At 38.3% G+C, this 1,028,613-nt stretch overlaps 28 protein-coding genes and 3 non-coding genes across 43 annotated transcripts in view; 19 read left to right on the forward strand and 12 right to left on the reverse strand.

Moving 5' to 3' along the window:
• The window catches only part of hectd3 (HECT domain containing 3), a 17,266-nt gene extending 16,583 nt beyond the window's left edge, over positions 1–683 (forward strand). For both annotated transcript variants that reach the window (XM_033982245.2, XM_055228585.1), the window contains exon 22: positions 463–683. In XM_033982245.2, coding sequence (XP_033838136.1) covers positions 463–547 — 85 coding nt within the window. In that variant the 3' untranslated portion in view covers positions 548–683. The remainder of the gene's footprint in view (positions 1–462) is intronic.
• An 808-nt stretch (positions 684–1,491) lies between these two features.
• rps8a (ribosomal protein S8a) lies at positions 1,492–5,657 on the forward strand. The gene is made up of 6 exons (XM_033982030.2): positions 1,492–1,589; positions 2,321–2,427; positions 3,187–3,286; positions 4,218–4,393; positions 5,032–5,161; positions 5,506–5,657. Exons 1-6 carry the CDS (start codon positions 1,586–1,588, stop codon positions 5,613–5,615), a joined length of 627 nt encoding a protein of 208 aa, XP_033837921.1. The 5' UTR covers positions 1,492–1,585; the 3' UTR covers positions 5,616–5,657.
• On the forward strand, positions 3,011–3,118 carry LOC117385867 (small nucleolar RNA SNORD46). Its single transcript, XR_004542605.1, has one exon. It is a non-coding gene; the product is annotated as a small nucleolar RNA SNORD46 (small nucleolar RNA).
• LOC117385865 (small nucleolar RNA SNORD38) lies at positions 3,326–3,393 on the forward strand. Its single transcript, XR_004542603.1, has one exon. It is a non-coding gene; the product is annotated as a small nucleolar RNA SNORD38 (small nucleolar RNA).
• On the forward strand, positions 4,884–4,952 carry LOC117385866 (small nucleolar RNA SNORD38). Its single transcript, XR_004542604.1, has one exon. It is a non-coding gene; the product is annotated as a small nucleolar RNA SNORD38 (small nucleolar RNA).
• Positions 5,658–6,510: 853 nt separating the features above from the next.
• acadm (acyl-CoA dehydrogenase medium chain) lies at positions 6,511–17,065 on the forward strand. Its single transcript, XM_033982027.2, has 12 exons — positions 6,511–6,620; positions 8,600–8,699; positions 10,750–10,847; positions 11,657–11,726; positions 11,822–11,922; positions 12,110–12,190; positions 12,821–12,951; positions 14,115–14,223; positions 15,194–15,334; positions 15,781–15,876; positions 16,189–16,437; positions 16,986–17,065. Exons 1-12 carry the CDS (start codon positions 6,606–6,608, stop codon positions 17,055–17,057), a joined length of 1,263 nt encoding a protein of 420 aa, XP_033837918.1. The 5' UTR covers positions 6,511–6,605; the 3' UTR covers positions 17,058–17,065.
• Positions 17,066–19,296: 2,231 nt separating this feature from the next.
• Positions 19,297–30,206, forward strand: rabggtb (Rab geranylgeranyltransferase subunit beta). The gene is made up of 9 exons (XM_033982028.2): positions 19,297–19,361; positions 19,596–19,703; positions 21,423–21,620; positions 23,697–23,802; positions 24,236–24,288; positions 24,370–24,480; positions 26,266–26,391; positions 26,555–26,704; positions 28,519–30,206. The coding sequence occupies exons 1-9, from the start codon at positions 19,359–19,361 to the stop codon at positions 28,657–28,659; spliced, it is 996 nt and encodes a 331-aa protein (XP_033837919.1). The 5' UTR covers positions 19,297–19,358; the 3' UTR covers positions 28,660–30,206.
• Positions 30,207–43,559: 13,353 nt separating this feature from the next.
• On the reverse strand, positions 43,560–58,735 carry LOC117384748 (carbohydrate sulfotransferase 1-like). Of its 2 annotated transcripts, none has more exons than XM_033981900.2 (6): positions 58,644–58,735; positions 47,291–47,500; positions 46,767–46,947; positions 45,937–46,200; positions 45,496–45,764; positions 43,560–44,190 (listed from the first exon to the last, which is right to left on the reverse strand). In XM_033981900.2, exons 2-6 carry the CDS (start codon positions 47,449–47,451, stop codon positions 43,839–43,841), a joined length of 1,227 nt encoding a protein of 408 aa, XP_033837791.1. In that variant the 5' UTR covers positions 47,452–47,500; positions 58,644–58,735; the 3' UTR covers positions 43,560–43,838. The 2 variants fall into 2 exon arrangements, with proteins under 2 accessions (XP_033837791.1, XP_055084569.1); XM_055228594.1 differs by having other exon boundaries at positions 47,291–47,517.
• st6galnac3 (ST6 (alpha-N-acetyl-neuraminyl-2,3-beta-galactosyl-1,3)-N-acetylgalactosaminide alpha-2,6-sialyltransferase 3) lies at positions 56,437–193,178 on the forward strand. The gene is made up of 5 exons (XM_033983136.2): positions 56,437–56,704; positions 98,648–98,839; positions 118,633–119,042; positions 180,625–180,732; positions 190,100–193,178. Exons 1-5 carry the CDS (start codon positions 56,687–56,689, stop codon positions 190,287–190,289), a joined length of 918 nt encoding a protein of 305 aa, XP_033839027.1. The 5' UTR covers positions 56,437–56,686; the 3' UTR covers positions 190,290–193,178.
• A 48,160-nt stretch (positions 193,179–241,338) lies between these two features.
• On the forward strand, positions 241,339–354,493 carry st6galnac5a (ST6 (alpha-N-acetyl-neuraminyl-2,3-beta-galactosyl-1,3)-N-acetylgalactosaminide alpha-2,6-sialyltransferase 5a). Its single transcript, XM_033981901.2, has 5 exons — positions 241,339–241,503; positions 242,908–243,213; positions 319,441–319,862; positions 345,191–345,298; positions 353,967–354,493. The coding sequence occupies exons 1-5, from the start codon at positions 241,489–241,491 to the stop codon at positions 354,223–354,225; spliced, it is 1,110 nt and encodes a 369-aa protein (XP_033837792.2). The 5' UTR covers positions 241,339–241,488; the 3' UTR covers positions 354,226–354,493.
• A 16,697-nt stretch (positions 354,494–371,190) lies between these two features.
• On the reverse strand, positions 371,191–430,660 carry pigk (phosphatidylinositol glycan anchor biosynthesis, class K). Its single transcript, XM_033983009.2, has 11 exons — positions 430,553–430,660; positions 430,280–430,333; positions 430,110–430,201; positions 427,932–428,067; positions 426,196–426,307; positions 421,766–421,862; positions 416,615–416,732; positions 414,061–414,171; positions 411,064–411,236; positions 398,443–398,518; positions 371,191–371,526 (listed from the first exon to the last, which is right to left on the reverse strand). The coding sequence occupies exons 1-11, from the start codon at positions 430,616–430,618 to the stop codon at positions 371,410–371,412; spliced, it is 1,152 nt and encodes a 383-aa protein (XP_033838900.1). The 5' UTR covers positions 430,619–430,660; the 3' UTR covers positions 371,191–371,409.
• Positions 430,661–439,519: 8,859 nt separating this feature from the next.
• ak5 (adenylate kinase 5) lies at positions 439,520–557,751 on the forward strand. The gene is made up of 14 exons (XM_033983151.2): positions 439,520–439,834; positions 449,375–449,561; positions 450,922–451,089; positions 467,102–467,274; positions 474,181–474,294; positions 499,813–500,004; positions 513,898–513,988; positions 526,343–526,416; positions 532,266–532,314; positions 534,106–534,150; positions 543,275–543,438; positions 551,693–551,809; positions 553,225–553,419; positions 555,624–557,751. Exons 1-14 carry the CDS (start codon positions 439,775–439,777, stop codon positions 555,690–555,692), a joined length of 1,698 nt encoding a protein of 565 aa, XP_033839042.1. The 5' UTR covers positions 439,520–439,774; the 3' UTR covers positions 555,693–557,751.
• An 878-nt stretch (positions 557,752–558,629) lies between these two features.
• On the reverse strand, positions 558,630–596,895 carry zzz3 (zinc finger, ZZ-type containing 3). 2 transcript variants are annotated; one of them, XM_033982897.2, is made up of 12 exons: positions 596,741–596,895; positions 585,166–586,698; positions 572,656–572,794; positions 572,018–572,165; positions 571,268–571,380; positions 568,434–568,505; positions 567,473–567,574; positions 567,247–567,342; positions 565,655–565,804; positions 562,203–562,334; positions 561,413–561,513; positions 558,630–560,580 (listed from the first exon to the last, which is right to left on the reverse strand). In XM_033982897.2, the coding sequence occupies exons 2-12, from the start codon at positions 586,635–586,637 to the stop codon at positions 560,433–560,435; spliced, it is 2,673 nt and encodes an 890-aa protein (XP_033838788.1). In that variant the 5' UTR covers positions 586,638–586,698; positions 596,741–596,895; the 3' UTR covers positions 558,630–560,432. The 2 variants fall into 2 exon arrangements, with proteins under 2 accessions (XP_033838788.1, XP_055084272.1); XM_055228297.1 differs by having other exon boundaries at positions 596,746–596,847.
• Positions 596,896–597,981: 1,086 nt separating this feature from the next.
• usp33 (ubiquitin specific peptidase 33) lies at positions 597,982–653,773 on the reverse strand. Of its 3 annotated transcripts, none has more exons than XM_033982250.2 (24): positions 653,636–653,773; positions 645,069–645,166; positions 644,424–644,477; positions 644,055–644,117; positions 640,333–640,482; positions 640,091–640,199; positions 636,632–636,701; positions 633,013–633,126; positions 630,816–630,894; positions 625,394–625,544; positions 624,787–624,990; positions 623,137–623,283; positions 622,351–622,466; positions 616,911–617,154; positions 615,700–615,733; positions 615,578–615,623; positions 614,786–614,966; positions 613,546–613,672; positions 611,735–611,904; positions 605,998–606,079; positions 605,810–605,918; positions 603,576–603,678; positions 601,130–601,198; positions 597,982–600,442 (listed from the first exon to the last, which is right to left on the reverse strand). In XM_033982250.2, the coding sequence occupies exons 2-24, from the start codon at positions 645,150–645,152 to the stop codon at positions 600,285–600,287; spliced, it is 2,664 nt and encodes an 887-aa protein (XP_033838141.1). In that variant the 5' UTR covers positions 645,153–645,166; positions 653,636–653,773; the 3' UTR covers positions 597,982–600,284. The 3 variants fall into 3 exon arrangements, with proteins under 3 accessions (XP_033838141.1, XP_033838139.1, XP_055084359.1); XM_033982248.2 differs by having other exon boundaries at positions 625,337–625,544; XM_055228384.1 differs by lacking the exon at positions 603,576–603,678 and having other exon boundaries at positions 600,332–600,442; positions 625,337–625,544.
• A 1,587-nt stretch (positions 653,774–655,360) lies between these two features.
• Positions 655,361–674,697, forward strand: miga1 (mitoguardin 1). Of its 2 annotated transcripts, none has more exons than XM_033982052.2 (16): positions 655,361–655,434; positions 656,805–656,934; positions 659,690–659,873; positions 660,728–660,843; positions 660,933–661,065; positions 661,232–661,371; positions 664,005–664,116; positions 664,189–664,286; positions 666,200–666,303; positions 667,727–667,799; positions 667,888–667,974; positions 668,059–668,157; positions 669,500–669,634; positions 669,706–669,759; positions 670,301–670,417; positions 670,950–674,697. In XM_033982052.2, the coding sequence occupies exons 2-16, from the start codon at positions 656,836–656,838 to the stop codon at positions 671,163–671,165; spliced, it is 1,767 nt and encodes a 588-aa protein (XP_033837943.1). In that variant the 5' UTR covers positions 655,361–655,434; positions 656,805–656,835; the 3' UTR covers positions 671,166–674,697. The 2 variants fall into 2 exon arrangements, with proteins under 2 accessions (XP_033837943.1, XP_033837944.1); XM_033982053.2 differs by having other exon boundaries at positions 664,192–664,286; positions 670,950–674,691.
• Positions 674,698–676,949: 2,252 nt separating this feature from the next.
• Positions 676,950–689,434, reverse strand: fubp1 (far upstream element (FUSE) binding protein 1). 4 transcript variants are annotated; one of them, XM_055228241.1, is made up of 20 exons: positions 689,297–689,434; positions 687,954–688,044; positions 687,337–687,372; positions 687,217–687,253; positions 686,698–686,744; positions 686,554–686,625; positions 686,419–686,476; positions 685,513–685,678; positions 685,157–685,255; positions 684,205–684,318; positions 684,030–684,132; positions 682,793–683,029; positions 681,392–681,552; positions 680,624–680,748; positions 680,118–680,197; positions 679,565–679,684; positions 679,248–679,322; positions 678,880–678,942; positions 677,542–677,690; positions 676,950–677,295 (listed from the first exon to the last, which is right to left on the reverse strand). In XM_055228241.1, exons 1-20 carry the CDS (start codon positions 689,387–689,389, stop codon positions 677,287–677,289), a joined length of 1,935 nt encoding a protein of 644 aa, XP_055084216.1. In that variant the 5' UTR covers positions 689,390–689,434; the 3' UTR covers positions 676,950–677,286. The 4 variants fall into 4 exon arrangements, with proteins under 4 accessions (XP_055084216.1, XP_033837940.1, XP_033837941.1 ...); XM_033982049.2 differs by having other exon boundaries at positions 687,921–688,044; XM_033982050.2 differs by lacking the exon at positions 679,248–679,322 and having other exon boundaries at positions 687,921–688,044.
• Positions 689,435–691,037: 1,603 nt separating this feature from the next.
• Positions 691,038–698,679, reverse strand: slc25a24l (solute carrier family 25 member 24, like). Its single transcript, XM_033982055.2, has 10 exons — positions 698,557–698,679; positions 698,346–698,472; positions 696,853–696,940; positions 696,028–696,139; positions 695,078–695,227; positions 694,387–694,524; positions 693,369–693,479; positions 692,506–692,673; positions 691,832–691,970; positions 691,038–691,222 (listed from the first exon to the last, which is right to left on the reverse strand). The coding sequence occupies exons 1-10, from the start codon at positions 698,677–698,679 to the stop codon at positions 691,038–691,040; spliced, it is 1,341 nt and encodes a 446-aa protein (XP_033837946.1).
• Positions 698,680–701,171: 2,492 nt separating this feature from the next.
• dnajb4 (DnaJ heat shock protein family (Hsp40) member B4) lies at positions 701,172–710,387 on the forward strand. The gene is made up of 3 exons (XM_033982644.2): positions 701,172–701,515; positions 705,588–706,144; positions 709,680–710,387. Exons 1-3 carry the CDS (start codon positions 701,305–701,307, stop codon positions 709,908–709,910), a joined length of 999 nt encoding a protein of 332 aa, XP_033838535.1. The 5' UTR covers positions 701,172–701,304; the 3' UTR covers positions 709,911–710,387.
• A 2,382-nt stretch (positions 710,388–712,769) lies between these two features.
• gipc2 (GIPC PDZ domain containing family, member 2) lies at positions 712,770–738,774 on the forward strand. The gene is made up of 6 exons (XM_033983059.2): positions 712,770–713,392; positions 729,112–729,297; positions 730,814–730,994; positions 732,370–732,479; positions 734,390–734,471; positions 735,699–738,774. Exons 1-6 carry the CDS (start codon positions 713,093–713,095, stop codon positions 735,848–735,850), a joined length of 1,011 nt encoding a protein of 336 aa, XP_033838950.1. The 5' UTR covers positions 712,770–713,092; the 3' UTR covers positions 735,851–738,774.
• Positions 738,775–739,686: 912 nt separating this feature from the next.
• Positions 739,687–749,426, reverse strand: txndc12 (thioredoxin domain containing 12 (endoplasmic reticulum)). The gene is made up of 7 exons (XM_033982503.2): positions 749,230–749,426; positions 746,547–746,607; positions 745,573–745,625; positions 745,410–745,483; positions 743,912–743,981; positions 743,081–743,164; positions 739,687–742,916 (listed from the first exon to the last, which is right to left on the reverse strand). Exons 1-7 carry the CDS (start codon positions 749,327–749,329, stop codon positions 742,840–742,842), a joined length of 519 nt encoding a protein of 172 aa, XP_033838394.1. The 5' UTR covers positions 749,330–749,426; the 3' UTR covers positions 739,687–742,839.
• Positions 749,427–750,268: 842 nt separating this feature from the next.
• LOC117385606 (transcription factor BTF3 homolog 4-like) lies at positions 750,269–756,817 on the forward strand. Its single transcript, XM_055228319.1, has 6 exons — positions 750,269–750,372; positions 751,009–751,071; positions 751,947–752,060; positions 752,624–752,825; positions 753,775–753,834; positions 755,904–756,817. Exons 2-6 carry the CDS (start codon positions 751,018–751,020, stop codon positions 755,948–755,950), a joined length of 477 nt encoding a protein of 158 aa, XP_055084294.1. The 5' UTR covers positions 750,269–750,372; positions 751,009–751,017; the 3' UTR covers positions 755,951–756,817.
• Positions 756,818–760,079: 3,262 nt separating this feature from the next.
• zfyve9a (zinc finger, FYVE domain containing 9a) lies at positions 760,080–806,481 on the forward strand. Of its 2 annotated transcripts, none has more exons than XM_033982224.2 (20): positions 760,080–760,297; positions 761,156–761,241; positions 776,156–776,237; positions 780,876–780,980; positions 782,368–783,587; positions 786,441–786,540; positions 787,518–787,697; positions 788,243–788,400; positions 789,711–789,843; positions 792,067–792,189; positions 792,319–792,474; positions 795,408–795,632; positions 797,700–797,782; positions 797,870–797,974; positions 800,039–800,189; positions 801,084–801,164; positions 801,277–801,439; positions 801,515–801,620; positions 802,149–802,325; positions 802,711–806,481. In XM_033982224.2, the coding sequence occupies exons 4-20, from the start codon at positions 780,911–780,913 to the stop codon at positions 802,870–802,872; spliced, it is 3,393 nt and encodes a 1,130-aa protein (XP_033838115.1). In that variant the 5' UTR covers positions 760,080–760,297; positions 761,156–761,241; positions 776,156–776,237; positions 780,876–780,910; the 3' UTR covers positions 802,873–806,481. The 2 variants fall into 2 exon arrangements, with proteins under 2 accessions (XP_033838115.1, XP_033838116.1); XM_033982225.2 differs by having other exon boundaries at positions 789,711–789,819.
• Positions 806,482–808,154: 1,673 nt separating this feature from the next.
• cc2d1b (coiled-coil and C2 domain containing 1B) lies at positions 808,155–828,465 on the reverse strand. Its single transcript, XM_033982226.2, has 26 exons — positions 827,987–828,465; positions 827,198–827,308; positions 826,118–826,256; positions 825,356–825,456; positions 824,196–824,324; positions 823,295–823,462; positions 821,731–822,052; positions 820,633–820,751; positions 819,152–819,230; positions 818,987–819,061; positions 817,991–818,130; positions 817,701–817,773; positions 817,118–817,266; positions 816,416–816,527; positions 815,391–815,563; positions 814,940–815,065; positions 814,436–814,494; positions 813,949–814,065; positions 813,313–813,386; positions 813,179–813,237; positions 813,059–813,110; positions 812,530–812,629; positions 812,334–812,424; positions 811,833–811,949; positions 811,533–811,574; positions 808,155–811,278 (listed from the first exon to the last, which is right to left on the reverse strand). The coding sequence occupies exons 2-25, from the start codon at positions 827,258–827,260 to the stop codon at positions 811,569–811,571; spliced, it is 2,643 nt and encodes an 880-aa protein (XP_033838117.1). The 5' UTR covers positions 827,261–827,308; positions 827,987–828,465; the 3' UTR covers positions 808,155–811,278; positions 811,533–811,568.
• Positions 828,466–829,566: 1,101 nt separating this feature from the next.
• LOC117385271 (poly(U)-specific endoribonuclease-like) lies at positions 829,567–835,565 on the reverse strand. Its single transcript, XM_033982567.2, has 7 exons — positions 835,478–835,565; positions 834,361–834,460; positions 833,585–833,696; positions 833,091–833,212; positions 832,649–832,761; positions 830,818–830,971; positions 829,567–829,890 (listed from the first exon to the last, which is right to left on the reverse strand). Exons 1-7 carry the CDS (start codon positions 835,486–835,488, stop codon positions 829,630–829,632), a joined length of 873 nt encoding a protein of 290 aa, XP_033838458.1. The 5' UTR covers positions 835,489–835,565; the 3' UTR covers positions 829,567–829,629.
• Positions 835,566–836,138: 573 nt separating this feature from the next.
• pak1ip1 (PAK1 interacting protein 1) lies at positions 836,139–844,690 on the forward strand. 2 transcript variants are annotated; one of them, XM_055228738.1, is made up of 10 exons: positions 836,139–836,426; positions 839,030–839,192; positions 842,292–842,412; positions 842,532–842,606; positions 842,697–842,749; positions 842,851–842,996; positions 843,287–843,384; positions 843,652–843,751; positions 843,900–844,026; positions 844,546–844,690. In XM_055228738.1, exons 1-10 carry the CDS (start codon positions 836,349–836,351, stop codon positions 844,653–844,655), a joined length of 1,071 nt encoding a protein of 356 aa, XP_055084713.1. In that variant the 5' UTR covers positions 836,139–836,348; the 3' UTR covers positions 844,656–844,690. The 2 variants fall into 2 exon arrangements, with proteins under 2 accessions (XP_055084713.1, XP_055084712.1); XM_055228737.1 differs by having other exon boundaries at positions 836,232–836,426; positions 843,900–844,039; positions 844,553–844,690.
• A 646-nt stretch (positions 844,691–845,336) lies between these two features.
• On the forward strand, positions 845,337–847,679 carry LOC117385611 (transmembrane protein 14C-like). Its single transcript, XM_033982905.2, has 5 exons — positions 845,337–845,415; positions 845,527–845,625; positions 846,335–846,421; positions 846,524–846,611; positions 846,698–847,679. The coding sequence occupies exons 2-5, from the start codon at positions 845,550–845,552 to the stop codon at positions 846,753–846,755; spliced, it is 309 nt and encodes a 102-aa protein (XP_033838796.1). The 5' UTR covers positions 845,337–845,415; positions 845,527–845,549; the 3' UTR covers positions 846,756–847,679.
• Positions 847,680–849,002: 1,323 nt separating this feature from the next.
• LOC117384751 (serine/threonine-protein kinase MAK-like) lies at positions 849,003–861,679 on the reverse strand. The gene is made up of 13 exons (XM_033981902.1): positions 861,579–861,679; positions 858,736–858,790; positions 858,504–858,625; positions 855,973–856,055; positions 855,021–855,153; positions 854,517–854,688; positions 853,553–853,720; positions 852,581–852,835; positions 851,562–851,722; positions 850,635–850,744; positions 850,444–850,551; positions 849,270–849,362; positions 849,003–849,151 (listed from the first exon to the last, which is right to left on the reverse strand). Exons 1-13 carry the CDS (start codon positions 861,677–861,679, stop codon positions 849,003–849,005), a joined length of 1,710 nt encoding a protein of 569 aa, XP_033837793.1.
• A 7,465-nt stretch (positions 861,680–869,144) lies between these two features.
• LOC117384950 (guanine nucleotide-binding protein G(olf) subunit alpha) lies at positions 869,145–933,961 on the forward strand. Of its 2 annotated transcripts, none has more exons than XM_033982134.2 (12): positions 869,145–869,860; positions 881,250–881,322; positions 882,578–882,632; positions 882,972–883,091; positions 898,268–898,365; positions 926,495–926,549; positions 926,643–926,716; positions 928,959–929,017; positions 929,183–929,303; positions 930,105–930,235; positions 930,311–930,378; positions 931,984–933,961. In XM_033982134.2, the coding sequence occupies exons 1-12, from the start codon at positions 869,419–869,421 to the stop codon at positions 932,128–932,130; spliced, it is 1,443 nt and encodes a 480-aa protein (XP_033838025.1). In that variant the 5' UTR covers positions 869,145–869,418; the 3' UTR covers positions 932,131–933,961. The 2 variants fall into 2 exon arrangements, with proteins under 2 accessions (XP_033838025.1, XP_033838026.1); XM_033982135.2 differs by lacking the exon at positions 869,145–869,860 and adding an exon at positions 880,367–880,978.
• Positions 933,962–941,911: 7,950 nt separating this feature from the next.
• On the reverse strand, positions 941,912–957,816 carry mppe1 (metallophosphoesterase 1). The gene is made up of 9 exons (XM_033982136.2): positions 957,392–957,816; positions 957,208–957,316; positions 952,286–952,389; positions 949,215–949,295; positions 948,355–948,463; positions 947,743–947,829; positions 944,571–944,693; positions 943,422–943,562; positions 941,912–942,462 (listed from the first exon to the last, which is right to left on the reverse strand). The coding sequence occupies exons 1-9, from the start codon at positions 957,670–957,672 to the stop codon at positions 942,277–942,279; spliced, it is 1,221 nt and encodes a 406-aa protein (XP_033838027.1). The 5' UTR covers positions 957,673–957,816; the 3' UTR covers positions 941,912–942,276.
• A 2,717-nt stretch (positions 957,817–960,533) lies between these two features.
• On the reverse strand, positions 960,534–970,970 carry LOC117384952 (cathepsin Z). Its single transcript, XM_033982137.2, has 6 exons — positions 970,823–970,970; positions 969,679–969,842; positions 968,416–968,595; positions 966,082–966,232; positions 965,208–965,370; positions 960,534–963,716 (listed from the first exon to the last, which is right to left on the reverse strand). Exons 1-6 carry the CDS (start codon positions 970,951–970,953, stop codon positions 963,603–963,605), a joined length of 903 nt encoding a protein of 300 aa, XP_033838028.1. The 5' UTR covers positions 970,954–970,970; the 3' UTR covers positions 960,534–963,602.
• A 17,315-nt stretch (positions 970,971–988,285) lies between these two features.
• LOC117384753 (piezo-type mechanosensitive ion channel component 2) overlaps positions 988,286–1,028,613 on the forward strand; it is a 139,750-nt gene continuing 99,422 nt past the window's right edge. Inside the window, exons 1-3 of the mRNA XM_055228613.1 lie at positions 988,286–988,403; positions 1,014,283–1,014,378; positions 1,025,341–1,025,466. Of these exons, the coding sequence (XP_055084588.1) occupies positions 988,340–988,403; positions 1,014,283–1,014,378; positions 1,025,341–1,025,466 (286 nt within the window). The 5' untranslated portion in view covers positions 988,286–988,339. The remainder of the gene's footprint in view (positions 988,404–1,014,282; positions 1,014,379–1,025,340; positions 1,025,467–1,028,613) is intronic.

Below are 1,028,613 nucleotides of genomic sequence, written 5' to 3' on the forward strand. Positions count from 1 at the left end.
TCTATTTTGATACTAAGGAATAGACTTGATACTATTCAGATTCTGATACCACGATGATAATAAAAGAACACTCTTTATTTAGACAATAGAGTGTGATTTTCAACATTAAATCACAGTACTTTGTTTTATATTACCATTTGACCTTTTATCTGTGTAATCCCTCAGTCGTCCAGGTAGGTTCCATAGTGGTCCATGGGTATACTGGTCTATGTGTCTTATACTTGTTCTGATACAGCTCAAAATCATTCTAAAGCTATTTAAGACTTCATTTCTGTCCTGTCAATGAGACTTTTTTTTTTTATATTTCAAACCTTGCTCAAAAGTTTTAACATGGATTAGTATGATATTTTTGATACCCTATTACTGGGTTTTTGTATTGTGGCTATCAATATTAGGAAATATTTTTTAATAAAATAAAAGTAAATGGGTTTTCTCTTTTTTTTTTTTTTTTTTCTCTTCCAGTGCTAAAATCTGTGAGGAGAAACTTCGCTATGCTGCGTATAACTGTGTGGCCATAGACACAGACATGAGTCCATGGGAGGAGTGATCCACTTCCTGCTTACTGTCAAAATATTTGAATAATTAACCTGCACTAAACCAATGCTGTCTAACCACAGCGTTCACCAAACTCACACAAACGCCGTTAACCATAGCTGTGTACAATAAAACAATACTGGAAACAAGGATTTGGCTTTTTGGATTGATTTTAAGTGTATTATATCTCACTTCACCCACTTTGCCTGAATGAATATGCTAGTTTGATGTGATTGACTGATGGTCAGGGAAACTACAAGGCAAAGAATGGCACATCATCCAGCTCCTCCGGTGGGACCCCAAGGCGTTCCTAGGCCAGCCGTGAGACATTGTTCTTCCAGCATTTCCTGGGTGCCTGGGGCCTCCTCCCAGTGGGACATGCCCGGAACACCTCCCTAGGCAGGCGTCCAGGAGGCATCCTGAACAGATACCATAGATAGATAGCATAGATAGCTGTACACACTTTGATTGCTATAACATTCACACTGCTGAAGTTGATTCAGTTTTGTTTTTAAGAGAAACATGTTGCCTGCTGCAAATTATAATAACGCCCTAATTCTAACCTCAAATCAGCAGACCTAAAATACAAATAATATAGGAAAATACAAAATAAGAAAACCACTGTAAATAAAAAGTGGATTTAAAAACACGTCTATTATTAGTCCATGTTTTTTGTGGCTCAAAGAAAACTGAATTTGGCCCAGTGAAACTGGGTGCTTCCTGGGGCCTCACAGGCAGTGAACTGGGAACTGTGCAGCCAGACCCAAAGACAGGTGAAGAGGTCGGTGCATGCGCCCTCCACTCGCATATCTCCTTGGAAATAATTGCTTTGCAATTACAATATCTTTTACCTGAATACACAATTTTGTGCTGGGTGTTATATTGTTAACAACATTTGCAATAATAACGTTTTGTCCAAAATTGTATATAATTGATTCCAAAATAAATCTCAATCAAGCCCAAATCAAGTCTCGCTGGTTATCGCGTGAACTGTGGCCTTCAAACCTACCCATGAGCCTTTGCGGTTCCTCTTTCTAGCCGGCGCCTGAGAATGGGTACGTGTTTTCACGCTCGGATCCGGGAGAGAATCTATGTCCATCTGACGATAAACGCAGGAATACGTTAATCACGATTTACCGAGATGTAGATTTATATTGTCCTAATAACATTAACTTAATTTTACTATGAGGATTAATGAAGACTTGTAATTTTATGGTCATTTTCCAAGTGATGCCTGTATGGTTCAAGATGGCTGCTCTCGTTAGCGAATTTATTAGCTTCTGGAGGTGAACTTTGCTTAAATGGACTGATTTGCATTGTCTCTTTTACTCGCGATTTGGATGTATTTCGCTAAACCATGGCTTCTATTTTCTGACAATTTTACTAGATGGTTTTTGTCTTTTTGGATAACATTTGAATGAATGTTAGCTTTAGCCACTAGCCTGGCGTGAGGTTGTCATGCTGTCCTGTCGTAAATGCATGCTGGAATTGCCATTTCTACATTTCCACGTTTTGCAAATACATATTGGCAGAATGTGACCCAAACATGTGTGGCCCTTGAAAATGTTTGGATCTTAGAAATGTAATTGATTTATAGATCTAGAATTACACCCACGATTATATTTGCAATGCTTGAGTTAAATGATGAATCTTTAAGCGGACACCGATTCCAAATGCGGACAACTTGTACCTTGGAGAACTGATTTCTCAAGCATCTCGATCATAGCGATTTTGTACTACTGTATTCTTAAAACGTGTCTAAATGTTTTGGGTTTCTTTGCCCTAGGTATCTCAAGGGACAACTGGCATAAACGCCGCAAGACCGGTGGCAAACGCAAGCCCTACCACAAGAAGAGAAAGTATGAGCTCGGTAGGCCTCCCGCAAACACAAAGGTAAAATTATGGCTTTCACCAGATTTTTTAAAAGTACAGTTCATCGTAAAAACGAAATGATGCAAGAGCGCAAGGATGTAACGATATCCAAATCTCCTAGTACAAGATTTTCACAATAAGTTTTTTGCCATTGTCGGTAAATTCACAAACTAGGAAATTTCTTCGGCATCGTGGTGCAACATAAGATTGCTATTGCTGCACTATAAGAGTCATAAATCTAAACAAAAAAACTTTAATTTGATATTGTGATGGCCCTAGGGTTGTCAAAAGTAATAAATCAGATGCTAATTGATACTACAACTAGTATTGAACCTAGATACTGATTTGAGCAAGTGGCAATACTGAAGTCAGACTGGGGGTTTCCATAGAATTAATGCCATATGGCGATATGAAATGTTATTTAATGTTAAATTGTATCTGTATTGAGTATCAAGTCCATTCCTTGGCATCAAAATATAAGTTGAAATTTTAGTATCGTGACGGTGACTAGATGGTCCAAGAAACTTTGGTGATACAATATTAAAATATTTCGGTTGTTACATCCTTACAAAACATAGCTGTGAATATGCAGGATTGTTTCTGCAGCGTGAGTGATGAAACCTTTGCCTTAGGTTGGTCTTTTTTGGGCCGTTTTGGTTCAAAGCTTTGGACTTGCCTATGTTAGGACTTGTCATAGTTACACTGACACGCATGTAGTCTTCTGCCTTTCAAACTGGTTTTATTTAGAAAGATTGTTACTGAAGATCTGGTATGTTTCAGATTGGACCCCGCCGTATCCACACAGTGAGGGTCCGTGGCGGTAACAAGAAGTACCGTGCCCTGAGGTTGGATGTTGGTAACTTCTCTTGGGGCTCTGAATGTAAGTGTTTACAAATTAAACTGTCCAATTTTGGTTTTGTTTCGATGAGGATAACTTCGTCCAGTTCTGCTACTGAATGCAAGTGACGACAATGTGACTCTGAGAAATATCCCGCAGCTTAGGTCTGGGCCATTATACACTAGTAATGTGTTTATTACATCTTGGCAGTTTGACCTCGATGCTAGTAGTTTACCTATTAATTTGCTCAAACTTCATTGTTTAAATGACCCTTTCTGCAAATGCAATGCTGGTTAACTGAACAATAATTACGTGGGACTATAATCAACTAGACATTCTTGGTTGTTTAAAGAAATCTGCCAAGTTAAGTCTTAAGGGGCACGACAAAAGCTCTCAAAACTATTCCTCTCTGTATCTACTGCACTCGCAAGACTCATACAAAAAACATGTATTTACACAACACATTAAACTCTTGGTATTTTGGCATATGTAAAAGAGGATACGTTTTGTGAATCATATCTTCAGCTAACTTCTATCCTATCCTAAAAATTAGTTGACTGATGCAAATTTTGATCAAAAACTCCAACTGATCGAGTAAACAACTTTAGGCCTACAGCCCAAATTGTAAAAGCTTTGTCTTGTATAGATGTCCAGTTGGTGTAATACTTGTCATTTGCAAAAAATGACATCAAATCTGTTAAAATGGAGAAACTCTTGAATCCTACAGCTACTGTATTTTACAACAAAATTCCAAACTTTCCCAGTGCCATTTTGCTCATTTGTAAGCTTTGGTGAATACACCTGTGAAAGATTGTGAGGATCTGTGTTAGAATCGTCAAATTTTGATCAGAAATCTGTTTTTTATAAAACCTCATACCTTATTCGTATGGCCCAGCCCTTTTGACCTTTTTATACAGAGAACTGTCCATTACATCACTGAATGGTCCTACAGAAGTGACTTGTTTGTTCCCAGGCTGCACACGTAAAACCAGGATCATTGATGTGGTCTACAACGCCTCCAACAACGAGCTGGTCCGAACCAAGACTCTGGTGAAGAACTGCATCGTTCTGGTGGATTCTCTGCCCTACAGACAGTGGTATGAGGCCCACTACGCCACTCCTCTGGGACGCAAGAAGGGCGCCAAGCTGGTACGGGCAATTTAAGTATCATAAGTATTAAGTTTTTCTAGGTTTAAGTATTCCAAGCACTAAGGAACTATGTAAAGCAGTTAAATGGCACTAAAGGCATTTATCTGAAACAAATAAAAATGAAAAGGAACGCTTTGGGTTACCGTCTTTGTAACACTGGACACAATTTGAGACAATATTCGCCTCAAATTAGATTTTATTCATATCTGCTACAGTGTGTTGTATTTGCTCAGGCTTTGTTTTGAACAATTTTTTTCAATGTGGTTGAGGAAAATGACTGCTAATAAGGCTGCAGTTGTGATTACACCCAGCACAGCACCCAAAAATCACATAATCAAGAATAAATCTTTACATAAACGTCTGCTTTGATTTTTATAGTTGGTTTGGTGCTCTGATGCACTGACTTCTGTGTAAATCCTGATTTTAAATTGGGATTATTTGCCTAATCAACCAAACTTTGACAAATTGTTGCTCTTAAGCATAATCAGTCTTTCTATGAGGATATCTTTGTCCAGTTCTGCTACTGAATGCAAGTGGTGACACTCGTGACTCTGAGAAAGACAAACTCTGTTGAATTGCATGTTGCCACAAACAAATGTCATTTGAACACTTGACTCACATTGTGGTGTTCGCTGCAGACTCCTGAAGAGGAAGAGGTTCTGAACAAGAAAAGGTCTAAGAAAACCCAGAAGAAATACGATGAACGTAAAAAGACTGCCAAGATCAGCACGCTCTTAGAGGAGCAGTTCCAGCAGGGAAAACTGCTTGGTAAGATTCTCTACATGCAATTTACATTAGAATGTGATTTTGGTAATTTCCTATGAATTACAAACTTGAGTGTCTCAGGCTTTTTATGTTTGCTTGCTCATAGATGTTAGGCAAATGTAACTTGCTCATTTGTTTTGCATTATTTAAAATTCAGCTTCAGATGCGTAGTTACCTGACATTGTTGATGCTAAAGAAATTATCGATGTGACATTTTCAAAATAAAACCAGTAAAGTGTGTAGGAATACTGGATCTCATAATGCTGAAATTAAGAAGTCTTTAAAAAAAAAAGCACATTTCCCACTTAGAATTAAACCATGTGACAATAACCTGTTTGCGTTTTTAGCTTGCATCGCCTCCAGACCGGGCCAGTGCGGCAGGGCAGACGGCTACATCCTGGAAGGCAAAGAGCTGGAGTTCTACCTGAGGAAAATAAAGGCCAAGAAAGGCAAATAGATGTACAGCAGTTTGATACGACAATAAAATCCAAATGTCCCACTTCTGTGTTTTGTCATTGCATCTAAGGGCACTGTAAAAGAGTGGATATTTGTTACTCTTCAAAGACTACAGAACTTGGAAGGCCTGCTTGTATAAGTGTTTATATGGCAATGCACTAAGCAGTCCGTAGCTGGGATAAAAGGGTTGTACATTTTGATTACTAAAGGTGTAAAAGTTTAAGTGTAACATGAACATTCTGCTGCATGTGAAATGCCTCTTTTGTGCACAAGCGTATTAGAAATGTGTTGGAATATTGGTGGAGGAAAGGCCCACAAGTTCTAAGATTTCTTTGCAGGCCTGAGCCTATAGGGGTACAAAAGGGTACATTGAAACCTTACTTTAAAATGCTTGTATCCTCAACTTAGCCAGGTAAAATTACATTTTCAGTCTTTGAGGGTGCACAAGTTTCCAAGGGGAGCAGTTTGGTCTACATTCTGTTGTCTACAATGAAGGCACAGCCCTGCCACTTGTCTGTCTCCATGGAGATGTTACCAGAACATCTAACATGTATTCAATTACAGGTGTTTATTGATGTGTCAAAACATGCATGCATCACCTATTTGCATTGTGGAACATTCCAGGAAAAGTACTGTTTATCACATCTCCATTGAGAACTTATTTGTGCGGCAAGAACATTATGCAGTTTTAAGTTGTTACGTTCTTTAGTTATCAGGGATAGTTTGACATGTAGTTAAATCGGTAATTGTTTTTTTTCTTTTGTTATTTTACTGAAACACAAATGTCAACAAAATTGACAATATAATAAAAACGGAAAAGTGATGTCACGTTACAAAACGCCGGCTATTGGACGCAACTTCCTGATATACACCACGTGACTGAATCCCTGCGTCTGATTGGCTGAGAGCACCCTACTTCAGATGTAGGACAAAGGTGACGGACGGTTGTCAGTAACACTGGGTCATTACGCTGTGTGCTCTCTCTAAAACCATGCTAATGAACAAGGTAAGCCTAACCCGAGTTGCATTCATACAATTTTACGTTTTAAACGTGATCAATATCGTGTAGTATCCATTTGTGTCAGTTAAATGCTGCAGTTTTGTTGTCAACACTGGAGTCGTGCTAGCTTTCCACGTCCAAATGCTAATCATTCTTGTATATTTTTTCTTATTAACGTTGCATGCCGCATTTCTTCCGTATCCACGAAGAAATTTTAGCTTGTTATTGGAAAAATAGCAACGTCAGAGCCTGATCTGCACCAGTTGTTGACCTCGTTTCACCTTACAACACTATAATACGTTCCTAGTTTATGGTCAAGCTGCACGTACAGACATTTCACATTTGAGTAGGATAAAATGCTGTTTATTATTTGATTTCGGGTGCAAATTGACTAACTGTGTGCAGTTTTGGCATTTTTACTGTTTTACATGTTCTTTTAATATACTTGTGTTACATAGCCTACTACACTCATGGCTCGGCTATTTCATTAAAATATGAACTATTTACATTTCCTTATGTATTACTTTCTTACTGTATTACTTATACTGTTTGTGTTTTGTAACCCGGTATGACCCACTGACAGTAAAATGATTATATAAAAATGGGAAGCAGTACCTCAGTTGGGGGAGTGCCCCTCCTCTGATCCGAAGGTCGGCCCTTCAAATCTTAACACAAAAACATAGTTGGAAGAGCGCCCATAGGTTGGCGGTGCGATTCCTGAGTCTACAGATGAATAATGCCGTCGTGTCTGTCATGTCAGTGGGCAAGACACTTAACCTCCCTCTCGCCTCCAGTACCTGCGTACACTGGTGTGTGAGTGTGTGTGAGTATTCTTGATGTAAAGCGCTTTGAGTGCCTTGAAGGTGGTAAAAGTGGTAAATGTCTCATTTATATTGTGGTATTGTATTTAATAACAACTGACAAATGTTACAATTTTGCAATGTTGGGAAAATTGGTAAGATTGTAAACTACTCCAGGACCAATGTAATAAGACTGAAATCCATCCATCCATCCATTTTCTTCCGCTTATCCGGGGCCGGGTCGCGGGGGCAGCAGTCTGAGAAGGGACTCCCAGACTTCCCTCACCCCAGACACGTCCTCCGGTGGGACTCCAAGGCGTTCCCAGGCCAGCCGAGAGACATACTCCCTCCAGCGTGTCCTGGGTCTTCCCCGGGGCCTCCTCCCGGTGGGACATGCCCAGAACACCTCCCTAGGGAGGCGTCCAGGAGGCATCCTGAGCAGATGCCCAAGCCACCTCAGCTGGCTCCTCTCGACGTGTAGGAGCAGCGGCTCTACTCCGAGCTCCTCCCGTGTGACTGAGCTCCTCACCCTATCCCTAAGGGTGCGCCCAGCCCCCCTGCAGAGGAAACCCATTTTGGCCGCTTGTATCCGCGATCTTGTCCTTTCGGTCATTACCTAGAGCTCATGACCATAGGTGAGGGTAGGAACGTAGATTGACCGGTAAATCGAGAGCTTCGCCTTCCGGATCAGCTCCTTCTTCACCACAATGGACCGATACAGCGACCGCATCACTGCAGACGCTGCACCGATCCACCTGTCAATCTCGTGCTCCATCCTTTCCTCACTCGTGAACAAGACCCCAAGATACTTGAACTCCTCCACTTGGGGCAGAGACTCACCACCCACTCGGAGAGGGCAAACCACCTTTTTCCGGTCGAGAACCATGGCCTTGGATTTGGAGGAGCTGATTCTCATCCCAGCCGCTTCACACTCGGCGAAGACTGAACTATGAATTGATAAACTAAATCAGTTTATTGTCTAAACTACAGCTGCACAGTTTTTCCATAAAAAATAGTACAGTGTTCTCTGCAGAACAAATAACTATCTAATAATTGTAGTCTTTGCGTTTTGAGAATAGCGCCAACTCAAATTGTGATTTCAAATCAAGTGCAATGTATTTTGCAGCCCTAATGTGCTCTTATTGAGCCCTAGCCTGCAGTTTCTAATCTATCTTGTATTCTCAGTTGCTCCGAGCCTCGCTGCGCTCCGGCGTGCGTCTACAGGGCACCAGTGCAGCAGCTGCTAAAGCACCCTCTCCTGCTGCAGCCAGTGGATACTCCTTTGGTAAGGTTGAAACACTGATTATGTGATGGTGTCAACTTAAATATCAGATTTTGATAACTTGTCTTGCATATGCATTGCAACTCTATCATACACACGTGGACAAATTTGTTGGTACCACTCACAATGGTCCCAGAAATAACTTGAATCTGACAAAATTAACAATAATTTCTATGAAATTTAACCAGTGAAAGTCAGACATTGCTTTTCAACCATGCTTCAACAGAATTATATATATATATATATATATATATATATATATAAATAAAACAACAACTCATGAAACAGGCCTGGGCAAAAATGATGGTACCCTCAACTTAATATTTTCTTGCACAACCTTTTGAAGCAATCACTGCAATCAAACCATCCCTGTAACTGTCAATGAGACTGCTGCACCTCTCAGCAGGTATTTTGGCCCACTCCTCCTGAGCAAACTACTCCAGTTGTCTCAGGTTTGAACGGTGCCTTTTCCAGATGGCATGTTTCAGCTCCTTCCAAAGATGCTCAATATTTAGTTCAGGGCTCATGGAAGGCCACTTTAGAATAATCCAATGTTTTCCTCTTAGTCATTCTTGGATGTTTTTTGCTGTGTGCTTTGGGTCATTGTCCTGTTGTAAGAGCCATGACCTGTGACTGAGACCAAGCTTTCTGACACTGGCCAGCACATTTCTCTCTAGAATCGCTTGATAGTCTTGAGATTTCATTGTACCCTGCTCAGATTCAAGACACCCTGTGCCAGATGCAGCAAAGCAGCCTCAGAACATAACAGAGCCTCCACCATGTTTCACAGTAGGGACAGTGTTCTTTTCTTGATATTCTTCATTTTTCCATCTGTGAACACAGAGCTGATGTGCCTTGGCAAAAAGGTCAATTCTTGTCTCATCTGTCCATAGGACATTCTCTCAGAAGCTTTGTGGCTTATCAACATGTAGTTTGGCAAATTCCAATCTGGCTTTTTCATGATTTGTTTTAAACAATGGTGTCCTCCTTGGTCATCTCCCATTAAGTCCACTTTGGCTCAAACAACGACAGATGGTGTGATCTGACGCTGATGTTGAAGTTTTTCTGGGCTTTTTTGTCATCAATTTTCCTCCTGCGGCCACGTCCAGGGATGTTGGCTACAGTCCCATGGATCTTAAATTTCTGAATAATATGTGCAACTGTAGCCACAGGAACATCAAGCTGCTTGGAGATGGTCTTATACCTTTACCTTTAACATGCTTCTCTATAATTTTCTTTCTAATCTCCTGAGACAACTTTCCTTTGCTTCCTCTGGTCCATGTTGAGTGTGGTACACACCATGTCACCAAACAGCACAGTGATGACCTGTAGCCCTGTATACAGGCCCACTGACTGATTACAAGATTGTAGACAGCTGTGATGCTAATTAGTGGACACACCTTGGATTAACATGTCCCTTTGGTCACATTATTTTCAGTCTTTTCTAGGGGTATCATCATTTTTGTCCAGGCCTGTTTTATGAGTTTATTTTTTTTAAGCAGTTCTGTTGAAGCATGGTTGAAAAGCAGTGTCCAACTTTCATTGGTTATATTTCATAGAGTTTTTATTTATTACTTTTATTAGATTCAAGTTATTTCTGTGACCATTGTGAGTTTTTATTTCATTAACTTAAGGTTACCAACAATTTTGTCCACATGTGTAGAGCCAAAAAGTGATGCCAAGCAAAAAAAAAAATGATATCAACTGTGCAAGATTTTTAAGAATAAAAAAAAAAAGCTTTTGTCCAGTTGACAGAATTGATTTTCTTTTACTATGGACTCAACTTGGGCAACTGAACAACTTAAATGATATTACAATAAAATTGTACATTTACTTGCATATATATTCAATATTAATTGCATTTTTATTACATCTAGTTTTGTTCTGAGTAAATGGGGACTTGTCAAATAATTTCTAGTGTCTTAAGATTTTAACAAACTATTGAAAAGTAGTCTGATTGGTTGTTATGACCCTAAAATAAACTGACCCATGTTTTACAAAGTCATGAAACTGTTCACATTTAGATAACAAAAGTGTCATTATGTCTCCACAGAACTAAGCGAGCAGCAGAAAGAGTTCCAACAACTTGCCCGAAAATTTGCCCGAGAAGAAATAGTCCCAGCAGCGGCAGAATACGACAAGACTGGGGAGGTGAGTATACATGGAACGGGTCTGCACAAAGCAGAAGTGCATATGGCAGGTTAGACTACACAACTCCCTGTTGTGAGCTTTAAGTCATGTTAGAATGTCGTTACCTCATCAAAAACATACTCAGCGCTGTGTTTTTTTTAATTATTATTATTTTTTTATTTAACCAGGAAAGTCCCATTGAGATTACTAATCTCTTTTTCAAGGGAGTCCTGGCAAAGACAGCAGCACAGTTACATTACATTACATTACACACAGACATTTCAACACATCACAAAATGGATTCTTAAAAGCAATTACAAATCATAGACTTAATTTCCAAACCTTTCAACATAGATTTAAACTGAACTATTGAAGTCAGTTCTTGTAATTTCAATTTTTAATGCACTCATGTTTGAGTAATCCTTTATTGTTGGTCAGTGTTATACCTTTTTAATGCTCAAAATGCTCGGTTCCACTTTGCAATGTCATGAAGTGGTAGTTTGCTACCTTTTTACTCTTTGTTCAGCAGGGATTTGGAATTCCATAGCCGACATTATCCGACTAATTCTAGTGAAGGTGTATGGAGTTTAAAAACATCTTGGAGTGCTATTACCATATGACAAGTGGAACAGAGTTTTTTCTGTTTGAAAGAAGGACTCGGCCTAAATATGCAGGTCCTATGTGTTAAACATGTGTGAATGAAACGCAACACCACACCAGATATGTCTTTTATATGAAAACAACATTATAACATGGATGGAAAAAATTGCATAATATCAGCCCTTTAACTTGATTAATTTTAAGTCACAGTTCTTGCATTTGTTTTCCAGTATCCTTTCCCCGTTATCAAGAAGGCATGGGAACTTGGTCTGGTCAATGGTCATATTCCAGAAGAATATGGTATGTGTTAAGCTAGTTTTTTGAATTACATCATCCATTCTTCATGACTATTAAATGTGTCAATATTTATAGTAAGTCCCTACTTTTTTTTTCAGGTGGAATGGGTTTGTCCATCTTTGACACCTGCCTCATCACAGAAGAACTGGCTTTTGGTTGCACAGGGATCCAGACGGCCATCGAAGCAAACTCACTCGGAGTAAGAATTCATTTAAGTAGAGCTTCATATTAAACCTCCGCATGCAGGTTTTTAATGAGGGAACAATGTTGTAACATGGTAGAAAGCTCCAAAAAGATTTAAAATAATAAAACGTGACCTACTGATGCTAAGGTGTCTAGAATGAAGCTACAATGATTTTATAATATTTTGCACTTCTCTCTTGTAGCAAATGCCCGTGATTCTCGCTGGCAGTGATGCACAGAAGAAGAAATACCTGGGGAGAATGGTGGAAGAGCCTTTAATGTGTGTAAGTATTAACCAGTTTTATGGTTAAACTAGACAGGGAAAACATTTACAAATTCAACCTTGGTCTTTACGTAGCTAACAGCAGTCCTGTGCCACACTCATGTGTTCAGGGAAGAATCCCTTTACTGTATTGGCAACTGCAGTGATTTTCCACACCGGCACAATCACGGTCAAAAAGTGTACGCCTCTACTTTGTAGCGTTTTCACACTGCCACTAGTTAAGTCGACTTAAAAGAGCATTTGCTTCAAGAGCGGCGCGCTTGGGCTGGTGTGAACCCAAGAGTCACATTCTGGGCCACAGTAAATGGCCACTCTAAGTGCATTTGAATGAGGAGGTCTCGGTGCGTTGTGGTGCCCAATTCCCACTCAGTGGTGACTTGTGACTTGGAAAGCTGCAAATTTACCTAGTTTACACTAAAATTGCCAAAAGGGACTAGGAACGGTAGACAATGCTATTCTAACACCATATACACAGTTTAGAAGCAAAAAGTTAAAGGTTTAGTTCCACAATGCACTAACTGGGGAAATTATGAGAAAAGAAAAAGGAGGAAAAAAGTTTGGTATTCAGCTTTAAGTTTAGTATCTGCTTCTAAGAAATGTTGTGTCTTTAATAAAAGTGTGTTGTGTTCAGGCCTACTGTGTGACAGAGCCTGGGGCTGGGTCAGATGTGGCTGGGATTAAAACTAAAGCTGTGAAAATGGGTGAAGAGTACGTGGTGAACGGACAGAAGATGTGGATCACAAACGGAGGCAAAGCCAACTGGTCAGTACTAAAAGCAATATTAAGATAACATTAAGATAAAGGTTGCATGAACAGTTAAATAATTTTCTAATTGCTAGGTTGCCTTTGGGCAACTTAATTTAACCTCTATCCTACTTCAGTTTTTCTTAAGACCATTTCAGAAACGGTATGGCTTGGTCTCTTATTGCTAAAATGCCTGAAAATCTTTTAAAAAAGCATTCTTACTGTGAGTGGAGTTAGTTCTACTCACATCTAACATTTTTATAGTGGGACTAAACACCTAAACTCCTCCCACAGCCCTATTCAAATAGAGCTGCTAAACTTGGCAGTGCCTGGAGGACTAAAGAGTGAGAGGGGAGGTATAAGAAACATTGTGAATGGTCTAACGGGTATCCACACTTCACTCTCTGCCCCTGCAGCCAGGTGTTTGTAATCGGGAACACCTGGCTATAATCACGGCAGTCCTGTGTGATGTCACCAACTGCTGAAAAATGCAGTGGCCACTGAAGGCACCACAAACTTGGATTTAGAGGTTTTTCACTAGAATGTGGCCAAAAAATGACCAGGAATAGTAGATAATTGAATTTCTATTAAAACGCAGTATACTATACACAATTTTGTAGCAAAAAAGTAACCTTGCTCTGCTTGTCTCTATAGAGATTAATAAATTGAATGCAATAACATGGAACACTCTAAGCAAAGCAATGACATCTCTATGGATCTCTATGGAGATCAGATGGTGGATCATCTACCAGAAAGGGGAGTTAAAGAAGCTGTTTTTGTTAGGAAAGACTTCCTTAATTTGAATGGTGGCCTGAGACATAATCCTTCACTGATCTACAGCTCTATACTCAAAACAAATGGGAACAATGGGCAACCTTACAGGCTTAATAGAGTCATTCAGGCTGAAACTGGAGACAAAAGCTGTTTAGTTTCAGTGTAGTTTGCCTTATATCTATCTGAAGGGAGGTTGGGCTGTGTCCACCAGCATTCTGATCAGAACTGAAGAAGCGGCTTGGATGAGCAGTGAAACGTCTTCACTCCTACCACGATTTGTCTAGTCGACAGATTTAATTTCGCGTTTTGCTATGGATCAGACCTGGACAACTGAGGGATTACACAGACACCTTTATATATCATTAGGAGGCAGAAGAGATTTAGCAAGTTTTCTACTTGTTTTTCAGGTATTTCCTTTTGGCCCGAACAAATCCTGACCCTAAATGTCCTGCAAGCAAAGCTTTCACTGGCTTCATTGTGGACGCAGACACTCCAGGAATTCAAGTCGGAAGAAAGGTGAAATGATTAAATGTTAAATGGACTTTGGACTTGAGAGAACAATTGTTCCCTCATTAAAAACATACCTGAAATCAATGCTGGCATAGCTGTTTTTTCAAGTGAGTGCTTAGTGCACGTGTACACCCCCATGCACGTGCACTCCCGGGTGCATGTGCGCACGCGCACACACACATTTCACTTTTTTTCTGTCCATGTAGTTTTATGGCTCCATTAATTTGTCACTGCACTGTTAGCTCAGACTTCGTTACATCCTTGTCTCACTTTCTCTGGTGTCTTAGCTATTAATGCTCCAAATAGCGTGTATTAGCTCTTGTTTGAGTGAACAGTGTACATTTAGGCTTATAGACTTTTAAATTAAGTTTTTTTGTTTCTAATCCCTCCTTTGTGTTTGCTGAAGGCTGAGGTGAAGGATTTTCTACAAACACTCCCTTTTAAAATGGCACTAAACAGTGACTGCCTGCTCTGGTACCAGCAGTAAATTTCACATTCACCATAGATTTCAAACTCTTGAAAAAATTCAAATATTAAGAGTTCAAAAAGACATCGCAGAGACTAGCCAGCTACACAGTTGTTTAATGTCTAATAAAACATTTTGCTGAATCTTACGTGTTAAATGTGCTTAACAGCTGAGCGGTTTATAAAGTTGCTGATTTTAAATAAAATTATAGGTCTTATGATCAATCTTTCAAATTTTCAATATTCATTTTTCTCCCCCGGTTCTGGAAATTTACTTCCAGAACCAGGGGGTCCATGTCCCGGGATTGTGATGTCATTTATTGAAGCCCTGCGCAGTCTATAAATCATCGCCAGAGTCACTTTAAGCTGTCAAATCAAATTCATTAGTACTGCATGCTTATACCAGCATGTTCTAATTACTTAAATTGTTTTCGCTGTGATAATTCCCTCCGCTTTTGGTTTTATTCTATGTTCCCATTTTGTTAAAGTTGTGAGATGGTTTGTTTTGTAGGAGATGAACATGGGCCAGCGGTGCTCAGACACCAGGGGCATTGTGTTTGAGGACGTGAGGATTCCCAAAGAAAACGTCCTGCTCGGAGAAGGAGCCGGCTTTAAGATTGCGATGGGTGCTTTCGACAAGACCAGACCACCAGTGAGTCTTAAAAGTGCCATAACTGATTTTTACTTTAGCTTGAGAAACAGAAGTAGGCAAGTGAAGAATAACTTTGCAGCAGCTACAGTTTAAAATGAACGAACACATTCATAAGCTCTTTTCAGAACAAAGCTGGATCAGAATTTTGCCATCAAGCTAATGCTAACAACAATTAGCATGCTAACAGTGTAGTAACATCATTTACTTGATGAAAGAATTGGATGCTGATGGTACATAGTAGCCACACTTTTCCAATATATCTGTACTTGGGCAAAACAAATATTACTTTATTACAAGAAAAAAATGAGTAACCTTTTTTAATGTCTATGCTTTTAGCAAATGTTAGAACTGCTCTTATTGTAGAAAACTGCTAAATATATAAATGTGTTAAAAGTAATCTTTATCGTATAGATGGAAATGACAGTTTTTTGTTGGTTTTTTTTTAGGTTGCTGCTGGAGCGACTGGTCTGGCACAGAGAGCTCTGGAAGAGGCCACTAACTATGCCCTGGAGAGGAAGACCTTTGGCAGAGTCATCGCTGAGGTCTGTGGGCTGGTACACACACTAACACGCATGCATTATATAGAAATCAGAGGTACACTACCAGTCCAAAGTTTGGACACACTCACTCATTCAATGTTTTTTTCCTTTCTATAATTTACACTTACTGAGGACCTCAAAAATATTAAGCAAGATATATGAAATTATATAGCAAAGAAAAACAGTGAAATGATACAACTAAATATTTTATCAACATAATGGTGGTTTGATTGTTTATTAATTTTTCTGTTTGTCAAATCAATGAACTACTCTACACATTTGACTAAACTTGTCCCTGCCTCCTGCTCTCCGCAGCACCAGGCGATCTCATTCATGCTAGCAGAGATGGCCATGAAAGTTGAATTGGCACGAATGGCCTATCAGCGCTCGGCCTGGGAGGTGGACCAGGGCAGACGAAATACATACTATGCCTCCATCGCCAAAGCCTTTGCCGGGGACATTGCCAACCAGGTGGCCTCCGACGCAGTGCAGATATTTGGAGGCAACGGGTTCAACAGCGACTATCCCGTGGAGAAACTCATGAGAGATGCCAAGATCTACCAGGTAATAATGATAAAGATGGATGCATTTTTTTTGCATGGCAATATTTAAAAATACAAAATTGGTCTTGTATTTTGTGCTGCATTATACCCAAGAGGATTTAGTCACAGGACCAGGGATGCCAGGATTTGGTAAATTGATAATCCACCAAAAGATGTTTCACTGTTTTGTTTTTTTTACTTGCATAATTATATTAGTATTGTTATTGCTAGCTTGGCGAAACTAACATTGGAGCAGTAAATTAGTGTACTGAACCTTACTTGTCAAAGGATTATCCATTGTCTATACTATTAAAATGACTTGGGACAACGTCCTTTCTGCTGCTCAAGTTACATCTGACAAGCCTCTATACAGCTTCTATGATTGTGATTACTTGGATCATTACATAATTCCAATGAGTAAAAATAGTGTGATAATTTTGAAGCTAAATGAAGTAATTTCAATTCTAGTGTTTTGAAGCCCACATATTTGCTCATGTAAAATGTGTGAGAACATGTTAGACTTCACTCTTGGTTGTTTTTACACTTTGTATTGTTTTTGTTTTATTGCAGATTTATGAAGGCACAGCTCAGATCCAGAGACTGATCGTGGCTCGTGAACATCTTGGCCGATACAAGAAATAACTTGTCAAGAGTAATGGTTGCCTCATTTATATGTGCATAGCTAAATCATGTTTTTAAGACCTCTAAAAGCAGGTACACACATACAGTTGCCTTAACAGACCTTTGTAATGTTTAAATTGTACATATGAGAAATAAACACACACGTGAGATTGTTAAGTGAGATGTCACTTCTTTCTTATTATTATTATTTTTTTTTTAGTGTCAACTCATCTCACGTTAAAAATAGATTGCCATTGTTTAGCGCTAACAAGGTTATACGCATGAATCTGGTTATAACTGACAGAAAGTGTACAAGGGAGGTTGAGGTATAAAGCTAGGCTAGGTTAAGCCAGTGTTAGTGGTGACCGGCAGTTACTGAGATATACACAATGAAAATCCTATATTATTATCCTATTAATACATTATTTACATGTTTGATACAATTTGTGGTTAAACAATGTATTTGAAAAGTAACTGTCATCTTGTTAATGAATAAGGAACAAAAACAAAGCTAGAAATCAGATGTGAAGTTTCAGGTTGGACCCAGAGGTGACATCATCACTTAACAACCATGTATCTGTTTTAACGTTGGTCTTCTGGACACTGACCACTGTTAAAATCTTCTCTTCGTTGAAACACTCCTGGACGAATGGGAGTTATATGATGTAATCCCTCATCCTGCTTGCAAATGTCAACAACTTTAATTAAGCCTTGTTTTATATTGACAGATTTTCATTCTGTGTATAATATTTACAGCCACAAACTATATGGAGCTTTATCAAATGTGAAGGAGACGAGCAACAAAATGGACCAGTTATGCAGAGGAGTGACCGGTCTTGGTAAAAAAAAAAAAAAAAAAAAAAAACAGGATTGTCAACTGAACAATGTAAGCACTTATTCAAAATATCAAGCCATCAGATCAAAACTGTATTGTCAAGATTCAGCTGCCTTTTGTGTTCAGCATGTGGGAAAAATTTTAATAAACATTTGTAACTGTAAATATGGCGCTTACGAGATGTCTTATTTTGGACTAATTGCAATAACCTAACAATTAGACTGTAAAATATAATCTATTCATTTTACATAGCATTTCCTTGCGTAATCATTAAGTTATTTTGTGCAATCAGGCACATTGTTAATAGGAATGATGGGAAGCCAAAAGCCTGTCCCAGACCTGATGATGTGATGATGTGTTCGTGAATGAGTCGGCTCTTTCAACATGAACGATTTCAACCAGATCTTGTTTTTTTAAAAAGTACTCTGAACCAACACAAGAATCTCTGTTAAAATGACTTCTCACATTGGTTTCTGGCATATGAATAAATGGCATAAAAAAAAAAGACTTGATTGGCTGTTTGAAATGAACAGATCCAAAAGATTTGAATCCCATGAATGAGCCATCACTTGACATGGTGCATTTTCAAGGTTGACAAAGGCAAATAGTAGACACTTTAATGGACATTGGAATGCTGTAATGGTGGAGGTTTGTCTTGCTCAAAGGCACAACAACCAAAAGAACAAATACCATTTCATCATCGAAACTTCACCTTAATGGATGGCCACTCAATCTTCTGAACAGCAACCTAAAAGTAATTTTAACTCCAGTCACTTTTGTTTGCCTGGAATGTTCCACAGTATGCCTTTATAAAAATATATCTAGCATTTATCACAGGCGCCTTATTGCTCAAAAATACATTTAAAAAACATACATTCTTATTGTGAATGGCATCGCCTCTCCACAAATCAGACCTGTAACATGGTTTAACTAGCATCACCTGCTTGTCCACATGAAGATATAGAAGTTTAATGCCATATTGAGGAACATAGGCAAAGCAATGACATTTCCACAGAGACTAGCCGATGACCTCCAACACAAAAGTTTGATGGTGCTCCTTGCATTAAATTGTATTAAAAATATACAAAACAGAGGTGAGTAGGGCTCAGTTACATTTACTCAGTTACATTTACCTGAGTGTTTGGTTTTTTTTATTGTACTTTTCTAGCAGCATATTTTTACTTCGACTTGAGAAAACACTGTAGACATAAGTCTACAAGTAAGAAAAGCTTTATGTTGACAATATGAAATGAGTAAATTGAGTAATATTATTTTGAAGTAACATTACTCTTACTTTAGTGAAACTTTTGGATACTCTACCCCCTCTACTAAATAAATAATGTATGAAGTGCACTTTATTTACACACTTTTAATGTGGAATAATTAATAAATGACACATAAAACACGAGATGTACTCCCTACAGCAGACGCAGGTGGCGCTATGGAGAGACAGTGGCCGTAGAAGAAGCAGCTAGCTCGTCTCCACAATGGTAATATCTGCTTTATTTTGGCATTTAACGTTCGTTTTTGTCACAATTCTGAATATCACTGACAAAATTAAGTTGTGTGTATTTTACTGTTGATTTATTGTATGGTTCAATCACGAAACAGCTTGAAAATATTGAAAAACGTGTTATATTTTGAGCTAGTATCTGCGCTATATGTTTTCTAACGTGTAGCGTTAGCATCGAGGCTGTCGCTTTACATTTTGCTTTCTCTTCCAGGGGACTCAAATAAAAGATGTGATCATTAAGCCGGATGCCCCGTCGACCCTTCTGCTGGACAAACACGCGGACTACATCGCGGTTTATGGCTCTAAAAAGGATGATTATGTGAGTAAATGTGAATGTTCTGTTAGCATCTGGGGTTGGGCGTTAAAACTCATGATGAGGTTTGCAGGTTGCAGTTCATTTTATATTTACAGTGATGATGCTAGTAGTGTTGGGATTTTGCAGAATTGGTATTTTAAGTAATCAAAGTGGAAATACAAATTTTGATTTGAACATTTGTGTTTCTTGTACCACTCCTTCAGATATAATATTTTTAAAGGGTAGACATAAAAATTAGGCAAACTTAATTTTTATGTCTACACTTTGAAAATGCCAGATTTTGTGCATTATTTAATGCTTTGTTCTTCAGATTATAGTCACCTCAAATTATAAATGAGATGTTACATTTAACAGTTCAACAGTTTCTATTTAGGCTACTCTTACTTGAGTAGTATTTTTTCTAAATAGTTTTTTACTGTAATATCTTGGACCACTACTTTGTACTTCTACTTGAGTAAGGTTGAAAAGCTCTTTCTTCTCATGTTTCATAGTTTCTGCTTAAACAAAGAATACACTTGAAATAGAGATAAAGTCCAGAGAAGGTACAAGGTGTCTGTATTGATATTCCCATACAGAGACTAAATGTGTACACCTATTGTGACACTGCACAATCAGACTACTATGAGCATCTTTCTGGGGTGCTGTCTGGGTAACGGGTCATGACATCATCAGTAGTTCTCGGCCTATTTAGTTAGTTTGCTGTTTTATAGTTTGGAATGTCCTGTTTTTAAAATATCTTGACATATATCTATGAGTCTCACAGCTGTGATCACAGTCCTTTTCTTCACATGACCTCAGTAGAACAATGAATTATAGCAGTGGTTATACAAAATGGCACAGTTATTTATCCTAACAGTAATATTTGGAATAATGTTACTCTTACTTGAGCACAATTTTTCAGTAATCTATTGCTGATTATTACAATCTCTGAGTACATTAAAATTATTTATAAATGAATTACACTGAAATCATTTGACTTAATTCAACACGTTTATCTGTAATTTATGTACAGCACTATGCAACTTTTCTGGTGATAGAGATGTTATTTCTTTGCCTGTAATGTTCCATGGTATTGCATAAAACTGTCTTGTCTTGCATTTATTCTATTACAGTTGTTATAAACATGTATTCTTACTGTGAGCGGACTTGCCTCTCTACAGATCTCTCCTGTAACTTGACCTGGTGGTGTCATCTGCTTGTCTACATGGACAGTGATCAATTAATACAGTGTAACGCTCCAGGTAGTGTTGTCACGATAGTAAAATTTCAAACAAGATTTTGATACTAAGGAATAGACTTGATACTCAATACTGATACCACCTCTATTTAGAATTTAGAATGTAATTTTCAACATTAAATCATAGTACTTTATTTTATATTACCACGTGACCTTATATCTGTGTAATCCCTCAGTCATCCAGGTAGGTTCCATCATGGTCCATGGGCGTGTACTAGTCAATGTGTCTTATACTTATTCTGATACAGCTCAAGATCATTCTAAAGCTGTTGACTTTTTTAGTATTGATACTTGCTCAAATCAGTATCTAGGTTTGATACTAGTTTTAGTATTGATTAGTATCTGACTTTTGGTACGTTTGACAACCCTAGTTCCAGGCAAAGTAATATTATCTACAACTCCATGGAAGCAACAGATGGCAGCCTCACCACCAGAAAAGTGCACCTTTCATTTGTCACTGTAGTAAATGGTGCTGTTGTCTGCAGGAGTACACATTGTCTGAGTACCTGAGGATGAGTGGGATCTACTGGGGCCTGACAGTGATGGATCTGATGGGGCAGCTGCACAGGATGAACCGCAATGAGATCGTGGAGTTTATAAAGTCCTGTCAACACGAGAGTGGAGGCATCAGTGCCAGCATTGGCCACGACCCCCACCTGCTCTACACACTCAGCGCTGTACAGGTGATTGCAATCACACTAAGAAAAGTTAGTAAAACTATTGTTTAAAAAATGTGACAATCTGTGACATTTGGTGATTATTTTTCCATTAAAATAACCAGTGGTGAAATACTCAACTTTGTTAAATGTACAGATACAGAGGTAAAAAGTTAAGAGTATTGTGTATTTATTTTTGTTTGTTTAAAGCCAATGCTTAACCTTGAAAACTTTAGTCAAGATGTTACCACAGACATGTTAAAAATAACCCCTCATATAAATTTTTTTTTATTTTTCAGTCCAGTTAAAAAATGTAGTGGAGTAGAAAGTACAGATACTTGCTCTCAAATGTAGTGAAGTAAAAGTAAAAAGTGTTCAGTACTTGCAGTACTTGTACTACTTGTATTATATGGCACATTTAAAATGCAACTTAAGCTGCTCAAAGTGCTTCACACAAAGTCAACAAAAACAAATACAAATAAAATGCGACACATGGGGAAAGAACAAAAAAAGCTAATAAAAGCTAGCTAGAACCAAATGCCAGGAGGAAATTGTAGGTTTTTAGTCTGGTCTTAAACTGCGCTACAGACTGAGAGGATCTGACAGGCAGAGAGAGGCTGTTCCATAGTCTGGGCACTGCCACAGAAAAGGGTCTGTCTCCTCTTTTTTTGAGCCTGGCCCTGGACACAGCCACCAGGAGCTGGTCAGTTGACTTCAGGGTGGAGTATAGGGCTGCAGTGACTCTCTTAAATATAGAGGACCCATAGAGTGCAGATATTTAAACACAATAACATTTTGAATTTCACCTGATGCAAAATAGGGAGCCAGTGCAAGTTGCACAGCAGAGACTTGGTGTGCTCTCGTCTTTGTTTTTGTGAGCAGACGAGCTGCAGTGTTCCTTCCACCACTGACAATAACATAGAGTTTCTGTCATCGCTATGGCTAGGCCATAAAAAATATGGCATGGGTGTTATTGACCTTTTGGTCAAGATGCCAAAATTGAATTTTGTGCAACTTTTCTGAAAGTTTCTGACATTTTTTCTAGGGCAGGGAGTTTAACAGCTGATTTCAGTGAAATCAAAGTTTGTACAAGCAATTTGTAAAAATTCTAAATTTCAAAAAAATTGCTGCTTGGCCTTATGAAACCATATGGTTTGTGGCAAAAAAAATTTATATTTTTTATGCCCCACTCTCACTTATCTTGTCATTTTCTATTTCTTTACCAAAATTCATGATTCTACGGTGAAATTATTTTTGGTATCGTTTCTATCCCATGTGAAAACAATGTTCCTGTTTTTTTAATATAATAAACTATAGCTTTTGGAAAGCACTCACGCATTCCTCATGGTGAGGGTCCCTGGTCACTGATGGGCAGTTCACTTCCCATCAGCACACTTAGAATATGCTTGGGCCTAATAAGATAAATGTTAAGATAAATAATTTTTTTTATCTTGTTTTCATTCATATCAGTGTATTTTTCTATTCGATTTTTGTGTATCTAATTAAATAATAGAAATAACTTTGAATATACATTGTCTATATCAAGGGAGTCAAACACATTTTCACCGAGGACCACATCAGCAAAATGGCTGCCCTCAAAGGACCAGATGTAAAATAGATGTAACTACTATTTTAAGTTGTTAATTAACTGTTTCTGTATTTATTATTTATTCATGTTTTAAAGTATTGCATATTCATTTGCATAGATGTAAGAATATGTCTGTGTAATGACATATCTCTTGATAAAATGACATCTTAAGACCATCATACCTTTTTAATTTACCATGTCGAGGGCCACATAAAATGATGTGGAGGGCCACATTTGGCCCCCGGGCTTTGAGTTTGACACATGTGGTCTATATGCACACACTTAATTGCCATTTAACACAAAAAATGTCAAATTTCTTCCTTCAAAGTCTGAACTCCGAAACCACATGCTTTTACTGACAGAAGATTGGCTGTAGACCTCTATTAAAAAGCTGATCATTGACCATTGGAAATGACTGAATCTTCATCTCAATGTTTTAATTATTATTATTATTCAAACTTTTTATAAAGCCAGTCCTGTTTTAGTGTCAGAAATCTGATTGCCCTTCTCCTCAGATCCTGTGTCTGTATGACTGCATGGACGCGCTGGATGTGGACAGAGTGGTGGAGTATGTGAAGGGGCTGCAGCAGGAGGATGGATCCTTTGCTGGAGACAAGTGGGGTAAGAGATTTGTCCTGGAATGTGCAAGGTGTTATTAACAAACTAACAAAACTACACACAACACAAGCCACATCATCCATGCTCCCATGTGACAGTTCTCCATAAATATACAAAAGCAATGTACGCATTAACTTCACAAACCTGATGCAGTAGTTTCATTAGTGATATGCACGCTGATTGTGTTGTGATAGCACTCTGAAGGAGGAGTGACTTGGCGCAAAGAGCAAAGGGAGGGGGCATCAAAAATGAAAGTGAAACTTATAAAACATTTTGATACGTTGTTTTCTGTGGATATAGTAGATAGTATTTTTTAAAGCAATAAAAGGTAATGTATAAATATGGTGCTTGTTAGCAGTTCATACCCCATAGAAGTATAATACCCCCTCTTTAAAAACTCAACCTATTTATTATAATATATTCTGTCTTATTTTAGGAGAAATAGACACACGTTTTTCATTCTGTGCTGTGGCTACACTGGCATTACTGGTATGTTGCGTATCTATTAAATGAAAGTTATTTTACATGATACAAGTATAAATAATTTTATTCTGCATTATGTTTTTAAAGGGGAAGATGGACGCCATAAACGTAGACAAAGCCATAGAGTTTGTTTTGTCTTGTATGAATTTTGATGGAGGTTTTGGATGTCGACCTGGTTCAGAGTCTCACGCTGGGCAGGTGAGTCTAACTAATTACGTTTACAGTAATGATACTTACAGGTTTGTTGTATGGAAAACAAAAAATGCTTAGTTCTATTCTGATGGTTTAAAATAATAATGAAATAATATATTTTCCTTTCCTAACTTGACTTGACACTAATTTTCAAATGACATAGTTAAAGCTCAAACTGTTAACCATGTCTCAAAGATTTAGCTGATGAAGCTGAAAGCAACAAAAGTAATAGTGTAATAATTTTGTAGTAAATTATTTTTCAGGTCAATTCCAAATGTTCTTCATCAATATATATATATTTTTTAATCAATAATACCATCTTTTGTAAATATTCTCTAGAAGCCTTCAATTAGCATATTTTTACCTTTTACCTGGTTTAAAGCTACCATATGCAGTTTGGTAGTTTATTTGATTGAAACCAGCCCCCTCCCATCACCTGGTCCCTCACATGGGCTTTTACCAAATAGTTCAGATCCTAGCTCCTAATCCATAATTCCTTTACCTTTGGAGCTAAGATACTAGGTCAACAATAAGAGAACTAGGCAAATAGGGGAAGGAGCTTCAGCTGCGTTTGGAGAATCCAACCATCCTAACCAGTGGCGGGAACAACAGAGAAGTCACATGACCCTACAGCTGTTTAAGGAAAAACTACAATGCCCACAAATTCGGACTACAATAAGCTCATTCTCCAATACTGTGCTGATTTAAATGAGAATTTCAACATGACAGTGTACATAAATTACCCGTTTACACATGAGAGAAGCTGCTGTATTAATGTTGCAATAAACCTCACAGACTGTACGATCTGTGACTCTTAAAAGTTTAAACATGAACCACCTTCAACACTGCGCCCATGCACATAACGGAATAACCAGACTCGCCATCAGCTGCAGCCTCTGTCCTGTTCTCTCACTACAAATATTCCACCAGATCCCGTCCTTTAGTCGGTCTGCAGTGGAGCATAGAGCGGTGCACGGGCTCCGTCAGAAGAGTTTATGCAAATTGGCCATCTGGGTTTAAGTTTGGTTTCTACAACTGTAAACAATGTGCGCAGATCTTCCCTTATGTCATTATGCATCTACAGATAAAGCGCGTTAAGTTGTGGAGACCCTAAAATCTTTTATTTTCACTCTTATATAAAATTGGGTTTATTCAGATAGTTCTTTTGTATAATGCCTGAGGCAATGAAACTTTTACTGCATTACAAATTCTTCCTACAGAAATTGGCTACGTTCGCAAACCTTCAAGAAAAATTGTGGGATGCCTCATAGCTCCTTAGTACTGGTTTCTATGCTAAAGGAGCTATGAAAGGAAGCATACATGCTCTTTTTCCTAACTCCTTCCCTAACTCAGTGGATTATTTGGACAGTTCTTATCATGGCAGACGGTGACGCACATCCGGTTTTGGCTTAATGAGCGAGGGGCCCCATGGACAATTTGAGTAATTCAGAAAGAGCATTGGCTCACCTGCGCTCTCTGGTCTATTTCTTTCAAGCCAAAGCTGGCACACTATCAGACTACAGTAACGGAAATGGCATCAATTGTGATACGTGAGAATATAACATGGCTGGGTTGACCAGTCTAATAGATAGTAACTTCGAAATTAACTGATAATATTTTAGTGTACAAAAAAAATATTATTGGTGTAGTCGACTAATTCGAAAATAATTGCTCACTTGTTGACTAATCAAATACCCTGTACTTTTTCTAATGTATATAACGTATGTTTTTGTCCTGCCCTGTTTTCTCTTGCTCCTCCTCTCCATGCGTCTGTGTCCTGCTCCTCTTCAGATCTACTGCTGCACAGGGTTCCTGTCTCTCACTGGGCAGCTGCACCAGGTGAATGCAGACCTGCTCGGCTGGTGGCTCTGTGAACGCCAGCTGCCTTCAGGAGGACTCAACGGACGACCAGAGAAGGCAAGTACCAACCATACAATACAAGGTTATGTCACGCTGCCACTTTATCTGCAAAACTGCAAAATATAGATTGTTTCCTACAGTAGTAAGTTGTCATCAATAGGGCTGAATGTTAAGATTTTCAATACTTATATAATCCTTCTCTACCTCATGTCCTGCTCAGCTCCCAGACGTGTGCTACTCATGGTGGGTTTTGGCGTCTCTGAAAATCATTGGTAAAATCCATTGGATTGACAAAGGCAAACTCCGTGCCTTCATCCTGGCGTGTCAAGACGAGGAAACTGGAGGGTTCGCTGACCGCCCAGGAGACATGGTGAGACTGACACATCAGAGGAATGGTCCGCTACACTCTTTGAAAAATGAAATATGTTTCACCTAACGCAACAGCCCAAGTTCGCCAAGGAGTTAACCTCCATTTAGCTTAAATTAAAGAACCCATATTACACTTATTATATATTTGTTATTCTGTTGTTTCCTCATTAACACAAATCCTTCATATTTAGCTGAGTTATACTCTGTTCCACCTTGTGATGTCATGTAGGAATACAGGAAGTGCTCCACTCTGTTTTTAAAATCGATACACCTTCACTGCAAGCACTTGGGTCATTTCAGCTCTGGAAATGCTCATCTTTACTGAACTAAAGGTAAAAGGTAGCTGTTAACTTGGAAAACTATCAATTCATGGTGGAACAGAGCATTTTGAGCTTTGGAGGTGTAGATAGAATCAGAATAAGCTTCACTTGCATTGTCAGGGATAAAATTCACATACTAGAAACTTGCTTTGTTATAGTGGAACACAGAACAAAAATATATATAAACTATAATAAAAATAAGAGCATGCATTAAACAAAGGTAAAACAGACCATGGCATACAAATATACAATATACAATATGGGTGGAATAACTGCAAAAGCTATCGGTGCAAGTAGGTTCATTACAGTTATTTAAAGTGACAGTAACATGTTATAAAAGTGACAGGTGTTAAAGAGAGTTCATGAGTCCAACTGAAGATGGGAAGAAACTGTTCTTGCGGCAGGAGGTTCTACAGCCTCCTGCCTGAGGAGAGGGGCTCACATAGTCTGGATCCGGGAGAGATGGGAGACTGCAGCCGGTACACTGCAGCAGACCATTGTGTGCTCTGCTGAGAAGGCGCTTTCTGCCCGTGGGTGTTGCCCCATGGTACCACACGGTCTGATAATGCAGCATTACCCAGAGTTATGTTTTGTTTCATTCTTGCATGTTTGAGTATGTTTTTGAGTAAACTTTGCACTATTTTTGCCATATTGTCATATTTTTAATTAATGCCTCTTTTATTAACCCTGTGGGCTGTCCTACAGAGCCATTTCAGTGTGGTCTCCCTGTTCCCCAGCAGAGGGCGACAAATCTCTAAATTAGGGATTGTCTGATATGGATTATTTTGAGCTGCTCCAGTCTGCTCTGATCAATAAGATATTTGTTAATACAGAAGATTTTAAAATTTCACAGATTTATGTTTGTGAGCTTTCTTATAATTTTCCACTTTGAATATAATCAAATTTTATTTATGTGGGATATAAAATACATTGTTACATGATTGTGTAAACATGCAGCCATATTTTAGTCTATTATTTGCTCTTCATTATTCTGTTCAAAGAGACAACTCTGATGCAGTGACGAAATGTGGGCACAGAGACTCGGGGCAGTGCAGAAAAACATTGTTGCCAAATACCTGCTTGGATTGGCCATGTCCCTGTCCCCAATTTAGATTAAACTCATTTTCTCTTTTGCAAAACATAATGCATATATGGTACTAGACATTAAATTTTACTTCAGTTTTCTAAAAGTTATAAAACATGAACCGTCAAAGCAATGATATCCTAATAGTGTAAAAAGCAATACAAAGTGAATTGGAGTTGGTCAATGGAGCCGAAAGTGTGCCCATGTTGAACTTCCTATTTGGAATATGGCGGCTATTGGGCTAGCTATGTCAAATTATATATACAGTCTATAATCTTGCACCATATATTTGATGTATTTAAAATGTAGAAATCAGTAAACATAAGGAAATAAAACATTGAATGAGGAGGTATGCCCAAGCTATTGACTGATGGCTGATGATTACTTATGATTTCTCCCCGTGTCCTGTAGGTGGACCCATTCCACACCCTGTTTGGAGTGGCCGGTCTGTCTCTGTTGGGCGATGAGCAGGTGAAGGCGGTGAATCCGGTGCTGTGTATGCCTGAAGACGTGCTACAGAGGAGAGGACTGCAGCCAGATGTGCTCAGCTAGCCCCCACCGTTAATATCTGCACCAGAAACAGTTAATATATGGACAAGAACTACCACAAACAAGTGGAATACAACAGACTTTTAGTGCTTTCAAGTTTTACTCAAAATATCAAAGAACTATTTACAGATAAGGCTGAAGCAGTTACATGGACAAGTTATGGAAAAAGTGCACGGTGTTAAAGATGAAGATGCTATTGCTGCTTTTGGAATGTTCCACTGTATGGCATTAAACTTGTCTATCTCCATGGAGACAAGCAAGTGATCCTACTAGGGAAAGTTAGGTCAAATGTGTGGAGAGATAACTCTGCTCATTAATAGAAGTACATGTTTTAAGGCAGTGTTTCTCTGCGGTGTGTGTATCATTGGTAATACACAGGCGGTACTTGGACAGCTCTTCAGTTTGTGGACTTGCCTAAATTAGAGTTAACTTTATCCACTTTTTTGTCCTCTTAAGGACAAATTCTTGTTTAGAACTACAATGGAAATAATGTAGTCCACTTTTAGACCTGGATTAGCCCTAGATTAGACCTGGAATAGTCTTGGTTCAATCTGATGGTACTTGGGAAGCCAAATTTTTCGTTTGCCACTGTTTTAAGGCATTTTCCAGTAACAAAAACATCTGATTGAATAAATGCAATATCTATGCCATTAAATGCCATACTGTGGAACATTCAAAGTAAATTAGCCACCACCAGTGGCCAGTACAGCATTGGCATTTATTAAATCAACATATATTTAAATTAAAATTAAAACTAAATGAGCCTTAATATTTTGCAAGAAACATTTCAAAATCTAAATTTCTTGACACGATTCAGCAAATGACAATGTGATATAGCAAAAGAAATTTTAATATTGTTCACTCCTTAACTTTTGTCCAGTTGAGACAAGTTATGCCACTCATCCAAGCGGCTTCTTCAGGCACCTACCTGGACAACTGAAGGATTACACCAATATATGTGATGCATTAAAGCTACCATTCGTAATTAGAGTGGCTGTTGTATGCTTGTGAATTTCCTCTGCGTAGATGCTATCTATGTTACTTCTGTCTGATAGTGTGCTCACTTTGGCCTGACAGAGGGATTGGGCCAGGGGCAGGTTTTACATCTGCCATCTACTGGTGAAAAAAACAAACTTACAGATGGTAACTTTAATACAACTTGATATCGAAAATAAATGACATACATAAGCTCTGTTACCATATTTAAGTTTTCAAAATAAATTAATTCTATAAAGTTATAATGTACCTTCAAGAAGATGATAATTAGATGATGTATGTTATGTCTTTGGCTCATTATCACTATTTAATGCATACAACTGAAGCATTCCATGTAATAAAATTTGTCAGCACTACTTTTTTATGTTTACACCAGTCCAAACGCTGTATGAACCACTTTTTCTGTCTAGCTTATAACCAATTACCGGTAACTAGAGTAAATGATTGTCAACACTAGCATTTTACAAATTATTTCTGTTTGCAGTTTTTTTCTACTCAAAACCGGCTGTACAACATCTCTGTGATGTGTATATGTAAATAAAGTCTAATAATTTATATGTCGCTGTTTCATTTTTAAAAAGTATCACGCAGAACAGGTTGAATAGGCTGTGTTCAAGTTCAAGAGTTTGATGTTATTTCAGATGGAGGACAGGGGCCTATTCATACTTTGCAGTGACACCACGCTGGGGGTGTTCTTCATATATGTGGAATGGTGGAATGTTCAGCAGTTACCATGGTGACACAAGCATAAGTTGGCAAATACTAATAGTTTTACCATAGCCTAGAAATAAAAAAATAAAAAAGATTTAGAAGGCAAGCTCTGTTTGTGTGTGCTATTTAGTTACAATACAAAAGTCTGTTTTGCTGAATAGGTCCATTTTAAACAATACATTTTCAGGAACCTATGAAACAAAGCTCAGATTAAAGTCTAATTTGAGCAACAGCTTCAGACAGAGCAGTGCCTCCTGTTAGGGAATGTTGATGACATTTGCTGCAGTATCAATAAAACTTCATGGGAGAGTCACGGTTTGAAAGAAATTTCCAAACCTATGATGTCTGCGTAATCCCTCAGTTGTCCAGGTATGATCAACAGTAAAAAAATAATTAAAACCTGTCAACTGGACAAAACGTTGTTGGAACTGAAGAAGCGGCTTGTATGATGATCTTACCTGGACGACCGAGGGATTATGCAGACATGTTTTCAAGATCTACAGGCAAACCACCATCACCCAGAACTGAAGAAGCGGCTTGGATGAGAAGCGCACGTCTTCACTCCTACAACTTTTTGTCCAGTTGACAATTTTTGTTTTACTACAAACTTATGATTCACAAATCTTGAACCCTTTCATTTGTTTGGGCACAGAAGTTACACTAGTTACACTACTTTTTTTTTAATTACTTCATTGATTTTCAAGGGCATCATAACCATTGGACTAAATGAATACAACAATTCGCACTGCTCTCATATAAAAAGAAGTTCCAAATTTAGAAAAGCAGTCCACCTTAATTTGCCCTCATATTAAGTAAGAGGGTATTTGACCTTTGATAATATAAACCATTAGGCCTGGTTGACATTTTACAAGAGTTTAATATTTGCAAATGGAACGAGCCTCAGTAAAAATGCTAAATGCGATTGCCCGGGACAAAATGTGGTCATTTGACAACAGTTCAAATAGTTCACAGGCATTTCAGATACAGTGGCAGAATATAGGGCTGTATTTGACCCAAAAAATTGATGTTCCACTAAGGACATGTCCTGCCGATCGATTAGTCAACTAAAAACAGGGCATGGCGAAAGTTCTCAAAATGATGATGTATCTTTGTTCATGTGACCCAAACTGCACTCACAAGACTACACTTCTACGGGAGTTCATGCAAAATCAACTATTTATGCAGAAGAAATGATTAAGAAACAATGTGATTATATAAAGACAGATTAAACTTGTTAATTGTGAGTTTAATTTAGAGGGATCTGGCTGCAGACCTCCACCCAGAGGACTCTCACATGACTTACCTCCATCAACAGATCCCTAAAAGTAAACAAACATCGGCCAAAGTTCACTGTTTTCAATGTAATGTTACAAAATTTGATATTGTTTTACTGACATTGTTTTAAAGACAAACCCAAACCCTTTCCTTAACCTTAACCATTAAAGAGTTGTGCCTAATCTTAACCAGACACAGGGCCCTACAGCAACACATTCACAAACTACATCTAATATGACTATGCTATATTATTCTTGTAGCTTACATGGAGGCAGTTTAATATCTATTTTTTGTTTGTAACAGCATGTTTTAAACTGCTAGGTAACCTACACAACAAAACTCGAAATTAAATCTATTGGTACCTAAATATCTTTAAAGTGCTTTGCTCTAAACAATTTGAAATGAGCTTTATCACCCCTAATGACCTTAAATAGACACTGAACTAAAGCAACAACTGATAGAAAGTGTAATTAAGTTGTTTATAAAGTAAACCACACACTCTTGGTTTAATCTGCCTTTTTACATATACCAGATAAAGTACTAATCTCTTCTAACCTTTTTCTAATACAAATTTTGGTCGACTAACACCTATGACCAATTAATTGACTAAACAACTAAAGGCATACAGCCTAGAGGTAAGATCTTAAGCCCAAGCCCGAGCCCGAGCCCGACCCGACCCGAATTTCGGGCCGGGTCGGGCCTAAAATGTCAATCATTACGTTCGGGTCGGGCTCGGGCTTCTCTCTACCTGACTTTTTTAAAATAAATATATGTTTATAAAAATGTATACTAAAACAATGTGTGGATACTAAACTTAGGAATACTTGTTATAAAAAAAATAATTTGGATAAAACAGAGAAGGCGCTGTAAGGTGATTGCTATTTAACTACTAAACAGGAGCCGCAGAGCCAGCCTTTTGCTGTCAGGACCTTAGACCATTTTCAGTAGTTAGTGGCGAAGGTTTTTTATTAGTAGGCTTATTTTTACGCATGTTTAACTTTGTTTGGTTCTTTATTTTTTTTATTTACCCTCACAAATAAAATATGAAATTTCGGGTTTGCTTTGGGCTCGGGCCTGCAAATCAAGTTAATCGGTCGGGCTCAGGCCGGGTCGGGCTTTAATACCCACGGGCCTGGGTCGGGTCGGGCTGGATTTTTTAGGCCCGATCTTACCTCTAATACAGCCCTAGCAGAGGGGTTAGCGTTTTTTCACCAGAAGGTGTCCCTTGGGGGGTGCTCCTTGAGTGTGGGTTCTTTTGCTAAGGGATGTCCGGTCCCTGTATGACCGGAGCAGGAGCTGTGTTCACATTGCCGGCAGAAAGTCAGACCTGTTCCCGGTGCATGTTGGAGTCCACCAGGGCTGCCCTTTGTCACCAGTTCTGTTCATTGTTTTTATGGACAGAATTTCTAGGTGCAGTCAGGAGGGGGTCTGGTTTGGAGACCACAGGTTCTCATCTCTGCTGTTTGTAGATGATGTTTTGAGGCCATGGTTCTCAACCGGATAAAGGTGGCGCCCTCTCTGGGTGGGTGGAGAGTTCCTGCCTCAAGTGGAAGAATTCAAGTATGTCAGTTTCTTGTTCACGAGTGAGGGAAGGATGGAGCATGAGATTGACAGGTGGATCGATGCAGCGTCTACAGTGATGTGGTCACTCTATTGATCTGTTGTGGTGAAGAAGGAGTTGAGTCGAAAGGCAAAGCTCTCGATTTACTGGTCAATCTACATTCCTACCCTCACCTATGGTCATGAGCTTTGGGTAATGACCGCCACTGGGAGGAAACCCGGGAGGAAGACCCAGGACATGCTGAAGGGATTATGTCTCTCGGCTGGCCTGGGAACGCCTTGGGATCCACCTGGAGGAGCTGAAGGAAGTGTGTGTGGAGAGGGAAGTGTGGGCCTCCCTGCTCAAACTGCTGCTGTCGCGACCCAGCCCAGGATAAAGAGGAAGAAAATGGCTGGATGGGTGGATGGAATACATACAGTATAAAAACATGCATTCTTACTGTGAACAGGGTCAGCTCTCCACAGATCTGACCTGTCACATGGCGTGGTGACATCACCTGCTTGTCCCTTCACGAAGTGTAATGAATGAATAATGTCTTCAAACATGGAAGTCAGCAGTTTTGTTTCTTTTATTACATCTATTTATATCAATATTGCAATTTAAAATGTCCAAATATAATAATCCACGGTGTCATAGATTCTAAATATACAGGAGACACAAGCACAATATGTCTTCTTTAAAAGTTCAGACTTATTTTCTTTAGATTGTTTAGTTTAGAAGGTGCCTGTTCTCCTCCCTTCTGTTTCCACTCTCACTGCGGGTGTTATCTCTCTGAACATAATGTGGAGGATTAGGTAAAACCACAGGCATTGCACAAACAGGGACCAGCACTTAACAAACGTCTCATTAAAAAACACAGAGTGGCTCAAGGTTAGGTCGACTCGAGTGTCTCATTCAACTCCATTTTGTTCACAAATCCAAATATGTTAAAGGTCCCATATTACACTATTTTCTGATCTACATTGTATAATATTGTTCCTCATCATTCTCCAAATATACCTGGAGTTGTGTTTTGTTTCATTCACATATGTTTAACACACAAACCCTGCATATTTAGGCTGATCAAACATGTTGTGTCATGTGGTAATGCAGGAAGTTCTCCACTGTGTTTTTAAACTCCATGTGCCTTCATTAGAATCATTTGGATTATTTGCAGGAATTGCAAATCTCTACTAAACAAAAGGTAAAAAGTAGCTGTTAACTTGAAAACTATCACTTCATGACATCAGAGGTATGTTTTTTGAGAAGGTAACAGTATTGGAACATGATTTAAAGCTCACAGGGGTCAGTTTTGCGTAATATAGGACCTTTAAAGTGGAGCTAAACACCTAAGCTCTGCCCACAACCACATTTCAAAAAGAACTGCTAAACTGAGTAGTACCTGTGGTTCCCAAACCGGAGCCCTTCTGGCCCCTGGCTATGCCTACAATTTCTGTCCATAAAAACATTAAACAGAACTCCCGGAGCACACTCAAAAGGGCACCACAAGAGACACAGTCGAAGGCCTTCTCCAGATAAACAAAACACATGTGGACTGGTTGGGCAAACTCTCATGAACCCTCGAGGACCCGATGGAGAGCATAGAGCTGGTCCAGTGCTCCTCGAACAGGATGATAGCCACACTGCTCCACCTTAATCCAAGGTTCGGTTTATTGTCAATGACTTAATTTTAGACCACAAACTTGACTGTCTCTTTTTAACGGAAACTTGGTTGGGTGGAGATGGACCGGTTGTTCTCAATGAGGCCTCCCCCTCTGATTTTAACTATGCTTTTTCAATTAGGGGTAGTAAAAGGGGAGGTGGCACTGCTTCTATATGTTCAAGTACTCTGGCCACCAAACCTATTTTATTTAATAATTTTAAGAGTTTCGAATACCACGCAGTTGTTTTTAATAACCCACAAATTTTAGCAGTAACAATTTACAGACCACCAAAAAAGTGCAGTATTTTTATCAATGAATTTTCGGATTTTTTATCAATTCTACATAATTCTTACAATATGATTATTTTAACCGGTGATTTTAATTTACATGTAGATATTTTAGACCCTGTTGCAAGGGAATTTTTAAATGTTCTTAATTACATGGATTTTACCCAGCATGTGACACAGCCAACTCACAACAGAGGACACACTCTGGACTTGGTCATCACTCATGGCCTGTCTGCGAGTGTGTCCTCTGTTGTTGACCTGGCTGTGTCAGATCATTTCTGTGTGTTTTTTAATATCACTGGTTTTATTCAGCGGGAGACCTCTGTGAGAACTGTGAGGAAGCGTCATCTTACCCCTGAAGTGGCTGTTAATTTTATTCATATTTTAGAGAACACTCCTCCAATTGTTTTACCTGCCTCCTGTGATTTTATTGTTGATGATTTTAACAGCAAACTTCAATCCACTTTAGATACAGTTGCTCCTCTTAAATTAAGCAAGGCCCCCCCCAAACCTGCAGCACCATGGAAAACTGAATCAATAAAACAACTTAAACGAAACTGCAGAAGGGCAGAAAGAAAATGGAGGAAAAACAAAATCACAATTAACTTTCAAATGTACACCCAACATCTAAAAACATATAATAACGCCATCAGAAACAATAGAAACTCATATTTCTCCAAACTAATCACAAACAATAAAAACAACCCCAAAATTCTTTTCTCCACTATCGACCATCTCACTAACCCTGTTCTTAACAACTCCAAACTCCCTCCCACTGACTCCCTTTGTGAGCAGTTTGCAGACCACTTCATGGGAAAGATAAACAAAATCAGATGTGACATTTTATCTAACCAAACCACTGTTTTTAACACATCTGATTGTTTGTCTTTACCAGAGGAAACACTGGACAGCTTTGTCCTGGTTAATGCTGAGAGGCTTGATGAAGTTTTCTCCTCAGTGAGACCCACCACATGTCTTGCTGACCCCATTCCAACACGGTTCTTCAAGTCATTTTATGAATCTTTTAGAGACGAGCTTTTAAACATGATGAACTACTCTCTTCAGACAGGGGTCTTTCCCACTGCCTTTAAAGCTGCAGTGGTGAGGCCCCTGCTGAAGAAGAGCAATTTAGATTTTAATGATTTTAACAATTACAGACCAGTGTCTAACTTACCATTTTTAAGCAAAATTTTAGAAAAACTTGTTTTTACCCAGCTTCCACTTGACATTCTTGAAGAATGTCAGTCTGGTTTTAGAGTAAACCACAGTACAGAGACAGCCTTGACAAAGATTTTAAATGATTTTAGACTAAATTATGATTCTAAACAGGTGACAGTGTTGGTTCTACTGGATCTAAGCGCTGCCTTTGATACAGTAGACCACACTATTCTTTTAAACAGACTCAAACACCTGGTCGGCCTCTCTGGTACTGTACACAAATGGTTTACTTCCTACCTCACAGACAGAACATTTATGGTAAGCTTAGACACCTACTCCTCTCAGGTTCATAAAATCACATGTGGTGTGCCCCAGGGTTCCATTTTAGGTCCTATACTTTTTAACCTGTACATGCTCCCTCTTGGTGATGTCATCAGGAGACATGGAATCAACTTCCACAGCTATGCAGATGATACACAGCTTTACATCTCCATGTCTCCTGATGACACCAGCCCAGTGGATGCTCTTTTTAACTGTATTTTAGACATCAAATCCTGGATGGCAGAAAACTTCCTCCAGCTTAACCAGGACAAAACTGAGGTTTTAATCATCGGTCCTGAGGCCCAGAGAGAGAAACTTTTACCCAAATTACAGTCACAGTCTTTTAATCCATCATCACAAGTAAGAAACCTGGGCGTTATTTTTGACTCTGAGCTGACTTTTATTCCACACATTAAAAACATCACAAAAATTGTTTTTTACCATTTGAAAAACATAGCCAGAGTCCGTCCCATTCTCTCTCGGGCCAACACAGAGACGCTGATGCATGCTTTTATCACCAGTCGTATAGATTACTGTAATGCCCTGCTCTCTGGTCTTCCCAAAAAGGCGATTTCAGGTCTACAATTATTACAAAATTCAGCAGCACGTGTCCTGACTAAGACCAGGGGGCGGGACCACATTACACCGGTTTTAGAATCCCTGCATTGGCTCCCTGTGTGTTTCAGGATCGATTTTAAAGTTCTTTTACTGGTTTTTAAATGTCTTAATGGTCTTGGGCCTTCTTATCTTACAGAACTGCTTTTATCCTATGAACCCTCGCGGCCCCTGCGCTCCTCCGGCAGCAGGCTCCTAGTCATTCCCAAAGTCAGGACACACACGCATGGAGAGGCCTCTTTCCAGTTTTATGGCCCCCGTCTATGGAACAGCCTGCCGGAGGACCTCAGGGCCGCAGAGAACATTCAGGTTTTTAAAAGCAGGCTCAAGACCCATCTTTTTAGCATAGCTTTTGATTAAATAAATAGAGAAGTAAACTAAAATGATAAATACTAGTCTTATTTAGGCTGGCTAGTGTGTTTATGTTTTACTTATGTTTTATTTACTTGTTTAGTTTTGACTTATTTTATTATTTATTGATTATTTTATTATTTATTGATTATTTATTGACTTATTTATTAGGTTTGACTTATTTTATTATTTTTAATCATTTTAGATTTGCCAGTGTTTCCTCTGAGGAGCCCTCTGCACCGGGAGCTGTGGTTGGCTGTGGCTGCTGGGCCCTGGCTCGTGGGCCCTGGAGGTTTGGTCTTGACCTCATCTCTTCTCTGGGCCCTGGGCTGGTGTCCTGTGGCTGCGGGTGACCCTGTTCCTGGTGCAGATGGTTCCTCTGGTGGCGCTCTCTCATCTGGTTCATCTTTATCCAGCCTGTTCCACTTAAACATATTTTAAATGAAACTGAGGTATTTTAACATGTGTTGAGGTGGGGGGTGGGAGTGTGTGTTGGGGTGGGGGGTTGTTTGGTTATGATTATTGATGTGTTGGGGTTGGGTTGTTGGGCTGTCGGGTGGCTGGGTGGGTTTGGTGGGTGGGACTGATTTTAATGGTTTGTAAAGCACTTTGTGTTACTTTTTTTTTGTATGAAAAGTGCTATATAAATAAAGTTTGATTTGATTTGATTTGATTTGACTACCGGTCGGATTCTCCTCTCCAGTACCCTGGAATAGACCTTACCAGGAAGGCTGAGGAGTGTTAAACAGAGGGACAACAATCCTAGTCTGCCAGCACTGTCCCAGACCGCCAAGTGTTGTTGCAGAGACGTGTCAGCCAAGACAGCCATACACAACATACAAGATACTCTGGACGGATCTCGTCCATCCCTGGAATCTTGCCACTGATGATCTTGCCAACCGCCTCAGTGACTTGAGCCAGGGTGACAGACAGTTTGCCAGAATCTCTTTGAGGCCAACCAATATGCTTCCTTCATGGCCTCCCCAAACTCTTCCCAACCCCGAGTTTTTGCCTCTGCAACAGTATGAACTACGACATGCTTGGCCCGCCAGTACTCGTTAGCTGCCTCAAGAGTCCCACAAGCCAGCGAGACTTGATAGGATTCCTTCTTCAACCTGACATTATCCCTTACTTCCAATGTCCACCACAGGGTTCGGCGATTGCCACAGCTACTAGCACCGCAGACTTCACGACCACAGCTGCAAGCAGCCGCATCAACAATAAAGGTGGAGAACATGGCCTACTTGGCTCCAGAGCCCAAGCTATGCGTGGAGGTGAGGCAGACTATATCTGCTTGGTAATGTTCAAACTCCCGCACAAGCCCAGGCTATTTCCCCTCCAGACATGGAGAGACAGTCTCTGGAGAACGTCGAGGCCCCCGCCTTTAACTGCCACCCAGATCTCTTCGCACCGGCCCCTCATAGATCCTCCTGCAGGTGGTGGGTCCACAGGAGGACGGCTTCACATTGCTCTTTCAGGATGTGCCTGGCCGAGCTGTATGAGGAAAGGCCCAGCCACCAAATGCTCACTGTCAAGCACCCACCCCAGGCCTGGCTCCAGGGTTCGGCTCCAGTAATGCCAATCATAACTGGCCTTGTTTTCCTCACCATAAAGGGCTTCAGTGAGTGGTTTGATGTGGTAATACAATATCACAGACTGTATTTAAAAATCTTATTGTCTCATCACTGCAAGGAAGTGACTTCTGATGTCATAGAAGCAGCAGTTCCAGTTTTTAAGAACTTTCATTTCAGAAAATAGGGTAACTGTGCTTTGTGTGTGTCAGTAAATCTGGGAACTACAATGGAGATGTCATGAATCTCCCAGACCCCAATAACACATCTGCAGTCTGACAGTCCAATAAGACAACTGAAGTCCTTGTGTACTCCACTACATTAGGAGGAGGATAAAAGAGGCATTCAACTACATGAGGAAAGATCTGCATAATATCCTCCTAATAACAGATTTATAGTCATGTCCATTATAAGGCTGGGACACTTGTGTTATATTTAATGGACCTTCTTTTTGTAGGTGACAGAACTGAAGCAGAAGGAGTTTGGCACTAAATTATTGAGGGAGATTCTGATTTGGACTTTTTGGCTGATGATAAAGATGAGGATGCATATCAGCTTGAGATTTAGACTTCAGAAAGCGTTCATTTTTTTAATTTATTTTTTTAAATTTTAATTTTATTGCTAAAACTCAGCACTGCTTAGCCTACCTTAGAAAACAAAATATTAAAATAAATATGTAAATAATCTGCAATTTCTCAATTATAAGAATGGCAGAGAGCAGGAATCCAGTGGTGACAGAGGCTGAGCCATGTGCAGATGGAAGACAGATTCGCTGCAGCTTTTTACTGTTGAATTCAGATAACAAAGCTCAAATTATTCTTTAGCTAAAGAATATGGCTCAGGGCTTCCTAAACTAGTTTGGGCATTTAGCTTTGGATTTCACTTGTCCTGCATGAAATGTGACTCTTTTGAGAAATACCTGAACAGTGGTTTAATGCTCATCTGAAACTGCCTGTAGGAGCATAGGAGATCAGTCTCACCACTGGATCTTCTCTCTAAGGCCATTCTTCTCTGATGGTTTCCTTTGGCTCTCATCTAGGCTGGCTCATCTAGGCTGGCTCAGGTTTGTTCTGGTGGCTTTTATTGAGAGGCTGTGTGTTTCCAAATCAGGACCAATCTGTAAAATGTACCACAAAGGGACTCTAATGAAGGTGCAAAACCATCACAGGAATGATTTTAGGTGTTTGTATTGTAGGAACTTTCTGCACTTCCTTTTTAGAGACCAAGCAGTTGGAAATCAAATCAAATCAATCATTTATTTATATTTATTTATATTTATTTATAAGGCACATTTAAAACAGCCAAAGCTTACCAGTGCTAAACAACCACAGTAATACAACAAGTGTAGGTATTACAACATAACAAAAAATGATAAAACCCAGTATACGGTAATATAAAACATAAAACCAAGATGTCACGGACTCTAACTTCTTTTTGATGCCAATTAGAAAAGGTGTGTCTTCAGTGGAGATTTAAAGAGCTGCAGAGACTGTGCTGTTCAGATGTGCAAAGGTAACTAAATATGTCACTGTACATACTTTAACACAGGGAGGGCCACTGCTTTGGGACTTTTTTTTTTACATCCTACTCTGAGATAGTTCTTTTCTTGGTGTGACAGGAAATACCTGTTTGGTGACATGGCTGCATAGTGAGAAATATATGTAACACACACATGGACTTAACATATTTTTTCATTCATTCATATTTGCTTATTTGAACAAAGGTATGTGCATTGGTTTAAAGACAAATATTAAAATGAAAAGTATTACATTAATACTTCCCTCTTCCTGACTTTATTAAGCATTAAACCAGCAATGTGGATGCGTACCCAGTACCCCTAGTACCCAATTTTAAAGAAGGTAATTAACTGGCTTTGTGTGCATGAGTGGGGGGACTAAACAGGGCTGGGGAATTATAGGGTACTATAATGTTATGGGGAAAAAAGTATTCAATAGGAGGAATATATATATGTATATATATATATATATATATATATATATATATATATATATATATATATATATATATATATATATATATATATATATATATATATATATATATATATATATATATATATATATATATATATATATATATATATATATATATATATATATATATATATATATATATATATATATATATATATATATTCTTCTTTGTTCTGATGCTGCTGTTGTATGTATTTTCTATCTTATTTAATTTTTTTTTTTTTTATTCGTGCATGCCCTTATTTGTATTTGTATTTATTCAGTGTGTTTTATGTTTTATGTTGCACTTTATCACCAAAATAAGTTCCTAGTTTGTGAACTGTGTTCACAAACGATAGCAATAAAAGGATTCTGATTCTGATATATTCCTCCTATTGAATATGTATATGTATATGTATATGATTATGTATATGTATATGTATATGTATATGTATATGTATATGTATATGTATATGTATATGTATATGTATATGTATATGTATATGTATATGTATATGTATAAGGCCCCAACAGATGACGTCTCAGACAGTGGAGTGCAGAGGAAGAGGTGCTGAAGAAACCATCATGGAAGGACAAGCCATGTACCACTGGAACATAACTGAAGTGGCTGATATCAAGAAATCCTACCAATGGCTTGGGAAAGCTGGACTGAAGGACAGCACAGAGGCACTCATCCTGGCTGCACAGGAGCAGGCCTTCAGCACCAGAGCAATAGAGGCCCAGATCTACCACACCAGACAAGAGTCAAGGTGTAGACTGTGCAAAGAGGCCCCTGACACAATGCAGCACATTACTGCAGAGTGTAAGATGCTGCATGGAAAGCATACATGGAGCGGCATAACCAAGTGGCGGTCATAGTGTACAGAAACATCTGTGCAGAGACTGAAAACCCTAAAATCAAGGTGGGAAACACCTCCAAAGGTAGTGGAGAATGGTCGAGCCAAGATCTTGTGGGAGTTCCAGATACAGACTGACAGAATGGTGATGGTGAACCAACCGGACAATGTGGTGGTGGATAAACAACAGAGCAAAGCTGTTGTGGTGGACTTTGCAGTACCAAGTGATGGGAACATCAGGAAAAAGGAACATGAGAAATTAGAGAGGCTCAGAGAAGAGCTGGAGAAGGCCTGGAAGGTGAAGGAATCAGTGGTGCCTGTGCTCATCGGAGCACTCGGGGCAGTGACCCCCAAACTGGAGGAGTGGCTACAGCAGATCCCAGGAAAAACACCAGACATTTCAGCCCAGAAAAGTGCAGTACTAGCAACAGCAAAGATGGGGACAGGTGATGTCTGAGGCCCCCATTCCTGTTCAAGGAAGGATTCTCTTACCTAACAAAAATAGCTTCTTTAACTCCCCTCTCAAACAATTTATTTTCTTTGGCTAAGATCTGAACTTCACTATCTTCAAAGGAGTGGTTAGTGGCTTTGAGATGGAGATGTATGACAGACTGGGGTCCAGAGGAACTCTCATGACGGTGTTGTGGAGAGGCTGTTTAGTTTCTCTGATGTAACATCTTAATTCCTATGTTTGTCCAGTTGACAGATTTAACTTTGGCTTTTACTATGGACCTGGATGACTGAGGGATTACACAAACATAATTTTAGAAACTCTGAAAATCCAACCTCAGAGTCGAGGGAGAAAAAAGAGCTTGACCACAACTCGACTCGGAATTTCAACTTGGACACTCAAGCAGAAGCGGTAGACTCAGAGTTCCTGAGTTTACATCACAGAGAAAGGAGTCTATTTGGGATTGGAAGATAGCATGGAGAGAGATTTTTTAGGTTTAAAAAACAATGATGGTTCTATCTGGCAAATTAAAGACATTTAAGTCAAAAGGAATCTTTATATGCCAATTAATTAAGTCAGCATTTCAACTTAGCAAAAACGTCTTAAAGCAGACCCATTATGCTTTTAACCATGTTATAGTTGTTCCTCTCAAAGTTGTATTTAGAGTGATTTGTGCAAGTTTGGGCAATCTTTAACATCTTGTTTCCAAGTTGCCAAATTGCTAATCAACTGGTTTTCACCGGTATACTCCCCCTGTTCTGTACTTACTTTGTTCTCTAATTTTATTTTCTTACTTGGCAGATGAAAACAAATCTGCTGCTCTGTGACATGATTTGCAGACAGCTGCACAGTTATTTGTTGTGATGACATTTACAGCAACGTCAGCTCCCATTGGACACCTCAGGTTTCTAACACGGAAGTAAGCCGACCTGTTTCTTTTATTAAGTCATTTTAGATTAATATTGTAATTTAAAATGTAGCAGACAGAAGCACAATAGGTCTTTTTAAAATGTATTTACTGTATAAGTAATTTGCCAACAAGAAACAACACGTGCACTCCTGTCACAATAATACAGGTTTTTATATATCGTTCCAGTGAATCAGCAAAGATTATCAAATTGTGTGTATGCTGTGCAGGTATAAATTGGGCCGTCCTGTATCTCTGGAGCATCATTTAGAAAGTACTGCTGGGTTTTTGATAACAATTCACAGTATTATATAGGCAACTAATACAGATGGAGGCAACTAAAATGAATATTGTTAAAAGGCAATAGAGAAATCTGGCTCTTGTGCCTATAGACTTCTTCACAAATTCTTAAAATTTAACATTTCAAACCCCAACTTACAGGAGCAGATTTCATACTCACATAGGGTGAGTATCTTATGTGATGGCAAAAATAGTCCTCTGCCTTTTACAAAAATGGTTCAAAAGTTGTCTCTTGGACCAGAGATATGTTCATGTTCTTGAGCTCTTGTGCAGAGTTGACCTGGCGGTATCCCATGATACTCAGCATGTCCTGGCACTCGGCCTGAACGTGCTGCACCATTTCAAATGGCAGCTTCAGGCGCCAATTCTCAACGTTGGCCACAGAGTCCCTCGTTGTGCTGTACACATTGTTGTTCTGCTCTTTGTTGGCTCCTTTGGTGTTTGCAGACACCCACCTCTCCACGCTCGGTGTCATGGTCAGACCCACAAAGTTGTAGATCTCCTTGGTCTTCTGCAGGGGGTTCCTGGCCAGGTCCTCATATCGCACCAGCATGTACCTTGAGGGGAGATGTAATGAAAAATTATTATAATGCAATAGAAATGAATTTGAATTTACCTGGTTTAGTCTTTAGAATCAGAACAAGTTTTATTGCAATTGTCAGTGAACAACATTCACAAACTAGAAACAACCTAGAGAAAGCTATTTGAGCTTTCATCAGTTCATGAGCTCAGGAAGGAGAAGTAGAGCTTCACCAACACTATTTACAGTGTAAACTTTACAATATAAACTTTACAGAGTGGGTGGAGAGATGTTGACCTTGAGGATCTCCTCAATCCCACTGTCACATCTTCAGAGGAGGAAGCAGAGACTGGGACTCAGAGGATTCCTTGTTTGGACAAGCTCTATACACACTGTTGATGGGAGTTTGCGATAGCCCACATGTGGGAGTGTGGGTTCTGGGGCCCTGTGCTAAGTGTTGAGCTATCTCTGTATAACTGGAGGAGGAGCTGTTAAGTCGGACCTGTTTCCAGTGCATGTTGGCCCTTTATCTGGTATTTATGGACAGAATTTCTAGGTGCAGTCATGGGAAGGGTTCATTTAGGTATAGGATCTCATCTCTCCTGTTTGCAGATAATGTTGTCCCAATGGCTTCATCAAACCTGGACCTGCAACCGAGTGTGAAGTGACTGCTCTTCCAAATTCAAGTCCATGTGGTGGAGACTCCTGCTTCAAGTGGAGGAGTTCAAGTATCTCTGGGTCTTGTTCATGAAGGAGGGAGCATGAGATTTATAGGTGGATTAGTAGTGTATTGGTGGTGTATTGGACTGTAAAGAAGGAGCTGAGTCAAAAGGCAAAGCTCTTGATTTCCTAGTCAGTTTACATTTCTACCCTTACTTATGGTCCGCGGTTTAGTTCTGGTTCAGTTCTGGTCCTTCTCTCACCTTTGGTTATGAGTTTTGGGTAATGACCAAAAGAACAAGATCGCGGAGAGTGATCTAGGTGAGTTTCCTCTGCAGAGTTACTACAGAGTTACTGTTACTGTGAGCTCCTCACCCTTAGAGATAGGGTGAGAAGCTCAGTGACGGAGTAAAGCCGCTGCTCCTCCATGTCAAGAGAAGCCAGCTGTGGTCACTCGGGAATCTGTTCCAGAGGCCACCTGGACGCCTGGAGTGTTTCGGGCATGTCCCACCAAGAGGAGGCCCGGAACATGCTTGAGGGCCTATATCTCTCTGTGGCCAGGGAGCGCCTTGGGATCCCCCTGGAAGAGCTTGATGAAATATGCATGGTTAGTCACACAGGAGGAGCTCGGAGTAGAGCCGCTGCTCCTCCACGTCGCCCTGGGTTACTCCTGGTTTAGTACCTGCCCTTGAGCCATTCGGGGCGGCTGAGTGCAGTAGACACAGAGCTGTGTAACTCTTCACAGGTAGTGGTAAATGGTGGGGTTACGTGGAGGGAGGGCGGCCTCTGTCCAGAGGTCTTCCAGGAGTACCAGGGCTTGTACCAGCCTGGGAATGCCTCGATCCTGGAGTTGATGATCCCCCGAGGGTCCCGAACCAGCTGGATCACTTTAATGTTGAGACGAGGGTCCTCCAGCAGGGAGCGCACATCTCCAACAACCACCACCCGCACCTGCAACAAGACACCAGGGTTTAGACATGTCAGCTACATTTGGACAGTTTAATCTGTTTTAAAGGACAAATATGTTATATTTTCTGTTGAATTTGTGTACAAAGACAGGTGCCACAGAGCTGTCAATTTACACTTGGTCCACCTCATGTGGACAGAACCTGGCTGAACCTACCGTCTTATAGACCACGTGGGACTTCCCGCGGCAGGCCTGGGCAGCCAGGGTCAGATTGACTTGGCCACACCCATTGCAAGACCACTCCTCACCAAGTTTTACCCCCTCGCATACAGGCGGCTGACACAGAGCCTGACTAATTCTGTAGTTGAACAGGTTAGCCACCATGTGGTTGGTCGGGGGTGGCCTCATGTACCTCTCCAGGGCATACAGATCACACTGGAACAGGCTCCACAAGAGGTCACGACTGGCCCCCAGAGTGAGCTGAGGAGAGGAGGGAGGGTGAGAGAGAAGAGAGAGACTTAAAGGCCGAGACCCAGACAAGATCAAGAGCACAGCCAATCAAGACAAAATCGAGACAATTTTTGTAATTTTCTACATTTATTTGAATTTTACTTGGCACACACGCACACACACCCCCCCACACACACCCCCACACGCACACACACACACACACACACACACACATATATATATATATATATATATATGAGTGATTTAAGAAAAGTTCTATTTGCACTTAACAGAAAACTGCTTCAAAACGAGTAGGATTTTAAGCATGTGTTATAGCAATTTTTTTACGCACATTACCGGAGTTACATGATCTTACTGTGTATGTAGTGATATTTAACCATCTCTGCACATTTCCCAAACGCACATTGTGACAAATACAGTGGATTTGTACTACAACTCTAGATTGCAGTTTAGCCGCTATAACTGCTAGCCTTGATTGGCTTCATTTGGTTGCAGCCTAACAGCTGTTGGTAATGTCACGTGCCCTCAGTCCACTTCTGTTATACAGTCTATGGTCCAGTGTGGGTGTAAGTTACCTGTCTGAGAAAGTTTTCGCCTGTGAGTGAATCCTGGACATGGTGGAGTGGCTCAAACAGGTAGAAGACATTATGGTGCTGGTTTAGGAGCTGCCCAAGGAAGGAGGAGCCACAGCGGGTAGCGGTCAAGATCAGCACATGCATCCTGCGTGTGGTGTTTGGATCCTCGTCCATGCTACCTCTTCCCAAATAAAAGAATATTCAGGAACATTCACTTCAGGCACTTTGTAGTCTATATAGTACTAATAACATAAGTAAAATATATAAGTTATAATATAAGTTTGTCAAAATGAAAAATTGTCAAACAAAATAGTTTTGTGTGTTTTGTTTTCCTTTTTGTTATCTTTTACAGAATTATCAGTTCATATAACATGAAGAGAAGTTTTACCAGATAGCGTTGGCTTTTGAAAACAATACTGTACAAAATGGAAATTAATAGCCTCCAATGTCTTTAAATGACACTCAATGTAATATGTGCAAAAGTAGTCACCCGAGCAAAGCATAATTTAAGTAAACAGTCTCACTTCTGGTCCTTGTGCTTGAACGCAGTGAAGGGGGCAGAGCTGCTGTTGAAGGGGGCGGGGCACATCAGGAAGGAGGTGGAGGTTAAAGATTGTATGATAATGTACTGGATGACCACTGACCCAAACACCAGCATCACCAAAAACTTCCACGTCAGCTCCATGACTTCAGCAGCAGCAGCAGCAGCGTCCTATTCTTGGATCAGGCCTCTCCTGTGGACAGAAAGAAACTAGACCAGGCTTGGTTCAGTCCTGGTTCTCTGATTCAGTCCTGGTTTAGATCTGGTTGGATCTGCTTTTTGTCCAGATTTAGAACTTGCTGAAACCTGCTTTAGTCTTGGTTTAGAGCAGGGGTGTTAAACTCACATTCACAGTAGGCCAAAATTAAAAACTGAGACTAATTCACGGGCGATACTCAGTATTTATTTAAAAATTGACTGCACCTTATACGTAATGTTTAAAATTTTCATGTGGAAACAAAGTTTAGTTTTGCTTACACAAAATCTGGAACAACTCAAGCTTGATATTACACACATACGATAAATTAAATTTTAAATAAAAGACACATCAGTAGTATTCATTTCTTGTTTAAATAAATAAAATATATTATGTCTCTCTCTGTAGTAATTAATTTGGCCAAGGTGACAAATAGCTTGGGTAGCAATAAGTGTCAACAGAAAAGGAGGGGTGCTTGCCAGTCTCAACTATGCACCAGCGTACTAGCAAAGCATTCAGGGATTTGTAGTATTAGTGATACATGCACTATATACCGGCAGACCAGCAATAATACACATCTGATATCATCTCACGGCCAAATTTAATTACACCGCGGGACAGATTTGGCCTCCGGGCCTGAGTTTTACATATGTGGTTTAGAGCGTGGACTGTGGGAGTGTGATGTCACCAATATCATATGGCTACAGTCAAATAAAGCCAAATGACGCTAGCAGTTATGGCCATACTCACTTCCCATTTGGAATGTGGCAGCTAGCAGAGTAGCTATTTCAAGTGGTGGATAAAGTATTAATTTTGTTACTTAAGTAAAAGGTACAGCTACAAAGGCAAAAACTTACTCAAGTAAAAGTAAAAGTATCATATGAAAAAAATCGAATTAAGTAAAAGTACCTGTTTAAAAATGTACTTAAACAGTAAAAAGTATACGTATTTCACATGTTAATTTGTTAAAATGTTAAATGTAGTGATATTTATTAAAGAATGATACATATTTTGATCAAGAGTAGTAATATGCATCATTCTTCATTTTTCATATGAATTTTGTATATTTACTTTTGTTTGCTTCAGTCACGATTCACAAACATGGTAAAAATAACTCCTCAATTCATATGAAAAGTAGTTTTTACTTGAACGAACAGGTACCCTCTCTCAAATGTTCCACTATAAAATTTACTTAATAAAAGTAGAGATACCTAAAAATTTTACTTAAGTACAGCACTTTACTACCTACTACCTCCCACCACTGGCTATTTCCATATATACAGTTTTTGGTTTACACCCAGTTTTATTCTGCTTTAAACCTGGCTTGGTTGAAATGTTGTTTGATGAAATGTATTGACAACTAGTTGACTAAAACTGGAATAAGATATAAAATAAAAGATTTGTCTACACCTCCCAGCTGCTGCACTGCTTAAACCACCTGGTCACTCAACTCTTTGTTGCCTGGCAAATCCAAAATGATATCACTCTGTATTTTATCTACAGTGATGTTAGTCACTCATGTCCGGTCGAATGTGACTCAGTTCTTGCAAATAATGGGAGGTTTGTCAGTGAAGTCCCAGCCCAGTTTTATTCAATACAAAATAGGTATACCCACAACTCATCAAGGCTACACAAAGTGGTTATTGGTAGAAATAATCTATGTTGAAAATGCCATCAACACTTATATGTTGAACACGTTATGAAAGAAAGTGTTGCATTGCATGCAGATGTAGCAGTATGAGTTTATGCATTACAAAAGGCCTGCCTTATCTGCCTTGTCTGAGGAAAGTTATGTTGATGGTGACTGTTAAGTTTTTAATGTGGAAGAAAGTGAATACTCCTAAAATGGTATGTCTATGTAACATTTGGCCCAGCAGAGGATGTTCCAGAGGATGTTCCAGAGGATGTTCCACCTGCGGCAGCTGAGGAAACTCAGCTGAGGAAACTCAAGCTGCCGGTCCAGATGATGGTGCAGTTTTACACTTCCATCATTGAGGCCATCCTCACCTCCTCCATCACTGTGTGGTTCGCTGGGGCCACTGCCAGGGACAGACAGAGACTGCAGCGCATTGTGCGCTCTGCTGAGAAGGTGATTGGCTGCAGCCTTCCATCTATACAGGACCTGTATGTCTCCAGGACTCGGGGGCGAGCAGGCCGTATAGCAGCTGACACCTCTCACCCTGGACATGGACTATTTGAGCCACTTCCCTCTGGCAGGAGGCTACGGTCCATTGGGACCAGAACCTCTCGCCATAAGAACAGTTTCTTCCCCTCTGCCGTTTGTCTCATGAACACTTTATAATATCTGCACTAAACTGGACACTTAATAACACCGGTCACTTTAATAAGCCACTTTGCACTGTTGTTCTGATGCTACTGTTGTATATATTTTCTCCCTTTAAGTATTTCATTTGATTTTTTTTAAGCATATCTTTTTAACTTTGTGCATGCCCTTATTTTTATTTGTATTTATTCAGTGTGTTTATGTTGCACTTTTTCACCGAATCAAGTTCCTAGTTTGTGAACTGTGTTCACAGACTATGGCAATAAAAGTCTTCTGATTCTGATTCTGATTTGCCTCTTTTGTGGATAATTAGGAACACTGGATCAACGTCACAGGTAAAGAGTGTCAAAACATTGCAATTAGCCTTTTCTTTTAACTTCGATTCAGTGTACTGTCACTCACTTAGGTTATACAATGCACCATTGCAGCTCAAAGTACAGCTGTCTCTTTCCTCCTCTCCTCTCAGTCTTTGAAAAATCAGGCAGCATACCCTAAACAACTTAATCCACTTTTCACCTTTTTTGGAGCATTATGGGAAACTATAGGCTACAAATATCATTATTGATTATATCTGAGAAATTTTACTTACTGATTCTTTTAGTGCTCCCTCCACAAGCAGTAGGTGTAAAGAGACCTGCTCCAGACTGCCTGAAACCCTTCACTCTTCCTACTCTCTGTACTGTGCTAAAATGTAAATTTTGGCAAAACGGGTAATACAGGTAAAACGACATACCGTATATATGTTACATTTTACCGAGTCCTTTCAGTCAGTGACACATCCATAACCCAGGGCAGGGGTGTCAAAGATGTGCATATGCATTTGTCTATGCCAGTGGTTCTTAACCTGGGTTCGATTGAACCCTAGGGGTTCGGTGAGACAGTCTCAGGGGTTCGACGGAGGTCAAGGCACATTGGTGAATTGAGACACAGCATGAGACACAGCCAGAGTGAGTGGCCAGAGTGATACCCCAGCATTGACTGGGAGGATCCCGGCGACAACTGCGCTCTGATTGGACATCTTTGAGGGACCATGGAAGCACATTACCGTAATGACAGTAACATATTTAAAGAGCCCCATGCCTCTGCTTTGACATGCCGTGTGAATTTACATGAGAGCACAATTGGTTGCGGAGTTACGGTGTGTGTTAAAATGTAAAAAATTATAAATAGCATAAATACAATAAGTTCATTATTATAATACATAAGGTTAAAAATTAAAATAATTTCAGTGTGGTAGTATTAAAAAAGGTCATGTCTTTGTGAAAAGGTATATATGTAATTTGTTGTGAGTTCATGCATTGTATTGGTTTTATTCTTTGAACACAGTGATGTTAATGTACGGTTCATTTTGTGCACCAGTAAAACATACATATGTCTTGAATTTGAAAAAAATCATATTTTATTTTTCAATAAAGAAGGGTTCCGTGAATATGCATATGAAACAGGTGGGGTTCAGTACCTCCAACAAGGTTAAGAACCACTGGTCTATGCATTTGTCTAGGAGCCTCTCTGCAGGCCATTATCCTCTGTTTCCTCATACTTTCTCCGTCAACAACTTTCACTATTCACTTCACCTGGAGTTCATTCATTGCGATTCACATGTTGTTCCCTGTCCCACTCCCCTCTGAGAAGTGCAACTGTGTCTGTGATGACTGGACCCTAGATGCCCCTCCCAAGCCATGATCCTGTTCTGTGGGCCCAAATTTTCTAACTTCTGTTGGTTAAATCATTTCTCATGTTCAGCCCTAAGAGGCCACTGCTGTTGTGATTTTGGGCTTTACAAAAATACATTTAATTGAATTGAAACAATTTCTGGACAGCACTACTTTAGTTTCATGAAGACCATTAGTGTTATACAGGACTACCCAACTGTTCTTAATCCTTGCCACATTTAGCTGCTAATGTGCACTGGACACTAAAATGTTCACTTCTGCTATGAATTCTAAAATACATTTAGAATTCTTAGAAAAATAAACAACACTGTCTCAGTACAATAACATTGTATTTTCCCTTGAACTTGTACGTACAGTAGAAACCAGAAGTTTACATACACCATATAAAAAGAACCACAGTGGTCATCTATCAGAGAGGTTTCAGACCTGGTTTAGTTCTCCATAGACCTGGTTTTGAGTTAGTTTAGTCCTGAATACATAGCAGTGTGGTATGCGGTGATCCTGTGTTAGTCCAGTTTAGTCCTGGGTCTAGATCTGGTTCAGCCCTGTGTTAGTCCTGGGTTAGTCTTTCACATTTCCTCTGCTGAGACACCAAATGAAGCTAAAACATTAGGCAAATGAGATGTCTTTTTTTAACTGTGATATAATGTAATTAGAGCAGCATTAGTGTGTGTAATCCAGGAGTATTCAGATGTGCCGATTAAATACACAGGCTTATACAGGTCAGGGCAGAGCATGTTCTGTTCTCTCACCATGTCTGGGTTTTAGATTGGCTTTCAGGTTTAATTTCACTACAGCGTCATCAGAGGTCGGTGGTACTCAGTTACATTCACTTAAGTAACTTTTTAAAGAAATTGTACTTTTCAGAGTACTTTTCTAGCAGTGGGTAATTTTTGTATTGAAGAACAGTACTCTTACTGTAAAGGTTTTGGCTACACTTCCCACTGTGAATAAGTGACAAAAGCTTTATGTTGACAATAATAAATCATTTGAACACACACACACACAAAAAGTGATTTTGTCCATTATTTCATGTTTTGTCCTTTCAATTACATTAACTCCAATTAACTTCAAAAAGCATTTGTTTCATCCTGACAGTTACTGAGTAATTTCTTGGATCACTACTTTGCACTTCTTCTGTTACTCTTACTTGAGCACAATTGTTCACTACTTTACAAAGAGTTTCATAATCAGAGGTGTGTGCACTCAAGTGAAAGTACTACAGCCACTTCCTAGACAGATTGTCCTAAGGCAGTTGTGGCTATGAAAACAACAAACCACCGACCGGAAATTGAATGAATAATACGCCAAATTCTAGTAACTTTGAGTATCTAGAAAAACTAATTATAACGCACAATTACATGTAGTATAGTAGTATAAGAATGGCAGTATTAGTATGGGGAGTTTTCAAAGCTGCTGTACGAAGAGCACATCCAGCTCATTTCTTTGTTAGTCTCTATCTTCGACCTTTGACGTTCAAAGTTATAATATTTCCGTATCAAAGCATGGGCAGACTTGGTTTAATCAGAAGGGGAGATATTATGTAAAATCGACTTTTATGAACTTTTAACCATAATATAACAGTAATCCTTCATCATTCATTTACTCAGAGTTGTATTTGAATTTACCCTTGCATGTTTGAGTAATCCTGTATTGTCCTGAATTCGAGGTTTGAGTGCTCTGAAAATCTCTATTTTCATACCCGCTACCCCCCGACCACAGCCCACTTGTAATTATTAAATAAACTCTGACCCCGGACATTTCACAAAAGATAATAACATTTCAAGAAGCCTTTTTTCAACAAGATCGTCTAAATAAATATCTGCTGCTTGGTATGATGAAATATCAAAAGGCTTCTCAGTTCTGCAAGTTTAAACAGGACGTCAATGGAGGTCTTTCCGTTTTAGATCAATATTACAGTTTACAGTGAACAAAATGTAAATGAATGATCTATGTACTACCAGTCAAAGGTCTGGATACACTTACCTCTTTTCTTTAAATTTACTACTTTCTACGTTTTAGATACATACTGAAGACATCAAATATAAAGCAAGATATATAAACTTATGCAGCAAAGAAAAAGTTAAATAACTCAACTAAATATGTGAATAGTTTATATTCAGATTCCTCAAGTATCCACCCTTTGGTTTGTTGACAGAGCTGCAAACCCTTGGTCTTCTCTCAATGAGCTTCATGATGAAGTCCCTGAAATGTTAGAGTTATTTCACACTTTTTGTTTACTACATTCCACATGTGTCCATTCATAGTTGTGATGCCTTCACTGAGAATTTAGAATGTAAATAATCACAGAAATAAGGAAAGAACAAAAATTAAAAAGTGTGTCAAAACTTTTGACTGGTGGTGTATGTTGTAGTTTTATACTAAGTACCATATGAAAGTAATGGTGAGTAGAGTAGCCAAAAATTGCACTCAAATAAGTGAAGTAGAAGTAAAAAAGTATTTGGGAAAACTACTACTGAAGTAAGAGTAACTGTCGGGAAGTAACATCTGATTTATAATTTGAAGTGAATCAAATATGAACAAAACGTTAAAATATGTACAAAATCTGGTATTTTTCTGGTAAATCTGGTATGAGACACAAAAATGAGACAAACTAAATCATATCTGAAGGAGCAGTGCAAAAAACACAAATGTTCAAATCATTTCATATTGTCAACATAAAGCTTTTGTCACTTGTATATTAGACAAGTCTGAGTACTGTTACTTCAATAAAAATATTACTAAAGTAGGAGTAAAAGTACGCTGCTAGAAAAGTACTCTGAAACGTACTATTTCTTTAAACTGAGTACTACCCACCTCTACATGAGAGCATAATGTGTCTTCTTTACTGCATGTTTCCTCTCATACATTTCCATTCAAAGGTGTGTATCTGTATCTGAGCAGAGGTTATCAGTGATAGAGATGTCATGGCTCAAACGCAACAGATAAACTCACCGTCACTTAGGAACGATACACTATCTGACACTAGAGCCACTGCCTCTTAGCCTGAAGGAGCCTATCAGAGGTTTCAACATCCTGTTATATGCAACATTTACCCTATTCTAAACTTAGAATATTTCAAAAATTGTTAAAGGTCCCATATTACACAAAACTGATTCTTTTACCCATGTTATAATGTTTTTACATCCTCAAAAACATACATGGAGTTGTGTTTTGTTTCATTCACATTTGTTTCATAACTGGAGAATTAGTGTTAGTCTCCCAACCTCAACTATGTAAAACCAGGGCTGTTTTGGCGACTGACAACCACTCGACCACATGTGAGTAACACAAGAGCTTCATTAGAAAACGTACATTATGACAGTTAGCAGTTATCTCCAAAATTTGCATACATGCTAATGACCACATAATAAACATTTCCTGAAGCAGAGCTACTATGCAAAGTCAACTTTTTAGAGCATTTAACCATGTTATAATTGTTTCTGCTAAACATTTACTCATCCAGTAAAGTTATTCAGAGTGATTCGTGCATGCTTGAGCTCTCTTTAAGTGGGCCTGTACCTACTGCTCTTTACTTACTCTGTTCTCCAATTTTAATTTCTTAATCTGTGATATGCATAGAATTCGTGGCATCATTTTGGTACAAATGAAAAATATCTGTGGCTCGCTAGCATGATCTGCAGCTATCTATTGGAAGTTCCGACAACTTCTCAGCTCTTTAATCAATTCAGTTCAATTTGTTTTTGTAAAGCCCAAAATCACAACAGCCATGGCCTCATAGGGCTGAAAAGGGTCACTGATTTAACCAACAGAAAGACTGAAAATCAACAGTGAAGCAGAAATTGGTCAAAAACAGACAGATTATTCAAAAGAAAACAAGCAAATAGAAAACTGTCCCAGAACATTCCCTGTCCTTCGACCCTCCTTCTCAGCAAGGGGAAAAGAAAAAAAAAAAAAAACAGTGGGAAAAAGAGAAACCTCGAGGAGAACCACAGTGAAGGAGAGATCCACTCCCATGCAGGCTGCAGATGTGTCCAGGACTAATTCACATCCTTTTGCAGATAGAGTTCAGGTCTATAGGACCAGAGCCCACTCAGGACTAAGGGACAGAGGGGGGCTCTGGACAGGGTAAGGGTCAAGGTAGGGGTCACGCAATTAGGTCTTGGGTAATCCAGCTAGGAGAGGGAAGGGGGATGGTCTGGGCCCACAGAACAGGATCCGGGCATAAGAGGGGCATCTAGTGTCCAGTCATGACCGAGCGGTCAGCGGCCAGACATCTGAAACAGTTGCACTCCCTAGAGGGGAGTGAGACAGGGAACAACATGTGAATAGCAATGAACGGACTCCAGGTGAACTGAATAGTGAAAGTTGTTGACAGAGAAAGTATGAGGAAACATAATGCTCAAGTTATGATGCTCTCCCCAGCAGTTTAGCTAAAACTGTGGGTTTAATTTCTGCTCCTAACTGGCCTGGCCATAAACTATTTCAACGAGGAATGTTTTAAGCCTAGTCCTAAATGTAGAGACTCTTTAACGTGGGCTGGGAGCAGATTCCATAACACTGGAGCTTGGTAGCTGAGCGCTCTCCCTCCCACTGTGCTTTTAGACGATATAGGAAGCACCAGGCACCAATAGTCCAGGGCTCTGAGAGTGCAGTGCTCTGTTTGGATGATATGGTGCTATAGCATCTTGCAGACAGGATGGGGTCATGCCCTTTATGGCTTTAAATGGCAGGAGGAAAACTTTTTTTGTTTTTTTATTTCTTTAAAAAATGCAACTGAGTACTACTCACCACTGCAAGAGAGCAACCTTCTCACTTTAACCACATTTTTAAATTCAACCAATGTTTCTTTAAACATAAGAATATATTTCATAAACGTCCACATTGGTGAAAGTAAATACAACTTTCCAGATTATCCCTATATATACATCCCCTAGTATTTCGCAGCTGCAGATCCACAAACCCAGTGCACTGTCACATGACTCCAGCGAGAGGCGGGTCTTCGCTCCATCTTCGCCCAATGAAAGCGCAGCGTCATCCCAGGTTCCCCGACGCTCCTCAGCGGAAAGCAGAGACGTATAACGGTGCACTGAAACATTTATGGCGCTGCCCTGTCCACCGCTGTCTGCTGCTTCTGTCCGCACCGCATCTCCGCCTCCTGCACTCTGCCAATTTGGTTAAATGTCCTGGAAAAGCCGTACGTCCGTCTGCGTTTCGGAAACAAGGAAAACAACCGCCTCACCGTTGTCTGCAGAGGAGTGAAGAATGGCCTGGATATGGAAGGTAAGTGTATGTACTAGCATCAATAACAGCGCTTTGAGTCTTATGAAAACAAGCATGGTAACGCCATGAATGCAGACGCTTTCTCTCTCCGTGTGGCCGTGCGTAACCGCTGTTTACCAGATGTTTATCCGACAAATAGCGGTGATGCTGCGTGTAACAAGTCGCCTCCAGCTGCTCTGGTTTTGGTGGAGATGGGAGGACCGTGCTTGGTAGTGCATTGGAGACAGGGGTATAGGCCTCGTACTGGTGTTTTGGTGCTGTCCAAACACGGTGATAGAGACGGTGGAGAGTGATGATAAGAGGACAACACACCCGCAGAGCATCCTCCTAAAAGCGGCAGGTGTCCGGTGATGCACGGGGCGGGTATGACCAGAGCAAGTGGATTAGGAGAAAGTTAAAGTGCAAGTTCAGCTCTCCTCTCTGTTTCACTGGTTGTTATTGTCGTAATTAGTGTGCCATGAAAGTACAAAGTCAGTGTAAGGTGTGTCCAAGAAAAAGAAAGGGTGTATAGTACCTGTTTAATTGGACTTGGACATATTTAGAATAACTGAGACACTCCCATACACTTTAGGCTGTATGGTTAGTTAGGATTTGTTTGTTTGTTTTTTTATAGGCATATACTTTACTAGGCCTACTTATATTTTATAACTGATTGAAAGTTTGGGGTCAAGTTTAGCATTATGTTATGTTGTCTAGCCTCACTTCTGTCTGTCCCAGGGCAGCTGTGGCTTCTTACTACCACCAATAACTGTGGGGTGAATAAATAGTGCAAAACAAAAAGCTGCGGGTGTCTTGAAAAACACTATATATACAAAAAAATAAAAAAGTTTGATCCACTTGTACCACAACCACAAGCTGGAATGTCTCACCTGTGAGTCTGAAAAACCTGCTCACTGTGAATGTCCAGAATAGTTATTAGTTATTTCTGTTTTACATGAAGCTAGTCCCTGTGTTCTAGGGTTACAACAGTTATGGGCATTTGTTTAGCCATTGTAAACAAATCCTTTTAATGCTTATAATGATGCCTACAGATTAGTGATTTAATTGTTGCTGGACGACTTTCAAAATGAACAAACAGCAGTTAACCATTAAGATTCTCACTGACCATGATATAACGTCTTTTAATAAGGCAAATAGACTGAAGTCGTAGTGCACTGCAGTTATAAGCTGAGGTGGCTCCCTGTACTGGAGTTCCATTGGAAATAAAGCTCTTCATAATTGGATTTGACATGATTGGTTTACATGAAACTATATCTAAAGTGTCTCGGCTCCTGTTCCGGCTTAGTCTGAATAGATTATAGTTTGGTTGCAAATTACTTTCGTCGAAAAGAAAGATTGCTTCATGGGATTCAGTGTTCTGTTATTGCGCTGGGGCTGGCAAAACTACTATTGTCATTATGAACTTGTATATTCTCTTTTTTCCTTCTAGCTCCTGTTCACAGAACTTAATATGAGCATGAATGTTTATTTCACATCTCAAATCTGAAGCATGACATATTACAGAGGCCCTGATTAATTGTGGTAATAATGTCTGACTGATAACATCAATTAAGTCATTATTTTTGAGAACATCGCACTGACAGGGAAAGGTTCAAACTGGTTTAAATGGTATAAACAGGGACACCTCTTATGGTTGTTTCAATAACAGTTTTAGGTCATTTCAGTTTAAAGCCACAGTATGTAACTTTTTAAGCCAAAAACAACTGAAGAACACACATCCCTACCCTGTACAGGCTTGCCTTCAATATGCATATGCACTTCAACTCTACCAATGTGCCACAAGACTGTTCTAAATTTTATGCTATCTCTTGCAATAATAACACATTATAATAACAATAGTGTAATGATCTGATATTTTGTGTTTAGTTCAGAGTTGACACATTTTGTCGTCCTTGTATCTGTTTGTGTTGTTAATGCTGCTTTTGTATGTGACACTTACTTGCTATGCCGACAGGTTGATGTGAAGCTTCTATTGGTCAGTTACTGGTCTGTTTTTGCTCTTGTTTTGGCTTGGTTTATGCCCTACAGTAGTCCTCGTGTTCAGAAAATAAACAACCAGAGGCTTTTCCCTCGATAAATGAATAGTTAAAGCTTGAACAATTGATCTTGTGTGTGCAGCCTTCAAAGGCGGTGACTGCAACAGCACATGTTAGTGTAATGCCACAACAAAACCGGTCTGATGCTGGAGTCACAGATTAACTGGGTGTAGTCTCAGTGAGGTGTTACAGCAAAAACATTTGTTGGTACTTGGTGTACCAACAAATGTACTTAGATGATATTGCATAAATTATGTGGATGTGTATACAATCAGATACTCTAATATACAAACTAGATACTCATTTGAAGTATAGAAATTGCCAAAAATCACATAGACAGGACACAATTTGAGCTTTCCTGAACAGTGTTAGTATGTCTTTGAGCTTTATAAGATCGAATATAAGACCTCATGGTAACATAAGGAAGTACAATTATTTTGTGTTGAAAATTACATTGTCTTTACTTAATGCTGTTTTTATCTTCAATCTAGTATTGAGTCAATTCCTTAGTATCAAAATAAAGGTTTGAAATGTTAGTATTGTGACAACACTAACAGATATATACACTAAAAGGGTCAAAATGAGACCACTGTATGCTGTCTGGATCTGATTATAATGTTTTTATCAGCTGCAAACCAGGAAGTAAGGCTGATGCGTCGTTAGTGTGTGAGTTGTTCACCTCTGAAAAATTCTGAAAACGTCAATAATGCTAGGTATGTGTTAATGTGAGGTTATGTTTGAACTGCTTTTCTTAAAGTGCAAATGACATTCATGTTTTTCTCATTCTGACTTGGTTTGGTCGAATAGTAACTGTGGCAAATATTTATCATAGTTTTACATCAAGTGGCAATATGTGGGAGAAAAAATTGTGAAGAAAAGTACAAAAAACACTGAAAATTACATCAAAATGCTGAGACAATTTATGCTCAAGGGAGTTATTTTTGTCACAGAGAAACATTGATATAACAAAATTAAGATGTTGTCATTTACTTTTATTTATCTAATCATAACTATTGCATAACTTAACTGGAATTATCTACATATCCATGTCAAACCAGGAAGTAAAATTATAAGTTTCATCAGAAAAACCTACACAACTTGTTTTTTTAGGAAAATCTTACACTAAAAATATACAAGGAAAATATACACTACTAGTCAAAAGTTTGGCCACAGCCTCTCATTCAGTGTTTTTTATGAGTTTATGTTTACTACTGTCTACATTTTATAAACAAAAGGAAGACAACAAATATATCATGCAAGATATATGGAATTATGTAGTAAAGAAAAAAGTTCAATAACTCAACTAAATATATTTTTATAGTTTATATTCAAATTCCACTCTTTGCTTTGTTGACAGAGCTGCAAACCCTTGGCCTCTCAAACAAACTTCATGATGAAGTCCCTGAAATGGTTTTCACTTCACAGTTGTGCCTTGTCAGAGTCAAGGAATGCCAAAAGGGCAAATCAAGGTCCAAAGCAAAGGGTGATTAATATAATAATAAAAAACATAAACTTTTCAACAACTTTTTACTTATTTTGAGCTTATTTTCGTTTACTACATTCCACATGTGTTAATTTGTAGTTTTAATGCCTTCAGTGATAATCTACAATGTAAATAATCATGGAAATAAAGAAGAAACAGATGAAAAAGAGTGTCCAAACTATTGGGTGGTAGTGTAATTGTGTTATTTTCTAGACCAATTCAAATACCCTTCTTCACATCTGTTATACTGTAGTGGCACTGATCTCATTCATTTCATGTGGGACACTGTGTTACCCTCTAGAGACAATGTAAATGCGTCAGTTCTGTGGAGAGAAGGCTTTTGTCAGAGCATATTTGAATTGCCATCAGCTCATCCATGAATAACTCCTGTGAACACAAACTGTTAGGGGGATCAGGGTCATGTTTCCTTTTGTCAGAGTGGGGGCAGTGCTTCTCAGTCTGCGACAAGTTCAGACTAGTGTTGCCCCGATACTAAAAGGAAGTCCGATACTAAGGAATAGATTCGATACTCAATACAGATTCTGATACAGCGGTGATATAAAAGTATTTAGGCAATAGAATGTGATTTTCAACATTACATCATAGTACTTTCTTTTATATTACCATGTGGCCTTATATCTGTGTCCATGTCAGAGATTACACTAGACTTTTCTTTGCTTGTCATGTTGGCCGTTAGACTTTGGAAATCCTGGCCATTCATTACTGGCCATTCAACTGTAAATAAAAGAAAAATGAAAATGATGTGCTGGCATTTATCAATAATATCCATGTGCTCTGATAGAGTAAAACAAACCATCACGTTTTATTTGCCAAATGTTGAGCATCATGAGTTATTAGTGCTGCAGCACAGGAACTATTTGTTTTGCCTGCAGTGTTAATCATCATAATTTCTGCTTATGTGTGTCAGCTATTTAAATAAAAAAACAAACAGGACAACTTCACTGAGATTAAAAATCTCTTTTCCAAGAGTGTCCTGGCCAATATTATTTATTCATGTTTGAACTTGGTGCGTGAAGGAGACAGCTATTTACACAAAATGTAAGTGCTTTATTGAGTAGCATTGTGTTGATTGCTTTACCTCGGAGCCCAGTTTTGACTCTCAGAGCGGCTCAGACTATAGGGAAACCTCCCCTAAACATCCATACACGGACAGTCTCCTGTCCCTTGGGTCCGGAGGCTGTGTTACAATTACAGGGGACTGACACTCCTCAGCCTCCCAAGTCTATTCCAGGGACCCTGTCCCTCATGGTGTCCTCTGGAGGGTGCTCTGGGAGTACGGGATCCAGGGCCCTTTGCCAAGGGCAGTCCCAGTACACATTGGAGTCTGTCAGGGCTGCACTTTGTTACCGGTTCTGTTCATTATATTTATGGACAGAATTTCTAGGCACAGCCAGGGGCCGGAGGAAGTCCGATTCGGGAACCACAGGATCTGATCTCTGCTGTTTGCAGGTGATGTTGTCCTGATGGCTTCATCAAGCCAGGACCTGCAGCAGGCACTGGGGCGGTTTGCAGCCAAGTGTGAAGCGGAAGCAGCTCCTCCAAATCTGAGGCCATGGTTCATGACCAGAAAAAGGTGGCGCTCTCTCTGGGTGGGTGGAGAGGCCTTGCCTCAAGTGGAGGAGTTCAAGTATCTCCAGGTCTTGTTCATGAGTGAGGGAAGGATGGAGCGTGAGATTGAAAGGCGGATTGACTGCAGTGATGGGGTCGCTGTATCAGACTGTTTTGTTAAAGCAGGAGCCAAGTTGAAAGGCAAAGCTCTTGACTTCTGGTCAGTCTACATTCCTACTCTCATCTATGGTCATGAGCTTTGGCTAATGACCAAAAGGACAAGTTCATGGATACAAGTGGTCGAAATAAGTTTCCTCCGCAGGGTGACTGGGCGGACCCTTAGAGGTAAGGTGAGGAGTTCAGTCACATAGCTGGAGCTTGGAGTAGAGCCGCTGCTCCACCATGTCGAGAGGAGCCAGCTGAAGTGGCTTGGGCATCTGTTCAGGATCCCTCCTGAACGTCTATGTCCTCCAGAGGAGCTGGAGGAATTGTCTGGGGTGGGGGAAGTCTGTGAATCCCTGCTTAGAATGCTTAGAATATATCTTCTTTCTAACGTAGGTTCCATAGTGGTCCATGTGTATACTAGTCTATGTGGCCTTGTACTTGTTCTGATTCAGCTCAAGCTCATTCAAAGATATTCAAGAAAGGTTCATATCTGTCCTTTGAATGTGACTTTTTTAGTATAAATACCTGCTCAAATACTCAAATGAGATTTTTGATACTTTTGACAACCCTAATACTGACTAAATATGAATGATTACCAAAACATATGAATAAAACCTGACACAACTCCAGATATGCTTTTGAGAGATAAAATCATGATGACATGGTTCAGTACTGACAGCACAGCAGAATAAAATGGAACCATTCTTTTTCAGACTTTTGGATTTTTTTTTTTTTGAGTTTAAAGATGTTGGGAAAAGCCACAGGGAGCAGAGCACATGTCCCAGATTGGAGTATTTGAGGATTGACACTTGATCATCCCGCGTGGTGGTGTCTCCATAGAAACGCGCCCTGGTTGAGTTTAGGAAAGAGGCAGAGAGATTGTTGCATAAGTCTGTTAAATTGACATTGTTACCCATCACACTCCCCCCTGCGCACTCCTGGGGTTTTCTGTTCTTTTTGGGGCGAAAGTTGAAGGATTTTCTGAAATCCTTGTTCTCTTTCTCAGTTTGAGTCAAAGCAGAAGGAGACGCTTTTGAGGAAGTTTGAGAATTGCTGCAGGGAACGCAGACTTGTCCTGGAAAGTTTCAATTGTCCCAAATTTGACTTTCTTCTCTTGATTTTCTTTATTTAGCAGTGGCAGTAGTAGTTGTCATTCTACCTGTTCTAGGTTTTGTCTGGATGCCTTTTCTTTGGAGCCAGCTAATAGTAGTAGTAGTAGTAGTATTAGTATTAGTAGTAGTTGGAATTATTTTGTGCACACATTGGGTATCAAAAATCAGATTGATAGGAAAACTAGCATTGAAACTAGATACTCATTTGAGCAGATATCATTACTAAAAAAGTACCATTTACAAGATAGAAATGAACCTTTCCTGAACAGCTTTAGAATGATAATGAGCTGTATCAGAACAAGTACAAGACACACAGACTAGTATAGACCCATGGACCACTGTGGAGCTCACCTAGACGACTGAGGGATTACACAGATATAACTCCACGTAATCCCCAAGTAATATAAAAGAAAGTACTATGATTTAATGGTATAGTATTTTTTGGTATTTATATGTAAAAAGTAAGACGGGGCGATTTTGCCTTTCAATTTGATTTTTGATTGGATTTTTCATAAAAATGTTCTGCAAACTACAGAAATATGTCAGAAAGATATATAATTGTTTAAATTAAAGTTGTAGTGCAAGTAAATAGTAAGCTCCTTTTAAGTAAAAGCAGCTAAAGAATGTGATGTTACTTCAGTGTTGTATTGAGAAGTGATGATATTTAACTCACTGACGATTGAGGGAAATCAATCTCCATTTTATCAGTGAGATAAAACTAACTATAACAGTCGTTATGGCTTTCTTTACCTTAAATCTTTACTTGAATTGTTATGGACCTTTTTAACCTAACCTTCGTAGTACCATCTGTTGTTATGCACAGGTGTATCTCTTGTGTGTGCGTCTGGCGGCCTCCAGTCACTTTGACTAGACTAAACAGGTATGATTAATTGATGGTATAAATACACTGTATGTATTTTCATTTGTCAGCTGAGGGCGAGATGACACTATTAGGGACAACAGCTCTTTGACGATTGTGCACAATTTATTCAGTAAACCAGACTTTTTGATTCAAGACAACTTCTCTGTTATTTAATATTTTAAAGATTTTTACTATTAGAAATTCCTCAGCACAGTGTTGGTTACAGTAAAGTCGTAGCTGATGTGGGGAATTTTGACTTCACTAATTTCAAAGTTGGTCCTGTGCTAAACTCCTCTGCTTTTCTCTGAGAGTTACAAACAAACACAACGAGCACATCACTTCTAAGGGTGCTCTCACACTAACCCAGTTGAACTGTGCCCAAGCAGGGTTAGCTCCTAAACAAAGTACTTTTGTCCGGTGCAAGTGGAACTTGGCCTGGTTGGGACTTGGCCTGCAAAGCATGGCACGGTTGTTCATGAACGTGCACACACGTGATTTATGTTTACGAGCCCTGTCTTGTGTGTGGAAAGGATAGAGGATAAGAGGAAAAAATGAATGAACTCTGCTCCAAAACTCAGGGAATCCGTGCTCACCTTCAGTAAGGACTGTGGGCAGATAGAAGTTTTGAAGCCTCTTCTCTTGTTGCCCTCACTGCTCCACACTGTTGTTCAATCCATAAAATCACAGAGGAGTGTATCACAGTAAGACTCATATCTGCCTCACTGTTTAAAAGATATTTTAGGCATGTGGACTTTTTTTCTGCTAAAGCGTTAGTACTTCTGCGTGACATGCAAACAAACATGTGATGACGTCGCTGGGCTATGGCTCGGTGCAGTTGTGCAGGTGTGAGAGTGGGCCATGTATGGTGTGGTCCATAGAACACTGTATTTCCAATGCAAGAAAGTGGGAGAAATAAAATTTAATTTCTTTCTTCCAAACAAATGGTTTTGAACTTAAAATTCACTTAATAAAGTGAATTGATTTTTTGACCAAACCCAGTAAAAAGGCAGATTAAACTCATGTTTCACAAGTTTTATCTATCTATATGAACACATTGTTTCCTAGTCCTGTCTGTATGAATAGTTGTAGCTTGAACCTGAGCAGGTGTAGTCTTGTGAGTGCAGTTTCGGTCAAATACATTTTTTGCCATGTTGAGTTATCGAGTGGGAGGACATGTCTTTAGTTGAAAGAGAATTTGTTTAGTCGACTACAGGCCTAGTAATTAAATAAAGTGCTTGTCCAGTCAGATTTAATGCCATTCTTCCCATTAAGGTCTGTTGTGTTTTCGATGTTTTATCATATTACTGTATCTTGTATCTGTCAGCTCACACAGTTACGTTGTTTTATTGTAAGATTCTCATTGTCCTAATGCATTCCCCTGCCTGTGGATCGAACCTCTTTCTTAAGATTAGATTGTGCTTTACCATGTTCTTGAATGAACAGTTGTTCACTTGAAATAATTAGACACCTGTTTATGTGAATGTATATTTTAAATGGACAAACGCTTTAGCAGAGAGTCACTGAGTAATTGGGTATTACTGACTCTTTTAGCTAGGTTATAATGCTGTTTCCTCATCACAAACAGACCTGGAGCTGTGTCTTGTTTCATTCACACATGTTTAACGCACAAACCTGCATATTTAGGCTTTGTGATGTCACGTGGTAATACAGGAAGTGCTCCACTGTGTTTTTAAACTCCATACACCTTCACTAGGATCATTTGGATAATTTCATTCCTGGAATTGCCAATCTGTCCTGACCAAAAGGTAAAAAGTAGCTGTTAACTTGAAAACTGCCACTATATGACATCACAAGGTGGAACAGAGCATTTTGGGCTTTGGAGATGCAGACAAAGTACTAATAAAAGGTTACTCAAACATGTGAAGGAAATAAATGGCAGGTATGTTTATAAGGCGGTACCAGCATTATAACATGCCTTGAAACTCCCAAGAAAACTTACTAGAAAAGTTGCACAGTGCAGCTTTAAATTTGAACTCAAGCTAAGAAAATGTCATACAATACCTCAAATGACCGACCCCAAGTGCAGTGTCACAGTGTAATTGGTGCGCAGTCAGCAGGATTAGATGAGACGCTGCGAAGGGCAAACTCGGGGTCATAACCTCCATTATTAAGCCCTTCTCCAGTCCACAGGGGGCAGTCAAACGTTTTACAGTAACATCCTCCCTCAGGAAACCTCTGGTACAGTTTTCCCCTATAGGAACTAGTCTGTGGTCAATACCGCTGTGAGGTTTTAATTAAGAGAGCAAATGGCAGAAGGGCTGTTGTGTGAAATTTTAGACTTGAGTTAATTTCACAGCAGCAACCGCACTGTGAGTTGTGATTATTTTCCTGGTTTTAATTAAACGCATTGGGTTTATAATTACAGGAGGTATGTTTGTTTTATTGTATTAGCCTGAACAATGCAGTCTTTGTGCTCAAAAACAATGAGAAGATGTTGGCATTGTAGCTCCTAGGTTTGATTTATGAAATGTATAGGGACTGTGTGTATCTAATTATAAAGTGTTTTGAAGCATTTTGTCTGATAAACAGGAAGTGCATTGTTAGCATGAAAGTTGTTGTTAGTATTAATGTCACTGCAAAACTCGAAATATCTTCAAAAAAATTTTGATATACCATTATATTAATATTTACTATAATATTTTTTAATCCATAGCTGCCTGTAGAGTGTGTGCTGTGCCTGCGATCAGCCTCACAGTGGCGCTGTGCAGCTGAAAACCAAACCCACAGGTCTATACACTTCAGATGTTTGACATGTGACACAGTGACTCCTGTTCTCTTGTCAACAGTCAGCATGGATTAGTATTAGTGTTTGCACAATGTCTGAGGAAAGCTTTAGTGTGGACCTATTCTGCCAAATCGACTTTTTTTTAGAGCTTTTAACCTTCTCCCCTTCTCATTTACTCTCTCAAAGTTGTATTTAGAGAGTCCAAATTAAAACATAATGATTCAAGGGTGTCTTGTATGTACGTAGCAGAGACAAGGACAATATATCTTCTTTAAAATCAAAGCACTCTATTTGTCTGCTTTGCGTCCCACCTCTTTTCAACAGAATTGAACTGGGGCCATACTAAACTTGATTACAGTTAGCCTCATTAGCGCTATCTTAGCGTTTTTAGTTATTTTAGAGGTTTTTTCTTCTGTCATTATTACCATTTTTATTTCTATTGGTTCTTCATAATAAAGCCAACCTAAGTAACATTTTTACTTCATTAAAAGTCTTTGTAAGTTCCTGTGTTGGTTAAACATGTATTTTTGGAGTGTTTGAAGAGTATGTTGCTTCTCTCTGTCTCAGTGTGGAAAACCAGTCTTGCAATATGGCCATCACGACCCGACGAGTTCTCTTGAGAAAACCTGGCTCTTTTTTAAATAATTGGCAGCATTTTGTATTTTTATGTGATTATATTGTCTTATTTCAATAAAAAAGAAGAGGAAAAAAACAAACAAAACCGTTTTGGGTCTGTTCCCTGATAGTGTATTCTCATAATGGAGCTGCAGGGGGAGCACTATTGCTGAAAGTTACTTCTGCTTTAAGAAATATGTCTATGTATATTGTGCTTTTTAAGATATTGCCAAGTGTAATCAGTTCATATAATATTTATATGATTACATAAAATAGTCCTTTCGTTCATACCTGGTGTTTGATTTACTGTGCAGCCTTAGTCCTTCAGGTGATTCTTCTTTTTTTGTTCCTTCTTTGTATGACCTTTGCCTTGCCCTTGGTATAAATTTGGGGTTTGGCCACTGCCTCTTCCCTTTGTAAATCTAGTATTGGGAAGAGGCCAGTCATCTATTGTAATCTCATGGTTTAAGTGTCCTTTTGTTAATATTTTGCCTTTATTGACATGTGTAATTGCATTGGACTTGTATTTAAGTTCATATCAAGTGCAGGGAGACTCTGTCTCTTGTCTTCTCCCTGTAGTTTAGGCTGGGCCGATAAATAGGGAAACAACAGCTTGATAAAATTTTCTATTATTGAGAACCAGAGTAAACGAAAAGTGCCTCCACAAGTTCCTGTTTTAATGCCCCACAAGCTTCACAAACAGCACAACTCAGGTGTCCACCGCTCACAATGGCCCTTAGGATCGACATTTCCATTGTTTACCAGGGCACTTATTTAAAGAACAAATATTTCCATGTGTTCCAGCTGCAGATCGGCAGCCACTCCTCTCTCCCTCTGCCCCAGGGCAACCGTGTGAGTGTGTGTGTATGTGCATGTGTCTGTGTGTGTGGGTATAATTGGCTGTGAGCCTGACCTCTCCGCTCACGTTCAGGTCTGTGGGATTAAGACTCTCACCGGGATTAGACTGGATTAGGACCAGACTCTTCAGATGGACTCTCGCGCTGCAGGACTCAGAGCCTGGAGTCTAGACCACGGACTGTGCGATCGGACTTTGGGATCTAAACAAGGACCTGGTTGAGATTCTGGACTTGGGCTCTTGGGATATAGACTCTGGATTCTGACGACTGAACTGTAGAATCTTTAGCACTTTTAACTGTTACTGCGAGATATTTCATCTTTATCACTTATCTATCACTTATACTTTTAATGGTCATAACTAGCAAATTTAACTACGATTTAAGCAACATTATTTTCTCTCCAAAAGAACAAAATATCCTGTCTTAAACTGTATAAAACCTACTAACTCTGTAGTTCAGAGCTCTACAAAATACATGAGATTCTTGTCTTGATATATCAGTCCATGTGTTTAAATGGGATCTTTGTACAGAATCTCACTATTAAAACATAAATTGCAAATCTGATGGGAATTCTTGTCAGGAAAAGTAGCACATTTTCCAAAATTATGCAGCCCGTTTCTTTCCCTATAGCACTCTCTCTGGTAGGACTGGACTAATTGGACTAAAGACTTTGGACTTGAATCTAAACTTGAACTCCTATGCCGAACCTTAACGCTTTCTTTGAGCCGATACCAATATGCAATATATGTGCTAATAATTACGATACGATAACATAATGATTTATTTTTCTGGAATATAAAAAAAGCAGGTTGATGTCAATAATGTTTTAATATTGATCCATTAACTGATATCTTGGGAAGTCTACAATATAATTACCAATTAAACGATTCCCAAGTTTAATCAGCATTTATATAAATACATTGTTTCCTAGTACTTTTTTTTTGCATAAATAGTTGTTTTTGCATGAACTCGTGTGCAGGTGTAGTCTTGTGAGGGCAGTTTGGGTCAGATACATAGAGTTACGAAATAGAGGTGCTCTGATCAGGATTTTTGAGAGGCCGATACTGATCACATGGACTTTGATATAGTGATACAAACTATTATATTATTTAAAAAAATGTATAGGCTTCTGATTATATGAAATCTGACAAAAATCTCAGTTATAGCATGCATAGTTGGCAATTTAAGACAATAATGTGCCTCTAGCTACACATCATTCACTTATGTGGATGATTGGCCAATTTTGCTGATCACCTATCACGTTATTTTTGCTCGTTTTTGCACGTTGATTTTGGCTAATTGATTGGAGCACCTCTAATACGTAATAGTTTTCTCTTTTAAGTAAAAAAAATCAATCAGCAGGTCAGAGCCTAGTCTCTATCCTGGACTTGACTCTGGACTTGAACCCTACACTCTCGGCTATAGACTTGATCTTCTCTCTGGATTAGGACCTGGTTTGGACCTGGATCTGGCCCAGTCTCTCTGATGGCTGAGTTGGTGCCCTTTGACCCCCTGAATGACCTGCGGATTTACCAGTTCAAACATGTGTCTGAGGATGAGGTGCTGCTGCTGCGATAGTTTATGGAGCTGAGCCACGCTGGGACTACTCTCCACTGTGTATGTATGGATTAGATTAAAATGTGAGCGGTATTTTTCTTTTGCATGATCTCCATGACGATATGCAGACAATATGTTAAAACAAACTTGTAAATGTCTTGGTAAAATAGACTTTTTGGAGCTATCTACCATGTTATTACGTTGTTACCTCATCAAAAACATGCCTGAAGAGGTTTTACCTGTCATCCCTGCATGTTTGAGTAATCTAGCAATATATCCCAGGCCCTATTTGAACCCTCCTTATGGTCAGCTTTACGATTCTGTGCAACCTCAGCCCACAAGCCTACATCACCCACTCTCCCACGCGTCAATTTTCCATAAGTATATACAAAAGCAGGATACAACACAGTACACTACAACTTCACAAACCTGATGCAATTGTGATGATTGTGAAATTTATTAAACATGTTATACCTTATTTTTTGTGAATATAGCATTTTCAAACACTAAAAGGTAACATGGTGATCGAAGTAGGTGGTTTTCAGATTCTACAGTGTGAAGATGCTAAATGCACGAATGTTGAACTTAATCTTTTCTATTGACCTTATTCCGCCCCGCCCACTTTTTCTGTAAACCGCGCTTTCTTTGTGGTAGTTCACTTCTGGTTAAGTGGGGATCCCGTTCCTTTCAATGAAGAATTTTGGAAAAGTTTCGCTGCTAAAATATTGCATTAAGTAGGTTGATTAGTGTAAAATGGTCAATGATCGTGTGCAACAACAAGTCAACACTGCACCGATTCTCTGTGAAGCTTCAAAACGGCTCTGTATGGCCTATTGAATGTTGCGATGTCATCTAAAACCCACCTAAATGTTATGTGTTAGCAATTAATAGCATATAGAAGTGTAAAGCCTGGACTTTAAATGCAATGTTGTTCAAGAAAGTACAATTTATTTCCGCTCATCTCTCAGATTCATGGTTGGTGCCTTGGTGGAGGTCTGTTCTTTATGCATCTTTTTTTGTATCTATATTTGCACAACTTATTTTTGTATTCATCAAGCCAGTTAGTTGTTTAAAAGTTTCTCAAAAAAATTCTTCTTTAAGTTGTATATACCCTGGTAGTTTTCCAGTGTTTTTGAGCACTGTTCTTCCTTATTTCTGAGCAGCTGGATGGAAGCGTATAGGATCTGACCTTGTCTTGGTGAAATTGAATTTAGTGAGCATCTCAGAACTCCTCCTGGAGCAGAGCTGATGTGCGCTTGGGGCCGTACTTTACATAAATTAATCCTCCTGCACCATAATCACCGCACAGAGACCTCTATAGGCAGAGCTCGAGGTGAGGAGGAGAGCAGGGTGTCAATGGATTCTGCAGATACGCTGAAAGAGCACTGTCAAAAGGAGCGTGTACAACTCAGAGGATTTGAATTGAGAATCTTAAAGGCGCTGTACCTGATTTTTACTGTCTTAAAACGTGACAAACAGAACTTGTTCATTTTAGATGGTTAGCAGTGATCCAAAGTTATTCCTCATTTACCTTACACTCGTCCTACTTATTCACCACGATGAGTTTGTAAGCGCTTGTCATAACTTTCAGAGGCCAGAGTGGAGCTTTGCTGTCACAGGATAATGACACCCTCCTAAAATAATGGTCTAAGTCATTTTTTGCAAGACACATTTGGCGCTATATAGGCAAGGCAAGATTATTTGTACAGCACAATTCTTACACAGAAGAAAGACATTAAAATCACAATACAACAAGTCATAACATAAATAATCATCATAAATAAACATTAAAAGATGTCATATGCACAGTCATATGCACAGCTAAACAGATTCTGGATTTAAATATTGTCAGAGTAGAGGCCTGTCTCGTGTTAAATATTTTTCAAGATATGGCCCTTGGTGAAGAGTTTGGGAACCCCTGCTTTATAAGATCTCAAAATCTGAAAACCGCTAAACACTTTTACTTTTCACTCTTTAAATACACTTTTAAATAGGTGCTTTAATACTTTTACTTGACTATTTTTTGGATTTTTACTTTTTCTTCAGAATTCACCAGTATCCTTCATAACAGTGATAACAGTTATACGATAACATGTAAGTCAGGATTGGACTGTAAAACAATAAAACATGAATAACTATCCAGCTCTTTCTCTTTCTTCTGGAGCTTGTCCTTGACGTTTTGCAGCTCCAACTCCATTTTTGCAGTAAAGTTTTTGGCATTGCAAAGCTTCTGTTTCAGCCGCATGTTCTCCCGTCCTGCGCTGATGTACAGGTTTCTCAGCTGTTTATGGGCACTGATGTGGGAAACCATCTCCTTCTCTTTCTCTTGGAGCAAAGCAGTGACGTTTTGCAACTCTAAGTGTCACGTTTGTTTTTGCTGTGACATTTTTGATCTTGTGAAGCTCCTGTTTCCCCCCCACAAGCTCCTGCATTGTCTTGAGGTGCAGGCATCTGCTCTCACGATGTACCTTAGTCAGATGTTGCAGTGTCATGTTCTTTGTCTTTCTTTTGGAGGGCATCAGTGAGGTTTTGGATCTCCATATTTTTCTCTTGGTCAATCCCCTCCTGAGTCTTGAGCCTGTGGTCCAGTGATTGGTTCATTTGGACCTGATTTGTGAGCTCAGCCCTCGTTCGCTCCACCTCTTGACGGTGCCCTGACCAAAGTGCTCTCATCCAGGGGTACCTCGTCCAGGGGTACCTGGGCCGGACCTCTTTCCTCTGGGTTTGAGGAGTCCTGGATGGTAGGAGACTCCAGTTGGGTCTCTACTGGCTCTTTATCGTCCCCTGTTGGTGTGGGACAGAGCAGAGCCTCCAGGCTGAAGTCCTCGTCATAGAGGTGGGTGTCGTCCTCAGACGTGTACAAGTACCAAGGCTTCATGGTGAAAGTGGTGGAGTGATCGTTTTCTGCGTGTGTTTCCATCGGTGCCAAATCTGTGAGTTACTTTAGAACAAAACATCTATTATAACATGACTTAAAGCTCACAAGAGTGGGTTTTACATAAAATTGGACCTTTAAAGTAAACACAACACAGTGCAATATAAGATGAATGGGATCATTAGATTATTTAAAACATTGTGAGAACAGGATGTCTGATATATGTGTTATCCTGTTTCATATGAATGCCTTTACTGGAGTTAGGCTGGTAACTTCTTGCAGTCGCTTCATCATTCTCTTGTAGCATTTCTGTAAATTTGCTTCAGTTTTTGACCTTGGTTAAGATTTGAAGGTGTTACTTTTGGTGGTAGCGTTAAGCATTTATAGTTCCCGTACATGTGCCAAGGAGGCCACATTTATATAGCTAAATAAGTGTGAGAGACCAAGGTGCCACTGGTTAAACCAGACATGGGTAAACTACGGCCCGGGGGCCACACATGGCTCTTTGAGCTTATTAATCCGGCCCACTGAGTGTGACCAAAGTATATTAAAATTGGTAAGGGTAAACCTTGTTCAGTTTACCTTTTCAACAAGTTGTTGATCTTTTGGCACTTGATAAAATTGAGTGTGAGTTTTTCTGCTGTGTTTATTTAACTGAAATTTAATAAATGAATTATTAGTTAATACATTTGGAAAACAATTTGTACAATGAGCCTTACATATTCATGCTTTGCTACATGTTACAGGCTAAATCTCTAATGTTTATATTAGAATTTGAAATGTCTCAAGTCACAAGTGATTCTGACGTTATTTTGTGGTTTTCTGTTACATAGTTGATTGACATTAGAATATCATTTCTCATTTATTAGTATTATGTTTGTATGAAAACATGTTGTACAGTTTTTAATTGGTACAGCTTTTTGTGTTTCCTGAAAAAATGTGAAAGAACGACATAGACTATTATTTTAGGAGGACGTTGGTATGATATAAAGTGATAATCATAACATTTGAAAACAGATCTTCCATCTTTAGTACACAAATGTACATATTCACTTGAGTTTTCAGTATAAAAGTGTTGTGCATCTGTCCCCAGTGGATAAATGTGGTAGTGCACTCTGGTGAGGGTGCAGGTCTGGCAGCTCTCACACACTCCTGCTCCTCCTGCTGCTGCTTCAGTACAGCATTATAGAAAATACATACGGCTTTTTCAGCACATATAGAATAACTTTTTTGTCTGTGGCCTGAATTTTTCTGCTCCTGCACAGGGTCAAAATAACTTCACTTTTAAGTTGTTTTTTTGTGAGTTTTCTCTGGCGTTTGTGTCCAGTCATAATCTGTCTGTCTGGTTTAAAAATGTCCAACACTTAAAGACATTTTGTGCTTGTGTCTGCTATATAGTTATAATCTGTGACACCTGTGGATCATTATGTTATAATTTGGGCATTGTTAATCGCAATATTGATCTAAAATGAAAGAAATAAAAGAAACAAGTCAGCTGACTTCCGTATTAGAAAACTATGGCGCCCACTGGGAGCTGACGTCACCATAAACGTCATCACAACAAAGCTGTGCTGTCGACTCCTCGTGTGGATAACTGCAGATCAAGTACAGAGCAGTGAGTGTTTATTGTGCCGGTGAAAACGGAGCAGTGACGTCTTGAATACAGTGTAAAGATTATTCAAACGTGCATGAATTACTCTAAATAAAAGCAAAAAACACTGAGGCAATTTAGGGATTTACAAAAATGTTAAAATCCGTTATTATTTCATGCCAATAATTTGCTATCTTTACATAAATACATTGTTTTGTAGTACTTTTTCTAGTAATAAGTAATTCTAGTTTTGCACGCAGTTTGGGTCAGATACACAGAGATACGCAATAGTTTGGAGAGCTTTTGCCACGCCCCCCTTTTTAGTTGACGAATCAATCGGCAGAACATGTCTTTAATCGACCAAGAATTTCTTTAGAGCTATCGTATATCCCTATTTAGATTTATTAACAGTATACTCAATATTGTAATTTTGTATATCTTCAGAACAATTACAATACTATACATTTTTCAATATATTGCCCAGAGCTAAGATGACATATTTTTAACACTGGGAGCAGAAAATGTATGAATTGTGCTTTGTGTGTTTTGAAAGGCACTATATAAATCCAATGCATTATTATTATTATCAATACATGTCGTTTTGCTTCACTGGGTTTGTTTTGTTTACGGTTCCAGTTGATGCTCCTCTGTTGTCTCTGGCTCACCACCTTTAAACCATAAGAGGATTAATGCAAAACTAAAACTGGCAATCATTTCCGTGACTTGAGAATAGTTCAGCTTCTGCTCGCACAAATCTACTCTCACATTTTGTTCTTTTTCTAAAACTTAACTACTATCTTCAAAGAAAAAGTCTACAGAAGAAATTATGCTAAAACACAAAAACATGCAAGGTTTTCTACGTCATCCATGCGTATTTGAGTATTTTAACAATCTGTCCCTGGACCCTATTTGAACCCTCCTTATGGTTAGCTGTAAGATTCAGTCCAAAGCTCCGCCCATAAGCTGACATCACACGTGCTTCTTCTACAAAACTGTTCTACAATACACTACGACTTCACAAACCTGATTTGATGTGCAGTAGTTTCATTAGCGGACCAAACCAACAAAGAAAACATATGTTAGCAGTTAATATGCCATAGAAGTGTAGTACATCCTCTTTAATATACAATACTGAGTTCAGGCCTAACCACATTTGGACACATTTGTCTTTTGATTTCTGTGTTGTATAACTTAAAATTGCATAAATGGAAAAAAATGTGTTGTGTAGCTGGGAAAATAATGCTAAGAACCGATAGCTACCCTGAGTGTCCGGAAAAGCATTATGTCAGACGAATATATTATTATTCCCACCACTTCACTCTTAGACCGCCTCACAAATGTTTTCATGTTAAGGTTAAAACACAATACTTAAATGGACAGTCTAGACAGTGTGTACTTTGTAAAATTATGTTTAGCCTCTTTTTGTTCAGCACAGCACTGGAGGGACTCTTCTTTGTCTTCTTTTCTAGGTTATAAAACGCCACAAATATATTTTCCCAGTTTAAAAACACATTTATAACCTGCAGATATCTGAGCCAGCATTTCGCAGAAGAACAATGCCCTGCTTAGACCAGACCACTTTGTACTTTTCCACTTTTCTTTAGCTTTACTTTGTTGCCCAAACCTTAAAGTGCACATGCCAGGTTTTCATGTTTTTCAGATTACGAGTTGGTTTTGTTGGGATAGCACCTGTGGTAAATGTTGATCATAGTTTTAAGTTAGTAGTAGTTAACTGGCAGAAAAGATAAGAAAAACACAAAAATACAGGAAGTAACAGTGATGTCTAAAACTGAATTCTTCTACCTACGTCATCAACACCAAAATAAACATTCAAAATAAAGGCACTATTTACGCATTAAGACATTTAAACCCATTTTTAGGCTTTGATACCTTTATGGTTGCTAGGTAACAGTTATAGAATTACCTCTATGACTTAAAAATGCACATATTACCATTTCCTGTTACGTGAGTTTGATCATTTTGACCTTTTATTTTGAAACTACTTCACTTTTCCTAGTATTTATACAGTATTTATGTGTCTGTCACAGGAGTAAAGCTAAGTGACTCTACCCTGTCTCATGTCGTTCGTATATAGCCTGATGAAAGCATCACAGCCGCTACATATATCTGCTCCTCAACCAGGAAGTTAAAGTATAAACTTCACCAAAACAAAATAAAAGTATAATTTGTCACATGCACTTTAAAGTATCTCATATGATGTCAACCTGGATATGTGTTTTGGCAAATAGACTTCAAAATAATAAAGGTGCACTATGTAACTTTTATGGCAAAGGGGCTGCCTCCTGCTTGTCCTGATGTTTTTGTATGACCTGAAATGTTCCTCAGTGTCGCATTACACTGTCTTGCGGTTATTCAAGTAGAGGAGTATATACTGCTAAAAATGAAACTTAAAATGCGTACAACAGGTATAATTTTGACTTAATTTGATTTTATAATACTTAATATATAATGATACCAATCAAGAAGCAATTTGCAAAGAAAAGTTGAAAAATATGTTGAAAATTGAAAAGTAGAGAGTTTTATTTTCTGTATTGATAACGTTCTGTGTTGATAACGTCACAGTAATGAGAATTCTAGCCAAAAGTTGGGCACAATTTACATGTAAGAAACAGTTTTTTCCGATACTTTAATCTCAATTTCAACAAAGTAAGGTGTTTTCTTAAATTTTGATTTGCCAAATAATAATGTATGTGTACTTTATCAGAGTTTCCCCTTGTGTACCACATTCTACAGTGTGATGATGACATACTCCCAGATGGAGGGCAAGAGGCAGTTTTCCCTATAGATCACACTGTACTTTGCCATGAAATATCCAAAAGGTAAATTCACAACTGCTGAACTTGATATTTTCAATTATTGACTAAACCCCAAAACTCACTGTGTTACAAAATAATTGAGCATTTTAACAATTTTCATTTTAGCTGCCCCCATCAGTATTAATTAACATTGGCCTATAGAATGTTGTGATGTCATCTGAAACCCAGCAACAACTAGACCCACCACAAAGAAAATTACATAGTGCACATTTTAAGTGGAAGCACAAAGTTGTGGTTAAAATGTATCTGAGGAAAGTGCTCAAGATAAACTGTCAGAACGTAACATCTGATTTATGATTTAAAGTGAATGTAATTGGAAGGACAAAACTTTGAATAATGTACTTTTCTCAATATAATGCATTTGTCATTTATTTACAGTGGGAAGAGTACTCAATACCTTTACTCAAGTAAGAGTACTGTTACACTGTGTTAGGAAGTTGGAGTAAAAGTGCAATTTTAAAAAGTTACACCCAAAAAGCGGTGAGTGCTATACCCACTGGTACAAATCGACAAAATTGATGTTTTTTGGTGGGCTTTGGGCACGTGTTGTACAGTTTGTGGAAATCTTTGCCTTTGTCTGCCCCTCCTGCTGTCTCTAATAGCTATCATTGAGAGAGCCTGTATTATAGAGTTGTACTGAGGGAGAAAGTGGAGCTTCTTGGAAAATATCAGTAGTTAAATGCCATGGCATTTGTTGAATTGAATTGTATTGTGTGTTGTGCCCGGTCAGATAATGGCTCAGTTCTGCTGCTAAAACCGAATACAATCAGAACAATGCAATTTGGGTCAAAACTGTCGGGGTCCCATGATTTGTGATGAGGCTGCAAAATTAATCAGGACGGGATCGAAATTGCAATTTGAATGGATGGCAATTAGCAAATCACAAAGACTGGATTTTTGTACCATACTGCATATTTTTTGTCTACAGTCTACAATTTAGTGGCTGCAGTTCTGTAATAATACTGTACTTCAATAGATTTAGTTGACAAACAGAAACATCAGCTTAGTGCAGGGGTGTCCAAACTTTTCTCATTAAGGGCCACATATAAAAACACAGACAAAGCTGAGGAACGATTGAGGGCCATAGACGGGTCACCCAATGAATACTTCAAATCTGCGTTATTATTACAAGTTAGACTGAACTACTAGACCTTTGTTCATGCTTATACCCTTAATGAGACACATTAAATATTTGATATGGGCTTGTTAAAGTAGATTTTCTGAAATATACAGTAAAAAGTACTGTTTAAGGTAATATTGGCCAATTCACGTGGAAGCTTGAGGACCAAGAACAATTGGCCTTGTTTGTACAGTTTGGGCATGTCTGGCTTGGAAAAAACAGCGTTATACAGTTTTCATTCTTGTTGCTAATGTCTGTAATGTTTTCCAGTTAGAAATACTGTTTATATTTAGTGCCATTTTAGGTAATCAGATCTGTTAGTCATGTTTGCAGTATTACATGAGCTAACAGAGTTTAAGTACAGCAGTGTAACTATAGGAGGAATCTGCGCAATGTATTATTTATGTGTTAAAAGGCTGCACTGAAATGGCTGTGTCCCTTGTTGTTTGGGGATTGTAAGTCATAAAATATTAACCGTGTATAAATGAATAGAAGATTTACCATTGAAAGAAGTTACAGAAAACTGCAGACAGAACTTAAGTCTCAGTAGTACCAAGATATATGATACTTCTATATTTTATCTTATACTATCTTACAATTATTCACGAAAGGTTCATTTCTGTTCTGTGAGTGTGACTTTTTAGTATTGATACCTGCTCAAATGAGTATCTAGTTTTGATAGAACATTTAGCATCGATTACTATCTGATTTTTGATACTTACTTTGACAATCTTACAGCTCTCCTTATTTTCTTAGGGCACTGTATCTCCCCTCGCCTCTTTCTACCATGTTCTGAGCCTCTGTAGTGTGTGATTTCCTCAAAGACGCGTGGAGCATATTTAAACCAGGATTTAAACCCGGATTAGACCTCTTTTTTATGGGGTGATCGGAGCCAGAGCAGGATTACAGTGACCTGGATGTGAGGATTGGACTGGCCAAGTACAGCTGACCTCTTCATGCTGCTGTTCAGGGGACACTGTGTATAATGTGTAACCGCGTGTTTGGGCTAATCTTGTAGAACACTCTTCCACCTGGTGATGTCATGTGGTAATACAGGAAGTGCTCCACTGTGTTTTTAAAAACCAGATCCTTTCACTAAAATCATGTGGATAATTTCAGACCTGAAATTGCCAATCTCTACTGAACTAAATGTAAAAGGAACTGTTAACTTGAAAACTACCACTACATGACATCACAACAGAGCATTTTGAGCTTTGCAGATGTAGACAGACTAATAATAAAGGGTTACTCAAACATTTGTGAATGAAACAAAACAAAACTCCAGGTATGTTTTCGAGGAGGTAAAAACATTCTAACATGGCTTAAAGCTCACAAGAGTCTTTTGTGGGAATTTTGTGTAATATAGAAGCTTTAAATGTGCATGATTCCATGGAAATAGAAAGTTAAAACCATACTTCGAAACATTCTCCATGGAAATAGATGGGTTTTATGCCATATTGTGGAAGATTATAGCCAAAGGAATAACATTTCCATGGCAACAAGCAGAAAAAAGCCCTTCTCCAGAGCAAATAAGTCAAGTTTGTGGAGATGCAAGCCACTCAATCAAACTATCAAAAGTATCAAAAATCAGATACTAACTGATACTAAAACTAGTGTCAAAAGTAGATACTCATTTAAACAAGTATCAATATTTAAAAAGTCACACTCACAGGACAAAAATGAACCTTTCCTGAATAGCTTCAGAATGATCTTGAGGTGTATCAGAACAATTATAAGACACATAGACTAGTATACACCCATGGACCACTGTAGAACACACCTGGACGACTGAGGGATTACACAGATAACTCCACATGGTAATATAAATGAAAGTACAGCGATGTAATGTTGAAAATCACATTCTATTGTCTAAAGAAAGAGTGGTATTGGTATTGTGTATTGAGTCTCTTCCTTAGTATCGAAATCGACTTTGAAATTTTAGTATCGTGACAACACTACAATAAACACAATCAAATAAACAAAAAAAACATACTTTTATTCTAGTCTATTTTGTCCACAACGTGACAACTGTGGCTAAGTTTAAATGCATCAACCAAGTATTTTCTTCTCCACAGCACAGCATTTGTCAAACTCGCTCCACACGATCTGTCATAGCTCCCTCAGAAAGTCAAAAGAAAACGTCCTGTTGTGTTTGTGTTCTCCTGGATCTCAGCTGGGTGCCATAGGGCTGCGGAGCTGAGGTGAGTGCCCCCTCTGCTGGGCACAGAGGGGAGCCGCAGGAGGCCGGCCCCCCCACCAGAAACAGATGAGTCGGAGCATGTGGACTGTGAGCTAGACTGGCTTTAATGTTTGAACAAAGAAAACAGGTCTCATGTGTAAGGCGGAAAATAATATAAGAGTAAAGAAGTACTACTAGAGTATGTAGTAAGTAGTAAGTGTGTGTTGGGAATCTGATTTATAATTTGAAGTGAATGTTATTGGAAGGACGCAAAAAGTATAGACACAAAAATTAGACAAGCTAAATTATACCTGAAGGAGCCACCAATTTTTTTTACTCAAGTAGGAGTAAAGGTATGCTGCTAGAAAAGTATTCTTAAAAGTACAGTTTCTTTAAAAAGCTACTCAAGTAAATGTAAATGCAGTTTACAAGTACTACTACTACCCACCTCAAGATTATGTACCAACCTGCTAGATATATATTTAATCTTATTCCGAGTGAATGCAATTTAATTCACTGCACTGCTTGGTTAAGAAACCGAGACACTGAAATCCTCTTACGGTGACTTGATGTTATTATTTCAGGTACTTTTAGTAAAACATGGTTACAATAATGCAATGTGATAATTTGCAGAAGACATTTTAGAGTATAAAGGGTTAATGTGCACTTTATTGTCTCAGTTGGGAAAATTTTCTTCTGCGTTTGACCCATCGTTAAATGCCACTGGCGAAACCTGTCAGGAGCAATGTGACGCATCTCCAGATCTTGAACTTGTCTTGGTCAGGAGTACCTTAGCTGGAGGAAATTATGGGTACTTTACAGTGACATGACGCTGGGTGGTGCTCCATGTATGTCTATGGAGGAATGTTCAGCACTTACCATAGAGGCACAATGCATATTAGCAAACAGAGCTTAAATCATTGTTTTATGGTCAGACTGTGTTAAAATAAAACTCAGATTAAAGTCTAATTTGAGTAACAGATCTTCAGACAGAGCAGTGCTTCTAGTTAGCAAGTAAAAATAAATAAATAATAATAATAAATGGATGTTTTTCCCACTTTTTTATCTTTTGACCAGTTACATTTTATTTTATGGCTCAAGGCTTCTAGGCTGTAGGTGACAGATGTGTTTATGTTCCTTTATCTTAAAGAACACATATTGTGCTTGTGTCTGCTGTGTGTTTATCATCTATGACACCCGTGGATCATTATGTTATAATGTGGACATTTGAAATCGCAACATTGATGCAAAACAATCCAATAAAAGAAACAAGTCCACTGATTTCTGAGTTCGAAAACTGCGGTGCCCGATGGGAGGTGACTTCGGTGTAAATATCAACAACAACAACAGCTGCAGATTTTTTTTTCCATTTGTATTAATGTATTAAAATGACTATGCGAACGTGCTGAATCCTACGCATATCACTGATTAAGAAAATAAAATTGGAGAATGAAGTAAGTACAGAGCAGTGGGCGTGTGCCAGTGGCAGCGAAAGCGCAGGTTCATCGGGTCAGTGACATCTTGAATACAGGAGCATAAAGATTACTCAAATGTGCATGAATCACTCTAAATGTAAGTCCGAGAGGGTAAATGAGAAGAGGAAACAACTGTAACATGGTTAAACAGTGTGCTTTAAGCATAACCTGTTTCCTAACCTAATTATATCAATGGTCCAAACTGCAGCAGACCATCCCCCTGGAGTGTACTATCTAGCGTTAGAGTAAAAATAATTGTGTTTTCTTCCATTTTTCTCTATTTTTAGGTGACTGGGGGTAGCACATTTCGCATATTTCTTTACTAAAACCTATTTTTCAGCATTCAGGAACAATTCATGATACACTGAAATGTTCTTTGATTTTGCCTTGTTCAAATGTGTGTCTCAATAGCGGATTTTTGTTCAAACTTGGCCCCAATAAGCTGGAATTTGTGAAAAGAAAATTTGTTGTGTTTTTCAGAATCCAATGCACAATCTGTCTGATTGCTGAATTCAGAATCTACAGTACAGATTTTTACTCAAATCTGGCTCTTTTTTATTGAACACATTTTAGAATTTTGTTGGAAAATAGTGTTGATTCGCTACTTATTTTTGGCAGAATCCATAGTTAGGAAGAAAAAAATTATGGTTGATTTTAAAGAGGGGGTATCATGCAAAATTGACTTGAAAATGTTGTTACATTCCCCCATCAAAAACATGCCTGAGGAGGTTTTATATGTCATCCACGCATGTTTGAGTCATCTAGCGATCTCTCCCAGAACCTTCCTTACAGTTAGCAGTACGTTTATGTCCAATGCCGAACCCAACAGCATATGTCACCCATGCTCCCACAAGACAAACATATACAAAAGTAGATACAGTTCACTAAAACGTCATTAATCTGATGTGATGTGCAGTAGTTTCATTAGTGAAATGCACTCCGATTACTCCACTTACTGTGGAGAGCAAAGGGAGGGGGAACTCAGGGTCAAAAACCTAAACTGAATCTTATTAAACATGATAATACTTTGTTTTTGGCATATATATTATTTTCAAAACAATAAAAGGTAACATGGTGATCTAAATATGTTATGTTTGTAGTTAATACCCCACAGAATTGAGATGTCCCCATCTTTCCAAGAATTTCCTAAGATAGACTAACACGATTCCCTTAGCGAATATAGTTGTCAAAGGTATCGAAAAGGACTGAAATGAACCTTTTCTGAATAGCTTTAGAAAGATCTTGAGCCGTATCAGAACAAGTATAAGACACATAGACTAGTATACACCCATGGACCACTATGGAACCTACCTGAATGCACAATAATATCAATCACCCATAATTATCGGCCAATAATGGCAATTATGATGGCACACCAACAATTCTGAGAATACAGTTTTTCACCAATAATTTAATCTGATATTAGAAGCTCAAAATACACTGATTCAGCCTCTTTACCTCCAAGGATTTGTCCCTTAGAGCACTCACTCTGAGCCCCCAGCTCTGCCCCCTGCTCCAGCTGCACCCAGAGCAGCCCCAGGTCAGGGCCCAGGACAAAAGTCCTCTGGCAGAGACCGGAGGACAAAAGTTTTGCATATACTGGCTTTTTTTTTTTTTTTTCCATGACATGGAAGAGGGGACACAGGCTTCTCATATTAGATCTAACAAGCCATCGAAAACTTTTCACTGCAACAAGTGAAAACACGAGGCCGTCCCGATTGGCCCCTCAGACTGTGACAGTCCCTGCACAGTCTAGAGCTGCATCTAGCTGTGTCCTTGTGCTGTATGTGCAGATGAGAAAACTTGTGTCACGCAAACACGTTTTGTTAAACAGCCCAATGCAGACTGTGTACAGGACTGTGTGTGACTGCCTCTCCGCTAACTCTTTATTCACCGTCCATGTTCACACCACACACTCGTGTTAAAGGAGCCACAGTGCTGCAGATCCTTTCCCTCTGTGTTACACAGAGCAACAAACCCACAGATAGAATATGACTTATCTGAAGCATACTGTTGATAATAAGGAAAATAACAAAATAAAACAATATTTACAATGTGGCCAAAATTGATGTAGTTTCTTATGAAGCATGACTAGGACATAGGATGTCTACAAGGAATGTTATGACCAGGCTACAACACTCTACTTTACTTCATATTTGTAAATGTTATATTTTTAAGGCTTTATATATATTATATGGTCTGCTTTAGTTACATTTATGCCTAGAAACTAAAACGAACAGCAAAATAAAACGTTTTACATTTAAAAAGTCATGTTAATTTAAAATGTATTATTGCTTTTATTTCTAACTTATCAGTTATCAATGAGACACATCTTCAAATAATCGGTTATCGGTTCAAAATTCCATTACTGCACATCACTAGTATTGAGTATCGAGTTTATTCCTTAGTATCAAAAAATTTTGAAGAGTTTGAAATGTTTGTATTGTGACAACACCATTAGCAGCCCATTGTTTCTCACTGTTTTAAATGCCAAGTTGTTTTGTGATAACATTTTGGAAAACTTTTCCAAGAGCCTCTTCTGTAATTACTTTGTGTTGTTTTGCTCTTTTGACCTTGTGGGCCACCACAGAATTTACGGGATCTTGCATACGACCTCTTATCGACGCATCTGCCAAAATAACTTGTTATCTTGTTATTCATTGCTTGTGGAGTGGGACCTCCACGGCGATAGGATCTAAATCAACCGTCTCTCAAGTGTCTCTTAATCTGACGAGTGTTTTGCATTGCTCGGGAGGACGGCACCACATTTTTAAACCTCCAAGTCTGTAAATGTTTCTATCTTTAATTAAAATTGGACTTTAACTACTTTGGAAAGCAGAGTAGCATGGAGCAGGTGCATGGGGAGATTTTAGCATTGCAAATGTAATTTTCAGTTTAGGACCAAGAGCTGCTGAGAAAAACTAGCTTGGAGATATGTTTTTTCATGAGGCTGAACTTCTCATTTTCCCAATACCTCTGTGCTAGCGTGATTAGCTTGCGGGAGTGAAAAACAATGCTATCCTATTGCTTACCGACCTGTAGCGTTAGCGATTGTGTGGCCTTTTATTGGAAATTGCATTCAGTTCATGCTCAGATGGCTTCGCGTAGAGGTGAAATGTTGATTGCACAATATATGAGAGAAATAAAGAGCTAATTTGTTTTGAAGTTGCCATTCATCACAGCGGTGGATGCGGCGCTAGCGGCTGATTAGGCTAATTTGAAAGCGTGTGCCGTGTGTGGGGTATTTCGGGATGGTGAATGGGTTTGGAGATTGAGATAGAAAGCTGTGGGGGAGGTGATGCAGATTTTTATTCAAATATATTTAAATTGTTACCTTTTTGGAACTAATTTTGACATATTTTTTTCTTAAAGAGGAGGTATTTTACTTCTGTGGAGTATTAACTGCTAACACATAATATATTTAGCTGACCGTATTACCTTTTATTGTTTTGAAAATGCTATATTTACTGAAAAAAACATATTAACATGTTTTATAAGTTTCACTTTTCGATTTTGGAGGCGCCCCTTTTTTTACTCCCTGCGTTAAGTCACTCCTTCTGAAACTACTGCACATTGCATCAGGTTTGTCAAGTTGTTGTGTTCAGTTTTCATCGTAAAAGCCAAAGTTAAATCTGTCAACTGGGCAAAAAGTTGTAGGAGTGAAGACATTTCTCTGCTCATCCAAGCCGCTTCTTCAGTTCTGGTCAGATTACTGGTGGACACTGCCTTGTATCTATCTGATGGGAGGAGGTAACTACACTGAAACTGTAAACAGCTTTTGTTTACAGTTTCAGCCTAAATGAGCTTGCATTCAGCCGTAATGGCCCTAATGGCTTGCTGTATTGTTCTCTTTGTTCCTTGTTTGCTTTGGGTCTGAGGATGGAGTTATAAATCGGAGATAGATTATGTCTCAGGCCCCCATTCCCGATTAAGGAAGGATTGTTTTTCCTAACAAAAATCGCTTCTTTAACTCCCCTCTCAAACCATTTCTTTTCTCTGGCTAAGATCCGAACTTCACTATCTTCAAAGGAGTGGTTAGTGTCTTTGAGATGGAGATGTACAGCGGACTGGGGTCCAGAGGAACTCTCACGCCGGTACATCCTCTTATGGAGTAGCTGTTTAGTCTCTCCAATGTAATACTCACTGCACTCTTCACTACACTGAATGGAGTAGACATTGTTTATGTGTCGGGGTTTTGTCCTTGGGGTGAACCAGTTTCTGTCTTAAAGTGTTTGTAGGTTTGAAATAGACCGGAATCTCGAACTGTCTGAAAATTCTCTGTTGCTGGTGTGTTTTTCAGACACACCCGCTGTGTAATGTATAGTTACACCTTTCCTTCTGGGTTCAGATTCCCTGTTGTCCCATTCTTTAGCTCTTTTAGATCTCTTGAAGGCCCATTTTGGATATCTTCAAGCAGAAAGGACTTTCTCTATATGTTGTTCCTCCTTCACTTTTCCCTCTGTGTTTGTGGGCACCACTTGAGCTCTGTGTTGTAGAGTACAGCTCACTCTGAGTTTGTGCTGCAGTGGATGGTGTGTGTGAGTTTTTGAAGACTTCTACCTGGAGACCCTAGTCCTCTCTTATAGTTAGTGCACAATCTAAGAAGGCCAGTTTGTTGTCCTTGCCCTCTTCCCATGTGAACTTGATGTTTGGATAGAGAACAATAGAGCGAGCCATTAGAGCCATGAAGTCTGAATGCAGGTTCCTTTAGGCTGAAACTGTAAACAATAGCTGTTTACAGTTTCAGTGTAGTTAGCTCCTCCCAAGGCAGTGTCCACCAGTAATCTGACCAGAACTGAAGCGGCTTGGATGGGCACTCCTACAACTTTTTGTCCAGGTGACAGATTTAACTTTGGCTTTAATGATGGATCAGACCTGGACAACTGAGGGAGTTACACAAACAAGCTCAGTTTTGGATTATTCTTTTGTATATTTATGGAGAATTGTCGTGGGGGAGTATGGATGGTGTAGGCTTGTGGACTGAGCGCTGCACAGAATCTTAAAGCTCACCATAACGAGAGTCCTAACAGGGCCCAGGAGAGATCACAAGATTATTCAAACATGCATTGATGACATCTAAAACCTCTTCAGGCATGTTTTTCATGAGGAAACAATGTTATAACATGGTAGGGAGCTCCAAAAATATTTTGCATAATACCCTCTGAGCATTTAGTAAATAGTATTGTAGTAAAATTCATGGGGGTATACAGTAAGCACTAGTAGTAAATAAGTAGGCCTATTGATATTTATTGATAGTGAAATCACAGTTAGATGTTCACCTAAGGTAAAAGTGCTCAAAATAAGAGTAAGAGTGTAGTTAGTAGTGAGATGTGTGGGTGGTATAAGCAGTAGCATTGTCACAATCAGAGGTTACGCGACCGGTCATGTTGGCCGTCAGACTTCGGATATCCCTGCTATTCATGAGAATTACCGGCCATTCAACTGTAAATGAATGAAAATGATGTGCTGACATTTATCAATAGGCAAGGCAAGTTTATTTGTATAGCACAATTCATACAGAAAGTAATTCAAAGTGCTTTACAGATTAAGAAAGACATTAAAATCACAATACAACAAATCAAAACAAATAATCATCCTAAAATGAACATTAAAAGAGAAGAGTGCAGAATAAAAACCTTTCAGTCAAATGCACAGCTAAACAGAACCATTTGGAGCCTGGAATAATATAATCTGCATGTGCTCTGATGAGGGAGTAAAACAAACCATCCTGTTTTATTTCCATATCATTCATCAGATGTAAGACAAATGTGACTGATCCTCCCACAGTGTTTATACATGTGGATCTATAATTCACGCTTAATAATGTCCAGTCATCACATGATTCCTTTAGTTGTTTACATAATGACTTGTATAGCAGAGAGCTGAAGGCAGAACCTGCCTCACTATCTTTTCATACTGAGGGAGATCAACTGTGCAGGGCATAATTTGAGGATATCCTCCTTCTGTCTCCAAAATGCTCCATGTGCGAGAGATGCGTTTACTGTCCAACAACATAAATGTCCTTTAAAGACGGCAGAGCATGAGTCACTAAAAAGAAACCAAACGGACCCGGATCGCTTCACCTCGGAGACCAGTTTTGCCTCTCAGAGTGGCTCAGACTATGGGGAAACTCACGTAAACATCGACACACTTCCAGTCAAACTCAACTCACACTTGTTCAACAATGATTCATAACATTAACACCACTCTTAACACATTCATATAAATGTAAATGTACCTGTGGATCACAGTTTCTTTGTAAAGTTGGATCAGAGGAGCTGAGAAGCGAGAGCCATGGAGCTGTGCAATGATGTGTTTGGGTTCTTTTAAACAAAAGATTATTATTATTTATATTTTTAAATGATAATGTAAATGTTTATCATTGTTTTATATAATATATGAATTAATATGTCAATCAAGGTTCACAAAATCCATATCTATCCAGCATTTTCTGGCGAGCATCATGTCTGGTGGTCGATATTTTTTCCTGTAATTTCCTTTTCAACCAGCTAAAAGCATATATGATTTTCAACACTAGATAACAGTACCTTCTTTTAAATGAGCATGTAGTCTTATATCTGTGTAACACCTCAGTCCACCCGCTAAATTCTATTTACTATGTGGCCTTACACTTGTTCTGGTACATCTCGAAATCATTCTAAAGCTATTCAAGAAAGGTTCATTTCTGTCCTGTGAATGTGACTTTTTTAGTACTGATACCTGCTCAGATGAGTATCTAGTCTCAATACTAATTTTAATGTTGATTAGTATTTGATTTTCAATACTTCTGACAACCCTTATAAGCATCAGTAAATAGTATTGATACTGTAGTTGGGAGTTGTTCCTGTTTTTTCCCCTGTAAATCTTCAGTGTGTGGTAACCTAAATTACATTATTGTTAGTATTGTTAGTAAAGTCAAATTAGTCATAATAATAACCATATTTTTTGTAAGGAAATAACTAACCTGCTTTTTAAACTAAAATAATCTCCATCCCGTTATCCTTACAGGCTAGTGTAGTAGTACTAGTAGTATAAATATAACATTAGAGGGACCATGTAGCCTGCAGCACTATGGTACTAAACTACTAAAACTACTAGAGTACTTGCTTGTACACTCAGTGCTTTCCCTCTCAGTATTCTGTGTCTGTTTCCTTCAGTGGTGTGAAATGGCAGTAATAGAAAAGGACAGGCTAAGGTCAGAGTCACAGCAGGACAAAAACTGTGGGCACATATTTCACTACGAGAGAAAGAGAGAGAGGGGGATGGAGAGAAAGAGGGGGAGAAAGAGGGGAGGAGAAGAGAGAAAGAAGGGAAGAAAGCGTGAGAGAGGGGAGGAGAAGAGAGAAAGAGGGGAAAGAAAAAGAGAGAGGGAATGAAGGGGGTATACAGAAACAAGGGGAGAAAGACAGAGGAAGGGTGGAGAGAAAGGAGGGGAGAGAGAAAGAGTGAGGGAGAGAGAGGGAGAGAGGGGAGGAGATAGAGAGAGAAAGAGAGAGAGGGGAGGGGATAGAGAGAAAGAAAGGGAAAAAGCGAGAGAGAGAGAGAGAGAGAGGAGGGGGGTGGAGAGAAAGAAGAGGAGAAAGTGAGAGGGGTAAGAAAGCGAAAGGTGAGGGGGTTGAGAGAGATGGGAAAGAGGGGAGGGGAATAGAGAGAAAGAAGGGGAGAAACAGCGAGAGAGGGGAAAGACAGAGAGAGATGGGAGGGGGATAGAGAAAAAGAAAGGGAAAAAGAGTGAGAGTGAGGGGAAAGAGAGAGAGGGGATGAGGATTAGGTCATAGGGTACAGAGACAAAGAGAGAGGATAGATAGAAAGAGAGAGAGAGAGGGTATAGGAGAGTGAATAGATGGAGATAGAGAGATATGTGGGTGTGTGTGTGTGGGAGTCAGTGGGTGGATGAGTATAGTAAACTTGGACTTGCATTTTAACAAGTCTCTGAATCAGCAGATGAGACGTGTCAATCACATCACTCTGTTTTTCTCCAAACATGGAGGACACAAACCTGCACAGATGGTGAAACATACAGCGTGAATTTAAACTGTGAAAAGAGCCGTCTCTATAGGAGCAGACATGGCACTCAACTGTCACTTCTGCAGAGTGTTTACAAGGGCTGAACCAGGACTAAACCAGGACTAAACCAGGACTGAACCAGGACTAAACCAGGACTAAACCAGGACTGAACCAGGACTGAACCAGGACTAAACCAGGACTAAACCAGGACTGAACCAGGACTAAACCAGGACTAAACCAGGACTGAACCAGGACTGAACCAGGACTAAACCAGGAATAAACCAGGACTGAACCAGGACTAAACCAGGACTAAACCAGGACTGAACCAGGACTGAACCAGGACTAAACCAGGAATAAACCAGGACTGAACCAGGACTGAACCAGGACTGAACCAGGACTGAACCAGGACTAAACCAGGACTAAACCAGGACTGAACCAGGACTGAACCAGGACTGAACCAGGACTGAACCAGGACTAAACCAGGACTGAACCAGGACTAAACCAGGACTAAACCAGGACTAAACCAGGACTAAACCAGGACTGAGCCAGGACTGAGCCAGGACTAAACCAGGACTAAACCAGGACTAAACCAGGACTAAACCAGGAATAAACCAGGACTGAACCAGGACTAAACCAAGACTGAACCAGGACTGAACCAGGACTAAAGCAGGACTGAGCCAGGACTAAACCAAGACTAAACCAGGACTAAACCAGGACTAAACCAGGACTAAACCAGGACTAAACCAGGAATAAACCAGGACTGAACCAGGACTGAACCAGGACTAAACCAGGACTAAACCAGGACTGAACCAGGACTGAACTAGGACTAAACCAGGACTAAACCAGGACTGAACCAGGACTGAACCAGGACTAAACCAGGACTAAACCAGGACTAAACCAGGACTAAACCAGGACTGAACTAGGACTAAACCAGGACTAAACCAGGACTGAACCAGGACTAAACCGGGACTAAAGCGGGACTAAACCAGGACTAAACCAGGACTGAACCAGGACTAAACAAGGACTAAATCAGGACTGAACCAGGACTAAACCAGGACTAAACTGGGACTAAAGTGGGACTAAACCAGGACTAAAACAGGACTAAACCAGGACTGAACCAAGACTAAACCAGGACTAAACCACAAACAAACCACAATTTTACTCATGTAAGAGTACTGTTACGTCAATAAAAATATTAATATTAACCTGCTCAGGGACTACAGATGGGAACTAGCTTCGGCTATAATCTGGTGCAGGGCATCTTTAATGATTTTTTGCACATTGTCCCTTTCAATTAAACTAATAAACTAAACTAATAGGAGTAGGAAGGAGAGAGAAAAGTAGGATTAAAAGTATACTGCTAGAAAAGTACTCTGAAAAGTACAATTTCTTCTTAAATGTAACTGAGTACTACTGCGTTTTACTAAAGCTCCTGCAAGTTTAAAACCCATATAAATGCCAGGTCAATACTCAGTCTTACTTTCTAATAGGTAGCCATTGATGTCCATTATAAACCGCGACACCAATTCAATCCTGAAAAAGTACTGCTGCGTTCACACATCCATCTTTCCCTATGAGCTCTGAGAATTTCCCTGCCTCGTCATGGCAACAAATCACCACAAAAATGATCTGTCAGGGGCGCGACGTGATTGGATGCCCCGGTGTAGCGGACATTTCTGCGCCCCTACAACCATCCGTCAATGCGATTCAATGTAGCACAGCTGAGCGATGAGATGGAGGAGTAAGAGAGGCCGCGCACCGTTAGCAAGTACGTTAGCGGACGGGGAGCAGCGAGGGACAAAATGGTCGTAAAGTTTTCGCATTATAGCTTTCCGTCAATGCTAACACGGTCCACTTGAGCGATGACAGGGATATGAGGACTTTATGAGCTTGTTTGTGTCCATCGGAGCAGACAATGGGGGAGATGGATGGAGTGGAGGAGGTTTATATATAGTATTGGTTACAGAGCACAGTGCCGTATTGATACTTTGCAGCTGATGTCATCAACATTTACTCGGGAGGTAAAGTTAACTAGGGGCACTGCTCTGTCTGAAGCTCTGTTCCTCAAGTTGTAGTAGTGTTGCCATGATACTAAAATTTCAAACTCCATTTCAATACTAAGGAATAGACTTGATACTCAATACCGATTCTGATACCATGATGACAACAATAAATCGTAGTACTTTCTGTTATTTTACCATGTGGCTTTATGTCTGTGTAATCCTTCTGTCGTCCAAATATAAGGAACAGTGTGATTGGACTAAAGTGTATCCACACTTCAAACTCCGATCCTGCAGCCAAGTGTTTGTAGTCACAAACACCTGACAGTCTTGCATGATGTCACCAAGTACTTCAAATTGCAGTGGTCACCAGGAGCCAGGATACACCAATTTGTATACATTTTTAACCAGAAAGCTGCAGATTTACCTAGTTTGCACTAAAAATAATTGGGTTTTGTTGTTTACATTTTACACAGATGCAGAACCTACTGGCTTTCTATTCTATTGCATTATCCACTAGAGGCAAGCCGGGTGTTGTTTATCACCGGTGCTGCCACATGAATGCAGTTTGAGATTGGGGTCAGCGAGGACAGATGCCAGAATGAAAATCTCTTCTTCCAAATTATGAACAAAAATTGCCACAAATCTAACCAGCCAGGTACAAATTTGCATGTCTTTTTGTCAATGATATATGAGGTTGTCTAGACATATCCTTTTCTGCATCCTCTGCTCCTCTGACCCTCTTGTCTGCCTCCTCTTCTCCTCTCCACTGCATCCTCTGCTTCTCTAACCCTCTTCTCTGCATCCTCAGCTCCATCTGACCCTCTCCTCTGTATCCTCCACTCTATCTTCTGTCCTTCTCCTGTGCATCCTCTGCTCCATCTGACCCTCTCCTGTGCATCCTCTCTTCTTCTGACCCTCTGTCTCCTCCTCATCCTCATTTCCGTCTGTCCATCTCCTCTGCATCCTCTTCTCTCAAACCAACAAACTTCATCCATAAATCTTGTCTTTGCTCTTCCTTTAGTCCCACATTACAGGTTCTCTAGACTTTCCTTTCTGTTTTTTTGCACTCGAGAAACTTTTTATTCTATTTGGTTGATGTTCCTCGTGCATATGACAGTTAAGTACCCTCTTGAGTCCTGTTCGGGCACATCAAAGTTGGTCCCTTTCTGCCGTGATCAAAGATGGCAGCTAATGCTACGAAATGACGCCTGATGTAATCCCGGTGTAACTGCTAAACCGCCATACACGTTTCATCTCCTCCTCCTTGATGTTCGGGACCGGCCCGGCAGCCCATAGCGCCCTCTGCGGGACGTTTGATGAGGGAGATCAGAGCGATGGGGGCGCACCATTTTGGCTAAAGGGGCTTTTTTTCACCGTTACACTGCGCAACGTTCAATCCACTCCCCATCAGATAAGTTCAAAGTGTCTGTAGATAGCACACTGCTCACTGCTGCTGGGAGGTCGGAGAGATCAGAGGTGCAGAACACGCTAGGCCTACAAGATAACTGTATGTTTGGCCAATATTTTAGAAAGAATATTTTAATCGGGCTGCAAGATTAATCACAATCAAATCAAAATCACAATTTGAACGGATGCAATTAGCAAATCGCAAAGGCTGCAGTTTTTGAAAGACCATCATTTCCTCGACAAACAACGGAATAGTTCCATTGTGGTCCATGGTCTGATACAGCGCAAGATCATTCTAAAACTATTCAGGAAAGGTTAATTTTCTGTTCATTTCCTTAGTATCTTTCCATCCCAGCACATTTTTCCTCATTTATTAGAGCATTATTTTCCCATGCAGCAGAGGCAGATTCCTAAAATCCCTCACATCTCCGTGGCTCTGACTTTGCTGTAGATTTGTGAATGAACAGGTTAGATCGTTCACACATCCTCTCTGCCGTCTGTTTCATCTCTCCGTCTCTGTCTGCCTCTTTCTCTCCCTCTCTCTCTCTGTAAATTGATCTGGGCTTTGCTTTTTGCCAAAGCTTCCCTCTCTGTCCCTCCACGCCTCCCCTCTCTCTTTCTCTCTCACTGATTGATTGATTTGCCTCTTCAGCGTCGTTCTCTCTCTCCCTTCTCTTTCTCTCCTTATCTCTATCTTTCTTCCTCGATCCCTTTCTCCATCTGAATCTCTCTCACTCTCTCTAACCCTGTGTTCCTTGTCCCTGTCACCCTTTCTCTCCTTCGCTTTGTCTTTCCATCCCTTTCTCTTTGTCTTTCTACCTCTAGCTCTCTCCCTCATTCTTTCTCTCTCTGAATCAATCCCTCTCTTTTTTCTCTCTTTCTTCCTCCCTCTATGAGTTGTTCCCTCTCTTTCCCTCTCTCCCTCACTATTTTGCACCACTCTCTTTTTCCCTCTCTTTCTGTGTCTTCCTTTTCTCTTCCCCCTTTCTTTTTCTTAATTTCTTTCTCCCCCGCTGTCTTTCTCTCTGAATCAATCCCTCTTTCCTTCTTTTTCCCACCCTCCATGAATTGATCCCTTTCACTCTCTCACCCTTTCAGTCCACCCTCTCTTTTTCCTGCACTCTGTCTATCTCCCCCTCTCTCTCACCCCTTCTCTCCCCTCCCTTTGTCTGAATCAACCCCACCCTCTCTCTTTCTCTCTCAGAATCAACCCCCCCTTTACTCTCTCTATCTTTCTCTCTCCTTTTCTCCATCCTCTCACTTTCTCTGAATCGTTCCCTCTTTTTCTCTCTCTGACTCTTTCCCTCCACCCTTTATTTCTTACCTTCTCTTTCACCCCCCTTGCCCCTTGAATCAACCACCCTTTCTCCCCTTTCTCTCTTTCTTACTCCTTTTCTCCCCTCTCTCACCCTCACTCTCTGAATCGATCGCTCTCTCCTCTTGCCTTTTTTCCTCTCCCCCTCTCACTCTCTCTTTCTGAATCGATCCCTCTCTCCTCTCTTTCTGAATCGATCCCTCTCTCTCCTCTCTCCTCCCTCCCTCTCTCCTGTCTTGTGCATTATTCATATCCACTCCACTTTTACAAATGGCTCTTACTTAAATGGCGATCGCTCTGTTCACCCTCGTATGAAACCATCTCTTCAGTCAGGCTTCAGCTTTGGAAATGTCCACACCTCAAACACATTTGTAATAAAAACATGGCTCGTCTCTGGGCAAAACAAATATCTATATGGCTTAAAATGACTCTAACTCAGAATATAAATCTTTATTGGAGTAGTTTTGCCTAGTTCAACTTCGTTTAATTGATGAACCGGATATACTCTAACCTCAAGAAAAAGTGTTGTGATATTTGTGAGTCTGTCTGTTATGTTTCCCTGGTTCAGTGGTTCAGACCAATCAGAGAGCAGCATTGTGGTTTGGGCGGAGCATAAAGTGCCCAAATGAACCAAAACAAACATGGAGACGCAGACAAACAAAGCCTATTCTGATTCGACTGGATTTTAAGAAGACGTATTGTGCTTTTGTTTGCTGTATAGTTATAATCTATGACACCCATAGATCATTATGTTATAATTTGGACATTTTAAATCGCAATATTCATCTCAAACAACTTAATAAAAGAAACAAAGTAGCTGACTTCCAATGGGAGCTGACATTACCGCAACAAAGACGCAAAGTTGTTGGCACCTCTGATGGATAGCTGCAAGCCACGCTATTAAGTAATGCTTTTTTTTGCACCAAAATGACTACATGACACTGGGAGTTGATCAGACAAATTGTGACTTGAAAATAAGGCTACGCTTACACTGCAGGCCAGTGTGACCTGTATCTGTTTTTTTTCATGTCAGTGAGAACAGCTCAATTCAGATTTGTTCAAATTCAATCCAGGACTCATTCGTCTGTGTCATAAATCTGACTGCAGTCTGAATGCTCACGTCGCATTCACTTCATCAATAAACAACATTAAAATAGTGTTTTGGTGCAAGAGTTGGGGAAAGGCGAACTCTTACGTAGGCAAATGTTCTCCTGCTCATCCGAAAGTAATTTAAAAAGTCAGTGTCACATCAGTGTCCCACGGATCCGACTCCTCACCCACACGCTCCTCCAAATGGAAATGGCAGAAAAGGCCCCACAGACTGCCATAATCAAAATCCTTGCCTTCTTCCGTCTTGATATGTTTCGCAAAATCACTTGATTCAGCAAATGTTGGCTCCGGTTGCTCAAATAACTTGAAATAGCCACAAATGCAGCAGGACTGAGACGAATCGGGGCCATGTTTATTTCTGAAAAAAAAAAAAAACACCGCATGTGAGGTTGTGTTCTGTTGTGCGGGTCACTTCACGGCTGCATTCTGTTCACATTAGGAATAAATAACAGTCACAAACAAAAAATCCGAATTAGACCACATACCCTACCGTGTGCACGTACCCTAAGCGATTAAAGATTGCTCAAACATGCATGAATCACTCCAAATAAAAACTTCAGAGGGTAAATGGTGAGGCGGAAACAACAGTAACATGGGTAAAAGCTCTGAAAAGTTCATTTTGCATAACAGGGCTGATTTAACAAAAGGTTGATTTTTTGGCTTGTTCTGCTGTTGTGAGGCTTCGATCTATCAGATTGTAATATTCCAGATTGATAATATGGAATATTAGACACATTAAACTTGAATCTGAGCTTAAATTTAACACAATTTGGCCAGAAAGACCCAACTTAGAACTACAACAGGTGAGCTGATGTGTACTGTTGAAAATGAGTTATTTAAATCATTTTGTATTTTTCCTTGTGTTTTCAGATCATCTTAAAACTTTTCTGAAATTGTTTGCTCACCATGGTAACCGCTGAACATTACATCACAGGCATACATGTACACCCCATAGACTGTATAAAGAAGCGGACTAAGGGAGTGTGACGTCACCCATAGCGTTCGTTAGCAGTTATAGGGGCGAATTTAGAGACGACTTCCATAATTGGGAGTCTGACCGCGAGTATCATAGCAACCAAACAGCCAATCCTGGGCAAGGCATCTGGTTTGTCTGTTATTAATGTTCATATCTTAGTTTACGGACACTATAGCGAAATAAATATACCACGATCATGTAGAGCGGGTTAATACGAACATTTTAAGACCAAAATGACGAGGCTCACTGCAGCAGTTATGGAGAGAGGGATGGCAATTTTTCAATGTAAAGTGAATTGAAGCCAGTGTCAATGGAGCAGGAGGCGTGCTCATGATCATTTCCTATTTCTGTCTTATGATCACTACTATTGATAACTATTTTTAACAAGAAACTAATTTGAGGAAAACATGATTCTATATTTTTGCCATATTATCCAGCCTATGTATCTAGAGCTACACATTTAATTGTCTTGACGTGTTTTGTCTCTTTGTGAGAAATAGGATGTTTCTCTGTGACCGTCCATAACATCTCCCGTTGACCTGTGGGATCCATCAGGTTTATAAAGCAGCATAAACACCTTTTATTTGCTCATGTTTCACCCCGACATCTCAGACAGGGACATTCTTCTACAGACTTTATGCTCAGGACCGGGTCATTTATAGAGTCAGTGCGGATTATAATGGCCACAATGCAAGTTCTGTTATTGAGAAAAACATTTACAATTCAAATTAATGAGGATGAGGAATAATTTGAATAAAGTGCTGCTGTTCTTATTTAAATGTATCGGACTAGTCATGATGATTCTGTTTAACTATTGCAGCCCCTTCACTGTGGTTGGCTGCATCCATCACTCACTCAGAACATGACAGAGCCCGGCCAATAGGAGAAGAGGATTAAAAATCACAATATGACAATTTCAAACAACAACCCTGTCAACACCAAAGACATTCATAAAAGCAGAATTCTCTCTCTGCCTATTGCTTCAACTCGATCACTTGCCATCCATGCTACCGGGTTTTCTTCAAATACAAATGAATGCTGAAGCCAGTCCCCGTGTTCAATTATATAACACGCTCATTTCATGATATGTGTGTCGTTTATCTGCTCCCCTCACCAGTCACATGTAAAAGAGGAGGCTTAGTGATCACTAGATGTTCACCAGAATGGAAAGTTGGTTTGCCGTTAGTTCAGATGACACTTTCTAATACTAATTATGATCTAAAATAAAACGTTTACACACTCAACAGTGACGTTAAACAAGGCTTTGTCATTTCCTAAATGTGTGCAGTGGGTTGGTACCATCTGACACTTTCTGGATTGTTCATAATTTGTGGGGGTTTTTTTTTTTGGTGAACGGATATTCCACAAAAATACAGGAGACTGGCTCAGGTGCTCCAGAATCCAATTCCAATTCCAGACTAGCCAAGTTGCTAAGTGGATGATAGCATAAGCGTCTACTATTTATATGTCGGTGTCATCACAGGGATCACATTGTAATTACATTTTTATTGTGGCATCGATATTGACATTGAGCCTAGTTAGTTAGCTTTGTTGCTTAAATTTGTATTTATTTTTTTTGTGCTAACACTTGCAGAATGTGTCAGACAGATTTTTTCCCCCAGTATTTTACAGTCCTATTCTGACCACTGCTGTATTTCATTATAGTGTTTAACTTCTGTAAGTGCAGTTCTTAATTGCAGTGGAACTAAATCTTAAATCAGCTTTTTTCGCTACTAAACTGTGTATATGGTGTTTTAATAGCATTATCTCCTGTTAATAGTCATTTTTGGCAACTTTTCTGTGCTGCCTTCAGTGGCCTCTGCAGTTTCCAGTAGTTGGTGACATCACAAAACGCTGCCTTGATTAGCACCAGATATTTCTATACCCCCAGACCCCACCCCTTCTCCTCCTCCCTCACTCTCTTCTTTAGTCCCCCAGGTCCTGTCCAGTTTAGCAGCTCTATTTGACATGTTGTGGGCGGAGTTTAGGCATTTGGACCCACGTTAAACCTTAAATCTAACCCTTTTTCTTGTGTTGTGTTCTCAGAGGAAGTCCCTGATTGCCACCAGCCTGATCGTGGCAGTGTCGCTCTTCGTGGTGGTGGTTAATCTGTCAGAGAAGCCCTACTTCCTGCTCCAGCCCATGTTTGGTCAGAGCTTTGGGGGACTCGGGTTGTTCAAACAGCAGTACAGAGCCTACAAGCCCCACCACGGCTACCTCAGCATCCCCAAAGAAGAGGTGAGCCCCAGATGGACTAGACACGCTTATAGGGCTGTAGGCCATTAATCGTTAGTAAGTTAGATGAACATTTAGTATTTTTTGGTCTGTCTTTATATAAATACATTGTTTCCTGGTACTTTTTTCTGCATAAATATACATAGAGATACGTAATAGTTTCGACAGCTTTTGCCATGCCCCCCATCGGCAGGACATGTCTTTAGTTGACCAAGAATTTCTTCACGTGACTACAGCCCTACACACGTCACGTCTATCCATGTAGGACTTTTGCCAGAGCGATTAACAATCTAAAACATACATCTTTGGAGTCTTCAAAATGATGTTTAACAGAAAGCTGAAACCTAAGAATACAGACCTTGATTTTATGTTGCATTGAAAAATTCAAACTACTTAAAAAAATTATTCCAATTATTACAATATGTCTAGGAATAAACCACAAAAATAAAAAAGAAATAGATCTTGAACAATGTGAAATAATTACTTTATGATATATTTCTGTTTTTGTTTACGTTTATCATTAAATGGTTAAGTTTCCTTCCATCTCCTGCAAAAACAAAATCTTATATTTTCAGCGCATACATTATTTTGTATTAATTTAATATTGTTAACTTTATATGTTACATCATTATGAATTTAAAGGGCGTATATTGCATTATTATTGATCTATGTTATTATAATGTCATCAAACACACACCTGCAGTTGTGTTTTGTTTCATTCACATATGTTTAACACTCAAATCTTGGAATTTTAGGTTAAAGTAGCTCTAATTTTTAAAATAACCTCTTAGTGACATCACAAGGTGAAACGAGCCATTTTGACATTTGGGAATGCAGGCAGCCAATACTCCAGAGTTACTCCAAAATGTGTGAATGAAACAACTTTTGAGAAGGTAACAGCTTTATAACATGACTAAAATATCACATGAGTCAGTTCTGCGTGATATAGGACATTTTAATGAAAGTTTTCACACTTGTTGTAATACTTTTGTTTTGACTGTCATTTTCTAAACTTACATTATTCAGAAATATATTTATGAACTCATTTGACTCCAGCATTTGTTTATAGCTTCAACAACATAATGACAAGATTTGAAATTCTTATTTATTCCACATATTTTAAATTAACTCCCACACAAAATGAACATATAGTGTACACCATTTATTTCCTATTTTCTGTTCAAATCTTGTATTTTTCATTGCCTAACTTACAATAGATCGCCATAACTTCTCATTTTCACTTTTCCTGTATTAAAGTTGCTGTACCTTGTTTAAAAAGGTGAAAAACAGAACTAGTCCATTTTAAACAGTTTGTAGTGGTCCAGAGTTATTCCTCACTTACCTTATGTGTTGTGAGCATCCTTATTATTCACCACGATGAGTTTATAAACGCTTTCTACAATTCTCAGAGACAGAGCGAAGTTTCGCAGTGACGGTAAAGCTAACAACTAGCATGCTAACAACACACTTCCTGATTATCAGCCAATAAAATGCTTTATAGCTAAATGCAGACAACGTGCTGTCGACTTATTTTGACCTCAAGAGCTGCTTAATATATTTGTACTAGGTTTGAGTTGAAAGTATCAAAACCGTGGTATTGGATTTGGTATTGAGTATCGAGTTTATTCCTTAGTATCAAAATTGAGTTTGAAATTTTAGTATCGTGACAACACTTATCTGTACTGGGGCAAGACACATTTTGCTCAAATACACGGGAAAATGGCAGAGAGCCTTTAAACGTCTTGGGCTCTTTGCAGTTTACCTGAAACCAAATTCAAGCTCTCCTTTTTAGTCTCTTTTATTTAGATTTTCCATTAATCTCAAAGTGTTTGTTGTTTGTCTCATATGAACTGTATTTCTTTATAATTTGACCCTATTTTCCGGCTTTGAAACACAGCCTGGTGTACGGTATTTCCATTACAGTTTATGGAAATTGAAATATGAAAGCCTAATGATTCCCTGTGTGAGAGGGGGATGTGCGTCCGCTCTGTGGAAGTGGATTGATATTTATTAAATTGAGATGCAGAAAAGAAAATCATTTTGAATTTTGACTGGGACAAGCTTCTTTTTTTAGATACAGTCTAATATACTTTATGTTATACTAAAGTACAACAACAAAAAGTAAGGCTGTTGTTGCACGAGTCACACGTCACATTTATGTCTGTGTCTCTCTACATTTAAATATATGATTGGAATGTTATTTACCCTTTTGAAGCTGAAAATATTTTTCTAATTAAAAGTCTCTACCAGATCACAGGACAGCCCCAGGATTAATCAAACCTTCTGTTTAGTCCTTATTTGGTCCGTTTGAGTCCTGGTTCAAACCAGGTCACTCTTGCAGGATGTTCACATTTCCATAGTTTTCAAAGTAAACATGATTCAAAGTAAACACGATGTTTGTACTCTGTGCTTTGCTGCTTTGAACCCCACGCATAGCCACATTTTTTGAGATAACGTGATAAAATGCGTTAACGTGCCCAGGCCTATTTATAACTCATCTATGCTACTTCATAACTGTTGTGTGCTGTTGTGTTTACTGTGCATGAAACAGGACCCAGGGAATGCAAGAAAATGAAGGACTTCACTATTATTTGGTCAGGGTGCCAACATTTAATCGTTCTATTGTGAGGTTTCTTGACCTATTAATTGTTAAAATAAATTTTGATACAGGTTAGAGGTTGCCAAAGAGCTTTCATACAAGCAGCAAAAATCCTGGAGAATCGAATGGAGTCTTGGGTGGCACAATTTATCGCCTTCAAAATGAAACTGCCCTTTAAGTTTTTAAAATCACAATTAGATTTTTTCCCCAAAGTTGTGCAGCCCTAATAGAGTCATAACCAGTCTGCTGGAGTGTGGATATTGGCCCCTGCTCAACCTCTCAGTTCAGCTTGATATTTTCAGATGAATGCTCCATCCTTCTGCAACTCTGAGAGAGGCGTCTGACCCACCAAGCCCCAAAGCAATCTCCCCCACCTCCTCTCCAGAGCCTCCCCCTCTTACCCACGACTGAAATTAGGCCTGTTTAAGCGTTTATGAAGTCCCACGTCAATGACAAATCTGCAGCAAATGAAAAGAGCAGAGATTGGAAGCAGAATGAGAAGCTAAAGTGGTTTGGTGTTGGCAAAATGGAGATTATACACCTATAAATTGCTTGTTGGTAAAACACATACCACTTTCACTAGGTAATGTCGACAAAATGTCTTGCTTAATGACACAACAACATTTTTCATTAGACCCACTACTGCCCAATTGTAGCACCTAGTGTTCTCAGCCTTTCCACATCCAAGTACTAACCAGGCCCAGTCTTACTTAGCTAAAATAAAATAAAAACTAGCGTCACTTCAAACTGCGTGCGTGTTTTCAATGCATTCGTTGACTCAGATTTGCGATTAATGGTCATGTTTTTATATAGCGCTTTCTTACACCAGTGTACGCAGACACTGGGGGCGAAGTGCGTTAAGTTTCTTGACCAAGGACACAACAGCAGCATTCATCTGTGGGAGCTGGAATCGCACTGCCGACCTGTGAGTCAGCGGATCTGACAGCTCAACCAATGACGTTTATGTCAACCTTGGGATGTTTATGTAACCTTCAGATCACTGGACAAACACTGAGCTACTGTTGCCCATAACTACGGCCGCCCATTTATGTTTTAAAAATGCAATTCTGTTCAAAGTTCAGATTTTAAACACGTGTAGAGGAAATATGAAATTACAAACTAATACAAAAATCACATTTCAGAACATGTTTGTACAGATCTAAACTACAGGGTTAGGAGGTTTCATGCAGAGTAACACAGATTTGCTTTTGTACTTTTGGCACATTACACCCTTTGAGATTTGCTAATTGCGTCCATTCAAATTGTGATTTCAGGTTGATTGTGGTTGATCTTGCAGCCCTGTTCCCCACTGCCTGGGCCCCTCTCACATGTAAAATGCATAACCCCGGGGTCTACATGGATCTTATTCTGCTGATGCGATTGAGTCTGTCAGCAGCTGTGATGAATGCCCTATGAGAATGGGAAACATTTGTCTTTCACTCGGCTACAGGAGCAGACAGGAGCAGGCAGGAGCGCAATGTGTTCATGGAGATTCAATGTTCACTTCAAGGGTTTATGAATGTAAATAATGGCAACCAGCAGAGGAGAATATAATTGCGTGGATGGAGGGGCAGAACATTCATTTATAGAGGGGGTATTTTACTTCTGTGGGGTATTAACTGCTAACACATAGCATATTTACATCAGCTATATTCACTGAAAACAGCGTATTAACATGTTTTGTAAGTTTCACTTTCATATTTGACACACAACATAATCAGTGTGCATCCCTCTAATAAAACTACTTAACATTGCGTCAGGTTTATGAAGCTGTAGTGGGTTGTTTTGTATCATGCTTTTGTATATATATGAAGAAATGTCACATAGGAGCATGTTTTAGGGAGGGAACAATGTTATAACATGGAACAAAGCTAAAAAAAATAAAATAAAAATTTACCACAAAGCAAAATAACAACACAAATAAATGAGTGGAAACATCAAAATATCTGCAACAAATGTATTTCACAGAAAACATAACGGAAAGTCTGCATCAAAATACAAAATACACAGAATTACTAAATTGTTAATTAATTTCAATAATAATATTAACTGGTAAAACAAAACAGCCAAAATTGATAAGAGGTGGATATGTGCATTTTTTTTTATTCATGCCATTTGTGTGTTGTGTGAACATCCAGAAAGAACAATTAAAACTAAAGTAAGTAAACTATGGATCTATCACAAAACTTTTCAAGCAGAACATCTTAAAACTTAAAACCTTTTGTAGTACGTTGACAACTTTTTGAACATTTTGTTGCTATGGACGTCAAGAGCTAATAAGTACTTTTCAATTGCTTTAGTGTCCTCACCTCAGCTAGTTACAGCCTACCGACTGCTTTTGATTTCAACAACCGAAAGTGATGCTGTTTTCATGTGGTGCTGGATAAATTGTAAATGCAACTTTCTGAGCAGAAGTTGCACATAAACACTGCACCGAGTCCAGTCAGAGAAATGGGAATTCTAAAAGCAGCACGAACGACCCGAGTTGTGATGTCAGGGCAAATTATATTATACCCCAGATTAATACATTTGCTGTTATGTTGTCAAGCCATTGCAGCCTTAGGTCTGAAGTTAAGATAAATACTACTTGCTACAAGTGGCTATAGTAGTGGTGGGAAGTGCAAAAGTTAACTGGACACATATTTAACCTAAAACAGTCGACCAACATGGACAGGCAGCTTTCTCCTGACTTCTTAGACCTACTGTTGCATTGCTGGTCTCAAGCAAAGTAGGTTTCAGTATCACAACAAGTTTTAAATGCCTCCGATGTCCCTCTTTTGCTCGTTGTTGTTAAGCTTTTCCATTTCTTCTATCCCGTTTTTGGAGTTCTTGTTTAATAACTCCAGAATGTCTTGACTTTGCATTTTTGCTTGCTCCACACTGCTCGTCCTGTGTCTGCAAATTGTCATTCAGGCATTGCAAGTTTTCAATTTTCTCTTGGTACTTTTGGTTTTCATGACGAGCCCTCTTTTATCAATCGCCCCCAAATTTGAGATATTCATTTTTATATCTCCTCGTCTTCGTATGAGCACTTGTTTTTCATCTTTAAGCACCTTCTAATTAGCTTTTAGCAGCTTATTTTTCTCAATCTCATCTTCCAAAACCACAACTTGTTTATAGAGATTCACTTGACAATAGCTGTGTCAATGGTTGCCCTGAATTTCCTGCTCGTGTGTTATGATTTTTGTAATTCCTACTGAAGTCTTTTTTGAATTAATTTCTTATTTATAGCCTGAACAGAGTCGTTGACCTTATCAATACGTCTATAACTCTCCCACATGGCTTGGAGGGTCGTGATTTGCTCTTGCATCGTTTTCCTGCTGTTTCAGGCCATTGTCAGTCTTCAGCTCCTCTGTCCTATCCAATTTTAGCCTGTAATCCTGTTTATTAATCCTTAAAACATCATATCTATGGTTTATTTTCCAAAGTTTTCCTTCACTTGGCTGTTTTTGTTTGTTAGTGTGAAACCTTTAATGGCTCAGATTTCTTCCACCAACGCAATAATCTGGGTTGTTTTGGAGATTTAGTCCCATAAACGTTTATTTTCTTCTAAGCTACTGTCTGTACTGTCCGTAGTTTTGATGTTAACTGATCAAATTCCTCTTTCAACATACCGCTCTGGTCTCCAGTTTTCTATTTTCTTCCTGAACTGTCTCTAGATTAAATCATTTGTTTCAGAGGTCCTCATTTTGTGCATGGATGGAATCATTTTCAGCGTTTAACTGAACAGAGCGTTCTTTTGAGTTGTGTTCATGCAGTTTTGATTTAAGCGGTTTCATCTCCTCTTGCAAAATACAGTTCTGGTCTCTCAGTATTTCTATCTCTTCTTTCAGTTTCGTCATTTCTTCCTGACTTGTCTCTAGATTAAATAATTTCTTTTGAAGATACTCACTTGTGCAATACATTTTCACCAACTTGTGATCAATACAAGCATTTATGGTCGTGTTTAGGTGTCTTGATTTTCCACAAAAAGGTTGGCTAATACTAGTTAGTTTGTGATATTATTTGTAATATTATTTCAGAGGAACGCCATTGTTTTTGGTAAAATCTTGTTTAAATAAAACTCAGAATATAGTCTGACTTGAGTAACCTCTAGTTAGCTTCACCTACCAGAGAATGTAAAAGACATCAGCTCCACAGTGTCAATAGTGCGGAAAAGAAATGCCATTCTGTGTCGTCAATTGAAACTAATCAAAAGCACTGCATTATGCTCCTCCACAGATGGGTTGCCCTTGGCCCCTGCCCTTCTGTTATCCTCTATGTCATGTGAGGAACGCTTTGACGGCTCGTAAACACACAATTTACACCCGTCACAAATTCAAAATAATATAAACCCTTTCAAAATGTGCTAACACAAACATTCTAAATTCAAAAATGGAGGCAGCTGGAGGCAAAAGTGAAGAGGAACATAATGTGATTGCAATGGAGAAACTTGAATAAAACACAGAAAACAATATTTTTCCGTCCTGTGAAGCAGTGAAGCAAACCGACTTTTGTACTCTGAAAATTCAAAATCGTTGTTTATTTATTGTTGTAGAACTTTTAACCATGTTATAGTTGTTTCCTTTCTCATTTAACCTCTTGAAGTTGTATTTCGAGTGATCCATGTGTGTCTGAATGATGTTTATGCTCCTGTATTCAAGATGTAAAAACGCGTTCATACCCTAGTCCATAAACAACATGGACTGATTGTGTAGATGTGCGGAGCCTTGTGTGTTGTGTTTGCCCTTGTTTTCTGTTATGTCCTGTATGTTTGAATGTTAATACAGTTGACCCCTGCTCCAAGAACTTCTTCATAAGGAGACGAAATGAAAGAAAACGTGAAGTAATCTCAGTCACTGCCCCGGATGTCAGCTCCCATCGGTCTCTGCAGTTTTCTAACACGGAAGACAGCGGACTTGTTTCTTTTATTTACTCGTGTAGTACAATATTGTGATTTAAAACATCCAAATTATAGCATTTAGCGTACTTCCTCCATTGCAGTATTTTGAACAATCTGATGACATAGGATTCAAAGGGTCGACGTGTCTTTATTCTGAGTTTGCCCTCTACTTTTCCACAGGGAATAACTCAAAATCCGACAGCCACAACAAATCAATGAAGTTTAACCAATCACTTTAAGTACTAGAAAGACGTCTCAACTTCTTGGCTCATTTATATGATTAACATTACTTATTAATTAGTCACTTTTGGTGCATTTAAATGAGCGTCAAGGTTAGGTTCACACTCTAATTTGAAGATAGACAGGTCCCAGTAGACAATTAGCTGCGTTTTAAAATAGTCAGCGAAGCGTTGAAACAGCAACCGTTGCCAAGGTGATTTGTGTTGGAGCCAAAATGACGAGGAGTATAAAAAGAGCAGAGTGATTACAGCACGATGTATCAAAACGCCAGCGCTAGTGAGTTATAGAGATGTGGGGTTTAGTACGTTTTAGTCAATAGAAATATTTTTGTATATGAAGCTTGAAACTGGTGCAATTTGTTTAAAGTGCACGTGACAGGTTTGACTCATTTCAATAACACATAGTTAAAATTATTATGTATATGTATTGTTTTGTATCTTGCATTTTTTTTTTCTTCTTCAAGTTTATAATTTTACTTCCTGGTTGGACACGTGTAAGAGGTAAAGTGTATGCACAGGTAATTCTGGTTCTGTTACCTTGGACCAAAAATGGACAAATTACCGTGGACTCTGGCTCCAGTTCACTTTACATTAGAAAACTGTTGCCCCTCTTCATGTAACTGCTGCTGTCAGGCTCATCATTTTGGCCTTAAAATGTTCATATTAACCCGCTCTTCATGGTCTTGGTATTTTTATTTTGCTATTGTGTCCATAACTCAAGATATGAACATTAATATCAGACAGATCAGACTCCTTCTTTCCTCTAGGGCGCTCTCGCTAACGTTAGCCACAGGTGTGATCGACAGCGTTGCTAAGAGCCCGCTCCGTGCTAAAACAACAGTGCAGGTGGGAATTAGCGTAACCTTCAACAGCCTTGGTCGTGGTTTAGTCCTGGTTCAGTCATGGTTCAGTCCTTGTTTACTATGGGTTCACTCCTGGCTCGGTTATGGTTCAGTCCTCGTTCAGTCCGGGTTAATCCTGGTTCAGTCCTGTTTTAGTGCTAGTTGTGACTTGGTTCTTTCCTGGTTCAGTCTTGGTTTTCTCCTGGTTCATTCCTGGTTCAGTCCTGGTTTAGTCCTGGTTCAGTCCTGGACATGGTTCAGTCCTGATTCAGTCCTGGTTTTTGGTATAGTCCTGGTTTATTCCTCATTTAGTCCTGGTTCATTCCTGGTTAATTTCTGGTTCAGTCCTGGTTCAGTCCTGGTTTAGTCCAAAGAAATACCTAAAAAAGAAGGTGGCACATCCTCCATAAGGAAAGTTACATAGTGCACCTTTAAACATCAGCCTTCAATCACTAGCTTTCGATACTAAGGAATGGACTCGATACTCAATACAGATTACAATATCACAATAACAAAAAAAAACAAAAAACTCTTTCTTTATTTTTTTTAAATGAGTATCTAGTTTCGATATTAGTTTTAGTATCAGTTCATATTAGATTTTTGATACTTTTGCAATCCTATTTCTAAAACAGGATTTATTCTTCATAGATTTGAGTGGACTCGGGTCTGAAGGAGTTATGGGCGGAAGGGAGAAGGAGGGTGGAGAGGGCGATGGAGAGACGGGGGAGGGGTCAGACGAGGCTTTGTGATGGACGATCAGCTGAAGGCTCAAGGCTGCAGTGATGTGTGTCAGATACAGAGAATGGACCCACTGCAGAGACGCGAATGAATTCTGCACAGAAGAGTGGATTTGTGGATTTATTTAGCATTTTGTCTTTTACTTTGTTCAATATTTCGTCTCATAGTTTCAATGTTTTTCAACTTTTTTGGAAGCAGAATTGTATGACTTTTTACTAGAGTTGTCAAAAGTATCAAAAAATCTGCTACTAATCAATACTAAAACTAGTATCAAAACTAGCTACTCATTAGAGCAGATATTGATATAAAAAAGTCACATTCACAGGACAGAAATTAACCTTTCCTGAATAGCTTTAGAATGATCTCGAGGTGTATCCACTTCTTTATAGTCTATGACACAGTTTTCACTTGCGTCTAAATTAAAAGTGCAATGCTGTGACTTTTTGAACACTTTGCCTCAACTCATTTTACTCTAGACCGGAAACAGCTGACATAGTCCTGTCACAATAACAAATTTTGAAGCATGATATATCACGACAGACAAATATTGCAATAAACAATAATACTGAATCTACTTTATGCCACTGATTAACATTGAAAAAATGCAAGATAATCCCAGTAAACCATTTTTAAATAGACTGTTTCATTAAAAAACACAAGCTGCAACAAATAAATAGCAGAATGTAATGATAATTAGCCGTAAAAAGGACTTATTCACTCCTCTACAGCTCAAATCTTATCGTATTAAAAGAAAAATACTGAAAATCTCATCAGTTTTGCAAAGAAAAAGTACTCATGGTAATTATTGAGGTCCAAAATATATTGTTCCAGCATTTATATATTGAACTATAAGTCGATGTAGTAATTATCATGACAGTCTCAAGCTGATGTGAGGTACACTAGCTTTTTTAACACAGTTTTAGCTTGTAGTGTGCGTTCTCTTCTCTGCAGTCTTTGAGCTTAAATATGGTAAATCTCATCCTATTCTTCTTGTGTCTACTTCAAAGATGTTCATTTCTTCCAAATAAAGGTTCATTTTAACAGGAGAGTGTGTTGTTTGTCACGTTATAAAGTAAAACAACACCCTCGTCTCCATGTGTGTATAACATTTCCTGGGGTAGGACCTCCAGATCCCCCTTTTATCATATACTTTTGCACACTGAGCCATCCCCCTTGTTAAAAAAATACAATAACAAAGTTTATTCTCTCATTAAAATCAAAAGTTTTCTCGACATCTGCTCTTTCTGAACCTAACCATGTGTGTGACGAATCCTAGCTCTGTTTACCAAATTCCTTTGTTGAATTGGATGCACACACAACTCCAGTGTTTGTTGATTATATGCAGTCCATGCGGCGTAGATTCATTCTCCTCTGCATAAATATTGAACCAGAAACACACTCGAAATTTGTATTCAGACCACCCGTATTCTGCACTACTGGAATGATCAACAAGGTAAGACATGGCCATTTTTCTTTGCTAACTTTCTCATCACTCGAGTAATCCCATCAAGAATATTAGCCCCAATTAGCGTAATCTCCCATTTACAAAAATCGTTACTGAGGATTCATCACACATCCCCACACTCAAATGATCATAAAAATATAAGAAGATAAATTGGTCTTTTCTAAGCGCAGTGTTTTGAATGGTAGCTGTAACCTTTTCGCTCCCCATTCAATTAACTTAATCAGGGTTATGGTGGCTAGAGAGTATTCATCTGACATCTGAGTATAGAGCAGCCTATACATGAGGCGCACTGCTTTTTAAAATCATTATCAAACACATTTTAATTATCTTTGCTTCATGCGCGCTGCTGCCAAAAGATCACTTTAGTGCTATTATATGGACCCTTCCCATCTGTATATATATATGCACTGTGGGATTTCCTGTTCATTTATTTAAAACGAGCAGGTTCTTAAAGTAGAGATTGAGTTTAAGAGCAGGGGTGGGACTGGATGTTTTACCGGAAAACTTAAAGACGGGGTAATATGCAGAGTTGTCTTGTCATGAAAAATATGCCTGAAAAGGTTGTAGATGCATGTTTGAGTAATTTAACAGTCTCCTCTCTGATTAGCAGTACGATCCTAAAGTTTAAAACAAGTTATGAGTTCCATATACACAAAAAAAAGTCACCACCTGGATTTAACTAAGTAAACAGGTTGGCAGTTGCTGCAGTTGGTCAGGTCTAGGTTCAGCAACAGTCTGTGCTCAAATAATGAGGTCAGCTGACACCTGAATATACTGAATGACCAGGTTATTCCGTCAGTAGATTTTTTTCTTCTCTGATGGCACGGGCATATTCCAAGATGATGTCAGCTTCTCCTGGAGGCGAACCAGAAGCAGGAATCGAGAAGGCCGGGCAGTTTCACAATTCAGTCTCTTTATTCAGCAGATACAGGCATCAATCGAGTAGAACACCAACTGTCTCCTGTTTTTACATTTCTACCGTGGCTCCTTATATACTAGTTAACACACGTCATAACTTCCTTAATAATTAGCTAGAAATGTACTGCATGCAGAATGTTATCTGGGTTCAATGAAGACAAGCTGTACAAAAACAAGTATTTTTAACTGATCTTTCAAAAGAATCATACATGTGTAAGTCCAGGGTACATATGCCAACTCATGCCACGTTGAAGCACACGTAAACAGATTTATCATGTTACATAGAATAATAAACTCACAATGATAATGCCAGGATTCATCGGGCTCAAAATGTGACAGAGTGGTTCAGGAGCATGAGACATCATTTTCACACATGGATTGTCCACCACAGAGTCCAGACCTTAACCCCATTGAGAATCTTTGGGATGTGCTGGAGAAGCTTTGTGCAGCGTCAGACTCTATCATCATCAATGCAAGATCTTGGTGAAAAATGAATGCCACACTGGATGGAAATAAATCTTGTGACATTGTAGAAGTGAAATCAAAACAATGCCACAGATAATGCGTGCCGTAATCAAAGCGAAAGGCGGTGTATATTCGTTTGTAGTTTTGATGCCTTCAGTGAGAATCTACAATGTAAATAATCAAGGAAATAAAGAAGAAACATAGGTGAAAAAGTCTATCCAAACTTTTGACTGGTAGCGTATGTCTTTATTTACATGGTTATTTACATTGTAGGTCACTGACGGCATCAAAATTATAAATGGACACATATAGAACATAGCAAACAAAAATCTGTTCAAATGAACTTGTTTTACATTTTGAAAAACACTCACCCATTGCTTTTATCATGGCTTTGCACACCTGTGAACTGAAACCCATTTCAGGGACTTCATCATAAAGTACTAAACATAAAGAACAACAAAAAAAAACATTAAATGAGATGTGTATCCATATTTTTGACTGGTAGTGTGCTGTTGTGTCCTTGGGCAAGACAATTTGTGAATGAGTTTGTGTGATCAAATAATTAGATAGATATAATGCAGTGTCCACCAGTTATCTGACCAGAACTGAAGAAGCGTCAAAGTAAAACGCCTTCCCTCCTACAACTTTTTATCCAGTTGACACATTAGAATTTTTCTTTTACTACTTTGGCAATTATTCATTTTCAGAAGACAGTCCATACAGGTGCTTTACCAAAGACAAATTGAACTCATTCACTGTTTTAAGTTTTATTAGGTTCGCCATTATGATGTTGGTCACCACTTTCCTGGTTAGTTAAGTTCTTTTGAAAGTTTTGTGCTAATGCTTCCTCAGGGAAATTAAACTGGAAATGTCAAGGACCAGACTCATTAGAAGAAGAATAAGAAGCTAAACACTGAAAGGTTCTTTTGAATGTTGAAATGGAAAAAATGAAAATTACATCTGCAAAATAAAGCAACTCTGTGCTTTTCACATAACACAGCAGCAAATCACATTCAGAGCCATATGGTGTCTGATTTATACATGCACAGTGAATATCTGTGAAAGGAGCAAGTCAGAGGTCTTAAAGAAGGGTATTAACTGCTAACACATAACATATTTAGATCACCATGTTTTGAACGGTCTATATTTGCAGAAAACAATGTATCACTTTTGTTTTCAATGGTCCGAGTTCCCTCCTCCATTTGCTCTCCGTGTAAAGTAACTCCCCCTTCAGAGCGCTATTACATTGCAGTCACCTTGCTTTTTGGTAATGAAAGTACTGCACATTGCATCAGGTTTGTGAAGTTGTAATATTGTTTTGCAGTGTTGGAAGGTAATGTAAGTACAAGTATTTTTATTATTGTTTGAAACCTGAAAAGGCTGAGGGTTTATTTTGAACATGTTCATAATTTGAGAAAACAAAAATATACAAATAAAAACAGGTAAAAAATCTATTCAGTTGTTTCTGTTGAAAAAAATTCAGCACAAATCTTTGTCAAAATCACTACATTTGAAGCTTCATTAGATCTCAAAATCAGTGTAAAATATACTTCTAATACTTACTTTTTGCTCTTTAAGTTTTAAAAAGGCGCTTTAACCTCCCAGCTCCTGATATTATGTGGACAACACATTTTGGGTTGTCTAGGCCACAATACATTTTTTTTTCTCTACAAGGTCCTGGTGTCCACATATGAGGACATTATACTACCACTTAGTGATGACAGAAGAGTATAACACAGTATAGTTTAGATTCAAGATAGACTTTGTTAAAGGCTCATGTCTGCACCTGTCAGCAGCTCTCCAAATGAGCCACATTGTTCCAAGAGGCACAATTGTTGTTTCTCATTTTGTTTTTACACTCAGGAATAAATAAATAATAATAAATTGTTTTTGCAAATCATTATTCAAATGTGCCTTTATTGTGTTCTATCAAAATGATTCAAACATAGAGCGAATGTCCTCATATGTATGTTAAAAAAATAATTATTTGGAACCTGATGAGTGTAAAAACAATCAGTCCAAATAACAAAGAGAAATCAATAAATCATATGTCATGTAAGAGTTCGGATCCTGGGAGGTTAATACTTTTACTTAAGTCGATTTTTTTCATGTGATACTTTTACTTGAGTGTTTTTTACTCCAGTAGCTGTACTTTTACTTAAGTAACAAAATTAAGCACTTCTTCTTTCCTCATGCTTTTGTTTTGACATCTAAATCCTCTTCAGGGATATTTTTAATCGGGGGAACTTTATAACACGGTAGAAAACTCCAAAAAGTCGATTTTGCATAATAACCCCTCTTTAAAGACATATTTTTCATGTATTTCCATCTTTTGAGCAGAAATTGATTCAGGAACATTTACATAGATCCGACCGAGGCAGAGTCAAGGTCGGTACAACCTCATTGACAAAACGTTTCTTTTCACATGAAGCAATCTCCCAAAACTCTGCTGAGAATTTCATCAAATCTAAACGTAACTTTAGCTTTGAAAAGAGAAATAGTCAAGGTTTATTTAAGAAATTCTGTTTGAATTTGAGTCCATAAAGCTTTAATGAAAAGTTAGTGTAGATATGGAAGACAGCGGTTAATTGTCTTGCTTGAGGATGCAACAACAGTGCACTGAAGTAAGCTTTCAAACACTCATCTACTGGTCGGTCGGCAAATGCTGTACCTAGGGAGCCACGATACTGCAAACTCAATTTACTCTGGATTGTGTGTGTGTGTGTATAGGACATGGCAATTTCAGGATAGAATTTCCCCTTTGCATATACCCACCTGATTCATGCATGCTTGAGTAATCTTTTTTCTCCTGTATTCAAGACGCCATTTCTCTGATTTTTCCATTTCCACCACCACCGGTACACACCCACTGCTCTGTACATCGTTCTCCAATTTTATTTTCTTAATCTGTGATATACATAGGATTCGGCAGTGTGTGCAAATAAAAAAATAAAAAAAGTGATCTGCAGAGAAAGACATTTACAGTGATGTCGGCTCCTATTGGGCTCCGCAGTTTTCTTTAGCATCAAGATTCAATTTACAGTACACACAGTGATACTAGCTGTTTGCGTTGTTATTATGTACATTACGGACACTGATTACAGTCCACATCCCCGTGCACTAATGGAGGAAATAACACCATAGATCACATTTGAATCAAAATGTCAATATGCGTGGTAGAAATGAGGACATCACACATCCTGCTCATGTCCTGGGTGAACGAGATAATTACTTGCTTGCTTTTATTCTGTACAAAACCCGCCAACTGTATACATAGATTGATGCGAAACTAGGACTGTTTTCATAGCAATTAACAACTAAAAACAAAATAATGTATCTTTTGAATGGAAAAAAGTCTTCAAAATGTGGCATATAACATAAAGCTGAAACCCATGAACAGAAGTGGGTAAGTTACATTTACTCTGTTACATTTATTTTAGTAACTTTTTTAATTCCTACTTGAGTTTTTTTTTTTTTAATCAAAAAGGTTTTAGTTTTCTTCCCACTGTGAGTAAATCTACAAGTGACAAAAGCTTCACGTTGACAATATGAAATGAATATTTGAACATTTGTGTTTCTTGCACCGCTCCTTCAGATATGATTTAATTTGTCTCATTTTTGTGTTTATCCTTTGAAAATACCAGATTTTGTGCGTTATTTAATCTTATATTCTTCTAATTTTAAGTTACTCTTACTTGACCACTACTTTATATTTCTTCTTGAGTGATATTGTTGTGAAGTAACTCGAGTAAAGGTTTTGGATGCTTGACTCATGAATAAGTCTCTATAAACGTCTCCTGCACAAATTTAATGACAAGAAAATTAGGGCTGCAAGATTAATCACGATCAAAATGAAATCAGTTTGCTGCAGCGTTGTAAATACCACCATTTCCTACACAAACAACAGAATATATTTTTCTGCATAAAAACCGCTAACCCTGTAGTTTAGATCTGTGCAGACATGTTCTGAAATGTGCTTCTTGTATTGTTTGTCAGTTCATATTTCAGTGTTTTTTTTAATCTTCTGGACACGTTTAAAATGTGAAGTTTGAACAGAGTCCCATAATGAAAACATCTATTGTAATCTCAATGCACAGAAAAATTGCAGTCACACATCTTTCCCAAATCGTTCAGCCATACAGGAAATACAATGGATCAAAGCGTATGAAGCAAATAGGGTTCTCAAAAGTATCAATAATCTGATACTAAAACTAGTATTGAAACTAGATACTAGGTTTGAGCAGGTATCAATACTGAAAGATTCACAGGACAGAAATGAACCTTTCCTGAATAGTTTTAGAATGATCTTGAGCTGTATCAGAACAAGTATAAAAGCACATAGACTAGTATAAACCCATGGACCACTACGGAAACTACCTGGACGACTGAGGGATTACACAGATAAAAAGTCACAAATATTTAATGCTGAAAATCACATTCCATTGCCTAATAAATTGTGTTTTTTTAGTATCTTTTTGGTATCAGAATCAGTACCAAGTCTATTTGTTAGTATCAGAATAGAGTTTGACATTTTAGTATTGTAAAAGCAGATGTTGTAGTTGCCAGATGTGGTGCAGTGGGACATGTGATCTGGAGCGGACTGAGAGGGACTGAGGGATACTGTTTTTATCTGACCTCCAAACATCTGGGAAAAGCTCAAAATACATTCAAGCCAATGGGACTGGGGACTTTAACTGTTCTCTTTCATAAGCTATTTACTTAACACTACTGCTATTACTGCATTTGGTTGTTCACATGTGCTGTTGTGCCATTAGACAGATTAAAGCTACAGTCTATAACTTTTTTGTCCAAAAATAGACAAAACTAAAAGCATCTTTTTTAATTATGTATGTTTTTATAGCCCTAAAAAACATACAAAAACATGTGTCCTTACTGTGAGCGGGCTTGCATCTCCACAAACCTGACTCTTATGGCCTGGAGGAGGGCTTTCTTTTGCTCGTTATGTGCAATGTTCCTTTGGCTATAATAATTCATGGCATAAAACTTATCTATGTCCATGGAGAATGTTCCGAAGTATGGATTTAATTTTCTTCATGCAGTTGAATTTCCACCCCCAGACTACATACAATTACAACATTTTAATTTAAACCATAAATTTAACCAAACCTGTTAAATATGTGAGCATAATGGCTCTATACATGCCTGTTAAAAGCCTTTAAAGTCATGGTTCATGCCTGTGACTGTGAGCAGTGGGAGCTCCAACACAAATCTAAGATGAAAATCCATTCTTTACTTTTAAAGTGCATTTTTCAACATATGCATTATTTTAAGTGGCTGTCGTCGACACACATGAAATAATAACAGCATTTTAAAGGTCATATTTAATACAGATGGATGCAGCCAACATTAACACTGTGCAAATTGAGATTTGTTAATACAGTGAGTTCTAGTCACTTATAGAAATGACCATGTTCAACATTTGTGAATTTACATTTTTTTTATTCAACAGGACAATGTACAGTCACATAATGCTCAAGGACAGAAATGCTTATATCAGACTGTTGCTCAGGAAGCGTATATCCATCTGCAATTCTTTAAAAAAGGGAAGAGGTGGAGGGAGACACAGAGCATAAGGTTGTCAAAAGTATTGAAAATCAGATACTAATCGATATTAAAACTAAACTGAAAACTGAAACATTCAGTAATGACCCTTTCCTGAATATCTTTAGAATGATCTTGAGCTGTAAGTATAAGACCACATAGACTGATATACGCTCATGGACCACTATGTAACCTAGCTGGGTATTGAGTATTGAGTCTATCCCTTAGTATCAAAATCAAGTTTGAAATTGCCTGTATGCACTGTGCGTACTGTACATTTCCCCATTGAATCCAAATAGATCTCCCAAGTTACACTGAGCAGCATGACAGTGATTATTGACCAAATTGTTCATCCCTTTAGTGAAGGCAAGGCTGTAAAACTATTCAAATCTGCCTTTTTCTAACATTGGTTACACAGTGGACATTGATAAGCACTGGGTTTCCTTCCTATCCCAGTGCGCAAAAGACAGCGCCACCATGAGCTTGTTTTAAATGTGCCTGTACAGTGAGACTTCTCCCGATGTCACCCAAACACCAGTCCAGTGGATGCCCTGGATGGCTTGGATGCCTAACTCTATAAAACAAGTGCGCACATTAAATAACCAGTCTATGTCTCTCGCTCCCCGCTCTCCCTCTCTCTCTCTCTGTCAATCATCTCAGTCACTAATGCGGCTTGACTATAACAAATGTGTTCAGGGCTGTCAGGATGTGTACTCCGCCCCGTGTAATCTAATGTTTTAATTCCCTCTGCGCAGAGTGGGAAATCCTAAACATAAGGAGCTGATGTAAACCAGTAGTGTGCAGTGACTTTTATGGGTAAACAAGAAGACTTGGGGTGGACAATTTAGTTGATTAGTATATTTAGACAATTTGTATATTTATTTTACCGGTATATGTGTGTGTGCATATATATATATATATATATATATATATATATATATATATATATATATATATATATATATATATATATATATATATATATATATATATATATATATATATATATATATATATATATATATATATATATATATACACATATATATATATATATATATATATATATATACATATATATACATATATATACTCATATACATATTTATTATTATATTTTTTTATTATTTTTTTATTTATTACAGATTTGTAATGCACTTACTACACTAAATGTACATTCATGAAGAGATACTAACAACAGTGCACTGGTCAGACAGATGTACTGGTCAGTCGCACTTATAATAAAGTCTCATATGTCACAAACGTCACCTTAAACACGGCCCTGTGTTAGAACAGTGCACTCACACTCACCTCACAGGTGCAAATCAAAGCCACATCTTTCCTGAAGAAACATCCTGCATTTCCCTGAAGCGGAGCAGGTCCAAAACCGCCACATTTTCCTCCACACGTGTAATAGTCCCGGTATTCCACTAATGATGTTGCTTCTTCATAAACACACAGGTCACAGACGAGGTAGCTGCCCCAGCCGCTGTCACTCCACTGCTCTGTAAATTGCCTGTCTGTAACTAACATCTAATCACTAGAAATGTCAAGCTATTTTCAGTCAGTTGTGTTGAAAGTTGGCGCTGTTGATTACTCCTACTGCACATGCGCACTCATTATGGCGCAGCATGGCCTCCGTAGCACAGGACAACAACACAAATTAATGAACAGTTTGGAGCCGGGAGTACTAAAGGACACCGTGACTTCAATCATGCTTCAAACTGGCAGAAGTAAAGGAAAAACTGGATTATTTGGATATAATTTGTGACTATTTAATTATAATACTTCTAACACACAATTATTTTAGATTTTCTTCTTTACCGCACGGTGTTAATGTAAACTTATCCAGTAAACTGACTGAACAGTGGTTCTTAAGGTGAAACAGAGAGCAGAACACAGACGAGGGGGAAAACATGGTAGAAACAAGCACGAGGAAGGGCATCAAAATGGAGGGGGAAACAGGGAACACGTTCAAATAGACCTATATGGCTATTATGTGCGTTCCTTTCCAAAAAAATCATTTGTGACAACACTAATAGGTATTATTTTTACTGTAACCCCCTTGTCTCTTCTCTCATTGCAGCCTCTGAAGCTCCACTGTGAGCTGTGCAGTGTTGTCTCGAGCTCGGGTCAAATGCTGGGTCAGGGTCTGGGCGCACAGATCGACCGCTCTCCCTGTATCTGGAGGATGAACAGCGCCCCCACCCGCGGCTTCGAGAACGACGTGGGACACAAGACTACCTTACGAGTGGTGTCTCATACGAGCGTCCCCCTGATTTTGCAGAAGCCCCAGTACTTCTTTGGACAGTCGAATGATACGGTGTACGTGGTGTGGGGCCCGTTGAGGAATATGAGGAAAGACGGGAATGGGATTGTGTATAACATGCTGAAACGAGCCGCAGAGAATTACCCACAAGCACAGATCTACGTGACCACTGAAGAAAGGATGAACTACTGTGATATGGTCTTCAAGAAGGAGACGGGAAAAGACAGGTAGGAAATCTAGGTACTAACTAAAGTATGCTGGTTCAGGTAGCGGTTTAATGATATTGGTTCCTGGTTGGGCCTTTAATTGGATTGGAAGACTATTTGAAGGTTGATTGCGTGCTAGAACATCTCATAATGGTTGATACAAAAGGTTTATGCAAAGCTGTTTTGTAGTTGTTTGAAGGACAAGAACAGTTGCATAACACAATTGGATCTCTTGTGTAATCATGTAATTGTATAAAAAAGTGCCATTTTCCGTCCCTACACTGGTAATACTGGGAATTGCAGATACTTCAGGTGAAAGTAAAGTACTGCTATCAGAACTGAGAAAACTGGAATGGTGCATCCCTAGTCATCAGTTATCACCAATATTGGAGCATTTCAGGTATTGGTGTTGGTTTGGTATTGAAAATGTTGCCGATATTGGGCACTGATTTTTGTTCTGCGCTGCCCTAGCAAATATTTTTTTTAGTTCTAGACTTAGTTTTGCCCAGGTTTATATAATTAGGGAGGGGAAATGACGCTCCTTCAGATATGATTTAGTTTGCCCCATTTTGAAAATACCACATTTGTGCATTATTTAATATTTTGTCCTTCCAATTGCATTAACTTAAACTTATAAATCAGATGTTATGTCAGTTTTAAGTTCTTTTTCTTACTTACTTAGTTGCTTCTTACTTACTCGTTTAGTTACTTGTTGCTTACTTCTTACTTACTTACTTACTTACTTACTTACTCACTTAGTTACTTCTTACTTACTTAGTTACTTCTTATTTACTTACTTACTTACTTACTTACTCACTTAGTTACTTCTTACTTACTTAGTTACTTCTTATTTACTTACTTACTTACTTACTTACTCACTTAGTTACTTCTTACTTACTTACTCACTTAGTTACTTCTTACTTACTTAGTTACTTCTTATTTACTTACTTACTTACTTACTTACTCACTTAGTTACTTCTTACTTACTTACTTCTTACTTACTCATTTAGTTACTTCTTACTTACTTACTCACTTAGTTACTTCTTACTTACTTAGTTACTTCTTATTTACTTACTTACTTACTTACTTACTCACTTAGTTACTTCTTACTTACTTAGTTACTTCTTATTTACTTACTTACTTACTTACTCACTTAGTTACTTCTTACTTACTTACTTCTTACTTACTCATTTAGTTACTTCTTACTTACTTACTTACTCACTTAGTTACTTCTTACTTACTTAGTTACTTCTTATTTACTTACTTACTTACTTACTTACTCACTTAGTTACTTCTTACTTACTTACTTCTTACTTACTCATTTAGTTACTTCTTACTTACTTACTTCTTACTTACTCATTTAGTTACTTCTTACTTACTTACTCACTTACTTCTTAATACTTACTTCTTACTTACTTAGTTACTTACTTACTCACTTACTTCTTACTTACTTAAGTTACTTACTTACTCAGTTACTTCTTACTTACTTACTTCTTACTTACTTAGTTACTTACTTACTTCTTACTTACTCATTTAGTTACTTCTTACTTACTTAGTTACTTCTTACTTAATTACTTCCTACTTACTCATTTAGTTACTTCTTACTTACTTACTTAGTTACTTCTTACTTAGTTACTTCCTACTTACTCATTTAGTTGCTTCATACTTACTTACTTACTTACTTACTTACTTCTTATTTTTACTTGACTAATTTCTTGGACGACTACTTGAGTAATATTATTTTGAAGTAACGTTATTCTTACTTGAGTACACTTTTTGGTTACTCTACCACCGCTGCTAAAATCACGCAGCCCTAACTCAAACTCCACGTAATATTATTCCTACATTTTCCCTCCCTTGTCCCAGCATCTCCCTCTCTGCGGCAGCAGGAGCAGACAGCTCGGTGTATTTATTTGTTTTTAGCTCTCTTTCCGTCCTCTGCGCGTTGTATTTTTCACTCTGATAGATCCGTGCCGCACTTTTTTGACATTCACGATTCTCCTCACTCACTCGTAATATCGACTGGTCCATTCTCATGCTGCTGTGTGCACTGTGGCCCCTCCATCAACCACCGCAAAAGTCCACATATCTTATATACAACCGAATATGTTCAGTGGCTTCAGAGACAAATCTAACAGTGGTTTTTCAAACAAGTATAGTGTGGGTGAGTGTAGGGTTTATTATTATTATTTTTTTACATGACGGTTCAGTTCAAAGTGTATATTTTAAAGACCGCAAGCATTAATATTGGAGTTAAGGTTGAAATATGAACTGCTAATACGAGAATTAGTAAATACCATTGTTTAACAGTAGAGCGCTATGGCCGCAGTACGTAGCCTGGTCATAATCCGTCTGAATGCACTGTTTTCATGTGTGTGCCACTGCTGACTAGACATGGGACGATACTGACATTTGGTGTCACGATTATCATGGCCAAAACAAGTGCGGTTAGCGATAATAATTATAATTTTAAACTAATGAATAGGTTCAATATTTAAACAACTGTTATAGCACTGTACATTGTTATAAGTGACAACAACAGTACATTGGTGTTCATGTTTGTATACATTATAACGTGCAGTGTTTGTTTTTTTTTAATTTTTTTTACAATTCACCATGTGCCAGATATTCTTTGCTCTTAATAAAGATTGAATTGAACAATAATCTAGAAAAGATCATCATGGATATGTGTGTGTAATCCTTCAGACATCCAGGAATGATCCATAATAAAAGGAAAAATTCAAATCTGTCAGTTGGACAAAAAGTTGTAGGAGTGAAGACGTTTCGCTGCTAATTCAAGCCGCTTCTTCAGTTCTGGTCAGATTACAGGTGGACACTGGCTTATATCTGTCTGAAGGGAGGAGCTAATTACACTGAAACTAACACACCTATTGTTTAGAGTTTCTGTTTGTTGGCTAGGACTAATGAGAGCAGCGAAATGTCTTCACTCCTATAACATTTTGTCCAGTTGACAGATTAGAATTATTATCTTTCTTTACATTCTGGTGATATAAAGACAATTATCTTTGTTGGCGATTATCACGATTATAGAAAAGTCCCACCAATGCTGATGCTGTCCTGCTCAGATGAAGCCAAATCCCCTGCTGTGCCACAGGGAACACGTGCTTTTGTCCCGCAATCGTCTTTTCTCACCGTGTAAACAAGAACAATAAGCCCTGACGCATTAGTTTTAAACAAACATGACCTATACAACAAATTCAGGTTGTAACTCCAGCAAATTCCAAACTTTTAGACATCCGTGTTGTTGTTTCTTCCTCTTAATCCACTCCGGGGTTGTCTCTTTCTCTGTTCTTTTGCCAAAAGTCCTCCACAAAATAAAAAGAGCGGCGATACACTGCTGTTTCTTTGTCACTGTTATGACTGCGCAGCATATGATCACGCAGCATCATATTCAGGTTTACTTTACCCAAAGTTTAACCTTCAGAAAAACAGTTTATTGCAGAAATTATTCAATAAAGTAAAAATGTAAATGTTATAAATAGAGAATGTGTACTTTTAGAATTTGTTTATTTTGATCTTATCTTTGGTAGGAATGGGCCTAGTTTTGCTCAGGGCAGATCCAGCAACCAATGGGCCTTCTTGCAATTCCCTGACGCTGCTATTGCACCCATAGCACCATGACTTGACCATTAAAACATAGTACTTTCTTTTATATTACCATGTGGCCTTATATCTGTGTAATCCCTCAGTCGTCCAGGTAGTTTCAATAGTGGTGCATGAGCTTGTACTAGTTTGTGTGTCTTATTCTTGTTCTGATACAGCTCGAAATCATTCTAAAGCTATTCAGGAAACGTTCATTTCTGTTTGGTTCTTGCTTAACTGAGTATATAGTTTTAGTATCGATTAGTATTTGACTTTCGATACTTTTCACAACCCTAATGGAGACGCAGGGACATTTAGTTACTTGCAGAAATTATATGACCTAAATAACTGTATTAGAATTTGCAGTACCACAATTTCCTTAACAAACAACATCTGCCTCATAAAAACTTCTAACCCTGTAGTTTAGATCTGTACAAACATGTCCTGAAATGTAATTCTTGTATTAGTTTGTCAGTTCATATTTCAGTCTTCTTGTCAATAATCCTGGCCATGTTTAAAATTTGAACTTTGAATAGAATCCTATGATTAAAACAAACGAACAACTAGATATTTCTCACAAATTGTGCAGCCCTAGCGTAGAGCTTATTGACAAAAACACAGCTTATATTTGACTTGAGCTTGGTCCTTTTGTGTGGAAATGCCAGTTAATGAGGCGTTGATGTATAAATGGGCCGGATGTGGTCGGTCTGACAGCAGCTTGGCGCAAAGTGCTAATGCTAACGGACGCTAAAGATCGCAAAGGTTAAGAGGTAGTTTGGCTGTGATATTTTAGCGCGCATTAAGCCGCCTGTGCAGGAGGAAGTATACGCCGACACGCAGCCTGGTAATTCACATAAGCAACAAGCACCATGACATTTATAGTCTAATGAGCTGTGTTCAGTCAGGTTTACTGCAGGATCTGTTGTGCTGAAGGAAGACTGTGGAAGAACTGACTTTTCAACTTGTATTCTTTGTATCTAAGGAAAAAATATTTAGTAGTATATTCGTCAGATTTCAAGCTAACTGTGGGAACCCTGCCCTGCATTGTAAAGCGTCTTTGGGTGTCTTGAAATAGTCATATAAATCCAGTGCACTATTATTATTATTAATGAAAGTAGCATTGTGTTGGAGAGACTCTATTCCGTTGTCCATAGTGAGATCCCTACGCTCCTATCTGCAGCATGTGTCCTCACCTCATTCACTTGTGAAAAGGATTAACATATGCACTAATAGGCACAGCCACAAGACCTTTTGTCCGCTCTTCTTTCACAGCGCCGAGGTGAACACTGGCTGTGATGTGGGCGGCCGTGTTGGGGTGGTAGAGGTTCACAAAGCGCACAGGATAATAGCCAAAAGGGACAATCTCATTATAGCAGTTCCAGGCCTTTTCTTTACTGATTGGAAACAGAGACCCAACTGTGAAGCTTCTGGTGTGGTGTGAAATCTAGTCTACCAGAAGAGAGGATGGAAGGTTACTGCAGGTTTGAAGGGTATGGAGAGTATGGAGGGTATGGAGAGTATAGAGAGTATAGAGAGTATGGAGGGTATAGAGAGTATGGAGGGTTTGGAGAGTATAGAGAGAATGGAGAGTATAGAGAGTATGGAGGATATATAGGGTATGGAGGGTTTGGAGAGTATAGAGAGAATGGAAAGTGTGGAGGGTATGGACAGTATGGACGGTATGGAGAGTATGGAGAGTATAGAGAGTATGGAGAGTATGGATAGTATAGAGTGTATGGAGAGTATGGAAAGTATGGACAGTATGGACAGTATGGACGGTATGGAGAGTATGGAGAGTATAGAGAGTATGGAGAGTATGGAGGATATGGAGAGTATAGAGAGTATGGACAGTATGGAGGGTATGGAGAGTATGGACGGTATGGAGAGTATGGAGGATATGGAGAGTATAGAGAGTATGGACAGTATGGAGGGTATGGAGAGTATGGATGGTATGGAGAGTATGGAGAGTATAGAGAGTATGGAGAGTATGGACGGTATGGAGAGTATGGAGAGTATGGAGGATATGGAGAGTATGGAGAGTATAGAGAGTATGGAGAGTATGGAGGTTATGGAGAGTATAGACAGTATGTAAAGTATGGACAGTATGGAGAGTATGGACGATATGGAGAGTATGGAGAGTATGGAGGATATGGAGAGTATGGAGAGTATAGAGAGTATGGAGAGTATGGAGGTTATGGAGAGTATAGACAGTATGTAAAGTATGGACAGTATGGAGAGTATGGACGATATGGAGAGTATAGAGAGTATGGAGAGTATGGAGGTCCATACCCCCCATAGTCTCCATACTCCTTTGTTTCACATGCGTCACTGAAAAACAAATCAGATTGTACAATCATGTTTGGAAAGGCTTGAGATGCAGCAGAGGACATGGGGACCAGACTGATATCAATCTGAAGAAAAAATACAGAGAGATCATTTTGGATTTGCCAGGCAAGAATATTACTATTATTTATACAGACTTTCTCACCAACCAGCCACGCATGGTTCCAGTCTATTTCATTATAAGTGGAATACGAGTGAAATGTTGCCACGTCTCTACGTGTGGTTTGAATACTAACGCCGTTATAGTTAAGCACCGTTATTCCCAACACTGGTGGTCAATAAAAATGAACGAGGATGCTCCCCGCGCCTCCAGTATTGTGTCATCCTGAATAGAGACCACACTATAGGAAGCACTTTGTTCAAGATGTCCTATTTTGAACCCGCGCTCTCTCTATACCCTCCATTCTCTTTACTCCTCTCACTCTCTTTCACTCTACATCATCTGCTTTTCTTTCCTCCCATCCCTCTCTCCTACTCTCCCCCTGAATCTCTCCTGCTTTCTCTCCCTTCCTCTTTGTCTACTCCTTATCTCCATTTTACACTCTTACTCTCCTTCATTCCCTCTCTCTCTGCTCTTCCTCACTCCTTCTCTCACTCCCTCATTTCTCCCTTTCTCTTTCTCCCCTCTCTCATTCTCTCCTCCTCTCTGTACCTCCCTCACTCCTCTCCCTCTCTCTCGCTCCCTTTTTTGTCCCCCCCCCTCTCCTTCCCTCACCCCCCCGATTCCTCTCTCTTCTAAACCTCTCTCTTTCTCTCCTCTCTCCCTCTTTCTCACCCCCCTCTCCCTCTCCTCTCTGTCCCTTCATGCTGGGGACACACACTTGGGTCAGTGCCGTGCGGGTGGCTTGTGCTATAAAGTGACAAAGTGATTTAGGAGCTGCACCGGAGAGAGGGGCCTTATCTCTATACTGCTATAAGGGAGGGCCAACCTGATACTGTCCCAGAGAGGAGAGGGGGAGAGAGGAGGGAGGAGAGGAAGGGAGGGAGAACAAGAGAGAGGGGGGAGGGAGGGGAGGGAGGAGGGGGAGGAAGAGAGGAGAGGTGTGGGAGGGGTGGAAGAGCGGGGAGAGAGGGCAGGAGAGAGGGGAGGAAGAGAGGGGTAGGAGGGGAGAAAGAGAGGAGAGAGCGGGGATGGGGAGGAAGAAAGGAGAGAAGGGGAGGAAGAAGAGAGAGGGGAGGGAGGAGAGGTGGAGGGAGAGAGGGAAGGGAGGAAAGGAGAGAGAGGGGAGGGAGAGATGAGGGAGAGGAGAGGGAAAGGCCAGGGGAGGAAGAGAGGAGAGAAAGAAGATGAGGAGAGAGGGGGGAGGAGAGAAAATGGAGGAGAGCAGGGGTAGTAGGGAGAGGGGAGTGTGGAGAGAGGGGGGAGAGGGAGTGAGGGGATGAAGAGAGAAGGGAGGAGAGGTGGAGGGCAAGAGGGGAGGAAGGAGAGGAAAGTGAGGGGAAGAAGAGATGAGCCTTACCTATATACAGCTACACGGAGGTCCAGCCTGATACGACTGGCACTAAAGGTAGCGAGTACTGTCCTAGGGGTGAGAGGAGAGGGAAACAGCCCTATAAATGTGGTGCATGCCTGAGTGGTTGTTGGTGATCAGACCAGCCGCCTCCATCAGTCTGCCACGGGGCGGATCTGGCTGCAGAAGTGGCCTTCCATCACTAAGTATGAAGAGTGAGTTTGCACACTGTCACCTGTGGTCCCTGAGTCTCACAGCTACACCAAATATTTGAGTAAAGGCAATACTTTTTTTTTTTTTTTCACGTAACCTTTACATGTTATGTTTTACAGTGCAGTTTCTTGTTCCCCTTGTTTCTCTGTGTCATGATGATGAGCAGCAGAACTTAAAATGAGTCAGCGGCCTCTATACCATAACAGTTATATCTGTACAAACTGTCTAGTTAATTTTAAAAAGTCTTTATTAAGATGTGTCTAACCTGTCAAACTGCACTGAGTCACACCTACTCCCCTGTCAGGAAAATGATCTCTCTTTTCCTTCTTCTCTCTATCTGCCCCCCACTCCCCCCCCTCTCTCTTATTGTTCCCCTCCTCTCTTTCTTCCCCCCTTTTACCTTCACTCCTCCTCTGTCTTTTTACTTTACCTCTCTCAACCTCTCTCTCGTTCTCTCTTCCTTTCCTCTCTTTCTCGGTCTCTCCCTTTCTCTGTTTTTCTTTCTTTTCCTCTCTCCTCTCCTATTTTTCTCTTCCCTGTCCTCTCGTCTCTCCTCCTCCCTCTCCCCTCTCTGCCACTCTATTCCCTCCTCCCCTTCTCTCTCTTTCACTCTCCCCCTCCTTTGTTCTCTCGCTTCCTCCCTATCTCTCCCTCTCTCTACATATGTGTTTATCTGTCTCCCTTCCTTCTACCCCTCTCTTTTCCTCCCTCTCTCTTCCTCTCCCCCTCTCTCTTCTTCCTCCCTGTATTTCTCACCCCCTTCCTCTCACTCTCCAACTCCCTCTCCCTCTCTCTTTCCCTCCCTCTACCCCTCTATTGCCTCCTTTTCCCCTACCTTCTCTCTCTTTCATTCCCTCCCTCCTTCTTAACTATTTCTTTATGTCTCCCCCTCCTTCTCTCCCGTCTCTCTCTTCTTCCTCCCTCTACGTATGTCTTTGTCTCTCTCTCTCCCCTCTGTTTTCTTCCTTCTCTCTTCCCCTTTCTCTACCTATTTCTTCATCTCTCTCCCCCTCCTTCTCTCTCCCTTCTTCATGCTTCCTCCCTCTCTCCATCTCACTACCTCTTCCTTTACCCCCTCCTTCCTTTCTTTCGCTGCACACATCGGAGCCCGGCCTATCCCCTGCTCTCCAGCTCTCAACAGGTGCTTTGGTTCTGATAACGTGACAAAATGGCCGCCTATTTGTTTGCAGACTTGTTGTTAAAAAGATCAGCACCACGGACAGTTACTTCATTGTTTAACAGTAATGTGTTTTGTATTATTTAGCATCCATGGGTTTCAGAGTGATGCAAAAACCTCTTTTTTCCTCGCTCTTCCCTCCTCCTCCTCTTTCTCTTCTTCCTCCCTGTTTTTCTGTCCTCTCCCCTTTCCTCTCACTCTCCTCCCCCCTCTCCCCTCTCTCTTCCTCCCTGTCGCTCCCTCTCTCCTTGATTTTTAGACTGATGAAAAATGAAGACCGTTGTCATAGCAGGAAAGGATTTAAATCTAAATACCCCCGCTTCCTCTTTCTCCCCCTCATCCGCTCCCCCTTTGTCATCCCTCTTCCTCCCTCCTCAGCCCTTCTCTCCCCCAACCCTCTCTCCCCTCCTCACCCCTCATATCACCCCCCATCCTCCTTCTTCACCTCCTTCCTCTCTCTTCCCTCCTAACTCCTCCTCTCTCTCTTACCCCTCCTCCCTTGTCTCCGCTCTGCTCTCTCTCCTACTGTCTCTCCTCCTCCCCCCCAGATCACCTTCCCCTCTTCCTCCCACCTCAGCCCTCCCCTCCTCTTCCCCAGCCCTCCACATCTCCCTCGCTCTCTTCATTCTCACCCCACCATCTAGCCATCACCCTCCTAACTCTCTATCCTCTCTCTCTCCCCCTCCTCACCCCTCATATCACTCCACCATCCTTCTTCTTCACAAATCCTTCTTCTCTCTTCCCTCCTCACCCCTTCTCTCTTTCTTACCCCTCCTCTTTCCCTGTCTCCACTCTGCTCACTCCCCTACTGTCTCTCCTCCTGCCCCCAGATCACCTTTCTCTTTTCCTCCTGCCTCAACCCTCGCCTCCCCCAGCCCTCCACTCTCTCTCTTCCTCCCCACTCCATCCTATATCCATCACCCTCCTAACTCTCTATCCTCTCCCCTCCCTTCCTCTCTCTCCCCTCTCCACGCATGTCAACCTTCCTGTCTTCCCCCTTCCTCTCCCTTCCCTCCTCCCCTTTCACTTCCCTTCCATTCTTTCTCCCCTCTCTCTTTGCCTTCCTCATCCTTTCTTTTCCCCGCTTTTCTTCTCCCTTCCCCACCCACCACAGATATCCTGCTGAGCATCCGCCGTGCGCTCGCCAATTGACCGATCCTGACCCTTCCTCGACTTCTCCCTTATTCCGGCCTTTTCAATTTCCAGCGGCTTCATTTAATAAGATAATTTCACAGCAATTACGAGCCTCCAGTACAAACGTCTAAATGTCATTACACGCTCACCCAGTGACAAATTCGCACAAATGAGCGCGCTCCCAAGCCCATTTTGCGGTTCTGTATAAAAAAAGATAGCTTCATGTAACAAGGGGTACAGTGAAGACCCCTCTCTGTCTCCTCTCCTCCGGCACAGGGCAAGATAAGCATGAAATCACAGTTATGTAGCGATGCAGCAAAAGCTTGTTCAAATCACCTCGGCCAAAGTGAGAGGAATGTCAAAGAACGCGGGTTTTTCAAGAAGAATAAAAACGCGTGTAACTTAATGAATACAAAATATACAAGTTTAATGCACAGAAGGTATAAAGAAGTGGACTAAAAGAGGCTTATAAAGGCAACAGTTATAGCAGAATTATGACCACGAGTATCATAGCAACCAAACAGCCAATCAGGAGCAAGGTTGTTGAAGTTACACACCCTTTCTGTCCGTACCGCAGATGCTTATCAACGCTGTCAATCAAATCTGTTTCTGACGGCAGAGGCGAAAGCGGGCACCGTATTGGTCTTTTATTAATGTTCATGTCTTGAATTACAGATGAAATAGCAACATTCTAAATATTTTAAGGTCAGAATGACGAGTCTGACAGCAGCAGTTACGGAGAGAGGGGCAATGTTTGTTTGTTTTTTTTAATAGGAAGTGAATTGAAGCCGAATTGCGCCCATCCTCGCTTTGTTTTTGGAGCTAGCTACGTCCACTTATGTATCAATGTCGTACAATTTGCTAAAAAAGATAAATTGAGTCGATTAATTTCACAAGTTTGACAAGTTTGACAAATTGTAATGATGATGGCGGCTGCTGTAGACCTGGTTTAGTCCTGGATTAGTTTTAGGGACCGTTTTGCTGTGAGGTTGAAGCACTAACTACACTGGATTAATGCTCTTGTGGGGTGTTCTGCTCTGGTGAGTTTGGATCTGTTTAAATCCTGGGTTGGACCTAGTTTAGTCCTGGTTTAGTCCTGGCTATTTAAGTGCTTTATGTCGACAGTATGAAACGATTAGAACATTTGAGTTTCTTGCACTGCTCCTTCAGATATGATTTAGTTTGTCTCATTTTTGTGTCTATCCCTTCATGTTTTGTCCTTTAAATTACATTAACATCAAATTATAAATCAGATGTTATGAGTTACTCTTTAAGTTACAGCTGAATAGTTTTCCCAAATATTTCCACTACTACTACTACTACTACTTCTGCATTAGCCTGGATAAGTATGGTATCACAGTGCGTTAGTAATGTGGTAAAAGCCTGTTGGAATTACCTCTGCCAAAGTGATAATATGTGCTCTGTGTTCTCCGCTGGACAACCAATACAGCAGTAATTACAGAGACAGCAGTGCGCCTGCAGAGACGATGGGGCTTATTCGTTTGACGGTAAAGTTGTACCAGTTGTACACCAGCTCAAAGCTCAATAAATAGGTACTTTTCACAGCGATTTGGCAGTACGCAGGTCGGATTGCGGTTTGTAGCTAGTCTCGAAACTTAAAGATAAAGACTTTTTGGAGCTTTCTACTATGTTAGCGTTAGGGTTATGTTAAGGTTATGGTTATCTATGGCAGTGAAGTACATGGCAAACTCATTAAAGAGTTGCCTGAAGAGGTTTTAGATGTCACCCATGCATGTCTGAGTAATCTAGCGATCTCTTATAAGCCCTATGCAAACCCTCCTTACGTTTAGCAGTACGATTCACCAGCTACAACTTCACAAACCTGATGCGATGTGCAGTAGTTTCATTAGCGGGATGCACTTTGATTGTAATGTGATAGCGCTCTGAAGGGGGAGTGGCTTAAAGGTACGTCTTATTGTTTTGCTGGATCACCTCCTGCAGCTTCCCTGTTGTGTTAGTATCAGATTCTCGGCTCTGTAGCACCCATTTGACATTAAACTCCAATTTTCCTCCCACCATTTCACCGTCACATCTGCCGCGTTTGATAAATAGCTTTTCTGTCTGACATGAATATTTTAGGGTCAGGTAGCAATTTGCAGCTCCCGAAATCTCACTCCCATCAAAGCACCTCCCAGCGATTTTCTCAAAAGCTCAGAGCAGAGATGAAACTCGACTTTTAAGGAACAGGTGACACGTTTTGCTCCCCAGCGTTCGCAAAGTCCCAGTCAATTTGCCAAAGATCATACGACGCCACCATTTTGTTCTAAAGGGGAGATGGGGAGGAGTGTATGCAAAGCTTGCTTATCAGGAACTGAGAATCAAAAGGTGTGAGTGTCGTTTGGTGTGAAATGAGTTCAAATGAAAAGAAGAAGCGACATCAGAGACCAGGTATTAGAAAAATATTGGTGGTTAGGGTCATAGATGAATCAAAGCAAAAGCGGTGTCATTGCGTGGCTGCTTTAGAATCTTTTCAGAAATCGTTTTGAAAAGTTGGTGCCAGAAATATAAGCAGAGGTAGGCAGACTAGCCAACTAGTGGCTCAAGAAATTACTCAAGTAAAAAAGTATTTGGGAAAAACTCTACTACTGTCAGGATGCTGTTGGGATGTAAAAACTGATTTGCAATTTGAAGGACAAAACAAAACTACATTATATCTAAAAGAGCAGCACAAACGTTTAACGTTGGTTGTGGTTATTGCACTTAAAAACATAGAAAAACATGCTTCCCTACTGTGAGTGGGCTTGCATTTCCACAAACCTGGCTCTGATTTGTCCTGGAGTAGGGCCTCCTCCTACTCGTTTCCATGGAAATGTTGTTCCTGTTTGAACTAAAGTTGCCAAAAAAAAATAAGAAAAAAGTGGATTTAGTGTCTAGTTCCACTTTAAACTTGAGTTATGGAGTTTGTTTAAAAATGAAAAACTGCTCCATGTTGCACCCACATTCTGCTTTGTGGTGTCTGAAAAGGGGGGTGGTTGCAGCAATGCATTGTGGGTGGTGAAAACAGATGTTCAGAATAGTTTGGGTTTTGTGCAAACTTTGATTCTGTCCTTAATCATTTGCATATGACCCATGGAGACAATAAAGTTAGGGAAACAACTTTCTGAAATAAATTATCTACAAGCCAAAACGAGAAAATTAGCAATATATTTGCAATTTATGTGCAGATTAGAGGACGTGAGGAACAGACAAGTGAGGCTGGAAAACTTGGTGGTTGCCATAGTTGGGGTTGGCTGCCCCCTGTGGCTGACTGACTGGCACACTGAGTAATTTTTAAACTTTTTCGATTCTTAGCTTACATTTTTAACTTAACAGTTTGAGATTTTTACTAAGAATGTGTAGCATGTGTAGTTCAATGGATGGACGTTAAGGACTATCAGTTTGTTTTTTTCTATATTCATGGTGACCCTGGATAGAGATAGCTATGCTAACCCGCTGGCTCTGAAATGCTACAGACTTTAACAACAATGCAATGGGCTTTCTACACAAAATGCGTGAGAATACATTCCAGAGAGAATGGCCTCATCACCAACAGAAACGACAGAGCAGAGTGAGGCTCAGTAAAGGCGTTTCTATTGTGTGACCAGAATTCACCTGGCTCCCTCCAGAGGCTGCTGTGATGCCTGAGCTTCAGGATAGAGAGGACAGACTCTTTTGTCCTGAGGGCTATTATTCTCCTCAAACTGTCCTAACACTGGATCTGATGACTCTTCCTGCTGGGCTGCACTGACACTTTTGCTTGAGCTTTCTATTATTAATGTATTTTACTGCTCAGTGTGCTTAAATTACTCCTCAGGGACAAATAACGTGATATTGATTAGTTTAGGTAATAAAGGTCATGGAATGAGTTTCGCCATTTTTGTAGTCAGAATAATTCTGTAACATTGGTGAAATGGGTTGAAATTTGCTGGTTCAGTGGGACTGTTAAGTGATTATGTCACCTCCAGGTCCAATCAGCAACTTCACAACTAAATTTATGCTTTTGTTTTTCATCAAACAATAAACAATAATGTAAGCAATCCATCCTAATTTAGGATTACCAGTGTGTAGGCCTATATCTCACTAACTGCCTGTCACTGCTAATACTGTTAGCCTACCTTCTTACCTCACCTTATACACTTTCACTACACCTTGTTAACTTTAAAGAATTGCAAAAGAAAAAGAGGTAAAACGGCTTTTGTCATTCAGTGGAAAGACTCACTAAAACTTTAACTCAAGTCAGAATACTGTAACTTCAATCAAAATATTACTCAAGTAGGAATAAAAGTATGCTGCTAGAAAAGTACTCTTAAAAGTACAATTTCTTCAAAAAAAATTACTGAAGTAAATGTAACTGAGTACCACCTACAATAGCAGCTTTATCTCTCATAGTGTAATTCGTCCTTAATTATTCAGTGTTTAGTATTGGAGTCAGGGCGCGTAGTCTCACTGTGGTATGGTGCCAGAGGTACTTAGTGCAGAGTGAAGTGGTCGGAGCAGATTATGGAGCGTGATTCCACAGCTGCGGCGTTCCAATGAAAACAGATGAAAATAAAGTGGAGATTTGGAGAGGACCCACGGGAACCCCCGGAGAACAGGCTGAAATACTCAGGCAGCCAACAGGCCCAATGAGGACAATGTCACAGCTGCCTTGTGTCCAGGCTTTTCATGCCTTAATACGTAGCAATAAGTAGATGGACGACCGGCATTCATTGTGTGTTCAAGTGTATGTCATTATAGATGTGAGTAATGTATCACCAGCATGTGCATAGTGATACATAACTCACAACTGTATAAAGTAAACTACAACTCTAACTTATGCTTTTTACATTTTAAAAATATTTATTGGCATACTTAGGCAAACTGATTGGGCTGCACCAACACCTCACACCCTTGGAAAATTGCAGTTATTCATCAAGGCAAGGCATTTTTATTCATACCATGCATTTCATAACCAAGGTAACTCAATGCACCATACAAATATAAAAAAAAATATATTACAACAAGCTAAAAGAAAACATACAAATTATATTCAAATTATTTTAAAAGCATTTGCAAAGTACTATGGTGTATAATTTAGCCATTTGGTTTGAATCTTTAAAATTTGTGTGGGGATGACAAGTATTTCAAGAGGCAATCTATTCCATGTTTTTGCAGCGTAATAACTAAAAACGGCTTCACCAAGTTCAGTTTGGACTCTTGGCTTGCCTAACAGACCTATATTCTGAGATCTAAGTTCCTCTCTTGGTTTATAATTTATCAGAATGTCTTTTATGTGCTCACGACTTTGACCATGTTGTGTTTTGTTGTCAAGAAGCGCGACTTTAAAGTCTATACGTTAGCTGAATGGAAGCAAGTGTGTCTTGAGAACAGGTGTTATATGTTCATCAGTCCAGCTCAAAGTCACTGTCCTGCCCATGACAAGTGCCCTCTAGGCCTGTCACAATGATTACTATATCGACTTTTTGGTTATATGATAAGACTTAAGCTGTAAAAGGTTGAATAAATAACGTCTATGACTCATTAGAGATGCAAACTAAGTACTAAAGTGTTTCATTCTGCCATTTATTTATTGCTGCTTGTGATTTTTTTAACAATATTGTAGATTTATAATATTTTTTGTGGTTTTAATCTGCTCTTGCGTTATTGTGTCAGTGGTATAAATTAGTTGTAATATTACCGTTTACCGTCTTACTTCAGCAATATCTCAAACTTCAAATTTTGACAGTGACAGGTCTCCTCCCCTCGTTACATCACACAGTCATGCCCGTCTCTCTGCCTACTTTGCCGCTCATTCACGCCATCTTCAACCAAATGTCAGCGCCCCCAGTGCAACGGGAAAAGATACAGCGGCTCTCTTCACCGCACTTCCAGAGACCGTAATCAGCGGGCAAAAGCAAATCCAGGCGAGTCCCCTTTTCTTCTGTTCTTCGCTGCTATGAATACTCCTTCACCTTCCCACAAACCAGGAAGCAACGACGTGACATCAGCCAGTCAGGTGACCATCAATCCACGAACGAATGGTATTAAACTGACACATTTAAAGGTCCTACATTACACAAAATGGATTCTTGTAAGATTTAAGCCATGTTATAATGTTGTTACCTCATCAAAACCTACCGTAATAGCGTAATATAGGCCTTGTAATGCCATACTGCGGCAATAACATCTCCATGGAGACAAGCAGGTGGCAGTCTCTCTTTTGTCCCTCTCTTTGACACCTTTTTCCACCACCACGTTTCTAACCAATTATAAGTTACCTTTCCCAGATGTCGTTTTGTTTTTTTCCCTGTGGATTCAAAATGAGTGACGCAACACCGAGTCATGCCTCTTAAGTTTTTCTCATTTTTTTCCATCCTCGCTTTTTGCCAGATGCTAATTTAGGTCACACGGCTGTCACTCACAACTAGTTCCATTCCTCTATGTTTTATTCTTTATTTCATTTATTTATTTTTTCGCTTTTGACATCCGCATTGAGACCCTAGAGTGACTGAGCGTAATGGTTCCTGAACATGCCACCTGACTCATTGGGCTGTCAGTATCGTCGGGAGAGAGGAGCTGATTTGAGAGCAGATGTGACGTGTTGGCGTTGGTAGCTACGTGCGCGTCTAATTTGATGTTGAGGTTTTTTTTTTGTGTGTGTGTGGGGTTTTTTTTTCGCAGAATGACAAGTGTGTACTGAGCCGTGACTAAAACAAGAGTAGAATTGTGGAGCAGATGGGGACAGACAGACGAGAACTTTGATAAACAAGGCCTCGGGGAAAATCCACATAGTTTTGTTATGGCGTCTTAAATATGGATGGATGGAAAAGTTTTCTAGAGTAACGGTAGTGTTGTCGTAGTGTTAAAGATGCACTATGGGCCTTTTCTGGTGAGGGTCGGCCACGTGCTCGTCTCCGTTGAGGTGTTAAAGGGCCCACGTTCTGGACTATGTTTTAATGTTGTTTCCTCATCCAGAACATACCTGGAGTTTTGTTTTGTTTCATTCACACATGTTTAAATCACAACTCTTGCATATTTAGGTTGTGTTCTTCTGACAGACAGAAAACACTTTAATTTGTGATGTCATATGTTAATACAGGAAGTGCTCCACTGTGTTTTTAAATTCCTTCATTAGAATCATTTTTGATGATTTTAGTCCTGAAATTGCCAGTCTCTACTAAACTAAAGGTAAAAGGAGCTGTTAACTTGAAAACTACTGCTTGATGACATCACGAGGTGGAACAGAGCATTTTGAGTACTTTGGTGATGTAGACAGACTAATCATGCAAATAAACTCAAAGATGTGTGAATGAAACAAAACACAACTGTATGTTTTTGCGGAGGTGACAACATTATAAAATGGCTAAAAGCTCACAAGAGTCAGTTTTGTGTAATAAAGGACCTTTAATACTTTGCTGTTCCACTGTACTGTATGGTATTAAATCTCTAACTTTTATTTCATTATAGGAGTTTTAATGGCTTCAAATAATGTGAAAAATATGTGTTCTTGCTGTGGGCAAGGTCGCCTAATACCAGTTGCAGGTGGAGGTCTTGCCCCTTTCCATGGAGAAGTTAGTACTTTACCTGGAATATTCCACAGTGGCATTAAACATATATATGTGGCATTTTGTTACCAGTGTCTTTTGCTCATAAGACCTTGAATAATATGCCTTTATACTTTGAGCGGGGACACCTCTCCACAGATCTGACTTCTCACTGATTTGTCTCCACAGAGATAAATATAATGCCATACTGTAGAACATTACTGGCAAAGCATAAAAGCTCTATGGAGACATGCAGGCATATACCCTTCACCAGAAAGGTTATACAGTGAATATCAAGGTTAAGGTATTCATGAGATTCACCTTCCTGTTACATCCAACATTATTTTCATAAAAACATGAATAAAATTAAAGCAGACCTATTGTGCAAAATCTACTTTTCAGAGCTTTTAACCATTGTTTCCCCATCTCATTTGCCCTCTCCAACTTGTATTTGGAGTGATTTGTGCATTTTCCAGATTCCATAAAGCCGATCCATCTCAGTTTTCACGACCACCATCATACCCACTGCTCTGCATTTGTAAAAAATAAACTAAAATCAACACTTGTTTTTTGTCACCATGGATGTTTTTATTGCACTGAAAAACATAGAAAAACATTTGTTCTTACTGTGTGCGGGCTTGCATCTCCACAAACCTGACGCTTTGGTCTGGAGGAGGGCCTTTTCCTGCTTGTTTCCATGGAAGTGTTGTTCCTTTTGCTATAATCTATCTCTGTGGAGAATGTCCCGAAGTACAGTTTTAACTTTTTATTTCCATTGAATCATGCAGTTGACTTTACACTTCCAGAAAGTTACATACTATCACTATACTATCACTATGGAAACGGTCCCTCAATGGCACTAAGACAACCTGTCTGGAGTGGGGGGTAGATAAATATAAGTTTACTACTTCAACTTTTGGTTTGACCGTTCTAATACTTTATGTGTACATGGAGTTTTGCCAATATGCTGCCTTAGGTCAGTTTCTATAGCAACTCAAAATATTGTCAAATTTTGAATGCACTCCCAGAAAATGTCAATAATGAGTGGAGGTGGATTTTTAAAACAAATTTAGATATGAAGAAGATACTTGGCCAGCAGCCATCAGGATTGTTTATGTTTATGCAGGCATTTTTATAACTACATTATACTTTTTTGTGTAGTTTGCAGCATTCTCTATATGGTTAAAGATATAAAAGAGGGCATATTATGCAAAATCTACTTTTTGGAACTTTCTGCCCTGATTGCAATGTGATAGCGCTCTGAAGGGAAGTGACTTAGCGCAGAGAGCAAAGGGAGGGAGGACTCAGAACATCAAAAAATAAACAAGAAGTTGTTAAACATGTTAATATGTTGTGCTTGGTGAATATAGCATTTTCAAAACAATAAAAGGTAGTGTGGTGATATAAATATGTTCTGTGTTAGCAATCAATACCCCATAGAAGTCAATACCCCCCCAACTATTACTAAATATAGGCACCACAGTATGGCATTAAACTTAGGGCTGATTCACATCTGAAAGTCCATACCGAGGTCCAGATTTACAAAGTGTTTGATTATTTTCATTTGTTCCTCAGACTTTTGCTTTGGTACTACCTCCCTTAAATCCGAACTTTCCTTAGTGCTGTCTGTATTGTTGTCATGACAACATGAACCTCATGAACACGGAGCATACACAAGCTGCAAAGTTTTTTTCTTTGTTTGAGGAAATAAATAGAAGCAAGATGAGGCTTGGGCCTGACAGAGATTAGCTAAAATACAGATTGACAAAAAAAAGACCAATCAGAAGCAGTGTCAGGCGTAAAGAGCCACCTAACTAACCCACGGGGAGTATATGGATATATGTCATTTTTTGGCTACTTGCTGTGATTGGATTTAAAGCTGACAACAGCAATGGAAGTGCTGTGTGCACATAAAATTTATAGATCGCTTAAAAGACGTCTGCCAGATTATATCTGTCTACTTCATCATAAGTGACTTACAGCGGTGCATCTCTGCTGTAAGTGAAGTGCTGTCATTTAATGTTTATGTGTTTGATATGTTCATATAAGCATACGTTTGGTTAATGGGTTTTGGTTTATCTAACACGACAGTATGTACTGTGTTGTTGTTGTGGTTGTGTACAAAAATCATTTGTCAGTTTTGGTGGCACAGGGAAGTAGAATAGACACTGTTTTGCATTTGATAATTTTAGGCCAAATAAGGCTTATCTTTAACTCAAACAAGCATCAGTCTTATTTTGGCAGAGTGGTGTGCAGTTATTTTGCCTGGTAGCCTAACTTTGCTAATTTGACACTTGATGAAACAAAGAGGCCTGTGCAGCTCTGTGCTGTGCTAAAGCGGCACAATACGCAACTTTACTGTAGTTTGGAAGTGTGTAAGTGTAAGACGGCAAGTGTTTGCAAGTGTTTCTCAGGCTAATGCCAATGCTAGGTTGCATCCAGATTGTTGGTACACTGTTTAAAGGTCCTGTATTATTCCAAATTGACTCATGTGAGCTTTAAGCCATGTTATAATGCTGTTACCTCATCAAAAACAAATCGTGAGTTGTGTTTTGTTTCATTCTCACATGTTTGAATAATCCTGCATTATCAGACTGTCTAAATCCCCAAAGCTTAAAATGCTGGGCCAAGTGGTAGTTTTAAACTTAGCAGCTATTTTTATCCTCATTTGAACTGATTTACTCTACCATACACTACAATAACCTTAATTTGTTGCCTTCTTTAAAAACATTTTCACTTTACCTTTTGCTCAGTTGAGAAGCAGTTTCAATGAGGCTGAAACAATAGCTGTAATTTCAAAGTTTGGCAATTCCAGAGCTGCACATTATTCCATTGATTCTAGTGAAGGTGTATGGAGTTTAAAAACACAGTGGAGCGATTCCTGTATCACCACTTAGTGACATCACAAGAAGGAAAAGAGAACGCAGTCTAAATATGCAGGATTTGTGTGTTAAACATGTGAATGAAACGCAGGTCTGGGTATGTTTTTCAGGAAACATAACATAGATCAAACATTTGCATAATATAGGCACTTTAATTCCCATTATGAGAAAAGACTGAGCGCTCCTATGTTCTTGGTAGCCAGTCCATTACATCAGCCTTCCAGACATATACCCATGATATTACATTTAGTTGTAATCCCCACATTAATCTTTTATAGAGGGTCATGTCATCTCATATCCCATTCACTTAAATGTCTGTTACATCACAATCTCTCTGAAAGACAAGAGACGCCATGTTCTTTGCCCTTTTATTTGCCCCCTTTTTGCCCCTTGTCTGTGTTACTCTTCATGTCATCTCTCTTAGCGGGGCAGGTAATAGGATGATAAGCTGGCCTATATTACACAAAATGGATTCTTGTGCACTTTAAGCCATGCTATACTGTTGTTATCTCGTTTCAAACATACCTGGAGTTGCGTTTTATTTCACACATGTCTGAGTAACTCTTTATTATTAGTCTGTCTACATCTCCAAAGCTCAAAATGCTCCACTCTGATGTCATGAAGTGGTAATTTCCAAGTCAACAGCTACCTTTAACCTATAGTTCAGTAGAGATTGGCAATACTTTATATATTATAAACTCCATCAAAATAAAAAATAAACTTGATTTGTTTGGTTCAGGTCTGGTCTCAGGTTAATTCTTATCGAAACCTGGTTTGGTCAGGGCAGTCCTGGTCTAGTTCTGGTTTAGTCCTGGTCTAGCCCTGGTTTAGTTCTGGGCACTAACTTTTAAAACAAATAGTAAAAGCCAAAGTTAAATCTGTCAACTGGACAAAACGTTGTAGGAGTGAAGACGTTTCACTGCTCATCCAAGCCACTTCTTCGGTGTCCACCAGAAATTTGACCAGAACTGAAGATGAGCAGCGAAGCGTCTTCACTCCTACAACATTTTGTCCAGTTGACAGATTCAACTTTGGCTTTTACTATGGATTAGACCTGGACGACTGAGGGATTACACAGACTTTTAAAACAAATGTTACACTGTACACCTTTAAGATAACAACCCACACACCACCATACTTCCCTATGAATATAAGCCTTATAAATGAGGCTACTGTTTCTGTAGCACCCATGGGTGCTCTAAAGCTGTCCTCATTCCACCTAAAGATGATAAAAGAGGCTGTCACGTTGAGACCATTGCAAGACAAGTCGCTGTGGAACTCCATCGGCTCTGGGCTGTGGGGAGACTTAGGATTCTGCTGCTGCTCCACTTAAAATGTCAAATGGTGCTGAGGGAGAGAGGGAGAAAGGGAGGAGAGGGAGAGAAGAGAGGGAGGAGAGGGAGAGAAGAGAGGGAGGAGAAGGAGAGAGGAGAGGGAGGAGAGCTAAAGGGGAGAGACAGAGGGAGGAGAGGAAGAGATGCAGATGAAGTCAGAGATAGGAAAACAGGAAGAGGGGAGAGTGAGGAGAGGAGGAAAGGGAGAAACAAAAGGTAAAACAGAAGAGTAGTGTGAAGTCAAGGGAGTAGCCTCATAATTACCACCCTCCCCTTCACAGCACTATCACAACACAATCAGTAGAGGTGTAACAATTAACAAATCTCACAGTTTGATGCAGGACCTATAATTCCACCACGATATGTAAAATAAAAAACGTATTAATCTACTTATTTCAACTTTGGTGACAAGAACTGACAAGTAGGGCGGGGTGAGGGAAAAGAATAATCATCATTTTTTCCCCCCATATTGATCGATCTTGATTTTCAGTTTGATTTTCTTCCATTTTTATAAAAACATAGACCGGTGGACTTTAGGCATTGATCTTATTCCAGCCCGTCCATGTTTGTTGTAACTGTGACTAAACTGCACTTTTGTTGTGGTGACATGTCCAGTTAAGCAGGAATCACATTCATTTAAATGAAGAATTTCGCAGCCAGAATCTGACATAAAGTAGGTTAAATTGAGTAAAATGTTCATGTGTCCAGCGCAGCGATTCTCTGGGAGGTTTTTAAAGCGGCTCTGCGGTCCCTATAGAACTTATTTACTGTCGAGATCGCCAGCCCCATGAAAAATAATACAACCCTAATGTCGATGACCGTGCCCAACTTCCAGAACAAAGTGAATAAAGAGCAGAGTGTTAGGATGTCCGTGTGCTAAATCAGGTTTTAACTTTCACTCATAAATGGTGTGAAAATAGCTGTTTACTTTCCATAATTTGGACGGTGAGGAGCAGTTGCTGGATCAGAGAGAGGGAGGGCGAGAGGGATCAGAGGGGGAGCGGGGGCAGAGGGCACAGCACACACAGAGGCAGGAGGGATTATAAAGTTTTATAATCTGAATGAACTGAATTGCGCATTGTAGTTCTTACACGATTATATTTTAGAAATGCAGTGCAGTTACACCCTTAACAATCAGTGTGCATCCCACTAATGAAACTACTGCACATCACATCAGGTTTGTCAAGTCATAGTGTATTGTTTTATATCATGATTGTGTGTGTGTGTGTGTGTGTGTGTGTGTGTGTGTGTGTGTGTGTGTGTGTGTGTGTGTGTGTGTGTGTGTGTGTGTTTGTGCAGGCTTGTGAGCTGAGCATTGAACAGAATCGTACTGTAGAGCCTGGGAGAGATCGCTAGATGACTCAAACATGCATAGATGACATTTAAAACATCTTCAGACATGTTTTTGATGAGGGAACAACGTTATAACCAAAATACCCCCTCTTTAATTCCACACTGGGGGAAGATTCCAGACAAAGCACTAACATATCCAAGGAGACCCTCCATCAAAAACGTTACACAATGCACGTTTAACTATTTAAATATCACAAGTTAGCCACTTTTGTCTTTGCTACTCAATTTTTTATCTTGAACCTCTAAAATGCTCAAACTTTATCGTAGAAGTTGCCTTTATTTTGACTTTCTGGCAAACTTCAACTCAGCGTTTACAAATGAACCGTGAATTTCAAACCTAACCATGTATAAGTCTAGTATTGGCAGCAGTAGTAAGACCACCCACTGCTCCACTCTCCTCCTTCTCTGCGTCTGTGTTTTACTCTCACATTTTAAATTGTACATGAACCAGTCACTCTGTATCAGCCTGCTACACCATCTGAGTGAAAGGAGCAGCACATTCACCGCAGCCGCATTAAAATCGGCCTTGTAAAGTTGTCAAGGCCTCAGCCGTTTCCCATTGAAAAAATGTATAAACGTAATACCGCTTTTTTTTTTCTTCCAATTTCCTTCTACCCACGGCAACAGCAAACAGGCACTGAGGATCACGCTCCAGTTTGACAAATACGCACGGCTTTGGAGGTCCTTTTAATCTGACGACATACGCTGCGGTATATTGTTTTTCATTTATAACCGCGGGGACACAGAAATCATAGTAATACAATACACTGGAGACATATGGAGAGGAGCGATTGAAGACTGAGATATGAAAGATTAGATGTTTGTGCATTTAAAGGGGCGATACCTGATTTTTATTTTTTTATTTTTTTTTTGGTAGAGTAAAAGTAGTTTTGGCCCAGTTTAACCCTTAAAGGACTCAGCACATTATAGACCATTGTAGCTCACCTAGATTTTTATTCTTTTTCTAGCCATAAAATCAGGTTAAAGGAAGTATCAGAATGTACTTTTGCCTTTTTTCACACAACTTCCTCTATTTTACATATCCATCCTTATTTTTCCTTTGATGCATCAAATAACTGACTGGGAGAATCCTGGCGGCACCTGCGCTCTGATTGGTCATCTTCGAGGTACAACGTAAGCACATTACCATAATGACAGTAACATATTTAAAGAGCCCCATGCCTCTGCTTTGAGATTGAATTTACATGAGAGCACAATTGGTTGCGGAGTTATGGTAATGGAAAATCTGCAACCCCGCTCTATTGGCGGTGATAGCATCCAACGCTATAGGGTTAAGTTAAAGCAGCTCTTAGGGTTCGTTGTGTGCTCTCTACATCTAATTATATTTTGTACTGTATTGTATTTTTTTGGCCAATGCAATTTCCCCCTCCACTGCCTGCTTTTATATATGTATATTTCTTATGGACATGTGTTGAAAACTAGCTCTTACACTAAAACACTAAAAGCCAAAAGCTTGGCCCAGTATGATTGTGCTGTCTTTAATAAACATAAAATAAAGGTTGGCATTTGGAGCAGATGCCTGAGCCTCATCTGGCACCTCTTTCATATATGAGCAGTGGCTCTACTCCAAGCTCCTTGTCCATGACTCACCACTTTCCATTGTTTCTAAACGGGAACATCCTGAACATCATACATTTTTAACTGTAAAAGGGAAGGGAAGAAAATAGCCGATTACTATCCCTAACTTGGATGGCGAGGAGCTGTTGCTGGGTCAGAGAGAGGGAGGGGGAGTGGGGGCAGAGGGCACAGCACACACAGAGGCAGGAGGGATTATAAAGTTTTATAATCTGAATGAACTGAATTGCCCACTGTAGTTCTTACACAATGCATGAAATAAAGGTTTTGTGTCTAAACGGGGACATCCTGAACATCATGCACTTTTCACTGTAAAAGAGAAGTAGGCACACATTATTGTAACCATTTGTTTTCTGCATTTGGCCCATTGCTGTCAGGTTCACCATGAGCAGAGGACTGGACATACACCAGTATCTTCATGAGGATTACGAAGGTAGAAGATTAGTCTGTTTTACATCTTTTAGGTGGATGAGGAATATGGTGTTTTTTTAAACCAGCAAGAGCATGGGGTATATACTGAAGTCTGGAGTGGCTACAGACTACCAAGACTTTCTGATGGCTGTAGTTTATCATGTTTAGGGTTGAGCAGGGGCAGCACCATACATTTTTGATTGAAGGAGCTAAGTGGGTGCTAAGGTCTTCCATGTGGGTGCTCACTTAACATGTTCGTTTAGAGTGCACCCCACCACCTACTATGTTTGCTTCACTGTTTTAACCAGGTTTGAATGTAGTTAGCCCCTATAGTGATTTAAGAGGTAATATGGAATTCTTTAAAAAAAAAAATATTATTATTATTGGAGCCCCAAGCCTCCCATGTCGCCGCCCCTGGAGTTGAACCTCTAGTAAGAAGTAAATGAATACAGACTGTTTTCCTGTGTCATGTGTGCCCTAAGTCCTGTTTAAAATGGCTCAAGTCACAAGGCCATGTTTATAAAATGGCCCAAATGATTCTGAAGTTATTTTGTCGCTTTGTGTTACACCATTGACTGAGTTAGCATTTAGCATATCATTTCTCATTTATTAGTATTATATTTGTATGTTGTACAGTTTTCACTTGGTACAGTTTTTATGCTGTGAAAAAAACGACATAGACCTTTAGTTTAGGAGTGCAGCTGTATGTAAGCTCTTTGAACAGCATTAGTGAAATCTGGATGTATATTTTATAATCAAAGGCTTTTATTTTTATTTCATGACTGCGCAGCTGTTCTGACTTCATTGGAAAAGAATGATTTGGTGAATTATTTGTATAAAGTTGCACTAAAACACAAAAGCTATCTGGAGTCTTCACTATAATTGGAGATGAAATGTATTTAAATCCTGCGTTTCATATAAACTCATATAAAAAGGTTTTGTGTTTATACCGCGCAGCTGTCATGGTATTCTTGCGTAGATTACAATAAATTCACAGCATTTACTTAAGCTAAATGTGCAACTTTACTACAGACAGTAAAAACAATTGCTGCTGGCGTTTAGAGAGTTGAAAAGGGAGACAAGGGAGATTTAACTATAAAGGGTTATGTAGGTTTGTACCAATAAAACAAAAACAACTCAACTGTTTTTTGACATAAAGAACGAGACGGTGTAATCTCTCATTTATCCAGGTGTGGTTCAGTGTAGCGAAGGTTTCAGGAGTCGTCATCGGGAAGTGTCTTCAACCTGTGAAATAAGGAAACAGCCAATCAAACATTAATCATTTTGTAAACCAATACACAATAGGGGCATGATATTGGTGCTAATGCTAATTTTGGAGCCTAAAAAGATTTGAATAACATCTTAATAGAAGTTAGTATCAGCAGTGAGACACAAAAACGTATCTTTGTAAACACAGAAGCGTCTTTCGGTGAAGTTCTCCCTGCGTTTGTAAAGTGTTTCACATGTTGTCAGTGACATTCACCCGCAGTCCCTGTCCACCGCCGGATCTGTCTAGATTTATTGATTTTGACGCGACTCTGCAAAAACCTTAGGGATTACATTAGAGTGGAACTGACCACACAGACCCTCTCACTGACAGGAAGTAGCCAGCTGCCATTGTGCACAGAGCATATTACCTCTGTAGAGACGTAATGATGTCACTTCCGGGTCCAACCAGGAACTTCAGAGCTGATTTCTAACTTATTTCGTTCCATATTCATCAAACAAGACACAATTACCTCCCTACTTCCCTTTTTAACTTGAGATGTGCTGCCTTTAAAAAAAAAGAGGAAATTGTAAACGTATTTGTTGTTTTCAATCATCCGATGGATCCGGAAGTGACATCACACCTAACAACATTTATCACATCTGCTGCCCACGTCCAACCAGGAAGTAACTTTATAAACTTCACCAAAATTGTCAAGCTGTCAATGCGTTTCCGAATAATGAAAATCAGGACTGTTGCCACAGAAATAAATCATTTAAAAGTAGGCCATCTCAAATATCATTCTGTTTTTGTATGTTTTATTGAAGTGAGTAGTCTAAGCTGTCATGTGCACTTTGAGGTACTCTCATCAGATATACTTTCACATTACATTACACAAACTTAAATCCCTCTACAACAGTTTGCACTTCAAATGCATCAGTGCTCCTGGTCAGACAGTGCGTAAATCGGCCTATTTCTTCTCTATCAATAAGCTCTTATGTCATGAAAGTGCAGTAGATTGCTGTATTGATTTTCTGCCTTATCTATGGACCAGGCTTGGCCACAAATCTTTGAAATCCAATAGTAATCTGAGCTCTCCCCATGCTGGTGTATTTTTCTCATATAAATGTATTAAGTGTTGTCAGGAGCTGCGTTAGATACTGCAGTTAGAATAATCCCTCCATAATTCAACCCGTGAGCTCAGAATATTGGGTTTTGGAAGTTTTTATTTTCGTATTTATTATTACACTCACTATAAGTATAATCGACGCTGGTTTGTGTATCAGTCATGCATACATCTGTGCACAATTATAATCAAGATGTGTGGATTTCTAGTTTGGATATTTATTGTCATTAAAGTAGGACTAAAGTCCTCCCACAACCACATTTCAAATAGAGCTGCTAAACTGGGCAGTACCTGGAGGACTAAAGGGGAGAGTGAGCGAGGAGGGGCGGGGTCTGGACATATGAGGATCAGTATGATTGGTCTAACAGGTATCCACACTTCAAACTCCACCCCTGCAGCCAGGTGTTTGTAATCAGATACACCTGGCTGTAGTCAGGGCAGTGTTTTGTGATGTCACAAACTACTAGAAATTGCAGAGGCCACTGAAGGCAACGCAAACCTAGATTTAGCAGTTTCTAATCACAAAGCCAAAAATGCTTCTAGTTTGCACTAAAGCTGCCAAGAATTAGGAACAGACTAGGATCAGTAGATAATGTTATTAAAACACCATATACTCAATTTAGTGGTGAAATAAGTGGCTCAGTTCCACTTTAAGAAGTGTTGCCAACTTCTCATCAAGTTTGCATTACAGATGCTCTTTGATATTATTGCTACCTCTGCTGTTTAGTGCACTAAACTACCTTCATTAATGTTGTTTATATATATATATATATATATATATATATATATATATATATATATATATATATATATATATATATATATATATATATATATATATATATAATGTTTAAAGGTGCTATTTAATATTCTGTCTACTTTATAAAAACAGCACTTTCATAAGCAAAACAAAGCAACAACTTAATTAAATTTTCACATTAATATGGCACTTTTCTACCTTCCCGGCACTCAGAACACGTTCATCAAGAAACCACTCACCCATTCACACACACTCACACACAAGTCTTGCCCAAGGACTCAATGGCAGTATTCATCTGTGGGAGCTGGAATCGCCAACCTGTGGGTCAGTGGATCTGACCGCTCTATCAGTGTTTATGTTGTGGGTTTGAACCGCCAACTTTTGAATCATTTTTAATAAACTGTCTGTTCATTATGAATTAAGTCTTTATTCATGGTTTATTATGACTATTAAAAGTGTAGTTATTTTAAAGCGTTATCATGTATTAAGTGAGGCTTTGTTTAGAATGTTCCACAGTACTGCATTTAAGTCGTCTTCTGTGTAACGTGTATAACTTCTTTATTCTATAGCTTTTTAGTTTTCACTGGGCATTACCATTCCATTCATGTTTTTTCCCTGTTTTAAATGTCCTTCCAACTTTGAAAAGCTACTCCAATAAAAGCAGCCCGTGCCCTTGTTGTCACCGCTGGGTTTTTGGAGAAGCTAATGGATTTAAATTGTGCAAATGCTTTTGGTGGATTCTGGCTGCATCCAACGCCAGCGGCCTTGGAAAAAAAAATATTTTCAAAAAACAGGGTCAGAGCGTGAATTCAATCGGAGGGTGAACTTTGTCTAGGGTCAAATATAAAAGGAGTATTTAATGGGACTGACTAGAGCATTCAAATAGTCACAAATATTCCAGATACTTAAAAAGGCTGAATAAAACATGTGAATGTGCTTGTGAAAAATGTAGCCTTAAAACAAATGGATAAACTAATAGTATTCTATATACAAAATGTTCCGGTCACCATTTCTTATAGTGATAATGTCATTTCAGGTCCAATCAGAAACGTCACATGTGATTTGTAGTTTTGTTTTGGTCCCTTTTTTGCCAAACAAGAGAGAATTACCTTTCAAAAGCATATGTTTGACCACAAATTGTATCAAATATGTAAATAATGTAGTAATAATCTATCATAACGTAGATTACCAGTGTGTTTATCTCACTGTCAGCCACCGCTAACGCTATCTTATCCTAGCCTAACTTCTTACCTCAAAAAACACCAAAAAAATCTGAATCAAGGCTCTTTGTTTTTGTTTTTTTCAGTGATGCATTTAAAAACGAAAAAGCTCATTGGTTATCCATCATTTTGAACAAACTCAAACATCCCTCACCTCAGATTAACAGACTGAGTGCTTTTTTTATTGATTCTGCACAAATCCACAATCAGACCCCGGTGATATTTTTTTTCGGACGGACCATGTGTGTCCCTGATTGGCTAATCCACCTGTCAATCACACCCATCTGAAGTCAGGGAGATTCACCGGTGGCCAGACTCACATCTTTGTAAAGTATTTGGAGAAGTGTGTATTCTGGATGCCAGGCAGAGTAAATCTAGTGCTTTTTTGTGTTTGTTTGTTGTAGTTTTTTTTGCATTTATTGTCAGTTTAGCAAAGCAGTTATTCATTTTACAAATTTCAAAATATTCAAACATTGAGTTGAGCCAGATTAAAACACAACAGCATCTGCTCTTCAAGACATTTTTTCATTCAGTCTTGGAGTGCATTCACTTGATCTTAATAGAGGTTTATGCACTGACATCATTTTATTGGAAAAATGCAGCTCAACATTCCGACTGAGTGGCAATGAAGCAGAACTATGGGCAGCTTATTATTGCCTCATTTTTGTCCATGGAGCTAATTTTTTTTAGCTCAAATTAGCTTTATACAGCAAAATGGAAACTGAAAGTAGTTTCTCCGTTGTTGCTGTGACTGTGCAAAGCTTAGGTAGCTTGTTAGCCAACAATAGAGGGTAAAGGACACTTCAACTCGCTCCACAACAATTAATCTCCTCAACACAAAGACTAAGAAACTTGTTATTTAAGGAGAGAAAGGCTCAGCTCAACTGTGTCTGATCCAAAGTCTGTATCAGTGATAAATGTGTGTGTCTACTGTGTCCCTGGTTTCTACTACGGTTTACTTGTAAAAAACAAAGTTAAATCTGTCAACTGGACAAAAAGTTGTAGGAATGAAGATGTCTCACTGCTCATCCAAGCCGGTCCTTTAGTTCTGGTCAGATTGCTAGTGGACACTGCCTTATATCTGTCTGAAGAAGGGACTACATACACAACTGAACGTCTTCACTGCTACAACTTCTCGCCCAGTTGACAGATTTAACTTTGGCTTTTACTATGGATCAGACCTGGACAACTGAGGGATTACACAGATACTGTTTACTTGATATGTACTTATTTTAGTTGTCAGGTACAAACATAGACTTAATATATAAATGGAAATAGCTCCATTGACTCTGGCCCCAATTCACTTTACATTGGAAAACTGTCACCCTTCTCTCCGTAACTGGTCTCAAAATGTTCGTATCAACCTGCTCTACGTGATCCTGGTATTTTTATTTTGCTTATTATGTCAGCCTTAAATAACACACAAATCAGCTGCCTTCTCCTGCTAGCATAGCACAGGTTTGATTGACAGCGTTGGTAACCCCCATTCTCTGCTAAACCAGTTGTGCGGACGGGAAGAGGCCTCACCTTTAACAGCCTCACTCCAGATTGGATCTTTGGTTGCTATGATACTCGCGGTCAGAATCCGTCATATGCAGTTTGGCTCCAAATTGTGACTGGAGCCGATTGCTTTGGGTGATGTCACACTCACTTAGTCCACTTCTTTATACAGTTTATGGGTACAAACTAAACTGTAGACTTTTATGTTTGTTATTAAGCTGTAGCAGCTCTTTCATATTCTTGATGTATTTTGAGCTTTTAGAGAAGAAAATGTCATTACCCACCATTGACATTCATAAAATGTTGCCACTCATTCTAATAAATCGTAATGTTGTGATGTTATCTGCATGACCGCTACTTTAAAAAAAAAAAAAAAACAACTGATTAAAATCTATATCTCAAATGCTTTTACCTTTTAAACAATCCTCCATCTGTAAAAGTGTCTAATCTTCTGCTTTAATTATAATGGTTATATAAAACAACTTCTTTGAGGCGATTTCCAGTTAACTAATGAGTGTTTTTCACAGTTCTTTTTTGGCAGTTTAAAATAGGTTTCATTGAACCAAGCTTCTGATGTTTCTAAAATCCTAATTGTCTAATCTTTAGTAGGCAAAAATATGAGCTCCCAGTTTAGTTAAGACACTAATGAAACTGAAACGAATATGTCCTGAGGTGTTGTGCCTATTAAGGTCAAAGTGCATATGACGGGATTTCAGGTTTTTCTAATTATGCCTGGGTTGGTGAGATAGTATCTCTGGTAAATCTTTATCATAGTTTTATATCTGTTAAGTGGCAGTTTGTGAAGAAGAGTTGAGAATAATACAAAAATACAGGAAGTGGTGGTGACTTCTAAAACACAATACTTCTACTTATGTCATCAATGCCACAAATTACATCCAAACTGAGGGACAGTTTACCGCCGAGGAAGTTACTTTGCTGGAAGATTAAACCCTAACAAAATAATCATAACAGCAGTGCTGTTTAGACAAGTTTTGGCCTATGTTAAGTTGACAGTTGCTAGGTAACTGTTACAAAATTACTTCTACATATGTCACATCTGTTGCCTCTGCCCAACCAAGAAGTAAAAATGATTCATTATGTTTTGGTGAAATTATTAGTCTGACTTGACCATGCCCTTCAAGATTCCTAAGTGTACCAGAATTTGATCCATCATTCAGTGCTAATGGAAAGCAGGCCTAAGAAAGTTACACATTGCATCTTTGAATTCACGTTTTACACTTCTATGGTTTCTTAATTGCTAATACATATCATATTTAGATGACCATGTTACCTTTTATAGTTTTGAAAATGCTATATTCGCATAAAACAACGCATTAACATGTTCAATAGCTTTCACAATCCTGCTAATGAAACTACTGCACATCATACCAGGTTTGTGAAGTTGTAGTGTATTATTTTAGCCTAGTACGGGATTGCACTGCTAACGAAGGTTCATTATAACATGGTAGAAACGCTTCAGAAATACCTCTGTTAAATAAACCATTCAATTATCTCTTGAGCTGCCAATTTCTTCATTTTTGGAGTACTTTTGAACGCCCTTGTGAAACATCAATTCTTTAAACTGTTCAATAATATCAGATCCACAAAACTTTGTTCAGACTCCACTTTGAACTGTGGGATGTTGGACCCCTGGGTTAAACTGGCAGGGAGGCTCTCTCAAATGTTGGTCTATTAAAGTTTCAAAAGTGATAAGACACTGTATGGCCCAGATATGCCTTATATTCTAGGGTTATCAAAAGTATCAAAAACCAGGTACTAATCGACACTAAAACTGGTATCGAAACTAGATACTGTTTCAAGCAGGTATCGATACTAAAATAGCCACATTCACATCACAAAATTATCTTTATGCATCCCACTAATGAAACTATTGCACATCGTATCAGGTTTGTGAAGTTGTAGTTTATTGTTTTGTGTCATGCTTTTGTATATTAATGGAAAACTGTTGTGCCAGAGCATAGTTGAGGTCGGGTTGTGGGCTGAACATTGGACAGGTTTATGCCACCAAACATAAAGAAGGTTCTAATAGGGCCTGGGAGAGATTGCAAGATTATCTCAGACAACTCATGGATGGCACCTAAAACCTCTTCTGGCATGTTTTTGATGAAGGAACAATGTTGATATTGCATAATACGCCCTCTTGAAGAACTCATCACTACCTCCTATGTTTCTGGACTTTTCTTTTTGACTTTTTTCCCACAAATTGCCACTCAACTGATGATAAATATTCACCACAGGTACTCTCCCATGGAACCGTCATTAATAGAAAAACATGAAAACAAAGTAGTAATAGTAGTAGTAGTAGTAGAGGTAGTCCTAGGCTAGTATTATTAGTTGTAGAAGTAGCAGTAGCTGTATGTAGCTGGATTCTTCTACAGACAGTGACCCTAATTTAGCGTAGCATTTTAACAAGAGTGCATTCATCTAAATGTCATCTCTTTTTGCTTTTGTTGAAGAAATATTTGTGCTCCGTGTTTGGCCCGACCTGCTGCTTTAGTCATACACTCTGCTCCTGTTGTCATGACTTCTCCTCACATAACCTCTTCAAGACTCTCTCCTCCCTCTAGACGCCATTTTGTTTAATTTTCCACCTGAGACGCACGGAAATGTCAAATTAGGCAAAGGTTGAGCGAATCAGCGTTTGAGGTTTTGGCATTTCTCTGGCAGAGGGTTAAGACCGCTGTGGTATTTCTGTCTGATCACTATGCATACGTGGACCTAAAGATTTGAGCCATGTGTACAAAAGGATGAGCTGCTTTGTGGATTCCACCTTAAATGTCAAAGAGGGCTCGGAGTGTCTTATGGGGCGTCTGGACTTAGAGGTTATCACCACTTTGGGCCTCAGCTATCATTCCAGGTGCTGAAAAAAATCATGTGCAATTTGTGGGTGAAACTACGTGTATTATTTCTGCCATGAAGGAGAGCGTTTCAATAGCCTCTGCTCCTATGGGTTATTGAGGTCAAAATATGTCCTCTGTGTACTGTCAAATTATAAAGTGTTTTGTTGTCCGATAATCAGGAAGTGTGTGGTTAGCATGATATTTGTTAGCTTTACTGTGATGGCAAAACTCCGCTCTGGGCTCTGAAAGTTGTGAAAAGTCCTTATAAACTCATCACAGTGCATAATTAGGATGCTCAGATGGGAGTCAGAGATCCCTGAAAACGTTAACTAGCATAACCCTTTTCATTTTGGACATCAGCACAGGATGAGGGATCGCGAAAATACGATGCCTGTGACATCGAAGTGTTACAGGAACAGCAACGCACATCACTCCTCATCCAGGATCTTTGTACGAAACGCAGCGATTGGTCCTCACAGTCTCCTCTTTAGGACATGAGACAGACGCGCGAAAGCCCAGTTTGATGGACAGCTGCTGTGTAATGCTCCGGATCAGTGGAAGGCTTGTGGGAGGCAGGTAAATTGTTTAACGACCTTTTATTGTTTTATCTGTCCTTGTGGGTGATTTTAAAGCATTTAAAACACTATCAAGTGCCCTATTGATGCAGCAGCTAGCCTGTCTAAAAAGTTTACACCTGTCTCTCCAGTGTACCATATTATGACACAGTTTTAGCTCTCATAGTTGTGATAAATCTGGCAGCACCCGCTAGACAACTTTGTTTGAATTTTGTGTTTGGAAAAAAAGCCCCATTTTGCATATTCACTCACTCAGAGCAAAACTGCGCTGCGTCTTCCTTAGCAGCTCTGTGAGAAACTGCGACAGGTTTTTGCTCCACTTAGCGGCTTAGTACATGAGCAGAGGTTTGCTAAATGATGCTCTTTGCCCATTGTGTTCACATCTGCTGTAGTACCCTTAGGCTTTATGAGATTTTTTTGAAGGTCTGAAGGTACCTTATTTTTTTCCCATGTATTTGAGTAAAATATGTCTTGTCCCAGTACAGATGTATTGTATAAGCACCTCTTGAGATCAAAATAAGTCAGCTGTGTACTGTCTCCATCTAATTATAAAGCATTTTGTTGTCCAATAATCAGGAAGTGTGTGGTTAGCTAGTTGTTGTTAGCTTTACTGTGATGGCAAAACTCCGCTCTGGGCTCTGAAAGTTGGGAAAAGCTCTAATCACTGTGAATATTTGGGATGTAGTTAGTTCTGTTATTCAGAGTTTTAAAAATCAAATACAGTGCCTTTATGTAAACAAATGATGCCACCAAGCCAAGTTACAGGTTAGATCTGTGGAAAGGCATCTCTGCTCATAATAAGAATGCATATATTTCAATTTAGTTTCGCTAATAAAAAATGTGTAATCAGTGTTTCCACTTAGTACTAGAGCCTGCGTGGCATTAATCAGCCCTGTTGTTTTTCATTCCAGAAATATGTGAACTTTTTTTCATGGAGTTTTTAACCTAACCACAGAAACTTTTACCCTAGTTTGGGGATGACGCTAATTGAACAAAATGAAGGGAAAGAGCAGACCACTGCAGAGGACTGGGAATGTCAAAAAATAATACAACCGAAGCAGAGTGCTCCCAGTGGGACAGGGGAGTAAAAGGACTCAGCCTAATGAGGACCACTCCAGACCAGAGCAGTGGATCAAACTGAGGAACACTCCAGACCAGAGCAGTAGATCATAATGAGGAACACTCCACCATAGACGTATAATTAGTAGACGAGGCGCTCGATGCTAATGCTATCATTCACTTAGGAATTTGGCTAGTCTGGAAAGATTTTGTAACACTAGAGCCAGTCCCCTGGGTTTTTCTTATCGCCGTGTTAGCACAGACAAATCACAAATTATGAACAGCTGGTATCAACCCATCAAACAAATTTAGGTGATGACAAAGCCTTGTTTAAATTGTTGAGTGTGTTAAACCTTTTGATGTATTATTTTAGATCATAAGTAGCGTGTAAAAGTGGCTAAAGGGCTAACCAACTCTTTTGCATGTGACTGATGAGGAGACCACATAAAAGGCATAAATACCATGAAATAAACATGGGCTTGTGGGCTTTGGATAGGACCATACTGCTAAACTTAAGGACGGTCCAAATAGCGCCAGGGAGAGATTACTCAAACATGTATGGATGACATTTAATACGTCTTAAGGCATGTTTTTGATGAGGGAACCACATCATAACATGGTAGAAAGCTCCAAAAGGTAGATTATGCATAATACCTCCTCTTTAACTTTATAACATGAAGGTTCACTATGTAACTTTTGTGGTGGAGTTTCCATCACATGCTTGTTTTGTGGAAATGTTATTGCATTATTGCATTGTTTTACTGTATGGAATTAAACATATCTATCTAACTTATTTAATTAAAGTTGTGTTTATTCCTATGAGTAATGCCACATTCAGCATGTCTACCTATTGCAAGTCGTTGCGGGTCGTCTCTCCGTAGATTATTCTTGTCTCCATGGAGATACACTACCAGCCAAAAGTTTGAACACACTTTTTCAGTCATTTTTTACTTTATTCCATTATTATTTACATTGTAGATTCTCACTGAAGGCATCAGAACTATGAATGAACACATGTGGAATGTAGTGAACAAAAGATGAACTCAAAATAACTCAAGAAGTTGTTGTATATTTTATATTCTGTGCTTTGAATCATGGTTTGTATTTTCAGCATTTCTTGACCCTGCCATATGAATAAAAAATATTTAGTTATTTCATTTTTTTGCTGCGTAATTGCATATATCTTCATAAATGGAATATATTTGATGTCTTCTGTGTGTATATAAAATGTAGAAAGTAGTAAATAAAAAAACATTGAAAGAGAAGGTGTGTCCAAACTTTTGACTGGTAATGTAGATAATATTTTTAGTGAAGTTCTTGGAGTTGGTTTGAACAGATTAGGAGGAGGGACAATAAATATAGGATTAGAAGGATGCTGCCAGGAAACATTCAAAAGCTGTAATATTTTTAGGCTTGTAGTTGAAAGAAATTCTTGGTCGACTAAAGACATGTCCTGCCGATCGATAAGCAAAAGCGCTAAACTATTGCATATCTCTAGGTATCTAACCCAAACTGGACTCACAAGACTGCACCTGTGCGGAAATTCATTCAAAAACAACTTTTTATTCCCACATAAATCCTTAGAATCGAAATAAAATGATTAGTCGAAGACACTGCCAACCGATTAATTGACCAAACAACTAAAGGCCTGCAACACTAAATATTTTGTTTTAAATTGTTAACCGCTATGGCCACAGTCCTACATTTCAAAACCCATGGGTAGAGGAAGATAACGATGAGATTTATGTATGCAGAGCTTTCATCCCACGGCCACAAGTTAGCTTCTTTTGTTGTGGCATCGCTGTTTGTTTTGCTCTTGATGCTAAAGCCAACAAAAAGCTAGTGCAATATAAAACATGTCTGCTTATAATAAATGCACGCTTGGTCCTTTTCTCTTCAAGGACCTGGCCTTTTTCCAACGCGTATTTATAACGTCGCACATGGTCGCCGCGGAAACAAAAATAAATAAATAAAAAGATGAAGAAAGGAAATAGTTTTAATGCAGGTCGTGGAGGTCGGCGCAGACTTCTTATGTGGGCTGATTTAAGCAACACTCCAGCCAACCCAGCAGGCACATTGTTCATTCCTATCATTAAAATAAATAGCAGTTTGCTTTGGTTCAGGCATAAGAAAAATACGGGTGCAAAAACCTCTTTACGCTAGGGATTTTGTCACTGTTGTCTCCCGTGGGTGCCCTGCTTTCCGCCTCACATACTCATAGAACATTTTTATATCCTGCACAAAGCTGTATTGTATAGCCCCAAGGCACAGAGAAAGCACCGACCCTCATTGCTTTGTGTGAGAACAAGTAATCAATTAAATATAGGCTTGCATCTGCTGGGGTCCTGTGGGGTAGACGAGGATCAAAGCTAAAACTGCAGAGTCTTGGAACTATAGTCTTTCTTTTTGTGTTTTTGAAGATCAATTTGAAAATCCGGAGAGGAAAGACGGTGAAAATGCTATTGTGCTTTTGTGGATGAAACATGTAAGCTGTTTACAAGAGGGATTTTGTGAATGAAGGAAGGAAGCAGGATGGTTTTGTTGTTTAATTTTACACATGACTCAAATTTGACTTGAGTTGTCTTTGCCTTAGCCTTGGCATTTTAACTTTATAAAGTTTAGAACACAGGTACAAGACAATTAAGCCCTGTCAGTCATTTCTGTGTATATAAAACACTGCTGCCAGTAGAGAGCGCATAGACTGAAGTAGTTGCATTTAGGCTAAAACAATATATACAAACTATCGGTTATATCGACTGCCAAATCTTACATGTATTAGCCATTGAGAAAATAAAATTGGAGAACAAAGTAAGTAGACAGCAGTGGGTATGTACCAGTAGCGGTGAAAAGGGGGTATCAGAGCTATGACATCTCAAATACAGGAGTATAAAGAGTACATACCTGCATCACTCTAAACACAACTTTGAGAGGGTGAATGAGAAGGGAAACAACTACAGAAAAAAGTATTTAGTCAGTCACCAATTGTGCAAGTTGTCCCACTTAAAAAGATGAGAGAGGCCTGTAATTTTCATAGGTACACTTCAACTATGAGAGACAGAATGAGAAAAAAAATCCAGAAAATCACATTGCCTGATTTTTAAAGAATGTATTTGCAAATTATGGAGGAAAATAAGTATTTGGTCAATAACAAAAGTTCATCTCAATACTTTGTTATATACTCTTTGTTGGCAATGACAGGTCAAAGATTTTCTGTAAGTCTCTACAGGGTTTGCACACACTGTTGCTGGTAGTTTGGCCCATTCCCCCTGCAGATCTCTAGAGCTGTGATGTTTTGGGGCTGTTTCGGGGCAACACGGACTTTCAACTCCCTCCCTCTTACAAAGCCACTCCTTCCTTGCCCAGGCGGTGTGTTTGGGATCATTGTTATGCTGAAAGATCCAGTCAGGTTTCATCTTCAATGCCCTTGCTGATGGAAGTAGGTTTTCACTCAAAATGTCACGATACATGGCCCCATTCATTCTTTCCTTTATGCAGCTCAGTTGTCCTGGTCCATTTGCAGAAAAACAGCCCCAAGGAATGATGTTTCCACCCCCATGCTTCACAGTAGGTATGGTGTTCTTTGGATGCAACTCAGCGTTCTGTCTCCAAACACAACAAGTTGAGCTTTTACCTAAAAGTTCTATTTTGGTTTCCTCTGACCATATGACATTCTCCCAAACCTGTTCTGAATCATCCAAATGCTCTCTATCAAACTTCAGACGGGCCCGGACAGGACTGGCTTAAGCAGGGGGACACGTCTGGCACTGCAGGATTTGAGTCCCTGGTGGTGTAGTGTTACTGATGGTAGCCTTTGTTACTTTGGTCCCAGCTCTCTGCAGGTCATTCACTAGGTTCCCCCATGTGGTCCTGGGGTTTTTCAGAGTCAGAATCAGAAGACTTTTATTGCCATCGTCTGTGAACACAGTTCACAAACTAGAAACTTACTTCGGTGATAAAGTGCACCATAAAACACACTGAATAAATACAAATAAGGGCATGCATAAAGTTAAAAAAGATATGCCTAAAAAATAAAATAAAATACTTATAGGTAGAAAATATATACAACAGAAGCATCAGAACAACAGTGCAAACATGACTTATTAAAGTGACCGGTATTATAAAGTGTCCAGTTTTGTGCAGATATTATTAAGAGACAAACGGCAGAGGGAAAGAAACTGTTCTTATGACAAGAAGTTCTGGTCCCAATGGACTGTAGCCTCCTGCCAGAGGGAAGTGGTCAAATAGTCCATGTCCAGGGTGAGAAGTGTCAGCTGCTATACGGCCTGCTCGCCCCCAAGTCCTGGAGACATACAGGTCCTGTAGAGATGGAAGGCTGCAGCCAATCACCATCTCAGCAGAGCGCACAATGCGCTGCAGTCTCTGTCTGTCCCTGGCAGTGGCCCCAGCGAACCACACAGTGATGGAGGAGGTGAGGATGGACTCAATGATGGCCGTGTAAAACTGCACCATCATCTGGACCGGCAGCTTGTCTTTCCTCAGCTGCCGCAGGTAGAACATCCTGCTGGGCTTTTCCTCAGTGTTCTTGTGATCATTTTGACCCCATGGGGTGAGATCTTGCGTGGAGCCCCAGATCTAGGGAGATTATCAGTGGTCTTGTATGTCTTGCATTTTCTAATAATTGCTCCCACAGTTGATTTCTTCACACCAAGCTGCTTATCTATTGCAGACTCAGCCTCCCCAGCCTGGTGCAGGTCTACAATTTTGTTTCTGGTGTCGTGGCTTTGACAGCTCTTTGGTCTTGGCCATAGTGGAGTTTAGAGTCTGACTGTTTGAGGTTGTGGACAAGTGTCTTTTATACTGATAACAAGTTCAAACAGGTGCCATTAATACAGGTAATCAGAGGAGGACAGAGGAGCCTCTTAAAGAAGAAGTTACAGGTCTGTGAGAGCCAGAAATCTTGCTTGTTTGTAGGTGACCAAATACTAATTTTACCAGAATTTACCAATTATTAATTAAAAATCCTACAATTTCATTTCTTGGATTCTTTCCCCCCATTCTGTCTCTCATAGTTGAAGTGAACCTATGATGAAAATTACAGGCCTCTCATCTTTTTAAGTGGGAGAACTTGCACAATTGGTGGCTGACTAAATGCTTTTTTGCCCCACTGTATAACATGATTAAAAGCTCCAAAAATATTCCATCTTTAATAAAACAAAGCACAATTCCAGGTATGTTTTAGATGAGAAACAACATTAAAACATGGTTAAAAGTACAAAAAGTCAGATCAGCAAAATGGGGGCCCTTTAAGCCCACCTGCCTTGTCAACAGTAATATCCTTTTTGCTGTATGTACAAGCAGTGACTGCAACCATGTCTCTCCAGAGTAAACATATACCTCCAGTGTAATTGTACTGCATATAGGGGCTCTCTCTGTGCAGGGCTGAGTACAGTTAGAGTGAGTGCTTCTGACAGGTGTCACATCACATACTACGCTTAGAATACTACACCAGTCTGCAAGAATAGTAGGTTTATCGTAACTGCTGAGTTTCAGATATCACAAGACCCAATAGGCATGTACTGGGTAATTATAATGGGAACATACATTTAAAAGAACTGTTTATAAGATTTTGATTTCAATAAACATGACCTAACTGTGTGCCCAAATATGAGGCAAACATGTTCAAAAAATGCTAAACTGGGCAGTGCCTGGAGGACTAAAGAAGAGAGGGAGGGGGAGGAGAAGCGGGGTCTGGACATATTAGGAACAGTGTGATTGGTCTAACAAGTATCCACCCTTCAAACTCCGCTCCTGCAGCCAGGTTTTTGTAATCTGAAACACTGGGCTGTATTCAGGGCAGTCTTGTGTGATGTCACCAACTACTGGAAATTGCAGAGACCACTGAAGGCAGCACAAACTTAGCTATAGGCATTTTTGACCAGAAAGCTGCAAATTGACCTAGTTTGCACTAAAGCTGCCAAAAATGACAATGAACAGTAGATAATGTTATCAGTGTTAGCAAAAAAAAAAAAAGTTTATTTAGTGTTTAGTTCCACAAAAACATTGGACATGATGTCCCATTATTTGTTATAGTTTGGCGTGTTGGTCATAGAGTTCTAAATCTAAGTTTGTGCTGCCTTCATGGGTCTCTGCAATTTCGAGTAGTTAGGGAGCCTAGCATCACAAGAGTGCCTTGATTACAGCCAGGTGTTTCTGATTACAAACACCTGACTGCAGGGGCGGAGTATGAAGTTAGACCAATCCCACTGATCCTTATACCACTAGACCCTGCCCCTCTTCCCCCTCACTTTCTTAAGTCCTTAAGGTACTTCCCAATTTAGCAGCTCTATCTGAAATATGGTTGCGAGCGGAGTTTATGTGTTTAGTCCCACTTTAACTGTTAATATATTCTACGGTCAGGCCCAGTCCCTTTAGATCCCTGCCTCATCTCTGTGTTCTGTTTAACGCCTCAAACCTCCTCCGTGGCGGCTCGTTTGGTCTCCGCAGCAGCAGCAGTGTGTGGTGGACCTTGTGAGCCCAGCCACTGTTTTTTTGCTTTAACAAAACAAGCAAATTGCATTCTTTGTGTCCTCCGGCTCTGTGCTGCTGCCAACGCACCTTCACAGCCGCTTCTATCGCGCGGTTAAATTGGCAGCACAACAACAGTTCCCTTTGGCACACTCGCACAAAGGTAAAACAGCAGGTAGAGACGATTAAGGTGACAGGTTAGACTAGTCATTTCACTCAAACATACTTAACAGTGGAGCTTTTGCTAAAGATCTTGCCTATTTTTTCCATAGTTTGACAGTTTTGGTGAAGTTTATAATTTTACATCCTGGTTGGACACGGCCAGCCGACATTCATTGAGGTAATTCCATAACCATTACCTAGCAACCAGAATGTTAACAAGCAGAGACATTCATAGCACGACATTGTCTATATCTTCACATTGCCGCAACCAGAGACTCCAAAAAGAGATGGACTAAGGGAGTGTGATGTCACCCATAGCGTTCGGCTCCAGTCAAATGAAGTTCATCGAGTGTAGTGCAGTTATAAGGGCGAAGTTGGAGTTAAGTTCCATATTAGGAATTCCAACCGCAACCAAAGAGCTAATCCGGAGAAAGGCCACCCGCCCGCTTCACTGGTTTAGCTGGGAGTGGGTGTTTAGCAATGCTGGCAATCAAACCTGTTGCTAACGCTAACAGGAGCGACCTCGGGAACAGAAGCGAAGCCGCCTGATTTGTCTTTTATTAATGTTCATATCTTGACTTAGACAATAGCAACATAAAAATAACAGGATCAGGTAGAGCGGGTCAATATGAACATTTTAAGATCAAAATAACGAGCCTGACAGCAGTGTTTACGGAGAGGGACGACGTTTTTTCAGTGTAAAGTGAATCGGAGCCAGAGACGATGGAGCCGGAAGTGCGCCCATGATCACATCCTATTTTGAACTTGGTGGCTAGCAGTTTAGCTATGTCCATTATATATACAGTCTATGGCTACGACTCGATCACTTGGCTACCCGGAGTTACATCAAATCTAACGCTCCGTCACATACAAATGAATGGTGCCGCCAATCCCTATAGTAAAGAATATATTCTGTTTATTTCATATTTATCTCATTTATCTCGTCTCCTCATCAGTCGCATGCAAAAGATTAGGTTTAATGATCACAAGATGTTTACCAGATTCACACAAGTTCAGAAATGACAGCTGAAAGATGCCACCGTTGCATGCAAATTATGATCTAAAATAAAACACCTATAGATAAAAAATACAGGGGACTGGCTCTGGAATGCTAAAATGGAGTGGATAATAGCATTTGCGACGCAGCATCTACTAATTACATGCCTGTGTTAACAAGAGTGGAAACCTGTTTAAATTGCACAATAGTTATGATTAGACTAATACAAATAAGTGGCAACACATCGGTTTTGTTAAATGAAGGTTTAAACTGGCAGAAAAATACCTTTCTTACCTATTCTCATTATGGATGGATGACAAATGTAGAGCTTTAGAGGTACGTTTTACAACTCACCGCTACATCTTGTATTTTTTGAAACATTTTTTCCACAAACTGTCACTTAACTGATGTAAAACTGTCCCACCAAACCAAGTCATGATTAGAAAAACATGAAAACCATACACGCATAAGCTTGACATGATAATTAGTATATTGAGTTATGGTTCAATATATGTTAGATGGAACAATCATTTTTGGGGGGCAATATTTTTTGTGGTTACTTTTACTTTATACCGTTGAAACATTTTGTTATTTTTGTATTATGATTCAATTTGAGCCATAGAGGGTTGAATAGATAACCTCTATGACTCATTATAGATACAAACTCCTCAAGTGTTTCATTCTGCTATTATTTACTGCAGTTTTTGTTTTTTAACTATATTATTTTAGTTTTTTTGGGGGGGATAATCTTATTTTAGGGTTATTGTGTCACAGTGGCATAAATTAGTTTCAGTATTATCGTTTATCGTCTATATTTTCTTCAGCAATATATCAAACTTCAACATTCGTTATCGTGACTGTCCTGCGTATGCACTTTAAACTATGAGTGGTGTTAGCTCTGTGCTACCTGTCTCCAGCGGGGATAGGGAGGGGGAAGTTGACACAGCAAAGATTTTCATTTTGTGGTGGATTTTTTTAAATGAAAAGGACTAAAATATGAAATGGATTTGAGCAGCGTGAATCAAAGAGATTCCAGGACCGAATGCCTCCAGTGGGTCGGTGGTTAAGTGGACTGCTAAAGTTTGTCTGAGCGAATCGTACTTGCTCTCTACCACGTTATAACCCTGTCCCCTCATCAAAACGTGCCTGAAGAGGTTTTATATGTCATCATGTGTGTTTGAATAATTTAACGATCTCTCCCAGGCCCTTACAAATTACGGTTAGCTTCACAATTTTCTCCAAAGCTCAGCCCACAAGCCTACGTCACCCACGCTCCCACACCACAATTCTCTATAAATAAACAAAAACATGAAACTAAACAATACACTATAACTTCACAAACCTGATGCGATGCACGATGATTGTGTTGTGATAGTGCTCTGAAGCGGAGTGACTTAGCATGAGGAGCAAAGAGCACTCAGAGCGTCAAAAATTAAAGTGAAGCTTATAAAACATGTTAATACGTTGCTTTTGGCAGATATAGCATTTTCAAAACAATCAAAGGTAACATGGTGATGTAAATATGTCATATGTTAGCAGTTAATATCCCATAGAAGTAGTAATATATTAGCAAACATTTTTATTGCTAACATAATATTTAACTTAGCCATGGAAAAGTTTATATGCCATAAGGTGGAAAATTTAAATAGTTAATGTTTAAGTTCAGTTAAAGATATATTTTATGCCATACTGTGGAAGATTATAACCAAAGGAACAACATTTCCATGGAAACAACCAGGACAAGGCCCCCTCCAGGCCAAATAAGAGTCAGGTTTGTGGAGGTGCAATCCCACTCACAGTAAGGTCACATGCTTTTCACTGCTATAGAAACATCCATAATGAAAAAAACTCTCTTTTATATGAATCTATATGTATTTTGTCACGTTATGGAGCGATGGCGATTGTGTCACTCTCCTCTATCTAGTAGCGTACCCCCCTTGTTATTTGGGGTCATCTGCTCCCTGGTCCTGATGTATTCTGCTACAGGACACCTCTCGTCTGTGTGCGAGCTGTGTCGGCTCTGGGGACGTGTGCAGAGGAGGAAGTGGCAAATTGCTGTTGAATAATGCAGCTAACAGTGACAGTGGTGACAGCTTTGACGCTCTGAGCTGCAGACGCCTGATAATTCTTTACTTCCTTTCTCCACGCTCTCTCTCTCTTTCTCTGTCTGTTGCTCTCTCCCTCCCTCTTTCTCTCTCTTAATTTCCCTTTCCCTCTCTCGCTTTCTTTCTCTCTCCCTCTCGCTCTCCGTCTCTCTTTCTTTCTCTTTCCCTCTGTCTCTCTTTCTCTCCCTCTCTATCACCCTCTTTCTTCTTCTCTTTCTCTGTCCCTTTCTTTCTCTTTCCCTCTTTCTTTCTCTCTCTATCTCTCTCTCTCTCTCTCTTTCACATATTACAACAAATTGCGGTGTTTTTTTCAACAGTTTCACCTCCACTCACCTCCGTGTTTTGGTTGCCTATAGTAAGACAGGGTCGGGAAGACATTGCAGTAATGATCCAGCTAACTCCTACGCTAAGATAAGTTTAAAATTAATTTCAGCTTTCTGTTTTTTGCTGCCAATTATGTTCCAGAGCGTGGTTCTATAATTAACCCGTCAGAGGGCTTGGAAGGGGCCCTCACATTTTCTGAGCCAGTGGAGTCGTAATTATAATCCAAAAGTTGGTTTAAGAAAGTTTTCACGGAGCTCTGTCAAAGTGGTGGGGTCAATGGAAGGGGAGAGATGAGGGCCAAAATTCATTGTACAAAATGTTTTCTATAGATAATGAAGCAGTTCTTTGAGTGGTTAAGTACTTGTAAGCGTAACATGAGGTGAAGAAAGTGACAAGACATGTGATGACACCTGTGAGTGTCAGTGTCGTTGTCTTGTTGTCCCTGTGGTCTTTGGTCTTAAGAGAAAGTATTATATGCAGCTGGGCAATCAACAGGCTAGCAATGACCTTGTTTTTGGGGAAAGTTTAACCTTGCACAGCAAGATGAAATCTCTCAATATTTGTGAGTTCACAAGCTCATGAGAATCACACTCCTGCTGGTGCTTGTTAAAGTGGAACTAAACTGTACACAGTTTCGCAACTAAAACTGTGAAAATGTTGTTTTAATTGCCTGGGGTCCAGAATACACACTTCTACAGTTCTTTACAAAGATGTGAGTCGGGAAATTGGTAGGTGGATTAGCCAATCAGGGTCATGCATGCTCAGTCTGTGTCAGAAAAAAAAATATCATAGGGGACTGAGAAACGTCGTGGATTTCTGCAGCATCAATGAGCAGTGTTGGGAGTAACGGCGTTAAACTATAACGGTGTTACTAACTGCGTTACTTTTTCAGTAACGGAGTAATGTAACTAATTACTTTTCCTAGCGTCGTAACGCTGTTACCGTTACTGACAATAAAATGTAGCGCGTTACTTTTAATTGAGTTCATGCTGCTCTTCATCAGAGTCTCTCAGCCGAGGAGCTGCTGTTGTGTTTCTTTGGTGAAAGAGGAGGCTGGGGTGAGATAAAGGCTCATTTGAGATGAGGCGGGCGCAGATACGACGCCGTCAATCGATGCGCGGTGCATGCTGGTTAGTTTTGTGTCCAAGATGCCACCGACTTGCTCTGACGTAACTTGTGCGCCGGTAACGGGAAGTTTTTGAGCGAGGCGAGTGCAGCAGCTCTCCACCGACTGCGGCCGCCTGCATAGACTACAAACGCGTAATGCATGATGGGAAATGATGTCCTGTCCACACGTGCGTTCACAGCAGATTGGGTCCGAGTTGTGTTTTGATCAGAAACGTGACTGTGTTCTCTCCAAAGAGGAACAGGCTCAGATCAGAGGTGATTAATATTTGAATACTGGACAGAGAATTACAGTGTGTGGCCAGAGAAGGTAAAAGGTTTTGTCTTATTTTACATGGTTTACATTTGAATGCCTTAGTTTTGCAAAACATGGTAATGAATCTTTTCAGTATTTTACTGAAAGCACTTTATTGTTATTGTTTATTTTAATGAAGAAAATACTTGAAGTTCAGTTGTCTGAAATTGTGTGACATGTTGATTTATTTGCACTTCAAATGAAATGTTTTATATTTTTTTAATTTTTTGATACATTCTATAATTTACTGGAAAACAAATGCAATATAATTGCAATCTGTTAAAGTGAAATAAATGTTAAAGGTTCACATCTGTTGTGTTTTTATTGTTTTAACATAATAAGTAACGTGGAGTAAAGTAATGCAGAGTAGTTACTTTGCCTAGTAACTAGTTACTTCTCCCAAAAAGTAACTGAGTTAGTAACTCAGTTACTTTTTGGGAGAAGTAACTTGTAACTATAACTAATTACATTTTTGAAGTAACTTGTCAATGAGTGAAACACTAAACTTAATCTGAGGTGAGATAAAGCAGAGGACATGGGGACCAGACTGATATCACTCTAGAAATATCATTCTGGATTTGCCAGGAAAGTGTTTTTTATATGTATATATTATGTATATTTGCAGCCTTGTGTCTCCCTCCAGTGGCCACTGCAATTTTAAGTAGTTGGTGACATCACGAAAAAGACTACTCTGATTACAGCGAGGTATTTCTGATTACAAACAGGCTGCAGGGACGGAGTTTGAAGTGTGGATATCTGCAATCAAACTGACCAAATCATACACTCCTCCTCCCCCCTTACTCTCTTCTTTAGTCCTCCAGGTACTGCTCAGTTTACCGGCTGATATTTGGTTGTTGTTTAATTGTCCCACTTTAACCAGTGGTTCAGACCAGTCACAGAGCAGCATTGTGATGAAGCATCCTAATGAACCAAAAACAACCATGATGACACAGACAGACGTATTTCAGCCTAGGAAAGAGCTCTGTGCTTTTCTCTCAAAACATGGAGGTGAGCAGAGGTGAAACTATACAAATACTTCATACATATAAATACACTTTTTCCTAGTAAGTTTCTATATGAATAGTTATTTTTACATGAACTCACATGTAGTTGCAGTCTTGTGAGTGCTGTTTGGATCAGCTTTTGCCACATCCCCTTTTACATTGATCCCCAAATCAATCAGCAGGACGTGTCTTCAGTAGACCGAGAATTTCTGTAGTCGATGACAGCCCTAGAAATCTCCCATTATCTACTTACATCTCATGACATTTAGATCAGTAACAAGCCACACAAAGATGAACTGCCAGCTCCTGTGTGTGGAGGAGTTCTTTCGATCCATTCACAAATTTCTTGAAAAACCCTTGGGCCTTTCTAAAACCATGCTTTTTCATCTCCACTCTCCAGTCTGTAGTGCACTCGCTGACACTAGAACTACACTCTAATATGTTTTCTCAGAACAGCGTAGTATGGTAGAACGTGTCTACTGTAAAAATGCTGATTTGTTGACGTGGTTTATGGTTAATGTCTCTAATTACTGGGCCTATCCACATGAAACAAAACCTGGCACAATGTTCTATGTCTTCAATTTCAGCAAAAACCTATAGACTGTATAAAGAAGTGTGCTAAGGGAGTGTGACGTCGCCCATAGCTCTGAATGAAGCTCATCGAGGTTAGCGGCTATAGGAGCGAATTTGGAGCCAAGTTTAATATTAGAAATTTCGAGCAGAGGTATCACAGCAACCAAAAAGCCAATCCGGAGCCAGGCTGTTGAAGGTAACGCCCCTTTCCGCCCGCACCACTGTTTTAGCACGAAGCAGGCGCTAAGCAATGCTGTCAATCAAAACTGTTGCTAATGCTAAAGGGAGTGACCTTGGGGAAAGAAGGTGTCTGATTTGTCTGTTATTAATGTTCATATGTTGAATTGAGTGACACAATAGCAAAATAAACATACCAGGATCATGTAGAGCGGGTTAATACGAACCTTTTAACACCAAAATGATGAGCGGACGACAGTTTTCCAATGTAAAGTGAATTGGAGCCAGAGTGAATGGAAGTGCGCCCATGATCACTTCCTATTTGGAACGTGGTGGCTAGCAGGTTAGCTATGTGCATTTATATACAGTCTATGGTCCAACCTCAAGTTTTAGGACCCAAATAATGACGACATAATGTAACAATTATGAGGCTTAACATTTGTGGATCATCAAAAACAATAAATCTCCCATAGAGTTACAAAAGTTCTCCCTCTGTTATTATGACAAATTCTCAAACACTGTCAATGCAATCTAAGTGGAAAAAATAGTTCTTAATATGGCAAGATTTAGGACCCAAATAAGTGAAATTGGACTAACCACGAAATCCAGAGGTACATTTGCAGCTTTCTCATCAAAAAGGTGTAAATCTAAGAGTGCGCTGACTTCAGTGGCCTTGGCAATTTCCAGTAGTTGATGACATGAAGCAAGACTGCCCTGAGTACAGTCCAGTGTTTCTCATTACAAATGTCTGGCTGCAGGGGCGGAGTTTGAAGTGTGGATACCTGTTAGAATCACACTGTTCCTCATATGTCCAGACCACGCCCCTCCTCCCCCCTCCCTCTCCTCTTCAGTCCTCCAGGTGCTGCCCAGTTTAGCAGCTCTGTTTGAAACATGGCTGTAGGTGGAGTTTAGGTGTTTAGTCCCACTTTAACATTTATGAATCATTTCTTTTGTTTGGATCTTTCTTTCAATAACAATGAATCACACACTGAATTATATAAGCCCTTCCCTCCATCTGAAATCATGCCAGATTCTCAAATGTTGTCTCGAAACATTTTAACTGTGTAAAATAACTGTAACATCGATGTAGTGAGTATTGCCCTTGTAACATGTGTAAGTGCAGCATTAGCATAGCCGTGCCGAAGAGCCTGGTACCACGATTTGCTCTGTGTAATTAATCCACATGAGATTCTAATGCGATGGCTCTAAGGCCCATGGAGCACTGCCCAGTGAACCACGAGCCACTGCGATTCATCACTTAAATGAGCCAATACATTTTCAATCAGGGACGATCATATTTTCAAGTGGAACTTGGGAATTCTAAACATATATATGGGAGCTAGGGCATATCATTTATTCGTTGTATCTTAAGGGGCTATGCGGAATTTTTCCCATGTATTTGAGCAAATCTTCCCCCGATACAGATATTGATACTGTCATCAACGTTCGTTGGTGTGAAGCTAATTGTAGACACTGCTCTGTCTGAAACTCTGTTAGACTTTAATTTTAGTTTTAATTTAACACAATCTGACCAGAAAAAGTTGTGTCACTATGGCAACTGCTCATTCTGCCAGACATAAATGAAGACATGACATAACAAGATATCAACAAGTCAATAGTTCATTTGTCAATCTAAACTTTTATTAAAGGGCGGGTATTATGAAAAATGTATGTATCTACTTTTCGGAGCTTCCGTCCATGTTATAACGTTGTTCCTTCATCAAAATCATGCCTGAAGTGGTTTTAAATGTCCTCCATACATGTTTGAGTAATCTAGCAATTTCTCCCGGGCCCAAATCAAAACCCTCCTTACAATTAGCTATAAGATTCTGTGCAACGGCTTGGCCCACAAGCCTATGTCTCCCATGCACAACAATTCTCCTTAAATATACAAAAACATGATACAACACTGAGCGCAGCAACTTGACAAACCTGATGCAATGTGCAGTAAGGCTCAGTAGCAGGATTCACACTGATTGAGTTATGATAGGGCTCTGAAGGGAGACTGAGTTAGCACGAAGAGCAAAGGGACGGGGGGCTGAGAGCGTCAAAAAAGAAAGTGAAACTCATTAATCATGTTAATATGTAGTTTTTGGTGAATTTTCAAAACAATAAAAGATAACATGGTGATGGTAAATATGTTATGTGTTAGCCATTAATACCCCATAGAATTAAAATACCCCTCTTTAATAGCTGAAATAAGAACAATATTTACAAAAATCAGTGGTATAAGGTTATGAGTATGTAGTAATCAGTAGTGTAACGTAGTATATGTATTGCGAATGATAACGGTATATGTGCAATGTGAGTATAGTGTGTAAAACAACAGCAGCAGGGAGGACAGTTGGTTGCAGGTTTGCATGCCAGTAACAATGAACCGCAACAATATAACTTATTCAAAACTCAAACTTTGCGCATTTGACTGAGCTGTTGGTAAGTGTCCACCATCTTACTCTCACTCTGCACTCACCTAGAGATGTGATGTAAGCTCGTGTCACTCCTTTCACTTATGGACAGAAATGGTTGTATTGATTTTGTGCCAAGTGTTTTTGAACCAAACTCTATCTTTTATCCCTTTCGCTCGGGTAAAATATGAACCAATTTTGTTATTTATGGCGAAATCTATGACATATAGACACATTAATTGATGTATTGTACTGTATATTTGGTTGCGTACCTTATTCATTTATTCATATCCAACATTTGAATGATGGTTAGAGTAAGTTGTTTGTACTGTCTAGTTCCATTAAGCTAATTCAAAGTTCAGGGGCCTGTACACAGTATCTCTATGGGAGATTCATTGTTTTTGAAAGAAATCACCAAATTTATAATCCAGAAATGTTGAACCTTTCCATTATTTGTTTGGGATTGGCTCCACGAAAACTCCAAAAATCGTGCTCGCTGCCAGCTAAACAGATTTTACGACTTAAGATGAATCTGGCAACAAGCACGACTTTGAGATTGAATAATGGCACCAATTTCTGAAGCTAAAGTAGTAGCTAAGTTAAAATCCAGGCTGAAAACGGTTCTATTTAGCTGTGCATCTGACTAAAAGGTTTTTATTCTCCACACTTCTCTTTAATGTTAATTTTATGATTTATAATTTCTGTTAATTTGTTTGTTTTGGGATTTTAATGTCTTTCTTATTCCGTAAAGCACGTTGAATTTGTGTACAAATTGTGCTATACAAATAAACTTCATTAAAAATAATTTGGAGAATTTTAGCTCTGGAATTGCCCATCTCTACTGAACTGAATATATATAGTAGCTAGTAACTTGAAAACTATGACTTCCATGACAACACAAGGTGGAACAGAGCATTTTGAGCTTTGAAAAGTAGACAGACTAATAATAAATGGTTACTCAAATAAGTGAATGAAAAAAACTCAACTCTGGGTGTGATTTTGAGGAGGCTACAGCATTATAACATGGCTAACAGCTCACAAGAGTCAATTTTGTGTAATATAGGACCTATAAATAGTGAAGCAGATATGGAGGTAAAAGGCTGCAAAACTGTCCATAGTCCATATTGACCCGCAGACCCACCGTGTGATTTAGAGCGGAGTTTATTCCCTTTTATCCTCATATGAGTAACATCAGCTCTGAGACACAGGGGTCATACACTAATACTACTTGGTGCACGTCCTCCATCCACGCAAAAGTTTTAAACAAACACAATCTGTATAGACGCAATTAGCAAATCACAAATCTTATAGTTTCATTATTTCCTTCACAAACAACAACATCTCCGGTCTTATACTCCATAAAAACTGCTAACCCTGTAGTTTAGATCTGTAGCAAAAGCATGTTCTGAAATGTGATTCTTGTATTTGTCAGTTAATGTTTCAGTCTTTTTGTGAATTCTCCTGGATGTGTTTAAAATGTGAACTTTGAACAGAATCCTATTATTCAAATGTAAATCTAATCACAATGCTTGTCAGAAAAAAAACACAATTACATTTTTTTCACATATTGTGTAGCCCCAGACATGAGGGTAACTTTATTAGCAAAATGGCCTCAATTTCATCGTGGTCTCTTTTCTGTATTAAACGCCATGTATTTGTGTGCAGAATAATAGTCTTGAGTTCATGTCAGCGGGAAAAACTATTACGTATACCATGATCCTGCTGTTTGAGACAATGAGATCGCACACTGTCCACGCTGTCCACACTGTCCACACTGTCCAAACTGTCCACGCTGTCCAAACTGTCCACACTTACAAGGGCTAAAGAAGAAATAGAAACAGATGAACAACGATGTAATAGCGTTAGCTCTGCTGAGAGGCACAATCAGAAAAGTCCTACAAATTCATCAAAAATAAAGTGTACAACAACACAAGGTATAACAACACAAGGTACAACAACAAAAGGTACAACAGCACAAGATGCTACAGCACAAGGTACAACAACACAAGATACAACAACACACGGTACAACAACACACAGTACAATACCACAAGGTACAACAACACAATGTACAACAGCACAAGGTACAACAACACAGGGTACAACAACACAATGTACAACAATACAAGATATAACAACACAGGATACAACAGCACAAAATACAACAACACAATGTACAACAGCACAAGGTACAACCACACAAGGTACAACAACACAAAATACACTGCAGAACACACAGCCAGTGACTCAAGTATATTTTTTGACAAAGAAAAAAAATTGAATATAAACTTTACTGCAGTTTTATTTGGTCGGCACAGAAAATGTGTTTGTGGGACACAACACAAAGTCAGGCCTTATTGAAAGTGCTTTACAGAACAAGAGAGTGTTAAAGCTATAAATGGCAACATAATTAAACATAGTTTCGTTTAGTTTGGACATTCTTTTATACTCCTCCAGCAGGCTGTTCACATTGCAGCTGTTCTTAACATAAATTGGTATTTTTCACTTTAGAAAAGGTATCACTGAAAGACAAATGACTCTAATATGGCTGTTATGATATTACTTTAAGCATAAAGCCAATATCATGAGCCCTTTTATAATACTATGAGTGCTCCTATAATATCACAATAAATATCATATTGTGAGTTTCATACCAAAATAGTATCATACCATGAGATTTGAATATCATTACATCCCTGCTAGACACAGTTGGCCTGCACTCACACTGGACAAAAGTATTCAAGTTGTAGGGTCTTTCCACGATTTGACGGGGCTAGTGTGAGCGCACCCTTTAAATATTGGCATTTCAAACAACATTTAAACTCCACTCAAAACCAGATTTCAAACAAAGCTGCTAAACTGGGCAGTACCTGGAGGACTAAAGGGATAGTGAGGGAGGAGAAGGGTGTAAAGAGCAGTGTGATTGGTCTGACATGTATCCACACTTCAAACTCCGCCCCTGCAGCCCCTGCACGTGGCTGTAATCGGGGCAGTCCTGTGTGATGTCACCAACTACTGGCAATGGCGGGGCCCGTGAAGGCAACATAAACTTAGATTTAGACATTTTTGACCATAAACCTGCAAATTTACCTCGTTTGCACTAAAGCTGCCAAAAATGACTTGGAACAGTAGATAATGCTATTAAAACACCATATACACAGTTTAGTAGTAAAAAGTGGATTTAGTGTTCTAAACAAAACAACTCTTTTTAATAATAACTCTCTTGGATCAAAAGTCCTCAAAATGTCGCTATGAAGCAGGACACTGAAACTCATGAATTAACAGTTTACAATGTATCATAGCGATCTAAATATGTTATGTGTTAGCAGTTAATACCCCATAGTTGTAAAATTCTGTTGTCTAGATAAAGAGATAAAGTTTTTGTATTATCATTGTGGTCTCAAAATCAGTATTGCGTATCAAGTCTTTTCAATTTTAGTCTCGTGACAACACTGCTGTCTGTCCAAATACTGTTACAACACCTTTTAGCCCAGAGACAAACTCGGGATTGTGAATTCTTTCCTCGGGCAGGCTGAGTATGTGATGTATCGAGGCAGGATACAACAGCGCGTAGACCTTCACACTGTATTCATCTTTGTTTGAGAAAGTGCTGAAAAATCTTGACAGCTTTCCGATACAGAAACTGTGGGTAAGTGAAATGAGTGGGTAAGACTGTGGAGCTGTCCATGGTGCTGGAGAGAAATATAGGGCAGTATGTAAAAAGCCTATAGAAATACATGAGTTCTTTCAATGCAGCGTGTTTCTGTAACCTTCCCTTCAAACTAAAAGTGAGCAGTTTCCTGAAGAGCAGGTTGAAGTTGATGGTTGCATTCCTTCCTACACTACCCTTGTGTCCTTGCATTGCTCTAGTGTAGATACCTGTAGATGCAAACATAAAATTGTAACTTCACAAAATTTTAACATTTTTTTCTCTTCTTCAAAAATGTTCCACTCTTTCCCTCTTATTTCTTTAGTTGTTTTTTTTAAAAATTATTATTACTTACCTACCCATACTCACATGTGCACACACGCGCGCACACACACACACACACACTCCCACATAAGAACAGATGGCATTTTGATTGTCTTGTCACCTCCTTCAAACCTCGATGTGTGCACTTCCTATTCCCTCAAGTCAAAATGCCTAATGTCTTTTATTGTTTGTATTGTTTCTAATATTACAGTAAAATAAATAAATAAAATTATAGGAGTAGTTTAGGTAAAAGACGTTTTTGTCCTTAGTTGGCCCACTATTTCAATTCCATTTGTTTATTTAATTATATGTTTATTTATTATTATAATTACCCCCGGTTCAACAAGTATCAATACTGAAAAATGCAAATAAAATAAAATAAAATAAATAATAAATAAAAGAAAAAAAGGAAAAAGAAAAAAATCGATTAAATTAAATGAAAAAATCTATAGTAATAAATAAAAAAATAAAATAAAAGGGTGAAATTTGACCTTTCCTAAACAGTTTCATCTTGTGTTTTGTCAGAACTAGAGAAAGTAAGACCACATATAATAAACAAATTGAAAATGATAATATTGTCTAAAAAAAGAGCTTTTAAAATTATTATTTGGGTAAGATCAAAATTTATATCAAGTGTATTTTTATATACAGTATATATTATTATTACTGTAGTATTAAAATCAAGTTTGAAATTTTAGTATCTCTCTACCTCTATCATCTCTCATCTCTATCGTCTCTCGTCTCTCTTTTCAATCCCTCTTCCTCTCTCTTCTCCTCCCTCCCCCTCTTCCTCCTCTTCCTCTCTCTCCACTCTCTCCTCTCTCTTAACAAGCCCACATATCATCATAATGTGTAATTGCGTATCATTTCCAAAGCTGGAGCCGAGGACGTGGACGGGACCCATGCAGCCATCCGTCACTTTTAAGCAGAGGAATCACTCACACTGCACAAGTATCGAACATAAATCTATCGCTCAGGCCAAACTATTAAAAAAAACAATGGCGTCAGCTGTTTTGAAAGCATAAACGCGCTGCCACAATTAAACTCAGAGAATTAGCTGACTCCGACATCCCTATTTATTGCCTGTAATATATTTTTGCTAGTTCACAAGAATGCGTTATTAGCCTTTCATTAGAGTAAAACTTGGGCGTTTAAGGATTTAATTACAAACAAAAGGACCCACGCAGAGAAGGTAAAAGAATAATTTATGAGCACTCAAATGGAACTACGGCGCGATCATGTTTATGGCTAATTAAAATGGAGGGATGAAGAAATGGGTGCAATGAAAACGGAGGACAAGTTATAGGGAGTGAGGGAGCAGAGCTGTCCGTGGTGCTGAAGTTAAAGCCGATACTGGTGGTACAAAATAGACTGTAATGGAACGTATTGGAAGGGACATTTTATATACTTTATTGAGTGTGTAGTAAGTACCCATCAAAACCCTGTGTTACTAGACTATAAAGCAGACATGTCCAAACTGTGCAGCCAACAGACCAGTATTCTTTTTGGTCCTCGGACTTCCAGATGAATTGGCTCATATTACTTTAAAGAGGGGGTATTATACTTCTATGGGGTATTCACTGCTAACACATAACACATATAGATTAAAAAATATATATATATTTGCAGAAAACAACGTATTAACATGTTAAATAAGTTTCAGTTTTTCAGTGCTCTCCTCATCATATTCTTTCTCCTTCCTCCTCTTTATTCTTTTTGTTCCCCCATTCCTACCCTTTACTTCCTGCTCCTCTTCCTTCTCTTCCTTCTGCTCCTCCGCCTCTTCTCTTCGCCTTCTCTTTCTCCCCACTTTCCTCCCCTTTCTCTTCCCCTCCCTGCTCCCTGCTCCGTCTCTTCCTCCTCCTCTTCCTCGACCTCTTTTCTCTTGTGACCAATTATGTTTAAGTCTGATTTAAACAGAGACAAGCTGAATGAGGCTGTGAATCTGGTCAAAGGGAAAAGACACTGAGTTATAGACCCGGGGAGCTGTCCGTGGTGCTGAATGTAGATTTCAAAGCGTGCACCACCTCTTCCTCCTCCTTCTCCACTTGCTTGTCTTCCTCCTTCTCCTCCTCATTGCCTTCCTCCTCATTCTCCTCTTCCTCCTCCTCTTCTTTCTCCACTTTCTTTTTTGTCCTTCTTATTCTGTAAAGCACTTTGAATTACTTTGTGTACGAATTGTGCTATACAAATAAACTTGCATTGCCTTCCTCATCCTCCTCATCTTCTTTCTTCTCCTCCACCACATTTCCTTTTCCTCTTTCTTTCCTCAGCCTTGCCTTCTCCTTCTCTTCCTTCTCTTCTTCCCTCACATCTTCCTCCTCCTTTTCTTCCTCTTCCTTCTCTATCCCATCCTGGATTCACTCTCACTCCTCCTTCCTCTCCTTCTCTTCTTCCTCCACCTCTTTTCTTCCTGACGGCGTAGACATCATGCTTGTTTTCCTACTTTCAGCAAATGAAACAATGAGTTTTCCCTCCCCTTCCTCCTCCTTTCCTCCTCCTCCTAATCCTCCTCCTCCTTCCTTCACCTCTTTTCTGGGATTAGTGTGACCTGTGTAATAATAAGTGAATGCATCAGGCTCCTCCGGCTCTAAGTTTAAACAGAGATGAGGTGAATGAGGCTGTGAAAGTGGTCAAAGGGAAGACATCAGGCCTGAGTTAAAGGCCCGAGGAGCTGTCCGTGGTGCTGAATGTAGCGACTATCAATAGTTGTGGGTTTTATACAAAGGGACAGGGGGAAATAAATAGTGTCCTTTCAATGCTTTCAATGTTTAACCGTATCAAAGGTGCTGTGTTTTTTACTGTCTCAAAAATGTGAAAAACAGAACTATTTTATTTTAAATGGTTTGCAGTGGTCCAAAGTTATGCCTCTGACCATCCTAATTATTCGCTGAGATGAGTTTATAAGCACTTCTCACAACTTTCAGGGACCAGTGCGGAGTTTTGCGTCACGGTAATGCTAACAACAACTAGCATGCTAATCGCACACTTTGTGATTCTCAACACGACATTTAAAACAGCTTCTTTACCTGTACTGGGGCAAGACAAATTATGCTCAAATACATTAAATACATTACTATGTTGCTACTACCGAACTTTGAATTTCCTTCAGCATATAAAGTATCTATCTATCTACATATCTAAATTAAAGATACAGTATGTAACTTTCTGAAGGCGTAAGTGGTAGGCCCTCCTCCAGGCCATGTAAGAGTCAGGTTTGTGGAGATGCAAGCCCGGACGGATGTTTTCCTAAGCTTTTCAGTGCAATAAAACATCCAAAATGAAAAAGACATGCTTTTATTTTAGCCTGTGTTTTGACAAAAAAAAAAAAATGCACACTGTGGCTTTAAATAGTCTACATACTTCAATCAGTTTTGATTTTGTAATTAGAAACTCCTGTCTTTTGAATACAGTGAACTTTAGATGTGTGAGTTTGTGGGTTAGAAATCTCTAGTGGAGCTGCAGCACTTTTATCTTTGGAAATGACTATAGCACAGAGTTGGTAAAGAGGTCTGTTTCATGTTTTTTGTGTGATTAAATAAAAAGGTTTTGCCCTTGTAACTCCTCTGTTTATGACACACGCACACACATGCACACATTTACACGCACACACACACATCTGTTTACTCTGACTGATTTATTGACGAGTTTAAGGACTGACCTCCTCCGGCACTGGACTGTGTGAGCTCTGCTAATTAGTGTTGCTCAGACACTGTTCAAATAAAATTCTCTCTCTCTCTTTCTCTCTCTCCTCCATTTTCTCTCTACCCTCCTCTTTCTCTTATTCCCCTTTCGCTCTATGTCACTCTTTCTCTCTGTGTATCTGCCTCTAGCTCTCTTTCTCTCTCTCTCCTCCCTCCTCTCTTTCTCTCTTATCTACCTACCCCCCTCCACTTTGTCTATTTTCTTCTCTCTCCTTCATCTTTGTCTCTACCCCTACATTTTCTCCATCTCTCTTCCTCTTATTCTGTATTTCTACCCCCCATACACACACACACAGACATTCCCCTCTCCTTGTCCCCCTCTTTGTCTCTCTATCTCTATCTCTCTCCCTTTCTTTCTCTTCTCTCTCCCCTCATCAAAATCCTCACACTGCGCACTGTTTAATTCATACAGGTCTAGGCCTCTTGTACTGTTTTACATAAAGTCAAAAGATGGAGAGAGAGAGGGAGAGAGAGAGAGAAGGGATTGAGGGATGAGGAGAAGAGAGGAGGGAGTGATCTATCTATCTACTCCTATCCACTTTCTCTCATTCTCTCTCTTCCCATCTCTCTCTTTAATCCTCTCTAACTTGCCGTACCTCTTTCTCTCTCCCTTTAACCCTACTCTAAGCCCTCTTTCCTCCTTCTCCCTCCAAAATCCTTCTCTCCCTCACTGTCTCTCTCTCACATAGTCTCTCTCTACCCGTCTCCTTCTCCATATCCTCTTTCCTTCCTCCCTCCTTTTTCTCTTCCTTTCCCCCTTTCCCTCTCTCTAGCTCTTTTCTCCCTATCTCTCTAACCTTCTCTCTCCCTTCCTGTCTCTCTCTCTACCTCCCTCCCTCTGTCCACTATGTCCCTCTTCTCTCTCTATCTAACTATTTCTCTGTCTCCTTTTCTCTCTTTCTCCCACTTTCTCTCTCCTCTTCCCCTTTCTGTCCTCCCTTCTCTCTTTTCATATCTATCTACCCCCTTCCACTTTGTCTCTCATTCTCTCTCCCCCCTCTCCCCCCCCTCTCTACCCTCTTTGCTACCTCTCTCCTCCTCTCTCTCCCCACTGCCCTCCTTTTGCGCTCTTCTCCTCATGCTCTCCCTTACACCCCTTTTCTCTCCCTCTAATCCTCTCTTCTCTTTCAACCTCATTCTTCTCCTTTCTTTCCTCTCCCTTTCTCCCCGCTCTCTCCTCATCAAAACCCTCACAGTTCCCTGTTTAATTCATACAGGTCGAGGGCTCTTGTACTCTTATACATAAAGTCAAAAGAGAGAGACAGAGAGAGAGGGAGGGACAACGAGGAGGAGAAGGAGAGAGAGAGGGGGTGGTCCTGGGGGAGAGCTGGGACCCCCTGCCGTAGAAGGACTCAGCTCCTGCAACACAGATGACCTACTTAGACTTTTTTTTACAAAACTTGAGTGTAGTTTGAGGGTAATTCAAAGTGAACTTAAACAGGCAGCAAACTTGAGGTGATGCAACACTGTGTGCACACTGATATTTTTGGCGTATTGTTAAAGTGCTGATCTAGATGTGCGTCAAACAACCACGGGTAAATTATTTTATGTATCGGCTTTGTTCTTTCTTTGATTTTTGGCGAGTAACGCTTTTCCAATAAATCTCCATCATTTCCTTTCGCTTATCCGGGGCCGGGTCACAGGGGCAGCAGTCTAAGCAGCAGTCTGACTTCTTCAGGTCAGTATCCCAGATGTGTGAAAGTAGGAAAGCCCCCTTGTCCCGGTTTATAGTCTGATGACGATCTCTAGTGGGCTGTTGAAACTTTGAGGTATGAAAACAAATTAAACCTTGGTCTAAAAAATGAATATATTAAAATAAGTCTTCGTGAAGATGTGAGACAGGCCTCTACTTTGACAATGTTTAAATCCAGGCTCTTTTTAGCTGTGCATATGATTGAAACATCTGCACTCTTCTCTTTTAATGTTAATTTTATGATGATTATTTATGTTTTGATTTGTTTGTTTGAGATTTTAATTTCTTTCTTTTTTTGTAAAGCGAGACTTGCCACAATATCAACATTTTGAAGCATGACATATATAAATACAGAGCCATAGAAGTGACGTATTCAACTCTATACACCTCAAACCTTATCGCATTACATCTAAAACAACTATATAAAGCACTTTGAATTACTTTGCGTACGGATTATGCTATACAAATAAACTTGCCTTGTCTTCTGTGATCGCAGTGGTAGCTCTTTGTCATGTTTCACTTATTGCGTGGGACTTTTGGGGACTTTTGTGGGTATACATCCAGAGTTGAAGCTAAAATGCTATTTCCTTGTAGAGTGTACTCTGAGAATGGAGTTCTTTGTGCCTGTTTTTGTACATTTACATTTGGAGTCTTGTGTGAGGCTCTGGTCCGGTCTGACTGTAGTAATAACAACACTGTGAATCATGTGAATGCAACGCTCCACTGCAGGGAGAGCAAGGGTCATAAACACGCCTCAATTTCAATCAGATGCCCCGGTCTCATTCTCATGTAGTTCTAGTTCATAGCGTGGTCTTTTGTGTGTTTTTTCTCATGTTGCTGGGTAGTATTCAGATACATTTACTTTTCTACCAGCATACTTCTTCTCCTAGATGAAAAACATTTTGATTGAAGTAACTGTACTCTGATTTGAGTAAAATTTTTGGTTCCTTTTCCCACTGTGAGTGAGTCTACAAGTGACAAAAGCTTTATGTTGACAATATGAAATGATTTGTGTGACATTTGTGTTTCTTGCTCCTTCAGATATGATTTAGTTTGTCTCATTTTTGGTTTTACCCTTTGAAAATACTAAATTATAAATCAAACGTTATGTCCTAACAGTTACTCTTTAAGTTTGTAGTTTTCCCCTTGAGAAATGTATTGGACTTTGTACTTCTTGCTCTTCCTTGAGTATATTTTTTGGCTGCTCTATTACCTCTGCATGTGATTAACGTGTGTTTGTGTTTTGTCCTAGGATCCAGTCGGGCTCGTACCTCAGCACAGGTTGGTTCACACTGATCCTGGCCATGGATATGTGCAAAGAGATCCACGTGTACGGCATGATCAACCACACCTACTGCAAGTAAGGACCCACTAATACTCGATACTGATTCCAATACCACGATGATAATAAAAACACTCTTAATTTAGACAGTAGAATGTGATTTTTTTAACATTAACACTTTTTTATATCACCGTGTGGTCTTATATCTGTGTAATCTCTCAGTTGTTCTATAGTGGTCCATGGGCATATACTAGTCTATGTGTCTTATAGTTGTTCTGATACAACTCAAGATCATTCTAAAGCTATTCAGGAAAGGTTCGTTTCTGCCCTGTGAATGCGACTTTTTTATTATCGATACCTGCGCAAATCAGTATCTAGTTTTTGGCCAAGAGGGGACACTTTTGTTCGTAGGTTCTTCAATATGGGTGCTCACTTAAAGAGTAAATATAGAGTCTTTTAACAGTGAAAGTGCACCCTCATCCCGTACAAAACAAGTTTAAATGTAGTTAACCCTCTGATGAATTTTAAAACCTATTATGGATTTTATTATTATTTTTTATTATTTTTTGTGGTCTCATTTTGAACACACTGTGGTCGCCATTGTAATATTTTTAGTCAAGATTGGATGTGCTATGAATGTGGGGTAAAAATCAAAATTTTGGGGAGCTATGGGGGAGCATTGGCCAATCTAGGGGAGGCAATGGCCCCCTCAAACACCCCCTGTTGCCACCCCTGCTTTTGGCACATCTCACGTTTAAAAAAGCATTGCAGTTGTTTAAGAAGGTTATAACTGCAACAAAATGTGTATGAGGGATGCTGAGGTAAGAAGCTAGGCTAGGCTATGTGAGCGTTAGCTGTGACCGGCAGTTTGTGAGATAGACACACTGGTAATCCTCTAATTTTGTTATGCTAAATTATTACTACGTTATATACAGATCTGATACAATTTGTTGTTAATTTGTGGTTTTAATTTGACTCTTGTTTGATGAAAAATAAAGCTGGAAATGAGCTGTGAAGTTGGCAGAAGAGACCATAAGTAATGCACTCAGAAGTTCCTATAACGCACCGTGAAGAGTAGCGGACAGCAAAGGTCACCATAGGGTCCGGTCGAGAGCATTGAGACTTGAGTGCATCAAAACTGGACAAAAGTGGAACAAACTGACAGACAACCTTTCACTTCTTCATTAAGTCAGAGCTATTTCAAGAATCCGCACAGGACTTGTTGACAATACTTGCAAAATATTACCACTGTTTTCAAAGTAACCAGACAACCCTCGAGTCCCTTAGGTCCTGTTTCTTTTAGCTGACTCATTTTCTCCCTCTCATTCTTTCTTTATTTCTTTTTCTGTCTCCTTCACTCTGTCTTTATCCCACCTTCTTCACTTTTCTCTCTCTTTCGTTGTCTCTCTTTCTTGCTCTTGCTCATTTCCTCTCTTTACCCCTCCTCTTATTGTCACTTTATCCATTTTAAACCCTCTCTCACCCCGCATCCTACAAACACACGCAATCTCTGTTCTTTGTCCTTTCTCCCTTTCCATCTCTACTCTTTCTCTTGCTCGTTCTCTCCTTTCTACCTCAGCGTCTCTCCACGTCCTTCTCTTCCTCCTTCTTTCTCTAGCTCTCTCCCAGCCTCCCTCTCTCCCTTTCTTCCATTCTCTCTGTCCCTCTCCTCCCTCTCTTGCTCTTCCGCTTGCTCTCGCTTTTTCACTTTCTCTCTCTCCCTCCCTACCCCCTCCCATCCCTCTCTCTTTGCCATAATAAACAGAGCACTTAGCTCGGGGCAGACCCTCTGTATCTGATACCATTGTCTCTCTTTCTCGCTCCTGTTCTTTACCCTCAGCTCGTCTCTGTACTAAATTCAAACCAGTTCCCTCTAATACGCTGCGAACATCCTGTCTTTCTTCTCCTCCATGTTCCCTCCATCGCAGCGGGAGGGCAAATAAAAGCCTGCGTGCCACATGTTCAGGTGTGATAACTTCATTTCGAAGGCAGTTTATGTACCGTTTTTCCACTGCGCCGTATTCTTAGAGGCACAGCAATATTTTAGCATAATTTTGAATAACTGTGCGTGGAGCTGTGATGAATGGGTGCACGGAAACACTCGGTTCCATGGAGCGGTTTTGGTTGGAGAGATTTTGGTTGAATCTGCGCATTTGTACAGATTGGGTTGGGTAGCAGAGAGGAGTGTTTTGATTTATACAGACGTACTGTGCTTGTGTCTGCTGTAGTTGTAATCTATGACACCCGTGGATCATTATGTAATAATTTGGACATTTTAAATCGCAACATTTATCTAAAACGACTTAAACGGGTCGTATAACACTTTTTTGATCTATGTTATAATGTTTCCCCATCAAAAGCATACTCGTAGTTGTGTTTTGTTTCATTTACACAAGGTTAACACACAAATCCTTCATATTTACGCTGAATTCTTCTCTCAAACAGAATGTGATGTCACGTGGTAATACAGGAAGTGCTCCACTGTGTTTTTAAACTCTATACACCTTCACTAGAATCATTTTGAAAATTTCAGCTCTGGAATTGCCAATCTGTGCTGAACTAAAGGTAAAAAGGAGCTGTTCACTTGAAAACTACCACTTCATGACATCACAAGGTGGAACAGAGCATTTTGACTTTTGGAGATGTAGACAGACTAATAATAAAGGGTTACTCAAACAAAGAAAACACAACTCCAGGTATGTTTTGGATGATATTCACAACATTCTAACATGGGTTGAAGCTCACAAGAGTTACTTTTGCGTAATATAGCACCTTTAATAAAAGAAACAAGCCCACTGAGTTCCACATTTGAAAACTGCAGTGCCCAATGGGAGCGGACATCACCATAAACGTCATCACAACAAAGAGCCGTGCAGCTGTCGGCTCCTCCTATGGATCACTGCAGATCCCACAAGCAAATATAGGCCTGTTCTGATAATACACAAAATGGACACTTGCACACATGAGATTTAACCCGTGATATAAAAACACACCTGAAGTTGTGTTTTGTTTCATTCACACTTTTACCTTTAGTTCAGTAGAGATTGGCAATTCCAGGGCTGAAATCATCTAAATTATCCTAGTGAACAAGTATGGAGGTTAAAAACACAGTCAAGCACTTCCTGTATTACCACATGATGACATCAGAAGGTGGAACAGAGTGTTTTCTGTTTGAGAAAAGAACTCAGCCTAAATTTGCAGGATTTGTGTGTTAAACATGTGTGAATGAAACAAAACACAACTCCAGGTCTGTTTGTGATGAGGAAACATTATAACATCCATCAGAAAATAGCTTAATATGAGCCCTTTAATTTATTGTTTATTTGCATGTAATGTTTATTAAAAATTTGAATATTTTTGGAAGATAATCTTATTTTAGGGTGTTTTTTGCATCAGTGGCATAAATTAGTTTCAATATCATCGTCTTTTTATCATCAATATATATCACTTTTAAATGTGTTATTTCGACAGGCCCGAGTGAGTAGCATTTTTTTCCCCTCATTTGTACCAGAATGATGACACAACTCTGCGTATCACTGAGTAAGAAAGTAAAATTGGAGAACAAAGTAAGTACAGAGCAGTGGGCGTGTACCAGGGACGGTGAAAACGAGAGTATAAAGATTACTCAAACATGCACCAATCACTTGAAATACAGTTAAAGCCTCTGAAAAGTTGATTTTACAGAATAGGTCCGCTTTAAAAAGATTATAGCGTTTCTCCATCTGCCATGTCACAGATGTTTGCAGGCTATACTTTCTCCATCTGATTTCTCTGGTTGAAGTTCACTTTTCCACTTCAAACGCAGACAGAAGACACGTTAGTTCAGATAAATGGTGCTAGCTGAACCTGTTGATTGAGTTGTTGAGAGCAGCAGAGGGGAGCAGGGGGCGACTGGTGGTTGGGTTCTGGCAGGAGGCCACTCAGACTTGGACCTGTGCCTGGACCTCTCTCTCTCCATCACCTCCACGGAGAAAAGCTCAACCTGGAGAAGTCAAAATCTATTTTACTCACACTGCCAACAGCCCACAACAACCAGCTGGAGTTTAGTCGAGGAAAAAAAATACATGATTGAAGCTGCATTTAACCAGGCTATGGGTTAACACAAAATGGCACCTTTTTTTGGCTTAATTCAAACGTATCCTTTTAAAGAGGGGGAATTTTACTTCTACGGGGTATTAACTGCTAACACATAACATATTTAGATCCCCATGTTACCTTTTATTGTTTTGAAAATGCTATATTCGCCCAAAACAACATATTAACATGTTTAATACATTTCAGTTTTGTTTTTGATGCTTTGAGTCCCCCCTCAGAGCGCAATCAGAACAAAATCACATCTGGTTTGTGAAGTTTTAGTCTATTGTTTTGTATCCTGTTTTTGTATATTTATGGAGTATTGTCGTGCGGGAGCGTGGGTGACGGCTCATGGGCTCAGCTTTGGACAGAATCTCACAGCTAATCGTAAGAAGGGTTTGAATAGTGCTCGGAGAGATTGCTAGATTACTCAAACATGCATGGATGATATCAAAAACCTCTTCAGGCATGTTTTTGATTAGAGAACAACACTATAATGTGGAAGAGAGCTCAAGAAATTAGATTCTGCATAATACCCCCTCTATAATACCCCCTCTGTTACTCAAGTACTTTAATCTAACCATAAAGAAGTGAGGTGATGTGTGCTGTTAAACAAGTCCCTCTCAAATAACATTACGGTCATTAGCTAGCAGTAGCCCACAGTTTTTCAGTTTACGAAAATGGGCTAAGAACAGTAGAGAATGCTGCTAAAATGGCATGTACTGTAGTTTAGTAGCTAAAGAAAAGATGATTCGGAGCACAATCCCATTTTGAAGAGGCTGTATTGTGCAAAAGAGCTTTCAACCATGTTATAACGTTGTCCCCTCATCAAAAACATGCTCCTGCGCGACAGTTTTTCATAAATATACAAAGGCCATATTGGTCCATGAGTGTATACTAGTCTATGTGTCTTATATTTGTTCTGATACAGCTCAAGATCATTCTAAACTATTCAGAAAAGATTCATTTCTGTCCTGTGAACGTGACATTTTAGTATCGATTCCTGCTCAAATCAGTATCTAGTTTTGATACTTGTTTTAGTATCAATTTGTACCTGACTTCCAATCCTTTTGACAGCCCCAGCCCCTGCAGCTGTTAACACAAATTACACCTCTAAACCTCAGGGAAAGCCGAACATGAGGACATTTCCGCTTTAGTCCTCAGAACAAAAGTGTACAGTAGCCAGCAAAGATTTCCAAAACAATATAAAGCAGTGTTATTTATTGAGCGAGCCCGTCTTTTGGTGCAGGTGGAGTGTAGCTTTCTGTCCTTGAGGGCTTGTTTAAGAGCCCCATAATTCACTTTCCTCATTATTTCATGTAACGTTTTAAAAGCAAAGGCCAGGCTTAGACAAGACCCTATGGAGCGATAAGAGAGACACAGGGGACCGCCAGCCACTTCAACGCAATTTAAAGTCAATACTGATACACAGCCGAGCTTATTGTTACGGACTGGAAATAAAAGGTCCAATAATAGAAAGGTGGGACAATAAAAAGTAATAAAAAGTAGGTCTGTGGTATTAAAAACTGTGATTTCTGTGCAGTGTTTATAAGTAGACAGATGTAAGTGGGTAGCTGCTGTTGCGTTTCAAGGATTGTGTAAATTAAAGGCTTTAGGTTTTAGACAGTATCTGCTCAGTGGTACTAATAAGAAGATATATTTGTATTCGTATTGAAACTATAGTATACAATGTGCTGTAGGTTTAAGTGTTTATTAACTAGGGTTGTCAAAACTGAGACTGAGTATTGAGACTAGATGCTTATTTGAGCAAGTATCGATACTAAAAAAGTCACATTCACAGGACAGAAATGAACTTTTTCTGAATGATTTTGCAGCGTATCAGAGCAAATATAAGACCACGTAGACTAGTACACGCTCATGAACCACTATGGAACCTTCGTGGACGACTGAGGGATTACACAGATATAAGGCCACATGGTAATATTTTTAAAAAGTACTAAGATTTAATGCTGGGGATTAGTATTGTGTAGTATGTGTTTTGTTATGACCATTGCGGTATTGGAATCGGCATCAAGTATCAGGTATATTCCCTAGTAACGAAAATGAGTTTGAAATTTTAGCATCGTGACATCACTATTATTATTATTATTAACTATATGGGATAAAGAAAATACGTGTCTTTAGGGCCAGGGTGTCCAAACTTTTCTTATCAAGGGCCACATATAAAAACACAGACAAAGCTGAGGAACGATTGAGGGCCATGGACTGGTCACCAATACAGTGAATACTTCAAATCTGCGTTATTATTACAAGTTAGACTGAACTACTAGACCTTTATTCATGCTTACATCATCACTAAGACACGTTAAATATTTGATATGGGCTTGTTAAAGTGGATTTTCAGCGATGTAAATTAAAAAAATACATTTTCAGGTAATATTGTCCATTTCACCTGGAAGCTTGAGGGCCAAGAAGAATTGGTTTGAGGGCCGCATTTGGCCCCGGGTTTGGGCATGCCTGCTCTAGGGTATATTAGAGCAGTAGTCACATTATAAGAACATTTACTAAAACATAAAAACATCCCATATCCAAATACATAGGTATAAGGGGTGGGACGATTCTGTTTTGTCATGTTTCGATTCTCATTTCAATACATGAGTCACAATTCGATTTTTTGTCACATCTCAGAAGAACAAAAACCTTTTACAGTTATTGCTATATAAAACAGACCTTTTCAATAAAATACACACTATTAGCCGACTGCTTTATGGCTGTGCCCTGTGAGACGCCGGCATATCTAATCTACAAAACTAATCTACATAACTGAGAAATCTTATCAAAATAAATTGGCGAAGAGAAACGCGCAGATGGAGAACGATATAGAGGACATTCGTAAGCCGCTAAACTCCATGACGGGGGAGCTGGCCAGAATAACCCTGCAGCTGACTGAGCTAAAAGACAGAGAAGAGGGAAACTGTTGAAAGGAACTGTTGGAGAAAAGGACAAAGTTATCGCTGCATTGATGGGCAGAAGAAATGTTGACGAGGATGCGGAGACTGGCGATTTGCAAACTTTGGAGGTGGAAGTCATGCAATTTCCTCATGAAGATAAGGACAGTCGTCTGGACGCGGACAACAACTCAGGACAAAGCAAAACCTGCTATCATCCTAAATACAAAATACAACTACTGCGTTAAGGAAAGAAGGTGAAAGGATCCGAGGTTTATCTGAACGAGCGGCTAACCAAGGAAATGGCTTTAATGTAGCTTATTTGTGATAAGTCAGGAGTTAACTGTATTTGGCTTAATGATTTAGGCTACAGCTTCTACTTGTTTTCTGCATTTATTTCTTTATTTTGATCGTTTATTTGACCAAAAGTCTCTCCTCCTCCTGACTCTCTCCTGTCTCCCCTCGTCTGAATTACAAGCGTCTTTGATTAACATGTGTAAATCCACAAAGAGCTTTAAAAGGTTCATATTTTTGTTAATCCCGGGTCTTTCGACGTAAACTAGAAAAGTGCGTGAAAGATAAAACTCACTTCTGTTAGAGTATAGCAGCAGTAAGCCTCTTTCAAGCTGTTTACTTTCTGTATCTGCAAAAGGACCCCCCGGCTTAACCTTCTCCTGCCTGTGCCAAAATGACAACTCAGTGTGCATGGAGGGACACGTGAGGATGGAACGCAACACGAAGCCCTCTCCAAACACCAGCATTAAGCGTGTCCATCTTTTTTGAGAATTGTCCCATCCCGAATAGGTATACATTATCAACAACAGTGGCCCTATAGGCAAGGGTTGACAAACAAATTGTGACCTCGATACAAAATAACTAAGACAAAGACTAGTATTTTTACAGTTTTCTGACTAGTTTTAGTATGGGTTTATATCAGAACTAGTATAACACCTCATTGTAATGTTGGACTGTACAGTTAAAGTCATAGATTGTATATATAAATAGACAGCTTCCCTTCTAGCTGACGCGTTCCAATTAGGAAGTGATCATGGGCGCACTTCCGGCTCCAATTCACATTACACTGAAAAACTGTGGCCCCTCTCTCTGTAACTGCTGCTGTCAGGCTCGTCATTTTGGTCTTAAAATGTTTGCATTGACCGCTCTACATGATCCTGGTATTGTTTTTTCGCTATTGTGTCCACAAATCAAGATAAGAACATTAATAAAAGCCAAATCAGGCGTCTTCTTTCTCTGAGGTCACTCCCGCTAGCGTTAGCAACAGGCTTTATTGAGAGCGTTGCTAAACACCCACTCCCTACTAAAGCAGTGGGTGGGAAGGGGCATTACCTCACTCTGGATTGGCTCTTTTGTTGCTATGATATAGATAGAATTCCAAATATGGAACTCGGCTCCAAATTGGCCCCTATAGCTGCTCTAGCCTCGATGAGCTTCATTTTACTGGAGCTGAACGCTGTAGGTTAGTCCACTTATACAGTCTGTGGTTCAAGTGTAAGGCATTATTATTATTGTTAACACTTTTACTGTAGGCACGTGTTCTATTAATATACTAGGGCTGCAGCTATCCATTAGTTTTTTGTTTTTTTTTTAGCTTCCATAAAACATATTAGACCTTTTTTAAAGTCATAGTTAAAGGAGTTAAAGGAGTATCTGCTTGAAATAACACATTTTATTCTTAATGGCACATGAGTAAGTCCACTTCTATTTCACTTCAGACCAGTTCAACATGTTCTTACTGATTTCCTTGACAACAGGCTGTATTATAACCAGGCCACATTAAATCTGACTCACAGTTACAGTAGTTATGAATTCATGTAAGTTTTACGTCTCATCACTTCAGCTGAGATCAGAGGAACATAAAAAAATAATAATAATAATAACCATGAGTGTTTATGTATGTGTGTGTGTTAAGCATGTTTAAGTTGAGCGAAAGAAATTGCAAGTGATAGGGATGAGCTCAAGGGAAAAAATGAACAAGAAGGGAGATGTGATGATAAAATTTAAAACGGTAGTGATTAAAAGGCAGATCTGTTGGCTTGTGGTGTTGACAGTCACAGGCCATAGACTTAATTTCAACTCCCGTCTCACCCAGAGGAGGCAGCTAGCCGAGCAAGTTTGCCCCCCCGGACTCTTTGGAGCAACTCTCCAACCACGTCAATGGAAAGTCTGCTCAACCGGTCAGATAGTGCATTGGTTTTCATGTTTATTTTGCCAATGTGTGGTGTTGTGCTTTGAGGTTGTTTCATTTTGCGTGTATTCTGTGTGTATTCACTTCAGCCTCTGTGTCTTTTTTTCTGGCGGTCCTGCATGTTCTCACACAACTAAACTCCTGTATTATTCGAGATAAAGCAAATTTAACTTTTACATTTTGCTCACCAGAAAAAAAATATTGTTCAATAGTTGCGTTTTTGACTTACAAACCCATTCATCTGTTGTCTTCTCAGGTCCGACGACTACAGAAAGGTCCCTTACCACTACTACGAGTCGGGTAGTCGGGACGAATGTGCGGAGTACATGCTGCACGAGAGCGCCCCCTACGGAGGACACCGCTTCATCACAGAAAAGTCCGTGTTCGCCAAATGGGCCAAAACTCACTCCATCAAATTCTTCAACCCACCCTGGCAACTGTCGTGACCAATGTGCAAGCGAGTCTTCAGCGAACCAGCTCTGTCGATATTAAACACATATCTACAAAATGAGACTGAACAAAGATAATATTGATACTTTGCAGTGACATCATGCTGGGTGTGTTCTACATGTATGTCTATAGTGGAATGGTCAGCAATTACCGCAGTGACTCATTGCACACATTGTCTGAAAACTCAATACAAATTAACAAATGGATTTACACAACACATTTTCAGGAGCCTGTGATCAATACGAGCGTTCATGGTCCTGTTTACGTGTTTGATTTTCAACAAAAAGGTGAGAGTGACTAGCTGAAAAACTGAACCTGTTATAGTTCCACCTAAGTCTGCTTTACTGGTCAGATTGAGGTAAAGTAAAGCTCAGATTAAAACCTAACTTGAGTAACAGAGCTTTAGACAGAGCAGCGCCTCCAGTTAGCTTCAACCCCCCAGGCAATGTTGATGATCAGCTGCAAAGTATTAACATGGATTAACAAGATCATTTTGCCTAAAGTGTGTCTACAAAGTGCAGTGTTTGCTTCTCTGCACTAGACTGGATTTGATTGACTGCAGCAGAGACCAGAACTTAAGGAGGAGAATGTCTGGAGAGGTGCGTGATACTGCAGATATATGCTTGAAGACAATATCTGTTGTTATAGACTAAACTTTTCCAACTTCGAGTCATGCCAAGTGACTCCACGACTACATTTAAATGAAAGAAGAAAAATTGCATTAAGTAGCATCAACTTCGGCGCGGAAAGCTGTCTGAAACTACTGAAAGTACTGACTGAAGTGATAAACTGTAACACTGTTTTGGCATTTGTCAAAGTGTAAGATCTGCACTTCTCAATACTACTTTTTTTTAGCTCATCCCATTGTTCACGTACTATATTCAAGTTGTGTTTATAGTTAAAGTGGGTGGTATATTCTCATATCTCTGTTTTATCATTTTACAAAGTGCAATGTGCGCCATTTTGAAACTCTTGGAAGTAAGGGAGAAAAATCCTTACTGTGCACAGCAAGATGGATCCTCACGATATTTGTGAGTTCACAAACTCATGAGAATCCATCTTGACATACTCACGCTGCGAGGTTCAAATTCACCCAGCAGTGGGCAGACCAATCACAGAGCAGCACTGAAGCGACATACAGACATACTTCAGCCTATTTTAGCCAAAATAGACTTGTTTGTGAAAAATGTGCAGAAGGTAAGCGCTTTGTGCATTTGAGACGGGAGGAGGGAAAGAGCTTTTCTCTCAACTGGATGTAATGTTTGAGGTTTTGGCTTGTTCCAATGTTGTGGCGATTCATGACGTTCCACCTTTTCCCGAGCACATTTAGCGAGAGCCGTTCCAGATTGATTAATGTGTAGAACTAAAGTGCTCAAGTGCTACACATATTAGTCTCTTAGAATAATCCTGCTTTTTTTTTAGTTTATCAAATTGTTCACAAAATATATAACATTTGTGTTTTTGGGTATCTTTGACACCATCTGTCCAAAACTTATTTAAATAACATGTGATACATTCTCATGACTTTAATCCATTGGAGCTCCCTCTGATTCCACTGGTGGTTCATGGACTTAAAAATGCATAGAAGTCTGGATTTTCTTTTTTACCTGTGATACAACAATCCAGGCAAAATGCGAACAGAGCATTTTTTTTGTGCTAATGACTTTAGATTAATGTATTAAGCATGAAACAACTCCTGGTATGTTTTTGATGAGGGGACAACAATATAAAAGTAAATTTTGTATGAGTTTAAAGTAGGGAACATAGGGTATATTTACACAGTCGCATCAAAATGAGACTGAACTTGACTAGACTCGGACTAAACCAGGACTAGAACAGGACCAAACAAGGTCTAGATCAGGACCAAATGGATTGCACTGACATCTGCAGCTCAAATGCATCAAAATGTTTCCAAGACTTGAGCAAGAGTGTTGGCTGGTTGACAGCTGGCTCCTCCTGGTCTCATGTCAGCGCTCAGACCGGGCTCTCCATCTGGGACTCACACTGCATATGTTCTGCCATCTTCAGTTTTCAACAGGGCCAAGACGCTCTGACAACGAAGGACACGGGAGGAAAAAACAGAAATATGTCATACTTTATTTGAAACTGCACTTTAGACATACAGTGGGTGGGCTATCTATATACAAGACACGATAAGTTACACTTATAAAAACTAACAACAACTAAAGAAAGCATGAACAAAGACTTAGTAAACAAATCTAGTCTAATAATCCTGGTTTAAATAAGGGGTTGGAAGTTTAGGTTAATTTAGGCTTAGTAACTACTTTATTAAGGAGGGGTATTTTACTTGTTTGGTGCATTTAAACAGACCTATTATGCAAAATCGACTTTTCAGAGCTTTTAACCATGTTATAGTTGCTTCCCCATCTCATTTACATTCTCGAAGTTGTATTTGGAGTGATTTGTGCATGTTCGAGCAGTCTTTAATCATTTGTTTTCAAGGCGTTATTTTGCAGATCAATCCCTGTTTTCATTGCCACTGGCATACGCCCACTGTTTTGTGTTACCTTTTATTGTTTTCAGAATGCTATATTACCCCAAAACAACATATTAACATGTTTAATAAGTTTCACTTTTGTTTTTGATGCTTTCACTCCACCATCCATGCTCCGTGCTAAGTCATTATCCCTTCAGAGTACTGTCAAATTAAAATCAGCGTGCTTTCCATTAAACCACTGTGCTTTGCATCAGGTTTGTCATGTTGGTGTGCACAGTTTTGTATCATGTATCATACATTTATTTATGGAGAGTTGTCACACAGGGGCGTGGGTGATGTAGGCTGTGGGCTGAGCTTTGGACAGAATCAGGTTCAAAGTGCCTGGAAGAGATCACTAAAATACTGACAACAACATTAACAGGATAGCAAGGAAAAAAAAATAAAAATAAGAAAAAAATCGATTTTGCATAATAGCCCCTTGTGAAGAAGTTAGGGTCAGGAGTATTAATTAAGTAGTTCCTAAGCTTAAATCAATCTTAATGAACTATTTGTTCATTATGGATGAAGTCATGCTTTATTAAGGCTGATTAAGTGTAGCCTTTATTGCCAATATAATTGTTTTGAAAATATAAAGTATTCATGAAGTCCATGACTTCAAGAATCTGTTTATGAACACCATTTTGAGGACTTTTGACCATTGAAAAGATAGAATTTTGTTTTAAATTGATAATTTCTTTCTGAAATATGTGTTTCTGTCAAAATTCATGCAAATATATGATGTGAGTGGCTGATTTTCCAATTTGTTAATGTTTTGGTGCAATACTTAACCTTAACCAATACTTTTACAGGCACATTTTAGCCCATTTGTGATGGAGTGCAAACAATTTGATCTTATTTATATCAAGATATTTATTTATCAGTCTCACTCAGTCCTAATTTTACTTATGCTTTTAACTACAAAATATTTATAACCCCTCTAAACCTGATCATACCCTTCAAATGCAGCATCAATACATGTTACAGAGTGAATTACATTCTACTTAATGAGGTTGGTGCAGTTTGTCAGGTGTAGTGCAAAACAGTGTGGAAAAAACAGCGTGATTAAGAAAGATGCAGAACACATGTGGGTTTCAGATCCACTTCTGTTCTGTGTGAAATGAAGGGGCTATTTTCTGTAGTTTTATTTTGCACAAGTCAAAATGTCAAACCTTTGTTCAGGGATGAAATGTTGCGGAATTTTTCAAACCTTATTCACTGAGATATGACTGTGTGCTATTAACTGAGTACGGTTTGTAACAGGAGGTGGGTGCTATTAAGTTCTTCATTCATATCGAAGCAAGTCAAAGCTGTTTGTGTCAAGACGGGACTGAATCATTTTGAAAAATAATTCTAAATGTGATTTTTTTGACAGATTTGTTTTTTATTCAGTATTCAAGAACATGAAAACATAACTGCTGAGTTTATTTGTGGGTTTCAGCCACATACCTTCTTCCTGTTTAGAACACCGTTTTGTCCTCTATGTACTGGGGTTGTCAAAAAGGATACCAATCAATATTAAAACTAGTATCAAAACTAGATACTCATTTGAGCAGGTTTAAAACATTCACAGGACAGAAATTAACTTTTCCTGAATAGCTTTAAAATGATCTTGAGCTGTAGCAGAACAAGTATAAGATCACACTCTATTGTCTGAAGAATTAGTGTTTGGTTTTTTTAAAATTATCATCGTGGTATCGGAATCGGTATTGAGTATCGAGTCCATTCCTTAGTATCAAATTTTAGTATCATGACAACACTACTTTGTACTAACTACAACTCATACAAAAATGCAAAAAAAAAAAAAAGGAAAAAAAGAAAAATTACCATAATGTATATATTTTCTGGATTTTTTTAAAATTTTTTTTACATAATTTCTTGTGCGTTTTTCCAATTTGTGGCAGCAGCATCATGTTCTTTTGAGCTTTTATTACACCGTTTGTTTCACCACCAAAAACAGCCTTGAGAAGTGTTTTGCTGCATTCCCATTATCTGAGTAAAATCCAGTGCTTTTGTACTTTTGTGGTACAATAACATTTCTGAATACAAGAACCCAGGGTGAACTCACCAGGGATGTTTTGGTGAAGAAATAGTTTTTAATATGGTAGAAAACTGAGAAGAATGATTTAATCCACTTAATAGAAACCAAATCAGTTAGTGAAGTAGATCTCACTACCACAAGAATAGTGAAAGAAATGAACATATGACTTGTTTATTTACATTCTTACCGTTCTGCTTTGTATAATTGTATTGTTTTAATGTTTCTTGCTACTTTTCTCATTCACTTGTCGCTCAAGTTGCATTTCACTTTATTCACTTTGGTTTCAGTAATCCTCTGTAAAAAAAAAAAAAAAAAAAAAGTCCTTTCCCTCTGAGCCTCACCAAACACTCTTTCAAATTTTCCTAGGATTGTGACGTCATAGATAAAGCCCCATCACAAATCATGTACATCACCAGTGCGCGACCAACAGGTCAAAACATGTTCCTCATTATTACTTACTTTTCACTGTGGTAATTCTCTCTGTGCTGACAGTAGATGGCAAACTGCACCAGATCAGAGCATTTTGAGCACTGAGGCTGTGAAATGATGTCTGTTTATTAATTCGGCATTAATTTAAGTTTTAAAGCGTGAAATTCCATAGCAAAGGTAGTCAAGGCCATGTTTAAAGACCAATAACAATGCAAATAATGTATATTTGTTCTTTAAATAAAACAAAATATTAATGTCTGTTGCATTTAAATTACAAGAATGTGCATGTTTAAATATGAATGCATGCCATTACTTCAACAAAAATGTGATTTATTAATATTATTTTTAAGGCTTCTATTTTCACTGTTACCAGTAAAACTTAGATAACTAGAATAAGCAGATAACCTAATAAAAAAAAAAACTGGTGACATGTGTCATTTAATCAATAGATTTAAGAGTAACTGAAGTACAATTAGTTTTCTTCTCCTCCTTTGTTTCAATTTTAAGCAGGGGGTATTACGCAAAATCAAGTTTTTGGCGCTTTCTACCCTGTTATAACGTTGTTCCCACATTAAAAACGAGGGAGGTTTGCCTGAAGTGGTTTTACATGTCATCCATGCATGTTTGAGTAATCTAGTGATCTCTTCTGGGCCCTATTCAACCCCTTCTAATATCGAAACTAGATACTCATTTGAGGAGGTATTGGTATTTAAAAATGAATGAACCTTTCCTGAATAGCTTTAAACTGATCTTAAACAGTATCAGAACAAGTATAAGACCACCTTTTATTGTCTAAAGAAAGAGTGTCTTATATAATGCTCCTGCTCTGCAATTTTTTCGGTAAATATACTAAAACACTACAGCTGTGTAGTAGTTTTGTTAATGGAATGTGCTCCAATTGCAATGTGATCACACTGATAATCGGTTGTTTTCGGCGAATACATAATTTTCAAAATAATAAAAGGTAACACAGTGATCTAAATATGTAATGTGTTAGCAGTGAATACCCCCACAGAAATGTACATAGTGAATGTGCCTATTATAATTAAATGAGCCTTAATATTTTTGAGTTACTAAAAAGGCAATATTTACTTTCTCACTGTCACAAAACTGTACAAGACGTCCCCACCTCCACTCAAATGGATCTTAGCCCAACTTTAAGTCAAACTTTGTCAAACTTTATCTTCATCTCGTGTCACTATACTGTCCCTTATCACTGGTCTTATAACAGTATTTTTACAGCTGAAATCTCAACTTGTTTGAACCTAAGCACGTCCTGGCAGATTTGTGGAGATGTTTCTGAGCTCACAGCCTCCAGATCCCTGTATTTATCGTCCTTGGCCCCGCGCTGCAGCTGTGTGTGTCCTCGCTTTACCTCGTCACAGTTTTTCCGCCGTTAATGCTTCAAAGCAGAGCCAAGGTAACACAAAAGGACAAAATGAGATCGTGGGAGCAGAAAGCGGCAGCCCAGTACGAGAGTTTAAAAAGTCACTTATTTGTACAGTGGAAATCGCGGAATATAAAACAGAAATCGAAAGTACAGACTGGAACGGCGCCCCCTGTGACATTTCCATCTGTACTGTTTGTGATTTAAAAGTGCTGATTTTTACTTTCTTAAAAACATGAACTAGTTAAAAACAAACATGCAAATAAATGAAATAAATGCATTTTTATATTATGGATATTATTAAAGGATGACTCCTCCTCCTGCTTGTTTCCATAGAAATGTTGTTCCTTTGACTATAATACAGTAATGGGGTAAAACTTATCTACCTCCAAGAAGAATGTTCCAAATTGTGGATTTAGCTGGAATCATGTAGGTGACTTTTCCAGTTCTATCACTTTAATTACATTTTAAATCTGCTGCAGCCCCTTTAATTCTATGCAAAAAACATTCAGTCAAAACTGCAGGTATGACCCAGAGTCTAAAAGTTCTATTTCATTAATTGTAGATACATAGAAAGCAGTTGGCGGGAATCAGGGGTCGCTGAAGCCATTTTCTGAACACAGAAGATTTAAGAATCAAAATACCAGTCTGAGTGAGTTAATCGTGAGTGGAAACAATTAAATGTCACCTTTAAGGATTCATTTTACTATATTCAGTCTATATTTACTACTATCATTAGTACTGTAATGCTCCAACATGTCCATGGCAATGTAGTTCAGCTAATGCACAGTAAATGTACCAACACAAAACTCATTAACTTAATACTTCACAATCATTTCACAAAGCTGTTTGCATTTTTTGTTGACTCATTTGCGTTCGTCTCAAGTTTGATCTGTTTTTGACCCTAATCTCTTGCCGTACACCAATCACCAATCAGCATTACCCCCGTCTCTGTGCTTCATAAATACAAATTGCTGCTCTGATAAGCTCCATATCTCACAGGGCTTTTGAAAGAACACAGGATACATTCTTGTGGCTTTAATTCTCTTTTAAACATGCTTTTGGTCATTTTGTGATTAGCGTTTGTCTACATTTGGAATATTCTTTATAAACTACTCCTGTTTCCAATGCAACATCTGCTGTCAGCAACAGGAATGAACATTTACAAAGTAAACAGTTGAAGTCTTTCTCCCTAGTGAATGCTCTGCTAATAGAGCCACGGGTTTGTTGTGAATACAGTTTGACTGCAGAATTAATCCAGTGATGGTTTATGTGCTTAAAGAGGGGCGTGTTACACTTCTGTGGGGTTTTAACTGCTAACACAAAACATATTTAGATTCCCCTGTTACCTTTTATTGCTTAGAAAATATTTGCAGAAAACAACATATGAACAAGTTTCTGTTTTGTTTTTGATGCTCTTGAGATCTCTAGATTACTCAGACATGCATGAATGACATATAAAACCTATTCAGGCATGTTTTGGATGAGGGAACAATGCAATAACATGGTAGACAGCTCCACAATTGTACATAATATCCCTTCTTTAAAAACTGTGTAGAAGTCTAGAGTTTTATCTGTGAGGCAACTGAACAGGCAAAATGCAAACAGAGCAGAGAAGAACACTTTAGATTAATGAAATATTGAAACAAATGTGAATGAAACTAAATACAACTCATGGTATATTTTTGATGAGGGGACAACAATATAACATGGTTGAAAGTAAAAAAAAAAAGTCAAATTAGTCTAATTCTTGAAACTGTCACTTACAGGTTGAGCACAGACACTGCTTTTCTTCAGTATAGCTCCTGTACTCGTCAGGAGGATTTGTAGAAGTAATGGCTGTTTTGTTTTCTGTCTGGCTGTAGGGCTAGTTCTTCATGAGTTTTCAGACTGTGCACAGTTATTTCTGATCCACAAACTCCATTGTTCTCCGCTGGCACACGGGAAGAGCACCATATGTTGTATACAGCTCTGCTCCTATAGACCTGCGAGTTATCACACGCTACAGTAGAGCTGGACTCTGTGAGATACTTTTTCATTACACCAACTTGGACTGGTCTTGCGGATTGTTTTTGGTTTCACTTTTAGCTTTTGTGTTAGGGCTTGTTCAAGTTAATTCATCATTTTGTCAAGGAACAGCTCTAGTTACACATGTTTTGCTTAATGATATACTTATTTTTTTTTAAACCATGCCTAAAGTGAGTGGGTCATCCCTTTTTTCTTATCTCGTTGGAAATAAGGTAACATAAACCTTTTTTGTCCCACAATGGGGATGAGTTTGATGTCATACTTTGGAACATTCTATCTGCTTCAATGCTAATGCTATTAAAATGTTAAATCTAACATAACAGCAAAATTGCATTTGTTGTAAAGACAAATGTAAAATGTCTGTGTTATCCCTCAGTGTAGAAGTAAAGACGTTTTAGTGTAGTTAGCTCCTTCCTTCAGATAGATATAAGGCAGTGTGCACTAGTAATTTGACCAGAATTGAAGAAGCAGCTTGGATGAGCAGCGAAACATCTTTTTGTCCAGTTTATAGATTTAACTTTGACTTTTAAATTTTTTCATAAATGTAAAATGTTTGCAGGCGTAGATTATTTCAGTCTGTGGTGTTGTTTAATCTATTAAGTAACTAATTAGTCCCTGCTATTAGTATTAGCATTGACACACAAAGACAAGAGAACACAAAAACCAAAGTGTCCTCTGGTCAAATGTCCCTCGCACTGTCTCATCTGTCAGGATTTAGGGATTTTAGCACGACTCTGCAAAAACCTCCTACATTGCAGACTGACTGCCCTTCTGCTTGGACCACGCCAGCTACAATTGTGCACAGAGTCTATTAAACATCATTGCATCGCAGTTATGTGCTAAGAGCCTTTGGTGTGAAAAAAGATTTTAATCACACTAACAAAACAAACGGGGTATTATGCAAACTTTCTAACATTGTTCTTTCATCAAAAACGTGTCTGAAGCGGTTTTTGACATCATCCATTTATGTTTGAGGGATTTAGCAGTGTGAAGGGGGAGACATAAAATCTCAACCATGTATTGACTTTGTACTAAAATCGGAAACATTTACTTTTATTACGTTTATTATCGCATTTAAACGCACATGCTGTTTTATTTTTTCATTTTTATTAACATTAGTGCAGCATTTTGTCCTGTTTTTACTATACTTTTTGAAGCACTTTTCATTCATGTTTGGTCTCAGATCATAAGTGTCCTTGGAGAGAGTGTAACGAGTCTGCATGTTACACAGAATGTAAACACTGGCTGTATAGTGTATTGTGTTATTGTGTTGTATTTTAGTTTCACTTTCACTGGGCCGATGCTGCATGCTTTTGTGCAGATGTGTTCATGTGGAAGCCTTTACAGTGCCCTCCTTTAAATACTGGCTTCACTGATTTGATCAAACAGCAGTAATTCATGGACTAAACCAAGACTAAACCAGGATTAAATCAGGACTAAACCAGGACTAAACCAGGACTATCAGTGATTTATGGACTAAAACAGGGCTCTAAACCAGAACTAAACCCAGACTAAATCAGGACTAAACCAGGACTAAACCAGGGCTAAACCAGGACTAAACTAGGTCTAATCCAGGTCTAAACCAAGGCAAAACCAGGAGTCAGCATGGTCTAAACTAGAACTAAACCAGGATTATCAGTGATTTATGGAGTAAAACATGACTCTAAAACATTGCACTAAACCAGATCTCAACCAGGACTAAACCAGGGTTAAACCAGAACTAAACCAGGGCTAAACCAGAACTAAACCAGGACTAATCCAGGACTGAAGCAGGGCTAAACCAGGACTAAACCAGAACTAAACCTGGTCTAAACCAGGACTCATCATGGTCTTAAATAGGACTAAACCAGGACTATCAGTGATGTATGGACTAAAACACGGCTCTAAAATATTGCACTTAACGAAGTATAAACGAGGACTAAATCAGGTCTCAACCAAGACTAAACTAGAACTAAACTAGGGCTAAACCAGGGCTAAACCAGGGCTAAACCAGGGCTAAACCAGAACTAAACCAGGACTCATCATGGTCTTAACTAGGACTAAACCAGGACTATCAGTGATGTATGGACTAAAACAGGGCTCTAAACCAGAACTAAACCAGAACTAAACCAGAACTAAACCAGGACTAAACCAGGACTAAACCAGGACTAAAGCTGAACTCTGGGTTATTCATATATCTTTAGTTATAACCTTTCTACTGGTTTAAAACTTTCTTTTTGTCAGTCCAGCTAATATTAACAGAGGGCACTATATCTAGTTTTTCTGTCGCTGTCACTCAAACAGATGTTTTTATATTTAACAGTGGGTTCTGTCTTGTGTCTTGGTTCTATAGCGTCTGAATAATAAACCATTTTCTAAAGCAACTTTGTGTTAGTTCTTGTTGCCATTGGGCTGATCTCTCTGAGGGTTAGGGAGGCAAAGATGAGCCACAGATCCAAAATGGCTGACAGCCCTGACAGTGTCTCTATGTAACATCACCTCTGACGTTAATATATGTATAAGCTCTCTCTATATATATATACTTCAGTTCTGTCAAATGAAACTAAGTGAGGAGAAAATGATACTCAAAGTTCAACCTGACATCACTCATCGCTCCTTGTTAAGAGGATATGACCAGCTAGGAGAGCCCAGGAGGGACAAAAAGATGGTAGTTTGTAAGGCATTAGATTTTTGGGGGTGATTCTTTTGCCCTAGTACAAGCTGTTCTTGAGGTCAAAATGAGTCTCCCGTGTATAATGTCTGCATCTAATTATGGAGCGTTCTACTGTCAGATAATCAGAAACTGCACAGTTTGCATGCTAATTGTTTTCTAGTATTACCTCAATGGCAAAACTCATCGTGTTGAGTAATTAGGATGCTCAGAATGCATGAGGTAAGTGAGGAATAACTTTGGACCACTGCAAACCGTTTAAAATGAACTGGTTTTGTTTTTCATGCTTTTAAGATCAGATACGATGCATTTAAAGTGGGTCTTAACACCAAAACTCCGCCCGCAACCACATTTCAGATAGAGCTGCTAAACTGGGCCATACCTGGAGGATTAAAGCGGAGAGTGACCGTGGGGGAGGGGCGTGGCCTTTCTCATTCAGTGCTGAAATCCAATTGGTTTAAACCTAAAATGTCTCTCTCTGATCTGAATCGTCACTGCCTAAACCTTAGAACCTGCAGCAAATCTTTCATCAGTGCTAGTGCAGCCTCTGCAGCTCAGTGAGTGAATTCTGGAGGTTCTGAGCTCCACATGAGGCATGTTCATACACTGAGAATGAGAAAAACTTGTATGTGTCCAATATCTGCAAGTTGAGACACTGGCAAAACAGGTTCAGTTGTGGTTGTATTACCTTTTTTAAAACTGTATGACCCCTAGGCTGCATACTGTACCTTTAACTGTCCCTCTTCTGTACCATTTATCAGTCATCCCTTCTCTGTATTACATATTATTGGTCCCCCCTCTGCACCATATCTTCACTGTCCCTCCTCTGCCAGTCCTCTGGATCATATATACACTGTCCCTCCTCTGTCCCGCCTCTGTCTCTCCTCTGTCCCTCCTCTGTACCATATATACACTGTCCCTCCTCTGTCCCGCCTCTGTCTCTCCTCTGTCCCGCCTCTGCCCCTCCTCTGCACCATATCTATATATACACTGTCCCTCCTCTGTCCCACCTCTGTCTCTCCTCTGTCCCTCCTCTGCACCATATATACACTGTCCCTCCTCTGTCTCTCCTCTGTCCCGCCTCTGCACCATATCTATATATACACTGTCCCTCCTCTGTCCTCCCACTGTCCCGCCTCTGTCCCTCCTCTGCACCATATCTTCACTGTCCCTCCTCTGTCCCTGCTCTGCACGATATCTTCACTGTCCCTCCTCTGCCAGTCCTCTGGATCATATATACACTGTCCCTCCTCTGTCCCACCCCTGTCTCTCCTCTGTCTCTCCTCTGTCCCTCTTCTACACCATATAGTCACTGTCCCTCCTCTGTCCCTCCTCTGTCCCTCCTCTGCACCATATATTCACTGTCCCTCCTCCGTCCCTTTTCTGTCCCTCCTCGGGATCATATCTTCACTGTCCCTTCTCTGTCCTTCTTCTGGACCATATAGTCACTGTCCCTCCTCTGTCCCTTCTTTGCACCATATCTTCACTGTCCCTCCTCTGGACCATATATTAGTCGTCCCTCTGTACCATAGCCTTTTCTTAACTGTATTTTTATTCTAAAACCTTGTTCCTGGTGCCCTTTCAGACCCAGCGTGATGCATTCGGGTTCATTTAGGCAGTTGGACATAGCAGTGCTGGGCTGTCTCATTTATTTTGGCCACAAGCTGAGGGCAGACAGGACTTTCGGTTCGGCCGCTTTGAAACTAGACAAACTCACCAATTAAACGCGCCCAAAAGCTCCAGCCGGGGCGAGGAGAGGGGAGCGGGAATCTTTCCAAACGTCTATGTGAGGATCGCAGTGCGCTTTATCCACAGTCCTGCTCTACAGGACGTAAACAAACAAGAACAGGTTAGGACAAGAACAGGTGATAAAGTGCAATGCTAACACTAGACCACTACAACAACCTGGTTTAGACCAGGTTTGGACAAGGTTTAGACCTGATTTATACCTGGTTTAGACCTGGTTTAGTCCTGATTTAGACCTTGTTTAGACCTGGTTTAGATATGGTTTAGACCTGGTTTAAATCTGGGTTTAGGCCTGGTTTAGCCCTGATTTAGACCTAACTTAGAACTGATTTAGACCTGGTTTAGATCTGGTTTAGACCTGATTTAGACCTGGCTTAGATCTGGTTTAGACCTGATTTAGACCTGGCTTAGATCTGGTTTAGACCTGGTTTAGACCTGGTTTAGATCTGGTTTAGACCTGGTCTAGACCTGGTTTAGATCTAGTTTAGATTTGGTTTAAGCCTGCTCTAGACCTGGTTTAGATCCGCTTTAGATCTGGTTTAGACCTGACTTAGACCTGGTTTAGACCTGGTTTAGATCTGCTTTAGATCTGGTTTAGACCTGGTTTAGATCTTGTTTAGACCTGATTTAGATCTGTTTTAGACTTGGTTTAGATCTAGTTTAGATCTGGTTTAGACCTGGTCTAGACCTGGTTTAGATCTGCTTTAGATCTGGTTTAGACCTGACTTAGACCTGGTTTAGGGCTGGTTTAGATCTGGTTTAGACCTGACTTAGACCTGGTTTAGATCTGCTTTAGATCTGGTTTAGACCTGGTTTAGACCTGACTTAGACCTGGTTTAGGGCTGGTTTAGATCTGTCAGTAGCTTGTGTGGCTTAAATCAGCAAGTCATGTTGGGGGTTTTTTCTTCAAGCACTGGTTTGAGCTGGCCATGGGTTAGACAACTTCTTCTCTGTTTAGGTCCTGGTTTGCTCATAGCTTAGTCCTGGTTAAAAGATGGTTTAGCGCAATTTACACCCACACAAACTACTCCATTTTGAGTATAAATGAACCAAAGACAAAACTGAACACATAAGAGTTTACATGCACATGAGTTTTATTGCGGCTAAACTCATGCTCCCTCTTCTGTCTCTGTCCTTGTTGATGTAACGACACATGGCTGGCCTTACGTCATTTGATCAAATCACTCATGAAATAACTGCTTTGAACTGAGTGGCCATTTCCATCTCTGACCTTCTATACATGCATTCCGTCTATTTTCTATAGTATATACAAATCATACAGTTCTTTTGAAACAGCCCAGAATGGCCTAAAGGAATATGACCTCTAGCTTTTCTCTAGCAATTTTTATTTGTTTTCATTCAAACAGCTTTAGACCTAGTTTAGACTGGATTTGGACTGTATCTGGACTTAGTTTAGTTCTGGTTTCAAAATGGTTTAGAACTGATTTAGAGCGAGTTTAGTTCTTGTTTAGGTTAAGAAATGGTTAGGGTTGTTGGCTTGTAGTTCAGACCCAATTTAGAAGTGGTTTAGTTCTGGTTTAGACCTGATTTAGACCTAAACTTCGCTCTATTGTTTTCTTTGTTTCCTTTGTTTGCGTTGGTGTTATAAATAGGAGATAAATCATGTTATAAATAGGAGATAAAAGATGTCTAAGGTCCCCATTCTTGTTCAAGGAAGGATTGTCTTTCCTAACAAAAATTGCTTCTTTAAGTCCTCTCTCAAACCATTTTTTTTCTCTGTACCTCACTATCTTCAAAGGAGTGGTTAGTGGCTTTGAGATGGAGATGTACAGCGGACTGGGGTCCAGAGGAGCTCTCACAACAGTGTTGGTACATTCTCTTATGGAGTGGCTGTTGTAACGCTCAGTGCACCCCAGTCTGCTGTACATCTTCATTTCAAAGCTACTAACCACTCCTTCAAAGAGAGTGAGGTACAGATCTTAGCCAGAGAAAAGAAAAGGTTTGAAAGGGGAGTTAAAGAAGCAATTTTTGGAAAATTGGAAAGACAATCCTTCTTGAACAGGAATGGGGGCCTTGGACATTATTTATCTCCTATTTATAACTCCATCCTCAGACCCAAAGAAAACAAAGGCAACAAAGAAAACATTAGAGCAAGCCAGTAGGGTCATTTCGACTGAATGATTATGCTAAGTAGGTCTCAGGCTCAGTTCACACTGTAGTTGAATAGACCTAACCTACATACAGAACTGTAAACAAAAACTGTTTCCAGTTTCAGTGTAGTTAGCTCCTCCCTTCAGACAGATATAAGGCAGTGTCCAGCAGCAATCTGACCAGAACTGAAAAAGCAACTTGAATGAGCAGCGAAACGTCTTCACTCCTACAACTTTTTGTCTAGTCTTTAACTGTCTTTGTCTTTAACTTCGGCTTTTACTGGTTTAGTCCTGTTTTAGACCTGGTATAGACCTGATTTAGACCTTGTTTAGACCTGGTTCAGCCCATTGAATTGACTGGCCATATTTGTCTTTGACCTTCATTTACTTTATGCTTTTCAATAATATACAAATGATGTAGTTGTTTTTAAATGGCACAGAATGGCCAAAGGGAGCGTGGTCTCTAGCTCATTTTTATTTGTTTTCATTCATGCAATTTTCAATCAATTATTTCATTTATTTTGCATTCTGTCCTTGGGCACTGTCACACCACCTGGGCCTGTAGCATGTGTTCTGAGGGTCGGCCATTTTGAGAGAGCAAATTTGCAACAGTTAAATTGAAATGCTGAAATGGTTTGAATAATAAAAAGTCAGCCAGAAACACAGTTCATAATGCGGTATAGAAATCAGAGGTCCAGCAGTCAAGAAATGAATTTCAGTGTGATGGGTTTAACATGTGTCCACACTTCAAACTCCACCCCTGCAGCCAGGTGTTCGTGATGTCATCAACTACTTGAAAATCCAGAATGCAAAGAAGGCAGCACGAACTTAGATTTACTCGGTTTTGATCAGAAAGCTACAAATTGACCTAGTTTTCATTAAAGTTGGCACAAATGACTCAAAAAGTAGATAATGTTATTAAAACACCATATTGTCATGATGCCTGTTTTTCCTGTCCTCCTGTGCTTTCTCCCCCTCCCCTACCTGTCTGCTTGGAGCAGGGCAGAGTTCCTGACTCCTCCCGCACGCACCTGGAGCGCATCAGCGCAATTAACGTCACCTGCTGCCGAGTATATGAGGGCTCGGCAGACTACACTCGGAGCCAGACCGTCCGCGTGTTCAACGTGAATGCTCCAGCCTATTTTTGCATTTTGTTACCTGTCAGCCTGTTTGCTTATTGGATTTTTCACCTCCTTCCAGGTTCCTGCCCTCGCTCGCTCCTGCTCCTGCCTCCGCGCTCCAGCTCCGGTATTGTCTACCCTCTGCCCTGCCTCCTGCCCTGTCTTGGTCTCCGGTGTGCTTCCCGTCTCCTGCTCTGGCTCCCGCTCTCTGGATTACCCCAGCTCCGTCTCTCCTTGTCCGGCCCCTGGTCTCGTCGTGTCTTGGTCCCGGCAGTCTCTGCTCCCGCGCCAGTACCAGTTTATCCCACTCCTGCCCTGTCCTACATCCAGTGTATGATTAGCGAACAATCTGAATTGACTTTGATCCTCACTGTAAATAAACGCACTGTAAACTTGCCCCCGAGTCTGCACTCATTGGTCCGCACCCGCACTAGCCGTTACGACACATATAAACAGTTTAGTAGCACAACAAAAGTGTATTTAGTGTTTAGTTCTACTTTAATTAATCCTCTCCTTGTTTTTTAACATTGCTCCTCTTCCTCCTGCCCCTTCTTTTGCTCTTCCTCTACCTCCTCCTCTTCCCACTCTACCTCTCCTTCTCCTCTTCCTGCTCCTACTCCTCCCTCCCCTCTTTCTCCTTGTCTTCCTTCTCCACTTCCTCCTTGTCATTCTCCTCCTCTTCCCTCTCCTCTTCTTCCTCCTTCTCCTTCTTCTCTTCCTCCTTCTTTTCTGTCTCCTCCTTTCTTTCCTCCTCCTCTTTTTCCTCATCTCTTTCCTCTTCACTCTCCTCATCCTTCTCCATTTCCTCCATCCCCTCCACTTCCTCCTCCTCCTCTTGCTTCTTCTCCTCCTCCTTCCTCTGTACCTCCTGCTCCTCTTCCTCTTCATCCTCTTCCTGTGAACAGAAAAATAGTCTTGTACTAATTGCTTCATGTTTATTATTGATTGCAGACTGCTCTCCCTCTCATCTGTCATGGTGAATCCTCACCTTGTATTGGCCTGTACGCTTCACCAGGATAAAGCCGAATACAAGGGGTTTTTATATTATCTAACACCCAGGTGTGACGAATGGGTCTGCGCCCGTGACATCATAAATCTCCATACTGTGTGAGGTACATTGTACTTTTGCATATTGAAGCCTTCATATATTGTAGTGTTGTTCGGAGGGTCCTCAGTCACCCTGCTCATAATATAGATTACCACTGGGGGAGAGAAGGTAGAGATCATAGAACTGCAAGTCATTTTTTATGTTACTTATAAGCAGAGGTGGGTAGTGTAGCTTGTCTTTGTGGAGATGTTATTGCTTTGGAATTTGCAACAGTATGGCATTAAAGTGGGACTAAACATCTAAACTCCACCACAAGGGGTACATGGGACAGTGTGATTGGTCTAACAGGTAACACACTTGAAAAACACCTGGCTGTAATCAGGGCAGTCTTGCCTGATGTCACATAGTACTTGGAAATGCTGAAGGCTGCACAAACTTAGGTTTAAGTGTTTTTGACCAGAAAGCTGCACATTTACCTAGTTTGCACTTAAGTTGCCAAAAAGAGCCTGGATACACAGTTTAGTCACAAAAACGCGGTTCTACTTTAACTGATCCTTATGGAGCTCAACAGTGACGGCCTGTCCGTGGTTCTGGAAGTAAATTTCCAATTCCTTTTTCTCATGGAGATTCAGAAGAAATTTTTATATATATATATATATATATATATATATATATATATATATATATATATAACTATAACTATATAACAATGTGTTCATTTACCATCTGTATTTTTTGGGACATTCAAACATCTGAGGATGAGGAATATTCCAGGCGAAGCAAAAACATCTCAATGGTGTCAGACATCTTACCAGAAAAGTGCACCTAGATAGATTTTAAAATGACTAAACTACGGTGCGGTGTGCAGCCGTCATCACAACAAAAAGTCATGCAGTTGTCAGCGCCTCCAACAGATTGCTGCACATTACACTTGCAAGTAGCAGATTTTTTTTAAATTTGAACCAAATTGGCTACATGCCTCTGCCAGATCCTATACACATCACTGATTAAGAAGATAAAACTGGAGAACAAAGTAAGTTCAGAGGAGTGGGAGTGTACCAGTGACAGTGAAACAGGGATAGATCAGAGCAATGACGTCTCAAATATGCATGAATCACGCCAAATACAACTCCAAGAGGGTAAATGAGAAAGGGAAACAACTATAACATGGTTAAAAGTTGAATTTGCATAATATAAGGCTTGGATGTAACTTCGAGTTACATCCAAGTCTCCAAGCTGTTTATGGCTGTCTCCTGCCTGCTCATCAGGCCCAAATAATCAAACTTTATGACCCTCTCTGCTTCCCTTAGGGCTTAGAGTAATGTAGTCACACTAAAAAGCCCCCTCCTCTCCCCCCTCTCCCCTCCCTCCTCTCCTCCATCTATATCAATCTCGTCACTCATATTGGTTCTGAATGCATTAGCGCTGGTGCAGGTTTTCAGTATTCATTTGTATTGCTGTGTGGAAGGAGAATGAGTGATTGATGCTCTGTCTCAAGTGTCATCTGCTTTTAACGTAACAGCCAAAGAAAAGATCCGAGACGAGTTTGAAATCGGGAACGCTTTTGGGAAATCAGCGGGGATTCTGAAGGTCGTGTTTGAGAGGTATGACGGCCAGTCTGCGTGTAGTGCATGTTCATAAGGATGGCTACACAACGAACACTTGAAAACAAATGTTTAGAATTTTTTATAATCTCTGTTAGCTTATAAATTCACTGAGTCTGACCCATCCTCAATCCTGCAGGGGTAACAGCGGGGTCAACAGGGGTCTTTTACCGAAAGAAAGACAGGTTTGATTCTCAGGTCATCTTAAAACATGCACCATACATAGCCCCGACCAAGACTAGCTGGAGATGGGTCCACTGCTCATGACAGGTTAGCCCAGCAACAATGAAGCATGGGTTAAATGGGTCAAAGGAGCTCATTTGTCATCTATCCTTACCTTTCTCTTACCTCAGATTAAGAATTTAGTGATTTGCTCATTCATTCTCCAGAAATCCATCATATTTTTCACTCCCCTGTGGTATTGTTTTCCCCTTGTAAGCAACCATATTTGCTTTGATGCAGACCGAACATGCGTATCCCTGACTGATTAATCCACCTGTCAATCAATCATCTGAACTCGGGGAGACTTACTTGACCATGGGTGCACTTCCAGCTGCCTTGACTCTGGCTCCAATTCACTTTGCATTGGAAAACTGTTGCCCTCCTCTTGTATTAACCCGCGCTACATAATTCTGGTGTTTTTATTTCGCTATTGTGTCCATAACTCAAGATAAGAACATTAATAAGAGACAAATCAGGTCCCTTCTTTCCCCGAGGTTGCTCCTGCTAGGATTAGCAACAGTGGTGCGGGCGTAAAGGGGTTTTACCTTCAACAGCCTACTCCAGATTTACTCTTTGGTTGCTATGATACTTGTGGTTGGAATTCCTAAAATGCAATTTTGCTCCAAATTCACCCTTAGAGTCCATGAGCGTATACTAGTCTATGTGTCTTGTACTTGTTCTAACACAGCTCAAGATCATTCTAAAACTACTCAGGAAAGGTTCATTTCTGTCTTGTGAATGTGAATTTTTTAGTATCGATACCCGCTCTAGTTTTCATATTAGTTTTAGTATCGATTAGTATCCGATTTTCGATACGCTTGACAACCCTACTCGCAGATAGGGGCCCGGGTCAGTTTAACTTACATACTACTTTGCCCCGGTTTCACACATGCCATAGCTTTCAAAGGAAGACTGTAAATTACATCTGCCCAAACCAATCAATCTCACGCTACGCCACATCTGTCAGAAAAAATAAAAATAGAATAGACGATAAAAGCATCCGCGAATCGAGGCCGTCATGGCGTATGTCTGTACAATTGTGAATCCACCGAAGCAGAACTGACAGCAGCGGCGCAACAAACAACATGGAGATCTGAACAGAAATATTCCGCACTGTTTAAAAGGCGGCGGAAAAGTGCCATATAAATATATACCGAGATCTGAAAAGTTAACAGGCCAAACTTTGGTGACTCTCAAACTGAGGTCCATGTTCACCTGGTGGTTCGAGAGGAAACTGATAAAAACTGCTTTTGTGGTGTTTCTGGATAAATATTGGTAGTTTTTAAATTCTAGGAACTTTGGCATGAAATATCCAACATGTAAATCCACAAATGTTGAAGCTGATCGTTTCTATTAATGACTAGACCCAAGAATTCGCTGTATTACAACACAAATCTGCATTTTAACAATATTCATTTTAGCTGCCCCCATCTGTATTCAGTATTATTGGCCAATGTAATGGTGTGATGTCATCTGAAACCCAGCAACGGTGCCATAGTTGCCTGGCAAATCCAGAATGATAACTCTTTGTATTTTTTATAGAGATTGATATCAGTCTGGTCCCCACTCCCTCCGTTCTCAAGCCAAAACCAAACATGATCATCCAAACAGATTAGACTTTTTTTCCCTTTATTTTTTCCAATACAGACAGACCGTGCATGCATATCCCCATGTCCCATTTAAAAATAGGGAGATTCAAACGGTGACCAGACTCACATTTTCGTAAACTATTGAAGAAGTGTGTATTCTGGATCCCAGGCAAATGCCATAGTTAATCTACATCTAACTATGAGGTTCAACAGTTTTACCTAAAGGGCCTGTACACAATTTTGAACCCTGAGTGAACCCAAAAACATGCAAAATAGGTCAAATCCTTCGGCGAAAGCAGTTCTGACCAGCCCAAGATCTGGAGATGAGTCCTCGGGGGCAGCACTGCTTCACCCACTCCTCCTGACAGATTTACCCAACGGCACTGAAGATAAAGGTAAAATCCTGTATACCTCGCCCTTTATCTTAATGTTAAAGTGCATAGGGCAGATTTTCATGTTTTTTCTTAAAGCCCCAGTATGTATTTTATTGTCATTTTGTTTTGTTTCCACGTTAATGTAATATTCCACAGTATAGTATAAAACGTATCTATTTCCATGGAGAATGTTCCGAAGTGTGGTTTTAACTTTGTATTTCCATGCAGGTGAGTTTCCAAAGTGATAGTTATAAATGAGCTTTAAAAATATACTCAGACCCCCATGCATGTCCCCCATTGGCTAATTCACATGTCAATCATGTCTGTTTGAAAGCAGGGAGATTCACCATAGATCAGAGTCAAATCTTCATAACGTATTGAAGAATTGTGTATTTCAGATCCCAAGCAAGTGCATTTCCAATTGTTTTTCCGTGCAGGCGAGTTTTCAACTGACTTCTAATGAGTTTAAAAATAAATCTCTTTATATCAATACGCAAAATACCATCTGAAACGCAGGGACATTTTCTATGCAAAAAAGGCATTTTGAGCTGCCAGGAACCAGCAGCCCCAGAGAAAGACCAAAGAGCAGATTTACTGATGTAATGAAAGACGACATAAAGTTAGTCATAGACCTCAATGTGTACGACCCCCTAACGTACAATTCCTAAAACCAAAAATGCTTGTGTGCTAAAGCAGCCATGAAAGGTTAAACTCTGAATCATGAAATATCCCTCTCATCCCTCACTTCCACTTCCCCAACGCATTGTCCGGACCCCTGTTGACCTCACGGGAGCACTAGCATGTCGGGCACCGCGAGTTCACCTAGACACGCTCGCCCCGGTCCCTGGGTGTCCACACCGCGCTTTGACACGAGCTCAGTGGACATGGGAAGACAGTTAATCCCGGGGAATATGGACGGATTAGAACAGATTGTGCAAAAGGAAGATGACAATAATGCAACAGGCTCAGCAGCTTCTTTTAAATGTGGAAAGCGAATGCGAGAGAGCAGGTCATTTCAGCTGTGGAATTGCTAAAGTTTGAAGCTACATCTGTTTTAGGCTCATTGAAACTTCCACTAGTTCATCTAAAGAAAAGGTAAAGGGAAAAAAAAAAAGTTCAAACAAGGCAACTACTTAACAAGAAGGGAACAACAACTTATTCTAAGGCAGGGGTGTCAAACACATTTTCACCGAGGGCCACATTCACAAAATGGCTGCCGTCAAAGGGTCAGACATAAAATAAATGTAACTGCTTTTTAAAATTGTTAATTAACTGTTTCAAGTTAGAAAGATGTAAAAATATGTGTAACTGTGTGTCTGCTGATAAAACTACATTTTAAGTCCATCATACCTTTTAATTTACCCTGTCGAGGGCCACATGAAATGATGCGGAGGGCCATGTTTAGCCCTTGAGTTTGACACGTGTTCTAGAGTAAATCAGTCCAATTGAGGCTAAAATATTTGTTAACTGTAAATTGCCACTTGATGTTATCACAAGGTGGAGACAGACTAGGACTAAATATGCAGGATTTGTGTGTTAAATGTGTGAATCAAACAAAACACAACTCCAGGTATGTTTTTGAGGAGGTAACAACATTTTGTGTAATACATGATCTTTTAAAAGAAATCTCAGTACATGACTCTTAACATGCAGGCACCTCACTCTCCTATAAAAACCCAAGAAGAATTTCGTGCTTAGGGTCATGAATCCAGTCCAATCAATATTTCCACATGAGAACGTTCTGACCTGGAAAGCACTCACCAAAATCACAGAAATTGCAAAAAAACAAGGTCATCCTATGGGGATGCTCACGGAAAGAAGGGGAAGCCGATCAAACCTAGAAGTGGATAAAATAGCCAAAAAAAATTTTTCCAGCAAGATTAGTAATATTATTTTGAAGTAAGTTAAAGTACGAAGTCGTGGTCCAAGAAATTACTCAAGTAGTAACTGTCAGGACATAATTTCTGATTTATAATTTGAAGTTAATGTAATGTGAAAGAACAAAACATTAATTAAAGACGCAAAATCTGGTATTTTCATAGGATGGACGCAAAAAATGAGAAAAACTGCATTGCCATAAAGCTTTTGTCACTTACTCACAGTGGGAAGAATCACCAAAACTTTTACTCAAGTCAGAGAACTATTACTTCAATAATATTACTCAAGTAGGAGTTAAAGTCTGCTGCTCGAAAAATACTCTGAAAAGTACAATTTTCTACTACCCACCTCTTATCAAAACCTACATCGACCTCCTGAAAACTGACACTGGGGTCATTACCGAAGGAAGAGCTCAGACACAGCAGTCCGCTAACCCCACGAGAGCGCTAGCATGTCGGGCACCGCGAGTTCACGTCCCCCCACGGCAGTCCCCGGACGATCACGCCGCGCATTTACTTTAGCTCAGTGAACCAGGGAAGACTGCCAATCCCGAGCCATAGCGCTAAAACCATCTGCTACATCTGCCACATCCATCTATAGCTCCGAATCAACAGCGATTAGGCACGAAGCGAACTGGCACCAGGTCGCACGAGACAGCCAGATAAACAATGGCATTTGGGAAGTTAATTGGTCATCACCGGTTTAAGCCAAAAGTGATCCGGAGCCAAACGCAGTAGATGCACAGATTGAGAGCCAAAGCTACTTGTGACCAGGGAGGAGGGTTGCAAAAGAGGATGAAATGGCTGTGTTTTGGACCGGTTTGTGGCTAGCTGGCTGTAGCGGAGGAGAGCAGGTTGACGCGTGCACCGATGACTGCCGGTCGAGAAGCTAAATGTTCCGTGTCGTAATAAATATCTGGTTATAGTTGCCGGGTTTTGTCTGCAGAGTGCTTGGCTTTGTCGTCTCGTATTTAAAAGATTATGGGTTAGAATATGAGGTGATGTGTGGTCATTTGGGGTTGTTTGCTTGTTCTACCTGTGCAGAGATGGTAGAGTTGCGAAAAATTGTGCCCTAGTAAGAGTAACGTTACTTCAAATTGATATAAGTCAAGTAGAAGTACAAAGTAGTGGTCCACGAAGTAACGCAAAGGTGTTTTCAAAGGATAAACGCGAAAATGAGACAAGATGCTAGAAACACAAATGTTCAGATGATTTCATATTGTTAACTTGTAGACTTACTCGCAGTGGGAAGAGTAACCGTGATTTTTACTCAAGAGTACTGTTACCTCAATAAAAATATTCTAGTAGGAGTAAAAGTATGCTGCTAGAAATGTACTCTGAAAAGTGCAATGTCTTTAAAAAGTTACTGAAGGAAATTTAACTTAGTAAATGTAACTGAGTACTACGCACCTCTGTACCCGTGTCAAAGGTTATGTTTAAAATTGCACTTGTTTGGTCCTTGTTTGAGCCCAGTTTAACTCTAGTGTAGACTTACAGTAGTTTGGTCTTGTCCTAGTCCTGTTTTAGTTGCGGTTTTAGTACCAGTTTAGTCCTAAAGCTGTATCGCCTGGAACTCAGAATACACACTTCTTCTAATACTTTACGGATATGTGAGTCTGATCACCGGTGAAACTCGATGTTTTCCAATGGCCGTGGATTAGAGACACACAAGGTCAAAGGTTTCAACTGAGAGATAAAACATAGTCTGCACGATATACACAAAATTTGATCACTGAGTCAAATACACTTCCTGAAATCACCTGGTACTAATACTCCAATGAATGTATAAACTGCAACATTTTTCTGTGACTGACATTGACACCACAACTACAAAGGCCCATAGAGTGACTACAGCTACAATCACTATGGGAGCAGAGCGGGGCACTCAGACAGAGCGCTCAGATGAAAAGCAGAATCTCATTACCCTGATGGTGGATGAGTTTGTGAATGGGACGCTGCAGTGAATAATCAGAGCTACATTTGCATTAGGCTTCTATTGGCTGTAACAGAGCGCTGGGCTAATGCAGTCCTTCAACACCAAAGCTTCAAAGTGTCTCGGAAAGGGCTGGTGTTCAGTTAAAATGACTTTTTATGGTTGTAGCTTTATCCCAAAAAAAAAAAAAAAAGAAATGTGTTTGGTTCCATTATAAGAGATGCAGCCAACTCACAGTAAGGACACATGTTTTCAGGGTTTTTTTTGGCAAAGAAATGATGTGGGACTTTAGAATCACCATTTTAACTATTTCAATGTGACTTTTCTGGGGTATTAACATGTTTTATAAGTTTAAGTTGTTTTTGTTTTGTCCCTTTTTTTCTGCGTAAAGTCACTCGCTTTTCAGAGCCACAACACAATCAACATTCATCCCACTGTTGAAACTACTGCACATCGCATCAGGTTTGTGAAGTTGTACATAAATATACAAAAGCAGGATTGTTTTGTATCCTACGTTTGTATATTTATGGAAAATTGTTGTGCTGAAGCATGGCTGATGTAGGCTTGTAGGCATAAGGAGGGTTCCAGAAGGGCCCAGGAGAGATTGCTAAACTACTGAAACATGCATGGATGACTTCAGGCATTGATGAGGGATCATTATAATATATGGTAAAAAGTTCCAAAAATGCTTTCCTGATAACACTGTCCTCGACATGTAGACTCCATGTAACATCTGAATATGAATGATCACTGAAGTCACTTTACCTGGACTAATACAGAACACTGTTGTACCCTTGTATATTTGCTCTATGTGCACAGTACACTGAAGTGTATTTTCTAATATATATTTAGTTTGAGTGCATGCTTCTATGTTCCTGCTGTTGTTGTGACAAATAAAGGCTCTCTTGTCTTATTTTATTGTGAAATGTGCCTGAGCAGAGGTGAGTAGTACATTTATGACTATGAAAGCAAGCTTTCAATTTGCAAATGTTTCAATTAGGTCTGATGTTTTATCTTGTGACTGTGTGTGCTGTGTATATGTTTAGTTTGAGTATGTCTGTGTCCTGTGCGTGTTTTGCTTCTTGGCCAGGACACTCTTGAAAAAGAGATTTTTTAATCTCAATCTCAATTTTTACCCTGGTTAAATAAAGGTAAATAAAATGTACTTGAGTAACCTTTTAAATAAATCGTACTTCTCAGAGTACTTTTCTTGCAACATACTTTTACTCCTATTACAACAATACTCTTACTTGAGTAAAAGTTTTGGTTCCTCTTCTCACCGTGAGTAAATCTACAAGTGACAAAAGCTTTATGTCGACAATATGAAATGATTTGACCATTTGTGTTTCTTGCACTGTTTTTTCAGATTGGATTTAGTTTGTCTCATGTTTGTGTCTAAAATACCAGATTTTGTGCCTTATTTAATGTTGTGTCCATCCAATTACATTCTCTTCAGTTATAAATCAGATCTTGTTTCCCGACAGTTACTCTTTAAGTTACTCTTACTGGAATAGTAGTACCAATACCTTGTACTTCTACTTGAGTGATATTATTTTGAAGTAATACTACTCTTTTTTAGTATTATTTTTGGCTACTGTATCACCCTATATCCCCGAGTGTCACGAAAGACACAGATAAACATGAAATACTATTATTATTTTCAGACCAGGGGTTGCCAATATTGACAAAGAATCTAAGCATTTACCTTGATCACAATTCAGATTCAAATTTTAACTATACATCAGAAGGTGCTAAAATGTGTCTGTCAGTGCCTGGGCTGAGATCAAGTATCATTCAAGGTTCAAGAGGAAACATGACTGGAGTCCATTTGTTTGAGAAGTTAAAAGCTAAAGTTAAATCTGTCAACTGGACAAAACGTTGTAGGAGTGAAGACGTTTTTCTGCTCATCCAAGCCGTTTATTCAGTTCTAGACATTTTTGTTCATTTAAGTTTTATTCAACTCTTTTTGCTGTAATTTGTCATGGTTTCATTCATTTATTTCAAGCAGTTCAAATCCCACTCTCTCGGGTTGGCAGCGCGATTCCAGCTCTCAAAGATGAATGCTGCCGTTGTGTCCTTGTGCAAGACACTTCACTTTAGCCTGCGTACATGGGTGTATAGATGCGTGTGTGAATAGGTGAGTGGTTTCTTGATTTAAAGTGCTTTGAGTTCCTTGAAGTTGGAAAAGCACTATGTAAAAATGTGACCATTTACCAAAAAAAGACAGAACAATGCATATTAACGAACATTTAGACACATGTTAACATTGCCACATTATAACCTTGGGGTAATCTCCATCTGCAGACCTCCTGACAGGTTGATGTTACAAATAAAATATATAAACATGCCTTATTTGGCCAGACTATGTACATACAGGAGAAAAGGTGAACAAAGACAAGAACACTCTTTCTTTAGACAATAGAATGTCATTTTCAACATTAAATCATAGTACTTTGTTTTAGATCTGTGTAATCCCTCAGTTGTCCAGGTACGTTCTATAGTGGTCCATGCACGTATATAAGTCTTTGTGGTTTTATACTTGTTCTGATCATAAGTTGTATAAAGAAGTGGACTACGTAAGTGCCACAGCATTCAACTCCAGTCAAATGAAACTCATCGAGGCTAGCAGTTATAGCGGCGAATTTGGAGCTGAGTTTCCTAATTTGAATTCCGACTACAAGTATCATAGCAACCAAAGAGCCAATCTAGACGTGTAGAGCGGGTCAATATGAACATTTTAAAACCAAAATGATAAGGCTCACTGCAGCAGTTACAGAGAGAGGGGCGACAACTTTTCAATGTAAAGTGAACTGGAGCCAGAGCCACTTCCTGTTTGCAACTCAGCGCTAGCAGGTTAGCTATGTCCATTTATATATATACAGTCTATGGTTGTTCTTTGGCTGAAAAAGTGTCAGACCCAAGCTGCAAAAGAATGTACAACATGTTTGACTGAACAAGAGCAGTCAGAGCATGAGGTCAACTACTCTCACTCGCCTTTCAAAACTTTATTTAAAAAAAGACAACAGTAGGTCATTACAGTGATGGTTGACTGGTGCTGACTCGTGTCATCGTCGCTCTGCCCACACGCTTGGCCAAAACAAACCAAAAATACATTGGCAGAATTCACCAAAAGTTAGCTTATGAAAATACATAGCAGAAGCGTTTTACACCATAGATCTCCTCGGAATGTGCACTTGGTTTAAATTACGAGGGTGTATTTGCCGAAATGGGGAGATTACAGTCATAATTATACTTTTATTATGGCCCCATTAACTTGAATAAGACTTCTGGTGTTGTGTTCTGTCAAAGTGAGCTGAAGGCACTGACACTGCAGGGATAGGATTAAGATGATTTGTGTAATTCGTTTGCAAAGAGATTAAAACGGAGTGAACTTTAAATGACAGTTAAAAGGGTATATTATGCAAATTGACTTTCTTCAACTCTGAGTCATGTTTTATAGGTGCATTAAGCCACTTTCAGAGGTGGGTAGTACTCAGCTGCATATACGGGAGTAACTTTTTAAAGAAATTGTACTTTGCAGAGTACTTTTCTAGGAGCGTACTCTTACTCCTACTTGAGGAATATTTTTTATTGAAGTAGCAGTACTCTTACTTTTGATAAAGTTGTGGTTTCTCTTCCCACTGTGAGTAAATCTGCAACAAGCTTTATGCCGACAATAATTTGAACATTATTGTTTCTTGCACGGCTCCTTCAGATATGATTTAGTTTAGATTTTTGTCTGTCCTTTGAAAATACCAGATTCTGTGCCTTACTGTTTTGTCCTTAAAATGACATTCACTTCAAATTTTAAATCAGATGTCACGTCCCTACAGTTACTTTTTACTCTTGAGTAGTACTCTTCCCAATTACTTTACTCTTACTTGAGTACAATGTTTGGCTATTCTCCCCACTTCTGGTCACTTTTCTGATGGAAAGTCCAACACATGCATGTCACAATGATAACTGCTATATCACATTGGCTGGAATGTTCCACAATATGGCATTAAATGTATCAAACTTGCCTGTTCTCAATTTCAGATCTTTATTATTGCTAAATAAATACCTTGACAAACATCCATTTTACAGATAACTGGTTGTCTTCATAGAGATCAGTAGGTTTAATGCCAGATTGAGGAACATTCCAGGCAAAGCAATAGCCTCCATGGAGACAAGCAGGTGCTAAATGCTCCAATAGAAAAGTTCCATAGTGCACCTTTAATGGAAAACACCTGGAGTTGTATTGTGTTTCCTTCTTGCCTGTTTCAACATTTGTGATTCCAGGAAGCATGAATATTATTGACTATGACGTTCCCTTATTAAAAACATGCATGAAGAGGTTTTAGATGACATCCATGCATGTTTGAGTAATTTAGTGATCTCTCCTGTGCACTAATCGAGCCCTTCTCCTGGTTATCTGTACAAGGCTGCACAAGACTCAGCCCACGAGCCAGGGATACATCACTTATCCTCCCACACGAGAATTTTACATAAATGTACATGCATGTATAAAGCAGGGTACAAAACAAACACTGATTGTAATGAGTTAGTGCTCTGAAGGGGGAGTGACTTCACACAGGGAGCAAAGGAAGGGAGCACTCAGAGGGTCAAAAATTGAACTGAAACTCTTTCTGTTTGGTGTTTGCATGTTCCCCCTGTGCTGGCTTCGGGTTCTTCTGGGTGTTCCGGTTTCCTCTACCACTAAAAATAGGTAACAGTAATAACACAACATAACATAAAATGATATATGTAGAGGTAATAATAAAACATTACCTCTGCTCATGTTGCCCATGTTGAAGTAAAATTATAAACTAGACAAATGTTTAGTAAAATCTTAAATATGACATTAACTCTGTTTAGGTGAAATTATTAGTCTAATCTGTCACATTCACTTAAAATGTCCAATAATCAGTTCATCAGATTGTGGTGAGCGGTGTGTGTAAACATAAGCACTATTACCCATCATGATTTACTGACAGAACAAACTGCTCATAATAAAACCCGGCTCTAATGCACTTGGACACTGGCCTATTCTAAAGTATTAGCTGCATCACCACATTCACCAGACTGTGTCCACTCTGATAACAGGAAATTATTTTGTTATCTCTTCATAACGAGACTGTTTTTGTCACGTCTCATTTCATTGTTAATAAGCTTTAGTCTTATGAGATAACTGCACACGGCGTTTTTAATAAGGCTTAACTTTATCATGATAAGAGTGGGGTGGGCTTAGCTGAGCATGGAATAAACACAAGAATTAATATCAAGGTTAAAGTTTTAGTTTTAAAGAATTGCTATTACTCTTCTATGAGGTAGTAACTGCTAACACATAACATATTCACATCACCATGTGACCTCTTACTGTTTTGAAAATTAGATATTCACCAAAAACAATGTATAAACATTTTAAATAAGTTTCAGTTTTGTTTCTGATGCTCCCTAACCTTGCACAGCAAGATAGATTCTAGCAATATCTGTGAGTTCACACACTCATGAGAGTCCTTCTTGGCATGTCCCCCGGTGTGATGGACCAGGTGGTTGGTGACCAATCACAGAGCAGCATTGAAGTTTGTCCAAAAGACAAAGACTCAGCACTCAAGTGGACCAAAACAAACATGGCGCTCTAGCCCTTAAGCTCTTTTCATTTGTTAGTATTTGTCTTTTATTTGTGTGTCTGAATCTATTTCTTTCCCCCCTGAAATCCTGGCTGTGTGAGTCCTCGCTGGTGATTGGAGGACTGTTTCCCCGCCCGGCCAATCCTGAGCCTCACCTGCTCCTCCTCCTGTACTTAAGGAGATTCATCACACTTGCTCAGAGCTGCTGCCTGTGTGGTCTGATGTGTCTCCTTAAGTTTGTTAGTCACTTGTTTGTCCTTGTGTGTAACTTTATGTGTGAGACACAAGTTTAGTTTTATTTTTGCGTCACTTTTTATTTTGTCATTTTATCGATTCTGTTTGTTGGCTCTGTGTGTTTGTTTTGGGACACTCGTGGTTTGTTTTCGTGTTGTGTGTCCCTTAGTTTTGTCATTCGTTTTTGAACAGGCCTACGTGACCAGTTTTCTGAGATACAAAACTTGTTATTTGTTAAACTTGTTATTTTTAGTTTCTTAGTTTAGGTTCTTTTATTTTATACATTTACGTAAATATTTTAGTCCACTTGCATTTTAAAACCCTGTACATTAAATTACTTCAGTATTTCATAGTTTTTCCATCTGTTTTTTGTTACTTCCCTGACTCAGCCTATTTTAGAGGAAATATGGAGTACTCTATTTGTGGAAAAACACGCAGAAGATAAGTACTTTTTGCGTTTGTGGACAGGGAAGATGTCCCTGCTTTTCTCTCAACTGGATGTAACAATAGAACTATTTCTTTTCTCTTTTTTTTTTTTTTTTTTTGTCTTGTTCCGCTGGTGTTATGCTTCGACTAATCAGATTCAAATAATCGTCATGATGTTCCACCTTTTCCCAATCGCTTTCAGCGAGAGGCGCTGCAGACTGATAATGTGTGGGACTCAATTCAGAGTCACACACATCAGTCTGGAGTGAGCCAGGTTACTGAGTCCTCCCTCACTTTGCTCTTTGTGTTAAGTCTAATGAAGCCGTAGTATGAAGTAGTTTCTGATGAAACTACTGCACATCTCATCAAGTCTGTGAAGTTGTAGTGTGTTGTTTTGTATCTGGCTTTAGTATATTTATGGTGAATTGCCATGTCGGTGACATAGACCAATGACCTTTGGACAGGATCACACAGCCGACTGTGAGGAGGGTTTGAATAGGGCCTGGGAGAGATCGCTAGATTACTCAAACATACATGGGTGACATGTAAAACCTCCTTCAGATGTGTTTTTGATGAGGAAACTGTATAACATGGCGAAAGCTCTAAAAAGTTGATTTTGCACAAGGCCCTCTCTTTTTTTGTTTTATTGTACTTTACTTTTCATGGTCTAGATGTTCCCAGTGCTTATAGATTTTGTCTGCTGAACTTTGCTTTTGACTTAACTATAAAAGGTGAGGAAAGGAAGTAGATTTAAATCTAACTATTTTGTGAGGGGGGATGTGCCACCTTCTTGTCTCCATGGAGATGCTACTGGTTTGCCTGAAATGTTCCAGTGTACGACATTAAACTTACCATCCATTTTCAATTGCAGGTGTTTTTAGAATAATGTTAGCTCCAATGTATTTTCAGTGGGAGTTAGGATTAGCCTCCAAACATCATTAACTATGAAAAACCAGGACCGTTTTGGCGACTGACGAGGATCACGTGAGTAACACCAGAACATCACTGAGTATCACTGTTTTATGAACATTATGAACTTAAGCAATTAGTGCAGAAATGAGCATAAATGCTAACGACTACGTAATAAACATTTCCTAAATTTAACATTAAACTGGACAAATATGCACCAAAAATATAGCAGGTCACAACAGTTTGACAATTTAATTTTAATTCTAATAGTTAGTTTTAATTCACCGAGCTCCACAAATCCTGCAGACTTTAGTGAAGTTTAGAAACTGGAGCTGGGAGTTAGATACTGACGAGTATTACTCATCGCCATAAGTAAAAAACATATGAACAACAGCCATATGTCTGTGCCGCCCACAACCGTCTAGATCAATTTTGCTGTCTTATTATATATTATGAATGAGATAAAATGTGGACATGTAGTTCGAGATAATTGAGTCCTGAAGGACCCAAGTACATAGTTCCGGTTGCCATTGTAACGTATTAGCTTCCATGAACAAGCCTAAAATGTTATATTTTTGACTTCTTTATGTTTTATTCTATGGTCTAGGTTGTGATAAGGCCAGTAGGTGACAAATGTGTGTGTTAGTTTGTGTTTTTTTTTACTGTTACTTCTGCTATTAACTTCTGCAAATGAACATTTTGACTCACCAATTTCCTCACATTAACATAATCCTGTTCTTAATCTTAACCAAACCCTAACCATAACCTGTTTCCCAATTTAAAGGTCCTATATTACAGAAAATTCACTCTTGGGAGCTTTAAGCAACGTCACAATGTTATTACCTCTTCAAAAATATACCTGGAGTTTTGTCTCATTCACACGTTTGAGTAATCCTGCATTATTAGTCTGTCTACAGCTCAAAATTCTCCGTCCCACCTTGTGATGTCATGTAGTGGTATCTAAGTTAACAGCTAGCATTCCAGTGAAAGTGCATGGACTTTAAAAACACATTTTCTCGATTACCATGACATCATAAGGTGGAACAGAGTGTTTCCAGTTTGAGAGAAGAACTCAGCCTAAATATGCAGGGTTTGTGCGTTAAACATGTGGAAATAAAACAAAACACAACTCCAGGTATGTTTATAATGAGGAAAATAGATTAAAACATAGTCAGAAAATGGCGTAATATGGGCCCTTAAACCATAACCTGTTTCCTAACTTAAAAATAACCCTGTTGCTAAACTTGACCACTTTAAATGACAAATCTCAACAGCAGTATCCATGTTGATACTGGCACAACAGTTGTAAACATGACATTCCGGGAAGGGTTTATTGTTTCTATTGTTCCTTGCTTATAATCAGAAAATATGTTGCCTGTAAAAAACACACAAAAAAAACCCCATAGAACCCTTCCTACCTTTGCCCTACATCTACTTGTACAATAAACTCCAATCTATTTTAATAAGACAGTCCGACAGTGGCCATAACCACAATGTTACTCTAATGACAGCATTGTAAATCCTAGCACATCCAGTCCGCTCCCAAACACAGGCTTTTAATGGTTTGGGGTTTTTTTTTCCCCCGATGACAACGTTGGTGTATTCACTGTTTAGTATTCTGTGGAATTTCCCGAATGCGTGGGAAATGGAATTGCGGGTTGCACTTAACATAATGCGATAATTGATCTTGTGAGCGGGTGGCCGGGCGCGCTGGTGGTTCGGGTGCTGTGTCCCCTCATTTGTCACAGCGCCCCGAGGTGACGGTCGGGTGAAGGGGAGGCTACTCTAATTATGGAAAGGACAAAAAGTCAGTCCTCTCTCAGTGCATCACTAGGGGAGTACAGGGAGTTTATATGTGGAGCTGAGGGGACGTGCTGCGTGCGGCTGTATGGACTTTAGCTTAGCACGTGGTACATTTTTATCACCTTCATTAGATCGCATTGTAAGTTAGTGTTGTCATGGTGCTAAAATTTCAAACTTGATTTAGACTCGATACACGATAATGATTCTGATACTGCTACGATTAAAAAAAAGGTTCATTTCTGTCCCGTGAATGTGACTTTTTTAGTGTTAATACCTGCACAAATGAGTGTCTAGTTTTGATACTTTTTGATACTTTTGAAAACCTTAATATATTTTTTTTGTTGTATATATTTTAATTATTAATTGACAAAACATGGCAGGATTTAACTGGTAAATACAAAATCAACTAATATTTACAATAAGACAACAGACATAAGGAGGTGTAGAATATACAGTCCTAATATATATACAAAAAACGTTTTTGTCTCACCATTTAAATGTGTTCAATACTTTAAAGGTGCACTATGTAACTTTTGAGTGTTATTTTTTATACATAGTGGTATCAGTCTGGTCATCACGCCGTCCGCTGCACCTCGACAGTACCCTACAATCAGATTTGTTTATTTCAGTGACACATGTGAAATGAAAGAGCTCATTGGTCATCCATCATTTTCTCTCACCTCAGATTAACAGAGTTTAGTGCTTCACTCATCAACTCTGCAGAAATCCATGATGTTTTTCAGTTCCCTGTGATAATTTGTTCTTTCGTCTGTGTAATCTCTCAGTCGTCCATGTCTGATAGATAGTAAAAGATGAAGTTAAATCTAAATTAGCTTTAACTTCGGCTTTTGCTATTTTGTCCTTTCTTTCTTCCTCATCAGCAGCTGTATTTTTTTTTTTATCTTAATGGACGATGCATGTCCCCCATTGGCTAATCCACCTGTCAATCATCTGAAAATGCGGGGATTCACCTGGGACCAGACTCACATCTTTTTTAAGTATTGGACAAGTGTGTATTCTGGATCCTAGGCCCCAATCCCCAAAATGTTCCAATGTATAAACTTATCCAAGTCTATGGAGACAAATGATGCCACCAAGCCGAGGTACAGGTCAGATCTATGGAGAGGTATCCAGCATTGTTCTGTCTCTGGCTGTTGCTTTGTTTGGTTCTCATGAAATAAAATGCATAATTACTGGTAATATTATTCAATATCATTTTTATCATGATGCCAAAAGAGGTGGATAGGGTAGCAAAAGGTTGTACTCAAGTATAAGTAACGTTACTTCAGAATAATATTACTCCAGTAGAAGTACAAAGTAAGAGTAAAATGTATTTAGGAACACTTAAAGAGCAACTGTTGGGAGGTAACATCTGATTTATGGTTTAAAGTTAATGTAATTTGAAGGACAAAACATTAAATGAGGCACAAAATCTGGTATTTTCAAAGGACAGACACAAAAATGAGAAAAACAAAATCAGATCTTAAGGAGTGTTGCAAGAAACACAAATGTTTAAATCATTTCATATTATCAACACAAAGCTTTTGTCACTTGTAGATTTACTCACAGTGGGAAGAGTCACCAAAATGTTTACTCAAGTAAGAGTACTGTTACTTCAATACAAATATCACTCAGGTTGGAGTAAAAATATGCTTCTAGAAAAGTACTCTGAAAAGCACATCTAACATTTATTTTAAGAGTTACTGAAGTAAATGTAAACTGAGTACTACCCATCTCTGGAATCAACTCAGTTACACTTGTTCTGGAAAACCCAAAGCAGCATTATGTAAACATCTGCTTTTGTCATTTTGGACAGTCCTGTACAGCCTTTGTCTTACTTTCATAGAGTTGTATGGCGTCTGTCTCATCCACTTGGTTTCACACTTCTTTGTTAAGGTTGTCTCATGACAGGCACAAAACTGTTTCAATCTCAAACTGCCTCCTGAAGTGTTCCTGAAATTGCCATGTCATGGTGTCAAATGTGCCTTTCTTTTTTAAACCTTGGTGTTGTCTATAACGTCTGAACAAAGTAAAAGAAATGTTGTTGGGTTTTTTTCATCAAGTTATTAGAGATGTTATTGCTCTTGCCTGGAATGTTCCACAGTATGGCATTAAAGAGGGGGGATTATGCAAAATAGTTATAATGTTCCATCATCAAAAGTCAATTAATGCGTTTTTATTGCTGGAAAAAAACCCTTTGAAAAACCCTTAAAAATATATATTCTTACTGTGAGTAGCTTCTCCACAGTTCTGACCTGTAACATGGCTGCTTGTCTCCTTGGCGACAGATAAGTTTAAACCAGACTGTGGACCTGGTTCGCAAAAACAGCAGATGGAGGACCCCTCATCAGAAAGGTTACACGGTGTACCTTTTAACTGACAGAATACATTTTAAATAGACCTAAAATAATAAAGGTGCCATTTTCTACAGTATGACATTAAAAGCACTGTACCAGTTTTTTTTATTAACTTAAAATGTCAAAAACAAAAGTAGTTCATTTTGCAGTAGTCCAAAGTTCCTCACTTACCTTAAGCATTTCGTGCATCCTAATTACTCACTGAGTTGTAAAGCACTTTTTACAAGTTTCAGAGGCCAGAGCTGAGTTTTATTGTGACAATAATGCTGACAAGCTAACGCGCACTTCCTGATTATCAGACAATAAAACGCTTTAGATGCTGACAGTACACAGCTTATTCTGACCTCAAGAGCTACTTCTACAGTATATCTGTACTGGGAAAGACACATTTTGCTCAGATACATGGGGAAAAACATCCCCCTCCATGTAGACTCTCAGGAGACGCCCTAGAGCTGGCACCACAGAAGCTGTGGAGGGTGAGGTGATTTTTTTCCCAATTGTAGCTAGTATTACATAACTTTAAGAAAATATGCCCTGTTTTTCTCTTATAAAAATCCCGCGCGGTGCATGATGGGATACAGCAGTGCGCAAAGTGTGCTCGGGTGCACGCTTCATTCACGGCCAATCTCCAAAAAAGTTGGAAATACAGGCTGCATTCATCGGGTACATGAAATGGGACAGTCCTTGTTGTGTTGGACATTACGCAAGTGCCCTTCAAATGCACCAGACAAAGTGTCGAACTGGGACATGGCCATTGAGTTAAACAGCTTTAATCAGGACGCTGCTGTGATGAGAAAGGCCCTAATCCCACACACTCAGCCCCTTTCAGTCCAGTAATGACCAACATTAAAGTGCATGTGACATTTCATGTTTTTCGAATTATTAAAAGTGTTGGAAGAAGTACTCTATTTTTTACTGAAGTAAAAGTACAGATACCTGCTTTCAAATGTAGTAAAGTAAAAGTATCCACTTTAAAGTACTGAAAGCTAAAAATTTTACTTCAGAACAGTACTACTTTTTACTTCATTACTGCGTTTGACCACCGATTATTACTTTGGTAAGACAGTATCTGTAGGGTGTTGAATGAGGGGAAAGGTCTGAAATATTCTAAAGGCCCAGGGCTAACAGGGCCTGTACTTCAGTTTTATGTTTGTAGCAGTACTTGCTATTAAACATCACCAACATTAATTTAATAGTTGTTTTTATAAATAAAAAGCAACATTTCATGCATCACACCCTCCTCCTCTCAATAGTGGTTCACTTCGTTGTCCAGACCAAAGCTGCGGGAGATAATTGGACTGAGTGTCTATGCAGCCATCATAATGTCACATCAAGGGCGACAGTATGTCACCCAGTTTTTCAAAAAGAAATGAAATCTGCATATACTTGATTAGAAATATTTTTAAATTTATTTTTGGGGGAATGTATAGGGAATGTATAGTCCAATAGTCCCACCGGGCCGTGGACCGGTACCGGTCCGTAGATCAATTGGTACCGGGCCACCGGCCATCAAAGAAATAATTTATTATGTCCGTTGTATTTATTATCTGAGTCTGAACAATCATTTATTTTGAAAAATGACCGGATTCTCTCGGTTACCTTTCCGTCACTTGAGCGCCGACAACTTAACCCACAAATTAGCAAAATGAGTAAAAAACACGTCTTTGAAAAGTTTCTTTTCGAAGGGGAAAAGGCCCAGCGAAGAGACAGAAAAAGAAAAAGAGCCAACTTCCAAGTAAAAGAAAGCTTTTAACAGACAATACCAGGAGTTCTACTTGAACTATGGATTTATCGCGACAGGTGATTCCCACAGACCAAGTCCTCTCTGCATAATATGCAGCGACCAGCTCTGTAATGAGGCAATGAAGCCTTCAAAACTGCTCCGCCACTTGGAGAGCCCAAGTTGGGGACCACTGCTGTAGAGGCTCTTCTTGTATGTCTATGGCAGAATGTTCAGCAGTTAACATGGTGACACAGTGCACACATTACCAAACACTGCCAAAGAAGTAAAAGCGCTCTTTAAAACTCAAGAAAAAAAAAGAATTTATGGTCCCATTTATGTGTTTGCTTTTCCACAAAAACAGTGAGAGTGACAAACTGAAAAACTGTTAAAACTGCTAGCGAGCTTATGAGTGTAGTGTTATTTGAGAGCCACTTGTTTAACAGCATAAATCAGCTCATCTGTTGTAGTTCTGGTTAAATCTGCTCTTTCTGCTCAGTTTGTGTTGAAACAAAGCTCAGATTAGAGTCTAATTTGAGTAACAGAGCCTCAGACAGAGCAGGGCTACAAGTTAGCTTCATCCAGCAGTAAATGTTCATAAGTTTGTCAGTGCAATAAACACTAAACCCCCAATAAACCACTTGGCTCTAAATGAGTGGTGAAGTGTCTGTGGTGAAGTTATTGTTGCGTTTAAATCTATCAGCTAGAATAAACTTGTACTTTCAACCAAACTGAAATAGTTGAGACTAAATACAAAAATTTAAAGGCTAGACACATTGTTAGATTGGCAGGACAAATTTGTACCAACATTTCTCGAGCAGAACTAATATTATATAGTTAGGGGGACTATAAAGATTCACTGCATTAATGCCATACTTTGGAACATGCACCTAACAAAAACATAACTCTGTTTACTTGAAGTAGTTGAGGTAGTTGTAATAGTTTTGAGCTATAAATCCCGTTCACACATGCAGCCAGACCCAGGAATTTACCTGCAGAACTGATTTCCTTGTATTTTTTTTATCTAAGAATTTCCAGAATAAATAACCAGGAATATGTAGTAAAGGCTTATGTGTCAGGAAACTCCCAGTATGGCAGCCTGGTTTCTTTGGTTACTTGGTTATGAGCTTGGTTTCCATGTTTCACACACTTGTTACATTCCATTTCCATATCCTTATGTGTTATGTTATATGTGAACAGAGCATGGAAGTATAAGAAGATCTGGAAGATGAACCAAACATGGCGGTGTATCGTTTTCAGTGGCCTGTGCTTATTGGAATATTTGTTTTGATACAGCGGACCATGCGTGTCCCTGATTGGCTAATCCACCTGTCAATCACATCAATCTGAAAACAGGGAGATTCACCAGTGACCAGACTCACATTTTCATAAAGTGTAAAAGAAATCTGTCCTAATCAAAATATCACTCCATCAACCAACTGCTCATGTCGCCATTTCTTGTATTAGTCCATCCTTTAGTTATTTACCATACTTACATCCAGTCTCTCTGAATTTTAGCCATGTATTGATACTTTAGCAGAGGTCATCAACATTCCCTTGGAGTTTGAAGCTAACTGTAGGCACTGCTCTGTCTGAAACTCTGCCAGACTTAAATCTGAGTTTTGTTTTAACACAATCTGATCATAAACAACTGACTTATCTATTTCAACAGGTGAGCTGATAAAATTACAGTCACAAGCTAGTTAGCATTAGCCGACAGTTAGATACTCTCAGTTTTTGTTGAAAATTAAAGAGCGCAACAGGACCATCAACACTCATACTGGTCACAGGCTCCTGAAAATGTGCTGTTTAAACTCATTTTCAGACAATCTTAAAACTTGCCTATTTTAAATTATGGTAATTTTCCTGGTTGAATACAGGCAGCAGATGTGACATACATAACTGTTACCTAGCAACAATAATGTTAGCAAGGCCCAAAACTTGCACAGTAGTTACCATTATATATAATGTTATACATGTTATGTTATACATAACACCTTTTTTGTTAAATTAATGGTTAAACTTCTATAAAAATCCCTCTCTTCTGCTTAAATTGTTCCTGGATTTTGGATAGAATTTTCTATATTGCCGGGTTTGGTGTCATGGTAACTGGCCCAGAGCAGAGGGGAGGCATAGAGCACCGTGCAGACCAAACTGACCATCACAGCGCCGCTCCATAGAACACAAGTGTGAGGCTTCCGTGTGACTGAGCCAGAGCAAAGACCAAGACTACCTGTGGAGAGGAGAAAGTGCAGGCTTTATTATATACAGCTCTTTTCAGCTGCTGAAGAGATGCAAACAGTTTAAATTAATGTTAAAGAAAGAAAACATTGCCATTGCGAGGGGCTGCATAGAGCGGAAACAATGTGGAGGAAAATTGCCATAAAATAGCATAAACTGACAATCAGTAAAGCAGTTGGAGAAACCAAAACAGACAGACTTGATTTAAGCCAGAATCCTAAGAACGGGGTAGTGGCCGAAAGTTAACCTCAAAGCTTTCCAGCTGAATTAACATATTAAGCAACATGGCTAATGCTGAACTGAAGACTAAAGAGATGTAAACTTTAAAGAGGGGACTTTATATAAAATTGACTCTTTGGAGCTTGTTACAACGTTATTCTCTCATCAAAAACATGCCTGAAAAGGTTTTAGATGTCACCCATGTATGTTGATTATTTAACCCTCTCTCCTGGGCCCTATCTGAACCCTCCTCACAGTTGTCAGTACGAGCCTGTCCAAAGCTCCGCCCACATGCCTGCGCCCATCCTCCCACACGGCAATTTTTCATAAATATACAAAAGCATGATACAAAACAATACACTACAACTTGACAAACCTGATGCGATGTGCAGTACCACGCCGAGGCCTGAGTGGATAGCACTCACCCTTCAGTGTTTCTGGGTTTCTGGGTTTCATCCCTGGGTCGTCTGGATCTTTCTGTGGAATTTGCATGTTTCTCCCTGTGCCTGGGTGGGTTTCATCCATCAACCCAAAACATGTAGCATAGTTCAAATCCTCCAGTTAAGGCAGTCCTGACCAAGCCTCGCAGCAATATCACAAAGATGGGTCCCCGGTGAGGAGACGCAGCATTGAAAGAGGGGTCAAATGCAGAGGACAAATTTCCCTACGAGGACAAGAAAGTGTACCTTAACCTTAACTTTAACAGTAGTTTCATAAGCCCCATTGTTATGAAACTGCTTAAATAGTGTAGGTCATAGCACTGAATAAACGCACTCTTGATAAAACAGCTAAGATGGCAATTCATTTTACATGTTCTGTCATTTCAAGTCGTTTTGACTTTTTTTTTCTTTAGATTAGACTGAATCATTAATTCAATTTAAAATAAAAACAACAGCAATAATCAACAGCAATAATTCTAAAAGTGATAGTACATCTGTGAAGGTGATGCTGTGATGGCAGCAGCAGCAGCAGCAGCAGTGTGAGCAGCAGCTGGCAGTTCCATGCTCAGTTGAACCCTGTGTGTGGATCTTTGTCATTGTACAAACATTTGTCTGGAAACACAGTGCCAGGAAAATTAGGCTGATGTAAACAGTTGTGGCCAAAATTAGAATTACGGTAGCATGTTCTCCTTGTGTCTGGTACATTCCAGGCAAAAGCACTAAAATCTCCACATACAGTTTAGTATCCTAACGTTCCAACAAATTGATACTTTGCAGCTGATGCCATCAACATTCAACATTCAACATTCATTGGGGGTGTGAAGCCAACTGGAGGCACTGCTCTGTCTGAAGCTCTGTTATTCAATTTAGACTTTAATTTGAGCTTTGTTTTAATCCAATGTAACCATTAAGTACCTTCTTAGCGGGAACTACAACAGGTGAGCTGATTTGTACTGTTAAACACGTCCCTCTCTAATATCATTACAGTCACAAGCTAGCTAGCGTTAGCCAACACTTTTTCTATTAGTCACTCTCACCTTTTTTGTCTCGTATTGATCACAGACTCCTGAAATTGTGTTGTTTAAATCCATGTATTCCAATTTATCTAAAAACTTATCAGGCTAATGTTTGCTAATGTGTGCATTGTGTCACCATGGTAACTACTGAACATTCCTCCATAGTCATACATATTAAAAAAAACCAGCGTGATGTCCCTGCAAAAAAATATAAGTAATTTTACATATTCCATTGGGTGTTACGCAGCATTTTGTCCAGTGATTGTGGACTTTATCTTCACTAAACGAGTTCATATTTGTTATTTACCGCACAGTGCCCTTGCATCCTCCAGAGATCACAATCACTTTTATTTGAGTAAATTCTCCTTTAGCTGAATTAGAAGTGACTTGAACACAAAAATGGGCTGTTATTTCTGTTTTATTCGCACATAGTCAGCGATGAAGACAGCTTTTATCACATTTCCAGCTCGTGTTTAAAAGGTCCATATTACGTTATTTTCTAATGTGTTATAATGTTATTTCCTCATCACAAACAGACCTGGAGTTGTGTTTTGTTTCATTCACACATGTTTAACACACAAATCCTGCATATTAAGGCAGAGTTCTTCTCTCAAACTGAAAACACCCTGTTCCACCTTGTGATGTAATGTGGTTATACAGGAAGTGCTCCACAGTGTTGTAGACTCCATACACCTTCACTAGAATAATTTGGATGATTTCAGCCCTGGAATTGCATGTCGCTACTGAACTCAAGGAAAAAGGTAGCTATTAACTTGAAAACTACCTCTTCATGACATCACAAGGTGGAACAGAGCATTTTGAGCTTTGGAGATGTAGGTAGACGGATAATAATGGGTTACGCAATGTTTGCTAGAAAAACAAAACACAACTCCAGGTTTGTTTTTGATGAGTTAATAACATTATGACATGGCTTAAAGCTCACAAGACTCAATGTTGTGTAATATAGGACCTTTGATGTTAAATATTCATGCTCTCATCATTAGTGTAAAACATATGTAAGGCAGCAGGAGCTATAGGGTTGTATGGGAATTCATTAAGACTAATTCTCAATCATTAGCACGTGTTTCATTTGAGCTTTTCTACACTAAATGAAAGCAATCCACGTACACACTTGGAAATGAAAGATAAGATTAGGTCCACCACTTTCTACAATTTAATGTCATAATTTCAGATGTAGGGCAGGAGTCTGTATAACTCAATGGGACATTTACAGTGAAGCATTGAACTTTGTGCCAGTTTTTGTTTCATGTGGAAAGGCAGCTAATCTAGTCCTGACTTAGCCTTGCCAAGGACACAAATTCTTGCAATTTTTGTGAGTTCATAAACTCTTAACAATCCGTCTTGTTCGGCTCCAGCTAAATCATTTCTATGTGATAGTTACTGACCAATCACACGGCAGCACTGAGGTTTATGTGGAAGCCAGTGCCAAATGGACATGGCGACACTGACAAACATACCTGAGCCTTTGTTTTTAGCAAAAACACAGACTGTTTTGGTGGTGAAAAATGTGCAGAGGGAATGCTTTGTGTATTTGTGGATGGGTAAGACGCCTGTGCTTTTCTCTCAACTGGATTTAACAAAAGTTTGATTATTCAGATTGTTTTGTTGTGACACTTCGACCCATCAACGTGAAGAATTAGTTTGAAAGCTCCAGTCATTGGTTCCAATCGCTGGAAGTGAGAGCCGTTTCAGATTGATGTGTAGAACTTTATTCAGAGAGACACACATATCAATCTGGAGAGAGACAGGTTAGTCCTGGACCGATACTGGTATCGAATATCAGCATCGACACTGAAAAGTTAGCTGGATCAGGTATTGGTTCCGTGATATTGGTTCAGTCAGTATCCTGGGTTTTTTATTGGATGTAATAAGACTTGTTACTGGCTAATGACCTAGAATGTCTCAGCTTTGTATGAAGACAGTTTCAGCTGTATTCATACAAAGCTGTTCAACAGTTACTTCCTGCATAAATAACACAATTGGATCAATTTTGTAGGACATTAACTGTGTTCTGATGGAAATAAAATTCCTTTTTCAGTTCCTACACTGGTATCAGTTGACATCGGATCAAAAGCCAAAAGTATCAATATCGGTATCGGACCTGAAAAAGCTGGATCGGCACATCCCTAGTCCTGACCTAGAGATGAGTCCCACTGGAGATGAGTCCCACTGCTTCTGACAGGTTGCCCCAGAGGCCTTGAAGGATGAGTCAAATAAAGAGGACAAATTTCCCTACAGGGAAAATAAAGTATAACTTAACCTTAAAAAGTCAAATTCACATGGCACACATTTGACCCTACTATCCACAGACTCCACACCAAACCCTGCACCACGTGGGCTGCACAGATTTTGATTCAACTGAACTTCTTGTATTATTTATCCTCAGTGTTAAATATAATGCATTGCTTTTCACATCTCCTGAACCCAAATGCCCTGTATATAAATATATATATATATATATATATATATATATATATATATATATATATATATATATATATATATATATATATATATATATATATATATATATATATATATATATATATATATATATATATAAGGTCCATAGGGCTATTTGTGCACATGTTTTACCCTGTTTCTTTTATGAAGTGCTGTTGGTTGGACTGTGAGTGCACTTTTAGTCCTGGTCCAGTGGGAATTGGGACATAAACCACTATTACTGTTCAGAGCTGCTCCTGCTTTACGGCATATTACATAAATATCACATTGAGTTTACTGTGGCAGACATTTTAAATAGCTCTGAAATATTAAACGCATAAACATGTCCAGACTGGGTGGAATGCATATTTGTACTAATACAAGCTTTTAATGGGTCTTCAAATGATTATAGCAAAATTTAACAACGGCTTAGTGTTTAACTGTGATGGAGGCAGGAACATATCATTGTTAACAGGAGTGGAAAGTACTAATTACAAATAGTCACAATACTGTAATTGAGTACATTTTGGGGGTAACTGTACTTTTTTGAGAAGATTTTCAGTAGATTTTTCAGTAACTATACCTAGTACTCTGAGTAGTATTTTTTCATGCAAACCTGGAAGCAGTACTTGCACTTGTAATTGAGTACATTATTACCCATGTAACTTACTTGAGTACAAATTTGCAGTACTCTTTCCACCGGTGATTGTTAACATGCTGAATTTGGGGGGTGGTTGGATACATTGAAATAGACTTAACATGGAGTTGTGTTTTGTTTCATTCACACAGTGAGCAGTTCTTCTCTCAAACATTAAACACTCTGTTCCACCTGGTGATGTCATGTGGTAATACAGGAAGTACTCTCTATTGAACTAAAGGTAAGGTATGTTTTTGAGGATGTAACGGCATTATAACACGGCTTAAAGCTTCACCTTTAAATTAAGTGTAATCATCATAGGTTTTCCATAACTCAGTAGCTCCAACCTCACCTATGCTCACCTTTAAAATAACACAGAAGAAATTGGACACACCATCAGTCACAAGTTTCAAATTCCTCAAAGCAGCCACCCTTTGCTTTGTTGAGAGCGCCGCACACTGCTTTTCTCAGTGTGTTTCATGATGACGTCTCCTGAAATGTAATAAAAGCCAAAGTTAAATCTGTCAACTGGACAAAAAGTTGTAGGAGTGAAGACATTTCATTGTTCATCCAAACCGCTTCTTCAGTTCTGGTCAAATTGTAGGTGGATACTGCCTTATATCTATCTGAAATAACTACTACTACTACTACTAATAATAATAATAATAATAATTGTTTTTTACTTCACAGTCGTGTATTCTCAGCGTCAAGAAATGCCAAGAGTGCAAAGCAGTAAACAAAGTGAAAGAAATCAATTTTTAAAAATCAAGTTTATTTTTTGCTTACTACACCCCACATGTGTTCATTCATAATTTTGATGCCTTCAATAAGAATCTGCGATGTAAATAGTCATAGAAATAAAGAAAAAACAAAAATGAAAAAGTGTGTTCAAACCTTTGACTGGTGGTGTATGTAGGACAAATCTAGTAACTTTTTATGTTAAACTCAGGATCTAAGCGCCGACATTTACATAATGCACAACCGTTTAAAAATACATTATCACTATTTCCAAATCGTATTCCCACTTTTCCTGTATGTGTCCTTTATGAATCTCCAGATGTCTACTGCCCTTTCAGTGCCCTTAAACAAGTGCACACTTCAAAGGGGCCATCGCATTGATGCCTGGGAAGTGCTTGTTGTTGTTTTTGTGCTAGGCATTTGGACCCCGCTCTCTGTTATCAGGCAGAATTCCCATGTGGCTGACGTCTGTAGAGCTAACGTTGGATTAGTACCTCCTCTCTCCCGCGAGGGCCACTCTCTCACTTTGTTCTGAGCAGACACACATCCACGGGCGGCGGAGGAGGGGGGGGCTAAAGTCTCCAGGGACAGTACTCAAATTCAATAATGCATGTAAAGCTGTATTCTGTCAGTAGAAAGACGTGTGCAGGTGGAATAAAGCAAAAGAGTGATAAATAAATAAACACAGCTTCATATCCTAAAGAGGGGTTATTATTCGAAACTTTTTTTGAGCTTTCTTCCATGTTATAACGTTGTTCCCTCATCAAAAACCTGTTCGTGCCTGAAGAGGTTTTAGGCGTCATCCATAATCCAGCATGGCAACAGCATAAGACAAAACAATACGCTAAAACCTCACAAACCTGATGTGATGTGCAGTAGTTTCATTTGCGGGATGCACGCTGATTGTGTTGTGATCTCTCTGAAGGATGAGCAACTTAGCGTGAAGAGCAAGGGGAGCGGGAAGTCAAGAACCTGTTAATGCATTGTTTTGAAGGCTAGCAGTTGTAGCGGCTAATCTGGGGCCAAGATCCATATTTGGAAATCAGACTGTGCAACCAAAGAGCCAATCAGGAGCAAGACTGTTGAAAGTACCGCCCCCACACTGTTGCTTTGGGGACAGAAGACACCTGGTTGGTCTGTTATTAAAGTTCATATCTTGATTTGTGGACAAAATAGTGAAATAAAAACGCCTGGATTATGTAAAGTGGATTAATACGAATATTTTAAGGCCAGAATAATGAGTCTGGCAGCAGCAGTTTCAGAGAAAGGGGCGATGGTTTTTCAATAGAAAGTGATTTGGAACCACTTCGCGCCCTGGCTCACTTCCTATTTGGAACGCGGCGGCTATAGCTGGCTAACTATGCCCATCTCTATGGTTGGGAGCAGCTCAGGGTTTGCACTACCAACTGCCAACCAATTAGCTGTTACTAAATAAATAATTTGCATGAACCTTCTTTGTAACATTATAACAGCTGTTTCCATCCATGTTTCTGGCTCTGCAGAGTAGATCTATTTCCTGGTTCTGTCCTGACGTGGATTATCTAAACACACTGTTACTGTACTCCCTCTGAGCCTCGGGATTTGGCTCTGCAGTTATTAACAGGTCAGGCTTGTATTAAAAGGTCTAGTGCTGAACAGGAGTCAATGAGGAGTCAACGGGACTGGAGTTTTGTTAGTTTTTAAATTCTAATCAGAGCCGTACTAAAACAAGTATCGACACAAGATACTTATTTGAACAAGTATCAGTACTAAAAAGTCACATTCACAGGACAAAAATGAACCTTTCCTGAATAGCTTTAGAATGATCTTGAGCTGTATGAGGCAAGTATAATACCACATAGACTAGTATACTCCCACGGACCACTATGAAACCTACCTGAAGGATTGAGGGATTACACAGATAAAAGACCACATGGTAATATAACAGAAAATACTATTGTTTTTATCATCGTGGTATTGGAATCAGTATTGAGTATCAGGTCTATTCCTTAGTAGGAATTGAGTTTGGAATTGTAGTATTGTGAAAACACTATTAAAATGTGATGATGTCATACTCCCAGATGGGCCGCAAGGGGCAGATTTCCGTATTGATTACACTGAACTTTGCCACAAAATATGTAAAAAGTAAATTCACAAATGTTGATGATTTCTGTTATTGGCTGTTGGCTAGACCCAAGTACTCACAGTATTTTTAATGTATTATTAATTTTAATGTTAATATGTTAATACAGGAAGTGCTCTTAAACTCCAAACACCTTTACTAGAATCATTTAGATCATTACAGCCCTGGAATTGCCAATATCTGCTGAACGAAAGGTAAAAAGGTAGTTGTTAATCTGTAAACTACCTCTACATGACATCACAAGGTGGAACGGAGCATTTTGAGATTTGGAAACGTTACAGATAAATAATAAAGTATTACTTAAAACATGTGTGAATGAAACAAAACACAACTCCAGGTATGTTTTTGATTACGTAACAACATTATAACACATCTTAAAGCTCACAGGAGTCAATTTTGTGCAATTTAGGACTTTAATTATTAAAATAACTAATAAAATAATTATGTATTTTTTCCATAATCGTGCAGCACTAATAAAAAGAAAAGCTAAGTAGAAAGTTTAGTTTGAGAGTAAACAGTTCCCATTCTGTCTGTGTGAATAACAGAAGGTCAACTGCTGAGCATGTACAGGGAGTATAGTAGCCATTGTTGTTGTTCGTGCTAATACACAAAGGCAAAGTCATGTACTGTGATGTGTGCTGATTAAGTTTCTTACTGTTTATTCATAATAGACCATACCTATATATCTATATCTGACTCACATTGAGAATTATCTATTTAAACATGTTCTTTATTCTGAGTATTACACAAAATAGACTCTTTGGAGCTTTCTACTGCATTATAATATTCCCTGTCTGAAGAGGTTTTCGATGCCATCCATGCATGTTTGAGTAATCTCGTGATCTCTCTATTACTTTTTGAACCCTCCTTATGGTTAGCAGTACAGTATTCTCCATAAATATACAAAAACATGATACAAAACTGTGCAAAGCTTCACAAACCTGATGCGATGTGGAGTGGTTTCATTAGCGGGATACATGCTGATTGTGTTGTGATAGCGCTCTGAAGGGGGAGAGCAGAGGGAGGGGGGACTCAGAGCATCAAAAATGAATCTGAAACTTATTACACATGTTAGTTAATACGTTATTTTTGGCGAATGTAGCATTTTCAAAACAATAAAAGGTAACATGGTGATCTAAATATGCTGTGTGTTAGCAGTTAATACCACATACAAATAAAGTCCTGCCTCTTTAAAGGGGCTGTACCTGATTTTTACTGTCTTAAAAAGGTGAAAAATATAACTAGTTCATTTAAAACAGTTCGCAGTGGTCTAAAGTCTTGACAGTGACTCTTGAAGTTACTCTTTCTTGAGGGGTACTCTTCGCAAGTAGCATTACTCTAACTTGTACATTCTTTTGGCTACTCTACCCTCATGCTTTAGGTTGTGCGTGTGCCAACCTCACCATAATATTATCAACACAGATTTGCGTCTGGTGGCTGTGATAATCTGGTATAGCTCCAACAATATATCTCCTTAATCCTTTTCACATTGTGCCCAGATTCACTGTACTTCACTTTAATCCTGCTTAGATTTAAATAAAGCATTACTCAGCACAAGTAACTCTAAAAAATGGCGCTCTTATCTGCCTCTCCCAGGTACCACCTTGCCTTTAATTACCACTCTCCTCCCTCTTCTCTCCTCTCATTTTCTCTCCTCCCCTCCTTTCTGTCTCCTATCCCCTCCTCCCTCTCTACCCTTCTCTTCTCTCTTCTCCTTCCTCCCTCAAATCCAGTCTTCCTCTCTCCTTTCCCATTTCTTCCTTCTCTTTTCTCATCCTTCTCCCCCCTCAGTCGCTCCTCTCCTTTCCCCTCCTCCAACTCTCTACTCTTCTCTTCTCTCCTTCCTCCCTCAATTCCACTCTTCCTCTCTCCTCTCCCCTTTCTTCCTTCTGTCTTCCCATCCTTTTCTCCTCTGTCAATTCTTTCTTCTCCTCCCTCAGTCTCTCCTCTCCTTTCTCCTCCTCCCTCTCTCCTTTCCTCTCCCCCTCTTCTCTCTTTTAATCTCCTTCTCTACCTTTCTACCTTCTCACCTTTCCTCTCCTCTCTTCTCTCTCCTAATCTGTCTTCTCCCCTCTCGTTTTTCCTCCGTATTTCTCAACATTCTCTCCTTCCCGTCCACCCTCTCTGTCTCCCTATTTCCTTTCCTCTCCACCGTCTCTCCTCCTCTCTTGTCTCCTTTCCTTCTTCTCTCTTCCCTCTCACCTCTCTCACCCTCCTCTCCTTTTCTCTTCTCTCCCTCTTCATCTCTTCACTGTCTTCTCCTCCCTGCCTCCTCTTCCCCGCTTCCTCACCCCACTCTTCTTTCCTCTCCTTTGCAGTCTCTGCCCTCTCCTCCATTTCTCCTCTCTCTCTATCTGTCCTTTCCCCTACTGTCTCTTCTCCCTCTCCTCCATCTCTCCTCTCTCTCTGTCTGTCCTTTCCCCTACTCTCTCCTCTCCTCCTCTGTCCCCTCCATCTCTCCTCTCTCTCTGTTTGTCCTTTTCCCTACTCTCTCCTCCCCCTCTCCTCCATCTCTTCTATCTCCATCTATGTCCTCTCCTCTCTTCCCCCTCTCCTCCATGTCTTTTCTCTGTCAGCCCTCTCCTTGCCTCTCCTCCATCTCTCCTCTGTCTGTCCTCTCCTCTTCTCCATCTCTCTCCCCTCTCTCTGTCTGTCCTCTCCTCTCCTCCACCTCTCGTCTGTCTGTACTCTCCTCTCCTCCATCTCTCTCTGTCTGTCCTCTCCTCCATCTCTCTCCTCTCTCTGTCCTCTCCTCTCTCTGTTTGTACTCTCCCCTACTCTCTCCTCTCCTCCACCTTTCCTTTCACTCTTTGTCTGTCCTCACCTCTCCTCTCTCGCCCTCTCTCTGTCCTCTCCTCCACCTCTCTCTCTTGTCTGTCCTCTCCTCTCCTCCACCTCTCCTCTCTCTCTGTGTCCTTTCCCCTACTCTCTCATCCATCTCTCCTCTCTGTCCTCTCCCCTACTCTCACCTCTCCTCTATCTCTCCTCTCTCTGTCTGTCCTCTCCTCTCCTCCATCTCTCCTCTCTCTCTGTCTGTCCTCTCCTCCATCTCTCTCTGTCTGTCTTCTCCTCCATCTCTCTCTGTCTGTCCTCTCCTCTCTCTCTGTTTGTACTCTCCCCTACTCTCTCCTCCACCTCTCCTGGCCTCTCCCCTCTCTTGTCTCTCCTCTCCTACACCTCTCCTCTCTCTCTCTCTGTCTGTCCTTTCCCCTACTCTCTCATCCATCTCTTCTCTCTCTCTGTTCTCTCCCCTACTCCATCCTCTCCTCCACCTCTCCCCTCTCTCTCTCTGTCTGACCTCTCCTCTCTCCTCTCCTCTCCTCCACCTCTCCCCTCTCTCCATCTCCACAAACCCGTGAGGCGTTAGGACCCTGCGGAGCCCTCTCCTCCACATCTGCCGCCTGCCTGCCTCCCGCTGTATGGACCATCCGCGCCGGAGTCTTGAAAACATCCAAGCAGCGGCAGCAGCAGTAGCACTCACCCGGGCTCTAGACTCCCCATCACGGGACTCGGACTTGGACTAGACCGGGACTCGCTTGGACCATGGCTGAAAGTAGACCAAACAGTGGACTTATTAGCACTTAAGAGTACAGCGCTTCGAAACATGAAGACACCCATGGTAATTAAAGCTTTTTGCCTTGTACAGACCGCTTGGTTTCGCTTTAAACTGCACTATTGTTGGAGTGACTCTATCTCTCTGCGCCGTATTGGCTTTTCTACGGGATCAAAAGATTAGTAGGCGACGTGAACAATAGACGTCCAGCTGCGCGCGCCGTGGATCTAAACCCGCACGAGGGAGACTAGACGGAGCCACACGCGCTCTAGCTGGCACTTTCTGACGCAAATACGACACACGTGCACGTTCAGAACTATTTTTTTTAAATATCTGCGTGCGGTTACCGTTGTCAGTTACGAACAGGTGTGAAAATTGTGATTGAAATTGTCTGTCAGATGTAAAAAGTCATCTCTGGCCAGCTACTTCATAAACTTACTTGTTTCTGTCTTACTTTTAATAATAGGCTAACAATTCATAGGTTTTATATGGGCTAGCGCTTTTCACAGTAACGCAAAGATGCTTTATAATAGTTTATCATAGCTTAAAACAAGGACAGGACTTTGAAAATCTTTGTTTAATGTGGGCATCGGGCAACAAGTGACAGTTTTAAACCCTAAAAATGGCTAGTGTCTTCTGTAAAACACTCGTTTTATGTAGGAGTTGCGAATATTCTTAGATTACGCGCTCCGTAGTCGAGGGATCTGGGTTTGAAATATGCTGGATTTTTTTTCTCAATAAAATAGACTAAAAAATAACTACCTAGCTTGACTTCTAGATTAGTTCAAACTAACTTAATATGCTAAATTAATGTAAACTAGCTTAATATGCTAAATTAGTTCTAACTATCTTAATATGCTAAATGAGTTCAAACTAGCTTAATATGCTACATTAGTTCAAAGTTCAAACTATCTTAATATGCTACTATCGGTTGAATATATAGTGTTTACTCTATAACTCGTCATTGAAATGTTTGCCATAACTTGTGTAGTAGTAATGTACCCTTATGTTGCTTATAGTTATAGTTTTTGTCACTGTTTTTTTTTTTTTTTTTTCTATTTCCCCTGTCTAAAAAATCTACTTCTTGTCGTCCATATTCAGTTTGAGATGGTCACCAGGAGAGAGACGGGGAGTTAGCCTATTAAAAGCAGTTGGTGACATTTTAAACTAGCTTAATGTGCTACTGTAGGTTGAATATATAGAGTTTAACCTTTAGACTAACACTTCATTGAAATATTATGCCATAATTGTGCCGTGGTTTACTCTTTTGCTGGTTCAATCGGCATTTTGTTAAGTGATTAAATTCACGGTTCGCTGGTGGTATTATAAATCTAAATAGCTTAGCCTACTTTTGATTGTGTCCAGTGCTAAAAAATAAAAGTGTCTTCTCTGCGCTTAAGTTCAGTTCTATACACTATACAGCTCTAATGTGTCCCTGTCTCGTGACTCTGTGTGTGATTGTGTCCGCAGCGTCACGGGGTCGCGGTGCTCCTCGTGCTGCTCCTGTGCGCGAGCCTCTTCCTCGTGTACAACGGCAGCTTCAGCGGAGCCGCACGAGACCGGGACGTCAACGACACCACTACCGCCGCCACCACGCGCATCAGATCGGCCCACGTGCGCGTTCAAAGACGGCCCACGAGCGCTCCTCTGCCCCGAGTGAGCCTGGACACCGACCCCGAGCGTCATCCACAGACTCGGGCAGAGGAAAAGGAGGAGGAGGAGGAGGAAGAGCTGGCCCCGGTGCTCCAGGGATACAGCGGGATCATCGACCACCAGGTAACCGGACAATGAGCGCTGCGTGCCGGGAGGACTGTGACCACTTGTCCCTCTTGTCCTTGTACCGCACACACATTTTGGCTCCTATCCCACTTATTTTTCACTTGTCATTGATGCCATATAAAAGTGAGATTTAGTACATGGGCTTAGTAGTTTTGAGAGTTATAATATGAAGAGATGGGTAGTACTCAGTTACATTTACTCAGTTATATGTTGCCTAGTTGAGTAATACTGAAAGAAAATGTATTTTTCAGAATACTTTTCTTGTAGGATACTTTTACTCCTACTTGAATAATATTTTTTATTGAAGTAACAGTGCTCAGACTTGAGTAAAAGCACAATTTATACACAAAGTAATTCCAAGTGCTATACGGAATAAGAAAGACATTAATATCCAACAAATCAAAGCATAAATAATCACAAATTATTATCATAAAATGAACATTAAAAGAGAAGACTGCAGAACCTTTCAGTCATATCCACAGCTAAACAGAACCGTTCTGAACCTGGATTTAAATGTTGTCAAAGTAGAGGCCTGTCTCACATCTTCAGGAAGACTGTTCCAGCTGCATAAAACTGAAATGTTCATGTTTAGTCCTGACTCTGGGCACCAGCAGGAGACCTGTCCCTGAAGTCCTCAGAGTGTGAGATGTTTCATATGGCACTGTTGGGGATGTCATGTTGGAGATGCACTGATGCAGATGCATCAGATGCTAGGCCATGGAGAGACTTGTACACAACCAGAACTGCTTTAAAGCCTATTCTCTGAGCCACAGGAGCCAGTGCAGAGACCTGAGCACAGACCTGTGATCGTACTTCCTGGTTCTAATCAGGACTTGAGCAGCAGCATTATGGATGTACTGCAGCTGTGTTAAGGCTCATTTGGAGAGGCCAGTGAGCAGGCCGTTACAGTAGTCTAACCTACTGGAGACAAATGCATTGATAAGTCTCTCTAAATTTGTTTTTGACAATATACCTTTGATTTTTGCAATATTTTTAGATGGTAAAAAGCTGCAGATGTTATTGATTTGATGTGGCTGTTAAAGTTCAAGTCTGAGTCCATTATTATCTCTAGATTTCTAGCCTGATTTGAAGGTTTTAGAGAAAGAGACTGGAGGTGACTGCTGACACTTTCTCTATGTTTCTGTGGGCCAAAGATGATGACTTCAGTCTTGTCTGAGTTTAGCAGAAGAAAGTTGTTTTGCATCCACACACTGATCTGTTGGATGCAGTGGCAGAGTGAATCCACTGGTCCATATTCACCTGCTGCCAGTGAGACATAGATCTGACTGTCATCTGCATAGTTGTGGTAGGACACATTATTGCTGCGTATTAACTGGTCTAACAGCATGTAGACTGAACAATAGGGGTCCCAGGATTGACCCCTGGGGCACCCCACAGGTCAGGGACATTTAATGAGACACATTTTACAATTTCAACAAAGTACTCCCTGTCTCCTAGATAGGACTTGAACTAGAGAACTTATGATCATTACCACAATATGACCATAATAGCTATTTTGGAATAACATAACACATAACATATTTAGATCATCATGTTACCTTTAATTGTTTTGAAAATGCTATATTCGCCGAAAACAACGTATAAACTGAAATTTAAGTTTCAGTTTTGTTTTTGACGCTCTAAATTTCCCTTCCCCTCCATGTTAAGTCACTCCTCCTTCAGCACATCATATCAAGATTGTGAAGTTATAGTGTATTGTTTTGTATCCCGCTTTTGTTTATTTTTGGAAAATTGCCATATAGCATGGGTGATGTGGGCTTGTGGGCTGACCTTTGGATAGGATCGTACTACAAATCGTAAGGGGGTTCCAATAGGGCCCAGGAGAGATCGCTAAATTACTCAAATATGCATAGAAAATGTTCTCAGGGAACAACTTTATAACATGGTAGAAAGCTCCAAAACTTGATTTTGCATAAAACCTCTCTTTCCTATTCCCCAATACCAATGATCCCATGTGAATTGTGGTAGGTTGTGCAGAACGGCTATTATGATGCCCTAAGGAAATAATTATATATATATTCATATTTTTAAATGCTTCTTTTTATTCATTTTCTTCATGAAACAAACTTTATTTTTCTAGAAATAGTTGTGTTTTACTTAAAAAAATTCTTGTTAGTGTGAATAAAACACCTCTCCTCCATCACACTTGTACCTTCATTTTATGACAGTTTTGTTGGAACGCTAAACTCAGTGGAGACATCGCTTGTTTTCATCTGTTCTCAGAACTCTGTCTATTTAAAGTTATCACTATAAAACTGAGCCAAACTAAGGTGAGATAGAAGGTAACAAGAAATGTTTCATGTTTTTATTTCTCTAAGTCCCTCTAAATGTGTAAAATTGCAGGCTGTAATGGGTAAGATGGACTTTATTCAAGTATTAACAAATGTTTCATTATGTACAGGAATCAGATCTTCAAAAACAAAAGTGAAACTTATTAATATGTTGTTGTTTTTTTGTGAATATAGCATTTCAAAAACAATAAAAAGTAATACAGTGATCTAAATACATTACGTGTTAGTAGTTAATACCCCCCTAGAACTAGTTCATTTTAACTTCCAATTTATTCTGACCTCAAGAGCTGCTTTTTTACAGATCTTATTTGTGTATATACACATCAGCTAAGGATAAAGCTCGTTAATGCAATTAAAAAAACACAAATTGTGGGATTAATTAAAATAGATAAGTATTGTGTTTTATGTGTGAAGAGAAAGACAATCCCCAAACGAATGTCCCTGTGAACTGACCTGACCCAGAGCCAAATGAATTACCTCCCTCTTTAATATTTAACACATTTCATTAACATAATACAAGCACGAATACAGCAGCGTCAAATTGGACACTTGTTAACTGTAATTACTGCCACAAATGAGTTCCTTGATTAATAAAACAACAGAATTGCAAATTGCTTTTTAATTCGAATCCACAGCTCCCTATTTTGGGGCGTTGTAAACAGACCAAGTTTTTCAAAATGTCTGAAATTCCACAATAAATCTTAAGGAAATAGATGACTACTGTTTTACAATAATTGGCATTGTGACATTGTCTAAATATATTGTTTTGGTAAAGGGTCTATATTGCTCACATTTTTCATCTGTTATGTTGTTTCCTCATCACAAACATACCTGGTGTTGTGTTTAGTTTCATTCTCACATGTTTAACACACAAACTCTACATATTTAGGCTGAGTTCTGAGTCCAAACTTAGCTCAAGTCCTGAAGATGGGTTGTCAAAAGTATCAAATCAGATACTAATCAATACTTAAACTAGTATTCAAACTAGATTCTCATTTGAGCAAGTGTTAAGCTTTTTAGTGATATAAGGAACCGTGTAATTGGTCTAACAGGCCGAGTGTTTGTAAGCAGAAACACCTGGATGTATTCAGGGCAGTTTTGTGTGATGTCACCAACTATCAGGAATTGGAGATGCCACTGAAAGCAGCACAGATTTTGGTATTTTTGACCAGAAATGTACCTAGTTTGCACTAAAGTTGTCAAAAAATGACTAGGAGCAGTAGATGATAAAACACCATATACACAAAACAAAAAAGTCGATCCAGTGTTTAGTTCCACTTTAAACGTTTTTGAACAACTATGACATTTACTGGTACATTTTAGCACATTTTTAAATGATAATCAATATAATAATTTATGTCAACATCACCCTCTCTAATTTCCATTTTTTAGTCTTGCCAAATACATCCTATCCACTCTCCCTCCTCTCAGTTAACAAGCTCTCACCTTCCCTCTGTTCGTCCCTCCTCCTCCTCCTCCTCCTCTGTCATTTATCACCATTTCCTCCTCTCTCGCTGTTACCGACATTCTCAATAGCCTGCTGTCTTCGCTAATATGGTGCGGTTTGGAGAGGTGAGGGTTGCATACACCTGCTCCTGTCCTGTTTACCATGCTGTGCTAAACAGTCCATTTAAGAGCATGGAAGTACAGATAGGCTAACTCAAGTAGAGCTAATCGTTATGCAAAGGAATAGACTTGAGACCGATTCCGATACCACATTGATAAAACAAAACACTTTGTTTTGGGTTTTTATTTAATCTGTACCTGATTTTTGATACTACTGACAACCCTAGTTAACATAACAAAACATTTTAGAATCGTGTAAACTTGCACTAGAGACAGGTCAGATTACTATGGTGGAATTTGCTGTTAAACTGTCAGATCTGTTGACCTGATTTATGAGCAATATTTCTGTATTTACTTGGCCTTTTCAATGGAACAAAAACTGGCACGAAGCTCAATGTCTTCTCTGTCAGTATAAATAAACAATAGCTTCACCAAGTGGTGTCATTATTCATTCCCAAAGTTGTGATTGCTGTCCGTTGAAAGGACTTGAAGCCATTAGATTAATATGGAAAGTCTGGGGAGCCATTCCCAAACAAATAATGATTCATAACATAATAATAAGATTCAGCATTTGTGAATCATGAATTTGGATATTTCTTCAAAAACTTTAAATCTCCCATAGAGTTATACAGGCCCTTTCCCTCCATCTGAAATTTTGACATCACTTCCATAAAGTGATGTCCCTAATTTTAAAATATTAATATAGATACTTTGCACACATTGACATCACGCTGGGGGGGATTCTACATATATGTCTTTGGAAGAACTCTCAGCAGTTACTATGGTGATGCAATGCACACATTAGCAAACACAGCCTTGTAGATTGTCTGCAAACTCAAGAAAAAAAATACAAAATGGATTTAGACAACACATTTTGAGGAGTCTGTGTTCAGTATAAGCATTCGTGGCCCACTTGATATTCAGCAAAAATGTGAGAGTGACTAACCGACTGTGGGCTAATGCTAGCTAGCCCGTGACTGTAATGTTATTTGAGAGGGACTTGTTCAACCGCACAAATCAGCTCCCCTGTTGTAGTTCCAACTAAGTCAGCTCTTTATGGTCAGATTGTGTTAAAATAAAACTCAGATTAAAGTCTAACTCCAGCAATAGATTTTCAGAAAGAGCAGTGCTTCCAGTTAGCATCACACCCCCAGGGAATGTTAACGATATCACCTGCAAAGTATTAATCAAAGTAGATGTAATAGTAGTAGCTCATTCGTTCACCCATACACTCAAAGGTTTATAGTTGAATTCCAGATGGACTGATTAGTGTGTTACTGTTGATGTGTCTTTGAGCAACACATTTCACAGTATAAATGTAGTTGTTTGGGGTTTGGGAGTTTACGTATCTGCGGTCGATAGTACTTATGGCTGATGGAGTGCTGGGAGTGAATGAATAAATGATGAACGGAAAGTGATAGGTGTGTATCCCATCAAGTAATCGTGCTAAAGAAATAACTACTAGAATAGGTGAGTTTATTGCCACAGTTTCTCCCGCCTGCCTCTGTGTGTGGTGCCGTCGGCCCCCGCTCCACCTCCCTCTCTCTGATCTAGCGGCAGCTCCTCATCTTTTCTCTTCACATTCTCTCCTCTGGTGCTTCGTATCATTATAATCCAAGTTAGGGAAAGTAAACGGCTATTTTCTCACCATTTATGAGTGAAACTTAAACCCTGATTTAGCTGCACGGACATCACGCGTGTTTCTGCCACTACCCAATTTTCCCATGTATTGAGCCAAATGTGTCTTGCCCCTGTAGAGATATATTGTATAAGCAGCTCTTGGGATCAAAATAAGTCAACTGTGTATTGTCTGCATCTAATTACAAAGCATTTTATTGTCTGATCACCTGGAAATGCGTGCTGGCATGCTATTTGTTGTTATATTTATCCAGGCAGCAAAACTTCATTCTGACCTCTGAAAGGTGTGAAAAGAGCTTTTAAACTCATCACGGTGAATAATTAGGATGCCCAGAATGCTTAAGGTAAGTGAGGAATAACTTTGGACCACTTGTTCTGTTTTTCATGTTTTTAAGACAGTAAAAATTAGGTTACAGCACTTTTAAAACTCATATCTGTCTATCTAGGTAAAAAAAAAAGTATGGTGCTTTTATAGAAGCAGTAGGGTTGTCAAAAATATGGCAAGTATTGAAAATGAGGTACTTTTTATACTGGTATTTAAAGTAGATACTCATTTGAGCAGGTATTGATACTAAAAGTCATATTCACAGGACAGAAATGAACCTTTCCTTAACAGCTTTAGAATGATCTCGAGCTGTATCAGAACAAGTATAAGACACATAGACTAGTATACACTGGTCTTGTTTATCTGAGCCATTATAGCCTCATTTCACTTGGCATGCTTCATTTGGGGCCACCTCCTTGGCGCGGAACAGTTGGGGGGGGGATACCTCCAGGCGGGAGCATTTCCATTACAAACACCCAGGCCGCTTTTGGGCGTGACACAGGTCTAGCAAGTAGGCCTGCGACGGTGCTATAAGAGCATCAACACAGATCAACAATTGTGCCACTGTTGAGGAGGAGCCATGTACCAGTCCGAGAGCTCGGTCTATCCTGCACAGTACGAAATGGTGTGATGTGATGGTCCCAGCTTTCACCGAGGTGGAGTGGGTGGACACACAGGTACTCAAAAGAGACTTGAGTACCTGTGTGTCCACCTCGTCATTTGTCCAGGGCTGAACAAAATGTGCAGGAGCCATTTTATTGATGCTTTTTTTCCCGAGATATGTCCATTTATTGTGCTTTAGAGGTTTGCACTATTTGTTTTGTTTATTGTCTAAATACGTAGTTTTTATTATCGTGCTATAGGAATTGGTATTAAACATTGAGTCTACTCCTCAAATTTGAAACTGTAGTATGGTGGCAACACTACTAAGCAGTGTAAATGCCAAGCCACAGTACTTATTGACTTTCCGAAAAGTTACCCAATGCAGCTTTAATATCAAGCATCCAAACTGCGCAAATGAAATTCATTTTCTCATTTGAATTCATTTTTGCAGCGTAATCTTGCCTCATTATTAGTTTTGCCAGGGCCACATTGTGCACAGCCCGCTCAGTCTCTGCCTGTGTCTATGGTAGTGGATGTTATCTGTTCAGAACAATATGAAGCCTCTCTGCTCCTCTGCAGTCTGTCGATGATGGACAGGTCTATGGGCTGGGCGCACCAAAACACTACTCCAAAAGTTGGCTGCAAAAGTTTCTGAACAAGTTGAAAAAAATATGGAATTTGGTGCTATTTCAACCCACAGAGATTTAGAAAGATAAAAATGACTGAGGGAGTGAGGTATTGAATGGCTGAATGGGAGGACGGGCTGGATGTATGTCTGTGGAGGAATGTTCAGCAGTTACCATGGTGACACAATCCACACATTAGGAAACACTGCCAAATAAGGTTTTAGATTGTCTAAACTCAAGAAAAATAATACAAAATGAATTTAAACAGCACATTATCAGGTGCCTTTAATCAATGCAAGCGCTCATGGTCTGTTGTTTACGAAGATGAGAATGACTAATTAAAAAACTTTTGCCTAATACTATGTAGCTTGTGATTGTAATGTTATTTAAGAGGGACCATAGACTGTATAAAGAAGTGGACTAAGGGAGTGCGATGTCACCTAGGGCTACTGGACGCTACGTGTTATTACTGGTAATTTGAAGCTAAGTTCCATATTTGGAAATGTGAGCACAAGTGTCATAGTAACCAAAGAGACAATCAGAAATCAGGTGGTTGAAGGTTACACTCTTCTCGTCTCTACCGCTGGTTTGGCTGGGAGCAGGTGCTTAGCTACGCTGTAAATCAAACCTGTTGCTAATGCTTGCGGCAGTGAACTCTGATTAGTCTGTTATTAAGGTTTATATCTTGATTTAGGGACAAAATAGTGAAATAAAATCCCAGGATAATCTAGAGTGGGTTAATATGAACATTTTAAGGTCAGATGAGCCTGACAGCAGCAGTTACAGAGAGATGGGCTAAGGAGTCGATGGAGCTGAATCACACCTATGCTCACTGGGCTCAATGAACACGGCGGCTAGCAGATTAGCTGTGTCCATTTATATATATACAGTCTATGAGATGAGAACGACTTGATTAACATCCAAAATTATCTCCCTTGTTGCAGTTCCAACTAAGTCAGTTCTTAGTGGTTTGATTGTGCCAAGGAATGTTGATGACATCAGCTGCTAAGTATCAGTAAGGTGGGCAATCTGGTCTACAAATCACAATGTTTTTAAGATATGAAAGATTACGAAATGAAATATGAATATGAAATCTGCCAATATATTGTCAGAAATATATGGCAAACCTACTTTTTTTAAAACAAAAAAACTTTTTTAAAAGGTTAAGATAAAGAGCTGTGATTGGACGAAAGTTACAGACAGTATACTAGTCATGGGACTTTCGGCTCTTTATGGGATCCAAATCTTTTGGATCTTCATTTCAAAGAGCCGTTCAAAAGACTGGCTCTTTCACAATTTATATGACAGGAGCCAAAGTGAGGACTCATTTTCTCTACAAACTGATCACAGAGAGAAACGACCAAGGCATAAATGTGTTTAAAATGGTTCAAACTTAGAGTGGGAGTGTGTTTACCCTTTGAAATTATGCATAATCGAAATAAAACATTGCACTACAATAATCCATCCATTTTCTTCCGCTTAACCGGGGCCGGGTCGCGGGGGCAGCAGCCTAAACAGGGATTCCCAGACTTCCTCCATTGGGACTCCATTACAATAATAACTGTTAATATGATTCCAAAGATGTTTTTTGTGTACAAAGCTCTCACTCATGTTGCCTGCTATGCTTCTGTACTGATTTTTATGTCAGTTCAGAGCTAATCAGTATAAAAATGCATACAAATTAGAAAGAAAAAGATTTGCTTCATTTAAAAAATTTGATCCGGGTCCAACCATTCACATTAAGGAACCGTTCAAAAGAGTTGGCTCGCTCACGAACTTCACATCACTGCAGTATACATGAGATGAAGAACTAAGAGGAAAGAGTTTTCATGGTTGAATTTATAATAAATGATACAATATTACTTTAGGCAACTGGGTAGATATGACAATGATGGCTAATTAAGCAGACTTTGTTGATGAGATTAGCGATTAACGTTAAAAGATAATGCCGAGGAGAAACTGTGAGCGAATGTTGAAAACGTAATTAGCATGTGTGACTGTGGCGCTACATGTCTCCTGATAACAGAATGTTTGAATGACAGCCCTAATGAATCTGCTGCAGTACAATGCCTAAGTGAAAAACACACAGATGGAGAATTATGTAATATTATAATACAGTATATTCTGAGAGTCTTGTATCAAATGAGATGGGGTAATCAAATCTTCAAGTATACATTTAATGAATAAGTGATCACGTGACAGGCTTAATCAACTGTGACAATATAGTCAGGTCTACAGGGCTTTGCAACTAATGAAATTTTAATCGAATTGTAATGTAATTATTTTAGATCATCAATGATCAGCTTGGGGGTATTGAACTGACAGGTCTGCACTGCTTGGAGTGTAAAAAATCAATACCCAGATACTAATTGATACAAACATAGGGCTGATATTATCGGCCGATATGGGCACGGAGAAATATCGGCAGTTGGCCAAAATCTCGCTGATGTGGGCACATGGCATAGATAGTCATAGATAGATTCATGATCTAATATGTGGCGATGCATTAATATTTATTTGCAGAGGAGTCTGTGTGTCTGGGACACTGTACTGCACCTGAATACAGCCCCAGAGTCACGTTCTCCTGTTTACACCAGTACACTCTCTGACCATTCATGTCTGTGACTGAGAGGCAGTGTGGGATTTAAAATGCTCTGAGCTAAGCTACTAACTCTAAAATAAAAGTTCACTTTAGTACACATCACACCAGCAATAAAATAAGGATTATTTGTGTGGAGGAGACAGAGGGCTGTCAGCATATTATTACATACATATTATTTTTACATATTATTTTTACAGACAGTCGTTTCAGGATTCAAAGGAATCTTATTTGTGAAGACTTGGGATCTGAGAGGAGCCTGTCTAAGCGGTGAGTCTTGCAAACGTTTTGATGCTACTTTTCTTTCATTTGCATTGGTTAGCACTTAGCTAATGTAAACTACTGCATAAAAGTAAACATAGCTCATAGGCCTGTCTCTGTGGTGACTGTAGTGGCTGTATACATGTTTGGCTCTAAATGTATGTGTAAATGAGCTGTGAATAGAGTGTTAATGGTCAGAATTTATATTATATATATAATTAATTACCGCTGCGAGCACTCATTTACACTAACCGCTTGTTTACTTCAATAGAAGGTTAGTGTGTTGATAAGAGTGTCATGCAAAAATACTATTCGGCCTATATTCTTTAAATATGGCTGTAAAGAGACAGAATAACTGTAAATGTAGCCTATATAATAGAGCCAAACTGAAGATTTACAATTAATTTTTACATTAAATATATCGGCTATTGGCTCCCCCAAAGCCCCTTATATCGGTATCACATCAGCCCCCAAAAATCCATATTGGTCGGGCTCTAACAAATACTATTAATCATTTAATTTTGCATCTTGAATGTTCACAAGGCGCGTTTGAGCATCAACACCAGAGTTGAGTCTTGGAGAAATTTGCCGTGTGTTAATGAGTTTTCAAGCATCTGCCCTCAAATGGCAAAGAGTCCAAGTTGAGGTGCTTCCTGTGGTTTTACCGTAGCGGGCTGAATGCGACATTAGGCTCCAAATGATACCACTGTGTGCTGTTTGCATCTAATTATAAAGAGTTTTTTATTGTCGACGAACCAGGAAGTAATACTATTTGTTACCTTTACTGTGATGGCAAAACTCTGCTCGGGCTCTGAAAGTTCTGAAAAGCGCGTAGTAACTCATCAGAGTGAATAATCAGCCTGGTCCCTGCAAGTGTTTGGAAAGTGAGGGTAAACTTTGGCCTTTATAAAGTGCACTGTGAACTCAATCATGATTTTATGCAAGTTGCAAATCTAATCACAATCACAATACTTGTCAGCAAAAATCGAAATGAGATACTTTGCCAAAATCATTCAGCCTTAATTACATCTATTGTTTTAGAAAAATGTGTGAAATTCAGCTTCACAAACCAAGCCTTGATTTAAGTTTTTCAGAAAGCAATTTGGATGACACTAAAACCCCTTCCAGCTCGTAGATTTTGCACTGCGGAATTTGCATATGAGCGATTTGACATCTGTTTCTGCTTGGAGTAGACAAATAAGAGTAATAACCTCTATGTAAGAACTGTTTTTGGCACACTGCATTCTGTGGAGGCTCACGTGTTAAATGAACTGCAGGTATTTTAAAGTGAATTTTCATGTTTTTCATGTTCGTACCTGTGTTAAATATTTATCATAGTTTTACATTAGTTAAGTGACAGTTTGTGGAAAAAATTAAGAAGAATGTTACAAAAATACAGGAAGTTGTGTCGAGTTCTAAAACTGAATCTACCTATGTCATCAATACCAAAACTTGCATCTAAAATACAGGAACAATTTACATCCATTGAACACATTTTTCTGACAATTGAAATATTAATTTGACAAAATAAAGATCTTGTAAATTAAATAATAACTATTGTACACTATTTTGGACAGGTGTTGACCATAGAATATATATATAGATGGACGTTGCCGACCTGTTAACCGCCGCATTCCAAATAGGAAGTGTGCATCGGCACGAAGTGGTTCCTTTGAGCTGTGGTTCCTAGTTTTCTATTTTAAAAAATTCTCTCTGTAAATGCTGCTGTCAGAATCGTCATTTTCATATTAACCCTCTCTAAATCTAGATATGAACATTAACTCGCTCTCGATAGTGTTAATAACAGGTTTGATTGACAGTGTTGCTAAGTGATCATCCCCTGCCAAACCTGCAGTGCAGGTGGGAAGGAGCGTTACCTTTAACACCCTCACTGCAGACTGGCTCTTTCGTTGCTATGATACACTAACTCAGACTTCCAAATATGGTCTCTGGTTGCAAATTAGCTGCAAGGTATAACTGCTAGCCTTGATTAGCTTCATTTGTTTGCCATTGAACACTGTGGGTGATGTCACACTCCATTTGTCCACTTTTTTATACCGTCTATGGCAGGGGTGTCAAACATATTTTCACCGGGGGCCACATTAGCAAAATAGCTGCCTTCAAAGGGCCGGATGTAAAATAAATCTAACTACTTTTTTAACTTGTTAATTTACTGCTTCTGTATTTACTACTTGTTCAAGTTACAAATATTACATATGTATTAGCCTAGATGTAAAAATTGTGCGTATCTCCTGATAAAATTACATTTCAACACCATCATACCTTTGAGTTACTTGTCGAGGGCCACATGAAATGATGTGGAGGGCCGCATTTGGCCCCCGAGCCTTGAGTTTGACATATGTCATCTATGGTGTTGATCCTTGTTTACCATAGTTGCTCTGTTATGGTGTCCAACCAGAAAGTAAAATAGTAAACTCTTATTTGAATTTAAATAATGAAAAAAAATCTTATAATGATGTTAACTATGCTTTAGTGAAAGGCATAGTCAGACCTGTCATATGTACTTTAAAGACTGCAGACTCTGTAGAGAAACTCCATCTTAGCCTGAGAGGAGCTGTGTTTGCTCTAGAAATGAGAAAGTGAATCTTGTACAAATGTTGTTTTTAACGGTGAGGACGGGGTACAGTCTGGCACATGCTGATTCAAAAATATGTGCTCCGTTCATTTGGTTTGAAGAGCGCTGTGCAAACATCTTGTCATTGTTCTGCTCTGGAATGCGCCGTTATGTTGCTAATTTTAAATCAAGGCTAAATAAAGCATTGCCAAGCTAACGTTTTTAGTTTTTCTCAGCAAAATAGTCCATTGTCATTTCACTTCCATGATGTTACTTACTAAGTATATGTTCTCATTTATCCTAGTCTTTAAAGAGGGGGTATTACACTTCTGAAGGGTATTAACTGCTAACACATAACATATTTAGAGCACCATGTTACCTTTTATAGTTTTGGAAATTTTATATTTGCCGAAAATGAAGTATTAACATGTTTAATAAGCTTCAGTTTTAATATTTGAGTCCCCCCTCACTCCCCCTTCAGAGCGCGCTATCACAACTCATTTCACGAATGAAACTACGGCACATCACATCAGGTTTGTGAAGTTATATTGTATTGTTTTGTATCCTCCTTTTGTAGATTTATGACGGGAGCATTGGCGCCACTGTGACATTTTTTATTTTGTCACTACAAGTATATCTGAAGGTAATGAGGGCTCCAAAAAATAATTTCGGCACAACATTTGGCCTTGACTTGCAAAACAAATCGTTGTGTAAAAGGTCTCTGTTGTTGTCCAGATTGACTAAAGACTGTTTCACCGATTTTACATGAGTCAGGTTTAAACATTTAGACAATCCTCTGTGGCTCGTTCGCAACTCGCTCTCTCTCTCTTCTGCCTTTTCATTTCACTACTTCATAATAATAAAAATATACAGACTAAATGCAGTGTCTGAAAAACAGTCTCTTTCTGCTCCTGTACTGTTCTATTTATACCACTGTACTCTTAATGAGGCGTGATTTCACTCAGCCGTCATTGTCGTAGAAGGAGAAAGCCTTGTCTTCCATTATATGATGTGGATTATAGATTAAGCCATAATATGAAATTGGTTCAATCCTAAAAAGTATCGATCCTGCATTCCTCTTAGTGAATGCGTCTACAAAGATATGAATTGCAGGTCATGTGCAGTAAGTGTGCTTGCGTTGCACTAAAGACAAAAGTAATCCATTTTAGATTCCGTACCCGTTTTATATTGCCTGTTTTTGTTTTAAATGTAGGGATGAGATACTGGCCATGAAAACGATCAGCATTGTGAGAACTTAGCAGCAGATTACCATTCTCCATCTCATTCTGAAACTATAAGCTCTTTTCTATTTGCTTGACACAAACCCATTCAGATCCAGTTACAATAGAGCTCAACGGTTCCACCCACATTAAAGCCTTGACTTTTGTGAGCGTTAAGCCGTGTTAGAATGTTGTCACCTCCTCAAAAACATACTCAGAGTTGTGTTTTGTTTCATTCAGATGTGTTTCAGTAGCCCTTTATTATTAGTCTGTCTACATCTCCAAAGATTAAAATGCTCGGTTCCACCTTGTGATGTTATGAAGCGCTTGTTTTCAAGTTAACAGCTCCTTTTACCTTGTTTTCAGTAGAGATTGTCAATTCCAGAGCTGAAATTATACAAACGATTGTAGTGAAGGTGTATTAAGTTTCAAAACACAGTGGAGCACTTCCTGTATTACCACATGACATCATAAGGTGGAACAGAGTGTTTTTGGTTTGAGAGAATAACTCAGCTTAAATATGTAAATACAGGTCCAAGTATATTTTTGATGAGGAAACATTATAACACAGATCATAAAATAGCATAATATGGGAACCTTCAGGGTTCTCAAAAAACGATTTGGTCCAAGTGCTGTTGTTGTGTCCTTTGGCAAGACACTTCACCTACCTTGCCTATAGTGTGAAAGTACAGTTTGGTAGCCCTGCCTTTGTGAGTCTTCTCCAGAGCTGCTGTGGCTAAAGGGATAACTTACCACCACTGAGTATGGAGTAAATGAATAATGACCACAGTGTAGCAATTTGAGAGGCTTCGACAAGCATGCACAATTGTAAGACATTAATATTATAACTATAACCTGCTATGTTTATGATACCATTATTTTTGTCCTTCTAACTTCATGGTTTATTAAGTTTTAGAAATGTATTACTAATTACATTTTGCTCTGTTCCACCTTGTGATGTCACGAAGCTGTAGTTTTCAAGTTAACAGCTCCTTTTACCTTTTGTTCAGTAGAGATGGGCAATTCCAGAGCTGAAATGATCCAGATGGTTCTTGTGAAGGTGTATGGAGTTTAAAAACACAGTGGAGCACTTCCTGTATTACCACATGACATCGCAAAGTTGAGTGTTTTCAGTTTCGGGTTTCAGTTTTCAACTCAAATGTCAAAAGATTGCAGGGTTTGTGTGTTAAACCTGTGTGAATGAAACAAAACACAGCTCCAGCTATGTTTGCGATGAAGAAACATCATTATAACAGATTAAAAAAATAGCGTAACATTGGCCCTTTAGTTAAAGTCTTTGGAAAAATTGAAAGAATTGTACTTTCAGAAGCTGAGAGGGTAGGGAAGGACTATGAAGCCTCAAGTCTGTGCAATTCAGTATAAGATTTGTATCAATTTTCTCTTTAAAATGGCAAAATAAACCAGGGGCTGTACTTGTCCTTTCCATGGACCACCACTGGCTAGCACTATCTCACTGAATGCTACAAGTTTGATATTTCTTTCCTACAACTTCTGAAATTGTGTCCTTAATATTTTGTCCACTGGTGCGGTCAATAAGCTGCGGGCGTTTGGGGTTGCTCTGCTGAATCCCGATGACAAGTCTTCAGTCAAGTTTGGGACAAAGGTAAGGTGACACATGACATAAATACAGATCACATTCCTAGTTTCAGATGATGGATTTTCCTGAGCGTCTTCACTCAAATGCCAATGTAATCCGGACGTTCGATTGGCCGAGGATTTGCGCGTACTGCGGACTATGGCTGGAGATTGATTCTGCATCGTAACAGGAGCAGTGAAGCATCAGAAGGAAAACAGACATTTATTTCTGTCTCTCTTTGAATCGCTTATTGACTTTTTAGTGACAAGGGAATGCAATTAAAGATGTATCCTCGCTCCAATCATTTACACAGCTTTAAACCTGATTTTGTCTTGTTCTTTGCGTTCAACCGATTAGACTTATACAGTACAGCTTCTTAAAGTGCATATGACAGGACTTCGTGTTGAAGACTTTTTGTGCTTGTGTTTGCCATATAATTATCTATCTATATCTATATATCATTATGCTTCAGGGAGTTTGTTGTCCGGGTGGTCTTTTTCCTTGAGATATTTCATTACCCTAAACATGTTTATATATTGGAATTTCTGTAACCCTGTGTGTGTTTGCGTATTACTTCTTGTTGTACTGATTTCTTGCCCGACCTTAACATGGCTGCCCATTGAAGTCAATGGCGCAAGACACCAGTTTAGCCTTTAGCCTTCTGCTACGTACATTCGGTCCTGTCCCGCCCATGGGCCATGCACAGTTGAGCTACCCCCCCATGAGACTTTGCGCTCACATGCTCGTTGATGTCGTACCACGTGACTGCTCTAACCAATCAGCACTTGAGTTTAACTAGAGCGAACATAAAGCGTAGCCGAAGCTAACGATTAAAAAGCGTTTTTAAGACAACACATGGATTTTGAGCTGAGAAAAAGTTTATGATCTGAAAAAGGGTGAAAAGTGTAGGTGCCCTGTCAGCCGAACACGAGCAGTTTGTGATTACATTGTGCTCTATGAGAAAATCCTTTCTGGGCAGGAGGGATTTTTTTTCTTTGTAGTACCCGTAAGTGGCCAGTCATCTAACTCGCGAAAGCTCTAAGCTAGCAATCCCCTATCCAGTTATTTTAATCGATCCATGGCCTGATGTGTCTCGCCTGTGTCGTTCCTCTGTGTGTTCATATATACCCTGTGTTTTCCTTTGCCTTCTGTTGGTCCATTCACAGTGTCATGTCCTGTAAGTTCTCATAGTGGATTTTTGGCCCTCGCCCCTCACGAAGTGATGGCGAGGGGCATTGTCCTTGCTGGGTTTCTTATTATTATTCTTTTTTTTCCGCCCAAATGATCGCATTTTTCACCCCCTGAACATGAACGAAAAGTCCCACATATAGGTATAGGATCGACTGGCTCGGCGAAAAATTTCATAAAATTAGCATCACTACAATGTCCCACGGCCACCGGCTCGACAGCGCCACCTAGAAAAATCTAAATTTTCAAATGAATTGAGAGCCGACACGCATTTTTCGCCCTAGCTCGACGAAATTCACACCAGTGATAGAGCTCATGGAGACAAGCAAAAAAGCCAATCATAGTGCTGCCCTAGGACGGACAGGAAGTCAGCCATATTGATTCGAAAATTTGCCACTTTTTTCACTGCATGTTTTCAAAATGTATCTAGTCTCAGGTTTTTGGTCCAAATGAGCTCAGAGTTCAGACACATGCCACATCCAGACACATGGGTTTTCAAAAAACATCCACGTTTTCTCCAAATTCCACACGGTTCGCCGCCGAAAAACGTTTTTGTTTCCTGTTTTTTTCGATGTCCTCTCACGACCACAGGCATTGGCCTACAGAGCTCACATTCACATCACATATGCGTGATTGGGGCATGAATGGAATGCAGTATTAATTTTAATCAAAATGAACACTATAGCGCCCCCTACCATAGGGGTGAAACGCCAACATTATCGGATTCCTACAAAATTCGGGGAATAAATTGGGGGAATGACGTGGACCAAAAAATAATATTATGGGCATAGTTCAATTTTCACATTTGACCACCAGGGGTGCAAAGACTAAAAAAAAATCAGCTCAAAATCACATCACATCTGTGATATGAGGGTATTAACAGAATGCACTATTAATTGTAATCAAAATGAACACTATAGCGCTCCCTACCATAGAGGTGACATGTAAACATTATCCAATTTTTACGAAATTTTGGGAAACAATTGTTGACATCAGAAGAAACAAAAAATGACATTATGGCCATGAGTCGTTTTCCACGGTTGGCCACCAGGGGTGCAAAGACTCAAAAAAAAAAAAAAAAATTGAAAAATGTCTGACACACACAAGAGAGAGCCAGAGAGAGCTCAAAATTTTACCACAGGTGCAGAATCCCAACAGGAACAAAATTTTAAAAAAGCACATGGCCACTACACACAATAGCGCCCCCTACAATACACTTAAAAGACACACCATTGTCCCATTGCCAAGAAACTTGGGGAGATAATTGGGGGCCTCAAAAGGGGCAAAAAAGTCAATTACACCGTACCTGTATTATGTACGTGGTTGCCGGTGCAAAGCCACAGACCCCTCTCCTATGGAGCCAGGGCCACAAAGCCCAGCCCACATGTGTCCAGTGACCTCTATAGTGCCCCCTACTGTACTGGTAAAAGACACAACTTTGTTCGATTGGCATGAAACTTGGTGAGATCATTCTGGGCCTCAAAAGGGACAAAAAAGTCATTTACACCATACCTGTATTATGTACGAGGTTGCCGGTTCAATGCCGTGGACAGCCATTGTAATGCAATGGCCACACAGCGCTATAGAAACTGTGTGAAGGGGGGTGGATAGCGGCCAGGGGGTGGCCGGGTGGGGGGAATGGTGCGTGGGGGCAGTGTCCGGCACCAGATGGTCGCGTGAGGGGGCGAGGGCCATCATCGCCGCTTGCAGCTTTAAATTAACATTGTTCTTCCTTTCCTCCTGTGTTTTTTTCCGCCCAAGAGATTGCATTTTTCACCCCCTGAATATGCATGAAAAGTCCCACATATGAGTATAGGTTCAACCGGCTCCGGGAAAAATTTCATAAATTTGGCATTGCAAAAATGTCCCAGTCCCAGGTTTTTTGGTCCAAATGAGCTCAGATTTCACATGGCACATCTAGACACATGGTGTGGCATTTGGAGAAAACATGGATGTTTTATGAAAACCCGTTTTCCTGTACGCTCCCGCCGAAAAACGCCTTTGTTTCCTGTTTATCTGATTCAAGTTCACAGATACATGGATCAGCCTAAAGAGCTCAAATTCTAACCACTTATGCAGAATTAAACTGTGAATAGAGAACCATAATGAGCAGGTGTCCAGTGACCTCTATAGCGCCCCCTACAGTACAGTTAAAAGACACAACTTTGTCCGATTGGCATGAAACTTGGGGAGATAATTGTGGACCTCAAAAGGGGCAAAAAAGTCAAATACACCATACCTGTATTATGCATGAGGTTGCCGGTGCAAAGCTACAGACCCTTACCCTAAAATGGTAATTCGACTAGCCTTGACATACACTGTACAAGTCTACTTATAGAGTCATTATAGTAATAGCGTGCGCAGAACTTTGTACATGATAATGGCATGGCTTTTTACAGCAGGTGTCCTTTTAGATGTGGCACTTAACCTTTTCACAGGTTCCTGTTGCATTTCCTGTAATTGGCACTTGCCACTCACATTGTGAGTGTGAGTGGATTGTTCTGATGATTGGTGTTCGCCCCCCGTGCAAATGGGAAGAACTGCGTGAGTGGCAAAGGCCATCATCGCCGCTTGCGGCTTTAATTGTGTTTAGTTTTACTTCTGATCTTTAAAATTTACACTAAAGAACATTTTGAAGTTTCAAGTGCAGTCCTGTATTTTTGGGTCCTCTCTCTGTTTAATGCATGACATTTTGTGATCCATAGAAGGCATCACAACAGCAGTGGGCCTGTACCAGTGGGAATGGAAACGGGTTGATGAAATTAATATTGTATTGTATGTTACTGATGACTAGAATTTAATATCTGCAGTCCTACTTTTGCTTTGAGTACAACAATTCAACCCCATACCATGAGTCCAGGTTTGGGAAGTAACAATGTTTTTGAGTCTTGTTGAATGCGTCTTACCTGAACCTGAACCCTCTTTTGTGTAAAGAAGGAAAAAGCTGTTGACCTCTCAGCTCGGTGGTCAGATTTCTGTAGCGAACATTCTGTAAAAATCAATTTCTCTTTTTTGTCTGACCTTTGTGCCAAATCAATCCATAGGAGACATCAGCTAGCAAACGTGCGGCTAACACACACGCCAACACACAGTTTATTTAAGGTCTGCAGTTAAAATATTGATAGTACTTGTGTTATTTTCTGCCCGCACAGCTGTTGAGTAGGAGTGTTAATCTTTAAGTCTCTGGTGATTTGATTTTGATTACTGGGGTCCTGATTCGATTTAAAACGATTCTTGATTTTAAAACGATTGTAAATTAAATTCTGAATCTATTTTTCTTTTAAAAAACAAAGAAAATGTATGTTACACATTACGAGTTCCTTGTTGTAACAATCTTTTATGTGAACGGTACATCCAAACAAAATTAAATTGTTCTTAGTTTAAACAAGAATCTGAAAGAAGGTACCTGAAATTGTATTTATTTGTATTTATTATTCTAGTTCATAATACAATAAAAATAATGGGTCCACTCAATCATTATCTAGGCCTGGTTAATTCCATACTGCAGTGTTTAAACTTAAATACGTAGGCCTATTTGTCAAAGATAAAAATTTTAGTATTCATGAATGGAGCTGTAGCCCGTTAACTCCAACAAATTGTGGCTGTAGTTAGCGTATTAGCTTTCCTTTGCTGCTAACAACAACACGGCAAATCGAACCATGGAGTTAAAGTGATTCAAAGTAGAGCTGATATCCAGTTCATCTCTCCTGTGTCTCAGCGCTGTCTCACGTAAGTCTCGTCCTCTGTGTCCGTGCTGTGCGTAGCTGTGGAAAGAGCCCAGAGGTGAGCGATGACTTAAACGCACTACAACAACATTTTTTAATTAAGTTATGGCACAACTCGTGTTTTTAAAAGCAATTAATACAACATACAACTTATTCCAGGTTTACTGAGGAAGGAAAACATGCGTAAACTCCTCAGCGGCAATGTCAGGTGACTTTTAAGGGAGGCGTTTTACCGTGCTCGAAACACTGTTATTAGCATAGTTTAAAATCAACTTTTGAGAATTTGGAATCTGTCCAGACTTGTTAACACGTAGAATCTTGATCCTTTTAAGATTTTTTTTTTTTCAACATGCCTACTGTTGAACCATTGATGTGTTGATATGCTAATGGTGCTAATATGTACACAGAGCTAATGTCAGCAAAAGCTAATGTTGCCTTATTAACTGCACTTTCCCAGTTTTTATCACTGTAATCTACTGGTCGTTGTTGTTCCGAGCTCCTAGGGCCACTGGAATGCGCCATTAATCTGTATTGTCCAGATTACCTTTAACGATTACTAAAAAAGCCATTGAGTATTTTACCGCCAATTAGCCAAGTTTATTCCGATCCATATCTGCTGCCTAACTTTTGCTATTCAACTCCCGTACCATGAGGCTAGGTTTGGGAAGTTGCATTGTTTCGTACACTGTCTTGAAGAACGCATCTTACCTGAACGCTCTTTTGTGTTAAGTTCAAACAAAAGATTTCAGTAGTCCTCCCTTTAGTTTTGTGTCTTGTGGAGTTTGCTGTCTCAGAACGTGATTAGACCATTTTGTGCTGTTACAGGAGGGGAAAGCTGTTGACCTCTCTGCTCAGTGGTCAGATTTCTGAAGTGAACACTGTGTAAAAATCCAGACACAAACATATTTCTTTTTTGGCTGACCTCTGCGCCAGAATCGATCCCTTGGAGACGTAAGCTAGCAAACCCGCTAAGGAAAAATTATAATAAACGATGATGTTGAAACTACTGGAAGTCACACTGACAATAAGGGATCCTTTTCTAAATGTACAAGGTTAAAATGAAAAAGCGTTAGTTGGTCGTTAATATATAGAATTTGTCATAGAATTTGGAGCGACAGTGGCTCAGTGGTAGAGCTTATCTGATGAAGAACAGGCTACTACATAAAATTACTTCAAATTTAACAATGACTTGCTTTGGGGGAGTCACACAGTCAATATGAAAGACAAACTGGATTTAAACAACAAATTCATGCCCTGCTTTGGGTGTGAGAGTTTCATCAAAAAGATGAGAGTGACTAGCTGTTGGCTAATGCTAGCTCGTGACGCTAATGTGCTTTTAAGTGCTTTAGCGCTATAGTATACTAGGGGAAGATTGATTCTTTGGCAAGAGTGAAGGTTTAGGCAGGCAATTAGACAGTCAATCTCATAGGTCCTCCACTCCCTCTCTGTCTCCCTCCTCTTCTCCCCCATCTCTCCCATCCCTCACTCTCTCCTTCTCTATCTATCTATCTCAATCTCTCCTTCCTCTCCGTCTCCCTCTTTCTTTCTCTTCTCTGTGTCCACTCCTCTGTCCCTTCCTCACTCCCCTCATCTCTCTCATCCCTCACTCTTTCTCCTTCTCTCTCTCTCTGCTCCTCCTCCCTCTCTCCCTCCTCTATCTTTCTCTCTCCCCCCATCTCTAGCTCTTCACCTCCTTCTCTCTTGACCCCTTCAATCTCTCCTTCTTCTCTTCCTCCCTCCCTCCCTTTCTTTTCTGTCTCTCTCCCTTTGTCTCCCTTCCTCACTTCTCCCCCCATTCTCCCCTTCTGTCTCACCCATCTCTCTCTCCCCTTTGTTATCTACATGAGGAAGAGGAGGATGAAGAGCAGATTTATTTGGTTGCTGTTTCTCTACAGACCCGGTCGCAGTGACAGTGGAATGAGGCAGATTTTTCACTGATGTCCCGAGTGTCTCCTCTCCTCTTACTCTTCCTCTCCTTGTCCTCTCCTCTCCCTCTCTCTCCCTTGTTCATATCCACAACATCTGCGTCTGTCACATGTGCTGCTGCTGATCTGCCAGAGGGGGCGCCGTGATTACCCTGAGAAATGAGCAGTGTCACAGAGCTTTTAACCAAGACTGACTGATTCTGATACTGCTATGGGGTCGTTGAAGATCAGATTATGCGCAAAATTTACCCTTTTGAGCTTTAAGCCATGTTATAATGTTGTTACCTCATTAAAAAACATACCTGGAGTTGTTAAATGTGTGAATGGAACAAAACACAACTCCGGGTGTGTTTGTTGTGAGGAAACAACATTATAACATAGATCAGAAAATAGTGTCTGTGTTTCAGGTGACATCACAAAGTTCTATAGGTCAATACTATTTAATACAGATGGGGATTACAACAAAAATCTGCACTTTAACAACATTCATTATAGCTGTATAATGAATGTTGTTAAAGTGCAGATTTTTGTTGTAATACAGTGAGTTTAAGGGCCTGGTCAATTCTAGAAATGATCAGATTTGACATTTGTGAATTTACCTTTTCAATATTTCATGGCAAAGTATATGCTTTTTACAATGCCTGAATGTGTTTACAGAGCAAATAATACTGACTGGACTGGTTAGATTTAATACAGATTGGACAGTAATTTAACATTTGTGCTGGAACATTGGCTTTGTTCACATGCACCAAAATCTGATTATGATCTGATTTGTGGACATGTAAGATCATTTAAATGACATGCAAGCTGCAAAGTCTGATGTGAGTGATCAGACAGAAATCAGATGATTTTGCTCTTTTGTATGTCATTTTAATAATCCAAAAATCAAATCATAATCAGATTTTGAGTGTGCGTGTAACCACAGGGATGTAGACTCTAGATGCCTGTGTGTCTGTTATGTCTATCATACCCAAGAGTATAATACTGAGAAAACTGTTTGAAATGTTTCATATGAATTTTCTTTTCGACACTGTGCTGAAGGGGCTGACCTGCTACTTGTCCAAAGAAACACAGACGACTGCCACTGATTAGGGGCCTGTTGCCTGGTCCATTGAAACTGTATTGTATTAATAAATGCTGCAAGTTGAATCATGATCAAATTGCAATCACTATTTAAATTGTGAAAATAAGCATATCTCAACTGTGTGGGATTCATGTATTAATGAAGCTGTTTGTATTTATATAAACAGGCAGTGGATCTGAATGTATTTAGGACATGCACTGTGAACTTAATTTTCCAGCTAGTTTTGTAGTTTAATGTGTAGGTCATTACAGGTTTTGACTTTGCAGGACAGGACTTTCAACCAAGCAGAGATAAGGCCCATTATCCCCCTGCACAGTGGAGTCTTGACTGCTTAAGACTGTGCTGGCTCAGAAGATTCATAATCTTGGCTTGGTCTTCCTCTTCTGAAAGACAAGGGATGCATCATACTGAGTGGTACTAGAGCCTCTGCCCCCTGTCCCCCGTCCAGAGTCTGTGAGGAGAAGGTGATCAAGCCTGCAGAAGACCTGTGGGGCATTTATGGTTTAAGTCAGCCTCCGACACGTGCTGTGTGCTGCTGTCCCTCGTGTGCCCTGATGGTGGATTGTAAAGTTTAGGTTTAACTTATCATTTCTTACAGAAGTAAAAAACATTTGTACAGCTGTAATGGTAGTTTATTTCGATGAACACTGAAAAAGCTTTATCATTGAGTAAGTGTAACATGTAAATGTAGCAGTTACACTAAAATGATTGGGGCTTTATATGATCTTAACATGTTCAGTGTGTGAGACAAAAGTGAAAGTTTTAAAAAGAAAACATGTTGATCACTACATAATGATCAGAGATGTGACAGTTATTTTCATGAATAATAACAAGCACTAAAAGAATGTTGTATCACCATTAAGCTGTAGTAGTCGCCCTGATCATATTATATACAGAGATAATTACTTTGTTTGGGATTATCACATGATTCAATTAAAGATGTAACAGAGTTTGAGAGCACATACAACTGTTTTAAAAAAGCCTGTTCATATGTCTGTAATGGGTTTAATGTTGGACTATAATATCATTGGCAAAGGAGTTCCTTCTGGTTGTATATTAAACAATCTTTTCTCAAAGACATGTCTTTCTTTATAAACTGACCTTTGCCTTTTATGTATTCCCTTGTCAATATAAAAAACAAAATTATGAAGACATATTTCATCACTTTTGTTGAAACTTTAAGGTAATTTTGGCTGTTTCAAATTCATCACATAAATATATGTTTACAGTTTTACAAAAGTTAAACGTAATAGTTTTCATTTTGATGTGTTAGTCATATGATTTAGATGAGATTTAATATCTTGAGCTCAAGGTCCAACTATTTGATCACTGATGTGTAATCTTTTTAATCGATCCATGTGCTTGAATTGTGTGGTGTGTAGTAGCATTAGCGTTAGCAGCACGTCTCGGTTGGTGACGGGAGTGGCTCCGTGAGCTGGATCTATCCCATTTCAGATCTATTGATACTTTGCAGCTGATGTCATGGACATTCCCTTTGGGGATGATGCAAACTAAAGGCACAGGTCTGAAGCTCTGTTACCCAAGTTAGACTTTAATCTGAGCTTTGTTTTAACACAATCTGACCATGAAGAACTGACATAACTAGAACTGCAAAGGGTAGTTATCAGCTTTAACCTTGGTGGATTTTCCTTATAGATATTTCTGGTGCTTACCTCTTATACGAGTATCGTATTTTATTGTTTGTGGAGGAAATTATGGCATTTTTTGATTTGTTAATTGCTCCCATTCAATTTGTAATTTCAATCCAATTGGGATTAATCTTGCTGCTCTAATACCAAGGTGCACAGTGAGAACATAATGCTCTGGCTCTTCTTTACCTCAGAAATGGTTAGTCATCTGTATTTCACTGACCCAACTCACGCCCAGCAATTTCCCGGGTAAATTACCAGAAATATGCAGGGAAGGTTTATGTTTGAATAAAGACATCACCTCTTCTGCCTTCTCCCTCCCCGTCTTTCTCTCTCTCTCTCTTCATCCTCTTGTCATCCTCTTTCTGTCTTCTCCTCCTCCCTCCTCTCTCTCCTTCTCTCATCATTCTCTCTTCCTCCTCCTTTCGTCATCCTCCATCTCTCTTCTCCTTCTCTCTCCTCTCTGTCCCTCTTTTTCCTCCTCCTCTCCCTCTTTTTATCCCTCCATTTTCTTATTCCCCCTTATTCTCTCTCTCTACCCCTGCCCCTGCTTCTCTCTACTCCCTCTCTCTTTCTTCTCCTCCTTCTTGCCCCTTTGTCATCCTCTTTTTTCAGTTTTTTCCCTTCTCTTCTTCACTCTACTCTCACTCCCCATTCTCTTATTCTTCCTTTTTGTCTCTCTCTCTACCTGCCATCTCGTTCTTTTTCTCTGTCTCAAGCTTTCTTTCTCTCGCTTCTCTTTCTTTCCCTCTCTACCTTCTTTCTCTTTCCCTCACTCTCTACTCTCTCACTCCCCCAGTGTCTTATTCTCCCTTATTCTCTCTCTCTCCCCCTTCCTGCTCTCTCCTTCCCATCTCTTCTCCCTCCATTCTGTCTCTTACCTCTCTTCCTTCTCTCTCTTTCCCTGACCCTCTCTCTACTCACTCACACCCCAGTCTCCTATTCTCCCTTATTCTCTCTCTTACCCTCCCCAATCTCTCCTTCCCCCCTCTCTTTTTCCTCTCTCACCTCTCTCTTCCCTCTCTTTCCCTACTTTCTCTTTACTCGCACACACCCCAGTTTCATATTTTCCCTTACTCTCTCTCCCCCTCCCCACTATCTCCTCCCACTTTTGTCATCCTCTGTCTCTCCTCCCTCCCTCTTTTCTCTTCTCCTTCTCTCTCCTCCTGTCTCAACTCCCCTTCCTTCTCTCTTTTCCTTCTCTCCTCCTCTCTCTTTACTCGCTCACACCCTAGTTTCATATTCTCCATTATCCTCTCCTTCCCCCTCTCTTCTCCCTCCCTTTCCCTCTCTCTTTTCCCTCCCTCTCTCTATCGTCTCAGTGACAGCAGGACTAGTCAGATGTTTTAATATTTCATCCGTATCTTCAGCTCTGCTCCTCTTCGCCTCCACCATTCCATTTTTCATTCTTCATTAGGATTGTGTGAGCAATCAGACATCTGGATATCGCTATGGAAACTCCCCAATTAAAGGCGCAGAGCCAAAGAGGACCCAAAGTGTGCCAAAGCGTGCCAAAGTGGACCAAAGCGAGCCGTATAAGGCATGGTAGTTTAATACCGCCGACAGTATGGGAGGGGTTTGGGGGGCTGTCTCTGTCGGAATGTCCATGAATCTATGCATAGGCTGAAATTTTATACTGAAATATTCTGGCACTTTCTCCTACAAAATTTGTATCATCGACCACACAAACCTGACACTCTGCAAAAGCAAAATACAAAGGAGAGATATAAGTCACTTGACAATTAAGTTTTGTATTAGCTTATTCATCTTACTCTGGAAGTTGCTGTGGGCGCCGCCATCGTCATTTGTGTTGTATTATTTTTCATGGGGCTGCCGATCTTGACAGCAAATAAGTTCTATAGGGACGACAGAATAGTTTTAAAGAGAATTGGCACAGTGTAAAACTTTTCACATCTGCTATTATTTCAACAGTAGTGTCTTTTTTTTTTTTTTACAAATCTTTTGCTCTTATGATATGGACAACTGACAGTAAACTCCTAAATATAATAATGTTTAATCAAAGAGCTCAAATGTTTAAGATAAACTGAAGTTCCTGATTTGTTTTTCTGACTTATGCAAGCCTGTATGTGCATGTGTTTTCAACCTGGAAAAACATTTCCATGTCCCAGGGACCACATGAACGCAACATAAAACCAGAGCCTAGTTAGCAAACATTAAAACATGTGGCACTGTTTATGTAGCTTTTGAATGTTAGCAATTAGTGCTGAAATGAGCATACATGCTAATGACCACATAATAAACATTTCTTAAATCAGATATTGTGCTGGACAAATTTGTACCAAAATATAACGAGTTACAACAGTTCAACAATTTTATTTTAGTTTTAATTCATCACGCTCCACAAATCCTGCAGATATTAGTGAACTTTAGAAACTGGGGCAGGAAGGTACATACAGACGAGTATTACTCATGGCCATAAGTCACAAACACATAAACAACAACCATTTGTCTGAGCTGTCTACAAACGTCCAAATGGATGTTTTTATTTTGCTGTCTTATTAAAATGAATGGGACAGAATGTTAATATCAGTACCAGACTGCACGTGCAGTAATTCTAAACACGTCACACCTGGAAGTGTCTATAGGTCTATAGACAGAGTTTTTAGCTTGTTATTTAACATAACATTACTTGGCGTTGTGTCTCTGGGCAAGGCACTTTCCATAACTTACTACAGTGCAGTGACTGGAAGGGCATCTGATGTAATAACCTGACACCTGATTTTCCTTGTCACTTTTTTCCTAATGATGAGGAGGCTGTTGCTCTGTTGATGCAGTTAAATTGGGATGGAAAATTTGTTATTATGCAACGATTCATCAGAATTGATTATAAAATGATCGTTATTGTGCTGTCTGCATCTTATATAATAATCAGGAAGTGCACATTAACATGATAGTTATTGTTAGCTTCATTGTCATGGCAACTCTGCTCTTGCCTTTTATAAACTCATTGTGGTGAATAATTAGGATGCTCTGAATGCAGAAGGTAAGTGAGGAATAACTTTGGACCACACAACACAAATTAGGTCTGTTTTTCACATTTAACTAAAAATCAGTGCCTTAAAAATGTATTTATGAAAGAGAGATTGTTATTGTTAGACTCACTATTTGACATGTGTTTGGTAGGTTTTTGTACAAACCTTGTAGAATACAACACACTGTTTATTCTCATTTCAAAGTAATGATTTGCTCAGCCCCATTGGTCCCTATTGGCGTATACTTTAATATTTCCCTCACTATCTTACGCATTGTGTTTCTGTCAAACAAACCATAGCTCCAGGCACCTCCGAGAAGCAATTACTGTTGAAGAGATGTGCTCCCCTCCTGATAACACCAACGCCCCAATGGAAAATCTCTCGTCTGCTAGCCCAGTGTATGGCTATAGATGCACTGGCTAGCCCTTAGACGCCAAAGAAAAGAATTGGAGGATATTTCTTAAGGCACATGTCACCATCTGAATAGTGATTTTCTGTCTTTTAACCTTTGGTGGGTTAGGCTGTGTGCGAGTGTGATTCTTGTATTGGTGTGCAGAGGTTTGTGAAAAGGGTAAAGTTTGATAAATGGAGCTATGGGCAGTGCACCTGCAGATAGATGTTTCTGGCTTGCACAATACTGAATAGAAAAAAGGATTGAGTATAGTGAGTTTTAGCCCTGTCCACAAAAAATTTTAAGGTTATAAAAAAGATATATTAGGCAAAATTGTTTAGCTTTTAACCATATTATAACATTGTTCCTGTATATCTGTATTTCACTTAATTTACACTGGTTTCAGTAATCCTCTGTAAAAGGTCTTTTGCCTCCACGCCTCACCAAACACTCCATTTGAAATTTCCCGGGATTGTAATGTCATGCATAAGAGATTTATGTCCTTAAATCATCCCCAGACTCATTTTAAACATCTCTGCTGTCAAATTGTGTTCATTACTGCTGTGCGCTTACATTAAACCAATGAAATGACAGAAAAGTCTTTACAGCCTCCTAACGCTGCTTCTGATTGGTCACCTTTACAATCAGTCTCTTTTTTAGCCAATCACTGTCTCTGATCCCTTGTTTAGGTCTTGTTTACTTCCTTTGAATGAGATGAGAGTGCTAAATTTGATCTGAAACAGTAAAATAACAAGCCCTTTTACACTGACAGTACTGTAATGGCGTTACAGCAGAGGAAAGAGTCATTAGTTAGATTTCTCGTTACTGGTAAAAAATAAAACTGTTACTAACGCTGTTATACTTAAACAGTGTTAATCCACCACTGATTTTGACAATATTAAAGGCCCTGTACCCTCGCAATATTTGCCTCAGTACAGATATATTGTATAAGCAGCTCTTGAGGTCAAAATATGTCCACTGCCACCTGTCTAAATCTAATTAGAAAGCGTTTAATTCTCTGATAATCAGAAGTGCATGTTAGCATGCTATTTGTTGATAGCTTTACTGTGACGGCAAAACTCCGCACTAGTCTTTGAGGATGGTGAAAAGCGCATCGTGGTGAATAATTAGGATGCTCTGAATGCATAAGGTAAGTGAGGAATAACTTTGGACCTCTGCAAACTGTTTAAAATGAATTGGTTTTGTTTTTCATGCTTTTGAAACAGCTTTAATTTTAGCTGTGCCGAATAATATTGGGCTATTGGATTGTTGGGATGAGGTCTGAAACCCGGTAATATCCGACCCTCCTCCTCCTCCCTGAGCTGTTAAGTCTTGATAAATGAGCTTGTCCCTAGAGCATTTTCAGTCTGATGGAGCAGTGTTTGCGTTGGGCTGTGTCGCAACCAAACGCCCGGACCACAGACTGCTCTTTATGCACGTTTTGGACAGCACTGTTATTAATTATGATCACACGGGGATTGTCAGCTCCAAATATAGGCCCGGGCATTTGGGATTGTGATATAGAAATGTAACAAGAAGAACTGATGCTGTTTTCAGTGTCCTTTATGCATGAGAAGCAGTACTCTGAGGGTAGCAAAATATCTCCAAGCAACACCATAAAACCAAAGGAATTCAATTAGCTCATGTGGAGTTGTAGTGGTATAAATAGTAAGGCGTTACCAGCGGTGCAGTTGAGACCTTTATCAGAAATGGGGGGCAATATAATCAAATGCTCGTGAAATTAGTGAATTGAAAGTCAGTTATTTGTTTATTTATTTATTTATTGGCACATAGCACTACTTCTTTGTAAAACGTATGAACTAGCGGTGATAGCGGCTAATTTGGAGCAATGCTGTTAAACGTAACACTCGTTCCCACCTGCTTTGCTGGTTTAGCAGGGGATGAACGCTTAGCAACACTCTCAATCAATCCTGTTGCTAATGCTAATTGAAGTGACCTTGGGGGAAAGAGGGCAGCTCATTGGTTATTAATGTTCATATTGTGATTTAGAGACAAAATAGAGCGAGTTAAGTTAAGAATGATGGTAGCGCGTATACGTAAATGGACATTGCAAATAGGAAATGATCATGGGCGCAGTTCTCGCTCCATCGATCCTGGCTCCTACTTTACATTAGAAAACCGTCGCCCGTTTCTTTGTAACTTCTGCTGTCCAGCTCGTCATTTTGGTCAAAAATCTTTCATATTGACCTAATCTACATGACGCTTGATTTTTTTATTTAGTATTGCGTCCGTAAATCAAGATATGAACATTAATAACGGACAAATCAGGCGCCTTCGTTTGCTGAGATCGCTCCTTCTAGCATTAGCAACAGGTTTGATTGACAGCGTCGCTAAGCAGAAAGGCGCGTTATCTTCAACAACCTCGCTCCGGATTGGCTTTGGTTGCTATGATATTCACGCTCGGAATTCCAAACATGCAACCCGGCTCCAAATTCGCTCCTATAACTGCTCTTGAGCTTCATTTGACTGGAGCCGAACGCTAAGGGTGACGTCACAGTCTATGATGTGAACAGAGCAAACCCAGCAATGGGAGTGGTGCATGTGTGTGAATGGGGGTCACTGCTGAGCGCTCTGACATGTTGGACCTGTCAGTTTGCTGGGATCGACGTGTGAATGGGGCTTTGGAGGAGCTATGTGGAAAATCTAAGTGTCAAGTGTGTGCTAATAAATGTCAGGTGTGAATAGAGACAATAAAATCCTCCTTGGTTCTGTTGATCTGAGCTGATGTTCTTAAGTCTGAGTCGGAGACAGTCCGGCGATGACTTGGACGTTTCCCATGATGCTTCACTGCTGCATGTGGGACTTTATTCTTCTCCAGGAACTGCTGACTTAACACATTTTTCCTCAAAACACACTGAGTCACTGTCTCTTGTTTTCTTTTACTCCTTTTTCACCCTGCCTTCCCTCTTTTTCCCTCTCTGTCATTCCCCCTATCCTCTTTTTTGCTCCACGCTTCCTCAAATTTCTCTCTTCACTGTTTTGCCCCTCTCTCATCCACACTCTTCTCTATATTTTTCTGTCCTCTCTATCTCTCTTTCCTTCGCTCTATCTCCCTTCTTCCTTTCTCTCTTTCACACTACCTGCCACTACGTCTCACTGGCCCTCTCTCTCCCTCTCTCCTCCTCTCACATTGCCTCTCTGTATTTCTTTCTCTTTCTCCTCCTCCCTCCTTTTCTGTTTCTGTCCCTCCCTTTCTGTCTGATTCTCTTTTCTGTTCCCCTCTCTCTTCTCTCTCATTCTCTTTTCTAGCTCTCTCTTTCTCTCTCACCCCTTTCTTTCTCTAAGCCCTCCTTCAGACACACTCCCCTCTCTCCCTCCCTCTCTTCTACCTCCTACCGCTTTTCCCTTCCCCTCTCTCCCTCCCACTCCCTCACCACCTTTTCTCTCCTCCCCTCACACTCCCCTCTTCCTCTCTCTATTTCCCTCCTACTGCTCGTTTGCTCCCTCTCCCATCTTTCCACCCTCTCATTCCCTCTTTTTCACTCTCCTTTCTGTCTTCCCTCTCCCCTCTCTCTGTTCTCTCTCCCTCCTTCTTTCACACTTCATTTTCCTTCTCCCACTGTCACTGCACTTTTTCTGTCTCTCCCCCTTTCTCTTCTCTCTCTCTTCCTCCCTCTGATTCACCTTTCTCTCTCCCCCTTTCTCCCTGCTACTGCTCTTTCCTCCACCCTTCTCTCTCTCTTTATCTTTTCTCTCTCTCCCTCCTTCTCTTACACTCCACTCTCTCTAACTACCCCCTCCTGCTTGTGCACTCTCTCTTCCCTCACCCCCTTTCTCTCCCTCTCTTTCTCATTCTGCTTCATCTCTCGCATTCCCTTCTCCCTCTTTTTTCTCTCCCTCCTTCTTTCACACTTCCCTGTCCCCCCTGTCTCCTTTCTACTGCACTTTCTCTATCTCTCTCCCCCTCTCTCTCCTCTCTCTCCCCCCTCTCCGGTTCACGTTTCTCTCTCCCTCATTGTTCTTTTTATCTCTCTGTCTTACCCCCTCTTTCTCCTGCCCCCTCTCACACACTCCCCTCTCCCCCACTCTCACATTCTCCCTCCTACTGCTCTTTCACTCCCCTTCTCTCTCCCTCCTTTTCTCACCCACCTTTTTCTCTCTCCCTCCTTCTCTCACACTCCCCTCTCTCCCTCTTTTTCTATTTCCCTCCTACTGTTTGTTCGCTCTCTCTTCTTCCCATTCTCCCCTCTTCTCTCTGTCCCGCCTTCTCTCACATTTCCCTGTCTGTCTCCATTCTACTGCACTTTCGCTCTCTCTCTCCCCCCTCTATCTGTTCTCTCTCCCTCCCTGTCAGATCCTCCTTTCTATCTCTCTCCCTCTCCACTCTCGCCCTCTCTCTCATTCTCCTTTCTACCTGATCGACCCGCTCTCTTTCTCCCTCATCTCACACACTACCCTCTCTCCCTCTCTTTCTCTCTCCCTCCCTCTCTATTCTATCTCTCTTTTCTCCCTCTCTTCCTCTCGGTTGGAGGACATCACACTCATTTATCTGAGGCTAGCAGCAGGAGCTCTGGCAGCGGTTCCACCATCATCAGCTCAGAACACTCAGGAAATAGACTCTACTCTGCTCATTGTCCCTTCTCTTATTTATCCTTCTTAATGTCTTCACTTCCAAAACGCTCCATCAACTCACAAACTTTTTCAATCGATCAACAAGTTGGCCACAAGTCAATTCCCAAGTTATGACTTAAAGAGTATTTTACTCCTATGGGGTATTCACTGCTAACACAAAACATATTTAGATCACCGTGTTACCTTTAAACAATGTATTAACATGTTTTATAAGTTTCACGTTCAATTTTGAGCACTATCTCACACATCGCATCAGGTTTGTGAAGTTGTAGTATACTGTTTTGTATCATGTTTTTGTGTATTTATGGAGAATGTGGGAGCATGGGTGACGTAGACTTGTGGGATACAATTAGCAAACTCTTTCACAAACTCACAAGAATTCATCTCATCAATCACAGAGCAGCTTTGTGGTTTGGGCGGAGCCAAAGGTGAAGCGCTAACCAAAACAAACATGGCAATGCAGAAGTGGGTAGTACTCAGTTGCATCTACGTGAGTAACTTTTTAAAGAAATTGTACTTTTCTAGCAGCACACTTTTACTTCTGCTTGAGTTAGAGTTAGTTATAGTTAGCTTATATCGTTTTTGTGTCTATCCTTTGAAAACACCAGATTTTGTGCATTATTTAATGTTTTTCTTTCAAATTACACTAAATTATAAATCAGATGTTACGTCCCGACAGTTACTCTTTAAATTACTTGAGTAGTAGTAGTTTTCCCAAATACTTGAGTAGTTTCTTGGAGCACCACTTTGTACTTCTAGTTGAGCAGTATTATTTTGAAGTAACGTTACTCTTATTTGAGTACAGTGATTTTCTCCTCTACCCGCCTCTGTTGATGAGCAGACTGTGTTCCCTTTTGCCAGACTTTTTAATGAATAACAGATTGGCAGTAAACAGAGTGAGAAGTAAAATGAAAGTTAAACTGATTATATATGTGTTGTCTGGTGAAGGGGCCCGCGGGGACGACCTGCCTCTCCAAAAACAGAGCGCAACACACAGTTAAGGAGGGAGAGAGGAGGGAGAGAGGAGGGAGGAGGAGGGAGGAGGAGGCAGTGTTAGAAAAGGAGAGAGAGTAGGAGGGAGAGGGTGGAAGAGAGATGGAAGGAGAAGTGTGAGAGAAAAAAAGATAGAGGAGAGAGAGTAGGAGGGAGAGCGGGAAAGAGAGAGAAGAGAAGAGGAGGTAGATAAGGACAGGGAGAAGGAGGGAGGGGGCAGTGTGAGAGAGAGATGAGGGAGAGAGGAAAAAGAGAGAAGACTGAAGAGAAGGAGAGAGAGAGACGCAGGGAGGGGCAGCGTGGGAGACAGTGTGATAGAAGGAGGGAGAGAGGGAAAAAGAGAACAAGGGTGAGAAGGAGGAAGGGGGCAGTGTGAGAGAAGGAGAGGGAGATGATGAGAGAGGAGGAGAGAGGGGGCAGTGCGAGAGAAAGATGAGGGAGAGAGGAAAAGAGAGGAGATTGGAGAGAAGGAAAGGGAGATGGAGGGAGAGAGCAGTGTGAGAGAGCATGAGATAGAAGGAGGAAGAGAGGGAAAGAGAGAACAAGGGAGAGAGAGACGGAGGAAGGGAGCAGTGTGAGAAGGAGAGGGAGATGATGAGGGACAAGGAGGGAGGGGGCAGTGTGAGTGAAGGAGAGAAGATTGGAGAGAAGGAAAGAGAGACAGAGGGAGTGGGCAGTGTGAGTGAGAGAAAAGGAGGGAGAAAGGGAAAAAGAGAAAGAGAGAGAAGGAGGGAGGAGGAGGGCGGGGGTAGTGTGAGAGAAGGAGTGAGAGAAAGAAAATGAGGGAGAGAAGGAGAGAGAAAAAGAGAGGCAAGAATCAGCAAGGGAGAGGGAGGGAGAAAGAGAGAGACAGAGATAGGCAAGATAGAGCAAGAGAGAGAGAGAAAAGAGAGAGATTGTGGGAGACGACAGGAGTGGAAGAGGGAGGGGGAAAGAGTGACGCAAAGGGGATGGAGAGAAAGAGGAGGCAAAACAAACAGATATGAGTTATGAAGACGAGGCTGCACAGCTCATGACAGCCTGGCTCTCTTAGTCAGACTTAACAAAGCCCCAGGTGAGAGTCAAACCCACAGACGCCTGGTGCATTCAATCACAACACGACTTCTGCCCGGGTAAAGTAACGGACAGAGGCACCGGATTTGATGTCGGATTTTCTCTAGACTTCAGGCGCTCCCATAGAATTCCAACATTATAACAGTGGCCACTACAATTACAAGTACTACGTGACTTCACACATAACTGCCCTGATTACAGCCAGATGTTTCTGATTACAAACACCTGGATGCAGGAGCGGAGTTTTAAGTGTCGATACCTGTTAGACCAATCACACCGTTCCTTTTATCTCTAGACCACGCCCCTCCTCTTTCACTTTCCACTTTAGTCCTCGAGCACTGCCCAGTTTAGCAGCTCTATTTGCAATGTGCAGCGTTTAGGTGTTTAGTTTAGCTTAGATTACATTGAACTGTGTGAAAATGTTTCTTAAATGCATAGTTTTAAAAGAGCATAGAGAACAAAATAGACCATGATCTTTTGCTGCGCTCACAACTAGTGCTGGGCGATATGACGATACATATCATGGGGACGATAGAAAAGTGTCTATCCTGCCATTTCTCTTCTATCACTTCTAACCTAATTTGATCAATTATTACAGCAAATATGTCATTAAATAGCCTGCAACGATTGTATTAGTGTTGTCTTGTCACTGTTCATACTCTAAGTTTATATAAATGAAAATAAAGAAGAATAAAAAAAGAGATTTTTGGAAAAGAAACTTCATCTTGCAGTTTTGCAACATGACGCTGCTTTACATTCTTTGATTCTCACACGGGTTTGTGACATGCTTTATGTTACTTAACTCATGAGTGCTAAATGATGGATGTGCACCAGATTGAAGTTTCATGCCCGGAGTCGCAACAGACAGAGACAGCCACGCAGGCAGTCCAAGAAGAAGCACTTTTACCGAAAAAGGGGAGTACATCTGTGATTTGGTTACATTTTGGGTTCAAAATATCCGACATGGCGCAGAAGATGGACATATGCAAACTATGCTACAAGACTATTCCCGCACCCAATGCCACCACAACAAACCTCCTACCTAAAGAAGGTCCATGAAAAATAATATATAAGAATCCAAAAAATCCCAGCTAAACCAAGTTGTGGAACAGCGAGGGCAAGTTGGGAAAAGAAAAACTATAGCCAGGCAAAGATAAAGCAGTCTTCAGTACAAGACATGTCGTATGAGAAAACGTCCCAGAGCCATAAACAAATCACATGTGCCATGTCACGTTACATTTGTAAAGGCTCCTGTGTATGTAGTTGAGAAGGACAGTTTTCGAGACCTTGTTAAAGTCCTTGATCTGATGTACATTATGCCTAAATAACTGTATGATTTTGAAAAAAATGTGAAGGCTACTGTACCTCCGCCGCAGCTGTTTTCATTTTATACATTTATATTGCTGCACTAAAATGTGTGTTTCTCATTTGTGACAGTTCAGTTAAATGTCACTTCAAAATAAAGTTGGAGGAAAATGAGCAATGAAACTTTTCTGAGAATAACTGAAAACATACTTTATTGTGGTATATCCTGATATATATCTATCATTATCGTGATAAAAAATAATCCATATCGTGATGTATGATTTTTTATGTATTGCCCAGCACCACCCACAACTGCTAAACTGGGCAGTACCAGGAGGACTAAAGAAGAAAGTGAAGGAACAGTGTGATTGGTCTAACAGGTATCCGCACTTCAAACTCCGCCCCGTCAGCCAGGTGGTTGTAATCAGAAACACCTGGTTGTAATCAGGGCAGTCTTATGTGATGTCATTAACTACTTGAAATTGCAGAGACCACTCAAGGCAGCGCAAACTTAGATTGTGGCGTTTTTGACCAAAATGCTCTAAATTTACCCAGTTTGCACAAAAAAAATATTATTAAAACACCATGTAAACAGTTTAGTAGCAAAAAGTGGTGTTTAGTGTTAAGTTCTCTTTGAAACTCATGATGTTAAAGCACTATAGGCCACATAATATTACACTGTATTGTAAACAGTAAATGGTCACATTTTTATTTAGCGCTTTTCCACCTTCAAGGCCCTCAAAGCGCTTTACATCAAGGAACCACTCACCCATTCACACACACATTCATACACCATGGTTTGCAGACAGGGCGAGGTGCGTTAAGTGTCTTACTCAAGGACACAACAAAAGCATTCGTCTGTGGGAGTGGAATCACATCAGAGAGGATTCGAACCTCTAACCTTTGGATCAGTGGACAAACGGTCTACCTACTGACATACTGTTGGTACTGTTGTACTGTCAGACTGATACCATTAGTAATCTACTCACAGTATTTGGATCGTGTATGTTTATTGGCATATTTCACTCTTTTGTTTGAGTGTTTTTCTATGGTGTCCTTGGGCGTTTACTTCTAACACGTAGGCTTTATTATTGATCATTACAATCACAGTACAAAGAGTGTATTTTGTGTTAGTTTCTACATACTTTTGGAGATTGCAGAACCGTGATTGGCAGGTTGCTAATCAGCCGGTTGGATTTCTCTCAGGTGCGCTTCCATCAGCCAAATGAAGCATATTATCCAGGCTGTAAACATTAGCTTTGTCATTCATTTAGCTAATACCTCCACATTACCAGAGCGCACACAACTACACACAGGCGCCCATCACTTCTGCTTCGGGAGACTGGCACAGATTTGCATAGATGCCGCCTGATATTATCATTAGAGTATAGCTTATAGTTTCAGATAAAGAGGTGGGTAACGTTGCAGCTCAAGTAAGAGTGAAAAAGTAATCGGTAAAGTTACGACTTAAGGAAGAGTAACTTAAAGAGTAACTGTCTGGACGTAAACATTTATAATTTAAAGTGAGTGAAATTGGAAGGACTAAACTCAAAGGATGGACACAACAAGACAAACTAAATTATATCTGAAGGAGCAGTGCAATGAACACAAATGTTCAAATCATTTCATATTGTCAACATAAAGCTTTTGTCACTTGACTTACTCACAGTGGGAAGAGTGTAAGTATCTATAAAACCATGTAACATTTTATCTACCACACATAGCAGGATTTAGTCCTTACACTTTCATGCGGGTGACTGGTCTAAAACAAATTGCACATATCTTCTTGGAGCAGAGAAGAGCAGTTTAACTCTTTGGGACTTGGTTGGTCTTCTGGAGGGCTCCCCCTTTCACCAGTGTTTCGGCAATTAGCCCACAATACACCTCAGGGAGACTTTACAGGGAACCAGCCTCTTGGAACAGCCTCCTCGTCCCTCGGATCCTATTCACTCTTAGTTTAGCTCCTTCTTTTCTTCAGCCATCGCCACGTTGATGTTGTTTCTGCTCGCTTAGTGATGTACCCAATGGCCTCTTACTCCAAGGTATTACTCTGGTAATGCAACCTAAAATTCTAATTCCTCCATAATTGTAAATCATATCTTTTCTTAAATGATTGATCTTCTTATGCAAATCTGACTATGAGATCTAATAACATTTATGAGGAGTTTTGTAGAGCGTGCGGCGTGTTTGGTCTAACGGGCTTTTTACAGGCTGATGTTCTGCTGCTGCAGCAGTGACAGCCTCAATCTGTGGCGGCCCCAGTGCACTCCATATGGGCCACTGTAGACACATTCCATCTCACTTCCTCATTCACTCTCTCCCTCGTGCTTTCACATGTAATAATGGCAGAAAGGCATTATTACATTACGTTGCTAATGCTTGGTGAATTCTGCGTCAGAATGATAGGCAGAGCCGGCATGGATCTAAAAGTCATGTCACTATGAATGCTTAGCTGCCACAAGCCAATTTATCCCCATGGCAACTTTTCTCTAGTAAATACATGTTAAGGTTTAAACTTGATGTTACTCTTACTTGAGTAAAATTTTTGGCTACTCTACCCATCTCTGTCAGTACCGATATTAAGCTTTTAATATCCATAGCCGGGACCACAAATTTACCTATAGCAAAGTTCACAGATTAAGTTTTCCCTTTGTAAAAATAATAACAAAATGTGTTTCTCAGGATGTAAAATAATTTGTTGCATGGTTGTGTAAACACAGCCATATTCTAGTCTAATGTCTAATAATTTCCATTTTTCACTTATTTTGTCTGCTCAAAAAGACAACCGAGGACAACCTGAGAATGACACATGGACACACACAGACTAGGGCACTGCAGAAAAAATATCTTACTTGAGTTACATTTTTGTTTATTCTGGTTTAGGTTTGTCAAAAGTATTGAAAATCAGACACTAATTGATACTGTAGCTAATATCAAAACTAGATACTCATTTGAGCAGGTAGCGATACTAAAAACTCACACAGGATAGAAATGAACCTTTCCTGAGTAGCTTTAGAATGATCTTGAGCTGCAAGTAAGAGACCACATAGACTAGTATATGCCCATGTACCATTATGGAACGACTGAGGGATCACAATTTAATGTTTAATGTTGAAAATCACATTCTATTGTCTAAAAAAAGAGTGTTTTTAATGTTATTGTGGTATCGGAATCAGTATTGAGTATTGAGTGGCAACACTATTCTGGTTAGCATACCAGAGGAGCAGGCTTATCACGGTGTTTGTTGAAATGCATTTACTCCCTGGAGAGTTCTCAGCAGCTGCTCCTCCTCAGCTCACACTCATCTCTTATGCAGTCGTCTATTACAGTCTGCTTATGTCTGCTTAGGAGATACTCAAAGTGTCTAGTGAAAAAAAACGAGTGAGGAAATAGAGAGGTGGCTGATGTTTGCTAGCTGCCAACACCATCTGTTTTCTAATCACCGTAATAACATTGTGTGACCAGCCAAAAAGTAGGAAGGCTACTTTTTGACTAATGGTGAGTAGAGTGTCCAAAAAATTGTACTCAATATAATGTAATATGTAAATAATTCTGGCTCCATCGACTCTGGCTCCAGTTCACTTTATATTGGAAAAGTGTCACCCCTCTCTCTGTAACTGCTGCAGTGAGCCTTGTTATTTTGATTTTAAAATGTTTGTATTAACCCGCTCTATATAGTCCTGGTATTTTTATTTTGCTAGTGTGTCTGTAAATCAAGATATGAACATTAATAACACTCAAATCAGACGGCTTCTTTCCCCGAGGTGGCTCCAGCTAGCGTCAGCAACAGGTTTGATTGATAGCGTTGCTAAGCTTCCGTTCCCTCGTACCTTCCACAGCCTCGCTCCAGATTGGCTCTTTGGTTGCTATGATACTCACCGTCAGAATTACAAATATGCAACTCGGCTCCAAATTCACTCCTTTGATGAGCGTCATTTGCCTGGAGCTGAACGCTGAACGCTCGCTGGTATGTTGCACAGTATGGCATTAAGCTTCTTATAGCTGCAAGAAGACAAGCAGGAGACACCACCAAGCCACGTTACAGGTCAGATCTGTGGAGTGACTGTACTAACAATGCGTGTTTTGGTGCAATAATAACACCTTTTTGAATAAATGTGAGATACGTTTAAGGCCATACTGTGGAATATTCTTGGAAAAGCAATTAGCGATTGGATGGACTCAAGCAGGTAGGGCACTCCCCATCAGAAAAGCTACAGAGTGGACATTTAAAGAGTAACTGTTAGGACATAACATCTGATTTATAAGTTGAAGTGAATGTAATTGGAAGGACAACACTTTAGATAATACACGAGATCTGCTATTTTCAAAGAGTAGACACAAAAATTTGTCTATTCCTTTCATATTGTTGACGTAAAGCTTTTGTCACTTGTAGATTTACTCACAGTGGGAAGAGGAACCACAACTTTAACTCAAGTAGGAGTACTGTTACTTCAATCAAAATGTTACTCAAGTAGGAGTTAAACTATACTGCCAGAAAAGTACATGTGTAAATAAAGTAAATATGTATTGAATGTTTTTTTGTAAATTCGATTAAGGCCATTATTAAGGGAAAAAAAAAAAACAACTGTCCAGTCACAGCCTCTAATTTGTACCACATCTCTTCTGGAAAATGCTGATATGATTCAGAACAACATTTATAACTTCTTTTAAGTTAGAAGAAGAAGTCCACGCTGTTCCTTTTTGTCCTGTTGATGTGATGTTTATTACAGACGCTTGCTCAAATGAGTGTCTAGTTTCTGGGCCTGTAGTCGACTAAAGAAACCCGTGGTTAACTTAAGATGTGTCCTATTGGTTGACTATAAAGGGAGCGTGGCAAAAGCCCTCAAAACTATTACGTATGTCTGTGTATCTGACCCAAACTGTACTCACAAGACTACAAATGTATGGGAGTTTATGCAAAAACTACTATTTATGTAGAAAAAAGGTATCAGGAAACACTGGATTTATATAAAGACATGAGTTTAATCTGCTTTTTTACATAGAAATGCCAAAAAAATACCAAATCTTCAGCTGATTCACTCACTCACCAACTTCTCCTTTCTTTGGTTGTCCTTATAAATCCTCAAACGATTAGTAACAAATACAAATTTTGGCCAATTGATGGACTAAAGGCCTACAGCCCTACTCCTTAATGTTTTCCTTGTTTTGGTTTAGTTCATTCAGCGGAACTGTGAAAGTGTCTTGCTCAATGGCGCGTGTTCAATGGTCCAACGTTTTTTAGAAATGGACCAAAGAACAGTTCAAGTCGGTGTGACATCTGCGAAGTGGACGATATATGCAGGGGATCGTATAGGAGGGTCGAAATTTCCATATTCAAACGAAAGATATGGCACTATCAGCTTCTACAATTCTGCTTTTTCTGTGAAACTGGAGCTGTACATTTAGAGGAGGAGGATGAAAGGAGAGAGGGATGAGAGAGGGGGAGGAGAGGAGGGGAGGAGGGGTAGACGCAGGCGGGAGCAGAGCCAAGTCAAAGGCAAGCTATAGGAGGAAAAGAGAGAAAGAAGGAGGGGGGGGGTAAAGGAAGGGAGATAGAGTGAAGAGAGAGTGAGGTAGGGAGAAGCAGAGAGAAAGAGAAAGGGAAGAGAGGATGGAGAGGTAGAAGGAAATCTATAGGGGAAAGAAAGGGAGTAAGAGGGAAGAGAGCGAGGAGAAAGGAAGAGTAAGAGGAAAGAAAGAAAGAGGAGAAAGAAAGGGAGAAAGTGAGGAAAGAGTTAGGTAGAGAGAAGCAGAGAGAAAGGGAAGAGAGGATGGAGAGGTAGAAGGCAATCTATAGGAGAAAGAGAGGAGAAAGAAATGGAGTAAGAGGAAAGAGAGAGAGAGGAGAACGAAAGGGAGCAAGAGTGAAGAAAGAGGGAGAGAAAGGAGAAAGAAAGGGAGTAAGAGGGAAGAAAAAGAGAGGTAGTGAGACGCATAGAGAAGGAGAAGGGAAAGAGAGGCTGGAGAGGTAGAAGGAAATCTATAGGGAAAGAGAGAGGGGAGAGAGACATGGAGCATGAGTGAAGAAAGTGAGGTAAAGAGAAGCAGAGAGAAGGAGAAGAAGGAGAGAGCATGGAGAGGTAGAAGGCATTCTATAAGAGAGAGAGGGAGAGAGTGAAGGAAGAATGAGGTAGAGAGAAGCTGAGAGAGGAGAAGAAAAGAGAATAGAGTGGTAGATGACATTGGGATGGAGGGAGGAGGAGGGGTAGACACAGCCAGGAGCAAACCCAAATCAAAAGCAAACTATAGGGGGAGAGAGAGAGGAGGAAGAGAGGACAGAGTGGTAGAAGGTGAGAGAAGAAAGAGTGATGTGAAGAGAAAGTGGGAGAGGAGCGAGAGGAAGAAGAAAGTGGCAGATGACAAAAGGGGAGGAGGAGGGGTAGACACAAGATCAGACCCAAATCGATGGCAATCTATTGGAGAAAGACGGAAGGAGGGGGAGGGAAAGAGAGAGAGAGAGATAGAAGAAAGAGTGATGTAGAGAGAAGGGGAAGAGAGTGGTAGATGACAAAGGGGGAGGAGGAGGCGTAGACGCAAGATCAGGCCCAAATCAAAGACAATCTATAGAAGAAAGAGAGAGAGGGGAGAGGAGAGAGAGAAGAGAGGATACAGTGGTAGAAGGCAATAGGAGAAAGATAGAGGGGGGTTGAAGGAGAGAAGGCATCCTACTTTTACTCCTACTTGAGTAAAAGTTTTGGTGATTCTCCCACTGTGAGTAAGTCTACATCTGTCATATGCTCTTTGCCTGTCCATATGTTCTGTGTCTGTGTTCCCAGCACTGAGCCGTCTCTCGCTGAGTTATTGATGAGTGAAGATGGCTGCTCTAAACTGTGGGCGGATTGGTTTTTCCCTATGCGCAGATCCCCTCCATATTAATCTGTCCTCCTGTGTATTCACTGGTGCTGCTCTGAGCTCCATCTGAATACTGTTTATCTTTGTCCCAAAAACCCAACGCTTTGCTCCTATTCATGTTCTGTTTAGAGTGCACTGTTTGTCCCTCCGATGTAGTAAACAAAAGCTAGTTAATGCAAGATGATGTTTCATGTTTTTCTTCAGTCTCACTCTCTAGCGGCTCCACTGTTTCTCTCTCTAGCGGCTCCATTCTGTCCCTCTATAAGACATGTGTCAAACTCAAGGTCCGTGGGCCAAATGCGGCCCGCCAGGTCATTTTATGTGACCCGCGACAAAGTAAATGAAAAGGTATGACTGCCTTAAAATGTCAGTTTATCAGGAGATACACAGTTAAACAGCCATTTTTTTCATGTCTATGCAAATCCATATGCAATATTTGTAACTTGAATAAGTAATAAATATAGAAACGGTTAATAAGATTAAAACGTAGTGACATTTATCTTACAGTTACATCTGGCCCTTTGAGAGCAACCATTTTGTTGATGTGGCCCTCGGTGAAAATAAGTTTGACACCCCTGCTCTAATACCTCCACTCTCACTCTGTGTGGTGACAGTAAAAGTGCTTGAACTTGGGTAAAAAAGCGTTCAGATCACATATATTTGTATGAATGGGTGCTGCAGAGCTGCTGTTTGACACCTTCATCTGACAAGACAATTTGGATACGTGTCTCCTCCTGCCTCTGTCTGCGCAGGTGAGCCTCCTCTGTCTGCGCAGGTGAGCCTCCTCTGTCTGCGCAGGTGAGCCTCCTCTGTCTGCGCAGGTGAGCCTCCTCTGTCTGCGCAGGTGAGCCTGGGTCTGTCTTTGTGTTGCTCAAAAAGCTTTTTCTCTGCTGTTACCAGCGCACATAGTCCTCACGATGTGTTTAGTCACAGGTGAATGAAAAGAACATTGGGTATAGAGTCAGAGAGGCGAGTGCGTGTGTATTGACAGGGCTGTGTTCATTTGAAGCTCGTTGTCATGGAAATAAGTTCTGTGATCAGCTGATGTCACATGGCTCATGGTGCAGTGTTTGTGAACTAGACCGACCCAACAGTGAAGTAAACAGAACTAAATAGTGTTGGTCCACAGAGCGCAGTAACATGTGTGAAATTGACCTTAGACTCACTCCTACTTCTTGTATTTTTGTATTTTTATTCTCAACTGATAAATATTGACTAGATGTACTATCCTCCCAAACCAAGTCATAATTAGAAAAACATGGAAACCTGTCATATGCACTTGAATGGTTTGGATTTCACCTCACATTTTTCTTGAATTCGTCTCCACACCAGATAAAAACTGTTGCATAATGTATGTTTGAATAAATGCATGTGGAGGGACGGCCTGAGCTCATTTGAATATGTGCAGATTGTGAAACGTCAAAGTGGAGATGACAGATTTGTTGCGAATGAGGGCAAAGAGGCAATTTTCACCCCAGCGCTAAACCAGTCGCTCCCTGACGCGTTTTGGAGAATCGTAAATCTACTCAAATGAAATCCCCCGGAGCTATTACAGTGGTGTTGTGGCTCTGTAACGAGACAAGGAAGCACAAAGGAGGCATCGATAAAAGGAGGGAACGTACAGACGGAGAGGAGGAGAGGAAGAGGAAGAAAGGGCTTGTTCTGCAGGTGTCTAGGGGGAGAGAGCATAATTACACTGTTAGTTATGGGCTATAGCAACTTTCTATAAAAAGGAAAAACATTACAAGGAGACATATTGTGGAAAATCAACTTTGAAAAGGCCTATATTGCACTATTTTTGCTTTCCTCATCACAAACAGACCTGGAGTTGTGTTTTGTTTCATTCACACATGTTTAACACACAAACCAGCATATTTAGGCTGTGTTCTTCTCTCAAACTGAAAACACTCTTTGTTCCTCCTTATGATGTCATCAAGTGGTAATACAATAAATGCTCTACTGCGTTTTTAAAAATACCATATTACACAAAATTGATTCTTGTGAGCTTTAAGCCATGGTAGAATGTTGTCAAAAACATAACTAGAGTTGTTTTATTTCATTCACACATGAAATTATTATTTGTCTGTCTACATCTTGTTTGTGATGAGGAAACAACATTATAGCATAGATCAGAAAATAGTGTAATATGGGCCCTTTAAAGTAGACATATTTTGCAAAATGGGCTTATAAGAGCTTTTAACTATGTTCTTTTACCTTCTCATTTGAGTAAGTTTGGGATGTAACATCAGATTTATAATATAAGTCAGTGTAATTTGAAGGACGCACTAAATAATACACAAAATCTGGTATTTTCAAAGAATAGACACAAAAAATGATATAAACTAAACCATATCTAAACCATATCTGAAGGAGCGGTGCAAAAAACACAAATGTTCAAATCAACTTACTCACATTGGGAAGAGGAACCACAACTTTTACTCCTACTTTAGTAATAGTTTGATTGAAGTAACAGTACTCATACTTAGTAAAAGTATGCTGCTTGGAAAGAACTCTGAAAAGTACAATTTCTTAAAATGTTGCTGAGTACTACCCACTACTGAGTACTACTATTTATCCTTCTGCATTCATGAATTTGCTACAGATAGAAAACAGAATCGTGTGATCCAGTGCGATAGTAAAAGCCAACCCAAATACATTTTTACTCTTACTTGAGTAATTTCTTCAACCACTTCTACTTCACGTACTTCTATTGTGTAATATCATTTTGAAGTAACATTACTCTCACTTGACTACACTTTTGGGATACTCTTCTGACCTCTGGGTGCCATTCCATTGTAAAAAAACATAGAATCGTACAAGTAACATAACATTATTTTCTCTTTTTGCCATAGTGTATGAGACGCTGCTTGAAAAATATCTTGAATTGTACCTTGGCTTTTCCATTGAATTCCTCCATTTCAGTTTCGAAAGCCAGAAGCCCAGAACCCCACAATCTCTGAACCTGCAAATTACCCCTCATCTTTTGTATTCGAAAGCAATCTCACCCAGTACCACCGGAGGCTGTGATCCGACCTGTGTTTAGGCCAGGAGCTACTCTGAGCTTGTGTGCTGGGGTTAGGGCTGAAGAATTTGAGAAAAATATCAAATTGTGATTTTTATTTTTTTATTTTTTGACAAGCGTTAGATTTGCCATTTGTTTTGATAATAAGATTTTGTTCAAAGTTGACATTTTAAAGGCATTCTGAAGAACTGATGCAAACAGTCACATTTCAGAACATGTTTGTGATTTGCTAATTGCAGCTGTTCAAATTTCGATTAGCAGCCGTAGTTCAGGTTCGCATCATTAGCAAAGAGTGGGTGTTACTTTTTTATGGGGTATTAACTGCTAACTGCTTAACATATTTAGATCACCTTGTTACTTTTTATTGTTTGAAAATGAAAATGCTATCGTTTAAAAAGTTTGTCTCCCTCAGTGTCCCCCTCTCTTTGCTCTCTGTGCTAAGTCACTCCCACTTCAGAGTGCTATCACGAAACAATCATTGTGTGTATTGCTAATGGAAGTATTGCACATTGCATCAGATTTGTGAAGTTGTATTGTATTGTTTTGCATCATGCTTTTGTATATTTATGTGCTAACTGTAAAAGACCATAAGGGAGGCTTAGGAGAGATCACTAGATTACTCACACATACATAGATGACATATAAAACTTCTCCTTGCAAGATGGAGAAATGCTTGTCAGAAAAAAACAAATCTTGCTTTTCCTAAATAGTTGAGCTAAATACTTTTTGTAAGTAGTCTGTGATCGTACATGTGTTGAGGTTCACAAAGATGAGAGGATTTGTCTGACCCTCAGCAGCAGGAGTCGATATGAAGGCAACTGAATATAAGGAGGGTGTGTTGGTTAAACTTTGGCTCCACCCACACACAGGGGGCCAAAATATGGACAAAATATCTCAGAGTAGGATAAGTCCTTTTGTCTCAAGCCAGTACCATCTAATTGAAAATGGCTTCGGGATGGGAGCTGAAACATTTTGATCACAAAAACAGTGTCCAGATGATCACCGTTGAAACCACAGTCTGCGTAAAAAAGGTGGACTGAATGACTGTGACATCACCCATAGAGTCCTGATCCAGTCAAATGAAACTCATTGGGGCTAGCAGTTATAGGGGCGAATTTGGAGCCACATTTGGAATTACGAGTGCGAGTATCATAATAACCAAAGAGCCGATCTGGAGCGAGGCTGTTGAAGGAGCGCTCCTTTCCGCCCACACTGCTGGTTATCAATCAAACCTGTTCCTAACGCTAGTGGGAGGGACCTCAGGGAAAGAAGGCACCTGATTTGTGCTATTGTTAATGTTCATATCTTGACTTATGGACAAAATAGCTAAATAAAAATACCAGGATCATGTAGAGCGACTATTTTAAAACCAAAATCAGGAGGCTCGGTGCAGCAGTTACAGAGAGGGTGACAATTTTTTTTTTCACCACAAAGCTGCAAAGTTACCTAGTTTGCACTAAAATTGTCTAAAAAGTACTAGGAGTAGAAGACAATGCTATTAAAACACATACATATATACAGTTACTCAGTTTACTGCCAAAAAATGGACTGGAAGTGTTTAGTTCCACTTCAACCTGCTGCGCCACTATTATGGTAAATATAAAAGGAGGAAAGTTCCAGTGGGCCAATGAATCAATAATAGTCTCGGTTTGTCCCTGGTCCTTGTTCAGTTCTGGTTTAGTTCTGGTTCGGTTCTGGTTTAGTCTTTGTTTTGTCCTGGTTTAGTTCAGGTTTAGTCCTGGTTCAGTCCATGAATCTCCGCTGAATAACTACACAAGATGGATTCAACTCGGGTTCAGAAAATCTCCAAAAGTTGAACACAAACTTCCCAATTCATCAGCCCAGATCTTCTCATGCAAACCAATTTTAATAGAGGGCATGCTGCTATCGGCGAGGAGCTGTCTGTTATGTCGGGTTTGTACGGGTCACTCACTCCTGATGTCAACAAGAATGGCCTAAGAAAGTTCACTTTTGATCACACAAAAACAAGGGAGTTAAATTGCACTGCTGTTTGTCTGACCTTTAGCGCGCCAGGAGGGCAGCTAAGGCTTTGTAATCGGCCATGGGTCAGAACTCACAACAACACTGAAGAGTTTAAAGAGGGAGTGTTACACTTCTATGGGGTATTCACATATTTAGATCACCATAGTACCTTTTATTATTTTGAAAGTGCTATATTTGCCGAAAACAACAAATTAACATGATTAATAAGGTTGATTTTCGTTTTTTGTGCATCCCGATAATGAAACTAAAGCATGCTGCATCAGGTTTGTGAAGTTGTAGTGTAATATTTTGTGCCATGCTTTTTCTAGCACAATAGCGGCTACATACTAGTTCACATAGAGCCTGTGGGAGAGCAGCGGTTTGACGTACCACTGTGAAGACAAAGTGTCAGGGCAGATTGCAGGTGTTGGAGCTGCTGTGGTTAGCTTTGATTCTTCATAGGAGCTGATATAATCACACAGAAGAGGCTGGGTTTTCTAATGTACTGTGTTGTTAAAATGGGTCTGACTTAGTGTTGTCACGATTCTAAAATTTCAACCTCAAATTTCAAACTAACCCTAACCCTTTGTTTAGACAGTAGAATGTGTTTTTCAATATTTAATAATGTAGTTGGTTCAATAGTGGTCCGTGGGTGTGTCTTATACTTGTTCTGATACAGCTCAAGATCATTACAGCTATTCAGGAAAGGTCCATTTCTGTCCTGTGAATATGACTTTTTAATGTCGATACCTGCTCAAATGTATATCTATCTTGTTACTTCTGACAACCGTATTCAAAGAAAAAAAAAGTTCATCACATTTGTTCCTGTTTGGTCCTGGTCTGTGTCCAGTTTAGTCCTGATGTAGAGTTGGTGTGGCCCTGTTCATGTGTACTTCCGGGTTTAGTCCCAGTTTAGTCTGAATGTGAACACACGTTTAGGCCATGCTATGGAGCTGTCCGTGGTGCTGAAAATGTAGACTGTAGACTGTAATGTATTTTTATGTTTAAATCCCCTCATTCTCACATACTGCAAACATACTGAAAAAAAAAACAAAAAAAACAACTAAATATTTTGTATATTTTATATTCATATATTTAAAGTATCCACCCTTTGCTTTGTAACAGCGCTACAAACCCTTGGTCTTCTCACAATGAACTTCATGATGAAGTCACCTGAAATGGTTTTCAGTTCACAGGTTTGCTTTGTCAGGGTTAGCAAATACAGAGATCAAACTGGCTATTTTTAAAGGTTTTAATGAGTTATTTTGAGTTTATTTTTTGTTTACTACGTAACATAAATGAAAAAAGGGTGTCCAAACCTTTACTGGTGGTGTATTTATTGCTGAAAGAGCCCTGTGCGTAGATGTATTTCTGTAGCACACAGCCCTGACATGTGACACTGGGTTTGTTTAGTGTGTTAAGTGATCTGAAATCTTCCCCCTTTAGCTCATGTTTGATGTGTTTGCACTTCCTCACACACGCTCGTCTGTGGATTCTGTAGTTTTGACTCTTTAAAAACGAGGCATAAACAAATAACATTTCAGATATCTCCAAGTGTGAGCTGACAGCTACTGCGCAGCATTTTTACACACTTTTTAAGTAAACACTTCAGTCAGCTTTTAGTGAGTGCAAGTTTTATTCAGGGTTTATTCTTGTCAGATACAGTGTTGGTTTAGTCCTGGTTCAGTCTGGGTGTATTTCTAAATTCCACATAGGGTTACAGTAGCTCAGTCAGTGTTTGTCTACTTATCCAAAGGCTGAAGGTCCGAATCTTGCTCTCGACATGGAAAAACATCATTGGTAGAGTGGCCAGATCCTCTGACCCACAATTTGGAAATGCGATTCCAGCTTCCACAGATGAATGCTGCTGTTGTGTCCTTGGGCACTCAAGACACTCAACCCATCTTGCCCCGAGTTTCTGCGCACACTCTGGTGTATGAATGTGTGGGTGAATGGGTGAGTGGTCCCTTGATGTAAAGTGCTTTGAGAGCCTTGAATGTGGAAAGGTACTATATATTAAAACCATTATATATGAAAAATGTGACAATGTACCATTTACGTTTGTCCTGGTTTTGTTCAGGGTTATGGTCCATTCCAGGTTTAGTCCTTGAATGGTTTAGCTGCCTTAAATCTGTTTTAGTCCCTGTATAGTCCTGGTTTAAGTCTGGTTTATAGATTTACAGTTTATAGGTTTAGATCTTTTTAGAGTAAGTATAGTCCTAGTTTAGTTTTGTTTAACCCATGGTTCAGCCCAGGCTTAGTCCATGTAGTTACATCATGGTAAATCTTGACCTGGTTTTGTGGGGTTTAGGTTTTCAATGTGGTTTAGACCGGTTTCGTTCTGGTATAGTTCTAGTTTAATCTAGTTTTGCCCTTATTTACTAAAGCGACTACTAAAAATGGGGAAATGTTATAATCAGACTTCTCCCACTCCTTCATCGTAATTAGATTTCTCTTTCTCCTGTTATAATTACACTTCTTGTTTTTGTATGTTATAGTCAGACTTCCGTATATGTTGTTTTTAGACACCAGAAAATGGATACTATTGTAAATTGTTGTTTTGGAAATTGGAATATGGAGAATAGGCTTCAGACTATTATATAAAAATGTAAAAAAAAAAAAACTGTTGAAAATATATATGGATTGAAAGTGTTAGCAGCCATTTTGTGTTAAATTCACCGTCCCTTCATGCTTTGGGCAATGTTTAAACCTTAAGTCAGGGTCTTTTTAGCACATTTCTGATGGATTGCTTAAATATTTTAATAAGAAAAATCCAAAAATATTAAATCTATATAGCCTAACCGTCATTGTTATTTTGGTTCTCATTTACTAACATTGCAGTGAAAAAAGTGTATATTTGGATGTATATTTGTGTATAGGGCCGAGGGGGCGTGGCCTAAACATGGAGGACGAAAACCAGGGTCTCATGAATGAAACGCACCAAAATATTCATAATTTACAGCATGAAGGCGCAGAATACGGCAAAATACTGCGTTTACCTGAAGGTGAAATCATTAAGAATTACATAAAACCTATCTAGTTTCGACATTAGTTTTATTGGTTAGTATATGATTTTTGATACTTTTGACAACCCTATTTCAGACACAGAAGGGCCTTGACTATTCTTCGAGCACACAGCGGAGCAATAGTTGACATCTGAACATCACAAAAGTCCACTTGCTTTTGTCATTCCCTGATTTCAAAGCGTGCTCTCTTCATATAGATGGAGAGTGGCTGCAGCAATGTTATTAGCCTGATTTAAATGACCAATTTGGCTCCCGCTCTGATGTTCCCATTAGCCAAATGAATGGTGATTATTTAGGCAGTAAACATTAGCATTAGCATAGCACTGATGCCTCCCTGTTAAAGTGTTGTTCTCATCTACAGTATATCTACTCTCTCATAGTATCTCTGGAACATGTGACAATGACTTTTTTATCATGCTGATTCTGTGGGTTGTTGGTATTTAAAGGTGCACAATGTAACTTTTCTGCACCTGCTTCTCTTCAGGGTAATAGTACCGCTTCACCTGGATGTTAAACAGGATGGCAGGCCTATTTAAGGTCCTGGTTTAGTCCTGGTTTAGTCCTGGTTTAGTCCTGGTTTAATTCTGCTTTAGACCTGCTTTAATTCTGAGTTAGTTCTGTTTTATCCCAGGTTCTGTCGTGGTTCAGACCCATTTGTTACAAGTCTAGCTCTAGTTGAAGGCTGGTTCAGCACTGGATTGGCAATTTTTCAGAGCAATATTGGTAAAGCCTTTTGTATTTTATTTTTCACAGATCTAAAATAAGGTTCAAGGTACTTTATTGGTATCAACATATCAATTTAGTTTGGCATTGAGTCAGCTCACTCATTCAGACATACACACATCTTCATCAGGAAAATTGACATCAGTGCATAGTACAGGCTAAAAGAACTAAAAACTAAAATTAGAAACATTACATTCAAAACAAGAATACAAATACTGCAGATGAGCGAAGGGGCATAAATAAGATAACTATAATAACATAACTTGTTCAGGACACTGATGGTGGCTGGAACAAAGGCGCTTTTGTAGCATTTGGTTTTACAGAGAGGCTTTTTAAACCTCCGTCGTGATGGGAGCAGTTGGAACTCATTTTTAAGAGGATGGGAGTCCCCTTTTAAGTAGTTGTTATATTATTTAAACAGAAGTAGTGTTGATATTTTGTGCAACCCCAAATTATGTGAACCCTATAGTGGTGGATGGTATCGTCGCCAATAGAGCGCGGTTTGCGACTTTCCATTACCGTAACTCCGCAAACAATTGTGCTCTCATGTAAATTCAACCTGTATCTCAAAGCAGAGGCATGGGGCTCTTTAAAGATTTCACTGACATTACGGTAATTTGCTTACGTTGACAAATCAGAGCGCAGGTTGATGACTAAGCACTAAATCTACTTTTTGGCCACTGAACTGTGAATATGCTGTTTAATGGCATGCGGACTGCGAGTGTCTCCAGAAGCCGGCCGTGTCCCAATTTGACAAATGTGCCTTCGATGTGCCTATCAAAGTACCTGCCCGAGCTAAATGCACCGTTCTTTGGTGAACTGAGACATGGCCAGAGTGATGCCCCAGCGTTGACTGGGAGGATCCCGGCGACAATTGCGCTCTGATTGGTCATCTTCGAGGGACCACGGAAGCACATTACCGTAATGACAGTAACATATTTAAAGAGCCCCATGCCTCTGCTTTGACATGACGTTTGAATTTACATAACAGCACAATTTGTTGCAGAGTTACGGTGTGTTAAAATGTAAAAAATAATAAATAGCATAAATACAATAAGTTCATTATTATAATACATAAGGTTAAAAATTAAAATCATTTCAGTGTGGTAGTATTAAAAAAGGTCATGTCTTTGTGAAAAGGTATATATGTAATTTGTTGTGAGTTCATGCATTGTATTGGTTTTATTCTTTGAACACAGTGATGTTAATGCACGGTTCATTTTGTGCACCAGTTGAATTTGAAAAAAAATCATATTTTATTTTTCAATAAAGAAGGGTTTGGTGAATGTGCATATGAAACTGGTGCGGTTCAGCACCTCCAACAAGGTTAAGAACCACTGTGTTAGACCAATCACATGCAGTTCTTATACTTCCAAATCAGCTCTATGTGAAATGTAGTTGTGGGCTGAATTTAAATGTTTATGCATCTGGGTCACCACTCCACAGACCTGACCTGTAACTTAACTTGCTTGTATCCACTGCTTGTCTCCACGGCGATTGCATAAGTTTCGGGCAAAGCAATAACATCTATGGATACACACAGATCACAGAAAAGTTGCGTATGGCACTTTTAACTTGTTCACACACATTTTTGGGCACATGTCTAGAATATCCATGCATGATTTTAGACAAGCAGATGATACCACTGCGCCAAGTTATAGGTCAGATCCGTGGAGAGGCGACCTTGCATGTTTTAAGGATGCATGTTTTTCAAACTGTGTCTTGGCATCAAACTTGTATCTCTTGTCTTTATTTGAGTACATGGGATTTTATTGCTAAGAAATAACATCTCCATGGAGAAAAGCTGATGGCAGAACCTAACCAGAAATGTTACATAATGCACGTTTAAAGTGGACTTATTGTGTGGAATAAATTTTGGGAGATTTTAACCATGTTACAGTTGATCTTGAAGTTGTAATTAGAGTGATTCATGCATGTCAGAGTAATCTTTTATATGTCATTGTTCAGTCTACCCCCAACCCTCATCAGTACACACTAGGGCTGGGGAAAGAAAAGATTAATCAAATTTGAAGTTCAAATCAAATTTGAAGTTCAAATCAAATTATTTAGAAAAAAAAAAATTGATTTTCATTTTCCCTACATTCTTCCATTAGAAATTGCCTTGAAAATGCAAGAAAGGCTCCTCCCTGCAGTCACATGGAGCAGAGTGTAGCACAGGGCCCTGCTACACAAACTGCTTTGAAATCAGTGATGTCAAATTAAATGTTGAGGCTGCATGTTTTTAGTGGGGAGGGGGGAAAAATTGATTTTTTATTTATTTTTTTTTTTTTTTTGAGAAAGTTTAAAAAAAAATTATTTTCAGACAAAATTTCCCAGCCCTATTACAGGCCCACTGCTCTGTACTTATCCCGCTCCAATTTTATACTCTATCGCTGATAAGCGATAAATCTAAAAATTTGCTACTCACTAGCGTGCTGTGCACCTAGCTATAGGTATCGACAGCTGCACAGTTTTTTTATTATGATTATGTTTATGGCTTTGTCAGCTCCCATTGGGCACCACAGTTTCATAAGTTGTAAGTCAGCGGATTTGTTTCTTTTGTTAATATGGCCATGGAAAATGGTCACATTTTTATTTATAGCTTTTTCATCTTCAAGGCAATCAAAACTCTTTACATCAAGGAACCACTCACACATTCATACACTAGTGTAAGCAGACACTGAGGATGAGATCAGTTAAGTGTCTTGCTCAAGGACACAACAACAGCATTCATCAGTGGGAGCTGGAGCTGACAGCTCTACCAATGATGTTTATGTCGATAGTGGGATTTGAACCACCAACTGATGTATCAGTGGACAAATACTATACCAACTGAGCTACTGTTGCTCCTAGTAAGTTTTTTTAGATGAATATTGTGATTTAAAATTAAAGTCCAAATCATAACATAATGATCCACAGGTATCATAGATCATAACTGTATGACAGACACGAGCACAATATGTCCTCTTTAAGCAACAGCAGGCTTACAATTACAATTATGGCCACCTCTTTTGGCTGTGTCTGCGTCAAACCACACTAACAAGCTCCCTGAAATTTCACCTCCAAAACACCTCCACACGCTAATACACTTTCAGCATCTCCTTTCAGCACTTTTTATCTCAAGTAGATAATTGGCTTCTATGAAACGTGTCTGTCTTCAAATCTCAGGCTTAATTAAGACGTAGCTTGACTTTCTAACATGGAGGATATGTCAAACAGCCCTCCTCTCTGTCTAATTGGCTTATTTCTCCACAGCGCCCCCTAGCCTTGTCTGTTGCCGCGGTCCTCATTAGTCCTCGTGGAGCTCTTTTGCTATTTAATGACAGGTCAACTTACTCTGCCTGACCCTGGTCCTCCTCCTCTTCCTCCTCCTCCTCCTCGCTGCTAACTGCCTCTGGTGCTTAAGTACGAGCCGTTTGCGATGTTGTTTTTTAAGAAATACTTATTTTTAGGGTAGAAAACTTCTCTAACAAGCACTTTGGCTGAAATAACTTCCAATTACTTCACCTAACACTGTTCTCCTAACAATCACGTCCACGCAGTTAGTGTACATGTGAGTCAGGCGGCTTCTGGTTTGGCTGTAAATGCAAACTTACATATATCTGTACTGCGTTGATTGTTAAAGAAGATATATTGTGCCTGTGTCCGCTAGGCAGTTATAATTTGGATATTTTAAATCACAATATTCATCTAGAACAACTTAATAAAAGAAGCAATTCCACTGAGATAGAAAAACCACGACCTGAACGACTGAGGTACAACACTGATATAAGGCCACATGGGAACATAAACAAACGTAAGGGACACCACCAGGCTAAGATATAGATCACATCTGTGGAGAGGAGACCCTGATAAAAGTAACAATGCCTGTTTTTCCAATGCATTTTTGAGCAATAAAACAGCCGCTATTGAACAAATGCGAGATAGGTATGTCAAATGCCGTACTGTGGAATATTACAGAAAGAGCTAGTAACAAATCCTCCACCAGAAAAGTTACACGGTGCACCTTTAAATTGCAACTAATTATAAGTATAGCAAGTTTAATGTTCAGATGTTACAAATATCCAACTAGGATGTAGGTGTATGTGAAGTGATGTCTCTGCTATTGTATCTGACAGAAGTGAATAGATTGATAGATAGATTGATAGATAGATAAAGGTTGTGTTTGTTTTCATAGTTGACAATTTGAACTGCTCACTAGCGGTTTTCCATAGAGTGGTCATGTGATGTTGCTGTGACGTCATATACCGAGCAGCTGAAACTGTCGGAATGAAAACAAATTAAACCTTGGTCTTAAAAAAGAATCTATTAAAATTATCAGAAGACCAAATGAACCTTGTTGGACTAAGAGTAAAAACATATTTGGGGAAGGTACTACCCAAGTAAGAGTAACTTAATGTGTTCTGTTGAGACGTATTATCTGATTTATAATTTGAAGTTAATGTAATTTGAAGGGCAAAACATTAAATAATGCACAAAATCTGATATTTTTCAAAGAGACAAAAAAGAGATCATATCTGAAGGAGTAGTGCAAGAAACACAAATGTTCTAATCATAAAATATTATCGACATAAAGCACTCAGTGTTATAAGCTGTTCTCCTCCATAGAGCTCAAAAGCACTGAAATGGACTCACAACTGTACAGTGACAACAACACAGAGCAAACTATTGCTCCCCTTTACACAATATTTTCCAAACACACTGATATCAGAACATAACGGCCTGACGCTGCTTCTGATTGGTCACCTTTACAGTCAATCACTGTCTCTAATCCCTCGTCTTGGTCTTCTTTACTTCTCAAAACAAAGGAAAGAACTTTGCAGCTCCTGTGAATGATAACATTAATTATAACTGATAACATTATTCCCAACACTGCTATTACTTCAATACAAATATTACTTAAATAGGAGTAAAAGTATGCTGCTAGAAAAGTACTACAATTGCTTTAAAAAGATACTCAAATAAATCTGAGTAAATGTAACTGAGTACTACCCTCCTCTGATAACTGAATTTAATATAGAAATGTCTCAGCTCAATCGAGTTCATTAATGATTTCTCAAATTAGTTTGCAAATCAAATAATACTTAAGCTTCTAATGAGGCCTGAAATTAAACAATGATAACATTTAATTCAATTTCTATGGCTCATTTATCGTTCATCTGAGGTGGTAAGGCTCGAACCACAGCTGCCCCGGGACAGACTGGTACAGGTGTGGCTGTCAACACTAGATGACATGTACTGCTCACTGACACACGGCGATGACAATAGTGGGGATCAAACCGTCAACCTTAGTTCAGGATTACACAGATATAAGGTCACATGGGAATATTAAAGAAAGTACTATTATAAATGACATGCTATTGTTTAAAGAAGGAGATTTTTAAAATAATTTTTTAAATATTTCTATCATCATGGTATTGGCATCATTATTCAGTATCGAGGCTATTCCTTACTGTTGATTTTAGTATTGTGACAACAGTATTCGATTCAATACAATACAAAAATAAATACACATTAGTGATAGAGGGCTGACATTTGGCTTTTTTAGCGTACCAGCTATCTGCGTTAAATCTCCAACGTAGGCCGATGTTTTGCTTTGGTCGATCTGCGCCCTAAAAAGACACACATATGAAGAGAACTACATAAACATAACAAAACATAACTACACAGCGCTCTTGTAGGTTTGTGGTAAAAAAGGGGCTTTGGGGGGAGTTTGTAGTGAATTGAAATGAAATAATTTGGGGAAAAATTATTCAAATCCTAAATATCGGCCCCAAAAAATCAGCAGAGCTTATTGGCTATTGGTTACTTTGGATTCCAAACAATTGGTATCGGTCATGAAAAAAAAAAAACATATATCGGTCGATCTCTAATACACAAATAAAGATGCATTATGTAACATTTCTGTGGAGAAAGTATGGCATTAAATTTATCCACCTTCATGGAGACAAGCAGGTGACATGACCACAGTAATTATTTTTTACTAGCAATAAATAAAATAAATCCAGTCTAGATCAATTTAAGGCTCTACTGTGGAACTTTCCAGCCAAAGCAATAACATCTCCATGGAGACAAGCAGGTGGCAAATACTCCACCAGATAACTTACACTGTGCTTGTCTGATAAGTCAAGAATAATATGTCTGTTAGGGCTGAATAATTTGTGGAAAAATATTAAATTGCGATTTTTCTGACAAGTATTGTGATTGGATTTGCGATTTCAGTTTTAATAATAGAATTTTGTTGAACATTCATTTTAGATGTGCCCAGAAGAATTGACAAAAGCACTGAAATATGAACTGACAAACTAATACAAGAAGCACATTTCAGAACTTGTTTGAACAGGTCTAAACTACAGGGTTAGCAGTTTTTTATGCAGAGTAAGACAAAATGTTTTGTTGTTTTGCGATTTGCTAATTGCATCCAGTCAAATTGCAAGTTCGATTTGATTTTGATGACTAATGCAGCCCTAATGTCTTTATTTCTTAGGGCTATCAGTCTTGCCTCTCCCTCTGCTACACCTCCAGTCAGGCTCAAACACAGCTGTCGAATCAGATTTGTTTATTTCAGTGACACAAGTGAAACAAATTGGTCACTGGTCACCCATCATTTTGAACAATGTGACATTTCCCTCACCTCAGATTAACAGATTAACAGTTTAGTGCTTTGCTCATTGATTCTGCAGAAATCTGTGATGTTTTTCAGTCCCCTGTGATATTTTATTCTTGTCTTTTTTTCCTTGTAAGCAGCCATATTTGTTTTGATACAGACGGACCATGTGTGTCTCTGATTGGCTAATCCACCTGTCAATCACGCCCATCTGACCTGACGCACATCCTTATAAGGTCCCAGGCAAATGCAATGCTCGTTAAAAAGGGGCTATTATGCAAAATCGAGCTTTTGGAGCTTTCGACCATGTTATAACGTCATCAAAAACACGCCTGAAGAGGTTTTATATGTCATCCATACATGTTTGAGTAATTTAGTGATCTGTTCCGGCCCCTATTCGAACCCTCCTTACGGTTAGCAGTACGATTCTGTTCAACAATTTTCCACAAATCTACAAAAGCATGGCACAAAACAATACACTACAACTTCACAAACCTGATGCAATAAACAAAATGCATAGCCAGTGACAAAACTGAAACTTAGTCACATTTTCACATTAAATATGCTGTTTTTGGTGAATATAGCATTTTGCTTTTGACATATATATATAGCATTTTCAGAACAATAAAAGGTAACACAGTGATCTAAATGTTATGTGTTAGCAGATAATACCCCATAGATGTATTATATGGCTTCATTTGAAAAGAAAACAATCGTACGGCTCATGTAACAAAATGTGCGTTTCATGTTTTTAGACAATTGTAATTAGCAGATTTGACGGGGTTTTTGTTCCGTAATGCTTAATGCTTAATGCTTAATGCGGTGGTGTAGTTCTTGTGTCTGATTAACATCCTATTAGCGTATGATAAAGACCGCGGAGCACATTTGCATTGCAGATACAGCCGCGTTTGTACCAGAGAGATTTGTCTGTAACTTTAGCCTGCTGCTTGCAACATCTGGCCCCACAACACAAAGCCGTTTATCTCAATCAGGATCCCTCCATCTCTGCTCCAATGGCTCTTATTCAGTCAGGGGAATTCAGCCTGTTTACTCAATCGCGACGCACGCATTGGCTTTTCTTTCTTTGGTGAAATGTAACGCAGAGATGGTTTGAGCAGATAAGAGAGCGTGTTTAAATCGGTTCTATAGATGTGGGACGGGCTGTCAAAACAAACTATATATTTTTAAAAGTTTGCATTGCATAGTAGTGAAAACGGTAGTAGCAGTAGTGGTGCTTATAGTAGTAGCAGTAGTAGCAGTAGTTGTATTAATATCTCACAACTTTTATTCTTAAAAGCTTGCGTTGAGTTGGGTAGTAGTGGTAGCAGTAGTAGTTGTATTAACATGTCATAACTTTTTTTTAAAGCTTGTGTTCAGTGGTAGTACTAGTAGTAGCAGTAGTGGTAGCAGTGGTAGTTGCAGTGGTATTAATATGGCAAAACTTTTGTTAAGCTTTTTTGAAAGGGCGGATCCAACAGTTTCAAAGCAGATGCTGAAGTCTGCATGTACATCTCCATAATCCATTACTGAGAGAAAAATAGCTTGAAGAATTTATTTTATATAATAATAATAAATAATAATAATAATAATAATAAGATACTATATTTGTTCCTATAATAAAGCTAAAAGCCAAGATACTGGTGGTGACTCTTTCAATCAATCTGCCATTTAGTGTATTATGATTTATAACTTGCACATCACTTAAAAAAAATAATTAAAAAAAATAATATACTTATGTTTTAAAATCCCCTGATCAGCAGAGGGAGCACTTACTAAATAAATGTTGTTTATGCCCTAGTTCTTGATAGTTGATAATTATCATTCAATATGTGAAGGCTGGAACAATATATTTTGGGCCTCAGTATTTAAATACTTTTAAAATACTTTTTCTTTCCTAAGTTGGGAGATTTAGGGTAATTTTTGTTGTAATACGATACGATTTGAGCTGTGGAGAGGTGAATAAGTCTCTTTAATGGCTAATTATTGGTACATTTTGGTATTTATTTGTTGCAGCTCGTGTCTTTTAATGAAACAGTCTATTTAAAAATGGTTTACGGGGATTATCTTGCATTATTTCAATCTCCATTAGTGGCATAAAGTAGTTTCAATATTATCACCAGTTTAGTTCTTCATTCATTGTGTCTGTGATTTTTTTTTTTTCCCTTTCTTTCGGAGGGGCGGGGTCTGGACATATGTGGAACAGTGTGATTGATCTAACAGGTATCCACACTTCAAACTCCGCCCCTGCAACCAGGTCTATGTAATTAGGGCAGTCCTCGGTGATGTCACATAGTGCTTGCAATTGCAGAGGCCACTGGAGGCAGCACAAACTTAGATTTAAGTGTTTTTGACCAGAAAGCTGCAAATTGACTTAGTTTATACTAAAATTTCCAAAAAAAAATGACTAGAAACAGTAGATGATGATTAAAAAAAATACCATATGCACAGTTTAGTAGCGAAAAACGTGGATATGTCTTTAGTTCCACTTTAATCACAATAAACGATATTTATTTATTGCCCCACGTCTAGCTTTTCTATCACTCTCCTTGATCCCTGCTTCCTCTCTTCCTTTTTAAACCCCTATCCCTCAGAACCAGCGCAGGCCGTCCTGTCTCTGCTGCTACCATCTTTCACGTGCCTTTCGCTTAGAGCCATTCATCTGTGTCTGAGCCTTAAGTCGTGTCCCATAGGAGTCACACAAACAAAGGAGTATTATCTGACGGGCCTAAAGGTCAAACCGCGGGAGCTACAGACACAAACAACCAGGTGCCCTCCCGCCAGGCTCCATCACTGTCCACATTTCAAGTTTATATCTTTCATTTCATACCCCCTCCCCAAGTGCCCCAGAATCCACTGCTGCCTTTACCCATGATAATCAATTGGTGGTTTTCAGATTCTACAAAGGGGGAAAGAGACAGACTTTCCTATTGATTACATGATTGATTACATATCCAAATGGTAAATGCACAAATGTTGAACCCGGTCATTTCTATCAGTGACTATCCTAGAATTTATTTTATCATAACAAAACTTAAAATTTTACTAAATCAATTTTATCTGCAATCTACCGTACATGGTCATTATTTGTTCCAGATCCTTAAGCAAGACACTTCACCCACTTTGCCTAAGATGAGTGGTATGTGTCTAAATGTTAGTGGTGGAGGTTGGAGGGGCTCATGGTACAGATTGGGAACCTCGTTTCTTTCAGTTTTGTCACGATACTAAAATTTCATACTTGATTTTGATACTAAGGAGTGTGAAGCGGCTGGGATGAGAATCAACTCCTCCAAATCCGAGGTCATGGTTCTCGGCCAGAAAAAGGTGGCTTGCCTTCTCCGGGTGGGTGGTGAGTCCTTGCCTCAAGTGGAGGATTTCAAGTATCTCGGGGTCTTGTTCACGAGTGAGGGAATGATGGAGCGTGAGATTGACAGGTGGATGCAGTGATGCAGTCGCTGTATCGGTCTGTTGTGGTGAAGAAGGAGCTCAGTCGAAAGGCAAAGCTCTCGATTTACTGGTCAATCTACGTTCCTACCCTCACCTATGGTCATGAGCTCTGGGTAATGACTGAAAGGACAAGATTGCGGATACAAGTGGCTGAAATGGGTTTCCTCCACAGGGTGGCTGGGTGTTCCCTTAGAGATAGGGCAAGGAGCTTAATCACACGGGAGGAGCTCAGAGTAGAGCCACTATTCCTACATGTTGAGAGGAGCCAGCTGAGGTGGCCTCCCTAGGGAGTTGTTCCAGGCATGTCCCACCGGGTGGAGGACCCAGGACACCTGGGGGACTCTGTCTCTGGGAACGCCTTGGGGTCCCACCGGACGAGCTGGAGCACCTGTCTGGGGGGTCCCTGCTCAGACTGCTGCTCCCACGACAATTTTCAACATAAAATTGTAGCACTTTAATCTATATTACCATGTGGCTTTATATCTGTGTAATCCCTCAGTCGTCCAGTATGTTCCATAGTGGTCCATGAGCGTATACTGGTCTTATGTGTCTTATACTTGTTCTGATGCAGCTCAAGATCATTCTGAAGCTATTCAGGAAAGGTTCATTTCTGTCCTGTGAATGTGATTTTTTATGTATCGATGCCTGTCAAGTGAGTATATGGTTTTAATACTATTTTTTTTATCAATTAAAATCAGATTAGTAGCTTTCTACCACAGAGAATGCAGTGAATGCATAGTGACTGCAGTGTAGCATTTTGAAAGTCCTTGTTTTCGTTTTATATTTTCTTCTACTTCTTTTATTTATTTAGTGTTAGACAGACAACCAGATGCCCTCCTGCCAGCTCTGTGATTGTCCACATTTCAAGTTCATATGTTGCCCCCAAGTCCCCCCAGAATTCATTGCTGCCTTCGCCCACACCAGATCAATACTCGCCATCAAAACCTATTTCTCGGACTGCCTGTGAACGCTCCAACGCTCTGAAAATACAGGCCATACCCTACAGGGAGCGCAGGTCTCAGCAGAGCAGGAGTCACAGCTCAAATTAAAGCTGATTTCACAGACCCTTAAGACCTGGCATAGTTTTAACCAACAATCATTGCTCCGTTTTCCCACGAGCAGTGAAGGGCTCTCGCATCGGTTTTGGTATAATTTTCTAAAGCTGCAATCAAGTGGTAGTCATGTGTAATTAAATATAAGATATTTTGATGAAGGCAAAGTCAGACATATTCTCCAATGTAAGTGCTGCGATGAAGTGAAAATGCATAATTTTTGTTTGATTTTGTGGTTTTGTAGGGTTGTAAAAAGTTGGAAATCAGATACTAATCGATGCTGAAATGGGTATGGAAACTAGACATTTGATTGATTCTAAAAAAAAATCACATTCGCAAGACAGAAAACGAGATGTATCCGAACAAGTATAAGACCACATAGAGTAGTATACGCTCATGGACCACTATGGAACCTACCTGAAAACCGAATTACACAGATATAAAGCCACATGGTGATATAAAAGAAAATACTGTGATTTAATGATGAAAATTACATTCTGTTGTTTAAAGAAAGAGTGTTTTTTATTATCATCGTGGTATCGGAATTGGTATCAAGTATTGAGTCTCTTCCTTAGTACTGAAATTGAGTTTGAAATTTTACTTTTCGTGACAACACATTAAAGAGTCAGATGTATTTGAGCAGAATTTGTCTTGACATATTGTATATCAGCTCTTGAGGTCAAATAAGTCTACTCTGTACTGTCTGCAAAGCGTTTTATTGTGTGGTAATCAGGAAGTGTACTGTTGCTGCATGCTAGTTGTTGTTAGCAGAACTGTTACTCTGCTCTGATCTCTGGAAGTTGTGAACAATGCTTATAAATTCATTGAGGTGAATAATTAGGATGTTCTGAATGTATAAGGTTGGTGAGGAATAACTTTGGACCACTGCAAACTGTTTAAAATGAACTACTGTAGTTCTGTAGTTGACCTCTGTAAGGCAGTAAAAATCAGGTTGTGTTTGGTATATAGTTATAATCTATGACACCCGTGGATCATTGTGTTATAATCTGGACCTTTTAAATTGCAATATTGATCTAAAACGACTTAATAAAAGAAACAAGTTTACCGACTGACTGAAAACTGCAGTGTCGTAAACATCATCACAACAAAGAGTCATGCACCGTCTATGGGTAGCTGCGCATCACACTAGCAAGTAGCAATTTTCTTTCCATTTGCACCAAAATGACTACAGGCTGATGCTGAATCCTACGCGTATCACCAATTGAGGAGGAAAAAAGGAGAACAAACTACTGTAAGTACAATGACCATTTGAATACAAGAGAATAAAGATGACTCGAACATGCATGAATCACTCTAAATATAACTTTAGAGGCTACATGAGAAGAGGAAACAACTGTAACATGGTAAAAACCTCTGAAAAGTAGATATTGGATCATAGGTCTGCTGTAAAAAATGTGTACACATCCAGGTTGCAAAAACAACACTGGTAGATAGTTGGCCAAACATCAGTCTAGAGTTGCTTTATTTGTTGGTTTCAGACAGAGAATGACGTACAGAGACGAAGTTCTGATGTTTATTGGACAGCTTACATACAAGATAGAGAGCTATATACATCACCTTAGAGTTGGGCAGGGATTAAAAATTGTTATCAGGATTATCCACATGTGGCGCACAAAGGTAAAAAACAATATGATTAAATATCTCTTTTTTACCATTCAGGCCTAAATATACCGTTCTGTTCACCAGGTGTTGTGCTGTTTTGTCTTGGATGTGTTTTTTCAGTGTGTCTGGGTTACATATGTATTTAAATTGAAATCTAAATAATATCAAAAGGCTCAGTAAAGTTATTTAGCCTTCACAAGCTGAAACAAAGTTTTATATGAAAAGTCTCTAATCCTGTGGTTGTCCTGTGTAACCTGCAGCTCCTTTCACGAGCCTACGAGAAGGCTGGCAGAGGCCTGGCTTAGTCTTACTTCAGTTCTTATTCAGGTCTGGTAAAGATTAATCCTTCTGTGTAGTCCAGGTTCAGTTCTGGTGCATTCCTGGTTCAAACCAGCTCTCTGCTTACTAAACAGGAATATCTCTGTAAATTTCAAAGTAAACGTGATTGACAGGAACAGTAAACACACACATTGCCATTGATTGATCACTAATCCTTCACACGCATATTTAATCATGTATGTAGGTTTGCAGGCTTGTAGGCTATTTCTAAGTAATCACTCTGAATAGTTTAAAAGCTCAGACGGTGCTTGGACTCGTGTCTGTCGTGCTCTCTGTACAGCAGGCCCTCTCCCTCATGTCCAGTGCACTGACACAGTGGACCCGCCCCCTCTGTGTGTGGACTGACCAGAGAGATTTAGTATTTTTGCCATGAGCGAGATAAAACGCTTTAACGTTCCCAGCCCTGCATAACTCTGATAAATTGAATTGAAATTGTGAATTATAAGGCTCAGAGTAAGATGACCTTGAATACAGGATTAAAGAGGGGGTAAAATATAAAATGCAATATAATTATATATATATATATATATATATATATATATATATATATATATATATATATATATATATATATATATATATATATATATGCCTGTGCAATGCTCAACCCACAAGCCTACATAATCCATGCTCCCACACAACATTTCTCCATAAATATACAAAATTATACAGAACTGTACACAACAACTTCAATCCTGATGCATTATGCTGTAGTTTCATTAATGGGATGCACACTGATTGTGTTGTGAGTGCACTGAAGGAGGAGGGACTTAGCGCGGGGAACAAAGGGAGGGAGGACTCAGACGGTCAAAAACGAAAGTGAAACATGTTCATACGTTAGAATTTTCAAAACAATAAAAGGTAACGTGGTGATTTAAATATGTTATGTGTTAGCACTTAATACCACATAGCTAAATACGACTCCAGGTATGTTTTTGATGAGAGAACCTTTTTATAATATGGTCAAAATCTGCAAAAGCTACAGGAGCAGAAATAAAAGTTGATTTCATGGTCACTTTAAATCCTCTGTAAAACTTAACCAACACATCACCTGTTTTTTCTCATGGTCTTTGAAGGGCTTCCCACCCGCCCTGCTCCTCTGCTCCAGACACAATCACACTGTAATCATGTGAGATCGGAGAGCAGCACTGCTAATTACATACTCGTACGCAGGCCCTTGAACGCCTGTTAATATAACCAGCAGACTCAGTCAATGTCCAAACTGTTCCATGTCACGGCTCTGTTCTTTCAACTGGTAAGAAATTCTACAAATATTAGGATTTTTTTACAGTCTCTGTGTCCCTCTCGCTCTCTGTCTCCCCTCCCCCTCTCTTTCTCTTTCTCTCCATTGGGACAATATATCTGTCCCTTCATCCTTCATCCATCCAGCTCTTCTCAAGTTCAGAGTCCTGTCCCCAAACAGGAGAGGACAGGCCTCAAAGCATCCTGCAGAGGACGCACAGAAGGACATGTCTGTAGATAGACTTTGATTTAGGGCAGCTACTAAAATACTGCACAAAACAAGAATAACTTTGTCTGACAATTTTTCCCAACTCACAGGGCGACTTGTCAGGAGCAGATGGGCTAGTCTTGGTCAGGCAGGGGCAACACAAGGGAGGCAGGGAGCAATGCACCCTCATGAAAATGGGGCAAAAATCTTTTATGACGTTTGCCCCACTTTCATGATCCAGAATACTCACTTGTTCAATACTTTACGAAGTCTGGTCACTGGAGAATCTCCCTGTTTTTAAATGGCCGTGATTGACAGGTGGATTAGCCAATCGGGGACAAGCATGGTCTGCCTGTAATGGGAAAAAAAAGGAACAAGTATCACTGGGGGCTGAAAATATCATGGCTTTCTGTTGAATCAATGAGTGAAGCATTAAACTGAGATGAGAGAAATTAGATTTTATCTGCAAATCAAAAGAGACCAATGAGTTCCATCATTTCACATGCGTTACTGACAACAACAAAAAACAAATCTGACTGCACAATCATGTTTGACCAGGCTTGAGACGCAATGGAGGACATGGACACCACACTGATGTCACGCTATAGAAAAACTACAGTGAGGTATCATTCTGCATTTGCCAGGCAACATACCACATCCAATCTCAACTAAAAATGTTCAAATGGCAACCACAAAGTCTTCAAAATAGGACTACAATTTTTAAAAAAGCTCTTGTAAAAAAATTGCTTTTATAAATCACTACAGGGGCTAACTACATTTAAACTTATTTAAAACAGTGGAGGAAACATGGTCGGGGGTGAGGAGTGTGCTTCATTGTTATAAGGCTCTATATTAACATGTTAAATGAGCACTTACACTGAAAACCTTAGCATCCCTTTAGCTCCTCCAACCGAAATGTATAGTGCCTCCCCTTTGGTCAGAACTACCTTAGCTGGAGATTGTACCTATTTGTATCGCGTCCGTTGTAAGCAGTATTATACTTTTGATGACATAGGCTAAGATAACAAGGACTGAGCTGGCAGTGTGTGGACTCAACATAGCACGGCAATGGAATTTTTGTACCAGCAATGTGGCGCAAAAAAAGTTGAAGTTATGATTTGCGCCTGGAAGAATTCACCGCAAATTATGTGCATGGGGCCAAATGGATATGTAAAGTTTTTTAGTGGGCTGTGTCTGATTTATTATATCCTGGAGAGCAAAAATTGTGTAAAATGTAGTACGTTTGAAAAGCAGGTACAACATTTTTAAGCAGACAACATGGGTCCACACGGTGTACGGGAGGAGACAGGGTCAGGTGGCACCGGCTGCGTCGTGTGAGCGCAGTGTGTCTTTGTTATTATTTCACTTCAAATAATGCACCGAGTAGACTTTAAACAGTCCCAGACTCCGCTGCACTGGTTACTGTTCAAAGTGTTCACGTGTCACACTCTTGACATGTTTGATGATTTAATGACAGATGATCGGTCCATATTCGTTATTTCAAGTATCTGAATAAACTTTACAGAAAGCTGAAACTTAACAAAAATCATTTACTGTTATTAGACTCGCATAACAATTCTCAGCCATGTCAATCTAACATAATTACTTTTTATACGTGGCTGTGGGCTACTCTAATCACCGCTGCAATTAGCCTTTTATTATTATAGGCACTGCAGCAGAGGCGAGCTGCGCACACTTTTACCATCATCCAGCACATTCAAGGTTTAAAATCACAACTAATTCCACATCTGACGCCGAACCCGATTCAGAATAGCGGCAGATCCACCCCTCTGCACCCCGATAATGCCTCTCGTTCGGTGGCCGTCCTGTCGTTTCTGGGCCAGTGTGGCGCTCGGGAGGAGGGAGGAAGGGGGGCGAGTCAGAGTGCTAAGCCTACCTGGGTGCGCCACAAGTGGGACAAGGTCGGCTCTCATCCCCTGTAGCTCCTCTGGTCCATGTTAAATCACACATCTCTCTACGGCAGCTATTTTTACCCCCCAATGTCGACCAGTCCATCGTTTTAATGTGCTCTACACTTAAGCTTTGGAGGACGGTGGTGGTTGTAATTGGTAGAGCATCTGGTACTTTGTCCTATGTAAGTTTTCTGGTGCAGGGGTCTCCGTGGAGATGTAATTACTAGAATCTTCTCCTGTATCGTATTCAACTCTACGGGGAAAAGCAGGAACACCACCAGGCCAAGTTACAGGTCAGTTCTGTGGAGAGATGACCTTGTTAACAGTAATAATGCAAACAGAGGAGGGTAGTACTCAGTTTACATTTGCTTGAGTAACTTTAGAAAGAAATTGTACTTTTGAGAGTACTTTTCTAGCAGAATACTTTTACAGTTTGGTATTTTTCAGCAGTAAAAACACGGTAATTGCCATACGATAGAATATTAAAGTATTTCCACCAGAGAAGTTACATTGTGCACCTTTAAACGCACCGTTTTTAGCAATATAAAATACATTTCTACAAAGAATAGACCATTTTGTCACGTTCCCATCCTGGTTTGTGGTCGCTTTAGATTTTTTTCTTTTGCATGTTTAAGGGGAAACAAGAAAGGAGCCCATGTAGTTTATATAATGGTAATTAAGCCAAGGGCGTGTTGTTGTTATGTACACTCATTTGCATATTCATACTTGTTACAGGCTGTTTCGGTTTGAAAGCTTAAATATCTCTTTTTTTTTTTACCAATGACCTATTTTCAAGGGGGAAGGACTGTCACAATGCCAAATGGGACCACTATAAAAACATCTAACTCTTATTGTTATAACTGGGATGTTCTACAAAATGGCATTAAACGTCTCCACCTCCATAGAGATGCTAGACCAAGTTATATTTTGGGCTTTCGCAGTTACAGAATTTCCCTTGCGATATCTTTACATGCCTCAGTGTGGTATATGTGGCATAGCATATATAAAAACTATATTGATACACGTACGTTTGGATTGTATTGGGTGTAAACCGATAGCGAAAAGTGAAAACGAGGGTTGATGGGAGCAATGACGTCTTGGATTGGCTTGGTCAGGACTACCTCAGCTGGAGGATTAGTATCAGTTAGTATCATCCGATGTGTCCGTGCATAAGTTTATCTATAATAGGAGCTCTCAGGTCTGTGCTCTGAATGAAAATCCCAGCTCCTGTTTCATCATCAGACTTGTATCACTACATTTGGAGAGGTGACAGATCCTCCACACCTCCTCCAGAACAAGTGCACATGCTCCATCTAAGATCAGGAGCATATTCTGGTCTGTGGGAGCTGTGCCGATGCATCACTTAGCTCTGACACTTATAGAAATAAGTGTAAATTAGATAAAACTACTTGAAATGGCGATGTTATTTTTGATTGCAGACGTTTTGAGGACCAATGCATGGGTTTCAGAACGGTTAGTGCTAGAGAGTTGAGAGCTGGAGGGACACAAATGATGATGTAGCTCTGGTTCCTGTGGTAATATGTTAGTTTATGTCGCTAAAAACGTAATATTTTTGACAGTTTTATTTTGTGGTGTGAGGGAGATAAGGCTAGTGACACATTTGTTTTTAAAGTTACATCTGCTAGCATTTTCCTAACCCTAATCTTAACCATAATTCATTTCCTAACTTTAAAAAAATAACCCTATTCCTAAACGTATAGACGCATTACATTTTCAGATTGATTAAAAAAATTAAGAATCTTGCCATAGTGATTAACAGTTTGAAATAAACTAAAAAGTTGCATAAAACTTGTTCTGGGAAATGTTTCGACTCAAAACTAGTTTAAATTTATGAATTCAAGTCAACACAGTTTTATTTTGAATATGATTAGAAGAAACCGTTAAAAACAGAGGCTTATAAATAAAATAACAGAGAACATCTTGTCACGCCTGATGGACCAAAATGTCATCATTAATTATTCGTCTGCTCCATCGACTCACTCACCCGTAACTCAATGTGAAATAAATAAAAGTCAGAAATCGGCGGTTGTGAAACTGTTCATGCATGAAGCTTTATTAATTAGTGTTTTTAATGTTGACGCAGCTAGCAACTTTAGCATGTTTTTTTATTTGTTATGACAGAGACTCAGGGGTTATGCTGCGTTCATGTGGTGCTCGGGAACTCAGGAAAATGTTTTTACGGGTTTAAAAACAAGGCCACAACTTTTAAATTAATTACCGATGTACAACTCTTACTGATTAGCTCTTATAAACACCGACTTTAAACCCCGGCTTTTTGACATAAAAGCAATTGAACACACATGCATGCAGCATAAAATGTCATCAACATTCCCTGGAAGGTGAAGCTAACTAGAGGCACTGCTCTGTCTGAAGCTCTGTTATTCAAGTAATCTGACCTTTGTTTTAACACCGCCTGACCATAAAGAAGTGGCTTAGCTGGAACTACAACAGGAGAGCTGATTTGTGCTGTAAAGCAAATCTCTCTGAAATAACATTACAGTCCCAAGCTAGCTAGCATTAGACAACACTTTTTCAGTTACCCACTCTCAACTTTTTTGTTGAAAATCACCTAAACAGGACCATAAACGCTCATATTGATCACAGGCTCCTGAAAATGTGTTGTTCAAGTCCATTTTGTGTTTTTTCTTGAGTTTTTAGACCATCTAAAAAGTTATCAGGCAGTGTTTGCTAATGTGTTCATTGTGTCACCATGGTAATTGCTGCACATTCCTCCATAGACATACATGTAGTCACGCATAGAATTAGTAGACGCGATGGTAATACTATCATTCACATGGCAACTTGGCTAGCCTGAGAAGATTTTGTAAGAATGGATCCAGTCCCTTGTAAAATAAAATGAATTGAATTGTATGTTTTCTTATAGCCATTAGCATTAACCCACAAGAATCACAAATAATGAATAATCCAGAGGGTGTCAAATGGCACTAACCCATCGACCACATTTAGGTTAAATTCTCGTTAACAGTCATTGGTGAGTGAGTAAACCGTTTATTTTACATCATAATTAGCATGTAAAAAAGGTATCTGAGCTAATGGCTAACCAACTTTCTGTTGAGATTTCTGAAATTGTTAAAGTTTAACTTTCGTGAGTCTCCTCTCCCTTTGCTCCCCACAAAGAGTCACTCCTCCTTCAAATCGATATCACAACACAATCAGTGTGTGTCCTGCTAATGAAACTACTGCACATTGCATCAGTTTGTTGTGTATTGTTTTGTATCATGTTTTTGTGTATTTACAGAGAATTGTCGGGTGACCTAGGCTTGTGGACTGAGCATTGCACAGAAATTGGCAACAAACCACAAGGAGGGTTCAAATAGGGCGCGGGAGAGCTAAAATATTCAAAACATGCAGGGATGACATCTAAAATCTCTTCAGGCCTGTTTTTGATGAGGGAACAACATTATAACATGGTAAAAAGCTAAAAAAAAAAAATTAAATAAATGCATAATATCCGCTCTTTAATATGGGGATTGGCTTCACCATTCATTTGTATGTAAAGGAGCGTTCGATTTGACGTAACTCCGCGTAGCATTGGCGCCAAGTGATCGAGTTGTAGCAACGGGCGGAGAGAGAGAGCGAGAATTTCGTGTCTATGAATCTCTGCACCCCTCCACCCCCATCCTCAAATAGAAAACACATGTACCATTGAAAAGCCCGGTTTGTAGAGCACGCTTTGGGCTGGCTCAGAGGTGAAGTGTAGCACCGCTCTCCCTCACTCCTGTGACAGCTGCAGATTGGCCCGGTCACACAATCCCAGGGCCAGATGGAGAGCCCGGTCCAGAGCATCGCAGCCTATTTGTGGGTAATAGGCTACGCGGGTCCCCCTTTATAGCTCCACGGCCCGCTCTCCTCCTCCCCTCTCCTCCTCCCTCTCTTTACCCAGACACGAGCAGCCCTGAGCGGGGAGGCAGAGACCAAGGGCCCCCGGGTGAAAATGGGATTTCTGCAGGAGACGTGGTCAAATTGGCTGTCAGGGCTGAAATACGAAAAGACGACAAGGGGAGGGTGAAAGAGAGAGAGAAAGGAAAAGAGAGGGAAGTAGACTGAGAGAAAAGAAGAAGGGAAATAGGAAATAGAAGAGATCTCCTCTCTCTCTCTCCTATCACATACTGCATACTCTCTCTCTTCACCTAACTGTCTCCCTCTCTTCTAACTTTCTACCTGGTCTTCTCTCTGCTTTTTTCTCTACCCTGCCTCATCTTTGTCTCTCTCTCTCTCCCTTTTTCACTCTCTACCATCCTCTCCACACCCCTTCTCTCTAACTTTTCCCCTTCTTTTCCATCTTTCTAACTCTCCATAATCCCTTTTTTTTAACTCTCTCCTCTACCCCTCCATCTCTCCCTCTTCTCTCCCGCTCTCACTCTACTTTCTACCCTTTTCTCTCTCAACTGCCTCCTCTCCTTTTTCCTTCTTTACCCCTCTCCTTTCTTTACCTCTTTCTTTACCCCTCTCCCCTTTCTTTACCTCTTTCTCTCTTTCCCCCTGTCTCCTTTCTTTACCCCTGTCTCTCTCCGTCTCTTTTCTTTACCTCTCTCTCTTTACCCCTCCCCTGTCTTTACCTTTCTCTCCCTCTCTGTCTCCTTTCTTTACACCTACCTCTCTCTCCCTCTTTCTCCTTTCTTTACTTCTCCTTTCTTTACCCCTCTCTCCCTCTTTCTGCTTTCTTTACCTCTCTGTCTCTCTCTCTTTTCTTTACCTCTGTGCTTGTGAAAGAACTGATTTCTTCCGGGGAGATATTTCAGCGCATTAGACTTGCTTTGCATATTATTGATTCTCTCTGCTGTGGTTCGTGTCAAAAGAAGCAGAAAAAATGGCCCACTCCTCCCTCTGCTCCGTGTTCTATCTGCTCATCTTTCTCACCCAATTCTCTCTTTCTCCCTGCCGCTCTGTGTTTGTTTCTTTTCTATTTCCCACTCCCTTTCCTCTAGCTCACCCTCTCTCTCTTTCTCTAACTCTCCTTTCCCATTGTATTTTCCCTCTCTCTCTAACTCTTCCCCCCTCTCTTTCTCCCTCGTTCTCTCCCTCTCTCTCTCTCTCTCTCTAACTCTGTCTCACTCTATCTCACTATGTTTGTATCTCTCTTTCTCTTTTCCCCCGGTCTCTCTCCCTCTCACACAATATTAGATATTATTGATTCTCTCCAGTGTGGTTCTTGCCAAAAGAAGCAGTGGAAACGTCCCAGTCCGCCCTCTGCTTTGTCTTATCTGTTTACATGATGCTAATGATTTATGCGTGTGCGCGGAGGATGCTAGCAGGAGAGCGGGCTACATAGCTAATGAGCTGTGCTAATGCATGAGCGGCTAACAGGCCTGAAGCAGCACAAACACTGTATCATGTAGAAAAATGACTTCTGTGGTTAAAGTGATGTAGCCTCCACACAAAACTCATACTTCTTGTGCCAAGACTAGAGCTGCTGGTTAATTAGACTAATGTTTTTTACACAGTATGTACAGTAAGTGGGTGTGTTTATTGTCTTAGAACTCGTCTATCATTCATTTGTGCAATAACAAATTTTTTACAACCAAAACTTTACTGTTAGCAGACTCACCTCTCCACAGGTCTGATCTGTATCTTGGTCTGTGGTACTTATGTAAATGAAGATTAATAAGATTAATGTCATACTCTGGAACATTCCAGGCAAAGCAAAAACATGAAGACAAACAGGTAGCAAAAACCCTTGCACAGCAAGAAAGATTCTCACAATATTTGTGAGTTCACAAACTCACTAGTGCGATTGGGCCCGCCCACTGGACCAGTGACACAGCAGCATTTACGTTTGTGTGTAAATGTGCAGAAGGAAGTGAATTGTGCATTTGTCGAGGGAAAGAGCTTTTCTCTCGACTGGAAGTGACAAAAGATTTTTCAGCTTGTTCGTCTGTTGTGATGTTTTCACCAATCAGACTCAAATAAATGTCATGACATTGCATGTTTTCCTGATCACTTACAGTGAGAGCATATCACATATCAGTCTGGGGTGAGCCAGGTTAGTTCGTGAACACCACCACAAAAGTTACATAGTACAGCTTTAAATGCAATTTTCTTACTTTGGCAGGTCATGTTCCTGCAAAAAAATATTTAGAAAAAAACAAAACATTTAGTCTAAAGTAATTCATTACTCAGATCTAAATTAATTATAAAAACGCATAATGTAGATACTTTTATTTTAGTAGCCTACTTTAGCCCATCACTTATGTTTATGCTGTAATGATAAACCTGAACAGTAACACTTCCCCTCACTCCTAACACTAACCCCCAAATGAAGCAGTTATTGAGTCTGAATCATTTTTAATAATAATTGTTCATTATGATTGAAGTCTTTCTTCCTGCTTTAGTTATTATAAAGTGTAACCAAAACAACCAAACAATAAACACAAACCCTTATATAAGCCCTTGTACGTCCTCCACAATCACTCATGTTTCTTCACTGTGGCGGGGTCCCTTAACGCCTCGCTGCCTGACTGCTCCTGCTGCTGCCGTATTGGAGCTGGGCTTTGTGTGATGCGTTCGGGGACTTCAGGTGAATTTGTACGTCCTGCGGGTTTGCACTGATCACACGCTAACTCTACGACAGGCGCACACTGCCACTAGCATCTGTCGCGTCCCATTCGTCAGGCTGCACTTTTCTCCACAACACCCAACGTGCCTTTGTAGCAGACGTCCCTGAGGTGAGCCATTCTGCCGCGTTTCATATGAGCGACAATAAGAGCTGACAAGGAAGAGCGAGGTAAAGCGTTTAAATGGGAACTTTGAACAGCATCCTATTATTAAAACAGAAATTGCAAATCTAATCGGAACGCATTATGAGCGATAAACTTTGAAATGTCCGTTGTCCGTACAAAGAGAACAGAAGTTAGTGGAGGTCTTTCCTGTGGGAGTGACTGGATTTAGCAAATTTACTACAGCGCGAAAAACATCCCTGTGTTGGTGAGTTTGGAGGTCGTGACCCCATTAAAAAACATGAGCTTTGTCAGAGCGAGTTGGAGATGTTTGCTCAGAATCCGGTCCGAAATACGAGAACGCTGTAACAATAGGTCAAAGGTTAGAGCTAAAGGGTAGGAAAACAAGAGCCATTCTAACAGCAGTGGGTAACAAGTTTAAGATTTGCCAAAAATTCAAGAGTTGACGCATTTTGGATGACAAAACCAATGTTCGCATGCCTCGCTCCCATCTCCCTCGCTTACTCTTTTCTCTCTCTCGTTCCTTATCTATTCTCTTTCTAATCAGCTCTCTTTTGCCGTTACCTCATTGTCTCTGTTACTTTTACTCCTACTAATATGTTTATTGAAGTATCTGTTTAAAAAGTACATTTAATTAAGTGGGGGTTTATGCAAAATCTGTTTGTTTTTTTAGCTTTTTACAATGCTATAATGTTGTTCCATCATCAAAAACATGCCTGGAGAAGTTTTATGTATCTTCCATGCATTTTTGAATAATTTAGTGATCTCTCTCAGGCCCTATTCGAACCCTCCTTACAGCCTACTTCACTCATTCTCCCACGTGATATTCTGCCAATTTTCCATGAATATACAAAAGCATGACGCAACAATACAGCTTCACAAACCTGACGCAATGTGTAGTAGGTTCATTAGCTGGATGCACGCTGATTGTGTTGCGATACCGCTCTGAGGGAGGAGTGACTTAGCACAGAGAGAAAAGGGAAAGGGGAGACCCAGAGCATCAAAAACACGATTGAAACTTAAAAAAAACATGTTAAAACATTATTTTTTCCAGGAATATAGCATTTTCAAAACAATAAAAAGCAACATGGTGAGATAAATATGTTATATGTCAACAGTAAATACCCCAAAGATAAAGTTATTGAAGTAAATGTAACTACGTACACCTCTGGCTCTATTAAAAACGCTCGCATCAGACTTGACAAAACCTGATTGAACCTTTTTTAACCCCTTCCTCTCCTCTTCCGCAGCCTCTCCGCATGCACTGCCGCACCTGCTCATTGGTCACCAGCTCCGGGCACCTGATCGGAGGAGGGAGGGGCCCCGAGATCGACCAGGCTCAGTGCGTCATCCGTATGAACGACGCCCCGACAGCCACGCTCCGCACGGACTACACCCGCGACGTCGGCCGAAGAACCTCCCTGCGCGTGGTCGCTCACTCCAGCCTCCAGAGGGTGCTCCGGAGTCGACACGAGCTGCTAAACTCCAGCCGGGACGCCGTGTTTATCTTCTGGGGCCCGAGCAGCTACATGAGGAGGGATGGCAAAGGTCTCATCTACAACAACCTGCGACTGTTGAGCCAGCTGCTCCCCAAGCTCAAGGTCTACATCATCTCCTGGCAGAAGATGCAGCAGTTTGACGAGATCTTCAAGAAGGAGACCGGGAAAGACAGGTGAGGATGGGGTTACAGTTAAAGGGACGCTATGTAACTTTTCACCTTTCACGGCCTCGCTGTTTCTCAGATTTTTTTATTCTTATTTTGCATGCTTTTTTACACAGTATGAATGCGCATTGTGTTCTGCGTCTTGATTGGCTGAGGGACTGTAGACCATTGTCCATCAGTCTCCTCCGTGCCGTGTCTCCTGTACAGTACAGAATGTGTTCAGCCAAATTTACATAAATGTTGGATCGCAGTGTGACTCTGAAGTGCTGTATGTTGCGACAAAACCCACAATGTCGATGAAACGTTCTGCACCGACAAATTTCAGAAACACGATGGACTTAAAAGTCTTTCTGTGCACGGAGAGGCCGTCTCTACTGAAACCGCTGGAGCAGAGGCACGTGAACAGCACATTTAAAGCGATCATCAAGGAACGGGCATATAATATATGAAGGTTTGAACTTTGAGAGGATTTAAACAAGAGAGAAATGTGAGAAAATGTTAATGCCTGTCTGAGAAAGAGTATAAAGTGTGTGGTGAGAGGTTTTGCAGTCTTAAAACATATATAATTGTAAAAAATAAAGCTTTCTGCTTCGCAGATTTCGCCTACTGCAGGTTATTTTTAGAACGTAACCCCCATGATAAACGAGGGACCACTGTATTTATATAATGACACAGAAACAGTTACCTTAGAGAACGGCGTATTATGTAATATTTACTTTTTGGTGCTTTTTGCCATGTTATAACATTGTTCCCTCATCAAAAACATACCTTGACATGTCACCCATGCATGTTTGAGTAATCTAGCGATCTCTCCCTTCCTTTCCTTTCTTTTCCTCCTCCTCCCCTCTCCCACTTTTCTCTCTCCCTCTCCCTCCATTTTCTCAGCCTCTCACCTTGCTGTCTCTTCTTCTTCCCCCCTCGCTCTTCAATTTTATTACCTCTCTAACTCTTCCCCACCTCTCTCTGCCCCCCCACATCTCCCGGGCCCTATTTGTAGTAGTAGTTTCATTAGCAGAATGCGCAACGATAGTAATGTAATGGGACTCTGAAGTGGAAGTGACTTCACCTCACCACCTATGTCTAATTACTCAGGACTTTTAAAGCTCTTAAAGTAAAGTTTCAATTTCAAATATTCCAAACATTATCAAATTTTACCAACCGTTTTTAATCAGCTGTAACCTTTCATAATACATTCACACTCTGAGCTTTGGTATTCTGCTTTTATTTAATAGGTTATGAAGATAAGATTTGCAAGTAAAATCATTTTCTTTCTTATTGGCATCTGTTTAATTGGACATATAAATTATTATTATGCCTTTTTTGTGTGCTAATATCTGAGAAAATGATGTTTACATATTGCACCTTTAATCAGAAGATTCACCACACATTTAAATCTGCCTTTCAATTCAAATTTAAACTATTTTTAAAACAAAATGAGCCCTGTTGGGATTTTGTGACATAAAAATAAAAACAGTTATGCCATTCTGCTAGATGGAAACTGTCACTGTAAATACTTTGCAGTGGTCCAAAGTTATCCCTCACTTACCTTATGCAGTCCGAGCATGCTAATTATTCACGAGTTTGAGTTTAGAAGCGCTTTTCACAACTTTCAGAGACCAGATTGGACGGTAAAGCTAACAACAACTAGCATGTTAAAGCACAATTCTTGATCATTGGACAATAAAACGCTCACACAGTGGACTTATTTTGAACTCAAGAGCTGCTTATACAATTTATCTGTACTGGGACAAGACACATTTTCCTCCAATACATGGGGGAAAAATTGGGTACAGGCCGTTTAACCCTTTAAGGCACATTATAGCTCACCTAGACTTTTCGTTTAACCATAAAAATCATGTTAAAGGAAGTATCAGCATGTACCTTTGCCTTTTCTCACACAACTACCTCTATTTTACATATCCATCTTTATTTTTCCTTTGATGCTGCACCTGCGCTCTGATTGGTCATCTTCGAGGGACAATGTAAGCAGATTACCGTAATGACAGTAACATATTTAAAGAGCCCCATGCCTCTGCTTTGAGACGCCATTTGAATTTACATGAGAGCACAATCGGTTGCGGAGTTACAGTAATGGAAAGTCCACAACCGCGAGTCTTATCGGCGGCGATAGCATCTGACGCTATAGGGTTAAAGTGGGAGTAAACACCTAAACTCCGCCCGTAACCACATTTCAACCACTAGTCTTCTGAGCAGAGATAAGGAGAGCGTGAGGAGGGAGGAAGGGCGGGGTTTGGAGATAAAGGAACAGTGCGATTGGTCTAACAGGTATCAACACTTCAAACTCCGCCCCTGCAGCCAGGTGTTTGAGGAATGGAGAGAGCTCAAGGAAGGAGAAGGGTGTTTCTGATTATAAACATCTTCCCCAAATTGACTCGTGTGCGAGTTCTGGCCCTGTCCCATTCACCTTTTCTTTTCCTTGCATCCTCCGACAATGACTTCCTCTGTCTTTTACCTGGTTGCGCCATGGCTGACACCTCACAAATGAACAGTGGACATTTATTTTTGTAGTGAACTGTGGACAGCGCCGTTAAGAGGCGTGTCACTAGCTCGGTTACCTGTGTGTATTGAAGTTTGTGGACCCGTCAAACAGAACGGATCTATTAAAAGTTCAAACACCCCAGAATCACCTTTGTAACCAACAGACGGACTTCGAACGACATTATATAGCTTAAAAATGTTACTTATTGCTGCTTTAATGTGTCTACCGGGATGGATTAGCAGCATCGTGACGGCCTTTTGAGCGCTGAAAATATCACATCTCGAAATCACCAGATGTCCAGTAAAAATAACTAATGATCAGAGTCGATAATTCCATCTGATTTTTGGTGTGTTTATACGCCCAAGATAAATTTAATCCTCAAAAACATCTGGTGAAAGTTAATCAATGCATTTTTAGAGTAACAAAGTACAATGAGTTTTGTCTTTGCATCATCATTTTGCCTCTTTTTACATAAGTTTTCATTGATAAAACTTCAACATGCACTAAAGTTGCCAAGAGAAACTCATACATTATGTTATTAAAACACCATATACACCGTTTAGTAGAGGAAAAATAGTGGCTTTGTTGTAAGGTGTGCATTATCTTGCTATATTTATCCACGCAGACAACAAAATCTGCAAATAAATTATAGTAATCCACTTGCTCCCATGTATTTCAGCAGAACATGGGTCTATGTGAACAACAGTTAAACACTATTATTGTCACAGTGTCTTTCTGTCTAATTTCCCACTCTGTAATTTTCTCTTGACATTCATTTTGAACTCAATTCTATCGGTGTAGACGTCTAAGAATTCACAAACGCTGTAAAAACAAATCAGATTCGTTCAAAATTGTTTTCATGTACACTACCAGTCAAAGGTTTAGACTAACTTTTCCACAATTTTATCTTATTTCGTTGATTATTTAGATTGTAGATTCTCACTGAAGGCATCACAATTATGACTGGACACATATGGAATATAGTAAACAAAAACAATACCTCAAAATAACCCTGTGTTTTGGTCACTGGTTTGCAATCTAGACACGATACTCAATACTGATATCAATAAAACAATGATCTTTTCTTTCTTTAGACAATAGAATGTGATTTTCAATATTAAATCATAGTACTTTCATATATATTACCATGCGGTCTTATATCTGTGTGTGAATGTGACTTTTTTAGCATCAATATTTCCTCAAATAATCTTTCAGCTTCGATACTAGTTTTAGTATTTGTTAATATCTTTGTGCTACTTTTTACAACCCCGCTCTGCATTCTTTGACCCTGAAATGGACCACCTGCGAAATGAAAACTATTTTGAGAGTTGAGAGAAGACCAAGGGTTTGCAGCTCTGTCGACAAAGCAAAGGGTGGATACTTTGACGAATTTGAATATAAAACATAAAACATATTTAGCCGAGTTATTTCATTTTTTTCCTTTGCTACATAATTCCATCTTGCTTCATATATTTGATGTCTTCTGTATGTATCTAAAATGTAGAAAGTTGTAAAAATAAAGAAAAAAAAAACATTGAATGAGAGGGTGTGTCCAAACCTTTGACTGGTAGTGTATTTATTTATTTGTGGAGATAGAAAATATTCATATACTGTGTTTGCAAGACTCTACAAAACACGACCCCGTTCACAATAAGAATGCATTTTTTAACAACTACATGTACATGGAGACAAGCAGATTTTCGACCGGTACCCAGAAATGTTACAGTGTGTGCCTTTAATGCTCCTATTGAAGTGGATTAGCAGCATCGTGAAGGCCATTTGAGCTCTGAAAATATCACATCTAGACACCACCAGATGGCCAGTAAAAAGAACTAATAATCAGGGAGTCAATACAATACAAATTACATCTGATTTTTAGTGCGTTTATACTCCCAAGAGAAATCTGATCTTTAAAAACACCTGCTTGGTGAAAGTTAATCAATGCATTTTTAGAGTAACAGACAAAGTACAATGAGTTTTGTCTTTGCCTCATTGTTTTCCCTCTTTTTGCTGAATTTTTATTGTCAAAATTGGCGCAGGAGTGAACAATCAGAAATCACACCAGACTAGGGTTGTCAAAAGTATCAAAAAACAGATACTAATCGATATTAAAACTAGTATCAAAGCTGAAAATGTCTTTGCGATTCCAACTCCCATAAACGAATATGGTCATTGTGTCCTTGGGCAAAACACTTAACCCACATTGTACCTGGTATATAAATGTGTGTGTGAGTGGGTTCCTTGATGTAAAGTACTTTGAGTGCCTTGAAGGTGGAAAAGGGTGATATAAATATGTGACCGTTTACATTCACAGGACAATATTTGACCTTTCCCGACCAGTTTTAGTGTCATTTCAAGCTTCTTCAGACCTCATATGAAGCTAAAGAAAGTGCTATTATTTTGTATATGAATATTAGATTCTATTACTAGGAAAGGAGCGTTTTTTTTATCTTCATTGTGATATTGAGTTTGTAACTTTGGGTGTGCGGGTAAATATAGCCTGTGACATTTGAAATATCCATAACTCAAACATGCAAAGAAATAAAACACTTCTCGCAAAAACAACAATATGAAACAATATGACGCAATTGTATAAAGCTGTCGGTTTCATTAACCTCTGAAGTATTGGTATTGTTCTTCAGCTGTTGTAGGCAGAGTGGTTAAAACTCACACCTCACAGCAAGAAGGTTCTGCGTTAGATTCCTGGGTTGCCTGGGTCTTTCTGTTTGGAGTTTTCCTCTGTGTTTCTGGGTGGGTTTCCTCTGGGCACTTCAGTTTCCCCCGTCAAATCAAAACAAGCAGAGTCGATGCAATCCTCCAGCTAACGTAGAGATCTGAAGATGAGTCCCACTCCCGAAAGGTTGCCCCAGAAGCATTGAAGGATGGGTCAAATACAGAGGACAAATTTACCTACAGCCACCATAAAGGTACTACATTATGTACATTTTATTCTTGTGAGCTTTAATCCGTGTTTATAATGCTCTTGCCTTATCAAAAACATACCCAGTGCTGTGTTTTTGTTTCATTCACACGTTTGAGTAAACCTGTCTACATCTCTAAAACTCAAAATGCTCTATTCCACCTTGTGAAGTGGTAGTTCAACAGTTACCTTTTACCTTTAAATTGTTCAATAAAAATGGGCAATTCCAGGGCTGAAATTATCCAAATGATTCTAGTGAAGGCGTATGGAGTTTAAAAACACTGTGGAACACTTCCTGTATCACCAGATGACATCACAAGGTGGAACAGAGTGTTTTCAGTTTTAGAGAAGAGCCTAAATGTGCAGGATTTGTCTGCAAAACATGTGAATGAAACAAAACACAATCCCGAGTATGTTTTTTAATGAGTAAACAACATTATAGCCACATATCCGTATATAACAATTTTACAATGGGAATTTGAATATAATGTCTTAAAGGGAGGTAAACTGAGGCTACTGTCTTTATTCTCTGGAGGTTTTTAAATCTGCGGTAGCTGCCAATCAGGTAAACTGCAGGGAGTCTATTTGTCGTGCTGGAAATGCAAAGCAGCTTATTAAATAGGGCAATTGGCTGAGGCTAAAAATAAGTAGGCATATATTACTCGTTACATACAGAGAAGTGTGAACAGGTGGAGTGTGAAGACGCGCTGTCGATATCTGATGGAAATATGCCACGCGACACTGTTAGCTTTAAAAGTGGAGAGCAATATTGGCAAAAGGATCGGACCAGATGCTTAACTAAAAATAAAAAATGTCAGTTTGAAAGTTTGAATTGACAGTATTTTGCTTAAAGACGGGGGTATTTCGCTTCTATGAGGTATTAACTGCTAACATGTAACATTCAACATGCTACTTTTTATTGTTTTGAAAGTCCTATATTCATCAAAAACAATGTAATAACATGTTTTACTTTCATTTTTGATGCTCTGCCCTACTTTTGCTCTTCGCGCCAAGTCACTCCCCCTTCAGAGCGACGTCACACATTTAGCATGCATCGCGCTAATGAAAACTACTGCACATTGCATCAGGTTTGAGAGAGCGTAGACGTATGGGCTGAGCTTTGGACAGAACCATACTGTAATTGTGAGGAGAGTTTGAATCAGGCCCGGGAGAGAGATCACTAGATTACTCAAACATGCATGGATGACATCTAAAACCTCTTCAGACATGTTTTGATGAGGGAACAATGTTATAACATGGTGAAAGCGCCAAAAGTTGATTTTTTTTTATAATGCCCCCTCTTGTGAAATTTGCCCTCTGCATTTGACCCATTCTTCATTACAGCAGAGGTTAAACGATCTGTACCCGATTTTGTTCCATGTATTTGAGCAAAGTTTGTTTTGTCTTGCCCTAGTACAGATATATTGAGTACACTTGTCTACATCTATTAAACAGCATTTTATTGTCCAATAATCAGGAAATACGCGTTAGCATGCTAGTTGTTGTTAGCTTTCCCATCACAGCAAAAGGTAGAACATAGAACACAGAAAGGAAGCCAGCTTAACACATTGCATTGTCTATTTTAGGGTTGATTTTTTTTAAGCATTTCTAGATATGATTTTTCTGTCAAACATTATTTCAAACTTGATTTCGATACAAGGGAAAAGACGATACTCAATACCGATTCCGACATCACGATAATGAAAAACATTCTCACTTGCTTAAAGATATTTCTCAGGTAGGCGTAAACGTATGCTGCTTGAAAAGTACTCTGAAAAGTTGCTCCAAATACAAAACACACAAAAATGGGTACAGAGCCTTTAAATTGGGTATTTGTGTTCCTCTCCCCTGCTGCGGCGTCTCTAATGGTTATCATGGCTTATTGGTTTGATGCGAGCGGCGTGTCCATTAGAATAACACAGGTGCTCCGCTGCTCGGGTTGAACAGAGACCCACATTACCTCCTCAATGACAATCTCTTTCACTGATCATCATTTGACTGTGAAATACTCCATTAAACAGACCGGGCTATTCAGAGCTTTTAACCATGTCATAACTCCCTCATCATCAGCTTCCTCAAAGTCGGATTTTTGATTGATTTGTAATCTTGTGCGTAATTTTATATTGTCCAGTATTTCAGACTTAAGTGCGCAGAAAATAACTGTTTTTAATGCACAAACCCTCCATTTTTAGGCTTGGCTCTTCTCTTCGAAAGAAAACACCCCGTTACACCTTGTGATGTCATGCGGTAATGCAGGAAGTGCTGTGTTTTTGCACCTTCATACACTTCGAACATGATGCGAATGACACAAAAAACAACTCCGGGTATGTTTTTGATGATATAACATGACTTAAAGCTCAGAAAAATCAATTACAAAGGACCTGTGTAACTTACCAGCATTTCCCTGTGACCTCAGTGTGATCACCTGTAGTACGTTTTCATTATTGTAGGTCATTGAATGTTACAGGGAAGACCAGTGTGAACAAATCCTGTAGGTCATCCTCTATAGGGCCAGGACCTTGGAAAAGTATATGCCGATCTCAATGGGAGACTAGTGTCCTGCCGTGGTCAGTGATTGCTTCATGCTCGAAACTGGATATGCATTTATTGAGTTATAAGCTAAAGCTGCAAAATGTAAGAAAATAGGCTGCATTCATGATTCAGAATTTGGTGCTGTTGTTATTTCAGATGAAGGGCAGGGCCTCCACAAACTTGTAATATTAATATAAGTCCTTTCAACTGACAACAATCACATCTTTGGAGTTGAATAACGGCACACATTTTTTGAATATTTTGTGTTTACATTTGGTTTATTTATGGATTGAAGTTTGTGCCAGGTTTTGTTTCATGTGGATAGGCCCAGTAATGACAAATCTGCAATCTGAAAGTTAAACTATTGAAGTTAACTGGGGGAGGAGGAGGAGAGCTGATTTGTGAAATAGCATAGTTACAAGCATTAGCCAACAGCTTTTCAGTTAGTCACGCTCACCTTTTTGTTGAAAATCAAACACCTAAACAGGATATTGATCACAGGCTCCTGAAAAAGTGTTGGTTAAATCCATTTTGTATTTTAGACTTGGATCCAAAAACTTATCAGGCTGTGTTTACTGTGTTTGCAATGTGTCGCCATAGTAAAAGCCGAAGGTAAATCTGTCAACGTTTTGTAGGAGTGAAGACGTTTCGCTGCTCATCCAAGCCACTTCTTCAGTTCAGGTCAAATTGCTGGTGGATCAGAACTGAAAAAGCGGCTTGGATGAGCAGCAAAACGTCTTCACTCCTACAACGTTTTGTCCAGTTGACATATTTAACTTTGGCTTTTACTATGGATCAGATCTGGACGACTGAGGGATTACACGGACAATGTGTCACCATGGTAACAGCTGAACATCCTCCCCCCTAGTGTGATGTCAGGGTGATGAGATGCCATTCTGTGCATATATTTCAAAGTAATCGATTTAGTTTTGTTTCTGTTCATCAAAAATAAGAATACCCTGCTATAATGAGACCAGACTGGTGTTTCACTGAGTCTGGCGCTGACAGATGGGACTATGATCTACCTTAAACCTGCATTATGTGATCCTGCACCGAACTGAAGAGCAGCCTGACTCACCTGCTTAGCTTTAGCAGCACGTCCCAGGCTAATGCTAATGCTAATGAGGGCTCCCAGCTGTTTCATTTGGGGCTAATTACACTGTGCTCTGCCACATGACCTTTCACTCACGGTGCAGGGGACTGTCTCAATGTCATTTAAGCAGTCACAGTGAAGTACTTATACTGCATCACCGTAGGCCTTTGGAACAAACACGTCTGACTTTGTAGAGTACTCAACTATTTATTTTACAATGGTAGATGTGGCATTTTCTATATTTAAAGCTGCACTTTGTCACTTTTCAGGTGAAGGGTCTGCTAGCTGTTTGTGTCCATTGAGATGCTATTGCTTTGCCTAGTATGTCCCATAGTACTGCATTAAAGTAGGGCTAAACACCTAAACTACATCCACAACCACATTTTAAACATGGTAAACTGGGCAGTACATGGAGAACTAAAGGGGAGAGTAGGGGGGTGTTTAAGTTAGTCTTCTGTGTTGTCATGTAGTACTTGAAATTGCAGTGGCCGTTGGAAGGAGCACACGCACTTTTTTGTACCTAGTTTGCGTTAAAATTGCCAAATAAAAAGAACAGTAATGCAATTAAAACACCATATATACAGTTTAGCAGCAAAAAAAAAAAGATTTAGTGATATGTTTAAAGTGAAACTAAACAAGAACAATTAGACAAGGACGTAGCACCACTAGGCCAAGTTACAGGTCAAATTTGTGGAGAGGCAAACCCGCTCACAGTAAGAATGTGTTATTTTCAAAGTATTATTAACAATACAAATACTTCAATCAAATAAATGCACTAAACATTCCAGGCAAAGCTAAAACATGTCCATGGAGACAAAGCGGTGGCGTAAATTAGCATAGTGTCAGAGAAACTGCATTTCTGTGCTGTGCCAGCCCCACACCGCCAGCTCAGTCCTTGTTATCTTGGCTTATGTCATCAGCGGTATAATAATCCCTACAACAGAAGCATAGACTAGTCTGGAATGAAAAACACTCACAATGTGTTGGGGGGTCATGTCCCCGTGTGCTGATGGTAAATAAATATCTCCTGCGTTAGAACTCCAGGGTCATGCCTTTTCTTCCTTTTGGGCTATTACATTTTATTCTGCCACACAGAGAATACAATAGAATGTCCTTGTCATTACCTGCATTTCCACACACATAAAAGGTACATTTCACATCAGGTAAGCACATAACATCGCTAATCCTGCATTCTCTGATTGGCTTGGTTTTACAAGAGACATACTTTCTGTTATTTAGCCATTGACGCTTGTGTAATGTGCACAAGTTAGCTGATTCTTTAAACTGTAATAATGCTAGATGATAGATATGTTTTACCACTAGCCAGAGTACTGGGATGATTTTGAAAAAGAACCACTGAAGTCGCGTTTGTCCAAGGCGCTGGAAAAGCACAGACTTTCCCTAGACTTTGAACATTAGATGCTGCTCATGAGTCATTAGTTGGCCAATATCTTTTGTTTTTAAGCCTGAACTAGCCTGTTTGTTAGTTATCTGTGCTCTTTTGAAGGATTTTGCGCAAACAACAACCAGCATGAAGGGATTATCTTGGCTTTGTCCATCACCTGTGTCCACCTCGGTCCAGTGCAGTTATGTAGTCCGACGGTCAAGTGAGTTTTATATTCGCTCTACGAGTTCATGCGGCTAAATGCGTTTCCACCTTCCAACGTTCAGTTTAACTGTTATGCGCTTAAATCAGAATCCACCTGAAGCGAGCGAATAATCCAAATGCGATATATGTGCGTTTCCACCTCCTGTTACTTATGCAAATTCTTCAAATCCGCATTAAAAATAAGGTGATGGTAACACAAGACCCAGGACACATGTCTTTCGGCTAGCCTGGGAAAGCCTTGGGGTCCTATCAGAGGAGCTGGAGGACATGTCTGGGGTGAGGGAAGTCCGGGAGTCCATGCTTGTTGCTGCCCCCATGACCCGGATAAGTGGAAGTAAATGGATGGATATGGGTATTCCAATGTAATACTTTCAGCGAAAAAAATAAAAACAAAGATTCCTCCATGAATAACTTTGACGACTTGTTTCCTCCTGTTTTAGGCCAAGTTGTAATTATATTAAGCCGAACTGGGGCTTCACAAAATAATTATCCGAATTACAGGAGTGCGTGAAATTCTCCTGACACTTTATTTTATGCAGAAATTTGTTTGAAGAAAACAACATCCCCCAACCCAGCGCCACCTAACCTGCTCCCCTTGTTCACATGCTAGTCCCATTTCCTTCACGCTGGATTTTCATAAAGTGATCAGAGCAGGAACACGCTAGCTGGGGGAATTCTGCGTTTGATAACAAAAACACAAATCCCGATAAGTCCCTTGCTAATTAACGTTTGATTAATATTTCCATAACGAGGCGAGAGAGAAGTGGTGTTTTGCTTCTTAACAAATGTAAGTGGTGTTTGAAATAGATCTGTCTCTGGTAAATGTTAGTTATGAGATCTCAGCGTGCGCAGTATCTTTAAAGTATTAAAAAACTAACATCGATTTTAATTCCACTGTGTTGTGTTTTGTTTTTAAAGTACCCAAATGTTCATATAAGACAGTATATAAGCTAAGGGCTGTGCAATTAATACATGTCAATTGGTATTCAGTCATTTTTAGATCTTTTCAATGGAAACGGTGTTAGAGAGTTGCACAACTTTTTAAGAGCTACTGCAGGGGAATATTGTCAATGGGTTTGGCCAGAGGTATCTTCCACATAAAATGTATTGATTTTAGAATAATCCTATTGAAAGTCCTGAATTTCAGTGATAAATCTTCACGTTCAAAGCCATCAGTGCTCTGTGGGACTTGTATATGTGCGAGAGAGAGTGGAGGAGGACCACTACTTTCATAAATACAACGGAAAACTCAGCCATGCCGTACGTTATGTGAGTTTTGGTTGGTTTTTCCACGCTCTTGTGGGGGTTGTGTCGCTGAAGCCTGGAAACCCTGAAAGGAGAGGTGTACAGTTATGGATGGGAGTATTGATAATGTGGGTACTGATACAGTTATGTTTGTGTATGCTAATTTTAAGGCTGGCATACATTTTTACACATTCATTTCTTCCTTGTTTTGTGTTAAAACATGTTCACTAGCTGCATTTGTCTGGTGTTTTGTTTGTGCCTTAGAACCTATTTGAAACCCTTTTTTATGCATATATTTATTGAAAACCCTTAAGATTAGACTAGTATTGAGTATCGAGTATCTGTATCTAAAAAATTTCCCACAAAAGTACTTGGTATCGTAGCAGTACAAAAAATTATGGTATTGCCTATCCCCATCTACAGCCAAACCTCTGTCTTCGGTTGTCAGAGGTGGCACTACTTGAGTTATTCTATAATGTAACAGTACTCCTACTCGAGTAAAAATTTTGGTTCCTCTTCCCACTGTGAGTAAATCTACAAGTGACAAAAGCTTTGTGTTGCCAATATGAAGATATGATTTAGTTTTTTCCTCACTTTGTACCAGATTTTGTGTATTATTTAATGTTTTGTCCTTCCAATCAAATTAGAAATCTTACTTATTTGAGTAGTAATTTCCCTAAATACTTTTTAAACTCTTACTTGAATAATTTCTTGGACTACTTTGTACTATTTTGTGTTATATTGAAGTAACAATACTTTTTGGGTACTCTACCCACCTGTGGCTGTTGTACAATAGGTAAAACACTTCACCAGCGTGCTCTGTTTAGATATATTTAAAGCAGACCTATTATGCAAAAATACATATTTATTTTTTACATTTTAACCATGTGATAGTTGTCTCCCTTCTCATTTACCCTGTCATTTGTCATCATTTTAGAGAAATATGGCAATTTAAAATGTCCAAATTCTAATGTTATGATCGATGGCTGTCATAGATCATTACTATATAACATGTCTTCTTTAAGGGCCGTGAGCACAAAAGGTTTCCACTCCTGTGACAGTTTGAGGTGGTACTTGGTGTGAAAAATAACCATCCAAGTGGGAGGGCTGGTCTATCACAACTTGTGTCCCTGTACTTCGGATAAAATGAGAATTATGTGCGCGTGTTTGTGTGTGTGTGTTTGTGTGTGCGTGCGTGTGTGCGTTTGTGTCTGTGTGTGTGTTATAGTGGAGATAGCGGGACTTGGGACAATCGTGTTGTGTTGGTCGAGCCTTCATAATAAATCGTTTGCAGACACAGGGGCAGGTCCACAGCATTCATCACTGTCAAACAGAGACTGGAGCAGGAGGGGCAGAAGTTTTTGACCAGAAAGCTGCAAATTTACCTAGTTTGCACTAAAACTGACAAAAATGATGGACTAGGAACAGTAGAAAATGCTATTAACACACCATATACACAATGCATGCATTTTTATTGTTGCCTTTCCACAGATCTTACCTGTACTTTGGCCATGTGGCATCACCTGCTTCTCTCCTTGGAGGGGTTTAATGCCACACTGTGGAACATTTCAGGCAATTCAATAATATATCACAAGCGGAGGGTCCACCACCTGCTGCTTCCATGGAATTGTTATTGCTTTGCCTAGAATGTTCCATAGTATGGCATTAAAATGATGTATCTCCTATTGAATCAATTATATGTTCAATTAATTATCAATTATGTGTTTTAAAAAAAAATACATTCACACTAGGTGCTAAGGTTGTCAAAAATAATCGATATTGTGACAACACCTCTCTCCAAAGAGAGAATCAATTACATGTTCAATTAATTACACTGGGTTACAAAAAAAACATTTTTGAAAGTTGTTTTTTTTTCAACTGAATTAGGACCATTTAGCACCGCTGAATCCAAAAATTATATCAATTTTTCTCAGTCAGGTCAGGTTTTTATGCTAATTTGATTTTGAAAAATCCGATCCGATCTTCTGACTAAATTGATTACAATTTTGTGACATTATCAGTTGATTTTCTTTAATATTTCTCATCCAAAAAATGTTTTAGGAGATAAAAAATAGTTTTCTAACAGAATGTATTAATTAAATGTTACGTTATGTTAATTGATAAAGGTAAGTACATGTAAATTGGAACGTTACGTTATCATTGTGCAAAATTCAGGACATGAACTTCTGTTTCTATGAACCCCTTGAATGCTCAGCAGCAGGGATGTCTCTCTTCAGAGTCCAACAGTAATCAGCCATCATGACTGCATCCCAGCGTCCCTGATACCTGGTCTCCATCTCTTTTATGTCCTGATGGAATCTCTCCACCTGCTCATCACTCAGTGATCACAGATTCTCAGGAAACCTGAACATTTAGCTCCTTTTGGGAAAAAGGATGTGGAGCATCATCATTAAAACCACACTGGAGGAATCTTTGTCACTGATGTCAGGAACTTCTACAAAGACAGGTACTGCAATTTCATCACAGTGAGCTACAGGACGACGTGCTGATTCACGGTCAGGATACTTGAGGCTGCTTCGGTTCTTTCTGTTGATCCCAGTCACATCAATAGCCCAGAAGTAGCTATTGATGTCGGCTCCCTCCAAACCATGGGAATTCCAAACTTCAGACAACTCTTCTTGCCTTTAGTCCACTGACGCAGATACTCGGTGCATGACTTGCATGCCCATGTGTGGCGCCCAAGCTTCATCTTGGTCACCAAGTTTAATACCAAAATAAGCATGGTAAGCAGGATTTATGAAACTTGTGACTTGATTCCTGTTAGGAACATTGGTGTATTCACCGCAGATGTAGCAGAATATGTCAGGCTTATTTTTGCAAGATCTTCAAGTCGAAGCCATTTCATTCACTTGTAATATAAAAAAAAAAAACAATTAGTCATAAGTTGGCACATGCAAAATCTTCAGGATTTGTTTATAGCGAGAAATATAACAGAATTTTGCATCATATGACGTGAAAATACTCATACATGTAAACAAAATCGTCCAAAAACAAATATGTAGCTTAGTTCAGAACGTTGACCTGATTGAGCAAAACCAATGTGATTTTTGGATTCAGCACATCAAAATTATCCTAAATCAGCTAAAAAATCTTAGACAATAAATTTAGTGTTGACCAGTGTTATCAATGATGTGGTTTTGAAATCATGCGTTCATACTAGGTGCTAGGTTGCCTCTCCACAGATCTGACCTGTCCTGGTGGCATCATTTGCTTGATGATGCAATTTTTTTTTTAAATTTAGTTCCAAAGTACATCACAGTCCAGTTAAAGCAATAATATCTCCATGGAGGCAAGCATTCACCAGAAAAACTACAAAGTACAGCATTAAAAAGGGGGTCTTACACTTCTGAGAGGTGCTAATTGCAAACACATAAGCCTCTTTTCCATTGGCCTGGTTGGCTTGGGGCCGCCTTGGAGCGGGTCCGTTTGGTGCGGCTCCCTCCAGTCGAGTCGTGTTTCCATGCTCCAGGCACAGCTCCAGGTCCAGGGGCAGGGCTCTGCTCTGTCACCCAAACATAACTTAACTTAATCAAATCTAAATCTTTCCTGAGTTGTAGTTTTAATCATAAAGCTTGTCTCAGCTATTGACAAAAAAAGGCACGAATTGCAGAAAACAGCATATCATCATGTTTTTATACGTTTTGTTTAGTGTCACTGGTTAGGTCTTTACTAAGTGCATGCAGGAACAATTATTTTATTCTCCATCTCCACATAATTTCATATCATTTGATATAAAGCCTTTAGACTTGTCCATGGCCATTTCAATGTAAACCATTCCAAGTGCCCATAAGGTACAATCGTCCATTGAAATGCAGGGCCTCTTCTTATCATTACTATTACTACTGGCAAACTTAAGATCTCATTTTGTGTTAAGACTCTTCAACTTTAATTGCCTGAGATAAGAGAGGACTATTAAGCTAATATTTAATATGTATGCTTACATTTTTCAAGCTAATAATTAGACATTGACATTGTCCTCAGTTAAGGTCAGGAAGAGTTGGAACAAATCCCAGAAATAATTAAAGTTTGTGTTGCCACAGTATTCCTTGGACAACAGCCAGTCAATCAATCATTTAAGACACAAGAGAGACCGAAGGTATCGGCTTAAGCCGAATTGTTCAAAAGTTAAAGTTAGTACAAGGTTAAACATTAAAAAAAAAAGTGTTTCGAAATAAAAAGCACTAGCATCAGTAGTATTAGTAATAGAAGCAGAAAGTGTAGTAGTGCTAATAGTACTATATAAGTTGTAGCATTAAGTGTAGCAGCAGAAGTAGGAATAGCAGTAGTTGTAATAGGAAAAAAATAATTGTGCAGTAGTAGTGATAGTATTTCCAGTAGTAGCAATAAGTATAAGTAGTCATAGTATAGTAACTGTACAAATACCAGTAGTATTGGTCTTTCAGTAGCAGCTGTAGTATTAGTTTTGGCAATAATTGTAGCACTAGTAGTAGCTCTGAAATCCAGTTTATGAGGAAATTATCCAGTGCCAGAAATAGACTTTTCACTGTCAGCTTTCTTTTAGCTTTATGAAATCAAACATATCAATGACAAACTCACTGACATACTGTGCTTGTGTCTGCTGTATAGTTATAATCTTTGATACCCGTGGATCATTATGGTATAATTTCCACATTTTAAATTGCAATATTGATCCAATGGGAGCTGATGTCACTGTAAACGTTATCGCAGCAAAGGGCCATGCAGCTGTCGATACCTCCTACGGATGACTGCAGATCACAGTAGAGAATAGCACATATCACCTAAGACTAAGAAAATAAAAGTGGAGAACAAAGTTAGTACAGAGCAGTGGGCAAACTTTAGCTCATATATGAAAAAAATGAATGGAACTAAACAGCATAATTTATAAACAGTGCGGGGGTTGATGGAAGAAACTAGAGACACAGGCAGAACACTCAACATCGAGAGGGACCTGGCTGCAGACCTCCACCTAGAGGACCCAGCCCGCAGACCTCCAATAAGAGGACCCTCACATAACAGGTCCGTAAAGTAAACAGACATCGACCAGAGTTCACCGTTTGTCTGCTGTTTTCAATGTAATGTTACAAAAGGTGACATTGTTTTACTTTAAAAACAAGCCCAAACCCTTTCCTTAACCATTACAGACTTGTGCCTAATTTGAACCACACACAGGGCCCTACAGCAACACATTCACAAACTACATCTAATATGACTATGATATATTTAACTATCAACACAAGCATTCATGCAATACAAGAATAATATGTTTTTTTGTTTGTGGCAGGTTTTTAAACATATCACAAACAACAGAGACAACACAAAGCTAGTTAATTTAAACTACAAACGAAATGTATTGTTGATAAATGTCTTAAGTGCTTCGCTCTAGCCAGAATTTTGCCTCTATTTCTGGCATCAGTGTGAGTATTTGTTCAAGCACTCGCACATGTATGTATATTTATGTGAGGTGCGCCCAAATTCACAGAAGTTAAATCATTTTTGTCTGTCAGAACAGCTTAGTATTTGCGGTAAATGGATTTGTTTGAGTAATAAGACGCGTCACACCCATTCACATCGTTCTCTCTCCCCCTTTGCCCCTGGTCTTGGCTCCACCTCCCTTCTGTTCCCACAACAGCGGCAGACACAGATGAACGGAGACGGAGCTCAGGCTAGGTCCATGTGGGGTTATTTTTATGTGTGACCTGGTACATCTCTAGTGTCTGTCCAGGCTTAAATTCAATCAGGCTTTTGTTCTATTAAAATCTAAAAGGCGCTAAGGCAACAACTGATACGCAGTGTAATTAAGTCATTTATAAAGTAAACTAATGGAAAATAGAAAGGGACACATGCGGGAGGTGCATCCTGGTGAAGGTCTGCGGGGTTGGGTCCTCTGGGTGGAGGTCTGCAGCGAGACTATTGTAAACACTCCTTTCTTATCAAATTCTTCCAAATCAAACTAACTGCTTCTATCTACCAGTCTTTCCTTCTTATCGCCACATCACTTTTCTGTAGCGTTTGACTTTTAGCTTGTTTATGCATATCTCACTTCACTCCACACTCTCACACAAACTACAGCAGAAGAGGAGGACTGACTGCTATGGAAAACACCGAAGCGGAGTCGATGAAACGTGAGCCGACAGAAACAAGGGGAGACTATCTATGCTCAGTCAGCCTGATCAGTGACAGGTGGAGACGAGGGCCCTATACTTGCTATGCTTTCTGCTGAAGTGGTATTTTGAATGTTTTTCACTGACGCTGTGCAGTTTGATTTCTGTCAGTGGGCAAAATAGCTGAAATGAAAATCCTTGTTTAGCGTTTGTAACAGTTAAGCCTTGTTTCCATAGGTTTGCTTTGAAGTGGATCGGTATGGGCCGCAAGTGTCTCCACCGTCTAAAGTGAATGTACGACCGAAGTGGACCCTGGAGGGTACTAGCTCCAAGTGTGATTAACAACCAGAACGAGATGATTGGACAAGAGAAAACACAGAATCAGGAGAAAACAAGACGGCAAAAAGCACATATAAGCATGAAATAATGATCTCCACCAAACGCTGACTTTGTGATCGATTTCACTGATTTTGTGATAAACCACTGTATTTCCAGTGATGGCAACTTATATGTTGAGCCACATACATATAACATATTACATATAACGATCGAACATATTTCCTGAGCATAATGGATCTAACATGCACCAAACCCACTGTATTACACAAAGAGAATAAAACACACGCACAGAGGGTAGGAGAAATGAAATAAAAGCAGAAAAAGCTGACGATAAACAGGTAGAAGTTTTGTTTACGCTAGCTTTAACTATGTATTAAACAGGTTTTTGTGAATCGCTGAGGCACAACTACGAGTATAATTCAGATACAGTTTAGATTTTATTGATTAAGAAAACATGAGTTATTGGACGACGTCAGTGTCTCATGGAGCAGAGCCCGTCCCCTGGACCGAGCCTTGCCCGGAGCATGGTAACACAACTTGGCTGGAGGGAGTCGCAACAAACAAAGCACCAAGGCCCCAAGCGAAGCAAAGCCAGTGGAAAAGAGGCTTTAGAGCAGCAGGGAGGATGCTTGTTTGTGAAAAGTGGCGAGGGGGAAACAGAAGGAGAGAAAGAGAGAGGAGAGTTAAAAGTGAAGGTGTGGCATGGTTGAGTTTGGATGTGGGTTTAAACATTCTGTGGAGAGGTGTTTTAGAAGTGTATCTGTGTGAGTTTCAAGAGTGATATTTTCAGAATGGTTGTGGCTCATGTGATAAACAGCTAACTAGAGTAAAAACCCAATGTAGTTTCTCAGACGCTGAAAAAGAAGCAGCACAGTTTTGCTCCTATGAGTGAATGAATATGCAACATAAGTCCAAAGCACAACACTGGTTAACCTGCTGTTAAAGGTTATCACGGGTGACTGTCAGATGGTCCTTGATGCAGATGATATAGAAAATGTCTGAGATGTAGAAGTTATCGATCTTTTAATAACTTGAGCTAAGTTAAGTGGCTAACACAAGCAACGTTACACCATGACAGTTTATTTAATTGTTTTATTCATAATCAGGGATCATGCTTAGTTAAAACAGCACTTCCATCTGCTTTCATTCAGTCATGTTGTGTCCAGTTAAAGGCCTCTCGATGTCGACTGTTGTTTTTCCTGCTATGCATTGTGGTCTATATTGATCAGTGACCAGTGATGGACACTACTTTTCAAGGTGCTTTGTGGGAAGTGCAATGCTTTTTCACTCACTGGACATTCAAACACCACATAATGGTCAAAGTAGAGAATAGTGTGGACATTCAGACACAGCCACACAGTCCTTTAAAGTATATGGACTAAACCCGCAACAAAATTTAGACTAGACCAGGACTAAAACTAGATCAAACTAAGTCTACATTTGGACAAACTTCGACTGGATTAAAACAGTTAGGTCATGTTTATGTCATTTAAAGAAAGATCCTACATTACACAAAATTGACCATTGTGAGCTTTAAGCCAGGTTTTAATGTTACCTCATCAAAAACACTCGGAGTTGTGTTTCGTTTCATTCACAAATGTTTGAGTAACCCTTTATTATTAGTCTGTGTAAATCTCAAAATGCTCTGTTCCACCTTTGTTTCGTCATGTCTTGAAGTGGTAGATTTCAGTATAAAAGCTAACCTTTTATCTTTTGTTCCGTAGAGATTGGCAGTTCCAGTGCTGAAATCATCCAAATGATTCTAGTGAAGGTGTTTGGAGTCACAAGGTGGAACATGGTGTTTTCTGTTTGAGAGAACTCAGTTTAAATATGTATGAATTGCATGTTAAAGATGCGTGATTGAAACATAACACAACTCCGGGAATGTTTTTGATGAGGAAACAACATTATAACATAGATCAGAAAATAGCGCAATATGGGCCCTTTAAAATAAAAATGTTACATAGTGTCCCTTTAAAGTGAGCCGTCCGTGTGTTGACTGTATATGTTTGGACCGGTAAATCTCTTTCACTTCGGGAGCATGTTGTAGCTGTCCCCTCACATCTCCGTTCTCCTCTGCTCTGATGCAGTTTGTCAGCACATTATCATAAAGGTCGTCGGGTCGTGTCTTTCTCTGCAGGATGCGCCACAGACTTTTAAATATTGTATGAGGAACACGCTGATTAAGTGATACAACGGTGAAGAGGAGGAGGAGAGCATGTGTCGGAACAATGCTGAGAATAAATACTTTATTTTAGTGTATTGAAGTCATTTATTTGTCAGGGTTACAGTTAGCTACCTAGCACAGCGACTAGGCAGGTAATGTGTTATACGTTTCTTATGCAAGTTTAAGACGATTAAATAAGTTCAACTAGTTTAAAAAAGGAGTATTACACTTCTATGGGGAATTAACTACTTACATATTTGGATCAACGTGGTACCTTTTATTGTTTTGAAAATGCTATATTCGCAGAAAATAACATCAACATTGATGTTTTGTGCCTCCGTGTCCCTTTCCTCTCCATGCCAAGTCACTCTCCCTTCAGAGCGCTATCACAACACATTCAGTATGCATCCCACTAATGAAAGCACCGTACATCACATCAGGTTTGTGAAGTTGTAGGGTATTGTTTTTTGTATATTTAAGGAAAATTGCCGTGTGGGAGCGTGGATGACGTAAACTTCTAGGCTGAGCTTTGGACAGAATGTCGATGCTAATCGTAAGGAGGGTTCGAACAGGGCCCAGGAGAGATCACTAGATTACTCAAACAAATGGATGACATATTGGCATGTTTTTGATGAGGGAACAACATTATAACATGGTAGAAATCTCCAAAAAGTGATTCAAAACAATATATTACAAATTCACAAACCTGATGCAATGTGAAGTAGTAGAGCAAACGGAGAGGAGACTTAGAGCATCAAAAAACAAAACAAAAAACGGAAACTTAGACGAATATAGCATTTCATTTAAAAGGTGTCTTTCGGGGCATTTAAGGAAGCCATGCAACAAAAACAATTCATAGACAAAACCTTTTATTTTTAAGTCTTACATGGATGCTGTTGAATGTAGATCCCTCCTGTTTCTCTCACTCAATTGTCACAGCCAACAACATATAATTTTCTATATTAAACTCTCTTAAAGCTTCATAGATACTTGACTGCTGAAGTGCTGTGTCTAACCCAGACCTCTGTCTCAATCGCTCTGACACATCATTTCACATTGGGCTATTTAGGGCTCGTCTCCTTTGACAGCTCTGATTTTTGCACCAATCCTCGCTCCAAAATCCACCCATTCCTCAAAACAAGATCCAAATGAGTTTGCCACGTCAAGGCCAAGAGCAATCAAAGCGGGATTAATAAGTGGGTCGCACTGATGGGGAGATATAATGACAAAGTATTGAGTATATTTCTAACTAATGACAGTGTTTGTTGATGTATATGAGGTCAAGTAAGAAACTGCAATATTCAAAGACGACTTTAAAAGGGCCAGTATTGCACAATTTTCTGATCTACGTTGTAATGTTTTCGTCATTAAAAATGTACTAGCAGCTGTGTTTTGTTTCATTCACGCATGTTTAATTCACAAATCCTGCATATTTAGGCATTTAGGTCTTCTCTCAAACTGAAAACACTCGGTTCTGACTTGTGATGTCATTAAGTGGTAATACAGGAAGTGCTCCACTGCATTTTTAAATTTCATACATCTCATTACAGCTGCATTGAACCTGTGTCACTCCTCAATGCACCAGCAGATATTAGAGACTTTCTATTGATAATCTCAACTGCGCAAATAGCAAAACAAAAATATTCTCAATTTAAAGCAACAAGTTGAGATTATTCTAGTGTATTGTAGAGTAAATCGGTTCAATTTAGGTTAAAGACAGCTGCCTACAACGAAGCATTTTGATCTTTGGAGATGCAGACAGCCAAATAATCCAAGATTACGCAAACGTGTGAATGAAACAAAACACAACCTTGGTTATGTTTTTGAGGAGGTTACAGCATTATACCGTGTCTTTAAGCTCAAGAGTCAGTTTTGTGTAATATACAACTATTAAATGCTCTTTAAAACGTTTACATATGCCAATTTAAATATCACAGTGGGGGTCCCGTGTATTATTTAGGGGTTGGTTTGAGTTGTTTTTATTCCAGGTTTGCCCTCAGTAAATTGCTTTATTATATTATTAGTTGAAGACAGGTACACCCCGGACTGATTTTGTTAAAGTGCTGCTTTTATGATAATCTGCTGAGGGAAAACTAAATACACACATTTACAAGAAAGTCAGAAAATAACATTAAACTAGCAAGTTAGCTCTATATTCAATAAGTTGCAATTAATACTCTCTGTATGTTTGAACAGAGAAGTTTTAGAAGCAGCAGTAGTACTAGTAGTAGTGCAAGTACAAGTAGCTGTTGCATATATTTCCCGTTACTGTTTCAGATGTATAAAATAGATATCTAAGAGCACGTTTTACTATCTCCTTGACTACAGCCCTGAGACTACAGCGGTTGTACGGGGTTAGCGATAGCAGCTGACTCCGCAGACGCTGCAGTTCTGATTCTGATTAAAGCTTTGATTATTTGACAGAGCTCATTTGTACAAGTCGATGCTCCACTCGGATGTGGACTTTAATGAGGGAGCCTGGAGAGATGGAATAATTGTGGAAGAAATCGACCCTGAATCCAGATAGATCGATAAAACTGTGCCGTTTAAAGTGCATATGACGCGTTTTCATGTTTTTTCTAATTATAACTGGGTTTGGTGGGATAGTACCTGTGGTCGATATTTATCATGGTTTTACATCAGTTAAATGGTGATTTGGGAAGAAAAACGAAAAATAAATTTTAAGAAAACAGGAAGTAGGGGTGAGTTCAACAGAATCCCTCTACCGATGTCTTAAACAACAAAAAATCCATCAAAAATGCAGAGACTTAGGAAGGAAGGATTTTTTTTTGAAGGAATAGGCTTGATACTCGCTACAGATTCTGATACAATTATAATAAAAAAAACATTCTTTAGACAATAGGCAATCATCCAGGTAGGTGCCATAGTGGCCCATGTGCGTATACTAGTCTATGTGGTTTTATTGTTGTTCTGATACAGCTCAAGATCATTCTATAGCTATTCAGGAAAGGTTCATTTCTGTCATTAGTATTGATTAGTATCAGATTTTCAGTACTTTTGACAACCTTATCAACTAAAAAAACATTTTGATCAGCTAAGACACCATCAACCAATTAATCAACTAAAGGACTACACCCCTAGTGCATTTTAGATGAGATGTTTGGTCTCTTGTTAGTTATGGTTGCTTGGTAACAGGTTGCTATTGTAGCATGTATTTGCGTGCTAACTTATATTTATTCATTAATTATTAATAAAAAGAAAAGTTACTGTGTGAATTGGGCTGAGTTTGACTGAGATTAGTAGATTGAGATTCGACTGCTGGAGCTGGTGTAGTAAGAAATGCAGGCAGGGGGCAGGAATTATGTTGGGTGCTGGTACCGTATATAGAAGTGAATTATATTACAAAATAATATTTACAGAAACACAAATAGCAAAACACAAAATAGTAATAATGACAATTATGAAAACCCCGAATATTTACAGTCTGCAGATTTGAACCAGTAAGATGTGATAGGTAAGTGCACTTTAAGTTCTAGTTGGTTGAGATGAGTTGGTTGCAATGAAAGGAAGTAATCCGTACAGGTGGCGTCCACTTATTACTGACTTTTCAGAGAGTATGAGTTCTTTGCTTAGTATCCATTTGTATTGTTCATTAGAATAGTGTCCATTGGCTTTGATTATAGTTAAAAAGTCAGCAAAAGATAGAAAGAGTGGGGGGGCAGGCTGTGTCAGCCTCCTACCAGACCCGAAGGGTGATGAAGCTGTAGGTTCTGGTCTCAGCTCGCCATCGTAATCAAGAACACCTGGCCTGTATTTGAATAAACAGGACTAAATAAGTGACTTGAATAAATAAAAATCAACTGTCTAAAGTAATTAACTTTAGCTGAGTTACATTGTTCAGTTCCATTGTGTACACAAAATAATGTACCATTCAAATACAATTAATCAATTAATTGCTTAATTGCAAATAAATAATCTTTGAACAAGGTGCTGTGGCTGTATGCTGTAGCCCATAGCTGCAGTGTTAACCTTGCAGGTTTTCACATAAATACATTCAAAATAAACATTTAGCAATAAATGGTCTTAAATTACCGGCATAAACATTAAATAGTCATTTCACAACAAAGTGCTAAATGCTCCAAAAAGGCATTAAATGTGTTTTACAATGAGCACAAACAAGAAAACAACGTTAGCCCGAGCATGCTAATGCTAAGCTAATTAGCTTAGCATCGGATGCTAGCAGCACTTTACATTCATTCAAACTCACCAATTCCCCAGTTTAACATCGCATGATGGCGGCAACGGACTCCCCACGGACCGTAGGTTAGCTCTACAATGTTAAGAGGGGAACTACTTAGTTTGTGAAGCTTAAAAACACAGAAAAGAGCGAATATTGTAAATTGTTTGGGACTGACCTTTTCACAGCTGCCTCGGTAGCTTCCCCCACAACTCTGACACAGATTGAAAAGACGCTCTGCGTGCTGTGATTGGCAGACTCGGGTCACGTGATTAGGGGTGCGGTTACGTAAGGCACGTATGAGACACGGAGGGCAGAAATAAATATATAAATGTAGCTTTTATATAAACAAGATGTAATGGCAGGTCAAAGCAGGAGTTTAATAAAACATTTTTTAATAAGACAGAATTTTAACCTGGGTTACACTATGCATGTCATATCTGTTGCCTATGTCTAACCACAAACTAAAATGACAAAATTTACCAAAATTAAAAAGCTAAAAAAAAGTAGGTATGATTTGTAATAAAATCCTAAATGTCATGATGGTAACTTTGTTTTTGTGAAATGAGTAGTCTAACCTGTTGCATGTATTTTAATCTCATGTGTTCCATGTCTGTGCTGTTTCTGCAGGAGGATCTCTAACTCGTGGTTGAGCACTGGCTGGTTCACCATGACCATCGCTCTGGAGCTGTGCGACAGGATCAATGTGTACGGCATGGTGGCCCCTGACTTCTGCAGGTTAGATTGTACTACAATCTGTCATTCAATAATCACACAAGACATATGAGAAACAAGGATGATATACTGTAAACAGAAAGCCTCAAGATCTGCTAAAGGGTCCCTAGGCACTACAGGGACAGGATTTTAGTAGAGCTAAATACTTACTCTTTCTTTAATACCTTAGAGAACACATATTATGCAGAATTGACTTTTTTGAGCTTTTAATTGTTTTAGAATATTGTTCCCTCATTAAAAATATACCTGGAGCTGTATTTAGTTCATTTCAGTGACTCTGTGTAAAAGGTCCTTTGCCTCTGAGCCTCACAAAACAAATTTTCCTGGATTGTGATGTCATAGATAGAAAGTTTTTTTATTCATAAATCGTCCTAGAGTTTCTGCATTTCTGCCGTCAAACACACTTATTACTGCTGCGTGCTTACATTAACATGTCCAGAGACATGTTCATTATGGTAATTCTCTCTTCTACCAGTGGCAAGCTGCACCAGACCCGAGTATATTGAGCACTGTGGCTGTGAAATAATGTCTGATGCCAGTAATACTAATACTACTACTAATATGATAATATTTGTTCTTTAAAGCCTAAACATTTCCTAAACAACCACATTATATCATAATGCCTCACTCAGACTGCGCCCGGTCTGTGACACCTGTGTTGGACCAGTTTAGCTGTGGTGTGACACTCGCGTGAGAACCGGAGGCTCTGCTGCACTGTTATGGTCACTGTCTTTGAAGCTGCATGCACAAGACCACGTGGTCACACGATAACTGTTTATTTATTAAGGGAAAAGGTTTGTGGTCGGCTCCAGTGTCTGGCAAAAATAGAATCCAACGGATTTGATCTGGAGCTCCGTGGCACCACCGCAATGCACCGCGTGCCGTCTGAGCTCCTCTCATATTTTGTACTTTACAGAATACTTGCAGCCAGTTATTTTATTCCATTTTATTTTGTTTTTATATATTTTAGTTTTATTCATTTGAATATCCATTAGCATCAGTATAGCTGTTATTATTTTTCCTGGAGTCCACAAAAAATGTACAATTATAAGACATCATGCAGTACAAACAGAAAGTGAGAAATACATTACACAGGACGGCGTATAGGAGCTGACACCATCAACCTCATTTTATTCAAATTAATTTACAGAGCTTTCTTGTTTTATAAAATCTTTAATAACCTTTTAAATTTAAACTTGTTTTCTAATGTTGTTAAATGTTTAGGAAGCAGATTCCATTCACACATTACTCTGTAAATCAAAGACTATTTAATGTAATCGGTAGTTACTTTAGGTAACATAAATGTATTGCCAGAAGCGTGTCTGGTTTCATAATTATGGATTGCTACACTAAACTTTCATTTATTAAAGTGAATTTGCGGAGTCTTAGTGAATGGAACACAATGAATCATGTAAGCAGTGAATATAAAAGTCTGTCGTGTACCAATAAGCAGTTACATTTTTGAGCAAATTTCATTGTGCACTGGTGTAATAATCATGGTGGAGGACCAGCTGTGCTGCTCTGTTTTGTACTATTTGTAATTTTCTCATATTTTCAGCTGTAGTATTGAACCATACAGTTGGACAATAGTCAAGGTTTGATAATATTAGGGCTTGTGCAATTAATGTGATTGATCCAATGAGGTTCATCTGGTCTCCAGTTAATTAATTTAATCATCACGTGACCACTCTGTGAAAGAGCGTTAGTGACCAATCCAAATTGTCAGGTATGAAAACAAACTCAACCTTTGTCTGGAAAAATAATCCATTAAAATAAATGAATTTGATTGTTTTACATGGTATGAAATATGCTTATCTCTTACTCTAATCATTCTTCTCATTTTGGTACACTTCTCATTTCTTTTAAAAAGTGTTGTCCAAACATAGACATTTTGAGTTAAATCATATAAAATGGCAATTAGAATCATCAAAAGTATAAAAAATCAGATATATCAGATAAATCAGACTCAATAATAAAACCAGTACCCAAAAAAGACAGAAAAAATACCATAAACATGACAAAATTTGACTTTTCTTGAACACTTTTAGAGGAAACTTGAACTTTATCAACACAGTATAGAACCACACGTGCTTTTGTTTTTTTCATCATTGCAGTATCAAAATTGGTATCAAGTGTCGAGCCTTTTCCGTAATATTGAAATCAAGTTTGAAATTTTTGTTTCGTGACAACACTAACGCACCCAAGGCACCCAAATCCCAATATGTCCACTCAAAAATACTTGTCTAAAATACTTTTCCACGCATTCTAAGTTGCTGCATTATTTATGTTTAAGTGATGTAATGATTCACCTTCAATCATATAGTTGCATTATACAAGTGGGTAAGGTGCTTTGCTCAAGGACACAATGGAAGAATGCATAACGAGCAGGAGAGATTAGATGCCAAACATTTTTCTTGCATAGCAGACCTAACAACTCTAAAATAAAACCATATATCTCCCATAAAAGACGTCTTTAGGCCATCTGGCAATGTTCCTATACTAATAATATCAGCACTTAAGCACTCTTTATTCTGGCATTGGCATATTTCACGTCTGTTGTGAATAATGCAGGATATGTCAGGTTATGTAAAGCATTTAAGAGACAAATAACATGTACTCAGATGACTAGTTCTGATAAAAGGTGTATTATGTCCTGATGCATTGTGGGTTAGGGGCTATACAAGGTTCAAATGTAGCCTCTCAAACTGGGGCAGGGGTTATTCCAACAAAATGGTACATTGTGTTTTGGTTTTAAATATTTTGTGAAATGTCATGTGGTTTTTGAGGGGGTATTTTACTTCTATGGGTATTAACTGCTAACACATATTTAGATCACATTGTTACCTTCTATTGTTTTGAAAATGTTATATTTGCCCAAAACAACCTATTATCACATTCCAATCAGTGTGCATTTCACTAATGAAACTCCTGCACATTGCATCAGGTTTGTGAAGTTGTAGTCCATAGTTTTGTATACCTGCTTTTGTATATTCATGGAAAATATTTGTTGAGTGATGTCGGCTTGTGTACTAACCATAAGGAGTGTTCGAATAGTGCCTGGGAGAGATCACTCGATTACTTACACATGCATGGATGTCACATAAAACCTCTTCAGGCATGTTTTTGATGAGGGAACAATGTTATAACATGGTAGAAAGCTCCACAAAAACCCCTGTTTATATATACACTATAGTATTTTCAAAGAGAGTCAGAAGGGTTTATAAGAAAGGGTGCAACCTTCTTCACTTATGCTAATCGATCCATTAGTTGTGCAGATGTTGAATCAATGAGAAATATTTTTAAAAAGTACATTTGTGTGGTGTAACCATGGTGATACATCATCCTGACAAGCCATACGTTTTCATCTGCAATTAACAAGACTCAAGCACCTCCATTCATTTACATTAGGAGCCCAAACATCCATCAAATACTGGATCAGACTGCACTGTGGCTTTCCCCATGTAAAACTTTCATTTTAAACGTTGCTGTTTCGTCACAGTACAACTTAAAGGCAAATAGGAGGATTTATGAGGGCCAGTCGCAGACTGTGAGTTGCTGGTGGATCACATCTACTGTTGGCCTTGTCACGTGTCAGTTATTCCGACTTCGTGCCGTGCACAGTGGTGCTCACTCACCTAGCCGTATGTGTTTCTTTGTGTAGCATAGCCATATTAGCTCCCTGCGCAGCTCTACAGAAGACTGACCACAAAATTCAAAAATGGCTTTGTGTTGTGAAGAACAGTCAAAGGGCTGTATGAGAAGAGTCTGAGAAGAGTGTCTGCCTCTACCATGTGGATAATAAACCACCATTTTGCTGTGTTTGTAACTCACATTTGTGCCTGAAATGTCTCCATTGAAAATGCATTGTGATCAATAACTTCTATCAAAAACTGAATAGGAATGGTCATTTTTGTCAGACACTGATTTGAAAATACTCACAAATCACTGTAGTTGGTGGTTAATATAGTCACCAAACAAGACAGGCAAATGGCCCTTTTGTAATGATTTCTGACATGTTTGCTGCAGCTGGTGAACGATCCACACATGGACAGATACATAGAGAGCGATCTCTCCCGGGCCCCATTCGAACCCTCTTTACGGTTAGCAGTATGATCCTATCCAAAGTTCAGCTCACAAAAGCATGAAACAAAACAATACACTTGTAATGTGTAATGTGTTCAAAAGGGGGAGAGACTTAATGCAGAGAGCAAAGGGAAGGGAGGCTCAGAGCGTCAAAAAAGGAAGTGAAACATGTTAATGTGACGTTTTCCAATCGATCTAAGTACAGACACATTGTATAAACAGCTGTCAGGGTCAAAATGAAACCACTGTGTGCTGTCTAATTATAAAGTGTTTTTTTATCTTCCAAGAACCAGGAAGTGCGCTGTTAGCATGCAAGCTGTTGTTAACATTACCATGATGAGAAAATCTACTCTGGCCTCTGAAAGTTGTGGAAATATGGATAGGGGGAAGGTGAAAACAGACATTTTGAATGCAAGACAATACAGGACTACTCAAAATGTGCACTGTTAGAATAATGGAAAAGAATATTAAACTTGATATCTGTATCTCTCTAATTATTTCAGTCTTTGAAAGTATTCATAACTCAGTTCAATTCAATTACTCTTTTTATTTCAAGCTAAATGATTTTCAAATGGCCAACAGTTGTGCAATTGCGCCTTTAGTTAAATTTCTTTTCAAGCTAAATTGTCTCAAAACAGCCAGAAACTACCTTCAAAAAGGTTTTTAAAAGTTTTGGCTCCATAGACTGTATAAAGAAGTGGACTAAATGAGTGTGACGTCACCCATAACGAATTAAGAGCCAAGTTCCACATTTGGAATTCCGACTTTGAGTATCATAGCAACCAAAGATGTTGAAGGTAACGCCCCTTCCCGCCCGCATCGCCGGTTTCGCAGGGAGTGGGCGCTTAGCAACACTAGAGGGAGCAACCTCGGGGAAAGAACTCGCCAAATTCGTTATTAATGTTCGTATGAAAATGTACAGACACAATAATGACACCAGGATCATGTCGAGCAGGTTTTTACGAACATTTTACACCAAAATGACGAGGACAATGCTGCAGTTATTCAATCTAAAATGAATTGGAGCCGACGGAGCCAGAAGCGCGCCCATGATCACGTCCAACTTGGAACGCTGCGGCTAGCTCGTTTGCTATGTCCATTTGTAGTCTAAGCTTGGCCCTCTAAGGAAATGAATTTAAACTCTCAAACCAAAAAGAAAATACATTCAGCATCTCTCTAAATTGTATTCATTGCAGATATTCATTTTGTGCAGTCCTCCACGTTGTTTAGTATTGTGAAAAGTCAGACAGAACCAGCCTCTTAGGACGCGGTGACTGCAGAGGCTCATTAGTGAGTTTAATAAGAGTGATTCACCGGCCCGGCTATAACGGAGCGCTTTTATTGGAGCAGGGACAAACCTTATCAGACGCAGAGATAAAAAGGACAAACTGTGAAGCATCTCTACGTCTCCGCGTCTGCGCTTTCACAAGATTTATGCTTTATTTTGGTTAGGGCGCACATCCAATCGGAGCCTTAATGAAAGAACAGCTTTGTCTTTGGCTGAAGCAGATGTCTGAAACACTGATGTGATGAGGAGATCCACTCAACGCTGATCAAAATATATGAACAAACATAGCCTTTTGAAGAAAAATGGAATTGGCCCACCATAATTTACAAACAAAATGGTATTTCTCTCGCCGCAAATGAACAGAATTTGGTGGTTTGCTCATTGATTCTGCAGAAAACCACCGTGTTTTTCAGTTCCCTGGAACGTAACGAAGTAAAAGTAGTAAATAACCACACTTAAGTCAAATTTTTAGGTATGTGTACTTCACTCCACACATGTCACAGCAAATACTTTATTCTTTTACCTCACTACATTTGAGAGCAGGTATGTTTACTTTCTACTACACTACATTTTTGGACAGGACTGAAAAGTAAAAGTACATTTTATGAGTTTGAGACGTGCTGAAAATTCTGAGGGGTTTATTTTTAACGTTCACACATTTTTAACACGAGCAAACAAAAATATACAAGTAAACACAGCTAGAAAAGATGATTGATTAGTTTTGGGGGGTTTTTTTCTAATACTTTACCCAAGTAGAATTTTTCATGCAATATGTTTACTTTTACTTGAGTATTTTTTGCCTCTGGTATCTATACTTTTACTTAAGTAGCAGAATTGAGTACTTTCTCTTTCCCCTTTCTTTCTTTTTTCTTTTTCTTTTATCTTTATTTCTACAGGGGAACCCGATGAGAGTTTTTGGGCTCTCTTTTCCATGGATGCTCTTTTAAAAATTCAATACAAACAGAAAAACAAACAAAACTAACAAGTACACAAGTCCATATAAAACATTAAAAACGGGTGCAGGTGTGTATCAAAGTTGTGTTACCAGATTATTAAATTGCAATTATTTCATCTGTTTGTTTGTTTGTTTTTTCACGTAAGCAGCCATATTTGTTTTGATAAATTTTCTTCTGCTAAGGAACCAACCTGGACGACCGAGGGATTACACAGATATAAGGCCACACGGTAATATAAAAGAAAGTACTACGGTTTAATGTTGAAAATCATTCTATTGTCTAAAGAAAGAGTGTTTTTTTTATTATCCTCGTGGTCTCAGAATCTGTATACCGGTAGTTTATTCTGTTCTATTTCAGACTCCACTTAATACAAGACCTGCTCTCAAAATAGTCTGAAACACCCACAATGCCCTTTGACAAATTACACCGCTCTAAAAACCACATTAAATACATTAACATGAACACATCACTGCTAATGCTTTTCACTGTTTGATATTTGTAAATGGAACTTGGAAAACTTTAAACCATGTCCACGAAATCATCTTTTGTTTCAGCGTGTGTAAAAAGCTTTTTATTTTGTCCCCGCGTGGCATTTAAACGTTGTTAAAAAGATTCAAATGCCTCCCAGAATGATAAATAAACTTATGCAGATGAGATACTCTTTCCCCCTTCACATGAAAAATAGCCCCGCTCGAGATGTAATGTATGACCTATGAAATATTAACCACAAATGCATTCTTTCTTTCTTTCTTTTCGTGTTTTTGTTTTGGGGGGAATCAGATTTGAACTTAATGAAATATGCAGAAGGTACAAATGGATTCTGCGATTCCAAGTTTCTAGTCTTGTGGTGGCACTTTTAAATGTTAAAGTGCTCGAACAACTGAGCCGGGGATGAAATTATCTGTCATGTACGATAGCGTTACTTCAAAATAATATTACTCATCAAGAAGTACAACGGAAATCCAAGAAATTACTCAAGTAAGGGTAAAAAAGTATTTGTGAAAACTGCTACTCAGGTAAGAGCAACTTGAAGAGTAACTGTCGGAGCGTAACATTTCATTTATAATTTGAGTTCATGTAATTTGAATGAGTAAACATTAAATAACTCACAAAATCTGATATTTTCAAAGGATTGACACAAACATGAGACAAACTAAATCATATCTGAAGATGCAAGAAACACAAATGTTCAAATCATTTCATATTGTCGACACAAAGCTTTTGTCACTTGTAGACTTACTCACAGTGGGAAGGGTCACTACAACTTTTACTCAAGTAGGAGTAACAGTATGCTGTAACCAAGTAAATGTAACTGAGTACTACCCACCTCTGGTCATTGTGGGTCTATTACAAACTGCTTTTAGTTGTACGATCTGACATCCCAGTGAGGAGCTCATTTTGCTTTCTGATTGGATAATTGGTTGAAAAACTAAAACATTTAAACATTAAATGCTACGTATTGACAAGAATGTTCCACAGTATTCTTCAAACTTATTTTTCACAAATGTCTTATAGTGTTGATGTTGCTGCTGTTGTAGTGCTTTACGAATTCAAATCTGGCTTGGTGGCGTCACGTTGTATCCATGGCGATACAGCTAGGTTTAAAGTGGAACTAAAGTTACTACAACACTAACACTATAACACTATATCCACTTATTGGCAACTAAACTGTGTATATCAGGGGTTTCAAACTCATATTATCTGGGGGCCTCAGGAGATAGAGTCTGGGTGAAGCTGGGCCGCATCAGGTATTCCACAAAAAAGTGTTGTTAAAATCTTCTTTTATTTATTTAAATTAAAATCTTCTCAAAAGTCACCGCTGATTTCAACATACATGAGGAAATATGCCAATTCTTGTGGATTTTATGGATATACATCGTTATTTGTTGAATCTTTTGTGACAGGAGTACACAGCGCAACTAACATTAAACTTTCATATTGTCCTACAGGCCACAAAATATTGTCTCGTGGGCTGCAATTGGCCCCTGGGCTGCGAGTTTGAGAGTCCTGGTGTATATGGTATTTTAATTTTGACATTTTTAGGGCAAACTGACATCACCTCTGCCCTGATTATAGCGTGCTGTTTCTGATTACAAACACCTGGCTGCAGGGGCGGAGTTTAAAGTGAGGATGCCTGTTAGACCAATCACACTGCTCCTTTTACCTCTAGACCACGCCCCTCCTCCCTCACTCTCTCCTTTACTCCTCCAGGTACTGCCCAGTTTAGCAGCTCTATCTGAAATGTGGCTGTGGTTTAGGTGCTGTAGTCCCACATTCAATCCCTCCTCCAGAAAGGTTCCACACTGTAGCTCTCTCTCTAACCTCTTCTCTCTCGTTGCCGCAGGGAGCCGGAGCACCAGTCCGTGCCGTACCATTACTACGAGCCACGCGGTCCGGACGAATGCGCCATGTACATCTCCCACGAGCGCGGTCGCCGTGGCAGCCATCATCGCTTCATCACCGAGAAACGCGTCTTCGCCAAGTGGGCACGGACGTTTGACATCCACTTCTACCAACCAGACTGGAGCCCCGCGCCCCTGCCGGCCAATCAGACAGCGGAGGGGGCGGGAACTAGCACACCCATTGGACCGTACAAAACGTGATGGTGACACTTATAAGACAAATACAGGGATCTGATTTGTAATAAACAGTCAAACGTTTTTCAATGACAGATGAGGAACAGTGGGCAAAATGCATGCTGGGTAATTTCCGTGGCCAATGTGTGTGTTGTTTTTGAAGACTGCAGCTTAACTGGCCAATCAGAACTCTAAGGAGGCGGGACTAAGGAAAATGTTGGATTGTAAGCTCCAGATGAAGACAACTAAACTATTTAACACTTTTTGCAATACGGTTGGACTGTATAAATCTATATAAGAAATATGTGACCACGATTCACGCTGAGGAAACTTCAAGCTAATGTCTTAATCAGAGGGCGGAGTGAGCGGAAACTAGCGCTCCCATTGGACGTTACAAAACGTGATGGTGACACCTTTAAGACAAATACAGAGCTCTGATTTGTAATAAGATGTAAACAGTTAACGCTTTTCAATGAGGGAGGAGGTAATTTCTTGGCCAATTTGTGTGTTGTTTTTGAAGACGGCAACTTTACCAGCCAATCAGAACTCTAAGGCTACTGTTGAATTGTAAGCTTGATATGTAGACAACGAAATGACTTTTTAGCGTTAGGGTTTGACTGTGCAATGCTTTAAAAGAAATGACCACAATTCATGCCTGGTAAATTTTAAGCCAGATCAGACAGAGTAGGAGATTTGAACTAGTGCCCCCATTGGATCGAAAAAAACGTGGTGGTGACAGCTGTAAGACAAATGCATGCTGGGTAATTTCTGGACTTGTGTGTCTTGTTTTTGATGACTGAAACTTTACCAGCCAGTCAGAACTCGAAGGAGGCAGGACTAAAACACCATTGGATAAAGACAAATAAAAAAACACTTACAACAGGGCTGGACTGTGTAAAACTTTATAAGAAATTCATGCTGGTTAATCTCCAAACTGGCGTGTAGATGTTTACCGCTCAGATCGCAGAGAGAGCGGGACAAGCGCTCCTATTGGGCCCTAAACTCAAGGTGTAGTTAACTGTAGAAAATACATGGTTAGTGCTAGATAGTCGGGCTCAGAGGGATGGAAAATCACATAGCTCTGGTTGCTACGGTAACGTGTTAGCTTCTGTTGCTTTTATCAGGCCAAAAATATGTTGTTTTTTACGTTTAGGATTTATTTTAATGGTATAACTTGAGATAAGGTGAGAAATTAGGCTTTTAAAGTTACTTCTGTCCTTCTTGTTTGCTAACTTTAAGAGGAGGTATTATGCAAAATCGTTTTTTTTTTAGCTTCCTCCCATGTTGTTCGCTCATCAAAACCATGTATGAAGAGGTTTCGTCTGTCATTCGTACATGTTTGAGTAATCTTGTGATCTCTACCAGGCCCTAGTCGACTCCTCTTTATGGTTTAGCTGTAAGATTCTGTACAATGCTTAGCCGACAAGTTTACATCATCCATGCTCCCACACGACGATTCTCCATAAATATACAAAAACATGATAGAAAACTGTACACAACAATTTGACAAACCTGATGCAATGTGCAGTTGTTTCATTAGCGGGATTCAGATGTTGTGATAGCGCTCTGAAGGGGGAGTGAGAAGCAAAGGGAGGGGGGAATCAGAGTCTCAAAAATGAAAAAACTTGTTATTATTGAGGGATGTAGCATTTAAAAACAATAAAAGGGTAACATGGTGATCTAAATATGCGATGTGTTAGTACTTAACGCATCAAAATGACCATGTTCCTAGACTTCATCACTTCAAATGACAAATCACAGTAGACCCGACGCGAACAGTCCCAACAGAACGGGACAGTTCAAAGTTTGATAAAAGTTGCAGGCGAAGGACGTGGGAACAGAACGCATGCTGGGTAATCACTAGGCCTGTTTGCATTGTGACCATATATAGTGAGTTAAAGATTTTCAACAGTATTATCACGCTTAAGAGTCGGCGATAGGAGGCAAAGCCCGCACCTAATGCATGCTGGGTAATCTCTGGCTCGGTGCCTGATGTCTGTAGGAGACTGTTTACTGGAGGACAGAAGCTCCATTTCATCAAAGCTAATCAGTGGATGCATTAAAAGCTTTGTATCTCAAGGATATTCACGGGTGCCGGCTTCCTGTTCATAGCCGACAATGTGGGGACTGTTCAAGAGGCCGCGCTGTTCCCTACTTAGGGCACGGTTTAGGGGGCACGGCATTTTTAGTGGTGTCCGAATGTGAGTGAAAGTAGTGCGCTCAACATTTCTCACAATGTATCTTGAAAAGTAGGTCACTAGTCCGGTCCATATAGACAACAATGTATTGCGAAAATCAGGAAAACAACAGCGGACGTTGAGAGGTCGTTAACTGGACACAGCACTGTTTTAATTAAGCACTGTTGACCGCTTCAGTGTAAAGTTGCTAGTGTTAGCTGCTTATCTTAGCTTGATCTGTTAGAAAATTCACAATTTCCACATCTCAGTCAAAACGCTAAATAATCCTGTCCGTGTACGTGAGCTCCATCTTGACAAAAACTTGTACGATTATTAGTCCATAAATAAGAAAGAAATCCATTTTTATTGGAATTTAGTGGACTTTTATTTCTCCCAAACGCCAGAGTCACATGTCCTATAAAGAGTGCACAGTGCGTGTAGTGTTTGAGGGGTTAGGGACTAGGGAATATTGTTGAATTGCTAATCGCTATGCCAACTGTGCTATCTTTACCACTCCCTGAAACTCATGAATATTGGTCTTTTCAATATTTTTTGTTCTTATATCTGACAATTATATGGCAGCGTTAAATTTCAGTATCTTAAATTGTGTAAAAATGTAAAAAAAAAATACAAGCGCTTTAAAAATGATGTAATAAAATTGGAAGGTCACCACTAAAACGTGTAGGTGAAAGCAAAATATGAAGTTTAAATGTGCACTGTGTAACTTTTCTGCTTCTACCTGGTGATGGAGATGTTGCTACTTTCCCTGGAATGTTTCACAGTATGGCATTAAGCACCTTCGTCTAGCATTTATTTTTATTACTGGGGTTTTTATTGCGCAAAATCACCATTCTTACTCCATTCTTACTGTGCCCCTTCGCAGATCTGGCCCGTGACTTGGCTTGGTGGGTCACTGCTGGGTTTACATCGTGCAGTTTTGATTGACACCACAGAAGTACGTTAGCAAATCGTTAGTTTGGTGGCAAAAGTCTGAAGCTTTTGCCACCAAACTTTTCTGGCTCTTGTGCGTGCGGTAATTAATCCAGAATATGCGCTTTATTGCTCCAGCGCACCGGAGCTGTTCCCACTCCGCTTCACCTGGCTTCAGCCGCGTTTGGACCCTACGACTCACGAAAAATACCATACATGTCTGATATCAGCAGTTGTGTTTTCAGGTAATAATGAGCAGGTTATCACAGCTCGTAATCCTCTGGACACTCTGGACACTGCACGACACTGACAGCTCAAAGACACCGCGGAGTCTAAGCAGGTACGTGGTAAGTAAGTCCAAAAAGCTAAATTAAAATGCAAAATTCTTCGAAATGACCGCTAACTTAGTGGTGTATACTATTTCAGAAACAGATTTTACATAAAATTGTAAGTCCTGTGACCTTTAGTTACTATAGAGCTGATTAGCCCTGAGCAAGCTTTCAAACTTTTAACATTCATTTTTTTAGAAAGTCTTCTGGATCCAGGGGTTGGGCGGTCGCTGTTAAGCTTGAAATGTGGCTACGGGTAGAGTTTAGGTGGTTAGTCCTCCCTTTAATGCCATACTGTGGAGCATTGCAGTCAAAGCAATAAGACCTCCATGGAGACAAGGAGATGGCGGAACCTCCACTGGAAAAAGTGAGATAATGCACCTCGAAGTATTTTTTTCTGCTTGTAACACATTGATTTTATGAAGAGGCCTGATACCAGTGATTTTCCTGGTTTTTCATTTTACCGTTAAACTTCTGATTGAGCAAATAAGTTAAAATAATAAGAAGAACAACTGCAAAGTGTGTGTTTTTACATGGCTTGTTTACATCAACATCAAAACCTACATTTAAATTTCAGTTCATCTTTACCCGTGGTCTGTTAATAGAACAGACAAACACAGTGACAATACAAACGATAAACATTTATGATTTAAAAAGACAGCCACACCAGCATCTCCACAGCTTGGACTGAAGCGGATCGCACTGAATCTTATGTCTGTGAGGGACAACATGCTCTCATTGTCTTTCAGTGACTTATTCAGCCTACACATAAAACTACAGTAGAGTTCTTCTTAGTACAGCTTGTGTGTTTTTCTCGCGCAGTGACAAACATCTCGGTCGCTCTAGTTCATCGCGGCCTCCTCAAGAGAACACGTAAAGCGTCATTATAATCCACCTGCAGCCTTTGGAGACAGCCTTTTTTGTAATGAGTCCAGAGGTGAGCAGTGTATGGATAGATATTTCATTTTAGTTTAGTTTAATAACCCTCAACACAGAATTACACAGGCAAAAATCAGGATATTTCATGTGCTTGTCCTCTTCGGTCCTGCAGATCGTGATAATACTCGGACTAAAATCGACCAAGTTGTCTGCACACATGAAATGAACCAGGACAAGATTTCCAGCCGCAGTCAGTGTTACATGTTTTGAGCTTTGTCAACAGTTCATTTAAATACAAATGAAATAAAAGTGGGGACAGACTCGGCCCTCTGTCTGACCTCGTTGCTTTCTGTAAATGGAGCAGACACACTGTTTCCTCACCTTTTCTGCATTGTCTGTTGTGCATAACAATAAATAAAAATACTCAATATATTTGTGTACACCTTTCTGAATTAACTTTATGAATAATTTTCGGTGATTTACTCTGTTGAATGCTTCGGAGGCATTTAAAAAACACAGTAATTCATGAGTTCTGCAGAGCCTTAAACCAAAACTAGTAGTCTGTGGATTTAATAACTTGTGACATCGCGTCCAGAAGGATTAATTCAGTCATTTTTGACACTATGCTGACCAGAGCTATAGGTCTATAATTATCAGAACTGCAAACTTTCACCGTTTTATCTTGATGACAGGGACTAGCAATACAGTTAACATAGAGTCAGGTAAGAATACATGAGCAAGAAAAGTTGTGAGACAGATGAGCAGGAGAGCAGGAGCGCTACCCTCACACTCTCAATCTTGAAATGCTAAAATCTGAAATCTGCTGAAACACCATCCTGCCCACTGGCCTTATTAGACAGTTTGGTGATGTCTTTAAAGACTTGATGTGACAGGATAATCTGCATGGACAACATTAGTCATAATACAAGGCTCTGAACTCTTAAATATGCTGCTGTGGGTGTTGTTAAAAGAGGGTTTTGTAGCAGAGACCACTCTCTGAGCTTGTTGATTCTTGGTTATAAAACACACCACATACTTGTACTGAGCATTTATGACCCAATTTTGTTCATAGTTGTTCAGTCACATGGGCATTTGAACCTGGCCTTCTTTTCTTTTTAGATTTTGTTTTGTGAGATTCACCTTGACAGTGTCTTCATACAGTGTCCTCATATAGAGTGTCCTCATACAGTGTCCTCATACACAGTGTCCTCATATAGAGTGTCCTCATACACAGTGTCCTCATACACAGTGTCCTCATATAGAGTGTCCTCATACACAGTGTCCTCATACACAGTGTCCTCATATAGAGTGTCCTCATACAGTGTCCTCATACAGTGTCCTCATACAGTGTCCTCACATAGAGTGTCCTCATACAGTGTCCTCATGCACAGTGTCCTCATATAGAGTGTCCTCATACACAGTGTCCTCACACACAGTGTCCTCACACACAGTGTCCTCATACACAGTGTCCTCATACACAGTGTCCTCACACACAGTGTCCTCACACACAGTGTCCTCATACAGTGTCCTCATACACAGTGTCCTCATACACAGTGTCCTCATATAGAGTGTCCTCATACAGTGTCCTCATGCACAGTGTCCTCATGCACAGTGTCCTCATATAGAGTGTCCTCATACACAGTGTCCTCATACAGTGTCCTCATATAGAGTGTCCTCATACAGTGTCCTCATGCACAGTGTCCTCATGCACAGTGTCCTCATATAGAGTGTCCTCACACACAGTGTCCTCACACACAGTGTCCTCGTGCACAGTGTCCTCATACACAGTGTCCTCATATAGAGTGTCCTCATACACAGTGTCCTCACACACAGTGTCCTCACACACAGTGTCCTCATACACAGTGTCCTCGTGCACAGTGTCCTCATATAGAGTGTCCTCATACACAGTGTCCTCACACACAGTGTCCTCATACAGTGTCCTCATATAGTGTCCTCATACACAGTGTCCTCATACACAGTGTCCTCACACACAGTGTCCTCATACAGTGTCCTCATACACAGTGTCCTCATACACAGTGTCCTCATACAGTGTCCTCATATAGTGTCCTCATACACAGTGTCCTCATACACAGTGTCCTCACACACAGTGTCCTCATACAGTGTCCTCATACACAGTGTCCTCATACACAGTGTCCTCATACAGTGTCCTCATATAGAGTGTCCTCATACACAGTGTCCTCATATAGAGTGTCCTCATGCACAGTGTCCTCACACACAGTGTCCTCACACACAGTGTCCTCACACACAGTGTCCTCATACACAGTGTCCTCACACACAGTGTCCTCACACACAGTGTCCTCACACACAGTGTCCTCATACACAGTGTCCTCATGCACAGTGTCCTCATACACAGTGTCCTCATACACAGTGTCCTCATACGCAGCACTGACAGCTGCTCTGTGTTCACTTTCAGCAGTTGTCGTCCCTGCATGACGGCTTCCTCAGGCAGGTAGACATTTAGCAAATTATCAGTGCTCATAAAATAGAACAGAAATCCTTCTCCCAGGAGAGAGCTCCAGTCCAAGAATGTATCACTTTCATTTTGTAAATTTCAGTGAAAGGTAAAAACTGACTCTTTATGTGCATCTCAAATGGAATATGACCAGCCGTTGAAAGCTCATGGAATATGTGTATTTTTTGTAGATATGCAGTGTCCTCGACCAACAGGAGATGTGCCAAACCTCAAGTATGTTTGTAAAACTATATGCAGGCGAGAGGGTCTCAGAGGACAGTATTAAAACACTGTCCTCACTCAGTGGTGGAATGGTTCAGTTTCAGGTTTGTATTCATTACATTTTCTGAAAGGGCTAAAAGTCCAAGAACCTGATCATATCAGTTTTCTTAAGAAATGGTAATTTGTGGATTTTAATAAAATTGTTCAACAAAGGTGTAAAAAATGTAAAAAGCAGAGTTTTCATAATGAAACTCTTTTAGTGAACTCTCCATAACTGAAAAGATCAGCTTTTAAAACTTTTTTTTTTTTTCTTTTTCATTGAACCCTTCAACAAAAGCTTTGATTATGAACTGGTTTCCAGCCAACCTCAATCACCGGCCTTGTTCACCTGAGAAGCAACGTAGTGACAATTTAAATAGCTAGAATGACTTAGCTCTGTGGTTTAGCTGTAGTTTTCATTTGTTTCTGCAGATATTTGAACTTATTTCTGACTGCTTTTGATATTAAAAAAATCAATATTGACATTGAAAAAATTCTAAATGTTAACTTAATATGTGTAATTAGAGTGGCCGACCCTGCTCTGTTGTATTCTCACATACCACCACCAGGTGTTATCTATGTTACTGCTGTCTCACAGCTTTGGCCTGACAGAAGACGTCCAGAGATCACAGGTGGGCGTTTCCCAAGTTCCAGGATCTTCGGCTTCTGAAACACTTTGGAGGGATCCACGTCAGCGCTCCGCCAAGTAGTGCCCCAGTTCCCCCAAAGCCCTCCCACTCTCCACGACTCCTCTGTTTGGCTCATTTACTGAGGATTCACCTGTGGATCCTGGATCGCCTCGGAGTGCTTGAAGTTTCCCACAATGCACTGCAACTTTCAATTTCTATGAACTTTACTTAAGCAGTGAAGTGCATTTTGATCGAATAAAAATCATTACACAATATGGGGGGTGAAAAAAATCAAATAAACTCACAGACAGTAGCTTCAAATGGTAAACAAAGAAAGCATTTCATGAACAGGTAATTTATCAATAAACGAATATACTTAAACCTGTTCAGAATACCTCAAAACAAAGGTATAATAAAGACTAAAAAGTTTCTATAATGACAGTACAACTTACGTACAGGCTTACTCTCCTTCACCGCTGAAAAAAACTTACTTCATGAACAAATAATTTATCTTTAAGCAATAAAACATATACTGAAATGTCCTAGAGATTAAGAAAACATAAACGTACGTGAAATGTGGAATAATGATCTGATTTTAGGTGTTTTTTTACCTCATAGACCTTCTGTTTTTGCAGTGCGTGGTGAATACAGAGTGATGTATGGGCTCGCTCCTCCTCGGCCGTCTAAGGCGTAAGGCGAGTCAGAAGCCACAGTTATAAGAGCAGAGTCAGAGGTATTGTTGAGCCTGTCATGGGCTAATGGGGCAATTTATGAGCTCACATGTAAACACCTCTATATCACACCACAACACAGAGGACAATGGAGAGAGGAGAGAGGAGGGAGGAGGGGGCATCCATTCTGCTGTCAGCTATCTCTGTATGAGCACTCACAACATGTGCAATACATCAAATATTAAAGAACTGCCTACCTGTCTTATAAACAGGTATGTTTGCAGGTTTTCTCCCCGTGAAAACCCACAATGTCCATGAAACGTTCTGCACCGACAAAGGCACTTATAACTGTACTTATTTTTTTTAATCTACGAAGGTTTGTACTTTGAGAGAGTTTAAACAAGAGAAAAATGTGAGAAAATGTTAATGCCTGTTTGAGAAAAGTGTATAAAGTGTGTGGTGAGGGGTTTTACAGCCTTAAAATATATATAATAATTGTAAAAAATAAAGCTGACTACTTCACCAATTTTGCTTATCGCGGGTTATTTTTCTATCGTGACCCCCGCGATAAACGAGGGACCACTGTATTTCAATTTAAAGGGGATATAGTACTTAAAGAGGGGCTACTACACTTCTGTGGGGGTATTAACTGCTCACACATCACATATTTAGATCACTATGGTACCTTTTATTAACTTGTTTTACATGTTTAATAACCCCCACCACCCGTTGTTTGCTCTCCATGCTAAATCAGCCCCCTTCAGAGCGCTAATGAACTCCTGCACATCGCGACAGGTTGGTGAAGTTGCAGCGTATTGTTTTTGTGTCCAGCTTTTGCAGATTGATGGAAAATTGCCGTGTGGGAGCGTGGGTAACGTAGGCTTGCGGGTCGAGCATTGGGATAGGATCGTACTGCTTGAATAGTACCCGGGAGAGAGCGTTTGATGGGTGACATATTAAACCTCTTCAGACATGTTATTGATAAGGGATCGATGTTAAGATGAGATGGTAGAAAGCTCCAAAAAGTCGCCATGGAAACACGCTAAATTATACTCTACAACAGCCATTTTATCAGCACATCACTCTAATAAACTACCATGCGCAAGAAAGGTGCAAGTAAAGCCAGGTCTAGCCTCCTGCTGCGACTGCCCTCCTCTCTCCTCTCTCCATGTGTCACTGAATTCTGTCAAACTGAAATCACCACCAGCGACAGGAAGCTACAACATCTCCTGAATACTGCACAGCTCACACCATGACGCGAATCAGGCAGCTATATAGCATTAGCATCTGGGAATAGACATCATATTTCTGCACGACGTTCACCAGATGCTCTTATTTTTAGTTATGATTAATAAGTGCACCGCGGCTTTTCATATCTGTTAGTGCCCCTTGTGGTTGGAGTTTTTATCTAGATGGATGGATGCATCACTGGGGTTGACAGCAGCTACTCAGGAATATTTGAGTTGCGTGGTCAAAATAGTACGACAGATACTGTATGTGAGCAATGCGTAGTACGTCTGCTCCTTCTCTATATACGTACAAAGTGGATCTCAGGTTTTTATACATAGTAAAGGTTAAATTTAGAGGTTTGATTGACATGTTGGGGTCACAGTAGCTCATTTGGTAGTGTTTGCTCTCTGATCCAAAGGTTGCTGGTTCGAATCCCACTCCCAACTCCCTCAGGTGAGTACTGTCATTGGATGCTTGGGTAAGAGAACCTCCTCGCTCGCAGTGTCTTTGTGTCTTTAGCGCCCGTTGGAGGTAGAAAAACGCCATTATTCCGTTTTATTTGACTCACTGTACATCTTATTTTGGTGCATTTTAGACATTAGATTTGAGTAATTTACAGGCTTACACACTGTCTCAGGATGGTGTTGTGGAACTTCTAGTAGTGAACACCTTAAAAAATATGAAATTAATAGAGAATCTTGAATCAAAATGTCTGGTTTATTGAATCAGTTGTGCACAATTGTCAAAGAGCTGTTGTCCCTGATAGTGTCGTCTCGCCCTCAGCCCCCAAATGAACATGCATACAGTGTGTTTATACCATCAAAATAATCGTGCCAGTCTTCATCTAGTCCAAGTGACTTCAGGCTGCTGGACACATTGTCTTGTACGCTAACAAGCAAGAGATATGCCCGTGCGTAACAACAGATAGTATCACGAAAATTTGGTCAAACAGATAGATGACACTACATATCAATACAAGTAAAGATTTAGGGCAAACAATGCAATAACAGTGGTCTGTCAGATTGTAGAGGGTAACCAGTGCCAACCCCCATCCACCCATGTGACTCCATGTACACGACCAGTCACAAGTTATTTACATTTTACATCTCACTGAAAACTATGAATGAACACATATGAAATGCAGTAAACAAAAATAAATTCAAAATAACTTCAAACTTGTTTTAGATGAAAAAATAAAAAATATCCACCCTCTGCTTTGTACTTTTGGCATTTCTTGACCCTGATAAGGCACAACTGTGAAGTGAAAACCATTACAGGAGGCCAAGGGTTTGCAGCGACAAAGCCAAGGGTGGATATTTGAGGAATCTGAATATAAAACATTAAAATATTTACTCAGTTACTTAAGCTTTGTTCTTTGCTACATAATTCCATATGTCTCGCTTCATATGCCCAAAAGTCACTGACACTTTTAAATCTTCAATAGCTCCTATAATTCTTAAGTTAACTCACCAAATTTTAGCAGTAGATAAACTGAACCTTCCGAGATTTTTGGAAATATATACGGTTATAATTACTTACTACTTAAACTACACACGTTGCATAACATTTCAAAGCATTTCTGGGCTTATGGCTTTTATATGATCCTCGATATTACATTTTAAGTCATTTATTGTCTGAGATTTATTCACAAACACCTTTTCTTTAAGATCGCCCCACAGGAAGAAATCGGGACTAGTCAGGTCTGTGGAGATCACATACTGTCCCCTGTCTTTGAAAACGACTTATTTTTCCTTTAATGGCATTTACGCTCGGGCATCTCTGGTGTTAAAATGTCAATGGTAAAACACCACTGGGTTTCTGAATTTGAGCCATGTGACTCAAAGTACCACTGTACAATGAGGGTTTGTTCCTTGGTGCTGGATTTGCTCAGATTAATGTCGGGCGGGTCGTTCTAAATGCTCTGAAAAAATAAAATAAAAATATTTAGAAACAAAAGAGTTATGGGTTTTTTTTTTTAACTGTCAGTGACTTTTTGTATATGTTTTCAGTATGTATCTTAAATGTAGAAAGTTGTAAACGTAAAGACAAAAAACACTGAATGAGTATCTAAACTTGTGCTACTAAGTTTTGTGTGCAGCTCCATAAGTGACTGCTGACACAGAACCACAGAGTTTTTGTTGAATATTCACAAAAGCCGAGATGCAAATGTGTCCCTTTGTGTCCAAGAGTAATGCCACTTCCACATGAGCGCTCCTCTCTCCTCTCTCAAGGCTCTCGACCCACTTTGCATAAATAAATGAATCTCAAACAATACAGCCCAGAAGGAACAGACGAACCACTCGCACTTTCAATCAACCAAAATGGGCACGATCGTCAAAAGTTTGAAGAAAGAGCCATATTTGAATTTAAAAATACATGAAGCGTGCCAAAGCCGAGCGGCCGAATGAAAACGTGCTGTGGGGGAAATTACAATTATCAGGAGCGGAGGATGATTGACAGCTCAAAGGGCCAATCAGGAAGAGTGCTGCTGGGAACACTGCTCGTATGATGTAACATTAGACAGGCTTATAGTGTCAGATATGATGAAGGACAAGTACGCCTCACAGTAGTGTCAAAATACAGATGGTATTATGAAAAACCGACTCTTTGGAGCTTTCTATTATGTTTAAACATTGTTCCCTCGTCAAAACATGCCTGAAGAGGTTTTATATTCCATCCATGCATGTTTAAGTAATCTAGTGATCTCTCCCGGGCACTATTCGAACCCTCCTTACGATAGCTGTACAAGCCTTCCCAAAGTTAATCCGACAAACTTACGTCACCCATGCTCCCGCGAGGTCATTTTCCATGGCTTTACAAGTGCATGATATAAAATACTACACTACAACTTCACAAACCTGATGCGATGTGCAGTAGTTTCATTAGTTTGATGCACACTGATTGTGCTGTGATATTGCTCTGAAGGGGGAGTGAGTTAGAGCTGGGAGCAAAGAGAGGGGGGACTCAGAACGTCAAAAACTAAAGTGAGACTTATTAAATATGGTCATATGTTGTTTTTGGTGTTTTTTATGTGTTAGCAGTTAATACCCCACAGAAGTGTAATACCCCCTCTTTAATATCTCAATTTCTATCTACTTTTTTCTTGCTCTCAAAATGTCAGAAAGTTTTATTTTTCAATTATTAATGGCAGATTGCAAAGAATGAGATGGAGCAGGCAGAATGACCAGCCTTAAAGATGCAATATGTCACTTTTCAGGTATAGCGTCTGCCACCGGCTTGTCTCCACTGAGAAATTGCTTTGTCTAAAATGTTTCACAATATGTCTCTTGGGTTTATTCAGTGACAAGTAGAGGTGGGTAGAGTAGCCAAACATTTTACTCAAGTAAGAGTAATGTTACTTCACAATAATATTACTTAAATAGAAGTACAAAGTAGTGGTCCAAGAAAGTACTCATGCATTCTTACTGTGACTGGGATTGCCTCTCCACAGATCGGGCCTATAATTTGGCCTGGTGGAGTGAGCTTTGTGAAGGTCCGTGGCATCAGTCAGCATCAGGTGAATTGTTTATGTATTTTGTACATGTACATGGAATTATTATTATGGCTTTACCAATGCCCACCCTATACATTTAATTTCTTATTTTTTTTCTTTTAATTTATGGTAAATTATGTTCCACTTGTCAAGACTATTTACATTTAAACCACATTGAATTATTGCAGGATTTTCAACCCTAAAATAGTGCTATACAACCTTTTTCAAATATGGATATTTCATCTATGGAGAGTTCAATGTATTTGAAGAATACATAGGATAAGTGCGACTTAGAAATCAATGGATTTTCTTTTAAGATAAGCCTGGCTTGTATTTCTAAGAACAATACAGTTTTCATTTGTTGCCATTGCAACCAAAAAATGACTGGGCTGAAGCAGCTTGTTTATGTAAAGTCATCCTGACCATCAGTCATCAGTGGTACAGCCCACATCACTTTACCTGCTCTTTGTATGATGTGTGCATCTGTGTATGTGCTGCTCTGTAGAAACCCCAGAGTCGTACAGCTTTACTCTGCCACACTGTTTTTGTGTCTATGGTAAATAGTATTGCTTGTCTTGATCTTGATTTTGATGCATGTTCTTATTTTCCTGCTGTTGTTGAACTTGCCACTGCAACACTCTAATTTCCCAATTGTGGGACAAATAAAGGTTTGTCTTATCTTAATTTTCATCACTGTCCTAGACCCAGATGTCAACTCACAACCTACTTAACAACAATTTATCTGAAATAATTCATTCATGTTTTAGAGTTTTTATTTATATTTAATCAGTAATTATAATGAACTGTACTTGGTTATAATTACTACATATATACCTCTTTTTCTTTTTCACAGACCTCTTAACAGTGTAATGTAACATTCCCTGGTCCTGTAATTAGAGATTTTATCTACAGGCTCGCACACCACGATTACTCTGCGTATCGCCGCTCACATTCTAAAGCAAAGGTTTAAATGCCAATAACAACGCAAGTAATGCATATTTGTTCTATAATATAACATACAACAGAGTTTCATGTGTAATTCCCTAATAAAATAATGATCTAGAACGTTTAGACGAGCTATATCAGTTTAAGTTAAAGCAGAAACTGAGGAAATGTACTATTGCCTTTTGAACAAAATCAACTCTAGAGTATTGAAACATTGTATGGCGACTTTATACAAGGTGTGCTCGTGGTAACACAACACTGCAGCTACACATTCACACTGGAATGTTCCGTCCTTGGTAAAGCTCGTGTAACATAATTTGTTTTTCAAAATGAGAGTCCACAGTCTGTGATGTCACTTTATGTTCAGTTTCTTCAATACAGTCTGTTAACTTCTGGTGAAACTGTGGAGTCTCTTTTATTCCTAGAGCAACCAAGTCAAGATGTACAACTTTGTAAAATCCTAAAGGTCCTATATTACCCAAAATTGACTCAGGTGAGTTTTTAGCCGTGTTATAATGTTGTTACCTCCTCATAAACACACCTCAATTTGGGTTGGGTTTGAGTAATCCTGCATTAATAGTCTGTCTGCATCTCCAAAGCTCAAAATGCTCTGTTCCACCTTGTGATGTCATCAAGTGGTAGCTGTAAAGTTAAACAGCTTCAATTTAAATGATTTACTCTACAATACACTAGAATAACTACAAATTGTTTTCTAAAAAAATCGTTTTACCTTTGATTCATGTGACAAACCAAAAAAATCCAGTTATCCGCAGGAGGGGCGGACTGAATGCAGAAGTCAGCGCGCTTGTTTCTTTTATTAAGTCGTTTTAAATCAAAGTTACAATTTAAAATGTCCAAAATATAACATTATGATCCATGGGTGTCATAGATTATAACTACAGCAGACACAAACACAGTATGTCTTCTTTCTTTACCGTGTCTGTGCTAAATAAGAAAAACTATTGCAAAACTGATACTCAAATAAGGCAGAATGAACTGTCACTTCGTTCTTTAGCTCGTGTTGCACATTTGAATGTAATTATTTTGCATTGCTGCCTGGTCCAGCTCTGTGCGTGAGTGCTGGTATCACATAGGCCAAGAGTATGAAGCAGAGAGCATTATGAGCCTCTCCACAGCACTCGCACGTAGACTTCCTGACCCCTTACCATCATGGCCGCTCTTCAGATGGATAACACTCGCACGTAATCTCATCTAGAGTGATTGTATCGTGCCCTCTGCTCATTCACTCAATTACTCTCCCTGTAATACTATACGGGGCTTTACAGAAGTGAGATAGAGCACTTTTCCTCTACTGTGACAAGCGCTGGATTCACGACTTTGTTCTGGCTTCCTTTAAATGTTGTTCTTTTGGTTATAATCTTCCACAGTTTGACATAAAACTCCTCCATTTCCTTTTAGAATGTTCCGACGTATGGTTTTAACTTTCTGTTTCCATGTGATGTGCCACTTCCAGAAAGTTATAAACTGTACATTGGTGTTATTTATATGTATTTTTGATTTTTCTTTGGACCGCTCCAAAACAAAAGGATCGATTTTATTAGTATTTATGAGAATTTTATTTTTGCATTTCCTGTTTCTAGCCAGTCGATAAATGTCACAGTTCAAAAAGTTGATCAGTAAATGTGCAGATGAAAGCTTAAAGATGCATGCGTTTATATTCAGTTCTTCTGGACGAGTTTAAAATGTAAAATTTGAATAGGATCCTATGATTAAAACATAAATCTCAAATCTAATCGCAATCACTATTCTTGTCAGATATTTTTCCTAAATCGTGCAGACCTAATGTATTCCCTCAGTTCTATTCTATTGCAGTATATTTTGCATCCCGAGTCGACACAATCTCATGCACTAAAAGCGGACGTCTTTCAAGTATTTATTTCTTCACAAAACATTTGAAACAATCGTAACAATAAATATAACAAACCCAGTGTACCAAAATAAAAAAAGAATAGGCCTCAGTGTCTTATTTCTGCTGAATAAAACTTCAGAGCCACATTTCCACATCAGAGTCTCTAAAATAAAAGGAGGGAGAGAGAGAAACAGAGAGAGGGGGAGAGAGAGAGAGAGAGAGAGAGGGGGGAGTGGGAGTGACAGAGGGAGAGTGAGAGAGACAGAGAGCAGGAGAGAGAGGGAGACAGAGAAAGAGAGAGAGGGAGAGAAAGGGGGATAGAGAGAGAGAAAAAGAGAAACTGAGACAGGGAGGGAGAGAGAGAGAGAGGGAGAAAAGAGGGAGTGGGAGTGACAGAGGGAGAGTGAGAGAGAGACAGTGAGAGGGACAGTGAGAGAGAGAGAGACAGAGGCAGAGAGCAGGAGAGAGGGAGACAGAGAAAGAGAGAGAGAGAAAGGGGGATAGAGAGAGAGAAAAAGAGAAACTGAGATAGGGAGGGAGAGAGAGAGAAAGGGAGAGAAAGAGGGATAGAGAGAGAGAAAAAGAGAAACTGAGACAGGAAGGGAGAGAGAGATACAGATACAGAGAGTCAACAGGCAGAGAGGGGGTATTACACTTCTATCGGGTATTGACTGGTAACACAATTTTTTACTGTTACCACAGACATGTTACCTTTTACTGTTTTGAAAATGCAAATTTATAAAAGCTAAATATTCGCTGAAAACAAATAACATAAGTTTCACTTTCATTTTTGATCCTCTGATCCACCCCCCTCCAAGCCAAATCACTTCAGAGCTCACATCATCAGCGTACACCCACTAATAAAACTACTGTCCATTGCATCAGATTTGTGAAGTTGTAGTGTATTGTTTTGTGTCATGTTTTTGTATATTTATCTAAAATCGCTCTGAGGGGCGATGGGTGATCTTGGAGAGGCTCCGACTGCTCCTCTGTAAGGAGGGTTCAAATGGGGCCCAGGAGAGAGCGCTAGCTCACTCAAACATGCATGGCATAAAACCTCTTCAGGCATGTTTTTGATGAGGGAACGTTATAACTCCACAAAAAAAAAAAAAAAAAAAAAAAAAAAAAAAGCTCATTTTGCATAATACCCCTTCTTTTAAGAAGAGAAGAGAGAGATGGGGGTCAGGGAGAGAGGAAAAAGGGAGAGAAAGAGGGAAGAAAAGAATGTAAATAGTTAGAAGAGGGAGAGGGGAGAAAAAGAGGACATGGGAGGAAGAGAAGAAGGATGTGGACGAGATAGAGGAGAGAGAGCAGACACATGTATTCAGAAGATGTGCTTGAGGTGCTTGATGCCGTATGCTCTGAAAAACACCAGCAGGATGAGAGTCCACAGGCCCAGGATGAAGCCGTCAGGGGGGTGCCAGTCCTTCTGCTTCGGCTTCTGAAAAGAGAGACACAAAGGACAGAGGGAATGAATACGCCATACCTATAGTTTAAAGTGGAACTAAACACTAAATAAACACTATGAGAGGCTGGGGTAGCAGACGACACTAATTAGAAGATTGGTGAGTCTTTTATTGAGTGAGCAGGCTTTTATATAGTGCTTTTTTGGACACTCAAAGCTTTACAATGCATTATTCATTTACTCCACAATGGTGGTGATAAGCATTGTACAAGCCAGGCTGCCAATCTGCGACATCGGCCCCTCCTACGACCACCACCCCCCCCCCCCCCCCCCCCCCCCCCCCCACACACACACACACACACACACACACACACACCCACACACACACACACACCCCCACTCACACACCGCGTTCATACTAGGCAAATTGTGGTGAAGTGTCTCGCTTAGGGACATAACAACAGTTTCCACTCAAGCCACTGCCGCCCCACTGTGGCACCTGATATTCCCAGCGCTGTCCCATCCAAGTACTAACCAGGCCCAACCCGTCTTAGCTTTCCGAGACCTTACGAGATCGGCATTGACAAGCAGGTATTTTAACAATGTAGTATAAAGCTTTATGCATGATACATCCCCTTCAATATTTCTTAGTATTAATGTCATCTTTTAGCAGTTTTCCATTGAGCCGGTGTAGTATCTAGCCTGAGGGACACATGCTGCGTCTCATCCTCTTTGCCAAGTCGAAGCATTCCTGGCTTGGATCTCACTCCGGGATAATGCCAGCTTGTACAGTGCGGGATAACACAAATCTCTTAAGTGCGTCGTCAATGTCTGTCTGTAGCTTTTGTCGCCAGCGGACGACTTAGGGGGAATTTTCAGAGGTTAAATCGCATCTCGGCGCAGAATACGGCACAGGAATTAGCATCTAAATGTGCTCCTCGTGCGATGCGTGTTTAATACTGCCGGGATTTGAAAGTATAATGGTACACAATGTGATGATGTGGCAGTGAATGGGACAAGCGGATACGGGAGGGGACGAGGACGAGTCGCACTGAGAGACAGGCACAAAGAGGAGCAATGGTGAAAGAGACATGGAAATCACAGTAAGCCAATGATACCAGTAATATTAAAGGTGCACTATGTCACTTTTCTGGTGGAGGGTCAACGATAGACTGTATAAAGAAGTGGACTAAGTGAGTGCGACATCACCCATAGCGTTCGGCTCAAGTCAAATGAAACTTGTTGAGGCTAGCGGTTAAAGAGGCGAATTTGGAGCCCATATCTGGAATTCCAACCACGAGTATCATAGCAACCAGAGCCAATCCTGAGCGATACTGATGAAGGTAAGCGACGCTGTCAATCAAACCTCTTGCTAACTCTGGTGGGAGTGACCTTGAGGAAAGACGGTGCCCGATTCGTCTGTTATTAATGTTCATATCTTGATTTACAGACAAAATTGTGAAATAAAAATACCAGGATCATGTAGGGGGGTCAACACAATTCACTGCAACAGAATCAAAATCTGGCTTGCCACAAAAAAAAAACTAAATAGATGAGCAAAATATCCTGCCTTAACAGTGGCAGCTCCAGAGAATTTTCATACAAAGGAGCAATGGGGAGGTCCAGATTATATGATGAGGGACCGAAGAAATCCTGGCTCAACATATATCAACAAATAATATTAAAATAAAAAAAAAACTGGAGATCTGGAGTATCCCCAAGAAAAGTTTGAACGGTGATCATTTGCCGTCTCCTGATGTATTATACACACTGTGGATACAATAATCTCATAAAGCATGTAGCTAGCCATAATGTTAATGTCAAGTAGTCTATCATTTGTAATACAGGTAAAACATGCACCTGGGCCTACTTCACTTACATTTCACTCACAGTGGAGTCCAGGCCATTCTAACCTATAAAAAATACTTCTCTCAGACAGAATGCTCCTGTTTGTCCTGTAGCTTTAACTCTTATTAAAGCAGCAGGAGTATTTCACTGATTATATCAATTATGTAGAAAATGCCTTTTTGATAGATCCATGATTACATTTTCCTCTCTGTGCTGCGTGACTGTTGTAAAGACCGCCCACTTTCTGCATGTGGCCAATCATACATCATCTAAAAAAAACGACCAATGACACAGCGGGGAAAGAGAGATAGCAGCCAATCAGTGCTCAGAGCAGGCGCAGAGCAGAGGACTGTGAGCCATCAGCGCTGGGAGGAGCACACAGAGAGGGGGAATAATAACTTTATTTATATGGCACTTTTCTTAACAGAGTTACGAAGTGCTTCAACTACAGATAAACAGCATCCGGAAGGCACAGATTAAAATAGTGCAATAAAGAATAAAAATAAATGCTGCTGTACAAATGCCATTCTATACAAAGGCATTTTAACAGACATTTGAACTGTGTCCACAGAGTCAGCTGTTCGTAGTTCCACAGGTAAACTTTAGGGCTCCGATAGAGAGGGCATGGGGGGGGGGTTACAATGAGAAGGATCTGGACTGAAGAACAAAGTGAGCGACCAGGGGCACACAGGCACAGGAGGTCAGGAATATAACAGGGGCCAAGGCCATGAAGCACTTTAAAAAATATTAAATATATTCAAAGAAAACATTTAATTTTTGCAATGTTTCTGATTTGCATGAAACAAGTTAGAGCTATTTTTGCGATTTGAGAATCATAAGTGAAATTTGTGTCAATGATCACTCCCAGGCTGCGGGACGATAAATTCTCAAGACGTTTTTTGAAATTGGTCCTTGTATTTGTTAGACAAAACAACATTGATTTCTGTTTAGTGTCAAAAAGTGTTGTGAAACACATGATAAAGCACTGAGATCATGATTAGCCAGAGGTAAGTATAGTTGAGTATCGTCTGTGCAAATATGGAAATGGAAATACTGTTTTGTAAAAAATATGGAGGCATTGGAGGCATGTCAATTGTGAGCAAAATTGGACTGAGAATTAAACCTTGAGGAATGCAAAAGAAAATTAGAATTATTCCATTACAACTGAAAAAGTCTGTTTTGATAAATAAGATGAGAGCCATGCGAGCGCTGAGTCTGAAAGACCCACGCAGCTTTCCAGCATCTGGTCTAACAGTATCTTATGGTCGACAGTATCAAAGGCTGAGCTAAGATCAAGACTAAAATGGAACTTGCCCCACTGTCTGCTGCTAGAAGCAGATCATTTGTTACGTTAATAAGCGCCGTCTCTGTACTATAGTTGCTGTGGAAACCAGATTGAAATTTTTCAAAAACTTTGATTATTATTCTTGTGGTCTCTCAACAATTAGTTGAAAGACAACAGATTTTTTTCTAGTACTTTTAAGATATAGGGCAAGTTTGAGAAAGTCGTAAAGTTATTAAAATCGATGGGGTCAAGCCTTGGCTTTTTAAGAAGTGGCTGTTTGAGAGAGGCAGAGAACTGACCAGTGCATGAGGAGAACAAGTGAGGACCAATTGCATGGAAAATGACTTTTAGGAACTTTGGAGGTATGACGTCAACGAGAGGATCTTATACCAGTAATGTGTTTGTAACTCAGACACAGGTCAAACCTGTCTAGATGTGGACTTACACTAAATATCTACGCTGTCCGTCTCTATTTTATTTGTGAAATGAGCAAGGAACTGTTCACACTTTGCAGTGGAGGCATCAATCAACTGATTTGTATGAGGGCCAACAATGAAATGTATCGTTTTAAAAAGTAATCTTGAATCATGACTATTTTGACTTAGACCCATGCATCTTGTGCCTCTTATGCTCTCAGCTTTTCTAAATTGTCTCTTTTAGTCTCATGTATGATTGTTAAGCCAGGAAAGAGAATTTTATTTTTTGTTTCTGAAAGGGACAATCTGATCAAGAATATTTTGACAGAATGTATTGAACCTGTTCAGCAGTGTGTCAGGATACACCTCAAAAACAGCTGAAAACATTCCACAAAAAAGTCACTGCTAACTCTTAGGTAGTTTAGTTCTTTCAATGTGCCGTCTTTTTTCATGAACCCATGCCTTTGAATGTTGTGCATGTACGAGCACGCATGAAGCTAAACAGCATGAGCAAGAAGGCTGCTGGGTTGCTATAGTGATAGAATTGTTGATTATTGTAATTAAACTACACATGGATCCTTTAATGTCCGTGTATGGAAAATATCTTGTAGTTGGACCACTGCAAACATGTTCTGAAATTGGCCTATACATCAGTCAAACTTGATTTTGAGATTCTATACTCAATACTGATTCTGATATCATGATAATAATTAAACAAAAACACCCAAATCATATCATCAAATCAAATCATAGTACTGTCTTTTATATTACCGTGTCACTTTATATCAGTGTAATCTCTCAGTCGTCCAGTGGTCCATGAGTGTATACTCTTTAAATGTGGTCTTATACTTGTTCTGTAAAGAAACTAGTGGTGTGCAAAAATGTTATGATACAGTAGCGATATTGTGAGATGCTGTATTGTTTTTGGATCTTGCTAAATCTCTGCTAAATTATTTTTTGACAGTGCTGCAATTTTGTTGCTCGTTTAGGCAAAGGAATCTTGTCTATGCACGTTTCCTTTGTCTAAACTTGCACATCTGTATAACTTGATTTTAACCTGCTGCAGATGTTATTTTTTCTTTTATTGCTTTAAGTAGAATAACATTATCCAGGTAATGCCATTCCAGGTAAAACATCCCGTCTGTATTGCTGTGGTCTGGTCATGGCTCTTGTGCCTTCTCCTGCACCTCCTCTGTTTCCCTGTCCTCCTCATGTGGGGGTTTGCTTTGGGTGCTTTGGCGAGGCATCAGGACCAGTGCCACTGCAAAGCACAGACCCTCTGAGTGATGTCATGGGAGGACCGGTGGCAGAGTTTGGAAAACTTTATTTAAACACACATTGACAAAGTGAATTTTGAATGATGTTAAAAAGCACTCTATAATATGAGTTATTATGAGTCTAATGATGTACAACCAATCCATGTGTATTTGACAGAAGAGATTAAAAAAAAACAAAAAAAAAAAACACCCAAAAACGTGAATGCTAAATGTTTATTGGCTAAAGCCTAGTCATGGGGCTTTAGCGCCTGCGACGGTTACCCCGGCGACCTGCCCTACGAGGCCTGCGCCTCATCCTGTGACGGTGTCGTCTGGGCATATTGGGTTCAGAGCGGGCTATACGTCTGTGAGCGCGTCAAGCCATAGTGAACCAGTGTCATGACAACCATCGCCCGGCAACGCCTACAATCTCTGGTGTGATGTCACACCTCAGCACTGGTGATCAGGTTTGGAAAACTTTATTTAAAACAACACAGGTACAAAGATTTCCTACCATGCAGTGAGCAAAGGCACATTACAACAATCTCCAAATTGACAAAAGTCATTTTATCAGCTCCATCTGAATGAAATACTGAAGCACTTTTATCTCAACTTCTTCTAAATTCTATGTGACGGAGCAAAATGAAGAAGACGATAATACACTTTGAATAATGAGCTGACTTCAGATTACTCACATGTTTCTGAGTGCTTATCATTTACAAAACACACATTTTGCATTGAACACCCTTTAGTCCATGTTAAACCAATGCCAATGCAGCTGGGGACAGAATAAACCATAACATCACAGAGAGCTCTGAAGGAGTCAGGCTTATTTTATGATTATTGTCAAAACGGATGTTAATGCTGAAATACAAGTCTATTAAATTGTTACTGACAAATGGGGCTTTTGCCGTCAGGATGCTAAAAATACTGATTATGATACTGAGATAATGAAAACACTGTATTCTAGAGTGTGATTTTCAACATTAAATCCTAGTATTTTCTTTTATATTCCATGTGGCCTTATATCTGTGTAATCCCTCAGTCGTCCGGGTAGTTCCCATAGTGGTCCATGGGCGTATACTCGTCTGTGTGGTCTGATATTTGTTATGTTACAACTAAAGATCATTCTAAAGCTATTCAGCGAAGGTTAATTTCTGTCCTGTAAAAGTGACTTTTAGTATTGATACCTGCTTAAATGAGTATGTAGTTTTCATAGTAGTTTTAGCGTCGATTAGTATCTTATTTTTGATACTTTACATAACCCTATTGTACACTGATTCTTGCAGGCCTAAAGTACATTGCATCTAATGTACAAGAGAAACTCAGGACATCAGAAAATTAAATTATTCTGGATTCTGAAATGACACAACATCTCCATCAGGCCTAATCCATAGAGCTGCACTGTCCTAAACGCCAAGGCAGACACAGAGGAGTCTAACTGGCTCTACAATATGGTCAGAGAAGACTAAATAAAACAGAAAATAATTTGTTATTTTAGAGTCTAATTATGATTTTACAATTAATTATGATAAATATTGCAGATGGGGGATATTACACTTCTATTAGATATTAACTGCTAAAACATAACAGATTTGGACCACCATCTTATCCTGTATCGTTTTGAAAATGCTAGATCCGTCAAAAACTCGGCACGTTACAACTAAAATTAAATATTTTGGACATATCAACTCTGTGGACATGGCCGATGATGATGATGATATTCATAGACAATGCAGGATGTTGTATGCTCAAGCTCTTATGTTCACGTTTGTTTCGTGTTCTGATGAAGTAAAGTTGACGTTGTTTAAATCATACTGTACACCGCTCTACACTGCCCCCCTCTGGACTCATTATAAAAACGCCAGTGTCCAAAGGCTGCAGGTGGTTTATAATGACGTTTGACGGGTGCTCTTGAGGAGGCCGCGATGGACTAGAGCGACCGAGATGTTTTTCACAGCACGAGAGAACACTTTAATGTACTGTTTTATTTGCAGGCTGAATAGGTCAGAAAATTAAATAATGTCACTCATAAACATAAAAATCTAGATGTGGAGACACTTTATAACATGGTGGAAAGCTCCAAAGAGTCTATTTTACATAATACCCCTTTAAGTCTTTCTTCATATGATTTACTAAAGCCAAATAAAATGTAATGTAATAAAAGCGTTACCCCCATTGCTAATTTTATAAAGAAAGACACTCAAAACATGCACCATAAACACAGAAGCATAAAGTCAAATTAAAATCACATTAATGCATTCAAACAGAGTTGGAAGCCGAGGAAATAACTTTTTTTGAGTTGGTTTTGATATTTTGTTGGTGGATCTAGTTTTATTTTACTTGAAACTAAACACATTTGCACAATCTGTCATCCTGTAAAAGAAGCTCGGATATCAGGATAGTCTTAATACTTTTTTTTGTTGACAAACCTGTTATGTAAAAATAATTATGATGAAAATATCTGTGCATGTGTAAAGCTCTGTTTTTAAAATCTATAAACCTGCAAGACTGAATCATTCCTGACTAGTTTTAGAATGATCTTGGGCTGTATCAGAGCAAGTATAACCACATAGACTAGTAAGACCACTATGGCACCTACCTGGACGACTGAGGGATTACACAGGATATAAGACCACATGGTAATATAACAAAGTAAAGTAAAGTACTGCCATTTAATGTTGAAAATCACATTCTGTTGTCTAAATAGAATTATCATCGTGGTATTAGAGTCTGTATTAAGTATCAAGTCTATTCCTTAGTATCGAAATCTTATCGTGACAACACTAGGACTGTTTCTTTGTAGCCGGTTTAGTTTTGGTATGATGTTTGCCTAAGCTGTAGTTCAAAGATGGCCGACTCAGCAGAAGTTTGTCCTGAAAATATGAAATGACAAAGGTTTTTTTAGCTGCTTCTTACAGTTTTGGCTGTGGGGCTTTGAATTTCTTGCTGACACTGGAAATCGACAGCACTCGCACCTGCCCATTGTGATGCATTTATGGAGGTTTCTACTAAAAAGTCGTGTTTGAATGAGATAAATAAGTGTTTCTTTTTGTCTCCCTCTGCCTGTGTGGGGGCATTCTGGTCACCTTAAATGTGCTGTACGTGATTTTTTTCTTTAAAAAAACTAGTTCATTTAAGGCAGGGGTGTCCAAACTTTTCTCATTAAGGGCCACATATAAAAACACAGACAAAGCTGAGGAACGATTGAGGGCCATAGACGGGTCACCCAATGAATACTTCAAATCTGCGTTATTATTACAAGTTAGACTGAACCACTAGACCTTACATGCTTACATCCTCAATAAGACACATTAAATATTTGATATGGGCTTCTTGAAGTAGATTTTCAAAAATGTACAGTAAAAAGTAATGTTTAAGGTAATATTTGCCAATTCACGTGGAAGCTTGAGGGCCAAGAAAAATTTATCTTAGAGCTGCATTTGGTCCTTGGGCCACAGTTTGGGCATGCCTGGTTTACGGGGTTTGCAGTGGTTTTAATTTATTCTTCGCCTAATTATTCACTGAGATGAGTTTATACGCGCTTTACACAACTTTCAGAGACCAGAGCGGAGTAACGCAAGCAACAACTAGCATGATAACATGCGCTTTCTGATTATTGGACAAATACATGGGAAAGAATAGAGTACAGCGCCTTTAATAAACACACCTAGTCAGTAATTCATGAGTTTGAGCTTCCTGTTATATACAACACGTGAGGACTTATTTCCCCCTTTAAAAGATTTTAGTTTTAATCTGTTAATCGCTATGGCAACGGTCCTAATTTTCCATCATTCTGAAACTGATCGCGGGAGGTGCTATACCCTCGCTGTTTGGGGTCAGTTAACCTACGCAACAATATGTGCTAAAACATGGCTGACCCCTTCATTGTGAGTCTGAGGTCCGTTAGGTGAGGAAGAGGAGGAAAAGGAGCGAGTGAAGAGGGATGAAGGCCGATACTGCGTCGTCAGCAGAGCCATGGGGGACAAACGCACATATCACAGCTAAGAAAAGGCTATTACACTCTGCTCATTGGTGCCAATCTCTCACTGGATTTAAATACCTCATGTGTTATAAGACAATACAGTAGAGAGTGGTGCAGTGGGTTAAGTATGTGACTATGAACTGGAGGGTTGTTGATTTAAATTACACCCGCACACACAGAGTAGCTATTGACTGGAATCACCACTGCTAAGTTTTTCTTATTTCAATAAATACCTCAGGCGTTATAGACAAGACAATACATTTACAGGTTAAATATTGGACTTAAGATGAACTATAGGGTTGCTGGTTCAAATTTCACACAAAACTGTCAATCTCTCATCAGCTTTAACCTGAAATAAACAAATACCACCCGCTTTACAGAAGAAAATATCATCAGTACAGAGATCAGTGCAGAGATTGGCTATAAAACACATAAAACGCCGAAGTGAATAAATGCAAGAAAACTTAAAATTGCCAGGACTGTTCCAGAGTATGGCATTAAACATCTCAAAAACGTTACACAATGCACCTTTAAGAATCTGTAGTATCTATTGTTATGACCCTTTACCTTCATTCTCAATCCTCAATTATAATGGACTCAGTTTGGAGACAAAATATATTTATATAACCAAAAATATTGGAATCATATTTGCAACTAGTTTGTTGTTTACTAGACAATGAGCAAATTAATTAAATACAAAACCATAACTTGCTCTAATCAAACTTTTAACTTTGCAGAGCGCATATTAAGATATTTTTAAAAAGCTGTTATAATGATGTTTCCTCATGAAAAACATACGAGGAGTTGTGTTTTGTTTCATTCGCACATGTTTAACACACAAATCCTGCATATTTAGGCTGAGCTCTTCTCTGAAACAGAAAACACTCTGTTCCACCTTGTGATGTCATGTGGTGATACAGGAAGGGCTCCACTGTGTTTTTAAATTCCACACCTCTACACTATTTCTACTAAACAAAAGGTAAAAGGTAGCTGTTAATGTGAAAACTATATACATCACAAGGTGGAACAGAGCATTTTGAGGTGTTTTGGTTCTCAAGACAATTATCCAGTCAGAAAGCAGAATGAGCTTTAGATGAGCCTCTCATTGAGGTTGCCAGTTTCAATGCTCAAATCCAGTTGTTTAAGGCCTCTCTCGATGTGTGAATTCTGTAGGTTCTGAGTTTTCACATGAGGCCTGTCCATACACTGAGAATGTGAAATACTTGTGTGTGTCCTTTAGGCACTGGCAACTCAGGTTCAGATGCGTTTGTGGTACCTTTTTTAACTTTAAAAGAGTAGCCTACATAAAAAAGGACTTCTGCTATTGTATGTCTGCAATTTTGAATGTTGTAATAGAATTCATAGAGAATAAAGAGCTTTTCCTGACTGAAAGCTTATACAGCTAATGGCAAGGACGCTATAAACAGGCCCATGTATTTTAATCACATATTGGATTTGCTGTCTGCAGAGTCCTTGATGTTTGATTGATAAATTAAGAAGGCTGCACCAGGGGAAATATCTGCTTGTAATTCAAAATATACACATCACAGTACTCTTGCTTTACTTAGGTCTCTCAGCTATAATCTCCTATTTGAATTTATTGTTGTCATGACACTAAAATTTCAATTATGATATCACAATGATAATTTTAAAAAAACAACACTATTTAGACAATGGAATGTGATTTTCAACATGAAATAGTACTTTCTTTTATATTACCACGTGGCCATATATCTGTGTAATCCCTCAGTCGTCCAGGTAGGTTCCATAGTGGTCCATGGGTGTGTATGAGTTTATGTGACCTATATTTGTTCTAATACAACTCAAGATCCTTCTAAAGCTATTCAGGAATGGTTCATTTCTGTGAATGTGACTTTAGTATTGATACCTACTCAAATTAGTATCTAATATTGGTATTAGTGTTACTACCAATTAGTATCTCTATTGGCTAAACCATTGAAATACCTAATGTTAAAAATATACAATATTAAAATGCTAACTGGCAGCACTCATACTTGCAAGAATTTATTTTTCAACTCTGAGACACTAGCAAAACGATTAGGGTTAGCGAAAGTATCATTACCCAGAGACGAATTATTACTAAAACTAGTACTAATAAAGCTCCTACAGATGAACACTGATGTTGTGTCCTTTAGCAAGACACTTGAGAAAGACGACCCCCAGTGTTCCCAGTGTCTGCACATTCTGGTGTGTGAGAGTGAATGGGTGAATGCATTGAAGGTAGTAAAGCACTACATAAATTTACCTTCTACATAGCATTTATCACTAGCTAGACAGGATATTGGTGTTTTATTGTTCTTTCCCTTTGTATCTCTTTATCTGTATTTTATTTCATTTTTTACTTTTTATGTGAAGCACTTTGGGCAAGAGAAGTTGTTTTTAAATGTGCTATATAAAAAAAGTAAATGAATTATCTTGTGTGGATCAATAAAGTTCATCTAAACCTTCATATACAACTTTTCTTTACAAAGTGATTTTTTTGTTTCAAGGTGACATTGTTGAAATGGTATAGTTTTGTTTGGTAGTTAATATTCAGATGAACAGAGACCTGCTAATCCACAGGAACTAGCATTGATCGGAGATGTGCTTTGACAGGGGTCTGTAAGGTTAATGTTATTGATCTATTGTCATTGAAAAAAAATGCTAGCGTGAATAATTGCCTTTCCCATACGTCTTCAATGGGTCTGATCACAGCAGTGTCTTGTGGGGTCACCTCTTTCAATTATTAACATTCAAACTTCTGCCTCACTTTAATAGGAAAAAGTTGTAGGCAGGTTTCAAAAAGTTTAGTATGCGCTTCAACAAGGAAGTATGATTACTTTTTATGATCACCTGTTTCCCTTGTATTTGGGCAAAAAGTGTATGTGCAGTTTTTGAGGTCTATCTGCTGATAATTATAAAGATATTTACTGTCTAATAATCAGGTGCTCATTAGCATGCTAGTTGTTGATGGTAAAACTCCATTCTTGTCTCTGAAAGTTGTGAAAAGCTCTTATAAACTCACTGCAGTGAATAATTAGGATGCTCAGATTGCATAAAGTGAGGTATATGGATAAAATACTGTATAAACCTTTCCTGAATGGCTTTAGAATGATCTTGGGCTGTATAAAACCACACAGACAAGTATGGACCACTATGGAACCTACAATATCCCCCTCCCCACTAGAAACAGCTGTAAAAAGATACAGGTAGTATTAGTGCATTCCAGGCGTCCTTGGAGGTCAGATTTTCCGAGTTCCAACTTGCACATGACAACTGGAATTTCTACTCAGATACTCCGCAAACATATCAGAGTCTGTGTTAGAAAATCCAACATGTTTGCGTCCTGTGTTTGGATAAAGTTTGGAAATATTGATGGTACTTGTGTTATTTCTGCAGAGCGGTTGAGCCTCGTCAGTTATAAATGCTAATGTTGCTAATGTGTACATGTTGCTAATGTCAACAAAAGCCGAAATTCCCTCTTAAACGCTGCTTTATTAACTACTAACTTATTAATAATGTCCAAGTTACAAAAGAAACTTAATTGGATCCTCATTTTTGGCTGATTTGAGCACTTTTCTAGTATGTGTTTTCAAGTATGTATTACAGAATCTTTACTGCAATATACTGTTCATCGTTTTTCTGACTTGAAAACTGGAGCAGGCATCCAGTGTTGAACCCTGAGATTAAGTCATTCCGAGATCCAAGTTCTGACATCCGAGGGCCGCTGGAATGCACGATTATTATTATTATTTGACCTTCACTGGACACAAGCCTTCAGCACCAAGGACAGCACTCTCACATTTAATAGTACAATAAGACGTATGAAGACTTCTTGTGATTAAATCTGATCCACTCTGTCAAAGTGTAATGTGTTTATATAAAGAGATTAGTCATGTAATATTTTGGATTTTGAATGCATCAGGATTTTAACTCATTTTAGTTTGATAAAAGATGGTAATATGGGAGGTCAAATGGTTAGTTTTGGGTGAATTGGGTGAGTTTTTGAGTAATTTCTTGGACCACTACTTAGTACTACTAGTTGAACAATATGATTTTGAAGTAAGCCACAAAGGTTATTACTCTACCCACCCCTGGCTAACGGCGTATTCTTTGTACTGCTATTTGCCCTTCACTGGACACGGCCCTTCAGCACCAAGGACAGCTCTTACACAGGACTATTCTATGCATCTTTTAAACAGGTTTTGTGTTGCCTATTCACTTCACTGTGCGAATCAATTAACAGCAGCTCTTGTGATTGATTAGGCCTCATTAACACAATCACACTGACTCTAATGGCGGCATAGAGGAGGTGTGAAAATGCTCCGCTAAGAGATACACTACAAGGACAAGGGCTGGCTGTTAAGTCGTTTAGTCGATTAATCGGTCGATGGAGTCTTAGTCAAGCAAAATTTGTATTGGTCGGTTGCTCATTTTATTTAGATTATGAGGATTTATATGGGATAACAGCAGAAAGGAGAAGTTAGTGAGTTAGATGAAGATTTGGTCACTACAACTTCATCGAGATGTTAGGCTCCGATGAAGACTTCCCCATCGCTGTGTCCTGGTCTGTGCAAAGGCTAACTCCTCCTTTACATTATTCTCTTTAATTGTGTTGCTATTAGCGCTGCCGTCGATGTAGTTTTAGTTGACCTTATAAGGATTGATATGAGACAACAGCAGAAACAAAAAGTTAGTGAGTGAGTTCGCTGAAGATTTGCCATTTTTTGACAAATTAAACTCATAAGTCGCAAGTTTAATCTGTGTTTATATAAATACCTTCTTTCATTGTACTTTTGTCTGCTTGTGTCTCCAAGGCTAACGCTAGAAGCTGTAGCAGTGACTGGCAGTTAGTGAGATATCCACACTGATAATCCTGTGTTATCCTAGGTTATTACTACATTATTTACATATTTGATCCAATTTTAAGGTTAAACATATGATTTTAAAAGGTAACTGTCTCTTGTTTGATGAATAGGGACATCACTTCACAACTCCATAGTGTATGCATTGCTTTTCCCTTGTAACGGTATCTGAAGCGTGTGTCAAAATTGCATACCGTCAACAACTATCTAATATAAAGTCCTGAAAAGTGCGATTCGTTTTAGGAGAAAAGGAGCATTTTAAGAGGAGCTTGGGGAGAAAGCAATATATTTTCACTGTTTTTGATTCCCACTCCATAGAGCCATATGGTGTAGCTGCGGGCTGGAAACAAGAACAAACAATAATTTGACGCCAGGGACCAGACTCTGCAAAGATGAAGAAAAAGTGGAATTCACAGGGGACTAAAAATAACAGGCTATTTTCAGAGCGTTCCAGATCTGAGCATATTGTGATTAGGAGCTGGCAACCCACCAAAACAATCAGCAAGAAGACAGCCAGCGGCAAAGTCACTCCAAATGTACAATAGATCTGAGCTACAAATCTCCGTTTTATTTTGCTACACGATATCTGACCTGCACCAAAGTGTTATAATGATTTCTCCATTATTGTCATCATGATTGTTCCAAACTGTGTCGTCAGATCTGTGGAGATTCGAGCCCACTCAACGTAAGAATTCATGTTTTTTCAAGCACTTGTAAATGAATAAATGTGAGATAGATAAGTGCGAGGATGTGGAATATTTCAGGCAACGTGATGACGCGGGTGGGAGACCCTCCACTAGAAAAGTTACATAGTGCACCTTTAAGTGTGTTTAGTAGAGACGTTTTGTGGTCCATGTTTTAAAAGACACTGTAGAATAGATGTGACAGTGATACAAGAGGCAAGGCGAGGGAAGTGACTTTCTCAAGGACACAATAAAAGTATGCAATGGTCGTTGTAGGGGTCGAACTGTCAACCACGCCACCATCTGGACAGTGCCAGTGTCCCTAGTGGCCATCTAAAACACTAAATGTCAATAATAGGTATAAAGAGTGTTTTAAAGTGGACACTGTATGCATTTTTGTGGCTTAATTATCTTAAACAAGCTTTTGATCACCTTGGAATTAGTATTTCATATTTTCTAACTTAAGATAATGTCTGTATTTGGAAAATATACTTCGAACCGTAAGGTAGAGCTGGGCGATATGGCAAAAACATTTTTTGCACACACTAGAAAATTACAATTTTAATCAATTTTAAATCAAAGTCAGAGCTGGGACTGCTAGTCTTCCAAACATAGGAAGATCTTTACATTTTCATTCTTAACATATATTTTTTTACTATGTCAGTTGTTTAAATTGCACTATAACCCCGCTTTGCAGGTAAGAAAGTCAGGAGTTTAATAATCCTTGAGTTCACAATTTTGCAATTTTTCAAAATCTCAACTATCACAACACAAATTAATCAAATTAATAAGATGAATTGCCCAGCCCTACAATAGGGTGGAAGAGTTATTATAATATAAACTACATCTCTGTTTCCAATGAGTTCTAATTGATTGCTCAGAGAATAGGACCATGTAATACTGTTGTCACATTACTAACATTTCAAACATGATTTCAACACTAAGGAATAGACGAGATACTTAATATTTATTTTGATAACACAATAATCAAAAACACCCTTTATTAAACCAATAGAATGTGTTCTTGAACATTAAATCAAAGTACTTTCTTTTATATTCCCATGTGGCCTTATATCTGTGTTATTCCTCAGTCGTCCAGGTAGGTTCCACAGTGGTCCATGGGCATATGACTGCATGCATGACTCCAAAACAACAACAGCAGCAACATTATCCATTTTCCTACTTTCTAAACACCTCCTCTCACCTCTATCAGATCATATTGTGATAGGGTGCTGTCGTGCTGAGCTCAGCCTGTTCCTGTTTTGAGACACCTGCCAACATGGTCAGGTCTTTCATCTCCTGGTCCTGTCTCAGTGTGGACGTCCTATAGACAGCACACGGCTCTACACTCCCTCTGTCACTCAATCTGACACTCATCCATTTTATATGCTCAGCTCTGCTTCCACACCAAACCAATCCACTCTGCTTACACCACAAAATACACATCTGGTTTTCTATTGGCGACAACAGCTAGATAATGTGTAAGGGACTGAAGGGGAAAGTGGTGTAAACACAATGTCAGGGGAACAACGGCTGATGCCTCCGTGTGGTAAATAGGGCTGTCAACAGTTTCGAAAATCTAATTCTAATTGATACTGAAACTAGTATCGAAACAAGATACTCATTTGAGCAGGTATCGATTCACAGGACAGAAATGAACCTTTCCTGAACAGTCTTGAGCTGTATCAGAACAAGTTTAAGACCACACAGACTAGGGAACACTATTGAACCAACCAGAATGACTAAGAGATAATAAAAGAAAGTACTATGATTTAATGTTGAAAATGACTTTAACAGTGTTTTTAATATCTTCATGGTATTGGAATCAGTACTGAGTATCGAGTCTATTCCTTAGTATCAAAATTAATATTGACATTTTAGTATTGTGGCATCACTACTTGCGTCTTAAACTCTGGATGGATGTTGACCTCCACCTGCTTGTCTCCATGGAGATGATATTGCTTTACCCTAAATATTAGTACTAACACAACCAATTCACTAACACAAGTATTAGTGCGGTGACTGAATTGGTTGTTGCGAAGAATATGTGAAAATTGACAATTAATACAAGTAGGCACATTATTACCCTTTAGGGATATAGGGATTTGATCACAATCCAACTACATGGACAAAAGCAGTGTAGATTGTATTCTAGTGTTATTCCATTTTTTTTATGTGATCCAATACCGATACTTGGCCTCAGTGCGGATGATGGTACTGATATCAGTCCCATACCAAGAACAATGAGTTAAAAAGTATTAGAAGAATTTGTTTAAACAATGTACTTCAGAGTAATCTTGATAAAGAAATGTGCTGGTTTGTACTTTTCTGCCATGTCACTTTCTACAACTGGAGTGCAGATGAAAACAACAGTGTAAGACCTGTAAAAAGTTGCCCATCCTTGGAGCACATGAAGAATGAATTATGCAGAGTAAACAAAGTCTGTGTAAGTGCTGTTGTCAGGCTGTTGTTGGGCAATCTCCCTAGCAAATTTGTTCAGCGTCTAAAGGCTAAATGAAGGAATCAAAGTGGTGTTTTAGCATCTACAGAGACTCCACAATCTGTATTTGACCTGCTCTGTGGGCTAGCGGTAGCATTAGCCACTGGGCTGTTCTCAAGCAGTCTCAGTCTCCACAGTTATTTGACCAAAGCTCAGCGTCCACTCTAAAGGCTAAATGAAGGCAGCAAAGAGGCAACACTTTGTCTTTTCTGTCATTATTAGTGTTTGAAGAGCGTCTGCGTTTAAGATGTTCTGAGTGTTAGCGGTAGTATTAGTGTTTGTGTCCTCATACACTGTGGTATCGGATCAGCGATTCAGTCTGAATACTCGATACCGATAACTGAAAAATAGAAAACCAGTATCCTATTGGAACAACCCTACTGCATTCTGCCGTTCTTTCATGAAACTGGTGACAAAACATCGACAACCTTAACTTCAATTCCATCTAATAAACCTATGTGTCAAATGCATCATGGGAAAACAGTCAAGTTCAAACCCATTCGATCAGATCTTCCAACACTTCTGCCCACGACTTCATTCAGTCACTGACAGGCTGAAAACAAAGACATCAGGAGGCGAACGTGGACAGACAGATAATCTAAAGGAGGAGACTGCTGTCAATACACAAGACGGGGTCGATGTGGAAGGGTGTGGACAGGCTGCGAATAAGAGGAGAGAGGGAGGAGGGGAAGGAAGAGGAGAGAGGGGGGAGGAGGAAGAGAAAAGGGAGAGAAAGAGAGAGGAGAGGACAGCTGTGGAGAGGTCTGGACTGGCTATGAATTAGAGGAGGGGGGGGAGGAGAGAGAGAGAGAGGAGGAAGGAGAAAGGGAGAGGAGTGGGGGGAGAAAGGAGTAGAGAATAGAGGCGAGTAGGGAAGAGGGAGGTGTAGAGAAGGGGTAAAAGAGAACGAGTTGAAGTGGGAGGAAAAGAGAAAGGGGAGGGGGAAGACAGCGGAAAGGAGTAGAAGGGGGAAAGAAAGAGGAGAGAAGGGGGAAGAAAGTGGGAGTAGGGAGAGAAGAGGCATTCAGAAAAAAGGAAGAGGTAGGGAAGAGGAGGACTAGAGAGATCGAGGAGGTAGAGGGGAAGAAGGACAGTGGGGGGGTAGCGAGTGAAGGGAAGGGAGAGAAAGAGAGAGAGAGAGAGGTGGAGACAGGGAGAAAAAGGTAGAGGCGAGGAGAGAAAGGAGGAGTAGAGAGAGAAAGAGAGAGCGGGAGAAAAAGAGAAAGGATGTAGAGATGAGAGAGTTGAGGGAAGATGGAGGAAGAGCAGCAGGAGGCCAAGGCGGTGATGGAAATGTGTGGCGGAGGTCGCGGGGTTGAGTTTGTCTGTGATACGTGTGAATGCACCTGAAGCTCAAAGACTTGGGCTGAGGAATAGAAAACAGAGCAGGAAAATAACCTTTGAGGACAACAGGGCCTGAACTATTGTAAAGATATGTCTTATTTGTCATGTTGTTGTTTTACTGCATTTTGTCATTCAGGCATGTTTGAGTATTCTTACGATCTTTCTTAAGGTTTAAGAGTACGATCCTGCCCAATCCTCAACCAATGTCACCCAAGCTCCCACATGGCAATAAACATTTCCATAAATATACAAAAGCATGATACAAAACAATATACTACAACTTCACAAACCTGATGTGATGTGCAGTAGTTTCATTAACGTAATTCGTGCTGATTGTGCTGTGATAGCGCTCTGAAGGGGGAGTGAGTTCAGAGCATCAGAAGCAAAACTGAAATTTATTAAACATGTTAATACGAGAGTAATCAGGAAGTGTGTGTAAGCATGTTAGTTGCTTATAAACTCATTGTGGTGAATAATTAGGATGCTCAGAATGCATAAGGTAAGGAATAACTTGAGAGCACTGTTTAAAATGAAACTGTTTAGTTTTTCAAATTTTTTAAGATGCCTTTAAAAGACAGCTTATCTGTAGTAGTAGTTGAAGTACTAATATTATTATAATTATTTATCATAACTAGTATAAATAGGGTTTTTTGTATTATTTAGTCAGTTGTATATTTATTTTTGACATAGCAGTTTAGATTTGGTTAAATTGTCAATATAGTCAGTGACTCTATGCAATAGCCACATTTTACTAATGCAGTTTTTAGTAAATTGCACAGTAAATGTAGTTTTTAATAAGGAGAAAAGGTATTTGAGAAAGCTCTAAATGGGAACGCTGAACTGTGTTGGAACACAATAATAGGAACAGGTCAGTGGGTGTGTATTTTTGTGTATTAAGCTTTTTGAAGCTTCCTGCCCTTAAAAACAGTTTTTGTTGAAATGATAAATGTGATTTGTGTGAATGGTTTGAACAGGTGTGAGAGTCTTGGTGACAGAGCAGACTGACCATCAGAGAGCTGGTGTCTGTCTGGCTCATGGTGTTTGTCTCCCGGTGTTTGGGCTGGCCTCAGAGAAGGCACTTAGCTCATTTCCTAAAGTGGTTTTTGGCTGTGGAGACCTGTGCTTTCGATCACGGTGCCCAGTGAGAGTCTGACAGAGCCTGTGGTTAGACCAAATCTCTGGGCAAACCAACTGAGTCTGCTGCACACTCACAGCCATTGTCGACCAATGAGCCTCGAGCAAGACTAATGGATGTTTCTCTTTTCACAGATCAATGGGATTGTGCCTTTCTGTCAGAAAGATTTTCGAGCTATAAACAGACTACCAAATACATGCAGAAGAACCTCATCCAGAAAATGTATTAGTAAGACACATCTATGTGCAACCTACAATGGGACTGACCTAGGCCTGTCACAAGTGTGATATAATGCTACAGAAAAATACATCCTCCAGTAGCAGAATAATCCTAACCTTGTGTAGCAAGATGGATTCTCGCGATATTTCTGAGTTCACAAACTCACAAGAATTCGCCTTGGTGTGCTCCTGCTGCTGTGGTAGGGCCTGCCAATGCATCAGGGTTTGTGCAAAAGCCAAAAGCAAACCAAAACAAACATGTTTACAGGAAATACAGACCATTTCTTTTGTGAAAAATGTGCAGAGAGAAGCATTTTGAGCATTTGTAGACAGAGAAGATGTTTTTCTCTCAAATGGTTGTAAGAAAAGTTAGATTTTTCATCTTGTTTAGCTGTTGTGAAGCTTCAACCAATCAGATTCAAATCACTGTCATGACGTTCCACCTTTTTCCAATCACTTTTAGCGAGAGCCGCTCCAGACTGATAAATATGTGTGACTCAATTCAGAGCACCACACATCAATCTGGTTAAAAGAAAAACATAAACTGCAATAAATGCATAAAACAATAAAACAAATAAAGGTCCTGAACCTGATTTTTTCGTGTGATTGAGTAAAAGCTATTTTACCCCAGCACAGAGATGTAGCACCTGGGGTTAAAATGAATGTATGCTGTCTGCATCTAATTATAAAATATTTTTGTGTCCACAAAACAGGATGTGTGCAGTTAATTTGCTAGCTGTTATCTTTAACAGCTCTGGTCTCTCAAAGTTGTGAAAAGTGCTTATAAACATATGAAACAATTAGAAGGATCGGAATGTAAGGAATAACTTTGGGCCACGGCAAAACGTTTAAAATGAACTCATTCTGTTTCACATTTTAAGACAATCAACAGATCAAGTTAAGCCCCAAAAACATTGTTCTATCCATCATTTATTAAATGAATAGCAGGGTTGGGATGTATGTAATGGAAATATGTATTTAGAATACAACTTGTTGAGTAACTGTATTCTTGAACAGTTATTCTTTCATTTGGTAGTTTTCAGAATACAGCTACTTTCCTAAAAGCAAAGGAACACATTGTGATATTTGATCCTGCAATTTAAGTGTCAAACTGCAGAGTGTTAGAACCACAATTTTGAGGGAACAAAATGCTGTCTATGGCTGCAGCTATTTGGTTCTTAGCAAACTTTTCATTTTGCCAGAAGTGGAAAACTGGTGAAAAAATTCTTGGTAATAACCCAAATTCACAAAAGTAGCAAAAAGCCGAAAGTACACAAATGCTGAAAGCAAAGTTACCAAAATGAGTAACTATCTCTAAAATTGGACTTTGTTGAACTGTGATGAATACAAACGCGGGAACATAGGGTCAGTGAATTCGTATTTTGAAGGCTTCTTTCAATCTCACCGTTTCTATTCAAAACTGAAAGACACAAGTGTTGTTTTCTTTTTAGTGAAAATAATTTGGGCAGGTGTGAACACGGTAATCTAACTTCGAAGCCAGACAAAAATAACTACAAAGACCTGGCAGCCATTTTGTGTCCCGAGCCAAAATGAGGCTTTTATTTGTGCTGAGAAAAGCGTGTCATTCGTCCACAGACCAGGTGTGCTCCAGTCTGCAGCGCTTAAAGGCTCCTGCAGAAGCCTGTGCTGTGAATGGAAATGTCTGATTGAACACGGGCTAGCACCTGTACTACCTCACTGGGCTTATGCTAGCTTTAAACGCATCCAAAACACCTACAGAATGTTCTCAGTCTATCACAAAATACTTATCAGACAGAAGGAAAATACCCCCTCTTTAACATCATTACATCATCATGTTAACTTTTTAGTTTTGAAAATGCTATATTCGCTGGAAACAATGCTTTAACATGTTTAATAAGTTTAACTTTTGCTTTTGATGTTTTGAGTCCCCCCCTACCTTTGCTCTCTTCACTAAGTCACTCCCCGTTCAGAGCGCTATCACAACACAATCACCATGCACCCCGCTTATAAAACTACTGCACATCACATCAGGTTTGTGAAGTCGTAGTCTCTTGTGTGACGCTTTTGTGTATCTATGGAGAATTGTTGTGTGGGAGCATGGGTGACACAGGCTTGTGGGCTGAACATTGGACAGGTTTGGAATGTTAACCGTAAGGAGGCTTCGAATAGGGCCCGGAAGAGGTCGCAAGATTTCTGAAACATGCATGCATGACTTATAAAACCTTTAAGCGTGTTTTTGATGAAGGAACAATGTTATAACATGGTAGAATGGCATCTTTAATGATAAATTCTGCAAACAAATATGAATTCTAGTTAAATTTCAACATTTTAAGTTTATTAATATTTATTTAAGTATAGTAGAGTAACTTTTCTGATGGAAGATAACACTTTAATTAATGCTAAAACTAGTACTGAAACTAGATACTCAATTGAGCAGATATTAATACTAAAAAAGTCTGAATCATGGGACACAAATGAACCTTTCCTGAACAGCTTTAGAATCGAAAGTATAAGACCACATAGACTAGTATACGCCTATAGACCACTATGGAACACACCTGGGTGACTGAGGGATTACACAGACATAAGGCCACATAAAAAAGTACTATGATTTAATGTAAATGTGTTTTTAATTATAAAGTAGCGGGTCTATTCCTTAGTATTGAAATCAAACTGTAAATTTTACCATGAACATTTATTACAGTCTCTGTAATTTGTAATAAATCTATTTTCCATCTGAAGCAGGTGCTAATGTGCTTTACCCTCCTACCTGCCCTGTACTCTGAAGTGAGATTCCAATGCAGTCTCTGTAATATATGCTCCTTCTTTTCACCACTGACTCGTGACATGTGCTCTCCCTTGAGTCAAAGTGAAACCAGTGGAATAGTATTTTTAATGGAGCGATAATGAAAAATCCTCTGAGAGCAGCACTGGGCTCTTTACAGTCATCTGAATGCAGCGCATAGGCTGTAGAGACGGGATTGGATAGAAGTAGGTGTTCGATCGTGAAGGTCACAATGATAGAAAAGACATAATCCATGATGTGAATATTAAAGTGCATATGACAATTCTTACTTGGTTTGGTGGGATCAAACAATCAGAATTATTTGTATAACACTTTTTATACGTACAGAAAAACACACAAAAACAAATTAGCAACAGAAACCCTCTCAGATGTATCATAAAGGAAAACTCATTTTAAAATAGCAAAAAATACAATTCAAAGCTCTTAAAGGTATTGTCAAGAAGATAAAAATACAAGTGAAATAATAAATGCATCGTAAAAAAAAAGTGAGATAAATAGATATACATTTAAAAGATAAATAAAAAATAAAATAAAGTTTATGAAAAAGCTTTTTAAGTTTTGAGTTGACTTTTAAAAATATGAACACTCCTCAGTCCTCAGGTGGACTGTTCCACAGGAGCTGTAAAACCTGAATGACGCCTCACTGTGAGATGACTATCTGAGGACCTGAGGGCCCAAGGGCTCGTGATAAAAGCAGATCAGATAAATAAATAGGACTAAGACTGTTAGAGCTTTGTAAACCTATAAAAGTACTTTAAAATCTGACATGGGGATAGAATCTGTGGTAAATAGTTATCACAGTTTTATATCAGTAAGGAGCAGTTTGTGGAGAGAAGCTGAGAAGAAAAGTACAAAATTACAGGAAGTAGTGGAGTTATAAAAAAGAATCGCTCTACTTTTGTCATCAACACAGAAAAGTCCATCTAAACTGAAGGACGCCCAAGGAGACATTTTTCAGATTAAACCTTCATTTAACAAAATAAGTGTTATCATTTTTTTTATTAGTCTCATCATAACTATTGTGCAAAATTTAGACAAGTTTTGGCTTTTGCAAACATTACAGATGCTAGGTAACAGTTATTACCTAAATTGAACAATTTTTGTCATTAAACAAATACAAATAAATGACAACACCTTCATCTTTAAATTAATGTTTAAACTGAAGGAAAAATGAGTTTCCTTCAAATAAATTAAAAATAAATTAAAATAAATAAGCTGCAAAAAATAAATTCTCTGTATTTTGGATGGAATTTTGTGTGTAGAGGGATTTTGTTTTAGAACTCACCACGACTTCCTGTATTTTTGCACTTTTCAACTACTTTTTTCCACAAACTGTCATTTAACTGATCAAAAACTATGATATTAATTAATATTTACCACAGGTATTATCCTACCATCCCCCACTAATCATATGCACTTTAAAATCATAAAAACTCAATGTTTTCACCAACAGTCCTATTACTAAAATTTTACATTATAACATCCCATTTTGCTATCACATTGATGCAAATCAAGTAGGTTGCTTGGCTGGGTTTACTCATTGGTCCTGTTCCGATTGCGACCTCGGAGACAAACTTGTAGTTTCTGCCCGGAGTGGTATCCACGGTAACGGCACATCTGTCAAAGAGTGGCGCACACAACTTTCTGTTCGGATCCAAATTAAAAATCAGGCGAGGACGCACTTCACAGAGACAGAAAAAGGGTACAAAGGCTTCACACATGCACACGCACACATGCACACACACGCACACATAGGCTAAATATAGAGCTTCAAATGGGCTGGAAATGCATGGTTAAAAGGCTTGAAAAAATTTAGCTATTTACGGTTATGTTTTTCCCTCTTCAAAAACACGCTTGAAGAGGTTTTAGATGTGATCCATGCATGTTGGAGTAATTCTGTATCTCTCCCGGGCACTATTTGAACCCTTCTTACGGTTAGCAGAATGATCCTGTCCAAGACTCACAAGCACCCATGCTCCCACGCGGCCATTTTCCATAAATATACAAAAGCGTGATACGAAACAATACACTACAACTTCACAAACCTGACGCGATGTGCAGTAGTTCAATTGGTGGAATACATGCATGATGAAAGATAACATGGTGATCTAAATGTGTTAGCAATTAATAACCCATAGAGGTGTAATACCCCCTCTTTAAATCTTGCTATTGCAGCTAGTAGAGAAAGTCAAGTTTTATGAAAAAAAAATATGTTGTAGTGCTATACAGCCATGCCACCTTGAGAATGCCCAAGTTCAGTTCAAATTTATGTATATATTGCTGAAAAACAGAACTAGTTAAAATGCATATTTATTTATTTATTTGACTGGGACACTGCATATTGATGAACAGATATGATTAGGCAAGGCAAGGCAAGTTTATTTGTATAGCACAATCCGTACACAAGGTAATTCAAAGTGCTTTACAGAATAAGAAAGACATTAAAATCACACAAATCAAAACATAAATAATCACCCAATCTGCAACTCTCTCACCCACTCGTTTGCACCCTTTAAAAACTCTCTCTTGCACTCTTTAAACACTGTCTTGCTCAGTTTAAGAACTTTCCCATTACTTTACAAAACTTTCCTGTCACTTCTCAAATACTTTCCTGTCAGTTTACTTTGTCTAATAAAAGTCCATCAGTCCATGTTTCTTTTGTCATCATAAAATTACCATTAAAGGAGAAGAGTGCAGAATAAAAACCTTTCAGTCATATGCACAGCTAAACAGAACCATTTTGAGCCTGGATTTAAACATTGTCAAAGTAGAGGCCTGTCTCACATCTTCAGGAAGACTGTTCCAAGTTTTAGCTGCATAAAACTGAAACGCTGATTCCCCATGTTTAGTCCTGACTCCGGGCACCAGCAGGAGGCCGGACCCTGAAGTCCTCAGAGTGTGAGATGGTTCATATGGCACTAACATGTCGGAGATATACTTTGGACCTAGGCCATGGAGAGACTTATACACAAGCAGAGCTGCTTTAAAGTCTATTCTCTGAGCTACAGGAGCCAGTGCAGAGACCTGAGCACAGGACTTATGTGCTCGTACTTCCTGGTTCTAGTCAGGACCTGAGCAGCAGCGTTCTGGATGTACTGCAGCTGTGTTAAGGCTCGTTTGGAGAGGCCAGTGAGCAGGCCGTTACAGTAGTCTAACCTACTGGAGACAAATGCATGGATAAGTCTCTCTAAGTCTGGCTTTGACAGTATACCTTTGATTTTTGCAATGTTTTTTAGGTGGTAAAAAGCTGCAGATGTTATTGATTTGATGTGGCTGTTAAAGTTCAAGTCTGAGTCCATTGTTACCCCTAGATTTCTAGCCTGATTTGAAGGTTTTAAAGAGAGAGACTGGAGGTGACTGCTGACAGTTTCTCTATGTTTCTGTGGGCCAAAGATGATGACTTCAGTCTTGTCTGAGTTTAGCAGAAGAAAGTTGTTTTGCATCCACACACTGATCTGTTGGATGCAGTGGCAGAGTGAATCCACTGGTCCATATTCACCTGCTGCCAGAGATAGATAGATCTGAGTGCATCTGTATACATAAATGTAAATACACCAGATTATAGCCAAAGGCTAATTTCCATTCGTCGTCCCAGAGACAGTTTGGACTACTCATTTTACTAAAACAAAGTTCACAGATCATTATATTAAGATTTTACTAAAAATTGAAAATTTTTTCCAGATTTGGCAGTTTCTTAGGTTTCAAATTTTACTTCCTGGTTGGAAATCATGACATCACGCTGGCGAATTCCATTACTATTACTTAGAAACCATGTTGTACACTTCCCTAAAATACACAGACAAATTATGAAGAAAAAAAATTCAAGAAAACACATTTATTGTGTAGGAACAATGTTTAAAATATTTATTGTATGTAAACTGAACGTAACTTTTGGACAGAATTCTGCCTAGTGCATGAATTCTCCAAAACAGAACTCTCTACCACCGTACTTTTCAACATGTTTTTTTTCTTCACAATCTTGCTTCTAGATTGGTGTAAAATTATAATTCATATTTACACCAAGTATTATCCCACTAAATTAAGCCAAAATTAATTAGAATCTGTCATATGCACTTTCATTTTTTAACAGTTTGTTCAAAGTTATTTCTCACTTACCTTATAAGTGCTTTACACAACTCTCAGAAACCAGAGCTGAGTTTTTCAGTCACCGTTAAGCTACCAACAACTAGCATGCTAACGTGCACTTCCTGATTACCGGACAATAAAACGCTTGGATGCAGACAGAACGCAGTGGACTTATTTTGACCTCAAGAGCTGCTTATGCAATACATCTGTACTGGGGCAAGACATATTTTTCACAAATACATGGGGAAAAAATTGTATGGCAGCCCTTTAAAACCACTTCAGCTGACCAAAGTGCGTCACATGAAATGATCTCAACTGAACTTGGAAGCTAAGGAGGTTTGGGGTGTTTAGTACTGAGATGGAAGATTGCAGAGTATCACAGAGAGGCAGTAGTGGCTCTATTACATACCATCATGTCCTTAGGCAAGACACTTTACCCCCTTGCCTAGTATAAGTTGGGAAGGTAGGTCAGACATTGCCTTCTTTAAAAATGCTACATCATAATTATATCCAACGTGAATGCTTTAACTTTGTTGTTCTTACCTGATGAATGATTTCAGACACTGGCAGCTGGTCTGTATACGAGTACTGCACCTTTTCCTGCTCCTCACTCACAGCGCTGGACAAAAAAAAAAGATGCAAAACAGAATAATTAGCATTTTTGACCTTCTAACACAATTTTAAAAAGCAAACATGTCAACACTGGTCATCACTCCATCTGTCACATCGGTACAGTACAGTAGCGGACAGTACTGTGCAGTCAGATTTGGCAATTTCAGTGACGAAGGACGAATGGTCACAAACAAGCAAAGCAAGGCAAGTTTATCTATATAGCACAATTCATACACAAAGTAATTCAAAGTGCTTTACAGAATAACAAAGACATTAAAATCACAATACAAGCAAATCAAAATATAAATAATCATCATAAAATTGTCATTAAAAGAGGAAAGTGCAGAATAAAAACCCTTCAATCATATGCGCAGCAACGGAACAGTTTTGAGCCTGGTTTTAAACATTGTCAAAGTAGAGGCCTGTCTCACATCTTCAGGACTGTTCCAGGTTTTAGCTGCATAAAAGTGGAATGCTGATTCCATGTGTTTAGTCCTTCATATGGCGCTAACATGATGTACTTTGGTGCTAGGCCATGGAGAGACCTGTACACAAGCAGAGCTATTTTAAAGTCTATTCTCTGAGCCACAGGAGGACTTATGTGCTTGTACTTCCTGGTTCTAGTCAGGACCCGAGCAGCAGCGTTCTGGATGTACTGCAGTGTATTAACACCCGTTTGGAGAGACCAGTGAGCAGGCAGACTTGTGATTATTTTGCTCAAAATAATGGTGAGTCTAAATTTTAATATTAATGATATTATCATGATAATTATTAAACCAAGGTTCACAGTTTTTGTTTTTTTTTAAAAAGTCACAAACAATTTGCAGTCTGTGTGATCACCTTTATTGTTTTTTGCTGCAAGTGAAATTAATAATGAATGAATAATAAATGTATCAATTATACAACTCTTGACAATAAAAAAAAAAACATGAACCAACCTGAGAAAGCCCCCAGAAAAAGGATATGATAAAGGATATGTTGGCATCGCAGCATCAGCTGTGCAAAAATGCTATTTAGCTAGTGCTAACCTCGCAATAGCAAAGCTGACACAAACACGTACCATTCATACAAATCCAAACTAACAAATTGCATTCAATAGTTTACAGTGGTCCCTCTTTTGTGGTCTCGCAGATTTTTTTGTGCAATTTTGCTTGCTTTTTTTTTTTTACAGTGTATGAAAGCGCATTGTGTTCTGCGTCCTGATTGGCTAATGGTGCGTTCACACCTGGGCATCAAGAACACGTTGAACGCTTCTAGTTGGGCGCCTTTGCATTTGAGGACAGACGCCTCCCACACGCGTCATGGACGTTCTGAGTGCACGTCATCTTTACGCCCGTCCAGAGTGTCCGTTGTGGTCTGTGAGTGCCTTTGGATGTTTTGTTTTCCCTGTGTCTTTGTGAACGCTGCAGACCAGGTTGAGAGAGTGACTTTATTTATTACATAAAACCCTTCAATGGAGGTGATAATTAAGTTGCTGTTACTTTGTGGCTGATGTCTTTCTACTTTTTAAAAATTTACATAAATGTTCGATGCTAGCAGTGTGACTCTGAAGTGCTGTATGTTTACAAGTTTTCTCCTCGACAAAACCCACAATGTCGATGAAACGTTCTGCACTGACAAAGGCACCTACGCCCATGGCCAAAAGGCCAAGGAAGATGCTAACCATCGCAGAAAAAGTTGTACTTCTGGACATGCTGAAGGAAGGTAGAAGTTACGTGGCTGTATTATGGAATAAATTAATCTTCGGTTCGTCACATAAAGAAGGAGGAATATAACATAAGGACGACAGCAGCAATAAGTTTTAACAAGGATGCAAAAAGGGTTGTAACTCTCTGCAACATGACCATCATGTGGATGGAGTCTGCTTTAGCTTTGTGGATCAGTGACTGCATGAAAAAGAACATTATGAGACATTACAGCGGAACGGCACCAGGACAAAGAGGTGCGGTCAGAGGAACTGTGCAATATGCAATTCAGAATAGCACAGAAGCTAACAAGTTTCATTGCTATGATAAAGGGCCCACTTGTGAGCAAACACAAAAACTAACATCTAAACATTGTATTGAAATCGGAAACATGAGGCAGTCTGGTGCTGTAAAGGCGATTACAGTCGTGTGCGATGATCATGGTTATTAAAAAAATAACACAAACAATTAATTGTGGACCTTTTTGATCGTGATTAGTGATATTATCCTATATCGTCCTATCCCTACTGCAGACAAATGCATGGATAAGTCTCTTCAAGTCTGGTTTTGATAGTATACCTTTGATTTTTGCAATGTTTTTAGATGGTAAAAAGCTGTTATTGATTTGAATTGGCTGTTAAAGTTCAAGTGTAGTTTTTAGCCTGATTTGAAGGTTTTAGACCCATCAATCACACCCATTTGAACTCGGGGAGATTGACTATGACCAGACCCACATCTTATTGTGTTGTATTTAGGGCATGAATGAATGTCTATTTGTCAATGATATGGTTGGGTTTTTTGAATCAAAAGGTCCACAGCCAATCCTATGTCAGTAAAATGATGTGATTTAGAGCAGAGTTCAATCTCTGGAGGAAAAAAATGGGTTAAATGACAAAGACTGAAAGTCTGTAACGTTTATGTTCACCGAAAATCGATGTTTCCCCACATGACCCCGTTCTTATTGTATTGGAGAAGTGTGTCTTCTGAATCTCAGGCAAACAACATGGAGAACAGAAACACTGGTGTCTATGGACAGTGTGATTGGCAGCTCATTTCCTGTTCAAAGTCAATGAAACGCAGAATAAACTCAAACACAAAATGCAAATGAAGCGATTACCCTGAGAAATAACACAGCACACAATGTGAAATCAGCTCCCTCATAATGAAGACGGCCAAGCACTCATGTGGGGATTATTAAAAGATGATACAACTTTACCCCGAAAATACACAGCCAAAACTTCAAGTGGCTTTGATGGTTCTTAGAAAATAAGAGACAAGATATTGGCACAAAATATTGGTTTACAAATCATAACAATTTCAAGTACTTAACTAGGGAGATTTGCAAGTTATTGATAAATTGCAGCTGCTGTCATCAACATTCCCTGGGGAGGTGATGCTAACCAGAGGCACTGCTCTCTGTCTGAAGCTCTGTTACTCAAGTTAGACTTTAATCTGAGCTTTGTTTGGTGAGGTGTGTTGTGCTGCTAAACAAGTCCCTCTTAAATGAGTCACAAGCTAGCTAGCATTAGCCCACAGTTTTTCAGTTAGTCACTCTCACCTTTTATGTTGAAAATCAAACACTTAAATAAAACCATGAACACTCGTATTGATCACAGGCTGTAGTTTAAATCAATTTTTAAAAAACTTTTCAAACAATCTTAAAACTTATTTGGCTTTGTGTTTGCGAATGTGCATTGTGTCACCATGGTAACACATTGCAGAACATTCGGCCAAAGACATACATGCACGTTTGAATGAGAAACTTGTAGAATTGTATACAGCACTATCCATTTATTGTTGGTTATTGCAAAAAACAGACAAACCAAAAAAAGCATGATGTACAGTGAAGTTTAAAGGGGCACTATGCGACTTTTCTGATATAGGGCCCGCTACGTGTTTGGCTCCGTGGAGATGTTATTGCTTTGTCTGAAACGTTCCACAATACGCTATTTAACTTGTGTATCTCAATGGAGACACCACTACACCAAGTTACAAGACAGATCTGCGGAGAGGTGACCCCACTCGCAGTAAGAATGCATGTTTTTAAAGGTATTCTGAGAAATAAAAACACCTGTAAATGTATGAGAGATAAATCAAATGCCATATTGTGAGCAGCAGTTCCAAGAGCAGTTGTCTCCTAATGTTGTCATCTGGCAACAACTATCAACAAATGATCCATCCCTACAACAAAATCCCTCTTAAAGCAGACCTATTGTGTAAAATTGACTTTTTAAAGCATTTAACCATGTTATAGTTATTTCCTCTTCTCATGTACCCTCTCGAAGTTGCATTTGGAGTGACTCATACATGTTTGAGTAATCTTTATTCTCCTGCATTTAAGACGTCACTAGTCTGATCTAACCCCTTTTGTCACCACCACCGGTACACACCCACTGCTCTGTACTTACTTCGTTCTCAAATTTTACTTTCATAGTCGATGTTACACATAGGATTCAGTAGCAGCGTGTAGTCATGGTACAAATGACAAAAATTTGCTACTCGGTCGTGTGATGTGCAGTTATCCATCGGAGGGGCTGACAGCTGCGCCACTCTTTGTTGTGTTGACATTTACGGCGGCGTCAGCTCCCATTGGGCACCGCAGTTTTCTAATGCAGAAACCAGTGAACTAGTTTCTTTTAAGTTGTTTTTGAAAAATATTGCGATTTAAAATGTCAAAATTATGATCCATGGGTGTCATAGATTACAACTACATAGCAGACACAAGCACAATATATTTTCTTTGAATGATATTAACTGTATTTTAGTTAATTCTTTTTCCACAAATATTTTTCCTGAATTAGAAGGAAAAAGTCAGATACAGGGTTTCAAAAGATCTTCGATTTTTTTTTTTTCTTGTTCCTTCATCCTAAACCAGGATAGCCAATGATCATATGATGTAAATGAAGATCCTACCCACCTTTATCATAAGTATGCATCAAATAACGAAGACAATGAACAGTTAAAAGTGAACTTGGATGGTCCTTAGATGACCTTAATACAAACTGAAACAAATACACAATGTATTTGTTGTTATAAAGGATAATAATTGTTGTTTTGCGAGACTTCTTCCCTTAGGCACAGAGGACACAATCTGCAGACGCCACAAAAACACAGAGAGAGACAGACAGCTCCCACTGTGCCCAATGTGAACTCAGCTCTGGAGATCAGTGGTGTAACCACCCAGACACTCACACCACAAATCTGCACTCATGCTGCTTCTAACACAGACAAAGAGGTTTATTTTTGGAGATCCATTGTTAATGTCCTTGATGATTTTTAATTGTTTGCCTCTCCTCCCAAATGCTTGTAACATATGGTCTAATAGGGTTTCAGATGGAAGTTTAAAGAGGAGGTATAGCACTTCTAGGCAAGGCAAGTTTATTTGTATAGCACAATTTGTACACAAGTAATTCAAAGTGCTTTACAGAATAAGAAAGACATTAAAATCGCAATACAGCAAAGGAAAACATAAATAATCACAAATAATCATCATAAAATGAACATTAAAAGTGTGCAGAATATAAACCTTTCAGTCATATGCACAGCTAAACAGAATCATTTTAGCCTGGATTAAAACATTGTCAAAGTAGAGGCCTGTCTCACATAAAACTCAAACGCTGATTCCCCATGTTTAGCCCTGACCCTGGGCACTGGCAGGAGGCCTGTTCCTGAAATCCTCAGAGTGTGAGATGGTTCATATGGCACTAACATGTGGGAGATGCACTGATGCAGATGCATCAGATGCTAGGCCATGGAGAGCCTTGTACACAAGCAGAGCTTCTAAGTCTATTATCTGAGTTACGGAAGTCAGTGGAGAGACCAGAGCACAGGACCTATGTGCTCGTACTTCCTGGTTCTAATCAGGACCCGAGCAATGGCATCCTGGATGGATGTACTGCAGCTGTTTGGAGAGACCAGTGAGCAGGCTTTACAGTAGTCTAACCTACTGGAGACAAATGCATGGATAAGTCTCTCCAAGTCTGGTTTTGACAGTATACCGTTGATTTTTGCAATGTTTTAGATGGTTAAAAGCTGCAGATGTTATTGATTTGATATGGCTGTTAAAGTTCAAGTCTGAGTCCATTATTACCCCTAGATTTCTAGCCTGACTTGAAGGTTTTAGAGAGAGAGACTGGAGGTGACTCCTAACACTTTTTCTATGTTTCTGTGAACCAAAGACTATGACGTCAGTCTTGTCTGAGTTTAGCTGGAGAAAGTTGTTTTGCATCCACACACTGATCTGTTGGATGCAGTGGCAGAGTGAATCCACTGGTCCATATTCACCTGCTGTTGTGGTAGGACACATTATTGCTGCATATTAACTGGTCTAACAGCAGCATGTAGAGACTAAACAACAGGAGTCCCTGGATTGACCCCTGGGGCACTCCACAGGTCAGGGACATTTTATCTGAGCCACATTTACCAATTTCAACAAAGGACTCCCTGTCTTCTAGATAGGACTTGAACCAGTTTAGTGCAGTTTAGTGCCCACACAGTCCTCTAGTTTCTGTAAGAGGATCCCATGATCCACAGTGTCAAGGGCAGCACTCAGATCTGACAGGATCAAGACTGAGACTTTGCCTGCATCGGTGTTCAGGCGGATGTCATTTGTCACCTTGATAAGAGCAGCCTCAGTGCTGTGGTGAGGTCTAAAACCTGACTGGAAAACATCAAAGAATAATTTGTAAGCTGTTGGTAAACAACTTTTTCAAGGACTTTGCCTAAAAATGGCAAAGGGGTCAGTAATTGTTCAGTATTGTGGCATCAAGACTGCTCTTCTTTATGAGAGGCTTGATAACTGCAGTTTTGGCTGGTGGGTAACACATCGAGACAGTGTATAGATGAACTCAGACTGGTGACGATCGCTTGCACAGTTTTGTCAGTTACAGGTGCAAAGTGAGTCAACTCTAAGAGTCTAGGTGGCTGCAGAGGTGTAATTTGTGATGTGGAATTGATGGCATTTTTAATGCCCTGAACCTCATCATTAAAGAATACTGCAAAATCATGGGGTATTAACTGCTAACACATAATATAGTGCAATGATCTGACATTTTGTGTTTAGTTCAGAGTTGACACCTTCTGTTGTTCTTGTACTTGTTTATGGGTTGTTGTTGATGTAACTGCTTTTGTATGTGACACTGTATGTGACACCGACAGGTTGATGTGAAGGTTCTACTTGTCAGTTACTGGTCTGTTTGGAGACTGGCTCTAGTGAGTCGAGTACATACACTGTATATATAAATGGTCATAGCTAACCTGCTAGCCACCACATTACAAATAGGAAGTGATCATGGGTACTTCCGACTCCACTGACTCTGGCGCCAATTCACTTTACATTAGAAAACTGTCGCCCCTCTCTCTGTAACTGCCGCTGTCAGGCTCGTCATTTTAGTCTTAAAATGTCTGTATTAACCCGCTCTACATGATGCTGGCATTTTTATTTTGCTTTTGTGTCCATAACTCAAGATATAAACATTAATAACAGACGAGTCAGGGGCCTTCTTTCTCGAGGTCACTCCCGCCAGTGCTAACAACAGGTTTGATTGACAGCGTTGCTAAGCAAAGGGGCGTTACCTTCAACAGCTTCGCTCCAGATTGGATCTTTTGTTTGCTATGATACTATTTGGCTGGAGCTGAACGCTATAGGTGACGCCACACTCACTTAGTCCACTTTTTAGAACAGTCTATGGTTACAACCTACAGCAGCCCCTATGTTCACAAAATAAACAACCAAAAGAAATTTGTTGTGTATTCTCAGACCAGAACGCTACATTAATTAGACCACAATGTTACCTTTTATTGTTTTGAAAAGGCTATATTTTCATAAAAATAACATATTAACATGTTTAATTTTAAAGTTTTAGTTTTGTTTTTGACGCTCTAAGTCCCCCCTTACTCCTCCTTCAGAGCGCTAATTAAACTACTACACATCGCGTCAGGTTTGTGAAGTTTTAGTTTATTGTTTTGTATCATGCTTTTGTATATTTATGAAAAATTACTGTGCGGGAGAATGATCTTGAGCTGAGACCATAGACTAGTATACGCCCATGGACCACTATGGAAACTACCTGGACGACTGAGGGATTACACAGATATAAGGCCACATGGTAATATAAAAAAAGTACTATTATTTAATGTTGAAAATCACATGCTATTGTCTAAATGAAGAGTGGTTTTCATCATCATAGTGGCAACAGAATTGGTATTGAGTATCAAGTCTATTCCTTAGTATTGAAATTTGAAAAGTTACACACATTCCCTCTTTTATGTTACTATGATGCGTGTGACCAATAGGACCACTGTTCCCTCTAAGCTGCGCGCGTGCGCAATTGCGCACTGCTGACACGGTCTCCGCGCACAGAAAAACTGTGCTGCGCACAAAAAAATCGAACAGAGTTGAAAATAAAATAAACACACAACAATTCATTCTGCGCTATTTTACAGTGTGAGTTAGTGAGTGTGACCGGTGACGAGCTGCTCCAGACAATGTGATTCACATACGTATTTGAACAGCTTATCAACGTCATTGACAGGCGTCCTCATGTCCTCATGCGCCGCTACCAGAGTTTTAGCCGATGTGGCTGATGTGGAGTGAAAACTCGCTAATGATTCTAAGTTTTGTTTAACCCCTTAACATTCCGACGGCCCGCCCTCGGGCAAAGATCCAAGATATATAAATGTACAGTAATAGAGCAGCTGTGCAGATACAGATTCCTCTCAGTGTGTATTGGTCATTGACTGTCACTAGTTTATGAGTTGTAAAAATCAAATGATCGTGTCATATACTGAAAAAGAGTTAACGGACTGTCTCCCAGACCACAGTAGGACAATCTCACTCAGTCACAGCAAAAGCTTCACACAATGGCTTATACTCATAATACAAGTCAGAGCTTTATAATAAAAATGTTAAGTGTGTTTTCAACATTGGAGTTTACAGTTGGCTTGGTTTGGTTGGAAGCTCATGTTTTGCCATAGTTAAAATTAAATATTTATACTTCCAATAGCATTAACATACTACACAGGTCATGAGCAAGATTTTTGTCATTTTCATTGTATAAGTGGCTAAAGCACGTAATTAAAAGTCTTATAACAGAAATGTAAATGCGGTAATTTGATTCTTTTAATAAACCATTTAACTTGGATGGATGCGATGCAGCATGACCACAGTGCGCACGTCTGATGTCGCTCACAGTCGTCCATGGGACCACTCAGGGAGTTTGTGTTTGCTCAGACTTGTGAAAAATTAGAGGGAACACTGAATAGGACCCAGCTTCCTCTGAATAGTGAATAAGAGCCAGGAGCTTTTACACTGTGAAATGTCTTATGTATTTAATGAAGAGTGGGTAGTGCGTAAGTGCATTAAAAAGGTCCCTTTCCATCAACAGCAATCTGTGTAATGCAACGAGCCTGTTTGGACCAGAATGGAACAGAGCTATTTGGGATCAGAGGGAGGAGGGAAAACACACTCTGAATATACAGGAAGTACAGAAGCATCAACTGAACGATTTTATCCAAGTGAAAGAACTAGCGAGGGGAAGAGGATTAATGTAGCACTAGATTCGATAAAAGCTTTCGGTGACAAGGCTGTGATTCACGTTAAAAAGGCACAATATGTAACCTGCTCGTCCCCATATAGATGTAGAGATGTTATTGCTTTTCCTTGGATGTTCCACTGAATGACTTTAAAACGTATCCATTATATGACACTGCACAATTTGGGAACAATCTAATCTGAAAGAGCAGTGCAAGAAACACAAATGTTGACATCATTTCATATTGTTAACATAAAGCTTTTGTCACTAGACTTACCCACAGTGGGAAGAGGAACCAATCTTTACTGTACTTCCATAAAAATATTACTCAAGTAAGAGTAAAAGTATTCTGCTGGAATTTTCTTTAAACGTCTTGATAGTCTTTTTAGTACAGATTGAGATGTTATTAGTCCTGGTTTAGTTCTGGTTTAGTCCAAGTGTTTCCGCAGGCAGTAATAGAAGTAAAATCATCGGTGTAACTCCTTTCCCAGCCTTTTTAATGAAGTAAAATGTAACTTTATTAATTGTAGTGGTATGGTAGCACAAAAAAGAGTAAGTGGTCTATTTGTTGGCTGCATAAGTCTAATCAAGAAGTGTAAAAAAAGAAACAAAAAGCATGGAACAGATAAAAATGGGACTTTCATAAAACCTACAGCCAACTTGGAGTGATTGATGTTGGTAACATTAAATTAAATGTAATTAATAACTTGCTGACTTTAAGACAGCAATCTATGTTCCTTTTAATTAATAAGCCTTTTTTTCTTCATTAAAATAACAGACGAGAAAACCTTATTGGTCAACTCTTTTTTCATACTGTCCAGGTTTACATAGAGACTTGTAATCACTGCTGCACTACTTACATATTTGGTGTAAAACTACTACTACTACTTATCCTCTGGGGTATATATACTGTTTATAATCTGATTACTAAATTAGTGTAGTGAGTACACTGTTGTCATGATACAAAAATGTCAAACTTGATATCAATACTAAGGAATAGACTTGATACTCAACACCGATTCCGATACCATGGTTATAATCAAAAATACTCACATAATGTAATTTTCAACATTAATTGTAGTATGTTTTCTTTCTCACCATGATGTGACCTTATATCTGTGTAATCCCTCCATTGTTGAAGTAGATTCCATTGTGGTCCATGTGGCTAAATGTGTTGCCTGTCCTTTGTAGATTTTAATGTTGTGAATTCTGCAGAAATTAATGTTGATTTTAAATAAATTATAGATTCAGCTCAAGATCATTCTAAAACCATTCAGGAAAGGTAAATTTTTGTCCTGTGAATGTGACTTTCTTTGTATCAATACCTGCTCAAATGAGTTAGGGATGAGACAATAAACAATATTGTTTATCGTGATTAAAATAAGTCGACAATAATCATTCATGTCACATTTTATATAATCATGATAAATCGGCAACAAAGATAATGGACATTATATCACCATAATGTGCAGAACAAACCTACTTCTCCATGATGATCTCTTCTAGATCATTGGTGTTTTCAAAGTACAATACTATAACAGTTGTTTAAATATGAGCCACTGAGCGAGTTTAATAATTATCGTGATATAATCTTTAATTGCAATTATGTTGGCCATGATACTCGTGACACCAATTTTCTGTTTTAGTGTAGATTAGTATCTGACTTCCAATACTTAAGACAACCCTAGTTTCAAGTACCAAAGTTTGAGAAAGTGTGAACTAGAGTATATATATTTTTAAAAAACAAACTCTAAAACTGCTGAATACCACTGCAAAAATTACAGTCTCTTATCTTTTTCTATTAGAGCGTGTCTTAAAGCGCCAGCATGTTTGTATCTGTGCTGCGTCAGTAAACTCCAGTATCAGATCACATATGGAGCAGATTGCAGTTTGATTACATCACATTGTGAAATAAAACACATTTTTCCAGGACTAAATTAGGCCGGTATCTCCGTAACACACAAATCAATGACAGCTTTAAAGGGGAAGTTGTGTTCACTGCATGACTATAGCCCCCGGCAAAGCAGCTATAAACATCTCCCTGGAAATTGCCTTTAATTACTCATTAGCAAGCAAAAGCATTCGATTACTAAGTACAAAACACACCGCCCACTTGTTCTATCAAAGCCTAGTTAAATGATACATTGTGTGTTGAAATAAAAAAATAAAAAAAGATTAAAATTTGATGGGTAAAAACTAAGGACTATAAATAATGGAGTAGATAAATAGCTCTGTAGAAATTAGTCAGTAGCTCCATCTAGTGTTCAAACACCTCCACCACGCCATAGCTGCAGTGAACTGTGATTGCGCACTGGAGTTATATGAACACTAGATGGCGCGATATAACACTATAAAAATATTACGTTTTAAGATCCGAGTTCAAAATAGATAGATAACGTTAAAACAAATTTGATGAAAAGTACAAGGTAATGAGAGTGGCCCATAATTTCTGTTTTAGTTTTGATTAAATGTTTTTAGCATCAATAGCAAACAATAAAAAAGACAAAAGACAATAAAAAAGACAAAAAATAAAAATAATTCCAAAAACATTAAGGTAAAAAAAAACAACAGTTTACAAATAATTTCTTTTCTTTCACCTCACAAACATTTATGCAACCTCTAAACTGTATCTAAACAATACTCTAGCATAGTTATGGCAATCCCTTTAAAATGGCTTTCATGAAACCATTGACTATGATAAAAATTTCCAAATAACAGTTGACAGTCAATCTTCATTCAAAGATCGTCAAAAAGGATGTGTCTTGCTCAAGAGGAAATGACAGAAATCAAACTACCAACCTACTTAATAACTCCCCACTATTAAAAGGAACTGTATGTCGCCTGTATTCTTAGTTTTAAAAAAGGTATTAAAATCACATCTGAACCTGCCAGTGTCTTAACCTGCAGAGAGAGGAAACATACAAGTTTTTCAGTATATGGTCAGGCCTCATGTGAAGCTCAGAACCTTTAGAATTCTCTCACTGAGCTTCAGAGGCTGCACTAGCACAGATTCATGATTGGCTGCAGGTGCTGGGGTTTACGTAGTGACGATTCAGGTCAGAAAGAGTCATTTGAGGTTTAAACCAAAATGATTTCAGTGTTGAAACGCAACAGAAATGAGAGACTTATTCTGCTTTTCTGATTGGATCATCATCTAAATAATTTGACCATCATGTTTTTGTAAATAAGAATAAATCATCATTACACTTGTTGTCAGTAAAGGCTATATTTGATTTGAACATGTTTTCCTTGTATCTGGGGGACACAGATTGGTCAAGTCTATGAAATATTAAATTAAAAACGTTCATGCAAATGAAATAAAAATAATTACTCACATGTCCTGTTTTTGCTCTATGGGCTCTGTCAGGTTGATGGCGTCTGTGGTGATCTCCACTTTTCGAACGCTGCCGAAGAAATCTGTGATCAAAACACTTCCTGGGTCTCGGAGAAAGAGGTCGGTACGGTGGCCTGGAGTGGACACACACTGGCTCTTGGGACAAACTTTGAACTGAGAAGGAAAAAAAACACATGAGGTCCAGATGACATCAAACTATTCTATTTAGTTCTTTTCATTTTTTGTAGTGTAAGATACATCTTTGATAAATGTGTCCACAGTATTTGACCCATTCATAACCCATATGATCATTGACCTCATGACCAGAATTCTTAAGGTACCGTATGTAAGTTTCTGGAGGCAGCACATCACCTGCATGATTCAGTGATTAAAATCATACTTTGGAACATTCTCAATGGAGATAGATATGTTTTATGCCATACTGTGGAAGATTATAGCCAAAGGAACAACATTTCCATGGCTAAATTAGAGGCAGGTGCTGCTCACAATAAGGACACATGTTTATTACATTATTAAAAAAACATGTTTTTATTTTAGACATAAAAATTACATACTGTGGCTTTAAAGTCATTTATAATAATTATGCATTGGATTTATATTGCACTTGCAGGCATAGGCAATAATAACAAACAATTATAACACAATATTTCAACATTATTATGGCATTTTATCTGAAAAAAAATAAATAAATTAATTAAAATTAAAAATACCTGAAAAAGACTTGGTTGGGCTTCAAGTATGAACGAACTGTATAATTAACCACAAACAGAACTCCTCATTTATATCCTTGAAAGAGTAGTTTGAAAGATTAAAATGCCAGTTACTGATCTTTATTGTTTTGAGGATCTTTTAAGCCATAATTCCAAAAAAGCAATAGCATTTTTTTATGATTTTTGACAAATATCCAACCCCTATTTGCTAGTAGTGTTGATACAAAAGATTTCGATACTAAGGAATCAATTTGATAGTCAATACCGATTCTGAACCATGATGATAATTAAAAATACTATTTTTTTAGACAGTAGAATGTAATTTTCAACATTAAATCGATCGTAGCACTTTCTTTTATATTACCATGTGGCCTTATATCTGTCCATGAGCATATACTGGCCTTACATGGTCTTGTGCTCAAATGAGTATCTAGTTTTGATACTAGTTTTAGTATCAATTTGTTTCTGACTTTCGATACTTTTGCCAACCCTATTTGCTCACTATTTTACATAATAGTCCAAAACTGTGTGTCTTGAGCTTGCATAAACCTTCTCAGATCACATTTAGAGACTTAGTGGGAGGTGTTGGAAAGAAATTAAAGAATGGTGTGAATCATGAGGCATTTGATCATTTAAATCTATTAGTTCTGTTACTTTAGCAACTCAAGTGTTAACACAGCTGCACTAATCCTATTAAAACCTGAATAAAAAGGCTTTTTAGGGGAGCACTTGATTTATAACAGAAGGTAAAAGTGAGATGGACTCAAGGAAATGGGAGTTATTCAATAATAATAATAATAATAATAATAGATGCTCTTAACAGGTTGTGCTCAGGTGTAGTCATAGTTCAGTCATGGTCTAGTCCTATTTGGGATTTGGTCCTGGTCCAGTCCTGGTCCAGTTTTGATCCAGTCCTGGTCCAGTTTTGATCCAGCCCTGGCCCAGCCCTGGTCCAGCCCTGGTCCAGCCCTGGTCCAATCCTGGTCCAATCCTGGTCCAGTCTTATTTTAGTTTTGGTTAAATCTATTTTGCGTCTGATTCAAGCCTGGTTTGTTGGTCTCATTCTTTGATAACAGTTATAATAATAACTCTCTCTTCTATAATACTATGTATTATGTCATTAGCCGCCATACACAGAGAACACATCATGTCATAGAAAGCCTTTTTGGGTTTACTGAAAACTGGTTTTAGACATAGGATCTGGCAACATGATCTTTAATTTACAATACTGATATTTACTTCATTTTATTTATTTATATACAACACATAGATTTTATAGACTTTTCCTTCATTTTGCTCATTACTATATGTTTGTGTAGGATTTGCATTTGTGTAGAATTACATGGTTCAGTGGCTGTGGTCAGAGTAGGGTGTCCCATGGGTGCAGGATGTTGCAGATAAAACACTAGGTGGTACAAAGATGTGTGTTTGGCTTTGATGTGTGCGCATTAACTATTAAAGGCTGAAGAGTCAAAGGTCATGGGGCGGGCACATCTGACAGACTCCTTTAAGAGCAGCTAAAAGGGGGATGAATTTCATGTGGATTCTGTCAGGACCAATAGAAACAGGTCAGGGAAAACAGACGGCAAAGTTCATTTTAAACAATTTGCAGTGGTCTGAAGTTACTCCTCACTTACCGTATGCATTCTGAGTATCCTAATTACTCACCGCGATGAGTTTATAAGCACTTTTCAGAACTTTCAGGGAAGCGGAATAGCTTTAGAAAGATCTTGAGCTATATCAGAACAATTTGGGTCTTCAAATTTAGTTTTAATTTATCTCTTTATGGATTTTCAGTAACTACAAAAATTCCTGTGTGATGGAATGATGCAGTAACTTATAATTTCACTGTAGTCATTTTGTGCTTGGAGAAAATGTGAAACTTTCTGTCAGTTTATGTTTGATGCGTCTAGACCAAGCAATTACAGAAATATTATTAACAACAACAAAGCATTTCAACAGGCTAAAATGAGTATCTAGTGTTGATAATGGTTTGAGTATAGGCTAGCAAAAAATAATAAGACACATGACATTTATAGGTGCCATTTTGAGGACTTTAGTATAGTTTGTAATCAATTTTTCATTTCAACGGCAATGATCTTCTTTCTCCAGTGCTTGAAATTTCATATGGGTGAAGTTAGAGATTCACTTTGTTACATAAACAGTCTATAAAGTACATAATAAGTTGGGTGTGCTGCATTTCAAGATATAATTTGGTTGCTTTTCATGTTTTAGGGTCATTATCTCGATCTGTGTAGTGTGCTTACCAGGTCATTCATGTTGGTTTTACTGGCCGGGTGGATGTCCTCCAGGAACTCCAGCAGGTAAAAGGTGTAGCGGTCCATGAGGTGAACCCCGATGGCTAAATCAGGCTGGTGCTGCAAAGTGATAGAGACAAACAATAAAATATTAAAGAGTGGGTATTACACTTCATTTGTGTATTAACTGCTAATACAACATATTTAGGTTACCTTTTATTGTTTTGAAAATGCTATATTTACAGAAAACAACGTATTATTATGCTTCACTTTAGTTTTTGACACTCTGAGTCCCTGTCCCTTTGTTCTCCATGCTAAGTCACTCCTCCTTCAGAGCGTAATCTCATTACAAACCATAAGGAGGGTTCAAATAAAGCACAAACATGGTATGACCTGTAAAGCCTCTAATATGGTAAAATACAACTATTGTATTTTCCGGACTATAAGTCGTACTTTTTCATAGTTTGGCCAGGGGCGTGACTTATACTAGATGTGACTTATATGTGAAATTATTAAAATATTTAATTTCACATCTTTGTTATTGTCACACTGACAACCACGCAAGGGAATTCTAGGCTTGTGCACCCGTATGACAGCCACGCACAAGCAGCATTTCATCTACTTCTGGAGTTGATGTGTTCAGAAGTGACACCGAGGATGAAGAATTCAGTGGACTTAGTGATTTGGAGTGAGATCGAGAGTAAACTTGTTAGATTTTTTTTTTATGCCTTAGTTATCTGATTAACTGTTAATATCTTATGTTAACATACCAGACACGTATTCAGTTCGTTGTCTATGCTTCATGTAGTTAAATAAATATAAATGTGTTACATTAGCGTGTTGTACTGCAGTTCAGTCTGTTGTTCTCTATTTTATTGTTATTATTATAACTTGTCTTTAAAGATAAAATGTCTGTCCTTGGTCTCGGATTTTGTAAAATTAATTTCCCCCAAATATGTTACTTATATGTTTTTTTCTTCATTATTAGGCATTTTTTCGTTGTAGCGACGTATAGTCTGGAAAATACGGTAAATAAATAGTTTAATCTTTTTTAAACTTTTATTTTAAAATCTCACAGTTTTTGCTATGAAAAGCAAAGACTAGACTGGATTAGACTGATATAACTCAAACTTATGATTGATAGGTTCATTTAAAACCACGATAAGAGTCATCAGTCTCATAGAAAGGAAGCAGCACCCCTGGGTCCCATCACTTAAAAAGTATTAAAATATTCAAATGAGCAATTAGAACTGCCAAGTACAAGCCTGGAATAAAAATACTGTCAAGAGTTTGAGATCAAGGGACAATCTTTTATATAATGTGTGTGTGTTGTGCTTTCAGTTCAAAATGATAAGTTATCAATGTTTTTTGGGACTATCCTGATTACGATATTCAGACAATATGAATCTATGTTTATGGAGAATGTTCAGAAGTATGTATGTTTTAGCTTTATATTCACATGGAATCATGCAGGTGAAAACTAAATACTACTGCTTTAACTTTCTATTGGTACCTTTTAACAGTACCAAATGAGGCTGTTCATATCACAAGACTAAGTCTTGGTCTGGAGAACCTTCACATCTGGTTTAAGGTGAAGGTGTTTATTGTCACTGTAGGGAAAATTGGACCCATCCTTCAATGCAACTGGGAGGCCACCTGTCAGGAGCAGTAGGACCCATCTGCAGATCTTAAGCTTGTAGGGGTGGGACTCTATGGGTGTCTCACAATTAAATTAGATTACAATTTGGAGATTTGGAGGTGGAAGTTGATGTAGGATTGATGCATCTTCATGTTTATTATACATTTTACCATCCGTATCAAATTAGTTGTTACATTTTTAGAAAAGCAGTATGAAAGAATGGATTAGGGATTAGTTTAGCAGGTAGGAAATAATGTTGGCATTATAACAGCACATCTACTACAGAGTAGCTGTTAGCAGCACCTCATACTATATATTTAGTTTATCTGCAGACTTTTATAAGAGAAACTATAGCCCATAGGCTTCTGTCCTCTGCAAATACACAACTTAGAGTTATTTTAGGACAGTTCTGTGCATTTTGCACTAAAGCTACTTTTTGAGTGCACAACATGAAGCCGTCTCCATCTCAGACAGGAAAAAAGTTAACACTAGAAGCTAATAGAGTGTGAGTGTGTGAGCATCCTGAAAAAGTCAAGTGAAAGAAGTAAAAGCTTCAACAAATCCTGAACAGATATTCATTGTGGGTCACTGTGCACAGTAAACACCGTGCACACAGTGGACAGCTCTGATGACAGGACAACATGGTCTGTACAGTATTCAGCTGCTGTTTTGAGTGAGAGGAGAGAGAGAGGGAGGCCTTAGCTAGAGGATTTGACCTATTGTGCATATGTTGGGTTGGTGAAAACCACGGTCCCTAGAGGAAACCCAACCAAGCACAGGGAGAAACACGTAAAACATGGCAACCTGGGAATCAAGCCCAGAACCTTCTTGCTGAGTAGCATGAGCACAAGTCACTCAGCCATCTGGTGCATGTTTGTCATGTTGTGTGTGTGATATTTGAGCCCAGTGCACTGTATCACTCACAGACAGAGAGTCCTCTCCAACCTGACTGCTGGCCAGAGCCATGAGGTTCGGGGAGTAGAAGCGCTCGTACATGGAGGCTCCCTGACACGTGTCGATGATAAACAGCAGCTCATTGTATCTGAAACACAAACAAGAGATTAATCTGATGCAGTTTACACTGAGCAAACACATTCACACTATCACAACATCCAAACACACTGGAAACTCAGCACCTCGAATTAATCTTGGTAAATGGTCACATTTTTATATACAACTTTTCCACCTTCAAGGCACTCAAAGTACTTTGCTTTGAGGAATCACTCACCATTCAAACAGAGACTGACGGGATTCGAACTGCCAACCTTCAGATCAGTGGACAAACACTCTACTAACTGAGCCAAAATGCTGAACCTGATAATTATGTGTTAAAGATTAGCTACACAAACTTGCTATACAAATCTTATGTCTCAAACCATTTCAACTGACGGCAACCACATCTTTGGGACTGAATAATGGCAACACTGTCTGAAGTTATTTGGAATAAATAATGTAACTTTTATTATTTTTTGCTGAAAGAGGAGATATTGCAACTTCGTGCCAGTTTTTGTTTCATATGGATAGGCAAAGTAATTACAGAGATATTAACCATAAACCAGATCAACCAATCTGCGCTGACAGTTAAACAGAAAATTCTACCACAGAATTCTGACTTGTCCTCCAGTACATGTTTTTAGTAATAACTATACAACAGATATTTGACAGATACCATAAGATATGATAATTATAGGCAGAGGAGGTATTGCATGAGACTCGCAGGTTTCACTTTTTAAAATATTGCACAGCGGAAAAGGCATTTTTATCAGTTCAGAAAAAATAGACTGAACGATTTTTGAAAAATATCTATTACAAAGAACAAGATTTTGGGTTTATAAAAATCTAAATCTATATCTAAATTCAATACTATACCATTTGTTTTACATAAGGCTGCAATTTGAATGGAAGTATTTATCACCAACATTACCATGATTTCCTCCACTAACAAACTCTCCTGTCTTATTCTGCATAAAAACTACTAATCCTGTAGTTTAAATCTGTACAAACATGTTGAGTCTTTTTGACAAATCTAACCACAATCAAAATGCTTGTCAGAAAAATACCAATTTGACATTTTTCCCCAAATCGTTCACTCCGTGTTTTACAGTTCAAAACAGTTAATGCGGCTTAACACTGGGTCAAAATCTCTGCACCGGTCACTAATAATTAGCGCTCCCATCTTCTCAGTCACTTAACCCTTACAGGGAGGATGCACAGCTGTCATAAAACCTGCTCACTTGTTATAATAGACCTCAGCATCAGACAATCCTACATTCCCATCTATCAGACAGCAGTTTCCATGGAGACGGAAGCAAAACCATGAGCTCACTGCAAGACGCCCACGCACGACTCTGTCACTTCCTCCGTTTGATTTTAAGGTGCTAGCAAACAAGCTGGACGATAGACTGGTAAAGTAACTAATCAGGATGAACAACATGACAAAATATCTACTTGTGATTTTTTTGCATTGCGATGAGATTTAGGTATTAGATATTAGATTTGCGATGTTGTTGTTGCTCTTCAAAGTTCACACTGTAAACGCCTCCAGGAGATCTGACAAAAAGAAAACTGAAATATGAACTGGCAAACTAATACTAGAATCACATTTCAGAACATGTTTGTACAGATTTAAAGGGGGTGGGGGAGTATTATACAAAATCATCTTTTTGGAGATTTCTACCATGTTATAAAGTTGTTCCCTTTTCAAACCCTCCTAACCGTTAGCTTTGGACTAAATCATACTGCAAAGCCCACAAACCTCTGTGCCCATGCTCCTACACGACAATTCTCCATACATATACAAAAGCATGACACAAAAAAATACACTATGACTTCACAATCCTGATACGATGTGCAGTAGTGAAGTAGTGAAATACATGCAGATTGTAATGTGATAGCGCTCTGAAGGGGGAGTGACCAAGCACAGAGAGCAAAGGGAAATAAACAAAACAGAAACTTGTTTGTGGGAGAAATTATGACATCCATTCAAATTGCAGGTTTGAATAGATTCTGATTAATCTTGCAGCCCTAAACTGTAGCCTAACGATCAAAAAGGACTGTTAATTAAATAAAACAAAAGATTTCAGCCATCATATTCTCAACCAAATTATGGGAAACTCTGAATTGTTAACGCTAATGCTAGTAATAATAATATGCTAAGTACAGATACAGCCCGCCACACACCACAGGATCTTTCAGTCTTAAATGATTTTTAAACATGCAACAAAAAGCACACACCATTGGAATTGGACATTTATGAGTGCGAAGACTGCAGCGAAGAGACTGTGCACCACAAGCTAAAAAACAAAATAACAAAAGTATCGCTCGTCTGTCGGGTGTTTTCTGTCTACAGTTGACTCACTTTGAGACTCTAAAGTGTTCCAAATATCAGAGCATTGCACTTTTAGGTAAGATGCATTTTATTTGTAAATTGTGGTGCAATAGTTCAGACAAATGCTTTTAATGTACAGAAGGCTGGTGATAAATTAGAGTCGTCTTTATCTTCCCTAATATAAAGCAGGTTCACCCCGATCCGAGCAGAGTGCATTTATAAAAACAAACATGAGGAACTACTCTTGCCTTTTTACTTCTAAATAACACTTCAATCTGGATTAATAGTGCTGCTTTGTGGAGTGGGTGTAATTATTTGCAGAGAACACATTCTAATGGGTAATATGGATGAGAATGCTGCAGTTTAACTTTACAACTTTACGAGAGGTGAGTAATAAAATTGCCTGATTATTTTTCGCTGTTTCTTGAGTTTGTATCTTGCGCCTGTGTGCCCCTGATGCTTTATTTTATTGGCTGTTGCCGTGGTGATGTTTTGTGGTTTCGATATGACTGCGCAGCTCAGAGTCTCACTGACACCACAGACTCGAGGAGTGCAGAGACTTAAAAACTGCATACGAGGATCCAAAGTCGGGTCAAGCCTCCCAAAAGTCAGGGAGAAGCAAATCTGTGCATAAATTGGACAAATTATTCTGTAGTGTGTGGCGGGTTTAAGAGGAGGTGGCCGGAATGAAAGACTAACCATAACCATAACTTTTAAAGGTACACTACGTATGTAATAGGGGTGTCAAAAGTATCCAAAAATCATATACTAATCAATACTAAAACTAGTATTGAATTAGATACAAGATACTAGATACATTTGAACAAGTATCAGTACTAAAAATGTCACATTCACAATACAGAAATAAAGCTATTGAAAATGAAGGAAAAAAGCTACTTCCTGAATAGCATTTCCATGATCCTGTATCAGAGCAAGTATAAGACCACATAGACTAGGATCCACCCATGGACCACTGTGGAACCTACAATTACACACAAGACCACATGGTAGTATAAATACTATGATTTAATGTTGAAAATCACATTCTATCGTCTAATGAAAAAAATAGATGACCTTTTACAAGATCTGACATCTAATGTTATTTGCCCTAACCTATCCATTTCTATCCATCTATTTATTGAACTATAGATGTTTGTATTGCAAAGAAAATACACTGCATTTCAACTGTTGCCTCTCCACAAACTTGACCTATAATTTGGCCTGGTGGAGTCATGTACTTGTCTCCATGGTGATAGATAACTTAAATGCCACAGTGGATCCTCTGAAACACAATAATACCTTCATGGAGTCAGGCAGGTTGAGAAAGCCCCAGAAAAAAAAATGACAGTGCACCTTTAAGTAGTGGTTTATGATGGTAACAAGTGTTCAAGTGTGCTTTGGCAGTGCACCAATGATTGCCTCAGAGTTATGAGCTTGAAAAACAGACTCATCTCTGCAACAGTTGAGTCCAATTATTTTGTGCAGTCTATTTATTTATTTATTTATTTGTAGTAACCAATCTGAAAATTAAAAATAGTTGTTGCCCTAGCTAATTATTTTAGTAATAATTTTAATTAAATCAACTTGGAAAATGTAATAACGAAGAGTAAAGACTGGCGAAACAAAACAAATCAGGATTAAAGTAGGACCGAACCAGAACTGAAGCTGGGCTAAACGAGCATTAATCCAACACTGAATCCAGACTGAAGTCAGACTAAAGCAGATTTTCACTTAAAAACATGAAAAACAGAATTAGTTCATTTTAAACAGTTTGCAGAGGTCTTAAGTTATCCCTCATTTGCCGTATGTATTCCGAGCATCCTAATTATTCACAGCAATGAGTTTATAAGCTCTTTTCACAACTCTCAGAGACCAGAGTGGAATTTTGCCCTGACACTAACAACAACTAGCATGCTAACCGTGCACACGCTGATTATCAGACCATATAAAACGCTTTATAATTAGATGTAGACAGCACGCAGCAGACCTATTTTAACCTCAAGAGCTGCTTGTGCAATTTTATTGGTACTGGGGCAAGGCAAACTGTCCTCAGATACATGGAGAAAAATAATAAGTACAGGGCCATGAAAACCAATGTTTGTCAAATGCCATCTCTCCTGACCAGAGGTGGGTAGTACTGGGTAGTAAGTTACATTTACTAATTTACACTTGCCTGAGTAACTTAACTTAAAGAAATTGTCTTTTTCAGAGTACTTTTCAAGCAGCATATTGAAGTAACAGTACTGTAACTTGAGTAAAAATGTTGGTTACTTTTCCCACTGTGAGTAAATCTACAAGTGACAACGGCTTTATGTTGACAATATGAAAGGATTTAAACTTTTGTGTTTCTTGCACTGCTCCTTCAGATATGATTTAGTTTGTCTCATTTTTGTGTCAATCCTTTAAAAATACCAGATTTATTGCATTATTTAATGTTTTGTCCTTTAAATTACATTAACTTCAAAATATAAATGAGCTGTTATGTCCCGACAGTTACTCTTTAAGTTACTCTTAATTTGACCAAATACGATTTTACGCAAATCATTTCTTGAACCACTACTTTGTACTTCTACTTGAGCAATATTATGTTGAAGTAACGTTACACTTACTTGCGTACAATTTTTGGATACATTACCCACCTCTGCTTCAGACGTACTGCATTTTTAGAGCCTCTTTTATATAGTTTTTTTCTGTCTTAAAAGCCCACAGAGGAGCATTATGTGTCACTTCGTAAATAAAACACATACCGTCTTTTCTGCCACATCTGCTCGAAAGCATCGGCCAGCTCCACGTTGCTTATCTCCTCTGAGTCCTGAAACTTCAGAAAACCATTTCCACCGTGACCTGTTAAAGAGACAGACAGGAAAAGATACATTATTCATTTGTTTATGCTTTTTAAAAGTGAGAAAAAAAAATACACAGGTGAAAAAAGGGAGAGGAGTGGAGCAGTAATGTGTTTGACTAAAGCTGTGAGTGTGAAATTAGCTTAAAGAAAAGGAGGGATGTTTTTGATCAAATGTAAATAATGTATAAACTTGTATAATTGTCAAAAGCTTAGGCCTGTCATGATGTCAGAGGGGGTATTTTTCTTCTATGGGGTATTAACTACTAACACATACCATATTTAGATCACCATGTTACCTTATATTGTTTTTGATGTATTAATAAGTGTCAATTTCATGTCTCCCCCTTCAAAGCGAACACAATTGACCTGTATCCCGCTAATGACACTACTGCACATCGCATCAGATTTGTGAAGTTGTAGTGTATTGTTTTGTATCCTGCTTTTGTATAATTATGGGAAATTGTCGTGTGGGAGTGTGGGTGATCCAGGCTTGTGGACTGAGAACTGGACAGGATCGTACTGTATGGATGATATGTAAAACCTCTTCAGGCATGTTTTTCATGAGGAAACAAAGTTATAACATAGGTAGGTAGAAAACTCTAAAAAGTCAAGTTTGCTTAATATCCCCTCTTTAAACATGAGCTGTATTAGTGTTTCTCAGCATCTCTAATGTTATTGTACTAGAAAAATGAAAGATATAAACTTGAGGTAAATTTTGGGTTAATTCTCTATCCATGACAAAATATGCCATGTGAAATTTTATCAGTCAATCAGCTTATTACACCAATTTCTGATCTGTGTTACAATGTTGTTTCCTCATCAAAAGCTTCATTCACTCTGGTTTAACACAAAAGTCCTGCATATTAAGGCCTAGCTCTTCTCTCGAATTGCGAAACGCTCTGTTCCACTTTGTGACTTCATGTGGTAATACAGGAAGTGCTCCACTGCGTTTGTTAACTCCATAAACCTTCACTAGAATCATCTGGATAATTGCAGCTCTGGAATGGCCAATCTCTACTGAACAAAAGATAAAAGGCAGCTGTTAACTTGAAAACTACCACTTCATGACATCTTAAGATAAAACTGAGCATTTTGAGCTTTGAAGTTGTAGACAGACTAATGATGAAGGGTTCCCCAGGTAAAATGTGTGAATGAAAATAAATACAACTGCAGCAACATGTCTTATAGCTCAAAAGAGTCCATCTCAACTAATATAGCACCTTTAATATTAGCATGAGCAATTCAGTTTGTTTTGCTTTCGTCATAAAATATAATTTAAAAAAATCTCAGCTTGTTGCCTCCATCACCCAAACCCAGATAAAATAAAAACGTGTATGCATGAAATATCATCTCTGTGCAATATCCATTTGAGAATAACACAAGGGCAGACAGAATGAACAAAGTGGGTGTCTGCAGAGGCTGACAGCAGTAACCAGACTCAGAATGGATGTATTTGATCAGACAGAAGATTTAAATTTAATTAAAAGAGTTAAGCGCGTCTCTATAGTTTAAAATCGAGCTGGAAGACAGGTGGAGTTGGTGTGATTTACCGTTTGACTGTCAGATTACGGATTTGTTGACGTGGTTTGTGGTTAATATCTCTGGAATTGCAGGACCTGTTCACACTAAACAAGAACTGGCACAAAGTTCAATTTTTTTGCCTTTATAAATAGATAATAGCTTCAGTAAGTGGTGCCGTTATTCAACTCCAAAAGGTGTAATTGCCAGCTGAAGGTAAAATACAGTTGCCCTGATGAAGACCAGTCAGCAATGTCTGCCTTATGTAATAAAAGACTTTGGATTTGGAGGCCCATTTTTACATTACAAAGCAAGTGCCACATTCCGCTAACCCTCAAAGAGCACCTGTACTGCGGCTTTAAAGTGATTCATTTTTATGACCCATTGAAGCACTCTACCTCTCCTCCTAATATAAAATAGTGACAAGGTTCAATGTTTGTGGTTTCCATTTTGGATATTTCTTTCAAAAATATAAAAATCTATCATAGAGTTACATAGGCCTTTGTCCAACCTATTGAGAGCTGAGCATCTTAGGGGTAAATGCTCTATCCATAATCCTTAATGAGCATAACACACAGATATGTAGTTGCATACTAGATTGCCATAGATTATTTTATTTAGACTCTATTTTAATTTCATTTAATTTAACCAGGCTTGTCGCAAATTAGAACGATTAATTCAGATGTATGCATTTATTCATTATTTATTAGAAACACCTTGCTCCACAGAAAGCCAATCACAGACATGGGGACTACTTGTTATTATGAGGCAGAGCAACCAGGCTACAACCTCACTGCATTATTTACATCAGTTATGTTTTTTTGTTTGTTTTTTTTCCCCTCAAGTGATGCAGAAAAAAGGGAGCGGCTGTCTGTCATACATGTGAAAGGTCCTGTATGTTAGCTTGTCGTTTCAAAACCATGACTGTTAAGGATACTACACATTCATTATTTTGGTTCATTAAAAAAAACAAAAACAGAAACAAACTGTATTAACATCCATCCATTTTCTTCCACTTATCTGGGCCGGGTCGTGGGGGCACCAGTCTAAGCAGGGACTCCCAGACTTCTCTCACCCCAGACACGTCCTCCAGCTTCTCCGGTGGGACCCCAAGGTGTTCCTAGGCCAGCCGAGAGACATAGTCCCTCCAGGGTGTCCTGGGTCTTCCCCAGGGCCTCCTCCCGGTGGGACATGCCCCGAACATCTTCCCAGGGAGGCATCCAGAAGGCATCCTGCACAGAGCCGCCTCAGCTGATCCTCTCGACATGGAGGAGCAGCGGCTCTGCTTCGAGTCCCTCCCGTGTGACCCAGCTCCTCACCCATTCTCTAAGGGAGCGCCCAGCCACCCTGCGGAGGAAACCCATTTCGGCTGCTTGTATCGTGATCTTGTCCTTTTGGTCATTACCCACAGCTCATGACCACAGGTGTATTGACATAACAAACTATAACCTAACCATATTAAAGTTAATAAACGTGGTTGCATAACCAGGTTATGAAACAAAACTAAAAGTAGTGCTCACACTTGTGTTCTCGGCTCTAGTCCCATAACTCATAACCAGTACTACAAAGAAGCTTCATAACTCGCTGTCAAATCTGGATTTTACTGAAAGAAAACCATATGTGTTCACCGAAGAGGGATTAACACCAGATGTCCAATCAGAAAAATGGAGAAGAGGAGAGCTGTGTACTTCACGCACAAGGAACCGTCAATCATAATCACAAAATATACCTTGCCAACCATCTAATCTATCTTCATCATACATGCCTCTGGTTTAGTCCTGGTTTTAGTCTTGATTGGTGTGTGTGGTAGTGTGAACTGCCTATGATCTCAGAGTGGGTAGAGCAGCCAAAAATTGTACTCAAGTAAGAGTAACGTTACTGAAAAATAGTATTACTTAAGTAGTGGTCCATGAAAATTTTGACCAAAAAAAACAAAACTACTCAAGTGAGAGTATGTAGCATCTGATTTATATAATTTGAACCGCCACCTTAACGTGGTGGAGGGGTTTGAGCACCTGAAGGATCCTGGGAGCTATGTTGATGGGGGCTTCATGCCCCTGGTAGAGCTTGTGCGGGAGATTGAGCATTCCCTAGACATAATCTATTTTAAGGTGTTTGGGGTGAGGGAAGTCTGCTTAGACTGCTGCCTCCACACCCCGGCCCCGGATAAGAGGAAGAAAATGGATGGATGGATGAAGTTAAGATAATTTTAAGGACAAAACATTAAATAATGAACCAAATCTGGTATTCTCAAAGGAGAGATTACAAATCATCAGAGTACAGATTGCAACTCATTGAAAATCATTTCATATTGTCAACATAAAGTCACTTGTAGTCTTACTCACAGTGGGAAGAGGTACCGCAACGAGTAGGAGTATTGTTACTTCAGTAAAAATGTTACACAAGAAAGCTAGAAAAGTACTCTGAAAAGTATAATTTCTTTAAAAAATAAATGTAACCGAGTACTACCCATCTCTGGTCCTACATCATGATTGTATACCACTTCTCTCCATGATACAAAGGGGGGCATTATTGAGTTTAACACTTGTGGTCCGAGTCCATATCCGAGTCCACGTCCGAGTCCACGTCCGAGTCCACGTCCGAGTCCAAGTCCGAGTCCACGTCCGAGTCCACGTCCGAGTCCACGTCCGAGTCCACGTCCGAGTCCACGTCCGAGTCCACGTCCGAGTCCACGTCCGAGTCCACGTCCGAGTCCACGTCCGAGTCCACGTCCGAGTCCACGTCCGAGTCCACGTCTAGTCTTGATTTGTGTGTGGTAGCAGGCAGTGTGAGTCTTTTGCATGATGCACTTACCAGTTAAATAAATGAGTATGTTGCTTCGATCGTCAGATAAGAGGCGTTTGGAGCGAGGCGTGCTGGGCGGTAGTCTCCCGGTCAAAACCCGAAGGAAGTTTTCTACCGTCACCTTTAAATTAGAGAAGGGATTATTCAGTGACTCAGACATAACCAATACAATCAAACAGGTTGGCTCCACATAGCTCTTAATTAAACTGTGAAAATCAATAGTTCATGTGGCAATTTCTCAATCCATTTTGCCCTCACAATTAGAGTCTGGAAGCGAGAATAGATTAACAAGGGTAATGAGTACTGAAATTAAACCAAGATTGACACTTAAGGATGCTAACCATACACTGTATAAAGAAGTGAGTGTGATGTCACCCATAGCGTTCGGCTCTAGTCAAATGAAGCTCATCGAGGCTAGCGGTTATAGGAGCGAATTTGAGTATTTGGAATTCCGAAGGCAAATATCATAGCAACTAAAAAGCCAATCTGGAGCGAAGCTGTTGAAGGTAATGCCCCTTCGCATCGCTGGTTTAGCAGACGGCAGGCGCTTAGGAATGCTGTCAATCAAACCTGTTGCTAACCCTAGTGGGAGCGACCTGGGGGAAAGAAGACAGCTGATTTGCTTCTTATTAATGTTCATATCTTGAGTTATGGACACAATAGCGAAACAAAAATACCAGGATCATGTAGAGCGGGTTAATATGAACATTTTAAGACCAAACGACGAGCTTGACAGCAGCAGTTACGGAAAGATCAGCAGCAGTTTTCTAATGTAAAGTGAATTGGAGGCAGTCGATGGAGCCGGACGCACGCCCATGATCACTTCGTATTTGGAACGTGGCAGGTTAGGTATGTCCATTTATATATAAAGTCTCTGATGCCAACACAATATTTACGACTGGGGGTGGATTTTAGACTGCACTGACATTTAAGTGGGATTAAACACATAAACACCACCCACAACCGCATTTCAAATAGAGCTGCTAAACTGGAGGACTAAAGAAGAGAGTGACAGGGAGAGCGGCGTGGTCTGGACATATGAGGAACAGTGTGATTGTTCTAACACTTCAAACTCTGCCCCTAAAACCAGGTCTTTGTAATCAGAAACCGAGCTGTAATCAGGGCAGTCCTATGTGATGTCACCAATTACTGGAAATGGCAGAGGGCAGTAAAGGCAGTACAGACCAAAGTTGCAAAAAATGACTAGGATCAGTAGATAATGCTATTAAAACACCATGGTGGTTCATGTTCAAGTATCATTCCTGTTTTGATATTAATCAAAACAACATTTAGAGTGTTATCTTGATGACGATACATTTATAAATATTACATTATCGCGGGTTCCCAAAGTTACATTTGTTTATATTACTTTATATTAGTATTAAGCCCCCAGGAATGTATTGTTTTAACATATAAATCCAGGGAGAAAACGTTACATATTGCGTTATATGTAGTGTAAAATCATTAGTGGGGCCATGTGTGATCTTCGCAATGATACGGGAGGCAGAAGTCGTTGGGAATGGCTGCTTTACATCATTGTTATTCAGTGCGAGTAGAACTGTGACAGATATGTGGAAATACTAAATTATTAAGCTAATTAGTGTTTGTGTTCTGATTTTCAATGTATAATACAAACAAATTATTTAATTCTGGTGTTTTCATATTTCAGTTTTCTGAGCAGAAACGATAAACGTATTTTTATTCAGTCCTTTTCCAAATAAATGTTAAAATTGTTTGAGTCTCACCTCATATCCTCTGTAGTCCACCTCCACGTCGTCTCCATACACATTCAGCTCCATGTTTTTGTGACTGAAGACTGTGGCCGGTTTGGGGTTTCTATGGTTACAAGCCATGTCGTCCGCCAGCATCAACACTATGTGGCTACAGCAACAAATACACTCTCATTATTATTACACTGGACTGTCTTAGCAGCAGTTTAGATAGTTCATCCATGGTAGCATATCTCTGCTTAGGTCAAGTTCTTTTTGTGAATTAAAGTGAATTTGACTGATTAATATATGTTTCAAATTATGACTTGGTTTGGTGAGATAGTACCTATGGTAAATATTTATCATAGGTTTACATCAGTTACGTGGAAATTTGTAACAAAAAGTAGAAAACTAAAAGTTGCAAAATACAAGAAGTAGCAGTGAGTTCTAAGATAGAATGCCTGTCCCTATGTCATCAACTGACATCAATTCAATCCAAAATGCAGGGACAATTTATGCACAAGGCATTTTAAACACTGATTTGAACAAAATAAAGGTGTTGTCATCCTCTGTTGCCCACTGTTTTTACCCCAGGTTTTTATGATTAGTTATATGCATTTTTGTTAGTTGTATCTCAAAACATTGCACTCAGAGGTGGGTAGAGCAGCCAAAAATCTTACTCAAGTCAGAGTAACATTACTTCAAAATAATATCACTCAAGTACAAGTACAAAGTAGTGGTCCAAGAAATTACTTAAGAGAAAAAAATGTTTCAGAAAAGTACTACTCAAGTAAGAGTAACTTAAAGAGTAACTATCTGTAAGTTACTGTAAATTCAAGGAACAAACATTAAATAATGTACAAAATATGGTATTTCAAAGGGTAAACACAAAAATGAGAAAACATATATTATATCAGAAGACTGTATTTGTATTTTGCATATGGTGGGCCATGTTTGTACTTTTTACCTATTAATGTGTAATGTATATTCTGCCGTCACTTGGCACTTTACTTAAGACAAATTTACCTTTCATATCTTTCATTTGGTTTCTCCATCCAAAGCAGGAAGCTCTACTAAGAATAATACATAATGTACGAGATCTGGGAAAGCTCTATAGAATAATTTTTTATTATTAATTATTGTATTTATTTATTTATTTGACTGGGACAATGCATATTGATGAACAGACATGATTCAACTTGAATGTAAATACGCCAGATTATAGCCAAAGGCTAATTTCCATCTGTTGTCCCTGGGGCTGGGGTCACAAAAGGGTCAAGTTAAAAATTGCACACTACATTACATTCACTATTATAAGGTCTTTACTTGTTTGACAATGCATTTTTCTTGAATTATCTTTTTTTTTCTGACAAGAATCAGCCAGCAGTTCTCTGAGTATTGTGTCTCACCATCGGTGTTTAAAAGCATTGGCCATCCGATATATCATTCTATCTCTAGTATACGCCCATGGACCACTATGGAACCTACCTGGACGACTGAGAGATTACACAGGCCACATGATAATATTAAAGAGAGTACTACAATTTCATGCTGAAAATGTCATTCTATTTTCTAAATAAAGAGTGTTTTTTAGGTATTGAGTATCAAGTATTTTCCTTGGTATTGTAATCGAGTTTGAAATATTAGTATCGTGATAACACTAATCCATTTGGAGTTTGCCAGAAAAAGTAGCCCAAATACTCAATAGAAGTACAGTAACTGCACCACTCAACACTCATGTTTATCTTGTACAGTTATGGTTGAAAACAGATCTAGATTGTAGCTAAAATACTGAATTTGTATTATGTATAACATAAATAAAGTGCAAATGAGTGTTGTCGCAATCCTAAAATTTCTATACTAAGGAATGGACTCAATACCTGATTCCGATACCACGATAAAAAACAACAAAAACAAAAAAAAAATGTGAAAATGTGATTTTCAAAATTAAATTGTTGTATTTTCTTTTTTATTACCATGTGGCCTGTATCCAGGTTCCATAGTGGTCCATGGGCCTATGCTAGTCTTATAGTCTTATAGTCGTTCTGATGCAGCTCAAGATCATTCTAAAGCTATTCAAGAAAGGTTAATTTTTGTCCAGTGAATGTAACTTTTCTAGTACTCGTTCAGATGAATTTAAACTATTTTGCTATAAATTAATTTAAACTATTGTGCTATAAATGCTCATCCATCTATAGCACAGTACTTAGTTACCTGTCAGGAATGCCCAGCCTCTTGACACTTCTGTACACGGATAATGTATTGGCCACGTGACGGTAGTTGAACCAAAATCTCGATGTACAAACCTGGTCAAAAATACAACGAAAATTTGCCTCAGCCCTCCTACCTTTTCCCTTTTTTAATTTAATCATTATTTAACTTACCAGAACAGCCCAGTTGTTGGTGTGCTGGCTGCTAAAGAAATTCCCCACATTTTTCTAGACAATAAAAGCAAATACGTTAAATCTGGAAGTGGAAATAAAAATGACAGTGTTGTAATAATTACATCAAGCAACCAAAACAGCCAATCTAAACATGCCCAATTGAATGACAGCTAGCACAGGCTAATCCTCAGCTACATGATATCAGGCAAAAAAAAAAAATTCAATTAATTTTTATACTTGACATTAACGCTTTTGAAATGTTATTACACTCACCCCGATGTGCGCAGTCCCCGAAAGAAAATGCGTGGCGAAAATTAAGAATAAAACGGGTAATTTCATGGTGCATTTGTTGTTAGCTTAGCACCGTGGAGAACGAGGAAGTGACTGATCCGGAAGCTCCACCCATATTTCCGGTCTGGGGGTTTTCAGAATAAGGTGAAGAAAAAAGAAACTGGAGTGGGTTGAAGGGAAAAGTGGACACGATTTTTCTTGGTAAGAGAAGAAAACAAGGTATGTATATGTTGTAAATTAATTAAAAATCATAATATGATGCAAAAAATGTAGTCAGATAACATGGAACATAGGCAAGTAGTTAACCATTTTGTAGCTTATTCCTGGAACTACACCATAAATTTGACTTTGAAAGGAATTAGTATTAGCAATCAGATTCAACAGATCAAAATTCATATTGATGCATTTTAGTAACTTAAAGAGTAATTGTCAGAACGTAACATCTGATTTATGATTTGAAGTGAATGTAATTTGATGGATAAAACATTAAATAATGCACAAAATTGTATTTTCAAAAGATAAACCCAAAAATGAGAAAAACTAAACCATGTCTGAAGGAGCAGTGCAAGAAACACAAATATAACTCAATAGTGGGAAGAGTAACCAAAACTAAGTAAGAGTACTGTTGCTTCAATAGAAATATTACTCAAGTAGGAGTAAAAGTATGCTGCAGGAAAGTATCTAAAAAGTAAAACTCCTTTAAAAAGTTACTCAAGTAAATGTAAATAAGCTCTGTGAATTGTTATGTAGTTTATAAGTGGAGAGACAAAACTGTTATATTAATAAATAGCCTTCAAAATAATACCCAAGATGAAATACTCTTACTCTAGTATCTAATTAAATGTTGCTAAAAACTGCCTTTCTCTGTAGCCAAATTTGAACACTGAGAAGTTTTGTTATCTAAGCTTTTCTAATAACAATGCCACAGGTTTTGTCTAATTTTATCTTGACACTATAATTATGCCCATATTTCTGTTAAACTAAGTTATGGTGCTGGGGCCGTATGGTTATCATTTATCAGTTTGTAAGCAGCTTATCTCCTCAACACTAGCTTATTCTGTGGAAAAATAGGCTTATCCTAATCCAATTCTAAGTCGAAGGAACCAGGGCTACAGCTCCAGTTACACATTAAAAAATGTTTTTTTTCCCAGTATTGTGTAAGTATACTATATCTTCTGTCGTGTCAACAGGCTTATTTGGTTATGTTGGTGGCTCGTTTCTAAGTTGATTGCAATATTAAAGGAGCACAGTGTAATGTTTTTGACACTTTTTTTGAGTGTAGACTTCCTTCTTGTTTCCATGGAAATATTAATGCTTTGCCATAATGTCCCACTGTATAAATATATCTTTAGAGAGTTTACATAGTTACAGTGCAACTTTAAGTGAAGATTTGCATATTTCAGGGCAGCCCAAAGAAATCAGCACAAATGTGAATGAAGATTTGGCAAATGAAAATCACGGGGGGATCAAACCACCTGCGGCACTAAAGGTAAGAAAATGTGCCTCTTTAGGGGATATGTCAGAGTTGTATAATATTGTTAGTTGATAATTGTCAGATGATTAAATTATTGGTTTTGTTGAGGTTAATGTATTTTGATTATCTGACAAATCCAGAATAATGTCTGTATTTTTTATGCAGACTGATTTCAGTCTGGTCCCCATGCCCTCCGTTATGTCTCAAGCCCGACTAAACATGTTTTGTTCGTTTTTTTGGCAGTGACACTCGTTGGTCATGTATCATTTATAAACAAAATTACATTTTCCTCACCTCAGGTGGACAGGGTTTAGTGCTTTGTTCTTTGATTCTGCAGAAATCTGCCATGTTTTTTAGTCCACAGGCATACTTTTTTCCTTTCCTTTTTTTTTTATTTTTTACCTTGTACGCATATTTGTTTTGATGCAGCAGACCATGTATGTCCTTGATGGGCTAATCCATCTGTGATTCATGCCCATTTAAACTTAAGATTCACTGGTGACCAGACTCACATCTTTGTAAAGTATTGAAGAAGTCTGTATTCTGGATCCAAGTATTTTACCTTAGTTTCATTACTGCATTACTCCATCTATGCCCCTTTTAGAGAATTGCTAATTCATCCTTTCTATATATAATATAATTACCAGACTGTGTGGAGTGTTATATGTTTCTTCTGCTTATAGATTTCCCATCAATCTATAATTTGCTATGGGATATTCCTCCAGTTAGGTATTTTTGACCGAGATCCAACATAATGCACCAAGGTCTGCCGCTGTTCTGGACAGGTCATCTGATGGAATTTTTTTTGTTTTTTTGCATCCAGTATGTAACTGGGATCCAGAATACACATACTCCAATACTTTACAAAGATGTGAGTGTGGTCATTGGTGAATCTCTCCCAGTTCAGATGGGCATAATTGACAATTATTGACACGCATGGTCTGTTCATATCAAAACAAATATGTCTGCTTACAAAGAAAGTTAAGAAATATCACAAGGAAAGTTTGAGATTGCTCAAGATGATAGGTGACCACTGAGCTCCTTTGTTTCACATGCATCACTGAAAAAAGCAAATCTGATTGAACAGCTGTGTTTGATCCTGGCTTGAGAATCAACAGAGGGAGTGGTGACCAGACAGATATGTAAAAAAATACAGAGAGATATCACTCTGGACATGTAAAGGAAATACAATACGGCCACATATATTTACTCCTAACCCAAAACTTTGTAGGTCAGAGAATTTACCCCTGAACTGAATTACATGTATTGAAAAAAACAAAAAAAGTGAGAGTTGATTGAGTGTATTTTTCTCTTTGCAAATACACTCTTGTTATTCTCAAATTACAAAACCACTATCATTCTATGAGGCAACATGGAAATGAGTGGCTGATGATTTCAACTCATTTGGGCTCCACTAAATGAACTTGATCACACTCTCCCTCTCTTCACTTAATGAAGCCGTAATGAGGAGACACACTTTAATAAAACCAGCTCCCAGGTGCAGGGAAATATAACTACCAGTATAAACTATATAACTCTGGGTGCATTCACACACAAGACCAGGTTTAGTCCTACTTTAGTCCTGATGTAGACTTGGTTTGGTCCTGTTCTAGTCCTGGTTTAGTTTAGGTCTGCATTACTTCCAGTTTTGATGTGTTGTCTGTGCAACTATGAACCCAGCCCAATTTATATTTGCAAGTTTTATTTTGCCAAAGTCAATGTGCTTTTAAAATACCAGAAATCTTTATGTAATTATTGTTCTCTACTTTTACTATCACTTAAAGGAAAGGTAATAAAATCAGCTTTTTTCACATATTCTTAAACAGGGGTATTATGCAAAATCAATTTTTTGAGCTTTCTACCATGTTATAACATTGTTCTCTCATCAAAAACACGCCTGAAGAGGTTCTAGATGTCATCCATACATGTTTCAGTAATTTAGCAATTTCAGTCAATGCTCAGTCCACCAGCCCACATCACCCAGGCTCCCGCACAGCATGATACAAAACTCTACACAACAACTTGACAAACCTGATGCAAGGTGCAGTAGTTTTCTTAGCAGGATCCACAGCAATTGTGTTGTGATTGTGCTCTGAAGGGAGAGTGACTTAGCTCCAAGAGCCAAGGGAGGGAAGACTCAGTGTCAAAAGCGAAACTTAAACTTAATACTTTAATACGTTGTTTTCAGCATTGTTAGTTTATTCAAACCAAAAAAGGTAACATTGTGATGTAAATGTGTAACGTGTTCACAAATACCCCATAGTAAGTAAAATACCCTCTCAGATAAATAAAGTATAAAAAAACAACCCAACATTTTTATCAAACTCTCGATCTCACTCCATCATTAAATCCAGTGAATTCTTCATCCTTGGTGTCGCTTCTGAATGAATAGATGAAGCACTTTTAAATTACTGTAAGGTTGAAATTTTAAATTTTCAATGGTACATGAGTTGTAGATACTCTACACAAGCCTAGAGTTCCCTCGCACGGTTATCAGTGTGACAATAACGAAGATGTGAAATTTTAATTAAATTATTTTAATAATTTCACATATAAGTCACATCTGTGTATAAATCAGCCAAACTATGAAAAAAGTGTAACTTATAGTCCAGAAAATACAGTATTTTTACAGTATATATTGTGTAGCCCTGCATTGTTTTTGGAGTACTTTTTACCTTGGAGTACTTTTTACCTTGCTGCATTCTACTATTTCAGCTCTCTCACTTTACTCTGCATACATCTGAATTAGTTGTTACTGTTACATAAAGATGCCATGAAAAATACATACAGTCTATCTCATGCAATTCTGATGTGAGCTCTGGCCTCTGTGGAGTGAGGGATTGTGGGTAACAGCACAGTTTTGACTCTCAGCGTGGTTTCTCTGTTCTGGTAAATGCTTTAAAGAGGGGGTATTATGCAAAAATTACTTTCGGGAGCTTTCTGCTACTTCTACCATAACATTGTTCCCTCATCCAAACTGTGCCTGAAGTGGTTTTAGACGCCATCCATGCATGTTTGAGTCATTTTAGCGATCTCTCCTAGGCTCTATTCAAACCCTCTGTGAGGTTAACAGCACAATCCTGCCCAAAGCTCAACCCACAAGACTCCATGCTCCTGTACGGCAATTTTTGATAAATACCGGTATACAAAAGCATAATACAAAACAATACACTGCAACTTCACAAACGTGATGTGATTTACAGTAGTTTCTTTATTAGGATATACGCCGATTGTGCTGTGATGGCGCTCTGATGACATGGGGTATGGTGGTATAACAACAGGTGTCCACATTTGAAACTCGATCCCTGCAGCCAGGTGTTTGTAATCAGAAATACCTGGCTGCTATCGGGGAAGTCAAGTGTGATGTCACATAGTACTTGATATTTTTGAGGCCACTGAAGCAGCACGAACTTAGATTTAGCACTTAGTTGCTAAAAAGGACTAGGTACAGTAGATAATGCTATTAAAAAACTATACACACAGTTCAGTAGTGAAAAAAATGGATTTAGTGTTTAGCTCCACTTTAAACCTGTGCATCTCCACTGTCACTTTCAAAATACACTCACCTTTGAGATTTGAGAATACAAGGCTAATTTACAAACAAATGGCAATTGGCTGTATGTTTACATGCATATACAGAATCTAACCATTATGGGATTTCTGGAGTTGTCAGGTTTTTAAAATCATCTCCATTGGAAAATTTGTCCTTTTTGACCCATCCTCCAGTGTAACAGGGGGAAACCTGTCAGGAACAGTGGGACCAGCTCCAGATCTTGAATGAGGCTTGGTCAGCACTACCTTAACTGAAGGATTTTCACTGGTTTCGCTCCACAAATACACAAAAATTTAATGCAATCCTGTGGAACATTTCAGACAAAGCACCAACATCTCCATGGAGACGAGCAGGTGGCAGAAAACGCAAAACTCACTGTGTGAGGTTTTAGTCGTGTTATAATGCTGTTACCTGCTCAAAAACATACCTGGAGTTGTGTTTTGTTTGATTCATGTTTAAGTAATCCTGTTTTATTAGTCTGTCGATATCTCTAAAACTCAAAATGCTCCATTTCATCTTGTGATGTCACTAAGTGGTAATATAAATTAACAGCTATTTTTAGCCTCAGTTGAACTGCTTTACTCTTCAAGATTCTCGAATAACCTTATGTTGCTTTTAAAAAAAATATTTTTGCTTTACTTTTTACAGATGAGATTGTCAATAGAAATTCTATCTACTGGTGAACCAAGGATAGAAGCAGTTTCAATGGGGCTAAAACAATAACTGTAATTTCAAATTTTGGCAAATCCAGGGCTGAAATGATGAAAATGATTCTAGTGAAGGTTTATGGTGTTTAAAAACACACTGGAGCACTTCCTGTATTACCACTTAATCACATCACAAGGAGGAACAGAGAGTTTTCAGTTTGAGAACAGAACTTGTGTGAATAAAACAACACACAACTCTATGGGTATGTCTGTGTGGAAACAACATTATAACATAAAAATGGTGGAATATAAGCCCTTTAAAATAGGCCATGTCAGGACCTCAGCTGGAGGATTTTTTTTTCATTTTTTTCTCCGGGTAAAAGGTTAACAGTGATGTTCAAAAACCACATTACGCACTTTGCAGACATAGCACTGAGCTGTGACTTGGTGCATTTGAGCCACTGAATGATTCACCGATGGATGAACTCCTCAATGAATCTAGTGACATGAGCTGCACGGCCAGTGGTCAACAGGATTAGAGAGAGCTGAGGGGAGGGCGATCCTGGGGACATCCTAATAACAAATCAAACTGACCGGGATCTATATAAAAGTCTGGGTCAACTCCAGTTCAAACTATAAAGGAACATAAAAAAGCTGCGTACCTTAAAACATGAAAAACAGAACTAATTCATTTTAAACAGTTTGCAGCGATCCAGAGTTATTCTTTACTTATCTTATGCATCCCAAACATCAGAGGTGGATACTACTTAGTTACATTTATTTAGAAATGTTTTAGAGTACTTTTCTAGTAGCATACTTTTACTCCTACTTGAGTAATATTTTACTGAAGTAACAGTACTCTTCTACAATCTACAAGTGACAAAGCTTTATGTTGACAATATGAAATTATTTGAACATTTGTGTTTCTTGCCGTGCTCCTTCAGATATGATTCAGATGTTACGTCCCAACAGTTACTCTTACTTTAATAGTTTTAATAGTTTTCCCAAATACTTATTTACTCTTCCTTGAGTCTGGGACCACTGCTTTGTACTGCTACTCGAGTAATATTATTTTGAAGTGTGGCTACTCTTACTTAATAAAAGTGATACCGTCTGGAAAAAAAAGTAAAAATCATATGGTTAAAACAGAACAATATGTCTGTAACAAAGCCAACATGCAACAATAGTATGAATAAAAAATAGTTTATAATGTATAATAAAAGAAATTTAAAAGATATATCCATGGGTTTCAGAGCGATGAAAAGTTGGACCATAGCAATTAACAATTTAAATCAAAATATTCTTTCTTTTGAATGGTGAAACATCCTCAAAATGTTGCCCATAATGCTATAACAGTAAGCTGAAACCCATGAATAGCTGTTAATGTAAAAGGTATGCACTAAGGTTCTTAAAAGTACTGAAAATAAGATACTAATCAATACTAAAACTAGTAGTAAAAGTAGATACTCATTTAAGCAAGTATCGATACTAAAAATGTCACATTCACAGGACAGAAATGAACCATTCCTGAATAGCTTGAGAATAATCTTGAACTGTATCAGAAGAAGACTATTAGACCACATAGCCTAGTATACGCCCATGGACCACTATGGAACCTACCTGGATGACTGATCGATTACACATATATAAGACCACATGGTAATATAAATCCTATGATTTTATGTTGAAAATCTAATTCTTTTGTCTAAATAAAGAGTGTTTAGTATTGTGACAACACTAATGCACACAAAATAAAATGTGGGTTAAGTAAACAATTACAAATACATCTATTTACAGAGGTTAATTACGAATACTTTGGATGGATTGATGTGCCTTAAGTGAAATTCTTTTATTAAGCCTGGTAGTCAAAGATGTTGTTGCTTTTTATAATTCTTCCTTGAGCTCTTTCCCGTCTGCCTGGTCACATTGCTTTGTTTGGATTTGGATTTCTTTATGCATTTAAATTACTTTTACACAGCCAACGTGCTTGTTCTGTGAGCTGATCAATGGACAATATGTACTTAAAGAGGGGGTATTATGCAAAATCGATGTGATGTGCATTAGTTTCATTAGCAGAATGCATGCTGATTGTGCTGTAATGGGGCTCTGAAAGGGGAGTGACTTAGCACGGAGAGCAAAGGGAGGGTGAACTAAACTTAACTAAACTTATTAACCATTAATACATCATTTTCTGTGAATATAGCATTTTCAAAACAAGAAATGGTAACATGGTGATCTAATTATGTTATGTGTTTGCAGTTATTACCCCATAGAAGTGTAATTCCCCCTCTGTAACTTTTCTGGTGGAATCTTCTGCATCAGATTTTCTCATGAAGAAGTTACATTCTCTAGAATCTACAGTATGGTGTTAAAGTTCTTCCAATTAATGTTTTATAAAACAACATACCTTGAAAAGCATGCAACATTACTACTTACTGTTGCTCTCCAGACACAAAATCAGCTTTTTAAAAAAAACTTTCTACCATGTTATACTGTTGTTCCCTGATCAAATCATGCCTGAAGACATTTTATATATATAGATTATCTTTCCTGTCTTCTCTTTGTTTTTAGCATATGAAGGGACTTTCTCTTTGCTAATTTATATCACATATTTCATAACATAAAATCGTAGAATGCGATATTTCATTTTCACATCATTGTTAATCGTAAATCTCACCTCAGAACAAAACTTATTGCAAAAACATCAAATTGCAGTGTGGAGTGCATTAAAGAATTATTGCACCCATGTTATCAACGTCACATAGACCATATAATTGGAGATATCGCGATAACTACAGCGCCGTGATATCAACGCGATTAAGGTCATAGTTTAGCAATAATTAAAAAAAAAAAAATCCACATTGGAAGTTGAGCTTTTTTGTAATGATAATTATCTTAATACTGATATATATATATATATATATATATATATATATATATATATATATATATATATATATATATATATATATATATATTTTTTTTTTTTTTATTATTATTATGATAACTTTAAAATACACATTGCGTATACGAGGCTAGTCTATGCTAGGCTAGTTTATGCTAGGCTAGCCTCCGAAAGAAATGTCATTAAACAAGCCAAGACTTTGGAGAAGCTGTTTAAGCATACCTTTTATTTATATGATGAAGAGAAAGTGTGTTGAAAGAGGGGCGGGGGGAGTTTCAACTGCTCGAGAGGTGGAGATAGGTGGAGATAGGGACCGTTTTTGTTTGGGCACCGCGCGCATCTCCGTGCCAACGCCAGCAGACGGCACGAGCGCGCACACACATCCACGCGCGGAGGAGAAGGAAGCGACAGGGGCTACAGCACGGACCCAATCACCGTCACCGAGGAGCGGAGAGCGCGCTGGAATTACGCCCGGTCTAGTCTAGGCAACGTGCTCGTGAAGAAGTCCATTTAAAGCAAACATGCAGTGAATGGACAAATAGTAAGAGAAAAGTAACGGGAAATTGTCTAAAAGAGAGAAAAAAAAACGCTTCGTACAAGTTGTCTTTCTAAATAACCAATCGACATGAACACGAACGATGCCAAGGAGTATCTGGCGAGACGCGAGATTCCACAACTGTTTGAGGTAACGTGACTATTTCAATATTTTGGAGTTTTTAACCCTTTTTAGCCTGGTATTGGTTCGTGAACGTGGAAGAACAGGCGTGACAGTGTGAAATGCCAGCACGATTACAATGTGATTCTAAGAAAAGATATGGAAAAATGCACGGTTTGCACTTCTCCAGAATTATAAGATATATTACACATGTATAACAACACGCTGACTTATTTTTCATTCTGCATTTAATGTAGCAATAGTTACATGATAATATATGTGGCAACACGTTCATCTCTCTTCTACATTACACAGTGCATGGTTTTTAAAGTCTTTTGTGTTTTTGTCTGATCTCTGGACACTCTTCTGTTTGTTTATAGGTGTAAATATGAATGATTCACTGGTCTAAGCACAGGAGGACAACCATGAGTTACTTATAACGCACCAATAGTCACAGATTATATGACAGTTTTGTAGCAGGAAGAAGCGATGTCCTATCTCCATTTGAATCAGGTGAAACCGCTGCATGCTCTGTGTGTTATTTAGGCGAACACAGCAGTTCAATGCAATTAGTGTTTGAGTGCCCCTCTGTGCAAGCACTTGCTTAGGCGATGTATACCTACTTGTTAGATTTCTGTTCACTAATGACTTGAAATTATGTACAGTCCTGATTTGGTTCTGGTTTTGACCTGGTTTAGATCTGGTATGGTTCAGGACTGGTTTAGTTCTGGTTTCCTTAATGGTTAGGTAAGTTTAGTTCTTCATTTGTGATGCTTTTTTCTTATATCTTCACATTATTGTATATGTAAATTTGTATTTACTATATCTTGATTTTTTAAGCCAGATGCCCTTCGTCTCACAACCGTGTGACTGGACAGAGTTTTGGAAAAGGGTATTAAATGTATCAAGACTAGAAAAGGAAGGGTTTAGGAGTAGTTGCAGTCGCAGCTGATATAGGCCTATCCATAAAAATTAAGATTCTAAAATAGTCAAAATTAATCATTTATTGTAAGGGCGGCTGATATTGATAGAAACATCTCTATCTCTTTGGATTGCGCTGATAACAGTATGATATCCAATTGATGGGATAGGCCATAACATGGACATACTCGATCAATAAAAATTGAGAATCTTGAATAATCAAAATGTATTTATTGTAGGGTTACCGTCATTGGGATAAACCAAAGTATAGATGATGCTTTGGTTTAACCCAGTGAAGGAATCCAGATTATATTATGGCAATCCATCAGATCAAATTTCATTGTAGACGTTACTCAACAATCCATTTCAATTCAGTTCAAGAGTATTTATATAGCACATTTAAAAACAATTTCAGCTGCTCAAAGTGCTTCACATAAAAGTCAACAAAAACAAATATACACATAATACATACGATACATAGGAAAAGAATAAAATGCCAAGATATCCTGTCTGTGTTAAATGCCAGGGAGAAGAGGTGGGTTTTCAGTCTAGGCTTGAACTGTATTAAAGACTGAGAGGATCTGACAGAGGGCAGAGGGAGGTTGTTCTAAAGTCTGGGTGCTGCCACAGAAAAGGTTCTGTCTCTGGTTTTGGGCGCAGCACTGGGAGCTGGTCACCTAACCTCACGGCTCTGGGTGGAGTATAAGGCTGCAGTAACTCTCTCAAATATAGAAGTGAACTCCCATAGAGTGCAGACATTTAAACACTTAAACATTTAGAATTGCTGCTGTTATCAAATAGGGAGCCAATGCAGTTTGCACAGCACAGGTGTGATGAGCTCTTTTCTCTTAGTTTTTGTCAGCAGATGAGCTGCAGCATTCTGGACATACTGTAAGTGCTGCAGGAAGCCCTGGTCCAACTCTACATACAAAAAAACCCAATAATTCAAACAAATGTTACAAATGCATGGATTGATTTTTTCAAAATCCACCTGTGGATTAAGCCTCAACTGAAAGAAGCTGTGCTTAATGACAGCTAATGTGCTGGTCCAGCAGTGTCCACAATCACCCCAAGATTCCTCACTGCAGAATGACAATAAGATGACAGAGGGCCAATCACACTGTCATGCCCAAGCAGTGGGTTAGTTTGGCCAAACACCACAATCTGTTTTATTTTGATTGAAGTTCAGGAAGTTTGTGCTCAGCCAAGTCTGCACATCCCTGAGACAGATTTGATTGTGCTCTGGCTGTCATTGATGGTCCCTGGCAGATGCAAAACAATAAAATGTGACATTGTGCAACATTCTAATTCTAATTACTTTTGCTTTTGCTTTTAAATTTTATAAATATGACCTATCTTACTAATAAAAATTCTAATGCTGATTTATTCTTAATTACAAAAAAACTGAGCATGATGACCAAATTGTTTATGTTATAATTCAGTGTTTTGGTCACTCAATTATCCAGTTTGAAAGCAGAATAAGCCTCACATGAGTCTCACATTTGGGTTGCCAGTTTCAGTGTCTAATTTCAGTTGGTTTAAACCTAAAAGGACTCTCTCTGATCTGAATCGTGCAGGCTACATATGGTTGCATATAACTTACGGACAGAACATTTTTTACAGTAAGTTTGCAAGAAAAATAGAATTAAAGATTAACCACTTAAAACAGGTGTGTGGAAACGCAGATGTGTCATCTGTCATTCAATATTATCCCAGCTTATCCTCTTAATTAGACTCATGAGCCTAATTGCCAATAGTGTTTATGTATTCATACAGTCTCTCCTTGTTTATTTACAGCATATTAGAGTGAGCAGTGAAGCGTCACTCTATAAAGCCATTTTTCCTCTAATTGTGTCTATTAAATGCGCAAGTGGACTAAATGTGCATTAGGTTTGTTTGTGTGATGCAATAATATCCTATGGGAGAGAAGTGGTCGTTACATTGAAGTCGCTGGAACAGTTCATTTTAAGATGTTTGCACTAGTCCAAAGTTATTCCTCACTTACCTTATGCATTCTGAGCATCCTAATTATTCACTGCGGCAAGGGCTTTACACAAGTTTCAGAGAAATGTTGTCACGATACTTTCAGACTCGATTTTGATATTAAGGAATACTTGATCTTGATTTTGACTCCACGATGATAATTAAAACACTCTTTAGACTATAGATTGTGGTCTCCACTTGTTCTGATACAGTTAAAGATCAATCTAAAATATCTGATTTTCAATACTATTTCAGAGACAAGAATGGAGGTTGCTATCATGTAATGCTAACAAAAACGAGCATGCTAACCACGGACTTCCTGATTCTCAGACATGAAAACACTTTAGAATTAGATGCAGACAGTACACAGCTGAGTTATTTTGACCTCAAGAGCTGTACACTAGTCTATAATTGGTCTTATACTTTTTTGATATGTATCATTCTAAAGCTATTCAGAAGAGGTTCATTTCTGTCCTGTGAATGTGTCTTTTTTAGTATCAATACCTACTCAAATGCATATCTACGTTTGATACTAGTTTAGTATCAATTATTATTTTGACAATCCTAGTACAGTGGAACATTCCAGGCAAAGCAATAACATCTCTGAGTATACTAGGAGGTGGCAGACCAGAAATGTTACATATTAACCTTTAAGGATTGTGGAGCAAATATCAGAATAACAGACTGAAATAAGTGAAGTTTGGCAGGAAATCTGTTTGCATTTATCAAGGGTGGGCAGCTGCTGATATGGTTTATTTATAAGGCTCAAGGCTGGGTCTGAAATAGCAAAGCGTTTAAGGCCAAAATGACATGTTTAGATTTTAGGAGGAGTGATGCCAATTCTCCAAAATCACTGTATTTTTCCACTTCAGTTCATCAGGGCACGGGCTGAGCTTTACTTGTGATTTTGTTTATTGGCACCTATGCTAACCAACATTTTAAGGTGTATTGTGTAAACTATGTTATCAAAACTGCACAGATTGTATCCAAGCTTGCTGTGTATTCAGTGGTGAGAAAGTTGTAGATGTACTAATATTGTTTTTTAATTCCTAGTTATGTAAAGGTGCACTGTGTAACCCACTTTTACGCACATAAAATTAACATAGCTTCAAACTAATATGACTAAATTAGTAGTGGTAATCCAAGAAATGACTCAAGTAAGGGTAAAAAAATATTTGGGAAAATTACTACTCAAATAAGAGTAACTTGAAGACTAACTGTCGGAGCATAATCTGATTTATAATTTATCAATCTAATTGGTGAGACAAAACAATAAATAATGTAAAAAATCTGGTATTTTCAAAGGATTGACACAAATATGAAAAAACTAAATTATTATTTGAAGGAATGGTAGAAGAAACATAAATGTTCAGATCATTTCATATTGTCGACGTAAACCTTTTGTCACTTGTAGATTTACTCATAGTGGGAAGAAGTAAGAGTACTGTTAATTCAATTGGGGTGACCAAGATGGCGGCGCACACAGATGCAGGAGCATGGAGCTTTTGGCGTGTTGTTATAGTGCACCTTTTTGCACTTTGATCTGACCAAGTCGCTTCAGTACAGCTGCTCTGGACTACTCGAACTGAACACTGGAGGTACATATTCATCTGCGGATTTTGCAATCCCTCTCAAGATTGTCAAACCACCCATGGGGACTCCCTCTGATGCAGGCCAGAGAAGGAGACGCTATGAGCAGTGGGCTAGCTAGGCTAAAGGCTTAACCATTCAAGACACTGATCTAATCTGCAACAAAATGAATGAAATCACCAAGCTGACTGAACAGCTGAGTCGGCGGAGGTTTGTGTATTTATATTAATGACTCGTGATGTACCAACACCACTTCTAGTGGCCTGGCATTGTTGTCCTAACGTGGAGTTCATGCTGCTCAAATGTAGACCATTTTATTTCCTTAGGGAATTTCCTGTTGTTGCGATCTGTGCTGTTTACAGACTGCTGTATGACAGCACCACAACAGCCTTGGTGCACATCCTGACAGTGTCTTTATAGCAGCGGGGAACATTAATCATGTTGACCTTTAACAAATTCCATTGTAATGTTAAACGTGCAACCATAAAACACTAGACCAGGTGTATACTAACGTGACTAATACCTACAAAGTACAGGTATTGCCCCACCGGGGCACCTTAGGTCTACCCCCATTATATACCTATCATAAAGACCGCTCGGCACACAGTGAAGACAACAAGGATATGGCCTAAACGTAAGATCCCTGAGCGACAGGACTCCACGGACTGGGAGGTATTCAGGGTCAGGGCTTACACACACCAGTCCTTTAATAAGCACACTACCACAGCACCAGCCTACATGAGGTGGGACTTGGCCTGCGCAACATCAACCCGAGGAAAGCAACCAGAGCAGACAGTGTGCTGGGTCGGGTACTCATAGACTGTACGGACGAGCTGGCAGAAGACATAGCTTCATAAAGCACATCAAAAAGGGCATTCCACCAGCTTTAGGCCAGTGTCAGTTTGCATGCAGGGAAAACACATCAGCAGAGTGTGGTTCACACTCTTCTGGAACATCTACAACACAGTAACACCTATGCACGGCTGCTTTTCATTGACTTTCGTTCGGACATTAGCACTACTCACAATCACCTCTGCTGCTCAACAAAAGTTCTTCTGCCTGAGGAAGCTGAAGAGAATCAAACCCCCCAAAGGCTGAGAAACTTTTACAACTGTGCCATTCACAGTGTGCTGACCTATAGTCTGCTTGTGCGCCTCTCCAGCTGCATGAGGGCAGAAAAGCAGGCACTTCAGAGAGTGCTGAAAACCAGTGGAAAAATCATCAGGTCTGACCTCCCGGAGAGTGCCACTGAGTATGTCGAACTCACAACATCCTCAGGGACCATCCAGCACACCACCTCTTCTACCTGCAGCCTTCTGGAAAGAGATACAGGTCACTCCTGCCCAGAATCACTAGAATGGCGAACAGCCTCTATCAGCAGGCAATCAGACTCCTCAACGAGCACTGTCCAACCCCACATGGCCCCTCCACCATAATTGTGAACTGAACTCTACATTGAAGCAAACACCAAACTCAGCCTACACCTTAAACCTCTGTGTCATGGGTACTTCAATAGTGAATATGTTTATATTCTAGTATTTACACTTTATGAATTGCACTAATACTGTCTTGCACTAGCCATGCTTACTGTTTAATGCTCTAAATGGAATTTTGTTGTTACTTGTGACAATGACAATAAATCCTTGAATCCTGAATCAATAAAAATATTACTCAAATAGGATTAAAATATGCTGCATAAAAGTACGACTTCTCTTGCCTGACCAGTCTTGCTTAAAATGTGCGTACCTCCAGTTGACCTAATAGATTTGTTTTGCATATTATCTGTCTTGCATTTATTCAATTCCAGGTGTTTTTATTCTCTATAATAGCTTGATTCTTACTGTGAGTAGGGTCACCTCTCCACAGATCTAACCTGTAAGTTGACCTTGTTGCGCCACCTGCTTGCCTCCATGGAGAAAGATAAGTTGTGCCAATAACATCAAATTTCTGATGTTTGAGCTCTTTACGGTCTTAAATAAGTTCAGTTGAGCCAGGACTAAGTCAGAACTAAACCAGGACTCTAGTGGGACTAAATTAGTTCCAAACTTTGTCCAAGTTTTGCCTCTATAGATAATTAAATTGATACATTTATAGCCAAATCAAGAGAGAGTCAAATTGCCACAAGCATTCTGACAAGCACAGTATTGTGATTGGATTTGCAAAGGATTCTGTTCAAAATTTGTCTTAGAAACCAAACCATAGTCATACTAACGAATAGACTCAATACTAAATATAGATTTTGACACAAAAATCGATAATAAAAAACACTCTTTATTTAGACAATAGAATATCATTTTCAACATTAAATCATAGTTGAGCATACTTGAGATCAACGTATTCAATGGTTCATTTCTGTTCTGTGAATGTGACTTTTTTAGTATTAATACTTGCTGAAATGATCAAAACTACAGTTAACAGTGTTTATGCAGAATAAGACAGGATATTTTGTTGTTTGTGGAGGAAATGATGATACTTAAAAAATGGCAGCCTTTGAGATTTGCTAATTGTATCCATTCAAATTGCGATTTCAATTTGATTTTGATTAATCTTGTAGCCCTAGATACATTGAAGTTTCTGCTTTCTATTCTTTCGTATTTGGCATTTCTCAGAGTTGGAGCATATTTTCAACTAAACATAGCCAAAGAAATGTGGGCTCTGTCAATGTGGTGCTGTGGTTTCATACACAATGATCGGAATGAGACCACAGTGTGCCAAGAACATGCTTTTCTGCTGTGGAGAAGAGACAGTTAGACCACTACCAAATATAGCAATGTAATTTCCCACCAAAACCATGGCCGTGTAATTGTTTCCTGGCAGTTTTAAAAAAAAGACAAATAAACAAATATAAAATCCATCTTTCCTTACTGCATATACTCTGGTCTTTGTGTATTCACTATATAATTGTCTTATTTAAAGTACATATGGCAAGATAGACTCGTAATTTCACTTTCAACATTAACATAATTACAAAAAAAACCAAAAAAAAACTTGCCTACTTTTTCGTGAGGTTTATTATTTAAAGAGGGGCTATTACTCTTCCATGGGGAATTAACTCCTAACACATATTTAGATCATCATGTTACCATCATTTTGAAAATGCTATATTCACTGAAAGTAACATATTAACATTACGTAAGGTAATAATTTATGTTTCACTTCCCCCTCCCCTTGCTCCCTGTACCAATGCACTTCCCCTTCAGAGCACAACTAAACCAGCATACATTCCACTAATGAAACTATTGCACATTGCATCAGATTTGTGAAGTTGTAGTGTATTGTTTTATATCATACATTCATGTACTTATGGAAAATTGTGGTGCGGGAACTGGGGTGACGTACGTTTTTGGGCTGATTCTTGTACAGGCTCGTACTGCCAACTGTAAGGATGGTGTGAAAAGGCCCGGGAGAGATCAGTACTTTACCCAAACATGCCTGGATGACATATACAAATTTTGAAGAATTTTAACAATTACAATATTATCTTGTAGACAATATATTGCACCTCTATTCCTAAAAATCTGAACTGTTTTAATTTGTTGTCAACTCATGTCTTTTTATTACTAATTATTTATATTTATGAATAAATCAATATACACAGTTAAATGTTCAACAATAATACCTAATGGAAAACATGTCTCCAGAGACTGTCCCTGGCTGCTGCAAACATGCTGATTTTTCTGGTTAATACTCTATTGGACCTTTGGGACTTTACCATTGATGCAAAACTTTCCATCCCTGTCTTTAAATAAATGGCTGCATAAAAAAACATGAGTGCCACTTGGGCTGCCAAAACAATACCCGCGTGAACTGTTGTGCTACTGAAAAACATCAGATTTTCATTTGAAATTATGTGCCAAAAATCTGGAGATTGTGATGATTTCCCAATAGGTCCTCAGCTACACCGTCCAATGACATGCATGATGTGTGATGAATCAGTGATTATAAATGTCCCATAGTAATGGATTAATGTGAGAGTGAGCTGTCTCATATTAAAGTGTACAACTTCACAGTCAGTAAACTACCAACTAAAACGATACCAAAACTGGTACCTAGTTAGTTACTAGGCATTGGGACCTAGCGTTGTCAAAAGTATCAAAAATCTGATACAAATCGATACTAAAACTAGTATTAAAATCGATAGTAAAATAGTCACATCAACAGGGCAGAATTGAACCTTTCAAATGATCTTGAACTGAATCAGAACAAATATAAGACCACATTTACCTGGACAACTGAGGGATTACACAGATATAACACCACAGGATAATATAAAATAAATTACTATTATTTAATGCTGAAATTATATTCTACTGTCTAAATAAACAGTATTTTTATTATCTTCATGAAATCGGAATGGTTATTGAGTATGGAGTCTAATTCTTAGTATTCTGAATTTGAGTGTGAAATTTTAGTATCGTTACAGCACTATTGGGACTATAACTGAATAATGAAAACCTCATAAAAATTATGGTTAATTAAGGAACATTATTATTCTTATGTGTGATTACTACAGGAAAAAAGGTGGTTTGAAGTACTGAACAAAAAACAGGTATTGTTCACGTCCTACTGGTAAACCAAAAATGTAAAAGTATCTAGCCCTATAAACCGATAACATCTCTACAGAGACAAGCAGGTGGCAGACCCTCCACCAGAAAAGTTACACAGTGCACCTTTAATGTCATGGGCCTTTCTAAATAAATGAGTTGTGATGAAGTGCCATTCAAGGGTGAAAGTGTCATTATAACCTCTAGGGGATGTTTTTGGTTCTCTAAACTTTGTGGGAATGCTTTAAGAACTGCACTCTTTTTACATAAATGTTGATCAAAAGTTGGATTGGTCAGTAAAACGTGAGATCCATTTCCACTGTAATTCTAAGCAAGAAATTATCCACGGAGGACAAAAACAGTGGATAAAATGTATTCGAAATTAGGAGCTGAAGGAGCTTGCAATAACTGCTGTAATGATGATGTAATAATTATCAGCAATATGTAATGTTATTCACTCATCGTAGTTATTCTATTATAGCTTCTACATACATCTCTAGTCTAACCTCTGCCTTGTCTCTCCTGTGTTCAGAGCCTTTTGACGGGGCTGATGTTCTACCGGCCGGAGGACCCCATTGAGTACCTGGAGTCATGCCTGAAAAAAGTGCGAGAGCTCGGGGGCACGGAGAAGGTGCGCTGGGACACATTTGTGGGTCAGGAGAAGAAGTCCCTTCCCCCTCTCAACGGAGGGCAGTCCAGGAGGTCGCTTTTCAGAAACGGTGAGGAGTTTTAGGGTACTCTCGTACTAGTGTTGTCTTGGTACTAAAATTTCAAACTCGATACAGACGCCACAATCAGAACACTCTTTCTTTAGACAATAGAATGTGATTTCAACATTAAATTATAGTTGTCTTTTATATTACCATGTCGCCTTATATCTGTGTCCTCCTGTGTGGGCGTAGACATATACTAGCCTATGTGGTCTTTTACTTATTCTGATACAGCTCAAGATCATTCTAAAGCTTTTCAGGAAAGTTTTGGTATCGATTAGGATCTGATTTTCTATACTTTTGACAACCCTAGTTCATACTTGCACAGACACCACATCAAAGTTGGGACTAAACTGGGACGACATTTGGAACTAATTCTGAACTGAACCGCAAGCCATTCAAAATTTTCTGGAATTGTGAAGTCATAGATAGAGTTTTTACGTATTATCACCCGACTTCTTTTAAGCATTTCTTCCGTCAAATCATGTTCATTACATGTTCCTCTTTATTGAGTTATTCAGTTTCATTGTGCCCATTGATGACAGGCTATACCAGATCAGAGTGTATTGAATACTGAGAATGTGAAATGTATGTGGGACCAAAAATGACATAATAGTAAATAAATACAAGAATAAATGTTAGTTTTTGTATTTATTTATTTCTATGTTTTTTTGTTCCTTCATTCACAACCAAAATGAAAAACGTGCTTTTATTTTAGTTTTTATCTTAAAAGTTACATACTGTGGCTTTAAAGCTACCAGCTGTATTAGACTGGCCGCTCCACCCTTTTGTATTCTAACATAACACCATTATATGCTACCTACATGCCACCTGCCATTTGATAGTGTGGTGGGGGGAAGGATGGTAGTTTTAAGGTAAGCCTCAGTCTCCAGGAAATGAATGCAGTCAATGTATACCCTAGATACCTAATGTGTGTATGGGTGTGTGTGTGTGTGTGTGTGTGGGGTGTGTGTGTGTGTGTGTGTGGTCAGTTATTCCTGTATTTGTTGGTTTAAACAAATCAGCCAGTGGCTCCGATGCAAATCTGACCTGTTTTTGCATGAAAGCTGCGTCAGTCATTTGCATTAGAATAATATGTCGCCCATAAAGCAAACCTCCATTTATGACACAGCTGTTTCAATTTGGTCCCTGCCAGGCTCCCATAGTTCCTAAAAAGTGAACCTCACAACTGATATAATGAGTTGAAGAAATAAGCATTACAAGAAAATTTCAGGTAGAACTTTTTGGATTATTTTGATGTTATGATGACCTATTTGTCTCAGGGGATGTAAAAAGTTTCATACTATACTGTGGAAAAAAGTTACCTAGCGCACCTTTGATGTCTAATTCTTTCTCCGTACCTCCTCAGTGATGCCGGAAAGCCCAAACTTCCCATACAGACGCTATGACAGACTGCCTCCCATAAACCAGTTCTCCATTGAGAGCGACTCCGACCTGTCCGAAACTGCAGAACTCATCGAGGAGTATGAGGTGTTCGACCCTTCCCGTCCACGGCCCAAAGTCATCCTCGTCATCGGTAAGACTCATAAAAACACAAATGCATGAGATGAGAGGACATCTTGCTCAAACATGTGGGAAAAATCCCTTCAAAGAGACAGACTGGTGGTTACATTGTGTGCTTAAATCCTCTCTAAATCCACAAAGATGACAAGCTTCTGTGGAGTTTGTCAGGGTCCAGGTGCATTGAGGGAATCCAAATCATTTAATTTGCTGCCAATATTTGTTTTTTACTTACTGTGACAATAAACAATCATGTTAGGCTCATAGGCATACATTTCTGTGCCAAACTTTAGCTGTTCCGAGCTGTTTTAATCAGTTGTCCGTATAGTCTTTGTGGATCAACCAATCACAGCTCCTGTGTTCAGTGGAAATTCAATGTGTAGTAACTTTTTGGCCAAAGTGCACGTACTCAGCACAGCAAACACCACAAGCTTTCTGATTGGCTTTTGTGTGCGTTAGGGGGCTGTGCAGCACATCCACATCCACGCTGGACCATAAACCATTTGTACAGAGCAAAGTGCTACAGACTTGTTATTTTTGTTACAGTGATCCCTCGCAATATCGCGGTTCACCCTTCGCAGTCTTGCTGTTTCGCGGCTTATTCCAGTGCAATTCTACACACTTTTTTAGTGTGTGAATGTGCATTGTGCTCTGCGCCCCGACCGACAGACCACCGTCAATCAATCTCCTCCAGTCTCCTGTACAGTACAGCATATGTTCAGCCAAATTTACATAAATGTTCAATCGACACTACAGTAGAGCCAGGACGAAGAGGCACGGTCAGAGGAACTGTGAGAGAGAGAAATGCGAGAAAATGTTAATGCCTGTCTGAGAAAGGTGTATGATGTGTGTTGTGAGGGGTTTCTAATAATTTTTAAAAATAAAGCTGACTACGTTGCGGATTTCGCCTATTGCAGGTTAGTTTTAGAACATAATTGAGGGACCACTGTATTTAAGTTAGAATAGCAGACATTTCAAAATCTGCAGTAAAAACTACAACTTTTGGTCATTTGCATTAAGCCTCGGGACCAACAAAAATTTGTCTGAGGGCCGTATTTTCCTCCTGGGGAATGGTTTGGACACCCCTGGTCTAACAGGTATCCACACTTCAAACTATTTAACATTTCTGTGGCCACTGGAGGCAGCACAACCTCAGTTTGTGCCTGTTTTTGTCCTGAAACCTGCAAATGTATCTAGTTGTCATTAAGATGACCAAAAAAGCAGTAGGAATAGTAGGTAATGCTTTTAAAACACCATATACACACTTTAATAGAAAAAAGTGTGTAAACCAGGACTACAGCAAGACTTATTTTCAAGAGGCCATTTTTTCTTCTTAATCGCTGATATGTGTAGGATTTAGCCGTGTCGTTCAGGTATTTTGCTACAAATAAAAAATAAAAAAAATCAACAGTTTGCGAGAGTGATGTGCAGCTCTCCATAGGAGGTGCAGAAACCTTCACGATTCTTTGTTGTGATTATGTTTACAGCTATGTCTGCTCCCATTGGGGTTTTCTAACATTTTTTTTATTTATTTCTTTTATTAAGCCATTTCAGATGAAAATTACGATTTAAAATGTGCACATCATAACATAATGATCCATGAGTGTCATAGATTATAACTATATCACAGGCTTAAGCACAGTATGTGTTCTTTAATCAAAACTAAACCTTCATTAAACCTGATCTAAATTACCTCTGAACAGGAGGACTAAATCTGGACTGGACTAAACATCATTGAAACCGGACCAGAACATGCCATCCCAATCATTTTCCATTTTTGCATGTCTTACATATTCTTACTCACAAGCTTTATCAGCCACACAATTGTCGTGTACATATTCCTTTAGCTTTCTGGTAATCCCAAAATCCCTTTATTAATTGCATTCTATTCCCACTGTCCCCACACTCCCCATCAGATTATTACACTGAAAGCTATGTTCTCGTTACGTAACCTCTATAGCATTATGGCTTCATCCAAGTGTAAATATGGAGTCTACGCTTCACTGAGTTTTGACCATTTACATAAAAAGGACACAAAGGCACTATGCTCAGAGAAGAGCCCTACAAATAAAGATATAGAAATGACATTATTTTTACCAACATGTAAATCATATATGACACCACTTTTTAATATCTAAGCCTTGATTAGCTTTCGCAAAGCATGAACAAAGAGTTAAAGGCACCACACCTGATTTTTACTGTCTTAAGAACTGAAAAACACAACTAGTTCATTTTAAGCAGTTTACAGTGTTCCAAGGTTATTCCTCACTTACTTTATGCAGTCAGAGCATACTAATTATTCACCGTGATGAGTTTGCTTTTCACACCTCTCAAACTAGAGCAGAGTTTTGTTGTCAACAACAACAACAACAACTAGCACAGTTTCTTGGTGGTTTGGTGACATGATGGCTGAATAGCTAGCACTCACGCTTCATAGCAAAAAAATTGATGAAGCCCCAATGTTGTAGTGTCCAGACACTACAGCATTGGGGCTTCATCAATTTTTTTACTGGGTCTCCTCTGAGAACTGTGGTTTCATCCATCAACCCACAACATGCACCATAGGTAAAATCCTCCAGCTAAGACAGTCCAGATGAAGCCTAGCTCAAGATCTGAAGATGGGTCCCTGAGCACTGCGCTGTGGTGCTCACTCCTCCTGGACATGCCCCAGTAACATTGAAGGATGAATCAAATGTCCCTACGGGGACAATAAAGCGTACCTTACAGTACTAGCATGCTAAAGTGCACTTCCTGATTATCACGATGATCCATCGCAAAAGAAAGGAAACTTTTTGTTCCATTGACAGAGTTGAGTTTTTCTTTTACAATACATTTGATAATTTATAACTGAATGCAAACAACATGCAGCTGACAAATGTTTCCTCAAGAGCTGCTTATACAATGTTTCTGTACAGGGTCTAGACCAGTGGTTCTTAACCTTGTTGGAGGTGCTGAACCCCACCAGTTTCATATGCACATTCACCGAACCATTCTTTATTGAAAAATAAAATGATTTTTTTTTTCAAATTCAAGACATATGTATGTTTTACTGGTGCACAAAATGAATCGGGCATTAACATCACTGTGTTCAAAGAATAAAACCAGTACAATGCATTACATATATACCTTTTCACAAAGACATGTGTCGTAACGGCTAGTGCGGGTGCGGACCAAGGAGTGCAGACTTGGGGCAAGTTGACAGTGTTTATTTACAAAATGGTGAATTTCAGTCTTTAATAAGTCATTTAACACACACGGGGAGCCAGGGAGCGGGAGGCAGACCAGACGGGCGTAGTGCAGAGCAAGGACAGGATCGGGACGAGACCGGGGCAGGCCGGGCTGGCGTAGTCCAGAGAGCGGGAGCCAGGGCAGGAGGCGAGAAGCAAGCCAGAGACCAAGATGGAACAGGAGGCAAGACAGAGAAGTGACTGTACCGGAGCTGGAGCGCAGAGGCAGGAGCAGGAACGAGCGAGGGCAGGAATGTTGACACGCGGATGGTCTGGCCCCGAGCGTCTGGTCCGAGACGGTCTTGGAAACAGGGAGAAGACGAGCAGGAATACGCAGACGGTCTGGCCCCGAGTGTCTTCTGCCGAGCCCTCAAATACTCGGCAGCAGGTGGAGGTAATTGCACAGATGCGCTCCAGGTGCACGCGGGAGGAGTCAGGAACTCCGCCCAGCTCCAAGCAGACAGGTAGGGGAGGGGGGGAGCACACAGGGAGACAGATACTACAGGCATCATGACAACATGACAACATGACAACAACTTTTTTAATACTACCATACTGAAATTATAAATTTTTTTAACCTTATGTATTATAATAATGAACTTATTGTATTTATGCTGTTTATTATTTTTTACATTTTAACACACCGTAACTCCGCAACCAATTGTGCTCTCATGTAAATTCAAACGTCATGTCAAAGCAGAGGCATGAGGCTCTTTAAATATGTTACTGTCATTACGGTAATGTGCTTCCGTGGTCCCTCGAAGATGACCAATCAGAGCGCAATTGTCGCCGGGATACTCCCTGTCAACGCTGGGGTATCACTCTGGCCGTGTTTCATGCTGTGTCTCAATTCACCAAAGAACGCCGCATTTAGGTCGGGCGGGTACTTTGATAGGCACATCGAAGGGTGCATTTGTCAAATTGGGACACGGCCTTCTGGAGACACTCGCAGTCCGCAAATCATATGAGTCGGGTGTGTGTCTTGACCTCCACCGAACCCCTAGGGTTCAAACACAGGTTAAGAACCACTGGTCTAGACTAAGTTTGCTCAAATGACCCTTTAAGTGTGACACTGTGTGATGGGTTCATCACACAGTATCAAGTTCAGACCACGGACGTCAAATGCTAGATTTGACAAATCTGAACCTTTGCTGAAGTGTTTCAAGCATCTGCAAAGGCGTCCAACTAGGTTTGGACACTGTGATCTGAACATAGCTTAAGATCTGCATATATTGATCCTCCTTTGTTTCATTATACTTGTAAGGATGTTTGTTTCCCGTGTAAGCGTCAAAGAGGACCATGAGTCTGAAATGTAAAGCCAAAAGGGTTTATTGAATTTCAAATAGGTAAAGCTACAGAGTAGCTAGCAAAAAGGGGCCTCCAGAGAGGATGAGGGGAAAGCCCTCAGGAGTGTGTATTTTTTATAGTGTGTATAAGTGAGTGTGTGTGTGTCTGCGCACACACTCAAGAGGATCTTCTTGTCAGCGTAGTGTTAACTTTGTTAGCTCCTGTGCAATGGTAGGGCCACAGGAACTCATAGTCTTGTCCTTGACTTGAGCAACAATGCATCCTCTTCTATGTGTGCAACTTACTGGTATTTACTTTAACTTAGCATTAGTATATTGCGATACGAGTAAAGCAATTGCTAAATGTAGATACTTTATAAACTGGACAACGACAACTGCAAATTAGCTGGGTCCTTAGCTCTGAAATCTCTGAAACTACCACACACAGTTCCTCACATCCCCGTAGATTAAATCAGACCAGCGTTATAAATAAAACACTGTAATCTGTAGTTTTTCCTGGTATTTTGCACACGGCCCTGGTATTGGTTGTGCATACACTATCTTGTTTGATGTCACTCTATATGTCAGACACACTCATTGGTCTAATCTGATTAGCATGATGAGGCTGCATTAACCTGACTTTAGTCAGCAGAATGAAGACTGGCAGCTGCACAGTCAGAGCTATGGTGACAGTGAAGCTATGTAATGAGGGCTATTTTTAAAAGAATCTCTCTAGATACATACATAATCAAAGTGAAGTTCTATCACAAAAACTTATGTCCAGATGTTGTTGACTCTAACAATAAGTTGTGCATGTTCTAGATTTTTATTATGTCATAAATTGTAATGGAGGGCCACTATAACTCCATGGTAAATTCACTGTTTTATCAAGAAATAGTTAATCATCCACAAATGTTGAGCCTTACCTTATCATTATCTGTTTGGGATTGGCTCCATAAAGTTGCCATATTACAGGGGAATTACACTTCTATGGGGTATTAACTAACTCACAGCATATTTAGACCACTATGTTACCTTTTATTGTTTTACAAAAGCTCTATTCACCGAAAACAATGTATCAGCATGTTTAATAAATGTCACTTTCACTGTGCGCTAAGTCACTCCTCCTTCAGAGCACTATTGCATTACAGCTGGGGTGAATTTTCATAATTAAACTACTCCACAAAGCATCAGGTTTGTAAAGTTGTTTTGTATCATACTTGTATATTTATAACTGTAAAGAGAGTTTGAATAGTGCCTGGGAGAGATCGCAAGATTACTCAAACATGCATGGATGACATATAAATCATATTGTTTTTGATGAGGGAACAATGTTCTAACATGGTACTCCAAAAATTTTATTTTGCACAGTACTCCCCTTTTATGAGTCCTTTCAACTGAGAATGATCTTTGGGGTTGAATAAATCATGGTGAAAAAATATAATTTCACTTTTGTTTATCTATGCTGATAGAAGATGTTGACGTTTTTGCCAGTTTTTGTTTCATTGAAGAAATATTAACCAATAAACCGGTTAACAAATTTCAATAGAATTCTGACCTGTCCTTCAACTCAATGTTAAACTGGGATTCTAGCATCACGTGAAAAAATACTGCACTTCCTTGTGTCCTTGGGCAAGGCACATCACCCTTCAGTTCTTCGGGATCTATGTGTGCTGGGATGTGTATGTAAAGGTAAATGGTTCAATGGTGTAAATGTGAATTGATATCTTGCACAATCGAAGCAGGGCCACCTCCAGACAGTTCTTCTATTTGTGTTGCAGGGTTTGTCCTTCACACACTTTTCTGTTTCCATGGTCTGCGCATGTTATAGGAGCTTAATGTGATGCACTGCTCAATATACCTGGCCCAGCATGTCTCTGAATTGGTCTTCCTCTTGAGCATAAGCATAGACAGACTTGAATAGACATTGTGTTGAGTGCTCATGTCTCTGAGTCTCATATTGGCGCTAAACAAAGTCCATGATTCAGTGTCCTGTTTCTCTCTGAGGCAGTGTTACTTAAGATTATAATGAAAGCATACATATTATCCACAAGCAACTTTTTAGAGCTTTTAACCATGTTATAGTTGCTTCCCCTCACTATTTACTAAGTTGTATTTGGAATGATTTGTGCATTTTTGAACACTCTTTAATCTCTTATTTTCAAGATGTTATATTGCTGATCAGTCCTTGTTTTCACCATCACTGGCACTTCCTTTGTTCTCCAATATGATTTTCTTAATCGGTGATTAAGTCCTTTTAGATGAATATTGTGATGACACAAGCACAATAGGTCTTCTTTAAAATCTTGGCCAGTTTTCTCTAGATTTTTAATTTTGGTGAAGTTATAATTTCATGTCCTGGTTGGACATGGACAGGAGATATGGCAGACGTAAAAGAAGTTATTTCCATAAACTAAACTGTTATCTATAGCAACAAAGGCAAAAACTCACACATTTACTTTGTGAGTGTAGAAGCCTAAGACTTGTTTTAACAGTTAAAGAGATTTTTTTCAATAATTTGAGCTAATTTTGTCTCACTAGAGTAGATATATTTAGGGATGCTTGTAAACATACTCATTAATGTGCTCTGATACCAAGAACCAGTTCTTTGCTTGTGCATGCATTGTGACTTACTGACATGTGCTAATGAATGTGAATGTGCTGATTTTATTTATGGATGGAAGCGCTGTGTCCCTATTTGCACTGGTACCCTGTTTGCACCTGAAGTTCTAATTAATAAGTAAAGTCATTTTGATTTAGTTTGACTGATTGAAAAACAAAAGTGAATGAACAGGACAGGATTTCAAACAGTGACAATATAACATGTCCACATTGGTCAAAGTTTGGCCATGGTGGAAGCAGTAGTAGTAAATATTAAAGGGTAAATAGTAAGATGCTTAAAGCTGCTTATATAAGAATTATACCTAAATACAGTGATTATTGAAATGTAAAACAGGCCATCAAATAAGTATTCTGTGAAGAATGAGGCTATATCATAAGAATCCTACAAAAAAAAAAAAAATTCACTATTGTATTCGAATCCTATAAAAATAATACCTGGTGTCAGTATAGGTACAGGCGCATCCCTAGATATAATGTATAAGTAGCTCTTAAGGTCAAAATATAATGCAAAACACATTACCGGTACATTATGTGGTATTCTTAAGATTCATGTATTAGTTAATATTTCATTCCTAACTGTTAATGCCCTAGACATATTTAAAATGTGACCTGTGTAATTGAATCTCGAGGCTAAAATGTTTGTAAAAAATGTTCAGCCCTACAACAGTTTTACCAGTTCCTCTGTCAGATCTGTTATTTCTTGAGTAATATCTGCTATGGTGACCTGTGCAGATAAAATGTTCTGTTTTTAAATGTTGGTTAATTTTAGGTTTACTGGGTCAGAAATAGTCCATTAGACACCGCTCTGTGAGGGAGTCCTTTTCAAACAGAGACACTGCCGTCTCACATTAGTGAACAAACCGGGGTGTACTCTAAAGTCTCATGTCTGCACAGCACCCGTATAGAGGAGCAGAGAGAGGGAGGCTGCAGCACAAGCACCGAGCTACACCAGAACACAGACCTCTAAAGGGGTCAGTGCATTGGTTGTTTTGGTCAACAGATAAAACTGATTAAGATTATAAGAATTTATTTACACCACAGGACAAAGGAGGAGCAGTCTGATTGACATTTACTTGCGAACTTTCCAATTGATTCTATGATATTGAAATTTTGCTGGATCAGATATCGGCTCCCAAACATCGGTTTAGCCAATATACTGGATGGACATATGAATTCACTGGTCATAGTTGGCCAAGAATGTCTCATAATGCTTGAACGCTTATTTATACAAAGTTGATCTGTGGTTACTTGAGAGATAAATAACAGCTACGTGACCTTTGGACCTGTTCTTATTTTATTTTTGTTTCAAGGACATAAATGCTTTCTTCAGTCTCTGGTACTGGTTTATATCGGGTAGGCCTGTCATGATAACTATTTTGAAGTGTGATATATTGCTGGAGTAAATATAGATATATTACCCTCCACAAAGTATTCAAAATGTACAAAATTGTTAAAAAATAAGAGCTGCAATAATTAAATAAGAGAATGCAACATTTAAGTACTTAGTTTGTGTCTATAATGATGTCATAATTCGACCTTCTACTGCTCAAATTTCGTTGTGGTACAGAAAATTAACCAAATAATTCCCATTAGTACAAAGAAAAAGTATTGTAGTAAGTAGTATTTATCATGATAAGTCTATTAATGGGTATCAGCCATAGACTGTATATATAAATGGACATAGCTAACCTGCTAACCTCCAAATAGGAAGTGATCATGGGAGTGCTTCTGGCTCCATCGACTCTGGCTCCAGTTCACTGTACTCTGGAAAATTATCACCCCTCTCTCTGTAATTGCTGCTGTCAGGCTCGTTATTTTGGGCTTAAAATATTCGTATTAACCCAGTCTACATGAGCCTGGTATTTGTATTTCACGATTGTGTCCGTAAATCAAGATGTGAACATTAATAAAAGGCAAATCAGGGGTCTTCTTTCCCTATTCCCGCTAACATTAGCAACAGGTTTGATTCACAGCGTTGCTAAGCGCCCGCTACCTACTAAACCAGCGGTGTGATTCAAAAGACAGCTCCAGATTGCTATGATACTCGCACACGGAATTCCTAATCTTGAACTTGGCTCCAAATTCGCTGCTATAACCGCTAGCCTCGATGAGCTTCATTTGGCTAGAGCCGAACTCCCTTAGTCCACTTCTTTATACAGTCTATGGTAATGGCAGATACTTAAAGCTATTGTATCGGAATCAGTATTGGAAATGAAAAAGCTGTATTGGTGCATCCCTGATTTAAAGGTGGCAAGGCAACTTTTCAAGGGGGGTCCACCACCTGCTTTTTTCCTTTCTCAGACAACAAAAAATGCTTTATTATTAGATGTAGACAGCACAAAGTGGACTTATTTTGACGTAAGGAGCTGTTTTTTACAATATATCTGTACTGGGAACAGGCAGATCTTCAACTGCCAAGAGAAAAAAATAGCATAGCGTACGTGACTATTGCTAGATCATGGAGAACTATATAAAAAAAAAAAAAAAAAAAAAACACCAACAGCCCATTGTTTAAGAGCTAATCCCACAATGCATTGCAGAAAGGTCACTATCTTTAACTATTTATAGCAACTGCAGGATACGAGATAATTTCCAATAGGTTCTAGAGTTGGCAAGAGAATTGAAAATCAAATACTAATCGATACCAAAATATCAAAACTAGATACTCATTTGAGCATTTGATTGATACTAAAAAAATCACATTCAGAGGATAGAAATTAACCTTTCCTGAATAGCAGATGGGTAATTAGACTGTCACCTTTATCACTTTGCCTCAGTTTGTAGCCCTGTAAATAAAGAGGGTTTTTTATTATTATTGTGGTATCGTTATTGACTATCGAGTGTATTCTTTAGTATCAAAATCGAGTTTGAAATGTTATTGTCGTGACAACACTAATAATCATTCAAACTGAGATTTCGATTCAGTTACGATTAATCTTGCAGCCCTGGTTTAGTGTCTGCGAGTGATTCTTGTGTGACATCTACCACAAACATATGCACGTCCAGACATAGCAGTATATCCATTCTCTCTCTTCATATCTTTCTATCAGCAAACTCTGAAGGGCCAGAAAGCTATTAAAGACATGCTGCCCCAACATTGTGCACTTATGGTCTGCCTGGTCAAGTCTAAGAGTTTTTTAATGTAGTAAATTAGCTCTGGAGCTGCTATAATGGACAGACGCAGACAAATCGCCCACCTGTTTGTCTCTCTATTATTGCTTTTTAGGGATGTCTCACAGTATGACATTAAACTTTGCTATCGCCAAGGAGATAAGTAGACGTACTGGGCTTGTGTCTGCTATTTAGTTATAATATATGACACCTGTGGATTATTATGTTAAAATTACATCTAAAATAAGTCAGCTGACTGCTGCATTAGAAAACAGCAGTGCCCAATGAGAGCTGACATCACCATAAACGTCAGCACAATAAAGAACCTATGTGTATTATTGATTAAGAAAATAAAGTTGGAGAACCAAGCAAGCAGAGAGCAATTGGTGTATACCAGTGGTGGTGAAAACATGGGTTGATCAGCAATATGGTGTCTTGAAAATAAAGAGATTAACAATTACTCAAACAAGCACAAATCACTCCAAATGCAACTTTGAGAGGGTAAATGAGAAGGAGAAATAACTATTAACATGTTAAAAAGTTCTAAAAAGTCAATTTTACATTTTACATCAAGAGCCCCTGTTTTTAATGTATTTTTTATGATTAAAAACAAAATTAATTGCAATTTTAAGTATGCAAGTAAGTATTTGCTGTCATTAGATTATTATCACTATTATTAGCTGCACTAGTTCATCCATTGAAAACATATTACCTTGTATAACTTCCATTTACTGCAAAAATGTAGCGAAGACTATAATGTTGAGCTATGTATAATTTCAAGTAGCGATGAACAGGAATATTAGGAGTCATTTTACCACTTCTACATCATGGTTGCAGTGCTTAAAAGGTGCAATCTGTGTTTGTTTTGTTCTGGTGGGGTCTGTTGCGTGCTTGTCTCCATGGAGATGTTATTGTGTTGCCTTTTTTATTTTCTGTCTTGGTGAAGAATAGTCGTGCCCTAAAGCAGTAATATAAGAATTCTTGTAAAAGTACTAAAGCATTAGGTCAAAAATATTCTTTTTGTCAATTCTCCACAGCTCTTGAAACAGAGTAATCCCAGATGATCTAAAAGTTTTATTAGGAATATAAAAAGGCAGACAATCGAAAGCTCGACTGATGGGATGCTGTACACTAGGCTGGGTGGGGTTTTTATTCTGTCTTGGGAGAGTAGTAGTTGTAATAGTTGGACACATTGGCCAGAGGGCTCAGGTGTTTTGTGGTGCTAGTGCTTTGTGAAGTCATTTCTATCCATAGCATATAAAAGTGAAGTTCCTCCTGTCCTTTAGTGGGGTCAGCTTCAACATGAAGTTGTCATTGAGTGGTTGTGCGTATGGATACTGGAGAATCACACAGATGACTTGTTGCTGGAGTCTTTCTAGGTGTTGGTGTTCTATTGAGAGCAACATTTATACAGATGCAAAAGTAGATCCATGAGTTTTGTGTTGCTATCTTCCTGCAAACACGGTCCACTTGCTTATCAAATTTGAGCTCATCTGTTAGCCATAGTCCCAAGTGCACTGACCATCTCAATTGGACAGTTCATGAATCTAATGTCAATATTTGATGGTTGTATCTTGGAGAAGAACATTGCTTTGGTTTTACTGGGATCAGTTATACCTTGAATGTTCCACAGAATGGCAATAAATGTATCCATTTCCATTGATTTGATTTTATAATTTATTTATTGTTTATTTTGTATTTTCTTGGTTATATTGCGACATAGAACAGCTGTGGTAAACTGGCCATTTGAGCATTCTTGGCTATTTACATGAAACACCAGGTGGTTTATCAGCTCTCTGATTATCTGGCAAATGAAGTCTGCAGATTGGCTTCTGTTTGGTAAGGCAAACAACACAATTCTCATTTGATTGGATACGAAACATTTGCCAACTTCCAAACCCACTTTTTTAAATCGAGAAGTGAGCCTTCTGATGAGGCTGCTTACAGCGATGTTTATTAGCTGTGTAGTGATGGAAAACTGAGCGCAGAAAGTGTGAATGTGTTTGGCAAAGGTGTATAGCCTTATGGAAGAGTGATTGTTTATCGGTTATTGGCAATAGTGGTGATATCAGAATATCTGTATCAGTCCAGTATTGAAAATTTTGCCGATATTTGGCTTTTTCAAAACTCTCAGGAGTGGAGTTTAGCCGTGACGTAAAGCTAGCAACAACTAGCATTCTAAAACACTCTTGCTGATTATTGAACAATGAAAGCAGACCCTTTAGAGGAGACCTTTTATGTAAAATCATTTTTTTAGAGCTTTTAACCATGTTATAGTTTCTTCTTCTCATTTACCCTTTTGAAATTGTATTTAGAGTGATTCATGCATGTTTGAGTAATTTTTACTCTCCTGTATTCAAGACATTGCTCTGATTGCCCCCCATTTTCACCACCAGTGGTACATCAGTGACACACGTAGGATTCCACACCATCAACTTTGTACAAATGGAAAAAAAATATGTCTTTTTTAAATAACTTGCTCTGTTACAGTTTATGATGGCTTCTCCACAGGTGGCTAGAGTGAATCTCCGATTTCTCATCTCGTTTTGGAGGTTTTCAGAGTGGTTGACATCACCATAGAAACAGATTGTGTCTTTGTGGTGAGGACGATGCTCCATTGTCTCACGCAGCAACACTTTGTTTAACGGGAACACAACACACCGACGCTGCAGAGGTTCCATTGAATAATTTAAAATACGGTGTTTGAAAAACAGGATTCTTAGTTTCTATTTTTAGATTTGGCTTGGTTGTTTGGAGGTTGAAGGTTCTATGGAGCTCCACCGATGATAAAAATTAAGATGTCTTTGTAATGCGGGTCCATAACAAAAGGTGGAATTTTTTTGCTACAAATATTAATAGTTTAAAGGCATGCTGTGGTTGCTAACCTCCATAAAGTGGTTATTTTATTCCAAAAAACAAAAACATATTTAAAACCTTAAAGGGGTACTATGCAAAATTGACTTTTTGGAGCTGTCTGCTATATTATGACATTGTTTCCTCTTGAAAAACATGCCTGAAGAGGTTTTATAGGTCATCCATGCATGTTTGAGTGATCTAGCAATCTCTCCCGGGCCCTTTTCGAACCCTCTTTATATTTAGCAGTATGAGGACTGTCCAATGCTCAGCCCACAAGCCTGTGTCACCCACAGTAAAAGGTGACGTGGTGATCTAAATGGTTAAGTGTTAGCAGTTAAGACCTCATAGAAATAAAATACCCCTTTAAGACAGGTATGCCGTGTCTTATATGTTGTGCCTATGGAAAACGTGAATGGGAATTTTATATGTGCAACTCAAGAGGTAGGTTGAAGGTCACTCACATTTACTCTCATTTTGGCTTTCCCTGGTTTCTGATTATGTGGCAGTGAATGGGCGAATAGTTCCATGGTTTTGAGGGCCTTCGGGTGCCGGTGGACTCAGAAAAACATTACATGAGTACAGCCTTTTGACATTTAGATGTTTTATGGCTCGAAGCAGGAGTCTGTCTGCTTCAGTCTATTTAATTTTCAGCCTTTCCCTTTCAGACAGTTGTTGCAATGTCATGTTTTTCATTCTGCTTGTCTCACTGTACTGCGGACTATATTATGTTGAGATATTACTGGCTATGTTTACATGCACACTGTTACTAATCTTACTAGACCTGTCATGATAACACATTTTGAAGCATGTTATATTGCTACAGAGAAATATTGAAACGACTTTATTCCACTAATTAAGGTTGAAATAATGCAAAACAATCCCAGTAAACCAAATTACATAGACTTTCATTAAAAGAGATGAGCTGCAACATATAAATAGCATTGTACCAGTAATTAGCCATAAAAGAGACTTGTATACACATCTCCCCACTTTTGCAAAGAAAAAGTATCTGTCTATCAGCTAGCTAGCTAAAACCCAGTCAGAATGTTTTTAATATTGTCCATGATCTTAGTGTTTACCAAAGAGCCGCCTCCTCGTCAGTCTGTTCACACAAATCTGGATGTGATGTGGTGATACAGAGTGTGGGCATTTCTCACCTGCTCCTCTGCTCCTCTTCTGCACCTGTCACCCCCACGATCACAGTCACATAACATCTCTGCTCCTGTCTCTCAGGTTCCTCCTCTGCACCTGATTCCAGTCACAGAACAACTCAGCTCCTTTCACGCCCTCTGTCTTTGTCTTTCTCTTCACCTCCTTTGCTCCTCCACTCCTCTTATCACCTCCTCTGCTCCTCCTGTCTCCTTCTCCGGCCCTGTCACCTCCTCTGCTCCTCTCGCTTCCTCTGCTCCCGTCACTTCCTCCACTCCTATCACCTCCTCTGCGCCCGTTACTTCCTCCACTCCTGTCACCTCTACTACGCCTGTCTCCTCCTTTGCTCCTTTCATCCCCCCCGCTCTTGTCGCTTCCTCTGCTCCTGTCATTCCCTGTACCACAATCAGTGTCACATAATAACACAGCTCCTACCTCCCCCTCTGCTCCTGTGTCCTCCTCCTCTGCTCCAAGAACTTTCACTCCTTTTTATTACACTGGGCCAATGAGTGCACGTGCTCTTTTTGGACCTATGTGCTTTACCAGGTACGAAAATTGACCTGAGTTGACTGGACCTGTTAACTTCAATCTAGGCTATATTGTCAAAAATACAACTCTGCTATCTCTGCTAGAATGTGATTGTGATATTATTGTGTTGACAATAGGCCGGGGCTGTCCCAGTGGCATCATGGGAACTTTTTTACACTACTCTAATAACTACCTACCCCCTAAGTTCAATTTAATAACATGTAACCTGGTGCTAGCATATAATTTTTCCTGTCTTTCCTTTCTCCTCCTCTGCTCCTGTCTTCTTTTCCTCTCCCACCTCCTCCTCTCCTCCTGCCTCCTCCTCTGCTCCCGCCACCTCCTCTGCTCCCGTCTCTTCCTCTACTCCTATCTACTATCTACTTCTCCCTCTCTCTTTGCTCCTCTTTGCACCTGTTTCTTTTGCTGCCCTTCCTCCTCTTCATCTGTGTCCTCCCCTTGCACCTGTCTCCTCCTCTTCTCCTCCTCCTCCTCTGCTCCTGTCTCCTCCGCTTCTGTCTTAATAACATTTCTAATAAACAGAAAGTACCACACACACCCCCACACTCTTAATACTGTCCTTCTGTCACAGCGTCAGAATTCACACTTGGGCCTCTCTTGAAAACAGCAGTACATTCCTCCTCCTCTTCCTCCTCCTCTCTCCTCTGTACATGCATCTATACACAGAAAACACACATTACTGAACTAGAAAATACTGTTATTAACATATGTAGGATAGTTTTGGGCTGAAGATTTAGTAACGATTGCCTATAGTTGATGTACCGTGCTATAGTTTCAGTTATTAAAAAATATTTAAAATCTGATACTAGATACTAATTTGAGGACTTACCGATACTAAAAAAGGTCACTGGACACAAATGCATTAAACACATTAGACGTCACTTCTAACCAAAATATTATATGAATGGAAACAACTGTTTTGAGTTTAAAAACAAAAGCGACTAGCATTGAAATTGGGTTTGCTGTGTGATAGAAGATACTCAGTGCCAATTCTGATACCACAGTGATAGGAAAAAACTGTCTTTATTTAGACAATAGAATGTGATTTTCAACATTAAATTATAGTACTTTTTTTTACCTGTGTAATCCCTCAGTTGTGGTGGTATACTGTAGGTTCCATAGTCGTCCATGGGTGTAGCGATACCTGCTCAAATATCAAGTTTCGCCACTAGTTTTAGTATTGATTACTGTCAATTTGTGTGTAAAACCACGTGTACATATGTTTCCTCAGGTGGTCCGGGCAGTGGTAAAGGCACCCAGAGTCTGAAGATTGCTGAGCGATATGGTTTCCAGTATGTGTCTGTGGGAGAACTGCTTCGAAAGAAGATGATCCACAATGCCACTAGCAACCGCAAGTGGAGCCTCATCGCCAAGATCATCACCAACGGAGAACTGGCCCCGCAGGTAACTAACCACACTCAAGCACAACTTAAATGTACCTGCCTCTTTATACTGCAAACATTAGAGCTGTGGGCCTTTAGTCGTTTAGTTGATAAATCAGTTGATAGTCTCTTAGTCAACCAAAACTTGTATTAGTCAAATAATTATTGTGGTCGCATTTTTATTGAACAGAATAAAGGAGACGATATGGAGTGAGTTAGCTGAAGAGTTAGGAATGAATCGTGAGTTTTATAAAGAGGGGGTATTTTACTTCTGTGCTGCATTAATTACACATAACATATTTAGATCACCACGTTACCTTTTATTCTTTTGAAATTGCTAAATTCACTGAAAACAAACTACTAACATGCTTTTTTAAGTTTCATTTTTGTTTTTGACACACTGATCAATAGTCACTCCCCATTCACAGCACAATCACAATTGGTATTAATTAAACTGCTGCACAATCCTTTGCCAAGCCCCCTGTTTAGTCGACAGATCGATTGTCAAGTCGACCAAAATGTCTATTGTTGACTGCAAATCTATAAACTATTCATATCTACATCAAGATAATTTATCTTGAATTAAGAAATTAAAACCAACAGTGGGTCAGGGGCAGTTCACATTCTCATTGTTTGATAAATATTCAGTCAAAACATGGACAGTGTTTTCCTTGTCAACAAATTATTGACTCCATGTGATTCCATTGGACCAATGAATGTACAAAAGTCCAAAAGGTTACTTGTAGGTGCACGATTTAACTTTTCTGTAGCTGTCACCTGCATGATTCCATGGAAATATAACATTAAAACCATACTTTTAGAACATTTTCCATAGAGAGAGGTTTTATGCCATACTGTGGAATATTATAGCCAAAGGAACAACATTTCCATGGAAACATGCAGAAGGAGACCTTCCTCCAGATCAGATAAGAGTCAGATCCATGGAGATGCAAGCTCACTCACAATAAGGTTGCGTGTTTGGTCACAGTGAGGTCCCATTGTGTGCAATAAACAACCAAAAACAAAAAACATGCTAAAACAGTACTATTATTTGACTAAAAAGTTACATACTGTGGCTTTAAGCACATTATATTCTTCTGGGAAATTTTCAAATGTATTGAAAGTAAAGTGACCTTACTGAACCACATGGTGGGATGGGTCAAATGCAAATGTTCTATTTTCCTATGGGGTTAAGTAAGTATACTGAATCACTAATAATACACTTCAAAGGAATTTAATCTATAATATGAATATACTTATAATTTGTGTTAAGACTTATCTTTTATCTTTGCAAAGACCCATAGCTGTTCTAAGTATTATGTCAAAGCAATGTTTTCTGCAGAATTGAGACATCTACCCATAGCTACCCCCAAATCCACTCATAAGCATCCACACAGAAACAGTTCTTAGAGGGAGGAGAGAGGGAGGCTGTGTGCAGCGTGTGTCCAGTTATTTCAGGGTCGTTAGCGTCGCATGTGTGAAACCAGGGGCTAATTAGCATCATTCATAATAACACAAGCAGAGAGAGGGGGAGTTTGGGAGGGAGAGAAACACTGAGAGATTGGAGGGAAAGAAGGAGAGAGAGAGGGACAGTGGTCATTAGCATCCTTCAAGATCATATACTCTCGCCATGCAGAGGAGAGATGTGTGATATGTGACAGTAATCAGCCGCTGTCCACTCTATAACATTAAAACTGACCAAGCAATAGGGTTGTCAGAAGTATCAAAAATCAGATACTAATCAATAATAAAACGACTACTGAAACTAGATACTAGATTGTGCAGGTGTCAATACTAACAAAATCACATTCAAATGAACCTTTCCTGAATAGATATAAGAACAAGTATAAGACACATAGACTAGTACACACCGATTGACCACTATGGAACCTACCTGGACGACTGAGGGATTAAAAAGATCTAAGGTCATATGGTAGTATAAATGAAAGTACTGTTATTTAATGTTGATAATCACACTCTACTGTCTAAATAAAGAGTGTTATTTATTTCCATCGCGGTATTGAAATCAGTACTGAGTATCAAGTCTTTTCCTTAGTACTGAAATCAAGTTTAAAGTTTTAGTATTGTGACAACACTAATGAAATTATCCCAGACAAATTGAGATATTATTATTTATTTTTGTCAGTACTATATTTTTTTTTTTTACTTTAATCTTGCAAATTACAAAGCGTGTACTTAGTCCATCTGTTTTGCTCCTCCTGTGTCCTTCGCTCCTGTTGTGAGTGAGCAGATCAACCCAAACTAGGTCACTGAGCTCCAGGAGACATGCGATGAAAGAGACAGAGGCTGGAGGCTCTTCGTTTATACAGCACTGATTAGTTTGAGAGAGCCGATAGTCATCAAGGGTTTGTTATGGGTTCAATGATAATTTATGTGGGGGATTTTATGTAACATATTAGATTGGCCAATGGAAGCTATTAGTCTTGTCACTACTATGATAAAGCTGTCAAACTCAATTTCGATACTAAGGAATAGACTCAAAACAGATTCTGATACCACTATGATTGATTTTATTTCAACAATACTTTTGACAACTATACAAGCTGTAAGACTTTAACTTCAAAATGTGAAAAACAGAGCTAGTTCATTTTAAACAATTTGCAGTGGTCTAAAGATATTTCTCACTTACCTTTTGCATTCTGAGCATCATAATTATTCACCATGATGAGTTTATAAGTGGCTTTCTACAACATTCAGAGACAGCAAAGTTTTGCTGTCATGGTAAAATTAACAACTGGCATGTAGTGCAGAAAAATAGGTCATTCTATCTCTCAGGTCTCAGGCAATGTCTATGATTGAATCTCTATATAGAACTGTCACTGCCAATATTGAAATACATCAAGGTCAGCAACCTATCCTGAAGCAACGACCTTCATTCTACCTATGTGATTTTAAATTGAAAAGTACATTTGGGTGGAAGAGATTGGAAATAGAGTTTGAGCTAAGTCTATGATTATTGCTTATTGATTAGACATGCATTTTTGATAAGGGTATTAGTGTTGTCACGATATTTAAATTTCAAATTGGATTTTGATACTAAGGAATAGACTTGATACTTAATACCAATTGCAATTCCGCAGTGATAATTAAAAAAAAAAAAAAACACTCTTTATTTAGACAATGGAATATATTGTTGTAATTTTTTTATGTTAACATATGGCTGTATATCTATTTAATCCCTCAGTCGTCCAGATAGATCCATAATGATCCATCGGCGTGTACCAGTCTGTGTTCTTATACTTATATATTTCTTATATTATTCTTAGACAGCTCAAGATCATTCTAAAGCTATTCAAGAAAGGTTAATTTTTGTCCTGCAAATGTGACTTTTTAGTATTGATACTTCAAATTTAAAGTATCTACTTTCGCTACTAATTTTATTATCAATTACCACCTGATTTTTGATAATTTTGACAACCCTAAAGGGTATATTTTTGTCTTTGTGGGTCCACTGTATAAAAGAATAGAATATGAACACCAAGAAGGACTTACTACATTAGAGGACAATTTTCTCTAATGTATTTGATCACTTTCTCTATGCTTTACTTGGAATGTTACACAGTATAGCATTAATCTTATTTATGGAAAAAAGCAGACAGCAGACCCTCCATCAGAAAAGTTGCATAATGCCCCTTTAATAGTTAGTTCTCTTTATTTTGTATTGCATATTTATATTATCCTGCTGTGCTTGTACTCTGCGTTGAGTTGTTAAGTGTGACGTCCATCAGCTGATTGAAAACAACAAACATCTTTACAATTTCCTCTTTAGTTAGTGAGATAGTTTATACACACTGGTAATCCTATGTTATGATAGATTATTACAACTTTATTTAATACAGTTTGTGGTTAAAAATGCGCATTTGAAAGGTAATTGTCTCTTGTTTGATGAATGAACAAAAACAAAGCTAGAAATCAGATGTGAAGTTTCTGGTTGGACCCGGAAATGACATCATCACTTAACAACTCCATAATGGAACAAATAATGGTTCTTTTATCTGTCTTACCTAATCTTTGGTCATATTTGTCAAGTATACTAGTATTAGCCGAGAGCCCTGTGTTGCAATCTGTTTCTGAGGTGGTCCAGTCATTTTAAAGCCGTAATAGCTTTTTGTCATTTCTCACCTCGGCTGTTTCTCAATGGCTTTCCCCCACTCACTGTCACATGTCCGCACTAATCACACAGATGGACTTTAGATTACATTTCATATCTGTCTGCTGCCCCCCGTCTGCAGGGATATAACGTATTACTCAGCAACAGGGATGTCAAGATTACTAGGTGAATCGAAAATGCTGATCATTTAGGCTAGGAATCACAAGGCCCCTCACAATTCGATACGATACACGATACATGGATCACAAGCCAGTAGTATCATATACATCATATACAGTATGGTATACATGTGATTACTGCTGTATTGCACTTGAGATTTTCTGATATGTCACTATTTTTAACAACAATTTTTTTTTTCGAAATTTAATACAATACAATTTAAAATGCACACCTGTACAACATTAAACTTTACCTATCCACAATATGATTTAAAATGCAAACCTGTCCATATAGCAACTTAATCCAATTAACATCCATACCCATATAATCTTATTTACACTCACCCTTCTGTGTCCAGTCATGTAAAGTGCTTTTTTATCTTGCTGTTTATGTCACCTCAACTTCATCATTCAGACAGTTTCATTTCAATAACCAGTTCACATATGTTACATATTGTCAATAATTTATTATTCATTTGTGGTGTTTTTTTCTCACAGGATTTAACACTGAAATAATCCCAGTTAAATAGAAATCACAATTTGAATAGACACAATCAGGAACGGTTAATTGATTAATTGTTATGTCCCAGCTCAGCTAGGGTCAGGGAGGTAACACTTCTGATGATGTAAAAACATCATTGTAGAGCGGTCAGATCCACTGACCCACAGGTTGGCAGTGTGATTTCATCTCCCACAGATGATTGCTGTCTTTGTGTCCTTGGGCAAAACACTTAACCCACCTCGCCGCCAATGTCTGCATACACTGGTGTGTGAATGTGTGTGAATGGGTGAGTGGTTCCTTGATGTAAAGTGCTTTGAGTGTTTGAAGGTGGAAGGCGCTATACAAATATGTGACCATTTACCATTTAGTTTAGATCTGTACAAAAATGTTCTGAAATGTGATTCTTGTATTACTTTGTCAGTTCATATTTCAATTGTTTTGTCAATTCTTCTTGATGAGTTAAAATGGGAACTTCAAACTGAATCCTAATACTAAAACATAAATAGCAAATCTAATCTAATTGCAGTTCTTCACAAATAGATATTTTCTCCAACTCAATCTGCCCTACATTTAAGTTTGATATAGTGACATCCTACTCAGCATTGACTATATATGTTGGTGCTATGTTTAGAGGTGCGTGTCCTTTGTGTAATCCTTCCTATATCATATTTGCCCCTTGAAGGAATACATTTGGCAGCACAAACCTTCTCCAGCCAAGGGGAAGTAAATGACGCTGAGGGGGGATGGCGGGCTCTGGCCTCTCGTGATCTCCAGCCAACTGTCACGGCATTCAGAGGAGCAGAGAGTGACAAGGCCATATGGAAGACTGTACAAATATTTATTATGGAAGATGTGTGTAATTACATAAGTAGGGCATTTCGCAATATTGATCTAAAATGACTTTAAAAAAAGAATCAAATCCATGACAACGAATAGCACAGTGATGGGCACCTACAGTGAATAGCTGCACATCATGCTAGCAAACCGCAGATTTTTTTTCTTTTCATTTTTTCATTTCAATCCTACACATATCACGGTTTAAGAAAATAAAATTGGAGAATGAAGGAGGGAAGGCAGTGAAAACCGGGGTTGATGGGAGCAATGATGTCATGAATGCAGGAGTATAAAGATTACTCAAACATGCATGAATCACTCTAAATAGAACTTTGAGCGGGTAAATGAGATGGGGAAACAACAACATCTGTAAAAGCTCTGAAAAGTCGAATTTGCATAATGGGTCTGCTTTAAATGACAAAGCTAAATGGTGAGTTAACTGCTGAACCAGTCCTCCTCTATCAGTGCTGTTGTGATTTGGAATTTCAAGCGCAGAAGTGAAACAAGCTAAAATTACAACCCTAATCTGAGTGTGGATGAATGCACATTCATTATTTATTATGAATTGAAAAGTATTTCGGAAGAATTGCAATGTTTTTTAATTATTCAAATTGGTGATACACAAACCTCATTTTCAATAATTTCTTACAGACCTTGAAATTATAATTATTCAAATGTATTATGTGGGTGTTTTCATGCAGAGTGGTATTTTGTCTTCCATAGCCCCCCATTATGATGTGCATGAAAGGTCACACATTAGGCAAATTTGACTCTTGTGAGCTTTAAGCCATGTTATAATGTTGTTACCTCCTCAAAAACATACCTGGAGTTGTGTTTTGTTTCATTCACACATTTGAATAATCCTGTATTATTAGCCTGTTTATATCGCCAAAGCTCAAAATGCTCTGTTCCACCTTGTGATGTTATGAAGTTTTCAAGTTAACAGCTCCTTTTACCTTTTGTTCAGTAGAGATTACCTATTCCAGGGATGAAATCATCCAAATGATTGGTAATGATGAAGTTGTATGGAGTTTAAAAACGCAGTGGAGCACTTCTTGTATTGCCACATAACATCACAAGGTGGAGTGTTTTCTGTCTGAGAGAATAAATCAGCCTGAATACGCAAGGTTTGTGTGTTAAACATAGGTGAATGAAACAAAATACAACTCCAGGTCTGTTTCTGATGAACATTATAACATAGATCAGAAAATAGCATAATGTAGGCCCTTCTATAATTTTGTTATATACAGTAGTAGGACATAATAAGACATTAAACTTGTATTGTGTTGCTGTGTCTTGCAGGAAACCACCATCACAGAGATAAAGCAGAAGATCATGAAGATCCCAGAGGCCAGTGGGATCGTGATTGACGGATTTCCTCGAGACGTGGGGCAGGCTCTGTCCTTCGAAGACCAGGTCAGTCCAGCAGGGAGCAGCACTCACTCCACAGACTGTATATTGATACTTTGCCGCAACATCACACTGGGGGTGTGGGGGTAGCTCTATAGGGGAATGTTCAACAGTTACCATGGAGACACAATTAGCGAACACTGTCAAAAAACGTTTTAAGATCTTAAGTCTGAAAATGTAAGAAAATATAGAAAATGGATTTAAACACATTTTCAGAAGTGTTTATGATCCATATTCGGGGATGTTTTTGATGGGAAGAACATTATAGCAAAAAAATAAATAAATATATATGAATTTACAAATTACCTGAAAATAAGTGTATTAAATATGTTTAATTATATAATTAAGAATAATTCTCTCTGTATTCCCTCAGTTGTCTTCGTAGGTTCCATAGGAAAAGAGATTTAAAGTATTATTGTTATTATTATTATTTTATTTAAAACTTTTGTCCAGTTGACAAATTCTATTTTCTTTTGATATAAATTATTATTTTAAAAACATGCGGTTCAGCTCACAATTTCTGATTTATTTTAAATTGTATTTTTTCTGTCATTGTAGCACAGCTCTTTTCAAGAGGCACAACTCACCACCATTACCTTTTTTTGTTCAATCCAAACGCATGGGCAACAATCTAGACTTGTGCATTTTGTAACAATTTTATCTCAAGAGAACTTATGGCACTAGGCCCTGTCTCATCCCTAATTATTAAACTTTGTTACTGTGTTGAATGTCTTGCTGTTGATATCTAACATGACTATTATTTGATCTCATTGTGTTGTACGTGACATGGCAACTAAACCCAGTGTTTCATAAAGTTGCCAGGTTGTGCTTTTTCCAACTCACTTAATATTAAATCCAAAGCATCTCCGTGTCTTGCTCCAAGGTCAGTCCACAGCCTGGAGCTGATAAACTGAGATTTAAGAGCCGAGTTATATCAGAAACCCCACTGTGTCAAAAGTATTTCTGAGCTACCCAGTGAATGTAAATGTAGGGCTGCAAATAACCATAATTTTAAATATTTTATATTATGCAAAATTGACTTTTTGAGCTTTTAACCATGTTAGAATGTTGGTCTCTCATTAAAAATGTGTCTGGAGTTGTATTTCACATCATTCACACTAGTTTCAGTAATCCCCTGTAAAAAGTCCTGTGCCTCTGAGCCTCTACATACATTCCTCTTCATGGAGTTGTTTTTGCTGTGGTTAGAGTTACTACTTTGGTGTAAACTGACACCAGTAAAACAGCAATTTCCACAATAGAATTCTGTCCAACTGAAATTTAAACTATAGGAATTCTAAATCCCAACCTATTGCATCCAAGTTCTAGCTTCTTGTTAACGAAATGCAGAAAGTGTGACATGCATCGGGTTGAAACTGACCTATAGAGTAATGATGTGTGCATGAGCTGACATTTCCTCTAATGCAATTACACAGAAGCCGTTACTATTCCTGCCATTCCCATACACAAAATGTGTACATGGCATTTTAGTAGTGAGATGAAAGGGGATATATTTTGAAAAATGCCCTTTGCTCTGTACTTACTCGTGATTATTTAAACAGTTCAGACTCTGAATCATGCATAGGGTTAAAACATGTCACATAGTCATTTTATAACACTAAAAACAACAACATGAAAATCTATGAGGAGGTCAGGGCCAGTTAGGCCTTTTTGAACAGGAAGTCAATTAAACTCAACAAAAATGTAAAGTAATGATATACTTGTGTTATGCTTAAATATAAATACTAAATATACAATATATTTTGAAGTGCCTACACATAATCTAGCTTCTCTCCCCTAATAGACGTGTATATGTATTTGTATAAAGATAGTTTAAACCTATGTGTTAGTAGGGCACTAAAGCCTGAAACACAGTACAACTTTTAAAAGCGCACACCACAAACATGAAGAGAATCATATGAAATTTTTAAATCTCCGAGCGCAAAGACAAGGCCACACACTACAGGATAAAAACATGCTAACAAAACTAGCGTGGTCAGTTGTTTCCTGTCTAGAGTAAAATGACTCGCTGTGAGACTCTGTTCCAAAGATCAGAGCACTGCACTTCTAGTTTAGATGCAAGTCAAAACTGTGTTAATATTTGTGAAATGTTTTGCAATAGTTCAGATAAATACTTTTAATGCACGGAAGGCTGGAGATAAATTATTCAGGAAGAATCGTGTTTAGTGTAGCAGCACCTTCACATCCTCACTGTGTGTATTTATGTAAACACACACACTTGAGGATCTATTCTTGCCTTTTTAATTTGAAGAACGCTTCAAACTGGATTAATAGTGCTGTTTTGTGGACTGGGTGTTATTATTTGCAGAGGAAAAATTCAAATGGATAATATAGATGGGAATGCTACAGTTTAACTTCACAACTTTACGAGAAGTGAGTACTAAAGTCGTCTTTAAATTATTTTTGGTATTTTGTTTTGTGTTTGCATTTTGTGCCTCTGTGTCCGTCACTCCATCTGCCCCTGACGCTCTGTTTTAGTGGCAGGTGCAGTGGTGGTGATGTTATGGTTACACTAAAGACCTACAGACCTAGAAACCTGATTCTTACATTTGCAGAAAACCAGAATACATTTCCATGCATACACAGTGGTAGAACACCAATCTAACATGTTTTCTGCAGAAACTTGTTGGCTTGTTTACAAAAATCCCTTCTGCCAAAATCATGAATTATGTAAAAGAGTTTGTTGTTCAGTAGCAGCGTCGTGTCTTAACCAGAAGCACAGATGTAAATATGGCACAGTGCCGTCCCCATAGAGCCCGGGGGTGATTACCTGGTACAAGAGAGCGCCCAATCCTGGTGTAGAGGTACTCCTATGGGAAAAAGAAAACAACTCTCATCTCACGACTTTCATTTCAGTTCACTTGGCTGGGCCAATTATAGTTGGAAACATGCGACTTGTCTCATCTTGTATGCCATGATTGCAATTTGCTCCTATCCATTTGACAGGATAACACAAAATTCAAATGCAAAAATGTAGGAATATTCCAATTTGGATTTTTTCAAGCTGATATCTGATATTTGGATTGCTGCTGTGGCCAGTAACCTTTATTTACCATTACCGATATTAAGCTTTTAAAGAAGACATATTGTGCTGTGTCTGCTACATAGTTATAATCTATGACACCCCTGGATCATTATGTTATCATTTGGATATTTAAACAACTTAATAAAAGAAACAATTTTGCTGACTTCCTTGTTAGAAAACCACTGGGCCCAATGAGAGTTGACATTGCCGTAATCGTCATCACAACAAAGAGCTGCATGCTGTCGATGGAGTATAAAGATTACTCAAATATGCACAAATCACTCCAAATACAACTTCAAGCCAGTAGACAACTATAACATGGTTGAAGCTCTAAAATGTCGATTTTGCGTTATAGGTCTGCTTTAATCATTGAAATGTCAATTTGCAAAAGACCAATGGCAGTAACTAACCAACAGCAACTAGTTCAGGCAAATTAAGTAATTAACTAAAATTACAGTCTGATAGTAAAAAAACCCCCAAACAAAACATAGAATATATCACCATCTTTTTCCAGTGCAGGCTTCATATTCAATCCATCCTGTGGCCTGTTAAATCCAATACAGCCCATCTTTAATCACATTAGGTAACCTGAGTGCAGAGCAGATAGCTGCGCAGCGTGCAGCCTTAAATCTCATTACAAAACATGCTGTTGTATTTTGTTTTGTTTTTATGTATAGCAGCAGCTGGATTTAAATCTAATTTTAGAAACACTTAGTAATAGTAAAAGGCAGAGATCCAGTCACGATTGTACTCTTGAAAAACACTACAGTTCCCTCTTTTGTTTTGGTCGCAGGGTATTTTCAGACAGGAACTCTTGACTTGAAATGGTATAATTATTTTAAAGAGGGAGTATTATGCAATTTATATATTTATTTTTTTCTGGCTTTCTACCATGTTATAATGTTCCCTCATTAAAAACATGTCTGAAGAGGTTTTAGGCGTCCTTCATGCATGTTTCAGTCATTTAGCGATCTCTCTCTTCAAACCCTCCTCACAGATTAACAGTACGATTCTGTCCAATGCTCCGCTCACAAACCTACTTCACCCGTGCTCTCACACGAGAATTTTCCATAAATATACAAAAACAGGATACAAAACTGTACATAACAACTTGATGCAATGTGCAGTAGTTTCATTAGCGGGATTCATGGTGATTGTATTATGATAGTGCTCTGAAGGGGGAGTGACTTAGTGTGGAGAGAAAATATTATATGTTGTTTTTGCGAATATAGCATTTTAAAAACAATAAAAGCTAACATGGTGATGTAAATATGTTATGTGTTAGCAGTTAATACCCCTCTGGGTGTTTTGATCACACTTTTAAACTCATATTCTTAACACATTTAAATGACAGAAACAATTGTGAATTCTAATGAAGCATAATTACACATGTGACATGTTTCTAGCAGCGATCGTGTCTTAATCGTTTTAGGTCTGGCTCATTCTAGTTTATTATCACACATTAGAGACAGGGAAATCCAATAAGTCCTTGCAGCCAATAAGATCTTAACTGACAAGCTTTATCTCACAATACCAGCGACTGTATGATAAAGAACGGCTTGTATTTAGTGTGTAGTCTGTAGGTTGTGTTCACTTGATAACACAACATTGTAGACTTCCTATATTTCAAAACTGAGCTGGAGACAGGTCAAAGTCCCATGGTGGAATTTGCTATATAACAGTCAGATTGCAGTTTTGTTGACCTGGTTTATGGATAATATCTCTGGAGTTACTAGGCCTATCCACATGAAATATAAAAACTGACACAAAGCTCGTCTTCTCTGTTGATATACATAACCAAAATCAAAATATTTTAATTATTATTTTTGGTCAGTTCAAAGGAATTTAAGCCATAAGATAAATCTTGCAGGTTTATGGAGCCAATCTCTAACAAATAATGACCAGAACACAAAAATCTCATTTCAATTGACTGAAGCTGTTTAACGTATTCTATTGATTACTGCTCAAGGACTCTAAATGGAAAGTAAACAGAGCATCTTTTCTCATCGAGATTAATATAGTCTTTGCACTGTCCTTGTTTTAAATAAATACAAATATTTTTGTCACATTAACTTTATATTATGAATCAGAACATTGGTTTTCATAAAGCATTTCATGAAGGAATGGAAAGAAAATGTATTAAATGAACTGTATTAACAAACATGTAATTCTATGTACCTTGTAAAATGAAGTGCCCCCGACTACACTTGCATTGGGCAGTTGTGCATACGGGTATATATATTTTTTGTTCAGTCCTGGTTTGGTTCTGCTTCGGTCCTGGTTTGGGTCCAATAACTTGGCTTGAACCTGTTCAAGTCCTGGGTTAGAGTCAGTTTTTGTTCCAGTAAACTATATATAACTATTATATATTATAATTATGCAAAATCATGTTCAGAAATATCTAAGCTATTTCAAAGTATCTTATATGGCCATAAATGTAAAGTGGGATTGTCAAGAATTCATTTCTGTCCAGTGAAAGTATTGATACCTGCTCAAATAAATATCAGTTTTTTGATACTAGTTTTAGTATCGATTATCGGATTTTCAGCAGTAAAACTAGTATCAAAAATTGATATTTATTTGAGCAGGTATCGATGCTTAAAAAGTCACATTCACTGGACAGAAATGAACCTTTACTGAACAGCTTTAGAATGATCTTGAGCTGTATCAGAACAAGTATAAGACACATAGACTAGTATACATCCACTATACCTGGACGACTGAGAGAAAGCACATATATAAAGCCACATGGTAATATATAAGAAAATATTACAATTTAATGTTGAAAATGACATTTTATTATCTAAAGAAGTGTTTTCTATTATCTTTCTGTTATAAGAATCAACATTGAGTATTGAGTCTATCCCTTAATATCAAAATCAACTTTAAAATTTTAGCATCATAACACCACTAATGTAAACCCATGTGATAAGTCGACATCTTTATATCTGCTCCCTTGCACAGTTTTTGAAAATCTCTCTCAGTGTCAACACTCTTGGGCACGTGTCATTGTGTGCATAAGTTAAATGATAGTCTGGTGAATAGGCCCTATGTTAATTAAGGAGCTTGTGTGAAAATAAATGTAAAGTGAAGAATGAAATACCTAGTGAGGTTAAACCTGTATCCTAGTGACCGTGCATGCCCATCTATGATTGGTCAAGAGCAGTGGCAGACCACTAATGCAGCACAATTGAATTAAGTGACAACTGTTCTGTACTACTGCTGGGAGCGGTCACTTTTAACATGAAAAAGTCTGGGTAAGCTACTTCAGTGTTGTTATATCTTGACAAAGACTGAGGTGACATTATGCTCTTTTTAGCATACTCCTACTACTACTACTAAAACTACTACTACTACTACTACTACTACTACTACTATAACATGTAGATCATTATTTTAAATCTTGTTCATTGTAAATCTAGTGGCAATTAACCTGTAACAAGCTGTGCAGTTTCATTTACTTTTTGTACGACTTATTTATATTAGGGTTGTCAAAAGTATCAGAAATCGGATACTAATAATCCATACTGAAACTGGTATCGAAACTAGATACTCTTTTGGCCAGGTATTGATACTAAAAAGTTACTTTCACAGGACAGAAATGAACCTCTCCTGAATAGCTTTAAAATGATCTTGAGCTGTATCAGAACAAGTATAAGACACATAGACTAATAAACACCCATGGACCACTATGGAACCTACCTGGATGACTGAGGGATTACACAGATATAAGGCCACATGGTAATATAAAAGAAAGTACTATTAATTAATATTGAAAATGACATTGTATTGTCTAAAGAAAGAGTGTATATTATTATTGTGGTATGGGAATCAGTATTGAGTATCGAGTTGACTCCTTTGTATCGAAAATGAGTAGGAAAAATGATTATGTAACATATTTTTAACCCTATATGTATAACCCGGAGTCTGCTTTTTTAAGTAATTGCACGTAAATACAGGAATGTGGGTGAGGATAGGTGAAAATTGAAGTGAAGCCCGCGAATGAACCAAAACAAACATGGAAATGCAGATAGATACGCCTCAGCCTATTTTAGCAGAAAAACAGGCTAAAGGTGTCTATGCTTTTCTCTCAAATGGATTTAATTTAAAGAGGGGTATTACTCTTCTATGGGGTATTAACTGCTAACAGCATATTTATTATATCAGCACGTTACCTTTAGCGATGCAACTCAAACATGCATGGATGATATCAGAATCAGAATCAGAAGACTTTTATTGCCATAGTCTGTGAACACAGTTCACAAACTAGGAACTTGATTCGGTGAAAAAGTGCAACATAAACACACTGAATAAATACAAATACAAATAAGGGCATGCACAAAGTTAAAAAGATATGCTTAAAAAAATCAAATGAAATACTTAAAGGGAGAAAATATGTACAACAGCAGCATCAGAACAACAGTGCAAAGTGGCTTATTAAAGTGACCGGTGTTATTAAGTGACCAGTTTAGTGCAGATATTATAAAGTGTTCATGAGACAAACAGCAGAGGGGAAGAAACTGTTCTTATGGCGAGAGGTTCTGGTCCCAATGGACCGTAGCCTCCTGCCAGAGGGAAGTGGCTCAAATAGTCCATGTCCAGGGTGAGAAGTGTCAGCTGCTATACGGCCTGCTCACCCCCGAGTCCTGGAGACATACAGGTCCTGTATAGATGGAAGGCTGCAGCCAATCACCTTCTCAGCAGAGCACACAATGTCTCTGTCTGTCCCTGGCAGTGGCCCCAGCGAACCACACAGTGATGGAGGAGGTGAGGATGGACTCAACGATGGAAGTGTAAAACTGCACCATCATCTGGACCGACAGCTTGCGTTTCCTCAGCTGCCACAGGTGGAACATCCTCTGCTGGGCTTTCTTGATGAGGGAGCTGATGGTCGGCTCCCACTTGAGATCCTGGGTGATGCAGGTGCCCAGGAAGCGGAACGAGTCCACAGTGGTGATGGGGGAGTCTGTCAGGGTGAGGGGAGGCAGGGGGGCTGTGACTTTCCTGAAGTCCACAATCATCTCCACTGTCTTCTGGGCGTTGAGCTCCAGGTTGTTGCTGCTGCACCAGGACACCAGCCGGTCCACCTCCCTCCTGTAGGCAGACTCATCGCTGTCCGAGATGAGTCCGATGAGGGTGGTGTCAAACTTAACCAGTTTGACGGAGTCGTGGCTGGAGGTGCAGCAGTTGGTGTACAGGGAGAAGAGCAGGGGAGAAAGTACACAGCCCTGTGGAGATCCTGTGCTGATAGTCCGAGTGTCCGAGACATTCTTCCCCAGCCGCACGCGCTGTCTCCTGTCTGTCAGGAAGTCAGTGATCCACCTGCAGGTGGAGTCAGGCACGTTGAGCTGAGCGAGCTTGTCCTGGAGCAGAGCAGGGAGGATGGTGTTGAACGCAGAGCTGAAGTCCACAAACAGGATCCTGGCGTAGGTTCCCAGGGAGTCCAGATGCTGGAGGATGAAGTGAAGGGCCAGGTTAATGGCGTCGTCCACAGACCGATTGGCTCTGTAGGCAAACTGCAGAGGGTCCAGGAGGGGGGAGATGAAGGACTTGAGGTGGTGCAGGACCAGGCGCTCAAATGACTTCATGACTACAGACGTCAGCGCCACAGTTCTGTAGAAAGCCACTTTAGGCACGTTTTTGATGAGCTAACAATGTTACAACATGGTAGAAATCCCTAAAAAGAGAGGGAGTGTCATGCAAAGTTGGCTTAGTGCTCTAAAGGGGGTGTGACTTAACGCAGAGAGCAAAGGAAGGGGAGGCTCAGAGCTTAAACATGTGCGCAGATTTGCATTTTCAAAACAATAAAAGGCAACATGGTGATTTAAATATGTTACGTGTTGGCAGTTAATAACCCTTAGAAGTAAAATAACCCCTGTTTTAAGTTTGATTTCTCGCCTTGTTCTTTTGTTGTAACGCTTTGACTAATCAGCTCATTCCCAACTGCTTTGAGTGAGAACTGTTCCTGATCTAGTGTTGGCCAGGTTAGCAGTAGAAGACAATTGTGGTTCAAAATGTGCCTCAACCAAGACTTTTGAATGTTTCCTAACTGCCAGATGAACTTGCTATAACCAGCTGCTGTACCACTTATCAGCAGATGAGATTTTGTACATTGAACCCACCGATCTGACGATTCAGTACAAGCGATTTGGCAGCACTAGCTCTAAGCACTTAAAATTTAACAAGGGCATGGACTGCGCTGACAGCTGACTTTGTGAAGAGTTCAAAAGGAATAATTTGTCTCCAGAAGGAAGTGAGTCACATTAAAAATAGGTTTGAAAGATTTGAGTGCTCCAAGATGCAAAAAGACCTAGCAGTGTTCGTATTTTTGTTGGATGTCATAGGTGTTATTAAGGCTGAGTACATGACATGACCTGGATCTCTGCGACAAAAGACAATGAGAAATATATGCAGTGCAATATAAAGAGCCCATATTGCACTGTTTTGTATGTTATAATGTAGTTTAGAGACTGGACCAATCACAGGGGAGCGTTGTGTTTCTAGAGCCCAAATGAACTGAAACAACCATGGCAACACAAATAGACATACCTCATTTTATATTTAATTTAAAGAGAGGGTGTTACACATTTCAGGCATGTTTTTTTTGAAAATGAAGTGACAAAAGATAATGAAAACATACAGTGTGCAATTTAAAAGGCCCATATGGCGCTGTATTTTTGATCTGTCTTAATGTTTTCTCATCAAAAACATCCTTTGAGTTGTGTTTTGTTTCATTCACATATGGTTAACACAAATCCTATTTAGGCTGAGTTTTTTTCTCAGAGAACAGTCTGTTTCACCTTGAGATGTCATGTGTTAATACAGGAACTGATCCTTTGTTTTTTTAATCTTAATAAATTTCACTAGAATCAGTTGGACAATTTCAGTCCTGGATTTGCCAGTCTCTAATTAAATGTAAAAGGCTGCTGTTAAATTGGAAACTTCATGACATCACCAGGTGGAACAGAACATTTTGATCTTTGGAGATGTACACAGATTATAAATAAAGGGTCACTCAGACACGTGTGAATGACATAAAACACAACTGTGGGTGTGTTTTTGATGACGTAATGGCTTTATAACATGGCTTAACGCTCACAAGAGTCAATTTTGTGTAACATAGGAGTGGCCAGAAAATCCATAAACAACATCAGATATTTCATCAGTGTCTATGCTACACCTTTTGACTTCATTGATATGTACCCCATTCATAATTGGTATTTCTATGTCTAAATATGTTGATGCATTTTGCAGCATTTGCTTCACTAAAATATCATTAGTTGAGTGTATTGAGGTGAATGTGTTTGACACATCACAGTCATTTGTACTGATACTAAAAAAGTCACACACGAGACAGAAGTGAACCTTTCCTGAATAGTTTTCGAATGATCTTGAGCTGTACAAGTCTAAGACACATAAACTAGTATACGCCAATGGACCACCATGGAACCTACCTGGATGACGGATCGATTTTTTTCAATTGTACTAAAATGACTACATGACGCTGCTGAATCCTATGCGTATCACCAATAACGAGAATAAAATTAGAGAGGTAAGTAAGTACAGACTACAGAGCAGAGCAGTGGACGTATGCCAGTAGCGGTGAAAACGAGGGTTGATCGTCAAAACGGCGTCTTGAAAATAAGCGATTCCTTAAACATGCACGAGCCACTATAACATGGTAAGAACTCTGAAAAGTCGATTTTGCATAATAGGTCTGCTTCAGTGTTGAAAATCACAGTCTATTGTCTAAATAAGGAGTGTTTTTATTATCATTGTGCCATCAGAATCACTATTGAGTATTTAGTCTGTTCCATAGTATCAAAATTGACTTTTAGTATCATGACATCACTACTAAGAACACAACAATTGTGCTGGTTTTGAGGGATTGAACCTCTAATTATTTGGTTTGTGGGCAACTACTCAACCACTGCCAAGAACTCCATCCACAATTTGTCACATATTAGCCTGCGTTGTGCCAAGTGCAGTACAGTATATCTTATTCTTATATTCCCGGTCTGACAACTCCGCAGAGAGCCTTAAAATGTCCATTCTCCAAAGACCTCTTCCCTCCTGCTGTGTTAAGCCTATTTTCTCCTCATTCTTTCACAAATCCCATGCAGGACCAGACCCAGTACTTATGATGTACAAGAATCCCTTGGCACCATAGTGGCATGTTTAACTATTCCCACTGGGCTGGACTTCCCATTTCTCCTCCTTCTCTTCTGTATCCCGTTGTTCTGCCCTTTATAACATCATATGGACATTTAAAGAGGTGTGAATGTGCCGGTCCCAGACGTTTGATAGGCTCCATAGAGAGGCTTTATTCACCCTCCACTCATCTCCTCCTTTTGCACTTCTGAGCAACATGGGGCTGTCAGTCAGGAAGGCTTTGGTTAAACTGGGATTGGAACAAATGATAAATGATCGCTCCTGACAACTTTAAACCCAGTGGCATCGAAGCATGGGTCAAATGCAGAAGATGCCTGTCATCATAATTGTATTTTAACATGGCTTAAAGCAGCGGCTCCCAAACGTTGAGAGAGTTTTGATGACGAGTCACTTACCCACAGCGCTTTTGAAGATAATGCTTGTTGACTCTGAACTTGTTTTATATAATAGTTGGAATATTTATAATTATTTCAAAACATGTTCATCAACTGTAAGGTTTTTGGGCAGGCCTAGGAGATCCAAATAATCTAAAGTCTTATCACATTATAACAAGTACCTAGTCTTGTCACTTCTAACAGTCAAAACGCACGTAGTTGGCATAGAGGCATCGAGGTAAAGGACACTGGGTAAAAATAGACAAACATAATAAACATAAGCGTGGACATGGCCACCGCCTGCTGTGTGCCGTTCAGCAGATTGGGCCCCACATGTCAAATTTCTTTTTTCTTTTTTTTTCAAAAATCATCTCATGTACCCAATACAACTCTCCACAGTTTGGGAACAAATGGCTTAAAGCACACATGACTCATGACCTTTAATAAGGGACCGGAAAATCCATAAAAACTCCAGACATTTCAGCATAGCTTTAGTATGATCTTGAGCTGTATCAGAACAATATAAGACACATAGACTAGTATACACCCTGGACCATTATGGAACCTACCTGGATGACTGAGGGATTACACAGATATATAACAAGTATAAGACAGATGTCTTATACTTGTTCTGATACAGCTCAAGATCATTCTAAAACTAGCTAGCTTCAGGAAAGGTTTATTTCTGTCCTGTCAATGTGACTTTTTTAGTATTGATACCTGCTCAAATATGTATCTACTTTCAAGGCTTGTTTTAGTCTCAACCAGTATCTGATTTTTGAGATTTTTGACAACCTTAGCCTAGCAGAGGACATATTTCTCTATAGGGAAATAGAGAGATAAGATGAAAAATTCTGAACTGAAACAGTAAGTATTAAAACATTGTTAAATATTGCATTAAAGGTCTGAATGTGCCTAGACTAAACCAAGGAGGACTGAACCAAGACTAAAACTTATAGTAAACCAGCTAAATGGGTCTGAATCAGTAATAAAGGTCAGGTGCCAATGCTTAATATTAAATCTAAAATTGGTGGGTAGTTAAGTAGCCAAAAATTGTACTCGAGTAAAAACATATTTGGGAAAATTACTCAATAGTAACTGACAGGACGGAACATCTGATTTATAATTTGAAGTTAATGTAATTTGAAGGACAAAACATTAAATAATGCATAAAATCTGGTATTTTCAAAGGACAGACACAAAAATGAGACAACCTAAAACATATCTGAAGAAACATAAATGTTAATAATTCAGAATTTTTACTCAAGGTAGTGTACCGTTACTTTAATAAAAATACTGCTCAAGTAGGAGTAAAAGTAAGTAAATGTAACTAAGTAAATATAATTGAGTACCACCCACCTTCAAAACAGGGGAGGTGGAGCTAATTTAATCGTGTAATATTTTGAGTGCTCACTAAGCTTTCACTGAGTTAAAGGGATTGTATTATTCTGTACGGTATGACAAAAATTTCACATAATATTCAAACATACATGCAAAATATAGCTTTTTTTCTTATTTTGCCACTATCTGCCAGTTTTGCAACAGGAATAAATAAGACAAAGTTTGAGTGGCTCCATGTGGTACTCAGTTTGAATCCACTTCAAAACACCTCTCAGGAAAAATGCTGAAGTGAAAAATGAGCGTTTGACTGTAGAGAAGCACTGCTGTGCCTCAGGCTGTATTTAAATATATTTTAAGGGCTGCGTAAGTGTAGGCTACAGTGTCAATGTGACTCAAACTGGTCCAGTAAATCGTGACTGGAAACTGTGACACTGTGGAAAGTGAAAATGAGTTGAATGATAATGTCTAAAGTAACACCCTATGTGTTTAAACTAGTGTTATGGGCTCTTAAATAGGACTAAGTCAAGACTAGACCAGTCTAACCCTGAACTAAACTGAGACTAAACCATCTAAATAGGACTAAACCAGGACTAAACCAGGTCTAAACCAGGACTAACCCAAGTCTAAACCAGGACTAACCTTGGTCTAACCCAGGACTAGACAAAGACAAAACCCAGTCCAAACCAGGATTAAATCAGATCTAAACTGTGTCTAAACCAGGACTTAACCAGAACTAAACAAAAATCTAATTAGGTCTAATAAACCAGGACGAAACTAGAACTAAAGTTTAAACCAGGACTAAACCAGAACCAATCCACCACTAAAGCAGGATTCAACCAGGTCTAAACCAGTTCTAAATCATAACTAAACCAGGATTGAACCCATTGACTAAAAACTAGTCCAATAACTAGTAAGGTTTAAAAATGTCTATGTTGGGTGTGTCTAAACCAGAATGATGTGGTCCAAAAAGCAGGACTTTACAGGACTTTAAAGCAGTAAACCAAGACTGCAGGTCTATAAACCAGGAGTACGCAGTTATATTTTTGTCCCAGTGGAGAATATGTCTCTGCATTGTGTCTATCATAATTCAACTCAGGACTAACACAAGACTAAATCAGAATTTAAAAAATATTTTATTTGAGCTGTGGAGAAGCAGTGCTGCGCCTCAGGCTTTCTGTGAATACACTTTAAATACAGTTTAAGTGTAGGCTAAAGTGTCCATGAAGTGACTGCATTTGTCTATCAGAACTCAAATTAGTATTGTAAATCAGGTCTAAACTATGACTGGAAACAGAAAAGTAATGTCAAAATCTGCCCTTAAAAGTCCTACAGGACTAACGCAAGACTAAATTAGGACTAAACCAGATCTAAACCCTCTCTAAACCAGGTCTAAATCAGAACTAAACCAGGTCTAAGCTAGAACCAAACCAGGTCTAAGCCTATTACATTGGATCTAAACAGGACTAAACCATTTAAAACTGGACCAAACATCATCTAAACCAGCACTAAACCTGTCTAACCCAGGACTAAACCAGAACTAATAACCTATCCAGTCTTGGTCTAAACCAGTACTAAGTAGAACTAAACCAGGTCTAAACATATTAAACTTGGTCTAAATAGCACTGAACCAGGTTTAAACCAGGATTAAACCATCTAAACCAAGACCAAACTAGGTCTAAACCAGTGTAACCCAGGACTAAATCTGAACTAAGAACCAAACCAATCTTGGACTTGGATCAGAACTAAATCAGGACTAAAGCAGGACTGAATTAGGACTTAACCCAGACTGATAATAATAATATCTATGGTTTGTTCTCTGCATGTGACCCAATATAAGCCAACTTAGAATTAACACAAAACCGAATGAGAACGAAGACAGGTCTAAACCAGGACTAAACAAAAAACAAGTCCAAGCCAGAAGTTCCACATTGTAAGGGCATTTATAAACCAGATTTATGGTCACATATTTGGTTCAAAATCATACTGACTTAAGTTCACAAGGAAGAAACCAGGACTAAAGACTAGGACTAAATCAGGCGCAGAATATTCTTGTGTAAAAACCAGTTGGAGACATTTGTGTGGAGTGCAAGTGTGAGTTGGCGAGAGGAAGTGTAGAGGAAGTGACCCCAGAATGGCCTGGTTTATCGAGACAGATGGAGCAGAGCGTCATGTGCTACTGCAGTATGTGTACAGGCTGCAAAGAAATACAAAAGCTACTTCAAAGTGAACTTATTTCTGTACAATACCCAAGCTGTCCATTGACAGAGGTGGGTAGAGTAGCCAAGAATTGTACTCATGTAAGAGTAACCTTACTTCAAAAATTATATTACTCAAGTATAAGTACAAAGTAGCAGGTCAAAAAAATGACTCAAGTAAGAGTAAAAAAGTATTTTGGGAAAATACTACACAAGTAAAAGTAACTGTAAGTAAGTAGTTGCCCAAAATCTGGTATTTTCAGAGGATTGACACAAAAATGAGACAAATAGGACTAAAACAGGTCTTCAAAATCCGGATTCAATACGGTCTAAACCAGACATTGATCTAAAAATGTTACTGCAAGGCTAAATGTATTTCAGAAATCCACAAATACTTACAGAGAGTGCTTTAAAATGAATAAAACTACTTCATATCTGTGCCTCTAGACCTTCAAAGCACACCACAAAAACACATTGCAAACATCACATCCATTATATGCACAATTTCTATAGCCCAAGCACTTTACACATTGTAACCATGTGAACAATTTATACTATGTGCACCAGTATGAGGCCACATAACTGCTTTTGAATCCAAAATACTGAACAGAATTCCACACAGTAAGACTTTCCGAGAGTAATAGTTGTATCACAATTTCAGTGACCACTTTTTTTTTTTCATTTTGACAGCTTTGGCAGCAATACATACACTCATTTTGGTTACCAGAAATAAGATACGATTAGCTTCTGTTGTGTCCAATTGTCTCCAAAGTAAAAGTTCAGTAGGTCTGTCACAATAATTACTATATTGACTTATCATTCAATAAATAATAGCTGGGGCAATGTTTTTTGGGGCTCAGTATTTATTAGAGATAGACTGATATATCGCTTGGTCGATATATCAAACCAATATTTGGCCTTTTGTCATATTGGCTATCGGCCTTAAATCTCCAGCATAGGCTGATATTTTGTTTTCGTCGATTTGCTGCCTAGAACATACACAAAGCTTTATTTTAACTGTTTAACAAAGAGACAACTGCACTAAATATGATATACTGATCTTTTAAAAGTCTGTGGTTTAAAAAAGGCTGTGGGTTTGTAGTAAATTTCAAAAAAATTTGGGTCTCATTTATGAAATGTTTGCTCACCACATACAGGGATCCTGGATGAGGCGCGAGTAATACTGCGATCTGTCATCCCACATTTAAGCCCAAAGCAAAAATAATATTTCTCCCTAAACACCAGTGCGAGTTATCTCTATCTATCTAAGGCTCCAGCAAAGGGGAGGGGGGCATCCCGTCCCCACGCGTTGAGCCGACAATGTTGAACCAGTTTTTTCCAACGCTGGCGGGCTAGGGCCAGCTGCTCTGCGTCCTCTATGGTGACTCCAAGTTGTTGGAGGTCACCCGCAATGACGTCAAGCCATCGGGTGCGGGGCTTGCCTCGTGGTCGTTTCCAGCCTGCCACCTTTGGGTCAAACTGGAGGATGGCTCTTGTGGGATGGTCAGCAGGAAGGCGGAGAACATGGCCAAACCAGTGGGTGCGACGTTGCGCAGCCAGGCAGGATGCTCTGGGCTGGAGCGTGCGAGCTCTGAGCCCCTGGTTGGAAACTCGCTGGGGCCACCTGATATTTTCGATGGTGCGGAGAGCTCTGCTATCAAAGCCATCTACTTTGGCAGCCAGAGTCTTGTTCAGGGGCCATGTCTCCGAACCATACAGCAGGATGGAAAGTACGGCGGAATTATATATCCGGAGCTTTGTCGTGCGTGAGATGGTGGAGTGTCGCCAGAGTGGTTTCCAGAGGGACTGCAGGGCTGATGCTGCCAGGGCTCTTCTGCGGTTAATCTCTGGATTTAGATCTCCGTTGTCCATCACTATGGACCCCAGGTACACAAAGCGCTTCACAGGCTCTACAATGTCATTGCCAAGCTGCAGGGGGGGTGGATCTGGCCCATCACCGACATGTATAAATTTGGTCTTAGCCCAGCTCACTTGGAGGCCAAGCTTCCCTGCCTCTTCACTGTATATGCCCAGAGTATCTCTCAGCTGGCTGTAGGATGTGCTGAGTAGAATGGTGTCGTCGGCCTACTTCAGGTCGGTCAGATGGTAGTCGCCAAAGGACACTCCGGGGACCCGCTCACAGACCTTGAGAATCAGGTGGTCAATGATGCAGTTGAAGAGGTCGGGAGCAGCCACGCAGCCCTGACGGACGCCACTGGAGATGGAAAACCAGTCAGAGTCTCTGCCGTTAATGCGGACACAGCTCTGTGCATTGCTATAAAGCAACTTGAGTAGGGCGACGATCTTGGGTGGTGCTCCAAGGGCCTGTAGGATACTCCATAGTGAAGCATGGGAGACGGTGTCGAAGGCAGCCTTCAGATCTATGAACCCGATGTAGAGGTGTCGGTCTTTACGGAATTCATAGGTCTTCTCTATCAGCAAACGAACGGCGGAGATGTGGTCGGTTGTGGAGCGATTAGGCATGAAGCCAGCCTGCTGGGGACGGTGACTGCTTCTGATGGCTGGGAGAGCACGGGTGAGCAAGATCCTGGTAAAGAGCTTGCCGGGGATGGACAGAAGGGTAATGCCTCTGTGGTTGCAGCAGTCTAGCCTGTCACCCTTGCGCTTCCAGAAGGGTAGGATAACCCCTCTGGTCCAGTCACTGGGAAGTCTCTCTGTCTCCCACACCTGATTGAATATGTGGGTGAGCCACTCGACAACGCCATCACCACCAGATTTTAGCATCTCAGCAGTTATGGAGCAGATGCCGGGGCCTTCCTGTTGTTGATTTTATTCAGAGCAGCTCTGACTTCTCCTGGGGTGAGAGGGTCTGTGCTGCAAGCGTTGCTGGTGGATATGGCATTTGCAGTGGCTGGGATGATGGAATCAGCCGGAATGGAGCTGTGCTGCACTAGAAGGGTGAAGTGCTCTTTCCAGCGTTCGAGGCAGGTTGCTTCAGTTGTTAGGAGGTGGCCATCTGAATCTTTCACCAGGGCTGTCGTGAGAATGATGGTGATGTCATGCGGTGGGGCTTGGTTGGCAGCCTGTTGGAGTTGGTCAAAAAAGGCATCCTTCGCATCCTCATTAGAGACATTGGTGGGTGCATAGGCAACAATTACTGTCATCTTGCCATGTTGGTGGAGAAAGCGGGCGGACAGCAGTCTGTCGTTCAGAGGTGTCCAGCTGATGAGGCACTTGCGGAGGGCCTTTGGGATGGCGAGAGCCACGCCATAAAGGCCTGTCCGTCTCTCGGGGCCACTCCAGATGTAGCAGTGGTTGCCTGCTGTTGTTTCGCCACTGCCTTGCCATCGGACTTCACAGAGTCCTGCAAGGGTGATGTTGTAGCGGCAAAGCTCTCGGGACAGCAGGGTGGCGGCTCCGGGCCGAAGGAGTGTCTGGACATTCCATGTTGCGACACGGGTCCTACGACGAAGGTTGATCCGTACTCGTTGGTCGGGGGCGGGCTGGGGTCCGTTACCATTTTGGGCAGTCCGGCTTCTTTCTCTGGTCGGTTTCGTAACAAAAGGATTTCTCCTGAGTGGGTTGTTGGCCCTCTGCAGGATAGTCGGTTGGTGGGGCTGCCACCTTACAGCGTACCGACACACTGGGGTCTATGTTCGTCTGGAACCTACCCTGGAGACCGGCCCGCCTAGGGTGACCCTACCAGGAGCAAGCTCCTGACGGTATCGCTCTCCAAGGTCCCGGGAACACACAAGCCCCCTCGCCATGTCAAGGCCAGACCCAAGAGAGGGAGTGCGAGTTAACCTACTGTTAAAAGTTTGGGTCACCGTCAGATACTCCTTAATCCAAACACGATGCAAACATGTCTTGAAGTACATTGTTGAAGTACATTACAACATTAATTTGCAATGTACTTCATCTTTTCAATAGCCCATAGGAGCAAAGGCATACAGATGTTGGCACTTGAAAAATACTCTCATTTACATCTGTGACTTTCCTCAAGTCCACAATCACACAGGAGATGGTGGTGGACTTAAGGAAATCCACTGCTTCCTGACTCACACCCCCATCACCCCCCTGCCCCACCTTGCCCTGACTCACACCCCCATTGCCATGTGTGTAGGCAGCACGGTGGCTGAGTGGCAACACTCATGCCTCACAGCAAGTGGGTTTGGTTCCATCCCCGGGTCGCCCAGGCCTTTCTGTGTGGAGTTTTGCATGTTTCTCCCCGTGTCTGGATGGGTTTCCTCCGGGTACTCCGGTTTCCCCCATCAACCAAAACATGAACGCCCTTCGAGATAACTGTTGTTGTGATTTTGGGTGTTACAAAAATAAATGAATTGAATTGAATCACCCCCCTGCCCCACCTCGCCCTGATTCACACCCCTATCAGCCCCCTGCCCCGCCTCACCCTGATTCACGCCCTCCTGCCCTGCCTCGCCCTAACTCACATCCCCATCAGCCCCCTGCCCCGCCTCACCCTGATTCACACCCCCATCAGCCCCCTGCCCTGCCTCGCCCTGATTCACACCCCCATCAGCCCCCTGAACCTGCCTCGCCCTGACTCACACCCCGATCACCCCCATACACTCCCTTGCCATGACTGACACCCTCATCCCTCCCCTGCCCTGCCTCGCCCTGAGTGGCCTCCCCATCCCCCCCTGCCCCCCTCGTCATGACTGACACCGCCTTATTTTAATGCATGCACTTATATCTATTTTATCATAATTTAAATATATTCTTTTTTAAAGTTGCACGATAATGCCAAAGCAAGTTTCTAGTTTGTGATTTTTTTCTCTGCGACAAAGGCAATAAAACAGCACTCTTCCCCCTAGTAGATCTACTGCAACATGCGCTCAAACTGTACATGCTGTTTTTCAGTTTATCCTGGAAGTTCAGAGCTGAGGCCCTAAGAGTCTATATTCAAGGACTGCCGCTGGAAATATCACCCAAGACTTGCCACATTTCTCCTTCATTTGTCACATCTTCTTGATTTCTTGATCAGTCAGTCCATTACAGTGCAATGTCCCCAACTAATACATCAGTCCAATTCAAAGTAATAACTTTGTTGAATGAGAACATCAGCCATTCTCCTGTCCCTAAATTACATCATAACGCAAGTATCAACACAATCTGTATCAAGTGCCTATTTCCATGTTGTAATAAAACAAGCTGCGGTAGAATCTAGGGCACTACGTCTCCATGGAAACTGAATTTGGCTTCCCCGACTGGCAGTGCGGTTTCGGCTTTGAGCTCTCTGATAAATATCACCGCGGTGACTATTTTCAGCACTGCTCTGATTGAATGCAAAGTGTGGAGCTCGTTAGGCAGAAACAAGAAGGACCAAATCTAAGGGTTTGTAGCAGAGAGGAGGTGAAGTTAGAAGGCACTAACTGAACAAGCACTAATAAGTTAAATATATTTGATTTTGTTCAAAATGATGGGTGACCAATGAGCTCCTTCGATTCACATGCATGAAATAAATCAATCTGAATACACGATCGGGTTTGGTTTGGTGGGGGACCAGACAGATGTCCATCTGTATAAAAAAATACGGAGAGGCATCATTTGTGAACTTGTGAGGTTACCTGAGCCCAGCTGTAATGATGGCATTAGACATTAGAATGATTCATCCATTTGTCTATAACTGCTCTCACAGTGATGTTCTGCGTCTCATAAGCTGCACTGTGTGAGGTTTGGAGTCTGGACTGTATCAGCTGCATTAGAGCCTGTGTGCCGTCTGACCTTCACTGAGAGGGGGGTTTGTGTTTATCTCATCCTGTTTCTGTGATACTCTCCTCTAATGGATTTATACCAAATGAGTTTCCTACTAAAAGAAAAATAGAAATCAATATTATTTTCCTGAGAACATAAACAGTACAGACTTTTAATCAGTGCCTTTGAACACAAAAAATAGTCACATTTGTTCCTCCAAAGTCTGAACTCTGCTCCAGGGTTTGGCTGTAGACCTTGGCTGATCGTGGAAAATTAGAAATGATTGAATCTCAATCTCAATTAAAACCCTTTAGTCCTACCTTTGTTCATTGTAATCTGTAATTTTGTTTTTTGTTATTCGTGTTCAGAAAAAGTGTGGGTCTCTGTGATGTCAGGTCTTTACTGAGGATGAGGTTGCGTCCTTTAACCTTTGAACCCCAGTTTCGATTTGTGGCCTGCATTCCCTGTGCTAATGAAAAATTAGGACCGTTGCCATAGTGATTTACAGTTTAAAACAAAGTACTGTATCCTTTGAATGGGAATGAGTCCTCAAAATGTTCCATGAAACAGGAAGCTCAAACGCATGTACCCTCGTATCTCTACAAAGCAAGTAAAATAACCCTGCCCAGATTTTTATGAGTAAGAACTTATGGTAAATATTGTAGTAAAGTGTTAAAGAGGGGGTATTATGCAAAATTGACTCTTTTTTTTAGCTTTTTACCAGGTTAAAACGTTGTTCCCTCATCAAAAACATGAGACGTGTGAAGAGACATGTCAATAAGTTGTAGCTCAAAAACTTGTGAAAATCCAGCCTGCAGTGCATAGTTATATTGAAAGTGTATGGACTTTCATGGAGTATCCACTAAAATTTGTCCCTCACAAAAACTTGAACAAACTATTTCATTCTGTGTTCTGCGGAACCTTTCATAACTTCTCATCTACAATTACTTCTGTGCTTCGTCTAGGTCTTGACCATAAAAAAATCACCTGCTCAATAATTGTCTTGAATTGCTCTGACTGTAGCGCTTGTTAAACCAAATAAATCTGTGCCTCATTAAAAAGCAGCTGTAAACCTTTTATTGGCTCGTTTCGGTTCTGATTATGTGGAGTTATGTGTGAGTGACTCCGATTCTGTCTCTCCTCTCCCTCGCGGTGCAGTAATTGTAGCGTTTTGTACATGAGCTGTCAGAGTGATCCCGTGCTGTGAAGTTTCAGAGCATGGCAAGCTGTCCATCTCCTCAGTGTGAGCGCAGTCTTCCAAATCTGTGCTACACTCTGACATGCTTCCAGACACTTTCATGTGTCAGATTCATTGAGTGGTTTCTAATAGTTGTGTTATTTCAAGGGGTAGGGGTAGGAGATATGCCAAAAAAATGACGTCATGGTTTTCTTCCATGGTTCACAATTTCAATTTTATCAAGCTCAACTCATCTAATTGTCTTGAGAGTTCACTCTTCACAATGATTGGTTAATTCAACATTTCCCTTGCTGTTTTGAGCCGAGAGCTGCATTTTATGAAGAATTACTGAATCGTGATCTGACAATATGACCAAAATTGCATATTGTCAAAAGATGATTTTTATCACCATATCACTCAGCCATGAGAGTACGACAATCACAACCAGTGTCTTAACCTGCTGATAGGGGACACATACAAGTTTTTCTCATTCTCACTATATGGACAGTCCATGTTTCATGTAGCTCAGAGCCTCAGTCACTGAGCTGCAGAGGCTGCACTAGCATTGATTCATGATTTGCTGCAGGTTCTGCGGCTTAGACAGAAAGAGAAAGTCCTTTTGATTATGGATGTGTGCATTTACTTAATGTGGGCATAGCAATTACACTAAACAAACAAGGTGCATTGTTGCAAGTCTAAAAGTGAGAAATGCTAATTTTCTACAATTTACAAACAAACAAGATTTCAGCATTAAAACTGGCAACTCAAATGAGAGACTCATTTCTGATTGGATAATCGGCTTGATTACGATAACACAAAATTATTACAAACAACTTGGCCTTTGTGCCCAATGTTTTTATCTTGTATGATTTGTGTAGGGCACACAATGCTGGATTATAGCATTACATTTGTTATCAGTAAATTTAATATTTAATTTGAAAATACCTCATATTTTATGTTTACTGAATTCCAAAGAAAATACTTGCCATTACTCTGCACACTGTAGCCCCCTAGGACAGGGACCGCTCTATGTTTATCTATAAATGGAGCCAACAGGTGGCACACAAAGAAAATACTTATCTACTTTCACCGAAGGAATAAGAAATGTCCTTGTAGAGCAGTGGTTCTTAACCTTGTTGGAGGTACTGAACCGCACCAGTTTCATATGCACATTCACCGAACCCCTCTTTATTGAAAAATAAAATATAATTTTTTTCAAATTCAAGACATATGTATGTTTTACTGGTGCACAAATTAAACCGTGTATTAACATCACTGTGTTCAAAGAATAAAACCAATACAATGCATAAACAAATTACATACATACCTTTTCACAAAGACATGACCTTTTTTAACACTACCACAATGAAATAATTTAAATTTTCTATTGTATTATGTATTCCAATAATGAACTTACTGTATTTATGCTTTTTATTATTTTTAACATTTTAACACGCACCCATCATCTAATTTCCATTAGGCTACAATAATGAATATTTACTGCAAATCAGTGTGACTTCTATTGTTGCCTTTGAGAGACCAGGTCAGAAATGCATGGCTTCACCTTGGCCACTCTCATGTCATTTTCACAGCAAAGTCTGTTCCATTTCTTCGTTTTTATGTCATATGTTTTTATGCCGTTCGAAGTGACAGTATTCAATGACCAATACACATTGAGAGGAATCTGTATCTGCACACCCAGCTGCTCTATTACTACAGATTGGCATTAGCTAATGCTAATGATTACACGTAATACACATTTGACCCACAATTAAGTCAATAGCAGAATAAACCACGCTTACCGATCAGGAACAGCATCCAGTCCATCAAATCATAAGGTCCTCTGCTCCTCAGTCCATCATGATCTTCACTCAGTTCCACGAACCGCTCCAGGTCCGAGATGCCTCTAGTTTAACTTGTACAAACATCCACAGTGTCCTCGGTTGCGTACTTCCTTTGTTTTGTCCGTTTCGTCATGTTTAAAATGCAAAACTGCTGCAAAACAGTGCGTAAAACGCAATTACGCGCGCGTAATTTTACGCGCGGATCTTTGCCCGAGGGTGGGCCGTCGGAACATTAAGGGGTTAAACAGCACTTAGAATCTTCAGCGAGTTTTCACTCCACGTCGGCCACATCGGCTAAAACTCTGGTAGCGGCTCATGAGGACGCCTGTCAATAATGTTGATGAGCTGCGCAAATACGTGAATCACATAATTGTCTGGAGCAGCTCGTCCCCGGTCACACTCACTGTCTCACATTGAAAAATAGCGCAGAATGAATTGTTGTGTGTTTATTTTATTTTCAACTCCGGTTCGATTTTTTTGTGTGCAGCACAGATTTTCTGTGCGCGGAGACCGTGTCAGCAGTGCGCAATTGAGCACGCGCGCAGCTTAGAGGGAGCAGTGTTAGATAGGCACAGCAAAGGGTGCATTTGTCGAATTAGGACACGGCTAGCGTCTGGAAACGCTCGCAGTCCGCGAATCATATGAGTCGGGTGCGTGTCTTGACCTCCGCCGAACTCCTTCCATAGAGTATGTATGTATTTCTACCAATGTATATATGTGTGTGTGTGATAATTGGTAGAAATACAGAAATACTTACATGCATACATACATGAAAAGAAAAAAAAAAGTCGCCACCTGGATTTAACTAATCAAATAGGTACGAGCCTATAAGTATGAGTCTGGTCTAGGTTCAGTAAGAGACTGTGCTCAAAGAATGAGGTCAGCTGACTCCCTGAATATACTGAATGACCAGGTTATTCCATCAGTAGATTTTTTCTTCCCTGATGACACGACAAGATGACAATGCCAGGATTCATCGGGCTCAAATTGTGAAAGAGTGGTTCGGGGAGCATGAGATATCATTTTCACACATGGTTTGTCCACCACAGAGTCCAGACCTTAACCCCATTGAGAATCTTTGGGATGAGCTGGAGAAGGCTTTGTGCAGCGGTCAGACTTGACCATCATCAGTGCAACATCTTGGTGAAAAATTAATGTTAATTAACACTGGACAGAAAAATCTTTTGACATTGTAGAAGCTTATCGAAACAATGCCACAGCGAATGCATGCCGTAATCAAAGCTAAAGGCAGTCCAACGAAATATTGTTAAAGAGCGTGTGACCTTATTTGGCGGCGACTTTTTTTTGGCGAGGTAGTCTACATACATACACACATACATACACGCATACACACATACACATACCGATAAAAGGTCATTGTACTTTGTTAAGGGAGCGTCACAGTCTCATCTTTGTGATCCAGACCTGGTTTGGTCTTTAATTTAGTGCTGGTTTTAATGTGGTGTGCACTGGTTGATATTGTGTTATACAAAAATTTCAACTTTATCTACTTTATAATATCATCTTTTTAGTATTTTTAGTATTGATCTGGGTAGTATGTGTACAATTCTTCGACAATCATAGTATGAAAGCAACCTAAGCAAAACCTAACTAAAACTGTCTTGACGTTTCACAGTATAACTTAACCTACATTATACCTCCCTGTGTTCTATAATGTGCTCCGTTTGTCCATTATTGACAGATCTGTACTCCAGACCTTGTGGTGTTCTTGGCCTGCACTAATCACCATCTGAAGGAGAGGCTGCAGAAGAGGGCGGAGCAACAGGGTCGCCCTGACGACAACCCCAAAGCTATCGACCGCAGGCTCACCAACTTTAAGCAGAACACCATCCCCCTGGTCAAGTACTTCCAGGAGCGCGGCCTCATCGTCACTGTAAGGAGCTAGGCTGTTTGTTTGCGATCATTTCATTTTGGTATTTACATTGCATTGGTATTTCTTTTACACTGGGATTTTATATTTTATAATTTCATTTTTTATAATTATGGCTACCTTTGGTGGGATAGTACCTGCGGTAAATATTTATTATAGTTTTACATCAGTAAATGTTTCAATTTATGCACAAGAAACGCACTTTTCTGGCAGTTTAAACTAGAGATTGACAAAATATGGATATATAGATATACATAAAGAATATATGCTTAAAGCTTTAATTGAACACTTTAGTCCAGTAATTCCCAAAGGGGAGTCAGAGGCGCTACAGAGGTCCCCAAAGGCTGTCTACACAACAAGCAATTTAGTGTGAAACCAAATATACATTATGTCTGTTTAGAATGACTACATAAATACTTCTTTTCATGATTTAGATCATTGTTATTTCCATCTTGAGTAAAACCATTATGTGGTCATTGGAATAGCGTTTGAGTTGATCTTTGAATTTTTGTTTTGCTAAAAAGTAACGTATTGTGGCTTTAAATCAACATAGCTTATAGTCATGGGGTTAGGTTTAGGATGAGTCTCCAGGGATAGCATGTAAGTTAATGTAAAGTCCCCAAGAAGCAGGGAAACCCAGCTCTTTTTTTTGCCTGAGGAAAGAACCATCCCAACGCTCTCAAATCCATTTGTAGCTCTAAGGCAGTAGATTGAAAAACACACACAGGTTTCCTTTGAGAGACAAACTGCAATGATTTTCTGAGTTGAAGTGAAAACTGTGGTTGAAAACATAACAGAAGAGTGGTATGAACTCCAGGTGAGGTGACTGTCATTACAAACTGTACTGGTACATTTCAGATCCAACAGTGTGATGATGCTATACTCCCAGATTAGAGGCAAGAGACAGATTTTCCTTTTAATAACTTTGTACTTTGCCATGAAATATACAATATGAATTCACTTATGTTGATGTATTAGTGACTAGACCCTAGAACAGTATTATAACAAAAACTTGCATTTTAACAACATTCATTTTAGCTACCACCATCTGTATTAAATATTATTAATACTTTGCAGCTGAGTATATCAACATTCCATGGGGGTGTGATGCTAACTAGAGGCACGGCTCTGTCTGAAGCTCTGTTAGACTTTAATCTGAGCTTTGCTTTAACATAATCTGACTATAAAGAACAAATTTATCTGGAGCTATAACAGGTGAGATGATTTGTACTCTTAAGCAAATCTTTCTCAAATAACATTGACGTCTAGGTCGCTAGCTAGCAACAATTTCAGTTATTCAGTGTCACCTTTTTTGTTGACGCCTGAACTGGAGCATGAACACTCACATTGATCACAGGCTCTTGAAAATGTGCTAATGTGTGCATTTTGTTGCCATGGTAACAAAACATTCTGCCATAGACATACGTGCAGAAAATACATTGAAAAAAGAATAAACTGGATTTTTACGGTGAGTGGTGTCGCCACACAGATCTGTCCCATTACTTAGCCTGGTTACATCACCCGTCTCCATGGTGATAGATAAGCTTAACAACATACGGGGGAACATTCTAGGCAAAATAATAACATCTCCATGGAGAGAAACATTTGGCTGATCCTCACCCAGAAAGTTATATAAGAAACAACTAATGCAGTTATACAAATGACAGTTTCCTAATTGGGAAACTACTGCACATCGCGCCGGGTTTGTGAAGTTGTAGTGTATTCTTTTTTATCCTGCTTTTGTAGATTAATGGAAAATTGACCTGCGAGAGTCCTAAACAGGCTCATACTGCTCACTATAAGGAGGGTTTGAATAGGGCCCAGAGAGATCGCTAGATTACTCAAACATGCATGAATCACATCTAAAACCTCTTCAGGCACCTTTTTGAACGTTATAAGATGGTAGAAGGCTGCAAAAAGTCGATCTTGCATAATAACCCCCTTTTAATATTTGAAAGACGGATTTGATGAAGCTTCCAGAAACCCCACTGAGCTCCTTACATTATGTTCTTTGTTAAAATCTGTAGAAAATGCCAGAGTGTTGTGTTTAAGGACTGCACGTAGGCAATTACACTTTCAAACACTTCTTCTGCCAAAATCCTCCTCTTTGTGAATTTGAGCTCCTGCTGCTCAGTCTTGGTCTCTCTTATTTGTTTTTACATAACTAAATTGGCTCTGAAAGGCACGAAGCGTACTCTGTCAGCTGATTTAAGTACATGAAAATGATTTGAACAAGCAGAGAACAGACTAATGACTTGGCTAAATATTTGTGCGTGATTCAATCTGCTCTGATACTTTGTACTTTATGCTGGTAGAGGTGTATATATTGAGAAAAAGTGATCTCACCTTTCCTTCATGGACCACTATGGAACCTACCTGGACGACTGAAGGATTACACAGATATAAGGCCACATGGTAACATAAAAGAAAGTACTACGATTTAATGTTGAAAATGACATTCTGTTCTGAGTGTTTTTTATTATCTTTGTGTATTATAATCTGTATACACCTACAAACAGTGCAATACAAAATAAAATAATGCAAGGATGATCATAAATGGTGCACTATGGAACCCTCCTGGTTAAGGCAATCTGCTTGTTGCCATGGAGACATTTTAGATGCAACAAAAAAAAAAAAACAGATTTATTCCTTCACATTTTTTGTTACAATTTGCCAATCTACTTTAGGTTTTTTTCCTGATTTTTTTATTTTTGGACATCTAAATTTAAAAACAGTGTTTGGAGTTGTGGTTATAAAACATTTTGGCTAAAATTTCATCAAAGTATTACAAAGACAATTGATCTTATTGATTGGTCTTGTTCTATTTCACTCAGTGGTTTCCAGACTTTTTAATACACCTCTTTTACACGATTAATGTTTGTCTCAGATGTTCTTGTCGGCCCACTTCTCTTTTTATCTAACACTGTCCGTGTCGCCATACATTTCTTGTGTCATGCATGAATTGATGGAGGTGGTGAATCTCTTCCATACTTTATTCTGTAGTTTACTTGAGTCTGCATATCAGATTTTGTCTCATTAAACCATGATACACATTGTGGAGTAGCCGTTTCTTAGGGGGTTCATTCAAAAAGATGCCTCTTTAATCAACAGGATGCCTGAAATACAAAAATGCAATGTGATTAAAAACTTTTATAACCACAGTACATTATAATAAATCTAATTAATATGGCTTATCAATTGCTTTTGTAATAAAAATTGAAAACTGTAAGACTTTATGGACAGCCTGTATTTCAGTGGAATGTGTTAGTTCATTAGGGTGTGCCTGTCTGTACCTCCATTCGACTGCAGTGCTACTTATAAATAGCTTGAATATGAACAGAGCCAGCGCTGCTCTCCCACTGGAGTTATTCTAATGAAGACATACTCCCTCTTCTCTGTATGTCCCCCTTCTTTTCTTCTCTCTCTCCTTCTCTTTCTCCCTCTCTTTTTATCCACTTTTTATCTTTCCTCCCTCCTTCTCTCTTTTCTCCTCTATCCCTTTCTCTCCTCTCTTCTATTTCTCTCCCTCTTTCTCTATCTCTCCTGCTGCTCTATTCTCCTTGCACAGTTATGTTCAAAGAGCAAATATAAAGTCTGCATTTTTGTGGTTCATATTTGTGCCACACTTGAACCTCAACCAGGGCCATATCTCCAATCGAAAGCAGTGAAAGTTCCTCCCCCTCTCCACTTATAGAACAGCCCTGACCCCCTGTACTTACCTGTGTCTATAAGCTGTCAGCCCATACACTCTCTGCAGGAGCCAGGCTGCAAAACAAGCTAATGTGGTACACAAACAGCTGCTTACACAATAATGGAGCAGGCCAGGATAAGCTCCCTGGGGTCCATGAAGTTAATCTTTGTATCAAATGGTTGACACACAGGATCAATACAGATTATCCACCTGTTTGCACCATTTACTTATTTGTATTTATTGGCTCTTAAGTATTTTTGATGTGTATTTTGCCCCTATGGACATAAAAAGGTCTAATCCGCCTTTTAACTGTCTCCCTTGGGAATTATAAGACAGGTTGAAGTGAAGACAGGGGCTCGGGAGAGACTGTCCAATAATAGAATACCTAATCTCATCTCACGCTTTGTTTTTGTTTTTTACAATTTACTCAATGAAAAAAGTGCATTTTGTTTATTTACCTGTTCAATGAATGGAAAGAAGTATTCATTAGAAAAGTGCTTTGTGTTTTTAGTGTTAAAGAGAGGGTAATTTTTGATTTTTAGCCCTCCTTACAGTTACCTGAGCGATCCTGTACAAGACTCAGCCCACTATCCATAAATACACAAAAGCATAATACAAAACAATATACTACAACTTCACAAACCTAGCACATCGCAACAGGGTTGTTTCATTAGCGGAATGTGGAATTTTAATGGGCTAGCTCTCTGATGGGGGAGTGATTGAGCATAGAGAGCTCAGGGAGGGGGAACTCAGAGCATCAAAAACAAAACTGAAACTTGGAGAATATAGCATTTTCAATCTAACATGGTCTAAATATGCTATGTGTACCCCATAATAAAATAAATTACCCTCTATTTAATACACTATTTGTTCTTAATGAATAAGTCTTTGTTCATGAGTTATTGAGGATAGTTAAAGTGCATTACTATAAACTGTATTCAAGAAAAATATTCAAATCAAATCTTTTCAGAATGTCCAATTGAGGCTTCCATAGTCTCCCATAGTCAGACGGAAATGGCTGGATCCGATGCTACTTGTATTTCTACATTAATGATTGTTGAAATGTGGAATGGTTTAGACTTTGAGACAGGCTATTGTTTGAAATGTCAGGTTGAAAAGAGTGAAAGTCACATTACAGTGACTCACGTATCTTTGACTGAGCGCTCTGCTGTCAATACTGATACAATACAACTCCATCGAGGACAATGCTACTGACGGGTTGGTTTTTCAGTTAGCAGTTCAAATTGGCATGTTAAATGTCACCTCAATCATTTGTCTCCTGTTTAAATACTTTATAAAAAAAAAACAGTCACGTCAGAATCCACCCACTAACAAGGCGTATCAATTTTTCAAGCAGTTTGTTGTGAGTTTTAAGCCAGAGATAGAAGCTTTATTTATCCCACATTAACTTATTTAACCATCACAACAACTCACAACTCCAAAACAGTTCAATTTGCCTATAGGAAAACAAACATGTTGTTAAAGGTCTGAGGACTATGTAACATTTCTTCTTACTGAAAGCTGCTTGTCTCTGTAGAGATTAATGCAATACCGTGGAACATTTCAGGTAAAGCAGTAACACCTTTATGTAGACAAGCAAGTGGTGTACCTTCCGCCTGAAAAGTTCCATAGTTCCATTTTTTTGTGTTTTTCAAGGAAACCGTTGCTTAATTTGATGTGTATTTGATCTTATTTCAGTAGGTAATTTGCTTGTTGAATATGCACAAACAATTACTTCTTATATGTGGTATTTTCTTAAAGCTCTTAAATAACACGTATTATGCATTCTTGTGGCATTAATTCTCATTTAACCTTGCTGATGCTGACACCTTGGGATGAGTATTTCACATTTTCTGGCTTAACATAATGCATTTGGAAAACATACTTTATAAACTTTACCTTTGTTTCCAGTGTGGCGTTTAGGAATTGGTGCTCCCTCTGCTGTCAGCAACAGGAATTGACATTGACAAGCAAACAGTTGAAGTCCTTTTCCCCAGTTAATACCATGCATATAGAGCCCTGTGTTTGTTCTAAAACACAAGCAAAACAAGTCTGGTGGTGGTTTATGGGTTTCAAAACGGCATATAAGTCTGTAGATTTATCTTTGATGCAACTAAAATGGTGAAATGCGAACACAGCATTTTTGACTTCTCAGAAGACAACTTTGGATTAACGGATTAATGAAACAAGTATGAATGAAACAAAATAAAACAAGTTATGTTTTTGATGAGAAGACGAAAATATAACAGGGTTAAAAGGTTAAAAACGTCAGTTTTGTATAATATGTTTTCATCAATACACTTATTTATTGACACTTTTTTGTATAGTTATTATATATTATAAGAAAACTGTTACTTGATTTTATTTGACCATAATTCTATAGGTTCTTTACTCTAGACTATACGTAAACTACTATTTCTTGTATTTATTATTGACATTAAAGCATACTTAACATTGCAAAATTAACATTTCAGAATCGTTAACCATGTTATAGTTGTTTCTTTTCTCATTTCCCCTCTCAAAGTTAGGTGTCATAGATTATAACAGACATAAACTGTATAAAGAAGTGGACTAAGGGAATGTGACGTCACCCACAATTCAATTCATCTTTATTTCGGACTCGTGGTCCATTCAAAAAACAGACAGACAGTAACAATACAAAACAATAAACATCTATGTTTTAAAAAGACAACCATACCAATGTCTCCACATTCTGGATTGGTAGCGAATTGCACTGCATCTTATGCTTGTGAGTGACAATATAATTTCATTTTCTGACTTGTTCAGTCTGCAGATAAACCTGTACATTAAAGTTCTCAGTACAGCTTACAATGTATTCACTCATGCAGTGACAAACATTTCAGTCGCACTGGTCCATCGTGGCCTCCTCAAGAGCACCCGCAACGCGTCATTATAAGCCACCTGCAGCGTCTGTAGACTGGCTTTTTTGTACTGAGTCCAATGGTGGGTGTATAGTGTATAGTGGTGGGCCACAGCGTTCGGCTCCAGTTAAATGAAGCTTATCGAGGCTGCAGTTATAGGGGCCAATTTGGAGCCAAGTTTGATATTTGGAATTCTGACTGTGAGTATCATAGCTACCAAAAAGCCAATCTGGAGTGAATCTCTTGAAGGTAATGCCTCTTTCCTAGCATGGGGTGCTAGGAAAGAGGCTGGTTTCCTGCTGCTAACGCTAGAGTTCATTCATGTTTGAGTAGGACTATGATCTACTGCTGTTTTGACTGCCACTGGTACATGCCCACTGCTCTGTACTTTCTTTGTTCTCTAGTTTTATTTTCTTAATCATTGATGGAATAGGATTCTACAGCGTTGCGTAGTGATTTTGGTACAAATGAAAAAAAACTACTCACTAGCGTGATGTGCAGCTGTCTATCTACAGGAGATGCTGACGGCTGCGCGACCCTTTGTTGTGATGATGTTTACAGCGACATCAGCTCCCATTGGACACAACAGACAGTCGTTTTAGATCAATAATGTGATTTAAAATATCAAAATTATAACATAATGATCCACAGGTGTTAGAACTGTAGCAGACACAAGCACAATACATCTTCTTTAAAGCTCTAAGTGTTGGAAATTAATTGTTCATAAATTGTTTACAAATATCTTCAAAAAAATGTAAGAAAACTCCTGCACACTGCCTCACTCTTGGTTCACTTTTATTAGTAAAACATTCCACAGGTATGAAGACAGCGCCTTCTGCTCCATTTATATAAGTTAATGGACTGCCCCCTTAAGCTTAATCAACCGCTCACAACAGTTAAAAAATACATTCACAATTAGACCCCAGACTAGACTAGACTACAAAAATATAAAGATTACTATCACCATTAAAAAAGTAACAATTGCATTTCATTATTCTGACTTTTTTTCATCAAAATAAGAGTTTACATGAACCTCTCTCAGCGCTCAGAGGAAGGGCAAACACATTTGTCAATTATCTTCCAAACCAGTTCATTTGGCAGAATCGTCTCTGAGCTTCCCCCTTCGCTCGTCTTTGGGAATAACACCAGGTTTGTTTTATTAGTGAGAAATGAGTCGTGTCTGGTCTATCTGCTCAACCTTTTCAGAGCCAGATCTGGGGAGCTGATCGTGTCTCCCGGGCTAATTGTTTGGTGTGCTCTGATTGGACTTGTTATAGGAAATAGGACTTTAATGCAGAGATCTTAGGTGGTCCGCCGTCTGCTGCACCGCTACACCTGCTGAAGAGGGACACTGGTGGTTTAGGTGCTTTGTCATTGGTTGTTACCTCAGGGCAAAACAAACCGTGTAATCACAACTTGAAATTGTGTTTATAGATAATTTGAGGCCATGAATCGTACACCAGCCCTGACCCTAAACCAGAAAAGTTGCAGACCGCCATTGTTTTTATAATGGAACAATGTTATAGATGAAATGGTTGTACATAGCTAATTCTGGACATGCTATGAAAAGCTGTCTGCTGGGTTGCTTTGAAAAGTAAGTCGTCTATATACTTACCCAAAGTCAAATTTCTATCCTTCCGAGCTATTTTCTGACTATATTTCTCACTAAATTCCCTATGTACTGTTCCCTATGTAGCTTTTCTGATGGAGGAACCAAAAAAAAAACATCACCATGGAGATGTTATTGTTTGGGCGGAACGTTCTTGGTCATTCAGCGTATTTATTTTACTACAGATATTGCTCAGAAATACCTGTCTGTGCAATCCATCAATCATCCAGGTCTGATCCAAAGTAAAAGCCAAAAGTAAAACCTGTCAACTGGACAAAAGGTTGTAGGAGTGAAGCAGCGAAACGTCTTCACTTCCAGTTGACAGATTTTACTTTTAGCTTTTACTCAGAAATACCTTAAAAAACCATGCATTCTTACTGTCAGAGGGGTCACCTTTACACAGATCTGACCCGTTACTTGGCTCTGTGGTATCACCTGCTTTAATCTATGAAGGTAAATAAGTTTAAATTTCATACTTGATTTGGATACTAAGGAATTGACTCGATACTCAATACTGATTCTGATACCATGGCGATAATAAAAACACTCTTTATTTAGACAGTAGCATGTGAGTTTCAACATTAAATAATAGTACTTTTTTATAGTACCAAATGTCCTTATAATCCCTCAGTCGTTCAAGTAGGTTCCATAGTGGTCCATGGGCGTATACTAGTCTATGTGTCTTATAATTGTTCTGACACAGCTCAAGATCATGCTAAAGCTATTCAGGAAAGTATCATTTCTGTTCATTGAATGTGACTTTTTTAGTATTGATACTTGCACAAATGAGTATCTAGTTTCCCTTTGATTTTGGATACTTTTGACAACCCTATACCATACTGTGAAACAATCTAGGCAAAGCAATAACACCTCCATGGAGACAAGTATGAGGCAAACTCTCCAAGTGCAAAAGTTACATAGTTCCACTTTAAATGCCCCTAACTCTGCCCGGTGGAGTTTGTTTTGACACAGGTTTCGTTGTCTCACTGGTCTCAGGTTTTCAGAGTTTTGCTGTTTGATTGACAGCTGTGAGCGCATGTGTAGACAGAGGAGGCAGGTGGCCGGTAAATTTCAGCAGAGGATGGAGGAGGAGAGGGGAGAGTTTGACAGATTGTACCCCAGGATCAGTGTGCTCTCTCCAGGTGTGATTTAGAACCACTGCCTCAGGTGTCGGAGGAATCCGCTTCTGCCTAAAGTCTGTCATAACAAAACACAACAGAAACTGCCAAATAAACTCCCAAACCATATTCCAGTGTAGTAAAACTAGATTGCTTGACTGTTGCTAGTAGAGTTGTCAGGACATTTGGACTTAATACTCAATACCGATCCTAATGATAGTAAAAACACTCTTTATGTGGTCTAACTTAGGTGTAATCCCTCAGTCGTCCAGATAGGTTCCATAGTGGTCCATGGGCGTGTACTAGTCTATGTGTCTTACAGCTCAAGCTAATTTTAAAGCTATTCAGGAAAGGTTCATTTCTGTCCCGTGAATGTGACTTTTGGAATATCTTGATACTTGTTCAAATGAATCATGTTAACTATGTTTTAGCATCAATTTATGCAGTTTAAGGGTGTTAAGGAGCATGGGGACACACTGTGCAGACAGAGTGGATTCCTAATACTCTACATTCATTATCCTCCTTCACAGACACACATGACCTTTTATATCTGCATATTATGTCAAATCACCGTGGAAATGAGCATTGAGATGCTTGATTGGACAAGAGGCGGGGGTCATCTGCTGCTGGTTTAACACTGTGTCCTTGGGTTTATTAAGCGTAAGTGTAAAATGTACTGTCACTATCGGCCACAGCTAAAAATCAATGCCCAAATACTGATACAGGGTGTCTAAGTCTCTTAACAATTTACAGAATGGATTATTTTTACAAAGGCAATTGATAAGATATCTTAATCAGACTTGTTCTATTGTACTCAGTGGTTTCCAAAGTTACTGTATATGGGCACCATTAGTTGCATGAAGCACATTAGTTGCCATGTTCGCTGTAGCATAACCTCATCATTGGTTAAAATTGCATCTGTTATCTTTTGCTTTAGTTTGATAAGGTCCCTATCTTTGTTTGATACACGATATCTTTAACATAGCCCAACAGAACCCATGATACACACTGCGCCTTCTCTTCAGGAGTAGCCATTTCTTAGTGGTTCATTTAAAAGAATGCCTCTTTAACCAACAGCATACCTGAAATACAAAAATGCAATGTGATTACAACCTTTTATAACCACTGAATACAATAAAACAAATCTAATTAATATATTTTATCAATTGCCTTTGTAATTAAATTTTAAAATTTAGACTTTATGGACACCCTGTGCTTATTCAAACTCAAAGGCTTGCAAGATTAATCACAATCTAATCGAAATCACAATTTAGACTCAATGGACTCAATTAACAAATCGCGAAGGCTCCACAAATAACAAACTCTCCTGTCTTATTCTACAAACTGCTAACCCTGTAGTTTAGATCTGTACAAACATGTTCTGAAATGTTATTTTTGTATTAGTTCGTCAGTTCATTTGGTCTTGTTTAAAATGTGAACTTTGAACTGAATCCTTTTATTAAACTGCAAATCTAATCATAATCAAGACAATTGCAATTCGATATTTTCCCCAAATCCTGCAGTTAGATACTAATTTGAACAAGTATCGAAGCTGATATTTGCAAATATGAGTTCAATAGGAAATAACCTTTCCTGAATAGTTTTTAGTCTTGATCAATGTCAAAACTATATGATGTATGTATTGGGCGCCGCAATGTTCTAATGAGGAAATCAGAGGAGTTGTTTCTTTTATTAAGTCGTTTTAGATGAATATTCTTATTTAAAGTGATATTTAATTTATAAAATAATGATCCACGGGTGTCATAGATTATTGTTATATAGCAGACACAAGCACAATAGGTCTTTTTAGTTTAGACCTGTTTTAGTGCTCATTCAGTCGTGGTTTAGTCCTGGTTAAATTCCTGGTTTAATTCCGATATAGACTGTGGCTTTAGTCTTGGTTTAATCCATGTCATGCAGCTGGATAACTATTGATTATTAGTGAATTGGGTCTTGAAAGGCTCCAAAACTACAACACAGATATTCTCAATGATACCAATTGTGTTTGGTTCTGTGTCAGACAGCAACAGTTTTGAGCCTAACATGACAAAACAGACAGGACAGAGGAAGTACGCCATCGAGGACACTGTGGAGGTTTGTGCAAGCTTGTACACGGGGCTCTTTGAGGCAAAGCGTGAAGATTCCATGGTGGACTCAGGGGTGAAGGACGTTATTTTTTGATGGATTGGATGCTGTTCTCGGTCGGTAAGCGTGGTTTATTCTGATATTGACATATTTATAGGTAAAATATAATGTGTGTAACTATTAGCGTCTTGCATGTAAACCATGTGCTCTGGTACCTGTGTGTTTTGCTTTATGGATTAGACTTTATTTGTCTACTAATTGAAAGCGTTTTTTATTCTGCACTTTACATTATTGTTAGTAAAATATAAGATGTGCACACATTAGCATCTCATCTGTGTGCATGGGTGAGGCGCGCTCTGACATGTTCCTGTGGAGAGTTATGGATCAGACTTTGTTTATTGTTGATAACTGTCAGAACAGAGTTAAACAACAAACATGCACAATGTTATTTCTGTATTAACATAACAATTATGTACATGGTATGATATTACTTTATTCCTCTCTATTTTGTACTTGCTTGTTGCCAGTGTGTTTGTGGTTTTCCTTTGGCACACGGGCGGCGTTGATCTATCAGATACGCTCATCAGATACTGTGAGGTTTTGCACAAAACAAAGAAATGGTACAAGCCGTTTTGTAACTCTTTTGTGGACATTGCCGTTGTGAATGCCTTCATTCCCTATAAAGGAAACTGTAAATCAAAGGATAAATTCCCAATGCACCAAAAGGCATTTAGAGAAACTCTTGCCTTGGAGCCGGCAGAGGCAGGAGCCATCAGAACACAGCAGGAAGAAGGAAGCAGGGAGAAGAAGCATTATTGCCATGTGTACAACCTGGGTGGTGACAAGACACAAGGCAGGGTGAAGGGCAGGAAGTGTCAAGCAAAAACCCCTGTAAATGTTCTACCTGTGATATACTACTGTGCTTCCAGCAACAAGAGACTGTTACAATGACTGGCACATTTAGCAAAGACCTTAGAAGAAAAGCCATAGTTATGCAGTTATTTTTGCAGTGTGTGGAATTAGTGAGTATATATTTAACTTGACCCATAATACTTGTTTTACGACATTTTATGTACAAATATACATTTTATAATGTGTTTTGATGTGCTATATACATTTCCATAAGTGACAGAGCAGCTGGATGTGCAGATCAAGATTTCTTACATTGTGAACTTTAAGTAGCGCCCTCGTTGATGTCTGTGGGTTTAAAAGTCCCTATATTAAAATGCCTGGATTTACTACTAATAAAATGTGTCTAAAATTCTCATTTTCACAGATATTTTCATCAAATTTGTAATGTGAGAGGTCAACGGTATTTTTTAGTTCAGATATAGTGTGTTTCAGTGCCCAGCTACCAACTGCAGCTTTTTACACCTTTTAACAAAAAAACATTTGACGAGGATGACAAAAATCTTATTTTATGTATGTTCCAGTGTATAAATGCTTAACAGACATACTTACAGAGATTCTGACACCTGTGGGTAAAACTATTGGGTGTTAGCATTACAAAGACTCCAGACTTGGTACTTGGTGTATATACTACTGAGGGTTCAATAATGACTAATGACATGTTAATTTGAAGAGGTGAGAAAAAAGGCAGTTTCACCAAAATGACCTGGAACTGTAAGGGGTTAAATATCCTTCCTCTCCTCCTCCTCCTCCTCCTCCTCCTCCTCCTCCTTCTCCTCCTCCTCCTCCCCCCATTCTCTCTTAAAAGGCTCTATATAATCCACTTAAGCACAGAAGGGATCCCAGTCTTCACAGTCCAGTCATTTCCCAAAGACTCAGCCAGGCTCTGTATGGAAATGCCTCTGTCGACAGCATACCACTTTGGTTGTAGTGCACGAGTAGTTATTGATGCAAATCTGCATGAGTCTAATGGGAGAGATTTAAAAAACATTGATTCTCTCTTCCAGTTATTATAATAGGAGCTCATATCTCAGTGCGATACATAAGGATTTGAATTGGCTATTGCTTATTTAGTCCTAGTTTAGTTCCTGGTTAAGTTCCTGGTTTAGCCTTTGGTTTTAGTCCTATTTTAGACCTGATTTAGTCCTGGTTAAATTCCTGGTTTAGCCTTTGGTTTTAGTCCTATTTTAGACCTGATTTAGTCCTGGTTAAATTCCTGGTTTAGCCTTTGGTTTTAGTCCTATTTTAGACCGGATTTAGTTCTGGTTAACTTCCTGATTTAGACTGTGGGATTAGTCCTGCTTTAAACTTCTTCCAATTTGAAATGACAATAGGAGCACATATCTCAATGTGATATATAAGCATGCAAATTGCCTAGGAAACATCCTGAAGGCGAGCCAGCATTAGCTTAATCAAAGAGAGATAACGGGCTGAAATAGACTGTAGGGTTTTGCTGTTCAGGAAATGAAAACAGATTGGTGCATATTGTCGGCTATGGACCCATAAAATTGTCATTGTACGTAGTTTTCTATACTAGTTTTATTATCGAATAGTATCTAAGTTTCTATACTTTTGACAAACCTACTCACTTTTGTCTTTCAGCTTGATGCAGACCGGGATGAGGAGGAGGTCTTCTGTGACATCAGCCAAACTTTGGACAACAAACTCTTTGCTTCTTCAGAACCTGCAGCTGGTGAGTTTACCCTGAATCATATATATATATATATCATTTTTCTGTGTGTGTGTTTTGACTCTGATGGACTTCTAGAAATATCTTTAGTTTTCATTTATGGGTTTATCTGTCAATCAAAAGTTTTTAAGAGTGAAGACGTTTTGACACTCATCAAAAAATTCTGAGAGGGTTCTTTAGGAAACTGCCTTATATCTGTCTGAAGGAGCTAATTACACTGAAACTAACACATCTCTTATTTACAGAAAGGCAGCATCTATTATTACTTCAGTCCATTGAACTACACTAAGGTCTGAACTGTCACCTGAGTCCTATTTTGGAAGGTTGTTATTTTGGAAGATTGTTCACAACTCATTTTTATTTTAGTGTTGAAGAAATAGCTTTAGTAGTAGTCTATGGGTTCATCAATCAAAATGTGTGTCAATCAATAGTTTTAGAGTGACTGACTGAAATGAACACACCCTAGCTGTTTGTAGTAAAACTTATCTGTTATTACTAAATTCCACTGAACTACCCTAAGGTGTGAACTGCCATTAGCATACTCTGACCATCCTTGTTTTGTTTATTTTTATCTGGGTCTGACAGTGGAGTTGAAGTTAAATGTTAAATGAGTGAGGTCCAAATTGTCAGCCAGTTACAACTTTGTCCTCAGACTTAGATCATGCAAAATATGACTCAGGTGACAGTTCACACCTTAGGGCAGTTCAGTGGACTTAACTTATACACTCTTTACTGTAAACAACTAGGGTGTAGTTTTCAGATGTTTGGCAGTGACTTACCAGTGCCCTTTCAGAACTGAAGAACCCTTTTGAATGACTGACAAAATCTTTTCACTCCTAAACATTTGTCCAGTTGACAGTATTGCAATTTCTTTTGGAAGTTTATAATCAAACAAATGTAAAATTAGCCAACTCAAATTACATATAGGCTGCATTTACTTGTCCAGTTTGGCCATAGTATCATCCTGTTGTAGTCCTCGTGTAGACTTGCTTAGGGTCCTGGTCTAGCTCTGTGTTTCTGGAGAGGGGTCTGCCACCTGCTTTTTTCCGTGAGGATGGAATGGCTTTGCCTGGAATGATCCATGTTATGGCATTAAACATATCTATTTTGTATTTATGTAAATACACACATATATATATATATATATATATATATATATATATATATATATATATATATATATATATATATATATATATATATATATATATATATATATATATATATATATATATATATATGTTTTTTTTTGTTTCCTCCATTCCATACGTATCATTCATAGTTGTGATGCCTTAAGTGATAATCTACAATGTAAATAATTATGGAAATAAAGAAGAAACAGATGAAAAAGTGTGTCCAATCTTTTGACTGGTAGTGTATGTAATCAAGATGCAGGACTCAAATGTCTTTTACTTCATTATAGCAAAATCCGACGTGTGATTGTTCATTATGGCAGAACAGATGGCAAAATTAATGTACTTTAAGTAGCTTTTCCCATGTGATTAAACCATTACAGACTATATATAGACCAATTACACAGTTCAGAGGTGAGAGCCCTCCATTACGGCTCATATCTGCTGCAGTGAGGCCTTAGTTTGTCTGCTCCTGATTGAATTGACTGGATTGCGCTGAGACGGGCTGTGGCAGATGGGTCCCCTGACGGAGGAGAGAGGCAGAGACTGGGGCCCATGGAGCAGAGTCAATCAATACACTGTACTTATTCTACAATACCCCGAGGATGAAGGAGGAGAGGACCATCTGAGATCATGTTTTCTATGTTGTTTTAGGGAATTAAAAATGGCAGATGGAGCTACTCTAGAGACTGCTCAGTGATTTCCTTAATGTGGCAAGTAAAAATCAGATAATAGCCAAATAATAATTACATCAGATTTTTGGTGTTTACTTGCACAAAAGAAATTGGATCATCAAAAACACCTGGTGATGTGTAGACCTGTCGCAATAACAGATTTTGCAAGGTTTATGTTTTCAGATTTTAATTTTTATCTTTATTTATACAGGGAGACCCAATGAATGCACTTAGACTGTCTTTTTCACGTGCGCCCTTGTTCAAAATACAGAAAAATACAAACAAAACAAGTATGTAAGTTTAATTTAAAACAATAAAAACATGTGCAAGATGTGAATATAAAAGTTTGTTACTAGATTATTAAATTGCAATTGTGGCACCAAAGTATCCAGCTTTGCTTGTCCTTGAAATATACTTTTTTTTTCCATCTCAGTTCTGGTGCGGCTGGTCCTTAGACTTATACAGTCATGTGATCTTGTATTAAATGTCCCCGTATCAATGATTAAAAAGCAAGTGAAATGTGGGAGGAATAATAAGTTAATATTTAAACTATTTTATACAATCTGTAAAATAAAGAAGTATAATCCCAGGAAAGATTTTTTTTACAGAGACAGTATCATTAAAAGACAAGAACTGCAACCACTAAATAGTAGCATGGACTGATAATTAGCTGTAGAAGTTACTCATTCAACCATCAACAGCTCAAATATAACTGAATTACATAAAAATGGCACTGAGCCCCAAAATATATGGTTCCAGTTTTCATTTATTGACAGTAGCTCAGTTGGTAGAGTCCACTGATCTAAAGGTTGGTGGTTCGACTCTCGCACTCACAGATGAATGCTGTCGCTGTGTCCTTGGGCATGATGCTTAACCCTCTTCACTCAGTGTCTGCGTACACTGGTATATGAATGTGTGTGTGTGAATGTGTGAGTGGTTCCTTGATGTAAAGTGCTTTGAGTGCCTTGAAGGTGGAAAATCGCTATATAAAAATGTGACTGTTATCATTTGAACGATAAGTCGATATAGTAATTGTTCAATGAGGTTAATCTGATCTTCTGTTAATTTATTTTTATAACAGATTATTTTTCCAGACCAAGGTTTAGTTTGTTTTCATACCTGGCAGTTTCAATTACTCACTCGCGCTCTTCCTCAGAGTGGTCACGTGATGTTGCTGTGATGTGTCCGGTCAGCTGATTTAAACAGATTTTGGTGCTGTCTATTGGTGCAAGCAGGACGACAACGCCATCTGCAGTCTGAGTTCTTCAGAACAGTATCCCAGGTGTGAGTAAAAAAGCTCTCTTGTCCATGGGCACGTTTCCGTATTTCAGTTGCCTCCTTAATCCAGCGACAATGTTTGTTGTCCTCTGTCCCAATGATGTTTATGGACTGGGACGGTCTTCTTCACTGTCCTGAAGACGTCGGACCTGCAGGACGACAGCAACAAAATGTGTTTAAATCAGCTGACCAGACACGTCACAGCAATGTCACATGAACACTTTGAGGAAGACTGCTAGTGAGCAGTCTAAACTGTCAGGTATGAAAATAAACTCAACCTTGGTCTGGGAAAAAAAAGTAATTATCTTAACCTAGTGACATGTTACAGTTAATACATTTTAAAACATTTCAACATTTTCTCTTCTTTCATTTTTATGTTTCCCACATTAGTTACTTTTTTGCATCATTTTGTCAAAACCATAGACTGTTTATAGACATCGTCTCTCCCTGTTCACTATAATGTCCGAGCCGTCAGTCATATCCCTGCGTCATAAGATATGCACAAACTTTAAAAATCCACAGTGGCGAAACCAGCCTGGTTCACAAAATTCTCTCACTCTTCAGAGCATCTAACTCATTTCAATTACACGCCTCCATAGCTATAGTTATCAGAGCATATGACCACCTACGGAAGCCCTGCAGGGACATGCTGTCTTAGACCATAGTTCATCTTTGAAACATCATTTTCAACATGACTTCTTTATAGTTGCCACTTGCATGTTAATTGTGTTTTGTTTCATTCACACGTTTGAGTAATCCTGCATTATTTGTCTGTCTACCTCTCTAAAGCTCAAAATGCTCTATTCCATCTTGTGATGTCATGAAGCAGTAGTTTTCAAGTTAACAGCTGCTTTTTACCCTTTGAGGAAACATCATTATAACATATATCAAAAAATAGTGTAATATGTGTTCTTTAAATACTGTGGAGCATTCCAGACAAAGCAATAACATCTCCATGGAGACAAGCAGATGGTGAATGTAGTGTACCTTTAAATAAAAAAATTCCCACCATAAGACTGCTTTGAGATGTTTTTAGTAGTAGTAGTTTGCAGTCCCACTTAGGCTTATTTTTGTATCTTCCCCTGCATTTAAAACCCAATGATGCAATGAAATGCAATAGACACCCTTTTAAAATTGTGTTTTTTTGAAATTGTCCTTGATTCAAATGGTTCAAATATCTGCAGTCCGTGTAGTTTTTCAGGTTGGTAGAAAAAAATAATTTTACTGAATCACGTCACAAGGTTAGTGGTAGTGTTGTCACCTTACTAAAATTTCAAAACTGATTTCTATACGAATGACTTGATACTCAATGCCAATTCCGATACCACAATGATAATTAAAACACACTTTATTTAGACAATAGAATGATATTTTCAACATTAAATCTTACTTTATTTTGTATTACCATGTGAGAGCAGCATCATATCTATGTCACATATTCTATGTGATAATGTTGCCATGTTTCTTATGCAATAACTGTGTCATGGTGCCAGTGAATCGTAGGTGTGCTCTCCATCTCTGCAGAAAAAGTGATAGGGAACATAGAGAGGAGGTGTTTGGCACAAATAATCAGCAGATAAATTAATATGCACAAGTCATTTAATGTGGAGGCGATGATAAATTAACAGGAATCCATTATCTAACGTCTATCAACTGATAGATCCCAAGTGCATAAAAGGGAGCTATTTTCATTAAATTTTTAGGGGCTAGTGAGTTAAATGGGTTTGTTAATGCAATACTGTGGAACATTCTAGACCAGTGGTTCTTAAACTTCTCACACCAAGTACCACCCAAGAAAATATTTAGCTTTCCAAGTACCGCCGAGTCTAAAACAGGACTATTTCAGGGCTAAACTAGGCCTACACAACTGAACAATGACTAACCTTAGAGAGGACAATAATGGGGACTAAGTTAGCTTTATTTTCAGCAAATATTTGAATTCTACATGAAAGTTACACAGTGCAACTTTAAAGACTCTTAAAGTGGTCACTATCCCCTGTAAATTCTTATTAACTTGGCATTTGATGTTGTACTAAGGTGTCGTAAACTAAAACAGGACGATTTCAGGACTTAAATATGTCTAAACGAAACTACACAATTGCTATACACTACTATATTGTAATTTCAGAATATATTTAACAGTATTTTAAAAGTTACTGCTTTAAAGGCTTTGAGTCCTCTTAAAACTGTCTCTAACTCCAAAAGACCCGATTGTATTCGTCTTTCCCCAGTGTAGATATATTGTATAAACAGCTCTTGTGATCAAAGTGAGTCAGCTGTCTGCATTTAATTATAAAGAGCTTTACTGTACGATAATCAGGAAGTGTTCGGTTACCATGCTAATTGTCGTTAGCTTTACTGTGCGAGGGCAAAACTCTGCTCTGGTCTTCGTAAGTTGTGAAAAGTGTTTATAAACTCATCGCTGTGAAGGTGCATTAGAGAGGTCAGGGGGGGTCCATCGCCTCACAGAGCAGCACTGAGACAATTTTTGGAGGTGCAACATAATGGGCCGGGCACTTTTAGATTTTTAATTTTTTTCCTATTACCTAAACGATGCCTACTTTTTGATACCAATACATGAACAGTTCTTTCGCTATTCAGGAAAGGTTCATTTCTGTCCTGTGAATTCAATACTTTTGACAACCCTACTTCAGACACAGTTCTTATTTAGTTGTTGGTGAAGTGCAGCTGCAGCTCTTCTGGCGGGATTTCAGATGGCGCCCACTGCCCCTACCCACTGTGATGTGCAGTCTAATTGGGTACTTAGACAGGACTTTCAGAGGTATTAGGTCATGAAGTAAGGCTCCCTGTATTGATATAGTGACAGGTAATTTTGAAGGCTGGGAGATGAATCCTCACACTGGACTGTGGACAGAAATACTGAAGTCTGAAACTATGCTGCCCTCACAACACGTGACTCTGCGAAGCTAGACAGCTAGCGAACTTAATAAAGTGCTTCGTACACAAGGCGTACTTTTCTTGTTTAATGAAGACTTTAATGGTGTAACTGAAACAAACACAAAAATGTACATTACAACATTGCACGTACTATTTGTTTAAAATACACGAACACGCGATAAATTATACATAAGGCCGCTACAGGTAATGAACGAAACTTAAATTCTCATATAAATAACTAATACATTCAAAACATTCACAGGTGCTTATGAACACAAAATACTTACAAAGACGAAAATTTCCCCAGGCACGAACATATAAAGAGCACATTTAGCCAAAAACATTGCCTTCTTTTCACGGAGGAAAATTACATCAAAGATCAATTGTGTAACAAGCGCTCACTCTGTGTAAACATCACAATGATCACTTAAACTGCAGAGGTCTCACTCTGACACGCTTTAACTTTTTTAACTTCGTCTAAAATTAAATGAAATATTCATATATATTTATGAAGTTGTTTTAACTTTTTAACATAACTTATGAACTTATTATCTTTTTAACCAAAAGACATGACAGAAACTTTATGTTGTTTCTAAAATAGCAGTTAGCAGTCAAAACTTTGGACACACCATCTTATGCAGTGTTGATGCTTTTGGGTTGTTTTTTTACAACTTTACATTTTTTGATTCAAGATGCTATATAGAATTATGTAGCAAAGAAAAAAGCGAAAGAATTTTATATATTTTACATTTAAATCCTCAAAACAGCCACCTCTTCCTGATAAAGTCTCCTGAAATGGTTTTCACTTCACAACTGTGTCTTGTCATGGTCAGGAAATGCCAAAAGTGCAAAGTAGGTTTGAAAGAAAGGGTTTTTTTATCTAAGTGAAAATCAGTTTAAATAATCATGGAGGTAAAAAAGAAACATAAATTTAAAAGTGTGTCCAAACTTTTGACTGGCGTTAATTCATCAGCTGTCTGTGCTCGAAGTGAAGTGAGTCATAACAAGGATAAGTGGCTAAAAGCTTCTATCCAAACTGTCTAGAGTCTTTTTGTTAAAGATCAGAGTTCAACCTTATGCAGTAAATGTCACAGCACACAGGGCAGCAGCTGGAACCCCTTCTGTCATTATGTGCTCTTCACTTTTGCATTATTAGTCTGTCTCACTCTGTTCCACATTGTGATGCCATGAAGCAGTAGTTTTAAAGTCAACAGCGATCTTTTGACATCACACAGGTGGAACAGTGTGTTTTCTGTTTAAGAGAAGAACTTTAAATGCAGAGTTTGTGTGTTAAATGTGGGAATGAAAAAAAAAAACACAACTCATGTCTGTTTTGGATGAGCAAACATTATGACAGCTCAGAAAATAGCTGGGCCCTTTGATACATCGGATTAACTATAATAAAAGAACTGTAAACAAACTTGAGCGCAGAGTATTTGAGGCCAAGAATAAATGTACAGAACATAGATTATTTATGCTTCATTTGCTGCCCATGCTTCATAGTAAACACCCACAGTGCAAATATGGCGATGCATTCATGTCCAGTCAGAAATATGTTCTTTTATTTAAGTCTGTATTTAAGAGTTTAACCAGCCCCGGGGAGCCATGCCCAAGTGGATGGAAAATGGTGAATACAGCAGTCCAAAACATGGGAACTTATATTGTAGCATTATTCATGAAAAGAGCATTGTTTTTTTGGCCAAAACCTTTGTAGCAATTGCTTTATTATTGTTAAAGTAGGGGTATTACATTTATATGGGGTAATAATTGTCTACATGTAACATAAACGTCATCACAACAAAGAGCTGGATGTGGATAGCGGCAGATCAGGCTAACCAGTAGAGGATTTTTTTCATTAGAACCAGGGCTTAATTTGAATCTGAGCAAGTTGGAACAGGATCCAGCAAATCTTGGGATGCCTTCCCGGTAACTGTTTTCTTTGATCTAGCAACTTAACTAGATTTTAGCCATGCATTTCTCATTCAGGCTCTCATCTTATTCAGGGGAACTGCAAGTAAACAATTGCAACGAGGAGTTAGAGACAGTGATTGGCTAAAAAAAAGAGATCGGCCGTACAGATGACCAATGTGTGTCATAGTGGCCTACTTGCTGTTTCCAAGAGGAACAATGCAAATTCTTGTGGAGTTTAAGGCTACATGTGTCATTATTTTTCAAATTTGTGATGGGAGTAAAACAGAGGACAACAGCAGGGGTGCCACGTGCATTTGGAGTTTAAATATCACTAAAAAGATGTTAACCAGTCAAGTCTGGATACAGTCATCTATTTGATCTATTTGTCGGTTCATCTGTCCTGATAATTACTATATTGACTTATTGTTCAGTATATAAAAGCTCAAACTATATTTTTGGGAGTTCATTTTTATCATGTATATTTTATCTTTGCACTGCTGTGAAATTTGTGTTCATTTTTTGTCTATTTGATAAGATTTAAGACATAAAAGTTTGAATGAATAACGTCTGTGACTCATTACAGATGCAAACACAGGACTCCAGCATTTCACTGGCTGTTTATTTATTGCAGCTCATCATTTGTTAACAATATTGTAGATTTAGAATATTTTTTGTGGTTTAAATCTGCTCTTGGGTTTTTTGTCAGTGGTATAAATTAATTTCAGTATTATCATTTATCGTCTGTACTTACTGGAGCGATATATATCAAACTTCAAAATGTGTTATTGTGACAGGTCTATATGTTTGTGTTATGTTTATTTCTGATGTGCGCGTACATTTGGTTAAATACTCTGGAGTTTTGGACAGAGTCTGTTGCTGAAGGAGACAGTTTGTCCTGTGTTGTTGTGGTTGAAGCCTATTACTAACGCTTGTTCGGGGGCATTCTGTGATTTGCAGGGTAAACAAGGCTGAATGGAGCTCATTTTTAACTTGGAACAAACAGCGGTGGGCATATTTTTGGAGATATTTGGAGATTTATTTGGGCCACTGTCTAAAATTGTGTTACTTTCATCATGTGCTAATGTAGATACTAACACAATAACTTTGAGGGACAAGTAACTAGCTGCATAATCAGCGTAATTTCTTTTTTGGTACAGTGCGCTCAGGGTCAGTCCTACTTGGTCTTGTTTGAGATGAATGGACATATAAACAAATACAATGGGGTTTATATTGTTTAAAATTGAGTTATATGGTCAGGTGTGTTGTATTTTGGCATTTCTGAGCGTTACAGAAAAGTTTTGATCTTGTATGGACCCCAGTTTCCAGTCATTTTTTGATCCAGCAACATCTAATTTATAAATTAAGCACTGGTTAGAACTAAAATGAATATGCAAGGTTGCTGAATCCTACGTGTATCACCAATTAAGATTAATATTGAGGGAAAACATCTCTCTAAAACAGCTCTAAAAAGTTGATTTTGATTTCCGCTTTAAAACATTATTATACCATACAGTTACCTCATGACTGTCCCTGTCCTCTCTGCAGCTCCACATGTGGGCTGGAGGAGCAGTGACAGTTTTAGCCTAAATATCTGGTGACATTTCCGTTGGCAGCAGCAAAATGCGTCTCTGTTCAGACTTCCACCTCTGCTCCACCGTCACCATAATGTAACGCTCTGTGACAAGTGCTGAGGCACAAACCAGCTACAGACTGCTGTAGGCCTCAAGGGCTGTTATTCATGACCTATTTCAACCTGGGGACGGAGGAATAACGAAGAAGGAGGAAGAGAAAGAGGAGGAAGGGGAGGAGGAAGAGAAAGAGGAGGAGGGAGGGAAGAAGAAGAGGAAGAGAAAGAGGAGATGGAGAAAGAGAAAGAGATGAAGGAGGAAGGGGGAGGAGGAAGGAGAGGAGGAGGAAGAAGCAAAGTTCCTCTGTCAGCAGTCTAAGTCCTCTCTGCTACAACAGCAGAAAGAAGTTAGTGAGGGAGTGAGTTAGCTGAATATTTAGTATTTTTTGGTATTTCTATGTAAAAAGTTGAATACATTGTTTCTTAGTACTTTTTTGCATAAATAGTTGTTTTTTTTTGCATGAACTCCTGTGCAGCTGTAGTCTTGTGAGTGCAGTTGGGGTCAGATACATATAGATACATAATAGTTTTGAGAGCTTTTGCCACGCCCCCTTTTTAGACAACTAATCGATTGGCAGGACATGTATTTAGTCAACCAAGAATTTCTATAGTCGACTACAGCCCTACAGTGTTCATTTCTTGAACATAAACCATACAGACATTAGTGTAATTTAACACACAATTTATCACATTTTTTGTCTGAACTTTGCTCCAAACCACATGTTTTTTCTGATAGTGGACTGGCTGTAGACCTCTCCATTAAAAACTCCAAAATCATATCATTGACTATGAAACATGACTGGAATAGTCCACAGTATGGCATTAAACATATCTATATCTATAAAGAGAAGAAAATGGTGACGCCAACAGGTCAAGTTACAGGTTATGTCTGTGGAAAGGCAAGCCCTCTCACAGTATAAGTATTTTATACATGACTGAATAAATGTAAATTTAATGACATACTGTGGTTGCTGACAGAGCAGTAACATCTCCATGGAGAAAAGAAGGGGATCTGGACCATCCAAATAAAGCATGTCATAACGTTTCCCCATCACAACTTGCCTGAAGATTTTTTAGATGTCATTCATGCATGTTTGAGGAATCTAGTGATCTCTCCCAGACACTATTCGAACCCTCCTCACTGTTACCTGTACTATTTTGTCCAAAGCTCAGCCCACAAGCCTACGTCACACATGCTCACACACGACAATTCTCCTTAAATATACAAAGTAAGATATAAAACACTACACTACAGCTTCACAAACCTGATGCAATGTGCAGTAGTTTTATTAATGGAAAACTAACTTGACTTAACACAGTGAGCAAAGGGGAAATGAGAATGTTACAAAACAAAACTGAAACTTATGAAACATGTTAATACATTGTTTTTGGCGAATATAGCATTTTACAAACTATAAAACGTAACATGGTGATCTTAATATGTTATGTGTTAGCAGTTAATACCCCATAGAAGTGTAATACGCCCTATTTAAATACAAAACCAGTATCTTGATGTGAGTCCTTTTGGCTATTGTTAAAAGTTATTTCATTTGTATGACTTGATTTTTGGAGTTGTTTCAAGGTTTTAACTGCTATCAGTTTGTTTGTGTCTCAGGCTAAATTATCTATTAACGGATTAAGTGAAAATTTCTTACAGCTTTTTTGTTCTGACAAAAAAGTAATTAAACCAGTCCAAATGTTTAGAACAACAAATTTAACAACTCTAAATTTTCCAAAACCAAAATGTAGTAGTCAGTGTATAAAACCCAGTACAGCCCTCAACAAAACATGTTCTGAAGTGCATGAGCTTCTTGTGTTAGTTTATAAGTTCTTATTTCAGTCTTCTGTAAAGCTCCAGGACTTTTAAAAATATGCACAGTGAACTCAACCTTCAAAAAATATTGCAAATCAAAATAGTTGTCAGAAAAACAGAGTTGGTTCACAATTATTCAAGCCTTTTGCATTCAAACCGTGTAACCTCATTTTAACTAGGCTGTTACTTGGCTGTTGCTTTGCTGTATGCCTGAAGGGATGTTATATTCACAACCTATTTCAACCTGAGAACGAAGGAAGAACGAAGAGGGGGAGACAGAGGAGAAAGTGAAAGAGAAGGAGGAGAGAGGGAAGGAGAAAGCAGAAGAGGGGAAAGAAAGAAGAAGAGGAGTGATGCAGAGTAGAAGGAGTAAGAGGAGGAGGAAGATAAGGAAAGGTGCAGCGGAGAAAGAAAGGAAGGCAGAGAAGGAGGAGGAACAGGAGGTGGCGGAAGAGGAGAAGAAGGAGGAAGGAGAGGAGGAGGAGGAGAAAGAGGAAGATGAAGAGGAGGTAAAAAAGGAGCAGGAGACTCAGGTGCAGATGCTACTGTTGACATGTGGGGCTGTGGGACTCTAGACATATGCACAGAGAGGAGGTCTAATGAACCAAAGCACTGGATCTGGGAGTATGGAAGCCTGCAGGGGTCAAGTCTCAACTGTGGAGATGTTGTGTTGGTTAACATTTATGACTTGATTGATTTGAATATGACAGTAGTCCACACACACACACACACACACACCCCCCCCCCCCCCCACCCCCCCCCACACACACACACACACACACACCGCAACTATAATAGTACAATTTGTCTATAAAATTGTTATAAGTCCTACATAACAACAAATAGCAATAGTAGAAGTAGTAGTAGCAATAGTAGCTAAACAACTCTGAGTATGGAGTAAATAACAAACAATGCATAATTATTATTAGATTACTTTAATTTAGAAATATGCCATACTGTAAGATGTATATAAATGTCTTTAAAAATGAAATGTTAACTCTCTGTTGTACTTGTCCTCCACAGGTCCCAGTGAGTTGGACTTGAGTCTGCTTGGAGAGTCCAGCAGTTCAATAGACATGGGCTGTAAATACGACCAGGTAAGAAAGTATCATAACAAACTTAGATCGTGTATAGCTAGGTTAACTGGCCAAAAGTGAGAATTCCGTTTGACACTTTTATGATCCCCAAATATATTAATTTGGCCAATCATCAACAAGCTAATCCTGACCAATATGTGGAGAGTGATTGATCCATTATGACTTTGAAAAATCAAATGTGCAAGACTAGAAGTAACAGTTTAACATCTTACCTCCAAATGTGTTTTTCAATTTCACAATCACAATATTGATTAAAAAGGTTTTTAAAGACCAGTGTTGTCACAACAATAACATTTCAAACTTGATTTTGATACTAAGGAATAGACTTGATACTCGATACCGATTCCAGTACCACAATGATAATAATAATAAAAAAAAAACACTCTTTATTTAGACAAGACAATCTGATTTTCAACATTAAATCATAGAACGTTCTTTATATTACCATGTGGCCATATATCTGTGTAATCTCGTAGTTCCCATAGTGGTCCACTGGTATATACTAGTCTATGTGTCTTATACTTGTTCTGATACAGCTCAAGATCATTCTAAAACTATTCAGGAAACGTTCATTTCTGTCCTGTGACTTTTTTAGTATTAATACTTGTTCAAATGAGTATCTAGTTTCAAGGTTAGTTTTAATATCAATTAGTATCCAATTTTTGAAACTTTTGACAACCCTACTAGACCAGAAGACAATTTGAGAGAACTCCACTAAACCATTTCATGAGCCCTAAGCCTGGAACATATTTGTAAATAAAATAAACAAATGATTATTGCACAAAAACTCATTATACAAAGCACTGGCCAAAAACTGTGATTAGGTAAGCCTTCATTTAAATTCAGTGTTTATTTTTTAAATTAATGGGATGTCTCAGCTCGAAATAAATGCGCACATGCTTTATTTATTTTATTTATTTGACTGAGACAGTGCATGCTAATGAACAGACATGATACAACATGAATGTAAACACACCGGATTATAGCCCAAAGCTTATTTCAATAAATTATTACTTATTGCTAAGACAGCATGCCAGGCTAATTGTGTAAATGTATGCAGGTGTTTAAACAATGAGACGTCAACAATAGAAAGTTGACTTATTAATCATTTTAATTTCTTGAAAATTAGATTTGTTAATTAAAATAAAATAATATTGACCCCCACAGAGACACATTGGTGGGCATGAAGAGTAGGATGGAGAGGCTCACAATTCTGCTGCTGCGGTGGAAATGGGTTAGCTTAAAGTTTTTTGAGGTTTATAATTTTACTTACAAGTTGGACATAGCTCCCTAGCAGCCATGTTGTTAACAAGGGTCAAAACCATAGACTATATATATAAATAGACATAGCTAACCTGCGAGCTCATGGCCGTGCTTCTGACTCCATCGACGCAACTATATACCACAGAGTAACATTACTCCAAAAATAATATTACACCCACAAAAGTAATCAAAGTAACATGAGATGTACTTCAATGCACATAATGCAACAGAAAAAAAGGGGAAAAAAAGCTTAGTTTCCCATTAAATTATCATTGTTTTCTGGTTATATAATTTATTTAGCAGTATAATTTGTAGTTAGTTTGATGAGAATGTCAAGTTGTTAGACAATTATCCAGGGCTGCATAATTGAGTTGTAATCAAATCCTGCGCTAATAATTTTATATCATCAATGATCAGCTTGGGTCTTTTAAATAAAGAGGTCCACAGTCGTCTGTCAGTAAAAGCATGTGGTTTGGAGATATTGGAGGAAGAAATTTGACTACTTTGTGGTCATGCAAAACTCACTTTGTATAGTCCATCCATCCATCCATCCATTTTCTTCCGCTTATCCGGGGCCAGGTCGCGGGGGCAGCAGTCTAAGCAGGGACTCCCAGACTTCCCTCACCCCGGACACGTCCTCCAGCTCCTCCGGTGGGACCCCATGGCGTTCCCAGGCCAGCCGAGAGACATAGTCCCTCCAGCGTGTCCTGGGTCTTCCCCGGGGCCTCCTCCCGGTGGGACATGCCCAGAACACCTCCCTAGGGAGGCGTCCAGGAGGCATCCTGAGCAGATGCCCGAGCCACCTCAGCTGGTTCCTCTCAACGTGTAGGAGCAGCGGCTCTACTCCGAGCTCCTCCCGTGTGACCGAGCTCCTCACCCTATCCCTAAGGGTGCGCCCGGCCACTTTGTATAGTTTTTAACCATATTATAGTTGTTTTCCATCACCATTTAACCTCTTGAAGCTGTATTTAGAGTGATTGATGCATGTTTTGAGTAATCTTTAATCTTTAAACTTTTCTCCTGTATTTGAGACGTCACACCATCTGAGGTGCCAACAGCTGCACAGCACCACAGTTTTCTAATGCAGAAGCCAGCGAACCTTTTTTTTTTTTTTTTATTAAGTCATATTAGTTAAATATTGTGAGTTAAAATGTTGAAATTATAACATAATGATCCACGGGTGTCATAGATTGTAACTATATAACAATATGTCTTACCAGAATTGGTATTAGCAGCATTCTGATAAGGTGAAATGTTGATGTGATGTGAAACATAGGAGAATATTTTTATTTTTAAATTCATATTCCAAACTGTAGCACTGTAGTTTTCAGAAACACTGATTCACTGAGAACATGAGCAGGGACTTGTTTCTGTGGGAGGAGGTCACATGATGCAGTGACAGGGCTAACTTCCTCACACCAGACAGAGCTGTTGTTTTGAGTGATATGGTCCACTTTTCTTCATACTTGTAAATAGTGTTTGTTAGAGAAATTCTATCTCTGTGCGGAACTGAGGGCTCTCACTGCGTTCTCAACAGAAACATAGCCAGACTGGACCATTGTAAGAATAGACTCGATACTCAATACCGATTCTGATACCACAATGATAATAATAAAACACTCTTTATAGACTTAAGAGAATGTTTTTCATTCATTCATTTACAACATTAAACCGTAGTACTTTCTCTTATATTACCCTGTGGCCTTTTATCTATGTATGAACCTTTCCTGAACAGCTTTCGAATGATCTTGAGCTGTATCAGAACAAGTATAAGACACATAGACTAATAAACACCCATGGACCACTATGGAACCTACCTGGACGACTAAGACCACATTGCAATATAAAAGAAAGTACTACTATTTAATCTTGAAAATTACATTCTGTTGTCTAAAGAAAGAGTGTTTTTTTTTATTATCATTGTGGTATTAGAATTGTCTAAGCATAATTTCACTGCAAAAGTAACTGAAATCTCATGCAGTCACTTTATGTGGGACACGGCAGAAAGGTGTAGAAAAACAAACTTGCTTAAAAACGATGTGGACTCCATTTGGGTGTGATTGTTGTTGACTTGCATATTGTTCCCTCTTGTTTATGAACGTGTTTTTGTCCATGTGAGTCACTAAACAGTTGGTGGCGCCACATGCCGAGTCTCTCTCAGCACCTCCCACTTGCTCAGTACTCACAAACACATTCGTTTCTGGTGACTGGCTATGTTTACATGCACCCTCAAATCTGATCATGATCTGATTTCTATGGTTATCATATTATTGAAATGCCATGTAAGTCTGATATGAGCAGAAGTGGGTAGAGTATCTAAAATTGTACTCAAATAAGAGTAACATTACTTCAAAATAATTTTACATCCACAAAAGGAATCAAAGAAATATGAGTTGTACGTACATATACAATACATATAATCCACCAGGAAAAGGGAAAAAAAAAGTTTAGTTTCCCATTGAATTAGCAGTGCTCCACCCATGCCAGACCACGCCCCCTGTGTTTGATATATCCTCCTATTGGTCAGCTTCACACTCTGAGGAAATAGTTATAGCAGCAGCAGCAGTAGTAGTAGTAGTAGTAGTAGTAATAGTTGTAGTTGTAGTTGTAGAAGTAGTAGCTAAAAGCAGTAGTAGCACTAGGAGTGTTGGTAGTAGCAGTAGTAGCAGTAGTAGCCATAGTAGTAGTGTTAGTAGTAGCAGTAGTAGCCGCAGTAGTAGCAGTAAATAAATAAGAGAACCCAACAGCCAAAGTAGTGAAGATGTCGGAATCATTTTTCTCTTCATGGATTATCGTTCTTTTCTTGTAAAACAACATCTCTGACTCAGTTTCTTGCACAAAGAAAATTATGTTGCTAATGGTAATTTTGCTACGCCATTAGCTAGTAATTTGCCTTGAAATAGAAGAATATATTGAAACAAATGAGGTGATGTAATCCCTCATTTGCGCGTAGTTAAATGTAGGGACGCTTTAAATGGTGCTTATCTGTACACTGTTTTTGCCATCAAGATGTTTCAGCTCCATCCAGAAGCCATTTTCTGTTTGCTGGCACTGGTTTGAGGCACTAGGATTTCTTGCTCTGAATTAGCGAGTTAAATAAGTCCTCTTTGAACAGAAAAGGTGGATTGAGAGTTAATCTATCAGAAGTGTTCTCAACCTCTGGTATAAGACCACAACAAGCCAATCAAATTCTAGTCAGGTGCGTAACAATGCTGAAGGTGAGACAGACAGCCAATACACAATAGAGACCCATAATGACGCTAGCTGTAAACAAGGGAGGGCAGTTTCACTTTAAAACTCATCCCTTTGGGGCTGGACTTAGTTCAATCAGAATAGTAGAGATCCTAGAGTGTCAAGCCAGTATCATCAGAGTGAAAATGGCTTCTGGATGATAGCCAAAGCATCTTGATTGGAAAAACAGTGTCCAGATGTTTACAGCTCAACAAATCAGAAACATCTAGAATCAAAAGTAATCCCATCAAGTAAACAAAACTTAACTAACCAAATCTTCTAAAAATTAAAGCTGTACTATTAGTGCATGTTTAAAAATATGTTATTCAGATATTTAGGCCACATTTACATTCTATTGTGCAAGTTTTTGATGATGGGAACAACTATAGCTCTCTAGAAACACTCTGGTGAGAGAGCAACCACCTTTCTTTGACTAATCAAACTTAAACTCAAGTCCGTTCAAGTTTTGTGCATTTGAACAAAGCTTTGAATATCTCCAGCGGCAGAGATATTTAAAATGCACTTTATTATTTTATTGATAAAATGGAGTGTCGCTGACCTGATTTAGCTTCAGCATAAAGAGACAGGAGTTTACAAACAAACCGTGTCTCCTCTTTGCTTCTGCTAGGGTTTTGAAGTGTGACTGGCTTTGATTTTTAAAATAAACTTTTGATATGTTGCACAAAGTAAAACATGGTAATTAGGAGAGTTTGGGGAAGGTTTGAGTAAACTTCTTGTGAGTGGAGAAGCAGATACTGTGAGATGGTGTCAGAAAATAGAAAGTGTTGCTTGTACAATTAGTGTTTTGGATTTTTAGAAACTATAAAAGATAGAAGACAGATTGATCAATTATCCCCATATTGTACAAATACAAATGTTTAAAGTGAAACTTAACACTACACTTCTGCAACATAACTGTTTTTTATGGCATTTTAGTAGCAAAATCTACTGTTCCTAGTCATTTTTTGCTAACTTCAGTGCAAACTAGGTAAATTTGCAGCTTTCTGGTCAAAAACATCTGAATCTAAGTTTGTGCTGCCTTCAGTGGCCTCTGCAATTTGAAATACTATGTAACATCACACAAGGCTGCCCTAATTACTGATTACAAACATTACTCACAAGTATAAAAACATAGAACATGATGACCATGTTATATGTAATGTTATAATTTGGTATTTTAGTTGTCAAGATGATTGTCCAAACAGAAAGCAGAATGAGTCTCATGTGTGTCATTTGGCAACCCAGGTTCAGTCATGGTAGAACTTTTTAAGCACAGGCTATGTACAGTTCCTTTAAATCACTTAAGTAAAACATTGTAAACATGATAATTAACTACAGTAATGTGTTTCCCACAGATGGAAGAGGAGGAGGACGAGACATGCTATGCTGAAGGCACCACAGACAGTGAGTTAACATTGATTTCACAAAGTCTACCTATCGATCTGAGTCTGAACAGCCACTGCTCTCAGAATTTAAAGGACACACAGATCCTGCATATTTAGGCTGTGTTCTTTTCTCAAACTTAAATCACTCTGTCCTTGTGATGTCATGTGGTAATACAGGAAGTGCTCACTGTGTTTTTTAACTCCATAAAGCTTTACTAGAATAATGTCAGCCCTGGATTTCTTAGCTTTGAAGTTACAGCTGTTGTTTTAGCCTCATTAAAGCTAACACCAGCAGATATTAGTGACTTTCTATCGACAATCTCAACTGAGGGGTTTTATGCAAAATCTACTTTTTGGAGCTTTCTGCTATGTTATAATGTTGTTGCCTCATCAAAAAACATGCCTGAAGAGGTTTTAGATGTAATCCATGCAGGTTTGAGTAATTTAGTGATCTCTTCCCAGGTCCTCTTTACAGTTAGTTGTACAGTTCTGTCCAATTCCCAGCCCATAAGCTTACATCATCACTGCTCCTGCACAACAATTTCCCATAAATATACAAAAGCATGATACAAAACAATACACTACAACTTCACAAACCTGATGCAATATTCAGTAGTTTCATTAGCAAAATGCAAGCCGGTTGTAATGTAATATTGCTCTGAAGAGGGAGTGACTTAGCGCAGGGAGCTAAGGGAGGGGAGAAAAAAACGGAACTGCAACTTAGTAAACATGATAATACAATGGTTTCTGCAACTATAGCATCTTCAAAACAACAAAAACTCTATATAAAATCTAAATATGTTATGTGTTAGCAGTTAATACCCCATAAAAGTATAACACCCCATCATTAAGGTTCGGTAAGTAGTGTCTGTAGTTAAAGTTAGGATCCTTCTCCAGGAAGTTTTCCAACAGTTATTAGTGAGCAGATCTGTGGGTGGTTTTGACAGAAATCAGATGAGTTGATCTAAATTAATGATTAGTATCTTTTGTGTTTTTAAGTGTGCACAAGTCGTATGGAAGTCCACATGACTCACTTAACACACTTAATCATTTCAATAGAAAGAAGATGCAGACAATTGTGAAGTTTTGAAAAGCAAATTCAGACAGGAAGACTGTGTTCTCTGCTTTGTCATCTGTCATTTCCAGTGGGGTGTAATTTTCCACAACAAATCTATCATATACTCTCTTCATAAGTCAGCAGAGGTGGGTAGAGTAGCCAAACATTGTACTTAAGTAAGAGTAACATGTACAAAGTAGTGGTCCAAGAAATTGCTCAAGAGTAAAAATGTATTTTGGAAAATTACCACTCAAGTAAGTGTACATAACATCCAATTTATAATCTGAAGTTAATGGAAATTGAAGGACAAAACTTAAATAATGGGCTGAATGTGGTATTTACAAAGGATAGAGGTAAAAAAGGAACAACTAAATCATATCTGAAGGAGTGCTGCAAGAAAAACAAATGTTCAAATAATTTCATATTGTCAACATAAACCTTTTGTCACTTGTAGTAAGAGTAAAAGTATGCTACATTAAAAGTACCATTTCTTTAAAAAGTTACTCAAGTAAATGCACCTGAGTACTACCCACATTTAAGTCAGTGCAGTTTAACCACGCTAAAAAAAAAAAAGAATTTCAATGACCTCTTCATCACATTTAATTTGTCTATGTCTGTTTAAGTCACTTGTGATTGAAATAAAACATGCTATTTAGGGCTGGGAAAAAATGTAATTGCGTTTATACTTCTCAAGTGCTGCAACTGTGTTTAGATTTGCGATATATCTTCATCAGTCCTTTACTTGTTTTACAGGTTATTGCACAGAACAGAAGAAACCAAAGGTGGTCTTCCTCATGGGTACGTTTCACACACATGTTCAAATCCTTATTAGTGGTTTATTTGGTTAGGACAGGACATGTTAATAATAAAAATGATTCAGTTCTGTCAACTGGACATACTCATCCAAGTAGCTTCTTAAGTTCTGACGCAACTGTGGTAAACAACTGTCATAAATATCTGTTGTATCACAATAGGTATAGCCAGTATGCTAATTATTGTAAGAGCACCCATTGGGGGCCTGAACAGTTATACAAAATATGACTTAGGAAAGGTTCACACTTACATCATTTTTACATGTGTTAGTTCACTCTGTGGACCGATCCCAGTGCGCATTAGAATTAGTTTCTGTTTACTTTACTTTTGGCCTTGTTCTCATACACTGCACATCATTCACCCCAAACACGCACCATGAGCCACGTGAGAGTCCATCAGCTGATCGCCAGACTTATTTATATCATAATGCATTTCAAGTGGGCAGAATACATCTGCACCCGCTCGCTTCCCCTATACACGGTGGTCTTTTATTTCACTTGTGGCTAAATACACTATGACGAGTGCACACGGAGAAAGTGTGGTGGCCAAGGAGCTAAAGCTTAGATGAGAAACTCATATGCAGGCACCAGAGTACTTTAATATTGGAAGCAAGGCGGGTGAAGTGTCTTGCCCAAGAACACAAGGACAGCATGCATCAGTCCAAGCTAGATTTGAACCAGTGACCCACAGCTGCCACACTATGGCACTCGACAGTACAGTTAAGTTTGCATGATTTACGGGGACATTACATTGACTGATAATAATTTCCTGGGAAACTTATTCTAATATTAACAACCGAAACTACTGGTCAAACCTTCTGAACTTCAAACACTTGTGCACCTGTACCCAATTTTTTTCCATGTATTTGAGCAAAATGTGTTGAACCCGAGTACAGATATAGTGTTTCAGCAGCTCTTGAGATCAAAATAAGACAGCTGCATTCTGTCTGCATCTAAATAAAAAGTATTTTATTGTTTGATAGTCAGAAAGTGCATGTTAGTATGTTATGTTGTTATTGTAGTTGTTTTTGGCTTTATCGTGAATGGAAAACTCCACACTGGTCTCTGAAAGTTGTGAAAAGCACTTGAAGTCATTGCCATGACTAGTTAGGATGCTCGGATTGCATAAAGAACAGAAGGAATAACATTGGACCCCTGCAAATCATTTAAAATGAACTAGTTCTGTTTTTGAGACAGTAAAAATCAGGTACAACTCCTCCAATCTTAATTAACTCATATCTTAGTGTAGCTGTTGAGTCAATATTGAAAGATTTACCTCATTGGGACCTGAAAATACAGTTTTTTGGTCCCCAGAATGTGACGAATACTCGCCCACACACTTGTCACATTAGATGACTACAAGACACAAATTTTCTGCGTAAAGGAAACAGCTGGGACTTCTGCTGCTGCTGGTTCATTTATGAGCAGGCTCTTCATGCTTCCTGATTTGGCACCAAGACAACAGTAAGAAGAATTTATTTTCTGTACAACAAACTCAAATTCCTATGAGAAAATATAAAACTAACCCATTTATTTAAATAAACAAAAACCCTTATGCTCTTGAATGAGAGTCCAGCCACTAATCCTATTTATTGTAACTCTCCCACTTATTTTCCTACTAATACTACTAGTTATGTAAAGGGCGACAGCAGCTCTCAACGTGAACATCACTGATAGAGCGGTCAGATCCACTTACCCACCGTTTGGCAGTGCGACTCCAGCTCCCACAGATGAATGCTGTCATTGTGTCCTAGGGCAGGACACTTGACCCATCTCGCCCCCAGTGTCTGCATGCACTGGTGTATGAATGTGTGTCTGTGAATAGTTGAGTGGTTCCTTGATGTAAAGAGCTTTGAGTACCTTGGAAAAGCGCTCTATAAAAATGGAACCAAAGATTACTACTGAAAAATTGGGTCCATTGCCATAACAATTCAAAACAAAATGTTCTATATTTTGAATGGTCAAAAGTCCTCAAAATGGTGCCTATAACTGGAAGCTGAACCATTTTGCAAAGAGCGCAAACTTACCTATCAATTAAATCTTGGCTCAGTGATGTTGTGATTATCATGCATGGCTAGTGCAGAGACACACAATGCGGTTGGTTCAATACATCTCTGATAAAGGTTAATGAAGTCTGTGGACATCTAAACCAGCCATGTGTCCCCTGACGTCTCCAATGTACCGGTTTGACAAGGACTTTTCTGCGGGAGATAATTGGAAAACAAATCAAATAAAATGCAACTTAAGCTGGGTTTACACTGTGTGGTTTTCTGGCAGACTTTGACATGAATTTTAGTCACACAACAATTTCAAAATTGGGCTGAAATCTGACTTCCCCGTGTGTGTGTGTGTGGTGTGCAATGTACAGGGGGTTATGAGCTGCCATCATCTACTCACGATTTGATTTTGACTCGAACAGTACGAACAATTTAAGACCAAAATGACGAGCCTGACAGCAACAGTTACAGGGCGAGGGGCAACAGTTTGTCAGTGCAAAGTGAACTGGAGCCAGAGTTGATGGAGCCAGAAGTGCGCCCATGTTCACTTCCTCTTTGGACCATGGCGGCTAGCAGGTTAGCTGTCCATGTATATATACAGTCTATGATGTAAACACCAAAAATCAGATCTAATTATTGGGTTATAATTAGGGTTTCCTCAATATTTGAGATATGTGACTGTGAAGAACTGCAATATTGATATTATTGTGCCATTTTAATATACTTTGTCAATCATTGGAGTTATATTAAAACAAAAAAAACTACATGTTTTAACTTACAGGTGAAACTCAAAAAACTGAGCTAAATCAAGGCTAGTTTTGTCAGATAAAGAACCTTGGTGCAACTCTAGTTATAATTATTCTATCTATCTGAATTTGATCGGCCTTGTAACTGTACAGGTAACAGTAGTTAAGAATAAGTTAAGAAATGCTGTCCTCCATGTTGAAATCACGCTTACAGCTTCATGCAGTATTCATAGCAAAACATTCACAGGCTTGTACTCGACCTCTCGCTGCTCCATTGACACGACTGATATTCAGAGAGCACGTTTAACTTTAATAACCCCAAGAGTAGCTTTGACCTGCCGTACTCTGGAGTCTCGTAGCCCTTCAGAGGTGACCCTGACTTCAGCTGGTACACTTACATAAATAATAGCGCCTCCTCCTGGTGTAATGTGATGAGAACGTGTCAGACATGTCGAACGCAGGTAGATCTCAAGGATAATTGTGAAGAAAAGCTATTCAGACTTGAGATGGAGGTTTAGAGTGAGAAGTGGCACCGCTAAAAGAAAAACCTATCCATGGGTTTCAGAGTGATGAAAAATTTGGACCGTTGCCATAGTGATTAACAATTTAAAAAAGGGATATGTCTTTTGAAGCGGAACTGGTCCTCCAAGTGTGGCATAACAGGATGCTAGAACCCATTTACTAGAATATTTAGAGGGGGGTATTATGCAAAATTGACTTTTTGGAGCCTTCTCCGTTATTACATTGTTCCCTCATCAAAAACATGCCTGAAGAGGTTTTAGATTTAGAAAGCTATCTCTCCCGGGCCCTATTCAAACCCTCCTCACGGTTAGCAGTAAGATCCTCTCCAAAGCTCACCTCACAAATCTATGTCACCCATGCTCCCACACGGCAGTTTTCCACTAATATACAAACGCATGATACAAAACAATACACTACAACTTCACAAAGCTGATGCGATGTGCGGTAGATTCATTAACGGGATGCACACTGATTGTAATGTGATAGCGTGCCGAAGGAGGAGTGACTTAGCACAGAGAACAAAGGGAGTACCCAGAGTTACAAAATGAAAATGAAACTGATAAAACTTGTTAATATACTGTTTCTGGCAAATTTTACAGTAAAATGTAACATGGTGATCCAAATATGTGCTAGGCCTGTCACGATAATCACTAAATCAACTTATCATTCACATTATATGAAAGATGGAACAATATATTTTGGGACTCAATATTTATCATATGTACACCGTCATAAAAGCCAAAAATAAAATCTTTACTTTTGGCTTTTACTCTGGATCAGACCTGCCTTTACAATAGTGGGAATTTTTGTTTTTGAGCTGTAGATTTGAGCTGTAGAGGGTTGAAAAGGCTTTTATGGCTAATTATTGCTTCATTATGCTGTTTATTTGTTGCTGCTCGGGCCTTTTAATGTTACCGTATATATAAACATCTGTTCACTGGGATTATCCTGCTTCGTGTCAGTGCCATAAAGTACTTTAAATATTATCCTTTATTGCCATATATCTCTGTAGCATTATATTGTGCTTTGTTGTTAAATTTGTTATCATGACAGGTCTATGTACTATGTGCAGTTAATACCCCATAGAAGTAAAATACCCTCACTTTAATATGCTTATTTTGACTAGAACAGATTTATAGCATTTTAGGACCTGCATTATATAAAAGATCATATATAGATATTTAACTCTATACTGTACTGTACCCCCCACTATGTAACTTTTCTGGTGGATGGTACACAAATGTTTATTGCTTTGACTGGAATGTTCCATGTTATGGCATTGAACATATTAATCATGCATTTATTAATTTTATTAATTAATTTTACGGTAGAGCTGGAAGTTTAAGACGCCAAGATTTTTTTTGACTGAATATTTTTTCAATACAATGAAAAAAAAAGAAAGAAACAACTGTATTTTAAAACGTTATATTTGAACAAAATGCATGTATTTTGATGCACTATAGGCCAGATTAATGCAGGAGCAAAACTGAAAATTAACATGTGCAGTTTGTGGGCGTGTTGCACATCATTTACTGTTGGAAATTGTGCGTATCATTTCTGATGTTAAACTGATGTGTGAATGAGAGTATAGCTGTGCGCAGCATAACTCTGCTGCTCCTGTAACAGCCTCATATAACTGAGTGCTATGAGAACAGCTCATGTCACGTACACTTTAAAATGATAGATTGATTATGACTGAGCATTGTCAGATTGGCAGCCTAAATAATAATTAGTCCAGTTTCTACTTCTTCAGGTTACAGTTTCTTTTGGAAAAAACTTTATAGAGAGATTTTTTGTGACTGAACCATCAAACATGTGAAAGCCAAAAGGTTTATATACAGAGCTGAATGTTGTCAAATGCAGGGGGCAGTGTGTTCAATCCTCCAACCTCGGGCAGAGCTCGGGTCAATCTGATGCTTTGGGCATATGGACATGTGAAAAGTTTTTACAGTAGCCTGAGCAGTGCTGTGGAGATTAGAGCCTTCTTGATAAATTATTTGAAGTGGAATAATAACGGGACAAAAAAGTCCTGTCCTTAACTCTGTCATAACAACAAACCCCCAAAAATGATTGTTCCATCTAACATATACTGAACCGTATCTCGATCAAATCAAACATAATCAAATCATAAATAATACACAATACATAATCAAAACATAAATAATCACAAATAATCCTCATAAAATGAACATTAAAAGAGAAGAGTGCAGAATAAAAATCTTTCAGTCATATGCACAGCTAAACAGAACCATTTTGAGCCTGGATTTAAACATTGTCAAAGTAGAGGCCTGTCTCACATCTTCAGGAAGACTGTTTCAGGTTTTAGCTGCATAAAACTGAAATGCTGATTCTCCATGTTTAGTCCTGACTCTGGGCACCAGCAGGAGACCTGTCCCTGAAGTCCTCAGAGTGTGAGATGGTTCATATGGCACTAACATGTGGGAGCTAGTCCATGGAGAGACTGAGCCACAGGAGCCAGTGCAGAGACCTGAGCACAGGACTCATGTGTGAAGTACTTCCTTGTTCTAGTCAGGACCTGAGTAGCAGTATTCTGGATGTACTACAGCTGTGTTAAGGCTCATTTGGAGAGGCCAGTGAGCAGGCCGTTACAGTAGTCTAACCTACTGGAGACAAATGCATGGATAAATCTCTTCAAGTCTGGTTTTGACAGTATATCTTTGTTTTTTGCAATACTTTTAGACTGGAAAAAGCTGCAGATGTTATTGATTTGATGTGGCTGTTAAAGTTCAAGTCTGAGTCCATTATTGCCCCTAGATTTCTAGCCTGATTTGAAGATAGAAGAGAGACTGGAGGTGACTGCTAGTACACTGCATCGACCGCCCTGTCTCCTCCAGGTTGAACTGAACTTAATAGTATAGTTCATTTTTCTTGCAGAACATTGCAATTCCTTTTCCATTTTACTCCTAACTTTGTACAGACATTCCCTTATCCCATTATGCAATTTCTCAGTTTGTAGAGGCGACAAGATTTGGGTCAGACACATTTTTCACTTAGCTTGGTTTATTTGTTATATAAATGACTAGTCTGCAGACAGTGGGAAAAATAAAATTACACTGCAAACTAGACTCAAAAGATTAAATGAGTTAAATATTGTACCGGTTTTGTTCTATGTCTCTTTTGTCTTGATTTCTGTGAGGTGTTCAGTAAAGCTCTGTATACGAGATTAGAGGTGATTTCAGTAGCAGACGTTTGACAGGTGGCTTATTCTCAAAGTCTCCTCAGACCTGATCAGAAAGGAAACTCAAAGCAGATGGTTGGATGATATAACACTGTGCTTTCAAATAGCCAGGGCTGGAAAGTCACTAGTAGTACAAATGTTACTGCAATGAGGTTTTATTTTGTTGAACATTTGGTGTAGTTGTACTTGAGTATAATTCTCGTCATGTACTTGTAATTGTAATTGTTTATTTAAAATCATACGAGTCACAGTACAAATACTTTGCAGTGACATCATGCTGGGGGTGTTCTGCATGTATGTCTATAGGGGAATGTTCGGCAGTTACCATGGTGACACAATGGACACATTAGTAAACACCGCCAAAAAGTTTTAAGATCATCTGAAAATCTAAAAAAAAATACAAAATGGACTTAAACAACATATTATTAGGAGACTATGATTTCTGGTCCTGTTTAGGTGTTTGATTGAACAAAAAAGATGAGAGTGACTAACTGAAAAACTGTTGGCTAATGCGAGCTAGATTGTGACTGTAATGTTGTGTGTAAGAGACTTTTTTAGCAGCACAAATCAGCTCATCTGTTGTACTCCCAGCTAAGTCAGCTCTTTCTGGTCAGATTGTGTTGAAACAAAGCCTAACTTGAGTAACAGAGTTTCAGACAGAGCAGTGCCTCTACTTAGCTTAGCCTCCAGGGAATGTTATTGACACCATCAATAAATCATCAATAAATACATAACAAGAATATTTTAAAAAAAGGTTAAAAGTCAACAGTTGCACAAGAATAGATTAGCAAGATGTTCTACTCAAAACATTATGTACATTTTTTATATCACATTATGTCCACATTGGATTAACAACACTTGACTGATTGTTTTCATCATTTCAAGACAACACATCTAATTATCTCACAGACAAAACACAACAACTACACAACTTAATTACAATTACAATTAATTACGTAATTACAATGTCACAGAATTGTCTTTGGTACAACTTATGAAGGACACACAGTAGTGAAATTACCTACATCACTGAATGACCTCCATAATCGTTTACTATCATCTCTTCCTCCCTCTATCCCATTTTGTCATTCTCTGTTTCTCTTTCTTTCGCTGTTTATCCCTCTCTCTCCTCTCCCCCCTTCTCTCTCCCTCTCTCTTGCCCTTTGTCTTTCTACTTTTTTGTCTTTCCCTCTTTTCTGTCCTTCTCTCACTTTCTCCTTCTCTCATTTTTGTCATTCACTTTCTGACCCCCCGCTGTTCTCTTCATTTTCTCCATCCCTCCCTCCCTCTTTCTTCCCCCTGGTTATGAGAAGCCTGCAGCTGTATGTGCAATAAGCCACCTTCGGAGTAAAGATATTAAACTCACAGTGAATAAAACGACAACAGCAGTGACAGAATCACATTTGATTTGTAATGTGCAGTGAACAGGGAAATTATTATAATACCTGAGGTGCACAGACTAGGGGAGGTTTGATTTGAATGTAAATGTTTTAAATGTCTTAGGGCAACGGTTAGGAGTCACGCCATTTCTAGTGATGTTCGAATGTCCAGTGAGTGAAAAAGTAGTGCACTTTTCCCTTATTGCGCCTCAGTCCCTTCGCCCTGGTTTGGTTCTGTGGTTGCTATGATACTCACGGTCAGAATTCCAAATGTGGAACTCAGAATTCGCGTCTATAACTGCGAGACTTGAGGTTCATTTGACTGGAGCTGAATGTTATGAGTGACGTCACACTGACTCCACGTCCACTTCTTTATACAATCAATATTTCCAGCACTAGACTGTTCAATATAGATCACAATGCATTACGAGCATCTGAAAAACAACAGCGAACAGCGACAGGTATTTAACTAGACACAAACCGACTGAATGAAAGCAGATAGAAGCACTGATTTAACTAGGCACCGTTGACCCCTGATTATGATTAAAACTCTCTTAAATAAACTGTTATTATGTAAAGTTGCTAGTATTAGCCATTTACCTTAGCTTGATTTGTTAAAAGATCGACAATTTCCATATCTCAGCCACAAAGCTGAACAATCCAGTCTGTTTACGTGAGATCCATCCTGACAAAAAACTTGTATGATTATTGTTCTGCCAGTCAAATTGAATCAGAGTCAAATGGTATCTGTGTAATCCCTCAGTCGTCCAGGTCTGATCCATAGCAAAAGAAAAATATAAAATCGGTCAACTGGACAAAACTTTGTAGGAGTGAAGACATTGCTCATTCAAGCCACTTCTGGCAGTTCTGGTCAGATTACTGATGGACACTGCCGTATATCCATCTGAAGTCATGTGATCAACAGCATTGAGAAAGAAGTGAGCTGAGTAGTAGTAGTCGTGAATGAGTGCACTACATAGTCCACTAAAGAGTGTGGGGTGTATGAGGGGTTAGGGGCATTCAGACATGGCCAGTGTTACAGGCAGTGCATTGGTCACTTATGGAAGCTGGGAATGCGTAAAGCACATATGACAGGTTTTCATGTTTTTCTATTTATTGGTTCTCACAATCTTGTCTCACAAGATCTTGTGGCACGAGATCTTGTTCCATCCCTAGTGAGTAGTTGCTTGAATTCCCCCTTTCCTGTCGCTCTCTGGGTCTCCGGGTCTCTTTCTGAACCTGTGCTGATATCTTACTCTGCTTTCAGGAGGTCCAGGGTCAGGGAAGTCCCTTCACAGCGAGAGACTGGAGGAGAGGTTTGGGGTGCGACGTCTGAATGTGGGAGACCTGCTGTGCAATGAACTACAGAGCCACAGCACCAGGGGGCGCCGCCTTCGGGATGTGCTGGAGAGAGGAGAGCCACTGCCACAGGTATCTGCGTAGAGCTCAAATTAGGATTATGAACTGGGACTAAACCGGAACTAAATCCAGACTAAACAGGAATAAACCAGGTCTAACCCAGCACTATCCATGTGTTTCAGGCATGAGGGTAGGCAGCAGTCCTCAGTTTTTACAGCACTTACTCAGTTCAGATCAAAATATATCTTTTGAATGGAAAACACTGCTCATAAAATTCTTCAAATCAGTAATCATCAGCTGTGCCCGATGGCCCAGTGTGGCGTGCGTATGTTTGATATATTTATAAAATCCAAATGCGAAATCGAAGCATTGCTAAAATCTGATGCCACTTGGCTTTTGTTGACAAGTAACAGACTGGGTAGGGACGTGATTTCTACTTTGTTGTCGTTTCCTGCACTATTTGCGGTAGAGTTTACCCCCTCAGACAAGTGGTATACTCGTATTTTCTCTTGGTTTGGTTCATTTGAGCTGAAGTATGGTGAGAACGTGATCCACACCAAATGAAAACGGCAGCAGTGTTTCAACTTTAGCCCCCAGTCGAACCAGTTAATTGGACTAACAGCAGTGAAAGCACCTTAAAATCTCTTCAGGCATTTTCTTGATGAGGGAACACATTGTAACTCAATTTTGTATAATACCCCCTCTTTAAATATTATCTATGTTTTTTGTCAAATGAGTAATCTAACCTGTTTCCTGCACTTTAAATGTTTCTCTGTAACGTATGTAAATGTTTTCCTTGGCTGTTTTAATTCTCTTTGCTGCCTATTGGAGTGCTCTATAGGATCAGACAGACTCCCATAGCAGCTCTAATTAGTCCATGGGTCAGAGCAGATCAAAGCATGACCACGCCACATGAGACGCGCAACATACATTCAATCATTCTGTCATTGAACGCTTGATTTAATCCATTAAACTAGGATTCTGGGATATAAGTGACCGACACAGATGTAGAACTGCTCCTATAGGCCCACACATATTTACAGACATTTCATAACTTTCTTTAAACGTCTATATATTATATTACGCAAAAATCCTTTTGCTTTTATTTTTTCAGATTTATTTTTTACCTTTTGTACAGTTGAGATTGTCAGTAAAGTCTAATATCTGCTGGTGCACTGAGGGGTGAAACAGTTTCAATGAGGCTAGGGCCAGGGCTGAAATTATCCAAATGATTCTAGTGAAGGTGTATGGAGTTTAAAAACACAAGAGAGCACTTCCTGTATTACCACATGATGACATCACAAGGAGAAACAGAGTGTTTTCAGTTTGAGAAAAAAACTCAGCCTAAATCTGCAGGGTTTATATGTTAAAACATGTGTGAGTGAAACAAAACACAACTCCAGGTATGTTTTTGATGAGGAAACATTAATATGCAATACTCCTCTAAAACAACTTAATAAAAGAAACAAGTCAGCTAACTTCTTGCTTAGAAAACGGCGGTGCCCACTGGGAGCTGACGTCGCCGTAAATGTCATTACAACAAAGAGCTGTGAAGTTGTCGGCCCCTCACATCACACTAGCGAGACAAGGATTTTTTTTTTTTTTCACGCAGACAGATAAGTGTAATGCCATACTTTTAAGCATTCCAGGAAAAGCAAAAACTCTCTGTCTCTTTGGAGACACACAGGCAACAGTTATAATTATATAGTACACCTATAATTATACAATTATAGCCTTTGGTAGAGATATATTTGAAACCATCACGAACCATCTACAGCTATGAATATGAGCAACCAGCATTTTTTTAAATATATATTTATAACCTCCCCTCTTCAGCCCATTAAAGAAGTAGTATTTTACTTTTATGGGATTTTAACTGCGAACACACAACATATTTAGATCACCATGCTATTTTTTATTGTTTTGAAAATGCATTATTCACCAAAATGTATTAAAATATAAAACAAGTTTCAGTTTAGTCCCTCCCTTCAGTCACTCCCCTTCAGAGCGCTATTACATTACAATAAGCATGCATTTTGCTAATGAAACTAATGCACATCGCATCAGGTTTTTGAAGTTGTAGTGTTTTGTTTTGTATATTTATGAAGAATTGAAGAGTGAGAGCATGGGCGACGTAGGCTTGTGGGCTGAGCTTTGGACAGAATCTTTACTGGTAACTGTAAGGCATTTTTTGATGAGGGAACAACATTATAATATGGTAGAAAGTGTCAAAAAGTTGATTTTGCATAATACTCCAATGCTCTTTAATGTTTGCAGTTTCAGACCCCAAAATAATTACATTACTTTATTTCTTTATTTTCATTCATTCATGTATTCCAGATGGAGCAGTTACAGGCTCCATCCCTTTCACAGTTTAGCTCAGTGCACAGACCTATATACCTATACCTAGACACACATATATATATATATATATATATATATATATATATATATATATATATATATATATATATATATATATATCCACATGATTGATGTGTTTTAGCTCGAGTCATTCATCTGCCTCAGTCACTGACATTTCACATCAAACCATCTGAACCCTGCTCTGTCCTCTTTTCTCCTATCTTTCTCTTCTTCACTTTTCTCTTTCCCTTCTCCTCTCCTCCTCTCACTTTCTATGTCCATCTCTTTCCTTAGATCCTTTTTCCTCTTCTCCCCACTCTCACCTCTTTAGGTCTATGCTCTCTCCCTTTTGGTTATCACACTCTTATTTCCTCTCTCTCCCTCCCTCCCTCTCTCACTCTCTTTCTCTCTCTCTCGCTCCTTTCCCCCTTCTTGCCTCCCCTTCCTTTTCTCTGCTCATTCTGTATGTCCTCTCTCTAACTTTCTCTCTCTTTCTATGTCTCTCTCTCACTGTCCATTGCCTCCTCCTATCTCCTCCTCCTCCTTCTCTCTTCCCCCCTCTCTGCTTTGCCATCTCTTTTCCTTGTCTACTTTGCCCTCCCCTCTTCTCCATCTATTGTCTGTCGCACTCTTATTTCCTCTTTCTCTCTCTCTTTTCCCCTTCTAGGCTCCTCTTCCTCTTCTTTGTACATTCCGTCTGTCCCCTCTCTCCCCTGTCTCTCTGTCAGTATCTCTTTCCATTATCTCCTTTTCCTTCCACCTGCCTCCCCCTTTCTCTCTTTGCCCTCTCCCTCTCTTTCTCCATCTCCTTCATTTCTCTCCCTGTTGTTTCCCCCTCTCTTTCTCTCTGCCCCTGTCTCTCCTCCTCTCTCCCTCTCCCTCCCTCTCTCCATCTCTCTCATGTTCAAAGACTCCAGCTGTGTGAGGCCAAACCCTCTGACACAGTGAATCCTTCAGATCGATTGGACTCTGCTCTTTATAAATGTGAATAGATTCTGGAGTAGTTTATTTCTGGTTTCATACTTTATACAGTATCATAGAGTATATTTAGGGAAAATTGTTGGGCAGGAGCATGGGTGATGTAGACGTGTGGGCTTGGACAGAATCGTACTGCTAATGGTTGAATTGGACCCGGGAGAGATCACTAAATTACTCCAACATGCACGGATGACATCTAAAACCTCTTATTATTATGTAAAATCAACATCAACCTAATACCCCCTTTAAAACAATTATAAATATGGAAAATGGATTTATAAAACATGTTCAAAATCTATTGTTTTGTAAAAAATCGGTTGTTTCTGCGAGTGAGTAGTTTTTACCATTTAAAATCTATAGTATTTTGTTTTGACTTGTTAAAAATGCCACTTCCGATGTTTGCTACTGCAGCTTTAAAGGATGGGGTCAAATGTAGAGGCAGAATTTATAATGGGGTCAATATGTCAACCAACCAGAGTAACAAATATTGAACATATTGATATGATTCCTACTTATCAGATCAAGACTAAGCCAGGAACTACCAGACAGACTTAAAACTAAACCAGGTCTTAACCAGGACTAAGACTAACATCTCACCCAGACCAAACTGTAACATCACTAGAATATGTCCTATAGTTTAAGAACTGGTCTAGAGTTTATAAAGAATTTTGCTTTAAAAAAAGGGTGTTACACTTCTGTGGGGTATTAACTGCCCACACATTACATATTTAGATCAACATGTTACAATTTGAGGCATGTTTTTGATGAGGGAACAGCATTATAACATGGTAGAATACACAGTATGGCACAGCATCTTCTTCAAAAGACAAAATCAATACAGTATGGATTTGTGTGTAAAGAAAGTAGACAGCTTTAGTCTGAAGTCCAACCGTCAATTTCAAAAAAACAACAACAGAGCATCGGCAAATCTGCAGAGACTTTTCACAACCTTATGAAGTGAAACGGTTGGATGAAGCTCGACTCTCAGAGGGAGAGAGGGATTTCTCACTATTGACAAATGATAAGATTTATAAACAGCAGTTCATATTCAAGTCTCAGACAGGTTCATAAAAGTGATTCAGAGTTCACCCAATTGCCCAGTCATCACAACTTTACAGATTTTATATTATGCAGCTTCTTGATCTGTGTTATAATGTTGTTTCCTCATCACAAACAGACGTGGAGTTGTGTTTTGTTTCATTTACACATGTTTAACTCATAAACCCTGCACTGAAAACACTCTGTTACAGTTTGTGATGTCATTGAGTGGTGATACAGGAAGTGCTCTTCTGTGTGTTTAAACTCCACACATCTTCACTAGTATCATTTAAATACTTTGAAATTGAAGCTGCGTCTATTGTTTTAGCCTCTTTGGACCTTCTTCACTCCCTAGTGGACCAGAATATATTGGAAACTTTATATTGACAATCTCAACTGTACAAAAGTTAAAACAAAAATATTTAGCTGTTAACTTTAAAGCTACCACTTGATGACATCACAAGGCTTTGGAGATGTAGACAGACAGTTATCCAGGATTACTCAAACATGTGAATGAAACAAAACACAACTCCACGTATGCTTTTGGGGAGATAACAACAACATAACACGGCTAAATCCTCACGAGTTAAATTTGTGTATGGCAGGTTTTCATGTTTTGCTCTGGGTTTGGTGAACAACTCAGAAAATATATAGCAATAGTAATGTGTTAGTCTTATATAGAGCTTTTTCAGACACTCAGCAGGTTTGTGCATTATTATATTTGACCGCCAACACACATCACATTCATACCAGGCAATGTGTGGTGATGTGTCCAGTGGCTCAGTACGTAGAGGAGACTCATCCACCTACTTGAAGGTCAGAGGATCGATTCCTGCTCAGACCAGTGCACACCAGTGTTTACTCTTTAGGCAAGACACTTCACTGACCTTGCTTTGTGGCTACAATAGTATGTAGATCAAATGGATTATTATTCTGAAACATGGAGGAGCATAATTCTGTATTTTGGACAAAGAGTAATACCATTTTAAAACAATGTAGACATTGATGTAGACATTGATTTTGAAGGATGAGCGTAAGCGGCCCTGATGTGGCATGACATTGCCATGACAATATTTGATTGGTGGGTGACATGTGTTGTGACATGTCTGCACGCTCTCACTGACAGATCCACCTGAGAAAATAGTGAAAACAAAATTTTGGCACTTGGACTATGTTAAGTTTGGCTTTATTTGCATAGATGACAAAGACATACTAAAACCTCACTTTATAATATACAGTTCAACCATCATTTACAAACAAAACATGCTGTGTCTAAAGACAAACCAGCTGAATATTTCCAAAGATCACCCCACGATGAAAACGCTGCTAATATCATGTTTTAAAAGTTTTACTAAAAAGCATCATTTTCCAAATCAGAGCTGGCACTGTTGGCCTCTTTCTTCGTAGCTTCGTTGCAAAGACCAAGAAGCCACACACAGTTGGTGAGGAGCTGGTTTTAACGTGGTACAGGAGGTGCTGGGCCAGTCTGCCACAGACCTGTTAAAAACTATACCACTGTCTAAAGACACAATAATGAGGTGCAATAAGGACATGTAAACAAACATCCAAAAGCAGACTACAGCAGGATTGAGGCCAGCACTCACTATGAGCTGCACAGGACGAGTCAACTGATGTTGCGAGCCACGCGATATTGCTTGATTATGTATGCTTGGGATGGCGACACACAATTTTTGTGCAGCAGGGACCAGAGGACATCTTTGATTCTGTGGATTTGCATTTGTCCTCTGTAGGGCTCTGTAAATTGTGATTATTGTGTGGTGTGGGCATAATGATGGAGCAGCTTCAATCACAGGGAAACACTTGGAGTTGTGAAGGAAATTTTAGACAGAGCGCCAAACCCGATCTGGAACCACTACTTTTTTACTCAGAGAGTCCCTATAGCAAAAGATATGGTGCCAGTGTTGGATATAACTCTGAAGCCATTAAGATTGTAAACTTTATTAAACAAATCGCCAAGAAAAGGCACTGCTTTACACAGCTCTGCAAAAACCTCAGGTCTGACCGAGTTATTGTATTATTCAGAAGTTCACTCGATCTCAGTGGGTAAGGTCATGTCACGTTTTTATGAACTTAGACATGAATTCAAAGCCTTTCTTGCACAATGTAACTCCCCTTTCACTGAGAGTCTGATGCTGTGGTGTGCACGTGTAACTTATCTTGACTGTGCAGGGAAAAGGCCACAACATCAGAACAGACAAAGTCACTGCCTTTAAGGTTCAAGGCAGTGCTGTGGATAAATCATATGAGTAAACACAGACTCGTGCCAAGCATCAAGGAGCTCAACTCTGTCGACAAAAACACACTGAAAAAAGCTGTCATTGTGTGTCTGGCCAAACTCCACGCTCATTTTGAGGTTTATTTTACTGAGAAACAGGACAATAACCTGTGGATTTGGGATCCCTTTAGAACTGAAATGGACAGCATTGTGTTGCCAAGTAACAATTAGAGGCAGCTGATTGAGCGGTCACATGACCAGCCGCTGTGAAGAAAGTTCAATGAGGTAAGCATCACTCTTTTCTGGTGCCAGTACCTGATGTCTGAATACTCCTCTCACTGACAGTCAAAGCACTCCTTCTGTTCACACACCTCTGTTAAAGTGGCTTTTCCACATTCTGTTTTATTGTTATCTAAAGCTGCTGTTGTCGATCTGTGTTTTTCATGTACGTTGCTGGTTTAAATTACTTTTTAGTATTCAATAATGAAATGAAATAAAATTATGGAAAATATATTGGTGGGTCATTACTTCATTAGTGGACTGTGAGCTGGGTCCTAGGGGGACACAAGTTGAGAACCATTGTTTTAATCATTATTTTGAAATACATTTTTAACTTTTGTAGTTTATAAAGGTCCTATATTACACAAAATTAACTCTTTAAGTCATGTTAGATTGTTGTTACCTCCTCAACAACATACCTGGAGTTGTGTTTTGTTTCATTCACACATGTTTCACTAAGTCTTTATTATTAATTTGTCTCCAAATACTCTGTTTCACCTTAAGGTTAACAGGTACCTTTTACCTTTAGTTCAGTAAGGATTGTCAATTCCAGGGCTGAAATCATCTAAATCAGGGGTGTCAAACATATTTTCACCGGGGGCCACATTAGCAAAATAGCTGCCTTCAAAGGGTTGGGTGTAAAATAAATCTAACTACTTTTTTAACTTGTTAATTAACTGCATATGCATTTGCCTATGTGCAAAATGTGGTTGTGTAACTGCTTATCTCCTAATAAAATTACATTTTAAGACCATCATACCTTTTAGTTTACCCTGTCGAGGGCCACATGAAATGATGTGGAGGGCCGCATTTGGCCCCCGGGCCTTGAGTTTGACATATGTGATCCAAATGATTCTTGTGAAGGTGTATGGAGTTTAAAAACACTGTGGAGCTTTTCTTGTAGGCCTGTTATCACTTAATGACACCACAATGTGTAGTAGAATGTTTTCCATTTGAGAGGTGAACCTGCCTAAATATTCAAGGTTTGTGTTAAACCTGTGTGAATGAAACAAAACACAACTCCAGGTCTATGAAAAATAAATTGTGCTCAGATGCCCATCCCTGTATTGTTGAACATGTATACAGCAGAGGGAGCACCCATAATCCCAGACTGAGATTAATCATAAAACAGGAGAGGGTCTGAGCCCAGAATAAACAGTGATACGTCTCCAGAGTCCAACCACCAGCAGCAAAAGCACAGACACTGTTGCCTGGAAACGGAAGGTCATTCCGTAGAACAAACTCGCTCCTCACTGTTCAAATCCAACTGTGTCCAAGAAACTTACTCACAGCACAAGTACAATCTCTTTAAAAAGTGACTTGACTAAATGTAACTGAGTATTACACCTCTGTATTTGAGTAATATTACACCTAAAGTCATTCCATTGACAGTTGTATATGTTGTGTATGTTGTGTGTTGTGTGTGTATAGGACTGCCTGGTGGAGCTCCTGTGTGAAGCAGTCGCCTCTTCAGTTCGGATGGGGAGGAGTTTGGTGATCAGTGGATTCCCTCGAGACGTGAGGCAGGCTCAGAGCTACGCCGACAAGGTCACTACGACACTATATAGACAACAACACTCACACTATTATACACACAACAACACACACACTGTTATGTAGACGACAACACACATCTGTGCAGAGGCAGGCCTGCTCACAGTATGAATGCAGTTTTCCATGTAGATTTTTTTTTAGGATATAAGACCTATAATCTAATAAATGTAAGATAGAAATATTTAATGACATACTGGTGTTGTTCTGAATCATTGTACGTCTGTGTAATCCCTCAGTCGTCCAGGCAGGTTCCATAATGCTCCATGGGGGGGTACTAGTCTTTATGGTCTTATACTTGTTGTGATACAGCCCCAGATGATTCTAAAACTACAGAGGAACATTCAGGAGAAGCAGGGAGACAAGCCCTTACTTGAAATGTTACATAGTGCACCTTTAAATCACGATAAGATTTCTGAGTTCACTTCTTTCTGACACCTGTAGGTAATCTGTTCTGAAGTGCACGCACAAAATCTCCACACATGCACTCGGTCAAAACAGAATTTAACAGAGTCGACAGCGGAGAGGAAAACATGCCACTCAGAGCCTCAGCGGGAGCAGGTGAACGAGAGAGGAAGAGGAGGAGGAGAAAGAGGAGAGTAAGATGAAGAGAAGAGGAGGTAGAGTAATGGGAGGGAGAAGAAGAGGAGGTAGAGGAGAGTAAAGGGGGAAGAGGAGAGGAGGTACAGGAAAGGAGTAGGGGAGAGAAGGGATAGGGGGAAGAGGAGAAGGAGAAGAGAACGTGAAAAAATAGAAGCGGTTCCTTTTAAACGGTTTGCAGCCTTCAAAAGTTATTCCTCACTTACCTTCCGCTTTCTGAACACCCAAATTATTTATAGCAATGAGTTCATAAGTGCTTTTCACAGCTTTCAGAGAGCGGAGCGGACTTATGTCGTTACGCTTCTGCTAACAGCAACTAGCATGCTAACGCAGCATTCAGCATTACTTCCAAGTTCACAGATGATAAAAGTGCTTTATAATTAGATACAAACAGCACACAGCAGATTCATTTTGACCTCGAGAGTTGATTTTACAAGACAAATGTTTACTTTATTACATGAAAATATCAGGTACAGCCCCTTTACTGAGGGGAGAGAGAGGGTATTTATATGAATGCTTTGACGATACTAACATTTCAAATTGGATTTCGATACTAAGGAATAGACTTGATACTCAATACTGATTCCGATACTGCAGTGATACAGCTCAAGTGATTCACGAAAGGTTCATTTCTGTCCTATGAATGGGACTTTTTGCTTAAATATCGACTCGATGCTAGTTTTAGTATCGATTTGTATCTCGTTTTCGATACTTTTGACAACCCTAGTAGTATTGTACAACTAATTCCCACTTACAGTAATCAAAATCCATCTCTCATCTTCATTTGAATGTTTTTTTTTTCTCTGTTTCAGATGGGAGAGCCCAGTCTGGTGCTGCTGCTGAGCTGTTCTCCTGAGACCATGTGCCAAAGGGGGCTCCGCTGTGGGACGTCCTGCGCTGGGATGGACCCGGACACAGAGAGAGAGAGGGAGCGGAGGAGTGACCAGTTCATAAAGGAAAGCAGAGCGGTCACACAGCACTACGAAGACAAGAGTTTGCTCCACACGGTAAATACTGTCTGGTTGTATTGATTATATCTGTATTTAATTCACTATTTTAAAAGATCTAAAAACAAATCTCAAACGGAACATCCAAAAATATTGAACTTGATATTTTTTAGGGTCACTTTTTTAAATTACAGAGAGAAAATGTATATATGTTAAAGAAAGCCTTCTCGTTTACCCTTTCAAAGTTGTATTTATAGTGATTTACCCTAAGTTGTATTTAGAGTGATTCATACATGTTTGAGGGATCTTTTCATTGCCCACTCTCTGTACTTACGTCATTCTCTCATTTTACTTTTTAAATTGGTGATAGGCACTGGATTCGACAGCGCTGCGTTGTCATTTTGATACAAAGGAAAAACAACTCTGCGACCCGCGAATGTGACGTGCGTCTGTCAGCTGGAAGTGTCGGCGACTCTACGGCTCTTTGTTGCGATGACATTTACGGCGCCGTCACCTCCCATCGGGCCCCGCGGTTTTCTAACGTGGAACTCAGTGGACTTGTTTCTTTTATTAAGCAGTTTTAGATCAGCATCGTTTATTTACAGTTTATTTACAATTGACAGGGTAGAATTCATCCTGGACGATTGAGGGATTACACAGACATCGCTCATTTAACTTTCTCATATGATGTACTGCTACAACTGAACTGTGAGATTAAACCAAGCGTACTAAAGGTCGCCCATCTGCCCCTGTGAGACTGTAATTGTCCAAAGTTACGTAAAAGGTTATAGCCTTAGAAGTTAAAGGCTTTGTGGACCTCACCTTTGCAATGAGCTGTTTGACTGTCTAAATGTCAGATATCTAATACAGTATTTCAAGAAGACACACTGCGCTTGTGTCTGCTGTAGAGTTATAATGTATGACACCCCTGGATCATTATGTTAGAATTTGGACATTTTAAATCACAATACTGGTCTAAAAAGAAAACACGTCCGCTGACTTCCGCATTAGAAAATTGCGGTGCCCAACGGGACCTGACGTCACTGTAAATGTCGTCACAACAAAGCGCCGTGCAGCTGTCAGGGCCTCCTGTGGACAGAGGTACATCACATTATTCTTTGTACCAAAATGACTACGCAACGCTAATGAATCCGGTGTGTATCACTGATTAAGAAAATAAAATTGCAGAATGAAGTAAGTACAGAGCAGTGGGCGTGTACTGGTGAAAACGGGAGATCGGAGCAATTACATCTTGAACACAGGAGTATATAAAGATTACTCAAACATGTATGAATGACGTTAAGTACAACTTTAAAAGGGTAAATGAGAAGAGGAAACAACTACAACATGGTTAAAAGCTCTAAAAAAATACATTTTGCAGAATAGTCCACTTTAAAGGTACAATATGTAACTTTTTAATTACATATTGAACTTTGTTGATAGTCCATCCATGTTTATACTTTTACTTATGTACTGTGATACTTTTCCTAAATACTTTTTTTTACTCTTACTTAGTAATTTATTCGACTACTACTTTGTACTTCTACTTGAGTAATATTTTGAAGTAAGGTTAATATTACTTGAGCACAGTGTCTTGGTACTTTACTCTGTTTTTTAGCTCCAGTCAGTAAATCAGTCTGTGCAGTATGTTTTCTGCATAATGAGAAGAACCATAATGAACTTATGTACAAGTATTTCCATTGTAGTAATTATCATTTAGTGGATGTTTATATTTTCACTGAATTCTGAATGTAGTTTGCATGTTCTGCCCATGTTTGTAGATTTTGTATAGAAGCTGTCTCTGTGTCAGTCACGTGCAAATGTTTTATTCAGTCTCTCTTCAAATGTGTAGGTGACTTGACTAAAGTTAACTGTAGAAAACTAATTTAACTTTCTCATATGATGTGCTGCTACAAGTGACCTGTGTAATTAAACCAATTGTACTAAAGGTCGTCCATCTGCCCCTTTGACACAGTAATTATCCAGAGTCACTTAAAAGGTTATAGCTTCAATAGTTACATGTTTTGTGGATCTCACCTTTGCAATGAGCTGTTTGTCTAAATGTCAGATATCTAATTACATTAACTTCAAATTATAAATCCTCCAGACAGTTATTCTTTAAGTTACTTGAGTAGAACTTTTCCCAAATACTTTTTACTCTTACTTGAATTAAATATTTGACTTCTTTACCCACGTCTGTGTGTATTAGTAAACAGTATAGTGATAGTATTTTAAATGTCTGACAGTCGTCGTTGTGTTGGCAGATGGATGCAGAGCGGTCTCCAGACGAGGTGTTTGCTCAAATTTGTCAGGCGTTGGAAAGCGTTTTCTGAACCTGAATGTTTCTTCTCTGGATCAAACCAAGACTCTACAGAAGTCCAGGATTTCAACCACAAAGGATTCTCACCACACAAGACAACACTGCACCGTCACATTTGCACTGGAGCGCTATGGTACGGGTTAGTCTGGGACAGCATGGTTTTAGTTCATTGTTAGAATTGCCAAAAGCGCTAAAGTACATCTCCATTTTTGACTGAAGATTTAACTTTACCAAACTGTACCAAACTGTACCAAACTGTACCATAGTGCTCCACAGTCTCTTCTCGGCTCCAGTGCTCTGCATGCTCCTGTTGTCAAACTCAGTCTTTGTGTCGGCACAAATGAAGCTTCACTTTTCTGCCTCGTGTTAAAGCGACTGTGGACTGATCATAGACTGTTTATATTCATATATTTTACAACATATTGATACTTTGCAGCTGATGTCATCAACATTCCCTCGGGGTGTGAAGCTAAATGGAGGCACTGCTCTGTCTGAAGCTCTGATACTCAAACTAGATTTTAGTCTGATCTTTGCTTAGCACAATCTGACCATAAAGAACTATAACAGGTGAGCTGATTTGTGCTCTCAAATATCATTACAGTCACAAGCTAGCTAGCATTAGCCAATCGTTTTTCAGTCACTTTCACTTGAACATCAAACACAAATGTGACCTCGCTCATATTGATCACAGGCTCCTGAAAATGTGTTGGTTAAATCTCTTTGTATTTCTTCTAGAGTTCTTAAAAACTTTTTTGGCTGTTTGTTCACATGTGCATTGTGTCACCATGGAAACATTCCAGCATAGACATACATGTCGATCCCCCCATTGTGATGTCACTGCAAAGTATCAACAAATAAATTCTTCTTTAAACTGTCTATTTAATATATAAAGTATATTCAATTCTATATGTACAGTCAATTCAAAATATAAATATATTGTATAAAGAGTCTATGGGACTGAAGGACTGAGCCAGAGGAAAAACCTACAGGAGATACACAGGATTATGACGATATGACAAAGGCATTTATAGTGTCATTCAGCATCAAGTAATTAACAAAAATATGTTCACAAAACTGACTCCTCTGACCTTTTAGCCATGTTATAATGTTCTTACCTCTTCAAAGACAGACCTGGAGTTGTGTTTAGTTTCATTCACACACGTTTGAGTAATCCTGGATTATTAGTTTATCTGCATCCCTAAAGCACAAAATGCTGTTTCACCTTGTGATGTCATTTAGTGGTAGTATTAAGGTTAATAGCTGTTCTCTTTTGCCTCAGTTGAGCTGATTTACTCTTCAGTACTCAAGTTGTTGCTTTTATTTTTTTTATATTTTTGTTGTTTTCCTTTTGTTCAGTTGAGATTGTTAATAGAAAGTAATATCTGCTGGCGCAGTGACGAGTGAAGCAGTTTCAATAAGTCTAAAACAAGAGCTGTAACTGCAAAAGTAGACGATTCCAGGGCTGAAATGATCAAAATGAATGTAGTGAAGACGTATGGAGTTTAAAAACACAGTGGAGCACTTCCTGTATTACCACTTAATGACACCACAAACTGAAAACACTGTGTGTTTTCAGTTTGAGAAAAGAACTCAGCCTAAATATGCAAGATTGATGTGTTTAACATTTATGAATGAAACAAAACACAACTCCAGGTATGTTTGTGAGGTGGAAACAACATTACAACTCACAAAAACAGCACAATATAGGCTCTTTAAATGAAATTGTATTGCGATATATTGTTAAAACCTGAAGCTAAACACCATTGGAAACTCCTTTGCCTACTTTATAGTAATCCTGTGTATTATTCCCAGTCGTTGCAGAAATTTAAGTCTCTTGTTTCTCAGAGGAGGTACAGACAGAAGTGACAATGACAGGTTTAAATGGTGTTTACGCTCTCCTGTGCAGCACCTGGCTCTCTCTAATGCGCATGCCACTACTACAAGCTCCGAACTGCACAGATACATGGACATTTACTCACAATATAATCACATTTGTTTTGTTACTGTTGTACAGTCGCTTGTTTCAGTCGGGTATTTAAAATGTCAATAAAAATCAACATTTGCAAAACACTAGGTTTCTGCTCATTGTTTAAGTCTGGTTATTGGATGCTTGTGGAAGGCAAAAATGGTAGGATAGCGCCATCTGCAGGACAAGAACAAAACAACGACAACAAACAAATCCATTAAGTACAAGAGTGTTCTAATATCTCAATAGAAAATTAGCAATAATCATAGCAGAAATGGGTAGTACTCAATTACTCGAGTAACTTTTAAGGTAATTATTCGAACAGCATACTTTTACTCCTTGAAGTTTTATTGTAGTATCAGTACTCTTGAGTAAAAGTTTAAGTTACTCTGTAAGTTTGCTTTGCATGAGAGTAAGTCTACAAGTGACAAAAGCTTTATGTCATAGAATCAATATGAAATGATTTGAACGTTTGTGTTTTTAAACATAAATCTGATGTTATTTATCCAGTCAGTTTCTCTTTAAGTAACTTGACTTGTACTTCTCTCAAATATTATTTCTCGAACCACTACTGTCTGTATCTACTTACATTATTTTGAAGTAACGTTACTCTTACTTGAGGACTATTTTTGGTGGCAAAATATTAAACAGGGCACGAATCTGGTATCTTCAAAGGATTGACACATGCAAAAAAAAAAAAAAAAAAAAAAAAATCTACATTGTATCTGAAGTAACACTGCAAGAAACACAAATGTTCAAATCATTTCATATTGTCAATGTAAAGCTTTTTCACTTAGATTTACTCACAGTGGAAAGAGTAACTATAACTTTTACTCAGTAGTACGGCTACTTCAATAAAAATATGTAAGGTTCTATAAAAGTATTACGAAAAATACAAGATCCTCAAGTAAATATAACTGAACAAATGTAACTCAGTACTACCCACCTCTGAAAACAATAACAAATAAAAACATGACACTCAGATGTAGAAACACTATTTTCACATACTTTTATTTCCACGATTCTCCTCTAGCTTTTTTTACATTATCATTTTTGTACATAAGAACAGACTGTTATACACAGATACTGAAGCCAGGGGGAGATGAGGGGTGAAGGAACAGAGACCTTACAATATGGTGACTATCCAAGCACAACAAAAGCATGTGAATAAAACTGCGCGGGAGGCATCGATCACAACCGCAAATCTTTTTAAATAGGTTCATAAAAATACAATCTTTTTTCAAATAATGTCTAGAGCAGTAATGTTTTTTTTTAATGGGAGGACGATGATGCAGAATGGTGTTTTGTTGAATGTGCTGGGAAATGAACAAAACTAATTGATTAAAAATGGCACACACGGCAATTAGCGCTGGCTACGTTTCACCATTTAACTTTTAACACTAAACATGATCAACAACAGCAAACATTTGGGGGGCAAAATTGGAAAATTATCAAATTAATTTCAAAATGTGTTTCCAGTTTGATGGAGCCTCAACGCTGTAGTGTTTAGTGGAGAATGAAAGGAAATAGATAAGTTAAGCCTGGTTTAAGTAAGACGGGTTTGGTACAAGTCAGGTCAATACAGTACAGAATGGTAAATAAGTTATTATAAATGCAGAAAAAAATAACAAAAAAGTCTTACTTACTGCTGTCACAACACTAACATTTCTTGTGATACTGAGGATTACACACGATACTTGATACCAATTCTGATACCATGATGATGATACTCTTTATTTGGACAATAGAATGTGATTTTCAACATTAAATCGTAGTACTTTCGTTTATATTACCGTGTGGCCTTATATCTGTGTAATCCTTCAGTCGTCCAGCTAGTCTATGTCATCTTATATTTGTTCTGATCAAAATCACTCTAAAGCTACTCAGGAAAGGTTCATTTCTGTCCTGTGAATGTGACTTTTTTAGTATCGATACTTGATCAAATAAGTATCTAGTTTCGATAGTAGTTTTAGTATTGATTAGTATCTGATTTTCGATACTTTTGACAACTCTTGTTACAATTATTCTGATTAATTGTTACAATCCTAGACACACTATCCTACACTCCGTACTGACCTGTCCCGTACCAATCCCCGCTCACATAAACCAGGTGAGTGAAGCAGCGCTGTGCGACGGTGGAAGAAAAACATGGTGGTGCAACATTTAAAATTACGAGTGTCCTTAAACACATCATCCAAGGTCTCCTGCCTCAAAACGTGTTATTTTAGCCGCTGCTGTTTACCCGTTTCTAAATACTCATTGTACGGATACCTAGCTAGGACATTTTTCACTCTGGCATTATAACACAGGGACCATTAACATACAGTTAGAACCAGCGTTTTTTTTTTCTCTTTAGCTTCACAGTCCACTACTGGTCAGTACTTCTGCGTTCCATTAGGTGGCACTATACTTCACGAATCCCCATTTTCGAAAGCAGCAAAGGGAGGTAATAATAATCGTATGACATTATGGGGAACAGTATGCCAGATGCCCTCCCAGAGTCACAACGCTCAGGAATGTTGTGTGCCTTCTTTTAAAAATGTTGATCCAAAATGGCCGCCTGACGCTTGGGTCACGTGGGCCAGTTTCCGAACATTGAACTGGATCGGACCACCTCTCGCCCCGGTTCTGTACTAGTGCTGGTTCTGGCAGGTCTTGACTTGAGTCCCGGTTTATCGTGGACTTTGTGTACATTGAAGCCATGCGCAGATAGGCCAGTGGGTCAATTTGTGTTACGAGTGGTAGAGAGAGCGCGCATTGTAATGGTTGTCATGGTTACGGGCGCTGTCATCTGTTGGCGGGGAAATAGTTGGGGTCCAGGTAGTTGTATCCCGTGGCGCTTGGGGGGAGGCAGTAGTCCCGGTCCAGAAAAGTCTCAGGTCTGTACACAGGCTCCAAGTGGTGGGAGGGTTTGTGAGTGTCCGTCTTGTACAAACTGAGGAGGAACAAACACAGATTAGAAACAGATGCAAAGTATCAAGTTTCAGACCCACCACACATAAACATTCAGATTTTGTTTGACCTTTACTGAACCAGGAAAATTCCACATTAAAAATGTTTTTTCAAGGGAATCCTGGACAGCAGACAGTAGTTCGACAAAAAGAACATTTTGGATACACTTTTTCAATTTTGTATTTTCCTTGTTTTGTTACTATTTACACTGTAGATTTTGAACACACATGGACTGAAGTAAAGAAAAAAATAACTTAAAACTTGTTTAAGATATTTAAAAATAGACACCCTTTGCTTTGAGCACTGCTTTGCACTCATGGCATTTCGTGACCCTGACATGGCACACCTGTGAAGTGAAAAATACTTCAGGGACTTCATCATGGGTTTGGAGCACTGTCGACAAAGCAATGGGTGAAAACTTGCAGGATTTGAATATAAAGTATAAAAAAATATGTAGTCGAGTTTTTGAATTGCTACATAATTCCATATATCTTGAGACATATATCTGATGTATTTAATATATTAGAAGAAAAAAGCATTGAATGAGCGGGTGTGTCCAAACCTTTGACTGATGGTGTATAGATTTCATTTAACCTTTATTGAGCCAGGAAAATCTCAGACTAAAAAACACTTTTTTTTAACTATGTCCTGCTTCCTTCATTGCCAAGAAGAAGCAGCACATAGTTATAACATACCATACATACAAACAACAATAAAATCACATGAGGAAGCAGATTAAGAAAACCACATGCACATTATAGTTTTATTCACACCATCCATCTTATCTTATAGTAAGTGAAAGACGCTTCTCTCACCAGTCTGAGCAGTTGGAGCAGAAGTCCACAGCGTTGTCTCGGGGACAGTCCTGACAGTGCCACCTCACCCCCTGTATGGGTTCTGTGCCACACACGTCACACTGGAACACACAGGCCATCAGGATAACACACAGTAAAACACTCAAAACTCATTACAACAACTAAAAGAAACACACAAAGTACCATTTTGTTCAAGACATGCATCTAAAAGTATTCAGTTCCTTAGATGAGTTATTCAGGTGATGGTACCCTAATGTTAACTTAAATATTGTTATTATTTTTACAGTTGGGGTACCTTACTTTCAAAGTGTGAAAGAAAGTAGGTATTTAAAATCTATCCAACTCATACTTTGCTCTCAGCGTTATGTATCGATGCAAAAAGTTTGTTTTCTTGGTTGACGATCTATAAAATGTTTTACAATTGGATAAAGAGAGAAAGCTGCGATAATACACGCTAACGATTTTAAAACTGTACAACTGATTCAATGGACCATATTAAATGGGGGTATTATGCAAAATCAAACTTTTTAGAGCTGTGTACGATGTTAGAACATTGTTTCCTCATCAAAAACATGCCTGAAAAGGTTTTATATCCATGCATGTTTGAGTATTTGAACCCACAAACCTATGTCATTCATCCTTTCACACGTGCATTTTCCATAAAAATACAAAAACATGATACACAAACAATACAACAATAAAAGGTAACATGGTGATCTAAGTAAAATGTTAGCCCCACAGAAGTGCAATAGAACCGCTTTAAACATCTAGCGGCAGGTGTGTAGTTTACCTTGAAGCCAATGTGCCTGACGTTGGTCTTCTCTTCCTGGATTTCCTGTAGTTTTTGTTTCTTTAACCTCTTCAGCTCCAGAAGCTCTTTGTACTCAGGCAAACTCCTCAGTTCCAGCGGCACCTCCTCGTCCTGGACAAGCAAAACAAAAGCAAGACATAAGGTGTAAGAAACAGAATATTTCAAATAAGGCAGAGGGCTTTTTGGTTACCCCTCAGACGCAAGACTATATTTAACAACTAGGGATGTCACAGTATAAAATTTTCAATGTCACAATTATGAGAAAAATACCACAACTTAAAAGATTATTCATGCCTATTGACACCATGACCAAACAGAGGTATCTTAAAGGCTGACCGATTGTGCAAAATTGAGTTTTATAGAGCTTTTAACCGTACTATAGTTGTTTCCCTTCTCATTTAGCCTCTCAAAGTTGTATTTAGAGTTATTCATGTATGTTTGAGTAACCTTTATTCTCCTGTATTCAAGACATCATTGCTGCAATCAACCCCAGTTTTCATCTCTACCGGTAAACACCCACTGTTCCGTAATTACTTGCTGCCAAATCCTACGTGTATCACCAATTAAGAGAAAAAAATTGGCAAAGGGTCATTTGGAACAAATGAAAAAATAAAATGCTGCTTGCTGGCGTGAACTGCAGAGCGTGGTACAGCAGAGCAGTATTATGATAATGTCCTTTTAGATCGTATTTATCCACAGGTGTCACAGATTATAACTAGACAGCAGACACAAGCACAGTATGTCTTCTTTAATCTTCATTTCCTTCTCCATCTTCAGTCATTCCGATATGTGCACTGATCAGATACTATTGGTGCCAAGACTGAAATTTGCTAGATCGGAAATTAGCTTCCAAATATCGAGTCGATATCCTGGTTGGACATACAAATGGATGTAAAAAGAATATTTACAGGTTGTAATTGCCCCAAAAAGTCTCATAATGTTTGAATTTTTACTTGTTCAGTAGTTACTTGAGAGATACACAACAGCTACATAACACATTTGGATCAGTTCTGTTTTATTTTGTTGTAAGGAACTAAATGGTTTCTGTTATTACAGTGAAAGAAAAATATAAAATCTGTCAACCGGACAAAAAGTTGTAGAGAAGATGTTTCGCTGGGGCTTGAATGACTATGCTATGACTCAGGCACAGTGCACACTTAGTGTAGCTCAATAGACCGAGCCTACATACAGAAACTGTAACAATAGCTGTTTTTAAGTATCGGTTAATATCGGCCATTGGCAGATCCTCAAAGCTATAACATTGAAATCGGTATCGGAACTGAAAAAGCTGGATTGGTGCATCCCTAAATGTGACCAAAAGAAACATCACATTTCAATCGATTGGACAACAGACAAAATATGAGAGTGATGGAGACGTGATACAGCTGTTGTTTTTTAAGTATCTCCAGAACAAATACACTGGTTTTATTGATCCCTTCACTTTTAGCAGAGTCCTGGACACCGATCTGCTGACAGAAAGCTGATATTGGGATATTGTCTTCTATTTTGTAAAGGGCACTCACTTATCTTTGAAAATTGCTACATCTTTTGTGCAACATAAACTCTTCTCTTTAAAACACCAGTTATGCAGAACTAAATCCCAACAGAAAAGGAGACATTCAAAGTGGTACCTTATTATTTGTTAGAGACGTGCCACATTAATCTTATTGCTCGGAGTCCTTTTAACTGACAACAATTACGTCTTTGGTGTTGAGCGATGGCACTATTTTCAAAGGCGACTGTGAAAGATTCATTTCACTTTTGTTTATCTTTGCTGACAGAGAAGATGTTGAACTTCTAGGTTAATATAACAATCTCCATGGGACCTTATTCTGTATAAAACCTGCCAACACTGTAATTTAGACCTCTACAAACATGTTATGAAATGTATAGGATTCTTGTATTACTTTAGTATGTTTCAGTCTTGCTAATGCTCTTGGACATGTTCAGAATAAACATCTACACTATAAATTTAATCTTTATTTTAAAACATAACTTGCAATTTCGCAGTCATCTAGTGCTGCATGAATTATGTGTTTTTTCTGAATATCTTTGCCATTAGATTTGCAATTGCTATTTATGTTATAATACAATTCTCTTCAAACTTTATATTTTAAAAAACATCCCAAAGAAACGACAACTAAATGAACACAAAAATCACGTTTTGTACAAGTCTAAACTGCAGGGACAGCATTTTTAAGCAGAAAGAGAATTGTTGTTTGTGAAGTAAATACGATACTTCAAAAACAGCAGCCTTGCGATTTGCTGATTGCGTCTATTCAAACAGTGATTTCGATTGCGATTAATCTTGCAGCCTACTGTCGTCGCTTTAGCATTTAGCTAACGTAGATATTTTTGGTCCCTTTGTTCTCTGCAGGACTTAGTGCCCTGGATGAACACAAAGGTCAAAACGATCAAAGGCAGAAAATGCCACAGAGCTACAGCGTTTTTAAAGAAATATGAGGGACTGATGTAAGGATTTGGAAATGCAACTATATATTTGAACTACAATTGAAAAGCAAAAACTGGAACAAGCAGCTGGGTTAAAGACTAATATTAGTGATGGATTAACTTTTGAAATGATGGAGAGAGAAACAGGGCTGCGCAGTTAATCGTTATTCAGTTGAAATCACAATTTGAATGGACACAAAGGCAATTTTTTTTTCATAGCAGTAGCATAATTTCCTCCACACACAACAAAATCTCTTGTCTTATTCTGCAGAAAAAATGCTAAGCCTGTAGTTTAGATCTGTACAAACATGTCCTGAAATGTGATTCTTGTGTTAGTTTGTTCATATTTCAGTCATTTTGTCAGTTCTTCTATCCTAACACAATATTTAATGAGCATTTTGATTAGATTTGGATTAGTGTTTTAAAATAAAGATTCAATTCAGTGTTCAGGAGCAACATCAATGAAGAGCAGTGTGTGGATGTGATTCCAGCTCCCATGGATGAATGCTGTAATTGTGTCCTTGGGCAAGACATTCAACCCCCCTCATCCCCAGTTTCTACATATACTGGTGTATGAATGTGTGTGCGTGTGTGTGTGTGTGTGTGTGTGTGAGAATGGCTGAGTGGTTCCTTGATGTAAAGTGCCTTGAAGGTGAAAAAGTGCTTTATAAAAAATTTGACCATTTTCCAGATAAAGATTTTCCTGATGAAAATACTATGTCAGTTTATTCAAAATTATATACACTGTCTGTTACTGTCAATCCAGTTATCCAATCAGAAACCAGAATGCGCTCCACACTGGGTTGCCAGATTCCACAACTAAAACCAGTTTGCAGTAAACCTAAATGGGCTCTCATGAAATAACGTCTTTAGTATATGAACTAATTGCATTACAGCTTCACTTGTGATTCATTTAAGTAGGAGAAGAATGTTATGGCTTTAACCTTCAAGTAAAAACAAACTAAAGAAACATGACTGACCGACTCCTCCGCTGCAGGGTCCTGGGCACTGCTGTAGTACGACGCCCTCTCGTCTTCTTCGTCCATATAAACGGGAGGCTCATATGAAGTCATGAAGGTCGAGGGTCTGTACAGGTGTTTGTTGAGGTGGTGCTGCCTCTTAGTGGACGCCTGAAGAACAGCAAATGTAAAGAGCAGGAATGTCAGTAGTGTTGTTACGATACTAAAAATGTTCTAAAAACTCAATTTCGATAAAGAACAGACTTGATACTGATTTTGATACCCAAATGATCTTTTTAATAATAATAATAATAATAATAATACTTTTCTTTTTCAGACAATATTGTCATTTTCAACAAAAACTTTTTTTTTTTTTAATACTGTATGGTCTTACACTAGAGTTCTGATAAAACTCGAGATGAAACTGTTCAGGAAGTATCAATACTTCCTTAAATCAGTATCTAATTTTGATACTAGTTTTAGTATTGATTAGTATCTGATTTTCAAAACTTTGGACAACTCTGCAAGTTAGGCACATCTTTTCAACATCAAATAAATTCCTTTTTTTGTTTTAATTAGTGGAAAATCTAAATTGTGTTTTAAATACATGTGCGCCTTCTAAAATTTTTTGCTCATTTCTCTCACTAAAATGTATCTAATTATCAAACTTTTTAGAGTTATTAAATAGCTACAATTTAATACAGTTTTTAGCAAAATTCAATAGTCTTTAGCAGAATCAATTAGGGTCAGGAGCGTAGAGGAGGCAAATATTTTCTTGAAGTAAGAGTAGTGTTATTCAATTTAAAAAACAAAGTAGAGGTCCAAGAAATTACTCAAGTAAGAGTAAAAAAGTAATAGCGGGAAACTACTTAAATAAGAGCAGCTTAAAGAGTAATTGTTGGAACATAACATCTGATTTATAAGTTGACATGAATGTAATTTGAGGGATAAAACATTAATAATGGAAAATATCTGGTATTTTCAAAGAACAGAGACAAAAATGGGACAAATTAAATCATATCTGAAGAAGGGGAGAAAGAAACAGAAATGTTCAAATCATTTCATATTGTCAACATCAATTTTGTCACTTGTAGACTTACTTACAGTGGGAGGAGCAACCAAAACGTTTACTCAAGTAAGAGTACTGTTACTTCAATACAAATATTACCCAAGTAGGAGTAAAAATATGCTGCTAGAAAGTAAATAATGCAACCGAGTACTACCCATTTCTGATTAGGGATGCACAAATTTAGGAAAAAAAACCAAAACAAAATGCATTTTTTTTCTGGAAAATATTGCAACTGTGATTAGAGCTGTCATATGTTTAAAAAGTAAAATTCTGTTCAGTGTACACATTGTAAACAAATTTAACTGTAAATGCATTAGCACTAGAAAGAAGACTGAACTACTAAACTACAGGTATAACAGGTATTTTCTATAAAAAAAAATCCAAGTTTTTTGCAGAGGACACTAAATAATAATCCAAATAATGTAATATATTGTGCATCCTAAAAATTAGTCCTGTCTAAACAAAAGAAAAATGCTGTCAGACACAGCTTTTGACATAAGTTGTATAGAGATTAAATACAGGCTCTTAAATGTGGACTTAATACCTTCTTAGTGTACATGCAGAGGTTGGGTATTCTTCCTGGGACTGGGATACCGGCTTTCGTCAGTTTGATGAAATACTTTTGGACTCTGCTGGCAACCTGCAAAATAAAAATTATGTAATAAAAAATACATTTGTGAATAAAAGGAGTCACTGTAAGCAAAACAGAGACAAAATTTGAAAACATAATGAGTTTTTAAAAAGTTTAGGTTTGTTTTAGGTTTCCTTGCCTGTTTAGCTGTGCGATTGCCAAGCTCGTCTGCGATCTTCTGCCACCTTCTGGACTCCACTTCCTCCGGGGGAAACTTCATCAGGAGCTGCTCCAGTTTTTTCTATGACAAACAATGAAAACTTTATACACTTTATACACTACCAGTCAGAAATTTGGACACACTTCTCAATGTTTTTTTTCTTTATGCTTACTACTGCCTACTTTTTAGATACACATATAAGACATCAAATATATGAAGCAGGACATATGGAATCATGAAACAAAGAAAAAACTGTGAAATAAGGGTGATTTAAAAAAAAAAAAAATTTACATTCAAATTCGAGCCACCCTTTGCTTTGTTGACAGTGCTGCAAACCCTTTGCCTTTTCTCAGCAAGCTTCATGATGACAATATACATTGTTCTTTGTTTAAAATAACTGAGTTTTGTTTTATTTTATTTTTTCAGAACACTTTTTAGAAGTTGCGACAGAATCACACTTACTCCAGATTATTATCTAGCATAAAATCCTTTAATGTGTGGCTGACCTTAGACAGCTATTTACATAAGTTCTTCTTAATGTTTTTATCTATGATTTTGAAAAAGCATTTTATAAATTGTATAGAGATTAACACTCTCAGAGTAACAATCATTCTAATAATCCCTATTGTCTATTTAGACAGTTGTTTCTATGTCATAGTTCTAGTGCTGTCATGATACTAGGAATAGACTCGATACTACAATGATAATAAAAAAAAGGAGAATGTGATTTTCTGTGTAACCCCTCAGTCGTCTAGGTAGGTGTCGATACCTGCTCAAATGAGTATTTAGTTTTGATACTAGTATTAGTATCTGATTTTTGATACTTTTGACAACCTCACATGGTTCAACATCAGTGAGAGACGGGACTAGTAGCTAACAGTTTAAACTGAATGGCACAGGCTGTACTTCTGTAACATAAGATTCAAATGCATCTTGGTACCTGTTCCTCCACGGTCCAGAGCTGGTTAAACGTGTCAGGTTTGTTTGGGTGACAGATCCTCCCTCTGATCATCTGTGGAGCACAAGACAACATTCAAACATGTTTCAACATGTATGTACATCTAAATAAACAAACATGTTTAAAACTGAGGAAAAAATAGACAGCAGCGACGTTTGAATGACGACTTTATACTGGTGTCACTTCACATGATCTGCCCGTCAGTCCATCTCCATCACACTAACAGTGAAATACAAAAGTGTAACAGTTCAAGAGACAAGTACATTCACCATTAGGATTCAGAAGCATGTGTCCGAAGAATACAAATGTACTTTTTACAAACAGGTGATGCCACAGGGTCAAGTTTTTTGTTTTGCACCTGTAACCCCATAGAGAAACAGGTAGCAGATCCTCCTCCAAAAAACAAATGTTGCAGTTTTATTACGCTATTTTCTGACCCTGCATATTTATGCTGAGTTCTTCTCTCAAACTTTCTGTTCCACCTCATGAAGTCATGTGGTAATACAGTTGAATAAGCTCTGTTTTATTTCCTAAAGATTCCAAAATACAAATAAAAACAGCATAAATATAATTTTCAATTATTGCTGATCAACATCTTTGTTTTCTTTTCCAGATGTCTGAATGCTCTAGCAGAGGTTAACGCCGTGATGGATGTGGACTGCACCATCACCTGGACGGGCAGCTTGGCTTTCCTCAACTGCCACAGGAAGTAGATCCTCTGCCGGGCCTTGTTGATGATAGAACTGATGGTGGGCTCCCACTTGAGGTTCAGATTGTGGAATCAGCTTCCCAGTCCAAATCCAAGCCTAAATATCCAGCATTTTGGAAGCAGTCTTTAGAAAGATCTTGTTCCCAAACAAACACACTTTGGCTGTATTTCTGTTGCAGATTCCCAAAGACCAACTACTCGTGTTTCTTCCTTCAGCATAACGAATAAAGTAGTCATTTTTACAACCGAGTACACATTTTCATGCAGCGTCAAATTTGTTGCCAAGGTGTTGATCGGACGTTGGCTCTCCGAAAGCCCGTCCCTCATAAACGTATGGACAAAAGAAAAAATGACTTTGATTACTGTTTCGAGGTACTACTACTACTGGTGAACTGGTGAATCCATAAAGTCAAGATACACATTTTTGTCAATACTGCCTTCCTCCAAAATCTCCTGTCTGCTCCAAACCACATACTTACTGAGGAGGACTGGCTGTAGACCGCTTTAAGTCACAGTCATATCATTGATGAATAACAATGACTAAATCACAATCAAAATGTGGTTTCACTTTTTGAATTTGTTACCCATGTTTTCATGAATGCCCTTAGCACTGTTTACTGTTGAAGTGAAGAGAGAAAGAGAGAGAAGAAGAAAGAGAGAGAAAGAGAGATAAAGATGGAGGAGATAACGAGCTGATTATTTGAGCGGCTGACAGCAGAAGATTGGTGACTCAGGCGTAACAGTCAGAAATAATGTCATGATAATAGGGGCTAGTTTGCGCCTGGAGGAGAAAATGTGTTGTATTTGATAACTGTGTGCAAGTCAGCAATACATCACATACATCACAGCAAGTAAAATGAAAGATCAATCATTAAAGAGGAGGCATTATGCAAAATCAAGCATTCTACCATGTTATAATGTTCTCTCATCAAAAACATGCCTGAGGAGGTTTTAGATGTCCTCCATGCATGTTTCAGTAATTTGGCGATCTCTCTCTAGCCCAATTCAAACCCTACTTACGATTAGCTGTAAGATTCAGTACAAAGCTCACCCCACAAGTCGATATCATCCATGCTCTTAGAAGCTAAGGGAACAGCTTAACTTGCAGTGTTGTGTGTGAGCATCTTTTCCTGAGATCTCAAACATGAAAGACATAAAGGCTCAGGCAAATCCTGAACAGAGAGTTATTCCCGTGGGTCACCATGTGACAGTTGAGAGGTCACTGTCTGACGACAGGACAGCAGCAGCAGCAGCAGTCTGCTACAGTGCTGCTCTGAATGAGCGAAGGGGTAATTTGAATCGATGATGCATCTAAAAACAATTACTTTTACCAGCCCTATAAAACAATACAGTACGACTTCACTAATCTAAAGCAATGTGCAGCAGTTTAACTTGTGAAATGGACAGCGATTGTAATGTGATAAGCGATCTGTTTTAACCATGTTAAAACATTGTTTTAGCCAAATGCATTTTCAAAACAATAAGAGATATCACTGTAATCTAAATACATGTTAGCAGTTAATACCGTAATTTATTTTTAAAAAGTAGCTACCCTTTTTGGACTGAAATTAAGTGATATTATAAACAAACTATTTGTGAGTTACACGGTGCCATTTTTAGGACTGTTGACCAATCGAAAGATGCTAAATTTTGTTTTGAATCCATTGATTTGGTTGGTTTATTATGTTCAAAGCCTGTAAACCTTATAGTTTAGACCTCTAAAAACATTCTGAAATGCATGCTTGTGAAAATGTATATTTTGGTATTCTTACATATTTTACTTAAAATTTTCAGTGTAAACTGACGTTTGATTGTGCAAAAACTACACCATCAAATCAATCTATGTCTTTCGATATGAAGTACCCATGTTCAACCAAAACAAATATTTTGAGTTTTGGTTCTCAAGCTGATTATCAAATCAGCCAACCAAATAAGCTCCTCACTTTGGGTTGCCAGATTCTAAACTAAAACCAGCCTGTAATAATCCAAACAGGGCTCTCTCTGATATGTGTCCAAAGCATATGACAGGGTAATGGCGTCTCATGCTCAGTTGTGATTGTGCTGAGCAAATGTTATGGCTCAAGTCATAACTCATTTATATCCTTACCTGCGTCTGCCTGCTGTTCTCTGGACCGTCACTCGTGGGTAAGGGTGAATACATGCTGGAGCACTCGCCCTCTTTTTTGGGCTCAACGGGACTTTTGGGGCGGAGGGGCAAACCTGAGGAGAGACATACATTATAAATACTGCACCCATTACTTAATATGTTATGGAGCTCTATTTCATTTTTCTGGTGTAGGTTGCCATCTTCTCGTCTCCATGGAAATATTATTGCTTTGAGCAGAATGCTCCACAGTATGGCATTAAATATGTCAATATAGTTGCAGGTCAGATCCTGCTCATAGTAAGAACGCATAACTTCCAAGATATACCTGAGGAATAAAAACACCTGTAACTGACTAAATGTAATACTGTCAAACGGTGTAATATTTCAAGCAAAGCAATAATATTTCCATTCATGACAAGCAGGTGGCGTACACTCAACCAGAAGACCAAAAGTGACATAGTTGATAAGTTAAAGGTTTTCAGCTCCAGTTTTAATTTCAATGTTATAAAGCAGAAGAAAATGCCAATTGTTTCTTTTGCTAGAACTTTTTTTTCTATTTAAAATCAATTTCTGAAACTTGATCCACAGTTGTATTTTTATGCTTTCGATATTGACGTGGTTATGAGTTTTCCTGATTACCGTCTTGTCTGCCGCAAAATCTTACTGCATGATTAAAATAAGTTATGGAGAAAAAGCAGGCGAAAGTATACTATACTTGAGGAGTCAAACGTTGAGCTCTGTTAGTTTTACCTTTGTCAAATATTAGCTTGAGTCTCCTGGTTTTTCGTTTCTTGTCACAGAACTCTCTCTCAAAGTCTCCTAAACCTGAAGTGTACTGCTCCCACGAGATGTCCGGCAGCTGGACCACCCTCTGCGGGCATGGAAGGCCCAGATTCACCTGGGACACAGGATATAAGATTTCATTTACATTTATTTAGACCTGATAACACATTATGATTCTATATTATCCAAATGCCCTACAAGATTAACATAGAAAATGTACTTCGAATTTAGCCTCATATTGCATCCACTGTCATACAGTTGTATTGTTAACCTGCTGCTTTTTTCAACTCCCAGAATGCATTGTGCTCTATATTAACTGGTCTAATGACCATCGCTGTCCACTTCTTTTCAAGATGCATTGCGGGTAATTTGAGTGCACTAATTTTTCAAACACTGAAGATACAGACACCTACAAAATGGTGTGACCTCTAACCAGTGCACTATGTAAAAACGGTCTGGACATTCAAATGCAGCCAAGGAGAACATGTAAACTTCCAGCAGTGAGGTGAGTGCTAACCACTACAGTTCTGTGTAATCAACATTTTGCTTGTGCGTCTTTCACCAAAATGACCTTCTTTGAGAGCGTGTTTGTGCATTTCTTTCACCTGTTTTTGCAGCTGCTCCACAAAGCTGATGGGATCGTGCAGTGCGTCTCGCTGGTGTCTGGACAGAGTCTCTAGGTCCACAATAGCCTGAGTCCTCTGAGCCTCTAGGACCCCGATGGTCTGCAGCAGCCTCTGGTAACTACAGGGAAAAACATCAGGGGAAACCAGTCAGAACAGGTTTACATACATTATAGCCTTAATTTTCAACCAGTGTGCTGGAGAACACATATTCCCAGGTGTTAGGGCTACACAATACATTATGATTGAATTGAAATCACAACAGCTGCCATTGGATATTTGAATTTTCTCTGCAAAAAAGAAAATATTGTGTCTTCTTAGAGAAAGCTGTAGTTTGTCCCTCTACAAACATGTTCTGAAATACATGGGATTCATGTACTGTATTGTCTTGTATCATGTTTCTACTCTTAAACGTTAGTGCTCCTGGAGTTGTTTACAATGTGCACTCTGAACAGAATCCTACTTTTTAAACATTTATTGCAAATCAAATCACGATCAAAATACTTGTCAGCAGCGTTGGGCAGTAGACTAGTTAGAGAGTAAGGCATTACTGTAATGTGATTTCTTTTTAGTAATGCCGTAATAGTTACAAATCATAATTGAGTAATGTGCCAGTTACTTGTGCCAGTAACTTTTAGTTAGTGTTTCCCTGCCAAAATGTGTCTCCATAAAACTGTTGTAAAACAACAAAAAAGATAAAGCACAGGATGTCATCTTCTGGTGTCAGACGCAGACCAGATGTGAACCAAAACAACACAAATATCAGTTTATGGAGGAGTGTCGCCTCTGTGTGAAATGTGGCTCGATAACAAAGTGTGAGGAATTCATGCTTTTTATTAAGTTGGTTCCTGAGCTGCATGGTTTCTTTTTTTCAAAGTAACATAGTAATCAGTAATTTAATTACTGTTAAAATAATCAGAGTAGTAATTAGATTACTTTTAGAAGGAATAATCAGTAATTAGTAACTGATTAGTTTTACAAAGTAACCTGACCACACAAATTTTCAAAAAAAAAATGCAGTTAGATTGCAAAATCGTGCAGCCCTACCAGGAGTGCCTTGAAAAGTGCCTGATGAAGCTTCTAAACTGGGAAAGAAAAAACAAGAACCAGACCGAATGACAATATCCACGCCACATTTTTTTTTCCAAAATAGGCTAATTTGGTAAGGTTTTAATTTGTGGTTAGTTGCAGAATCTTTTCAGCTAAAAGGTTGTGCAGTAAAGTTGAAAGACACTGCATTATTGAACTTGACACTGGCAAAACTATGAATTATACATTGTTGTGTTAAATTTTGATAAATATAGCATTGGGGCGCTAAAGATGTTAAACAGAAAGTTATTTTAAGTTATGACAAATCTTCCCTGTTCTTATTGGCTGCTGTTAAAGATTTGTTTGAGAGAGTTCTTCTCTTAAACAGAAAACACTCATGTCATATGACAATACAGGAAGTGCTCCACTGTCTTTTTAAACTCCATACACTACCACTAGAATCATTTGTATAAGTTCAGCCATAAAATAATAATAGCCATAAATTTACTCCTGTTGATAAGGTGATTACCTCAGTCATCATGTCGTCAAAACCATCAACCTGTTTGCTCGACCCTATTCCAATCAGACTCCTCAAAGAAGCCCTCCCCCTAATAATAGATTCCATCCATAACATAATAAATATGTCGTTAGAAAATGGGCAAGTCCTCAGTCCTTTAAGTATGCTGTGATTAAACCCCTTTTGAAAAAAACTAACCTAAATCCTGATGAACTAGCCAACTATAGACCTATCTCTAATCTTCCCTTCCTCTCAAAAATTCTAGAACGAGTGGTGGTGAAACGGCTCTGCCGCCACCTGCAGGACAATAATATATTTGAAAAATTTCAATCTGGATTCAGAGCTCACCACAGCACAGAGACTGCACTGCTTAAAGTAACAAATGACTTACTACTAGCTGCTGATAACGGGCTGGCTTCAGTCCTGGACCTACTCTACCTCAGTGCAGCGTTTGACACCATTGATCACAACATTCTACTACAGAGGTTAGAATGTGACAATGGAATCAGAAGGACCGCCCTCAAATGGTTTAAATCCTATCTATCAGATAGGTACCAGTTTGTTAGTATAAACCAGAGCATCTCTCCCTGTTCTAAAGTAGCCTGTGGAGTTCCACAAGGATCTGTGCTTGGTCCAATCCTATTTACTCTGTATATGTTGCCATTGGGTAACATTATCAGAAAACATGGCATTAATTTTCACTGCTATGCCGATGACACTCAGCTGTACATGAAACCAAATCAGACTGATCAAATAGATAAACTCAGTGCCTGTGTGAAGGACATCAAAACCTGGATGACCTTGAATTACCTGCTCTTAAATCCTGAAAAAACAGAGGTCATTGGCGTTGGTCCCAAAGGTCAAAGAGATTCTCTGTGGGACCAGATAATCTCACTCGACACTGTGAATATAGCTTCTAGCCCTACTGTAAAAAATCTTGGAGTCCTATTTGATCAAAATCTCTCATTCACAGCCCATATAAACCTAGCTTGTAAAACCGCATACTTTCACCTGCGAAATATAACTAAAATTAGAAATATTTTACCTAAAAACGATGCTGAAAAACTCATCCATGCATTTGTTACTTCCAGACTTGATTACTGTAATTCTCTGCTCGCCGCCTGCCCCAAAAGTACTATAAGGAGCCTCCAGTTGGTCCAAAATGCAGCGGCCAGAGTCCTAACAGGAACTAAAAGAAAAGACCACATCAGTCCTGTACTAAAATATCTGCACTGGCTTCCTGTCGAGCTTAGAATCAAATTCAAAGTCCTCCTCCTGACATACAAAGCCCTAAACGGTCTGGCCCCATCCTATCTGCAAGATGCTATTGTCCCGTACCAGCCAAACAGAGCACTCCGCTCTCAGAATGCAGGACTATTAGTGGTTCCTAGAGTGTCCAAAAGTACAGTGGGAGGGAGAGCATTCAGTTACCAAGCTCCTGTGCTATGGAATCAACTCCCTGCTGATGTTAAACAGGCCCCCACAGTCTCTGTATTTAAGACCAGGCTTAAAACCTTCCTCTTCGGTATAGCTTATGACCAGGTTACTTAGTGAGGGAGTTAGGGAGTGACATTAAAACCCGGGATAAGACAGGCTGCAGTAGGAGATAACTAGCTGGGGGAAGTATGGCAACCTGAGCACTATCCTCTGCTTTGTCCTATTTTCTCATCAGCAATTGCTATTCACATGTTGTCCCCTGTCCCACTCCCCCTGTGGAGTGTAACTCTTTCAGATGCCCCGATGACAGCTGGACCCTCTCCTCCTCCCCGCCTGGCCCTCCTCCACCCGCCTCCCTCTCCTCCTCACCTGGCTCTCATCCTCCTCGCCCGGCTCTCCTTCTCCTCGCCTGGTCTTCCTCCGCCCCCCTCCCTCCTCCTCGCCTGGCCGATTTTTCTTGTTTTGTCTGATTTTTCCTGTTGTTTCATTTTTCCTGTTTGTTTTTGTGTGTAGGCAGCACGGTGGCTGAGTGGCAACACTCATGCCTCACAGCAAGAAGGTTTGGTTCGATCCCCGGGTCGCCCAGGTCTTTCTGTGTGGAGTTTTGCATGTTTCTCCCCGTGTCTGGATGGGTTTCCTCCAGGTACTCCGGTTCCCCCATCAACCAAAACATGAACGCCCTTCGAGACAACTGTTGTTGTGATTTTGGGCGTTACAGAAATAAAATGAATTGAATTAAAATTGCCCATGTCTACTAAACTAAAGGTAAAAGATAGCCATTAATTTGAAAACTACCACTATGCCATCATAATGTCAAATAGAGCATTTTGAGCTTTGGAGATGTAGACAGACTAATAATGCAGGATTACTCAAACATGTGCTAATGAAACAAAACAACTCCAGGTTTGTTTTTGATGAGGTAGCAACATTCTAATTCTAATATAGACAAAAACTCACAAGAATCAGTCTTGGTTAAAATAGGACCTTTAAAAAAAAAAGAAAGAAAGAAAGAAGAAAAAAATAGTATAATGACTCCAAATAATTTTCTCCTCCATATTCTAAACTTAAGAAGTCCTGGTGTATACATCTGATTTCAAATCTGGACCAACTCAGGACAAATAAATAACTGCCTATGGTACTAACTATATACTAGGACTGAACTATCATTTTCTGTACAGCACAGATTTTGGTTTAAAATCAATTATCAATTCAGATTTTAGGTCCAGGATCCAGAGCTAAATAACTCCTGACCAACATTGTGATTACATTCGCAATTTATGCTTTAAAATAGGATTCTGTACAAAGCTCACATTTTCAATGCATCTAGAAGAACTGAAAAAGACTGAAAAATGAACTGACAAACTAACACAAGGATCACACTTCAGAACATGTTTTCAGTACAGATGTTAACAACAGGCTTAGGAGTTTTTATGCAGAATAAGACAGGAGATTTTGTTGTTTGTGGAGGAAATTACTGTATTTCAAAAATTGTAACCTTTCTGTTTTCCTAAATGTATCCATTCAAATTGCAAATTTTGATTTGATTGCAATTAATCTTGCAGCCCTACAATGACAAGGAAAGAGACTGAAATTCCTGCAAATAAACAGCAACCTGCTCCACTTTATGGTTGTCAAAAGTATCAAAAATCAGGTACTAGAGCGATACTAAAACTAGTAACTACTAACTAGTAAATACTCATTTGAGCAGGTATCGATACAAAAAATAATTCACAGGTCAGAAATGAAATAGTTTTAGTTCCATTTCAGAACAGTTTTCAGAAGTAAAAGACCACAGAAACTAGTATACCTCCATGGACCACTATGGCACCCACCTGGATGACTGAGGGATTACACAGATATAAGGCCACATGGTAATATAAAAGAAAGTACCATTTAATGACATTCTGTTGTCTTAGAATTGAAATCGAATTTTCATACATTTTTGTATAGTGACCCTACTCCATAATTCAGAATTTGAGACCAGCCAATATGAATAAATATCCTTTCCGGTCCATTCACACATAAATGGTTTTCAAATGCCCCTACATTAATAAATAATAATAATATTAATCTTTATTTATATAGCACCTTTAAAAAATATAAAGTGCTTCACAAGAAAGTAAAAAACACAAAACATAGAAATAAAAAGAAAAGATGCACACATAAAAATATCAAAAAGGCTTGATCACCCTTCATCCTGAGCGAAAAGGGGATTAAAAGTTCTGAAATGTAACTTGGTGCACTTGGTAAACAAGCTTTAAAAGTAACAAAATCTTAAAATCAATTCTAAACTGCATAGCCAGTCAGTTAAGGGAAGCTAAAGCAGAGGTGATGTGTTGTGGTCAATTAAAACCGGTGAGAAGTCTAGCTGCTGCATTCTGAACAAGTTGGAGGCACGAGAGAGATTTATTATCAATACCAGAGAGGAGGGAAGGGAGTTACAGTAGTCGAGTCTGGAGAAAATGAGAGAGTTGACAACTTTATAAAGATTGGGGGGGGAATAGGAAAGTAAGATGGGAGTCAAAGAATACACTGACAGTTCTGGCAGAGGGAGTTATGTTCGTGGAGAGTGAGCCAAGGTAGTTCTGAATATGTGAAATGGACTGGGGTGGATTGATGAGGATACCTGTTCACATCGTTAAAGCTGTCTAACACAGCAGCCAAGCTTGTTTGGTCTCAGCAGAAGGTATACAGGTGTCCCTCACTATAACGCAGTTCACTTTTTGCAGCCTCGCTGTTTCGCAGATTTTTTTTTTGTGTAACTTTGCATACATTTTTACATCGTATGAACGTACATTGTGTTCTGCGTCCTAATTGGCTAAGGGACTGCAGACCACTATCAATCAGTCTCCTCCGTGCCGTGTCTCCTGTACAGTACAGAATGTGTTCAGCCAAATTTACATAAATGTTTGATCGCAGTGACGCTGAAGTGCTGTATGTTTGCAAGTTTTCTCCCAGCAAAACCCACAATGTCGATGAAACGTTAAGCACCAACAGTATTTCTAAAAGCTATCATTTTTACTTACAGTATAGGAAACGTTTATATTTTTATTTCTCAAACAAATGTTTGGGTCTGGAAACAGGTCTTGATCTTTGGCTTCATTCAATAATATTGTACGCATTTTTTTAAAACTATGAAGTTTTGAACTTTGCGAGTGTTTAAACAAGAGACAAATTTGAGAAAATGTTAATGCCTGGCTGAGGATTTTGCAATTTTGACCAATTGCGGATTATTTTTAGAACGTAACCCCCACGATACACGAGGGACCACTGTATCTGTGTGCCACAAGCATAACAGTGGAACGACATGTTATGGTGGACTATAGCGTGTCTTAAGAGGAACGTAAATAGAAAAGAGAATGTGACCTAATATAGAACTTTGCGGCACACCACAGGTAATGGGGGCAGAGGAGGTAAAATTAAACAGCGCTTCGACCTTACTCTGGCACTGAATGTGTTCATTAAAGTAAAATGACCTTTTCACAGAGATCCTCGAGAAGGAGGACAAGTGTGAGTGAGCGGCTATAATAACTCAAGAGGTACTCAAACACCTTGAAAGTGTAGGGCTGTGCAATGATCACATCTGGATTGTGATTGAAGTATTGATAGGTAATAGATAAAGCTGCAACAATTACAAATAGAGATCATAGAGATTATTCTCTTCAATTAGTTGCTAAATTGCAAAAGGTTAAGGTTAAGATTAGGGCTGCTATGGAAACCGCAACATTGGTATGATCAATCACACCGCACATGGGCTCCAGTGACCACGGTAACCGCAGTTTGCATTTTAATGAGGCTCCTTGCACATGTTTGGTGTAATTTTACTATTCAACTATAAACCATTTCATGTTTATGCAGCTTTTTGCTGCAGAGACCCTGGGAAAATGTATCGGAGGATAGTGGTGAGAGAGAAAAAAGTGCCTCCACCCATTTAAGAAAAGCTGTGTCTGTGTTAAAGCTAAACGCTGGCGTGTTCCTTCAGTCAGGGGGCTCGAGTCTCAAGCAGACAGGTTTGACCATTGGTGTACGGGCTTTATGTATTATGTAGGAGGGGCAGACTTAAAAGAAAATCCACTCTGTTTCACCTTGTGATGTCATGTGATAATACAGGAAATGTTCCACTATGTTTTTTAAACTCCATACACGTTCATTCATCATCATCATTTGGATACTTTTAGTCCAGACATTGCTACCTTGAAAATTACCATTTCAAGACATCATAAGGTGGAACAAAGCATTTTGGGTTTTTTGGGGAGGCAACAGCATTCTAACATGGTTAAAACCTCACAAGATTAAATTTTATCTATAGCACCTTTAACTGCAACAGCCCTAGTAAAGATTAAAGGGGTATTACAAATATATTGAGTGTTAGCAGTTAATACCCCAGAGAAGTGTATCACTGTGTTACCTTTTATTTGTTTTGGAAAAGTTATATTTGGGGAAAACAACACATTTATCTTATCTTAACATGTTTACTAAGTTTCAGTTTAGTTTTTGATGCTCCAAGTATGCCCTCCTTTTGCTCTCCACACTAAGTCACTCTCGCTTCAGAACGCCATCACATCACAACTGGAATGCATTTTGTAAATAAAACTACTGCACATCACGTGAGCCTTGTGAAGTTGTAGTGTTTTGTTTTGTTCCATGCTTTTCTATATCTATGGAAAATGGCTGCACAGGAGCATGAGTGACGTAGACTCATGGGCTGAGCTTTGTATAGGATCGTACTGCTAACCATAAGGAGGGTCTGAATATTGCCCGGTAGGGATTGCAGGATTACTTAAACATGCATGACATAAAACCTCTTCAGGCATGTTTGTGATGAGGGAACAGCGTTATAATATGGTAGAAAGCTAAAAAAAAAAAAAAACACTTGATTTTACGCATTACCCTAGGTACGCCCTTTAGGTACGCTTTATTGTCCCAGTAGAAAAATGTGTCCTCTACATTTGACCCATCCTTCTATGCTGCTGTGTTAAATCTGTCAGAGGCAGTAGGATAATGAGATTGCCTGGGAGAAAAAAAAAATATATTGAATAACACTTATATTATTTAAAAAAGCCTTATAAAAATATTATGGTCTCATGCTGCCACTTGGAGCAAAGGCACCTGTCTAAAAAGGAATCATAAACATTCTAAACATTAATTACATGTGTACAACTTCTGAATGTATTTAAATAGTTAATAACCATAGCTTTTCTAAACAATTATGTTTTTTCCAGCACTATCTTACAGTAACACAAATTAATACATGTGCGCAGTGGGTCGAAGAAAATCAATGAGCACCAAAAGAATAGGAGCAAAAATCAATGCACAAAACGTCATATTTATCCAAGAGAGGTTTGAAAACACAGAGAGGAAGTAATGCATTTGTATGAGTCAACTTGATTTGTGACAATGTGTAAGAGGTCATGGCCTTTACTGCTCCGAGAATAGTAACGAGCAAAACAAACTACTGCAGTGAATGAAAACACTTAGTGCTCAAATATGGCTCAAATAGTAAGAAATAAATCATAATATTAAAATGTCACGGTTGTTCTGGTTCAAGGCTGTCCTGAAAAGTCCATGTTCAGTGCAAAAACTGTGCCTCAAATAGCCAATAAAGTTAACAAAAATGCTTATAAGATAATTACGACAGGTCCATTCAAATGTGCTGATACCAGTACTAAAAAGTGCACCAAGTCACTTCTCTAGTGGAGGGTCCATCACTTGCTCCTCTCCATGTTATTGTCTTGTCTAGAAATATTACACTGTATGGCATTAACCTTCTTCATCTCCATGGAAGCAAGGAGATAGAGCCACCAAGCCAAGTTATAGGTCAGACTCTGAACTGAGTTCCACACATAAATCTGGGGCAACCCTCACTGAAAGGGACTGGAACCAGTGATGGGAACATTCAAACAAGACCTTCATTTTGAGTGGTTGATTGTTCAGCTTGTTCCGCTGTTGTGACATTTCAAAGTTTAGTTCAATCTTCAAGATTACCGAGAGTTTGTGAACTCACAAAAAATGTGAGAATTCATCTTACTGTCAAGGCTAGTGGAGGTGTACATGAATAGAAAATAAGTTAATGCTATATTGTGGAACAATCCAGGGAAAGCAAGTAGCAGATCCCCCTACTGAAAAGTTACATGGTGCACCTTTAAACAACACCTGGTTAAAGATAACTATTGTATATCAAGTTTTAAGACTAGATCTAGTTCTGTTTAGACCTGGCTTAATCATGCTAATTATCAAATATTCAAAAAAAGAATTTTCTGTCAACCTGCTAGATAAATGAAAAGGAGCTCAAATAAAGTTGTAGAAAGTTCATGCAAACACAATATAAATCAAGTCAGACACTTTGTCATATTCAGCAAGAAAAATGCTCCGTCACTGTCACTCAATGGATCCACAAATCTACTTTACTCAGCAAAACCCAACCACTGACAAACTGAACTGAATTAGATCGTTAAATAAGATGGAATGTCATGTTATTCCAATAGTTTTCTCTAGAAGGAAGAACAGAAGCTAAAATTATCTTAAATTAAGGATTAATCTATTCGCAAAATTAATCACATGAGCTGTTGTAATTTACCACAAATTTCTACATACAACAATTGAGTAGGGCTGTAGGATGCTGGGAAAAAGTCAGACTGCATTTTTGTGATTAGATTTGCGATAAATATTTAAAAAGTGCAATTCTGTTCCGACTGCAGATTGTAAACAACTTCATATATTATATAAATATTATGCACTACTTGTAGTGTTATTGGCCTTTAAACATGACATTTCACAGCCTCATTGCTCCCTATACTCTGATCTAGTGCAGTTTGCTAATGGCAGCAGAAAGAATTACCAAAACAAAAACAAATTAAGAAATGAGGGACATGTCCGGACATGCTAATTTAAGCACGAAGCACTGATGAAAAAACACTAACTGCACAGGACTTCTATCTATGACATCACAATCCAGGGGAATTTGGTGTGGCTCAGAGGTAAAGAACTTTTTACAGAGGACTACTGAAGCCAGCACGAATGACGTAAAATACAACCCCAGGTAAGTTTTTAACGAGGGAACAATGTTATAACATGGTTAAAAGCTTAAAAAAGTCAATTTTGCATAATATAACACATATTATGCAATTCATTCAAACAATTCAGAGAGGGATGAAATATGAACTGGTAAAGCATGATTTTTCTATAAAAAGGATGGGATATTTTGTTCTTTCAGGGGACATTCTCCTATCTTAATGTACAGCGCAACTATAAAACAGAACATTATGAAAAAAAAAAAAAAACATTCAAGTGCTGCTTGGACTAACCCAAAAAATCAAGTCTAAAGCATCTATGATAAATACTGACACCTGCAAAATAGGCTGTTTCATTAATGTCTTAAAATAATGTATAAAATCTGTCAACCATTTCAACCAAAAGAAAAAATACACAGCACTAATGCAATAAATCCAGCTCATTATGATACCGATATTACACTAGTGTTAAAATTGCTAATGCTATGCACCTTTAATATTATATAACGCTCAGTAGACATTTCTACTTTTGCATGATTCGTGGCACAGGCAAAGTGACATAAGGTAACACTTAGAAAGGAGTTGTATTTTTAGAAACTGCACTTTTTGGAGAGAAACGTGAAAGCAGGAGCAATCAGTCCAGTAATTTCCTCCTCTCCATGAGCAGTCTAAAATCAACTCTCAATGAACACAGCAGAATGAAGGTGGAAATTAACACTCCAAATCTTGTTATCTTTAGGTGCATATGGCATAAACATCATTATATTTAACATTTTACTAAAATCATGCCTAGTTTTTGCTAGGTTTTTAATTTAAATGAAGTTTATCAAAACCTTTATTTTGTTAAATGAAGGTCTAAACTGCCAGAAAAAATACATTCCTTGTCTGTAAATTGTCCCTGCATTTTAGAGTACAGATGGATTGAGATGGATTTTGAGCCAGTACCAGTGTTAGATATTTAGGTTTGAAAATCCAGAGCAAGGCCCACAAATTTATCTTAAGTTGATGTAAAGATCACAAATTAACTTTTCACTTTTGTAAAATTAATAATAAAATGTATTTATCTTGGATATAAAATAATTTGTTACATGTTTGTGTAATCATACAGCCATATCTTCTATTTCCATTCTTACTCATGAGTAATGAGTGGAAATAAAAAAACGAACATCGATAGACGATTCAGTATCGATATTGGCCGATACTGGAACTGATATCGACCATCTCCATTTTGGAATTTCCATTGTTGACATAAGTAGAGCTATTCTGTTTTATAACTCAGCACTACTTCCTGTATTTTTGTACTTTTTCTTCTGAATCTTTTTTTCACAAACTGACACTAAATGGACGTACTATCCAACCAAACCAAGTAACAATTAAACATGAAAACTGAAAACCTGCCATATGCACTTTAAACAATAGGGAACAAGCTATTCTTAGACGTGTTCAAATAAATGTAATAATAGCAGCGTGGTTTAACAAGTGTAGGCTGTGTTACTGTGGTGCGCAGTGGAGAGAGTGAGGAAGCCCACACAAAGCACTGCTGATCACATCTATTCTATGTTTCCTGAGCTGCACTGATTACAGTCCGAGTACAAGACCAGGACTTAAAACTGTGGAGGTCACAGCGAGGAGGGCTTGGTAATAAGGCTAAAAAAATCATTTTTTTGGACAATTACTATCAATTTTAATTTAACTCAGCTGTGACTACTGATCTTTTCATTATGTATAACAAGGAAATGTACACTGCCTTAATTTACATTTACAACGAACAATCAATAAACTTTATTTGTTCAAATTAAATTTTGCCAGTAATTCAATTGTCTGCTGAAGTGATAATAAATCTAGATTTCACAATTTTGCTATTTTTCACAAATTTAATTGGATTAATTAAATTAATTGCCCATCCCCATTTCAGAGCAAAAAATATTAGATACTAAGGAAGAAATCAATACATGTGTCTGAACATATACAGTAAAATACAAAAATTCTTCTGTTGGGAAGAACAAAAATGAAGGTTATGACTAACTATGATTCTACAAATCCCAGATGACCACCAGGGGCAATGGAAAATGCTGCCACTCCACGGGCAGATTCATTTTTTATCAAATTTCAAGTAATATTATTGTCAGATGCAACAAGTTAAATAATCTCAAATATGAAAGCAATTAAATCGTATCTACTAAAAAGTGTAAAATATTATTCTGAATTTGACTACCAGCTCCTCTCTCGTCCTTTTGACCCATACTATACGTTTCATGCAGTGTGAGACTTGTGTATTTAACTAATATCCATAATGTTATTATTTTCATTTAGTGTAATGTTGGAGTAAAGTTTCAGAATATTTATATATGTAATATTTATTTTGTAATATATATCATTTTTTGGTTTGTAAAGGTCTATGGGAAAAATGAATGAAAAACTTTCAGAACCTTTAAGTATGCAGTCCCTGTTGAGCTGCACAAGACACCCCCTCCCTCCCTGTGATATCCCCCCACATACTCTTTGTTATGTTTGAGAGCCAGGTGGTCGGACTCAAAGTAGTAGACATCCGGCTCTTCCTCCTCCTCGTACTCCTCTTCCTCAACAGCAGCAGCAGCAGCAGTAGTAGTTTTCAATACAAGCTCCTCTGTACACTTCTCCTGTTTGGTAGTTAAATCCTCCGTAGTCTCTCCACCACTCATGCCATCTTGTGTCTCTTCGGACGCCCCGAGTTCACAGATTTCTTCAGTATTTTCTGCCATTGGAACATCCTCTACTACTACCTCTCCTTCTTCCCTTATCTCTGTAGTTGGCCCATTGTCTATAACAGGAGGAGAGGGACAGGAGGGCAAACTTGGTGATAATTTCCCTCCATTTGCAGGGGCTTTTTTGGGTGGAGTCCGCAGCGTGTACCTGTGTTCGTATAGCTCCGAAAAAGTAGCGTTGCACTCGATAGGTTCCGGAGGGGGGGAAGGACTGGGCGTGGCTTCACCTGAGTTGCTATGGTTAATAATTGGGCTATTGTTCATAACGGGAGAGGAGATGTCCTGTCTCGGTGGCATCAAGCTAGTCTGCCCATTGCTTTCAACTACCTGCTCCTCTCTCGCCAAACACAAATGATCACTCAAAACATCGACTTCCTCCACTTCCGATACCTCTTGCTCTTTTGCTACGATAAACTCCTCGATTTGATTTTGGCTTTCCATGTTTGAATTGGAACAAGGCACAGAGTGGTCAGGAGAGGGCGCTGTCGATATTGCCGTCTCGCCACTAGATTGGGCGCCATTGAGCAAACAGTTCGTGCTCGACTCCGTACTGGTTTCGTCCTGGTTTTTAAGTCCATTTGACGCTTTGTAGGAATTTGTGTTCGCCCCATCACACTCCACTTGTCCATCCCGCGTCTCCTCCTCCTGTAGCTCTTTAATTACGTCTTTACTACTATCAGAAATACTCAAATCTTCACCGTTACTATCCGCGTTTGTTTCAGTTATATTTTCTTTCACTTTCGGGACTGTCTGCTCCTCGTCGTGTCCCTGAGTGTCGGCCGATCGCGAGCACTTTCTGGCCCTTTTAATCTGCGGAGAATTTTCGTGACTTGCAGCTTTTTCACAGTTCTCAGATTTATTATTCGTATCGCTATCTTTCTCCAGAGAAGACGCGGCCCTTTTTCTCGAAGCGCTCCACTGCTCCCCCTCAGAGGAGCTATTCGAGTCCGCTACTTTGTCCGACTCCTCCGCGTCTCGCTCGATGTCTGGTTTAGCGTCCGATCTGGCTTCCGGCTTGCTCTCCTCTTGCGTTTTGGCATCGGTTTTGCCCTCTTGCTTGTCCTGTCTCTTCTTAGGCGATCGGGCTCGCGGAGGAGGAGAAGACACAGGACTCTCCTCCGGCTGAGCGATGCTTCGGTTCCTGAGCGTTCGGCCACAGAAGTTTTCGTCCAGTCCATTGAGCCCCACAGATGACCTGGTGACGCGCGAGGATCTGGACGCGGCCATAATATGGCACTGCTACTGCCTCCACATCCTGGAGCTGTGTCTCTGCAGCACGACCCGGCACCTGAGGACAGAGAAATTCTGTTTAGGTTCATTTGCAAGAAAAATGTGTTTGATTTTAATAGCACTCTTTGGACACTAAAAGATGACACTTTAAAATGCATTATTTAAAAGGGCCAGTACTAGATTTTTTTCTCCATGTATTTGAGCAACAATTCATGCCCCAGTACAGATGTATGAGCAACGCTTGCGGTCAAAATGCGTCCACTGCATATGGTCTCCATCTAATTATAGAACATTTTAATGTCTTTGTCTTTATTGACTCAAAATTCTGCTACGCTGGTCTCTGAAAGTGCTTGTAAATTCGTTGCAGTGAATAATTAGGATCTTTGAAATGCATAAGGTAAGTGAGGAATAAGTTTTGACCACTGCACTGGTCAGGAACAGCGCCTTTAATTACTCCACACCAGGAGAGAGTAAGCTACTTCTGTAACCACAGCGACCCTGAGTAGACCAACACAAATGAGGCTGCCAATCTGCGCCATAAACTCCTCCACCCACATGGCAATACTTGCTTGTATAGATTGCTTGGGAATACCAGGGGCTTCATTGGGGCAGCAATGGCTCAAGTAGAAACTGCTGTCCTTAGGCAAGACACTTCACTCACATTCCCTAGTCATTGGCAGGATATCCATTTGGAGTTTAATAACAGATCAAGCAGAATCAGAAGCACCACTCAAACACCACATTCATTCCGTCTTGCCCAAGGACACAACGTGCACCAATTCCAACAGTTATTGATCTCCCGGCCTTCCAAGTTGGTGGATGAATGTGCTGCTAACCACTTTAGTCACTACAACCTCAAAATCCTAATTAATTCAAATGAGAAAAGCTATTAATAAAAGGCATTAATGCTCTAAGCTCTAACTTTAAACTAGGAGTCTCAAAGTCGCGGCCCGGGGGCCAATTGCGGGCCCGCAAGACGATATTTTGTGGCCCGCAGGACAATATTTATTTTAATGTTAGTGTGGCATTACCATGTTGCATGTAGAAGGTTCTGACAAATCAGTAAACCCCAAACACACGTGTCACTCACGCTGTGTACTGCAGTCACAAAAGATTAAACAAATTACAATGTATATCCATAAAATCCAAAAGAATTGACGTATTTCCTAATGTATGTTGAAAACAGCGATGATGTTTGAGAAGATTTTAACAAAGCCTTTTTTGTGGAATACCTGATGCGGCCCAGCTTCACCCAGACTCTATCTCCTGCGGCCCCCAGATAATTTGAGTTTGAGACCCCTGCTTTAAACTATTGGTATTTTCAGAAGTATAACTCAAAATATTGTGGTCATGCTACGAACATGAAACTGTGGTACCATGAGTATTAGTCATTATGAGTATTATTACTCATGGTACTGCATTATCTTAAATGCATATATATTATTTTAGTACTTTCCCACAACTATTGACTGGCTCCTTACGTGTTCCAAAAATAGCCAGAGCCCTCAACCCAAAGGCTTTGTGAACAAGTCTGGGTCATTCCTCTTTGCTCTGAAGACATATTGATTTTTTCTGTCATTGTAACCAAGCAACACCATCTGTCCAACTACGTCTCCCACAACCCCACCGCTGAAGAAACACATTTTTAAAAGGTGTAAAAATTTAACTGGTGTGAAATTACATTGAAAACAATATGGTGAAATACTGTCTTCAGTAATATCGCACTTGAATATGCTTTTATATATATATATATATATATATATAAATATAAAAGCAATCACATAGACTATTATACACCCATGGACCACTATGGAGCCTACCTGGACGACTGAGAGATAACACAGATATAAGGCCACATGGTAATATAAAAGAAAGTACTACGATATCACGTTGAAAATCCCACTTGATTGTCTAAAGAAAGAGTGTTTTTATTATTACCATTATGGTATCAGAATCAGTATTGAGTATGGAGTCTTCCTTAGTATCAAAATTGTGACAACACTATTAGATAATTAATGCATATGAAATAAATGAATTATCTAATAAATATGGGTCTTGGTAAGTTTATAATTAACCAAAAATCAAATGTGTATTTCAGTAATTACTCCATTCAACTAACTCTGATAACATTTCAGAGCTCAAAAATATAATTAATTTCTGAAATATTAATTGGTAAACTAATATAAGAATCCCATGCATTTCAGAACATGTTGTAGAGGTCTAAACTACAGACAAACAAGATTTTTCCATATAAATACACTATGAATATTCCCTTGCCAAGAACAAAATATCCTGTCTATTAAATAATTGCAGCCAATTCTTTGCGATTTGATCATTCTCAAACTGAAATTCTGATGGCAACATTGTGCAGCCCTGTAAGTCGTACTTGAGTGAAATAGCCGTCATAGTAAAAATCAATGTAGCGGAGAGGGGCTGTATGCTGTGGGCGTTGGGTTGGGTCGGGGCTGTGGAGTAATTTACTGCTTGGTTGATTTGACGATGCGTTACGAGACTTTGAGAGATAATAATGTTGGACACACAGTGGTTTTTCTTCTGTCATCGGACGCGGTTATCTGGTGTGAACAGGTGGGCCAACAGGCTGCAGAGAATAGGCTACGGAGGAGGAGGAAAGACTGCAACAGAGGGCCAGTAATATGCACAAGAGTGGATATGATGGTACAATTAAAACAACCAAGTAGGGCTGTAGTCCTTTAGCTGATTAATCGGTAGATGGAATCTTAGTAGTGAGCTCATTATTTTAAAGAGGAGGTATTATGTAAAATAGATTTTTTTTTCTACAATGTTAGAACATTCCCTCATCAACATGCCTGAAGAGGTTTTATACGTCATCCATGCATGTTTGAGTAATCTAGCCATGTCTCTTGTGCACTCTGGGTTCCAGACTGCGACCAAACGCTCACATTTTGCTTGTTTGTTTGTTTAAAGTGCGTGGTTTGGCTTTATCTTACATGTATGAATTTACACCAGGTTTACTAGTTTTATGGATGAAAAACTTTTAAATTGTTACAGTAGATTACGAATTTATAGGTGCGTAATTTCTTTTGCTTGTGACTGAAAAAGGCGTGTCTGTTCTGGGCATCTGGCACAAAATACAGCAAGGCTTCCATATGATAGAACAGTGTATTTGATGTCTTAAATATGAAGCCAAACAGTCACGTTAATATCAAGTGTGTATATTGTGTATATATATATATATATATATATATATATATATATATATATATATATATATATATATATAAAATGATATCATGTATATATACATGAGGTGCACACAAATTCATAGACATGTCTAGTATCTGTCCACAACTCATCTGAAGCTTAACTTCAACCATCTTTTTCTTCTAATAAAAAGACACTCAGACAACACTGCAACATCACACCGTTCTGCTTGCTTCCTCTGACTTTTTTAATCGCTGAAGTTTTATAACATGCACAAAGAGTAGCTTTAGTAAAACAAATGTGCTCTGTAACCTTTGTAAACTCACTTCACGCTGTGTCCCCTCAGATGACAGGGGCAGAGACTGTAGTTTAGGTGATAAAAGTGAAGCTAAGGAGCTAAATGTGTTAGCATGAGGCACTGACTGAATGTTGACAGCTGTATTGCTATTCATTACAGCCTCTGTGCTTTAAGATGATCTTCAAATGAAAGAAGAGTAGAGAATACACCATTACTTAGACTATATATAAGTGAAACTACAGATGAATAATGAGAGGGGGCATTGAGAGAAATTTAGACAAGTGTTATTCTATCTATATCTATGTATTCTGTCTATAGTAAACTTGTATTTATACAATTTATTTTCAAGCCAGATCTGATTACTTGCTTCTTGCTTCCTGCTCATAAATAAATCTGTCTGCATTAACCATCTCTTAGCTGGTTACATTACAATTAAACTTTAATAAAGCATAGAAATTAGGTCTACAATATTAACTAGATTTTAAAAAAAAATCAACCTTTTATAGTGCATCCATAAATTTTCAGCCTGTGCTCCTAAAAGATTTCAGTCAGGGGCTATGGTGCTCCTGGAAAAAAATGTGAGTCTGGAGCCCTGCGTGCACTACTCGAACCCTCCTCCCAGTTAGCTGTAAGATTCTGTCCAAAGCTCAACCCACAAACCTACGTCAACCATGCTCCCACACGGCCATTTGCCACAAAAGCAGCCATACAAAACAGTACACTACAACTTCGCAAACCTGATGTGATGTGCAGTAGTTTCATTAGTGAAATGCACGCCAATTGTAATGTATAGTATTCTGAAGGGGGAACTCAAAAACGAAGCAAAAATTTACTGAACTTATGTTGTTTTCAGTGAATACAAGGCTCGAAACAATAAACATTGTGATCTAAATATGTTATGTGTTAGGGGTTAACACCCCACAGAAGTGAAATACCCCCTTTTAATACTTAATGTGTACTGTCTTTGCCTGGTACAGACATACTGTATAAACAACTCTTGAGGTCAAATTGTCCGCTGCATGCTGTCTGCATCCGGCTATAAAAGCGCTTTATTCACTAATCATCAGGAAGTGTGTGAGCATGCTAGAGGTTGTTAGCGATCAGCTTGTAGTACTAAATGCAGAAATTCCCAGACACATTTTTTACCCTGAAGTATCCTCCAGTCAAGATCATGACTCATAAATCCAATGACAAAGGACAAAGAGAAAATCCACTTGCAAAGGTTGTACAGACAGTGACATTCAAAGCAGAGCAATAATGACAACATGTGGACCATTGTAAAGAATGGAAATGACGACTTCCATTAGTGGCATGAATGGGCTTTCAGTAAATGCTACAGACTGTACAGAGTTATGTTACAAGATAAAACAAGTCATTTATTTAGGAGTAATATGGCTGCAAGATTAATCACAATTGAATCAACATCAGAACCCGCAAATTGCAAAGGCTGCAATTTTTAAGTGACATTTTTTCCTCAACAAACAATAAAATACATGTTTTAATCTGCATAAAAACTGCTACGCCTGTAGTTTAGATCTGTACAAACAATATGACATTAGTTTGTCAGTTCATATTTTAGTCTTTTTGTCAATTCTTCTGCATGTATTTAAAATATAAACTTTAAACAGAATCCAATTATTAAAACAAATCTCAAATATAATCGCAGCACTTATATTATATTGATATTTTTCACAAATCATTCAGCCCTAATGATTAATCTGTTAATTGATCACAAAAATTGATCTAATTGGTAAAACCTACCATATCAACTGTTTCCAGCCATATACACACAAGTGCATAACAGGGTTGCAAAATTGTTGGAATTAAAAGGTGATTTGCATGGTCATAATTTGCAAAGAATGCCAAACAATCCTGTACTTTAGAGCTCTTAAAACATGTTCTGAAACGCATGCGATTCTTAGTTTAGCATTTCATATTTCAGTCTTCTTTAAAATGTTAATGCTCTTGTAATGTACAGCACAAAAATATGAAGATGAATAAAATAAATTTGCTTGACAAAAGCTCAATCATCAAAGAGGGGGTATTAAGTTCTGACACATAATATATATAGATTGCCATGTTACCTTTTATACTTCTGAAAATGCCATATTCACAGAAAACAACATACTAACATGCTTTATAAGTTTCACTTTACTTTCTCTTGCTCTGAGTCTCTCTCCCCTTGCTCGCCAGCATTCAGAATACTATCACAACACAATCAGCGTGCATCCTGTTAATGAAACTTCTGCACATCACATCAGGTTTGTCAAGTTGTTGTGTAAGAAGGGTTCGAATAGGGTCCAGGAGAGATCGCTACATTAACGAAACATGGATGCGTTGATGACATATAAAATCTCCTTTTTTTGTTAAGGGAATGACGTTATAACATGGTAGAAAGCTCCAAAAAGTCAATTTAGCATAATACCCTCTTCAATCAAAATATATTTTGGAAAATATGCAAAACAAAAAACACAATTTTTTTTAAAGGCCATGCTTGTTAAGACTGACCCAACTGAAAACAACTTACAACAGCTACAATAAAATACTTGGGAAAAATAAAATAGGAAAAAAAGATAATGGGGAAAAAAGATAAAAACTACAATATTGTGATAGGAAATCCACAATCACAAAGAAATGAGCAATAATCTACAAAGATTTTCCAGGTATCTTTTAACACATTTGGATTGATTCATATTTATGAATAATGTGTATTATTGATAATGATCAGAAACTGTATACTTTTTTGACATGCCACTATCTTTGTTCTAAAAAGGGCTAGAGTCAGAACAGTCCAGTTAATGATTACAATGATCAAAATTAGCCAATTAATCATTGCAGCCCTAATCCAAAACATAAACAGATTCATTCATGTCAACATCATCCAACTCTACCTGAGAACGACACTTTTGGCCTTGTATATCACCACATGCTACAGACTGGCCCGGAGAGCATGATGTGGTTTGTCCATGCATAAAATAAGAGACAGAACCAAAGACAAACAGAAGGGAGCAGAGCCGAGGATGCATTCAGAAAGAGCAGTCACCCTTAGACCAGACACGACTAAACTAATTAGGCTCATCTGCCCCGCCATCCAACGGTCAAAACACTTCAGTTTGTACAACAATGTATAAAGTAATGTTCAGCATAAGGTTTAAACATCATGCATACTTAAAGGTGCACTATAGAACTTTTCTGGTGGAGAGTCGGCCACCAGATTGTCTCCACGGAGATGTTATTTCCATATTATAACCAAATGTGGCATGTTAGCCAAACATATATGAGCCACAACAACATTCGTGCAGTTATTATAAAGGTAACACCTAACCCATAGAGTAACATCACTCGCAACAGATTCAGAAATTTAATGACCACGAAACATTAAGGTCTTATATTATACAAAACTGACTCTTGTGAGCTTAAAGCCATGTTAGATTGATGCTACCGCCTTAAAGACATAGAGCTCATGGGCCAGACAAAATTTCAGTATTACTCTGGTGGCGAGGTTTGTCAGTGATTTTTGAAAAGATCTATATCAAAGCTTTACATTTAGGTGTTTCTGAGTTTCAGTATAACAGTATATAATATAACTGAGTACAAAATTGTCAAAAAATGATCTTAAGACACAGGTCCATATCTTGGTTTATGCCATGTGCCGCCTACCAGATGATAATTTAAATTATTGATTGTTTTCAGCCTAAATATGCAGGTTTTGTGTGAATGAAACAAAACACAACTGCGAGTATGTTTTTGATGTGGAAATAACATTCTAACATAGATCAGAAAATTGCGTAATATGGGTCCTTTAAACATTGTGTGTGAACTATACTATACCATTTATAACAAAAGGGAATTTCACAACCTAATTTGTAAATGACTGTATGATACAAATAATATCCTAACAAGACACTAATGGATATACTACACAAGAAAATTTTAATGTTTGCAAATATTTAAGGAACATTTCGATAGAACTTGTTTGTGAAATACATTATATAGTTGTATGTTTTCAAACAAGCTGCAAAATGTCCAAGCTGAATTTTGATTTATCAAACTTTTCTGCAGTTCTTAAAATACTGAATAACGCTGAAAGAACCAACAACATATAACTTTATTTTCTCACAAAACTAGTCCAGTTCAAGTACAGTTTAAATAGTTTGCAGAAGCAGACATGACAGGTGCAAAAAGATTTATGCCACAACTAAAACTTGTTACCACAATGTGCAAACCACTTGCATGAAATATTAAGTATACATGAGCTATTCCTCATATATACATGCACCAAGTCATTATGTCTTGAATCAAATACAAAATATACATAGTCGTGTGGGGGAATGAACTGGTAATATAAATAAACAAGGTGAAAAATCCAATACTGATGACACAAAAAATAGCAGTAATTTTAACATGGTTCAATTGTTTAAAGGTACTATATTACACAAGTTTGATTCTTATAAGCTTTGAGCCATTGTGGAATATTATTACCTCATTAAAACATACCTGGAATTGTGTTTTGTTTCATTCACACAAGTTTGAGTAATCCTGCAATATTAGTCTGTCTACATCTCCAAAGCTCAAAATACTCTGTTCTACCATGTGATGTCATTTTATTTATTTATTTTTTATTTATTTATCTTTATTTATACAGGGGAAACCAATGAGAGCACTTGGACTCTCTTTTTCATGGGTGCCCTGTTTAAAATACCATATAAGCAGCAAAAAATACAAACAAAAATAAATATAAATAATAATAAATAAATATATTAATAAATAAATGCAAATAATAAACCAAACAAGTATACAAGTCAATATAAAACATTAAAAACAGGTACAGGTGTAAATTGTGACTGTCACCAACAAATCAAGTTTTGCTTTTCCTTTCCCATCTCAGTTTTGTTAAGGCTACTTCTTAGCCTTATTCTTAGCCTTAGTCATGTGATCTAGTATTAAGTGTTCTGGCATCAATGACTAACAAGCAGGTGAGGTATTCTGGCAGTTTTTGAAGTCGTCCCTTATAGATCAATTTCATACAGTACTGTTCTCTTCTAACAGACAGTGGTGGCCAACCCACATTTTCACAGCGAATACAGTAATAAAACGAAGGGTATAGTGAAAGAGCGGATCCAACGTTTTCAAAGTAGAGGCTAAAATCTGCATGTACACCACATCCCCATAATCCAGTACAGAGAGGAAGGTTGCTTGCACTATTTCTTTTCATGAAAAGGTAGTATCAAGTTAGCAGATACCTTTCACCTTTTGTTTAGAAGAGATTGGTTATTCCCAGACTGAAATCATCCAAATGATTCTAGCGAAGGTGTATGGAGTTTAAAAACACAATGGGGCACTTCCTGTATTACCATATGACATCACAAGGTGGAAGAGAGTATTTTCTATTTGTGACAAGAACTGCAGGATTTGTGTTAAACACGTGTGAATGACACAAATCACCACTCTATGTATATTTTTGATGAGTAAATATTACAACATAGACCAGAAAACAGCATAATATGAGCCCTTAAATTATGTGTAATAATACTAAGTCCAAGTTAAACCAATATACACGTGATCTGTTGATTTAATGTTAAACCAATCTAAAATTCTGCCTCTTTCTGCAGCAAGTAAACACTGCATTCATTTGAAGCAACCTCACAGTGATCCTTACACATAAAAAAAACGCAAAAACATGTCCCAAACTATTATTCAACTAAAAAAATCTATAAATTACCAAAGTTGGGGGCATGAAGGATGCTCTTAATAACATGTTGTCAGATACACGTGCTACTACCAAAGAGTTAAACCCCAAATTGTTGCAGCTCATTTAAATTTCCAAACTTTATCAAATTACGTGCAAAGTCAAAGTAAATCCCTGGCTTGTTTATAAATACAAAAGCTACGTGTTAGCATGGTTCTTGGTCTAAGTTACTGAACTGGCATGTGTCTGTTTTGCAGCTAACCTTAGCAACTAACTAACTTAACGTCACATTTGTGGTTATAATTTAGCCTTTCCCTAGTTGAATTGACTAAAGTGCATGCTGTTGCACAAATTAAACCAAAACTGAAGTGTCTAAGAAAGCACGACACGTTGCTAGCTTGTAAAGAAAAGCCCAAAGTAATTTGTTTTTCTCTAATGTAAACGACTAGTTGGCCGAGATGCTAGTAGTCGCTAGTTCGGCTAATTTTCCCCACTAAACGGCATCGTGCACTGGAGGAAATCGTGGTTAAATGTAGCTTTATTTATCTTTTTACTGAATTAAGACAAATGCTAGAAAGCTAATGTGTGTTTGTGGACATTAATAAGTATATAGAGTGTATTTGGAGTTATTTATAGGTAATATAGCGCTTCACCGGGCTATATACAGAACCAAGTAGCATGGTTAGCTCCTGAACCCTATTTTAACCAATGGTAACCAGTTAGCATCGGTGGCTAACCTGAGTCTAATATTAGCACGCTGAGCTAGCTGATTGTTCAACTTTGCCGATGCGTTTGTGTACCGCTATGATCGCTGCGTAAAACCACATCTACCGAGTCAACAAACTTCGGTTCGATCTCCACTATCCCACAAGAGACTAAACTAATGGATCACTTGTAAGCAGTATTTGTAGCTTGTAGAATAAAACATACCTCACTTCCGTAAATTTGCAGCACGCTCGGCCGCAGCCATGTTTTTCGCTCCAGTCAAGTTGGGGTTGGGTTGTGGAGCCGAAGCGCGAGCCTTTCCAACCCGCAGCAAGGCAAACAGCAGCGCCCAAGTGGAGAGCTACAAATCCAGGCTCTGCAAACAGGTCACCCCGTGCATCTGAGTTTATTTTGGCTAATGCATTGGGCAAAATTAAAAGCATAGATTTATATCGCATTGAATGAGCATGATAGGCTTCTTAAAGCACTTAAGAATAGTGAATTATTTCTGTACTGGAGTGTCTGTCTTGAGGCTTGTTGACAGAGACCTGGCTGCTATTTTGCGCCTCTGGCTTCTCCTACTATGAAAGATGGGTTAAGTGTCTAGCCCGGTTATGCAGCAAGAGCATGGAATTGTTGAAGCTTATTTAAATCTCCAAACTTGATCAATTATGTGCAAAGACCTGACTTGTTAACTGAGAGCTACAAAATCAGACTCAAAGCACTGAAAATTATAATATTACCAGCAGAGATTTATGTTGAATTGTATAAATTATAGGCTTGTTGCGTCACTTCAGAGTTGTAAAGTATTCATTAATTCACTATGTATCTAACTCTGAAGCCACAGCTGCCATGGGGCTTGTGGGCAGAGAAGTGGCTACTATTTTGTGGCAATGGCCTTTACAACTATCACCAATCCCACACACAATACTGACCAATCAAGTGTATTGCCCAAGGACACAACAACAGCGTGGCATTGTTGCAGCTCATTTAAATCTCCAAACTTAATAAATTTATGTGCAAAGAACTGGCTGATTTATGGAGATCTACAAAAACAGGAATGACATCTCTGTATGTTTTGGAGAAATGTATATTAATTATTTGTGTGAGTTGTTTTCTTTTTATACTTTTGTGCAATTGTTTAGCTAACTGCAACTAAAATCTACACATTGGAGGCAAAGTGATTGAAATGATTGAAGCTCAGGGAGGGACACAATAGTATGAAACGGTGAATGGTAATTAAACCTTCAACCAATTTGCTATAAAAATTATAGCAGCAGCAACTTGTTTACTTTTAATACCGGTACTTTTGAGCAATTATAGAATAACAACAAAAATATAAATTGGAGGCAGAGTGAAGTGTCTTGCTAAGGACATTCCAAGTTGCAAGGATCAAACCATTAGACTTTTGGATAGTGGGCAAACAGCTACAACAAAATAACAACAGTAACCACAATTTTCAGCATGGATTTATCAAGTTTTAATAATGCCAGCTTGCAAAATCAGCAAAGATCTTACGTATAGGGACATACTGGTAATATGCAATGACTTCTTGTAGCATTACAGCAATTTGTTGGCTATTCCCCCTTAGCCAACACTTGAAGCAACATGCCCTTTTATTCTGACAAAAAATAATGCCTTTAATTGATTAGTTTTCTAAGATTAAACATAGTGTGATTTCCCTAGTTTAGTACAATATAGTGGGCACTGGTCTAGAGATTGTGAGCAGCTTTCAATGTACATGCGATTAATGGTAATATGAATCAGAGCATGCAATCTCAACAGCTTGTGGCCTACCATCAGTTTTTAAATATGCAAAACCTATTGACATAAATCTAAAATTCACTTCTTGTTTGTGATAAATAGTCAAGTGCTGCCAACATACTTTCATTAATGGTACATTCTAATGCAGTGGTTCTCAAACGAGGGTACAGTCAATAGCTCTTTTAACCAATTCAAACCTAGTTTAGACCTAGTTTAGAGTTACTTTAGACAATGCTAAAGGTACACTATGTAAACTTTCTAGCGGAGGGTACGGCACATGCTTGTTCATATGTTATTGCTTTGCCTGAAATGTTCCATAGAGCAGCATTATACATATCACATTTGCAGAGAGATACCCCTACTCATATTTTCCAGGGGATTTTTGTGCACTAAAAGTAAACCTGTAAATGAGTAAATTAAAGATAGGTTTAATAGCATGGTCTTGAACATTTCAGGAAAGGCAATAACATCTTTATGGAGACAAGCAGGTAGCTGGCCCAGAAAAATTACACAGTGCACTTTAAGTAATGTTTAGTAATTAAAGCAGGGGTATTACACTTCTATGGGATATTAATTCCTGACACATGACATATTTAGATCAACATGTTACCTTTTGTTTTGAAAATCCTATATTTGCCGAAAACAACACATCGTATCAGGTTCTTAAGTTGTAGTTCTATTGTTTTGTGTTCTGCATTTGCATTATTTATGGAAAATTGCCGTGCGGGAGCATAGGTGACATAGGACAGAATTCTACTGATAACCGTAAAGAGGGATTTTGAATAGTGCCTGGTAGAGATTGCAAGATTACTCATGCATGAATGACATATCAAACCTCTTCTGGCATGTTTTTGATAAAGAAACAACATGGTAGAAAGCTCCAAAAACTCAATTTTGCCTAATACCCCATCTTTAACATCATTTTTTGAAAGCTTGATATTTTCTATGGTGGTATTTCACTTGGTACGTAAAGTCTGAGAATCACTGCTCTAATACAAACACACATTTGCATTGAGAACATGCCATTTTGAAGTCATCTACAGATCAGTGCAAAAACATACAGAATCATTCCTGAGACTAGTTCCCATTACGTTCCTTCATAACCTTTTAACAGTGTCACAAATATCTCCTTTTTCCACCACTCATTACAATAGAAGTGAGTCTTATTTACAGCAAAAACAACAATGTAATAGGTTGCATTCACATTTTATTTGTTTTGTTTTTTTATTTAGTTAAAATTTATTTCTGCTGATAGAGAAGGAATACAATTTTGTATCAGTTTTTGTTTCATGTGGATAGGCTTAGTAATTACAATAATTATAGCGTTATTAACCATAAACCAGGTCAACACTAAAATTTCAACTCAATTTTATACTTCAATACTTCAGATACCACAGTGATAACCTATGTGATCCCTCAGTCGTCCAGGTACGTTCCATCGTGGTCCATAGGTGTGTACTAGTCTCTGTGGTCTCATATTTGTTCTGATACAGCTCAAGATTGTTCTAAAACTATTCAAGAAAGGTTCATTTCTGTTATATGAATGTAACTTTTTTGCATCAATACCTGCACAAATGAGTATCTATTTTCAATATTAGTTTAAGTATCTGATTTTCAATGCTTTTCGCAACCCTAATGTATGTGAACACAACCTATTTTGATTGATCAGTTTCAGCAACAAATAAAATTTGACATTTTGGTAAAAAAAAAAAAAAAAAAAAAAAAAAAAGGAACAAAACAAACAGATATGGCATTCCGAAGGACTCATAGCTGTACATCAATAAATGCTTGGTTCGAAAATGTGAAAACTACAATGCTACGGTGAATCATTATCATTTTTTATAGACATCTGTACAGCAAGTAATTCTTTCTTCATGTGAGCTGTCAAAAGGCTGCTGTGAAGCGAGGAAACACGAGGTCCATTTGAAATAAAAAGTTAAGTGCAAAATAATGAAGGCGTTTAGTTTGATTTTCGTTGCAGAGTTTATATCTTTTTCGAAATAATTTAAAGCGACCGCGTCTCCACTTCGATCTTCTCCTCTGATTGGCTGTTTTCTGACTCTTGGTGCGTGACACTTGGGCGAACGGTGACCATAGGACCGCCGCCGTAAATCGAGTGAAGGAAGTTCCACGTTTCTTCAGAAATCTGCCCTGAATCGGCTCCTGCAGAAACAAAACACAACATCAGCGTGAGGTCAGGACTTTTAGGGTACATCCTGGTCTGGTCCTGGTTTGAACACAGTATAGTACTGATGGAAAATTGGTTAGGTTCTGTTTAGTCCAATTGTAGTCTGGTCCAGTCCAGATTTTGTTCAAGGTTTAGTCCCAGGCAGAGGTGGGTAATATTCAGTTACATTTACTTGAGTACATTTTTAAAGAGATTGTACTTCTCAGAGAACTTTACTAGCAGCACAGTTTTCCTACTTGAGTAATTTTTATTGAAGTAACAGTGTAGTTTTGGTTACTCTTCCCACTGTAAGTCTGCAAGTGACAAAAACTTTAGGTTGACAATATGAAATGATTTGAACATAATTGTTTCTTGCATCGATCCTTCAGATATGATTATGTTTCTTAATTTTGTGTCTATGCTTTGAAAACAGCATCTTTTGTAAATTATTTAAGGTTTTGTCCTTCAAATTACATTAACTTAAAAATATAAATAGGATGCTCGGAATGCATAAGGTAAGTGAGGAATAACTTTGGACCACTGCAAACTGTTCCATCTTATCACAATATCACTACTGTGCTGTAAGAAAAGTACAACCAAATATCTATGAAAAACTACAATCTTACTACTTTTTGTGTAACATTCAGCAATTGAAATCGTAATGAATAAAAATATGTTTGTACCTTGTTTGAGAGCTAAATGCCCATTCTTGTTCACTGTTATCTTTGAATTGTCGATTGGTCCTGGTGGATCTGAGAAAAAGGAAACATGACATTACTACAACAATTTAGACATATTTTATCATTACACAATCCAACCTAATATTTTTACCCTTTGTTGTAAATAAAATCTTGCTTATTCCCCAGTGTTAAAAGGCTCATATTACGCCACTTTCTGATCTCTGTTATAATGTTGTTTCCTCATCACAAACATACCTGGAGTTGAGCTTTTTTTTTCCATTCGCACATGTTTAACACACAAACCCTGCATTTTTATCCTGTGTTCTTCTCAAACTGAAAACACCCTGTTACACCTTGTGATGTCATTAAGTGGCAATACATGTGCTCCACTGTTTGTTTTTTTTACACTTAATACACCTTCATTAGAATAATTTGGATAATTTCATCCCTGCAATTTCCAATCTTTACTGAACTAAAGGTAAAAGGTAGCTTGAAAACTACAACCATATGACATCACAAGGTGAAATAGAGCATTTTGAGCCTTGACTAATAATAAATGGTTACTAAAACATGAAACAAAACACAACTCCAAATATGTTTTTGAGGAGGTAGTAACATTATTAAAATGGCTTAAAGCTCACCAGAGTCACTTTTGCATAACATAGGACCTTATATTAGTACACTTTACTACTGCAATTTAGACATATTTTATGATGAAACTAACATAATATTTTTGTCCTCCGTAGTAAAATTAAATCCTGCCTCTTTCCCACCTGCTGCTTGTCAAAGGCAGCTCTAGTTGTACAGATGTGATAAAAATAGATTGGACAATACAAAGCAAATGGAGCAGGAGGGAAACACGACTCAGGGGATTTGACTGGAGCTTTGAAGACCAAACCAAAGAGGAGCCTGTTCTGTACTTTGAACACAAATGTTTTTGCAGCTAAAGAATGGCTCTATTCAAAGCAAAAAAAAAAAAAAAAAAAACAGCAACAAAATAACCACACACACGTAAAATGGAACAGCTTGAAGTTTTAACCAGTTTGGATTAAGTTGCAGATCAGCCTTGAACTTGTTTGATAAATTACCTTAAAACAGAGGTGAATAGTACTCAGTTACACTTACACAGCTAAATTTACTTGAGTAAGTTTTTAAAGACACTGTACTTTTCAGAGTACTACCCTAGCTGTACTCTTACTTAAGTAAAATTTTTATTGAAGGAACACTACTCTAGCTTGAGTAAAGGTTTTGGTTATTCCCACTGTGAGTAAGTCTACAAGTGACAAAAGTTTTGTCATCATGAAATGATTTGAACATTTGTGTTTCTTGCACTACTCCTTCAGATATGATTTCGTTTTTCTCATTTGGCTGTCTATCTCTTGAAAATACCAGATGTGAATGTTAATATGAACTTATGTAATATAAGTTTTTAAAATTCTTTCTAATTACATTCATTTTGAATTCTAAATCTGATGTTGCGTCTCGATAGTTACTCTTACTTGAGTACTAGTGCCTTTTAATTTTTGGATACTCTTCCCACCTCTGAGTGGAAATATAGAAATCTGTCAATGTCAGCACCTATATTTTAATAAATGCATGTTACACAAGTTTGATATACTGTGGAATATTCCAGGTAAAGCACCATCTCCATGAAGATGGACCTCCCACCAGAAAAGGTTCGGCGTGCAACTTAAAACTGGAATTAAACACTAAATTAATTTTTTTGCTATGAAACTGTAAATTGTGTTTTAATAGCATTATTTACTGTTCCTAGTTATTTTTTGCATTTTTTGTGCAAACTAGGTACATCTGGAGCTTTGTGGTAAAAAATGCTTAAATCCAAGTTTGTGCTGCATTCAGTGGCCTCTGCAAGTAGTTGGTGACATCACAAAAGACTGCCCTACATCCAGGTATTTCTAATTACAAACACCTGGCTGTAGGAGTGGAGTTTAAAGAATGGATACCTGTTCGACCAATCACACTGCTCCTTGTACTTCCAGACCCCATCCCACCTCCCCCTCTCTGTCATCTTTAGTCCAGCAGGTACTACCCGGTTTGGGAGGTCTTTTTAAAATGTGGAATTTTGGTTTAGTCCCACTTTAAATCTTATAGACGTCTTATATAGCCCAGATGATTAGAACAGTATTTTCTATTTTAAATGTGTTCTATTTTATTGCATTTTTAAATTGAATAAATATAATAAATTGCAGCGCATGATTTAGTATTTACTTTTTATTCCTGTCTTTTCCTCTACATTTGACCTGTGAAACAATTGTCTTTAACAGCATCTCATTAAAGAGCTTTTACTACGCAAACCACAAACCCTGTACTTAAGAAATTAACATAAAATCAATATCACAGCCTTTGAACCATTGCTATAACCCTGTCAGTGACATTTATGAAGTGGTGACAGGCGGGACATAGGTGTGACATCTGTCTTATCAATTACCATTGTCTTTCCCTTTGACAAAGCCCTCCCATTCCCGAAACCAGTGCATGCTGATACAGTATATGACCACCGGGGACTCCTCCTCCTGGAACGCCTTGTTGAGCTGCACAAAGAAAGAAGAAAAGGGGAGTGAGAGGGAGGGGGGAGAGGAGGAGGAGTTGAAACAAGTGGGTCGGGGGATGTGTGGGAGAGAGATGGGGGTAAAAATATTATTAAGTGAGGATAAAAGGATTGAGCGCACAGCAGATGAAAAGCCTAATCAATTCTCCTCAGTGGTAATTTTAATTAGAGGACAGGGCACCACAATGTTTCAGAATAAGCAGGAAACACACACAAGAGACTGAGAGACACTGGGTGCATTTAAATGGCCTGTAAAAATCTAAAATTAAAAAAATTAAAAACAGATTAATCAGATAACCCAGTAATTAGAGCAGATTTTTGCTGTTTGCATCCAAAGAAATCTGATCATCAAAACACTTGGTGACATGTTTACATATTTCAATATTCTCCTAACTCCAAAAATCACATAATGATCAGATTTTTGTTGTGCATGTAAACAACATACCAATTATAACAATTCATGAGCGATTGACCACACAATGGAAAACTGTTCATCTGTAGATACCCTTCTGCAGCAAGCACTTAGTTTCTGCACATTTTTCACAAACAAAACAGTTTGTATTTGTGGTAAAATAGGCTTAAGTACGTCTGTCGGTGTTGCCATGTTTGTTTTGGTTCGCTTGGGTGCCTCACCTTTGGCTTCCACACAAACCTCAATGCTGCTCTGTGGTTGGTGTGCCCACTGCTGGGCGAATTTGAACTTTACAGTGGGAGTGCCAAATAGTGCAAGAATCCACCTTGCTGCGCAAGGTTAATAGATCTCAGCAATCTCTATGGTTACAAGTATTTTAAACAGACCCTTCACCAGAAAAGTTACTTAGTAAAACTTCAATGTTGTGAAAGGCCTGTTTTTCTTATTTGAGTGCATGAGACCACAACAATGCTCTACTCAGCTGTCCTCTACAGTCATGAAGCTTTAAAACATTTTTTTTTTCACTTTTTTCTCCTTTAATCAGCTGTTTAAAGGAGAACCAGCAAAACCTTACTTCTCCTTGCCTAGACTACAAAACACACATTTCTCCTTTTGAACTGCACATGTCTTAATGCATTAATAATAAGGCTTTTATAGGTCTAGTTAAATAGGCTGGATTATATTATTTTAATAGATTCTTTTTCCAAACCGTACAGAAAACTTGTCCACCCAAAAGATAAAATAGAACTGGAGCATAAATGTAACGTCATATATGAAATACCCTGCAATAAAATGGACATCAAGGAAACAGGGAGGGCTTTCAGTACATGAAAAAAGACACAAGTGAGAAGGAATGTGAGAAGGAAACAGCGAATGCATGCACACAAGCAACAAAACACAAAGCAGAACGGGAGTAACTCAAACTGGCCATTTGTGACCATTGTAAAAAAGAGAATCACATTATGGACGGGAACAGAGTAAACATCATTGGGACAGAGGACAACAAACATCGTCGCTGGATTAAGGAGGCAATCGAAATAATGAACTGGGACTATAAACAGGGACGAGGGGGCTTTTTTACTCTCACACACTTGGGATACTATTTTGAAGATCTCAGACTGCAGATGGCGCTGTCATTTGCCTGCACTGGTGGGAAGACAGCGCCAAAATTTGTTTAAATCAGCTGACCGGACATGTCACAGCAACGTCATGTGACCACTCTGAGGAAGAGCGCTCATGAGCAATCAAAACTGTATGAAAACAAACTAAACCTTGGTCTGGAAAAAGAATCTACTAAAATAAATTAACGGAAGACCAGATGAACCTCATTGGATTATGCTGGATAATAATTTAGGCTCTGGTATAGTGTGGACAGAGGACAATATGAAAATTTTCCATTATCACATATCTATCACCATGAAGAATGTTCCAAAGTATGGTTTTCCATGAAATCATGCAGAAGCCACCTTCAGAAAGTTACATACTGTACATTTAAATAGCCTATGGCCAATTACAGATATTTTTGATCCACAATATATTAGGGCATAAACAATTAAATTGATTATTTCAACTAACTATTGAATGTTGAAATAATTGTCAGCAAAATAACAGCCCTAAAATATATGCAATAACCGTTTTGAGTAGGCAAAACAATTGGAACTGAGCTCAACAGAAATGTTTTTGGTAAATTTTCAAGCCTTACCCGTACAAACATATCCAGCTCATTTTTTCGGCGTTTTTCCAATTTTTCGATCTCGATCTGGCAAGTGTGGCAGACGTACAGGTGGTTGACAGCAGGGCCCCCTCCGTATCTAAATAGATTAAAATGACAAAGAATTAGATGCAATATGACACATTCAAATGCATAGGAAAATGATGTGTCTACTTTACCTGCTGTAGAGGTGGTCCCAAACATTTTGAGGCAGCATTACAACCAGGTCGTCAATGTAACTGGCTTTGTTTGGTGGTACCCCTGAAAAAAAAAAATAAATGGAGGAATTCATTAAATTAAATATAGTAAAAAATTTAGGCCCAAGTATAGAACAAAATGTATTGAAACTTTACAGCACAGTGTCTCAGCTCAGTCCTTATTATCTTGCATCATCAGAGGTATAATACTCCCTACAATAGTCTTGTTTTAGTCTTGGTTTAGTCCTGGCATAGATTAGTCCTAATTTAGTTTTAGTTAAGCCCAGTTTAGTCCTGGTCATATTAGACACTAAGAATACAAGTGCAAAATTATTTTTAAAACAAATGTGGAAAATCTTCAAAAAAATATACTGGAATTGTGTTTTTTAAATTTAAATAATACTACAAAAAAGTTTAAAACTAGCTCAAAAAGTAATATTCAAATATGATTTAAAAATATTACAATAATTTTGAATCAATAGAAGAATCTCTGCTCTGGCACATTTTTATTATTTTCTCTTCTTTATATTCAAATTCACTGAATAAATAACCAGTGTAGCTCAGTGTAGCTATGAACGGGAAAACATGAACCAATTTGCATACATCTTGTGACCTAGAAGTAGCATTAGAATTCAATAATGAGAAGAACTGCATATTTAGCTCAACAGAAAATAGTCAAATTGAACTGCCTTTTCCTGTGCAAAGCAACGCTCAATCCAACAAATGTCTAAATATAAACAACTAGGCGGTATGTGCCTGTCTACCCAGTTATTAAGTGCCATAGGAGAAACAGAGGAGGAAGTCATTAATAGATACTCTAGCTACATTTGCAGTAAATTATGGCTGTACAATTAATCAAATTCTATCTGAGATTGAGTAATTTTCACTGTGACTAAACACCTAAATTATGACCATAACTGCATTTCAAATAGAGCTTTTAAACTGGGCAGTACGTGGAGGACTAAAGAAAACAGTGAGGTGGTAGGAGGGGCAGGGTCTGGACATATTAGAAACAGTACACTTGGTCAATATGGGAGTAGGGATGGAACGATATAGGGTAATATCGCTAATTGCAATCAAAAAGATCCGCAATTAATCGTTTGTGGCATTTTTAAATAATTGTGATCATCGCGCACGATTATAATCGCCTTTACAGCACCAGACTGCCTCATGTTTCTGGTTTCAATACAATGTTAAGATGTTAGTTCTGGTGTTTGCCCACAAGGGGGCCCTCTATCAAAGCAATGAAAAAAAAGTTGCGGCTCCGAGGGCAAACATGAGCAACTTGTACGCACATTTACGAAACATCCATCCTGCACTGTTTGACAAACTTGGGCTGAAAATATCCATCGTATATGGTCTATACCATGTGAAATAAACTATTGAATGTGTTAGTTTGGATTTGTATGAATAATGGTACGTGTTTGTGGCAACTTTGCTAGCGCTAGGTTAGCGCTACCTAAATAGCATTTTGCACTGCTGATGACTGCGATGCCAACCTATCCTTTATTATATCATATGGTTCATGTGTTTTTTTATAGTCAAGAGTTATATAATTGACACATTTATTATTCAATCATTGTTAATTTCATTTGTAGCAACAAAGCAATAAAGTTGATCATCAGACACCTGCATGGCTTGTATGGTAATTGCCTTTTTTAAGTGACTTTTTTAATATATAAAAAAAGCTAAAGTAACTATATGTAATTTAATTTTAATATCTTCCCATCCAGTTATATGGGACAAGACACACCATGAGCTTGGGTTCACAAGAATGAGATAAGAAAAGACTGACATAATTTCTAATAAATAAATTGTGAAGTTCAGTTCACAATTTTGTACATATTTTATTTACTGTTTTGGCTGTCACTGTAGCACAGTTTTTTGGAACTAAAGTTTCTCAAGAGATGTAGCTCAGCAAAGTTAACCTTTTTTATAGTTCAAGGCAACATAGGGGAGAAAATATCACAAGACAATTTTTCTCATGTGTGCATAGTGTTCTGGCACGAGATCTTGTCCCATCTTGTCCCCATTATCTAACAGATATCTACATTTCAAACTCTGCAGCTAGGTGTAATCAGAAACACCTGGCTATAATCAGGGCAGTGTCACGTGATGTCACCAACTACTTGAGACTACAGCAGCAACTGGCAGCACACAGATTTAGACTTTTTTTTTTTTTTTTTTTTACCTCAAAGCTGCAAATGTATTTAGTTTGCACTAAAATTTCGAAACATTTCAAGGAACAGCAGATAATGATAAAAGTTATACACAGTACACAGGGATTAGTGTTTAGCTCCACTTTAAAAAGGGGTATACAGCCAATCTGCTGTCAAAAAGTATTTGGTTTGGGGAAGAGTTAAGATTTTGGAGAAATTAGATTTTTTTTGTATGAAACGCCAATGATGAAATGTATTTTTTACACTCATAAAATCATACTGAGATTTAAAAAAAATTTGCATTTATACTTAAGTTAAAATAAAAATTATTTTAAAAATCTGGAGGAAAAATAATCTTTTATTTTTTATAACCCTATTTTTTATTGTCATTCCCCAGCACTATGATAAATACGATAAAGCAAAGTGTTTCCATATAGAATTGTGTATTTCTGCACAGATGTGCACTCTTACTTGTTTTTAAGATCCATTGTACTTTTAAATAGAATAGATTAAAGGCCATGTTGGAAAAATGTTCCCTTACCCCAGTAAAGATATATTGTATAAGCAGCTCTTGTGGTCTAATATGCAAGGGTATTTTGTCTGAGTATCAGTGCAGTTAGCTTTACCGACACTTCAAAATCCACTCTGATCTCAGAGTTGTGAAAAGTGCTTATAAACTCATCACAGTGAATAACTAAGATGTTTTCAAATGCATAAGTTAAATTAGGAATAACTTTGGATCACTGCAATCCGTTTAAAATGAACTAGTTCTGTATTTCATGTTTTTAAGACAGTAAAAATCAGGTACAACGTCTTCCCTGTCTTATAATTAAGTACATATTTGTGTTCAGTAGAGGACATGGAGTGCTTTGTACAGTCTGTTGTGTAGCTGTTGGCAGTGAGAATAAGAGGTGGGAGAGTTGGACTTTGAAGCAGAGGCACATTGTAACGCCTCTGTAGCGCAAAATAGTAAAAGACTAACTACTGTACAATATGTGAGATAACTGTAAATTATGTGAAAATAAACATTGTTTGCTTGGCAACGGTTACATATTACATCAGATCTTATGTGCCTTTCTTTTTTGCCAAGATTATAAAAACTGAAGTAAGTTGATTCTAAGGACATGAAGTTTGTAGATAACAGGTTTGACTTTTTATGCATTTGTATTGCTATTAGTAAACAACTCAATTTGTTGCTTTTTTTTGCTTATCATCTTAGTTTTAGTGGTTTAATGTTGTCATATTTATACAGCACTATGCTACTTTCAAGAGGACACTCAAAGCACTTTACATCAAGAAACCACTGACACAGATCTTAAATATCTTGCTCAAGGACAGAACGACTATGCAACTGTGGGGAGCTGGAAGGGAACCGGTCAACCTGTGGATGAGTGGATCTAACTGCTCAACCAACTATTCTTACATCAGGACCAGGGTTCTGACCACTATTAAATAATATTGCTTCATTGTGTCTTTTATTTGATGCAGCTCGTCTCCATGTAGATGTTATCGCTTTGTCTTAAATATTAAACAGTATGTGCTCATTTATCAAGCAGTTTATACCACGATGCCAAGTTATAGGTCTGAGGAGAGGCAAGCCCACTCACTGCATGTTTATCAAGGTTATAAACGCCTTTAATGGAATAAATGCCAGATAAATGTAATGTCATATTATAGAACATTCCAGGCAAAGCAGTACCTAAAAATCCATGTAGGCAGAGAAGTTACATAGTGAACCTTAAGACATGGTTAATACATTTAGAAATGTGTTTACTAAAGGGGCAAAAGCATAGATTCAATAACCTCATAGTTGACCTAGATATTTTTCAATTTCAAGAAAGCTTCTGACGGCAATCCTTTCAATTTTCTCCACAACAATCCTGCGCTCAACAGAAAATCTGTTCCTGTTTGAAGTCTTCTGGATTTGAAAGGAGGATTCTGCTGCTTTGTGGAAGTCAGAAAAAGCTGGCACTGATCCAACAGGTCCACAAAAGCAGCATTTACAAAGCCCATGCTATGTTTTCTGTACGCTCAGATTTGGGTCAAGCGAAATACAATCCCATAATGTGCAAAATATTTTTCAAAATTATTTTATTATGAATCATTTTTACCAAATATTTGTCCCCTTTTTGACTTTTTTGGCTACTGTTATTATTTACAGTTAAATATATCACAAGAACCAAAGTAATATTGGAATAATACTAAGATCTTCAATTTGAGTTTTAGATAGTTATTCCTTATAGAGCTTAAAACGCATGTACAGCCTAACAATTAAGACAGTTGTGTTTATGTTTGTCATTTTAAGTTAAATGTGCACCACGTAACTTTCTGGTGCCAAGTGCTCGTCTCTATAGAGTATTTATTTAGTTACAGGTGTTTTTACTGCTCAAAAATGCATTGAAAGACATGCATTCTTACTTTGAGTGGGATTCCCTCTCCTCAGATCTAACCTCGTAGTATCAAATGCTTGTCTCCATGTTTTCCTGATATACTGTGGAACATTTCAGACTAGGCCATAACAACCATCCATGGAGACAAGCAGGTGGCAGACCCTTCACCAGAAAGCTACACAGCACATTAACAGCGGGAGAATATAGTGGCTCCTCAAAGCTAAAAGTAAAAGCCGAAGATAAATCTGTCAACTGGACAAAGCCGCTTCTTCATTTCTGGATGAGTGGCTTGAATGAGCAGCGAAACGTCTTCACTCCTACAACGCTTTGTCCAGTTGACAGATTTAACTTCGGCTTTTTTATGGATCAGACCTGGACAACTGAGGGATTACACAGACAACAGTAAGCTAATGTTTTCCTCCATAGTCTTTAAACAATATGAACAAACAACCAGTAATACAAATGCTTGTGGTATTGTTTTAAAGATACACTACTAGTTAAAAGTTTGGACAAATATTTTTCATTTTTGTTTTTTCTTTATTTTATCACCATGTACATTGTAAAATAATGAATCAACACATATGGAATGTAGCAAACCAGAAAATACATTCAAACTAACTGTTGTTTTAGATTTTTAAAAATATCCACCCTTTACTTTGAGCACTGGTTTGTACTTTTGGCATTTCTTGACCCTGAGAAAGCACACCTGTGAAGTGTACACCATTACAGAACACTTCATCATGAAGCTCATTGAGAGAAGGCCAAGAGTTTGCAGCATTGTCAACACAGCAATGGGTGGATACTGAGGAATTTGCATATAAAACAAAATATTTTTTTTCTTTGCTACATAATTCCATATATCTTCCTTCATTGATTTGATGTCTTTAGTATATATCTAAAATGTAGAAAGTAGTAAACAAAGAAAAAATAAATGAATGAGAATGTGTCCAAACTTTTGACTGGTAGTGTGCAAAAGTAACTATATGTAATTGAATGTAATATAATTTGTACTTTTTTGATCAATAGAATCAATAAGTGACATTTATACACCAATAATTCTTTGGTTTACTTGTGCCATCCTAGTCTGAGTACAAACCTGTGGGGCACACTTTATCCTTAACAGTATAAGGGTCTTTTCATATCATGCCTCGATGATCTAGCTGCACGTACCTCCATGTGAGCAGAGAAAGTCGTCGTTGGAGATTAATCCTGGTTCAGCGAAGGTCTTAAACTTGTTGAGCCACTGTCTGGAGACGTAGAACTGCAACAGACTGGGCTCCATCATGTTCAGAAGACCAGAGACCCTCCTCCGCTCCTTCACTGCATCCTCGTTACTTTTCCTGAGACAAAAATCAGAATATAATGAGGACAAACATGGCTACAAAATTAGGTTTAAATTTTGTACATTTTATAATAACTACATATTTAATAGCCTTAATAAAGCATGGACAAAGACTTAATTTACAGTAAACAATTATTACAAATGATTCAGACTGAGTAACCTTTTACCTCAAAATATACGATTATATATAAGATTATCAATACTTTTGGAGAACTTAGCCTTGATAAACAGCCAGCAGTTATGTTAAAATCCAATATCCATACTATTAGCAGAATACTCTTTTTTGTAAAGAGAATGGTTTTGAGGCTTCAGCATTTCAAGAGCTCAAATGAGGATATTTGCTGTGATATAAGTTAATTCTTGGTTGAAATCTCTTTTGCTTCTAAAAGTTGTGCCTTGGTTTAAATTCAGTTTCATTAAGAATACTTTAGATGTTATGATGTTGAAAACAAGCAATTTTCCCATTTGACTGTGAGAGATATTTAAGAGAGCTGAAACAAATCATACAGTAAAAACAACTGTTCCATAAATTTCCCCCCAGATTGTTAGACATAGTAAGAAAGGAAGCAACTACTTTTCTCCAGTGATGGTCAGTATTTTTAGCATCTGCTGTGTCACGAAAATCCATTTCCCAGCTGCTCCAAGCATTAACATTAGCAGCACCAAGAGGCTACATTTCAGTGGGTTTCTGTGAAGATGTCTGTGTAATCCCTCAATGGGTCCAGATCTCATCCATAGTAAAAGCAAAAGTTAAATTTGTCATCTAAATGTTGTCAGATAAAATGTTCTAGTAGTGAAGACGTTTTGCTGCTCATGCAAGCTGCTTCTTCAGTTCTGGTCAGAATTGCCTTAGCTCCACCCTTCAGATAGATAAAAGGCAGTGTCCACCAAGATCTGACCAGAATTGAAGAAGCGGCTTCGATGAGCTTAACTGGCTTAACTTTAGCTTTTACTATCTCAATGGGTTGATTTAATTTTCTCAAAATCTAACTGGTTACAATATAGGTTCCCGAACAATATATTTTTGGGACAAAACAAGGATTTATTATTGGTGCTTGCATTGCCTTGTAACTTAACTTGAGACGGCTCTATAAATTTTCACACAGGTACAGCTTAAAGCTGGAGTATGTGATCTTTAAGAAAGAATTAGGAATTTAAATCCATCTAATTAGTTCCCTGCTCCAACAAACCCTTTAGAACAGCATTTTCAGACAGAGAAGTGAACCACCTTTGCACAGCTCTCACCCCAAAGCCTCATAAAGTGACTCACATGGCTCTTCCTTATAAATTTGCAATAGACAAAATGTTTTCTAAATAGATGAAGGCAGTGTGCAGACTCTAGAGTCTGATTTTTGTCTTAAAGTTACGCTTTTATAATACACTTTATGGGAAGAAAAACAAAAGGCATTCTTTTATAGTTAGATGCTTCTGCTTTAATGGTACCCAGTCTTAGTAATGCGTATACTTTTTGTACTCATAACTATAATCCATTATACTATTTATGGGGATGCTATGTAAAAAATAATAAAATAATGTGTAGTATATAAGAAATTTGTGTTGGTACAATACAAGGATAAAACCAGAGATATTTTAGTATGAACTATAAACAAACGTGTGGAGATGAGTGTAAAGCACTTACTTATAAAACAGCACATAGGCCTCTGCATTCTGCACACAGGATTCGGACACTTCAGTCACACTTTGGTCGTCAAATTCATACCACAAGTTGTTGGTATCGTTCCGGCAGTAGGCGATGTAATGTCCACCTACGACAGCACACACAAACTCACACAGTCAGACTCTAGAGTCAATGATTTTGACACGAACAGGAAGAAATGACACTTAGCCCACTCACTGCTGGCTGGTACAGGAGGAGGGATAATAGTTGAAGTTTAATGTTGTTGTAGTAGTAGCAGTAGATGTAGTATCATTAACAAAATAAGGTGCATTTTCTTTAATAAAAAATTAGGTAAGGGACCAACAGGAGCAGGGAGGAGAAAGAAAAGGTCTTACTCCCCTACGAGTGGTTTTCTCCCCGCATGTGTTCCTGTGAGTGGGGAGTCTTAACGCAGTGTAATAAAAGTAAATTTTTTTGTCCATGTGGAATGAAACTTCAAATGCAGATTTTAATGCAGTATGCAGTATGTATAATTTAGATCAAATCTGATAAGGAATCAGATCAACAAGAGGAATCAAAATTTCCATAAATATTCATAACATCATTATGAATTATTCCATCTCTAGTAGTAAAGTAGTAGCAGTAACGATAAGATGTACTATATAATTGTTTCATTTAAGTTGTACTGCAGCTCCTTTTGATTAAGATAATTTTTGTTGTGGAAAGACTTAAAAACAGTATAAAAAAACTGCTAAAGCATTATATGAGAAGAGATCATATTTATTTATATTTATTTATTTAAACCACTGGGCAGTGGAGGGAATCCATCTCCATTTTATGAATGGCATAAAAAAGAACCCATCATAACAGTGTTGGGGTTGCATTAAACATGTGGCTGATGTGTGGCAAACAAATTGTACTTTCACAACATTTAATGTGATATAACTGATTTCAGAGCACTCAGCTCTGGGCCTGTGATTTTCTCTTCTCTGTGAGGCACATGAAGGAACAGCACATCACTTTTAAGACTTCGCTCCCTGTGACCGCAGTGAACAGCATTTTTTTTTGCATGTCCAATGCAATTTCCAATGCAAGGAAGCGGGGGGAATAAAATATATTTTCTTTCAAACAAAACAATTTTATCTTAAAATTCCATGAATGTTTTTTGCCCAGCCCAAATAGCAGTTATAGTACTATAGCTGTAGCAATAGCAGTAGTAATAGCAGTAGTAATAGTAGTAGTAATGTTTTATCCCACTCACTGCTGGCTGTGCCGTGGTGACAAATGACTGACAGGAGGTCGTAGTTTGTGGTTTGGGCTGAACTGTCTTTGGCCAGAAAAGGCTGCAGGTCCAGACCCTCCAGAGGGAAGGACACGTGAGTGCTGATCTTTGTGGAGAACATCAACTCGTGTCGGAAACGCTTCAGGTGAATGCACAAAATCTGGAGAAGGAGGACGAGACATGGACAGTACAGTAACACGTTACAATAACTACACCTGATTAGCCTTGATAAAGCATGAGGAAAGACTTGATTCATAATGAAAGAATTGTTTATGAATGAATGATTCAGGCTTAGTAACTACTTAATCAATACCCCTAAACACAACTCCTAATCCTTTCTGGAGGAGGCACATCACCTGCTTGGCTAAAAAATTAAATAATGCGGCTTGAATAAACTATTTGTTAACTATGAATGATTACGTCATGCTTTATTATACCATTAATTATTTATTTTATGTAATGTTTTTGCCTGTACATCTACTTCTACAACTAAATGACAAATACTGGTTAGGCAGTTCATTCATATATTCAACAGGCAAAACAAGTTGCACCTCAAGATGCAACACAATTAGTGTTTTTACATGTTTGTTTTTCTTTAGTTTTTATCACATTTAATTTAATAATCTCAGCAATACTTGCACAGAATTTTAGAGTGGCCCTTCTTCAACTATTGATTCACTTGTGAGCAATACTGATACCCCTCTATCTATGAAGTCTACATCACAGCAATGAATCGATTCGGGTGTTTATATTTCGTACTAACATCCTTACCTCTGGGAGACTTTGCATCTTGCAGAATTTGACTCCGTTTCGTAATCTAAAAGTAAAAGGGAGGCAGTGGTTACATTAGCAGTCACCTTCAAACAAAACAAAACTCAAAAGAGCAAACTCACTTCTTGCATTTTTCACAGCTGTACATGTTGTCCCCTAGAAACAAAGAGACAAAGCAACAAAAAAAAAAAAGTCAATGCGTGTTATCACATTTTTGAAACCATCTTAAAGAGGGGTTATTGACTGCTAACACATAACATATTTAGATCACAGTGTTACCTTTTATTGTTTTAAAAATGCTATATTTGCTGTAAACAACGAAAACAACAAGATGTTTTATGAGTTTTACTTTCATTTTTGACGCTGTAAGTCTCCCTTCCCTTTGCTCTCCACCTTCAGCGTGCTATCACAATACAATCAACAAGGATCCTGCTAATGAAACTACTGCACATCGCATCCGGTTTGTGACATTGTAGTGTATTGTTTTGTATCATGGTTTTGATTATTTATGGAAAATTGATGTGCACGAGCATCGGTGACGTAGGCTTGTGGGCTGAGCATTAGGCGGAATCTTACTGCTAATCCTGAGGAATCCTGGGAGAGACTGCTAAATTACTCAAACATGCATGGCTTTTACTATGGATCAGACCTGGACGACTGAGGGATTACACAAACATGCGTGAATGACAAATAAATACCCTTCAGGCATGATTTGAAGAGGGAACAGCCCTATGATATAGTAGAAAGTTCCAAAAAGTTCATTTTCCCTTAATACCCCCCTTTTTAATGTGACATAAACAGCCAGAAAAAAAGACTTTTAGGTCTACTTTTGAGTATTAGATTAACTGGAAAGGGTTGCAACAATCAATTATTGTAGCAGTCGACTAGTCAGTGATCATTTTTTCAGTTAATGTCAAATGATTATTTCTATTGTACACAGAGACTTTTATTATCAACTAAATAAATGTTAAAATGTGGTGACCGAACGCTTCCAAGTAGACATTTTAATTTAATAATGCCACTGTCTTTTTTATAAAAATGTCTTTTGCTTTTAAAATGGTTCTTCTGCACTTGTTTATTGCAGTTATATTGTAGCTAAAATAATCACAATTAAAGTGGGACTAAACACCTAAACTCCTCACACAACCAATAGAGCTACTAAACTCTGCAGTGCCTATGGACAAAAGAAGAGAGTGAGAGGCGAATTACACTGTTCCTTATACTTCACTCCTCCTCTAATAGGTATCCACACTTCAAACACTTCACACTTTCAATCCAACTACAACACTAACAAATGTCTTTCTACGTACTAATCAGCAGACTGTTCCCTGACCTTTCAGTTCATCTCGAGCGAAGAATGCAGCAAGACAGTCCTGCAGTGTGACCACAGGGCCCCAGAACCAGCTCTTGATGTACTCCATGACGAAGGAGATCCAGCCCTGTGGAGCATAGGCCTCCCCACATGACCCCGCCTTCACCAAGGCCGTCTGATGGGACGCAGAGTGCAGCTTTGCCAAGTCCTCTTTCCCGGGAATAGGCAACGAGATATCCTGGAAGTTCTCCAATGTCACAGACACCTGGACAATACAAGAAAAATACAGTAAGAGGTGGGTAGAACTAACTAGAAGAGTGCATACTGGTGTTGTACCCTTGGGCAAGGCACTTCACCCACCGCCTATGTTTGAATGTGGTATACACTGGTACTGTGGTATCCCACAGGTTTACACCAAAACTATGGTGGGATAGGCAATCCATATTTGAATAATTTGTATTTTCTTGGAGTATAAATATCACTTATTGACCTCTGCTGATCAAGAAAGGACTGAATGAAACTTATTTATAGTTGGTTTACTTGTTTTTTAATCCATCTTGTTTTTTTGACTATGCAAGTGTCCCATTGGTCTCATATTTTAATGGGTTACACTGGGTGTACGAATGATTAGTGGAGTTTCAGTCGAAAAATATCTAAAAAAAATACTGAAAATCAGATGCTTGATACTCATTTGAGCAGGTATCGATACTAAAAAAGTCACACTCACAGGACAGAAATGAACCTTTCCTGTACAGCTTTAGAATAATCTTGAGCTGCATCAGAACAAGTATAAGACCACATAGACTAGTACACATCCATGGACCGCAATGGAACCTACCTGTACAACTGAGGGATTACAGATATAAGACTACATGGTAATATAAAAGAAAGTACTACAATTTTATGAAAACTCTGACAATCTGTCGTCTTTTCAGAATCAGTATTAAGTCTATTTCTTAAAACTGAGTTCAAACACAAAAAACTGAGTTTGAAATTTATAAATATAAAATATTTTTGAAAATATTTTATATTTGGCAATGGTTTGCATCCGGTCCTCTACATTGCCTCCAGCTGTTTGATAATTTGGTGCAATGTCTTTCTTGGACTGGTGTTTTGGAAAAACATAACCAAATTCTTCTAACATGATAATATGAAGAGAGTTCTGTTGGAGGTTTTCCATTGTATATCACAGAAGATTTCACATTCCTGGTCAGATAAGGTTAGATGTCCCTCCTCTTCCCATTTTTTGTTTTGTGTAGCATAATATTCCTTTTGTTTGTCGCAGTCCTCTACATATTGCCTTTTGGTTGTTATTTACAATCTAGGCATTCGCAAACACCTTTATCAGAAGATTATTTTGATAGCTGTGGTAGTCTTCAATAGTTTCTCAATGAAGTCTCCAATTTGGAGTATTAAAAAAAAAAAAAATCACCATTATTCAAACCATGCTTCATTTTTAAAGTTTGAAAATTTTTCATTTCCCCTTGGTGCATAAGGGTGCAATATGCAGTTAACCCTGGTGAAGCCCACTCTTTGAACCTTACATCCAATTTAAAATCCAATTTCTTTATAAAACATAACATGTTTCTGTACATTTGCTCTAAGCGTGCCCTAAGAAGTAGTGGGATTTGGCTGGTAATAGCGGTTGTAGCAGTAGTTTTAGTAGCATCAATAGTGTTACTAGCACAAGTAACTGTTGTAACACGAAATGCAAGTAATAGTCACAGTTGCATATACACTCACCTAAAGGATTATAACAACAACAACAAACTTTATTTATAAAGCGCTTTTCATACAAGAAAAAATGTAACACAAAGTGCTTTACAGTGCATTCAAATCAGTCCCACCCACCAAACACACCCAACCACCCCACAGCCAAACAACCCAAACCCCAACACATCAATAAACACAACCAGACAACCCCCCACCCCAACACACACTCCCACCCCCCACCCCAACACATGTTAAAATACTTTTGGTTTCATTAAAATATGTTTAAGTGTCATAGGCTGGATAAAGATGAACCAGATGAGAGAGCGCCACCAGAGGAACCATCTGCACCAGGAGCAGGGTCACCCGCAGCCACAGGACACCAGCCCAGGGCCCAGAGAAGAGATGAGGTCAAGACCAAACCTCCAGGGCCCACGAGCCAGGGCCCAGCAGCCACAGCCAACCACAGCTCCCGGTGCAGAGGGCTCCTCAGAGGAAACACAGGCAAATCTAAAATTATTAAAATAATAAAATAAGTCAAAGCTAAACAAGTAAATAAAACATAAGTAAAACATGGATATCAACATAAACACACTAGCCAGCCTAAATAAGCCTAAATAAATAGAGAAGTAAACTAAAGTGATAAATACTAGTCAAAAGCTATGCTAAAAAGATTATTAGGAACACCTGTTCAATTTTTCCTTAATGCAATTATCTAATCAACCAATCACATGGCAGTTGCTTCAATGCATTTAGGGGTGTGGTCCTGGTCAAGACAATCTCCTGAACTCCAAACTGAATGTCAGAATGGGAAAGAAAGGTGATTTAAGCTATTTTGAGCGTGGCATGGTTGTTGGTGCCAGACGGGCCGGTCTGAGTATTTCACAATTTGCTCAGTTACTGGGATTTTCACGCACAACCATTTCTAGTGTTTACAAAGAATGGTGTGAAAAGGGAAAAACATCCAGTATGCGGCAGTCCTGTGGGCGAAAATGCCTTGTTGATACTAGAGGTCAGAGGAGAATGGGCCGAGTGATTCAAGCTGATAGAAGAGCAACGTTGACTGAAATAACCACTCATTACAACCGAGGAATGCAGCAAAGCATTTGTGAAGCCACAACACGCACAACCTTGAGGTGGATGGGCTACAACAGCAGAAGGCCCCACCGGGTATCAGTCATCTCCACTACAAATAGGAAAAAGAGGCTACAATTTGCACGAGCTCACCAAAACTGGACAGTTGAAGACTGGAAAAATGTTGCCTGGTCTGATGAGTCTCGATTTCTGTTGAGACATTCAAATGGTAGAGTCAGAATTTGGAGTAAACAGAATGAGAACATGGATCCATCATGCCTTGTTACCACTGTGCAGGCTGGTGGTGGTGATGTAATGGTGTGGGGGATGTTTTCTTGGCACACTTTAGGTCCCTTAGTGCCAATTGGGCATCGTTTAAATGCCACGGGCTACCTGAACATTGTTTCTGACCATGTCCATCCCTTCATGACCACCATGTACCCATCCTCTGATGGCTACTTCCAGCAGGATAATGCACCATGTCATAAAGCTCCAATCATTTCAAATTGGTTTCTTGAACATGACAATGAGTTCACTGTACTACAATGGCTCCCCCAGTCACCAGATCTCAACCCGATAGAGCATCGTTGGGATGTGGTGGAACGGGAGCTTCGTGCCCTGGATGTGCATCCCACAAATCTCCATCAACTGCAAGATGCTATCCTATCAATATGGGCCAACATTTCTAAAGAATGCTTTCAGCACCTTGTTGAATCAATGCCACGTAGAATTAAGGCAGTTCTGAAGGCAAAAGGGGGTCAAACACCGTATTAGTATGGTGTTCCTAATAATCATTCAGGTGAGTGTACATAGTATATGTAATTGTATGTCCTTCCAGTAGGTTCTACATAACTAAATGTTTAATTTAATGTGTTTTTGCCTTGAAAATATTTTCATTGTTAAGCTGTGAGCATTTGTAGATTTCATGATGTATTTCAAGGTTTGAGAAACCAACACAAAGCAAGGGTTTTGTTTTAACGACATTTTGTGAATTGCTGGTGGCTGTGTGACCTTTGCAACAATGAAAAGATGATGGCATTCACAGAGCAGCCACACACAATCCAGTCTGCCAAAAAAACAAGTGCAACAATGGCATAAGACAGTGAAATGAGTCTGCAATGCTTTTGTCAGTATTATTCTGTTATCATCTCTAAGTGAAATATACCGTAACTGAAACTACTGCTTCAGCTTTATGCACGGCCAAACTACTCCACTGTTTCTTTTTGATTTTATCTGAACGTAAAAAGTGGAAAAATTTATGAGCAAACTGAAAAGGAGAAAGAAGCAAGGCAGATATTTTATAGCCTTATAAATACTTGGGACTTTTAACAACGTTCAAACAAAGACACACTAAAGGAGTTAAACTGCAGGGAACAATCTATATGGAGGCAAAAGGACACAACAACTGCAAGCTATGGTGGGAGCAGGATTTGAACCAGCAGTCGTAAAACCATCATGTCAATGCATGATCTTGTCTGATCTCTGAAGCTAAGCAGAGTTGGACCTGGTCAATACTAGTCAATGAATGAATAATGTATGAAACTGAAAAGCCATTTTAAAGTGCTAATCACAGATTAATATTTTTTCTAATTATGAGTTGGTTTGGTGATACTTGTGGTAAATATTTATCACAATTTTACACCAATCCAGTGGTAATTTGTGAAGAAAAGTAGAAAACAAAATACAAATATACAGGAAATAGTGTGATGTGAGTTATAATACAGAATCCTGCTACCTATGTCATCAACTTCATCCAAAATGTAGGGATAATTTACGCACAAGGAAGGCATTTTTCAGTTTAAATGTTGATTTATCAAAATAAAGGCGTTGTCTAAATTACACAATAGGTGTTATATGGCAAATAAAAATAAATTACAGGTTTTGGCCCTTGTTAACATTGTGGCTGCTAGGTAAAATATGAGTATGTATGTGTTTGCTGCCCATGTCCAACAAGGACGTACAAAAATTACAAAACTAGGAAAACACTAGGCAAGATCTTAACTACCACATATCAATGTTAGCCATGTTTTAGAGAAATTAATAGTCTAGTCTGTCATATGCACTTTAAGCATATGGAGAAGTGCTATACAAGACTGGTGCATTACTATTAGAGGTGGGTGCTTTTTGTAAAATTAGAATATCAAGTTTACTGTCTATTGATAATTTGCATTCTCTGTAGAAGTGATGCCAACTGTAACTGAAGCTTTGTTACTCAAATTATACTTTAATCTAAGCTTTGTTTTAATGCAATATGACCATAAATAACTGATTTAGCTGGAACTACACCCGGTGAGCTGATTTGTTCTGTTAAATAAGTCCCTCTCAAATAACATTACAGTTTCAGTTAGTCATTGTCACCTTTTTTGTTAAAAATCAAACACCTAAACAGGACCATGAACGCTTGTATTGATCACAAGCTCCTAAAAATGTGTTGTTGAAATCCATTTTGTGTTTTTCATGAGTTTTCAGATAATCTATAAAAAAAGCTGTGTTTGCTAATATGTGCATTGTGTCACCATGGTAACTACTTAAGTTTCTGCCATAGAAAATCGTAATGGCACTGGAAAATATCAATAACAGGAAAACTGTCAAAAAGCTTCAAAGGAGTTGATACAAACAGAAAGAACTAAAGCATGCGTGGGTTCTTTTCTGTGTAAAATGAGACATCCAGACTGACCCGATCACAGGTGAGGCACTGCACAGAGCTGACTATGGTCCCATCAAACACATCTGAAATGACGCTGCGATATTTCTTCTGACGTTTGTTCTTTGGTGGAGAAAATGTGGCCATTGCTGTAGATCAAGAAACAAAAGAAGAGCAATTTAATAACAGGGACTTTAAGATATCCCGTAACTCTATACAAGCATTTTCCCATAAACTGCAATGTACCCTCTGATATAACATCTTAGAATAATATGAGCAATGGAATAGAATTTCAGTAATAGTTTCAGATGGAGGGCAGAGGAGCCTATAACTCTATATACCAAACCAAAAAAAAAATCAGATATGCGGAAACGTATTATTTTGTTAGGGTTTGGGTTCACAAAATTGACGCTAGGCAACAAGACCATAAAAATTGAGTGCTGATCTGATTTCTGTTGCAATATGTTATTTTGTTAATTCAGTGATTGTCATTGTAATGGAGCTCTATGCTAAAACAAAGGCATTTTCCACACTTCATTTCCCCACTGGTTTGTAATGTGAAGTATGAAATATCAAATGCAGCATATGGCTTTAGTTAAAGAGGGCATATTTTACTTTATTGTATATATATATTTATTTATTTATTTATTTATATTATCTACTAACCCATAGCATATTTAGATCACCATGACAGAGAAGACATAAAACTTTGTGGCAGTTTTCATGTAGTCAAGTCCAGTAATTACAGAGATATTAACCATAAACCAGGTCTAGGGTACCAGTGTTAACAAAGAGGTCACTATATAGGACATGCTGTACCTTTCTTGTGTGCAGGGTTGAGACTGGGCCATCCTGAGGACTTGGGAGGACTTGTGGACATTTTGGGAAAGTGGCCCTCCATGGGTACTGGGCTCTGGGGCCTCGGATGAACCGCGTTGTTGGATAACTGGATGTCTGGGAATGAATCTGGAGGCAAAAAGAATAAATAAGTAAGGCTTCTAATAGTAATAAACTGGCATTCAAGGATTCATTACTTTAAGTACTGGGAATTTATTTAAAACAAATGAAGCGTAAAACATTATTTGTAAATTTCAAAGATTATACCTAATGGCTCTGATACATTGTTAGAAAAAAAACATACCATAATAAAGTGGGTATTTCTTATGCATGTAACACAACTAAAAGGTTTTTTGGTCAATATCACATACCTATACTGCACTAAAACCTTTCTGGTGGAGGGTCTACCACACTTGTCTCCATGGAGAATATTCCACAGTATGGCATTTTGCCTGGCCAAAAAAAAAGTTGGCACCAAAAGAAAAGGTCACACACTCTAATATTTTGTTGGTCCACCTTTAGCTTTGATTACAGCACACATTCTCTGTGGCATTGTTTCGATAAGCTTCTGCAATGTCACAAGATTTATTTCTATTCTATTGTTGTTGCATTAATTTTTCATCCAGATCTTCCATTAATGATGGTAGAGTCTGACCGCTGCACAAAGCCTTCTCCAGCACATCCCAAACATTCTCAAAGGGGATAAGGTCACTATGTGTGAAAATGATGTCTCACGCTCCCTGAACCACTCTGTCACAATTTGAGCCTGATGAATCCTGGCATCGTCATCTTGGAATCTGCCCGTGCCATCAGGGAAGAAAAAAATCCATTGATGGAATAACCTGGTCATTCAGTATATTCAGGTGTCAGCTGAGCACATTCTTTGAGCACAGACTGTTACTGAACCTAGACCTGACCAACTGCAGCCACCCCAACCTATTTGCTTAGTTAAATTTAGGTGGCAACTTTTTTTGGCCAGGCAGTGTATCTCCTTGGAAACAAGCAGGTGATGCCACCAGGTCAAGTAACAGGCAACCAAACTCACAGTAAAATAGAATGTTTTCAAGGAATTCTTGCGATAAAAGGACATGTAATTGAATAAATAAAAGATGGATATGTTTACTGTCATACTGTGAAACATTCCAGGCAAGCTATAACATCTTCATGGAGACAATTAGGTGGCAGTGAATCCATAAGGAAAATGACATAGTGCACCTTTAAACATAACAAGCCAATAAAGCCAACGGAATCTAGAATAATCGCAACACTAATGTTTCAAACTCTATTGAAACTCTACTCTACGGATTCGATTCAAACTTGATACTCAACACCAATTCTGATGGCACAATAATAATAAAAAAAATTACAGACAACATTTAGACAATATTAAACCGTAGTACTTTCTTTTATATTACCATGTGGCCTTATATCTATGTAATTCCTCAGTTGTCGAGGTAGGTTCCATAGTGGTCCATGGGGGTATCGTAGTATGTGTGGTCTTATATTTGGTATATTATATTATTATATATTATATTATTATATTTAGTATTGATACTTGCTTAAATTAGTATCTAGTTTCAATATCAATTAGTATCTGATTTTCAATTGTTTTGACAATCCTAGTATGTTTACCTGAGATGCGGCTCTGTACTTTGAGTGCCCCCTGTGTGCTGATGATGGGCGTCGTCTCATTGGTCGTGTCTACATCTTTGTCTGCATCTGTCCCTCCTCCTGTGGCTCTGTACAGGTCATTTATCATGTTCTTTTCTTTCTGCCACTCACGGTTCGCCTGGATCTCCTCCTGCTCTGGGATCAGCATCTCAGCCTCGTTGGTGTCTGCAGAGGCCACAGTGTTATATTTTTGGTGTGAAAGTAAACAGGGTGCACACACATCAAGGCAAAGGTGGAGTGCCTGAGCGAACAAAAACAAACATGGTGACGATGACCGACGTAATTCAGCCTATTAGATTATTCGGCTTGTTATGCCGTTTCACCTTTTCCCGATCACTTTCAGTGAGAGCTATCCCAGATTGATAAATGTGTAGAACTCAATTCAGAGTAAATCATCATCATAACAATCTAGTATGAGCCAGGTTAGGTCACTCTACCATCGGTGACCTAACCCCTCGCTAGAAAAGTTACAGTGTACCTTTAATGATAAAATGGTTTAAATTTGACCCACCCCCCACTCCTCCCTGCAGCTCGTTCTCGGCCTTCTCGCTGCTGCCACAGGACTCACAGGACTGGAAATCCTCCGACTGGCTGCGGGTGTCCTCCTCAGGGCCGGTTTCCACGGAGACTGAGCTGGAGCAGTCGTACGGCTCCAGGAGAGGTTCCTTCAGCTCCTCATGAAGCTGGTCCATCAGGCAGCGCAAGAACTCCTGGGAGTCCTACAGTGTATGGGCAAAAAGGCAATAAACACAAGGGGTGAATAATAATTACAGCCAACTAAAACCCTGAAATACCTGAAACTGCTAAATTAATACAAGAATTTTGAACACACCTTCTCATTCAATGTTTTTTTTCATTATGCTTACTACTTTGTACATTTTATAGATATGGAAGACATCAAATATATGATGCAAGATATATGGAATTGTGTAGCTAAGAAAAATGTGAAATAGCACAACAAATAAAAAAAAAAAAAATTATATTTAAATTCTTCAAAGAAGCCCTGCTTTGCGTTGTTGACAGCACTGCAAAACCTTGGCCTTCTCTCAGTGATATTTATAACAAACTTACCTGAAATCGTTTTCACTTCACAGCTGTCAAGAAATACCAAGAGTCTAAAGCAGTGATCATTTAATCCTCAGTTCTGATTTGGGCAATAATATTATGAAAACCAATGTGAAAACGAGTTGCTTTTGTGATGTGATGTATAAAATAAAATCTAATCAGGTGGATTGACAACAAAACAACCAATTACCTCATTAGAATGCAGTGGGACTATTTGATATTACAAAACAACCCATATGCAATAGTTACAATATAGTTACAATAACAGCAATTTGATAGTTAGTTAGTTTAATCGATTCAGATACTGGAGGAAAATCTAGGGTTTCATTGATTTTTCAGAAATGCAAGCACACTGTCAGTTTTTCTGTCTGAGATGAGTCTGATAGAATGAAAAGAACAATCGTTCAAATTTCATCCAAGAACAGCATAAAACTAATAGCTTTCAGTCAAGCAGAAAATGACAAATCCTCTTAAAGCGGGATAAACACCAAAACTCTGCCCAAAGCCACGTTTCAAATAGAGCTGCTAAACTGGGCAGTACCTGGAGGACTAAAGAGTGAGGAGGAGGGGCATGCTCTGGACATATGAGGAACAGTGTGATTGGTCTAATAGGTATGCACACTTTAAACTATGGCCCTGCAGCCAGGAGTTTCTAATCAGAAGCACCTGGCTGTAATCGGGGCAGTCTTGCATGATGTCACCAAGTACGTAAGATTGTATTGTCCACTGGAGCCAGGATTTATATACAATTTTGAAATTCAAAAAGGACCAGGAACAGAAGGCAATGTTATTCAAACACCATATACACAGTTTAGTAACAAATAAGTTGATTTAATGTTTACTTCCACTTTAAAATTGTTGCAATCAATCAATTTGGCCTATTTAGATTAAGCTAATTAAATATATCAACAAATGTGCAACAAAGTAAACAGCAAATTTTTCCCATGCTTCAATTTCACTTCATATTTTTCTTTATCTGCAATTTAGCAAAGCAGAAACGTGGGACGAGATACTAATTAAAGTGCAGCAAAAGCTAACAATATCCTTAAACAGTACACATCTCTTAGACTAGTATAACGCTTTTTTCATCGGACCAAACATGGCTAAGTCCTACAGTCTGTGCTGCTCAACAAAATGTGACATTCAGATGGTTTCAGATAAAGCAGAGGGAAGTGCAGCAATCAGCATATAAAAAAAGATTCACGCTTTTTAGACCAGGGGTGTCTAACTCATTTTCACTGAGGGCCACATCAGTAAAACGGTTGCCCTCAAAGGGCCAGCTGTAACTCTAAGGCAGTATACATTTAACTAAAGTGAAACTAATGTCAAATAAATGTAACAATTTTTTAACTTATTGAATAACCGTTTCTGTATTTATTACTTATTCAAGTTACAAATATGACTATAACACACCAGTTCACAGACTCACTGTTTCATATTCTGCTGAGATTGCAATTTTGCTTTTAATTCTTTGACAATTTGTTGTTGTTTTTTTTGTTTTTGTTTTTTTAAGGCTAACTTTTGTGTTTGGTGTCAAAATACCAATTGTACTCTTTGACAACACTGCCTCATAATATAAAAGACATACAATTTTCCTCTTCCTGGATATTTTGGGATCATTATTTGTAAATATTTCTCAATTTCACTTTTTGGGAGAAAATCTCATAAGTCTATCAACAAAATTTTAGTGTTGTCACGATACAAAAATTCCTTAGATTGACATTGAGGAATTGACAGAATACTTGATACCGATAATGATACCTCTATGATGATAAAAACTGCTCAATAAAAATGCTTTTTTTTTAGTGATAGAATGTAATAGTCATATAAAAAAATAATTGCACATTAGCTCAAAATGACACTAAAAAATGCCAATGCCAAAAAATAGACTAAAATAAAAGCTTTTTTTATGTGTTTTTTGTACTGAAAAACTGAGAAAATGTGTCCTTATTTACCTGACTCTTGTTTGGCCTGGAGGAGGGTTTCCTCCTGCTTGTTTCCATGGAAATGTTGTTCCTTTGGCCATATTCCAGCATATGGAATAAAACTTCTCGTATGATTTTAATTTGGTATTATGCAGTTGACTTTCCACCCCCATAAAGTTACATATTATCGCTTTAAAGTGATATTTTTAATTAGTTTTAGTATTAATTAGATTAGTATTAGATTTTTGATACTTTTGACAACCCTACATCTTACAGCTTTTTAGTTTTAATTTGTTTGGGCACCATGGCAGAAAGAACTTCAAAAATCAAATGTATCATTTCACATAGTACTTTTTCTCTTCTCCGAGTTGGTGATAGGCAGTAGTTTTCAGGCGAGTGGGTGAGTGCATTACAGAGGCTTGGGTTTGTCAGTGATTTGACTTCATGCGATTTCTACAGCAATAAACGGACATGGACTGAAAGGGAAAAGGCAGAGACTTGATAAGATTCAGGCTACAGGAAGTTTTATAGGTCACATAGCATCCAGTAAGGCTGAACAATCTCATTGTGATTTTTCGGAGAAGCATGGCCATTGCGATTACATTTGCAATAAAAAAAATGTATGCGATTACATAATGATAGGATTCTGTGCAAAGTTCACATTTTAAACCTGTAGTACTGTCACAATAGTAAAATTTCAAACTCTATTTCAATACTAAGGAATAGACTTGATATTGATTCCAACACCACAATTATAATCTTTAGAGTCTTTAGATGAAAGAATGATTTTCAAAATGAAATAATACTTTTCTCTTTTTTTATTACCATCTGGTGTTATATCCCTCTGTTGTGCAGGTAGATTCTACAGTGGTTCATGGGTGGTCTTATACAATTGAAATAGGTTTACATACACTCCATAAAAATATACATATGCTTTTTTTCTTACTGTCTGACATGAAATCAGACTAAACTTTTCCTGTTTTAGGTCAAATAGGATTACCAAAATTACTTTGATTTGCTAAATGCCAGAATAATGAGGGAGGCATTTTTAAGACAATTTTTCATTACTTCCTTCAAAGTCAGAAGTATGCATACAGTAAGATTACTATGCCTTTAAACAATTTGGGGAAACCTAGATGATGTCATGTCTTTGGAAGCTTCTGACACCTGTGGATGTATTTGAAGGCACACCTGAAACACACTGTTACATTGTGTAACATGATGGGAAAGTTAAAAGAAATCAACCAAGATATCAGGAAAAGAATTCATGCAATTTCCAGATGCATCTGCTCAAACAATTATATGCAAGTTTAAACACTATGTCCAGCTATCACACCTCTTAGGAAGGAGACAGGTTCTGTGTCTCTGAGATATAGCCTAAGAACAAAAGCAAAAGACCTTTTGAAGATGCTGGCTGAAGATGGAAAGAGTGTGGCATTATCCACAGTGAAACAAGTACTGTACTGATATGGGCTGAAAGGTCTCTCTGCCAAGATGAAGTAATTACTCCAAAAGAAACATAAAAAAGACAGATTACTGTTTGTAAATGCACACAGGGATAAAGACCTTAATTTCTGAGACATGTCCTGTGGTCTGACAAAACTAAAATTGATCTGTTTGGGCATAACGAGCATTGTTATGTTTGGAGGAAAAATGGGGAAGCTTGTACGCCAGGGAACACCATCCCGACTGTGAAATACAGGGGTGGCAGCATCATGTTGTTTTGCTGCAGGAGGGACTGGTGCACTTCACAAAATAGATGGCATCAAGAGAAAAGAACACAATGTGGAAATACTGAAGCAAAATTTCAAAACATCAGCCAGAAAGTTAAAGCTTGGGCACAAATGGGTCTTCCAAATGGACATACTGTCAGACTGGTTACAAAGAGGCTGACGGATAACAAAGTCAATGTTTTGGAGTGGCCATCACAAAGCTCTGAACTCAATCTATGGGCAAACCTGAAATGGCATGTGCGAGTAAGGTGGCCTACAAACACGGCTCAGTTACCCCTGTCAGAAGGAATGGGCCAACATTCCTTCCAACGATTGTGAGAAGCTTGTGGAAAAATTTTTGATTAAAGTCATACAGTTTAAAAGGCAATCATACCAAATACTAATGAAATGTATTTAAACATCTGACTTTAAAGAAATTAATGAAAAATTGTCTTAAAAAATCCTTCTCTCATTATTCTAGCATTTAGAAAATAGAAATAATTTTGGTAATCCTAAAACAAAAAAAGTTTAGCCTGCTTTCATGTCAGACATTGAGGAAAAAAAGTGTATTTGTCTTTTTATATAGTGTTTGTAAACTTATGGTTTCAAATGTATTTGCTCTGATCCAGCTCAAGACCAGTCTAAAGCTATTCAGGAAAGGTTAATTTCTGTCCTGTCAATGTGACTTTACTAAAACCAGTAACGACATTAGATACTCATTTGAGCTGGTATCAATACTGTTAATTAGTATCTAATTTTCTATACTTTTGACAACCCCAATTTATCTCAGACAAAAGAAGATATATATTTTGTTCTGAATGATACCAGAATTTTTGAGTGAAGACGTCTTCCGCCTTTGAAAAACACAAATTAGTGGCTTTGGTTAGACCGTCTCAAGTAAGGGACAGACAGAGACAGAGGTTTGTCACGCTCAGTGGTCCAATTCCAGACCCTTCTGGATTCAAACAGAATGTAGAATGGACGAGATGGCCAGGCAAGAATCCTGATGTAAGTTTACACTTGAAAGCAGTTCAGAAGCACTAGCAAAAAGACACAACTGACTATTACATATTTTGAATGAATGTATGAATAGAAGTTAAGGTAAAGAACTGTAGGCTGTATCCTGCATCCAGTCCAATTTGATTGCAATTAATATTGCAGCCCTAGTGTCTAGCATAACAGAAGAACTGTACTTAGTAGAATGTGTTTAATAATTCAACATTTTGATCCCAATTTTTAAACCCAATTGAAAGTCCAAGATTAAGATTTTATAGGAGACGTAGTGTACCTGCTGTGAGTATCCTCGGAACATGGGGTTAATGGCTTTGATCCCTTGGAAAAGAGCGGTCGGTGCGACGTAGGAGGGTCTGTGAAGAGAGACAAGTAGGTATTAAGATTAATAATGATTTATGCATTTAGTTCTAAAGTGAAGAATAAGAAGTAGCAACAGCCATTATATTAAACTTCAACAAACTGTACTGATACTTTGCAGCTGATGTCACCAACATTCTCTGGGGGTGTGATGCTAATTGTAGGCACTGCTCTGTCTGAAGCTCTGTTACACAAGTAGGACTTTAATTCGAGTTTTGTTTTAACACAATCTGACCATAAAGAACTAACTTAGTTGGAACTACAACAGGTGAAATGAGACTTAATAAGTCTCTCTCAAATAACATTACAGTCATTAGCCAACAGTTAGTCACTCTGTTTTTGAACGCACATATTAATCACAGGCTCCTGAGAATGTGTTGTGAATCCATTTTACATTTTTTCTTGAGTTTTCAGACAATCTTTTTGACAGTGTTTGCCAATATGTGGATAGTGTTAACTTCATGTCCATGTTAACTTCTGAACATTCTGCTATAGAGATACATGAAGCACACCTCCAGCAGTATCAATATGTCAGCCTATTTTGTAAGCAGCACAATTGCAACTCAGTTTTTTTTTCATTTATCATTCATTTATATAAAGATGAAATTATGAGATAAAACATGCGAAGGACATCAAAACCTGGATGACCTTGAATTACCTGCTCTTAAATCCTGAAAAAACAGAGGTCATTGGCGTTGGTCCCAAAGGTCAAAGAGATTCTCTGTCGGACCAGATAATCTCACTCGACAATGTGAATATAGCTTCTAGCCCTACTGTAAAAAATCTTGGAGTCCTATTTGATCAAAATCTCTCATTCACAGCCCATATAAACCTAGCTTGTAAAACCGCATACTTTCACCTGCGAAATATAACTAAAATTAGAAATATTTTACCTAAAAACGATGCTGAAAAACTCATCCATGCATTTGTTACTTCCAGACTTGATTACTGTAATTCTCTGCTCGCCGCCTGCCCCAAAAGTACTATAAGGAGCCTCCAGTTGGTCCAAAATGCAGCGGCCAGAGTCCTAACAGGAACTAAAAGAAGAGACCACATCAGTCCTGTACTAAAATATCTGCACTGGCTTCCTGTCGAGCTTAGAATCAAATTCAAAGTCCTCCTCCTGACATACAAAACCCTAAACAGTATGGCCCCATCCTATCTGCAAGATGCTATTGCCCCGTACCAGCCAAACAGAGCACTCCGCTGTCAGAATGCAGGACTATTAGTGGTTCCTAGAGTGTCCAAAAGTACAGTGGGAGGGAGAGCATTCAGTTACCAAGCTCCTGTGCTATGGAATCAACTCCCTGCTGATGTTAAACAGGCCCCCACAGTCTCTGTATTTAAGACCAGGCTTAAAACCCTCCTCTTCGGTATAGCTTATGACCAGGTTACTTAGTGAGGGAGTTAGGGAGTGACATTAAAACCCGGGATAAGACAGGCTGCAGTAGGAGATAACTAGCTGGGGGAAGTATGGCAACCTGAGCACTATCCTCTGCTTTGTCCTATTTTCTCATCAGCAATGCTATTCACATGTTGTCCCCTGTCCCACTCCCCCTGTGGAGTGTAACTCTTTCAGATGCCCCGATGACAGCTGGACCCTCTCATCCTCCCCGCCCGGCTCTCATCCTCCCCGCCCGGCTCTCATCCTCCCCGCCCGGCTCTCATCCTCCCCGCCCGGCTCTCATCCTCCCCGCCCGGCTCTCATCCTCCCCGCCCGGCTCTCATCCTCCCCGCCCGGCTCTCATCCTCCTCCCCTGGTCTTCCTCCTCCTCCCCTGGCTCTCCTCGGCCCCTCTCGCCGATTTTTCTTGTTTTGTCTGATTTTTCCTGTTGTTTCATTTTCCTGTTTGTTTTTGTGTGAAGGCAGCACGGTGGCTGAGTGGCAACACTCATGCCTCACAGCAAGAAGGTTTGGTTCTATCCCTGGGTCGCCCAGGCCTTTCTGTGTGGAGTTTTGCATCTTTCTCCCCGTGTCTGGATGGGTTTCCTCCGTGTACTCCGGTTTTCCCCCATCAACCAAAACATGAACGCCCTTCGAGACAACTGTTGTTGTGATTTTGGGCGTTACAAAAATAAAATGAATTGAATTGGTAGTTAAAACTGATTGCCCACCTGTTTATGTGCCAGAGATCTGATACGAGTTTCTGATAACTTTTACAGAGTGCTGGCTTCTTGTCAGTCCTCACCAGGGCTCCACATTCAAGGAAGAACTGCGTCAAAGGCGGGCTGAAAATAGATCAGGAGATATAAATAAAGTCATTATGGAGTTAGGAGCATAAAATGTCTGGAGATGCAGACAATAACATTAGCAGAGGTTAAAAGAAGGAGAATAGAAGGATGTGCAGCTTATATCAAATGACTGGGTTTCAGATGACAACACAACATTCTATAGGACAACAATATTTAATACAGAAGGGGGGAGCTAAAATGAATGTTGTTATTGCAAATTTTTGTAGTAATAATGCAAATTCTAGGGTCTAGTCACTAATAGAAATGATCAGGTTGCACATTTGTGAATTTACCTTTTAGATATTTCATGACAAAGTACAATGTAATAAATATGAAAAACTGGCTCTTGCCCCCCATTTTGGAGTATGACCTCATCACATTCTACAAACTGAAACGCACCAATAACACTGTGCGCATGTAGTTATTAAAGGTGCACCATGTTATTTTTTTCCTGGTAGGCCGTCTGCCAATTACTTATCTCCATGGAGCTGTTACTGCTGTGCTTGAAATGCTCTTTGGTATAATATTAACTGTATCCATCACAGCAAGAATGCATGTTTCTCAATGGATTGGTGGGCAATAAAAACCAATGTAAGAAAACATTCCAGGCAAAGCAATAGCATCTCTGTGGAGACAAGTGGGCGGCATACCCTTGACCAAAAACGTTACACAGTGCTCCTTTAAGTTAAGTGGCTGTGAAATGTTGAGTACTTGCAATATTTGAATGAGCTATGAAACAACTGTTTAACTGCTGTGTAATTTACGACTAAGGATGAAACAATATGTAGATTCAAAAAACTAGGGCTACACAATATTTCACTTTTTTTTATTTTATTATTATTCATCATTCCAAAAAAAAATAATTTTAAAGCTTTTGTCTAGTTAACATAAAAGAATTTTCTTTAGCAATAATTCAACTAAAAGCATCAACATAATGTGCCCAAAATGTTGGGCTGTGAACAGGTCCTGCGGTGTATCCTTCTAAATTTAAGTGCATATTAAATTATGACCCTGGGGTGAAGATGGAGAAAGAGGATTTGTGCAAAAACAAACATCAAAGCTCCATGTTAAACCAGTCGCTCCCTCTGCAGTCCTGTTACTCGATCAGGACTATTTTTGGATTCCATTTAGATTGCAAATTTCGACCCACATCTCTGCAGTTTGACTTGAGCCCACATAGAGATCGGCAGTGTAATTTAAAACTCATGTCCCCTGGGTGAGTGAGAGAAATGTTGCATCTGCTGTGATATCACCAGGCAGAAGGGAGGCGGAGGAAATTCACTTCTGTCTACAGCAGTAAGCTGACGATTAATGCAGAAAACAAACTTAACTAGTCTGACTGAAGTAAACATGTATGTAATTAGCAATGTAAAAAAGAAGCATCTACAGAAATAAACCAGTCGAAGACATCATTCTTAGTATATGAACAGGCCATGCCTCATGTGAAAGCTCAGAACCTCCACAATTCACTGAGCTGCAGAGGCTGTACTACCATTGATTAATGGTTGGCTGCTGGTGCTGGGGTTTTGGTAGTGACAATTCAGATCAGAGAAAGTCTTTAGTTTAAACCAACTGGGTTTCCACATTGAAACTGGCAACCCAAATGAGAGACTCATGTGAGGCTCATTTTGCTTTCTGGTTAATTGTCTTGAGAACCAAAACATCAAATTATAACAAACAACTTGACCATCATGGAAACTGATACTAGTAAGAGCCATATTTGATTTGAATGTTTACCTTACATTGTTTCACCCCTACTTTATGTATAACTACATATAACATAAGCAAGATTAGATTTACTAATTATTTTATTAGATTTGCAAAGGTCAATATGATACAAGTTGCTTCGTCTGATAACGAGCAGCTATAATAATGAATATATTAACCAGGTGTGTTGTGCTGATAACAAAAATATTAAAAGTACTGCCTCTAAACAGTAGACGTTATGCTGACATAATTTTACTGGAAAAATGCCTCTTAACATTCCAGTTGAGTGACACTAAGACAGAACTATGGGCAACACAACAGACAAAATGTGTTTCTTTTGTCAATAGAGTTTTTTTGTGTGTTTTTTTTTTGTTAAAATTGGCTTTATATGGCAACACGGAAACTGAAAGTAGTTGCTGTGAATGGAGAGCTTAGCTGGCTTGTTAGCTAACGATAGAGGGAGGTAAAGGACACTCAAACTTGCCCCACAACAATTAATCTCCTCAACACACAGACTCAGAAGCATTTTATTTAAGGAGAGAAAGGCTCAGCTCAACTGTGTCCAGTTCAAAGTCTATATCGGTGATAAATGTGTGTGTCTGTCTTAGATTGGTTAAGATGCTATTGCAGCTCTTTCACATTTTAGATGTGTTTTGAGCTTTGACAGAAGAAAATGACTTGCCATTGACATTCATGTCAATACTCATTCTAAAAATTCAAAATGTGATGTTATCTGCATAACCTCTATTGGATTTTGCATGCTTATTATAACTGCACTTCTAGCCTAACAAGACAATGAAGTACACTTCTCTATGGCCATGGGTGGAAAAATGTAACGGCACTGAAGATATCACATTAAGCAGTTAATGTAGGAGACAGAGGAGACGTGTGGCAGTGGCTTAAGTGAAATGGTGATTGGAGAGAGTGAGCTGGTGTTGGGTGGTAACACTAGAGCCTATGGGAGCCACAAAAGGCCATTCAGACGCTATGGTGCAGTGCAGCAGTCACATGAGCCTTGGACTCAACTAAGAGAGGGGAAAACCACCATTAAACCACAGCAGGCACAAATGTGCAGGTTTTAAAAGAGACTAAGTGGAGAAGTTATGTCAGGTAAACAACTGTGTAATAGAGCCACACCAATATGGACTTATGGAGGGTGATGTTGATGCTGATATTAAGTGGATTGGAAATGTTGATAACCCAATTTATTCTGCAGTTTGCAATAATAACAATCAAGCCCTCACAGTGGAGAATTTCAAGTCTCATTTACTTTTAGTCTTTGCTTAGTGTCTTTTATTGCTCCTTTTTTATTAGTATTAAAGACGTGCTTCTCTCTGTATAGTTACAATCTATGAAACCCGTGGATCATTATGTTACAATTTGGACATTTTTAAATCTAAATATTGATTAAAACAGGATAATAAAAGAAACAAGTCCGCTGATTTGACGCCTGATGGGAGCTGACGTCACCGTAAACGTAATCACTTATAATACCAATATATTTATCACCGATTAAGAAAATAAAATTGGAGAACGACGCAAGTATAGAGGAGTGGGCGGCGGCGGTGAACCACTCCAAATACAACTTTGAGGTTTTTTGGTAATTCCGATACCAAAAAGATCCCATTATAATTTATTACTATATAAATTCTCCAGTACAGTAATTTCTTGTAAGATTTGACTAATAAAAGCCATAGCTAGCTTGCCATTTTGCTAATCTAAATAATTAACATAATAAATACACGACCACATGGACTCAAAATGCTACAAAGTAGAAAGAAAAATCTTATCTCACCAGTTTGACAGGGCCTGGAGAGCTGCGTTCATGTAGCACGTATTCCCAATGTTTTTCAGACCTGTCAGACCTGAAAAATATAAAGAAAAAAAAATGTCAGTGGTGATAAAAATGGTTATGGAAAAAATTCCCTTTATAATGTATTTTGAATATTTCTGTCCCATATCCTTTATAAGACAAGAAAGTAAGCAGCAAGAAATGAAGTTTGTGGTGGGGGACATTCAATTTTATCAAGACATACATACATTAGAGGCATGGACATATTGTGCTTGAGTCGGCTATATATTTATAATCTTTGACACCCATGGATCATTATGTTATGCATTATAATTTTGGACATTTTAAATCACAATTATGATCTAAAACAACAAGAAACAAATCTGCCAACTTCTATGTTAGAAAACACTGGCACCCAGGGGCTGAAATCGCCTTATCTTGGTTATCAGCATTTCTCATTGATAGCTGCACATCACACTAGCAAGTAGCAGATTTTTTTTAAATAATTGAACCAAAATGACTATGCAACGTTGCCAAATCCTAAGCATATCACCTATTAAGAAAATAAAATAGGAGAATGAAGAAAGAACAGAGCAATGGGCGTATACTGGTGCAGGTGAAAACGTCTTATACAGGAGTATAAATATTGCTCAAACATGCATGAATCACTCTAAATACAATTTCGAGAGGGTAAATGAGGATGGGAAACTTTTGGTTTTGTATTGTTAACTGCTGTGGCAACAGTGCTAATTTGCTGTCACTCTGCAGCCCATGGATAGGTGAGTCAGAACACAGTACAAAGCAAAAGAAACATTTTATATAAAGACACAGAGGACCTCTAAATACAGGAAGTGCATGAGGGACTAAAATAACCGGACAGCAGCCGGTGCCAGGTCCATCTCCACATGAGGTTTACTGTGACATATGGAGTCTGCTGCTCCATCATGAGCTCTGGCATTTAGTCATGGTTCTGCAGAGTAGGGTTAATGAAGATGCACGGCCAAGTCTAGAAGTATACAATTTCAACTGGCATCAGACTTGGCTGATAAATAAAGCAATGGAAGAAATAATAGAAAAGACAAATCCACCATTAGTGTAGTACATAAGGAGTAACACACAAAGGCTGGTGCCAGGATTAATGCTCATTTTATTTTTAAAAGCCTGCAAAAGAAAAACATGTATGCGTTTGTAGCCTGTGGAAACTATTGTTGTTGTCTGGATATTTGTTACAATGCACTATGGGTAATAAGCATCAACGTCTGACTTTTAAAATAAAATGGGAATTGTGGCTATCAAATGTTCATTGTCATATATTTTATCTAGCATAACATTAAAAGTTTATTATGTAACTTTTTATGTTATTGATAAGCAGGTGATGCCGCAAGGCCAATTATTTTTTAGCAATTAAAATACAAGGTTATGGGTACACTTCACCAGGAGACAAGGTTATGGGCACACTTCACTCTCCCCATGGAGAATTTGTCCTCTGCATTTGACCCATCCTTCAAAGCCATGAGGGCAACCGGTCAGGAGTAGTATCATGATACTAAAATTTCAAACTTTATTTTGATAATAAGGAAAAGAGTCAATACCAATTCCGATACCACACACTCTTTCTCTAGAGAGTAGAATATGACTGGGCTTGGTCAGGACTAGGGATGGGACGATATTTAATTTTAGACTCACGATTATCGTGGCCAAAATAATCGTGATTAACGATATTATCGCGATAATTATTAACCTGTTAACGTTCCCACGGCCCGGGCCTACTTTACAAGTTTACAGCAATGTACATACACTTCTGCGTCACCCGCACAAACAACCTACACATCAAATGAAAGCTGTGGCGTTTGTCTTTCTGGATATGCAAACATTTTCACCTGCAATCACCACAGTGCTGACAGGAAAGACGTTTTTACAGAAAAGTCACAAAGTGTGAATCTGGACTTCACTTACCATTGAGCGCTCTGGTTCTGTCAAACGTCAACTTATTCACACAAAGTTGGTCTCATTTGTTCCGTAAAGGTCCAGAGAATATAATCCAGTCAAGAAATTATGTCCACAAAATAAGATCCTCCATGTCCAATCTGCTGCAGGAAAGTACTCCAAATATGAAATCTGCTCCGTCACTTCTTTGCATTTCTTTTGTCGATTTCAGGCATAATAAATTTCTGACAGCGCCAGCTTTGTTCAGTGCTAAACACACGTGTTAGCTTGTGATTGACACCAGTGTTGGCCAATAAGGTGGGGGTTGTGGGTTACTGAGGCCGCAGACAGCGAATCAGTGCTACAGATGACTGAAAGTTTATGCCCCACTCTTCCCCTTGTAGAATCAACCAATTACATCACACACATTTAGTGACGTTTTCCCCTTACAGCCAATGAGCAGCGGGACAGGATGACGTATCACATGGCATGGTTTTCCGTAAACAGACGTACCCGGAAGAAAATGTGTACTCCTCAATGCCATGCTGGCGAAATGGACCGGTCCTTGTTGCGCCGGAAGTGACGCAAGTGCCCGTCGATGAACACTTAATTTTTTTAATTAAGGCACTTTGGTGAATTGGGAAACGAGTGGATGCAAAAATGTGTGCATAATGGCGCATTTTACGCACTGTTGTTTTGCGTTTTAAACATGACGAAACGGACAAAACAAAGGGAGTACGTGATCGAGGACACTGTGGATGTTTGTACAAGTTAAACTAGAGGCATCTCGGACCCGGAGCGGTTCATGGCAAAGATTAAAGATCCCACAGTGGACTCAGGAGTAAAGGACCTTATTTTTTGATGGATTGGATGCTGTTCTCGATCGGTAAGCGTGGTTTATTCTGCTATTGACTTAATTGTAGGTAAAATATACCGTATATAATCGTTAGCTTTGCTTCTGTGCACATAGTGCGCATTCGGACTATGTGTTCAGCTGTATGAATTAGACTTAATTTGTCTATTGTTTAAAAGGTGTTGTTTTATTCTGCAGTTTGTATTATTGTAGGTAAAAATCTAAGATGTACACACATTAGCGTCTCATCTGTGTGCACGGATGAGGCGTGCACTGGTATGTTCCTGTGGAGAGTTACGGATCAGACTTTCTATCTGACAGAATATAGTTCAGACAGAGATAAGCACAGAAGCTACAAGTGTCATTGCTATGTCAGAGTGGGCAAACACCAGAACTAACATCTAAACATTGTATTGGAACTGGAAACATGAGGCAGTGTGGTGCCATAAAGGCGATTATAATCGTGCGCGATGATCGCGATTATAAAAAAATGCCACGAACAATTAATTGCGGACCTTTTTTATCGTGATTAACGATATTATCGTATATCGTCCAATCCCTAGTCAGGACTACCTTAGCTCGAGGATTTGATCTATTGTGCATGATTTAGGTTGATGAGGGGAACCAGCATGGTGTATATATATGACAGCAATGTTGATAAAAATCCAGAAAAATGTACCAACCTCTTGTTCGTGGGTCCTCTTCTTCCTCCGTCTCCATGCCCAAGTCCTCACTGCCGCCACTAGAGGGTACTCTCAGGGACGTAGGGCTCCCAGGGGATCTGCTATTTTCCTAAACACACACGAAAAACAGCCTTTATCAAAAGGTATCTTATCTAATAAATGAGTAACCGTGACCTATGCGATAAACCCTATGGCCTATGGAGTTTATTCTTATAAAGCTCTGTGTTCTTACGTAACTTTACCTGGGCAGCATTGGGGGCAGAAGTAAGAGCTTTGCTGTTGCCATTCGGTGAATTTGGTCCGAGTTTTCGCTCCAAGAATACTTCCTTTGCACAGGCGTAGCACCAGACTCGGAGTGTGGTTAAGTTCACGGTCAAGTTGTGTCTGGTGTCCTGAAGAAAATACCTCAATGGAATTAATATGGATGTTTGAACCAGTAAACAAAAATCTTTAACCATATCAGCTGACGGACAATAATCTAGTGAGAAAACATGTTGAGGCAAGCATACAGTTCCCTGTTGTTGTTGGGTTTTTTTTTACAACTGATAATACTGCTTTCACTTTGCAACCACAGTAAAAACATTATATAAACAATCCTCCAACATACTTACTTCTATGGTTGTCAAAAGTATCAAAAAACATATACTAATACTAAAACTAAACACATAGTTATATATCAGAATCGATAATGAGTACTGAGTCTATTGCTTAGTATCAAAATTGAGTTTGAAATTTTAGTATTGCGACAACATTAAATCTAATTTCTAAGTGTTTAAGGCCTTAAATGAAAATGTCTTAGCTTTCCTGACTGACTTCCGTTTGTGCTCTGATTTAGTGGCCTTTTCTACACAAACCAAGACATGAGCAGATGATTAGACCAGCCGACTGTGCATTATTCATGAGGTCGCATTAGTCTCTCCAGCAGCAGAACGCTTAAGGGACTCAGCCATCGACTTCACATGTAAATCATTTAACAAGGAAAGTACCAGGGACATTAACACTATCCAATGAAAAGATTTGTGGGGATGTTAGGCACCATTTAAAAAAAAAAATAATTAAATAAATAATTGCAATTTTTCATGGCATTATTGCATAAGATTTGAGCTTGAGCTCGAGTGTTTAAAAAGTAGGATTCTAGAGACAGTCCTGCAGGAGAGAAGGCTGAAATACGAACTGATAAATACTAAAATTTCAAACCCTACTTCGGCTTCACTCTAGTAAGGAATAGACTTGCTACTCGATAACAATTCCAATACCAAGATGATGATTGAAAAAAAAAAAAAAACGCACTCTTTCTTTAGACAATAGAATGTGATTTCCAACATTAAATCATAGTATATTTTTATGTATATATTACTATGTGGCCTTACATCTGTGCAATACTGTGTTATAGTTGTTCTGATACAGCTCAAGATCATTCTAAAGCTGTACAGGAAAGGTTCATTTCTGTCCTGTGAATGTGACTTCTTTAGTATCGATACCTGTTCAAATGAGCATCTAGTTTCGCTACTAGTTTCAGTTAAGGTACAACTTTTCTATAAAAAAAGGCAGGATATTTTGTGCTTTGCAAATGACATCCAATTATCTAAATTATTGCCAACTCAAATTGTAATTTTGATTTGACTGCAATCCATAGTGCAGCCCTGTAACAAAGTTTAAGTGTCCATAAGCTTAAATGGGCATTTTCTGCAATAAGTAATTTAGAAAAATAAATACTATTATTTATCTACTGTCAATAGGAACATCATAAAACTTTGTGTTATGGCCACCAATTCACCATTACTGGCACTAAACATCAGTAGTATTGTCACAGATCACAATACTAAAATTTCAAACTTGATTTCAATGCTAAGGAATAGACGATACTTCATACTGATTCCAATATCATGATAATACATTGATAATTTAAAAAAAAACTTTATTCAAGACAATAGAATGTGATTTTGAACATTAAATTGTAGTACTTTCTTTTATATTGCCACATGGCCTTACAGCTGTGTCATTCCTCAGTCGTCCAGGTAGCTTCCATAGTCCATGGGCGTATACTAGTCTATGTGGTCTTATACTTGTTCTGATACAGCTCAAGATCATTCTGAAGCTGTTAATGAAAGGTTCATTTCTGTCCTGTGAATGTGATGTTTTTTGTATCGAGCCCTATGCAGTATTCACTTCCTTAAAACGCAATGATTCACCAAATTATGGCATTTATCTTAGTCATTTTGAACGTATAAGTTGCATGTTAAGTTATAGGAGCAAATATTGAAAACAAGAATAAGGATGCATGTCATGAAGGAAGAAGTTGAAGTTGATTTAATTTTTAGTGTACTGAGATATGAACTGTATCTGAGTACCATGTATTAATTAGTAACACATTATAATGCAATAACTTCTATTGTTTCTTTTAAATAGCTAATACTAATACCACAGATCATTTATATATAAGTGTGAACTGAGCCTAAAATGCCTACCTATGTCCAAATCCTCAAGAGAACTAATTACTCGTGATTGTTATTCTCGGAGGAAGGTTTCAAAATGGCTTCCTTGAAAATAAACAGCAGCGACTCCAGGGAGCTGCACTCAGATAACCCGGATATTACTTTTTACAACATGTTTGCATTATCTACCGAGTCAATAGACAGTGGGGCATGTAATAATATCGGCAGTATTTTGATATGCCAACTACCAAAACTTTGTGTGATCATTTAATAGTCATATCGAATACGCACAGACAAAAGCATAGCTCAAAAATATTATCTTTTTTATGCCCATTTGGTAAATTTTGTTTTCATTCACTATGTTTATACTCACAGAAAAAAATGAGCGTGCTAAAAAAAAACAAAAAAAACAGACCACTCTTGTCCCGGTCTACAGGAGGTACAAAGAACCAAACAGGTGCGAACAGGGGCTGCGAGGCGTTCAGGTGATTGTAATAAGTTAGAATAAGCACTAAATCTATGCAGCTATAATTACTGATAAAATGACTATCATACATATAACCACACCTTTGGCAGAAATAGATAATGACATCGCAATTACGTTGAGCATTTGATTTTCAAACATGCTTCGAACTGCATTACTCACAAGTTATTTGCTCTCTGCAGCACACAAACATATTTGAAGCTCTGGTAAGTTTCATTTTCATTTAAACACTTTAATGTGCTCAGAGGGTGGAAGAAGGCCTGTCATGATAACAAATTTTGAAGTGTGATATATAGGTGAAAAAAATATAGATGATAAACGATAATATTGAACCCCAAACCATAAAGCAGATTTATCCCCCAAAACTAATCTAAATGTACAATATTGTTGAACTACTAAATAGCAGAATGCAACACTTAAGTAGTTAGTTTACAATTTTACTTCATAATTCAACATTCTACTGCTCAAATCTTATCATATTGCAGAAAACATTTACCAAACATTTCCAAGAAAAAAAAAAAAAGGTACACACGATAAATATTGACCCCAAACAATGATTGTTGTGTCATATATTGAATGATAAGTTGATATAATAATTACCGTGACAAGCCCAGGTGGAAGGACTGTAGTTTGTCATCGCTGTGATCCAAAATGAGTGAGTAAACGTCCAAACACATATCTAATTTGGCTGTTTCTTACCCTGCACAGTTGAATACCTCTCCTAGTCTGTGCCCAATGTAAACTGGACTGTGTTGTTACATGCAGTGGGTATCCAACTATGTATCAACTTCTAAATATGTGTTGGGATCTTTGAGATTCAATTCCCGACCCTTCAAGTGTTCCTGGCTTTACATGCATTTTGAAAATTCAATTTAAATTGAACTAGGTCAGTTAACCAGTTTTTCTAGTGTGTTTTTAAACGCAGTGATTGTTAGATATGATATGAACATAAACAACACGCAAATTATCTTTTGAAATTATTACCACTGAAATGTATAAACAATGTTTTAACATTGTGCCAACACAGTTCACAGAGATTTCTCACCTGTGAGTGGACAGTGCTGTGGTCAGCGTGAGACTCTCCACACCCAACATATGAACATCCATTCTAGGGAAGAGAAACCAATAATGTTATAGATAGTTCAGTGATTTAAAAGTGCAATTCAATTCACAGTACATCCAGGAGCATTAACATTTGTGAGAAGACAAATATGAACTGATAAACTAACACAACAGTCATATTTATTTCTGAACATGTTTGTCTACGTGGATTTTATAAAAACATGATATTTGTTGTTTGCAGAGAAAATTATGTTACCTAAATAATTGCTGCCATTTTAATTTGCTAATAGACACCATTCAAATTGCAACTCAATGCATTGTGCAAAATAAACCACTCTGGTCACTGCCTCACCTCAAGACATGCCCAAAGATTTGGTCCTCCTACTTCACAGTCTTGACACTGGCCCTGGAATGAGGAAAAGAGTAATGTCAACTTCTTTATACTAACAAGGCTTTATTTGAATATTTAATACAACAAACAGAAAATATTTAAAGAGGGGGTATTAACTGCTAGCACATAACATATTGAAATCACTATGTTATCTTTTATTGTTTTAAAAATGTTATATTCACTGAAAACAACATATTAACATGTTTTATAGGTTTTGCTTTTGAAGCAATGAGTTTCCCCTCCCTTTGCTTTTGAGCTAATGAAACAACAGCACATTGCATCAAGTTTGTGAAGTTGTAGTGTATTGTTTTGTATCATTCTTTTGTATATTTATGGAAAATTGCTGGTGCAGGAGTATGGGTGACACAGGCTTGTGGATTTAATCTTGTACAAGATTGTTCTGCTAACCATAAGGAGAGTTCAAATAGTGCCCAGGAGAGATCGCTAAATTACTCAAACATGTATGAATGACAAATTCTACTCAGGAATGCTTTTGATGAGGGAACAACATTATAACATGGTAGAAAGCTCCAAAAAGTCGATTTTGACTAACACCCCCTCTTTAATATAGCAAACAGAAAATATTGAAGTTTAATTTGGACTCACATGAGACTTCTGAATGAGTTCCTCTTTGGTGATCTCCCCCACACAATCGAGGTGAGGGCAGTCGGCACTGGAGCCTGGAGGCATCACTCAACCCTGGGCTGTGGAGAAAACAAAGACAGGTTAGACAGGATTATGATAGGCAAGGAATATTAATTTTGTGTTTTTATTAGAGTAATTTTTTTGTTCATCTATATCGGACAAATATAGAGATGATGTATTACCTTGTAAGGCTAGGCTCACAATTGAATCAAAACTGCAATTTGAATGAACGCAATTAACAAAGGCTGCAATTTTTGAACCATAACTTCCCCCACAAACAACACAATGTCCTGTCTTATTCTGCAAAAAACAGCTAACCCTGTAGTTTAGATCTGTACAAACATGTCCAATGTGATTCTTGTATTAGTTTGTCAATTCATACTTCAGCCTTTGTGTCAATTCTTCTGGATGCATTTAAAATGTGAACTTTGAACAGAATCTTATTATTAAAAAGAAATTGCAGATATAATTGTTGAGCAATCATTTCAGCAGGTACTGATACTAAACACAGGACAAAAATGAACCTTTCCTGAATAGCTTTAAAGTGATCTTGAGCTGTCAGAACAAGTTTAAGACCACATAGACTAGTATGCGCGATTGGACGACTATGGAACCTTCCTTGGTGGCTCTAGGATTACACAGGTAAGCCACATGGTAATATTGGTAATATGATTTATTTCTGCAATTTTGTGTTTAATTTCCAATCCATGTGACATGTGATACTTGAACCTAAATCTTTCATTTATTTTTATATTCATATTCAATACAGTATCCATATTGTATGACATTTTTAAAAATCACATTAAATGGCAAAATCGTTAACACTTACATCTTCCTAGCCGTATAAGTAACAGTTATAAAAATGTAAGTTCAGAAGCTAGACAAAGTAATGAGTCACCTGCATAACTGTCATGATGTCAGTTTCCCACTCCTCCCGTGCACACCTGGGGTGCATCAGCCTAATCACCACCACCTGCTGCTGAGTACAAGAAGGCTTGGCAGTCTACACTCGGTGCCAGACCGTCCGCGTGTAAAACGTGAATGTTTCTTGCTAAGCTTTGTTATATGGTACTTTCCGGCAAATGCTCATTTGGATTTATGCACCCTCCAGATTCCTGCCTCTACTCGCCCAGCTCCTGCGGCCACGTTCCAGTCCCGGTATCGCTTCCAGCTCGTCTTGTCTCCTGCTCGTCTCGTCACCTGCTCGTCTCGTCTCCTGCTCGTCTCGTCTCCTGCTCGTCTCGTCTCCTGTCCGGTCCTGGTCTCTGGTTTGCCACCCGCTCCCCGCTCTGGTCTTCGTCTGCTCCGCCCGCCCTGGTACCGCACCTGCTTCTATCCCCGTCCTGGTCCTGTCCTGCCCGCCTCTACCTGCACCGCACCCGCCTGACCCGTCTCCCGCTCCCCGGTTCCTGTACCTGCTCTTGTGACCTGTTTAAAGACTGCATTTTCACCGCTGTAAATAAACACTGTTAAAACTGCTCTGGTCTGCATCCTTTGGTCCTATCCGCACCGTTACGACAGAACGGTCTGGCCACTATGGACCAAGCAGGCTCAGATCCGGACCAGACGCGCCGCCTCACGCACTCTCACCCCGAGGCGGTGCTGGGTCAGCATGAACAATCCATTCGGACTCTATTGGAGCTAAATCAGACATTGTCCCAGCAGGTGGCACAGCTTAACCACCAGGTGGCCGCGCTCCTCGTCACCCCGCCTGCTGCAGCCGGAGCGCCGCCACGCCTCCCGGAGCCGAGAGGCACGGATCCGGAGCCGTATGCTGGACAACCTCACCTCTGTCGCGGATTCCTGTTCCAGTGCGAGTTCATGTTCCAGCAATGCCCTTCTCGTTTCAGCTCGGGGGCCACCAAGATCCGATATATATGTGGATTACTCCGGGGCAGAGCTCTCCAGTGGGCAGAGGCGCGCCTAATGAAGACGTCTGTGGATAGCCTGGATTTTAATGAATTTGTGTCCACGTTTAAGCTGGTGTTTGACCACCCGCACTACCAGGACAATGCTGCCTCCCGGTTATTGACTCTCAGCCAGGGCTCCAGGACGGTAGCGGATTATTCCATTGAATTCTGGACACATGCGGCGGAGCTGGACTGGACGGACAGCGCGCTGCGGGCTGTGTTTGTGCGGGGCCTGAACGAGACTTTGAAAGATGAATTGGTTTCCCGGGACGAACCCCCCGACCTGCGGACCCTCATCTCCCTCACTCACCGTATAGACAACCGCCTACGGGCTCGTCGCCGAGAGAGACGCCGGTCACCGGTCCCGCCGGAGCCACGCGCTGCCCCGCCCCCGCCGGATGAGCCCATGCAACTCGACAGGACCCTTGTGTCGGCCGAGGAGCGTCAACGGAGGCGTCGTCTGGCCGGGGCTTGCCTCTACTGCGGTGAGCGCGGACATTATGTGGTCACTTGCCCAGTTCGGCCAAAAGGGGGGGCCCACCAGTAGCACTGGGAGTACTGGTGGGCGAGCAACACATCCTGGACTCTTCTAATAGACTGCGGCTCAGCGCCACCCTGTGCGTTCGCACAGAGACCTTATGCGTTTCCGCCCTTATCGACTCCGGAGCTGAGAGGGACTTTATTGATGCCCAAGTCGCGGAACAGCTCGGGGTCTACCTGGAGCCCCTCGAACGCCCCTTAAATGCCCAGGGGCTCAATGGACGTTTTCTGGGGCACATCACTCACATCACAGAACCTGTCACCGTGATTCTGTCCGGCAACCACCAAGAGAACCGTCAGTTTCATGTCCTGTCCTCCTCCGCTTCTCCTCTGGTCCTTGGTTACCCCTGGCTACGCGCCCACAACCCTGTTTTCGATTGGGCCAGGGGCGGAGTTTCGGGCTGGAGTCCCGATTGCCACGCCAAGTGCCTTCGGTCCGCCCTCCCTCCGGCCGGGAGGTCCGTTCCTGTCGCTGATCCGTCCCCAGACACCCCCAATCTGTCCTCGGTGCCTGCTGAATATCACGACCTGGGGGAGGTTTTTAGCAAGAGCAAGGCCCTCTCTTTACCGCCCCACCGTCCATATGACTGCGCCATTGACCTCCTGCCGGGTGCCCCACTACCATCTAGCAGGCTATATAACCTGTCTAAACCTGAACGCGAGTCAATGGAGGACTATATCCGTGGGTCCCTGGCTGCCGGAATCATCCGCCCGTCCACTTCACCCGTGGGAGCGGGGTTCTTCTTTGTGGCTAAGAAGGACAAATCCCTGCGGCCTTGCATTGATTACCGGGGTCTGAACAATATAACTGTAAAGAATAAATACCCGCTTCCCTTACTGGACTCGGCATTTACGCCCCTCCACGGTGCGACCATCTTCTCAAAGTTGGATTTGCGGAATGCGTACCACCTGGTGCGCATCAGGGAGGGAGACGAATGGAAGACGGCCTTCAAGACACCCCTGGGACATTTCGAATACTTGGTTATGCCCTTCGGTCTCACCAACGCCCCTGCCGTATTCCAAGCCCTCATCAACGATGTGCTCCGTGATTTCCTTAACCGATTCGTCTTTGTTTACTTGGATGACATCTTGATTTTCTCGCGGTCCCCCCAGGAGCATCATCAGCACGTTCGCCAGGTTCTCCAGCGCCTCCTCGAGAATAAACTGTTCGTGAAAGCTGAGAAATGCGAGTTTCACGCAGAGGAGGTCAGCTTTTTGGGCTTCATTGTGGGGCGGGGCCAAGTAAGAGCTGACCCTGAAAAGATCCAGGCTGTCACTGAGTGGCCCGTTCCTACCAGCCGGAGACAGCTCCAGAGATTTATCGGCTTTGCCAATTTTTATAGACGTTTCATCCGGGATTTTAGTAGGGTTATCTCGCCCTTAACTAAACTCACCTCTCCTGCTTTGCCGTTTGCCTGGTCTCCTGAGGCGCAGACAGCCTTCGAGAAGCTTAAGAGACTATTTACCTCCGCTCCCATCCTGCACCAGCCCGACCCTTCACGGCAATTCATCGTGGAGGTCGACGCCTCCGACTCGGGAGTGGGGGCCGTGCTTTCGCAGAGGTTCGACCCCCACAACCGCCTCTGTCCCTGCGCCTTCTTTTCCCGGCGATTGTCCTCGGCCGAGGTCAATTATGACGTGGGGGATCGGGAGCTCCTTGCCGTAAAGCTGGCCTTGGAGGAGTGGCGCCACTGGCTCGAAGGGGCGGAGCAACCATTCATCGTCTGGACCGACCATAAAAACTTGGAGTACATCCAGTCCGCCAGGCGCCTCAATCCCCGTCAAGCTCGTTGGTCCCTCTTCTTCAGCCGCTTCAACTTTCTCCTCACCTACCGCCCCGGATCTCGGAACGTCAAACCCGATGCCCTCTCCCGCCAGTTCGCCCTGGAGGATAGCCCGGTCACCGCAGAAACAATTATTCCCTCCTCGTGTGTGGTGGCCGCGGTCCATTGGGATATCGAGGACACCGTCCGAGAGGCCCAGACCAACGACCCCGACCCAGGTAACGGCCCTCCAGGTAAACTGTTTGTTCCCGATTCTGTCCGGTCTCAGGTGCTCCAGTGGGTCCATGCCTCCCGTTTCGCCTGCCATCCTGGTGCCGGTCGCTCTCTCTCCCTCCTCAGGAGACGCTTCTGGTGGCCCACGATGGACACAGACACCCGGGCTTATGTCGCCGCCTGCCAGGTATGTGCTCGGGCCAAGGCCTCCCACTCACCCCCTTCTGGTCTCTTGCATCCTCTCCCAGTTCCTCGTCGCCCTTGGTCCCACATCGCCTTGGACTTCGTGACGGGCCTTCCCCCTTCCCAGGGGAACACGGTGGTTCTCACCATTGTGGACCGCTTCTCCAAGGCCGCCCATTTCGTTGCCCTGCCTAAGCTCCCCACAGCCAAAGAAACTGCCGACCAGCTGACCAGTCATGTCTTCCGACTCCACGGCATCCCGGTGGACATCGTGTCCGACAGAGGGACCCAATTCACCTCTCAGGTATGGCGGTCTTTCTGCGACGGTTTGGGGGCCACGGTTAGCCTCACGTCCGGGTTCCATCCACAATCTAATGGGCAGACGGAGCGGGCCAACCAAGACCTGGAGTCGGCCCTACGGTGCACAGCCTCCGCCAACCCCGCGACCTGGAGTACTCACCTGCCCTGGATAGAGTATGCTCACAACTCCCTCGTGAGTTCCGCCACTGGTATGTCCCCCTTCGAGGCATCGCTGGGATATCAACCCCCTCTCTTTCCCACGGAGGAGAGGGACCTCGCCGTCCCGTCTGTTCAGCGCCATCTCCAGCGCTGTCGCCGGATCTGGAAGAAGGCCAGGGCGGCCCTTCTTCGGGCTGGAGCGCGCACTAAGGCGACGGCCGATCGCCACCGTGTCCCGGCGCCCGTATACCAACCTGGCCAGATGGTTTGGCTCTCCGCCAAGACGGTCCCGCTGAAGACGGACTCCCGTAAGCTGTCCCCCCGATTCCTGGGACCGTTTAAGATCATGAGGATCATAAATCCATCGGCGGTGCGCCTCCAGTTACCCCCGTCTCTCCGGATTCATCCGACCTTTCACGTCTCCCAGGTTAAACCAGTCCGGACCAGCGACCTGTGCCCTCCGGCCGATCCCCCACCGCCCGCCCGAGTCATTGACGGCCACCCGGCGTTCACCGTCCGCCGCCTGATTGACGTTCGTCGCCGTGGTAGGGGCCTCCAGTACCTCGTCGATTGGGAGGGTTACGGTCCGGAGGAGCGATCCTGGGTGCCCAGGGCACGCATTCTGGACCCCGACATGGTGAGAGACTTCCACCGCGCTCATCCTGACAAGCCTGGGGGTCCACCAGGAGGTGGACCTTAGGGGGGGGGTACTGTCATGATGTCAGTTTCCCACTCCTCCCGTGCACACCTGGGGTGCATCAGCCTAATCACCACCACCTGCTGCTGAGTACAAGAAGGCTTGGCAGTCTACACTCGGTGCCAGACCGTCCGCGTGTAAAACGTGAATGTTTCTTGCTAAGCTTTGTTATATGGTACTTTCCGGCAAATGCTCATTTGGATTTATGCACCCTCCAGATTCCTGCCTCTACTCGCCCAGCTCCTGCGGCCACGTTCCAGTCCCGGTATCGCTTCCAGCTCGTCTTGTCTCCTGCTCGTCTCGTCACCTGCTCGTCTCGTCTCCTGCTCGTCTCGTCTCCTGCTCGTCTCGTCTCCTGTCCGGTCCTGGTCTCTGGTTTGCCACCCGCTCCCCGCTCTGGTCTTCGTCTGCTCCGCCCGCCCTGGTACCGCACCTGCTTCTATCCCCGTCCTGGTCCTGTCCTGCCCGCCTCTACCTGCACCGCACCCGCCTGACCCGTCTCCCGCTCCCCGGTTCCTGTACCTGCTCTTGTGACCTGTTTAAAGACTGCATTTTCACCGCTGTAAATAAACACTGTTAAAACTGCTCTGGTCTGCATCCTTTGGTCCTATCCGCACCGTTACGACAATAACATATTTTCAGATTTTTATACAGCGCTTTTCTGCCTTTTAAAGCACTCAAAGCGCTTTAGATCATGGAACCACTCACTCATTCAGACACACATTCATACATCAGTGGAAAAGCGCTTCACATCAAGTAAACACTCACCCATTCAGACACACATTCATAGAACAGTGTACGCAGACACTGGTGTATGAATGTGTGTGTGAATGGGTGTGTGCCATACCTTTTAATTCTTCAAATAAGGTCGGAATTCAGACTAAAACCGAATGCTTTCACTGACAGAGGCTGTGGACCTCTTAATTCAAAAGACCCAAGCTGATCATAAATTTTGATTCAAATTCTATGAATTGCACAGCCTTGTGTTTATTGCAGTTATAAAGTTATGTTATGCCTAGTCTTACTGGCTACAATGGGTGTATGTTTTTCGTCTCTAGCGGACTAGCGGACATTTAATAGTTGAGGAGTGACCTTATCAGTAACAATATGTCCAGCATAATACTACAACAAAGTCTGATAAGATACAGTTTTATTCATAACAGTGCAATTTACAAAATGCATTGCTGTGCACACCTCCAATACATGCTGGTATTGATGTTTTGAATATAAGAGGTGATATTATAACAGGATTAACACAATCCAAACAATTACACACCCAACAAGCCACTCGAGGATGATTCATGGATGATAAATTAGTGACAAAGGTCTAGTGAAATATATGATATGCGTTAAAAGTTTTCATTGGTTGAAATTGAGCTTGATGGCACACTCAATCATAGGAATAAACCTGTATAACTGTGCTCCTGTCGTTTTTTTTGTTTGTTAAATTGTCTAAATTTGTTAATGTTGTCACAGCACTAAACTTGATTTCACTACTCAGATTCCAATACCACAATAAAAAAACAACACTCTTTATTTAGACAGCAGAATGTCATTTTCAACATTAAATCATAGTACTTTCTTTTATATTACCATGGGGCCTTATATCTGTGTCATCCCTCCGATGTCCACGTAGTGGTCCATGGGCGTATACTAGCCAATGTGCTCTTATACTTGTTCTGCTACAGCTCAAGATCATTCTCAAGCTATTCAGGAAAGATTCATTTCTGTCATATGAATGTGAATGTTTTTAGTATTTTTAATTTTTCAATACTTTAGACAACCATAGTTTGGACTAAAAATTCCTAGTTTGTGTATTCTATTGCTAACAAATGTATTAATGTATTGTATTTTGATTCTGCAAGCAATTTGCATTATAATGACAACGCAGTGAAGTCCACAAATCTATTCCATATTATTTGATGAAAGGGCTGATAGTCAATGATGATGACGACAGATAGCACAATAAGAGGAATCCATTGCCACAAACCAGACAAACTGCTCCAAATGAGAAACAGCGCTCCCGGGGATGTGCAAGACTGGAGCTGAGAGGCTGAGGGTGCACAAAGAGGTGTTGATTCTGGGTGGGGTCGACACCAGACCAACCCGGTGCACGTGAATGACACATCAACTTTTGTTCATAATCACGGCGTGTACTTATTATTATCATAAAATAGCATTAACAACTGGAAGCATCAAGCATTGTGAATGTTGTAGCGTTAAACGTACAGTCTGCAATATGACGTGTTGCATGCTAGCTGCGTGAATGGCACTGCAAATCGAAAGTAATAATTGCACGTTTGATATTTTAATTATATGTTTTGGTTAATTAATAAGTGAGTGTGGTGTTTAAAAGTATAGATAGTACAGCTGAGCATGGGATCGGCTTGGTCTCTTACTCTGGGTGAGCTGTCAAAACCAGGCTAGGCGTTGACAGCGTCATGCACTGTTAGCTCTTGCGCCGATTCTGTTAGCACTAGCCCGACAGCAAATAATCAACATCTATTACATTGTTTAATTGTGAATCCGCGTGTAATCCACAATATATGTTACAAAACAACCATTCGGTGTATCTAGCAGCGCTAAGTGATGCAATATTCAAATTATTAATAATTTATATCGATGCTCATCACTGGAATGCTAGCTAGCTTTAGCATTCCTAGCATCCCTGCATTAACACCAAACTGGAGGCATTGGCACCAGATATCTCAGGAATGACAACAATGCCAGGCTCAATTTTACCTTTACAGTGAGCAGATGCAGTCCTGTTCAAGTAGAGGCGGTAAAATCTCACATCCACAGATTCAGATCATAATAAGAGACATGTTTTAGTGGAAATCCTTCAGTTTAAAGTCCGTGCGCCTCCTGCTGCTGCGCTCTGCGTGGTTTCCAGCGTTACACAAGGACACGCCTCTTTCCGGTCACATTCAAACAACTCTAATCTGCGTTTATTTTGCATTTCTAAGAATAATAGCTATGTGAAACCTGATCATTTCACTACTGAAAAATATAAAATATAGTTTCAAGATCTTAATCATTTATTAAGAAACTTGCCATTATACAAAGTATTTTTTTTTTATTATCATCATCACTGTACCGGACATTACAGTCATCTAGTCTTTATTTGTGTTTTTGCTTCAATCTTACATTTTTGCTTTATTAAATATTATTACTAAATTGCCTAATGTCTCTTAGTTTAATTGCAGCACCCTATGACTCATTATTATGCACTAAGCGGCCATAACAAATGGATTTCTCCAATGAAGAGAATCCTAATTTTTAAAAAGTCAAACTTATTGATATTTTCACGTATAACTTCTTTTTTACAATCAATTGTGTTCTGTGAGTCAAATAATCAGAAAATAAATGGTCTAATCAAAAAACTACAAAAAATGGATACTTTTGTTTATCATTATCACATGTCCACAGAACACAGCTCCAAATGGATGCATCAGGCCAGGGATGAAGTAAACCCATCCCAAACGCCATCTAGTGTCCAAAGTACAATTACCAATGCATGCAATGAACTTACTCTGACATTTAGGTTTAGGTTTGTATTTCACTTGGTAAAAAATAAAGCATATTACATTATATAAGAGGATGAATTGTTACCAAAAAAAAAAAAAAAAAACCAAACCCTAAGGGGTTTAAAATGTTGTAATCTCCATATAAATTGCACATTTTAGGCTCTAACAAAACGTCTGTGTAATCCCTCAGTCGTCCAGGTCTGATCTATAGTACTGGAGTATAATAGAGCTTTATATATATTTTTTCTCCAGATTTTATATATAGGCACTTATTCATAATAAAATAAAACACTCATATTTCAAGCAATGTCATTTCCTGCCTTCATACCTTGCCAATCTTTCTTTTCAAATCATGTTTACAAATAGCATAATATACAGCTTTATTCGTTTTTTTTCTGCAACTGAAAAATATATGAGCATTTTTTTTTTTCTTAAAGGTGCACTTTAGGAAAAAGAACTTTCTGTGGATACATCAGTTTGTATCTGTAGAGATGTTATTACTTTACCTAGAATGTTCTACACTACAGTATGGCATTAAACGTATCTATTTCCATGAAGACAACCAGGTCACGCCACCAGGCCAAGTTACAGGTCAGATCTGTAGAGAGGCAAGTAAGAATTCATGTTTTTCAAGCAAGTTCTTTATCATTAACAAACCCTGCAATTCAATAAATGCCATATAGAAACTTTAATGCCATAGAGTGGAACATTCCAGGCAAAGCAATTATATCTCAGTGGAGAAAACATTAGCGGACCCTCCACTAATAAAGTTAAACTGCACCTTTAAATAACAAAACTTAACAGTCATAGTTCATGTATTGTCATATACCTGCCAGCAGAGAGAGTAGTAGCGCCGTGAAGGTGTAGCGGAAGTGGTTGGAGGGGCTTTTATTTTGAAGCATGGCTCTGTGAGTGCTTTTATTTTGAAGGCTGAGCTCTGCGTGCCTTGCGTGCTTCTCTGGTCCTTCACTTGAGCGGCGGAGGTCAAAACTGACTGGGAACTCCTCCTAAAAGGTAAACCCTGCTTTTTAACCATAATGCCATCTCTTTTATTGAAATCTATCCCATAAACCCATTTACTATGATTAGTTTTAGACGTTTTTACGCCTGACGTGTAACGTTGTTGTATATTTTTTGTTATTACACGTGCTAGCCGTTAGCCACTTTCAGTACAAATGTGAAACAAATTTAACCATGTGGTGTCTGTCAGTGCTACAAAAACGGTTTAATTTTCCGATCAGTTTGATTAATTGATAATGCATGTGTTTTGAGATAAATTGTCCACTTCCAATTCATCGATAAGTCCAATGTAGTGTTATAAACAGTTAATGTAGTCCTATATAAAGAGTAAAATTAAAACAATCGAGCTAACAAAGGCAGTTTTGTTATGCTTGGCTCTATCAGGGCAAAAAATGCAAGTCCTTTATTGACCTAATTTGCATTTGTAAACTTTCGTGCTAGGATACTATAGCACCAGGATATCTATTCGGGATATTCACAGGGATAGGTAGAAATGACAAGGCATAGAGAATTAGTATCAGTAAAGGTTGTTGTATTGTATATTGTAGGTGAATAAGGTATGATACTGACAAATTATGACTAAGTAAGTTTAATGTCACAGTTCTGCTACTAGCCTAAACATCTCATCCATGTTCTTTATAGTTATATTAAAGGGCCTATATTATGCTACTTTCTGATCTATATTATAATGTTGTATCCTCATCAAAAACATACCTGGAGTTTTGTTTCATTCACACATGTGTACCACACAGACTCTGCATGTTTAGGCGGAGTTCTTCTTTCAAACCAAAAACACGAGAGTCAATATTGCCTAATATAGGACCTTTAAGCTCTACTCAGATGCAGAACCTTTTATCTAATATACCATCATTATCTACTGACCTTATCTGGCTGGTGTGTTCTATTACCTTGCAACCCATCTTCACAAAATCTAACTTTAAACATTTCGACAATATTGTGTAAAATGTATATTTTGCGTTCACATCTTAGAAATAGTTTTTATTTTTTATTAACCAAACAGGAAATATTCCAGCTAGTGTTGTCATGATACTAGAGTTTCAAACTTGATGAATAGGCTCAATGCTGATTTTGATACAAATTACTTTTAAAAGCTCTTTTCAGACAGTATTGTACAATAATAGTATTTGTTTATTATACCATGTAGTCTTATACTAGTTCTGATAAAATTTAAATTGAAACAATTTTACTATACTTTACCTACTATATTACTAAAATTATTTAGTCAAAAAGTACATTAAAATACTGCAAATAATATCGATATTGCAGTTCTCAATAACAGCCATATCACATTTTGGAAAATTTTCCAATATCATGCAATCCTAACACTTCTAACTATCTTCCAGATGTTGAGGTGAAAAGCCCCAACTCCACACAATGAGACCGGAGACACTGAGTTCATCACAGCTGTCGGTGAAAACTGCCGCTCTGCGAATGGTCGATCTGCCGCTGTCTGTCTATGGCTCACTGACTCAGGTGAGGAATACTAAATCACTAGACCTATCACAAAAAAGTGCTATATCAATTTATTGTTTTATAACCAATAGACAGAACAATGCTTTTTCAAGCTCAGTATATTGTCTTTGCACCAGTGGGGGGTATTTTATCACTTTTTTCATTGTAACATTTGTGCTGCATGGTGGGGCCACGTGATATGTGAAAAAATGCAGTATTTAATAGCAATGTTTTGTATTGGGATATTTTAATATACTTTTTGGCACAATAAGTTCAGCTAATTAAAAAAAAAACTTTAAAACTTTAAAAAGAGGGTTGATCAGATTATTTTGCTGTTTCAATAGAGTTCCACTTCAGCATTATCGTGATATTGTGCCAGTTTTGAAAATCACTGCCATTTGATTTGGTTGGTTGATGTGAATTGTAATCGTGACTGATTTGTTGATGGAATAGATGGATAACATTATGCATATTTCTTCATATTCAAATCTAGTTTCATATTCAAATCTAGTTTAGCTGGATAGTTGTTAGCAGACTCGCATAACTGGACTCATATTAAAGCTTGTAAATGGTTATTAGCATGCCTTTGTTATTTCTAGTATGGGAACTTATTTATTCATCAAATTTAAATGTTAACTTTTTTTTTCTAAGTTTTTGTGTGGAAATTATATATTGAAATAGATGTGTTCAACCTATTTTAAATGCATTATTGCATTTGGGTATTTCATATAATAATAATAATTCACTACTACTATTATTAATATTACTATTTTACTACTACTTACCACTAGTATTACTACCACTAATAGTAGTCTTTTGCAGACATGAAGGCATGTATAGTATTCTGTTTTCATTTTTTTAAATGGCACAACTAAGATGGAAATTCAGCCTCTCAGTCCAGACTGTTTTGGCAGTTACATTTTTGTACATTTATTTGTTGGCAAGACAAATTCTTTCCAGTTGAATTTCCCAGGAGCTATTGTTTAAGTCAGAGTAGTTTACAAAGCTGTGTGAATCACGGATATAATCCCTTAATTGCTTTAAATTCTAAAACTGTTTTAATCCGTAGATACGTACAGCCCAGCAGACTTGTTTTAGAAGCAAAAACACATTAATTGTCCACATTTTTGGGTCTTATATTTATTTATTTTATCTTTATTGAAGTTACAATTCTTCCCCTAGAATAGACACATGTTTGTTTAGCACTTGCACTGTTGAATGATTTTGGATAATCATTTTCTCTTCTTTCATTTTTACCACATTATTTTGCCCTTTTTTGTGTTTGTGTTTCCATTGTCAAAATCTGCACAGGTATGAACAATCAGAAAGAAATGACATTACTCTCATCAGATGTAACTGTTAACATAACAATTCAATAATGTGACAACTCCAGAAATCAGATCATGATCCGATACTTGTAACATGCAACAGTCTAATCATTACCCTTATAAACTGTTCATAATCTGTCATAAACTCATTATTATTAAATGTCTTCCTCCTGCTCTCAGTGCCAGATCTTATGTTATCTGAATGTCCGATGTGTTTGGGAATATTCAGTGCTGTGAGGAGTTAATCCACTGCAGCCTCACCATGGGTGTATTTATAGAGTGAACGGACATCGCGTTTGAAATGGATTCTGTCAAAGTCTACGTGACAGCAGGCCAGTCCCTCAAGGCTATATGCACCACTTAACTGTACATATATATTTTGATTAACTGATACACAAATGCAAGAATACATGTATTTCAGAGCATGTTTGTAGAGGTCTAAACTCCAGGGTTAGGAGGTTTTATACCCAAGACCCCATGGAGACTGGATAGTTTGTTTTTTGCTGAGGATACTTTGTTTGTAATCTTTCAGTCTTTTCATATCTGTACTGTACTTAAAACATGTCTTTAAATGTATAAGTTGAAGTTGAAGACATTTATGTCCAAATGACATCATATCATATCAAGTTGCACAGGCAAATTATTTAAAGGAAAAAATGGGGGGAAAAAATGGTGGAAGGTGGAACTGTAAATGTGATGTGATGCAATATTCAAAATGTACTTTGGTCATGCGTAGTCCCTGGTCACTGTAACTTACTGATGCACAGCAACTTCAAACTCACCTATGTGCTTACAAGCCCTACCCACAGTCTGCAATTATTATATTTTGGAAACAATATGTTTTTTTGCCAATACTATGTTATAGGAACTGATTGTAAGGTTTTGGTTTTAAATTCCATAAACATGGCCAATGTGTGTCAAATATGAGGGAGATATGTTCAAATCAAATATAGCTTAATGCCAGAAACATTGTTCAAGTTGTTTGTTATAATTTAGTATTTTGTTTCTTAAGACCGTTTTCCAATCAGAAAGCAGAATGAGCCTCACTTCAGTCTCTCATTTGGGTTGCCAGTTTCAGTGCTGAAATCCTGTTGGTTTAAACCAAAAAGGACCCACTTTCACATGGCCTGTCCATATAGTGAGAGTGAAAAAAACGTGTAGATGTCCCCTTTCCTGCAGGTTAAGACCCTAGCAACACGGGTTCAGTTGTGATTGTAGTACCTCTTTTAATACTGTAAGAGTGCAGGCTACATACAGTTCCTTTAAGGGCATTACTGGAGGTGTCTTATTTACATAATTCATCCCTGAGTGTTACCCTGTTCACACTCTGCTGCATATGTGTTTTTCATCACCATGTTTCCCTTCATCTTCAGTCTACAACACAAGATGCTCTCTGGTTCCTTGTCTTTAAATATAGTCTGACCTCTCCCTCACTTGGCTATGTGTAGGTGAGCTTGAGCCCTGGAACTAAGCGTCTGGTAGCAGCAACAGCTTTTGGCGCGGTCTCCCTGCTTTACCTGGCAAGACGCTTACAGAGAAGGAAGAACAGGAAGAGAAGACCCTCGCCATCAGCAGAGTGGGACCAGGTCAACTTTGATGTGTTCGCCAAAGCCACAGCACAGCAGAGCAATGGTAAAGGGTCTTGTTAGCTTTAGCCTTTAGGCAATGATCAGCATGTAATGACAGCTGGATTACATAATCAAATTGCACACACTACAAAGCTTTTAGTGGATCAAAGCTGCACGAGTGACCATTATCCAACACTTTCCCCATCGCTTCCTCTGCCCCCTCAACACAAAACAGGAGTGGTAAACATTTTGCCTCATAAAAAGGTCAAATGAGGACTTTAAAGATGCACCATGAAACTTTTCGGGTAGAGGGTCTGCCTCTTGCTTTTTTCCCCAGAGGTGGGTAGTACTCAGTTACATTTACTTGAGTAACCTTTTCAAAAAAATTAATTTTTATTGAAGAACCAATACCCTTGCAAAAATTTTTGGTTACTCTCCCACTGTTAAAGCTCATTTGTTCTCTACGTTTTAGACTTATGAGCTGTGACTGTGGTGATCACAGCTCAATAATGAAAGCAAAACTTGCCCCGGTTGCCCCCCTTGCTTTTCTCTGACACAAATAAATTTAATGCCATACTACTTGGTAACCTGGGCAAAAGTTACCAAGTAATAAAAGAAAAGTTACACTCTTAAACGTTATTAATTGAAACTAAACATTTCATTTCACAAATAATTTTTGATCAAGAATGAGACACATACAACCTTTATTATTGTTTAAATAATGTATTTATGTTTTATGTAAAGTTTTTGAGAATCCATTACAGCAGCAAAAATATACTTGTAAAATGTACATTAATTACCGGTACTACTTGATTGAATGGTGATGCTAATTTTGTCACTTTACTACAAAAACTACAAAAAAGTAAAAAATGGTGGCCACATCAAAATACATAAATTCAGATTTCTGTGTCTTCTCAGGATCTTCAGATGAACCAGATCTTGCCTTGCCTCTCCACAACAGAAGGTCCACTGGTTTGGTTATCACCACGGAAACGTACAGAAAACTATCAGGTTCCCTACAGAGCCTGGCTTCAGTAAGACTCTGATTATTATATTTATTTTTTTATTTTTTTATTATTCAGAATTGACATAACATATTGTCATTTTGGCTTGGCTTTTGTAGGTTAAAAGTATGACCTCCTCCAGTAGCAGTACATGTGCCAATGATTCCACATGTTGGGACCGACCAGAGGACTCCGATATGAGCAGTGTGCTGAATTTGCCTGTAACAACACCAGAAAATCTTTATCTAATGGGTAAGGTATTTTATTTTTACACTTGTTCATAGTAATATTGTGATTTTGTTTGTATTGATACTGCAAACTGCTGAATTGTTTTTATATGGAAATAAATCATCAGCCATCATTTTGATGTATATTCAAAGAGCATCAACCAACTTGTGAAGCCGTGTATGTTGTGTAGGTATGGACTTGTTTGAGGAGGCGCTGAGACGGTGGGAAGAAGCTTTGACTTTCAGGACTAAACAAAGTGACGATGACGATGAAACCTGTGGCTCCATAAAAACTGGAGCTGGAGACGCCATCGCCGAGCAGAGCATGGAGGTACAACACAGGCACAAAATATATGATACTTTGCAGTTAATAGCATCACACCCCCAGGGAATGTTGATGACAGCTATAGGCACTGCTCTGTCTGAAGTGCTGATACTCAAGTTAGACTTTAATCTGAGCTTTGTTTTAACATAGTTTGACCATGAATGAACTCAAAATGTGTCATTTAAATAAACTTTTTGTATTTTTTTCTTTAGACTATATTAAGACTTTAAAGCTACACTGCCTGGCCAAACAAAGGTTGCCACCAAAAAAAGGTCACACTCTAATATTTCGTTGTTCTGCCTTTAGCTTTGATTACGGCACACATTCTCAGTGGCATTGTTTCGATAAGATTCTGCAATGTCACAAGATTTATTTCCATCCAGTGTTGCATTAATTTTTTACCAACATCTTGCATTGATGATGGTAGAGTCTGATCGCTGCACAAAGTCTTCTCCAGCACATCCCAAAGATTCTCAATGGGGTTAAGGTCTGGACTCTGTGGTGGACAATCCATGTGTGAAAATTAAAGAAAAACTCCCGCACACTGTCTCACTCTTAATGCAATTTTATTCCATACAACGTTTCGGTCGCTCTGACCTTCTTCAGGTATTGCATTAAGAGTGAGACAGTGTGCGGGAGTTTTTCTTTAATTTTTAGACAAGTGCTTCACCTCCTACGCACCTGTCGCCCAGTCGGGTGTGCGGAGTTCACACAGAAACGAGGACAATCCATGTGTGAAAATGATGTCTCATGCTCCCTGAACCACTCTTTCACAATTTGAGCCTGATGAATCCTGGCATTGTCATCTTGGAATATGCCCGTGCCATCAGAGAAGAAAAATCCATTGATGGAATAACCTGGTCATTCAGTATATTCAGGTGTCAGCTGACCTCATTTTTTAAACACAGACTGTTGCTGAACCTAAATCTCGTACCCATTTGCTTAGTTAAATCCAGGTGGAGACTTTTTTTTTGGCCAGGCAGTGTATTTTTAGTAGTTATTGCTACTGGTTCCATTGTGTCAACGTGGTAACTGCTGAACATTCCGCCATAGACATACATGGAAAAACCTCCCCAGCATGATGTCACTGCAAAATATCAGTATATATTATGTTCTAAATTATTTTATAATTGGTCGCATGATCATGTAAAGATACACATTTTTGCTCATCTATCCCATTTCAATTTTTATTTGAACTCACTAATCTGTTTAAAAAGATGCATCTGATGCACACTAGGAAACATGGAGACTAGGGAAACAGAACAAATATTGGTGTAAATTTCAGCGAAATATTAAACATTGGACTGATATTTGAGAAAACCCACAGGAACAGGAATGTTACCTTATATCCACAGAATTAACTGTAGCTTCCTTGTTGACTTGGTAACATGGAGGATTTTAATTAGAGCAGGTGAAATGGCTTTAACCCTCCTGTCCATGTTTGCAGCAGAGGACCATGCTGTTGTCTCGATAAAGATTAGGAAAAGTGGGACACAGGTCATAGTCTGCCCAGGAATTCACCTCTGAATAGAAACAGTTGCATGTTAAAGCAAAACATGTATTCACTTTTTATTTATCCCACATCTATAAAAGTAAGTCTGTTTTTTAAAAAATACAAAAAACTGTCATTATAGATGGGTAATATTCATAAAATCTATATCCCAATTTTTTTTCCTGGATAATCTCAACAGTGTATCTAGAATGTGATCAAATGTACCTGTAAATGTCTTGGTAAAGTCAAGCACAAAATATAAATGGACCATAAAATTAACCACTAAACCGCTGTCACTTTATACTCTTGTTTGGGAGATTAAAAATTAAATGAACAGAAACATTTACTGTAATCATTAAATGTGATCTTCAACATTAAATAGTAGGGCTTTCTTTTAAATTACCATGTGGAGTTATATCTATGTATATGTATGTTCCATATTGGTCCATGGATGTATACTAGTCTATGTGGTCTTATACTTGTTCTGATAGACTCTAAATTTATTTAGGAAAAGTTCATTTTTGCCCTGTGAATGTGACTTTTTTTTAGTATTGATCCTTTCTTAAATGAGTATCATCTAGAAAATCTTTTTGAATCGAAAATTATTGAAAAATTATTGTATCATATAAGTTACTCTTGTTAAAGGTGAACTATAACTTTTCTGGTGAGGGGTCCGCCACCATCTCGTCTTTATGGAGACATTATTGCTTTGCATGTTCCTCAGTGTGGCATTCAATGTATATTCCATTTATTCAGTTATATGTGTTGGTCCCAAAAATGCCTTGAAAAAAGCATTACTGTGACTATGGTCTCCTCTCCACAGATCTGACTTGTAGCATCATCTGCTTGTCTCCATGGAGATACGGTTATTGACTTTATTGCGCCCTGCCCACATTTGCCTCTGAATGCTACTAAACTGCACTTTCTTTGTGGTGGCACATCCGGCTAAGCGGGAATCATATGCACCACCAAGTAAACAATGTACTGATTCTCTGGGAGAAAACAGCTTTGTAGTCAGTACAGAACTTATCTGTGTCAGGATCGGCAACCATATGCATAACAATACAACTCGAACACAGTAACACATTTCAATTGTCTATTTACTTTATGGGCTAATTCATCAGTTATGCATACTGTTTTGTTTCAGGATGTTATCAGTGCAGAGTTCATCCACAGACTGAAATCACTCCTTCAGAGAGCGTACCACTTACAAGAGGAGTTTGAGGGAGTGCTGGGGATGTCTGGGTCCAGCAGCCAAGGTGCGCATTGACTGATATCAAACTTGATTACAGTTTTATATCATGTTAATTCTAATAAGGCTGTGTATTTAGTAGAGAAAATGTTGTCCAATGAGGATCTGGATGATGCGTACCTTCGAGACAGTATCAGCATCGCAGACTCAACAGACTCTTTTGTGTCAGCTGCAGAGGTGAGAGAAAACCATTAGTTTAAAGATTTAAAAAAAAATTCATGTACATTGTACATTTCTCTTATCTTGTACATTGTACAAGATAAGAGAAATGAAAAATCAAACCTTTGTTACACATCAATTAAACCTTAAATTAGTCTATAGACTATAAACTGTATAATTATCCCTCATATCTAAGGGAAATGTTAGGTTTTTGTCGCAGCAGGGATTGAAATAGCTCTTTGTGTTCTCTGTGTCTCTGTTGCTTTAGCCTCTCAGTCTCAGAGGGGCCTGGGTTTAATCCTATTACCACCAACGTACTTGACCCACAAACACAGGGCTAATATCTATTCACTATCAGTACATAAAATGAAGAATGAGAACCTTGGAGCTTTTAATCGTGTTAATGAGACCTTTTATTCATGTTAAAATATTGTTCCCTCATTAAAAACTTACCCAGAGTTGTACTTAGCTCCATTCATGCTGGTTTCAGTTGTCCTCTGTAAAAAGTCCTTCACTTCTGAGCCTCACCAAACAATGAAATTTCCCAGGATTGTGATGCCATAGATCAAGGCCCTTTGCAGTTTTTAAGTCCATAAATCATCACCAGACTCGTTTTTAGCATTTCTGCCATCAAATCAAGATCATTACTTGTACCTATGTTGATGTACCTGAGCATGTTTTAAAATGTTTATTACTTCAGAAAATGTCGATGGGTTTCAGAGTGATGAAAACACAGTTGTCATAGCAATTAAAGGCACTTTATTTTGCAGTCTTTAAAAGATGAAAAACAGAACTAGTACATTTTAAACATTTGCACTGGTCCAGTTTTATACTTTACTAACACATTACATTCTAATTATTCACCGTGAAGAGTTTATAAGTGCTTTTCACACCTTTCAGAGGCCAGAGCAGAGTTTTTCTGTCACTGTAATACTAACAACACATGGTATGCAAACAGCACACCAGCACACATCTCGTATTGACCCTAAGAGCAGCTTTTTACAATATGTCTGTGGGGAAAAAAGTATTTTACTTTATTACATGAATAAAATCTGGTAATGCCACACAAAAGCTACAAGCAGGAAGCTGAAACGCACAAATTGTTAAAAATAAGAATTGTACGTCTAAATAACTTCCTCTTCTGAGCTCAGACTGCCTGCTGAGTGGAAGACATTCCTCAGTGAGACATGTCGCTCTGCATGTCAGTTTCTATTATTAGCCCTCTTTACATTCCTGTTTTACATACAGCGCACAGTTCTCTCCTGACCCATATGTTTAAAACCAGGTCCATAGTCCAGCCCCTATGCACTGTAAATGACTCCACTAAAGAAGTCTAGTCTCCAATGCCAGGGTCAAAGTCATGTTCACCTCTCAGCCCTTCAAAATAAAAACATGGCATGAAATAGGGACAAAATGAATTGCCTAATTGTTATTAAATGCAAAAAAAAAATTTTTCTCAGCCCATGTCAGTTTTCCATAAATATACAAATGCATGATACAAAACAATACACTTCACAAACCTGATGCAATATGGAGTAGTTTTATCAGCAGAATGCACAATGATTGTGTTCTGAAGGGACAGGGAACAAAGGGAGGGGGGAGCATCAAATCTCTCAATTTGTGTCAGCTCTCATAAAAAGTGAAAATACTGGTGTTGTTTACATACATTGCCAGTCAAAAGTTTGGACACCTGCTCATTCAGAGTTTTTTTTCTCTGTCTTTTTACTACTTCCATATATTTTTGTTCATATATTTGATGTCTTCCTTATGTGTCTATAATGTAGGGGGAGTTATTCAATTTGCTACATAATTTCATATTTTGTACTTAATATATTTGATGTCTTTAGAAAAATAAAGGAAAAAAATTAGAAAGAGATGGTGTGTCTTTTGACTGGTAGTGTATATCAGTTTTTGTCTTTCCCTTGTTCCAGTTGACTGAACACAGAGAGCTGAGGAGTGTTTTGGGGCATCATCCGTTTTATGAAGAGGCTCTGCAGTCAGCCGAAGAAGGGAACATCACCTGTAGAGTCCTCAGGTAATTCAAAATACCCGTTAACCCTTTGAGTTATGTTTTTCAATCTGTGGGCCACGGTAAAGTCAATGCTTATCTTGTTTTTCCTCACTAGTGACATAGGCTCAGTATTTGTTCTGCATTTTGCCCCAAATGAAGTACTGTTTTGATTGTTTTGGTTTTAGATTGAGAATAATGACAATTTAGGCATTATAGCTTGCCCTGATTTAGATCCTGTTTACACCAACTTAGTCAGGGTTTAGTCCATTTTTAGTTCTTCATTTTAATTTTTCCTAAAATGTGTTTATTTGCTGTGTTTATTTGGGACAATCTCATCAGTTTTAATGCTAGGGCCAGCAGCTCGCAGACAGAACGCCTAGGGAAAGCGTGGGCATTTCTGGTGGTATACTTCTATTTATGTTATGTTTGAGAGATTTTTAGATCTAAAAAATACAAAAGTGCAATTTTAATTGATGTAACAAAATCATTAGTTGTACATTTTTTTGCTGATATATCAGAGCCAACAGGGCCTTCTCTGCTGACGGCACACCACTGAACAATTCTTACACACGCAGACACACGCAGACACACACACAAAATTTACCCCTACTCACACTTAGGAATCCCTGCTTTAAGAGACATTTGTTTAGATCAGTGGTTCTTAACCTTGTTGGAGGTACTGAACCCCACCAGTTTCATATGCACATTCACCGGACCCTTGTTTATTGAAAAATATATACCGGTATTTATTTTTTTTTCAAATTCAAGACATATGTATGTTTTACTGGTGCACAAAATGAACATGCATTAACATCACTGTTCAAAGAATAAAACCAATACAATGCATAAACTCACAACAAATTACATACATACCTTTTAACAAAGACATGACCTTTTTTAATACTACCACACTGAAATTATTTAAATTTTTAACCTTATGTATTCCAATAATGAACTTATTGTATTTATGCTATTTATTATTTTAACATTTTAACACACACCCATCACCTAATTTCCATCAGGCTAGAATAATAATGAATATTTACTGCAAATCAGTGTGACTTCTGCTGTTGCCTTTGAGAGACCAGTTCAGAAATGCATGGCTTCACCTTGACAAGTGCCACTCTCATGTCATTTTCACAGCAAAGTCTGTTCCTTTTCTTCGTTTTTATGTCGTTTTATGTTTTTATGTCGTTCAAACGGCTCATTTAAGTCAGGCGGGTACTTCGATAGGCACATCAAAGGGTGCATTTGTCGAATTGGGACACGGCCAGCGTCTGGAGACGTTCGCAGTCTGCAAATCATATGAGTCTGGTGTGTGTCTTGACCTCCGCCGAACCCCTGAAACTGACTCACCGAACCCCTAGGGTTCGATCGAACCCAGGTTATGAACCACTGGTTTAGATGCTACTAGTAAGTTTAATTGTGTAATGTTTTTTCACTTCAGGACAGAGATGTTGGATTGCCATGGAGACTTGGATTTCCTCGCCAAATTACACTGTGTTCGACAAGCCTGCGAGGTATGTATTTATGTATGTTTATTATACTGAAATAGTTTACGCTTGACCCATTCAAAATTGTGGAATTGATTGATTTCTCCATCTTCAGCTCATTCTGTGTGAGAGGACGACCCGGATGTTTTTAGCTGAAACTGGAAAGAAAATCCTGTCCTCCATCATAGTCCAAGCTCACAAGGTCCATGTCTCCAACACTGCTGTTAATACTATATAATTTAGCAATTCTTATTTTTTGTTCTAACATGTTATTACAATTTTCCAGAGTCCAAAACAGTTTGAAGAAGTTTTTGAGGAACTCATTTCATTTCTAGAGAACACAGATCATTGGGAGAACACGGAAGTGGAGCTTGCTACACGAGGGGTGAGAAAGAAGGGGCCCATATTATGCCATTTTCTGATTTATGTTATAATGTTGTTTCCTCATCAAAAACATACATCAAGTTCTTCTCTGTAGCTGAAAACATTCTGTTCCACTGTGTTTTTAAACTCCACATATCTTCAGTAGAATCATTTGGATGATTTCAGCCCTGGAATCGTCAATCTCTGCTGAAAAATGGTAAAAGGAGCTGTTAACTGAAAACTAATGGAACAGAACATTTTGAGCTTTTGAGATGTAGACAGATTATCAATAAAGTTTTTTTGTTTTTTTTAAACATGTGGATGAAACAAAACACAACTCTTAAGTATGTTTTTGATGACAGCAGTCTAAAATGGCTTAAAGTTCACAAGTCAGTTTGTGAGCAATATAAGACCTTTAAATTATCTAAAATACTTTCGTTAAAATTTAAACAATGCATAACTTTTTGGTGAGGGCACGTCACCTGCATGACTCCATGGAAATGGAAAGTTCAGACCATATACATTCTCCAACCATTGTCCATAGAGATGGATACATTTCATGCCCTAGTGTGGAATATTTTCTCCAAAGCAATCAAATTTCCATGGCAACAAGTAGAGGCCCTGCTGTAAGCCTGTTGCTTAGATACATGCTTTACAAGGATTTTTAGTGCATTAAAAACATCCAAAATGAAAACGTGCTTTTAATGTGGTATACACTGCCTGGTCAAAAAAAAGGTCACACACTCTAATATTTCGTTGTTCTGCCTTTAGCTTTGATTACAGCACACATTCTCTGTGGCATTGTTTCGATTTCTCTTCTGCAATGTCACAAGATTTTTTTCCATCCAGTGTTGCATTAATTTTTCACTGAGATCTTGCATTGATGATGGTCGAGTCTGATCGCTGCACAAAGCCTTCTCCAGCACATCCCAAAGATTCTCAATGGGGTTAAGGTCTGGACTCTGTGGTGGACAATCCATGTGTGAAAATGATGTCTCACGCTCCTGAACCACTCTGTCACAATTTGAGCCCGATGAATCCTGGCATTGTCATCTTGGAATATGCCCGTGCCATCAGGGAAGAAAAAATCCATTGATGGAATAACCTGGTCATTCAGTATATTCAGGTGTCAGCTGACCTCATTCTTTGAACACAGACTGTTGCTGAACCTAGACCTGACTTGTGCTTATAGGCTCGTACCTGTTTGCTTGGTTAAATCCAGGTGGTGACTTTTTTTTGACCAGGCAGTGTATTTCTTGGGTAAAAATGTGTACGTTGGGGCTTTAAAATGTGGCATCCTTTTCTTATCTTAAATCACATTAAATTAACAATTGTATTTAATTATATTATTATATCTTTTTTAGGTCAGACATTTGAACTTCTATGACATTGTGCTAGACTTTATTCTGATGGACTCATTTGAAGATCTCGAAAATCCACCAATCTCGATTCAAAACGTGATCAACAACAGGTGGCTCAACAGCTCCTTCAAAGAAACAGTGAGTGGAAAATGTAACTTCTACATTTTTAGAAATGTAGAAATGTATGTGAACTTGTTGTGTATTTACAGGCCGTGGCATCAAGCTGTTGGTCAGTGCTTAAACAAAAAAGGCAACACATGAAGGTAAGAACTAGGAGATAACCTTGTGTCAGTGTGTCCTTGGGAAATACACTTAACTCTCCTTGCATATGTATCCATGTGGTGTGTGTGGGAGTGGTGGTAGTAGTTGCATGGGGTTTTTTCTTTGTGGAGTTTGCATGTTCTACCTGTGTCTGTATAGGTTTCCTCTTTGTGCTCTGGTTTTCCCTACCACAAAAACCATGTACAATAGGCTCCTTCCCTTTGGGGCTGGACTCATCTGAAAATGAGATTGTAAATTTCAGTGGGACTTTCCTGGCAAAATAAAAATGATGTGGTATGTCTGCAGGTTTGAGTGCATGCATATTTATAAAGGGTGCGATTGTCTTTATATTTATTTAATTCATTTATTTTTATTGGTATGGATGCGAGAATTAGTTTTATACTCCTTTTAGATACTGCTGCTGTTGTTTCATTGAAATTTCGTGTCATTTTGTACATTGACAATAAAATCTAACCTAATATTTTTGCTGTGTAAAATAGTTGTAAAATAATGACTATAATATTGTAAATGTTTTTCTCTCAGGTGCATGATGGCTTCATCGCTCACTTCTACAGTGTGTGTGAACAGATCAGTCCAGTTTTGGCCTGGGGCTTTCTGGGGCCCAAGAGCTCCCTGCACGACTTCTGCTGCTTCTTCAAGGTCAGTATAAGAAATAATATACACTACCAGTCAAAGGTTTGGACACACTTTTTCATTTGTTTCTTTTTTTATTTCCACAATTATCGATTTTCATTGAATGATCGTATATGAGAGGTAGCAAATGGAAAAAAATAAATACAAAATAACTTTTTATTTATTTGTTTTTTTAAATGGCCACCTTTCCTTTGATCACTGCTTCCCTTCACCCTGACAAAGCACATCTGTGAAGTGAAAACCCTTTCAGGAGACTTCATGAAGCTCACTGAGAGAAGGCAAAGAGTTTGTAAGCAAAATGTTGCTACTTTGAGGAATTTGAATCTAAAATATTTTCAAAAATATTTAATTTGGTTATTTCACTTTTTTCATCATATATTTGATGCCTTCTTTATGTAAATAAAATGTAGAAAGTGGTAAACAAAGAAAAAATGTAAAAACATTGAATGAGAAGTTGTGTTCAAACTTTTGACTGGTAGTGTACATTCTATTATATACACTACATACTACTACTAAAACGATCTCAATCTATCTCTAGGACCAGGTGCGGTATTTTTTGAAGGACATTTTTGACCTGGATAAAGTGCGTTACAGTTCAGTGGACACTTTGGCTGAGGACATCCTCCGTCTTCTGCACAGACGCTCTGAGCTGCTCTTGGCTTATGTGGGGACCGACTCGCTTCATTTGAACAGCTGCAATAACAATGAAATACAACTACTCTCCAACACTCTGTTAGAGGCAAGAGTACAATAATGGGCAACACTTAATAATAACTGCATTTTAATAGCCTTAATAAAGCATGAGTAAAGATTTAATTTATAATAAACAAATCTTAAGAATGATTTAGGCTTAGTAACTAATTCATACCCCTTATAAAGGCCCTGTTCCATTTTAAAAACATGACAAACAGAACTAATTCATTTTAAACAGTTTGCATTGATTCCTTCCGTACCTTATGCATCCCAAGCATCCTAATTACTCAACGTGAGATGTTTTGCCATGCCTAGCATGCTAACGCCACAAGGATGTATGCTAGTTGTTCAGCACGTTGTACACATCATGATTATCAAACAATAAAATGCTTACTAATGAGATGCAGACAGTACACAGTGGATTTATATTGTATAAGCAGCTCTACTGGGGCAAGACACATTCTACTCAAATACATAGGAAAAAAAATCAGGTACAGGCTTTAATACCCTAGTCACTTAACTAGTTCCTAAGCTTCAATCATTTTTAATAAAATATTTATGAATTAAGTCATTGTTCATGCTTTATTAAGGTGTAGTTATTATAAAGTAACTATTAGGGAGATAAATAGTGGCTTTAATTGTGATTATATTTGCAATTCAGCTCATAGTGCACATTTTAAACTTAAGCATCAGCATTTAAAAAAGACAGCAACATGAACTGCTAAACTAATACAAGAATACTTTCAGAATATGGTCAGGTTAAGCAGGTTGTACATAATGAAAGCACAAAAGAATGGCAGATAGGACAAAGGAAAAATGGTTAAATCCCACAGAAACTATGAAGGTTTGGGGTATGTTCTTACACAATATATTTTAAAGAGAGCGTATTATGCAAAATCAACCTTTTTGGAGCTTTCTGCCCTCATCAAAAACTTGCCTGAAGAGGTTTTAGATGTCGTCTATGCTTTCTCTCCTGGGCCCTATTTAAACCTTACTTACGGTTAGCAGTGCAATTCTGCCCAATGCTCAGCGCTCAAGCCTACGTCACCCAGGCTCCCACATGACAATTTTCCATATATACCCAAAAGCATGATGCAAAAAAACTATACGCTACGACTTCTCAAAGCTGATGTGATGTGCAGTGGCTTAATTAGTGAAATGCACATTTGGAATTTGATAATGCTCTGAAGAGGGAGTGAGCAAAGGGAAACAGAGTGATCTAAATACCGGTATGTTATGTGTTAGCTGTTAATGCCCCAGAGAAATGTAAAAAACCCTTTCTTTAATATTGACTCCCTCTGTTTATTTACATTACTTGAACACAATTCATAGAGCACAAAATTAGGCAAGAACTATCTGATTCCAAAAGTCAAATTCACATTCAAGAGTTTAAAGGGGCACTATACATTTTTTAGGTTGAGGGTTCTTAAGAATCCGAAACCTTGTATTGTCTGTGGAGATTTGTTATTTTGTGTGGAATGTTCCACAATATGGCATAAAATGAGCTATCTCCATCCAGCTCATTAGCCACCATCAAACCTTTTAATTGTATTGAATTATTTGGTGAACAATTAATGAATTACTGGGAATCAAAAGAAAACATTTACTGTTCAGCAGAGGTGGGTAAAGTAGCCAAAGATTTTACTCATATTACTTTATACCTCTACTTGAGTAATATTATTCTGACAGTGCAGTGCAAAAACAAATGTTCAAATCATTTCATATTGTCAACAAAGCTTTTGCCACGTGTAGAATTAATCATAGTGGGAAGAGTAGCCTAAACTTTTACTGAAGTAAGAGTACTGTTACTTCAAACAAAATATTACTCAAGTAGGAGTGAATATATGGTGTTCAAAAACTACTCTGAAAAATAAAAAATGTAACTGAGAACTGCCCTCCTCTGCTCAGACCATAAAACCAATTGAAACACTGTTGAAACATAGTCTGAATGGCACCTTCCTTTGACGTGAGTCTGCATTGCAACCAAAATATGCTCCTGTTCAACAGTGCATCAAGTCTTCCACTGCCATCGTGATCTTAATATAGCCATGGTGATTACACAATAGCTAAAACACCAATAGTAATAGTGACTTGAGCTGTATTTACTGTCATTCAAAGTAGTATATTTATTTTTAGTATAAAGGATGTTGCAGACATTATTTTTAGATGTACCCATTTGTTAAGGGAACTGTGCTATATTGTACTTGAACATATGTATATGAGCAACTTTAGCAATGCAAGACTTAAAAAAAAAAAAGTAAAGTTGTGCTTATAAATAGGGAAAGCGGGTATCAAGGGACATTTAAGTATTAGTAGTCAGTGTAATAGGTTTCAGTTAATTGTGTATGCGTGTTAGCAGTGCAATATATTATAGCTCTATCAATGCAGGTGGTTTCAGACAAGCTATGGGAAAGTACAAGAGACGACTGCACATAAATTGTTTAGGGAGTTTGCATGTTCTGTGTCTGGGCAACCTAAAATATGCACAATATATAAATCTATACACCTCTTATGTTGTTTCCTCATCAAAAACATACCTAAAGTATTTAGTTTATTGACAAATGTTTAACACTTAAATCCTGCATATTTACTCCCCTCTCAAACTAAAAACATTCCTTGTTAGGTCATAGAAAAAGTGTTTTTAAACTCCAAAAACCTTCACTAGAATTATATGAATAATTTGCCATCCTGGAATTGACACTTTGAAGCTACACATATAATTTTAGCCTCATTGAAACACACCATTTTGAGCCTGAGATGTAGACAGCCTAATAAAGCATTGCTTAAACGTGTGAATGAAGACACAACTCCAGGTATGTTTTAGAGGAGGAAACATTGGAACAGTAATGCTTGAAGTTCACAAGTGTCAATGTTGTGTAATGCAGGACCTTTTAAATCAGTTTATATAAGCAGCCGTCTCTTGTTCATAGATTTACATTCTCTAAATGCCTTACAATCAGTGGCCATATCTTTGCCTTGTGTAAATGTGTGTAATGAATGTATGTGAAGTGTTGAAATTGCGTTGTCCAGTGTGATAACATTCACTGCTGTGTAACATGGGTTTATAAAGCAACAGTTAGTGTCATTCAAACGCTGAGCTAAATTAGCAACACTGAGCAGTACAGGGGAGAATGGATAGTTTTATTTTAATGTTACATGCAATACATTGTTTTAATGTATTGCAATATTCAAGATGCAATATACAGGATTTCAACTTTGGATGGTTTGGTTCTTACATTTTAGGCTATTCTCTAAAAATTTTAAAAACTTGATTGTATATACATTTCATAATACTTTCAGAAGTATTTATCTAAAAATACCCAAGTTGTAGATGTGTAGTTTAGTGACATCTAATTGAGTAACTTAAAGAAAAACTCATTTTTGTTTAAGCTGAAATGTTACATCGTCAGGCACAGTATTATTTTTTAAGATCGACTAAATCCAACTGAAATCCTGCATATTTCAACTTTTCATTAATTCTTGAATTTTGAATCATGGCAATTTAGTTATGCCTACAGCATTTTAGAAAAAAGTGCATTCAGTCTAAGGTGTTTAATTTTGTTAATCTAATAAAGAAATAATTTCAAAGATTTAAATATTTATTTGAAAACAGACTAGCATGTTTTAACACCTGAATCTAGGACTGTGCTGATACTGATACTTTTGACAACCCTACTCAAGATATGAGGTAAACGTGTTCAAATCTAAAACAGCATTTACAGATACTTTAATGCAGATTTATTCAAATACAAAAACATTTTACGAGACAAGTCATAATTTGGTGTTTTGGTCTCACTGCATTATCTATAGTACTTTGTTAGAGCCAATTATGATCCAAGTCAATCCCTCTCCAGTACAAAAGAGATCCACACACAATTATGCATTTATTACAGTTTATTACAGAACAGTTCAAAAACATGTGACTGAATACAGACCACTTTAACCTTTACCTCTAATAGGCATGCTCCATATCAGTCTTCTACCCCTCGAAATCTCTGAAAGCGCTCATCTCATTGGAAGAGCATTCACATATATACAATGGGACCACCAGAATAAAAGAAAATGACCTTTTTATTTCAAATAAAATCCTGTTCTCACCCAACTTTCTACAGAATCGGTTCAGAAATGAGTCAATTCAAGCATAGACAAAGCACATTTGACCATTTTAAAACGCTATGCAATAATTTCAGTTCATTTGCTTAAGTTTTACCTTGTTTTGTTGACAGACTTCTTTTGGGAGAGGGGAGGGGGGACAAACTACGACTCACGACTTTCTAGCACCTAATCTCTCCATCCTCCGCCAACGCTGTGAGCGAGAAGTGAAGCCATTTCAATAATTTGCACTTATTATAAATATTACGGGCAAAAAGTACCACCAAGAGAAATACACATGTGCTAAGGTTCAAACTACCTTGGCATGCATTTCAGTTGATACAGTCATTGTCAAGGTTTACCAGTAGGTAGATATGTGATTATATTCAAAAATACAATTTTAATTGAACGTTTTGATTTGTTAAGTAAAAAAAAAAAAAAAACAGCTTGTCATGCATCATTCAAAGCATTTGGGGCTATAATGAACTCTATTGCAATTTCTAGACAAGGCTTTAAGAGACAGGTAAGCTTTTGTGGCACTGTGTAAAAATAACATTGTTTTTGTCTCATTTTTTCGAGTCGCTTACCTGCACTTTTGTGGCAGAACCTAAGAGGCAAGGATCTGGGATGGAAACTGCAAAAATCAACTGGATGCCATCAATCAACATGACAGATTCAAAAGATACCAACAACCTAAAAGCAGTACTTTTCAGAACATTTCAGTTGTGGAAAAATTCATTTGGGCTTGAGATCCACTCAAATGCTAACAACATATGTGAATATATACCTATGCATGCTATACTTGGGGTTAAGAGGCAGTTCAACTTTGCAAAAACATTTTAAATTCAACGGCAAAACATTTCAGCTTGGAACAATTTCCACCAACATTCAAAATCAATTCAAGCTTCATAATACTAATACTAAGCAACATATGGGCATGTTTTCAGAGAGAAGGCCAAGAAACAGTTCAAAAGTTCAACAATTTTGACACAACTAAAGCCAATCCTGGACGTCATACTTACCCAGGACAAAGGGACATAGCAATTTGACAAAAATATATACTTTTGCAAATTGTAAAGCATTGGAAAAGGCAGGTATCTTTCAATATACATATACACAGTGGTGTACTTACTCAATAGGAGCGCTCAACTCGGATGAAGACTGCCCCAACGGCCCTACAGATCTATACGAGCCTTGTATTGGACAGAACTAACAATCGGAAAAGCAAAAAATACGACTTTGGCAAATTTCAAATATTTAGAACACATTTGTCAGAACAAATGAAGTCAGGGCAAGAGACAAAAAGTTCAATGCATTGGATACAGTGGTACTTTTACCTCACTGTCCTGCAAAGAGGAAAACAGCAAAAATATATATAGCAACTACGATTCAACATTTTGATCGACAACTTTCAGGAAAAAACTTGCTTACCGCTTTTGTCTACACTGCGCTGTGGAGGAGAAGTCTTACAATGCAAAAACAGCCCTCAATTTGCAGTAACCAAGCAATGACAGTATTAGGAAAGCCACATGTAGTCATATGTAGGAAATGCAGTCATATACTACTAGCTTCTAATGCTAATATCAAGACATGTCAGCAATACCAATTTGTAAGAGTGAACCATTTTAAATAGTTTTATAGACAGTTGGAGAGACAGGACAGTACACTTTAAATATTTAATAACTTCCCCATTTCAAATCAAAATACATAAATGCTGTTTAACCGTGAATGTTTCAGATGTAACTTACCGACACAGGTTTTAGTTTTGTTTTATTGCAAAAAAACAACAGGTATTTTAAAACTGAGATGATTTTTACATGGTAAGAAATGACTACAAACATTTGATACAAGCTGGAATGACCTTAAATGTATAATAGTTTTACCCCACTAAAAACAAAGGATTTACAAGGAGAAAAAAGCAAAAACAAAAAATATAGGACTATATAAAGGACGTTGGCTGGTTCACCTCTGTTAAATAAACCAAGGACCAAGTTAAGATCTTCATCAAGTCGTCAGCATCCACAACAAACAATCACATAGGATTTTGTTTCGACACATTGAAGCAAATATGCACTTATGTCCACTTCACATTACTGGCCCTGTGCAGAGGAAATACATAGAAAAAAAAATACATGGCATGTTAACAGCAGAAACAGAGCGACTCCCAAATTATAAACCCTGTTTAGGGACAAATAAAGGGTTAGTTTTGAAGATGGTCACCGTCGACCTGTAAAAACCTGCGGAGAAAGAGGTTATGGTACAATGAGGGGGTTGTGATACATGCTGGGTAAAGGGGGCATGGGCATTGGAGTCAGAGGGCGTGGTCAGGTGTGTGATGGAGGTACCTGGGGAGCTTGTGGAGCTTGGGGGTTGCCTGTACCGTAGTACGCAGCCTGTTGTCGGTAGTACTCTGCCCACGCCGCGCTGTAGTCGGGCTGGCCACTGGGGGCAGCGGCGGGGGCAGCAGCTGCAGCTGCCTGAGGGGCTGCCTGACCTGAGGAACCAAGAGAAGGGATAATAAAGAGGACTGCTACCTTAAAAGCTGCAGTATGTAACTTTCTGGAGATGGCACATAACCTGCATGACTTCATAGAAGTAGAACGTTAAAGTTAATATTTTGGCATAAACCTTTTCTATTTCTATGGAAAATTGTCCATAGTGTGGAAATTTATAGTCAAAAAAACATTTCCATGGAAACAAGCAGGAGAAAAGTCTCCTCCAGACAAAATAAAAGACAGGTTTTTCCACAGTAAGGATGCACATTCCACTATGCCGGGGGTGCCCAAAGTTTTTCCCTTGGTGGGCCAAAATGCAGCTGAACCTAATGACAATTTTGCAGAAGAAATGTTTTTTTATGAATGGATGATCAAATTGACTTTAAATATTTAGGAAATAGACAGTGTTGGTCACATTCCCATCTCCTGACAGTCTTTTCAATAGGAAACTGAATCATAGAGTCTTACAATCTCATAGCTGCCTCGCGAACAAAATTAGACCCCCCCCGGAAGGCCACGTTTGGGCACCCCTGTACTATACATTTGGTTGTGACGCGTTAAATCCATGGCATAATATAGAAGGCTCATGAACAATAGGCAAAGTCAGTAATATGTAGTTCTTTTGATTCAGAAATTTGCATTAAAATGATGCTGAATTCAAAACATCTTTGTAATGAGCCATTATAACCTACGGTGCCACTAGTGTCAATGAGGAAGGCAGCTTTATTGTGAGCACTTCGTGTTCTTTACGTTTGGTTTCCATTAAGGTCAGAGTGGAGATCCTAATGTTTAATGTGAGAAGGGGAACGAACCCACCACAGTGCACTCAGTGTGGCAAGTCAGAAACCTTCATTTTATTTTGGGCGGCTGAGTGTGCAGCTCCTCTACAGCAGAGGGTGCTAAGGGAATACAGCCTCCCTTACACAATAGTACATGTACTGTTGTAAAATTATCTATGAAGGCTACAGTTAAAAGCACTGTAACTGAAAATTACAGTCTTAAAACATGAAAACCAGAAAGCTCATTTTAAACTGTAGTATTCCAGTTCAAGTTATTTCTCACTTAATTACGATTCTCGGAATGCATAAGGTAAGTTTTTTTTCACAATATAATTATTTCCATTTGATGCAGATATGCAGACAGCTGCTTATACAATAGATCTACTTAACAGGTGCTTTGAATACAAACCTTGTTTCTTATAGTATTCCTCCCAGGCCTTTGTGTAGTCCTGTGGTGGCTGACTCTGCTGACCTGAGACAAAAATAAGTGCCTTAGCTTCAAACAACAAAATTGTATTTACCTAAACATTCAACATTAACAAGTACAGTATGACACAAAACATAAATTTGGATTATTTACAATTGCACTCAACAGCAGTTCAGCGTTTGAGCTCATTTTTTGGAGGAAGTCAATTCAGACAAGTATTCTTTTCCTAAGCTAACTTTGGTTGTGTTAAACCCCATGTGTCTTGTTTGTTTAGTTAAACAGCAGGTGGCGCCAGGGGCTGTTGAGACTGCTGTGTGTTAATACAAAGACATTAAAACTACAGGATATACCCATTTTCTTGTAATATTCCTCCCAGGCCTTGGTGTAATCTGTCTGTCCGCCCTGAGCTGCGCCCTGAGGGTCACCTGTTAAAAAACACTTGTCATTAGTCACTGCTTCACCTTGTCCTTGTCCTCTTCCTCCTCCTCCTCCTCCTCCTCTTCAAAGTCTTCATCTGCAGCCGTGACGGAAAAATACCCCAAAAACTGCCAAAAAGCCCAATCTAATTTCCATGAAGCTAACCCATATACAGATCTATGCTAGTCTAATGCCTCCCTGATGTTACTCTGCTACATGAGGCTGTCTGTATGGTGCAGAGAGGTGATACCTTGGCCGTTGGTTTGGGAGGTGCCTGGAGCTCCGGAGGTGGGCGGGGCCTGAGGTTGCTGTCCATACTGAGCGTAATACGCCGCCCAAGCTGCAGCATTGGCATCAGCTGCTGCTTTATCTGTGACAGGACGCAAAGAAGGTTATAAGTGGGGGGGGGGGGGGGGGAAAGATAAACACAATTTTGGAGATACGCAAAATTAGAAAATCAGGTACATCATTCAATTAACGTTACCAAAATGACCTCAAAAAACCAAAGCCATCTAGGGTAAACTCACAAGATGGTTATGTTTTAAAGTGAAGTTTCTGGCCTTTAGTGGTTAATTTTGTGGTGTATTCAAGTTTGATTCTACACTTTCACTTAACCCAAAACACTTGAAAAGCACATTTTAACACATTCCTGATGCATCATTACAATGAAGTCTGAAGATGGTTGTAAAAGATGCAAAACAAAAAAAAAGGCATTATAGCCTACTCCTAGTTCCCAATAAAATTAGATATAAATGCAACTAAGGTACAAGGAACCCAGGATGACCACAGAGCGATGAACTTACTTGGATCAGGCTGCCCCTGCTGCCAGTGTGGGTAACCATTGCCCCATCCCTGAGGCTGGTACGGAGCGCCAGGAGGACCACTGAGGGGGGAAGAAGAGATTAGGGCTGAACGATAGACAAACTGCAATTGGATTGCAAATGAATTAGTTTCAGTCTTTTTGTCAATTCTTCTGGACACGTTTACAATGTGAACTTTGAACAGAATCATATTATTAAATCATAAATCGCAAATCTAATCTAAGAAACACACATCAGCCCAGGTTTTTCAGATCTGAGCTACAGTTAGCAGTTTTTAAGCAGAGTAGTGTTGTTTGCAAAAGCTGCAGTACCATAATTTCCTCCACAATTTGCCACTTGAGATTAAAATTGCAATTTCGATGTGACAAATCTTGCAGGCATAAAACATTATATGGCATTTGATTATTTGAATCTGATCAATTTAATCTTGAAACCTAAAATAACTAAAGTCACAACATTATAGTTCCTTGTTGCAGTGCAGTACTCACTGAGGTCCAGGCGGTCCCTGGTTGTATGGTCCAGGGTTGTATGGTCCCATGGGTGCTCCGGGGGGGCCGGGAGGTCCTGGGGGGCCATGGGGACCAGGGGGGCCTCCCATCGGGTTTACTGGACCCTGGAAAAAAGCCCATGAGGCAGATTAGTGACTGAATCTTGATATATAGTTCAACAACAATAGGAGAACAGTTCTTTGGTCTCAGAGTAGATTGTGGTTGGGTTTATCCATCAGTCTTCAGCGTGGTGCATGAGTTCTCATCATAGACCAAGTTAAAGATGTAAATATGAATTGCAGTATTGACACATGGTAAATATTCATACATGTACAGCGGCAGGAATAATTATATCAATGAAGAAATGTTTACTTTTTGTAGTGCAATAGGATTTAAGCTCAAATAACTACTAAAGGCGTTTCAATTTGCCATTTATTGCATTTTATGTTTCTTGACCTTACATATGTTATAAAAGAATTGTATTATGTTTTGTATATTAGTATGCTGTCTTATATCTGTGTAATCCCTCAGTCGTTCAGGTATGTTCCATAGTGGTCCATGGGTGTATACTAGTTTAGGCAGTCTAAAGCTAGTCAAGAAAGGTTCATTTCCATTCTGTGCATGTGGCTTTTTTTTTTTAAACCAACACCTGCTGAAATTAGTATCTAGTATCTGATTGGATACATTCGACAACCTTACAAATACATAATTTAACCTTTTCAATGTGATTGGATTAATCCTGTAGTAAAAGTAATGACAAATTGGTACCCCAATCTTCTCCTCGACGAGTTGCCGGGCATAGTCGATCTGTTGCGGCGATCCTCGGATGGTGAATAATTTGACGTTGGGGTCGGAGTTTGGGGGCGGGTTTCTCTGCAGCTCCAGTCTGGCTCCGGACTGTTGGCTGATGCCTTTGATCGTCTCTCCACCTACACAGAAAAAGAATTACCAATAAGGTCAGAGTGGATTACATCTAGCATAGACCCGAACAGGTGCTGAGGTGGTTTAAGAGTCAGGACCAAGACAAAGAACTTGTGCTCTTCATCTTTGATATAGTGCAATTTGATAAAAGACAACAAAACATATTTTAAATTATTTAATTTCTCATTTTAAACTTTTTTTTATTCAATGGAGCTCAGTGACTTTGTTGCACAAGTACATTTCCCATTCATTTTTCCCCTTAGATTGTACAAAATGTATAGGAACCTTAAAATAGCTCAGGTCTCAGATTAGATTGTGGTTTATTGTGTTTGTGGATTATCCATCAGTGTTCAGCATGGTACATGAATTATCATCATAGACTTTTTTACTGAAGCATTTCCCTTAAAGTGCAGTTATGTAATTAACTATAAAAGTCACCTGCATGGAAGTACAATAAGATATTCAAGATGAACCAAAGATGGCATTGTGTTGTTTTCAATGGCCTGTTCCAAGTAGCTAGGCTAAATTTGACAAAGCTATCTTTAAGAATTACTATGTTTTTTAAAGTTCATGTTGTGAAAACTAAGAATCCCTACAAAATTGGACCTTTGTGAAAGTTGTCGATGACCTGTCAGCTAAACGCAGGCAGTTTTAATTCCCAAAAAATGCATTGTGCTCTATGAGACAATGTGCTTCTGGGCCCCGAGGTCCTGGGAGCTGCAGTACCTATGGAGCAGCCACTAGTTGATCTTGCATAGGGTCAGAGGGGGAATGTCGAGTTCTTATTACAGACCCATGTCTAAGTCACATGTAGAGACAGACTGATATACATCTGCATAGTGGCCGATGACAATTTCCAACATAGGCTGATATGCCGGTTGACCACATGGTTAAAAGGAAGACATTTAACTATAATTGAACATTCAAGTGCATAGAGAATTGTATTTGTTGCATTCATATTGGTTTGCACAATTAAATGAGATACATATAATTTGGGGGGGGGTCAATTGGCCCTACATACATATCAGCAGATCTTATTGGCCATTGTTCTGGTCATGAAAATACCCATATTGGACGATCTCTAGTGCTACTCGTGTCCAACCAGGAAGTAAAATTATAAACTTCAAGATTTTACTGAACAGCTTAGTCTAGTTTGTTGAATGATGTAAAACAAACTTTTGTGACAGATGAGTAAGACTAACCCGTCAGAGTCACTTTAAAATTATCCAGCCCACTGTATCCACTCACCTTTCCCAATAATGAGTCCGGTCTTCATGGTCGGGACCGTGAAGCTGAACTCTTGCAGTCCTCCGGGGGGGCCCATGTTCCAGTTGCCCTGCCCCCTCCCTCTGCCCCTGCCCCCGTGTCCCGGTGGTCCTCCCGTCTGGACACTCCGGAGCAGGTCTGAAATGATCTCTGCCGCATGTTGGGCCGCGTCAGGTGGGCCCATGATCTGTGCTATTCTGTCGGGAGTGCTGCCATCGTCTGGTTAAAAAGGGAAGTGGCAATATGAATAATTAAAATATAGCCTGTACAGTAGTAATGAAAGAGTATTGTGTTGGGAGTACTAGAAAGGTCTCAGACTGAATTGTGGTTGGGGTTATCCATCAGTCTTCAGCGTGGTGCATGAATTATCATCATAGACCAAGTATTCAAAGTCAAGTGCTAAAGGTACAACGAGAACCATATTGTTTTATAACATGCTTCATAATTAGTTTAAATTGCACTTGACCGGCATCTTCACTACTAAATAATTAGTTAATGCCCTGGTATCCTGCTACTACACCTGAGTCTGAGCCTGAGTGAACAAACATGAAAATCAATTTGCAACAACAGCACTCTAACCTTGTTCAATGGTTTTGCCAGGGTGTCCTATTAAAGTCTGGTCTTAAATGTGAGAAACCGATCAGCACTGTCATTAAAGTGAGTTTCTTCAAGCAGTGACTCCTTGCCAAGGTAAAGCCTTTTTAACTACTGCAAAGTACTCTATGCTGGACTCAACCAATCTCTCCTCCACAGACTCCAAGTGGTCCAAAACACGACAGCTTGCCTCCTCTCCAACACTAGAAAGCAATCACATATCACCCCTGTCCTTCTGTCTCCACTGGCTCAGGCTGGCACAGTCCACCACAAGAACTCTGTGCTCCTCTGAACATACTTCACTAGTTGTCTCCAGATCTAAGAAGTTTGGTGATCATTCATTTGCCATCACTCAGGCTAGCCTTGGGCACATGGTTTTATGGTGCCCATACATATTGAGTAATGCTAGAAAACTGGCTACTTGTCATCTTAAATCTTAGTCAAATTTTAACTTAATGTGCTAATCATTTGTTCAACAACATTTGCTTGCCTATACATACATTTAGTTCTGATAAAGAACTAAATGAATGTATAGGCCACTCTTTATCAACATTTACTGTTGATAAAGAGTGGAAATCTCTTATCAATATGGTGCAATAGATAGTATTGTAGTGTTGACACTAACCTGGTTTAAACTGGATCCTAACTCCTGTGTCGTTTTGAATTTTCTTGATCATTTCTCCATTTCTGCCAATAACTATTCCAACTGCAAACCGTGGGACAGGGACCTATAGAATCATCAACACTTAGGGAAAAAAGTACCTTTTATTTATTAAAATATAATTGTCCAAAATACTTACATCTAAACTGTCTCCTCCTCCTCCACCTCCTCCTCCACCCCGAGAGCCATATTCTCCCCTCTGCTCCCTGAAGCCCTGGTCTCTGATCAGCTCCATCACCATCTCTTTGGCTTGCTGCAAATGGTAACGAAAATCTCCATTAAAACATTTAAAACACAATCACATTTTGCAACTTATAAGGGCCTTTATTATTCTGCTTACTGAGCGGTTATATTTCCTCATCGAAAACATAACTGTACCCTGCGTATTTAGGCCGAGTTCTTTCCTCAAACAGAAAACACTGTGTTCCTCCTTGTAACGATCAAGCAGGAAGCGCTCAACTGTGTTTTTAAACTTCAAACACCTTCACTAGAATCATTTTGATAATTTTTGCTCAGTAGAGATTAGAAATTCCAGGGCAAACGGTAGAAGTCAACTTGAAAACTACCAATTGATGACATCACAAGGTGGAACATGTGTGAATGAAAACAAAACCATTCTGATTATGTTTTTGATGAGATAATAGCATTATAACATATCTTAAAGCTCACATAAGTTAATTTTGCAGAATATAGGAAATTAAAGCATTGCTACCCAGAGGTAGCAAACCAGTGACTCAAAATATGTGTGCAGTAGTAGAGAGACTATACTGCAATGTAGTATCAATACAGGGAGATAGAGGCAGGTCTCAGATTAGATTGTGGTTGGCGTTATCCATCAGGCCTTCAGCGTGGTGCATGAATTATCATCATAGACCTTTTTCTGCTATATTATTTTGAGATAGTGAGGGAAAGGTTTTCTCCAACTCTGCAGCTCACAATTTAGAGTGAATACAAATTTTCTTACCAGTTAAACGTGTGACAATTTCTACTAGGAATTTGCATCTAGTCCACAAAGACTTTTATAAGAATAAGTCATGATTCTTGTAGTACAGCTTGCCTGGACTGCACACTTGCCTGGACTGCACATTTACCTGAACTTTAAAAGGATCTCCCGAAATCCTTAGCGGTTTGTCTGCACCCGTGTTCTGGGGACCATCTTGGATCATGACCATTTTGACTCCAGCTCTCTCCTACAAAAAAAAAAAAATCATTAGTATTTAGTGTTTGCCCTGCATTCACTGTAAAATGCCCCCCATGAAAATTTCCCGACCCCACCTCTGGAGTTTACATGTGCTTTACATCATCAGTAATTTAGAAATAAGCCCATGTGCAGTGTGAAACATGTTCATCAACATGTGTTATGCCACAACTTCATCAAAATAGTTGTTTTAGCTTTCTCATTTTTGACTAGACTCCAGCCGACCACTGAAAATCCCCAATTACTAACCTGCAAGCTCTTGATGGTCTCCCCTCCTTTTCCGATCACAAGCCCAGCTTTTGACGCAGGGACCATTATCTCCTGCACGGACATGCCTGGACCTCCATCGTTATGATGAAAGGACGGAGTGGGACGACCCTTTTCTACTATCTCTTGTAACAAACGTTTAGCTGCTCTGAAAGATGAAAAAAGGTGGGTTAACACTCAGCCATTTGTTAATTTATGTACAACTGTACTGCAAAACAACACCCTTTACTGTTCAATGTGTTTTTGCAATGTTTTGTAGAGGTCCCCAGGCGAGTAACAAAACAGACACCCGTCATATTTACACTACAGTTACAATTGCTAACAATTTAATATGCATGGCTCTTATCAAATAAAAATGAGTAAATAGAGATGTTTGGCAGAGGTGGAAGGTTGGTAGTTAAAGCCTGGGTACAGTTTAGCAAGACACTCATTCCTCTCTTCATGCCTATATGAAAGGTGGGATTATTGGGATTTGATTAAGTAAATACTGAATTTGGCTACATGTTTTTGTATCTGCAGTTTAAAAAAAAAATAATCTGAAATATATTTGATTATGTGACTTATGAACAAGCATATTTGTGGTCATAGCTGTCCCAGGGCAAATTGTTTGAATGTGCAAAATGGCTGCCATTTCTGCCAAGTGGGTCAAGTACTTCAACCATAAGAAATAAGAAAATCTAAGGGGTAAATTAATAAATGTTGAACCTGATCATTTCTATCATTGACTAGAACTTAGAACTCACTGACTTGCAACAAAAACCTGTACTTCAATATTCATTTTAGCTGTCCCTATCTGTATTAAGTATTATTGGCCTATGGAATGTTGTGTCATCTGAAAGCCAGCAATAATGCATGTATATATATAAAAAAGGTAGGTTTGTTACTTACTGGATGGAGTCTGGGGAGCCTGTTAACGTCACCGACCTTTCTGGCATTCCCCCACTGTCTATAAAATGTACAAAAACACAATTTAAATGAAAGGAAATGTACAATACAAAACATTAGTAACCAATGATCACCTACCAGGAGCTATCTGTATTTTACAACCGGACTCTTGCTGTATCCTTGAAATCTGTTCTCCTCCTCTTCCAATAACTACACGAGAAAGTACGTTAGTTATGAATATAAACTTTCAAAATAAAATGCATTAATTAGGCGCAAACTTACTGAAGCCAACCATCCCATCTGGAACTTTAATTTCTTCATTTGTTGCCCTGAAGGAAGAAACAACAATGGTTTAGTTAAAACAGGACATGGCCAATACTTAATTTACAGGGTAAATTTAAAATAAATATTTGAATAAGAGTTAGATTTAGTTTTGATGGTTTTCAGTGTCACAGAAAAGGCCAAATAATTGGAAAACTAATGTATCGAAAATCAGACACAAAACAATACTAAAACTAGTATCAAAACTTGTTACGCACTTGAGCAAGTATAGATACTAAAGTCACATTCACAGGACAAAAATTAACCATTCCTGAGGAGCTTAAGAATGATCATGAGCTGTATCAGAACAAGTACAAGATCACAGACTAGTATACATCCATGGATCACTATGGAACATATCTGGACGACTGCGGGTTTACACAGATATAAAGCCAGAAATGCATCGACTTAACATTGCTTCGGACAAGAACCCAATTTTCTCAATAAAAGGAAATGCAACAAACTAAACTCAACACCAACCTTCCAGGGCCACCCATTGCTGCCATGGCTGCAAAAGCTGAAAAAATAATATAAGTTACAATGCTTCACCTCCTTAAGTAAAATTTATTTATCCAGCCATTTCACCAATAGCTTACTTACCGTCATTAGTTGCCACTTTCTTTGTCTCTGGTTGGTCTGTGAAAAACACAACACCACAAATACAAGTAAGCACTTAATAAGTTACTCATTGGTTTACGCAGCAATTCCTGAATGCCAAGCAAAGCTGTAAAGGTAATAAGAATGTAGTTTAAGTGTGGTAACAACCTCTTTGTACTGTAATATTAAGGCTTGGCAATAGCACAGTTTTGTAAAAGAAACTGAACTGATAATTTAAATAATGCACTCTGATTAGTGAACCTGAAATCTTGACAAGCCAAAACATTTGTCTTGTTATTTATTTGAGATAATCAACTTTTAAAAACATACTATTTAAATTACTGCCATTAATTGAGACACCTGAAAGGCAATACACACCTGTTAGTAAAGCTTGTAGACCTATTTATGTAATTTATAAATGATTACTAATGGTAGAAATGATTCAAAACACATGCATCAGAGTACATGCATGAAATAGAAATTAAGTATGCAATATGATGATTTGTAATTAACAGTTGATGAAAAGATGGGTTAAATCTATGCAGGCAGGTTAAACTAGCAGGATTGAAGCGATTTGAGCCACTGACCGGCATTGAGGATAGGCATTGGAAAATACCCACCAGCGTCCTCCAGGGGCCTTTTCTGCCCTCCGTAACCAAAGTCACTCGTGGGGCCTCCCGCTACTCCATCTCCACCAATCTTTGCTGCAATCTGAAAGAAAAACACAAGAGAATGAACAAATGTGTAATTCATTTCTCATTTCAGATAGTGATTCTCAAATTAATTATTTTGTCCTATGTTTAAAAATGTGGCTTTAATATTTTATTTAGTGTTGTCACAATGCTAATATCTCAACTCAATTTCGATACCAAGGACTGACTCAATACCTTTTAGGTCCTGAGAGATAGGGCGTGGTCCTTTTTAGTAGTATAATGTAAGTTTCATACACAAATTATACTTTCAGTATGTTACCTTGAGATCTTATCAAGCTCAAAATGACAAACTGTTGTCCTCTTAATGTGATTTTTTTTTTTTTTTTAAAGCATAGATACTTGCTCAAATGAATATCCAGTTTTAATATTAGTTTTAGTATCTGTCTTTCAATATTTTTGACAGTAGATTGTATAAAAATGTTGGAAATTATCATTTTGATTTATAAATAAGCAATGAACTTTTAAGAACTAAACCGAAATTTCTGTTGATTACTTGCCTGCTTGCTTGTATCTACTTGTCCAAAACCAACAATCTATGGAAAGAACGACAAATATGGAAGCAAACCATTCAGTTACACCTTAGATTTTTTCCAAACTAGCCAATTGCTCATTTACTAGAACATAATCAATTTACACCGTTAGTTTTGCACATTGAGTTGTTATATCCATACTATTATATTATTTATAGTTCTGTTTAGTCAAAATGATTTAAAATATTGCCAAAGCATATGCCTAGTTTGTCAAATGCTTCTTTCAATTGGTTGTGAAATTTCTAAAGTTGGCTAAAGTATACTTAGTAGAATTGTCTGATTGTCTGTTTACATTCGTTAATTTAATCCAGAAAACATGAGGCGTTTGAGATAAAGTAAAAAGCATTAAAAGTGACTTGATTAGCATTTCTAAAAGGGTTTAGCTTGTTCGGTAAGCGGCCTACTTTTCTGTCCGGAAGTCTGGAGCCAACAAAGAACCGCTTTACTCCGGTTAGTCCCGCGTTGCAATAAATGATCCAGTTAATTTCCAAACGATCAACCAACTATGTATCATTTTGAACGCTTTAATGAGCACTTCGTTATCGCTACTCGCCAGGTTTTCAGTTTTATAAAGACATTAGTCATCATTTTAGCTTTAGCTCGCCCAGATGTGATGCCGCAGCGTGGAAAACCCAAAGCGCGTAAGCTAGCAACTCTCCACGCAACTTTCGTTATTTTATCCGATTTATTGTGTATTATTTATTTATTGTTTGTCTTTACCTGTCGTGCTCGCTGAAGTGCGTCTTGGAAAGCGTCGTTCATTCCTCCAGCGGCGTTAGAGGACGGTGGAGCCACGCTGCTGTAGTCGGCCATAACTGCTCTGCTCTGCTCCAGCGCGGAGGGACAAGATGGCGGATTTCACGCGGCATTCACACAAACTCTCGCGAGAATTAAGAACATGGCCCAAAACAATGGACACAAATGACCCCACTTTAGTAGATTTTCATTATAATAGAGGGGTAAAATAAATACGGTGTTGTGGGGGAGAGAAGACATGAATAATTATAGCCAGGTGTTTAAAGACGGCATATTCAACTTTTAAGAGCTTTTAGTCACAGATAGTTAGACAGATGGATGGATGGATAGACAGACAGATAGATAGATCGATCCAGTGCTAGGATAGTCCAAGGAGATTAACTCTTTTTCACTCTTCCTATGCTGCTCTGATGTTTCGGTTGGTCCAACAGTCCCTTTCTTCTGTCCATTATACTATTCATTCTGCACATCTTAGTTGGTTAAAATCCTATGATGTGATGGTAAGAATGGACTCATAAAACAAAGAAGTTTCAAAAAAGTGCTCAGTGTGCGAGCTATGTAGCCAAAAGAGCAGCCAATCACTCCATATTAAAATGACACAATTTACTCACTTTGTATTTAGCCTTAGAGATGAGGCTTAGGTACTCAGAGAAATTTTGGTTTTCACCTACCCTCCATACCCGCCCACTTCCCTAAACCAACTTGTATTAATAGTGGGTGGGGATAACAATATTTAAAATTGTAGGCCTAAAATAAGTTTGGGTCTTTCATCTCACAATCTTTTGGGATCCATCTAACCTTATGTACAGAACCAGCCGTCCAGGTAACCCTATGATCACCTCCTGCTTAGAGTAACTAATTAGGCCTATGATACATTACATCTCAAAATGACAATGTTATGTTTTTATGGTTGATTGAGTTTGTATGTAATTTGAAAAGCATACTTAAACTTACTTAGTTTTTTCCAATACACTTCAGTACAGGGTTGTCAAAAGTATCAAACATCAGATACTAAATTATACTAAAACTAGCATCAAAACTAGATAGTAATTTAAACAAGTATCGATACTAAAAAAAAGTCACATTCACAGGACAGAAATGAACCATTCCTGAATAGCTTTAGAATGATCTTGAACAAGTATAGAACTACATAGACTAGTATACGCCTATGGACCGCTATGGAACATACCTGGACAACTGAGGGATTACATAGATATAAAACCACATGGTAATATAAAAAAGTACTATGATTTGATGCTGAAAATGACATTCTATTGTCTGATCGTGGTATCAGAATCAATGTTAAGTAGTGAGTTTATTCCTTTGTATCAAAACTGAGGTTTTTAGTATTGTGACAACACTATTTCAGTATTTTTCTATATGTTGTTACAATCAAGGATCAATGTTGCAAGTAATTTCCCATATGGTGAAGAGTAATACAAAAGTGTAAGCCTTGTAGCTTAGCTGCATAATTACAGTATTATATAATAACTATAATACCTTTTTCTTTTTCCTCCTTTCACAGTCAAATTATTGCATTAATAAACACCGCTGTAACTGGCTCAACCAAACTGCCATATCATCATCAAGTGTAAACTGTGAAAATGTAACCTAGCCTATTTATACATTCATCTGTTGGTAAGTCTGTCATTAATTCATCTCTTTTCACAAAATACGTGTACATAAGGATACATTTTTATATATTTTATGATTCTAGGGAAAACATAGTCTCAAATCTTCGAATTAATAAATAGTTAATAGAAGCACAAGGTATAGCTCGTACAAAGCTGGCTCCCATTCCATTATAAAAACCCCTGAATCCATTTCTCTCATAAATTCCTATAAGGCCATTTAGTACTCCAGTAGACCGATGCGATGATGGCCAGAAAGCTGCAAAACAAGAAATAAAAGATTTTTTTCAAATATAATATTCAAATACAATATACATTCATCAATCACACATATTTGGACCACTGTCCAAATGTTCAGATTCATTAAATGCAGAAAAAATAAAGCTCTTGTTCATGTTATTCTTATTTAAATGACTTGACTTTTGACTTTTTATTTTTATTCTTAATTCTATCCTGTGGTTGTGGCATCTGTTAACTAAGAGAATTTCCCTTCGGGGATCAATAAAAGTGATTCTGATTCTGATTCTGATTCTGATGTCAATCAAAGGTGCTTTAGACCTGATGTTTTAGTTGTGGTTTAATCCTAGTTTAGTCTTGGGTTAGTTCTGGTTTTGTCCTGGGCTACTTCTGCTTTAGTCCTGAGTTAGTCCTGAGTTAGTCCTGGTTTAGTCCTGGTTTAGTCCTGGTCTTGTCCTGGTTTTGTCCTGGTTTAGTCCTGGTTTAATCCTGGTTTAGTCCTGGTTTAGTCCTGGTTCAGTCTGGTTTATTGTAGATGTAGTGGTTAGTTGTGGTTAGTATTGAGATTCTTCAGATTAGGTCAGTATTTTCTTGTTTTCTAAGGCTGCTTATAATGCAGTTGGAAACCCACCTTCTGCTTGTTGGTGAGTCCGTATCACAGCTAATGGATAACTGGTCATTTGTCCGGAGGCAAAGGCGACAAAACTGAAGAAAAATAGCTGAGACTCGCTGTTGTATGTTGGGTTACTCTTCGCCCAGTTCATTATTGACTGCAAACAGGTGGAAAAAATGACGGAAACTATCAACAATTAGTATTTATGATAACAAGTCAACATAAAGTGCATATGACAGGTTACTTTTTGTCTTTTTTTTTTTTTTTTGAATGTTATAATTTTACTTACTGGTTGAACACAGGCAGCATATATGGGATACATAGAGGTAATGTTAACAACAGTCAAAACTTCTCTAAATTGCACAATAGTCTTGATTGCACTAATGAAAATAAATTACAACATTTCTGTTCAATGAAGGTTTAATCTGCCAGAAAATGCCTTCATTGTGCTTAAATTATCTCTGCATTTTGGATGGAATTTTCTGTGTTCCTGACATAGGTAGAGGGATTCTGTTTTAGAAGTCACCACAACTTCCTGTATTTTTGTACTTTTCTTCTGACATGTAACTGATGTAAAACTATGATACATATTTATCAGACGTACTATCCCATCAAATCAAGTTATAATTAGAAAAACATGAAAACCATAAACCGTGTCATATGCACTTTAAAGTTACATTTATGTAACTGACCTGGTGAACAGCGCACTCCACACCAGCATAGGGGATCATACAGAGGATGCTAGGCTTAAACCCTCTGTAAAACGACAACAAAGACTCATGTGTGTAGATGGAGCGGGCATAGGACACAACTCCTTTATATGTGCCAGGCTGGAGCAGGTTCAGACGCACCTTCAGCACCTGAGATTCAAAGACAGAGAATAGTATGTAAATATATGTTCTGAAATGTTAATAATTTAATAATAATAATAATATTTTTTCTGTCAATTACACATAATAAAGCAGCAATCTTTCACAACTAGTACTTTGGCATATTTTATATATTCAGAGGTGGGTAGAGTTGCCAAAAATTGTACTCACGTAAGAGTACTTTACTCAAAGTGGGAAGAGTACTGTTACACTGCATAATATGCACAACATATTATTCAAGGAGTAAGAGTGCTGTAGAAAAGTACAGTTTCTTCAAAAAGTAAATGTAACTGAGTACTAAAAAACATCTGTGTATATTATATAAAATAATCATGTTTTTAACTGGTATTTTTGTTAGTCTCTTTTGCCCTCTTCTGCCAGAGGTACCAATAATAATGCATGACATTGTATATAATTACCATTTCACTTTAAATATATCATATACAGCACAATTAATTGTTCATAATGCATATACTAGTCTATGTAGTCTGTTCTGATACAGCTCAAGATCATTCTAAAGCCATTCAGGAAAGCTTCATTTCTGTCCTGTGAATGTGACTTTTTTAGTATGCAGCCACGGTCACATGCAATATAAGACCAGAATATTATTATAAAATACTTCCTCTGTGTGGAATGTGTATAGTTTGTAAATGAAGGGAGGTAATTTTGAATAGCCGACCTGATACCTCGAGAGGGTAGAAGACCGCGTGAGCCACAGCTCCAGAGACACACCCCAAAGCAAACCTGTGCTGCACCGTCAGACTGTCCTGACACTGGTCCTGAGTGTATGCCTTCATCTAAAAACAACAAGCAAACAAATTAACAACAACAATGAAGAGAGGATAGGACAAGTGACTCTGGCGGGACTATGTAAAGAGGATGATTGAGCAAAGGAGAGGAGCAGATGGTACAAATTGAATTGTAATCAAATTTAGATGGAATAATGATCTAACTAGTCCAATAGTCAATGATCAGCTTTGGGCTTTATGAAGAGGGGGTATTATGCAAAATCAACTTTTTGGAGGATTCTACCATGTTATAATGTTATTCCTCAGCAAAACATACAATCACTCCCGGCCCCTATTCAAACCCTCTTTATGGTTAGCTGTACAATCCTATCCAAAGCTCATTCCACAAGCCTATGGCAACCATGCTCTCATAAGTATACAAAAGCCATATACAAAACAATACACTACAACCTGACAAACCTGATGTAATGTGTAGTAGTTTAATTAGTAGAATGCACGCCAATTGTAATGTGATAGCGCTCTGAAGGCGGAGTGAGCAAAAGGGAAGGGGACTCTGGATCAAAAACAAAAGTGAAACTTATAAAACATGTTAACACTTTCAAAACAATAAAAGGTAAGAGTGTGATCTAAATATGTTGGCGTTATTACCCCATAAGTATAATACCCCCCCCTTTGATCCATACAAGTCTACAGCAGTCATTTTCTTTCTTTGTATAAAATGTCACAGTAGTGTAAAGCATTTCAGATGGTGTTTATTTTAAAAGTCTACCTGTTTTTAGATTAAAATTTTTTTTTTTTTTTACTCAAATTGAAAATCGGGATCGATCCTAACAAGAAAAAAAAAAAAAACGCTCTACAGCTGAGCCCTGTGAGAAGATTACACTGAATGTACTATTCCATTAGTAACAGGAGTCTGAGCATGAATATTGTATAAGTGAGTCTTGTTGTATCTCACCTGTGCATAGATTAGACACTGCAGAGTGGACTGAGGCGTTCCTTTTAAAACATTGACAGCATTTCCTTGCCACATCGAGCGTACACCTCCAGATCTGAGCTCCTGGAAGCCCTGAGAAAACGCCTTAGAACCATGGACCTAAAGACAACAGGAAAAGTTAGAATTAATAAACTCCTCCTCCTCATATTTTGCCATAACATCAACACATTCACACAGATGAGGAGTAGATTAGTGTCTTGCACAAGGACACAATCATAGTATGAGATTTTAGTTGTGGGAATTGAACCTCCGACCTTATGGTTAGTGGCTGAACCTCTGAAATCTCAATGAACTACTCTTGATCTAGTAAATTGCCGTTGGTTTTGGCTAGGTTACAACTAATTGGCAACTTGGAAAAAGAGAGGGTCATACGAAGCAGAGGATGCAGGGGAGAGGGTCAGATGTAGCAAAGGATGCAGAAGAGAGGGTCAGATGGAGCAGAGGATGCAGAGTAGAGGGTCAGATGGAGCAGAGGATGCAGGGGAGAGGGTCAGATGGAGCAGAGGATGCAGAGTAGAGGGTCAGATGGAGCAGAGGATGCAGGGGAGAGGGTCAGATGGAGCAGAGAATGCAGAAGATCCAGAGAAAAAGGTCAGATGGAGCAAAAGAGAGGGCTAAACGGTTTCAAAATGATATTAAAATTGCATTTGACCTGTAGTTGAGTCTTCAGCCGATCTATAGGAGCAGTCACAGTCCTGGACACAGCGTCTGCTAAACCGGCCGACAGAACAAACCTACTCCAGACTCCAGGCTCCTCTGAAAACTCTAACGGCATCGCTCGACTCTCCCCCACGTCAAACACCTACAGCACAGAGGTACAGTGTAAAGACCATACCATAAGTTCATTCGTTTGCGAGAGGCATGGGGATTTTCTATTCATTTTTGGCCAAATTAGTTTACATTTATTTCGATTCTATGTCTGGATATGATAATCTATTGAAACATGATTGCTGTTATAACCAGGGGTGGACTAAGGTAACAAATTATATTAAATTACAAATAATCACATGCCTGTAACTGCATGGATTTTTTGGGTAGTTGTACTTTTTAGAGTTGATTTTTTTACTTGTACTTGTAATTGAGTGTAACTGTAGCCATGCAATTGTAAATAGTTACTAAGTACTGTACAAGTCCCAAATGTGTGCAATCCATGTCTGTCTCTGCTACTTTCTAAACTGACAAACACACAGCCTTGCCTGTTCTGATTGGCCAAAACTCAGAGGATATCCAGATTGCAGTTTAAAACTACTACTAGTTGTACACACACTTTTTGATTGATCAAGGTTTGTATAAAAGTGTGCTCTAAAATGCTTGTACAATTGTGTTTAAAAGTAACTATAATTAGTATTCTGAATAGTATTTTTCATGTGTACTTTTTACTTTTACTTTGGTACAATTTCGCAGCATTACTTGTAATTTAGTACATTGTTAGGCATGTAACTGTACTTTTAGTTGAGTACAAATTCGCAGTACTTTTTCCACTACTGTTTATAACAAACTGGTTGACTTTAAATTATGGTACGTAGAAAGCCAAATATTTTTTAAGGTTGTATTTGGTGTCTCTGATTGACGTAGTGCATTTTAAAAATTGGACAAAAGTACCACATTATGTTTCCATGATGACACCAGCTCTCCAATGTTCTCCACAGGGTTAATAATCACATGATGTAAGAACTCACTCCAGTCCACGGTCAGAGAGTTGTCTTTGTCCATCCTGATGTGAAGTACAAACATGTGATATGAATTCAACAAAGCAAAAATAATTACCAATATTTAAGAAGGGGTACTAAGCAAAATTAATTTTGTTATTCCCTCATCAAAAACATGCCTGAAGAAGTTTTATATGTCATCAATGCATGTCTGAGTATTTTAGCTATCTCTTTCCTGCACTACTCGAACCCTCCTTGCAATTAGCTATAACATTCTGTGCAATGCTCCGCCCACACGCCTACGACATCCATGCTCTTACAGGACAATTCTTCATAAATATACAAAAACAAGATTTAAAAAACTATGCATAACAATTTGAAAAACTTGATGCGATGTGCAGTAGTTTCATTAGAGGGATGCACACTGATAGTGTGATAGTCATTTAATGTGTTGTCCTTCACATTACATTATCTTCAAATTATAAATCAGATGTTACATACTGACATTTACTTCATTATTAGATTCCCCATATACTTTTTTACTCTTACTTGAGTAATTTCTTGGACCACTACTTTTACTTGAGTAATATTATTTTGAAGTAATGTCACTCTTACTTCAGTACAGTGTTTAGCTGCTCTACCCACCTCTGCTTATTTCTGTCTAAGTCCCTTCAATTAGAGTTAATTCAGATAAATATTTTAATTTAGAACATTTAGGTTGTAAGCAATCTAAAAAGATACAATGTATTTCCAGTACATTAGACAGAGAGCACCTTACATTTGTATGATTCGCTTTGCATTCGTCTTGGTTATGACCACTCCCAACTCCTTAAACAGACTGATAATGTCCTCCTGGTCAATCACCCCTAATCAGAGAAGACACAATTATCAGAAGTATTGGTAATAGGAGTAGTAGTAGAAGTAGTAGTAATATAAGTAGTTGCAGTAGTAGTAGTAATAGGAGTAGTAGTAGTAGTAGTAGTAGTATTGATGGTAGTAGACAATAGTAGCAAGAACATTGTTAGCAGTAGTATCAGTGGCAATAAAAGACCCATGTGCCAGTGGTAGACTGATAGTAGTTTTTGCACACATGTAGCCATGTGTAAACTAGATCTAAACCAGGACTAAACAAGACTTCATCAGGACTAAACCAGAACTCACAACGGACTAAACCAAGATAAACCATGGTGCAAAACAAGGCTAAACCACATCTAAACTATGAACAATCCCAGACAGGGCATGCAAAAGAATATAAATGGTATTACAAATGGCTGGTAGTAGTAGAACTTTTAATGGTAGTAATAGCACTTACCATAATACTACTAACTACTAAATAATTGTAGCTACTATCACATCTGAAATTCCACATTATGATTTTAGATTTAGTGTAGTCCTTGTACTAAAATTTCAAACTCGATCTCAATACCAATGAGTATCTAGCGTGATAGTTTTAGTACTGATGAGTATCTGGGTATTGATCCCTTTGCCAACTCTACTTAGGTTACACACATGAATATCACATGGTTCACTACTTCATGGGGCCAAAGGTAACTGATTACTGTAAACACCAGCTGACAATGTAGAGTCACCTTGAAAAGTAGGTTTACAATCACTACTCAGGGAAATATGCCAATAAAATCTGTCGCGGACACTCAATTGATGCCACAATTAAAATGCAGAGGTGGGTAAAACTCACCTCTGAGTAAACTTACATTTACTCAGCTGCTATTACTTGAATATCTTCTGAAAGAAATTGTACTTTTCAGAGTACTATTCTAGCAGCATACTTTTATTGCTACTTGAGCTACTTGAGTAATATTTTTATTGAAGTAACAGTACTCTTACTTGAGTAAAGGTTTGGGTTAGTCTTCCCACTGTGAGTAAGTTTACAAGTGACAATATGAAATGATTTGAACATTTCTGCTTCTTGCATCGCTCCTTCAGATATGATTTAGTTTGTCTAGTTTTTGTGTCAATCCTTTGAATAAGACCAGACATAGTCTATTATTTAATGTTTTGTCCTTCAAATTACCTTTACTTCAATTATAAATCAGATGTTATGTCCACACAGATAATCTTACCTGAGTAATTGTTTCCCAAATATTTTTTTTTACACTTACTTGAGTAATTTCTTGGACCACTACTTTGTACTTCTACTTGATCAATGATACTTTGAACTTAGAAACACTACTCTTACTTGAGCACCATTTTCACAAACCTCTGCTCAAATAATGCAACAGTTAAAATAGATAACTGTGTTGCTAGACTTACCGCACTTGTCCCTATCCAAATCTTGAAAGTGAATTTTCCATTTCTTCTCTCTATCCATCATATAACTGAGGAATTCTTTGTAATCTAATAGGCCATCTTGGTTTTGGTCATAGGAATCAATAATATTCTGCAAAAAAAAACATGCATAGATATTGCATAGGCTATATAAAGAGATATTAAATGCAGGCTTTGATAAGTAGTATAATTCTACCTGCACTTTGCCATCTGCAGATAGTATCCCATGCTTTCTCATTTCATTGTGCAGCTCTCCTTTGGAAATGTAGCCATCGTTGTTTTGGTCCAATTTGTCAAATAGCCCGCGGAATTGATCCATTATTAAATTCAAAATAATAAATAAATGTTTAAAATTATAAGCCTACGTTACAAAAGCGGGTAAAGTTAAAATCTTATTAATAATCATTGAAGTAGCAGTAACGCCTTTCACTCAACGCTGACTCACTGGAACTGCTCAGGTCGATAATGCAGAGAACAAACCTGTGCGGATAAAGGACGGCAGAGGGCGCTGTTGCTGTACGAGCCCAGGGCGACTGACACACAATTAGAGAGTAAGAGTCAAAATAATATTACTCAAGTGGAAGTAGCATCTTTTTTTTTTTTTTTTTTTTTTTTTTTTTTTTTTTACCTGTCCTATGTCCAAGAAATTCTGGCGTGACATTAGTGAGTGGTTATCTCTTAAAATCCCAAACTTCACAGATTTAAATGTTAATCAGATTTTACATTGCGTGAACGATGTGGATAGAAATGTAATTGACTGTGAATGTTGTTTTCCTATTGGCTAAATACCATATGCATTGTTGTAAATGGAGAGACTCTACCCCCTTTATGAATGAATTTAAACAATTTTACTCCTCCTTGAAATTGCTTAAATCAGTCTGTGCCAAGAAAATGTTGTGTTCGATGTCTCAGGTCCTTTTGTTTTGATTTTGGTTCTGTGGTCGGGGTATGGTGTGCTCCTTTTTTGTGTCTTGCAGAAGCTGTGTTCCCCATGTTGATTGCTTGTTGATTGTTTGTATGTTATTACCTTAACGTGTTTTTGTAATAATAACGTTTAAAAAAAGTAGAAGTACAAAGTAGTGGTCCAAGTAACAGTCGGGGCGTAACATATGATTTGTAATTTGAAGTTCATGTAAATAATTTCATATTGTCAGTATAAAGCATTTGTTACTTGTAGACTTACTCACAGTGGGGAAAAGTAACCAACACTTTTACTCAAGTAGGAGCAAAAGTATCCTGCTAGAAAAGTACTCTGAAAAGTACAATATATATAGTAACTGACTAAAAGTAACTCAGTACTATCCATCTCTGCTTATAGTGGACACAACTGGTTGAGTGGCACTGGTAGGATCAATAAAGCAAAGTGTGACTTGTGAAAGTTGAATAACAGTCATCTCTCCACCTGATGTGTGAGGTTTGACGTCACTACACAATTTGTTTTAACCTCCTTTTTCTATGTCTAAATATCCTTGGCAGTGTCCTATTCACTGCGGTGTGTTTTGCTTAATCTTTTTTTTTTCTCTTTGACGTTACGTGCCCTTTTACGCACAGACAGCCGTGAAAGCACGAGCTCTCACCTGCGCGCGTGTGAAGCCGCCTTTAGTGAATGACGCGCATCAGCATCTGCTTTTCTAGAAAGAGTCACCGGTGTCCCGCGCGCTCTGTCAGAACCCCGAGAGACCTTTCCACGAAACAGGAAGTCCGCCTTCAAAATAAAAGTATCAACAGGGGCAGGCTACATTTTACCTTTTGAATTACATAAATAGTAAATATGTATAATGTGGTCACGATACTAAAATTTGAAACTAGATTTCAATACTAAGCAATAGAGTTAATAGTTAATATTGATTCCGATACGACAATCATTATAAAAACAGTCTTTATTTAGACAGTAGAATGTTATTTTCAGCATTACATAATAGTACTTTTTTAATATGACCATGCAGTCTTATAACCTATCTAGTTTCAAAAGTAGTTTTAGTATCGATTTGTATCTGATTTTTGATGCAATCCTATTCCCTAGTACCTAACCAGGGCAACATGGATACTTTTGGACAATAAAGGTACCTTTGTTCACTGTCACCTTAATTGTTTAGTATACAAGAAACTGGAGAGATGGCAGCCTATCCCCAGATATAGATTTAAGTTAATTTATCTTTTGAGATTGCCAATCTCTACTGAACAAAAGATAAAGGTTGCTGTTAACTTGAAAACTACCACTTGATGACATCACAAGGAGAAACAGCATTTTCAGATTTGGGTACGCAGACAGACTAATGGTAAAGGATTACTCAAACATGTGTAAATGAAACAAAACACAACTCCAGATATGTTTTTGAGGAGGTAACAACATTTTAATATGGATTAAAGCTTGCAAGAGTCAGTTTTGCAAAATATAGGACCTTTAAACCTCAACAACAAAAATATACATGTCCGTGGTGGGGATTAAACCGGCAACCTTTACATTAAGCCAACCCTGACTAATGCTAACAGACTCTTTTAAACATATCAAGGCTCATTAATGACAGCAAGACAACCATTTGTTTGATTTAAATCGAAACACAAAAAACATCCAAAGCACCAGTGCCTTTACTTTGGTGCTTCTCCGGAAGTAGCGTGCATTACCATGCATAACTTGCTGCTGGCGGACGGTGGATGCAGAGGAGGGAGCAGTGGCTATTTAAAGAGGGTCATCCGGTTCTGGATACATATCAGGGGGTCCACGGCGTTGACTAAGCCGCTTTAAATGCGCTCTACCCCGCATTGTGCAACTACGAGCGCCCGCGTACTGCCTGCTTCTCTCCACAGCCAGGGCTAGGGGACGCTGTGCCATACATTCATCCATTCATCCATCGTCTGTGGACACGACTGGACACGTTTTCAAGTCCATCAGAAATTCTTGTTCGTGATTTAGTGATTTGAAGCGTGACAGCAAGGCCAAAAAATGGGGAAAGACTACTACAAAACGCTGGGCATCTCTAAAGGAGCGACTGAAGATGATATAAAAAAGGCGTACAGAAAGCAAGCGTTGAAATGGCATCCGGATAAAAACAAGTCTCCAGCAGCTGAGGAAAAATTCAAAGAAATCGCAGAGGCATATGATGTACTGAGTGATCCGAAGAAACGAGAAATATACGATCAATATGGAGAAGAAGGTATGTTAAGTATAGTGTATTTGGCACGGATTTTACGCATTTGGATAGACTGTCAAATTGTATTGCCATGTATATTTTGACTAAGAATCCATAGGTTCGCCCACACGAGACCAAAAACTGACAGATGGACTGCGCACATGGCTTATTATGAAATATAGTAGTATTCAAGTAATAGTATTTAATTATACAGGAAATATAGGCTGCAGTTGTAAGTCTTTCCAAAGGGGCAGATGAGGTGAAGAAGGGGCCTAACCATGTATTTAAAGGCCTATAGTGCACTATTTTTTATCTATGTTATAATATTTTTTTTCCTTATCCCAAACATACCTGGAAATGTGTTTTGTTTCATTCACACATGTTTAACACACAAATCTTGCATATTTAGGCGGAGTTCTTCATGCAAACTAAAAACACTGTTCCATTTTGTGATGTCAAAAAGTGGTAATACAGGAAATGCTCCATTGTGTTTTTAAACTTCATACACCTTCACTGGAAAATCTGGATAATTTGCATTCATAGACTACAGCTACATCTATTGATTTAGCCTCATTGAAACTGTTTAACTCCTCGGTGCACCAGAGGATATTGTGGACGTGGCCTGTGGCAATCTCATCGGAATGGAAAAAAAAACATTTTTAAAATGTTTATCCTAATGCATTGTACAGTAACAGTTCAGTTCAGGCTAAAATTGCTCTTAACTTTAAAACTACCACTTAATGACATCACAAGGTGAGAAGGAGCATTTTGAGCTTTGGAGATGTAGATAATCCAATAATTCAGGCCTCTTCAAACTCCATACATCTACATTTAGATAATTTAAGCCTTGACATTGACCATCTCTACTGAACAAAAGATAAAGGTAGTTGTTAACTTGAAAACTACCACTTCATGACATCACAAAGAGGAACAGAGCATTTTCAGCTTTGGGCAAGCAGACAGACTAATAATAAAGGATTAGTCAAACATATATGAATGAAACAAAACACAACTCTTGGTCAGTTTTGTTGGGTACTAGTGGTTTATGTGATTTGGCGATATACAAAAATAAATTTAATACTTTGTATTCCTAGGCAAAAAAATACTTATTTTACATTTTATACTTATTTTACACAATATTTAGCTAGTGGCCAGTGTGGCATAGCGGTGAAAAAGCTACTTGAAACTTGTAGGTTCATTTACCAAACTGTATAATTGGAGCCTTGTGTCTGGGTGGTTTGGTTTTCCAGGCTTCCCCCATCAACCTAAAATATGCTCAGTAAGATAATCCTCCAGCTAGGCACTCCTGACAAAGATTCATGTTCATGTCTGAAGAAGGCGCCACCATGTAGGAATTAAAGCATTTGTTAACTGCCTGGACTAGAAACATAATCCTGTAGTGGTAGTTTGTGGTTTGATTAGCAGCCTATTACTCTGTAATGGCTGTTGTTAAAGGGTTAATAGTATAAAGTGATACTGGTGAAGTCAAGCCAGCAATAAAGCAGCATTAGCAGTAAACTTAACACCTTTTCTCAAACGAGAGTTGGGCCACATATTGATTTTGGTAATATCGGAGTGTTTCCCAGATATTGGTATCGTATTGGATATGGAAAATTTAGCTGATTTGGCACTATTCTTTTTTGTAAGCTGCTCCAGTCTGTGTGCCCATGTGTCATTCTCATTTTATCAGATGTGTCTCTCTGGACAGACTGAGTATAGATGGAAATAGAAGAGCAATTAGGCTAGAAATATGAATTCATATTTACCCAATCATCCAACAAATGTATTTATATCCCAGTTAAAGTCACAGTATGTAACGTTTTAGCCAAAATAGGCTAAAATAAAAACATGCTTTAGTTTTCCTTTTCAATTTGACTGCCTCCTTCTACTTGTTTCCATGGAAATGTTGTTTCTTCGGCTCAAACTTTCCACAGTTTGACATGAAAGCTTTTTATCTCAGTGGAGAATGTTCCGAAGTATGCCACTTACATACTAACTTAACATATATTTGTGGGCCTTGCTATGGTTTTTAAAATTTCAGTATTGGTATTGGCAAATATCAGTTATCTGCCACAGCTGCAAGACAAATATATAACAAATAGATATTGTTATCGGCTCAGATTTAAAAAAAAACATATTGGACCATCCTTGTTTGAAACATTATAAGCTATAACATTAATATATTGACCCATTAGTTATAATTACACCATTGATGGGTGTTGATAATGTTGCTGCTGGACCAGGGGGTTATTATTCTTTGGATTGTCAGAAGTATCTAAAATCAAATACTAAAACTGGTACTGAAATGAGATACAGTACTAAAAAAGTCACAGGACAGAAATGAACAAGTATAAGACGACATAGAATAGAAATATGCCCATGAACCTCTATGGAACATACCTGGATGACTGAGGGATTACACAGATATAAGGTCACATGGTAATATAAATGAAAGTACTATGACTTAATGCTATTGTCTTGTGCTTTTTTGTTGTCACTGTGATATCAGAATTGGTTTGAGTACCGAGTCTATTCCTTAGTATTAAAATTGAGTTTGAAATTTTAGTATTGTGAAAACACTACATTTTGATGATTTTTACCAAAAAATAACAATTTCTCTTCGAATACATCCCCCCATATTACTATCAAGATTGACTCTTGATAGTAATACGTTGTAGACCCTTTGCTTAGATGCACGTGTATCCCTGCACCACCTAACCTGCTTCATTAGACTCTGAAAAGGACAGTTAGTGAAAGCTTATCTCCAAATGTCAGCAGTGACTCAGCCTGTTGCATTTCTGATGTGGCCCAGAGTGAATCATGGTGTTAAAACGAATCGTGAATCAGGTTTTATTTTCACTCAGGGTTTAAAAGGCCATACTGAAGCGACCGCTGAGGAGCTATATGTGTACTGTCAACTCAATACTGGATAAAAAGGGAAGTCGAAATATCAAATAGCAATGTTTGATTAAAAGAAGTCACTGAGACAGTTTATTTGGGAAAAAATAAAAAAAACAAGCGAACTACAGACTAATGTGTGGCTGTCAAAAGTATTTTTTGCAGTTTTTACAGTATTCTTCCATATTTCTAAGGGCACTATAAACTTTTTTCAGCTATAACAACCAGATCATTTTATCTGTTTTCAGTTTTTTTATTGTATTGTACAAAGTTATACATTTCATATACATATAGAATTATATATGAAGTAAGATAAATGGAATTGTGTAACAAAGAAGAAACATGAAATAATAATAATAAAAAAAAAAAAAAAAAAAAAAACATTCAACAATGAATGAGAGAGTGTGTCCAAACTTGTCCAAAGCAGTATGTAACCTTTCTGGTGGAGAGTTTGCGTGACTCTATGGAGATGTTATTGCTTTTCCTGAAATGTGAAAAGTATAGCATTAATTCAGTTCCAGGTGTGTTGACCTGTGATCTGCTTGTGCCACCTGCTTCTCTCCATATACACAAATTACTTAAATGCCTTACTGTGGAACATTTCGGACAAAACAGGTGGTGGACCCTCTACCTAAAAAGTTCCACAGTGTACCTTTAAATGTAGACTTGAACAGGCTTTCAGAGGAAATGACTTGACTCAGTTAAAAAAGTAGGGAGGACACTGTGATTTTGTTCCAAATTATTCCCATACTCACACTGTGCAATTGAATCTCATATGAAGCTCATGACAGGAGTGTGTGCTGTACAGTGACAGTCGTATATGCTGACGTGCTCACACTGTATGGAGCGATGGTCATACACACTGACCACTGTACGAAGCACAGATTTACAAACCTGATGCGATGTGCAGTAGTTTCATTAGTGAAATGCAAGCGGATTGTAATGTGAAAGAGCTCTGAAGAGGGAGTGACTTAGCTAGGAGAGCAGTGTGGAGGGCCTCAAAAACAAACGCGAAACTTATTAAACATGTCGATACATTATTTTCAGCGTATGTAGCATTTTCAAAACAATAAAAGGTAACATGGTGCTCTACATATATTTTGTGTAATACCCCCCCGTCTTTAAAACCTGCATTGACCAGTTTTTATTAAAATGTTTATTATCATACAAGTGATGACATATGTATTTTTCACTCTAGGTCTAAAGGGTGGCAATGGACCAACTGGTGAAGGCCCTGGCAACACTTTCACCTACACCTTTCACGGCGACCCTCACGCCACCTTCGCCACGTTTTTCGGCGGATCCAACCCTTTCGAGATGTTCTTCGGACGCAAAACCAACGGCAGGGACGAGGAGGACATGGATGTTGACGATGCTTTTGGCTCTTTCCCTGGTTTCAACATGAACGGATTCCCACGCGACGGGCCTCAGCGGAGAAAGCAAGACCCGCCAATCATTCATGAACTGCGCGTCACCTTAGAGGAAGTCTTCCACGGCTGCACCAAGAGAATGAAAATCTCCCGGAAGCGCTTAAATCCCGATGGGCGGACCATGCGAACGGAAGATAAGATACTCACCATTGAGATAAAGCGAGGTTGGAAAGAAGGAACTAAAATAACGTTCCCGAGAGAGGGGGATGAGTCACCAAATACGATACCAGCTGATATAGTGTTTGTGATCAAAGACAAGCCCCACCCACATTTCAGACGCGAGGGGTCCAATATTGTCTACCCGGTCAAAGTCAGCTTGAGACAGGTGAGTATCCGGAGGGTTTAAAAGTTTACTCAAACAAATGTAATTGAGTAAATGTAACTGAGTACTACCCACCTCTGTTAGTAGGCCTTCTTTTAAAGCCCCACCATCTAATACCATCTAACTAAAGTAAGAATATCGCTGATTAATTGGTACTTCCACTGCTGGACTAACCAACCACACTGGACTATAAAACTAGGACCAAACTGACTATACTAGGACTAAACTAGATCTAGACCAGGACTAAATTAAATTGGATCTATTTCAGCTCAAGTTTAGTCCCATTTTAAGTGAAGTTACTGTGTCAAAACCAGGACTAAACTAGGTATAATTTTGGTCTGAAGCAAAATAGAAACAAAACTGGCATTAGAGTTGGTTAAATTAGGAACTTTAACTGTAAAGGACCACTAAATTGCAGTAATAAATTCTCATATAGTTTCAGTGGTAGCCCATCTACAGTATATCTCACTGAATATTTTTTTCCAAAGTGAATGGGTTATTTAGTTACATCCCACTCCCACACAGTTCTGACTTTAATATGCTTTTTATAGTCTGAGATCAATATCCGTAGGTAGTTTCTAAAATGCTACTAGAAACAAGAGGTGTAGTAAATGAACGTAGTATTCAACTCCATGAACTTGTGAGAGGGAGATGGAGAGATGGAGAGAGAGAGGGAGAGAGAGGGAGGGAGAGCAAGAGGGGGGGGGGGGGGCGGGAGAGAGAAAGAGTGAGCGAGGGACGGAGGGAGGGAGAGGGACAGAGAGAGAGAGAGGGAGGGAGAGAGAAAGGGAGAGGGACAGGGGAAGCGAGTGGGAGAGAGACATTTATTGCATGATCATTTAACCATGTTCAGTCACATGAATTTGCATCAAAAGATAGAAAGCGAGAGAGATAGAGAGAGAAAGAGGGGTTTAGAGCGTGAGAGAGAGAGTGACAGAGAGAAAGAGAGGGGGAGACACACAGAGGGAGTGAGTAAGTGAGAGAGAGAAAGGAAGAGAGGGACTGAGACAGAGAGAGGGCGAGTGAGTAAGAGAGAGAGAGAGAAAAAAGAGAGGGACACACAGAAGGAGAAAGAGAGTGGGAGAGGAGAAATGGTGTGTTCCCGAGGCTGCCCACACAGAGCTGCAACAATCACTTATGCTGGTCCTCCCACTCTCCTCCGTCACATTGAGACAGATTCAATGTGCTTTAAAGAGTTAAATATAAACTTAAACCATTAGCACTAACTTACAGGTCAGATCTGTGAATAGGCGACTCTACTCAATGTAAGAATACAAGTTTGTCAAGGCATCCTGGCCAGAAAGGTTTCAGAGTGAACCTTTTGAACTGTATACTGTAAGTTACATATTTAGACTCATGTACACCCATGGACCACTGTGGATCCTACCTGGACGACTGAGGGATTACATAGATATGAAGCCACATGATAATCTAAAAGAAAGTATTATTATTTAATGTTGAAAATCACATTCTATTGCCTAAAGAAAGAGTGTTTTTTATTATTATTGTGGTGTTGGAATCTGTAATGAGCTTATTCCTTTATTGCAATCAACAACACTATTTGTAAGTCTCAGTGCAGCCACCTGTTCCCGCTGTTTGCTCAGATAGTTCCTTCTGAGACCATTGCTTGCATAATAATTCACATAAGTAGTCATAAATAATCTGGTTGTGCAATCTTAAATTAATATGTACTGTAGTTTTACAAAATTACCCAGTGAGTCAGAGCGCTGAAATGACAGGCCAGTCTGAGAACGGAGAAAATCAAAAAGTTAAATAGCAAAAGAAAATGTCAAAGCTTTCATTATATCAATCTCTGTCTAGCACTAGCTCAGTCTGTATGTTGTCAGATGTTCATCCTTTTAATGTCTATGTATGAATGTGTTAGTGTGACTGATGTTTCCTATTGCACTAATGGTTTTGCAAATGGTTGTTGTGTCCTTGGGCAAGAATTTTTGGCTTGTTGTGTTAATAGTGAATGTAGATAAAGATGGAAAAGTAACTTTGTCTACTACTCCAAGGGTTATGACCTTAGGACAGTTGTCATATCTAGAGGTTGGGGGTTCAAATCAGGCTTAAAATTAGATTACACTTACATTCTCTGTGTGGGTGGTAAATTGATGAATCATATCACAGCAGTTTTGAGGAGATGACAAAGAATATTTCACCAAGCATGGACAGTTAAATAATTTGGCCCGATCCAAGGACATTGTCCTGCAAAAATCAAGTAATAAACAAGAATGGACATGCCAATAATCAATATTGAAAATTAGAACTCAATGAGCTCTAATTTTGAGGAAAGACCCAGAGAAAAAAATGATGAGCACCACATCAAATTTTGATTTTTATGGGGCCAATGGGAGCTTGAAACATAAAAAATTCAACAAGAAATAAAACATGTCAGGACATGCAAAAAAAAAAAAAATGTTATGGCTTCGGCCTAAACCGTACAGGAAGTCGGCCATATTGGATCAAACCCAGGAATGACAAAAGAGCACACCGTTGTACTCAGGACATCTTCTTGCAAACATTTTAAAATAGGGCCAGAAGACACTAAACTCATGTGAAATTAAAGATTATCAAGTACATTCTGAATATGACTTTGGGTGTGGTCATGGTGAATTTTCAGCAGTATTGCAATTTTTACAAAATTAAAAATAATAATATTTCTATTAGACACATTTTTTATTTGGAAGAAGTCAATAGAGCGAATGTGCACATTTTCGGTTGTGGCCAACTTGCAAAAAAAAAAATTTTACAAGTGTTAAATCTTGCATAACTCTGACCTGCAGTGTCCTATTGCCCTACATTAATATACAGTCTGTGTACAATAACGACCTGAACACAATGGTATACAAATTACATAGCTGAGATATTAAATTGCTTCACAGGGCCCCATAAACTTTTGTATAGGATCAAAAAAATGATTTTGTCATAGACAAATTAAATTTGGCATGGATATCCGTCTTGCCAAAGGCAGTGAGGACAGAAAAAATGTGTCATTGAAATACATGAGGTTCAGACTACTGCACTACTGTTGTCGACTAAATAGATGCTTTCCAACTATGGCCTAAAATTAAAGTTTCCCAAGATGAGCATTAATCACAAAACACATTAAACACTGTGGCACCCCTTTAAAAATACATTAAATACATTATGCCAATGGTAGAAGAGTCCAAACTTTTTTAAACATAGAAAGATGAAACTTGACACTAAAGTAGTAAGTAAAAAAACATTGTGACTCCACCCTAAACCCAACTGGAAGTTGGCCATGTTGGGCTGAACCCCGTTTTTGGCAAAATCGCGCTTCTCATACTTTGATTATCTCCAACTTTTGATTTTCATTCAAAAGGGTGGAAAAGTGGTCAAAATAACCTTGACCTATGTGCAATTAAAGACTATCATTTAGATGTTCGATAAATTGTAAAAGGGATTTAGTAATGCTATGTGAAAATGAATTAGTTTCTCTAAAAATATGTATAATTGGTTCATGTACAAGCTGCAACTAATTATCATTCCTTTTCTCTTTTTCTTCCTCCAGTCTCTTTGTGGCTGCTCGGTCACCGTGTCAACCATCGATGGAAAAACGTGCAACATGAAAATCACAGACGTCATCAAACCTGGCATGAGGCGGACCGTGGCGGGACAGGGCCTCCCTCTGCCCAAGAACCTGGAGCAGAGAGGCGATCTGGTGGTTGAATTTGATGTCAACTTTCCCGAAACTTTACCTAGCAACGCCAAGGATGTGCTAAAACGCCACTTACCCACATAGAAACCAAGGACATGCACAAAATGAGCCAAAAATCGCAAATATTGGTAGCGGTTTTACAAAGACGTGTATTTCAATGACAGTTGGCAGATGGACCCCCTACAAATGTGCAATTTCTATTTTTAAAAAGTGTTTCTTTGGGATAAGCATCGCACATGCTGCCAAGTGCGAAGCGGTGAAGTCAAGTGGGCTGTTAGATAGTTGGGCTACAGTATCCAAAAGAGGACATTTTTAGATTGTACACATGTTTGTTTGCATTTGAAAATATATATTATGGAATGAGTGTATAGATGCCAAAAATGTGCAAGTATAATATGTACAAATCAAGCCAGCATTTACACAGATAGAGATTCTTTTAAATAGGAGGTGTCTCAAGCTTTCACTGGAGTGCGATGGTACAGGTCATGGTAGTAAGGTCAGATTAAAAACATATTTTGTAACATTTTAGGATCAAATTTATTAATTCTTAGCTCTCTCTGTTAAAGAGAATATGTTCTACTTGTATTTTTATTTTCAAAAACATTTGTTTTAAACACTTAAATTAAAAATATTAATCTGTAGTCATTCAAATCTGTCAGTTTATATCCACTAAAAAGCTTTAGAACTGTAACTTCTAGAAAAAAAAACTCTCTTCTTTTTTTATGTTTTTATGTTGAGTTTAAAATTGCACCTTTCCTGGAATGTTCCACAGTATGGCATTTGACATATCTTGTAATTTATTCAATTACAGATGTTATTGCTCAGAAATACATTGTAAATCATGCATTCTTACTGTGAGTGGGGTCACATCGCCACAGACCTGACCTGGAACTTGCCCTGGTGGCGTCACATGTTTACACAGAAATTCATAAGTTTAATGTCATAGTGTGGAGCATTTCTGGCAAAACAATAACATCATGGAGACAAGCAGGTGATGCACTCTCCATTAGAAAACTCACATTGTGCAGCTTTAAATAGGGGGTATTATGCAAATTTGACATTTTGGAACTTTCTACCATGTTATAATGTTGTTACTTCATCATAACATGCCTGAAGAGGATTCATATGGCATTCATGCATGTTTAAGTAATCCTGCGATCTCTCCCTGTTCAGACCCTCCTTATGGTTAGCAGTACGATCCTGTCCAATGCTCAGCTCACAAACCTACGTCACTGATGCTCCCACACAACAATTTTCCATAATTATTCAAAAGCATGACACAAAACAAAACACTTCACGTCTTCACAAACCCGATGCGACGTGGAGTTGTTATGTTGTGATGTCACTTTGAGGGGGGACTCAGAGCTCAAAAACAAACATGTTGATATGTTGTTTTCAGAGAATATATTATATTTATATTATATTTATAATATATTTTCAGACCAATGAAAGGTAACATGGAGTGCTAAGTATGTTATGTGCTATCAGTTAATCCCCCGTAGAAGTGTAATACCCCTGATAATGACAACTCGTCTGGGAATGCATTGGTGCTTTTAGGCAAAGCGACAAGATTATTTACTAGTTTATAAAGACTTTTTGTTATATTGTTATTTGAACCCTGTGCCGTACTTACCCAGACCTTTGCCAAAGCACTCTATGTAAATGTGCCATTTTGTGTTAAGGACATTCAGACATATGGATAATCATTTGTGTATTTTTAAAAAAGAATTTGACTTGAATGTATGCATAAATATTTATATGTCAACAGATTAGAGAGGATTATTCGCTTCACAAATGTTTGCTTACAAGTCTGCATATTAGCATTAACAAATAGGTTCTTTGCAGTGCCATGTAAGGAATAGTTTTGGTATATTTTGATAATTGTGAATACTTTGTTGTTGTTATACTATTTCCTATGTGCAAAGATACAAAGCTGAATAAATCTACAAAAGGTTACATAATTGTCCAGCCTTGAATGCATAATTATAGTTATGTCAGCTGTTGCAATTAATCTGCCAACACACTGTGCTTTTGTTTTCCTCTAGGGGACGCCATATCACTCAACATCACTACAGGGAAAATCCATGAGTTTGAGAATGATAAAAAATAAGATTGTTACCATAGCAATTTAATACAAAATATGATATCTTTTGAATGGTGAAAGGTCCTCAAAATGTCACCTATTACAGGAAGCTGAACACGTGCATACTGGGGGTACAGACAGACAGGTATTTTAAAGATAGTTTATAAATGTGAGGCCTCTGAGTTTATAATTGCATTGTTATTTTAAGAGAATATTTATAGTAGTAACAATTTGGCTAGTTGTATACTCGATTGACAGTTTAAGTCCTGTTCCTATCTGTGAATATTGTTGTTGTACCCTCGAGCAAGACACTTGACCGATATTATATGTGTTTCAATTGTACTTTCACTCATAATGGAAAAATACTGACTAACAAGCTATAGATACACCTGTTTTCAGAGGTGGGTAGAGTAGCTAAAAAATGTACTTAAGTAAGAGTAAAGTTACTTCATAATAGTATTAAAAACACACAACTCAATTAAGAGTAAATTCAAGAGTAACTGTTGGGACTTCATATTCGAAGGAGCGGTGCAAGGAATACAAATACTTCCATCATTTCATGTTGTCACTTGTAAACTTACTCACCACTTAGTCACACAAAATATTTTACTGAAGTAAGAGTGCTGCAAGCCTACTTCAGTAAAAATATTACTCAAGAGGGAGTAAAAATATGTTTCTACAAAAGTACAATTTCTCTAAAAAAGTTATTCAAGTAAATGTAACTGAGTACTACCCATCTGTATACCTGACATAAGTGTAAACAATAGTCCCTCACTGCCCTGCCTGAGGAGCAGGTGCACCGACTGAAACTGCCCTCGTGCCCCTGGGCTCCGGTTTGCCCCTCATTGCGCATGCGTCCTGTCGCACGCTGAGAGAAAAACAGAGTGGCTATTGTTAGCCGCTCCAGCAGGTTGTGTCAAGAGTTTATCCCAGATCGGAGGCCTGCCCTGCGCCTACCTGTTGAATATTCACCTCGACAATTTGCAAACGAGTCAATATCAAGGAACAAAGTCTAAAAAACTACATCGGAGCGGAGGAGTAGGAGCGAAACGCGTGCGTAATAGGCGAGGAACACAAGATTGGCGTGCGTACAAGGAAGTAATCAACAGGTATAACGCTTATTCAATGTTATAGCACGCGCAGGACTAGTCTCATCTGTTATAGCGATACGAAGTTTTGAAACATGCCCCTGGGACCATGGAGGAAGAAGAAATCTACGAAGGAGCACTTGGTGGAGAACGAGGAGGTGAGCAGCGGCGGCGGAGGTAGTGGAGGAGGAGCGGGACTCGCAGGTGCAGGGAGCCCGGGGAAGGCGGCCGTGAACGGGGCAGGTCTCCCACCGCCTCCCGCTAACCTGAGGCCCAAGCTGGTGTTCCACACGCAGCTCGCACACGGCAGTCCCACGGGAAGGATAGAGGGGTTCACCAATGTCAAAGAACTGTACGGGAAGATAGCAGAGGCGTTCAACATCAGCCCGCCAGAGGTAAGAATAACGTACGGGACAGGGGACATTGGGTAGGATATAGTGAAGTATATAAAGTGGTCTACACAGGGACAAACACCACATTCAAATGGAGACTAACAATGACGAAGTACGGAGCTAAACCTGTTCCAAACCAGGACTTTATCAGAACTAGAGCAAGAACAAACCAAGTCACAATCAGAATTACATTGGGCTCAAACAGTACCAAATAAGTTGTCTATAAAGCTATAGACAAGAACCCTATAAAATATTTCAGCATTAAAAATAACAGTAGTAGTAGTAGTAGTAGTAGTAGTAGTAGTCGTGGTGGTGTTTCCCATTAGAATTCACCTCATAATCTAAAAACAACCTGGACTATCCATGGGTTTTAGAATGAGGAAAAATATGAACTGTTACCATAGCAAGTAACCATTTAAAACAAAATATTGTATCTTTTGAATGGTGAAAAGTCCTCAAAATGTCACCTATAACAGGAAGTTGATTGGTTGATTGGCATCACAAAATAGGCTAAACTTTGTAGCCTATTTTATAAACATTTAAACATTTAAAATAACTGCTTAAAAATAAAAATAAGTGAGCCATAATACTCCAAAATATATCAAATTAAATTATTCAAATGAAAATTATTTGTGCCTCTATAACCTTCCCAGAATTTATGGGAAACAGTGATAGTAATGTGTAATGTGTTTTGAGTAGTATCGATACTTGCTCAAATGAGTGTCTAGTTTAGATTCTTTATGATTTTTGATTAGGAATTACTTGAAATATGGTTGGCAGCACTAGATAAGAATCTAATAAATCTGATAAAATATATTATTATTATAGGGTGTAGAATGTAGAATGTACTGTGTAGAATGTAATAAGATTAAATGGGGCCTATAATCAATATGTCTGAAACTATTTGAGATTAGCATGGAGTAAGTTAGAGTTTACTTGAAATAAAGTTGGCTACATCAGATCAGAACATTGAAAAGAAAGATAACAATTGTACATTTATATTATTATTATGATTATTAATAGGATTAATAATAATAATAATAATACTAATAATAATAATAATAATAATAATAATAATAATGCTCATTATTATTATTATTATACCAATTATAATAATTATAATAATACTATTCTGAAGATCATTTCAAAATAGTCAAAATTATAGAAGAGAAGAATACCGGTATAATGTTGTTACTCATTTCACTGTTAGAGCTAAAATGTATTGTAACTAGTGTGGTATCTGATTTACATATACTTTTGACAACCCTAGAATGGGAGCAGGTAACTCCACGGTTTTGAATATTTAAATTTTATCTAGTAGTTGTAGTTTTCAGCTTAAGTATTTTCTATTAAATATGTATCTTCTTTGTTTATGTATGTTGTCCCATGGCTTGGCTGACAAGAATACTTAATAAAACAAATTTGCTTGTGTATACTGGAGTTGTCAAAAGCATTGAAAATCAGATACTAATCAAAACTAAAACTAGTATTGAAATTAGATCCTCATTTGAGCAGGTATCAATACTAAAAAGTCACATTCATAGGACAGAAAAGAACCTTTCCTATCTATATTACTATGATGTAATGTTGAATATCACATTCTGTTTTCTAAATAAAGGGTGTTTTTAATTGTTGTCATGGTATCAGAATTGGTATTGAGTATTGAGTCTATTGCTTAGTATCAAAATCAAGTTTGAACTGTCAGTAGACCTTTTCTTTCAGGTCTGCTAGTTGTATTACGTTTTACAGTTAAGGATATCTAGGTCATGGGTGTAGCTAGACTGTATCTGCTTGAGGCCTTAAAGGTGCACTATGTAACTTTTCTGGTTGGTGTGGTCTATGGAAATGCTGTGTAATGTTCCACATTATAGCATTAAACTTAGCATTCTTGCATTTATTCAATTACCTTGAGAAAGATACATTCTTTCTGCGAGCAGGGTCACCTTTCCACAAATCTGACCTGTCAGTTGGCCTGGCAATCTCACCTGATTTTCTCCATGGAGATAGATATGCTTATTGCCATACTGTGGAACCTTCCAGACAAGCATTATCTCCATGGAGATAAACCGGTAGTCAACTCTTCACCAAAAAGGTTATATAGTGAACCTTTAAAATTTGAATTGAATCTATAGAAGTGGATCTCATAGTTTTTACTACTTTATCTTAACAACATTTTCAAATAACAGTACAATTCTTAACCAAGTGGCAATACAATGCTCAATCACAATTGTAATTTTGTTCTATCTTTCTTTGAAATCAGCTTAACATTTTTTTCAGGCTTGACTTTTGACCGAGAGCCCACATACTACTTTTCATAAACTTGTAAACCATTTGAAAACATTGCGTAAAACGCATCAATAACTCCCACAGCAGAAACATTATGGTACTACAATGTTGTAGTAGTTGTAGTAGTAGTAGTACCCTAGTAGTAATAGCTGTTACATCGGCTACGTCAAGTATTCACTAAATGTTTTTTCACTTAAGGCTTTAGGAACACTCCCTGATGTATCTTGGTTTAGTCCTGGTGTGAATTTGATTTGGTATTGTTCTAGTCCTGCTTTAGTCTTGACCTAGTACAGGTTTAGTTACATTAATTTAATCAGCTTCTTACAAGGCATTTTGTTCCCTAAATATGTGAAAATAAAAGCCTTGTTTGAACCATAGTTATATATTACAATAATCTTAAATCATTACTTCAACTGTAGTAAGGAATGCTAGGTAAAAGTCTGGATAAACAGTTTTATTAGTAGCTTTCTCGGTTATTACAGCTCCAGAAGCCAGCTTTTGATTGTCTTGTGAAGCTTGTGTTTAAAGAGCCACGCCCAGTCCACCTCTGGCATTGCACCAGTGACAACAATCTGGGCTAAAATGTCTGTAGCCTCTGCTAGACTGCACAGTGAGTTAATCTTGTAAACGGTGTCCATGCTGTGTATCGAATGTGCCTAGGAAAACAATACTCAAGTGAAAGTGAAAGTCCCGATGGATAAAATATTCAGTTACCTGTATTTTGCAGCCAGCCCATAACACCTTTAAGCCAATATCATTGATAACTAGGGCTGTCAAAATGATCAAAAATCAGATACCAATTAATAGTAAAACTAGTATCCAAACTAGATACTCATTTGAGCAGGTATAGATACTAAAAAATCAAGTCTATTTCTTAAAAATCAAGTTGTTGTAACACTGATAAAATGAATGAAACACAGTTGAGACAAAAAAGATAAGATAATAATGGGGAAATTATAGTGTTGCAATGAAAAGTTCAAGAATAGTAGCAATGGCAGAGACTGAGTAGTAAGACATCTTTGTCCAAAACTATATTGAAATTGATTGAATTATGATTATTATAAATTTCTCCATTCAGTATACAAGTCAATTTACATGTGGCCCTAAATTCTCTCACATGAACTGCTTGATAATATAACCACATACAGTCAGTTGTATCTATTTGTTTTTGTAACTTTTTTTTTATTATTATCTAACTCTTGTGCTTTCAAAGGCCCAAGTCAGAATGCTTGCTTTCTATTTCATACAGATATTTGCCTTTATATAATGTATTTATAAATATTGGCTCAGATATAAGTCCAATGGCCCAGAGAGCTGCTGCTGTTATCAGCCAGGTGCTCAGTGGGAGTCAAGTTGAACTTTCTTCCACCTTTTAAACCTCTATAGAGTGGATTTATTTAATGTGAAGTAAACACAGTGTGGCGTGAGGCGATAGGATATGGTTACCTACTTACTGAACTACTTTGACTATAATTATGTATAGTGCAAAAATAAAATATAAATTTGAATTTCATCATATTGGTCATAAAATGTACTATGATTCTATTGGTTGTTTTCAGATTCTTGATTATGTCATATTTCCAGATGAGGGGCAAGTGTCCCTTTCCCGTTGATTACATTGTACTTTGCCATGAAATTAGGGTTGTCAAATGTATCAAAAATAAGATACTAATTGATACTGAAACTAGTATTGAAACTATATACTCATTTGAGCAGGTATCTTTACTAAAAATTCACAGGACAGAAATGAAACATTCACGAATAGCTTTAGAATGATCTTGAGCTGTATCAGAAAAAGTATAAGATTACATAGACTAGTGTGCACCCATGGACCACTACGGAACCTACATGGACGACTGAGGGATTACACATATATGAGACCACAGGGTAACATATAAGAAAGTCCTATTAATGTTAAAAATCACGTTCTGTTTTTTTTATTATTGTGGTATTGGAATTGGTATGGAGTATCAAATCTATTCTTTAGTATTGAAATCGAATGTAAAATTTTAGTACTAGTACTAGTATGTTGTATTACATAATTAACTAAAGTCTGTTGTTTTGTTATTGGCGACTTTTTAAATAGCAGTGTCGATTAAGTAGCAATTTGGCTTACTGTTTTATGTCTGGTGGTTGTTGCCATCATTTGTAAGTGTGAAATAATATCTCAAACTAGTGTTGTAATATGGGCCACATTCTTTGCATGGCTTTCTGTGTAGTCATATTATGTCACTGGGGTGATCTCTAAGAACACATCTGATAATTGCACAGAAGTGAAATGTTTCTGTGTAGACTTTGCACACCTGACTGGGCACCAGGTGCGTCAGAGGAGAAGCACTTTGTCTGAAAGGTTAAGGAAACTCCCGCACACTGTCTCACTCTTGATTCACTTTAATTCTTACAAAGTTTCAGTCCCTCTGATAAGTGAAATGTAACACATAATTAGACTCCTCCATTATAGGACCTATATAGATTTGGAATTTCCCCACTGTGGGACTAATAAAGGCATATTTTATCTTATCTTATTACATTAAATAACGGTGCAAAATTGACTTTTTGGAGCGTTCTGCCCTGTTATAACACTCTTCAAAAACATGCCTGAAGATATGTCATTCTTGTATGTCAGAGTAATCTAGTGATCTCTCCCAGGCACTATTTGAACCCTCCTTACAGTTAGCAGTACACTCCTATCCAAAGCTCAGCCCTCCACTCAATAAATATACAAAAAAAAAAGCATTGTACAAAACAGTACACTACAACTTCACAAACCTGATGCGATGTGCAACAGTTTCATTGGCGAAATGCATGTCGATTGTACTGTGCTGGTGTACTGAAGGGGAAGTGACAGCACAGAGAGTAAATGGAGGTGGGGACTCAGAGCATCAAAAACAGAGACTTATTAAACATGTTAATATTTAGTTTTCAGTGAATATATAATAAAACGTCACATGGTGATCTAAATATGTTCTGTGTTAGCCGTTAATACTCCATAGATAGTGTAATATTTCTTCTTTAAAATGTAGCATCTGTTCTGCTCTTACTGTCACTTCGATGTTACTATTGACCACACACTTATCACGTATTTGCTCTGTACTTTCTTTTATCCAACATTCCAACAATGCTTAGATAGCAAAGGGAATAGTCGTAGGCGTTTGTGAATAGTGAAAATGATTATATGTTTTGATACAGCCTCCAGGCTCAGACAGGTGCAGTAGTAAGTAGTAGTAGTAGTAGTAGGAGGAGGAGGAGGGACAATAATAATAACTCAATGTCAACACATGCTTCTGTTTGTCACATTGGCACAAAGCAGTAATAACTCCATTTAAAGATGACATACAGTGGGACAGCGTAGCAAGATTTAGTCCATTAAAAGTGTTTTTTAAATGCAAAATTAGCTGTTTGAACTTTTAATTGTGTTATACTATTGTTCTCTCATCAAAAATTTAGTTGTGTTTTGGTCCATGAATATACAAAGTAACATTTCTGGTATGGGGGCTGCCAAATGCTTGTCTCCATGGAGATGTTATTGCTTTGCCAAGAATTTTGGGACATTGGCTACATTCGCACAGCAGGGTATATGGCCCAATTTGGATTTTTTGTTTGTATCTGATTTTTTAATGTAGTCGTTCACATTATAACAAAAACTGCAACTGTTATTTATTCCTAATGTGAATGGAATGCAGCCGCGAAGTGACCTGCATGCACACAACAGAACACAACATAACACAACAGAACACAACAGAACACAAAAAACACAACAGAACACAAAAAACACAACAGAACATAAAAAACACAACAGAACACAACATAAGACAACAGAACACAAAAAACACAACAGAACACAAAAAACACAACAGAACATAAAAAACACAACAGAACACAACATAACACAACAGAACACAACAGAACACAAAAAACACAACAGAACACAAAAAACACAACAGAACACAAAAAACACAACAGAACATAAAAAACACAACAGAACACAACATAACACAACAGAACACAAAAAACACAACAACACAACATAACACAACAGAACACAAAAAACACAACAGAACACAACATAACACAACAGAACACAAAAAACACAACAGAATACAACAGAACACAACATAACACAACAGAACACAACGGAACACAACATAACACAACAGAACACAAAAAACACAACAGAACACAACATAACACAACAGAACACAAAAAACACAACAGAATACAACAGAACACAACATAACACAACAGAACACAACGGAACACAACATAACACAACAGAACACAAAAAAGACAACAGAACACAAAAAACACAACAGAACACAACATAACACAAAAAACACAACAGAACACAAAAAACACAACAGAACACAAAAAACACAACAGAACACAACATAACACAAAAAACACAACAGAACACAAAAAACACAACAAAATACAACAGAACACAAAAAACACAACAGAACACAACATAACACAACAGAACACAAGAGAACACAGAAAAAACAACCAAACACAACAGAACACACGGCACATTGTGTTTGCAGAAGTAAAGACGGCCTCAAGTCGTCTCAGTCCTGCTGCAGTTGTGGCTATTTAAAGTTATTTGAGCAACTGGAGCCAACATTTAATTAATCGAGTGATTTCGCGAATCATATCAAGAAAGAAGGGGGCAAGTATTTTGATTATGGCAGTCTGTGGGGCCCTTTCTGCCATTTTTATCTGGAGGAGTGTGTGGGTGAGGAGTCGGAGCCATGGGACACTGATGTGAGCCTCTTCACTAACATCAACTCATTGACATGAAAAAATCAGATACAGGTCACATATGGGGGAAAAAAAGAATCGAACCTGGCCTGCTGTGTGAACGTAGCCATTATTGCTAACACTTTCTACTTTATTTTGTGCTTTTGGCATTTTTGAGTTTCCACAATATGATGATGTCATACTCTCAGCTAGTTCTACCTATTGATTACATTGTATTTGAAATGAAATATCCAAAGGTAAATTCACAAATGTTTAACCTGATCATTTCTATTAGTGACTCGACCCTAGAACTTCCATTTTAACAATATTAATTTTAACTGCCCTAATCTGTATTAAAGAGTATTGAAACTTTGCAGCTGATGTCATCAACTTTCTCTGGAGGGGGGGTGGAGCTAACTACAGGTACCACTCTGTCTGAACCTGTTACTCAAATTAGACTTTAATCTGAGCTTTGTTTTAACTCACTGACCATAAAGAACTGACTCAGCTGGAACTACAGGAGAGATCATTCTGTGCTGTTAAACAAGTTCCTTAAATAATACTACAGTCACAGGCTAACTAGCTTTAGCCAACAGTTTTTTAGTTAGTCACTCTCACCTTTTTTTGTTGAAAATCAAACCTAAACAGACCATAAATGCTTGTATTGACCACAAATTCCTTAAAATGTGTTGTATGAATCCATTTTGTATTTTTTCATGAGTTTTCAGATGATCTGAAACCTTTTTTTTGGTAATTATTACATATAATTATTATATATATATATATATATATATATATATATATATATATATATATATATATATATATATATATATATATATATATATATATATATATATAATTTTTATTTTTATTTTTTTTTTCTTGAGATTTCAAACAATTTTAAAGCTTATCCCGTTGTGCTTGTTAACATATGTATTGTGTCACCATGGTAACTGCTGAATATTCTACCATAGACACACATGAGGTACACCCCCAGCGTGATGTCATTACTAAATGTCAATTAAATATTATTGCCCTGTAGAATGACGATGTGATGTCCTCTGAAAAACATGTATGCCATTCCAACTTGACAACAGTGAAATTTGGGTATTTTTGTTGCCATTTTTTTGTGCCTATTCTTCAAATGATTCCTCTAAATGATACTATTTTATTTATGACTTATTTCTGCCAAGTGCCACCCAATTATGTGGTGGGACCATCCTGTATGGTGACACAGTATTTGAAACAGGATGTGCCTTAGCTCTGGTTTGTGGCTGCAGCCTAAAATCTGACAGATAAAAGATCCCAAAGGATTCAAAGGAGCACCACTCCCTCAGTAAACAAACAGACAATGCATGTACACCAGTGAAGAGGGTTTTTCCATCATGTCACTGGTTAAAAATAAACAGCAGTGGCTCAACTGGTAGTGATGTCCACCCGATAACTGGAAGGTTTGTGGTATCAGAATCGGCATTGAGTATCAAGTGACTCCTTAGTATTGAAATCAAGTTTGAAATTTTAGCATTGTGACAAGACTACCCTCCACAGATCTGACTTGTAACTTGGCCCTGTTGTGTCACCTGTTTGTTAGATTCTTAAATGCCATACTGTGAAACATTCCAGGAACTGCAATAATACATTTCCATGTATACAATAACCTCCAGCAGAAAAGTTACATAGTGCACCTTTTAAATGATTGAAAATATACTTGTTAGATTAACTAAATATTATGTCCTTTGCCTTTCATATTCTTTTGTCAACGGGTAGAGTTGACAAAAAATGTGAACTGTTACTGTAAAATAATATTATTCAACTAGGTCTACATGTAACTATTTGTAGCTGCTGTACTGACAGAAAGAATAAATGTCACTCCCACATCTCTCCATCCCAAATGGAGAGATTAAAAGGAAGGTTAAAGGAATGATGTGAAATGTTAAAAGTTAATGAGTAAAACTGTAGTTCCTTTCACAAAGCTGTTATGAGATAGTGTTGAGACTCCTGTTATGTCACACTTCCACAAAGACCATAAAAACTGGGACTAAACCTAGACTAGACCAGGGCTGGACCAAGACTAGACCAGGGCTGGACCAAGACTAGACCAGGACTAGACCAAGACTAGACCAAGACTAGAGTAGGACTAATCCAAAACTAGGCCAGGACTATACCAAGATTAGGCCGGGACCTAACCAATACTAGAATGGGACTAAACCAAGACCAGGACTAGACCAGGACTAGACTAGGACCAGACCAGGACTAAACCAGGACTAAACCAGGACCAAACAAAGAAGAATGTAATTTGAATCGGTGGACTCCCTGTACTGACTGTACTGTACGACTGAATGATGATATGTGGCTTTATTGTTCTGAGCTGAACGTGCAGTGAGGAAAGAGGGAGTTCCTAGTTCCTTTAAACAGCACCAAAGGTCTGTCATTATGAAATCGTCAGACTTCTAATGATATGATAAAGAATTACTGTGGAGAAATTATGACCTCATTACTTTAGATAACTCTGATAACACATAGGATTGGGGACACAGAGGGAGTAGATAAATGGGGGTAGATGTGAGGGCTGTTGTCTCTTTGTTGTTTAGTCCATTAATCGGTCGATGAAGTATTTGTATTAGTCGACTAATCATTTTATTTCAATTATAAGGATTTATATGGAACAACTGCAGACAGGAGACTTCGTGAGTTAACTGAAGATTTGGATGTTTTGGAAGATTTAACTTATGGTATTTATATGTAAAAAAGGCAAATTAAACTCATGATTCAAGTGAAAAAAGAGAGAGATTCTATATTGATCCTGGGGAAAATTCAAGTTTACCTGTAGAAACATACTGCGCTTTTCAGTTGACTTTGTGTCTCAGTGCAACATAACATGAGGACTGGTCAGGTAGGGTCCAAATCCTGTGTCAGAGCAGTTTGAGGAGAGGAACAGCCCTCCGGACAAAAGTGTCCCTCCTATCTGTCCTACAGTATCACAGCCAGTGTCCAGGCGGAGCCAGGTGAACACAACAAGAAACAATGATATGGTCTATTCCTCTGGAAGAGTATTTCTTCTGGAATGTCTTCTGCCACATATGTAGCATCTCATAGGTGTAATCTGTTTTTATATAAATACCTCGTCCTTTCCTAGTCCTTTTTCTGCATAAATGGTTGTTTTTGCATGAACTCCTGTGCAGGTGTAGGTTTGTGAGTGCATTTTGGATCAGATTTAAGAGCTTTTGCCACACCCCCTTTTTAGTTAACAAATCGATCAGCAGGGCATGTCTTTAGTCGACCAAGAACTTATTTAGTGAACTACAGGCCTAGTAGATGTAGATTTGGGTGTTTTGGGGTCCACAAACCATCATAAATAATTAATAATAAATTTTAATAATGTTATAAAAAAAAAAAAATTCTCAAATGAACACCATGCACATTTTGGTGGAGTGCCACCTACATCATTCCATGGAAATAGAAACTTAAAACCATACTTTGGAACATTCTCCATAGAGAAGAGATACATTTTATGAGATACTGTAACACAACATTTCCATGGAGGAGGAGGTCCTCTTCCAGGCCAAGCAAGAGTTAGGTTTGTGGAGATGCAAGCCCATACAGAGTAAGGATGCTTTCCATGTTTTTCAGTGCAATAAAAACATCCAAGCCAAGTAAAATAAAATAAAATGAATCCTAACCCTAAAGTTGTATTATGTAACTTTTTTAGTGAGGGCCGTGCATTTACTCATTTACACTTGTTTTTATTTCTCAAAAATACCTTGAAAAACATACATTCTAATTGCATACATTCAGACTTCAATCTGCAGATCTGACTTGTAACCGTGCTACCTGCTTGTCTCCATGGAGATAGATAAGTTTAATGCCACACTGTGGAACATTGAGATTCATCTGTAGTCAGTATTGTCCTATCACAGTTTCACTTGGAGGTTACTGGAGGACATGGTTTAAGCCTTCAGATGAACTATAACGAGACACAGTGTTGTCGTGTCCCTTGTATGTGATGCTTCATGTGTGACACTGGGTCTGGGTTAACTCAAGTGTTAAATTAGTCACTGCTTCTTAAGTTTCTCCAAAGCTCGGCTGCACATTAGAAAACAATAAGAGATAATGGACACTTTTCAAGGACCTCTACTCTTCATAAATAATGCAACAGTCATTTCTCCGAACAAGGAATTCAACTGAAAAATGTTCAAAAGACAGGACAAGACAGGACCATTTTAGCTATCAAAAGTATAAAAAATATAGTACCCAGATACAAAAAAATACTTAAATTGGAGAAAATAGTTAATACAGTAGTTTTAGAGTGATTGTGACCTGATCTAGTACAAGATCATATATTTATACACGACTATTATTATTTTGTGTTAAAAATTACATTCTATGGTATAAAATATAACTGTTTTTCGAGTTTGTTTGTTTGTTGCTTTTTTAATCATCATGGCATTGAAAATGGTATTTTTTCACCACAGGATGATTAACATGATCATTTAAAATGACATCTTATGAACTAATATGAAGTCTGATCAAAACCACAATTCTGAAAATATTCAAAAAAGATCAAATGTTGAGTTGATTATGTTGTGGATATATTGAATATTGAAAAATCTAAACAGATGTACTCCTCACGTATTGAACTCTTCTCCAAACCACAAGCTTTCACTGAAACATTAAAAAGATCCAAGCTGATTATTGACAGGATCTCAGTCTCTATAAAAATGTGATCGATTGCCCTGCTTTGTTCATGAGTTTCAGGCACATGGTTTTCTTCCTGATTTAAATGATTTGACATGATTTTGTTATAACAATAGTCAAGTCCATTTTATTTGTAGGGTTCTCAAAAATATCGAAAATCTGATAATCAGGATGTGATTGGCTGGTTTGTCTGTCCCTCTGCTTCTTTTTTTCATATCCCTTCCTCTACTTTATTCTAAATAAATACAATTTCCAGGTATAGACTGTGTGTCAAATTTAACAGTTCAAAGTATATGTTCTGAAAGGTCTTCACAAAATCCATCAACTCAGGAAGGAATCACCTGCCTGAAGCCCCATGAATAATAGTACAACAGTATGCTGTTCTTGTATATATGAGTGTCTGTGTTGTGCTGATTGTTGTGGGTCAGAGTCCAGTACTTAGGGCGTGTCAGCAGCAGAAGGGAGCTGTGCTTTCTGTCCTCACTCATTTGCCTTCACTTTGAATATTTCCTGTTCTGGTTTAGTGCTTGTTTGGTCCTGGTTTAGTCCAGGTTTGGTCCTTGTTTAGTCCTTGTTTAGACCTGGTTTGGTCCTTGTTTGGTCCTTGTTTAGTCCTGGTTTGATCCTTGTCTAGTCCTGGTTTGATCTTGAAGCTTGCATTTCACAACACTGGGTTATAGTGCCCCAGTCTGATTTAAAACAGAACGACTTCACCCAGTGCTCTGACCCACCTTTGTGCAAATATGTGCTAAAGGAATATGCCTGGAATTTGTTTATTAAGTTACCAAAAATATATAATTAAAAGAAGATATTTTGTTATAATCATAGCTGTCAATTTGCACATAATATGAAAGTTTCATCTTTTGCCCAAAATACTTTCCCAAATATATAAAAATGGTTGGTTATTAACAGATTTGCTGTGACAATTGACAAAAATAAACAAAAAGACATTAAGACACCTAAAACATTTTAAGGGGGTTCAAAATCATAAATGCAAGCTATTAAAGATCGTATACTATGCAAAATTGACTCATGTGACATCATAAGGTGGAACGGGGTGTATTCAGTTTGAGAAAAGAACACTGCCTAAATATGCAGGATTTGTGTGGTAAACATGTGTGAATGAAATAAAGCAGTACTCCAGGTATGTTTGTGATGTAGGGATGGGACAATAAGTGGTATTAAAATGCCACAGTATCAATGCCATGACGATGGGCATCTGACACCTCATTTATTTGACTGGGTTTGTGGAAAAAGCAGAGTGTTCCTCACAGTAGCACTGTTTTAGTCCTTTAATACATTCCTGATGTGGTCCTTAAGTCTGCGCTGTATCCTTCACTCCCCACCTGACCCTCACTTGTACTGGAGTGGACCATGCCACAGAGCATCCATGCACACCTATAACGCAGATAGTTGATGAGCAGAAGAACATTATTGGCTTAAATTGCTAATAAAATCCATTGATTCTATAATTATATTTGGTCACACTGCACATCAAAAGCCTACAATCTGAATTGCTATTCTGAATAATATTTGTGCTAATAATATATTTGTTAAGATTTAAATCCACATGTGCCTATCCTAATGTGCCTAACTCCAGGCTGATTTTTGATCTGTGTTTCACTAAATCTCTGTACATACCAAAGTAGGACATAACCATGGAGCAATATATCATATACTAACACTTTTTTTCCCCTTAAGAAGTCACTTGTTTTCATTAAGCATTATAAAATACACAACTTCACAGAATACCATCATACTGTGCTATTTTTGGTCCTAATGAGGATACAACATTATAATACAGATTTTTAAAAATTGCGTAATATAGGCCCTAAGGGATAATGGCGTTTACCGAAGTGACACGGATTTAAATGTCTGTGCTGTCAGACACTCCCAGACATCTACAGTTGTGAAATGCATAATCCACAGGGACATATGCAAGAATGTTAGTTTAGTTTCTATATTTACACAACCATTTATGCTACAGCAGCTGAAGACCACAACATGACAGTTACATGAGGAGGGCATTTCCAAACACAGTCAAACTAATCCCTAAATATGTTTTCTGAAGTCTGAACTGTTTCCTTAAAATTGTGTAATATTCAGTAGGATACTTACGTCTGGACCAACCAAAACCTGTCGCAATGAGCACTAGTCAAACTCGATTTCGAAATACTCAATACTCAATACTAGTTCTGATACCACGATGATAATTTAAAAACAAAACACTCCTTATTTAGACAATAGAGCGTCATTTTCAACATTAAATCATTGTGCCTTCTTATATATTACCTTGTGGCCTTATAGGTTCCAACTCAAGATCACTCTAAATCTATTCAGGGAAAGTTCATTTCAGGAAAAGTTCAGAGTGTTCCTCCTACTGTGAGGAACACTCTGCTTTTTCCACTCTGCTTAGTGTTGATACATGTTCAAATGAGTATCTAGTTTCGATACTAGTTTTAGTATCGATTAGTATTTTGGATACTTGTGACAACCAGGGACAAAGCTCTACTTCATATTGGTTTTCTAATACTAGTGCTTCATTACACCAGAGTAAACCACGTAAGCAACTGTGAAATCCCTGAGCGTCAAAAAATAAGCTAATGTTAAAGCTAACCCAGGTGCACAACACCTAATGCAGTTGTTTACAGAGAAAGTGGAAAGTGTGTTACCATAACGGCTCTAATTCTGAGAATTAATGACTAATTTAATGATGGATTTAAGCGTCATCATGAGTAAGCTAATACAGGTACATCTAAAAGTGGAATAGGTTTTGCTTTGGTTCAGTCCTGGTTTAGTCCTGGTTTAGTTCTGGTTCAGTCCTGGTTTAGTCCTGGTTTATGCCTAGTTCAATCCTGGTTTAATTCTGGTTTAGTTCTGGTTTAGTCCTTGTTTAGTCCTGGTTTAATCCTGATTTGGTGATGGTTTTACCCTGGTTTAGGCCTTGTTTAGTCCTTGTTTGACTGTGGTTTGGTCCTGGTTTAGTACTGGTTAGGTCCTAGTTGGGTCCTGTTTTAGTTTTTATTTGGTCCTTGTTTAGATGATGCATATGCGAGGGTCAGATGTAGAAGATTTTGTATTGTCTAAGTCATTACAGACATTTTACACTTGCATTTTGGTCAGTGATTAAATCGGTGAACTGCTGACAAACTGTTTAGCTCATGAAAATATGTTGAGCTGACCTCAGCAGTTCAGGTGAAAGACCTTTGTAGACATTTTAATAGAAAGTGCTGTGTTGTGTATACTACTGCAAGACCCGTTATTTCTACTACTACTACTACTACTACTACTACTATTACTACAGCTGCTACTACTACTGCTACTACTACAAAATAAAAACTGCTACTACTAAAACTACATCCTACAGCCTACTACTAATATGGCAATATTGATGAGCTTATTGTGGTACCATGTTAGATTGTACTATACTGTAACTGCTAGTGCTACTATTACTTCTATCACTGGTACCACTATTGTTACTACTACTGCTGCTACTACCAAATAAAAATGAGTCAGATTTCAAAGTGGATTAATCCAGGAAATGCAGTCATGATTGTGTTTCGGTTATTAATCCCTATAATGTATTTGTGCTCTGCTCTGTAATTCTGAAGAGCTCCATGTGAAGAGCAGAGCAGACATAGGTTTAGTCACCACTGAGAAACCCCGTGTACAAGCAATGGACCATTCATGTTTCATTTTCACATATGAAGAACATTTCTTCCATACAGCTGATAACTGATTTTGAAGTGTAGAAAAATATTTGGATGAATACATTTTGAGATAAATAATATTTTTCAATGAATAATTTGCTCATCAGTTATTATGTGAACAAAGTGCAGAAAAAAATCATTCATTTTTAAAGCTTGTTTTAGTTATATTGTGAATGGCTACACAATATCATCTGTATAACTGGATTTATGCATGGAATTTGCATGTTCTCCTTGTCCTGCTTTCTTGAAAATTCCTGCTTAAATTGATTCACCGTTGTCTTTGCTCTTCAGATCCTGTTCTGCACACTGAACACTCATAAGATCGACATGGACAAACTGCTGGGAGGTCAGATTGGTCTGGAAGACTTTATCTTCGCTCACATCAGAGGCATCAAGAAGGAGGTGGAGGTGCACAAGACTGAGGACGCTCTGGGTTTGACCATTACGGACAATGGAGCCGGATACGCTTTCATCAAGGTCAGGGGAAACTGGGGTCGTTTTAGGGCTGCATTGATTGATTATTTTAGTAAACAAGTAATTAGTGATCATTTTTTTCAACAAGTCGACTAGTTTATTATTATTGCTGATGTTATTATTACTATTGCACATTGAGATTTTTTAAAATACATTGGCAACCAAATAAAGATTGAAATATGGTGGCTGAAGGTTTCTAAACAGAGTCAACTCACTTAGCAGGGGTGGCACCAGACATTTTTGTTTGGAGTATTTAAGGTGTTGCGAAGGTTTTGAATGAGGGTGCTCACTTAATATGTTAATTTAGATCCTTTTAACAGTGGTGCATACCCCACCCCCTACCATGTTTGCTTTGCTGTTTTAAATAAGTTTAAATGTAGTCAGCTGTTGTAGTGATTTATCAAAGCTAATATGGATTTTTTTTATTGGAGTCTCATTTTGAAAAACATTTTTAGTTGAGATTAGATGTGCTATGAGAATGGGGCAAAAATCTTTGGGGGCGCTATGTGGGTGCATTGACCATTTTAGGGGAGGCTAGTGACTATTAGTTGATTAGTCAGTGCAGCCTTAGTTCATTTTCACAGGAAATTTTAATTTAGTTTCAGTCTCTTTTGACTGTAGTCGAGCTGTTGTCAAGAAATAGTCCACAAAAATTTGTGTTTTTCGTTGTGGTATCAGAATCAGTATTGCTTATCGGGTCTGGATATTGCTAAATCAAGAACTCTAGTCAGCAGTTTTTTTGCCAACCCTTTCTACAACATACATTTAAGAGAAAGAGAATGTGTCACATGTATGTTGAGCTATACCCAATGAGCTTCATGCTTTCTCAGCCAATTGTAAGAAAAACACCTTCCTAGAATTGTCCATTAACCAAATACTATTTAGATGACATAGCCTCTCTTTTTTGTTCTTTCCACTGTTAAATTTAGCTGGCACATGTGAAGGAAAAGTTAAGACATGCATTATTAACATTACTTACTTATTTGACCTACTTGGACTGTGTGTGTCTTTAAGTTCAGTTGCTTTAGTCAGTGTAAGCCCCTTAATCTGTCTCAAGAAAACCACCTCATTGATTTGACTCGCACATGCCCCCCTGTGGTACATTTACATCACCACACAACAGAACTTTAATTGTTGGTCAAGTTACAGGTCAGATCTGTGGAAAGGCAACACTGCTTATAGCAAGAGTGCATGTTTTACAAGTCCTTTTGAGTATTAAAAGCATGGGTAATTGAATAAGTCAGAGTTTGGTGGCATTACATACTTTCTCTAGTTGACACAAATACATTTTCTTTTGCTATGGATCCTACCTGAACAACTGAAGGAATTACACAGACATCCAAGACAAAGCAGTAACACCTCCATGGAGACAAGCGGAAGATGACAAGAAAAGTTACATTGTGCACTTTAAAGAATACTTGTGCATTAAAATAAAGCAGGGCTAAAGTAGTAGCCCTTGTGGTTAACCATATGTTTTGAATACTATTGTTTGTGTATTTCTTGTTTGTGCGATGTGCAGCGGATCAAAGAGGGCAGTGTGGCGGACGGGGTGAAGGTGATCTGTGTGGGAGATCACATCGAGTGCATCAACGGGAAAAACGTTGTCGGGACCAGACACTACGAAGTGGCTCGAATGTTAAAGGAGCTGCCCAAAAACAAGACCTTCACTCTCAAACTGGTGGAGCCCATGAAGGCATTCGGTCAGTACCAATTTATAAGGGTGTTACCAGGGCTGTAGGCCTTTAGTTGTTTAATTGATTAGTCGATTAAACGGTCAATGGTTTCTTAGTCGATCAAAATTTGTATTAGTTGACTAAGTATTTAATATATAAGGGTTCTGAAGGACAAAAGCAGAAAGGAGAAGTTAGTGAGTGAGTTACCTGGATATTTGGTACATTTAAACTATCTTTATATAAATATATTGTTTCCTAGTACTTTTTTCCCTATAAATAGTTGTTTTTGCATGAACTCCTGTGCACGTGTAGTCACGTGATTCAGTGTAATCTCTAATTAATTGAGCCAGCCAGTCCATCCTACATCCTGTTGGAATCAAGAAGGGTCTGGAGTCGGACCACAGAGCATGATAAAACCTTTGTCCTAACTTGGGACGGTCCAACCACACAAAAATTCATGTATCATTCCGAACAAAATATATAACTCCTTTTAATCTAAAGAGTTTAATGTTTTGTCTGTTGAATGTGTAGGAATCTCTGCTGTTCCTCAGTCCTCTGTGTTACTTTCTTTATTTCCTTTTTTACTTCCACCATGTTTTTACACAAATGGACCATGTGTTTCTCTGATTGGTTAATCATGGCCATCTGAAATTTGGGAGACTGGATATGGTTCCAGACTATTCTTCTTTGCAAAGTGTTAAGCATATGGTCTTAGCGGATCAGGCCATCATTCTTCCCTCACATAGATGGCCTGGATCCAGAATACACACTTTGTTAATACTTTATGAAGATGTGAGTCTGGTCACCGGTTAATCCCCCCATTTTCAAATGGGCAGGATTGACAGGTGGACTGGCCAATCAGGGACATGCATGGTCTGTCCCTATCGAGGAAAAGAAAAATGGAAAAAAAAAAAATATCACAGGGTACTGAAAACACTGTGGATTTCTGTAGCATCGTTGAGCAAAGCACTGCACTCTGTAACTCCTAGGTCAGATAAATTAGACTTGATTTGTAAATGACAGGAAACAAATGAGCTCCTTCATTTCACTTTTTTTTTAAATTTCACTGAAAAAAAACCCAAATCTGATTGCACGATCATGTTTGGCTGAACTTGAGATGCAATAGATGGAGGGACCAGACTGATATCAATCTGTATAAAAATACAAAGAGATATCATTTTGGATTTGCCAGGCAATTATTTTGGGAGTAGCATTGCATTGGAAACAAAATTCTTCCTTCCAGTGCTAATGATCTCTCCCTTTATTCATTCATTTTCACATTTCTTACTGAGAGTAATCACAGTATCTCTTCCATTGCAGTGTACATCCTTTTGACACTAGTTTGTATTGTAATAGCTGAAGATGGCTGATAATAATGTATTGTGTGTATCTTTTGTATCAGAAATGCTGGAGCCGCGGTCTAAAGGAGCCAAACCCACCGATGGTAAAGTTGGAACAGGTCGAGCCACACTCAGACTCAGATCTAAAGGGCCAGCCACAGTGGAGGATGAGGTGAGACCAATATTTATGCTTGGTGAATTTTAATGTGATTTAAAGTTTTGGTTTTACTAGTAATAGTACTGCTGGAATACAATGAAATTGGATGTAGTTTTGAATAGGACTGTAGGCTTTTAATCATTCAGTCAATTATTAGTCGATGGAGTCTTCGTTGACAAAAAATTTTCACATAATCATTTTATGTGAATGTTAAGGATTTATATGCGGCAACAGCAGAAAGGAGAAATGAGTGACTGAGTGAGTGAGTTAGTTTTGGTGGTGTGTATATATAGATAGATAGATATAGATATATATAGATATGTAAAAAAGTAGATTAAACTTATGATTCACAACCACAAGTTTAGTTTATCAGTACTTTTCTGGCAAAAAATGTTGTTTTTTCATGAACTTCTGTGCAGGTGTATTTTTGTGAGTGCAGCTGGGGTCAGGTACATAGAGATACGTAATAGTTTTTGAGAGCTTTTGCAATGCCCCTTTTTAGTAATTGAACATCAGGACATGTCTTTAGTCAACCAAGTGGACTGGAGCCCTAGTTATTAACCTAGACTGACTTGCAACACCAACACCATTTTACTAAAGATGGAATTTAATTATGCTTATTTTTTGTTTTTATTTTAGCTTTGTTAAATACTATTTACTGTAAACCTGTTTATCTCTATCTATGGCAGTACAAAAATTGGATTTTACGATAACGTATAGATTGATCAGTTGGGATGTAATTAAAGCCCAACTATGTAACAGCATTTATTTCATTATGGCTGTTTTTATGGCTCAGAATATCTTTAAAAAAAAATACGTGTATCGCTTTCCTCATTTAAAATTGTACATACTCACTAGTGTTGACATGATACTAAAATTTCAAACTTGATTTTGATACTAAGGAATAGACTCGATATTCAATACTGATTATGATATCACAATAATATTATAACACTATTTCTCTAGACAATTCAGCATTAAATCGTAGTGTTTTTTTATACTACGATGTGGCCTTGCATCTATGTACCTCAGTCGTCCAGGTAGGTTCCATAGTGGTCCATGGCCGTATACCAGTCTGTGTGGTTTTATACTTATTCTGATACAGCTCAAGATCATACTAAAGCTATTCAGGAAATGTCCTGTCCTGTAAATGTGATTATTTTGGTATTGATACCTGCTCAACTGAATATCTAATTTCGATACTAGTTTTAAAAGCTTTTTATGATTACATGTGGCAATCCTTGCAGATGCTTGGAACTATCTTTCTAATTTCCTTCAACATGAACAAGTAAATACCGACTGATCAGATTATCGGCCTGTCTCACACCTCCCCTGTTTCACAGCCCACCTCTGAATCACCTCTTTCATTTCACTATCAGTGTTTGTTCATTTGTTATTTTAGGACTTAGCACAACACTGAGGTGCCAGACTGTCAGACTTTGGACAGAGAAACCTGGCTCAGATTGTTGCCAATATGTGAGCAGCTAGAGAAAATGTCAAATATATTTAATTTTGCTAGAGACTGAGAATAATTAATACAGTGAGAAGTAGGGTTGTCAAAAACAGCAAACATCAGATACTAATCGATACTAAAACTAGTATTGAAACTAAATAGTTGTTTAAGCAGGTATCAATACTGAAAAAGTCACATTCACAGGACAGAAATGAACCTGAATAGCTTTAGAATGATCTTGAGCTGAATCAATAAAAGTATAAGACCCCATAGACTAGTATACACCATGGACCACTATGGAACCTGCCTGGACGACTGAGGTACATATTCCACTTATTTATCTTGCATTCATTAATTTCCAGCTGTTTTAAGCATCAGCAAAATGACCACTGAATTTCATATTAAACTCCTTCATGAATTGTATTGTGTAAGTATTTACTGAGTATCTTTAAAATTTTTATTGTGTTTAAAGCCCACAGAGTTTGAGGAGAAGGCTGTGAAGAAAGTGGATGACCTCCTAGAGAGCTACATGGGTATCAGAGACACAGAACTGGGTAAGTTTGCTCTAAACATAATACATTTTTTGCTTCTCAGTCAAAGTTAGAAATGGAAAGAATTACTATCGTCTATCTCTCATACAGGTATTCATAAAAGGTGTTGATAAAACTTGAAATACTTTTCTATTCAGAGAAAAACTAGAACCATTTCACTATACTCCAACCTCATGCACTAATGACATTTGACATTGAACAATACAAAATGTGAACTGTACCGGTTTATAGTAAATCTAAGGAAATTGACTAGTATAATAACCACATTCGTCAATATTAAAGGAGTGACAGGTTGCGTTACCTGCTTGTCTCCATGGAGATGTGTTTGCTTTGCCTAGAAAGCTCCTTAGTATGGTTGTGGAATTTCTAATAGTAGAAAACTTAAAAATATGCAAATCAACAGAGAAGTTGTCCTGAATCAAAGAGTCTGGTTTATTGAATCAATTTTGCACAATTGTCAAAGAGCTGTTGTCCCTAACGAAGTGTCGTCTCGTCCTCAGCTGACAAATCAACATACATACAGTGTATTTATACCATCAAAACAATAGTACAAGTTTAGTCTAGTCCAAGTGGTTCGAAGCTGTTGGAAGGCATCCTCCCATAGGAATACAAGGGCTAACAAACAAGAGATACACCCGTGCATAACAACATATGGTATTACAAAGGTTAGGTTAAAGATATCTATAACAGTATGGTAGTGACAGGACAGATCACTAACATGGGTTCTCATAGTAAGAATGCATGTTTTTCAAGACATCTTTGAGCTATGAAAGCACAAATACAAACTAGACAAGTTTAATGACATGCTTGGAACATTCCTGGGAAAGCAATAACAACTCCATAGAGACAAGCAGGCAGCAGCCCTTTCACTCCCTAATATTGTATATCTGATTATAGATTTCATAATTATAGTTGCCACTTCCTATGTACCTAGATCTTACAAATACCCCATCAAAAACTACTGTCTTCCACACTTCCTAGTCACTAATTACTCAAAGTCACTAAAGACAAAAGACTAAAGACCTACCCAAACAAAACTGTTGACATGATGAAATATTATATAGTATATACGTAACATTCCTGCCAAGTAATAACATCTCCATGGAGGGAAGCAGGCAGCGGACCGCCACCAAATCACCAACCCCAGAAAGTTACATAGTGCACCTTTAAGCATGAAACTTGGGCCATTGATTTGTTTTGAATTCACCAGTCTGATCTTCTGTTTATCAGCTGCTACGATGGTGGAGGTCGGTCGTGACAAGAAAAACCCGGATGAATTTGCCATGGCCCTGGATGAGACTCTGGGAGACTTTGCTTTTCCGGACGAGTTTGTGTTCGATGTTTGGGGCGCGATTGGAGATGCCAAAATGGGAAGGGTTTAGGTTCAATCCTACCACTGTACCAGAAAATAACAAAACACTACGCCCAATGTCCTTGTGTTTTTAAACGGACCAAATCTGACCAGCAACACTGTAAAAGGAGCAAATATTAGCTTTGTACATGCATGGACTGTCTTATTTTACTATGTGTAAGCAATTGATACTTTGCAGTGACATCACACTGGGGGGAACTGCATGTATGTCTATCGAGGAATTTTCATCAGTTACCATGGTGACACAATGCACTCAAGAGAAGCTTATGACTATAATGTTATTTGAGAGGGACTTGTTTAATAACACTAATCTGCTTACCTGTTGTAGTTCCAGCTAAGACAAAGTTGAATCAAAGCTCAGATTAAAGTCTAACTTGAGTAACAGAGGTTCAGACAGAGCAGTGCCTTTATTTAGCTTCACCCCCAGGGAATGTTGATGACATCAGCTGCAAAATATCAATAGAAGAACAATTCAGTTCAGCTAAGTAATCTCATTATATAATACTTATTAGAGAAATATTTTTATTGTATTTTCTAGAAATGAGAAGTGGTTTAAAATGTTGAAGTTCTACATGTCCTAGACCTGTTCAGTACATGTGTGTTTCTTGAATAACTGTTGAAGAAATTGTAGTTAATTTGGTAATCTGGCTACTCCAGCCCAAATTTATATATCTGATTTTAAAGTTTACAATTTGACCCTTTGACACTGCTGTTGAACGCTATACCTCTTAGTTGGAAATGTATGTTAATAACTATGTTTTAAATCTTTTAGATAATATATGATAATTTGTAAAAATGAAATAGATTTTTTTCTAGGTACCACAACTCTATTCAAGCAGCAATACAACCATTTATTAAAGGGCCCATATTACGCTGTCTATGTTATAATGTTGCTTCTCCATCAAAAACAAACCAGCTGTGTTTTGTTTCATTCACACACAAACACACAAACCCTGCATATTTAGGCTGAGTTCTTCAGAAAACACTTTGTTCAACTTTGTGATGTCATTAAGTGGCAATACAGGAAGTGGTCCATTATGTTTTTAAACTCAATACACTCAATTCACCTTCAATTCAGCTTCACCTTTAGGATCAACTGGATGTTTTTAGTCCTGAAAGTCAGAACCAAAGGTAAATGTAGCCGTTTACTTGAAAACTACTGACATCATAAAGTGGAACAGAGCATTTTGAGCTTTTGAGATGTAGAGAGACATCAACAGACAGACAATATATACCAGGATTACTCAAACGTGTGAATGAAACAAAACACAACTCCAGGTATGTTTTTGATGAGATAACAACATTTTCCATGGCTTAAAGTTCACAAGAGTCGATTTTGCGTAATGTAGGACTTTTAATTACTGATAAAATGCACTACTATGTCATGAAACAATTGGCTGGTTAATGACAATGGTACACTACATATCAATACATATTACATTTACTCCTTTCAATCCTATTTGTGACAGCGCCATCTTGTGTCTTGTTTTAGAAAATGTTTTAGAATGGTGAGGTAGGTGTACTGCACATGAATACTTAGTAACTTTAAAATACTTTTAAATTTTAAAAGAATAAAAATGCTGTCAAAACATCATGAAATGGTTTGTTAATATAGACTGAAAACTTATAGCTGAATTATAATATTGTTTTGTGTCAAATTGAGTAGGAAGAAGACTGGTACACTGGAAATAAATGGTACATTTTAAAATTATTGCTTTTAATAATACTTATAATAATAATAACAAGCATTAATATTACTGTCTGCTTGAATAGTTAAGACAGCACACAGCTTTTACAGGCTCTTTATACTGTATATGCTGCTAATTTGAAATAGGTAGCCTTGTGTAATTAGTGTAACTAGAAACTGTAGAAAATATTTAGTTTTTCTATTTTTCTATCTGCAAACTACTACTACTACTACTTGTGTCTTTAAAACTTTACAAGCCTTCCATCATCAGAAAGCCCTATACTATCGAGCTGGATTTGAGATAAAGAGTGTACAGTAATGTGGCTTAAAGATGCACTATGTAAAGATTATACTGCTTGTATTTCATTAAACCTCTATATCTTGCATCTGTTCACTAAACTCAATCACTTATCTAATTGCTTTTAGTTTAACAATTGATATATTCACCTTTCACATGTGTTTGTGAATACGTATTTAATGACAAGCTGTGCCCGTGGCCATAACTGCCCTGCGGCATTCTGGTACAAAGTGGCTGCAATTGTGTGCACGAGGCATTTCCAGACACTACAAAATATACAACTAACATTCTAACTAACTTTATACAGGCAAGGTAGGTGAAATGCCTTGCTCAACTACACAAGATCACATGAAATTTGGGAGGAAGAATCAAAGTTGCTACAGCTAATGAATGAAGCGGCATGATTAAAGTCCAACTGCGTAACATTTCAGGTTTCAGCCAAGACTTGAAATGAACACATTTATTTCATAATGGGTGTTTTTATCACTCAAAAATACATTAAAAACATTTGCTCAATAATTGACTTTTAGCTTAATTGAAAAATCACGAGATCTTAAAATGATCTGGGCATCTTAATCTCGATGACTGATAGTACAAGGTTTAGGGCGGAAACTAAAAAACAAACATATCAGAGGGACTTTTATTGCCTTTAACTTAGCTCATCTGCCCATTCCTTTGTCACATTTTTATTTTGAAATGTAAAGCTTGTTAGATACATTTTAAGTTATTGCACCATATCTACTGTAACATCTCATATTTTCTCCTCATGTAAGCTAGTTGTTCTTTAAGCAACTTTACCTCCATAATGCGATCAATATATTGTCTTTTAAATGCAATTCTATGTTTCTGTCTGTGTTCATTTGAGTGTAGTGTAATTAATATTGTGTCTGTGGTTTGAAAGACTATAAGGGATCATATTTGTTTAGACAATAAAATTTGATACTCTTCTAACTGTTGTGTCATTTCTATGATTTTATCAAGACTGATTGACAGGTAAAGGTGCTACATTATGCAAAATTTGCACTTGTGTAAGCCATGTTATAATGTTGTTACCTCTGGAGTTGTGTTTTGTTTCATTCACACGTTTGAATAATCCTTTACTAGTCTGTCTCCAAAACGCAAAATGCTCTGTTCCCCCATATGATGTGATGATGCAGTTGTTTTCAAATCAAGAGCCACTGCTTTGTTCAGTAGAGACTGGAAATTATAGGGCTGAAAGTATTCAAATGATTCTAGTGTGTAGAGCACTTCCTGTATTACCACATGACATCACAAGGTGATGTTTACATGTTTTATGTGTGCGAGAAGAACTTAGCCTAAATATGTAGTCTTTGTGTGTTAAACGTGTGAATGAAAAAAAAACACAACTCCAAATATGTTTCTGATGAGGAAACAAGATTATAACAAAGATCAGAAAATAGGATAATACAAGTTGGATAGGCTTTAAAATGAATATTCTTATTAGTTAAACTCTTCACAGGAAGGAGGCTCCCAGTCTAAGAATCCAACTTGATTAGTAGAGGCAATACGTGGCATATTTTAAAAATGATTTAATAAAGGTTGCCTGTGCCACAAACCTGTGGTAGACACTGTACAATATCCATAAATATAATTAAGGTTGGTTAATCGGATATTGGTGGATTTTCACAGATCAGTATCGGTCCAATATTGAGAATTCCAGTCTATGTATGTCCAAGTGTCACTCAGTTTGTCCTCAGTGCATCAGATTTGTCTTTTAGACACATATTTCAGAAATAATCGATTAGTCATTGCAGCCTTATTAAAATGCAATATTATTGGACGCACCACGTGATAACCTTTTGTGATGTAATCTGAAACTCAAATAATGAAAAACAGTGTTACTCAATACACAAACTTTATTTTGCCCATTTGGCTGTGTATAAAATACATCAAGACAATGAACAATTGTATTCCCCTACAGTTTAACAAGACAAGTTTAAAGGCAGAGTTCAGAGTTAGAAATGTGATAACTACAAATACATCGGTTTACTGAATAACATGTCAATTATTATCTTGTTTTAATGGTATTCTTAAAGATTTTAAATTTAGGAAGTTTTTTTTCCAATTTCACCATCTTTTAAAATCTGAAAATAGGTCCCCATACCTCTGATATGGTAACATGACATGACTTAGAACTTATTTGAACCAAAGAGAATTTTGTCCTCTGCATTTGACCCATCCTTAAATGCTTATGGGTCAGGAGCAGTGAATCCAATTTGAATCAGGATCACGGGGGTCAAGACGAGTACCTAGCTTGAGTTCTAACATTTGTGTATATTTTAGGCTAATGGAAGAAACTATTGGTAACAACTGGAAACCCAACCAGTCACAGGAAGAACATGCAAACCCCACACAATCTGGGAATTGAACCTGCAACCTTCTAATTTCCCTGGTACTCCAAACCCACCCGTCCCAAATATGTAAACATGCCTATACTTTTACAGAACACTGGACTATGCCTTTAAGTAACACAAGTAATACAAAAAGTCACTTCACAAGCAACAGAAAGTACGTTACAACTGAATTACTTAAACTGTCAGGATTAAATGAACGTTCATATTGTTTAAATAAAGAGAAAGTGTTACGTATTTTCACATAAGGAGGCTGTAGAGGACGATGGAAGCACGTTTGGAGGTGACTTGGCTAACGGTGCAAAAACCTGGTTCAACTATTTGAGATTAAAGTGCATATGACAGGTTTTTATGTTTTTCTAATTATAACTGGTAAATATTTACCATAGTTTTACATCAATTAAGTGGGAGTTTGTATTAAAAAGTTGAGAAGAAAAGTACAAAAATACAGGAAGTAGCTGTGAGTTCCAAAACAGAATCCCTCTACATATTGCATTAACACGTAAAATTCCATCCAAAATACAGGGACAATTAATGCAAGAATGCAAGGTAAAAACATTAAAAGGAGGGGGTATTTTACTTCTATGAGGTATTAACTGCTAACACATAACATATTTACCATCACCATGTTACCTTTTATTGTTTTGAAAATGCTATATTTGCCCCCACCCACCAAAAAAACAAACAAAATACAACATGAAGTTTCACTTCTAAAACATTCAGTTTTAGAAGTGAAACACTTCAGTTTTTGACGCTCTGTGTCTCCCCTTCCTTTGCTCCCCACATGAAGTCTCCCCGCCTTCAGAGTGCAAACAGCAGGCATCATGATAATGAAGCTACTGCACATTGGATCTGGTTTGTCAAGTTGCTGTGTACAGTTTTGTATCCTGCTTTTGTATATTTATGGACACTTGCCATGCAGGAGCATGGGTGACATAGTGACATAGTGGGCTGAGCATTGCACGGAATATTACTGCTAACTGTAAGGAAGGTTTGAATAGGGCCCGGGACAGATTGTTAAAATACTCAAACATGGATGACATATAAAACCTCTTCAGGCATGTTTTTGCTGAGGGAACAACGTTATAACAGGGTAGAAAGCTCAGAAAAAAAGAAAGAAAATAAAATAGATTCTGCATGATACCCCCTCTTTAATGTTACTCACGTTTTAGCGAAATGAGTAGTCAAACCAGTCATGTGCACTTTAACAGCATCTAGAAACACTGCGGGTAAGAAAGTCCAGCAAAATGGTTGGTACCTACATAATATTCTGCATTATAGTATAAAATGCATAGAGTCTACCCAAGAAATAAGACTGAATTATTAGTTATAGATTTGATTTGTCCTGCATCTTTAGTTATAGGCTGTAACCTCAATGATGTGAAAACACTAAATAACATTGGACTAATAGTTTTGACCCAGTTTTTTTCTATAATAAATGCAACATACAAAATTAAGGCAATATTTTGGGTACATTTTGTATCATTTTAAATTCATTTCAATTGATGCACAGAATTTTAGAAAGTGTTCAAATATTTTGTGTGCAATTAGGTATTTAAATTGTAATTGCAAAATTGAGCACAATTTTTTCAAGATACAAAACTGATATTTCAAATATTTGACCGTACTTTAGATGTGCCATTAATTTTTTTTAAATATATTTTATTATTTTTATCAATATTAGTAATTTTCATTTTCAGCTTGTACACCGTTTTTTGTTTTTTTTCCAGGAAGATTCAGTCAAAATTTTAACCCCATTTCTGAACATGGTACAAAAATATTACAACATAAATCTGATGGCACTTGATTCCATATTTAAATCTTGGCTTTTACCATGACGCAGGCTTTCCTTTGCACAATGTTAACAGATGTAACTTGAAAAACTACTTGGCTTTATTGTGTAATTGTCCATCCTCTACAGACCAAAGTTACAGTCTTATGGCATTCAGAGAAAAACAGTAAAGTACAGTATCACGTGATTTTAACGTTACCAGGCAGAAAAGTGTAAGAAATCAAATACTGCTGCCTTTATCTTAATCAACCAGGGCTGCACAATATATTCGCTTCTTTAATTAAAACATCAACTAAGATTCAGTTGTTTTAGCTGTAATTTAACCTTGAGTGAGTGTTGGCGGTGGTTGGAGGGGCAGATGGCGCAGACTAGCAGCCTCACTTCTATCTGCCCCAGGGCAACTGTGGCTACAGTAGTAGTTTACCACCAGCAAGTGAATAATGACAGCTGTGAGAAGCTTCGACAAGGATGTAACTATTATAATTAATTTTGGATTGTCAAAACATAACCTACAAAAGAAAAATAGACTTTATTTATTTGTGATATTTGCAACTGTAACATATTATGCATGTTTAAAATCCTCTGTAGATTAGATGAGTGGCTCTACTACAGGTTTGGTGGGGCAGAACTAGCTTCCATATAATTCAGAACAGATTTTCTTTCCCCAGTAACACCCATTTTGTAAAAGATTGAAGCAATAATAGTAATCATGATTAAATTCAATGACTCCCACAGCCCTATTACTTAACGTTCTTATTTCCTTATATTGTGCAGCCCAAGTCTCAATATAGTTATTGGTTGTCCAGGGTTGTGTGGTAGCCCTTACAGCCTGATGTGAAATGGATTTTATTCAGAGCTCGTCTCCGCTATGCCGTTTGAAAGCATCTCCGGTCAGCCTCTCCTGTGCCTCCCTCATACCAGACACAACTGAAACAGACCAAATGAGGTCAGTGTCTTATGTTTAAGACTAGTGGGCAGTAATAATTAATGTATTCATTTAAAAATAGACATTTGCTTCAGTCATTTTTTAGATAGACAGACACATACTATAAGAGATTTAAAAAAAAAAAAAAAAAGGTTGAAGCACTTACCTTGGTCTGCATTACTGTAAAAGTACTTGTAGTTTGGATTGCCATTTCTGTTGGTGATTTCAGGGTGGACCTTTCCATGGGGATCTGAGACAGAATAAATACAGTTACAATTACTATAATAATACTGACAAAAAATAACAAATGTAATGTACTGTATCAGTCAAAATACAATTAAAATGTGGCAGATGTAAGTCATTTGGAAGAAAACTTTGTACATAGGTTTCTTGACTACAGGTGTGTAGGAAAAGAAGGAGCAGCCCAACTCATGGTGAAATGTATTAATTACTAACAATCAAGAATTTCAACTAAAGACATGTCCTGCCGATCGATTCATTGACTAAAAAGGGGGCAAAAGCTCTCAAGACTAGTACGTTCCTACATAACTTAAACTGAATGGAGGTAGCTGAAGATTTGGGAGTGAATCATTTATTCTCATAAGGTCCAATGTTTCCTATAGGACACCTAAAAACAAAAAATACATAGTTTAGTAACTTTTTTTTTTTTTTAATTGTAGAGCTGCTAGCATTGGTTACATTGTCAAGTTAGTTACGTTTAGTGAGAGCTAAAATAATCACAACAAGTCCTGTAAATGTGCATGCAAACATGGATTACAACTGTGGAGTTACTCAAATATACAAAAAATGTATTAAATCGAAACAAAACTCCATACAGGCTTTGAATAAAGATATTATGAAGACTAAAAGCTCAAAGTTAATTTTACTGGACCTGGAATGCTTAATGATACAGTGGTCATGTTTGCATTCCTGTGTTTCCTCTTATCCTACAGTCTCATGTCTGTTGATAAGTCAACAAACTAGACCATGTTCGTACCAAGAAAGAGAATGCGGGGAATGTATCCTCCGTCTGGGCTGAAGGCATCATCCTTTGGCTCCTCCTCATCCTGTTCAAACACCAGGAACAAAGTGATACTTTACATGTATTTCTATGGCAGAATGTTCATTTACCACGGTGACACAATGCTCACATTAGCAAACATTATCAAAAAGGTTTTAAGGAGCCTGTCATCAGTATGAGCGTTGATGGTCCTGTTTGGGTGTTTGATTTTCAACAAAAAAAAGGGAAGAGTGACTAATTGAAAAACTTTTAGCTAATGTTAGCTAGCTTGTGACTGTAATGTTATTTGAGAAGGACTTGTTTAACAGCATAAACCAGCTCATCTGTTGTAGTTCCAGCTAGTCAGTTCATTATGGTCAGACAGTGTTAAAATAAAGCTCAGATTAAAGTCTAACTTGAGTAACAGAGCATCAGACAGAGCAGCACCTCCAGTTAGTGTCATCAACACTCCCTGGGGGTGTGACATCAGCTGAAAAGTATCAGTTAGACCCAGCGACTCTGTGGAAGAGGTCTGGAATGAACCGTAATGAATCTGCACCTGTTCTGGTATCTGATGTGCTATTTCACATTACAATGAACTAAAATCTGACTGGAGGCTGTATAATTATTAGTATTGTCACGATACTATAATCTCAAACTCGATTTCAGTACTACGGACTAAACTTGATATTCAATACCAATTCCTATACCACAATGATAATAAAAACACTATTTCTTTAGACCAGGGGTGTCAAACATACCGGTATTTTCACCGAGGGCCACATCAGCAAATTGGCTTCTCTCAAAGGGCCAAATATAAAATAAATATAATATTTTTTTTAACTAATTAATTAACAGTTTCTTAATTACTTATTCAATTTACAAATATTACATATGCATTTGCCTAGAGGTAAAAAATATGTCTGTGTAACTGTGTATCTCCTGATAAAATGAGATTTTAAGACCATCATACCTTTTAATTTACTGTCGAGGGCCACATAAAATGATGTGGAGGGCCACATTTGGCCCACGGGCCTCGAGTCTGACACATGTGCTTTAGACAATAGAATGTGATTTTCAACATTACATCATAGTACTTTCTTTTATTTTACCATGTGGCCTTATATCTGTATAATCCCACAGTCATACTGTGTCTAAGGTTCCATTGTGGTCCATGAGCGTATACTAGTCTTTTCAGTCTTGTTCTGATACAGCTCAAGATCATTCTGAAGCTATTCAGGAAAGGTTCATTTCTGTCCTTTGAATGTAACTTTTTTAGCATCAATACCTGCTCAAATGAGCATATAGTTTCAGGATTGATTAGATACTTTTGACAACCCAAATCTGCAATCTGACAGTTAAACAATTCCCCCCTAGAATTTTGACCTGTCCTCCAGCTCAGTAAACTAGAATGTTTGTCTATTTGGCTGTTTTTAGTCCTCATAATCCATAAAAAGGATTTTTTATTTTTTTTTATCATAACAGGTTTGCTTACCTCAAGGTTGACCATGACAAAGTTGTGTGCAAGTTCAGAAATGTCCTTGGACTCTGAAAACTTGGGCTTCAATGCTGATTTAAAGAGAAAGAATCATTTGAATTTTGCTTATTTACTTTCCAAATTAAGCACTTCTGAGTCTGTAATCTAATTTACATTGTACCTTTGCAGGCTCCACACCAGGTCTTATGAATTATGACCATCATTGGCAAACCACTGGTAAAACAGAGATGAGATTTAGTTAAAGTAGTAGTTCAGTCATGGTTATTACAGGATTCTATATTATGTTATATAAGTCTTTTAACCTTTCTTTAAAGAGGTGGTATTTTACTTCTACAGGGTGTTACCAGCTAACATCTAACATATTTAGATCACCACGTTAACTTTTATTGTTATTCTTGTCATTGTTATTGAAAATGCTATATATTCTATATATAGGATTGTGCATCTAACCTTAAGGTTTGTGGGAATAGGGCCTGGGAGAGATTACTAAATTACTCAAACATGCATGGATGACATACAAAACCTCTCCAGGCATGGTTTTGATGAGGGAATTTTATAATATGATAGAGAAAATAGAAAAAAAAAAAAAACTTTTTTGGTGTAAGATCTGCCACCTACTTGATGTTACTGGTTTGCCCTGAATGTCACACAGTATGGCATTAACCTCATCTATCTAGGATTTATTCAATTACAGAATGTATTGCTAAAAATACCTTGAAAGAGCATTTTCAGTATGAGCGAGGGCTTTTCTCTACAGATCTGACCTGTCAACTAGCATTAAACTCAACTATTTCTCCATGGACATAGTTGATTTTAATGCCATGTTGTTGAAATTTCCAGGCAAAGCATTAACAGCTCCATGGATACAAACACTTGGCAGCCCCTCAACAAGAAAGCTTACATACTACAGCTTTATGTATGTTTGGAAGACAACAAAAATTCATTACAATTTTCTGAGCCTATTGAAAGTCAACAAGGACTATGCTTGTCTACTGATGAGAGGAGCAGTGCACATAAGGTTAAGAAAATTGCAGCTAGCAAGGAGTGTACATTAAAAACTAACTTGGAATTTGTCATAATTATAGTTTAGAGAATAGTTAATATTTATTAGAAAATTCATAAACTTGAACTGACCTGGCCTGGGCTTCCTTTTTGCCATCGTCCAGTGACCTCCAGTGGATGTGATCTCCAAAGCCTACAACAAAACCAAAATGTATAGTTATAGTGTATCCTATGTCTCCACACAAATACACATACAGTGGGGCAAAAAAATATTTAGTCAGCCACCAATTGTGCAAGTTTTCCCACTTAAAAAGATGAGAGGCCTGTAATTTTCATCATAGGTTCACTTCAACTATGAGACACAGAATGGGGTGAAAGAATCCAGGAAATCACATTGTAGGATTTTTAATGAATTATATGGTAAATTCCTCTGTAAAATAAGTATTTGGTCACCTACAAACAAGCAAGATTTCTGGCTCTCACAGACCTGTAACTTCTTCTTTAAGAGGCTCCTCTGTCCTCCTCACGTTATGTGCATTCATAGCACCTGTTTGAATTCGTTATCAGTATAAAAGACACCTGTCCACAGCCTCAAACTGTCAGACTCCAAACTCCACTATGGCCAAGACCAAAGAGGTGTCAAAGCCAGGACACCAGAAACAAAATTGTAGACCTGCACCAGGCTGGGAAGGTTGAGTCTGCAATAGGTAAGCAGCTTAGTGTGAAGAAATCAACTGTGGGAGCAATTATTAGAAAATGGAAGACATACAAGACCACTGATAATCTCCCTCGATCTGGGGCTCCACGCAAGATCTCACCCTGTGGGCTCAAAATGATCGCAAAAACTGATCAAAAATCCCAGATCCACACAGGGGGGCCTAGTGAATGACCTGCAGAGAGCAGGGACCAAAGTAACAAAGGCTACCATCAGTAACACACTACGCCACCAGGGACTCCTGCAGTGCCAGACGTGTCCCCCTGCTTAAGCCAGTCCATCTGAAGTTTGCTAGAGAGCATTTGGATGATCCAAAACAGGTTTGGGAGAATGTCATATGGTCAGAGGAAACCAAACTAGTAAAGTTTTTTGGTAAAAAACTCAATTTGTTGTATTTGGAGATTAAAGAATGCGGAGTTGCATCCAAACAACACTATACCTACTATGAAGCATGGGGGTGGAAACATCATGCTTTGGGCCTGTTTTTCTGCAAAGGGACCAGGACGCCTGATCCGTGTAAAGAAAAGAATGAATGGGGACATATATTGTGAGATTTTGAATGAATACCTCCTTCCATCAGCAAGGGCATTGAAGATGAAACGTGGCTGGGTCTTTCAGCATGACAATGATCCCAAACACACCCCACGGGTAACGAAGGAGTGGCTTCGTATGAAGCATTTTAAGGTCCTGGAGTGGCCTAGCCAGTCTCCAGATCCATAGAAACCCCATAGAAAATCTTTGGAGGGAGTTGAAAGTCTCTGTTGCCCAGCGACAGCCCCAAAACATCACAGCTCTAGAGATCTGCAGGAGGAATGGACCAAACTACCAGCAACAGTGTGTGAAAACCTTATGGAGACTTACAGAAAAAGTTTGACCTGTGTCATTGCCAACAAAGGGTATACAACATAGTATTGCAATGAACTTTTGTTATTGACAAAATGCGGATTTTCCACCATAATTTGCAAATACATTCTGTAAAAATCAGAATGTGATTTTCTGGATTTTTTTTTTTTTTTTTCCTCATTTTGGCTCTCATAGTTCAAGTGTACCTATGCTGAAAATTACAAGCCTCATCTTTTTAAATGGGAGAACTTTCACAATTGGTGGCTGAGTAAATAGTTTTTTGCCCCACTGTAAATACTAGTACATAGAGCTGACCAGCTCCACAAAAAAGAGAATTCACTGAAACTTAATCCATGAAAGTCGATATTGTAGCTCTTATTGTGACCTGTTGTGTTTGTTTAGGCGTGCCCATTTGACTTTCAAAGTTAATGTTCATAATATTCTCTTTGGCACGGTGGAGGAATGAATGAAGCTGAAATAATGCAATTTTCATCATTAAATAATATAACTTCCTCTATATTATCATGTGGCCTTATATCTGTGTAATCCCTTAGTCGTCCAGGTATGTTTCATAGTGGTTAATAGGCATATACTAGTCTATGTAGTCTTATACTCATTCTGATACAGAACAGCTTAAGATCATTCTAAAGCTATTCAGGAAAGATTCATTTCTGTCCTGTGAATGTGACTTTTTTACAATTGATACTTGTTCAAATGAGTATCTAGTTTCAATAGTAGTTTTAGTATTGATTAGTATCTGATTTTTGAGCCCTGACCATTGGCCTCTTTCACTACCACCAATCACACGCCTCATTCATATAGCCAAGGTGGGTAAAGTGTCTTGCTCAACTACACTGCAATGGTTGCCACCTGCCTGGGATCAAACTGCAGACCAATGAGTGTACAACTTTATTATGCATGAGAATTGGATACATAGGCTGCAAATTAAATAGGTCAAAATTATGCATTTAAATAATATAAATTTAAAAAATTAGTTATTCTATTTGGTTAAATAATGAATGAACTTTCCCAGAGATGGAGGAAATAAAAACAGATTTCATTGGATGAAAAAAGATTATAATTTTTTTTAACTATAATGGAAAATAAGGTGATTAAGTGTTATATTATTAACATAAGTTATGTTTGTTTAGTTCTACCCAGGATGTCATTGTAATGCTCCAGGATGGTCATAATAAAAGCGTGCTCTGCTTTTTTGCACCATACTTGAGTTGATCATTTAGCTTATAAAATACTCACCTCGTCCATCGGCTGCTTCTACCAAGTCTTGGAAAACGGACAAAGAAAGTAGAGCCTGTAAAATGGAAAATACGGCTATTTTCAGTATAGAAGTCTTCATTGTTTCTGCTCTTAGCCCGGCTCTTTCCTTTACGATTGGAGAAAGTAGACGAAAAGCTAACCACACAGTCTGCAGGTTTGGTGTAAATTAGCAACCCGGAAGTCCAACCTCTAAGTTTCACAATAAAAGTCTAATGAAGCTGAGGCTATGTTTTTATTTGTGAGTTTGTAAAGACATTGCAATATAACTTGTTACTGTCCAATAAACTAAAAGTTAGACCTCAGATCTGAAATTATTTTTATTTATACATTATACTATAGACCTGGAATGGAAACATATTTGAAACAAAGGGCCGCAATACAGTATTCATTCATAGGTCATTCAGGTGGATACTTTTCAGACAGCTTTGACAGAGCTGCAATACCTTTAATGAGACTTGAAACATCAATATTAGGCCTGTTTCATTATGCAATGGGAATGCATTCAGGTCGTAGTGGCAGTAATACATACATTTGCAGTTAAAAGTTCTGCTTATGATTGAACATGAGGTCTGAGGTCCATAGTGTGGACACCCCTGCTATATATTTAAAAACATTTTGTGATTTATTGATATGGTAATATATTTGGTGAGCATGTAGAACACTCCCTTGTCCATATGCTTTCAATGGCCAACCCCTTTACTATTTTATTTTCCATTTTTGTAGCGTCTATTCTGACATCACATCCACATAACCGCGTGTTGCAGTCTGTGAGGCAGTTTCTTAAGTTAGAAATTACAATTACACACTTAAACCGGAAACATATCTGATTTTAACACTTTAAAACTATATGCATGTGTCCTAAAATGTAAATAAACACATATAAAAACTACAAACATTGCTAATTATATTTCTAAATAAATACTAGATCATTTTAACGTTGTAACTTAGCCAAATAACTAAAAAATATTGTAATTTGGCGGTGCGGTTAATTTTATGTTGAAGGTTTCTACCGGAAATACAGCTAAATGTTTAGCGTTGTTGTAAAGCGCTAGCCCAGCTGCTGCCTCACCTCGTTTCTGCTTCACCACTTGAACATTCTGTTACTAAACTCCAATCAAAAGGGTAAATAATTATTCATCTCGACATCCATTTTATTAAGCAAACAGTGCCATCCTTGTTTAATGTTTAAATTAAGTATTTTGCTGGTTTTGTTGGCTAAAATGGCCAACAGGAGTCGATTATTTAGCCTTGGCATGCTACTATTAGCGATATTAGCTACACAGACGTGATCATAAATCGCAAATAAAAAAAACATACGGGGATAGAAGTAAAAATACAGAAATGAAGCCGTAACATAGCGTTCTAGCATGTATTGATTGTAATCCATGTGTAAAATTGCTGTTTATTTTAAAATGCTATGCTAAGAGGCTAAGGTCTTATCTATTCTTAACCTGTTACAGTTGCTATTGATGAAATTGATAGTTGTGGAAAATATGACACTAGTCTTGCTAATAAGTGAGCAAAATGTCTTGTTTTTCTTTTAATTTATTTAACTTCACATTTGACGCATTTAGAAAAGTACATTGCGACATAGATTTGTAAATACCTCTAGTAATTATCGCAAAATACATTTTTGTAACTTGAAATTACATTGTATATGACTGAGAATTTCCTTTACAAAATTAATATTGCGTCTCTTGTTTACGTATTTTTTTTACTTTCACTCCCAACTGACCAACCCATTTGTTCTTTTTCTAGATAATCAGCATGAATCAGGAAAAACTCGCCAAACTTCAGGCTCAAGTGCGGATAGGAGGAAAGGTACAGTTATAATTCTAAATATGTGTTAATACTTCTAATTTTATTGTTGTTTTCCTACATTTCATATATTTCTGCAACTGTGACAGCTGTTGTCATTCAGCTGTTGCATTTGTAAATAGTGGGGTGCCTTTGTGTGCCCTGTTCTTCCTGACCTCAGCGGTTCCTATTAAAACACAGACCAACGCTTTGTCTGTGGATATTTTCTTTCTATAAACACATGGTGGCGCTATCTTCCTGTTTTTGGTAGTAAAAATGGCCTCTGCATTGCTTTTGTGGATGATTTTGACTGTGAAATACTACAAATAATTAAAAAAAAAGCTTATTTTTTGATAGTTTTTTTTTTTTGTACAGGTATTTTTTCTTGACTGATCCTAACTGTTTAAATAAGCTCTTCCAGTATCTTTGGGCTGATATTTTTAAACTGATACATAGGGCCAATTTTGATTATTTTCCCCTAAATTCTGTATTTTAACTTCACTACAAACTCGCCCACAGCTGTTTTTTTTTTTTATTTTTTATCACAAACCTTTAAGTGAGTGGTGTAGTTATGTTTTCTGCAGTAATCGTTTTGCATTAAAGTGTTCAAATAAAGATTTACAGTTCAGCCAAAACAAAATATTTGTCTAGGCTGGATTTTTAATCCCGATAGTCGATACACTAAAAATTGGAATTATCAGTTTATCTCTATAATGGTGTGGTAATGAAGTCCTTCAAAGAGCAGATTTACAATGTGCTTTCTTATAGAGCATGTAATGGGTACAATGTCATGCATGTGTATATATGTATTTGAGCATTTGCTTACACATTCTAAACTATGTAATTATTTGCTAATAATGACGATATTAGATTGACATCGAGATATTTTGTTTTTTCAGGGAACAGCCCGCAGAAAGAAGAAGGTGGTTCACAAAACGGCAACAGCAGATGACAAAAAACTCCAGGGCTCATTGAAGAAACTGGCAGTGAACAACATCGCAGGAATAGAGGAGGTGAGGGGAAAAAATGCTTTTAATTTTAAAAGGGATGGTGTTGATTCTTAAACCCAGTGGTTCATGTCACACTAGTGGTTACACTTCAATTGTCACTTCAAACTGACTAGAAGAAGTCTGACAATACTTAATACAGATTTCAATAACACAGTGTTAACAGAATACAATTTGCACACAAAATATTGTAGTTTCTTTAATAGCAATATGTTATCTTATACTCTAATAAAAAGACCATCTAAAACTATTATGGAAAGGTCAGATTATGTCCTAATATATGAATTTCCTTTTTTTTTCAAATGATATCTACTTTCAACACTAGTTTTAGTATCAAAGCTATGAATGTGTGAGCAAAGTAAAGCTACCAAGTGCATAAAATATTTTTTTGTTGGTGTGATGGTGATTGATAGAGGTTGTAGAGACTGTTGGTGCAGAGTATTAAACATGCCTGTGCCAGTTTTCCCAAGGGCAGAAGTACAGCTGGCCCATCACAGCTGGTGACACTAAATCTGGGCTAGTTTTTATTCCATTGTTTTAAAATGATGGCTATTCTATGTAAATTTAAGGTGAACATGATTAAAGATGATGGCACGGTGATCCACTTCAACAACCCCAAAGTGCAGGCGTCTCTGTCCGCTAACACTTTCGCCATCACTGGCCACGCTGAGACAAAGCAGCTGACGGAGATGCTCCCCGGAATCCTAAGCCAGCTCGGGGCCGACAGCCTCTCAAGCCTGCGCAAACTGGCAGAGAGCTTCCCACGGCAAGGTCAGGACAAGCACACACAGTCCATTAATGTAGACAGTGCAATAGAATACTGGTTGTAATGGAAAATGCACAGAATCTCAATTAGGATGCAGTTTTTTATTCAAAACAAACACACAGGCCTACGTCACCCATGCTCCCACACAGCACTTTTCCATAAATATGCAAACACATGATACAAAAGTACAAAACAATAAGAACTTCACAAGCCTGATGCAATGGGCAGTAGTTTAGTAAAGAGAGTAAAGACTAAATTAAAGTTAAACTTGTAAAACATGTTATTATGTTGTTTTCGACAAATATAGTATAATAGAATATATGTTCAAAACAATAAAGGGTAACATGGTGGTCTAAATATGTTATGTGTAACATATCAAAAGAATAATTTGCGATTATAATCAATAATTCGCTAAATATTCTTAATCTATAAGACTTTTATTTGGTAAAAAACAAAAAAAATGTCAATGTACAATTGTAAATTGTAAAATTGTGATGTTTCATAGAACAACATTGAAGGTTGGGTCAGATGAAGAGAACAAAAGTACTGCTCTGAAAAGTTATACGATTTTTTCAAATTGAAATACTTGGCAGACGATAACACAAACTTCAAAATTGCCTATGTCAGATTGAGCTAAAAAAATGCAGATCGCCTTAAGATACATGTAACAAAAACATCAAAGTTTAAAATGAATAGTTAAGTGATGACAGCATCACATTTTTGACATACCAGCTCTGCTAATTTGAAGAATGGTGCACACAACAACAAGGCTACTGTAGACTTTAGTACAGGTTTTCAGAATGGGTTTTAACATGTGGAAAAATGTATAAGGTTCTCCAACTGTGGTATGAGTTTAATTTAGAATTCAGATGGTTTGAAAAGTTTGAGAACCACTGATTTCTACTATATATTCTTGGTGAAAATTCAATCTCTAATGTTTTTTGTCTTTTTCAGCCATGGACATGAAGGCGGTTAAGGAACAGATCATAGAAGAGGATGAGGACGATGTACCAGGTATGAATCTAATACATTTGAAAATTGGGACTGGCGGTTCAAATTCCACAAATGCATTCTTGGGCAAAAGGTCTGAAGTGCTTGGACGTTGAAAAAAATCTAACCATAGTAGTTGCCTTTAAAAATGTTGCACATGCAGTCATTAAAGGGCCTTCATTAATCTTAATTTTGTGTCTGTGTTATAATGTTGTATCCCTCATCAAAAACATATCTGGAGTCTTTTTTTTTCATTCACACATGTTCAACACACAAATCCTGCATATTTAAGATTAGTACTTCTCATAAGCTGAAAACACTTTGATCCTTGTTGTGATGTGGTAATATAGCTTCATTAAGACTTTTTCACTTCTCTGTACAACAGAAAATACTGTAGACTTTCTGTGGCAATCTCAAATGACTAAAGGATAAAATGAAAATATTTTTTTAAAAGGAAACAGCTTTTGGTTATTGTAGTGTATTGTACTGTATAGTTAAGCAGTTCAATTGAGGCTAAAAATATTGGTTAACATTCCAACACTAAAAGTACCACTTGATGACATCACAAGGTGAAACAGAGCTTTGGCAAAGTAGACAGCCTAATAATTCAGGATTACTCAAACATATGTGAATGAAACAAAACACAACTCGTGTACGTTTTTGAGGAGGTAACAACGTTCTAACTAAAAGCTCACGTGAGTCAATTTAGCATAATATTAAGCCCTTTAATATTGGTTGCCTTACAATAAGTTTTTAAATCCACCTCTATATTTATGGGAAGAAAAACGTTAAGTCGAGTCTAGTTGTTTTGCTCTACCTGGTCTAAACTCAGACTCATACTATGCTATAACCACATTAGTTTGACAACAGTGGCACTTGTGTGTTAAATGCATGACATTCCTGAGCTCTCTGGACAGGTCTGCAGAGGTTATCAATCACTTAAAACACAAAACTGAGTGATTAAAAACACACTGTGCCCTCCACTCTACTCCTACTGTATTTGTGAAAGCTGTCAATAAGAAAACCTGCTGTCACTGAGACGATAGGAATGACGTTGTCTAGGACAACAGTTATTAAAACAATCTGTCATTACAATTCTAAAAATGCTACAGTCAGCTAACAAAGTAAAAATGACTCACTGTCAACACATTTAAAAAGATACACCCACAAAAACATATGAAGTTTAAATATTTAAAATGGGATGGGTGTTATGCCAAAATATTCACAATTTTTGAGAGCCTAGATAACTATTCAGATTTTATAGAATGTCACTAAAGCCACTAAAGCCATCTGCTTCCTCTGGGAGTTCAAATTTCAATGTGATTAGCTAAACCCACCTATCACTCACTCAGAGGATGACAGAGGCTGACTAATAGGAAGAGTGGGTAAAGGAAATGTGTACATTAAACAGAATTACTGAATCATGTCAGTTTCACCATAAAACTAACATTGTCACAGGGATCCGAGATGGCACGATAAACAATAACTTTTGTCATGAGAAAAAGGGTTGACAACTGTTCCTGGCACTTTTTATATAATTGTGATAAATTGCCAACAAAGATGATCACCATTGTGTCCTCAGAATGTGCAGAAAAAAAACTACTTCTCCCTGACAATCTCCTTTAGATCACTGTTGTTTTAACTTATAACAAAGTACAATTCTATAACATGGAACCTATTCATAATATTAAAATTAGAATTATTCAGATCCAGAAATTTTTTAAACTGTCAGTAACAATAATTATTTTGATACGATCGTTAATTGCAGTTATTTTGGCCATGATAATTGTGACACCAAATTTCAATATCGTCCCACTATGGAGCCTATCTGGACGACTGAGGAATTACACAGACATAAGGTCACATGGTAATAAAAAAGAAAGTACTATTGTTTAATGTTGAAAATCACATTCTATTATCTAAATAAATATTTTTTATTATCATTGTGGTATTGGTATTGAGTATCAAGTCTATTCCTTAGAATCAAATTTGAGTATGAATTTTTAGTATCATGACAATACTAACCTGATTACAATTAGACTTTTATCATATTGCACAGCCCAACTTGTAATACTTTTTTTTTCCTTTTTCAGATCTCGTGGAGAACTTTGATGAAGCCTCTAAGAATGAAGCCAACTGATGTTTCTTTCTTGACCCTCTGAATTCGTTGCTCAGTCGGACTCACACTAACGGCATTTTCTCCCACGGGGGAAAAAAAACAACAACAGAAGCAGCAGTCCTTAAAGGTGCAGTGCACTTTCCTCTGGACGTGACTCACTTTGGCCAAATCCCTTTTCATTTCTGCTGCTCCGTGGACATATCACTCAGAGACTATATTTTATCACTATATTAAAGGAAGGTCCAGATTTACAATAGCAGTTTTCAAATGTTTGGACACCATTTTCTAATCTATGAAAAAATCTAACTTTTAATTTGAAATGCTGACTCAAAATATGTAAAATGACTACTTAAGAACAAAAAGCAATGACTGAAACAGGACTGAATCGGGATCAAACCAGGTTTAAGCCAGGTCTAAACCAAGAACTTGGACTGAAACAATATTTAACAGTAGTCTCCAAAAATCTAATATCTAGAGAAGAAAAATGGAATTGAAAATTGCCTGCGAAAAATTCCCAGAAGTGTCTAAACTTTTGATTTGTACTGCTTCTTCTATAAAGGAATGCATTGTTTTCAGTATAATCCACATAAATACCACAATAGTTTAAATTACTGGACCAGTTACCCGTTCTGTAGATCACTCCATGCATTTTACATTACAAGATTACTACAAGATATTAAATGAAAACTTGAGAAATCATAATAATATGGGTGAAATAAAGCATTTTGAGCTAATAAGAATTTTAAGATTTTTTTTCCTGAATGATTTAAAAGAACAAGTAATCTACCATCTACAGTATTGAAGTAATGGGCAAGGTCTTTTTACGTCACATATTTGTACTTGATGCTTGTTTATAAATAGAATAAACACACGTAGCCTCTAATGTTGCGCAGTGGGTCCCTTCCTTCAATTCAAACTCAATTGTTGTCATATTCAAAGGATTTACAGTTTGGACTATTACTCGATTTCAATAGCATCTTTTTTATGATTCTAGGTATAGGCAAGAAATACCAGAATATTGAAATGTAAAGAATTCTTTGCAGTTTTAGTCCTTATCTTTCCTATTACTTGCTTTATATAGACTTTCAATAGCTTTTTTGTAAGGTTAACAAGTTATATTTGGGCTCTGTAAAATGTGGGATTGTTACAGTTCTGGTTTTATTGTGGTCGGAGAAGTTAGGACCTCTGAAAAGTCGATTTTGCATGTTATAACTTCCCCTCACATTTCATTCACCCAAAGTTGTATTTGGAGTGATTCATGCATGTTTGCGCAATCTTTAATTACTTTTTACAAGACGTCAGAGTCGGCGGACTTGTAACATAATGATCCATGGGTGTCAAAGATTATAATTATATAGCAGACACAAGCACAGTAGGCGTTTCTCATCATCAACAATTCAAGTTATAACAAATGCATTACTGTAGTTATGTCCATGAGCAAGACACTTCGCTCTGTTTGCCTGTATGAATGTGGTGTTTGACAGATGTGACTATCATTCTGCACCATCACATCTCCATCAGCCCTGGGACAGCTGTGGTTCCAGTCTCTATTAACCGAGAGTGGGCAGTGGATGAATCATTGGGCATTGGCTATAGTGCTTAGAATTTCAGCATTTTATAAGCTTGAAGGTGCACTATGTGACCGTTTTAGCGGAGGGTCTGCCTCTATGCTCGTCTCCGTGGATATTACTGCATTTCCCAGTCGTGTCTCTCAGCATTCAACTTATCCATCTTAGACTTCCTCAATAACAGGTGGTTTTATTGCTTAAAAACACCTTGTAAAACATGCACTGTGAGCAGGGTTGCCTCCTCTACACAAATCTGACCTGTAACTTGGCCTGGTCGCATCACCTGCTTGTATCCATGGCGATAAGGCAGTTTAGTGCTTGGTATTGATTTTGGGTTGTGGCTTATAAATTCTCACACTTTGAAGACCTAGTGACCAATATTATCTAGGAGATCTTTTCTTTTTATAATTAAGAAGTGGGGTGTGTTATTATGGCTTAGAATATAGTGTTTATATTTTCTTGGACAGTAAAAGCCAAGCCTGGTATTTCTTTTTTCATGCATTGTCACTAAAAGTCACTCCTAATGTTTACATCATAGTCCCCTTGATCACGTGAGTCTGTATGTGTCATCCTACCGCCTCCAGTACTGCGCTGTCATTCACAGAGATTCACGGGCCCCGGTGCAAGGTTACGGGAGGACGTGACTGCGGTACGTACGGGGGGTTGTGAGGGTCGTGTACCGCCGTGACGGGACAGTAGTAGACCCACCCCTGCGCTCCACCGTCAGCGCGCTCTCTCCAAAATGTCCCTGCGGCTGGGCTGGAGAGCGAGGCTGAAACACAGAACTGTGAAGAGAGCGGAAGGACGCACGGGGAAAACGGAAGTGACTCCCACAAAATAAGAGCATTGGAGAAAATCATGATCTGGGTAACTGCAGTTTCAGTGGAAATTGGTTTAATAGGGTAAACCTTAACTTAACAGCGCTTTTGAGAATGGATGAGATAGAAAAGATACAGATATTGATAGATGGATGGCTCACCTAGACGGTACTGTAGGATCTTCCACCTGCTTGTCTCCATGGGTACTGTTAAGAGGTAGCTGAATACATGTACTGAAAACATGTAGGCATATTCAGAATACACATTTGGAGTAACTATTCAGTACATAGCAAAAGCCAAAGTTAAATCTGTCAACTGGACAAAATGTTTTAGGAGTGAAGATGTTTCACTTCTCCAGTTCTGGTCAGATTGCTGATGGACTCTGCCTTATATCTATCTGAAAGGAGGAGCTGACTACACCGTTTCCATATGCTGTCTTCACTCCTATGTTTTGTCCAGTTGACAGATTTAACTTCGGCATTTGCTATGAATCGGACCTGGACGACTGAGGGATTACACAATCTGTATTTGGTACAGTTACTTTTTCAATTGCTGCATTCAGAATACAGTAACTTTCTTAAACTCAAAGAAATTCATGGCAGTGCTTCACATAATTTAGTGTTCTATAACTAAAAACATTTTCTAAGGAGGCCTATTATTGCCAACAATGCCTATGGATGGGCTATTCCTTTGACTGTAATGTTCCAAGGTGAGGCATTAAAATGATCTAGCTTCTAGCTTCAATTACAAGTCTTTCTATTGTCCTAAAATACCTTGAAAAACAAAAGCATTCTTACTCGAGTGATGTGTCTCTACAAATCTGACCTTAAACTCAACTGCTTTAATGCAGCAATGAAACATTCCAGACAAGCAATAACATCTCCATGAACACACGCAGGTGAAAAACCCCCTCTCCACCTGAAAAACATTGCAGAGTTAGTGGTGTGATCAAAGCCACAATAAATGGAAAAAAAAGTAAAGGGAGTCAAAGGGTTCACAACATGTGTATTAATTCAGCATAGAATCTCATTTCCTATGAAGTTGAGTGATGCAAAAAAAAAAAACATACATATAACAATAAAACATTATCATTCTTTGGTATATGTGTGAAATAATATATTTCTATATTACACAAAATGTCTACATTTCCAAAGCTCAAAATGCTCTGTTCCACCTTGTGTCATGAAGCAGAAATTTTCAAGTTAGCAGCTACCCTTTACCTTTAGTTGAGTAGGGATTGGCAATTCTAGGTCTGAAATTATCCAAATGATTCTAGTGAAGGTGTATGGAGTTTAAAAACACAGTGGAGCACTTCCTGTATTACCCCGTGACATCACAAGGTGGAACAGAGTGTTTTCATTTTGAAAGAAGAATTCAGCCTAAATATGCAGAATTTGTGTGATAAGCATGAATGTATGAATGAAACAAAACAGATATGCGTTTGATGAGGAAACGACATACATACAGCATAGATCAGAAAATAGTGTAATATAGGCAATTTAAATATTTGTTATTTATGTATTGTTCAGTACAACCTTTAGGCAAGGCAAGTTTATTCCTATAATACAATTCCTTACACAAGGTAATTCAAAGTGCTTAAGAAATACATTAAAATCACCTTTATTAAACCTTTATTATACCTTTATTAAACATTTATTAAACCTTCATTATACCTTTATTATACCTTTATTTAGAACCCGTTGCCCGGATACAGCCCTGCACATTCCCGCGTGCTTCTCCATTAGCTCCGGGTTTCTCTGAACGCTGGAAGCCTCGGGGGTGGATCCTGAGTGCTGCTGCCGCTGTCTGTCGCACAACTACGGCACACTACAGCCTCTACTTTCCGTGGTATCTGTGGATCACCGGAGCTTCTTTAACACCGCGAATAATTCAGAAACAACACCCCAAATGCGATCTGTTATGACGGATACCAACGTGGGCGCCTCTTGCAGGACTATGCACGCAAGATGAGGAGTCTTTTGGTGAGTAATAAGCCAGTTTTAATGAGGATTTCACAGGTTGTTGCTGATCTGAACCAATCACCGCCATTGCTACGGCTGTTAGGAACTATTCAGCGGGCATCGGTGGAGTTTGTAGCCGCAAAATGTGCTCCTTAACCGGGGGGAAATACCGTCTTGGTGGCGTTACCCTAACACCACCGACAATTACACAACACATTAACCTTATCGTTACCAATTCACCTTAACATAACGGAAACCTCACATTTTATTGCTTGTTTAAGAAGATAACAAAATAGTAAATAGTCTTAAATAGCTTGAAGCGTGCGCCGTTAGCTGGACCCTCCATGTTACCGACTCGTCACAGAAGCAAGTGTCCGTCAAAGCTTCAACTCGAGGCGGTCACTCTGCTCACGACTGCCCGCTGTATCACTCAAGCTAACCCGTGCAGCCGTAGCGTTACAACAGCGCTATAACTATGGTTTATGCGCTTATAAAACAATTCCCAGTCATAAAAATATACAATATGAACGATATTTGTAGTTTGGGGTGCGTTTATGGCCTTATGTGCTATTTTGTGTGCGTTTTAATACAGCTAGCAGCTTAAAGCTAATGCAACTACCCAAGTTTTGAAGCTAAATTGTCCAACTCTTGTATTGTCTATCCCACAATTTTGCTTACTTCATTTAATAACACAGACTCCTAAACCCCGTGCATAATATTTACTGTCTGGCTGGGAGAGTGTTTTGGTTCGTGTCTGTCATGGTAGTAAATTATTACATAACCAAAGGCTAATGAACACCTATCTGATCCCCTAAGTGTCTATGGTTTACTTGTTGATGTCTTTTACATTTGTATTTACCACACTATTTGTTTTTGCAGACGCTTGGTCAAAATGTGGAGGTGGATTCCTGGACAAGTGGGCCACACAGTTCCTCCCTGAGTCTCTTCACCATTGAGAAAAATAGGTAAGGTTGTACTTTCCTCAAGTATCACTTTACTGCAGACATTTCACATCAAGTACTGCGTAAGAAAATGATTATTATTCTGTAACATTCTAAAATAAGTTATTACAATTGAGGGTCAGCTAAAATGTGGTTTGGACAAGAGATATGGACACGGAAAAACAGGTGCAACCTTGTTCAGTGGTCAAGAGTGTAGAGTTAAAACCATACTTACATACGGAACATTTTCTATGGAGATACATTTTATACCATACTGTGGCACATTGTACCCAAAGGAACAACATTTCTATGGAAACAAGAAGGAGAACGTCCTCCTCCAGGCCAAATAAGAGTCAGGTTTGCTCACAGTAAGGACTCAAGTTTTTCAATGCAATAAACACGTCTAAAATGTTTTTAAAACTACTTTTATTTTTGTCAAAATTTTGGTTAAAATGCAACATACTGTATTTTTAAGTAAACTCTACTTTGCTTATATAAATTAAGATTAGAAAAGTAAAAAAAAAAAAAAAGATTTAAAGAATATTTATTTGAAACTAAACCAGGTAAATCTAGAGTGAACCAGGACCATACCAGGACCATACCAGGACCAAACCAGGACCAAACCAGGACTTGAAACACTACTTATACCCCTACCAGAATCTCTCTTGTACATTACTGTCAAGCCTAATGCAGTGTGTAATCTCTTTAATTTACTTCTCTGGACTACTCTGCATCTTTCCAGCAGACGCAGACTTCACTATTGTTGCTGTCAACTGGAGAAACTTAAAGCTGAAATATGATACTACTTTTAAATCTATAGCTTTGGCTCTGGTTGTATCCTACACTAAAGAAAGTGTGCTGAAACGCTGTGAGGGTTAATTGAAGAGACAGATACAAGGGGCTGCTTTCTTTAGAAAGCTCAGACAATGAGTGTCTGGTACGTCAACAGGACTCAACCAGGAGGACTGAGCCAGGACCTAAGCCATGACTAAACCATGACTTAACTAGGACTAGAGTTTGTACTGAACCAGGACTAAAGTAAGACTAGGCCGCTACCGCACTAAACTAGATATAAGTCAGAACTAAACCAGATCTAAATCAGGACAAAAATAGGTTTAAACTGAGCATTGAGCCAGGACTGAATCAGGACTAAACCAGGACTTGAACCATGTCTAAACAATGTCTAAAACATACTTAAGCTGGGACTTAAACCAAGACTTAAACCTAGGGATATCAGCGCTGATACTGAAGCATTTGTTGGACCAGATATCAGCTGATATTTTGGTTGTACATATAAATTGATGTATTAAGACTATTTAGTGGTCATAGTTGGCCTTAGTCTCATAATGTTTGAGTTTTTATTTATAGAATATTGTTTTGTAGTTACTTGAGAGATAAATAACAGCTATATAACACATTTGGTTTCTGTCCTATTTTATTTTAAGGAAATAGCAAAAGAAAAATATAAGATAATCAGACCTGGACGTCTAAGGGATTATACAGATATCTTTAAGGAAATAAATGCAGTTATCAGCAGATATCTAATGCTATAGTCTCTGAATCAGTATCAGAACTGAAAAAGCAGGATCGGGGCATCCCTACTTAAACCCTGACTAAACCCAGGCAAAGCCCGAGCTAAACCTGGACTAAACCCGGACTAAACCACAGTTGGTATCTACCTGTAGCTGGTTTGTAAATGCTTTTAGTTTTAATTGAGTAGACAGATACACAGCACTGCTTCTCTTTAATAGCTCAAACTTTGAAGATTGAGGTTACTGTACAAAAGTATTACAAGTGATTCCCTGATGAAACGTGTCGTTGTTTTATCGTGTTTTTGTCCCAGAGTTTAAACACAGATCAAAACAAGAGAGAGTAACAGAAGCGTGGAACAGATTTTGACGTGAAGTGCTTTGAAACCAAGCCAGATCTCCAGCTCTTTGCAAGCTTTTTTTTCAAATCTTTCACTGTCTTTTGTCAACTCAGAATCACTTAAATCAATGTGGCTTTTGTTGTGCAAGTATGGATGTGTGCGCTGTGCTCGGTTGGTTTGCAGTTAGAAAAAGGTTACAGAGGTTTACCAAAAAGAAAGAGTATAAGTGCTTTCAAATGGATGAATAGTGGTTGTTGAATTAAATATTTATAATATTTAATTAATATCTTGTGTCATAAATATTTATGAATCCAGATTTTCACATTACATAATTCTGCCTTCTCTGATATAATTTCAATTTTATTTATTTGTAACATGAATAATAATTATTTAGTCTTTTGTTTAATCTTATTATGTGTTATAATCTTACTCAATTTTGCACCCTTTAAGACATATGAAATTATTATTCTGAACATCAAATAATAATTTTTCACAATTTCCATGTGAAAGAGGTAATTGAAAACTAGGGATGGGTATATGATATATGGCCTGCTGCTGTGGCCAGTATGTGATATTTGCAGATATTTGTATTTATCTGAGATATAAAGTCATTAGTTACATGTTTGTGTAAACATACAGCTATATAAATGTATATAAATATCTTTAGTGCATCAGATTTGTCTGTTTGAACAGACTAAGAACAATCTGGGAATGACACATGGACACAAGCGCTGAAAAAATATTGGCATCAAATATCAGTGTTGAATATACGAAATATTAGCCAATATGATAGAGAATAAAATGTATTGTTATCGGTCGATACCAATACTGGATATCATCCATGCCTTGAAAAGCAAGCCTATTGCGTAGGAAAACTATATCTATGCAATTTGCTAATTACATTATTGTGGGTAGCCCTTATCCAGTTTTAATTATGTCACAGATGTGATTAGTAAATAAATATACGGGGAGTGCCTTTTATTTCTGCTTTCAAAAACCCACCAACTGTACCTCCCATCAGGGTTGAGAGTTAGTCATTTTAACTGTCAATAATGAGCTTGGGTCTTTAAAACTTTGCCAGTCGGTGCCAGTTAAAATAAAAACAGTCTGGATTGTTTATGTTCAGTAAATTGTTATTGATAGCCATTTTTATTTGACTTTGATATGATAAAACTCTACAAAACACCAGCTCTACCTCCAGTATTATTTATTTATTCAGTAATGCCTTAATAACCTGACCAGAGCAGGACTCCTCCCCAGTCTATTCCAGTTTCTCTTCTGGGCGTCAGCAGCAGTTACATAATAATGAAGTGTCACTTAGTCACGCAGAGCATAAATGTTTTTAAGTGGAGTTTGGGCCAGAGGAAGCCAGCATTCTCAGGCCTTCCTGTGTCCAAATTGAACTGTGGACTCCAGGATGTGAGGCTGCATATCGAGGAAGCTTAAAGAACCAGATACAAAGCACTGAAGAATAATGCTAATGCTAAGTAGAAGGAGAGGACTGCTGAGCTATGTTCTCAGGCTTATTTGAGTTGGCTTTAGTTCTGTCATGATAATTATTAGTTCAACTTATTGTTCAATACATTATAGATGGAATCATTTTTGGGGGTCATTTTTTAGGGATAATTTTTCTGTACTATGATTAGATTTGAGGCAGTAGAGGGTTGAATAGATAACTTCTATGATGCATTAAGTATTTATTTAATTTATTGCAGCTCATGTTCATTAAAGCAGACCTATTATACTAAATTGACATTTTTGAGCTTTTAACCAGTTGTTTTTCCCTTATTTGCCCTTTGAAGTTTGTATTTAGAGTGATTCATGCCTGTTTGAGAAATCTTTGTTCTCCTGTATTCAAGACATCAACTCCCATTTTCACCGCAGAACTCAGTGGACTTGTATTTTTAGATCTTTATTGTGATTTAAAATATCCAGATCATAACATAATGATCCACAGGTGTCATAGATACTTTAACAGCTAATTTGTTCAAACAAAATTCAATATTCATATTCAAAAGTTAGTGTTATTAATGAAACATAATTTCTTTCTTTGGTATGATTGGCTTGAAAAGTTGGAGCTAGCAGAGGAATTATTATGAAATATAAACCTGTTTTGATGTTGTGTATATGTTTTGACCTCTGTTCAATTAACTGAGATTTCAGGATTAGGATTTGAAAAAATGAGTTCAAAGTTATTTTTTGTTCTGTTTTGCTTGCTTATCGCTGTAAAGGTCAGACATGGGTCTCTTTTGATTCCTAACGGCGTGAGTTTTCTGAATGCAGCCTTTGTCTCCAGAACAAACCACTCTTGTCACATTGTTTTTACACAATTCGTTACACTTTAACTGTGAAATCATTGTTATTTTTCTTCAAATTTTCACTTAGTCTGAACATTATAAACTGAAAGGGTCTAAAGTTTATACTTAAGGGTTTATTAACAAAAATTATGTGAAAAATCAAATGTTTTTATTTTATTTTATTTATTTTTTTAAATGTGCTTATAAATGTCTTGGTTGAGGCTCAAGTCTAGCTCAAATGTGAATGGACCATAAAATTAACCTCAGAAGGGCAAAAATACATGCTCTGTGCATCAATGAGTTGACTAAAAGGGAGTGATGTCATGTGCTGGAAAAAGACGTACAAACTATTAAAGGGCTGATCCATGTTACAACGTTTCCTTATCAAAAACATATCTGGAGTTGTGTTTTGTTTCATTCACATGTTTAGCACGCAAATCCTGAATATTTAGGGTGAGTTTTTTTCTCAAACAGAAACCACTTCCACCGTGTAATGTCATGTGGTAATACAGGAAGTTCTCTACTGTGTTTTTAAACATTGGAGCACTTTTAAATATTTTTGAAGAGGTAACAACATTCTAATATGACTAAAAGCTCACAGGAGTCAGTGTTACATAATACAGGACCTTTAAGTATTTGATCCAAACTTCAGTCATATGATCATCACAAGAGTTCATGGAATTTCAAATAATTATACAGAAAAGTACTAGGAAAGGATTATTTAGTATTTAGCTGTTAAAAAAAAAAAAGCTTAACAGATTAAAGTCACAATTCCCTCCTCAAACTAACTCACTTCCCTTTTCTGCTTTGGCCCATATACATTCTTATAATCCCGTTAAAACAGTTAGTTATCAGGATTGCCTATGACACCATTGACCGATTAATAGATTAAAGAACTACTATGGGCCTAGATACATTACTATTATCTAAATTCAAATGGTTTGTTTATACAAAGCCTAAATCACAGTTTTACTTTGCCATTGTTTCTGACATCCTTTCCTGGTGTTATTCCCATGGCAGTACTGTACATTCTTGTAGGGATCATTAAACTGTATCATTATTCATTCTTTCATCACACTGCTGTGTTGAATCCACTGGAAGCTCCTCCTCCTCCTCCCCTCCTGTCTGCATCTGTCTGACACTATACAGGCCTCATAAATAAATGTACAGTCGCTTCACTGGACTCTAATTACAACTTAGCATGGAGATGTATTGCTACTTATAATGGTTCAATAGTGTCCATACTGAGTGGATTAATGTCTTATAGATTTTCAATGTGAACTGACCACACTAAGTTTAATGATGTCAATCCATCAGTTATTTGATGTGTTACGTTTTAAGATCCATTTCAATAAGTATAATACGTCTGCGTTCAGGCTGTAATGACTTTTAAGCATTATGATGGCCATGCTGGCTTTTCAAAGTCTGATCTCGTCAGATTTCAGAAGCTAAGCAAGGCTGGGCCTGGTTAGTTCTTGAATGGGAGACCACAGGGAATATCAGGCACCACATTTACTAGTTAATTTGAAACGGTTTGCTGTGATCCACCAAAGTTTTTTTTAATGAGGTAACAGCACCCTGAGTGTTTTGTTTCATTCACACATGTTTGAGTAATCCTTTTAATTATTTTTTGTATTATTTTTCTGTCTACATCTTCAATGCTCAAAATGCTCTGTGATGTCATGTAGTGGTAGTTTTCAAGTTAACAGCTACCTTTTACCTTTAGTTCAGTAGAGACAGGGAAATCCAGGGCTGAAATTATCCAAATGATTCTAGGGTAGGTGCATGGAGTTTAAAAATGAAGTGGACCACACTTGACATCATAAGGTGGAACAAAGTGTTTTCAGTTTGAGAGAAGAACTCAGCCTAAATATGCAGATTTGTGTGATAAACTTGTGTGAATAAAACATGATACCACTCTGGATTAGGGAAGGGACGATATTAAAATTTAGATTATCACGATTATTTTGACCAAAATAATTGTGATTGACGATATTATTGTGATAATTATTAAACCAAGGTTTACAGTTTTTAAAAAAGTCACTAAAACATCAATTACCATACAATTTGCAGGTGTCTGGGCAATCACGATTATTGTTTTTTGCTGCATCTGAAATTAACAATAAATGAATAATAAATTTGTCAATTATAAGTCTTGACTATAAAAAAAACACATGAACTAACCTAAGAAAGGCCCAGAAAAAGGATATGATAAAGAATATGTTGGAATCGCAGCCATCAGCTGTGCAAAGTACTATTTAGCTAGCACTAGGAAAGTTGACACAAACACATACCATTATTCATTCAAATCCAAACTAACACAGATTACGTTCAATAGTTTGTACATGATATGTTACTTACGATGGCTATTTTTGGCTCAAGTTTGTCAAACATTGCAGGATGGTTGGCTCTCATAAATGTGCATGCAAGTTGCTTGTGTTTGCCCTCGGAGCCACAACTTTTTTCGGCAGGTTCTGCAGATTGGTGGCTCATCTTGTTGGTCTTGTTTTTCAAATCCATAATAATTCCACACTTCAGACTTCACCTTCTTGAATGAAGGATGTAAACGGTGGTGAAGAACTATCCCCAATTCAGAAAAAGCACAGAAGCTAACAAGTTTCATTGCCATGATAAAGGGCCCCCTTGTGGGCAAACACAAGAACTGACATCTAAACATTGTATTGAAATCGTAAACATGAGGCAGTCTGGTGCTGTAAAGGTGATAATAATAATGTGCAATGATCACGAGTATTAAAAATGCCACAAATGATTAATTGCGGACCTTTTTGATCGTGATCAGCGATATTATCGTATATTGTCCCTTCCCTACTCCGAATATGTTTTTGATAAGGAAACAACATTGTAACAGAGATCAGAAAGTTACATAATATAGATCCTTTAAAAAGCATCAGTTTGTATTTTAAACTTATATTTAAGGAAGTACATTCTGTCTAGTCACAGTCCGATAACCAAAACCCATTTACTCCGCAGTGCTATTTCCACCCTTGTATTTCCTGCGATGCTATTTCTTCTCCCTGTCTCTCTGTTTGTGTACCATCTTAAGTTTACGTCTAAAAATACACCACTGCCTCATGCGCTCTGACTGAAAATGCATTATTCAGTTTGGCTTCTGCAGGTAATTAAATGTTAATCAGGGCTGGGCTGTCCTGGTGTAGGCGTGGTACCCTCTGTTTGAAGTTAAGGGAAAAACATTAATTACAGTTGAATGAAAATGTGAATAATAAGGCATTTATTTGTATTTATTTGTAAAGCATTTTCTAATAATCATTAGAAAATGCTTTCCAATAAAAATATATATATACAATTACTGTGGCAGTAAAATATCTATAAACATTTAAAACAACCAAAGACCAATAAAAAGACCTTAACATTTACTACTGATATTGCTGAGGCCATCAACATTCCCTGGGAGTGTGATGCTAACTAGATGCACTACTCTGTCTGAAGACTTTAATCTGAGCTTTGTTGTTTAAATCCATTTGTATTTTTTTTTATTGACTTACCAGACAATCTAAAACAAATATTTGGCTGTGTTTGCTAATGTGTGTATTGTATAACCATGGTAACTGCAGAATATTCTGCCACAGACATTCAGAATACACCCCCCTCCTTGCATGATGCTGCTGCAAGTATCAGTACTGAATACATGCTTGCAATGAACAAAGCCCTTTCCCTATGTCTCTCTCCTCACTCAAAAATGAACTACTGACCCTACATAAATACATTCTACTACATTTTTCTTTATGCTTCATGATCCATCCATTTTCTTCTACTTATCTGGTGCCGGGTCGCGGGGGCAGTAGTCTAAGCAGGAACTCCCAGACTTCCCTCACCCCAGACACGTCTTCCAGCTCCTCCGGTGGGACCCCAAGGCATTTGCAGGCCAGCCGAGAGACATAGTCCCTCCATAGTGTCCTGGGTCTTCCCCGAGTCCCTCTCCCGGTGGGACATGCTTGGAACACCTCCCTAGGGAAGGGCTCCTCTCAACATGGAGGAACAACGGCTCTACTCCGAGCTCCTCCCGTGTAACTGAGCTTCTCACCCCATCTCTAAGGGAGCACCCAGCCACCCTGTGGAGGAAACCCATTTTGGGTGCTCATATCCACGCTCTTGTTGTTTCAGTCATTACCCAAAGCTCATGACCATAGGTGAGAGTAGGAACGTAGATTGACCGGTAAATCGAGAGCTTTGCCTTTCAACTCGGCTCCTTTTTTACCACAACAGTCCGATACAACGACCACATCATGGCAGACGCTGCACCGATTGGCATGTCAATCTCACGCTCCATCCTTCCTCACTCGTGAACAAGACCCCGAGATACTTGAACTCCCCACTTGAGGCAAGGACGTACCACCCAAACGGAGATGCTGCATCAATTGTAATTAATTAGATCATCTTGAAATCTAAATAAATAAATAAAGTCCACATTACATTTTTTGGAATGTATGGGACCATTTAATATGTTCAAAACTTGCTACCCGGTTGTTCAGACCTATATAAACATGTTCTGAAATGCATGGGATTCTTGTATTAGTTTAGCAATTCAGATTTCAGTTTTCCTCAGTTGTTAAAGCTCCTGTCGTTTTCATATTGTACATAACACTTTTTTTTTTTTTTTCTTTAATACATAGAAGCTAAACAAACCTCACAATGTGGAACAGATATTTTTGAGCTTTGGAGATGTAGACAGACTAATAATGCAGAATTATTCAAATGTGTGAATGAAATAACACAACTTCAGGTATGTTTTTGAGGAGGTAACAGCATTATAACATGGCTAAAAATTCACATTGGTCAGTTTTGCGTAATATTCATGCGTTTCAGACACTGGAGTTGTGTTTGTGAGGACCCATAGAGGACCTTTCCTCATTCAAAAGATATAATATTTTGATTTGAATTACTTAAATGCTATGACCACACTGGATGGTTGCCATAACTTGAAACCCATGAATTTAAGGAAGTCTTATGAGGATGTACTAAATGTGGTTCAAAATATTGTTGATCTTTAGAAAAAAAAGAACATTCCCACCAACAGAAAATACATTTTTGTTTGAGTTGGTTTTGTTTTTCACTAACTACTAAATTATGCCAAATATCTATAAAACTGTTTTGGATGCTTATTTGTTTTCATTTGGAATAGATATAATATTATAAGTAAGCCCTGTGGGAGGAGATGTTTTTGCTTTGTCTGGAATATTTTACAGTATGGCATTAAACATATTCTACAGTATCTTGCATAGGGTTCGAGACTAATGCCATTCCATCCCTGTCATAATCTTATCATGCTGGTGTTGAAAGGCAGCATCAGTGCATTTATCATACACTTTATTGTTATCATCGTCATTTACAGAGCTTTAAGTGTGCCACAGATATTGCTATATCACAGCATTAATCTGTAACTTTGACCGGTTCAGAACTGACTCTGCATCATTTATTGGCAGAATGTCCGGTGTAGGGACTTTCAGTATAAGAGCACACATTATTATTAATACAGCCATGTACTAATACTTGCTCTTAACACTGTACATTTTGCACATATTTACATGAACAAGTGCAACATATTACACTGTTTATATTTTACATTACACTCCAAATAGAAAAGTAGTAAATCCTTCCATTTTTAGCTTGTTGACAGATTACCATCATAAATGGTAACTGGTGAATATTGACTTTCACTGTTCATGCTTGTAAGTAACTGCTAGGTATAAACCCTATTGAGTAGCAGCAGCCATGGCCCCATGCTTCATGTCGACAAAGCTACTGTTGCCTCTTTTTTAGTTTTTCAACATATCACAGGCCCACTTTTAGATCTATCACTTGAATCTGTAGCCCAGTCTGCATCACTAAATGCTATAAGATCAAGATATCCCTTGTTTTTTCAAATACACCTTTCAAATATCTTAGTAGAAGCTTGCTGCTGTCCATTGATGGTCTTTTGGCTCTGACAAATATTGGGATAATTTACTCACAATCCAACCCCCAGTCTAGTTGTATACAAGTCAAATATATCAAGCTGCATACAAGTACACAATGCCTCCCTGCATCAACTGGCTCACCATCACTTTCGAAGTTGTGTTTTTGCTCATAAGGAGTAGAACGTGGCTTACGGTCTGACATATTAAATCTAAATATTTTTGTGATATACCATGTTTGGTTTAGTTTTATCTCTTTGGCTTGTGTGCAGTCAATATCTAGGAAATGTTTAAGGTAATCAAGATATAATAATCATCATAATCATAATCATTCACCATCTTATACATTTCACTTAACATTTCTGAGTGACTCTTCTAGACCTATCACGATATAAGATAAAGCCAGTAAGCAGTTTTAAAATAGAAATTATCATTAAAAGGCCTCAACAAATAAACTGCTGAATGAAGCAGTAATTAGCCATAGAAGTGACTTATTCATGCCTCTATAGCTCAAATCTTCACGCATTACAACAAAAATAACTTAAGTCTGCTCAATTTTGCAAAGAAAAAGTCTGCATGATAAATATTGAGCCCCAAAATATATTGCTCCAGCTTTCATATATTCAATGATAAGTCGATACAGTGATTATCATGACAGGCCTAGACTCACTGTTAGTAGCAATGATAAACATTATTGACCCAAATGATCAGAATTACTCTCCCACTCTCTTTTCTATTTTTTGTAAACTCAGTGATATATGGGATTTTGTTTGTAACCTCTCTCACATAAATGATCGTTTAACATTTTGATCCAATTTCTCCCAGATGGTTTCAAGTCATATAAAGATTTGTTCAGTTTGTACAGTAACTTTTCACCTCATAGATTGTCAAGTCCTGTGCACACCCGTAGCAGGCTTATTCTAATCAATTACATTTCCAAATAGACAAGCAGATGGTGGATCAGAAAAGTTACAGTGTTCCTTTAAATGAGATCCACCCTTGTTAATAATTCAAAAAGTGGCTGCTCTCTGATATGTGTACCTTGTGTCTTTACCTTCTCTATGTTTAAGATGCTGCTGTTAGTAATACTACCTCCTTCAAGTGTAACTATATCCTTGTGGCCTATACCTTTCTGGTTAAACTGACTTGAAAATGTGTCAGGTCCAATTAGGGCTGAAATATTTGGGGAAAATATCTCATTTTTATTTTTCTGACAAACATTGCAATTATGTTTAGGTTTACAATTTATATTTTAAATTTAGATTCTGTTCAAAATTCAAATTAATACAATAATCACGTTTCAGAACATGTTTGTATAAATCTAAACCACAGGGTTAGCTGTTTTTATGGAAAATATTTAGTTTGTAGAGGAAATTATAGTACTTAATTTATAGTCATAGATGTCACTTGTCCACTAACCTGAAGGTCGGACGTTTGACCCCGCTTTTACCAAGTTCTGTTGTTATGTCCCGATGTAAGACACTGGACACCCACATTGTGTAGTGAATGTGGTGTGTGCGTGAGTGATTGGTGGTGGTCCGAGGGGCCACTTGCACAGATAGGCAACACTTAAAGGTGCAATACAAAACTTTTCTAGTGTAGGGTATCTCTCTATTGCGATGTCTTTGAGATGTCATTATTAAACATATCTGTCTTGCTTTATTTCATTATGGTGTTACTCAAGAATACCTGCATTCTTAATCAGAATCAGAAGACTTTTATTGCCATCGTTTGTGAACACAGTTCACAAACTAGGAACTTACTTTGGTGATAAAGTGCAACATAAAACACACTGAATAAATACAAATAGAAATAAGGGCATGCATAAAGTTAAAAAAGATATGCCTAAAAAATAAAATACATAAGTATTTTATATATAGGTAGAAAATATATACAACAGCAGCATCAGAACAACAGTGCAAACATGACTTATTAAAGTGACCGGTATTATAAAGTGTCCAGTTTTGTGCAAATATTATAAAGTGTTCATGAGACAAACAGCAGAGGGGAAGAAACTGTTCTTATGATGAGAGGTTCTGGTCCCAATGGACCGTAGCCTCCTGCCAGAGGGAAGCGGTTCAAATAGTCCATGTCCAGGGTAAGAAGTGTCAGCTGCTATCACCATCTCAGCAGAGCGCACAATGCGCTGCAGTCTCTGTCTGTCCCTGGCAGTGGCCCCAGTGAACCACACAGTGATGGAGGAGGTGAGGATGGACTCAATGATGGCCGTGTAAAACTGCACCATCATCTGGACCGGCAGCTTGCGTTTCCTCAGCTGCCGCAGGTAGAACATTCTGTGCTGGGCTTTCTTGATGAGGGAGCTGATGGTCAGCTCCCACTTGAGACCCTGGGTGATGCAGGTGCCCAGGAAGCGGAAAGGGTCCACAGTGGTGATGGGGGAGTCTGTCAGGGTGAGGGGAGGCAGGGGGGCTGTGACTTTCCTGAAGTCCATGATCATCTCCACTGTCTTCTTGGCGTTAAGCTCCAGGTTGTTGCTGCTGCACCAGGACACCAGCCGGTCCACCTCCCTCCTGTAGGCAGACTCATCGCTGTCCGAGATGAGTCCGATGAGGGTGATGTCAAACTTAACCAGTTTGACGGAGTTGTGGCTGGAGGTGCAGCAGTTGGTGTGCAAGGAGAAGAGCAGGGGAGAAAGTACACAGCCCTGTGGAGATCCTGTTCTGATAGTCCGAGTGTCCGAGACGTTCTTCCCCAGCCGCACCGTGCTGTCTCCTGTCTGTCAGGAAGTCAGTGATCCACCTGCAGGTCGAGTCAGGCACGTTGAGCTGAGCGAGCTTGTCCTGGAGCAGAGCAGGGAGGATGGTGTTGAACGCAGAGCTGAAGTCCACAAACAGGATCCTGGCGTAGGTTCCCGGGGAGTCCATATGCTGGAGGATGAAGTGAAGGGCCAGGTTAATGGCGTCGTCTACAGACCGATTGGCTCTGTAGGCAAACTGCAGAGGGTCCAGGAGGGGGGAGGTGAAGGACTTGAGGTGGTGCAGGACCAAGTGCTCAAATGACTTCATGACTACAGACGTGATGTGACGTAACGTGAGCTGTGTTACTTCTCCTCAGATCTCACCTGTAACTTGGCGTGCTGGTGTCGTCTGTTTGTGACCATGGATGTGTTCCATGCCACACTGTTGAACATTCTAGATAAAGTAATAACATCTCCATGGAGACAAGGAAATGGCAGAACCCTCCATCAGAAAAGTTATGCTTTGCACCTTTAAATGTGTTGACTAGTGTATTCCCAAGGTCATGTGTCTTTGTTACAGCATTATTTGGTCTGTAGTGTAATCCTGTGTCTTCTGTCGTCATGGGAACGACCCTGGACTTAAGTCATTCACGGTCCATAAACACAGCAGACACCCTCAAGGTCTTCACTTCAGAGAGGATAAAATGCTCCTGAGCACACTCAGTCAATAACAGCACTAGTATAAAATAATTTGTTTATACTAGTGTATAAATAATAATAACTTGTAAATGGTCACATTTTTCTATACCGCTTTTCTACCTTCAAGGCACTCAAAGCGCTTTACAACAAGGAACCACTCACCCATTCACACACACATTCACACACCAGTGTACGCAGACACTGAGGGCAAGGTGGGTTAAGTGTCTTGCCCAAGGACACAATGACAGCATTCAACCTATGGATCAGTGGATCTGACCGCTGAACCAATGATGTTCATGTCGAGAGCAGGATCCGCCAACCTTCGGATCAGTGGACAAATACTCTACCAGCTACTGTCGCCCCAACTTGTGTTTTAGAAGTGTAGCTGAAGATTTGAATTTTAATTGCTTTAAAGGTCATATTTTACAGAAAATTGACTTGTGAACTTTAAGCTATGTTAGAATGCTTTTAACTCCTTAAAATATACAATTTTTTTTGTTTTTGTTTCATTCACACACTTAACGTTACTCATTTGAGTAAGTAAGGCTGTCTACATCTCCAAAGGTAAAAATATTCTGTTCCACTTTGTGATATCATGAAGCAGTAGTTTTCAAGTTAACAACTATGTTTTACTTTTTGTTCAGTTGAGACGGGCAATTACAGGGCTGAAATGATATGATTCCAGTGAAAGTGTATGGAGTTTAAAAACACAGTGGATTCTTATTTCATTGCCTTGATGATTCATTTTATTATAATTTGTTGTTTCTGCACAGACCATGTTTCCACACAGAGCCTGCACAACACCAACTGCACAGCAGTGAAGAGAGCAATGTATTTTAGATCCACAAGTGAGTTTAGGGAGCGTAGTTTAGTTGCATTTGAGAGTACAAAGGACTGCGATGATGAAAACAAACCAGTTCAATAAAAGGCCATGACCAGAGGCAAAGACATGGAGGCTAAACTGAACGGCACACGGAGCAAGTGCTGCAAAATGACTCAACCTCAGTGCTGCAGACAGAGCTCAATACACAACATGGCAAGATAAACACATGTAAACGATTAACTCTATCTTAGCTGAAGTGATGTGACATAAAACTTTATTTTCTTTTAAATTTATTAATAGAAAGTCTAACTGTAGTTCTGTTCTGTAAACTGCAGCCTGTTTACAATACAGTGTTATAATAAATATTCTAGGGACATTTGATTCTGTTTTGGAGATATTGACTTACAGTTGGTAATAAATGTGTTATTGGAGGTAGCAATACTACTTATTTGTTTTAAATATGAACCACAACAACAGTAATATGTTTTTAAGGATGTTTTATGGAAGGTAACAATTGAATAGATTAATCGAAGGAAATAATCAATAGATTACTCCATTACTAAAATCAATGATAGCTGTATCAATAATTTCTCTCTGTCTCTCTCGCTTTCTCTTTAGGTGTGTGGGCGTTGGTGGGTTACCAGATTGACTGAAGTGTTAAGGTGAATCATCCCAGTGACTGAGAGGAACCTCCGAGCAGGTAAAAGCTGACACTGAACTTCATGCACTTAATTTCTCATGTTTTGGTTATTTTCTAACTCGCTGCTGTCCTGACTGACTCTGGCACTTTAAATTGTTACCAAGTGCAGTCACTTGCAATGTTTTATTCCCCTTTTATTCCCATTTTTTTCTTGTGAATTAGTAAATATTTTTTTGTGTTTTCCATACAAAAATAATATGTTCTTAACAAGTTCTTTACAGAATAAGAAAGGCATTAAAATCACAATACAACAAATCAAACCATAAATAATCATCATAAAATGAACATATTAAAAGAGAAGTGCAGAATAAAAAAAACCTTTAAAAACCTTTCAATCATATGCACAGCTAAACAGAATTGCTTTGGAATTGTCAAAGTAGAGGCCTGTCTCACATGTTCAGGAAGACTGTACCAGGTTTTACCTGCATAAAACTGAAACACTGATTTCAGGCCGACCCCTGAAGTCCTCAGAGTGTGAGATGGTTCATATGGCGCTAACATGTCGGAGATGTACTTTGGTGCTAGGCCACAGGATCCAGTGCAGAGACCTGCACTTACTGGTTCTAGTCAGCATTCTGGACTGCAGCTCAGATACTAATCAATACTAAAACTAGTATTGAAACTAGATATTCATTTGAGCAGAAATGAACCTTTCCTGAAAAGCTTTAGAATGATTTTGAGCTGTATCAGAATAAGTCACAATAAGAATAAGACACATAGACTAGTATAAGACCGTGGATCACTGTGGAACCTACCTAGACGACTGACGAATTATACAGAGCCATACAAGGCCAGATAGTTATATAAAAAGAAGCTGCGTTTGTCTTTCTGGATATGCAAACCATTTTCACCTGCAATCACCACAGTGCTGACAGGAAAGACGTTTTTACAGAAAAGTCACAAAGTGTGAATCTGGATTTCACTTATCATTGAGCGCTCTGGTTCTGTCAAACATCAACATATTCACACAAAGTTGGTCTCATTTGTTCCGCAAAGGTCCAGAGAATATAATCCAGTCAAGAAATTGTGTCCACAAAATAAGATCCTACATGTCCAATCTGCTGCAGGAAAGTACTCCAAAAATGAAATCTGCTCCGTCACTTCTTTGCATTTCTTTTGTCGATTTCAGGCATAATAAACTTTTGACAGCGCCAACTTTGTTCAGTGCTAAACACACGTGTTAGCTTGTGATTGACACCAGTGTTGGCCAATAAGGTGGGGGTTGTGGGTTACTGAGGCTGCAGACAGCGAATCAGTGCTACAGATGACTGAATGTTTACGCCCCACTCTTCCCCTTGTAGAATCAACCAATTACATCACACACATTTAGTGACGTTTTCCCCTTACAGCCAATGAGCAGCAGGACAGGATGACGTATCACATGCCATGGTTTTCCGTAAACAGACGTACTCGGAGGAAAATGTGTACTCCTCAATGCCATGTTGTCGAAATGGACCAGTCCTTGTCGCGCCGGAACACACGCAAGTGCCCGTCAACGAACACTTAGAACGATGCACTTAAGGCACTTTGGTGAATTGGGAAACGGCCGAAGCCGAGTGAATGCAGAAATCTGTGCATAATGGCGCATTTTAAGCACTGTTGTTTTGCGTTTTAAACATGACGAAACGGACAAAACAAAGGGAGTACGTGATCAAGGACACTGTGGATGTTCGTACAAGTTAAACTAGAGGCATCTCGGACCTGGAGCGGTTCATGGCAAAGAGTAAAGATCCCACAGTGGACTCAGTCAGAGTAAAGGACCTTAATTTTTTGATGGATTGGATGCTGTTCTCGATCGGTAAGCATGGTTTATTCTGCTATTGACTTAATTGTAGGTAAAATATACCGTGTATAATTGTTAGCATTGCTTCTGTGCACATAGTGCGCATTCGTGGACGTGGGCAGAGCCTGTTTCTGAGGAGCCTGCAGTGCTCCTCAGGAGCAGGCTTTGCTCCAGAACCTCTAGAGGAGACACTATTTGAGGAGAGCCGATGTTCTGGAGCTTTGTAAACAGTTGGCCTCAGTGAAAGCTCAACTGGATGAGCTGGTTCGGGACTGAGACTGAAAACCCAGAAGAGACTGACCAAGATGCTCAAAGGACTCTCCAAAATCCAGAAAGTAAACTGCAGCCTCACACCACTGCTTACAAGAAGCACCATTATCTCTACAATACACCTGTTAGGGAGAAACTCAACCTAAAGCAGGAACTTGCCCAACTGCGAAGCTTCACAGCTGAAAAAACCCCCGAAACGGCCAAGTCAAACTTAAAGATATTACAAGAGCTCTCCAAGATACAGAAAGTAAGCTACAACATCATATCACTCCTTACAAAGAGATTAAGTATCTCAATGATACATCTGTGAGGGATAACGTCAACTTGAAGCAGGAAGGTGCTCGTGCCCACCATAACCTTTCAAAGCTGACATGAAAACGGAACGACCAGGGCAAGACCAAAGACCTACAAAAGACAGCAGTCAAGTGCTTTGTGTCTCTGTCATTGCTTCTGAATGTGAAGGTGCCCCCATGAGGACAGAAAAGGATCAGGAGAGAGAAGGAGCACCAACCGACAAACTGAACTCTGAAACTACAACCATCCAAGCAGTTCTGGATGCAACTGTGAAAGGGAAAACAGAGAAAGTGGGGGAGCTCTGCACTCAACTCTACTCCTCACAGGAGCAGGAGCTCAGCCTGATCCTACAGAAGAGAGCAGAGCTCTGGAAGAGCAGAGGACAGAACAGGACTGAAGAAACTCAACATGGAGGAGCAGAGGAGGTGGTGTCCTGGCACCAGAAACAATAAAACATGTCACTGCCCTTTCCCTTGGGAAAAAAAGTACTGTTTTATGTGTGCGTTTTATTTATATTTAGCAATTTAGGTTTTATGGTTTTACATGTCAGTTGGGTGGATGACTGAGTATAAGGACCCTTAAATAGCCAAGAATTTGCTACTGAAGAGGAATTATTTCAGAATAAAGAGGCACAAGAGGGATTTTGATCAGATGATGGCGGCGCGCACAGACGCAGCATCCCGGAGCTCCTACTGTTTCTTATGGGATACTCCAAACGCAATTTCGTTGTTCTTCTGTGACAATGACTATAAATAAATAAATATCTAAAATACCTAAAAAATACCTAAATACCACTACTGAACTCATATGTTTTGGCTGAGGTTCAAGTAGAACAGAATGTAATTGAATGAGAAAAAAATGTAATGCACAAGCCCTTGAAGTAACCACATCAGCCATACATCACTTTTATGAGTCATGTGACCAGGGAAAAGTCATGTGACCAGGCAGAGCTATAAATAGAAAAGGATGAAGGTTGGTCAGAGGACATTGAAGCAACATTATGTAACTTTCCCAGTCTATAAATAATCATCCTCAATCCTATTTTCTTTATATAAAATGAGACATTTTTTCACTAGCTTTTTTTAAGGTATTGTTGGCCCGTAGGCACTGAACCACACAGCATGGACTCGGATGAGATGGTGGAGAACAGGCTCATTGCTGACTTATTGTATCAATGTTTTCTAATTATAAAGCATATATAGTGTGTTTTTTTTTCTTTTTCCTAATCTGAAGCATAAATATGATGCATTAAAAAATAACTCATTTAAATATTTTTTTCAGATTACATTTCATGGCCCATTAAGAATACTGTCATTATTATATCACATTTAGAATTGAAATAGTGGAGTTTTTTCTTTCCTCTGTCTTATTTTCCAATATTTGCCGGGAAAGATATGAAAAGTTTTAAGCTGTTCTATGTAACTTGGCTGATGGACTGTGTGGCATCTGCTTATCTCTATGGAAATTTTATTACTTTGCCTGGAATGTTCCACAGTGTGGCTTAAAAGCAGGCCAAAAGGCCAAGTTACTGGCGAGATCTGTGGAGAGGCCTGTAATTGAATAAATGTATGGTAGATACTCTGGAACATTTAGGCTAAGGTGCAACATTTTCATGGAGACAAGCAGATGACGTACTAGTTACTTTAAAGGTGCACTTAGTTACTAAGTGCACCTTTAAAATCTGAATAGGCCTGATGCGTCTTCTAAAATGTGTACCGTATTTTCTGTACGTCGCTCTGGAGTATAAGTCGCACAACCATAATAAAAAAAATAAAAAACATATATGTCGCACTGGAGTATAAGTGGCATTTTTTGGGGAATTTTATTTTACAAAATCCGAGACCAAGAACAGACATTTTATCTTTAAAGTCAAGTTACAGGCTGAACAGCAGTACAGCACGCACCTTTATATCTATTCAGCTACATGAAGCATAGACCGCGAACTGAATACATGTCTGGTATGTTAACGTAAGATATTAACAGGTAATCAGATAAATAAAGCATAAAAAACAAGCTAACAAGTTTACTCTCGATCTCACTCCAAATCACTAAATCCATTGAATTCTACATCCTCTGTGTCGCTTCTCAAAAACTCCACCAACTCCGGAAGTAGATGAAGTGCACGCGGTTGTCAATGTGACAATAACGAAAATGTGAAATTATATATTTTAATAATTTCACATATAAGTCACGTCTGAGTATAAGTCGCACTCCCAGCCAAACTATGAAAAAAAGTCCGACTTATAGTCCGGAAAATACGGTAGTATTGAGTTAGTTCTTCCTGTTTTTAGGGGCACAGCAGTGGCAGGGTGGAGCTTCCTGACTCATGGAGAATTACTTCCAGGCCGAAGCCTTCAACCTGGACAAGGTGCTGGATGAGTTTGAACAAAATGAAGGTGAGAAAACTTATGTCTTAGTCTATTCTACTACTAAAAATGTTTTAGCTTCCATCCGTTTAGAAAGTTATGTGTTCATCTGCATAAGGAGTATTCAAATCAGTGTAAAAATAAGGAAAAAATGGCAGTGAGGAGTAGGGCTGCACAATATATCGCAAATAGTAATCGCAAGTTGAGTTGACGCAGTTATCAAATGACAAAACAAATATGCATAATGTTTTCTGCAAAGAAAAATCGTACAATACCTGTAGTTTTGTTATTTCATTTTATATATTTCAGTCTTCAGATTTTAATGCCCTGGTGTCGTTTACAATGTACACTCTGAACAGAATCCTACTTTTAAACATATTGCAAATCTTGCCACAATTGCAATACAGTTGCAATAGAAAAATTGCTATTGTTTTTTCCCAGCATCAAATAACGTGAATGTATCTCATATTTAGTATAAACAAATACATATTCACCATGTTTCATCTTCGGCTTTTGGCATTCCCATCTGCACTGCTACAGTTTGATTGACAGCTCCCCCAGAGTGGCTGAAGTGTGGCCCAGTTTCTCACTATGTCCCAGTCCATTCACGAGGCGCTAATTTCACACTCCACGCTAACCTCATTCCTACTCTCATCTGATTGTTCTTCTTAAATCACCTGGGAGCCCGCTTCTCTGTGGCAGATCATTTAAAGCTTCCTGTCTCAAAGTAATGGGTCGTGAACATTTTATGAATACTAATGGTACATGTGAAATACTCGTTATTTTAGTTAAAGCAACACTGTATAGCTTTTCTGGTGGACGGTTCATCACCTCCTTAGAGATGTTATTGCTTTGCCTGAGCTGTTCCACAATATGGAATTAGACATGACTATCTTGGATTCATTCAGTTTTTATTGCTAAAAACAAATACCCTGAAAAACAGGCATTTGTACTGTGAGTGTGGTTGCCTCTCCACAGATCTGACCTGTAACTTGGGTGGTTGTGTTACCTGCTTGTCTTTATGGAGATAGAGAAGTTTAATGCCATAATGTGGAACAATTGTAGATAAAGCAATAACATCTCTATGGAGACAAGCAGGTGGCAGAACACCAGAAAAAAACTTTAATTTTATATACACAAACATTAAAATACATTGGAGAGCAAGAGTTATCTATCTTGATTTTGCAGTTCTTGATTTGTGCGTGACTTCATCCACATGGCCTACTATAGCAGGGCAGAGTTTGAAGTGTGAGTAACTGTTAGACCAATCATAGTGTCTGATTTGAAATGTGGTTGTGGGCGGACTGTAGGTCTTTAGCCCCACTATAAATGAGGTTTGCCAATACCACCATAGTTTGTGTAAAAATCTGTTGTGACCATCTAAAGTGATCTAAATTGTCTTTTCTCTCTCTTGCAGATGAAACAGACACTCCAATCCTCTCTGACGCTAAGTGGACTCAGATACTGGCTCCGCCCCCTCATCTGCTCTCTTTAAACCCCGCCCTGGCCCACGCAGACCTGAGCCCGGGGGACAGTCCTCTTCCCTTTAAGACCCTTCCCCCGGACTTCACCCCCTCCACCACCACCACCCCTCCATCCAGCCTCTCCCCAGGGGCCGATCCCAAACGCCCCCCCAGCTCTGAGCATCCGTCCTGGGGAGAGGAGAGACCCGCAGACATCCATAGCCCTCCACTTCCACAACCCAATATCGGCAAACTGGTGGGAGCCGATGATTTGTCACCACCTCCAGTGAATTCTTGCGAAAATGGGGGCTCTCAAGATATATCATTACGGGATGGACAACCTGCTTCGGAACAATTGTCCTCAAGTCTGGAGGATAGAGGTGGTTCAACGCATTTTAGTTTTGATATAGGAGCACAAAATGGTGAAGTTGAGAAGTCTACAGAACAAGTTGAATCCAAACAAGGTATTTTGAATGGAGGAAGTTGCAATGAATCGGATAGCGTTGATGTGGAAAAGGAGGTTAAAGCTTGTTCAGATGGGGAAGCAAAGCAAGAATTGCACATGACAAACGTTTGCAATGGTTCGGTTGAAGATGCTAGCTCCCAAGGTCACGGAACTGAGGAGGAAGAGGCAGCTGCGTCCATTTGCGTATCGTCCAAAGAAGATTTGGTAACTGAAGAGAAGGAGATGGAGGAGAGTAAGCAAGAAATCCAAGATGGCGGCGCAGCATCTGGCAACACCCAAATGAAACTGAACAATGGGCGACTACAACCAGTTAGCATCCCGTACGGAGGGGCGCGTCCGAAGCAACCCGTTAACCTCAAACTACAAATCCCACAACCTTTATCAAATCACGTCCAAAATCAGCTTGGACCATCAACGGTTAACAGTAAAAACAAAAATTTCGAAAATCAAAATCGAAAAAGTGCAGAATTGACAGAGGATTCAAGTACACTAAATGGGGATGCTATTGCTAATTGTGCATCCACAGTGCAGCCCGAGAGTCCCGATAATGATGTCCAGGCCGGTCAGCAGGGGGCATTAAGCAGGAAGAGCGCACTGGGAGAGGTGGCCCCGGTTTGGGTGCCTGATTCGCAGGCCCCCATGTGTATGAAGTGTGACGTCAAGTTCACCTTCACCAAGAGGAGGCACCACTGCAGAGCCTGTGGCAAGGTCAGTGCACAAGAGTTACAAAGAGATGAAACTATAAAGTACAACACATTGGGAGATGGTGTATGTTTAGAATCTAATAGTTTCTCGATACTAAAATTTCAAACTTGATTTCAGTGCTAAAGAATAGACCATGATGTGGTGTTATATTTGTGTAGTCTCTCAATTGTCCAGCTAGGTTCCATGTGCATATACTAATATATATGGTCTTATACTTGTTCTGACACGGCTCAAGATCATTCTAAAGCTCCTCAGGAAAGGTTTCTGTCCTGTGAAATACGTATCTAGTTTTGATAGCATCAATTAGTATCTGATTTTTGATACTTTTGACAACCTGGTCCTGTGTGCTCTCGCATGCAACTAAACTCGACTCCCTGAAACTGAACTGAAATACAAAGCTCTCTTCACTGTTGTGGCTTTATTATTACCTATTATTTGTAGATCACTCATTCTAAAACTGTTTAAGAATCAAAATGAGTCCTTACTACTTATGTAAAATAAATACATACATTTGAAAAATCCATATTGATACCTGTTCAAATATGAATAAAGTATCAATTTGTGTCTGGGTATACTTTGATCTTAAGTGCTAAATGCAAAAATTATCATTTAAAATGGTCATGCCTAATGAAAAAATCTCAGGACAAAGAACCAATGCTGAGTTCAAATATTGTGTTAGACATTGAGCCAGTCCTGATTTGAACCTCTTGTAGTCTTCTCTCTTCACATGAGTCCTGTCTCCTCTCTGGATTTTTCACTGTGGTTGCTGACAGCTCCGATTCTGGACTGTGGAGCTTCTTCTTTTCCCTGGGTGGTAAACAAACACTGTGGGGTCTGAGCCGACAGGAGCTGGCTCTGCAATATCACACTGACTTATATGAGTGGGTGGCGCTGCCTCTGCTGTGTATGAACAGAATGCCATTAAAATGTGCTCCTAACCTTCTTGGAATAAGAATTTTTCAAATTGGTGTCCATGTCAAACTACTTTTAGTAAACAAAGTAATTCTGGACAATTATAACATTTTTAGTTTTGTCAGGGACAATGCACAGGGATGAAAAATATAAAAAATCAGATATTAATTGATTCTAAAACTTGCCTTGATGTGTTAATGACCTGGTTGCAATTTGTATACATTTCTTTTTAATATTTAACACAAAAATGTCTTATAATTCATAAAAAATCCAGGGAGAGAACCATTATGGAAGTATAAGTAATATAAGTAAGAGTAGTACTACACTAACCTGAACAATGTTTGATCCATCTCTACCATGTGTAATGTGCACACCAGGATGATTACCAGATGATTTGAGGTGTTTCTAAGTGGGGTTTGCACGTTCTCCCTGTGTCAAAGGGCCGGCTTCCTTATATGCAAAAATAACTAGCAATGAAGGAATGGTCAAATACAGAATAACATTTCCTTTTGGGACAGTAAAGTATTGTTTCTACCTGTTAAAGTGTGAATCTATTTTGGGTAAACAAACAAAAATATAAACATTTCTAAACCTTTCCTTTTATTTACATTAAAGCCACAGTATGGAAAATTTAGCCCAAAAACAGAATTAATAAAAGCATGTTTTTTCATTTTGGTTAAGTTTATTGCACTGACAATTGTAGATAAACATGCATCCTTACTGTGACTGGGCTTGCATCTCCACAAACCTGACTCTCTTTAGCCAGGAGGAGTGCCTGCTTGTTTCCATGGATATATTGTTGCTTTGGCTATAATATTCTTTTTTTTTTTTTTTAATGAAGGGACAATGCATATTAAGAACAGAGGCATGGGGAACGAATTCCACACCTGTAAATATGCAGGATTATAGCCAGTGCTAATTTTCATCCTTTGTCCCTTGCTAGAAAAAAAACAAACACCCAGCCACACCACAGTATGGAGTAAAACTGATCTATCTCCATGGAGAATGTTCCTAAGTATGTTTTTTTTTTTATTTCCATGGAATCATGCAGGTTAGGTGCCACCTCCAGAAAGTTACATACTGTACATTTAATCAAATGTAATTCATAATTTTTAAGGGCCCTTTCGTTTTGTTCTTTTTTAGTGTAAGTAATTTACTTAACTTAGACTAATATGAATAAACATTTAGCAGACAAACATGCAAATAGCCTATTCGGTTGTAAAAGGCCAGCTAATGAAGCATACTAATGAATTGCATCCTCCATTCTCTGTGTAATCGTCTCAATACAAACGTGTTAAGGATAATTATGTATAATGGGCTTCTACTAATCCATCGACCGCTAAGCTAACAGCACAGGAAATCAATGCCCAGGAAATGCTACATTAATCACGACTTCAACCTTTACAGACTCTCACACAGCCAATGGAGAATGGTCTAAGAAAAGAATGTTATTGTGGTGACATTGAAGTAATTGCAATATATATTTATAGGTTGCCTTAATGTTCTACAATTTGCTGATTTCATACTTTCATAAAAAAAGAAATATTCAAACTTATGATCCACAAATGTTGAACCTTATAATTAGGTTGGAATTGTCTCCACAAACTTGTCATTTTAATTGTTTAAAAAGTCCTTTCAACTGACAATGAGCCCGTCTTTGGATAATGGCACCACTTTCTGAAGCTATTGTCCAAAAGATCTTTTCACTTTTGTTTATAAGCTGACAGAGAAGACATTGTGCCAATTTTTGTTTCATGTGAACAGGCCCAGTAATTGCAGACATTAACCATGTACCACAATCCAGGACAACAAATCTATGTTCAATATCAAATTCTCCATTCCTCCAGCTCAATAGTCAATTTTGCATAATATAGAACCTTTATAATATAGGAGTTGTACAGTGTTGTAATATCACATAAACACAACCTATTGTCTTATTTTTAGGTTTTCTGTGCATCTTGCTGCAGTTTGAAATGCAGACTGTTGTACATGGACAGAAAAGAGGCTCGTGTCTGCGTGACGTGTCATTCAACTCTGACGAGTGGTGAGTGGAGCTGGTTGATTGCAAGAGAAATGTGCTTCCCCTTTAAAGGTCCCATATAACGTTATATTCAGATCTGCATTTTAATTTTGTTTCCTCATCAAAAACATACCCAGAGTTGTGTTGTGTTTCATTCACACATGTTTAACATGCAAATCCTGCATATTTAGTGTATGTTTTCTGTCAAACGGTAAACAAAATCAGCCCTGAAATCTCCAGTTTTCGCTGAACAAAAGGTAAAAAGTAGCTGTTAATTTGACACAACATCACAAGATGGAACAAAGCATTTTGAGCTTTGGAGTTGTAGACAGACTGATGATAAAGGGTTACTCAGACATGTGTGGATGAAACAAAACACAACTCCAGGTATGCTTTTGAGGAGGTATCAACATTATAACATGGCTAAAAGCTCACAAGAGTCAATTTTGCATAATATAGGACCTTTAAGTAAGTTTAGGTCTTAGCTACATACCACACATTTAAATACTTTTTACACGTAGAATTTAAACCCCTTAAATAACTTCTATACAAAGTCTGTTTTGCTTTTTGTTTGATCACAATAAATTTTTTTTCTCCTAACCGTCTATAGAAGCTAGAGCTTCGGAGTATTCAAAAATGGGAAATAGATTTTGAACCTGTTTAATTTTTTGCATGTTGTTGATTTAAAGAATCAAATTTCAATAACATTTATTTTTGAGTTTTCAGTATACTTGTTGGTGTTGTACTTAGGTGTCCACATAGGATGCCAAATTGACAATCTTTCCTGACTCCTCTTATTAGCACCATAGCACGTATTCATGCGTTTCAGCTTCCTGTTATAGGAAACATTTTGCGGACTTTTCACCATTCAAAAGATATAATATGTATATATTCTGTTTTAAATTGTGATTTGCTATGGTATAGGACTTAATTTGTCATCATTTTGAAACCCCTGGATATTAAATTTGTGCTTTTGCATCTACCTGTTTTCTCTGCACCAGCTCCGTCATCGTGGGAGACTCAGGTTTGTCCCAGTAACCAGAGTCCAAACCCAAATAATCCCTCTGAGTACTGCTCCACGGTGCCCCCTCTGCAGCAGGCCCAGGCCTCAGGAGCGCTCAGCTCACCCCCTCCCACTGTCATGGTCCCTGTAGGGGTGCTCCAGCAGAATGCCAACGAAGGTATGGGAATGATGTCTTCACCTTCATTAATCACAAATATTGTTTCTCAGATTTTGATAAATCTTTGTTAAATAAAATACTTCAGTTTCTTAGTTTAGTACAGAAACAGCAGTTTTTATTTTATAAAGTACAGATGTATTGTATTAGCAGCTCTTGTGGTCAAAATAAGAAAAAAATTTACTTATTTTAATTTTAAAGTGTTTTATTGTCCAAGAATCAGAAAGTGTGTGGTTAGCATGCTAGTGTTTGTTAGCATTACATGGGGGCAAAATTAGGCTGTGGTCTTTGAGAGTTGTGAAGTGCTTATGAATAATGAATAATTAGGATGCTCAAATAATGCATACAGTAAGTGAGGAATATTTCTTTTTTTCATGTTTTAAGAATTAGGTACAGCTCCTTTAAGTGATTTGATGTAATTACTACATTTACATTTTTAAATAATGCAGAAAAATGCACATTTATGGTAGGAATATGTTGAAATAATTTATAATAATAATAAACTCCTGTTTTCATCTATACTGTATTTCTTGTCTTGTTCCCTCCAGTGTCCCTGTCCCGTGAGCAGAGGAGGGTGTGGTTTGCTGATGGAGTCCTGACAAATGGAGAGGCTTCAGAATCTCCCAAACCTCTGTCCTCGCACCAGCCACCCTCACAGTCCCGAGCCATTTCAAACAAGGCCAACTCCACCGCAGCCAGCTCCGAGGTAATAAGAATAATATAACTTACAGTGAAAAAAACAGGCAAAAAGAGTTTGTCAGTGGGACAAGAGTTTGATCTACAGGTGCTCTACAAGCCAGTAGTGTTGTCAGGATATTCAAATTTCAAACTTGATTTTGATACTTAATACCGATTCCAATACTACAATGTTAATAAAAAAGAAACACTTTTTATTTTTAAATAATAGTACTTTCTTTTATATTACCATGTGGTGAATATCTATCTAATCCCTCAGTCGTCCAAGTAGGTTCCATAGTGGTCCATGAGTGTATACTAGTCTATGTGGTTCTGATCTTTCTAAAGCTATTTAGGAAAGGTTCATTCCTGTGAATATGACTTTTTTAATGTCGATACCTGCTCAAGTATCTAGTTTCGATACTAGTTTTAGTATCGAAACTAGTATCACATTTTTGATACTTTTGACAACCCTAGACACCAGTAAGATAATTAAAAACAGATAGGTAGACTTGCCAATGTTACCAAAAGATGTGTACGAAGTCAGGAAGAATTTTGAGGCACTCTGTAGTCTCAAAATATGAGACATTTTATTGAAGGCAGCCTTTCAAGACACTCAAGGTCACCATACAGTAATATGCAATAAAACAGTGTGAAAAAGTACAGTTTAACAAAAGGGCTACACCATACAAAATATACAAAACAGTACATGGAAAAAGCTATATTCTAAGCAGCACTAATGTGTGTTCGCCTGTATGTACAGCAAATGTAGTGGACATTTTATAATTTTGAACTTGATGAATGACTGACGTGTTCATCTGATAGTGAACCAAATACACATTTCCATTATGGTGTACATTAAAGTTTAAATTAAGTTACAATATTATTGTAAATTTGTAAAAACATAGGTCATTGAATATATCTACAGTATTTTAAACTGTTAAGTTCATTTATAACTAAAATTGGTTACCAGTCAATCTTTGTACAAATCAGAACCAGACTAAACTATGATCCTACAAAAAAAAAAAAATTATACTGCCTTGAGAAGATCAGTACTCAGATTTGCCTGGGATCCAGAATACACAATTCTTCAATACTTCAATACTGAATATGTGAGTCTGGTCACCGGTGAATCTCCCTGTGTTCAGATGGGTGTGACCTTTCTAAAAAAGAAAGGAAAAAATCTATCTGAAAAACATCACAGATCTCTGCAGAATGTACAATGTGATTACAGTTTACTAAAGGCTGTGTTACATTGGACCTACTTTCTGTCAAAGGGCAATGCTGATTACGGTAAATAAAGGATAAATGAATTGTAAACTCCACTGCTCCCTCCCACAGACATCCCAGTCCGGAGCGCCTCCTGTAGGCAGTCCTGTGGGCAGCGCGGTCAGTCTGATCCCGGAGGACGGACTTCCTCCCATCCTCATCTCCACCGGAGTCAAAGGAGGTACGGGAGGCCCCCTCACCTCAGGTGCTTCACTCATCCTCCATCCACCGCCTCTCTGTGCTCTGCCTCTGTGTGTGCGTATGTGTTTGCATGTGTGTGTGTGTGTGTGTGTGTGTGCTCTACGTTCTGCCTCTGTGGTCGGTCTGTGTGTCTGTGTTTGTGTCTGTGTGTGTGTCTGTGTGCGTGTCTGTCTGTGCTTTGCCTCTGTGTGTACATCTGCATTTGTGTGTCTGTGCTCTGCCTCTGAGGTGTCTGTGTCTGTGTGTGACTTTGTGTGTTGGCGTGTGCGTGTGTGTATGTCTCTGTGTGTGTGTCTGTGTTTGTGCTGCACCTGTGTGTGTGTGTGTGTGTGTGTCTGTGCTCTGGCTCTGCATGTGTGTGTCTTTATGCCTGTGTCTGTGCTGCTGTGGTCTGTGCATGTGATGTCTGTGGTATGAGTGGCTTTATCACTGCTCATGTTTCATCACTGCACTGTTTGATGGGAAACATTAGGGATCCCTTGTGCATAAAAACTGAAATTTAAAATGTTATGTTTTGTTTTTGAGACATGAATACACTGTACCCTGCCTATGCATGATGACTGCTTTATGAGGTTGCCTGTTAAGGTTGCCTACAAATTGTTCTTAGAAATAAAATTGTTTGGGGTACATTAACTTAACATAACAGTGATGCAACAACATTGCCTAGTTTGTATATGTATAATACAAATTTTATAAATTCATGGAATTATATTGACTTGAAAATGTGTTTATGTGTATATATATAAATATAAATGTGGGAACCCAGATTTTGAAATGTTAATTTGTGGCATATTCTACTCACTTGCCTCATCTCATCCTTTACACTGCATTACAAATTATTATGCAAATGATAATCCGATTTTTCCAAATTATCAGTATAAATGACACTGATCAACCTTTAGAGTAGAATTCAAATGTCTGGACAAACCTCCCAATGATAACAGTTTTTCCTTTTTTTTTTTTTTTTTTTTTTTTTTAATAAAACCTTCAAATGCACTGCTCCAAATTATTATGCACAACAGAGTTTCAAACCATGTTATCTTTCGAAAGAACTGAAAATGGTCATTTGTTTATTTTTCAATTGGAAGCATTAGCATATTACTGAAATCAAAAGATATTTCGATCAAAACATTGTAACAGGTCAAGTTACATTTTTGATAGGAGTTTCACAATTCTTGCACTTGAACTTGGGTTTGTGGAGAGTTTCTGCTTGAATTTCTTTGCAGGATGTCAGAATAACACCCCCCCCCCCCCTAGATCTTTCGCTTGAGGATGCTCCAAAGGTTCTCAATAGGGTTGAGGTCAGGGGAGGATGGAGGCCACACCATGAGTTTCTCTTCTTTTATGCCCATAGCACCCAATGATGCAGAGGTATTCCTCGCAGCATGAGATGATGATTTTGCTACGGAAAGCACAGTTCTTCTTTTTGTACCATTGAAGAACATGGTTAGTCAGAAACTCTGCATACTTTACAGAGGTCATTTTCACACATTCAGGGACCCTAATGGGGCCAACCAGCTCTCTCCCCATGATTCTGGCCCAAAACATGACTCCGCCTTCTCCTTGGTGACATCGCAGCCTTGCTGGGACATGGTGGCCATCCACCAACCATTCACCACTCCATCCACCACTCCATGCCCTGGATGGTCCAGGGTTGCACGGCACTCATCAGTGAACAAGAGCGTTTGAAAATTAGTCTTCATGTATTTCTGGGCCCACTTGAACCGTTTCTGCTTGTGAACATTGGTTAAGGGTGGCGGAATAGAAGGTTTATGCATAACTGCAAGCCTCTGAAGGATCCTACACCTTGATGTTCGTGGGACATGCTCTGAATCAGCTACAAATCTCTTAATAGTACAATGATCACACTCTAGTTTTTGTGAAATATGTAAGGTTTTCATACCTTGTCCAAGGTTTTCAACTATTTCACGCTTTTCGGCCCTGGAGAGATCATTTTTATTTCCCATATTGCTTGAAAATGGTGATCTACTTAATAATGTGGAACGTTTTTAAAACAACTTGGCACAGGTGTCTGAGATTGATTTCACTGACCCAAAGAGCCCTGAGACACAATGCACAAAGTCCATGAGTTTCACTGGAAAACAAAACAATGTACCTTTATGACACTTAAACACTTTGCATAATAATTTGGAATGTGGTGTAGTACTAGGTGTCCTCTCCATATCTAACTTCCCTCCGCTCCATGGCGCCCCTCTCCTCTCCTCAGATTATGCGGTGGAGGAGCGTCCGTCTGAAGTAGTCCTGATGCAGCAGTTGGAGGAAGGAGGACCTGACCCTCTGGTGTTTGTGCTCAATGCAAACCTGCTTGCTATGGTCAAACTCGTCAACTGTGAGTCCAGCCAATACACACACACAGGGCACATGTTGAAAAAAGTATTCTAATGTGAAGCATACATGCAATGCAATGCATTTTTTTCTCTTTCATTTGTGATATCTGCTGTTTGCTTGGCCCTGGTAGATGTGAACCGTAAGTGCTGGTACCTGAGCACTAAGGGCATGCACGCTGTGGGACAGGCCGAGGTGGTGATCCTGCTCCAGTGTCTCCCCGATGAGAAGACCCTCCCCAAAGACGTCTTCAGACACTTTGTCCAGCTCTACCAGGAGGCCCTCACCGGTGAGGAAATACAAATGAGGAGAACAGTAAAGTGCAAGCCCTCGAAGATATCACAAACATGTTACATTTAGAATGAATACAGTTTGTGCATTTCTCAAAACTTGTGAATCTCTGGCTTAATTTCACAAAGGAAGCTTGTAGTAGAAGCAATTAATAGTTCTGAATGTTTTCTGGTGGACTTGTTCAAATAGTTTGTCTCCACAGAGATGTTCCCCAGTATGGCATTAAACTTTAACATTAAACATTAATCTATCTAGTGGGACACAAGCAAGTGATGCCAGCAGATCAAGTCTTTTTTTGTTTTTGCAATAAAACACCTGTAATTGAATAAATGAAAGTTTAATTCCATAATGTGAAAAAGTTAAGGCAATGAAACAGTTTTTAAATAGTGATATATTGTAGGTTATCATGTGCAATATATTACGTATAGCAGTGTGTAAGCCATATATTGTGTATCAAACCACTCAAAATCATTTTACAGATTAACTCTCTCCCAAAAGCATTACCTCTTTCCCCTCTGTCAAATCCCATATGAGCTATTTACTCCAAACTCCATTTAACCACCATTGTCACATAACATTAAAGCTGATGATATTGTGTGACATTGACACTCTCCCTGTGGGCTGTTTGCTTTTTCACATTCACAGAGCAGCCATTCAAGACGTTAAACATATGGAGTCACTCATTCTTTATTAAATTCTGTCAGTCAGATGCTGTTGTAGCATTCTAGAGATACACAGCTAACATTGTGTTTGGAGCCAAATTCACTGGGCACACAGACTGTTTTGGTAACTTGATAATCTAGTGGTAATACAAGTTATCTACAGCTGCATAATCCTGGTTGTGTCTGAGTTTAGTCACAATTTTTATATGGTGTGTGTGCAAATCTTTTATGTTTTATCTTTTATCTTGTGTTGATCAAGAATAAACCATGTCCGAACTAGGACTATACCAGGTAGGTACTAATCAATACTACAACTAGTATCGAAAGTAGATACTCATTTGAAAAAACATCGTTACTAAATGACTTTCTTTATAAGACCAAATAGACTAGTATACTCCCATGGACCACTATGGAACCAATCTGCACAATTGAAGGATTACACAGATAAAAAGCCACATGGGTAAGGTAAAAGAAAGAATTATCAAATATTACCATCCTGATGTCAGATTCGGTATTGAGTATTGACTCTGTTCCTTAGTTCTGAACTTGATTTTGAAATTTTAGTACCATGACAACACTAGTGTGCAAATGTAATCTGTTATAATCCCGTGTTGATCAAGACTAAACCAGGATTAAACTGAGACTATACCAGGTCTAAATCGGATCTTGATTAAGACTAAACCTGCAATAAAGGACTCAACTGGCACAAAAGACAGACCAAACCAAGTCTTGGTCAGGACTAAATCATGACAATTTTAAATGGCTGTTATAGGTAAAATGGTGTGGTAGTAATGTCAATATTAAAATGTCAAATTTTATTTCTTTTCAAACGAATAGACTTGATACGCAATATCAATTCTGATACCACAATGATAATAAAAACACTATTTAGACAATAGAATGCCATTTTCAACACTTTCAACACTAGTGCACTAGTACTTTCTTTTATATTACCATGCGGTGTTATATCTGTAATCCCTCAGTCGTCCAGGTTGGTTTCATAGTGGTCCATGGGCGTGTGCTAGTCTATGTGTCTTATACTTGTTCTGATACACCTCAATCTCATTCTAAAATGATTCAGGCAACGTTCAGTTCTGTCCTGTGAATGTGACTTTTAGTATTGGCACTTGCTCAAATGAGTATCAGTTATTATCATCAATAATCAATATTAGTTTTAGCATTGATTAGTATCAGATTTTTGGTACTTTTGACAACCCTGTGAAAGTGAACGAGCAAATAAGTTATTTGAGGTGAGAGGATAGAGGGAGGGTCAAATGAAGGCAGAGAATTTACTTCAAACCAGATATTGTTTAATTATTCTGACCCTTTTTACCCTATTGTAAAATCCACAGAGTTATGGAAGTCTAGGGCTTTTGTTCAATGGATTATATTAATCATTTTTGACTTTTTTAGTTTCACACTTTTATGTTTTCCCATCACACTCTGCTCTGATCTTAAATGGAGGATTCACAGTCTATAATTTCAGCTGGAGGACAAGGGTCTATATAACTTTGGACGATTCACTGTTTTTACAAGAAAACATTATATTATATTATATTTGCAAGAATAAATATAACCTGTGATCTACAAATAATGAACTTTGTTTGGGATTGACTCCACAAAATTGCCAGATACATTTTCACATCTTTGGGGTTGAATAATGGCACCAATATCTGAAACTATTGTGGAAGAGGCATTTTCCTTTTGTTTATTTGTTCTTGGAGAATACTCTAAACTTACTCTAAACTGCCAGAGATATTAGAGGTCCTATATCACACAAAATTGATTCTTGCGAGCTTTAAGGTATGTTAAAATGCTGTCAACTCCTTAAAAACATACCTGGAGTTCTGGTTTGTTTCATTCACACATTTGAGTAACCCTTTATCTGTTACATCTCCAAAGCTCAAAATGCTCTGTTGGACCCTGTGATGTCATTAAATGGTAGTTTTCAAGTTGAAATCGTCCATTATAGGATGCACGTTCTGTATTACCACATGACATCACAAGGTATCACAAGGTGTTTTCTGTTAGAGGGAAGAACTCAGCCTAAATATGCAGGGTTTGAGTGTTAAGCATGTGTGAATGAAACAAAACAAAATCCCAGATATGGTTTTGAGGAGGAAAATGAGAAAATGGCATAATATAGGCACTTAACAATATTTATTTGAATTGCCTTCCATCTATGTTACATATTATTGTCCTGTAGAATGTTGTGAAACTGAAACCCATCTGAAACCCAGCTACTCTCCCCTCTCTCTCTCATCTGCAGGTACCGTGCTGAGCCACCTGAGTCATTCGTTCTTCACCCAGAGTTTTCTGGGCAGTAAAGAACACGGTGGTTTCCTTTACATCAGCCCGTCGTTCCAGTCACTCCAGGACCTGCTGCTGCCCAACCCGCCCTTCCTCTTCGGAGTCCTCATCCAGAAGTGGGAGACGCCCTGGGCCAAAGTCTTCCCCATACGCCTCATGCTGCGGCTGGGAGCAGAGTACAGATGTGAGTGTGGGGAGTCACGATACTAAAATGTCAAACTCAATTTCCATATTATGGAATAGACTCTATACTCAGTACTGATTCACATACCACGATCATAATTTTAAAAAATGTACTCCACATTTTGTGATGGTAAACTATTATTGTAGCCACAGCTGCCCTAGAGCAGACTGACAGAAGGCTGCCAATCTTCTACACCATCAACCCCTTCGACCATCACCCACACATGCACACACCACTTTCATATTAGGCAATGTGGGTGAAGTGTTCTGCTTGAGGACACAATGACAGAACAGAGAAGGAATTGATCCTCTGACCTCTGGTTTGGGGGCCACTGCTCTAACCACTGAGCCACTGTTGCCCAAATCTAATCGCAATCTCAGTGCTTTTTCACAATTGGATGTTTTTCCCAAATCGTTAAACCCGAGTGGAGAGAGATTTTTACTGTTAAAAACTGGTTGTTTTATTTCTAAACTTTAGAAATACATAAATATAGAGCTAGAGCCACTGGAGCGTACAACTAAAGAGATGAATGGTAACAGTTTTGGATTTTCCTAAATGCTCTTTTAGTTCAATCTTAAAACCATTGATTGTGACTCAAACTTCATTCAAGGACATTTCTGGCTATTGGCTATTTAGTCACACTCACAATTATTTTTTGAAAGCATAAAAAAGTTTGACATGCTTCCCATTTATGCATTGAACGTTTAACTCGTGAACTTAACGCCCCCTGCTGTTGATGGATTGCATAGCTGTAACTCATATGTCTTCTTTATTACAATATAGCTGTTCATATGATTGTGAGGAGCTTAAAATGTCAAGAACTGTTTCTAGTTCACATTCCCTCAAATTTCTCAAACCTTTTTACGAAAGGGTTTATCAAAGACGTGCTCCTCTGAACCAAATCCAGACTTAAACCTCTGCACTGCCTGGCTCTGTGTAAGCCTCTCCTGCACTCAGCCAGTCTGAATACATTATGCCACATTATACAGCTCCAATCTAAGACTTTTGCAGTTAGTCAATCAAATAAATAAAGATTAAACTGAATTGCAATTTTATTTATTGAAGTTGCAAAGTACAAGATATCACAATGACAATAAAAATACACTCTTTATTTACAATAGAATGTCTTTATATGACATGTGGTCTTGTATCTGTGTAATTCCTGTTCAGGAAAGGTTTCTGTCCTGTAAATGTCTCTTTTTTATCATCAATACCTGTTGAAATGAGTATCTAGATTTGATATTAGTTTTAGTATCGATTAGTATCTGATTTTCAATACTTTTGAAGTTTATTTAACTTATAAATAATAATAATTTATAATACTGAGGAAAATTACAAATGAAATCTTTTGCAAAATAAGGTGCCTGGCAAGTCATACCATTTGAAAATATCAATAGTCAGAAAAAAGGCATTGCAATCTTTCTTTCAAATCATGAATTCCTTCCTGGATGAAACAAAAAATAATAATAATTTAAAATATATATATATATATATATATATATATATATATATATATATATATATATATATATATATATATATATATATATATATATATATATATATAATTTTTTATATAATTATAATATTGCTTAGTTGCATTTTTTTTTTTTTATCTTAATCATCTTCTAAGACCTTCTAAGATCCTTTTTGGTGCATGGAATCTCTTGTTTTTCAGATTGAAGTAGTTATTTGTCCTTAGAGTTGATAAGTGTGTGGTGACATCTTCCTCGCAGCTGTTTGTCTGGATAAAGCTAAAAATAGTGCCATAAGGAGCTTTAGGAAACCACTGGAAATCGCTGTCCTTTTTCTCTTCTCAGGATTAGGTTCTTAGAGCTGGAGGCACTTCTTTAGGATTTGATGTGATTGTGGCGTCCTGATTTTCATTTGCATTCAACACATTAAGCAGAAATATGGTATAATCGTTAAAAAAGTTGAAAAATGCTACCATATGATCAAAACTACAGGCAGTTGAGAGCAGCATTGACCATATTTTAAATGATATACAGCTCCAGTGCCAACAGACTTGAAGCTCAACTGGGACTTAAACTTCTCTTTGTTTTGCAGTCTACCCGTGTCCACTGTTCAGTGTTCGCTTCAGGAAACCTCTTTTTGGAGAAACTGGACACACCATCATGAATCTGCTTGCTGTAAGTCATGGTTTAGTAAATCTTTTGTGCATTACCATTAAAATAACCATTCAAAATATGCTTATCAATGTTTTTGTTTTTCCAAAGGATTTCCGTAATTACCAGTACACTCTGCCGGCAGTTAAAGGATTGGTCGTGGACATGGAGGTCCGGAAAACCAGCATCAAGATTCCCAGTAACCGCTACAATGAGGTGAGTGCTTTGACTCTTGCAGTATACATCAATGCATTATTCACTGCATTATCATTAAACCATACGCAGAACTCCAATGAACTATTACGGTAGTTAATTCTACGACGCCAATAGTGAAAATTTCTGTGGATTGGTTATCGGTTCCAAGATATCGGTAACAAGATGATTACTGTCCACTTAATGTTGGCCATAAGGTCTCATAATATTACACTTGTATTTTTAAAAGCTGTTGTGTAATTGCTTTACGTGATAACACATTTGGATTATTTTGTTACCATATGCTGTTTGTGTTCAAAAGAATAAATAATATTTTCAGTCTCTGCCCTAGTATTGGTTGATATCGGTAGTATCAACATCGGTATTGAAACAGAAAAAGCTGGATTGGTGCATCCCTAGTTAATTCCTGATTAATGCCGCCACATCTCGTAAGAAATATAAATTTTTTATTTTATTTGGTTCTTCTAGCTTTTAAACTCAAAAACATGCTTTGAATTTACGGCTGTGCAATTTATCCAATTTTAAGCAAGTAAAATTCAGTCAATTCTAATGGTCCGTAAAGCAATCCTGCATGTTAGACTTTCTCTTCAGAGCTCAAAATGCTCTATTCCATCTTGTGATGTCATCAGGTGGTTATTCAGAAAGTACTTCCCAGTTTTGTTTTATTTTCTTTTTTTAAAAGTCTCATTCTATACATTTCAGCGTGTGTTGTTGTTAAAAGCAACATTTTCAATAGTAGGGGACCATTCACCGGAAAGGTTACATAGTGCACCTTTAAAGTGCATATGGCAGGTTTTCATGTGTAAATATTTATCATGCTTTTACATCAGTCAAGTGGCAATTTGTGAAAGAAAAATTGAAAAGAAAAGTGTATAAATACAGGAGGTACTAGAGGTGAGTTCAAAAACAGAATACCTATGTCATCAACATCGAAAATTCCATTAAAAACTATTTACACATAAGGAACATATTTTTCTGGGAGTTTAAATATACATTCAACAAAATAAAAGTGTTTTCATTAATTTGTATTAGTCAAATCATGACCTTTGTTTACATTATGGTTGCTAGGTAACCGTTATGAAATTACCTCTATGTATGTCACATCTGCTCACCAAAATAAAATTGAAAAAATTGAAAAAATTTGCTTTTTTTTAGTAAAATCTTAAATATAATAATAATTATGTTTAATGAAATGAGTAGTCTAACCTGCCATACGCACTTTGAAGCATTGTAATGTAATTTATTTATGGTATATAGCAATTGAACAGCATGATGAGGTTGGTTTCTTTAAAGATGGATTTAACATGTGGGATTTTGATGTGGGGGTTGAATGTCTTTCCCAAATTGGTCATCTCTGACTGCCATAGAGTTTAACTGTACTCAAACTCAGGCCGATTAGGATTAACCAGCAGAGACCCATAAGCATATTCTCCACAGCATAGACCCAGAGGAGAGGTTATTACAAAAATGGCTGCACAAACTGAGACGGAATGTGACATTTAGTAACTGTGTTTAATTTTACAGTATTTTAAAGATTTTATATTACACAAAATTGATTCTTGTGAGTGTTAAACCATGTTGGACTGATGTTACCTCATCAAAAACATGCCTGGACTTGTTTCATTCACACATGTTTGGGTAACCCTTTATTATTATTCTGTCTACATCTCCAATGCTCAAAATTCTCTGTTCCACCTTGTGATGTCATGTAGTGGTAGTTTTCAAGTTAACAGCTTCCATTTAGTTCTGTAGAGATTGTCAGTTCCGGGTCTGAAATCATCCAAATGATTCTAGTGAAGGTGTGTGGAGTTTGAAAACACAGTAGAGCACTTCCTGTATTATTATGAGTGTTTTGAGCTTTGAGTTATCCTGGACTATCATGTTGTTTGTATGCCCAAACATGCGTAAATGAAACAAAACACAACTCGAGGTATGTTTTTTAGGAGGCAGTAACTTTATAATATCATGAAACGCTCACATAAGTGTAATAAAGGACCTTCCATTCTGCATTATTTTCTGCTGCCTTCATAACAAATTTCCAACAGTTTCTTGTCTTTTTTTTTGCAGCTGATGAAGGCCATGAACAAGTCTAACGAGCACGTGTTGGCGATGGGGGCGTGTTTTAATGAGCGTGCAGACTCTCACCTCGTCTGTGTCCAGAATGACGACGGAAACTACCAAACACAGGCCATCAGCATCCACCACCAGCCCCGCAAAGGTACGCAAAGTGGCATGTACATGTAGTCCTGTACGCACTCGGCTCACAATACACTGGGGAATGTAGAGGAGATGTTTTTGCACGAGAACCAGAAAACACACATTGACTGGTGGATTAGCCAGTCGAATTAGCCAATCAGGGAAGAGCATGTTCTGTCTGTATCAAAACATATAGGCTGCTTAAGAGGAAAAAAGAAAGTTAAAAAATCACAAGGGAATGAACCAATGAGTGAAGCATTAAATTCTGTTACTGTGAGGTGAGAGAAGTTTGATTTTGTTCAAAATGATAGATGACCAATGAGCTCTTTCATTTCACATGCGTCACTGAATAAAACAAATGTGTTTGGATGATCATGTTTTGACAGACTGGAGACGCGACGAAGGGAGTGGGACCAGACTGATATCCCTCAGTATAAAAAAATACAGAGAGATGCATGATTTCTCCTTCTCCTACAAACTTGAGGCCAAGGATCACTTGGCCACTTATATGTTTGTGGATAGGGCTGTGCAATGAATTGAAATTGAATTGATCGATATTCTATTCATTTCTAATCATCGATAATATGACTGAGGGTTTCGGGGGTTTATGGCTGAAGTGTTCTACAGCCAATCGTCTCTCAGTAAAAGCATGTGCTTTGGAGCTGAGTTCAGACTTTGAAGGAATACATTTGACAGTTCTTTGCCAATACTTTGCGAATACTTTAAAAATCTCCATGAAATACAGAGTAGCCAGCACTCTTGCTTCACAGCAAGAAGTTTCCAGGTTTAACTCCCCCCCCCCCTTCATCAAGCATCAAAGCAGAGAACTAATTTCCCACTGGGACAACAAAGACTAACTTAACCTTGAAACCGGACTAAACTCTCAACTCTAAACATCGTCTCTTGTCCGTTTCAGTGACTGGAGCCTGTTTCTTTGTGTTCAGTGGAGCTCTGAAAGCCTCGTCGGGATACTTGGCTAAAACCAGCATCGTAGAAGGTCTGTAAGAGGAAAACATCAATTTTACACATGTATATATATGTATATATGTGTGTGTGTGTGTGTGTATATGACATTGTGACATTTCTACTGCCAAAAACATTTCCCTCAGATGGAGTAATGATCCAGATCACAGCGGAGACGATGGAGGCTCTACGGCAAGCACTGAGGGACATGAAGGACTTCAGTATCACCTGTGGAAAAGCAGATCAGGAGGAGAGTCAGGACACTGTTCACATCCAGTGGACTGAAGATGACCACAACTTCAACAAAGGGTGAGGAATAGGACAACAAAAAAAGTATTTATAGTCTAAAAATACCCATTATTTTACTTTGCTGTGTGTTCCCAGTGTGATCAGTCCAATTGATGGGAAGTCCATGGAGTCTATAACCAGCATCAAGATCTTTCATGGCTCAGAGTTCAAGGCCAATGGGAAAGTCATCCGCTGGACTGAGGTACAGACAGCAGGATACAGGAAATTATCCTTACTACAAGGTTTAATAGATGTATAAAGTATTTTGGAAATATATTTTCAAAGTTAACCTTGTCTTAGTTGCCCTCTTGTCTCTGTGAAAGATCTCAGTATAACTTAACACCAACACTGGACATTTTTGTGGAGGTCTAATCTATAGGGTTAGTTGGTTTTATACAAAATATTTTGTTCTCTACAGAGGCCTTTGTGGTTTTGTAATTATACTTATTCATATTGCAATTTTGATTAATTTGCTATACTTAACTTTGAAAATAATTTGCTTACATTGTGTTCCTGACAACTGGGGGTAGTTACCCACTAGAGCATTTGTTGTGATACATTACAGACATCAGAGTTTAACTCACATGTGAAGTGGGAGTCCTGCGATCACATCCCAGTTCACAAGTGGTCATTATTTGAGTGATGTTCCAGGACATTTTTCAAGTCAGTAGGAGGAAATGCCCCAGTTACCAGTATCTTTACTATTTCCACTATCTCTCCCCTCCCTCAGGTATTCTTCCTTCAGAGTGAGGAGCAGACTGGAGGCCTGTCTGACCCAGCTGACCACAGCCGCCTGACGGAGAGCATGGCCAAGGCATTCTGCATTGCTCTGTGCCCGCACCTCAAACTGCTCAAGGAGGATGGCATGGCCAAGCTGGGACTGAGGGTCACTCTAGACTCAGACCAGGTACAGAAATTGTCACATTTAAAAGATTAGAGTTTAGGGGTGCACTATGTCACTTTTCTGGATGTTTCATGGAGAGCCTTTCCTAGATGGTTGCTTTTGCCTAGAATGTTTCATGGTATGGCATCATACTTATCCTAAATGCACAAATGTTGAACCTGATCATTTCTATTAGTGACTACACCCAAGAACTCATTCAAAAATCTGTATTTTAATAATATTAATTTTAGTTGCCACCCATCTGTATTGAGTATTATTGGCCTATAAAATGTTGCGAAGTCATCGCAGCAATACACAACAAAGATGTACAAATGTAGTTTAAATAATACATCATATAAGCATTTTTAATAGAATATGGATTTAAATTAAGTCTTGTTTATCTATGCAGGTTGGATATTTGGCAGGCAGTAACGGGCAGCCCCTCCCCCCTCAGTACCTCAGTGACTTGGACTCCGCCCTCATTCCCATAATTCATAGCGGCGCGTGTCAGCTGAGTGAGGGGCCCGTCGTCATGGAGCTCATCTTCTACATACTGGAAATCATCTCCTAGAAACAAGACTCTTGAGGCATCATGGGATACACTCAAATTAAGGCATTTCGCTCAAGCTGGGGACTGACAAAATTCTAGGCATTTTGATCAAGCTATATTAGTTTAATCATCAAAATGGTTTGTGTAAGTATTGTGTGTACGGGAAGTTATACTTAATTTTCCTGACCAAAACAAGATGATTGCAATTAAACTAAATAGTCACATATTCAACTGAATAATGAATATCAAAATCAAAATATATATTGAATGTATATCGAAATCAAAATATATATTTACAATTTAACATTATTTTTAAAAACTGAGCAGCCCCATTCGAAATGCCTAGATTTTTCAAAGTCCCGTGAGATCATCAACAGCTCTCGGCTCATTGGGCGATTTCGTTGAAGCCCGGATGCAGCACTTCCTGGTTCCAGGAGGATAGCAGTCCTCTTCACATCTATGCATCCACTGCAGCTCTGTTTTTATTATAGCACCAAGTTATAGGCCCTCACTGTGGACACCAAGGGCCTCAGCAATGCATTCTGGGTAGCAGCAATCACATACACACAAAGCAGATATTTAATTAGCTTTACAAAAATATCAACACTAAATTTTGGTGGCAATTTTTGATTAAATGAAGTATCATTTCTTCAGTGGTGACAAATTGAATCTCGTCTGAACATGTACTGTTGTGTCGATGGGCAAGACACTACACCCACATCATCTACTACTCCAACCATATGGCTGGTTTTGACTGGAAGGGCATCTGACATTAAATTAAATTACTATAAAATTGTTGTACAAAGTTGTTTATCCTATCCAAAAGCAGTTTGAGCCCCTCACTTTGGGTTGCCAGATCCTATGACTAAACCAATTTGCAATAAACCAAAAATCGTATGATAATTTTTCTTTGTTATATGAAATCTAATGGACTCATTTTATTTGATTGTAGTGCCGATTTTAAACCTGGGGTGGGCAGTATTGATAAATGAATATAACCATCTATTTTTGATAACATCAAACAGAAATTAGTTTCAGACTTTTTAAAATGTATTAGTTTCACATTTTCAAGATACCTAAACTTCAACTGAGTTTATGAGTAAAATTACTCATAAAAAGTGCAGAAATTTCCCTCTTTTAGATATTGGTTGGCCTGTATATTGGGCTGATATTTGCACTTTTCAGTGTATCAGCCATTATTTATTTGAGCTAACTACTCAACAAATATGCATAAAACTTTATTTTAAGAACACTCTGCAAAAATGTGATAAGATTACGGGTGACTTTGTAACTTTTGTAAATTACATAATTTGGGGAAAAGTATAAAAATCGGCTCTACATATCGACCCAAAAATACCGGCAGAGCTCATCAGCCAAAGGTTTTACTGATATCTAAACAATGGGTATTGGACATTAAAAACCCATATTGGTTGATCTGTTTATTGCTCACCTCGCTGTAAAAAATATAAAAAAGACATTTATGAAGAATTGCAGCCAAAACTAGTGTTGAAATATAGTTTTGTTGTTCAACATTTAAACACTACAAACGACATTGTCAGTGGTGCTACGACCTGCCATCTATTTGAGGGAAGTGGACTCATCAGTTTTCCAGCTTTATTCTCCATCAGCACTGGCTTTACCTGGACTCTCAAAGACTCTGTACATAGTTTTATACTCATTATAACCAATACATGTAGCCAATGGGGGAAAAAATATAAGAGACAGTATTATCAAGATAAAAAGGGACTCAAATAACGTACCAATATTTCATGTCAAATTGTGAAATGAAATCGCTCGTTGGTCCTATAGATTTCAAAGTGGTTCCAATGCTTTATGATGTAATTCAAATTGTACAGCTACAGCAGTTGAACCTGTCAGTCATGTCAATGTGTTTCTATTGAAGACGTCTGTCCGTGTAAAAAAATACAACTATAAATATATAAATCTATATTAGAGATGTTTTAAATGCACTGGATTAAAGCCATTTCAAGCCTGGACAGCCATACTGGAGTTTAGCAGTTTAATGTCATAAAGTTTGGACCAATCAGAATGTGTTTAATCAAAAAGGGGAGGGTTTTTTTAATCGAGCAACGTGTGCACATTAAAGGCACTGTATCTGATTTTTACTGTCTTAAAAAAATCAAAAACAGAAGCAGTTCATTTTAAACAGTTTGCAGAGGTCCAAAGTTATTCCTCACTTACCACTTGCATTCAGAGCATCCTAATTATTCACAGCAATGAATTTATAAGCACTTTTCTCAATTTTCAGAGACAAGCATGCTCCTGATTCTTCTGATTCCTCACGATTCTCTGACAGAAAAACGCTTTATAATTAAATACAGACAGTACACAATGGACATATTTTGACCTCTGCTCATACAATATATCTGTACTAGGACAAAACTAATTTACCATGTAATTTTGAGTACATGGGGGGAATATTAGTTTTATTATAATGACAAATAAATATTAGTTTTATTATAATGACAAGTAAACAAATTTTTCAGTATTTTACCACTATAAAAGAACAATTTTAACAAACATTTAATACTGAAAACCTGCAAAAAGACTTCAAGTATAGGTGCCCAGGCTGGACATTTTCAGAAGGTTAAATTTTGCAAGTTGGACCTATAGAGGAATCCCTTTGTTTTGGACTCTTATAAAGTTGAATGTAAACCATAACGAGACTATATGTAACTGAATGGACCTTTTGAACAATAGTATTGATTTTTATTTAGAAATATTTTTGACTGTTACCAAATCCACTGTTAAATTAATATGTGCGGTTAATTTACAAATTTTGGTGAAGCCCGTGTACAGGGAACAGACAATCATGCATTCAACCAATTCGTACATGCTAGTTTAAAGTTAAAGCAGCACTAGATTACTTTTCTACTGGGGTTCAGCCAATTTCTTGTCTCTATATTGCAAAAAGCTCCATCTAGGCAAGTTAAAATGTCTTGAGTTAAGGACAAATTTACCTAGATATGAGTTTTTGCGGTGTATGCTTGAAGGTAATATAAAAGTTACTGTTTTTGTTCAAGAAATGTGGTCAAATTGAAATGTATTTTAATTTTTTAGCCATATTGTTAACTCTAAAATAATCTATTTTAGAATGAAAACCCATCCAGACACGGTGAGAACATACAAATGTCACACAGAACGTCCCCCAACAGTTTAGTTTCAATTACTGCCCTTGAACTTTCAAATTGTGTGGCATAATTCAAGCCAGTTCTTTTTTTGTGATAATTACTAACATCTTTTAAAGGAAAATTTTGGTTAAATTGGCATCACTGGTTAATTGTTGTAACTTTTGTTTGATTTCTGGCCCATTTCCAATTTGTGCAATTCGTCTTTGTCTAAAAAGGTGCAATATATTCAACTAAAAAGTAGCATTTTGTTGTGTTAAATGACATGGACTTCACTATAACATGCATGCAACAGAAACAAGCCTGGGATTTGATCTTTACACTACTCTGAGTTTGTGGAAATGAATTGTTTTGTGGTTTGATTTTTTTTTTTTTTGAATGAATATTGGTTGAAAAGCCAAAAATGTGCTTATTTTTCGTTACCAAGTGGACTTCATCCGCCTCTGTAGAATATGTAAAATAAATACTTGTAGAAAATGGGAGTGGAATAATGTGTCTTTTTTGGGATCTTGAAACCAGGCGTACAAGCTCATATGAACATGTAACGAAACTAAACTGCGTCCAGAGTTCTTCACGCGGCCAGTGTAAGGCTGATGGGGGCCATTGGCACAGATTGGCAAAACTTTTCCATCAGTCAGCGTCAGGGCAGGTGTGACTCAAGAGAACTTTTTAATGTAATATTCAAAGGAACTACAAGATTTAGATTTTAAATTCGATAAACAAGAATAATCTGTGTCCCCAGATATGAACAAGGTAAACATGTTCAAATCTAATATAGCTTTTACTGATAACAATTCTAATGCTGATCTATTTGTAATAACAGAAACATTGGACATGGCCATGTTGTTTGTCATTTGATGTTTTGATTTTCAAGATGATTATTCAGTCAGAAAGCACAATGAGTCTCTCATTTGGGTTGCCAGTTCCAAAGCTGAAATCCAGTCATTTTAAACCTAAAAAGGACTCTACAATCCTCATTACCTAAACCCCAGCACCTGCAGCCACTCATCAATCTGCAGTATATGCTCTCCACATGCTGAGAATGAGGAGAACTTGTAGGCGTCCTCAGTTTAAGACAGTGGCAGTCAGTTGTGATTGTGTTGGAGAGCATGAAGGTAAAATCTCAATGTGCAGGTGACTTTTTGTTGGTTTTGTTCCTTAAAGAGTGTGTTATCGCTTCAGCATCTCAGATCAACTTTCATATTTAATACTGTCCAAATAAATTATTAATGTGAAATGATGGGAGCTTTCAGGGAAGAATTGTTCTTGGCAATAACACAAATTTTACAAAACAAAAAAAGACTGAGATAAATTTAAGAAAAAAGAAATCACAGTCATAGAATTAACCATAACATTTATTTATTGATCCAGTTCAGTTTCATTCATAACAACTGACATTTAGTTGGCATTTCAAAATAAGGCTCCACTTTACAATAACAGAGTAAAGTGGTACCTTAACTTAGTGAGTGACATCTTTAATCTTTGTAAACAAAGATTCAAAATTAAAACAAAAATACTATGGCAAAATAATATGCAATTTGATTTAACTGAATAAAACTATGGAAATGTATTGACCAGTCACATCAGTAATTAGATATTTATACTTTTGAGGTAAAAAGTTGGCTGCATGGCTCAGAAAGGAAATATATTAATGTGTTTAAAGGTGCACTATATAACTTTACAACTGGAGGGTCTGCCACCTGCTCGTCTCCAGGGAGATGTGATTTCTTTGTCTGAAATGTCCCACAGTATAGCATTAAACATATTCATCTTTCATTTATTCACTTACGGCTGTTTTTATTGCAAAGAAAATTCCTTGTATGCAGGTCTCCTCTCCACAGATCTGACCTGTAATTTGGCCTGGGGGAGTTACCTTCTTGTCTCCGTGGAAATAGATGAGTTTAATGGCAAACTGTGGAACATTTTAGGGAAGGCAATAACTCCATGGAGACAAACCCCAAAGTGACAGTCCCTCCTCACAATTTACACAGTGCACCTTTAAAAGAAAACATTTTATTAAAACATTTCAATTAAAATTTTAAATTCTTCAAAATTTGTCAATATGTTTATAATAAGTGAAGAACAATAGGGTAATTTGGCAAATACAAAATTTAGTACCGGTAGTTATAATAAGTTGCATCAGGGAGGGAATATGATGAAAAAAAATAATTATAGTAACATATTTAAGGTGAGCTGGCCCTTTAATTTTTTATAATAATAATAATAAATTTGACAGATACATTTTCTTAGATAGTACACTGATGCAATTGCATTTATAAACCACAGTTGGGAGAAAACAAAGGTGCAAAAAAAAAGTTAAAGGCACACTATGTAACTTTTCTGGTGAGGGATTCAGCACCTGCTTATCTCCATGGAGATTTTATTCTTTTGCCACGAATATTCCACAGTATGGCTTTAAATGTGTCACTCTTGCTTCAATGCCAGGTGCTTTTATAGCATTTTTCCTGTGAGTGGACTCGCCTCTCCACAGATCTGACCTTGACCTTGAAGTATGACCTGCTTATCTCCATGAATATATATGATATCTATTGCTTTACTGTGGAATATTCAAGGTAAAGCATAAAGCAATAGATGTGTAAAGTGTGATGTTACTTCCGGGTCCATCAGCTGATTGAAAACAATGAACAGGGTTACAATTTCCTTTTTTTTTTTTTTTTTTTTTTTTTTTTAACAACACATCTCCCTTAAAAAAAGATTAGAGTTGTGTTAAGCTAACTGGGTTATAAGTATGGATCTATGGTTATAAGGGTAACAAAGTGTTGAGGTAAGAAGCTAGGCTAGGCGGTTAGCGTTAGCGGTTACGGCAGTTAATGAGTCATACACACTGGTAATCCCATGTTATGATAGATTATTACTATATTATTTACATATTTCATACAGTTTGTGGTTAAGCATACACTTTTGAAAGGTAATTGTCTCTTGTTTGATCAATAAGGAACAAAAACAAGTTTCTCTTTGGACCCGGAAGTGACATCATCACTTAACACTATAACATCCACAGAGTCAAGCAGACAGTCGACCCTCCTCCGGAAAAGTTACATCGTACATCTTTACATCAGTTTAAAAACAGGAAAACTACTGTACCATTTCTATTAGCTCTACGATTCTCTCCTTGGCAAACTGCTCCTACAATATGACAACAAAGGGATTTTTACAGTAGGATTTTATGTGGTACAAAAATAGTATGATTTAGGTTTGCAACAGAATATTTTTATGGGGGTATTAACAGCTAACTCATAACATATTTCGATGACTATGTTACCTTCAATTTTTTGGGAAAATGCTGTATTCGCATGAACATGTCTTATAAGTTGCTGGGGTATCACTTTGCTCTCTGCGCTAAGTAACTCCCCCTTCAGAGAGCCAATATATAATAATTGGTGTGCAGTTTGTTAATGAAACTACAGCACATCGCATCAGGTTTTTGAAGCTGTCGTACCACATACTATCCTACTTTAAAAATCTGCTCTCAAATGTAAACGTATCAGCTGTGTGCTCCTGCTCCTCTGTACCATAGCACAAATAATAAAACATTGATTAATATTATTAGTTTAGAGTTTAGACAGACAACAGTCAACAGCAGCAGCAGCTCAAGGCATTTCAGCAACAGTGATTGACTTTGGTTAAGTGCATAGTTTATTTACATAGGAGACAGCTGTATTTGATTATTAGACTCTTCTGAGGAAGGTTGCAGCAGGAAAAGCTAAAGTCGACACCAAACTCTTTCAAACAGAGACCGTCCTTGAGGATCGGGAGTCTGTGTTATCTGTTCACATAAGAATCAAACTTAAAGGTTCTATATTACACTAAACTGATTCTTGTGAGCTTTTAGGCATGTTAGAATGTTGTTTCCTCCTCAAAAACACCATGTGATGTAATGAAGTGGCAGTTTTCAAGTTAAAAGTTAACCTTTGACCTTTGATTTAGTAGAGATTAGCTATTCCAGAGCTCAAGTTATACAAATGATTCTAGTGAAGGTGTATAAAGTTTAAAAACACAGTGGAGCACTTGACATGTATTACCACATGACAAAATAAGTCAGGGTGTTTTCTGTTTGAGAGAAGAACTCAGCCTAAATATGCAGTTTGTGTGTTATTCATGTGTGAATGAAACAAAACAAAACCAAAGTATGTTTTTGACGAGGAAACAACATTATTACATAGATCAGAAAACAGCATAATATAGGCCCTTTAAACTTGGCATTGCCTGGAGGACTAAAGGAGAGTAAAGGAGTTTGTCATTGTATTTGAAGAGGCTTGTGACATCAGTTTAACCATAGTCTGGTGCACACATTTGGCTGTTTTAGACCAGTAACCAGACAGTAGAGTGGTATTAAAAAGCCATGTAGAAAGTTTAGTTGTAAAAGAAGGTTGATTCAGTGCATGGCTAATTCAAGAGCATAAAAGTGGGACTAAACATCTAAACTCCACCCACAACCATCTTTCAAATAGTGCTGCTAAACTGAGTAGTATCAGGAGGACTAAAGAAAAAAGAGGGGGAAGGAGGGGTGGGGTTTAGAGATAAAAGGAACAGTGTGATTGGTCTAACATGTAACCACACTTCAAACTCCTCCCCTGCAGCCAGGTCTTTGTAATCAGAAACACCTAGCTGTAATTAGAGCAGTCCTGTGTGATGTCACCAGCTACTAGAAATTGCAGTGGCCACTGAGATTCAGGATTTTTTTTTTTCCCAAGAAAGCTGTACATTTACCTAGTTTGCACTAAAGTTGCCAAAAATGACTAGGAACAGTAGATAATGTTATTAAAGCATCATATAAACAGTTCAGCAGCAAAAAGGTGTATTTAGTGTTTAGTTCCACTTTAAGGGCTACCAGTGCAGAAATGTATCCAAAAGATTGAAAGTTCTACTATTTAGTTGTGGGGCAGAAACCACTGGGTTTTCAAGAATCAGACTGCGACTAAATTCACACCCAGTTTAGTGTTTCTTTAAACTTCCTATTTGAAATTATGAAAGTGATACTGAGGCTTCTTTGCATCTTTACCCAATTACAAAGGCTTTAGACAATTTACAAAGTCATCAGATGTTTGTCCTTCATTCCATTAACAACTCACCAACACAAGGACCCTATGGTACAGACCCTAAACCCCCAAGGTCCAGTCCAGTCCAGTCCTGGTGCAGACCCGGTTCAGTCCTCTGTTGTTGGAGCTTGTGTCTCAATGTGCAAAAGTCTAAAAGGAGCCACACCTGTGAACAGTGTTGTGCTCTTTCTCTGAGAGTTTGATTGGATCAGGTCAATCTGGAAAATACAAACAGATAATGTTAATTATATGTAGTATACTACATAAGTGAAAAAGAAAGAAAGAAAACTGACATACATTTTGCAGCACAGTAACAACTATAGTTATTTATATGACTATTTTTATGGGTTGTTTTTTTTTAGTTACTAGAATTTAAGTTTGGAAACACACTGTTGCATTATACATTTGCACCCAAAAAAGCAAAAGTATTAATAACAGTAGTAGCATTATATTTAGAGAAGTTTAATTTTACCTTTCATTTGAACTTGTTTCTTGCAGCACATTTAAACTAGACCTGAAAGAGAAAATGGTCCATGTTAAATCTTTGTATTGGATGTACAGATGTATGTAACAGTATTGTCCAGTTAGATATTAGTTCATTTTATTAGTCTCCCATAGTAGAAATGTCTTTGGAACAGGGGGGAGCGCTCAAAACTTCACAGATGTATGTAACAGAATAGTGTAATAGAAGTACAGATGTATGTAACAGAATAGTGTAATAGAGGTACAGATGTATGTAATAGTACTGTATGACTGGATGTAGCCCTCTCACCTGGTCGATGACCAACCACTTGAGGGAGCTGGTCTGGAGCTCTGTCCCGCTCAGAGGCTCTCGAAGACGGACCTTCACGTCCACTCGGCCCCCGGTGTGTTTACGACCATCCATCACCTCAAACACACAGAGAATGTTTAGATATTTTTTGCAGTGGAAAATATTTATTCTCTGAGTTATTTTATTCTATGCTTTGCCATATTATCCAAATTAGACTTTTATGAGCTTTTAACTATGTTATAAGTGTTCTCTTATCAACTTGTATTTTAAGTGTTTCATAAATGTTTGAGTAGTTCTGCATTGCCCTGCATTCAATCAATCAGTCAAAAAACAACTAAAATTAATAGTGAGTGAACAACATTATAACATGACTAAAAATGTCCTCTTTACGTAGTTTTTAATCTACCAGTATATTGCGGTTTGCAAAGCACAACAATGTAAAAGTATGTCCTTTTAAGTAAAGTGTGCCATTTTCTTTTATTTAATAATTCATAATTTCACCTCCACGATCTCCCTAATTTCGCTCTGATTTTCCAGGCCTTCCAGTTTGACCACTGCTGTCCCGATCGGTTTGTCGCTTCGCAGAAAACCACTGAAAACAGATAATTGCAAGCACAGTCTATTTAAAAATTGACTACAATATCACATCTTTTACACTGACCCAGAGGAGAGTGCCCCCTGCTGTTCAGAGACTCACCCTTTATGAAACAGCTCCAATTTTAAGCCTTTAGATGTTACCAGACGCCTGAATCCTCTGTGGTTTCGGTTTATTGTTAATGTGAAGTTCTGGTTGTACTCTGAAAGATGAAAACAGGGTAAACATGGGTGATATTTTAAATTTAACCTCACCAATCACAGTCTACTATACACAGATATAAGACCACATGGTAATATAAAAAAGTACTAAGATTTAATGTTGCAAATCCCATTCTATTGCCTGAAGTGTTTTTTTTTTTAATTATCATTATTATTATCGTAGTATTGTAACCAGTATTGAGCTTTAAAATCAAGCTTGAAATTTTTGTGTTGTCACAACACTAATCTATACATACCGGTACTTTTGTTTGTTCAAATCATGCACGGTTATGTTGAAATCATTAAGTTTATCTTTATACAATTGGATATAAAATTATAATAAACTTTTGGACAATATAAGCAAAACATTACAAATTTTACAATATAATATTATCACCTAAAACACCTGCACATAGAGTAAGTTTTCTCACCTGGACAGTTTGTGTTCTTGATGACAGATGTTTTGTGCTTCTGTGGCTGCTCCTGAAAAGCATCAAAACATTTGAAGATTTGAGAAAATAAAAAGTCTAAATGTGTCCCAAATCACTTACTGTACTGGGGTAGGGAAAGTCAAACTTTATAAAGGCATCCAAGTCATTCGTTTGGATGCCTGTAAAAACAAACATTTTAATAATGTATCAGTAATGACATTTTTAAATCATTACAATGGTTTAGTTTTCCTTACCATTGGGGGCAGGTAGATTAATTCCTTTGACAATCATAACCACCATCTCTGTACTGCTCAGTTCTGGGAATATACTGCAAATAAGAGACAACAAATAAATGTAATAGAGAATATAAAAAATACACTGTAATATCTTCATAAGCAAATAGGCTTAGTCGCTATTAGGTTAAAAATCATTTGGTGCAGGCGTTCCTCATCTGTTCAGACTGATACCCCCAAAATAACCATACAGACAACGTGAGACCCCTACTGTATAACAAAGTTAATGTCAATCATCATTTCTAGTGGGTCAATATTTAAAGTCTAGTTTAATAATATTTATTTACGAGCGCTGCTCCTGATTTTTACTGTACAAAACAATACAAAATACAAAAATCTTCCTCAGTTAACTTTTTATATCTGTACTGAAGCAAGACAAAGTTTGCTCAAATACATGTAAAAATATACTAAATTAGATAGCTTAATAAAATTATTATTCTTATTTTTAAATGACTTTTTTAAATCATCTATGCAACCTTCTGCTTAGTGCCCTGCTTCTTTGTGAGTTTATGATTTGGTGCATGAAGAAACAGGAGGAATGTTTTGACAGGCACATTACCCATTTTTTATGCAGTTGATTAGTAAAATATATAGTACCCGACAGTGTGTAATGCCCTCTCCTCAAAGTGGTGTTTAGGAGGTGGTAACCCTCTACTATGACTCAGCTTCAGCAGCTCCAGGCTCTTCTTACAGCTCTCTGCCATTTTCTCAAACCTGGAACCAACAATAAACAGACAATATTAATAGTTACTGTTGTTTAATTGATATTTAACTGATGAAAAAGTGGCTGCCAATCTGTGCCATCAACCCCTCTAACCACCACCAATCACTCACACACAACATTCACACAAGGTGAGGTGGGTGAAATAACAATTAGTTAAGTCAGAGCCTGATTGAACAGAATTGAACCAGGACTCCTATGGCCATACTGCCTGAAAATGTCTGATCTCATGCTTTGAGTGTCTTAAAATGCTCTATATAAACCCATTGCATTTTTATTATTATAGTTATTAACAGCTCTACCACCTGAGTTCCCACTGTCTGTAATATAAACCAAACATATAAACTGAGACACTGTACTCACTTGGTTGTCTCTTTGACGTTGCCCAAATGAGTGAACTGCTTGGAGTGAGTCATGCATTTCTACAAACAGAAACAGGAGGAGATACAACAGACATTTAAAGAAAAAAAGTTAAGTTGGCACATTACTGAACTCAAATGATCCCCACAAAGTATAACAATTTGCCTGGAAAATCCGGAATCATATCCCTCAATATATTTTATACAGAGGGATGTCAGTCTGGTCCCCACTTCCTCTGTTACATCTCGCTCATTGATTCTGCACAAATCTGCTATGTTTTTCAGTCCCCTGTGATATTTTCCCTTTTTTTCTCAAAAGCATCAAGATTTATTTTGATATGGCCAGACCATGTGTGTACCCTGATGAGCTAATCTAGTCAATCAAGCCCATCTGAACTCACATCTTCATAAAATATTCAAGAAGTGTATATTCTGGATTCCAGGCAATATTACAATGCTAAGAAGTACACAAAAAACAAACAGAATAAATAAAATAACTGTTGCTTGCCTCATACTGCTCTTGGAGGATCTTGGTGAGCTGAGCATAAATTTGCTCTGATTTCTCTGAGATCTGAACGTCGCTGTGGTGAACCATGATGAAATCATCCTCCTCATCACCAGGGGGCGACGGAATCTACAGCATAAGAGAAAACACATTTGGATCAGTTTTTGCTTGTTATACGTTGATACATATAACTGTTCAGATAACAATAACACGTGTGAGGTCAATCATTATGAGACCTTCTGGGCCATTCAGTAAATAGTCTTGAAGTGATCAATCGTGCATGTTCCTGTTTAGGAGTTAGAGAGATGTAAAGGTAGTAAAGTAAAGGAAGTCTAATGTTGTGACGTCACGCGAACCCAGCCTACTGTGATGCATTTATATCATGTATTATAAAGTAACCTGTGATTCCCATGCATAATATTGACCCATTTGTCTCACATGTATTTGACCCCACCTGGCTGATGTCCACAGCTCTCCCCCCTCGAGCTGCTTCGATCATGGGCTCCAGTCCTTTGGCTTTCCGCAGCAGAGTTTTGGCCTGGTCCAGCTCGTTTTTCTGTTTGGCCTGAAGAGCCGCCTTCAAAAACTGCTTCCTCCTGTTCTCCAAAAGCTGCACCTGCTCTGCGGCTGGAAATGGAGAAATATTATAACTTAAAGGGAGACATATTATTTAAAATCGACTGTGACCATATTAACATTCCATTTTGATTGATTCATGGATGTTCACTCAAGCCTGCAATGCCAGACAATACAGGATAACTTGCTCATTAATTTCTGTTTTCACCTACCCTCTGCCCACAACACAGATAAATAACAAGTCAATACTGTGCAGACCTATTTAAAATTAAATTGAAGATGGATTTCAGTACTTCCCTGCTTATATTTTTAGATAGACATACAGGTTTTAAACTAAACCTAAAAACAGACCAAACTAAATCTTGGCTTATGGAAGCATATTTGAGAACCACAACCAGTTGGTACATGTTTTTTGATTACTAGGGAGGAAGATTAAATAGATTTCTGAAAAAAAAAAAAACACAAGGCCGGGTGCTATTAATAAAGATTGTAACATGATGAAAGTTAGAAAAGCCATTTTAATGAGGGGGTATTTACTTCCATGGGGTATTAACTGCTAACGCATAACATATTTAACATATTTAGATCATCATGTTACCTTTTATAGTTTTGAAATTGGTCTATTCACGGAAAACAACATACTAACATATTTTATTTATGTTTCATTTTTTTGATGCCCTCCCCTTGCTCTCCACACTAATCCCTTCTCCTTTACAGTGCTATCACATTACAATCGCTGTGCATTCCACTATTAATAATAATAATACACTATTAATAATAATAATATATATAAAACCTCTTCATGCATGTTTTTGATGAAGGAACACTGTTACAACATGGTAGAAAAGCTCCAAAAAGTACATTTTGCATAATACCCCCTCTTTGAGTAACATAGTGACTCACATGTAGGAGAGAGTGCATCCTTCTGAGATCTTCGGTCTGGAGATGGGGTCCTCTTCTTCTGTGGAGCTGGCGGCAGGTCCAGTAGTAGCTTTTTGGGCTCCTCTGGCTTTGACTAAAGACAAAAATTCCATTAAAAAAGAACTCAGAGAAAATAGTAAAAATGTATTAACTTATTAAATTCAAGTACAAAATTCAGATATTTTCAAAGCTGTAATTTTCTGAAGGATGCTAGATTGTTTACATGCACACCAAAAATCTAATCATCATCTGTTTTCTGGAGTTATCAAATTACTGAAATCAATGTCATGTAAACAGTTATATCTGATGTAGAAATCAACTGGTATGGTTTTTTTTACATGGCCAGTGACAACTGTTTTGAATCCAGGGCAACCAGTGAGCAATAAGATCTACCGATATTTTTTGGTCGATATGTAGGACCAATTTTTTTCCCCAAATTATGTCATTTAAATTTACCACAAACTCGTCCACAGCCTTTTTTATCGCAAACCTATAAAAAAAGCTATGTAGCCAAGTTTTATAGTAGCAAACACAAAATGTAAACGCTTGAAAGCTCATTTTAAAATAATTGCTCTTTGACCACTGTTAAAATTCATTCATTAACTGACAGATCTCACCATATGCTTTGCATTATCAGATTTCAACAGACACATTTGGGTTATCTGATTTCTCTAGTTGTCTAACCTCGCCTTCCTGCTCCTCTCCCTCTTCTTCTTCTTCTTCTTCTGCAGTTTGGTTGACGTCTGTAGAGGCCAGTTTGTGAGCAGCCTCCAAAGCCACCACTATCCCCTGATTTGCCTCTGGAGTTTTCTGTCCGGGGATCGGAGGGAAGCCTGACAAATGAAACACAATTTAATGGCATTGACCATATTTATGAAAAGTTATAGTGAAGTTTACAAATTAACTTTTCTTTTTTGTAAAAATGATAACAAAAACCTATTTTCAAATCATATTTTCTCTCATTTAGTAAGTTCAAAAAGACAAATCTGATGCACTGAGGACAAACTGGGAATGACAGTGTAAGTGTCTGTAAAATTGCCAATAACAGATAACAAATAAACCATTCCTACAACTTTTTTACTGGATTTTTTTTTATATAGGAAAGTGAAATGTGTGAGCTGTTTAAAGGCCAGTGCACACCCAAGTACAACAGCAGTGAGAGGAGAGGAAAGACTGGAGCAGTTTAATGCCAAAGGGTATCAGTAGCAATTTAAAAAGGGTAAAAAATGCATAACAAACACATAAACTAATATTAAAACCAACTCACCAGGAGGAACTGGGAGCTCATCAAAATTAACCACTTTTCCTGCCTTGTGAGCTCGAATGGCATTCTGGTATTGCTGTAAAAAATGAAAAATTGAAACATCAAGAAAGCTGTCAGGTTAAAAAGACCATAAACCAGGTCTAAAGCACATCGAAAGTAGGACTAAAGCAGGACTAAAGCAGGACTAAAGCAGGACTAAAGCAGGACTAAAGCAGGACTAAAGCAGGACTAAAGCAGGCCTAAAGCAGGCCTAAAGCAGAGCTAAAGCAGGTCTAAAACAGGACTAAATATACCTTGGCGATGCGGTCGTGCATGCGAGCTTTGCGCTCATCCCCATTGGCTTTGGCCTGAGCTGAAGCCTCCAGATATTTGGCCTTTCTCTGTTCAAGAGCCTCCAGCGCATCTTTTGGAGGAGGAGGTGCAGAGGAGGCAGCTACAGCAAGTAAATAAACGTAATGTATTATAATGATTTTAGAATAGTTTAGTATAGTGTCTATTCCTTAGTATCAAAATTAAGTTTGAAATTTTAGTATCATGACAAGTATATATATATATATATATATATATATATATATATATAAAAAATATCATTGTGGTATCGAAATCGGTATTGAGTATAGTGTCTATTCCTTAGTATCAAAATTAAGTTTGAAATTTTAGTATCATGACAAGTATATATATATATATATATATATATATATATATACACTTGTCATGATACTAAAATTTCAAACTTTATTTTGATACTAAGGAATAGACACTATACTCAATACCGATTTCGATACCACAATGATATTTTTTTTTTAAACACAGTAGAACACAATAGAATGACATTTTCAACATTAAATAATACCACTTTATTTTATATTATCATGTGGTGTTATATCTAATCCCTCAGTCATTCCGGTAGGTTCCATAGTGGTCCATGGGTGTATACTAGTCTGTGTGGTCTTATACTAGTTCTGATACAGTTCAATATCATTCTAAAGCTCTTCAGGAAAGGTTATTTGTGTCCTGTGAATGTTTTTTAGTATCAATACTTCAAATGAATATCTAGTTTTGAATAGTTTTAGTATTAATTAGTATCTCATTTTTTTTTGTACTTTGACAACCCTAGTCTAGTGTAATCCCTCAGTTGTCCGGGTAGGATCCATAAGAAAAGAAAGATATAAAGCAGTGTCCACCACTATCAATATCTCCATGAAGACAAGCAGGGGGCAGACCCTCCATCAGAAACTATGCATACTTCACCTTAAAAGTCTATCATCAATATTTTGAGTTAGTGTTACCTGGAGCAGCAGAGGGCGCTGGTGGAGCAGCTTGTGAAGGAGGGTCTTTCACAGGAGCAGAGTTTCCTCCAGAGCCTACAGGAAAAAATGTATTACCAACACCAAAACAAACATGTAGGATATGTATAGTTATATCTGTTAATCACATTTAGTTTGTGTTCTTACCCTGTTTTAGGGATGGTGGGAGATTACTGAGGTCCACAGATTCTCCTCTCCCCAATGCCTCCAACACTGCATCAAAGCCCTGCACAAAACAGCAAACATACCCAAGATTTCTTCTAAACGTCTGATTTTTATTTTCCATTTTTCAATAAATCAAAACTGTGCCAGTATTACTTGTGAAATGTGTTGCAATAGTCCAGATAAATGCTTTCAATGCACAGAAGGCTGGAGATAAATAACACAGGAAGTAGAGTCGTTTTTACTGTAGCAGCAGTTTCATCCCAATCCTCACTGTGTAGATTTATGTAAAGAGACACATGTGAAGATCTACTCTCATCTTTTTACTCTTAAAGAACACTTAAACTGGATTAATAGTGCTGTTTTTGTGGACTAGGAGTCAAATTCTAATGGGTAATATGGATGAGAATGGTGCAGTTGAACTTTACAACTTTACGAGAGGTGAGTAATACTTTTTTTTTTTTTGTCCATCACTCCATTTGCCCCTGATGCTCTGTTCTGTTGGCTGGTACAGTGGTGATGTTTTGTGGTTATGATATGACCGAGCAGCTCAGAGTAGCATTGATACCACACACACGAACTCAGGGCTTAAATTGGGCAAATTGTCCTGTAGTGTGCGGTGGGCCTAATACCAATTTTGGTCGACTAAGACACCATCAACTGATTAATTGACTAAAAGACTAAAGCACTATGGCCCTAATAAAAAGCAGAGATAGTAGTTTTAGCTGGTTGCATTAAAAGTGAATAGGATGGGATACCCTACCCCCAAAAGGCGTGTGTAGGGAGCAGCACATCCTGCGCAAGTAGATTTCATAAAATTACTTGACGCAAGCATATGGCGCATGTCCCATTCAAAAAACATAGATGGCATTCATTTGTTGTTGTATTTGTGCAATTACCACCAGCACAACGTATTTCCTCCAATTATGTATTGTTTGAGGGAAATTGTTTGTGCTTTGAACTTGATTTTGTGGCTGTCCTCGCACTGACGTGCAGCTGTGGTTTCTGGTTTACACTGGTAAACACCAATGCTGCCACTGCGTTTAGGGCCTAAAACTGTTCATCAATGGCAATATAAACAGTTTGCTGGGTGCGTGTTTGCTGTGGTAGGGTGGGCTACCATTCTTTCCTTCCTTGTCTGAAAAGCAGTTTGAAAGCTGTGCACAAGTCTGAAAAAAGTGCACATGAAAACAAAACAACAATTTGGATATTACTTTGAAAGCCAATGACGTCTCCCCTCCTCTATAGATTGAATTAATATATGACTTCATAAATATTAAGTATAAAATCTGAGTTCCATCTTGCCCCAAAACATGACATTGCGCTATAAATAAAAAATAAAATAAAGAGGTACAATTGACTGTGGATGACTAAGCCAAGAGACATGAACACAATGAAAAGTGTATGACAGTTTTAGAAGCTACTTTCCTGGAGGTAACTAGGTAAATGTGAGTAGAAATTTTCACCTTGCTGATCCTGAAGAACTGCATTGCTTGATCCTTGTCCCCCTGTTTCTTGGCACTCAAAGCGCCCATCTTGTATTCTCTCTGCCTCTCCAAAAGCATCATCCGCATGGTATCATTCACTGTCAAATTTACCAAAAAGAACAGACACATTTTATCACATGGACAAAATACGGCTGTAAAAATGCACTGTGTACGTTTTCTGATGGGGATGTTATTGTTTAGGCTGGAATGTCCCATAGTATGGGATTTAACATATCTACAAAAAAAATTTAAAACATGCATTCTTTCTGCTGCCCCCACGACTCGGCCCCGGATAAGCGGAAGAAAATGGATGGATGGACGGATGGATTCCTTCTGCGAGTTGAGTAGCTTCTTCTCAGATCTGACCTGTAACTTTGTCTGGTGGTCTTGTTTCCATGGTTTCCAAGTTTAATACTATAGTGTACTCAATTCCAGGCAAAGCAATAACATTTCTATGGAGACAAGCAGGTGGTATACCCTCCAGCTGAAAAGTTACATGGTGCACTAATAACCTGTCTGGTCTGTCATGAGTCTTTGTTTTAACATAATAATAACTGGCCTATCGTACAAATTAAATGCCCTATAGGGTTGTGATGTCACTTCGAAATTTAGGCGCATTAGCTGATTGTTATACGTTTACAATTTCCTCTTTTTTTAAACAACAAGGCGATAGCAGTTGTTTAACAATAACGGGGGTTTAAGTGTGACAGAAAGTGCACAAGGTTGAGGTCAGAAGCGAGGCTAAGGTAGAGTTAGCTGTGATTGGCAGTTAGCGAGACATACACACTGGTAATCCAATGTTATGATAGAATATTACAACATTCTTTACATATTTGTGGTTGAAAATCTGTTTTTGAAAGCCAAGTCTTGTTTGATGAAAAACTAAGGTAAAAGTTAGCTGTGAAGTTGGCGGTTGGACCCAGGAATGATATCATTACTTCCCATATACATTCCATTGCTTTAAAATTAGATGCTAACAACACACAGTGGTTTAATTTTTACTGGCGCAAAACTAATTTGACTTTATTACATGAAAACAACTGGGCATCGCTCCTTTAAGGAAACTCTGAAACTTACCATTTGTTTTGCTGTCTTGTGGTTGTTCATTACTGTTTTTTGATTCCTCTGGGGTTGGTAGCTCACTTAAATTAGCAGCAGATTCAGAAGATGGCTGTTCCTCTTCAGGGCTGCTCACCACGGTGATCTCTGGTATGGCTGGAGAGGGGGACACAGGCTCCGATTCTTCCCCAGGAGCAGTGCACTCTAGTGGGGATGAGTCTGATGAAGTGGTGGGTGCAGGTGGAGGGGGTCGTGAAGCTCCAGTGGCCACAGGGGGAGGGATGTCTGCCTCATTCACAGATCTGCCCTTTTTTACTGCAGTTAACATGGACTGGAGAGACTGGAATGAGCACAAACAGAGACAACCATTCACAATTATTTCCATGTATTTTATAGGGTCCATATAATGCTATTGTCTGATCTATGCTATAATGTTGTTTTCTTGTCAAAAACATACCTGGACTTGTGTTTTGTTTTATTCACATATGTTTAACACACAAACCCTGCATATGTAGGCTGAGTTCTTCTTTCAAACAGAAAACACTCTCTTCCACCTTGTGATGTCATGTGGTAATACAGGAAGTGTTCCACTGTGTTTTTAAACTCCATACACCTTCACTAGACTGATTTGGATAATTTCAGCCCTGGAATTGCCCATTTGTACTGAAAAAAGGTCAAAGGTAAGCCGTAAGGTGGAACACAGTATTTTGGGCTTTGGAGATGTAGACGGACTAACAATAAAGACTTACTCAAACATGTGTGAATGAAACAAAACACAACTCTAGGTATGTTGTTTATGATGAGGTAACAACATTTTAATTTATGACCTCTAAAATAAAAGATCTAAAGATCTGTTAAAAGCTACTCACAAGGTCAAGGTATTACTAAATATCCGGTATAAGTAGGAACCAGCATAACAGTCCACTGTTGACACTGTTAAAGTGGAACTAAACATTGAATCACCTTTGTTCCTACTGAACTGTGTATATCCTGTTTTAACAGCACTGTCTACTGTTGCTAGTCATTTTTTGGTATAGTGGTCAAAAACATATATAACAGAATGTGTGCTGACTCCAGTGGCCACTACAATTTCAAGTACTATGTGACCTCACAAAGGACTGCCCTGATTACAGCCAGGTGTTTCTGATTACAAATACCTGGCTGCAAGTGTCGATGCCTGTTCCTCATATGTCCAGAACCCACCCCGCTTCCCTTTCCTCCAAGCACAGCCTAGTTTAGTCCCACTTTAAAATAATATAAAAACAAACAAATAATGGGTTATTATCTATAAGACCTTTAACAAATAAAAAAAAATGTAATTATGTCAGTATAGTGTCCTATGCACAGTCCAGTATTATTACTACCGGTAATTTGATGTCAGAACAGTAGAAATTTACTAATAGTATGTATGGTGGCAGTTGTTATTTTGTAGTAGTTTGTGGTTGTTGTTGTCTTAGTAGTAGTATTTGTTGTAGTAGTAGTAGTAGTAGTTACACATATTTGTAGTAGTGTGCAGTCATTATATGTAGAAGAAAAGTTGTATTTATAATTGGCATATTAGTAGTACAAGTAGTAGACCCACCTTGAGCCCTCGTTCTATCCTCCTGACTTTTGAGGTTTCTCCTGCTGCTTTGGCGTTCTTCAATGCAGTCTGATACATGGAGATCCGCTCTTCCAGAGTGTGCTGCACAGACCCAGGTGCTGCAGAGGAAACTGAGACTGAGGGGGAGACTAAGACTGGCTGCTGCTCCTAAAGAAAAAACAGACAAGTAGCACAACCGGGTTGGTTAGGCAAACCACATGATAGAGGTGGCTGTATCTAGGGTATGTTTGATTAAAGGTCCTACATTACGCAAAATTGACTCTGTTAAGCAATGTTAAAATCCTGTCTCCTCCTCAAAACATACCTGGAGTAGTGTTTTGTTTCATTCACACATGTCTGCCTACAACTCCAAAACTCAAAATGCTCTGTTGCACCTTCTGATGTCATGAAATGGTAGTTTTCAAATTAATAGCTACCTTTTATGTTTTGTTCAAGTAGAAATAGGCAATTCCTGGCTGAAATGATCCGAATTCTAGTTATAGAATAGAGGGTGAAGGTGTATGTAGTTTAAAAACACAGTGGAGCATTCCCTGTATTGTCACATGATATCACAAGTTAGAATAGAGTGTTTTCTGTTTGAGAGATCTCAGCCTAAATATGCAGAGTTTGTGTGTGAAACCTGTGTGAATGATATAAAACACAACTTCAGGATCAGAAAACAGTGTAATATGGGCTATTTAATATACACTGTAGCTTTTGAAATATGTAAATAAATCATATATATATTTTTTTTAAATGTGAAAAATAGAACTAACAGGCTAATTCCTGATTATCGCACAATAAAAAACGTTACAATTAGATGCAGACAGCACGCAGGACATATTTTGACCATAAGAGGTGCTTATACAATATTATCTGTTTTGGGTCGTTTGTGTTGTACCAGTGTAGGAGTAGCCTCTGGAGTCACTGCTTCACTCGACTCTGCTGTTGTGACGGATGTGGTCGGACCAGATTCTTCATCCTCCTCCTCTTCCTCTTCCTCTTCACCCACCACTTCCTGAAGCTCTGCCTGGAATTGATGGTTTATTACCAGAGGTTGATAGTGCTACATGTGTTACATTTACTCCATTACATTTACTTGAGTACCTTTTCGAAGAAACTTTTTCGAGTGCTCTTCTAGCAGCATACGTTTACTCATACTTAAGAAATATTATTGAAGTAACAGTACCCTTACTTGAGGAAAAGTTTTGGTAATTCTTCCTACTGTGAGTAAATCTACAAGTGATAAAAGCTTTATGTTGACAATATGAAATGATTCAAACATTTGTTTCTTACACGGCTCTTTCAGATATGATATAGTGTCTTATTTTTGCATCCATCGTTGGAAAATACCAGATTTTTTCTTCATTATTTAATACTTTGTCCTTCAAATTACATTAGCGTCAAATTATAAATCAAACGTTACGGCCTGACAGTTACTCTTTAAGTTACTCTTACTTGTCTTGTACTTTTCCCAAATATTTTTTTTATTATTACTTGAGTAATTTCTTGGACAACTACTTTGTACTTCTATTTGAGTAATACTCAATTATACTCATTATTTTGAAGTAATGTTACTCTTATGTACAGTATTTGGCTACTCTACCCACCTCTGTTACAATAACTATAGCAGACCTCTCAAAAGTTTGGACACATCTTCTCATTCAGTGTTTTTTTTTCTTTATTTTTACTACTTTCGACATTCTACATTTTTAATATATTTGAATGTATTTTATATTCAAATATTTTTTTAATATAAATATTTATCTTGGTTCACATATTTGATGTCTTTTGTATGTGTCTAATGTAGAAAGTAAGCATAAAAAAAAAAGAAATATTTTTTTCACATTAGACTCAGGGGTTTAAATGACAACACAACATTCAAAAGGCCCATAGAGTTTAACTGAAATGTGGTCCGGTAAAACTGCATATTTGGAGTAGAGGTATGCATGAATATAGTGGGATAATGGACCTTGTCACTAATACCATAGTAGTATATATATATATATATTAAAAAAAACTTAAACTTAAGCAATTCTGGAAATGCTATAGTGTACAAACCAATAGATCTTCATCATCTTCAACATTTTCATCATCGTCATCCTCTATATCTCTCAAACATTCGTCGGCCATTCGAGCAATGTCCTCCATGGGCAAAGGTGCTGAGACCACAGAAAAACAAGAAAGTTAATGTTTAAATTCTTTACTTTTAGAATAAATATGTATTAACTGTTTATATGTGTAATACTGTGTTTCAGATGTATATTATTAGTTGAAGTAGTCATAATTAACACCAATCAGATTGTATGTCCATTTTTCTCAAATATTTTTTAAGTGATTGGATTTGTTATATTATGGGGGAGTCCTGGCCCTTTATGTAGCCCACATTTTTATCTTTTGGATGACTACAATCTAGGGTTGCGAAAAGCATTGAAAATCAGATACTAAATGATACTAAAACTAATATCTAAACATGGTACTAATTTGAGCAAGTATCAACACTGCAAAAAAATCACATTAACCGGAAAAAATCTGAGCTTTCCTGAACAGTTTTAAAGTTATTTTGAGCTGTTTGAATCCAGGCTCAAAACTGTTCTGTTTAGCTGTGCATATGACTGAAAGGCTTTTATTCTGCACTCTTCTTTTAATGTTAATTTTATGATGATTGTTTATGTTTTGATTTGTTTATGATTTGTTTGTATCGTGATTTTAATGTCATTCTTTTTCTGTAAAGGACTCTGAATTACTTTGTGTACAAATTGTGCTATACAAATAAACTTGTCTTGCTTTGCCATGCTTAGTCTACAGTTCAAACATACTTACCCTTCCCTTTGGCCTTGGCTCTCCCTCTGGCTGCAGTTTTGCCTCCAGTGAGAGCAGCCAGTTCAGCCTCCAGATCCGGGTCGTTCAGGTTTTCCTCCATCCCCTCCATCATCTCCTCTGGATCCATAAACAGCCCCATCTGAAATCAGGAAGTACCCAAGTAGGAAGTATCAAAATCCTTCTCCTGACAACAAATGCCATGGAGACCAGATACAGAGGCCTTGCTAGAGCTCAGGGTTATCAAAGTACGTTGGATTTTGAGTTCACATAAAATTATTCTGACACTATGGTAGGGTTGTCAAAAATACCCAGGTACTAATCAATAGTACAACTGTGGGTTGTCAGAAGTATTGAAAAGCAGATACTAATCGATACTAAAACTAGTATAGAATCTAGATACCCATTTGAGCAAGTACATATTACAAAAGCCACATCCACAGAAAAGAAATCCACCTTTCCTGAATAGCTTTAGAATGCTCTTGAGCTGTATCAGAAGTAAAATAGACTAGTATACGCCCATGGACCACTATGGAATCTACCTGGATGACTGAGGGATTACACACATCTAAGGCCACACAGTAATATAAATGAAAGTACTAAGGTATAATGCAAAAAATTACATTCTACTGTCTAAATAAAGAGTGTTGCCGGAATTGGTATTGGATATAGAGTCTATCTATGTAAGGACTAGTACAAGACAACATGGTGACAGAGAAGGATTTACAATTATTTGTGATGAAAATTACACTCTAAAAAAATATTGTTTATATTATCATTGTGTTATCAAAATCTGTATCATTTGCAGTTCAAGTTCCTTGTTTATTATAGATCCATTTACGTCAATGTTAGTTCACTCAGTTAAATATCTGATTAAATTATATAGGCAATAGTTTGGTAGTATTTTATATCAGTATTTATTCATTTTCTTAAAACCGACGAGTAGTCCAAGTTCAGTCCCAGTTGTTTGTTTAGCCATGGCTCTAGCTACAATGTTAGTTTTAGTATTAATATCTGATTTTTGACAATTTTAACAACCCTAGTAGTATATTAACAAAGACAATAATGCATTTATAATATTACCTGTTTGGCGGCAGCAGCACCTTGCCCCCTAGACACCGGTTCTTTCTTCTTTTTACCAAACATGATGCTGTTGATCTCTTTTCAAGTTGAATAAGTCTGTCACACTAAACCCTTTGGACAAGAAGACATTACACACTAATTGAATGTCAACAATGCTACTTGTAGAAATCACGTGAATGATTGTCACGTGCCTCTGAACTGCGCAGTATCATCCTTATAATGAATAAATACCCAATAAGCATCAAACGTTAGACTGTTAAACTGAAATAACCGTTTTATTAGCCTTGAATGGGGAAATTAAAGTAGCAATTTAATAGATATCATTGAATTGTGTTAATTTAAGTCCACACGGTATTTTCAAATTAGTAAAACAACACATATGATGCCTAAGAAACAGCAAAAGTGCAACACCTTCCCCAAAATCTTGTAAACAGCTCCCATTATTGTACTAGTGGGCAACTTTCCTCAAAAACACTTACAACTAAGCATTTATTCCCAACTCTTACATACCATTTTATTTACCTGTTAATAATATCATAATCATTATAAATGGCAGTTTAATTCACATTACGGTAGGTTTTAACAGGAATGTTGTAAGTTTTTGACAGATCACCACTTCGGGTCACAACACTCCTGTCAAATGACGTTAGCACACTGGCTAGCTGCTAGTTAGCTAAACAAATTATTGCAGTCTAAAAGTTTCCCAACAGAAACAAAGCAGATGGTCTGGGGTGTTTTTTAAAAATATGCCAAGCAGTGTTGAAATAGGAGAAAGGCAGTGGCGTTTACCTGTTAGTTCGCCACTTCATGAGTTTCAGGTCTGTCTTTCCTCAGTATTTTACATGTTTATGGAATTGTTGGAATACGCATGCGCAGAAGCAGGGAGCGCCCGAAGACAGAGGAGTAAACCCTGTGCTTTGTTTGACAGGCTAAATTTAAGACAAGATAAATCTGTATTTGTCCCAAGTTACATTGTTGATGACACAAGCACGTTTTAAAATAATTAAACGAACTGTATGCGAAATTTAGATTTTAAAAATCCTAAACATTACAAATCTATGTCCCCAGATATGAGGTAAACATGTTAAAATAAAACATTTGAAGATGTCTAATTTATTTATGTTATAAGAATTATCCTATCAGACAGCAGAATGAGTCTCACATAAGTCTCCTTTGGGTTGACAGTTTCATCTTTTAGGTTTAAATCAACTGTGATCCAGTTGGTTTAAAACTAAAAGCACTCTCTCTGATCTGAATCGTCACCCCCTAAAGCACCCCCAGCACCTGTAGCCTATCAATAATCAGTGCTAGTGCAGCCTCTGATCAAGAAGGTGTTCATTGGTAACATTCTGAAATACAACACACATACCTTTCACATAAGGTTTCAAGATAAAGCAACTTCTTCTAATGTTAAACCTTGGATTTGTTTGAGTAACTGGGGCTAAATATTTGACCAGTGTACTATCTATAAATATGTATTTAATTCATGACTTAATCACACTGAAAGGAATTTCAGCACTTGTTCCAACTATAATAACAAACTTTAATTTCAGTTTTGCAAAATTATGACAGACAAATGTTCCTAAAAACCTTGCTATTACAGTAAAAAGGTTAAAATGATGCTTAAAATCCAAATTAATTTGATTCTTCAAATTCAGCTCTTTGGGGTTGTTGGGGCCCTGAATGGGGATGAAGATGTATGTTTTGGAATGTTACATGATTAAAAACTTACATTGACCTTGTTAGTTTATTTACTTATAGATTTTGCAAAATTAGATATCACAAAAAAAAACAAAAAACAGTATATACATATATAGCTGCTTCCCATTGATGCAAAAGAGTATACTAAATCGTTTACATGGAATCAATATTATATGGCAATTTAGTGCAAACAAGTTCCATAAAGTGTATTATATTCAGCAATTACAGGTGTATTTTGTTACAAACTCCACCAAAAAGTGCACATTTAATGCAAATGTTAGATATGTTAAATAAATGCAAAGCTTGTACAGGTAAATTAGGGTAGTTCACACTACTGGTCTGAGCTCATTTTAGACTAGACTTAGTTTGGTCCTGTTCCAGGTCGGGTTTAGTCCTGGTCTAGTCCAGCTTTTGTTTCGGACTTGGTCCAAGGTTAGGGTCAATTTTGATGTGATGAATGTGTGAACTACGACTGCAAGATTAGTCATAGTAATTTTTTTAAGTACCAGTGCTATCTTACTTTGTAAGATCTAAACAACAGGCTTAGCAGTTTTATTCAAACAACTCGGGGTATGTTTTTGAGGAGGTAACTATATATATATATATATATATATATATATATATATATATATATATATATATATATATATATATATATATAGTTAGGTAGGTTTTCCAAATTCTTCAGCCCTAGAATGAATGCAAAATTGGCCCTGTACATTTGACTATTTCTACAGATCTCTGTGGTTGCTGCTGAGTAGTATAGGGTAAGACGTGCCGATTGATCTCCCATGACGATAAACTACCAGCTCTAAAACATATTCATCGATTTTGACCACGACAGAAGTCTTCTTTTCATTGGACATGAGGAAGATGATGGTGAAGAGAGCCATTTCAAACTCAGGACTCACTCCGATAAAAGACCCGCCCACTGGTTTGACAAGCCCCTTCCAACTGAACTGCAAGTTTAGGACATGATCATCCTCATCGGGCTAAAAAAGACAAGAAAAAGAGCAAAGTTATAGTAATACTTTGCAGCTGATGTCATCAACATTCTCTGGGAGGGGGGTTCTAACTAGAGGCACTGCTAGGTCTGAGGCTATGTTAAACATTAATCTGAGCCTTGTTTAACACATTGGGATTCGCCAACTGTTCTTCAGTCACCTTCACCTTTTTTACTGAAAATTAAACCATATTGATCATAGGCTCCTGAAAATGTGCTGCTGAAATTAATTTTTTTTTTCTTGAGATTTCAGACAATTTTAAAACTTATCCCATTGTGCTTGTTAACATATGTATTGTGTCACCACAGTAACTGCTGAACATTTCACCATAGACATATATGAAGTAGACCTCCAATGTGATGTCACTGCAAAGTATCAATAGGATGAGAATAGGATGACATCACAACATGCTAGAATAGTTTAAAATGGAACTGGAGGACAGGGCAGAATTCTATGGTGGAATTAGCATTTTTTAGCTGTCAAATTGCAGATTTGTTGACCTGGTTCATGGTTAATATCTAATATTTACTGAGTCTATCCACATGAAACAAAAAGTTCAATATCTTTGCGGTCAGCAAAAATAAACAAATGTGAAATTATTTTTTATCACAATAGCTTCAGAATGTGGGGCCATTTTCAATAACAAAGATAGAACTGTTGGCATTTGAAAGGGCTTAAAAGTCCAATATGGCAATCTCTGACAAATAATGATATGGTTCAGCATTTTTGGGTCATAAGTTTAGATATTTCTTTTAAAAACAGTGAATCTACCATATAGGCCTGCAACAATTAATCAACTAATTGGAACTAGTCATGACTGTACAAAATAATCTTAGTTTTATTTTGATCATCTTCAATATCTGAACTATAAAGTGATATAGGCCCCAGCCCTCCATCAATCAATTCTCTTCTCACTGTGTTCTTGTTGGCCCGCGCCTTATAGCCCTTGTAGTCCACATGTTCGTGTCTCTCCTGAAGGAAGAATTGGACCCAATTGTGAAGACCCATTATCTCCTTGTGGTTTTTAGTCTCTCCCACAAAAACATGCTCAAATCCACACGAATCCTCCCTGCAACAAGAACAAAATACAATTCTTCAGACTTTCAAAATTTTAGCTACTGGCTTTGTGCACAACAGTGCCTGGCAATCTCACTGTTAGTGTCACTACTTCCTGTCCAATTTTTTTTTTTGAATCATGCTTAACATTAATAATTATTCAAAGATAAAACAGAGGATAGCGAGTTAGGTATCGGGTGGATGTCACTGACAAAATGTCTAAAGACTAAACAAATGGACACTTCTGTGTTTAGAAAGGGAGATGTTTGGGTCTCGGTGCTCAATGCTCAGTTTAAAACAATGCCACAAACTTAAGTAATATACATGGAAAAACTATTGGGTATTCTTTACTCTTATGAATTGAGTTTATTAGAATTGGTTGTTTATTTTATATTTTTCATTTTTAACAAAAGTTAGCATTAGCTTTGAGACGTAGTAGTGAGCTGCAAAGAGCAGATAACCCCGACCAGCAAATTCACAGCATGTTTGTGTGGACAATATATAAATGTTATATTTCAATATAATTTCAATTTCAATGTATTTTTGACCAATAAAAACACATGTAATTCAATAATGCAAGCTAGATTATTAAATACAATACTACAGAGGATTCCAGGCAAGGTAATTTATTACATCTAAATGTGGACAATAAGGTGGGTTACCCTTCACCAAAAAGTTACTTAGTGCACCATTAAATGCTTCCAACAGCATTATGAGAAATAAAAAAATAAAGCTATTATTTTAACTGGTCCAATTGGTCCAATTAAAGTCATTCTAAGGAGGTGTATCACTTTTAACTGTGCCATTGTGCCACAGTGGTTGTGCTGTACTGTTGAATATTATAGCCAAAGAAACAACATTTCCATGGAGACAAGCAGGAGGAAGCCCTCCTCCAGACCAAATAAGAGTCAGGTTTGTGGAGATGCAAACCGACTCACAGTCAGCACACTTGTTTTTTCTAGGTCTTAGAGTGCAATAAACACAATAAAAATAAAAAATTAACTTAAAAAGTTACATACTATGGCTTTTAAAAAAAAGCTGTTTTGACTTCTCTTGTAAAATACACTGCCTGGCCAAAAAAACAGTCACCAACAAAAAAAAAAAAAACTCTAGTATTTCATTGGACTGCCTTTAGCTTTGATTACAGCACACATTCTCTTGTTACATTGGAGAAGCTTATCGAAACAATGCCAAAGATTTATTTCCATCCAGTGTTGCATTAATTTTTCACCAAGATCTTGCATTGATGATGGTCGAGTCTGATCGCTGCACAAAGCCTTCTCCAGCACATCCCAAAGATTCTCAATGGGGTTAAGATCTGGACTCTGTGGTGGACAATTCATGTGTGAAAATGATGTCTCATGCTCCCGGAACCACTCTTTTACAATTTGAGCCTGATGAATCCTGGCATTCTCATCTTGGAATATGCCCGTGCCATCAAGGAAGAAAAAAATCCATTGATGGAATAACCTGGTCATTCAGTATTTTCAGGTGTCATCTGACCTCATTCTTTGAGCACAGACTGTTGCTGAACCTAGACCTGACCAACTGCAGCAACCACAACCTATTTGCTTAGTTAAATCCAGGTGGCAACGTTTTTTGGCCAGGAAGTGTATGTGATAGCCAAAAACAGAAACACTAGGTCCTTGACAGCCACAAAATGATACAGCCACAGCGCCTGTCTGCTCACCCTCCTCCTCTCTCTCTGTGATACAGTCTAAACCAGATGTCGTACAGCTGCCTCTTAAAATCCATGATGTTTGATGAGGACTGGCCCTTTCTCATCAGGTATTTCTGAGCACACTGGAAAAACAAGAAAAAGACATAACATTTTACCATGTAGCCTATATATTGCTGATAAAAACTCTCTTCTGATTGTTTTAATCAAATAAAGGACACAATTTGTAACATTTAAAATTACTACAGCAAATTAACTTAATTAATAAAACATAAAAATACTTAAGTCATAATGAACAAATTCTTTTTATTTTGTTGATGACGTTATAACACAGTAGAAAGCTAAAATTTTGCATAATACCCCTTCTTTATCAGGATAATACCCCTTCTGATAAAGAAGTAGTTATTATAAAGCGTAACCCAAAAACCTCAATAACTCCACATATTTTCTTTACCTTCATGACCTCAGTCTCCACAATGGCATCGATAAACAGCCTGTTTTCTCTCATCTCCTCAGTAGTGACTGTCTCTTCAACTCCAGTCGATATCTCATAGTTGTCCAAGAGGTTGATGAAATCTAGACTCAATAAAGCCAAACACATAAGAATTAGACAAAAATTAATTGTATTTAAAATACAGCTGCTATTATTACTACTACTCTTACTACTATTACTGCTGCTACTATCATGTCTGCCAATACAAAATTGTTTTACTAATACTACAGCTATACCAATATCATTGCTATGGCTGAAGCTACTACTACAAATTATAGTACTATTATTCCTACTATAACTGCAACTGTTACTGCTGCTAGTATAACTACTGTTAATACTTCTACTGCTACTATTCCAATTACAAATAAGACTACAACTAAAACTAGCCCTATAGAACTGCTCCAACTACCAAATACAAAAATGTTATATTACTCTTGACGCTTACTACTACTCACGTGCATATGTCTCGATGTGCTTGAGTTTGTCTGTGTTCACATATTGAAACAATGGGTCTCTGGCTCGGTCTCTGGCGTAGTTACTGCCTCGTGCCACATAACCTGCTCGACCCTGTAGAAAAATGCAAAAAAGACATTTTTTACCTTTTTTAAACAATAGAATGTAATTTGTGAACAGAGATGGGTAGTGCTTAGTTACATTTCCTTGAGTAACATTTTTAAGAAATCTTACAAGCTAGGCTTGGTCAGGGCTACCTTAGCTGGAGGAATTGTAGCTATGGTGCACTACTCTCACCTTTATAAACTGCACTGATCATGTTACTTCCTGCTCAATGATAGCATGTATGATTTCAGGTATCGTGCCCAATGATTTCCCAGTGCAGATAAGTGTTAGTAATAGGGTTGTCAAAAGTATTTAAAATGAGATACTAGTCAATACCAATACTAGTTAAAAAAAAAACCCAAAAAACAAGATACAGATTTGAGCAGGTATATTAAAAAAGTCCCATTCACAGGATAGAAATTAACCTTTCCTGAATACATTTAGAATGATCTTGAGCTGTATCAGAACAAGTATAAGACACATAGACTAGTATACACCCATGGACCGCTATGGAACCTACCAGGACGACAGAGGGATTACAGAGATATAAAGCCACATGGTAATATAAAAGAAACTACTATGATTTAATGTTGAAAGCACAAGTCTATTCATTGGTATCGATTTAGAAATTTTAGTATGATGACAACACAAGTTAGTAATAGTATTTTAGTACTTGTAGAGAGATGATGTAGTCTTTTCCTGGTTTGAGCCGGTTGGTATCAAGACGCCAGAGCTCATTGAGCACTTCTGTGAGCTCTTCACTGGCATCTTGACTAAAAAGAAAAAAGACAGGTTTTATTACTGTGCCTCAAAAACATATGTAACTAATTACTCTGGTGTTCTTGGAGCGCCAATAATTTGGTTGTTTTCAAAAGCTGTATCTATTATTTCTCATCTCAACTTTCTTCTTTTGTTGAAAGATCCAATACAATAGTCCAGAAATGTGATAGGGGAAAGACAAACAACTTCTCCACCAAACTAGCTCCACTTGTTTTCAAGACATTCCCTCGTTGTTTTCATTGCCATAGGTATTAAACTTACATACATATGCATATACATATATATGTTTTAATGGAGACAATGATGCAACCAAGCCAAGATGCAGGTCAGATCTGTGCAGAGGTGACAATTCTCACAGTGAGACTGCTTGTTTTTTTGAGCAATAAAAACAAGTAAATACAGATTAAACTGAATGAATGCAGCGTAGATATGTTTAATGCCATACTCTGGACAATTTCAGGCAGAACAATACCATCTCCATGGAGACAGGCAGCTCAATATTAAAATAAACTTCTGCAAATTTCTGAGCAAGAAGCATATGACAGGAAGGAGCATGTAGTCATACAGTTAAGCCTTTGTTCTCTATTTATTCCAAAGCACAGTTATAAAATACATTATCAAATCACATTAAAGACAGTTCTTCTATATTTCCAGAAAGAAAGTTACAAGTTTTGTAACTGAACACCCACTAATTATTGCCAGACTTTGTTGATTGCGGTTGCATGCCACTACAGATATCTTTTAATCCTTTGTAGCAACACGTCTTAAGCAGCAGCTGTTCACTGAAGCCTGGGGATCATTATACCATTACATTACAGTAAAATCCAACATTACATTTGTAAGGTAACACTGTTTAACTGTTTGACTTTTGGATTGTAGGACAAAGTGTCACGTTACACCGCCTCTAATGTTTACATCAAATACTAAGAATTAACACGTCAACAAATATTTAGGCCTAGAAAATTACTCATTATATGACATAAAAAGAGGAAAAGTTGTAGAAAACATACCGTCTGGACATGTTTCTTCTCTGTGTCGAAAAGTACTTTGGTCAAACTTTTTGCATGTCTGGATGTGTACAGTTATCTGTAGCGTCAACCAAACCATGTGCACGAAACCAGCCAATGAAATGCCACGTAAACTGACGCACCCTCCTCAACAAAAGGGCGTTTAAAGAGACCCATATTTACGCTATATTTGTTCCAAACAGCCCGGTGTTGTATTTTATTCAGTTCACACATGTTTAAGACACATTGTAGACATTCTGTGGCTATCTCAACGGAAGAAAACAACTTTTTTTTTTCTTTTTTTAACTATTGTATAGTAGAGTAACGCTTGTGATTGGAGTTAAAATAGCTGTTAACTTAAGACTACTACTTTATGGCATCACAAGGTGGGACAGACCACTTTGAACTCTGACAATGTTGACAGCGTAGTAATACAGGATTTCTCAAACATGTGTAAATGAAACAAAACACAACTCCAGGCATGTTTTTGATGAGGTAACAACATTACAACATGGCTAAAAGCTTACACTAGTCAAGTTTGCATGGTATAGGACGATTACATAATTAGCGGTATATGTTTTGAATATTTTTCGCTTAAGATAAAATTAATGTGAGGAAATCTTCCTAAAACGTTTATTTTGAAGGGCACAGACCCGCCCACTTTGAGGAAGAAGGCCACTGCGCATGTGCCGATGCCGCACGTTTTAGAAGTTGTTAGCTTTGAGACAAAAACATGTTGATATGCTCAATTAAGCAGTTTTAGGATCTTTTTGTATCTTATGTTGTTGTCGATGAATTGTCTTAGCTTTGGACGTTTTGTAACTTATTGAGCGTAATTATAATCTTGAATATTTTTGTATTTTAGCCAGAAAGCATGGCAGCAGTGTTGGAGCTAGTCGCAGGGAGTTACGAACAAGTTGTTTGCGGTTACAGAGTGAAAATTGGCGATAAGGTAAGATCAGAGCAAAGGCGTTAATAGTTTGTTTATGTATTTTCCCATTATGTCGATTGAAGGTGCACTATGTATTTTTCTGGTGGAGGATTAAAGGTGCACTCTAACTTTCCTAACTCCTTCATGTCTCTAAGGAAAACCGATCGTCAGGGAAAGCTGGTATTCCATTCGGTTTATTTTATTATGAGTTAGAGTGATCCATAGGTGTGTACTAGTCTATGTGGTCTTATACCAGTGTTGAAACTGCTCAAGATCATTCTAAAGCTATTTAGAAAGGTTATTTTGTATCCTGGGAATGTCACTGTGTATTATCAATACTTGCTCAAATGAGTATCTAGTTTCAATACTAGTTTAAGTATCAATTATTGTCAGATTTTCAGGACTGACATGCATACAGTTGACCACTCAAGGCAGAGGGGACCCTCTCTCGATCCCTATCCTCATTTAGGATAGGGATTGAGAGAGGGTCATCCAGTAACAAAACCTTGGCTGCCTACTTTTTGTTGGGTATCAGATGACTTCAGCATTCAATGATATTTAATACTGGAGACATTAAACGGCCCATATTACACTGTTTTCTGATCTATTTTATAATGTTGTTTCCTCATCAGAAACATAACCAGAGTTGTTTTTGTTTCATTCACACATGTTTAACACACAGACCCTGCTGAGTTCTTCTCTCAAACAGAAAACACTCTGTTCCAGTTTGTGATGCCATGTGGTAATACAAGAAGTGCTCCACTGTGGTTTTAAACTCCATAAACTGTCATTAGAATTAATTGGATAATTTCAGCCCTGGAACAGCCATTCTTTACTGAACTAAAGGAAAAGGTAGTTGTTAGCTTGAAAATGAGTGCTTTATGACGTCATAAGGTTGACCAGAGTATTTTGAGCTTTGCAGATGTAGATGAACTAATATACTAGGATTATTTAGAGTATGTGAATGAAACAAAACACATCTCCAGGTATGTTTTTGATGAGGTAAGAACATTCTAACATGGCTTAAATCTCACAGCAATTAATTTTGCATAATATAGTATATTTAAACAACTTGCTTTCCTTAAAAATTCCATCTATACCACGACGCAAATAACAACCCAGCACACACCTAGGAGCTTAAAGCTGACTCACTTTGCACCTGTAACTGACAAAACTGTCCAAGAGATTATCACCAGTCTGAGTTCATCTACATGCTGCCTCGATGTGTTACCAACTAAATTTCTAAAGTCTGTGCTCAACAGTTTGCTGTCACCACTCACTCACATAGTTAATATGTCACTTCAATCTGTAACATTCCCAAGAGTTTTGAAAACTGCGGTTATCAAGCCTCTCCTAAAGAAGAGCAGTCTTGATGCCACAATATTGAACAATTACCAACCAATCTCAAATCTGCCATTTTAAGGCAAAATCCTCCAAAAAGTTGCTTACATCTTACTAACTTTCTCCACATGAACTCCTTAGATGTTTTCCAGTCAGGTTTTAGACCTCACCACAGCACTGATACCGCTCTTATCAAGGTGACAAATGACATCCGCTTGAACACTGATGCAGGCAAAGTCTCAGTCTTGATCCTGTCAGATCTGAGTGCTGCCCTTGACACTGTGGATCATGGGATCCTCTTACAGAGACTAGAGGACTGGTGGGCATCTCTGGTACTGCACTAAACTGGTTCAAGTCCTATTTAGAAAACAGGGAGTACTTTGTTGAAATTGGAAAATGTGTCTCAGATAAAATGTCCCTGACCTGTGGGGTGCCCCAGGGTTCAATCCAGGGACTCCTGTTGTTCAATCTCTACATGCTGCTGTTACACCAGTTAATACGCAACAATAATGTGAACTAACACAGATGACAATATGCAGATGACACTCAGATCTATGTCTCACTGGCAGCAGGTGAATATGGACCAGTGGATTCACTCCGCCATTGCATCCAACAGATCAGTGTGTAGAGGAAAAACAACTTTCTCCAGCTAAACTCAGACAAGACTGAAGTCATAGTCTTTGGTCCACAGAAACATAGAGAAAGTGTTAGCAGTCACCTCCAGTCTCTCTCTCTCTAAAACCTTCAAATCAAGGCTAATAATGGACTCGGACTTGAACTTTAACAGCCACATCAAATCAATAACATCTGCAGCTTTTTACCATCTAAAATCATTGAAAAAATCAAAGGCATACTGTTAAAACCAGACTTGGAGAAACTTATCAATGCATTTGTCTTCAGTAAGTCAGGACTAAACATGGAGAATCAGCGTTTCAATTTTATGCAGCTAAAATTTGGAACAATTCCTAAAGATGTGAGACAGGCCTCTACTTGGACAATGTTTAAATCCAGGCTCAAAACAGTTCTGTTTAGCTGTGCATATGACTGAAAGGTTTTTATTCTGCACTCTTTACTTTTAATGTTCATTTTATGAGGATTATTTGTGATTATTTATGTTTTGATTTGTGTGATTTTAATGTCCTTCTTATTCTGTAAAGCACTTTGAATTACTTTGTGGATGAATTGTGCTATACAAATAAACATGCCTTGCCTTGCTTTAAATCACTGCTAAACTATGTCCAAAGTAGGACTATATTAATTTGTTGTGTATTCTTCTCTTTCAGGATTGGGGGGCAGAGGCAGACTTCACCCATCACGCTCACACAGCCTCCATCTCGGCCGTGGCCTCCAGTGAACAGTTTGTTGTCACTGGGAGCAAAGATGAAACCATTCAACTGTACGACCTGAAGAAGAGAGTGGAGCATGGGGCACTGCTGCATCACAACGGTGCGTTTCAAGGGGATGTGTTGTTTAAAATAGACTTTGAACTTTTCACCATGTAGTGGTGCTCCTTTATCACCATCGTAGTAGTTGTACTTTTCTGAACTAATTTGTGACCAGGGGTGGGTAGAGTAGCCAAAATTTGTACTCAAGTAAAAGTGCTTCAAAATAGTACTCTAGTAGAAGTACAAAGTAGTGGCCCAAGAAATTATTTGAGTATGAGTAAAAAAGTATTTGGGAAAACTACTACTCAAGTAAGAGGAACTGTTGGGACTACCATTTTCAAAAAAATAAACAAAAATGAGAAAAAGTAAATCTTATCTAAGGGAGTGGTGCAAGAAACACAAATGTTCAAATCATTTCATATTGTCAACATAAAGCTTTTGTCATTTGTAGATTTAAACTGGGAAGAGGAATCAAAATGTTTACTCAAGAGTCTAGGGATTGGACGATATACGATAATATCGTTAATCGCGATAAAAAGGTCCACAATTAATTGTTCATGTCATTTTTTATAATCGCGATCATCGCACACGATTATAATCGCCTTTACGGCACCACACTGCCTCATGTTTCCAGTTCCAATACAACGTTTAGATGTTAGTTCTGGTGTTTGCCCACTCTGACATAGCAATGACACTTGTAGCTTCTGTGCTTATCTCTGTCTGAACTATATTCTCTCGGATATCAACAATAAACAAAGTCTGATCCGTAACCCTCCACAGGAACGTGCCAGTGCGCGCCTCACCCGTGCGCACAGATGAGACGCTAATGTGTGCATATCTTAGATTTTTACCTACAATAATGCAAACTGCAGAATAAAACAACACCTTTTAAACAATAGACAAATTAAGTCTAATTCATACAGCTGAACACAAATGTGCCAGAGCGCATGGTCTGAATGCGCACTATGTGCACAGATGCAATGATAACGATTATACACGGTATATTTTATCTACAATTAAGTCAATAGCAGAATAAACCACGCTTACTGATCGAGAACAGCATCCAATCCATCAAAAAATAAGGTCCTTTACTCCTGAGTCCACTGTGGGATCTTTAATCTTTGCCATGAACCGCTCCGAGTCCGAGATGCCTCTAGTTTAACTTGTACAAACATCCACAGTGTCCTCGATCACGTACTCCCTTTGGTTTGTCCGTTTCGTCATGTTTAAAATGCAAAACAACAGTGCGTAAAATGCGCCATTATGCACACATTTCTGCATCCACTCGTTTCCCAATTCACCAAAGTGCCTTAATTAAAAAAATTAAGTGTTCGTTGACGGGCACTTGCGTCACTTCCGGCGCAACAAGGACCGGTCCATTTCGACAACATGGCATTGAGGAGTACACATTTTCTTCCGGGTACGTCTGTTTACGGAAAACCATGGCATGTGATACGTCATCCTGTCCCGCTGCTCATTGGCTGTAAGGGGAAAACGTCACTAAATGTGTGCGATGTAATTGGTTGATTCTACAAGGGGAAGAGTGGGGCGTAAACTTTCAGTCATCTGTAGCACTGATTCGCTGTCTGCGGCCTCAGTAACCCACAACCCCCACCTTATTGGCCAACACTGGTGTCAATCACAAGCTGACGCGTGTGTTTAGCACTGGGGAACAAAGTTGGCGCTGTCAGAAGTTTATTATGCCTGAAATCGACAAAAGAAAGGCAAAGAAGTGACGGAGCAGATTTCATATTTGGAGTACTTTCCTGCAGCAGATTGGACATGGAGGATCTTATTTTGTGGACATAATTTCTTGACTGGATTATATTCTCTGGACCTTTACGGAACAAATGAGACCAACTTTGTGTGAATAAGTTGATGTTTGACAGAACCAGAGCGCTCAATGGTAAGTGAAGTCCAGATTCACACTTTGTGACTTTTCTATAAAAACGTCTTTCCTGTCAGCACTGTGGTGATTGCAGGTGAAAATGTTTGCATATCCAGAAAGACAAACGCCACAGCTTTCAATTAATGTGTAGATTGTTTGTGTGGGTGACGCAGAAGTGTATGTACATTGCTGTAAAGTTGTAAAGTAGGCCCGGGCCAACGGAACGTTAACAGGTTAATAATTATCGGGATAATATCGTCAATCGTGATTATTTTGGCCACGATAATCGTGAGTCTAAAATTTAATATCGTCCCATCCCTACTCAAGAGTACTGTTACTTAAAGTATTACTCAAGTAGGAAGTATGCAGCTAGAAAAGTACTCTGAAAAGTACAATTTCTTTAAAAAGTTACTCAAGTCAGTGTAACTGAGTACTACCCACCTCTGCTTGTGACTTAAAAAAAAATCCAGAGTCCGAGTCAAACATTTAGTTTTCAGCAATATTCTGTATCCATTTTTCATCAATAAAAACTGGTACATGTCCACTGTTTACTTCAATGAAACGTCATTATGAACGTCACTCTGAAATTCTGAACAAGAGGTCAATGCACCTGTTTCTATTATGAAGCTGTTTTAGATCAATATTGCAGTTTACAATGAACAAAATATAAAAGAATGATCCAGGCATGTTATAGTTTAATATGTAATACATTACAGTATGTTTCTTTGTTTTCTTAAATTGAGAAGATACTAGTCGATGGGGTGATGTGCACTTTTTAAGCATACATTGTCAAAGTATTACTAATCAGATACTAATTGATACTAAAACTAGTATCAAAATTAGATATTCATATAAGCAGGTATGAATACTAAGAAAGTCACATTCACAGGACAGAAATGAACCTTTCCTGAATAGCTTTAGAATGATTTTGAGCTGTATCGGAACACGTATAAAACCATATAGACGGCCATGGACCTCTATGGAACCTTCCTGGAGGACTGAGCGATTACACAGATGACTGTATGGTAATATAAAAGAAAATACAATTTAATGTTGAAAATGACATGACATGACAAAATATTTGTATGTTTTTTATTATCATCGTATTGGAATCTGTATGAGTATTGAGTCTATTCCCTGCTGTAAAAAATTAAGATTTTAGGATTGTGACAACAGTTTTTGTTAGGTTTTTGTACCCACACACACACGAACTGCAGAATATAGCACATTTGTTGTTGTATGACTTTTCTGTCTGTGTTTTTTTTGTTACAGGTACAATCACGTGTCTGGAGTTTTATGGTTCGTCTCATTTACTGAGTGGAGCTGAAGACGGACTCATCTGTGTCTGGAGCACCAAGAAATGGGAATGTCTCAAGTCCATCAAAGCTCACAAGTCAGTCAACTACAGGGGCAGATTTTACATAAATGTGAAAATATAAGTAGTAATTAAAAAATGCCCAAATTATATTCTCTACATTGGTACATAACTACATATTATTGCCTTTTTTTAAGGGGCTCTGTCTTGTCCCTGTCTGTTCATCCTTCGGGGAAACTTGCACTTTCGGTCGGCACAGACAAAACTCTCAGGTAAAGTTTAGTTTGTGTTTTCCAAGCTAAAAATATTTATCAAAAGCCTTTATTAGTACTGTAAATAAAAGATTGCGTCTGTTTTTGCAGAACATGGAATCTCATCACTGGACGCTCAGCCTTCATCAAAAATATCAAACAAAGTAATTTTGTAAAGCGTTTTAAAAATGTTGATATTTGCTCCTAATTTTTTTTAATAACTCAATCTGACTGTAACTTTTTTTTCTTTCCTTTTTCTTCTCAGATGCACATATTGTCCTGTGGTCACCAGAGGGCGACAGATACGTGGTTGCGATAGACGATAAATTGGACATTTTCGACACTCAAACAGCTTCAGTGACAGCAACCATGGCCAACCCAAAAAGGATTTTCTCTATCAGTTTTATAAATGTAAGTGTTTGTTAATGCATCCATAGACTTTTTCTTATTTACCTAATACATGTATCATAAGGATTCATGATGCATAATTGATCTTAAAAAAATACGATTTGTAAAATTTCAATAAACACTTTAGTTGAATTAAATAAAAAATAAAAAAATCAGTTGGTCAAACAGTCAAAACTGAACAATGATTTAACTAGGAGTAATCTTTATAGTTAAATAGTTATAGTAGAGTATAGTTTTCACATCATCACGTTTGTCTTTCTAATTAATACATTTATGATTTTAAATTTTACCAGAATTCAGTCCTGGCTGTTGCAGGAGATGATGAAACTGTACGATTGTGTGACCTTGAAAAACAGAAATGGGTTTGTGAATTCAAGGCTCATGAAACAAGGTGAGTTTTAAATTAATTTTAGGAAATGTTGTTGCTTTACCTGGAATTTTCCACATTGTGGCTTTAAGCTTGTCTGTCTAGTATTTTTTTCAATTACACAATTTACAATTGCTCAAAATGACCTTGAAGTTAGCAGGGTCACCTTTTCACTCATCTGATCTATACACCTGCTTGTTTTTATGGAGATACAAGTTTAATGCCATATTGTGGAACATTCAGAGCAATGCAATAAAACCTCCATGAAACCTGTTATCTTATTATTTTCAGGGTAAAAGCAGTGGACAGTTTTAGTTGGGAGGATTATACTGTTATGGTGACGGCTTCAAACGATGGATTCATCAAAATGTGGAAACTACAGCTGAAAGAGGTGGATATTTCATTCTGAGTTAAATTGATGAAAAATAACTTGAAATTAGTAATCGATATACAAAATTGTAGATAGTAACAGAAAATGCCCATACAGTGTGTCACAATTGCTGATGCTGATATATCACATACTGTATATTTCCAAACAGGTGCTAGAATCTCCCACTCTTCTCGGGGAAGTGAATACATCGGCTCGACTCACCTGTTTAGCCGTTTGGAAACCAAAATCACTGAAGAACAAAGAGGAAACTAAAGATGAAGCTACAACATCTAAAGGTAAAAAACTGATGTAGTATTTTTATTAAATCAACAGATGTCCGTGAAAATTACAATTCATATCAATGACTTTACTTCACTGTGGCCCCTCAGGTATTGGAGAAATTGGCACAAATATATTTTTATCATTGATACTTAAAGCAGTTTTATTCTGCTTAAATAAGTATTCTGTTAAAAATTCTAAAAAGTCGATTGACCTCAGAGGTGATGATGTTTCCGGCGACGTCGGCTCTTATTGGGCACAGTTTCCAAACATGGAAGTCAGCAGACTTGTTTCTTTTATTAAGTAATTTTAGATAACTATTGCGATTTAAAATGTCCAAATTATAACATAATGATCCACGGACGTCATAGATTATAACTATGTAACACAAGCACAGTATGTTTTACATTATCAATTCAGTCAAACCCTTAAACACAGGTTTTCTAATAGTAAATCATGAATTGCACCATTACTAGCTTGCTATACTTGCAGCAAATACGTGAAATCTAAACCTTTTCTTTCCTTGTATACTGAAGTGCCCAGTGATCTGCTGAGGCCGAAGAAAGTGCGAGTGATGGAGGAGGTGATTCTTGAAGATGAGAGCAAACCACCCAAGAAGAAGAAGAAAAAAGGTTCTGCCAAATAAAATCATCTGGTTAAAATAAAGTTTATTATAAAACAAAGACCATGCTTTACATTGTTTTCTGTCTTGTACTTCTTTAAAGCCTTTATAGTGGAGGGTCTACCATCTGTTATTGCTTTAACTGGAATGTTCGACACTATGACATTAAATTTATCAAATTAGCATTTATTCAGTTACAGGTTTTTTTACAGCTAAAAATTGTATACACCTCTCTACAGACCTGACCTGTAAACTGGGCCAGTGGTGTCACCTGCTTGTCTTTACAGAGATAGAAAGCCTTAATGCCATACTGTGGAACATTCTAGGCACAGTAATATCATCTCAATGAAGATGAGCAGGTGCCAGACCCTTTTTCCAGAAATCTTAGAGTGCATCTTTAATAGCCATCTAGACCATAGAACATTAAATAAACTGGACAATAAACCATTTTATTTATCCCTGTGTGTTCAACAAGGATATATAACGTAAATAATCATGGAAAGAAAAAGGAATAAAGAAAAAATATATAAAATTAAGGAAACCATTCAGACTTTTGACTGTTAGAGTGTGTATGTATGTAAAGACTTTGCTCAGTATTTCTTTTTAATTCTTAACATAAAGCACACATTTGTACACATTAGCCGCATGTTTTTGAATTGACAGCAGAGGGCGCCGCAGAGTTAAGCAGCTTTGCAAACTATTGTGAAGAAGTCAGGAATAAGGAAGAGCCAGAAAACCAAAACAAACTTCCAAACTGTACGATTCTGGACATATTCTGTATTCTGTAAGTGACTAGCCCTAATAAAAATGTTAGTATACTTGTTTTCGTTGTTGAATTCGTTGAGATTGGAAATTCTTTGTGTAAATTGTGTTTTATTTCCTGATTTCCTCGCAGTCCGGGTGAAGTTGTGTGTAACCATGCCTGCAGACCGCATTGGTTTGTGCTACGCTGCTTTAGTGACTGCAGGTGGAATCATTGGTTTTGCAAAAGCAGGTAGACACACATTTATATCATCTTGGTTCAGCATCACAACGTCATTTCTGTACTATTTTCTCTTTTAAACACAACAAAATACAAAAGTACTCAAATAAATCTACAGAAATTATGAATGTCCTTGATTAGTAATATAATATAGTAATAACACCTAGGCTTATTTTGCAATCCACTAATTACAATCCATGATTACAAACTCAAAAGCTGTTTTGTTCTCCACTGAAGTAAGCTAGTGCTAACTCTATAGAAAGTTAAAGGTGCACAATATAACTTTACTGGCATTAATATAGCATTAAACTTATAGATGAAGACAAGCAGGCAATGCCAGATCTGTGAAAAAAGCGAGCCCACTCACAGTAAGAATGCATGTTTTTAAGGTACTTTTTAATGTTAAAAATGCTGCAATTAAATAAATGCAAGATTGATAGGTTTAATGCCATACTGTGGAACATTTTAAGAAAGGCAATGTTGTTGTTTTTTTTTTGTGGATTGAGTATGTCTCGCTCAGAGGAATGGATGCATTGAGTACTTTATTATGTATGAAATTGTGTTTGGTATTTGTCTATTTTCATTGTGCCCCTGATGTCCAAGACAAATTTGTCAATTTGGAGACAGTAAAGGCTTATCTTATTTGCATGAAGACAAGCAGGCGGCAGACCCTCCACCAGAAAAGTTACATAGTACACCTTTAATTATTGTTGTTACACAGGAAGTACCACATCCTTAGCTGCAGGACTCCTCTTTGGTTTGTTGGCTGCTTTGGGCGCGTACCTAAACAATATGTGGATATCATTAGGTAAAATTTTGAATTATGAAAACAATTTATGAACATTTTATTTACATATTTTATTTACACATTTATTTTACACTCACTAATTTTGACTTGACTTTTTGACAGGCACCTCTGGGACATTAGCGGTGGTCATGGGGATACGGTTTCTGAACTCCTTTAAGCTTATGCCTGCTGGTTTAATGATGATTTTAAGGTATTGTATCATAGACGAGCTATTATTTTTCACCATACTGTGAAAAAAAATCAGATTTTTTTGTGTTTGTGTGTGTTTTGTTTCAGTGCATTGATGGTGCTGAAGATTATTACGTCAGCCTCCAAACGGACACATCAATCTTGATAGAATCTTGATTGTTACCAAATATGCTCCTAAATTAGTTAGTACAAGAAAAAAATACTAGCAATTCAATAATTACTCTCTTACTCTTATAAGTAAGAAGAAATAAGCAAATGTATTTATGACTTTGATTTAAAAAAAAAAAGCAAATCCTGGTGTTTCTAAACTATATTAAAACAAATACAAAAGGGGATCAGTATATTTAGAGAAAAGGGGAAAATTACTTTAACCAATTTTACTTTAAAATGGTATTAGTCAAATGGGCGTAAAACTAGTATTTTTAAAGTGAGACTGAACACCTAAACTCCATCTACAACCACATTTCAAATAGAGCTTCTAAACTGGGCAGTGCCTGGAGGACTAGAGAAGAGACTGAGAGCGAGGAGGAGGGGCGGGTCTGGACATATAAGGAACAGTGTGATTGGTCTAACAGATATCCACACTTCAAACTCTGCTCCTGCAGCCAGATGTTTGTAATCAGGAACATCTTGCTTTAAGGGTAGCCTTCTGTGATGTTACCAACTACTTGAAGTTGGAAGTGGCCACTGAAGTCAGTACACACCATTTTTCATACATTCATAGACATTTTTGACAAAAAATCAGCAAATTTACCTAGTTTGCATTAAAAATGCTAAAAAAAAAGAAAGGGAACAGTAGACCATACAATTGTATAAGATCATATACACAGTGTAGTAGCCAAAAAGTTGATTTAGTGTTTGGTTCCACTTTAAACTATTAATGCCATTTGAGAATCAGACATGTCCTTTATCCTTTTCCAAGGGGAAATTATTTGTGTTACCATTCTGTTTTTTTGTTTTTTTTAAGTAATCACCTCTGCTTCTTATACGACACATTCCTCTCTTAATCACTGCCAATGAAGAACTATATCTGTTGTTTCATAGTAAAATCTTCAAAATTACACTGCTTTAAATTTGTGTGTTGGACTACTTTTTGATTTTAGATATGTATTGGCACTTTATCAACTGCTGATAATAAAAGTGGATTTTTGGCGTTTTCATTCATTCTCAGAATGAAATAAATTTCAACTTTGCATATATTTTATCACAGTTTCTAATGCCTTCTACTTCCATTTTTACTGTAATATTTGGCTACTGTGTTCCAGGTTGGGGTAATTTAAAGTCACTGTTAAAGTTAGTCATTGTTTAACATGTAGGAATTATTTTTCCAAGCTGAGAAAGTTCTTATTATTTTGTACATATTTTTTGCTATAACCCACATAATATGCCAATGGTTCAAATAAATAAATACACATACTTAAAACATTCACTTTATTATGCTGTAGCTTGTTTACACATGGCTGACATGCCTTGAGATTTATGAGGAGCTGAACATGGGAAAGGTCCTCCTATTAAGGCTCTGTGCTCAAACAACACGTCTCCTATTTAGTTCTTGGCAAAAGTGCAGTATTTGAGACTTCCCAGGAGTCTCTGGGGCAGTTTGAACTTCAAACTGCTCCAGCTCACAAAGAAATGGAGTAAAACTCTATGGCCATGTTTTGAATGTAGATTACTCTCTAGGATACATGTAAACTAAAGAGCAGCACAAAGTTACACTGTAACTTTTCTGGTTGGAAGCATGGCCTCAGTTTTGAGGTCCATGAGGTCCAACTACTACTAATGAAGAGCCCAGCAATTTATTATGTTTGTTTGTACAAGTGGATTATTTTTATATGTATGTATTTATGTGTGCTTCATTAACAATATGTACTGAAAAATCATGAGAAAAAGAGTCATGAATAGCACAAGTTTCCGCGTCTTCCCAAAGTGTTATGCTCAAATCTGTTGTGAGTGTCACAGTCCAGTGCGAGGCTACAGCCAGTACAGTGGAGAGCAGGGGTGGAGCACGGGGGGGCAGCAGAGAACCAGGGCTCCTCTATTTTTTTATTTGAATAGAGGCATAACAGAAACACATATTAAGTACAGCTGTTAAATAATGGCCTATTATTGATGCTAATAATGCAAGACTGTTTATCATCATTAAGGCTGGTGAAAATTGATTTTTTAAAATTCCAAAATACCACATAATTTTCTTTAAAAACTCCTCTCTGCCTTCAGCAGTAGCTCTGTCTGCTGCTACATGACAAGACAGCACAATATTCAGGGAGCCTCTTGATTAAAATAGAAAAGTCCTTATTTAAAGTTACTCAGTATTATTCTTATTATTTAAATATATATCTTTTGTCAAATTAATTTGACAAAAGACTCTATTGTCTTTAAACCATGTATAGAGTTATCGGTATCCTCCTCCATATTTGGCGGTCCAGTCCACTCGTCCGTGCACTGGGGCGAGATTTGAGCTACAACCAAATGTAGACTTCAAAATATGATTTGATTTTGGAGTTTCACTGCTGAAGGATTTGCTGTTCCATCTATTTTCATCTGGAGAAAGAGAGAGAATATTGCAGAAATAATGTTTAAAATTTATGAAAATGTATGTATGTATATGTAAGGCTTAATGTTAAAGTGCATATGCCAGGTTCCATTTTTAAAATGATACCTTCATTGGAGATAAATAGCTTGTATGAGTTGTCCTTTTTGGCTGTTGTTAACATCAAGTCTTTTTTCAAGTTGGTGGCAAAAGACAGATCAACTGAAACAAATCAGAGAGAAAAGTCAGTGAGCCAAACAAACCAGGGGTTGGTGTCTGTTACATCTGTCAAAGAGATTAGAAACAACAAATTAAGATATGCTTAAAGTCAACCATCCCCCCTAAAACATGTAACTCCCCCCAAAAACAAGTACGAATCTGTAATAAAGAAAGACATGTGGGAATCACCTCTACACTTTTGATGAGTTTTTATTTAAAGGTGCAGTATGTAACTTTCCTCATGGAAGCGCCACCATTTGCTTGTCTCTATGAAGATGTATTTGCTTTGCCTGGAATGTACTCCACAGAACTGTCCTGTAACTTGGCCTACTTGTCACCATGCAGAAAGATATGTTTAATACCCTCTGTGGAGCATTCTAGGCAGAGCAATAACATCTCCATGGAGATGAGACTGACCCTCCACCAAAAAAGTGAACTCTTCTGTGTTTGCCATGGTCTTGGTTGGCTTCTCTTGTGGCTGAGTGGCTTGCACACTGAGCAGTTTTTAAACATACAGTTTTAAACTTTTTTTTTAATCTTACATTTTTAACTTAATATTTTGGGATTTTGACTATCTAAGAAGTTTGTTTTTCCTGTATTCAAAGTGCCCCTTCTTGGAGATAGCTATGTTAGCCACCTAGCTTTGAAATACTACAGACCTTTTACACCAATGCAACGGACTGTCACCAAATATGGCAGAAGAGGTTTCAGAGGAAACACGAGGGAATGGTTGTCTCAACAACAACCAAAAATAACAGCGCATAGAGAGAGGCTTAGAGGAGGCTTTCCTGTTGTGACTCCAGAGTTCCCCTGACTCCCCCTGGACACTGCTGTGATGCTGCAGGACACAGAGGACAGAAACGAGGGACACTTTTGTCCTGAGGGCTGTTCCACACCCCACACTGCCTTGACCCTGGACATGATGACCCTGCCTTTTGAGACTTTTGTTTGAGCTTTCTATTATTATGAATACACAAATAAAACACTATAAATGAAATCATATTGATTGACAGACTGATTGATAAAGCCCTTTAAACTTCTACTGAACTTTAATATGAGACCATAAATTATATTTTAATCTTACCTATACTGAAGTCAGATTCTTGTCCCTTGGCTTTACATGAACTGGGGCTTCCAAACTGGTTCTTGTTGCATTTCTGTCTCTCTTTAGAACTGCTTTTTGGGTTTACACCTGAAATGAATTTTGATCAAATTAAAAATAATATTCCTTAGACTTAAACAAGATGAATTTATGATGAATTTATTTAGCCTCACCGGGGAGGTATCTGGACTGACGCAGGTAGTGCTGCTTTGCCGATAAAACTGTTAACTCAGATTTGTTCACTGGGGAATTGGTCTGTTGTTTTATAGATGCACTCGAAATCCTGCATTAGCACAAGAGACATGTTATTATTTATGTTGTATTAAAGGTGTACTCCATAACTTTTTGGTGCAGTGTTTGTCACTTGCTTGTCTCTATGGAGGTGGCATGGAGTTTTTTTTCAGATTAAAAGAATACCTTGAAAAACATGTGACTGAGTGGGCTTGCCTCTCCACAGATCTGACTTGTGACTTACTTAACCTAATGCTGTCAACTACTTGTCTTCATGAAGATAAGACAGTGGTGGGAAATATACTTTGAAATAATACCATGTAGTTTGCAGCCTAAATTCTGTGATCAGGTACTATTATGAATTCCTTTGATTTTAGGAAAGTGTCTGTATTCTGAATATCACCAAATGAAAAAGTAACTGTACCAGAATAAAGTTATTCAAATGCTGCATTCTGAATCCATATTTTCAACACTGGAGATAGGTATGTTTAATGCCATACTGTGGAACATTCCATGCAAAACAATGATATCTCCATATGGAAATCAGATACTAATCAGTATTAATACTAGTATCGAAATTATTTATTTTAATTTACTCATTTGAGAAGGTATCCATACTAAAAAAGTCACATTCACAGGACAGAAATTATTTCTGAACAGATTTAGAGCTGTATCAGAACAAGTATAAGACAACATAGACATTGCCTTATTGGAATTGGTGTTGAGTATCGATTCAATTCAATACTCAACACCGTTATTACTGAAATCGAGTTAGGCATTTTAGTATCGTGACAACACTATCATCGTGACAACACTATTATAGAGACAATAATAACAAATATGGGTCAATTGATAAAATATCTTCTTACTGTCTGTCCAGCATCCTGTTTTTTCGAGAGTTAGTAGTGGATTTTTTGTCTGTGTTATCAAAGCTGTCCATTGATCGAGAAGAAGTTCGGCTCCATCTGCGACGCACCGATCGGGCACTGGGGGCGCTGTTCTTTGCTCCAGTGTGAACTGCTTTAGCAAGCTATAACAATATAAATTATGATTATGATTATGATTATGTATTTAGAAAGAAATCCAAAATATGATAATTAAAAACACACAGTGACAGGTGTGGGTTTTAGAATAACTGTACAATAACTTTCAAATGTTAGTTGCTCACCCAAATCTGATTATTAAAGAAATAAGAAAGAAATAAGGTGATTTTGCATTTTTTAATTTCATTTTAAAGAGCCTTTATTGCACTGTGTTTGAGCTATGTTATAATGTTATTTCCTCTTCATAAACATATCTGGAGTAGTGGCTTGCTTCATTCGCACAGGTTTAACACAAAAATCCTGCATATTTAAGTTTCTCTGTTAAACTGAAAACACTGTTGTGATGTTATCAAGGGGTAATAAAGGAAATGCTGCTCTGTGTTTTTAAACTCCATACACCTTCACTTGAATCATTTTGATCGTTTCAGCCCTGGATTAAAAACTTAAAAGTTACAGCCTTTTTGAAACGGATATAATAGGCTTTCTATTGATAGTCTCAAGTAAACAAAAGGTAAAACAAAAGTATTCAAAAATAAAAGCAACAACTTAAGGTTTTTCAAGAGTAGTAAAGAGTAAAGCCGTTCAATTGAGGCTAAAAATAGCAGTTACAAAACTACCAATAAATGACATCACAAGGTGAAACAGAGCAACGTGTAAATGAAACAAATAATCTTATAAATCAAAAAAATATATAACTCTAAAAATTTGACAATAATCCAATTTTCAGTGTGCATGTAACCACAGTTCACATTTCAATAATCTGATCATTGCAAAGATCTGATAATGATTTTCAGTGTGCTTGTAAACATGGTTAGTGCTGCTCATAATCCCATATGCCCACTCACCTGTTGCTGTCTGTTTTTGACTAGACTGAGTGGCTCCTCTTCTTTGTAAGTTTCTTGTTGTATGATGTGCAGAGGGTGGAGAGGCTGTAGAGGAGGAGGGCTGTACTCTCCTGTCTCTATAGGAGATTTAACTTGGTCGTGAGAAGAGTCCGGGCGGGTCGTACAGAGAGACAGAGTCTGAACACTCTCTTCCAGAAACTTCGACTGGGCTTTAACGTTTGAAACTCCCACATGGAAGTACGGGTATCTGAGAGCCTGCAATACAAGAGGTTAGGATTGGCCAATAATTACATTTGAATGAATGTTGAGTTTCAATTCTGTCTAATGGTCAGTGATCAGTTTGGGTCTTTTGAATGGACAGGTTTACAGACTATCCTCTGTCCGTAAAAGCATGTGATTTGAACCCTGTTTTGTTTATGTTAAATACTAATACATACTAAAATATATAAATTAAAAACTAACTATTCCAAAGACACAACAGCAGTATTAATTTCTCTAACTGGGATTTAAGCATCAACATTTGTATGATATGCTGGGCGTAGAAGTGGGAAATGTTTTTGCAGATTTGCATGTTTTTACTTCAGAATTGTAAATATTGCCTATGATTTAAAGGTCGATTATGTCACTTTTCTGGTAAGGGTCTGCCATATGCTTGTCTCCATGGAGATGCTATTGATTTGCCCAGAAGGCTTTACAGTGTGTATTTTAGTGAGCAGAGTCTCTACAGTAGGGCTGCAACTAATGATTATTTTCACAAATTTTTCATGTAATTTTCATGTAATTATTGATCTGTCGATTACAAAATTATTTCAATTATCAATTAGTTGCACTTAGTCAATTAAGCCCTACTTAACGGAGACAGAATTTTAACATTTAATGCCATATTGAGGAACATTTCAGGAAAAGCAATGGCATCTCATTGGGGACAGGAAATATCAGGAAAGTTCCATAGTGCACCTTTAAATATGTTACCTGCAGAGCGCTGGGTCTCTTGTCGGGGTCCCACTGTAGCAGGTCCCTCATCAGAGCTATGGCATCATCACTGGCATTTGGGATCAGACTATGGAGGCTTGCAGGGACACACTTAGGAAAACGGAAGTTCATAGAGGAGGCCAGGTTATACCCCTGAGGCCAATCTGACTGAAATATAACAACCAATAGGAAGTGTTAAACATAACATGAAAAGTACAATGTTTAAAAATGATTTTGTCTTCCTCTGCACTGGTCTTTTTTTTATAACATCACAGAGAACAGAGGTGGGTAGAGTAGCCAAAAATTTACTCAAGTAAGAGTAACTTTACTCCAGTGTTACTCAAGTATAAGTACAAAGTAGCAGTCAATCAAATTAGTAAGACTAAGGGGCTCACTTATCAAGCATTTGCTCATGCATGCTTAGATAAATAAAGTTTGTAAAAAAAAAGACTATTATCACTATGTTGCTAACAGATCATATAAAGGCAAAGGAATAACAAGCAAATAGGGTTGTCAAAAGTATCGACAACTAGATACTAATTGATATTAAAATTTGTTTCAAAACTAGATAATGATATAGGCAAGTATCAATACAAAAAAGTCACATTCACAGGACAGAAATTAACCTTTCCTGAACAGCTTTAGAATGACCTTGAGCTGGATCAAAACAAGTATAAGACCACACAGACTAGTATGGACCACTATGGAACCTACCTGGACGACTGAAGGATTAAACAGATATAATATTACCACATGGTAATGTAAAATAAAGTACTATGGTTTAATGGTGAAAGTTCCATTCTTTTGTAAATAAAGAGTGTTTTTATTATTGTAGTATCAGAATTGGTATTGAATATCGAATTTATTCCTTAGTAATTGGAATTACTAAGGACTCTATTTCTTTAGAGATTTTAGTATTGTGACAGGTAGTGGACCCTACACCAGACAGGTCCATACATCCTACCTTTTTCAGCGTTCCCAGAACCTGGCAGATCTTAAAGATCTCGTCAACTTCACTGTTTCCGGGGAACAGAGGTCTGAGTGTATAGAGTTCGGCCATAATACAGCCTACTGCCCACATATCCACTGGAGAGTTATAGGATGTGGACTTGAGCAGGACTTCTGGCGCACGGTACCTGCAATACAGCAATATGATGCAAATGCATCATATTGTCAACATAAAGCTTTTGTCACTTGTAGATTTACTCACAGTGGGAAGAGTCACCAAAATGTTTACTCAAGTAAGAGTACTGTTACTTCAATAAAAATAAATAAATAAAATAAATTCAGTAAATGTAACTGAGTTCCAACTAATTCTGAAAATGCAAATGTGAAAAAAATGATAATAATATTAAAATTTAAACATAACCCTAAAAAATGTTTAATTCTGGATAATTCTGGATGTATAAGCTGTTTGTATAAGTCTATCAGTCAGGCGGTAATAACTTCTTCTTTACAGATAACTCACCATCTGGTGGAGACATAGTCAGTGTATGGAGGCTGGGAGCGGATTTCTCGAGCCAGTCCAAAGTCTGCGATTTTCACCAGCTCTGGGCCCATACACAGCAGGTTCTCTGGCTTCATGTCTCGGTGGAAATAACCTGGAGTATACCATATACCACACATATCACACACAGGTGGAACAAAGACAAAACACTGCCTTGGTTCCAAGTCTTGAGTCTCAAGTCCCAAGTCAGTGTCCCACAAGTCCAGGTCAGGCTTTGAGTTTCAAGTCCTTTCACGTCTCAATACCAAATTACAGAATACAATTACAGCTCTTTATTTTTCAAATTACATGAGTACATGTTCCTCTTTAACACTAAACGCTGAAAGTACATCTAACTGTCAGCTAAAGAGAAAACCAAAACCAATCAAGCCCACTCCTCTTACATCACATATAGCATAGACCACTACACTAAACAAGACTTAACATGAAGAAAAAAGGTGGAAAAAGATAGAGGCAATATGTACAGTATTTCTGATACAACATAAACATTATTTGAATAGAAAAAATGTACTTTTCAGAGTACTTTTCTAGCAGCATACTTTTACTCCTACTTGAGTAATATTTTTATTGGCATAACAGTACTCTTACTTGAGTAAAAGTTTTGGTTACTGTTGAGGAAAACAGCCTTTTCTTCTTGAGGACATTTTTTGGCTACTCTCCCCACCTCTGTTCACCAAATACACTAAGTACAATGTCAAAAAATGTCCAAAGTGGGCCCTCCCATAGATTTTAAATTATTACATGATAGCTGTCATAGTACATGTCGGCATCGGCCAGAAGCAGAGCCAATATGGATATCCAAATTTCAGTAAATGCACGTAAATATGGTGTAGGTTAATAATAATGTATGTGTTGTAGTACACATAGCCTCTTAAATAAAAGTGTGAAATGAGAGGTTAGAAAGGAGTCTTACCGTGTTTATGCACAAAAGCCAGACCAGTCAACACCTGAAACATTATATTTCTGATCTCATGCTCAGAAAACATCTTTTCTTCTCTGCAGCAGAAAAAAAGAAAAGAGAGAGAAAAAAAGAGGGAGAAAGAGAGCGGGATGGAGAGGGAAAGGGAGAGAGCAAAGATCAAGCAATGAACATGCCTTGTGGAGCAGTAGAGCATTTTAGTTGGGTTTTTGCACCACTCACAGATGTCTTAGGTTCTATTTTTATATTTTCCTTTTAATTAGAGTTGCAAGATTAAGGGCAATCAAATCAAAATTTCAATTTGAATGTAGGTAATTAGCAAATAATAAAAGCTGCAATTTTCAAAGTACCATAATTTCCTTCTTATTCTGCATAAAAACTGCTGACCCTGTAGTTAAGATCTCTACAAACATGTTCTGAATTGTGATTCTTGTATTAGTTTGTTAGTTCATGTTTCAGTCTTTTTGTTATTTCTTCTGGATGTGTTTAGAATTAACTTTGAACAGAATCCTATTATTAAAGTAGAACTAAACACTAAACCCATTTTTCTACTAAACTGTGTGTATGGTGTTTTAATAACTATTATCTACTGTCCCTTGTCATTTTTCTGGCCATAAATCTCTAAATATAAGCTTGTGCTGCCTTCAGTGGCCACTGCAATTTCCAGTAGTTGGTGACATCACACAGGAATGCCCTGATTAAAGTGAGGTGTTTCTGATTACCAACACCTGGCTGCAGGGGCGGAGTTTGAATGTGGACACCAAACACACTGTTCGTAATTGACCTTATACGGCCCCGCCCACTTTTGTCGTAATTGGTACTGCTCCTTCTTTGTGGTGTATCTTCCAGTTAAGCAGGAATCCTATTCATTTGAATGGAGAATTTCCTGCTAGATTGGTTTGTGTAAAATGTTTATGTAAGTAACACGTCAACAATGCATCAATTCTCTGGGAGGTTTTAAAATGGCTCTGTAGTCCCTATAGAACTTATTTGCTGTCAAGATTGGCAGCCGGAAGAAAAATAATACAAGCGCAAAGACGGTGGCGGCGCCCACAGCCACTTCCAGAATAAGGTGAATACCTCCAGACCCTGCCCCTCCTCCTCTCTCACTCTTTACTCTTTCAGTTTAGCAGCTCTATTTGAAATGTGGTTGTGCAAAGAGTTTAGTTCCCACTTTATTCATTTGGTCCCACTTTAAAACATAAATCACAAATATAATTGCAATTGCAATGTCAGAAAAATCGCAATTAGATATTTTTCCCAAATTGTTCAACCCTCATTTTAAATAATTTTCTTTTATTGTTCAGTGTGCTACACAAGTCATTGGTGGAAACAAAAGGAAAAGTAATTTTGAAAAATGTTACAGAAGACCTTTGTTGTTTTGACGTCCTGGCTGTTGTCACCTACCATTTGTGTGAATGTAGGAAAGTCCCTGTAATATCTGAAATAGAATGTTTCTGATGACAGATTCAGGGAACAACTTGTTTCTGTAAAAATCAACACCAAAACATTACAGTTCACAATGGCCCATATTGTTTCACCTTTTTACTAACAATGAAGCGTATTTACCATAGTTAAACATCTAAATGTAAGTCAGCATATTTTGATATTTGGTCCATGTGATTAGAAGGCAGGCGCTTAACAAATTGCTATCAGTGTCTCTGCATGACTGTTAGTACCATGATGCCCTTCTAAAATGTCCCAAGACTTTTTTTCCCCACATTTTTCAGGAAATACACAACTGTACCAAATGAAAAACTGTACAGAATGTGATAATGTTTTCAATGTTTTCAAGAAGATAATAGTCACAGATGAGAAATGATATACTCACTTATCTCATTCAACTGTGTAACACAAAGCCACAAAATGACTTCAAACTCACCTGATCCATTTTCTGCACATTGCCTTGAGATTTCAGACATTTTAAACATGACTTAGGCAATGTTTTCTATGGCACATGTGACACAGGTAAATACAGATTAAGACACAATGGGAGGAGCACAGTCACCCCCAAGAAGCTTGGAGTAGATAAAATGAATAAAATCACCTAAGTCTTATACTTAAGCTACATAAAATCACACTTAGGACAATAAATTATTTGCAAATATCTCATGACAGACTTTAATGGTCTTGGAAAAAAGAAAATCTTGTAAGAATTACTTATTTTGGCCATTTTTAGGAGGGTGTTGGCCATTGCCATAGCAATTAACAAAACAAAACCAAGTAAAGAAAGACAATAAACCGGAATTTAAAACCCAAACAATTCTCCATTTTCCCTCTATGACACAACTATCTCTTTGCATTGTTGGCTAATGCTAACAACTGTTTACTTTCAATGATACATTATTCTACAATCAGGTTAAGGTTAGGATCATGTTTAGGAGCAGATATTTTTGGTTAAATGTAGGACTTTTTGTAGGTTTGTAAACCGTGTCTTGGCAGAACTGCATTGGAGAATCACTTGGCTTGAATCTCTTTGTTTATTATTATATTGTACATAATGAATGCCAGTTAATGTGTCATACCTTTCTTTCATGAGCTGATAGAGGTTTTCCTTCATGTATTCAAACACAAAGTAGAGCTGGTCATTTTCCCTGATCACCTCCTTCAGTTTGACCACATTGGCGTGGCTCAGTTTCTTCAGAGACTATAAAGTAAATATACAATTTTAGACAAAATATCCAAAATTGAAGATGCAATAATTTGGCTGATGAGCTATTTTAAAAAGGAAGTGAGTCATAATTCTCTTATTCTTACCTTCACTTCTCTGAGATTCAAACATTCTTCCCAAGAAAAAAACTTCCTCTTCATTCTGTGTCAGGCAGAAAATGTGTAAGTATAGTCCATATAATTTAGCCTAGAATAGCACAGTAATGTATTTAGAGGTGGGTAGAGAAGACACAAACTGTACTCAAGAAAGAGTAACGTTACTTCAGTACAAAGTAGTCATCCAAGAAATTATTTAAGCAAGAGAAAAAAAGTAGGTCTATTTAACTACTACTTCATGAGTAACGTAAAGAGTAACTGTCAGGACATCACATCTGTTTTATGATTTAAGGTTAATATAATTTGAAGAACAAAACATTAAATAAGGCACACAATCTAGTATGTTCAAAGAATAGACATACAAATTTGAAAAACAACATCATATCTGAAGGAGCAAGAAACACAAATGTTCAAATTATTTCATATTGTCAACATAAAGCAACATAAAGTCAGTTATAAATTTACTCCCAATGGGAATAGTAACTAAAACTTTAATTCAAGTAGGAGTACCTTTACTTCAATAAAATAAAATATATAACTAAAGCGGGAGCAAAATTATGCTGCAAGAAAAGTACTCTGAAAAGCACAATTTCTTTAAAAAGTTACTCAAGTAAATGTAACTGCATAAATATAACTGAGCACTACCCACCTGTGCATATTAATAAAACATCACTGACAATTAGAAATGACTGAATCTCAATTTTGATAAACTGCACAGCTCTGATATTAACAAAAAACAAACAAATAAATAAATAAAATAAAAATAGTTCTGTCTCCTCTCTGTTAATTATACATTCGTAGACAACAGCAGCTTGTACATGAGAGGCTTGTATCATCAGCTCTGCTATCACTGTCTTAATTAACTGTACTTTGAGTCCACATAACTCTCCCTTGTCTCTGTATGAGACACTTTCACTGTCGTCACTGGGGTCGGCTTACACGATAACCTTACATTTACAAGCAGGACCTGCTCCAGCCCCAAATCATTCAATATTCATGTTCTGATTCTGCCATCCTACTCTTTAAGTCCAATTTCGTAAAGGAAACTGCCCTACATAGCAGAAAGCTGTTTAAATGTTCTAAATATACATGTTCTGTTCGACAAATACTACAACTGCTATTAACAGTAGTAGTAGTATTTGTTGAACAGAACTTAGCACTTACTTCATGTGATTCTATCAACAGGTAGTAGTAGTAGTAGTTAGTAGTAGTAGTAGTAGTAGTAGTAGTAGTAGTAGTAGTAGTAGTAGTAGTAGTAGTAGTAGTAGTAGTAGTAGTAGTAGTTAGTTGTAGTAGTTAGTTGTAGTAGTAGTAGTAACTGACTAACTGACGGATTCTCTGACCTTCGGGACCACTGCTCTAACCTTTGAGCTACACTTGCTATAATATACTTGTTGCGCCTTTTTAATATACGTAAAGCTATAGGTCTGTTTATTGCAGATTTAACAACAAACACTGCATTGCATTTTAAAAGCAAAGATGTAGATATTTTTAAAAGAAGACATTGTGCTTGCGTCTGTTATGTAGTTATAATCTATGACACTCATGGATCATTATCTTATAATTTGGATATTTAAATTACTCAGACAAGTGTGAAGTGGCTGGGATCAGGTCTTCCAAATCCGAGGCCTTGGTTCTCGACAGGTGGCTTGCACTCTCCAGGTGGGTGGAGAGTCTCTGCCTCAAGTGGAGGAGTTCAACTATCTCGGGGTCTTGTTAACAAGTGAGGGAAGGATGGAGCATGAGATTAACAGGCAGATCAGTGCAGCGTTTGCAGTGATGCGGCCACTGTATTGGACTATTGTGGTGAAGAAGGACCTGAGTTGAAAGGCAAAGCTCTTGATTTACCGGTTAATCTACATTCCTACCCTCACCTACGGTCATGAGCTTTGGGTAATGATCGAAAGGACAAGATAGCGGATATGAACAAAAAAAAAATTAGGAGCTCGGAGTAGAGCTGCTGCTCCTCCACGTTGAGAGGAGCCAACTGAGGTGGCTTGGGCTTCTGTTCCGGATGCCTCCTGGACGCCTTCCCGGGGAGGTGTTCCAGACATGTACCACCAAGAGGAGGCCCCAGGGAAGACCAGGACATGCTGAAGGGACTACGTTTCTCGGCTGGAATGGGAACACCTTGTTCCAACACCTTGTTGGAATGAGGGAAGTCGGGGAATCCCTGCTTATGCTGCTGCCCCCGCAAACTGGCCCCGGATAAGAAGAAGAAGATGGATGGATAAATTGCAATATTGATCTGATTTAAAATGACTGCCATGTTAGAAACCTGAGGTGAACAATGGGAGCTGACGTCGCCATAAACGTCATGACAACAAAGACGTCGGCAGGTCATGCTAGTGAGTAGCAGATTTTTTTTTTCATTCATAGCAAAATGACTACATGATGCTCCCAAATCCTAGGCATATCAGCGTTTAAGAAAATAAAATTGCTGAATGAAGTAAGTACAGAGCAGTGGGCGTGTTCAAGTGGTGGAGAAAATTAAGAGAATAAAGATTACTCAAATATGCAAAAATTGCTCCAAATACAACTTCGAGAGGGTAAATGAGAAGGGAGACAACTAGTAAACAACAAGTAGTTAAAAGCAGGTCTGCTTTAAATACATTGCATATCAAACACAAGAGGCTCTTTAATTATCTTAGAAACTATTAGTGATTGTGTTTCTTATCATCCACATCTTACTGCTGCTAGCTTTGCAATTTATTTGGAAAGGACAATAAACAACACAGATACAGGTGGAGTAAAACCTCTAGGTGGTTGGTCTGAAGCTAAAAAATATTGCACAACATGACTTCACTAGAATAAAATAGGAATGTTATATTTACCTCTTAATAGCCACAAGCTCTCCTGTCTCATTGCATTTGCCCAGTAACACACTCCCATACGTTCCATCTCCAAGTTGCTTTAGGGTAGTGTATCGATTCATTTTGCATGACAAGTGTTAATTCTCTTCAATACATCTCATAGTCCAATAGTAGCAAAACCGGCATGGCTCCTATTTCTTCTATTGTCTAAAACAAAACAAAAACAACAGGGATTTAGCTTGAATTTCTACAAACAATTGAACAGGTAGCGTTGTTTACCTGGCTGGTAGCTAATGGAGATCTGAAGCTTCACCTCTCAAGGGGATAAGCCTGCGTGGTTCACAGAGCAATTGGATTAATGACGTGTCCCTGTCTAACGCACAGGGCCAGGAGACGAATGAAAGCCGGAAGACTGCAAAGTAAAGTCTGGACAAGTTGACCCAGTATTAGTTTAACCCTGTAGCACATTTTATTTTTCTTCATTAATGTTTATGCAAATTACAGTAGTAGCTTAGAGAGTTCAAAATGTGTTTTATCTGACATTTTAGCCAGAGATGCATTCAAATACAGTTACTCAGTTACATTTACTTGAGTAACTTCTAGCAGCATACTTTTATTAACTCTTGAAGAATTAGTAAAAGTATGCTGCTAGAAGTATTATTGAAGTAACAATACTCAACAAAAAGTTTTGGTTACTCTCACCACTGTAAGTCTACAAGTGACAAAAGCTTTATGTTGACAATATGAAATGATTAGAACATTTGTGTTTCTTGCACCGCTACTTCAGATATGACTAAGTTTTTTTAATTTTTGTGTCTGTCCGTGGAAAATACCAGATTTTGTGTATTATTTAATGTTTTGTCCTTCAAACATTCACTTCAAATTATAAATCAAATGTTATGTGCTGACAGTTACTCTATATGTTACTCTTACGTGAGCAGTAGTTTTCCCAAATACTCTTACACTAAAGTAATTTCCTGGACCACTACTTTGTACTTCTTCTTGAGTGATATTATTCTGAAGTAACATTACTCTTTCTTGAGTGCAGTGTTTGACAACTCTACCAACCTCTGATTTTAAAGCAAACACGTGTGCTAAAATGTGCTAATTGAAATTCAGTGAAATCATTATGTTTCTTCCTGAAAAAGAGGTATGCTATAAAATTACAAGTGACTGTGAGGTGTTTAGTGTTCATAAAATAAAACAAAACAAAATAAAATAAAATGCATTTGACACTTTAAAATAACTACACCCTAATAAATAGCCCTAATAAAGCATTACAAAAGATATAATGAACACAAATAAGAGATGAGAGGTGGCATTATGTAAAAACAACATTTGTAAGCTTCTACCATGTTATAATGTTGTTCCCTCATCAAAAACATGCCAGAAGAGGTTTTAGATGTCATCCATGTCCCATATCTAATGAGATGTGCAATAATTTCATCACTGAAATGCCGATTGTAATGTGAATATCGCTCTGAAGCGGGGATGACTTTGCACAGACAGCAAAGAGAGGGGGACCTCAGAGCATCACAAACAAAAGTGAAACTTATTAAACATGTTAATACATTGTTTTCAGCTAATATAGCATGTTCAAAACAATGAAAAGTAATGGGGTGATCTAAATATGTTACGTGTTAGCAGTTAATACCCTATACTCTTTAAGGCTGGTACAAACCCTAACTCATAACCTTCATTTATTATTAAGTCTGTGTTCATTTTTTATTAAAGCTATAAGCCTTAAGATGTTGTTATCATTAAGTTATACTTAGCATTTCTAGGATTTATGTAGTAGATTCTGCCACGTTTTCTGCCAGATTTTATTAGTAGTGTTAATTAACATACAACTAAAGGGTAGCCTATATTTGGCCTACTTACCATATGCCCCTCTTGCTGACTTGATTCCATTATTTGTACGTCATTCATTAATTAGACACTTCCTCCTGCCTTTATATCCAATTAACACACTACTCCAGCAGGATTTGAACTTGACAGACCTAGACATAGGTAAAAGAAGACCAAGTAATCAAGGTAGGGTCATTAGGAGCATTAACTTTAGCAGCTCCTCAGCTCAGCCACACTCCGGTGCCCTGGGGCAGACTGTTGAAAGTTTGGCTCTGGGTTGCCAGGTGTGGGGTTTTCCTGCCGAATTGGGCGGCTTTTTAAGAGTTGCCGTGGGTGAAAAATATTGTCTGTGGGTTTGGCCAGAGCTATTTTCTATGTAAGAAGTACTCATTTTAATACAGTTGTTATTCATCAGATTTTCATACACTCTTGTGCAGGCATAAACTTAGACTTGACCTTGTATATCCTTGAGACTGAACATAAGTGTGCAAATTGCAAAACAGTACTTCGTGCCACCTCTGTCTCTAAGCCTTATTGATACTTTGCAGCTGAAGTTATCAACATTCCCTGGAAATGTGATGAAAACTATTAGCGTGCTCTGTCTGAAGCTTTATTTTAAGACAGACATAACTTAAGCTGCATAAAGAAGTGGACTAAGGGAGTGTGACATCGCCCACAGCGCTCAGCTCTAGTCAAATGAAAGCTTATCGAGGCTAGCAGCCATAATGATGCACAAATTTGGAGCCGAGTCCCTTTTTTGGAATTCTGACCATGAATACAATAGCTGAAGGTAACGTCCTTTCCCGCCCGCACCACTGGTTTAGCAAGGAGTGAGTACTTAGCAAGACTGAAGATGCCGAATATGGCTGTTATTAATGTTAATATCTTGATTTACGGCTACACCAGCATAATAAAAAGATCAGGATCATGTAGAGAGGGTTAATCCGAACATTTTAAGACCAAAATGACGAGCCTGATAGCAGCAGTTACAGAGAGAGAGATGACAGTTTCTCAATGGAAAGTGACTTGGAGACAGAGTTGATGGAGCCCTGAGTGCGCCCATGTTCATTCATATATACAGTCTATGGTAGGGATAATATCCTTTTTAGGGCCAGTGCACTTGGCCAAATGAATGCAACATACACAGGTCAGAACTCTTATAATATATAACCTGTAAATGAATCTATATAATCTATACATGAATTTTAAAAAAGTAAAATGTATTACATACATGTTTGCCTGTGGTATTGTAGAAATTTGACTGCTGCATTTTTTGGTTTTTTTTTTGGGTGATGGCCTCCATTTCCAGTGGCATCCAGCAACACGTGTTCAAAGAGGGTCAGCTCTATGTTCCCACAGCTCTATGTCCATATGTTTGTTAGAACCTTTTTTCAAAAATGTTCCAATCCCACAGCTCTATGTTCTCATACTTGATAGGTTGTAGGGTTATGGTTAAGATTAGGGCCTGGTTTTAAGATTATGGTTAAGGTTAAGGCCAGGGTGAGGGTAGGTGTTATGGATTTACTTTCAAAAATATGTAAGAAAATAGTATTGGGTGCTGGAACACTGCCTGGCTGTTTTAAATGGAAATTCCTATTTTTGCACAGTGGATTTGGCCTCCGAATTCTACAACATCCCGATGGCGGAGGAAGACAAAAAATGCAGTGTTCTGATGGGACTATGCAAGTATAACCGTATGCTGGGAGGACTATGAGGAGGATTGGTGCTGGTAGTGTAATTTAATGGGGTCATCTGTTAAGTCCTTGGGCCACATAATAGACAAAAATGATGTTGTTGTGGACCATAGTCACCCATATCATTCAGCTCCAACAAAATGAAGCCAACTGAGGCTAGTTTGGAGCTTACATCCAAAGATTTAGAAATCTGAGTGCCTGTATCATAGCAACCAAAGAGCCATTCAGAGGTCAAAGTATTGAAGGTAACAGCCCTACACCACTGATTTGGCAGGGGTGAGCATTTAGCAATGCTGTCAATCAAACCTGCTACTAAACCTGGTGGAAGCGACCTTCGGGAAAAAGGCACCTCATTGTATCTTGCTTATTTGTAGAGCTTGTTAATAACATTTTAAGCCCAAAATGATAAGGCTCAGAGCAGCGGTTATAGAGACAGGGGCAATATTTTTTCAATTCCATTGAAATATATAGTCTATGCTGTGGACCCAGACAAAGTAGAGGTCATATCCAAAATGACAAAGGCTACACGCATGGAAGATGACAGGTGTACGAACTCAGTGAAAAGAATAAAGTGATTCCCGGGCATGTTACTATACTGTCAGCACATTACCCCGAGCTGTTTTAGTTTAGCCAAGCCAGTGTTTGCCCTTATATCTGGCCAACAGATACATGGCAGGATTCTTCTGAAAGGGGAAGCCTTCTGATTTTACAGAGAAGCGTGAAGTTTCATTGTGAAAACTCAAAAACAGCCTTTTAAACAGTCTCGTACTCTCACACCCAATTTCCATCAGCCACTGATTCTGTCCACTGATGCCTTGTTAGATGGGCTTGGTGTTATTTCAGGTCCCTCCAGGTGAAAAGAAAGCCCACACTATCACATTCGCGAACAAAACATTAAGCACCTCTCAAAGGTGATTTTTTCATTCACCTTATAGACTGATAACAATTCTCTAACTTACATGACATGGCTCCTTACACGTTAAAAAAACAAACCAAAAAAAACCCACATCCCCAGGACTAAGAATATTGTGACAGACGTGCTCAATTGTCAGTCAATCAGCTTGGGACAGAGGCCAAGGCTGTTGCCCCAGATACTATCCAAGATGCATTCCACTTTAAAGTCCAGTGTCACGGCGTAAAGAGAGCCACAGCCCCTCAGTTAAGGCCCACCTGTACTAGGTGATCTGTTGAATACTCACAATGAATGGAAAACTGCAGTGAAGACTAGAGTAGTGCAGTTCATTCAGGCTGTTCAGAACCTGGTATCCCCAGGACAAAACCACTCCCCGTCTTTACTATGGTGGAGCTGGAGCACGGTCAAGAAACCATCCATCCCCACCATTTCAGCACTTGACCCCTTTGTCAATCATAAAAAAAACACTCATCAAGAGGAAAGAGAGTAACATTTGATCCAAAAACCATGGTCCTGTTGCCAAAGCTGTTTGAGAGACTTACAAGCCTAGAGTGAGTTATCTACAGAGTCACAAATCTCCAATCAGCAAACACAAAAGACATTAGTTTGTGCTCCCTGAAAGAGAAAACACTGGATGCCATTCATGATATAACACCAAGGGCAGGCAAAGACAATGAACCTCGCAGGACAAAGATTTTTCTGGGCAGAAATGGATATCGACATAGTGCCGCCAGAGGTGCATTTTAGCTAAGACCCCAGACCCATCTGCTTATGTTCCCCTAGAAAGTATTTGCACTTTTGCACCTATGACGTTAGTGTGCTTAGAGTTCTGGAGTGCAGAGGACACAGCACTCAGTAGATGTTCTTGTAGCCTTAGATCATTTTACCTTACCCATGCTTTCCCATGCCCAAAGTAAACAGTTAAACAAAAATAGACAACAATTGTCTTGATTTGCCATTAAAATGTAAACAAAATATATATATTACCACACTTTAAACATATATAATTGTCCTTAGTAATATTGTAATTACACGGGAGTTGCTATGAGGAAAGCAGAGGGGAGATGTGTGTGTAATTGTGAGACCTGGAGTGGCTGTACACTGATATTTTTGTGTTTCACACTGTAAATCTCCTCCTGAAAGGCAAACCCCTGTGTGTGGCTCAGTTCATCTGTCTACACAAAACGACGCAGTTTGCTCGCTGGTCAGCACTGACACGCTGGCTACAGTAATAAATATGACAAAATATCTACTTTCCAACACGGATCAGGACCAGGTAATTGTTTATCCGATCGTTAAAATATAAAACATAAATGTGTTTCTGGATAAATCAGCTTTAATTTGAAGGTAAGTTTTAAAAGCATTTGTCCTTTGTCATTCTTAACAAATTGTTTAAGTTAAGCCCATAAAATGAAAAAAAAGAAAGAAAATAGTCCATTTTAAGGTTACTACTATTTTAATTGTTGTTGTTCCTGTTATTGTTCCTGTGTATTATAAATTTGGGATGGTAAAAACAATCTTGTAGATTACCTTTAGAAATGCAGTGGCAAAGAAACTGATCATTTGACATGTCTGTGAAAAGACCCTTCACAACAAAGATAGCGGCTAAACAAAATGACAAAAAAGACATTTATATTTTCATCAATAACACACTTTATTCACAAAGATTTTCCATCTTGACGGCATAAGTCACCATGTTTCAACTTTTATTTGGTCAATAATGTATTTAGAAATGTAAAATAAAAATAATCATTTGACTAGTCGAAAAATGAATTAGTCGACTGCTAAACTAATTGTCAGTTGAAGTCCTATTTAACCTTCTTCCAGAGTACACTTGGCCATTGCAAAAGTGCTCATCTCCGACTGGCGTGGACTCGCATGGGAACACTTTGGAATTCCCCTGGAAGAGTGTCTAGAGCCAGTGGGATGAGGGAAGCTTGTGCAGCTCTTGATTGCTAATGACACTGAACAGTGTTGGCCACTGACTGTGTTGGCATTATATTATTGTTATTATTTTTTTTTTCCAAAGGTTTACATAGTAACATTTTTCAAAAGTGTCAGCATCAGTGGAACAATATTAAAAAAATAAAGACAGAATTAAACAATGCAAAATATAAACTGAAGCAACACATGAAAAGTGAACCAGTGCAACTTTAGGTCAGGTTTAGTCTTATAATAAACATGTTATAGCTCTGATAAATGTACTCAGAAAGAAAATAATTTGTTGTGAAAATGTTTATAAGAACCTATATTTAACAAGAGCAGTGCTCTATACTTCTCAAAACAAATGTGTTTATTGGCATATTCTTCAAAGAGGCTTTCTGCTCCAAATTTCTGCGCAGTGCATCATGTTTTATTATAATACTCAATCATTCAGCATCTTGAGACAAATAGTTACTTTGATCTATTTTACGGTTAACGTATTCCCACTGCAATAATTTAAAGTAACTATTATATTATCTAATGTATCTATTTAAAAGGAGAATTATCTAATAATTTCAATCAGCTGTTTTAGGGGCATGTGTTTTACAATAGCGCCATCTTGTGTCCTACAAAATACTGCATGGACTTGCGTGCATCTGTATATATTAAAAATGTGATAAATTTTTACATTTATTTTATGTTAGAGACTTATGCTGTATACAAATACATATTTTATTTTAATTTGCATTTATGCTACAACAGAGTAATTCCAGTCCAGTCAGGATGTGTGCGTAAAGAAACATTCAGTTTAAATGTTGATATGTTTTTGCCACAGAGTTTAAATTGGTCATTTTATAATTATCCAAAATAACTGATGAATAGCCCACACTTTCAGATTACTCTAAATGAAAGCTCGTGTTTTAAAGCGATGCAATAGCAGCGTGTGACATAACTGTTCCTGAAGTGGTTCAGTGCTAATGTGATCCGCCTGAATGAAGAGAGTCTAAGGCGATGACAAGACAAGGATCAGACAGCGAATATCTGCTGCAGACACCGAGGCATGAAATGCGAGGAATGACAATCATGAGCAGCATTCTCCAAATGGCCATGCTGTAGTAACATGACGTGCCGTGCATTGCACCTAAGCGCGTGCAGTGAGATTGTAGAGTGCGTGCGCAGCTCATAGGCGCCTGTTTCTCACAGCCTGTGTTTTCGGTTACTTACGGTAAGGTGGACCCGCAGTGTCCACTAAAGGATCAGGTGATCCACTAACTACGACGCCAAGGCTGACTGGGGAAAATGCAAAATGACATATAGCAAATGTCGGAGCGTAATTCATTCACGTTTCGGGCTCAAACTGGGATTAAACCGCACGGCTGGAGCTCCAATGTAACGATGGCGCGTTAGGGCTGGTAGCGCCACTGCGATTTTTGGATCTTTTAATTTATGAGAAATCCCATTCACAGACACATATTGTTTCAACATGGGGCTGTGCTACAGTCTGCGTCCCCGGCTCTTCGGGGACCTGAGCGGCTCTATCTCAAACGCCACCTCGGACTCGGAACAGCCGCCGGACGCCGCGGTACCGAGCCGTGCCGGGGCCGCTCGCTCGGAGGACACCGCCGGGACTGGGGAGACCTCCGCGCTGCGCCCCGGGGAGCACCGCCGAGCGGACACGGGCACCGACGGCGTGCTGATCCAAAACGGAGGCGGCGGAGGCAGCGGAAAGGGCACGGGCAAAGAGCGCGGCCGCCGCTTACAGCTGCTCCAAAAGACTAGCGCACAGAAGCAGAAAAACTGGGATAAATTATTGGTGGAGGAAAAGGAGGCCGAGAAGGAGGCGAAGAAAGTCAGTAAAAACATTGACAGGGCACTGAAGGAGCTCAAGCGGGAGTACAAACAGACGCATCGACTGCTGCTGCTCGGTAGGTCGCGTCCTGCCTGTTGTTGTTAGACAAGGCGTTTATTAATAGAAACATACGCGCACTGGCCTTCCAGAAATTGTGTCAGAGCCGAGGCCTGTGCCACATCTGTGTCTGTAGCAGACCCCCGCTGCTCTAAAGACAAATGATGAAGGGAGCGCTGTCCCTACTCCCCCATGTTACATACAGGCTCGTTTATTAATGTGTAGGGCCACTTATGTTCATAGCCTCTGTGTAGATACTGTGGAATAGCCTAGCAACCAACCCCGGTGTGGCTCCAAACACTAGCATTTCTCTGAAGGCAGTGTGGCCTGTGCCTCACGGGGACAGTCCACAGCAGCCCCTATGTTTGTATATGTTAAGGACAGTGGATGGGGGCTTCCATAGCTCACCTGTGGCTGTGCTGGAGGAGCCTGGAGTCAAAGCACACCAAAATCAACACATGAAAAGCGGCCAATAGCCAAACAGTGTTTTCCTTTTATAGTCATATAAGAGTTATGTAAGATATTAAGGCCTGGTTTGGGCTGTGACACCTGTCTGATGACTTGGTACTGCCCACTATACGTGATCTTCGGTGTAGAGTGACAAAGGCTCAGGACAACAAGAGAATGAGGCTGTTGTACATCTCCAGTTTGACACAAACTGGAGATGTACAACACTGACACACTTCTTATAGCTACTGAACTAGCTACAGAATAAAGGATATCAGTAACATAAGTCAGCTGTTGTAGACTGATGGTGAGTCAAATCAGGCTCTGACAATAATCACTAAAGTCTATTTTAAGTCACTGTATAATATTACACTATTATGGTTTTAGTGTAATGTTCACAGCTCCATCTACAAAGGTTGTAAAGATTAGTGGCATTTGCACCAATGATAAAACACGATAGTAACCAATCAGGATATGCAAATAAAACATTCCCATCAGATATCATGTTATATGCCAATGAAACTGTTCTAAAATTGAATAATATGTACACTCTATAGAATAATACAATAGGTCTATAATATTAACAGCTTTATGTTGAAAAATACCATATCAAAAATCCTGATCCTAGTCGACAATATATTATGTTCCTGCTATGAATGGTATTTTATCACTGTAAACATTAGTAGCAGTACACACAAGGTCATTCTTTCTACCTATTTTGGGTTATTTTGAACCACCACAGATCAGCCATTTTTGAACTTTTCACACCCACCACCATATCAATATATTTGTTTTTCCAAGTGCCTTTAAAGTTTAAACAGCACCTCAAAATGGTAGAAAGTCCCCATTATGGTTTGCCTTTCTTTGCTGGCATAACAATTAATAATAACAAATCATAGAAAGTAAAATTTAGTAAAATTTATTGAGTGATTATTATTGCCCATGTTCAACAACTGGTCTACTGTATAATTTAGCTCTGTTGCATTTCCAGAAGGCATAGTGTTCAGGGCTGTGTGAACAAGGCTAGCACTAAATATTGAAGATGCTACACCCACTTTGAGTTATTTATCACTGTGTCTGCTTAAAGAGGAACAGTTAACAACATGGCTATAATTCACTTATGTTTAATTTGGGCTTGGGTCAACGTTACACGCAACATTTTCAGTAAGATTTATATCAATATCAAAATCAATATCACAATGTTATTTGATAATGATCTGCCATGTTTTTTGCAAGATTTAGTCATATTTATTTGGGGTTTTGGATAATATTCCATAAATTAATAAGTAATGACAGTGAAATTTCATACCAAGTACTAAAATTCTAGATTGAAGTCTACCAGTAAATCTTGACTAAACCAAGCAGAAAATAGTTATTTAAAGCAGGCCTATTATGCAAAATTGACTTTTCAGAGCTTTTAACTATGTATTTGGAGTGATTTGTGCATGTTTGAGCAATCTTAAATAGCAATATTTCCGATCAACTCCCATTTTTACCGCCACTGTTTCACGCCCACTGCTCTATACTTACTTTGGATTTGTCAGTGTCACATTATTTTGGCACAAATGAAAAAAAATAATCATGAATGTGTGATGTGCAGCTATCTAGCCCTGTCACTATAACACATTTTTAAGCACGATATATTCCTCAATAGAAATATCAGGATAGAAACGATGAAACTGCTTTATGCCACTGACACAAAGCAAGATAATCCCAGTGAACCCATTGTAAAATAGACATTATCATTTAAAGGCAATAAGCTGCAACAAATAAATAGTAGAATGAACAAATAACTAGACATAAAAGTTATTTATTCAACCCTCTGCAGCTCAAATCGTATCATATTATAACAAAAATAACAAAAATGTCCCCATTATTGAAAAAAAAAAAAAAAGCACACACGATAAATGTTAAACTCCAAAATATATTGTTCGGGCTTTCATGTATTGAACGATAAGTTGTGATAGTAATTATTGTGCCCTTCCAACAGAAGGGCCAACAACTACACTGCTCTTTTTTGTGTGTGTTTACGTTTAGAGTGACATTTGCCTCCATTGAACACTGCAGTTTGTTTCTTTTATTAAGTTGTTTTAGATCAATATCGCGATAGCACTGAAATGTCATATTGTTAATGTAAATAACATAGTTGGGCTCAGTACATTTTGGCTTGTCTTTGATCGATATACAGCAGTTGTTTGCTTGTTTTCATATTTATTGATATTTTGCAAATTCACCACATTATAAGCATAATTTTGGACTTTATGCTTCAAATTTCATGTTACTCGTTTAAGCTCTTCACTGCTGTGCTTGCTGCTGTTGGTTTACATTGACAGTTATACAACCCAAGGTGAGCAGCTTAATTTCCTGTGTAAATATCTTTTAGCATGATGCACAGGAAGCTAGTGGCTAATGAAGTCATGCAGGAAGTAGCACACTTCACCTGGGCCATGCTTCTCCTCCTATATAGCATTACTTCAGCCTGTCATTACGGCTTACAACTAGCCACTTTACTACTACTACTGTTATTATTATTGTCTTAGCTAGCACCTGTCATGGGAGGCTATTAGCTCTATTAGCGTTAGCCGTGGCCCTGTGTGGCTTCACTTCAGAGAATAGAGAAGCCTGTGGGACGTTATACCCATCTTGTTGCATGCCACAAGACAAAGGTGGTAATCTTTTATTGTCTATGCTAGTTTTTTAATGTAAATATGGCCAGTAATCAAATATTAACCATGAATCATTAAAAGGCATCTGCACATTGACACTTACAAACTGTCCCACTGTCACTATTTTAAACGAAAATATAGTCACGCTTCGAATTATTCTTGTGGTCAGATATTTTGTTATATTAAAAAAGCATATAGTTAACTTATTGTCACCTTTGCAAATTATATTACTGTTAAGAGTAGCAGTCAGCGCAAATGAACCAGATTTTTTGTTAATATGGAGGCACCGAATTAGTTATAAAAGGGTTTGGGAAATTTCAATATGTCTGTTAGCTCTATTAGCATTAGCAGTGGCCTCACTTTAGAGAATAGAGAAGCCTGAAGGACCGTATACTGTGCAGTTTTCCAGTAGGATTCTTGTTGCATGCCACAAGACTGAGGTGGTTAGTGTTCCTCTGAAAATGGACACCTCTCGAAAGGTGTAGCATTTCAAGGCGACATACGTGAGCTAATCTGGGTCACTTTATCTGTTTGTATTTGCAGTAACTATTTAGCAAAAACCGGTACATACAGCTATTGTTTATGGTTCAGGCTATTTTTAGATTCACTGTTGAGTTTTGTATTGTTAGTTGAATTATAAACGTGCAAGTTCATTTTGGAGTAGTGGAAGTATGTGTCAACTGTTTTAATATTTAAACAGTCACATGTTTGTAGTATTTGCTGCAATTTGACAGCAGTTGTGCTAAAATTACAGAAGTTCTGATCTATTGTGTTTGCTTTCTATAATCAGATCATCGTGTTATACAAAATATTCAAATACAACATGCACACGTTATCATGATTTCAGGATTTCTCTGTCATCAGTAATTGTTGTGGTTTAAAGGGGAACTATGCAAGGTTTCTGTTGGAAGGTCCCCCACCTACTTGTCTCCATGGAGATTTTATTTGCTTTGCCCGTTAAGTCCCACAGTATCTTAATGGAGACGGGCCAGTGACAGCACCAGGCCAAGTTATAGGTCAGATCTGTGATGTGGAAACACCTGTAATCAAATAAATGCAAGATATATACATTTGTTGCCATATTGCAAAACAAATTAGCTTTTTGCAAAGCAATGCCATCTCTATGAAGCCAAGTAGATAGACCAGAAAAGTTCCATAGTACATTTTTACCAATCACTAAAATGAGTGCATTATCTGTTCTAGTTAATTTGTGATGAGAGCGATGTTACAGTAAACTGTGTCTGTTACTGTAAACTGTGACGTCTGCATGTTGACTGTAATGCAATTCTAATATTAAATTATAAAAGTATTATTTTCTTCACTAGAAATATGTCAATATGTTTCAGTAATGGAGTAGTAGACAGAGTCAGTCTGAATGTATATAACCTTAGCTAAACCAGGTCTTTACAGCCACACTTATTCTGTTTTGGTCCTTGTTTGAGCCCAGTTTTGTCCAGTTGTAGACTCGGCCTTGTACTGTTCTAGTCGTTGTTAAGTCCAGGTGTAGTCCCACTTTTGTCAAAACTTTGATGAGATATGTGTAAAAGTGTTGCTGTGGCCTTTAAGTCACATCTAAATCAAGCCAACATGAAGACGTAATCAGACTATATCATGCTATTTTCTGATCTATGCTATAATGTTATTTCCTCATCAAAAACAGACCTGGAGTTATGTTTTGTTTCATTCACACATGTTTAACACACAAATCCTGCATATTATTTAGGCTGAGTTCTTCTCTCAAACAGAAAGCACTCTGTTCCAACTTGTGATGTCATGTCATACAGTAAGTGCTCCACTGTGTTTTTAAACTCTGTTTTCCTTCACTAAAATAATTTGGATGATTTCAGCCCTGGAATGGTCAATCTCTACTGAACTAAAGGTAAAAGGTTGCTGTTAGCTTGAAAACTACCACATCACAAGGTGGAACAGAGCATTTTAGCTTTGGAGTTGAGACAGACTAATAAACCAGAATGACTTAAACATGTGTGAATGAAACAAAACACAGCATTATAGCATGGCTTAAAGCTCATAAGAATCCGTTTTGTGTAAACTAGGCTCAAACTGCATTTTTAGCATCACAGCTTTATGACACTGTAGACCTAAACATAAACCACATTAATCTATAGTCTATTTGTAGCACATGTAAAAATACCATAACCTGTTTTCATTTATAGCTTGAACGCAGTGAATGGGAACAGCAGGCCAGTTCCTTTTATTTCTTGGAGAGGAAGTGACTTTATTGTTAGAACACTTGGATCGGTTTTGACACTGGTTTACTGCTTTTCCCGATGTCCTTAGTTTAACTTTAATTTCATATCTGCATCTTATCAACTCCTGACAACTATGCAGACTTGAGCCAATATTTAGCCTACAAGAAGTCACTCATTCTCATGTTTTGGTTTTCAGTAATATTGCATTTTAAACCATATTTTGGAAAAGCTTGTAGTATATTTCCATGTCATCGGACCTCCCCTTTAAGTACAGGAAAGAGGCGTTGAACTTTGCCTCACTGAGTTTTATCATTGACCACTGTTGAACTTTGCTACAACAGTTTCTACCTTATGCTTGAGCCAATGGCATTTCGCACAAAACAAATAAATAATCGTGTTTATGGCAGCAATAGGCATGATTTTAGTAATATAATCTTACTTTACATATCCAACGAGATAATGGGCTGTACTGTCAGCAATGGATAATTATATAATATATAATGTTATAACAGTTAAAGGTGCACTATGTAATAGAGTTGCCAAAAGTATTGAAAACCAGATACTAAACGATAATAAAATTAGTGCCGAAATTAGATACTTATTTGAACAAGTACTGATACTAAAAAAAAGTTACATTCACAGGACAGAAATGAACCTTTCCTGAATAGCTTTAGAATGATCTTGAGCTGTATCAGAACAAGTATAAGACACATAGACTATTATACACCCATGGACCACTGTGGAGCCTACCTGGACGACTGAGGGATTACACAAATATAAGACCATATAGTAATATAAAAGAAAGTACGGTACAACAATTTAATGCTGAAAAGTGTTTTTATCATCATTGTGGTGTCAGAAATGGTTTTCAGTATTGAGTGTATTCCTTAGTATTGAAATCGTGCTTGAAATGTTAGTGTCATAACCACATGACTGCCAGCTATTGGATTACTATATAAGGTTTTTACAATACAATATTATAACAGTTAAAGATGCACTATAACTTTTCTGGTGGGGTGTGGTCTGCCTTTTTTTGCTTATCTCCATTGACATGTTGATTTGTTTGGAATGTTCCACAGTATCAGACATTGAAGCTATCTCTCTTATCTGTATTTATTTCATTGCGTGTGATTTTCTTGCTCAAGAACATGCATTCATTCAGTTAGTAGAGTTGCCTCTTCACAGATACGACCCATAACTTGGCCACCACCTGCTTGTCTCAGTGGAGATAGATAAGTTTAATGCCATAAAGTATTCCTGGAAAAATCTCCATGGACTCATACAGGTAGTGAACAACCCACCAGAAAAGCTACATACCTATACAACAATAGTTGCTAGCAGGACTTGAAGGTTGTCAAAACAAGTATTGTAGTAATCGATACTAAAACTCGTGTTGAAACTAGATTTTTATTTTGAATTTGAGCAAGTATCGATTCTAAAAAAGTCTCCAAAACGAACCTTTCCTGAATAGCTTTAGAATGATCTTGAGCTGTATCAGATCAAGTATAGGACCACTTAGAGTAAACACCCATGGACCACTATGGAACCTAAGTGGACAACTGAGGGACTACACAGATATAAGGCCACATGGTAATATAAAAGAAAGTACTATGATTACATGTTTAAAATCACATTCTATTGCCTAAAGAAAGGGTTTATTTAATTATCATTTTGGTATTGGTATTGGAAGTGGTATTGAGTATCGTGTCTTTTCCTTAATACTGAAATAGACTTAGAATTTTAGTATTGTGACAACACTAGCAGGGCTTGGAGCCAGTGTAATGAATATGTGGTGTTCCGAATGTGTAATCAATGAAAAATTGCAATTACCAATACAAGACTTGTGTATGTGAAATTAGACATACTCAGCCATAAAGCAAATATTTTTTAAATGTCAAAAATACTGTTAGTAGTAACCCTAACCATTATGCTGTTCAACTGTATTTTCTGATCTTTAGTTAGCTTTGGTATCCGTTCAGTACTCATGTCTAAGATTGTAATCACTTATTTAACTCTGACAAAAATAGAACAGAACAGGTTAGATTTAGGCTGCCAAATCAACATGGCTGTTTCCTTTTACCACACGTGTGCAATACGCTGTGCCACCACTTGAGGGGGATGTGGTCCAGTCACTTAAATGACCTTGCTCTTTGAGGTAGGCAGACAGGCAGCTGTACTTTTGTCCCATTTCACTTCAGGGTCAGGTGGGATGGGCTGGGAATATTCGGTAGATTTTTTTATTTGTATTTTTAAGCATTTGCATCTGAAACTTTGACATTTCGATACGTAAGACAAGCATTTGCGTTTTGTTTGCATAATTCAGACAGGAACAGAATGCTCTTTGTGACAAAAATAGACACTAGTGGTTTATCTCATGCTGGAAGTGGACTTTGATATAGTTATGAACCCAACTTTAAATACAAAAGTGCACTAGTGGTTTAAGTTAGCCTAGCACTAGCTGAAATTTAACTTGTGTGCGACCCAAAATAGCCACTTTCACTTCATAACACAAAGTGAAACTGGTTTTGTGGCTTTTTAAGTGTATGTTTTTCAAAACTTCACTCTATTCTGGTCTAGTGAAGAGGAGGCGTCTTTAATGTCAAAATGATATCCTCTATATCGCATACCTAAAGATTCAGAAAAGACTACAAATTGTGCATAATTTTTGTCTTTTTATATACTTTGATGCCATAGTACATAGTCATCTGAATTTCCATATAGGCCAAAAATCTAAAAAGTAACCATTACAAAACCAAACATTTTCTGTGAGATACTTCAGTTTTTGCAGTTCAAATCCAGATTATGTAATATAACAATAATGCATTATATTATATAGCACTATTCCAGTTGCTCATTTTCATGCATTATTCTTTGGTCAGAAGTTATAAGCTGTTTTTGTGACCACAGTTGCCTTGGGGTTGACTGATGTAAACTTGGCAGGCAATCTGTGCCTTTGACCACCAGCAGTCAGTCGCTCACACATTACCATTATACATAGGAAAGATAGATATGTGTCTTGTGCAAGGACACAATAAGTTAGTGAAGCCCTATTTTAGAGACCTTGTTTAGTTACTTGTAGATTGTATTGAGAGCTCTGAGATGGTGTGAAAGAATAATGAACAATTAAAGCCGCAAGCGGTGATAAAGACCTTCGTCCTGGCATCTCATTTCAATCTAATATTACTGACTACCTGTTGGTCAGAGGGCAGGGCTATAATTATATTTTAGGCTTGTCTCAGTGTACTCTATCGCTACAAAAATTTCATGGGCCTATTTGCTTAAGTTCCCATTAAGTTTGCATTAAGTAACTTTCAGGGGGTGCTGTTGAGTTATTTTATTTTTGGCATGTCCCATTTTCTCACTCAAATGGGATTTTCTCGATGGCCCTAATCATCCAACCAATTTTGGTAGAAAAAGGGATCCACAGGAAGGTGTTGCACTGTGTGATCTCGACCCTCTTATAATAATAATATGAAACACGAGCTATTTCATTAGCCCTGGCCAGTTCCCGTCTCAGGACTAAATACATTAAAAGACCTTTTTCCTCACGTTCGCAGTTTGCAGAAGCAGTTAGGAGCGACATCACATGCTTAAAATAAAATAAATAAATAAAATTCAACATTCCTTGAAAAGTGAAAATGAAAACCACACGTGCAGGTGTCTCTTGTCTTGTATTATAAATGGTTTCTATTATGAATAGATTACTACATAATATTTTAATTAGTGTTGTCTATTTTTATACACTTAAAGTCACTTTACATGGCATGATTCATTGGCAGGAATGGTAAGGTTCTCCTGCAGTCACAGCTGCCCTGTGGCTGACTGATTGTATTGTATCTGCTTCTCTGAATGGCACAAATTCCTCACGCATCTCATTCATACACAATGGCAAAATGGCTCATGTTAAACTCAAACTAGCAACTATAATTCAATAGTGGGGCCACTGTTGCTTCAATTGTATTATAAAGTTAATATCTCAAGGTGGTTTGGTACTAGTTACGACCCAGTTCTGTCTTGTTGTAGACTTGGTTTGGTCATGTTCTAGACCTGGTTTAGTTTCAGGTCTAAACTAAACCAGGACTAGAGTGGAGGGGGGAGAATGCGGAGTCAACCCAATAGTACCACACATCCTCTTGCACGCTGCTTTCTGTGATCAACTATGGCACTGAAAATGATGTTTTACATTGTGATCCACATGGTGTTTTTTTATTATTTATTCCTATTATATTAGTACTCCTGTTTGTTTCCTGGTACCACTTTGGATGAGGGATTTTTGTCCACCGTTTCTATTGCTCCTATCTATACTCCTTTGACCTATACACACATTTAGGCTATGGCTGGGAAGAAAAGTCATGCTTTCTAAAATACCATTGAAAAAAAATGTGTTTGAATGATATAAACCTTTTACACCCCCATATAATAACATTTTTAATCAATATACAATATAATCAATTAGGGTGACCACCTTTAGTTGTTCTGCACAGCAATTCAAGCCCACTTATTTAGAGAATGTCTGACTTTTTTCTTGATTGAAAAAATACAATTTACATATAAAACATGATCGTTTATTTTTCTCTGAAAGAAACGTATTGGGTGCACTGGCTTTCAGGTTTATAAATGCATTAATTGTTATCTATGAGCTTAAAGCCATATTATGAAACTTTTTGTTGAAAAATATACTAAAATAAAAGCATGCATCCTTACTGTAAGCAAGCTTGCGTCTCCTCAAACCCGACTCTTATTTGGCCTGTTGTTCCTTTGGCTATAATGATCCATAGTATGGTATAAAATATGTCTATCTTCATGGAGAATGTAAAGTAAAGCTGTGTAAAGAAAGAACAGCTTTAACTTTCTATTTACAGGGTATCATAGAGTTAACTTTCAACCTCCAGAAAGTTACATGCTATCACTTTAAATTCCCCAAGTCCCATGTCCCACAGCATTCACCACCTTGTCAATTATTTTATATAATTTCAGGTCATGAGCCTATAATCTATTAATATTTGTGGTACACTTGCTATAAGGGTAAAATATGTCTTCTTCTGCCCAATATTACTGCCTATCCCTCCAAACTCTATTGACACGGCTGTGAGAAAACAACTAACCTCTCCAAATGCATCCAAAACGTACTTATGAAGCTCCCTACCCCTTTAATATTGGAGCTTTAACGCAGGCTTGTTTTCCAGAGCCACCGGCCACTCCGCTTACTTCCTGGTGCGCCAGAGAGAGGCAGTGCTGAGACCGACCGGAGCAATAGTGTGAGAGACATTCACATAGAAAAACACATAGAGGAGAGACGAGAGGGGCTGGAGACGCGATACGAACTGTTGTCTTGAATCCCACGAAGCCCCCTTCTCCCTGTCTCGCCTTTATTTTTTGTAAATTTGGACATTTCTAGCCCGAATCGAGTCGTTTTTTCTCCGCTGGTTGGTGCGCAAAGGAGACCGCTTTTGGATGACGGTCGGCTGCGGCTAAAGCGGAATTGTAACGGGGGGAACCTTTATCCCTCCCTCCCCTCCGACCCGACGATTTTTTTTTCTATTTCTCAACATTTACAGTCATTTCGGGGAGGACTAATCTAACAGTTATTTTGATTCGGGTTTTTTTTCTTTTTTTTTTTTTTTTTTTTTTTTTTTTTTTGACATTTCCTCGTGGAAGGGTTAGGGCGACGGAAGATGGGTTGTTTGGGCAACAGTAAGACAGAGGATCAACGCATCGACGAAAAGGCACAACGAGAAGCTAATAAAAAGATCGAAAAACAGCTGCAAAAGGAGCGACAGGCGTATAAAGCCACGCACAGGCTGTTATTGCTTGGTAAGGGTCCTCTTCTATGCGCTATGGCCGTGGTTTGGTGAACACGTAGCCGCGTTTGACAGCGCTAGCAATAATATGTCATGGGGGTGGATATTGATGTAAGCCAAGCAAGCAAAGCAAACCAAGCACCGGATCCTCATTTTTTTTGATACATTTGGTGTTTATTTGCACGTATGGATGAATGTCCATAAACCAGGGATGTCCGTGCTTGACCGTATCCAAAATGTGCTAATATTTTGTCGTATTTTGTGTGTTTTTTTTCTCCCTCAAGGTGCGGGAGAGTCCGGAAAGAGCACCATTGTAAAGCAGATGAGAATCCTACACGTCAATGGATTCAACGCGGAGTGAGTGATCTGTGTTTGAATCTAAACACTAACGTTAACCGTTTCCCCATATCTCTCCAAATAGCCATTTTGCTAATAACAAGGCTGCTAGCAAGTGCATAGGCTGTCAATGCACACTGCAGTAGCGCTAGTAAGGGCCCTGTACTGTACTATTTGCAATGGCATAGCAGCTAGCCCAGCACTGCTCCCCTCCTTCCTTGTTGTACCCTATTCCCTCCTCTATGCACAAGTACAGTTATATATCTAAAGGCAGAAGCTAACTGTCATGTCAGATTTCCTGTTTGATGCGAGAGGGTGAGAGGTTGGGATCGACTCTGGGCCTGTATTGACCAATTGTTTTTGCTGCAAGGCCCTGCACGGCATTGATCATTAGCAGTGCTCCATTTGAACAACCGGTACATGTCCTGAAAGTCCATGGAAAGCCACTGGTGCATAGGCGTAACTAGCAGAAGGGGGAGACTGCCTATTTTTAGTGTTGTCTATCTCAATACTCTCTAATACTGTTATTTCATTAGAAGGGCAATCTATATTACTTTTTATTTGGAATAAAATAAGTCTGCAGTTCTCTGTTTTATTTGGACATAGCTCTAATTACATAGGCAAGTTTATTTGTATAGCACACACATAAAACATAAATAATAACAAATCTCATCATAAAATTTACATTAAAGGAGAAAAGTGCAGTAATAAATCAGTTATGCCAAAAGTAGCTATTAATTAAGGTGCATGTTAATGACCAAAAGTGGTAAGCTAGCACACAGTTAAGATGCATAAATATATTTCCAGTATAACCATAGCATTACAGTTATATCTACTAATGTGTCTTATAATTCTATTGTATAACAGACAACAAATTAAACTGTGATCTTCAACAAGATCATTTGCATATTACTTTGTACCTGAACCTTTCACATATCTGTATCAGCCCATAAATTAAGTAAGGTTTAAATGACTGGACTATATTGCCTTTGAAACAATTTGAGACATATCATATGACATTTCTCTGATTTATGTGTGCATATTACAGTGTATTTAATCAATAATACACATTCATTGCAAACAGTATTTCTTCTGTACTGCACTGAGTTCTCTCGTACTGTAGACAATGCTGTATTACCATTCCCCCATTTAGCATTTGTATTGTTAGCATACAGTCTCACCTGGCAGTAACCCCTATGGCTAACTGTAACAGCTCTGATAACAGCACTTTTGTAATCCCCACCACCTCATGCTTTGGTTTTTTGTCTCAATGCAGAGAAAAGAAACAGAAAATCCAAGATATCCGGAAAAACGTGAAGGATGCAATAGTGGTAAGTCTCCTCAATACTATTTCATGATGCAGTAATATCATACACATAGATTATGTATGGAATCGTGCAGTGTTCTAATTATTCCCTAATGTTTAATTATAAATATTTGTAATCACTTTTACAATTTAAAGTGTCCAAACAGTTTTTAAAAAAATAATGTCTGCAGTAGAGCAAAGGATCATGGTCGATCTAGTTTTCCCTTCTTTTTCCAGTGCATTTTCATAGACAACAGGTAATCCACTGGGAGTTACCTGTTAACATATTGTTACATCTCAACACATAACAAGACATTTGACCCAATTATCGTTCTTTTTCGTGTCCCTTATTTTTGCTTTTTAGACTATAGTGTCGGCGATGAGCACTTTAATACCCCCAGTCCCGCTAGCCAACCCAGAGGACCAATTCAGAATCGAATACATCAAAAGCATAGCACCGCTTTCGGACTTCGACTATCCACAGGTAAGACACCTACAATTACTCTATTTATTGGAGCTATATTCAAAATCTAGCTGCTTTTTACTAATTGTCAATATAGAATTTTTACACTGTTGAAATTAATTAGATGGCATTCTTATACTGGTTTTGTCCTGGTTTGGGTCCAGTTTAAGTCCTGATGTGGATTTGGTTTGGTCCTGTTTGAGTTCTGGTTTAGTCCTGGTCTATTCTTGGTTTACTTTTGGGTTTACTTCAGTTTGATGTGATGATTGTGCAAGTGTGTATAGATGTATAGTCTGTGTAGTTCAGATAACCATAACAATGATCAAAATACAATTACAATTATTTTAATAGTATTCAGATTAATGGTTGCAGCCCTAGTTGCAGGAGTAGTTTGTTCCAGTGTGGATTTGAATACCGGATAAAAAAACCACATGGGATTTCTTTCAGGGTGAGATGGGCTGTCCGATAGTGTGGGGTCATGTGGTGGAAATGTAGATAATGCTTTACATAATTTTGAAAGTGTTCCTTGTCTGACATGGCGGCCATGTGGGGACTGCAGCAGAACTCAAATGACAGATGCAAATGCAAGATAGTGATTCCACTTGTAAGGGGTATTAACACATAACATATTTAGATCACCATCTTACCTTTTATTGTTTTGAAAATGCCATGTTCTCTGAAAACAATGTATTAAGATGTTTTATAAGCCCCTTGCGGTAAGTAACTCCTTCAGAGTGCTATCACAATGCAATTGGTGTACATTTTGCTAATGAAACTACTGCACATTACATCAGGTTTGTGAAGTTGTATTGTATTGTTTTGTGTCATATTTTTGTATAATTATGGAAAATTGCCATGCGGGAACATGAGTGATGTAGGCTTGTGGGCTGAGCTTTGGACAAAATTGTTCTGGTAACTGTAAGAATGGTTTGAATTGAGCCTGAGAGAGAGCGCTAGATTACTCAAACATGTATGGACAACATCTAAAACCTCTTCAGGCATGTTTTTGATGAGGGAACAACTTTATAACATAGTAGAAAGCTCAAAAAGTCGATTTTTCTTTAAGAACACCTCTTTAATAAATGAATGAAAATGTGCAGTTTCTAGGTTAAAAGTTTATAGAAGGATTAGAAAGCGCTGTACCAGATTTTTATTGTCTTAAAAACTTGGAAAACATAGTTAATTTTAAATTGTTTGCTGTAGCCCAAGCTTATTCCTCCCTTTTCCTATATACTCTTACAACAAATTTTACCTTTAGCCTTTTTGTTTTTGAAAATGTGCAGATTTGGGGTTAAGAGCTTACAGTATAGAAGAATTAGCATTGTCATTGTTGCAAGTGAAGTGACCAAAACATTTGTGGTACTACTTGATGCTGTTAGCTCTGTCTGCATTTGATGTAGTTTGGTATTATAAATATATACCAATCATTTTAATTACACCTGGGCATTAATTAGTTCTAACATCTCCAAATGTGTGATTTTTGTAGTTTTTAACTAATTATAGTATCCAACAGCTGTTGTAACAGCAGTTCTACTAATTATACAACTAGTAGCAGTTAGCTCTAAGTTTCTGTGACTAATAGTCATAGAAGCAATAATAAAAATATGTAGTGGTAGTACTAGCAGTGTCAGGAGTTGTAGCACACTAGAAGTGTATGTAGTGGAAATCATTGAGGAAACAGCAATCGTGTAGCATTTAGTAGTAGTAATTAGGGATGTCCAGATTCAGTTTTTTGGCTCCCGATCCGAAACAATTTTTTTATATTTGCAATTCCCAATACACATCTCATCAGAATCAGAATCAGAAGACTTTTATTGCCATAGTCTGTGAACACAGTTCACAAACTAGGAACTTGCTTCGGTGAAAAAGTGCAACATAAACACACTGAATAAATACACATACAAATAAGGGCATGCACAAAGTTAAAAAGATCCCGATACCATTCTTTTTTTATGATTTTATTTACACAATTTAGGCTGTGTTTTTACAGTTAATTAAGTATTCCATAGTGAATTTAGTCCCTGTTGAATAAAATTGTTTCCAGATATAAAAAGGCCTACTTAAAAAGAGTCTACCATATTTTCCGGATTATAAGCCGCTCCGAAGTATAAGTAGCACCAGCCAAAAAATGTGTAATAATGAAGAAAAAAATATATACAGTCGCACTGGACTGTAAGTCACATTTTTTGGGGAAATTTATTTTACAAAGTCCAAGACCAAGAACGGACATTTTCTCTTTAAAGTCAAGTTATAATAACAACAATAAAAAAACAGAACAACAGACTGAGTAGCAGTACAACATGCTAACATAACACAGTTATATTTATTCAGCTACATGAAGCATAGACAACAAACTGAATACGTGTCTGGTAAGTTAACATAAGATATTAACAGTTAATCAGATAAGTACACTAACATAATACATTTATATTTATTCAGCTACATAAAGCATAGACAGCAAACTGAATACATGTCTGGTATGTCAACATAAGATATTAACAGTTAATCAGATAAATAAAGCATACAAAACAAGCTAACAAGTTAACTCTCGATCTCACTCCAAATCACTAAATCCATTGAATTCTTCATCCTCAGTGTCGCATCTAAAAACTCCACCAACTCCGGAGGTACATACAGCACCCCTTCCGTTTCTGCGTGGCTGTCATCAGACTCAGCAGAATTAGATTTTCTTTTAGGGGGCATTTTTATTTAGTCTTTCTCAGATGTCTTTTAAATTACCGTAATGTTGAAAATTTAAATTTTCAATGGTACATGAGTAGTAGATCCTGTACACAAGCCTAGAGTGCCCTCGCATGGTTGTCAGTGTCACAATAACAAAAATGTAAAATTATATATATTTTAATAATTTCCTATTTAAGTCGCATCTGAGTATAAGTCGCACCCCTGGCCAAACTATGAAGTCTGACTTAGAGTCCAGAAAATATGGTAATAATTTGTTTACAGGCTTATTGTAAAATAATGTCTTAAACTCAGCAACTTCAGAACATTACACTCACTGTGACAGAGATATTAGATGATGTTTTAGCCTGTGTTTTTAAAGGCAATGTTTTCACCATATTATTTATGTTTGAGTCCTGTAAAAAGAGAGAAGCCTGCGTGAAGCACATGGCTACTTAACATATGTAAACAAATCAGTGCATTTGACTCTACTCCTCTGCCAATTTGTCCAAATTTTAACTCTTAAGGCTACGTGAAGACATCGCAGAGGTAAAATAAATACTATCTGTCATTAATAATGGTTGTAGCTGTTTTCTCCTTAGTCTGTGTTTAAGCCGCTCTGGGCGTTAGTTGCAGCGTTAGCAGCGACAGCTGCGTGCGGAGGACTGTATCGACTTGATCTGTTCACCAAATCCGCTCCAAGTAGATGCTCTAAAAATGCCTAGATTGGCAGCCGATACCACTTTTTTTTTTTTTTAACCATTTTAAAGCGCAAATCACGAGTAAGTGTGTGAAACGGTGACAGTAAAGAACGTTGTAGGTTTTATTGTGAAACATAATACACAAATATGCTTTGAAGAAGCAGCTGTTTCTTTCCTCTTTTGCGGGACACAAAACTCTGCATACATCGTGGCCACATGAACAAGGCATACACAGACACCCAGCTAACAGTGTAGTTTAGTTTTAAAGCACAACTGGATTATAAACGTACAAGGACACGATCTGTTCGACTTTGCATTTAAAACATTAAATACATAATTTGTACACACTTTTTTCAGTCACAAGCAAAATACATTTTGTATCTACCGTAACAACTTCAATGATTTTCATCTGTGCAACTAATACACCTGATGCAAATTCATACGTTTAATGTCTAAACCAAAGAGTCAACCACACGTGATTTAAATAGACCCCGAATTTGGACTTGGAAAAAAAATGTTGTGTTTTCAACTTCCAGCTGCTAATGGCAGAGGAATACACATATTCATTAAATCAAATACAGTGTGGGCCTGTGGCTGGGCTCTGACTGCATAATCGCATTATAATAGAGAAATTGAGGAAATATTTTATCAATGGCCCACTGTTGATGCGTGCGCACGTGTTTCCGATACGTGGATTTATGTGTTTGAGCGGGGGAAAACAATACGTTGCATATTTGGGCAGTTTATGAAGTTGGTTCATTCACCTGTTTGTCCTGTCCAAGCGACTCCACTTCTGCCCTATGTGGACATGAAGGAAATGCCATCCAAACAGTCCATCCAAAACGAGTGTGTATCCATGATGATGAGCTGATAAAGTCAGAGTCTATCGTGTCCTGAGTCCAGCTCTACGAGGGCCACATCGCTCCACACGTCCTGCACATGGCTCTAAATCCCTGTGTTAGAAAGTTATGGTCTTTTAGACAGTACTGTTTGAGCCCAACAGTTGTTTTGAGACAGAAGGAGCCACGCTCTACTGGCATGATGAGTTCAGGTGTGCTGCCTAAGTTTTCTGTAGCATCGCTTACATGTTTTCAGTTTTTGTGGATTAGTTATTTATTCAAAGAAATCTATTTTAACAACAAAATAGAGGTTTGATATCTGTCAAATGACTGAGAATATATTTAATGGAGTCATTTATTGGCTGTGTGTTGAATATAAAACTGCAGATTGCAGAGAGGATTTTATTGAAGGTGACACCATCATGCTTTTTCAATACTGCGGTATATAATATTATTGTCACATTGTCCAACTTTACTGTTGTTGTAGTAACAGCTGCATTAACAATAGAAATAGAAGAAATTGCAGTTGCGTTGTTATGGTAGTATTAGTAGTAGTAGCAATAGCAATGCAAGTAGCTGTCGAAGTAATATTGTAGTATTCGCTGATATGGTATAGTAGTAGTACTAGTAGTGGCAGCAATACTAGAAGTCGGTGTAAGTACAGCATGTTTGTCACTGGTCTCAGGCTTCACGTCCCAGTACTTTGTCCTTTAGAGCCATCAGCCATGACACCTGATACAGCAGGACCATTGCTCTCACCTGTGCGCACCCAGGAAGTATTTCAGAGTAGGAAAAGGTGAGGTCACAGCCAAACAAGCTCATCAATCATACAGCACAGAATCACTACAAATGCACTGGCACTTTTATGGCTTGGATTTATGAATGGAGATCTGATACACTTTAGATCATAGTGTTTTGTAATAGGGTTAGGGTTAGAAATAGGGTTAGTTAGGGTTAGTAATAGGGTTAGTATCAAAAAATCAGATACTAATCAATACTAAAATTAGTATCGAAAGTCATTTGAGGTATTGAAAAGGCACATTTACAGGACAGAAATGAACCTTTCCTGAATAGCTTCAGAATAATCTTGAGCTGTATCTGAACCACAAAGACCATATAGATTAGTACATGCCCATGGACCACTATGGAACATACCTGGTTGGTTATATAAAAGAAAGTACTATGATTTAAGGTTGAAAATCACATTCTGTCGTCTCAGTAAAGAGTGATTTTCATTATCATCATATTGGAATCGGTTTTGAGTATCAAGTCAAGTCAGTTGTCAATTACTTAGTATCGAAATCGAGTTTGAAATTTTAGTATGGTTGTCATAGCAATTAACAATTAACAACAAAATATCTTTTAAATAGTGAAAAGTTCTCAAACGCTAGCACCTTCTATTCATGGGTTTCAGCTTCAGCTGAGGACTTTTTCCTATTGAAAAGATGTAATATTCTGTTTATAGCGTTAATTGCTATGGCAGTTTGATTCAGTCTATTTTTGTATAGCCCAAAATCACAACAGCAGTTGCCAAATTGTTGGTTTAACCAACAGGAAGTTAGAAAATCAAACAGTGAAACAGTCATTGATCAATAATCGACAGAGAAATCAGCCAACAGCAACTCTCACGTTCACAAGTTTTCATCACTCTGAAATTAATGGATATATAAACGTAATAGAATAGGTCCTAAACGATTAACCAGTAAATGTCCCAGCTGTCTAGTTATTATCTGCAATGTAAGTTATAGGCCCTGGTCTAAGCAATAAAATACAAATAAATCATTATCATACAAGCAAAAATCTTGAAAATCTGTGTAATCCCTCAGTCATCCAGGTAGGTTTCATAGTGATCCATAGGGGTATACTAGTCTATGTGGTCTTATACTTTTTTGATACAGCTGAAGATCATTCTAAGGCTTTTCAGGAAAGGTTAATTTCTATCCTGTGAATTTGATTTATTTAGTATTGATACCTGCTCAAATGAGTATCTAGTTTCAATACTTTTCGTATTCTCTATCAATGCATTTTCATATAATCAATACAGCGAGTAACAATATTAGTGACAGTATATTTTTGTTACTGCACAATATATGCACCATACATAAGACATACTTTTTATTTTCAGGACCACTGAAGTAAGCGCACTCTTTGTCATGCCTACCTAAATATGGCTGGAATCCTTTAGCACATACTGCCTATTCTCCCTGGTTATATGGAGTCATAGTAACATTGTTAAGGTCAAGTGGAGAAAGCGTGAGAGCGAACAATGGCGTGGTCTGCTGAGCCTGCTTATTCAAATATTAAGGAGACAAGCAGCAGAGCTATGGCTGTATTATGTCATGCGCCGTCTGCACCAGTCTATGCCCACTGTGTTTTGCAATATAACATAAAACTAGGACATCCAGTGTTGTGTGCAACTGTAGCAGCTCCGTTTTCAAACAACATACAGGTAAAGGTTAAAAAGCAGGTGGGACAAAAGCAAAGAGACATTTGTGTATTTTTTTTATTTCTGATCAGCTGATTATGGAGGCCAGTATTGTAAGCATTCAGGACGCAATACATTTGGAAAGGACTAAAATAATAATTGTAAGAATTTAAGAGAGGCAAAAAGAGGTTATTTAAGTCCAATCTATACTCCAAAACGTAACCCTATGTATTTATACTGTGACATCTCTACAGCTGACATGCGCATAAATGAGATATAATAATGGTGATGTACGTTTTGTTATAAATCATTTATTTGTAATGTGTTTTTAGTGTTCATGAATTGCTTACTTGCTTATGGAAATCCCCAAAATCCAGGATGCATTTCCAATATGCTAGTTTGTTTATTAAGGGTTAACTTGGTGAACTTTGCACTTGGTGGTCAAATGGATAGTACCCCCACCTCACAACAAGAAGGTTAATTCCCAAACCATGTGGTGTCTTTCTGTGTGCAGTTTGCATCTTCGCCCAGTGTTCCCAGCAAGTTTAATACTGGCACTGAAAGATGGGTCAAATGCATAAAGGGGCTACTGTAAAGTGTATGCCGTATACTTTAGCTTCTCACAAATGTTAAGGCTATAAGACATGTTTACACTGCCACTTTGAACTGAATATTGACTATTTTAAAATAGAAATCTTTAATTGCACTTGCAATACCTGTTAGCATAATAACAAGGTAGTCATGACCTATGAATAATCCCTACCTGTGATTGTACTATAGCAAAGTGTCCTGCTGGAGGACACTTTGCTATAGTACAATTTGTCTTTTCATTTCTGCATTGAAGCTTGTTTTTATCTTTAGTGCTGAGAAGTAACTGTCATCGGAAAGAACGCGCTGATACAAACTGTTGTCTATGCAAATGGAAACAAATGCCACAGCAGTGGCTGCTAAAGCTAAAGCTAGCGTCAGGCAGCGTCAAGTGGAGCAAATTCAAATAAGCTCTGTTCCCTCTACTCCACTGTAAAAACATGCATGTGATACTCTCATACCAAAATAAACAAATAGGATGCGTTCTTTTTGTGTAAATATTGCACGTCAAGCCATGAATTTACAATCTGTCAAAACCTGTCGAGATGCATCTCTTAAATATGGTTGCAGGCCACACCCAACACAAAACTGTATTAAAGTTGCTCCAGGTGTGTTGAGGCTAATCCTAATCCCATTTTTATTATCTGAATTGGGAATAATTTAAGTAACATCATAGATAAAATTCTACTGTCTTTTTCAATTTGACAGTGCATAGATTCCTCTAAATGCATAGGCTCATTTAAAAGTCTTCATAGTACTTTTTTTTTTTTAAGGGTGACAAGAATTAGGTGATTTTGGCTGCCAATTAAAAATGCTATTTTATAGTTATTATTCAATTCTTTTGTTCAATCACCTGAAATATATTGGTATTTTAAGAACATTTAACTATTGTGTACATTTTAATATAAGCAAACATTGCCCTATATGTTTTGGGGTAGTTTAGTAGGGCTTTTAACCATGTGGTAATTGTTTCCCTTTTCATTTACCTTCTTGAAGTTAGATTTGGTGTGATTCATGCATGTTTGAGTAATCTTTACTCTCCTGCATTCAAGACGCCATTGCTGAAAAAATGTCTGTTTTCCCCTACCCCCATACACATATACTATTCTGTAACTGTGCGCTCTGATTAGGACTTTAGTTGAATAAAGAAATTCTTTTAGTCAGACAGGAGCGTTTGTTTACCTACTTTACATGTTTTGACCACTTCCTGTACCTTCCACGATGCTTCTGAGGAAACCTACAGGAAGTAGCTAACTCTAAGTTTAAAACTGAAGACAACTGAACCTTTACAAAAAACAAAACAAAACTGATTGACTGAAGACATGTCCTGCCGATGTATATATCTCTATGTGTCTGATCCAAACTGTGCTTACGAGGCTACACCTGCAGAGGAGTTCATGCAAAAACACCGATTTTTGCATAAAAGATCTAGGAAACAATGTTTTTATTTACACAATCATGAGTTTTATTCTGAATGAATTTTAATGTTCACATTTAAATACCAAAAAATACCAAATCTTCATCTAACTCACCCACTAACGTTTCCTTTCTGCTGTTGTTCCACATAAATCCTTATAATCTAAATAATGTGAGGAGTCATGTAAGACTCCATCGACTGATTTATCAACTAATCGACTAAAGGCCCACAGCACTAGCTCTGATGTTTTTTTTCCTTGCACAACGATTTTAGATATCCAAGGGATAAAATAATTATCCACGATGTCATAGCTTATAACTATATATGGAAATATGTCTTTAAGTATCAGACAGAACAACACCCATAGGAGAGGAAGTGTCCCCTTTTGAACAGACTTAGAGCCCACTGCTCCACACTTAAATCAGTGGAGTTGTCTCAGATTTAGGCCATTTTGTTCTGTGTGTCAGGCTGACCTATATGGATGCTAGTGAAATATTACATGGGACCACAGCAGCTTGATTAACATGTAACTCTATCAGGCTGAAAGGAGAGCTGGTCTGAGTAAAGCCAGCGAGGGCAGGCAGAGAGGAGAGGTGTGGAGAGAGGTAGGAGACTAAATATTTATTGAAAGAGGGCCGTTATTTTAAAATACTTTTAGACAACTAGATGTTATGGTTGCCAAAAGTATCAAAAATCAGATACTAATTTATACTAAACCTACTATCAAAACTAGATACTCATTTGAACAGGTATCAATACTAAAAGAGTGAAAAACACATTGGATGCCTCTAGTTGAATACCTTTGCATTTGAGGACAAATGGCTCAAAAATGGCTCAAAAGAAAAATAGCTGACACTCATCCAGGGCGTCCGTTGCAGTCTGCGAGTGCCTTTGGATGTTTTGTTTTCCCAGTCTCTTTATGAATGATGCAGACTAGGTTGAGAGTGGCTTTAGTGTATTTATTACATAAAACCCATCAATGGTGGCGATCGGCTCGGCGGCGGCATGTCTGAGTCCATTGCCGCTAGTTTGTAGCTCATGTCTTTCTACTTTTTCCGGATAATGATGTAGCTAAATCATTGCAGCGTAGTGTTTGATTGGTTGACGCTGTTCATCAAATGGCAAAAGTTCAGCTTTTTCATCTCTGACGCTTGGGATCGGCAAACAGAGTGTTCATCATGTGAACGCTCAAGATGCGGGATCCCAACGCCAAATTCGCGGAGCTCTGACGCTTGAAAAGGCGCAGCAAAAACACAGTGTGGTCAAGATGCTCGCCCTCCAAAGACTTTGCATGTAAACTCGCCCCTGATGCCTTGGTGTGAACGCACCATTAGAATGTTGAGCTGAATCAGAACAAGTATAAGCCCACAGAGACTAGTATATACCCATGGACCACTATGGAACCTACCTGGACGACTGATTACACAGATATAAGGCCACATAATATAAATTAAACTGCTATGATTTAATGTTGAAAATTACTATATATTGTCTAAATAAAGAGTGTTTTTATTATTCATCGTAGTAGCAGAATTAGTATTGCATATCGAGTATATTCCTTAGTACTGAACTTTTTGTATCGTGACAGCACTACTAGATGTATAAAATTTATCTGAATAAAGCTATTAAAATAATTGTAACTGCATTTTGACAATTTGGTATATGGGCTCTAAGACACAAGCCAAAAAACTTTTTTATCACAAAGACGTTGGCATTATCAAATCAAATAGTAAAAAAAGAATAAACAATATCTAATCATCAGTAATACAATTTTTAAAATGTGAAATGTGAATTTGCTGTTACTTCTAATCTTCTAAATAATATTACTACAACAGCTACAACTATCAACTACAAGTAGAAAGTATGATGAAATTTATTCTGAGAAGTACATGGAAATTCTTAGAAGGACAATTTCTTCTGAAATGCCTTTGGGACAATTTGATCTTGGTCAGATCATATATCAAGTATTGGTACTACAAAAATCTGTAACGGTGATCGAGTTCAAAATTTTAGTATCATGACAACTCTAAAAGCGACACTTTTAGACAGCACTGTGACAAAATTAGACCACTGTGTGTTGTTTGCAGTTAATACAAGTATTTAATTTCAATGCGGAAGTAAGAGCCAAAAAAGAAACGTTCTGGTCGCTCCCGGTGTCTGTGTGTTATCTGCTCCACTGTAGGCACCTCAGCACACAGCGTTTATTCACAGCTCCAGTGTCACACGCCTCTGTGGAAGAAGGCCCTGAGGTGCCTTTCTCTGACCCCCCTCCTACCTCCACAAGCCCCCCCATCTCCAAATGACACACCCTCTCCAACATCAAGTCCATCCAGCTACACATAGGCAATATTGACAAAAAACCTTCATCATTTCACGAGTTTCCCGATCGCGATAGTCAGACCAACATTTAAAGAGGAGCCCCTCTTTAATTGTTTTACTTCTATGTGGTATTAACTGCTGAAACGTAACATATTTAGATCACCATGTTTAATAAGTTTCACTTTCATTTTTGATGCTCTGAATTCCCCCTCCCTTTGCTCTCTGCATTAAGTCTCACCGCCTTTAGAACACAATCACCATGCATCACGCTAATCAAACTGCTGCACATTGCATCTTGTTTGTGAAGTTGTTGTGTACAGTTTTGTATCATGTTTTTGTATATTTATGGAGAATTGTTTATTGTGAAGTGTGTGTGGGAGCATGGGTGACGTAGGCTTGTGGGCTGAGCATTGCCCAGAATCTTACAGCAAGATGCATAGGATTTGAATAGGACCCGGGAGAGATCACATAACATGGTAGAAAGCAAATAAAATTTATTTCGCATACTTGCTCTTTAAAGACATGTTTTAGGTATAAGACAAATGTGAAATGACAGAAAAATTGCTCACAGACTGCAGAAATATCACATTTTTTAATATCATGTTTTTCATTTTTTATCTGCTCTTTATGTTGCATTTTTTATTCAAAACATTATACTGAATATTCAAATTTTGCATATCTTCAACAACAACGTTCACAATATTATCTATTTTTCGATTATCTGCTCATCGGTACGACCAGCTCCATCATAACAGGAACTATCACTGGAGTGTGCCACTAAAGTGTGTCCCAGGCTTTAAAATAACCACAGCTTTTATACATTTACACCTATGTGAAAAGAGGTTTTCATAATATCATTAACAGATGTGGGTAGGGTAGACCTGTCACAATAACAAATTTTGAAGTAGGATAAATTGCTGAAGTAAATATAGAGGATAAACAATAATAATGAAACCAAACCCTGAAGCAGAATTCTCCCCCAAAAAACCCATTCTAAATGTATAATGTTGTGAAAAATTATGAACTGCAATGAATAAATAACAGAATGCAACACTTAAGTAGTTAGTTTGGATCTTTAATGAGTCATACAAGTTCAGGCTTAGGTCAGGATAGATAGAAAGGAAAGAATTAGAATATTCCAAGAAATTCAATTAAAGTAAAAAAGTAAACAGTACTTGGGTCTTGGTTAGAGTTCATTGCTGTAGGATGAGTCTACAGTGAATGTTACATACACATTGAAAAACTATGCCGATTGTTATAGAAACCTTGTAGCCCATTTGAACACACACTGTACAATGCTAAGTGCATTGGCCCTGAACATGAGCAAAGTTGACAGAGAGTTGACGTGAATATTAGTGAGGTAGGTGTCAACATTCCACAGGAAACTAACTGTTGAGTCGTTGTTATTTCAGGTTAATTGCTTCATTTTAGTGATATTTGTCAAATTTGTATGGTCAAATTGAAAACGGTTCTGTTGAAATAGGATTGGATGATTGGATGATAAAAATCTCTTTGCAATCACTTTGATCACTGATCACTTTGACAAGCTGCCCTATTGTGATTCTTTTTGTGATTCAGTGCTTCAATGTTTGATTCAACTCTAGGCTTAAACACAGACACTTTCCCCCACCCACTCCTACTATTGGTCAGCCTCCATCGGGCTCTGAGTAAGTGACAGGTGGATTTAACCAGTAACTATGAAGTGTGAACTCTCAGAAGAACACGGTTGTAGTAATCACTTAAAGGTAGTATAAAGATGCACATGAATTGAAAAGCTTCAAGCTTTTTTTGTTCTTGTACACATTAAGGTTGTCAAAAGTATCGAAAATCAGATGCTAATCGATACTGAAACTAGTATCAAAACTATATATTCATGTGAGGATGTATTGATACTAAAAAAGTCACATTCACAGGACAGAAACAAACCTTTCCTGATTAGCTTTAGAATGATCTTGATCCTTCTCGAGGGAGGGATTACACAGAAATAAGACCACATGGTAATATAAAAGAATGTACTATTATTTAATGGTGAAAATAATATTATATTACATTATATTGTCTAAATAAAGAGTTTGTTTTTTATTATCATTGTAGTATCGGAATCGGTCCAGTCCAGTCCAGTATCAAAATCTTTGCATTGTGACAACACTAATACATATATGGTTATTTGGTTGATTGTTTGCAAATGCAATATAGAGACCCATACAGAACTGACTTATTGCAAAAGCCAGTCAGAGCATGCATTATTCAGACTGTTTTTCTTAATTTCTATAAAAATTCTGCTGTTATGTGACTACCAAAGTCTGTCCTCAAATACATGAAACAAAAGCGTGTGCGTGTCTCTTTAAGAGCGGCTTGTATCAGTTGATTTCCTCCATGTTGAACCTAATCACCGGATCTGCCGAGAGCAGTGCTCCCGCAGCATGTGACTCTTTATCAGGCCTCGTCCGGCTCTGGTTGGGGGCGACTTCAGAGCTGCTCCCCAAACGCAGAGCTCTGTCCCGGGCCCAGCGCACAGTCATGTGGTGGGACCATCCTGGAGAGAGGGAGGAGAAGGAGTAAAAGAAAGTAAAAAGAGAAAACTCAGGACTGAATATGGGAGCGAATCTTGGTGACAAAATAAATATGTCTAGTGTTTGGGACAGGTTTATACTGAGACTATCTGGGGCAAGAGTCGCCACAAATTGTACACAAGTAAGAGTAACATTACTTCAAAATAATATCACTCAAGTAGAAGTACAAAGTAGTGGTCCAAGAAAGGAAAAATATTTGGGAAAGTATTACTCAGGATGAGAAGGATGAGAAATTAGGACAGCTGCTATAGCAATTAACAATTTAAAACATTATAATTTTGAGTGGTGAGAGTCCTTAAAATGCTCCAGGAACTTGAAGCACATTTAGTACAATTCTTGGGTGTATAAATGTATTGCTTCCACTTATCAAAAGCACTGATAAAGATTAAATATATTTAATTTATATATTTTTATACATGTACTATACTATAAGGATAAAGTTTTATTGTATTTGTATTATTTTTGTTCAGCTTATTTTTAGACTATTGGGCAAAGAATTAGACACTGCTGTCATCAGTCAATTAAGTGACATTAATCTATGAATCTGAGCTGCATACTTATACAAAAATCTTGAGCGTTTTAGAACATGTTTAGCAGGTTTTATACATAATAATGATTTGCTTATTGGTACTTCAGCTATCCATTCAAGTCTTATTTTTAGCTTCATACTGGGTAGCTGGAACTGGCACAAAGTCTTTGATAAGATTTTTAATGAAGACCACATGTTGTCCCAAAGCAGCAAGTTGAATCTAAACCAGGACTAAACCAGAAAATAAACCAGAAATCAGGAATTAAATCAGGACTTATGAGTGCAGAATATTACCAGGACCAAAACTTTATCACTATCACTACATTGTGTAGTTTAGACCATATCTGGCCTTGAATGGCAATAGTAGTAAATCACTTCAACTTTACTTAAACGTACACTGGCTTTGCTTTGTCTCAATCCTCACCTTTTATTTAGAGACTGGTGTTACTATTCAGTGTTCATAAAAATTACAACTTTGATCATTTTGACCTGAACCATCTGCTCTAGTTGCTCTTCCTTTAAATTTATGTAACAATTCAAAACCATTTATTTTGAATCACTTATCTGTCTGCTAGATCTATAGTCTTTTAGTTAATTAATCGGTTGACAGTGCCATAGTCGATCAAAATTTGTAATGGTCAGCTAATAATTTTATTTAGTTTATAAGGATTTATATGAGACAACAGTAAAACTTAGCGAGAGAGAGCACTACAACTTCACAAACCCGATGCAATGTGCAGTAGTTTCATTTAGCGAAATGCACGCTGATTGTATTCTGATAGCGCTCTGAAGGGGGAGTGATTTAGCGTGGAGAGCAAAAGTAGGGGGGAATCAGCATCAAAAACGAAAGTGAAGCTTATTAAACGTGTTAATATATTGTTTTTCGGCAAATAGAACATTTTCAAAACAATAAAAGGTAACATGGTGATCTAAATATGACTTTTAATACCTTGTAGTAGTGTAATACCCTCTCTTTAAAATATGATCTATAAGTCTTTTCTTGGTAGAGGTTAGATCGCCTGCTTATCTGAAAATTCTATTGTTTTACCATATTCCTCATTAAATGTTTCTATTTTGCATTTATTTAATTACTACTTACTCTAATATACTTTTTTTGTTTTATTCAGGAGTTCTTTGACCACGCAAAGAAGCTATGGGACGATGAAGGAGTCAAGGCCTGTTTTGAGAGGTCAAACGAGTACCAGCTCATCGACTGCGCACAATAGTAAGTGCATACCTCCCCTCTTTTTCCCTCTCTCCCTCCTCTCTTTGTATCTGTCTGCTGCACTGTGCTGCCAGGCTTGCCATAATAATTAACATTCAATATATACTCAGTAGGGAGCAATAATTGTTTTTCTGGACTGGCATTTGTTTTAGTTAACCAGTAGTAAACAGAACGACAAAAAACAGCATTTAGCCCCCCACATCAAGCAAACTATATACATTTAGTTTAAAGGGCCCATATTATTCTCTTTTCTAATCTGTTATAATGTTGTTTCCTCATCAAAAACATACCTGGAGTTATGTATTGTTTCATTTACAAATGCTAAACAAACACATTTTGCACATTAGGCTGAGTTCCTCTCTCAAACTGAAAGTTGTTCCATCTTGGGATGTCATGTAGTAATACAGGAAGTGGTCCACTGTGTTTTAACTCCATACTCCTTTAATAGAATCATTTGAGTATTTCAGCCCCGGAATTTCCAATCTACTGAACAAAAGGTAAAAGGTAGCTGTCAACTTGAAAACTATCGCTACATGACCTCACAAGGTGGAAACGAGCATTTTGAGCTTTGGAGATGTAGACAGACTAATAATAAAGGGTTACAAACGTGTGAATGAACCAAAACACAACTCTGGGTGATTTTGATGAGGTAACAACATCAGAAAACTCAGAAGAATCAATTTTGTGTAATATCGGACCTTTAAATTGTACTATGTAGTATTTAGTTGTATGTATGTATTCCACAATCAGTATTATTCTCATGTCTTGTTTGTTTTTTATAGTCAGTGCAATGTAACAAGTTATAACGCACTGATCTTGAGCTAGGGATGGCTGTGTTAAGGTCATAAAATGCCCTTAACTAATATCATTTATTGCAATACCCTCTGCCACCTCTCATATATGGTCTTTGTGAAGTACTCCTCGTCCCAGCCGCTGTCCTCTGGTCTTAAGTCCACAGTGCCCTGCTTCAGTTTTACAGCCTGTAAACTGTGGTCTCTCTGTGCCGCTGCTGTGTCCTGTCCTATATGGATACACTCAGGCTGTTTGCTTTGGGTGTGGCGGGACGAGTGGCCAGTCAAAGAGTCCAGCGCAAAATTATGCTTCTCCTGATATCTTCGGTTTATTGGGTCGTTCTTTTCACGATAATAGGATTTGGTTGGGATGAAATGTAAAAATGGGTAGCAAGTCTGATGGTGGCGACATGGTTAATATTATACCTGTGTTGTGTAGGGATACAAAAACTAGTATTGAAGCTAACTAGCAGGTATTGATACTAAAAAAGTTAGATTCACAGGATAGGAATGAACCTTTCCTGAATAGCTTTAGAATGAGCTGTATCAGAACAAGTTTAAGACCATATTTACTAGTATGTGCCCAGGGACCATAATGGACTCTACCTGGACGACTCAAGGATTACACAGATTTAAGACCACATGGCAATATAAAAGAAAGTGGTACGAATTACATTCTAGCTACTAAGTAGAGTATTTTTAATATAATTGTGTTAAAATTTTAGCTTTGTGACCCTAGTGCTGTGCCTAGTAAGTTGCACGAGAAGAGAACTAAAGGGGACGTATGTAAAATTGACTTAAATCATGTTATAACTGTGTTCCCTCATCATTAACCACTCAAAGTTGCATTTCAATTGATGGCATATTTGAGTATAGTTCTGATTTTGAGGCCTGAATTTTTTTTTTTTTTTTCACATACCCCCTATCTCCACCCACTACTCTGTACTTAGTTTAATTTAATAAAATATTTAGACTTTGAGGTATACACTTATGGTTGAAAAATGTCACATAGCCTGCTTGGTTCGGTGAAGTGTAGTTTTGAACAGGAAGTCAGTGGACCTGTTTCTATTATTAGGGACTAAATAAAGAATTAGTCAGGACTAAACAAGCGAAAAAACAGGACTAAATAAAGACTAAACAGGACGTTGCTAGTCACGGTCTGGCTTTTGGCTCTCTTTTCTACATATGCCTTTATTTCAAATACAAAAGAACTCAGATACAATTGTTTGGAAATATTGATAAGTGCATTATAGCGAGCCTCTTTCTCTGGTGCCTCATATCGTTTGGTAACCTGTTGCACTGCTGCTAGGGCCTGGGTTGGTTTTAATGTTAGATCGTGCTTCCTCTTTCACTGTAAAAAGAAGTTTGAATATGCAGAGTTAAAATCCGTTATTGCAATTACCTACCTGCTTCCCTTTTCATATGAAAATAAAGAGGTATGTATAGTGCAGAGTGTATAGAAGGATTCTCCTCAACAACAATTACCTGGTATTGTTGTTTTAAAATAGGGCTGATCGATTTGGGGAAAATCTAAGTATTGCAATTAGATTTGCAGTTTATGTTTTAGTAATTGGGTTCTGTTCAGAGTTCACATTTTAAACATGTCCAGAAGAATTGGCAGTATACTGAAATATGAACTAATAAACTAACGCAAGAATCATATTTCAGAACAGTTTGTACAGATCTAAACTACTGGAATAGTTATGGTAAAAAAAAAAATAGTATCAAAGTATCAATACAAAAAAGTCAGGACAGAAATTAGCCTTTCCTGAATAGCTTTAGAATGTTCTTACACTATATCAGAACAAGTATAAGACACATAAACTAGTAAACGCCCATTGACCACGATGGAACCTACCTGGACGACTGAGGGTTTACATAGATATAAGGCTACATGGTATATAAAAGAAAGTACTATGACTTAATGTTGTAATTCACATTCTTTTGGTTTGAAATTTCAGTATTTTCACAAGGAAGACAGATTTATGTTTTAAATAGACTTTATATAATTCAACTTGTGTAGCACTTTCCTGTTACTGTCCCCGTTTTAAAATGAACTGTAGCCTATTGCTTGGAGGAAACCATATATTTGCTCCCCCTCCTATGTCAAAGGTTATCTGCTGCAGTTGGGTCATATAGGCCTGTTTTATCAGCAAGGAGTGACCATTGTCTGGGTTGTTTGTACGCGCTGAGGACAAGCAGGCTCTGTGCTACTGGAGTTTTTCTGCTTTGAACATAAATTTGACTCGGGGACAAGTCTTTATTGGTTGCAGCTTCCCTGAAAACGTGTGGAGGGGGAGAGGGGTCAGGTGATGCTGGGACGGTTGTGATTTTAACTTTTCTATAGAGACATATTTGCATGTATGGGCAAAATATGAAGGGGGTGGGTATAAAATGCAATTGTCTTGAATGAGTAACCAAACTGACTGAAATAATGGGGACTGTGCAATGAATGTAATGTGCAATATTTTGGATGGTGCAATAATGGAAACTGTGCAGTGAGTGGTATGTGCCATTATGGGAGCTGTGCAATGAATGTAGTGTGCAATTTTTATTTTGGCCCTTTTGTGACCCCAGCCCTTCAGACAACGGATGGAAATTAGCCTTTGGCTATAATCCAGTGTGTTTACATTCATGTTGTATCATGTCTGTTTTTTAGCATGCATTGTCCCAATCAAATAAATAAAATAAATAAATAAATAAACATCTCTTTGAAAGGTGGAGTTGCTTGTGCAAGAGAAAGAGCTATAGGAAGAAGAATTGTTTTTGCTAGGGCTGAACTATATTTAAAAATCAAAACGAAATTTGACTCGGCACTGTTATCAAATCAAAAAGGCTGCAGTTATTTATATCAAATATTCTCTGCAAATAGCAAAATATTCTGTTAAGTACATAATGCGAGAAGAAGCAAGTTTTTCAACTTTGGTTCAACTTACAAATTGTGCATTAATCATTCACAAGAGATGTGTGTTCCCATTAACAAATGTTAATTGGTCCAACTAACAATTTTCCAGTATGAGCAGGTGACTTTTTTCATTTGGCTGAACAGACAAAAGGCCTGTTGTACTGATAAAGAAAATGTGTTATGTTGTAGGACCCAGTTTAAGAATTTTCATTGGATTTTATGAGCATATTTAGATTTTTACGGAAGCATTAAACAATGAGGAGCGCAGCCTCCACAGAGAGTGATAACCATTTGAGAAAGATTGTCCGCAGGTTCATCACTGTTCAGATTTGGATGTTTGCCACTTAGACAATAATTTCTTAATGAACAATGTAGGGTTGTCAAAAGTATTAATAATCAGAGATGAATTGATACCGCTAAAAACACTATCAAAACTATATACTCATTTGAACAAGTGTCATTACTAAAAAAGCCACGTTCACAGGACAGAAATGAACCTTTCCTGAATAGCTTTAGAATGATCTTGAGCTGTATCAGAACAGGTATAAAACCATATACGCCCATGGACCACTATGGAACCTACTGGACAAATTGAAGGATTACACCGATTTAAGGCCATGTAGTAATTTAATAGAAAGTGCTATGATTTAATGTTGGAAATGAGATTATACTGTCTAAAGAAATTGTGTTTTTTTAAATTTGTATTATCATTGTATTGGAATCGGTATTGAGTACTGAATCTATTCATTAATAGACCCAATAGCCCAAGTGCTCTCATTGTGACAACACTACCACATTATGTCACAGAATTATATAAAAAATGAATACAACTGTCATCAAGACCAGCCAAAAGAGTGATAACAGTTTATAGCAGATTTATATCTTAGCCACTTGTACATGTGTATTCCTATATTTTTAACTGATTACTAGCTCAATATTTGTTATGTGTTTCTTGTTCTGGGTCAAATGTCATAAATTCAAACTGTCCTGTGTCTATTTTTAGGAGTATTTTAAATAAACAATTCCTTATATCACTAAAGCAACAGAGCTATAAGGGGACATGTTACAGTGTGTTGACTTTGGGCCCCTCCTTTCGTAAATAGGACCATGATCTGAGCCAGGCGCTTTTATGGGCTTCCTCCTTGTTCTTTGTCTATTCTATGAACTCTCCAACCACACATGTATCTTTTAAACAACATTAGAGTTGTCAAAAAACAAAACATCTCACTAATGAAATGTTATATAGACAGATCAGTTGTCTTGATTGTTAAGGACAATTATTTATTCATCTACTTTATTAAAGAAGACATATTGTGCTTGAGTCTGCTATATACTTATAATCTGACCACTGACTTCCGCGTTAGAAAACTGCAGATCTCAATGGGAGCTGACGTTGCCATAAACGTTATCACAACAAAGAGGTGCGTAGCTGTCGGCACCTTCAATGGATAGCTGCAGATCACGCCACCAAGTACCACTTTTGTTGTTTGATTTTTTTCATTTTTATCAAAATGACTACATGATGCTACTGAATTGTATGTGTATCACCGATTAAGAAAATAAAATTACAGAACAAAATAAGTACAGAGTAGTGGGTGTGTACCGGTGGAGGTGAAAACGAGGGTAGATCAGAGCAAGGATGTCTTGAATGCAGGAGTATAAAGATTGCTCAAACATGCATGAATCACTCTAAATACAACTTTGAGAGGGTAAATGAAAACAGAAACAAGTATAACATTGCTAAAAGCCATAAAAAAAAATACATACTTAAAACTTCCTAACCTGTATTTAACTAATTTTTAAGATGTAGCTTTAAAATAGTTACATTTTAAAATCAGAAAGTTTAAATTATTAAAGCACATAACTCAACACAAGTGTAATATCCATTCATTCAAAATATATAATATTTAGTTTTAAGGTATTAATTGCTATAGAAAAATGTTTTATCATTCTGAAACCCATGGATAGTTTTACAATTTCTGTTTGTTTTCAGTGTCAAGTAACCTGAAGAATCTCATAAACATGTGGTAAAGACGGACTCCTCTGTAGGGTTGTCAAACGTATCGAAAATCAGATACTAATCGATAGTAGAGCTAATACTGAAAGCTAGATACTCAAGTATTGACACTAAAAAAGTCACACTCACAGGACTGAAATTAACCTTTCCAGAATAGCAGAACCGTATTCACACTCAGTTAGGCACGGTTAGTAAAGTATCTTGCCCAAGAACACAACAGCAGCTCTTGAAATTCTAACTCACCATACTGCAGTAGAGTAGATACTGCACTGGAAACTGCTGTAGCTCAATGGTTGTTGGTGGTATTGCCAAAGAGCAGGTATTGATGCCCTGGGATCCTGCCCCCACCCTCTCTCCATTTTATACGTTTTAACAGCACAGATATGTGTCTGCCAGCTGATTGATTATGAGCTATTTTTAACATGCTGCCAACCGGTTCCATTGCAGTTCCTCGGATGTGTCAACGGCAAAATCAAACATTTTACCACATGCAAATCTGAACTGCTGGACCTTATATTTAATACAACTGTGATTCAACAATGTCTTTCATTAATATTATTTTAAGTTCTTTTAGACATGTAGATATAGATAATGAGTATGATGGTACTGTTCAGATTTTTTTCACTTAGTTTGAATGTTAAGCATTTCAGGCCTGATTGCACAAATGTAGACATTACATAAACTATAACGTGCATGGATAATTTTTTACATTTTGTTGGTTGAGAGTTGGTTAGTGATGCTCTCCTAGGGTTTCAGTCATGTGATTTTTTTCCTGTTATGTCTGCCATTTGGGGGACTTTTGACTATTAATTTCATAAAATATTCAAAATAGTTCATTGTTAAATGGTGGGAGATATATATTTTAATATATCGCAATTGTTGTTATAGAGATATGCAAAATTAGCGGGGCTCTAGTCACCTAAAGAAATTGCTGGTCTTTCTTTGGATTTTAAAAACTAAATATGGGCAAATATCGATTATCGCCCACAGCAGCAAGCTAAATGTCAGTATCCGTAAAAAAAAAAAATCCATATTGAGATAATCCAATAAAAATATTGATATTCATTTATGCTCATATCGCCCACCCCTAATTGCTAGCCATGTTAGTGCCGCTTCCTGGTCAAGCGCATAGTCCTCCCTCTTGTAGCATATCCGTGGTTCTGTGGTGGGACCGGAGCAGGCTAGAGAGTGGGCTGGAGGAGGGTTGGGGTGCAGAGCTGGTCATGGGACCTTGTCAGCCGCCGGGGCCACTCACAGTCATCTGGGGCAGTAAAGTGCTAAGAATGGCCCTCATTGTGGAGCAGAGCCAGCCCCTGGAGCTCCACTCCAATACTGAAGCTAACAGCGCTAACAGTGGCAGCCTCTTGTGCTCACGGAAGAGCCATATTTATACACAACGGCCTACTGTCACACCGCAGATGCTAGCTGAAGATGCTAACAGGCTACATGCTAGAGATACTCCGACATGTTCTAGGTGGAAGTAATGCCTTTGATTTTTCCTCAATGACATATCTGGCCTTCAATGAACAAATAATACTTATATGCCATTCAGTTACATAATTTGGATTACATTGTGTATAAACTGTGCTGTACAAATGAACATTTTTGATAGGATCCTAATTTTGCATCTGAAACCCATTATACTAATTTCTACTTAATATTTTTCTTATATTATCTTGCTATATTATACAAGTACTAGATATACTGTGATGCTGTGTCTTAATAATAAACAGTATTAATCTGGGATATAAAATAAGTTGTTGCATTATCATATAAATCTGATGCACAGAAGACAAACTGGGAATGGCACATGGGCTAGGGTTCAACGGAAAAAATATTGAGTTGCGTTTATTTCTGACAAGCATTACAATTAGATTTGCAATTTATGTTTTAATAATATAATTCTGTTCAAAGTTCACATTTAAACACCCAGAAAAAAAATACAAAAAGACTGAGCTATGAATTGACAAACTCACACAAGAGTCACATTTCAGAACATGTTTCTACAGATGTAAACTGCAGGGTTAGCAGTTTTTATGCAGAATAAGACATATATTTTGTTGTTTGTGGAGGAAATTATAGCACTGTAAAAATTGCAGCCTTTGTGATTTGCTAAATGCATTCAGTCAAATAGCTATTTTGATTTGATTATGATGAATCTTGCAGCCCTAACATGGGCACAGAAAGAGTGGTGCAACTTAGGAAAAAATATTGATTTTAACTGATACTGATATTTGGGAGACCTGATATGCTAAATACAGATATTCTCACCAATATATTGCCCATCCATAGAAAAATACATTTTACTTTTTAATCAGTTTAATGATGTACTTGTCAGTATTATACTTTATCATTTTTAATTAATGAATTGACTAGTTGACATGTTTTCTCAGTTGGTTATCTGGTTATTTTTAACGCGTGAACAATGGATTTTCTGCAGTGCTGTTTGTCCCATAGACGCACTAACATAATTTAGAATGGTGCTGGACGTTAATAGACTTGATTGTTTTGTATGTGAGCCTGTGCACAGTTGTGGAAAGTCACAGTCTTTATTTTTATCTGAGATCTGGAGCACTTCGGAGGCTGTGGGGTTTACATGCCCACCCCAGTGTCCTGCTTTGACTCCGGACAAGGCCTCACAGCTCACAGCACAGTTAATGCCACATAGGACTGTGCATTTTATCACTATCAAATCTAAATTGCAATTTGATTTGTTGCCATTGCAGTTGGGGCTTGTCCTGGTTTAGTGTAGGTTTAGGATTGGGCTGCACAATTTGGTATATATTTGTGATATTTCTGACAAGCGTTGCCACAAAATTTTATTTTACAAAATTGATAACTGTAAGGGAGCCCAGGAAAATTTACAAAAATAATGAAATATGAAAAAAAAAAAAAATCACATCTAGAACATGTTTGTACAGATCTAAAATACAGGGTTAGCAGTTTGTATGCAGAATAAGACAGCATACTGTTGTTTGTGGAGGAAATTATTACTTTCAACCTTTGCAATTTCCTAAATGTGTCCGTTAAAATAGCAAATTTTATTGTGATTAATCTTGCAGCCTTAGTTTTGTTTTATTTCCGTTGGTCTAATCCTCATGCTTCTTGGAAACGTTTATTATTATTTTACGTATGTTTTAGTCTTTTTAGCTTTTTGAATTGTAGCTGTGTAAATTTGTATTGTCACAATAATTAAGGATCCAAACTTGCCCTATTCATTTGAAAAACAATATTGCTTCTCCTCATATTTATGTTGTAAGAGTCCCTCATATCTATGCATTTAATTTAGTGTTTATCCTTTATATTTTACTTTTATGCCATCTAGTGGTAAAGTATATGCAGTATGTGGTGCCAATGCCAGGGTTGAGAGGGACGACAGCGCCTCCATCACTGCGGCGAGAGCTGCATGATGAACAGGTAAAGAAGCCTACTAATGGCAGTTCAGCACATGCTACAAGAAGTCTCTAAAGATGCTAAGAAACCTCAAAGGATCTTCTGCATGTCATGAACATGTCACCAAGGTAATGAGCGTCGCAAAGAATGTTTGCACTGCATATGACGATTTAAGACACATTGACTCTCCCGAAAATGACAAGACACGGGATGTGATGCAGTAACAAAGACCATTGTTGAAGCAGTAGAAAGTCAAGTCTACTACCTCAGTCAAGTTTCACCATAGTAGATCTTCTCATTCAAAGACTCCTTTGAGATATTCAAGCAGGCATTCTATTAAAAGGCAAAAGACAGCTGCTGGTTGCTGCAAATGAAGCTGCTTTGGAAGTTCAGCTTGATCAAGAAAATCAAATAAAGAAAATTGACAAACAAGAAACAAAAATTGCATAGAAGCAAAGAGAGCTGGAGACTCTTAAAAGGCTAAAAACTATTAAAACAGGACAAGTATTTGAGCAGAGTGAATGTTTAGATGAGGAAACACGAACTACTTCACCAACACACTTCTGAGAAGCAAAACGTCAAGTCTAAAAACATAGGCTCATCCCTCTGACTGCCTTTCGCACCTCAACATGTGATGGCTACTCAAGAAGTAAACATGACATCTTTGCAAAGGGTCTTAGTCAAGTCATCTCTCTGTCCCAGGCCAAGTACATTTATAGACAACCCACTCAGATACCGTAATTGGAAGATTTCCTTTCAGACTTTTATTGACAGTAAAAGCATACCAGCTGAAGAGAAGACGTACTACTTAAAGTATGTGAGTGGACCTGCAAGGAAAGCCATAGAAAGCTAGTTACTGCTTGGCACAAAGTCAACCAACAATCCAGCATGGTGAGGTGTGACAATCCGTTCCTCATCACTAAGGCAGACTTCGAGGACTGCACTGAAAACAAAAAAAAGCTCATTGGTTCAACAGAAAAGTGACAGAAGTGCAAGAAGAGAGCCACATATTTCTAAGTTTTAGCAACTTTGTAGAGTTCATCTCATGTGAAGCCAAAATCGCATGAAACCCCTAAGATCCCTCTATGCTCCAAGTGAAAGTGAGAAGACAAAGATGCCAAGGAACAGAAGCCGTGAAGCAAAGGTTGTAAACAACGAAAAGGCAGTGAATGCAAGTTGTGTCTATTGAGAAGTGGCAGGCCACAGTCTTAGAAGTGCTAGAGGTTTATAAATGAGAACATAGGAGAAAGGCTTTAATTTGCACAAGAAGTTATGCTTTATGTTTTGCTTGAAATCTGGCCATCTCTCCAAAGATTGTGGCAACAGAGAAATCTGTAACAGATGCAAGAAAAAATCCAAATCCAAATTCTCTTCATGACACTTGCACTAAAGGAGAAAGGACTCAAACAAAAACAATCAAACAAGACAAAACAAAGGACAGGTTCAACTCCACAAGACACCAGTGTCACACAAACAGCAAGTGACGTAACTTCTAACAGAATAATGCACAACTTCAAGGATACTCACACATCCTTCGTCATTTCAGTGTGGGTTTCAGCTGAAAGTGAGCCAGAACTTGAAGTTCTAGTGTATGCACAACCATCATCTTAGAGGAAACAGCGAGAGCTGTCACTTCAGCTAAAGCTTTCTACAATGTCTCCAAGAAACACACTTGTGTCCTGTCACAGGCTCAACAAGATTATCTCCCTTCAAGTAACCTATGCACTTTATTCCATTTAATTGAGATCATATTCCAACATCAGGAACTACACAGGGCCTTTGAACCTATCTGGGCTGGAGTATTGTGGGCTTTGGCAATCCATTTCTTCATTATGGAGCTTTCGGTGTGAGCCACCAAGTCATCATGAACCTATTTCACCTATAGGTTCACCTAGTTGGTGTAGCTTCCTCCCCTCATTGCACAAATACAGCCTTAAGCAACTGGCAACTGAATGAGAAGGACGCTTCAGTAAGGAAACAAATTCCTATAATGATGGATTGGCACATGTCAATCTAGAAAGTCAAACAACATGGCTTGTCAAAGAGGCACATGAACACTGCAGCACTGGTAACCTTTGGTTACATAAGTTAATCTCAAACAGCACCAACGTCCTAGCCTCACTTACAAAAGAAGAATGTATTGTAGCTGCCACTTGGCGTGCAGTGCTGCCACTTGGCGTGCAGTGCTGCCACTTGGCGTGCAGTGCTGTATGGAATCAGACCAGTTCCAGTTCAGAGTGACTGGAGTGAAGGAAATCCAGACTTAACAGGGATGACACCTTACCTGACAGTCTTCAACCTCAGTGGGAATTTTGACTGCTTGATCCTGGAACCTAGCAAGGGTAAAGTTTCAAAGATGCTATACTTCAACTAACTTCAAGGCACAGCCTTATGAACTGCATTATTTCACCAACACAAGTGCATCTGGATATGGCACGTGTACCTACTTCAGAGCAGACCTTTTCTTTTTGTGATCAGTTGTCACGTGTTGTCAAGACAAGAACTAAACCCTGTTTTCTCTACCTCGTGCTCATGCTCAAACCTTGAGGGTCCTACATATGTACTTATTTATGAAAATTTGTCGCCTGTTGCACTGTTATTATTATCAGTGCACATTTTTCATTGCAGGCTAGCTCATGTTTGCAGAAAGCTTTGTGTGGATGCTAAAATCAGATGACCGCACTGTCAGCTGACTGTGAGAGTCAAAGGGAGCACTATGGCTGCGTTTGGCTCTGATAAAAGAAGAAAACGACTCAAATAAAATGACTTAAATATAATAATTGGTTTTAGATATAATCCAAAAAGCTTCAATAATTCAAAACGGTTTAAGGAGTTTGTGCAGTTAAAGGAACTGTATGTAGCCTGTTGTTTTACACAAAAAGGTATCACAACTGAACCTGGGTTGCCAGTGACCTGACCTCCATAATGACAACACATACAAGTTGGTCAGGCACCATGAAAGCTCAGAACCTCCAACATCAACTCACTGAGCTACAGAGGCTGCATTAGCACTGATTAATGATTGGATGCAAGTGAGAGTCAATTTATTCAACCCTCTACAGCTAAAATCTTTTTGAAAAATGTTGAGTCCCAAAAATATTGTTTCATCTATCATTTATTGAATTATAAGGCAATATTAAATATTCTGACAGGGCTATCCTTAAAGGCTATTCAAAATGAACTAGTTATGTTTTTCATGTGTTTAGAACAGTAAAAAGGGTACAGGTACAGGACCTTTAACATGTTAATCTAGTTACTTGAGCTTTATTTTGGTTGTATGTAAACTGCTCACACTCAGCTCTGTCCCGGTGGCTCTGATGCAGTGGGAGCCTACAGCTGCTCAGCCTGGCATGCTCCATGTCACAAGACCTGCTCCTCTGTTTTTATTTTGTTTCTACAGACCAGAGGCAGCTTCACTTTAGTCAATGAGTTCAAACACATCATAGAGTCAAAGCATAAATTTGAATACAGTATAGGTTTCTGCCACTTCCCTGCATATTGGTTCTAGTTGCACTATGCATGCAATACCTATAAATTGTATGTTTCAGTTTTAGGTGGGTAGAGTAGCTAAAAATTGTACTCAAGTATGAGTAATGTTCCGCTATAATAATATTACTCAACTAGAAGTACAAAGTAGTGGGCCAAGAAATGACTCTTACATAATTGGTAAGAGTAAAAAAGTATTTGGGGAAAGTACTACTCAAGTAAGAATAACTTAAAGAGTAACTTTTTTTTGGTAAAATTTTAAGGAGTTAAATATTTTGACATTTGCCTCTAGAAGAAATATACATCAACAACTCACAAATGATACATGATACAAAACTGCACAGTAACTTAACAAACGTGATGCGATGTGCAGTAGTTTCATTAGTGGGATACACACTGATTGTGTTGTAATAGCGCTCTGAAGAGGGAGTGACTTAAAGCGGGGAGCAAAGGGAGGGGAGACTCAAAGCGCCAAAAGCGAAAGTGGAACTTATAAAACATGTTAATACATAGTTTTCTGCGAATATAGCATTTTAAAAATAATAATAGGTAACATCATGACCTAAATATTTTATGTGTTAGCAGTTGATATCCCATAGAAGTAAAATACCCTCTTTTGAGCTTAATACTGGCCCTCTGAGCCTACAGTTTGGAGAGCAGAGTTCAACCATGCTGTGGCCTAAAACTAATCAATATTATTGAAGTTAATGGCTGGCAACATGTGACCTTCACAGTTGACACTAAACGATATGATAAATGACAAGAACAAATTGTAGATTTTGATAATAAATGTATTGTTAAACACATTGAAAGGTACTTATCAAAATATTATGTGCATTCTGTTTATTAATGGTAAGGTTTTCACAACTATTGAAAATCAGATACTAAACTCATTTGAGCAGGTATTGATACAAAAAAAAGTCACATTCATAGGACAGAAATAAACTTTTCCTTAATAGCTTTAGAATGATCTTGAACAAGTATAAGGCCACATAGACTAGTATACGCCCATTGACCACTATGGAACCTACCCCTAACCTGGATGACCGAGAAATTTTAGTACAGTGACAACATTAAATTGTTATTTATGTCCATTGTAGTGTATAATGGTGAGTCTATGACTAGAATTCCGATTTATTTTTGGTACAATTTTAAAGTCCCAAAATAGCACAGACTCTATCTATTTGTACTGTGTATATCTTTTACTGGTTTAACGGCCTAGGCTGCTGGAGGAAACACTGGATTCTGCTCTTAGATTATGGTTTTTCTGTTTTTCTCTCCTTCCTCTTTCCTCTCTCTTTTTGTTTTTTCCATATCTCCTCTCTCCCTTCTTTCTGCCCCCTTCTCTCTGCCTCCTCTCTGTGTCTCCCCTCTCTTCTCCTCGCTCTTCCGTTCTCTTCCTCATTCTGCCCTCTCTTCTTTCTCTCTCTGTCCTCTTTTTCTGCCCCCCTTCCCTGTGTCTCCTGTCTCTCTCTCTCCTCAATCACCCCCCTCATCTCCCCTCTCATCTGTATTTTATCTTCTCTCTCTCTTTGACAGTTTTCTCTCCCTCTCCTTTTCTTTTCTTCCTTATCTCTTCTGCCTCTTCTCTTTCTACTCCCCCTTTACTTCCTCTTTCTATCTCTCCCCTCTCTCCCTCAATCTGCCCCACTCTCCTTCTTTTCCCATCTTTCTTTGTCCTCCAACTTTTTCTCTACCTCCTCCTGTCTCCTCTCCCCTTCTCTTTCTATCTGTCTTTCTCTTCCCTCTCTTCTCTGCCCCCTCTTTCTACCCCACTTCCCTCTGCCTTCTCTCCATCTCTCCCATTCTCTTCTTCAATCTCCCCTCTCCTCTCTCCCCTCTCCTCTTTTTCTTTTCTTCCATGTTTCTCTCCCTTCTTCCTACCCCCCATTCCTCCATCTCCTCTCCCCCATCTCTTCCTCAGTCTGTCCCTCTCCTCCCTCTATCCTCCTATCTTTCTCCTCTTTGTCCCCTTCCCTCTGCCTTTGTCCCCCTCCTCTCTCTTTTTCTCTCTCTCCTCTTTCTTTTCTTCCCCATCTTTCTCTTCTCTTTCTACCCCCCCACCCTCTACCCTCTGTCTCCTCTATCTCTCTCCCCTCTTTTCCTCGACCTGCCCCCTCTCCTCCTCCTCCCCCTCTCCCCGCCCCCCTTCGGAGAGCTTATGTAAACTAGCAGGGCAAGCTGGGTCTATTTTTAGCGGCAGCACTGCAGAACCAGGCGGAGGGTCACGTGTGCTGCCGAATCAAAGGGAGTATCCCGGCAATGCGCTGTCAACAAACGGAAGGTCAGCAGAGGAAGATGAGACGCCTGCCTTCGTCGTGTGGCTTTGACCGGCCTGCAACAAAAACAATACAGGAAGACGTGCACCAAATGGCAGACATGTTTGATAAATGTATATATAGGTCTATGTGGTTATTTTGGGAGCGCAACGGTGGAGATAGACAGGAAACAGCGACACAGCAGGGAATTACCAGGAATCAACCAGGGGCAAATCTAGATCTAAACTAAACCAGATTTAAACCAGGAATAAGCCAGATCTAAACCACAACTAAACTACATCTAAACTAAACCAGCTAATCCTAAACTAAGAAAAAACTAGGCGTTAGGTTGGATTAAACCTGGTCTAAGGAATTACTCCAGAAAATCAGGGCTACAATAGGTCTTAAACCAGTCTAAACCAGATATAAACCTCGAGTAAACTAAACCAGGACTAAATCGTGGCTAGACCAGGACTAAAAATATCAAGATTAAGTAACCAAAATGCAAGCAATACAAGAAGACATGTTTGATAAATGTAGATATATAAGTTTATGCGGTTATTTTGGAATGACAACAGTGGAGATGGACAGGAAAGAGGGATGCAGCAGGGAATAACTAGGAATTAAACTAAACCAGGCTCTAAACTAACCAAGATCTAAACCAAGACTAAACTGGATTTAAACTAACCCAAATCTAAACCAGGACAAAACTAGATCTGAACTAAACCAGATCTAAACCAGGACTAAACTAGATCTAAACTAACCAGATGTAAACCAGGACTAAACTAGATCTAAACTAACCCAGATCTAAACCAGGAATAAACTAGATCTAGACTAAACCAGATCTCAACCTGGACTAAGCTAGATCTAAACTAACCAAGATCTAAACCAGGACTAAACTAGATTTAACCTAACCAGATCTAAACCAGGACTAAACTAAGACTAAACTCAACCAGGACTAAACTAGATCTAAACTAACCAGATCTAAACCAGGACTAAACTAAATCTAAACTAAACCAGGACTAAACTAGATCTAAACCAACCCAAATCTAAACCAGGACTAAACTAGATCTGAACTAAACCAGATCTAAACCAGGACTAAACTACATATAAACTAATCCAACTCTAAATCAGGATTAAACTAGCTCTAGACTAAACTAGTTCTAAACTAAATCATATCTAAACTATGCATTAGATCTAAAAAATTACTCAAGAAAATCAGGGCTATCCTCGCTATACCAGGACAAAACCATTACTAGACCAGGACAGACCAGGACTAAAAATGTCTACATCAAGGTTAAGCAACCAAAATACAAGCAATACAAGAAGACATGCACCAAATGACAGACATGTTTGGTATATATAGGTCTATGTGGTTATTTTGGGAGCGCAGCATTGGATATAGACAGGAAACAGGGACGAGCAGGGAATTGCCAGGAATTAACCAGAGGCATGTCTAGATCTAAACTTGGAATAAACCAGAACTAAACCATATCTGACCCAGGACTAAATATCTCAAGTGAATCAGGTCTAAAACTAGATTTAATCCTAGATGAAGGGTGCACTCTAACCACATCACACTAAAACAGGACCAAAACAAACATACCGCTGGACTAAACTGGGCTCAAATCAGGATCAAACCAGGGCAAGAGTTTTCTAAGCAAGGACTAATCTAGATCTAAACCAGGTCAAACAGGTTCATGACAGAGCCAGATTAAATCTAAACCCAGACTAAACCAATCAAGTCTAGCCAGATCTCAAAATGGAGCAAAAGCAGTTTTACAACCCACCACATGGTTAAAGACTAAATAACAGGGGTTTTATTAATGTGCTTAGGCTGGTAACACAATACCTAAATATATGAAGGAAAGGATGTGTTTTATTTAAAAGTACATAATTTTGGTTGAGGTTATGAATGGCAACAGTGGAAATGGACAAGAAATAGGGACATAATGGTTACTGAACAGGGCTAAACCAGGTCTAAACCCAGACTAAACCAGACTAAACCTGGTCAAAGATTGAACCATGTCAATGCAAGAACTAAACTAGATCCAATCCAACATACACACTAGGGCTGCATGGTACGAAATAAAGTTACCATGTTTGATAACTATAATTTGTATTGTGATATTATTACGATATTTGAATGTTGTTGTTTTTTTGACAGAATGACAGTAGCGAATTTAAAACAAAATACCTTAATTTACTTCCCAAGCATTCAAACTAGACATGCTTAGTACAGGAAACTCATGAAAGAAATCTACCTTTAGATGTATTCAAAAAAGTGTATTTATGTCATATGAAGAACTTTGTGTTGTTACAATATATTTATTTTCTCACCATACTGATCGTTGCTTTGACCAATTTAGATTTACTCAGTTGGAAGAGTAACCAAAATTTTTATTCAACTAAGAGTACTGTTACTTCAATAAAAATATTACTTAAACTTACTAAAAATGAAAAGTTCAATTTCTAAATGTAACTGAACAAATGCAACTAAGTACCACCCATCTCTGTATATACTGTGCAACCCTAACATGCATATACACATGTACATACATCTGTGCTTTTGGAGGATTTTAATACGTTATTGCTTTGTTCAAGACAGTGGTTATAGTCTAAAAATATGGAAAATGTGATTGTATATTGTTGATTGAACTGAAGTATTGAAATGTTGTCATTACAGTACATTGAATTGAGCAAACCATTCGGGATTAGACAGATCTGTGTTTGCCCTGTGCTGTTTTTAGTCAATATTCTTATTGAGTGTTATTTTGTGATCCAGTGTTTATTGATCACAGCTGAAAAAGAAAGGATATCACAAATTACATAGGCCAAGGTGGACCACTTGTGTTTGGCGATATTAAAAACTTGCTATTTCAGTGTTAAATCTTTAAGTGTATTAACAAAAACAGTGAATGGACTCATCTATATTTAAACCAGGACTTAATCAGGACTTAAACTTGATTTTGACACTGAAGAATAGACTTGATACTCAATAATGATTCTGATACAATGATGATAGCAAAAACATTCTTTCTTTCTCTTATTTCCTGTGAACGTGACTTTTTTAGTATCAATACCTGCTCAAATGAGTATCTAGTTGGATACTGGTTTTAGTTTCGATTAGTATCTAAATATACAATACATGTGATAACTGTAGTTTTAACACACAACAGCTTTGCACACAACATTAACTTTGCCCTGCTCTAATGCCTGCAGTGCGTAGAGTCTGTGGCCGAGCTAACCTTAAGCTCGCTGTCCAGTGTTGACAGTTGCATGTTTTGTACTAGTCTTGAACTGTGCGGGGCCTGTATGTATCTTGCAGGCCCCGCTAAGCTAACAGTTGGCCACACCCAGGGAAAGGTCTTCTGCACCTCTGTCCCTCGTCAAACAAGACTCAACTTTCACCTCCAGAGGAATGTGCTAAGGGACCCAAAGCTATATATAGAAAGACTTATATTGTTGTTCTCTTTTTAGGGACTTTTTTTCTATTCAAAAGATTAAATATTTTGTTTTAAATTGTTAAACGCGATGGTCCTATTTTTTGGCCTTCTGAATCCCCTGGATAGTTCGTTTGAATTGTCTCATATTTGAGGGCTAAATGGTTGATAGCAGAAGACCACTACTGCTTGATTTTTCTCCAAACCTGTCTATCTTTCATAGTTGCTGGGATTTGACTATTAAAGGTCCTATATTACATACTGACTCTTGTGAGCTTTAAACCATGTTAGAATGTTGTTACATTGTGTTGCATTCACACATGTTCGAGTATATCTTTGAGTTCAAAATGGTTCAACTTCTGATGTCATGAAGTGGTAGTTTTCAAGTTAACTGCTAACGTTTACCTTTTGTTTAGTAGAGATTGGAAATTCCAGGGCTGAAATTATTCACATGACTCTAGCGGGGGAAAAAAGATTAACCCTTAATCTTTAGCAACAATTTCAGAAACCTTTTTCATTTATTTAGATTATAAGGATATATGAGACAACAGCAGAGGTTAGTGAGTGAGTTAAGTAAATAATTTGTGCTTTTTGGTACTTAGATGCAAAAAGGCAGATCAGTTTAAATGTAATCTCTTCATACAGAGACATTGTACTTGCCTTCATAGTATTTTTTATTAAGTCATTAAGAATTTCTTTATCCGACTACACCCTAAAAATAATAAGTGTGTGACTAGCTGACTAATTGTAATAATTATTGATGACTAGTTGATCGATACTAGTCACAGCCCTAGTTTTAGTTACATTATTACAGTATTTTATAATCCATACAGTAAGTCCGCTGTCACACCTTTGTTTTCCCTTTGTCTTTTAGGATGTGAAATTCCAGTCTCCACCTGAACTGTTGTTTCAGCTGCTGCATTTCAAACAGAGATTTGCTCAGAGTGTCTTCTACTAACTACCGAACATAGATACTAATCATTTTCACATTTATGTCAGTAAGGGTTGTCAAAAGTATCTGAAGTAGTAGTAGTAAAACTCATATAGATTCCTAAAAACTAGATACTCAATGGAGCAGGTATCGATACTAAATAAAAGTCACATTCACAGGACAGAATTTAACCTCCTGAATAGCTTTAAAATGATCTTTAGCTGTATCAGAACAAGTATAAGACCACATACACTAGTCTATTCCTTAGTATCGAAGACAAGTTTGAAATTTTTTAATACTAGTCTTAACACCATCATGAAAATGTCAGTTTAGACAGATAAAGTTGCATTGTATTTTTCTATATAGATAGTTTATGGTGAAGTCCATATCCTGATGTGTATGTGTGGTACTTGTACGAAAGCTGCCGTAACAAAACAGCTGTTTACAGATGACAGTATTTTGCACTTTAATATCATAACATGCGTTTGTAAAAATCATAATCATCAGAACTGTTCAAGTCTCTGTCACTTCCTCATCAATTAGCCCCATGATCCAGTATTGCAGCAGTAATAGTAGAACACTTCATCATGATCCAACTTAACTTTTAACTTGTGTCCAATTGATTTCCACAGCTCAGGAGTTATGAATGCTGTCAGTTTAGTTAATCAGAGACTGTTTTAGCCCTGGTTTATTCCCAGTCTTAACATAGGTTCTCATTGGTTTAGTAGGCTTCTAGGCGTGTTAGTCACATTAGTGCCGGTTTGGTCCTGGTTTGAGCCCAGTTTAGTCCTGATTTAGACTTGGTTTACTCTTGTTCTATTCCTGGGGTATTATGCAAAACAGATTTTTTTTTAGCTTTCTATCATGTTATAACATTGTTCTCTCATCAAAACCATGGCTGAAGATGTTTTAAGTCATCTAGTCATGTTTGAGTATTTTATCAATCTCTCCTGGGCCCTATTCAAACCCTCCTTATGTTTAGCTGTAAGGTCCTGTGCAATGTTCCCACATAATGTCCATAAATATACAAAAACATGATACAAAACTGTACACAGCAACTTGACAAACCTGTTGCGATGTGCAGTAGTTTAAAACTTAGAAAACATGATGATTTTTTTTTTTTTTTTTTTTTTTTTGCAAATATAGTACTTTTAAAACAATGAAAATATGTTATGTGTTAGCAGTTAATACCCCGTAAAGTAAAATGACCCTCTTTAAAAGATTAATTCTATAATTCTTTTTTTGTTTGTTTTTGTTTTTTGTTTTCTTTGTTGTTGTTGTTTTTGTTTTGTTTTTTTACAGATTTTTACAGATTTTTTTCTGGCCTACAGTTCGTATCTAGTAAATAGTCCCTGGCTTTAATATCATGCAGTGTGAGATCATGGACTTTCTAAAAATAGATTACAGTGGCATAAAAACATTATAACTGAGCTCTAAACTCAGGATTTGAACCAGTTTTGGTGGAAGAGCGAGCCTGTGAAGAAAGAAAAGGAAAAAGAGAGCAAGAGAGAGAGATGAGGAGAGAGGACTGAACTCTGGGGTTTCCATAGAGACCAGCTGTTAAAGCAAGCAGTGTCAGGAGCACAGGAGCAAAGTGGCGCCACCCCGAGGACAGCCAGTCAACTACATAAACAGCAGTGTGTAGCAGAGAGGGCAAGAATGAGATTTTAGGGAGCTAGAAAACATGTCATAACAAAAGTCTAATTGAATAAACAAACAAACAAACAAACAAAATACAGAGACCTGAGCTGATCTACTTATAGAAATAGCTTTGATTTGCCTAATCTTTTTTCAAAGTGCTGTATTAACTAATTCCATGTGTCCTTTTCTGGCTAAAGGGCCTATATTGCTCTATTTTTGATCTATGTTGAAATGTTGCTCCCTCATCAAAAGCATACCTGGAGTTGTATTTTGTTTCATTGACAGATTTAACAGAGAAATACTCCATATTTGGCCTGAAACGTCTCTCAAAAGGAAAACACTCCATTCCACCTTGTGATGTCATGTGGTAATCCAGGAAGTGCTCCATTGTGTTTTTAAATTCCATACACCTAGAATCATTTGAATAATTTCAGCTCTGGATTTGCCTGACTTTGAAATTACAATATCTTATCTTTTTTACAGCTCTGTGTGATTTTTTTATTGTAAATATTATATCCTATATTTAACTTTTGTATTCATGGGTTTTAGCTTCCTGGTATATGCAACATTTTGATGGCTTTCCCCATTCAAAAGATATATCTGAGCTTTGTTTTAACACAATCTGACCAGAAAGAACTTACTTAGCTGTAACTTGAACAGGAGAGCTGATTTTGTACTGTTAATCAAGTCTCTCTCACACAAAATTAAAGTCACAAGCTAGCTAGCACTAGCCAACAGTTTTTCAGTTAGTCACTCTCACCTTTTTTGTTGAAAATCACCTAAAACACCTAAACAGGACTATGAAAGCTCATATTCATTAAAGGCTCCTGAACATGTGTTGTTTGAATCCACTTTGTATTTTTCTTCAGTTTCAGACTATCTTAAAACTGTTTTGGCAGTGTTTTCTAATGTGTGCACTGTGCATTGTGTAACATACCGCCATTACATACATCCAGAACCCCCCCCCAGCATGATGTCACGGCAATATATCAATATCTTCAAAACATTCACAATATTATCGAAGATTTCATTTGATACATTGTCCACCACCTATGCTTCACCTGAGACTTGTTTTTAGCTTCATTCGTAACAATTCACTGTTACACAATCTGCCCTCAGCCCTGACTGCACTGCACCGTGGTTTCTATCGACTGGTGTTTGGGCACAGCTCGTGTCATTGGGCGACCGCTTGACTCGGAGCGGAACAACTCATTTGACATGAAGTCCTCTATTTATGTATGTGAGCTAGAGAGAGAGGGAGGGAAGGGTAGAGGGGATGATAGGGAGGGACAGAGAGAGAGAAAAGAGACGAGGTGTTGCTTTATTGCTTTGCCTATGTGTCGTATTTCTGTAAATCTGTTGTTTGTTGATTTTTATGTGAAGCACTTTGGGTAGCTTAAGTTGAATTTTAAATGCGCTATATATGTAAAATTTAATTGAACAAGGGGAGAGACAGCGAAGACAGCGACTATGTATGTGAGGTAAAGGGGAGGGAGAGAGATGGTAGAGAAGGAAGGGGGAGAGAAAGAGGAAGAGACAGAGAGGAACCTATTCGATGAAGTTGATTATTTTTACTTTGCTCTGCTATTTTTGGAGCAGATTGATTCGGCAGCGGACATGCAGTCTATTGATATGAGGCCTGGATATGATTTCTAGAAAACTGTCATCCAATGGGGGGCAGTGACAAATGCAGCTGGGATGCACTGGCTTCATGGAGTTCCCAGAATGCCGAGGATGTCAGTTTGTCATTTGTAGGATAGTTGAGATTTTCTGCTGTTAAAAAAAACCTAATATTTGATTGGTTATTTTCAGTTATTTGTATGCAGCTGATTGAATGTTAAGGAGAGAACAAGTATAAATTAATGGCCTTTTTTAGACTCCTGTATCTTAGTTACTCCTGACCATGAACCTTTAGCTCAACATCTGGAGTGGTGCTTGTGTTGAATGGATTTATAGGCGCCATTTTGAAGACTTGTATTTTGTTTTGATTTGTTAATTGCTTCGCTACTAGTGCAAATTTTTAATCAGTCCAAAACCCATTGATTGCCCTTTTTTGAAACATTCAAAAATGAGTCAAATGAACAGGACACATTTGCTTACTATAATACGCTATACATTGAAAATTTAAAGTACACATGACAGGTTAAACTTTTTATTACAAACTTCTACTTGACTAGTTTTAAGCTATGATAAATATTTACCACAGGTGCTATCTATGTAACTTTTCAACAGCTTGTTTCTATTACTTTGCCTGAAATGTTCCACGGTATGCCATTGAAAGTATGTATTTCTATGGAGACAAGGCCAAGTTACAGGTCAGATCTGTGAAGAGACATCCACGCTCACAGTAATACATGTTTTTCAAGATATTTTTGAGCAATAAAAGGTTAATGCTGAATATATATACGTTTAATGGTGTACTGCGGAACATTCCAGGCAAAGCAATAACATCTCCATGGAGATAAAGAGGTAGCAGATCCTCCCTCTGAAAAGCTACATAGCTCGCCTTTGAATTTCAGATTGTTCACGTCAAATTTAAAGGATGTATTTCAGCAGCGGCTCTGTTTTGGGTTGACCTCTCGGACGTTAAACAGGCACATTTGAGTGTATTCCTCGTCTTTATACATGTGGTAACCCGGGGCGACGCTGGAGGAAAGATGTCCGCCGTGAGACAGAGCAGAGACCTGTGTTTACTCTGCGTTTGCTTTGACTTTCAGCGCTGTCTCCGCTCCGGGCTATTTTTAGGACGGACCCAGAGACTTCCAGATATACTGTTCCTCTTCAAATCCACCATCAACGATAACTACAGTTCAACTACAGTATTTACACTATGAGAATGTACCTTTACAAGATGTGTCTAATAGGGCTGTGAAAAGTATCGAAAAACAGATACTAATCGATACTACAACTAGTATCGAAACTAGATACTTTTTTGAGCAGATACCACTATGGAACCTATCGGGACAACTGACAGATAAGACTGCATGGTAATATAAAAGAAAGTAACGAAAAATCTAATTCTGTTGTCTAAAGAAGGAATATTTTTTATTATCATCGTGGCATCGGAATTGGTATCAAGCCTATTCCTTAGTTTCGACCACTTTTAGTTTACCCAGAGCACGCTTCAGTTAGTGACAGAGGAGTGACCAAACTGCTTTCACTTCCTGCTTCTCAGTTCAAATAAAAGTGCTTCCTGGTTTGTTCACCAACAGTTTAAATAAAGCTGAAGTTCCTAGAATCCCTGCGGTCTCCCCCTGCGTGGTGGGCAGCGGCTGCAGTTCGAGGGGAAAGTCCATTATTCAAAATATGGAAAGTATTGACGCTCCTCTGCTCGGCTAATTAAAGACTATTTGTAAAAAGTCAACCCAATTATCAAATGAGCACATGAGGAGAGCTGCTACTGCCACTGTGCTGCTGTTTCTGTGCATCTCTATGTGTACCTGATTTTTACCCTCTTAAAAATGTGAAAAACAGAACTAGTCCCTTTTCAATGGTGAATCAGTCCAAAGTTATTCCTCACTCACTTTATGCATTGTGAGCATCCTATCTATTCACCGCGATGAGTTTATGAGCACATTTCACAAGTTTCAGAGACCACAGCTTTGCTGTGACAGTAATGCTAGCAGCAACTAGCATGTTGACACAATTCCTGATTCTTAGACAATAAAATGTTTCATAATTAGATGCACACAGCATGTGCTTATACAACATAGCTGTACTGGGGCAAATACATGGAAAACATACTGGTACAGGACCTATAAGCCCCTCACAGTAACACATTTTATAGTTTGATATATCACTACGGAAAGGTTATTCCTCTATTAGTTTAATAGGTCATTGCACTGACAAACAGAAAAAACATGCATTCTTACTATGAGTGTGCTTGCATCTCCACAAACCTGAAAACAGTGTGTGTAAACTATTACACACTATGGCATTATCACTATGGCCTCCATGGAAAATGCTCCAGTATGTATGGTTTTCACTTTTGATTTCCAAGGAATTACACAACCTCCATAAAGTTACATACTGTAACTTTAATTTGGTGAGATAGTACTTATATGTTAGATAGTTATTATAGAGTTACACCTGTCTATATCATCAGTAAAAAAAAAATCCACCCAAAATTAACTTGCAGGAAACACTCGTATCATTTACTTTTGTCATGTAAGAGTTGTTGTAGACTTCTTCATTAAAACACCACATCACTGACAATTAGAAATGCCTGCATCACGATCTTAATAAATTTGATCAATTGCACAGCCCTATTGTGACCTAAATGATCACGATTATTGATTACCTAGTTAATCTTCACGTCCTTGTTAGCATGTCGTTCCAAGTGACAGATAAACGTGACTATTTTGTATTTTATCACCAATTCTTTGCCAAACATCCCTTTTCTTTTATGCTCCTATTTTTAACTCTGCTCTGCCAATAGTACGTGTGTCACATGGCAGTCACAAAGCATCCAGTATTTATAACCTCACTGTGTCTGCAAGGGAGCCTCTGCACAAATATGGCCACTTTGTCTCAGAAAAGGCTGTTTCTTTGTATTTTAAGTCACTTTCTGTGACGAGTGAAGCATTTTTCCTACAGGTTTTGTGATTGTAATCAAATTATTAGAAGTTTAAGTTCACTGAAGCATTAACATTTCAGAGAAGAAGAAATATGATCTGCCGAACTAATACAACAATCACATGCATTTCAGGTCAGTAGTTTTCATACAGGGCTTTGTTATGGCTACTGTAGGTTAGCCAGTAGCACGAGTTTAAATAGACTTTGTTGTCCCCATAGCAAAAATTGATTCTACAATTTTTCTGATTGCTCTGGTTCACTTGAAGTTTAGTCCTGGTCAACCCGGGTATAAGACCTCTCTTAGCCCTGTTTTATTCCTGGTTTATTCCTGGTCAGTCCTTGTTCAGTCCTTTTTTAGTCCTGCTTTAGCCCTGACTTTTTTGTTGTTTTAGTTCAGATTTATATAGCTGTTGTTTTTGCTCTTCCCGTTTCAGTCTGGTTTGTTCTAGTTTCAGTTCTATTTCAGTCCAGGTTCATTTCTGTTTTAGTCCAGTTTTAGTCCTGGTTTAGTCCAGGTTCAGACCTAGGTCATTCCGTTTTAGTTGTTTTAGTTGTGGTTAAGCCATTATTTTGCCCTTGTAGTTTTAGTCCTGCTTTGATCTAGTTTCAGTCCTGGTTTAATTCAGTTTCAGTCCTGGTTCAGTCCTGGTTCAGTCCAGTTTCAGTCCTGGTGCAGTCCTGTTTTTATCCTGGTTCTTTTGGTCCAGTTTCAGTCCTGTTTTAGCTTTGTCTTAGTTCACTTTCAGTCCTTTAGCCCTTTCTTAGCCCTGTTTCAATCCTGAGCGGGATCGTCCCTGTTCCCCTGTCTCTCTGCTCTGGCTGCTGTGGCTCTGCTCTCTCTGAATCTCCTCCACTCTCTGAGCCTTATGTAATCACAATCAGAGACAGACAGAAATAGACCAGACTGAGCCGCTGTGCCCTCTGGTGGACATTAGCAGTACTGCACAGGCCTCACCAGCAGCAGACATGGCGTTTCCCTAAGCACAGACCAGGCACAGCTCAGATACTAGAAGGACACATCAGAATGCACATAAATAATGTATTTATTTCTCAGGTTTTCACATTTTATCCACCTAGCCTTATTGAAATTGTCATTGTCAATTTTAGTTCAATCATATTGTCTCTGATATATTTATTTATTATTGGGGGCAGTTTATTTTTTAATATCATGTTACAATACTAAAATTGCAAACTCAACTTCAATAGTAGGGAATAGACTTGATACTCAATACCAATTTTGATACTGCAATAATAATTAAAATCATTCTGTCTTTTGACAATAGAATGTGATTTTCAACAGAGGACTTTCTTTTATATTACCATGTGGTGTTGTATGTAGTCTCTCAGTCGTTCAGTTGGTTCCATAGTGATCCATGGGTGTATACTAGTTTATGTGGTTTTATACTTGTTCTGATACAGCTCAAGATCATTCTAAAGCTCTTCAAGAAAGGTTCATTTCTGTCCTGTGAATGTGACTTTTTTCGTTTTGATACTTGCTCAAATGAGTATCTAGTTTGAATATTAGTTTTAGTATCATTTAGTATCTGATTTTTAATACTTTTGACAATCCTATTGGGGGAAGTTCATTTTTCATGATTAGGGTATTGTACTAGTATCGTAAGTACATACAATTCAATATATAGTTCACACATTTTCTCTTTCATATCATGACATACACGTTTGGCCATATTACTCTGCCCTTATTTCTACTATGTGCAGTACTGTACATTGGAAACTGTTGCATTGGATATATTGGTACATATTTTGCTTTACTAGTTATTCACTACTTGTTTTATTTATTGATTGTTTAAGACCTGACACACTGTTGCAAAGGCTCCAGTGGCCTAAAAATATGAAGTGGTGGGTTTTCTGACTTTAGAATGTAATGATGTCATGTTGCCAGATGGGGGGAAAGGGCCAGATTTCCCTCATGTTTGCGTTGTAATTTGTCATGAAATATCTAAATCCACAATTGTTGAAGTAGAAAATGTTTATTGCAGAGAAGAACTCACTGTATTGCAACATTTTGCATTTTAATGAGGGGTATTATGCAAAATAGATTTTTTGAGCTTTGTACCATATTATAACATTGTTCCCTCAAAAGCATTCCTGAAGAGGTTTTATATGTCACCCATGCATGTTTGAGTAATCTAGTGATCTCTCCCGGGCCCAATTTGAACCCTCTTTATGGTTAGCTGTAAGATCCTGTCCAAGACTCAACCCAGTACATCACCCAAGCTTCTACATGACAATTCTTTATAAATATACAAAAGCATGATATAAAACTGTACATACATACATTAGCATGCTGATTGTGTTTTAATAATGCTCTGAAGGGGGAGTGACTTAGTGCAGGAGGAGGGGGGCTCAGAGCGTCAAAAACGAAAGTGAAACCTATTGCATTTTCAAAACAATAAAAGGTAACACATGATCTAAATATGTTATATATTGGCAGTTACTAGCCATCGAAGTAAAATACTCCCCTCTTTAACAAGATTTATTTTTGCAGTTTTAAATATTATTGGCCTATAGTATGTCGTGATGTGATCTGAAACCTAGCAATGAATGAATTTCAGTTTAACACTTGCTATTAGTTTTTCTTCCTGTTATATTTTGTCCATCTTCCTCTAAACCTTGCGGTATCAGATCTTAAATGCCTAACCATCTCTCTTGTGTTTGTGTGTTACAGTTTTCTGGACAGAATCGACTCGGTAAGACAGAGCGACTACACACCCACGGACCAGGTAAGTACTTCTTTTATCAGTCATTTTATCATTAGATTTGTATTTTTAATGTACGCGAATGTTGAACTTAAATTGGTGTTGTTTTTGTTCTAGGACCTTCTACGCTGCCGAGTGTTAACTTCAGGGATTTTCGAGACGCGGTTCCAAGTAGATAAAGTCAACTTTCAGTAAGTTTCAAGTCAAATATATTTTACCAAATAATACAGTAAGGCTGCAACATTCAGAGTAATCATGCGCCAAGTAATTGTTGACTACTGTGTAACTAAACACTGAATTCACTTCTTTTGCTCCTAAACACTGTACATGGTGTTTTAAAAGCACTGTCGACTGTTCTTAGTCATTTTTTGGGCAACTTTTGGCCAAACTAGGTAAATTTGCAGCTTTCTGGTCAAAAACACATAAATCTAACTTTGTGGTGCCTTCAGTGACCTCTGTAATTTCAAGAACTATGTGACATCACACAGGACACATTACAAGGTTTACTAATAATAAAGGGTTACTGAAACGTGAAAGAAAAAAAATACAACTTCTGGTATGTATTACATACATTACAGCACTATAGGGGCTTACCGCCACTAATTGTGAGGAGGATGTATGAAGTAGTAAACAGAAAATGACTTGAAGAAATACAGGTCATCACTATAGACTTTATTAGTAATTATGTGATTTGCTAAACCTTTAGAAGTTTTGAAAATGTAGTTTCATAATAATGAAGTAGATTTGTTTTACCTCAATACAGATATATTGTAAAAGCAGCATGGAAGGTAAAGTAAATAAAGGGAAATAATAATAATAATAATAATAATAATAATAATAATAATAATAATAATAATAATAATAATAATAATAATAAATTTTCAGTTAGGCCCTTCAAAGAGGATTTAACCTTTTCTAAGGTCAGAAGTGACATTGTATGTCGTAGCCAGGATGTTGGCCGGTGTTGTATTAGCATGCTAGCTGTTGTTAGCATTACCGGGACAACAAAACTCCATACTGGTCTTTGAAAGTTGTGCAAAGTGCTTATAAACTCATCATAGTGAATAATTAGGATGCTAGGGATGCTTTAGGAAAGTGAGTGATAAGTTTGGTCAATACGCAGAAAATTAAAGTGATGTTTTTTCTTCTATATCTCTCAGCCCAATCAATAAATAAAATAAACTTCAGTATAATTTAAATAAAACAATAATCGTGATATTTTGACAACCCCCTCTCTAGCCTCTCTCTCTGTCTCTGGTCTGGTCCCATTCGGAGGTATCAACCGGCGCTTCCTGTTACAGACGCTGCCGATAATCACAGTTGGTTTTATAAGCGTTTGACCCACTTTCACTGAGCACACTTACTCCATCTGAAACAAACCTTTGTATTAAATTATATCACCACCAATGAGTGATTTAAACTAGTGTCAGGCCCCTTTGGGCACAGAGTCAGACCACCACTGCGTCAACAGGGTCAAAGTGGGCACTGAAGAAATGTGCTTATAAAGAAGACCTGGGTGCAATACGGTCTAAGATATATTGTTGTGAAGAAAATAAGCTAATTTAATGTGATTATTGGAGTTTATATCAAAGCTGAAAATTGAAAGGAAAAAGTTAAGTTTCATTCTAAGTTAACTAGGAGGAACTAAACTCTAAATCCACTTTTTTGTCAACTACTCATTCTTAGTGCAAACCTGGTCAAAACCTCAAAATCTAAGTTTGTGCTGCCTTCAGTGCACACTGCTATTTCCAGTAGTTGGTGACATCACATAGGTCTGCCCTGACTACAGCCAGATGTTTCTGATTACAAACGGCTGGCTGCAGCGGCGGAGTTTGCACTGTGGATACCTGTTAGACCAATCATACCATACCTTATCACCAGACAACACCCCTCCTCCTTCTCATTCTTTTCTTTGGTCCACAGATACTGCCCAGTTTATCAGCTCTATTTAAAATGTGGTTGTTGGCAGAGTTTAGGTGTTTAGTCCCACTTTAATACTAGCTTAAAGTTAAAGTACATTTGTCTCTAAGTCTGTCAATGAGCAGGTGTACCAATAACTTGGCATAACTATAACTATGTTAATGTAAATTACTCTTCTGGACAGTTTTACGATTATTTAGTATTTGGTCTAGTTACTCTTGAATATTTATGAGAATACAATGAGCAAGTGTGATTTTGTACCGTCCAGGTTGTTTTTAGACTATGGAGAGAATTTTAGACCAAGGATGGGCACCATTGTTTCCTCAGTTAACTGGAAACATTGGAATTGTTGTTGTATATTAGCCCTGTATTCACTTCCCTGTTGTCTCTGTATCGATTACATACAAATGTTTACTGCCACCTGCTCCAGTTCAGTCTGTTCTATACATCCTCCTGCCATAGCCCACTTTGACCACACAGGGGCAGGCTTCTGATCATGTGTTGTGTTCGCAGCATGTTCGACGTTGGAGGCCAGAGAGACGAGAGGAGAAAATGGATCCAATGCTTTAATGGTAAAATGTTTTTGTCCAAGTTAAGTTCTGGGTTTAGTCCCTGTTTTAAAATACATGTGTGAATGCACCCGAACTTAGCCCTTTAAAACAATCCAAATCTATATATTGCATGAAACCATCATTTTGAATGATCTTTGCTGATGTATTTTACCGTGTGTCCTCCAGATGTCACTGCGATCATCTTTGTGGTGGCCAGCAGCAGCTATAACATGGTAATAAGGGAAGACAACAACACCAACAGACTACGGGAAGCACTCGACCTCTTCCGCAGCATTTGGAACAACAGGTCAGTCACAATCTATATACTTTTACATCAGCTGTTTTTCACTGACCTAAGACTGACAGAAAGACAAAGTTTTTGAGGAGGTAACAACATTATTACATGGTTTAAAGCTCACAGTCCATTTTGTGTAATATGTGACTTTTAAATACAGTAGGCAGAGCAGTTATCCTTAAACATTTTTAAACCCAGTATAACGTCAGTAAAATGTGTTTGGATTTCCATGCCTTTTGGGGACATTATATTGACTTACATTCATTTCCTGGAGGCTGATCCTACCCTTAATCTAATCACTACTAACTAGCCTACGCTAAATCCTAACCTTAGCCTATTTAAACCTAAATCTTAACTTAAAATCACGTTGTTTATTTAATAATAAAAGATTTACATAATAAAGACTTGATGTTTGTTCTTATAAGGCGGGTCCCCATGATGCGTGTGTAGATTTTAGTTCCACAATGTAAGAAATACTCGCCCACCCACAAATATCAAAACTGTACCTAAAATGGGACTAAACTGGGACTAAACCAGGACTATAACAGGACCAAACCAGCAATACTGCAGCCTTAAAGTACTTAAGGGTCTTAACTAATTGGATAAATCCTGGACAAACCTTATAAACTGAAACTAAATCAGATCTAAAATTGCAAACAATATTTTACTCTGTGACAAAAAGTTGAACACTTGAACAGCCCCTAAAAGTAATTTATTGCCCTGTATTGGTAATAATTATCTGTATTCTATTATGATACATTTTGTATTATGAATCATTATTGAATTGTGCATTGTTTGTGTGCTTGTCTGCAGATGGTTACGCACTATATCGGTCATATTATTCCTGAACAAGCAGGACATGTTGGCCGAGAAAGTATTAGCTGGAAAATCTAAAATCGAAGACTACTTTCCTGAATATGCTCGCTACACCATACCAAATGAAGGTAAGGCTTTTATTTAAATAAACATGTTGTAATTTTTTTCGGTTTGTGCTGATTGTCCCTCCGCTCTTGCCGTAGCCACCCCTGAACCCGGCGAGGACCCAAGAGTCACAAGAGCTAAGTTTTTCATCCGGGACGAGTTTCTTGTGAGTATTTAATAATAATAATAATAATAATGCCTCAGTCTTATATAACGCTTTTCCAAACGCCCAAAGTCTCTCTACAATTTTGTGCATTATTCATTCACTCCACACTCAGTGGTGGTAAGATACTATTGTAGCCACAGCTGCCCCTGGGCAGACTGACAGAAGCGAGGCTGCCAACCTGCACCATTGGCCAATCCAACCATTACCAACTAGGCAATGTGAGTGAAGTGCCTTGCCATTACTACTTCACTGTGGCCCCTGGTATTCCCAGCATCTCTTATCCAATGTAGTAATCAGGCCCAGCCCTGTTTAACTTCTGAGATCTAAAGAGATCAGACTGTGACAAGAAGGTTTGACCACAAAATTCCAAGTACATACAATACACAGTAGTACTTTGTATACTTTTACAGTATTTTATTATCGTGAATCCATTCTGGCACCTCTGTGGTTTTGCTGCAAGGAATGATGACATACATTTATGTAAAGTTTAACTGTGTATAGATGTGCGTGGCATCATAACTGACGCACTTTTGTATTTAGTAACTATTACACTGCACACAATTCTCTAACTAGGCCATTTTAATGATTGATGTTCAGGTATATTAAATATAAATAACAGTTCGAACCTCACTTTTCTCCACATTTACTTCGACTGGAGGCGTGTATGTGTGAAATAACATAAAGTCATTTTTCTGCTTCATTGTCTGAAAGGCCAGTGTGTCTGGTGATGTTTCAGTTTAAAGCAGGGATGTCCAAACTAAGGCCTGGGGGCCAAATGCGGCCCTCAGACCAGTTTTTATTGGCCCTCAAGCCTCCTGCTGAATTGACCCAATTGATCATAAGCAGTACTTTTAACAGCATATTTAATTATTTCTACCACTATCACCTCAAACATCACATTGCAGTGTGATATAGACCTAAAATGAATGTGTTTCAAGCCTTATTAATACACAGCGGCTCCGTCAAAGCTGTGTAAAAAGCACCGCACTGCATTGATCACTGGTCTGTGGCCCTCCGCTTCGAATATGTTTTGAGATGTGGCCCTCGATGAAAAAAGTTTGGACACCTCTGGTTTAAAGCGTCCAGTATCCATATTTGTTTAAACGAGTATCTCAATACTAGTTTACCTGCCCAGCCAGAACCACACACTTTGACAACACTTTACAAAGAAGAGTGGGTCTGGAACTTTGTCCTCTTTCCCAACTCCATAGGGCATGATTGACAGGCAGATTAACCAATCAGAGGGCCACAGGCTCTGTTCTGATAAAACCAAACATGGTGGTTTAGGAGTAAAAAAGCAGACTCAACAATCAAAGCACCAAACTGTTATTTATACCAGGTAAAAGTAATATATTTTGTTCTGAATGATACGAGTTTTTGAGAGGAGATGTCTTCCACATTTGAGAGAGATACAAATTAGCTGCAGTAATTGGACTGTCCCAAGTTAGGACAGTTTGTCACGCTCTATGGTCCAATGCCAGACCCTTTTAGATTTAAAGGGGACTAGCTGATTAGGCAAAGTTTTAGCATCAATTGGCATGAAGGTATTGATTTTTATTAACAATCCTATCATATATATTAATTTAAATCCTTCTGTGTTTGCAGCGGATCAGCACTGCAAGTGGGGACGGCCGGCACTACTGCTACCCTCACTTCACCTGCGCTGTGGACACAGAAAACATCCGCCGCGTGTTCAACGACTGCAGAGACATCATACAGAGAATGCACCTGCGCCAGTACGAACTCTTGTGATGGTCACGCCCCCAAAGCCCCTTAGCCCCGCCCCCAAACAACCCATAAGCCCCGCCCCTCTGACCTCTGACCTGCCCTGGGACGATGAAGTACTACTGAAGTGTGTCAAAATCCTCTTCTTAGCTTTTTCTACGTTTTTCTCAATGATGGAATTGTTGGAGTTTTTGAAGACATTTGGGGAACAAGTTTGTCGTGTGCCGCTGGTTTATTTCGATTTTTCCATAAAAACGCCTTGATTTTAAATGTCATTCCACTAAAAGAGCCTTGCGCTACCTCCTTAATTTTGCCCCTTTGTGTCTTTTTCTTTTTTTTTTTTTTTTTCATAATTTTAGTTTATTTTTCAACTTCCTTCGGACCTAATTTGTTGGGTGTGAAACTTGAAACCAACCGGACCTCATTGTAGAGGCTAGGCGTGCTACGAAGAAGATTTTGTGTGAAAATGTCTGGCAACCTCCGTAACTTTTCCCAATATATATTTTTGAAGGAGAAAGACAAACGTATGAAGATTTAAATGCACTTTGCTTCAGGTTCCTTAATAATTTTGTTTTTTCAAATTTTTATTTTGAATTTTTTTTTTTTTTTTTTGTCCAGAGGAAGCATACACACACAATGTAGCATCACTATATTTATTAACCCTGGTGTTAACTCGAGGGGCGAATGGAGGAGATTTTTTTTTGGAAAATTTTGTTTTTTGAAGGATTATTCTAACACGGGACTGAGTTTGCACCTTAGCCCCCCTCTCTACAAACTCCAAAAATACCACCCAGCCCTTTCCGCTTTCAGACAGGAGGGACCACGAAGCGAAAGATGATGAATTTCTTTCTTTTTTTTTTTCCTTTTTTTTGTTTAACTTGTACACTGTGCAAGGTTGGGTTATCCTGTACAGACTGTAAAATGTAATATTATTTTGTACAACCTAATTGAAAGAAAAACAAATCTACTTGTAGATCTTTGTGCCTTGAATATGGCTGTACTTGTAATATGAGCTCCTGTAAGTATGTTTTTTTGACTGCGCTGTACAGCTTTGATGTCAACCTCTATCTGCAGCCGACAATGACTGCGGGTGGGGCAATTTCTCTGTAGAAATTAGTTTTTTCTGGTTTATAAAAAAAATCTGAAATTCTGTTTAGTAAAAAATAAAAAAATAGGGAAAACTCCTTAAAAACCTGTATACATTATGCAAAATTAACCACTTACCTGCAGTGAAGACAGCGCCATGCCTTTTTGTTTCTTCTCTCTCTCTTTTGGTTTTAACTCCTCCTTTCATTTTATTTGACAAATATTATTATAATGATTTGAATTTCACAGCTTTAAACAGACATTGGAAATCCATTGTTTTTTGATAGGACTTTTGCAGTATGCGTGAGGTGTATATAAAGACATAGGCATAGACGGTGAGTTTCTATGCCGGAGTGAGAGAGACTTTTCTTAATGTATGTACGTGTAAATTTATAGCTCTATTATAAATATTAATGTACAATTCAACCTGTTTAATTATGTGTGTGCCTATAGAGTATGTATACAAGAACAGTATGCATATGATAGGAAAGCATGTCTAGAGAATGGTGAAAATGAGGGCGTGCAATATTACTACTAACCCTTTTCGGTCCTTTTGGCGCCCTCTACTGGCACAGGCACTAAATGAATGTGTGAGCAGCACCGACTACAGCTCTTCTTCTTGTCCCCCCCTCCCCTCCCCCTGTGTACAAACAGCATCAGCCTTTCTCTCTTACGGCACGTCCACCCCCCCTACAGGCAGACAGAGTGAACTGACCAGGCCGATGACAAATGACATTTTTATTTTCTCTAAATAAAGAGGCACATTAGCGGACATGGCTTTGTTTCCATTTTGGTGTCTATGTTTCTTTTACTGGTTTTGCAAGCGTTACGTATGAGCAGAGTACAAAAATTGGACTCAAGTAAGAAAGTGGCCCAAGAAATTACGTAAGTAAGGGTGACAAAAATTTTGGGAAAAATACTACTCAAGTTAGAGTAACTTAAAGAGTAACTGTCGCAACGTAAAATCTGATTTATAATGTTCAAATCATTTCATATTGTCAACATAAAGCTTTTGTCACTTGTAGATTTACTCACAGTGGGAAGAGGAACAAAAATGTTCTCAAGTGAAACTCAAGTAAGAGTACTTTTACTTCAATAAAAATATAAAAATATGCTGTTAGAAAAGTGCTCTGAAAGGTGCAATTTCTTCAAAATGTTGGCCAAGTAAATATAACTGAGTAAATGTACCATCTCTGTATGTTACTAAATATCTGAAAGGTTTGGTTTACATGACATCAAAAAAACATCACTACATAAATCCTTAGAGTTTAAAATGCTTATCAGATTGCAGATTTATTCATGTAGTTTATATATTAATATCTCTGTAATTACTGGGCCTATCCACGTGAAACAAAAACTGGCACAACGCTCAACATCTTCTCTGTCAGTATAAATAAACAAAAGTGAAATCATCTTTGACAATAGCTTCAAAAAGCTATGCCATTATTCAACCCCAAAGATGTGATTGTTGCCAGTTAAAAGGACTTTAAGATATAAGATTAATATGGCAGCCAATCCTAAAATCTCAAATCCCAAATAATGATGAGGTTCAACATTTGTGGGTTTTTATTTTCAAAACAGTAAATCTCCTGTCGAGTTATATAAACCTCTGCCCTCCATCTGAAATTATGACATCAAATTCTAAACCAGGACTAGAACAGGACTAGAACACTTGCACTACATTACAATTTGGGACTAAACCTGAACTAGACCAGGACTAAACCAGGAATAAACCACGACTAAACCAGGACTAGAACAGGACTAGAAAAAACGTGTGAATGCAGCAATTTACGCCGCTATTAAGTGGTTAAGTGGTAAAATTTGCAGTTTAACATTAAGATAGTCACTGGTTCAATTCCTGGACCACTTTCTACGTGCTCAGCAGAATCCTGGCTCAGTTCTGGAGAAGGTTTTATCTAAGCACATACTGGACAAAAAACAAGTTCAAAACGAAACAAATATTAGACCACAGTTTTATTAAGACTAAATGGGACAAAAAGGTCTAGAACTAAACCAGGACTAAATCTTTTGGACCAGAGATATGCTAATTTAAGACAGTATTACTCACGTAGAAGTTAAGTATTTATTCAAATGGTTAGTATTAGTAACAAGTAACTGTTGAAATATAAAGTATGATTTATGTTTTAATGCTGAGGTAATAAAAAAAATCTAACTCAGATGATAAAGAGTAGATCACAAATATTAGAAAAAATATCTATAACTAAGGTAAAAGAAAGGTGCACTATGTAACTTTTTTGGTATTTACATCCATGGAAACGATTGCAATTCACAGCATGAATACTATAATGTTTTTGAGACAGAGACAAGTGTAATTGAATATAAGTTTAATGCTGTACATTGGAACATTCCAGGCAGATCTCCATGGAGACAAGCAGGAAAGTTACATAGCACAAAAAAATGTTATTCTTATCAACATGAAGATTTTGTCACCTATTGATACTTTGTAGTGACATCATGCTGGGGGTGTTCTTCATGTATGTCTATAGTGGAACGTTCAGCAGTTATCATGATGACACAATGTGAACACAGTCCAATGTGAAAACCCAAGAAAAAATACAAAATAAAGCTCAGATTAAAGTCTAATTTGAGTTACACAACTTTAGACAGAGCAGTGCCCACAGTTAGGCAATAGACATACATGGTTGTACAAAGTTTAAAAAGTTCAGTATTTTAAAAGTATAATTAGTTAGTCCGGTAAATCTGATCATTCCATCTCTGGCTCCAGTCGGACGTACGCCGCATGTTGAGAACCACTACACCTTTAATTTGATCTAATCCAGGACATTTAATAAAGGTATGTATTTTTCCCTTATAGTGTTGTCATGATGGTCTACTAAAATTTCAAACTTGATCTCGATGCTAAGAAATAGACTCAATACTGATTCTGATACCACGATGATGATAAAAACACTCTTTCTGTAGACAATATTATGTGATTTTTAGCATTGAATGGTAGTACTTTCTTCTATATTATCATGTGGACTCATATCTGTGTAATCCCTCAGTCGTTCAGGTATGTTCCATAATGATCCATGAGTGTATACTAGTCTATATGTCTTATACTTGTTCTGATACAGCTCAAGATCATTCTAAAACTATTCAGGAAAGGTTCATTTCTGTCCTGTGAATGTGACTTTTTTAGTATTGATACTTGCTCAAATGAGTATCTAGTTTTGATACTACTTCTATTATCAATATCTGATTTTTGATACTTTTGACAACGCTACTTACACATACCACAATACACAAAATGTCAAGATTAATATTTATTTACATTTGATCTGAAACACCTGAACAATTTGGCAAATGGAAACATTCACATAAAAACATTTGGCACTAGCCTGACCAGCCAAACCCATTCGATTCACAGCTTTTAAAAGACCTTTTGGCACATTATAAGTACATTATAACAATTCTATTCATCAATATCAACTCCAACCGCTACAGTGGAAAGGAATACAGATATAAGATATGTGCTGTGCACTGTCTGAGAATCAGGAAGTGGACTGTTAGCATGCTGGTTGTTGCCAAAAGGCAAAACTCTGCTCTCCAACTCTGCTGGTCTGTAAAAGTTGTGAAAAGTGCTAATAAACCCATCAAGGTGAATAATTAGGGTGTTCAGGATGCATGAGGTAAGTGAGGAATAACTTTGGACCTCTGCAAACTGTTTAAAATGAACTAGTTCTGTTTTTCACATTTTGGAGACAGTAAAATCAAATACAGCACCTTTAAGAAGACTTGAATTCACAATATTTGTTTCTGAGCTAAATCACATTTTTTTTTCAATATTCCACACATTTTATATTGATTTGAAGAATAAAAAATTCACATTTACATTCACAATTTAAAAAGGTAAAAATTGGTCACGTTTACATTTTGTGCTTTGGTTCTTAGCCCAACAATCCAATCAGAAACAGAATGAACTCTGCACTTTGGGTTACCAGATTCTACGACTAAATGAAGCTAATGGCATCCCAGGTTCAGTTGTAATTATTACCTTTAAAAACATTTTGTCAGTATCAAAATTAATATGTGGTAGAAAACTGACATTTTATCTTGAAAAATTAGTCAAAATTTCGCTTAAAGCAGATCTATTATGCAAAATCTACTTTTCAGAGCTTAACCGTGTTACAGATGTTTCCCCTTTTCATTCACTCACCCGAAGTTGTATATGGAGTGATTTGTGCATGTTTGAGTAATCTTTTATCACTTATTTTCAAGACGCCATTGCCGTTCAACTCCTGTTTTCCCTGGCACTGGTACACGCCCACTGCTCTGTATGTAGATCGTTCTCCAATTTTTGTTTTAGATCAATATTGCAATTTAAAATGTCCAAATTATAACATAATGATTTGCAGATGTCACAGATTGTATAAAGCATGATTAATGCTTAATTCATAACGAACAAATAATGATTCAAACTTAGCTTGAATTACTTAATGAAGGAGTTAGGGTTAGGGTTGCCACAATACAAACATTTCAAACTTGATTTTGATACTAAGGAATAAACTTGATACTCAATACCGATTTTGATACCATGATGATACTAAAAACACTCTTTCATTAGACAATAGAATGTTATTTTCAACATTAAATAATAGTACTTTTATATCACCATGTGGCCTTATATCTGTGTAATCCAGAGACGTCAGACTCAGGCCCGCGGGCCAAATTTGGCCCTTGATATAATAAGCGAGGTCATATCAAATATGTATTAGAGTTGGCCCGCCGGCCGCCGCGCCAGTATAGCACATGCACCTCTAATACTACGAATCCCAAAATGCTTTGCAAATGTGTTGATGCTGGCCCCCACCACTTCTGTTTATCATCTGCCATCTATTGCTTCACTTAAATTTTTATCCACCCCTTCTGAACAACATGCAGATGTTTAAATTTTTCAATAAATATTTAGTTTGGCCCATGACTTAGTCACAGTGTTTTAATTCTGTGTTCCTCTGTGAGTTTGAGTTTGACACCCCGGTATAATCCCTCAGTCGTCCAGATAGGTTCCATAGTGGTCCATAGTGTATACTAGTCTATGTGTCTTATACTTGTTCTGATACAGTTCAAGGTCATTCTAAAGATATACAGGAAAGGTTCATTTCAGGCTACATGTGACTTTTTCAGTATCTGGTCAAATGAGTATCTAGTTTCGATAGTAGTTTCATTATATTGCTTTTTGATACTTTTGTATAAATGAAGTAATTATTAAGCCTAAATCATTAAGAAACCATTTGTTCACTATGAATGAAGTCTTTGTTCACGCTTTATCAAGACTTTTTAAAGTGTAGTTATTATAAAGGTGGCTGGCCAGGCTAATTTGGCACAGAAATTCAGAGTTAAATCTAGTTTTGATGCTTCTTAAAAAACAACAGTAATGTAAAAATCACATTGTGGTTTTGACCGAAGAGAAAGAAGAAGTGGTTTTACAATAACAACATTAGAAACGAGAGAGACATGAACCATCGACACTAGATTCACTGCTCAGAGAATGAAAGGACATTGTAACGTACTTAAAGCTGCACTGTGTAACTTCTGGTGGAAGGCTTGCCACCTGCTCATCTCCACAGAAAAGTGATTGCTTTGCCTGGAATGTTCCACAGTATCGCATTAAACCTATCTATCTCCGTGGAGACTTATCGGTTATACACAGTTATATTTTTGTATATTTGCATGTTTTTAAGACATTTTTGTGAAATAAAGCAAAGCAATAACATTTATGGAGACAAGCAAGTGGCAGAAACTCCACCAGAAAAGTTCCATACCATAGTGCACCTTTCAATAAGATTACCATTACAAAATATTACTCGTGTAAAAGTACAAAGTAATGGAATAACTCAAGTAAAACATATTTGGGGAAACTACTGCTTAAGTAAGTGTATCTGAACTCTGGAGATAATGTCTGATTTTGAAGTTAAAGAGGTGGTATTAGGCAAAATAGATTTTTTGGACCAACCTACCATGTTATAATGGTGTTCCCTCATCAAAAACACGCCTAAAGAGGTTTTAGACGTCATCCAGGCATGTTTGAGTAATCTAGCGATCTCTTCTGGGCCCAATTCAAACCCCTGCGCATGTTCATCCCACGTGCCTACATCATCCATGCTCCCACACGACAATTCTCCACAATAGGCTACAACTTTACAAATCTGGTGCGATGTGCCGTAATTTCATTAGCAGGATGTACGCAGATTGTAATGAATTAGTGCTCTGAAGGGGAGCGACTTAGCATGGAGAGCAAAGCAAGGGGCACTCAGAAAAGGAAACTTATTAAACATGGTAATACATTGTTTTTGGTGAACATTTTCAAAACAAGAACAAGTAACATGGTGATCTAAATATGTTATGTGTTAGCAGTTAATACCTCCTCTTTAATTTATGCACAAAATCTGGCATTTTCAAATAATATAAAAATGTTATGTATTTAATTGATGTGCTTAAAATCCCACTTGTAAGTAATAGGTTTGAATTTTCCTATAGCATGATGAAAAAAATAAATTGGGTTTGTTAAAATATAGATTGCATGTTATATTACATCTGTTGCTGGTACACCTATACAGAAGCAGATTATTTCAATGGTATTTTTTTCTACCCATAATTCAAAGTAGCTTATCAAAAGTGCAGGTTTCATCTACTTTTACAATTCGGTTTCATTCTCTGAGCAGTCCTCTTGTATATACAGTACCTGCAGATTTGAAGTGTGCATTTGTAAAAGTGATCTGAACTCTCAACTGTTTCTGCCATTAACTGTCTCTTTTCAATTCAATCAGAACAAGCTCCACCCGTCCAAAACGTCCCGGTGAAGCGACCCAATGCACCTCAGTTCTTTTGGCCCACAGGAACCCCTTAAACATTTAAATAGCTCTAAATTCTGGCTTCACAGTGCTGCAATTCCTCCAGTTTAAAAGCAGTGGTGTGGGTTGGTGAGTTGAAGCCTCATTGAAAAGTCCAAATCCTGTTAAAGTTGCACTGTGTAACTTTTCTGGTGGAGGATCAGTCACTTGATAGTCTTCACAGAGATGTTATTTATCACTCTTGTATCTAGTATTGAAAGTAGATACTAATGTTGACACAATTTTAAACTTGATGATAATAATTTCTTTAGACAATATAATGGGATTTTCACATATTAAATAGTAAATTTAGTAAAGGAGCATTTTTTTGTTTTTGTTTTCATTGTAATATTGACTATCAAGCCTATTCATTTGTATTAAAATAGAACATTTTAGTATCATGACGACACTAATCTCCATGGAGACACTACCAAATCAAGTTACAGGTCAGATCTGTGGAGAGGCAAGTCTACTCACTGCTAGTAGTAGTAAGTAGTAAGGTATTTTTGGGCAATATAAATACCTATAATTGAATAAATATACATTGCAAAATAAAACAACTTAATGCAATATTGTGGGACATTCCAAGCAAAGCAATGTCATTTCCATGAAAACAAGTGTGTGCCGGATTCCCAACCAGAAAAGTTACATAGTGCACCTCACCTAAAGAAGAGGCAAATCTCCAGTTCATTTTCTTCCAGAAGGTGAGTTTTCTATAAGTGACACCAGTAAGTCTCTAGATGTAGCACCCCTAGAGGCAACAAGCATCACTGCACTGTCAAAAACATCCAAATAATTCAGCAAAATCTGTTAAGGTTCAGTTGTTTGTCCTGTGACTTCTCATGTTAAAGGGACCATATTACACAATGTTCTGATCTCTGTTATAATGTTGTTCTCTCATCAAAAACATACCTGGGGTCAAGTTTTGTTTCATTCACAAACATGTAACACACAAACCCGGCATATTTAGGCTGAGTTGCTCTCTCAGATAGAAAACAGAGAGTATGATGAGCTTTGGAGATGACTAATAATAAAGGTTTACTTAAACATGTGTAAATGAAAGAAAAACACAACTCCGGGTATGTTTTTGATGAGGTAACAACATTATAACGTAGCTTAAAGCTCACAAGAGTTAATTTTGTGTAATATAGGACCTTTAAAGGCTCATTTGTTTAGGACATACACTACACTCTGCTGGAAATCTGATCAACTTGACTGAATGCAGGGTAAAACTATGGTCCTGAAAATTAGACCCAAAAAACTGGACTTAAATTGGGTAGTGTAGTTGTGGGTAGTCTTTAGAGGTTGTGGGTGAGCCTGACTAGCCAGAACTACTCTGATTGTATTTTATATGACCATACAGAGTAATTTAGTCAGATTCAAGGTGGTGTTCATAAGTGCAGCGTTAACCAATGAGAAGAATGTGTCATGTTACCAGTGAATACAGCTGGTAGAGCACTTCCAAAAGTATTACCATAAAAATAGCCTATGGAATTACCGCTACGTCTGTCATATCTGCTGCTCATGTCCAACCAGGAGGTCAAATTATAACCTAAACACCTAAATGTCAAGATTTTTAATAAAATCTTAAATTGATACTTTGCAGCTGATGTCATCAGCATTCCCTGGGAGTGTGATGCTAACTGTAGGCACTGCTCTGTCTGAAGCTTTGTTACTCAACTTAAACTTTAATCTGAGCTTCATTTTAACACAATGTGACCATAAAGAATTGACTTAGCTGGAACTACACAAGGTAAGCTGATATGTGCTGTTAACAAGTCCCTCTCAAAGAACATTACAATCACAAGCTAGCTAGCATTAGCCAACAGTTTTTTTCAGTTAGTCGCTCCGTGAAGGAGCGTGAACACTCATTGATCATAGGCTCCTGAAAATGTGTTGTTTAAATCAATTTTTTGAGTCTTAAAACTTTTTTGGCAGTGTTTGCTAATGTTAGCTTTGTATCACCATAGTATCGGCTGAACATTCTGCTAAAAACATACATAAGGAACACCCCCAGCATGACGTCACTGCAAAGTATCAATATAATCAGGTTAACTATGTTTTAGTGAAATGTGTGGTCTAACTTATCATATGTACTTTTAACAACATCAGACTGAATTTCTCTGTTAGGTATACAATAAGATACTGGCTGGCCTAGCTAGTCGTAGGTACAAGTCCAGGTGGCTTGTGGGTATTGCAGTCCAGCCTCCAGGTGGCTTGTGGGTATTGTAGTTCAGAGGGACTTGTGTTTGCCCAACAGACATAGACTTAGACACTGGAGCAGACCCTTCAGACAGAGACAGTGCAGCAGGAGCAGGAGGAGCAGACAGGCCCCAGCTGAACAGTACACCCCGATCACGGTGCTTTCCTCTGGGAGAAAACACTTGGACAGAGAGTGGTGCTGAGACGTCACAGAGGCCTGGAGACAAGAGACACAAACTTTAACTTTAGATTTACCACAAGAAACTTAAAACACAGGGCATGGCTAGGCTATGGTCAACAGGGCAGGTTAACAAGGTGCAGTATGACCGTCAATAAAGGTCCTACAAAATTTAAGCTTTAAGCCGTATTGAAACATTGTTTCCTCCTCAAAAACATAATCAGTTGTGTTTTATTTCATTCACAGATGCTTGAGTAATCCTGCATTATTAGTCTGTCTATCTGCAAAGCTCAAAATGCTCTCTTCTTGTGATGTCATGAAGCAGTAGTTTCAAGTCGTTTTCCCACCACGTACTTATGCTGGGTGGTGTGAGTCAATAGATGTCTTTTGTTTTGGGAACACTCAGTCGCAAAAATTAACTGTCACAGCCCTGAACCATGTCCTAAATGACAGGACCAAATTAGGGCTGTAGTCTTGTAGAAATTCTTGGATCTTGACTAAAAAGGGGGTGTGGCAAACTATTGTGTATCTTTATGTTTCTGATTCAAATTGCCCTCACAAGACTACACCTGCATGGCAAAAACAACTATTTATGCAGAAAAAAGTACTAGGAAACAATGTATTTATATAAAGACAGATTAAACTTGTGAATCATGAGTTTAATCTATCTATTTACATATAAATACCAAAAAAATCTTCAACTAACACACCCAGTCACTCATTTCTCCTTTCTGCTGTTATCCCATATAAATCCTTATAACCTAAATAAAATTAGATTAGTCGGCCAAAACTCCACTGGCCGATTAATCGACTAAAGGACTAAGGCCATAAGGACCATGCTCCTTTTCCTGCAAAAGACTGATAATCACAGAATCGTTGGCAAATTTCAATACATCAAACATATTTCACACAGTAACTGGATGCAAATATAACTTCTTCATTTTAAAAGAATTAGGGGAATAAAGATGTGTAAATAATTTTTTATTACTAATCCTCACCAGGATGAAGCTAGGGTTGTTCCTGTTCCTCCAGCTGAATGATGGGACGCTGATCTCCACGTATTTGTTTTCATGAAGCACCTCGCAGCCGCTGTGGGTGTGGCCACTGAGAATGAGGCGGGGCCGGAACCACTGCAGCAGCTGATTGGACGAGAGACGGTCACATGATCACACACAGGGGCAACAGCAAGAATCACAATATTAAATGGTAGTGATGGTGGCACAGGCAATATTTCCTACATTATAGAGTTGTCAAAATATTGAAAATCTGACATTAATCAATACTAAAACTAGTATCGACAATAGATACTCATTTGAGCAAGTATCGATACTAAAAAAGTCATATTCACAGGACAGAAATTTACCTTTCCTGAATAGATTTAGAATGATCTTGCGTTGTATCAGAACAAGTATAAGACACAGACTAGTACACGGCCACTATGATCACTATGGCTGAGAGATCATACAGATTTAAGGCCACATGGTAAAAAGAAAGTACTACGATTTAATGAAAAATTACATTCTATTGTCTAATTAAAGTTGTGAGTGTTTTTATTATGATTGTGGTATCAAATCTCTATTGAGTATTGAGTCAATTCCTTACTATGGAAATTGAGTTTGAAATGTTAGTATTGTGACAACACTATAATATTGAAATAGTTACTTTATGATAATATAATATGTAAAAGGTTTAATTTGATAAACCAATGTATTTTTCAATAAGTGGTCACCAGCATCCTCTATTAATAGGCTTTCATTCAATTTTTTTCAGCAGCAAATACACTGCTCCATGTGACCCTCTACTCTGCTCCATCCGAGGCTCTCTTCAGAATCCTCTGCTCCATCTGACCCTCTCCTCTTCTATATCTGACCTTCTCCTCTTCACTCTCTCCTCCTCTGACCCTGTACTCTGCATCCTCTTCTCTCACACAAAATAACTTCTTTCACTATATCCATAAATCTCCTTTTTGGTCTTCCTCTAGCCCTCCTATTTCCTGATAGTTCTAACCTTAGTATCCTTCTACCCTGTCCTTCTATATCTTCACTCTTCCTCCTCTGTACCATATATCCACTGTCCCTCCTCTGAACATATCCAAACATTCTTAGTATTCTATAATCTTTTATGGTTCTTAATATGTTGTTACAGACCCTCTGTGATGCCTCCTTGGACAGCACGTCATACTTCTCTCTGAACAGCAGGTGGCGTTCTTCAGCCGGAGCAGCATCCTGACCTGTGCAGCTAGCATCACTCACTCTGTACAACGGGTAGTGCTGCATAGACACAGACACACACACACATATACACAAACACACACACACACGCACACATATACACAAACACACAGACATTCAACTGCATGACAGTTATCCAATATACATTAATAGAATGTTAAGTTATAGTCCTATTGATACTTTGCAGTGATATCATGCTGAGGGTGTTCTGCATGTATGTTTATAGTGGAATGTTCAGCAGTTACCATGGAGACACAATGTACATATTAGCAACACTGTCAATAAGTTTTAAGATATTCTGAAAAATAGTAAATGGATGAACAACACATGTTCAGGAGCCTGTGATCAATACGAGCGTTCATGGTGCTGTTTAGGTGTTTGATTTTCAACAAAAAAGGTGAGAGTGACTAACTGAAAAACAGTTGGCTAATGGTAGCTAGCTTGTGACTGTAATTGTATGTGTGAGAGACTTGTTTAACAGCACAAATCAGCTCACCTGTTGTAGTTCCAGCTAAATCAGCTCTTTCATGTGTGATGGTATTAAAATAAAACTCAGATTAAAGTCTAGTTTGAGTAACAGAGCTTCAGACAGAGCAGAGCCTACAGTTAGCGTCACACCCTGATGGAATGTTGATGACATCAGCTGCAAAGTATCAATATTACGCAAACTTGACTTTACGGCATATTATGTTAAATTATTAGTCTGTCTACATCACCAAAAGGCCCTGTTCCATCTTCTGATGTCATGGACCGGTCGTTTTCAAGTAAACAGCTCCTTTCACATTTTGTTCAGTAGAAACAGGGAATTGGAGTGGAGCACTTTATTACCACATGACATCACAAGGTGGAACACTCTGTGTAAATGTGTAAGATTTGTGTGCTAAACGTGTCAATGGAAAAAAAAACACAACTCTGGCTATGTTTTTGATGAGTAAACAACATTATAACATAGATCAGAAAACCCTTTAAACCAATATTAACATGATGAAAACAAAGGGCTACACTAGGACTAAACCAAATGAATAAAAACTAGACGCTAGAAGTGTTAGGCTCTTTTATTATGTTTATTGATTAAAATGTTTGGATTCCAGACAATTTTCAAATGACAATTGTTGATTAATTTGAGCTTATGTGATGCTCCAAACGCAATTTCGTTGTTCTTCTGTGACAATGACTACAAATAAATTGAATTGAATTGCCATCTTTCAGAATTTGCCAAATCTATTTACCTTCGATTGTTCTTGTGGCAGTTTGTTTGAATAATGGCTGCAATAATATAATAAAAATATACTGCACTTTCAGTTTCATTGGATTCAAATATTGACATTTAATTGTTTCTTCAAAATCCCTAGACTGAACCAAGACAATGTCAAAACTTAACTTTAAAAAGGTCTGCATAACTGAAGCAAAGGTTAGGGACTGATATATAACAATATAACAAGTCTGTCACTTGGCAATGTCCATGGAGCTATTATTTGCCTAGAATGTCCCTGAGTATGGCATTAAACATATCTATCTTGCTGTTATTCCATTACAGGTGGTTTAGTGTTCCATGAAAATAGATACATTTGTTACCATACTGTAGAATATTTGAGGCAAAACCATTAGGGTTGCAATTAGTAACAAAAATCAGATACTAATCAATACTAAAATTAGCATAAAAACTAGATACTCATTTAAGCGGGTATCAAGACTAAAAAAGTCACATTCACAGGACAGAAGTTAACCTTTCCTGAATAGCTTAAGAATGATCTTGGGCTGTATCAGAACAAGTATAAAACCACATAGATTAGTATACACCCATGGACCACTATGGAACATACCTGAACGACTGAGGAATTACAAAGATATAAGACTGGATGGTAATATAAAAGAAAGTACTATGATTTAATAATAATCACAATCTATTGTCAAAAAAACAGGTGTCTTTTTTATTATGACTGTGGTATTGGAATTAGTATGGAGTATCGAGTCTATCCCTTAGTATTGAACTCGGGTTTGAAATTTCAGTATCGTGACAACACTATAAGCAATAGCATCTCCATGGAGACAATCAGGTGCATGCCCTCCTCCAGAAAAGTTACATAGTGCACTTTTAAAATGAAGGCTGTAATTCAACATAACAAAATCTATTTATTGCTTTGATAAGTATTGGAACATGTTCTGCTTTGAGCTGTTAGAAGGAGAGGCAGTTCTTTGGCATTATACTTGTTGTACTTTGTGCATTTGGACAAAGGACAGTGCAGATTGTTGTAGTGGGCTCAGAATTTGTGAGATTCTGACGGAGACAGACTTTGGCATTTTAAACCTGAAAGCAATCCAAATCTGTTTAGTTGTACTGAGAAATAAACCAGCACCATTTTAGCTCAGATGGAGAACAGTGTTTTGGTCATTCTTAAAATGGAACTAAATCTACTTTGTTTCGCTTCTAAACTGTGTATATGGAGTTTTAATAGTATTTTTACTGTCCATAGTCATTTTAGGCAACTTTACTGTACCAACTAGGTAAATATGTAGCTTTCTAGTCAAAAAGGTCCAAATCTAAGTTTGTGCTATTGAGATTTCTAATTTAGATGGTGGCATCATGAAAGACTCCCATATTTTTTACTTTCTATACTATACTTTCAGAAACCAGAGTGAAGTTTTTCTGTCAGGCTAGAGCTAAAAACAACTAATATGCCAACAGCACACCCACTGTTACATCCCAGTTCGCGGACGATAAAAATGCTTTATTAGCTTGATGTCTGTGTAGACCCTCAGTCGTCCAGGTCTGATCCATAGCAAACAACGAAGTTAAATCTGTCAACTAGACAAATCTTGTAGGAGTGAAGATGTTTTGCTGCTCATCCAAGCCGCTTCTTCCGTTCTGAAGAAGCGGCTTCACTCCTACAAGATTTGTCCAGTTGACAGATTTAACTTCGTTGTTTGCTTTGTTATTAGCTTGATGCAGATGCAGACAGCACACAGTGGTCTCTTTATTTTTTACAAATTATCTGTACTAGAGCAAACAACCTTTACTTTATTACATGACAGAAATGTGTGTGTACTGTTTTCTGTGGTTAATTTCTGAATGTTTCTGGGGTCTTACCTGTAACATGATTGGAGGAGTGGGAGGGTACATCTGAGCCCCATCACAGCTGTCCGTTGAACTGCTGCTGCCTCCTGTCTGTGAACTCTGCACAAAACACAAAAAACAGGTCACCCAACAAATTTAAGCACCTTTCCATGACTTTAATCGTACGGTCATAATTGAAAATCTGTGGTACTGAAAATATCGCTAAGGTACTAGTGCCAAATCAGTTTTAATATTGAAATCTGGTACTGTATTTTTGTCAATAATCCTGGGTTTCAGCTTTGTGTTTATATGCAACATTTTGACTATTTTGTTCTGCAGTACAATCCCAGCTCTGTCACGATACTAAAATTTCAAACTCGATATTGATTCTAAGGAATAGATTCAATACTCAGTTGTGATTCAGACACAACAATGATAATTATTACAAAAAATAAAAAATAAAAATTAAAAACACTCTTTATGTCACTTGCAACATTAATATACTATAATTGTCTATGTGGTCTTATACTGATACAGTTCAAAATTATTCTAAAGCTATTCAGGAGTCAGTGTAAACTCAGTGTTAGTATAATGTATTTAGTAAGTGCTAGTTTCATGTGTTTTATGTCCCAGTTTCAGTGTCACCTGCAGAGAACAGTTGAGGTCTTTGGACAGGCGGAGCAGCTCCTTCTCCACAGACTGACAGATGGGGCAGCCGTCTCCGTGAAGAGCCACGCTGTTCACCAGGAGGAAGCTGACAGGAGCACACAAACTACTATTGTCAAGAAGTACTGTTACATACAGCTCATTTAAGGATGGAAGGAAGATTTTTATTTTAAATTCTATAAATATGGCCTATCTGTGTCTCCAGATACAAGGTAGACATGTTCACATCAAATATAGCTTTTGCTGATGCGATGCTGATTTAATCTTAGTTACAAAAATATTAGGCATGATGGCCAAGTTGTTTGTTACAATTTGCACCTTCAGCCAATCGTTAATCAGTGATACAAAACTAGTATGTGTCATCTATCTGCAGGTTAAGACACTGGCAACACAGCTTCAGCTGTGATAGTATTTTTTTTTATTTTGTGTAAACCAGGGGGCATACCCTACACTTAAAAGGAGAGATCCCATTTCCAACGGATTAGCTCCCTTTAGCTCCTTTACTGACAGCAATATGCATCAACCATAAAAAAACAGTTTAGCAGCGATTTAGCAGCAGGCCCATCATGCTAATGCCTCCATGCCTTTGCAGTGATCGGACGTCACTCTTATTATTATTTTTTACTGTTATTTCTCTTGGTTAAATTATATGTGGCTTTAAAATGCCGACACAGAGCTGCAGGGTGGCTTAATGGTTAGGTGTTGTAAGATCAATACCTGATTTTGACAGTTTACTGAATGTCTCTTCCTGCTCTCTCCCGCATTTCACACTGCTTACTGTCTTGCCCAATAAAACCTGCTGAGCAAAAATGCAAACTATGAAAAATCAATTGACTCACTTGACTCCCTTTTTGGTGACGATTCTTGTGGATGAAGCGTTGAAGACTTTCTCAAACCTCTGCAGTTTGAACCAGTCCATTCTGCAGAGACACAGAGTAAAACAGCAATTCATAAATTATACAGGACTGTACTTAAACGCACCGCAAGCTCAACCACAGCCCAGAGAGTAGGGACATCTGAAGTCTAAATATGGTACAATGAATGAAGAAAGTAGAAATGCTCCAATATGGATTTTTTGAGCTGATACAATATCCAACATTCAGTCTACTGCTGTGGTCGATAACCAATATTTGCCAATACCAATATTAAGATTTAAAAATTTATAACAAGGACTAAAATAATGTTAAGTGATAGTAAAATTCACAACTTAAGTTTTCTCTAAAAAATAATAATAACATGTGTTTACCTGGGATCTAAAATAATTTGTTGCATGACTATGAAAATATACAGTCATATTTTAGCCTAATGTCTCCTGTATTTTCATTTTTACTCATGAGTCTGTTCAAAAAGACAAATCTGATGCACTGAGCACAAACTGGGAATGACACGTGGGCACACACACAAAAATATCGGCTAAATTTTCAATATCGGACCAATGCTGATATCTGGAGATCCTTCCGATATCTGATATATCACCAATAACCGATACATCATCCCGAGGAGAATCATCTTAAATTAGTTTTCAAATGGAGTGTCCACCTGCTTCTCTCAATATAGATGTTATTACTTTGTCTGGGATGTTACACAATATGGCATTAAGCTTACCTATCTCCGTGAAGTTAAGCAGATCAAGTCAGATCTGTGGAGAGGTGACCCTGCTCAACGTAAAGCACGTTTTTCAAAGTACTTTTTATCGTTAAAAACACCTGTAACTGAGTTAATGCAAGATATATTAGTTTAATGCCATACTATGAAACACAATCTCATCTCCACAGAGACAAGAAGGGTAGCAAACCCCTATCAGAAAAGTTACATAGTTCACCTTTAAGGCATACTTCGGCTGATCCTAATAAGGCATTTGTATCAATGACCAGCTTATATTTCCTAATCTTTTAGAATTTACATTTTTTTGTAATTTAGACAATAACAATACACAATTTATTCCTGCTTGAAACACTCCACCAGAAGAGTTACATAGTCCATCTTTAATTTGTAGCCAAACCTCCTTGTGTCAGTCTGCCCCAGGGCACAGTGTGGAGTGAATGAATAATAATTATTATTATTTTTAAAATGACCAAATTTGTGAATTTTTTTATAATTGAAATTGAATTAGATTCTGATTTTTGTGCATTTGCTATATTACATTAGCAGGAATATCCTAGCAGCTGTAGTATTCCTGCTAATGTACAAGTTAATACATGCAGTTATCAGACTATTTAACTTGGGTCAACATCTATCTACTTATTCACAGACACATCACCTTGTATGTTTAAACCTATCCCAGTCCCAGTAACAGTAGTATAACCACATACCACATATTTTATGCATTACATAACGCTGTAAAACTGGTTGAGTACCTTAAATAAAATAAAGGGTGTGGGTTAAACCAGTTTCAGCTGTACTCCTTTAAGTGCTAAGGAATAAATCAAACAAATGAAAGACAAAACCTAGGCATTTCAAACAGCATTTTAAATATAAATAGGATTAAATAGATTGCAATTTGGTTTTCCTTTTTGCTTAATGTATCCTAGGTGCAATCACATGTGTTGTATTTTGTTGTTAAGACCTCTCACAAAAGCCTCACTGATATGAACATTGTCAAACCAGTTGGAGAAGTTTCTTGGGACTTGATCCAACCAAATGCTGCCACTTCTGCTGCCAGCGCTCGGGTAGTTTATAGCAACTAAGAGGTCTTCACTTTTTATAACACCAATACAATTACTTAAGCAACTATAAAACTACTACAGAAATGCTTACTTGTAACAAATACTAGTACTTTTACTACTACTACTACTACTACTACTACTACTACTACTACTACTACTACTACTACTAATACTACTACTACTCTTATATTTGGCTTTTTACATCAGTTACTTCATAGTTATATTTGTGGCACCAATACTAATGGAAAGTACTTAATATCGTGTGAATGGTTGTGGAACACTTATCAGCATAAATAATAGAATAATAAACAGTTACACAACTCATCCAAAGTCCAAAGTTCACAACTCTAGTTTTTATTGACTCTGGTTATACAGTCAGGCTTAATTCAGATGGGATTTTCGGAGGAGATAAGAATTACTTTTATATGTTATTTTAAGACTTGATTTTAAGAGTTGTTGTGCTTGGTAATACAAATGATTTGAGATAACACACTTTTCTCCACAATGTGGAGTAAGGTTCCTCTTCAGTTAGTTAGGCACTAATAAGCACAAAAGTACCATAATTATATTATATTATGGTAGTCCATAAGAAATGTACCAAATGTGCCTGTCTATGTGGGGGTTCAAATATCACACAAAAAAGCAGAAATGTCAGATATACCCTTGTTTGGAAGATTACACTGTTATTTGTATTTTTAATCAGCTCTTTCAGCCTATTAAAATGTGTATTATTAATAATAATAATGCACTGGATTTATATACCATCTTTCAAGACACAAAGCATTATCCATTCACTCCACTACAAATCACTCACACACACACACACACACACACACACACACACTATTATGCAATGTAGGTGAGTGCCTTGCCTAAGGACACAACAACAGTTTCTCCTGCTGCCCCACTGTGATACATGGCATTCTCAGCAGTCTCCCTTGTAACTAACCCAGCTTTGCTTCTGAGGTCTCACAAAACCGAACATTGGAAGGTGTGTTTGGCAACAACATCATTGTGGATGATTCGATGCTCTAGTCTAAAACACTGATTCAATATTTTTGAGTATATTTCCCACTCTACCACCACACCAGGATTAAGTCTGAATAATATTTTTGAGATAAGATTTATCAGACATCATTGGGTTTTTATCATCCTCATATCTACAGTGTTGATTAGACAGTAAACAAGTCCGGGTTGGTTATAATTAGGATAAGTCTGGGTTAGTTAGCTGAGGTCAGTCTTACTCGTAGTGAAATCCGATGTCGTGATTTCCGACCAGGACCACAAGCTCAGTGTCCGGGGAGTGTCTGAACATCCTATGGAAACGCCGCACATCGTCCTCCCAGTGCTGCCAGAGACAGAGAGGTAAGATTAGACAATATATCTATGTAAAACGTTCCATATATATGTATAAGTATTGATTTGTCACTATGTGTCATAATAATTTACTATTATAGAAACATCTATTTTTTTATAAAATGATCACAATTACTTAGCACATAGCTACAGTTGCATTAAGGCTGCAACAATTAATCACAATAATTGTGATTAGTCGATTATTAAAAGTGCACTATGTAACTTTAGTTAACTCTAGTGCAGGGTGCACCACCTGCTTGTCTCCATGGAGATGCTTTGACTGGAACGTATTAAATTGATCCATTAAGATTCAATTTGTAGCAATAATACTCTTTATTCAGAAAAATCATATCATTCAACCTTTATTTGGATAAAATGTAACAAATAGAAATAGAAATGTTTCACTAATCACAAAAATAATCGCAGACTTGACAACAACTGAAATCATTTTAGTTGCAAACAAACAGGCTATTTTTTTATAATCTAGTTTAGACCTTTACAAACATGTTCTGATATGCTTGAGATTCTTGTATTAGTTTATCAGTTCATATTTCAGTCTACTCTCAAATGTTAATGCTCCTGGAGTTGTTAAAAATGTGCACTGTGAACTAAATCTTGAAAATTAAAATGCAAGTCACAAAAAATGTCTTCTTTCAAACTAGTTCAACCTTAGTGTAAGATAAACACCCCTTAGCTAACACGCTCTACCTATCTCTCTAGGGTGTCTCATTATAACTGTCTCCGTGGGTTACACAGGGCCTCTACGGGTGCCCGTCTGGGACACTCTTCGATCACTACATACAATTGTGCACCTGTGTGTCTCTCGGGCTGCGCCTTAGAGACTGGTGATTTAATCAGAGTAATTATTTATTTATTTTTTACAGTGTTTGTGCATCCCTTGTGATGCCTTTAATTAACGACATAGCTCAGCCTGCCCCCCCCCCCCCCCCCCCCCCACCCCTCGTCAACACTAATTAGTTTCCCAAGGCATTTATATCAAGCCAAAGAGAGTGACAGTTTTGAAAAACATGTCACGAAATGTGCAAAATTCAAAGCTTTAATCCAGACTGAATAACATTATTACATGCTCTCCATACTTAATTGGTACTAATAGATATGCTATGTTCTTAAAAGAGGAGGGATGGTTTGTAGTTAGGGACGTACTGCCACTGGGTATCAGTGCCGATCCAAGAAATTTGGCTGAATCGGGTATTGGTCCAATATCGATTATTGATTATCAAATATCGATTCAGCCGTGATCCTGTTTGGGTCCTGATGTGATAACACTATTTAGTGGCTGATGTGGGCCCAGGACCTCTCATAATGTTTGAATTTTAATTTATACAAAGCTGTTCAGTTACTTGCAGGGTAAATAACAATTACATAACACAACTGAATCCATTTTCTAATAAGTTAGATGTTTTTTTGAGAAAAAAAAAAAACACTCTCCGTCTGTACACTGGCATCTGTTAATATCGGGTATTAGGAGATACTTAAAGCCAAAGTATCACTATCGGTATCAGACTTGACGTTTCCCTCTAGTTGAGTGAATGTATTGAATAGTTATTGTGATAACATATACTTTTGTGGTGGTGGGTGCACTACCTGCTTGTGCTCATGGAGCTGTTATTGATTTGATAGAAATGTGATGAACTCACAGCTCTGTGGAGAGAAGCAACAAACTTCACCAGGCCAAGTTACAGGTAAGACCTGTGAAGAGGCGATCCCACTCACAGTAACAAATCAATTTTAAATTTTGGAAATTTCTTTTTAAACAACTTGTGTCCATATTAGTTTTCACTGCTTCTTCCCTTTACATTTAATTTACTACTATAAATGTATAATGTTCAATTGAAATCTCATTTGTAACAGTGCTTACCTTTAAATAAATGAAAAAATTACTTACAATGGAATGTTATAAAATGTAATAATTATAATGTAATAATAAACTCTTCCCTAGTTTAGCTCTAATATAGTCCTAATGTAGACTTGGTTTAACCCTGTTCCGGCCCTGGTTTAGTCCTGGTCTAGTCCTGGTTTAGTTCCGATTAGTGTTAATACAAAAATTTCAAACTCAATTTCGATATTGAGGAATAGACTTGATACTGATGGGATAACACAATGAAAAATACTTGTTATGTAGACAATAGTATGTGATTTTCAACATTAAATCATAGTAGTTTCTTTTATAAAACCTTGTGGCCTTATATCTGTGTCATCCCTCAGTCAGTTCCACAGTGGTCCATGGGTTTATACTAGTCTATGTGGCTTTATACTTGTTCTGATACAGCTCAATCTATGCAGGAAAGGCTGATTTCTTTCCTATCAATGTGTTTTGAGTATCAATACTTGTTTAAATCTGTATCTAATTTCTATTGTAGTATACTTTTGACAACCCTAGTTCTAAGTTCAGTCCCAGTTTTGTCCTGGTTAAGTTGAAATTTAGTCATAGCTGCTTTTGCTTATTGCCTTGTATTTCAGTTGGTTCATTAACTCTCCAAATTGTACTAAAAATATGCAGTGAAAACCTACATTTCTGACATTTATTCCTTCATCAAATTCATTCTCTTGCAAAATGTACACCGAGCATCTACTAGTGTTACCCCATGTCTCTGTATCGTCCAATCACGTCCCTAGTTCACTGTCTACACTCTGATTGGTCGAAACAGTCACTATGAGAACACTTCAGCCTTTCATATGAACAACGTTGTGAAAAATGACTTGGACATCTTAAGAAATATTTCCAAACTGTGATTTAAGATTCAGTACGTATTTATAAAGTACTTAACAATACAGCTGCAGTTAGGAAAGCAACAGAAGATAAAACTCTTAAAATAAAATAATTATAGCTATTTGAAGTTCATGTTCACGCTTGTGTTTAATGTTCAAACTATACCTAATATTACATTATAGTAGGATTGTCAAAAGTATCGAAAATCAGATACTAATTGATACTAAAACTAGTATCGCAACTAGACAAGTAGACCACTATGGAACCTACCTGGACGACTGAGGGATTACACAGATATAAGACAGTGTGGAAACATTAAAAAATACTATTATTTTATGTTGAAAATCACATTCTATGCACTAAATAAATAGTGTTTTTATTGTTATTGTGGCATCTGAATTGGTATTGAGTATTGAGTCTATTCTTTAATATCCAAATCGAGTTTGAAATTTTAGTATCATGACAACACTACTTTATAGACACTTTAATATTTTGAACGAATGATGATTGCAAGTCTTATCAAAGTGTTTATTATTGCAAATTCATACCATAGACAGCTGTCAACAAACTCAACAGATTATAGGCTAACTGTTAGTGAAAATATTTACACCTCTACTTAAAATTACACAAATTTGCATAAAGTGTAAAAAAAAATATATCACTTGCTTAATTCACTTTGATAGATCCATGTGAAAGAGAAAGCAGCTTTCTGGACAACCTGGTTTGACAGCTTTTGTAACTCGACAATAGCACAATTATAACGTCAAATACAAGTGACCAACTAAAACATACCAACTACATAATATGAATAAAGTCCTCAAAATCTTAAAGCAACATCGTGCAACTTTCTGAATGAGGCACGTCAACTGTTTCCATGGAAATAGAAAGTTAAAACCATACTTTGAAATATTCTTCATAGAGATTGATGTGTTTTATGCCATACTGTGGAAGATTAGAGAAAAGGAACAACATTTCCACGGAGACCAAATGAGATTCAGGTTTGTGGAGATGCAAGCCTGCTGACAGTAAGGACACATGTTTTTCAGTGTTTTTCAGTGCAATAAACACATCCAAAATGAAAAAAAAGCTTATATTTTTGGCTATGTGAATTGTATAAAAGAATTAGTAAATAGTAAATGTATTATAATATGCAATGGTGTTGTCACGATACCAACATTTCAAACTCTATTTTGATACTAAGAAATAGATTTGATACTCAATACCAATTCCAATACCACAGTGACAATAAAAACACCCCTTATTTACACAAATGAATGTCATTTTCAAAACTGATTCATAATACTTTCTTTCACATGTGGATTTATATCTGTGTAATCCCTCAGTCGTCCAGGTATGATCCATAGTGGTCCCTGGGCAACTAGACACATAGGGGGATGCTACACTAACCAGGAATGATGAAATTTCTCACCTTTTAGACAGCTTTTATATGTAAATAGCCTAATATTATGTGCACAGCAAAGCTAATTTGACATTTCACCAGTAAACAAAGGAAAAAGAAAGCGGAGGATTGCCATTAACCCAATATAATCACTAAGCTATCCATATTTTAATGATATTTAAACACATTTTATGGAGAATACTGAACCACAATGTAGACAGTCTGTGCATATGACTTGCATGACAACCCTCTCTGCATATCAAGTGATGCCAGGCTATAGGTGGAATCACATGGCAACAAGATGTCCTAAAAATACAAGATGTTGCTATTGAAGTTCTGGCCCATATGTCATAATCTGCATCGCCAATTCAGAAAACAAAGGAAGTACTGAACGCCTGCTTTTGTCAATGAGATTTTTGTACCAATTTATGCTCTTCCATCTTGTTTCTTTTGTTCTGACATGATGCAGGCATGTTTGTGTACGTGGATGGCAGGTTACAACTGCAGTGCAACGATGGAGTGGCTGGTAGCGCGTGGTTCGGTTTGTTTTTCAGCTAAAATACATGTCTTTCCGTTGATCTTCATCGTTATTCTCCTCCTCATCCTCACCCCAAAGACACAAAGACAGCATTCAACCAAGCCACACTAGATTTTCTTACATTTTCGGATTGTATATTCACCTTTTGCGAGCTCCACTTGCCTTCGTCGAAGATATCCCCAAGAATGAACACAATTTCTGGTTTTAAGAGCCACAACGCGGTTTGGAAAGCTCGTTCCATCTGCCATTCTCTAAACAACAACAATAGCGAGTTACAGTGAGTGTTGACAGCGCGTAAAACCACATAGAACACCACTTTCTACTACCTCCGGAGCTTATCAAACCAGTGCCCGCCTACGGCCCCTAGGAGATGGGTATCGGACAGCACCATGGCGCGCACCGGTTCGGACGCATCTCCTCCTCCACCTCCTCCTCCTCCTCCTCGGGGACCGTCCACGTCGTTTCCCCCGCGGCCATGGCTCACGACGGGCCACGAGCACTGGAAGATGGTGGGGAAGTAAATAAGATACTCGCAAAATAGAAAGGTTCCTCCAAGCACCACTACGAGCAGCAGGGTGACCGTCCATGTGGCTCCGAACCGCGGCATGCTGGCTGCGTTAGTGCCCGCGACTGGTGATGCCGAGGATGGGGCGAGCCATGAGGCATCTTCCCCTCTGTCCCCGCAGCAGCCTCCTCCTCCGCTGCCTCCTCCTATTCTCTCTCCGTGATCGTCTTGGTTTGGGGATCTAGCGGCGCCGACAACTGATGTTCATGATGGCGCGTACAGAGGAGCGCGTAAAATAAAGACAGAGGTAAAAAAACGAAATAACTTGTGGGGGAAAAGGAAGCGACTAGTCTCCTCGGTGTGTTTGTGGTTGCTGGTGGGAAGTGAAAGATGTGCGGCTGCAAACAGACAGAGCGTTTCACAATTGCTGCTGCTGCTGCGCGCGGAGGAGTCGATACAGATCAATGAGCAGAGAGTTTCCGGTGAAAGTGATGTTTCAAAATAAAAGTTATACATTGACAATGATTGTAACTGGTGTAGCAAACTGAATGCCAGGATTTCAGGGTGAATTTATGTTGTATTGACGGTAGAAAAAAATAAAAAGTATACCTGAGTGACTAGCAGCAAGAAGGTCTCCGCCTACGTCTGGGTAATAGACCTATCCTCCTGTTATCCATTTAGCGTAGTTCTAATTTCCAATTAATTAAAACTTTTAAAAAGACCTATTGTGCTTGAGCTTGCTATATAGTTAGGCTTATAATCTATGACACCTGTAGATCAATGCTCTAACAAGGTGCACATCTTTTTCAGTTGTACCAAAATGGCTACACAACGCTGTCAAATCCTGATCGGCAAAATGGCATCTTGAAAATAAGAGATTATTCTAACATGAATCGCTCCATATACAACTTCAAAACGGTATAAAAGGACTAGTAGTTTTTGCATAATATGTCCACTTTAAGAATACTGTATTTGGATGGGCGTAGGGCTAGGTACTGTTTAAAGCCAGGTACGAGTACAGTACAGAGTAAAAAAGTTTGAGGAGTACTGGTACCAGAAAAATTGGAACTGAAAACTGGTACCAAAAGAATACTAATAGCTATTGTCTCCAGTTTCAGCCTTAATGGCCCTATTCAACCATTAATGGCCCTATTAATGGCCCATTAATTGTTCTCTTTTGAGAACAATATTAGGGCCATTAAGGCTGAAACTGGAGAGAACAGCTGTTTACAGTTTGAGTGTAGTTAGCTCCTCCCTTCAGATAGATATAAGGCAGTGTCCAGCAGCAATCTGACCAGAACTGAAGAAACGTCTTCACTCCTACAACGTTTTGATCAGTTAACAGATTTAACTTTGGCTTTTGCTATGGATCAGACCTGGATGACTGAGGGATTACAAAGTCAGTAACCTATGATTTTCAAAAATAACGAATTACAATTACATTGGTAGAATTACTCAGTTATAAGTACAAATACAGGTTTAAAAGGCTACTGATAAAAAAGTAATCCTACAATTACCAAACAAATCTATGCAATTACAGCAATGTGACCACTGACAAGTGCTGCATAAATCATAGATATTGCTCCACCACGAGCACATTGCAATGGTTTGTTTTTCAGATTTTCTTTTGCAACCATGATATCTTATTTTGAAAGGACAGCTGCCTGACTTCCTGTTCACTTTGGTCAAAGTGACATGTGTTTACGCGTCTGTGCAGTTGAGCGGGGATTTGACTGGACAGTTATTACATTTCTTTAGTATTTTTTGCAGCAAACAATCCCTAAAATATATCAATGCATTTTTTAAAACATATTGTGGAGATGTGCTCATTCGAAGCAACATTCAAGTGGGAAATGTCCAGAAATAAATTCCTTCAAATAAGATTAAATGATTAGGAACCGAAATCTAATCACCCTGAGACTGCTGACAGACTATCTGTGCGAAGAGGCAACAAACTCGGCCTAAATATGGACTAGGACTACTGTTACATCCAGACTTCCAGAGCAGACAGGCTTTGCGCACAGCCTGGTGCGCATTCCGCTTATTCACTCAACAGGACGGATTTCTATGGGTTTTTTGTCTTGGATTTGACCCGAGACACCCGACGTGCCTCGCGCATTTGCAACGTCAACGAGAAACTATTTGATTTGTGGGAAATATTTCACAGGAACACGTGCATTTGGGTGGAGTAGTGGTTCTGGCTTTGGTCCATAAGTGAGGGAATGAATGGAGGAGATAAGAAAAGAGTAATATTGCCAAATTATATTTTTTTAAACGTGCACTATGTAACTTTTTCAAGTGGAGGGTATGCCTACTTGCTTCTCTCCATGCAGATTTTATTGCTTTGCTTACAGTGTGGTATTAAGTTAATCTTGAAAACTTGACCTGTGGTGTTAAAGTGGACCTATCAAGCAAAATCGACATTTGTGAACTTTTAACCGTGTTTTAGTTGTTTCCAAGTCTCATTTGGCTAACCTTTCAAAGTTGTATTTAGAGTGATTCATGCATGTTTGAGTAATCTGTATTCAAGACATCATTGCTTTGGTCTAACTTTGTTTTCACCACCACCGGTGTGCTGCTCTGGACTTATTTCGTTCTCAAATATTATTTTCTTAATCGATGATACGTGTAAAATTTGGCAGCGTTGCGTAGCCATTTTGGTACAAATGAGAGAAAAAATAAAATCTGCGACTTGCTAGTGTAATGTGCAGTTATTCATGAGAGGGGCCGACAACAGTGCGGCTCTTTGTTGTGATGACGTTTACGGTGACGTCAGCTCTCATTGGGCACCGCAGTTTTCTAATGCAGAAGTCAGTGGATTTCTTTCTTTTATTAAGTCGTTTTAGATCAATGTTGCAATTTAAAACGTCCAAATTATAACAATGATCCACAATGAGTGTCATCGATTAACTTTATAGCAATGTTGTAGAATTTCTAATAATAAAAACCTTAAAAATAAAATTGTCTTGAATCAAAAAGTCTGGTTTATTGAATCAATTGTGCACAAAAGACAAAGAGCTGTTGTCCCTAATAGTGTCGTCTTACCCTCAGCTGACAAATGAAAATACATGCAGTTGTCCAAGTGGCTCGAAGCCGCTGGACCCACAAACACTCGCATAACAACAGATAACAGGTAGTACGAGGGTTAGGTCAAAGAGATCCATAACAATACAAGTAAAGATTTAGGGTAAAGAAAGCCATAACAGCAGAAACAAGCGCAGTATGTCGTCTTTAACAGTGTCTTTAACAGCCAGACCTAAGTTTAATGCCATGCTAAGGAACATCCCAGGAAAATCTATTACATCTCAGTCGAGACGAGCATGTGGCATACCCTCCACCAGAAAAGTGGCATAGTGCACCTATATAGTTCCAAACTGTTGGCTGAAGATGGCACTTCATGATGATAATAATGTTAAGAGGTGGTATAAATGGAGCATTGATCACAAAATGCTTTGTGAGTGAAGTGCTCTGACTTCTTACTCCTTTTACATTTACAAAAACTGCTTCACTAAACTGCTTAATTTGAAGGTTTAAACTTAACACCACCTAAACACTTACCTGTCTTGCATTTATTCTCTTACATTCGTTTTTACTGCTAAAAAACTAGAAAAATATGCATTCATACTGTGTGCGGGATGGGGCTGCCTGTACACAGACAGGAATATGGCGAGGTCTAAACATTACAGAGTGTCTTGCTCAAGGGTAAGAGATTTGAACCATCAGCCTTATCCCCTGTTAACCAATTGCTGTGAATATTGTACTAAATCCCGGGTCAATACATTTTTTCATAAGGTTTCTTTTGCTCAATTTTCACATTCAAGAAAATGTAAAAAAAAAAAAAAAATGTCTATTAAAGTTTTATTTGCCATCATAAAATGTACAATACAGTTACTGTATATTAGTCAGTAAATAATATCTCAATCTGCTTTCATGGGTTTCAGTTTGTGCAGATGACATTTTGAAGACCATTCTCCATTCAAAAGATACATTTTGTTTTAAAGATCCTGTATTACGCAAAAAGGTTTTGGTCATGTTAAAATGCTGTTCCCTCATCAAAAACAGACCTGGAGTTGTGTTTTGTTTCATTCACACATGTTTGAGTAACACTGGATTATTGGGACGTCTACATCATCAAAGCTCAAAATACACTGTTCCACCTTGTGATGTCATTAAGATGTAGTTATAGTTTTTAGTCTCAATTGAACTGCTTCACTCTACAATACACTAGGATAACCAAGTGATCAAATGATTCAAGTGAAGGTGTGTGAAGTTTAAAAACACAGAGAAGTGCTTCCTGTATGACAACTCAATGACATCACAAGGTGGAACGGAGTGTTTTCTGTTTGAGAGAAGAACACAGCCTAAATATGCAGGATTTGTGTGTTAAACATGTGTGAATGAAACAAAACGACTCCCGGAATTATAAGAACAAAGATAAAAAAAACAACAACATAATATTACCCCCTTTAAATGGCTATTTACTATAGCAACAGGAATAATTAGTCATCATTCTGAAACCAGTGGATACGACACAATTATCTTGTTTCTTGGTAAAATCCTCGTTTTAGCAGCATTTCACAGAGATCGTTTCTCCTCAAACAGAATGCAGGTAAGGCTGAATGTAAATAAATCCTCTCATGTCATTTACAAGACAAATAGTTTTCCTTAAAACACTTGTGCCATGACGTCAAAAACTGCAGTTCTTTTAACAACTGACAACTTTTTAACTCCATAATTCTAACTTTTAAAATGCACGAGCAGAGGGGGGTAATACTCGGCTACATTTACTTGTGTATACTTTTTCACTCTTACTTGAGTAATTTCTTTGACCATTACTTAGTACTTCTACTTGAGTAATATTATTTTGAAGTAACACTGTTTTGAGGAAAACTTTACTACTACTCTACCCACCTCTGTGCATTGGAATTTTAATATTTTCAGGCCTTGATATAAGTAACAACAATAACAACAAGTAACAATGGTATGTGGTATTTACGGGACACTTATGGAGTTGTACCCATTTTTTTCCTGTAAAATGTGTCTTGTCCCAGTGCAGATATATTGTCAAAGCAGCTCTTACGGTCAAAATAAACTGTTGTGTGCTCTCTGCATCTAATTACAAAGCGTTTTAAGCTTTACTGTGATGTCAAAACCTCTTATAACTCATCGCAGTGAGTTATTATGATATGAGGAAGGCAAATCAAATCGAAATTAAAATGAACTAGCTCGGGTTTTCAAGTTTTGAAGACAGTAAAAATCAGGTACAGTGCCTTTAAAGCTAGAACACATCCAAAGAAACTGGAATTATGGGTATATTCACACTGATCTGGCTTTGGTTTGAGCCCAATATAGTCCTCATGTGGAACTGATTTGGCTCTGGTCCTTGCTTAATCATGGTAAAGTCTTGGTTTAGTTCATTTTTCCCCCAGTTCTCGTATTGTGTGGGACTGTGTGGACATCATAAGCATTGTTCACATAAAGGCCAGTATTTTTGGACAAATATTGTATTCTATGTATTTTGAGTTGACCTATTCCATTTAACACTGGCCCTATAAAAAACATAACAAGTATGAATGATTTACAGTTAAAAGGGCTATATTATTTGTCTGATTTTCTGATATGTGCTATAATTTCCTCATTTAAAACATCCTGTGTAATGTCACCAACTACTGGGAGTTACAGAGGCCAGTGAAGGCGGCACTAACTTAGATTTAGGAGTTTTTGACCACCAGTTTTTGAACTAGTTTGCATTTGGGTTGTCAAAAACAGTAGATAATGCTTTTAACACATCATGTACAGAGTTTAGTAGCAAAAAAGTTAATTTAGTGCCACTTTAAAATGAACAATCATAAATAACTAAATACCATAAAATAGGATATTTCTAAAATATATCTAAAATATTTATCCTTGTAGTTCAATACTTTCAAGTTTGTCATTTTGTTTGATATGTGTGCTTTTGCCTGTCAAATATATAAATATGAATGAGAAAAAGCCATTGGCACTTGAAATAAGCTCCAGTCTATATGAAGTATCTATGGCACTATGGGATCTCCATAAGCACAGTTCTTTTCAATGCCTAAGTTAAACCAGTTTCCTTTTCCTCCTTTGTAAGCACTGGTGACTATCCGTGCCCATCCATGTTCACCCTGTAAAAAAACAGGATACAGGAAAAAACATTTTAATACTACAGCAAAAAACGAAGTTTAAATCTGTCAACTGGACGAATCGAGTGAAGACGTTTCGCTGCTCATCCAAGCTGCTTCTTCAGTTCTGTCCAGTTGACAGTTGAGTTAAACTTCGTCTTTTGCTATGGATCAGACTTGGACGACTGAGGGATTACACAGATATTATAATACTATGTTACTAAACTCAATACATGTGAAATAGGTGATGACAGTTTTTTAATATAAGCATATACATTATACACTGTGCACTAGGGTTGTCAAAAGTATAGAAAATCAGATACTAATTGATTCTAAAACTAGTATCAAAACTAGATACTGATTTGTACAAGCATCAATACTAAGAAAGTCATATTCCGAGGACACAAATGAACCTTTCCTGAAAAGCTTTATAATGATCTTACGCTGTATCAGAACTAGTATATGATACCCTCACTAGTACACACCCATGGACCACTATGGACCCTACCTGGATTGAGTATTACAGATACAGTTGAACCCACAAGTTTACATACACTATATAAAAAGATACCCATGCTTTTTTTTTGTCACTGTCTGACATAAAATCAGAATAAACCTTTCCTGTTTTAGGCTAATTAGGATTGCCAAAATTATTTCTATCTGCTAAATGCCAGATTTATGAGAGAAGAATTGAAAGTAATGAAAAATTGTCAAAAAAAAATCCATCTCATTATTTTGAGATTTAGCAAATAGAAATTATTTTGGTAATACTAATTGACCTAAAACAGGAAAAATTTAGTCTGATTTCATGTCAGACAGTGAGAGAAAAAAAGTGTGTCTTTTTATATAGTGTATGCAACTTCTGGTGTCAACTGTATAAGGCCACATGGTAATATAAAAGAAAGTACTATTATTTAATGTTAAAAATCACATTCTATTGTCTAAACAACCGTATCAAGTCTATTCCCTAGTGTCGAAATCAAAACACTAATGTGCTCTCCAATACAGGTAGATAATTTTGTGTTCACGTTTGAGATAGAAAAATGTAAGCTACAGTAAAATACAGTTAAAAAAGAGGTACCACCTAATATTAGATTCCCTATTATAATTTTCCTACATGTAACAGCATGTACTTATAAGTAACCTAGTTAAAAATAATTGTTTCGGCTACAGTCACTTTAAAGATGCACTATGCAATTTTTAGGTGGGGGTCTGCAAGCTGCTTGTATCCATGGAGATGTTATTGCTTTGTCTGGAATGTTCCACAGTATGGCTGTTATCTATCCTGCATTTATTCAATTGCATTTATTTTATTACTAAAAATACATTAAAAAAACATACATTCTGACCTGTAAGTTTCCCTGTTTGCATGACATCACCTGCTTTTCACACAACATCTCCATGGACACATGCAGGTGGCAGACCCACCACCAGAAAAGCTACACAGTGAACCTTTACAGTCACCATTACAGACAATATATAAGACTGCCATACCCAGAACTCTCCCCACGAGTTGCGTACGACCCAATACTCTGTTCCATTGGCCACGCCCCACCCGGCCACAGACACGATGTGATTGGGCAGAGACAGAGGGTGGAACTCTGAGAACACGCCCCCTGTGTACTGCTCCAGGCCATCAGTCGCCATCAATGCACAACTGCAAGAAAAAAGATTTAGAAATTATTTGTAAAAGAAAGCTAAAGCATCAATCATTAATCCTTAGAAAGGATCATTTGTGTGTAGTGGAACTCGACTAATGTTATTTTTATGGCTGATACGATTGTTTAGAATCCAGAGAAAGTGATGACTGATGGGGCCGATAGGTCTTGCCGATTTCAAATTATTTTTTTCAATAAATTGTATGATTTGAAATGACTACAAACCCATCCATAACTGTTTTTACAAATTGGATAACAGAGATGTGTAGTCACATTTTGTTCTGTGTCCTAAAGTGTTCAAATAAAGATTTATGCATTTCTTTACGCATCTGGTGAGCCCAAACTAAATATTGGCCTTTACAAGAGATTTAAGACTGAGAGCCGACATTTTCTAAAATGACTTAACAAAAGAAACAAGGTTTTAAACACATGCATGAAGGTAATACATTCAGATCAATAATAGTTGCTCAGTATCGGGTAGGGAGGGCATCTGACTTAAAATCCTATTGTTGAATTCACCATCACTATATGCTATTTGGACTTTCTATAAATTTCAATTATCTTTGGTCAAATGTAGCTTTTGTGTTTAGTTTGAAGGTTTTTAACATATGCATGAAAGTAAAACATTCAGATGACTAATAGTTGTTCAGTAGCGTGTAGGCGGTTTGTCTTGAATGGTGCAGTGGTTGTAGGAGGACGGGTCTCTGTACCTTATGGGTCCGTTAGCATAAATCTCAGCTTTCATTTGGTCTCGTCCTGAAACTTCTCCATAGTCCCCCACTCTCCATGTGGTGTAGTTTTTCACCACTGCACAGGACTGGAAGAAGGAGCAGGTACCGCACTGGTTAAACTCCTCACACTCTGAAATAAACAACATAAGGTGCTGATGAGGTTAAGGTTTAAGGTCTATATTACACCATCTGATCTATGTTATAATGAGCTCTGAAACTCTTGGAATGAAGATTATCGCCCACCTCTACAGTATCATATGGTGTAAAAGATAATATGAGCTGACATATCTCTCTCTCCATTGTCCTTGATATGACTTTCTTTAACACAAGGCCTTATTTATGTGACTGATGGGTTGCTTTCAAATGCAGCACTTATGAATAAAGAGCTCCTGGAAAAAAACACAAAAAGATGAATCATTAAAAGAGAGGGAGACAGAGATAGAGATGGAGAGAGAGAGTGAGAGACCAAGAGAGAAAGAGAGAGACAGAGAGATAGTAAAGAGAGAGAACGCTGATGCTGCTTTTGCCCTGGGCCTCCGTCACAATGAGAGAAAGAATAGCTGCTCTGCTCTTAGGGATAAAGCACAGATAAGTTCTCAAAGGAAATAGAAATAGCTTTTAGTTCTACCCTCTACATACAGCAATTTTAAAGCCCCACTGTGTAACTTTCTGCTTTCTTTCTTTCACCTGCTTGACTCAATGGAAATGTTTGGTTATAACATTCCAAACGATGGCATACAACTTACCTAGCGCCATTGAAAATGTTCCTTAATATGCTTTTAACTTTCTGTAGAATAGAATCATGCAGGTGACATGCCACTACAAAACCGTACATTGTTGCTTTAATTAAAAGCAAGATTTGATTTATTAAGCTTTCTTTTCTAAAAAAAAAAAAAAAAAAAAAAAAAATTAAATCTCTCCCGCCTTTAAAACAGTCTAAAACAGATATATTGTAATGCCATACTCTGGAAAATCCCACACAAAGCAATAACATCTCCATGGTAACAAGCAGGCTCCACCTCCACCAGAAAAATAACATAATAACATTGTGCTTTAAATTGCCTTCAAGCTGGTCCCTCATCAAAAATATACCAGAAGTACTACTTTATCTACATACATTAAATTCTAAAGCCTAATTTCACTGCGTAGTACATGACAAAAGTATCAATCACACAATACTGAATGACAAACAAACTCGATTTTGATACTAAGGAATAGACTCGATTCTCGGTACCAATTATGATACCACAATAATAATTTTTTAAAAACCAACACTCTCTATTTAACAACAGAATGTGATTTTAAACATCATGGTACTTTCTTTTAAATTACCACGTGGCCTTATATCTGTGTAATCCCTCAGTCGTCCAGGTAGGTTCCATATTGGTTCTATAGGCGTAAACTGGTCATCAGTGTCAGATCGCACCATCCATCGTTGTTTGAGCCAAAGTGGACTTAATGGGAGACGACCAAGGAGGACACCATTGTTGAAAACAAATCATAAAAAAGCCAGATTGGAATTTGCCAAACTACATGTTGACAAGCCACAAAGCTTCTGGGGGAATGTCCTATGGACAGATGAGACAAAAATTGAACATTTTGCCAAAGCACATCAGCTCTATGTTCACAGACGGAAAAATGAAGCGTATCAAGAAAAGAACACTGTCCCTACTGTGAAACATGGAGGAGGCTCTGGTCATGCAGGGTACAATGAAATCTCAAGACTATCAAAGGTTTCTAGAGAGAAATGTGCTGGCCAGTGTCAGAAAGCTTGGTCTCAGTCGCAGGACATGGGTCTTGCAACAGGATAATGACCCAAAACACACAGTAAAAAACACGCAGGAATGGCTAAGAGGAAAACATTGGATTATTCTAAAGTGGCCTTCTATGAGCCCTGACCTAAATCGTATTGAGCATCTTTGGAAGGAGCTGAAACATGCCGTCTGGAAAAGGCACCGTTCAAACCTGAGACAACTGGAGCAGTTTGCTCATGAGGAGTGGGCCAAAATACCTGCTGAGAGGTGCAGCAGTCTCATTGACAGTTACAGGAATCATTTGATTGCAGTGATCGACTCAAAAGTTTATGCAACAAAATATTAAGTTAAGGGTACCATAATTTTTGTCCAGGCCTGTTTCATAAGTTTATTTTTTTAAGTAATTCTGTTGAAGCATGGTTGAAAAGCAATGTCCAACTTTCATTGGTTAAATTTCATAGAATTTGTATTTATTATTACTTTTGTCAGATTCAAGTTATTTCTGGGATCATTGTGAGTTTTTCTTTCATTAACCAACAATTTTGTGTGTAGTCCTTACTTTGGTTTTTGGCCTGGTAGTTGTTGCAGGTTTCGTCTGGGATGCCTCTCTGGTGGGCGTAGGAATACACCCGGAGATGGTCTCCTCCATAGCAGGACCCGGCCCGCCCACAGTCGATCACATTCTGCACGGAGAGGTACGCAGAGGGCCATGAGCCACCACGCTTTATGTTTATACGGTCTGCAACAAAACAAGAGCATGACAGATTCAAGATGCTCCATGGAACTTGTTGGGTGGAGGGTGTGCAAATTGCTTGCTCCATTCAGATGTCTAACAACAACTAACAATGTATAAATTGAAAAAAAACATTTTCAAAATGACAGTACCGGTACTACACATGTGAGATGATTACAATATAAACTGAGAGAAGCTATTGTTTTTCAATCTTTGTTTTTGTTTAAGGCAACATTTTTCTGAATTGGAAAAAAAAAGTGTAGGCAAAAAAAACATGGGAAAAATATGAATTAAAAATATATGGTGGTTAAACATTTTAACCAGCAGAGGGAAGCAGAGTGTAGGATGATAGTAAAGTAGTAAGAGTAGTGTCCTTATATTATGCATTACAAAAAAAATAATAATAATAAAATAAAGGGATTTTGATAAGAGAATTTTATAAAAATCCTTAAAACCTCTGTAAGTAAGCATAATATGTAAGCATTTACTTTATACAACATAATTTATTATTACAACAGAACCACTACTACTTTACACCTCTGTGGGGTATTAACTACTAACACTTAACATATTTAGATCACCACATTACCTTTTATTTTTGCTATATTCACCAAAAACAACTCTCCATGCCAGTGACTCCCCTTTCAGAGCCTTATCACAACACAGTTAGTGTGGATCCCGCTAATGAAACTACAGCATATCACATCAAGTTTGTGATGTTGTATTGTTGTCTCATGTTTTTGTATATTCATGGGAAATCAATGTGGGAGCATGGATGGCGTAGGCATGGGCGTTCAGTTTTGGACAGGATAGTACTGTTAACTGTAAGGAGGGTTCAAATAGGGCTGGGAGAGATCGCAAGTTTAGGCAAACATGAATGGATGACATCTAAAGCCCCTTCAGGTATGTTTTTGATGAGGGACCAACATTATAACATGGCAGAAAGCTCTAAAAAGTCAATTTTGCATAAAGACAAAAAAATATTAAAAGAGAAAAAAAACTTCAACCAAAACAGTTTTTTCTCAAAATGAGGAAAAATGAATACAGGCCTGCCTCATTTACTAGCACACACTTCACTGTAGAGAGTACCTGCGAGTGCGCTGGTGGCTCCCATGGCCCAGCAGGAGCCACAGTACTGGGGGATGTGCTGGTTCCTTGTAACACTCACAAAGTTCTTTCCCTTGATGTTTCTCCAGTCCCAGGACTCAGGCAGGTCCGAGGGGGACAGGTACTCAGAAGGGCGGCTGTGGGTCCTATAGGAGCAGAGGAGGACAAGAGAATTAAGACTCCCAGGAGGAAATGGGGAAAATGATTAGATATTTTTTTAATGATAACCTAGGTAGGTAGGTAAGAAATTGGTTAAATGAACTGTACGTAGCATGCGATCTTACGGTTTTTAAAAAGATACAACAATCACAACTGAACCAGGGTTGCCAGTGCCTTAACCTGCAGATAGAGGACACATACAAGATTTTTCTCATTCTCACTATATGGACAGTCCATGCCTCATGTGAAAGCTCGGAGCCTTCCAATTTACTCACTGAGCTGCAGAGGCTGCACTAGCACTGACCAATGATTGGCTGCTGGTGCTTTAGGTCGTGACCATTCAGACCAGAGAGAGTCCTTTTAGGTTTAAACAAACTGGATTTCAGCATTGAAACTGGCAACCCAATTTACAGACTCACGTGAGGCTCGTTGTGCTTTCTGATTGAATAATCATCCTGAGAACTAAAAGCCCAAATTATAATATAAACAACTTCATGTCCAATGCCATCATGTCCAATGTTTTTGTAATTATAATAAATTAGCATTGCATTTCTTTTCAGAAAAAGCTGTATTTGATTTGAACATGTTTACCTTGTATCTAGGCACACAGATCGGTCATGTTTATGTCATTTAAAATCAAAATCTCACATACCAGTCCTTTAGTATTATGTATGTTCTGTACAGTGAGGAGATCTTTTGGTAAATGCTTTAAATAGACATTTTAAGTGACAATGATTCACTAATTTAAGTTCCCCTTACTTTTTAATTTATCAGTTTAAGGCACTTTTCAAGTCAAAATGTACAAACGTAAGACACAATCCTTACACGATTAGCCTAATCTGATGTGAACCACATCTCAATAATCCACAGTTTGTATAATGGAGCTGTCTCCTATGATCTCAAAAATATAATACTGCTCCTGTAAAATCCCTCATTCTCGTAAATTATTCAATTGTCCGTTTCCTACCTCACAAAATCCGGCCTGTTGTCTTGAATGGGTTTATAACAAGGCTCAGACAAAAGTTTAAAAGCAGTAATTTCCTTCAAATATGAGAATAAACAAAGGAGCAGCGAACAGAATGTAAACAGCGCCGCCATGTTGAATGTGTGCGCATTCCAGCGCTCAGCAGGCGTCACAGCGCCCTCCTGTGGACAACCCCAAACACACAGGAGTTAGACGAGCAAAATGGAGCCAAAATGCTTATACACAAGAAAAATCAAATAGTCTAGTCATACAAATATTACACTACAGGGTATTTTTTTATGTTAGTGATTCACTCATCCATCCATTTTCTTCTGCTTATCTCGGGCCAGGTCGCAGGGGCAGCAGTTTAAGCAGGGACTCTCAGACTTCCCTCACCCCAGACACGTCCTCCAGCTCCCCGTTCCCTGGCTAAGCATTCTAAGTCTTCCCCGGGGCCTCCACCTGGTGGGACAGGACCTCCTTAGGTAGACATCCAGGGGACATCCCGAGCAGGTGCTGGGCCACCTTAACTGGCTCGTCTCGACGTGTAGGAGCAGTGGCTCTACTCTGAGCTCCTCCTATATTACCGAGCTCCTCACCCTATCTCTAAGGGAGCGCCCAGCCCCCCGCGGAGGAAACCCATTTCGGCCGCTTGTATCTTGTCCTTTCGGTCATTACATTATGCTTTTTATTCCAAATGTATAAGTTTTATGCTGTTATTAAAACTCTAGTGCATAACTTTTTACTCTAAAAAATAAATACATTTGATGTTTTAATTACACTGAAAAACATGTCCATGTAAGTGGGCTCACATCTCCACAAACTTGACTTATGTGGCCTGGAGGAGGGCCTCCTCCTACTTGTTTCCATGGAAATGTTGCTTTGGCTATAATGCTCCACAGTATGACATATATTCACGTAGGCTATCTTAATGGAGGATGTTCCAAATTAACCTTCTGTAGTTAAAATTTTCTGTTTCCAAGAAATCATGCAGGTGACATGCCACCTCCAGAAAGTTAGTCAGTGTTGCTTTAATGAAAACAATTACGCCTACTATACTTATACATTTTTTATACATATTTAGATCACCATGTTACCTTTTATCACTTTGAAAATGCTATATTTGCCGAAAACAATGTGTCAACATCTTTAATGAGTCTCCCTCCCTTTGTTCTCCCTGCTAAGTCACTTCCCCTTCAGAGCGCTATCACAGTACAATCAGCGGACATTCCACTGTTGAAATTGCTGCACATTGCATCAGGTTTGTGATGCTGTAGTGTATTGTTTTGTATTATGCTTTTGGATATTTATGAATAATTGTTGTTTGAGACTGTGGACTGAGCTTTGGACAGAATGTTACAGCTCCCTCCGCAAGAAGTATTCGAATAGGGGCCAAGAGAGATCACTAAATTACTCAAACATGCATGGATGACATCTAAAACCTCTTCAGCCATGTTTTTGATAAGGGAAGAACATTACAGCATGGGAGAAAGCTCCAATAAAACAATTTTGCAAAATTTTGCACAGTGTTTTTTTTAAGAGAAAACACTGAAAAATGTTAATTGCCTATACGCTAAGCTTTCAGTAAAATAGATAAATATGCTAAATATGAGCCAGTACTACTTAAATGGAGTAAATTGTCAAACTTTAATGTTCAAATATGACAAGAGTGTATTATGTTTCTATATTTAACTTCTATAATAACAACCCTGTATAGCAGCGCCCTCTTGGTTAATAAACTCTGTGATCAATTTCTAACTTCCCTCTAAACTAAAGATGCAGAGGTGCTGACTGGACAGTGTCAGCGGGAAACTTCTCAATAACATACTTACTAACAAAACTTCTCAATAACATACTTACTAACAATCTCATTAGGACCAGGCTAATGTTTTTACACACTGATAATGCACAGCTCAAACAAGGTTAAAACTAAGAGACCTGAACTTAAGCTCGTTTGGCATTGGGTGCGCTGCTATTTGTGCTTTTAATGACTAAAACTAGAATGAGATTAGCCATGCATTAGCCAAACAATGAACCCACAACTGAGGACAGCATAAATCATTGGTTATTTGCAGCATAATTTGACTTCAAATTAAGGTTTGGCTGTTAAGTGTAAAAGCTATAGGCTATGTAAGCAGGAAACTACTTTGCACATATTGTACAAAATTAATTCATGTATCTTTCTTATTTCCCACCGAAAGAGCCTATATTACACTATTTTTGGATCTATGTTATGTTTTTTCCTCATCAAAAGCATATCTGGGGCTGTGTTTGTTTCATTCACAAATGTTTAACACACAAGTCTCTCAAACTGAAGACACTGCAATCATATATATGTGTATATATTATATATATATATATATATATATATATATATATATATATATATATATATATATATATATATATATATATATATATATATATATATATATATATATATATATAAACTTCTACGCCCTGCTAGTAATAAGATACCCAGCAGGAATCATAAGCTGGCCAAAGGAGGCCACAGGTGTTAACACCCGAAAGCGTTTGAGCATGCGTGGTGGGTTTCATCCCAAATCCAGCACCCTGAGACTGTACGAGAGCTGTAAGGAAGGAGTCCGAGGACAAGTGAGTGTGAGAACCACAGTCCAGGATGAAACATCCAAGATCCATAAGTACAGCAAGGACAAGTCTCCAAAAGACAAAGTGCTCAGCAAATGTCTCAAACTGGAGCTGCTGGAGGTACCATCATGGGAGGACAAGGCCTTACATGAGATGTACTACCATAACAGCATAACTGAAGTGGCTCATATCAAGAAATCCTACCATGGCTTGAGAGAGCTGGCCTAAAGGACAACACAGAGGCACTAATCCTGACTGCACAGCAGTAGTGCAAAGAGGCCGTTCAGACAATCCAGCACATAACTGCAGGGTGTAAGATGGAGGCAGGGAACGCATACATGGAGCGGCATAACCAAGTGTGGGCATAGTGTACAGAAACATCTGTGCAGAGTACGGACTGGGCCTGTTACAATCAGGTCTGATTGTTATCATAAGTAAACCACTCAGCACCATCACTTGAGACTCTTTAAATTACATATAGCTCTTTTGATAAAACACAGCACTTTTAAACAAGTGATGGGAAATATCAAGGGCTCAAAGAGTCTGAATCTTAAAACAAGTCTCGCGATGCTTCATAGACTTTGAACTCTGCATTGCTTTTTTCGATGGCATCACAGTCCTGGGAAAATTCAAACGTAGTGTTTGGTGAAGCTCAGAGGCAAAGGAATTTCTACAGGGGATTATTGAAACCAGTGTGAATGACGTGAAATAGAACTCCAGGTATGTTTTTAATGAGAGAACAATATTCAAACATGGTTAAAAGCTCAAAAAAGTAAATTTTGCATAATATGTGTTCTCTAAATCAAAATAATATGCTTGTAAATATTCTCTGTTTAGAAGCCTTCATGATGCCTTCATGCAGAAAATGCTTAAAACGAGTCTGACAATAATTCATAGACTTAAAAACTGTGCAGAGCTTCTGTCTATAACATCACATCAACATGTCCAGCATGTTGCTCATCACCGAGTTTAGTTGTTTTTACTATGGTAATTCCTTCTGCTGCCAGTAGATGGCATCAAATCAGACTGAGTTGAGCACTGAGCCTGTGAAATGATGTCAGTTATTTTAAATGAGGCATTATTTTAAATTATGAAATACCTAAGCACGTACTGAAGATCAGGTTTGAAGGCCAATGACAATACAAGTAATGCATTTGTTCTTTAAATAATATAAAAAGAGAAGACAATGAACTAGTCAGCTCAGGCATAAAGCATAAATAAATATCCAGTCTTCCAAACTAACAATGTTTTATGGATCAACCTTGTATTTTTGCATTTCTATAGCCATAGTGAATTAGCAAACATCTTCAACCTTATTACCCATAGGTCTTGTGGCTAAAAGCTAACCATCCGCAGAGAGCCTAAAGCATTCAACCTAATGTGAATGCTCTGCGGATATCTGTCACTAACTTTAAATCTAAATGCACATCCTGTATGAACAACATGAGCCTATGCTAATGCTAATCTAATGTGCAGGTGCAGATAGCCTATGTGGCGTCAGCTAACAGGCTAACGACAAACATCTTCCTGCTGTAATTTGCAACAATAAAACAGTGTATTAAAGGTACTCTGATGTGGTGCTGTGTTTTGTAATGTTCAATTATACTGAAAGAAAGTGTCTTGCACTCCTGGAAGTTAGCTAACTGCTACTGAAATCAATATATAAGAAAATAATATCATTATCCACTGTTTATAAGATACAGGACTTATTGGGTATTGACAGTGATGGGGAGAATGCTTTGAAAATGTATTTAATTACAGAATACAGAATAACTGCATTAAAATGTATTATGTAATGTTTTCTGTTACATGGGCCAATCAGAGCACTGCATTACAAATACTCAGAATACTTTTACACTGAGGTGCACTGAAAATTGCATCATGAAATACCATTATGTATTCCTTTTTATTTAGGAAAGTAACTGTATCCTGAATACCAAAAGATGAGAAAATAACTGTACTGGAATGCAGTTACTCAAAATTACTATTCTGAATATGTATTTTCAGTACATGTATGAGAGTAGATTTCTCCAGATCTTAAGGTACAATAACAAACCATGACCAAAATAGAAACATTAAAGTAGAACTAAACACTACATCCATCCTTTTCACTATTTAACTGTGTATATGGTGTTTTAATAGGATTTTCTAATGTTCCTAGTCAATTTTGCATTTTTCCCCCTACAAACTGGGTATATTTGCAGCTTTCTGGTAAAAAATGCCTAGATCTAAGTCCGTGCTGCCTTCACTGGACTCTGCCATTTCAAGTAGTTGATGACATCACGCAGGACTACTGGGATTGCAGTCAGGTGTTTCTGATTACAATCTTGCTGCATTGGGTGGAGTTTGAAGTGTGGATACATGTTAGAGCCATCACACTGTTCCAGTTCTTTATTTCTGTTCCTCCCTCTCACTCTCCCCTTTAGTGGAGTTTAGGTGTTTATTCCCACGTTAAATTTAAGAGGTTATGATAAATAATACAAATTAAAGGTTCAACATTTTCTGGAATGTTTCACAGTATGTGTCTCCATGGAGACAAGTAGGTGATGCCATCAGGCCAAGTTACAGGCCAGACCTGTGAAAAGGAGACTCTGCTCACAGTAAGTCTGCATGTGTTTCAATTTTAGCAATAAAAATGTAATGTAATGAATGCAAGATACATAAATTTAATGCCATAAAAAACAGTAAAAGTAAAACTGTAAAAGGGTACAATTTTACAAGTAAAGTTTTTCCATGAAATCGATAATGGATTTTATCTTATAAATTGAAGTCTGCTTATGAATAAGTTTGTTTCAGGAGATTCATTCCTTACAGTCCTCTGAATGTCTCTTCCTGGGCCAAACCATCTCATAACATAACTAAATTGGTGCTTGTTTTTTGTATTAAAGAAAAAAAGTAACAAAAACTATGAAAAAATTATATTGAAAAACAATTATACCAGGCTGAAAGACAATTTACTCAAGCAGAATAATATTATGTCTTCAAATCTTGAGTAAAACACTTTTAAACCTGTGGACTGCACATAACCCAGGGCCCAGTCTAAACAGTGTAAACCAAACCACCCTCCTGTTTACTCGTGTTTACCAGAATGTCCAATATCCAGAGCTGACTGCAGTAAACAAGCAACAGATGTCTCAAACTGTGCACCAGCAAAGAAAATATCCACACGTACAGACCGGACCAAATCAGGATCAAGTCTAAACCCAGAATTAAAATGGTTGTTCAGTTATGTTTTAATTATTATCTATAAGGACTGACCCAGGGACAAAACCAGAGGTAAAGTCAAAGTTAACAAGGTGCAATTTTGTAATAATTACACTTTAATTAGCTTTAATAAATGTTGTGATATTGACATCGGTGTCACTCCTTGATGTTCCTCAGTACAGTAATTGAATTTGAGATTATTATTAAATTACAAATTAATTGATAGTTTGCAGCTGCCATTAACATTCCCTAGTGTTGTGATGCTAACTGGAGGAACTGCTCTGTTTAAGGTTACTCAAGTTAGAATTTAATCTGTATTGTTTTAACACGATCTCATCATAAAGAACTGAGTTACTTAAACTACAACAGGTGACATGATTTCTGCTATTAAACAAGTAAATTTCAAATAACTAGTAATTTGGTCTGGGTAATGACCGAAAGGACAAGATCGCGGATACAAGCGGCTGAAATGGGCTTCCTCCGCAGAGTGGCCGGGCGCACCCTTAGGGATAGGGCGAGGAGCTCGGTCACACGGGAGGAGCTCGGAGTAGACCCGCTGCTCCTACACGTTGAGAGGAGCCAGCTGAGGTGGCTCGGGCATCTGCTCAGGATGCCTCCTGGACGCCTCCCTAGGGAGGTGTTCTGGGCATGTCCCACCGGGAGGAGGCCCCGGGGAAGACCCAGGACACGCTGGAGGGACTATGTCTCTCAGCTGGCCCGGGAACGCCTTGGGGTCCCACCGGAGGAGCTGGAGGACGTGTCTGGGAGTCCCTGCTTAGACTGCTGCCCCCGCGACCCAGCCCCGGATAAGCGGAAGAAAATGGATGGATGGATGGATGGATAGTAATTTTTCAGTTATTCACATTTTTGTTGAAAATGTGAAAATGTGTTGTTTAAATCCATTTTCTATATTTTTGCCATAACTTTTTGGACAGTGTTTGCTATTGTGTCACCATGGTAACTGCTGAACATTCCACTATAGACATGAATGAAGAACACCCCCAGTGTGATGGTGAATAGTATAAATATAAAAAAAAGGGGAAAAAAAAGATTGGATCACTATTAGTATTAGTGAAAACCAAGACGAAACAAGGTTGAGTTGTTTTTGCAAATTTCATTTCACTTCAGTTTTATAAAAGCTGCTTTGTAGAATTTGGATGTCAGTGAATTTGCTTTAGCCACGGTCCACACACGCTTAGGTGAAGAGAGAGAGAGAAGGAGGGCAAGAGAAAACAGAGAAAGGAGAGACAAAGCCGGAGAGAGGAAGATGGGGAGAGAGGGAAAAGAAAGAGAAAAAAATAAAGGGAGAGATCAATAGGAAGGGAGAGAGAGAAAGGTCGGGGAGTGTGTGAGATCAGAGAGACAGAGAGGCAAGGGAAGAAAAAAAAGAGGGGTGGAGAGAGAGGGGATGAGATAGAGTGAGCGCGAGAGAGAGGAGGGAAAAAAGAGAGAGGGGGTTGAGATATAGTGTGAGAGAGAGAAAGGAGGTGAGAAAAGAGACAGGGATGAGAGAGTGAGAGAGGAAGGAAGAAAATGGAGAGAGGGAAACAGGGATGCGATAGAGTGAGAGAGAGGAGGGGAGAAAAGGGAGAGAGATGGATAGAGTGACAGAGAGAGAGAGAGAGAGAGTTCGGGCCTAACACTGGACACATGCGGAGAGTGCATTTCAATCAATAACAGGGCATCTGCAGTTTAATCTCATTGTATTTAGTTTTCCTCTGCAGAGTCAGAGAGAGGCACAGCTGGGCTTTCAGGAATATTTTAGGGACACAAGGAGAGAAAGGTGTTCTGGAGTTATAGTATTAGTGCTAAATTTAGGCTGGACAATGCAAAAACGTGCCTAAAGGTTAAAATTTATCTTGCCCCAGTACAGATATATTGTATATGCAGCTCTTGGGGTCAAAATAAGTCCACTCCGTACTGTCTGTATCTAGTTATTAAGTGTTTTATTGCCAGATACTCAGGAAGTGCTTGTTGAATACTAGTTTTTCTTATTAGCATTACCGTGATGACGACAAAACTCCACTCTGGAATAAGTGAGGAATAATTTTGGATCACTAGAAACCATTTAAAATGAACTATTTCTGTTTTCCACATTTTAAAAGTGAAAAAATCTATTTGTTCTCACTAAAGTGGCCCAGTTATGTACAATATATCAAATTCTGCTTAAATATAATCAAAACCAGTAAGTAGTGAAGTGGAGGGTATGCCACTTGCCTGGAGAAGGTGCGAAGAACTTGACACCAACAGACCAAGTAACAGGTCAGATCTGTGGACGGGAGACCCTGCTCACAATTAACAAAACATACGTAATTCAATAAAGATAAGATAGATCAGTTTAAAGCCATATTGTGAAACTTTTCCAGCAAAGCAACAACAACAGCAACATGGAGACAAGTAACGGGCCCTCCACCAAAAAGGTACATACTGTATGTTTCTAGTGCCGTACTTCCTCTCCTTCTTGAGTAATATTAGTAAGCTTTATGTCGACAATATGAAACGATTTGAATATTTGTGTTTCTTGCACTGCTCCTTCAGATGTGATTTCTCTTTTTGTGTCTATTCTTTGAAAATACCAGATTTTATACATTATTTAACATTTCGTCCTCCAAATTACATTCACTTCATAAATCAGAGGTTATGTCCAGACAGTTAATTTTTCAGTTACTCGAGTCATTTCATGGACTACTATTTTGTACTTCTACTTAAATAATCATATTCTGCAGTGACTTTCCTCTTACTTTTTTGGCTACTCTATCTTTTTCCACCAAAATTTTGAAATTAACACACTACAACTTGTATATTATTTACACAGTCTTTTTTCCATATTAAGATGAGTTGTTTTGATTATTGCCACGTAAACTGCCACCAACTCAAACTAAAGGGAGATCGTTCCTGTGGGGTGTAATGGCGTCCAAGTCACAGCTATTGAATTCTACCAGAACGCTGCTTCCTCCATGTGTCCTCCTCCCCTTTAAGCATCAATACTACGCTCTCAGTATCAAGATAAATAATAAATCAAAGACATGTGTTACTTAAGAGTCCATTGAGCAGAGCCACACTTCAAACAGCCTGAAGTACTCAAATGTGGTGAGTATATTGATCATTATTGACTTTAGTTCTGGAGACTGCTTCATACATATCGCTACTACAACTGCGGCTTGTAATAAAATTAGGTCCACTATTGGGGTGGGTCAAGTAGTAATGTTACTTCAAAGTAATGATACTCAAGTAGTAGAAGTACAAAGTAATCCGTCCAACAAATTACTCAAGTGAAAAAGTGTTTGAGAAAAGTATACTATTCAAGTAAGAGTAATTTAAAGAGTAACTGTTCACTCCGGTTTCACCCATCAATCCAAAACATGCACTCTAGGTAAAATCATCCAGGTAAGGTTTTCCTGACCAAGAAATCTGGGGATGGGTCCCACTCCCATTGAAATACACAAATAGATAGATAACTTTTACACTATGAGAAATGTTTTTATCATTTGTTTATTTTAACATGTTCACTTTTTATCTGATAGGGTATTTTGTTCGGCATTTTTCAACTCTCAGCAGTACTGTAAATGTGGAATTATTCATTCACTCCATATAGTGTAGCTGTCCTGGTGGGAGGTATGTCACAGTTGTTCCATAGTATAGCATTAAACTTAACTACCACAATGGAAACAAACAAGTGACACCTTCAGGTCAAGTTACAGTTCAGAGCTGTGACGAGGCGAGCCCACTGAAAGTAAGGATGGATGCTTGTCAACTTAATTAATAGAGTTAAACTAAAAAACACATATTAATCAAAATGGACTTTTTAAAGATTTTAACCTTGTTAGAATGTTGTTCCTTCATTAAAACCAGACCTAGGGTTGTACCTGCTCCATTCACGCTGGGTTCAGTATTAGCCTCTGAGCCTCACCAAACACTAATGAGTTTAATGCCATAAACAGAAGCTCTGTGCAGTTTTTAAGTCCACAAATCTCCACTTTACTTGTTTCAAGCATTTCTGCCGTCAAATCGTACTCATTACCGTTGCGGCTTATGTCCGGAAAATGTTTCTCATTACTTCATTTAATTATTTTTGCTTTAGTATTTCCCTCTTCTGCCAGTAGATGGCAAGCTGCACCAGATCAGAGTATGGGGAGCACTGAGGCTGTGAAATTATATCTTTTATATATATATATATATATATATATATATATATATATATATATATATATATATATATATATATATATATATATATATATATATATATATATATATATATATATATATATATATAACTTTTTTTTCATGATATTCTTAAAATTCCAAATCAAAGGAAATCAAGAATTGGAGTACAAATTTCCCAATGTAAGGGTAATCCTGAATCATGAAGACCATGTTTAATGGCCAATAACTGTACAATCAATGTAAAATGTTTGTTCTTTAATGCTATACTGTGAAACATTCCAAACTAAGCAATAACATCGCATTTAAAACAAGTAGGTAGCTGACCTCATTGCATAAACGTTACATAGTGCAGCTTTAAAGTCAATATATTTTTTACCAGTTGTTGCCAAAATACTGTTGTTCTTTTCCTAATGCCTCAGTATATCATGAATGTGCCAATAACGTCAGTAAAAAAACAAACATAAAGATTGATTCCTGCTTATTTTCAGATGGTAGTAATTTGGCTTAAACTTGGCCAGTGTTGTTTTCTGTCGTAGATATGAGCTCAGCAGTCCCCAGGCCTGCTTTAAAATGCACTTAACAATAGTCGTAAATAGCCCCAGATAAAATTGAAACAACACTTTGCGGGAGTGAAAAGTAGTTCCATTTTGTTTATAGAAACGACAATTTAATAGGTTTAGCTCATTGTGTCTTGAAGCATTAAAAGCATCAAATCTCTGAAACAAATAGGAAAAATCTGATGCATGTAAAGATGGGACCGATTGTCTCAAATTGTTTAGAGATCTTGTTTTGAAAATGTCATCCTATCGACCGTAAAACATCTGGACAAAATGTACTTTGTCTACAATCTTCTAGTGTATGGCATTAAATAAATATATCACCATAGAGACTAGCAGGCAGGGCCAAGTTACAAGTGAGATCTGTGGAGAGACAAGTCCGCTCATAGTGAAAACATGTTTATTAAGGTATTTCTTAGCAATAAAAACACCTGTAATGGAATAAATACAATATAGTTTAATGCTATACTGTGGAACAGTAGACCTATTACAGGGAAGCACTAACATCTCCATGGAGACAAGCAGTGGTGGAAGTATTCAATTTTGTTACTTAAGTAAAAGTACAGATACAGAGATAAAAAGTTACTCAAGTAAAAGTAAAAGTATCACCTGAAATCTAAAAACGTAAAAGTATTTAAGTACAAATTTAAAAATGTACTTTAAGAGTAAAAAGTAAAAGTATTTCACACAAGTGTTGCTAATCTGTTAAAGTGTTAAATGTAGTGATCAAAAATGATTCATATTTTGCCCAGCAGTAACAATACAAATCCATTTAGTTGGTTTTCTTATGAATTTTGTGTATTTATTTTAGTTGAACCTTGAACTCAAAAACTTTAGTAACAATGTTACCATGAATTACCCCTCCCCGAACCGCCACCTTAACGTGGTGGAGGGGTTTGAGCACCCGAATGATCCTGGGAGCTATGTTGTCGGGGGCTTCATGCCCCTGGTAGGGTCACCCATGGCAAACAGGTCCTGGGAGACGGGTCTGACTAAGAGCGGTTCAAAAGCCCATCATGAAGGAAAAAACAACAAGGCCGTTTACGTCGCCCGGACTGGTGTTACCGGGGCCCCACCCTGGAGCCAGGCTTGGGGTGGGTGCTCGGCAGCGAGCGCCTGGTGGCCGGGCCTTTCCCCATGGGGCCCGGCCGGGCCCAGCCCGAAGAAACGATGTAGGGCCGTCCTCCCGTGGACCCACCACCTGCGAGAGAAGCCATGAGGGGCGGTTGCAGAGAGATCTGGGCGGCAGTAAAAGGCAGGGACCTCGACGACCAGATCTCCGGACATGGAGACTAGCTCTGGGGACATGGAATGTCACCTCGCTGGGGGGGAAGGAGCCTGAGCTTGTGCGGGAGGTTGAGCGTTACCGGCTAGATATAGTCGGCCTCACCTCCACGCACAGCTTGGGCTCTGGAACCCAACTTCTTGAGAGGGGTTGGACTCTCCATTTCTCTGGCGTTGCCCGAGGGGAGCGGCGGCGAGCTGGTGTGGGCTTGCTCATTGCCCTACAGCTCAACCGCCACGTGTTGGAGTTCACCCCGGTGAACGAGAGGGTCGCGTCCCTGCGCCTTCGGGTCAGGGACAGGTCTCTCACTGTTGTGTCGGCCTACGGGCCAAACAACAGTGCAGAGTACCCGGCCTTCTTGGAGTCCCAGGGAGGGGTACTAGACAGTGCACCAACTGGGGACTCCGTTGTTCTCCTGGGGGACTTCAATGCCCATGTGGGTAATGACAGTGACACCTGGAGGGGCGTGATTGGGAAGAATGGCCTCCCCGATCTGAACCCGAGTGGTGTTTTGTTATTGGACTTCTGTGCTAGTCACAGTTTGTCCATAACAAACACCATGTTCGAGCAAAAGGGTGTCCATCGGTGCACGTGGCACCAGGACACTCTAGGTCGGAGGTCGATGATCAACTTTGTTGTCATGTCATCTGACCTCCGACCGCGTGTCTTGGACACTCGGGTGAAGAGAGGGGCTGAGCTGTCAACTGATCACCACCTGGTGGTGAGTTGGATCCGCTGGCGGAGGAGGAAGCTGGACAGACCTGGCAGGCCCAAGCGCATTGTGAGGGTCTGTTGGGAATGTCTGGCGGAGCCCTCTGTCAGAGGGTTCTTCAACTCCCACCTCCAAGAGAGCTTTCGCATTGCCAGCAGTAAGTCAGACCTGTTCCCGGTGCATGTTGGACTCCGCCAGGGCTGCCCTTTGTCACTGGTTCTGTTCATTATATTTATGGACAGAATTTCTAGGCGCAGCCAGGGGCCAGAGGGGGTCTGGTTTGGGAACCACAGGATTTCATCTCTGCTGTTTGCAGATGATGTTGTCCTGATGGCTTCTTCGAGCCAGGACCTGAAGCAGGCACTGGGGCGGTTTGCAGCCGAGTGTGAAGCGGCTGGGATGAGAATCAGCTCCTCCAAATCCAAGGCCATGGTTCTCGACCGGAAAAAGGTGGTTTGCCCTCTCCGGGTGGGTGGTGAGTCTTGTTCACGAGTGAGGGAAGGATGGAGCGTGAGATTGACAGGCGGATCGGTGCAGCGTCTGCAGTGATGCGGTCGCTGTATCGGTCCGTTGTGGTGAAGAAGGAGCTGAGCCGGAAGGCGAAGCTCTCGATTTACCGGTCAATCTATGTTCCTACCCTCACCTATGGTCATGAGCTCTGGGTAATGACCGAAAGGACAAGATCGCGGATACAAGCGGCTGAAATGGGCTTCCTCCGCAGAGTGGCTGGGCGCACCCTTAGGGATAGGGTGAGGAGCTCAGTCACACAGGAGGAGCTCGAAGTAGAGCCGCTGCTCCTACACGTCGAGAGGAGCCAGTTGAGGTGGCTGCTCAGGATGCCTCCTGGACGCCTCCCTAGGGAGGTGTTCTGGGCATGTCCCACCGGGAGGAGGCCCCGGGGAAGACCCAGGACACATTGGAGGGACTATGTCTATGGCCTGGGAACGCCTTGGGGTCCCACCGGAGGAGCTGGAGGATGTGTCCGGGGTGAGGGAAGTCTGGGAGTCCCTGCTTAGACTGCTGCCCCCGCGACCCGGCCCCGGATAAGCGGAAGAAAATGGATGGATGGATGTTACCATGAACATGGTAAAAATAGCCCCTCAAATCAAATGAAAATCATTTTTTACTTTCAGTCCTGTTAAAAATGTAGTGGAGTAGAAAGTACAGATATGTTCTCTCAAATATAGTGAAGTAAAAATATCCATGGTTAAGTTTACTTAAGTAAAGTACAGACACCTAAAATTTACAGTACTTTACTACTTGCACTTTTTTATCTTCCACCACTGGACACAAGTATGTGACTGTTGCCTTGTAGATGGAGGAGATACAGTCGTTAAGTGGAATTAAACACTAAATCAACTTTTTTGCTACAAAACTGTGTATGGTACATGGTGTTTGAATAGCATTAATTACTGGTCCTTATCATTTCTGTGGTCATTGTAGTGCAAACCAGGCACATTTGCAGCTTTCTGGGCAAAAACTTGATGAGTGCCTTGGCTTAAGTGCTTGGTGACATCACGCAAGACTGCCCTGATTGCCACCAGGTGTTTCTGATTACAAACACTTGGCTGCAGGGGTGGAGTGTGAATACCAGTTCACCCTGCTAGTCTCCATGGAGATGTTATTGCTTTGTCTTGAATGTTCCACAGTATTGCATTAAACATATCTTGCATTTATTCAGTTACTTAATTACATGCATTTTAGTTGCTCAAAAATACCTTAAAAAAACATGCATTCTAACTGTGAGTGACCTTGTTGTAAAGTGCTTTGTCTACGTTGAAGGTAGAAAAGTGCTATAGAAAAATGTGACCATTTACCATATGTGGAACATTACAGGCAAGACAATAACATCTCCATTGAGACAACCAGACACTCCTTGGCAAAAGTTCCATAGTGCACCTTTAATCTAGGAGTGGCTAAACTTGAAATTGCGACTGCAGTTGTCTATTCAATTGTTTTCCATCTTAAAAACTTCTCAAAAAATGCACTGTAAAAACATATGACACCACGGTCAGCCCATGTAATGTGTTTGGGCTGGTGGGGTCAGAGGTCAAAGGTCACACAGAGCTGGGGTTAAACGCTCCGATGTCTTTTCCAGCCGGAGTCACTAAACTCTGCAGTGTGACTTTAGGAACTCGCGTCTCAATGCTTCAGATCACTGTCCAACCCTTAACAAAAACAGAATCAAATATAATCAACAAGGATTTATAAAAATGATTTCAAGACGTTTTTTGTTCAAATGTTTTTCCACACAAGGAGGAGGCTTCTTTTGATTATACTATAAAAGCAGTGGTCTGAGAAACACAAGACAGTGTAAATATTTGGATAAGGATGTGAGCCAGTCAAAACAATATATTGGAAATGTGTCTTTGTTATGGAAATCAACACACGTAACAACTAAAGTAATGTTATCTATTAAGTTGTATTTAGTTGCATAATAATGATATCTGCATTCAAATGTATCGTAATGAGGGATGCACTATTACAGTTTTTTCAGTTTCGATACCAATTCCCATACAAAAGCTTTAAGTATCTGCTATACCCGACATTAACAGATACCAATGCAAAAAAACAACTGCATTTATTTCCTTCAACAAATATTTCAGTACTGGCACCTATATCCGATACCACTATCAGATCGGTGCAACCCCAATGTATTCTGTTTACGTGATCCAATACCTCTTGAATACTCGATATTTTACATTGAATTGCAGAATATTATAGTGTAAAAACATGACAATGCACATAGTTACTTAAATTCTGAATTTGTATTTTCACTACATGTAATTAGTTACGTTGGGTATTGGCTCCTAATCAACTGTGATTGTTTTCAGGACTGAACCAGGACCAAACCAGGTCTGAAAAAGTCTAAAGCCCAAAGAACAACAAACTTAAACAGGCCAATATGAATTATTTTTAACTGAGGTCACAATCTGATATCCCACTGTTTTATCTGTGTACCACCTGCAAAATAAAGCCAGTGCCACAGGCTGAGAAATGCTAAAACATGTGCAAGTCGACCTGTCCATTTGAATGCATTTATTGCAGATGGACCACTCAGAGGAGGTAGAGTGGGCAAAATGTGTAATGTTACTCAAGTAGAAGTAAAAATGCATTACTGATGTGATGTTCATGACTGAGTCGGCTCTTTTAACAGTTCAAACTGGATCACGTTTTTGTTGTTAAAAGAATCAGATCTCTTTCTTTATATTACCTCTGCTTTCAATTTGAAATATCAAATCAAATCTTGGCCTTGGTCGCTTCTCTCTGTGATTAGTTTATAGATAAATTGACTTCTCACATTGGCTTCTGTCATATATTAAAAGATCCAGTCTTTTGAACGGCTCTTTGAAATGAACTGATCTAAGCCAAAAGGCCCATCAAGTAATCCCCTCTCAAGTAAAAATATAAACATATTTGGAGACACTACTTGAGTATGAGAAAAGTTTGGACATGAAATGCACTTAAAATATAATTTATAAGTTATATTGACAGAGAAGACATGAAATAAAGCACACGTTCTATTTCCAAAGAGTAGACTAAAACAAATCATGTCTGAAAGTAAAGAGTTAAAAACACAAATGTTCAAATCATTTAAGGTGTTTTTCGTATCTGGCTATTGAAATATTCATGGTGGGAACAATCAAAACTTTGACAACTCGACTGTTGTTACTTTAAAACTAAAATATTACTAAAGTAGAAATAAAAGTAGTTAAACTATTCCAAAAAGTACAATTTCTTCAAAGAGTTATTTACGTAAAGGGAATGGAGAACCCACCACAAGCCAGGTCCAAATAAAATACTACTACTAGTAGTAGTAGTAGTAGTAGTAGTAGTAGTAGTAGTAGTAGTAGTAGTAGTAGTAGTAGTAGTTGTTGTTGTTGTTGTAGTTGTAGTAGTAGTGGTTGTAGTAATAGTAGCAGTAAGTACACAGACTTTCCTACTTCTAATGCATCTCACTCAGTCAACGCAGCCTCCAAACAATAGTACACCACCATAAAACAAACAAAATTAAACTGGTCTAAGCTACAAAATCGCTTTGATTTAATCTAATTTGGGTCAATGCAAAATATTTACTCTGTGCCAATTGAGTTTTTTTGCCAGCAACTTTTAAGTTTACATAGCGCAGTTTGCATTTGTTGCCTTTGGAGGTCGCTGCTTGTTTCTATTATAACATCTGGACTTGGGGGAGGCAATCAACAGTGTCATTCCAAATCAATGTTATCCACACTTGCGCTAATAGATAAACATTAGCGCCATATTTTGTCGTCCTAATCAGCGCCATTGCTATGTTATGCGCTATGGTTGGCTTCATTCATCACTGCGTTGCCTTATCTCTCAAAACGGTTTTTTTTTGTTTGTTTTTTTTTTGGATAAACTAGACCCACCTCTCGGTTCCAATTATCCCAAATAGGCGGGACCACCTTCATATCGCTGTCTTCTGATTGGCCAAACCCTGGGTCATTCACGGTATCGCCTCAGACGCGTCCTGTTGGCTGTAGCGGTCCGCACCAGAAGTCAGAAAGTCAAATTTCTAGCAACGCGACTGCACGGGAAGACGTCAATTATTGCTGATATCAACTTCTAGCGTCCTTTCCAAGCCGTCTGAGCAGTTTTGGTTTGATTTTAAGAGCTGTTTTGTAGTTTAAACACACTTAATTGGAATATTTAGGACTTGTTCGTTTCCTTGAGTTTGGCGCACCGGGATTTGGGCATGACTTTTACGCACGTATCCAGTGTGAGCTAGCGTGGTGCCATCCTGTTGCCGGTGCCATGCGTAATTTGGAGAAAAAGTCTTGGAGAAGAGTAACGGGGCATCGGGAGGTCCTGCGCCTTTCTAACCTTGTGCCACTAAACGGGACCCTATAATATTGAAGAGGAGGATGCAACGCGAGCCTTGATAGACTCCCCATCTCCCTCCGTCTCCCTCCATCCTCTTTCCGCCGCTTTTGCTCGGCTCTTGACCGGGATTTTAACTCAGAGCTATGGCCTCAGAGGTGGTCTGCGGGCTCGTCTTTAGGTTACTTCTGCCACTGTGTCTCGCAGCCGGTAAGTTACCCAACACGGACGCGCGCAGTAGTAGTAGATCGGTTTACTAACTAATTCAATTGGCTTAAGTCATTTGTTTTGCGCTCATATAACGGTTTCATGTGAGCGTATTGCATGAATATTATAGATTAAATGCAGGGGATTTTAACAACGACAAAAAGTGCAGGTAAGTTCATGAATTGTACCATAGTAATAAATATCTATACTAGCAACTATCCCATACATTGGGTTTGGTAAAGTACTATTACTACTATTATCTCATTTGTACAACTACTGCTACCACTACTTCTACTAATATTGTTACTACTACTGCTGCTACTTCCTCTATTATTATTATTATTATTATTATTATTATTATTATTATTATTATTATTATTATTATTACCACCACTACTACTATTTCTACTGCTACTACTACTTCTGCCATTATTATTACTACTACTACTATTACTACTGCTACTACTACTGCTAATGACCTACAACTATTACTATTTAAAAATATAATTAGGTATATGTGTATTTGGTATTATAAAAAGTACCAAAAGTTAAATACTAGCCATATTCTCTTTGTAATTGTAGTGTTGTTATAATTACACAATACTGGTTTTGTTGTAAAGAGGTATAAACACAAGTTATTTGGAAAAAAATAAATTCAAACTGAAGTCTGAATTCACTTAGTAACATGATTATAAGATCAAAGAGAAGAGTTTTGGTGTTTTACACAGATTGGGGCGTACTTCCCAGCACTGCTCTGCTCTTTAGTCATCACCTTTGGATAAAAATAGACATTACTCTCTTTATAGTTTGGATCAAATAGTCGGATGAATTAGGTTCCGCCTCTAAGTGCTTAGGAGTGGTATTAAAATTCTAGAGCTAAAATGCCTTGTAAAATCGACAATACTACACCATTTTCATCGTAAATCAATTAAAGAGCCTTAAATGTAATTTGTTAATAATTTTTATCTTCACAATGTGGGACAGAATTTTTAAACACACAGATTCTGTGATGTAAAATGGTGCCAATAAATGCATTTGATGTGACAATTTAAGCTTCTTATTTTTCTAATATGGGACATGCTTATAATACACAGATATGGAAAGGATTTAAATCGGGCGACTGGTTGTAGGGTTGTCACAAGTATCGAAAGTCAGATACTAATCAATACTAAAACTAGTATCGAAAGAAGATTTGAACACGTATCAATACTAAGAAAGTCACATTCACAGGAGAACCTTTCCTGAATAGCTTTAGAATGATCTTGAGCTGATCAGAACAAGTATAAGACACATAGACTAGTATACGCCCATGGACCACGATGGACCCTACCTGGACAACTGAGCGATTACACAGATATAAGACCACATGGTAATATAAAGGAAAGTACTATTATTTAATGATGGTCTAAATAAAGAGTGATTTTATTAGCATTGTGTTAGTATTGAGTCTATTCCTTAGTATTGATTGAAATTAAGTTTGAAATTTTTGTATCGTAACATATTGGGGGTTACAAAATAAAATATACTAGGTGAATGATGTTGACAAAATATTAGGGGCTACCTTGCCATATTTGTCGTGTTTGTAAGCCTTATCCTAGCTGGTCAAATTACCAAGTAAAAGAGGTTGTCAATTAAAGTCAGAAATCTATTAAGTTTCTAACAATATGATTTATATAAAGCGTTGTCAAGATACTAAAATTTCACTTGATTTTGATACTCAGTAGAGTCAATACTCAATACCAATTCTGATACGACAATGATAATAAAGAACACAATTTCTTTAGACAATAGAATGCGATTTTCTACATCAAATCTTAGTACTTTCGTTTATATTACCATGTGGCCTTATATCTGTGTAATGCCTCAGTCGTCCACACAGGTTCCATAGTGGTCCATGGGCGTATACAAGTCTATGTGGTCTTATACTTTTAACATACTTATACTTGTAGTTTTTAGTATTGATTCTTGTTGAGTACTTCAATGGGCATTTAGTTTCAATACTAGTTTTAGTATCAATTAGTATCTGTTTTTCAATACTTAGGCAACCCTAGCATAATGTACATGCACATTCGTCAAAGCCTTAATGGATTTAAAACATTATATCTGTTAAATGTAGGGTGGAGACTCAATTTGTTTTATAGTTGGCAAGTGATGGGCAAGACATTTGCTAAATGCATTTGGTATGGCATTATAAGCTCTTAGACAACTAAATCAGGAATTGTTAATATGGCAGTAAGATCTGGCTTTAAAAGTAGGGCTGCAAAAAACAATTATATTAGTGGGCAGGAATTCTTTTTTTTTTTTTTTTTTTCAATTTTCTGACTGGTCAAATAATTCTGTTCAAGCAAAAATGCAAAAATTTTAAAGAAAAGACTCGATACTCAATATTCCGATGATAATAAAAACACTCTTTCTTTAGACAATACAATGTGATTTTCAACATGAAGTAGTACTTTCTTTTATTTTATCATATGTTCTTATATCTGTGTGATCCCTCAGGTTGGTTCCACAGTGGTCCATGGGCGTATACTGGTCTATGTGTCTTATACTTGTTTTGAAATAGCTCAAGATCATTCTAAAGCTGTTCAGGAAAGGTTCATTTCTGTCCTGTGAATGTTACTGTTTTAGTATCGATACCTGCTCAAATGAGTATCTAGTTTTAGTATTGATTAGTATCAGATTTTTGATACTTTTGACAACCACTATACCTCTCTACAGTCCAGTTGCAGCCCTATTTAAAAGCTCAAACCAAGCTTAATGCAAATATAGATACAACTATAATTAGCTGCGATATCAGATTTCATGCTGGATAAGTACCATTGCATGCATTATGTAATACGTATTATAGATTTCATGATTTGCTGGTACTGCGCTTGACCCAGTATGCTTAAGTTCACGGGTCACTTCTTCTCTGTGCTGAGCTCGGTGCTTTGAAGTGGCTGCAGATAGAATAAAATGCTTCATGTCCACAGAGCGAGTTATTATGTGTAAATGACAAAGGATGGTGCAGCCCGAGTCAGCACAGCACTATAACTGTCACCGTATATCCCACTGTTTGTGTGAGAAAAGAACTATTGTACCTGTTGTAGTCTTGTTTTTATATGCAGAACCACAATGAAGTTATTCATTAAAATCAAGTGTGCAGGAGTGTTTAAGATAAGACTGTGTTCACACTAAACCCAGAACTAAAATAAGGTTAGAACAGGTCTGAACCAGGACTCCTATGGACATACCACTTTGTTAATGTTCGATCTTGTCTGTTCTCTGAAGCTAAGCAGGGTTGGGCCTGGCTAGTACTTGGATGGGAGACCATTGGAAGATCAGATGCCACAATGGGGCAGCAATGGCTCAAGTGTAACCTATTGTTGTCTCCTTTGGCAAGACACTCTATACACCTTGCCTGTATTAATGTGGTTTATATCATGATCAGTGTGCTGCGTGTTGTGGTGTTCTAGTCTCTGCGTCAGTGTGTTAAAACAGTGTAATGTACTGCTCGTCGTAGTTTAATGCTTACATGTGCCACTGAGTGATTGGTGGTGGTCAGTTGACCTGTCACGATAACAAATTGTGGAGTGCGATATATTGCTTAAGAAAATGTATACAATAAACAATAATACTGAAACAAATTTATGCCACATATGACACAATGTCCAAAAAAATTTTTATAATATGTATAATATGGTTCAAGAACATGAGCTACTTTAAATAAATTGCAGAATGAAACAGTTTAGAAGTTTGTATTTATAATGAGTCATAGAAGTTATTTATTCAACCCTTTATAGCTCATATTATATGGTGGTACAGAAAAATTCATCCACTAGTACAAAAAATGTGTATCAATATAATATTTGCCCCAAAATTAATTCATTGAATGAGTCAATACTGTGTTTGTGACAGGGCTAGTAGAGGGCCTTTGGAACAGACCCCAGCGGCTACAATAGTAACTTAACCACCACTAGATTTGGAATGAATGAATAAAGTCTTTATTGTGTCCAAAAAGTCCTACCTTATATTAGATGGGGGAGTTATATCAGAAAAATAGATTCTGCTCATAAAGACGATTAGTTGAATAACCAATCAGGAGCACCTCGGTCTTACTATGGGGTTCTATGTGGTTATATTATGGGGCTATATGTGGTTTTGTTTTGAGGTTCTGTGTAGAGATCAATTGTTATGGGTTTTTTCATGGCCAATACAATTGTTTAGAATACAGACGATAAGATCTGCCGATATTTTTGGACCAATATGTTAGCCCGATTTTGATTATTTTCCCCAAATTATATCATTTAAATTCATTACAAACTCCACCCCAAGCCCTTTTTTTACCACAAACCTATAAGAGAGCTGTAGTCATGTTTAGTTCAGCCATCTCTTTGTATTTAAGTGTTAAAATAAAGCTTTGTGTGTATTTTCTAGGCAGCAGATTGACCAAAACGAAACATCTGCCTATGCTGGAGATTTAAAGGTGATAGCCAATATGCTAAAAAGTCCAGATATCGGCTCTATCTATTTATTTATCTGTCTCTATCTTTAGTTCTATGGGGTTTTATTATGGGGTTCTATGAATGAAAATGCTGAAAATCCAAAGACCTTTGCTTCTACTGTACAAGCCATTTATCCTAACAGTGTATTAATCATTGGCTCTGGTTGTAAAAATTAAATATTGCGGTGGCCGTTGTGGTTTCAGATGAAGCTGTTAAGTTTGTATTGATTGTTGAAAAGCTGAGTGGGACAAAGCTGCACTTACATGGTCATTACTGTTAATTAGCACTGGCCACTATAGCACTGCATGTCTCTATAAAGCCTTCTGTGCATCCCAGTATGAGCCTCATGAAAGATTTTAATGTTTGCTTGGTGATAATTATTCATTATTCCGTCTTTTATTGCTTGAAAAACATGCATTCTTTCTGTAAGCAGGCTCTCCTCCACGCAGAGCTGACCTGAAACTTTATTGTGTCAACTGCTATTCTCCATAGAGATAGATAAATTCAATACTTTGGAATATTTGAATTTAATACTTTGGAATATTTGAAGGGTAGTAATAACGTTTCAATAGAGACGACAGACCCTCCACAAGCTACATAGTGCACCCTTTAATTTACAGTATGTAACTTTTTATCAGAAAAATATCATGTTTTTTCTGTTTTGGTTGTTTTTATTGCACTGAAAAGCTAAAAAAAAAAAGCATGCTTCTTTTTTTTTTGTGTAAGTGGGCTTGCATCTCCACAAACCTGATTCATATTTAGCCTGGAGAAAGGCTGCCAGCTGCTTGTTTCCATGGAAATGTTGTTCCTTTGACTATAATATTCCACAGTATGGCGTAAAACATGTCTAAATAATGTTCTAAGTATGATTTTTTTTCTGTTTCCCTGCAGCTTTCACTATATGTCTGTTTAAGTCACATTAGCATGACTGTCTTATTCAGAAAGTGTGATTTCATAAAGCTGGTCACATCATACAAGAATGGTGATCTATTAGACAATATAAATGAAAGAAGATTTAATATTTCACAGTTGTTTGGTTATGGCGTCAATCATTTTTGCATCACTGAATAGAATTTGATAATTGCTTGTAGTATTTCCATGATACTAAAATTTCAAACTTGTTTTCGGTATTATGGAATAGACTTTCTTTCCTTCTTTAGACAATAGATTGTGATTTTCAACATTAAATAATAATCTTTTATATTACCATGTGACCTTATGACTGCATAATCCCTCAGTCATCCAGGTAGGTTCTATATTGGTCCATGGGTGTATACTAGTCTGTGTGTCTTATACTTGTTCTGATACAGCTCAAGATCATTCTATAAGTATCGATTTGTTTTAGTATCGATTAGTTTCTGATTTTTGATACTTTTGACAACCCTGCTATATAGAAATGATTGATTGAAGGTTGGAGTGGCTTAGTCAGTAGAGCATTTTGCCAGTTACCGTAAAGTTGCTTAGTAGCTTCTATTGTAAACATTATGCTATAAGAGCCTGTACCTATTACTGTTTATAAGATAAGAGGTCAGTGAGTGTGAGGGGTAGTGCATAGTGGAGATATGGTGCATTAAACCAGTGTATGTTGCATTTATTCAATAGGCTACTGGAGGTTTTATTGCTATAGAAAAAAAAAAAACATGAATGAAAAACATGCATTCTTATTGTGGGCGGGGTTGCTTCTCCACAGATCTGACCTGTAACTTGACCTAGTGGCATTACTGACATGTCTTTATGGTGATAAGTAAGTTTAATGCATTATTGTGGAACATTCCAAACAAAGCAAAAACATCTCCATTGAGACAAACAGATGGCTTAATATTTCTTAGGGTCATGACCACCTTATTGAGAGAATAACTCACCTTTTCATTGATGCCACATTTCAAACTTGATACTAAGGAATAGACTTGATATTTAATGCAGATACCACAATGACACTCTTTCGCTAGACAATACAATATGCTTTTCAACATTAAATAATACTTCTTTTATATTCCCATGTGGACTTATATCTGTGTAATCCCTCAGTCGTCCAGGTAGGCTCCACAGTGGTCCATGGGTGTATACTAGTCTATGTGTCTTAAGCAAGTACTGATACAGCTCAAGATCATTCCACAGCTATTCTTGAAAGCTGAATTTCTCTTGTGTGAATATGACTTTTTTAGTACTGATATCTGCTCAAATGAGTATCTATTTTCAATACTACTTTTAGTATCGATTAGTATCAAATTTTCGATACTTTTAACAACCCTAATTCCAATCTCTCTATGCGTTATGATTAATAAATATTAAAAATCATATATTGATTGTATTGGAATACATACCAGTTGTTTAGAATCCAGAGAAACCGATGGCTGATAAACTTTGCTGATATTTTTGGACCGATATGTAGGGCAGATTTTGACAATTTTTTCCAGAAAGCAGAGTAGTCACATTCTGACTCTTGATGCTCAAGTGGTCAAATAAACATTATGCTGTTGTAGTATTGATTTATGACACAGAAACAACTGTCATGCAGTTGTTTCCTTATAGTTCTCCAGTCTCTGCTTACTGTTTATTACTTTGTCACCCTTGAAATGACAGAAAATCAAGTTTCTGGGATATTATCAGGCAGTTGTTGTTGTTTCCCATGATTCTTAGTAACAATGTGCCTGATTGGTTGTAAAAAAAATTTCCATTTTGCATTTAATTTTGTGTTTATGAGCATCTTTTACAATACAATGATGCATGACAAGAATAAATTAAAATCAGGTACAGGCTGTTTAAATTTCCCGAGTAGGTTGGGCGGTCAGATCCACTGATCCATAGGTTGGTGGTGTGATTCTTGCTCACACAGATGAATGCTGTCGTTGTGTCCTTGGGCAAGAACCCACCTCACCCTCAGAGTCTGCGTACACTGGTGTATGACTGTGTGTGTGAATGGGTGAGTGGTTCCTCGTTGTAAAGCGCTTTGAGTGCCTTGAAGGTGGAAAAGCGGTATAGAAAAATGTGACCATTTACCATTTATTATACAAAGTCCACTTTTTGGAGCTTTCTACCACATTGTTCCCTCATCAGAAACATGCCTGAAGAGGGTTTAAATCCATGCAGGTTTGAGTAATCTAGTGATCTCTCCCAGGCACTATTTAAGACCTCCTTACAGTTAACAGGACCATTCTGTGCGACACTCACCTCACAAGCCTACATCATCCCACATGGCAATTTTTCATAAATGATATGATACAAAACAATACACTACAACTTCAAAAACCTGATGTGATGTGCCGTAGTTTCATTAGCAGAAAGCACGCTATTTGTAACGTATTAGCGCTCTGAAGGGGGAGTGACTTAGCGCAGAAAGCCAAGGGAGGGGAGCATCAAAAATGAAACTTATTAAACATGTTAATACGTTATTTTCCGCGAATGTAGCATTTTCAAAACCATAAAATGTAACGTGGTGATATAAATATGTTATGTGTTAGCAGTTAATACCCCATAAGTATAATGCTCCCTCTTTAAGGTCACCCCATTAACACTGTATTCTCTGTCTGTATTCCCTCTTCTCTCAAAAGGACCGTCCCGATGCTTACACAGCATTTGTGGCTAAAGTTTTACTGTGATGACACCTTTAAATGCACGTCTATTAAGCGAGCTCTACTTTGGTGTTTTGCTTCAGTAATCGTGTGGTAACCCACGACCACACACCACACTCCATACCACGGCTATATAAGACTTTGCGACTGTACTTTTAAAGCTAACAGCATGCCTTCTATAGATAAGCCACTCAGTACAGCCCATAATGCATTGCTTGTCAGACTGACGCCTCTTTATTTCCAAAAAGCAATCGCCCGGGCCATGCATTGTCTCCCATTAATTGTTGGAAAGTCGTTTTAACAGTATGAATTAATAATGTGGTTGTGTGGAGAGGAGAGTAGCTTTTCCTTTTATCGTAAACATGCCGTTAATATTTGATGTTTTTTTCAAAGTGCAAATGAGCCATTGTCAGTCAGTGCAGACGTTACAGACAGGAGGATGGAAACAGAGAGTGGAGGCATTACAGACATGGCACAGGTAGGATCACAGCAGGACAGACGATATCGTGTGATGTCGTGTGGTGGGCCAAAGGTTCAATAGGATGCGTTCACGTTCTACATTTTGAGAATACCATAATTTCAGATAGAGGGCGGAGGCCTGTATAACTCTATGGGAGATGAACTGTTTTTGAAAGACATATCCAAACTTATGATTCACAAATGTTGACCTACTTCGCAAACTGGCTGTATTAATCTTATGACTTAAAGAAGAGTGTGTCTGCTCTATAGTTATAATCTATGACACTGGTGGATCATTAGGTTATAATTTGGACATTTAAAATCACAATATTCATCTAAAACGACTTAATAAAAAAAGAAGTTCACTGATTTCTGCGTTAGAAAACTGCGGTGCCCAATGGGAGCTAACGTCATGTAGCTGTTGACACCTCCTATGGACAGCTTCACATCACGTTAGCGAGTGGTGAATTTTTTTTATTTGTACCAAAATGGCTGCGGAATCCTACCTCACCGAAGAAAATTTTATTGGGGAACGACAGAGAACGACAGGTAGTGGAAAGATCAATATAGCGTCTTGAAAATAAGCAATTATAAACATTGCTCAAACATGTACGAATCAGTCCAAATACAACTTCAAGAGGGTAAATGAGAGAGGGAAACAGCTATATCACGGTTAAAAGCTCTGAAAAGTCGATTTTGTGCAATAGGTCTGCTTTAAAATCAACTGACAACACATCTTTAGAGCTGAGTAATGGCACCACTTTCTGCAACTATTGTTAAAAAATAACAGAGGAGATGTTTGTGCCAGTTTTTGTTTCATGTGGATAGGCCCAGTAATTACAGAGTATGGCAGTAATTGACGATCTTTAGTCAATTACTGCCGAGTCGACTAAAAAGGGGATGTGGCAAAAGCTCTCAAAACGATTATGCATCTTTATGTATCTGACCCAAACTGCACTCAGAAGACTACACCTGAAATGAAAAAACAACTATGTATGCAGAAAAAAGTAATAGGAAACCATGTATTTATATAAAGAGATTAAACTTGAATCGTGAGTTTAATCTGCATTTTTACATATAAATATAAAAAAAATACCAAATCTTCTAAAGGACTAAAGGCCTACAGCCCTAATGTGGTCACAAAAGTTGAACTAGTTGAGGTTTGAAGGATAGAAATGTTTTCCTTATTCTTAATCTTAGAATCTACATAATATTTGTTCGTTTGTTTAATAGTTGGTTGTCATAAAGGTTTTACTAAATTAAAGTTGAGAAGTACTGCACAGATTTTGTAAAACTGTAAAAATATAATGATATACTGAAGAATTCTTGTTAAAGATTATGATAAAAGAGACCATCTCTCCTCATCATCAAAATAATATTTGTTTTTTGTCTTTATCGAGAGAAAAAACAGATATTTGCTGATAGACAGAAGTGTGTAGTAATCAATTACATTTACTTGAGTAACTTTTTAAAGAAATTGTACTGTTGTTGTGGTGACTCTTTCCACTGTGAGTAAGTCTACATGTGACAAAAGGTTTATGTTGACAATACGTCCCAAGAGTTACTTTTTAACTGTCTTACTCTTACTTCAGTAGTAGTTTCCCCAAATACTTTTTTACTCTTACTTAAGTATTTTCTTGAACCACTACTCTATATTTCTACTTCAGTAATATAATTTTGACAGTTTTGGCTACTCTACTGTTGTTAGGCCATAAGACCATATCATGACTGTGATATTGTTAGTGCAGTTTAGTTAGGTACGGCGCTGAAAATGTGATTGATCTCAAATCCCCGTTGCTAGGATTGTCTGTCCGGTGGTGGTCTCTCCTTCCTCACTGCGCTGTCATCCATGCAATATTAGTGAATATCAACACAAGTGCCATTTAAAACAGAAAGTATTCCAAGTTGTTCCTCTAAAACTCTGCTAGAAACCACATGCTTTCACTGACAAAGGATTGGCTATAGACCTCGCCATTAAAAAGACCCAAGCTGATCATTGACGATTAGACATGACTGACTCTCAATTAAGATTAAATCGATTCCACATCCCGAGTCTGGCCCAAAACCTACTTTATTATCAGTTATCTCAATGATACAGTCATATGAGCCAGACACTCCACTGAACCTTCTCACATCTTTATGCCTATGGGGAACATTTTCTGCTGTCTCACTGCGCTCACAAGCACACTCCTGTCTCTGTCCTCATCATTATCATGTTCTGACCTCATTTAGTCAACTCAATCTGTCTCAATCTGCCTTCTCCTACAAAGCAATAAAACAATGGAACAACCTCCCACCTGAAATAAGAACTATCACAAACCATACTACATTCTCCTCTGAACTAAAAAAATGGCTTTGGGACAACTACACTTGCTAGCACTGAGTTTTTTTTATTGTGTTTTAAATGTAATATGTAAAGTGTGTAATGTATTTTAAGCATGGTAATGTGTGTGCATTAGAGTGTCTGAACTGGATGAATGACTGAGATGTGCGAATGTGCATATAAACTATAAGTTCTTATCTGTTTTTTATTATTATTGTGATTACTGTATTTTTTCTCTGTAAACCAGGGACTGCAGATGGAAATTAGCTATTTAGCTATAATCTGGTGCAGAACATCTCTGTTTTATGCTTAATGTCTCTGTACATGGTCCCTTAAATAAAGACTAAACTAAACTAAACAATTTTAGCCAACTCAAAACTATATTTTATTTAAAGCTTCTATATTACACAAAATTGACTCTTGTGAGCTTTAGACCTTGCTATAATGTTGTTATCTCATCAAAAACATACCTCAGTTGTGTTTTGTTTCATTCACACATGTTTGCATAACCCTTTATTATGTGTCTGTATACATGTCCAAAGCTCAAAATGCTCTGTTCCACCTTGTGATGTCATGTGGTGGTAGCTATCAAATTAACAACTACCTTTTACCTTTAGTTCAGTAGAGATTGACAATTCCAAGGCTAGAAGTATCCAAATGATTCTATTGAAAGTGTATGGAGTTTAAAAACACAGTGGAGCACTTCCTGTATTGCCACTAGATGACATCACAAGGTGAAACATGTTTTTTGTTTGAGAGAAAGAACCTGGCCTAAATATGCAGGGTTTGTGTGTTAAACATGTGTGAGTGAAACAAAACACAACTCTGGGTATATTTTTTGATGAGGAAACAACATTATAACATAGATCAGAAAATTGCATAATATGGGCCCTTTAACTCTTTAAATTCGATTGTTTTGCCTCCTGGGCCATGCATCGACAGGTTCTTGGACGTTGGGTTTGTTTATGGTCTTGTTGGGGCTTCAGGATTGAAAGCTTGCGTCTAGTCTTCACTCGTTCCTTTCTTTCATTGATAGATTTATTGTTGGATCAAAACACAAGTACTGCAAGTCAGCAAAACTATCTACTTTTTGTCACGATTTTAGACAATGAAAATGTATGTAATTTTGGTCATAGTTTTAGTCTTTACTTACATACTTTTTTACTTTGCATGTAGTTTTAATCAGCAAAAATATGACAATGACAAAAATGATTGTGATTAGGTTTATGATTTATGTTTAAAAAGTAAAAAGTTTAAAAACATCTCCAGTAACATCAGCATTGCTCCTCCCTCAGACTGCACCCGGTCCAGCTGCGGCTCCACTGTTGGAGCGATTTTGTGACACTCACACTCAGAGTGGTGCTGTTGTGTCACCAGCTGTGAAGCTGCACACACGAGACCACGTGTTCATGCCATAACTATTCATTTACTAGGGGAAAAGGCTGCGGTCGGCTCCAGTGTCCGGCAAAAACAAACTCCCCATGGAATTAATCCGGAATGCCGAGGCACCTCTGCCGTCACCACCGGACTGCACAGTGTGTGGTCTGAGCTCCTCTCCTCACTTTGAATTATACAGAATACTTGTGGCAACTGGACCGGAGCTGCACAACATGCAGACTGAGGTTAAAGTTTGAGAAAAGACTGAACTCTGAGCTGATAAACTAATACAAGAATCCCACGCATTTATTTATTTATTTATGTTTGCAGAGGTCTAAACTACATTTAGTTTAAACTAACAAATAGATTAAAATGTAAGAATTTATTTTTTTCATTTTGATTGTTTATTGCACTGTAAAACATAGAAAAAACATGCATCTTTCCTGTGAGCAGGCTTGCGTCTCTACAAACCTGACTCTTATTTGACCAGGAGGACCCTTGTTCTGACCAAATAAGAGTCAGATTTCCATGAAAATTCTGTTCCTTTGGCTATAATATGTATGTACCATTTTCCTTCTGTTCTTTAACTGTGCGGTGCAATACTGGAATTTCCCCATTGTGGGACTAATAAAGACATATCTTATCTTATCTTATCTTAATATTACACACTATGGCATAAAACCTATCTCCATAGTGAATGTTTTGGTTTTATGTTGCTGTTTCTATAGAATCGTGCAGGGGATGTGCCACCTCCATTAAGTTACATATATTACCTTTAATTAAAAATAAAATAAAATTTTAGCATTTAGCTCTTTGGAGGGGACATTCTACTAAATAACTGCAGCGTTTGCGATTTGATAATTGCATCAGCTCAAATTGCGATTTCGATTGTAATCAAACACAGAAGCCTATCACATCTTTTCTGCCGATAGATAGTAGATTTTGTGCTGTCTCACTCCAGTCCTACTCGTCTCTGTCTTTACCGTTATCGTGCCCTGACCTCTCAGCGCTGAGCAAACAGAATAGGTGCAGAAGCAGTAAATACTTGGCTCTTTTGGCTACTCCCCCTGCTGTCCCTGCTACTTACTGTAAGCTGTGTGAGTGGGAATATACGGCAGTGAAAGAGCTTCCTGTAGCCATCTGACATCACCTCTATTCAGACCCGTGTGTACATAGAGCTAGGCCCAAATGCATGCAGGACGCGCCACTATGTCAATGTGCAAGTTAGCTAATTACACAAGCTCATGTTTTTACACCGGTGGGAGTTATACGCTAGGGCTGCGCAATTAATCGTAATTGTAATCGCAGTTTGAGTTGGTCAAAACTCATATCGCAAAGGGTGCAGTTGTTTTGTTAATAAAAATTTCCTCAAAATATCCTGTCTTTTTATAGAATAATGTTGTCGTGCCTGTAGTTTAGACCTCTACAAACATGCTCTGAAATGCACGGAAGTCTTGTATTATTTCATATTTCATTGTTCTGTCAAATGTTAATGCTTCTGGAGTTAAAATGTCAAACTCTTTCGATTTTGATACTAAGGAATATACTCAATACTCAATACCGATTCTGAAGTCACGATGGTAATAAAAAACTCTCTTTATTTACCTCTCTTTAATACCAATACCTGTTCAAAGGTAGTTTCGATACTTTTGACAACCATACTGCAGACAAGAGTAGTATACTTATTATTATAAGTTTATCTGTAGTTTTAAATGTGGATTCTTCACTGTAAAACACTCATATTCTGCTATTAGACCTTTATGCGCTGTTTTCTTTCTCCCTCAGAGTGGGTTGAATTCCTATGTTATCTCCTGGTGCGGGTTTGTCCTGGCACCACTGCTCTTTATCATCTTTCATGACATTTATTTTTCTGATCAAACTTTGAACTCAGCATTTCCATTTTATTTCTCTAACCTTTTTTAGCCTTTGTAATCCGAGGGGGGGTAATACTCATACATACAGTACATTTACTCAGTTACGTTTACTAACTTTTTAAAGAAATTGTACTTTTGGAGTACTTTTCTAGCAGTATACTTTTACTCCTACTTGAGTAATATATTTATTGTCCTCTTACTTGAGTAAAAGTTTTGATTACTCCTCTCACTGTGAGTAAATCTACAAGTGAAAAACTTTAGCTATTTCTTGGACCACTACATTGTTACTCTTACTCTTACTTCAGTAAAATATTTGGCTACTCTACCCACCTCTGTTCCCTTTGTTCCTTAGCTGTATGTGTTAAAAATGACTTGAGTTCAGAATGTTCATCCTATTATACTATAGTTTTAAAGGTCCACTATGTAACTTTTCTATTGGAGGGGTCTGCTACTTGCTTGTCCTCCTGGAGATGTTATTGCTTTGCCTGGAATGTTCCTCAGTCTTGCATTAAATGTATCTATCTCCATGGGAACAAGCTGGTGATGCTACCAAGCCAAGTTACAGGTCAGATCTGTGGAGAGGAGACCACAATCAAAAAATGTATGTTTTTGTTCGCAAGAAAAACACTGTAATTGTATATTAAGCAAGATGGATAAGGTAAGTGCCATACTGTGAAACATTGCAGGCAAAGTAATAATATCTCATGAAAAAATAAGTATTTTTAGTTAGGTTGAAGTTTTTGTTTACCTTAAATATTATACTGGTTTACTTATTTCAATCTACTGTATCTGCAATTCATTAAGATTATTCAATTAAGTGTAATTTGCTTCCTAGAGATGGACATTTCTAACTGAGAGAGTTGATTAGATTGATTAGAGTTGTCAAAAGTATCGCAAATCAGATATTAATTGATACTAAAACTAGTATTGAGAGTAGATACTAATTTGAGCAGGTATCGATAGTAAAAAGTCACATTCACAGGACAGAAATGGACCTTTCCTGAATAGCTTTAGAACGATCTTGAGCTGCATTTGAACAAGTATAAGACACAGACTAGTATACACCCATGGACCTCTATGGAAACTACCTGGACGACTGAGGGATTACACAGATATAAGACTTCATGGTGATATAAAAGAACGTACTATTGATTCAATCCTGAAAATTACATTCTACTGTCAAAATAAAAATGTTTTTTATCGGAATCGGTATTGAAGATCGAGTCTGTTCCTTAGTATTGGAATCCAGTTTGAAATGTAATGTGTAATGTGACAACACTAACTCACAATTTGACATATTCTGAATTCAAGTCACTTCAGCTCATGGTTTTCTTTTTTACAGTGTAGCGCTGATTCAGTTGTATTTTTTTTATAGTAATTTGACACCTTGAAAACAATGGCAGTTTATTTTGATTCACCGCGTAGGAGGACTGTGGTTTAAAAACTGCAGGAGGGAGAGGAGAAAGATAAAGGGACGGAGGTAGGAGGGAGCGACAGAAAGGAACAGAGAGCGAGGGAGAGAAAAGGAGGAAAGAGAGGGGCTGAAAGGGAGGGGGCACAGAGAGCGGATGGGATAGGGAAGTAGGGAGATAGAGAGAAGTTAATGGAAATAGATATAGAAGGGGAGAGAAAAGGAGAGGAACAGAGAGGTAGAAAGAAGAGAGAGAGAAAGAGTGGAGGAGGAAGAGAGATAGAAGGGTAGAGAGTGAAAGAGAGGGATGGAGAAAGCGAGAGAGAGGGCAGGAGATGGGGGGAGAAAGAGAAGGAGGAAGAAAGAGGGAGAGAAAAGGAGGGGAGAGAGAGAAAGAGGGACAGGACAGGAGGAAGTGAGGCAAGTGGGAGAAACAGAAAGGAGAGAGTTGGAGGGATAGATGGAGGAGGGAGCACAGAGAGAGAAAGAGAGAGAGGGGATGAGATGGGTAGTAGGGAGAAAGAGAAGAAGATAAAGGGATGAGAGAAGAGAGAGAGAGGGAATACACAGAAGGGAGAAAGGGAGAGAGACACAGACAAAGCGATAAACAGAGGGGGCAGAGAAAGAGAGAGGGAAAGAAGAAGAGAGAGGGTCATATGTATATGCACGGGTTATCTCAACACTGGAAAAATATATACTGAAAAGACAGGAAAAATGCAGGATCATCTCACCATCTGGATGTAACTCATGTGAATGTGTTTTCTACTTGAAATATTGTAATAATATGCCATAATCTTATAGTTAAAAGTCAAAACTACGAGTATAATTCACCAAGAAAGGACTTAAAGTTCACACGCTATAAGCTATGAACGTATACTTGAATAGTTAAATAATAAATAATATTCCATTAGTATAGGACTTTTCCAGATCAAAGTTACTTAATTTCAGCGTGTTAAGCTACTACTGAAGCCACAGCTGCCCTGGGACAAACTGCTAATCTGTGCCATCAGGCTGTTTTCTTTAAAATGATACCAAACTCAATAGTGTAGAAGATTATCTGATAGGCAGCACTGTTTTGTGGACTGGGTGTCATTATTTGCAGAGGATACATTCTAATAGATTCAAAATTGCATACAGGGATACAAAGTCAGGTCACACTTACACGAAACTGGAGAGAAGCAAATCACGAGGTTTGTACATTTCAGAGGCTTATAACAGTGATACCGCTGAAACTCTAGTCTATCACATCTATCAATCTATGTTAGCTTTTGCCACCAGAGTGATACCGAAATTTTGTCTAGCCCATGTATTAGTATAGGACCGTATAGACCGTATAGTATAGGACCGTTTACTGAATGTCTTTACTCTCTATCTCCCCATTTCATGCTACAACTGTCTGGTCCAATAAAGCCTTCAGGCCAGAAAGTCTAGTAAAAGAACATTTTATTTCTTCCAGAAGAGACTAAAACAGTGCAATTCATTTTTTATTGAATGATTAGACACTGGTTGTACAGTGGAGAGGAGGTGATGGAGAGGCTGAGGCGGCCACGTTAAGACATGTTATAATGTTCTTGCCTTCTCTAAAACATACCCAGAATTCACACATAGTAGTAGTAATCCCTTATTATTAGTCTGTCTGTGGGGAAGCTGGCCCGAAGTGACCAAAGTAGGAGGCAGACTCAAAAAGAAGTCCCATTAGACAAAATTTATTTTCAGTGTTGTGGTACCCCGTGAACAAAAAAATGATACATATTTACAAAAATTAATGGTGCTCAACAAAACTAAGCAACAGAACTTAAACAACTAAGGGAAAATGCCACGCGTACCCTGGCTACACTGATGTCTCCCTCTGTCTAATTAGCCCTGCTAAAATACCCTCCTGTACCTGAAGCACCTCCCCCTGGTATACACCATATCTTCCACAGGCGCTGTGGGTATGCCATTAGCAGTATCTTTTATGTAAAACCATCTCTCAGGGCCCCAAGTCCCTTAACTAAAGTGTTTAACAAAATAACTATAAACACTTAAAACATTGAAACAAAATACATAAGACATTAACACAAAGAAATAAACAAACTTAAACTGGTTCCCCCCTCCACATGGTCTGGCCCGCGACCACACCCACGCCTATAAAAATGGCCGACATAGGGCACACCCCCTCTTTGTTTGCACCATGTGGAGATGCAGGTAAGTGGCTTAATGTATTAAATGGAATTGACACATTTAACTAAATAAAATATGTTTAAACTAGCAAATGTGTGGTGATTTAACTAATTGAAAAACTAAACAAAACAAACCCGGGATAGTTCTATTTAGTTTTGTATTCGAATATTTTTGAAAATGACCATGTGAAAGTGTGAACAAACAAAATGGTAATATTAAAAAGGGACAAAGGCCCACTTTGTCACACTGTCCACATCTCCAAAGCTCAAAATGCTCTGTTCCACCTTGTGATGTCATGAAGAGGTAGTGTTCAAGTTAACGGCATTCCAAGTTAACTGTCCTGTATTACTATATGACATCACCAGGTGGAACAGACTGTTTGAGAGAAGAACTCTAAGAAAAGAAACTAAACATGCAGGATTTGTTAGACATGTGTGAATTACACAAAACACAACTTTGCGTATGTTTTTTGATGAAGAAACAACATTACAACATAGATCCGTATACAGGCCCTTTGAAAAGTCAAAAACGCTCTATACGTGATGAGTGATGGCTTATAGTTATACAACATCTTTTATGGGAACAGTCTGTCTGACACACGACTTCTCTAACATAGTATCAAACTCCACATGTTTTGTGTTGAAATAACCACATTTTAATATTTCTTCTGTTTCTCATTTGGTTTGCATTACTTTCTATCTCGGTGCGTCCAAGTTGCATGTTCACATGAATAACTCCATTGAGCACCCGGATACATAAAAAGCTATGTTTTTCTGCAGCCAAGTGTAATTTTTCAGTCATCCAACACCCATGGGTGCTCTGGGCGGGTGATCTATGGGTACTTCTCCACTCTTGAGTCCTTAATGTTGATCTAAGCGTGAAGCGGGGGTCAGAGGGGGTCATATTCGTGTCAGCGGTGGTTCAGCCTGTTCTTCGCACTCCGCTGTGGCTTATCAAATATGTGACTTCAAATATTTGCTAGGGTTTAACTGGTTGAGTGGTTGTAAAATTGAAAAATGTTGTGTGATAAAGGTAGATGTTGGTTATACAATGCTGTTAAAGGTGTACTATGTAACTTTTCTGGTGCACCACCTGCTTGTCTCAATGAAGATGTGGCTTTTCCTAGAATTTCCAGTGTAGCTTAAAGAAGACCTATTGTGCTTGCGTCTGTCATATACTCATTTAGACATTTTTAATCACAATATTGATCTAAAATGATTCAATAAAACAAACAATTCAGTTCACTTCCACCACAAAACCGTGGTGCCCAGTTGGAGCTGACGTTGCCATTAGAGTTAACGGTTAGCATATTTATTTGCTAACTTTATGACTGTTTCTATCAAACATGAATTATGAAACAAAATTATATGAAGGCCTAATGTCTAGAGCTTATAATGTATGGATTTATATTGGGTCCATTATTAATTTTATGTGCTTTGAGTGCCTTTGCTAATCAGTGTTATCCGGTGACAGTTACGGTTACCTGAGCACTTAAGCTCAGCACTTTTGACTTGAAGGTACTTTACAAAATTATTTATTTGCTGAGTAATACAGATAATATTCTGGTGTTCGTACCTAATATGAATACAGTTTGATATATTGCTGTCATATTTTTCCTACAGTTGAATTATTGTATTGAAATGGTTTATAGAGCAGCCGGTGATATTTGACCTCCATTGTGTGCACGCTGAAGCTCAAAGGAGCAGACCTCAAGCCAACAGAGCCTACCTGAACTCTCAGGAGTCCCACAAAACTGTCCCAACACACTCACATTGCCCTTTGCCCACTGACTTTCACACACTTCCCCTCACGAACGTTGGCTGCACTCTGGCGTCCCGTAGTGTCTGCACACAAACCCATTTTGAGTCTCACCTGTTTTAACAACTCTATGACATCTCTAGTATTGAAATGACCCGAACCGTGCCGTACCATCCTCGTGGGAAACAGGAGTTAAGTGGTTAAACTTAACGCTGATGAGCATGTGGGGTACTTTGGAGCCAGAGCAGGAGAAGAGAGGGTGTATGTGTCCATGTGTACAGTTGTAACAGAAATGAAGTAACGGGCTACACTCCTTACAAGATCATGTTTGGACAGTCTCCAAGGCCACCTGTCAACTTAGCCTTCGGCTTTCCAGTTTGAGATGCACCACCAGCTTTGCAATCTGTGTGAGGGAGAGTTACCAGATTGCATCTAAGAATGCAGCAAAATCAGCTGTAAGAAACAAAACCCGTTTTGATCGTGTCAAACTATTTGCCTTGGAAGAACTCGTTCAGAATGTACGACTCTGTGGTAAACACAAGTTGGAAGACAAGTGGGAGAATGTCATTTATGCTAGTGTCAAACGTGCAGGTGATCTCTGTTCACATGGTGCTCCCAGGAAGTGATTCATCTGAACAGGCGTGAACCTTTCATCGAGATCTCCTGTTTCTCTGCGGGTTCTTACCTACAGAGACCAATTGTGGAGGAGTATTTTGAGTGAAGAAGATGAGTGGAGATTTTTTCTACTCCCATCACATCCTCAATCAGCCACGATGCAAACCACCTACTCACCTGCAAGTAACTTACTTGTTGTTGGGAGTCTTCCCAAATGTCCGATGCCTTGGATTTGTCTTCATCCAGTGAGGAGGAGGAAATGGCCTGATTTGTCAATTAGATTACACTGGTGTAGAGAGAGAGATATTGTTTTTGATATTGATATAATGATCTTAACTGGGTTTTTAAGGACAAACCCGTCTTGCCTTTGTCCTAATTGTAGTTATACATGTTTTTGTTTTTTGAGTTTTGCTCTTACAGTTCAGAAATCCAGATCAGATTTTGGTCTCCAGGCACAACATGCATAACGTGCTAGTAAATTTAGTGAGAGGCTAATTTTGAAACAATTAGCAAGTGGACGGTATGTGTCAAAGGTCATTTCAATTATAATAGCACCTGCTGCAAATTCTTCCACTAAGCTTTCTGTATCTAGATGTTCTATTTCATAATGTATATCTAATGCATATGTTATAGAATACTGTGTACAAAACATGTATGGATAAACCAGAATTATAGGTTAAAATAGTATTACTTTTATTAAAAATATTACTTTAATTTTTATAATAAACGTCTGACTCAAATTACTTTTTGGACATGAATTAATATTCATTGCTGATGTGCAAAAACATACAAATGTGCAACAAAAAAAAACAAACAACCCCCAAAACTTTATGTGACAAAGTTTATAAGGTATTGGTCAAACTAATTTCACAATAGACTGAAGACAAAAATGCAAAACTGACAAAGGTCTCTTTAATTACACAGACAAAAGTAGTGTCATGATACTAAAATTTCAAACTTGAATTTGATACTAAGGAGTAGACTCGATACTCGATACAGATTCTGAAACCACAATAATAAAAAACTATTTATCCTTTAAATACATTAATTAAATACATTAATCCTTTCTTATATATGACCACGTGGCCTTATACCTGTGTAATTTTGATTTGTTTTTCGATACTTTTGACAACCCTACACAAAACAAAAGATGGTTGGAAAGACTAAGCACGGCCTGTCAAGAAGACTTGTTAAAAATACCAATATTCATGAAGTAAAAAAAATGTGGAAATGTAACTTCTAACTACATTAGCTATATTTAACTTCCATTATCTCTCAGCATAATGTAAAATGAGTTTAGTTAGATTTGGCTTGTCCTGACTGTAGTAAACCCAAAATGTCCCCTGTTGTGAGAATGCATGTGAGCGTGCATAGGTTTTTATACATCTAAATCTGTGTACACACTCACATCACGTCCCCATGTAAAGCACCATGTTACCTTTTATTGTTTTGAAAATGCTGTATTTGTGGAAAACAATGTATTAACATGTTTAAAAATTTGTATATCCCCCATTGTTTGTCACTCCCCCTTCAGAGTGCTGTCAGATTGCAGTCAGCATACGTCCCACTAATGAAACTACTACACATCGCATCAGTTTGTGAAGTTGTTTTGTATCATGCTGTTTTGTATATTCATGTAAAATTGTTATGTGGGAGCCTGAGTGACATAGGCTTGCGGCTGAGCATTGGACAGAATTGTACTGCTAAACGTATCAATAGAGATCACTAGATTACTCATGAATGACATATAAAACCTCTTCAGGCCTGTTTCTGATGAGGGAACGCTATAACATGGTAGAAAGTTGCATTTTGCATAATAGACCCTCTTTAAAAACTGCAGTTACAAAAACTGGTTCCCCTGAACTCATTTAAATGTACTTAAGAAAAGTTGAACTGAAATGTGCATATCCTGAGCTTGAGCTGGATATTTGACATGTTTTGGATATTTTACTGCTGTATTAGTTAGGAATCCTTTTAGTCTGGCTGCCTCGCTGCCTCTTGGCCAGGTCTCTCTTGAAAAATGTTATCATTTTATTTTATCATCTCAAGAGACTTATTGGTAAAATTGAAAAAGGTAAGATTTGGCTCCCAGAAAATTTATGTAAGTTAACGTAATGTCTACAAAAAGAATAGAACTCTGTGGGTGTGTGGGGGTGGGTGGGGGTGTGTGGGTGAGTGTGTGGGTGTGTGTGGGTGTGTGAGGGGCGCGGGGGTAAATGGAGCCTGGAAGTGCTTCATTTGGACGTGTTAAATGATGCAGCAGGTGATGACTTCCACTGCTTAAAGTGGGACTGTAGTCGAATGAAGAAGTTCTTGGTTGACTAAAGACATACCCCGTGCATAGAGGTTGTTAGAGGAGCCAAAATTATACTCAAGAGTACACCACCTGTCTGTGTTTTCAGTAAGATGGAAGAATATCAAATTGAAAATCGAGATCGATCAATACAGAGAATGTTTTGATTCTTTTTTTTTTCCCCATATTACCCAGTCCTACTTTATTCAAGTAGAAGTACAAAGTAGTGATCTGAGAAATTACTCAAGTAAGAGTAAAAAAGTATCTGGGGAAAGTACTACTCAAATAAAAGTAACTTAAAGATTAACTGTCGGGACGTTATATCTGATTTATAAATTAAACTTAATGTATTTTGATGGACAAAATATTAAATAATGCACAACATCTGGTATTTTCAAAGTATAGATACAAAAATGAGACAAACTAAATCATATCTGAAGAAGCGCTGCAAGAAACGTTTGTTCAAATCATTTCATATTGTCAACATCAATCTTTTGTCACTTCTAGACTTACTCACAGTGGGAAGAGTCACCAGAACTGTACTTCAATAAAAAATAAATAAAAGTATGCTGCAAGAAAAAGTACTCTAAAAAGTACAATTTCTTTCAAAATAAATACTGAATACTACCCACCTCTGCTATGAAACCAGGCAGCGCAATAACATTTGTACGGAGTCAAGCATGTGGCTTACCATCCACCAGAAAAGCAAAGAGGGGCTATAAATCAATGTGTCAATGCTTTTGGGAGGTCCATTTGTGTGTTTGTACTTCTCAGCCTCTTATGTTTCTACTGCACGTGTCATTATGTTGTTTGTGAATGTGAGTTACATGCTCTAATGGCTGTTTAACACAACTGTTAAAAGCATTGACTTAAAGGCCCTGTACCAGATTTTTCCCATGTCTTGCCCCAGTACAGATTAAGGTTCTCAAAAGTATTGAAAAACAGATACTTATTGATAGTGAAACGTATCAAAACTAGATACTCATTCAGTACTAAAAAAAGTCACATTTACAGGACAGAAATAAACGTTTCCTGAATAACTTTAGAATGATCTTGAGTATAGGACCACGAAAACTAGTATACACCCATGGACCACTGTGGAAACTACCCGGACGACTAAGGGATTACACAGATATAAGGCCACATGGGAATATAAAAGAAAATGTCAGGTACTACTATTTAATGTTACTTATTGTATGCATACTTATATAAAGTACTATTATTTGTTGCTCTCAAAATAAAGAGTTTTTTTTTATTATTGTTGTGTTGGAATGACAATTAACTATCAAATCTATTCCTTAGTATCGAAATCAAGTTTGAAATTTTAGTATCATGACAACACTAGTACAGATATATTTTGTAAGCAACTATTGAGGTCAAAATAAGTCTGCTGTGTACCATCTGCATCTAATTATAAAGAGTTTTATTATCCGTAAACCAGGACGTGTGCAGTTAGAATGCTAGCTGTTGTTAGCTTTACCATGCTCAGAATGCATAAGGTACAAAAGTTTTTAAAAGTTACATATCACAATGTCAAAATCAATAATGTGTTTTATTATTTTTTTGATGAAAGAAAACCATTCTGTGTTTTTCAAATAAAATGATTTTAACTCCAGAAAAGTTACACTGCGCGCCTTGAAGGATCTAAATTTGAACATGTCCTCCTTTCCTCCTCGACAAAATGGCGAGTATAGAGTTTGCGGTCTGTTTTTCTGTCTTTCAGCAACCCACGAGCCCATAGCAGCTGGTCCACACTGTTAATAGTCTCACTGCATTAAGTACAAATGGCTTATCTCTGGATTACAGCCCCATAGACACTTTCTGAGTGTGCTGTGGTGTGAAGGCAGTTTGTGATGGAGAAATGAGCCGTAGCAGGGGCTGGCTTTGGGGTGAGCTGCTCTCTCCTGTGGTATGTTTTATTAGAGAGATCAGGTTTCCCACTCGTGAAAATGGTTTTAATGATGCCACATGTTGTATAGTGTTAATAATGGAAGCTATAACCAAACTGTATCAGGAAGAAAGTTTTTGAATTTTATGAATAGGTTGATATGATTTTTACTTCAAATTAGGGTTGTAATCTGTAAAATCAGATACTAATCAAAACTAAAAGTAGTATCAAAACTAAATACTCATTTGACCAGGTATTGATACTAAGAAATGAACCTGTCCTGAATAGTTTTACAGTGACCTTGAGCTGTAGGGGACCACGTAGACTAGATACCTACATTGTAATATAAAAGAAAGTACTATTATTTAATGCTGATAATCACATTCTGTTGTCTAAAGAAAAAGTATTTTAGTTATCATTGTGGTTTTTGAATTGGTATTGAGTATCAAGTGTATTTCTTAGTTTCAAAATTGAAATTTTACTATCGTGACAGGACTAGTAAATGCACAAATCTCCTTTTTAGGTTTTGGAGGAAGGCCAGAGAGCACTGAATGACTTGGGACATTATCCATATGTTAGTTAGTTTTGTTTTGTACATTTTATTGTCTCTGGAGCTGATCCATACCCAGATATGCTCGGTAGGGTCTTGAGGAATAGTCTGTGTCTTAAAAGTCATGTGGTCATGTGGACTGACGATAGGTTAAATCCACCTGTCACTCACTCTGAGCTTTGCAGAGTTGGACCAATAGGAGGAATGCGCAGGGAAACGTGTCTGTGTTTGAGTAAAGAGCTGCATTAAAGTGCGACTAAACACCTAAACTCAACCCAAAACAAGACTTCAAATGGACCTGCTAAACTGGGCAGTACGTGGAGGACTAAAGGGGAGAGTGAGGGGGGAGGAGGGGGGAGATCTGCGGGTGTGTGTGTGTGCAGCCAGGTGTTTGTAATCAGAAACACCTAACTGTAGTCCGGGCAATCTTATGTGATGTCTCCAGATACCTGAAATTGGTAATGGCCACTGGAGCCAGGATAACAACCATCTTTATACATTTTTAACCACAAAGCTGCACATTTACCTAATTTGCATTTAAATTGCCAAAAGAGGACCCTGGACAGTAGATAATGCCATTTACACACCATATACACAGTTTAGTAGCAAAAAACAGTACATTTGTGTTAAGTTCCACATTAACATTGACGTTTAAGCATTGAATCCTTATATGATTCAATTTTATATCACCAAATCGCTCAGCTCTATAGTCCCATGCACAAGGAAGATGTGCAACAGAAGGACCCCACTGAATCTAGGAATAAAATGCTAACCACTTGTTTGTTTTTCATTTGTTTGTTCATTCGCGTCACAGTTATTACTGACTAAGTTCTTGTACATTTTCCTATAAACTCCTGTTAATTTTGCATACAAAAAATGAAAGCAGTTATTTTGAAAAAATTATCAGCCTCACTCAAAGCAAGATAAATGTTGAACTCAAATGAAGTACCCTGCATTTTTAACCTGTGTGGTTTTACATTTTTGCTGTGTGAGCCTCGGATGCCCCTGATTATTGCCACACCGTAACAACTTAATCAAACATCATCAATTATAAATAGACTTAATGATTCTCTGTAAACTCTATGAATTCTAATGTGTTTTTGTTGTTTTTGCAGCTTGCCTGTTCAGGTACAATGGGCTGTCATTCGTCTACCTCATCTACCTGCTGCTCATCCCTCTGTTTGCGGAGCCCACAGCCACCACCATGCAGGGTAAGTATCCATACAGTCCAGTATATAGACTGTACCATAGTAAGAATCCACACACTTCACTATATAGACTGTACCATGCAGGGTAAAAATCCACACACTCCACTATATAAACTGTCACACTACACTAGACTGTGCCATCAACCTATGCCTTGCTCCACAAATTGAACAAAGGTTTAACAAACAACTGGTCCCAACTGGTCTGGTCTCCTCCTTTCACTTCTTCTCAAGTCAGAATCAAACATGGCCGTGCTTTCAGTTTTGTTTATTTCAGTGACACATGTCAAACTAAGGAGCTCATTCTAATTATTTCTGTAGTTTTTCAGTTCCCTGTGTCATTTTCTTCCACTCCTTACTCCTTGTGTTTCGATAAGATCTTCGCCCCTGTTTGGCTAATCCACCTGTCAATCACGCCCAACTGAACTCCGGGAGGATCAACAATGACCAGACTCACATCTTTGTAAAGTGTTGGAGAAGTGTATATTCCAGGTCAACAAACAACAGTAACTGATATTTCTATGTACAAAAGATAGGCGTAATTATATAAGACACATTCTTAATAATTATCAGGAGGATGTACAGCTATGAAAACAGTAGATGTATCCAAATATCATAAGCCAAAGATAAGGGTCTGGTCCACTGTAGGCCCATTGGAGATCCATATACTAATATACGCGCACATTTGGTCTGTTTCCAATTTGAGGTTATGTTTTTCTGTGTAACACAAACCTGCAGATTTCAGTGTCCTGGGATGTAGCTGAATGTAGAACAGAGGTCAGATAGTTACAGTGGGAATACCAAGGTTTGTTATAAGAAAAATGATCCACTTTTAAACACATCCAAGAATGAAAGCAGTGGAGTTTGGAGAATGTAGTTTAATGTATACTGAATAAATATGATCAAGAAGCAAAGATCAGAAACAGATCAGAGTTTTATTTAACGGAGTAACAGAATGAACTCAAACCATTACAGGGCTCCAGACTGCGGCCAAAAGTTTGCATTTTGCCCCTGTTTTTGGCATCTGTGCAAGTTTGTTTTTTTTATATATTTATGTAGAGTTTGTACAAATTCACAGAAGTTAAATCATTTTCAGAATTAAATGTATTGATTTTTATTAGTATGAATAATAAGACGAGTTGCATCCATTCACACGGCCCTCTCTCCCCTCTTCTCAGCTCTATACTACTCTACTATTTTTTTAATCTATATTATAATGTTTCCTTGTCAAAAACTTACCCATACTACACAAACCCTGCATTTGGGCTGAGTTCTTCTCTCCAACAGAACACACTCTGTTCCTCCTTGTGATGTCATGTGTTAATACAGGAAGTGCTCCACTGTGTTTTTAAACCCGATACACCTTCCCTGGAATCATTTTGATAATTTCAGCCATAGATTTGCTTAACTTTGATGTTACTGCTATTGTTTTATCCTTATTAAAACTGCTTCACTTCTCGTGCACCAGCTGGTATTAGAGATATTCTATTGACAATCTAAGCTGTACAAAAGGTAAAACAAAAATATTCAAAAATAAAAGTAACAACTTAAGGTTATTCTAGAGTTAGAGTAAATCAGTTCAATTACAGCTAAAAATAGCTGTTAACCCTTAAACTACTACTAAAAGACATCACAGGGTGGAACAGAGCACTCCAGGTATGTTATTGAGGAGGTAAGAGCATTATAACATGAATAAAAACTCACAAGTGTCAATTTTGCATAATATAAGATCTTTAATAGCCTATATTACTAAAATATGTTATCCCCTATTATCACCAGTGGATCCATTCTGTGAATTCCTAATTGAGGCAGATTTGTAAGTATTGGCATAGATAGTGAGTGTGTGAAGTCTTCCCTCTGCGGTCTTCAATGTGCGGTCTGCAAACCTCAACAGCTGCTTTGAGTACTTTCTCAGAATCACAAAATCCTTTTGTCCCAATCCCTCTCCTCCTCCCCGTCTCCCCTCTTCTCCCTGTTTAATTATACATGGCCCTATATTGGAGCATCTGCAGCTGAGAAAACAATCAGGAAGTAAAGGAGCATAGACAGTGAGAGGGAGAGCCACTTACCTGCTCATAAATACTTAAGTGGAGTTTTCTAGTAAACTCGTGAGTCCGTGTAATGCATAGGGCTATTGTGGACTTCCTGAACATATGCTGTCTCTATGTGGTCCTTGCTAATTAATGACACTTGACTGGAGGCATTTGAAAACATCCTGGTGCCTTGGTCCCATTGGAAAGCACTGAGAGCCCTGCTACGTAAATAGGCTGTGATGTTGTGATATTCTAATGTTCTGACTGCGGCATCAGGTGCATTGACTTTACATGCAAAGTCTATGGTGGACGCAGGTCTAGGCCATCCTGTGTTTCTGTGGCGTGTTTTCAAGTGTCAGTATGATGCGAATCTGCTGCTCATGCAGTGTGAATCTGCCACTAACGCGGTGCATCTTGATCGTTCTCATGTCCAAAGTTTCAGACGTCAGAACTGAAAAAGCTGAACTTTTTGCCGTTTGACATGTCACATCACCCAGTCTGAGACTACGCTCCAGTGATGTTGCAGACTCATTATAAATACACAATTTTGTGTAATAAATACACTAAAGCCACTCGCTCAACCTGGTTCACAAAAAGACTGGGAAATAAAAACATCCAAAAGCACTCGCAGACTCAACGGATGCGCTGGATATGTGTCAAGAATTTTTCTCTGATGTGCATCCACGGCGTCCATGGTGCTCATGGTCTCTGTGGTGGTGTCTGCCCTCAAATGCAAAGGCGTTCGACTAGAGGCGTCCAACATGTTTTTGACGCCACGGTCTGAATGCAGCATGAGAGAACTATGGAAGTAGTTCCTATTTCTGTGGTAAATTCCCAATATGCAGATGTCTTGGTTCTAAAGACATTTGTATTTTATGCTTTAGTTTTATATTGCTGGGTTTAAAATGACATCACAATATTCTATTGGCCAATCAGATGAGAGCAGCTAAAATTAATATTGTTAAAATGAAGATTTTGGTTGTTTTATAATGAGTTCTAGCTAATAACAGAAATGAACAAGTTAACAATTTGTGAATCTACCTTTTGGATATTTCATGGCAAAGTACACTGGGCCTCATTCCTCAAGCGTTCTCACAAAAACGTTGTACTTAAGGCCTTCTTACAGACATTTTTGGCATTCACAATATGAAAATGTTGGAAAAAACAAATCCTACGAACAGGAGCACTCGTAAGAACAAAAAATCCATTGTTTTAGAATATTACTACTCTGATAATACAACGCACAATTCTAATCCCTTATTTCTTATCCTGGATGTTGGTGAATTAGGGGCAGCTCTCATTTGGCTGTTTAAGAATGCATTGTGAATCTAGTACAGAGTTGTCTCTGCATCTTAAAGTGGAAGTTACGAACATTTTGATAGAAAACATTCATGAATTATTATCAATAGGAAAAACTGACTGTTGCCCCCATCTGGTACTGTGACAGCATTACATCCTAAAATCTGAAAACCACCAATAGTTATAGATCATTATCATTTATATCATGAGCATTTTAAATCACACTGTTCTGCCTGGAGAAAACCCACCTAGACTCAGGGAGAAACATACAAACTGTGCACATAGACCCAAGCCTTCCAGGAGTCGACCCTGGAACCTAACTGTTGTGAACCAGCCATTGTGTCGCTCCTGTCAACCACCATGCTGCTTCGAGATGTTCCTCAGTATAGCATTAAAGTTATGCAATTTATTTCAATTTCAGATTTGGTATTTTTCACGAGTATCTCATGAGACCCAATATTGCCTTTCCACAGACTGACCTTTTCTTTTCACATTTCAGTTGACATTGTTCAGTAGACTATGCAATTCATGACTTTCAGCATCCTGTTATATGCAAAAGGACTTTTTCCATTCAAAATAAATAAGGTTTCATTTTAAATTGTTAATCACTATGGGAACAATCCTAATTTCTCATCATTCTGAACCCATGTGTACGATGAAAATGTATCAGATGTATCAGTACTAATGAGTATCTAGTTTGGACCGTAGTTTTTATTATCTGATTTTTGATTGTTTTGACAACCCTAGATGCACAGGTTTGTTAAGTAACAAAAATCATCAGGTTTAACATTTGTGTATTTTCTGGTTGCTACTGGAGTGTCAGAAGTTGTGGGTTTGTGGTCTAACAGACACAGCTGTTTTAAATAATGCCCTCAGTCAACAACATTACACAATCTTTTATTAAATGCAGCAGGTTGTGTGCCATTTCCCCATCTAACTCTCTGGCTCTGCATCCCATCGCACATTACAACATCTGTGCCAGTGGGGGTATAATTTGGCAGTATTGATGCATTTGTTGATTACTCTGAATAACTCAAAAACATAAGGGTCACATTTTGAAAAGTGCTTATAACAGGTTTTCATGTTTTTGTCATTATATTATTACTTGGTTTGGCAGGATAGTACCTGTGGTAGTGTCATGATACTAAAATTTCAAACTCGATTTCGACACTTGCACTTTTCAACATTCAATAGTAGTGCTTTCTTTTATATTACCATGTGGAGTTATATATATATGTAATCGCTCAGTTGTGCAGGTAGGTTCCATAGTGTTCAAGATGATTCTAAAGCTCTTCAGGAAAGGTTCATCTCTGTCCTGTGAATGTAAATTTTTAAATATCGAAAACTGCTCAAATGAGTATCTAGTTTGGATTCATGTTTTACGCCTCATTTAGATCAGCTCCATCATATCTCCAGTTCAAGACCTGTGCGTCACATGTAACAATTAGAATCACGCCTTCTCCAGTGTAAGACTTTACTTTCTACTTTAACTTCACAACACGAGTGTGCAGCACATGTTGAATGCCACGAGGAGAAAGTATGTCATCTTTGTGGATTTATAAAGAAGAACAGTAAATATAGGAGCAGAGGATGAGTGGAGGAGAGGGCAGAGGAGTGGAGGAGGAGAGGGCAGAGGAGTGGAGGATGAGCAGAGGAGGAGAGGGCAGAGGAGTGGAGGATGAGCGGAGGAGAAGGAAGAGTGAAGGAGGAGAAGGAAGAGGAGTGGAGGATGAGTGGAGGAGAGGGCAGAGGAGTGGAGGATGAGTGGAGGAGGAGAGGGCAGAGGAGTGGAGGATGAGCGGAGGAGGAGAGGGCAGAGGAGTGGAGCATAAGCAGGGGAGGAGGAGGAGAAGGAAGAGTGAAGGAGGAGAAGGAAGAGGAGTGGAGGATGAGTGGAGGAGAGGGCAGAGGAGTGGAGAAAGAGTGGAGGAGGAAAAGACAGCGGAGTGGCCTGAAGAGAGGGCAGAGGAGTGAAGGATGAGTGGATGAGTGGATGAGTGGAGGAGCGGAAGATGAGCAGAGGCGAGAGCAGAGGAGTGGAGGGTGAGTGGAGGAGAAGGCAGAGGAGTGGAGGATGACAGTAGGAGGAGAGAGCAGAGGAGTGGAGGTTGAGCGTAGAAGAGGACAGAGGAGGGGAGGATGAGCAGAGGAAGAGAGGGCAAAAAAGGGGAAGATGAGCAGAGGAGGAGAGGGCGAAGAAGGGGAGTATGAGCAGAGGAGTGGAGGATGAGCATAGGATGAGAGGACAGAGAAGTGGAGGATGAGCAGAGGAGGCGAGAGCGGAGAAGGGGTGAATGAGTAGAGGAGGAGAGGGTAGAGGAGTGAAGGATGAGCGGAGGAGGAGAGGGCGAAGGAGTGGAGGACGATTGGAGGAGGAGAGAGCAGAGGAGTGGAGGATGATCATGAGAGCTCACATCCGGCTAAGGTCTGTCTGTATTTCTGTGAGTTCTACAGCACAGGAACTCTACATACAAACCATGAACACAACCACGTTTCACTGTGGTGCCATCTATGAACTAAATATTTAGTTAAATATGCAGTTTTATATAAAGTGTAATACCCTGAATGTGTTTTGAAAATTTATTTTATTATAACCAGGCAAGACAAAAGCTCTATGTTGACAAGAAGAAATAATCTGAACGACAAACGCAGGGACATCAGTCTTTTTGTGAATTCTTCTGGACGTGTTTAAAATGTGAACTTTGAACAAAATATTATTATTAAAACAAAAAATGTAAATTTAAGTGCAGTTAACATGCTTGTCAGAAATATTGCGATTTGATAGTCTCCCCAAATCGTTCATCCCCAGTGAGATGTATTTACCTTATTGACACGTCCAGCTGCTTGTTACTTCCTGAGGCGTGGCCCGTCTGAACAGATCTGCTGGGAATTGAACCTAGAACCTTGTTGTTGCGCGGATAACCAGCACTTCCCTTGTTTTATGGTGTTTTCTGTCCTTACTTAATGTCACAGGTCCAATTTAAGGACAATGCTTTGGCTCTGTCCCTCAGCGACCATAAATGTTTAGCACTTCACTGTTCCTTCACATTGACTCCTGCTTAACAAACCCACTTATGTCATCGTTATAGTGCTGGTACGATGCCAAACTTTCAAACTCGAGTTCGATACTAAGGAATAGACTCGATACTCAATACCTATCACCATACCACGATGATAATAAAAAATATTTTCTTACAATATCACGTGATTTTCAACACTTAATAATAGTACTTTCTTTTATATTTCTGTGTGTTCTTATATATGTGTAATCTCAGTTGTCCAGATAAATTCCACAGTGTCCATGGGTGTATACTTTTCTATGTGTCTTATACTTGTTCTGATACATCTCAAGATCATTCTAAAACTATTCAGGAAATGTTCATTTCTGTCCTATGAATGTGACTTTTTCAGTATTGATACCTGTTGAAATTAGTATCTATTTTTGCTACTACTTTTAGTATCGATTAGTATCTAAGTTTCTATACTTTTGACAACCCTAGTGGTTAGTGTAAAATTTATTGCAATCAAATAAAAATTGCAATTTGAATGGGCGCAATTAGGAAATAGCAAAAAGCAAACGTTGCAATATTTGAAGTATCATAAGTTCCTTCATAAGCAACAAAATATTCTTATCAATAGTCTTATTCTGAATAACTATTGCTAACTCTGTAGTTTAAATCTGTACAAACATGTTCTGAAATGTATCATAAGGAGCGATGCAAGAAACACAAATGTTCAAATGATTTCATATTGTCAGCATAAAGCTTTTGTCACTTGTAGACTTACTCACAGTGAGAAGAGGAACCAAAACTTTTACTCAATAAGTTTACTGTTACAATTTATGACTCAAGTAGGAACAAAAGTATGGTGTCCAAGTACACATTTTTCAAAAAGTGACCGGGTACTTCCAACATTTGATTAACAGAAAAACACAATACTGGTTTTGTTTTAGGAAAATTAAAAACTTCTTTGGGGAAATATTTTTTGGAGTTAAAGCTAAACAAACAGTTTAAGATGTGGTATTTGACGCACTCGGCCAGACGAGACGAGCCAAAACGGTCCGAGCCAGTTCAGGTTGTTCCCATTAGCAGCATTCCTGTTTTTTGTGCATGGGGAAATTAGCACAAATTGTTTTCACTGCAGCATTTAATAAGGCTGTCGGGGTGCATTAGCGCAAGTGAAAAGCGTTAGCATTAGCACATACTGTTCAGCCCCATTACTTTCTCCAGTCATAGCAAGCAGAGGTGGGTAATACTGGTGGTACTGGGTAGTTATATGTACTCTCTTACATTTACTTCACTTTTTAAAGAAATTTTACTCTGAATGCTTTACTCGATGCATAGATTTTGTGTATTATTTAATGTTTTGTCCTTCGAATGACATTAACTTCAAATTATAAATCAGATGTTCCGTTTACTTTTTAAGTTACTCTTATTTGAGTAATACTTTTCCCAAATACTCTTTTTCACTCTTATTTGAATAATTTCTTATGCTGCTACTAAGTAAAATTTTTGGATACTCTACTCTGCATAGAAGTAGGTGACATATGAGGCACAAGTAAATATCAGAATAGTTGGTTTGAAAATGTAAACATAATAAATCTTAAAAAACAAAACAAAAACAACAACAAACAAAAAGGAATATTTGTCTCTCTAATCATAATCATAATAATTTTGTGCCAAACAGAAAACTTCAACCAAAACATTTAGATGAATGATATAGCCATTTTCACTGGAATGAAACAGATTTTGTTATTGAGATAACCTCCAAGAAATATCAAAATGTAACTAACATATTATAATTATCATCAAAGGTGGACTATGTAACCTTTTTGGTGAAGAGCTTGCCATCTGCTTGTCTTCATAAAGAGGTTATTGCATTGCCTGGGATGTTCCACAGTATGGCATTAAACTTATGTAACTTTATTCAATAGCAGGTTTTCGGTTGCTTACAAAAATCAAGCATTCTTACAGCTTTCTACCCCTGTAATTTAGCGATCTCTCCCTGATCCTACATTCCTCATGGTGAGCTGTACGATCCTGTAGTAGATTTAGCCCACAAGCCGACATCATCCAAGCTCCTTCACAAACCTGATGTGATGTGCAGTAGTTTCATTAGAAAAATGCACATCAATTGTAATGTGATAGCACTCTGATGGGGGACTGACTTAGCACAGAGAGCAACTCAAAAACTGAAATTTATAAACATTTTAATATGTGAATACTGGGACTATAGCATTTGCAAAACAATAAAAGGGCACATTGTGATCTAAATATATTGTGTTAGCAGTTAATACCCCATAGAAGTAAAATACCCCCGTTTTAATATACTGTGGAACATGCCAGACAAAGCAAGTAAACATGAAAAAAGTTCTGTATTGCACCTTCAGTTCAATACATTTTAGATCATGCTGGCCTATAATGAACAATACAGTCTACTGTTTTTACCTCTTGTTGACCCTGTAATTTCCTTTTACCATAAATTCTGATTACATCCCATAATACTGGCTGTGGTTGGTGTCCATGGTAACCCACTGCCCTGCACATGGGGCTTTATGGTGCACTTGCAGGTATTTGGGATAATTTGTCTGTTGTTGTGGAGATAGTTCTTGGTAGTGGGATCACGTTTACACCTCGTTAACTTGTTTAGAACGGACATACTTCTGTAATTACATGTACCATCTGCTACTGTGGTCAAACCCCCAATTCATTAAAGCCAAGGAAATTAGACTCAATGATTGCTTTTCCTGTCTGTACTACTACAACAACAACTACTACTACTACGACTACTGCAACGACTACAACTTAGTGTTTTAGTGTATTAGGTGTCTGTGTAATCCCTCAGGCATCCAGGTGTGATCCATAGCAAAATAGTTTTTGTTTTTTTTGATTGACAACTACTACTTCTACTATTGCTGCTACCACTACTACTGATACTACCACTACTACTGACACTACTATATCTGCTACTGCTGCTACTACTACGACTACTACTAGTATTACTACTTCTACTATTACGTCTGCTACTACTACTACTACATCTGCTATTAATACTACTTCTTCTACTACTTCTACTGGTACTACTATGTCTGCTACTACTATTACTATTACTACTGCAGAAGACATCGCTCAAATATCCTTTCTACTACTGCTACTTCTGCTATTACTACTACTACTATTTCTACTATTACCGCAAAAGACATCTCTCAAATTTTATTTCTACTGCTGCTACTTCTACTATTACTACTACTACAGCTACTACGGCTGCTACTACTACTACTACCACTCCAAATGACTGTATGCATTTGTATAAAAAGTACCACATCCTTGCAGGGGGGGGTGCTTAATCTTTTACTCATTATGTCTCAATTTCGAAGTTGCAGTTTACCTGGGGCTTATTTTTATTATTGTACTACAGTTTCAAGAGAAAGGAACAAATAACAAGACGCCAATCTGCACCATCACCATTAAATACTTTGCCTCGTTAGCCAGTCTCTCCCATTTTTTCTCAAATGTAGGATGGACTGGACCCACACAACAGTCTAATTTTGGGACAGTTCAGTTGTTTATGTATAGCATGTGTCTCTCAAATGTAGAAGACATCTCTCAAATATCCTTGTGACTTGGCCAGGTCGCCTTTGAAAAAGAAATTTAAATCTTAACAAGTTTTTTTATGGAAAATCACTTGTTTTATCAGATTTAAAATTTTAAATGCCTTTGCTGTTTTCACTATGGATTTTTTTTTTTTTAAACTGTTTTGTTTTTAATTCTGAATTTCATTTTTTCAGTATGTTTAAAAATTCTAAATGAAAAAAATCACTTTTAAATATTCAGCATATATTTTCAAGCCACAATTCAGAGTATAAATTTGCAATGAAAAATTTCGGAGCAAAGAAGAGGAAAGGCAAAAAAATTATCTTCCACAGATTTCCTGATTAAATAAAGGTTCAATTCAAAAACATCAGAGCAAATTTGGGTAAAATATATAAGTTCTTTACCTCATCTACATAAGAGTTTAGTGCATCTCTTTTTTGTTTCTTGATCATTTGTGTTATTTTGTTCTTGTTTACTTTAAGCTCCCATAGTTGGTGAAGTGTCTTGCCCAGTGGCATAACAACAGTATGCACTGGTCTGAGCTGAGATTTAACCATTGACCTCTGTCGTTTCTGTCATTAAGAAATAACATGACACATTATCAGAATATTCAAAATATATTTAGGGAAGTCTCACATTTTGATAACCCACAGGTTCTCACAAATCATTCATTTGAGTTAAGGTATTTTCAGTTGACCCTGTGTTTATTTATCTTTGGTTAAAATTAATGGGCAACATTGACTAAGAAACATATCATGATCAAAATATCTCATGTGTATTGTGAAGGAAATGACACAATGATGTAGATTTAATACGCCAAAGCAGAGCCCAGCCATTTGGGGTCAAAGCAGACATCAATATAAGGGCGTATGGATCATGGTCGAGTTTCTAGCACTTTGCACTGCTCCTCACTGTTGAACCTTTGGCATCAGTTGAAGGATGGGTCAAATGAGAATGAACTCCCCCTCTTATAAATAAAGGATGCCAGTTCTGTAACTAAACCTAGTTAAATGTTTGTCCGCCCTCTCTCTGTGTGTGTGCAGGTCACACAGGTCGTCTGCTGCAGTCCCTGTGCTTCACCAGTCTGTCCTTTCTGCTGCTGCACATTATTTACCAGATCACTGTCCACAGCCTGCTCGCCTCCCACTCCATCTCCAAGCACTTCAACTGTGAGTATGCAACACATAAACACAATGTCTGTGGTTTGTGGGAAACATGAAGCTTTACACAAGTATACTTATGTCATTTTTATTAAATATTCTGACTTAATGGTAAAACAAATACAAAATGTATGCTGTCTTGTTTCATTCATGTTTAGGCCATCTTATTCTCAAGAACTCATAATACTCAGCCCCACATTGTGATGTCATATGGTGGTAATCCAGAAAGCCTCTGTGTTTTTTCAACCCATTCACTAGGGAACCATGGAGTGTTATATGCTCGAAAATCAGTGTTAAAGGTGAACTGTGCAACTTTTCTGGTAGAGGTTTGCCACATGCTTGAGATGTTTTTGCTTGGTATAGAATGCTCAACAGTATTTACTGTTTACTGTCATTTATTTATTGAGCATTTATTCAATTCCAGGTGTTTTTATTGCTATAATAACATACCTTCTTATGGTCATCGCGGTTGCCTCTCCACAGATGTGACCTATAACTTCTCTTGGCTGCATCACCTGCTGTTCTCCATAGAGGTAGATAAGTTTAATGCCATACTGCAATAACATCTCCAAGCAAATAGTGTGTAAAATCTCAAACTTGATTTTGATGCTAAGGAATAGACTTGAGCTAAGGTTCATTTCTGTCCTGTGAATGTGACTTTTTTAGTACTGACACCTGCTCAAATCAGTATCTAGTTTTGATACTAGTTTAAGTATCTGAATTTCGATACTTTCGACAACTCTAGTTTTCATTACATATAAATTAAGGTATAAAATGTGAAATGCCAATGCCAAGGTGTCCCAAAGCCTTTCTTAAAGTCTGAATAAAGCTCCATACAGGATTTCCATTTAATTAAACAAGCGCCAGTGTAAATAGAAAGTACTTCAGATTAACAGCAGCTTAGGTAGAATTGATTGCGTTTAAGTTCCAATGGAGTCTTCTTACATTGTTGTACAAAAGTCAATGAGTTTGTCTGCCCACCATTAGACAGCAGAGGAGATGGTTTTAATTAAATCCTCAAGACCTAAACTTGTGGAAAAGAGGAAACAGCTGTAGCTAATAAACTCTAACATTGTCCAGACTGTTTATGTTAGTCACAGCATTCACTGACAGAGCCCAGCCAAGAGTTAAAGGGTTAAAGTCATATGGGACACTTATGGAAGAAGAAAGTATCAAAATAACACGCTCTGTCATAACCAATTACAAATCAGTCTTATCTTTAGTATTTACTCTTTACATCATGACATATGGCACTTAACATATTTCAGTTTATAGAACATAGTTTTACTTAAAATAACCATATTCTGCATATATTTTGTCTCACTAAAGTTGCCATAGTTTGTAAAATTTACTCAGAATTAACACCAGAGTCCTGTACTACAAAGCGGGTTCACAACTTGCTCTGTCAACCCTGGATTTTCTGAATGAAGCCGTGCGCATTAACACAACGGGGGCGGGGTTAGCGCTAGTCGACCAATCAGAATATATAGAAAAGGTAAGAGCTATGTACGCCACACATGAGGAACTGTCAGTCAAAATCACTGAATATACGATGAATTGAAATAATAAAGAATAAGCCAAAGGAAACGCGGTCGCTTTTCACAATAATAAGTTTTGAATTGTGATATGATGCTGAAGTAAATATAGACAATAAACGATAATATTGAAACTGTATAACCCAAGAGCAGATTTAAAAAAACAAAAACTATTCTCATCCTTCAATTTGTTAAAAAAATATCATAAGCGGCAATAAATAAATAGTAGAATGAAACACTTTAGTACTTAGTTTGCGTTTGTAATGAGTCATAGAAGTTATTAATTCAACTGGTTATGGCTGAAATCTTATCAAATAATCAAAAAATAAACAAAAATTTGTGTCTAGAATCTGTACACGCAATAAATATTGCGCCCCCCCCCCCCCCAAAAAAAAATAAAAATAAATAAATAAATAAAAAATAATGGTTCCAGGTTTCATATACTGAAGGATAAGTTGATTTGTGAAGTCGGCCAATCACACCCACGCACGTTACGCCACAGAGAAAGTAGAGCTTATTTCACTTATCGATATAGAAAAAGCGTCTTATGTGCTTCAGTCGTGAAACATAGACTATGACATCATCATACAGCGCCATGAACTGAATGAACGGCACCTATGTCTGTGTCAAGATGCACGCCTCATACAAATATATGTGCAATTACATTTTAGTTTTTAAATCTTACAAATTATAATAGCAGACATTTAGTGTAATGCAGTATGATTTAACAATGTGTATTCACTCCGGGCATAAAAGTTGTCCTTGTAAAGTTGATGGCTGACGTTGTAAAGAGTATTATAGTTCTCCCCTCTGACAATACATTTTACATAGTCCATTGTGAGACCTTCCCTGAGGTCCTGGATTGAGACCCAAAATCTGTTAAAAGTGAGTGACTAAAATAGGCGACTTGGTAAAACAACCGCCAGACTTGTCTCCAAATCTATCAAAATGAGTTATGGAATGAACGGTGTGTTATCAGTTACACCCCTAACCTCGTCATCTCTCACTAAAACAAATAAAACACAATATGACAGGTGAACAAAATATATGAAACCCATGACCAAATATGGAAACAAACTCGATTTTGGTTTGGTAGGATCAGGGTCATGGATTTTAGAATTATAGCAGTTGTACATATAAGGTGTTGTCATTGTGCAATTTCAATTTGATTATGATTTTTCCTTTTATACATAGGAGGATTTTTGCATTAAAGGGCCTATATTACACTCTTTTCCGATCTATTCTCATCAAAACATACCTTAAGTTGTGTTTTGTTTCATTCACACATGTTTAACACACAAAACCTGCATATTTAGGCTGTGTTCTTCTTTCAAAACAGAAAATACTCTGTTCCACCTTGTGATGTCATCATGTGGTAATACAGGAAGTGCTCCACTGCGATTTTAAACTCCAAACACCTTCACTAAAATCATTTGGATAATTTCAGAATCTGCCAAGCTCCATTGAACAAAAGGTAAAAGCCATTTTCTGTCTTGAAAACTAACACTTCATGACATCACAAGGTGGAACAGAGCATTTGAACTTTGAACAGGTAGACAAATAATCCAGGATTATGTTTGAATGAAACACAACACAACTCTAGGTATATTTCTGAGGAGGT

Source organism: Periophthalmus magnuspinnatus, chromosome 17 (genome assembly GCF_009829125.3).
Source record: "Periophthalmus magnuspinnatus isolate fPerMag1 chromosome 17, fPerMag1.2.pri, whole genome shotgun sequence".
Taxonomy (NCBI): domain Eukaryota; kingdom Metazoa; phylum Chordata; class Actinopteri; order Gobiiformes; family Gobiidae; genus Periophthalmus; species Periophthalmus magnuspinnatus.

Excerpts from the sequence above, each read along its gene's own strand:
- rps8a (XM_033982030.2), top strand. Across the intron at positions 4,394-5,031 it reads GCAAGAAGGGCGCCAAGCTG|ACTCCTGAAGAGGAAGAGGT; the intron begins GTACGGGCAATT and ends TGTTCGCTGCAG. Across the intron at positions 5,162-5,505 it reads CCAGCAGGGAAAACTGCTTG|CTTGCATCGCCTCCAGACCG; the intron begins GTAAGATTCTCT and ends TTGCGTTTTTAG.
- acadm (XM_033982027.2), top strand. Across the intron at positions 10,848-11,656 it reads AATACGACAAGACTGGGGAG|TATCCTTTCCCCGTTATCAA; the intron begins GTGAGTATACAT and ends TTTGTTTTCCAG. Across the intron at positions 15,335-15,780 it reads TCGACAAGACCAGACCACCA|GTTGCTGCTGGAGCGACTGG; the intron begins GTGAGTCTTAAA and ends GTTTTTTTTTAG.
- rabggtb (XM_033982028.2), top strand. Across the intron at positions 21,621-23,696 it reads ACACACTCAGCGCTGTACAG|ATCCTGTGTCTGTATGACTG; the intron begins GTGATTGCAATC and ends CCTTCTCCTCAG. Across the intron at positions 26,705-28,518 it reads CTGACCGCCCAGGAGACATG|GTGGACCCATTCCACACCCT; the intron begins GTGAGACTGACA and ends CGTGTCCTGTAG.
- LOC117384748 (XM_033981900.2), bottom strand. The coding sequence starts at position 47,451 with ATGGAGCTGACGTGGAAGTTTTTGGTGATGCTGGTGTTTGGGTCAGTG. Across the intron at positions 46,201-46,766 it reads GCGAAAACTTTCTCAGACAG|CTCACTCTGGGGGCCAGTCG; the intron begins GTAACTTACACC and ends TCCTCTCCTCAG. Across the intron at positions 45,765-45,936 it reads CCCACGTGGTCTATAAGACG|GTGCGGGTGGTGGTTGTTGG; the intron begins GTAGGTTCAGCC and ends GTCTTGTTGCAG.
- st6galnac3 (XM_033983136.2), top strand. Across the intron at positions 98,840-118,632 it reads TCAGCATCCCCAAAGAAGAG|CCTCTGAAGCTCCACTGTGA; the intron begins GTGAGCCCCAGA and ends CTCTCATTGCAG. Across the intron at positions 119,043-180,624 it reads AAGGAGACGGGAAAAGACAG|GATCCAGTCGGGCTCGTACC; the intron begins GTAGGAAATCTA and ends GTTTTGTCCTAG.
- st6galnac5a (XM_033981901.2), top strand. Across the intron at positions 319,863-345,190 it reads AAGGAGACCGGGAAAGACAG|GAGGATCTCTAACTCGTGGT; the intron begins GTGAGGATGGGG and ends CTGTTTCTGCAG. Across the intron at positions 345,299-353,966 it reads GTGGCCCCTGACTTCTGCAG|GGAGCCGGAGCACCAGTCCG; the intron begins GTTAGATTGTAC and ends TCGTTGCCGCAG.
- pigk (XM_033983009.2), bottom strand. The coding sequence starts at position 430,618 with ATGAAATTACCCGTTTTATTCTTAATTTTCGCCACGCATTTTCTTTCG. Across the intron at positions 430,334-430,552 it reads CGGGGACTGCGCACATCGGG|AAAAATGTGGGGAATTTCTT; the intron begins GTGAGTGTAATA and ends TTTATTGTCTAG. Across the intron at positions 416,733-421,765 it reads CAGATGTGGCAGAAAAGACG|ATACAATGAGCTGCTGTTTA; the intron begins GTATGTGTTTTA and ends TTTGTGTTTCAG.
- ak5 (XM_033983151.2), top strand. The coding sequence starts at position 439,775 with ATGAACACGAACGATGCCAAGGAGTATCTGGCGAGACGCGAGATTCCA. Across the intron at positions 474,295-499,812 it reads CTCTGTCCTTCGAAGACCAG|ATCTGTACTCCAGACCTTGT; the intron begins GTCAGTCCAGCA and ends CATTATTGACAG. Across the intron at positions 551,810-553,224 it reads CTCAGAGCTACGCCGACAAG|ATGGGAGAGCCCAGTCTGGT; the intron begins GTCACTACGACA and ends TCTCTGTTTCAG.
- zzz3 (XM_033982897.2), bottom strand. The coding sequence starts at position 586,637 with ATGGCCGCGTCCAGATCCTCGCGCGTCACCAGGTCATCTGTGGGGCTC. Across the intron at positions 571,381-572,017 it reads CAAGCTAATATTTGACAAAG|GTTTGCCCCTCCGCCCCAAA; the intron begins GTAAAACTAACA and ends GTCTCTCCTCAG. Across the intron at positions 567,343-567,472 it reads GCAATCGCACAGCTAAACAG|GTTGCCAGCAGAGTCCAAAA; the intron begins GCAAGGAAACCT and ends TTTATTTTGCAG.
- usp33 (XM_033982248.2), bottom strand. The coding sequence starts at position 645,152 with ATGCCTCCAGGCTCCAGTGCCGACTGCCCTCACCTCGATTGTGTGGGG. Across the intron at positions 615,624-615,699 it reads AGCTGTGAAAAATGCAAGAA|ATTACGAAACGGAGTCAAAT; the intron begins GTGAGTTTGCTC and ends TTTTACTTTTAG. Across the intron at positions 601,199-603,575 it reads TGTCAAAGGGAAAGACAATG|ATCCACCAGGACCAATCGAC; the intron begins GTAATTGATAAG and ends CCTTTTTCTCAG.
- miga1 (XM_033982052.2), top strand. The coding sequence starts at position 656,836 with ATGAGACCGGAGACACTGAGTTCATCACAGCTGTCGGTGAAAACTGCC. Across the intron at positions 656,935-659,689 it reads TCTATGGCTCACTGACTCAG|GTGAGCTTGAGCCCTGGAAC; the intron begins GTGAGGAATACT and ends GGCTATGTGTAG. Across the intron at positions 667,975-668,058 it reads TCATAGTCCAAGCTCACAAG|AGTCCAAAACAGTTTGAAGA; the intron begins GTCCATGTCTCC and ends ACAATTTTCCAG.
- fubp1 (XM_033982049.2), bottom strand. The coding sequence starts at position 689,389 with ATGGCCGACTACAGCAGCGTGGCTCCACCGTCCTCTAACGCCGCTGGA. Across the intron at positions 684,319-685,156 it reads GAGATCCTTTTAAAGTTCAG|CAAGCCAAAGAGATGGTGAT; the intron begins GTAAATGTGCAG and ends TACCATTTGCAG. Across the intron at positions 678,943-679,247 it reads GGAATATTACAAGAAAATGG|GTCAGCAGAGTCAGCCACCA; the intron begins GTATATCCTGTA and ends TTTTTGTCTCAG.
- slc25a24l (XM_033982055.2), bottom strand. The coding sequence starts at position 698,679 with ATGGATCAATTCCGCGGGCTATTTGACAAATTGGACCAAAACAACGAT. Across the intron at positions 696,941-698,345 it reads TTTGGATAGGGACAAGTGCG|GGGTGATTGACCAGGAGGAC; the intron begins GTAAGTCTAGCA and ends TTCTCTGATTAG. Across the intron at positions 691,971-692,505 it reads TGGAGTGCGCTGTTCACCAG|TCAATAATGAACTGGGCGAA; the intron begins GTCAGTTACATA and ends ACCTGTTTGCAG.
- dnajb4 (XM_033982644.2), top strand. The coding sequence starts at position 701,305 with ATGGGGAAAGACTACTACAAAACGCTGGGCATCTCTAAAGGAGCGACT. Across the intron at positions 701,516-705,587 it reads CGATCAATATGGAGAAGAAG|GTCTAAAGGGTGGCAATGGA; the intron begins GTATGTTAAGTA and ends TTTTCACTCTAG. Across the intron at positions 706,145-709,679 it reads TCAAAGTCAGCTTGAGACAG|TCTCTTTGTGGCTGCTCGGT; the intron begins GTGAGTATCCGG and ends TTCTTCCTCCAG.
- gipc2 (XM_033983059.2), top strand. The coding sequence starts at position 713,093 with ATGCCCCTGGGACCATGGAGGAAGAAGAAATCTACGAAGGAGCACTTG. Across the intron at positions 730,995-732,369 it reads GGAGCCCATGAAGGCATTCG|AAATGCTGGAGCCGCGGTCT; the intron begins GTCAGTACCAAT and ends CTTTTGTATCAG. Across the intron at positions 732,480-734,389 it reads CAGCCACAGTGGAGGATGAG|CCCACAGAGTTTGAGGAGAA; the intron begins GTGAGACCAATA and ends TTGTGTTTAAAG.
- txndc12 (XM_033982503.2), bottom strand. The coding sequence starts at position 749,329 with ATGAAGACTTCTATACTGAAAATAGCCGTATTTTCCATTTTACAGGCT. Across the intron at positions 746,608-749,229 it reads AGAAGCAGCCGATGGACGAG|GCTTTGGAGATCACATCCAC; the intron begins GTGAGTATTTTA and ends GTTTTGTTGTAG. Across the intron at positions 742,917-743,080 it reads TTACAGTAATGCAGACCAAG|TTGTGTCTGGTATGAGGGAG; the intron begins GTAAGTGCTTCA and ends GGTCTGTTTCAG.
- LOC117385606 (XM_055228319.1), top strand. The coding sequence starts at position 751,018 with ATGAATCAGGAAAAACTCGCCAAACTTCAGGCTCAAGTGCGGATAGGA. Across the intron at positions 751,072-751,946 it reads AAGTGCGGATAGGAGGAAAG|GGAACAGCCCGCAGAAAGAA; the intron begins GTACAGTTATAA and ends TTGTTTTTTCAG. Across the intron at positions 753,835-755,903 it reads GGATGAGGACGATGTACCAG|ATCTCGTGGAGAACTTTGAT; the intron begins GTATGAATCTAA and ends TTCCTTTTTCAG.
- zfyve9a (XM_033982224.2), top strand. The coding sequence starts at position 780,911 with ATGGAGAATTACTTCCAGGCCGAAGCCTTCAACCTGGACAAGGTGCTG. Across the intron at positions 783,588-786,440 it reads ACTGCAGAGCCTGTGGCAAG|GTTTTCTGTGCATCTTGCTG; the intron begins GTCAGTGCACAA and ends TCTTATTTTTAG. Across the intron at positions 801,621-802,148 it reads AAGTCATCCGCTGGACTGAG|GTATTCTTCCTTCAGAGTGA; the intron begins GTACAGACAGCA and ends CCCCTCCCTCAG.
- cc2d1b (XM_033982226.2), bottom strand. The coding sequence starts at position 827,260 with ATGTTTGGTAAAAAGAAGAAAGAACCGGTGTCTAGGGGGCAAGGTGCT. Across the intron at positions 825,457-826,117 it reads AGCCAAGGCCAAAGGGAAGG|CACCTTTGCCCATGGAGGAC; the intron begins GTAAGTATGTTT and ends CTGTGGTCTCAG. Across the intron at positions 816,528-817,117 it reads GAGAGGAGCAGGAAGGCGAG|TCAAAGCCAGAGGAGCCCAA; the intron begins GTTAGACAACTA and ends TTTTGTCTTTAG.
- LOC117385271 (XM_033982567.2), bottom strand. Across the intron at positions 833,697-834,360 it reads ACTACATCATCTCTCTACAA|GGTCGAGCAGGTTATGTGGC; the intron begins GTACTAAAATAC and ends ATTTTTCTACAG. Across the intron at positions 830,972-832,648 it reads CACAGAGAGAGAGGAGGAGG|GGAGGATTCGTGTGGATTTG; the intron begins GTGAGCAGACAG and ends TTCTTGTTGCAG.
- pak1ip1 (XM_055228737.1), top strand. The coding sequence starts at position 836,349 with ATGGCAGCAGTGTTGGAGCTAGTCGCAGGGAGTTACGAACAAGTTGTT. Across the intron at positions 842,750-842,850 it reads CATCAAAAATATCAAACAAA|ATGCACATATTGTCCTGTGG; the intron begins GTAATTTTGTAA and ends TTTTCTTCTCAG. Across the intron at positions 844,040-844,552 it reads TCTAAAGGTAAAAAACTGAT|TGATCTGCTGAGGCCGAAGA; the intron begins GTAGTATTTTTA and ends TGAAGTGCCCAG.
- LOC117385611 (XM_033982905.2), top strand. The coding sequence starts at position 845,550 with ATGCCTGCAGACCGCATTGGTTTGTGCTACGCTGCTTTAGTGACTGCA. Across the intron at positions 846,422-846,523 it reads CAATATGTGGATATCATTAG|GCACCTCTGGGACATTAGCG; the intron begins GTAAAATTTTGA and ends ACTTTTTGACAG. Across the intron at positions 846,612-846,697 it reads GGTTTAATGATGATTTTAAG|TGCATTGATGGTGCTGAAGA; the intron begins GTATTGTATCAT and ends GTTTTGTTTCAG.
- LOC117384751 (XM_033981902.1), bottom strand. The coding sequence starts at position 861,679 with ATGAATCGATACACTACCCTAAAGCAACTTGGAGATGGAACGTATGGG. Across the intron at positions 858,791-861,578 it reads GAGCTTGTGGCTATTAAGAG|AATGAAGAGGAAGTTTTTTT; the intron begins GTAAATATAACA and ends TGCCTGACACAG. Across the intron at positions 850,552-850,634 it reads TCAGTCCAGATACCTCCCCG|GTGTAAACCCAAAAAGCAGT; the intron begins GTGAGGCTAAAT and ends AATTCATTTCAG.
- LOC117384950 (XM_033982134.2), top strand. The coding sequence starts at position 869,419 with ATGGGGCTGTGCTACAGTCTGCGTCCCCGGCTCTTCGGGGACCTGAGC. Across the intron at positions 883,092-898,267 it reads CGGACTTCGACTATCCACAG|GAGTTCTTTGACCACGCAAA; the intron begins GTAAGACACCTA and ends TGTTTTATTCAG. Across the intron at positions 930,236-930,310 it reads CTACACCATACCAAATGAAG|CCACCCCTGAACCCGGCGAG; the intron begins GTAAGGCTTTTA and ends CTCTTGCCGTAG.
- mppe1 (XM_033982136.2), bottom strand. The coding sequence starts at position 957,672 with ATGCCGCGGTTCGGAGCCACATGGACGGTCACCCTGCTGCTCGTAGTG. Across the intron at positions 947,830-948,354 it reads ACCTCAACTGTTCTCTGCAG|AGTTCACAGACAGGAGGCAG; the intron begins GTGACACTGAAA and ends TGTTTTGTGCAG. Across the intron at positions 944,694-947,742 it reads CTCCTCCAATCATGTTACAG|CACTACCCGTTGTACAGAGT; the intron begins GTAAGACCCCAG and ends GTGTCTATGCAG.
- LOC117384952 (XM_033982137.2), bottom strand. The coding sequence starts at position 970,953 with ATGGCGGCGCTGTTTACATTCTGTTCGCTGCTCCTTTGTTTATTCTCA. Across the intron at positions 966,233-968,415 it reads CTACCAGGCCAAAAACCAAA|AGTGTGAGGAGTTTAACCAG; the intron begins GTAAGGACTACA and ends TGTTTATTTCAG. Across the intron at positions 965,371-966,081 it reads TATGCTAACGGACCCATAAG|TTGTGCATTGATGGCGACTG; the intron begins GTACAGAGACCC and ends TTTTTCTTGCAG.